We start from the raw sequence: 1,153,433 nt of genomic DNA, 5'->3' as shown, positions 1-1,153,433 counted from the left end.
CTCTCTCTGGCCTGGACCTCCTCCCAGGGAGCTGTCCTCTACCCCGCACATGGCGGAATGCCTCACCTGTATGAAGAATATATGTCTTTCTTTTTGATCCTATCAAAAGAGTGGTATCACGAGTTTTTACATCAGAATTTAATCTTGAAAGGGAGCTTCCCGTGTCACAGTGAGGTGCAATGATACCCCTTCCACCATCTTTAAATTCTTCCATGGCTTCCATTTCATTTATTTTTATCATAAAGTCTAAAACCCTTGGCTTGGCCTACAAGGTATGGTCCGTCCCCATCGTTCTGGTTTCTTTGCTTGTCTCATGTTGGTCATGCTCCCCACTGTCCCACGGTCTACCTCAGGACATGTGTACCTGTTATTTCTGCTTGAAATGCTCCTCTTCCTCCTCATTCCTAGTCTTTACTTAATTTGCTCTTGGTCTATGTAACTCAGCTCAAAAATCAGTTTCTCAGAAAGGCTTTGCCTGACATCTCAACACAGTCCTCCCAACTAGGTCAGATATACTTTTCTTCAAGCTCTGACTTTGGTTAAACTTTACATCTATATATGTCATAGTTTGATGAATATGTATCTCCTTCACTAGACCATGACCCCCATGAGGTCAATGACTTTGTATTTTCTCACCATTGTACCTTCAGTGTGTAGACCACTGTCTAACCCACTGTAGATATTCTGATCAATCTTTGTTTAGTTTGAAGTAAGTGAAGACTCTTCACAGCATAATATATGTGTGATTTCTAAAAGCATAAATCCTATGTTAGAATAAGCTAGGTTATGTTATAATAACAGCCCTGCCCACAAAGCCACATACGTTCACAAATTTCAGAGGCTTAAAACAACAAAGGTTGTTTTCTCACTGATGCTACATTTCCCTTGTGCTTTAGCAGGGGACTCTATTCCATCTCAAGCTTCCCGGGTGGATCAGTGGTAAAAACCTGCCTGTGCAATGCAGAGATCTTCCCCTGTGTTGGAATATCCTCTGAAGGAGGAAATGACAACCCACTCCAGTATTTTTGCCTAGGAAATCTCATGAACAAAGGATCCTGGTGGCTGCAGTCCATGGTCATAACAGAGTTGGACACAGCTTAGTAACTAAACAACAACTGTTCCGTCTCATCTGTGTTCTGGGACTCAGGCTGATGGAAGCTACCACTTGGAACATTATCTATTTTAGTGAGAAGGGGAAGAGAGACAGGGATTTTTCCACACTGGCAATTAAAAACCCCAGAAAGGGCAGAAACATACTTCATCTCCATGTGCTATCAATTAGCCAGAACTAGTCTCATAGCCCTGCCCATCTAAAAAGGGGGCAAGGAAATGTAATCCTCTCAAGTATTGAGAAGAAAGAACCAGATGTGTGAGACCACTAGAAATCTTTTCACTGTTGTATTAGTATAGAGCTGTGTGTGATTAAAGTTCAAGTTGAATTTGAAGGATTAAAGAAAAAACTCAAGAGGACATAGTAATTGAACTGGGCTGAAGAATGAGATTTGGAGAGTCTGGGTGAGGAAGCACTGCCAGTAGAGGAAGCAGCATGAACATAATCAAAATGTCTGTATGAGTATGTGTCTAGGTCGCGCTGAAGAGCGATCAACCTTGCTGAAGCAGAGAGTGGGTGTCGGGAAACCGTGGGGAATGACATTGGAGTGACAGATTTGACCATTAGCAAACCCATGCTCCTCTCTTAGTATTTTTGTTCCCCAGAATAAGGAATAATGTAGAAATATGCTCAGAATAAGGAATACAGTATGTAATTTTAAGCATATTAATCAACCTTACTTGATTGTACGTTCTTCATTTCTAAAATTCCAAATTGTCAGCTGCTCCTTGCCCAGACTCTTTTTGGTTGGCACAGCAGTTCAGAAAGAGCTGCGCCTGACTTAATCCGTCTTTTCAGTCAACCGTCAATTCATGAGCAGGTAAACACCAGTGACCCTGCTACTTTATGAGAACAGTGTCTTTAATCTTATCTTTAATTGCCATTTCTAGGGACTTAACTGAGTGGAGAGACTCTTAACAATGATCCAAAGTGAAGGAGAGTGTCAAATAATAGATTTTATGAAAACCTGGATGCAATTGAAGGATGTCATTCAATAAATCTGCCCCCAAGAAACTGGTAATATTCAGTCAATACAATTTGACCTGTTTTCTCCCACCTTACATTTGTTAGGTGTCTTGGCATTGGGAAAGAAAAAGAAAGGGCATACTGTCTCCGTTCTACAGATGCTTTTATTCGGATAGCATTTCCCCTAAATATCTGTTTCAGTTCTACTAATAAGAAACAGATATTTGGGGAAAATGATATCCGAATAAAAGCATATGTTAAGCAAAAAATGTTAACCATTAATAGAGCTATGTTTTGCTTATTAAGTCCTCTGTGCATTGATCCTCAGAGGGAGTATAGTCTAGTGACTAAGTATGGTCTCCAGAGCCAGCCTGCCATATGGGTGTGTGTGTGTGTGTGTGTGCGCGCGCGTGCGCGCTCAGTCATGTCCAACTCTTCGCAAGTCCATGGACTGTACCACAGGTTCCTCTGTCCATGGAAGTTTTCCAGACCACAATACTGGAGTAAGTTGCTATTTCCTCCTCTAGGGGATCTTCCTGATCCACAGATTGAACCCGTCTCCTGCGTGTCCTGCATTGACACGTGGATTCTCTACTACTCAGCCACCTGGGAAGCCCTAAGCCACCTGGGTGAATGTTATTTAATCATGATATTGTCATTAAAAATCATGAACGTTATTAAATCATGCTTTTATGGCAAGTCCACACTGCTGTGGATTAAGTTCCGTCCCCTGAATAATTCCTATGTTGAAGTCCTAGCCTCCAATGTGACTGTATTTGGAGATAGGTTTCTAGAAGGTAATTAAGATTAAATGACATCAGAAAGGCAAGGTCCTACTCTGAGAAGATTGGTGGTACTCATTATAAGGAGAGGAGCAAAAAAAAAGGAAACGAGGAAAGGGAGGCTCTTTTCCTGATGTGCGTACACCCAGGAAAGGCCTTGTGAGCACACAGATAAGGTGGCAATCTGTAAGCCAGGAAGACCTGTCACCTGAACCGAGCCATGCTAGCACCCTGATCTCACACTTCCAGCCTCCAGGACTGAGAGAAAATGCATTTTTGCTTAGGTTTAAATCACCTAGTCTATGGTATCTTCTTTTTTTAAAAACTTTTTTATATGCATATGGCCAGTTAACAGGCTTTCCAGGTGGCTGTAGTGATAAAGAACTCACCTGCCAAAGCAGGAGACACAAGAGATGTGGGTTTGATCCCTGGGATGGGAAGATCCCCTGGAGAAGGAAATGGCAATCCACTCCAGTATTCTTGCCTGGAGAATCCCATGGACAGAAGAGTCTGGTGGGCTATGGTCCAAAGAGTTGCAAAGAGTCAGACATAACTGAAGCAACTTAGCAGCATCGTAGCTGGTTAACAATGCTGTGATAATTTTAGGTGCCCAGCAAAGGGACTCAGTCATGTATACATGTATTTATTCTCCCCCTAAACCCCCTCCTATACAGGCTTCCACATAACATTTAGCAGAGTTCCCTTTGCTGTACAGTAGGTCCTTATTGGTTAATTTTAAATATAGCAGTGTGTATATGTTGATCCTAAACTCCCTAACTATCCTTTAGCAGCCTGAGATGACTAATACACTCACCTATTAAATGAGGATAACCATCATGCCTATCTGATAGCATGTTTCTAGTGGATTGAATATGTGAATATATGCTGAGCTCTTAAATTGATTCTTGGCCTACAGTAAGTACTTAATAGACCTTAGCTAATACTACTGATATTTCCCTCTCCAATCTCTCATTTGATAATGGCAGATTCATGTTGATGTATGGCAAAACCAATACAATATTGTAAAGTAATTAGCCTCCAATTAAAATAAATAAATTTAAATTAAAAAAAAAAGAATTCTACTTTTTCAGTCAGATCTGGATTGGACTCTCAGCTCTGTCTCCTATAAGCTATATGATCTTGTTCAAGTTATTAATTTCTCCCAGCCTAAGTTTTGTATCTATAAATGTGGCTAACAGCATGTTGCCTGCCTCATAGGGTTGTTGTAAGATTTGAAAGAGATATGTATGTAAATATCTGGCGCACAGTAAGCAGCCTATATGTGCTGTTTACTGTCATTGTTAGAGGCTTACAGAGCTTCCTAGTTTATATTATCTGAGTAAGAAACTCTCATCTTGAGAAAACTTGGAGGAGCCAATAACAGCACTTTCTCCTGAAACTTGGAACTCTAAAGATATCCTTCCCAGGACCATTCTTCCTTTTATTTTGTCATTGTGAGATATTTGCTTTGTGCAATTTTACTTTCATTTAATATAAGCCCATAATATCCTTCTCGCCATCCTGATGTCAGTCTTATATTACCAATTCAAAAGAGCATGGGCTGTGCCCCTTAAACTCAAATTACTTAAAACAACAGCATTAAAGCACTGGGTGTGACTACTGCTTTTGCAATGAAACTGAAGACGGCAGAGCGACAATTTTCTCACAGCTATTGAGTGCAAGATTTGAAAACCTGGTTATTATCTCCTAATGTGAATTCCCTTGGAGGAGGGCATGGCAACCCACTCCAGCATTCTTGCCTAGAGAATCCCATGGACAGAGGAGCCTGGCAGGTTACAGTCCAGTAGGTCATAAAGAGGTAGACATGATTGAAGCAACTTGGACTCCATAAATATGTCGTGGAACATAGTGGTCATGAATATCCTTACGTTGAGTGTAGACAGAGGAGTATTATGTACAGTGTGCATGTGTGCTCAGTCTGTCAGGACTGCCAGGCTCCTCTGCCTATGGGGTTTTCCAGCAAGAATATTGGAGTGAATTGCCAATTCTTCCCCCAGGGGGTCTTCCTGACCCAAGGACCGAACCTGAGTCTCTTATGTCTCCTTTATTGGCAGGTGGATTCTCTACTACTGAGCCACCTAGGAAGCCCATAAGGCACAGCACTGCTTCTTAAAGTTTAATGAATGAGTCACCTGAGGAGTATGTTAAAATGCAAGTTCTGACTCAGGAAGTATAGAATGGGACCTGGAATTATGAGGTTGCTGGTCCCCATGCCCCTCTGAGTAGAAAGGATATAGATGCTTTTAGCATTAGTGACTTTGAAGGCTTTGGGCTATTTTTGTTATTTAAAAAAAATTTTTTTTTTACATTTTTGTATTCACTCAAATGTACACTGGAAGAAAGAATCGTTTTTAATATGAATGGGAATTAAAAGTCAATGTGGTAGAGATTCAAATTGGACATGATATAACTGCCTCGGTTTCTTTCTCCATATATGTGTTCCTAAATCATCCACAGTGGCTTTGTCATCTACCCCTTTTCCATCAAATGGGGAAGAAGCACTCCTTGGAACTTATTTCCCAGTGTTTACCTTCCATAACATACTAAATCACATCACCCTTCCTAAGAAGCTCACCTTGTTTTCTGACCTCTGCAACCTCAAGTTCTCATTTTTACCAATAAGTCATGTGTGAATTCTATCCTCTGGCATCTCCTCATCTCTGTTGATCTCTTCTTGGGAAGTCCCATCCATCCACTGACATGGATTCATTTGTTACTTCAGGCCTTTGGAGTTACTCTGAATCAATATCTTTTGTCTTAAAGGTTCTCCTAAGTTTTAGTCTTACATACCCAGTGGATTTGATATTTATGACCTGTCAGCCTTCAAACTCAACAAATTGAAAACCAAAGTCTTCATATTTCTTAACCCTGGACAACCAGCTCAGTGACCACTGGGTTATTTTATTCCCTTTATAAAAACTTTCAGTGACTGTTTACTAGGGAATGAATCTCTATCTCCTTAGTCTGACATTGAAAACCCTCCTTTCTCAAACCTCACCCTTTTTTTCTACTCATATCTTCCAATGCTCATCAATATGTGACTGACTTAAGTTTGTCAACATCCTCCTGTTCCCAGGGCATGCTTTGACATTCAGTCTTCATAGCGTTTTTGTGCTGAGTTAAATACCCTTACACTGATCTTTGCTTATCCAAATGCTACATGTCTTTCCAGGCCTATGTGAGATGCTACCTTCTTTCTGGTATATTCTCGATTCCCCTCCCTGACGGGAATTCCTCCTCTTCTGAGCTGCTGTAACACGTGTTCCCTGCTATTCAGACGGTACCTGCCATGCTCTGTGTTCCAGATCTGATCAAATGTCTGCCATCTGAAGTCCCATGTCCTCCAGCTTTCTGGCATCACTACTTTCTTTAGCAGCTAGGGAACATGACTCAAGCCCCATGCCTTGGAATGACAGGCTCTGACTTCCTTCCTTTTTCTAGGCTTATGTTCCTCTGCTACATTGAGAGGAAGCGGGAGTTGTCAACTATCTATTCCAAGCCAGTTTATCTACAACTCAATTCTCTTTATTTACCCAGCTCCTAGTGGAGTAGGAAATGGCTATCTCCACTCCAGTATTCTTGCCTGGAAAATTCCATGGACAGAGGAGGCTGGCGGTCTACAGTCCATGGGGTCAGTTGGACATGATTGAGCACAGACACACACACACACCCAGCTCCTAGACTTGCTTTTAGCTCTTCCTTCAGACTGGTTTCCTCCTATTGGCCACCATTTGAAATGTCCAGACTCCACACCTCCTCTATTATTACCCCAAATACCACTAACAGCAAGTTAAAGCTTTACTGAAAGTTTTGGGATAATACAAGCTAAGCACAAAGGAGTCAACTGGAGTATAAATGATGGAATCAGAGCTCCTAGACCTCTGTCAGACACTCCCTAACCAAGCCCATCCACAGTCATGGGACCCCCATCTTCAGCCTTTTCCCCTCCCATCTGCTCTCCTAGGGTCATAACTCTCCCATAATCCAGAGTTCAAACCCCTTTTACTTCTTCATGCAGAATGTTTCATCGTTCCTGTTGCTTAAAATTTACCTGTTTATATTATACACGATAGTCCCCAGTTCCATACTCAAATAGCTTCTTAAGTGTTTTCCTAAACCTGATAGCTGTTCTGTCCCTCAGAGGAATTCTGCCGTCCTGAAAGTGTCTTGGGTCTGTCAGATCAAAATAAATTAATTTTTATAACCGCAGCACAATGAGATATGCAAAAGTATTATTGACTTATTTTTGGATGTCTCATTTTTTTTCTATTTCAATTGAAAACCATGATATGCTCCTAGGGAAGGAGCATATAGACTCCAGCATTTTATTACATCCCAATATGAGGGGGTAAAAAACAGAGTTTGAATTCTTAATTCACCAGGTTTAAGGTTTGTGACTTTGGTCATGTACTTCTCCTGGGGGACCCTCAGTTTCCTGAGCTATAAAGTGTAATAGTATCTGCCTCATATAAATGCGAGGATTTAGGTTATTTCTATAAAAATCATTTAGTTAGAGTCCTGACACAGAGTTAAAAATGTTTGTTGAAAGTAAAACGGTTACTCCAGTGAGGTTTATTAAACTTTCAGTTGGATACAGTGTATATTGCAGGATCCTGAGAGCTATTTGATGCTCTGACTTTCCTGTCACAGTCTCATCATGTTTACTCTGGAGTCAGTTTCATAGAGCTCTAACCTTAATTGAAGAGACAGGAAATCATGACTTTAAAACTCTCAGTGTTAAGCCTAAATGACACATTAGTTTAGAGACCTAGGAGTAATTATGGAAGTATCTTCTCAAATTGTAATGTTTTCCCCTGCCTTAGTGCTAGCAATCAAAACCACTGAATTAATCTGAGCAGGGTTAGGGCTTTGGATCTAAGGAAAATCACTTAAATTTGAGGCATTATGTGTGCAGTACAAGATGTTCCAGCTTCCAGTGCTCTCAATTCTGTTTGAAAGAAACCGTGCAAGGGACCAGAGATCCATCTCCAGACCTCTGAGCCCCATAACGTCTGGGCAGGCCTCCGGAAGTCTGATGCTGATTCCAGAAGGAGGGAATTCTCCTAGTTTGCTGAAGGGTTAGCTGCTCTCTGGGGATAAGGGATGGGGAGTGGAGATTGGGATGTGGAGTGAAGATCAGGATGCGGACATTTCCATTATGCCCTGAAATTGCACAAAACCCACTACAAGAAGTGTTCACTAAAAGTTTCCCAATTTCGTTGGCTAATCTCTAGCTGAAATGCTTTTTCATGTATGTTTGAAATTTCTCCATGTCTTTTAAAGTACAGCAAAGAAGCAACTCGTTTGCTGCTTTTCCAAATTCCCTCAGTTGAAGTAAATCACTATTTCCTCCCCTTCTATATTCCTAGAGCATAAAGTAAAAGTACTTATCAGAATCTTTGGTTAATGATAATGATGGAAGGTCAGAATTGTTCTTTCAAGTTCAAACTTGAAAGTCAAATTTCCACTTACTGGCTGTTAGACCCTGGGCAGGTTATTTAACCCCACTCTGTATTGGTTTTTTCACTTTTATTTTTCATAAACTACTGAAACATTAGGCAGAAAGCTTTTTGATAGCAGTGACATATTTATATGATCATGAAAGTCATAATGATTCTGTTTTTAATATCTGATTTACATGAATGTGAATGGTTTCTAAGAGTAAAGTAGCTTTTAATGGTATAATGTAGAATGTGTGGCAAGATCAGAAATGTACATAAACCAAATTACTCAGCGTGCCTTTGTAACTCTTAATTACTTTTTATATATAACAAAATAAGGGTAAATCAACTTTTTAAAAAACTTAGAAATGATCATAACCATAATTTAAACTTACCACTTGTCATATATAAAGCTTTCCTTGCACAGACATGTGAGGTGGCAAAATAGGAAAAGTAAGTAAATATTTTACAAAATTCTCTTATTGAAAGTATTACAGAAATTAAAATTCATATTTCCCTAAGGATGTTTTATTTGTGAATGGAAGAATAAATAGGGAACATTTCACTGCAATGAACTTTTTTTTTCCTCCTCTGAAAACTTAAAAAAAGAGGGAACAAGAATCTGAAATATTAGAAAACTGTCGCATTTGTTATGGCAAACACTGTGATCCTGAATAAAGCTTTTCTCTTTTGTTTCTCCTGTTTGGAACCAAACACTGCCAGTACTTTAACATATAAATACAAGTTCATTTAGCCATAATTTTGCACAGTGTTGTTCAAAACAATCATTTCTTTCAATGACTCCAAGTGAAATTCCTGGTTCTCCTTGTGAGTATAGCATCACTCGCACCCTCTCCTTAAGGCACATCCACCCCACCTGCTCTTCCACACCTTTCTCAACAGAGGTAACATTGGAAGAGCTCAGACTTCAACATAAGATTGATTCCATATTAGTTTTCCAAGGCTGCCATAGCGAATTATCACAACACAGATAGTTTTAAACAACAGAAATTTATTCTCTGATAGTTCTGGAGGCCAGAAGTCTGAAATCAAGGTGTCAGCAAGACTCATTTCTCCTGGAGGCTTTAGGGAAGTTTCCATTTATTGCCTCTTTCCTAGCTTCTGGTGGCTCCAGGTGTTCCTTGGCTTGTGGAAACATAACCGACATCTCTGCAGTCTTATGGGCTGCTTCTCTGAGTATTTCTCCTCTTCTCTTCTCTTCTAAGAACACATCATTGGATTTAGGGATCACCCCAATCCAGGATTATATCTCAAGGTATTTAATTGCAACTGCAAAGATGCTTTTTCCAAATAAGCTCACATTCATAGGTTCCAGTTGGATGTATCTTTCATGGACTCACTACAGGTTTGTTTGGACTAAGGCTATGTTCTTGTCAAAGATGTACCAACCACAAAGACTATTTGCATGAAGTCAACATTTCTTCTGCCCTATTTGACTGAGTTGTTCAAGCTTACAGTATACTTCCAAAGGGATATTTAATAGCTAGAGGCTCCTATTCACTGACCTTGAAGAGAGGCACTTTCCTAGGGAAGGGGTATACAGTTCTTTCCTGGCCTTTTCTATAAGATAGGCTTAGCTGTGTAAAACTTGCCTAGAGCCAGTTCCACTGATTGTCCATCAGGATGGCATGTTACAGAAATTGTCTCTGAATATGATAGGAATAAGTATGTATATGAAGCATTTCATAGACAAATGCAGTTGCACGTTTTCAACCAAATGCCCATGAGCTTGCCTAAATATTTTCACATTTTAGACCCTTACCATATTGGGGAAAATAATATTAATGAGGATATAACATCTAATTTTTAAGATTCTGTGGAGCAGGGGCCAATTTTGAAGAAAATATTATAGGTACAATGTCCTTAAACTGTTAACAAGATTTTTATCGGAGACTATTTTTTTTTTTTAAGTTAATCAAAATGGAATGGGTATGAAGATGATGTATCTGAGATACAAAAGAATTGACCTATAATTTTTTCTAACAGTAGGACTAAATGGGCATAGATGGGGCTCCTTTTCTCTAGATAGGAAAGGGTATACATGAGATTCCTCAAGGATTGCTAAGACCAATATTATAATTTTTCTGAGGACTGGGGAGATGCAGTAAAAATGTCTAAACTTTTTCAAGATTTTCCTTTTTTTTAGCCTGCATTAAGCTAAACTGATGAGTTTTTAAAGAAGATAGTAAGAGTTTTTAAAGGACATTAATTTTCACATGAATGCATGTGAAATTAGTGCATTTCCAGATTGTAAACATAAACACACACACACACATAGAGAGAGAGTCTGTCTTTTCACGATCCAGAAAATAGTCTTTATTTGAACTCTTTATACCTGGAAATGTTAATGTCCACTAAATTTTTTTACTTTCAGTTTAGTTCAGTCACTCAGTCGTGTCCAACTTTTTGCGACCCTATGGACTGCAGCATGACAGGCTTCCCTGTCCATCACCACCTCCCAGAGCTTGCTCAAACTCATGTCCATTGAGTCGGTGATGCCATCCAACCATCTCATCCTCTGTTGTCCCCTTCTCCTCCCACCTTCAATTTTTCCCAGCATCAGGGTCTTTTCCAATGAGTTAGTTCTTCACATCAGGTGGCCAAAGTATTGGAGCTTCAGCTTCAGCATCAGTCCTTCCAATGAATATTCAGGACTGATTTCCTTTAGGATGGACTGATTGGATCTCCTTGCAGTCCAAGGGACTCTCGAGATTCTTCTCCAACTCCACAGTTCAAAAGCATCAATTCTTTGGCACTCGGCTTTCTTATAGTCCAACTCTCACATCCATACATGACTACTGGAAAAACCATAACTTTGACTAGACAGATCTTTGTTGGCAAAGTAATGTTTCTCTTTTTTTATATGCTGTCTAGGTTGATCATAGCTTTTCTTTCAAGGAGCAAGCGTCTTTTAATTTCATGGCTGCAGTCACCATCTAAGTGATTTTGGAGCCCCCCAAAATAAAGTCTCTCACTGTTTCCATTGTTTCCCCATCCATTTGACATGAAGTAATTGGACCTGATTCCATGATCTTAGTTTTCTGAATGTTGAGTTTTAAGGCAACTTTTTCACTCTCCTGTTTCACTTTCATCAAGAGGCTCTTTAGTCCCTCTCTACTTTCCGCCATTAGGGTGGTCTCATCTGCATATCTGAGGTTGATATTTCTCCCAGCTATCTTGATTCCAGCTTGTGCTTCATCCAGGCTGGCATTTTGCATGATGTACTCTGCATATAAGTTAAATAAGTAGGGTGACAATATACAATCTTGACATATTCCTTTCCCAATTTTGAACCAGTCTGTTTTTCCATGTCCAGTTCTAACCGTTGCTCCTTGACCTGTATACAGATTTCTCAGGAGGCATGTCAGGTGGTCTGGTATTCCCATCTCTTTCAGAATTTTCCACAGTTTATTGTGATCCACACAGTCAATGACTTTGGCATAGTCAAAAAAGCAAAAGTAGATATTTTTCTGGAACTCTCTTGCTTTTTCAGTGATCCAGTGGAAGTTGCAAATTTGATCTCTAGTTCCTCTGCCTTTTCCAAACCCAGCTTGAACATCTGGAAGTTCACAGTTCACATACTGTTGAAGCCTGGCTTGGAGAATTTTGAGCATTACTTTGCTAGCGTGTGAGATGAGTGCAATTGTGCAGTAGTTTCAACATTCTTTAGTATTGCCTTTCTTTGGAATTGGAATGAAAATGGACCTTTTCCAGTCCTGTGGCCACTGCCGAGTTTTCCAAATGTGCTGCCATTTTGAGTGTAACACTTTAACAGCAGCATCTTTTAGGGTTTGAAATAGCTCAACTGGAATTCCATCACCTCCACTAACTTTGTTCGTAGTGATGTTTCCTAAGGCCCACTTGATACTTTTACTTTTTTTCTGCTTCAATTTGGAGATGGTGGTTGTAAAAATTAGCAAGGATATTTGATTTAATGAAAAAGTGAAAGTTGCTCAGTTGTGTCTGACTCCATGGAATTCTCCAGGCCAGAATATTGGAGTGGGAAGCCTTTCCCTTCTCCAGGGGATCTTCCCAACCCTGGGATCAAACCCAGGTTTCCCACATTGTAGGCGGTTCAATGAAAGATGTAGCATTTCAATGTCCAGACCTTCGGGGTGTCAAATTAAAAGAGAGATACAGGTAGTTCCAGGAGTAGGGTGGGAGATTTGTGGTCTGGTATCAATTTTATATTTGTTTTATTTCCTCCTTTTGCAGGACAAAATAAAGTCCCCAGGAGGTAGGAAAGGTAATTAACAAACTTCCTCCATTATTCCCATTCTTTATCCCTCCCTACTATTTAAAAACTGAAAAGTTGTGAAATTCCATCTTCATCAGATCGTGCTTGCATTCTAAGTCACTTCAGTCCTGTCTGACCCTTTCCAACCCCATGAACTGCAGCCCACCAGACTCCACTGTCCATGGGATTCTCCCAGCGAAAACACTGGAATGGGTTGCCGTGCCCTTCTCTAGGAATCTTCCCGACCCTGAGATCAAACTTGCGTCTCTTATGTCTCCTTCATTGGCAAGCTGGTTCTTTACCACTAGCACCACCTGGGAAATCCTTCCATCAGATCTTGTATATCCAAATAACTATCCTTGAAGGAGAATTTCATGTTAGTCTTTTCACTTTTAATATCTAGTCTTGGTGCTTATTTGCTAAGTCCCCTGGGTAGACTTCTGGGTCCACATCAGCTCAGGCAACCTGGCGCTGAGCCCTCCAAATGTTTACTTTGGTCAAACTCCATATTCACGCAGTCATATTCACTTACACGCTGCTCACATCATACAGCTCTATAGCTTTGTCACCTGATTCAAATCCACTGAGCATTATTCAGCCTGAAAATTTACTTTTATACCAAGCACATCAACAAAATGAAATACAGTTTAAGAAATCAGCTCATAATATTTACAATTAAATTCATTAATCAAGGCAGTTTATGGAAATGCCATGTGGAAACTGTAAACTTCATAAATATTCAAGTGCTGAACAACTAGACAATCACATTTCCTAGTAATATAGATGCTCCGTCTTGGTGGCTTTATTTCAGTGTTAAAGATGTGGAACATTCCCATCCACCAGCTTGCATTCTTATTTTGAAACATTTTAAACCATGCATATCATCATGAAAAAAAAAAAAACCCTTTGTTTTGGTGACATTCCTATCCCCATATGTTCTCCATTTATCTTCCTCTCTAGATTTACATGCTTTGAGACTAAATAGCACCTGCACCTGATTTCAGGAAACAGCCCTTAAGTCCAACCAAGTGTCTGTGAAGGGAAAAAAAAATACCAAGTTCCAAGATTTCTAGGTAATAAATATGAACAATATACTTTGTTGATATTCTCACTCATATATGTCTTCTTAAAGTATGAGAATTTATGTGTACTTTCTTTTGGTATGTACAAATCTAACCACACTGCTAGCTTCATACTATATACTACAGTGTACTTTGGTTGCCAGTTTACATTCTATTGGGGCTTCCCAGGTGGTGCTTATGGTAAAGAACCTGCCTGCTGATGCAGGAGACACAAGAGATGTGGGTTGCATCCCTGGGTTGGGAAGATCCCCTGGAGAAAGAAAGGGTGACCCACTCCAGTATTCTTGCCTAGAAAATTCCTTGGACAGAGGAGCCCAGCAGGCTATAATCCATGGGGTTGCAGAGAGTTGGACACAACTGCACACACATCTTGTTACATTCTATTACAAGAATTTCATTGGCCAAATGCAATATGGTATTTACCACATTCGGATTGTAAATTGATGAATTAGTTTCACCTTCTAGGTTTGGGAATGGAGAGAAGAGAAGCTCAAGGAGGTCCAGGTAGTCATGAGAAGTTTTGCATCTGAGGAAACATTTAAGCTAGATCTTGAAGGATGCTTAAGAGATCAAAAAGAGAAAGAAAATAGACAGAGAAAAGGTTGAGTAGGAGTGAAAGGAAAAAAACTTGTTATGAAGTAAGGGCAGAATATGGAAGGGAGGATAATTTTAGGCATGGAGAACTACAGCTCAAATGTTTTCACATGCAGAAGTGTCATACTAGCAAAATTCACTCCTTCCATTTCAAGTGTTAGCAACTATACGTAAACTGAACCCTCCTTCTTCCTGCTGCCGTGCCTCAATTATGGCAGTTGCCTGTGTATTTTCTAATAGTTGAAAATCTGTTTTCCACCTGGACAATTGAAGGTGGAGTCCATGGTTTTTCACATTCCTCTCTGGAGCATGACCTGCCGCCTATCCTTCCTCTACTGAAGGCCAGCCTGCCTGGTTTTGAATACTTCCAATGGCTTCTCACTTCACAAGACAGCCTTATCCACTGTTAAAGGACACGAATTGTTATGCAGTATTTCTTTATGTCCCACTCTTCTGCCTCTTGCTAATGTGGACAATAGGTTGCTAATGCTTCTCTGAGTAACAGTAGGTCTCTCAATTCCAACTGCTCATTAAGTCCCATGAATACATAAAGGAGAAACAATGATTTCTGTTCCTGATAATTTCCTTCTTCAATATGTCCATGCTTAATTTCTTCATCCTTTCCTTATTTTCTACTCCTTCTTTCCAGACTTCCTCTTTATTCATCCATCAAGTATTCATACAACAAATGAGCTTTTTAGAACCAGTAAACACCCAACACAAGTACATATAGTTTTTCTTATTCATGAAAATTTTGGTTTTGATATCTGGGCTCTCCATAGTTTTCCGATATTAAAGAATAAATTAGAAATAATCATGGTAGTCCAGATACAATCTGACCAACACAGAGTACAGTGAATTGCCATTTCTCCACTGAGTGTTCTTTTCCTTGAATGCCATCCAAGATGGCTCAACTACACAGTTGCAGCATGTTGCAGCATACTGCAGCTTATATAAGTTAGTGTCAAGATTTCTTTTTTCTCATAAAACCTGCTTAAAGCCAGATCTTTTTCTTATTATAACTTTTATTTTTCTTTTAACTAAATGTAGAACTTTACAAGTATACATGTTGAATTGCAATGCTTTGATTCCTTTTAAATTTCAAAATAGCTTTTAATCTATAATATATTTTGTTTTCTTACAAAATTGGTAAACCTGCTTTCCTAATCGCCACTCAGGTCACTGATAAAAATATAGAATTGAAATTCTGGACTTTATTTGAATTATGTTTCCAGTTAATCCCAATCACGTAACAATACTTTCTGAATACAGTGTGTTCAGCCAGCAACCAACAATTAATTCACTCAACAGCACAGTCATCCCGCATCACATTTCACAAGTTATCCATAATGATATCATGGAAGACTGTCAGGATCATGCTGAAATCAATAACTCTTAAAGCTTCCTTGGAGCTAAAACTATATCAAAAAAGAAATTGAGGTTAGTTGACCATGACTTATTCTGAGTGTTATCTCTAGTGCTCTACTTTTTGAAATACTGTCAGTGAGATGGTTAATAATCTGTTTTTTCCCCTAAGAATAATATCATATATTTAAGAGTGTAGTTGCCATAGCTACCCAGTTTCTTTTTGTTGAAATTCACAAATTCATAACTTCAACTTTAATAAGACTAAATACTGTTCTTAATATTATATGACTACATAGTCATTACTATATTTTTCCTTGAAACATCATGTGTTTGAAAAAAAAATTCATCCTGTACCCAGATTATTTTGAACATGGGACAATATTTTGAGGTGTTTTTTTTTAAACATGAGATGATGTCTATAATTTAAAAAGAAGATAAGATGTTTGGACTGTGGCGCTGTGAAAGTTTTCTGTAAGAGAAAGCATGTTAAATGTTTGAAGTTATTATCCTTAGTACAAAAAAGTCACTAAAAATTAAAAAATAATATCAACTTAAAATTTGCTATTGATGTTATTAATCATTTCTCAATGGAGTATATTTCAGTGATTTCCCATCAAAACAGTCAAAAACAGATGCTACTGAGAGCTCACAGTAATGTACATTCAATGTATTTTTTATAATTGGAAAAAAGTGCTCACAAATTTAGAAAGTGCAATTTTGTGGAACTTAGTATAACGTAATGTCCTTGAGTGCTTGAATTTTTCTTAATATTGATACCTTGTCCATGAAATAGAATATCCCTTTTTTGAAAGATAAAAGTAAGCTCTTATTAAAATCTCAGTTTTGATATTTCTGTCAAACGTCTGGCAAAATGCTTTAAGGAGGATTATTCAAGAGTCTGGCTAGACAAAATTTAAATGGTCTTTATATTTTCTATGTGATTTCTGCAGGTTCTCATATTTTCTCGTCTCCTTTAGGAAATCAGTCTTGTCCATTGCCATCATATTTTCCTCTTTAGTCTTGTTTTAGCTCATTTTTGTTTTTCTTGTTTTGAGATTTCCAGTATATCTTCAATACCTTTCTCTAAAGGTCAACGTTAAAATCCCTTCTTAGGGTATCAAAGAATGTTACTAGTCATATTAAACCTTCTTGGTATTATATACCTATTACCACATTTTTGGTGTGAACATTAAATGTGGTAATAGGTATATAATACCAAGAAGAGTGTGTGGTACATAAAAAGTCTTCACTAAACATTAGCAGCTATTAATAGACCATCTCAAGCATAGTCACCTCTGAAGTCAAACTGGGTAGCATATCAAATGTAACAATTGAAACATTACCATTATCATGGCTACTAAATACGTGAAGGTTTAATATCCCTTTATAGGTGAATAAACTGAAGCCTAGAGAAGTTAAATAACTCACTGAATGTCATACAGCTAGTAAGTGGCAGAGTCAGGATTCAAACCTGGGTAATCTGACTCCAGATTCTATGCCCTTAATCACTATTCCATAATGAAGTCAAGATGTTACATATTACTAATTCAAAGCCAGGAAGACAAAAGCCACTTTCAAGTTAAGCTTAAAAAAAAAGACAGTATTCCAATGTATACATATTTAACTGCAAACATCAAATACCTCAACACAGTCCATTTACACTGAAGGAGAATTTTATGTCCAGCAACTTAGCATTTCCCTAGGATGATCAAGTGGTATATAGGAACAAAAATAGTGATTGTGACACACTTGCCTTTGTGTATATTGTGATATTCTTTCCTTTGAAGTAAGGGCTTGGGAAATGGCAGAAATAAGACTTTCAAATGAATAATTAATTAGCTTATCCATTTTGGTGTTAGTTATTATCTAGCGCCATATAGGGTTATACAGGTTTTGAATTAGGCTAGGATATTGAACGGAGAAGGCAATGGCACCCCACTCCAGTACTCTTGCCTGGAAAATCCCATGGATGGAGGAGCCTGGTGGGCTGCAGTCCATGGGGTCGCTAAGAGTCGGACACGACTGAGAAACTTCACCTTCTCTTTTCACTTTCATGCATTGGAGAAGGAAATGGCAACCCACTCCAGTGTTCTTGCCTGGAGAATCCCAGGGTCGGGGGAGCCTGGTGGGCTGCCGTCTATGGGGTCGCACAGAGTCGGACACGACTGAAGTGACTTAGCAGCAGCAGCAGCAGGATATTGAAGCCGATGACAAGGTAGAAGAGAACCAAGAAACAAGTGATATTCATTCACTTAGCCATGCCTCAACATAGGTTGTTTTCACTAGCACAATATTAAGGTTTTGTCTGAATTTTACTTATGGATTCAGTGCATATGTTTAACATTTGAACAATAAAATTCATTTTATATAATCTTAGAGAAAGTTAATTAAAATCTACCATGTGCATTAAAGATATAATATGCTTTGCTGAATAAAGGGGATATGTATAGATGTGAGAGTTGGACTGTGAAGAAAGCTCAGCACGGAAGAATTGATGCTTTTGAACTGTGGTGTTGGAGAAGAATCTTGAGAGTCCCTTGGACTGCAAGGAGATCCAACCAGTCCATTCTGAAGGAGATTAGCCCTGGGATTTCTTTGGAAGGAATGATGCTAAAGCTGAAACTCCAGTACTTTGGAGTTTCCTCATGCGAAGAGCTGACTCATTGGGAAAGACTCTAATGCTGGGAGGAGTTGGGGGCAGGAGGAGAAGGGGACGACAGAGGATGAGATGGCTGGATGGCATCACTGACTCGATGGACGTGAGTTTGAGTGAACTCCGGGAGTTGGTGATGGACAGGGAGGCCTGGCGTGCTGCGATTCGTGGGGTTGCAAAGAGTCGGACACGACTGAGCGACTGAACTAAACTGAACTGAACTGATTATCAGAAATCACTTACTCTATCACTAAAGAGATCACGTTTACAAATTTATCTTTGCCAGATTACCAACTGGATATTTGTGAGGTTAAAATATGTGTGCATTTATGTATAAAACCATTTTGAAAAATAAAAGTTCTTAAATATTCATTAAATGTCTACTATGTGCCAAGCTCTGAGCTGAAAATGGAAGAAAAATAGACAAGGTCTCTTCCTCAAGAAGGAAGAAATAGAGCAGGAAATGCATGATTACCAGGTGCAGTGATTTGTATGGAGAATTCTTCAAGTACAGATGAAAAGTACCTAAATCAGACCTGATAGAAGGATTCCAGATATGGCTTTCAAAGGATGTACATCTGATCTGGATTTAATATGAGTAATAGCAAGATGAGGAAAGACATTTATAATATTATTAACACAAAGCTATATAGTTAATCCAATTTGTTCATCAGGATTTGGCACATTTGATGAAAGAATAAACTTTGTAGAAAGTCCATGCAGATTCTATGGTGTGGATTTAATTGGTCCCTAGGAAAGACTTGGGTTAGAGGAGGGAAGGTGAGAATTGAGTAATATAGCCCTGCTCCAGGCTCAAGCATATTGCTATAGCCTTACTCTAAACATACATCCTAAAGCCAAGCTGAAACCCTTAGACTGGCATTGGCAATTGACTGTCTTACGGATGTAAACTTAGCATATTGTTGATGTTATCAACCTGCTTAGGAAGTAGTTTGTGGAATCTATCCAGCTGTAAATTATTAGAAAGCAAAACTTTTTAATTTGAATTCAACCAGTTTTCAACAAAGATGTTGTTGTTACTAAATTCAGCTGTTTTCCCCCCAAAAGACAGTTTGCTTGTGTATATGTGACGTGATGCATACATGTATGTGATTTTGAGTCTGTGATATTTGTGTCAGAACAATTTCACTTCCTCAGATGTTTCATATATTAGTTTTTTATTGCTGTGTAACAAATTACCACAAATTTAGTAGCTTAAAGCACATTATCTTATAGTTTCTTATCTTATAAGAGACTATAGTCTCTTATAAGTCTCTTATCTTATAGTCTCTATCTTATAGTCACATTATGTTATAGTCACTTATAGGAGTCCAGGCATTGCTTCGCTGGATTCTTTGCAAGGTTGAAATCAAAGGGTCGGCTATGGTTTAGTTCTCATTTGAAGGCTTGATTGGAGCTGAATCCACTTCCCAGTTCACTTATGTTTTGGGATAATTAATTTCTTTGCAGCTATAAGATGGAGAGTCCTAGCTTCTTGGTGGCTGTTGGTTAAAGGTCATTCCTAGAGACCGTGCTCAGTTCATTTCTAGGTTGCCCTCTCTATAGACCCTTTACAATGCAGCAGCTTATTTCTTTAAAAAAAAAAAAAAGTAGGAATAGAGCAAGTTTGCTAGCATGACTTAGTTTCATATAATATAAGGGAGCATAAGAGAGACAGTCCATCACCTTTTTCATATTTTGTTTGTTAGAAGCACGTCAGTTTCCTGCACATACTCAAGATGAGGGAAATACACAAAGCTGTCAGTATCACGGGGGCTACTTTAATGCCACATTCCAGATAATAAAATCTATTCCAGTCTTAGGTATTTTTGGAAGATTTCCAGATAATCAGATAATCAACTTTCAATAATCAATTATTTAAATAGCATTTAATTGTTTCATAAACAGGTCCTTCTTTATAAACTAATACACACACATATTTTATGTTTTTTTAATTCATTCATTTATTTTAATTGGAGGCTAATAACTTTACAATATTGTGGTGGTTTTTGCCATACATTGACATGAATCAGCCACGGGTGCACTTGTGTCCCACCATCCTGAATCCCCCTCCTCCCTCCCCTGCTACTCCATCCCACTGGGTTGTCCCAGAGCACCGGCTTTGAGTGACCTGCTTCATGCATCGAATTTGCACTGGTCATCTATTTTACATATGGTAATATACATGTTTCAATGCTATTCTCTCATATTGTCCCACCTTTGTCTTCTCCCAAATAGTCCAAAAGTGTGTTCTTTACATCTGTGTCTCTTTTGCTGTCTTGCATATAGGGTCATCATTACTATCTTTCTAAATTCTGTATAAATGTGTTAATATACTGTATTGGTTTTTCTCTTTCTGGCTTACTTCACTCTGCATAATAGTTTTATTCACCTCATTAGAACTGACTCAAATGCATTCTTTTTTATAGCTGAGTAATATTCCATTGTGTGTATGTATCACAACTTCCTTATCCATTCATCTGCCTATGGACATCTAGGTTGCTTCCATGTCCTAACTATTGTAAACATTGCTGCAATGAACATTGGGATACATGTGACTCTTTCAATTCTGATTTCCTCAGTGTGTGCCCAGCAGTGGGATTGCTGGGTCATATGGCAGCTCTGTTTCCAGTATTTTAAGGAATCTCCACACTGTTCTCCATAGTGGCTGTACTAGTTTGCATTCCCACCAACAGTGTAAGAGGGTTCCCTTTTCTCCATACCCTCTCCAGCATTTATCGTCTGTAGACTTTTTGATGGCAGCCATTCTGACCAGCACACACACATGTTTTAAAGTAGAGGCAAAGTATACCAAGAACTGATGACTACATGGCTTTTTTCCTAATACTCTTTATCTTCTAGAACATGTTGAAAACATATTTTCTTTCAAATGATGGTTATATTTTTATCAATATTGTAGATAACGTTGTTTTCCCCCTAGATTTATCCTACTGTTTTTCTCCTTTTTGTAGGACTGATGTATATGTATTACAAAATCATAGGTTATTAGATTATCATTTTAGAAAGTGATTAAATTTAAAAGACTGATTATACATTTTTATTGTTAAGCATATTTTAATTATATTCACTGTTTGTAACAGGAGATATGATTATGTAACACTTATTCTAAATAATTTTTTTAAACTTTTTACTTTGTATTAGAGAAGAGCTGATTAACAATGTTCTGATAGTTTCAAGTGGACAGCAAAGGAACTCAGCCATACATATTTATGTATCCAAAATGTTATATCTTTATTTTTATATAACAAAATCTATAGTATGTTGGCAAGTATATTAAGTTACATTAAATGTCTGTGAATGATCATTTAGGTGAAATAAGTTTCATTAGAATAGCATGCTCTAGTCTTCCAAATGCATTCTAAATTTAGCCAGCAATACTTATGAAGCATTAATCATATTCAAAAATCTTGAAACACAAGGGTGATCAAATCACATCTCACTCAATGCTCTTAATTTTTGGATTGAGGTTGGACGAGTATTAATATAAAGTAATTTTTGAATGATGGCATTAAAAGTCAGAGAGTTTAGTTAATGTATTTTAGATCATATATTTAGGGAACCTGGAACCGGAACTGGAATCTGAGTCTTTTGTATCAAAGTTCAGTGCCTTTTCACTGCCTCTTGTGACTCCTAAATAATTAATAAGGAAGGTGTCTAATGAATTGCTATGAGGAGGTTGAACCCTTTAAATTGTTTCTGTGGAAGTAGTTGAAACTTCATGTTGATCTATCCAAATTCTCTTGCCTGGTTGCCTGGTCCCCTGAGCTGTGAGTCAGCTGGTGATGTTTAGTATTCAGCTTAAAAACATGAAGCAGAATGAGGTTAGTTGACACATATCAAAATCAAGCTGTGCCTGGTCTCATGAGCACCATGCTCCATCTACATGTGCTAGACAGTCATGGATGTCAATATAGAACTCAGTCTATATGCTGCATTTTCCACTTCTCCCTTGACCCTCACTCATTCTGTTTAACAGTATGTAATTAAAGACATCTTTGAGAAGTAATCTATTAAGTCTCATAGGCTTGCAAAAAATACTATATTCCCAATCTGTTTGCACTGATTCTTAAAAACATGTACTATGAGTTGGAAATAACCAAAACCATCTTTTAAAAAAAAATGTTGTTATTCAGTTGCTCAGTCATGTCCAACTCTTTGTGACCCTATGTACTGCAGCATACCAGGCTTCCCTATCCTTCACCACCTCCTGGAGCTTGTTCAAACTCATTCCATCAAGTCAGTGATGCCATCTGACCATCTCATCCTCTGCGTCCCCTTCCCCTCTTACCTTCAATCTTTCCCTGCATCAGGGTCTTTTCTAATGAGTCGGCTCTTCACATCAGGTGGCCAAAGGATTGGAGCTTCAGCTTCAGCATCAGTCCTTTCAGTGAGTATTCAAGGTTGATTTCCTTTAGGATGGACTGGTTTGATCTCCTTGCAGTTCAAGGGACTCTCAAGAGTCTTCTCCAACACCACAGTTCAAAAGCATCTATTCTTGGGCACTCAGCTTTCTTTATGGTCCAGCTCTCATAACCATATATGACTACTGGAGAAACCATAGCTTTGACTAGACAGACCTTTGTCAGCAAAGTTATATGTCTGCTTTTTAATACATTGTCTAGGTTTGCTATAGATTTTCTTTCAAGAAGCAAGTATGTTTTAATTTCATGGCTGCAGTCGCCATCTGCAGTGATTTTGGAGCCCAGGAAAATAGTCTGTCACTGTTTTCATTGTTTCTGCATCTATTTGCCATGAAGTGATCTTCACTTTTTGAATGTTGAGTTTTAAACCAGCTTTTTCACTCTCCTTTTTCTCCTCTTTCAAAAATGTAGTGAACATAATATCAGTGTTAACAATCAACTATTTGATTAATGGTCCTTTAAGCAGGTTTCAAAGCTGAATTATATGTACATTCAATGGGCTTGTCAGATTCAAGTTATTAAATGCATCGATTTCATGCTGAGGAAACTGTTAATTTCCCATAGTTTATCTTTTGACAAGTGCAGTTGGCACATATTATTTTGACCAGAATTGCTATATTTCTTATTGTTCACTGTACTTGTGCATCTTTCTTGTTTTAATTTTTGGTATAAACTTAGTTACATAGGATAAATTTTTCTCATGTTAAGAAAGCGTCAGGTAAAAATATAATTAAAGCCATAACAGCTCATTTTTTAAAATTTTGGTTATGTGTATGCATACTTTTGTTTTCTTGTTGTAGATGTTGCCAATTAGTATTTTTCAGTTAATACATGAGCTTATTGCCTAGGTTATTTTCCTTTTAGCTCAAGTCTTGGTGTATTAGGCAGGGTTTCTAAGACAGTATCCACTATTGTCCTCTTTTCCAAATGCAGAAGTGCAGGGAAAGGTCTTTCAAATTATACTTTATTGTTAACTGCCCAAATTTAGGGAAGGTGTGTGTGAAGTGATGAGCAGGGGTATAGAATAAAAAACAAATCTGGTTACCGAGAATTCTGGAGAGTAGAAGGTTAAAGAAAGTAGAAAAGGTATGGAGATAAATTATTACATAGGAATATTTCAAATAAATAAATACTATCTGTTTCAGATTTAGATCAATGTGATCTCAAGGGATCATACAAGTAATAGCCCATTTGTATTTCTGGAGTGATAATATTCTTGATAGTTCATGTCAGCAAAAGAAGATAAGCATTTTTAAGAAGTGAAAATTACTTTCAGAGAAATATATGACTTACACCTTCTACTAAGAATATTACACAAATGTGAGGGGAAAATTGATACATTCCTAACATAATGCAATGCTATAATTCCTAGAGAAGTAAAATGTATGAGAGGATGTTTAGTCTTATATAATTGGGAAAACAAGAACAATGCTAATTTTTTTCATTAAAAATCAGAAAATAATATAAAATCATAGTCTTCATGCCCCAAACAAACTGTCCTAATACTAAGGTGAACAATACCCACTTTGCAAGGTCTACTGAAGCCTGCAGCTTCTTACCAAAAAAACCAAAACAAAACAACACACAAACTTATTCCTGATATTCTCTAAGATACAGGCTTAACAAGTCATTGAGTCCTCTTAAGCAAATACCTAATGTCAGTTACTGACAATAAATTTCAAAATAACCTTATGTGTAATTGAACCAGCCCTTCTTTTGGTTTCTAAGATGATGTCAATTTCATGTTGCTCTTTTTATGCATTGCCCTTCCCTCAGGTTCCTCATAATTTATCAAACCAGTTTGGATCCTTCTAATTTACTAAACAAATTCAGTCTTCAAACTTTCCCTTCATTCTCTGTAGTCCTACCTTAGCTGGTTACCCACTAATAACAACTCAAAACCTATTTCTCTAGCCCCAAGCACAAATGGGAGTCAATCCTAATACAGAATTTCTATAGAGAAATGTTTATATTATACACTTAGACAAACACAAATACACTATATTTTCTATATTCTTCTTGAAGGACTAATAGATGTCTTTAGCCTAATCTGCCCTAAAACATACTCTGAATTTACAGTCATCAAACCTGGGGCTTCCTCAGTTCCCTAACCTCACTGAACATCAGCTTCCTAACTCCAGTTGCTAGGATCAAATGGCTTTCATTTCTTTTTGACACATGGCATCCATTCTGCAAGCAAAATATAACTAAACCTTAACTATTCTCTCCCTCTTCCCAGTGACTTCTTCGACCCTAGTCACTTAATTCTCAGCTCAATTATTGAAATAGCTTCCTGTCTGTATCACTACCCCCATACTTTGCCACTCCATAGTCTGTACTTAACATGGAAGCCAGAGCATGCGCCTCTTAATATGTAACTCAAACTGTGACATTTCACTCTCTAAACCTGCCAAGGGCTTCCATCTCATTCTGAGTTAAACACAAAACCTCTCCCCACAAGCACACACATACACAACACCACAGCTCAATTTTATCTCCTCTGAACCCTCACTTGGTCAGCCTACTCACCCCTGCCCTGCTTCAGGGACTTTGCACTGACAATCCCCTCTACTTCTAATGCTTTCCCCTGGTTCCTCTTGAGTCTCTGCTCAAATACCACCTTATCACAGAGGACTTTTCTGATCACATAAAACTGTACAGTTTCCTCTCCCCCATTCTTTATTCCCCTTGCCTTTATTTTTCTCCACAGAACTCATCATCACCTGATAGAATTTGCTTATTGTCTCTTGTCTATTTTAAGAATGATAGGAATTTAGTTATTTTTATGCCATACTCCAGTATCCAGAATATGTAGTAATTATTCATATTGCCTAAATATCATTTAAATAAATAAATCATTTTTACAACTGATTTGCACAAGTGAGATTGTATCAATTTTAATTCGTAATTTCTGTAGAGAAACGTATATATTATACCCAAGGATAAATTATATTTAAGAAATATATAATTTATTCTATTAGAGATACATAGAGAAATGGAATAGAAATAGCAAAACAGTATATACATATCATTTGATGACATGTTATCTTTTGCTTTTTAATGTTGACTATAGCAAAAGATAAATGATGTCTCTCAAAAACAACTTCATGCCAAAAAATTCTAACATTACTCTGAGCACACTTTAAGGCTATTATTATTCTTGATCCTAGTATTGGCATTTCATGCTTGTTCCACCAAATATACAGAAGCTTAAAAAAGCACACAGAAGCGATTTTTAGCAGATTTGCACAAATAGGAGTCAAATATCAATTGTAACTCCAAATTTCTATAGATAAATATGTATTATATTCTAGGTAAACAAGCATGAAAGTGAAGTCAAAGTGTTAATCACTTAGTCATGTCCAACTCTTTTCCGCCCCATGGTCTGTCCATGGAATTCTCTTAGGCAAGAGTCCTGGAGCAGGTTGCCATTCCCATTTCCAGGGGAATCTTCCTGACTTAGATTCAAACCCAGGAATCCTGCATTGTGGGCTACAGGCCATGGGGTCACAAAAGAGTCGGACACAACTTAGCGACTAAAGCAACAAAGAGACGGTAACTTGGTGTCTGTTCATTCAGACTGGCCAAGCCCTTCTTTAAGGCTGCTGTAATAGCCTTTTTGTTGCTTCTATAATGATTATCTCTTGATATTTATATTTTCCTCTATGTCATTTGGATCTCAGCCTAAAAGTCACTTACTCAGAGAGGTCTTCCCTAGCAACCTCACCCGCTAGCACCACCCTCATTTCACTTCTTGGCAGAGCTTGCCTCACTATTTTCTTTCTGAAGTGTTTGCTTTTAAGTGTATAACATGTTTATTGTCCACCTCACTACATTAAATACAGACGCTAGCCAGCTTGATTGTGTTATTCACTGCTGTATCCCCAGTGACTAGAATATTTCCTGGCAGTTAGCTGATGCTTAATAATCATTTATTTACTAAGTGAATGATATGATCTCTGTTACATCTTATGTTTATATAAATGATTAAAAATCATTAGAGATTCAAGAGTGTAGAACTCACAAATATGGACTCCCTTCCAGCCTCATTATGGATTGTTAACAAAACACCAGATTAACTGACCTGATCCTCATAGATCATCAGGGTAATGTTCCTAGGTGTTTTGATGTTGTTAGATTATTATGTGATAGAAATACTGATCAAAATGTGTTTATTAGTTTGATGATGATACACATCTCCCATTACCAGCTTTCCTGCATCTCAAAGAAGAAAGGACTGAGTTGTTTTCCCTTCTGTTCAGGTATTTTAGATGAGTTACATTAAAATAAAGAAATATCAGCTTTAAAAAAAAAAGAAATATCAGCTTTAATCTTTTTTCTGATCAATAAAACATGTTAATTATATTAATTCAACAAATGATTTTTGAATACGTAGCATGTACCTGTTTCTCTCATTAAATTTTAGGGGGAAAAAGACGTAAATAGCTGCATGGCAAGTGCAGTTCTCAACCCATTTTGTGTGTTATTAAATCCTTATTGCAATTCTTTCATGTAGAAATTATTATTCCTTTTTTTAATATTTTAGGGAAATTAACTTCAGAGAGGTAGATAACATACCCAGATTCATACTGATAGGGGCAGAGTTGAGTTTTGAAATAAATTTTTATTACTCCAAAGCCTCACCTTGTACTTTGCCAATTTAAAGAAGGGAAATTCTATGAAAATTTAAATAGTAATAATAGCAAAACTATTGTGAGCCTCATAAAACATTAAAATAATTATAATTCATACAGAAAATAAATTACCCATTTAAGCAGAGAATTTAGCTATATGTTTTGGTCACAGAAATGAGGGACATACACATTGCCATAATGCATTACTTTAAATGTCTTAAAAAATGGACCATGGTGTGATTAGACCTCATCAAAAGACCATTTAGATTCAAAGTTTATAAATTATTGTCCAAATATTCTCATTAAGATAGCTCAAATTGCTTTAGAACTTTGAATGTGGTGGGCTTTAGATTCTGGTAGACAGATAAGCCAGTCTTTAAATCAACCAATGCTCCTTTGCTAATCCTTCATCTAGCTTATTATCTAGTCTCTGACAGACTCTTGTATGGACCCTCACCCTGCATCATGAACTCTACTGCACTGTGAATTCTGACTTTGTGTTTTAGACATGGAATCCTTTGGAGGCAAGGAGATATTTGTGATTATAAGTATCATGAGTAAATAATACCAGTAGGGAACCTGGGGCCTGTGGTGTATCAGAGCCATACAACTAAACTATCAGCATCTATTTGTAGAGTTGTGAGCAATAATTGAGAAATGAGGCATCTTGTGATTTTGTGACTAGGCAGAATGATGCTTATAACTTCAAGCTCTACCTCATAACTGAATCAGCCAGCAAGATCTTCATATGATATTTGGACTAGAATTTTAATGTTTATGTTGCTAGCATTTTGTCTGATTTGGGATTAATTCAGTTGTCATGAATAGCTCTTTGGCAAAGGAAAATGAGATAACTGTAAGCTAATAAAATTAGGGAATTTCAATGTGAGATATGTGCAATACCAAAAGAATCATCTCTATCAATCAAAATAAGTGGTTAAATCAATGGAGACCATCAATTTTTAATTTATTTAGTAATTTCAAATATATTTATTCATTGTTTGTGAGTATGCTTGCAGAACAATTTAGATACAAAATGTTCTTATCCTCAGAAATTTCATGATCAAGGTGTGAAAATGAGACATGCATACTCACATTAAAAATTAAACAACAATTCAAGAAGCATTTCAGGCTGTGATTAAGGGCCATGTGAATAGTATGAACAATAAATGAAAGGAAAGATCAAAGACGGAACAAAGGAAGAATAGAAAAACTTGGAATTGCCTTGCTTTTGGATTGAATTGCAGTTGGGTTGAAGTTGAATAAGTGGAAGGTGTACCAAGCTGAAGATGGGAGAAACTCTAAATAGAGTTGAATGCCTGAAACTAGACATTAGCATGTCATCTTTGGAGACAGTGAAGGGCTGCCACCGTAGTTTCTGACCATCTTGTTTGGGTCCTTGATAGCCAAGTTGAGCCATTTAGACTTCATCCTCAGAATAATGGTAAATCTGGAAGAATCTCTATGGAGGAGTAGAAAAACAATGACAGCACATTTGAATGGTGAATCTGATAAAAATGTGCATACCTTCCTGAAACTAGGGGGAAATTAGAAAGGAAAAAAGCAGTGGTTTGAACAGTGGTTTTTAAACTTGAATGTGCTTAAGAATCCACCTAGGTAGCTTGTTGGAATCGCAGATTCCTGAGCCTTACTCTGGAGGTTCTGATTAAGTCAGGAGAGGGCTTTTAATTTCCATCTTAACAAGTATCAGTGTGCTTCTGATTTAAGTGGTCTTCAGATCACATTTTGAATAGTATTAAATTAAAATGTGGTCACAATAATCCATGAGTGAAGGTTTATACTATAAACTTTTGGAAGTAGCAATGAAAAGGAAATAATGACTGTAAAAGATACAGTGATAAGACAGAAATGTTTGCATATAAAAAAATCAAAGAGAAGACATAGTCTAAGATGACATTAATGTATTTAAGTCAACATATTTGATCAATTTTGTTTTTACAACTGGATTTTCTACTCAATTAATTCACCTGAAAGACTCATGCGAATAAAGATGATGCCTAAACATGAACTAAGGAGAAAAGTTAAAGTGAAAGTCGCTCAGTCGTGTCTGACTCTTTGCCACACCATGGACTACACAGTCCATGGAATTCTCCAGGCCAGAATACTGGAGTGGCTAGCCTTTCCCTTCTCCAGGGGATCTTCCCAACCCAGGGATCAAACCAAGGTCTCCCACATTGCGGGCAGATTCTTTATCAGCTGAGCCACCAGGGAAGGAGAAAATACAATATGAAATAATGAATATGGTAATACATGTAGATAAAAAAGAAATTCAGAAAAAATAATCCACCATTTTGTATTAGAATCAAATAATCATTCTAATGATTACGATTATTTTTCCCATCATGGATGTCACTAACTCTAGTCAAGTTTCCTGAATTCCTTTCATTATTAGTTTTTGAAAATGGATGTAGAATTCTCAATTATCCATATCTTCCCCATTTAGCTAAGAGGAAGACAATAGGGACCATGTTGGATCATCTCTATAGTTATGATTATCTTACATCCTATGTTTGGGGAAATAATTATTATTAAAATAATCATTTCCTGATCTCACAGATACAGAGAACATATTGGTGGTTACAAGAGGTGTTTGGTAGCAGACTGGGAAAAATGGGTAAAGGTATAAACTTCTAGTTTTTAAATAAATAAGTCCTAGAAGTGTAGTGTACAATATGGTGTCTATAGGTAATAATACTGTACTGTGTATTTGAAAGTTGCTGGGAGAGTAGATCTTAAAAGTTCTCACCATAAGGAAGAAAGATTACCTGTGTGGTGATGGATGTTAACTAGACTTATTTTAGTGATTATTTCATAAGGTATTCAGTGTTGTACCACTGAAACTAATATAATGTTATATGTCAATTATATCTCAAATTTTGAAAGTAATAATCGCTTCCATTTCCTAGAGAATTATCTGACTATGAAACCCAGTTTTTGGTTTGTACAACATAATTACTGGAATTATGGTCCATAGTAGGGCCATATTTTACAAAAAATACACAGTTTTGGACCTTATTTCTCAGTTGTTTCTGGGACAAAGTCACAAGACCATCTTGAGGAGATTAATATAGTTAGATTCTAGCTTATGTTATTAAGCCATCAGGAAGGGTACTGATGAACATTATAAGGAAAATTGAATTTTAAGTAGAAATTATAATAATTATTCATTTTTCAGTCTGTTTGATGCAAATTTTGAGGTCACAGTGCTTCCACTGAAACAGTAATCAATACTCAAGTTTTCCTACAGAAGTTCCACCTTTTAAAAGATTTTTGAGTTTATTTTATACCTTCCTTTACACATGTGAACAAATTATTTGGCCTTTCAGTTAATAACATCTGAGTATTTTTATAGATTACCTTTAGAGTTATTATGAGCTCTAATAATGGTATTAGGAACTGGAAATGTTTCTTTTACATGGACATCGCCTAAAATTATTGAAATTTCAAAGTTCTTGGTTCCACCAACAGAAGAAAAATAAATGAATCCGAGTGCCTTGAAGAAGAAAGGCATATAAATCAGTTTCAGTTCAGTTCAGTTCAGTAGCTCAGTCATGTCTGACTCTTTGCGACCCCATGGACTGCAGCACATCAGGCTTCCTTGTGTATCACCAACTCCCGAAGCTTGTTCAAACTCATGTCCATCAAGTCGGTGATGCCATCCAGCCATCTCATCCTCTGTTTTCCCCTTCTCCTCCAGCCTTCAATCTTTCCCAGCATCAAGGTCTTTTCAAATGAGTCAGCTCTTCACATCAGGTGGCCAAAGTATTAGAGCTTCAGCTTTAGCATCAGTCCTTCCAATGAATATTCAGGACTGATTTCCTTTAGGATGGACTGGTTTGATCTCCTTGCAGTCCAAGGGACTCTCAAAAGTCCTCTCCAACACCACAGTTCAAAAACATCAGTTTCAGTTAAGGGTAAATAATCATATTCCTTCACACTTTAAAAGAGTATTTGAAAGAGGGATGACTTTCACTTCTTGAAAAGGACGGAGGAAGAGGGGTAAAAAGAGGACTTGGGAGAAGTTTCAGCTGAGGGGAAAAAGGAGTAACAAGGAAAGGCTGCAGACAAAAGGTGAGCAGTTAATTGTGCTGGGCAGCTAGGGATTGTAAAGAAGAGCTCTTCCTTTGGCGTGAACTACCTGAATTAAAACAATTCTCTTGAGATTACACCACCTCATGCCCTGAGTCCCCTCTGGTACTGATTGAAGGCTGTTGAATATGTCTTCTAGGAGCTTGACACTCACTTTTGCCCAAATATGACAGGGATTATGTCCTGTGGAACACTGGTGGTTTGTTAATCATAGAACTTGTCATCTAATGTTTTCTTATTCATTGCCATGCTCACTTGCTCAGTTGTGTCTGACTCTTTGTGACCTCATGGTCTACAGCCCACCAGGCTCCTCTGTTCATGGAATTTTCCAGGCAAGAATACTACAGCAGGTTGCTGTTTCCTACTGCAGGGTATCTTCCTGACTCACAGCTCGAACCAGTGCCTTCTGCATCTCCTGCATTAGCAGGTGGATTCTTTACCACTGAGCCACCACAGAGGTTAGCAGACAGTTTCTATAAAGACCCATAGAGTAAATATTTTTTACTTCATGGGCTATATAGTCTCTGTCATGACTACTGAACTCTGCCATTGTAGTGTGAAAGCAGCCATAGATAATCAGTAAATGAATGGATGTGGCTGTGTGCCAATAATATTTAATTTACAAAAACAGGTGGTAAGTTGGATTTGTCCCATGCCTATAGTTTGTCAGACCCCTTCTATTGCAATATATGGTATTTCTATTATGGATCAATAGACTGGCTTAGAAAACTAACTACTTTCCTAGCATAGTTTCCCAGAAAAGTTGCAGATTAAAAATAGATAGGAACCTGACCCAGTACTAGATTTGGTAAATTCCTTAAAGAAATGTAATAGTCTTTGGAAGTACATAAATAGTGTCTAGAAATTGGGTTGCAGTATTTTCTATTTGTGTAAATTTTATAGCTCTTTTTCATCTGTGAAGTAAAAATAATAACGCCTACCTGATAAAAAGGCCACGGCCATCAATTGCCATAACATAGGTAAATGCCCATTACAGCAGCTCTGATGTACAGTAGACCTTCAGTAAACATTAGTTTTCTTCCTTCTTCTCCATATGCCAGAATACACATATGGAGTAAAAATAAAAGTACAACAGAAACAAAGCAGAGTAGAAAGCATAATTAGCTTCATTTTTAAGGTACAACAGCTCTTTATTTCACTAAAATATCCATTGTTGGCTTAAAGAGATAGACTTCTTACTGCTTGGACACAGCTCATAGTTTTCAAGAGCTCTGCATCTAGCTTGATACTGTGAGGTTGTTGGCTTTCCATTTTCTTCATTTCCTATATTATATGTAATGTATATTTAAATATATGCATGCTGTGTTGTATATTAGTCATGTCTGACTCATTGCAGGCAGATTATATATATATATATATATACACACACACACACACACATATATACACACACACACACATGTATTTACGTATATGTGTGCTTTTGTATACATATTGGGCTTCCCTGATACTTATGAGCAAAAAACTGTGCCAAGCTTTTTTATACTTATTGTCTCATTTAATCCTTACAATATTTTATAAAATTATCATCAGTAATTATCCTTTATCATCCCCACCTTATAAATGTGAAACTGATAGAGCACTTAATGTAATCTACCTGCAGTCACACATGCAGAGGCAGCTGGTATTGAAACTCAGGGTTTCTGGTTATAGTGTCCATTTTCTTAATAATGATGATTAAATATGTTTTAAATTAATTTTAAAAATAAAAATAATATTTAAATGCAATGAAACTACTTACTACTGTTTTGACCATTTTGACTTAATAACTTCGTTATTTATGGGTTACTTGCCCAACACTAAAGAACTGGGTTGAAAATGCAATGTGTGGTTTATAATTGGTCAGTTCATCCCTACCTTTGAATCTGCACAGAAGCCGCTTGCAAATAAATCTAGATCTCCATTTGGCACACTCCACAAAGCATTCTAAACAATTCAGTGTGTTCACATGATGAGATTCCCATTATTTATGCATGAAGAAAATATGCCATTTCCCATGCACTGAGCCAGGGAGGAAATTATTCAGTCTTAGTAGTATTAGACCATGGGTCTTCTATTTATCTGAAAATGGTCGTGTCAGTCTGGGGAGAATAATGGTTCAGATCCTTCTCCTTCCTTCAAATATTATGTCAAAATTACGTTGATCAAAATAAATAAAACCTTGTATCACTGTGTCAAGGCTATAAGAAGATAGAATAAGCCAGCACAAACATTAAAAATGAACATGTTAGAGAGTCTGCCTTGAATTGTGAATTCTATTCATTTTTACCTCTTCCAAGGTTCTTGTTTTCCTCTCCTCAGAAAGTTACATGGAAATTTTATACTTCTATTGAAATAAACAGCATGTTCCCCATTTTTTTTCAAAAAGGCACTGTTTCATTAAAAAAAAAATAACTTGCATTTACAAAGAAAGGGAATAACTGGACCTCATTCAAGTTAGTTTGTGAATGTGCCCAGGTACTAATCTGAATTCTCTCTTTTGGACAGATTGAAAAACTAGTCTTTCCTCAATGCCAGCCCCTTCTTTGAAGTAGTTTACCTCAGTTCTCAAAGACAAACTGTAGTATTGCTGAAAAATAACCTATTTGTTATCACTTAAGGAAAAGCCATTTGCTATAATGAGTTAAACTTACTCATCTTTCAACTACTACCACCTATAGCTACAGTAAGATTTGAATTAGGTGGTCTTGGATAATTTTCTAAAAAAAGTTCAGAGATATCTCCACCCACCCTACCTACATGAAAGCTCATGAATTTAAATTTAGGGAATCAGTCCTAGAATGGCCTTATTCCTTGCCAGGAGGGAGAGAATCCCACCCCCTTTTCCTATGTATTACAAGTTTCTAGTTTGGGCATCTGAAAATTGGGTTTCTGTTGAAGCTTCTCCCAATATGATTTCATACTTAATTGCTATCTGATTCAGGGAGATAAAAGAGGAAGAAAGCAACAAAATGTCTGGGTTCTCTCAAGATGAGAAAGGTTTATAGATGAGGAAACTAGGGCTCAACAAAGTTACAAAACTTGCCCCTAAATCTCACAACTTTCAGGGGTGAATTAGTTCTGTTTGGTCCCTGTACCCGTCCCCTTAACTAGAACATCCCATTCCATTTGCAAGGAAATTGGAGATATCCAAGCACACAAGACTTGCTAATAGAGGGGCAGGTACTGAAACTGCAGAGGCAGCAGGGAACTCTAGTCTAGAAGAGCTCTGTGGGCTCTTTGACAAGTCATTACCCTTCTCTGTGCCTCAGTTTTGTTATCTATACAGTGGGGATAATAATAAATTCTTGAAACACAGAACAATTGCAGCCTCAAAGTAAACTATACATACTAACTATTGCTGGGATTTAGGCATCCTCACCCCTTTTGTCTTATACTGTTTATTGCTTAAAACAGATAGATGAATATGTGATTCAGAGATGTAGTTTTTTTATACATCAGAACAGTTTGGGGGAACTTGAGGTTATATTGAGAATAGCAATTTTTTTCTCTCTCACTATCCATATTCTATTTTAAACTACCATAATTCTCCTCTTTTTTCTGCCAATCCTGCTGCTTCTTGATCCTTAGGCAACTATCCTCAGTTCTTGTTAGTTACTACTAATCCCTACTGTGATTTTGCTGATAGCTAAAATGTTAGATGATAAGGAATGTTATATTTTAATGGCAGATACTTTAAAAATTAAAATGCTCCCTGACCCTAGGAAGGAAACGTTCTGCTGATCAAAGGATGTAGAGCTCTGTGACAACCTAGAGGAGTGAGATGGAGTGGAAGTCGAGGGGGAAGTTTCAAGAAGGAGGGAACATATGTATACCTGTGGCTCCTTCATGTTGATATGTGGCAGAAACCAACACAATAGTGTAAAGCAATTATCTTCCAATTAAAAATAAATAAATTTAATGATAAAAAAAGAGTATGTAGGGGGTAAATATCTAGGGATACAGGAAGAGATAATCACAGCCAAAGAAAGGAGCACATTAACCTGGCATTGAAAGCTACCATCTTTGCACAATATTTTTTGTTCTATTTCAGCATTAATTTAAAAGGTAAACTTTGAAAGGAAAATGAATTCTAATTTAAAGAAGTTTGCTTATCATTTTTCAGAATTCTGTTTGGATTTCTCATATTTTTTCTGCTGCCACAGGTCTGAAAGTCAGTCCAGTGATGGAATTGGGGGGAGTTTATAAATACAGAGTGTTCACACATGGCCTGTAGCTTTCTCTTCTAAATAATGTGATATTTACCTCCATGCTGCCTACTAAGCTCCTGCCCACTTCATTTTATCTGTTCTCTTGGTAATGAAGTGGGTTCCCTGCCCTGTGCATGTCTGTGGGTATTTATCATTCAATATTCAATATATACAAAGGAATCTTTGTAATATGCAGCTTATACAGCATATCATTTTGGAACTATAATATTGTCAACATATTGCATCTTCTTTCTCCCACTAACCATCTCTTTCTTCCCAGCTCACCAGGTAATAACCACCCTATGTTTTGTGAATTTCGTAATCCTTCTATTTTTAAACACTTCCTAAAATATCACATATGTACGTATTCTTTAAAATCTTGCTGCTTAAGTATGATCTTGCTGCTTAAGATCTGTAGCAGTGGTGCCATCTGGGAGCTTATTAGAAATATGGAATCTCAGATCTATTGAGTCAGAATCTGCGTTTAATAAATAATCAACTCATATGCATATTAGTTTGAAGAGCATTGTGCCAAATGTATTATTTTGTTTTCCGTGGAGTTTTTGCCTCATTTCCTCATTTGTTTCTTGTGTTTGAACTTCAGAAGAAGGTACAGTGTTTGTAGTCTACTGCCACTTGCTTTGCTAGCTTAACAAGCTGTTTATTTCTAAGATTCATCCAAGTTGCCTCGAATAGTCATTTACGGCTTCATGATGTAACATTTGTGTGGACATCCCAGAATTTATTTTTTCTTTTATTGCGAAGAATTGAGGTGGTGTCTGGCTTTTTGTTATAAAGCATAATCCTGCTACAAACACTCAGGTGCATGTCTCCTGGCGTGTGTGTGTGTTTAAGCAGTTCTCTGCACTAAGTACCCAGGAGTGGAATGGTGAATATTGGTCAATGTTAATAGTCACTTTTACAAGATAATGGTAGATTATTTTCCCACCAGCAATGTATAAGAATTCCTATCTTTACCAACAACATCAGGCTTCTTACTTCTTTGCCAACCTGGTGGATAGTACATGCCTTCTCACTGTGATCAGAATGTGCATTTCACTTGATTACAAAAAAGACTACTCAGTTTTTCTAAAGTTTCATGACCATTCAGCTTTCCCCTTCTGTGAAATGCCTTGTCGTATATTTTGACTGTTTTTCCATTATTTCTTTCTTGATTTATAGGAGTACTTATTTTAAAATAATGCTTTGAGAATTACATGTATTTCAGTATTTTCTCCCAGATTATGACTTGTCCTCTCACTTTCTTAATGGAAGTTCTACATGCTAATGTAGTTTGTTTATTAATCTTTTCTTTCATTGTTAGTATTTCTTATAACTTTTAAAAAGAAGATCCTCTCTGAAATGAAAATTGGGGTACATATGTCTTCTAGAATTGTGATTTTCACGGGGTATATGCCCAGTAGTAGGATTGCTGGGTCATATGGTAGTTTTATTGCTAGTTTTTTTTTTTTTTTTTAAGAAATCTCCATACTGTTATCCATAGGCTATATCAATTTACATCCCTACCAACAGTGCAAGGCAATTCTCTTTATTCCACATCCTCTCCAGCATTTAGTTTTTATAGATTTTTTGATGATGGCCATTATGACTGGTGTGAAGTAATAAATACCTCTGTAGTTTTGATTTGCATTTCTCTAATAATAAGCAATGTTGAGCATTTTTTCATGTGTTTATTAGCTATCTCTATGTCTTCTTTGGAGATACATCTGTTTAGGTCTTCTGACCATTTTTTGATTAGGTTGTTTATTTTTCCGATATTGAACTGCCTGAAACTGAAAGTGAAAGTCGCTGAGTCGTGTCTGTCTCTTTGCCACTCCATGTACTATAGAGTACATGGAATTCTCTAGGACAGAATACTGGAGCGGGTAGCCTTTCCCTTCTCTGGGGGATCTTCCCGATCCAGGGATCAAAACCCAGGTCTCCCACATTGCAGGTGGATTCTTTACCAGCTGAGCCACAAGGGAAGCCCAAGAATACTGGAGTGAATAACCTATCCCTTCTCCAGGGGATCTTCCCAACCCAGGAACTGAACTGGGGTCTCCTGTATTGCAGGCGAATTCTTTACCAACTGAGCTATCAGGGAAGCCCCTTGAATTTCCTGAGCTGTTTTTATATTTTGGAGATTAATCATTTGTCAGTTGCTTCATTTACAGTAGTCAGGACATGGAAGCAACCTAGATGTCCATCAACAGATGAATTGATAAAGAAGTTATGGCACATATATAAAATGGAATATGACTCAGCCACAAAAAAGAACGAATTTCAGTCAGTTCTAGTGAGGATGAGAAAAGAGGCTGTTAAACAGAGTGAAGTAAGTCAAGAAGAAAAAAAAAGTATTGTATATTAACACGTATATTATATATGTACTCTAGAAAAATGGTACTAATAAACCTGTTTATTCAGTTCAATTCAATCACACAGTCGTGTCCAACTCTTTGTAACCTCATGGATTGTAGCACGCCAGGCTTCCCTGTCCATCACCAACTCCTGGAGCTTACTCAAACTCATGTCCATAGAGTTGGTGATGCCACCCAGCAATCTCATTCTCTGTCGTCCACTTCTCCTCCCACCTTCAATCTTTCCCAGCATCAGGGTCTTTTAAAATGAGTCAGTTCTTCCCATCAGATGGCCAAAGTATTGGAGCTTCAGCTTCAGCATCAGTGCTTCCAATGAATATTTGGGACTGATTTCCTTGAGGATTGACTGGTTTCATCTCCTTGCAGTCCAAGGGACTCTCAAGAGTCTTCTCCAACACCACAGTTCAAAAGCATCGTTTCTTCGGCACTCAGCTTTCTTTATAGTCCAGCTTTCATATCCATACATGACTACTGGAAAAACCACAGCTTTGACTAGAGGGACCTTTGTTGCCAAAGTAATGTCTCTGCTTTTTAATATGCTGTCTAGGTTGGTCATGGCTCTTCTTCCAGGGAGCAAGCATTTTTTAATTTCATGGTTGCAGTCACCATCTGCAGTGATTTTGGAGCCCCCCAAAATAAAGTATCTCACTGTTTCCATTGTTTCCCCATCTATTTGCCATGAAGTGCTGGGACCAGATGCCATGATCTTAGTTTTCTGAATGTTGAGTTTTAAGGCAACTTTTTTCACTCTCCTCTTTCACTTTCATCAAGAGGCTCTTTAGTTCTTCTTCACTTTCTGCCACAAGGGTGGTGTCATCTGCATATCTAAAGTTATTGATATTCATTGAAACATATATACTATTGTATGTAAGATAGATGGTCTGTGAGAATTCGCTGTATGATGCAGGGAGCTCAACCCCGTGCTCTGTGACAATGTAGAAGGGTGGGGTGCGGTGGGAGGTAGGAGGGAGGTTCAAGAGGAGACATATGTATACCTATCATTGATTCATGTTGAAGTATGGCAGAAATTGATACAACATTGTAAAGCAATTATTCGCCAATTAAAAATAAATTTTTTTTTTTTTAAAAGAGATCCTCACTTGTCCAAATATCAGAATACTATTCTGCAGTACTTCCTTCTAAATATTTAAAGTTCTAAATATCTAAACACATACTTGAAAAATATTTAATATGATTGGGATTGAATTCTGTTTGTTATATGAGGTAGGCATCAAGATTTATCTTTTATGCTATGGGTTATCAATAGCTCCAACACCATTTATTGAACAATTGCTCTATTCCCAATAGATGGCAATGCCATCTCTCTCAAATAATACGATTTTATACATTGTAAAGGTCTATGTCTGTGGTCTTTATTTTGCTTTGTTAGATATTTTATTTATCTTATGCTAGTACTTTACTGTATTTATTAATACATATTTAAAATAAACATTAATGGTTGGTTGGGAAAGTACCCTTATCTATTTCCTCCTATTTGTTTTTCATATGAAAATTTTATAAGCATGCAAATTCCTTGAAATATCCTATTGGAATTTTGGGTAGATCTATTCTATTTGATCCTATTCTGTATCTATTTGATCAATTCTAATCAATTTGTGAAAATTTTTATTCTTTAATTGATTCCTTCCATTCATGAAAATGGTATATCTCTATATTTATTCAAGTCTATTTAAGACTTTTAAAATTAAAAAATTTTTCCATAATGGTCTTATCATTTATTATGTTTATTCCTAAGAATTGTATGTATGTATGTATATGTATGTGTGTATGTATATACAGCATTTATCTGTTGCCTGTAAATGGAAGAACAATTGAGTCTTGTAAATTTAGTCTCTCTTATTCTAATAATTTTTCTACAGATTCTTTTGTGTTTCATATGTGGATAATGACACCATCAGAGAATAATGAGTTTTGTTCCTTCTTTTTCAATCCATATTATCTTCAATGTACTGTGTGTGTGTTTGTTGAGTGTTTTATCTTATTAAGCTGTCTAGGATCGATGGCTTAATTTTGACTAGAAGTATTTATAATGAGCATTTGTATCTTGTCCCTCACAAAAGATATTTCTAATATTTCAGCTAACATCTTTTCAGCTCTCAACTGCTATACTAGATTACCTACCCACTGATATTATTAAACAATTCATCCACTGACATTTTCATTTCAAAGGTTCTATGGTGAGTTTCTCCCTTTGTCACCCAGCAAATCACCGCTTTTCAACTCAGTTTGGCCAGGGCTCAAGTCCAGGCTTTGATACTAAACAATTACCTGGACTGAGGCCAGTGCTGACCTGGCTGCCTTCCTGAGCTTCAGCTTCCTCACATGAAAAATGAAGTTAATGCTAATAATCCTCCATCTTAAGGAACCCACTCACTACAATATTCAACTCAATTTAATAGGAACTCTGTAAAATGAAAAAATCTTCATTCTATTTTCTGAAACAAGTGGAAGATGCATACATTTTGCCTACCAATATCTATCATGTTACTTTTCAGCATCTCAAAGTGTAAGATTAAGTCTTAACATATAGACTCTTAACTACTTTAGTCTTTGCTAGTTAGGCCTAATTTCATAGTAACAGGCTACCTTCTTATAATCTCTTTTTCATCTTTGATATTGAGAGCGACATTTCAAGGCACAGTGATTCTTTTTTTGAATTTAACTATCAAACACTAGAAGTTTAGCACCCTCTCTTAAAAGCCAGCCAGAAGCTTTTGACAGATGGACATTTAGCACCTGAATAATTATCCTTCAGTTCTCACAAATCAGTTATTTTGAAAGTTCTATGACATATTCTGAGGGATCTGGTAATATCTACTCATTTTAAGTGTATTACTGCTGTATGACTGACCATGATTTTTTAGTTATTTTAATGATAAAGCAATATACAGCTTCAAGGACTAATGAATATCTTGTTTTCTTATATATAGATATATACTCTGTGTGTGTGTGTGTGTGTGTGTGTGTGTGTACAGAGAGAGAGACAGAAGTGTAATCTCTTTCCCTGAAAGAAACATTTTCTTTACTTAGAAAAAAAATTTGTCTCACAGACATAATTTCATATTTTTCTACATATTTAATAATCTCTCTTCAATAAGGCATAGTCTTTTGAAGCCATTTGCAATGATTATTAGGTGTCTGATTCAATTTAATTAAGTCTAAAATTCAACTCTGTGTTGCTCTGAATATAAGTGGCAAATTCACCATTCTCACCATGACCCACATGGTCCTCCTTGATCTGTCCCCATTTCCAAATAGCCTCCAGCTCACTTCATCCCAGGCCATTCATCAGCTTGCTATTCCTCAAATACAACAGACTTGCTGTTAGGTTGGGGTCTGTGCACTTGCTTTTTCTATAGCCTGGAACACTGGCTTACTCCCTTACTTTCTTCAGGTTTTTACTTCTGTTCTACCTTATCAGAGAAGTCTTCCTTGATCACCATTTACAAACTCTCATATATCATACTCTGAGTTCTTAATTTCTGTCAGTTTGTTTTACAGCACTTCACCATATCAAACATATTTATATCTTTGCCTGGTGTTTATTCTGGCCTTTCCAATCAAAACAGAAGAGCCAGAACTTTTCTGTTTTATTCAGTTCTTTTGCTCCAGAACTTAGTGGTTGGTTCATATTTAGTGTTCAATAAATATTGGATGAATTAAGTAATTAATGTTGAGACAATCAGGTGCACAGGTGTTTTCTATGTAGAGTTAGGTCTCAAGGCTACAGTCAACATCTGCAAGACACTGGCACAAACCTTTTAGTCTCTGCTGAAAGATTCATTATGATTTTCAAAATGTTGAAATGTAAGAAAGAAGTGCATTGTTAAAAAGATTAAATAAAATAATGCATGAAAAGTGTTTGGCAGAGTGCCAAAAGTTGAATACTCAGTAAATGTAATAAACCTACTTGCATCTAAATCCATCCTTTCCCATTTCTCTCCTGTCACAATGGAAATGTTGTCTTCAGGCTTATTGTTGTTGTTCAATCACTAAGTTGTGTCTGACTCTTTGTGACCCCATGGACTGCAGCACACCAGGCTTCCCTGTCCTTCACTGTCTCCCAGAGTTTGCTCAAACTCATGTCCATTGAGTCAGTGATGCTATCCAACTATCTCATCCTCTTTTGCCCCCCTCTCCTGCCCTCAATTTTTCCCAGCATCAGGGTCTTTTCCAGTATGTTGGCTCTTCTAATCTTTTGTATTATTTAAGGCAAAGTCTCCCATTTGTATCTTAGAGTTTAGTCCACCCTCACCTTCTCAGAGACAGCACTTACCTTCCTTCTTCCTCTCCTATCCTTGTTTTGCATCCTACACATCAACCCTAAAACCTTAAAACCAAATCCTTGATTTGGATCCTCTTTGCATCCTACCCATCAACCCTAAAACCTGGTCCACCCAGAAAGGGTCCTTAATGATAACTGACATAAAGTCACCCTATTACCTTGAGGGGACACTTCATAAGAAGTGATTCATCATCAGATGTTTACATACTGCCTATCTGTCCTCACAGATTTATAGAATCACCTACCATTTTCTGAATGTCCAGTGCTGCATAATTTCTCTCATCTCTTAAGTTTTTGCCTATGTCAGTTTCTGCCCAGTTGTCTTTACCCTTTGACATTCCCCAAGGTATACACATACACAGTCACACAAATATATTCACGCAAAATGAGATTAGCTAATTCTGATTTGCACTTGAGGTCTTAGTTGTATCCAGCTTGGATACAACTCTTTCGTTGTGAAGACTCACTGAGTCCTATGAATTGAATGTCCCTCCTGTGTTTCCCGGAGAAGGCAATGGCACCCCACTCCAGTACTCTTGCCTGGAAAATCCCATGGACGGAGGAGCCTGTTAGGCTGCAATCCATGGGGTCGCTAAAAGTCGGACACGACTGAGCGACTTCACTTTCACTTTTCACTTTCATGCATTGGAGGAGGAAATGGCAACCCACTCCAGTGTTCTTGCCTGGAGAATCCCAGGGACGGCAGAGCCTGGTGGGCTGCCGTCTATGGGGTCACACAGAGTCTGACATGACTGAAGTGACTTAGCAGCAGCAGCAGCCTGTGTTTCCACTGCAGACACTACATATCTCTATCAACTCTCCCTCTCTCCTTCTCCTTCTCTTTCTCTCTCTCTCCCTCCCACGCATCCTTTTTCTCTGCCTCCCTCTCTCCCTTCCCCACCCACTGACTTACAGCTTCTAAGCTCCTTGAGTACAAGTATTTTTTTATGTAAATTAATGAAACACCAAAGTCTACATGAGAATTGTGTTCATACTCAGTCGCTCAGTTGTGTCTGACTTTGTAACCCCATAGACTGTAGCCTGCCAGACTCCTCTGTCCATGAGATTTCCCAGGCAAGAATACTGGAGAGGGTTGCCATTTCCTCCTCCAGGGGATCTACCTGAGCCGAGGATCACACCTGCATCTCCTGCATTGGCAGGCAGATTCTTTACCACTATATAAGCTACACTTTTAACTTAAATTGACAAGTGAAGTGGTGTCATTAGAAAGCTACAAATTTGCTTTCTGGTAGTACTGAAACCTGTGTGTCAACCAACAAGTTGCTGCTAAATTAGCATTAATGTGCTAGCCAAAGGCAGATATGCTTAAGACAAGCATTTCTTACTTTAACATTTATTGCATATTCCTGTTTGTTTCATATTAGAGAAAAAGTGACTGGAAAATGACTTAATATATCAGAAATAATGGGAAGGAGACTTTAGTACTAGTATTTATAGTGGTAATGTTGACAATACATACGACTTAATACATGTACAGACTTTCACAATTTTCAGAGTGCTTTTATGGCTCTAGAAAATACTAAAAACATTGAAAATCTAGGGAAAATCTAAGACTGAATGCATCCTTTGGTTATTTCTAACTAGACACCTGCTTGGCCTTATGACAATATTGCTAGTGAAAATTTTTCAACTTTATGCTATCTGTTTCACATTGAATTAATGCATCCTATTAAAATACAGGTGTTCAAGTATACATAGTGAGTGAGTGAAGTCGCTCAGTCGTATCCGACTCTTTGCAACTCTGTGGACTGTAGCCCACCAGGCTCCTCCGTCCATGGGATCCTCCAGGCAAGAGTACTGGAGTAGGTTGCCGTTTCCTTCTCCAGGGGATCTTCCCAAACCAGTGATCGAACCCAGGTCTCCTGCATTGCAGGTAGACGCTTTAACCTCTGAGCCACCATATGCAAAAAAAGACTCATGTGGAGAACAGTATAGAAGTTCCTTTAAAAAGTAAAAATAGAGCTACCATATGATCTAGCAATCTGACTCCTGGGCATATATCTGGAGAGAGACATAAATGGAAAAAAAATGCATGTACTTCAGTGTTCATAGGAGCACTATTTACAATAGTTAGGACACAGAAGCATCCTAAATGTTCATCAATAGAGGAATAGATAAAGAAGATGTGGTACATATACACAATGGAATATTACTCGGTCATAAAAAAGAACAAAATAATGGCATTTGCAGCAACTTAGATGAACCTAGAGTTTGTCACACTGAGTGAAGACAGCCCAAGAAAGACAAACATCACATGATATTGCTTCTATGTGGAATCTAAAAAGGGGGGGGTACAAATTAACTTATCTATAAAACAGAAATGGAGTCAGATGTAGAAAACAAACATGGTTAACAGGGGCTAAGTGGGGATAAATTGGGAGATTGGGACTAATATATACACACTACCATGTATAAAACAGATAACTAACAAGGGCCTACTGTACAGCACAGGAAATTCTACTCAATACTCTATAATGGCCTATATGGAAAAAGAATCTAAAAACAGTGGATATGTGTATAAATGGATTCTTTGCTGTACACCTGAAACTAACCCAACACTGTAAATCAATTATACTCCAATAAAAATTATGTTTCATTGAAATCCTCCTCCCATCACCAAGTTAGAAATAGACTCTTAGTTATCATAACTTACCATTTATCATTTACTTTTGTGTTCTGGATAGAAATGATGCCTGCTATCTCCTAGCTTTCAATTGACAACATTTCTACCAGAACTCTCCATCATTATTGACAGCAATGTTCTCCTTGTTAATTGCCCAGCAGCATATTGAGTGACTGACTGGCTCTCTAGGGCAGATTTGAAAGGCATTGGCAGAAAAGGACAGTGATAGTGAGGTACAATACTCTGTCTTACAGTAATGGCACCAACTAACTGCTTATTTAGGTTTTTTCAGAAAAGAATACACTGATCTTTTACCTGGACTTTTCACTTTTTATACACATGTGTTTTATGCTAAGTAGTGAAAGCTTTCAAAAATGCTCTATACACACCCAATAGTTGTAAACACCCTCTTACACCATGCCCATAAAACTCCATCTACGATCACTCAATAGAAACAATGGACAATTTATATTAAAAATGGACATATAAGCATAGAAAACCAATGAATCCGTGGTATGTTCTGGTTGTTTCAAAAATGACTAGGCAACTCCTAGATTAATGAAAAGATTTTTTAAGTAGACGACTTGGCACGCTCATTTTAAGCAGTATAAGTTTCTTTTGATATACAGACAACTAGAGTAATAGATAAAATATATATTTTCATGAGATCTGGGCTCTTCAACTGGTTTTCCCAGAAAGTAAGTGCCATAGGGAAGTCAACAAAGAGCACCTGGAGTGTCTTTGCAACCACATAATGAGGGAGTAGGTCTGGATCAGTAGTTATTGATATATTGAAATCAATTGGTAGTAGTTATTGATATATTGAAAGTTTTTTTAAGTACTCTTGTCTGGGTCCTACCCTGAGAAATACTAATTTCATTTGTTGTGGCACATCAATGATTTCTAAATTTGTCTGAACCAGAATCACCTGGCAAACTTGGTTGCCATACAAAGCCGGATGTTGTATCCTAATTCAAGGAACCAGGGCCTTGCATGCTTGATTTGCTCTCCAAGTGATTCTGATAACATCCTAGTTCGAAATCACTGGTCTAGCGTTCAGCATCAGATGTTTTTAAGTCCTCCAGGTGATACTCCCTAGACGCAGCCACAGCTGGGGACCACTGATGAAGATAATATTTAGGATTATTCCAAGTCTGGCAGGAATAATCAGATTTCTAGCTTTTATTAAACATTTATTGTATATAAGGTATTGTGCTAAGTATTATTTCACTCAGTAATCAGCAGACTCTGAGAAATAGTAATAGTACAATCTTGCATTTAAGAGAATGAAGGGTTCATAACTCAGCTAAAGTGATGTGAATAGGAAGTGATAGGCTGGAATCCAAGTTGTCTTACTTCAGATATCATACAATTAACTATGACATCAATAACCTTTTGGAATTATAAGAGAAATTGAAAACTCTAAGTGGGGAATACATTAGAACGTAGTACTTAAATTATTTTTTATACTTAAAAATACACTTGACTTGTAATTATATAATTAAAACAAAGAAATCATTTTATAAATAAATGGAGGATATAGGGAAAGTGTTTATAAATTAAAAGGAAGGCAAAAGTTGACAGTTTTAGAGAAGCAGCTTCGATTTCAATTATTCTGTTTATTCCAGAAAGGAGACCATAAATTGCTTGTACTACTAGTACTTGAGGAGTGAACATAAGAATTACATATAAAGATATTTTGTCATAGTTATATTGAGGGGAAAGGTGTCAAGCATTTCAGGGGAAAGAAGAAATGTGTATACTTCTTTGAAATGGTTCCAATTGTTACTAACTCAATGAATTGAGGGGAAAAAAGCAGTTTATACTCCATAACACTTCTTTTTTTCTCCTCACATGTTTGGAAAGATATCAGTTCAATACCTTCCTAGGCATGGAAAATGTGTTGGCCACTGCAATTAGTCACAGTTGGGTCTGTGAAGGGGAGAGAGTGCCTCAGTCAAATATTACTATGGTTTTGGTCATATAAAGAGGAAAGTGGCACCTGGGAGACTGCCCTGCTTCTCTCAGGACCCAGCCTTTCTCAGGTTTGTGAAAAAAACACATATGGCAGAGTGCCAACACCGAAATGTTGGAAGAAGGGACATTTCCTACCACCAAAAAAGGGAAAAAACCCAGAAAGAGATACCAAGGGTCTTTTTGCACAATAGCAAATTTAATTGCTCCCAGTTAGAGAAGGGGACACTTGCACATTTTATAAACTGCCCTTACTAATGAGCAAAGTTTGCATTTATTTTTGTTGATGTTATTTCCTGATTGGTGTTTACACTGATCATTCACTGTACGGAGAACACTGAATTTTCAGCACTCTGGAGAGTCTGTGAGATGGTTCCTGATTCTGATATTTTGGTATTCACTATTTGATGTGCCTAAAATGTACATATTCAATTATGTGAAGATTGAGTGTGTGCAGAGAACAGAATAATTATGCTGCCAACAAGCCATTGTGAGCCCTAAATGTATTTATATTTCAAATAATGGATGGTTTTGTGGTAACTCCCACAAAGACTAATTTTAGGACTATTTTAACAGTGAGTAAATGACGTGTGATCTGTAAGTAATGTAGTATTATTTTTAAAAGGTACAGGAAAAAGTATATATTATTCTGAAATTCTCTTGGTTTCTCCAAAACATTCAACATGGCAGGAAAATACTAATTAAAGGAAGACAAATAAAAATTGAGTTTGGATTTTAGTGTCAAATGTGACTAATTTCTATGGACTAATAATGATACAACATGTTTTAGAACACACTGGTACTGGAGCTGTGTTCTGTTGAAAGTGGCGGAAAGGCAAAATTGCAAGCAGGTGCTTATGATGGAAACCACTGAAGATAACCAGAGGCTTGTAACAGAAAAGGTAACCCAACCTTAACTACGGTCGCCTAACTCAGCCGTGGCAAGGGGGCTTGCCTTGATTTCCAACTCGGACCACTCCTGGAAATCTTCATCACAGAAGCAGCAGCAACACAGCTACCAGCTGGAGGGAAGATCTTTAAGAAGAAACTTTGGGCATTCTCCCTGCTATGATCCACACAATACTTAATCCTATGTCAGGGAAAGAGACTGAATTAATCCTAATATTGGATCCTCGCCCAGATCCAGTTTTTCAGCGTCGCGTACATACACCATTCAGGGCAACTTTGCCAGCTTTGCCAGGTCACATCCCTTTTCTCTGGAAGCTCCAGCATGGGGCTTATCGTCAACAAGCTCTGATAATCAGCCAGGACCCACCCAACTCCATTTCTCCAGGAGGACTGAGGCAAGCGGGAGGTGAAGAGGAAACCTCGGGGGCAGTTGGGGGCCGTGGAGGGAGGGAGGCGGGGGCAAGGGAAGGGGAAGGATCAGGAGGACAGGTCTGACTCCTGACTGGCTGGGGTGGTTGTGGAGAAAGTCACAGCTCAGGCTCACCAGTCAGGAGCTGTCCAACTTTTCAGCAGCTCCGGGATCAAGGTTCGGGTGCCCTGGACCGAGGAGGCGGCTCCTCTGGCCGCTGTTGCTGCTGCTTCTGCAGCTCCAGCTGCTAACAATTCCTGCTATCACCGCCGGCGCCGGGAGGAAGGAAAAGAAGAAGCAAGGGAGCACCGACCATTGGCGGAGCCGCGCATCTCGCGCCTTAGTCTTGGAGACTTGGGGAGCCCAGGAGCGTGCCTCTGGCACAAGCACGGTGGAGGGAGCCCTGTCGTGTTCTGTGACCTCTCCCGCTGGCAGAGCCCCCTTTCGGTCGTCTGGAGCCTCTGGCGGCTTCAAGTGGGAATCGGAGCCCAGCCTCAGCTCGGCTCCTGAAGCGGCGGCGGCGGCAGCATCGCGGAGGCGCTCTGGCCGGCGTGGTGAACCCAGCTGGGCAGCAGGGCGCGGAGCCGCGAGCCACGATGGAGGCAGAGGGCAGCAGCGTGCCGGCCCGGGCGGGCAGCGGCGAGGGCAGCGACGGCGCCGGCGGGGCCGCGCTCAAAGCCCCCAAGCACCTCTGGAGGCACGAGCAGCACCACCAGTACCCGCTACGGCAGCCCCAGTTCCGTCTCCTGCACCCCCATCACCACCTGCCCCCGCCGCCGCCGCCCTCGCCCCAGCCCCAGTGCCCCCTGCAGCCACCGCCGCCCCCCCTGCCGCCGCCCCCGCCGCCGCCGCCCGGGGCGGCTCGCGGCCGCTACGCCTCGAGCGGGGCCACCGGCCGCGTCCGGCACCGCGGCTACTCGGACACCGAGCGCTACCTGTACTGCCGCGCCATGGACCGCACCTCCTACGCCGTGGAGACCGGCCACCGGCCCGGCCTGAAGAAATCCAGGATGTCCTGGCCCTCGTCGTTCCAGGGACTCAGGCGGTGAGTGGAGAGCGCCCCCTCCCCTATTCAGGCAAGGGGTCACCTCCCCAGCTCTCAGAATCTCCTCGATGGTCCATTTACCCATGCCTTCCTGGACCCTGGGCCAAATTCTATTCTGGGAATCGCGGGAGGGCCAGCAGGGGCGTGTCTGTCCTTGCTTGAAAGGTTACTATTCAGGTGTGTGTAAGAGACCCCAAAAGTACGGCATCAATGTTGAGTGTGCATGTGTGTATGAGAGAGAGAGAGAGAGATTGAGCTTCCCAGTCGTGTAGACCACCCACCCCTCTCCCCTCCCCACCCACTTCCACCCCACCCTGGCGAGTGAGACTTTAGCAGGCGAACTCCGATTTCTCTGGCTGGTGAAGGAGGGGGGTGGGGTGGGGGGTGGGGGGCGTTGAGCCAGGAAAAGACCCAGTAATCTGTCTACAACCCCAGAGTAAGGCAGGGTGGGGTGGCGGAGCAGGGGTGGGAGAATGGGTGAGAAAGCTTGGTCCCACAATTGCAGTAAAAGCTTGAGAACAACTCTGTCAACTCGGGAAGTAAATTGAACAGCGAAAGGGGAGAACAAACACGTGGGTGACTTGGAGAGTTTGGAGCAAAATGTTCAGCAATCCTTAGGAAAGGAGGGAGAGATGGAAGGAGGGCGGGAGCGAGGATGCTGTGGGAGTTACACTGTGTCGGTGTGTGGTGTGTGCGAGCATGTATGTATCGAGTGGTCCCTGCAGAATCTCAGAAAGAAAACACCTCGTTTCAGCAGCAGGCGAGTTCGTAGAGATCTGATTGCAGTGATTTTCCCCTTAACATAAAGTGCTCCGGAAGACGGGGCTTGGAAGTGGCATTTTACCGGAGTTTTAATAGATGCCTACCGCTCCAACTCCAAGAAAATATTCCAAGAGCGAGATACAGCTGCTCTGAGGAGTTAGCTCCAGATTCTCTTTACTCAGGAACGGTGGTGGAAGTTGGGCCCCTTTTCAGTCCCTTTCCTGGCAAGCGGAAACAGCTTCTTTTTCCCGTGTCCCGGGCCCTCAAAGCCACAAATCTCCTCCCCCACACGGACAGGAGCGCACACAAATGTTTCAGGAGCTGCGGATCCTTGGCACACCTAATGGCAAAGCAGGGCTCTCATCACCTATCTTAGGCTTGGGCAGACATTGATGGACTGCAAGTGCAAGCCACGTTTGTCCAACAGTAATTGACAGTAGGTTGGATTTATTAGAAAATCTTAATAGTGTTCATATATGTTTTTGAGTTTCCTTCTTCTCTCCCTCCAGCCATCCATCCCTCCTCCCTCTTCCTTCCTTTCTTCCTTCCTTCCTTTCTCCCTCTCTTTCTTTCTTTTTCCTTCCTTCCCTTCCCTTGTCTTCGATTCCCTTCCTTTCTTTCTTTAATGAGCATGTCTGTCTGGGTTGTATACACTATGGTCAGAGGGAATCCAGCCAAATAGAATATCCCAACTCTGATGTGCATACACACTCCTCACACCCTCTGCCTTCCTCTTAGCCCCAGGAGAGACATTGTTCCTGGTAATGTCATTGTATCTGTTAGATAAGAAGAGTGAAAATTATAGTTAATAATGTCAATTCAGATCAATTTAAATGCTAAAGATTGGTGTGATTTGCAGACATTCATAAAATTAATATGCAAGTTTCATTTTTAGAGTCCAGACTACTAAAACCCACATGTAGCTTTACTCTTTGAACAGGTGGGTGTTCTCCACTTGGGCTGAACAGTATATACGTGGGTCCTCAAAATGGAATAAAGGCAAGCATGGCACTTTGTATGTTTGACCTAGGAATAAAAGATTTTTATGAGACTGAGCTCTTGCTATATGGTTTAGTCTCTCAGTTGTGTCCAACTCTTGCGACCCCATAGACTGTATGTAGCCTGCCAGGCTCCTCTGTCCATGGGATTCTCCAGGCAAGAATACTGGAGTGGGTTACCATGCTGTTTTCCAGGGGATCTTCCCACCCAGGGATTGAACCCAGGTCTCCTGCATTGCAGGCAGCCCCCTTACCAACTGAGCCACCAGGGAAGCTGCAGCCGTTAGTAAACATTAAGTAAGAATAAGAGTTCTCTGTGGTTTGATTGACTTTGTAGAGCCTCTTAATTAACTTCATTTGTTAAAATAAAATAGAAAATGTTTGAGAGTGTGGAGGGAGAAAAATGAGCTAATTGGAATAGAGGTATTGCATTGTTGATTTGAATTCATTTTTTGCTCTGTTCTCTACACTGATTAATTCTTCTATTTGAAATTTGTTAGAAAATGGTTCACAGAAAACTAAGCTATATAACATTTACACGTAACTTCCTCTGTGGTTCACCTGATAAATCTTGGTGGTTCTATTTAAGGATCTTTACATCACTTATGTATTTTCCAAACACTTGAACATTGCATTTCAAAATTTCCTTAATATAGTTGCTTTTGCAAATAAATGTGTTTTTCAAGAAAGTGTGGTTATTACTTGCATTCTTTAAAGAGAACAGTAGCAATGCTTAAAAATCATCCCCAAATTTCATTAATTATTTGAACCCATTAACAACACTGAGATGAAATGGCACTACGTCCACTTTATTGTTAAGAACACTGAGACCCAGGGGATGTGAGTAACTTGTTCAGTAACACATGGCCTTTGAGTGTCAGAGCTAAAACTAAAACCTGTCTCCTGACTCAACAAAGGTGATGGGTGCTGCTAAAATAAATGTGTGTGGAACCTGGGTGTGTTGACAGAATCAAGAAAGATATAAAATGGAATATGAAGTTTATATTGATTGATACTACAGTTCATAAAGCCCAAATGAACCAAATATGAAATACAGTTTAAATCTACTTTTTAAAAAATGACAGCATAAGCTATGGAAGCAGTGAGAGATTTTAACCCTTACTTTTAACTTCTGCAATCCTGGCCATGACACTTGTGTTAATGATTACAGGAGAGGCAAACCAGTGTATCTATTGACTTTATATAATAATATAATGATGAATATAAGAAGTGAATTATCAGAGAATCACATATAATCAGAAGATTTCAGGTTGTTTTCAATGATCTCCTAAGATGAAATAAGCATGTGAGACATGTGCAAAGAGTGTACGTTTGTGTGTGTATTCCTGTGTGTGCCATCATCCAAATGGAAGGCTTAAATTGTCTGTCAAGTTATCGTCTCTGAAAAAGCCTCATGGATGGATGGATGAATGATTCCTTATGGATTATCAAGAAAAGTATGTCTTTTAAAAGGCTAGTTTTAGAATGTATAGCAGCATTTCCAGATATTACGATTTTGACTAAAATTCCAAGAATTAGTTACAGTGTGTAAAGCAAAGAGAAAGATGTATATACTTGGTTGAATGAAAAAAAATTGTATAAATAGGAAGGAGGCAATCCTCAGACATTTCATGATCCATCCTTTTGATTCCACCTGGAAATGTAGGTATGTTGAATAAATTTTATATTAAATTGTATCTAACAAAGTAGATCCATTTTTTTAAAACAATGTGAAAGGAATTTGAAACAATAAAATTACCAGAGGAATGTCTTTATGTTACGAAGAGAACCAAATGAAATATTTTAAAAATTAGTGCTTTTTAATATATATATGTATCAAATTAGTCATTTTAATCAGTAGTTCCTCAAAGTATAACAACTGTTTAAACTGATAAATGATTTACTTATTAAATTTCTTTTTACACAACAGAATATTTTCTTTACCAGTCTTTTCTAAATCTGCAGGAGTTGTATATTCTCAGTAACAAATTAATGCTAAATATCATTAATCATCAGAAAAATGCAAAGTAAATCCATAGTAAGATACCACATCACAACTGTTGAAATGACAACTATCAAAAACACAAGAAAATAACAAATGTTGGTGAGGATGTGGAGAAAAGGGAACACTTGTGCACTGTTGGTGGGAATGTAAATTGGTATAGCGACTATAGGAAACAGTATGGAAGTTCCTCAAAAATTAAAAATACAAATACTATATGACCCAGAAATTCCACTCCTGGGTATTTACCCAATGAAAAGGAAAACACTAATGTGAAACTGTGTATGCATTTGTATGTCCATCGCAGTATAATTTATAATAGCCAAGATATGGAAACAGTCTAAGTGTCCAGTGATGGATGAATAAAAAAATTGTGATGTAATAGATGAAGGAATATTATTCAGCCATTAAAAAAGGAATGAAATTGTGCCATTTGACAACATGGACGGACCTTCAGAACATTATGCTAAATGAAATGTCACAGAGAAAGACAAGTACCAAATGTTCTCTTTTACATGTATCATCTAGAAAAATAATAACTAAAAAAATAAACTCACAAAGAACAGACTTGTTGCTAGACATGGGGGATTGCTGACAAAATTTCATATTTAAGTTTTAATAAGTAAAGACATTAAGGATATTATTTAAATATTTTGTGAATAAGAAAACATGGCAAAATTAATGTTTTTCACATTTCCTGTACATATTGGCAAAACAGTATTAGACTTAAAAAAAAAAAAAAAAGCACTGATTTCAACATTTCTGTGTGTTCTGAGACTTTTGGTGCATCGGAAGAAAAATATCATGAATCCATTACATTTTTCATTCTGAAATTGTATACGTTCCAAGTATGGGATGGAAAGGGGTGAGAGGAAGGAAGGTAAGAACCTATCTGCCAAGCATGGAATATAGGTAAGCGCTTCTCTGGTTCTCATTGAAACATCTTGGTCCAGTCACCCACTTAGGGAGTAGTGATAGGGAAATCTATAGCCTGCAATATCCACGAGATACATTTCTCTAAAACTATGCTAGCTCTGTGGAAATGTCAAGATGGGGAGGGACTTAAATTTAAGCTAACCTGGGCTACCACTGCCCAGTTTTTACACTTGAAGAAACATGTATCCTGCGGGGTTACATTACTTTACAGAATAGTTTCCTGGAAGAATAAGAACTACAATTTATAGCTACTTTATATCTCTCATTGTAGCTGTGTTTTAACAATGACTGTCCCCATTTCCCAGGTTATAGCCTGAAACCAAAAGTTTAAAAATTGCTTTTAAAAGGCATTTGTGAGTAAATGGGATATTCAGATATTGGCAAGAGAGACCACTTCAGAAAACAAAATACTCTTTCTCTTTCCAACTTGGAGGCATTCATACACAACACACACACACATACATCCAGTAATGAATTGGTCACTCATTTTTATCTCCAAACTTTAATGTGGTTTTCAAAAAGTATCTTGAGAAGAGTTCTTAAGCATTATGCAGTATAATAATCAAGAAAGACTAAACCCTGTTAGTAAATGTTGGTAGTTATTCAAAGGCCTCAAATCTAAGAGGGGTATAATTATGTCCCTCTTACAGCTTATTTTCCATCTACAAGTTTAAAAATACACAATATGTGAGTCTATAACTTGATTGCTGCTAGTCCAGGCTCATAGCAAGAATGTTGCTAAGGGATTATACCAAATAGCACTTTATTATATTTCAAAAGATGTTGTGGTTATTTTTACCCCGAAGAACATTTTCCTACATTTAAAAATAGGAAATCTATATTTTTCCAAAGAAGAGGGCATTTCACTTTTTTTTTTTTTTAATTCATCAGCTAAATTGATTTGACCCCATACACTCACATACCACCATCACCATGACCCTTAGCAAACCATTCTGGGAATTAAGAAATAAGGAATGTTTTGTCATCTGAATACACATTTACATTTGTTGATCTGTTTCAGTGTGTGTGGTCACTGTTCATCCAGTGGGCTCAAGCCAGTGATATCCTTAGGCTCTTCCTCTCCCTTAACTCTTAAATTTCAGAGACATCCAAGATCTTTTGATTCTACCTCAGAAATATCTCTTGTATTTTCCATTGTAATTTTCCTGGTTCAAGTCTTCATCATCTGTCTCTTAAACTGTTGCAATAACTTCCGAAAAGGTCTCCAACTCTGATCTCCCCTGACTGTAATCTATTTTACACTCCAAGCCACCCAATCTCATCCCCTTGTCTGAAATGCTTGGATGATTTCTTTTTGCCTGCAAGTCAAAATCTCAATTTCTTAGTCTGACTTTTTGAAGTGTTAGCCCAGTCTCTTTCTCACAGAAAGTCTTGCCATCCATCCTCTTCTGTAAACCTCATAAAAATCACTGAACTTCTTGCCATGTGCTAAGCTCTCTGTGCCTTTTCACACTTCTTTCTTTCTGAAGCTTTTTCTTGTTTCTCAGTTGCTTTCCCCATGCATGCCGTACATCACCTCCTCCTTATCTGTTTGAAAAAACTCATGGAACTTTTCAAAGTTCGTTTATATATTACCACTTGAGTGGACATTGGTACAAACAGAAGAATCTTTTTCCCTTCTGGGCGTCCACATTGCATTTTTGCATATATCTATATTCTAGCAGCTGCCAATTATTTTGTATCTGTCTCCCTCATTAAGTACAGTAGGACTTTGTGGAGAGCATGGTTTATATAGACGCTCATCAAATAATGAGCTTTTAAATGAGGAAATAATAACAATGAAACCTTGCCTTTTCAGTCTGTGCTGTCTCAGAGAGGGTGTATTTTATTTCCTTAATAATCTCTCTGAAATAACAGAGCTGGTGATATTTTGCTCATTTTATAGGTGATCTAAGAGAATATAGATTCTCCCAGGAATAGACACGTGTACATATTCAAAGACAGAACTCAGACGTTAGTCTTGAAACTCCCAGTCTGGTAATCTTTTCCTCATACTGTGAGATATATGTGGGCTGGTATTGGATAAGAAGCAGCCTATCATTTGACTAAGACTATGAAGATAGAAATTATATTAATTATGAAGGGTGAGAATCTAGCTTATATGAAAGCAACATCAGAATGAAAATAATTCTAATGGAATAATGTCCCTTTTTTTCTTTAGACAGATTCCTTTACAGACTAAGTTCTTAACTTTGGGTTCTTTGGCTCTGAAGGATCTGTTAAAGGGGGGAGTGCACATTTGGGGGAGAACATTTATCAAATTCTCAACAGGTCCTCGATTGACAAACTTTAAGGTACTGTGGTCTAAAATGAATGAAGTCATTGACTAATTCACTAAGGGAACAATTGTAAGAACATCACATTCCATTGGAGTAATAGTCTCGCTGAAGTGACTGAAAGATTCATTTGAAATGAGATTTTTAAAAAATGCAACACTTTAGGCAGATAAAATCAGAACATATCATATATTCTTTTAATTCAAACAACATGATATTAATATAAGAATAAAAAAAGTTTGATGGAACTGAATGAGAACAGTGTATATATGAAAATTTAGGATTTAATAAGGGCAGTGTTCCAATTAGTGAAAGCAAGATAAATTATTTAAAATATGGTGTTCAATTCTTGAAATAAAAAAGTTCCTTACCTAACACCATTTAAAAAATCACTTGAAATCAATAATAAAATTATTAAAAGGTTAAGATTAAAAATAGTCAAAGGACATAAAGAGGTAATTCAAAATGGAAGAATGATTAATGACAATATACATTTGAAAAGGTTCTCTACCTGTGGATAAACAAAAATAATAATTAAAACAGCAATTTTATTTAGTTTTTCATATATTTTGGAAAAAGATTAAAATATGAATAATTCAAAAGGATTGCAGAAGGCATGGAGAGGTAGGCACTTTCTAATATGCATTAGTGGAGAGTATAAATTAGGAAAATTTTGGGAGGTAATCAAATAATGTGTAGCAAAATTTTAAATGCGTATACCTTTGATCTAGTAATGTCATTGGGAACTTGGAATATAATTGAACAAAGAAGCAAAAAGGTATTACATTGCAATATTGCATATATAGTAAACATCTATAGGAAACCACCTAATTTGACCTTGGGAACTTGACCTAAGAATATAATTGAAAAAAGAAGCAAAGAGGTACTACATCGCCATATTGCATATATAGTAAACATCTATAGGAAACCACCCAAATATCTTTCAGTAGAGAATTGGTAAAATAAATTATGTCATATCTGCAACAGAAGAATACTAGATGAAGAATGAGAGTGATCTTCATGAACTGAAATATAATTATAAACCCTATGAGTTGTTAAGTGAAAAAATAAAGACTAGATAGAATATACTGCCACTTGTGTGTTTTATGAGTACTCATATATATATATACAAGGTTATGTGAGTGTATATGTGTGTGTGCCTATTTATATAGATATGCATGTATGCATATTAGGAGTGGAATTGTTGTTCAGTCGCTCAGTTGTGTCTGACTCTTTGTGACCCCCATAGACTGCAGCATGCCTGGCTTCCCTGTCCTTCACTGTCTCCCAGAGTTTGCTCAAACTCCTGTCCATTGAGTTGGTGATGACATCCAACCATTCCTGCCTTCAGTCTTTCCCAGCATCAGGGTCTTTTCCAATCAGTCAGTTCTTCGCATTAGGTGGCCAAAGTATTGGAGCTTCAGCTTCAGCAATAGTCATTCCAATGAATATTCAGGACTGATTTCCTTTAGGATGGACTGGTTTGATCTCCTTGCAATCCAAAGGGACTCTCAAGAGTCTTCTCCAGCATCACAGTTCAAAAGCATCAATTCTTCGGTGCTCAGCTTTCTTTATAGTCCAACTCTCACATCCATACATGACTACTGGAAAAACCATAGCTTTGACTAGATGGACCTTTGTCGGCAAAGTAATGTCCCTGCTTTTTAATATGTTGTCTAGGTTGGTCATAATTTTTCTTCCAAGGAGCAAGCATCTTTTAACTTCATGGCTGCAGTCACCATCTGCAGTGATTTTGGAGCTCAACAAAATAAAATCTACCACTGTTTCCACTGTCTCCCCATCTATTTGCCATGAAGTGATGGGAATGGATGTCATGATCTTAGTTTTTTGAATGTTGAATTTTAAGCCAACTATTTCACTCTCCTCTTTCACTTTCAAGAGGCTCTTTAGTTCCTCTTCTGCCATTATGGGCTTCCCTGGTGGCTCAGAGGGTAAAGCGTCTGCTTGCAATGCAGGAGACCTGGGTTCGATCCCTGGGTCAGGAAGATCCCCTGGAGAAGGAAATGGTAACCCACTCCAGTACTCTTGCCTGGAAAATCCCATGGACAGAGAAGCCTGGTAGACTACAGTGCATGGGATTGGGAAGATTCGGACTACAGTCCATGGGATTGGGAAGATTCGGACACGACTGAGAAACTTCACTTCACTTCACTTCACTTCCGCCATTAGGGTGGTGTCATCTGCATATCTGAGGTTATTGATATGCTTATACATTCTCTCCAGAAGAAAAAAAAATGCTAATTGTTAAAGGTATGAGAAGAGAGGATGGTTAACAGAGATCTCTGATGTTTTATGTTCCTTTAAAATGAGTATCTGTTGCTTTTATAATAAACAAAAAATATATTTTCTTTTTTAAAAAATCTAATATTTTCCATTTATTTAGGTTAACGTATTTTATTTATATCTGACTTTTCTTTCCTCCCTCAAAAGCAAATGACTGTGTCACAAAACAATTTCGTAAAAGGTAAATTGAAGCTGTCAAACAGAAGAAAGTGTAAGTGCCTGAAAATAGTATGCAATAGGGAAGCAAAAACGCATGCCATTGATTCTTGAATAATTGGTAGAAATGAGTCACAGATTTGGCTCTGAGCTTCCTATCAGCAAATCCAAGGAAGGAAACCCTGTCAGTTCAAGATTCACAGTAAGTTAAAAGAATAATGAGTTGTTTGGAAGAATGCATTGGTGTTAACTCTGAAAATTAAAAGTACTATCTCTCCATGAACCTTTTAAAAGGATACTTGTGAAATGGTGTGTATGTTTTCAATAATTTTCCTACAGTATATAAAGTATTAGATAAGTATGAATGTGCTTGTAACTGTGGCTATTATAAACCTACATAGTGATGACCCGATGTCTAAAGGCATTTCACTGGAAGCCCATCAGCACTGGAGCCTCAATTAGCATTCTAACCAGTAGTTTCCCTTTAGTGCTGAATGCTGTGTGTGCTCTGCTAAATATAGCTGCATTCTCCAGCTTGGAGAACTCCTCTAAACTTCATCTCCACTATTCAATGTAAAAACCTTGTTTCTATTTGGTTACCCTATTTTGATTTGGATACCCTATTTGCTCCCTGGTTTCTAGAGAAGCTGCATTTTAAGTTTTCTTTCCCCAGTTTTTCCCTCAAATGTTGCTTTTTGACTTGGTTGGTCCCTACAAATGTGCTTAGTCACCCAGTCCTGTCTGACTCTTTGCAACCCCATGGACTGTAGCCCACCAGGCCCCTCTGTCCATTGGGATTCTCCAGGAAAAAATACTGAAGTGGGTTGCCATGTCCTCCTCCAAGGGATCTTCCCAACCCAGGGACTGAACCCAGGTCTCATGGATTGCAGGCGGATTCTTTACCAGCTGAGCTACCAGGAAAGCCCTACAAATGTAGCCCTCAAGAAAATCCAACTTGGTTAGCCCTCAAGGCTGGCTCAGAATTCTGGGATACCTTAGCGCAAACTGGGTCCCACTTATTCATGACATGAGAATGGAATCAAAGGAATAAGAAAATTCAGTCTTGGTATCCAGCTGTCTGATTTTCTGGCAAGATCACGTACTTCTCTACATTTTCATAGATTGTCTACTTCAGTAGAATGCTCCAGAATAAACCAGTTACTAATGTAGCCCTGATAAATACATGGATTTGTCCTAACTGTAGATCAGTTAAATGGTAGAAATTACTCAAAATAGGGTGGATGTTTTACACTAAGCTACTTATAATCCTTCTCTCTGAAAACAATTAGAGAGGCACAGCCTTTGTCTATTGAGATTGCTTCAAATTCACAGCAGTACTGTGATTGTTTTCCTACTGTTACTGTTAGCAGGCAGATATGCTTCCAGCTCATCTGGAAGGAATTTAAAACCACTAAAATAAAAAGTGAAAGTTTGAAGTGTTTTATATACATTTTTGTTTTACTACCACTTGGAATCATTCCTACCAACTGGGGTCTTTCATTTGTATTGAGAATCAGGTTATTATCTAATGACCAATAGACAGGAGTCTCTACTAAAATCATATAGCTACTCATCATGGAGGTTTCTAGTACAGGTACTAAATGTGAATACATGTGTGTGCTCAGTTATGTCTGAGTCTTTGAGACCCCATCATCTATAGCCTGCCAAGCTCCTCTGTCCTTCGGATTTTTCCAGGCAAGAATACTGGAGAATGTAGCCATTACCTTCTCCAGGGGATCTTCTTGACCCAGGGATTGAACCCGTGTCTTTTGCGTCTCCTGCATTGGCAGCCAGATTCTTTATCATCTGGGAAGCCCCAGGATACTGAATAAAGACCATCAAATACTGAGAAATACTCATGTTGTTCTTAGCAGGTTTTTTGAGAAGTAATAAGTAGTATGAAGATGATACTCATATAGAATGTGGGTATAAGAAATTCATACTTAATAACTAAGAAACTGACATATATACTAACTGAAATAACCAATAAGTCAGTAGATCCACAGTTTGTGGGAAAGAGAATGTTCTCTATAGATTGAAAAAACCAGACCAATCTTTATGTCTTTGAACCTGCCCACCCAAGGGCCTCTCTGCATGTCTACCACAGATGCGCTTTCCTCCCCATTCAGTAGCTTTGATAACATCTATTCATACTTCAGATCACAACTCTAACATCATTTTTCCTGTGAAAACTTCTCAGGTCCCCTAAACATATTGTAATACCTTATAGTTCTTTTTATTGGACACCTGATGTGAAGAGTATATCAACAGTACTTTTTATTAAAAAAAAAAAAAGAAAACAGTTTCTTAGTGAGCTTTCAGTTCAGTTCAGTTCAGTTGCTCAGTCATGTCTGACTCTTTGCGACCCCGTGAAACGCAGCACACCAGGCCTCCCTGTCCATCACCAACTCCCGGAATCCACTTAAACCCATGTCCACTGAGTTGGTGATGCCATCAAACCATCTCATCCTCTGTCATCCCGTTCTCTTCCTGCCCTCAATCTTTCCCAGCATCAGGGTCTTTTCAAATGAGTCAACTCTTCGCATCAGGTGGCCAAAGTATTGGAGTTTCAGCTTCAACGTCAGTTCTTCCAATGAACACCCAGAACTGATCTCCTTTAGAATGGATTGGTTGGATCTCCTCACGGTCCAAGGGACTCTCAAGAGTGTTTTCCAACACCACAGTTCAAAAGCATCAATTCTTCAGCGTTCAGCTTTCTTTATAGTCCAACTCACATCCATACATGACTACTGGAAAAACCATAGCCTTGACTAGACAGAACTTTGTTGCCAAAGATATGTCTCTGCTTTTTAATATGCTGTCTAGGTTGGTCATAACTTTCCTTCCAGGGAGCAAGCATCTTTTAATTTCATGGCTGCAATCACCATCTGCAGTGATTTTGGAGCCCAAAAAAATAAAGTCAGCCACTGTTTCCCCATCTATTTGCCATGAAATGATGGGACCGGATGCCATGATCTTAGTTTTCTGAATGTTGAGTTTTAAGCCGACTTTTTCACTCTCCTCTTTCACTTTCATCAAGAGGCTCTTTAGTTCCTCTTCACTTTCTGCCATAAGGGTGGTGTCATCTGCATATCTGAGGTTATTGGTATTTCTCAGGTCAATCTTGACTCCGGCTTGTGCTTCTTCCAGCCCAGCATTTCTCATGATGTAGTCTGCATATAAGTTAAGTAAGCAGGGTGACAATATAGTGAGCTTTAAGACATGACTATATGAGCAATTGAAATAACTAGACCATTGAACTGGTTGACCACCTTGGCCAGAAAGTTCAGTGTAATGTTTCCCCAGAAATTTTTCTTAATTGACTGGACAAATTAAAGTATTGATGATATTGGATCAGATACTCCTTTGAATGTCACAGCATCTGCTGGAGCTCATGAAACATTTCAGAAATGTTTAAATCCATCAAGAATCTATTAAAGACATAGAGAGGGTTGGTAGAAAAGGAATGCATAGACCAGCGCAGGCCATCAACCAGGCTGGCAGCCTGTTTATTGCTTTGGATGCTGCTTGTGTCTAAGCATTTGCTTTAAATATTTGATGTCATTAATTAATGAGTATTTTGGATTTTCTGTCTATTATAAAAATCTGCTTATAAAAATGCAGGTATGTGCTATACAGTATTATTAACTAACATACAGATTTTGTTCAAATTTCACAAATTTTTTTGCTAGTGTCCATCATTTATTTTCATACTGATCCAAGATTCCACATTGTGTTTAGTTGCATTGAGCAGCTTTAGCAGCATGCAACAAATTCTGACAAATTCTCTTTTCATTTTTATTCTGTTATAAATATTTTCAAAATGTCCCTGTTATGGCTTCTTAGATACACTCATCATTTAAAAATGAACATTTAATTTCTAAATCCATGAGACTTTTAATGTATCTTTTCATGTTAATTTCTCACTTAAATCCTTTCTTCTCTTTAATCACACTCTCTGTTTCTTCAGTCTTATAGCTTGATTGAGGCTTTCAATGACTAAGTCAAGATCTCTCTCGGTAAGTGTCACCTTGCACTTGAAAATATGTGGGTTATTTTCAAATATCTTTGATGTTGACTTATAGCGTAATCCCACAGTGATAAGAGAACATGCTCTGCATGGTTTCAACACCTTTAGACCATGACATTTTTGCACCTTGTTTGTTCTACTGTCTCCTAGTTTGTAGTCTGTGGGACCTTGGCTAGAATTTGAATCATGCTAAGAGTTGACTCACTGGAAAAGACTCTGATGCTGGGAGGGATTGGGGGCAGGAGGAGAAGGGGACGACAGAGGATGAGATGGCTGGATGGCATCACTGACTCAATGGACGTGAGTCTGGGTGAACTCCGGGAGTTGGTGATGGACAGGGAGGCCTGGCGTGCTGCGATTCATGGGGTCGCAAAGAGTCGGACACGACTGAGTGACTGATCTCATCTGATCTGATTGTGTGAAAATTGTATAAATCTTAATTATGTTGAATTGGTTCATAGTGCTTTTCAGATCTGCTATATCCTTCCACTTTTCTGTCTGTTCAGTCTATTAACTTTTGAGAGTTTGATATTGAAACTGTAACTGAAAATCTTAATTTATCTACCTAAAATACAATTGTAATATATAGTGGAACTGTCTGTAACTTTGTTCTGTATTTTCCAAGTCTCCTATAAATGTGTTATCATACTTTCATAACTTAAAAAAGTAAAATAAATAAATGTAAGAAAATTACAAATGATAAGGGTCAAACTGAAATATCATAATTCTTTCTTCAAATGTCCCCTGCCAGTTTATTTACCAGAATATGGCTGTCATCTGATTTTTATTAAATAATAGGAATTTTTAGGTATATTGCTAAAGGTTGTAGTATCTAATGATTAGATTTTTCTAAGGCACCAGTCTGAGAACAGTTCAATATACTTGCAGTCAGGCTGAGCAGGGTAGAGGTAACACAGAGAATGGGAGAAAGAAGAATCAAGACTTTGCTAAAGGTTTCTCAATTTTCCTCTAAAGACGTTAGAGAGGCCCTGATAGATTTTCAGCAGGAATATTATGTGTTTAGCTTTGAACTTTTTAAGCTGATTCTGGCAGCTATGTGGAGCTTGGAGTGGGAAGAAATTGGAGGTGCAATTTAGGTGTTTATTGCAGCAAAACAGATAAGGGATAAACCATGGTAGTCTGAAAATGAGGCTATGGCAGTAAGAACAAAAAGAAATGAATTTAAGAGAGATGTTATAAATGTGTTTTATGTGACTTGTTGACTGACTTAATGCTAAAAGATAAAAGGATTTTTTAAGTTAAATGTATTTCTGAAAACTATAGTTAACCCATAATTACCTAGACACATAAGGTAAATTTAAAACCTTACATTTTTGATTCCCTGTATCATTCTAATTTTTAGCTTGTATAGATGGGAGTAAGGTTAAAATATTCTTAAGACAGTTTTAAAATACTTGTCTGCATATGCATTTTGCAGTGTTCTGTTGTTGTTTCAGATAGATCACTTGTGCCGTCATATTAAGCATAAAAATGCTTTTTGATTGTGAATACATTGGGAGATATAGTTCATTCCAGGCCACCATTAATTAATTGTGTTAATGTAGTTAAATTGGTTTTCTCAGCTCATTTGTAAAAGGTGAAAAAATCACTTCAAATCATTTCCTCTTAAAAGACATCATAAAGCTAATGAGTTTTCTTTTTTTCATGATCAAATCTCTGTCTCTCTCTATTTCTCTTCTTTCTTCCTCATTTATTCATTCACCTTTAACTAGGAACCTTGTATAACAATCTTCCCCAGTTTGATTTTCTAATCACAGTAATTTCTATACATATTCATTCTTTCAATCACTGCTGTGTATGTGTGTGTGTCTGTGTGTGCGTTGTACAAAATTACCACTCTTTTGCTTCATGTTTTAAATCTGTCAAAAACTTGCCTAAGCTTTTTCTTACTTTTCATCAATTCTATTAGTTTTTTCATATTTTACCATCAGCTTTTGCCTCTAATAGTTAACTCTATTTGTATATAATCTGCTAACTCATACTACCACACCTTTGCATTTGCTATACCTCATAAACAAGCAAGCAGGCAAACAAACAAATCAAACAGCAGCAATAAACACCCCTTATTCTTTTTCTTTTTTTTGGTTTCTCTTTTTGAAAGCTCATTTTCTCTAGTAAATGGTCTATTTCCATATTCTTATAAATCATACCTGCAAGTATAATTCTCTAACTTTTCATTTTCTTAGGATGTAGGTACTTTGTTAACATGTTAAGTTGTGAGAATAGTGTTAGCAAAGAGATTTGCTTTCAAATCTTTTTATCGTCCTATTTTCATGTATTTTGGTTCTATGTGTATGTTTTTGGCTCTGTGTATAGTTTCATATCAGTATGTATATATCAGTTAGTATGTCTTTATGTTCTTCTTTGTCATCTTATCTTTATCCTTTCCCTTCATCCTATCACTCAGTATTAGGATACATAAGTGGGAGTGTGTTAGTTGCTCAGTCATGTTTAACTCTTGACGATCCCATGAACTGTAGCCTCTGTTCATGGAATTCTCCAGGCAAGAATACTAGAGTGAGTAGCCATTCCCTTTTCCAGAGGATCTTCCCAACCCAGCAATCAAACTGGCAGCTCTTATGTCTCCTGCATTGTCAGGAAGGTTCTTTATCACTAGCACCACCTGGGAAGCAGTATGTATTTATTTTCTTCTTTGTCATCTTATCTTTCTCTTTTCCCTTCATCCTATCACTGAGTATTAGGATATGTAAGTACTTAGCAACAGTGGTTAGTCATCTAGCGGTTGATGGTATCACTGATCAGGTCAAGTGAAAAAAATTGATGAATTCAGTTTGAGTTTGCCTGTGAACATACACATAGAAAAGTCTGGTTAATAAGTATCATCATCATCGTCTCCTCAACACAACCATTTATTGATTAATTCTCTAGGGGCTTTAACGAATTCCTAGAGGATTTACAAAGACCATATTTCATTTATTCCTTTCAATAGTCCCTGAGGTAAATACTCTTGTTTCTAAATACAGACCTGAAAAATGATACTTAGCAAAGTTACTGAACTTTTATATTTACCTAGCTCCAAACCAGAGTCCTCTAACTCCAAATTCTGGTTCTTTCAATTCTTCAGAGTTCAGAGATCAGAAGAATGGGAGAATGATGTAGGTTGTTTTGGGAGTTTGTAGCAAAATCTAAGGGGCATCAATAAGAGCCCCCGAAGAAGGGATGACAGTACAGAAGTGGCATAAGGATAGAGGCCAAGGGAAAACCAACCCTTAAAGTACACACGGGAGAGTAGGAGCCGCTGATGGAACCTAAGGAGGAATGCTCACCTGTACTTTTCCAAGCAAAACACAGATTCTTCATTGTGTCCATTCAAAGCATGAATTCTGGACAAAGGACAGTTTGTTGTCATGGGTCAGTTCAGTTCAGTCACTCAGTCATGTCTGACTCTGCAACCCCATAGACTGCAGCATGCCTGGCCTCCCTGTCCATCACCAACTCCTGGAGTTTACTCAAACTCATATTCATTGGGTCAGTGATGCCATCTAAATATCTTATCCTCTGTCATCCCCTTCTCCTCCTGCCCTCAATCTTTCCCTGCATCAGGGTCTTTTCCAATGAGTCAGCTCTTCACATCAGGTGGCCAAAGTATTGGAGTTTCAGCTTCAGCATAGTCCTTCCAATGAACATTCAGGACTGATCTCCTTTAGGATGAACTGGTTGGATCTCCTTGCAGTCTAAGTGACTCTCAAGAGTCTTCTCCAACAATACAGTTCAAAAGCATCAATTCTTCAGTGCTCAGCTTTCTTTTAGTCCAACTCTCACATCCATATATGACCACTGGAAAAACCATAGCTTTGACTAGATGGACCTTTGTTGGCAAGTAATGTGTCTGCTTTTTAATATGCTGTCTAGGTTGGTCATAACTTTTCTTCCAAGGAGTAAGCATCTTTTAATTTCATGGCTGTAGTCACCATCTTCAGTGATTTTGGAGCCCAAAAAATTAAAGTCTGTCACTGTTTCCACTGTTTTCCCATGTATTTGCCATGAGGTAATGGGTCATGGATATGTAAGGAAATAAACCTGCCATGATTGGCATATCAGGAGAAGAGCTTAGGATCTGTGGACATTTCCTGGAGTTATGTATTAATCATTAATATATGGAAAGAGAAGGTTATCAGATACTAGGAGCCTTCTATAATACCTGGTAAGGGAGGACATTATGAATTTTTATTCCCTGTGCACTTAACAGATTGGAACCCAAATGCTGCTCCATAAAGTTACTCTTTAAAGAATCTGATTTTTACTTGTCTAGGAGAAAGAATCAGAGCTTCAGGCTAAAAAATTATAGTTGAAGTTGAGTCATGTCACAGGTGAATGCGTCATTTGCTTTATGTGAATCCTATGTATGTGAGCAAGAGAGCAGGGGACACCAAGTCAGGTTGGAAAGTCCTAGGACCAGTTGAAGGTAGAGCAGATCAGCTGTGGCGCTCCACAGAGTCAGGAGAAAGACCCAGTCTGGGAATCGTATTTTCCTTTCTTTGAGAAGATTGTGCTATTGCTAGTTATTTTTTACATAAAATATTGCTTTAGATTCATCAAATACTTTTACTTTTAAAATAGGTAAGAAAGAACCAATAGAAAGACAAAACAGTGATTTTTCTTCCAAAAATATTATCACTCTTGGGTTATAACTCTATTATCTCCAGTCTTTCCAATCATGTTAAGTGGTTGTTTCTGCAATAAGAAGGCTTTTTGGCAGCTGTAGTTTTCTTCTGGTGCATATTAGAATTCTCCAGTCTTCATATTTCAATTTTTCTTCAAGGTGTGGGGAAGGAATTGATGTAATAAAATTTCCTGTAGTGTCATAGAAATAGACATGTTTGTGCAAAGAACCTGGAGATGCCGAGAGGTAGAGTGAAGGGACATTTTCTGAACACGAGTATTTCATTGGAATTACTAATTCTGAGTCTTCTCATAAATGTGAACAAAGTATCAAGGTTGTGTTGTATTATACTACTTGATGTTTTTATTTCAATACATCTTTTTGACTTAAGAACATTTTGTTAGAATAGAAGTACTGGCATAGTCACTAGTTTTCAAAGATACACACAACAGCCTTTAGAAGGAATGCAAAAGTCATGGATCTTGGTTATAGTAGCAGATGTTTTTTTGCTTGTGTACGTATATTAGTTTAGTTTAGAGATACATCTGGATCATCTAACCAGTATTTTAAAGCCGTTCCTCTCCTTTTTCCTTCTGCAATGTATTGGGGGAGCCATCTTTGTAGGTATAAGTTATCAGATATTGCCAGTTTCACGTGGTTCAGCCTAATAGAACAAGTCCTTTTAAGTCCTGGACAAAAGAACTTGTCCTTTCTTCCTGATTTTTGGCTCAATCCAGGCTTCAACATATTTGGAGAGGCAAATCCCACTCCTGCATCCAATGAGCTGTTTAGCTAGCAGCTCTAACACTTAAAGTCTACATGGCTCAAACAACCACAGTCCAAAATGTGAGTGTGGCCTTAAAAAAAAGGCTGTTTACATGTGACCACCAGATTGCTTCATGATCTGCCCAGTCATCCCCTTGAATGTGTCATCCTTAAAAAAATCTGTGTCATCTGGATATAGAGAATGAAAGGAATATTCTCTTGCTGTCTGCTTACAGTCTCAAAATTTTTCCTTCCAAGCCACAAACTAGAGAACTGGAATTAGATTTCTTCAAGACTTGGGTCCATGAAATATGTTTCTCTCCCCCTCCTCAAGAATATATATTCTGTAGACATGGGAAGGGGTAAGAAATGAAGGAGAGGAAGAAGTTTTATGTTTCAGCCCCAGGTGCCTTCAGCAAAATGTATGTAGAGTATTGGTTAGACGTGACCACTTTATTCTCAAGAATATTTGAGGTTGGACAAACAGTCTCCAAGTACTTCTTCACATCTAAGAATTGTAGAAAGAGAAGTGGCATGTAAAAATCCTTCCATTTGCACTGAGAGGACTGAGATTCTATGTCATTTTATATCAGTCAGTGGAAGTTATTTCTATAATCTGTACTAACTCAATTGTCTGAGTATAAAAATATTCCCTATTGACAACATGGCCTTCTTTTTCTCCTAACTTTGTTCCCTAGCTGCTAGTAGATGTTAACTCTATTGTTCTCAGATGTGTCCACTCCCAAGATCCAACTCACTCAGCAAGCTTTCATTCATTATTAATGGATGGAATGAGTATTGTCTCATGTCTCACCATTGAGCTAATGGGCAGAGAGGGAGCCAGCACTGTTTCATTGAACCATTACTATACCAGGCCCTTACAGTAATTATTATTTCAGCTTCCAAATCTGTTTGCAAAAAATTAGGATTCTTAACTAATCTAGCCATTGGAGAAGGAAATGGCAACCCACTCCAGTGTTCTTGCCTGGAGAATCCCAGGGACGGGATTCTCTGGTGGGCTGCCATCTATGGGGTCGCACAGAGTCGGACACGACTGAAGTGGCTTAGCAGCAGCAACTAATCTAGCCAAGATCACAGAATCAGTAAACAGCTTTGCCTCTCAGGAAAGTTGCTGACTCATGATAGAAACTTCATTTTCAAATTAAAAACTGGTTTCCTGCAAGTAGAAGAGTCTGCTGAGTGCTGTTTTGTTTTGCTTTGTTTACCACTCTTCTCTTGGAAATCCTTCAATGGTTTCCCATAGATTTTAGGATAACATTCTGTCCAGAACAAGGTCTGGAAATATATCCATTTGATCTCCTATTCTTATCTGGTGTCTCATCTCCTGCCTTTTTTCCCCATCATATCACCCTCCAGTTCTATCTCCTTGTACTTCCTGTATTTCCTTCCCATTAACAATTCTGGAGAGCACATCCAAGATTGGATGGAAGTGTAGACTTGGGGGGTGGTGAGAAAGTTGTGGACAGAACGATCAGTTAGAAGCCTTGTTTGTTTCAAAGAAAAGCTCATGAGTGCTAATAGAGATGGAGATAAAGATTGTGATGAAAAGTGTTAAAAGTAAGTTATAGGACTTGGTGATAATGTGTTAGAAGTGCTCTGGAGCAATAAATTATGAATGATGAGTCTTAAGTTTCTACTTGGACCCCTAAATGAATGTATTTGTCTTTAAGATGAGTAGGACAAAAGATGGGGTAAATTTGGGGAGATGATGATAAGCAAAACATTTGTTTTTTTCTCTCTTGATGACAGATTTGAGTGTTGCGGATGTGTGTACATATGTATATATTCATTTATGAACACCCAGGATTTTTCTTCCAATTTTGTTCAAATAGTGAAGTTGTACTGATATGTCCATGTGAAATATGTATGCTTTCACCATGGTGCCTTTTATTAGCTTTCTATTGCATTAAAGCAAATTACCACAAGTTTAGCAACTTAAAACAACTTACATTTAGTATCTCATGGATTTTCATGGTCTGGAAGCTGGGCTTGGCTTAGCTGGGTCCTCAGTTCAGGGTCTTAGAAAGTGTAGGTCAAGGTGTCAGCCAAGCCCGGAGTCCCATTAGAGACTTCGTTTCACTTTTTCAGCTCATGCTGGGAACATATTTCCTCACAGCTGTATAACACATGAAAGTTACTTATTCTAGGAGAGCACGAGAGAGTCTCTGACTTCTAGGCCCTGGTTTGAAGAACTCACTGCTTAGAACAGTTCCCCACCTTCACCCCCCACCCCAGGATAATCTCCTCTTGGATTAATTTAAAGTTAACTGGTTAAAGACCTTAATTCATCTGCAAAATCCTCCACCTTTGTCATTCATATTCCACCGGTTAAAAACAAGTTACAGATTTTGACCATTCTCAAGGGAGAGAGTAGTGAAAGGGCTTGGGTCATTGGGGATCATCTTAGAATTCTGTCTACTACAGTCATGTTCATGCTGGTATGTATGGGTTGTGTTTGTGTGTAGAGATTGTGTTCCAAGTAGCCCAAAACAGTAGCAGCTACACATCTCTTTGCCTTCTTATTTGGGATTTTTTTTTTTTCTCAAGTTTCTCCAGGGTCTTCTACCCCCATTGTTAAAGGTCTCTTCTGCTGTCGTGTCCTGGCTTCACCTTTCTTAGACAAGAAAGCATTGAATTTGGCTCTGAAGTGTACATTTCAATACACTCTCTTTGTCTTGGCAGCAATGGTGAGTGAGCTTTAGTAAACCATTAGCGATCCAGAATGAGCTTCAGCAGTTTGGAGTGAGGCCATGGCCCATATGTTTGATGCCACCAGCCTGAGTTTTACATGGAAACTATATCAAGAAGATAAATAAATTGTCCCTCTTTAAGCCTGAGTGATTGATTTTTGTTGTATGTAGTGTTCGGTCATTCTTTCCGTGTTGTAGAGACATATGCACCCCTTCTTTCTCCCACCGCCTCCACCAAGGTTTAAAGAAAAGGTATTAGTAATGAAATGCTCACAGTGGACTTATTTTTTGAGCTCCTATCAATATATTGGGTGAGCTTTTTGAAATTAAAGGCATAGTTTTTTTTATATGTGTATATATGTTCCACATGTCACTCCACGAAAGAACTAGAGATGGCTTACAAGGTAGATTTCAGGTTGGTATAATATAAGCAAAATATAATTGACATGAAGCAAAGAAGGAAAAGCACAAACATCTTCATAGTCAATGCCACTGAATTTAACTATGACAGTCACAGTGGGCCAATATGGCAATTTAATTTGTTCTCATTAATGTAAAAAAAAAAAAAAAGAAATGTATCAGTTCCTTAGGGAAAACAATGTGTTTGGGGGTACTAAATTCTAACATTGTTTTTTTCCATGTGGGGCTTCATGAAAAACTCTAGATAACATAATAAACCTTATCCTAGTGGCATGTTGGCAGCAAATCCAGATAGAACTGTCACAGAATATTTTCCTATAAAAACAGCCTTTGTTAAAAGCTGAGGCTGAAATGTTGAAGCTGAACTCAAGGCAGATGATTCAAGTGCTAAACTATGGTCTCAGTGGACTATTCTGGCTATTAACTGATTCTTGGATAAAACTTTTCGAGGGTTGGAGAGACATTCTTACATTCCTTAGATAATCATCCTGAAAATTCACTGCTCCCTGAAGCTTTTGCTTTTGCTAGCAACTTGGAAGAAAATTTCAAATAAAACTCTCTGTGTGGACCTGGAATGTTATATCACACATGGCTGGTTGAAATCAGGGCATATTCTTCGAATTTTACATGAGCAGATGGTAAGGTCCACTTTCAAATGAAAATGACAGGGATCCACTAGGCTGGATACAAGGCCACCCTCCCTTGCATCCAGTAAACATACCACTAAAACTCTGACACGGGCGTGTAATACCTTTTACCAGCTTCCTGTTGCTCTCACTATAAACACCCAAATTCCTCCCATGGCATTCGAGACTCTGCATGACCTGACCCCTGCCTATGTTGACAGCTACATCTTGCGTCATTCTTGACATTGGTCTCTGTGATTCAGCCACACTGACCTAGCTTCAGCACCTGGGGCCTGTTACATTGCTTCTGCCTCAGGGACACTGCTGTGCATGTCCTTTCCACTCCAGGAAGAACCCTTTCAACTCCACCCTCCCTGCCTGTTAACTCCTACACTGCCTGCTGGGCTTACTGAAATCTCACTTCTTCTGAGACCGTGTTCCTGATTTCCCAAACCTTGGCAGGTGGCAGGCCCTGGAGTGTGCTCTCAGAGCTTACTTTAGTTTTATTTCATCATGTTAGTCATTTTTGACTTTTTGATTAATGCCTATCAGCCAGTTCCAGGAAGACAGGTTGCAGGCTTGTTTTGCTCACCAATCTACTACTTGCCCAGAGCATAGTAAAATAAGCATAATGCACATTCAGTCAAAAGTTTTCTGCTGAAAGGATAACTTGCTGGTATTTATGGTCATGTTAATTCCAAGTTTTGTTAACCCTTACAAGCTTTCTTTCTTAGATGCTACACTTCCCATAGTACAGACATGGAGTGGTGTGAATATAGTGGTGGTTTTAGGAAGAGGGAATAGTTTGATATTTTTTAATTAAAATATGAATACATTGGAGCTAGAGTTTTCTTTTCCAAAAAGGTAATTTTGTTTGACCAATGTTGGAAACTGTGAGGGACAAAGAAGAATATTTTGCTAAAATTATTCCATTGAAAAGCTGAACTTAGTAGGCTGTTGTTCTTAGAATATTGCTTTCGTCAGGTTCTGTTGCCTTCTTTAAGCTTCATGAACCTGGATTAGGATGGGCAAATATTACTAATGGAGTTAGGTCTGAAAAGTAAACTCAGCTATAAAGAAGGTGATTTTTTTTTCTATCAGTTATAATGTTCTGTTTTCAGTCTGACCAGTAAATCCCAAAGCCTGGTCCCCAGAATGCTTTTAGGAGTTTCATGAGACCATAAATATTCTAATAATACCAACATGTCATTTGCCCTTTTCACTGTCCATGTTCTCAGTGGAGTTCTCTAGAAGCTACATAATGTGACTCATTGACATGTTGCAACCTACTGAATGCAGAAGCCGATATGCGAATCCAGGTGTCTTCTGTTACACCGAACATTGCAAACATGGAAAAACATCACTCTTCTCAGCAACTGTCTATGGAAAATCAATTATTTTTAGTAAAATGTGTTTTATTGTTTTTAGAAATGACCTAGTAAATAAATGTTCCAAACTGTCTCAGTTTTAACATACTAGATATTTCACATAAACAGAATCCATTGGGTCTTCAGTAATTTTAAGACTTAAAAAGCTTCAGTCCATGAACAGCATGGGCATGCTGCAATTCATGGGGTCGCAAAGAGTCGGATACAACTGAGCGACTGAACTGACTGAAGGCCAAGATGCTTGAGAACCACTTCTCTGAGCCATTTTGTTAATACAGTGTACCCACACTGACCTGACTTTGCAACCTATTTTTAGATAGCTTCTCCTTTCAAAGCCTCTTCTAAAAGACTGATTGATTAATTCAGTTTGAATGGTCCTGCAAGCATATGAATACAAACCTGTTCTGTATCAAAAGATATTCCTGAACAGTAAATCCCTTTGTCCCCTCAGTTTCTTGATTTTCCAGTACCCTCTCCAGGTGACTTCTATTTGTGCATTTCTTGACTAAGACCTTTGATGTGCTTACCTGAATCTAAGATATAACAGAAAATCATTCTGCTTCTTGCTTGTGTCCCTTAATGGTATGCGTACGTGTGAAGTTGCTTCAGTCATGTTCAACTCTTTGTGACTGTATGGACTATAGCCCACCAGACTTTCTCTGACCATGGGATTCTCCAGCAAGAATACTGGAGTGGGGGGCATGCCCTCCTCCAAGCTTAATGGTATAGCAAGGAGATTTATTCCTAACCATGCATGTAGCTCTGCTGCATTACTGTTACCCCTTACAGTGCAGTTCATTATATGGATGAGATATAATTAATGTCATCAATCTATTGGTGGATATTTAGATTGTTTCCATCTTTTGTCATTACCAACAGTGTTCCAATGACTATCCTTCTAATTAATTACTTGTACATATAAAGTAAATATATCTATAGAATTAATATTTGGTTACAGAATTTCTAAGTCAGAAGAAATGTGTATTTTTAAATTTGATAGATATCACCAAATTGTCCTTCAAAAAAGTAACCCCAAATTTACCTTCCCATGACTGTTGTACTTATTCTCAGCATAATTTATAACATAGAACACTATACATTTTAACATTTGACGGACGAATAAAAATAATATCTAACTGTAGTTTTTATTTTAATTTTTCTTTTTTATAAATGAGTGTTATAAAAGGAACAATATGTTCTTCTCTTCTTTTTCAATGAAGTTCATTCATTTCCAAAAATGTGTCTTCATCTCATGTCCCCATCTCACACATTGTCTTTGAACTACACCATGCAAGCTGTGCACTCTTGAAAATCTTCTTCCCTAGCTTCTGGGGCCCCATCTCTGACCCCCTGCCTCAGACCCTTCTCTCTCCACACTGCTCCATTAAGTCAGCTTCCTGTCTTATCCGCTGAAATCAGAAGAGTCCTTAGGATTCCAGAAGTAAGTGACCCATGTTTGATATTCACTGCCGAATTATCTTCAAGGAGTAAAGTCAGCCTTTACTCTCTAACTTATGAATTCACATGTACTTAACAGGAACTTTTATTTTAAAATAGGGAAACACTGCTTAGTTAGTCTTTAGGGGGGAATCATAATTAATGAAAGAACTGTGTCTGATGGAAACCTTAGTCTAATAAATCATCCTAAAACCTCATTAGACATTGTATACTCCCTATGGACACTGCTGAAGAGACACTTGATTAAGCTGATCGTGACAACTTCAGTTTTGCCTGTCATCTGTGCTGCAGAGACTCCTTAAAATCAAGAAAGACTTTCAGAAAAAAAAAAGGATGGTTGCATTTTAGAGATATTGCTGATACTAGATCTTTGCTAACTTTTCATGTACTTTCATATGTAAATCTATATAAATGTTTGATATGTTTGATACTTCCTTTATTTTATCTTTTTTCCCTGTGATGAAATAAGCAATTTCTCCCTTGCTATGTTTCAGTTCATGGCTCAGTCGTGTCTGACTCTTTGTGACCCCATGGACTGCAGCACACCAGACTTCCCTGTCCATCACCAACTCCTGGAGTTTACTCAAACTCACGTCCATCGAGTTGGTGATGCCATCCAACCATCTCGTCTTCTGTCGTCCCCTTCTCCTCCTGCCTTCAATCTATCCCAGCATCATGGTCTTTTCTAAGGAGTCAGTTCTTCGCATCAGGTGGCCAAAGTATTGAAGCTTCAGCTTCAGTATCAGTCCTTCCAATGGATATTCAGGACTGACTTCATTTAGAATTGACTGGTTTGATCTCCTTGCAGTCCAAGGGACTCTCAAGAGTCTTCTCCAACAACACAGCTCAAAAGCATCAATTCTTTGCCGTTCAGTTTTCTTTATGGTCCAACTCTCACATCCATACACGACTTTTGGAAAAATGGTAACTTTGACTAGACAGACCTTTGTTGGCAATGTAATGTCACTGCTTTTTAATATGCTGTCTAGGTTGATCATAGCTTATCTTCCAAGGAGCAAGTGTCTTTTAATTTCCTGGCTGCAGTCACCATCTACAGTGATTTTGGAGCCCCAAAAAATAAAGTCTGTCACTGTTTCCATTGCTTCCTCATCTATTTGACATTAAGTGATGGGACTGGTTGCCATGATCTTCATTTTTTGAATGTTGAATTTTAAGCTGACTTTTTCACTCTCCTCTTTTACTTTCATCAAGAGGCTCTTTAGTTCCTCTTCACTTTCTGCCATAAGGGTGGTGTCATTTGGGTATCTGAGGTTATTGATTTTTCTCCTGGCAATCTTGATTCCAGCTTGTGCTTCAGTCAGTCCAGGATTTCCCATGATGTACTTGGCATATAAGTTAAATAAGCAGCGTGACAGTATACAGCCCTGATGTACTCCTTTCCCAATTTGGAACCAGTCCACTGTTCCATGTCCAGTTCTAACTGTTGCTTCTTGACCTGCATACAGATTTATCAGGAGGCAAGTAAGGCAGTCTGATATTCCCATCTCTTTTAAAATTTTCCACAGTTTGTTGTGATTCAAACAGTCAAAGGCTTTAGTGTAGTCAGTGAAGCAGAAGTAGATATTTTTCTGGAATTCTCTTGCTTTTTCTATGATTCAACAGATGTTGGCAATTTGATCTCTGGTTCCTCTGCCTTTTCTATATCCAGCTTGAACATCTGGAAGTTCTTGGTTCACATACTGTAGGAGCCTGGCTTGGAGAAATTTAAGCATTACTTTGCTAGCACCTGAAATGAATGCAATTGTGCTATAGTTTGAACATTCTTTGTCATTGCCTTTCTTTGGGATTGGAATGAAAACTGACCTTTTCCAGTCCTGTGGCCACTGCTGAGTTTTCCAAATTTGCTGGCATATTGAGTGCAGCACTTTCACAGCATCATCTTCCAGGATTTGAAATAGCTCAGCTGGAATTCCATCACCTCTACTAGTTTTGTTCATAGTGATGCTTCCTAAGGCCTATTTGACTTCACATTCTAGGATGCCTGTCTATAGGTGAGTGATCACACCATCATGGTTATCTGGGTCATGAAAATCTTTTTTGTATAGGTCTTCTGTGTATTCTTGCCACCTCTTCTTAATATCTTCTGCTTCTGTTATGAACATTCTGAAATGTTCCCTTGGTATCTCTAATTTTCTTGAAGAGATCTCTAGTATTTCCCATTCTGTTGTTTTCCTCTATTTCTTCACACTGATCACTGAGGAAGGCTGTCTTATCTCTCCTTGCTATTCTTTGGAACTCTGCATTCAGATGGGTATATCTCAATGTTTCTCATTTGCTTTTAGCTTCTCTTCTTTTCTCAGCTATTTGTAAGGCCTCCTCAGACAACCATTTTGCCTTTTTGCATTTCTTTTTCTTGGCAATGCTCTTGATCACTGCCTCCTGTACAATGTCATGAACCTCTGTTCATAGTTCTTCAGGCACTCCATCTATCAGATCTAATCCCTTGAATCTATTTGTCACTTCCACTGTATAATTGTAAGGAATTTGATTTAGGTCATACCTGAATGGTCTAGTGGTTTTCCCTATTTTGTTCAATTTAAGTATGAATTTTGCAATAAGGAGTTAATGATCTGAGCCACAATCAGCTTCTGGTCTTATTTTTGCTGACTGTATAGAGCTTCTCCATCTTTAGCTGCAAAGAATATAATCAATCTGATTTCGGTATTGACCATCTGGTGATGTCCATGTGTAGAGTCTTCTCTTGTATTTTTGGAAGACGGTGTTTGGTATGACCAGTGTGTTCTCTTGGCAAAACTCTGTTAGCCTTTACCCTGCTTCATTTTATACTCCAAGGCCAAACTTGCCTGTTACTCCAGGTATGTCTTGACTTTCTACTTTTGCATTCCAGTCCCCTGTGATGAAAAGGACATCTTCAGGGGATGTTAGTCCTAGAAGGTCTTGTAGGTCTTCATAGAACTGTTCAACTTCAGGTTCTTTGACATTAGTGTTTGGGGTATAGACATGGATTCCTGTGATATTGAATGGTTTGCCTTGGAAATGAACAGAGATCACTCTGTTGTTTTTGAGATTGCATCCAAGTACTTACTGCATTTTGGACTCTTTTGTTGACCATGAGGGGTACTCCATTTTTTCTAATGGATTCTTGCCCACAGTAGTAGATATAATGGTCATCTGAATTAAATTCACCCATCCCAGTCCATTTGAGTTCACTGATTCCTAAAATGTTGATGTTCACTCTTGCTATCTCCTGTTTGACCACTTCCAATTTACCTTGATTCATGGACCTAACATTCCAGTTCCTATGCAGTACTGTTCTTTACAGCATCAGACTTTACTTCCATCACTAGTCATATCCACAACTGGGCATTATATGTTCATCTGAAGATATTTCTGGTATTTGCAATAAAGAAGAAAAAACATTTATTTTCTGTGATGAAAATGCCATTGTTCCTTTTATATTAGAGTGTGATATTTGTGGGTTTTTTATTAGATTTATTAGTGGTAAATTTATATGAATATGTAGCAAAAGCTTTTGCAGTGGGTGAATAAAAACACTCTATTATAGAACTGTAATTTTGATAATAGAAAAAAAAAACTCTAAATGAGACTGTGTGGTATTTTTAAAGTGTGATATTTTGGATTTGATGATTATTTCTCAGAACCAAGGTGAAAATGTTGTTTTAAAGTAAGTGCAGGTGTAACCTTAGAGTATAATCAGAGAAAATTCAGATAATAAGATTTTCAATAAACAAACACGTAAGAGGCAATAAATATGAGTCCTGCCTGCTGTAAACTTTTTAAATGGTTTTCTGACAAAATACTGTCATTGCTTAACTTTTTCAACTGCTCTAAACAAATAATACAAATGATTAAGAAGACAGTGGAGACTGAAAGTAGAATTGTTGTTTTAATATCCTTTCTTACTCATAAACTTGCTGCAGAGTAAATTATTAGTAAATTACATTTCATAGGATCTCTTTAAAAAAGCATGTAACAGGTCTTAAAGGAATCCAGATAATCTCGCAGCACTAGAGACCACGTGCTCTGGCAGGAATCACATGTCCCAGTGACTTAGGTTAATCTTCCTGCAGAGGGCAGACAGAATGAAAACCACAGTCTTCCCACACCACACACTTAACTAGTTATGTGACTTTAGTGTGCCTTCATTTTTCTGATTCTCAGTTTCCTCCTCTGGGATCGTAGCAAAGCTTACCTTGCAGTAGGGGAGGAAAGTGGGTGATGCACATAAAATCTCGTGCATAAGTCGGCACTCAATAAATAAAAATGTTTACCATTATTTCTATAGTGAATGGCTACCATCTAAAATCAGATGTGAAAACAAAGTCAAATTACTAAATTCATATAAGCATATATGAATTTAAATATAATTTAGACCTGACAATTTAGATTTAATTTATTCACTGTGGTTCAAAATAAAGAGTCATTTATGCAGCTTTAGTCAGAATATTGTGGTAACATTTTTTTTTTTTTTTTGGATTTGGCATTTAGCCACTGGGTGTGGGAGAGAACCCAGTTCTTCCTGGCTCCACCAAAGCTTGCAGCAACTGCCCTGAAAAAACTGCAGGAAGAAACTCCTGTGGCACCACTGCCTTATAGTTAACTGGGATCTAATCCCTGGAGTCTTAACTGCTTTTAGGGCCTTTAAAGTATTGTGATTATTTGCACAACGTAGAAGAATCATCAAAATATATCATTTATAAATAGTTTAAAGGTAGTTTTTTGAACAATAACACCAACATCTTCTAGGTAAATTCAGCTTGCTTTTATGTAAGTTTTCTCCATTGAAAAATTATTCAGATGAAATCCACATAAATTGCCTTCTTAAGTTTTAAAATCTACCTGATTTGGGCATTGAGCATTTACCACCTTCATTTTAAATATATCTTACAAATCACCCCCAGAAAGACATGCAGAGAATATGAGGTTATCTCACAGAAAGCCATCACTCTCTGCCCTTTCCTGATAACAAGGTAGTTGTTATTCCTTGCTGAGCCTATCTCAGGGAAAGAGCATGAGGTGATCAGAGTGGGACTGCCTACTCCCAGGCCACTCGAGTGGCATTCTTTGCTGCTGCGCGGGGCACTGCCACAGCCTCTCAACATCCCGCTCAGCCCTGAGTAGGGTCCACTGGAGAAGCTAGCGGGAGTGAGGTCACGTATCAGCCTGTACCAGCCAGTCCTCCCTGTAGCCCCACATCTTTCCAGCTGCACAAAGGAACAAGCCCTGCACCGTGTGGCTGTAATCACTATTCAGAGGGCACAGTCCACAGGCATCTAAGCGGGAAAGGTACCGCCAGTCTGTTGGGTCTGTTATTTCCTGAGCTACACAGGAAATACCACCACCAGAAATAACACATTCAAACCCAAAGGGCAGTCTGCTGCCGGCATTCATAGGCATATGTCATACTGTTCTATACATCTGAACAGCTGTTTGTGAAGCCCGTTGAAATAGCCTGTTGCAGTCCAATTAATTATTAGCCAACATTGAATAATCGCTCGTGAGGGGGCAGAAGGGCCAGTAAAATATGAAGTGGCGCTAGTTTATTTTTAGAAAGGTACTTCTTTAAAGTGTTGATTGATCGGGCAGGTGTTTAAAAGCCGTTTGTCAGAGTGAATTCACAGGAAACCTCTTTCACATGCAGGTTACAGCCAAAGAAGAAAAAAGATAGCCTACGCATTTGACAATTTCAGTTGCCAAAAGTCATATTTTTGGACTTGTGTGAGTATTTGAAAATATTAAAGAGTCTTCCAGGTCCGATTAAAGCTTTTACTGCTATAAGGTTTCAGGCTCCCCACGGACCCTCGCTCAGCCTCCTCACACTCCATAGGCATCATGTGAGACATCTGAGAAGAACGTTTGTGTACATGTCCCACAAAAAGCCCACAGCTGCCCTGCTTGAACCACAAGGTTACTGAACAGAAAGTAAATCCTTTTCTGAAGAGCCTCCAAGAGGAGGATATTTCGGTGAATTTCAGCTCCCTGCTGGCTCAAAAGAATTCTCCTGCATCGCCTGCTCTTCCCATGAAGGCCTCACGTGGAGCACAGCTCAGTGACTCACCGTTCCAGGGAGCCAGTCGGGGTTTTTAAACTGCATCATCCCTTCCATCCTTCAAGTTCTTTTGGATTTCATCAATGGCATGGAGGGATATTTTTAAAACAATGTACATTTTTCAGGACTGACAAAAGGCCTCCTCCAAATGCAGTGCTGACACTATCACAAACATAAATTATGTTGGGGTGTAAAAAAAATAGTATATTTAGCTAAAAACTTTGAAACTAAAAGATACCTAACATATCTTATAGTCTCTACAGCTCAGGTGAGCAGACAGAGATCAGTCCCAAAATAGCATGCAGACTTCCAGGATAAATTCACATAAATGATGGAGAATGAATAGCAATGCAAAATAACATAGTTCAGTTGAGTTCAGTCACTCAGTCGTGTCTGACTCTTTGCGACCCCATGAATTGCAGCACGCCAGGCCTCCCTGTCCATCACCAACTGCTGGAGTCTACTCAAACCCATGTCCATCGAGTTGGTGATGCCATCCAGCCATAGCTTACAACAAAAAATTAGTCCCGTAGTTTTTTCAGTAAACTGATGGCCTTGATAGAAGCAAGTATTGCTCTTATCAAATGAAAACCAAAGATATTAGACCCCTCAGTTAAAAGTTGCTGTTAGTGGTATCTGGAGTAGTGATTTGTAAAATTTCAAGCCTAAGTGAATATTTTCTTTGCTGGACACATGAAAATAATCTAAAATATTAAGGCCTAAATTAGAAAATAGCAAGATACTAGTTCAATGATAAAGTATTATTCAGATATATAAATGAGAGGCAAGCTTTGTACATGGCTTTGATTTTTTTAAAAAGAAAAGAAAAGAAAAAGAAAATACTTCTGGGGTTATTTTTCCAGAATCTGGCAGTCCTCTTGTGAGCACCTGACCAAATACTAGAATCCTATGGAATTGAGTATTAGAAATGCCAGTTTAGAGTCTGTTTGATATAATTCTAGCAGGACAATTAAAGAGTAGATTATCAAAATAACCAATATTAAACTTAAAAATTACTGAATTTGGGAGCAAGAAGATTATCTATTTCCACAGCTATTCTAAATATCACTCAGGGCACAGATCTCTTTGAGACCTTGGTAAAGAAGAGGGCTCTCTCTCCCCAAGGGAAAAAAAAAAAGACTTTACAATTTTTCTTATGTAATTAAATCAGTACTTTGGAAGTTGACCCTAGTATGGAAAATCATGATAGCCTAAAAGCAGAAATGTCAAATTTATCTAAATTGGCTAGCTCATAATTTTCCCTTGCCCTCTTCAGTCTCACCGTACCAAAGCTATAAAATACTGTTTTTCATTTGACCTTTTATTTATTTTGACCCCATGACTTCCTCATATTACATATAAGGAAACTGAGGCACAGAGAACCTAAGAAACGTTGGCATGGTATTAAATCTGCTTATGTGGAGCTGGGATACAAATCCATGCCACTGACCCTAGCGCACACCTCCCTTCCCACAGCACCTAGGGTGGCTAAAAGTGCCAAATCCTTGCTCATAGCTACTCCATGACGTAGCTCTTTTAGCATCCCCATTTTATTGATGTGGAAACTGTGGTACTGAGACATCAAGTTAATTTGTGCAAAGTGACAGAGCCAGGATCCAAACTCAGCCAATCTGGCTGGAGAGGAAGGAGCTAAACCAAAACACTGTATTATTTGCACACACAGAGAGACTCACAGACACACACATACCAAACACAGAAATACACAGTATGCATATTAGAGCAGTCAGGTAAGCTGGGGATGCTCAAGACTGGTCAGATTAGGCATGAGTTTTGTTCTTTTCTTTTTCTTTTATTCAGTTTCAAAATTATTCTATTTTAAGCCAGAATTACTTTTGCATAAATATTTAGGAGGCTCAGATGGTAGAGAATCTGCTGCAATACAAGAGACCCAGTTTCAATCCCTGGGTTAGGAAGGTTACCTGGAGTAGGAAATGGTGACCCAATCCTGTAGTCTTGCACTGGAGAATTCCATGGACAGTGGATCCTGGTGGGCTATAGCCCATGGGGTCACAAAGAGTCAGACACAGCTGAGCAACTAACCCTTTCACATTAATGTTGTTAAAACTTAACAAACCTGTTAATAGCTTAAGATGGGTTTTCTAGTCAAAGCTGCTAGCCTTATGGATTAGGCTAGGGAGTAAAGCAACAAGACAGATGATTTTGGTGGCCTAAGGATGTAAAGCCATGGGAGCATCCCCGGAGACAACTCATGATCAGATGGGGGATGGCATTAAGGGGAGGTCAGCTGCTAGTAGGGTTAAATGATCCTCTGGGCAGAAAGAGGAGAGGCCAGAAACGCTGTGCTGCCCAAATCACAAGAGGGCAAGCATGCTGCTCTAGTAAACTCTTAAGATGAGCTGGCAGCAAAACTCTTAAGTTTGGACTATTTCATAATTTTGCCTAAGGTTGGCTCTAGAGAGGCCTTCGCTAACCACTCTCTTACTTCTTTTAAGCTCCCTTCCCCCAACTCCTCCTGCATCAACAGCTTTCCATTCCTAAATTGAGAATGTGCATTTTTAATAAAGATCCTCCCCAGGAAACCACAATGCAGAGGAACAGGAACAACCCTTTGCAATGTGTCTTCATAGGCGAGGTTTAGTGACCGACATGAGGGAGATTTGTGATGAGGAAGAACACTGGCCATAGAACAAGAAGGCAGGTGTTCAAAAAAATGTGACATTTAGCCACTCCTCCCTCTCTTTTTCTCCAAACCGTTGAAGAGCCACTCAAATTGATTCCTTTACCACTGGTTTGAATGGTCGTTTGGTTTAATTTAGTGAATTTGAACAGGAAATTTGCTTGATTTAATTTAGTGAATTTTGAAGTGGAAGTTTGGGGAATGGGGAGATTTGGTAACCTGTTTAGGAAATCGATATCTACTTACCATTTCAGCATTTTTATCTGTTAACTTGTTAACAAACTGTTTTGGAAACTCTTCTAAGTAAGATTACTTTAGGCTTCGTTTGAGAAAAATTGGGTAACTCTGTAAAGCGATGCTGAATTTTAAAAATGAACTGGGAGGACTTCCCTGATGATCCAGTGGTTAAAAATCTGCCTGCCAATGCAGAGGACACAAGTTCAGTCCTTGATCTTCAAAGATCCCACATGCTGTAGGCATCTAAACCCGTGTGCCACAACTATGGAAGCTCGTGTGCTTTAGAGTGAGCCCGTGCTTTGCAACAGCAGAAGCCACTGCAGTGAGAAGCCCTCGTGCCACAACTAGAGATCAGCCCACAGCAAGAAGACCCAGTGCGCATTGCCTCTAGGAAAAAAAGTGAACTGGGCTTCTTGAGTCCCAGATTTTCAATAAACATGTTGCTAACTGAAATATAGGCTCATTGTCTGAATTTAAAGTAAGTTTAGGATGAAAAAGAATACTCCAATTTGGATTCTTAAGAGGACCCAGATTTCATGTTTTACTAACAGTTATATTTGCTGTTTATTGTTACTTTGATAGTAAAAGTTAGTTAAATGTGAATTTTAGATTTCATTTTTATTTTTTTATTAGAACGTGGTCTTTTAAAGTTTAAACCTATTTTCATTATGCAATTATGTACTTTAAAAGTGATTCCTTTGAATGCTCTGCTAGGCAACGAGCACAAATTTTGTCACTAAATTAATCATTAATTATGACTACAGTAGTAACTATTAACTTCAACAAGTAAAATAATTGGTGGTCAATATATAGCATATTTAACAAAACATAACTCAGTGGGGTGTGTATATGGAACAAGATGAATATTGCCTACCTCATCAAGAATTTCTCAGTTGAGAGTGCTCCTAATTAAGTCTTACTAAATTTTGTTGCATTGCTTGCTTGAAAACAAATCAATAACAAGTGAGTTACGTTACTATCTCTAGTTTTCAAGCCTATGCAGCCATATACTTCATAATACCCCTCTCTATGGGCCCCAAGCTCATTTCCTTCAGTACATCCTTTGCACAGGCTATCTGTTCTCACAGTAAAAAATCACTAGAGCCAGTGTTATTCTGGAAATGTGATGCATTTTCTCCAAATCACTGGGAACAACACAGATCCCTCTTACTCTGGTCCCTGTCTCTAATTCCCATTGGTATTTCCTATGTTCATCTTACTTGCATTTCACCTATTAAGTTGGAGCAACACATGACTTAATAAGCTTTGATTAAACCTGTCAAACATCCTATACTTCCAGAATGCCTTTGGATTCAGGGTTCTGGGGGCCTCTTCCAACTACCAGTTCTGCATGCCTATCTTTAGCAGTACTCATCATAACTTTTAGAGTACCAACTTGTAAATTTTACTAGGCCTGAAACTTAATCCATGTTGAAGTCTTTTGGGGACACAGACCCAACCAGATACACTCTTACATACACACTCAGACCTCATCTTCCTTGATTACTTTGGGCTCCAAGTACCCTCTCCATTAATACCTCACTTGTGTGGGATCTCACCACAGTACTGTAACTCACATCATTTTATTATCAAGCAGTAGAAACACAAATTCGTATTCTCTTAGCATATCCTAAAGTAGCTTATTTCAGTTCATGTTTAGGAAATTTGGTTAAAACTTACCTGGTTATTTAATCACTGGTGCCTCAGATGGCAAAGCGTCTGCCTGCAATGCAGGAGACCCGGGTTCAATCCCTGGGCCAGGAAGATCCCCTGGAGAAGGAAATGGTAACACACTCCAGTACTCTTGCCTGGAAAATTCCATGGATGGAGGAGCCTGGTAGGCTACAGTCCATGGGGTCACAAAGAGTCGAATATGACTGAGCGACTTCACTTTCTTTCTACCTGATTATTTACCATCCTGTTCTTTTAAAAAAATCATTAGACATACTTTAAAAAGTCAGAGAATAATCCTGCCTTATAAAGACAAATGAGATATTGTTGGTGCTTTTTTTTTTTTTTTTTTTAGAGTTACTAACCCAAGAATACCTGCTATCTTTTGAGCTGCTTGGAATTACTTTTGAACTCCTCTCAACAGGGGTTTTAGTCTGAAGCCTAGTCAGACAAAAAGGGACAGGGATGGTAGAAATAAAATAATATGAGTTGATGCAACGCGTCCACTAGACACATCTTCTTTATTCCTGAACTGCCTACTTTGACATCACACATAACACTGTCCTTTTGGAAGCAAAAAAGCAAAGCTGAAAAAATGAGAGACAACTCTCATGTCTTTATAAAAAAAAAAATCTATGTGTATGCTTAGTCACTCAGTTGTGTCCAACTCTTGTGACCCCATAAACTGTAGCCTGCCAGGCTCCCCTGTCCATGGAATCCTCCAGGCAAGAATACTGGAGCAGGTTGCTATTTCCTTCTCAGAAAATATCTAGGTGACAATTACTGGCAAATAGGTTCTTGTTTGTCATGTATTAGCTTGAAATTTTGCTTGAATTGGTTTTCCCAGGAAATGAAAGATGTGTACTTCTTACTTGTTTGGGAAAGACAAGCCCTTACTAAATATTATAAAGACTAGCAATGCTTTCAGTTATCTTCACAGGTAACAATAGGAGTGCATCTGTAACAATAATTGCTTACCATCAAATCATAAATTCCTGTATTACTTTAGTACTGGTATAGCATTTGTTCTATAGTTCCATTCAATATGGTCTGCCTTAGTGAGACCTTTGTTAAAAAAAAAAAAAAATCCTCATTGTTTCACCTGAGTATTTGGCAAAGAGAAACGAAGTCCCACTGAGACTAATATCCATATAGAAGTTGACAATTTTTGTTAGATTCCCCCGCAAAGGCACCAAGAGAGTATGTCAGTTAGCTGTTACTGTGACTTAACAATTATTTATTGTTTCTAAAAGGTCTGAGGGCCAGCTGATGTTCAGTAGATCTATTTTAAATATGTGAATAGTTCTGTGACTGTAAGCTAGACTCAACATTGGTGGAAGCTGGGAGTGGCTTTATCCCACCAATCTCTCATCTTCTTCCTAGGACCATGGGCTTGCCTGAGAGAGTTCATCTCAAGGAACTGGAAAAGATAGAAGGACAAAAGCCCAATATAGAAGTACTCTTTCAAACCTCTTTCCTTCTATTTGCTAATATTCCAATGACTCAGGGCAGAGTCAAGGGGTGAGGCAGATGTTCCCACTCTTGCTGAGAGGGCTCCACAAAATTACATGGCAAAGAATGTGAATACAGAGAGTGGGGAATCGGGGCCAAATGATGAATCCTTCCAAGAGAGGTGGATCAGAGGGAAGTGCTAGGATTTCCAGTGCCTTTGTTTCAAATAACTAACAAAATTCAGAGTTCAACTGTGAGGACCCCAAGAAGGGATGCCAAGGTCAGCCATTGCAGCTTCACATATATTTAAGGAGAATACTCACCTCTCAGATACCCATCTGTTTTTTTTTTTTTTAAATCATGGGCCAAAGTAAAACTCAGAACTATTGAGATAATTGCCTTTGTATAGAAAAAGAGTTCCAAATAGAAACCAACTCTCCTCCCTTCATCCCTTTCTCCCTCCCTCCCTTCGTCTGTCTTAGGTTCTGATCTTTGGGGTATCTAGTTAATGAGGTCTCATTTGATGCTTATAGATCTTTCTCACCCATGTCTTTTAGTATCAGTTTTAGGCAGCTTAGAAACAGAGTTTGACCAATAGATTTATTGGTGCATCAAACTCATTGAGAAATGGCTTCAGGAGTTCCATCTTTTGAAATATTACTAGTTCTAAAGTTAGTAGTCAGTAGTTGACAAAAATAAATATTGATTCAGAAATGGGCTTGCTCATCAGGGAAATAAACCTGGTAGCTTTTAGTCATAATTTATTTATAAGCCTTCCCATGTTATATTCAGAGATGAACTTTGAAGAAAAAGTCAAATATTCTTTTTTGTATATTTTGAAAATATAACAGACTTTGATGTATTTAGGGGACCTAGAATCTTTAAAAGCAGAATAAAAGATGACTTCTCTGGAGTTAGAAGGCTCCAGTAAATCACCCAAAATAACCAAAAACTAATTAGAGACAAATATGATTTCCCAGAAAGCATAACAATAATAACCAATTATTACTCTTTGTACCAGACAGAATATGAGTGTTGCTTGCTCTAGGAAAATAATTGCCTATGTGTAAATCCACGTTGGCCAAGGAAATAAAGCCAGATGTAGGTCTATATCCTCAGCAATCTCTCCAAAGGCAGTCGTTTCTCTTGGCTCTCAGCTCCTTGTTGACTTTGCTCCCTTGCTGGGCAGTTCTTGGTTCTGAATTCTAGAATAAGATTTAGAATCTGATAGATGACAAGGATATTATCTGAACAACCAGGGCTCTTGTACATGATAGGAAGACTGCTGAAATTTACTGTTTCCTTCCTCTTATTTCTGAATCTGTGATGCTAAAGCACTCCTAGGTAAAATAATGTACTCCTGCCTCCTACCAAGTGGGTAGGCTGGAGAAAAACAAAAATGTTATTAAGACTCATTGTCTTTGAAATCAACTCTTTTGGAAGAATATTTTGGAAAGAGGGTTAAGCATTCAAGCTTTCTAACAGAAATTTGAAAATAATTCAGTTTTAATACTCAGAAATGAACATTTTGAGACGTCGTGTTGACTTTTCCCGTATTGGAATACATTTCTAGAGATGCCTGTTTTTTTTGCATTTTCCCCCACAATCTATTTCAGTTGAAATTTCAGCCAGATATATTCTTTTTCTTCTTTGGCTCATTATGCAAATTAACAGAAAAATTCAGTGACGAGAAGTAAAGGTCTCGCCACTCAGGAGGTGCCACATCAGAAATAGGGTAAAGTAATTACAGAATTACTTGCAGCTACTATGACTGTGTATTCTCTACTATTCAGAGGAAAATCTTTTATGCACTCATCACTACACGGTTTATTCTTCCATTCATGTGTGGGAGACTGATACATTTAACTGTCCCACTCATTGATGGGAGAAGTGCATCCCTACAGAAATACATTTTCTTTTTTTTGTATTCATGTGACATTTAATCCTGACTTTATTTTTCCTCCACTAAGATTATCTTTTGTAGACAATCTTCTCTTCATATGTATTATGAGTATGAACATCAGAATAACTTAGTAGGCTGGAAAAGCAAGGACATATCTGCCATTCTATAGAATGGCAATGCCAAAAGGAAAATATCACTTATTATTTTCTACTTTTGATAAATAAAAGCAAAGTCATTGTCAAGAAGAGGGGTGCATTAAATGATCTATAAGCATTCTTTCTGCTAAAAAAAAGTGCTGATTCTCACTTATTACAAGGAAGTAGCAGTACTGAACTGGAAGTATGAGCTCTGTGTTCAATCAGGTTCCCTCACTGGATTGCGGATTCATTTTGGGATAATTCCCATTTGATCCTTGAGTACTAAGCTATAATATGTCCCACAGTTGTCTCAGTGAAGAAACCAGAAAAAAAGTGCCTGAATCATATATAACTCTTGTTTAATCCAAGGGAAATAGCTTAGAATACTTAACTCATAGTTTAAAATAATTATTTTTGTCAAGGTCAAATTAAGTCTTTCAAAGATACCATAATTATATGAATCAAAAAATGTATTTGTGTGAAACAAATGCCCTTCTTTTCCAGACTTGCTATTAAAAGATGTTAGTCTCCTCCTGAATGGTGATAATTTCTTCTTCCTGTCTCCTAAGAATACATTGAGAATGAAAGATTATAGGAATAGAATGTTCTCATTTCAAAGACATACACAATAGGCATTGATCCTAGTAATAACTGTGAATGTTCCATATTTAAATGGTGGGTGGATTATAAAATATAATCGAAATGTTTCATCATTTTTGTTTTTTCTTTGAACATAATTCTCTGGACTTCTGTAAAGATTACTTTTAGCGATGAGACTGTACAACTTACCCCAGAAACTTTTTCTGTGATATACATGCTTGGGTTTTTTTCATCTAATTTTCTTTTTATCGCTCATTTTGACTTTCAGATTTTAGTATTTTTTACTATTTTATCCATGTGAGTAAAGGGGAGGGAAGGACTTGAGAAAACTGACTTTGTTTTGAATTGAAACCTTGTTAGATGGACAAGCACAGGCGTGCTGATAGCAGCAAAATAAGGTTCAAATATAAAGTTATGGGTGCTTCCCCAGTGGCTCAGTGGTAAAAAAAAAATCTGCCTGTAATTCAGGAGATGCAGGTTTGATCCCTGGGACAGGAAGATCTCCTGGAGGAGGAAATGGCAACCCACTCCAGTATTCTTGCCAGGAAAATCCCATGGACAGAGGAGCCCATGGGGTGGCAAATAGTCAGACACGACTAGGCAAGTGAGCACACACACACACTGAGTTTTAGAGAACTAGCTATAAAAATGAAATCCACAGACATCCAGAAGAAAATATCTTGAATACTTATATAATCTTGGATGTTTGAGGTAACCTCTCCAACAACTTCAAATCAGAAATTATAAAGGAATATATTAATATATTTAACTATATAAATGTATTTAAACTTAATTTACTTGAAAAGGATAAAAATAACTGAACAGGAAATCACAAATTGAAAAAATTGCATAGAGAAAGAGTTAATACCTTTAATATATAAAAAGCTCTTACAAAGGATGAACACAGCAATTTTAAATGTATACCAAAGAGATTACTTTGTCGACAAAAGTCTATATAGTCAAAGCTATGATTTTTTTTCAGTAGTCATGTATGAATGTGAGAGTAGGACCATAAAGAAAGTTGTGAAAGCAAAGTCGTTCAGTTGTGCCCGACTCTGTGACACCGTGGACTATAGCCTACGAGGTTTCTCCATCCATGGAATTTTCCAGGCAAGAGTACTGGAGTGGGTTGTCGTTTCCTTCTGAGCACCAAAGAACTGATGGTTTCAAACTGTGGTGTTGAAGACTGAGAGTCTCTTGGACTCCAAGGAAATCAAACCAGTCAATCCTAAAGGAAATCCACCCTGAATATTCATTGGAAGGACTGATGCTGAAGCTCCAATACTTTTGCCACCTAATGCAACTCATTGGAAAAGACCCTGATACTGGGAAAGATTGAGTGCATGAGCAGAAGGGGGCGACAGAGGATGTGATGGTTGGATGGCATCACTGACTCAATAGACATGAGTGTGAGCGAACTCTGGGAGATGGTGAAGGACAGGGAAGCCTGGTGTGCTGCAGTCCATGGGGTCGCAAAGAGTCAGACATGACTGAGTGAGTGACTGAACAACGAGACACTGATAGGTTGACGTTCACTAATGTAAACATGTCAAATAAACATAAAATAAACTTCACTACTCATAAAAATATATGAATGAAAACAACCAAGATACCATTTTTACCTATGGATGCTGTAAAAATGAAAGTGCTCATACCCTGTGTTGTCAACAGTAGAGGAAGACCTCCCCTTAAATACTACTTAACAACCGTTTTTCTTTCTTTCTCTTTTTCACTCTTCAGTCAACATAAAAATAGCTACAATATTTATTGCAAACTTTTTACTCTATCTATCAAATACTTGCTGCTGCTAAGTCACTTCAGTCGTGTCCGACTCTGCGTGACCCATAGACGGCAGCCCACCGGGCTCCCCCGTCCCTGGGATTCTCCAGGCAAGAACAGTGGAGTGGGTTGCCATTTCCTTCTCCAATGCATGAAAGTGAAAAGTGAAAGTGAAGTCGCTCAGTCGTGTCCGACCCTCAGCGACCCCATGGACTGTAGCCTTCCAGGCTCCTCCATCCATGGGATTTTCCAGGAAGAATATTGGAGTGGGATGCCATTGCCTTCTCCGATCAAATACTTAAATTTATTTAAATACTTTCCACCCAGTAATTATACTTTTGAGAGTCTGTCCTAAAGAAGCAATGTAAATTTGAAATGATACATGTTCAAAATTTTATCAAAGACAATAACCTAAATTCACCACAATGACAGCTCATCATAAATATATTAATTGTGTCTAGATGATAAAAATATAATTATAATAAACTATAATGTACAATAAATCATAAGATGATATTTTTATTTGAACATACTCTCAATATTCTGCTAACCAAAGAAGATCAAAATAAAGAGTATGTATAGTGTATTATCTTTGTAAAAAAAACATAGACATACATGTAATATGTGTATTTTTAAAAAGATTTAAAGTAAATATTAATTCCTAAATAGTAGCATTATTTTTCTTCAGGATTTTTCCAGTATCTGCCTCACTATCTAGATTTTAGCATTGGGCATACACTTGTAGTTTAAAAATTATTAAAAGAAGCAGTCAGATAGAGTTTAAACACAGTTTTACTAGCACAGGGAAATTGTTTTATTAGTGTTAGTTAAATGTAGATGAAATGTAGATGAAAAACACAGCATTTTAATGGCAGGAATATTTCAATTTTATAAAAAACGTATAAAAAGCTGTTGAGTGTTTAGCTCTAAATACAGGGATTATGAATTCATTTCATATTCTTTAATTTTTATTTCAAATGTTTACAGTAACAAATTTAGATTTTTATAATCAAAAATGAATTACTTTTAAGACACTCTTCTAAATTTATTTGCTTATGTTCATTCTCAAGTTGTATATCTGGTATGGCTTCAACATTTCCAATCTAACTACTTTCCAAACATTAAATTTGTCTTGAAATTCAGTTGAAAATTAGCAATGAGTTGCAGTTACACTCCTGTGTGGCATTAGTTCCTCATCCCAGGATATAGTCCCTATTCCCCAGTTCAAAGGAACCCTTCATATTATAATTTCCACTGTGTCTAATAGGCATGTGTTTCCACTTTGTCATTTGGTCCAGAGGATTTTTTTTTATTTGCTGCTCTTTTCTGTGCAAGGCATAAAGAAAGGTGTTAAGAGAGTGTTAAAGATAGTGCAAGGTGTTAAGGAGAAAAGCCAGGGGAGAGAAGAATGCTTAATCTTTTTATCTGGTCCAGTTGTCAAAGTCTTTTGTCTTCAGCTATCATTTTTTTCCATCTGTGACATGTAATCCATTTAACGAGAGGGATGAGGACCGCAGGTTTAGCTGTGCTTGTCTGCAAACCTCCCCTTAAATACTAATGAACAACTCTTTTTTCTTTTTCTTCTATTGCAAACTGAACAGAAGCTCAGTCTTTTGAAGCTACCCTTTACATCTCTTAATTAGCTACTTATTTCTGCGTATGCCCCAAACTTAGCAGCTTAAGATAACACAGCATCATACTATGCCCACAGTTTCTTTGGGTCAGTAATTCGAGAGATGCTGAGCTGGATGCCTCTAGCACAGAATTTCTCATAATATCACAATCAAGATATCCATCCAAACTGCATTCATCTGAAGACTTGACTGGATTCATCTGAAGATTTGACTGAAGACTTATAAATATTCTTTTGTTCACATGCATCAGTCCTATTCATTATGGGAGGGGACTACGAGGGAGTGAACCCAGAAAGTGAGGATCATTGGATGTCCTTCGGAAGGGTGGCTCCTAGGAAATGGTTCACATCCCTTTCATATGTTAAATACACTAACACCCTTTGGTGTTCCCTCAAGTTCTCATTCTATTGTGGTGTTAGCTGAAAGTCTAAGATCTCATCTTCTAAATCACATGTTAGTTTTCTATTGCTGTATAACAAATTAGATAATATAACAGCTTAAAACACACCCATTTATTATCTTACCATTCTGTAGGCAAGAATCCTGAGCACAGAGTGGCTGGATTCTTAGCTCAGGAACTCACAAAACTGAAGTCAAAGTGTTATCCAGGGCTGCAGTCATTATTTTGAGCTTGGGATTTTTCAAGCTCTTTTAGTTTGTTGGCAGAGTTCAGGTCCTTGTGACTGATGGATAGAGGTTCCTAGAGGCTACTGCCAGTCTGGGTCATGTAACTTTCTCCACAGTATGGTAGTTTGCTCCTTCAAGGTCAGCAGAAGTTCCCTGCTGCTTACTCTGACTTTGAGTCTGACCCTTCAATCGAGACTTAAAGGTTTGGTGTGATCCAATCAGGCCTACCAGCAAAGTTGCTACTTTTTGTTAACTCAAAGTAACTGATTAGTAATCTTAATTATATCTGAAAAATCTTTGTAAAGTAACAGAATCAATGGAGTGGTATTCCATCGTATTCACAGATTTCCATCAACACTCAAAGAGTGGAAATTACACAAGAAGATGGGAATCTTAGAATCTGTCTGCAATACCGGGTCTAGGTATAGGTGAGAGAAATCTTTATTTTGTGTGTGCTCAGTCACTCAGTGTCTGACTCTTTGTGACCCCATGGACTGTAACCCACCGGGTTCCTCTGTCCATGGAATTTTCCAGACTAGAATACTGGACTGGGTTGCCATTTCTTCCTCCAGGGCGTCTTCCTAACCCAGGGATCTTTACAACTACACCCCCTGGGAAGCCCAAATCTTTATTAGTTTCCTGCTTTTCTGTAATGAGTTAACCCCCAAATTGATCAGCATAAACTGTAAGCATGATTAACAACAATTTGTGATAAACATGGTTGACTTCTCACAGTTTGTATGGGTAAGGAATTCAGAAAGCTCCTCCTGGGGTGATTCTGGATTGGGGGTCTTTCATGAAGTTGCTGTCAAGAAGTCATCCAGGGTTACCAACATCTGAAGGCTTGACTGGAGCTGGAGGATGTGCTTCTGAGGTGACTCACTCGCATGATTGTCAGGTTGGTATTGGCTCTTGGTGGGGAGTCTCATTTCCTGTGCAGACAGCCTGCTTCACTGGCTGCATGAATGTCTTCATGACATGGTGGCTGACTTCCAGTGGAGTGCATGATCAAAGAGACAAAAGCAAAAGCAGTAATATTTTATGACTAATCTTCAAAGAGTTACTCCCCATCCCTTCTGTCAATTCTATTGGTCTCATAGATCAATCTGATATAAAGAAGGAGGGGCCATGAATACCAGGAGGCAAGTATCTTTGGGGCTGTCTTTGAGGCTGGGTACTCCAACCTCAGTTAATTACAGTGAATTAAACAAACACAATTATGTTAAGGAAAGAGATTTCTAAAATCTGTTTCTGTCTGAGAGCAGATTCTCAACTCTCTTTTTGAACTCTCATCTCTCTTCTCATCTCTCATCTCTCTTTTCGAACCTCTGCAGTACCCTTAAAACTTTTGTCCTTGTTTCCAATGACATCCCTTTTAAAACTCTTAAAAATGGTCCAGCTATAAAGTGCCACCACCTCCTTTCATAACTCTTTAGGTAAAGTTCTCAACAAGGCACTCTAGGCAGTAAGTGTGCCTACATCTCCTGCTTTTCTTTTTGCTCCTCTCACTCTCCAATTATTTTTATGTTTCAGTTATGCTAAACTTTTAATTTTTTCCCCAGATGGCTCAGATGGTAAAGAATCTGCTTGCAATGCAGGAGACCTGAGTTCAGTCCCTGGGTTGGGAAGGGAATGGTTTACCAATACCAATGTTCTTGCCTGGAGAATTCCACAGACAGAGGAGCCTGGTGGACTACAGTCCATGGGGCCACAAAGAGTCAGACACGACTGAGCAACTAACACTCACTTTCAAACAGGCTAGGTTTTGCCATGTCTCTGTTTGCCTTTGCTTATCCTATTCTCTCTGCCAGAAATGAATGACAAGTAGTAGTGACTATGTGTTTCCTAAAAGCTAGACAACTACTGTGCTAAATCGCATGTTGAGTAGTCCAGTTCCATTCTTACCACAGTGTTATGTGGCTACTATTATTATTACCCTTATTCTACAAATAAGCACTACTAATCCTATCTGCATAGGGGTTAAAAGCATAGACTCTAGAGAGGGATTTGGAAGTTCTACCTAACTTTCTTGTTGTGCATTCATGCTAAGTCGCTTTAGTTGTGTCTGACTCTTTTTGACACTGCTGACTGCAGTCCACCAGGCTCCTCTGTCCATTGATTCTCCAGGCAAGAATACTGAAGTGGGTTGCCATGCCCTCCTCCAGGGGATCTTCAAGCCCAAATCTCTTATGTCTTCTGCACTGGCGGCAAGTTCTTTACCACTAGCCCCACCTGGGAAACCCAACTGTCTTTGTTATTTCCAGGCAAATAGATTGAAAAATACCAAGTTTTATTATTCTAATTTACTAATCAACTTTAGGTGTGCCCAACCAAATCAAGTTGAATTTTCTTTTTTAAAAATATGTGTGTGTTGAAAATGGGGAGTAGAGGGAGGAAATGGATAATTTGACCATTGATTTTGCTTTCCTGTGACAAAGAAGGTTTGGGTATGTCACATTGTTTAGTAATCCACACACTAATCTATTTAAATCTTCAGTATGGATACAGGTATATTTTGTCCACTTCTCTCTTTTCCAAACTTTTTTCCAATGTCATGAGCAGCTTGCTTGCATCACGTTGTTGTGCCGTCACTAAGTCATATCCGACTCTTGGTGGCACCATGGACTGCAGCATGCCAGGCCATCCTGTCCCTCACTATCTCCCTGAGTTTGCCCAAGTTCAAGTCCATTCCTTTGGCAATGCCATCCAACCATCTTGTCCTCTGTCACTGTCTTCCACTGTCTTCAATTTTTCCCAGCATCAGGGCTTTTTCCAGTGAGTCAGCTGCTCACATCAGGTTCACTGCTTCATATCACCAAGTAAATGTATTACCTCCACAGAGTTATAACCAGGATCATTAGAACACTACCTAAATATTGTATTTTCAGTATTTTTTGCTTTTAGCAATGAATCATAACATCCAGCCTAATTTAAAGAATTTAAGGTTCAGTTCAATTCAGTTCAGTCGCTCAGTTGTATCCAACTCTTTGCAACCCCATGAATCACAGCACGCCAGGCCTCCCTGTCCATCACCAACTCCCAGAGTTCACTCAGACTCAAGTCCATCGAGTCAGTGATGCCATCCAGCCATCTCATCCTCTGTTGTCCCCTTCTCCTCCTGCCCCCAATCCCTCCCAGCATCAGAGTCTTTTCCAATGAGTCAACTCTTTGCATGAGGTGGCCAAAGTACTGGAGTTTCAGCTTTAGCATCATTCCTTCCAAAGAACACCCAGGACTGATCTTTAGAATGGACTGGTTTGATCTCCTTACAGTCCAAGGGACTCTTAAGAGTCTTCTCCAACACCACAGTTCAAAAGCATCAATTCTTCGGCACTCAGCTTTCTTCACAGTCCAACTCTCACATCCATACATGACCACTGGAAAAACCATAGCCTTCACTAGACAAACCTTTGTTGGCAAAGTAATGTCTCTGCTTTTGAATATGCTGTCTAGGTTGGTCATAACTTTCCTTCCAAACAGTACGCGTCTTTTAATTTCATGGCTGCAGTCACCATTTGCAGTGATTTTGGAGCCCCCCCAAAATAAAGTCTGACACTGTTTCTACTGTTTGCCCATCTATTTCCCATGAAGTGATGGGATTAGATGCCATGATCTTCATTTTCTGAATGTTGTTTTAAGCCAACTTTTTCACTCTCCTCTTTCACCTTCATCAAGAGGCTTTTTAGTTCCTCTTCACTTTCTGCCATAAGGGTGGTATCATCTGCATATCTGAGGTTATTGATATTTCTCCCGGCAATCTTGATTCCAGCTTGTGCTTCTTCCAGCCCAGCATTTCTCATGATGTACTCTGCATATAAGTTAAATAAGCAGGGTGACAATATACAGCCTTGACATACTCCTTTTCCTATTTGGAACCAGTCTGTTGTTCCATGTCCAGTTCTAACTGTTGCTTCCTGACCTGCATACAAACTTCTCAAGAGGCAGGTCAGGTGGTCTGGTATTCCCATCTCTTTCAGAATTTTCCACCATTTATTGTGATCCACACAGTCAAAGGCTTTGGCATAGTCAATAAAGCAGAAATAGATGTTTTTGTGGAACTCTCTTGCTTTTTCGATGATCCAGCAGATGTTGGCAATTTGGTCTCTGGTTCCTCTGCCTTTTCTAAAACCAGCTTGAACAACTGGAAGTTCATGATTCATGTATTGCTGAAGCCTGGCTTGGAGAATTTTGAGCATTACTTTACTAGTGTGTGAGATGAGTGCAATTGTGCGGTAGTTTGAGCATTCTTTGGCATTGCCTTTCTTTGGGATTGGAATGAAAACTGACCTTTTCCAGTCCTGTGGCCACTGCTGAGTTTTCCAAATTTGCTGGCATATTGAATGCAGCACTTTCACAGCATCATCTTTCAGGATTTGAAATAGCTCAACTGCTATTCCATCACTTCCACTAGCTTTGTTCATAGTGATGCTTTCTAAGGCCCACTTGATTTCACATTCCAGGATGTCTGGCTCTAGGTCAGTGATCACACCATCATGATCAACCAACTTGAGATTTACCAAAGAATTTTTAACATTTTTTAAGCATTAGACATTTAAGAAATGCTATGTTAAGAACAAAAAGTAAATTAATTGGCAAAACCACTATGAAACTTCAGTAACTGTACTGCAAACTCTTTTTTCGTCTGGTTTAGAGTGCTCACAGAACACAGAAAAATATTTTCATTTCTATTTCCCTTATATTGGTAAGATCTCAGTGATTCTAATTCAAGAAATTTGCTACTAAGAAAGTCAGGATGAAGCTCATGTAAGTTAATACTATAAATAAGAGAGATGGGTGCAACTTTTGGGAACATTCATGCCTTCAAGAAGCTCATGTATACAAATGAGGAATTTGATGAGCACAGCATATTTCTACATGAGCTCCTTGACTCCACAAGTTATTTGTATTTTACTGGAAATATTAAACTTCATGTGTGTTTGTTGCTTAAGTACTTTTTGAACTTTATATTATCAAAATTATGCCTCAATAGCTTAAAATAGTATGAAGTAAAACAATTAAACCCCTGGTCCATACCATATAGGTATTACCTCTAGAAATTACTCTAGAGGTAATTTCTATTAAATGAAGATCTGTTTCTTGAGAAAACAATCTATAATGTTTTAATATTCTCAGATGATAGTTTGCTATTATAGGCTTACATTAATGAGTCTTTTAGGGCTTTCCTTATAGCTCAGTCAGTAAAGAGTCTGACTGCAATGCAGGAGATGTGGTTCAATCCCTGGGTTGGGAAGATCCTCTGGAGAAGGAAATGGCACCCACTCCGGCATTCTTGCCTGGAGAATCCCATGGACAGAGGAGCCTGGCAGGCTACAGTCTATGGGGTCGCAAGAGTCGGACATGATTGAGTGACTAAGTGCACCTATGCAATTAGTCTTTTACTTTTATCTTACTCTTCTCATGTCAAAGGCATGAATTTAATACATTTTAGATTTTAAATACTCATGTGGCTTCTGTTTTAGAGATAATGTTTGTTTCATCCATTATCTTATTTTTAAAACAGTTTTCATAATAGCCACCCTAATGGATGTGAAGTAGTATCTCATTGTGGTTTTAATTTGCTTTATTCACTCTTAATCCTGTCATTAAAGGTTATTTATTTTCAACAGTGGGAAATATTTTTCATTTTTTATGCATAATATTTTAAATTGGGATCATTGGCTGTATGTAGTTGTAGTTTGGCAATCTGCATTTAACAGCATTAGTAGAGTATTTACCAATACCATTAAAAATATTTTTATGAACATTATTTTTAGTGGGTGTGAAATCTTACACAGAGAAAGACACATTCAAGTATATGTATGGGCCCATTTTAGTTGAATATTGGCATGCTCAAAAGTACAGATTTTAATGGAACTAGCAATCTGAATACAAAGCAAATTCTATCTTCAAACAATAGGAGTGATTTTGGCTGCAACAAAACAGGTGAGTTTTCATAACACTTTCTGTCATTATATTAACTTCTTTAAACACTAGATTTATTGATATCACAATAAACAAAATTAAGAACAAGCATTACGTAATTTAACCTATCAGATATCTCAAAGCAATCATCTTTCACCAGAGGTTTATTCTTTGTATAATTAGATGTCTCTTATTTTTTAAACAAAGCTTTTAAAATAAGAGCTCTCTTTAGGGATTAAGCCAACCAGATTTTATCATTGAAAACATGTTCATAGTTCAGTTAAGCCTGGCTTTCCCCTCTGGATAATCATTCTTTAAAATGCTCACCAGTGGATCTTTAAAACATCCTGTTCAGATCATTATCAAGATCTCAGTGATATATTATGAAATAAAGGGTTTATAATGGGATAATTGAAACTTCCTGCCTCATACAGTAGATATATTTTTATATTTATGGTATTCACACCAATAAGTGGTTCTAAAAAGCTCAAAATATTATTTGATCTTAGTGGTTTGGGGGCAGAGCAAGTGGCACTGCCTTGATTTTTTTATAACTTGGCACAAGTCAGTGCTTTCTGGAGGGACTTTCAGCACAGACTTTTGTCAGATTTGCCATATGGAGCTATTGGGCACAGATTATAGAGGTTTTCCTGGTTGTTAGCCTGATTTAGGAATTACCAGTGCTCTCCAGGATTTTCACCCAATACAGAGAGTGTGCAAGGGGAGAAAGTGATACCTCGGGAAACCAATAAAGTTTGATAACTGGGAGGTTTTGATGGTTCCCATCATTTCTGAGAGGTGCCATCTCGTGAAGTTCTTCATTGGCAATAGTGAAGATGGTTCCTGTTAGCCCCTGAGAGCAGACAATAGTCTAAGACAACCTTGCTTGAATGATCCCAACTGTCTGCTTCCCCATGCTCCTCACCCCAGCACTCCCCAAACCCTAAGATCGTATCAGCTGCAGGTCAGCCTGAGGAATGAGGTTGAGTCCAGGGCAGACACAGAAATCCACTTCACTCAATAACGTTTTCATGTATTGTAGACACAACCTGGAGTTTACCTACTTCAGAGGAGTGTGAGTGACTAAGTGTGGGAACTTGTCGGAATGAAGATCTGAAAACCTTTTTCACTGAAGGAAGAGAAAGATGAGGGGGAGGGGAGTTATGGGGAAGAGGGAGAGGAAACCCCATTTGAGAGTTCTCAGTGAACACTAGGAAACACCTCCTTCTCCTAGCACTGAGTTCTGTAAATGAAAGGCAGCCTTGTTCTTAAATGTCTTTTCTTGAGGAACATCATGTGGATGGGTTTCCTTCCTGTTTCATGTCACCATCACTGTCAATGACTTTGTGATATTATGATGAGTCATCCTAATAGATTAAGGCAGAAGTTGAAAATAGGTCCCCTTAACACAATTATGGATTTTATTTTAAAAATCCAGTGTTTTCTTTAAATCAGAGGAATTTACATAAAAATCAAATTTTCTGTTTCTCTTGAAAATACAGCCAATCTGGCAACACTCAGCTCACATTCCCACCTTCCAAGAGTGGCACATTGATAGTGGCTCTGGCTTGGGACTGTCTCTCTGGAGCCCCAGTGGAGTTCCCACCTGCTTGCTCTATGTATCTGCATCCCTGATTAATGTCTAAAGGCATGTGAGTTTTCTACTCCTCATTTTGATTAGGAGATTTATTAGAAAAGGGACATCCCCCAGGGCTTCCCTGGTAGCTCAGACAGTAAAGGATCTGCCTGCAAGATGGGAGACATGGGTTCGATCCCTGGGTCAGGAAGATCCCCTGGAGAAGGGAATGGCTACCCACTCCAGTGTTCTTACCTGGAGAATTTCATGGTCAGAGGAGCCTGGTGGGCTGCAGACCACGAGGTTGCAAAAGAGCTGGACACAACTGAGCGACTAACACACACAGACCCATGCCATATGCTTTGAAGTGTCTTTCTCATGCAGAGCAGAGGACACCAAGCAAACATATTCTGTCATAGCGGCAAGTCATCTGAGAAGCAGTTACCACAAATATCTAGTGATTTACTCAGCAGTTCTGAAAGGTGGGAGTTAAACCACCTGTAATCGGCTCTGGGGTTTGTTTACAACACATGTGCGGGGCCCCCCCTGAAACCTAAGGGAATCAGAATTTGGGGAGGGAAGAACCTGGCATCTGAACATTAAAGGAGCACTGCAGGTGATTCTTATGAAACATAAAGCTTGAGAATTATTGAAGTCTTCCAGGATCTGACAGCTCTTCTTCTTGGCAAACACAGTTAGAAGGAACTGATAGACCTTAGGAAATAATCTTAACTCACCAGTCCAGCAATGCTGAAGATGCAGAATTTTGTCCTTATCAAAAGCCAATCGATGCTGACCTTTTTCAGTGAGTGTCCAACCCTAGATCAGGTACAACAGTGAATAAGGCAGATAAATATGCAGTTTTGTATATAACAGAAAGAGGGTTTTTTCCCATTATCATAAAAAAATAGGAAATTACTGGGCTGTTATGTTCATTTTTGCTGCATTATTGTTTTCACCCCTATCTTTAATGTGGAATTAAAGTATCTACACACATCTACTTGCTTTCATTTCTAATATCTGGAAAGGTTTCAGCTTGACAAAATTAGCATGTAGACCATGCTCCCTCCTGTAATCTCACTGATGAGTCACTCCACAACCCCAGCACAGAACTGCTTCTGGGATCCTGTCTGCTAACTAGGCTTTGAAACCCAGCAGGAAAAAAAATTTTAAAACTTGTGTGTTTTCTTCACAGGTAATAAATAAATGAGAAATTACCATAAATATACAGTTTTATTCACTCTAACTAATTTTGACATAAAACCTGACAAAGCTGTGCACAAATTGGATCTAGATTCAGGTTCTGTATCTACACAGCTAATGCACACATGAATTATTCAGTGAAATTTGCTTCAATGGGTTTTTCTGAGTCATCTCAGTGTGTGGCCAGTTTCAGATAATACATTAGACCATTATGCATTATGGTCAATTCACTATATATTTGTTTAAAATACATCCTGTGTTGGTAAATTTGTTAAATTCAAGTTTGTGGTTCACATGTGTCATCTTTCCGCAGATGTCCCCCTGTATTTTGAACATTAAACACTAATATTTTCATCTCTCTGAGCCTCAGCATTCACAGTTATTCATCACATTGGGGACATGCAGGTGGGAAAATAGACAATTGCTATCCGTCTGTGATGGCTGTGGATGGGGGAAGTACAAAGGAGCCAGACAAAAAATAAATAGAAGGGCCAGGGGAGGCTCCTTGAAGGAAGGACCTCAGAGCTCAGATCTGAAAGGTTAGCAGAAGTTGCCAAAGGAAGAGAGAAAGGGAAGATATTCATTCACTATTGTTGAGTATCACTCCACTACAGATTCAGTGACTTAAAATAATTATGATTCCACAGTTTTCCTGGGTCAGGAGTCTGGCTCAGTTTTACTTGGGTTCTACATGCAGGGGCTCATGAGACTGCAGTCAGGAGGTGACCAGGCACATTTATTTCTGGGGCTAGGGTCTTCTTTTCAAGCTCCTTCAGGTTGTTGGCAGAATTCAGTCTCTTGCAGTTTTGGGACTGAGGTTCCTGCTTTCTTGCAGGCTGTCAGCTGAGGCTGCTCTCAGGTGTCAAAGACTATCTGTGGTTCATCACCCTCTCACAGCCCTCCCCCAACATGGCAGCTCACTTCTTCAAGTTTAATAGGAGAATGTCCCTCTTGAGAAAGGACCCAATTCCTCTTTTTAAAAACTTTCTCCTTATTAAGTCAAGCCCACTTAAGTTAATTAAAAGACTTGGAATGCTTAATTCCATTTGTAAAATCCTTTCACTTTCTCCAAATACTGTAACCTGACCACAGAAATAACATCTCATGCTCATAGGTCTAGCCCACATTTAAGAGAAGGGGATTATAGAGGGTATGGATACAAAGAGATGGGAATCTTCTGGGCCATCTGAAAATTGTGCCTATCACAGGGAAGGATATTCCAAGCAAAAAGAATCACGTGTGTGAAAGAAACATAGGTGAAAGTATGGCATTTACAAGTGTCTGAGGGTAAGCCTGGATTGCTGACCAGAGGATATGCAGCAGGTCAAGCTAAGAAATGTGGGCTTTATCCTCAGTGAATAGAGAAAGCAGTGCTGGGTTTAACTGCCCATGCCTGCATACACTGTTATGTAACCAATTTTCACAGAATATTTGAAATATTGAAGTATGGAAAACTTCCTACAATAAAAATCGAAAAATCAGGATATGTCTTTATATTACATAGTATTCATTTTGGAAGTATCTATGACATTTTTAAAGACTAGAAGTAAATACATCCATCTGTTAGCCATGGATCTGGGTGGCAAACTATGAATGTTAGCTATCACTGAGTGGGGAATTATAGATAGAAATTCCTTATTCTTTTTTCTTATTTCTAAAATTCTCCACAATAAATGCGTATTTATGTTATAATAATAATAAATTAAAAGCCTACTTGTGGTACTTGCAAATACAAGTGCATCTGAACACAGTTCTCTTTGAAATCAGTTGAAAATTTGGTACTCTGGATATTTTGACAGGTGGGAAACCTAGGTCAGAAATTAGCTACATGTGAGCTATATGCCAACAAAGGTCCATCTAGTCAAGGCTATGGTTTTTCCAGTAGTCATGTATGGATGTGAGAATTGGACTGTGAAGAAAGCTGAGTGCTGAAGAATTGATGCTTTTTTTTTGTTTTTGCTTCTGAATATTTTATTTTTTTATTTATTTTTTTTTGTCATATCAAATACTTTTTTTTTAATTTTATATTATTTTTAAACTTTACAATATTGTATTAGTTTTGCCAAATATCGAAATGAATCCTCCACAGGTATACCTGCGTTCCCCATCCTGAACCCTCCTCCCTCCTCCCTCCCCTCCCCTCCCTCTGGGTCGTCCCAGTGCACCAGCCCCAAGCATCCAGTATCGTGCATCAAACCTGGACTGGCAACTCGTTTCATACATGATATTATACATGTTTCAATGCTATTCTCCCAAATCTCCCCACCCTCTCCCTCTCCCACAGAGTCCATAAGACTGATCTATACATCGGTGTGTCTTTTGCTGTCTCGTACACAGGGTTATTGTTACCATCTTTCTAAATTCCATATATATGTGTTAGTATACTGTATTGGTGTTTTTCTTTCTGGCTTACTTCACTCTGTATAATAGGTTCCAGTTTTATCCATCTCATTGAGAACTGATTCAAATGTATTCTTTTTAATGGCTGAGTAATACTCCATTGTGTATATGTACCACAGCTTTCTTATCCATTCATCTGCTGATGGACATCTAGGTTGCTTCCATGTCCTGGCTATTATAAACAGTGCTGCGATGAACATTGGGGTACACGTGTCTCTTTCCCTTCTGGTTTCCTCAGTGTGTATGCCCAGCAGTGGGATTGCTGGATCATAAGGCAGTTCTATTTCCAGTTTTTTAAGGAATCTCCACACTGTTCTCCATAGTGGCTGTACTAGTTTGCATTCCCACCAACAGTGTAAGAGAGTTCCCTTTTCTCCACACCCTCTCCAGCATTTATTGCTTGTAGACTTTTGGATCACAGCCATTCTGACTGGCGTGAAATGGTACCTCATAGTGGTTTTGATTTGCATTTCTCTGATAATGAGTGATGTTGAGCATCTTTTCATGTGTTTGTTAGCCATCTGTATGTCTTCTTTGGAGAAATGTCTATTTAGTTCTTTGGCCCATTTTTTGATTGGGTCATTTATTTTTCTGGAGTTGAGCTGTAGGAGTTGCTTGTATATTTTTGAGATTAGTTGTTTGTCTGTTGCTTCATTTGCTATTATTTTCTCCCATTCTGAAGGCTGCCTTTTCACCTTGCTAATAGTTTCCTTTGTTGTGCAGAAGCTTTTAAGGTTAATTAGGTCCCATTTGTTTATTTTTGCTTTTATTTCCAATATTCTGGGGGGTGGGTCATAGAGGATCCTGCTGTGATGTATGTCGGAGAGTGTTTTGCCTATGTTCTCCTCTAGGAGTTTTATAGTTTCTGGTCTTACGTTGAGATCTTTAATCCATTTTGAGTTTATTTTTTTGTATGGTATTAGAAAGTGTTCTAGTTTCATTCTTTTACAAGTGGTTGACCAGTTTTCCCAGCACCACTTGTTAAAGAGATTGTCTTTAATCCATTGTATATTCTTGCCTCCTTTGTCAAAGATAAGGTGTCCATATGTGCATGGATTTATCTCTGGGCTTTCTATTTTGTTCCATTGATCTATATTTCTATCTTTGTGCCAGTACCATACTGTCTTGATAACTGTGGCTTTGTAATAGAGTCTGAAGTCAGGTAGGTTGATTCCTCCAGTTCCATTCTTCTTTCTCAAGATAGCTTTGGCTATTCGAGGTTTTTTGTATTTCCATACAAATTGTGAAATTATTTGTTCTAGCTCTGTGAAGAATACCGTTGGTAGCTTGATAGGGATTGCATTGAATCTATAAATTGCTTTGGGTAGTATACTCATTTTCACTATATTGAGTCTTCCAATCCATGAACATGGTATATTTCTCCATCTATTAGTGTCCTCTTTGATTTCTTTCACCAGTGTTTTATAGTTTTCTATATATAGGTCTTTAGTTTCTTTAGGTAGATATATTCCTAAGTATTTTATTCTTTCCATTGCAATGGTGAATGGAATTGTTTCCTTAATTTCTCTTTCAGTTTTCTCATTATTAGTGTATAGGAATGCAAGGGATTTCTGTGTGTTGATTTTATATCCTGCAACTTTACTATAATCATTGATTAGTTCTAGTAATTTTCTGGTGGAGTCTTTAGGGTTTTCTATGTAAAGGATCATGTCATCTGCAAACAGTGAGAGTTTTACTTCTTCTTTTCCAATTTGGATTCCTTTTATTTCTTTTTCTGCTCTGATTGCTGTGGCCAAAACTTCCAAAACTATGTTGAATAGTAATGGTGAAAGTGGGCACCCTTGTCTTGTTCCTGACTTTAGAGGAAATGCTTTCAATTTTTCACCATTGAGGATGTTTGCTGTGGGTTTGTCATATATAGCTTTTATTATGTTGAGGTATGTTCCTTCTATTCCTGCTTTCTGGAGAGTTCTTATCATAAATGGATGTTGAATTTTGTCAAAGGCTTTCTCTGCATCTATTGAGATAATCATATGGTTTTTGTTTTTCAATTTGTTAATGTGGTGTATAACATTGATTGATTTGCGGATATTGAAGAATCCTTGCATCCCTGGGATAAAGCCCACTTGGTCATGGTGTATGATCTTTTTAATGTATTGTTGGATTCTGATTGCTAAAATTTTGTTAAGGATTTTTGCATCTATGTTCATCAGTGATATTGGCCTGTAGTTTTCTTTTTTTGTGGGATATTTGTCAGGTTTTGGTATTAGGGTGATGGTGGCCTCATAGAATGAGTTTGGGAGTTTACCATCCTCTGCAATTTTCTGGAAGAGTTTGAGCAGGATAGGTGTTAGCTCTTCTCTAAATTTTTGGTAGAATTCAGCTGTGAAGCCATCTGGACCTGGGCTTTTGTTTGCTGGAAGATTTTTGATTACAGTTTCAATTTCCGTGCTTGTGATGGGTCTGTTAAGATTTTCTATTTCTTCCTGTTCCAGTTTTGGAAAGTTGTACTTTTCTAAGAATTTGTCCATTTCTTCCACGTTGTCCATTTTATTGGCATATAATTGTTGATAGTAGTCTCTTATGATCCTTTGTATTTCTGTGCTGTCTGTTGTGATCTCTCCATTCTCATTTCTAATTTTATTGATTTGATTTTTCTCCCTTTGTTTCTTGATGAGTCTGGCTAATGGTTTGTCAATTTTATTTATCCTTTCAAAGAACCAGCTTTTGGCTTTGTTGATTTTTGCTATGGTCTCTTTTGTTTCTTTTGCATTTATTTCTGCCCTAATTTTTAAGATTTCTTTCCTTCTACTAACCCTGGGGTTCTTCATTTCTTCCTTTTCTAGTTGCTTTTGGTGTAGGGTTAGGTTATTTATTTGACTTTTTTCTTGTTTCTTGAGATATGCCTGTATTGCTATGAACTTTCCCCTTAGGACTGCTTTTAAAGTGTCCCACAGGTTTTGAGTTGTTGTGTTTTCATTTTCATTAGTTTCTATGCAAATTTTGATTTCTTTTTTGATTTCTTCTGTGATTTGTTGGTTATTCAGTAGCGTGTTGTTCAGCCTCCATATGTTGGAATTTTTAATAGTTTTTCTCCTGTAATTGAGATCTAATCTTACTGCATTGTGGTCAGAAAAGATGCTTGGAATGATTTCTATTTTTTTGAATTTACCAAGGCTAGATTTATGGCCCAGGATGTGATCTATCCTGGAGAAGGTCCCATGTGCGCTTGAGAAAAAGGTGAAATTCATTGTTTTGGGATGAAATGTCCTATAGATATCAATTAGGTCTAACTGGTCTATTGTATCATTTAACGTTTGTGTTTCCTTGTTAATTTTCTGTTTAGTTGATCTATCCATAGGTGTGAGTGGGGTATTAAAGTCTCCCACTATTATTGTGTTATTGTTAATTTCTCCTTTCATACTTGTTAGCATTTGTCTTACATATTGCGGCGCTTCCGTGTTGGGTGCATATGTATTTATAATTGTTATATCTTCTTCTTGGATTGATCCTTTGATCATTAGGTAGTGACCATCTTTGTCTCTTTTCACAGCCTTTGTTTTAAAGTCTATTTTATCTGATATAAGTATTGCTACTCCTGCTTTCTTTTGGTCCCTATTTGCATGGAAAATCTTTTTCCAGCCCTTCACTTTCAGTCTGTATGTGTCCCCTGTTTTGAGGTGGGTCTCTTGTAGACAACATATGTAGGGGTCTTGTTTTTGTATCCATTCAGCCAGTCTTTATTTTTTGGTTGGGGCATTCAACCCATTTACATTTAAGGTAATTACTGATAAGTATGATCCCGTTGCCATTTACTTTATTGTTTTGGGTTCGAGTTTATACACTGTTTTTGTGTTTCCTGTCTAGAGATTATCCTTTAGTATTTGTTGGAGAGCTGGTTTGGTGGTGCTGAATTCTCTCAGCTTTTGCTTGTCTGAGAAGCTTTTGATTTCTCCTTCATATTTGAATGAGATCCTTGCTGGGTACAATAGTCTGGGCTGTAGGTTATTTTCTTTCATCGCTTTAAGTATGTCTTGCCATTCCCTCCTGGCTTGAAGAGTTTCTATTGAAAGATCAGCTGTTATCCTAATGGGAATTCCCTTGTGTGTTATTTGTTGTTTTTCCCTTGCTGCTTTTAATATTTGTTCTTTGTGTTTGATCTTTGTTAATTTGATTAATATGTGTCTTGGGGTGTTTCGCCTTGGGTTTATCCTGTTTGGGACTCTCTGGGTTTCTTGGACTTGGGTGATTGTTTCCTTCCCCATTTTAGGGAAGTTTTCAACTATTATCTCCTCAAGTATTTTCTCATGGTCTTTCTTTTTGTCTTCTTCTTCTGGGACCCCTATGATTCGAATGTTGTAGCATTTAATATTGTCCTGGAGGTCTCTGAGACTGTCCTCATTTCTTTTAATTCGTTTTTCTTTTATCCTCTCTGATTCATTTATTTCTACCATTCTATCTTCTAATTCACTAATCCTATCTTCTGCCTCTGTTATTCTACTATTTGTTGCCTCCAGAGTGTTTTTAATTTCATTTATTGCATTATTCATTTTATATTGACTCTCTTTTATTTCTTCTAGGTCCTTGTTAAACCTTTCTTCCATCTTCTCAATCTTTGTCTCCAAGCTATTTATCTGTGATTCCATTTTGATTTCAAGATTTTGGATCAATTTCACTATCATTATTCGGAATTCTTTATCAGGTAGATTCCCTATCTCTTCCTCTTTTGTTTGGTTTGGTGGGCTTTTATCCTGTTCCTTTGTCTGCTGGGTATTCCTCTGTCTCTTCATCTTGTTTAAATTGCTGAGCTTGGGGTGTCCTTTCTGTATTCTGGCAGTTTGTGGAGTTCTCTTTATTGTGGCGTTTCCTCACTCTGTGTGGGTTTGTACAGGTGGCTTGTCAAGGTTTCTTGGTTAGGGAAGCTTGTGTCGGTGTTCTGGTGAGTGGAGCTGTATTTCTTCTCTCTCCTTTCAAAGACTTGGGTTGCTTTTCTGGGTGCCTGATGTCCTCTGCCGGCTTTCAGAAGTTGTTTTGTGGAATTTACTCGGCGTTTAAATGTTCTTTTGATGAATTTGTGGGGGAGAAAGTGTTCTCCCCGTCCTACTCCTCCGCCATCTTAGCTCCTCCCCCCTAGAATTGGTGCTTTTGAACTGTGGTGTTGGAGAAGACTCTTGAGAGTGCCTTGGACTGCAAGGAGATCCAACCAGTCCATTCTGAAGGAGATCAGCCCTGGGATTTCTTTGGAAGGAATGATGCTAAAGCTGAAACTCCAGTACTTTGGCCACCTCATGCGAAGAGTTGACTCATTGGAAAAGACTCTGATGCTGGGAGGGATTGGGGCAGGAGGAGAAGGCGACAACAGAGGATGAGATGGCTGGATGGCATCAATGACTCGATGGACGTGAGTTTGAGTGAACTCCAGAAGTTGGTGATGGACAGGGAGGCTTGAGGTGCTGCAATTCATGGGGTTGCAAAGAGTTGGACATGACTGAGCGACTGAACTGAACTGAGCTATACTGAGCTATATGAAGGTGAGGACCAGTCAGTGGAAATGAAGTCCAGACTCAGCAAGGGTGGCAAGTATACTAGACCTCCCCAGGTTTTATCTCATAACTAAACATGTGCAGCATACGCAGTCTTTAAATTCTGGTGGTATTGAAGCCAGCCACTTCCCTCTACCTCAGTTTCCTTACATATAAAAGTGCAGGCAGGTGAGATTCTGTTCTTATCCCAAGATTCCATTGCAGGTAATACACAAGTGGCCTGAATTTCACCCATCATCAAGCCGCCTTCCTCCTGGAGGAGTCATTTAAGCAGTTCTGCTTACCAAACACCCACTGGACATGGAGCTCAGAGCCAGGGTGAGATGCTGGAGGTGCTGAGTGCTATTTTATAAATGGCATTATCTCTGCCATGTGGCCAAGTCCGTTCCAACTTTCAGCAGTGTTCATCCAGGAAGAGAGGGAAGAGTCCTTTGAGAGCCAAATGGGAATTTGGGAATAAGAAACAATGACAATGAAATCCTTCCGACATATCTTCAAGTTTCAAGAGAGCAGTTAACAGAAAAGAGGAAAAAAATGTATTTTTAGAAGTTGTTTGGGAGGTGAAAGGATTTTTCTTGGAGGGAGGAGGGCAGAAGAGATTGGGAGAAGAAATTGTTTTCCTTGGCACTGCAATACCTCAGAGATCTTTGAGTCAAAACACAATGAAATGGGCTTTGCATCTCTCTTGCTTCAGGAAAATGAAAAGCAAGCTCACTAAAAACATGAATTGGTCAACTGAATAGACCACATTTCTGATAAATGGCATGATGACTAAAATAAAAACTCTTAAAATACATATTTTAAAATTAGATTTCTGACCTTCGATAGGGCTTATCATGCTATTTATACTGAGGCAGAAGGAGCTGATTTTTCAGTAGTTGCCTCATCAAAGACATGACTCACATTTCCTTAAGCATTTACACCATATGTTTCCTGAGGTAGAAAAAGAAAACTAAGGTTTTTCTTTTTCCTAAGCAATTAGTGAGATATGAACCAAAAGTTAGAAGAAATCATTTAAGAAGAATACTTTGCAGGGCATGCAGTTTTTGAATGTTGATTTCTAGAAACTGAAATTATATTAACTCTTTGGCCAGTGTAGCCATTTGATTGATTTATGAATATGAATTAGAAGTAATCATTGTGATGCTGGTTTTACCATTAAGAAAAAAGGCAAAATTTAGTTTAGTAATGAAACACAGGTACTACTGAAATTCACTTAATATGCAGAAATGTGAATTGGAGGTAAGAAGCCTTTGTTAAACTGAAAAGAATCATTTTAACATTTAAAAAGAAAAATATCACTTTAATTGACATTTAGTGACATTTTTGCATGTGTACAAGCTGTGACTGTGAGATAGTGGTTCATATTATCGTGTGGCCAGTGGAAATTAAAGCAATTTTTTTGGTGGTTTTTTTTTTTTTTTTTTTTTGGTTGTGCCAGGTCTTCATTGCTGCACACAGGCTTTTCTCTAGTTGTGATGAGCAGGCCTGCTCTTTTGCTCTGGTATATGGGCTTCTCGTTGAGGTGGCTTCTCTTGTTGCAGAGCATGGGTTCTTAGGCACATGGGCTTCCGTAGGGATCTTCCTGGACCAGGGATTGAACCTATGTCCCCTGCGTTGGCAGGCAGATTCTGATCCACTGTGCTACCAGGGAGGTACCCAGATGAATTTATTTTTATGATTATGGACAACAAGCATCATTTTAATACAAATATCTTTATATAGCACAAAATTATTGTTGTAAAACTCTAGGAAATGCATATTTTATTTAAGAGATGGGGAAGTACATATACAGAAAATCATTAATATATAAAAATCAGGGTCCCAACTAAGGAATTGCTAGTTTCCTGCTTGGTGCCTGAATCGCTTGACATTTTATTCCATTACTGGTTTTTTTTAGGGTAATAAATTTAGGAATAGAAAACAGGTTCAACACATGTACAAAGTTTATATCTTAAGGACATGTCCTCATCCTGTCCTAGGCTATTCCCACCTCTCATGTTACCTGGCTTGGAGAGCTACCACCATCCTTCTAGTCACCCAGGTCAGAAACCTGCCCATTACACTTAACTCCTCCTTATACTCTCTACCTAACCACCCCCAGCCAAGTCCTTTGACTTATACCCTCTCAATATTTCACAGGTATATTCTATCTCAACTTTATTTATTTTTTGAGCAATTTTAGATTCATAGCAAAATTGAATGGGAGATATTGAGATTTCCCATATCCCCTCTCCTCCATTGCCCCCTGCCCCACCCCGAGCATAGCCTCCACTATTATCAGTATCCCCTACCACAGTGGCACATTTGCTGAAATTAATGAACCTAGATTAACACATCATCACCCAGAGTTTATAGTTTATGTCCAGTTCAGTTCAGTCGCTCAGTCGTGTCCGACTCTTCGCAACCCCATGAATCGCAGCACGCCAGGCCTCCCTGTCCATCACCAACTCCCGGAGTTCACTCAGACTCACATCTGTTGAGTCAGTGATGCCATCCAGCCATCTCATCCTCTGTCGTCCCCGTCTCCCCCTGCCCCTTTAGGGTTCACTAACTACACCCTATGGGTTTAAACAAATGTGTGATGACATGGTCCACCATTATAGGGTCATAAAGAAAAATTCCACTGCCCTAAAAATTCTCTGAGCTCCATCTTTTAATTCCTCTCTCCCATCAACCCACTGATCTTTTTTACTGTCTCCATAGTTTTACCTTTTATAAAATGTTATATATTTGGAATAATACAGTATGCAGTCTTTTCAGATTGGTTTCTTTCACTTAGTAATGTGCATGTAAGGCTCCTTCATGTCCTTTCATGATTTGATAGCTCAATTCTTTTCAGCACTGGATAATAATCCATTGGTTAGACGTGTTACAGTTTACATATCCATTCACTTCCTGAAAGATATCTTGGTTGCTTCCAAGTTTGGGCAATTATGAATAAAGCTACTGTAAACATCTATGTGTGTGTGGACCTAAGTCTTCAAGTCCTTGGGTAATCAAAGATACTCTCTTAAATTCTGACCCAATCATTTTTGCCTCCTATTTCACCTCCCTAACTCCCAATCTTGAACTGCCCTTACACCTCTCCCCACCAGCTTATGCCCCACCATTCCACCAGGATAATTTTTCTTAAATGGAAATCGGCTTGGTCACATCCTACTTTTGAAAATTCAGTAGCTTTCTAGGACCTGTTCCTGGATCCCTTCTCCACACATCACCTTGGCAAATAAGATCCTTTTCTTATTTGGCTCCTGCTCATCCCTCCAGATTCACCTTTTGGTGCCTTCCACCCATCTTTCTGCAGCCATCTTTTCACCATGCCCACACTGGGTTTCCGTCTTGGCAAACTACCTGCAGCATTTGAGTGGGCCTCCCCCTCTGCACTGCAGTCTCCTTCTGCCCAGAGACCCTTTCCCTCCCACCCCTGCCCCATCTGCTCAACCTCTGCTCTCCATTTAGGTCTCAGCTGTCAGCAGACATCTTCTCCTTGAGGATGCACTCTTTGTCCCTTTAGCATCTTGGAACTAGGACTTCTCCATGGTCCTGACATCCTGTGCATCCCCATCATAGATTTTATCGCATTGAATCATAATCATGTATCCATTAGTGTAGTCTTTGTTTTCTAGCAGAGTAGATTTTTGTATGGCCAGGGACCCCAACATACTCACCAGGTCCTAGCACTGTGTCTGGAACACAACAGGCATTTCACAATAGTTGATAATTGAATGAGTCTGTACAGTGAAAAAGCCACCTGCCTGAACATAAGGAAATATAAAATTAATATACTATACATAATACACAAATATATAATTATATAAAATTAAACATTAAAATAAAGTTAATCTTAACTCTAACATCTTCTATAATACCTCCATGTCAATTAAACCTGTTTTCACTTGCAAGAAAACCCAACTAAAGGTCATTTATACAAATGAAAAAGTCTCAAAGGACTTGAAAACAAAAGTCTGCTGGCCTTGGGCCAGTACAATGGGAGAGCCAGAATCTCTGTACTTCTCTTGGTTTTTCTCTAATACTCATAAAACGTCTGCAGCTCTAGACATCACATTTACTTTCAATTCAAGAAAGGGAAAGGCAGCAACAACCCCTTCTGTCTGCTTTATCAGGAAAGCAAATTTATTCTGGAACTAGCCACTATTCTTTCATTTATTTTTCATTGGCTAGAACTATGTCAATATGTCAGCTCAATTATAAGAGAAGCTAAAAAAATTAGTGTTTAGTCTTTCCAGCCTCAGTATTGGAAATGAGTAAGAGACAATAGTCTGGAAATAGATGTGGGATTAGGCAGCCAACTGTATCCACTATACCCTGGGACAAACCCTGGTACTTCTTTTACCCTTTGATTCCTCTTTTCTGAGTGAAGAATTAAAACAAATGATCTTTCTTCTAGAATCAACTTGCTCTCATTCTACAATTCCTGTATATTGTCTTGTCCATGGTAGAATTGCCTTCTACATCCAAAAGTTCAGTTCAGTTCAGTTCAGTCGCTCAGTCGTGTCTGGCTCTTTGCGACCCCATGAATCGCAGCACGCCAGGCCTCCCTGTCCATCACCAACCCCCGGAGTTTACCCAAACTCATGTCCATCGAGTCGGTAACGCCATCCATCCGTCTCATCCTCTGCCGTCCCCTTCTCCTCCTGCCCCCAATCCCTCCCAGCATCAGGGTCTTTTCCAATGAGTCCACCCTTCGCATGAGATGGCCAAAATACTGGAGTTTCCACTTCAGCATCAGTCCTTCCAATGAACACCCAGGACTGATCTCCTTTAGGATGGACTGGTTGGATCTCCTTACAGTCCAAGGCACTCTCAGGAGTCTTCTCCAACACCACAGTTCAAAAGCATCAATTCTTTGGCGCTCAGCTTTCTTAACAGTCCAACTCTCACATCCATATACGACCACTGGAAAAACCATAGCCTTGACTAGATGGACCCTTGTTGACAAAGTCATGTCTCTGCTTTTGAATATGCTGTCTAGGTTGTCATAACTTTCCTCCCAAGGAGTAAGCGTCTTTTAATTTCATGGCTCCAATCACCATCTGCAGTAAGTCCAAGTCTTTCCCTGATGCTTCACGTTTAGAAAAAGCCTGATCTAAGGAAGAAGCCCCTGTTTTTCTAAGAGCCTTCCTATAAAAATTTTCCCTGACAAAGGCTGAAAGATACACATCGGATTTCCTGCCTGTGACCTCACCAGTCCCTTTGCCATGTGGAGTCCCTCAGACTGTTTATGACCGTTACCATGGCTTCTCTGAATCTGCTCTCTCCCAGGCTAAAATTCCACTTGCTCCAATAGTTTTACAGATAATCCCCTTCTGTACTCTCACCACCCTGGTCAGCTGACACAAGACATACTGTCTTCATTTACTTATGATTCACTGAACAAATACTTAATGAGTTTCAGCCATGTGCCAGCACTGTTCTGAAAATTGGTGATAGAGCAGACCACAATGCAAAGCTTTTTCATGGAGCTTACGGAGGAGGAGTGGAGGGAGGTGGAAGATCAAACACACACACACACACACACAGCTTGTTCCTTCCCCATTCATCCCTGTGTCATTGTTACCTTGGCACCAATCACTGTCTGAATGGTAATGTGTGTATGCATGTGCTTTATATTTGGTCATTAGGGAAGGCATCTCCAGGACCTGATTGAGGAAAAATAATCTGCAAGGAAAAGAAAGAGCTTTTGAACAGGGGAAACTGTAAGAGAATAGTCTGGGGTAGAATAAGCTAGGCCTGATGTAGAAACAAAAAAATACGCAGAGGAGGAGAGTTTGCGGGGGAGGGTGGTGAGCCTGATAGAAAGTATATGGGGATCCCATCATATAAGATGCTGAAGGCCAGGGCATGAATTTAGGCCATATTTGATTGTATTTCAGTATCATCTTAAAATGTGTCTGGACAGAACTGAATACACAGCAGTGCATACAGTCTGGTGGGAGCAGTCAAATGTACGACCTCTCCCTATAGCAGGCATTGCATTTCTACTAATGTGGGCCAGGATTCCGTGACTTTTCTGGAAGCCCTCTGGTCCCGGCTGTGACTTCCTGTGCTCGCTTTGATGTGCATGGCTCACATGTCTGAATATCACTTGTCCAAGAGAAGGAGTAGGTGGATGTGATGTGAGGAGTTATTAAAATGATTCATATCTCACTTCCACCATATGAAAAATAATATAGAGTCAAAAGCCACCCAGCTTGGGGAAGCCTAAATTACATATTTGAAATTCAGTCTGTCATTGAAATGAGGTAATCTAGTCCCAAAAATTCATTTCGTGAGAGTGTTCTCCCCAAAGCAAAATTGAATGATAAGAACAGAATGAAGTCTAAGCCGCAGCCCTGCAAAAACAGAAAAGATTGGAAAAAAAAAAAAAAATGATAACTCCAGCCAGGCAGGAATTGGAGGAGGAATAGAGTTGTTGGTACTTAAGTTGGTGTGAGCCGATTAAATGTTGGGTTTCCACCTTCTGGGGATCCTGTTTGCCTTTGACCCAGCAGCCTTGGGTTTCTCTCTGGACTGTGGACCTCAGGCCTCAGAGCTGACCACTCTGGTGATGACATGCTCCACCCTCCTGCAGAGCTGTGAGCAGAGACGCTCTCCAAGGCAGCCTATGAGCCCCTTCCCTCCTCTGGCCCTACGTCTGCCCTGCACGCTGCATCTGCCATTCACTAACTCAGACAGCAGGGATGCTAAGGACTCTCCTCTCCCATATGGCACCGAGTTTCGTTTCATCCTTTTCCTCTTCCCTATCAGTAGGTATTCTGGAAGCCAGTTTTATGATGACACTCACAGCTAGCATTAAACCCAGATAAAAATAAAACAGGATGTCAATAAAGAACTAATGATGTGTGTCTGTGTAAATGTACAATAATAATAATAATAAAAGAAGAGATATCTGTTTGCAAAGGTACCATTTTAAAGTCATGGGGCTTTCAGTGATGCTGCTTTATAAATGGACTGACATATGTGAATGTTTGCCTTCGTCTCTCAGCCATGAAAATCTCCCTGTGGACAGTGGGCTCAGAGGTGAAAGGTGCTCTGTGGAAACTAAACAGTTCACCAGCACACCTTTGCTAAGTGCTAACCTAACTATTTTCAGGACAGAAATATTGGGAGGTGGCTGAAAGCAATTTAGGGAGCATGGAAAGGAATTGTTAAACAGGCTGGTAATCTGGCCTTTCCTAAAGTCTGGGTTCAAAATCCAAAGGCAAAGAGCAAAATCTTACGGTATAGCACAGGGAACTATATTCAGTATCCTGTGATAAACCATTATGGAAAAGAATATAAGTAGATACGTGGATAGATAACTGAATCACGTTGCCGTACAGTACAAATTCACACAATATTGTAAATCAACTACAATAAATTTTTAAAATATTTTAATTGAAAATAAGTGCAACTAGAAAGAGAAACCAATACCAGCCTTGTCAGAGGGAAGTAGATGCCTAGCATGAAGGTAGGGAAATGCCTGGAAGGAGTTAGGTGAGAATGGCATTTCCAGTAAAGACCTTGGTTCAGAGTGTGTACAGAGTGGTGGAAAGACCCCTGTGCTGGAGGGCAGGAACCCCTCATGGCTCCACTCCTGACCAGCTGAATGATATTTCCTGCCCTCTTTGAGTCTTCTCTCTTCTGTGTTAAGTAAGGGGCTAGACCTGGTCAGGTGTAATTCACACTGTATGTGTCATAATTTATGGACTCAGCAGTGAGGAGTGGGGAGTGGTAAAGGGTAGGGTGAGCAGATGGGGCTCTGGACTCTCTGCCACTCTCCCCACCCACCCACCCCCAGTTTTCAACAAGAACAACTCACTTTTATCTCATTATACACTAAACCCTTTGTAAGATCCTAGTTTTAAAAATACAACTTTCAATACTTAAAAAAAATGAAAGCGTGTAGACATCTAGATATTGAGTAAGATTCCTTCCAACCAAAATACGATGATTCTAACACTCTAATTAAAGTATGTAAATGATATGCAACTATCTATGGATGTTAACAATTTGTCAGTATTACTGAGCAGCGATAGTAACACTGAAGTGAGAGAATGAATCCCCGCAAGCAGAACATCTCAATGAGCAATGCATACTGATAAGCCATGGATAATATATAGTACAAGTAGTGAGCACATTTTATTATTTTTATTCTTCAGAAGATTGGGGAATATTCATTTGCAAGGAGCTATGGGGCTTGCCTGTGGTGCTAGTGGTAAAGTACCCACCTGGCAATGCAGGAAATGTAAGAGACATAGGTTCGACCCTGGGTTGGGAAGATTCCCTGAAGGCGTAAATGGCAACTCACTCCAGTATTCTTGCCTGGGGAATCCCATGGAAGAGGAGCCTGGTGGGCTACAGTCCATAGCATCACAAAGAGTCAGACACAATTGAAAGGACTTAACACAAGGAGCTATGGGGTTCTATCTGTTCTTGGAACAACTACATAGAGCTTTTAGGATCTTCTGGTATGTCGTTTAATGCAAAAAATATATATTTTTTTAACTTTTCAAAGATGGTTTGGTTTTTTTCAGATGGTCTAGAAAAATCTCATAATTGATGTTAAACACTCAATTATTCAGATTGGATGTCATCACTAACTCAATGGACGGGTTTGAGTAGACTCCGGCAGTTGGTGATGGACAAGGAGGCCTGGCATGCTGTGGTTCATGGGGTCGCAAAGAGTCGGACACAACTGAGCAACTGAACTGAATTGACTGATTTAGGTATTGGTTTAAAGCACATAGTATATACTAGGGATCCTACCAACTGTAGAAGGAGACTCATTCATCATTTAGCAAATGTTTTCTGATGCCCTAGCATGAAACAGGCATCTTCTCAGCACTTTGAATTCATCATGAAACAAACAACAAAAAAAATAGCATTGAGTTTCACATTTCAGCCCAAGCGGAGCACACATTTCAGACTCTAGATTGATGGCTTAGACATGTGGGATATATCTCTTTCATGCAAGGAGCTTAGAGTCCAGTTGGAAAAGTAAAATGTCAAGACATGCAACATTAACAGACTGAAAGGTGGCATAGACCCCAAGTGCTACAGTAGTTTCAGAGATGGCTGAGAGTTGGACGTGGATAGACCTTGAAGTAGAAAGTAGAATTAGACAGACACCGCCAGGCTTAGTGCCTGGTATATAGTAGTTGCTCAAGTATTGTTGAGTAAATGAAAAACCACGACTGACTGGCTAAACAATTCCCACACTGAGATAGAAGGAAAGTAATTCAGCTTTTTTTTTTTAATTGGAGTATAATTTCTTTACAATGTTGTGTTAGTTTCTGCTGTACCGTGAAATAACTCAGGTTCGTGTATACATATATCCCCTCCTTCGTGGACCTCCCTCTCATCCCACCCATCTAGGTCATCACAGAGTACCAAGCAGCCTAGGTGAGGGAGGCCTTGAATTCCAGGTAAAGATTTTGGAGTCAGGTATGGGGATGCGAGTTGAACATAACACACGGAAGCAAAAATTTGAGTCTTTCCCCAGAAGGCCTGTCGCAGGCATGATTCCTAGAAGCAGGGAGACCTGTCAGGAGCTTTTCTTCCAGGGCACCTGTGAGGACATGATGGCCTTGGCTTGGTGGAGTCAGATGGCTGAATAAGGGGCAGACATGAGAATCAATCATCTGTGGACATAGGGTATACAGAGAGGGGGAGGGAATGGAGAAACAAGGTGGGAGGCTCAAGTTTTTGGTGTCAAGAAGCTACTTTCTGTTTGAAAGGCAACGGTGCTCACAGGTTCTGGGTCTTGACTATGTGGTATTAGTCTTGGGGTTACCGCTGGTGGTGTATGACCTTCAGTAAACTACTTAATGTCTCAGTGCCTCAGTGTCCCCATCTGTAAGATGGGAATGATGACTTAGCATCTATTTTAAAACACAGGAGATTGTGAGAAGTAAATGAGGTGCTGGGAGGGTGCGCAACAGAGGGGAAGAGAGGCAAAGACGGACTGAGCAGGGCGGGGAGCTCTGTGCCACTCCCCACCCCCCCTGAGAGCACGTGTGAGGCCGCGGAGTCTCAACCGCCATCCTGAAGTTGGGGTCGGGGTTCCTCTGGAGACTCCTGACTTCACCTGGAAAGCGTGGAGGGCAGGGATCTGCTATTCCCCACATCTCACTGGGGTGGTGCCCTCTACACAGGAGATGCTGCAAAGGATGGGCAGAACTGGGATTCAAGTATGTATCTAGTGATGAGTGCCACTAACAGCTGTGGGAACATGGAGACAGTGTCAGGGGGACTCTCCCAAGTTAGGAGAGTGTGCAATTTGAGTCGGGATGGAAACTCTGGTGTTCTGGATTCTGACATCCTGCTGGGTTTCCAGTAGCTGCTACTTTCTGTTCTGTGACAGATAGGTGTGCAAAATATTGAGATGGCCGCTGGATGTGGGAGAAGGGTGGGAGGAGTGAGCAGGGGTCCCTTTGGAGGAGAGAACTGCAATCCTGGAGTGTGGGGTCCAGGAGCACCTTCTCTGCACATCCCTGTCCACTCTGACCTCCTTCCAAGGGCAGGCCGAGGAGGTATTACCATTCTTCAGTGATCTCCACCACAGGGAGAGAACGAAGCTTCTGCTGGGTTCTCCTGGAACACAGTTAGTGCCTCCCTCCACGGTCCAGGAAATCTGCCACTGCTTCTGGGCTCTGCTCCAGCCTCATTTTGTATGTCTTGTGCAAGAAATATGTGTGCATTCCTGCCTCTACTTTTCATCCTTGCTGCTTTTTATCTAAAATATGTATAGTAGCCTGCCACCCCCTCCCCCTCTATTCCTAACCATCTCTCCTTTTGTGATGACAGAAACTCCTGAGTGCCAATTCAGCACTTACACACTAATATATCTTAAAGTGGCCATCAAGGTTCTTTGGTGAAGAGCATTTCACTTGGTTCTCACTGCAACCCTTCTAATTACTGAGGGTTATTGTTCCATGCACATGGTACATATTAAGAAAGTAAGCCCTGCTGCGTCACTTCAGTCGTGTCCGACTCTGTGTGACCCCAGAGACGGCAGCCCACCAGGCTCCCCCGTCCCTGGGATTCTCCAGGCAAGAACACTGGAGTGGGTTGGCATTTCCTTCTCCAAGTAAGCCCTACCCAAGGGGAATTCTAGAGTGATGGAAATGTTCTACCTCCTGCTAATATGTGTATTTGTCAAACTTGATCAAACTATACATGTAAGACCTGTGTATTTCACTATGTGTAAATTGCATCTCCATTTTCTGAAAAAGAAAGAAAGAAGCTACAGTGGGAAAGATTCATTGAATTGCCAAATATCACAAAACTAGAAATCAAGTTGAAAGAGTCTTTATTTGTAACATCTGTTCAGACTCATAAGAGGTGTGAACCTGTCAGAGGACACTTCTCTTTGCTTCTTGGAATGCCCTCCTTAGTAGAAGGGTGACAGAGAGATCATAGATGATGGATGGTTCTTAAGGGTGTATTTAGGGGGAAGATAAATGAGAAAGTCAAGGTGCCTAAGAGTGAGAGAGGAACTAAGGAGGCATTAGGGTGTACAGTGGAAATTTTATTGGGGGTCTGTCCAGTGTCACTCCTTATCTCTGTGTCAACCGAAAATACTTAGCACAATCTGGTTATTCAACGCTGTCTCAGTTGTCTGTCTGTCTCTTTCTGCCTCTTTGTCTGTCTGTCTTTCCCTTCCTCTCCCTGGATGCAGGACAAGGTAAGAGTCAGAACTGAGGCTTCAAACAAATTCTCCTGTATACACTCTGCCTTTTAATCTGTTTATAATATGCTCTGATTTCCCACCTACACTTTCACATCCTTGGTGCCTTGCTCAGTCGCTCAGCTGTGTCTGACTCTTTGTGACCCCATGGACTGTAACCCACCAGACTCCTCTGTCCATGGGATTCTACAGGCAAGAATACTGGAGAGGGTTGCTGTTTCCTTCTCCCCGACTCAGGGATTGAACCCGTGTCTCCTGCATTGGAGGCAAATTCTTTACCTCCAAGTCACCTGGGAAGCCCTCACATCCTTGGTAGAAGAGATTATCTCCTATACCTCTTTGTATTTATGTCTCCACACCATTATTTTCTAATTATAAGTTCTATTTTTGCTCACTTCAAAGAAATACATGTTCATTGCAGAAAATTGAGGAGATGCTCATAAGCTGGGAAAACAACTTCAGAAATGAGGGCTATCCTTTAGAACACAGTCACATAAATCATTATTAACATTCTTCGTGTTATAACAGTGCTGCTAATGATGGTGGTGGTGGTGATGGTGACGATGATGGTGATGATGTTGATGACTAACTTTTATACCTGACTGTGTGAAAAGCACAGTTCTAAGCTATATATATATAATTGCAATCTTCACAACAATCCCAAGAGGTCTTGTCATTTTCCTCTTCCTTTTAATTTTATTTCTTCTTATTATATAGATGAGGAATCCAAGGCAAAAATGTTATGTGTCCTGATCATAATCACACAACAGAAAGTGGCAAAGGTGGGTTGAGACCCAGGGAGTTGGGCTTTAACTTGAAGGACACAAGTAGATTTCAACTTAGTAGTAGCCCTAACGGAGAAGGCAATGGCACCCTACTCCAGTACTCCTGCCTGGAAAATCCCATGGATGGAGGAGCCTGGTGGGCTGCCATCTATGGGGTCACACAGAGTCGGACACGACTGAAGTGACTTAGCAGCAGCAGCAGCAGTAGCCCTAAATCACTGCAGATGGTGACTGCAGCCATGAAATTAAAAGATGCTTGCTCCTTAGTTGAAAAGCTATGACCAACCTAGACAGCATATTAAATAGTGGAGACGTTACTTTGCCGACAAAGGTCCGTATAGTCAAAGCTATGATTTTTTCCAGTTGCCATGTATGGATGTGAGAGTTGGACCATAAAGAAAGCTGAATGCCAAAGAACTGATGCTTTTGAACTGTGGTTAAATAGCCATTAGCCATTGCCTGCTGAGACCCTTCTGGAGAAGACTCTCGAGAGTCCCTTGGACTGCAAGGAGATCAAATCAGTCAATCCTAAAGGACATCAGTCAATCCTAAAGGAAATGAGTGCTGAATATTCATTGGAAGGACTGATGCTGAAGCTCCAGTACTTTGACCACCTGATGTGAAGAACCGACTCATTGGAAAAGACCCTGATGCTGGGAAAGAGTGAAGGCAGGGGGAGAAGGGGATGACAGAGGATGAGATGGTTGGATGGTATCACCAACTCTATGGACAGGAGTCTGAGCAAGCTCTGGAAATTGGTGATAAACAGGGAAGCCTGGCATGTTGCAGTCCATGGGGTCTCAAAGAGTCAGACACCACTGAGCAACTGAGCTGAACTGAACTAAGGTGATGGAGATTGTTTTCTTTTATGCTTTCTTTTTCTAGATATCTTTCTAGAATAACCGATAGTTAATAGCGGAATAGATTTCAAACCCAGGATTGTCTACTGTGAACAGGTGCTCCTAACCACACAGCTCATAAACAGACCCCAGCAGACAATCACTGTTGACCTTTATATAAGCAATAAGCATCCTGATTCTACACCTCTGGCCTGAGAAAGGTGGTCACCAGTTCCATCCCCATGGCTTGGCTTTACTGCAGAGTATTCTTGCTGCCAGGACTGTGACTGTGTGGGGGATACAGCCCCTCAGCAGAGGGTGATGTAGAAGGACAGCCCAGAACAGAGCAGGGTGAAGGATTTATTTTAGTAACGTTTAGGCTCCCCCTGTGTCTGCTGCCTTAAAGTGCCTGATGAACTGTGTACATTTGAAGGCAAGTGGATTGAGTAGCATTTTGTGTTAAGGAACATATTGTTTGTCTCCTTTGCAATGAAAAAGCATCTCTTTTAATTTGCAGGATTACAAGTCACTGTGGGACACGTGAAAATTCCTAACTAAATGACTTGTAATATTGGTTATGGAATAGCTAAATAACTCATTTCTACAAGTCTTGAGTATTATCAAAAGTTATACAGAGACCTAACAGTATTATCAAACCCTATGCAGAATGTCAGTTTGTAGTTTCTGAAATTTTAGTTAAAAATGAACCTCTTTGGTTGTTTAAAAAAAATAAAAGAATGCTTCAGTGCAGCACCAGATGGAACATTTTGTGGTAAACAGGTTAGCCATTGCCTTCTGAGCTAATAGACCTTTATGGAGAACTGGCCAGCCCAGAAGGAGAGCTACAGGCCAGGCACACTGCTTCTCTCTATCTACACAATGTCCTCTGATCCTACTGCCAGTTGGAACTGAGATGGACATAAAGTAAAAATTGGTAAAGTCCTACCCAGGTGACATGCTCAAGATTCAGAATGGCTCTGATTAATGAATCAAGGCCCATTTCAGATCCATGACTGGAAAAAACAGAGGCATTATCCTGCTTGGGAAAGCGGAACAGAGATTGCAGTTGAAATGTTACTCATGTATTTGCTAAAGCTTTCAACAGAGGGTCATTCATTGTGATTCCAGCATTTGAATTCAGAAAAGCCAATTATCTTAACAAATGACTAGAGGAAACAATAGTGCAAATGTATTTTAGAGGAACTTTCCTCTCCCCAAATCCTTCTTATTTGACATATAATTTTATTTTTATGAGTTGAACTGAGGAGAAGGTATGGTGACGTCATTCCTCTCTGCAAGGTTAGTTTTACCGAGGTTTTTTCCCCCAGACTCTGGCATTCAGCTGGTCATTTGGTCGACAGAAAACTGAAAGAGCCAACTGAGACAGTAATTTCCCCTTTACCACATGTAAATGGAATCTGAATTTAAATGCTATTACATGAGTGCCATTATGTCTTGACCTAATATTTTTCTTGTCATTAAAAACGTTTTATTTTTACATCTGATTTATTATATGCCATAGGGTGTTGCAGTTTTTTAAAAATATATATCAATAGTGGTATTGAGAAACTTGCTGGAAGAAAAATAACATACAAGTCTTGATTATCATCCTGTGACATCCTGAGAGGATTTTTCCATATTATTTTGTCTCAGTTTGGGAGTGTGCAAATTTTTTTTTATTTTATAGGAATAAAATTATAGGAAGGGATGTGACTTGAAATTAATCTGAGAGTTGTTTTCAGCTGGTTTGAACTTGCTGAAACTACAACTTGAGTTGCAGCAATCTTGAGTTTCCTAAAATTGGTGAATTTTACCTGGAAACCCTTGAAGCCTACATTCCAATGAATATAATTAATTTGGGTGGGAGGCGGCAGGAGGTACCTGAGTGTGTGTGTGCGTGTGTGTGTGTGTGTGTGTGTTCGTTCGTGTTTATATCCTTAGCTACTAGCTAAAATTTTTTTCTCCTTTGTAATATACTATAAAAGAAGGGTATTCATATTCTTCCAGGAAGCAACACTAATCCAAGCAGAAGAGTTCATAGTCAAAGAATGCCAGTGGGTTTGCTGTTCAAAATTCTCTCCTGTGACATCAGCACTATTCCCTGCTAAGTCTGCACCACACCCAGGGAAAAGGAGTCAAGAAGAAGGCAAATACTGGTCTCCACCTGGAAGAGCCCCTGGCCCAAAGCATTCTGCCCACAGGCAGGACTACAGATGTTCTACTTTTCTCCATGAACAAAAGTGTTTTGTCACACTGTGGCCTCAGACTGAACAAACCGCATTCTTAACGGAAGGACTAATCCAACAACTCACTCTGGCCAGATGTAGTACTTTGTGAGAACAGACAGAGGATTCCTGTGACAGGAATTGGGCCTCCTAAATTCATCACCTTCAGTTATTGTGTTCCTTCTCTTCATAAACATAGCGCTAGCCAGGCTCCTGCACCATGTGCTCCTCATGGAGTCTCCTTCCCCATTTACTCTTAGGCATGCTAGGCAAGACTGTGTCTGCGTTTGCTGGTTTCCACACATCAAGAGTATGCAGAATTTTTCGATGATCGAAGTTGTAAATAACATGCCCCATAGAGTCTCAATGGTTCAAAAATTATTGTTGTTTACTAGTTAAATATTACTACAATTTTATTGTTTATTTATTAATCCAACTTATTCCCTGAGTATGCATGCATAAATGCACCTTGTATGTGCAATGACAACATACAAGTTGGAAAGAAGTTGCCAAAAGTAGCTTTAAAAAAGCTACTCAGTCAGTAAGGACTGAGCCATAGGCCCTGTGATATCTAGTGCTCACATACATTTTTCCTTTAATCATTGTAAGGCCAGCTAGGTATCATTCTCATGCACCATAGGGTTGTTTGTCCACTGAGTAAATGTGTATGACTGAAGGGGAGAGTGGGGCGCAAATCCAGTGCACTCCTCTTGCTAATCCAAGTATCTAAGGGGATGCATCTACCCAGAGGGAAGCCTTTTCTAATATGCACAAAGTTCCCAACTAAATTTATATTGTCCCTGAAATGATTAGCCTCATTTTATAGTTGAGGAAATTAAAGATGTTTCTTAAGAACATGTATCCAGGAAACAGCAAAGCAAGGACTCAACTAAACCAATATGGCTCCAAAGACCCCACTCCATCCCCCAAACCACTGCCACTTCTTTCTTTCTTTCTTTGATTCATTTACTGAAATAAGGCTCGTTGTGCCATTTAAAATGCAAGGACCATCTGGTTGTAAATTAGTATTTTTAGATCCTTTTCTGAAAGTGAGTTTTAATGAGGAGGTAGAAAGGGACAATCAGAAGATGGTTTTGAAGTGGTAGATGGTAAAAGGCTCAAAAAATCTGCCTCCCCTCCAAGCTCTACCTCCCTTAGAGTATCAGAGAGGAGAACCCCAGCACTTCTGCTGAAATTTCCAAGTGAACTGTTTACCCAATAGAGTGTTAATTGATTACAAGCTATTAGTAACTATTAACCTATGAAACTGTGTCTACAGTTCACAAATATATTTGATTTTCACAAGGCTTCCTGAAGGACAGCGCTCAGTCAACACTTTCTTTACCTAAAGGATGTGATCAAAGAGCACGAAGCATGACAAATGAATATGGGGCCTTCGAATGTGGAGCTGACAAAGGATCCTGTTTCACAGGTTGACACGCTGATCTTCCCCCAAGTCCACATAGCCTCTGAGCTCCACTTACAATTTTGCACGATTGGGTGTCTAATTAAAACATAATCATTCCATTTCGAATCGTTCCCTGTATAATGATCTCATTTTTCAACTTTCACTAACGTGGTTATGCTGGTGCAGTTAGTATCATCAATATATGTATGTAAAAATGTCAATAAGCACCAGCAGATAATATCTTTTAATAATATGTAACAAGCATTGATCCTAGTGACCTTAAGTTTCTTGCTTCATTTTTAAAAGAATCCAGACAAAGTGATAGGAAAGAAGTGGATTTATTTAGAGAGAAACATACTCCACAGAGTGTGGGCCATCTCTGAAGGCAAGAGAGCCTCAAAATATGACGTGGTTAGTTTTTATGTGCTGAGTAATTTCATAGGTGAAAGAGTAGGTGGATTTTTCCAATTATTTTAGGAAAAGACCAGGGATCTCCAGGAATTGGGCCACCACCAACTTTTTAACCTTGTATGGTTGGCCTCAGAACTCTTTATGGCACTGGTGGGTGTATCATTTAGATGTGAATGTATTACAATGTGTGTATAACGAGGCTTAAGCTCTATTGGAAGTCGAATCTTCTGTCATCTGGGACCTATCTGGTTCCAGTCAGTGTGTGCTGTGTTCTCAGACCATGTCATTCTTTTAAAGGTTGTGCCCTGGTCCCTTCCCTCCTATTTCAGAATAAGTTGCCTTCCCATAGAACCTTTCACTTTTGATGGATAAGATGGAAAGTGGAGGTGAAGGAACATTGCATTAGCTACTGAAAATAAGAAAGCAAGTAAGGACAATAGGCATTCAGGAAAGTTGTCATTTTTTTTTTTTTGTATTTATGGTGTAGGTTTGCTGTACTCTTGATTCTTTCTGTGGTGGGTGGATTTGTTTATATGGAGAAAAGTGTATTTGTTTATACAGATAAGGAGGTTGAATATGTATTTTCTTATTTCAGAGAAATGCAGCTTGTTATTATGAGCATTTAATTCTATAGGACAGTATCCAGATCACTTTGATGTAAAACTTTGTGGTGAAAATACTATTGATTCCCTCACCCAACCACTTATAAACACTGGCTGGTTTCCTGTCAGTTAAGATCTTGATATAAAGTTATTTCAGACCTGCTCCCTTAGAGCTCTGTTTTCTGTCTCTCTTGACTGTAATTATTGTAATTATTAATTTGGCATATCAATTGGCATATAAAAGGGAAAATCATATTGCCTGTATTTATCATGTGTTATATTCAATATCTATATGTAAGGCCTGGGCATAGGAATTTTTGAAACCTTTCAAGTCATTTTCCAAAAGATTACTTCAAACCTTCTCTTCTGCAGCCCTGCCAATCACACCCCCGCCCTGACACACACACACACACACACACACACACACAAAACACTTCACCACCACCATCACCAAGATTTCAGAACAGTAGAATCTGAACTAACCATAAACCTCAAATTCCTGGACACAATGCCTAAAGTGAAAACACTGCCGCTGTTCCACAATTCCAGAGGAAATTTCTCTTTATTTTAAAATCAGTAAACTCCTCTCTGTGTCCCCAATGGATTCTCAGAAAGTTCTCCCTGAGCTTTCTTATTTGGAAGTGAAACTTATTTGAAACTTGCCTTCATTCAACCTACCTGTCTCCCGCTACAACTCTATGGTGCTCGCCGCTTCCTCTTTCAAAACTCAAGCACTTCAGAGTGGAACACGGAATGGGGTAGGGGAGGGTCCTCTTTTTCCTCCTTTGTTATTTCCATTTTATTCTCCCCTCTCCTCCTTGGAGTTTGATGCTAAGCTGACTGCCCTTTCTCACTCTATGTGCTCCTGTTCACTGTTTAGGCTTTTAATATTTCAGGTCTATTTTTGTAATACCTAATTTTAAGAATTATTGTTAGCTTATTAGAAATCCCATTAATTACATATGTGTGCAATTATATATAATATATATATATATATATATATAAATCTTCGACACATATAGTGAAACATATTCTATAGAAGCAATGGGATTCATGACTTTGAAAGGAGTGAGCATTGCTGGTTTAGGCAGTCTGAAGCTGCTGGCATCTTTGGATTCTTTTGATTTTTACATCCTGATGTCATAAAATAGCTTTTTGTCAAAAGAGCATTTTAATCATGACTCATTTTCCAATTTCTTTCCTCCCTGATCCCAGCATCTTTCCCTGAGGCACACACTGTGCCTGGGTTTCCATGTGGAATCCAGGGCAGTGATGTCAGGCAGTTGGAAGTCCGGCAGAATCAAGCAGAGGGAATTTTTGCCAAGACACCAGAACATCTTGTTAGGTCTGTGAGAGTTCAGGAGTTTCTTTTTGAGCGAGAGCCACAGATGACCAGAGCTGACCTCAGGCTTCTTCCTGGAACGTCTTAATGTTGTTTAATCTTTGGATCCTACACTTTTCCCTGCCAGATAAACAGTCTTCTCTAGCAGGGAAATCTCTGGGATACGTTGGCTACCAACACTTTGAGCTGCCCCAGTGTTTACTTAAGTTGAAAGCCAGGTTCATAAGTCTTTCTCTACAAATTGTTGCTATTGGCGTCTTTTTGTTTTATCCATGTTTCTATTTTTCATCAATGTCTGGTTTGACTCATATCCTTTTCTGCACTTAGTTGCAGAGTCAGAAGTCATCCTAATCGATGTCCTTCTTTTCATCTGATCTACTTTGCAGATTTTGCACGGTGACAACTCTCCTAGGATCACTGTTCCCTTGAGACTAACCACTAGGCAACCTGTGCTTTCTTCTTGCTCTGCTTCTTAAGATTGCATTTTCATTTTAAGACAACGTACAGCTCAGAGAATGCAGAATCTTGAGAAGACAACAGGTAAAATAGATTCAAGAGCTTTAGTTTCAAAGCTGAGTTCAAATTCAGGCCCTGACTCCAGGATGGGACCAAGGTTGATCTGTGTTCCCTCTCAAGGCCTCAGTTTCCCCTACTTAAAGGGAAGATTGTAATATTTGTCATTCTATTGTTATTCTGGCGTGCTGCGATTCATGGGGTCACAAAGAGTCGGACACGACTGAGCGACTGATCTGATCTGATCTGATTGTTATTCTGATCAATGCCTTGATTCATGAGACAAGGCATGTAAAACCCTAGGCACAGCACCAGGTGTGTTGAAACATTTAACATGCACAGCTAACACAAATAACTCGTGCTGTGTAATCATTATTACAAATGTCTAATTCTTTCAGAAATGATAGAAATGGACTTATTTGTGAAACCGGAACAGACTCACTGACTTAGAGAATGAATTTATGGTTGCCAGTGGGGATGAATGCAGAGACAGATAGTTAGGAAATTTGGGACTGACATGTACACTCTGCTATATTTTAAATGGATAACCAACAAGGCCCTACTGTACAGCACAGGGAACTTTGTCAATGTTATGTGGCAGCCTGGATAGGAGGGGAATTTGAGGGAGAATGGATACATATATATGTATGGCTGTGTCCCTAAGCCATAGTCCTGAAAAGGCTGAGTCCCTTTTCAGTCCACCTGAAACTATCACAGTTTGGGTAATCAGCTACACTCCAAAATACAATTTTGTTGTTCAGTCGCTCAGTCGTGTCTGACTCTTGCAACCCCATGAACTGCAGCACACCAGGCTTTCCTGTCCTTCACCATGTCCTGGAGTTTGCTCAAACTCATGTACATTGAGTCTGTGATGTCATCCAACTATCTCATCCTTTATCATCCTCTTTTCCTCCTGCCTTCAGTCTTTCCCAGCATCAGGATCTAGTCCAATGAGTTGGCATTTCACATCAGGTGGCCCAAATTTTGAAGCTTCAGCTTCAGCATCTGTCCTTCCAGTGGATATTCAGGGTTGATTTCCCTTAGCATTGACTCATTTGATCTCCTTGCAGTCCAAGGGACTCTCAAGAGTCCTCCCCAACACCACAGTTTGAAGACATCAGTTCTTCAGCACTCAGCCTTTTTTATTGTCCATCTTTCACATCCATACATGACTACTAGATAAACCATAACTATGGCTATACAGATCTTTGTAGGCAAAGTAATGTCTCTGCTTTTTAATATGCTGTCTAGATTTGTCATTGCTTTTCTTCCAAGGAGCAAGTATCTTTTAATTTCATGCCTGCAGTCACAATCCACAGTGATTTTGGAGCCCAAAGAAATTAAAGTCTGTCACTGTTTCCATAGTCTCCACATCTATTTGCTGTGAAGTGATGGGACCAGATGACATGATCTCCATTTTTCAAATGATGAGTTTTAAGCCAGTTTTTTCACTCTCCTCTTTCACCTTCATCAAGAGGCTCTTTAGTTCCTCTTCACTTTCTGCCGTAAGGGTGATGTCATCTGCATATCTGAGGTTATTGATATTTCTCCCAGCAATCTTGATTCCAGCTTGTAGTTCATCCAGCCCAGCATTTCTCAGGATCTCTGCATATAAGTTAAATAAGCAGGGTGACAATATACAGTTTAGTCACTCAGTCGTGTCTGAATCTTTGCTACACCATGGACTGCAGCACACCACACTAGGCTTCCCTGTCCATCACCAACAACCAGAGCTTGCTCAAACTCATGTCCACTGAGTTGGTGATGCCATCCAACCATTTCATCATCTTTATTCCCCTTCTGCTCCTGCCTTCAATCTTTCCCAGCATCAGGGTCTTTTCCAATGAGTCAGTTCTTCTCATTAGGTGGCTAAAGTATTGGAGTTTCAGCTTCAGCATCAGCCCTTCCAATGAATATTCAAGACAGAGTTCCTTTAGGATTGACTGGTTTGATCTCCTTGCAGTCCAAGGGACTCTCAAGGGTCTTCTCCAACACCACAGTTTAAAAGCATCAATTCTTCGGCACTCAGCTTTCTCTATTGTCGAACTCTCAAATCCATACATGACTACTGGAAAAACCATAGCTTTGACTAGATGTACCTCTGTTGGCAAAGTCTCTGCTTTTTAATATGCTGTCTAGGTTGGTCATAGCTTTTCTTCCAATGAGCAAGTGTCTTTTAATTGCATGGCTACAGTCACCATCTGCAGTGATTTTGGAGCCCCCAAAAATAAAGTCTGTCACTGTTTCCATTGTTTCCCCATCTATTTGCCATGAAGTGATGGCATGATCTTAGTTTTTTGAATGTTGAGTTTTAAGCCAGCTTTTTCACCCTCCTCTTTCACTTTCATCAAGAGGTTCTTTAGTTCTTCACTTTCTGCCACAAGGGTGGTGTCATCTGAGTATCTGAGGTTATTGATATTTCTTCTGGCAATCTTGATTCCATCTTGTGCTTCATCCAGCCCAGCATTTCACATGATGTACTCTGCATATAAGTTAAGTAAGCAGGGTGACAATATACAGCCTTGATGTACTCCTTTCCCAATTCAGAACCAGTCTGTTGTTTCATGTCTGGTTCTAAATGTTGTTTCTTGACCTGCATACAGATTTATCAGGAAGCAGGTAAGGTGGTCTGGTATTCCCAGCTCTTGAAGAATTTTCCAGTTTGTTGTGATCCACACAGTCAAAGGCTTTGGCATAGTCAATAAAGCAGAAGTAGATATTTGTCTAGAACTCTCTTGCATTTTCAGTGATCCAATGCATGTTGGCAGTTTGATCTCTGGTTTCTGCCTTTTCTAAATCCAGCTTGAACATTTGGAAGTTCATAGTTCACGTACTGTTGAAGCCTGGCTTGGAGAATTTTGTGCATTACTTTACTAGCAATTGTGCAATTGTGCAGTAGTTTGAACATTGTTTGGCATTGCTTTTCTTTGGGATTGGAATGAAAACCGACTTTTTCCAGTCATGTGGCCCTGCTGAGTTTTCCAAATTTTCTGGCATATTGAGTACAAGACTTTAACAGCATTATCTTTTAGGATTTGAAATAGCTCAGCTGAAATCCCATCACCTCAGTTTTTAAAAATAATCAATTCTTTTAGATAATCTTGCCCTTATCTACCAAGTCTGGAAGGCACTGATACTGTTCATCTCATTTTCCTAGTTTTATGATCACTGGAGCAACCAGTCTGGCCTCACTTTGACCATTCTATCCACACATACTACCTTTTAAATGCTATTGATGCTATGAGGATTTCTTCCCTCAAACCTAAAAAGTGCTGTTTTTCTGTTCTAGTGGTTCTCTTGTCAGAAAACAATAATTTCTAAATAAAATTCCACTTCCAAACCAATCTCTTAAGGAAATAGATTGTTTTTGTTTCTGACCTTTTCTTAATCCATTTCAAATGTTAATTCTTTTTCCTTCTTTAGGCAAGTTGTAAAACTTTCTATTTTTTAATATGCTGAGGTGTCTAGTCAAACCATTGCTGTCCCAAAAGACAAGTCCTTTTAACACTTTTACAGCTTCTTGCCATGTGCCCTAGCAAATGGTGTTACAAAGATGGTGTCTTAACCATTAAAATAACATACGAAAATGCTTTTATTTTGAAGGGTTACTGTTAATAAGAGATTTTAAACATTCCTAGTTAGGGGAAAAAAAAGCTGTTTAGCTGTGATCTGAACCCATCAGAATAAGCAATTCTCATGATTCTCTGTTTTGTAATTCTTTATTTATATATAAAATGTAAATATGCTCTTTACCTTCTTGGTAATATGTTTGATGTTTTTCCATTTTCTGTATACACTTTATTTCTTCGTCAGTGTGGAATGTTCTAATTTGTTAATCCTCAAAGGGCAGCAGATGGCTACTACTAAAATGTACAGAGGATGTTTGGGAAATGCTTTCTCAAGATGATGAGTTTAGTGCTAATGTTGCTGAGCACACTGATATCTAATGGAAATAATAGTCCTTAATATTCCCCCAAATATCTCATACTGTTACTAACCAGGGTTCTTGGCCTTCTTAATCAATTGGAATTGATGAAAGGCCAGACAAGAAATTCAGGCAAGGCTTCTTGGGTCCCCTGAGGCAGTGGTGGTAGTTTAGTCGCTAAGTTGTGTCCATCCCTTGCGACCATGGACTGTGGCCTGCCAGGCTCCTCTGTCCATGGGATTCTCCAGGCAAGAATAGTGGAGTGGGTTGCCATTTCTTTCTCCAGAAGATCTTCCTGATCCAGGGATTGAACCTGGGTCTCCTGCACTGTAGGCAGATTCTTTACAGACTTAGCTACGAGGGAAGCCCCCTGATACAACAGGAGGGAGCAAGAACAGCTAGCTCACTTGCTCCCTGAAGGGGTGGCAAACGAGTTCCTTATGTGTGGTGAGGATGAGAGTCTGACCAGGGGTTGGGCTGGAGGGGTAGCTTAGGTGGTGTGCCCACCCACAGCTTAGGTGCTGTACCCTGCTTTTGCTCCCAGCTCTTCAGAAGTGGCATTTGGATTTTTGGTCTTTTTGCATCTTCTTGCCCATAATTTGCCCCAACTCTGCATGCACATGGTTGTTTGTAGGCCCTTAGAGTTAGTTTTTGTTGCTCTGGGAGAAATTTGTCCAGGTGCAAGCACTGCAGAGAAGGGTTCCAAGTTCCAGGTCCTAGCCTGTCTCTGTACTAGATGTGTGTGTGTGTGTGTGTGTGTGTGTGTACCTTAAGTTAAGGTCATTACTTTATTGGATGGTGATGGAAAGGTCAGTTTGAAATAAGTAGATTAATTTTCCATGCTTGGTTCCTGGACTTTTTAGAAACTATTCATTTTCAAAATCTAGGTTCACTTTTCAATCTTGCATTTTCTGAGTTTTATACTTTTTTGTTTTAGGTTTACAAATAACACAGAAGTTACAGAAAGCTTAAAAGATAAGTCCTGTGACATCCTTAATAGATACTGCTTTAAGTGAGGGGCAGGTGGCTAACAAAGGATGTGCTGGAACACCAGCAGGGGAGCCTCCCTCTCCTCTGGCCCTTTTCAGTCCAATTACAGGTGAAAAGATGCTATCTTTCAGTCTGTCATTTGAATTCAAATATAGAAAAGATCTGCCAGTTCTCTTTTATGTACTTCTTGCCAATATGAACAAGCCCTTACTAGATCTAGTATTGATGTTTCAGTTGAAACTGACTGTACTTATAAACAGAGTACTTGTCTGAAAACTAAATAAGGATGAGCAAAAAGTAACAGTGTGAAACTGAGCATTTCAGATATACGTCCTTTTACTTCAGGATTTTCAAAAGGAACAAACACGAGGAGTTTTCTAAATTAAAAACAAAACCCTCCGTTCCAGGGTGTTTCAAAGAGAAAGGATAAATTCTAATTGCATATGTATCCACATGCGACCTGCATGTGATCCCAGGCTTACAGGTGGCCTCTTTTACCTCTTACTTTAAATTAACAAGGAAAATGCAAATAATAAGTTAAAAAAAAAAAAACTACTTAAATAGAATAGTCAAAAATTGAGCAGTTAAGGGATAATTGTGTGATTAGGTTATTATGGAGAATTTGTGAAGGGCTTTAGTATGTCAACATAAGCATTGACAAAATGTTTGTGTCTGTCACTGATCGTTTCATTTTGCGATGAAATATACATCAAAATAAGACCATTAGTTTTTGTGGATAACCACAAAGTCAGAATCACTTGCAAAGAGAGTTACTTTTCTTTCTTTGTGGGGTCCTTGAGAAACTGGAAGATGGTGCTGATGGAACATGGGGAAAACAGCTAGGATGTAACAGAGGCAGCCAGCCCTGCCTCCCCTCCACCAGCCCCCCACCCTCACCCCTACCCCTGCACAGCTGGCTTCAATGATAATTTGTTGTGGAGAGAATGAGGAAGAAATCCACATAATTGTGTTAATGGGAAATAATTTACGTAATTGGGCATATACATAAATGAATTTTACTAACTTATTCTTTTAATATAGAGAAATCTAACAATAGTTAACTATTCAATAAAGAACGTGATTTTTTTTTTAACAAACCAAAAATTATTTATTCTAATGTGTGCTGTTCTTCTGAATAATATATGTCTGTGACTGTATCCTGCAGCCCCTGTTAAAATTGCTCGATGTATGTGTATGTGAATAACATGTTGTGTGTGTGTGTGTTTGGGTGACTAATGCTTAATCCCTATCTACAATTGCTTTAGACTCAGTCCATGAACAACCCAAGAAAGTCTCTCTAGATAGTCTTTACATCTGATGTGCCAAGTTTATCTTTACATCAAGGGTGACAAATGTGTATCAAATACATATGATTTCTACTACTCCCACACTATAAATTTATTTATTCCAATATTTTTGGCCTCTGATCTGAGACTTAGCTTAGCAATCTTTCCAAAGGAAGTGTTCCAGATAGCCACTACAAATGAATCAGATCTGGCACTTGAAATGGAGCCTTTTTGCCAACAGTTTGTAGACTAACTTGCTTTTTACCCTATGTGTGATAGATACTCTGGGCTGTGTCTGCTTGGTTCATGGGATCTGACCTTCAAATAGTTCTGTTCCTTAGAATATTTATTAGTGTTGTATACAGGATATAGGATGGGGTTCTGGAGAAGGAAATGGCAAGCACTCTTGCCCGGAAAATTCCATGGATGGAGGAGCCTGTTAGGCTACAGTCCATAGGGTCACAAAGAGTCAGACATGACTGAGCGACTTCACTTTCTTTTCTTTCACTAAGTCAACATTATTTGGCTCTTGGACATAAGATCAAACATACGGACACCGAGGGGAAAAGGGGAGGTGGGATGAACTGGGAGACTAGGATTGGCATGTATATACTATTGATACTGTGTATAAAACAGATAACTAATGAGAACCTCCTGTATAGCACAGGGAACTCTACCCAATGCTCTGTGGTGACCTGAATGGGAAGGCAAATCAAAGAAGAGGTAATATATGAATACATATAGTGGATTCACTTTGCTAGACAGCAGAAACTAGCACAACATTGTAAAGCAAGTATACTCCAATAAAAATTAATTAAAAAAAAGAATTCTTGCTGAGGGTTGGCAATACGAGCTAATCGAAAGCTCCACCAGCTTATTGACCAGGCTTAGGAGTTTTGAATCAGCAACAATGAAAGAATCAAGCATATAAGAAAAATAACATAGCAGACACTGAAGACAAATCTTAAAGAGGATCCTCAGACTTTTTCTGAGGCATGGATACTTCATCAAAATTAGAGTCCACCTTCTGTAGATCACTGAAACATATAGAGAGTGTTTAAAAATATTTTCTTTTACATCCCATGTTTCTTCTTGGTTATTTTTAAATCTGATTATTTCCTGGATCCTTAGCTCTTTATAAAAATGAAAAAAAATGAAGTATTTTCTGTAACATATATCTAGAAGTTTTAATTTTATATTGGCACAGTTTAATGCCATTATTTTTCAAGTTCCTTTTTGCTGTTTCCAAACCCCCCCTTTTTCTCTATTTCTCTTTTCTTTTTGATTTTGAAAATGTTTTAGATCTTTAAAAAGCCACTCTTTTTTATTAGACCCCACATTATTTCCTTTGTTCCACTTTTAAATTTATTCCATTTGTTTTTTTCACTTTACTATCAAGCAAACACTCACATTTTCCATTAAGTACATAGCTTCCCCTGATCTCTATAAACATTATGTGAAAGTATTAAGTTAACAGATACATTAAGACATCAATTAACTGTCCTAATACAACTGGAAATGGCAGAGATAATTCCAAGAGCCTAATTTTTTTATTTTAATGTCTTTTTCATATGTACATTTTAATGTGAGCTTTTATGATATTATTTTTCAGCCCTACTGTTTCAAAGAAAACAATGGAGGCATTTTTGTGAAGATCAAATTCAGGTTGAGTTATTTGGACGTTCGGCTGCCCCAGCTTTTTCTGCAGTGTCTCTAATGGTGCATCTATCAGAATGAGACCAAGCCCTGTCCTCCCCTTTTGTCCCTGGTCTTTTTCTAAATCATCTTTTCCTGTTGAACATTTTTGTTTGTTTGTTTTTGATTTAACATTCTCTGGCTGAGCAGTAAAGTTGAGTGAGGGTCATACAAAATTGTGAAATATATAGACAGACAACCGGATGGCTTAATTTATCAGCAATATGATGCTTAGCTGGACTTGAAAGTAAAACTAAGATGACTGAATTTGAATTTTAGTTTTATGTGATCAGATAAAGTGAATGTGGTTCAGTTGGGTCCAACTCTTTGTGACCCCATGGACTATATATAGTCCATGGAATTCTCCAGGCCAGAATGCTGGAATGGCTAACCTTCCCATTCTTCAGGGGATCTTTCCAACCCAGGAACTGAACTGGGGTCTCCTACATTGAAGGCAGATTCTTTACCAACTGAGCTATCAGGGAAGCCCAAAAAGTGGCTGCATCATCCAGTATGTAGGACCCCAGTTCCCCAACCAGGGATTGAACCCCAACCCCTGCATTGGAAGTGCAGAGTCTTAACCACTGGATCAGCAGGGAGGTCCCCGATCAGATACAGACATGCTTTAATGATACTATGATGCTTAACCCTTTTGGGCTACTGAAATAGAATACTTCCTAGGAGATCCTGAACTCATTTTTGCAAAATCAATTTTAAGAAAACCTGAGTGGTTGAATGCATCAGGAAATTTTGGCTCATAAACTATTTTTATTTGTTGTCTCATGCCTTGTCCTTTTTACACGATAACTGTTTAGTTTTAAGTCAGGTTAATATGCAATTAGTGTTAACTACTATTGCTTGCTGCTGCTGCTGCTGCTAAGTCGCTTCAGTCGTGTCCGACTCTGTACAACCCCATGGACGGAAGCCCACCAGGCTCCCCTGTCCCTGGGATTCTCCAGGCAAGAACACTGGAGTGGGTTGCCATTTCCTTCTCCAATGCATGAAAGTGAAAAGTGAAAGGGAAGTCACTCAGTCGTGTCCGACTCTTAGCGACCCCATGGACTACAGCCTACCAGGCTCCTCCATCCATGGGATTTTCCAGGCAAGAGTACTGGAGTGGGGTGCCATTGCCTTCTCCAACCCAGCCTTATCTTTTTACCAAGTGTACCTTAAAGCTATTTTGGCAGAAATGAAGTATTTTGTTAGAAGGCTAAAAATCATTTCGGCCACAGAGGTTCTCAAAATCTTTCATTTGACCATAAGCTCAAAGTTCAAATCAGGTAATTTACCTTAAACCTGGAAGGAAAACTAACTATATGCCCCAGAATTCAAAATGAATAACTTTCTGGGTGTCTTTGTTTGATTGTTCTGACTCATTTTCATTAATCTGCTTTGCTATCCAGTTCCAGAAGCTATTTATGTTAAATTGTAATCGTTCTAAATGTCATGTCAGGAAGAGCTCTTAAATGTTCTATCAGTCAGATTATTCAAATAATTTATCCACTGTCTATTCCTATTTGGCACTAATTTGATAATAGGTCTTCCTTGTAAGGATATTTTCCCTTTTCTGTTAAAAAAAAAATATATAGCCTATTCTCTTTTCCATTTTTTTCAGCTTCTACTCCCTTGCTTGAAATTGGCTTCCATGGAAAATGTTACACAAACCTTAAGATACTGGTCTTTATGATCCCTGTAACATTTGGCTTTTGTGTGAAATCATAAGAATTGAAATAGGCTCTTTGGCACATGGTGCTTTTCCAAAATGTTCTCAATTTTCCAATACTGACTATGTTTCTGACTTCAGATATCAGTAAGAACTTGAATTCGATTAATTTTGCATGGATATTTTTCATGTGTACAACTTAGAGGTCTTCAGAGGAAAGAAGCAATATAAATCTCATAGTCAACACAGAATTTTTGCATTGCCCCCAACTGTAAACTTTGGAGAAGTCTTAAACTTAGAAAAATATACATATAATGTAAAAGTTGAGGGTTAAAGATTGATCAGACATTCATTTTTAGTTCATTTATTCTTTGAAATCATTATTCCTTATATTTTGGCACTTGGCTAACAGCTAGAAACACATCGATGAACAAAGGCCTGTACTTTGTGAACTGAGTCATCTCCTGGAGAGACATGCTTACAGAATGTTCACAGGCCCATGTTCTTTGTTCTCTTTCTTTCAAATTTGTATCAGAATAACATAAATTTCCCCCACCCCTGAGTCACTCCTATCCAGGGGGAGAAGATTGACTTGTCAGACTGGTTAAGGAGCAATTCATTGGTTCAGAGACTTCTCTCGGTTTACACTGTGCTTGTAAGTTAGAAGCCATGGGTCATGAGAGCACTCTCGATTGCTTTGTTCTCATTTCTCACGCTCATCACCACCCCTCCTAATGGACCAAACCCTCAGCACAGGTGGCCTTGTCTTTGTCCTCACTCTCCGAGCTCTCAGATGGCTGAGAGGGAAGCATCAATTTATTATACAAGAAATGAGCCCTTATTCTCTGCAAGCTTCCTCCTCCAGCTGTTTTGTCTCAGGACTGAAACTCGGGAAGGAGTATTAGAAAGCCCAATTCTGCCCTGAAACAAGAGTTGCTATAGATTGACATGGTCAAACTCACAAGACACAATAGACTTCAACCTAATACTATGTTTGCTTAGCATCATAGAAGGATGCCAGACGAGATACATCAGATAAAGCAGCTTCATGTCATTAGGGGGGCTAGCACCCACCCAGCACACTGCTTCTTTTACTCTCGTGGAGTATGGACAGCTGCCATGACAATAGTTAGTTACTTGGGGTGACTTTAACAGAGAAGCAGCTGTGTCCTCTGTTTCCATCTAACCTTGCAGAACTGTTCTAATTCCAGAATCCTGGGTTTCCACGCCACCCCATAGCTCTCCTGCCCAGGTGAACAGGGGGACACAGCCTTCCACATCTACCTTCACTCTGTCTTTTCTGACAAAGAGTGCCATGAGAAGGCAGATGATTCTCCCAGACAGTCCTGAATCACCCCAGGCCTGATCTTAACCCTGTACTCAAGATGTCCAGTCCACATTTACAACAATAAACAAGGTACTTTGATCTTTATCTGATGCTCATATATTTACCATTTTCTAACAAATGCATTACTGTGGCAGTCTCTGAGGAGCTAATTAAACTCCTTTCCCTCTGAGTTCAGGACAGTTGAGACACATCAGTTGCAACCATTGACATGCAGGGACCAGTGTATGTCAGAATTTTTGCATCTTGTCAATCAGGTAAATTAATTGTCTTCCTGTGGAGAGATCTAAAGTGTGACTCTAATACTGTTACCAACACAGGAGTGGAATTAAGATTCTCCTCACAGAAACTGAGATGAAGAAATAGGTCAACTCTGTTTTAAGAGTAGGTTTATTGCTATGATAGAGGACCATCCAAAGTGTAGAGGAGTCTGAAATGAAGTTGTGTCCAAAGATGCCTCGAGGAGACCCACTTCCTGTAGCAGTGAGAATTTGAGGTGGGATGTTGAGAAGTGAGTAGAATTTTCTAGTGAGATGAACAGAGAGAGGGCCTTTTATATAAGGATTTAGTAGGTGCCAAGTGGGGAACTGAACAGTATCATGGAGATCATGGAGAATGCAAAAAACTGGGGACCTTTCCCCAAAATCCATAATTATGAAATCAATACGTTTTCTCATTCAACATAAATGATTTGTTTACTTCAATTATATGAAGCCCTTGAAATTATATATAAAGATAGGTGTTCAACTGTGGTACATATACACAATGGAATATTCAGTCAGTTCAGTCATGTCCGACTCTTTGCAACACCATGAATCGCAGCACGCCAGGCCTCCCTGTCCATCACCAACTCCCAGAGCTCACTCAGACTCACATCCATCGAGTCAGTGATGCCATCCAGCCATCTCATCCTCTGTCATCCCCTTCTCCTCCTGCCCCCAATCCCTCCCAGCATCAGAGTCTTTTCCAATGAGTCAACTCTTCACATGAGGTGGCCAAAGTACTGGAGTTTCAGCTTTAGCATCATTCCTTCCAAAGAAATCCCAGGGCTGATCTCCTTCAGAATGGACTGGTTGGATGTCTTTGCAGTCCAAGGGACTCTCAAGAGTCTTCTCCAACACCACAGTTCAAAAGCATCAATTCTTTGGCGCTCAGCCTTCTTCACAGTCCAACTCTCACATCCATACATGACCACTGGAAAAACCACAGCCTTGACTAGATGGACCTTGGTTGGCAAAGTCATGTCTCTGCTTTTCAATATGCTATCTAGGTTGGTCATAACTTTCCTTCCAAGGAGTATGCGTCTTTTAATGTCATGGCTGCAGTCACCATCTGCAGTGATTTTGGAGCCCAAAAAATAGAGTCTGACACTGTTTCCCCTGTTTCCCCATCTATTTCCCATGAAGTGATGGGACCGGATGCCATGATCTTCGTTTTCTGAATGTTGAGCTTTAAGCCAACATTTTCACTCTCGACTTTTACTCATCCATAAAAAAGAACAAAATAATCCCATTTCAGCAACATGGATAGACCTAGAGATGATCAACTCTAAGTGCAGTGAATCAGACACTGCATCTGATATCCAATATAAATGAACTTATTTACAAAACAGAAACAGACTGAGAGATTTCAAAAACAGTTATAGTTACCAAAGGGGAAACCTAGAGGAGGAAATACACTAGGAGCTTAGGATTAACATATGCACACTACTATATATAAAATAGATAACCAACAAGGACCTGCTGTACAGCACAGGGAGCCCTACTCAGTATTCTGTAATAACCAGTATGGGAAACGAATCTGAAAAAGAATGAATATATTAATATGCATAACTGAACCACTTTGCTGTATACCTCAAACTAATACAACCTGGTAAATTAACTATACTCCAATATTTTTTTTAATTAGATATTTAACCTTTACTGAGGAATTCCACAGGGATCTCAGAATTCTTTGAACTGTTCTCTAACTCACAAAATATTTCTTGAGTGCCTACTATGTGTCAGGCACTGTTCTCTCTATAAACACAAGGAAGGCAGCAGAGAACAAGACAGACAAGGTCTCGATTCATAAGGAGCTTACACTCTAGGGTTGAACTCTCCCATGGCCACCATCAACCACATGTAACTATCAAGTACTTGACATGTGGCTCATCCCATTAGAGATGGTTCAGAAGAGGCATGTTCACACTGGGTTTCAAAGATATTGTATAAAAAAAAGAAAGTAAAATCTCATTAATATTTTAATAGTGATTACCTATTGGAAGAATATTTTAGTTGTATTGAGTTCAAATATACTCTTAAAATGAATTCTATTTATTTTGCTTTTATATTGTGGTTACTAAAAAATTTGCAGTCACATAAGTGACTTGCCTTCCTATTAACAATGTTGCCCTTGCAAGAGAAAGGAGTCAAAATATAAACTAGTTCACAAATAAGTGAATAAGACAATTTCTCATAGTGATAAGTGCTTTAAAGAAAACAAAACTGGGCAGTGCAATAGAGGGTGGCAGAGATTTATGTTAAATTAATCTGCCAACAAAGGCTTTTCTGAAAAACAATTTTTGCTGACATATGGATGATATGCTAGAGCCAGATATGTGAATTTCTGTGGGAAGAACAGCATTCTGGATAGAGAAATAGCAAAGATCCCAAGAAATGGCTTGTCATCTTCAACAAAAACAGAAGTCCAGCGGGGTTCAACAGTATTGAGCTAGAAGGAGAGTGGTATAAGATAAGGTCAGAAAAACAGGCAGAGGCCAACTCCTTAAGGAGCTTGCAGACCTGAAAATGAGATGGGATTTATTCGAAGTGCAGTGGAAGGCACAGAAGGGTTCCTAGCAGAATGGCATGAACTGATTTACATTTTTAGAAAGACCTGTCCGCTTTACAGAGAATCAAATATAGAGAGACAAGAAGGGAAGCAGAGACACCAGAGGTCATTTTGGTAGTGCTGCCAAAGATACTGGTGGTTTGGATTTGGAGTAGCAGGGGATAAAATAGAAGTGGATTGATACTTAAACACTTTCACCTTCCAACTTTCAGAATCTTACTGACGGTTTGGAAAGGATGCAGGTAGGTGAGCAGTTACTCCTCTCTCTGGTGTGGGCTATAGGTGGTGGTGCCATTAACCAAGAAGAGGAAATGAAGAAAAGAGCAGACAGGGTTAGGTATTTTGTTTTGCCCATGCTAAGACTGAGATTTCTATTACAAAGTTAAGTTAGGAGTTGTCAATGTAAGTTTGGAGTTTGGTGGAGAAATCAAGGCAAGAGATGTAAATTTACAAAACAGCCTATGCTATTTTAAGCCATCATCTTAATTTATGTTTCCGCATCTTTTGACTGATAGACTAGATACTGATATTTTTCCAAATCATCATCTTCTTTTTAAATTAATGTACATATTTTAATTGGAGGATAATTACTTTAAAGTATTGTGGTGGTGGTTGCCATACATCAATATGAATGGGCTACAGGTATACATGTGTTCCCCCAATCCTGAACCCCCCCTCCCACCTCCCTCTCCACCCTATGGTTCTGGGTTGTCCCAGAGCACCAGCTTTGGGTGTCCTGCTTCATGCATTGAACTTGCACTGACCATCTGCTTCACATATGGTAGTAGACATGTTTCAGTGCTATTCTTTTGGATCATCCCACCTCACCTTCTCCCACTGAGTCCAAAAGTCTGTTCTTTACATCTGTGTCTCCTTTGCTGCCCTGCATGTATGATCATCATTACCATCTTTCTGAATTCCATATATATGCATTAATATACAATATTTGTCTTTCTCTTTCTGACTTACTTCACTCTGTATGATAGGCTCCAGGTTCATCCACCTCATTAGAACTGACTCAAATGTGTTTCTTTCTATAGTTGAATAATTTTCCATTGTGTATATGGGCTACAGCTTCCTTATCCATTCATCTGCCAGAGGATGTCTAGGTTGCTTCCATGTCCTAGCTCTTGTAAATAGTGCTGCAGTGAATATTGGGGTACGTGTGCCTCTTTCAATTCTGGTTTCCTCAGGGTGACCCAGCAGTAGGATTGCTAGGTCATAAGGCAGTTCTATTTCCAGTCTTTAAGGAATCTCCACACTGTTCTCCATAGTGATTTGCCGGGAGCTGGCGAGAGACATTCCACTCGTGACAAAGGTCATGAGGAAGGAGGCTCGGCATACACAAAGGCGGGATTGAGCCTCAGGAGTCCCCCTGGATATTCTCAAGCATCTACCCCAAAAAAACAGAGTCTGCCTACTTTATTGCTTTGTGCTCTCACCTCTGACTTTACTGGGGGCTGTCCCCCACCACCATCTCGCTCTCTCTGTCAAAGAGTTAACTTACAGCTCCAATTAATAAAGTTCCTGGGCAACTAGGAGTGTTTAAATCCAAACCCCTCAGATGGCTCTCTAACTCGCCTGACAAGTTTACCCGGACTCCTACAGCTATGCATACGATTGTTTACAGTCTCCCAGCCTCGAGAGGCACAGGAAGCTTAAGATATTCAAATAGCTTAGAGCCTCTCAGAGAATTAGAAACTGTCAGAATAAAACTAGTAAAAGATTTCATTGATGAGCCAATGTTTGTTGCCAAGTTTCCACATCCCCTGAATTGTATCCTTGAATGTGTATTAATTAATATAGTTGGTATGTAGAAAAAATAAGTAGTGGCCTTGGTGTTAGTAACTTTAGACCCTTAAGGTAATAAATTCTTTCCTTTGTTGTAAACCCATTACACATCTGCCCTATAGGAATGCAATTTTATCTTCCGAAGATGGTGCCAAATCTTAAAATAATTACTCTTAGAGAAAATAAGTCTTTGTTGATAAGTCTTTGTCAAGAGTCATAAAATGTTAATAAGCCTTCTGGCCAGAAGATGATGTAAATCACCTAAACCATTTGTATATGATAAATTTGCAGGAAAGAAACCCTGGTTTTTGATAAGGATCAAAGACTGCTGACTTTGCATCCCCTATTATCCTCTATGTGTAACTTAGGGTATAAAAACCCCTGTTGAAAATAAAGCTAGGGGCCTTGCTTGCCAAAGCTTGGTCTCCCCATGTCATTCTTCCCCTTAACTTCCAGCTGAGTCTCCATCTGGAGCGCAGATATCCTCTGCGACCATTTATTTGCCTGGGCTTCTAAGACCCACTCGAGAAGGTGTCTAAGGTGGGGCACCTTCCGCTATTTGAGAGGGCGCCTTCGGCCTCCTTGGTCAGAGCTAACCTGGTGTCACGGATTATATTGATTTTCCGCATAAACCAAGCTACTCAGCTTCTTTTCTCCACTGAATTTTCCTACTGAGCTATCCTCATTCTATTACTCTTTATATCTTTGATGAATAAATAAATAAATAGTCGCCGAAGCCGTCTCTCCTTCGAATACCCTGGATCAGCTAGGGCTGGACTCCGGCAGTGATTATACCAGTTTGCATTCCCACCAACAGTGTAAGCGGGTTCCCTTTTCTCCACACCCTCTCCAGCATTTATTCTTTGTAGACTTTGATGATGGCCTTTTTGATCGGCATGAGATGATACCTCATTGCAGTTTTGATATGTATTTCTCTAATATTCAGTGCTGTTGAGCATCTTTTCAAGTATTTATTAGCCATCTGTATGTCTTCTTTGGAGCCACACACCTATGGACACCTCATCTTTGACAAAAGAGGCAAAAATACACAATGGAGAAAAGACAGTCTCTTCAACAAATGGTGCTGAGAAAACTGGTCAACTTCATGTAAAAAAAATGAAACTAGAACACTATCTAACACCATATACAAATTGGATTAAAGACCTAAATGTAGGACCAGAAACTATAAAACGCTTTGAGGAAAACATAGGCAGAATACTCAATGACATGAACCATGGAAAGATCCTTTATGACCCACCTCCCAGAGTAATGGAAATAAAAACAAAAATGTACAAATGGGACCTAATTAAGCTTAAAAGCTTTTGCACAATTATCAGCTTCTTATTGAAACATCCTTTCACTGAAATCCGATTTGATTCCATAAACTTTTACCTCAAAGTTGCTAATGTTAATCTTTCCTGGAGTGAAAATAAATAACAGGACTATGATGTAAGTTCAGTAAAAGTGTGTTCAGAAAGTTCTAATATTGAATTGTGGACTGGAGTTCCATGGGTTGCTTAATGCTTTCCAATGGGACCTCTGGGAAAAGTGAGGAGCCTTTAAACCGGAGAGCTCTTTCCTAGGCAAAAGCTTTGCTTTACAAGCTCCTGTCCTTCCCTCCACTCTTGTTTTATGCAAGCATTGGAAATAAACTAAAAGCATCATTGTTAATGTTGTTTTTCAAAGAGTGGGAAAAAAAGGAAGTATTATAAGCAGGAAATCATGAAAGTTGAGGAAATTGCTTTATCGGCTGGAGTCTTCAAATTAGAGAATTATACAGGAAGGTATTCGACTAGGGGCGTGAGAGACTCAAGTTTGATTTCATTAGTGGGCACTAAGAGATGAAACTCTATCTGAAGCTCCAAGACCCTCTGGGACCTGAATCCAGCAGTGATGCCACATAGAGCAGTACAACTCTGATGAAGCTTTAATTAGTCTTGAAAAGAGTGGAGGACACAGCAGTGTGTAGCTAAAGAAAAGTAAGCATGCTTTGTAACAAAAAAGAAAGAAAGAAAGAAAGAAAAAATACTGCTTTGTATGGTTGCCTTTCTGTAAACCCCAGGCACACCTCTTTTAGGTGACAAGGCCATTAGGAAAAATGGTAATTAGATGAGCCAGGATTTTAGTGATGAATCTACCCCACCGCTGAACAGCCACTTTGGGATCATGAAGACACCAGGAGAAGACTGTAGTCTGAGACAATTGTTATTCCTTGACTATGATACTGTAACTGCCAAGTGGCCAACTGGCCAACATTCAGTGGGAGCCTGTGGAGTCTCAGACCTGCAGCAGGAGCTGAAAGCACATTTATGCACAGATTGGATCCACTCACAGCCAGGGCAGCGATAGCTTTAGTGGTCCTTGTAAAGTATCTTATTCGGGGGCAGTGTCTTTGAGTAGGGATGGCAATCAATCAATCTATTAAACAGCAACATTTTAAATATATCATTGGCTCATTTACTAAATATGGTAAAACTAAGCATGTTGTTCATATTCTATCCTTTTCCCCTCTATTCTACTCTCACTTAAAAAAAAATCCAAGATATCATGTCAGTTTAAAAAAGGGAGAGTGGGGTGGTATATAAATGAAATGAAATATAGCAAACTCCAATGCAACATTAATACACTCAGTACAAAGTGAGCCTGTTCACCTGTCTATCTGTCTGTCTGTCTATCTTCTTGTATAATGAATATACAAAAGGAAATTAGAAAACAAAATGTAATATTTCTGTTCATCAAGATCATAAAAACACATTTATTTCAATACAGGGAGTTGTCTGCATTCACTTGAATCTTCATAAAAGAGTGTTTGCCTGTCTCTAATCTTTCAATATAAACTTTAGTAATATATACCCTTTCTAATAACATGTAAATAGTAAATATGAAGTAAAAGTATTATGCTATATGTGAATGGACCAATTCATCCCACTCAGTGTCAGATTGGTTTAACAAACAAGGGAGCAAGTACATAAATCTCTTACTACAAAATACATACAAATATCAATCATTATAAATAATTTGTGGGAAGCACACTTAAGATATATTTATGTAGATTGAAAACAAAGAAACAGGCAAAGATATATAAATCAAATGTGAACCAAAACAATGCAGGAGGAGTAGCAATATTAAAATTAGATCAGGTGGAATGTGAAGTTTAAACATCAATAGGATAAAGAGAGAACTTACATAGTAAGAAAGATAAAATCCTTAGTGTTGGGGAGTTGGCTGGTAATGGCTTATGAGAACCTATCATTAGCTTTTATTCCCAAGTTCATGTTTTATAAAGTCACATTGAAATTGGCTGTGGCACAATATTTACACCATGGAAATTGGGAAATGACACAAATCAGGGCCTCCCTTCACCCTCCTCCAGAGCCACTTGTTAAACATTTGCCTGCATATTTGTGATCACAATTGATGAGCTTAAAATTACACAAAATGTATATGTACTAAACAATATAGCAATTGAAACTATTTTTTAAAACTTAATAGAAACATAATAAAAACTTTATTTAAAATACTTAATCATATAGGCATATTTCTGTTTACTTCTTCAAAATTGTACACATCCCTGAAAATTAAGTAATAATATAAAGGAATATAATGACATAATCCATAAATTTGATAAATGAAAATATATAGTAATTATTATATCAATCAGATCAGATCAGATCGCTCAGTTGTGTCCGACTCTTTGCCACCCCATGAATCGCAGCACGCCAGGCCTCCCTGTCCATCACCAACTCCCGGAGTTCACTGAGACTCACATCCATCGAGTCAGTGATGCCATCCAGCCATCTCATCCTCTGTCATCCCCTTCTCCTCCTGCCCCCAATCCCTCCCGGTATCAGGGTCTTTTAAGTGTGTAAATATATATGTTTATTTAAAAGTGAGAAAATTTTTAATAAGTAAATAATCAAGCCATGATTGATTTGAAATGCTATTATCTTTTTAAGCATCGCTTCTGATTTAATAGGATATGAAAGTTAATCTTGTTATTTTCCTCTTTAATTTTGTATTTTAGTTAAAGACTAATTTCCATTTGCTAAAAAAAATGAGATTCAGTACTAGAGAATGGTGACTTAGATGTTCTGGCATATTTTTTAAATTATTATAAGCTCTAACCAATTTATAAGAGTAGTTATCTCTCATTGAGACATTAAACACAAGTTTAAACTTAACATTGCAATGTTAATTTAATACCTTAAGATATAGATATCTGTTGGAGGTGTATATTGTTGGGCTAGTAGGAAGAAATCCATAAGAATGATTTTTGTTTTCTTTTTTTATTTTTAACAATATCCCATTAAAACTTTTTCTACATGTCAAAGAAAGGAAAGAATTTTTTACTGACATCCTTGATTGCTAGCTGGTCACATGATTACTCTTCAGGAAACACAAGAGACTCATCTGAATGTGAGGTGGGAGGATTTAATGTAACTTCCTACTTAGAAACCAAGATTGCCAGCAACAAGCTCCATCTGATTCCTTCAACACTGAGCACCCAGGCAGTTTCCTTTTTTAAATGTCAATAGGATGGAAATGAAAGGAAAATGGGAGATGAGGTATCTGAAATTCAGAAAGCATTATCTTTGTCTGAGATGACTTGTCGTCATTTGGGGATACCCCGTGGAGGGAATTTATCCATCTACCTAGCAGAGGGGCCCTCAAGAACCACTTGAATAAATGAACAGATAGATAATAAGTGAGAGAAGTAGATGGAGGGCCAAGGATACCTGAACTGAGAAAAGCACCATTATATTGGAGTTTTTAGAAAATGGGAAAAGGCAAGAGCATGAAATAGAAACACTGGGAAAGGATTTAAATATTGGATGATTGTTCACAAAGCGTCCCTGTGGGAGGCAGACACTCTTGTTGTCATTTTCCATATGGGAACATTGCTATTCTGACATGTCAAGGGACTGTTCAAGGTCAAACGATTATTGGAGGTAAAACCACTAGCATGTGACAAGAGCAGGAAATAAACACATCTCTCTGATTATAAATCCAATGGGCATTTCAAAACACCACTCTTACCTCTAGGGCAATTACCTCAAACAAAAATGAACACCTTCTACTCCAATTTTAGTTTGTAAGCATTTGCCCTGAAACTGATTATTTTTACCACCTCCATTCCCACCCTAATTTTATAGCTATTGAGAGGAAAGCTAACTACTGTTCAGATATTCTTGTTAAAGGACATCACTTGGAAAAAATATTTTCCCTCCTCTGATTTTCATTTGACTCACAGTGTGATCATATTAGTAAGAGGGATTTTGTATAGTAATTCCTGGTGGCAGATTTTCCCCAAAAAACCTAAGTCAAATGATACACAGACTACCTGGTTTTCACAGAATAGCACAGTTGTCCCTCCATATCCTAGGGTTCTATATCCATAGATTCAAGCAACCTTAGACTGAAAATATTAAAAAAAAATTCCAGAGATTTACAAAAAACATTTATATTGTATTTGTATCTATATACGTAGCATTTGCATTGGATTAGGTATCATATTGCTGCTGCTGCTGCTAAGTCACTTCAGTCGTGTCCGACTCTGTGCAACCCCATAGATGGCAGCCCACCAGGCTCCCAAGTCCCTGGGATTCTCCAGGCAAGAACACTGGAGTGGGTTGCCATTTCCTTCTCCAATGCATGAAAGTGAAAAGTGAAAGTGAAGTCACTCAGTTGTGTGCAACCCCATGAACTGCAGCCCCCCAGGCCCCTCCATCCATGAGATTTTCCAGGCAAGAGCACTGAAGTGGTTTGCCATTGCCTTCTCCTAGGTATCATAAGTAATCTAGAAATGAGTTAAAATATACAGGAGGATTTTTGTAGGTTATAAGCAAATATGGTAACATTTTACATAAGGGATTTGAGCATTTACAGATTTTTGTATCTTCGGGGACCCTGAAACCAATTCCCTACAGATACCAAAAGACAGATTCAATCTCCGGGTTGGGAAGATCCCCTGGAGATGGAAATAGCTATCCAGTCCAGTATTCTTGCCTGGGAAATCCCATGGACAGAGGAGTCTGGCAAGCTACAGTCCATGGGGTCACAGAGTCAGACATAATTAAACATAACCACACACACACCCAGGGGTGACTATAAAAATCAAGGAGAAAAACTCTGATAATGTAAGAATAAAGTCAGTGTTTATGGGTAACAGGGCTGTTTGTCAGGCCACACTGCAGAATATAAAATTTCAATGACAGCATATTAAAAATACAGTTGTCAAGAAGAAAGAGAAAAAAAAAAAAACCTACAGAAACTAGTGAATTTGGGATCCTTTGGAAGAAAACAAGGAAACAGCTACCTGAACACTATTGACCAAACTTGGACTCAACTTTTGACCAGACATCAAGAAGGAAAACATGCTCGAGAGGAAACCACATGCATAGCTATTATCCTTAGGAAACCTACAGCTTGGCAGATTCAAAACAATTTCACTTCACTTTGTGTAAAAAATGTGACAAAAAATGTCCTCATCAAAGCCAAGCCTCAGTCAGTTCAGTAGCTCAGTCATGTATGACTCTTTGTGACACCACGGACTGAAGCACATCAGGCTTCCCTGTCCATCACCAACTCCCATAGAAGGCTCAAACTCATGTCCATCGAGTCGGTGATGCCATCCAACCATCTCATTCTCTGTAATCCCCTTCTCCTCCTGCCTTCACTCTTTCCCAAAATCAGGGTATTTTCCAATGAATCAATTCTTCACCTAAATGAAAACATTTGTCAATATTTTTTAATCATTTTAATGCACTCTACCTTTGCACAATAGTAATTTCTTTCAATATCTACCAATTTGAGACAAGTATGGCTCCAAGTGGATGATACCTGACCTTTCTAGTTCCCTTTTTTCTTGCTTTTATTTTCTGGCCATGCCATGCTGCATTGGATATCTTAGTTCCCCAATCAGGGGTTGAACCTATGCCTACCACACAAGCTGGAATCAAGGTTGCCGGGAGAAATATCAATAACCTCAGATATGCAGATGACACCACCCTTATGGCAGAAAGTGAAGAAGAACTAAAGAGCCTCTTGATGAAAGTAAAAGAGGAGAGTGGAAAAAGTTGACTTAAAGCTCAACATTCAGAAAACTAAGATCATGGCATCCGGTCCCATCACTTCATGGCAAATAGATGGAGGAACAGTGGAAACAGTGGCTGATTTTATTTTTCTGGGCTCCAAAATCACTGCAGATGGTGACTGCAGCCATGAAATTAAAAGATGCTTACTCCTTGGAAGGAAAGTTGTGACCAACCTAGATAGCATATTAAAAAGCAGAGACATTACTTTGCCAACAAAGGTCCGTATAGTCAAGGCTATGGTTTTTCCAGTGGTCATGTATGGATGTGAGAGTTGGACTATAAAGAAAGCTGAGTGCTGAAAAATTGATGCTTTTGAACTGTGGTGTTGGATAAGACTCTTGAGAGTCCCTTGGACTGCAAGGAGATCCAACCAGTCCATCCTAAAGGAGATCAGTCCTGGGTGTTCATTGAAAGGACTGATGTTGAAGCTGAAACTCCAATACTTTGGCCACCTGATGTGAGGAGCTGACTCATTTGAAAAGACCCTGATACTGGGAAAGATTGAGGGCAAGAGGAAAAGGGGATGACAGAGGATGAGATGGTTAGATGGCATCACCAACTCAATGGATATGGGTTTGGGTGGACGCCGGGAGTTGGTGACGGACAGGGAGGCCTGGCATGCTGCAGTTCATGGGGTCACAAAGAGTCGGACACGACTGAGCGACTGAACTGAACTGAACTGAACTACCACAGTGACAGCACCAAGTCTCAGCCCCTGGACCACCGGTGAAGTCTCTGTCTGGTTCTGTTTGATTGCTGTGTCAACAACTGAGTTAATTTCCCCATATTCATGTCTATCTGGTTCTCCTTCACTTCTGCATCTCTTCCTTGTTTTCTTTTTTTTCCATCTTTTTTTTCTCACTCTTCCTCAAGGACACCTGAAGAAGCACCTTTATCTTGCTAACAATTTTTGGTTCTAGAAAGACTGTTTCACCTACCCCCTTACCCATGTGGAATGAGGTGGCCAGCAGGTTCCCAGGCATGTTCTGGTGTCCATAAGGAGAAAGCATATGTCACTGGTGGCTTTAAAATCATGCAAAGAACTCTTCAGTTTATAACACATGGATTTCATCATGGTTTTGCTCCTCTTGATGGAACCTGGGGAGACAGATATGTACAATTAATCCCAGATATGGTCAAGGCTAGGATGTTCAGAGAAGATTTAATGGAAAGGTACCAATTCTGAAATTTCTAATATTTGGTCTATGGTTTTCCAACAGCAATAATGACAATAGCAGTAGTTGTTATAATAGTGGAGATAGTAGTGGTGATGGTAGTTATATATCTAGTGTTTTTATTTAACACTGAATATGTGTCAGGCTTTGGGCCATATGCTTTACACTTATTAACCCATTTAAACCTCCCGATGACCCAGTGAAGTAAGGATAATTATTATCCATATTTTGCAGTCTAGGGAACTAGGCTTGTCAAAGTTCACACAAAGGCAATTATTAGTTACACACCCCTCCTCCCTGCAAGAGAACACTGCGTGTACATGCGTGTGCTAAGTCACTCCGGTCATGTCCGACTCTTTGCAACTCCATGGACTGTAGCCCACCAGGCTCCTCTGTCTATGGGATTCCCCAGGCAAGAATACTGGAGTGGGTTGCCATGCCCTCCTCCAGGGGATCTCCCTAACCCAGGGTTCAAACCCACGTCTCCTACAGCTCCTGCATTGCAGGTGGATTCTTTACCACTGAGCCACTGGGGAAGCCCACAAGAGAACACATTCTGATGGGACAGTTTTATTTGCTTCTGAAGACAGACCTTGTCATACCATGATTGGTACCATTCCCTAAACCTAAGGTAAGGGGCTGCCTTTGAATGAATCTTAGGTTCGTTCAGTTCTCTGCTCCAAGCCTCCTCCGCAGAGGGCCTTCCTGACCCCCTCTTTATCATCTCTCTCTCTCTGTCCCATTGCTTTACATGGTTTTAATTCTGAGCCCTTATCACTTCCTGAACTGTCTTAGTCTGCTCAGGCTGCCATAACACTGCCGACTGGTGACTTCAGTGACAGACCTTTATTCTCTCCCAGTTCTAGAGGCTATAAGTCTAAGATCAGGGTGCCAGCTTGGTCAGCTTCTTTGTGGGGAACCTCTTCCTGGCTTATAGATGTCCAGTTTCTCACCTGTGTTCACGTGGCCTTCCTTCATAGGTGCAGAGAGGGAGAGAGAACGAACTCTCTCTTCCACTTCTTATAAGTCCACTAATTTTACTAGACTAGATCCACCACCCTTATGATCTGAGAGGAGAGAACAGGTTCACATTTGAGGAATGACTCATTCTTGATCACTTACCCACTCTGAGAGAAAAGTTCCTCTGCCAGTTAATGCTGGCTTTCCCTCCAGGGACTAAGCTTCCATGTGCTTCTTGCTTAGAATGTTGTGGATCTAGGAACATCCGCGTGGAACTTCATTTCAAAATGTTCATGCTCAGGTGCTCGTGATGTGGAGGTTATCTTCTGCCACTCACAGCACTTCTTGATGCAGGACTTCATGTGGGAGGAGAGTGTTTGGCAGCAAAACTAGGTATTCCTTAGGAAGGGGCTCCTTGTAGGTTTTATGGAAATTCCAGGGTTCTTCCCTGCCTCTCAAGTGTGGAGCAGGACATCCATGCAGGTACCACTGACAGCGCTGCCTATGATGTTGGCATATAGCTTAGGTCACAGCCAAAATCTACACTGACTATCCCCAGGAAGCCTGCAAAAGACTCATAACCTGTGTTTTCCCTATTGAACTCAGACCTGTGTTTACCCTTTGACCTATACTGGTCATAATCTTAAGTTTATATATAAATATTAATACTAGTGTTAATATTAATGATTTTATCTTCCTGATTATAGAAGGTCAGGGATCTAGTCTCATTTATTTTCTCCTAAGAGCCTAGCACAAAGTAATAAACTTTGTTGACTGGAGGAATGGTCCTGAATCATGTTATGAAGTGATGGTACTTTATTGCCATTTTATAGATGATAAAAAAAAATTAGTAAGTTTATCAACTTTGTGCATAGCTTGTGGCCAACCTTAAAACAGAACCAAGGTCTCACAATCTGTAGAAATTTCTGGTTAGCAAGAATCCCAGGATCCTGTCTGAATTAAAGTTCCGCATGCAAATTAGTTAGTCAGTCGTGTTTGACTCTTCTCAACCCCATGGATGGTAACCCACCAGGCTCCTATGTCCGTGGAATTCTCCAGGCAAGAATACTGAAGTGGGTAGCCATTGTCTTCTCCAGGGGACCTTCCCAACCCAGGGATTGAATCCGTGTCTCCTGCATCGCAGGCAGATACTTGACTGTCTGAGCCACCTATAAAGTAGTTAATAATGTTTTTATGCAATTTTATTTTTTTAATTGAAGGATAATTGCTTTGCAGAATTTTGTGGTTTTCTATAAAACATCAACTGTGACAATCTAGAAGGGTGGAATGGGGAGGGAGATGGGAGAGAGGTTTGGGAGGGAGGAGACATGGGTGTTCCTATGGATGATTAAAGTAGTCAATACATAATTGAATGAATTGAAGGAATGAATAGGAAGTTTGAGTTTTCTTAACATATGCCCCATGTGACACTCTGCAATCCCTTCACAAGATCTCTCAGGCTTCATCTGAGTATGCTCAGTAAGAGAGAAATCACTAGTGCCTTAGGTATGACATTTCCATATTTTTTCAGTTCTAAATGTTGAAAGTTGGTTTTGTAAGCTTGGAATATTTCACAGTACTTTACAATTTTCACAGTAAAATAATTTCAGGTCTTATGATAAAAATATTAAACTGAAGAGGGCTGAGGACAGTGATAAAACTTGAAATTAGAGAGGTTTCATCGAGCTGAAGTGAAATTATAGTAGTGCAATCAGATACGGATCTCTCTCAGAGCTACCATCAGACTACCTTTTCGATTGGTCCTGAAACTGATGACTTTTCAGTTCACAACCTTTTTAGCTGGTCCTCAGTTATAGCACATGAGAGTCTGTGAAATGTTCTGCTGGGAATTCATCCAGGTTGGTAGCATTCTGCTAGCTGCTGTCTGATTTCCGTCAATAATAATAGCTGCTGGTTACATAGTACCAATCTGAGCCCTGCTCTGTTCTTGGTCCTTTATGTATATTAACTCATTTAATCTTACAACCCAATCCCCGGGGTGGCTTTATTATACCCATTTGACAACCAAAAAAATTAAGGAAGAGAGAAATTAAGTAACTTGGTCAGGGTCACGCAGCTTGAAAGTGGCAGAACCAACTCAGACCCCAGAGCCTAGTTCCAGAACCTGTGTACTTAACCACTGTTGCTACCTAGCACACTGCATACTTGTGAATCCTTCTGCACCAATGCTGGCTCACCCTCTAGTGTCCAAAGCCCATCTGCTAATTAGTCCTAAAATGTTTTCTGAGACCAACACCAAAGTCACCAGCGACCTAGTTGCAGAGATGGATCTTCCACTCCTTCTGAAAAGCTTAGGACTTTTCTGATTGCGGTCCCCTTTCAGGACTCCTGGTCCCCACAGCCTGAGTCACCTACTCAGCTTTTCTCAGTTCCCTGAAAAGCAACTCTCACCTGCTATGTATGTTCTTTTTTGTTGTTCTTCATCCATAGATCTCTAGCACACTCTCCCTGATATTGAGAATTCCCCCTGGTTGTCTATTTTCTTTATGTGTATAGTGTTATACACATAAACATACTCAAACTCAAACATGAGTTTGAGTAAGCTCCAGGAGTTGGTGATGGACAGGGAAGCCTGGCGTGCTGCAGTCCATGGGACTGCAAAGAGTTGGACACGACTGAGTGACTGAACTAAACTGAATAGTGTTATTGGGATAAATTCCCTCATTGTTATTACCCAGAATCTATGCAAAAATATGTAGACACACAAGACTGTACATGTTGCTCTTAGCCACGTTCCTGCCCTTCTTTTTCTAGTGCGTTATCTTTTTAATGTTTCTTCGTGTTATTGTTGTTTTCTCTCTCTGCCTCAAAGCCCTCCATTTTTCCTAGTCACCTGAACATCTTTTTATCCTCCTAATCACATTTTCAGCTTTGACCTCTTGTGACCAGATTGGGAATTACATCTCTGAAAGAACAGGTTTTCTAGTCTTGTGAAGTGCAGCCTGTTGCCAATGGAGAGACTAAAACACCATGACTGTCGCCAAACTCCCATGCATGGGAAGAAATGCGGCTTTTTCTTTCACTGGTACAACTCTCAATTGGAAGCAGAGATGAAATCTCCCCTCCCCACCCCCGCCATGGCAAGGTCCATGTCCAGTACCATAGTCTCTGGATATACAACCAAGGGTTCTTTGATTAGCATCCTTTGTCTGCCTGTGACTCATTGGAACTGTCTGGCAGATGGTAATTTCATCATATTCTAAGCATGGGTTTTTCAGAAGCTGGCACCCCAGTGGTTGACCAGACACGTTGATACAATTATCACCTCTTTTATCTCTTGTTGGAAATACTATAGATTTAGGGAAGAAGTCAGCAAACTTATTCTGTAAAGAGTTGTTGGTAAATATTTTAGGCTTCAAGGAATATATGGTCTCTGTAGCAACTATTCCACTCTAGGGCAGGATGAAAACAGCCATCCACAATGAGTAAATAAATGAGCTTGGCTGTGTTCCAATGCAACTTATTTTACAAAGACAGACTGAAGGCTGGATTTGGCCCAGGGGTCCAAAAATTTGCCCCTCCCTAGCATCTAGAAGGAAGAAGGAAATAGGACTAGACCCAGAGGAGGAAATCAGTGTCACCAACAACTTCTCCAAATCTTGCATTAATTTAATTATTTTCTGAGTCCAATAACTAAATAACGTCCTGTCCCTCGGGAGGTATGAATCTTGTACATTAATTTGGGGCCAGAACATCTAGTTTTATATCACTTTGAGTAATTTTTCCGTTTTGTTTTACATCAGATTTTTTAGATGTACTTTTCAAATAAACCATGCCTTAGAGACAGTGCCTCCCAGAGGTCAAAATGATGGTTGCAGTCATAGGTTACTCGGAGGTAACTACTTCCGAGTCAGGACTGGGAAGGACAGATCACCAGGCCCAGACAGTGATATGCCAAGCACTGGAAACCTTGAAAGAGCTATAATTTTTGATTCCATTGAAATGTTTTCTGGCAAAGGCCTATTGGTTTTCCACATTGCTTTTGTAAGTACAGTATTTTCCCTCTGCTAGATTCTTAAATCTAATGTTCTTACCATTGTACAAAAAAAAAAGAAAGCTTAAAGTCTTAAAAATCATTTCTCTCTGGCTTAGAATTCTTTTCCTATTTGTCTGCTAACGACAAATAAATCCACTTTATTGAATTACTATTAAAATGGATTTTCATTCTCTGGGCAAAAAGTGACTGATGACTGGCTCCTTTATTTGTATGTGTGTGTGTGTATGTGTGTGTGTGTGTGTACACATATTCATGTGCAAGTTGGACAGCAAAAGGAAATTAGTTAGGGAGGAATACATTAAAATTAAGAATGGTAGGTAATCATTATCATATATAGTCTATACCCACAAAGACATAGGCCTTGACAGCCACATGGGAGGAGTCAGCACCTCAACAATATTAACAAAGATATGTCAATAGTTGTTGGTGGCATTGATACAGCAGAGGCCTGAACCAATACAAAGTTGACCCACTTAGCAATCTTTGCCAAAAACTCTGACGGTTCTAAGCAAGACAAGAAGCATAGGTTTGTTTACTTAATGATAGGAGCAAGAACCCTTGGGCCAGAAGCAACTGTCCAGAAAAATCATCACTTATACATGGAGATTAGGTGCTTGGAAACAAAGCAGGGAAAATCTTAGCAGCAAACCTGCTGAGTGTGGTGGAGATAAACAGTCCTGTCATCATCAGAAGTCAGGAATATTACCTCGTGTCCCCATTTGAAGGGAGCGCAGAAGGCTGACCCGGCAGAGACTGGGAAATGGTTTTGCTCCTGTCCATCCAGATGCAGGGCCTGCCCCCTGCACTGCCTCCTGTTATGTGGGTTATCACCGGAGAGAACGGGCCCCTCGGGGCTGCTCACGAGAAGTCTGCAAAATAATACCAGCTTGTGATTCAGGGTAGGCGTAACAGAAGAAAACCTTCATGTTCCCTGGTCTGTAAGAATGCCTTCTGTATAGCTAGATTCTTTAACATTGTTTCTTTCATTAGTTAATTGGAGGGTCTGCTAATATCTTGAATTTTTTTTTTTTTTTTTTTTTTTTTACTCCTTGGCTGTGCTGGGTCTTGGTTGCGGAGCAGCCTTTTCTCTAGTTTTAGAGAGCAGGGGCTGCTCTCTCGTGGCGGCGTGCAGACTTCGCCTGGTGGTGGTTTCTCTTGCGGCAGAGCAGAAGCTCTAGGGCAGGTGGGCTGCAGTCGTTGCAGTCCCGGGCTCTAGAGTGCACTCACAGCTGTGTGGTGCATGGGCTTAGTTGCTCCAAAGCCTGTGGGATTTCCCAGACCAGGAATTGAACCCGTGTCTCCTGTGATGGGTAGGAGACCCATCTTCCATCTCTGGGTCGGGAAGATCCTCTGGAGAAAGGAATGGCTTCCCACTCCAGTGTTCCTGCCTGGAGAATTCCATGGACATTGGAGCTTGGTGAGCTTCAGTCCATGATCGCAAAGAGAAAGACATGACTGCACAACTAACATTTTCACGCATTTTCCTGCTTTGGCAGGCAGATTCTTTACCACTGAGCCACCTGGGAAGTGCTGAGTCAGAATTTTTAAACAGGCTGATGACCATCCTTCAAACATGCCTTCAAGTCATTTGGAAAAAAGGGAAAATGTGTCTCAGAGTTGAAGACGAGGGCTTGACATTGATTTCCAAGGTTGAGATGATCACAGTGCAGAGAGTCATCCGAGAAAGTGCTTGTAGATGGAGAAGAGACGGCCAAAGAGAATCCTGGGGTCATTTGAATTTAGGACCCGAGAGAAGAGCCTGACAATTCAAATGGAAGGATCCAGAGGAGGGTTGGTGGGTGAGACATGGAAAGGGGGGTTGGTCACAGATATACAGAGCCTGGACTAGGTCACTGCCCTAATTCTGGTCTCACCACTGATGACATGGAAAAGTTTTCTACTTTCTGGGCTTAAAATCTTTCAAAGTTAACAGGTAGGGATCTAAGGGAATTTACTCCATTGCTAAATTGTGTGGAAAGTGGCTTCACAAATAACGCATCAGCAATCCCCAAAACGTCACAGAGTACAACTTCTGCACGTGAGAAAACAGAATCTTGGGAAACTTGTGCCCCTTGCTCATGATCACCAGTGGAAGTGAACCCAAACCTTCTGAGTCTAAAGCTCACTGTTCTATTGCCTTTTCCAGCTGGACAGGAGGTTGGGCTGAGACAAAAAAAGGAAAGGAAATGAGGAGGAAGGGTGGGATGGGTTGCTCCCAGGAAGTCTGAGCCCGTGGAGAGTGGCTGAGGGCAGGAAAGCAGGTCACAGAATCATCTGGTGGCGAGGGTGTGGGCCAAGAAGCTCAGAGGACTTGAACAGAGTGACCAGAGTTTTGAAACATCCATTGAGGTAACATGAGAGAGCATTCTTTGAGAGCAGTTAAAATTACCATGTAGGGCACAAGTAAAGTGAGACAGAATGGATCTGTAGGAGGCTTGGGTGTTCTGGGTGTGTGTGAGTCTCCAACAGAAGTCAGTACAGTACTGGGGTGGAGGGGTGGGGGAGGCATGTTGATCTCTTAACTGAATAGATGAGAAAATCGAAGAGGTGAGAGCTTAGGAGGTTTCTAGAAATTAAATTTAATAAATAATGAAATTCAAAGTTCTCCAGGGGAAATCTCCTTTGGTTCCCTAGACCTCATCCACATCCCATGTCCTGTGCACCAGTACGAAGTCTCCTGGAACACACTAAGATTTCCCTCTGCTCTGGCACTTTCTTTCTCTCTCCTGTCTCCTCGGTTTCCTGTCCCAGCCCCTCAGCTTCACGCCACATCCTGCCCTCTTCCTTGACTTCTTTCTACCTTCTTCCTAACCGATTATGCCACTTCCTCATGTCAATTTCTGTCCTGTTGTGTATTCAGGAAAAGAGACCAACAGCAACAGTGAGTCCATTTCCATTTTGAGCCAGGGATAGCTGTCTCACAGCATTTGTTTAAGGACAGTAAACGTAGAAATCTTTCTTGATTTTTCCACTGTTGCTCAAACCCACATGTACATACAAATGAAAAATGCACTGATTTTTTTTTTAATGCAAATAAGTACAGAATGTCTCATTGTTTTATTCTTTAAATAAGACAGAAAAGTTGAGAGTAATAACAGAGGAAGGAAGGAAATGATTAAAAGGCTGAAGGCTCTGCAGACCAGATGGTCTCAGACTGCAGTAGCCCTGAGGCTGGCAGGCAGGATGGGGACAGGGGTGAGGAGTGGTGGTTCCCTCTGGCTGGTGGGAGGGAAGCATGGACCATGTGTCTAAAGCTCAGAGATTCTCCTGTGCTGTGTTTTGTGCCCTGATTAGTCACTCAGTCATGTCCGACTCTTTGCGACCCCATGGACTGTAGCCCGCCAGGCTCCTCCGTCCAAGGATTCTCCAGGGAAGAATACTGGACTGGGTTGTTATGCCCTCCTCTGGGGGATCTTCTCAACCCAGTGATCGAACCTAGGTCTCCCACATTGCAGGCAGATTCTTTACTGTCTGAACCACCAGGGAAGCAGAGATTCTCCTAGAGGTGGTAAATTTCTGTTGAACAACCTTTTCATTCTAAGTTCCAGGTAGAAAGGTATCATCATTTTAAATCTGTACTGAACACACTAAGGAGAAATAAATATATGTTCATTTACTTATTGCCCTTAAAAAAGAAACAATTTTAAGTAAATGATGAGCAAGAACCATTCTGTTATACTTCCTACTTTATAATTGATGCTTTCAAACTGTAGTGTTAGAGAAGACTCTTGAGAGTCCCTTGGACTGCAAGGAGATCCAAGCAGTCAATCCTAAAGGAAATGAACCCTGAATATTCATTGGAAGGACTGATGATGAAGCTGAAGCTCCAGTACTTTGGCCATCTGATATGAAGAGCCAGCTCATTGGAAAAGACTCTGATTCTGGGAAAGATTGAGGGCAAGAGGAGAAGGGGGCAACAGAGAATGAGATGGTTAGATGGAATCACCGACTCAACGGACATGAGTTTGAGCAAACTCCAAGGGATAGTACATGAGTTTGAGCAAACTCCAAGGGAAGCCTGGAGTGCTGTAGTCGTGTAGACACAACCCAACCGAGCGACTGAATGATGACTTTTTAATTCCCAGAAACGGTATACATTTGTGAACATCACTGCTCACATACTTGACGATTAATTGTCTGTGAAAACCAAGTGATCTTTTTATTGAAAGACATGTTTAAGTTAGAGGGTTTTGTTTCCTTATTGGTTTTTCAACCTTGTTTTTGATATTTCTAAGAAGTGAGCGCCACCTTCTGGCTACTGATAGGATTGATAAGCAGCCAAATGAAGTAGCTGTGTGTTCTTTTGTGCGTTGCTGTAGGGGTGTGGTCAGTTGTGTCAGACTCCTAGCAACCCCATGGACTGTATCCCACCAGGTTATTCTGTCCATGGGATTCCCCAGACCAAACCCCAGGCTCCTACATTGGCAGGCGGGTTCTTTACCACTGCGCCACCTGGTATTATTATCATTATTTTTACTATTCTTAACCAGAAGGTGGAATTTTAAGTATTTTTCAGTTTCTAAAACATAATGGTCACTTAAGGATCCTCATGACTTCTGGGAAGTCCCTTTTTCTTCTTTCAAGCAGTATACAATTTTTATTCCATATATATTACCTTCTCTAGTGTGAACTCTCTTTATAATAATGAACAATACCGTAGCACAATTAGGGAGCTCTCGTTCGCTCTCCAGGCCAAGATGGATCCCTGGCCCCAGGATATAGGTTACTAGTTTAAAGGATATACTAACCCTGGTCCTCTAACTCAGAAACTAAGTCTGAGATGGGACAGAGCTGTACACAGAAGCCTTCTTGGCAGAAGTGAATTTTGTCCCTTCCTCAGTAAGGGAAGCAAGTACAGTTCTCATCAATAAATTAATGACTAAAATTGGCCTTTATACAGAATCCAGCATGGGCTTCACCTGTACATCTGGCGGTATACCAGTGAGATGCATGTTCAAATGCTCAGCCCATGCTTTTAATCCCGGCAGGTAATACTATATCCCCAAAGTGCTCCTCTTTGCTGAAACTGAGAAAATAGGAATTATATAGGGTAAATATGACAAATGGTATTTGTAGTATTATCTTTACTCTCTTCATTTTATTTTCATCTTTCCTATGAGATCTGTACTTGAAAACTGCTCCAACAATTAAAAATTAGAGCATCAAATTCAGAAGTTCTTACCCAACTAGCAAAATCTATTTTTTAATTTCTCAGAAAAATAAAGACTTTTAAATCCCAACTTACATGGGTCCGTATCAATTGCTTGGCTTAATTTAAGTGTGTTTTTCCCCTTAATTTGGAAAATGATAGTGCTATATACAAAGTAGCTAGGCTTAGGAGCCACAGAGACAGTATTTAACTGACACAAGCATCTCAGCACCTCCTCCTTCTTAAGGGTGATAATGATGTTATTAGCAATGGCCAACTACCTACTAAGTCACCGCAATTGATTTTTAAGTGCAACTTTTCATTTCCCATGAGCTGCATGTACACACTAAATTTCTAAATCACAGAGTCTGGACTACATATGTCATTAAAATGCTTTGTAGTAGTGCCAAGAAAAACAAACAAAAAAAAAAACTTCTTGCAAACCAAGAAGGCCCTGGGAGTTTAATGAATCCCATTCCCCATCTAAAGCTCTGAAAGACCATGTTGGTGCTACCTGTCCTTAGCCATGAGACTTCTCTATGGAAGTTCTTGGGGTGAATTTTGGTGGGACACCCCTCTGTAGGCAGCCTTTGCAGGCATTAATGGAATGTGCAGAGTTGAAAAAGCTGGAATTATATTTATAATTATATTATAATTATATTTTATATAATAATAATTATAATATTATAATTATTTTAATAACATTTTAATATTTAAATTTAAATATATATATATTTTATATTAATTTTATATTTATAACATTTAAATATTATAATTATTCATTATAATATATAATTATAATATTATAATTATATTTATAATTATAAACCAGTGTTTGCTTTATACTTAATGTGAAAATGCTACAGAAATGTCCAGAAAGTGTTCAGGCATCTGGGGAAAGCCAGTCCTTTGAAATTTTTCATACATAAGCAGGATAATGAAAGCTCATCTGTATCCCATACTTTTATCACACACATACAACATATACTCTAGTCAGATTGGGATTTAATTCGTTGGAATGTAGCCCAGGCTTGAAAAGTTTTTAAGGCTCCCCAGGTGATCAAAATGCACTGCCAAGGTATCAACAGGCTCTGTGCAAACAAGACCTGTTTCTCACGTGGCAGGAGAGATGAAGCAGTTCTGGGCTAGACCATTTTATGGTAGACCATTTTATGGCTAGACCATTTTATGGCTTCAAGGCCTAGAATTAGAGAAAGAAAGCAGAAGACTGGGCCAAAGAAGTAGACTCAGGAATTGGTAGGGAAGAAAAGCCAATCTAAAAAGTGAGAGAATCCTACTGATGAGGAGGAAATGAGCTGAATTTGGGGTGACCCTTGAGAAGTCACTCCATGTGGACTGAAAAAGATCAGAATAGAAGCCACAAGGCCATGGGGTCCAGTCAACCCATTTCCTGAACAGAGTGGAATTGAACTTGGTCTGCGCCTCATACTCTAAAATAATCCATTCTTCTTTGTCTGCTCTCAGTGCCAGTAGATGGATTACCCGGCACTACTTTGTTGACATGAGGACTTAGTTTGAAAAAGGAGAGAGGAGATAAGGGTTGAAGGCATTGTTTGGTAAATGAATTATGGGTACAGATCATCTGAGGAGCTTGTTGAAATTCAAATTCACCACCCCAGCCTGAGACATTTTGTTTCAGCGGGTCTAGGGTGAAGGCTTGGAGCAGGGCCGCTTCTGAAATTTGTGAGGTTGTGAGATAAGAAAGCAGATGGAGGGCTACATACCATGTATCTAAATATTTAAAAGTTATGAGTCACACTAGCAAACTGTTGAGTCAAGGCAGCTCAAGCCTCCTTCCTTGACGAATCAGCCTATATACTATAATCTAGAAAGTCAAGTTCAAATAGAGAGAGGCTTAATGTTTAGGTTCTATCATCTCCCTCAGTGTCAAAAGTCTATCCTCCAACTTTGACAGAAATGTCTTCCCTATAGTCTGAAATTGTTCTTGTTGTTCAGTCACTAAGTCATATCTGACTCACCAACTCCATGGACTGTAGCCTGCCAGGTACTTCTGTCTGTGAGATTTTCCAGACAAGAATACTGGACTGGGTCGCCACTTCTTTCTCCAGAGCATCTTCCCGACCCAGGGATCAATCCTGTGTCTCCTGCATTGGCAGGTGGATTCTTTACCACTGAGTCACCTAAGGCCAGGTTCAGATTTAGGATTTTCAAGTCTCTCACTGTTGAGGGAAGCAGCCTGTGGCCTACCCATTCTGCTCTTTCCAGCTGGCTCACCTGGAACCGTATGGCACCTCTATGCACGTGTGGGGATGTGCCCCGCCAAAGGCCTAAGATCTGACAACAAACCTACCCTCACCCCTTGAGCAGCAGCCAGCCCTCAGACCCAGGACTGTGCGCACTAGTGATATGTCTGCCCCCTAGAGGCCAGATAGGGAACGGGACTGGAAGGGCCCAGTTGACTGCTTATTGGGTAGGCAACTCCAAGACCCCGTTCCCAGGTCAGGGTGGAAAAGGAGTGTAGGTTCAGTGTGTGCTCGCTCCCAGGGCCCATACCAGCACCTCCCAGAGGAAGAGGGAAGGTCAGAGAAGGGGTAGTGGCAGCCCTCCCACTGCCCCAGGGCATGGCCAGCTTTCCCTGACCTAAGCAGGGTGTTGAACCCAGAGGTCTCAGAGGCTTAAACCCTGGTCTTGGACGCAATGATCTTAGGAGCATTGATCTTACTTACAGAACTGGCAGGAAAGTGTCTTGTTGGCTGCCTTTAGGACATTATCGCTCCAGTCACTTGTCAGTCCAGGTACCTGAGCTGGGAAATCCCTTCCTTTATTGTCCCCTCCCCTCCATCTCCATAATTTCTCCCACCAAAGAAAATCAGGGACAAATATGCCCCACCCACACTTCCAAACAGTGTTTAAACAGAAAGTAGTCATTTTAATAGCTGTCTTTCTCACACTTCAGATTGTTGAGTTTTTAGAAAACAAATAATAAACTTGAATCAAAAAGAAGGCTATAATTTTACACTAATGCAATAGATCTGTTAAATGTTACATCCTATTGACTATCAGCTGAGAACTTTGCACTTCCTTAAAAATCCATTAGGACAATGACCACATCATTAGCTCTTGGGCAGATGCCTCCAAACCTTATTTTTTTTAAAAGAAACAATGCTTTTGGCAGGCGCCCCTTATTGTAAGTGGTGGTGTTGCTCCAGTGTTTACAAACTCCCCAGAAGGTGATCCTGATGCTGGGAAAGATTGAGGGCAGGAGGAGAAGGGGATGACAAAGGATAAGATGGTTGGATGGCATCATCAACTCAATGGACAAGAACTGGCAAACTCCGAGAGATAGTAAAGCACAGGGAAGCCTGATGTGCTGCAGTCCATAGGGTTGCAGAGTCAGACACGACTGAGCAACTGAACAATAAGAAGGTGACTCAGGTGTGCCCAGGGAGGCTTGTGGCCACACCTAGGTTAGCCAGTCAACATGGCAGCTTTAGCTCAGCCAAGGGAATTGGAACTCCGCAGGGCCAGAAGACAAGAAGCTGAGTGAGTCACTCCTTTCATTAAATCCCTCAGGCTGCAGTAAGATCCACATATGGTTTTAAGGGGAAAAGCCACATAAATGATGTCCTGTCAACTCTATTATTTATTAAAGTGCCGGTGGTGGGGCATCTCCTGAGATTCTTATGTAATTGGTCTACCATGAGCCAGATATTCATGTTTTTATAAAATTTCCAAGGAATATGAGTATGCAACCTGGGCTGAGGACCACTGGTTTAATGAACTGGCTAACATTAGAGATTCTGAGATAACAAGATGGAGAACAGGTCCATTTTGATGAGAAGGGAGGAGAGAACAAGGGAGAAAACGGATGTGATGAGCAGTGGGAGGAGGACTCCAAGAAAGCCTTAAACCAAGACTGAGGGTGGGCTGGGACTGAAGATGGTAGAGTGCGACCCTGACAGGCTGGGGGACCCACATGCAGGCACAGACCACCGGGTGGGTGTGTAGGGCACCATCCACCACCGTATCTACTTCCCGGGAAGCCTGGCCTTAATTTAGCCCACACTGAGGCTGGGATGAATTGCCCAGCTCGATTGGAAGTTGACCATTCCCATGGTCCTCCTTCAAATGTTTGAAGTCCAAGGACCACATTGCACTCTCCTCCGGGCTTTGTTGACTGCGGTAGATGACTCATCCTGACCTTTCCTACACTTACTGATAGCAGCACCCCAACATCCAACATCTTTAAATGCCAAAGGGAAGGAGAACTTGCGGACTTAACGCTCAAACACAGCATGAGTCCTATTCTTACATTGTTGTAAACTTGGTGCTGAAGAACCCATGAATAAGATGCATCAGATGTAAATGTAAAGGTCACACCTAGCTCTGTGTCAGCTCCTTAAAGGCATCAGGCCATGTGCTTGTCTGCACCTGCAGTCCCTGCTGGGCAGTCCTGAACTCATTTTCTATTGATACATTCCCTGCTGGTCCATTGATTTAATCCCCATCACTCCTGCTTCTAACCTGTGCCTGCCTTCTTCGTCTGCATATATACCTATAAAATGAAGCTTTGCAGCTTCCAGTTATAAGAATAGGGAGGTGGCAACAATAATCTGTGGTCATATCATAACTGGTCCCAGAAAAAGACATTACTTTCATGCTTCAAGATATTTCTCAACTGAAGTGTTTCTCAAACTTGGTGAATATTGGCACCACCTAGATAACTTTTTAAAAATGCAGACATCTAGGGCCCACTCCAGATGTTCTCTTTTAATTGCTGTGGATTGTAGTCTGGGCATAAAGATTTTTCAAAACGCCCAGTTGATTCTAATACACAGAAAGGTTTTAGAACTTCCAAAGTACCTTGTTTTTCAGACAAGTTTCAAGAGAGTTACAATTTTTTTTCCAGAGGGTTATTTTCAGAAATGCCTATCCTTGCTTTATTTCTGTACCTCCTATGGATGTTTTCCTTTTGAATTTTGTTTCCTTAAACAAGAAAATGTAATGAACTGCTATTTACATATTGCACAACCCATTAAATTCATTCTGCATCTTGGATAAACTTGCTCCAAGCTAGAAATGAAAAATAATAAACTTTGCTGAGTTCTGCATTTCCTGTTTCAATTTAGCTAGTCCATAAGGACTTGGCAGGAAAGAGTTTGTTGTTCCTGTAATTAATGACTAGAACAGGATTGTTTGGAGTAAATGATTTGTTTTGAAACAGTCCTCTAATTTTCAGGGACATTTTCCCATTGTAAAACAAGTATCCATAAAAACAAAAGTACCAATTAAATACCAAGATTTATAACATCGCCATGTCATTCCAAATGGCATGACCTTGGGTCTACTACCCTACTGGTTTGAAAAATAAAACAGATGGATTGCAGTCTAATGAAGCTCCTTGAAAAAGAGTTTAAATTTAATCAATCAGAAACTAGTTGGGCTTCCTGGATAGCTCAGTTGGTAATGAGTCTGCCTGCAATGCAGGAGACCCTGGTTTGATTCCTAGATCGGGAAGATCACTGGAGAGGGATAGGCTGCCCACTCCAGTATTCTTGGGCTTCCCTTGTGGCTCAGCTGGTAAAGAATCTGCCTGCATTGTGGGAGACCTGGGTTCTATCCCAAGATTGGGAAGATCCCCTGGATAAGGGAAAGGCTATCCACTCCAGTATTCTGGCCTGGAGACTTCCATGGACAGAGAAGCCTGGCAGGCTACAGTCCATGGGGTCTCAAAGAGTCAGACACAACTGAGCGACTTTCACTTTCACTTTTCAAGCTAACTGATGTAAAAAAAAGTCAATTGATTTCCACTCCATTTCAAAGTTTGGTAAATAGCGCTCACCAGATAGAAGACACTTAGTCCCTAGGAAACAAATCTTTCTCAAATAATAATCATGCTGTCAGTAAGTCTAATCTATTAATCCCCTTCTATTTGGTCCTTTTTAAAAGCTTGTCTCTCATAACTCAGAATAGTTAATTATGGAGTGAAATTTAATTATGATGTGTATGCATGCCAAGTTGCTTCCTTCTTTGTGACTTATAGACTGTAGCCCACCAGGTTCCTCTGTCCATGGATTCTCCGGGCAAGACTACTGAAGTGGGTTGCCATGCCCTCCTCCGTGGAATCTTCTTGACCCAAGGATCAAACCCATGTTTCCTGCAACTCCTGTAGACAAAATCTTTACCACTGAGCGACCAGGGAAGCCCTAATTATGGTGTATTTATAGCTATTTCATGATTTAGGGTCATCAGTCCATATTACTTACTGAAAAATAATAACAACACAATAGGATTTCGAGAGTGATAAACTTTAGGACACAAGGTATATTTGTTCTGAGTTCAGTCGCTGATTCAATATATAAACTTGACAAATGATGTTTTGCAACCTCATCCTCATCTAGAGATTTCAAGACTAATAGTGGCTAATATTTATGTAACATACTAGAATTTATAAAGTACTTTATAAATATTTCACTATACTTTCCCCCAAACCCAGGGAGACTGAAGAACAACAATCTACATATTTTTAAAAAATGAGTCTCAGAGAGGTTAAGTGACTAGCCTAATGTCAAACAGACTGAAGGTTGTGGAACTAGGAAATTACCCAGATCTTCTGACTCTAAATTGATTAATTGATTGCTGCTGCTGCTGCTAAGTCGCTTCAGTCCTGTCCGACTCTGTGCAACCCATAGACAGCAGCCCACCAGGTTCCCCCATCCCTGGGATTCTCCAAGCAAGAACACTGGAGTGGGTTGCCATTTCCTTCTCCAATGCATGAAAGTGAAAAGTGAAAGTGAAGTCGCTCAGTCGTGTCCGACTCTTCGCGACCCCATGGACTGCAGCCTACCAGGCTCCTCCATCCATGGGATTTTCTAGGCAAAAGTACTGGAGTGGGGTGCCATTGCCTTCTCCGATTAATTGATTAATTGACTCTAATTGATTAATTCTATACCAGCTGTATAGTATATAGCTATAGTATATAGTATGTACCAGTATATAGCTACCTACGGAGCAGCTAATTGAAAAAGATGTGAGGGATAGTGAAGAAAAACCCAAATTCTCAGGCTCATTGTATTTTGATCACTTCTATAAAGGATTTTTATATTATAAGGCCAATCTGACATCAGTAGAAGAGTCCCTATTCTAGCGCTTTGATTGTAAACAGTCATACATTTGGAACTACTGGCAACCTCATCTAGGTTAGATAATTAAGAACAGGCATGCTTCCCTGGTGGCTCAGTTGGTAAAGAATCCCCTTGCCATGCAGGAGACACGGTTCGACCCCTGTGTTGGGAAAATCCCCTGGAGGAGGGCATGGCAACCCACTCCAGTGTTCTTGCCTGGAGAATCCCATGGACAGAGGAGCCTGGCAGGCTACAGTCCATAGGGTCACAAAGAGTCAGTCAAACACGACTGAAGAGACTTAGCACAAATGTATACTTGCCACTGTATCAGCACTTTCTGTACACAGTGATCGGTTATTTCCCCTTGAACTAAAGAAAAATTAAACAGATATTCTTATCATTTTTATATTTCTTCATTTTTCTTTATCAATATTTTTTATTTATCTTTATTTTTATTTAGTTTCTTATTTTGTCATTTTTTTAAGTCGCTCAGTTGTGTCCAAACTCTTTGCGACCCCATGGACTGTACAGTCCATGGAATTCTCCAAGCTAGAATACTGAGTGGGCAGCCATTCCTTTCTGATCTTTCTCAGTGTTTATTCGGCATTCCCAGGTTTTGTAGTTCCCTCAGAAGGCCACTAGAGGGTACTCTTTAGTTAGTATTCAGATTGGAAACATGCAGGAAGCTGTTCTTCGCTATAGGGCAGAGTAAAAAAACTCAGTGAGTTGAGTCTTCATTTTCATTTCTAGTGACTAAACCTCACTCAGTTCTATATAGACCCTTGCTTCCAGATACTATTTATTGACTAATCCTTACTTTCCCCATCCTGGACTTATGTAAGTGGAATATTATATGTCTGCCTCTGGTGGTGGTTTAAACTCCTTTAAGGCAAAGCTGATCTCTCTGGACAGTGTGCTCTGGAGACACACAGCAATAGGCTTGGAGACGTGTGCTGTCAGCTTGGAGTGCAATTGGGAATTTGTATTTATAACTAAATTGCAAGATACCCTATACCACCATTAGTATCAAAATTGTTTCCTGCTAATGATAGCAGAAAAAGTGGAAACAGTGGCTGATTTTATCATGGGATTCAAAATCACCACGGATGGTGACTGCAGCCACAGAATTGAAAGATGCTTGCTCCTTGAAAGAAAAGCTATGCCCCAAGCCTAGATAGGGGGACTTCCCTGGTGGCTCAGACAGTAAAGCATCTGCCTACAATGTGGGAGACCCGGGTTCAATTCCTGTGTTGGGAAGATCTCCTGGAGAAGGAAATGGCAACCCACTCCAGTATTCTTGCCTGGAAAATCCCACGGATGGAGGAACCTGGTAGCCTACAGTCCGTGGGGTCGCAAAGAATCAGACATGACTAAGCGACTTCACTTTCACTTTAAACCTAGATAGTGTATTAAAAAGCAGAGACATTACTTTGAGAACAAAGCTCCCTATAGTCAAAGCTATGGTTTTTCCAGTAGTCATGTACAGATGTGAGAGTTGTACCATAAAGAAAGCAAGCACCAAAGAATTGATGCATTTGAATTGTGGTGCTGGAGATGACTCGAGAATTCCTTGGACTGCAAGGAGATCAAACCAGTCAATCCTAAAGGAAATCAACAGTGAATATTCACTGGAAAGACTGCTGCTGAAGCTGAAGCTCCAACGCTTTGGTCACTTGATGTGAAGAGCTGACTCATTGGAAAAGACTCTGATGCTGGGAAAGATTGAGCGCAGGAGGAGAAGGGGACGACAGAGGATGAGATGGTTGGGTGGCATCATCAACTCAATGCACATGAGTTTGAGAAAACTGTGGGAGACAGTGAAGGACAGGGAAGCCTGGCATGCTGCAGCCCATGGGATCTCCAAGAGTCAGAAACAACTTAGTAACAGAACAACAACAATGATATCAGACTGCCAAACCTCTACAGTTACTCAGGACTGTCTGATACAAGTCTTTTCTTTGTTTTATCTAGGCAGTTGATTTCCCCAGCAAAAGCAGAACAAATAAAGATTTGTTCACACATTTATTGCATGATATAGACCAAAGGTTTACTATATTTGTCATCATTCACCCAAGCATAAACTCTAAAAGTCAGTCATTTCCTGTATTTTTTTTTTTTTCGCCCAGTGACCGTTGATTTATCCCATACCACGAGTTTCCTTTACAAACTTCCTTTCATGATGAAGCCTGTGTTTCAGGTTCTCACTTACACACCCAACCAAAAATGAGATATCATTTCTTGTTTTGTTCAATTAATCAAGTCCTCCTAATTCTGATGGTCTCCAGGAATATTCCATACAATCTTATTGCATGTTCCTATTTCCTTAAAGTTCTCTCGCTGTTGAATGTCAGCATTTATATAATACATCCTCATAAAATCCTTCTTTGTAATCATACTCTGCAATTAACAGAGCTCCGAGATTAAATCGGACCCCCAAGGTTACCGATTGAACTGTTCATCTGTCTAGGGCAGGGGTGTTGGTGGTTACTTGGGTGTGTGAATATGAACTTTCATCTGCTCAAGAACAGCCAGAAGCTTGTTTTCTAGTTGCTACCAGGTTAAACTTCAGCTGAGCTTTTTATTGTTTATAATACGTGGAAATTCTCCCTCATAGGACTGAGTTCATCCTGTTTTCTAAGATCTAGATAAAACCCCATTGTGCAGCTTGTGAAAAGTCCCATATTCTCTCCAAAGCCTTCAAGAATTTCCAGGGGACTCAGTGCCTGTCTCCTGATCACATCAGGTCCCAAGTCTCTGGCTCAGCAGAAGTTGTTCACTTGAGGAAATAGCTCACAGCAGCCATCACTACCACAGAGGCCAATGGTAGAACTGAGTCTCTTGCTTCATTTTCCTGAACACCAGCCATTTTTCCCCCCATGAAAGGATACTCATCCACATATGATATTTAGGTACGTATCTGACCTCTCTGATGATTTGAAGAAATAAATGTAATTTACACTCACAAAAAATGTGAAGTGAATAGTATTTTGATGTCCATAGTCTTACCCAGAGATTATCATACTAAGTGAAATAAGTCAGAGAAACATAAATATCATATGATAGCACTTATATGTAGAAATCTGTAAATGTATTTACAAAACAGAAAAAGACCCACAGACATAGGGGGAAAAATATGATTACTAAAGAGGTGGGAAGAATAAATTAGGAGCTTGGGATGAACATACATACACTACTATATGTAAAATAATCAATAGGAACCTACTGTGTAGCACAGAGGACTATATTCAATATATTTTAATAACATAATAGAAAAGAATCTGAAAAGTATATAATATATATATGTTAGCTTCTAGTGTACAGCAAAGTGATCAGTCATATATATGTGATATATGATATATGTGTGAGACATGACATATATATAAATATACACGATTGAGTACTTTGCTGTACACCAGAAACTAACACAACATTGTAAGTCAATGATAGTCCAATAAAAAAATAATAAAGTAGATGTTCACAGCCTTCTAAAGTAAGCTACCCAGTCATGTCTACAACTAAAGTGCTAGCTTTCTGCCATTTACCTTGGCCCTTCTCTCCCCTCCTCATCTTCTATATCTCTCCTCATCCAAAAGCTGCTCATAGGAGTTTCAGATTTTTTTAACTGAATGGAATTTAGCCCTCTACCTCTTTCCTTGTACTCATCCATCTTTTAACTCCCAAGCAATTAGCAGAACAAAATGACCTTTCGTTTATTAGTGCCTCCCTCAAAGAAAATACCTTCGGTTATAAATAGCAGGGGAGATGCGTGCACATGCTTACATAGGGTAAGATGATCAAGTTGAATTGAGCCTTCAACTCATTTTTGATCTGGAAATTCCCTATAGCACATTTTAGCATTTATTCATTCAACAAAGAATTGTTGAACACTTACATAAAGAAAGAAATACACTTCCTTCTCTGTTGAACCTGATATTTAGTGACTAATTAAAAGTTATAGTTGTCTGTAACTACTTCTATGCTCGGATAATTCCTGTATAGGAAGGATATACAGTGCTTTGAGAAATGATGCAGGAAATGCCTTAGTCAACTTGCATTGCCTTGGCAAAATGCCACAGACAAAGGGCTTAAACAAAAGACGTTTATTTTGTTGCAGTTCTGGAGGCTGGAAACCTGAGATCAGGGTGCCAGCCTGGTCAGTTTCTGGTAAGGGCTCAATTCCTGAGTTTCAGACAGCTGCCTTCTTGCCATGGTAGAGAGAGAGGGACAAGGTCTGTACTGTCTCTTCTTAGAAGGGCACTAATCCCATCATGAAGGCCTCATCCCCATGACCTCATTCAACCTTAACCACCTCACACATACATCGGGGATTAGGGTTTCAACATATGAATTTAGCTGGGGGAGTGAAGGGGATATATATGTGATATAATGATTAATAGGAAAAATCAGAGAAGAGAGAAAATGGAGCTGTGGCTCCATCAGATTTTGAAGGATCATCCTGGCTCTGATGTAGGTAAGAGATGGCAGGACTGGGGTTTAGATGTTGAGAGCCAGTTAAGCCATAGTTGCTGCTGCTGCTGCTAAGTCGCTTCAGTCATGTCCAACTCTGTGCGACCCCATAGACGGTAGCCCACCAGGCTCCCCTGTCCCTGGGATCCTCCAGGCAAGAACACTGGAGTGGGTTGCCATTTCCTTCTCCAATGCATGAAAGTGAAAAGTGAAAGTGAAGTCGCTCAGTCGTGTCTGACTCCTCTCAACCCCATGGACTGCAGCCCACCAGGCTCCTCTGTCCATGGGATTTGCCAGGCAAGAGTACTGGAGTATTGCCTTCTCCGTAAGCCATAGTTACTTTAGCCCAAATGATGGTTGTCTAGACCTGAGTAGGGAGGTGGTGGCAAGGATGGCCCAGGCTCTGGCCTAATCAAGGTCTCTCTGCTTCTCTTGTCCCCCTATCCATGCACATACACCTATGTGTACACTTTATTTCCTTTGCACATTCTGATACTTCCTCTCAACTTTCCTGGGGCTTCCCAGGTGGCACTAGTGGTAAAGAATCTGCCTGCCGATGCAGGAGACTCAGGAGACATGGGTTTGATCCCTGGGTCAGGAAGATCCCCTGGAGTAGGAATGGCAACCCACTCCAGTATTCTTGCCTGGAAAATTCTATGGACAGAGGAGCATGTTGGGCTACAGTCCATGGAATTACAAGAGTCAGACACAACTGGGTGGCAAAGCACATAGCTGAGCAGTTAAGACTCCAAGTGTCGGAGACAAACGACATGCTTCTAAATTATGCCTCTGTCACTTACTAGCTATGTGACCTTGCAAAAGTTATCTAACATCTCCATACCTCATTTTTCTCCTATCTCAAATATGAATAATCATAGTTGTTTAATGGATTCAGAGTTCCAATTTGGCAGGATGACAAATTCTGGATATCTATTGCACAGAATTTGTGAATATACTTAACACTACAAAACACTAAAAATTATATATTTTGTTGTTTTTTTTTTAACCACAATTAAAAATAATATATTTTTTAATGAGGGTAATCATAGTACCTGCTGTAACTTTGTTAGGAGGATATATGTCAATGTGGGTGAGGCCCTTAGAGCAGAGCCTAACATTCTGGAAACCTGCATGGTGGTGGGGGCGAGGGGGGCAGGTAAGAGTGGTGTTTGAGCTATTCCCTGTTGGAATGCCAAGACAGGAGGCTCTGTCCTCAACCTGGGGATTTCCACAAGTAAATCTGTGAATCTGTGCCAAGAGTGGTCCCTTTGTTTCAGGATGAAGTCTGATTGTCTCTGGGTGTATTATCCCGCCTCTGTTTGTTCCAAGGTTCAAGTGTGATCCTCAGGAATATGGAAGGTAGATATATCGCTAAAAGCCCTCATTTAAAAAAAAGTGGGGGGGGGCAGTATAAAAGGTTATGTTACAAGGAGGGTTTAATAGCTCAAGCACAATACAATAACTCTCCAGAAGATTTCATTTGCCTGGAGAATCTAAATAGCTTGTTCTCCCATGCCAGTGACTGGCTCTCTCAGGAACTGTCTCCCCAGATTTCACAGAGTATAGCTTTGCCATTCAGCAGATTGCCTTCTGTCTGCTTTGGCATGTTCTTGACATGACCATGATACCAATTAATCTAATTTCTAGATTTGTTCATAACAATTATTCCTATTTCCCATGAGCAACAGGATTCTCCATTTCCCTGGGTGGAGGGTTTACCTCTTTTCACTTTTTCAGTAGCTTCGACTTCTGACTGGATTGACTTTTCAGACATTTTTCTCTCCTGCATCTACCAAGCTCTGCAATTTAGGTTTGGCCCAACCAATCGATACAGCTCAGAAGTGTGTGACCAGGAAATTGAATTTCCATCCCTGCAACCAATTCTGAACAATAGCAGTAGAGAAGATCAGCTTATTTTATTCACCAGTGGTTCGGTATTATGATAGGTATGGTTCATATCAGAGTGCAGTAACCTTATTTCTTGAAATATTTCCAATTTTATGAAAATAATGACTTTGTACATAAAATATTTTGTAATTTTATGGGTAACTAGTTAGCTTAGTTGGCTATCTGTGTTTTTGAATAGTATCTTCATATTTGGTATCTAAGTCTTATATTTCTTTACAATAAGTGAAGTGCTCCAGAATAATAGATATGGAATAAATTACAAAAAATAAAAATAAAACATAAAGTAAGTTTCATCTAAAAAGATGAAAAGCAAACAAATAATATATTTTCATTTTTAACTTTAAAGTGTTAGCTTTTAAATAGTTTTAAAAAATGAAAGCAATTCTCTACCATTAGTAATCATAATATCATAATAATTGCTAAAATTCAGTTAATAGTCATCATAGGTGAAATGCCATCCTGACGGCTTCAAATTCGCTATCTCTGAGAGTCTGCACAACACACTTCTTGAGGAAATTGAAAAAGCAGTGAGTCTCTGCAGCTTTCTGTAGATTACACACTTAGCAAATGGCAGAGATAAGACCCAAACCCAGGCAGCCTGACACCTGAGGCTGCGTTCTTAGTCACACTGCTCCACCGGCACTACAGCCCTGTTTATTTTTCCAGTCATAAACCCTGCTTAAATTTCTATGAATAGTAATTTGATTTTTCCCTTTCTCTGGACTGTAAATTTGTGTAATTGGATTTCTATGGACCTTTGCACCGAAGACAGTATTTGAAGTGCATTTATTTTTCAAAGTTATGATGTTAAGTGATTCCTGTGATATAAAAATGCCTCCCAAGAAACCAAACCCTCCCTCCCTCCCAGTCTGTTATTTGACTAAAATTCTGATTGGCAGCTGTATTAGTTTCATAGGGCTGCCATAGCAAAGTATCATAAAATAGATGGCCAAGGACAACAGAAATATATTGTCCCACATTTGTGGAAGCCAGAAGTCTGAATTCAAGATGTCAGCAGGGCCATGTTACCTCTGAAGGTACTAGGGAAGTATGTTCCAAGCCTGTCTCCTTGGTTGTGGATGACTGTCTTTTCCCTCTGTCCTTATCTCTTCATATGAGGACACTGATCCTGTTGGATGGGGACCCACCCTAATGACTTTACCTTGGTTACCTCTAAAGACCCTATTTCTAAAGACAGTCACATTCTGAGGCTATAGGGATTAGGACTAAAATATATTTATTTGGGGAGATGCAATCCAAGCTGTAACATCAGCTTGTGAACCAGAGTAGTATGTGGAGTAAAGCCTTGTACCAGCAGTGTGTTTACCCAGTGATGTGGCTTGAGACAAATTTCCCTTCTGTGAACTAGGAGACTGGATTGGTTGATTGCTGCTCTAATTTTTTTTTTAACTGAAATATAGTTGATTTACAATGTTGTGTTAGTTTCTGGTATACAGAAAATTAATTAAATTATATATATATATATATATATATATATATATACACACACATGCATATGTTCCTTTTCATATTCCTTTCCATTATGGTTTATTGTAGGGTATTAAGCATAGTTCCCTGTGCTGTACAGTAGGACCTTGTTTTGTCCATTCTGTATATAATAGTTTGCATCTGCTAGTCCCAAACCATCCTGGTCTAGTCCTCCCCCACCGCCCCTCCTCCTTGGCAACAATAAGCAGGGCTATGGTGACTGCGGAGCAGTCTGTCCTCTATGTCAGTGAGTCTGTTTCTATTTTGTCAATAGGTTCATTTGCATCATATTCTAGATTCCACATGTAAGTGGTATCATGTGATATAGGTCTTCCTGTCTTCATTTAGTATGATAATCTCTAGGTCCATCTATGTTTCTGCAAATGGCAATATTTCATTCTTTTTTTATGGCCATCTACTCTAATATTTTATGTCATATTTGAGTCCTATTTTAACAGAACAGATGTACATATTCAACCTGTATTTAATAGATTTCCTTGTTGCAGCATTTTCATAAAAGCTTTAGGAAAGGGAGCTTCATCTTTCCACTTCTACCCTTTAGCCACAGAGGTAAGTGCTATACTTTAAAAAATGCACAATGTGAGAGTTGCAAGTTATTTGGGACAAAATGAGGACTACAGCCCAGGAGACAGCCCCTCAGATAGCTCTGAGAAATTTCTCTGAAGAGATAGGGGGTGTAGGTCAATATATATGTGATTTTGATGAAGGGGGAGTTCTTACAATTAAGCACTCATCTTTGCAAAAGTTTCCCCTAGTCTGGAGGAGCTAATGTCACAGTGAAGGGATTAAGAGCTTTTCTAGATAGGAGGAGATGCAAGAATTGAGCTTGTAATATCAGCTCCTGAAAATATATAACTATCTGAAGACCTGTTCTGCCAGTTTTCCGGGGCACAGAGTGCCTCAGCCGTGATCTCCAGCCTGAACCCCCTTCAAGGGGCATTGAAGGTCAGCAGCTGTAGCAGCACGTGATTTGATCCTCAGAGGTTGAGGGCAAGTGCCCGTGGCAAGTGACAGTTTTGTAGTTGACAATGCCTCATGAAGGATCTCACCCACCCAGGTCTCCTCTCAGTAGGGCCAGTGTGGGGGTCACTAAGGAGGAGATGTTCCCAGCATCTTGCCACTTTTCTAAGACCTTATTTTTCCCCTTCCTCTTCACCCACAGAGACAGACCAGCTGCCTCATATTACTTTCACATACGGAGGCTCCTCTATTACAGATTTCCAGAGAAACTGAAACCTCTGTTGGACATTGAAGGAGCTACCTATTGAACTGTGCCTGTCAATATTTATTGAGAAAGAAGGTTGACCTTTGACTTTAGCCTCTGTGACTTCAGGAGATAATTCCAATAGAAAACATTCTCAGAGAACAATGGATAGCAAAGGTTTCCACTGTTCTCACCTAATCTCCCCAACCTCACCCCCTCAGGACAGGAGGCCTCCTGCTGCAGATGAAGAAACTAAATCTCAAAGACACCCAGGAGTGCCTCTCAGTGGACAGAGGGGTGTTAGGTATGGACTGGGGCAGCTCAGTAGCCTTTCTCCAGAAAAACGCAGCTGCTCAGGGATTCCACTCCAGGCTGGTCAAGAGCCAGGCTGCCCACTGGACCAGCTTCTGTCTGATTTTTCTTTCCCTTCTACCCATCAAGTACTTGAATTCATTCTTGGATTTTTTTTTTGGTGTAATAAATTCATTTTTAATTTATATTATTACTAAGAGTTTTAAATGCCTTAAATAACTATGTTGTTACTTTTATTATGTACCTTTTTAGCAGAGGTTTTTGCTGTAAAGCATGCTGTTTTGAAAACTATTTTTTTTTTAAAAAGACAGACAAGAAGAGTGGTGAGCCATGTGTGGAGGGGAAAATTGGTATAATTACAGTGAACATTTATGGGTCAGTGGAACATAAGCCCCGAGGGAAAAACTCCGAAAATGGGGCTCTGAGAACCAGGAAGGCGGGGGAGAGGGGCTGCTTCTCCAGGCCACCTGGGAAGCCCGGGGCTACTTGGCTTGGCTATGCCAGCAGCACAGATGGCATCTCGGTGAAATGATTACTCTTTTGTTCCTTCTTTACAAGCATCTTGAAGACAAATATTTATGCCCCCTTTCTACTGAAGACATTTTCCCTCAGTGTGACTCATTCTCCTTCATCTTCAGATATGATTATTCTTTGAGCATTTTGAACAGGAAGTTGAGGCCAGCTGCAGACTTAGCACAGAGACGGCTAGTGATGTGTGTGTGCGTTTCTGTGTGTCTGTGTGTGTGTATATCTGTGTGTGTGCAAACATCTGTATCTGTATGTGTGTATCTGTGTGTGTGTAAGCACACAGGCAGAGTCTCACATTGGATACTGCATAGTAACTTCCTGTACAACATCGAAGTTGTTTACATTCCTATGTTTTCATGAGGGTCTGCTGGAATAGGAATTAAATTAGATTTCACTCTGTATACCTAAGTAGCAACATTTTAAATATGTAATCGCTATCACAGCATGAATAAACCAGTAAAGGTAAAAAAAATCATACAAAAAAGCCCCTTTGTTCAGAAACTGTGCCATTTGAAGAGATATGGATGGACCTAGAGACTATCATATAAAGTGAAGGTCAGAAAAACAAATATCGCATATTAATGGAATATATATGGAATCTAGAAAAATAGTATAGATGAACTTATTTGCAAATCACAACTAGAGACACAGACATAGAGAACAAATGTATGGATACCTAGGGAGGGAAAAGAGTAAGGGTAGGGTGAATTGGGAGATTGGGATTAGCATATATACACTACTAAATAATAGATAACTGATGATAATTAACTATATAGCACAGGGAACTATTCAATACTCTGTGGTTACCTAAATGAGAAGGAAGTCCGAAAAAGGGGATATATGTATACGTGTGGCTGATTCCCTTTGCTTTGCAGCAGAAACTATCAGAACATTGTAAAGCAACTATACACCAATAAGAAAAAAAAAAAGCCCCTTCGTCCATACTTAATTGCTGAACAGACATGTTCAGAAAGTATGAATCCCCATTCCTCATGTAGTGAACTGGTCAAGTAGTTAATCATTTGAGTAGAACTTTTCTTTGCCATTAATGGTTCTTAGACTACATTTCAAAGCCATTCTGTCCTTTTAGATAATGAGCCATTAGGAATGAATCTTCATTCCTTAAAGGCTGGATGCTCAGGCTCAACTGTGTTGGCAATTGACCTAAACCAATATGAATATGAACATATTCGGGTTCTTTTTGATGGTGACTGCAGCCATGAAATTAAAAGACGCTTACTCCTTGGAAGGAAAGTTATGACCAACCTAGATAGTATATTCAAAAGCAGAGACATTACTTTGCCAACAAAGGTCCATCTAGTCAAGGCTATGGTTTTTCCTGTGGTCATGTATGGATGTGAGAGTTGGACTGTAAAGAAGGCTGAGCACCAAAGAGTTGATACTTTTGAACTGTGGTGTTGGAGAAGACTCTTGAGAGTCCCTTGGACTGCAAGGAGATCCAACCAGTCCATTCTGAAGGAGATCAGCCCTGGGATTTCTTTGGAGGGAATGATGCTAAAGCTGAAACTCCAGTACTTTGGCCACCTCACGCGAAGAATTGACTCATTGGAAAAGACTCTGATGCTGGGAGGGATTAGGGGCAGGAGGAGAAGGGGACGACAGAGGATGAGATGGCTGGATGGCATCACTGACTCGATGGATGTGAGTCTGGGTGAACTCCGGGAGTTGGTGATGGACAGGGAGGCCTGGCGTGGTGTGATTTATGGGGTCGCAAAGAGTCAGACACAGCTGAGCAACTGAACTGAACTGCCAGTGAAGTTCAAGATGGTAAGAGTTGGCTACTTTTGTATCATCTCACCACTTGGTTAGAAAGAAAACAAGCCCCACATGAAATTCTGATTTATATGAGGATAGTTGTTGACTACAATCAAGTAAGAATGAAATAAACATGTCAGAAGACCAATTCTGTCCCTCTAGATGCTTGTCCACTGTTTTCAAGCTTTGCTGAAGGCAAAAAAAACCCCCAAGTTCCAGTCAATATTTTGTCATCATTATCGATAAAAGTTTCCAGTATTCACAGCTGGACACTGGGTATTTCCCAAGGGGTAATTCTTGATCATTTTGTCCCTGAGTTTCTCTCTTCCATGGAAATCCTGCACACCCACAATATGATCTTGGACTCCTACAGAGACTGTCTGTAATCAGACTGCTTGTCTTACTATGACTACTTTTTGGACATTGCATCTGACTGTCTTGTCACTTGAACTCTGTGTTGGTCAGCAGGCTTCTCTTTCCTGCAAAATCAGCAGCCTCAAGATGTCTCCATTTCTACTCATATAGCCATCATTCCTTCTGGCCACCTGAGCTTGAAGCTTACAGATTTGGTTTTGTTTTTAAAGTTTTTTGATGTAGACCAGTTTTTAAAGGCTTTATTCAATTTGTTACAACATTGCTTCTGTTTTATGTTTTAAGTTTTTTTGGCCCTGAGACATGTGGATCTTATTTCCCCAAACAGGGATCGAACCCCCACCTTCTGTGTTGGAAAGCTAAGTGTTAATCACTGGACCACCAGGGAGGTCCCTGCAGTCATCTGTTAACAGAGCCACCTCCTTCAACTCCCAATTGCCATCATTCACTCGGTTGTCCCAGCATTTCCTTCATCTCTGTTCCTTTCCTTTGATCTCTACCCTCAGCCAGAGCCACATCACCATAGGTCAACAGCTTTTTTTTGTTCTCTGCATCTTACCCATTCAGTTCTTTTATGTGATGCCAAAACAGCCTTCCCCAAACCATCTTGATTAGATCACGCTCCTGTTGAAAGACTTTTCGAGGAGACTTTATTTCATAGTGGAAGATGTTCAAACTTCTTGAGATTGCTCCCAGGTCCCCGTAGACATGCACTGCCTTGTTTCCTCCTTCACAGGGCAAACTTCTAACCAGCTGGAGTTCTCAGACACAGTGCCTCAAATATGTTACAAGTAGAGGACATTGCTTATTAGGTTTTTTGGGTTTTTTTTTCCATGATGACCTTGCTTTCCTCATTCAAGTTATGCCTGAAACACACACACACACACACACAGAACCCCTTGCTAAGTATCTCAAGTGCCTGAACATTGTAATTAAATAAATGAGTAAACTGGCTTTTAAAGTAGATGTTGCTACTTACTGGTTCTAGTGTGGCCTCAGGCATATCATATAACATTTCTGAGCCTCAGTTTTCACATTAGTTACCATGGGACCAAGGCCTATCTGCATGCTGCTCATCCTTAATTCATTTTTGTTTCCTTTCTCTGCCACCTATCCTCCCCAGAAAGCCTTTTGTGACCTCACCAATCACAGATTCTCTCTTCTCTGAGCCCATAGCACACAGTTTTGGGAAATCATCATTTGCCTCTTTGAAGAGCCACTTGATTCTTCCTCATTGTTTCCTGGGACCGCATATTGCTTCCTGCACTAGAGTGTGTGAATGCTTTGGTTACAGTGCTCTGTTGTGTGGTCATAGCACCCAGGGCACTTTGTCTCACATTTTCTCACCTGTTCTCACAATGTTGGGAGGAGGATGCAATCACTGTTTGGTAGAAGGCAAAGTGAGAGTTTTGGGGCTTCCCAGGTTACTCATGGTAAAGAATCTGCCTACCAATGCAGGAAAAACAGAAGAGGCAGGTTCAATCCTGGGTGGGGAAGATCCCCTGGAGGAAGAAATGGCAACCCACTCCAGTATTCTTGCCAAGATAATCCCATGGACAGAGGAGTCTGGTGGGCTACAGTCCATGGGGTTCCAAAGAGTTGGACACGACTGAGCGACTGAGCACACACACAAAGGGAGAGTTTAGAAGGCTGAAGTGATTTGCCCAAAATCACTCAGAGACCAAGTGACAGAAGTAGTTGAATTCTAAGCCTGCGGCTGTCTCCTCTCTCCCAAAGCTTTAGCCTTGGGGCAGGAACTTATTTCGTATTTCTAATATTTCAGTATTTAAGTTTGTAATCATTATAGGTCCCGGTCCTGATTAGTATTGAGATGGCATTCTATGAATATTTTTGAAGAAGTCAATAAATGCATACTATGGACAATATTAATAAGTCAAAATTATCCCAGAAGTCTGAGGGCCAATTCTCTATGTATAGGTGGTGGATGCTTGTGCTTAATCTCCCCACCATTTGCCCTGTTACCCTGAGGGTTAAAAGCACAATGTTTTCATTTTGAAACATAAAATCATGAGATTAAGTGAAGTATTCCATGTCATCAGCCAAGAAGATCCAGAATTCATATACAGGTTCTCTAAAGTAGTTCTGTGTGGCTGGGAGCACTATCAACTCCAGCATTGTGTTCATAGCTCTTTATCCTTTGGCTAAGATCAAGAAGAGCATTTGTTCCTGAGGCTTTTAACAACGGACTTCTCCATCCAAAGATAACATATTTAGACTGTATGTGCGTTACAAAGAATAGAGTCCCTTTAGGCAGGAAAATTTTAAACAAGAGGTTATTTGAATCCTCTTGGATGCCATTCTTCTATTGACGTTGTTCCTGTAAAATGCCGTAGGAGATCATTCCGTGCTGCTGGATGTACTCTGAGCCTGCATACCAGGAAGTACTCCTAAGTCAGGGAGGGGTAAAGAACATTTTCTTTCTTACAGAGTATTGACATTGTGCTTTTGCCTCCCTGTTGACAATACACACACACACGCACACACACGATTCTAGGGTAGGTGGAGTGTGGCTCAGAAGAATCAGTGTGACAATCAAACTACCAGAGAAAGAAACAGATTGCACCTATATGCCCTGAACATGAAGAACAGAAGTAGACAGACATTTTCAGGATACTTAACAAATTTTTAATTACTTGAGTTTCGTATTAAGGTCAATTAAAGAAACAATAAAGGAGGACAGAAAGTATGGAAGGGGAGGAAACAGAACGGAGGCAGAGGGTGGAATGAAAAATGTGGACAAAGAGAGGAAGAGGAAAGAGAAAGAAAGCGAAACATCACGTCAGCGGCTCCTGGGTTCTGAGGTGAGCTCGCTGGTCGTAGGTCAGCAGCTTTAGTCACACATCCTGTTATTCACTTTGGGCATCAGAGCACTTTTTTGCTACCCTTTGAAATTTCCATACTGTCTACAATGATCTTGGAGCACGCTTTCTTTACTGGGAAACTGTTTATGTGCTCTTATTCTCAATCTTTGAGCTTGTTTTTTAAAGGTTTTATTTTTGCATGAAGTCCAGACTGTTTTGAAATGGGTAAAATGATGCATTTGGTCTCGATTCTTTCCATCTGAATCTTGATCTTAGGCCACTTGAACAATTTCTGAATATAGTAGAAATGGCTTCTGGATACAAGAATTGAAACACAACATTGAAAAATATTAATTATCATTATCATTGTTTTGAAAGAGGACAAATTTTACTTTAGGAGAGCTGTGTTTTAATTTGGGCTGTTCATTTGACTAAACTGTGGTTGACTGTCAGCTTTCTCATTTACAGAATAGAGACCTCATGCCTGTCTAGTTCGCATGAAAATGCCATGAGGTCCAGTGTGCCTCATCACAGCTCTGGCATCAAGGAGACAGTAATGAGTCAGTTCCTCCCTCCCAACCACCAACCCCCCCCTACAATGGCACTCCCATCAACTGAAAAAATATATATATATAAAGAACTCTTCCTGCTTTTTAATTTCCACTGGTCATACTGAATGGAATAATTACATTAGCTCATAAAGCACAAAATCATGTTTGGAGCTGCAGCTCTGTATACTCTAAGCTCAGAGCAATATAACTCTGATTCTCTGTGAAATGTTATCTGGATCTGTTGCTACTTCTATAAGGGTACTGACCTCAAACTACTGTATTTCAGAACCCTTTATGAGCAGGACAAGATGCAGCCACTGGCTACAAATTCTGGACTCCAGAATATTTACAGAACTAAATCAAGGATTTCAACTTTACCTTAGATTAAAATATTACTTCTATCCACTTGTGTCATATTTCATACTCTCATCAGGAATAGATTTATATCTTATAAAGCTTAAAAGATAATGACTAATTAAATAAACTGTATGACTTCAGGGAAGATTAGAAAATTACAATAATTCCAAGTAATGCTGTTTTCAGCCAACAAAACCCAGAGAATTTTGAATCTTAGAACTGGAAGGAACATAGACATCCTTTAGCCTAATCATTGGCCCAGCACAGAGACTGCCTTGATCACAGACCTGATAGCTCTTCCTGGGAATGTAGAATGACCTAACACGTATTGCCTTTCAAGGCAGCCTGATATGTCACGAGGGAGCTCTGGTCATTTAGAAACCCGTCTTTATAAGGATCTGTTTGTCTGCCTGTCTGTACTGCCCACCTTTCGCTCTCAATTCTGAGTAAGAAATTTCTGCTAATTTTTTTTCCTTGAAATTGTTTTCACTTTGGGGAATAACTGGCATGCCCTCTCTAAGCATCGTCTTTTTTAGGCTTGCCATTCTGGTTTTGGAATCTATCCTCTCGTGAAATATTTCTAGAATCACCAACATCCCTGTTCCAATGAAAACTGTGGTTATCTACTTCAGGCAAACCCTAACCAAGCTGGCATAACAGTGAAACGATCGTCTCCTTGTGAGAGTCTTTTGACTGTGAAAGCCAAAGTTTATTTTGAATTTTTTGTTCTGTTGCTTTTTTAATTTCACTTTATTTCTTTTTATACAACCCACACCATTACTTATAATGTGTTTATGACAAATGAACCTTCTAAATCTTTTTCTCCAATACCTATATAATACTTTTTTTTTTTAAAGGAATCTTTACCTTAAATGTTTCCAGATCTTACCAGCCTATGGCTATGAATGAGGTTATGTTAGCTATAAAATTTTTAATTTCATTAGCTTTCCACACATTTGCTAAAGTAGTTGTTTATGCAACCCATCTTATTATTTCAGAGTATCCCTAAGGTGTCTCAAAAGAACAAGCCCCCCTTTGTTGGAATCACGTCTCCCCTACCCGTCTAGGCTGTTCTCTGCATCCCCAAGGCTCAGTGGGTCTGGCTGCTCCCCAGCGAATCAGGTGGACACCACAAGACCATGCCTCTACAGCTGCTCCACTGACATTAAATTTGCTCCCTTCATTCCTGATATTGTACAGAATTACATGCAATATCTTTTACCTTCCAGCTCTCTGCTCTCCCCAAAGTCCAAAGATTTGTCCCTGGGAATGCATTTAAGTAGCAGGCGCCATGTTCCCTTCTGAATGGCTCTCCTATCTGAGAGCTGAGGTTTGTTATTGGACTAAGCTCCCAGTGCCCAATGCTTTCCATTCCACAAGGAGCTTTCTCCAAAGAAACCACTAACCCCCTTGAAAATAATCTTTGATTAGATCTTTCAAACCACATCCTTTATTTGTACCATGAACACTTTTATAGGATCATTAAACATTCTTCAAAGCCACCATTTTGAATTCCTCCATAATCTCCATCTTATGGATATACCATGCTAGAATATATTAGCCCATTTTTCAATTGCTTAGAATATTGGGTATTTTATGTGTGTAGCTTATTATTTTAAGCAAATATTATACTTTATCTTACTCTTTTATACTCTTAACTTATTGTTTAGTAATTTGCAGATAATTTGATACCTTAATTATGTCATTTGATATATTAGCATCATTTTTAACTTTTGGCTTTTAGATATGCATTTTTAAGATGAATCTCTAACATTTTTACCATCACACCAAATTTTAGTTGCTTAGAGATCCAGATTTTATGTGTTAGTCTGAAGAGCTTCCATAGCTTTTGAAGTGAGAATCTCTGTATAAAAGAGAAACATAAATATACAAGGAGTAAATCAAAATCTTTCTTGTAATTTCAAATGTCACTAAATAGTAATATCAGCTGCTAACTGACATATTTCCTAGTAATCACTTCAAGCCCTTCTCATTAAAAATATATCATATAAAATGAATTATAGAATTAAAAGAACCTGCAGATATGGTCAACTTCAAGGACCTAATTTTAACAAGTCATTTTTTACCCTCCTGGTATATCCTAAGGACAAAACAAATATTCTTATAAAAAAGTAAACCCCAGACCTTATCCTTGTGATATGGTTGATAGAGGACTGAATAAAAGTGAAAGAGGTATGATTCAACTCTCTGGTAGGAAAACAGTGGGTTCCCAAAGCAAGTAGCACGTAAGCCACACATTTAAAAGGAACAAAGATTTCGGTGTGTGAGTATGTGGGTTGACTAACAGACTTGAAAGGACATGGCATGTTGGGTACTGAATTTCTGTTACTATAGTATTGGAGTATACAATATCCTTACTGGTAACCAAAGATGAAGTTTCAAAGATGTTAGTCTGATAGTAAGAACCTGGGTATAAGGAGCATAAGAAATGTATAGATTATCTACCATAAAACAGGAAAAAAAAATCAAGGTTATTCAAGTAAGGAAATGACATGTCTCAGAAAGACATTTTTGATAACATTATGGAGGATGGATTATAGGCTGGAGGGGAGAGATAAGGCTTTTATTTGTCAGTGTGACAGACAATTTTATTAGTAAAGCACCTAACTTATGAGACTCATCTGTGTGAAATGAAACAGGTTCATCTCGACTTGTCCAAGGTTTTTGGAAAATGGTTAAGTTTTTTGGTATTTCTTTTTTTATTTGCATGTGAGCAGTATTAGACTCCGCAGAAGGCAATGGCACCCCACTCCAGTACTCTTGCCTGGAAAATCCCGTGGACGGAGGAGCCTGGTAGGCTGCAGTCCACCGGGTCGCGAAGAGTCGGACACGACTGAGCGACTTCACTTTGACTTTTCACTTTCATGCATTGGAGAAGGAAATGGCAACCCACTCCAGTGTTCTTGCCTGGAGAATCCCAGGGACGGCAGAGCCTGGTGGGCTGCCATCAATGGGGTCCTACAGAGTTGGACACGACTGAAGTGACTTAGCAGCAGCAGCAGCAGTATTAGACTTGGAGAAGGCAATGGCACCCCACTCCAGTACTCTTGCCTGGAAAATCCCATGGATGGAGGAGCCTGATAGGCTGCAGTCCATGGGGTCATGAAGAGTCAGACACGACTGAGCGACTTCACTTTCACTTTTTACCTTCACGCATTGGAGAAGGAAATGGCAACCCACTCCAGTATTCTTGCCTGGAGAATTCCAGGGACAGGGGAGCCTGGTGGGCTGCCGTCTATGGGGTCTCACAGAGTCGGACACAACTGAAGCGACTTAGCAGCAGCAGCAGTATTAGACTGGCCCTCAATGTCTCTTGATGAAACCTTTAAATAGATAGAAAATAGAAAAACTTGAAAAAGGGTATTGGAACCTCTGCTACCCGAGTTTTGGAAGATAATTGATCCAAAGCTATGAAACTCAACATCTCACCAATCCTATATTTCATTTGATTGGACAGTGTGTCAAGAGAATGCCTCAGGCCTGCTTTGTCCATTAACAGGCCAGTTGTGAGTCAGAGTCTCAACATGAGGACATTTTCATTTACCTTTTCATAGTCACAGCAATGCAGTTTCCCCACCCCCGCCAGAGTACCATTCTGGCCTAAAGTCTCTATGGAGAAGGTTATTTTCTGCCACAGGAAGGGAGCAGAATATCCAAATACAACCCAAGGGCTCCATCATCATTCTGCTAGCCAGGGGAAGCTGAGGTTTTACTACTGCCTGGAACCCACGTGCTTTATGTGATAGGGATCAGCACTGTTAATTAGCTGCTTTAGAGTTCTCAATCCCCTGTGGCTTTGGAAACACTTGTTAACCCACAGTGGGAGGAGAAGAGCTGGAAGTGATTGGACTGCAGTCTGAATTTACTATAATTCAATAGCCACCTTATCTTTCAGAATCCTGGTCCAGAATCTGTTGAAAATTACAGTTGATTTCGATCATTCTCAGCGACACATCCTGGGAGAAGAGGACGATTGCAGTTCAGGGTTTCTTGAAGCCACAGAAATGTGGAGTGCTGCGGAACTGATCGATGCTGCTCTCTGAACCCACATGGGCAATTTTCCAGAGGCTAGAAAAGAGATTCCAGGGTAGGAGCGAGGGAAATCAGTTGATGTCGCACAGCTCATGTAGAGTGCCCAGGAAATCTGCATTTCTGATCTCTTGCCAAAAGAAACACTGCTGGTTCCCACCCCTGCACCCTACCATTCTCACTGCATAGAGCTGGCACTCAATAAACCCATAATTCTTCTCCTTAATACAATTCTCATGACACAACCTGACCAACCACATGAAACCTAATCAAGAAAACAACCGTTGTCATTGGCAACAATTGCAGGAGTTGCATCACAAGTAAACCACATTCTTTACAGAGCAGAATGTTAGAGTTCAGTTCAGTCAGTTCAGTCGCTCAGTCATGTCTGACTCTCTGCTACCCCATGAATTGCAGCACGCCAGGCCTCCCTGTCCATCACCAACTCCCGGAGTTCACTCAAACTCATGTCCATCAAGTCGGTGATGCCATCCAGCCATTTCATCTTCTGTCGTCCCCTTCTCCTCCTGCCCCCAATCCCTCCCAGCATCAGAGCCTTTTCCAATGAGTCAACTCTTCAGAAACTGCAGAAACATGTCGCTAGCCTTTGTCAAGTACATGATAATTATTTAATTAAGGAAAGCTTCATAGGAAGGTCCATATCAAAATTTAAAAAAGAAAACCCATGTAAAGTTTAGTTATGTTGGCATCTTTTCCATCATGGCTTCTCAGGACTATTTCAGCTGAAGCATGGCTCTTGAAACAACCACCAGGGAATTTCCCTGGCTTCATCTTCCAATGCAGGGGACACAGGTTTGATCCCTGGTCCAGGAGGATTCCACATGCCGCATAGCAACTAAGCCCGTGTGCCACAAGTACTGAGCCTGAGTGCTGTACTTGCAGAAGCCCTAGAGCCTATGCTCCCCAACAAGAGAAGCCACCCCAAGAGGAGCCTACTCACCACAATTAGAAAGTAGCCCCCACTCCAGGCAACTAGAAAAAGCCTGTGCTTAGCAAAGAAGACCCAGCACAGCCAAAAATAAGTAAATAGAATTAAGTTGGAAACTAATTTATTTCTACATGGTATTGCAAACTGTAATATTATACTGGTGTTTGAAACCAGAATGTCTTTGTAGTTCAAAAAACTTTCCAAAAAGTTCCATCTGTTTTAACGTGGGCTTAGTTTCAGACATTAACATGGTACTAAAAAAATAATGTTTTGAAACATTAAAGTTAATTAGCTTAACAAATAAAAAAGGTGACCCCTGGTGTACTACCTACGGATTTTTCAAGTGTATATTTCAACCCATTCCATGCTATGCCCTTCATTATAGCTTTTTTCGGGCCTGAAAGATTTTACTCTTTACTGTTTATTTTATTCTTTCAGTCAAAAAGAACTGATGGGATTTTGAGTCTCCTTTTGTCCATTTAGAATCTCATTTGGCCTTCACTTTGATCTTTGATTCTTCATCCAAGAATGCTCCAAGACTTTGATTTACAGCTATAAATTTTAAAAGAACAGTCCTCTTTTTTTTTTTTTTTTGAAAGTTGTTTCTTGGAATCATGGAAATGTATTTCCTTGTTCACCTGGACAGTTATGGGTTAAGGGAAGAAATTCTTCCTTGATTTTCTGTCACTTATCTCTCCTATAGATAAGTTCTGTTCAAATCCTGGGTCAGGAATTTGTGAACTCCAGCAAGTTGCCTGGCATTTTTTGACTCATCAGATCAGGTCAGATAAGTCGCTCAGTCGTGTCCCACTCTTTGCAACCCCATGAATTGTAGCATGCCAGGCCTCCTTGTCCATCACCAACTCCCGGAGTTCACTGAGACTCGAGTCCATCGAGTCAGTGATGCCATCCAGCCATCTCATCCTCTGTCGTCCCCTTCTCCTCCTGCCCCCAATCCCTCCCAGCATCAGAGTCTTTTCCAATGAGTCAACTCTTCGCATGAGGTGGCCAAAATACTGGAGTTTCAACTTTAGCATCATTCCTTCCAAAGAAATCCCAGGGCTGATCTCCTTCAGAATGGACTGGTTGGATCTCCTTGCAGTCCAAGGGACTCTCAAGAGTCTTCTCCAACACCACAGTTCAAAAGCATCAATTTCTTCGGTGCTCAGCCTTCTTCACAGTCCAACTCTCACATCCATACATGACCACAGGAAAAACCATAGCCTTGACTAGACGAACCTTTGTTGGCAAAGTCATGTCTCTGCTTTTGAATATGCTATCTAGGTTGGTCATAACTTTCCTTCCAAGGAGTAAGCGTCTTTTAATGTCATGGCTGCAGTCACCATCTGCAGTGATTTTGGAGCCCAGAAAAATAAAGTCTGACACTGTTTCCCCATCTATTTCCCATGAAGTGATGGGACTAGATGCCATGATCTTTGTTTTCTGAATGTTGAACTTTAAGCCAACTTTTTCACTCTCCACTTTCACTTTCATCAAGAGGCTTTTTAGTTCCTCTTCACTTTCTGCCATAAGAGTGGTGTCATCTGCCTATCTGAGGTTATTGATATTTCTCCTGGCAATCTTGATTCCAGCTTGTGTTTCTTCCAGTCCAGCATACTCTGCGTATAAGTTAAATAAACAGGGTGACAATATATAGCCTTGACGAACTCCTTTTCCTATTTGGAACCAGTCTGTTGTTCCATATCCAGTTCTAACTGTTGCTTCCTGAACTGCATACAAATTTCTCAAGAGGCAGATCAGGTGGTCTGGTATTCCCATCTCTTTCAGAATTTTCCACAGTTTATTGTGATCCACACAGTCAAAGGCTTTGGCATAGTCAACAAAGCAGAAATAAATGCTTTTCTGGAACACTCTTGCTTTTTCCATGATCCAGCAGATGTTGGCAATTTGATCTCTGGTTCCTCTGCCTTTTCTAAAACCAGCTTGAACATCAGGAAGTTCACGGTTCACGTATTGCTGAAGCCTGGCTTGGAGAATTTTGAGCATTACTTTACTAGCGTGTGAGATGAGTGCAACTGTGCGGTAGTTTGAGCATTCTTTGTTCCAGGGTCAATTAAATGCAGCCACGTATCAAATTATGCTTTGTAAATAAATACATATGACTTGCATCCTGCTCCAGTGTAGTCAGAAACTGATATATTCCCTTTCATATGACATGAATCTTTAGAAGATTACAAATGAATTGAAGATTGGTGTAGGAGTCTGACCAAAGAAGACTTATGAGAGAGAAGACATGGGAGGACAGCTAAGATTACATAGCCAGGGGAAAGAAGGATGTTCTAACATATCTTTGATTAACAGACAGCGCTTCTTCACAGAGGTAGAAAGCAGAGGTTTACTTTAACTTAGGATGGATTAGAAGAAGTGGCCTTAATTTATACATGCAGGTGCTGTTTTATATTAATACCAGTATTTCTCAACCTGGCTGTTGTTCAGTTGCTTAGTCATGTCAGACTCTTTGCAACCCCATGAACTGCAGCATGCCAGGCTTCCCTGTCCCTCACCATCTTCCACAGTTTGTTCAAACTCATGTCCATTGAGTCAGTGATGCCATCTAACCATCTCATTCTTTGTCACCCCCTTCTCCTTATGCCCTCAATCTTTCCCAGTATCAGTGTCTTTTCCAATGAGTTGGCTCTTCGCATCAGGTGGCAAAAGTATTGGAGCCTCAGCATCAGTCCTGCCAATGAATATTCAGGGTTTATTTCCTTTAGGATGGACTGGTTGGATCTCCTTGCAGTCCAAGGGACTCTCAAGGGTCTTCTCGAGCACCACAGTTCAAACGCATCAATTCTTTGGCGCTCAGCCTTCTTCATGGTCCAACTCTCACATCCATACATGACTACTAGAAAAACCATAGCCTTGATTATATGGACCTTTGTTGGCAATGTGATGTCTCTGCTTTTTAATACACTGCCTAGGTTTGTCATTGCTTTTCTTGCAAGGAGCAAGCATCTTTTAATTTCATGGCTGAAGTCACTGTCTGCAGTGATTTTGAAGCCCAAGAAAATAGTCTGTCACCGTTTCCATTTCTTCCCCATCTCTTTGCCATGAAGTGATGGACTGGGTACCATGATCTTGGTTTTTTGAATGTTGAGTTTTAAGCCAACTTTTTCATTCTCCTCTTTGACCTTTATCAAGAGGCTCTTTAGTTCCTCAGCCTGGGGTTGCTCTCAAACTTGGCTGTACATCGGAGTCACCTGAGGAGCTTTTAACAAATTGCTGATGCTGGGTCCCACCCCCAGAGATACTTACATATTCAGTTTAGGGCATGACCTATACATTGAAATTTTTAAAAAAGTCTCTAGGTGATCCTCATATGCCACTAAGGCTGAGAACCACTGTTCTCTAGATTGAGAGACAGGAGAATGAGTTCTATCCTGGTATGTGAGGTTCACATTATAGTTTCTCCAAGAGGTTTGGACCTTTTTTTTTTTTTCCAAAAGCTTCTGGCTAACATGAATCATATTGCTCTGAATGGTGTAATGCATTAGCTCATTTGTACTATCATCTAGGGGCACATAGTTTGGAAGGGGCCATGAATCAAAGGACAGTTGGTGAAGGAAGGAAACAAAATGAGTAGTAAAAGTCCCAAAGTATTAGAAGCCTTGCATGAAGTAAAGGTGGCAAATATAAACCCACAGAGGGAAAAGGGTGTGGGTTTTGGGATGTTTTGACCCAACATCCCTTTGGGTCATCACATTCTATTTCACACATTGGATTTAAATTTCATGGTATTTTATCCCTGATTTTAATACCACATGTCTCTAAATACATTGTCACAAAATTCTCAAGGATCACTAGAATAAAATTGCTTGTAATTCACTATTTCTTAAGTGAATGCATAAGTTATAGCACTTCGGTGGAGAGGATGCTACAGCTATCCAAAGTGTCTGTGAGTGTATTTGGTCCGTGCCAAGTGGTTTTGGACAGGACCAAATATCAAGGACTTTTTGGCATGGAACCAAATGTTGTATTGGCTTCTGAGATAGGATAAGATGCTTCTGCCAATATCAAGGACTTCTTGTGTGGACCACTTATCTTATGGACCAGATGTCTTATGGATGAAATATCTTATGAATGTTTTGGACAGAATAAAATATCCAAAACCTTTTGCTGTGGAACAAATGTCTTGTTAATGTTTTGGACAGGACCAAATGTTCTGCAAAGATATGTTCAAAACTCATCACTTTCTAATATTTTACTACATGTTGTTATTATCTATTTGTCTGTTGTGTCTGTATGGTAGAAACACTATAGAGTCATGAGCCACTGTAAAGAAGCTTCTCTTCACAACTCCATGTTCAGTGATGACATGTTGGTAGCTTGAAATTGGCTGCACTGAGGGTATTTATATCATGGGACTAAGTAAATGCTACAAATTACAGATTGTTTCATCTCTTGTTTAAAGAGACTTAAAACATACTTAAAGAGTACTCCTACTTAAAGAGTAATGGAGAAAATGTTAACCAAGCAGGTTAAAGTTGAGTGTCTGTAGATATTACATTGTGAAGAACATATAAAAAATTAAGCAAACATTCCTCTAGAATTTTTAAAGTGTTATCTGATATAGCAAAGAAATTACCCTAGTTATTGAAAAATAAGTGGAATTCTGAACATACATTTTTGTTACTTCACTTTTGTCTTGTTAATATAAACCAAAATATCAACCAATAGTCATGTCCGAACGTGCAACCTTAGTTTGATTACATTTACAAGAGCTTAACTAACATCAATAAATGCATTCTGGGAGAGTCAAATGGTTTTATGGAATTAACGATTTAAAGACTCTTGTGCACTTTTTATAATACAAACTTTATATGGAGAAGTTTTTAATAACTCTCTATGTATAATTTTTCCCAGAAAACTAGTTGCTACTTATTTACAATTTAATTGCCAAAACCCCTATGAAAAATAACTGTCACCACTGTTCACTAGTGAAATGTAATTAAAACCTCAATATGATACTACTACACTTTTACCAGAATGGCTAAAATTGAAATTACTGGAAATATCTAATGTAGACAAGAATATAGAGCATTAGGACTCACACACTGCTGGCCGGAGTTGAAAAGATCACTTTGGAGAACTGTTCAGTAGTATCTACCAAAAGTAAACATACGTGCACCTATGCTCCATCTGTCCCCTCCTGGGCATCTATCCAACATAATGAGCGCTAATGTCTGATAAAATAGATGAGCAAGAATGTTTATACCAGCTGTATTTATAATAGCCCAGACTAGATACAGTCTAAATGTCCACTGATGGTGAAATGAATAAAGTGCAATATAGCCAAACGGGAATACTTCAGAGAACTGAAAAAGAAAAAAATATGGTTACACACAACAGCAAGGATAATCTCATAGTCATTATGTTGAATGAAAGAATACATATGCAAATGGTATATGCTGTTGGTTTCTACTTATATGAAGTTCAAGAACAGGCAAAACAAATTCATACTGGGAGAGGTCAAAATAGTGGTTACCTCTTGGGGGGAGTATTGACTGAGAATATCAGTTTCTGTATTTTAATCTGGGTGTTGATGACATATGTAAGACACATTAAAAAATCAAACTAGACACTTGTTATGATTTTTGTATTTTATGTAAATTTATGATATATCATTTAAAAGGTAAACATTAGTTTAAATAATCCCCCCAAGACTGATGGCAACTTCCTAGTGTAATCATAGCATACTAGGTTTTTACCAGTTAGAGATGAACTTGTAACTGTCCCCTCTAGGGCTGTGCAAGGCACAACTTGCAAACCATGTGCTGCAGCCCTGGCCACTGTGACCTGCAGAATCTTCTTTAAATGAAGCTTTTATAACATTACTGATTTCTCTTGATTCTGTGAGATGTTTTCAACCAATAGCCATAAATCCAAACTGCAGTTGACATTTTCACTTGAGCTAACAGGATTTTATGTTTATCCAAATGGATCTGTATGTTGTTTTGTTTGATCTGCTCTCCCACTCTGCAAAGATTTCTTTTTCCTTTTCCTTTTTTTTAAAAAATGCATCTCTTTGAAAATATTTATTCTTGGGGTTTGATTTTATCATCTAGGAAGGTGATTTTCAAGTTTGACTGATCGTCAGAATCACTAGACAAAGTTTCCTGGGCCTCTGCCCTCCTGTACTTGTACTTGTAGGTCTGGGTTCTGAATCCTGTTTTAATATCTCACCTGGAAGACTGTACAGATCTATCTGGTTTAGGAAACTACTATTGTTGTTGTTTAGTCGCTCAGGCATATCTGAATCTTTGTGATCCCATGGACTGCAGCCCACCAGGCTCCTCTGTCCATGAGATTTCCCAGGCAAGAATACTGGAGTGGGTTGCCATTTGCTTCTCCAGGAGATCCTCCCAACTCAGGTATAGAACCTGCATCTCCTTCATTGTCAGGTGGAGTCTTTCCCTCTGAGCCACCAGGGAAGCCCTTGGGAAACTACTAACCTACCACTTTGGCTGTTCTTCCAGCTGTGCGTAAGAGTCAGACGATAAATATCTTATCAGATCAAGTTCATATCTTAAAATGTTTATAACTCTGCATAAATGGCAGTCCAGGTTCAGTGCACGATGCTGGATGCTTGGGGCTGGTGCGCTGGGAAGGCCCAGGGGGATGGTATGGGGAGGTTGGGAGGGAGGAGGGTTCAGGATGGGGAGCATGTGATTTTTTTTTAAAAAATAAAAAAAAAAAAAAAAAAAAAAAAAAAAAAAAAAAAAATGGCAGTGACTGCTCCACGGGATGATGTGGACTCTATTAATCAACAGCTTTTGGGAATAGCTGTCCAACTCTTTAAGAATAAGAATAATAATTTGACTGTGGTATGTCACTATGTGCATCACAGAAGGTTCATGACTAACTGCTTAAATAATTTATTCAAGTTTGCCAGGAATTAGAATGAGAGTTACCCGTCTCAAATTTTTGGAAACCCTTGTCCGTTCCATCTTTGACTGTAAGGCTCTAAATACTTCCTCAAGTTTTTAGTACCTCTGCCTCTCTCTGTGATTCCTAAATCTTCCCCAAGCAGGTTACTGAAGGATGGGTAGAATGGCATTGGGTTCAACATCCCAGCAAGTAGAAATGCATAAACAGTGTATGCTCATGTACAGCACATGTATTTGACTTCACATATTAATAAGTGTGAACTGTTTTTACATAAAACTATTCCTGATGGCTTCTTTCTCTTAGTTCAAATACTACCCAAATCTTTATAGTTAGTATATTATTGAGGGATCTCTTCTAAGGAACAGTGGATTTTACCAAGGGGAGTTCTATAGTCATCTATCCCATCATGATCATTTTTAGATAAGGACACTGAGACCTAGAGGCTGAAGGGCTTGCCTCAGGTCCTAGGGCCTGTAGTTAAAGAGTCAGGATGAGACTCCTGGTCACGTGCTGTTTCAGCCTCACACAGTTCAGTTCAGTCGTTCAGTCATGTCTGACTCTTTGTGACCCCATGAACCACAGCACACCAGGTCTCCCTGTCCATCACTAACTCCCAGAGTCCACCCAAACCCATGTTCATTGAGTTGGTGATGCCATCCAACAATCTCATCCTCTGTCATCCCTTTCTCCTCCTGCCCTCAATCTTTCCCAGCATCAGGGTCTTTTCCGAAGAGTCAGCTCCTCGCATCAAGTGGCCAAAGTATTGGAGTTTCAGCTTCAACATCAGTCCTTCCAATGAACACCCAGGACTGATCTCCTTTAGGATGGATTGGTTGGATCTCCTTGCAGTCCAAGGGACACTCAAGGGTCTTCTCCAACACCACAGTTCAAAAGAATCAATTCTTCGGCGCTCAGCTTTCTTTATAGCCACACACAACTATTTATCTAAGAATGCTGGAGGAACCCAGACTACCAGACTAGGATCCAGTGAGTTAACAAATTCAATCCTTATCTAGACCATTAATTTTGCCCAAGGAAACAGTCCCACAAAACAGTAATAGAGTTCCAGCCAGGGATTGAAAAATTCTACACTGATATATTAAAGAAGAGCTAGGCAAGAAAGATAAATGCTCCTCACACTCTATCTCTATTATAGAAAAGCAATTTAAAATATATTTTACTGAGTAGTGCCAGAACATTACTAAAATAGAAAGTTAATGCTTTTTCCTTTGGAAAAAAACTTTCTATAATGTGTAGATATTGTCATAGTAGAGACACTCCTGGGAAATGCTTGGTCAACTAAAATTGTTAAAAAGCTAAAATTGAGCATTGACTTGGAGGCAAAGTGAAATATATCTTCACACTTCTGTTCATTTTAATGGTAGCCAGAGATGCCTTCTTAATTTTTTCCTCAAGAAGATATTCTTGAGGGGAGAAAAAGGCTTTGGTAGCTAGTGTGGGGAAATTGATGGTAGCATCAGGCTGTTTGAGGACAATGTGCTGGGAATCCAAACCCTGTTGGAGGGAATGTAAATTGAATCAGCCACTTTGAAGAACAATTTGGCAGATTCTATTAAAATGAAAAATGCTTATCTCGTCATTTAACAAGGCTACTTCCATGTGTCTGTTATTTTTTAAAAATGTCTTGGAATGTGTGCCCAATAAGGAATTTGCAAGGTTGTTTTGTATGTGTCAGAGTGAGCAACTGGACACCTGAATACCCATCAGTAGGGAAATGGCTAGTTGAACTGAGAAACAGCCATACTACGGAATACTGTGCATCAGCTAAAAATCACAAGGGAGATCTTTATTGAATGAAAGAAGCAAGTTGTTGAATAATCAGAATAGTCACTGAGACTGTGCTTTCAAAAATCCTCAGAAAACAGTAATATATGACTGCTGCTTAGTTGCTTCAGTCATCTCTGACTCTGCGCAACCCTAAGGATTGCAGCCTGTCAGGCTCCTGTGTCCATGGGATTCTCTAGGCAAGAGTACTAGAGTGGGTTGCCATGCCCTCCTCCAAGGGATCTTCCAGACCCAGGGATGAAACCCAGGTCTCCTGCATTGCAGGCAGATTCTTTACCACTGAGCTACCAGGGAAACCCAATATATGTTTCTATAGGCACATAATTATTCATGAATCACATAGAGGTCTAGAATTTTGCTGCACAGTATAGTAGCCACTAGCCACAGAAAGCTATTTAAATGTAAATAGCTGTTCAACTGTAAAGAAATATAAATAAAAATTCAGTTTCTCAGTTGCATTACTTATGTTTCAAGAACTGAATAGCTACATTTGGCTAGTGACTACTGTAATGAACAGCAGAGGTCTAGAAACAAACACGGCTGATAATAGGGCTACCTGTGGGGGGCCATTAATTTGGGGATGGTGGTTTAAAAGTACTTTTGATTTCTGGGTGACCTTTTAAAATTTTACAAATAGATTATATATGGCCTGTATAATTTATAATACGGGCTTCCCTGGTGGCTCAGATGGTAAAGAATCCGCCTGCAATGATCCCTGGGTTGAGAAGATCCCCTGGAGGAGAGCATGGCAACCCACTCCAATATTCTTGCCTGGAGAATCCCCATGGACAGAGGAGCCTGGTGGGCTACAGTCCACGGGGTCACAGAGAGTCAGACCCAACTGAGAAACTAAGCACAGCACAGCACAGTTTATAATTGCATTTGTAAACTTAAAAGTATGCCTAACAATAGGATTTCTAAAACTTTCAAACTTTTACTCTGTAGATAAGTGTAAATTGATTTGGGCACACTGTCCTTTTAGCCAGTTAAATGTTTAAAAGCACACACAAAAAATAATAAAATAAACTGCACACACATCATTTTTCCTACCTCTAACAAACGTCTGCTGAGCACTTACCATACTCTAGGCATTTAAAGTATGTAAAAGAAAAATGTTGCCTGCCATATCAATAAACAAAGATGTTGCAGCCATCAAACCATCAGGCACCACAGCCATCCCATGGTGCACCCTGTGGGGATTTAGATGGAGAAAACAGGATACTGGCCCTAGTTAGTTAAAGTTCATATCAGAGGAATGATTTCAATGAGCTGAGACTCTTGCATCTTCCCATATATAGAAAAGTGCTAAATTCATTTACTTGAGATGTCTGATTTTTCTTTAATTAACCATAATCTTTTGCTGTTCCAACTACCTGGATTTTTTGTTTTTGCTTTTGTTTTTCAAAAACTCATATATCCTGGCTCCTCCCTTGTCTCTTTGGAGTAGTCCATCAGAGCCATCTGAGAGGCTGTCTCCCAGGCTTAAGTCCTCAGCTTGTCTGCCAAATAAAACATAATTCTCAGTTTTTAGGTTGTGCATTTTTTTCAATCAACAAATGTAAGGCTTTCAAGGCAACTGCTGCTTAACTGAAGTGTATTCACCATGGGTTCAATAAGAGTATTTCTTTGTCATTCATTATTTTTCCTTTGTAATGGGTTAAGTAATTACTGGTTGGCTTTATGTAGTGATTATATAATTTCATAACATAAATGGTATTTATTAGATTAGCTAGACTGTAGGCTTTTATAGTCATATAATACTTTATTAGGGCTTAGAAATAATAATTTTGGAAAAAAAGCAGATTTTGTGAATATAATTAAGCAATCATTTGAGCACTACAAAGTCAGAATAACTTCAATGATTAATTCTTTAGATAATAGGTCAATAGCATGGTAGTGAATCTTGATGATGAGTGTTCTTGACAATGCTCCATATACAGAAAATGACACTGAGAAATCCCAGCTAACTCTTGTTGACCTAAAAAAAAAATTCACAACCTAAAAGTTGAGAGTTATTTATGTTTTATTTGGTGGGAATGTAGGACTTCAAACCCAGGAGACAGCATCTCAGGTGACCCTGAGAGAACTATTCCAAGGAGGTGAGAGGAGGAACCAGGTTATACAGAAATTTTACAACAAAGTTCAGGTAGTCTGAACTCAAAAGAATGTGGTTAATTAGAGAAAACCAGATAACCCAAGTTAAGGAATTTAGTGCTTATTTTTGTATGGGAAGATGCAACAGTCTGGGCTCACTGAAATCATTCCTTTGATACATCACCTATGGGGTGCCAATATCTTGTTTTCACATCCTGAGCTTTGGAAAACTCAGCAGTGGCCATAGGACTGGAAAAGGTCAGTTTTCATTCCAATCCCAAAGAAATGCAATGCCAAAGCAATGCTCAAAATTTTCCAAGTTAGGTTTTAATAGTACATGTTATCAAGAACATCCATGTTCAAGCTGGATTTAGAAAAGGCAGAGGAACCAGAGATCAAATCGCCAACATCTGTTGGATCATAGAAAAAAGCAAGAGAATTCCAGAAAAACATCTACTTCTGCTTCATTGACTACACTAAAACCTTTGACTATGTGGATCACAACAAACTGTGGAAAATTCTTAAAGAGACGGGGATACCAGACCACCTTACCTGCCTCCTGAGAAATCTGTAAGCAAGTCAAGAAGCAACAGTTAGAACTGGACATGGAACAACAGACTGGTTCCAAACTGGGAAAGGAGTACATCAAGGCTGTATATTGTCACCTTGCTTATCTAACTTTTATGCAGAGTACATCATGAAAAATGCCCAACTGGATACAGCACAAACTGGACTTAAGATTGCCGGGAGAAATATCAATAACCTGAGATATGCAGATGACACCACCTTTATGGCAGAAAGCATAAAGGAGCTAAAGAGCCTCTTAATAAAGGTGAAAGAGGAGAGTGAAAAAGCTGGCTTAAAACTCAACATTCAAAAAATGAAGATCATGGCATCCAGTCCCATCACTTCATGGCAAATAGATGGGGAAACAATGGAAACAGTGACAGACTTTATTTTTTTGGGGGGGGGGCTCCAAAATCACTGCAAATGGTGACTGCAGTCATGAAATTAAAAGATGCTTGCTCTTTGGAAGAAAAGTAATGACAAACCTAAAGAGCATATTAAAAAACAGAGACATTACCAACAGAGGTCTGTCTAGTTAAAGGTATGGTTTTTCCAGTAGTCATGTATGGACGTGAGAGTTGGACCATACAGCTTTCCTAAGCTATATGCCAAACAATTGATGCTTTTGAACTGTGGTGTTGAAGAAGACTCTTGAGAGTCCTCTGGACAGCAAGGATATCAAACCAGTCAATCCTAATGGAAATCAGCCCTGAATATTCATTTGAAGGACGGATACTGAAGTTGAAACTCCATACTTTGCTCACTTGATGCGAAGAACTAACTCATTGGAAAAGACCCTGATCCTGGGAAAGATTGAGAGCAGGAGAGGAAGGGGGTGACAGAGGATGAGATGGTTGGATGGCATGCCTGACTCAATGGACATGAGTTTGAGTAAGCTCCGGGAGTTGGTGATGAGCAGGGAAGCTTGGCGTGCTGCTGTCCATGGGGTCGCAAAGAGTCGGACATGACTGAGCAACTGAACTGACTGACTGAGCTTCCTTCTTCAGGGATCACCATAGGAAGTGGTTCCCTCAGTGGATGGCTCAGGAGGGAAAGAATCTACCTGCAACGCAGGAGACATGGGTTGGATTCCCATGTTGGGGAGATCCTCTGAAGGAGGAAATGGCAACCCACTCCAGTATTCTTGCCTGAAAAATCTCATGGACATTTTTAGGAGCCTGGTGGGCTGGATTCCAAAGGGTCATAAAGAATCCAACACAACTGGGCAGTCACACAGGCAAGCACATTAGGGAGTGGCTGCAGTCAGACGGCTGCTAGATGGCAGATATTCTTTCCCTCCTGAGGTCCCTCAGTGCTCACCAGTTCACCCTTGTGACGGCTGCAGTTGTTGATGAATGTGACATCTTTGTTTACTGATATGGCAGGAAATATTCCATTTCTCTCTGAACACAGCAAAGAGTGAGTCTTGTGTCCCCAGATATACAAAGATTAGCATCCTCATTATACACATAGAACCTAGTTATAGTATTTGTTCAATTAAATGCTTTCAGATTAATTAAATCATATCCTGGAAAGAGTCTATTAGTCTTAAATAACTCTTTAAATTTCAATAAATAATACAGAAACAGGCAAAGAATTCTACCACACTTGTTAAATAATCTGTTTTTTCAACTTCTATCAAGTCTTTTTTTCTTCGTCTTAAAATGTGGATCTAATATAGCAATATTTGCTTTTAGAATTCAATCTTTTTGAATGTATATTCTCATTTGAAAAAAGTTTATAAAAGTTACTTAAAATTCATTATTTATGAAAATATCAACAAGAAATTTAAGCCCTACACAAATAGCTAAATATAATTTAAAATCAGATCAGATCAGATCAGTTGCTCAGTCGTGGCCAACTCTTTGTGACCCCATGAATCGCAGCACACCAGGCCTCCCTGTCCATCACCAACTCCCAGAGTTCACCCAGACTCACATCCATCGAGTCAGTGATGCCATCCAGCCATCTCATCCTCTGTCGTCCCCTTCTCCTCCTGCCCCCAATCCCTCCCAGCATCAGAGTCTTTTCCAATGAGTCAACTCTTCGCATGAGGTGGCCAAAGTACTGGAGTTTCAACTTTAGCATCATTCCTTCCAAAGAAATCCCAGGGCTGATCTCCTTCAGAATGGACTGGTTGGATCTCCTTGCAGTCCAAGGCACTCTCAAGAGTCTTCTCCAGCACCACAGTTCAAAAGCATCAATTCTTTGGTGCTCAGCCTTCTTCACAGTCCAACTCTCACATCCATACATGACCACAGGAAAAACCATAGCCTTGACTAGATGAACCTTTGTTGGCAAAGTCATGTCTCTGCTTTTGAATATGCTATCTAGGTTGGTCATAACTTTTCTTCCAAGGAGTAAGCGTCTTTTAATGTCATGGCTGCAGTCACCATCTGCAGTGATTTTGGAGCCCAGAAAATAAAGTCTGACACTGTTTCCACTGTTTCCCCATCTATTTCCCATGAAATGATGGGACCGGGTGCCATGATCTTTGTTTTCTGAATGTTGAGCTTTAAGCCAACTTTTTCACTCTCCACTTTCACTTTCATCAAGAGGCTTTTGAGTTCCTCTTCACTTTCTGCCATAAGGGTGGTGTCATCTGCATATCTGAGGTTATTGATATTTCTCCCGGCAATCTTGATTCCAGCTTGTGTTTCTTCCAGTCCAGCGTTTCTCATGATGTACTCTGCATATAAGTTAAATAAACAGGGTGACAATATACAGCCTTGACGGACTCCTTTTCCTATTTGGAACCAGTCTGTTGTTCCATGTCCAGTTCTAACTGTTGCTTCCTGACCTGCATACAGATTTGTCAAGAGGCAGATCAGGTGGTCTGGTATTCCCATCTCTTTCAGAATTTTCCATAGTTGATTGTGATCCACACAGTCAAAGGCTTTGGCATAATCAATAAAGCAGAAATAAATAGCACCACCTAAGTGCAAGCTAATTGCCCTTATTTGCTAGACTTAAATTGCCAAGTGTCTCTACTTATTTCTGTGGCTGGATACTTATGGAGTGATCCATGAACTGGCATTGACAGCACCTTAGAACTTTAGAAATCCAAAATCTCAAGCTCCACACCCCAGGCCTCCTGAATCAATATCTGTATTTGGCATGCTCTCCAGGTAATTCTTAGATATACTAAAGCTTGAAAAATAATCAGCTTTCAGTTGCCTTTGCACATCCTCTCATTGACAGTCCCATATAGAGCCATGCTTCTCTAACCCATTAGCCTGTGGATGGCCTTTCAACCACACTCTCTATAGGACTGTCATTTAGACTCACAATCCCAGCTAGCTCATAGCCTCTCATAGCCTCTAAAGATATTTGATAGCTATCTCATAGCTTCTGCTAAAGTGTGCCTTTTACAAGGGGAAATACACCAATTAAGGAGGAGGGTGGGATTAATGTCAGGGCAGGAGCATAACAATTACCTTTAGTCTAATAGAAGATGGTACCAGGGCAGCAGACATCCCAAGGTGACTCAGCAGTAAAGAATCCACCTGAAATGCAGGACACCACATAGATAGATGCAGATAGATGCAGGTTCAGTCCCTGGGTCGGGAAAATCCCCTGGAGAAGGAAACAATAACCCACTCCAGTATTCTTGCCTGGGAAATCCCATGGACAGAGGAGCCTGTAGGGCTATAGTTCATTGGGTCGCAAGAGTTGGACACGATTTAGCGAATAAGCCACCTTCACCATCAGGGCAGCACCTGAAAGCATTCTGTTTGACTGCAGTTCAGTAGGAAAAGAGAGCAGCATAACAGAAGCCAGGGAAGCTTCATATTATCTATCAGCCTTGTTCAAGAAGATGTTTGTAGTAAGTCCAGCTAAGTGTTTCTGGAAATACCAACTCTGGACATGCTGGAAGATGCAGTAGATTCAGAGCCAAGCAAGCCTGCTTTCATAAATCACATTAGTATATTAAAAACTATCTAAAAGCATATCACATTAGCATAATTAAAGCACATTAAAAGACATATTAAAGATCTTATTGTACGGAAGCCTCGAAACCTATTTAATTATATTCAACTCAGCCACACACACACACACATATATTTATCACAAAATGCTTTTTATCCCCATGCAACACTCATTAAAATTGGCCAAAACTAGTCTTTGTGAAATGTGAGTGCACAAGTTTCTCTTACTGCCCCAAAGTTGCAATAAGCCCTGAAGTTTTGGAAAATCCAACGTTATGTAACAGTGAATATATCTATCTCTGTAGTTTCACCATTTTAAAACAATGCTTTGATTCCAAATATTAAATTAACAGGCATTGCTCTCCTACTCTGTCTCCCAAGCTGTGACTCAGATATCAGAACAAATTTTTTTACCTACTTAGGGAAGGAATTTTTTCAAGTTTCGGGGCCATAAAAGCATTAGTAAGACACCTGGTTAGTGTAGCACACTCTTATATTCCATCTTTAATATCTTAAATATTAAATTTATCTTTTCCATTTTTCCTTTAAAACACCATCTGTGGCACATACCATCACTCCATGCAAATGCAAGAGGCCGTAGTGTCTCAGAATGCGCTTGATAACAGTTTTTCTTCAGTGGCAACTAAAACTCGCTGTTGAAGACAGCATCTAGTTTTCTTTATTTAGCATTCTAAAACCCTAGTCAAATTATAAGACTCTTAACTAGAGAGCTCAGTTCCTGTGAAAGTGACTTGTAACTTGTTCAAGGTGACTTACGTGTATGCTCAGTCATGTCCAACTCTTATGACCCCGTGGACTGGAGCCTGCTGGGATTCTCTGTCCATGGGATTTTCCAGGCAAGGATACTGGAGTGGGTTGCCATTTCCTACTCCAGGGGATCTTCCCAACCAACCCAGGGATCGAACCCTGGTCTCCTGCATTGGCAGGCAGATTCCTTACCACTATGCCAAGGTGACTTAGTCGGCTAATTACAAAACTGGAACCAAAACTCCAGTTTCTGTGATGTCTTTTGTAAAGCACCCCACATGAATGACTAAGTTTCAGAAGGCTTCTTACAGTTAGGTATAAAAAGTATCATCTCTAAAAACAATTTAGTTATGAGGGATCATTGTCTAAATATGTTAAACTTAAAAAAAAAAAAAAGTCTCCAGCTACAATTATAAACCTCTGTGTCATGGACTTTCCATGAAATAACTTTTGTCTCCTAAAAACCATATCCAAAAAACAGAAGGACTAAAACAGATGTTATGTGTCAGGGTCAGAGGGAGGCTTTCTAGTTATATTATGCTAATTAGAGAAAGACTTTAAAACTCCTTTCCTGGGATCAGTGGGGGATGGATACAGAGACTGAAAAATGAGATGAGGAAATTTATTCCTTGGTGTTGAGATTTGACTAGATCACTACTGTATTCTATTACTGTGAGCTTGGGAAACATGTTGAATTTTGTTCACTAACATGTCTTTATGTGGACAAAAACAGCAAAAGGCTCTGAAAGTCTACCCAAGTTCATTTGTGCTTTGGAAAGTATCTTGTTTGTAATACAATGGACAATTTTGGCGAGTTTGGAGATCTTTGGTTATGAAGAAATACCTGTCAGAGACTCAAAATACCATTACTAATGGGCATTGGTTGGAGATACATTTACTTTAAAAGTGGACATACTTTCACTTCAAAAACTTGTGACAAATATTTTGTAGATATTAGTTTGTACATATCAAATTGTGTGAACTCATTTTGCTGCTACTGCTAAGTCGCTTCAGTCATGTCTGACTCTGTGCGACCCCATAGACGGCAGCCCACCAGGCTCCCCAGTCCCTGGGATCCTCCAGGCAAGAATACTGGAGTGGGTTGCCATTTCCTTCTCCAATGCATGAAAGTGAAAAGGGAAAGTAAAGTCGCTCAGTTGTGTCCGACTCTTAGTGACCCCATGGACTGTAGCCTACCAGGCTCCTCCATCCATGGGATTTTCCAGGCAAGAGTACTGGAGTGGGGTGTCATTTTACTGAGAATATCTTATTAATTTACTTGACATTTTTTAAAAACACACAAAGGCAGTCTACTGCAGTGATTATATGCATGGGCCCTGTTCTTGATCTGCTTTAAAATCCCAACTCTGAGAGTGGTCCTGACAGTTTTCACGGCCTCGCTCTGCCGCTGCGGGCTGCTCGGGAGTGCTGAGACATGCAGGACAGGCTGTCCTCTGGCCTGGCCACTGGGCCAGCACCGCGCAGACTTCGACGTGCCTGGGGTCTATGCTGTAAACGCAGCTTCTGCTTAGGGAGGTGGGTGGACCGGGGATCCTTTCTCCCCATGAGCTTCTGGATGCAGAGTAGGCAGGCTGATGAAGACCAAGGTGAGGATCACTTCCAGAGACATGGGCTCTATGTTAGGGGTGTTTGCTCACCTGCGAGGCGGCCAGGATGCTGGGAGACACCACTGTGAGGGGCTGAGGCAGGAGGAATGGCTGGGAAGGGGCTGGGCAGGCAGCGAGCAGCAGCCCCGAGGCTGGAGGGTGTGGTGCCCTGGGCTGCCCGTGGGCAGCAGGTGTCCTAGACCTCAGGGCCCTGTTCTCTTCGCTGTGGCCTGTGAGGCCTCTTAGCGTGATGCAGCGATGCCCCCAGCACTGCAAAAAAAAAAAAATAATAAATAAAATAAAATCCCAACTCTATTATCTACTGGGTATGTATGACCTTAAGGAAGTTTTTTTTAATTTTGGTGCCTCAGTTTTCTCAACTTTAAAATGAAGGCAGTAGGGCCTGCCTCATTAGAGTGATCACAATGACCAAATTAAGCAGTGATGCAAAGTGCTTGCACTTAGGGCATTTTGTTTTGTAAAATCTAGAGAATTGCTCATTCAGTATGCTAGGGGATAATCCACTATAGACAGAGTAGAATAGGGGATTTTTTGGTCTGCAAGTTAAAGGCAAAAATGGCTAGCTATTCTTCTCATTGAAAGAAGGCCCAGAAATATCAGATACTGTACTAAAATTTTAGTGACCATCAGACCCTATTTTCTTTATTGAAGTTTGGCTAATACTTAGAACATTCTAGTGTTTCATTTTAGCAGAGTAATCAAGAAAAATTCTTTTCTAGTATTGGAAGCTTTTTTAGGTGACTGTATCAAGAGAAAAGGAAAGAATCTTAAAACTGTATTGCAGGTTTATTATTATTTTTTTCTCAGAAATAAAATGAACATGCTGTATAAATGTGGCTGGTATAAGTTGTGCCTATAAAAAGGTAACTTATCTTTCAAATTAAATGTTAGTTTACTCTGTCAATAGATAGATCTCTAACATTTAGCTTTAATCTAGGGGTGGGGGGTAAGCCCATTGACTAGATTTAATCTAGAAACAAAGCCCATGTAATCTTTCTATTAAAATGAATTGAGCTTGAAAAAAGACATTGTCTGTGCAAAATGTAGCTCTAATATAAATCAAGCAATTATATTTCTTTTGTTCAATAAGCCCTAGATGTCTTTTTTTACATTAACAGCCTTTGAATGATTGATTTAGGTGAACTACACTTAATTAGATGAACTATATAATTGATTATGATTATTTTTTCTCTTTCTTTTTTAAATTATGAAAGTATGATAACACATGTACAGGAGACTTGGAAAATACAGAACAAAGTTACATATAGTTATTACAATTTGCTTTAAGCAGTAAATCCTTCTTATTCTTATGTGATCAGCCTCTTCTATTTCTACACAAATTTATATTGAAACAGAACTGTGAAGATAAACAGCCTTCAGAATCACCCGTCTCCAAATTATAATATATAATGTCACCAAATTTATCTTATTTAAATCTCTATATATATTATTTAGCTACATCCAAAATAGATAATTTTTACTCTTCCACAGGAGTCTAAAAATCCAACATCTCTCACCTCCCCTAGACTACTCACTCCCAAAAATATCATGTTATTCTTCTTCCACATGCACTTTCTTTCAAGGCCTAATTTAAGTCCTGCTCCTTTTTTGAGTTATTGTTCCATTGGTCTAGATATATTTTAGTTACTCCTTTAAATCTTTGAGGCACTGATTGTTTTTATTACTAGTTTGATACTTATCATTTGTTTTCTCTATGGCAGGGTTTGTATATATCTACTATTTTCAAATAGATACTTTACTGTATTTAATCTCCACTAAGCAGCCCAGTACCTAATAAATGTTCAATGATAATGATGATTTGAAAGCCTTGTTCTACACTGTTCACAAGGATAACATAATTTTATCATAAGAATAAATTCTAAATAAAAATAATCACAAGGAAAATATAAAATATATATTTATATAATTTAGTTATATATGTTAATATATATTAAAATAAAAATATAAAATGATTTTAGAATGTATTATTTTGTAAAGTAGAAAACTACCATTTCATTTGAAATTCAAATGAAAACACCTTAATATCGAAGGTACATAGGCACATAGATGAAAAAACACTGAGGAATTCCACCTCGATCTGCCCTCACTTGAATAACATGCCTTTGTAAGAATTTCATGACTTGGCATGTTTTACAGGTTGTCACTGTGTATGTCCTGAGTAAGGCCAAGGAAAGAATTTAGTGTTAATTAAACCAGGAGCTCAGGGCACTCAGATTTCTATTTTCCATCATCAATTTTAAATACTGAATTTGCTTTCCTTTTGGGGTGATTTGATATAGAATTAAAATAAGAGACCCTGGCACTTCATGGACAAAACTCTGTTGTGCATTGTTGAACTAATGACTTTGTGTAAGTTATTTTTCCTCCTTATGCTCTCTTTGGTAAAATAATGTTAATGACATAAAACCCTAAGAGTTATTACAAGAATCAAACGAAAGACCCTGGCACAAACTTGCTATCTACTAAGTGTAAATATCTGTAAGTTCCTTGTATCACTGAGTGGCAGGTTTCATTGACTGGGTATTTACTCTGTACCAAGCTCTCTTCATATACTTTGTATCATGGGTATTAACACATCAAATCTTTGCAGTATTCTTACGCAATAGCTATTATTCTCATTCTGTTTCACACATGAGAAACTAAGCCATAGACAAGTGAAGTACACAGCTAGTAAATATCATAGCTGGGGTTCAAAACATGCTTTGAGTTCCATACATATGTTCTTAACTGTTAAACAACATAATCTCTCCCACTATCAGATAATTTCCATGGACCACATCCTCTAGACAATATGAAAATATGAAAAGCAGTCTCATTTTAAGGCACTGTTTACTTAACTAAAACGTGGTTGGGAGAAATATACAATGCATTCCGTAGTTGAGTATAACTCATTTTAATTTATCCATTCTTTTGAATTAGCTGCACCATTGCTCCCTTTGAATTGTGAGAAATCCAGCCTTGTTTGTTTTTACCTAGGCAAGGGCACACTTTTAAGTCTTTGTCCCATAACCTGTACAAATCTTATTTCTTATTTGTGTTGCTGCTTATGAATTATGAATTATACAAATGCTTTCAAGGATTCCAAAAACCTGAAAAAACAGATTTTGAAAATCCACAGAAAGGCATCTAGGAAAGTTTTTATTAAGTTGAGATGCTATCTGCTGTTCTAGGCGTGGGTGCTTTTATCAAAACATTTTGCCCCACTTTCAAATTTCCACTCGTTAAAATCTAAGGCCTTATTTGGTTGTCACAGTACTGTGTTTTTCAGAAAAGTTTCTGGCAGCTAGTTTTGAAAAGATTTTGTTTGAAAAAAAAAAAAAGGAAAAAGCAAGCTCTGTAGTCCTCCTGTTGGAAGAGTTCCCCTGACCTTCTGCATTATTATAAAGAGAATTGCCTATTTATCCAAACCTCCTTCACCTGGTTATCATCAAAACTTTACAATTTGTGCTTCCTAAGGCAGTTATTTTCAAGCATGATTTTGTAACACTGCAGGATCTTGCAAGCTATTTCAAGGAGGTGGCAAATAATTCTCAAAACAAAATTAATCCTATTTTCAAAAAGGAGCATGCATGCCATATATCATTGGGGGGCATTCAGGAAGGTAATTGTAGATGTCAGGAAATTGAACAAATAATGACAGAAAATGGGCACCTGTATAGAGGTAGCCAACTCTTCTTCTACAATGGAATCTTTTAACATGCACCAAGTAATGGGAGACTTGCCAAATGCCTCTGTTCTATCTTAGTCCATGTTTAACCATGATTCTCAATGAGTTTTTTTTAATAGAATAGTCTTATATCTTCTATTTTAGCTTAGTTGTGATTATCTACAAAGTGCCCAGTGTCTTTGAGCATCCACATTACAGGCCAAATATGAGAAGAATAGCTTGTAAATATTTAACTCCTCTTAAGGAAAGGTCACTGAAAGCAAACCCTAGAACCTAGAATCCTCTGAACTCAATGAATGTCCCAATATAGATCCCATAGCATTCTCAGTCCTATCAATACCTTTATTTGGCCACTGAGCAACACTTTTGTCTACTTAAAGCCAGCCTTTTAAATATCTCCAGTTTCCAGGCTCTCCTCTGGGTACCTGGGCTACACTTTGTCCTGTCAACTGCTTTGCACTTGATCGATTACCTTTAAATATCGTAATATCCTAGACACTCCATAGAGTACCTAGTACAAATATACCCATCAGTGTTGAATGAAACAAGTCTTTAGAGAGTGGCAATTTTTTTTTTTTTTTTGTCATGTTGGTTTACTACTTATTGGGGTTTTTTTCCCCTTCACTTTATCCTGTTATCTGAACTTTTTATATCTACAAGCTTGAATAGGTTTTATATCTACTAACTTCATTTGTTTTTAGTCTTGAACAAGACTTGCTTACTAATTCCTTATTGTATTTTCATGTTCTAATCCCTCATTTGGAGTGGTCTTTTGTGTTAACTTCCTTTCCATTAATTGTTGATTCCCTCCCTTCAAGCTGTATTGCACTCGGCATTCTCTCTTCACTCATGCACACCATTCTCACTGTTATTTTTCTGCGCCTGATAATTTCACTCTGTAGATGTTCTGGTGTCTTTTTCCGAGCATAGTGTAGTCCTTTCCATTAAATTACAATCTCTTTGAATGTAAGCAGGTACTCCTGTTTTGTACAACTTCTAATGTAATTGTCAGGCCCTCAGCCCATTTTTCAGAAATTTGGTATCATTTTAATCATTACATATACCAAATTTTCTGATGAAGTCAAGGTACATGTGTACTGTTAAATTATTATAGGTACACCAAATGGTGGCCCTGGGCTTATATGGTCAGATCCTCAGAGTATCCTTTTCTGTAACATTTTAAATGCAAGGAATTAAAACTTCATGTGGAACACCCAAGGAAGGAAATAGGAGGAACTTTTAGAATCCACCTAACAGTAATTATAGAAACCAAAAAATAACTGGATCAGACTACTCTGTTTTCCATTTTATCTGAATGTATTTCCTAACTCCTTCTTAAGTTATTGTTTTAAAGTTTTAAAAAATATTATTAGATCCTGAGAAATGTGCTTTGATTTCCATCTTGAACTGTCTGTAGCATCACTAGGCTGCTGGGGACATCTATAATCAAAGGTTTGAATTCCTTTCAAATGCATATCTGAAGCTTGTACTTCTGGTGGCCATATAATAAGATTTAACAGGCTTTATTACCTAATTACTTGAATTGTAATATTTAATTCTTCTTTTCAGTAGCAAACTAAGTAGGCAAGAAATAATTTCTTCTATTTTAAACCCACTTTGAGTGAGTTTGTAGAAGCTATTCTGATCACACATAAAAATCTTATATTAAAAACAACTGAGGAAATGACTATGGAAAGCCAGAAAGCTAGATTTATCTTTTATAGTTGAATAAAATGTCTATACCATAAGCAATGATTGAAACTTTAAAAATCATTTTTAAATCCCCATATGAAAGCGGTCTGTTCCTCTGGAGTGTCATCAGTTTAAATGCAAAGATACAACAAATACCATTTGGGGCTATAACTGTGTTGTTCCACGCTTTGAAAGGGCCTTCATTAGGCTAAACGACGCAACCTGTGATGGGTTCCATATGTAGTATTTTGAAACCTTTTGTTTGGCTTCTAACTAGACAGAAAGAGGAAAAGAAAGAGTCCATTTTCTCCTCTTGGGATTTGTCTTCCAAGGACCATCAGATGGAGCTGAGCAAACAGGGAACTATTTCTCCTTGTCTAACTCCTGTTTGTTTATTCCCCCCTTATAAAAACCGAGGGACTAGCAATTTCTTTTATGAACGGGGACCTAAGGGAGATAAATAGACCTTGCGGGAGAGGAAGGTCAAGTTCAAAGTTTTTCTTTCCTGTGGATTCAGGAATAAGCAAATGAAAAGACTGGCCAAACAACGGGCAGCAGGCATCTGATGGTTAAGCCCTAACCGCCCCCCCCCACCCCCCGCCCCGGACGTTTTCTGTACATAAGCAGAAGTCGCTGGAGCAGCTGCGGCGCATTAGTTCCAATAGTTTAGCAGGCTGTTTCGTAGCGCTGACAAAAGCCTCGCTCGCCGTGGCTTCCCTCCATGTTCCTCTGCCCCGCGAGCTCGGCGGTGAGCCTTGGCAGGGGATCGGCAGAGGAGGGGTGACGTTCGCGAGGCTTCCGCCGTGGAGTGCACTCGCCTCCCCTGCTCCCAGCCCCGTCTCCGCCGAGAGACTGAGGCAGGCGGCCGAATGAACTAGCAGCGGTTGATTCCGACCTGCTTCCCGGACCTCTGCCCGGGAGCCGAGCGAAGCAGTCACTGGAAGGAGGCCAGGCAACCACGTTGCCCTGGATCACTGCCAAGTGTACAAAGTTGACCGCGAAAATGGCTCAGCAGACGACAAGCCCGGACACTTTAACAGTCCCTGAAGTGGATAATCCGCATTGTCCAAACCCCTGGCTGAACGAGGATCTTGTGAAATCCTTGCGGGAAAACCTGTTGCAGCACGAGAAGTCCAAGACCTCAAGGAAATCGGTGTCTCCCAAGCTCTCACCCGTGATTTCGCCGAGAAATTCCCCCAGGCTCCTGCGCAGGATGCTTCTCAGTAGCAACATCCCCAAACAGCGGCGGTTCACCGTGGCACATACGTGGTAAGGTTTGCTCGGATGAGCAGACATGGTGGCCAGGTGCCCCTGGGTGATTTTTGCGCCTCCTGCCTTTCACTTTAGGGGAAGGAAGGAGAGTGGAGGACCGTCTTCACTCCTCACCCATGATTTATCGGAAATAATCTACCTTAGTATAAATCCCACAGATGTCCAAGTCAGGGCTGAAATCCTTGAGATTGGTAATAGGAGTCTTTGACATGGGTGGTGCTCCAAGTTCAATTCCTATTGCAAGTTCCTACAAGAAAACTGGATTCCAGATGTCAAATAAGAATGCAGGTTTTTTTCCAATACTGACATGGTGGCGTTTCTTTGATTCCTAAGCTAGTAGCCCTGCCAGATCCTGCAACAGCCTAGGGGGGAAAAAGACCAGAAAGGAGAGAAGAAAATCGTAGTTTGTTCTCTTTCCTGCATGACCCCCCGATTCAACAGAGATGTGTATGGAGCGTGTGTGTGGGTGGGTGTGTAAAATAGTGTGTCCCAGTAAAACCCCTCCTAGCTACTGACTTTAATATATTTGTAATCTCAACGTGCCTTTTCCGTGGGTTTAGGAATGCCAGTGCAAAAAGTTTCAGGCTGGTACTTGGCAATATTGCTCTGTTCTTTGCATATGAATTATTTGACTGTTTTGTCAGTATTTTTATTTGCTATATGCATGTTTTTATCTGCTGTAATAGGTTACTTTATTTCATGCGTATGGTGCCAGCTAGGTGTCTAGACAATTCTTGGTATTTTCATGCTGTCATAAAACAAATATTAAAATAAATCATTGCGTGAGCTTATTGTGTTTCTGCCTGAGAAGAGGCAATTCTAGGCTATGATCAGAGAAAGAGGGATCTGTGATACACAGTTGGTTAATTTTAGGCAGTAGTAAGTTCTATACACTACTCCATGTTTTGGCAAAATGAATATTAATTATGATGAAGGAAACAGGCATAACAAAAAAAGTAGTGACTGACTGAATAGAAAAAAAATAGAAACTGATTTTTATACAGCTTTTTCACAGAACATGAAAAAGTATACTAGGAATGGATAAAACAAAACAGAATCACCCCCCCTCCAAATAAATCCAGAATCAAGACTTCTAGGAAAGAAGCAACAATAAAAGGAAAAGAATCAAAATCTAAACTTAAGCAACATGACCCTACCCAGGCATGCATTCATGTCAGAGATGAAAACAGCCAACAAAGGAAATAAAAGGCATTCCCCACCCAAAGAAATGTCTGACCTTAGAATTGTCATTTTAAATAGCTAGATCTTTGATCTGGGAAGTGTTCTTATTGTCCCCAAGATTTTAACTAAGTGGTGTTTCTAAGTTTAGTTAGATATAAGGCTCCTAAAAGAGGTAAGACAAACATTGAATTTTTCCATCTTAAAAAAATGATGAAGAAGGATGACTTCTCTTTCAGGGAGATATTTGTGAAAAAAATTTGTCAGAGATAAGCAGTGATTGAAAGGCTTAGGTGAACTCTGGGAGATGCTCTGAGGGAGAGGGATGGCTTGAGATGAAGTATCAAGTGCCTGAACAGGAGAGCTGGCTGGCGTTCAGAAAGGGTCAGAGCCAGAATCTGGGCATGTGCTGTCCCTTTTGGTTGAGATACACTTCCTAAAGTGTACCTGTTGCTGAATGGGTAAGCCTCCACGCAGACACTTCATTTCTGTTGGAGTGAAGCAACCTCAAGTTCAACTGAAGGTTATCGGAACTATTTGGACATGTTGAGATGTAAGGAAGGCAGGAAATCTCATGAAAACAGGCTTTCTTTTGAAATTTCTGGCACTTCCTTTTCTGATGCTGTTTGGAGAAGCTCCAAGAGCACAATTTCTGCCAATCCTTCGTTGTGGTGTCTCCACCAGATGAAGGAGATGTCGAAAGAGCAATGGAAATGAGAAAGAAAAATCGTGATATCAGTTCTCAGTAACTTGAGGGCAGACAGTATCCCTCATGGAAAAAGCATCCGGCAGGGCGGTTGGAAAGAGTACTTCACATTTTCCTTATTGGTTCAACAAGACCCAAGATGTTCATAATACCCATGGGCGTCTTTTGACAAATATCATTCCATCTGTGCTCTCACTATTGGGCTAAGCGTGACCCAGAATTTTTAAAATATATCCCAAATTGTGCTGATTACACACACACACACACACACAGATACATATTGATATCTAAACTGCTGCCACTACCAACACCATGCTCAAATCCTCTCCTCCTCTTCAATTAGATAGTCATTTAATTACACACCTGCCTCAGAATGTTGTTTCCTATGCCTGGTACTCCCTTCCATTCAATATGCATATGTTTACTACCTACTGAATCCGAAGTGTTTATCTTGTACCTACTGATTACAAAGTTGAACAAGAGCTATTCCTTGGTTTCAAATTACTTATACTACAGTATATATATATATATATATATATATAAAATCAATTGGAAAGCATCTGATTAAGATAATCACTTTGCTCTACAACATACTCCCCAAATCTTAGTGGACTGACACAGTAAATATTTATTTCTTGCTTCTGCTTCTTGTGGGGAGCTAGCCTGACCTGGGTAGCTCAGGGACCCTGGGTCCTATTATCTTATGGTTCCGCTATTGGTAACACATGGTTTCCAAGTTTGCTGGGCTCCACTGAATCAGAGGAGAAGATCACAGAAGATGGCATTGGTGAGTTTTTATAAGGCAGGCCTAGAATTGCACCCATTACTTATCCCAGGATTCCCCAGAAAGAAGTCAGTTCTGTGGCCACATCTAACTTCAAAGGAGGCTGGGAAACCTATCTCAGTCCTGTTACCCCAAAAAAAAGCGCAAGTCGCTCAGTCGTGTCCCGACTCTTTGGGACCCCGTGGACTATACAGTCCATAGAATTCTCCAGGCCAGAATACTGGAGTGGGTAGCTTTTCTCTTCTCTGGGAGATCTTCCCAACCCAGGGATCACACCCAGGTCTCCTGCACTGCAGGCGGATTCTTTACCAGCTGAGCCACAAGGTAAAACAGATGTGGGTAATGGCCAGCCCGTGTCAGTCACAATGTGCTAATGGCTATTGGTTCTCCCTCTGTACCATAGTTGAGTTTGTAGAGTAACGTCTGTGATGAACATTTCTGCAGACCTCCTGGATGAGGATCATACAGAGCAATTCTGTGTTTTGACAAGTCTATTGACTGGGAAGTCCTTGCTTATATACAACTGAAATCTCCTTCCCTGCCATTCTTGGTTCCTGGATCTGCTTTGGAAACCCCACAGCTTCAGTCTCTCGTGTCTTCCATAACTTAGACCAAGGCAAGAAGCTTGGAGTAACCCATCAGAGAGCCAGGACCTTACTCTATTCATCTTGATAAGCCCATTAATCAACATAGTCAGTGTTATCATGCTTTTTAAAAATTCTTCTCTTTTCTTAACTAAAAACCCTAAGTTATTTCATGTTTATTACTCCTTGGAAGAAAAATTATGACCAACCTAGATAGCATATTTAAAAGCAGAGACATTACTGTGCCAACAAAGGTCCGTCTAGTCAAGGGTATGGTTTTTCCAGTGGTCCTGTACGGATGTGAGAGTTGGACTGTGAAGAAGGCTGAGCACCGAAGAATTGATGCTTTTGAACTGTGGTGTTGGAGAAGACTCCTGAGAGTCCCTTGGACTGCAAGGAGATCCAACCAGTCCATTCTGAAGGAGATCAGCCCTGGGATTTCTTTGGAGGGAATGATGCTAAAGCTGAAACTCCAGTACTTTGACCGCCTCATGTGAAGAGTTGACTCGTTGGAAAAGACTCTGATGCTGGGAGGGATTGAGGGCAGGAGGAGAAGGGGACGGCAGAGGATGAGATGGCTGGTTGGCATCACTGACTTGATGGACGTCGGTTTGAGTGAACTCCGGGAGTTGGTGATGGACAGGGAGGCCTGAGGTGCTGCGATTCATGGGGTCGCAAAGAGTCGGACACGACTGAGCGACTGAACTGATGCTGTATTTATCAGGTTGATCTTGGTTGTTCTTAACCAGGCTTCATTTGGATTTTCATAACCAATTTAAAAAGTAGTTTATGAAAAAGACACAATACTCCATGTGCCATGTGACCCTTGGACAGAGAGTATCTGAGAAGTCAGATTACTTACATTAAAATTTGACTTCCCATTTACTAGTTGTGTGATTTTGAACAAGTTACTTAATATAGGCTTATTTCACTGGTACCCAGTTTCCTGGGATTCATAATAGTATTCACTTCGTGTTGTGGTTTTATTAAGTACATTTATGTGTAAATTAAAGTATTTTGCATAGGGACAGACACTTAATGAGGGTCATTATAAGCTAATATTTCCTTTATTATGTGTCCATTAATCCAGTCTTGCTCAGGCTGAATCTTAAAGCAGGATGTGACTTAGTTACCAAAGGACTTCCTTGGTAGCTCAGCTGGTAAAGAATCTTGCAATGCAGGAGACCCCGGTTCAATTCCTGGATCAGGAAGATTCCCCTGGAGAAGGGATAGGCTACCCACTCCAGTATTCTTGGGCTTCCCTAGTGGCTCAGCTGGTAAAGAATCCTCCCACAGTGTGACCTGGGTTCCATCCCTGAATTGGGAAGATCCCCTGGAGAAGGGAAAGGCTGCCCATTCTAGTATTCTGCCCTGGAGAATTCCATGGACTTTATAGTCCTTGGGGTCACAAAGAGTTGGACATGACTGAGCAACTTTCACTTTCACTTTAGTGACTAAATAACAACCACCTCATTTTAAAATGGTTAACCTGTCAGTTTTTCATGGATGGGACAAAGCTTTAAGTAACAATTACATCCCTAGCTAATGTTCATTGAGTGCTGGTGCTCCATCTGATGCCGTGTGTCAGGTTAGGACCCTCTTGTGTTCATACTTCTCACCTTTTTTTTTTTTTTCATTTTTACTTAATATCTAGTACCTTGTGGTCTAGTCATTACAGATGAGGCTCTGTTTTCATCTGTGTAGGGAATTCCCTCTTATGTCAGCATAAACATCACTGAAATTTCTGGAGAAGAAAACTTTCAGTGTAAGTTTATTTCAGGAAAATCTTTGTATTTTTCATGTGTTTTCCTCACTTTACCCTGGGTTCTATACACCAAATGAAGGAAAGTGTTCTAGAGTGTGTAGTAGGCAATAGTATTTCTTCAGGCAAGATACTGTCCAGGTAATACGTGTCTTGTCTTTAAAATATCTGGGGTGTGTGTGTGTGTGTGTGTGTGTGTGTGTGTGTGTGTGTGTGTGTGTGTTTAATTACAATGTATCCAAAGGTAGAAAAAGCACTTAGCAATATCCTTAAACAACAAAACAATTCCTTTAGGTGGATTTTTGAAAGGCCTTTTTTAGGAGGCTTTTAGAAAATCTTAAAAGAGTTTTAGGGAGCTACATAAGTTTTTTTTTTTTTGCCATAACTTTTGCTCATTATAAACTTTACTGGGCATTGGCTTTGGATATAAAATTGCTCATGCCTTAAAAAAAATATTGATCATGCTTAAAAGTGAAAATTTGCTTTCTTGAGTCATGATTTCTTCAGCAACTATAGTTGCTTTTAATGGTTGGTTGTTGTTTAAGAGAGAAATGCACTATAAATTTTATTCAAGTTACAGAATGGGCCAGAAACCCTTTATCACCTACAAAGAAGAAATCCAGCCATTTAGAGAGTTTATAGGTGCAACACAAACACAACCCCATTCACAAACACCCACACACACCCAAGTAGTTTTTCAAAGCTGTTATTTAGAGACTCTATTTGAGAACTCTCTCCTTTGTTCCAACTCTGTCGTTTGCCCATCTTAACTTTAAGGTTATCTTTTCTCCATCACTTATAGTGGTGATACCCAGAGAAGGGCATTGCTGGTGCTGCCCGTGGAGCTGGGAACTCAGAGGTGGGCTCTGGGTAGTGTGATGCAAGGAGGTGGGGAGGAAGTTTCCTGGGGGAGAGTTTCTGAGATGCACAACAGGAAGTAATGCCAGCAGGGTGGGTGGGGCCAGTTGGCTGAACTGTGTCCCTGGTGTAACTGGCTGTGTCCCTGGAAATCCTGGGGCACTGCAAGTTAAAAGTGACTATAACTTTTGAAAATCTGATTAACCTTTCCTAAAATCAGAAAACCTCAGGAAGACATTCATCTTAAAGAACTTGTTAATCGCTTTGTAATATTTAAGAAATTCCTGGAGGATGAAATGGCAACTCACTCCAGTATCCTTGGCTGGGAAATCCCATAGACAGAGGAGCCTGTGGGGATATAGTCCATGGGGTTGCAAAGAGTCTGATAGGACTGAGCAACTGAGCATTTAAAAATAAAAATGTGACAAATAGTAACTAAAGACAGTGAAGTAAACAATGAAGTAACATTGCAATTTATTACGCATATGTACTTCCTGTGACCTTTGACATTTATCTTAAAGAAATAGAAAAGATATTAAGTGTATGTGTGCCAAAGTCATTCTACTAGTGGTGAAATTACTTCCAAGCAAAACAGTCTTTCTAATAAACTTGGTAGAAATGCTGAATGAGAAAAAAATTAAAAAAAAATTTGTCTCAAAGTTCATTAAAATAATTTTTAAAGTTATTCTTTATATAAATATCTTTATAAATAAAAAGCTCTTGTGAGATTACTGAATTAATTGAGCTTTGGAGCTTCAGTATATTTTTTTGTTCCTTAAACAGAAAACTACCAAAATTGTTGTTCAAGTAGCAGTTTCAGGAAGAAGCTTTACTATCACCAGTGTGACAGTTATTCATTTTTTAAATGGTTTTGCTGCTGGGGGAAAAAAAAAAACAAAACAAAACATGTTTTAAACCATGAGGAGTTTAACATAGTAGAAGTCATGTAGTTCCAATTCTGTGGCCACTCGATATTAGACCTTAATTACCAACCTTTTTAAATTGTAGACTCTATTCATAAGTCACATGGATACAGAGCCATTTGATATTTACAAGTAAAAATTGGCTAATTAAATTTACCAAGTGATAACTAAGTACATTTAAGATAAGTAATTAAAAACCAGTTCCAACTTGCTGTTGTAAGTTAGTGAGGTGTATACCTCATGGGTAAAAACAGGGGATAGAGTGGTTTAATAATTATGTGACTCATAAAAAGGCTTCCGGGCCTTCAGGATGAATGGTATTCATTCTAGAACACCATCTGGAAGCCATGATTTGGGGTAAGAAATGTGGAAATCTGTGGATAGTAATAAAAAATTGAATTTAAAATTTTACTGCATCTTCAATGATGTACCATCTTAACACACCGATCTCTTCTACCATATATACAAAGCAGAAGAAAATAATTTCATATTCAATTTTAAGGACATAAAGGCTGTCTAACTATTTCAAATGAAGTACTTATTCTCAAAATGAGATCTTGAGTCGATATCAGAAGGAATTGGTTGATTTCACTTTGGAATTAAAACTTAGGTTCATAAAAACACACCTTTTTATATAACCTGAGACTTATTCTAACAATACCCTGGTGGCTCAGATGGTATAGAATCTGCCTGCAATGCTGGGAGACCTGGATTCCATCCCTGGGTAGGGAAGATCCCCTGGAGAAGGGAACAGCTACCCACTCCAGTATTCTGGCCTGGAGAATTCCATGGACAGAGGAATCTGGCAGGCTACAGTCCATGGGGTCTCAAAGAGTTGGACATGACTGAGCAACTTTCACACGTATATAATAATGGTTTAGCTCCTGCTGTGTGTCAGATGCTTTATGTACATTAATCCTTCAAAAGAAACAAGCTTGAATTTAAGTATTATTAGTTGTATTCTACATATGCAGATGCTGAGTCCCAAGGAAACTGGTACATAATCAAGATCATTCAGCTAGACAGCCTTGAAATGAACTGACTTAAAACTTGAACTAAGGTTTGCCTAACTCTCCATCCTGTGTTCTTTCAGCATTACCTTCCTTTGGGTTAAGAATCATGTTCTCATTTATTTATTTCTCTACCCTGCTTATATATGGAACCTGTAACAATGGATATTCAATGACTTTACGAAATGGTGGTTAGTTAACAGAAGGGGAGAAACAGCCTTTTCTTAATGTGGAATCTCAGTTTACTTGTTTAACACCTGTAGCTCATATGAATGTAGCCATCTTTTTTTTCCCATAAAAATATATGTGTGTGTAGGTGAAATATATGTCCTTGAAGAAGGAAGGTTTTAAGGTCAGCAGAAAACATTCTGATACAGAGTAGTTTTAGAATAAGACTGACAAAACCAATTAGAATATAATTTCATTTTCAGTGATTCAGAGAAAAAGGCACGAAAGACTTGAAGTCTAAAGAAAAAGATCAAGTCAAATCTATTACGGTTAGGTTCCAGTAGAGCCAGCTGGAAATGATGGTCTGCAGGCTCAAGTCACTAAGCAACAGAGCAGCAAACTGCCTAGTAACCAGAGCTGGCAGGCTGGCTGTGACTGACCGGGTGGCTGGACAGGGGGACCACAGCTCGTTTGACCTCAAAACACTCTCCTTCTAGTCATCTGCCAGCCTTCCTGCCCAATCCCCCCATTTTGGAAAGGCCTCTTGGACTTAACAGGAGATCTGCTTTCATAATGGAAATATCTGTGGGACCAGAAGTAAATGCTGTCTGTCTGTCTTCTTTAAAAGGGCATTTCTGAGATTGCTTTCTTTGGGTCAGTACATCATAAATAAAATGCAAAGTTTAATGAGAGGAAAGAAAGTGAAAGTGAACACGTTGGGATTAATGGCTCAACTTTGGGTTTTCATGAGCAAATGTGTACAGGGCCAAATGGCCTGACTTCATTTGTTGAGATCTATCTTGAGCTCTGAGAGCACAGTGTTGCCATTTATTTAACACTTTCTGTCTTATGCTGTCTTCTTTTTCACGTGTGTCTTTTGACTGTGTAAGGGGAACATAAGTTCCTGAAAAGTAGGAACCCTCACATGAATCAATCCTTGTATCCACTGTGAGGGGCTATGCCGCCCGTATAATATGCATTTAGTAAATATCTGTTCTTTAATTGCTGTTCTCTCAATTGCTGCTGTTCGTATGCCAAACACCTGGGGAGATCTGTAGCTTTCCAGTCTAGAAGTCTTGGTTATGTTGTGCTTGATTGCCATCGTGGAAAGAAGTTTCAAACTGAAAGATTAACCATATTTTGGACTTTGTTACCACAACTCTGTGTGTATGAGTGTGTGTTCTGGATTTACACCAACCTGGACTAATATGATCTGACTTTAGTATATCTGAATGAATTGGTAGATGATACTGTCCCTAATTTTCAATTTCAGTAACTTTTAGTTTATACTTTGAAATAATTTATGCCTGTTGTATTCTGAAAAACATGTAAGTATATTTATAATTCATGGTAAATTACTGAATACCTTGCTTGTTAAACTCTTATGACTAGTTCTTATGTCTTATAAGTCATAGGAGTTCAGTTATACACAAGACCTAGGCTTATAAAAGAAATGACAAGATTTTGAGAAGAAATTTGAAACAAGCAAAAAAAAAAAAACACAAAAACAAACCCAGAACACTCTGCATAGTTGTTTTTCGTTTGGTTTTGTTTTTTTAGTATGAAGTTTGGAGAAATTTGAACTGGTGGAAACAAAGCATCACTTCTCCAAAGTAGATCTTCAGAATAAGTAAAATTGAATACTAGAAAAAAAATTTTGAAGAGATTTAGCATAGACAGGTAATTTTAATGTAAATATTTTGCCTAAAGTTCGTGTCCATTTTTACCTTGCAGTTCTTTCAAACCAACTGATTTCCTTTCCATTATTCTTATGAGATAGCACTCTGATTAAATTAAATATAATTAAATAAAGTGACTGTATATTGTAATTAGTAGTGTACATAGGGCTTTTTTTCATTTTCTTATATAGCTGATTTCACATTTATATAGATAAATGGTGAGTGTGTATTGTTGAGTTTTTTAAAGAACGCAACTTTCTGACTAATAAGGTTATTTGGATTATCATTTCTGCTTGTTTACCTTCTTTAGGTTTATAGTATTTGTTTTACTTCGCAGGGTGATTTTTTTTTTTTTTATGGCTTACTATTGAGTGGTTGCCAAATAGAACAGTGTGTGATTTATTGGTAGTAATAACTAAAACATATATGAATTGGAGGCTGATGACGCACAAGGCCAAATGCGAAGGCTCGCCTCTGAATAGGACCAGGTTTCTTTAATAAAACCCTCTTAAAGTAACAATAGCAGGGTCATTAATGGTGTGCTCATTCCTGTATCACTTGCCCAGTTTAAGGTACGCCTGTGGATCATTTGTACCATGTTGTATTTAATTTTTTTAGTGGATTTATATTTTTATTTAAAGGCCTATCTGTTTAAGCATGAAGCCTTGTATCCTTATTATTATAAATTGGAAACCAGTGTCACTTATCATAAATAGAAGATAATTGGGCAAAAATGCAATTGAAAAAAAAAAAGCAGGTTAAATGGATTCAAGTTTAGCTAGAGGCTGTGACCTGCAGTGGTTCTGAGCCTGAGGTCTGCTCTCAGCCTAAAATGGCAGCTAGTGAGTAATGAAGAGTTGTGAAAGGCCGATGGAGTCCTTCTCCTTAAGGTAATAAGCATGACTGGAAGGGATTTGGAAAGAAAATAACCTCATCATTATATTCAACATTTAAATTCGATCAATGACATCCCCTATGCTTCAAGCTGTCTTGGTGCGTCAGATGCGCTAATGTTTCAACTGAGTGATCCTGAATCACTGGTATTTCCACTGCTGGAAAAAGGGCAGCTATTTTTGAAGAAGGACATTTGTTCTTTGGGTCTGAATCCCTTAGTTGGTGGTAAACACACTGAACTTGGATTAGGTAATTCCAATTCTTAAGCAGAAAGTCAGGTATTGGTACCCTGTTTTTACCACCCTACAATTATTAGTTATATGGCTAAATGTCCCCTGAGGGCACAATTGTCCCTAGTTGAGAAGCACTGATCTAGAACCACTGATCACTTTACTCACTAGTGTATCCCTAGCACCGTCTTGTTGTGATACAGAAAGAGGGCCCAAAATGTACTGTCTGCTCTGACTCTGCTACTCACTTACTATGTGATCCCAGGGGTATTATTTCAACTCCACAGATCACAATTAAGTGCATCCATAAAATGGGATTATTGCTAATTCATTCTTACTTCTTGGAATTATTTAAAAATTCAAATGATATACTTAATGAAAAGACTTTTGAAAAGAATAAAGTGCTATTCAAATGTCACGTAAAGAGTCATGGAGGAACACTGAGGGTGATCTGAACCTACTAAAATCCGGGAGCTTAATTCATCTCCTACTGTGTGTATGTAAATTGCTGTGTGGGATGCTATTGGGGTGTTGTCTTTGCTCTCTAGGGTTGTGATCAGATGGAGATAGAATATTATTACTCAAAATAACCATAAAGCATTAGCAGTTGCCATAACTAAGTGCAAAGAGTGGTGGAGTTTATAGGAAAGAAAGTGTTTCCTGTGGTGGGAATCTTGAGGTGGAGTATGACATAGAGTAGTCACAAAGAAGGCCCATACTGAGTTTTTACTTAGATTATATTATTTAAATATTTATTTGGCTGTGGCAGGTCTTCGTTGCAGCTGTAAGATGTGTCTTTAGTTGTGGCATGCAAACTTAGCTGTGGCATGCGGGATCTAGTTCCTTAACCAGGGATCAAACCCATGCCCCCTGTATCTGGAGCTCAGAGTCTTAGCCATTGGACCGCCATGGAAGTCTTTTAGATTATGTTATTTGATATTCATGGCAATTTAGGTTTAGGTGTAATTATCACATTTTACAAGGAGAAAAGTGGGGCCTAGAAAAGAATTGGATATGAACATAAAGCCTAGAGGAGTTGAGTAAGGAGAGAACTGGAGTGAAGTATAGAAAGACAGAAAGTGGCAGGAAGTAAGTTCTTTTCACCAAAGGAACAACATCAACCAGTATGGGGATTATATGGGGTTTGAGTGAGATTGGGTACAGCTTAGAGTGTCTCTGCAGAAGGTGACCATAAATGTAAGTTGGAATCAAGTTTCAGAGGTCAGCTAACATTCTCTGTCTCTCAGACACCCACACTCACACATGTATGCACACCAGGGATTTATATGCTTAAGTGAAACATGATCAGTTTTATCTTTCTCAATAGCTTTACTCCAAATAAAAGAAAGTGACATTTTGAGTTATTACCCTGCCCCAAGCTTGCTAAACCACAAGTGTGTGCACTGAACACTTAAGGATTGGAACGTGAGATTTAGTTCAATTAGACCAATCTGGACCATCTTTCAGCTACCTAATGCCTTCTACTCCTTCTAAGATAATCCTCCAGAAGTAGAATACACGATTGTATTTACATTCAGATGAGATGTGTTAATTCCACCCCTGGCACTCCTGTTCTGATGCCCAGACCGGAGACACTATTTATGTGAGGACTCTATCTGCCTTTTCATTAAATTGCATAAGAATATAATGCTTAAAGCATGCCCAGCAAGTCTGATGGACTATATGCAGAAAACCATTTGTCTCCTAAGGTACTTTTTCTATTTCAAGACTGGCTCACCAGGATAAGAGTCAGGTGCTAAATATCCTGTTATCTTCCATCTATTCAAACAATAATTTCTGAGTGTCTACTTTGTATCTTGTAACTCTTCTGAAGATATAACACTGAGTAAAAAAGACAAAGTCCTGTCCCCCCACCCCCACATGGAACATGTATTCTAATGGGGAAGAAGGCAATATATAAATAAATATTCCGGTAGCCCAGAGAATAGTAAGTACAATAAGGAAGAATAAAGCTGGGTAAGGGGTGCATGTGTGTGCATTAAATCACTTCAGTCATATCCAATTCTTTTTGACTCTATGGACTACAACTCACTGGGCTCCTCTATCCATGGGGATTCTCCAGACAAGAATACTGGACTCGGTTGCTATGCCGAGGGGTTCTCCTCCAGGGGTTCTTCCCAACCCAGGGATCAAACCTGCATCTCTTATGTCTCCTACATTGGCAGGCAGGTTCTTTACCACTAGCTCCACCTGGAAAGTCAAGGGGATAGAGTTTTTAAATACCTTTTCGGGGAGGACTCTCTATATGGTGACATTTGAATAGAGGTCTGAAGAAGGTGAGTGATTACATTGAAGAAGAGCATTTCAGGCAGAAGAAATAACAAGTGCAAAGGTCTGAGGGATGATGTGATTGGTGTATTTGAGGAAGGGGGACATTATAGAAGATGAAGTCCAAGACGTAGAAGGGAGTCACATCATGTCGTATTTTGAGGCTGTGATAGGATTTTTCTTGGTCATGACTCTGGTGTTTTGAAGGGAGAAGTGTTAGCAATGCGAGTGCCTGCCTCAGGGAGGGGCACAGGCTGTCTTAAGTTTTGGAAATATCATTCCTGCTCCTGTGTAGAAAATAGAGATGTGGGGCAGAAGAAGAAACAGAGAGACCAATTCGGATACTGTTGCAGTAATCCAGGTGAGATATAACACGTATAATATAGTAGATATAATGGTGGTTCAGAGCAGAGTAGTAAAAGGAAAGATAGTTAAGAAATGGTCACAGTTCTCTCTGCAAGAAGCAGAGGAGAGCAAGAAAGATACCTGCTTGTCCTTTAGCTAAGGTGGTACAAAAAGATGGAGGGGGTGTAGCCACCACATCAGAGGGCTGAAATAATGGGCAGCCGTTAGATCCGGTTTTGATCCCTGGGTTGGGAAGATTCCCTGGAGAAGGAAATGGCAACCCACTCCAGTATTCTTGCCTGGAGAATTGCACAGAGAGCCTGGTGGGCTACAGTCCATGGAGTCACAAAGAGTTGGACACGACTAAGCGACACACACACACACACACACACACACACACGCACGCACGTTAGTGTCAGAGCAAGAATATGGAAACTCACCATGGAAAGTTTTGAGGGAGTGTAGGGGAGTGGGGGACTTAGACTCCGGGGGATTTGCAGTCAGTGGTGGCTGAGAGTCTGGTGATAAACAATCCCTTGGCAGTCTTGGACCTTTTGTGGTGATGACTGTGTGTCAAGACAAGACTCTCATTTGAGGCCATGTAGTTAGACAAGTAACAAGTCTTAGGCTGGAATGGCCAGCCTCTGGGGTCTATTTGTTGAAATTCATTCCAGGCACTCTCATTCAGCTGCAGTGCATTTATAGGAATGGAGGAGACAGGCAGTGAGAACCAGCTGGCCAGGTCTGTCAACATTTCTGTCTGGTCAAGCCGTGTTCTTCCCACCCCTTTACCATACATTCATGCTCCAGGGGTGAGAGATGTGATGGAAGATACAGAAAGGCAATTGCGAAATTGGTAGTTTCCAGATGTATGCCCCTAGGGCAGATTTTCTAATGTGAAATTACCATTCTCCCTGCCACACCACCCCCCAACCCCAAGCCCTGCTGCATTGGATACAAAATCTTGTTCTTAAGCATGATGTTAAAAATAGATACTGAAGAATTGAAAAAAATTTCTGAAAAAATATATGTAGTACTTACCACAATGGTTCATGCATATTGATAGTTATTACAGTGGTACTGCTTGTATTAAATAAATAGGTTTTATGTGTAGGCCTAGGTTATTTTTTAAAGAGAGCAAGACCATGCGGCATTTTAAGATTTATTCAGGGGTGTTTTCATAATCATCCTTGTAAACAAAACAAATATGAAAATAGATAGAGCTTAGCTTTCTCTTTGGAGTTTGAATTGTTGCTTTGTATTGGCTGCCCGCAAATGGATACTAGGTGAACCTGGCTGTTACTAGGAAATACGATCTGTGTCAGGAGGTTGACCTGCAAAGCAACATGTGCCAAGTTTTTTTTTTTTTTTTTTTTTTTTTTCGCCTTAAGGGAAAGGGCGAGCGCTGGCACCTTTTCACCTGTAAGGATTATGTAGCTTTCGTTGTGATTGATAGGTTGGCTTCTCTTCCAGAAACGCTCCTGGTATGCGTTTTATGTTCTGACAGAGCCGTGGCTTTGCTGTTCAGCACGTCATCCCCGTGAAGACGTGGGCAGGCTTTTGTGCACTGGCTCTTGTAGCCTGGGAAGCATATTTCAACACACTTCAACACACCATCCAGAATTGGCTAGAACATGCCTGTCACTCCCAGCTGACTCTGATGACGCTCTTGCCAACGTAGATTTACATCAACATGATTCTTTACTGGAAAAAGCTCATTCAGATTATACAGGGTGGCCCATTTAAAAGAGGCACAGCATCAGTTTGAGGAGAGCTGAATGTTAAGGGAAGCACCATAAAAAACACACTGTCAATTAAATGTTCCACAGAGCACAGAATTATAGTCAGCATCACTCAAGAAGATTTTCCCTTCAGAAATTGTATGTTACTCCAAGTTTTACAGAGTGCTTTATCCTGCAAAGTGAACCCTCCCATTCTAGACTTTCCTTCTCAGCATGCAGAATTTCTAGCCTCTTCTTTCCCTATTTATGTAATCCTAACTTGAAAGTATCAGATACGATAGGATGTGACAGCCTTGAATTCTTTACCTTCCCCAAATTCAGTTTGCCGATTCAGTGGATAAATAGATTTTACTCCTAGTATAAAACCTTTTGGCATATGTCCATCTTGTTTTTTGACTCATCCTCAGTATTCTAATGAATGTTTGGGATAGGCATATTACTCAGATGCGTGGGTCTATAGACAGGAAATCCCTGCACTCAAAAATAAAAGCTGTTGCCATAGCTATTCAGAAAAAACACAAAGCTCTCTTTGCTGTGCAAAAGAAAAATTCAGTATCAGTGGCACATGACCTGTGATGACTATTATTATGACCCTGCACGACTCACCCTTCATTTTCATCATCCTGGTGTATTCTCAGTCATTATAGTAATGGATACAACTGGATGGGTTTGCAATTTTACCCCTTTTCTCAAGACATCCAGAAGGATTTTCAATGACACATGCTTTGATCTGTCTGCTTTTAAATCTCTTAAGCAGGGCAGCTCAAGGCAGCTTCCTCTCAGAAGATTTTACAATCCTAATACACCTTGTCATGAGTTCTATATTTATGCTTGTTTAGACACATCAAAGTCAGGCTTTTTACTAGGAGCCACCTAGAAAGTTAAGGCTATCAGCTTCTTGTTGTAGCCAGGCAGTTACTGTCAGGCCTAGTAATAATGAAGATTGACCTTGTAAAGTGACCAAAAGTTGTGGGCTGCAGTATGGGGATACTAGAAAGTGTTTTGCTGTGTTGTTTCTTCTGCTGTATTTTGGCTAGAATTAATATTATGGTCACAGTTAATTGCAAAGTGTTCTCTTGGATCTGTATATAGTACAGAGGGAAGAAAAGATGTAGAAATAAGAGTCTTCCCCTGTGAATTAACATACAAAATCTCCACTTAATGCAGCAGAGAGGCAACACTTTAAAGAGATGTGTTGGCATGCCAATGAGATTGGTGGGAATTTGAATAGGTATGAAAGAGAATCACAGAAGAAAAAAATTGAGAGTGCTTTTTCAAAACATTGTCCATGAGAGAGAAACTGTTAATAGGCTGACATTGAACATTCAGAACACGTTAATCATCTTACTAATAGCCATTTCTATCTGTCTGTCTGTCTAATGTATCTATCTAATCTATCACCTATTTATCTATGTCTTTGTTCTGGTTCCATGTTTACCAAGAAGTCTTCTGATTATAGTCTTCGCTGTTCTATAGGACTTTCTACTGAAAAGGAAAGTACTGGGTCAGATGGTCCAAGCATTATAATCAGCTCAGTGATCGTAGTGCTCATTGAGAAGTTAATTGGCATTTGGATTCCGTTCAGCAGTTTCGTGAGCTTGTGTAATATGGGTTTGCTTCTGAGAGAAGAGGTTGCTCTCACGTGCTGGCTTCAGAATCTACATAACTCGGTGCCAGATTCTAACCTCAGTAATTTCTCCAAGGTATGGCCTATCTCCAGGGCCTTTGAGAAGAAAATCTGCCAGTCTTCTCAGGTGAAGCTTTTCTTCACTGCCGTGCCCTGAACATTTTCACTGGAAACCACTAAACACACGTTTTAAAGCTGTAATCATAGTAAGAATGAGGGAAAGGCACATTGTTTCCTTAATCTCATGCCTCAATGGGGTGGCTGATCAGTGAGACTATCGTGACTTATGCTTTGAAATTCATTTTCTGACACATCTAACTGCACAGGGTTAGTTGGTTATCTTTTTGTTTTTATGATTATATAACATCTTAAGACTTGGTCAGCTGTTTTAGAAAACTTGAGAACTCAGGTGACAAATAACGTTTCCTCATTTTTCTTTCTCTCATCCCTTTTCTGAGCCTTTGATTAGAAACATCAAGACAGTAGGGCTAGATGTGTAGTGACTATAGAAACTGCCCACTTAAAGGAGTTCCTAGTGCTCTTGATTTCTTGCCCTAAGAAACCCTGTTGCCTTAGCTAGTTCTCTTGAAAGAGAAAGAAAGGAAAACTATAGGCATAAAGAGTTCAGAAAGGAGAATGTTGAGTATTTTTCCAATATTCTATGGGTATTTGGTTCTGATCTCAGTGACTAAAATTAGGATTTTAAAGTCATAAACATAATGTATGTTTATGGTGAAAATCTCTATAAAAGGTAACAGTTGTGTGAGTCCCTTTCTGCCCTTCCTTAGCCCTCTCAGTTTTACATTGCCCTTACCAGAGTAACTACTCTTCATATTGTCCGGTGTAACCTCTTAGAAATATTTTAATTGTATTCAAGTAAATTTAATAAAAATATTAATGACACTTACTGAGTAATTTTCAAGTAGTAAGCATAATGCTTTTCAGGATTACTTCATTTAATTCTCACTACAAATGTTAAAATGTATCTGTGAGATGTATTTCTAGCAAGTGAAGTCATTGGTCCAAAGATATATTATTTTATTATTATTATTGGCCACATGGCAGATGGGATCTCAGCCCTGACCAGGGATTGAACCTATCCCCCTGCAGTGAAAACACAGAATCATAACCACTGGACTGCCAGGGAAATATTATGTTGGAAAATTTGCATCTAGAATTGTTTCATCATCTTACGCACTCATAAGCAGCATGCCAGAGGACCTTTTAATTTCTCATTATCACTCTGTCACTGGATATGACCCATTTTCATTTTCATCACTAGTATGGATAAAATATAATATCATTTATTATTTACTATTCTGTTTCATGAATGAGTTTAACATCTCTTCATTGTTTATTTGCTATTTCTTAGTCCACTCCCTGTTAATATATTTCATCATTTAAAAAATTGGAATATAGCCATTTGTTAATTATTTGTAATAGCTAAGTATATTTAAGAAAGTAACTCTTACAACTGTTTTGAATATATTTCTCAGTCTGGCATTTTACTTTATACCTTTTTAAAGTCATATAAATATTCTAATTTTTTATTGTGGTTAAAAGCACATGTACTGTGCTTAGTCACTCAGTCGTGTCCTACTCTTGCGACTCCATAGACTGTAGCCTGCCAGGCTCCTCTGTCCATGAGATTCTCCAGGCAAGAATACTGGAGTGAGGTGCCATTGCTTTCTCAAAAAAAAAAAAAAAGACATAATTATACATAATTAATTATCTTTTAAACCACTTTTAAGTAGTGTTAAACATATTCACATGGTTGTCTCTAGAAATATTTTGTCTTGTAAAACTGAAGCTCATTAAACAATAACTACCCTTTCTTCCTACAAACCTTTGGTAGTCACCATTCTACTTTCTATGAATCAGACATTAGATATCTCATAAAGGACATTAGATATCTCTTAAAAGACATTAGATATCTCTTAAAGTGGAATCACACAATACTTGTCTTTTTGTCACTAGCTTATTCCCCTTAGCATAATGTCTTCAAAGTTCACTGGTGATGTAGCCTGTGACAGAATTTCCTTCCTTTATAAGGCTGAATAACATTTCATTGTATGTAGATACCACATTGTGCTTCTCTGTTTGACTGGTGGTGGTGATTTGGGTTGCTTCCATCTGTTGGTTATTGTAAATAGTGCAGCTATGAAAAAACTTGATTCCGTTTTTTTGGATATATATCCAGAAGTAGATTGCTAGGTTATATGGGAGTTCTAGTCTTAATTTTTTGAAGATTCTTCATACTGTTTTCCATAGCATTTGTACCACTTCACAGTCCTACCCACAGTGCAAAAGAGTTTCAATTTTTCCACATCTGCCTCTATACCTGTTTTCTGCTTTTTTATGTCACCATCCTAATGGGTATGAAATTATATCTCATTGTGGTTTTATTACATTTCTCTCATGATTAATAATATTGTGCATCTTTTCATATGCTTGTTCGATTTTTTTCATCTTTGAAGAAGAGGCTATTCAAGTCATCGCCCAATTTTTAATCAGGTTACTTGATTTTTTTGCTTTAATGATTTTTTTTTTAATATAGCAAGGCTTAATAAACTTTCCTCCATGTACTACTTTTATAACATGTTTAAGGATTGTGCTGCTGCTGCTGCTAAGTCGCTTCAGTCGTGTCCGACTCTGTGTGACCCCATAGACGGCAGCCCACCAGGCTCCCCCGTCCCTGGGATTCTCCAGGCAAGAACACTGGAGTGGATTGCTGTTTCCTTCTCCAAAGGATTGTGCTACCCCATATTAAAATCATCACTTTTTTTACATTTATCCTAGTTCTTTTGAGGTTTCTCTTTTTATATTTAATTTTTGATACATCTGTCGTTTGTTTGAATATGAGGGTTAAGGAAAGGGTCCAGCTATTTTGAACCATTTACCCAACCCCAACTTATAAGATAATCACTGATCACACATTAGCTTGTAAGATTTGGATATTTTAAGCAGGCTTTTGTACTGAGCACCACTTTGGCCACACTTACCACTGTAATGATTGTACTAAGTGCAGTGATATCTTGCTGAATTTTGTTTGCACTTCTCTGAATGGTAAATGTTAGCTATTTTAATATAGGTTAAATGTTTGAAAGATGGGCTTAAAAACACTCTATTATTCCCTTTCTTGAGCCCTATTCACTTTCAAAATAAATATTAACTTTTTTTCCCAATAACTTTTTGTTTGGGCTGAGTAAACAAGGAGATATATTTTCAGTGATATGGGAGGCCAGCATGAAAGGATGACTTTTACATTGTAGAATGATTTTTGTTTCAAATGTGAAATAATGAGAGAGTTTCTACAGAAAGTAAAAGGGATGTCTGTTTCAAGATGTCTATCTAAATGTACTTGGGGTAAATGTAGGATCCTGACAGCTCTAACCTTGTGACTACTTGGAATCATACTTACCATCTTATGGTACAGATAAAGGAATAGGATCGGGAATCAGGTTGTTCAAGGCCTGGCTTTATTATAACTTAGCTGTAAGATTGAATATGTTGCCTTATTCTTCTAAGTATTGGTTTTCTAATTTGCTAAATAGGGATACATAGCATGCATGAAAATTTGAAAAGGTTATTTAAGCAATTAAGCATGATAATTTGTAGGATTTGCACTTTATACAACATGATATGCTAAAAAGATGATGATGATAATTGTTATCAGTAACAACAACAGTAATTATGGTGAGAGAAGATCCTGCTGGTGTAAAACACAGTCTTTGAAGTAGTCCATTCCTAACAGAGAACGTACTCCTGAGACAGTAGGGCTAGGCTCCTAATCCCTACATTGTATAAAGACCCATTATGTTTATGGATTCATTTGGAGCATTAAAACCCAAAAGGTTGCAGTGAACTATTAAACGTAGATGGCATACTGTTAGGAAAAATTTCCCTACTCAGCCAGTTTTTTCATCTTTTGGTTTCCTCTGTATTGTATTTACTATGGAGTTTTATTAACTGCTTGAAGAATGTAATTTCAGGTTGCTTGAAAGGGAAGAAACTGGGTGTGTAAAGATAGTTATTTTTGTGGGGGTGGGGAGTGATTAGTCACATTTATGCTGTTGCTTCCATCTGTAAATTAAAACAATTTTTCTCCTGTGAATTGAAAGGAGGAAATAAGGTTCTGTGAAGTGAAAATATATGAAATTTAAAACTAACATCCAACAGAAATGTCTCAAGACAGCTTTGCAGTCAGAGCTAGGTGTTCTCTTTCAGTGAACTGTATTAGTATGAAACACTGAATTGGTCATGGTACAAGTAGAATTATTAAAAGCTGGTGTTATTAGACACACCCATTGAAATTTTTTCTGCATTTAAATCACGACTGTTGGAGTTTCTTTATGGTGAGCTTATTGCATGGATAAAGGGTTCAAAAGGAAAAAAAAAAAAAAAAAAGCTAATGTCAGCCATTTAGAGACAGAGGAAAAGGGGCCTTGGAGAGGTCATCTTGCGTTTTGAGATCATAACATGGGCTCCAGAGAGGTACAGAAAAGTGCCTGAGAGCACACGCTGGGGCAGTGAGAGCTCTAGAACACAGATTAGTGGATGCTGTGTACTGTTCTTTTTAGTCTGACCCAAAAGCCTTGGGGAATGGGGATGGAAGGAAAGTGGGAAGAAGTTATCATTAATTCGTTATTTCTACTCAGTGGCCACTTGTTTTATCTTTTTCCATAGCTCTTGTTTAATTTTTCTCACATTGACCCTGGAGTTGGCGGGAAGCATTGCTTACCTGACTTCGATTGCTCTTGGTGCGCCGAGTGCTAGAAGCAACAATGTAGAAATGTATTAACAGACCGGTTCACTGTACATCCAGAGACCTTTATGGTTCCTCCTCTGCCCCTAGCTAGCTGTGTGACCTCAGACAAATGACTTAACTTCACTTAGGCTCCATTTCCTCAAATGGAAAACGAGTGTGTGGGCAGTTTGTCTCTCAAGTCCTTTCCTGTGCACAGAGCCGCGCTCGTCCTTCCTTACCTGGATGACTCCATAGGTTGCTGAAGCAGCAGACGTCACTTGGTTCTTAGCTGCTGATTGCATATTTCCCTCAAACTTGAAGGAGAGGAAATCCCAAATTTAATTCCGCTATAGTGCTTGTTTCTGTTTTCATCCGGGCATCTCCATCTCATTGATCCCATTGCCTCAAGTGAAATCTTTCATTTAAATGATTGATGAAGGGAAAGGAGGAGAGGAAGGGATAAATTAGGAATATGGGATTAACCTATACACACTACTGTATATAAAACAGATAACAAGAATTTGCTATGTATCATAGAAAAGTATATTTAATATCTTATAAAACCTATAATGGAAAACATTGGAGGTATATATATTTATATATAAGAATCACTTTGCTGTACGTCTGATACTTACACAATATTGTAAATCAACTATACTTCATTTTTAAAAAAGGAATACTGAGTGATGGTTACGGGGAGGAAAACTTCTTCTGTCTAAATTCTACATGACTGTTCCACTATTTATTATTTTTGTACAAGTTATAAATAGGTCATGAATTTAAAAGTTTGTGAGAATTGCCTATTGTTGCAAACTATACTGAAGGCAGTGCTTATAAAATAATTCCACATCCTTTTCTCCCCCCACTTGTTTCTATTTTAGAATAAAAACATCAGTAGGAAAAATAAATGGATTACTCTTCCAGTAAATACACAGGACTAGATTATTAGGTCATTATTAAAAATAGATTAAATATGTGAGCACTTTATAAAACAAAAGATAAATGATAGAAGGTTGTTATTCATTTGGAAGGTGCAGACTGCTAATAATTTTCTGTACTTAAAAAAATAGGCAAACAGACATTGACGTACTAAATGATGTATTAATTAATTCATTATTAAGTTTCAGAACTCCAGCAGAATATAGTATTACCCACTTTTGTAAATAACTCATGTAGAACATTTCTGTAGAGGTCCACTAATTCTTATTCTCAGGGTATATAAAAAAGAAATATTTATAATTCACTTGTATGGAGTCAGAATAATTAGGATTCAGACTTTCAGCCTCTAATCAGACATTTTGTGCTTGATTAAATTAGTATTTGAAAATAGTAAAGCAAGATTTAAATTGAAATTTAAAATAGTGTTTAAGTTATTTCACATTTTAATATATTATTCCATATACTTCTATAACATTTTATATTCCTACCCTGTATTTAACTGTTTTTAAAACCTTAGACATTGAACTGTTCTGAATGATCCTAAAATAAGTATCTTTAAAGATTAGTCCTGAATTGTTGCTTTAGGATGGATTCTCAGAAAAGTGATGCATAGAGTTAAAGAAGTGTTCAAAAAACATTGTGAGCTGCTTTTCAGAAACTGTTATTAGGGTGCTTGTAGTATTAGTATATAACACTCCCATATCCTTGCATTATTGCAAGTTTTTACTATTCTACAGTTAATAAAGATTTGCTAAATTAGTAGGATGAAGAGTAATATCTGTTTCAATTAGCTAATATTGAGGCTAAAATTTTTTATATATGCATATAAATAATTTATTTCTTCTTTGTGAATTTAATATTAGTGTTATTTGTCTATCAGGACATTGGCCATTTCTTTTTTCTATCCTGGTTTTCACAGAAACATTTTTCTCAGTTCGTTATTTGCCACTTAATTATTTACTTTGACTTTTGATGTGAAGGAATTTTTTTTTTTCAAACTGTATCCAGAGAAGTTATTTTTCTTTTAAAAATGTTTATTTCCTACTTTCATTCATAGAAAAAGCTTTCTTCAACCTCAAATTAGATTAGAACTCACTTTTCTGGTTTTTTACCACTCTTTGTTTTTAATCACTCTTCAAATAATTGAAAGAAGATATTTAAAGTCTGTGTAAAATTAGACCATTCTGATAAAGATTGAAAAGGGTATGAGATTTTTTAAAAGGAGAAATCTTTATCCAGTATTCATTTATTACACTATCATCATCAAAGTCAGGAATTTAAATACATACCTAAAAGCATTTTGTAAAATATTAGAAACTGTTCAAAAGCAAGAGTAATCATAAAATAACATCTTAACATTTTAGAAAACAGATTCTTCCAGAGGCTTTCTCCTCCAAGAGGGCCACTTTGAAAGCCTACGCTTTATGTTATGCTGTCAAAGTCAATGGATTGGAAAAAAACAAAAAGCAAATCATTTGACTGAATTCTAAAATAGTGCTATAATTAATGAAATGTTTTTATATAAATGCAGAATTTAGTAAAAAGAATTTCAAAGAGTATAACAATGCTAAATTGTTTTCTTGATACCTTCTACTATAAAAAAGCTATAACCTAATACTATTCATTTTTCATTATATTATACATATATTCAAAGTATTTTATTAATAGATATTTTTCTGATTACTGAAGTAATACATCTGTGCTAGATGTTTGAAGACTTGAAAAAAGTACACAGAAGAACTAGGTCTAAACTTTTTTAAAATGTGTGACTTTGGGCAAGTTATCTAACCTCTCTATCACTGTCACCACCTATATAATGAAGGTATTGAAATGCACATTTTCTTAACACTCTAACAGGTTACAGTATTGTGAAAAACTACCTATAAATCTAAGAAACTAATACAAATGGTATTTCATTAAATTTAAGAAATTTTTTGTAGTATGTCAAAGCATATGGTGGGATTCCGTGGTGGCTCAGACAGTAAAGAGTCTGCCTGCAAAGAGGGAGACCCGGGTTCAATCCCTGGCTCAGGAAGATCCCCTGGCGAAGGAAATGACAACCCATTCCAGTATTCTTGCCTGAAAAATCCCATGGACAGAGGAGCCTGGCAGGCTACAGTCAATGGGGTCACGAAGAGTTGAAAAAGACTGAGTGACTTCACCTTCACTTCCACTTTTAAAGCTTATTGTTAGTTGTTGTCTAGTCACTAAGTCATGACCAGCTCTTTGCAACCCCATGGACTGCAACACCCTAGGGTCTCCTTTCCTTTACTATCTCCCAGAGTTTGCTGAAATTCATGTCTGTTGAGTTGGTGATGCTATTTAACTATCTCATTCTCTGCCATCCCCTTCTCCTTTTGCCATTAGTCTATCCCAGCATCAGGGTCTATTCCAACAAGTTGGCTCTTTGCATCAGGTGGCCAAAGTGTTGGAGCTTCAGCTTCAGCATCAGTCCTTCCAGTGAATATTCAGGGTTGATTTCTTCTGGATTGACTGGTTTGATCTCCTTGTTGTCCAAGGGACTATGAAGAGTCTTCTCCAGCACCATAATTCAAAAGCATCAGTTCTTTGCCACTCAGCTTTCTTTCTGGTCCAGCACTCACATTTGTACTTGACTACTGGAAAAACCGTAGCTTTGACTATATGGACTTTTGTAAGCAAAGTGATATCTCTGGTTTTTTATGTTATCTTGATTGGTCATAACATTCCTTCCAAGGAGCAAACGTTTTTTAATTTCATGGCTGCAGTTACTGTCCACAGTGATTTTGGAGGCCAAGAAAATAAAATCCATCACTGCTTCCACTTTTCCTCTTTATATCCAGATAATGACTAAAATGATCCCAACTTTATATATTTTTAAATATTTGAATATTTAAAGTTACATATATTCCAGAGCCATGGCTCGGATGGTAAAGAATCTGCTTGTAATGTGGGAGACCTGGTTTCAAGACCTGGATCTTGAGTTGGGAAGATCCCCTGGAGAAGGAAATGGCAACCCACTCCAGTATTCTTGCCTGGAGAATTCCATGGACAGAGGAGCCTGACGGGCTATAGTCCATGGGGTTGCAAATAGTTGGACATGACTGAGCAACTAACACTTTCACACTTTCACTTTTCAAAGTTACATATATAAAATTTATTGTTGTTGATCCAATGTTTAACTTATTATTTGAGTTTTGACATTTTTATAAGGAATACAAATGAATTTGTGGATTTATGCATACATGAATCTATATGGATAGATAACTAGATATATACATGTATGTAGCATACTATATGGGCTTCCCTGGTGGCTCAGATAGTAAAGAATCCGCCTGCCATGCGGGAGACCTGGGTTCCATCCCTGGGTTGGGAAGATCCCTGGAGGAGGGCATGGCAACCCACTCTAGCTTTCTTGCCTGGAGAATCCTGGCAGGCTACAGTGCATGCTTGTTGCTAAGAGTCGGACATGACTGAGTGACTAATCACAGCACAGCACAGCATACCTTATGAATCAAATATTACTTCTTTCTTTTGCAAAGTTAGCATTAGACACAGCTATATTTCTCAAAACACAGTTTTATATAGAAAATATGCAGAGCCATATTTTTATACCAGTTCATGTTATAAATTATAGATTTATTTAGTTACTGCTGCTATTGATAGAGTCTTTTAAAATTACTCAGTGAGAGATACTATTATTATGACATATATTGCCTCTAATATCTACATATATTGCCTCTAATATCTACATATATCAACCAAAATATGCATAGATTTTGGGACCAAGATTATTTAAATGAATGTCTAAATTTTATGTAGATACAATGAGTCATACATGAGTCATAATATGCTGACATTTTTGTTCAAAACGTTTGTCGTGTACTGTATTTTGTCGTTAGATTTGCAGAGTACAAGGAAATACAGATTTTAAATAAAAAAAGGATTTATTCCTCATGAATGGGAGAGCAAAAAGTGGTATCATAATATTTGTTTGTCATAAGTAAATGTATTAATAAAAACATAAAATACAATAATAAAAACAGTATTAATGTTAATTTTCTGAAGTGGAAAAGATTAAAATTTTAAAACCAATGGTAGTCCCACCTTTGAATAATTATCCTCTAAATGTTAAACGTTTGGAACGCTTCCAGATTTTTTCTGGTAGAGGTAACGGTGTTGTGAACATCTTTTTTGCATATATGTTTTAACTTGTCTAGAACTGATTGCTTACTTCATGAATTCTGCTACAATTTGTCGTATTGCTTTTAAGGAAATTCATATCAAGTTACAATGTCTCAGCAATATTGTCTCATTTTAACCAGATTGAATACTATAATTTTCTTAAAATGTTTGCCTCTTTAGATGGCATAAAATGCTATCTCAATATTATTTTCAGTAAGGTTCAGTATTTTTCCATTTGTTTGTTTTCCTTTTGTAATTCCATTTGCCTGAACTCTACTCAGATGCTTTCAGCATCTGCCTAGTGAGTCTTAATGATTGCTTGTTTCTTATACATGTAATTAGTTTCTTTCTTTCCATAGTTCTTTTCTTTCCACATAGATCTGATTCTTTGTTTTATTTGAAACAATGTTTTTCAGATATTTTGCTTCCTATTTTAGTGTTTGAAATTTTGTTTTAAGGAAGTTTTCTTTTTATAACATATTCTACTTTATACTACATTTGCTTTTCATATTTAGAAAAATTAATTATAGTCCATCTGACTGTAGTACATAATGCAAAATGCATTATCTCAGTATTATTTATAAGACCTATTGTTTTTAATTTCTTATTTTGTAAAGCCTATTTAATATCTGAGTTTAATATTTTGAAGGATATTATTGCCATCATCTTAAGAAATAGAGACTCAAGGATCTCTCCCAAGTGTTAATCTTAGAAATTGTTTGACATCATTTCAAGTTAGCTGAATAAATTAGAACCCACACTCTGGGGTGCAGATAGCCTGCAGTTAATAGAAAACAGTGTATTTCCTCCATGCACCTTTCTTCATATTAGTGATCATTCCTTTACATTCATCTCAAATCTAGTCTGCTAGTCTGTGTGCCAAGATTCACAGTTTAAGATTTGTGTTGCCTAATTTCAATATGACTGTATGATACATAGATAGGATTCTTACTCAGCTATTCCATTGGCATTCAAATGAGTAACTTTCACAGAACTTTTAGGAGATAAGACCCAAACACATATCCTCTGGGCAATGGGTAGATCTGAGGCTTTTATGAGTCAAAGGAGCTCAAAACCTCAATATAGGGTTTATGGGGTTTAAGGGATCTTAGGAGCACAGTGCTAATGAAAGTATGCAATTCTTATTAAAGATTTCATCTGTGAGCATGACTGTGGGCACATCATTGCCTTGATCTCCCTGGGAATCTATGAAGCCAACTTGAGTTTCTTACAATCATAGATGTTGTGACTGTCTCTCCACAAACTTTTGAGCCTAACTTAGTAATGCAGTACTTGTAATACAGTTAACTTAACAAAGCTTAGTTCTAATATAAATTCTTTGGAGATATAGATGCAAGGTAGAATAGTTGTATAATTTACAAATTGTATGTAATTTTCTGTATTTATTTGAAAAGTCTAAAGTTTTAGTGTGGATTCTGTTCCATTGAGTCTGTTACTTGAATGCAGTATGTAATATTTTTTCTTGTTCTTTTCTTAAACTATAAACCATGGTTTGAGCATAGTTTAAGGGAAAAAATAGACAATACTTTAAATAAAACCATGTATCTGTGAGTGTGTATATATGTGTGTATATATGTGTGTATATCCATACACATATATGGATATACACACATACACACATGGATATACACACATATATACACACTCACAGATATCCATACACACATATATACACACACTTATAAATGTATGTAATTTTAGGATTATAACTTTACCTCTGTCCCTGGAGGAATTTTTTTTTTCCATTAGACCATAAAATGATACAGAAGTTCAGATTATCTATTTCACTACATAAAACTTTACAGTTCCCTAAACTCTGGTTTATGAAAATTCATAAAAATTCCCTTCTGAGATTAATACAGATTTAATCCGTGACCCTTTGGCTCAAAAGTCAAATCTGCTATTTCTGTAATAGTTAAGAAGTCATTGTCAGTTAATAGCCACATTAAAAATTATTATTTCAGCATTTAAAAAGTGGATAAATTGGTGCTTTCTACTTTATGTGCTTAAGGTCCACTCATAAAGGTTAAATGATGAAGACATTAAGGACTATGAATAGGGAGGGAAGAAAGAAGAAGGAAAGCATAGGGGTAATGGTGGCTTTTCCATTCACAGAGACAAAATTATGTTTGTGGTAAGTCAAGTAATGTTTCAGTTTTTTGACCATTGGTTAAAGGGTAGTTCTAATCACATATGCTGTAGATTGCCTGAATTAAAGATTTCAGCTTTGTTTCAACATAGCAGATCACATCCTGATCCATGTAATCATTAAGAGAAGAAAAAATAAATCTAATCCTAAAATTTCTTAGTCTGTCTTCACTCTTCATAGAATATAATTCATGTATTTCCCTGGGTAGCAGAGGATGAGATGATTGGATAGCATCACCAATTCAATAGACTTGAACTTAGACTCTGGGAGATAGTGAGGGACAGGGAAGCTTGGGGTGCTGCAGTCCACGGGGTTGCAAAGAGTAGAACACAGCTTACCGACTGAGCAACAACAACAGTTTCCATATTGGGTAAGGAGGCATTGAAACTGATTATACTATATCCCGACAATGTACTCTTCTCTTACCTGATAATGCTTAACTGTCTTCTAAAAAAAATCTAAACCCTTCAGGGAATTCCTAGTTCCATCTTACCTATCCAAGATTTTCTCTCATTTTAGCATATATTCCAGATCAACAGAATTACTTTATGAACTTCTCTTGGCCTTTGATTTTGCCCTTCAGTATGCTTGATAGTGCCATTTATCAAAATCCATCCCGTAAGGCCTTATCCAATATTACCTCAAATTCTAGTTACTTACCATCTAATGTGGGGTTGACCTTTCCATTTGGCTATTATTTCCTCCCTAAGGAGCTTACACGTGAAAATGAGAACAGTGTCTTATTTATCTTCCAATCTCCATTGTGCAATTTCTCACTCACTCTCTTATATAGAACATTACACATCGTATTTAGAGGCTGAATAAATCATTAAGTGGATACTATCAGTGGGCCCGTGGAATTGACTTACGTGAGTGAAAGCCGTATAAAAGGCTCTTAATAAATATTAAATGTTGTCAATTCTCAATTATTCATGAGTATATTATTCACATTATAGCTGTAGTATGACTTTAAAGGTCATATTTACATAATGAATGATTCTGCTTGATGAAGCCTTTAGTTGACATAAATAGGTTCTTAGTTTGTGTCCATCTGAAGAAGATTAGAAGTGAAACCTCTGTAAATCAGTTTTATTATTTAATTACCACCAGTTCCCCTTTACTATCTTAGTCAAAGGCTTATTAGCTACTTTGCCTAAATCTGAAAGCTGATACTGATCATCCCCAGTATTTAATGGGGGAGCATAGAAAGAGCCGATCTGGAGATTAGAATCCAAAAGGTCAAGAGTTTTCCATTCCCTCTTGCATCAGATCTTCATAGTGGAGTTTTGTTAATTTGTGAATTAAATTACTTGGTTAATCCAGAAAGCTTCCTGATGACAACAAAGACCTTTTGGTAGGGAGAAATTCTGCCTCTTTGTGTTCATTCTCTCTCCACCACCACCCCAACCCTTCCTTGGCATTTGAAATACACTGTGCAATTTTATAATCAATAAAATCATAAAAATATGGCTTTCACTAAGGATATGAGCATAGATTAAGGTGCAGGATTTCAAAGAAGGATGGGTTAGTTGATGGGTTTATTTTTAAGCCTTACATAAAACTACAGGCAGAAAGAGATTGAATTTTATTGAAATTCACACTGTACAGTGAGTACAGAAAATTACAGGGGATGCAAGATATAATTTAATAATACATAATTACTATTTTTAAATTAAGAAAGCAAATATGAAAGCATTAGCTTACCCACCAGGACTTGCAATAATGTTTGCCTAGCAGTGATCTCTGTGGACAGATTTTGGAAATTGTCAGCGATTTTATTCAGTCTGTCAGCGTTTGCAGCGGCAAGGATTGGGATTTATTTGATAAAGTCATGATAGACAAAACCTTTTGTACACATTAGCATGACAGTGTGCATAAAATACAGTAGAAACTGCATTCAATTATAATATATTTTACACCAAAAGAATTAATCATTTAGGAAAGGAAGCAAGAAATGAATTAGATGACTTACCAATATTTCTGCTTTTTTTTTTTTGCAATTTCCAAGATAGGTAATTTGTTTATATTTACTTTAAAAATGTCTAGTAGGCAAAGAATATGACTGAAGGAAACATTAACTCTAAAAAGCTAAATGAATGTGTCCAAATAGAACACTAGGAAGAAGGCAGTCACTTGAATTATGATAGTCTGGCACCAACTGTTTTCAAATACTCAAGTTTTAAAAGTATATGTGTGCTAGGAAGTCTTTACCTAAAAAAAGATTAGAGTCTTTTTTATCAGGTGGGAATGCAGTCAGCTGTGGGTAGCAGTAAACTACCAGCAGTTTAACCATCTAAGAGTTTGTCTGGTACAAAGGATGTTGGAGGTAGCAGCCCAGGGCTAGCACAGTGGTCCTGTGATGTCTTCAAATGCATGCTTCAAATGCATGCTTTCCTTTATGCTCTTCTCAGCCATCCTTAGCACATTATCTCACCCTCTGCTTGTTCTTTCATGATCACATGTGGTATGGACTACTGCATTGCACCCTCATTCTGAGCAAAGAAAAGAAATAGATGGGGAGCAGGAAGGGGTGGCGTCTGTATCAGGGAAGTCAGGCTTCCTGGGAATCCTGGGCTTGGATCTCAAGGGAGACTGAAGAGCTTGGGCTTTTTAACTGGACTTATTTTAGGGTGAAGAGTTGGGCTTGTATAAATGAGAATGAAGTGGAGACTGGGTTTGGATGTATAGACAATAGTATCTGCCACAGTCTTATATGTCAGAGCTAAAGTTGATGAGATTGGAAAAACAATTAGCTGATGAGAGATGAAAAGCAATATATCTCAACAGCCAATTTACTAGGAAAAATAGGTTTTTGTGTCTAGTGTCCATGATTGGTGATGAGAAAAATGAAATGAGTGTTTTCAAATATAAAATCAGATGATATTACCTGTATATAATTATGTTAAGGGTCTAATGCCAAAAAAGAAACAAGCTAAATGTAGATTGCTGCTGCTGCTGCTAAGTCGCTTCAGTCATGTCCGACTCTGTGCGACCCCATAGACGGCAGCCCACCAGGCTCCCCCGTCCCTGGGATTCTCCAGGCAAGAACACTGGAGTGGGTTGCCATTGCCTTCTCCAGTAAATGTAGATTAGTTACAAGTTATTCTCTTATGCACTGTCAAGACCTCCTTTGTTTCATAGACAAATAGTCTAGCATATTTCACACAAAGCCTCTGTGGCACGTGACTAAAATCATTGAACTAGAGCCTCTCTGATCTTTAGTTCAAAATGATCCTGGTTTTATCGAGCAGAGTGGACATCAAACTCTGAAAGCAGCAGAAAATACCAAACACACAGAGTTGGTAGCAATTTATAGCTGACACAGAAATGAAAGAGGAGAATGAGGTAACTCTCTAATTAATGGCTGCCTCCATTCCCCCTGTGGTCTGAAATAGCTTGATAGATAGATCTCAGAGTTGTAGCTAGTTTAAATGATAAATATTTCAATTCTCCACTCTTCCATGGGTGTGTAAATAGAGTCTGAAAATAAAAGTTTGTAATCAGAGTAGTAGTATTTTTAAAACTGGAAAAGCAACGTGCCTGTCTCAACCAGTAGCTAATATTATTAAACAAAATATCTGTATTCTGTGTTTTAATTCCCCTGGTTTTGAGGCAGAAATAGAATTTGTACACAGCCAGAATGCTACCTCTTGTTATCTAGGCTTTATCAACCATTGCACCTATTAGAGCTCCACCCTTGCTTCTTACTCTGCTTCTTTTCTCAATGGTAAGGACTTTTACTTCTTTCCTCTGTGCTCCCGCTCATTTGTTCGACTTTAACTGAAGACAGATTACAATACTTGGTTTGTGATATCACTTGGATTAGAAACTATCAGATCAGATCAGTCGCTCAGTCGTGTCCGACTCTTCGAGACCCCATGAATCGCAGCACGCCAGGCCTCCCTGTCCATCACCAACTCCCGGAGTTCACCCAGACTCACGTCCATCGAGTCAGTGATGCCATCCAGCCATCTCATCCTCTGTCGTCCCCTTCTCCTCCTGCCCCCAAACCCTCTCAGCATCAGAGTCTTTTCCAATGAGTCAACTCTTTGCATGAGGTTGCCAAAGTACTGGAGTTTCAGCTTTACCATCATTCCTTCCAAGGAAATCCCAGGGCTGATCTCCTTCAGAATGGACTGGTTGGATCTCCTTGCAGTCCAAGGCACTCTCAAGAGTCTTCTCCAACACCACAGTTCAAAAGCATCAACTCTTCGGTGCTCAGCCTTCTTCACAGTCCAACTCTCACATCCATACATGACCATAGGAAAAACCATAGCCTTGACTAGACGAACTTTTGTTGGCAAAGTCATGTCTCTGCTTTTGAATATGCTATCTAGGTTGGTCATAACTTTCCTTCCAAGGAGTAAGCGTCTTTTAATTTCATGGATGCAGTCACCATCTGTAGTGATTTTGGAGCCCAGAAAAATAAAGTCTGACACCGTTTCCACTGTTTCCCCATCTATTTCCCATGAAGTGGTGGGACCAGATGCCATGATCTTTGTTTTCTGAATGTTGAGCTTTAAGCCAACTTTTTCACTCTCCACTTTCACTTTCATCAAGAGGCTTTTGAGTTCCTTTTCACTTTCTGCCATAAGGGTGGTGTCATCTGCATATCTGAGGTTATTGATATTTCTCCCGGCAGTCTTGATTCCAGTTTGTGTTTCTTCCAGTCCGGCGTTTCTCATGATGTACTCTGCATATAAGTTAAATAAACAGGGTGACAATATACAGCCTTGACGTACTCCTTTTCCTATTTGGAACCAGTCTGTTGTTCCATGTCCAGTTCTAACTGTTGCTTCCTGACCTGCATACAGATTTCTCAAGAGGCAGGTCAGGTGGTCTGGTATTCCCATCTCTTTCAGAATTTTCCACAGTTTATTGTGATCCACACAGTCAAAGGCTTTGGCATGGTCAAATATACTATGTCAAATATACATAGTCAAATATACTAAATACTAATATATAGTTAGAAACTATATAGTAGAGCAAGTTTCACTCTAAATGTTGACTGGCTTCGAATCTGCTCATTCCATAATCTTTGGAGTGCTTCTTACGTATCAGGATTGTCCTAAGTGCTAGGGGTGTGAAGATGAAGGATTTCTGGTTTTAGCCATCTGAGGGCTTAAGAATCAACCTTCTGTTTGGGGGCTTCAACTGCAATTGTGTATGAAAGACTGCATTATGAAGATGTTTGATCTTTGAATAGGTCTCATGGGGTATGGCAATGGCACCCCACTCCAGTACTCTTGCCTGGAAAATCCCATGGATGGAGGAGCCTGGTAGGCTGCAGTCCATGGGGTCACTAGGAGTCAGACACGACTCAGCGACTTCACTTTGACTTTTCACTTTCATGCATTGGAGGAGGAAATGGCAACCCACTCCAGTGTTCTTGCCTGGAGAATCCCATGGACAGAGGAGCCTGGTGGGCTGCCTTCTATGGGGTGTCATAGAGTTGGACACGACTAAAGCAACTTAGCAACAGCAGCAGCATATGGTATGGGGGTTTCCCATGTGGCACTAGTGTGAAGAAACCCACCTGTCAATGTAGGAGACTCAAGGAACATGGGTTCAATCCCTGGGTCTAGAAGATCCCCTGGAGTAGGAAATGGCAACCCACTGCAGTATTTTTGCCTGGAGAATCCCATGGACAGAGGAGCCTGGTTGACTATAGTCCATAGGGTTGCAAAGAATCAGACACAGCTGAAGCAACTTAGCACACACACACGGGCATGAGCTTCCCAGGTGGCTCTAGTGGTACAAAGCCCACCTGCCAATGCAGGAGATGGAAAAGATGTGGGTTTGATCCCTAGGTTGGAAAGATCTCCTGGAGGAGGGCATGGCAACCCACTCCAGTATTTTTGCCTAGAGAATCCCGAGGGCAGAGCCATAGGGTCAAAAAGAGTCAGACACAACTGAAGCAACTTAGCACGCACAGGGCATAGTGAATTGGTCTCATGGCAGTGCCCCCATGCCCAGAGAAGTAAATATTGGTGTTTTACATTAGTTTGTAGAGGACATAAAGTCCAATGTTTTCTGTCTCTCATCTGAAGAAGTAAATTTCTTGTCATTAACTTTGCTTCTGTTCATGCTTGCAAGGTAGCTACTTCTTTTTTCCTCCATTGAGAATCTGGCCATTATTCCCCACCATATCTGAAAGGGTACTTCTGTAGTTACTGGACATTACCAGACATAATTCTGTTTTTCTCATGGTGGGATATGAATAGTCTAGAATCTAGAAAAGTCTTGCAAAGCATTCCTTTGTTTTTCTGCTTGGTGGGGCTTATATTCCACACAGAATCTCCTTTTTATTGTGTATCCCTAGAGCAATGCTCCAACCTCATCCTTATTTAGAATGGAATAAATATAAGACATAGTGTCTTCTGATAAAATTGCTAGTTCATATTATTTTCCGATAGTTTATATTAATGCATATCACATTAGTGCACTGTCTTTGTTAAGATATCGCCCACTCCTCCATCAGGGTAAAGAAGACACAGAACTCTACCACACATAAATAATTAACAAATTTTATTTTGAAGCCCTGAAGTATATTACCAGTGTATATGATTTAGGGTTGGCTGATGTTTGCAACAGAAATATACAGAGGCTCAAACACAAGAGACTAAGTCATGACTTCATCTCTCCAGTCATTTAGGGACTTGGCTGACAGTGTTAGTTGCTCAATCATGTCTGACTCTTGGTGACCCCATGGACTGTAGCCTGCCAGGCTCCTCTGTCCATGGGATTCTCTAAGCAAGAGTACTGGAGTGGGTTACTATTTCCTTCTCCAGGGAATCTTCCCAACCCAGGAATTGAATCTTTATTATCTGAGCCACCCAGGGAAGTCCAGGGACTAGACTGGTGGAGGCTTTACCATCTTTAATACCTGATTTCCAAGGTTGACCTCGGAGACATTACCATTTCAGACAGCCAGAAGGGAAAAAGCACAAAGGGGTCTGGATAAAAATCTATCATGTGATTATACCTAATTGTAAGAGAGACTGGGAAATGAAATATGGCATGTGCCAAAAAAGAGAAGGGTTTTGATGAGGAGTCAACAGTATAATCCCTTTTACAATGACCAAGTAGCTAAAAATCAGATTAGAAGTGATTGTACTGGAACCTGATCTTTTGACAAGCCCATATTTTCATCAAACCTGTACATTGTTCAAGTTAACAAACCTCCCAGAATTTCAAGTACCTACTAAGTAGACTTGCACACAATGTTGTATATAAAGTTACTTTCTCCAAAGTTGAATTTTTAGTCCAAAACCAGACTATAATAGAATGAAGCAGATCATTCTAAGGTAATATTAGGATATGTATTTGTATCTCTCTATATATAATCTGTGTGTGTGTGTGTATATATATATATATATATAAATCTGTATATATACACAAATATTACTCCAGGATCAATGATGATACTCTTTTTCTGAAAAAGAATGTTACAGGAGGTAAATGGCCTCTGTAAGACATAGTGAAGACCTGAAAAATACACTTGGTATTTTTAGGTGCTGCTAGGTCGCTTCAGTTGTGTCCGACTCTGTGCGACCCCATAGACGGCGGCCCACCAGGCTCCCCCGTCCCCAGGATTCTCCAGGCAAGAACACTGGAGTGGGTTGCCATTTCCTTCTCCAATGTGTGAAAGGGAAAAGTGAAAGTGAAGTCGCTCAGTCGTGTCTGACTCTTTGTGACCCCATGGTCTGCAACCTACCAGGCTCCTCCATCCATGGGATTTTCCAGGCAAGAGTACTGGAGTGGGGTGCCATTGCCTTCTCCTTTTTAGGTGCAGTGCTTTGTAAATGTAAGATCTGTTCTAAATCTTCTGATCTTATTTTCTTTCCTAAATTCATTGGCTGCCGTCTGGATTTAGAAAAAGCATCACAGTGTCATTATACCTCCTAGAAACTCATTTATCTCCTGTCAGGATTCATTTTTCTTTGAACTGTGTATGAAAGCATAATCTATGTGCTATGCTAAAATTATACATATTTTAAGTATCCAGCAACTTGAACTTCCTTGCTTATGTAACCAGATCTCAGATTAAGAAATAGAAGGGGGAAAGTCTCCAGATTAGAGTAAGCTCTAATCTCCTTTCCTTCTCTCTTCCAGTTACTACTTCCTCTTTCACCGGTGGTCTCTATCCTTGGTTTCAACAGAGTAGACTAATTTTGCCTCTTTTTGTACTTTTTGTAGATGGAACCATGCAATATATACTTGGTTTTGTAACTGCCTCCTTTTGTTCCACATTAGTTTGTACAGTCACTCATTTCTATTATGGAAATAGACTATCGTTTACTCTGTTGTTGATGACATTTGCATAGTTTATAGACTGGGACTATCACACATACTGCTGCTATAAACATTCTAGTTCATACCCTTTGGATAAAATATGTACATATTTTTGTTGCATTAACTAGGAGTTAAATTCCAATTTTACAGGATATGAATAAATTCAACTTAAAAAAAATACTGCCAGTTTTCCATAGATGCTGGGGATTAATTTTTAATTAAAAAAATAGAGGCCAAAATTTGCATTGAAGTGAAACTCAACTCATATCTCCACTTTCCAGACATGTAAGCTCTCTTCTCAATGAGAACCTCTCCCAGGGCACTATAGACAATCTCCAAATAGGAAGTGATGAGAACAACTAATTAATGATAGTTATGTGATTTTTGCTAAGTATTCTATTAGTATTATATGTATCGGCTTGAAATACAAGTAATTTTGTGTCAGTGATTTTACCATATTTATTCTGAATATTGCAATAACCTCAAATAATGATCTAGTTCATGCTGTATTTTCCTCCTGTTCCATCAGCAAGTTATTCATGATCTAAAAATGCATTAATTAACATTTAATGCTGTATCTTTTTCCCAGAACTTTTGTTATGTTTTTCTGCTTTATGCAACTTATTTTTTCTAAGGCCTTTATAAGATGCTAAATTATTAATTGAATTATGACTTGCTTACTTTGAAGAATAACTCTTCTTGTACTTTTCCTGTTAAAATTGTATCTGTGTAGTATGATATATCTACAGAATTTTAGATGTCCAAATACTCCTTATTTTATTTTGATTATATTAGGTAGACTTATATAAGGAAACAAACTATTCGGATACTACATCCCTCTGAAGAATGTGAGATATATTGAATTTTCCACATTTGCCTTCATATGTATTTTCCTAGTGTAAAAACAGAGGGAAAAAAACACATAAATCACTGTATTAGTGATTTTGCTAGTAAACATATGTGGTATAGGCTTGTGATTCTTGACCTTTGCATTTTTAAATACTGATTTAAAAAATTCAGTGACATATTAGGTTTCCTATTTATGATTTGCCAAGTGAGGTCATGTTTTTCTGCATTTTTAAAAATTATGAAAGTATGATAAAACATTTACAAGAGACTTGGAAAATACATAGCAAAGTTTCATATACTTCTATATATTAAAATTATTTTTAAGTAAATTATGATTTTTAGTTGGAATTTTAAAACCTTGTATATATTATACTGTACTATATTTGTCCCAGGTGGTCTTTTCCCCCCAAAGTGTTAGTAATCAATAATAACACTATTAATAACAGTCTGAGTATGAAAACTGGAGGCCAAATGATTCAGAAAACCCAGCTATATGATGACACCAACAGCAAGGTGTTAATCTGTGGTACCACGTGCAGAAAGAACAGCTTGTTTGTGCCCCATGAGGTTCAGTGTAAAGCTTCTTATCATAGTGCATTTGAGTACTTCAAATAGGAGAAAGGGAAAGAGAAATGTTGGAGTAGAAAGTTTTCTCCTTTGGGCCTCCCAGGAAAAATGCTGTGGGGAAATTTCAGTTAGTAACTTTGCTGTTGTTTATTTTTGTTTTTGACTGTGCTGCACAGCTTGCAGGATCTTATTAACAGTTCTCTCACCTGGGACTGAACTCTTGAACTTGGGCCACAGCAGTGAAAGCACAGAGTCCTAACCACTGGACTGCCAGGAAATTCTCTGGGTTAATAATCTTGAAATCAAACCAAAACCTTTTTTTTTTTTTTTTTTTTTTCAGATTACATTGGTGAGGGCAGAAGAAGAGGGTGAGAGCGTATTAATTATATCATGCTTTTTATTGTATTACATTTTATAGCATGTTGATTTTAACATGAATTTGAGTCAGGATGGCACCCCACTCCAGTACTCTTGCTTGGAAAATCCCATGGACGGAGGAGCCTGGAAGGCTTGCAGTCCATGGGGTCGCTAAGAGTCGGACACGACTGAGCGACTTCACTTTCACTTTTCCCTTTCATGCATTGGAGAAGGAAATGGCAACCCACTCCAGTGTTCTTGCCTGGAGAATCCCAGGGACGAGGGAGCCTGGTGGGCCGCCGTCTATGGGGTCGCACAGAGTCGGACATGACTGAAGTGGCTTAGCGTAGCATAGCATAGATCTAGACTCAAGTTCTAGTTTCATCTATCACAAACCGTGGGATCTTGGACAAGGCACTTCATGTGTCTCTGCATCAGTTTCCCGTCTATCATATGAGGATAATGGAGTCATTGACTATGGATTAAGTGAAATAAGACCTACAATACCAATATAAATTGACTCAATGCCTAGTGAAATGCTATTATTAATTGCTTACATCTGTGAGGACAAAGTAAAAAGAAGAAATTATACAAAGATTCTACTTCAATGGAGCTAATGGTAGTCTTTTAAATTGCTGTTTCTTCTCTTCTTTCCAGTGTATTATTGTTGATGTTGTTAATAGCTACCAGATATGAAGAGCCTAATATAGGTCAGATGGGCTTCCTTGGTGGCTCAGGCAGTAAACAATCTGCCTGCAGAGCGGGAGACCCGGGTTTGATCCCTGGGTCAGGAAGATCCCATGGAGATGGGAATGGCAGCCCACTCCAGTCTTCTTGCCTGGAGAATTCCATGGACAGAGGAGCCTAGTGGGCTACAGTCCATGGGGTTGCAAAGAGTCAGACACGACTGAGCGGCTTAACACTTTCACTTTCTTTTCACTCCTCTTCTTTCCAGGGTATTATTGTTGATGCTGTAGTTGTTGTTAGCTATCAGATATTGAGAACCTACTATAAGCCAGATACATAGGATACATTATTCTCTTAATTCTCAACTCTGACTAGGTCTTATTTAATTCCGTGTTACTGATGAGTGAATGAGACTCAGAGAGATTAAGAAGCTTTTCCAGCTTAACATAACTAGTTGATAACAGAGCCAGGACTTTCAGCAGGCTGTGGGACTTTAAACCCATGCTCTATCTATTCAGTTAATAGCTATTCCAGGATCCCAACCTGACTTCTTTTCCTTTTAGTTTGTTTGTTTATGCTCTAACAACTGATTTGAAGCAAGTTTTCTGACTTGGGTAGATCCCGAAATCTTTGCTCTTGAGGAAAGAGGAATTGTAATTGTCTCATTAGTATTTTTTTTCTTTTCTTCAGGAATGTAATCAAACATCAGATGGAAACTTCCTTTTAATATAAGTGAATAAACAAGCCTGCACATTTTATTTTGCCTGAGGCATATAGCTGGGAGAGTATTTCCGATTTTAAGAAATCAACATATGCTCAACCACCTATTTCCATTTAAGTTGATAGGAGCTGAGACTTGTGAATTATGTTTCATTGTTCATTTCCAGCATTATTGGACTGCTTGACCCTAGGGTAGAATGCTTTGTTTTGCTTTGGATGCCCCCTAAATAGGTGTCCCTAAGCAAAAATGTCAAAGGACAATTTTTGGATTAATCTCAGTAAAGTCAGCAAAGATCATTTTAGGAAAGAACAACTCTAAAATTGTAGAACTACTTTTAGTATCTTATCAGTTATTTTCTTGAACCCTCCATGATGGCATTTATCACACATCATGATGGCATTTATCACACATTACTCGTTGCCTTATGTCTTATCTTCCTCTTTCACTGGTTGATCGATTCCATGGGGATGAGAACATGTTTTGTTCTTCTTTATTTATCAGTTATTGGCTCATTTCCTGGGATACAGCAGACACTCAGGGTTGTTGTTCAGTTGCTCAATCATGTCCAACTTTGCAACCCCATGGACTGCAGCACACCATGCTTCCCAGTCCTTCACCATGAGCTTGCCCAAACTCAGGTCCATTGAGTCAGTGATGCCATCCAACCATCTCATCCTCTGTCATCTCTTTCTCTTCCTACCTTCAATCTTTCCCAGCATCAGGGTCTTTTCTAATGAGTTGGCTCTTTGCATCAGGTGGCTGAAGTATTGGAGCTTCAGCTGCAGCATCAATCCTTCCAGTGAATATTCAGTACTTATTTCCTTCAGGATTGACTGGTCAGATCTCCTGCAGTCCAAGGGACTCTCCAGAATCTTCTCCAACACCACAGCTCAAAAGCATCAATTCTTTGGCATTCAGCCTTCTTTATGGTCCAACTCTCATATCCATATATGACTACTGGGAGAACCATAGGTTTGACTATGTGGGCCTTTGTTGGCGAAGTAATGTCTCTGCTGTTTAATATACCATCTAGGTTTGTCATAGCTTTTCTTCCAAGTAGCAAAGCATCTTTTAATTTCATGGCTGCACTCATCATCTGCAGTGATTTTGGAGCCCAAGAAAATAAAGTCTGTCCCTGTTTCCATTGTTTCCCCATCTATTTGCCCTGAAGTGATGGGACTGGATGCCATTATCTTCATTTTTTGAATGTTGAAAAGCCAGCCTTTTCACTTTCCAGATATTCAATACATTTGTTAAATTAATTGATTAATGAATTGATATTATATAGTGATATAAATGATCTATAATCAAAATTTATTTTATTTATATATGAGGTTACGTATGTGTCTTTATGAGTAAAGATAATTTTATCTTCATATCATTGAAAAGTTATATTATTTGTCTTGCATGTTTTTTCCTTTAGCTAAATTTACATCAACATTGAATTGATAAATAAAATGATGCTGTGTTCTGTAGGTAGATTGTGTGCTTATGACAATGTATTTCAAGCTATGATTCATATAAAAATTGGATAAAAGATAAATATGATTACTGTGTCCCCATATCATCTAATGTCTGAAATTCATTTTAAAAATGGAAGCATTGGGAATGTAAGAAGCATTTAACATTTAATAGCATTTAACTTATAAAGTATTTGTTGAAAAAACATTAATTTTAGATATAATATATTTTTGAAGAATAGGTGTGGGTAGGAAGAAGGGAATGCTAGTTGCCTTTTAATGAATTATTTCATTTAATCCTTGTTAGGAGACTTTAGGATGGTCTTAACCATTTTATGGAGATTCGGAGAAGTTTACTAAGATGCTCTTGGGTTGGAAGTGAATTCTAATCAAAATCTTCCTGTTTCTAAATAAATAAGTCTTTTAGGGACTGTATTATAGATTTAGATAGATGGATAGTGATATAAAATTTAAAAAACAACTAACTTTGATGTTTCTGGAAGTATATAATTGTTTCCTGAATCCAAAAGTTCCCAGTGAAAATTAAGACAATATAACTTCTCATGATTTAAACACTTATCATGTAAATGTCAACTTCTTTCTCAAATAACATTTACAATTAGATTTATTGTTAACATTGACAGAGAACCAGGGCTGTATATCAACTTTACATGCACTGTATCTTATTGATCATAATTGTCATATTTGCAAGCTGACAAGAAGAGTTTTCTCCCAAGTGAATATCTCCTGTTTTGGGCAATGAATCTTAACTCCTCCAGAAAGTGATTTTTGCTGTTTTGCTTACTCTTACTTCTTAACATTTCAAGAGTTCTTGATGTGTCTTTAAAAACAAAAACAAAAAACAATTCAGCAGATAATCACTGAGCATCGAATATCTACAGGGTGTCGATGTGGTGGGCATGGCCCATTCGTGACTAAGACACTGCTCCAGGATATGGACCAGCCCTTCTAGTCCAGATGCAAACAAAACTTTGGGAAAGAAACAAGTGGTTGTTAAACAGAGTGGAGAATACAAAAGCTACCAACTGTGTGAGAGTTCACACTGGTCCAAAGGGATGACTGAGCAGCTCTGCCTGAAGTGGGGATGTGTAAATGGGTATTTATTCCACCAGACCAACCAGGTGAGAAGGTAAATTCCAGGAACAATGTATACAAAGGTGATGATGAGAGAGGAAGGGCAGCAGGAAAAGTCTTGGAGAGGTAGTCATATTCCTAAAGTATCATTAAGATTTTTAAGACAGCTGTTATTGAGCATCCAATTATAGGGATGAGAAAATGAGACTCAAAAATGCCCAATGTGATAAGAGTAACAAGAACCAGTGCTAGGTTTGATGTGAGTTTGACTCAGCTTTTTAAACTCTACTTGGTAAGAGGTATTTACTATAATAGCATAATATATTTTTATTGCTCTTCAGCAAAAACACAACCTCAAGTGCACTAAAGTTCCAAGAATATAGCTGTGTTTGTGCAGTGAATTCTAGCAGTCCTTGGCATTCAGACAGATTCTCCCCAATATGAGAAATGTTGTGATGTGGCTAGCACGTCCCTACGTCACTACCTGATGGCACACTCACATCCACTGCCAGAGAAAGAGGGTTAGAAAACAGACATACGCCCCCAAGCCATTTAGGGTATCCACTGACCTCCTGGCTTCAAAATTTGCACTTTTAATTATGTATGTGTGTGTGTGCTTAGTCCCTCAGTCCTGTCTGACTCTACAACGCCATGGACTGTGTAGCCTGCCGGGCTCCACTGTTCATGGGATTCTCCAGGCAAGAATACTGGAGTGGGTGGCCATTCCCTTCTCCAGAGGATATTCCTGACTCAGGGATCGAACCTGGGTCTCCTGCATTGCAGGCAGATTCTTTACTGCCTGAGCCACCAAGGAAGCCCCCTTTAATTATGTGTGTAACCAAATACAGATGAACAAAGATATTTACTTTCTAACCAACATCCATTCAGTTTCCTGTCTTCTTTAAATCATCTTTCCTCACTCTATGAGAATAATTGAAATCTTCTTGATGAAGTGATCCTGAAATTTTATATTCTATGGATTGATTTCCTATGTCTAAATAATCCTTGAAGTAGCCACTGATGTTTGGGATTTTCCAAATATAGAAACCTCCATCCTAGGGGGATTGTAACATCCCAGCCTGCTACCTCCAGGATTAATTAGCTGGGAAACTCAGCCAACAAGCTACTCTGGAGCCATATTCAGGTGGGTCTTAGAAGGCTCAAGGATAATCAAATGTTATCGCCTGTTTCCCTGTCCCTTGAGCTTTTTTTAAAATTCCCAGTGAGGTCTAAAGTGGGGCTTCCCAGGTGGCGCTCGTGGTAAAGAACCCACCTGCAAGTTCAGGAGACATAAGAGATGCAGGTTCAATCCCTGAGTTGGTAAGATCCCCTGGAGGAGAGCATAGCAACCTACTTCACTCTTGCCTGGAGAATCCTGTGGACAGAGGAGCCTGTTGGACTACATGACTGAAGCAACTTAGCGCGCACACACACAAGGACTAAAGGAACTTAAAAAGCATGGCTGGGAGGGTGCCCCTTTAAATCTATGACTTTATGCTAGATGAGATGAAAGCAAAAGACAAAACCTGATGGTATACTGTATGACATGGATTTTAGCTCTTCTCACCCTCCTCTAAATAAAATTATTTCATAGAACTAACTGCAAGAAGAAAAGTTAATCAGTGGCTTTTGCTTTCCCTGAAAGCACTTTTCCAAACCTAGCTGCCATGTCAAATGCATGCAATATTATTTTGAACAGTTATTTAAGTGGATCTCAAAATGCATCTTCAAAGGAAGTGTTCGAATATTTTCCACTATGACAACTCACATGGGTATTTTGAATCTAGCATAAAGCATATTGCTCAAATACACTCATGTATGTCCTGCAAAGAACAATGCATCTATACCCCAGTCATCTATACCTATTAACATGTAAATAGTCAGTCTTATACATCAGAACTTTTATTTTCCTCTCTATGGGATTCCTACATCTTTATGTATCCAAATTAGTTAAGAGATATTTCCTAGGAATGTAATAATGGTCCATATTTATCCAGTATTTATTTTGGGCTCAGCTCTGGATTAAATTCTGTATGTACAATATCACATTTAGTCTTCACAACACTCTATGAGGTATTTACTTTCCTCTTCTTGTAAGGGTAGGAACACATGTTTAGATATTTAAGTAATATGCCCACATTCACACAGGTGGTCATGGGAAAACAGGAGAACCCAGGAGATTTAAGCCGATGTTTTATTATTGTTGTTCAGTCGCTAAGTCCTGTCTGACTTTTTGTGACCTCATGGACTATAGTATAGCATGCCAGGTAGCATGCCAGGCTCCTCTGTCCTCTACTTTCTCCCAGAGTTTGCTCAAATTCATGTTTGCTGGGTCAGTGGTGCTGTCGAACCATCTCATCCTCTGCTGTCCTCTTCTCTTTTTGCTTGCAGTCTTTCCCTGCATCAGAAATTTTTCAATGAGTCAGCTCTTCACATCAAGTATTGGAGCTTCAACTTCAGCTACAGTTCTTCCAGTGATGATTCAGGTTGATTTCCTTTAGGATTGACTGGTGTGATCTCCTTGCAGTCCAAGGGATTCTCAAAAGAGTCTTCTTTAACACCACAGCTCAAAAGCATCAATTCTTTGGCATTCAGCCTTCTTTATGGTCCAGCTCTCACGTCCATACACGACTACTAGAAAAACCATAACTTCGTCTGTATGAACCTTTGTTGGCAAAGTAAGGTCTCTGATTTTTAATATGCTGTCTAGGTTCATCACAGCTTTTCTTCCAAGGAGCAAGTGTCTTTTCATGGATGCAGTCACAGTCCACAGTGATTTTGGAGCCCAAGAAAATAAAACCTGCCACTGCTCCCACTTTTTCTCCTTCTATTTGCCATGAAGTGTTGGGACCAAACACTATGATCCTAGTTTTCTTTTTTTAATGTTGGTTTTCAATCCATCTTTTTCACTCTTTTACCCTCATCAAGAGGCTCTTTAGTTCCTCTCTGGTTTCTGCCATTAGAGTAGTATTATCTGCATTGTTGATATTTCTCCCAGCAGTCTTGATTCTGGCTTGTGATTCATCTAGCCTAGTATTTTGCATGATGTACTCTGCATATAAGTTAAATAAGCAGGGTGACAATACATAGTCTTGACATACTCCTTTCCCAACTTTGAACTGGTCCATTATTTCATATCTGGTTCAAACTGTTTCTTCTTAGACTGCATACAGATTTCTCAGGAGACAGGTAAGGTCATCTAGTATTCCCATGTCTTTAAGAATTTTCCACAGTTTTTTGAGATTTACCCTCAAATACGTTAGCATAGTCAATGACACAGAATTAGATGCTTTTCTGGAACTCCCTTGCTTTCTCCACAATCCATTGTATATTGGCAATTTGATCTCTGGTTCTTCTGCCTCTTCAAAACCCAGCTTATACATCTGGAAGTTCTCGGCTCAATACTGCTGTAGCCTAGCTTGAAGAATTTGAGCATAACCTTGCTAGCATGTGAAATGAGTTCAATTGTACAGTACTTTGAACATTATTTGGCATTGCCCTTCTTTGCGATTTGAATGAAAACAAACTGACCTTTTCCAGCCCTGTGGCCACTGCTGAGTTTCCCAAATTTGCTGATGAATTGAGTGCAGCACTTTACCATTGTCATCTTTTAGGATTTGAAATAGCTCAGCTGGAATTCCATCACCTCCACTAGCTTTGTTCATAGTAATGCTTCCTAAGACCCACTTGACTTCACACTCCAGAATATCCTGCTCTAGGTGAGTGACCACACCATCGTGGTTATCTGGGTCATTAAGACATTTTTTTGTATAGTTCTTCTGTGTGTTCTTACCACCTCTTCTTATTCTCCTCTGCTTCTGTTAGGTCCATACCATTTCTGTCCTTTATCATGCCCATCCTTGCATGAAATATTCCCTTGATATCGCCAGTTTTCTTGAACGTATCTCTAGTCTTTCCCATTCTGTTGTTTTCCTCTGTTTCTTGGCACTATTCATTTGAAGAAGGCCTTACTTACGACACCTTGCTTTACTCTGGAACCCTGCATGGTTGGGTATATCTCCCTCCTTCTCCCTTGCCTTTCACTTCTCTTCTTTGCTCAGCTGTTTGTAAAGCCTCCTCAGACAACCATTTTGCCTTCTTGCATTTCTTTTTCTTTGGGATAGCTTTGGTCACTGCCCTCCTGCACGGTGTTTTGAACTACCATCCATAGTTCTCCAGGCACTCTGTCTACCAGATCTAATCCCTTGAATCTGTTTGTCACTTCTACTGTATAATCATAAGGAATTTGATTTAGGTCATACCTGAATGGCCAAGTGACCTAGGCCATCCATACCTGAATGGAGCTAATGATCTGAGCGACAGTCAGCTCCCGATCTTGTTTTTACAACTATATAGAGCTTCTCCATCTTTGGCTGCAAAGAACATAATCAATCTGAAATCAGTTATTGACCATCTGTTGATGGAGAGTCGTCTCTTATGTTGTTGGAAAAGAATGTTTTCTATGACCAGTGTGTACCTCTGTTAGCCTTTGCCCTGCTTCATTTTCTTCTCCAAGGCCAAACTTGTCTGTTATTCCAGATGACTTTTGGCTTCCTAATTTTGCATTCCAATCTCCTAGGATGAAAAGGACATCTTTTTTGGTGTTAGTTCTAGAAGGTTTTGTAGGTCTTCATAGAACCATTCAATGCTAACTTCTTCAGCATCAGTGGTTGGTCCATAGACTTGGATTAGTCTGATGCTGAGTGGTTTGCCTTGAAAACAAACTGAGATTATTCTGTCAGTTTTGATATTGCACCCAAGCACTGCATTTTGAACTCTTTTGTTGACTCTGAGTGCTACTCCATTTATTCTAAGGGATTCTTGCCTACAGTAGTAAATATAATAGTCATCTAAATTAAATTCTCCCATTCATGTCCATTTTAGTTCACTGATTCCTAATATGTTGATGATCATCACTCTTGCCATCTCCTACTTGACCATGTCAAATTTACCGTGATTCGTAGAATTGACATTCCCTATTCTTATGTGATATTGTTCTTTTATAGCACTGGGCTTTACTTCCCAGCTTAAATTATGGAATTTAACTGTCCTTGGAAACCTCACATCTGCTTGTGTTTTATGATTTCCTCTCTATCACCTAAGAACATCAAAGATGTATGCAGTGACTCTCTTCCTGTTCTCCCACTCAGCTACCACTTTCTGCGGGATGGAAACTAGGTTTGGCTGTGATGTGACCTCAGTGTCCTCTGCATTTGGCACAGTGCTGGGTCACATCCTGATCAGCTTTGAAAACATATTACAAAGATGACTAGTTTTTAAAGGAGTCTGAACTGTGACTAGGTAATAGTGAGGCAACTGTGAACAATAAAAACATTATTCACATCCTTTTCTACGACTTCCAGAGTCATAAAGCAACGGTAAAGGCTAAGGCTGTTCATTCTGTGTGTATGTATTGAGTTGCTACTATGTACTTTCAGAAACGAGAGCTTTCAGTACATAAGAGTGAATGTATGACCTTAATTAGATTCAAGTAGTTATATGCTTAGTAATGTGCTGGACAGTGAGAAGCTTACGTATTCAATATGTAAAGGCATTTCTCATTATGAATCTTTCCTAGGAGCTTTTTATACCTATTAATGATTATATGAGTTAGAATTGATGAACCCCAATAAGGCATATTTAATATATCCTGAGACAGAGTATTCTATTCTACCTAGATTGCTGGTAGATAGCAACCAGCGCCCAAAATCAATTTTTAGAGAAGCAAGAAGTCCAGAGTAAATAGAACTATTATGGAAACATGTACAGGGTTAGAATTAAGGAAACAGGTGAACTGAGAAAAAAAAAAAAACTATTGAAATAAAAAGGGAAATTTTTGTAACGATGAATATTTTTAACGTCCTAGAATATTTGAAATCAAGTTCAAAAGATTAGACTTTTAATTGCAATGTGCTTTGACTTTTTTCACCCTAAATTATTTTTTTAAATTCAGGTTATTCACCCTCAAGATGTATGTAATTTTGCACATCTTCTATTAGAGATGTCTACATTTCTCCCTTATTTATATGATCAAAAGCACCTTATTTATGTCAAAAGAAGAGAAATGAAGACCATTTTCTGGCATTGTCCTAGAGCCACATTTTCTTGCCTTATTGGCATTTTATTTCAAGCAATAGATTAAACAGAAATGCTTGTGATTGAATGAAGATAAATGATAGCATATGGGAGTATTAGAACCTATTTTATTACTCTGAATAATGTCTTCTGCTGTTTTGTTATCCAAAAGGGAGTATGTATTTGGGGAACAAAGATCATGATGCATTAAGTGATATTCAAACTGCACACCCCCTCACTAGACTGTGAGAAGGCCAGGCTTGCCATAGGCAATGATGTACTATTGTTACCTCTGCTGCTGCTCCCTTGGGTGCACCTCTCCTGATGTGTGGCTTGCATTGCGAATGTGAAAGCACACAGGAGGTTTGTAATTCAGAAAGTAGGAGTCGGTTATGCATAGCTGGCAGGTGCAGAGCTAAGCATCTTTTACAGTAAAAATTCAGAATTTTTACAGTATTTCTGACTGCTTTAGAGTTTAGGGGCTTCCCTGGTAGCTCAGCTGGTAAAGAGTCTGCCTGGAATTCAGGAGACCCCAGTTTGATTCCTGGATCGGGAAGAACCACTGGAGAAGGGATAGGCTACCCACTCCAGTATTCTTGGGCTTCCCTTGTGGCTCAGCTGATAAAGAATCTGCCTGCAATGCGGGAGACCTTGGTTTGATCCCTGGGTTGGGAAGATTCCCTGGAGAAAGGAAAGGCTACCTACTCCAGTATTCTGCTGCTGCTGCTGCCAAGTCACTTCAGTCTTGTCCGACTCTGTGCGACCCCATAGACGGCAGCCCACCAGGCTCCCCCATCCCTGGGATTCTCCAGGCAAGAACACTGGAGTGGGTTGCCCATTTCCTTCTCCAATGCATGAAAGTGAAAAGTGAAAGTGAAGTCGCTCAGTCGTGTCATACCCTCAGCGACCCCATGGACTGCAGCCTTCCAGGCTCCTCCATCCATGGGATTTTCCAGGCAAGAGTACTGGAGTGGGGTGCCAGTACTCTAGCCTGGAGAATTTCACGAGGGTCATAGAGAGTCAGACGTGACTAGAGTTTACAGTGGTTACATATATTTTATGGAGGATTCTAATTATTTAATAATAGTTATTATGGTATATAATTTTATCATAGTTTCTTTATATATTCAGTGTTTAAAACAGCATTTTTAGTGGAATACAGGAGCAGAAGGCATTATAGCTTGGCAAAAGAAGTCATGAAATCTGAAGCCCATCTACATTGGAAAATTACTGAGCCTCAGTTTTCTCATCTGTGAAGTGGCGATAAATACTGGTACCTATCTCATAAGATTGTTGAGATGATTAAATGAATTAATACACATAAGGTACTACTAATAGCACCCACCACATAATAAACACTCATTAAATGTTAGCTTTTATTATTATGTTCCTAATGAATGCATCTAAAAACCAGGTTTTCGGTACTGAGAGTTTTTAGAGCTATTTAATCTATGGTTACTTTTTGTGTATCTGTGTGCCTGTGCCTGCAAGGATCTATTCCTATAAGCTGGCATTAGACCAAAAGGAAGAACACATGGGAAATAAGTAAATATTGTAGAATTCAAACTCTTAAGTCCAATAACATATAAAAGAGAGAAGAGGTCACTGTTGTCTGTAATAATCAGATAGGATTCATTGAGTGCTGAACTATAAAGTTTTAGAAATTTTAGTTTAAAACAATTCTGATGATGGCACAGTCCTTATAAGACCTTCCTGTACCCCTCGCTCCCATATCAATTACTTTTAAGTTAAAACTACTGGCTTCTGTGCTCTTTTCTGATAAATCAGAATCTTTCATACAAGAGGACAGTGCTTAGGAATCTGCATTTGTATGGAGCCCATGTAATTTTTATCCAAAAGGGTAAAGTCTGTTTTAGAGAAGGCCAAGCTTATTCAGGCTTTATGCAGTTAATTTTCAGCCACTCTTACTCTTGAATCTTGAGAAGCAACAAAATGGAACAACTTCTTAGCTTAGCCCATACCTTTAACAAGAACTGGCTTAGCCCACACCTCTTGTGTGAAGAAGCCTGCCTTTATTGATCACCATTTATTACTCTCTGTCTCTTTCAAAAGACATTGTTTTTGTTTTATGAGCTGCTTTAGGTTTGTAGTAAAATTGAGATGAAGATACAGAGATTGCCCTTGTACCTCTACCCACATACATGCAAACCTTCCCCCATTATCAACATCCCTCACCAGAGTGACAAGTTTGTTCAATACAATGGATGAACCTGTATTTCAACAATATTTTCACTTAAAATCCATAGTTTACCTTAGGTTTCACTCTGAATATTGCATTCTATCAGTTTGGACAGATGAGTAATTACATGTATACACCATTACAGTATTTTACAGAGTATTTTCACTGCCCTTAAAAATCCTCTGTGTTATGCCTATCCATTCCTTCTTGCCTAACTGCAACTCTCGGCAAACTCTGATTTGTTTTTTTTAAAACTCTTTCCATAGCTTTGCCTTTTCCCAAATGCATGTACTTGGAATCAAACAGCATATAGCCTTTTAAGATTGGCCCGTTTCACTTAGTAATGTGGATTTATGGTTTCTCCTTGTCTTTTCATGGCTTGATAGCTCATTTCTTTTTAGTTCTGAATAATATTCCACCATCTGAATGTACCACAGTTTTATTTATCCATTCACTTACTGAAGGTCACCTTAGTTGCTTTCAAGTTTTTAAAATTATGAATAAAGCTCCTATAAATAATCTATGTGGAGGTTTTTGTATAAACATATAAGTTCTCAACTCTTTGGATAAACATTAAGAAGTATGATTACTGAATTGTCTGGTAAAGGTATGCGTAGTTGCTCTTCTTCAAAGTAACTGTACCATTTTGCATTCCCATCATCAATGAATGAGAGCTCTTTTGCTCCACAGCACTGTTTGGTATTATCAGTTTCAGGACTTTGGCCCTTTTAATAGATGTGTAGCAATCTCTCATTTTTCTAGTTTGCATTTCCCTAATGGCATATGATGTGAAGCATCTTCTCATATGCTTATTTCCCATTTGTATATCTTCTTTGGGAAGGTGTTTGATAAGGTCTTTGGCCCATTTTCTTCAGTAAGGTTATTTCAGTTTTAAGATTTCTTTGTATATTTTGGATTACAGTCCTTTATCATATGTGTCTTTTGTAAATGTTTTCTCTCAATCTGTAGCTTGTTTCATAATTTTCCTTTTTTAATGTTTATCCTGAACACTTTTATGCTGTAGCGCTTAACTCACTGAGTTATAACTGTTTATGGTTTCATATGGCTGAACTACTAGTGTTCTCTTAGTCTCACCTTAAAATTTAGCTAATACTAGGAAATAAGTTGATCTTGAACCTTGAGATGCCTGAATTCCTTGTTTAAAAAAACAGATTTCTAGATTCCATTGCTCAGATATTCTGATTCTGTGGTTGAAATGAGCATTTATAACAAGCACGTAACTAGCCCACCGTTTTCTTCTAAAATGAAAACTCCAGACTGAAAACTGCACATAAATGAATCTGTGCCAGAGCTGAAAAGACGTCAGCGTGATTTACAGAGACTTCCGTGGCGGTCCAGTGGCTAAGACCCTGTGCTCCCGTGGTAGGGGACCTGGTTCGATCCCACATGCCACAACTGAACATCCTGTGTGCCATAACTAAGACCCACTGCAGCCATATAAATAAATATTTTAAACAAACATGGTGTTTACAGAAGATAATGAGAAGGCCACTGATGTGGTGTGTTAGATACAGTGGCCATGGGGAAACAATAGAGTTGGTTCGATAAAATTCTGAATGTCCTTGAGGAATACGCAAGGGAATTTTGAATTGAATGTGACCCTTTGCATGGAGTGGTAATTTTAGAAAAGCAGAAGGAGCAAGGCTGGTACCCTCAGTACACTTCATCATGAATCTAAGGGGAAGTTGAACCAGATGATCTTTCAACCTTTTCTTGACACTGAAATTGTATTGTGCTTTCATTCTTAAAATTATATACATATTGAATTATATTATTTAAACAGTGTGTGCTTAGAAGGTAACACTTGCTACTAAAAGAAATTTTACTTACTTACATTTTATATAAATTAGAAATTTCATTCATCAATGGCTATATATAATAATGGATCAGTACATGGAAGGTTTACTTAAGGTTTGTTATAATAGGCTGGGTGAGTTGGTTCCAGATCATGAGAGCCAACTGTTACATTTCCAGGGATTTTGAAAGCCAGTTGTTAGGCACAGTCATTATTAAATTATATAAACCTTAATTGAATGAATAATACGAAAAGCAAAGGTGTCTCTATCCAAAGCTCATTGCTTGATAATTATTTTACTACATTTTACTTGTTGATTCTTTTGAACTGTGGTGTTGGAGAAAACTCTCGAGAGTCCCTTGGACTTCAAGGAGATCAAACCAGTCCATCCTGAAGGAAATAAGTCCTGAATATTCATTGGAAGGACTGATGCTGAAGCTGAAACTCCAATACTTTGGCCACCTGATGCAAAGAACTGACTCATTGGAAAAGACCCTGATGCTGGGAAGGATTGAAGACAGGAGGAGAAGGGGACGACAGAGGATGAGATGGCTGGATGGCATCACCGACTTGATGGACATGAGTTTGAGCAAGCTCCGGGAGTTGGTGATGGACAGGGAAGCCTGGCGTGCTGCAGTCCATGGGGTCACAAAGAGTCGGATACGACTGAGAGACTGAACTGACTTACTATTATTACCTATGCTCTTGAAGTTGAGACTTCCCAGGTGGCTTCAGAAGTAAAGAATCCACTTGCCAATGCAGGGGACATGGGTTCAATCTGTGGGTCAGGAAGATCCTTTGGAGAAAGAAATGGCAACCCATTCCAATATTCTTGCCCTGGAAATCCCATGGACAGAGGAGCTTAGTGGGCTACAGTTCATAGGATTGAAGAGTCAGACACAACTTAGTGACTGCGCAGCAGTAATGTTCTTGAGGTTAAATTAATGTATCTGTGCGGTGGAAACACTATTATATATAGTGATACTGAGTATCTCTTTTCAGCTCTCCATTTAGCGGCCACAGTGGAAATCAGACAAGAGAAATTATACAATAGAAATTCCCAAAGCCTACAAATCAGGGTTTCCCCCGCCCCCTGAGATAAACATATATTTACTAGCACACCAGCGGCTACATGTATAGACGGATCCTATTGTTTTGGGTAGATATTCATTTTGGTCCATGACATAATTCAGAAGGTATCCCATTCACGCCCCAGTTCAGCATGAGCTCGTTCCATAGCTCCCTACACGAGACTCGAAACAAGAGGATGGTTTTTAAGATCCGCAAGTGAATTGCTTTAGTTATAAAACAGAGAGCAGGTGCCTTTTGGGTACTTCAATTTCACATCTTTTCAAAAACATACCAGAACTTTTTTCAAGAACCATTTTTCTCCCAAAGTCTGATGACTGTGCTTCTCTTTTATCATCATTTATAGCTTTTGAAATTACTACAATTTGAAGGACATTTGCAATCTGTCTTGAAAGCCAGTGAGTCTATAGCTCTGGATGCAGAAGACAATAACTTATTTCCCTTTTCACAATAGAAAACTATTCTCTTATCTTTGTATAAATAAGAAAATGAAATGTTTTGTTTAGTCAGGAACAACTCAAGGTCTTTCTAACAGCCTGTATTCTGACGATGTGTGTGTGACTCTGAGCTTCTAGTTCTACCGTAGAAGTCCACAAATCTTCCTCTTCCAAGGCACCTGAGGAAAGCAAATCGTGCTGATATATGTTATTTTCTGTTTGTGCTAAAAACTGAAAGCATAGCTGAGCATTCTTCAGAAATTTTTCATTTCTCATATATGTCTCTGAGAGCTATAATCCTTACTTAAGCAGACATCTTAAACATTTATGGAGGGATTCTAGAGAATTTTCCTTTGGAGGTTTCTTCCAAAAATTAAGAAAGGTGTTCACCAGCCTGTGACAGATTTGTTGTGAAAAGAGTAATGTGGCTGCTCAGAGGCAGTGCTGTGGCTTTAATTCAAGCTGACATAATTAAGCTGTAAACATATTAGTTTCTTTTGATTAAACTTTAGCTGGAAATAGAGAATCAAAATCATTGAGATTAAAATAAATATTCTTACTATGAAATGAATGGATATAGAGTGTTCAGAATCATAAAGACAAGGACCTAAATATCACCAGAGAGCCCTTAAAGGTAACTGGAAATATCCCTGGGAAGAATTTAGTGTTTTCCAAAGTCGGTCCTCAGACCACTTGAGAATGGAGCTTGTGACATTAGATTTTTGGTTGTCTACCCCTAGCCAACTGAACTGAATCAGAGCAGGGTGTAGGAATGGTCAGAAAACTTGTAAATTTTTCACAAGGTCGTTGGAAGATTCTTATGTACACTAAAGTTATAACCCACTGATTTAGAATCAGTAACTGAATTTACTTTAGTTTCTGCAACTGCAAAATGGAATGGTAGAAGTAGGGCTGTTGGCAGATTGAATGAGTTCATATGTGTAAAAAGCTTAGAACAACATGCTATTCTAGAGTAAAGTATGTATGAAAATGAAAAGTGAAAGTGGTGTTGCTCAGGCATGTCCACCTCTTTGTGACCCCATGGGGTGTAACCCCCCAGGCTCCTTCCTCTGTGGGATTTTCCAGGCAAGAATACTAGAGTAGGTTGCCATTTCCTTCTCCAGGGGATCTTCCTGATCCAGGGATTGAACCTGGGTCTCCTGCATCGCAGGCAGATTCTTTACGGTCTGAGGCAGCTGTTATCACTGCTATTGGTTTTGTTGTTACTTTTTTCAAGGGATTATCAGTGTTAGCTGCAATGGAAACAAACTAGAATGCTTCCAATCATTGCAACTATCTGAGGCCTTAAATGTCTTAATGAAGTGAACACACAGCTAAAGAACTAGCCTCGATTTAATATAATCATGGATGTTGAATAGCCATGCTATTATTTTGCATAGTTTTCCATAATTTCCTATTGCATATGTAAATTTTTAATCACTTAATTTTTCTGGAAAGGCTACAGTTATTTTTATTACTTCAGAAATGTTAGATGTCATTCTAAAATCATGGTGATGTCTTTATCTTGCATGTGGAATTCAATTCTTATGTTATTTACAAACAAAAGCAAACTCTGGGAGATAGCAAAGGACTGGGAAGCCTGGAGTGCTTCAGTCCATGGGGTCGTAGGGTTGGACATGACTTAGCGACTGAACAAGAACAACAAGCAAAAGACATTTGTATAAAATAATGATAGGGTGACAGTGAGTCATGTGATATGATGTTGATTTACATCAGTTCCTCTAACTCTTCTCAGCTCTTCACTGGGGTTACCAGTCCCTGAGGCAGGAAAGCTCCCATGAAGTGGATGAAGGCTTGATGCTGGGAGGACACCAAAACGGGGTCAATTAATGTGATTCAGCAGGGAGAGAATGATGGTGGGAACATTTCCTCTAGTTCTCCGTCAGTGACACAGTCATCACTGGGGCCTGGGAGTGAGCTTTATTTTATTATGATTAATATTTTTTTAGAGTATGGTTAATCTACAGTGTTGTATTAGTTTTAGGTGTACAGCAAAGTGATTCAGTTACATATCTCTATATGTATTTTTTTTAAGATTCCTTTCCCTTATAGGTTATTACAGAATATTGAATATAGCTCCCATGTGCTGTATGCTATATAGTAGGTCCCTGTTGGTTATCTGTTTTATATATAATAGTGTGTATATGTTAATCTCAAACTCCTAACTTTGTTCTCCCCAACCTTTTCCCCTTTGGTAACCGTATGCTTGTTTTTTGTGTCTGGGAGTCTATTTTGTATATAAGTTCATTTGTATCATTTTTTTGTATCACCCATGATTCATGCTTGGCAGTGAGCTTAATGGGAATGAAGATGAAAGGTTTTTCTCTCTCACACCCTTTTCCTGGCTAAATTTTTGTCTGTGCTTGATAATGCCATGCTTGACTTCATGATAGCAAAACCAGTACAGAGTTAGAGCCGACCTGGCTGTGGTTTCATGGAGTTTCTCGTATATGCTTAGTAGCTACACAATTCTAAGTTATGCTGTGTTTGAATAAATAAGATTTTGTTTATTATTAGTGTTGTGTGGTTTGCATGAATGTTGATGATTTGAAATTGCTGAATCAAATAGTTTTTTCCCCTAGATTCTAATGACATCATGAAGATATTGAGATGTTTGTATTTTAAAGATTTACTCCTCAGATCTATTCTAAGATGACATAAAAATTTACATGTAAAGTGGCTCCTGATGTCCTTTTTGTGACACGGAATGTGCTGTGATAGAGTTAAAGATTTTTATAAAAACTTATTAGATTAGTTATTAAAAAAATACGTAGGGCAAATAGATGGTGTCTCAATCTAAAGGCAATGAGAATGGTTTCTGGATTAGCTTGCTTATGGACTTAACGGACAGCATGCAGATTACTCCCATCTCTAAGATGGTATTTTGGGGTCGTCATATTTTAACTCAAAAATGTACAAACTCTTGTAAATATGTTTTTGCTCATTACTGAAAGCATTAAAAAAATATATATTTTAAAGTAAACAGCACTAATTTTGTGTCAGTATATGGCACATTGAAATCCAGTGCAAGTGCTTGATACAGCAAATAACAAGAGACCCTTTTAGATGGCTACTGTTATTGGCCACATATTTACAGATGAAAAATTGACTGCATGGACAGTTTAAGTGTCTTTCCCAAGGTCACACTGTCTAGTAAGAATGATTCATATAGATCTTTTATAGGAATTATTAGAATCTAAGTAAATGGTTCTATAGCCCTGGTGAAAAGTGAAAGTTGCTCAGTTGTGTTCTCTTTTGCGACCTCAAAGACTGTACAGTCCATGGAATTCTCCAGACCAGAATACTGGGGTGGGTGGCCTTTCCCTTCCCTAGGGAATCTTCCCAACTCAGGGATCGAACCCAGGTCTCCTGCATTGCAGGTGGATTCTTTACTACCAGCTTAGCCTCAAGAGAAGCCCAAGAATACTGGAGTGGGTATTCTTCTTCTTCAGTGGCTCTTCCCCACCCAGGAATCAAACCAGGGTCTCCTGCATTGCAGGAGGGTTCTTTACCTACTGAGCTATGAAGGGAGCTCTGGGAAACAATCATTTAAATGTGGTCCACTAGGTTAATTCAGTAAACTTATTATTCAGGGCTAAGACTGAACCTTTAACATGTCCTTCTATTTCCATGGTTTTCAAAGATGTTAGATGCTAAGTGAAGCAGAATTCCTGGTGAATACCTAATGAGTTGTTTCCACTGTGTCCTTTTTGGTAAGGTTTTTCTCATCATGTAGTTTAAAAAAAAATACTACTGTGTATTACTCATTTGTATTTAATTGTTTTGATTGTGTAATAATTAGTTCTTATAAATTTATCTTGATTCATTATGCTCTGTTTATACTGTAAGCTTTCAATCACCCTGTAATAAAATAATTAGTCATGTTATTGGTAGACAAGTGCTTTTACAAATTATAAAAATGTGCTTATGAACAGTTATTAAAAATAATTTTATGGATACCATAGGCAGTTTTAAAAATATTAAAAATTCAAAATTCAGTATAAGCTTACATGCAGGCCAATTAGAATAAAATTTTTACTATTTTGTCATATTTATTTTATATTTAAAAATTATAGATAAAATTTAAATCCTTTTTATTCTGTATCCTGATCCCATTTCCCATATGCAGTCAACCACTATTGAAACCATGTAACTTAGATTCAGACTTGAACCCATGTCTGTTAGTCACTCAGTTGTGTCCGACTCTGTGATCCCGTGGACTATAGCCCACCAGGCTTCTCTGTCCATGGAATTCTCCAGGCAAGAATACTGGAGTGGGTTGCCATTTCCTTCTCCATGAACCCATGTGCCAGGACTCAAACCCAGCCAAAACCCAGATTGGCATTTGAACCCACAGACTCATAATTTTTGAGATCGCACACCTGATCTTAGGACTTAATGAAGTCCTTAATGACGTCTTGATGTCTCATGGCAGACAGAATTCAGTGAGAGACAAGTGATAGGTAAGAAGTGAATTTATTTAGAGACAAACACACTCCACAGATGGAGAATGGGCTAACTGAGAAGGCAAGAGGCCCCAAAATGTGGGGTGGTTAGTTTTTATGGGCTGGGTAACTGCATAGGCTAATGTATGATTCTGTTTTGGAAAAGAGAGAGTTCCAGAAATTGAGCCAGTGTCCATTTATGATCTTTGATGGGCAGCCTTAGAGCTGTCATGGCACTGGTGGTTATGTCATTTAGCTAATGTATTACCATGACCATATAGTGAGGCCGAAGGTCTACTGGCCGTCCGGTTTCCCACCGTCTTGGACCTAGTTAGTTCTACCAGTTTATGTTGTGTCCTATGGCTAAGTCATTCTTTCAAAGGGTGTGTGTGCCTTGCCCCCTTCCCTCCTGTGTCACTATCATGAAATCACTCATTTTTATATTGCTTTTACACACACACACATATATACATCCAGAATATTGTATGAAGTTTAATGTGGTTTTAATTTTTACACAAATTACATACCATGCAAGTAGCATTCTGTAACACGTTTTTTCACTCAGCAGTATTTTTTCCATTTTTTGACTATACACTTCTTTATTGATTTGGTTGCCTTACTGGTGGTTATTTAGATCCTTTAAAACATTTTAGAATAAAAAACAGTATCCTAGAACATACCAATGAGAACAGGGAGGATCGTCTGTTTCAGTCTCAGAGTTAATCCCAAGAAAATAGAATTGTGCCCTCAATGAATATTTGGGAAATGAATAAACAAATGACTAAACACTTCAGTGAACATCGGTGTTATATTTGCTTGTGCACATTTGGAGAGCTTCTTTGAAATACATAACCAGAAGTGGAATTGCTGGACCTTAGGATAAATAGGATTACGGAATTCCCTGAATAATACAGTTATTCCATGAAATAGCTGCAAGTTTATTCTCTGGTAATCAGCATGAGTGTTAACTGTTTTCAGCATTGTTGTCATGATTTTATCAGACTTTAAAAATTTTGACTGTTAGGTGAGACATCTGTCATTATGTTTTAATTATTTACATTTGTCCTTATTGCTAGCAAAGTTGTATAGTTTCTCAAATGTTCATTAACCATTTTTTCCTATTAGTTTAATTTAAACATGCTGTTATAACTTTATCATTTGTTCCTAAAACATATGCTTATGTCATAGAAGGTCTAAGGCTAAAATGGCAATATGTATGCCAGACCACTTACAATTTAAATTTACAGATAAATAACTTGAATCACTAAATATTCCACCATGTGTAGTAAAATGTTAATGCTGAACTGTCACCCACAAACTAAGAAATTATCATCTTTGTTTTTTTTTTATCTATAATTAAATACAGAGCATAAATCTTAGGCCCTTGCACAAAACTTGTTTTCTAGTTTCAATAATTATGAAATTATTTTTATGTACAGTTCTTTGAGAGTTAAATTTACTGTATTAACAACCATATAACAAATACATCATAGTCCTATTATATTTTTAAAATAGCTTATTAAAGCTCATCAGACAGAATACGTATCAGTTTTTATCATTACTTTTTGGGCAGGATGAATTCTGTAGACTAGTAATCCTGGCATAAATCTTTGGTGACATTAGTAGGGTTTTAACTGGCAACATTAAAATTTCTGGTTTTCATAAAAACAACTTACATATGCAAAAGTTAGCAATTATGTCTATATTTGTATCAATGAAGTTCTCTAATATGTGAAGACTGAGAGAAAGATATTAAGAGACAAACAGATAGAATGAAATCACACAGACCAGAAAGACAAACAGACCAGAAAGACAGAATAAGATTGTGAGATTATGGAAAGAGGATGAATATGGTAGAAATAGATGAAGCTGGAGATAATAAGGCATTGTTGTCCTTTTTTTATGAGCCTGCCTGGGATGATTTGCATACATGCATGCTGAGTCGCTTCAGTCATGTCCAACTCTGCAATCCTGTGGACTGTAGCCCACCAGGCTCCTCTTTCCTTGGAATTCTCTAGACAAGAATACTGAAGTGGGTTGCCACACCTTCCTCCAGGGAATCTTCCTGATTCAGGGATCAACCTCGAGTCTCTTATATCTCCTGCACTGGCAGTTAGATTCTTTACCATTAGTGTCACCTGGAAGCCCCTTACCCTAAAAGCAGTAGAAAAAAATGATCAGTTTTTATCTTATCTGAATGTTATCAGGGCATGTCCAAGTAGCAGAAGTCAAATTCAAAGTCACTGGAGGGAACTCTGATAAACTCCTGAAAAAAAAAAAAAAAAGTACTTGATCATGATAATGTAATTGAGGAAGGAAATTACAGTCAAATATGAGAGCTGATGAAAGAGTGCATGGATAAGTAAAATCCACAATATATCATTTGGCTTTTTCTTCTTCCTTGCCCAAGAAAATTTCATGAGAATTGCTAACAATAAAACTTCAATATTACATAAGCTGTATAAGTATCCCCTTCAACTAGTCTCCCTGATTGAGATACCAACAACAAATAATATATCCACAAGGTACAAAAGAAGGAAAATAATGTATTGATGATATACTATCAGTTAAAAATCCCTGGAATAATTCAGCACTGAAAATGATGAATGTAAGAGAACAAAGCTGTATTTATTTATTTTTTTTTTAAAAAAAGGAAGTGTAGATAGGTTGTAGGAAATGATTGTCATTCCATTCTGATTGTGATTCCAACCAGCTTTTAGTCAGAATCTTGAGCATAGCAACTCAGTCTTAGTGGAAAAAAAAATTTGCAGGCAATTTGAAGGGAGTAGAAAGAGCAAAACAAAGTATGATGAAAGACCTGAAATATTATGCAACTAAAGAGTATTTACAGCCTGGCTAAATAGATGAATGAACCTATTAGTTATTTTTAAAGGAGAATAAATGCTTCAAGAGAAAGAGATTTAAGGGGTGATACTAAGGGCAGCTATGAGAATTCCTCAGACAAAATAAAGATTTCTTATCAAGAAGAATTTCCTGGGAGTATAATCTAACAGAATGCAGAAAACTTTCCAATGGAATTAGTAAGAATTCCCTTAAGTAATAAGGACATCAGATATCGGTAAGACAACTGTCATAGAAAAGTGTGAGAGACATTTCATCCTTGCTGCAGAAGAACAGCAAAGTGGAGCTCTTCTGTCTTTTCATCCCAGTTCTCTTAGAGAAGGCACTAGAGAACTCTGTGTTAATACTTTATAATTTGGAGTCTCTGTCCTTCACTAGCTGTGAGTGAGAGGAAATTACTTCAACTTTCTACATCTTAGTTTTCCTGGCCTGTAAAATGTGCGTAAGTTATGGCACCTTATTAGGATATTGTTAGTATCAATTATAAAAAAAGATGCTTACTCCTTGAAAGAAAAGTTATGACCAACCTAGACAGGATGTTAAAAAGCAGAGACATTACTTTGCCAACAAAGGTCCATCTAGTTAAGGCTATGGTTTTTCCAGTAGTCATGTATGGATGTAAGAGTTGGACTATAAAGAAAGCTGAGTGGCAAAGAATTGATGCTTTTGAACTGTGGTGTTGGAGAAGACTCTTGAGAGTCCCTTGGACTGCAAGGAGATCCAACCAGTCCATCCTGAAGGAAATCGGCCCTGAGTGTTCATTGGAAGGACTGATGTTGAAGCTGAAACTCCAGTACTTTGGCCACCTGATGCAAAGAACTGACTCACTGGAAAAGACCCTATGCTGGGAAAGATTGAAGGCAAGAGGAGAGGGGGACGACAGAGGATGAGATGGTTGGATGGCATCACCGACTCAATGGACATGAGTTTGAGTAAACTCCGGGAGTTGGTGATGGACAGGGAGCCCTGCAGGCATGCTACAGCCCATGGGGTCGCAAAGAGTTGGACATGCCTAAGCAACTGAACTGAACTGAGTATCAATTATAATACCATGTAAAACTTTTACCATATGCCTATGGCCGTCAGTGCTCCATTTGGGGAGCTATTGGTTAACCCATTTTTTTGCAGGCTAATTGAAAGTGGGATATGACTCTTTTTTTTTTTTTTTCTGAAATAGCTATTTATTGAAAAAAATGAAAAAGTTTTAGAGTCAGAAAGACCTAAATTTCTTTTTTATTTTTTTTGTTTTTTATTTTAACTTTACAATATTGTATTGGTTTTGCCATATATCAACATGAATCCACCACAGGTATACACGTGTTCCCCATCCTGAACCCTCCTCCCTCCTCCCTCCACATACCCTCCCTCTGGGTCGTCCCAGTGCACCAGCCCCAAGCATCCAGGATCATGCATTGAGCCTAGACTGGCGACTCGTTTCATACATGATATTATACAATATCATGTTTCAATATTACATGTTACAATATTTCAATGTCATTCTCCCAAATCTCCCCACCCTCTCCCTCTCCCACAGAGTCCAAAAGACTGTTCTATACATCAGTGTCTCTTTTGCTGTCTCGTATACAGGGTTATTGTTAGCATCTTTCTAAATTCTATATATATGCGTTAGTATACTGTATTGGTATTTTTCTTTCTGGCTTACTTCACTCTGTATAATAGGCTCCAGTTTCATCCACCTAAATTTCTTTAATTAATTTCTTTTTTTAGTTTTCTACTTTTTAAAAAATTATTGAAGTAAATTTACAATGTTGTGCTAGTTTCTGAGATATATGGCAAAGTGATTCAGATAGATAGATAGTCTTTCACATATTCTTCCCTATTATTGTTTATTATAAGACATTGAATATAGTTCCCTGTGCTATGCAAGGAACTTGTTTATCTAGTTTGTGTATAGTAGTTTGCATCTCTTAATCCCAAACTCCTAATTTATCCCTTCTCCATCCTCTCCTTTGGTAACCATATGATTTTTCTATGTCTGTAAGTCTGCTTCTGTTTTGTAAATAAGTTCATTTGTATCATATATTAGATTCCACATATAAGTGATATCATACTTGTCTTTCTTGAATATGTGATTTCTAATATCAAAATAGTCAGAATATAAATATTGATGAGAAGTTTTACTTTATCTCAGAAACAGCATTATGGCTTCACAAATGGAATATTTTACCCCAGAATTTTAATCAGGATATGACATCTATAGAATTTAGAGGAACAGTGCTGTTATCTGCAAAATCCGTTATTTGACTGGGTCTTATTACTTCATTTTTAATATTGACATTAAGTTAAATATTGTTTTGTTACTTGAGATTTCCTCTTCTTTTTCCTTTTTTGAAAACAGGTACAATTATGTTACTAATGAGACTTTGAGAGATTAGGGTAAAATAGACATTCTCATTGAATTATTAATGTACCAAATTGTAGAGTTCTGTCTTTTGCACGAATTCCTACATTTCATTTTACAGTGCAGTCTCTACAGCAATGGAGGCTTCAGAAACCTTTGTGCCTTTGTGGATTCTGTTGTCATAATTTAAGGTTTTCCTACTTCCCTGCCTCCCACTGAATATAAGCCCTTCCTGTACTTTTCTGGGTAACCAGGTCTGGTCACAGCTGTGAAATTCATCTGACTTCTCCGTGGAATCCTTCTTGCCTCATCCCTGTCTCAGCCCTCAACTTGGATCCTTCCCACTTCCCTCCATCCGGAGCCTGCAGTGTGTAATTGTTGTGTAATTGTTTATATACTTCTGACGTGTTCTCATGCACGTATTTACTCTGTCTCCTTAGGATCAGAAGCTCCCAAAGAAATACGGCACATCTTCTCTTTCCCTAGTAATCCTCAAAGCTCTCGATGGCGTGCTGAGCCCACCCACAGAAGGGGATCAGTAAACATGATACAATGGATTGGATTGGAGCCTCCTTATCCCCCTACATTTGCTTTAGGGGGTCTCCTGCAGTGCTGTGTCTAAAGTAGTTGAGGCTTGGGAGTTGTGTTCTCATTATGCTAATAGTTATGACTTCCTTTATTTTTGAAAAACCAGTTGTTGGGTTCCAAGCTAAACATGCTATTCTCTACACCTTGCAGTTCTCCACGAGAAGCTGCCTTCTCCATCTTCTGTTCTCCTAGGCCATCCTAACCCCTCCTATCCCAAAAGTAGGTGAAGGATAAGAGGAAGTTGCAGTATTTACTCTGAGATGGAAAGCCTTGAGCCCCGAGGCTGCCTCTAGACCACTGTTTTGTTCAGCTGCTCTCACGTTTTGCTACAAGACCTGTCAGAAACAGGGGTGGGGTGGGGTGGGGTGGGGTGGGGGAGGGGGTTGGAGAGAGAGACCCCTGGCCCTTTGGCTCCTCTTTTTATATGTTTTTTCTCCCCCTGGGGCTGCCCTATGTAAATTGGGCCAGGCAGGAGTGTTGTTTGTTCTACCTGAGGTCCTCACTCCGGCCCTCGGACCTTCCTTTGTTCTCTTTTCCTGGGCTTTTCCCTTCTTTATCTTTTAGCCACTGCCATTCTGGACTCCTGTTTTCTATTCTAACTACTTAACACTTCTATGAAGGTTAGTTTCTTTTTCAGAAAATTTTATTTTTATATAACCACCAGAAATCAATGTTAGGCTTTCAGCTGTGAATTTATTTAAAAGAATTTGTTATAGCAAAAGAGGTACCATTCTTTTGAGTAGTTTAGATTTTTCTGTTTATAGAGAAGAATTCCTAGGAAATGTGTGCTTAGCTAAAAGTATTAAAACACTTTTTCTTCAGTGTTAATTTTTCTTCCTGTGTTTATGGATAGAAGATTAAAGGCTAAATAAAGATCATGGTTAAAGGCTCTGATCATGGTTCATTCTCTACTTTGGTCATTTGAGGCAAGTTCCTTTACATCCATGGACTACTGTTTCTCTTGTATAAAATGATGACTAGTGTCAACTGAAAAAAAAACAACCGCACAACCTAAAAATTGAGAATTATGTTTTATTTAGACTTCCTGAGAACTTAAGCTGGGGAGACAACCTCTCACATAGCTCCGAGGGACTTCTCTGAAGAAGTAAGGGAGCAGCCAGGATATATAGGAGTTTTGGCAAAAGAAAAAGAAAAAAAGGTACAGTCATCAGATCAGAACATCAAAAAATTACTGTTAACTAAACAAAAAATAGCCTTCTCAAGTTAATGAATTTAGCGCTTTTCTGTGTATGGGAAGACGCCAGAGTCTGGGCTAATTGCAATCAGTCCTTTGATATGCCCCTTAACTATCCAGGGCCAGTATCCTGTTTTCTCCACCCTGAATCCTCTCAGGGTGTACCGTGGGGTCGCTGCATTGACTGATGGCTTGATGGCTGCAACATCCTTCGCTTACTGATATGACAGGTAACATTCTTCCTCTACAGTAGAGTGACAGATGAAAAAGATATTCTTAAAAGCGCCTTTCAAATCTAAAATATTATGATTCTTCCACTGAATTGCTATCTTTTCAACACCAGATAAGACTCAGTATTAGTGTTGCTGAAAATATATTTGGGGATGTTCTTGATTTAAAAAAAAAAGAGGAAGATCCATATAAAAAAAAAAGATTTTGAGCCAATGTTCAAAACTTTAGTCAGGGTGACTTTCATGTCCTAATTTGAAGTAAGTGGAACATTCATTAATGAGAAACTTAGGTAATCCCTCTTTTATCAAGATTAATCAATGATTTTTAAATGAGTCATTGTGAATCAACATAGCCCATTTGATTCTTCCTAGTTATGAGGTTCTTTTGGTGACTGTCTTAGCCTGTATTAATTAGGAGAGAATAAAGTACATAGGTCTCCTCTTCACAGTGAAGCCAGGTATAATATAATAACAAAAGCAAATTTTGGACTGAATTCTGATTTCCTCTATCAACTGAAAAACATACACAATGTAAAAGCTGAGAATTATGTTTTATTTGGAGGACATACTAAGGACTTAAACCCATGATACAGCCTCTGAGGTAGTTCTGAGTAGCCAGGATATGTAAGAGTTTTGCAACAACAACAGAAAACACCCCCAAAAAAAAAAAAAACCAGTAGTTGGAACATCACAGGATTACTAGTTAATTAAATAAACGCCAAACATCTCAAGTTAATGAATTTAGCACTTTTCTTTGTATGGGAAAATGCAAGAGTCTAGGTTCTTTGAAATCATTCCTTTGACATGCTCCTTAAGTCCCGGGAGCCAGTCTTCTTTGGTGTCCGTCCTGAAGCCTCTGAGAGTGCGCTGTTTGGGAGTGGGAGGGTATGGCTAATGGCTTGATGGCTGCAGCATCCTTTGTTTACTGACTGAGCAGACGGCATTCTTCTTTCACACTATGCAAGTTGTTGCGTTAAAGGAGGTACAAACTGCCATCCAGCTTCTTTTCTTAAGCTCTGTGGACTCTCAGTAGCCTGTCCATTAGACATTCTGATAGGTGTCTTAATAGAAGATTTATGCCAGGCTGATGTGGCAGTGTTCTTGAGGCAGGGTTATTTCCCTTTCTAGTCAGAATTAGGTGATATGTTCCACTTAAGGTCACAAGATACAAGACCCAGTTGAAGCCACAAGTAGACGACACCATTTCGATTCCTATATATCCTGGGTTCTTCAGTGGTAAGGGTACAGTTTTTGAATCAATTTCTTGAGTTCTGCTCAGTTCACCTATAAGAATGAATTTCTTGGTCTGCTGTGTGAATTAACAAATCTTTTGAGTTACAGCTCAAGAGAGCAATAATTCATGCTCTTATAAGTAACTGTGTTTGGAGTGTGGACTGTTCTAAGATTCTTTAGATGCCAAAGGATGCCCCTAAGATGAAAGATGAAATATAAAACTAAGATATATTAGTTCAGACTGTTTAACAACATAATAAAACTTTCTAGTAGGTTGTTTCTGTTTGGGTACAAAGCTGTACCAGTTTTATGTAACTTTCTCAAAATAGCCCATGAATATATAAATATGTATGTGTAGATAAATCCCCCCTCTTTTACATAAATAAGAACATGCTATAAATACTGTATGTACCTTGGGGTTTTTGTAACATATAAATTCTCTTCAATATCTTTTTAAACCAGCATATATAACACAGGTCTCTTTTTTCAATATGTTTATTGTGTGAATATGGTTGTATAATTTATAAATTAATATATATAGTTTATAATTTATAAATTAATCTATATTTATCATTTAAAAAGCAATTCATGTTGGTTCAGTCAGTTCAGTCGCTCAGTCGTGTCTGACTCTTTGCGACCCTATGAACCGCAGCACACCAGGCCTCCCTGTCCATCACCAACTCCTGGAGTCCACCCAAACCCAAGTCGATTGAGTCGATGATGCCATCCAACCATCTCATCCTCTGTCGTCCCCTTCTCCTCCTGCCCTCAATCTTTCCCAGCATCAGGGTCTTTTCAAATGAGTCAGCTCTTCGCATCAGGTGGCCAAAGTGTTGGAGTTTCAGCTTCAACATCAGTCCTTCCAATGAACACCCAGGACTGATCTCTTTTAGGATGGACTGGTTGGATCTCCTTGCAGTCCAAGGGACTCTCAAGAGTCTTCTCCAACACCACAGTTCAAAAGCATCAATTCTTCGGTGCTCAGCTTTCTTTATAGTCCAACTCTTACATCCATACATGACCACTGGAAAAACCATAGCCTTGACTAGATAGACCTTTGTTGACAAAATAATGTCTCTGCTTTTCAATATGCTGTCTAGGTTGCTCATAACTTTTCTTCCAAGGAGTAAGAGTCTTTTAATTTCATGGCTGCAATCACCATCTGCAGTGATTTTGGATCCCAGAAAAATAAAGTCAGCCACTGTCTCCACTGTTTCCCCATCTATTTGCCATGAAGTGACCGGACCAGATGTGGGTTACATGTCCAATATTTTATATTTTTCACTAGTCTCTGAGTGATTGTAATCATCTGAGTATTCCCAGTTTGAAAATATTAGGTCTAATTGAAACTGATCAATTCGGCTTTTTGTGAGACCATGGATTGGCAAACTTTTTTAAAATAAAGAGCCACATTAATAAATACTTTAGGTTTTGGTGGGCCAGAACGTTTCTGTCACAGCCACTCAAATCTGCTCTCATAGTACAAAAGCAGCCCATGGTGACGTATAAATGAATGAGCATGGCTGTGCAATGAAACCTTATTTCAGAACCAGACTAGGGGCTTGGTTTGGCCTGAGGGCCAGAGTTACTGGGCCTGCAGCTAGACCAGCATCTGGAAGTGACCAGCTTGTGGATGAGTTTCCATAAAACCTCAAGCTCCTTAAAGGCAAGTATTGTATCTTTCCATCTCCAGTTCTCCCTACTGCCTAGATGAATAGTGGCTCAACAAATGTTTTTTGAATTAAAGAATGAATTTGCAGAAGAGGCATAGAATCAACCCGTTGTTTTACCATGTACTGTCTCTGAACATAAACCTTTTGCTTTTAGTTGAAGATATCACAGTCTCTGGTTGTTGCTCACATATGGAGCTCAGGGGATGTATAGGTTTTAAAAATGAGCTCTTTACTAATCATACCAAAAATATTTATCAAGAAATATAAAAGAATCTAACAAAGCTGAGGTGCCTACTTCATGCTATGAGTTCCTGCTGTCTTGACTAATGTTCTGTTATAAAACTTGCCTGGATACCATGTTTGTATTGGACTTCCAGGTGACTCAGCAGGTAAAGAACTCACCTGCCAGTACAGGTGACGTGGGTTCATTTCCTGGGTTGAGAAGTCCCCCTGGAGGAGGAAGTGGCAACCCACTCCAATATTCTTCCTGGGAAATCCCATTGACAAAGGAGCCTGGCAGGCTACATTCCATAGGGTCACAAAGAGTCAGACACGCCTGCGCCACTGAGCACAGCACAGCACCCATGTTTGTGTTACTGGTTTCATTCAAAGTTTCTCATCACGATTGACCCAATTTGTTTTCTGTTATCTATAACCAAAAACAATTGAACATCACTGATATGCATACTCTCTTCCTTAAATTCTGAGAAAACTACTCTGTAGTGTTTATTAAGAGCCAGTATTTTTTATCAACTGTGTATACATACATGTTTAAGGAGAGAGAGCCGGAAAAAGGACCTGCATCTCACTATGATACAATTGTATACTCTTCCATTCCTACCCCTGCTCTATGGTATTGACAATATCTATATAAATGTGAATCATGTCTTACGAGCAAATGTGCATTCTAGAATTCATTTCTTCCTAAACCGTGAAGCACTGTCTATAAATAAGTTGAACTCCCTGAAACCTCTGTGAACCATATTGCTAGGAAAACATAGGTCAGGGAGAGCTATGTTCACCTTCTGAACTAGAGAGATATTTCTAGGCCTTATAGCTTATAACTTGAGCCCAGAATGTCGGGCTTCCGTTACTTTCGTCCTTTGGTCCAGTCAGATTGTTTCTGATATCCTAGATTTTAATTATTCGAATTCCCAGTCTTGCTCAGGAAGGTTGGCCTGTGCCAGGTTAGTTAGCTTTAGGCTTAGGGGCTGGAAGGATTGCCATCGGGCCCTGTATCCAAACCAGTTCCCTCCTTATCTGAAACAGCCAAACCAGCTGGAGCACAAATAACAATGAAATCCTATGGCCACACCTTCTCAGGAGAAGTTTCAAGTGAAAGAACAGAAATGAACTTTTCTAAAGGGGTTAGCTTGGGTGAAGAACATAACCAAATAAATGGAACCTGGAGACTTAACCGGGCTAGACTTCAAGTCACTATAGTCTTTGGGGATGTCAGGATCTGTATGTCATTTCTGCAAGTTTAAAAAGATCAAATAACATTGGAAAGGTGCCAGAGGTCAGGTGCAGGTCTATAGGCTGCTCAAGCAAACACATCAGGCCTAATCTCCAGAATTATCCTATGAGACTGGTAGTTCTATTTTCTTTACTTTACCACTTATCCAACTTCTTGCAGCTAGGATCCAGATTGTTGTCACTGTCGTTGCTGAGTTGTGCCTTACTCCTTTGCAATACAGATCATCTAACTCCAGAGCACCAACTTTTGTGCTAGAATTCACTGTTTAGAACTGTGGATCCCACCAAGGATTCCTATGCTAAACATTATCCTATCAAACTGTTGGGAAGAATAAATACCATAATGTATGTGGAGCGCTCTGTACACTTCCTGGCACAAAGTTAAGCACTGGATAAAATGTAGCTATAAATACTAGTAACTCAGATAGACTCTGGACAAATTAGCAGGAAACACCTTCTTAATTTTATTTAAGTGTTAAAAATCATCTAATTAGTATGGTTATTAACAAAAAAACAAATACATGACAAGATATATATCATAGTCTTGGTAAAACTGTCTTGGTTTCTTTTTTGAGGAATTGAATGCAGTGAGAAACAGCTTTCAATGATTGAAAAGTGAGAAGTGTAGGGAATAAGAGACTCTCTTCTGTGTTTACATTTGAGGCCTGCCTTTTTTTTTTTTTTTTTTTTTTTTTGAGGCCTGCCTTCTTACTTTCAACTTGATCTTCTTAACTGCCTCCTGGCTGGGTCTGTGTCTTCTCCAGTTTAAAGACGGTGGCAGACAAGTCCTAGAATATTTTGTTTGTGTGTACTTGACATGACAAATGATAGTCTCTTACCTAAGAGGCCCCAGATAAGAGTTTGGTTATTAAGGCAGGGAAGGACCAGTGGGAGCAATTGTTTCTGGTCTCTCTTATCAAGCCCAGAACAATCTTTCATTTGCTATATTCATGCCACAAGAGCTAAGTCAATATTAAATTCCAAAAAAAGGAAAGAAAAATCCCCCACAGAAACAGCTGTATTCAAAACACAGCCAGTTTACTCCAGCGAATTGCTAGAAATGGAAAAGTTTCCATTTCCTTTTGTGTTTATCCTTGATAGTTGTCTTATAAAAACTGCCTTTTGTAAATAAGGGAAGCTTAGTTTTAAACAGCTTTGACTAATATGTGTAGTTGGAGTATTAAGTTCTACAGAGCTTTAGAAAATTAAAACATCTGATAGAAAGACATACATCTTTCAAAGAAAATCTTTTTTAAGTGTTCTGGCTCTATAGTGCAATTTTCTCCATCCTACCTATAAATTGGATTGTGTTACTTTTATGTCTATATGGCCACTTAGTCTAAAACATGAGAGCTGTCATTTAAGCTCAGAGTTGGATCCCACTGAAAACTTGTTTATGTAGTATAGTGTCTTGGTTTGTGTTCTACACTGTCTTTATGTAAATGTTCGTTGTTGATGCATACTACAATGGGGAAGAATTAGTTTCTTGAACACCAGAAAATACCCACCTGTCGATCTCACTGGGTTGTGAAAAACAACCCAATGGATTGCGTTTGTTGCAAACAACCCAATGGATTGGTGAATTCTTTGAGAGGAGGAGCTAACCTGTGTTCTCTCCAGATCTTATTCAGTTCCAAGACCAGTGTTTAGAATTCTTGAAGTTCTCAGTCAATACTGAAAAACTAGAAAAGAATCCACAAAATTCTTATGATCAAATTAACTGGGTCTGCCCTGATACAGAATTCTGTCCATGGCAGAAATATTTGGTGATTAGGGAAATGGAGTGACTACTGCAGACAGCCAGAATCCCATTAAGCATGGCACATTAATTACAATAAATGAAAATTGGTGCTTAAAAGAATAACTTTTGTGAAGTATCCATATTTAATATCAGGGAGTGGCCTGAGCCTTGGGGAAGCCTTTATTCGGATTAATAAAGCTGGGCTTTCGTTTTGTTTTCTTGTTTGTATTGTAAAATAAGACTTGTTAACTTGTTGCTTACATACTATTGTGTGAGTTCAACTGAATAAAGGTAGAATCCCAGATATATTACATAGTGTTGACAATGAATGCTCATTCTGATGGGAAATTTTTCCATTGTGGGGGTTATCTCCTTCACATTCTGAAGTATTTTTCCTCCTTCAGCTTTTCCTAGCTAATGTTCAAGTGTTAAATTTCTTACTCTGTAATATAGTTTCTCTGTTTCTCTCTCTCTCTTTCCCTCCCCAGCTTGGCCTCAGGGACTGAAGTTTACTCAGCTCCCTGGGGCCCTTTTGCAGTAGCAGGCAAATATTAGATGCTGAATCAATGTTTAATGAATTTCTTTTGAATGGATGTGTCTTGCTTCAAGCCATTCATGCAATCATTGAAGAGGACAGACAGACCTCTGCTGACCTCCTCTAGCAAACCTCTCTCTAGTAGACCTCAACACTTCAATCTGTTCTCTTTGGTTACAGTTGTTCAACCAGTTACTAATCTACCTAATTGTAACCAGTTGAACAACTGAACCCAAAGGGTGCAAAGTGAAAACATTTCTTTGAGAAGTCGGCTCTGGACAAAGGAAGCACCGCCAGACCCCCCTTCAGTATGCAAAGGGGAAGTTCCTTCTCAAGTAGAAGCTCCACGGTGCCTCTTTGAATTCTCATTAGTTTGCAATGCTGTGTAAGTCTGCGTGTACCGTCTGGTCTTTGGAAGAGGCTTATTTGAAGTGTAAGGCGCTACCTCCATAGAGGGGGATACTAACCATGGGTTAAGTAACTGTTGTCTGAAGATAACTGAAGATATGAACAATAAAAAGTTTTTTTAAATGAGACATGTTTCTTTTATTGATAGTCATCCGTCAAGGTTGAAGTGAGATATACAATGTGAGATGTAATATACGATGTGAAATAAACAATCAGTTGTGGTTGATATAGGGAGTGTATCCATGTGCTCAAGAGCAAGAGGCTTTTAAATCATTATTCTAAAATTTGTTTAGAGAATAAATTTATTCTTTATTTTTTAAAATACATTTATTTCTCTTGATATTGTACCATATTCCCAAAACATTATGGTAAAGCTGTTGCTCATTGTTTCAGGATGTTTTTTCTCTCAGGACCCAGGAAACATTTCTACCTGATGCTTCAGTATCAAGAATAGCCTCATGTTGTCTACGTAACTTCAAACTGTAAAAGATGATGTTCTTTTTTCACACTGGCTGCTAAGAAGCTCACTTTTCACCTGTGGTACCTATGGAATGCATTTTGAACAATAACTGTGTTTTCTTATTTTTCCTTGGCACCATCAATTTTTTTTTTAAAGGCAGACTATAATTAATAAATGCATAGCAAACCAAAACCTGTTTCTATATAAGATTACTATTGATATATGAATTCATCTAGCTTCCAAACTCTTCTCTTCTTGTCATATTTCTGTTGACTAGGGCTGTCTTGCTCTGTGGAGAATTGATTAACTTTTGCCATGACCCCCATGCCAAGACCATACCTAACCTATCTTTATGCTCCTGCCTTCAGACCTCTATATCTGCCTGTGAGTGCTCTTTCTCCCATGGGGCCTCAAACCTGAATGCAAAGCTGTCCAGTAGTTGAGCAGTTTTTCATGAAAAATCCAAGAACTGGTAGCATAGGTGAATTTGACAATTTTGCTAAAACCTTGAAGTATTGTGAGGAAGATCTGCATTGACTGTGCTCCACGCAGCCTTCTGTTGTCTTGCTGGTCTCATCTCCTCACCTGGGCATTCCTCTTGGCCTCTTAACTTTCCAAATCAGCGCTTGTACTCTGACTGTGAGACCTGCCCTAATTGTGAAACTCCCTGGGACTGTGTTAGAGGGCTCCATCCCCTACCCCATCTCTGAATTCTGAGGAATGACATTTTCTCTGCCTTGTTTACATTTGCTTTTCAGTAATGATTGTTCTTGATAAAGATATTCACTCAATCACTCAGTCATTCACTTAACAGACCTCTTAAGTGTATCTACTATGTTCAAGATACGGGAGATAGTAACATAAATAAATAATATGGATAAAACTCATCCCCCTAAAAGTTCAAATTGAAGAAGCTCAAATCAGGAGGTTAGAGAGTAGAGATTTAAATAGATTAGAAGATAAATTTGTGGTGATTGCCATCATTAGCATATATATGGGAGTGAGTCTCACCTGGAATGGAAAGATGTGATCTCAGGTGAGTTCTAAGGAATGAGTGTGGAATTGGGGGAGGAGGAGGTGGAGCTTCTAGAAGGAGGGAACTAGCAGAAGCAGAGATGTTGAGGCACGGAATCACATGATATGTGTGACAAAGGATCATTGGCAAGATCTGAAGCTCGAAATAAACAAGGAGTGATTTATGGGGCCCTGTGTGCCAGGTTGAGGACTTTGAGTTTGTTCTGGAACCCTGAAGTATTCCAAGTACTGGTGGGGCAAGGTCAGATCCTGGAGGGTGAATGGAGCAAAAAGCAAGGACAAAACTGGAAGCCAGGAGTGTTAAAGGTGACTGCTATGATTTGGACAAACATCGCAAAGGCATAAGCTAGGTTAGTAGTTCTAGAGATGGAGGGAAGGACATTAACTCCATGAATGTTTAGTAGATATAATTTTCATGTTGTATGAGTTTACTTGGGAGGAGGGGACTAGCTATTTAATAAGTAGTTATATCAGTGGTGGAATGGTGATTTTCTCGGTTCTTGCCCTCTTCAAGGAAAGAGTTCAGTCAAGAGACATAGAGCTGCTTTAAGTAGCAAGAGTTTTATTAAGCAAAAGCACACTCTTCGGAAAGGATGAGAGATGAGAGCGGACTGTCTGGAAATGAGAAGCAGCCCACAGTGGGGTGGGATGGGGTGGGATAGGGTGGGGTTTTTTAGAGTGGTGGTCCCTCCCTCGGTTCTGCATCTTTTGACTGACAAGTGATTAACAGTTCTTACTGCACAGGTGCTTACCCATAAGCATCCAAGAAAAACCCACAGTTTTGGAGGTGACAAAACCCACAATGCTAATTTATTACAAATGTGGCATAATGAACCTGGCTTTCTTTGTGTCACCTTGTAGGTTTTGATGTACCTGTGCCAATCTGTGCTGGTGGTTTTAGTCTTGCTTGGTCCTGATATGGCTGGAAACTTAGACGTGGTCCTTGGCCACAGAGAGAATCTCTGGGTGGTGTTCTGGTCACCAGTGTCCAGGTGGAGAGGGAAAGATGATCCCATCCTGCCTGGATGGGGTGGAGACCTGCTCATGTCTGACTACCTACCTACAAGTTATTGGTCATTGATAAATAAGATGTAGAAGAGGGTGTGGTTTTGGGGCAGATGGAGTGAGTTTTGGATATAGTAAAGGGATTGAAGTTCTATAGAACAGGAAGATGGGGAAATCTAGGAGGCAAATAAGTATAAATATATTATCCAAGCAACTCATGTATATATTTATATTAAAACGTGCATAAATTTATTCTCCTTCTTTGTCCATTTATAGGGTATTTTATGTAAATATAGCTGTGATATCCTTTATTTTTTTTCTCCTGTGTAATTTTTGGAATGCAGTAATGTGAGTCATGAAGAGATGACCATTTCTACTTAATCTCTGCAAAGTTGCATTCTTATCCTATTTTGATTCATAATAAGATGCCTAAGTTGGTTTTATTCTAACCTGAGAGGTATGATTTATAGATGGAGAATAAAAATGTCAAAGATATAATTGCCCAAACTTGGGATGTTGATAAACTGATACAATATAACACAGTGATTTTCTGGTTAGCTGACTACTGAGAAGTTATGTTGAAGAAGGCAATGGCACCCCACTCCAGTACTCTTGCCTGGAAAATCCCAGGGACGGCGGAGCCTGGTAGACTGCAGTCCATGGGGTTGCTAAGAGTCGGACACAGCTGAGTGACTTCACTTTCACTTTTCCCTTTCACGCATTGGAGAAGGAAATGGCGGCCCAGTCCAGTGTTCTTGCCTGGAGAATCCCAGGGATGGGGGAGCCTGGTGGGCTTCCGTCTATGGGGTCGCACAGAGTCGGACACAACTGAAGTGACTTAGCAGCAGCAGAGAAGTTATGTTAGTTGTGTTTACAATTAATAGATGACTTCTCTTTAGGCCAGAACCAATAAAAATTGTAATTCTTAATTACTACAATTTTGAATGTTTTTGTTCTCCTTTCTGGTAGTTTTCTAGATATTCTCAGTTGGCAACTGGAAATAGCTCAGTAATGGTTGTGCAGCTTCCTCATGCAGGATATTGAAATTTGTGACCAGGGATCCCTGTAGAGCTACTATTGTAACTTTAGCCCACTATTAGATTAAATCTATCTACAGAAGCTCGAGAGGTCCAGTCTGGCACTGTCTGATCAATACTCTATAGATCCTGTGCAGGAGTAAAGATTTCCTCTGAAGCTAGACTGTTGAAATTGGACCTAAGCAGTAGACAGTGATTTAAATAAGGGTTATACTGACACTTACTTGGCATCAACCTAGTGTTGGGAAGAGTATGAAAAAATAAATTGCCTTTTGCCTCAGATGTGAAGGGACAGAGACGATAAATTATCCCTTGTTCGCTATTACCGGTTCTTAAGTGTTTATGAGGAAAGTGGTATAAGTCAGTCCATAGACACGGCTGCCCTGAACTTTGATCACCAAATCATCCTCCCCATCTTCCTATTTGCTGTAGTCACCGCAGTCATCACAACCCCCATCACCACCACCGTCATCATTGCCTTGTCATCGTCACAGATAGTTCTACTTCTTGGTTGCTTAGGCTTGCTGCCGCTGCTGCTAAGTCACTTCAGTCGTGTCCGACTCTGTGCGACCCCATAGACGGAAGCCCACCAGGCTCCCCTGTCCCTGGGATTCTCCAGGCAAGAACACTGGAGTGGGTTGCCATTTCCTTCTCCAATGCATGAAAGTGAAAAGTGAAAGGGAAGTCGCTCAGTCGTATCCGACTCTTAGCGACCCCATGGACTACAGCCTACCAGGCTCCTGCATCCATGGGATTTTCCAGGCAAGAGCACTGGAGTGGGGTGCCATTGCCTTGCCTGTGTTTAAATCAGGCATTCTGAGTCCAAAGCTCATGTTCTTAATTTCTACTCTATACCTCTTTTCTCGTATCCCAGAGACTCTGATTGGTATTGGGGGGCAGAGTGGGGTAGGGAATGATTCTGTGCGTTTAAAATGGGTTTGACATCTAGTAAGTCCTATTTCTATTGGGATTCTTATATAATTTTAGAAGGTGATGTGAGAAGTCTTAACCTTTTGAATTAAAAAACAAATTTTGAGATGTTTATAACCAACAGCCATTTAAGCTATAATTTATTGTCTCATTTAGTCTATTAAATTGTAACAGGTATTCCTGAGTTTTACTCTTCCCTTCTTCCTTAAAAGATGATCTGTTAATTTAGCATACCTCCTTCTGTCTGTTCCGTGAAACTAAATTTTGTGCTTACCTGTGAGAGTCATACATTTCCCTAGCTTTCAGTAGAAATGAATGGGTTAAGAAATTCTTCTTCCAGATCTCAAACGGTAAAAAGCCATTGACATTGAAAGCTCTTGTGTTCGGCCTTCTCTGATGCAGGATGTGGTAATGGAGAGGTACAAAGTGTACCACATACCCAACAAGCTAATTGCCCACTTTGAGGCCTCTCTCAGGCCCAAGTGCCAAGTGAAATCTCCACTGTTAGGGAAATTTTGCAACTGACACAGAGATTGGGTTCATTAGACTTATCTAAATCTGTGATGAGCTGGTGATAATCTGTGCTAATGAAGGTGATTCTTTGAATCAAATGCTTGTTGATGTGGGTCTTGTGAAGTAGAATATATGATTTTGTGTGTGCACGCTCAGTCATGTCTGACTCTTTTGTGACCCTTTGAACTGCAGCCCGCCAGGCTCCTCTGTCCATGGGATTTTCCAGGCAGGAGTTCTAGAGTGAGTTGCTGTTTCTTCCTCCAGGAGATCTTCCTGATCCAGGGATTGAACCTGAGTTTCCTGTGTCTCCTGCATTTCAGGCAGATTCTTTAATGCTGAGCCATCAGGGAAGCAGTAATATGTATAATTACGGTTTTACTGTAAATAGATTTGGTTTTGGACTCTAGGGCACACCCCGTTATTTCAGGTTCTTGCTATCTCCAACCTCAAAAAAAAAAAAAAAAAAAACAGACCAGTAAATTCAAAATATCTTTAAGCACCATACGTGGGCTAGCATTCTTCTTATGATTAGTGTCAACACATTTTCAAACAGCAAATCAGTCTGTAGGTAAGGTTCCTTGAGATAGGATTTGAGTGTACATTTGAATGTGTGTTTAGTCACTCAGTTGTGTCTGACTCTGTGCTACCACATGGACTGCAGCCCACCAGGCTCCTCTATCCATGGGGTTCTCCAGGCAAGAATACTCAAGTGAGTGGCCATGCCCTCCTCCAGGGCATCTTCCCTACCCAGGGATCAAACCCAGGTCTCCCACATTGCAGGCAGATTCTTTACCATCTGAGCCACCAGGGAAACCCACGTTTGAATGTACCCACAATACATTCGGAGTTTAATTCTTCCTCTCTCTCTCTTACTTGACCCTTCTTGTTGGTCAAGGTTTTAAATGGCCCAATGGGAGGTCAGACCACAAGTTAACATTTTATATATCCATACAATGTAGAAAGTCCGGGCCAAGGCCATGTGATCTGCTAAGAGCTGATAGGGCTATTCCTCCCACGCCAACCCCCCGGCAGTACCTACCCTGATACACCTTAGCCAGACACTCAGTTTGGAAATTATGGTAGGCTTCCTCAGGTCCCGTAGAGGATGCTGTTCTTTCTCCTTCCCTTCCCTAGCATCCTGCTGCTCCTCTCCAATCTCTTGGCCAAAGGCTAGCTCCTCTCAAAAGCCTTCAGGAAAAACAGGGAACTTCTTCCACTGGGCTCCAGTTCTTTCTGTAACAGTTTTGTAACATTAGCATAACATCTGACATTTTAGATTTGATTTATCCTGGAGAAGGAAATGGCTACCCACTTCAGTAGTCTGGCCTGGAGAATTCCATGGACTGTAATGGAGTCTATGTAATGGGGTCTATGGGGTCACAAAGAGTTGGACACAATTGAGCAACTTTCAGTTCACTATCTGTTTATGGATCTGAGTCCTCACTAGACTGAGCTCCACAAGAGAAGTGCTGTTTGCAACACTGAAACTGGTGTCTAAAGGCCTCAATTTAAAAAAACAAGTAAATAAGGACAGGAAAATTTGTTGTGGTAAGCAGGACCAAGGGTTAGATCCCATGGGGACAATTCAGCTGGGTTAGTCGTTGGGCATTTTGGCCCAGATCAACCTGTCCTGCCTCAGTTTAGTTCAGTTCAGTTCAGTTGCTCAGTCGTGTCCGACTCTTTGCAACCCCATGAATCGCAGCACGCCAGGCCTCCCTGTCCATCACCAACTCCCAGAGTTCACTCAGACTCACGTCCATCGAGTCAGTGATGCCATCCAGCCATCTCATCCTCTGTCCTCCCCTTCTCCTCCTGCCCCCAATCCCTCCCAGCATCAGAGTTTTTTCCAGTGAGTCAACTCTTCTCATGAGGTGGCCAAAGTACTGGAGTTTCAGCTTTAGCATCATTCCTTCCAAAGAAATCCCAGGGCTGATCTCCTTCAGAATGGACTGGTTGGATCTCCTTGCAGTCCAAGGGACTCTCAAGAGTCTTCTCCAACACCACAGTTCAAAAGCATCAATTCTTCAGTGCTCAGCCTTCTTCACAGTCCAACTCTCACATCCATACATGACCACAGGAAAAATCATAGCCTTAACTAGACGGACCTTGTCCTGCCTCAAAAAGTATTCAAATCTGAGCACCTACCTAGGCTGTGGATTTTCAGTAAATATATAATCCCAACTTATCGTAATAGCAGAGATCTTGTTAACAGGTTGCTGACACCTGACATGGGGAAATCTTGGACAGATCTGGATTCAAATCCTGTCTTGCAACCTGTGTGACCTTGAGTAATATTTTACCTCCCTGAGCTTTATTTTTCTCATGTCTTAAATGAGGATAATGGAATCTTACAGGCTGTTGTGAATTTTAAAGGAGATGGTATATTCTGTGTGCACATAGTGCAGGAATATAATAATACTTGATGAACATTCATTGAATGAATAAACAGAACCTGGAATATAGAAAGTCCCTACTTTTCCACCTCCACCCCATTAATTTGCCCTTCAGTTTTCAGATTTGCCTTGTTGACACCCCAGAGAAGGTTAAGTCCTCTTGTTACCTACTCTCTTGACTTTCTGTATACTTCCTGTACAGCACTTAACACAATGATAATTACATAACTTTTTGTTTAATGGATGTCTCTTTTTTATGTATTTATTTTCTCCATGGAACTTGTGTTTTTATTGAAGTATAGTTGATGTACAATATTTAAAAAGTTACAGGGGTATGATAAAATGATTCACATTTTTTAAAGGTTATACTCCATTCATGGGACTTCCCTGGTAGTTCAGACTGTAGTCTGCCTGCAGTGCGGGAGACCCGAGTTTGATCCCTGGAGGAGATCATGGCAACCTACTCCAGTATTCTCGCCTGGAGAATCCCATGGACAGAGGAGCCTGGCAGGCTGCAGTCCATGGGGTCGCAAAGAGTTGGACACAACTGAGCAAGTAATACACACACACATACTCCATTCATAGTTGTTATAAGGTTTTGGCTATATTTCCTCCTGTTGCACAATATATCCTTGTAGCTTACTTTATACATAGTAGTTTATACATCTTAATTCCCTACTACTGTTATGCCCCTCGTCCATCCCTCCTCCTACTGGTATCCAAGAGTTTGTTCTCTATATCCATGAGTCTGCTTCTTGTTTGTAATATTCACTGCTGCTGCTGCTGCTGCTAAGTCGCTTCAGTCATGTCTGACTCTGTGTGACCCCATAGACGGCAGCCCACCATGCTACCCTGTCCCTGGGACTCTCCAGGCAAGAACACTGGAGTGGATTGCCATTTCCTTCTCCAATGCATGAAAGGGAAAAGTGAAAGTGAAGTCGCTCAGTCATGTCTGACTCTTAGCGACCCCATGGACTGCAGCCTACCAGGCTCCTCCGTCCATGGGATTTTCCAGGCCAGAGTACCGGAGTGGGGTGCCATTGCCTTCTCCCGTAATATTCACTAGTTTGTTGTATTTTTTGTATCCCACATATAAGTGATATCATATAGTATTTGTATTTCTCTGTCTGACTTATTTCAGTTAGCATAATACCCTCCAAATCCATCCATGTTGTTGCAAATGGCAAAATTTCATTTTCTTTTATGCTGACTACCCAGTGTGTATGTGTATATATATATGTACATATATATCACATATTTTTTATTCATTCAACTCTTGATGGTAGATATATCCTTTTGAAAAATATGAGCCAATAAATTCAAGGACTATCTGTTTTGTTAAATGATTTATCTCCAATACCTACTGCATATATGGCTCAGAATAAATAAGTATGGCCTATATCTTCAATTCACCACAGATTACCTCCAACTCAGGCACGCTTTCTCAGTCAACACCCTCAGCTCTGAGATTTACAGAATGACTCTAATTCTATACCCAAACCCATTCTCTTGATTGCATTCACCATCCTCAAAAAAACTCTTTCATAAATTTGTTTATCAGATTAGATGTTTCTATGTTTGCTTATTAATGATTGTAACTGTTGATTAAATCACTGCTTTGTTCTGCTCTCTTAATTCTCATCTATTTAACTCATTCTATTAGCTCTTCCTGGAGGAAGGCATGGCGACCCACTCCAGGATTCTTGCCTGGAGAATCCCCTAGACAGAGGAGCCTGGCGGGCTACAGTCCATGGGGTCTCAACAAGTCAGGCATGGCTTAGCGACTAACACTTAGCTGTTCATTCCTTCAGTAGATCTGTGCTGGGACAGCAACTCCTCTGAGCACTGTGGAGGGATGAGAAGATGTGTAGAGTACAGTTATCTCAGTCAAGGAACTTACACAATAATAGCTGAAGTATAAGACTATGGGACAAATACCTTAAAAAAAAAAATCAAACCAAGAACTTAAGTACTTTTCTCAATTATTATTTTCTACTGCATTCTCAAGTTTTACTGCTTTCTTGGCAAATTATTGTGCCCAAGTATAGCTCTGTAAGTCATTGCTCAGATTGACCTTTTCAATGAGGCCAATGAGGCCACGTGAGCACCCTGTTTGCAATTTGTAATTGCAGTGTTCCCCCTACCCTACCAGGATTCTCCTCCTCTGTCCTCTGCTCAGTTTATTTCATAGCACTCATCACCTTCTTTGATACTGTATAGTATTCTCATATATTATGCTGTTGATTGTTGTCTGTCTCCCTACCCTAGAATGTAAGGTCCATGTGGGAAGGTCCATGTGGGTTAGGATTTTTTAGTCACTGATGTATCTCTGAAACAAACACTTGATTAAGTAGTAGGCATTTGATGGATATTTGCTGAATTAATTTATTAAATGAAGTAGGGAATAGCAGTTACTGAGACTGAACAGATGGCCTGCCTCTACCAGACTCTGCTGTATAATTTCAGATGCTTTACTTCAAGCCTTTTATTTCCCAGATGAACCTATTGTGTAAGAGGCAAAACTTTCCCTCTACCCTCTTAGAGGGTCTTCCCCTGGGTCTGAGAATTAAGTTGATGAAACAGATTAATAGGAGGGAAACATACAAATTTATTTAATATTAGTTTTATGTGACACAGGAACACTCATAAGGAAATGAAGATTCAAAACCTAAATGCTTTTATTCCAGGCCAAGCTGTGGAAAAGTAACTAAAATATATAGAGAGGCTCATGGATGATAAGAATTATTTTAAGAAGGTCTGTTTGTACAGAATTTTCCCAGCCTCTATATCTTATCTCTGGTAAAGAATGTTTCTTTCTTCCTAGTATAGGAATAGCATCTTTCACATGGGAGTTTTAGCTCCTATTTTCCAGAAGAAAGTGGGAAGTAAGATTGTGCTTCTGGCACCTGCTGTTTTTCAGGTGGCTTTAGTTCAAAATAACCCTTGTGCCAAAGTGGCATATTTGAGGCATATTCTGCCACTTTCCATTACCTCCTGGGCTTGCTGGAAAGATGGAATGCATTTTGCATGTAAAGCACTAAGCCCATACTAAGTATGAATACTTGCTATTTGTAAAATTAATTCACTCTTCTCTGCTATGAGTGCACAAACCATACTTGATTTTCCAAATTTTTTGAAAATAGTAATAAGTGAAACTGTTAGTACAGAATGGTTTCCAACATAATGATTCTACACTTTGAGTTGAATGACTTTGAGAATTCAAACAATATGAATTGAAACCAGCTTAACAAGGAAACAATCAAACAGATACCAATTTGAATATGTACCGTGTCTGTAATTCATCTGAAATGACTTTAGGATACAGTATGTATTAGAGTGAAGAGTGAAGAGTCACTGGAGCACAAACAAGAGTGGGATTGACACTGGCCTGAATAGTTAATCTATGGGGTAGCTAAAGAAACAGTTCAGTCCTTTCAACAGACACATCACTGTATCTCTGAAGTGTTACACAAAATGGCAACATTTGGTAACTTCCTTGCCCCTTGGGAACAATTATAAAAAGCTGGAAATAGAGAGGGCACCTAAGAGTGAGGGGTGGGTGGGTGGGCGCTGTAATCAGTAAAAGACTCATTAGAAGAGGTGATACTTGAATTGAGCCTGCTTTTGTGTTTGTGTTTTTTTAAACACAAGAACATCATGGAGTCTGGATATTTGGGTTCCCTATGATAAATATGATTTAGGGGTTGAGCTTTTCAGGATGGATTGGGAGTTCGGGATTAGCAGATGCAAACTCTTGTATATAATACAGATAAACAACAGGGTCCTGCTGTATAGCACAGGGTGTCCTGTGATAAACCATAATGGAAAATAATATTAAAATATTTAAATTATTTAAATAAATATTTAATTATTTAAAAGTAATTTTAAAAAGTTGATATGTTTAATTGAATCGCTTTGCTGTACAGCAGACGTGAACACAACATCGTAAATCAACTGTATAGTTCAGTAAAGCCAAGGGAAAAAAATAGACTGTTACTTGATACAGTCAGTTACCAGGTTGTGATTTGAGGTGCTAATGATTGTGGGAACGCAGAGTAATCTTTTGCCCTGTTTCTCAAAAATTACTATAGACACATGGTCCCTCCCAAGCCTTTGACTTGGATTGGAAGCAGTCTCCCTACTAATCCTGAGATCTCTGTGCTGGAACTTTTAACTCCAGACTCTGGCAGAGAGAGTCTGGACTGGTGGTGCATTCAAGTCAGAAGTCCAAAAGTTCTTTTGATGGTTTCCCACCTAGTTACAGCATATTTCTTTAATCCTACGCAACAGCTGAAATATCTTTTTCTCATTTCCTTATATTCCTGTAGCATTTGATGTCTCTACCATGTAATTTACATTTAATTATAAGCTGTCTTGCATTGTTTAGTGGTTGTTTCAAGTATAAATGTCTTTCTTCCTCAGAAGATTTTTTTTTAAATTCTTTTTAGGACAAGGGCTTACTACACAGTACCAGATAGAAACTTGGAGTAAACCACAAATACCAACTTCACCTCAAATTCACTTAACCATCTTCTTAACAAAGAAGACCTGTCTGGCATATAACTCATTCTTCTAATCTGTACCTACTTTATAATAGGAATAAATACACTGAGTTAATGGGATGTTTGTGAATGAAGTTCTCAACCTAGGAATCGAACCGGGGTGTCCTGCATTGTCTGTGGATTCTTTACCAGCACCCTAAGGAAGTCCAATAAGATCATAAAGTTTTTCTAATTTAAAAAACTGCTAAATGAGGAATAGATTTGGAAATGGAAATTGGGGTTGGGCAGGGGCAATTGTGCAACAGCTTAGTGCTGAAAAAATATCTGCCTTGGTCTAATGAATAAATATGGCTATCCTTTGAAGTCTTCCATCCCTTCTCCACTCCCCAGTTTCAATTCAAATGCAAGCTTTTGATGTGTTTTGACATCTTGATATGTCTTATTTTCATATACACTTATCTCTTAGACCTGATTCAGTAGAACAGCAGTAGAACAGATTTGTCTATGCATCAGTCCTTTCCATAGAAGACTTCAGGTTTATTAAAGCTGAATTTTATTTAGGCCATTTTCATTTACCTGCTCACTGAGAGATGGGTTACCTAGAATCTTTGATATTAAGGTGTGATAAACTAGTTTGCTAGGAAGTATAAAGAAAAATTATTTTTCAATTATTTAACAAGTTCAGTTCAGTTCATTCTCTCAGTCGTGTCCGACTCTTTGCGACCCCATGAACTGCACCACTCCAGGCCTCCCTGTCCATCACCAACTCCCGGAGTGCACCCAAACTCATGTCCATTGAGTCAGTGATGCCGTCCAACCATTTTATCCTCTGTCATCCCATGCTCCTCCTGCCCTCAATCTTTCACAGCATCAGGGTCTTTTCAAATGAGTCAGCTCCTCTCATCAAGGTGGCCAAAGTGTTGGAGTTTCAGCTTCAACATCAGTCCTTCCAATGAACACTCAGGACTGATCTCCTTTAGGATGGACTGGTTGGATCTCCTTGCAGTCCAAGGGACTCTCAAGAGTCTTCTCCAACACCACAGTTCAAAGGCATCAATTCTTCAGCGCTCAGCTTTCTTTATACTCCAACTCTCACATCCGTACATGACTACTGGAAAAACCATAGCCTGGACTAGACAGACCTTTGTTGACAAAGAAATGTCTCTGCTTTTTAATATTCAGTCTAGATTGGTCATTACTTTCCTCTCAAGGAATAAGCGTCTTTTAATTTGCCACCTCATGCAAAGAGTTGACTCATTGGAAAAGACTCTGATGCTGGGAGGGATTGGGGGCAGGAGGAGAAGGGGACGACAGAGGATGAGATGGCTGAATGGCATCACTGAGTTGATGGATGTGAGTCTGAGTGAACTCCGGGAGTTGGTGATGGACAGGGAGGCCTGGCGTGCTGTGATTCATGGGGTTGCAAAGAGTCGGACATGACTGAGCGACTGAACCGAACCGAACTGAACCGAATTCCATGGCTGCAATCATCATCTGCAGTGATTTAGTACATCCCATCTAATCTTGTCTTAACTTATGGACCAGTAACTGTGCTCTGGAACTCTCTCTAGAGTCTTCATCAGAATGGAATGGAAATAAATTCTTAAACCACCTTTTAGTTAAAGTTTCATGCCACTGAGTCCAGTTATTTTGAGGTTAAACAGTGAATCCACAATAAAAATCCTATTTGTGTCGCTTAAGGGCTTCTCTGGTGGCTCAGATGGTAAAGAATCTGCCTGCAATGCGGGAGACCTGGGTTTGATCCCTGGGTTGGGAAGATCACCTGGAAGAGAGCATGGCAACCCACTCCAGTATTCTTGCCTGGAGAATCCCCATGGACAGAGAAGCCTGTCAGGCTACAGTCCACGGGGTCACAAACGGTCTGACACGACTGAGTGACTTTCACTTCTTTCTCTGTGTCACTAAAACTTGTAGATACATGTGACATTTAAAAATATTAATTCAATTTGACCTTGAAACAAATAAACCTTCTTGAAGCATTTTAAAAATGTTTATCACGTTTCTTTTGGGGGGATTAACTTTACTAACCGCATCTAATATATAACAGAAATCTGTAAACAGTGCTAAGAAAAACAGTGCAAAACTTCCATAGGTATAAAGATTGTTCATATAAAGATATTGAAAAGAAATGTTATCTGGTAAAGACTGCGGATATTTGTGTGAAGCACCTCATGTTCTATGTGTTTATTTTTCCATATTGCCAGCTTATGTAAATAGGAATTTGAATTTCTACAGGAAAATTTGCTCTTGGAGTTAGTTTTTGATATAATTAAGTTTTATATAATATGAATTCTAAAACATGAGATAAACTGGTAGCTATTTCTTCATGAATTTGGGTAATTCATGCCCTGGGTAATTCTTACATTTGTCTTTCAGTATTCTTTCAAATACCCAATCCCCTTGTTTGGGTTCCTCTCTGAGCTACTTGTTTCTTTAACATGTTGTTAATCAGAATCTCTAAGAGAGTGACCAGAAGCCTGAAGACAACTGAACTGTTAAATGGCATTAGCTAACTGCTTCTTGAACAATGGGCTTCCCTCATAACTCAGATGGTAAAGAATCTGCCTGCAAAGCAGGAAACCTGGGTTCAATCCCTCAGTTAGGAAGATCCCCTGGAGAAGGGAATGGCAATCCACTCCAGTATTCATGCCTGGAGAATTCCATGGGCTGAGGAGCCTGGTGGGCTACAGTCTGTGGGATTGCAGAGTTGACGATCAGTGTTAATCAATTAATCAGTGTTTGTCGGCTGAGCGACTAACACTTTCTTCAACAATTGAAAGATTTTACCTTTAGACTAACATGCCATATGAGGACTTGACAACTCCATTCTTTATTTTTTTTTAATTAACATTTGTTGGAGTATAGTTGCTTTACAGTGTTGTGTTGGTTTCTGCTGAACAACAAAATGAATCAGCCATATATGTGTGTTTGTGTGTATACATATACATGTGTGTGTATATATATGTGTATGTGTATACACACATATATATATGAACTTTACTAAGCCTCACTTACTTCATCTGTACAATAGGAATAATAATAATACTTACCTCACCTCCGTTTTCTGAAGAGTAAATGATAAAATGTGCATAAAGTATATTACACTGAGCTTGGCAGGCAAGAAAACACTCAGTGGATGTTATTTGCTAATGCTATTAAATCATAGTACTTGGCTACTTGATTGTTACCATCTTTCTCAACACTTATCGAGCATCCACCTATGAAGTGTACTCAGAATAAACTTGGACAGTCAGAAAGACACCACCATCTGGCCTGTTGTGTTATAAACAAAAACCCTAAAACTGGATCTGGCAGTGATGAGGGGAACAGATGCTATGAATGCCTTCTAGAATTTGTTTTTCACTGTATGTTTAAGCTGTGATGAATGTCATTAATGTCATCTCTCCTTTTATTTTAGGTAAGTACATCACCATTTTTGAAGCTCTGTGCAGATGGGTAAGTCTTGCTGTTGGAGCTTTTCATGTTGATTTGCATACTTGGAGAATCTGGACCAGACAATGTGCTTATCACGGTCAGACAAATGCTTTTGTTTTATTCAAGCTGAAATCTGGAAAGATAACAGCGTTTCCCACACATATTCCATCTCTGTTTCAAATCTTTGGCAGAAAAAAAATGCATTCATTATTTTAAATTGGATAACATGTTATGTTTAATCCAAATAACTGAAGATTGAGTTTTTCTTTACTCTGTCAGTAGAAGGCAGAGAATTTGAGACTTTAGAATAGAATAAATGGTTTCCTTTCAATTAACAATCATAAAAATCTCTCTGTAGTAAATATACAAACCTTTACTTTTCTGTTTGCAAATGTGGGGTCTTTTTTTTTGATGCATAAAAGTCAAATATTCAATGAGCAGATTGTATTAATGAGACATAATTTTGTAGCAACTAGCAAATGTGGCTAATGGTCCTTCAAGATCAAGTGTACAGAACCTTGTGGATAGAATTCCTGTTGTGAATGAGAGTTTGCATAGTTAATTTTGTTTTTCTAAAGTTGACTGTGATATATCCCCAAGGAAGCTAAACTGGAAGAAAAGACCTTAAAACAAGGGATTTAATATAGGCCTAAGTTGGATTTAAAAGATGATTAAGCTGTGAAGCAACTCACAAAAAGAACTTATGAAGTCCCTGTCACTGGTGAACTTTAAGAACTACAGAGATGGTTCTATTTGTATTAGGAAATTAAGATTTATCCTGCCTTTGGACAAAGTATTGAATTGACTAGTGGCCTTCAATGATAAAAATCTCAAATTGCTTCTACAGCTTTAATTTTCCCTACTTACCTCATATATACTCTATATCTTCTCTGTAAGACTTGGTGTTGCAATGCTAAACTGGGATTAGAAATACAAGGATTTTAGGAAATACTCATCTAAGAGAAAATAGGGAGGGGTCCAGATAAGGTTGAATGAAAACTGAGTTGTAATATAAATTTGACCGTAAGTGAAGAAGAGAGAGATGTTGAATGGAAGTATCTTAGACTGGGTTAGGTAAAGTGTTACATACGAAGTCTTTAAGCCAAAACTGGCCATCAGAGGAGTCCTATGTTTCCTGCGAATGGGCCGCCTCAATTCTCCATGTGATTAGTCATTACCTGGGAGCCTTTATAGGAGGTATATGCAGCTCAAATGCTGCAGTGGATTTCAGAGGCATCAGCTGGAGGTCCTTGGACAATTATGGTCCCTGTAGTTGGACTCTGTAGTACATTCTTGCAGCCACCATCCTTAGGCTCCTGGGTCTTGGTTCTTTCTGTTTCTTATTCTCTATTACAGTCCCTCTCCTATCATCATTTTTGATCCATATCATATTCTGTCTTCATGCTCAGATTAGTTATCACTTCATTCATTATGTGTGCTGGGCTAAGTTGCTTATTCGTGTCTGACTCTTTGTGACCCTATGGACTGTAGCCCTCCAGGCTCATCTGCCCATGGGATTTCCTGGGCAAGGATACTGTAGTGGGTCGCGTTCCCTTCTTCAGGGGATCTTCCTGACCCAGGGATGAACCTGTGTCTCCTACGTCTGTTGCGTTGGCAGGTGATTCTTTATCACTAGCGCCACTGATACGGGCAAGCAAAGTGCTGGTGATTACCACTCTGTTTTGGAATTTTATGCTTCTGTGTATTTTCCTGTGATATTTGTTGCCTTTCATTATCTATCTGTGCAAAAATAATCGAGAGCTCTGCTTGTGCTATAGAGCTTATTCCCTGGGGTGGGGCTCAGAAAAATTAAGGGTTGGATAACATTTTGAAAAGCTCATAGCAGCCTAGTGGGAGAAACAATACTATAAAATACATTAATTAAAATGCAGCATAAAAGAGATACTTAATAGAAGTATAAGCAAAGAGCTATGAGGAGACAGAAAAAGAAGAATTACATTTTGGGGTAGAGGGAAGGTAGTGCTGAGGGAGAGAGGAAAAATTTCAGGCAGGAAATGACACAGAATTGTCCTGAAGGATGACCAGTCAGCTAGGGGTTGATGATTGAGTGGGCACCGTGTTCAAAGGCATGATGTTGTGAATCACTGTAGAGAAGTTGATGGTCCAGTGAATCTTATGTGAAATAGTGCATTTATGGGATTGTAGTGGAAGGAGGATCTGCAAAATTCACCTAAGGCTGGACTGTGAGAGGCTTCTGTTGTTCAATCGTGATTTGGACTTTATCCTATGATCCTTAATCTGCTTTAGAACATCTGAGGGTCATGTAGGCTTAGCAGAATCACAAAAATACTGATGTATACAATTTCATTTTGCCATACACACAGAAAGAGATAGCTATACTTTTATGTATTTTATATATATGCAGTTTTCATATATTTTCTATTTAAATATATTTTGCATATATTTAAGTACAATTTCTATATGTTAAAACTACTAATAATTAAATTACAATGAAGAAACCACATGTTGATAAAATAAGAAAAAGATATAGTTTACAAGGCCCAAATATAATGGGAAGATTTATCAGACTTATAATCTCACTTGTGAGATTTATCACACATAATCACTTTCTTTTCTGCACATATTTACTTTTTTTTTTTCACTCTGTCTTTATTGTGACAAAGATGTAAAGTCTAGTTGTGTTCCAAAAAGGGAAAGTATGAAAAAGAACAGTTTTATGGTGAGCATGCTTTGTAATATTTGGGAAACTAGTTGTAGAAATTCACCAGAATGTCACTTGATAATTCTAAATTTAAATCTCCATAAGACCTAAATTAAGTATATTATTCCACTTTATAAGAAATATAGATATACCCATGATTTTTAGTTTTGAAAAAGGCAACTTGAAATGGAAAACTATGTTATTATACACTAAATTACCAATGTAGAGATTATGCTTTAAGTGAAAGTTGTCCTGGTTGAGAGAACAATTAAGTTGATTATTTACTTATGTCTCAAGAGCAGAAAAGGCTAGAATATCATTGCTTAAAAACTCAGATTAGATGCATTTATGTCAATAAATATATTTATACATTAGCACATGCTCACAAAGTAACTCTAAACTGTTTAATCCTGATTAGTAGTTCCTGAATATTTTTGTATGTGTTTGCTTGCTGTAAGCTTATTGTTTTGTACATTTTCTAGCACATGTCAAAGAGTCAAGTTATAGAAGGCATCGATATTTTAGGCACAGTTTTGGGATGAATAACTTAAAAAGGAGAAAATTACATTACTGGATAAATGCTATAGAACTATTATCTTCTCCAAAAAGGATGAATATTCTGTAATTTCCAGTATGGATTCACATCTACTATTGAGTATTTTTCAGTCATTAGCTTTTACTAATGCAGGAGGTAAGATTTTCTCTAAGCAAAAGAGGAGGAGGAGTAGAGGACTAGAAGAGAAAGGTTTTGTAAGAGTAGCTGTCATTGTGTAGGCCTGACAGAGGATGCTTAATAAGTGGTATCTGAAGATATTGGATAAATGATAAATTGAATGCATACATGCATATGTGTAAAGGTAAACGTCTAGGATTAAAAGGCAGAGTACAGCCTTTTCTGTCTTTTTTTTTTTTTTTGAGTCTGAACTATAATAAGAAAAACATCTTAAATTAAGACCCAGGGCACACAACATGTACTCAGAGTATATAAATGTAATTTGAGTATCATAAACAAACACTTAGCTCTATTAATTATGATACATCCTGATAGTCTTTCTCTTATTTCAGCTTATTAAAATATGCTGGTCTTATCCCACTAAATACATTTCATAGCTTACTAATAGATTGCAGTTCACAGCTTGAAAAATGCTTGCGTTAGAAAAATTATACATTTCTGTTGTTATTCAGAAATGAATCTCTTAGAGCCATGTATCACAATCAGGTCCAAAAAAAATGTCAGACAAAAAGAGTCTAAGTTTTTCTCTCTAATAAAGGAATTTATTTTAATTTTTAAGTTGATATAATTTCAGATTTACTGTAAAGTTGCAAGAAAGGCACAAAAGATTCCTGAATACCCTTTACCAAGACTCCTCTACCATTCTTCTTTTCTGTCTTCTCTCTTTGTCTTTATCTATTATCTGTCTATTCATACACACATATATACAAATATATGTTTATTTTATAATTTTTTTCTTCTGAACTGTTTAAGTTGTATACATGATACCTTTTACCTCCAAATAACGTATTTCATAAAATATGAAATTAGCTTACATACAGTTCAGTTATAGAATTCAAAAATTAATAGTGATATAATGCTGTTGTTATCTTGGAGAAGGCAATGGCACCCCACTCCAGTACTCTTGCCTGGAAAATCTCATGGGTGGAGAAGCCTGGTAGGCCACAGTCCATGGGGTCGCTAAGAGTCAGACACGACTGAGCGGCTTCACTTTCACTTTTTCACTTTCATACATTGGAGAAGGAAATGGCAACCCACTCCAGTGTTCTTGCCTGGAGAGTCCCAGGGACGGGGGAGCCTGGTGGGCTGCTGTCTATGGGGTCACACAGAGTTGGACACGACTGAAGTGACTTAGCAGTAGCAGCAATGCTGTTATCTAATCTATAGACCTTGTTTCAAATTTCAATAGGTGTTCCAATTGTGTTGTTCATAGCAAAGGAAAATTATGAAAGAATGATTTGCAATTGGTTGTCGTGTCTTTTTACTATTTGTTAAACTGGACCAGTTTCTGAGATTTTCATTGTACTTAATGCCATCTTTTTTTTTTTTTTAAATACAGGCCAGTTGTTTCATAGACTGTCCTTCATATTGAGTTTTATGTTTCCTTGTGATTAGATTTGGGTCATACAGTTTTGGCAGGAATATTACAGGAGTGATGCTGAGTTCTTGTATGTGGAGGCATATACTATTGTGGAGTTGTTTAGTTTCATTTCTACAATTTCAACTTTGATCATTTGGTTTAAGTGATGTCTGTCACGTTTCTCCACTGTAAAGTTAACCATTTCCACCCTTTGTAATAAAAAGTAACTTGTAGAGTGATACTTTGAGACTATGGAAATATCATGACATTTCTCAAATCTTTATCTAGTAGTTAGAATTCAGTGATGATTTCTACAATGGATAAGTTATTATTAAGATAGTGGCTAAGGGCAATCATTTCTTCTTCATTGATTTATTGGCATCACATTAACAGTATTCCCTTCCTTTTTGTTTCTGTATAGACTTATGGATTCTTTATTTAGCAGATTACAGTCCTTTATTATTGCTACTTATATAATTATTTTGACACTCACACTGTCCCAAATTAGGACAGTGGGATTTCCTTCTACTTGGCTCAATGTCATTTTGACATATCCCTATCATTCCTTCAGTACTTTCTTACTTTTGGCATAAGATGTCTAAGACTCTAGTAGTTTCTCCTGCCTCAGCTTTGGAACCAGCTGCTTTTTTAAAGGACCCTTGGTTCCTTTTAACAGGAAACATGTGTTTAGAAACCAAAATTTGGAGCAGGGATGTGCTCATTGTTATTGGGGAGTTTTTGTTTCTAGGATCTTTCAGCAGATGGATCTGAGGAAAAATGTATGTATATCCATACTCATATATATAAATGTCTGTATAAATATACATACCCATGCATATCTGTATCTATGTGTACATCCAGGTATGTCTAAATATTAAATCTGTGATTTCACAGCAATACTTCTCATTCCAATCCAGTACCACAGTGTTCATCCTTTCCTTCTCCATCTAACTCCCTTACAACAGTAAGAAATATGTAATATACTCATTACTCACAGTATATTTACTTAATCCTAGAATGTAATTTTACAAAATACTTTCGGAATTGCTAACCTGTGCCTATGTGGGAAAAAAAGAGAATACAAAAAAAAAAAAAAGCCTGTTAGGCTTTTAATTATATTAGTTAATATTTTTCTGGTCTTCTGTGTCTAATCCTGTATTTGACAGTCATTTGATTAATTCTCCCTTCACCCCCATTTCCATCCCACATCAGTGCAACTGTGTTATTCATTTGAAATATGATTCAGTTGGTTTGTTTCAGTTTGTAAGTTTGTTTTCATCTAGGGCTTAGTCAAACAATATGGGAATTTGCATTTTCTATTTTTATGTTTAAAATACGGTACTAATAATCACATTTACAAAATAATAAGAATTGCCTCACGCCATTAAATACCCAGGCAAAATGAGTATTATTTTTTCCTGGGGTGGATAGCTATGGTTTAAGTCAGAGTATCTGCTGAACTTTGTCTTGGGCTAAACTTCAGGATCATCTGGAAAAAAACAGGGACAAATATTAGTGCAGGATTATTTTCAACCATGTTTCTGAGTGAATTCCAAATGTATTTCTGGGTTTTGATATCTGTTTATTTGTACCTCATCTTATTTTGATTAGTATAGATGATTAAAATTAGGACATAAAAGCAACCTTATTATTTATCTATGTATTTTTCATGTTTCCTAAACAATGATTTAAAACTATTCAGTTTAACAAATTTATAAAGGGACTATGTAAAGCTTAGTCAGAAACACAAATGTAAAAGTATATTTTATGTTTAGAGTTAAACATAGATCTGCATTTCCATAAAGAATAGTAAATAGGGAAACCTGGTAATATTTTTATCTTCAGCATTAAAATGTTCATCCTGTGATTAATGCTAGGGTTTTCACTAGTATCTTTGTAAAAGACAGGAGCAATGTCTTTAATGACAGTTCTATGTGAGTTACATAAAAGCAGATTATTCATTATTCATTGTGAGTAAATATAAGTGTTCTTATACTTAGTCTGGATACAGGTCTAGTTACTAAACCATTATCCTATATAGGATTTCTATGGAATTTAGATCATTACAGGTCTGATGACTTGATATTGGGAAACAACATAGTATACAGACCAGAGTGGTCTGTTTGCGTGAAGATTGAGTGAAGTGAAAAGTGAAGGGAAAGCATTAGTCGCTCAGTTGTCTCCAACTCTGTGTGACCCCATGGACTGGAGCTCAACGGGTTCCTCTGTCTGTGGAATTCTCCAGGCAATAGTACCAGAGAGAAGAAACTGAGGAAATAACCTTGTCTCTGACTCTTTGTTGAGATTAATTTGAAATTTTACTAGAAATATTACCAAGGTTAGTAATATCTAGTACATTACATAACGTTGTTCATTAATGAGTTACCAACAATAGTCAAATGTTTGAGGTGAATATGTATCAATAGCAGACTACTTAAGATATGCTACCATATGGTTACAAAATTGATAGAGATGCTAACATTAATATTTGTCACAAAACTATACATAATGAAGTTTGTTACACATTTTAAGATACTTTACTAAAAGATGAAATGAGTTCTATCTGATAGAATTATTATTTCCTTGTATATATCATTAGATCTTAAGTAAATTTTGAAATAATATTATTACTTTTATAACAAAAAGTTATGACAAATATTACAATAAAAATAATCTAGCTAAATGCTGGAGAGAGTGTGGAGAAAAGGTAACCCTTTTACACTGTTGGTGGGAATGCAAACTGATACAACCACTATGGAAAATGATATGGAGATTCCTTTAAAAACTACAAATAAAACTACCATACGAACCAGCATCCCACTACTGGGCATATACCCTGAGGAAATCAGAATTGAAAAAGACACATGTACCCCAGTGTTCATTGCAGCACTGTTTACAAAAGGTAGGGCATGAAAGCAACCTAGATGTCCATCAACAGATGAATGGATAAGGAAGTTGTGGTACATATACACAATGCAATGTTACTCAGCTGAAAAAGAAACACATTTGAGTCAGTTCTAATGAGGCGGATGATCCTAGAGCCTATTATACAGAGTGAAGTAAATCAGAAAGAGAAAGACAAATACCATATATTAATGCATATATATGGAATCTAGAAATATGGTACCGATGAATGATCCTATGTGCAGGGCAGCAAAGGAGAAACAGTTGTAAAGAACAGACCTTTGAATTGAGTGGGAGAAGGAGAGAGTGGGATGATTTGAGAGAACAGTATTGTGACATATATGTTATCATATATAAAATAGATAGCCAGTTTGAGTTTGATGTATGACACAGGGCACCCCAAAGCTGGTGCTCTGTGACAACCTGGAGGGATAGGGTGGGGAGGAGGTGGAGGGGGTTCAGGATGGAGGGGCCGCATGTATGCCTGTGGCTGATTCATGTTGACGTATGGCAAAAACCATCACAATAGCTGAAACTCCAATATTTTAGCCACCTGATGCGAAGAACTGACTCACTAGAAAAGACCCTGATGGCTGGGAAAGATTGAAGGCGGGAGGAGAAGGGGATGACAGAGGATGAGCTTGTTGGTTGGCATCACTGACTTGATGGGCATGAGTTTGGTGAACTCCGGGAGCTGGTGATGGACAGGGAGGCCTGGCGTGCTGCAGTCCATGGGGTGCAAAGAGTCGGATACAACTGAGCGACTGAACTGAACTGAATTGCCCTCCAGTGAAAATAAATGGATTAATTAAAAAATAATCTAGCAAGAATTTTCTTAAACATCACGCATTTCCTGAAAGCAAGCCAAGACTACCTTTTTCATTCCTTTGGTGATGAGTTTAAGGTGTTTGAATGTCTTGGGGGACTAACTCATCATTTTACTGCCTTAGCAGTTTATGCATGCACCTCAGTTTTAAGCAATAATGTGATCATTTATTTATCCCAATTCATCATTTATTGATTACTTGTATGTTTGCTGCTGCTGCTAAGTCGCTTCAGTGATGTCCAACTCTGTGCGACCCCGTAGACGGCAGCCCACCAGACTCCCTCATCCCTGATATTCTCTAGGCAAGAACACTGGAGTGGGTTGCTATTTCCTTCTCTAGTACATGAAAGTGAAAAGTGAAAGTGAAGTCGCTCAGTCATGTCTGACTCTTAGCGACCCCATGGACTGCAGCCCACCAGGCTCCTCTGTCCATGGGATTTTCCAGGCCAAGAGTACTGGAGTGGGGTGCCATTGCCTTCTCCAGTATGTTTGCTAGGACTTGAAAATACAAAGATAAGTGAGGGTTTTGTCCCCCACGAACTAAACATTTAGTGGAGACATGGTCATAAACGTACACAAATTCACGGTAGGCTGTGCCAGAGAGTGAACAATGTGGTTGGTAACAAATACACCAGTCAAGTCTCCTCTTGAAGACTTACACCCAGAAGGGGCCAAGGGGACAGATGGATGGGGAGTGGAGTGATATGAATTCCTGGATTGTTTGGATAGCTCAGGGCTAATTCAGAAAACCTACTTCTAATTCTCCTATTTAACACCATTATAATAACATCAGTGCCCATTCTGCCGTTATTGAGTTAGTCATTGTCAATAACAGTCTTTGTCATGTTTATAGTCATGTAAATCTGCCATTCCAAGCATCAGTTCTATGTATATGAAAAAGCAGTTTGACTGAGCTTTGTGATCTATAATTCTGAGAAATCCATAACTCCTGTTGTTCCTTTTCAGAAGAACAATGAGAAAGAACAATAGAAGAAAATTATTGCCAGTGTAACTTGACTTTCTGTGAGTCTCCATTTCTCACTTGTCCCAGATGGTTCTGGCTGATTGATGATCCTCTCTTAGAGTCAATAAGATGATTACTTCAAAAAACCTTAAGCTTCTACATAGAAAAGGCTAGAAAAATGCTAAGTAGTATGTTATTTAGGTGGATCAAGAGAGGCCAGACCACTGGAATACAGATAGTATAGAAGTTAAAATCACGGTGTGAGACTGCTAAGCCGTGAGAAACATTTTAATATATTTCACCCAGAATTTGTCTTCCTGCAGATGTGTAATAGCATGTGTGCATGCTGAGGTGCTTCAGTTGTATCCGGCTCTTTCTGACCCTATGGGCCATGCCCGGACAGGCTCCTCTGTCCCTGGGACTCTCCAGGCAAGAATACTGGAGTGGGCTGCCATGCCCTCCTCCAGGGGGTCTTCCCACGCGGTAGCATAATAATGCCCATTTTAACTGTTACTTTGTGGGCATGTATACAGATAGTTGCTGATTTGAAAACTAATGTAAACAGTTTTTTCTTTCAGTTGACAAGATTAGGGAATTTGGAGTTATACCTATTCTTTTCTTTCATTTTTCCCCTTTTCAAACTATCTACATTTTATTTCCTGCTGCTTTCCCATGCAATACAATATATACATACTTCAGTGTATGTGTGTATGTATATATAATATGTATGTACATATATACATGTGTGTATGTTTATGTAATTTTTTCAGTACTTCGTATATTGTTCATCTAGTTTCTTTTTTTTTCCAAACAGTAGTTTGAGGCTTACAAGAGATAAAGTGATTCTTTGCACTCTAAAAATTATAAAGTCCTTCAGCTTTCGTAGCTCTCTGCTGCCTTATTAGTTTATCACAGATTTAACACTACATCTGGGCTTAATCTGTATCATAAAACTCAAGTAGATTATTCTCAAACCTGTGCTTGTCACAGGGAAGCCTTCAGTAAATATTGTTTGACTCAATAAAGGTATAAATAAATACATGTTTTAATCTTTTGAAATATATGAAATGTGTCTAAAAATATGAGTTATCTCAAAGTCAATGCTAAACATAAAGTTGATTCTGAAGAAAACTCTTCGAGGCATACAACTATATGGATTGATTTTTTAAAAAACTAGTCACTGAAAACCACTTTCAACTGATTTTGTTTTCCTTATTTCAAAAGATGAATGTAGTTTTGTACTGTTATTGCTTCGGGTTCTTCTGTTTCATAAAACAGAAGTGTGTTCTGTGTTATTGGATATACAACTTGATCCCTCATCTCAGCCGGCAAACCCTCTCAAAATTTAAAATCATTCTGGGTCACACTGTGATCCCTTAGGATTAATGTTGTCACAAGTGTGCTTCTTAACAGACATTTCAAAATTACCTTGAAAAGTATCACTCTCTTGAAAGTTCCATATGCACCAAAATGAGAACTTTGGGTCACTAAGATTAGCAGGGAGCATCTTCACAAGAAAACAGAGAGGTGCAGGCGCTGCTCTGACTTCAAAGTTGAAGAGTCAGACTTGCCTTCCGTTCAGAAGTCTCTGAAGCCCTTTTCGTTTCCATCACAGACACGTTTGATTTGTTCCCCAGGATGTCTTGAGGGTTTTTATGTGCCTTGTCATTTCATATCCTTCAAACACCTATGCATTGGGAGGCTGTAATCACGAATTTAATTACCGTAGGGAGAAACAGTTGTGACTTTATGATTGACAGTTGCATGGCTGAGCTGTAAGGATCCCTGGACGCATTAGTTAAAAAAACCAAAAGAGCGTTTCTGTTCACCCTGTCACAGTCTTTGTACTTTGAGAGGAGTAGTGTTAGTGTCTTGGGAAGTTTACTGAATATTATGGAACAATTACTAACTTGAGTCCCAGTTCAGCAACTGGAGAAATACCAACCTGCTGTTGTTTGAATTTTACTCTATAGAAAAATTAAATGTTTTTGAGAGATTTATTGGGTAAAGGGGGTATCTGAATAGTCTCACTGAAAGTCATTATACCCCTAGTGAAAATCTACTTTTCATCAAGTGCAGCGTAGACACTATATACTTGATGCTGTCATATACATGCCATGATTTGCCTAGAAGTCACTGAACAGTAAGAGTATGATTAAAGAAATTTCCCGTAGAGATGAAAAGATGTATCAGACATGTTCCTCGTCTCTGTAGAACTCTTCAGAGGGGAAAGACTGGGCAAAATCTGCCAGGAGAATATGGGCGTTTAACCAAGCCCAGGTAAGTGTGTACCTCACCCTATTGACATCTATATAACACCGGGATTAAACTAGAAATACAATCAGGTGCTTTTTCCTGACAATAAGGAACTCGTTTGGTTCATGTTGAGTAACATTTAATTCTTTAAGTAATATGCCATTTATTTTATCTATTTTTTTCCTCTGTGTTTTAATTTTTCTTTTCTTTTTGATTAATTTTGGGGGGTATAGTTACTTTGCAATGTTATATTAATTTCTGCTGTGCAGTGAAGTGAGTCAGCCATATGTATACATGCTGCTGCTGCTGCTAAGTCACTTCATTTGTGTCCAACTCTCTGCAGCCCTCGGACTATAGCCTGCCAGGTTCCTCTGTCAATTGGATTCTCCAGGCAAGAGTGTTGGAGTGGGTTGCCATGCCCTCCTCCAGGGGATCTTCCCGACCCCGGGATCAAACCAGGCTCTCCTGCATTGCAAGCAGATTCTTTACCACTGACCCTCCAGGGAAACCCATGGGTATACCGTATATCCCCTCTTTTTGGATTTCCTTTCCATTTAGGTCACCACAGAGCACTGAGGTCCCTGTGCTATACAGTAGGTTCTCATTAGTTCCCTATTTTATACATAGTAGTGTATTTATCTCAGTTCCAACCTCCCAATTTACCCCTCCCATCTTCTCCCTCCCGGTGTCAGTATATGTATTCTGTATTTCTGTGTCTCAGTTTCTGCTTTGTAAGTAAGTTTGTATCATGCTTCTAAATTCCACATGTAAGCAATATTATACAATATTTATTTTTCTCTTTCTGACTTACTTCACTCTGTGTGACAGTCTCTAGGTCCATTCACATCTCAAATTGCATAGTTTTTTTCATTTTCATGGCTGAGTAGTATTCCATAGTAGATACGTACCACATCTTCTTTACCCATTCATTTGTTGATGGACATGTAGGTTGCTTTTATGTCCTGGCTTTTGTAAATAATGCTTTAATGAACATTGGTGTGCATGTATCTTTTTGAATTATGATTTTCTTCAGGTATATGTCCAGGAATGGGATTTCTGGGTCATATGGTAGTTCTTCCTCTGTGTCTTAAAATATTCAACAGTTTAGTAGCATCCCAACAGGGGATCACATAAAGCCAATAAAATGAGGCATTTTTAAGTAAAAACATTTTATAATGCAATGTTTGAAATTCTGTTTCAAAAGTCTCATTAACTTCTAATGAACCAAAGACATGGTTCATTGATTTTTTTTTCCCAGAAGATTCTTTTATTAAAACTGGGTGACATCAATAAGGGGACAGTGGAAAAAATTTTTTTGGTCCATGGAAAAAACACAATAATTCAGTTAATAAAAAGTTATCTTCAAGTGTAGGAGTGCTGAACTTTCTTTTCATGGTTCCAGCCCCAGGGACAGAGGTTGTCCAGTGTCACTGTGGGGAGAACCTTTCAAGGAGGGGGCAGGGATAATGACAGGAAGGAGAAGATGGGGAGAAAGTCCTGCTGTCCCCAGTGTAGAACAGAGAGGGATACAAGGCTGGGGGATGTGCTTGCAGGAGCCTGAGGAGGGGGTGCGGAAGCAGGGGCTTTGTTAGTTCTGCAGGTTTACAGTCCCTGCCAAACGGGATTCCCCCTCTGTGCCCAGCTGTCTCCCACCCTGCTTTGTTGAGTCTGCGAGCCTGGGATATGCTAACTCGGGGGTGATACAACCTGAAAGAATCTGAGGCTCTCCTGGAAAGATGCGAAACCACTTCAGTTCCAAGGGGCCAAGATCACAACAAGGTCCTGCTGCTACCTTGGGTCTGAGCTTTGAGGGCAATGTTCCACATAAAGACATTTCTTTTTGCAACTATTTGACTATAATTGGGGCTTCCCTGGTGGCTTAGACAGTAAGGAATCTGCCTATAATGCAGGGAACCAGGTTCAATCCCTGGGTTGGAAGATCCCCTGGAGAAGGGAATGGCTACCCGCTCCAGTATTCTTGCCTGGAGAATTCCATGGACAGAGGAGCCTGATGGGCCACAGTCTATGAGATCACAATGAATTGGACTTAACTGAGAGACTAACACTTCACTTCATGGCTATAACAGTTGAATAGTAGGTTGAAGTTAAAAAGTGACACTAAAAAAGCAAGTGACCCTAAGAGACTGGAAATGCCATGTTAATATTGTTGTGAAGTCACTAAGTCGTGTTTGACTCTTTGGGACCCCCATGGACTGTAGCATGCCAGCTTCCCTGTCTTTCACCGTCTCTCAGAGTTTGTAACTAACACACACACATAGCAGGAACATTGTTATTATAACTCAGATTTTAAAAGTAATAACCACGCAGGATGGCATATGTAGCAAATAACTAGGTGAAGTTCCTGCCCAAGGAATTTCTACTATATCTCCCTTCTTTCAATTCTGATCAGTAGTGCAGATCTTCGTTGTTAATACCTAGTTCAGAGAGAAAATCCACAGATGTGATTTCTTGTCTGATCACTAGATGGCATCCTGCTCCCCCATAGAGTTAAGCTGCTCGGGAATTTCCAAGTACAGTTCACAGAGAGGCCTAGAAGACGATGAGACTGTTGTATACTTCCCATATGGTTTTAATTTATTAAAATCATCAAGGCAACAGGTAGCATGTGTTACTTTGTATTCCAAAAGGGGGTAATGATTTGGTTTGTAAACAGTATTCAAGGAAACAATCACTACTTAGGAAGAACATTAAGTATGCCTTTATGAGGTAATTCAGGAGGGCTGCTTTACTTTCCAAAAACTCATCAGAAACAAGGAAACATCTTGTTCTTGCTTGGGAAACTGGATCCTAGTCAGTGAGCCATGAATTAAAGAATAGAAATACTGGAAAATATTGTAAAGTGTACATAGTCATTTTCTGCAAACCAACTAAAAGAGAGATTGCCTTCTGCACAGTCATAGGCAGACGGTCATGGGCTGTTTACTGTCCCATCCCCAAGGCCTGGCCAGACCCCTCAGAGCACGGGGATGTATCTAAAGTGTCCACCTCCTGAGCAAAGATGTATACTTGTTAAAATGGAGTAGAAGACGTCTCTGTAAGAAGTACTATTCATATCTGTAAAATTGTAGACTTTTAGAAAATTGAGTACAAAGGATTCAGAGGAAATCATTTTAATGCCCTTATTTTAGAGAAAATATGGTTGTAGCCATTTCATGTACTTCAGATATCAGTGAACCAAATTACAGTATGTTTGTGATACATTTCTAAACTAAATGATATATTTCTAAACTATTTGTCAATAAATATATAGTCTCAATGGTATAGTTTGGAAAGGTGAATAGTTCTAGCTCAGAATATTAAAAATCCTTTGCTTTCTCTTTTGGTACATGAAAACATAACTGTTCTATAGAACTTTAGATCTAGAAGGGTTTTTTTTTTTTTTTTTTTTTTTTTTACAGTTTTTAAACATCACATGTGACCCTTTCATTTACATCCTAGAGAAATGTAGTTGTGATGCATCCTGGATTTCTCTGTATTACGTCATGTTGAACAGTTCCCTTTGTGGTTTAAAGACAAAAAAATCTGCAGTAATAAAATTTAAAATAGATTATGCAGAAAGAATTACTGATTTCATACAATATTTTTCAGGGTGGTGATTTCAGGGTGGTGATTTGGTGTTGGTATTTTAAGCACATATGCAAAAAAACAATTATATATTTGGCTATATTATTATAATGTAGCTAACTACTCAGAAATTTGAAGGGAGTAATATTGGGTTATTATCAAGTTTCAGAGCTGGATTTTTCTTCTTTGGTTCATTGACTGCATTGAATTTTTGTGTTGTGGGTGCTGTAAACATTTCCTTTTCATTCCTTCTTTTAGGAGTGGCTCTGGGGAATCATTAGGTAAATGCTTGTTGGTTTTCCATAGTAATTATCTTTGAGCCTTAATGGTTTCTGGTTTTGGCCCCTCTTCATTTTCTCCAACTTTAGGCAGGAGTTCAGAATGGCTTCCAGTTGGGAAAAGAATTCTCAATCCAGCTTACCATCTAGTCTCTGTGTGGTCTTGGCAAACTTTTCAGGCCTGGCCAGGCATGATGTTGTTGGCAGAAATGAGGCTGTGTCTCCACTTGGGCTCCAGCTTTGCCTTTTAGCCTGCAGACTTTCAAGATTTAGGGAGAGTTTATGAATATGTGAAACATTTTCTCTCCAAGAGTGTGCTAGAGAAGTATGGAACTCAGCAATGTTTTAAAGATCCCAAGTTTAGGAGTTCTATACTTCTATGCAAGTTTTCTTAGAATTAATGATTTTAACTATTTAGAAAGTATCTGGGGGCAAGGAATTCCAGCACTTGCTGAATATTCCACAGGTAATGCTTTTAATGTGAAATATTTTTTTTTAACAGTAGATGAAAGATTTTTTTTTTAACAGCAGAACAATAAACCAATACTTGATTTCTCTTTATTGTTTGGAAAGATACATAATTATCATGGTTGTTGTCTTTGTTAACCCCTGTATGCTGCTGCTAAGTCACTTCAGTCGTGTCCGACTCTGTGCAACCCTATAGACGTCAGCCCACCAGGCTCCCCCGCCCCTGGGATTCTCCAGGCAAGAACACTGGAGTGGGTTGCCATTTCCTTCTCCAATGCAGGAAAGTGAAAAGTGAAAGTGAAGTCGCTCAGTCGTGTCCAACTCTTAGTGACCCCATGGACCGCAGCCTACCAGACTCCTCCATCCATGGGATTTTCCAGGCAAGAGTACTGGAGTGGGGTGCCATTGCCTTCTCCCTAACCCCTGTATACCATTTTGTATTTTCGTCACCTACCATTCATCTTTCTAGCCAAACAGGAGTTATCCTTTTGTGAGGTAGAGGAGTTATTGCTCTTTCACATGGTGATCTGTCTGCCTGAATTTTGTTTGGATCTTTGATAAATTTTTTCTTTGATCCTCCAGCTCAGAGGAGATTGGTCAAGGCAGTGCTGTTAGCTGTAGCCAGGGTGAGAACCTGACCTCAATTTATACATTGCCTCTTAGATTGGTGATTCTAGAAGGGAATTATCAACTAAGACAGGATCACGGATCATACTTAACTCTGCTACAGTTGCCCAGGTTAAATAGCCAGAGCTTATACTTCATTCTGCCCTATCTTCAGAAACACTTTGCACATGGAAATGTATGTTGAAACTGTGTGGGTATATGTTGGGTGTCTGTACTTTAAAATTCTCCTTGGAATAGTAACTAAGAGAGCTATGCTGATCATTGCAGTGATTGACTCAAAAATATTAACACCTGACGTAGAAGGGTTTTACCCTCAGTTTTCTTTATTGCCTCTCTTCACAATTCCAGAATTAGTATATGCTCATCACATACATTAAAATACTGGAATCCTGTAGTAACAACAAAAACAATAATAATAGCTGACCCTAGGTATTTATATGTTAAGTACTCTCCAAATACTTTGTGTACATTAGCCTAAATAATTTTCATGGAAACTCAAGTTAGATACATGATTGTTATTTCCAATTTTTAAATGAGAAAGTGGAGAAGCAGGTAGTCTGATCTGTATTCTTTACTATAATGCTGTACTATTTTCCGTCAACTTGCCACTGCCTTTTCTGCACTTGTTGATGGGAGTACACTGCTGTAGAACTGACAAAGTGGGACACAGATTAATTTTGCATAACGTGAGAGCTGAACTCGAGGAACACTTAGGGAATGGACCGTGTGCAGTGTCATGGATCTATTTCTTTAAAATTAAGGATTTGAACTAGATGATCCCCAGAATACTGTGTCTTAAATGTGGCACTGACTGGTAAAATACAGATACAGACTTAAAATTATTTAATGTTTTCACATTATTTTCACATAACTAAAAGAGGATGAAAATGGATTAAAAAAAAATTCTGAGACTGTGAGAAGGGTCTGTAACTTGTGAAAACATTTTTACACAGGAAAAAAAGTGAATTCTTATGGTCCATATTGTGACTTCAAAATATGGAATGAAAATTGTGGTCTTAGAAATTGTCCATGAAATATTTTAAGTGCTGAAAGGCAGTGTCCTAATCCAGGACTCTCCACAAACGCACTGCATCCTATAGTGTCCAGTGTGCCATAGCAACAGGTCAGAAATGGTTGAAAGTTAACCATTCTGTGCAGTACGTTAGTGTGAAACCAGCTTTTTGAGGGATAGTTGGGTGACTTCAGCATGAGTAAAGGAGCAATTGATCAATCAACATTTATGTAAATATTTATTTTAAATTCTGCATTTATATTGGATATTTAAGTAGCTGCTGCTGCTGCTGCTAAGTCACTTCAGTCGTGTCCAACTCTGTGCGACCCCATAGACGGCAGCCCACCAGGCTCCGCCGTCCCTGGGATTCTCCAGGCAAGAACACTGGAGTGGGTTGCCATTTCCTTCTCAATGCATGAAAGTGAAAAGTGAAAGTGAAGCCGCTCAATCGTGTCTGACTCTTAGTGACCCCATGGAATGCAGCCTTCCAGGCTCCTCCGTCCATGGGATTTTCCGGGCAAGAGTACTGGAGTGGGGTGCCATTGCCTTCTCCGATTTAAGTAGCTATTTACATTTAAATAAAGGGAATTTATTCATATGATCATAATATTGTAATTGTGTCTCTCTTTTCTTTCATACCCTAATTATATCCAGCAGTTTCTATTTTGTCTTCTCAATTAGCATCTACATTCCAAAAGAGTCAATGACCCTCAGTAGCCTATTTTTAAGTAGCTGAATTAATTCTTAGAGAGATATCAGCATTGACCATAAAAGTGATAAACGTAAGTAGAATCCCAGGAGGATGTCTTACAAGCATACTGTGACTATATAGCATTAAAGAGGTTGATAACACTTTCTATTACACATAGCCTATTAACCTTTACTTCTGCTTTTACATATTCATAGTATTTAAATTTTTCATTAATTTCAAGTATTTGCTCAATACCAGTTTAAAAATGCCAATGAGATTTAAACTGCTATAGTCAATCATATGTAGTCTTAAGGATATACTTATTCTCACCCTTTAAGGTTTAAGGATGAGTAGGATTTCTACAGAAGTAAGGACAGCATAATTACAGACAGTGTAGAGAACACTGGACAAATGCCAGAAACAGGTAATTTGGGGAAAGAGCCAGTGGCCAGTGAGCTCAAGTACAGGATGAAAAGAGTTAGCAGGCGGATGCCGATGGAATGCTGTTGGAAAATCCATCTGAAGTGGTTTTATGGGAGCATAGTCCGGGTGTGTGGTCTAAGAAACCATAAGACTGGTGGATTAGACTGGCTAAGAGGTAATGTGTCTTTAAGCTGAGGACAATTGAAAGACTCAAGGACAGATAGTATAGGTGTTTCAAAGATATTATAACGTATTTCAGAAATTAACATGGTCATTAAGAAAGAGTGAGACGCCCACGGTGATTCTAGGGCTCAGGCCTGAATAACTGGGAGTGAGGAGGCAGGAATAGAAGTAGGGAAATCAGGAGAAGATCAAGACTTGAGAGACGATGAGGCTGGGAGAGATTTGTTGAATTTGAGTTTTAGCAGGCGATGCAAGTAAGTTATTCCTGACTTAAAAGTGAGGTCAGGGTAGAGGTATGAATTAGGAAGACATTTGTATTATTGGGCTATTTGAAGCTATTGAAGTGGTTGAGAGAAACTTTAGAAAGGAAAGAGAAGAAGGCTTAAGGTTAAATCTTCAAAAATGGAGCAGGAAGTAGATGCAGAGCTAGTGAATAGAGATGAACCTGAGTAGATAAAGCAGTAGGAGGAGAACCAGAATTGTTTGATGTCCTGGAAACTCTATCAGAATTTCATAAAGGGGGAAAAGCAGTAGTTATCCAGCCTTTAAAGTCAGCCTGATTAATAAATTGTGGCACTGTTTTGAATTTCATGAGAGAAGAGGGATGATTTTAGTGATTCCCATCTTCTCCAACACTTTTCTTTTAATTAGACACACACAGATGGGGACTTGATGTCAAATGACATTCAGTGCTATAACTCTTCTAAATGTAGCAAGCACCGGTGGTTGCCTCTCTGCTATTTTGTCTCTTCTTCAGCCAAAGATATTAATTCTTCAGATGCCACTCTTCTCAGGGAGGGCAGTCTTATCTCTTGGTGAGGGGTACACTGAATTGTCTACGTTAATCAGAATCATCTCTTGTTCCCCAAAAGCGGTTGTTTTAGTAATGGACAAGTGGTACAGTTCTGGAGCATTAGGTATGAAGCAAGTTTGCTGGAAGGCTTTTTAACTACAGATGCTCACTGCAAGCATTTATTCTGTGATTGGCCATGTCTGCAAATGACCTCAGTGCTATGGTAGTCATCTTGTGGCCACTAGAGGAATCCTGGCACATGGAGGATGTGGAGCAGAAACATGGAAAGGATGAGCCCGGGATATTACCATCATACCACGTAACCAAACCTGTAGTCACTGGTCTCTAAACTTTTTGCTGGCTGAAATGTGATATTTCCTCATTTTTAAAGCCAGCAGAGTCATAGTTTTCTATTATTTGAAGCCAAGAGCATGCCAACTGATATAAAATGTAAGGTTTTCATCTTTAGCTATATTCTTGTCACATGAAATTGCCAAAGCCTCCTGGTAAAGAAGCCCCCAGAGGAAGGTTTGATGAAAGAAATATTTTCTTCTGAACCATAACAGAAAGTTTTGGCAGGGAAGCTGAGCAAGCCTAGTGAAGTTTCTCAGGCTAATTGGCAATGTATGTGTTCTGCTAAATGGCTGACAGTTAATAAATCAAATTTTTGAATTGGACCAGAAGTTGTATTGGAATGTCATATTCACTCAGATTGTGCATTTCATGGAGTTACCCTGTTTTTGCTTTTTATTTTGTCATTTTCTCAGCCGTAGTCTGAACCAAACACGTTGTTCATTGTACAGCATCTAGGTCCTACCTTATACATTCTTAATATACACAGGGAAACCGAGTCTCTATCATCTGGAAAAAGGTACCATGGTCCATCTTGCAGAAAAGAGCTCAAATATCAACAACAACAAAAAAACACAGATTTCACTTTGACACCAATAACATCTGTCATACCCCTAACATAGACTAATTATAGGCTATCACTTTCATTCTTCTTAGAATCCAAGAATTAGGAGGGTTGAGGGGACAGAGTCTCAAAGGATTGTGAACTCTATCATCGCTAGGACTTTTTACAATTCAGTTGTTTACTTTTTTAAAAAATCTACCATCCAAGAGTGCTTTTTGGTAACAGTCATGCTATGCATTCCTACGAATAAAAGGCACAGTAACTGCATAAAAAGACAGTGAGTGAGCTATTTGGTTCCTCCTTGGATACTTTTTAAAAATCTGTTTAGTCAGAGACCCTTTATTGCTCACTGAAAAAATCCAAAAGATTTGGATTTTGTTTTATGTTTAAAGATTTATGTTTAATAAATTGTAAGTAACTATATAGGATTCCTGTTTTTTGTTTCTAAAAGAATGTTTTTGGAGATTTTTGTTGTTGTTACTGTTATTTTTTGGGGGAAAGGCCCATTAAAGAATCCAGCAAATATTAAGAGAATTAGTCTTTTTGGCATTTATAGTAAGTTAGGTCATTTCAGATGATCTTCACATTAAATACAATAATTTAATAATTATTGCTGCAATAATTATGTGCTTCTGTACCTAGGCAATATATCAGATCAGATCAGATTAGTCTCTCAGTCATGTCCGACTCTTTGCCACCCCATGAATCGCAGCACGCCAGGCCTCCCTGTCCATCACCAACTCCCAGAGTTCACTCAGACTCACGTCCATCGAGTCAGTGATGCCATCCAGCCATCTCATCCTCTGTCGTCCCCTTCTCCTCCTGCCCCCAATCCCTCCCAGCATCAGAGTCTTTTCCAATGAGTCAACTCTTCGCATGAGGTGGCCAAAGTACTGGAGTTTCAGCTTTAGCATCATTCCTTCCAAAGAAATCCCAGGGCTTATCTCCTTCAGAATGGACTGGTTGGATCTCCTTGCAGTCCAAGGGACTCTCAAGAGTCTTCTCCAACACCACAGTTCAAAAGCATCAATTCTTCAGTGCTCAGCCTTCTTCACAGTCCAACTCTCACATCCATACATGACCACAGGAAAAACCATAGCCTTGACTAGATGGACCTTTGTTGGCAAAGTAATGTCTCTGCTTTTGAATATGCTATCTAGGTTGGTCATAACTTTTCTTCCAAGGAGTAAGTGTCTTTTAATTTCACGGCTGCAGTCACCATCTATAGTGATTTTGGAGCCCAGAAAAATAAAGTCTGACACTGTTTCCACTGTTTCCCCATCTATTTCCCATGAAGTGGTGGGACTGGATGCCATGATCTTCGTTTTCTGAATGTTGAGCTTTAAGCCAACTTTTTCACTCTCCACTTTCACCTTCATCAAGAGGCTTTTGAGTTCCTCTTCACTTTCTGCCATAAGGGTGGTGTCATCTGCATATCTGAGGTTATTGATATTTCTCCTGGCAATCTTGATTCCAGCTTGTGTTTCTTCCAGTCCAGCGTTTCTCATGATGTACTCTGTATATAAGTTAAATAAGCAGGGTGACAATATACAGCCTTGATGTACTCCTTTTCCTATTTGGAACCAGTCTGTTGTTCCATGTCCAGTTCTAACTGTTGCTTCCTGACCTGCATACAGATTTCTCAAGAGGCGGATCAGGTGGTCTGGTATTCCCATCTCTTTCAGAATTTTCCACAGTTTATTGTGATCCACACAGTCAAATATATAAAACTATGCAATTGTAAGACTTTGCTAGAGGGTCTAAGGAGGAATTCTTTTGATTGTAATGTTATTAGTGTCTTTTTTCTTAGTTGTATAACATTTCTTTTTGGGTAGGAATTTTATGTTGAGGAAAGTAAGAAATTCAGTGACCTGAGGCAGAAAAAGTATATTCACAAGAGAGTATGATAATTACTCCATCAACTTGGAGTTCTGTTTAGAATGTCTGCACCAGTAACAGTGCTTGGAACATGGTGAAGTAGAGCAAGTGCATTACCATAATGTGGAGAAGTCTATCCATTAGCACTGATCACAAGGTCGTAGTTACTTTGTTTGCCAGAATACCTGGAGGGAGCTCAAGTTACAAACTGACATTTCTACTATGGAATATTTACTCCCATCACTCTAGGAAGACTCTGGGAAAACCACCAGTTGATATTCCTTTGGTGACATTTCAACTTTATTTGTATGGTATATTAGATCCAATTTTAGGGGGAAGAGAAGCAAGAGATCATGATAATGAAAAGAAAAGTTACCTTATATTGGTGATTAGGTACATGACTACACAATCATGTGTTTCCTTAGGCATTAGTAACCTAGTATTGAGTATCATTTCGAGATGAGATGGCATTCCAAAAATTTCTGACCACAGAAAATTGACAGTATCTAAGGCAATGGCACCCCACTCCATTACTCTTGCCTGGAAAATCCCATGGACGGAGGAGCCTGGAAGGCTGCATTCCATGGGGTCGCGAAGAGTCGGAAATGACTGAGCAACTTAACTTTTACTTTTCACTTTCATGCATTGGAGAAGGAAATGGCAACCCACCCCAGTGTTCTTGCCTTGAGAATCCCAGGGATGGGGGAGCCTGGTGGATTGTCATCTATGGGGTCGCACAGAGTCAGACACGATTGAAGTGACTTAGCAGCAGCAGCAGCAAGGATAATGGTAATGAGGAGAATATGTTCATTTTAGTCTGATGTATGTAACTTTGTTTGCCATTTTAAAAAATGGTTTATCTGAAATATAGAGTTAGCTGTAACAAAGAATAAAATATTGTTATTGGCATCTGAACTTTCATCAACCCTACACATTTCTTGTCAACATTATGACTATTCCTAAAATACATCAGAATGAAGGAAATGCTTTTAAATATAGGTAAACCTTGGTTCCTTCGGCTTAAATTTTAAAGCATTAATCTTCATTTATAGATACCATTTATATTTTACATGTTTTTTAAATGCCCTTAAATATTGATTTCTCAGTATTGGGTACCAAACCCTGTACACCAAGCTCCAGTGTAGAAAAATGGATAAAACTGAACCATTATGGTTGAGTTAGGGCAGGATGAGTATGGAGTTCACCGTAGTTTTCCTTTCATCTTTTCCCTCTCTGCCACTGTTTCTCTCAAACGTTTTACCAAAAGATCTTTGTTTCTAATTCCCAAGTCCATATCATTAATTTCATAAGTTTCTCCCAGAGTCTGAGCATCGTCAAACAATATAACATGTTCCCTAGACTCACCTTCCCTTGCCCCTCCTCTCTTCACCTTTAGTCAGTTATTGCCATTTTTATCACATAAATGTGGATAGATCTCCCTCCTCTTCTCTGTTCCTTATGTCTTGGTTCAGGACACCATCTTTTTCCTTATTTATCAGACCCCTCACTGATTTTATGCCTCTGGTTCATTTATGCTAGTTTTTAAACATCTTGATCTGATACGTCATAAGAAAAGGGGAAAAAAAGACTGAACGTGAACTCCTAGTAGGTTTTTCTAGGTAGGTATAAATTTATATTATTTATGTGTACTGATATGTAAAGTTAAAAAGACTAAAGCAAAAGTATATAGGGTTTCCATGCGCGCACACAGACAGTTTTATATTTTTTTCTCATCCCCTGTGGATGGCTTGACTACCCTCTAGCATGTGCATACCCATCTTTGGAGACTATAGCTCTATGCCAGCCAGGGATATCTTTCTAAAATGAAACTACATAAAGTCCTTCAATAGATCTCAATGAATAGTAGATAAAATCTGAATTCTTAAATGCAAAAGATGATGCTATTCATGAATTGTTAACTTCTTGTCAAATTTAAAACAAAACAATACAAGTAAAAGCTCTTATTAAACATTTTATACTTGCCAAAATATTAAATGATCTGAATCTGTCAAAATAGATATGTTAATACATAGCTCCTTGGACAGTCACAGACTTAGTTGTGTTGTAGGTTTGACTGGGTCAAAATAAGAGCCAAGCTATGTGGCATGAAATATCTATTGACCGTCACAAAAATGTGAATAAATGAAGATTATTAAATTTTGTAGGGTATTAGAGGATAAAATGCATATGTCGGGTTCTATAACATAAATGTATACATACACATTTTTGTATATCATATACATAAATGTCTATCAATCCTTGGGAAATTATTGAATGAACAAAAAATAAAACCAAATGTTGGTATTAGCATCAGAATTTTCATTGACTCTACAATTTTTTGTCAATATTATGACTGTTTCTAAAGTATATCAGAATGAAGGAAATGCTTTAAAAAGCAGGCAACCACTGATTACTTTAGCTTTTATTTTAAAACAAAGCTCTACATTTGTTTTTTTGTTTTTATTGAAGTGTGGTTGATTTGCAGTGTTTCAGATGTACAGCAAAGTGATTCATTTACATATTTATCCTTTTTCAGATTCATTTCTGTTTTAGGTTATTCTAAAATATTGAATACAGTTCCCGGTGCTTTAGTAGGTCCTTGTTGTCTGTTTTATGTATAGTAGTGTGTATCTGTTGATACCCAGTTCCTAATTAACCTCCCCACATTTCCACTTTGGTAACCGTAAGTTTGTTTTCTATGTTTTCCTGTGAGTCTATTTCTGCTTTGTAAATAAGTTCTTTTGTGTATATATATATATTTTAACAGTTCCATATAGAAGTGATATTGTATGATATTTGTCTTTTAACTTGGCGGAAAAAGAGGAGATATTTCCTGTATGTGTATTGAGATGAGATGAGCTAAAGAAAACTGGCAGAGCTGAATGTTAGGTTATCCTGCTAACCTTTGTCAGGCCCTTCTGCCTTGATATGGTTCAAATTTCTGCCATATATTTTGATACTTTCTGTCTCCATAGCAGTTGCCCAGGAGTGTGTTGCCAGAAAGGACACTGAAAATGCAACCAATTTATAAATAGATCCTCCTATTTTATAGATGCCATTATTTAAGAAGGTATATAAGGTATTATGAGAGATTGAACATATAGTGAAATTGTTTATTTGCTCAGAAAAATATAAATAGTTAGAAATATCAAAATATAACCAAGCAAACATCAGACAGATTAAATTATTATTCAATATTTCTTTCATATGGCAAAGACAAGATTTAAAACTGATTTTCTGTTTGAAAAATGTCAGTGGAAATAAACAAATGGGTAATTTCTAACTCTTATTTTCTATGTAAGTGATGAAGAAATAAATTACTTATTTTAGAAATATTGTTCTGTGATATTGACAAATATCACAGTTTAATATGAAACACTGACTCATAATAAATACTTTCTTTGAACTTAGTATGTATTAAACTAGGGTTAACATTTTTCACTTAAAATTTCATCACTGATGAATCCTACATGTCTATTTGTACCTACATTACCTTATTCATAAAAGGGTTTGTATAGAATTAGAAATGTTTTAAATATACATTCTGTCTTGAAAAGAAGACTATCAATGATAAATAGCAGAAATAAAAGTTATCTTTCTGGAATCTGGGAATATCTCCCTCCCTTCTCTACCTGTTTTCCATTGTTTGACATATTAACTATTATAAAATTAAAATATTAAACAGTGAGTATCTAACTGTTTAAATTCTTTTCATTGAAGGTGATTTGCCTGATTTCTTAGATGCAATTAAAGGGAGAGGGTAAATGTGGTTTCTTAAAGAGAGTGCTTTTTCTTCTTTTGAGTTTATAAAATTGTTTTAGGAATAGCAAACTCAGTATGTGGGTGGTGTTTAGTTCTCATAATTTTCTTTCAGACCTTTTAAAAAGTAAACTCTATGAGTAATGTGATCATATGCATGGGAAACTGAAATTAAAGCACTCAAACTGTTGTGACAAATAACAGATATTCAGGGTCAGTGCAAATAAGGCTACAGATAATCACTCCATCTGCTCCACTGTTGGCAAAATTGAGGCCCAGATGTTGCAGTATACCTTTTTATTCTCCTGTACCTTGGCCATTGGCACATAAGATTCACAAAGAGAAATATAAATTGCTCAGGCTTTCCCTTGAGATCATATAAAAGAGTTCCTCTCCATCTGAAGTATTTTATTTTCCTGTTGATTCAATAGGATGGGCCACTAGATCTGTTAGAAGAAAGTGGAGAGAAGGCTTAAATGAAGCCTTTCTCAGGGTATAGTTGGCTGGGTCTGTGACCACTGAGCTGCTGTTGCTTCTGTCACCATGCCACTGAGCCAGCCCTAACGGATTCTCTAACCAGTGCTCAAAGAATCCTAGATTTAGGGAGAAGCCGCTCCAGTGTTCTTGCCTGGAGAATCCCAGGGACGGGGGAGCCTGATGGGCTGCCGTCTGTGGGGTCGCACAGAGTCAGACACGACTGAAGCAACTTAACAGCAGCAGCCCACTTATGCTATTCTTCTTCTTCTTTATTTCTAATGTATGATTATATAGTGTCTTAAGATTCCCAGCTTGTATTTCTTGGTTACGTTCATGTAGGTGCTGCTGGTCTGCAACTCTGCACTGTCTTTTCATTCTAAGATCCAGGCTGAAGGAACAACCCCTACATGGGGTGTGCTGTCCTCATGGCAGAGGGAAAAGAGCAGGTGGAAGCTCAAGATGCTTCTTAGAGTTTTTGCTTTGAAAGTACATACTGTCACTTCCCCTCACTTTCCACTGACCCGAGAAAGCTTATGACCAACTAGACAATGGTGCAAAGCAGTATATCCCCTACCCCACAAAAAGGCCTAGAAATTCACTTGCAAATTTTCTAGAGAAAGGAGTGAATTGTTAAGGGCAATAATGCAACCCACCTTGGTATATAGTGGGCAAAATGCATATGCCCAAGGCACAGCTTTCTCCTTTGCATCAGTGTTCTTCTGTATCTTTTTTTCTTATCTAAAATGAACTATTCTCAGTTCATCTTAATTTTTACAGCCCTATAAGGAAGGCAAGAGAGATTCAGTGGGTTCAGAAAGAAGTGAGAATATTTCTATATGTGTGATTTATTCTAGACTCTGTCCAGTTTCGGCTTCATTCCTGAATCTCTTGTTACGGAAGAGTAGTAGATGCATGGTACACTCCTTATGCACAAGTTTATTTACCTAATTTTAGCTTAGAAAATTCAAGCCAATTATTGGCCCCTTGAACATGCAGTAAAGAACAACATCGGCATGTTGTTTATGCAAAAGTCTAGAGTCATATATGTCACTTGCAAGCAGAAAAAATGTGGGTTGGTCACTTTACCTGTCATTCAGCTTTGTCATATAAATTAACATCCTAATGACATATCCTCACTGCATTCACTCTTTGCCCTCCATAACTCCTTAACTTGTAGTAGGTAGTGATGTTTCCAAACATCGTTAGATAATTTTACCTCTTCAAAACTCTTTAATTTGAGCAAATTTTATCTGTTTATTTTAACAGATGTTAAACATGTTATTTATATTGCCAGAAATTTACAAATTCTAATATGGTCATTAAAACTTAAGTTCATAAAAGTAAAATATGCTAAGATCTTCAAGCGGATCACTGCAGGAGCTAGGTGGAAAAAAAGGTGACAGTATTGCTGTTAATGGCAATGTCGGAAAGCTGCTCCTGTGATTACAAGTGTATCAGTGAAATCATCCATTCTCCTGTGTCTTGTTAGTACAAGCCATAGAGTAGACTGGCCAGTAGGGGTTACTCTATGCATTATGATCTCAGAGTGGTGAATTAGAACATGAAGAAATAAATGGCAATATCATTTAAAATAGCCACCATCCTGGTGAATTTAGTTATAAGATTCAGAATTTGAGATAACTTGCTTTGATTACTATTTCAACAGCTTTTATACCATTCATATGACTTTGAGGCATGTTTCAGTAATTCATTCAGCCTTATTGAATATCAGCCCTACATTAAACAGAATCCAGAGGTCAAAATTTTAAAGTAGCTCTATAATTCCATTGTAGCATCTTGTTTTCCTAGGTAGTATTCTCTATCCCTGAAATTTGGAGCCTAGATATCCTAGAACACAGAGCTTTGTATAAAAACAGTCACAATGCTGATTTTTAAAAAGGCAAATGAAAAAAAAATTAAAAAATAAATAAAAAGACAAATGTACAACCCCTTTTAGTGACTCTAGAATAGCACCTGCTCTCTGATCAAGTGGCTCTTCAATTTTGGAAAATAAATTACTTTTGAAGTTTATAGAGGAAATTGGAGAGAAAAATTAGCACAATATAATTCTTGGAGTCATTTGTCCTTATGGGAGAGAAGATAAAGTCAGTGGCTTTAAATACAATTTCTACAAAAACTAAAGAACAATTGAAAAGGATAAGCTTTTTTTCTGAAGCCCAAATTGGTAAGAATGAGTTCTGCTTGCCAAATATTTGACAGAAAGACTTCATTAGAATAAAATACTATCACCTCTAAGATAAAGAAATATTAATATGTATTATCAAAGAGTTGAAATGCAAACATTACTAATTTTATGTTTTTTAAAAAATTTATTGGTATTTTATTGACATAATTCAATGATTCTTTTAAAAAATCAAGGTTTTCACAAGACACTTGCAAAAGAATGGGAGTCCTCTCACTCTCTCTGTCTTGATGCATATGAAACCCACGGATGCAGAGCATGGTTCGGACCACACCCTGTACACTGAAGCAGAAGTCTGCCCCTTTGATGGGTAAGAAAGGAGGCATTATAAGAAATGGCTTATTCCAAATATGGTTAAAATTCTTCAGGCAGTTCTGTGTGACTGTTAGGTAGTGTAGAAGAACAGCATGTCACAGAAAGGGCACAGCTACAACAAAGTACTAAATAGAAACAGTATTTTTGAATAGACCATCCTTACCTGTTAAGACTTAATCTCTTCTCTCATAGCATTATTACTGGAAAGACCCAGAGGCTGCACTTTGAAAAGAAAAGCTTTTCTCAGTTGTGGATTTAGCTTTCATCATAGTTTGCCCCACTGAGTTTGTTGTTAGAAGAAACCAAAATGCAATTACATTCTTCTGTACTAACACTGTTCCTAACTACGTGTATTTAAAAGACTTTTCTGCCTGGCTTCTTCTGCTTCTTGTGTAATGGAATGATTTTAGGGCTTTATTTCCCTTCTGATCAAAGTTCTCTTTTAGTTCTTGGAAAGAAAGGTTTGCCGTATTTACCTTATGTTTGCCAATGGGGAACCAGTAAGTTTGTTCACCTCCCTAAGTGAGTCACTCTAAGCAATTTCTCCCATCACACGTGTGTTTGAAATTTGCGAAAATTTTTATTTACTGACTCAAACACATACCTTCCTAGCTTAGAGATCTCTTGAATTTGTAGCTTTATGTTGAAAAGTGAGAGCTTGGCCTTAAAATATTTAAGTTGCATCAAAATTGTCTAAAGAAAGTATAAAGATATTTTTCACACCATGCAGTAAAAGAAAATCTTAGGCTCTATCATTTATAATTATGAGTTTCTGGAGTCATTCAGACAACATGAGATACCAGGTGGCCTATTTGTGAAACTAGCTGTCCAGCTTGTAAGTAGGTGGTACAGAGTCCATTTCAAAGTTTGGGGTTTGAATTCAACAGACATGAGGACCTCGGCACCCAGGACTATCGCTTGCCTTAGTAAGTAATATTTTAATAAGCTTCATGTTTTCCTTCCTTTCTTTAGGTACAGCAATGAGAGGGCTTCCCTGGTGGCTCAGTGGTAAAGAATATGACTCCAATGCAGGAGACGTGAGTTCAGTCCCTGGGTTGGAAAGAGCCCTTGGAGAACAAAATGGCAACCCACTCCAGTATTCTTGCCTGGAAAATCCCATGGACAGAGGAGCCTGGGGGTGGGCTGCAGTCTGCGGGGTCACAAAGAGTCAGACATGACTCAGCGACTAAACAAAAACAATAGTAATGATAACTCTCATATAATTTTTTAAGAATTAAATGAACTTATGTATTTAAAAATTGATTATCACTCTACCAAGCATAGAATAAACACACAGTGGGGTTTTTTTAAATTTTATTTTTGATAAGTGTCATTTGTAATTATTCTTTTTATATGTTGATTCTAATTCAACAAACTAGGAGGAAACTTAGCATCCTCTTTCTCACCCATCAAAGGGCCAGCCTTTTGCTCCAGTGTGCAGGGCATTGTCTGAACCACCATGTGCATCCTTATATTCCATATGCATCAAAACATGGGCAGTTAGAAGACTCACTCTCCTGCAAAGAACAAAATTTCCCAGAAACCTACTTATAAGGATGCCTAGGGAGTTTAAAGCCAATATGTATTTTATGTAATAAATTCAAATGTTTCCATATTAGTTATGGTAAGGGCTATATTAATTTCTAAAGCAGGACAACACAAAATACTGCATAAATTCAGATTTCATGATATTAAACAGTGATTATATATTAAAAGTGTAATTCAGAAAAAGCCTTATTATAATATATAAAGTATATCAGCACTCTTAGGCATGAAAATGATTTGTGTATCCTTGCATTTATTTTATAAATCTACTGCTATGAGCTAATGACCTGTGTGTACCAGTTAAAGAATGCAGATGATGTTACTGAGTAATAGTCTGCATAAATCAAAATACCAATAGATTAGCACCTAAAATCCCATCCTTGTTAAGTTAAAAATAATTAGATAGCATACATACACATTAAACATTATGTATATATATATGATATATATATGTGATATACATACTGTAAACTTATAGGAAAAATGCAGAGCTGCTGGTATTTTTTAGAAAACAAATGATGACATTTATTTTTCATTAGAAATTTAACCTAAAACTTTTGTTTGTTCAGTGATAGAAATTCATTTTAAAGGTTTGGAGAGTATGACACAGGTGTACCCGTAGTGTGATGATGATATTAAAAAGTCCACTCATTGGCAAAATGGAGAAAAAATCACTAGGCATGTATAGAATTGTTTGATTCCTCAGATTTTCAATTTTGCTAGCAATTGTAAAAAATAAATAATTGCACTTTCTGAGACATTCTTCAATTCCATCAATTATAATAGCAAAAAATTATTATTATTCATGGTAGTTATTCATAATGTAGCAAGTGGTTATATTTCTTATAGAGATACTGCTTCCAGATAGTCTGTTTTTCAGTTTTTCTTTTCTAATTTGTTTTTTAAATATCTCAAAAAATTATGCTGTGACTACAATTTGAGTATATATTAGGCGGATCAAAAAGTTCGTTTGGATATTTCCATATGGTGTACTGGAAAAACTTGAACATACTTTTTGGCCAACCCAATATTTTGTGAAAATGAGAATAATAATAATGGTAGCTGTTGCTGCTGCTGCTGCTAAGTCACTTCAGTCGTGTCCGACTCTGTGTGACCCCATAGACGGCAGCCCATCAGGCTCCCCCATCCCTGGGATTCTCCAGGCAAGAACACTGGAGTGGGTTGCCATTTCCTTTTCCAATGCATGAAAGTAAAAAATGAAAGTGAAGTCGCTCAGTCGTGTCTGACTCTTCGTGACCCCATGGACTGCAGCCTACCAGGCTCCTCCGTCCGTGGGATTTTCCAGGCAAGAGTACTGGAGTGGGGTGCCATTGCCTTCTCCATAATGGTAGCAGTAGCTGTTATTTAATCACTAAGTCGTGTCAGACTCTTTGCTAAGTAGTGTCCAACTCTTCCACGGATTGTAGCCAGCTAAGCTCCTCTGTCCATGGGATTTCCCAGGCAAGAATACTGGAATGGGTGGCCATTTCCTTCTCCAGGTGATCTTCCTGACCCAGGGATCGAACCCATGTGTCCTGCATGGACTGGTGGATTCTTTACTGCTGAACAACCAGGGACACCCCAATGGTAGCAGAGATACCATTTATTGAATTCTTACCATATACTTAGCACTTTATGTGAAGCATTTGCTCCTAGAACTTACAAAAGCTATAGGAAATAGGTTCTGTTATTATCATAATAAAGACACTGAGGTTTAGAAACATCTAGAGTTCTCACAACTAATGATGGTATTATGGCTAAGGACTTAGAAATGTCAGAATCCTCTCCTATATGCATTTGGTGAAGTATATAGTGATAAATTTCACTATAGTGATAGATAAACCTGTCAATATATGTTTCAGCTGTTTGCACCCTACATACAGTTTAGATTTGAGGCAGGGATGCCTACTGCCCTCAAATCCCATCTCCAAGTCTTTGACTCTAATCACTTTCTTGTCAGCCATGCATCACGTGGACTTGAGAAGGGCTTTCTAGCAAGAGATGGCACACCTTGACTCTAGTTACAGGCCAGTCCTGGAGGAAGGAAGGCTAAGAGAGAATGCAGCAGGTCCCCTCATCACACCGAGTCCCTTCCCTAGAGAACTTGGCCCAGAGCCTTGTAATCTGATGCTTCACATTCACAAACTTTTCTTCCCTTGTGTATGTAGGTGAGAGGTATAAATGTGTGAAAGATCTGCGTGTGGTCTGTGTACATATGAATTTCATGTGCATCAGATTTTTATCTGAGTGTATTATGTGTAGAGAGTGTATGCATGAGTATTGTTCTGTGAAGTTTATGTGTGTGGCTTGTATGTGAGCTGTATCTATGTGTGTGTGAATGTGTTCTGTGTGCTTGTGAGGTGTGTGTGTGTGTGTGAGGCGTATATATATATGTCTGTGTTCTGTGTGTATATGTGTTGTGTTGTATGTGAACTGAGAGTGTAGTACGATTATTGTGTGTGGTGTGTGGGAGGTGGGGTTCTAGAAAGGAAAGACAAGAGTAGAAACCTGGGGACATAGGGACATAGTTGAGAGCCCACCTTTTACTAGAATAGTTGTAGCTGGAAGTGTTCTTGACTTGAACTTTGGAGTCTTGGGGTCAAGTCCTACCCAAATCTGTAACTATCTATTTAATATTTGAAAGCAGCTTAACCTGTTTGAATCTTAGTTTTCTCGTGTCTGGGAGAAAGGTCTTTTAAATGCTATGAAGGTTAAATGAATAATTTTAGGTTGAAGTGACTGATAAACTGGAAAATACGACATGAATATAAGGTATTGCCTATTTTTACTGGTAATGATGTTATTTTCCAACATGTTTTATATTGAATTTCCAGACAACAATATAACATTCAAGGGGTTATAATAGGAAATATATCAATAGGAATGTTTTAAGTTAGTTATCATTGATAATATATGGTATGCTGTCTCGAAAAAAAGAAAGACATATGCTGGTATAATTCCATGTCTAGAGAATGTCTGGGATATTAAACACTTCTTGTTCAGTTGCTAAGTCGTGTCTGACTCTTTGTGACCTCCTGGACTGCAGCACCCCAGGCCTCCAGTCCCTCACTGTCTCCCGGAGTTTGCCCAAGTTCATGTCCATTGAATCAGTGATTTTATCCAACCATCTCATTAAACACTTAACAGTGTTCATTCATGGAACAACAAAGGCCTTTTTAACTAGGAGCTTTGCTCTAAGGTGTGTGGGGCAGCAAACTCTACCATAATAGAAGGATTTTGCATTGACTATTTCAGATTTTTATATTTTAGGTATATGGGAATGGATGAAAATGATATAGAACAGTCATTTCTCAAGTAGTTAAGCATAGAATGTGATCCGGCAATTCTGCTCCTGTGTATATACCCCCAAAGAATTGGCAACATGTTCTCTCAAAACCTTGTAAAGGAATGTTCATAGCAAAATCATTTATAATAGCATAAAAGTAGAAACTTTCCAAATGTCCAAAAACTGATGAATGGATAAATAAATGTGATAAATCAGTAAAATGAAGTTATTCAGTATTAATACATGCTGTTTTATGGATGAACCTTGAAAATGTGTGAAAGAAGCCAGAATAGTATATTACCTGATCCCATTCATATGAAAGGTTCATAATAGGCAAATCTATAGAGACAGGAATATATTATTATTGAAAGGTTGGAGGTGAGGGGCATGAGGGATTGGAGGTAGATGGCTGAGGGGTGAGAGATTTCTTTTGGTTGGTAATGAAATGTTCTAAAACTATGTTTGGGTGTACAACCCTGTGAATATATTAAAAGTCATTGAATTGTATACTTTAGATCCATGAATTACATGGTCTTTGAATTATATTTTTACAAAATTGTTTAAAAAATACGAACAATTTTCCTAAGAAGTGAACCCTCCCCGTTTTTGTGCCAATAGGTCTGGGAGACACCGGGCCTCACCCTCCTTGACAGATAGACTAGGAGGCATTCCAGACCACAGAGTCAGCCTGTAAGCTGGTGCCTTTATCGGGTGAATGACCAATAGGGGATGGATGAGCAACTGTCAGCTTTTTAGTATAGGGCAGTATATCCTGGAACCTGTGGGCACTGAAAAATGCTGTGTGAGACTCATTCTCTTTTCTCCTCCTATCCTCTCCTCTTACCCTCCCCTTCTTCCTTCTCCTCTCCTCCCTCCCTCCCTTTCTTCTCTATTTTTTCCCCATAAATTGCTTGAGCAATTAATTTGTTAATTTAGAATTTATTAATTCAGAATTATATTTGAATGTGCATTTGAAGTAACTGTTTTCTTGCTTCCATGGTTTTGAAGTACTTTCTTAGCCATGACTGGGTAGAGTGTGGTGTTAGAGTGAATCTTCTGTGGCCTAATTGCTAACAGGAAGATTTTTAGGTATGAATGTCCTCATTCTTTGCTCTTTCTGTACTTCTGACTGTGTCTCCAGACCTACAGAGTAGTATGTTCTGCTCCTAGTCTTACATTTCCACCTCATTCCACTTCCACATACAAATATCACATTCACCATGATTTTGGATGATCTCTTAGGATTAAAATGTATACTCATATTATATTCTCACATATAATCATTGCTTTTTTAAAACCCTTTTTTTTTTTTTGCTTAACATTCAATTAAAGAATAGTCAGCTCAATATGCCGCTATGCAAATCTTACCAATAGCTATATTTTATTACTTTCAGTTTTGAAAGGTGGGATGATATCTTTCACTTTTAAAAACTGATATTTCTAAAAAGTGTATTTGTTTTGCATTAAAATGTTTCTGGAATGTAACAGTTCAATTCTAATAACTATGATTAAATATCCATGAATTTGTTTTGAAGAAGCAGAGCCAGATAAGTGGCATTTATGTACCTTGCAACACTATTTAAGATTGCTTCCTCGAACAGAATGAATCACTGGGTAACAGATAAGAGAATTCAGCGTCTCTTGTTTGTGAGTCTCACATTAACTGCATTTGTACCTCTGATAGTTTCCATGATGAAATTTGTAATTAAAAAAAGAGCATACGGTCAGTTTTGAATTGTTATATTTAAAAATGAGTGTTTGCTGATGTCCAATTAATCAAAGTGTTGAGATTTAAAGAATGACTGAGGAATCAAGGTTTTATATTAATTTGTCTTCTGGGAGAAAATAAATGAGTAGAGAGTAAAGTCCTGAGATCTCTACTATCAAATACACAGTCATAAGGAAGTTAAAAAGCCACAGTGACGTGTACACATCTTAATTACATTTGCATCGATATCTACCTGAAATAGATACCAGTATTAGCTGTAAGAGTCTCATGTATTTTGCAGGAGGGAGTTCTTGCAGTGTACTCAGTGTGCTTGTCATTACAGACCGTGAGCTTACAGCACAAACATTTGTGCAAACAGAGTCCAGGCTGGAATGTGTCAGTGCGGTGCTTATGTGGCCTGTCCATGGAGATGGCAGAATGGAAAATAAATGGAGAGCTGGAAAGGCTTCCAGGGTTTATTTTTTTCAGTGACTTTCAGAATTAAACAGCCAACTCTTAATAAAGAATGCGTGGTCCGAGGCAGGGACTAACTGTATGCCCACAATGTTCAAAAATGATTGGTTCACAGATTCGGAAGCAGAGAAGCAGATTCTGAGAAAGAGAATTTCGGGACCATGGAAGGGAAGGGAAGAAAGCAGACCTGGAGAAAAGGTAGAAGGACAAATTGGTCTGCAATGCAGCCTTGAAAAAAGGCCTCAGCAGACCCAGCAGAGAGTCCAGAAGCTGAGATGGGGCCTCAGAATTGTTCTAAACAACTCCTGACTGGACCTCTATACTCTCTTGTTTACTTGATACTAGATGCTTGGACAAGGTGACCCTCCTTAGCTGACACAATTCACAAAGAGAGCTGACAGCTGAAAGCCCTTCCTAAACCTGGGGAATGAGTCATTCATTCCTGAAGGAGTTCTCATAGCAGAATCCACTAGGAATGATGAGGTATTTTGGAACCAGGAGGCACTGGGAAATGCCTTGTCTGATAGACTGTTTGCTTCTTTCATTCCTTCATTTCCTTCTTTCTCTCCCTAACCCAGTGTTTTTCCAAAAATAAAGGACTAGGCTGTGAGTTATCAGGAGGAAGGAAAACAAATAATCACTTTTATAAGTCCAACTGTTCTTTTAATGTCAAGACCACTGAACAATCATTTTAGTTTTCTATGGAAAAGTTAGCTTCATATATCTGATGACCCAAGGACCTCTTGTGACAGTTCCTATATACATGATACTAGCATCCTGACCGGAGAAGGCAATGGCACCCCACTCCAGTACTCTTCCCTGGAAAATCCCATGGATGGAGGAGCCTGGTGGGCTGCAGTCCATGGGGTCGCTAAGAGTCGAACACAACTGAGCAACTTCACTTTCACTTTTCACTTTCATGCATTGGAGAAGGAAATGGCAACCCACTCCAGTGTTCTTGCCTGGAGAATCCCAGGGACAGGGGAGCCTGGTGGGCTGCCGTCTATGGGGTCGCACAGAATGGGACACGACTGAAGTGACTTAGCAGCAGTAGCAGCAGCATCCTGACAGCTAGATGGAATGTCAGGAGGAAAGTACAGATAAAATTATTTTTTCCTTTGTTTTGAAGAAAAAAAGAAGCATATTTATTGAGTGTCCATTAACTATGACTTCAAAGATTTTTCTTATCTGTATTAGAAGTTGATAGCAAATGAAACAGTATATTGATTTGAAAAGATTTTTTTTCTCATTTTAACCATTATTTTTATAAAATAAAAAAATCATAACCAACATGTAAAAATTTCATTTTATAAAGTTTGCATCATGTTTATTTGGGCTGCATTGTTTCAACTATTCAGTTTTATTTTTTGGATTTTTTTTAACCTATTGTATGACTTTTGAAGCACCAGAAATTAGCAAACGCTGGAGAAGTTGGTGAATGGATATATAAAATCAGTATATTGAAAAAAAAATCAGTATATTGAATTGGCAACAGAATGATATTGTTTATTATGTGCTTTTTAGCAAGGCATTATGATAAGACAACTTCACCATTAAAATAGTATAGAAACTACTAACTGGAAAAGTTCTTAGGTCTTTAAAGTTATTTTCAATATTTGTTTTCATGGCACTTAGACCTGTCACTTAAATACTCGCTAAGAGTGGAGCTAAAGGCTGTGACCTCTTTTAAAATTTTCATGATTTTTTTAAAGATCACCCCTCAGTCAGTTTAAGAGAGTTGTCATTGCTGGTTATACAGCACAATACAAATTTAGCACTTGAAGACACACAAAGATAACTCATCTTTGTGTGATTTCTGCATCTTCAGCCACCTTATTCCATTAACTCTTAGAATTAATTTCCTCCAGACATAATTTGTATGAATCAAAAGGAGAGGAAAATTAGAACAAATACTGAAGCCTTTTGGTGACTAAAAGAATGGTTATTTTATCAACAACCATAAGTGTTAGATTTACAAAAAGGAAAAGTGTCTTAAATGAACCGTTCTTCTAACTTGTGCCTCTTAGTTCTGAAAACATATGAGTAAAAATCATATTCAGTTCAGTTCAGTTCAACTGCTTAGTCATGCGACCCCATGGACTGTAGCACGCCAGGCTTCCCTGTCCATCATGTTGCTGTCTCTAATTTGAAAAAGTAGGGGAGGGAAAAGCTCTGGATTTTTTCTTCTTTAAAATTACATGTTGTTTGCAGTGTTAGATTGGCTGTATTTTTCTTGTAAAAGCTCCTGTACATCAAGAACAAATTCAAAGTAGTTTGTTTAAAACAGACTTTAACATTGAGGCTCTTCAACTTGTAGACCAAAGTCTAAGCAGTTCTTTAAAAGAAACTCTATAAAATAAACTGTCAACATTTTCTTATCTAATGGTCATCACTTTTGTTTCTCAAAGTGATGGTTTTAAATGATTATTTTATGTAAGATTGGAACTATGTGTTTCTTCATTTATGCAACAAACATGTCCTAATAGATGCCAAGCAAATGGCACATAAATGTGCCTTCTGGAGCACTATAAGATGCCCAAACTTTAATAAAGGCCTCGTTTTTATTTTATTTTATTTTTTTTGTTATTTACAAACAGCCCTCCTCCATCTTCATGGGCATATTACTCCTGATTCAGGAATAGCTCTATCCATCCCTGTCTTTTGGTTTCCTATCTCAATTCTGCAATCTCCCCTCTGGCCATTACACTCTTGAATCATTTCAAAACCCTGCCTCCCAAAGTAATCTGTCTAGCTTTTCTAATCTTCTAACTTTCATTACTCATCATTTCAGTTCTTCTTCTGGTTCCCAATTGCTTTGCTAACCGATTTCAAATTACTTATCCTTATCTTGAAGGCCTGTTCACTACTTTACCCCTGCTGATGTCTTTTTCTTTATCACTTCTAAGACCTCCCGTTTGCTCACACTTCTACATGCAAACGCGTTTCCAGAGTATGAGAATGCTTTGGATTCAGGCTTTTGCCTTAAAAAAGCTTTAGTTTTTTACTCATTTCTCCTTAGAGAAGAAGAATTAGAATTGAGCTATGGTTTAAAATTCACTAATGCATCTGGCAATACAATTTTGTATTTTGTGTACAGCTTATTCTGCCTGACACCTCTGGTCCTTTGCCTCCCGTTTAGCCTTCACTGATTGCTATTAAAGGCCATGTTTAGGTAGCTGCCCTACTATCAGGCTGTGTCCTCTGCAGTGGCAAGCAATTATTCTTAATAAATCAGGAATCACAGAATTTAACTAGACTTCCCTGATGGTCTGACAGTTCAGACTCTGCACTCCCAGTGCAGGGGGCCTGGGTTCGATCCCGGGTCAGGAAACTAGATCTCACATGCAGAAACGAAGATCTCGCATGCCACACCTAAGAGCCGGTGGAGCCAAATCAATAAACGTAAACAAATATTTGTAAAATATGAATTTAATTTAGAGACAGGGATTTCCCTACATACAAGAACCCAAATTCCCACGTAGCATAGAAATCCCTCTCAGAACATTCCTGATGCCTAAAATGACCTTTTTAAGAGGGAAAGTCAACTGAAGTCACCAGCTCTTTCCATGTTGCTCACAACTCATTTTGAGGAAAGTATTTTTTGTGCTAAGGCATTCTGGTTTCCTATCACCTCCTCTTGGTATCACATGTCACTGGAGAGACACAAAATATTTCTAATGATTTCTTTTTGCCTTGAAAATACAACCAAACATAGCCATCGTGTCCTCCATTAAACACATCTGTTTGGAGTTGAATATCCAAGATGCTTCCATAATTCCTCTAATGGCAGAGGTTTTTAAGAAATCCCATGCTCATGCCTCACCTTTTTTATGGTTTGGTCAGCAGACTTCACAAGAAGACTTTCTTTCAGTATCAGGCCTAATGTTGCTGTCACTTACTGCTCCTGTCATTAATATTGAAGGTACATTTTATAACCTTAAAATAAATGGTTAATCATCCTTTTTGTCCTTTAATGAATTTGAAAACTCATATTTCATAGTATTTTGGTTACTGAAGTATCCCTAGGCTCAAAGAGTATTTACAATTCTCATATAATGATTTTGAGCACATAGAGGTAACATGTAGTCATATTTGAGACTGTCTTGGAAAAGGACTGTGGTTTTTAGTCTGGTACTTTGAAGAACTATCGAGATGTCACTGAACAGTATTTTTAGAATTTTCACATTTCTCACACATGAGCACTTTGGGAATTGTTCAGTGAATATGTCTCCTGAGCACTTTGTTCCTTGAAATTATCAAAATAATCTTGGAATTTATTTTTCTCCCTATCTTGTGATGCGTGGGTAGAACTGGGACATCGCTATCACATTTAGAAGTTCATTTCTTTTCTTTGTTCTTACCAATGAAATTGCTCTTTTCAAGTTGAAAAACAAAATAGGTTAAGTTTATGGGTTTTTTTTTTTTTAACTCTTTTAGGGGTTCTGGAATCCTCTAAACATCCAGTGAGATATAGCAACACTCTTGTGGAACCTATTCATATAGTCATAATCACACAAAGAATTTGCCTTTAATTTTAGGGGTACAAGTGCCATATACATGTTACCATTACCGGGTACTGATTGCAGGTTAAAAATCACTGATTTAGTTGTACTTCATTTTACATCTATCTCTTCCTGTAAAGATGTATAAAAATAAAATTGTATTAATAAGTTATATGTTTAGTAGTTCCATTCAACAACCTTTTCAAGCAGATTGTTTCCTAAATGAATTTTAATTCAAATCTTTATTTATAGCATATTGAGTTTCTTAATGTGAACACATTTGTATAATCTTCTGCTTCAACCTTTTCCTTCTGAATGCTTTCTTAAAGTAGTCCATAATTAAAAGAATTAAAAATACTTTTTCTCTGTAAACCCTCACCTCCGACCTTCTTCAGTTTTAATTGAAGTTATTGCCCACATGTATAATTGATGTGGTAGAATATACATCTTAAGACAGCTTTTAGTTCTTTGAAGTGTGTCAGGATACCTGCATATTTTATAATAAAGGTATATTTTATACTGGTATAAATGTATTTGAAATCACTGTTTTCTTTATTAAAAAATACTGAGATTCCCCAACTTCAAAAATAAAATTTGTAAATGTATATTTACAAATAATATACAAGGAAATGATAGGAAATTACAGCATGACTTACGTATTCAGCATATCTAAGTTCATAGTTTTAAGTATAATAATCTTATTAGCTACAGATAAAGTTTTGATTAATGTTTTGATAATACTGACCTTAGTTTACCAATGTTAACCTATAAATTATTCTGCAAAAATGATACGTAATACTGGTTCTGTACTAACAATTTTTTGTCATGTGCGATCTATGTAATTTGCTGAACCTGGTGAAACCTTCCATTCTTCCTCCAGTCTGTGGAGATGCTGAGCTCTGAGCAGCGTGTAGGAAGGGCTGGACAAGCAGACTTGTGAAATATATGGCTTACAAGTTTTATCACTTTTGGTAAGAAATGTACAAAGCCCATCACAGTGTCAACACTAACATATATGTTTGTGAATATTTAACCAGAGAATTGTCAAAATATATTGCTATACATTGAGAGCATAAACTTTGTTTTTATATGAAACAATTTTTAAAATGCACTCCTGGAGAACTGTGCATTTACAACCAACAGTTGTAAGGCAAATTAAATTCATAATGTCTTATGAGGAATAAAATATTTTTATCTCACTGTCAAGAAGAGGGGGCAGTCTTTTAATTTTAACTTATTTTTAGTTTAGCAATAGGAGTAAGCCTGTTATATTCCTGGATGACCACCAGAATGAGCCCCTAAAAATGCTGAATATCACAATTTGGTGTTTCACAAATAGATTCATATTCACTGTATTCCTTAGTCATAGTGTAAAGGAAGTTACTTCTGCATATCTCAGGGTCATTGTTGTGGTGGACAGGGGATGGCTCCAGATTTTTTTGACTCTTGAGTCTTTTACAACTCAGGCAGCCCACTTTGAGAGAAATGAATACATTAGGTAATAGTTGAATACTTATGTAGACTAAAAAAGGAAATCATGACTAATTACCAATTTAATAATGCTGACTAATTCCACAGGCATCCAGAATCTATAAAATTATGATTTGTGGGGGGAGGTGCTTTATAGTTTTCAGCTGTGTACTCTCTGATTACCTCTTCATGTGACCATGATTCTATAATGTTTTCTATGTAGAGAGTGAAACGACAATGCAATTGTGGAACAGCTAGCAGTAACCTAAAGATACAGGGAAGAAACTGAGATCCACCAAGTAATAATATCACCAAACCTAAACTAAATGCATCTCTAGTTCAACTTTTAGTTAGCCAGATCCCCAAAAGATCCATAGTCACTCCAGTGACACCCAACCTAAGGGGGAGTATTAGTGTATAGACAAAGTCGGTGAGTAGACATTGGTCATGAGTACAGTTAAAATATCTTGCTTTTGCAAAATTCCTAAATCATCTGAGCATGTCAACCCAGCCTTACCCAGTGCCTTGGAGAGAGGTCGGAAACTTTGCCTTTCATGGTAAACCTGTTTTTGTGGTGGACAGGAAAATATCCAGACCATAACAAATTGCCTAAGGGAACAAAGAAGTTGGCTGTACAGTCATACACAAGTAGTTCTGTTTTTCTTAGAGTTTAGGCACCATTTCTCAGATATTTCAATGAAGTTCTTTTTATGCATTCTCCTCTAGAAGTTTTTTGGTAGTCGGTGTTTCACAAATTATACCACTTTAAGTCACCTCAGTCATTTAGTATTAATAGCATAGTCCTTTGGCAGACAGAGTAGAAAAACGGCTCCAGTAAGCTTTAAATGTGCCTTTGTTTCCCGGTATTATGACCTGCGTAGAAAGAAGTAATACCTTTATAGGAAATGTTCCCCTTGGTTTATTTTAAAGTACAAAATATTATGTGATAATAGGATGTAAACCTAATTCAGAGAGTAGAATACTCTATTTATGATCCGGACTGTCCTTTAGGTTTTTCAGTATAGTCCGCAAGAAGTTGAGAATTCACCATTGTCCGATTAAAACACACACACACACACATACACGTGTGTCTATAAATACAAATTTTACAAGTATACATATCGATGGGCAGAGTGATTCAGTTGAAAAACCTGAAATAAATGGTGATGAGAACCTCTGGACTAAGTTGCAGTGTAAACAAGTGGGTTATTTGAATTCTCTCTCAAAATAGAAGCTTCGAGTGAGCAAGGCAGCATGACTGCGGGGCCATAATTCAGGAACAATCTGTAAAGCAAAATATAGAGGCACTAATTTTGTTGCCTTTGCAGCCCACAACACTGAGTTTATTCCTGTTATTCTGGCTAAAGATGAGTCAGGGACCTCTAATATAGCCATTCCTAAAAGACAGTAATTGATTCAGAATGTGAGCCTGAGAGAAATCCTAGAAGTCTGACCTTCAGATCAGTTTAACTGTAGATCAATAATACATTACGTAGACCAGTGCAGTATCCCAAATTCCCACAGTCAACTGCCAAGATAATATTTTACCTCAAGTTGGTTGACAGCAGTCAGTATAGATAATTTTGTCCCAATAATAATTTTCTAATTCAGGAACATCCATTATCCAGCCACAATGTAGATAAGGCTCAGGCCAGCCCCATGGCATATGCTCACCTGGCTTTCCTGTTTTCCTACAAATGTCCTATTGGAAGAATATCTCTTAATGTTCAGTTAAGCCAAAGCTCGTTTTAAATTCCTTAGATTTTACTTCATGTATGATTATATCTATCTTGGCATCAAACCCTTTCTTGGAGTTAATAACGATGTATCTTCTAGAGATGCTAGGCCTCATAAGTATTATGGGGAGAGGAAGGTAGGCAAATTCTAGCATATGCCTTTATCTGCTATTAGTGAATTACGGTTTGTTAGAGTGATGAGTCGTGATTAAATAGTCTCATATTAGAAAGAACTTTGATCCAGCAAAGAAAACCACCAAAATTTTTGAAAATAATTTGCTACATCTGGGTACAAATTATAGAGATGTTGCAATGCAGGAGACCCAGGTTCGATCCCTGGGTCAGGAAGATCCCCTGGAGAAGGGAATGGCTACCCACTCCAGTATTCTTGCCTGGAGATTTCCACGGACAGAGGAGCCTGGCGGGCTACAGGCCATGGGGTCACAAAACGTCGGACATGACTGAGTGATAGATATACTTCACTTGCTTGCTTACCATGTCTTTAGAGAACATGAAGAGATGTCGATGTGAATTGATGCTAAGTTGTATATATGGAAAAGTTAACTTGAGCAATATGCTGTCCCATCACTCCATTTTAAGTCATATATTTTTCTTTACAAAATTATTTTAAGAACTCCGTTGAAATAAAGCCATATCATTATCAGTCATAAAAGAAATGCTAATTGGGTCATTTCTAGAGACATGGATGGACCTAGTCTGTCAGAGCAAAATAAGTCAGAAAGAGAAAAAATATCATGTATTAATGTGTATATATGGATTCTAGAAAAAATAGTACCAGTGAACCTATTTGCAGGGTAGGAATAGAGATGCAGACATAGAGAACAGATGTGTGGACCAGGGCAGGGGTTGGGATGAATTTGGAGATTGGAATTGACTTATTTGCACTGCTATGTGTAAATAGATAGCTAGGGGGAAGCTCTTGTGTAGGACAGGGAGCTCAGCTCTGGGATGCTGTGTGGTGACCTAGATGAGTGGGATGGGGGAGGGGGAGAGAGGTTCAACAGAAAGGGGGTGTATGTATACATGTAGCTGCTTCACATTGTTGCACAGCAGAAAGTAACACAACATTGCAATGCAACTATATCCCAATTAAAAAATCAATATACAGTATATTGCACATATTTAAAGTATATGTGTGTGTGTGTGCACGCTCAGTATGTCTGACACTTTACAACCCCATGGACTGTATACAATTTGGCAAATTTTGATATATGCATATACACCTGTATTACTAAAATCAAGATAGCAAGCATAGCTATTACCCTTTAAAGTTTTCTCTTGCCATCTTGTTATCCCTAACTCCTGCCCTTTTCTAGAAACCTCATTGTCCGCAAGCTGATGGATGCTCAGCTGGAGGCTGGAGGGGAGCCAGTGCACACGCCCCACATTCTCTGTGTGACCTGCGCTCTCCTCTGTCACTCTGCTCAGCAAACTCCACCTGCTTTGACCCCCCCTCCAGCTCCATCTCCTCAATGTAACCAATTTATTAACAAATGTTCATATTTCTCCTAACTTGCTGACATTGTTCACTGATTTCTTTCCTTTGCATTAATGTATAGACAAGTTGCTAGGTCAAAAATAGTCTCCATTTAATGTTACAATGGTTCTAGCCAAATTATCCTCTAGAAATCTGTAGTTTTTCCCCAGCAATATAATAACTGTCTGCTTTCAAAAACCCACTCCAACCCATAGCGTTTAAAAATTTTTTTGGAATCTTTGCTAAAAAGACCAACTTAAATGAATCCTTGAGTTATTTTAATTGCCATTTCTTTGCTCATTGGTTAGATTTCAACTTGTTTATCAGCCTTTTGAGGAAGAAGGGGAATTCTTTGTCTATAGACTTTGTTATAGCTTTATATTGGCTTATTCATCTTATTTTCTAATTTGTAGTAATTCATCTTAAAGGTTCTTTCTTCACCCTTGGATAATTTTGTCACATTTTAAAGGAATCTTGTTGTATTTTTCATTAAGATAAAATTGAGTTTATAGAGAAATTGGAGAAGGCTTGGAGTCTGAATAGGTATGCCTTCTGCAAAGAAAGTGGAGGGTGTGGATGGAGGAGAGATTCAGAAGAAACCTAAGGGACATTTAGGAAAGATGTGTTCATTGCTTTGTTGTGGTGATGTTTTCACAGGTATATACACATGGCAAAACTTGTAAAGCTGCACACTTTAGATATATGCAGGTGACTGTATCTCAGTCCTGACTCAATAAAGCTGTTATTTTGAAAATGACACCAAGCATTCAATCAACAGTTTTCCACCAAAAATAAGAATTGAGTTTGATCAGAATATTTTTGTGTTATCTTGTTTAGATTTCTCCTGTCTCAGTTATAATGGCTTTCTAAAAGAAATTGGGAAGCCTAAGAAAGTCACTTTCACCTTCAAGATTAAAAAAAACAACAGCAACTAAACCAGTAAAATAAGTGCTTCTGAATCAGACTCGATCTAAAAAAAACCCTGGAAAGTAAATATGACTTCAGGGTAGCATTATAAGGGAATCATAGTCAATAAATCTCTGGGAATGAAGGAGAGGAAGCAAGGGAGAAAGAGATATAGGATTGCTTTAAACCTCAACCATGTCGTTAAAGAATGAAAATGGCCTTATAATACATTTTTAGAGATTTTTCAGTATTGAAAAAGAGAAACACTTAAAAATATTTCCTTTTAGTTTAAGAGGTGAGCACCTAGTGATCCCACAGAGCAGAATGGGCTTGAGTTGCATCCATACTTATCAGGCAGGATTTATGGAGTCGAGGATCACTGAAGAAGGCAGAAGAGCAGGTTACTAGAAGAGGATTCCAAGTAATATCCACAGGGCTGTGAGTAAGCCAGGACTTAAAGTCTGTCCCAGAGGCGCAGCAGGCTGGGTTTTCACAGTGAGAGTGGACTGAAAGTACCTGTGTCAGCTCAGCTATGCACGGTACAAAGGCAAGACTTTGATCAGTTTTCATGAAATGACTTGAAAGTTTTCATGCCGTAAGAATGAGATAAATTATGAATGAACATAAATAAAGATATCATGATTAGAAGAAGGGGGATAAAGAGAAAGTAGAGCAGGAGACAGTAAAGAAAAACAAAAATGATGTAGTTGCAAGATAGTGGGAGAACTCTGGTGTTGGATTCTGAAGGGTAGGACTCAAGTCTTGACTTTGATATTTACCAGCTGGGAAACATAGAAAAAACCTTTTAGCTGTTTAGAACCTCGGTTTCCTACAATCGGTAAATGTGTAACAAAAATGTACACACTTTTAAAGGTTATGGTAAAAATGTCTTAATGAGGGTATAAATATCTTTTCAAAATATAACCCTCCTTTCCAATAATGTTGTTGGTTCCAGATGCACTTTGGTTTTTATTTAAAAAAATTTTTTTAAAGTTTTTATTTCATATTGAGGTATAGCTGATTAACAAGGCTTCCTAAATGTCGCAGTGGTAAAGAACCTGCCTGCCCATGCAGTAGACACAGGAGACACCAGTTCAATCCCTGAGTTGGGAAGATCTCCTGGAGGAGGGCATGGCAACCCACTCCAGTATTATTGCCTGGAGAATCTCCATGGACAGAGGAGCCTGGCAGTGTACAGTCCATGGGGCCACAAGGAGTCGGACACGACTGAGCCACTGGCCACTCATAGCCGATTAACAATGTTGTGATAGTTTCAGATGAGCAGTGAAGAGACTCAGCCATACATATACACGTATCCATTCTCCCCTTGCATTGAAGCTGCCACGTATCACTGAGCAGAGTTCCATGCGCTGTATAGTAGGTTCTTGTTGGTTATCCATTTTAAATATAGCAGGGTATACATGTCCATCCCAATGCACTAAAATTTGAGGGGTGAAAGGAGAAGGTAACGGGAGCAAGGAAATGGTCGCATGAGAGCAGGCTGAGTCCTGTAAAATCAAACTAGGTTTCATCGTATTCGATTAGATGTATAGATCTAAGCAGGTCTCTGTCCTGGGACTTTATTATGGTTCTGCCTGTGCTCTGCCTGTTGACTGCTTTTACCAGGATGCCTCGAAGCCACCTCCAGCACAGCATGTTCAATTTGGAACTCATTATCTACTCCCCAGTTATTCAGGCTAGAAGCCTGCAGGCCACCCTTGACTCTTGTCTCTCCTGAGATCTCTCCTCTGCCCCATGGATCAGTCTCCACATCCTGTCACCTTCTAAACATCTTTTCTGCCCGAATCACTTGCACCCCTGATGCTGCTGCCTGAGTTCAGATCATAGTCTTCTCAGTGTTTGGTCTCCTCTCTCCCCCAATGAATCCATCTGCTTCATTGCCACCATCTAGAGCTAATGTTCTAAAATACCAACTATCTTTCCAAAACACAACACTTTCTCTCCTCTGCAGGAATTTAACTTTAGGGTGTATTCAGGTAAATGAGCCAAGACGTCTGTTAAAAATATGTTCGCCTTAGTATTCTTTATAATAGGAAAAAAAGGAAAGAACCCAAAGTGTCCCAAAGAAGGGACCAATTATACCAATTATTCTACCAACAGTCTATAAAATAGCATTAAAATGGTGGCACAAGTCTGTAAGGAATAATTAAAAAATGGTTAATGTTAATTAATTATAAAAATTAAATTGCAGAAAAATGTTCCTAAAATTATAAAGAATATATTATATTATAAAGAGAGATTTTGGTTGGTAGAATTCAGCAGGAATTCTTCTGGTCCCACTGTCTTAAAAACCAAATACAAAATGAAAGTAAAACAGAACAAGAATTCTCCTATGTGCCTTAAGAGTATTATTAGAAGTAATACTCTTGGTAGGGATTTAAGTGACCAGCCCGAATCCCATGACTTAGCACAACAAATGTGAAATGCCATACAACAAATTCACTAATCTCTTCAAAGTTGTGAAGACCAAAGACTTTGAGCCATCGCATATCTTCCTAATTTTTTTCATGAAAATTTTTGTGCAGTCTCATATAAAATACTATATGGTGTCTTCAGTTCACTATGGTTTATTCCATCCTTTCATATTTATATTTATTTTTTAAAATACCTATGTTCATACATATCTTTGAAGGCCAAAGAAAAATAGTGCCATAAATGTTATTACTTCCTTGTTCGGTTCTCTATTTGTCTTTCAACTAAGGCCATGATAGGAGTTAGTTATCCTCAAACACTTATATTGGCTGATTCATTATCTATTAATGATCATTTATAATCAATTTTTTAATGGTAGTGCAATCTGGTATTTCATATAACCTTGCTCACAGAAGGCTTAACAGACTAAGGTACCCATGGGCACGCATGCACGTGCACAGACACACACACACACACAAATACACATACAGTAGTTTTGCAATTTACATGTTTTGACACCAGTGGGACTGTTCATTCATTTTTTATAGTAATGCTGTGATTAAATTCTATGTAATGTGGTATGTTAGAGGTTTGTTTTTCATTTTTAATAACCAGCTGTCTTACAGCAAACATCTTAATCATTGTCAAGAAAAAATTTATTAAAGCTTAATTTCTTCTCAGATTTCTTCACTTTCTATGTTGTTTTCCATCTGCCCCCGCCATTCCTCTTTTATATAATGAATTATAACAGGTATGAGTAATGGATTAAGTAGTATAACTATTTATTGGTGTAAATATCTGCACACAAAGATTAGTGGAGGATTCTGAAAAAATGACAACTAAGTAGTTAGTATTGGCACTACTTATATCTCCATGGTGACTATCCATATATGAAAGAAAGGTCTTTGAAATGTATAAAAGAATATGATTGTGAAATACTTCATGGTAAATAGTATTTAGGGCTTTGAACGTAAGATTTGATTTTTTCTTTTACAAATAGATGTGTATATACATTATATATATGTATATGAATACTGAAACTTCATTAGTTTTGCTTTAGAATTTTAAAAATTATCAGTGTTTCTTATAATCTTTTGTCCAAAAGCAAAAGTAAAATATTATATTGATAGTAAACAAAACAACAACCTCAAAACCCTCTCTCTCTTTTTTAAGGGGATATGGTGAATTGAGAGGGATTGTGATTAAGCAAATAGACTGTGAGGTGCAATCAGTCTGGGCTCAAACCCACTTGCTAGAATCAACTAGCTGGAAAATTTTAGGCAACTTACCTAAACCATTTAAGTAATTGTTTACTTCTCTGCAAAATGACAATAGCCATAGTGCATAACTGGTCATGTAATTATGAGATAATGATAACCAGGCAAAGTGGTTGACAGTCTGTTTGGTACTCAAAAGATATTTTTAAATCATTTTTAAAATTTCTAAGAACCATCATTTGCAAATAGTAAAAATTATGCCTTTTGCTTGCACTTTACTGTGTAGTTCACAAAGTACCATCACAAACGTGATCTCATTTTATCCTCACCATAACTGTGACACAGAGAATCTATAAATGAATCTTAAGAAAATTTAATGACAGCAAAGATTCCACAACAGGTCAGTAGCAAGACTTCTTTGTCTTTGTAAGCAGGACAAGGTACAGTAGTTCCTATGAAGGTCATACTGAAGCTAACAGATCTATCTATCTATCTATAACTTATACCTGTATCTGTATCTATATCCTAGAATATATGGAGGAGTATTTAGTACAGGCAGCAGTTGTATCTCTGTATGTTCATTTCTGGCATTGGATGCTATTCCTATTATAAAAGTTGCGACCTTGCCACTTACAGAACAGATGGCATTGCTTGATTAAAGTCAGGCCATATTTAGAACATTTCTAAAAAGCCTTTTTCATTTGGATAAATGTGTCTGCCCACTGAAATGGTTTCTTTTCATCAACTGAGCACACCAAATCATAGACTATCTTCTCATAAGAGCTCTCTGCCATCCATTCTCAGGAGAGCAAGTGTTGAACTTATATTTTCAGAAGTGGACTTTACATACTCTCCAGAAGAGAATGTCAGAGCTTTTCTGACAAAGGTGAGGGTCTGTGAACATGCATACTTGCCCATTAACAAAGGAATTATCTGTCCTCATTGAAATAAGACTTTGAACAATTTGTTGTCTTCTGAAGCAAGTAAAAAAAGAATATCAACTTGTACACATGAAAGACAAGAGAAAGTGGTGGAGAAAAAGACTAAGAGAAGAAAATTGTGCATTTTACATAACACAGCTTAATCTTACCTAAAATATCATACAGTAGCCTAAACATGTATGTTTATGTATGTACATATGTAATATGTATATAGATAATAGATGGATGCTGCTGCTGCTTCTAAGTCGCTTCAGTCGTGTCCGACTCTGTGTGACCCCATAGACGGCAGATCACCAGGCTCCCCCGTCCCTGGGATTCTCCAGGCAAGAACACTGGAGTGGGTTGCCATTTCCTTCTCCAATGCATGAAAGTGAAAAGTGAAAGGGAAGTCGCTTAGTCGTGTCCGACTCTAGCGACCCCATGAACTGCAGCCCACCAGGCTCCTCCGTCCATGGGATTTTCCAGGCAAAAGTACTGGAGTGGGGTGCCATTGCCTTCTCCGAATAGATGGATAGGTATAGCTATATAAACAATCCAGAGGCCAAGATTTATATATTATTAAGACAATTAAAAGTAGAATTTGTTTTAAACAAAAAGCCAAATAAGACATTTCTGCTAGATTTTAAAGTTATATTTTAAGCAAAACACTATATCAGCCATTACTGTATAAGGTAATGTTATTAACATACAATATTAATTTTTTAGCTTGTGTTGAAGCAGCTATTTGTGGAATCAGGAAAAGATAAGCCCAGCAGTCAAAGAGTAATATCAAGAAGACAACATTCAGGTGCAGCAGTCAGGCCAACTCAGATTTCTGTCTAGACTCTGCCACAGAACAGCAAAATTTCCTCAGGCAGATTTCTTACTCTCTTTAACCTTAAAATACTCATCTGTTGAATTAGGGCTCTGATGCCTGACCCATAGGAGAGCTTTGAGGATTAAAGGACATGCACAATTCACACCGCTTGTCCATCCAAGTCCACTTGTATTAGCTTGCTAGGGCTGCTGTAACAAAAAGCACAGACCAGGTGGTTGAAACAATAGAAATTTATTGTCTTGCGGAAGCAAGAAGTCTGAGATTGAGGTGTTGGCAGGTTGGTTCCTTCTGAGTGCTGTGAGGGGAGGTCTGTGTAAGGCCCCTTTTTGGCTAGTGGAGGGTGTTCTCCCTGTATTTTTGTCTTTCCTTTGTATGTGGTTCTGTGTCCAAATTTTTCTTTTTTATAAGGACACCAGTCATGAAGGATTAGGGCCCACCATCCTCTAGTGTGACCTCATCTTAAGTAATTAATATCTGCAACCATCCTAATTCCAAATAAAGTCACATTCTGAGGTACTGGAGGGTGAGGACATCAGCATCTGCATTTCAACCCATTACACTGTTCAAAGGCTGCTTTATCAGAGAGATCTTGTTTGATCACTTTTTAAAAAAATGCTACTAGCCCTTCTCAACACACCCATTTCCTTGCCCTAAATAAAATGTATGAAAGTGAAAGTGTTAGTCACTCAGTTGTGCCTCACTCTTTGTGACCCCCTGGACTATAGCCCACCAGGCTCCTCTGTCCATGGAATTCTTCAGGCCAGAACACTGGAGTGTGTAGCCATTCCCTTCTCCAAGGGATCTTCCTGATCCAGGAATCAAACTTGGGTCTCCTGTATTGCAGGCAGATTCTTTAGCGTCTGAGCCACCAGGGAAGCCCAAATAAAATGTATAACTATATACAATAAAAGTAATCAAATAATTATTTTCTTATTTTTGTCTCTCTATCACTCTAGCATGCTTTATGAATCATTCTATCCTGGGCCCCACTATGTGCCTGGTACAGAATAGTCCTCAAATAAATATTTGTAGAAAAAAAGATAAGTTTTCTGGCTCAAGATCTAGCACCAATAAAATGATAAGTGCTAGAACTATCTTAAACAGAGGGTCATTCTCGATGCAAATCAGTAGTCACGAGCCACATGTGAAGGAAACAGTTTTAAATTTTGTTTTAATAGATTTAAATACCCACTTGCATCTAATGGGCAGCGCAGATATAGAATACCTTCATTATTGCAGAGGATGCTGTTGGACATTGCTGGACATGGAGAGAGAACCATCTACGTGGGTGCATAGATGAGGGTGTCAGAGAAAATGCAGTACTGAGCCAGTGCTGCCTGATAGAATCCGAGCACATTACCCTGCGTACTAGCTCTCTCATATCTCTTTTCTTTTTCTTCCTTATGGTACAGGTATATCACACACATTCTTTTCTTCAGTTATTAAATTAAAAATATAACTTGAAGTTTTAAAAAGCTCTAAAGGGATTGTGTTGAGAATCGCATTAACATAATTGCTGTGGATTCTGCAGCAGCAATTTTTAATTTTAATTCTGTTCCTCTTTGCTATTCAGATGAGTAAGAGGTAGGTGTAGATGATTAAGCTACAGATTCTGTTTTACAAACTTACAAATAGCTCTTTGAGAAACGCAATCTTTAAGGACACAGAATGGAGCTATTTCTTTGCTTAACGAGCAAATGGATGTACAGGTGTGGCTAGCGAGGAGCCAGCAGGTGTCTGCGTGTGGGCTCAGTTCTCTCAGCCCCGGGAAGTATGTAGATTTTCACCACTCTTTTTCAGCCTCTGATATGAGTAACAACTTAGACACAAAAGTTTTATGAAAACTCTTTTCACTTCATATAAAAATTTGTCTCATACTTCAGGGCAATAGCACACTTTCAAATATATTTCTGAAATCCCAGACTGTATACTTCTTAGTGATGGATTCAGCAATGCTACCTGTTAAAGAAAAAGGATGGAGTGGAGCGGAAGGCAAAACTAATGAAAAAATGCAATTAGAAAGTTATGGAAAACATATTGCTTATGTAAAATGCAATGCCTAGATAATGATAAAATAATAAATGTATATAACAGTGAACTTAGAATATACTCCTATTTGGAAAAATAAATCCTAGATTTTTAAAATCACCTCTATTTTTGTCATTTTAATCCTCATTCGAACAGTAGCAAAATACCCATACCACCTGCTTGGTGACTTTTCTGAAAGGAATTGGTGGTCTCGGGATAGATATTCCCTACTATAAGGGTGTTGATCTGACCAAATTAATCACAATTCAGTTTAATTAACTGATTCATGAGAAACGTTGCTTACCTCAAGTGAGCCAGGCATATTTACCCTAAAAAATGAAAAATACTACTGAAGGGGCAGACCTAGACTCTTAGTCCATAAGGTTTATTATGTTTATTACCTAAATGTGGTTGTGGAGCAGAGTATTCTCAAGCAACTGAATAGAGGAAATGTGAACAATTAAATACAAAATACAGAACTTCATCATGGGCCTATTGGACTTTTCAAAAGAAACAGAAGCTTTACCATTTGTGGATTGTGAAAGTAAGAAAAAGCTATGTTGGAAAATATTAGATTTATGTTTTAGGGACAGGAAGCAATAGAAGTTTGTACTTTCACAGGCTCTCAGAATGCCTTCATTCATCACTACATTTTGGTATTTCAGTTCACTGCTCATTAAGGTTATTACCTTAATTTATTTAATCAAAATATTGACTCTATTCTCATGCTGCAAATGACTTGTGACATGATTTGGTTCTTAATATGTTTTTACCAATGAAAGCTAAACAAACTAATGCTTATTTCTCATCATTAAAATACTAATATTTTGATTGTGTTTTTATTTTAGTTTAGAAGGCTATTATAAAAATTTTTGTTTCTGTGTTTGCAAACAACAAACTTTGAGTTTGTTTCACCAAAATTTATATAATCAGAATCTCCAAATTAAAAACTTAGTTAAGTAACCCATTTGCCCTTTAACTTATCAGCCATTTAATAACAAATCCATGATTCCCTATTTTTGCCTGAATTTCTAATAGATATTTATTTGAGTGTTTGAGATATGGAAAACACATCCCATTGAATACTTAAGTCTCCATCTCTGACTTTATGGAATTCAGCAAACATTATTTAAATACAAATAAGGACACTAGCCATTAGTTAAATAAATTACCTTATTTTGAAATGTTCTAAGGAATCTCTGACTAATGTGGCAGTCTAACTGATTTTTTAAAGACTTTTGGCAAAGTCCCTTTATTTTTTAACTTAATTGAGTTAAAAAACTGAACTGAGACATTATTTTAAAAGAAAATTTGCAAATTAGTGTTTCAAAACTCTGCAATACTCCTTATATCTACAGATATAAAAGACTCAGCGACACTTTATCCAGATGCTTTTGTCTGTGTTCTACGTTGCTGCTTAACAAATCACCACACACTTAGCAGCTTAAAACAGCACCCATTTCCTTCTTTATTTTTGGATCAGGTGGTAAAGAATCTGACTGCAGTGCGGGAGACCCAGGTTCAATCCCTGGGTTGGGGAGATCGCCTCTAGAAGGTCATGGCAACCCACACCAGTGTTCTTGCCTGGAGAATTCCATGGACAGAGGAGCCTGTTGGGGTACAGTCCATGGGGTCTCAAAGAGTTGGACATGACTGAGTGACTAACACTTTCACTTTCACAGTTCTTAGCTCAGATATCCAGGTTGGCATGGCCACATTACGTGCTCAGTCTCACAAGACTGAAATTAAGGTGTGGGCCACCTTTTCTTATCTGGAGCTCAGGGTCATCTTCCAGACTCAATCAAGTCATTGGAAAAATTCAGTTCCTTGTAGTTGTAGCATTGAAGTCCCCATTTTCTTGCTGGCTGTTGGCTGGAGATTCCTCTGGCCTCCTAGGGTTCATCTTAGGTTCTTAACCTGTTGGTCATCTCCACCCACCATTGGAGAACCTCTTTCCTGTCGAAACTTTCACACATTTCTAATCTCTCTGACTTCCTATATGTGTTACACCGCACCCCCCCCCCCCCAAAAAAAACTCTATCACTTTGAAAGAACTCATAAGACTAGACATACTGGAAAGTTTCTCTATCATAATGTCTACTGATTAGTAACCTTAATTATAGCTACAAAAATTCTTTTTCTGTGTAACTTAATATAATCATTGAGTAACACCAAGGCTGACCACAGTGGGGCCATCTTAGAATTCTGCATCAGCCAAGAGGTACAATTCTTGTCAGTTAATTAAACAACAGAAAGAACATAAAAGAGAGTGACTGGTGGGATGAGATGACTCATCACCTTATATTGAAATGCTAAGACAAATAATACCATGTTCAGATTTGATCTAATAATAATATCTTAGGAACTGAAATATAAAAATGAGAACTGATACAGACAGATATAAGATTATAAGGATATGAAGGAATGCTAAGAATTTTATCATTTGAGAAATGAACTATCAGGTAAAATGAAGAAATAACCAGATAATTGAAAAGTTATGTGAAATAATTCTTAATTATAAGTGAAAGTATTAAAGTATTAGTCGCGCAGTCATGTCCGACTCTTTGTGATCCCATGGACTGTACCCCACCAAGGCTTGTCTGTCCATGGAATTCTCCAGGCAAGAATACTGGAGTGGGTAGCCGTTCCCTTCTCCAGGGATCTTCCCAACCCAGGGATTGAACCCAGGTCTCCTACATTGTAGGCAGATTCTTTTCTGTCTGAGCCACCAGGGGTTGGATCCAGAAGCAGAGGCCATATCATAACTCTGTGCATGGGTCTGCCTGGATACTTAGCTTGCTGCATGTTAAAGCTGAACGCTACTATATATCTGTGCCACAGTGTATGTATGGACTCCTACTTCACCACTGCCTGAGGTCAGGCTTGGTCCTGGACTGCACTGCTCCCCCATTGTTTCACAGGACTGAAGGGGTGAAAAAGGAAAGGGAGGAGACTGGGGAAAAAACAAACAGGTAAATTTGAGAGAGGACTTTTTTGGTTTGGGGTTTCTAAATGAGAATTTGTGGGTAGAGTGGGGAGAAACACTTTGAGTAGGGACAGGGACATATGAAGGAGGGAGAAAATGAATGTATCAAAGGAAGAGAAGGAGAAAGTGCCAAAGGATGAAAGTGCGGATAGAATCAAGAGAAAGATCCTCAAAGGTAGAATGAAGAGAATGCATGGATTGATTTACTTTGGAAAGGGGAAACATTATTTCTCTGAAAAACAGAAAAAGGAAAGAGAACAAGTAGTGGTTTCAGATGAGAGATGTTGAGCCAGTTCATGTAAAGCAGATTTTATCCTGCCATAGTAATGAGACCATTTTGTATATATTTCTTCTCTAAAGTGACAAAAATGGTAGGACCAATAGAACAGGGCCCACATGAATATTAAAAACACATATATTATGCTTAGACTAGTACCTGACACATTGTAAGTATTCAGAAATCTTAGCTTTTGTATTATTATTATTATTTAGAAAATAACAGTAAAGGTAAACGAGATAAGGTTGTGAACTTAAACATAATATAATGATTTTTGTTGAATAATAGAACTCCACTCCTGGCATTGAACTCCTGATAAAAGTAAATAGCATTATGCATGGAATACCCAGTTAACATGGTTAATCCTTTTTCTAATAATAGTACTCAACAGCCTGAAAGGTACAGAGAAAGCAGTGGACATCAAGATTTATAGAAAGTCAGAAATGAATGCTCTCTGATCTGGTTATTCTCACAAAGGTATGCATCAAGTTCAGAGTGAGCTAGGAAGTTTAAGTAGGAAAATAACAGATCTAGTTAGAGTTGGAAATTGTGACTGTTTTTTAAGTCTTGGAGATGGATGGGGACTGCAGAACTTAAAGTATTAGAAGGCAGAATTAGAGATGACCATCTGCATGACTTAGGCTTTCCAAAGTGAGGTGGAAATGAATATGAAAAAAAATTATCACCATGATTAAGGTTGTATTGGTAGCAACAGTACCCACTAGGACAGAAAGAAAAAGTATGGCCCACGCATAACAGTCTTATGCACTGTTGAAAGAAGTTTTAGATATTAGAAAATAGCAGATGGTATAGACTCCACACGCTAGTAAAGTAATGCTCAAAATTCTCCAAGCCAGGCTTCAGCAATATGTGAACCATGAACTCCCTGATGTTCAAGCTGGTTTTAGAAAAGGCAGAAGAACCAGAGATCAAATTGCAAACATCCGCTGGATCATGGAAAAAGCAAGAGAGTTCCAGAAAAACATCTATTTCTGTTTTATTGACTATGCCAAAGCCTTTGACTGTGTGGATCACAATAAACTGTGGAAAATTCTGAAAGAGATGGGAATACCAGACCACCTGACCTGCCTCTTGAGAAATTTGTATGCAGGTCAGGAAGCAACAGTTAGAACTGGACATGGAACAACAGACTGGTTCCAAATAGGAAAAGGAGTTCATCAAGGCTGTATACTGTCACCCTGTTTATTTAATTTATCTGCATAGTACATCATGAGAAACGCCGGACTGGAAGAAACACAAGCTGGAATCAAGATTGCCGGGAGAAATATCAATAACCTCAGATATGCAGATGACACCAACCTTATGGCAGAAAGTGAAGAGGAACTCAAAAGCCTCTTGATGAAAGTGAAAGTGGAGAGTGAAAAAGTTGGCTTAAAGCTCAACATTCAGAAAACGAAGATCATGGCATCTGGTCCCACCACTTCATGGGGAATAGATGGGGAAACAGTGGAAACAGTGTCAGACTTTATTTTTCTGGGCTCCAAAATCACTGCAGATGGTGACTGCAGCCATGAAATTAAAAGACGCTTACTCCTTGGAAGGAAAGTTATGACCAACCTAGATAGCATATTCAAAAGCAGAGACATTACTTTGCCAACAAAGGTTCGTCTAGTCAAGACTATGGTTTTTCCTGTGGTCATGTATGGATGTGAGAGTTGGACTGTGAAGAAGGCTGAGCGCTGAAGAATTGATGCTTTTGAACTGTGGTGTTGGAGAAGACTCTTGAGAGTCCCTTGGACTGCAAGGAGATCCAACCAGTCCATTTTGAAGGAGATCAGCCCTGGGCTTTCTTTGGAAGGAATGATGCTAAAGCTGAAACTCCAGTACTTTGGCCACCTCATGCAAAGAGTTGACTCATTGGAAAAGACTGTGATGCTGGGAGGGATTGGGGGCAGGAGGAGAAGGGGACAACAGAGGATGAGATGGCTGGGTGGCATCACTGACTTGATGGACGTGAGTCTCAGTGAACTCTGGGAGTTAGTGATGGACAGGGAGGCCTGGCGTGCTGCGATTCATGGGGTCGCAAAGAGTCGGACACGACTGAGCGACTGATCTGATCTGATAGACTCCAAAGGGGAGACAGGGTTAGTTGAAGGAAGCTATTGGAATGGTAGACTAGAAGGGCAATGGAGAACCAGTGATTGTTAACTACTTGTCAAGTTTCAGTAACAGGAGAAACATAAGTCCATTTTAAAAATTGTAGGAATAGTGTCCATTTAATGGAACTTAAGGATTCTAGTTCTGGGATTCTAGAATTGTGCTAACCAATACCGTAGCCACTAGCCACATATGGTCATTTACATGTTCAGGTAAAATAAGATTAAAATATTTATTGCCTCAGTTACACTAGCTACATTTCAAGTGTTTAATAGACACATGTAATTCTACATAGTGGGCAGCAGACATTTTAGAACATTTTTCTCACTGTAGAATATTCTAATGGATGGTGCTATGCTAGAGGTATAGTGTATGTGAGAGTATGGTGCTACAGAAAATACTGAAGCGGAAGAAAACTGTGCTGAATGAGGATATGGCCAAGGACATTCTGTATTTTGACAATTTGAAGTATTCTTTTATTATAGCATTTCTGAAATTAGGATGAGTCATGCAATTGATGTGCTCACTTAAAAAGGTAGGGTTTATTTTTTTTCTCATGAAAAACTGTTAACAAATTGATGATGCATCTCACCATCAGTAGCATCTTAGTATCAATGGGATAAGGTAAGAACAAAGCCAAAGGAGTTTTCATCTTAGGTATTGATTGCAGAGATAAAGGATCAGGAATTTAACAGGAAGACTGGAGAGAGGTGTTGATCATGGGAAATGAGCTAGATTTAGTAAGTACCAACCCTGAGACACCATTCAGAGCTTTGGAGTAATGATGTATTGGGAACAATTTAAAATACTTTCTCAGGTTCTAGATTCTCAGATTCTGTTTCTAGATTCTCAGGCCTTCTGCCAACTGAGAATTGGGTTGATGGTGAGTCTCAGGCTAATAGCCTCAGTCATTCTAAAGTACCATCGTGTGGTGCTGATCAGATACCTGGCTTTAACAACTGTGGCACGGCTTCCTTAAGACTGGTCACGGAGGGATGAAGAGTAACCCCTCTTCATTTGGATGAAAGGGAGAGAGCTAGATGTATGTCTGGAAAAAAAAAAAAAAAAAGGAGAAGCCGTTGTGAAAATGGAAGATAACAACAGCCATACATCCATCAAGGTAGCCAATATCTTCAAACTTGAGATCTGAACTTGAATGGAGATGAGCTACAAAATACGTCTCGGCAGAGGGGGATGTCAGATGGGAGCTGAATGTTTTGTTCTTATTCATTTTGTTCTGTTTGCTTGTTTTGTTTTTTGATGTAATAATAACTCTGGCATGCCTTTCTACAGTAAATTATAATAGAATTAAATATATATTAAATTTATCTCACATGATTAGTGACAGCTACCAAATACTTTTTCCTGGAATTGTATGTTTTGTCTTAAAATATACATGTCTGCATTTACACATATTCCTTGTGTGTGTGTGTGTATATATATATATATATGAATGAATATATATATATGAATCATATATATGTGTGTGTGTATATATATATATATGAAAATAGTATAGTAGGAGTTCTGTCTTCTGAGTCAAAATATCTGATTTTGAACTTGGAGTCTAGTGTGCAGGTTAATTTCAGATTTAACTTCAGCAAAGTTTTATCTTCTGAAGCCTTAGGTCACTTTCTTTTTATTATTATTTTTTAGATCAGTTTTAGGTTTACAGCAAATTGAGAGGGAGTGACAGAGATTTCCCGCATACCTCGTGCCCATCACCATGCACAGCCTGCCCCTTTATCAACGTCACTCACTAGAGTGTACATTTTTCACCAAGGATGATCCTACGTCAGCACACTTTAATCGCCAAGATCCATGGCTTACCTTAATGATCACTCTTGGTGTTGTCCCTTCTGTGGGTTTGGATATGTGAATAATAGCACATTGCCATCATGATAGTATCACAGTGTTTTCACTGCCCTAAAAATCTTCTATTCTTCAACCTATTTATTCATCACTTTCATTTAAAAGAGTTAATGTTGGTTTGGCCAACAAGTTTGAGTTTTTCTGTAAGATGTTACCTGTCCTAACTGTTGTGAAGATAGAGCAAATAAGATATATGACAATATAAGCTACAATATATACATATTTTCAACTGTAAAGTGATGTGCCTTTGTTGTCAAAGTTATCGTTTGTTGGTGTCCACCTCTCAAATGTTGCATGCTTGTTGGGTACAGAAATATTGAAAGTTTGACTTCCAGGATTACACAGCCTAATTTAGCACTTTCTCTCTTTTTAAATTTTTAATTAGAGGATAATTACTTTACAATATTGTGATGATTTCCTCCATACATCAACATGAATCAGCCATAGGTATACATCTTTGTATACCGTATTCTTTGTATATATTATTCTTTGCTGATTTATTATGTAGGGAAAAAAATCAAGTAAAATCATTTAGATACCTGAATCTAAGGAACTCTTGATATGTTAAAAGTCAGACTTGCTAGTTATGAGTGTTTTTGTTTATTATTATGAGTGTTTTTATTTATAATTACAATTATTTTCAACCCTAGACCCCTCAGGGTAAAGTACTGGGGCTTTGTCACTGCAGGGGAGAGAACAGGGAGTAAAAATGTCACTCAGATTTAATCAGCAAAAACTACCTGAAATTAGCCACAATGCCAAGAACACCCAGTCGTTATTTTACTGCTTTGATAAGCTGAAGGATCATTTATGGACCTCACAGATTTGGTTTCTAATTGTATTCAAAACCTTCACCTGGATGAACATCTATGAAAACCTGTAATTCCAGGATGCTGAGGCCACCAAGGTGAAATTCAGCTAACTTATTCAATGCATAGTGGATGGATGAAGGTGTTCTCTCCAGGTATCACTAAGAATATCTGCCAATTTTGAGCTTTTATTTGTAAGACAAAGAGTAAACTAAACCACAACCACTGAAAGGGATCTGATCTATCCTTCAATCTCTGGGGCTTTCAGTTCAGTTCATTTCAGTCACTTGGTCGTGTCTAACTCTTTGCGACCCATGGACTGCAGCACACCAGGCTTCTCAGTCCATCACCAACTCCCAGAGTTTACTCAAATTCATGTCCATCGAGTCAGTGATGCCATCCAACCATCTCATCCTCTGCCATCCCCTCCTCCTCCCGCCTTCAATTTTTCCCAGATCAGGGTCTTTTCCAATGAGTCAGTTCTTTGCATCAGGTGGCCAAAGTATTGGAGTTTCAGCTTCAGCATCAGTCCTTCCAATGAATATTCAGGACTGATCTCCTTTAGGATAGACTGGTTGGATCTCCTTGCTGTCCAAGAGACTCTCAAGAGTCTTCTCCAACACCACAGTTCAAAAACATAAATTCTTCAGTCCTCAGCTTTCTTTATAGTCCAACTCTCACATCCATACATGACTACTGGGAAAACCATAGCTTTGACTAGACAGGCATTTGTTGGCAAAGTAATGTCTTTACTTTTTATATGCTGTGTATGGATGTGAGAGTTGGACTGTAAAGAAAGCTGAGCACCGAAGAATTGATGCTTTTGAACTGTGGTGTTGGAGAAGACTCTTGAGAGTCTCTTGGACAGCAAGGAGATCCAACCAGTCCATCCTAAAGGAGATCAGACCTGGATGTTCATTGGAAGGACTGCTGTTGAAGCTGAAACTCTAATACTTTGGCTACCTGATGCAAAGAGCTGACTCATTTGAAAAGACCCTGATGCTAGGAAAGATTGAGGGCAAGAGGAGAAGGGGACGGCAGAGGATGAGATGGTTGGATGGCATCACCAACTCAATGGACATGGGTTTGGGTGGACTCCAGGAGTTGGTGATGGACAGGGAGGCCTGGCATGCTGGAGTCCGTGCAAAGAGTCAGACATGACTGAGTGACTGAACTGAACTGAACTGAGGTTGGTCATAGCTTTTCTTCCAAGGAGCAAACATCTTTTAATTTATGGCTGCAGTCACCATCTGCAGTGATTTTGGAGCCCCCCATAAATAAAGTCTCTCACTATTTCCATTGTTTCCCCATCTATTTGCCATGATGTGATGGGACCAGATACCATGATCTTAGTTTTCTGAATGTTGAGTTTTAAGCCAACTTTTTCACTCTCCTCTTTCACTTTCATCAAGAGGCTCTTTAGTTCCTCTTCACTTTGTACATAAGAGTAGTGTCATCTGCATATCTGAGGCTATTGATATTTCTCCTGGCAATCTTGATTCCAGCTTGTGCTTCATCCAGTCTGGGATTTCTCATGATGTACTCTGTATATAAGTTAAATAGCATGGTGACAATATGCAGCCTTGACGTACTCCTTTTCCTTTTTGGAACCAGTCTGTTGTTCCATGTCCAGTTCTAGCTGTTGCTTCCTGACCTGCATACAGATTTCTCAAGAGGCCGGTCAGGTGGTCTGGTATTCCCATCTCTTGAAGAATTGTCCACAGTTTGTTGTAATCCACACAGTCAAAGGGTTTGGCGTAGTCAATAAAGCAGAAGTAGATGTTTTTCTGGAACTCTCTTGCTTTTTCAGTGTTGCAGTGGATGTTATCAATTTGATCTCTGGTTCTTCTGCCTTTTCTGAATCCAGCTTGAACATCTGGAAATTCACAGTTCACACACTGTTGAAGCCTGACTTGGAGAATTTTGAGTATTACTTTGCTAGCATGTGAGTTGAGTATAATTGTGCAGTAGTTTGAACATTCTTTAGCATTGCCTTTCTTTGGGATTGGAATGAAAACGGACCTTTTCCAATCCTGTGGCCACTGCTGAGTTTTCCAAATTTGCAATTTGCTGGGGCTTAGTGGTGTTTGAAAAACTAGCAAGGACAGATCCCAGTCTAAGAACCTAAATCCAAGACAACAATCTCAAATCAAGGAAGGAAATGATTGCAATGTTGAGTCTGGGAGTGTTTTGTAGGCCTATACCTCTAGCCTGGCCTGACTGAACTTTTAAAAAGTAGAGTAGAAATATGTTTGCACTCCAAGTCTCGGGGAGCATAGAAGGAATTAGGGTTTTAAATGTTTTTCTAGGTTCCCAAGGGAAAGAATTCGGACAGCACAATCCTAGTTCCATTTATCTTTTAATATAAACCACAGCATACTTAACAGAGTTTGAAATTGTTTATTGCTTTCCATGCTGGCAATTTTGCCATTGCCTTCATCTTCCATAATGTTTTCTTCAGTAAGAGTTCTAAAACCAAAAATATCCTTGTAATTTACTGTCTTGAGTGAATTTGGACTCCAATTAGGCAAAACAGGCAGCAACTGAGCTTTGTGGTTCTTAGCCTTTGTGCATTTAAAAAATATCCGTCCTCAAAGGTTCTGATTTCACCTGGGCCTGTGTATCGAGTTTTTCTAGCTCTCCAAGTGATTCTAATGTGCAGCCAAGAATGAGAATCACAGCCATTTCCCCTCATCCTCAACCTTCCTCAGATCCATTGACCTTGACCACTCACTCCCATGGCCACTGTCAAACCTTGTGATTGTCTAGAACTGCTCCAACCAACCTTGAAATCCTAAACATCCCACATCCTCAGCATATCTTCCTTTCTTTTTCATGCCTCTTATTACATGGAAGACCCAGTAGTCTGATATTTCAACTGCTCTACTGCTAAAACCTTCACTGTTGCTCTTCCCTAGTAGCAAGTTCAAAGTCAAGATTACTCTACCTGGCACTCTCCCTGTTTTGACCCCTAGTATTTACAGAGGAAATTACGGTCACCTACAGTGGTGCCACAGCAAAGTCATAGTCTCTAGTCTCAGCTGAAGGGAGCCTCAGTGCTCCCAAACATGATTTGTTCCTCTGGTCAGCTGTGTCTCCATTTCTCCCATTCAAGGGCCCTTCTCTCCCCTGTGCCTGTGCCCAAGAACCCCTGTGCCTGGAATCCTACTCTTTTCCTCCTTAGTGGACTTGCTCTTTCACCTGTAATTCTTCTTGTGTCGTTGGCTCTCCATGTATTGGTTCTTTAACTTCAGTCTTCATGACAACATGGATAAGCCTGGAGGACATCAGGCTAAGTTGAAATAAGCCAGATGCAGTAAAGGCAAGCACTGCATGATCTCACTAATATGTGAAATCTAAAAAAGAAAAAAAAAAAAAAAAGGTAAAGGTTGAACTCACAGTAACAGAGGCTAGGGGTCGGGGAAGATATTGATCAAAGGGTGCAATCACTTTCAGTTATAAGAAGAATTAATTCTGGGACCTAATGTATTAATACACAGAAGGTAAAGAGTTCTAAAGATTCCACCAGCAATGCAGGAGATGCAGGAGACTCAGGTTAGATTCCTTGGTCAGGAAGATCCCCTGGAAAAGAAAATGGCAACCCATTATAGTATTCTTGCCCGGGAAATCCCACAGACAGAGAAGCCTGGCAGTATACAGTCCATGGGGTGGCAAAGAGTTGGAGGTAACTGAGCAACTAACTCTTCAATTTATTCATGGTGCTATCATTGTCAGATTCATAGATCAGTACTAGCTTTTCATCTTACTTATGCATGTTATAGTATAATGTTTAGTGTGGTGACCGTGGAAGAGTGTTAAGTAAATAACTTTTATTATACAGGCTGCAGCACTGGTTTCCAAATTGTGCTCTGCATGGTTGTAGATTCTCAGCCGTAGCAGTTCTCTCTGTATCCAGTTTACTCAGAGAAATATTGTTGCTCGCTGTTGCTAAGTCGCATCCTCCTCTTTGTGACCCCTTGTACTGCAGCACACCAGGCTTCCCTGTCCTTCACCATCTCCCAGATTTTGCTTTGGGAGAGAAATGTTGGAAATGTACCTATTGAAAATAAAACTTTTTGAAATGTTGAAAGATATATATATATTAGTCATAATGTTGATAGCAAATAAAGAGACAATCTATACCCTCAACAACTGGAAATAAGAAATTTGATGGATTTTTTTTTTAAATGACAGTAAATGCAAAATATTATGTCCTCATATTGTCAAATACTTTAAAATCTTGGATAGCTGTATCATTATTAAATCTAAATAATACACTGATAAGTTAAACACTTTAAACACTTGATTATCTTTGTTAGAATATGTATAGGGTTGGCCAAAAAAGCCATTCAGATTTTTTTCTATAAAATGTCATGTATGGACTTTTTGGCCAACCTAACATATGTACAAGAATCCTTTCTCATATTAATTCTAGCTCTTGAAATACATAAAGTAGAAGAAAAAAAGAACTATAATCTCCATGGGAGCAGCTTTATACCAAAAACCACAGAAGCAATTCTGTGTGCAACTTGCCAGAATATTAAATTTTAGATTAACTTTATTTTCACAAATAAAATTGGAAAAGACCAGGGCCCATGGTTTGGGAGAACTGCTAGTGTACTTTATGTCATTGTAGAAACTCTGATGACTTGGAGATAGCTTTTTTATAGATAGTTCCTAATTCTTTAATTCAATATGAGTTGCCAATTTGGAAATTGCTATATTTATCAGACAGTTATAATTTCTAATGGTTTGAAGAGTCATAGATCTAACCACATCAATACTTGGCTCATTTTTGAAATGGAAAGAAAGTGCTGAAACACCACAGTACTGTGCTAAATTCTTCAAAATGGAAAAACAACTGGTTTATATGTAAAGTAAAGTAAGAATCAAATGGGTGGGAATGACTGCATTTTTGAAATTCCATTGTAAATTACAGTGTAAAATATTTTTTTAAAATAGCATGTTTGCAAACATAGTTGACTTCCACTGGGAGTTAGAGGCCTTGTAGCTTGATTTTACTGTTCAGACAGATTGTGGACACTTACAGAAGATACACTTTTCCTAAGCCCTGGAAGACCATTTTGAGTACATCTGTGACAATTTACTAAGTCTATTGGAAACTCCCTACTTGAAAGACTAAGTTAGATTAGACTGGTGTAAACTAGATCTTTTCTAAGGCCTTTCAAGTACTATTATAAAATCATTATACCCATCAGATATTTCACCATATCTCATATACACAATTGATTTTGAATGTATCAAGCATAAATAATTATTTTTCCCTGAACATAGATTTAAGGAATCAGGTGGGAGGAAAGAACTTCATAAAATGTTGGTGATATTTTATAAATCTTTAAATATTTTGAGGAGAGAACCCAGTTTAATAATTCACAACATAATCCTCTTTTGGTATAAACTCAGTTCTGTCTAGTTAACTAGAAAGTCGAGAGTGTAAGGTGGGTAGTCTAAAGAATTTTAAACTACCTAGGGTTATGTTCGGAGAAGGCAATGGCACCCCGCTCCAGTACTCTTGCCTGGCAAATCGCATGGACGGAGCGGCCTGGTGGGCTGCAGTCCATGGGGTCGCGAGGAGTCAGACACGACTGAGCGACTTCACTTTCACTTTTCACTTTCCTGCATTGGAGAAGGAATGGCAACCCACTCCAGTGTACTTGCCTGGGGAATCCCAGGGACAGGGGAGCCTGGTGGGCTGCCGTCTATGGGGTCGCACGGAGTCAGACATGACTGAAGCGACTTAGCAGAAGCAGCAGCAGGGTTATGTTCAAAACAAGCCTATAGCAAAACCAGGATGTCAGATTATCTGGGGCCGCAGAGACTGCAGGGTGAACTGTGATGTTTGATGAGGTTCCCTTCATCACAATGGAAGGGGCAGCAAGACAAGTTCAAGAAAACATGAGCACTTTTGGTCACATTGATCTTGTTTTGAATGTACTCACTGAGTCTGTGTACACTGAGTATCCTGAAAATGTTGAGGGGTCAGCGAGCCATGTTTGAGTCGGCTGTTTCCTAAGGTGTCTCATAGCCTTGAGTGGTTCATGGGGGATTTAATCCATGTGCTTATGATTCATTTACACTAGACTCATCAAAATGTCGTAGGAAGATATTGAATGTCCCAGAAACCGTAAAGTTTACGAGGCCACTTCAAGCATTTATCTCTGAACCAGAAAGTCAGAGTGTACCAGGAACACTCAGAATTCAAACATAATGGGGGCAGTTTCATATTTTCTAATATGTCCTAGGAAACCTTGGAATAGATTCAAAATTTATAAACTCCAAATTCTAGCCTAACATGTACATATACTATTGGCATCCCAGTAACATGTGCAGGGTTGGAACGAGAATATTTAACATTAAAAATATCTGAAAGCCACATTTTGAATATTTTGAGTATCTGCACAGTGGCCTGAGGCCCTGTGGATTTAAAGTTAAGTCCCTTCCAGGTGAAAGACCAGAAAAACACCTGGTCCTTTTAAAATTTTCACTCCCTAAAAAGGACATTATTCCTATGTCAGAGTAATTCATTGACAGTCTGTAATATTGTGTCATTTAAAAAAATGCTTTAAAATGTATAATACATCTGATTAAATAAATGTGTCTGGCATTATAAACTCCATTCATAAAAAATAAAAATGGAATTACGTGTAACTTTGAATATTGTTGCCTTAGTTGCAGTAATATATATCTGGTGATAGGTCTGAGCTCTGATAGTGTTCAGTAATAACAGCAGTGCTGGCATATAGCCCGTGTAGCTCTATTTTATCTTTTCATTCATCATTTACACACTTGAAAGAAATCTTTGACTTGAGTTTTTAGTAAAAACCAAATCAAACCAAACCATAATTGCTATTATAACACAAAGCATGAGTAATGGCACTGAAACATGTGTAATAGTATATAAGAAATGACTTGCCAGTCCAGGTTCGATGCAGGATACAGGATGCTTGGGGCTGGTGCACTGGGATGACCCAGAGGGATGGTGCGGGGAGGGATGTGGGAGGGAGGTTCAGGATGAGGAACATGTGTACACCCATGGCAGATACATGTTGATGTATGGCAAAACCAATATAATATTGTAAACTAATTTAGCCTCCAATTAAAATAAATAAATTTATATTTTAAAAATAAAAAAATAAAACATATTATGCAGGCAAAAAAAAAGAAAATGGGCATAAAATTCAGTTCTAGTTTTTCTCCAAAAGTAAGATGTTTTCTCCAGCATAATTCTCTTGCTATCTAATTCTATATATTTTCATTTTAAAATGCTGTTTTCCTACAGGGTAACATAACCACAGAGTATTCTTTGAACAAAATGTGTATCCCATGGACAGGTCAATTCCATCAGGGCAGAAACTAAAAAATAGACCACAATTTATTTAAATTATGTGGTTGTTTGGAAGTATGTTTAACTTATACAAGTGTGTTGTGAAATGTGAATGGAGAACAGTTTTCTCTCTTAGTAAACTGTAATTCAGATAATTCATTTTTTAAAAAAACTGTGAGCCAAAGATTAAAATAGTTTCCATTGTGTAACATTATTAACATAATTTGATAACAGTCTTAAGAGAATTTAATTTTGGTGAACTAATTTAGAGTTGGTTAATTTTGCAGATTTCATAATTTCTGGCATCTCATTTCCTTTTTTTGTCAAACCATTTTTTAAAATAATTTATTATCATTTTGCACTTCTTTCTCAGTTTCTGCTGTACAGCAAAACGAATCAGCCATATGTATACATATATCCTGTCCTTTATGGATTTACTCCCCATCTAGGTCACCAAGGAACATTCAATGAGTTCCCTGTGCCATACGGTGGCTCTCATTAGTTAGCTATTTTAAATATAGTCATGTGTATATGGGAGAAGGCAATGACACCCTGCTCCAGTACTCTTGCCTGGGAAATCCCATAGATGGAGGAGCCTTATGGTAGGCTGCAGTCCATGGGGTCGCGAAGAGTCACGACTGAGCGACTTCACTTTCACTTTTCACTTTCATGCATTAGAGAAGGAAATGGCAACCCACTCCAGTGTTCTTGCCTGGAGAATCTCAGGGACGGGGGAGCCTGGTGGGCTGCCGTCTGTGGGGTCGCACAGAGTCGGACACGACTGAAGTGACTTAGCAGCAGCAGCAGCAGAAGCAGCAGCATGTGTATATGTAGATCTCCATCTCCTCATTCACCCTCCCATTCCCTTTTGGTATCTTATGTTTGATCTCTATATCTGTGTCTGTTTGGCTTTGCAAATAAGATCATTTGCCATTTTTGTAGATTACACATATATGTGTTAATATTTGTTGTTCAGTAGCTCAGTTGTGAACTCTTTGTGATGGATTGCAGCACGCAAGGCTTACCTATCTATCACCATCTCCAGGAGCTTGCTGAAACTCATGTTTTGTCTCGGTGATGCCATCCAACTATCTCATTCTCTGTCATCCTCTTCTGCCTTCAGTCTTTCCCAGCATCAGGGTCTTTTCCAGTGAGTCAGCTCTTTGCATCAGGTGGCCAAAGTATTGGAGTTTCAGCTTCAGTATCAGTCCTTCCAGTGAATATTCAGGACTGATTTCCTTTAGGATGGACTGGTTGGATCTCCTTGCAGTCCAGGGTACTCTCAAGAGTTTGCTCCAACACCACAGCTCAAAAGTATCAATTCTTTGGGGCTCAGCTTTCTTTATGATCTGACTCTCACATCCATACATGACTACTGGAAAAACCATAGCTTTGACTAGATGGTTCTTTGTTAGCAAAGTAATGTCTTTGCTTAAATATACTGTCTAAGTTTGTTATAGTTTTTCTTCCAAGAAGCAAACATCTTTTAATTTCACGGCTGCAATCACCAGCTGCAGTGGTTTTGGAGCCCAAAAAATAAAGTCTGTCACTGTTTCCATTGTTTCCTCATCTAGTTCCTTATGAAGTGATGGGACTGATTGCCATGATCTTAGTTTTCTGAATGTTGAGTTTTAAGCCAACTTTTTCACTCTCCTCTTTCACTTTCATCAAGAGGCTCTTTAGTTCCTCTTTGCTTTCTACATAAGGATGTTGCCATCTGCATATCTGAGGTTATTAATATTTCTCCTGGCAATCTTGACTCCAGCTTGTGCTTCATCCAGTCAGCATTTTGCATGATGTACTCTGCATATAGTTAAATAAGCAAGGTGACAATATACATCCTTGACATATTCCTTTCCTAGTTTGGAAACAGTCCATTGTTCCATGTCCAGTTCTAATTGTTGCTTCTTGACCTGCATACAGATTTCTCAGGGGGCAGGTAAGGTGGTCTGGTATTCCCATCTCTTGAAGAATTGTCCACAGTTTGTTGTGATCCACACAGTCAAAGGCTTTGGCGTAGTCATTGAAGTGAAAGTAGATGATTTTATGGAATTCTCTTCCTTTTTCGATGATCCAGTGGATGTTGTCAATTTGATCTCTGGTTCCTCTGCCTGTTTAAAATCCAGCTTGAACATCTGGAAGTTCCCATGTTAGGGAAGTTTTTGACTATAATCTCTTCAAATCTTTTCTCAGACCCTTTCTCTTCGCTTCTTCTGGAGCCCCTATAATTTAAAATGTTGTTGCTTTTAATGTTTTTCCAGAGGTCTCTGAGATTGTCTTCATTTATTTTCTTTCTTTTTATTATGCCCTGCAGCAGTTATTTTCACCATTCTATCTTTTAGCTCACTTATCTGTTCCTCTGTTATTGATTCCTTCTAGTTTATTTTTTCATTTCAGTTATTGTGTTGTTCATCACTGATTGTTCTTTAGTTCTTCTAGTTCCTTATTAAACATTTCTTTTATCTTCTTGATCTGTGGCTCCATTCTATTTCTGAGGTCTTGGATCATCTTTACTGTCATTACTCTGAATTCTTTTTCAGGTAGATTGCCTGTGTCCTCTTTATTTAGTTGATCTTGCGCATTTTCACCTTACTCCTTACATCTGCAACATGTTTCTCTATCGTCTCATTTTTGCCTAACTTACTGTATTTATGGTCTCTTTTCTACAGGTTGCAGAGTTTTAGTTCTTCTTGCTTCTGTTCTCTGTCCACTGGAGGGCACGTTTGGTCCAGGGGCTTGTGTAGTTGTCCTGGTGGGAGGGCCTAGTGCCTATGTTCTGGTGGGTGTTCTAAGTCTTTTCCTTCTAATGGTCAGGGCTATGTTAGATGGTGTATGTTGAGGTTTCTGTGGGCTTACTATGACTTCAGGCAGCCTACTTGCTGATGAGTAGGGCTGTGTTCCTATCTTACTGGTTGTTTGGCATGAGGTGTCCAGGATTGGAACCTGCAGGCAATTGACTAGAGCCAAGTCTTGGTGTTGAGATGGATACCACTGGGAGAGGGCATGCTGATTAATATTCCCTAGACCCAGAAAGTCTCTGGTGATCCAGCACCCTCGATTTAGTGCTCCCACCTCGGAGGTGCTGACCCATGGCTAAGCAGCCAAGAGCCCACAAGCCACACAGCACAGCCAGAGAAAAATGAATGAAAAAAGAAAGAAAAAGAAGATGAAAAGACAAAACCCAAAACATACAGCCAAAACAAAACAACAATAGTATCAATACCAGAAAAAGAAGAAAAATGAAAAACAAACAACCAAAAAAAAAAACAAAAAAAAACCCAAGGGGATGAAAAACTAAAACATGAAAACAATCAATAAAGACTAAATAAACAAACAATAAAATTGATGAACAAAACAAACAGTAAACTAAAAAATGGCAGAGGAAACCTAAAGCAAACACATAAAAATTATCAAAAACAAGAAATGCAAAACAACAAAAAAGTAAATATAGAGAAAAAATTAAAGATAAAAAATAATAAAACAACTGAACATAATGAAACAAAGAAAGCATAATAGTAGTAATGTTTTCCTGTGGCCTCCTCTGTCGGTGTCCTTGCTCCACAGTGAGCCACAGCCAGCCTCTGCCTCTCCAGGAGGCCCTATGCCACCACTTGCTAGGTATCTGGATTGCTGTGGGCACTGTGGAGCTGGCTCAGACTCTGACCTTTCTCAAATCCCTCAAGTACTTGTCCCCAAAGTCCACTGCTGCTAAGCTAGACTGGTCTCAGTTGTGGGAGCACTCACTGTCTGTTCAGATATTCCACTGGTGCAAGATTTATCAAGCTGATTGCAGGGATTTGATCTGTGGCATGTACAGGTGGACAGAGAGATTTCCATTCCTTCACCTTAGTCATACCACCCTTGGAGCTCAGCTTTGGTTTTGCCCCACATCTTCCTGGGTGCCATCTGTTCTCTGCCCAGGGGACAGGGAGGCCAAAGCAACAGCTGATTAGAGCACACTTACTCAGACCCAACAGGGGGATGGTGGCCACAACTGGTGTGTGTGCAAAAGTGTCTGTGATGATGGCAAATGGCAGCGAGCTGCCTCAGACTTGGACATGCTCGCTCTGGTGGAAGTTCCTTCTGGTGCCCATGGAGGCAGGGGCTAGCAAGTAGGCGCAGTGGTGGCCCTGTCTCTTGAATGCCACTCAATAGTGGTGCCTCGTTGTGTAGTCAGACCACACTTCCTCTAGGGACATTCCTGGCTCACTCCCGCCCACTTTGTTGTCTTCACGCAGCTAACAGCAGCCCTTGTCCCAGATACACTCTTAACCCCACACTTTAGCACTCGGCCCCTCCCAGCTTTGGTGGATTCCTGTCTCAGAAAGGGGCACTCAGGGCTTATTCCTGAGGAGGCTTTGGCATGGGCAGTGGGCAGGACTCTGGAACCTACTCAGGCTTGAGGAGGAGGCTTTGGTGTGAGGGACAGACAAGCCTGCCCAGATGGGTGCCACTCCCAGTGCCCATGGAGGCTGCAGCTTGTGGTGGGGAAGGGGCTTGCAATGTTGGCCCCACCTCTTGGGCACCACTTAACAATGCTACCTTGCTTCTTTGGTGTCCTAGGCTTCCTCTGCAAACTTTCGTGGTTGTGGAGCTTTTTACTCCTCCCCCCTTCAGGCTTTTTCACTGCCAACAGCTCCCCTCCCTGGGTCCTCACTCCAAACCTCACTCTCCAGCACCCTCCCCCGTCCACAACAGGAGACACACGACTCAGACTGGGGTGCGCAGGCCTGTGACATGGATCATGAGTGCAGTTCTTTCTTTGTCCAGCTTCCACAGACTATCTGCTGCCTTCCCTTCAATCCCCTGAAGGTCTCTTTGTATCCTGTCTAATTTCCTCACCCTTCAGGGTTTTTCTGAGTGCTGGAATCTCTCCTCACCTTCATCTTCACCTTCCTGTCAGGGTGCCGGTCCCTTTTTTGATTTGTCTTTTATGTTTTTTCTTTATTTTATTTTTCCCAATGGCAAGGGGATTTTTCTTGTCCTTTTGGGTGTCTGAAGTCTCCTGCTCATGTTCAACAGGTTCTCTGTGAGAATTACTCCAAGTGTAGATACATTCTCGATGTACTTGTGAGGAGAGATGAATTCCACATCCTCCTATTCCATCATCTTGACTCTTCTGAAATCCTTTTCCTTCCTTTATTGTTTCTGTTTCATCAGCTGCTTGACTCTCCAAAATATGCAACTAAGTTGAATGGCCATCCAAGTGGAAGTTTATTGGTATATGAAGCCTGTGACCAAATAAAAATTACAAAGCAGGTATGCCTCCACACTGACACTCAAGCCCAATCAAAGAAGTAATACTGTCTTTACTAAGATTTCAGGGCATCTCATCCTCCTGGTTTTCCTTTCTACTTTGATTATTCAGTCTCATTTTCCTTTGTTGCTTCTTTCCTAGCTCCTCAGATTGTTAGCATTGATGTGTCTCAAGCTTAGTCAGTGGACTCTTCTGTCCTTTTTCTGCATATCTCCTACCTGACCTCATGTAATCCTACAACTTTAAAGTCTATAGGCTATTGTCAAATGTCCACCACTAACCTGGACTTCTCCTCTGAATAGAGACTTTAATATTGAACTGCCTGCCTACTATTTCCACTTGGATGTCTACCATATATCTGTAGCCTAACTCTCCCATAACCAAAGTCTAGCTCTTTTTTTACCAAACCAAGCTTCTCCTATGCACTTCCCCATCTCAACGCCAAACTTTGCAATGATCACTACCTTCTCCCCGTTTCTCTCCACCCTGTTCCCCATCTAGTTCAATTAGCAAATCCAGCCAGCTGCCTCGCAGAATGTAACCCAGAATCTGACCATTTCTTACCACCTCCACTGTTACCAGCTTGGTCCTGGCCATGGATCTTTGTCACCAGTGTCTCTGGACGTGCAGCCCTGCCCTCCCCTATGCCCACTTCAGTCTGCTCTCCACACAACAGGAGTGGCACTACTGAATCTAGATTGTGTCAGGTCAGTCCTTTACTCAGAACTTTTCAATGACCTCTGATCATTATCAAAATTAAAATCCTTATAACAGCCTATCACCTGTGGGTTGTTATAACGCTGTGGGTTGTTGGCTGATTCAGTTCCTTTTCCTGCTGTGGTCCAGTCACACTGACTTCCTCCTATTCCTCCAACTCTCCAAGCACAGTCCTGCTTTGGGGACTTCGTAATTTCCATTACTTCAGACCAGAACCTCCCCTTAATCCCTGCTTTATTTCCTTATATCATTTGTTCTTTATTCAAATATTTTTAGTGAGGTCTTTCCTGTTCATCCTCTTTAATAATTAGATCCACACCATCCCTGTTCCTGAAACTCTTCAGGACACTTCCTTTTAAATTTTTCTCCTTAGAACTTATTACCGTGTAAATAAGTCTGTAGATTTTGCTTCTTTGTTTTACTTTCTGTCCCTTCTCCCCCAGCTAGAAGGAGGATCCTGGTCTATTTTACAGCTCACTGCTATATTCCCAGCTTCTAGAGTAGTTCCTAGAACATGGGGTTGTTAAGAAATATTTGTTGAATTAAAGAATAATGAATGATTACTGCTCATCTTTCACTTCTTAAGTGGAAGCAGGAAATATAGAAATATGAATTATTAAATTATCAGAGTTTCCCATATTCATATGTATATGTAATAATCCAATTTGATTGTTGGGATATATCAAAAATAGTTGAGAACATGCATTTTTAAAAGCTTGATCACTTTTTTTTTAATCTATGAAAGACCTGCTGTCGGTGAAGAAATCAGAATTATATTGAATTAATTGTTTCTAGGTCATTAGTGAACTTGATTGTGCTGTTACTCTCAAAGCGCTAAATATAGCATATATTGAACTGAAGGTCCTTCATGATCCTTGAAACTTCCTTGCATTTCTAAAGAAATACCCAGACTTGTGGGAAGAAGTTTTAATGAGACATTGTACTGTTCAGGAGAGAGGAAATCATAGTCTTTGACCTCAGGGGCATTGATGAAATAATAGAGTGAAAGCTCTAGGGAAATTAGTTTTTAGGAAGTGGAATCCAGTGGCTCATTGCACATTCTAAATAGCATCAGAGTAAGAATGACAGTCTGGCTGATTGGGTTTAGTGATGTGGGTAGATTTGGCTGTTATATCATCCGAAGTAGATTGAAAACCCCCAAATATCAGTGAGATCTTATGAAGGTATGAGGACTATTGAGCAACAATTCATTCTAGGGCTCCATTTAAGTGAGAACAGCAGGTAGGCTAAGAGAGATCAGGGCAGTTTCAGTATTGGAATTCTAATCAATGAGGACAGATAATCTTAAATATGTTCTTATGCATATCCTGACTTGTCCAATCCACAGATATTTCTGGCACAATTACTGTGTATTATGTATCATGGAATTAATAGAAAGTCAACACAGTAGTGACCATGACAGATACGTTCCCTGCCCTCATGCAGCTTCTGTCCTAGTGAGGGAGTCAGACACATACATAAGTGCTGATTGCGATGGGTGCTTGAAGGGAGAATAGAAGGGAGAGAGAACAGCAGGGCTACAAACCAGGTTGTCATGAGAAGCAACTCTAAAGGGTCAGTGCTAGTCTGTGAGGTATTTACGTAAACCCTGTATGTGGATCCTCTGTAAGGAATTCAGATTTGCCATCCACTCCCACTTCTTCCCACTCTCTAAAATACCTTGTCCCCTTTCCTTCTGCCAGTGCTTTCCATTCTTCTCCACCATCTCCTCGCTCTCTGCCATTATCAATTCTCTCCTATTTTGAAATAAAACCATCACATTTGAATTCTTCTCTCCAGCTTTATTTATTTTATTTCCTCACCACCAAAATCCTCCCACAGTCCCCTCTTAACCCCTTGTTAACTTTGTTTCATTGAGATGTGTTTAAATGGGTTTTGGAGACAAAGATCTATGAAAAGGACTGGTGCGCATGCATTTAAAGTTTTAATTCAGCCAAACTACTGACGTCTCTGTTTCAGGTACCATGCCATTTTCATTAAATTATAAGCTGCTCCATCTTAAAATAATAACTATGTGATAATGTCAACTACTCCGTTTCTCACAATATGTGGCAGCTGAGGACAGATTAAACTCTTCGAGGCTAAAATAAAGCTCTTCCCCAAAGAACTTTAAATCCTTAAGCTGAGACTTGATCAAGGTAGAACCACATACTGCCACATGACACAGTGTGGATATGGAATGGATTATTATAATAAGCAAATAAATAATAAACAATAACATATGGTGTTTTGTTTGGTGTTTAATCTCCCAGCAGGTGGGTGTAAATTGGTGGTGGTGGTTTAGTCGCCAAGTTGTATCCGATTCTTGTGATCCCATGGACTGTAGCCCTCCCGGCTCCTCTGTTCATGGGATTCTCCAGGCAAGAATACTGGAGTGGGTTGCCGTATAAATTAGGTCTCATTAAAATAAATTTTCCAGTTTTGGTAGCTGTATGCCAAACTGCTGGAGAGTGAATCTGAGAGATTATTGCATAATCTCTCTCATCCAAGCGTCTCTGAGTCTCTTAGGAGCAGCTGACAATCACTCCTACGTGGATCTGCCTAGGATACACTGACCTCAGCTCTACCAGTGACATCAACCCACATTCCTTGGTCTCTAGAGCACCTGGCAACAGACACGAGCAAGATCATTAGCTGTTAGTTCTCTCTATTCCATCCAGGGTGGTGCCAGCATATTATTCTCTTTCAAAGTAGAAAGGAGAATGCATCCTCGCTTCTAGTTCTCTCAAGGGAGTCCAATTGCTGTGCTTCTTTATAGCTCATCATGTTTTAAGAAATTAGTTAAAAGAAAAAAAAAGTCTTCCGGTTCTCACCCAACCCTTTGTCTTTGCAGATTGTGACTGGGAGAGTTCATATGCCCATCACCACAGTCTACTCAGAATCATTGTACCTTTCAGAACCCAGGCTTTATAGCTGAGTCTAGTTATTCATACTAGATTTGTTAGATTTTCTTAGAGTTAATTCCTATCCAAACGCTTACTTTCTGTTTTAGTGAGAATGGTCTACATCATGCTACAACAAAGAACTCCAAAATCTCAGCTGCTTAAAACAATATAAATTTATTCCTCATTTATGCTGTGTATTCATCATAGATTAGAAGTGGAGGGGGGAGGGCGTTCTGCTCTTAGAGACACAGCTAAAGGGAAACTTCACCATATGGAAAGTTTCCAGTCATAGTGGCACAGGAGAGGGACACTACATACTGGTTCTTAGTGGTTTTCCCCTGAAAGTGCCATGCATTACTTCTGCTCAAGTTTCCTTGGCTATAGTCAAGGTGACCACAGCTGACTTCAAGGGACCAAGGAAATGCAAATCCTGCCTTATCCATGAAGGAGGAGAATTGGGAATATTGGTAAGTAGTGCTAGTGATGATCACACCTCCTTCCTTGAATTTTACATCTATAACCTTCTCCTCTCTCCCTGCCCATTCCTGCTGCTTATGATATAGCTCAATGTGTATGGCCTTCAAGCATGTAAATAGCTCAAAGTTCTTCCATATTTAAGTGAGTGGTTCTAGCTTAGGGTCTCTCTTGAATTGTTGGCTTGGACTTCACTCATCCCAACGTTGCTGCTTTTAAAGTCACTCATACAGTTGTCAGCTTAGTTCCCAGCCATGTGGGCCTCTCCATACGGCTGCATTTAATATGATAGCTTGCATCCTCCAGGCTAAGAGATCAAAGAGAAAGAGATATCTTAAAACAGGATGATGCTACAGTCTTAAATTTTATCTTGAAAGTGGCATGCCATCACCTTTTGGCCTATGGTGAACCCTGGTACAGTGTGGGACAAGAGACGCTACAAAGATGAGCATACAGGGCCGAGGGTAGTAATTGGGAACCACCTTGGAGTCTAGCTAGCACTGCCCTTTAAGAAGCTTCCTCAATTCCCATGTAAATCCATGGCTGCAATAAAGGCTTTCTGAATCCCAAGCAGTGTACCCAACACAGAGCAAATATAATTTACAATTTCCCTTTAGGAGGTCACTTCATTTAGACTTTGTTGGTCTTCTTGTTGATCTTCTATCGTTGGTTTTCTTCTTTGCAATTAAATGTTCTTGTATCTTAATTATTTTCTGTGTCCCATACCCGGCAAAGTATATTTACTCTTCTGTAGAACATTTGCTTTATTTATGTTCTAATTGCTGTTTTTAAGTCACTTATGTTTAGGTCGCAGTTGTACTTTAAATGTTAGCAGACATAATATATAGCAAATAAGAGCAAATAAATACTTGATATTTTTCCTGCTCCTTTCTATAGAAGGATGAGCTATGTGAGCTAAGCGTGACTTTAAATAGGATGCTGGGAGGAATTAGAAATTGTGGCACGGTCACAGAGACCCCACATTACAATCCATCCTTGTCAGCACTCTCATTCCACATACCAGCATTCCTTTCTGGTTAATGGAAAAATCGTTGAAAGATATTAGAGGGGAAATAAAATTGTGTAAGGGGTAGGAAGTTCATATTTGGAAGGAGGGATTATATATGGCTATTATAATAACACATAGGGGAATGCATATGTGAATTTTTGTACACCCTTGGTTTTATTGAGCAAAAGTAGAGAGATTTATTTTCCTCTCTTTGTTAATTGTCAAACAGAAATAAACCCTACTGTGCAGGAAACTAGTCACTCTTCCCTACTCTCTCCTGGTATTAAAAGAGTTTATTGAAATCCTCAAATGAGCTTCATACTGTGGTCCCAGTGATGTCTCTTGCATTACTTCAGTCAAACCGTGCAGTGTGACCAATGCAGACAGTCTGTTAGGAGCACAGGGATAGCTTGCCTTTTCTTCATTCTTTCTGCCTCTATTGTTTCTGTATTTTGGTTGCTTTTATCCTGCCATTTTGAATCTCTGATGCCCCAAATTATAGTATGCTCATTATATGCAAGGCTTCTCCTCCTACCCACCCCCTCTTTCTTCCCCCCAGCGACATCTCACTTCATTCCCAAGAAAAACATCACCCTCCCCTCTCAGCTCGCTGTGTTTACATTTCTCTGCTCTTTTCCTCTCTTCTTCTGGCATGCTGGTTTAATCAATTTTACCAAATGACTTTCCTGGCAGCCGTAAAAAGAAAACCCAGAGCCGGTTAATAGCAATCTGATACTGTACTTTTTGTCATTTCTCTGAAATGTATAGAAATGTTTGGTCATTGGATTGATTTTTAATGATGTAAATGATCAGATGTTTCAATGCTGCATTGCAGCAGGCCGATAATAAATAGGAAAGAGGAGGAGCTTGGGTGCTGGGTGCTCACTCAGTGCCACATAAATAATCCCCCAAAGATCAGCCAAAAAAACAGCATAAAAGATGTCTTTGCCAAATCGTTTATTAGCATTGTTAAATAAAAGACACCTAGCTCTTGTAATTTTGCATATGGAGGAACTGAAACAAGGTGTTTTGGATGAGGGTTTAGAAAATCATTGATGGGTTTAGCAATCAAACTGCAGCCTAAATCTGTGCATATCTGTTGGCATAAGCACAGCATCAGTGAAATGCTTCCTAGTAGCATCTTGTCACCTCAGAGGTGGTGGGAAACATTGGTCATGTTTTATCTGAAAGGCCATAGAACTCTCAAACATATATGGAATCAGTAAATTGGGGGAAAAAAAAAAAAGTCACTTGTTTTTTTCCCCCTCTGTAAGAAAAAAAAAAAAAAAGTATGTGGAAAAGAAACAATGAAATATTACGAGCACCTCATAAGGCTTCTTAACTAGCTGTGTAAGCTCCGGTGGCTTGCTTCACTAGTCTGGGCTTCGGTTTCCTCGCTGTAAAATGAACAAACCAGTAGTACTTTTCTGGATGATTAAATGGGGAGCCACAAGTCAGGTGTTTAGCATTGTGTCCGGCACTTGCTAGTTATGCGGCTCATGATCATTTGTACTGCATCTATTGTCTCTATAATTGCCCTTCCCTACAATCCTATCCGGCCAGCTCTAAATCCACAGAACAAGGATACTCTCACCGTGCAGTAGGGAAAGTCCGTTTTGGAGTCCAGTTTCAGCTCAACCACTTACTTTCAGGGTCCATCCCCTCCTAGCCTCTTCAGCTTCCTCATCTATAAAGTGGGTGGTATTAATGCTGGCTTTATAGGGTTATTACAAATATTTAAAGAAACAACTTGTGTCAAACTCAGGGTACAAAACCTTTTCCCTTCAAAGGGACTCCAAAATGTTAGCTTTATCTCACCCTTCTCCCCTCATTTCCTGTGTTTCTAAATGGTGTGTGGAAGAAAGCTAATTTGTTTCTTATGCTAATGCTTCAATTAATATGATACTCTTTTGAGAAGCTCAGTTCAATTTACATAGCTGGGGGTATACAGATACACCTTACAGATACACCAGGCTGATTTGAGGCTGATAATGATGAAAGAACTTTTATATGTTTTCTGTCTTTAGAGTATAGTTCTCTTTCAGAAGGTAGGCACTGTTTCATTTTAAAGGCTGGGTCTTAGTTACCTTCAATAAAGTAGCCAAGTTGGGCTGCCCACTGGTCTAATGAGTTTCTGTTGGATTAGTTCCATTTAGTCTGTGTCATGGCCTGGGTCAGACAGCTCACTAATGGACACACTTAACGATGCCACTTTGGTCCAGATGGTGTGACTAAAGAGGCTCGATTTCACTGTTGGTAAAAGTGACCCAGAGGCACTCTTTGCTGATATTAGGGACATTGTCTTTGTATCCGAAATCACCATCTCTCTCTCCTCATCCCATATTGCAAGAAAATTAGATTCTACTAGAAAGAACAGGGCCCAAGAGCTGTAGTAACAGGAGTTTATTCCCTCATTTGAGAAATTTTGTGTTCCTAGGGTAAATGAGATCAATTTTGCCTTATAATGATAATACTCCCTATGTTTTTCAGATGTTGGAGAAAGAGTAGCAACAAAGCAAAGCTCCGCATGTACCATGGAGGGGGGTGGGAGGGGAGACAAAAAAATAAGAAAAATATAAAACATAATTGAGTTTGATGGGTTGCTTTAATTTTCTTTAAATATGTTAAATCTTTAGAAATACACTTGTAATCAAAAATTTAAATATATTTTACAAATGATTGAAAAGCTGAGTATCAATCAACTATATTGTAAAATATTTCAAAATTTTTAAATGGGTAGAAAAATCTGTTTGGATTGCCAATAATACATATTTACTTTTAGCCCTGAAAACAGCAAGTCACCTGCACATTTTATAAATCTATGTCGTTATCTTTACACATACTAAAAATACCTTGATAATTTGTTAGTGTTTTGTATTTGTTAGTGTACGTTTGTAAGCATCTTCAGCCCTATTAAATGTTTGGAGGCTTGGGAGGTATTAGGGAGGAGGGAGAAAGGACAGCCTCACTAAGAACTCAGCATCTGGTCAGAGAGATAGAACCAGGATTCTTTTATTACTGCCAACAGTTCCCAAGGGAATATCCTGTATGTATGTGTGTGTACATGTGTGTATTTGCACTAGAGGAATCATTTTTGTAGGATAGACTCCTGCAAATCAGAGTTATGTGTATTTTACATTTAGAAAAGTTTACTATATTGTACTCCAATGAAGTCTTTCCAATCTGTGTCTCCACCAGATGTTACAGGTGTACTTGTTCCCCCCGCTCCACCCACCACCATCACTGGATATTTTTAGTCTTTTGTTTTTAACCAGTGGGATAAGCAAAATGTCTCATGGTAGTTTGAGTTTATTTCTTGAGATAGAACATCTTCTTAAATTGTTATCGGCTATTTGTAGTTCTCCTTAGGTGACATTTATTTGCATCCGTTTCCATTTGTCTTTTGGGTTGTTGGTCTTATTCTAATTAATTTATAGACTCTCCATAAAGCACATAAAAAAATTGTACCATGCCTATATCTGTAGCCCACTTTGCTACCTCTGCATTAGTAATTGCTGGAAAAGCCTATGCAATTTAGCCTTTTCATATTTCTACACTACTGTTTTTCTTCTTTCCTAATTTAGCCTTCCCACCATTGCAGTCAGCGGGTTAGATGGCAAACATTTCAGGAGGGCAAGGGAAACAAATATATATTGCTTCCTTATATGTGCTAAGTTGTTAACCTCTACCGTCTATTGTGTGGTCAATGCACTATAGTAATCCCAAACAAGTCTAATAAATAGATAGCACTGTTTTTCTGATGTAGAAAAAAAAAAAAAGGCTGATTCAGAGAAGGTTGAGAAGTGAGCCGAAGATGAAGGAAGTGATAAGAGACCTCAGGTCTGTCAGATAATACACAGACTCCTTCCACCAAACCATGCTTCCTTCAGAAGCACTTCTGTTAACCTAGTAGCACCAATTAGGTTGTTTACACTCAAGTCTCCAAGGATATATGGTGCAGAAAGAGGCAACATTAGGGCTTAGGTTTACCAGTCTCCAGCTTTGGCTGGGGACTAGAGGAGGGAGGAGGAGGCTAATGATAGGAAGGATATAGTCATCCTTGGGTTAACTTGGGTAAAGGGGGAAAACTGGAAAAATCCCAACAGTACTGAGGATAGGGTGCCCGAATCAGTGAGCTGGAGTTTGCAAACAAGAAAGGGTAGAGACTGTCCAAGTAGAAAGTGCATATACTTCAATGTTCATGAACTATCAAAGAATCAGCATCAACAGAGCAATGACAACAATGTGGACTGGAGAACAGTTAGGATGGATGGTACCTCATTATGGAATGGCATTCAGATAGTAGAATTTAAAGAAAGAAAAAAAAAAAAAGTAGAAGAAGCAGAACTTCATACTGCCTAAGTTCTCCCAGTAGGCAGTGTTTCAAATACTGGAGACCTACCTTTGCAGGAAGAGGATCAGTTATACTTGGCCTGTTTCAGTTCAGTTCAGTTCAGTGGCTCAGTCGTGTCCGACTCTTTGAGACTCGAAGAATTGCAGCAGCCAGGCCTCCCTGTCCATCACCAACTCCCGGAGTTCACTCAGACTCATGTCCATAGAGTCGGTGATGCCATCCAGCCATCTCATCCTCTGTCGTCCCCTTCTCCTCCTGCCCCCAATCCCTCCCAGCATCAGGGTCTTTTCCAATGAGTCAGCTCTTCGCATGAGGTGGCCAAAGTACTGGAGTTTCAACTTTAGCATCATTCCTTCCAAAGAACACCCAGGACTGATCTCCTTTAGAATGGACTGGTTGGATCTCCTTGCAGTCTAAGGGACTCTCGAGAGTCTTCTCCAACACCACAGTTCAAAAGCATCAATTCTTCGGTGCTCAGCCTTCTTCACAGTCCAACTCTCACATCCATACATGACCACTGGAAAATCCATAGCCTTGACTAGCCGGACCTTTGTTGGCAAAGTAATGTCTCTGCTTTTGAATATGCTATCTAGGTTGGTCATAACTTTCCTTCCAAGGAGTAAGCATCTTTTAATTTCCTGGCTGCAGTCACCATCTGCAGTGATTTTGGAACCCCCCAAAAAATAAAGTCTGACACTGTTTCCACTGTTTCCCCATCTATTTGCCATGAAGTGGTGGGACTGGATGCCATGATCTTCGTTTTCTGAATGTTGAGCTTTAAGCCAACTTTTTCACTCTCCTCTTTCACTTTCATCAAGAGGCTTTTTAGTTCCTTTTCACTTTCTGCCATAAGGGTGGTGTCATCTGCATATCTGAGGTTATTGATATTTCTCCCGGCAATCTTGATTCCAGCTTGTGCTTCTTCCAGCCCAGCGTTTCTCATGATGTACTCTGCATAGAAGTTAAATAAGCAGGGTGACAATATACAGCCTTGAGGTACTCCTTTTCCTATTTGGAACCAGTCTGTTGTTCCATGTCCAGTTCTAACTGTTGCTTCCTGACCTGCATACAGGTTTCTCAAGAGGCAGGTCAGGTGGTCTGGTATTCCCATCTCTTTCAGAATTTTCCACAGTTTATTTATCCAAAAGCAAAAATGTGAGTAGCAAGATTACTAGAAGTGTCTTCTTAGAGTATGAAAGACAATTATGATAGCTTAGGTTACTGGCTTTCAGTAAATTCCATCTGGTATTTTACAAATTAGCTCATTATTCTGCTGTTTTTATGAATGTGTTAGTCTGCAAACATATCATTGTCACAAATTAGTCACCTAGTGTGTCTCTGAAAGTGATTTAATACAAGCACACCCACATCATAATATGGGATAGTAAACTAGGTCCTGGCTTGACCCTCTAAATGGAATTCAGCATAAAGTATGATTCACTTTGCAAGGGGATTTTGGCACACACACTACCTTCTGATTTCCTAAGATTAGAAATGTGATCACTAGAATGTGATCCTTGCCACGAGTATTGACAATACCATGTGATATTAAAAACCTCTTTAGTTTCCCCCATGAACCTCGAGAGATCCCAGCCTACTGATAAATCATGAATTTACAAATTTAGCATAGCTTTGTTTGTTTTTATTTGCATTGGTTGTCGCAGGTGTCATCACAACTGTTTCAGTTCAATAATAGCAATTGCAATTTTGAGAATTATCATAAACATCTGATTTTGAAAGCATTTTTTTTTTCTTTTAGAAGGGAAGCAGATGAGTTTACCCACCAGCTATTTAGAAAGAAAAAAAAAATATGTAGGAAAACATAAGCTTCCCTCACCTAACTTGATTACCTATTAAGAAGTGCCTTGGAATATAATCAGAAAACTCTCTCAGGGACGATGCCTTTGGTGCAAGCTTGGAGCTGCGAACTCAATGGCTTAATATAAACAAATAAGGAAGATGTAGGCTTCCCTGGTCGCTGAGATGGTAAATAATCTGCCTGCAATGCAGAAGACCCGGGTTCAATCCCTGGATCTAGAAGATCCCCTGGAGAAGGAATGGCAACCACTCCAGTATTCTTGCCTGGGAAATTCCATGGACAGAGGACACTGGGAGGCCACAGTCCATGGGGTCACAAAGAGTTGGACATAACTGAGTGATCAACACTTTCATTTTCATAATGGGAAGTTTTAAGATAGAGTGTTCCAGTGATTGTTTCTTGCTTTTTGTTTTTGTTATTTATTTGCTTGTTTGTTTTTCAGGGGGTAGTTGTTAAGAGGCTTAGGCACATCACCCAGATTTTGCTTGCCTTCTTATGATGTTGTCCTTTTGCTCAGACAGACTCTCCTCATTATTGCAAGATCATGGCCCCAGCCAGGCACAAGGTCCAGGGTCAGAAAACAAACCCTTTCTTCCTTTGTGCTTCTAACTTTTTATGATACGCTTCTCCCAGAAGACATTTCAGCCAACTTACCTTAATATCTCTTTGGTGAGGTTTGGTTTTAGGACATAAAGGAATTACTGGGATTAGACTATTCAGGATTTACGTCTGAACTGGGCAGGGAATCACTTTCTCTGAGTACTTAGCTGCCACAAAAAGTAAATTCTTGTGAAAACAGTTGGGTTTCTGCCAGCAAGGAAGAGGGAGGGTGGATGTTGAGTCTTTACCAACAATGGTAAAGGAACCATGGTGTTACAAACATGGTAATAAATGTTAAAAGTGAAGTTTCAACAAAGGCAGTGAGATGCAATAAAAGCCCCATTCCAAAGTGTGGTGTCTGTGTTAAGTTCCAAGTTTCAAAGTAGTTGGCCAAGAGTCAGTTTCATGACTTTGGGGCCTCTTATACCAGGGCCCTTAACTCAGATCAAGGCGATCACAGAGTTCAAAGAGGGGGGAAAGAAGAGTAACATATTAAAAGCAATTCATTTTTTATAGAAAGAAATAACTGGGTGGTGCTGTGAGCCTTACCGTCTCTTACCTCAAAGGGAGCTGTAGTCATCTCATTCACATCAAATGTGAAAAAATGTGAATGTGAATCCTCAAAACCAGAAAAAAAGGATTCGGTGGTGGGAATTTTTCCCATAGACCAGATGCACACCACACTTGAGAGAGAGCTGGCCTTGAACCATTTTATTTCCTTCCTTAGAGGACCACCTGGAAAAGGCACTTGAACTTCACATGAAGTGTTTGGCTTTGTAGAGATGGGACCCCTAGAAAACCATGGGCTTGGTGGAGGGGGATGATGAACCAGCAGCACTCTGAACACAAAGCTCTGCCTGGCTTATGAGAGTTGCAGCCGGAGGGGCCAGTGGGCACACAGCTAATGAATCCACAAAAGTGCCCAGGAGACAAGGAGGCAACATGCAACATCTGCCAGGTCCCCAGTGCAAAATACCATCTTATGAACATGCCAGGTCAAAAAAGACATCTTCCTTTCATCACCTCTCTCCATGCTCTGACCTCAGAGTAGTCAGTACCAACAGCTGGGAAGTCAGGATAGGATGGAAAGGGTAAGGTAGACCCTGCCCTTACCTCACCAACTTACCATGTTGCAAGCAGCTAGCCTGCAGTGAGCCCAGCTAGGACCTGGAAGAAGATGTGAGTTAAATCAAGTTTGGAGTTTCAGATTACAATTTGAAAGGCTCATTCTAATATCTGAGTAAAATCTGAGTTGATGGTTTAAGGAGAATATAAAGTTCTCTATTGCCTAAGAGTGCCCAGAAAAGTCACATGACTTTCCCCATATAAAATTTTAAGGGGTAGTAAGAAACCAAAACAAAATGGTTTTAATACACATCACATGCCCTTATTTTCAATAACTTTGTTATAATGTCGATACTTTTAATTTTTTTAACATTCTGACAATACCACATCACATTTGTATCTCTAGTTGCATGTTTTTCCTTTCGATCATCCTCTAATATTTGAAAGGAAAACTATACCTTCCAACGAATATTCTAATTTTTGAAACACCTATGCACCAGTAGAAGAATCTCAAAGTAGATCTTCATTAAAGATACAAGGCAGTAATTCACTGTGGAAACAAGGGAAATAAAGTTAGTGTTAAAGGTAGTGCCCTTCTGTCACAGTCCACTGATTTTCATTGGCCCTTGTTCCATTCACCCCTCTTCCTTTCAGACTCCTTAGGATTGGGAGTTTAGGATTGTCAGCTGCTCACAGAAGGTACTGCCCTTGAGGAGAGGTCACCAGGGATTCTTGTTGTTGTTCAGTAGCTAAGTCATGTCTGACGCTTTGTGACTCCATGGACTGCAGCACACCAGATGTCCCTATCTTTCACCATCTCCCAGAGTTTGCTCAGGCTCAGGTTGATTAAGTGGGTGATTCCATCCAACCAGGGATCCTGCATTGTAACAATTTCTTGACCCTTCTCTTTCAAGAACAAAAGTGTTCCAACCCTAGACACACTATGGCAGCCTCATCCAAATGATCTGCCTCTAATTAATGGATATTTGTTGGGCAGAAGAACAAAGGTGAGGAGTTTATATTTTCATTAACTTTGCTCCCGCTTCCAGTGCAACTTCCATTCTTTTAAAAAGAAAGCAGAAATTTAAAAAAGAAATCAAAGAAGCTTGCTGAGAGTCCTGGTAACAAAGGACCAGATCCTCATCTACCTGTTCCATCAACACCAGATCCTCATCTACCTGTTCCATCAACACCAGATCCGCATCTACCTGTTCCATCAACAATCTAAAGGGAAAGGGTCAGTGAGACGAGAGGAGACATCCTCAGGGTTAACTTATTATTGGATCAGCTTTGCTACTATTTTGTGGAAAAATTTAAAATTCTTTTGTGTCTTCATCCATTTTATAAACCGTGAAACTAAGAACAACAGATGAAATCAGGTAATATTCCATGTTGAATTCGTTCCCACTCATGACATGTTTCCCATAGGGAAAAGTATAAGCTACATAGATAAGCAGTTGGATCACATATTAGTATTTTTCTTTTTAATTCAGTCGTGGATGTGGTGTTTATGTTTGCCCATCTGAATCTGCTAAGTGAGCTGTATAGTCTGTAGGGATGTTTTTAGGGGTGGAGTGTGCCAAGAGAGGCAAGCTGGTTGATCGCTTCAGGTGCTCAGTGTTCTGGATTCTCCTCCAAGTGAGAGCTTCGACAAGCACAGCAGAGCAGAAGGTACTGAACTAGGTGAAGGAGGAGTTATCTGTCTACAGTAGGCAAGTAGGAGTTAATAATTAGCCTTGAATTTATTTTGCAGTCAAGTGTAAAGAATGTTTTAATTATATCAAAATGACTTTAAAATTATTATTCTAAAAGTTTGAGTTCTGGTTTTAATATGTTTTAATGTTTTGAAACTGTCAAGTGATTATTTTAAAATAATCATTTGAATGTTCTTTTTTCTCCCTAAAAAGGAATTTACCTTTCGAGTGCTAAATTTTCTTCCTCCATCAAGTTAATAAAAATTGCACTATTTGCCCCCTTCATTATTCTCTCTCTCTCTCTCTCTGTCTTTTGCCTTCTATCTGAGACAAATTAACATTCACTGAAGAAAGTAATGAGAGGAGTTTAAGAAGAATAAGAAGCCAATATTTTGACTTAAAGTGTAATATATGTCAGTCATATGAAAAGGTTGCTCTCTCCAGAACCCCTATGCGTGGATGTAGATGTATATACAGTAAATGTTAATTATTCTGGGTGTGTTTTATGTAAGCCCCTTGATTGAGTAACCATCAATTCTATGTCAAGCTAATTCACTTCTCTATTCAATATTACAATATAGCATTAATTTTAAGTTGTTTTATTTTTGGAGGGAGGGAAAGGATTTATGAATAGCAACATAAAATTTCTTATATAGTGACTCATCTAGTCAAGATTTTGATTGCAAGGAAAAGAAACTAACTTAGACTGGGTTTTGTGAAAAAGGAAGAATATAGTTAATGTAAAGATACAAAAATCATAGAAACAAAGTGTAACTGGATCTTGTTGGATTTATAAAACTCTAGAATTAGGCAATTCTTCTTTTTGTGGCTATATAATCATTCATTTCTGTTTGTCTCTGTGTTTCAGCTCTTTGCCTGCTTCTCTATCTGTAATTACTGCAATTTTCTTAGTCATCACTTTGCACTTGATCCAAAATGGCTTCAGCCCCTAAGTCCACATGACACTTTGGTTCAAGCTCATCTGTAACTGATTAGATTCCCTCTGTTTTCTTATGAACATATGCATTTCAAATATGAATATTAATGTTTTCTATCAAGTGAATGAATCAGGTGCCAATGGGTCACATTTTCATACCTATTGCAGTTGGATTTTACAAGAGTCCTAAGGGTGTAGTTAGTTCAGTTCAGTCGAGTTGCTCAGTCGTGTCCGACTCTTTGTGACCCCATGAATCGCAGTGCGCCAGGCCTCCCTGTCCATCACCAACTCCCGGAGTTCACTCAGACTCACATCCATCGAGTCAGTGATGCCATCCAGCCATCTCATCCTCTGTTGTCCCCTTCTCCTCCTGCCCCCAATCCCTCCCAGCATCACAGTCTTTTCCAATGAGTCAACTCTTTGCATGAGGTGGCCAAAGTACTGGAGTTTCAGTTTTAGCATCGTTCCTTCCAAAGAAAGCCCAGGGCTGATCTCCTTCAGAATGGACTGGTTGGATCTCCTTGCAGTCCAAGGGACTCTCAAGAGTCTTCTCCAACACCACAGTTCAAAATCATCAATTCTTTGGTGCTCAGCCTTCTTCACAGTCCAACTCTCACATCCATACATGACTACTGGAAAAACCATAGCCTTGACTAGCTGGACCTTTATTGGCAAAGTAATGTCTCTGCTTTTGAATATGCTATCTAGGTTGGTCATAACTTTTCTTCCAAGGAGTAAGCGTCTTCTAATTTCATGGCTGTAGTCACCATCTGCAGTGATTTTGAAGCCCAGAAAAATAAAGTCTGACACTGTTTCCAATGTTTCTCCATCTATTTCCCATGAAGTGATGGGACCAGATGCCAAGATCTTAGTGTTCTGAATGTTGAGCTTTAAGCCAACTTTTTCACTTTCATCAAGAGGCTTTTTAGTTCCTCTTCACTTTCTACCATAAGGGTGGTGTTATCTGCATATCTGAGCTTATTGATATTTCTCCTGGCAATCTTGATTCCAGCTTGTACTTCTTCCAGCCCAGCATTTCTCACGATGTACTCTGCATATAAGTTAAATAAGCAGGGTGACAATATACAGCCTTGACGTACTCCTTTTCCTATTTGGAACCAGTCTGTTGTTCCATGTCCAGTTCTAACTGTTGCTTCCTGACCTGCATACAGGTTTCTCAAGAGGCAGGTCAGGTGGTCTGGTATTCCCATCTGTTTCAGAATTTTTCACAGTTTATTGTGATCCACACAGTCAAAGGCTTTGGCATAGTCAATAAGGAAGGCTCTTTAGAAATAACTGTCAGAAGACAAAAATAATCATGTTTGGTGTATTGATTGATTCATTTATGATAATCATTCACTCAACAAATATTTCATTGAGCACTTCTTATACACCGGACATTATTCTAGGCACTGAGAATACTGCAGAGACAAAAGAGACCAATGAAATCCCAGTGTCCTGATGGAATTTCTCTTATAATCTTTAACCCTTTATTTCAAATATAATTGGAAAAAAAATAGAATAGCAGTGTCCTCATCGGTAAATACAAGGTATTAAAATTAATAATACATGTTTATGTGTCTTTATGTATATATGTAATATGTACATTATAAATGTGCTAAATCGCTTCAGTTGTGTCCAGCTTTGTTAATTGGCTATGCTGTGCTGTGCTTAGTCAGTCAGTAGTGTCTGATGCTTTGTGACCCCATAGACTGTTACTGGCCAGGCTCCTCTGTCTGTGGGATTCTCCAGGCAAGAATACTGGAGTGTGTTGCCATGCCCTCCTCCAGAGGATCTACCTGATCCAGGGATCGAACACAAGTCTCCTGCAGCTCCTGTATTAAAGGCAGATTCTTTACCACTGAGCCACCAGGGAAGCCCTTAATTTGTAAATATAGTCATATTTGCTTTTACTTCGTTAACTGTCAGTGGTGTGTAAGTGGGAGTGTGTGTGTGTGTGTATTTATGCATTGGAAACAGTAATTGAGGTCTTTGGATTTTAAATGACATCTAATTTGGGAACTTTGATGTAGCCTCTTTTAACTTCCAATGAAAATGACTATGAAAATACGCCCTCCCAAAACTGCAATTAGAAAAGCACTTAAACCCAGGACCAATAGTGATTGATGCCAGAATATTAAAGAACCAATAAATTAGATTGAAAATATAAATAATAGATCGTCCATCTTATGTCATTCTACAAGTAGATAAAAATAATATCTTGGATTTACCTGGACCGGGAACATATATAGTATATACTGTTACTATAGTAGATATGTAACTATCTTACGTTTTTTTACAAGAAGTGTACCAGCATACACAAAGTAAGAGCAGAATGGCCAAGTTAGGAAATATACAAGTTTGCAAATACGTACATATTTGAGCTGGAGTAAAATAAGCGCATCCTGTTATCAAGATACGTACTCAGGTATGTCATTGTGTAAGTAGGCATAGTTCAGTGTCAGTGGGTCCAACTCTGAATCACCATTGCTTTTGGTCCCAGTTACAGTGTTTATATAAACATGAAAAATAAGAAATCAATTATTCTTTTCTTTTTTAAGGCTTGATACTGATTGAGCTAATAATGTTAGTGGAGTGTTTGAATTCTTGAATATATATTTTAATTCTCATTGTTCAGCTTTGAGGTTAGATATTTCAAATCAGAGATTTTGAAATTATTAGAAATGTGGTTTTGGAATTCCAATGTATCTATATTAACTATAAATGACTATCCTTCCTTAATAAGTACTGTATATATTTTTCTCTTCATTGGTGTCTCAATTTTGATAATAATACCTGGAAATATTCTCATTAAGAAGATTAATCAACTCAGAAATATGTAAAGTAAAAGGTGAAAATCCTTTTTTAAAGAGGCTTACTTTTACTTCCTTATCTCAGAGGTAATTAGTTTACCAGTATTTGGTGTATATCCTTCTGGTTCTTTTCCTCTAATTGGCATAAATATATATATCTATATTCACATGTGGAGAAGGCAATGGCACCCCACTCCAGTACTCTTGCCTGGAAAATCCCATGGATGGAGGAGCCTGGTAGGCTGCAGTCCATGGGGTCATGAAGAGTCGGACACACTGAGCGACTTCACTTTCACTTTTCACTTTCCTGCATTGGAGAAGGAAATGGCAACCCACTCCAGTGTTCTTGCCTGGAGAATCCCAGGGACGGCGGAGCCTGGTGGGCTGCCGTCTATGGGGTCGCACAGAGTCGGACACGACTGAAGTGACTTAGCAGCAGCATATTCACATGTACATTTAAATTCATGTTAAGTAATTCATATTAAAAATATTACTCTGAAAGGTTGAGATTTTTTTTAAAAGCTTTTCACCTACCAATATTTCAGGTGTTTTTTCCAAGTCATTCTTAGAAATCTATACTATCCCAGAAACATGGTATATTTTGAAGCTGGGCCTTAAGTATTATATGAGAAATATTTTTACTTCTTTAAATTTGATATGATACAAAGCTTTTAGAAAAGTTTAAGGTAGAAATGAGATATAATTACATTTCAGAAGGGACTTCCAATACTATCTCCTTGTAAATTGCAGACCAGGTGAAGAATATTCTATTACATTTTCTAAAGATTGAATATGTGCATAAGTTCGTCATGCTAAGTTGCTTCAGTAGTGTCCAGCTGTTTGCAGTCTTGTGGATTGTAGCCCGCCAGACTCCTCTGTGCGTGGGATTCTCCTGGCAAGAATACTGGAGTGGGCTGCCGTGCCTTCCTCTTCCCAATCCAGGGATTGAATCCACCTCTCTTATTGTCTACGGCATCAGCAGGCCATTTCTTTACCACTGGTGCCACCCAGGAAAAAGCTAAAAAGTATATGTGAGCAACATTTAAAGCGTTCTCTTCATGTTACAAAATATATTCTATAATTACCCCCAAATTTAAAAATTATAATAACCTGTAAATTTGCTGTTATTTCTATTACAATAAGGAAATTGAATCTCACAGACTTTTAGTGAGTTGTTAAAAATTACACAGAAGTAAAAGGCAGAAACTGAAATTAAGGGCTCACATCTTGAGACTCTAAGAGCAAATTCGACTTTTGCTCTTCAAAGTTGTTGTAGATTTTTTCCACATTTGATTTTTGAATAATAAATATTAATAGTAAGTTCTTTCTTTGTATCCTAAAATTAGTTATTCCAACACTTCTGCTTTCAAAAATATTAGAAGTAGAATTTAGCAAGCTTTCTAAATATCCCAATTATGAAATGTGTTTGATGATATGAGAATTTTATCCTATGAATATGTTTAACATGTAAGATGGGAAAATTTAAGTTTAGGCTATATGATCCAAAGTAACTTGTTATATTAGTTAAATCATGAAAATTTCCATCAAAGCATCTCTTGGTTTTAGGTAATCAAAATAGGTGTTCCATGCATTTCTTTTACACTTTTCTGTTGGTGGTTATAAGCTTGGTCATAAGAACATGTGGAAATTGAATGAACTAGCAACTTGCTGAAACATGACCCCATTCCCTGATTCTTAGCAGTTGAAACCATGTCTTCATGAAGTGCTCCTCTTATTTCACTTATAAAGGTGCTGAACAGTGTGCCTTCAGGCTTTGCTAGAACTTGCCAGAAATGAGAAGCCATCACTATCAACATGTTCATTAGTTAACATTTGTTGACTGAGTGCCAACAACATTTTTGGTGTTACAAATACACAGAGAAAGACACTGTTCTTTTCCAGAGGGATTGGTTTTCTGTTGGGGGAGCGGGAGAGAGGATTTGGTCTGAATGTTCTTTTCCTACTGGGAGGTAAGGGTGGGAATGGGATGACTGGCAGTCGTCTTGGGTCTCATTCTACATACGGGGATGTCACTCTTACTTGCTTATTAATTGATAATATACATAATGAAGTGTTAGTCACTCAGTCATGTCCGACTCTTTGCGACCCTGTGGACTGGAGACTGCCAGGCTCCAGTCCATGGGATTTGCCAGGCAAGAATACTGGAGTGGGTTGCCAGGGGAACTTCCTGACCCAGGGATTGAACCTGGGTTCTCCACATTACAGGCTGACTCTTTTACCAATTGAGCCATCAGGGAAGCCCAATATATATAATACATAGAACAAAACTGACTTCCCTGGTGGCTCAGAAAGGAAAGCATCCACCTGCAATGCAGAAGCCCTGGGATCAATCCCTGGATTGGGAAGACAACCCTGGAGAAGGCAATGGCTACCCACTCCAGTGTTCTTGCTGGTGAATTCCATGGACAGGGGAGCCCGATGGACTACAGTCTATGGGGTTGCAAAGAGTCAGACATGACTGAGTGACTAACACTGGCACTTTCATGCATACATACATAAGCATAAACAAAAAATATGCATACATTTCATTTTATTGGAAAAATTAAAAATATATTGCTTTTTTGGCTTTTGGTGAAAAAGTCATATCCCCCAGAATATCTTCTGCATGGTCTATTTACTAAGATATACTCATACCCGTACTACTAATATAGAGAATGTGCTTAAAAAATTATGCAGAGGTGAGAGTCCCTTGGACAGCAAGGAGATCAAACCAGTCAATCCTAAAGGAAATCAATCCTGTATATTCATTGGGTTTTCCTTGTAACTACGCTGGTAAAGAATCCGCCTGCAATGAAGGAGACCCTGGTTTGATTCCTGGATCAGAAAGATCCCCTGGAGAAGGGATAGGCTTCCAGTATTCTTGGGCTTCCCTGGTGGTTCAGATGTTAAAGAATCCACCTGCAATGTGGGACACCTGCGTTCTATCCCTGAGTTGGGAAGATCCCCTGGAGAAGGAAATGGAAACCCACTCCAGTATTCTTGCCTGGAGAACAGAGGAGCCTGGTAGGCTGCAGTCCATGGGATCGCAAAGAGTCAGACACAACTGAACGACTTTCACTTCACTTCACTTCACTTCATAGTCACTGGAAGGACTGATGCCAAGCTGAAGCACCAGTACTTTGGCCACCTGATGCGAAGAGCCAACTCATCAGAAAAGACCCTGATGATGGAAAAGACTGAGGGCAGAAGAAGGGGCCAAGAGAAGATGAGATGGTTGGATGGCATCACCGACTCAATGGACATGAGTTTGAGCAAACTCTAGAATATGGTGAAGGCCAGGGAAGCCTGGCATGCTGCAGTCCATGGGGTCACAAAGAGTCAGACATGACCTGGCGGCTGAACAACAAATTTGTATATGTAAATATTTTTATACAAAAGTTATCAAGCCTCTCAAAAGAACAGGACGTTTCTCTACATTATCTGAACTGACAATTAGTATTCTTAAAAGATTAATTAAAGAGCACTTTTTAGACCCTTTTCTATTATCTAAATCTAGAGGAGTTTTAACTTCATTTCACTAAAGTTATTTAAGAGGCAGTCACTGAGAGTAGCTGTTGGCTATAGCAAAATGTGATGGTGATAGAAAGACATACCTTAACACTTGAAATTAAAATTTCATTCTGAAAGTGAAACTCAGGGAAAATCAATGAGTTAAGTCATATCAGATAAGTGACCAAAGAGTTTAGGAAATAATGTTTGGACTAAGGGTGTGTCTTTATTATGCTTTGTTTATATTAGCATAAAGGTATAACTTAATCACTTATATTAAACTCACTGTGAAATTGAAAAGGTTTGAAGAGAATGGAGTCTTGAGCCTGGCAATACAAAATAAGATTTTGTTTGAAAAGTGTTAATTTTGTGTTTCTACTGTTAATGTTTTCGAGAACATTTTTTAAAGAACTCCCCTATTCACACCATACCTAGAAATAAAACAGGTAAAAGCAAAGGAACTCTGGATGAAACAGTACAAGGTACCTGGCCTTCACTTTGCCCTGAGTTGGCTCGAGGCAACTTTGCGAAACCACAAGACTCTTAGGAATTTAGTTTGAAAACTATCATCCTTGGAAGCATAACCCCTAGTCATGGCAGAAAGAGGCTTTAATTATAGGAAAAGAGCACTGGGACACTAACTAGTTAATTCTTCTGATTCTGAGTACAGTAAACAATCTCATGAAAATGTTACAGTATTCTGATTTGCTCAGGGTTTGTAGTTTATACTTTATCAGTAAAATAGCATCCTTTTTAAAATGTTAAAAATCCTTTTTAAAATAGCTTTTGAATTTAATCTCCTGTGAGGATAGTTAATGTGAGTCCAGCCTTGAAAGACCAGATATTCTCGTGCTTGTCTTGGTATTAAATTTTTAATAAGGAGATGATAACTAGCCTTTTGTCTTTAGGGCTGAGCCTACACCATGGCTATAGGAAGTTTGTGCCAATCTGTGTTACCTTGCTAGTATTAATTTGAGCTCTTTTATTGATTAAAATGGTGGAGCTGGGATCCACTATAAAATAGTATTTTATGCTTACTCCTGTACCTCTTAGAAGTTGTATGAAAAGATGATTACCTTTTAGTAGAAAAAACAGATTTGTATTGCCCCTCTCCATCAACATTACTCATCTTTCAGAACTTTTATTTCAAATTACAAATCTATTAGTTCTGCCTAAATGTTATTTCACGAAGACTACACATTTGTGAAATATTAAATACATTTTGTGAAGTATCAGTTTGTAAAATAGTGATCAAACTCTGAAGACCCTGTTTGTAATATACATGGGATAAAAATGCTAGACATCAGCTATTTCTATTCTCTAAGCAAGTCTATTTTTAATATATGTTTGTTGCCTGGAGTTTTCAAAATACTCAGTTTAAGATTGTTTATTAATGGGTAGTCCTTGGTTCCCTGAGCTGATAAATCATATTTTTTCTTTCTTATCCCTCAAGCAGAAATTTGGCTTTTCTACTATTTGTCATAGCTTCTCACTTTTGTGTTCTTTCATTCTAATGTGTTACCTTATTCTAGACAGATGTGTCTTATAAAAATAGAAATAAAAAGCCAAGAAAATTTACCTAAAAATATTCAGTTGAAATCTCCCCTTGGTTTAAATATATTTTAAATTTACATTTCCTCTAGTAATCTGATGACTAAATTGCTTAGTTTTTTTTTTTTTTTTTTTAATTTTTAAAGTGATTTATTATTTGCCCACAAATGGAAACATAGCTAACAAGTACTGAATGTTAAACTGTGTGGTAATTGAGAGAGAGATATTTTGAGTGTTATTTCATCCATGGGTATCACTTTCACATACAAACAGAGTAGGGTAGAATGAACTTTGAAAAAAATGGAAATTTCAAATAAATGCCTATTACAAGGGAAAATAAATTTCTACATCATTTAAAAAGGTATTTATTTGCTACTTTCTATTGAGGTCTTTTTATATGTGTGAGGACTAAGTATTGGTTTTGTAGTAGGTTAATATCCATTATTCTATTATCACCATCCTCAAAGAACACTAACCTGTCAAATAATCATCAAATAATCTGAATTTTCTTCCAGATCTTCTACTAACATGATGTATGATGATGAACAAATGCTATCATTTTGGAGATTCAGCTCCAAAGCTGACATAATAAATGTCGTACTTTCCTCAGAATAATTCCATGAGGCTAAAATAGTACCTGTAAACATAAGTTTTTAGAAAACATTGCATTAATGCATGGTGGTATTCTTCTCTACAAAGGCACCAAGATACAGTGGTAATCAGTGCAGGCTTCGGAGGCAGACTTTCTTGATTCAGATTGTAACTCTTACTTGGCCTTGAGCAAACTGCTTACTATTAAGAGTGCCACTATTTCTTCTTCTGTAGAACAGGGCTAGTAATAGTCCATCCCTAATAGTGTTGTTGTGAGGATTAAATGAGATAATATTGTAAAGCACTTAGTACAGAGGCAGGGACATTGTAAGTGTTCCTTACTCTTAAAAAACAATATTTAAATATCTCATATAAATAACAAATTTTGAATTACTCAGCGATGCTTGGTTCAAACATTCAAAGCTTGTTAAAAACAATTCAGACTGAAATCTTCTGGTTCCCATCACAAATGGCATTGTGGAATTTATTCCCTTTAGAAAAAGGAGGTCGTGAGGATACAGCCTAGGCTACAGGAAATCCCAAGAAATATTCTCAAGTTTCTTTTCAGCTGTGGTACCATCTTTCTGAACCTACAAGTTCAAACTGCTTTTAAATAAATCACTCAATTCTTCCTCCTCCCAGTAGTACTTTCATCAGAATCATCGTTTGATCAAAATGAAAACTCCCCAAATCATGGCAGTTTTCAAGACTAAATTTCTTTATACCTGGTTTTAAATTTGTGGGCAATGCCACTGCCCCCCCTCCCCCAAGTCTCTGTAATGTTTTTTGCTATGACAGGGCCTCACTGGGGAAATCCTAACTGAAGATAATAGCCTGATGTATTAAATGTTGCCAGTATTCCATTAATATTAAGTAATTGCATAACAGCCTTTTTAAATACTAAGTTAAAAGTGATACATTAATATTGAGTACACTGCTACTGTAAAGTCCATTCTCCTCCTGATTTCCGAGTAACACCATTTAAGTGCCAACCTACTATTACAAGAGTTTACTATTTTATTCTTGCTCCAAAATGGCATCAACAGCGATGGGGTGCTTTCAGGGGATTGTTGAACAGAATTTTTGCAACAAAGAGGGAAGCTTGAGGAAATGCAGAACAGCTCCAGTAGGCATGGCAAGGCTTTATCTCAGCACTTCTCAAATCCACACACCCCCTAATCAAGCAAGCAGCTTTATGGCATGCGCAATTGCAAGTCAAGTCTAACCGACTTCCGCAGGACTGGCTTCCACAGGATTTCCTGTCCAAAAAAGACCGGTGGTCCCCTGTCGCTAAATGGTTACAGAACCATCAAGTTAGCCAGGCGCCCCCTCCCCAGCGTGTGTGTGTATTAAAAACAAGAGAGTCGAAGTGACCAAACCCTGTCATTTGCACATTCTCTCTGTGGACTTCTTTATTCCCTTTCTCTTCATTGGGTAAGAGAGGGAAAAAAAAAAAAAAACACACCACCCAGCTGACAAAAAGCCTCCCTCCTTAGTATCTATTTGTTCAAGGTGTCTTTTCCCTGGGAGGTTATTTACAGGTTTCTCGCTGCTTAGCTGGTCTCACCTGGTGATCACTTACTGAAAGGAGAAATCTGCCCTTTCGGGGTGAGCTGTGCCTTTAACCCCTTTGGCCGGCTCTTCCTGGGAGGTGAGCGCGGCGCGCTGCAGTGTCTGGGAGCCCACCTAGAGGGCCCCCTTGACGCCAGCACATCCCCGGCCGGGCGGCAGCCTCTGCAGCCGAGCGCCCGGGCTGCTGCAGAGTTAATGTACAGTACCACGGAGCCTGCAAGTGTCCTGAGCTGTTCAGAGCCGGCTGGCGGGCACAGCCCGGGGCAGACGAGGCGGCTGCGACGATTCCAAAGGTTCTGCTGGAAATTCGGCGCTGGGGGACCCCAGTGGGAGCCTGTTGCCATTGTGTTTTAAAAGCATGCAAGGTCTGTATAGCTCGGGCGTGAGAATCTTTCAGAAGCTGTCAGAGCATCCGAGTAAATGACACCTACTGGGAAATTGAATTGGGGGTAAAAAAGAGAGAGAAGAGAGGAGAAAGACAGCGGGGGGTTAGAAATTCTTAGACAACGTCTGAGTTGCAGCTGTGAAAATTCATTTTCTTTCCAAGACAAAATATGAAAAGCCCGCACATGGGTTTGATAACAACAAATTAGAGGGGTTTCTGCAGGGAGAGGATCAATAGCTTAGTCATTTGACTGAAAGAGAGCAGGCAGCCTTATTATGGGGCTTGGCAGCAGAAATGAATGTTCTCCTAACAGCACCTTCTGAAGTCATGATGGGAGCTCCTGGTGATCCTTGCCTTCCTACTTTTGCAGTTGAAAACCAGCCATTCTGAGAGGGGGAGAGAAGTTGGCTTTTGGTTATACATGGTTGCTAGCCCCTCTGCCCAGGTCTTTGTCCGACACGTCTCAGAAGGCAGCACTGCGTTAAAGTGACCACACATGAATATGTGCCTCAGAAAGAAGAAAAAGCAATATTCATTTCTAAAGGACAGCATGGCCAAGCAACCTGAAGTTTTCCATTTCCCTTCTAACACTTCTTTAACAAGGATAACAAGAAACTGTCTTTTGACTCCTTTTTTCCCACATTCCAGAGTCCTTCCTGCAAAGATGCATTAATTCCACTCCAGGCACTTGGATTTTACTGGGACAATATTTGCCACCATTTAGGATTAGCGATTGAACTGGTTATTTTAGTAAGTTGACTAAACTACTGGAACCTAAATGGGTGGACCCATGCCTGCAGTGCTCTGTGATGTTTCTTTCTTCAAACCCTGGAAGGGCTTTTGTTGTTGCTCTTTGTTTTTTGGGGGGGATTTTTTTGGAATTCAATACTTGTTGCAATAATTGCCCATGATAGCTGCTCAAACAGGAGAGTTGGAATTCATCTTTGAAAATCACTACATGTAACATACAAGACAAGGAAAATATTAATGACGGAAGATCTGCCAACATGATGCATGTGAACAATTTCCCCTTTAGAAGGCATTCCTGGATATGGTGAGTAATCAATATCCCCTTCAGTTGGTAATACTCAGAATTATAAAATTCCATGACAGGTACCAGAGGTGGATTTGTCTTGAACAAGAATATCAGTCTCACATGAGGATGAAAAGTAAAACATGTTTAAAAACAAATATTTCTGAGAAAGTATTGGTTATGCAATAACAAATTACTTGTTAATATAAAAGCATTCCAAATAAGTCAGGTATGAGGACATTGACAAGTGCTGAAATTTCATAGAGAGACCAAAAAAAAAAAAAAAAAAGCCACAACAACTTTGAGAATGGCAACTATTTAATTAATAAGTAAAAGGGAAAAGGAAGTTTAGGATTTGGTATTTACACTTTTGTCTTTTTTTTTAATTTGAAAATTCCCTGGGGAAGGACACACACAGGCATCTCATGTCAATTTGCTTGATGTTAGGTCTTTGAAAATTTCCAAAAGAAGGTTTAAGGGAAAACTTAGAATGCTGACTCAATTTTAAAATGATGTTAAGATATGTTGGTGCCTGAGATTTAAGGAATATTTTAACTATTCAAGAAATATTTCTACCAGAATGAGCCAATTTCATAGAATTCTAACAGATGAATCATGAGATGCTCGGACTCTCATGGAACTTGCTTAGTGCAATGATATTTGGTCATGTATTCATGACCAATTCAACGTAATGAATTAAGGTCCATGGGCATGTGACATCATGTACCATTTCTTGTTAGAGTTTATGATTAAACGTTTCTAGGAACTAGTTGCTGAGGGTAGTATAAGGGCAAAGCTCACTATTTAAAAATTGCTTGTTTTCACCACACCTTTAGGGTTGACTGGATTCAATTTCTCATAGCAGAGACTTTGTGAATGTATGGTAAAGGTACATTTTCAGGTTTTGTGGCTTACTAATATAGTTTGGTTTGCATACTGCAATGTATCTCATTTTGAAAGTATATTTCTCGGGTATATTTTCTGGCTGGCCTTAGAATAAGTGATATTCATCAAAATACAGGTTTCTGAGGGTTTTCTAATTACTTTTATGACAGTGTCTCAAATGAAAGCATCTTGATATTTTGAAACTCCACCAAAATCCCCTACTGGTTTATTACAGACGTTTCAGCTTGTTAGCTAAAAATCAGTTACAGAGAAGGGTGAGTGACATCCTCTGTCACTGGGCAGGACTCATTTTCTGTCAGTATCAGATGGATCCAGAATCGACACTGTGGCGTATCTTCCTTCTCTGCCATCCGGAGCCACTGTCCCAGGCCGTAATGTGCTGGGAAGGAGCCTGGGTGACATGCCTGCAAACCTCAGTGGCCCACTTCCAAGTGCATCATCAGAGTTCCCGACTCGGGAGCTTCGGTGCTTTCCCCTTGCTTGTCCTGATGGTGAGGGTCGGACACAGCAATGAGGTCTTTGTCATTCTTACCAGTACAGTCAGATAGGTAGTCTTAAACCCTAAGATTGAAAGGGTCCTGGAAACAATCCCTGGCACGTAGTAGGCATTTGTCAGATATTTTTTCAACAATTCCTTATGCCTTCCTTCCGGGTTAATTTTGTACCTATTAAGATTCGTTTAGGGGAAAATAAAATTAGCATTCTCATTTCTATAAAGTGTACTTTGCTGTAAAGCAAGTTTTTGTTCTGCCTAAGCTTTGCTGTTTGGGTCTGTTTGTTTATGTTGTAATAGGAAGGATGCAATTTACTCTTTGAATGCCTCACATTATAACCACCTTTTATTTTATTTTATTGTTGCTGCATTTACCTCACCTCTGCTTTTGACTGGAAAGAATCGAACTATTCAACCCTGTAGGTTTTGAAAGAATGCAAATGTGCTTATTCATGCTCCTATAAACCTGTAACATATATGTTTGAAAACTGAATGCAGAAGTTGAGAGCCTTGGTGGTTTTCTTTTGTGCCTGAAGCTAGGTAACCCTTCATACATTTCACTGCATGACGTGCCAATTTGTTAATGTCGTGGCCAAACAGAGCCACTGTGGAGTGTTAGTGTTCTGTGTACCTATTTTTGCTTGGGCCCTTTAGAAGGATTAATAAGATATTGAACTCAAAGGAAGAAGGTGGTGACTTTTTCCAGGTGACCAAATTAATGGTGTGCTTGGTCTCAACTTCCCCAGTTGTTGTTTCTTTCTTATTTATAACCTCACCTCTTAATACCATGGTAAGAGATTTCTAGGTTTCTAGGATTCTAGGTTTCTTGACAGAAAACCTTCTTTCTCTTTGTCCTGCTGTAAGAGTCCTGTTGGATTGAATTCTATGCTCATGAATGGTCCTGCTAAGAAGAAAGGATTTGCCAAGTTGTTCTGCTTTGCATCTCCAAATCTTTTTCCTCATTCTCCTACGCAGGTCTTTTTTTTTTTCCCCACAAAGAGGGCAGATCAGAAGTTGGCAACAGCTCAATGCCTGGGAATAATAAACATTTTAAAGGAGATGTGTGCCTTGGGTTTCACAATCTAATCTCTATGAAGGCTCTAAACCCTTTGGATGGGCAGGGTATAGAGATGCACACTTATTTCTCCTCTACTTTTTGAAGGAGCAAGGAGGGAAATTTGAGATGAAGGAGGTCTAAGAGGAGTCTTCAAAAGTTCATCAGAGGTAATGGTTCCAGTAGAAGCCTAGTGTAGAGTTCCTTCTCGGATTCTCATCCTCCTGCCCCAGGGCTGGTATGTTGATGGTTGAGCAATAGTATGACAAATTCTTAGTTTATTGGTGACAAGTTAAAGTTAATAAGTGGTCTTACTACTTGTCTTAATAGAACACTACCCTTTGAGAGCTAAAAGAGTGGTAAGAAGAATGTGCTTTCCCTGTTTAAATCTACATTAGAAAAACTTGCTGGAGGATTTTATTGCTAAGGCTTCTTTCCATTACACTTTTCAACCTTTTTAGTGCCAAACCAAACAAAGATAAGGGTTCATCTCACTCTGTAAATACGTACTATATAGTTAGCCCTTATTTTTTTATTCTGGCTAGTTGTGAGAATATAGTGGTAGCCTAACAATTCAGAAATGGGCCTTCTTGCATAGCTGAAAGAAGAGAAATGTCAGTCAGCTTTCTAGGAATTTAAATTTCATCTTGTAGCAACAAAGAGGACTTTTGAGAAACACCAGGCACAGAACCATTATGCAGGGGTCCAGTAAGAGGGACGTAACATGGTGTGCCTAGCATGTGCTTGTAGCTTTTTGCTTTATTTAAAAATACATAACAAATTTGCATAATCTGATTTATAAATGCTCTGGAATTTCATGCCAGAAATGCCAGGCCCATCTTGCATGCAATTGAATTTTACATATATAACAATTAGGAGGGCATTTTATTGAAATACCTTGGCATCCTTCTTATGATGAACTCAGAAGACTCAGAAGACAGAGGGAGGTAGAAGCCAAGGGCCCCTGCCAGAGAAGGTGGTTCCGTACTGCTCTGTGGGCTCCTTTGAGGAAGCCTTGGGAAATTTGGGACCAGTGACTGTGGATGGTGGGTGACTAATTGAGGTTTAGAATTTTATTTTTTAAAGTCCACACATATAAGTATTTTTACCAAACTCTTTTTATGATGTTGAGACCTCACTTTGATCAAGAGGCAACATGGGGTGATTATAGCACTTTGACTCAACCCTGAGGCTTATTTTTCCTTTTTTAGGCCCTCACATCCTTTCATTGGACTTGCCCTTTCTGGGTTCCTAGTAAGATTTAATCTAGTGGGTCACAATTTGGTTGTTCCTTAGTAAAGCAAGAGTTCACCTCACATACTAACTCATTTTATTTTGTTTTCTTTGACTTAATTCATTTACTGAATGAAGCAAGATATAAATCAATATATCCATAATAGTGTGTGCATTTATGTATATATGCATATATATGTGTATATATAAAATTTCAACAGTAAATTCAATGTGTAAATAATCAGAGAAAGGCAAGATGGCCTGCTTCTTAATGAAAGTATGGTCCTTCTTATCTAGACTGTTAAAATCACATCTTTGAAGTTTTTCTTCTCTTCATATGTCAAAACTATAGAAACTCAACCCAGAATTGTGTTTCCTAGAGTTTAGGTTTTACTCACCACATGTAACAGTCTCACTTGTCTTATGAGAGTTTTAGTGGGTGGGAGAAACATTGTGTTTGATGACTGTATGCTTTGAAGGACAAAATGGATTAAGTCTGCAAGATAACAGAGCTCTGCTCATTTTAGTCAACGTAAAATTCTGCCAGTGTCTGCTTGTCTTCTAATGAGATTTCAGGTCATGGCTGACCTTGCTTTAGTAGCATCTCTTCCTCTGAGTGACAGAACTACCCAGAAATTCCAGAATCCACATACAATTTGTTTGTGAGCACTTGTGACCAGTAAAGTTTAGCTCTAGCTTGTAATTATACAAACTCATCGTGTTCACAAATCCCTGGGGCTCAGTGGTAAAGTCAGCCATTGTTTAAAGCATAAGTTCATGTTTAGATACAACATAGCAAAGATTTTCCTTTAGATGAAGTACTGATCCCATTAAACATCTAATTTTTTCTCTTGGCTTTCTGTTTTACTCTCTTTTAGTGCCTTTAGCTTATGGTCTTCTTAATTTCTGTTAGTAATACCTTCTAATTTAAACATGCAAATGAAAGTTCATTCTTGAAAATTTTGTAAAAATTTGATTAAGCAATGGTGTGATAGAGGAGAAAAGTTGCCATTAGCAGTATCAGTGTGCCCACAACTTAGGACAATGAAACATAATTTTCAATTGCAACAGACTTTCCGCTGTGGAAAATCCCATGGATGGAGGAGCTTGGTGGGCTGCAGTCCATGGGGTCGCTAGGAGTCTGACACGACTGAGGGACTTCACTTTCACTTTTCACTTTCATGCATTGAAGGAGGAAATGGCAACCCACTCCAGTGTTCTTGCCTGGAGAATCCCAGGGATGGGGGAGCCTGGTGGGTTGCTGTCTGTGGGGACGCGACTGAAGTGACTTAGCAGCAGCAGCAGCAGCAACATAATTTGTGTACTTTACACGCTGACAGGTTACCTCCTCACTGGGCTGAGTGGGTGGCCCAAGACAGGGAGCAGTCAGACAATGCCTACATAAGAAAAAAGGGAGAAAGTGTTCTCCATCACGTGAAAATGCTTAGCTATGGATTTGGGATGTTTTGTTTCTATTAAATTGTTCACTTTCCACTCCTTTGTTTCTGCACTCACTTTAGCTGACTGTTACTGAGTTACTCCCACTAATGCTACCGTATTCAGGTTCCAAGAAAAACAGCAAGGAAGGGAAAAAGGAAAACAGTTTAGAATTCCAAGAGGGAGATCCCAAGGAGGGAACTTAACAACCAGTTTCCCACTTGCCTCAGGCTAGCAGTTTCTTTCTTTCTTTCTTTTTTGAACAATAGTCACACTTCCTCTCTTCCTCTCCTCCTTCAATCACACTCCACAGATATTTGTGCTCATAGATACCCTAACTATAGAGTCATTCTGCCTTTTTTTTTTTACAATAGCTCCAAAATATCACCAGGCCAAAGTTAATTTCTATAACTATTTACCACTCAGTGGACTGTTAGATGGGCTTCCCAGAAGGCACTAGTGGTAAAGAACCCACCTGCCACTTCAGGAGACTCAAGAGAAGCAGGTTAGATCCCTGGGTCAGAAAGATCCCCCGAAGGAGGGCACAGCAACACACTCCGGTATTCTTGCCTTGAGAATTCCATGGACAGAGGAGCCTGGTGGGATATAGTCCATAGGGTCACAAAGAGTTGGGCACAGCTGAAGCAACTGAGCGTGTACTCAGGCACGTGCGCTCAACTAGAATGGTGTTTCTAGTTGTTACAGAAGTACCAGCCTATAAACATTCCCAAGGATATATATTTCACCTGGAAACTATACTGTGTAAAATTTGAGGATAAATGTTTGGTTTCAAAGATGGATCATCCAGATTCTATATGGTAGATTATTGGCTGGGGAAAGATAGTAAAAAACCAAACCTTTCCAGGTTTCTAACGCTGGTGTTGCCGCTTTGTGTGACCTTGTGAAAGCTCTCAGAGCTCTTCACCACCTGTTGAAAACAATTCAGTGGCTATTTACCAGCTTCATTTTGAAGAGTAGGCCATTAAAGGAACTTTCATAGCACATTGGTAAAAATAATTTATTAGACTGTTAAACAATGACACGCTAAAGTCTCTTGGGTGAATTTGTTAGCTATACATAACAAATATAACCACTAAACATTTCATGGATGAGATCAGCACTGTTTGAACCCAGGCCACATGTTTTCACATAAATTACATCCGTTAATGGCAACGGTAACTTTCAGAGGTGGGTCTTATTTGAACCCCTGTTGGCAGATGAGGAAAGTAAGGCCCGCAGAGGGGAAAGAACTTGCTCCAAGTCACATGTCTATTGCTTAGGGAAGCTGACCCACTGAAAAACAGTTTCGGCCTCATTTGAAAACCCAGTGTCTTTTGATTGACCATATTGTTCTGTGGCAGACGCCTGTCTGTGGACCTTTTGGAAAATAGCTTAGCGATATCACCAGAGAAAATAAGCAGATTCCCTGTTAGTTAGCAAGCTGGGGAAGTACACTGAGTGCCCAGTGAATATCAAAGACCTTTCTCTGAGAAACCCTTCCTATTCATGTTCAGACTATGACCTGTACTTCAGCCATGTCAGCAGATCTTTTTGTGTTTTCTCAAAATTTTACAAGGAATTTGAAGTGACCCTTGTTCCCAGGGCCACTCTTGTCCTATGGGATTTTTTTTCTGTGAGTTAGGGAAAGGTGCTTCTCTGGGCAGGTGTATTAGGAGAGGTGCCCCACATATCACATATTAGGCAGGTGAATTAGAACTGCAGACTGTGGAACTTGGTGAATGGATAGAGCTTCTGTGCAAAGCCACAGGCAGCCTTTCCTTTGCCCATGGCACAGCTCTGGCCCTCCTTTGACCTGAGTTACACCACTACCTCAAAAGCAGATGTGCCAATCAGATGAGAGTACTTTGCTGCCAATAAAAATCATACAAGCTTTGGGTTTTGCTTCCATCATTATTACTTTCTTTGACATATTCTAATTACAGGTCTTTAGGAAAAAAATTTTTTTGCACAGGTAAAAAATATTAACATTTTCTACAATCAGAGCTAGTGCAAAACAGCCAAAGAAACATTTTAATCACAATATAGCTGTTGAAATGCCATTCTTAGTGAATTGGATTAGAACACGTGGATTAGAACATGCTGATCTATTTGCACACAGGGGATGCCCAGATAAATATGATAACAGTTCTGCCCTGAAGATACTCACAGACGAGTGAGGAGAACATCCGCAGAAACAAATGATTGCAGAATGGTGGGGAGCACGTTAATACAGGAATGTACAGAATATTATGGGAGTTTAAAGGAAGAAACACCTTAACTGGCTGGTCTAAATACTTTTGAAAAGTCTAGAAATGAGGGACTCAAAGTATGTCTGATGGCTTCAAGAGTTAGTAGTTATTGGCAACACATTGGAGAGTAGTTTAAGTTGGGGAGTGTTCTAGTTCAGGGGGTTATAAAAGCGCAGAAAACTAGTGCAGACTACTTTCAAAATTTTGGACAAGAAAGACACAAAAATGGGGAGAGAGAAGGGAAGGGAGGAAACCCAGCAGTTAGTGAAGAACACCAAATAATTTTAAGCATCAGGGAGTGTACCCCAAAGGAAGTAGCTAGAGATAGGATTTGAAGACTGCATGAAGGACATTGCTTCCCCCAAGTAAGGAGGGGGGTGAAGGAGGATGGAGCCAATCTTGTAGAGATTAGGAAGTTAGAAGGGGAACACAAGGCGGTTTGGTCTCATGCCTTCTGTTTTCTTTGGGAGGCAGAGTTCAAGATCAGAATAAGATCTCAGAGGAGGGCCGTGAAAAGGGAGGTGAAAGAGCTGAGTCAAGTTACTGGACAGTTTCTGTGGGAATTGGAAAGGCTTCTGAAGGTGGAAGTATCAGAGTGTCCGGTGAATTGGAAAGAGTTGATGATGCTAAATGAATATGTGGAGTCGATGAAGGATGTTTTACTCTGCTTTGAAAATTACTCACATAAAGTATTATGTTAAGAAAAGGGACAGCTGTGTGACAGAAATGAAGCAATCCTTAATTACTAAATTAGAAACTGTTTTGTAATTAGCATTTCTCCTGTTGACTGTGTTTTGGGAATTCCAAAGACTGCGGAACTGACTTTATCATTGTTGTCTTTGCCTTGGTAGTGGTGGAAGCTGTATTATGAACATGTTAACTAGACTGTAGTTCCAGTTTCATGACCTGATTTAGGACTGTGAGATTTTCTGAGCTACCTGGAAATAACTGTGGGGTGACAAACAGAAGTTCTAAGATTTGCACCTTGAATTTTATCTTCAAATGAATAAGAATCACAGTGGGAAGAAAAGGCAAAATGATTCAACTTTGCTCACTTTTTACTAGGAGCCTACCTGTCTGTGGTTTATGTTGTAATGTCACACATCCATACAGATGCAGCCTGCTTTTACAAAGATTTCTTCAAAATCCTTCTGAAGTTGACTTGAAAGTGTCACCAGTCTCTGAGAAGCTTACTGAAAGCAACAAAACATCATATGACTTTAGCCAGAACCAGTATAGCCTACTTTAAATATTTATAAGTTTAAATTCTCTTTTATGTTTCCATGAGGTATGGGGAGGGGGGGAATGACAAATATAAGATGTAAATTGAGGGAACATTTTAAGTAATCTTATAATATATTTAGATCATAATTATAAACCCTATCATGTACGATGCGTTTGGGAGATGTTATGAATTCCTTTTATCTCTTCTCATTACTAGAACTTTCTCCCAGTTTAGCAGAATTTCTTCTTTAATATCCTTGGTTTCCAGTGCTCACAAATATTTTGTATAGGGCTTTTTTGTGGGTATTTTGCTTCAGCTCCAAAGCTCTAAATAAGGTCCTGAGCAGTCCTAGTCACTTATAAGGAAACTTCATTATGCCCTCCCTTTTAGTTCATGTTTTTCTTAAATCTGAAGGTGAGGGCATTGAACTGAATACACATAAAAAATACCTACTGTTCTAAAAATTGCCTGATCAGTTTACTCATTTCTGGCTTGTATAACTGTCCTTCAGTTAATTGGAATACTGTGAAATATGCATTGATCCATAAGCTACTCTAGGGCTGAAGTCTGATGTTTTTCTCAAAAAAAAAAAAAAAAAGCCCCTCCTGCAGAAAATCCTTAGTCTCTCAGCCTTAGGTATTTGGCTTAATTCCTTCTATATGAAACTTTTAAATAGCAGCCTTGTTCATGGGTAAGATGGCAACTTTATGTTTATTAGTGCTGATATCACCAGTAATTAGCCACTCTGTGCAACATGAGGAACTTGCTCACCCAGGGATGGAAAACATGGCCTCTGTAGTGAAAGCACAGGCTCTTACCTACTGGGCAACGGGGGAAGTCCAGATCACCAGTAATTGAGAAAATATGTCTTATGTACCATTTTTGTGTCCATTATATTTCCAACTCTTCTCTTGGTCGATGTTCTCAAGCTTATCCTTGTTCATCCAGCGTCCGTCTAGTCTAAGAAATAACATGGAGTGAAGTTCTCAGTATCAGATACGTAGTTTTGAGTTTCTTTGTGTATGAGTGCTTACTTAGTGCATTTAAAACAGATTGGCAATGTGATGGAGCAGCTGTTGATGCTTTAGAGAAGAAACTGGCAAGTTGATAGCAGGCAAACTGGTAAGACCCCAGGGTCACCAAGAGTAGTAGAAGAGACCTCTTATACATCATGAAGTATGGCATCGGAGTCTTGGGAATTGAGTTCTAAAAGAAAAAAAAAAAAAATTGGAAAAAAATCACATTTTCTAGAAAGTAATCCAGGCAAGTTTAGTTTTGAGAAAGTAAAATGTTCTGGTGGATCAGGATGTCACCATTTTAAAGACGGATAACATTTGGCCAGGCCTTCCTGCAAATCTTGCTTCCAGGACCTTTCTGTGACCAAGCTAACCTGTGAGACTTCATGGTAACAGATCACGTCCCCTTCTCTTCATGATAGTAGCCATCTGTTCTTTCTATCCTGAGCTCTGGCACAGTACTACCACCCACAGGTGAAAGTGAAAGTTGCTCAGTCGTGTCTGACTCTTTTCGACCCCATGAACTATATAGTCCATGGAATTCTCCAGGACAGGATACTGGAGTGGGTAGCCTTTCACTTCTCCAGGGGATCTTCCCAACCCAGGGATCAAACCCAGGTCTCCCATGTTGCAGGCGGATTCTTTACTAGCTGAGCTGCAAGGGAAGCCCAAGAATACTGGAGCGGGTAACCTATCCTTTCTCCAGCAGATCTTCCCGACCCAGGAACCAAACTGGGGTCTCCTGCATTGCAGGCAGATGGTACTCTATAAAGTTTTCCTCAACTAATGAATGTATGCAAAGAAAAGGATGAACAAAAAATTATATAGTTGGGAGTTATTTGATTAAGTAACCTGCTTTGTTTAAATGATGTTACTGTGCCATGTGTTGAGATGAAGCAAGGGAACTTATGCTATTAAAATAATAAATATAATACATAATAAATATTTGAGATGTTAATGCCAGGTATAGATTAAACTTTTTATATACAGTGTCTCATTTAATCCTCCCCCAAATCCATGACAAGGGTATGTTACCTACTTCCCAAGGTGTGTAACCTTGGGTAAATTATCTAACCTCTTTCTGTGTTTCAGTTTTCCTCCTTGTGAAGTGGGTTTAATAAATGGTGCTCACTTCTTTGGGTGACCTGAAGATTAAATGAGAGCACTTGCCACCCAATAAAGAACCAGTGAATTCTGGCTTTACTGTGCAGATCAGGAGAGTAGGCTGTGAAAGGCTAACCAGGTTGCCTAAGGAAACCTGCTTGTTTCGCGGCAGGCCTCTTTTAACCTAGGTCTTCTCCGTTCTCGGTTGTTTGGAGGACTGGCTGCCTGCTTCCTGTGTATCATATATTTGAAACCCTTCAGCTTGTGCTAGAAAAACATCTTGGGCTGAGTTTGAATTATGGGGAATAATGCATTTCTCCTCGTCTCTCTAACCTCAATAAAAATCACCTACCCTTAGAAAACTTCTAGAAATTTCCATAAAAATTGTCATCTTGAACATAAATACTTCCCACGCACCTTGGTTTCTGATACTCAAGAGAGTTTAACCACGTCTACAGAGGCAGCCATCCTGCTGAACCGTGTTTATCTACACAATCCAAATGCCGTTCTTCCAAATCAACTCCTTATCTAAGGTACTCATTATTTCTTTAAAACCAGTAACCAGTTTATTCAATTTATGGACAGGAATCTTTCTTTCCTTGAAGATGTCTATGTTTTCTCTTTCTGGGAAGACAGTACTGTGTAAATTAATCTGTAGCTGGTCCATATGTTAATTTATATGTCCACTTCTTCACTAATAATATTTATATTACATTTTAATTATTTTTTTGCAGTACATGACACAGTTCTCAGACATAACCAAGCCTCCATGTATGGGTCTTCTCTCCTCTTTTCATACATCTTACACTCTCAAGCTAGGCTCCAAAATAGTCCTCTCCTCCATGCCTCTTCTTTTGCCTGGAAAATGTATTGACTCTGTATTGTATACCATAAAGGCTTGCCAGGTGACACAGTGGTAAAGAATCTGCCTGCAATGCAGGAGGCGCAAGACATGCAGGTTTGATTCCTGGGTCTGGAAGATCCCCTGGAGTAGGAAATGGCAACCCACTCCAGTATTCTTGCTTGGAAAATTCTATGGACAGAGGAGCACAGGATCACAAAGAGTTGGACACAGTTGAGCAATTGAGCACATACATTGTACACCATACTGAGAAGGCCCTGCTCAACTGGGTTCTGCCTTTCTAGTCTAAAGCATGCAGATCAGCTTGTGTTAGTATTAATGTTACCTTCCTTCCTATTCTGGCCTACATATCCTTATGTATATCCTTGCTTGTGCTTAGTTGCTCAGTTGTGTTCAACTCTTGGTGACCCCATGGACTGTAGCCCGCCAGGCTCTTCTGTCCATGGGGATTTTCCAGGCAAGAATACTGGAGTGGGTTGCCATGCATTCTTCCAGGGGATCCCCCCAACCTGGGGGTCAAATCCAGGTCTCCTACAAGCAGATTCTTGACTGTCTGAGCCACCAAGGCTCAGAAATACAGCCATCTTTAAGGGCATGTTGGAGAAGGAAACAGCAACCCAGTCCAGTATTCTTGCCTGGAGAATCCCATGGACGGAGGAACCTCGTAGTCTACAGTCCATGGGGTCACAAAGAGCTGGACACAACTGAGCGACTTCTCTTTCACTTTTAAGGGTATGTATACCCTTAAATACATCCATCTTTAATATTTTTCTTCTCAAATTATTAGGCATTTATTAAGTATACTCTGGTGGCTCAGATGGTAAAGAATCAGCCTGCAATGCAGCAGACCCAGGTTTGATCCCTGGGTTGGGAAGATCCACTAGAGATGGGAATGGCTACCCACTCCAGTCGGAGAAGGCAATGGCACCCCACTCCAGTACTCTTGCTCTTGTCTAGGAAATCCCATGGACTGAGGAGCCTTGTGGGCTATGGTCCATGGGGTCACAGAGTCAGACATAAGTGAGCAACTGAGCCTGAGCATGAGTGCTGGGCACGCAAAATTTAGAAAGTAATTGTCATCTTTGAATATCTTACTTGAATATGTACTTAACTCTCCATGTGCAATTGTTTAGTTTTTTTTTTTAATCAGGAAATATATTTTATCAGACCTATTTCCTATGGATTACTTTTAGATTCATAAGTTGCCTCTGCTTTTGGCAAATATATAAAGTCATGAACCCAAACTTTCTAGCTGTGTGACCCTGACAAGTTGTTTAACCTACATGTGCCTCGGTTTCCTCATCTGTAAAGTGGAGTTTATAATAGTTTTTACTTGATAGGCTGTTGTGAGAATGGAACGTTGTAACATATGTAAAGGGCATTTAACAGGCCTGGTGCGTGAATGCTCTACCTGGTTTAGTTGTTACTGGAGCTGTTGTGCATCCTGTCGAGTTGAGCTCCCTCAGAAACAGACCCCAAGAGAAGGACTTGAGTAATAGTAGTTTACTCCAGGAAACACTGGGGAGAGGGGCGTATGGAGGTGGTGGAAAAGTAAGACAGGAAAGGGGAGAAAGGGCACACAGGGTGCACTAATGATCAGGTAACTGAAATAGGCGCCTGTGCCCAAGTCCTGCTGGGGACCTCTAGGAGATGATATAGAACTTGCTTCAGAGGTATCCTGTTCAAGAGATGAGGACACTGCAGGATTTATCCTCTGACTCCCATCTTCACTGGCTGATGGCTGCTCCTAGGAATAAATTCCTGGTATTCCACTCTGACCTGCATGCAGGCAAAGCCTTAGGTAGAGCATTTACACATTACACATGCTTATACTAGGGTTCCATCAGCATGTTACTGCTGAGGGGATGTGGACATAGCTCTGACAGCAATTGCTACAGAACTATGAACAGAATTCTCTAGGGCTTTCTTAGGATTCTGTTTTATTTTGCCTGGCCAAGTACTAGGCATCCATAAATCTTTGTAGAATGAGGGAGTGATTGAGTACATGGATTTCTTCTACTTGACCTTCAAAGCTGTTTGTAATTGTGTCTCACTCTGTCTTTAATTCTCATGATTTCAATTTCATAATTCCCTCTTCTTTAATTGTATCTGTCTTCTCACTGTACCCAGACATATCCATTTGATTTCCTTACATGGGATGCTCTGCCCTCTACTCTAACTCAGCCCTACTCATTCTTCAAGTTCCCCCCAGCCTCCAACATTTCCTTTCTTCCTTGAAACCTTTAAACTCAGCTCACTTCTCTGAAGTCCCATTAACACAAAAAGACTACACATTCTGGTGTTTGTTCTATAATCAATGCAGGTTTCAAGGCTAAGCAAAACATCCAGGTCTTAAATACCTCTTGCCTATTGCACAAACTTGAGCACATCATATGTAGCAAGTACTATCAAATACCGAGAAGCAGTAGTGCCTGGAATTCGGAGTTACGACAACCATGATTACATCCTTGTGGTTTTAGTCATGAGCTGTAAATGACCTTGGTTGTTGTTGTTTAGTTGCTAAGGTGTGTCTGACTCCCTTGTGACGTTATGGACTGTAGCCCACCACGTTCCTCTGTCCATGCAATTCCCAGGCAAGAATACTGGAGTGGTTGCCATTTCCTCCTCCAAGGAATTTCCTGACCTAGGGATCGAACCTGCATCTCCTGCAGTGGTACAGGAAGCTCTGTACCACTGAGCTTCCAGGGAAGCCCATGTGATCATGGGAAACTGTTTAATTTACTTACATCTCTTTTTCCTATCATCTGGAAAATGTAGCTAATGACCTTATATCATATTGGTTAAAGATTAAGTGAGATATTTTATGTAAAATGCTTATCACAGTGCTTCTCAAGAAGTTGGTCTTCAATCTGTAGAATCTGACAGATTCTTTTGATTCTGCAGTAATAAATATCTTAGACTTTTCTCATTATGCTTCTTTAGTTTTCATTTTGCAATCACTTTGATTTTTAGTTTTAAAAAAAAGTTTAGTGACATCTTGAGACAAAGATTGATATTTGAAATGTTGAAAATTTTAGAATTTTATATGAAAAACAATTTCTCAGTTGAATCTTTGCAATAAATATGCTGTTTTTTCATATTTTATTTAAAGTATCAATCATATTTATTAGTTAAGATGTATTGAAAACTTGAAAGTCCTTTGCATAGTAGAATGAAGTTCTGCTTTATCATGAAAGAACATCAAGGACTATTTTATATATTTATGATTTTTTGATCAGTGCATAGACTGAAAAATTAACTTCAACTTTAGCTTTTTAAGTTTTAGTGCTGTAGTTCTCTGGTGGAAATGATGAGGGTTAGAAAAGGTGTCTTTGGGGAAAATAATTGTAACATATATTAGAAATTCCTGCAAGAATTTGTGCAAAAGCCATTCAGCCCTCATCTTATCATCCCAGTAACACGGACCATCAGAATTGGATAGTGAGGAAGGGATGGATGGGAAGAGGAGATGGCATGTGCATTTTAACTTAAGTATTTGAAGGATATGGTACATGATCTCTTAAAAGGGACCTATTCTTTAAAGCCATATTACACTGAGTTCAGATTCAACTCTGTTAATGACTGGCTGATTCTGAGCAAATGATCTGACTTTTCTGAGTATCATTTTTCTCATTCAAAAAGGGAAAATGCAGTAGTACCAATATCTTATTTATTTGTTGGTTTAAACTTTGCCGTATTCTAGGAAGCATTTAACGTGGCAGCAACGCAGCAAAGGTGTATAACATACAGGGGAGAATGGCGAGGGCAGGCCAAAGGGAAATGAAGTATATATTGATACTCACATGTTCGTGTAATGAGGTGAGGGAAATTATCTTACCTTCACAAATGGCACCGAAATCTTCTTGGGAAAGAGAAATGCCTTTTCTGGGAGAAATACTTTAAAGATGACCTTAGAGTAAAGAAAAGAGTCACTGAAGATTTGACTGTCCATGGGTGCTCAGGTGCTCCAAGGGGAAATTAACTAGGATGGGGGAGAAGAGGAAGAGAGATTAGACGAGGAGAGGAAGAGAATCCTGGCAAAGGCTGCAAACTTTGTGGACTCAGTCTGTACACAGACCCCTCCCCACTGACAGAAAGGGAAAAAAAAAAAAGACCACCAATGTCTGTATGTCTGATTTCAAACCTCAGGAGGGCTTGAAGTTAGTAATTCTGGTAGTGTTGATGGTATGCAAATCAAAAGGAGTAAGGAGTTGTATATTCACAAGAGAGGTCAATAAGCCCCACCCCAAGAAATGATCACACATCAAAGGGTTGGTTTGGGAACAGCTCACTTTTGTCAGATCTCCAGGGAGAAAGAGAGCCTTCCAGCTTCTAGGAGTTTAACGGACCATGATGTCCAAAGAGATATATTCAGAGAGAATATAAAATTTTTAACAAAGCTTCCTAGGAGCTGGTGTAAATCAGGAAACTTATGTACAAATCCCAGTGTCCATTAGATATAAACTCAGTGGTTCCGAGGAAGCACATCTATTTCTGATGCTAAGATCCAAAGGAAATTTGTCCTAAGTGTCTGGATACAGAGGAATGAGATATATAAAAATCAGAGCACCCTGATACACTTAGGATGTCCGGTGTATCTTAGGTCCCTCTTGTCCCTTTTTTTCCCCCACAAGTTTCTGTGAGGATTGAAGTATATTTGGAAGCTCTTTGGCAATCATAAATACTATTATTACTTTGACTTCCCCTGTGGGTCAGATGGTAAAGAATCTGCCTGCAATGCAGGAGACCTGAGTTCATATCCCTGTTACTTAATAATCCAAAGAGAGTTGTATACCAGATTTTATTAAAAGTTCATTATATACTATTGAAAATATTGAAGTGTTCATAAAAGGATAATCTGAAAAAAATATGTTCTTTATGAAAAAATCTATGTCTTTCCAAATTACTGTCTTGGAATACGGTATTTTCCCACACTTGGAGGCCTCTCATAGGCCATCAGAGCACCAGGTTTAGAATCCTGAGTCCTGCTCCATTTGTAATGGCAGCAGTAGTGTAGGGTGATGTAGGGTTGTGTGATTCTTCAGGAGATCTGCATCTCAGAAGCACATGTTCTTGAGTGTGTACATGACTATTGTTGTGTAAGAGCAGATGTTTAAGTCAAACTTCTGAGTGAGGTTGCTCCCAATTGGATCTGTCAATTCATGTCGATTCACAAGATTGCCTTCCTGTGCTTGAAACGTTTCAAGTGCAAATCCATATGATTAGGAAAATGAGAACCTTGAAAATGCTTATGAAATAACAAGCATCTTGGAAAGAAGATGTAGACAAAAGCCAAGGCTTCTGGAAATTATGAAATGTTTTACATTTATGAGATCATGTCCAAAAAGTTGTTTTTCAAGAACATGTGATATGACTGCCCATTTATTTCCCCCCAGTACAGGTTTCTTTAGTGGTTAGATTACTGCATAAACCCAAAAAGAACAGAATTCTAGAATATAAGATATAAAAGCTCCATAGATTTTTCCACTTTTTATCATTTCTTCATTTTTTCCCACCTAGGTGAATTGGCTATTAAATATTGAAACTAAGATTTTGATTCTAACACTAGAATAGTGTCTGAATTAGCCATGAGTAAAAGATCTTTGATTGACAGGTGAGTCCATTTGTATCAAGCATCTTTACCTTAAGAAAAATCTACTCCTTTGAAAGCAATAACACATCAAAAGCATTTTGAAGATTATGGTCATTTCCCCCCTTCCTCTGCTCAGAATCTATTTTTATTCAGCCTCATCACAGGCATCTCCTTTGGGTAATCTGAGTTGCATGATTTCCTCACTCCTTCTGTATCCTTAGTGTCTTCAGAGCTTCAATCAAGACAGGCGAAAGATAAAAGAAAATAAAAAGGTTTTATTTCCAGGGAAATGGCTTTTCAGGACCTGATTCTTCACGCCTATTCATCACTGCTAAGTGCTCCGAAACTGCTGAGTACAGTGTTCAGGAAGCAGCTAGTACATCAGTCTTATGTCTATTGTTCTTAAACTGAGGTCCCTGGTGCCTTTCACACTGTATTTTGTGCATTAACAAAATGATGTATATAGGAGCCTTTATGTCTAGCGCGGGAAAAAAAATCCCCTTCATTCCTATGTTACCTTAAAAAGAAAATCTCAAAATACTTCAGGGAGAAGCAAATTGTTGTTTCATATATGCTTTAGTGCATAAGAAGAGTGCACATGTGTACCTGTTTCTTGGACATTTGGGTAAATTAGTTTGTTAAAAAAAAAAAACAAACAGCATCATTTGTCTTGTAAGGAACTAAAAATTAGGTATTTCTACAGCTTTTTCCTTTGCTAATTTATTCAAATGTAGTCTTGACTAATCTATTATTTTGTTAACATGTCTACTTGATTAATATGTTTTTCCTCTCCTCTGATTCTGATCTACAAATCCTACAGCCATTAATTGTATTATTTAATCTAAGTCCACTATAAATAAATTCCTTAAGACTAATGTTATTCATCTTGCTTGATTAAAGATACCAATAATATCACTAAGTAGCTTCTTTCAGATAGGAATTTGGCTGGCATTAGTTACTTTTCTTTTTGTTTCCTTTTGGAGATTTGTCATTTTTTGGCATGTTTATCAGTGTTGTGTATTCCTGAAAGCATTGATGTTTAAAATATCTGTCTCTTGGTCACTAGAATTGATAGAGCTGAATCAGATCGACCAATGACAGGAGTTTTAAGTGCATTTCAAGGAAATCTATCACCTTTATAGTCCTTTTAATCCAACACAGTTTTCACAATTTAAAAATGAAATTTTATATAGAATTTTATATATTTTCTATGAAATGAGAAAAATATATCCTTTGGCACCTGAATTTTAAAGTGCTCTTGAAGTATTCATTGATTAATTCTGTATGACATCAGTATTTATTAGCCAGGCAGTGATATTTCTCATGGAGATACATTTACTTTAAGATACCAGAAAACAAAAAAAATAAGATACCAGAAAATACCAAGATATTAAATATGGAGATTAAAGAGGACTCTTTTATGTTCAGTCTTGGCTTTATGTCTGTGTAGCAAGAACAAACAAAGGAGGTGTGTGTGTGTGTGTTTTTTATGGTTTTGTTTTTGGCTTTTTTATTTCAGAATAAGGAAAGGATGGAAGGTGTGCCATCTGAGAGAACCTCTGGCTGTGCCATCACAGTAGGGCTGTGATACATGAATACTCAGAGCCTCTAGGGGGCCAAGTGTGATATTCATGGACAAATAATAATGTGCTAACCTCATTCACAGTAATCACAGATAATGTAGTATTTGTATCCACCATCCTGTTTTGAAGGCAAAATACAAAACCTATTTTGAAGATTTCACATAACAATGTGGGTTACATTAATAGAACTAGAATGACCCAGAATAAAGAGGTAATGAGTGCACTCCACTCTGCGTCATTCAGACCTCAGCTGGAGTGATGTGCTCACTTCTGGGCTGCAGACATCCAGGAGAGGACTCAGAGGAGAGTGGCAAGAATGGAAGCAAACTTGTACCTCGTCATATATAAAGCAATTGAAGAACTGCAGTTGTTTAAGAGAAGAAAGAAAATGATGCAGTCATAATTGAAGGACAGGTGCTTAGATGATACTACTTCTTTGTACCTGCAAACCTGAAATGTAGCTGCTGCTGCTGCTGCTAAGTCGCTTCAGTCGTGTCCGACTCTGTGCGACCCCATAGACGGCAGCCCACCAGGCTCCCCCATCCCTGGGATTCTCCAGGCAAGAACATTGGAGTGGGTTGCCGTTTCCTTCTCCAGAAATGTAGCTAGTAAGAGAGATTCAACCCCAGAATGCATATGGATGTTCTCATAGTCAGAAGAACCATTTCATGTGATATGGTCTGGTCCAGATGGGGAAGTGTTAGTCGCTCATTCATGTCTGACTCTTTGCGACCCCATGGACTGTAGCCCGCCAGGCTCCTTTGTCCATGGGATTCTCCAGGCAAAAATACTGGAGTGGGTAGCCATTCCCTTTTCCAGGGGATTTTCCCCACCCAGGACTTCAACTCAGGTTTCCTTCATTGCTGGCAGATCCTTTATTGTCTGAGCCACCAGGGAAGCCCAGATGGGGAAGTAGGGATGGACAAATGAACATTGTCTGCTAGGATCAAAAATTGTAAGCAAATGATAACATCTTATCAGTTTGCTGAAATTCATCTTTTTTCTGGTTGGTTAAAAAGTTGTCTTTCTTCCCTAGTTTGGCTTGTTTGTTTGTTTGTTTTTGGTATATCTTAGAGCACCAAACCATTCTTGACTCTTTTCTTTATCTTTTTGAAAGATACATCCATATAGAGAATACACATCCCCGTTTTAGTAAATTATAGTAAACTTTTCTTTAAATGAGTTTAGGAATTCCCTAACAATCTAACCTGGCTTTAATTGATGGTGTATAATGTGATCTAATATTTTCTAAAGAAGTATAAAGAAAGAAGTTAGTCATAGAGCTTAATAAATGAAAGATGCTATGTCTTTTTGTTTAACATAATTAACTATTTGATTATGTCAGTAAGAATAGGATTTACTATTTAATCTTACCAATTAAAATTAAATTTATAGACTTGTAGGGTTTCTTTAAAGTCAACATTTTATTTTGAAACAGTTTTGGACTTACGGAAAATTTGCAAAGATAGTGTATATATACTGGATACTTCCCTCTGTTGTCCCCCACCTTCCTCTATTATTAACATCGTATATGAGTATGATATTCTTGTTATAATTAATGGACCAGTACTAAAAGAGTACTGTTAGCTAAAGCCCATGCTTTATTTATATTTCCTTAGCTTTACTAAGGGAGAAAGCAGTGGCACCCCACTCCAATACTCTATTCTAGGGCCTCATTCAGAATAGCGCATTACATTTAGTTGTGATATTTTGTTAGATTCCTCTTGGCTGAGACAGTTTCTCAGATTTTCCTTGTTTTGATGAACGGGACAGTTTGAAAGAGTATTGGCCAGGTATTTTGTTGAATTTTCCTCCACTGGGATTTTCTGATGTTTTTCTCCTGTTTTGAGGAAGAGCACCACAGAGGGTAAAGCGCCATTTTCATTATGCTATCAGCATGACTTATTGTTATTCATATTAACCTTGATCGCCCGGCTGAGGTGGTTTTGTTGCATTTTTTCACTGTAAATATATGTCGTGTTTTTATTTTTTATTTTTTTACTGTGTACTTTTTTTTTTTTACCTTATTTGCATACTGTTATCTTTGAAAGGAAGCCTCTGTGTACAGCTCACGCTTATGGAGGAAGGAATTATGCTCAACGCCCTTGTAGATACAGTATCTCCATGAAGTATTTGGAATTCTTCTCCACAGGAGTATCTCTTCTCCTCCATTTATTTAATCGTTTATCTAGTCATCTGTGTACGTCAGTATGGACTCATGAATATTATTTTCTACTTCAGGTTATAATTTAATACTGTGTTGTGGCTCAAATTGTTCCAGCTGTGGCCACTGGGAGTTCTTTCAATTGGTTCTAGTTACTCTTTGACATGTTCCAACACTGTGAGATTTTTGTTTTCTTAGCATTTAATTACTGTCTGGCATTACAAGATGATGCAGGCTTATTTTAGATATTTTCTTCCTCAGTCATAAATTCAACCATTTTTCCAAGGATCCCTGGTTTCTTTCATTGGAGAATGGTATTTAAAACCAAGATTTGGGTGTTAAGTATTCTCATTACTGGGACTTCACTGGTGTCTCAGTGATATAGAATCTTCCTTCCAGTTCTGGAGACCTAGGTTCAATCTCTGGGTTGGGAAGATTCCCTAGAGGAGGAAATGACAACCCACTCCAGTATTCTTGCCTGGAAATCCCATGGACAGAGGAGCCTGGCAAGCTATAGCCCAGGGGATCACAGAGAGTCAGACATGACTTAGAGACTAAATGACAGCTCAATAATTCTCATTGTTATTGGGTATCATTGCTTCTCAGTCCTCTTGGCTGACAGAGCAAGGAAATGCGTGTGTATAGTAACCTGTGTCCCCACTCCAGCGCTCTTGCCTGGAAAATCCCATGGAAGGAGGAGCCTGGTGGACCGCAGTCCATGGGGTCGCTAAGAGTCGGACAAGACTCAGCGACTTCACTTTCACTTTTCACTTTCATGCATTGGAGAAGGAAATGGCAACCCACTCCAGTGTTCTTGCCTGGAGAATCCCAGGGACGGGGGAGCCTCGTGGGCTGCCGGCTATGGGGTCGCACAGAGTCAGACACGACTGAAGCGACTTAGCAGCAGCAGCAACAGCAGCAACTAATCTGTGTAACTATCTATATATACGATTAAACAGAGAGATGGGTAAATAAAAAAGCATGAGTTTACACTGGATTACCACATGGATCATTCTAGCCTATTCCCCTTGCTTCCTTGTAACCTTCCATTCCAACTGTATGAAACCTCTCTCCCAAAGTGTACCATTGTTCCATTCCAGTGGGGTTGTTCCAGTTATTCTAGCTGAAGTTGAAATACATAAATAAATGCTGAGTTTTTATCAAAGCCTTAGAAAAATTCAATAGTACTTTTTTTTCTAAAATAAATCTTTTTACCCTGAGAACTCATGATTTTAAAATAGTATCTGGGTTCCAGACATTTTTCTGTATGTAAACACTGACATAGTCAACTTTATATTGTTCACAGTAATTTGGGTTAGAGATAATGTCAATTCTCAGATATTACCACAATTTAAATTTATCTGTTACCTTAACCTTTCTTTTTAACAAGCATTCTCCCCACACGATAACTATATCTGGAATAAGAAAATTGACTAATTTGAATTTTACCTTCTTTGTGGATATATCTCTGCACTTCCTGGGGAGATGCCCAAGGCTGGCATATTGGCCATCTCTTGCAGGTAGCTCAAGGAGAGAAGTAACTTGCAGCCCCTATCATTAGCATTTGAACATTGGCCACCTCTGATTTACTGAGAGGCCTTGTAATCACAAAGGAAAATAGGGATTTGGCTTTAGACATTAAATCAAGTCTTTTTGAGTGGCTAGATGATTAGAAACACACTCAAGAATGGATTCTCAATAATAAGCCATACTTTCAATGAATGTCCTAAGGAAAATAACGTTAAGATCTTGCATAAAATACTTAATATGCCTCCAATTAACATTTAATTTCGTGTTAGGTTGAAAGCTAATATAGAAAAACTATGATGTAAAAATGATGGAACTCAAGAACACTTGCTTCCCCTTGGGCTCTAACAGAAGTATATTCCCCAGCAGTGCTTTTGTTTGTAGTCTGAGATTTTAAGAAACTAAAAAAACATATAATTAGATAAAATTTTTTTAATTTAATTTTTTTAACTTTACAATATTGTATTGGTTTTGCCATATGTCAACATGAATCCGCCACAGGTATACACGTGTTCCCCATCCTGGACCCTCCTCCCTCCTCCCTCCCTGTATCATCCTTCTGGGTCGTCCCAGTGCACTAGCCCCAAGCATCCAGTATCGTGCATCGAACCTGGACTGGCGACTCATTTCATATATGATATTGTACATGTTTCAGTGCCATTCTTCCAAATCATCCCACCCTCTCCCTCTCCCACAGAGTCCAAAAGACTCTTCTATACATCAGTGTCTCTTTTGCTGTCTCGTATACAGGGTTATTGTTACCATCTTTCTAAATTCCATATATATGCATTAGTATACTGTATTGGTGTTTTTCTTTCTGGCTTACTTCACTCTGTATAATAGGCTCCGGTTTCATCCACCTCCTTAGAACTGATTCAAATGTATTCTTTTTAATGTCTGAGTAATAACTCCATTGTGTGTATGTACCACAGCTTTCGTATCCATTCATATGCTGATGGACATCTAGGTTGCTTCCATGTCCTGGGTATTATAAACAGTGCTGGATGAACATTGGGGTACACATGTCTCTTTCAGTTCTGGTTTCCTCGGTGTGTATGCCCAGCAGTGGGATTGCTGGGTCATAAGGCAGTTCCATTTCCAGTTTTTTAAGGAATCTCCACACTGTTCTCCATAGTGGCTGTACTAATTTGCATTCCCACCAACAGTGTAAGAGGGTTCCCTTTTCTCCACACCCTCTCCAGCATTTATAGCTTGTAGACTTTTGGATTGCAGCCATTCTGACCAGAGTGAAATGGTACCTCATAGTGGTTTTGATTTGCATTTCTCTGATAATGAGTGATGTTGAGCATCATTTCATGTGTTTGTTAGCCATCTGTCACTCCAGTACTCTTGCCTGGAAAATCCCACGGACGGAGGAGCCTGGTAGATTCCAGTCCATGGGATCGATAAGAGTCGGGCATGACTGAGCGACTTCACTTTCACTTTTCACTTTCATGCATTGGAGAAGGAAATGGCAACCCACTCCAGTGTTCTTGCCTGGAGAATCCCAGGGACAGAGGAGCCTGGTGGGCTGCCGTCTATGGGGTTGCACAGAGTTGGACACGACTGAAGCAACTTAGCGGCAGCAGCAGCCATCTGTATGTCTTCTTTGGAGAAATGTCTATTTAGTTCTTTGGCCCATTTTTTGATTGGGTCATTTATTTTTCTGGAATTGAGCTGTAGGAGTTGCTTGTATATTTTTGAGATTAGTTGTTTGTCAGTTGCTTCATTTGATATTATTTTCTCCCATTCTGAAGGCTGTCTTTTCACTTTGCTTATAGTTTCCTTTGTTGTGCAGAAGCTTTTAATTTTAATTAGGTCCCATTTGTTTATTTTTGCTTTTATTTCCAATATTCTGGGAGGTGGGTCATAGAGGGTCCTGCTATGATGTATGTCGGAGAGTGTTTTGCCTATGTTCTCCTCTAGGAGTTTTATAGTTTCTGGTCTTATGTTTAGATCTTTAATCCATTTTGAGTTTATTTTTGTGTATGGTGTTAGAAAGTGTTCTAGTTTCATTCTTTTACAAGTGGTAGCAAGGGATAAAATTTTAAATAGCCATATTTTCCCACTCAGTCCAAAGAGGAAGAAATGCAAAGTGGACATAATACTTAGAATAGGTAAATGGTCAACAGGTTAAGTTGATTTTGACCCCTGTTTTCAGCTTTGGCTCCTTCCACCTCTTCCTGCACCCTGGTGTCTCCCCATACTACCCCCACATGCTTACTTCTGTTCACCATTTATTTACAGACATGGAGGGTAAGATGGTGAGCAAAATCAGACACAGCTGCAATGTGGGTCGCTTTCATGATCAAGTGGGGCACAGAAGTATTCATCAAATTATCCCACTCACAACCATGAATCCATACCTGGGGCAGATGCTATGGAAGAGAAGCGCACAGAGTTTGAAGGATCTAGGAGGAGGCATTTGACCTAATCCAGAGATCAGGAATGGCTTTCCTGAGGAAGAGTTGTTTACAGCTGTGATTTGAACGATCACTAGGAATAAATCAGGAGAAGAGAGACAAGAGAGAGAACTTCTGTGGTTAATGAACAAGGGGTGGGTGATGAATAAGAACCAGGCGGGAGTCGACCCAGACAGGGGGACAAGGCTAATCAATGGGCAGGGACCAGACCAGCCAGGCCTGGTCAGGCCATGCTCAAGATGCTTCTGATATCCTGAAAGTAATGAGCAGCTTGCATTTCAGCATCAAGAATATACTTCTCATCTGTGTTCCTATGAAAGTCAAAATGTGGCCTATGTTTCAAAGGAACAAACCCAAATGCCACCCATCCAAGCCTGTAACACTTCCATTTCTTGTGTTAGAAGAGATCATCCTGGTTGAGAGTGGTATCATTGTTTAATCTACACGTACATAGCCCTGTGTTTGTATTTATATATAAAAATCTTATGTTTTCATTTCATTAGTGACATTAGGAAAGCACTACCTTCCTCTTTGAGTCTTTAAGCTTTGTGTTTCATCCCCTTCTCTCTGTTCATTACCTCCTGCTGTCTTGGCTGTCTCCTCAATATTCACGTACTCCCCTCAAGTACCCAACTGTAAGATGAGGGGCAGGATCCCAGAGTGCAGAGAAGGACCACGAGATAGGATAGGAGAGAGAAAGCCATAAGGGGGAAGAGTGCACTCAGGTGCTTTGGAGCTGAATTCTGTGCTACTCACCTTCCCAATCACTTTGCCATCTTTACCTGAAGCTAAGGGGAGTCTGATGCTTCTCTTTTCCTCATCTGGCTTATGCCACGGCCCATGCATTTGGACATCCATGGTCCGTGCAAAGGAGGTTCATGCATCTTCTTGTCACGCAATGATACTGAAACCATTTTGCATCTGAGTTCCATGCAGTAACTTTCTAAATACAGGCCTCAGTCTCACCACGCATCCTGTTCTTGCCTCTCCTCTCACAGGGATCTCTCTAAAGGGCTGAGCTCTCCCATCCCTCTCTTACACATTCTTCCTTGGGTCTCCAGAGTCTTCAGGATGTGATTTCTCAACCTTGCATGCCCTTGTGAGCCTTTGGCCAATATTCCTTCTTATCAGAATGCCCCCTCCACCACCTCGTCTTCTTGGTGAGGCTTGCTCTTCCTTTGAGGCTCATCGGAAAGCTTGTCCCTTTATAGAAGTCTTTCCCACCCCTGCCCCTGTGTTGCATCCACATGTCTGTGCTTTCCCTGCAGCCTGTGCATTGCTTTTTGATTTTTAATGCCATCTCTCAAAGAAAATTGGGCCTGCCCTTTTCTTGTCTCTCTCCCTTGTAAGAATGAATTTCCTGGGGGATCCTGTCATTTCTACCTTGTTCATTGTATACCCTACTCACACCCAACATAGGACATGGCACCTACTTGGTATCTGACAAATGCTTCTTTGATTGATGAATCAATCCCTATTTTTTTGCCCTTCTGATTAATCATCCCAAGTTCTCCTTGCTCATTTGGATAAGTAGAGCTCTAACTGGCGAGTATGTTCCTGGTCAGTGAGTTTTACCACAAACAGAATGAATGTTCTTTATTCAGGTGTCTCTCTTTTCCTACATTCATGGGTTTACACGAAGTGTGTAATATATATTGGTTAGAATGACCGCGGGGAAACTCTTCATAACTTTGAAACTTCCTAGTGACCATTGGAAGGAACCTCTCACTTTTAAGCTCAAATTGGACATTTAACCCTCTGGTCTGCTTGAATTGAACAGCCAGAAATTGTATTTCTGGCTTTTACAGATTCATTTCATGTTCTTTGCCTCTCACCTGAAATCCTTTTTCCATCTCCCCCTAACTGGATAATAATAAAAATAGTGTTTACCTTGTGTGTGCCAGGCGTTATGCCAAGAACTGTACATAACAGTTTTACTTTATCTTCATGAATATCCTTTAAAATAATTTTTACTATCCTTGTAAATAGGGAAACTAAAGTGCAAAGAACTGGTGACTTACCCAAGCTCACCCAGCTTGTAAGTGGCAGAACTGGGATTTGATCCCAGGCCTCTCTGAGCAGAGCCCTGGCATGCACTGTCTTTGCCTGTTATGGTCTCCCTACATAGTCACATCCAGCGCAAGGATCCACTTCTCAAGTTTCTGTTGTTGTTTTTATTCTTCTCTTCCTCTTTTTTCCTGTGGACCTATTCCAACTGTGTGTTTCTTGGCACTTGCCATCTATCATTTTCTGTATTTCCCTGTTCATTATCTTTTCATACATATAACTTGTCTCCTCTTGGAAGCAAAGACAGGGAATTTTCTGCATTGTAATTTCGTTTGTAAAAGACCGTAAAGCTTGGCGTGAAGAGTGTGGGCTCTGGAGGAGACAGGCGTCCTTGGTTTATATTCTGGCTCTCCACTGTACCAGCTCCATCAACTAGGGCAAGTTCTTCCCCTTTTCTCTGTCTCCGTTTCTGCATTTGTACAATGAGGCAAGCTGTGATCCTTACCTCCAAGAGCGGTTGTGAAGATGGCCCAAAGCACTTATAGCCACATCTGGAACATAATGGCTACTTGGTGACTGTCACTTACCCTGATTCCCACAAAGCCTGTAGGGGTCCTTTGCACCCAGATGATGTCCCCCCATCTCAGTTGACTGACTGAGATGTTATGGTCTCCCTACCATAGGGAGATAGGATGTCTTCTCTCTGGCTGCTGTGGCTGCAGGGGACTGCATTTTTGTTTTAGAGTTGTTAACTACTGTGGGCTTTGGTTTGCTTCTCTATCAAGGAGTCCTGCTGCTCCAATCCCTAGGAAATGAAATGCTGAGAAAGCCTTTTCTGCTCAGGTTTCTCAGACTCCAAGATTCCTCAAGGGTGGCTGCTAAGGGCTTCATGTGGCAACCCCTCTCTCCTGTCCTCAGGCCTGCAACAATGATTAATTCAGCAGGATAGCCAAAACCTGTTGTTACCTGCCCTGCCTTCCTCCAAAGGGCAAGGCCTGTTTCGAGCCCTCTGGTAATACATTTGGAACTCAGCAAACTGACAGCTCCTTTCTCCAAATTGGACAACAGAATCATGTGCACTTTAATATTTATTAATAGTTAATAATCATTGATTGCAGCCATGAAATTAAAAGATGCTTACTCCTTGGAAGGAAAGTTATGACCAACCTAGATAGCACATTCAAAAGTGGAGACTTTGCTAACAAAGGTCCGTCTAGTCAAGGCTATGGTTTTTCCTGTGGTCGTGTATGGATGTGAGAGTTGGACTGTGAAGAAAGCTGAGTGCCAAAGAATTGATGCTTTTGAACTGTGGTGTTGGAGAAGACTCTTGAGAGTCCCTTGGACTGCAAGGAGATCCAACCAGTCCATTCTGAAGGAGATCAGTCCTGGGTGTTCTTTGGAAGGAGTGATGCTAAAGCTGAAACTCCAGTACTTTGGCCAGCTCATGCCAAGAGTTGACTCATTGGAAAAGCCTCTGACGCTGGGAGGGATTGGGGGCAGGAGGAGAAGGGGACGACAGAGGATGAGATGGCTGGATGGCATCACCGACTCGATGGATGTGAGTTTGAGTGAACTCCGGGAGTTGGTGATGGACAGGGAGGCCTGGCGTGCTGTGATTCATGGGATCATAAAGAGTTGGACATGACTGAGCGACTGAACTGAACTGAATAATCATTGAAAAATGAGAACCTCCCAGTTAATCACCGTCTCTGATTTTAAAAAATGATGAAGCTGTGTGTAAAATATCTCACAATAACATACTCTTTTATCCTTTTATCCTAAAGATTCAGGTATACAAAGATCCATTTACCATGCAAAGAGTGAGAAGCAGATTTTCTCTCTAGTTCACAGAAAATAGAAAATAATTGGTCATCAGCATTAACCTCTTGTTAAAAATTTGCTTTGGTTAAAGTAGTATTGTTTTTCTAAAATACAATTAAAAAATAAACTCTAAGGTGTTTTGTTAAAGGACTCAAACCTAAGTAAATATTAATATATTTTATATAAATTTTAACCTCTTGTTAAAAATTTGCTTTGGTTAAAGTAGTATCATTTTTCTAAAGTGCAATTAAAAAATAAACTGTAAGGTTTTGTCTTAAAGTACTCAAACCTAAGTAAATATGAATATATTTTATTTCAGAGTGTATCATTTGACATAACTATGAATGGTAGCGGAGAAGGCAATGGTACCCCACTCCAGTACTCTTGCCTGGAAAATCCCATGGATGAAGGAGCCTGGTAGGCTGCAGTCCATGGGGTCGCTAAGAGTCGGACACGACTGAGCGACTTCACTTTCACTTTTCACTTTCAGGCATTGGAGAAGGAAATGGCAACCCACTCCAGTGTTCTTGCCTGGAATCCCAGGGACGGGGAAGCCTAGTGGGCTGCCATCTATGGGGTCGCACAGAGTCGGAAACGACTGAAGTGACTTAGCATGAATGGTAGAGAGAGAAAAACATAGTTTTTTTAAAAATAAAAGTAAAGCTACTATTCTAATATTTCCATCCCAGAGGTTTATTTGGAGATGAATTTCCATCCATAACATCTTCATTTGTATTCTGATTTTCATGCAATTTGAAAGGGTTAGGTTCCTTACCCAAGGGATCATCCTGACCAAATCTCAGTGGATCAGCTGAAGCATTCTGATTTTACAGGCAAATTTATACCTTGTCATTTCAGGAAGTATTTCAGGAAATGTTTCCTTCACTACCATCTTCTAAAAAATATCTAATTTGCATAATACATGGGCATAGTATAGTCCTCTCCTGTGGCTTAAGCCATGTAAAATTTTAGATGAGATAAATTATCTGATTTTCTAAGCATTAGAATAAGCAGTTTCCCTTTTGATACTAGTTTTAAATTCCTACTGGTACAGAACACTTAAAAGCACGTCCAAAGAACGGCCTATCAATGAATCCTTTGATTTTTTTCAGGAGATATTTAGATGCAACTCTGAGAAAGAAGACTTCTGGCTTCCTTTGAATTCTCCAGCATTTCTTAATACTTGTTGTCGTATTAAATAGAGGCAAATTGGTGCTGGGAAGCAGGCAGTAAGCAAGCAGCAATCAAAAAATACAAAGAGTGAAATGCATACGTACAGGGACCATATTGACTTTCAGAGTTAACCTATTCTTTTAAAATATTATGATACTGATATCGTTTTACTAATGTACTACTTCTTTCTAAAAGTTATTAAAGTAAGTGCACAGTTTTTTCTTTGTACTCTATATTTTTCAAATTTCCAAAACCAAAAAAACTAATTATAAGTAGATAAATAAATAAAAGCTCTGTTAATTGCCATTTAAAATCATAAAGGAGTGATTTGATTGAGCAGTACAAAATACTTAGGTGAGTAGTTCTAAAAAGGACCATACTTGTTTTCATTGAATAAATTACAAATCAGGGCTAAAAGCTTAATTCTAAGATCATCCCCCTTACTTGGGTAGATGTATTAGTCATGGTCTTCTTATTGTTGTTTAGTTGCTCATTCATGTCCGACTCTTTGCGACCCCGTGGACTGTAGCCCACCAGGGTCCTCTGTCCATGGAATTTCCAGGCAAGAATACTGGAGTGAGTTGCCATTTCCTTCTCTTGGGAATCTTCCTGACTCGGGGATCAAAGCCATGTCTCCTTAATTGGCAGGGGGATTCTTTACCACTGAGCTACCAGGGAAGCCCATTAGTCAGAGTAGTGAAGTTATAACAGACAATCCCACTGTGAATCCAGGTGACTCTTCAGGCCAGCAGTCTCCACATGATCACTTAGAGCAACACCTCCATATCAACCATAGGCAGCTACACTCCCCACACCAGAAGAAAGAGTTGGAGATCCAAACAATAGCAATTAATTGCTTCTATTCACATAAAAAGGAATCCTATTTAAATTTGCAAAGCGATACAGCTTTGTTCCTTTCAAGGAGGCAGAGATGCACAATTCCCCTATGGGGTCAGAAGGAGAAGAAAACTGGAAATTGCTGAGAAGATGAAAAAGTTTGCCTTAGTCTGTAAATGGGGATCACAGTGTTATCTTACACTGTCATGTTTTGCAAAATCAATTGCTGCTTAAAATTTTTTAGTTACTTCCCAGAATCCTGAAGATAAAACAGAAAGTCCTTTAACTGGGCCTTTGGCTATCAGCAACCCAGCATCTGCCTCTCTCACCATGCCCTATCTGTTTGCCTTGTCCTACACGACTCTCCTTAGGAACAATAAACATATTGTTCTCTGTTTTCTGCCTATTTTCCTAACTTTGCACAGTCTGCTTCATCTGCTGGGATCACCCTTCCCTAACTAGTCTAACCAGCCATCTCCTTTGGCAATTTTTCTTCCACAACACCACCTACATCCTCCAGGCCTCAGGTTTCAAGTTTGGATTGCTGGCTTTGGCTCTTCCTCTGACTTTCATTGCATCATGTGCAAACTTTAACATAAAAATTACTAGTGGCTTATAATAAGCTGTTTGCCTGTCTCTCCTCCCTATTAAAGACTAAAAGTAATAGAGAAGTCTTGAGAACTATGTCCCACTTATCTTGATATCACAAAACAAGCCTCTAGCCCAGAATAGGGGTCAAATAGCTAATTATTCAATGAACAAATGAAAGAATAGGTTTTATCAACCTTACTCTAGCTGATTATTTGTATTCTTCAGGGCAGTATGTTTTTCTAACATCTTTGTACAGAATCTGAAATGGGCATTTTATAGAGTTACTCACAAAAATATTTAAATGAATTGAATTTACCTCTTTTATCTTGACTTCTGTCACTAGGAATTGCTTTCTGATCACAATTACATTTAGACTTTATACACTAGACTATGTTTAAAAACATGGAGTCACCAATAAACCACATCTGGGGCTCATTTTCATGGATTTATTAAACTTTACATCTAATTGGGGTATCCACTGCTAAGGTATCATATCTTAAACCAAATATTTGAGAAACATTGTCTGCCAAACGAGGCTACCCTTGTGCTTTGGAAACTCTTTAAAATAACATGTCATCCCTTTAACCTTTAATCTGTTAAAGACTTAACAGTTGGGAGGAGCCAAGATGGCGGAGGAGTAGGACGGGGAGAACACTTTCTTCCCCACAAATTCATCAAAAGAGCATTTAAACGTCGAGTAAATTCCACAAAACAACTTCTGAATGCCGGCAGAGGACATCAGGCACCCAGAAAAGCAACCCAACTCTTCGAAAGGAGAGAGAAGAAATACAGCTCCACCCACCAGAACACCGACACAAGCTTCCCTAACCAGGAAACCTTGACAAGCCACCTGTACAAACCCACACACAGTGAGGAAACGCCATAATAAAGAGAACTCCACAAACTGCCAGAATACAGAAAGGACACCCCAAACTCAGCAATTTAAACAAGATGAAGAGACAGAGGAATACTCAGCAGATAAAGGAACAGGATAAATGCCCACCAAACCAAACAAAAGAGGAAGAGATAGGGAATCTACCTGATAAAGAATTCCGAATAATGATAGTGAAATTGATCCAAAATCTTGAAACTAAAATGGAATCACAGATAAATAGCCTGGAGACAAGGATTGAGAAGATGCAAGAAAGGTTTAACAAGGACCTAGAAGAAATAAAAAGAGTCAATATATAATGAATAATGCAATAAGTGAAATTAAAAACACTCTGGAGGCAAATAAATAGTAGAATAACAGAGGCAGAAGACAGGATTAGTGAATTAGAAGATAGAATGGTAGAAATAAATGAATCAGAGAGGATAAAAGAAAAACGAATTAAAAGAAATGAGGACAATCTCAGAGACCTCCAGGACAATATTAAACACTACAACATTCAAATCATAGGGTTCCAGAAGAAGAAGACAAAAAGAAAGACCATGAGAAAATACTTGAGGAGATAATAGTGGAAAACTTCCTAAAATGGGGAAGGAAATAATCACCCAAGTCCAAGAAACCCAGAGAGTCCCAAACAGGATAAACCCAAGGAGAAACACCCCAAGACACATATTAATCAAATTAACAAAGATCAAACACAAAGAACAAATATTAAAAGCAGCAAGGGAAAAACAACAAATAACACACAAGGAATTCCCATAAGGATAACAGCTGATCTTTCAATAGAAACTCTTCAAGCCAGGAGGGAATGGCAAGACATACTTAAAATGATGAAAGAAAATAACCTACAGCCCAGATTATTGTACCCAGCAAGGATCTCATTCAAGTATGAAGGAGAAATCAAAAGCCTTTCAGACAAGCAAAAGCTGAGAGAATTCTGCACCACCAAACCAGCTCTCCAACAAATACTAAAGGATATTCTCTAGACAGGAAACACAAAAACGGTGTATAAACTCGAACCCAAAACAATAAAGTAAATGGCAACAGGAACATACTTATCAGTAATTACCTTAAATGTAAATGGGTTGAATGCCCCAACCAAAAGACAAAGACTGGCTGAATGGATACAAAAACAAGACCCCTACATATGTTGTCTACAAGAGACCCACCTCAAAACAGGGGACACATACAGACTGAAAGTGAAGGGCTGGAAAAAGATTTTCCATGCAAATAGGGACCAAAAGAAAGCAGGAGTAGCAATACTCATATCAGATAAAATAGACTTTAAAACAAAGGCTGTGAAAAGAGACAAAGAAGGTCACTACATAATGATCAAAGGATCAATCCAAGAAGAAGATATAACAATTATAAATATATATGCACCCAACACGGGAGCACCACAGTACGTAAGACAAATGCTAACAAATATGAAAGGAGAAATTAACAATAACACAATAATAGTGGGAGACTTTAATACCCCACTTACACCTATGGATAGATCAACTAAACAGAAAAATTAACAAGGAAACACAAACTTTAAACGATACAATAGACCAGTTAGACCTAATTGATATCTATAGGTCATTTCATCCCAAAACAATGAATTTCACCTTTTTCTCAAGCGCACATGGAACCTTCTCCAGGATAGATCACATCCTGGGCCATAAAGCTAGCCTCGGTAAATTCAAAAAATAGAAATCATTCCAAGCATTTTTTCTGACCACAATGCAGTAAGATTAGATCTCAATTACAGGAGAAAAACTATTAAAAATTCCAACATATGGAGGCTGAACAACACGCTGCTGAATAACCAACAAATCACAGAAGAAATCAAAAAGAAATCAAAATTTGCATAGAAACGAATGAAAATGAAAACACAACAACCCAAAACCTGTGGGACACGGTAAAAGCAGTCCTAAGGGGAAAGTTCATAGCAATACAGGCACACCTCAAGAAACAAGAAAAAAGTCAAATAAATAACCTAACTCTACACCTAAAGCAACTAGAAAAGGAAGAAATGAAGAACCCCAGGGTTAGTAGAAGGAAAGAAATCTTAAAAATTAGGGCAGAAATAAATGCAAAAGAAACAAAAGAGACCATAGCAAAAATCAACAAAACCAAAAGCTGGTTCTTTGAAAGGATAAATAAAATTGACAAACCATTAGCCAGACTCATCAAGAAACAAAGGGAGAAAAATCAAATCAACAAAATTAGAAACGAAAATGGAGAGATCACAACAGACAACACAGAAATACAAAGATCATAAGAGACTACTATCAACAATTATATGCCAATAAAATGGACAACGTGGAAGAAATGGACAAATTCTTAGAAAAGTACAACTTTCCAAAACTGGACCAGGAAGAAATAGAAAATCTTAACAGACCCATCACAAGCATGGAAATTGAAACTGTAATCAAAAATCTTCCAGCAAACAAAAGCCCCGGTCCAGACGGCTTCACAGCTGAATTCTACCAAAAATTTAGAGAAGAGCTAACACCTATCCTGCTCAAACTCTTCCAGAAAATTGCAGAGGAAGGTAAACTCCCAAACTCATTCTATGAGGCCACCATCACCCTAATACCAAAACCTGACAAAGATCCCACAAAAAAAAAACTACAGGCCAATATCACTGATGAACATAGATGCAAAAATCCTTAACAAAATTCTAGCAATCAGAATCCAACAACACATTAAAAAGATCATACACCATGATCAAGTGGGCTTTATCCCAGGGATGCAAGGATTCTTCAATATCCGCAAATCAATCAATGTAATACACCACATTAACAAATTGAAAAAATAAAAACCATATGATTATCTCAATAGATGCAGAGAAAGCCTTTGACAAAATTCAACATCCATTTATGATAAAAACTCTCCAGAAAGCAGGAATAGAAGGAACATACCTCAACATAATAAAAGCTATATATGACAAACCCACTGCAAACATTATCCTCAATGGTGAAAATTGAAAGCATTTCCTCTAAAGTCAGGAACAAGACAAGGGTGCCCACTTTCACCATTACTATTCAACATAGTTTTGGAAGTTTTGGCCACAGCAATCAGAGCAGAAAAAGAAATAAAAGGAATCCAAATTGGAAAAGAAGAAGTAAAACTCTCACTATTTGCAGATGACATGATCCTCTACATAGAAAACCCTAAAGAGTCCACCAGAAAATTACTAGAAATAATCAATGACTACAGTAAAGTTGCAGGATATAAAATCAACACACAGAAATCCCTGGCATTCCTATACACTAATAATGAGAAAACAGAAAGAGAAATTAAGGAAACAATTCCATTCACCATTGCAACGGAAAGAATAAAATACTTAGGAATATATCTACCTAAAGAAACTAAAGACCTATATATAGAAAACTATAAAACACTGGTGAAAGAAATCAAAAGGACACTAATAGATGGAGAAATATACCATGTTCATGGATTGGAAGAATCAATATAGTGAAAATGAGTATACTACCCAAAGCAATTTATAGATTCAATGCAATCCCTATCAAGCTACCAACAGTATTCTTCACAGAGCTAGAACAAATAATTTCACGATTTGTATGGAAATACAAAAACCTCGAATAGCCAAAGCGATCTTGAGAAAGAAGAATGGAACTGGAGGAATCAACCTACCTGACTTCAGGCTCTACTACAAAGCCACAGTTATCAAGACAGTATGGTACTGGCACAAAGACAGAAATATTGATCAATGGAATAAAATAGAAAGCCCAGAGATAAATCCACGACATATGGACACCTTATCTTCGACAAAGGAGGCAAGAATATACAATGGATTAAAGACAATCTCTTTAACAAGTGGTGCTGGGAAATCTGGTCAACCACTTGTAAAAGAATGAAACTGGACCACTTTCTAACACCATACACAAAAATAAACTCAAAATGGATTAAAGATCTAAACGTAAGACCAGAAACTATAAAACTCCTAGAGGAGAACATAGGCAAAACACTCTCTGACATACATCAAAGCAGGATCCTCTATGACCCACCTCCCAGAATATTGGAAATAAAAGCAAAAATAAACAAATGGGACCTAATTAAAATTAAAAGCTTCTGCACATCAAAGGAAACTATTAGCAAGGTGAAAAGACAGCCTTCAGAATGGGAGAAAATAATAGCAAATGAAGCAACCGACAAACAACTAATCTCAAAAATATACAAGCAACTCCTACAGCTCAACTCCAGAAAAATAAACGACCCAATCAAAAAATGGGCCAAAGAACTAAATAGACATTTCTCCAAAAAAGACATACAGATGGCTAACATGAAAAGATGCTCCACATCACTCATTATCAGAGAAATGCAAATCAAAACCACTATGAGGTACCATTTCACACCAGTCAGAATGGCTGCGATCCACAAGTCTACAAATAATAAATGCTGGAGAGGGTGTGGAGAAAAGGGAACCCTCTTACATTGTTGGTGGGAATGCAAACTAGTACAGCCACTATGGAGAACAGTGTGGAGATTCCTTAAAAAACTGGAAATAGAACTGCCTTATGATCCAACAACCCCACTGCTGGGCATACACGCCGAGGAAACCAGAACTGAAAGAGACACGTGTACCCCAATGTTCATCGCAGCACTGTTTATAATAGCCAAGACACGGAAGCAACCTAGATGTCCATCAGCAGACGAATGGATAAGAAAGCTGTGGTACATATACACAATGGAGTATTACTCAGCCATTAAAAAGAATACATTTGAATCAGTTCTAATGAGGTGGATGAAACTGGAGCCTATTATACAGAGTGAAGTAAGCCAGAAGGAAAAACATAAATACAGTATACTAACGCACATATATGAAACTTAGAAAGATGGTAACAATAACCCGGTGTACGAGACAGCAAAAGAGACACTGATGTATAGAACAGTCTTATGGACTCTGTGGGAGAGGGAGAGGGTGGGAAGATTTGGGAGAATGGCAATGAAACATGTAAAATATCATGTAGGAAACGAGTTGCCAGTCCAGGTTCGATGCATGATGCTGGATGCTTGGGGCTGGTGCACTGGGATGGCCCAGAGGGATGGTATGGGGAGGGAGGAGGGAGGAGGGTTCGGGATGGGGAACACATGTATACCTGTGGCGGATTCATTTTGATATCTGGCAAAACTAATACAATTATGTAAAGTTTAAAAATAAAATAAAATTGGAAAAAAAAATAAATAAAGAGTCCTTATATGATGAAAAAAAAAAAAAGACTTAACAGTTGCAGCAGTTCATTGTGCTATATGTCAAGAAATTGTTGTTTGAAAAGGAGGTTTCTTTCTTTCTTTGTAAATTATTCCCACATGCTTTGGATAGAAAAATGGAAATTGTGGCAACCTACTTAGTCCTTGAAGAATGTGTTGATCCATGAAGACATGATTCCATACAATAAGAACAAAGAGACAAAAACTGTTTGAGTGCTGTACACACCTTTTCAAGATATCTGTTATAATACTAGGTAAAGTTTACATTTTTTTAGCTTTCCTAATCAGAAAGTCTTTAAAGCATATTTTAACAATATATTCAGTATTGTGGGCATATGTTCATGAGCTCTCATGTATAAATGACCTTTGACATTACAGTTGAACTTTGAGAATGATCTTGTGAAATGTTTTTACACCAGGAAGTTTCTAGTAGAGCAGTCAGAGTCAGTTACAGTCCTATCTACAATTTACCTCCAACAGGGCCAATGGAGTCTTCGGTGCTTTGAAGTTAATAGCATGTAACGTCTCCAGAATAAACATTTACATTTTTTTCTATTAATTTCCTTAAACAAAGTTCATGTACTAAAATGCAAGCATCTCTTTTAACAACTTGATAATCACACATATCAATGGATCCTTATATGGCTCACATGAAGTAAGACCTACATTATTTAAAATTTTTCTTTTTATTTTAAAACTCTAATAATAAATAGCATAATGGGCATATATATTCAGAATTTTTTCTCATTGAATATCTTTGCTTAAAAGATATGAAACCATTAAATATTCTCATAAGATGAAGGGTGACTAGTACCATGTTAGGAGTTTTACATATATTATTGTTAGTATTTATTAACATTTAGTGCCTTTCAGTGAAGGAAGTAGCTGATGTTAAGCAGTTTCCTCATGACCCAGAGAACAGGGCTGTGATCCCATTTGAATATGGGCGTTTGGGGCTCACACTCTTTCTCTTTCCCTCTATTGGCATCAGTCAAGGCTACACTAAGTATTTTTTTTAAGGGTGACTAGCTTGCAGTTCCGGAGAAGGCAATGGCACCCCACTCCCGTACTCTTGCCTGGAAAATCCCATGGACGGTGGAGCCTGGTAGGCTGCAGTCCATGGGGTCGCTAAGAGTCTGACACGACTGAGCGACTTCACTTTCACTTTTCACTTTCATGCATTGGAGAAGGAAATGGCAACCCACTCCAGTGTTCTTGCCTGGAGAATCCCAGGGATGGGGGAGTCTGGTGGGCTGCCATGTATGGGGTTGCACAGAGTCGGACATGACTGAAGCGACTTAGCAGCAGCAGCAGCAGCAGCTTGCAGTTCTGAGGTTCACGCCCCTCCTACTCCACTCATTAATTTTCTCCACTTATTCAATGTGGCTCAGGCCTATGGAGAATCCATGTGTTTTGTGAATTGCTTCTAAGATTAGGGGATAGTACACGTGTTGTGTTCATGATGTCTTTTCCTGTAGTATGGCATAAGCTGTGGTATGAAATGTAGGCACAGTGAATATTAGTTCATAGTCTTGAATTCTCTTGAGTTCACTTATCACCCTAACATGACTTTCCCAGCAGAGATGTTCATGCTCAGTTGCTCAATCATATCCAACTCTTTGTGACCTCATGGACTGTAGCTTCCCAGGCTCCTCTTTTCTAACCTACTGGTACTTTAAAGAAAAATCTTTTATTTTATATGGGAGTATAGCTGATTAACAATGTTGTGAGTTTCAGGTGGACAGCAAAGGGACTCAGCCATACATATACATGTATTCATTCTCCCAAACTCCCCTCCCATCCAGGCTGCCACGTAACATTGAGCAGAGTTCCCTGTGCTATACAGTAGGAACCCTGATGATTATCCATTTTAAATATAGCAGTGTGATCCCAAACTCCCTAATTATCTATTCCCCCCATCCTACCCCTCTGGCAACCTTAAGTTCATTCTCTATGTCAATGAGTCTGCTTGTGTTTTGTAAATAAGTTTATTTGCATAATTTATTTTTTGATTCCACATATAAGAGATGTCATACGGTATTTCTCTTTCTCTATCTGTCTTACTTCACTCAGTATGACAATCTCTAGGCACATACTTGTTGCTGCAAATGTCATTATTTCATTCGTTTTAATGGCTGAGTGATATTCCATTGTATATATGTACCACATCACCCTAACATGACTCTCCTAGAATGAGAACTTCTCTAATCATCTGCTGCTACTTTTCATGCCGGAAGAAATTGAACCTATCTGTCTGGCATCTGGGTGAATATCCTGGAATTATGGTGTCAAATGGGGCTTTCCTGGTAGCTCAGCTGGTAAAGAATCTGCCTGCATTACAGGAGACCCTTGTTCAATTCCTGGGTCGGGAAAATCCCCTGGAGAAGGGATAGACCACCCACTCCAGTATTCATGGGCTTTCCTGGTGGCTCAGATGGTAAAGAATCCACCTGCCATGCAGGGGATCTGGGTTTGATCCTTGTGTTGGGAAGATCCCCTGGAGGAGGGCATGACAACCCACTCCAGTATTCTTGCCTGGGAAATCCCCATGAGCAGAGGAGCCTGGTGGGCTACAGTTCATGGGGTCGCAAAGAGTCAGACATGACTGAAGTGACTTAGCATAGTACATGGTATCAAATACAAAATTTTTTAATGCTTCCAGTTTTATGTTAAAAGTCTATGTATTCTGATTCTTTACTTTTCTCTATTTTTTTTCTTTAACATAAAAATAGGTTCTTTTTCTCCAAATTTTTGACTTTGACTCTGCTTTTACTGTTCTGTCATCTGCATTTTGCTGGTTGAGAGACACAGTCATATAGTGTAGAAAATGCTTTTCTCCCAGCACATTTATATCCAGATAAGGTAGTGGTTTGTTTTCTACCAGATATTTATATGGCTTATTTCCTTCAGGGCTTCACTCAAAAGTCACCTCAGTGCAGCATTTGCTCGACAGCAGCTTGAGAACTAGACTTGATTTCAACTCCCACTGTTGCTATATTTTTCTTTATCTTACTTTCCATAATCTCATATACTTCATAATTTATCTCTTCATTTAATGTCCATATTCCTCCAACTGGAATGTGAACTGGGTAAGAAAAGTTGATTTGTTTTGTTTCCTGTTATATCTTCTGAGCGTAGAACAACACCTTACTATATAGTGGATACTCCATTCATATTTGTAGGAAGGGAAGAGATGAATTTCCCTTGTTGTAAGTCTGCAAGTGGTCATTGTTTAGAAGTATTCCTGAACTTTATGGTTCCTACACAAGTATATTCCCTGTAGAGCCACCAATAACATTCCATATTGATTATACATCATTTTATAAAGAGGTGTGTGGTAGGGACAGTTCACCCTGGCGCTAGCCCTTCCACCTGAGATAAAGTGAGGCACTGCTGGGTTTTCCCCTCTATGAGTTCCCATTCTTTGCCTTGTCAGTTTACACTTGCCTCTTTTTAACCGATTACATTTGTAAATATAGCAATGCTGATATGTGCTTAGCACTGCGTGGCTTCAGTGTTTATTTTCTTTATGTTCACTTTGCTATTTTAGTTCTTTCTTTGGTTAAATAAAACTCCTTTTTCTCTCAGGATGTTAGCAACTAAAGGAAGGGTACAACCAACCACAGTGATTGGTCATGTTGAATGCATTAATGGATATAAAAACATACTGACAAAATTAATTCTAAAATGTTTCTTATAAATGATCATTGAACTGGAAGCATCTGACGAAATGACAAGGCTGGCCACAGTCTTCAACTCTGCTCTATGTCTCATGGCTTTTAGATACCTCGCCAGTTATCAAAGATGGCAGGGCTGACATGTAGAGATGCTCAATACCAGGATGCCAACATGTTAATACTCCTGGTGTGATGTCATGGCCACAAGTGTCTACCAGTGTAGGGGGCAAGGAATGATTACATAAATTGCAAATGGACATAAATTGCAAATGGGTATAAAATCAGAACATGTGCTATTTTCAGCAGTTATTACAGCACTTCTTAGAATGGTATAAAGGATCTTATGAATGAAAGCATAAGTCACAACCATCCAAAGTTTCATTTTACAGTAGTCTGTACTGTAAGACTAGATTTGGCAAAATACCTCTTGGTTTAGCTTACTCTTGGGAAACCTTGCAATGCAGTCAACAAGGAACATTAGATCAAAGACTTCTCTACGTTAAAAAGTTTATATGTTTCAGAATATTCTTCACTGTCTTACTTGACAAATCTTTATATAAGGGGTTTCTAGAGATAGTAGTTCTGTATAATATTTCATTAAGGTTTTATTTATTAGAGAAAACCTCCCATTATTTAAAAATATAAATGGCAGTAATTTTATACATTTATCTCGATTGCTTGCTCTCTCCCTCCCTTCCATCCTGCTTTTCCTCTTTCCTTTATTTTCCCCTGCCTATATACAAAAAGGACTTGCAGTATTTTACAAAAAGTATAAAATCAATAAAGCCTTTTTTTTTACATTCAGAACTTTAAAAAGGAAAATTGGAAGACAGGGAAGTGGATATTCCAATAGTAAGGGTCACTGTGTTTTCCCTGAAGGAGCTCAAAAATCTCTCTCATAGATACATGGTGGCTAGTCTTAGGGAAAGAAGAGAAAGGTTAGTTGAGAAGAACACAACATCTGTTTCTCAGGGAAAACAGTTTTCCTTGTACTAAACCCTAAACCGTACTTACTTGGGGCATATTATTTGAATAAAGAACAATAAGTACTGCAGTAGTCTGTGTCTTTACCACTATTTCACAGCAAAGCAAAATTCCTAAGACATTGAGATGGCCCCGTTTAAGTAACTTTACTTCTCTCCACGTCATAGCTCTCTGCTCTCGGATTTGGAAACCAAAAGGATCTCCCTCATAGGATTATAGTATGGTTACAGGAGGGGCTCTTCAGCCAGCAGACACCTAGTATAAAATAAATATATAAAGAACGAGAGAGTATTGTGTACGAAGTCAAAATCAAAACATTATAACATAGGAGTTCAATCCCAGTCCTGCCAGGTACTATGAGGTGCTCTATCTCAGATGTGCAGGCCACTACCAGTGTAATGTGATGCTCACAGTCGCTCAAGGGAGCTCAGTGTTGTCAGAATGGCAAGAAATAGCATTAACATTGCATTCTATGAAAGCTTATTTTAAAAAATTACATCAAGGACAGGGTTCATAAATTCTGGAAAGCAACCAGAAAGTACATAAAACTTTAAAATAAGTTTAGAAGAATTAAGAAAACTTAACCTGTATAGTCAGCTCAAGTGGGACCATTCCAATTCCTCCAGCAAATAACTCGAGGTGACCAGGGTTCCGTGGAGCACAGACTGTCCTAGCTAATGAATCTCCTAATAATCATGGCACTAGAAGAAAACAAGTGTGTGATGTTCCATCCCTTTAACATGAGGAGCGAAGACTATGGGCTGTTCTCATTTGCCTTGGAAAACCCTCTTTACACCCCTGGAGAAGGGAAGGGCAACCCACTCTGGTATTCTCCCCTGGCAAATCCCTTGGACAGAGGAGCCTGGTGGATTGCAGTCCATGTGGTCACAAAGAGTCGGAACAGGACTGAGCAACTGAGCACCGCCACCCTCATTATGGTTGGGATAGAAGTGGCAGAGAAGATAGAGATTCATTTGCATACCACCTCAGGATCTGAAAATGTCAGTGGTGCCCATGGTGGACTCCTTTTGGTTCAGTACCTAAAGGCTTGGATGAAAAGGGAGTCCACAGAGGGTCAGGGATCTGACAGATTTTCAACAATTTGGGAATGAGGGCTGGTGAGCAGGACAGCCTTAAGAAAAGAACTGCACTTGGTGAGAGGGGACCAGTGTTTTTCTTTAGCTCTTTCCCCTATCAGTTCAGTTCAGTCGCTCAGTCGTGTCTGACTATTTGCCACTCCATGGATTGCAGCACATCAGGCCTCCCTGTCCATCACCAACTCCTGGAGCATATTCACACTTATGTCTATCGAGTTGGTGATGCCACCCATCTCATCTTCTCTCGTCCCCTTCTCCCGCTGTCAATCTTTCCTGGCATCAGGGTCTTTCCAGTGAGTCAGTTCTTCCCATCAGGTAGCCAAAGTATCAGAGTTTCAGCTTCAGAATCAGTCCTTCCAAAGAATATTCAGGACTGATTTCCTTTAGGATGGACTGGTTGGATCTCCTTGCAACCCAAGGTACTCTCAAGAGTCTTCTCCAACACCACAGTTCAAAAGCATCAGTTCTTCAGCACTCAGCTTTCTTTATAGTCCAACTCTCACATCCATACATGAGTACTGGAAAAAGTATAGCTTTGACTGGACGGACCTTTGTTGGCAAAGTAATGTCTCTGCTTTTGAATATGCTATCTAGGTTGGTCATAACTGTTCTTCTAAGGAGCAAGTGTCTTTTAATTTCATGCCTGCAGTCACCATCTGCAGTGATTTTGGAGCCCAAGAAAATAAAGTCTGTCACTGTTTCCATTGTTTCCCCATCTATTTGCCATGAAGTGATGGGACCAGATGCCATGATCTTAGTTTTCTGAATGTTGAGTTTTAAGCCAACTTTTTCACTCTCCTCTATCACTTTCATCAAGAGGCTCTTTAGTTCCTCTTCACTTTCTGCCATAAGGGTGGTGTCATCTGTATATCTGGGGTTATTCATATTTCTTCCAGCAATCTTGATTCCAGCTTGTGCTTCCTCCAGCCCAGCATTTCTCATGATGTACTCTGCATAGAAGTTAAATAAATGGGGTGACAGTATACAGCCTTGACATACTCCTTTTCATATTTGGAACCAGACTCTTGTTCCATGTCCAGTTCTAACTATTGCCTCCTGACCTGCATACAGATTTCTCAAGAGGCAGGTCAGGTGGTCTGCTATTCCTATCTCTTTTAAGAATTTTGCATAGTTTGTTGTTTGATCCACACAAAGGCTTTAGCATAGTCAATAAAGCAGAGTAGATGTTTTTCTGGAACGCTTTTGCTTTTTCTGTGATCCAGCAGATGTTGGAAATTTGATCTCTGATTCCTCTGCCTTTTCTAAATCCAGCTTGAACATCTAGAAGTTCATGGTTCACATACTGTTGAAGCCTGGCTTGGAGAATTTTGAGCATTACTTTACTAGCGTGTGAGATGAGTGCAATTGTGCGGTAGTTTGAGCATTCTTTGGCATTGCCTTTCTTTGGGATTGGAATGAAAACTGACCTTTTCTAGTCCTGTGGCCACTGCTGAGTTTTCCAAATTAGCTGGCATATTGAGTGCAGCACTTTCACAGCATCATCTTTTATTTGAAATAACTCCACTGGTATTATATCACCACCACTAGCTTTGTTCGTAGTGATGCTTCCTAAGGCCCACTTGACTTCACATTCCAGGATGTCTGGCTCTAGGTGAGTGATCACACCATCGTGGTTATCTGGGTCATGAAGATCTTTTGTATAGTTCTGTGTATTCTTGCCACCTCTTCTTAATATCTTCTGCTTCTAGTAGGTCCATACCATTTCTGTCCTTTATTGTGCTTTTATAGTTCCCTAAACTTTTCCACAAATACATGTAACTTTGCAGGCTTCCCAAGTGGTGCTAGTGGTAAAGAACCCACATGCCAATGCAAGAGAGACAAGAGATGCAGGTTTGATCCCTGAGTCAAGAAGACCTCCTGGAGGAGGGCATGGCAACCCGCTCTAGTATTCTTGCCTGGAGAATTCCAAGGACAGAGGAGGCTGGTGGGCTACAGTCCATAGGGTCATAAAGAGTTGGACACAACAGAGGTGACTTAGCAGGCATGTACACATGTACCTTTGCCCTGTGAGTTTCATCTGCTTACACCCTTACCCCCTCAGAAATTTAGAAATAAAATATGTTTATTCAGATGGTTACATACTCTTTGTTTTTCTTTTTCCCTGGCATCATTCTGAATGACTGTGTTGAACATAGAAACAAGATCCTGAAGTTCTTGCAGTCAGGCTTGCCGAGCTTCTTTGGGAAGATGAGACCTGCTTCTATTCAGGTGTCCACATTGTTTCATGGTTAACCTTCCTGACACAGTTTCAGTTGTGTTTCACTGCGTTCCTTCCTTAGTGGAGACTGGGAAGAAATGATGTCTAAGGAAAACTGCCCATCTCAGAATTAGAAATCATAGCCTTCTCTTTCAAATGTGAATTTAATCACATTTCTTTAGATTTTATGCATATTGTTCCCCAAGATCAGCCATGTGTTGTTATTTTATTTTTTTATTTTTGGACATTTCTGAAAATATGGTGATTAAAAGTTTTGAGCTTGAGTTAAATAGTCTGGGTACATATTCTGGCCCTGTCACTCACCAACTATACGACCTGGGGTGGGACAACCTCTTTTAAGTGTTAAGTTTTCTTTTCTGTTAAATCAGGTTTTGGGCAATCATGGTCCAAACCATGGTCCCTATTTTAAAAGATTGTTGTGAAGTTTCAAGAAGAAGATGTTGCAAGTAAGGCACTTAGAACAGTGCTTCACATGTTGTAGGTAGCTTATGAGTTAAACATTTGATGTGTAGAGCCAAGTCAATGGAAAAAACCCTGATGCCGGGAAAGATTGAGGGCAGGAGAAGGGGATGGCACAGGATGAGATGATTTGATAGCATCACCAACTCAATGGATAGGAATGTGAGAACACTCCTGGAGACAGTGAAGGACGGGAGCCTGGCCTGCTGCAATCCATAGGGTCACAAACAGTGGGACACAACTCAGTGACCGAACAGCAGCAAGGACACATTAGCCATTATGTATTCTAAGAAAGCAGTTGAGTCAAACTTAAAACAATGGCATGATCTACATAATGGGAACAATAATCACTTGTCTGTAAGATGGTGTTGAAAATATAATAAGATGGTTCCTGTAAAGAACTTCTTGCTCCTAGAGCTTGGCACCAGGAAGTGTAAGCTACGCCGTGTCTTCTCTGCTCTGTCCCTATGGTTGTCAGTTGCCCTGAGTAGCTGACATTATCAGTGGTAGAGCGCATGTGTATATAACCTAGCATTACGCCAGGTATGTGGCAAGTGCTCAAAAAACTGTTGCTATTATTGTGTTTCATACTTTGCTTCATTTGTTGCCAGCTCTGTAAATAACAGAGTGCTCCATGAAGGAGGAGGGAAGGTTTAATTGTTTTAGAAGCTTTGTTTCCTTCGGTTTTGCTTTGTAATGTTTGCCTTGTCTTTTTCTCCCTGCCAAGCAATAGTTCCTGAAATATTAGGTATAATTTATTGTGTTATGTTCATCTTTCTCAGTAGCATTAAAAAATATTTTAAATTTCTATTTGAAAACTCTCATTAAGCATTCATTTAAATGTTGCTCAAAATGTTATATAATATAAAAAAAGTACATGTTCTTTCCGAAATTAGTCCTGAAAAACTCCTTGGATCCAGATCCAGGCAGTGAGAATGGAGAGAAACAGCTGAAATGTGGTTCTGTTACATATCTTACTACTGATTTTGAATTTTGTAAAACACCTGTTAAATCACTTATAAGGGGTGAAGGGATGTCTGTGCACTCTTTTAAAGCTGGAAGTACCAAATTACTCCCTGATGAATAGGAAAAATAATCACAGAGGTGTGTACTGTTGGCATGGAGACATATCTATGAGATGATGGTGTTTCTCTTGGGAGACGGTGAAAACTTGAGAGAGGATGCTTTATTTCTCACCTCCTAAAATGTCTTTCCCAGTTTTCTGTGGTGAGAGAAAATGAGACACAGTCATACCTAACAGTTGGTGAAACAGTTACATATGTATATAACTTGTGTGTGTGTGTGTGTGTGTGTGTGTGTGTGTATATATATATATATATATATAGATGAAGAGACAGAGAATAAATTTTATTAATTATATATAGCAGCATAATTTTACTAAAATCTTGGTTAAATGATTTTTTGTAAAAATATATGTTTGTATAAATATACACATATATGAATATATGTATATATATATTTGAAACTGAAGTATGTAACCTTATAAAGCAGTGTCTGTTGGGAAAAACTTTGGAAAAGTTGCTTTTCCAAAAAGTAGCTCTGCAAAAGACAGGGAATTTCTTTGAAAGTGTTTATAAACACTTCACAAACTTTGAAAAATAAAATTAGTGTGTTCCTGAAAATTTTCTAAAGTTTGTCAAAAGAAATTCAACTTTATATTTATTGTATGAACTAGATCTAACTGTAATAGAAAATCTTAGTATTAAAGGGATATAATCCTAATCATAGTACTAATAAATAGAATTTAGCATTTTGTTAAAAGATTAATGCTTATGTCAGATAGGAATATTCTGTACATGAACATGTGGTTCTTTGGGGGGAGTCTGCTCACAGAATCCATCATATTAATAGATTAATAGCAAGAGTTTTGTAATGTCAGATGTCAGAATTTGACTAGCATTTAATACCCATTCATTGTTTTAAAAAGCAAAACACAAGTGAAATAGAAGCAGAAGAATATAGTGTGTATCTCAATGGCCAAGAATATTTTATGTGAGTCATTTCTATTAAAAAATCCTAATTATAAGCTCTATTATGTAATATTAAATATTTTTATGTACTATTGTATGGAAAGTTCTTGATAATACGATTATTTGAATCATAAAATGTTAACTGATTCTTTGTGTATATACATGAAAAAAAGAATTAGCTGATTATTAGAAATAATGCAGAGTAAGGCAACTAAATACAAAAATACATGTAAGGAAATCATTAGCTCTTCTATAAAAGAGTAATATCAGTTATAAGTTATAATGAAAAAAGTAAGCTACTGTTTAAATAGCACCACATTTCAGTCAGAAGAATGTACTGTACCTGTGAATGAAAATAATAAATCAGAAACTTTTTATAAAGGAAACATATTGTAACTAAAAGAAAACTCAGAGACAAAATAATATCTCATACTAATTGTGCATTTAAGAACCTTATCCATTGCATATTAAATCATCTGTTAATTCTATATAACCCTATGAAGTAGTTAGTATTACTATCTTAATTTTACAACTTTGATAACTATGATTCAGAGAAATTAAGCCCCTTATCTAAGATCATAGAGCTGGTAAGAGCGGAAGTTAGGATTTGAATCTATGTAAACTATTTCTGTACTTCAGTCTTAATTCACTGTGCATGGGAAGGCCTGTTTAAGACACTAAAAATGTCATTTCTGACCAATTAACTTACATAATTGATTCAGCTATACTCAACACCAGTGAGATATTATTTTTAATTTTGATGAAATGTTTCAAAAGTTTATCTAAAGGGATAAGTATATAAGAAAGCAAAAAAATTGAAAAGAAGCACAGTGGGTGAAGAGTAGAGACATGGAAAACTCACCTTTTCAGAAATTATAACATGTTATAAAAACTCAAAGAATTGAAACAGTGGTTTAAGTGAAAAATAAAGATCATTTGAAAAGACCGTAGATTCCATATAAGATCCATGTGTGTGTGTGTAGTGAGTGTATATACTTACATATAGATGTACATGAACATACACTCATTGTGTGATTAAAGCAGCATTTTATTCAATGAAAAAACAAAGAAATAGTTATTCAGTAAATAGTGTTGAGATAATAATTATTTGTGAAAATAATATAAACTTAGATCCCGTCCTTATGTCTTATATAAAAATATATATTATGAACAGTGTGGAGATTCCTTAAAAAACTGGAAATAGAACTACCATACGACCCAGCAATCCCACTGCTGGGCATACACGCCGAGGAAACCAGAACTGAAAGAGACACGTGTACCCCAATGTTCATCACAGCACTGTTTGTAATAGCCAGGACATGGAAGCAACCTAGATGTCCATCAGCAGACGAATGGATAAGAAAGCTGTGGTACATATACACAATCGAATATTAACTCAGCTATTAAAAAAATACATTTGAATTAGTTCTAATGAGGTGGATGAAACTGGAGCCTATTATACAGAGTGAAGTAAGTCAGAAAGAAAAACACCAATACAGTATATTAATGCATATATATGGAATTTAGAAAGACAGTAACGATGACCCCTATATGCAAGACAGCAAAAGAGACACAGATGTATAGAACAGACTTTTGGACTCTGTGGGAGAGGGAGAGGGGGGGATAATTTGAGAGAATAGCATTTGAAACATGTATATTATCATATGTGAAATAGATTGCCAGTCAAGGTTTGAAGCATGAGACAGGGCCCTCAGGGCCAGTGCACTGGGATGGAGGTGGGATGGGGGTTCAGGATGGGAGACACATGTACACTCATGGCTGATTCATGTCAATGTATGGCAAAAACCACTACAATATTGTAAACTAATTATCCTCCAGTTAAAATAAATAAATTGATTTTAAAAATATATATATTAAAGTTTTAATGAAAATAAAATAATGTTATTTATTAACATCCAGTTTTATTAAAATAATGAAGATGTGTGAAATCACTGTTAAATATAGGTGAATACTCATTTAATTTCAAACTGGGAAGGTATTTCTAAGCCTATCACCAGAGCTGGAAGAAATTAAAATATTTTACAAATGTGTATATTGAAAAATTAAATATTTATGTACATCAAAAAACACCATAAATAAAATGTAAAGGCACACGACAAAGTAGGGAATCTGTTTTCAACATTATTAAAGGGGCATTAACTTTAATGTGTCAATACTAAAAAAAAAATCTCTAGCAGTCAGTAACAAAAAAGGTGACCATATTTACAGAAAAATAAACACAGTCAATTCATAAAAAAAGAAACACAGTTTACCAATAACATGAATAAAACTCAAAGAAAAGCAAATTAAGCAACAGTAGAGAAATATGTTCTCTAATCAAAGTGTTAAAGATTAAATAGCAAAGCCAGATAATACCAAGTATTGATTCAAGTTGGGACATTTTTATTTACTAGTCATAAAAGTGAGAATTTGAACAGCCTTTCTAGAAGAGAATTCAATAATAATTGCCAACACCCCCCCAAAAAAATACTCTGAACCAGCAATTTCTCTTCAATTTGACCTAAAAAATTAAGGATATATGAAAAGATTTATCTCCATCATTTTTTTTATGATAGTTGAAAACTGAAAATGGATCAAGTATGCAGTGATGAGGATTAGTTTAACATATCAGGATAACATACATATGATGGAATACTGATGGATCAACACAAGGATGATCTTTAACATGGCAAATAGTCATAGTATGTTTTTAAAAAGTATATAAACAATGCTCTTTAAGTGAGAGACCTCTTTTAAGTTTAAGAACTTTATGTATACAGCTATATATATATAGTAATTCATAGTAAAGCACCTGGAAGGATATTCTAAAATACTAACTCAGGGTGTTATAGTTGATTTTTTTGTTCCTAGAAAAATGATCTGTCTGAGACTTAATCTCTTCATCTGTGAAATGAAAGTCATCTAGATTAATCCTAAAATCTTTCAGAAAAAGTGTCTTGTAATTCTAAGGACCAATGATAATTAATAATCTTAAGAAAATACTTAATGCTTTCTTTCTGTTGAACTTTGTAGTTAATAGAATAGAACCAGGTTTATCCTGAGCTATCCCTTGTTTTAATTAAAATTCAGGTCCTAATGTTTGTTTATGAGCCTTTATTGTGCCTTCTCTTATGAGTGTCTTCTTGTGTGGTATGAGGTGGAGTGGGTCGAGTTGCACTAAACTTGGGTACATTTCCCTATAGAATTCTTAGAAACAAAAAGAAATCTTGTTAATATGTAATATACATTTTAGAGTTTCATCTACCATTTGGAACCCTACCAGCAGTTCTTGGTTTTGGACAATTTCTTTAATTAAAATTCATCCGGAGAAACTGTAATGCTTTTTTTCGATGCTTTAAAAAAGTCTTTTCGCTAAAGAGAGATGTGTGTGCTTTAAAAATTGGTGGAAAATGATTGTTTTTATTACCTAATGAACATTGCTGTACTCTTATTTCTGACTAGTACTGAAATTACCTAGAAAATGATAAGGACTACTATTTCAAGTGGTTATTCAGAACCTTATTGTGCTAGTGAAATAAAAACATACTCAGTTTTAATTCGCTGTTAAATACTCAGCAGTCACAGTGGTTGTTTGAAGGCCATGTACAGTGGTGGCCAAAGTGGCTTTCGAAAAATGCTTTGCCTCATTCTTGCTGAATACAGGTTGCCAAGTGGTAAACCTGGCAGACGTCATGGACTTCCAAGAGGGAACATATTTTATTTGCCTTGCACCCCCAGAGGATTTGGCCAATTATTGCTATTTGTTTAATGTTGGTGTTGACATAGTGCCTTTGCCCTGAGGAGCCCCAGGTGCTTTATAAAATTAGTCAGCAATTCACATCACAGCCTTCACGCCTGAGAGTGCACACTGAAAATAATAATGATTCATGGAACCTAAAGCCATCCCTAACTCATACTTCTGTTTGCCCAGTGAAACAAAATAAATAGGCCAGTTCCCTCAGCAAGCCAGCCGCAAAAGGTTCCTGTGGGAGGGGGATCAGTGGGAGTTCCTCCCTTGTGTAAATAGGTGAACTCTGGTAAGGAAAATTCACCATACACCCTGTGGTGAAGACTGAATGTACTCTTTTCTAGGACCCATACATTCCTCAGTAAGGAACTCACTGTTTTTAGGTCTTTGCTCAAATATGGCTTTCATACTAATACCTTCCCTGACTGTCTATTTGAAAAACAACAAAACATAACAAAACAAAACCCATCATTAACTTAGACTTTCTGGATGTTCCTTTCTGCATTAGTTCCCTCAATAGCCTATGTGGCTATCCAACATATTTACATGGTCTGTCTCTCTGTGTGTTCATGGTTTACTCCCTCCCATATTATAAAGTTTATGAAAGTAGACCATTTGTCTGTTTTATTCCAATTATGAATCTTTAACAGGTGTGTGGCACAGAATAGGTGTGTAGTAAACATTTGCCGGGGCTTCCCAGGTGGCTCAGGAGTAAAGAATCTGCTTGCCAAGCAGGAGACATGGGTTCGATCTCTGGATTGGGAAGATCCCCTGGCAAATGGCAGGGGGATTGGCATTTGCCAAATGAAGTGGGAAATGGCAACCCACTTCAGTCTTCTTGCCTGGGAAATCCCAAGAGTCAGACACGACCTAGCGACTATACCACCACCACCACAAGCATTTGTTAAATGATTGAATTTTACCCAGTAGTGCAGTAAGAAGCAATTGAATTTTCTTCCTGTCAATCATATACGAAGGCAGTAAAAAAGAGATAAGTAAGAAAGAGTGGACCTTCATCATATCAATAGAACATTTCTTAACATTGAAAAGATCCACGTGGTGAAGTGGTATGTCGATCAGACTTTTCTTCTCCATTAGTTGCAAGTAATAGAAACTAAACATTTAAACCAACAGAAAGATGGCTTATGGAACCTTGAAACTGGAAAATCTAAGGAGTGCAGCTGATTTTCATTGGTACAAGGCTTGATTTGCTCATGTGCTCTTGCAATGTGATGAAGGCATTATCTCTCTCAGTCTCTACCCACTCTGCATTGCTGGCTTTCCCTGTGTGATGGCAAAGACAGTTAAAGCAGCACCTGGCATAACATTACCTGCAGTAATTCCAGTGGCATGAGAGCATATTTCCAACTGTCCCAGTGAAGACTCAGTCCTAACTTGAACAGGTGGACTTGGATTAAATGCCAGCCTTGAATCAGTCATGTGACGGATGGGGTCTCTGGGCCTCCCAGTCATGAATGTCAGTTCCATCCTTTGAATGTGGTTCTCCAACAAGAAATTTGGTTTACTTGATCAAAGTAAGAAAGAAAAGGTGGATGACAACTATAATCAGAAAGATAAATCAGATTTAAACAGTTTCTCATTCCAGTGAGGCAAAATACATTTCCAAACCTTTCAGTGTTATAGTTTTATAATATTCAGTAACCATATACTTCACAGCCTAATTGTGTAAATTATGTTTCTATAGGGGACAAAGGAATCTTTTACATTATTTTCAGTGGCAGGTCCTCTCTAATGGTGTACTTACATGATAGTGAGGTATTATTCCTACTTCAGTGAAAAGATAAAAATGTGGGGAAAAAAGCTAAATTTTGGCTGTACAATGTTTATTTAAGGTTTTTGTTACTTATGTTCTTCATAGATACTTTAATAATTCTTATTATCTTACTTTGTCTTATTTTCTGTATGAAGCCTGTTATATTCTAATTCTTTTCTATATGTTTTAAAAAGAGACTACGTAGAATATACTAGATCAGACAAAGAAAAATACTGTATAATATAACTTACTGTGGAATCTAAAAAATATAGCAAATTGGTGGATATACCAAAAAAGAAGCAGACTCACAGATATAGAGAACAAATTGATGGTTACCAGTGAGGAGAAGGAAAAGGGAGGCGCAATATAATGGATGGAGATTAAGTCCTACAAGGATCATGTTCAACACAGGGAATGTAGCCAATATTTTGTAACTATAAGTAGAATATAACCTTTAAAAATTATGAGTCATTATATTGTATGCCTGTAACTTGTAATATTGTACATCAACTGTGTATCAATTAAAAAAGAAAAAAAGAAGAATATACTAGAAACCCTAAAATTTTCTGTCCCAAATACTGGAACTTGGTTTGCTGACGTACTAGTACCTCTCTTTCCTATAAAAAATTTATAAAAGTTCATGGATAAATATAATTCACAGATAATGCTAAAACTTTATTTCAGCCATTACTTCTTACCTCTTTCCACACCAAGAAATACTTAATCAAGACTCTGAAAGTGACGGTATTTGATTTCCACTGTTCATTGTTGGATCTGTAATCTGTTCCACACACTAGTTAGAACTAGAGTAATAATGAAATAATATATAAAAATCAACATCCTATTGTTGGATGGATGTGTGCTGGTGTTCAGTCGCTCAGTTGTATCCAACTCCTTGTGACTCCGTGAACTATAGCCCACCAGCCTCCTCTGTCCACAGAATTTTCCAGGCAAGGATACTGGAGTGGGTTGCCATTTCTTCCTTTAGAGGATCTTCCCAACCCAGGGACTGAACTCATGTCTCTTGTGTCTCCTGCATTGACAAGCAGATTCTTTACCACTTCGCCATCTGGGAAATCCCATCAATGGATCTGCAAAGAATTAACTCCAAGACAGAGTAGTTGGGGGATCAAGGTGTGGCACCATGGCCATGTGAACCAATGTTGTTAGTTATGCTGTGCTGTATGAGAAGGGCATTTCTGATATTAACTTTAATACCAGTACTAACTCAGTAGTTTAATATGAATATATACCAAAACATCCACCTAGATTCAGGAAGTTGCCCTATTGATTGAATCAACTAATTCAGTGTTTAAAAAAAAAAAAAAAAAAGCTTTGGGTGGTTAGCATTTCTAAATTAGTGTTTTTCTTAGACATGAGGTTCTAGTAGTTCATCTTTCTTTGTTCCTCTGAAATTGTGATTATTTCTAAGTTGTTGGTTTCTAGGTAAAAGAGAGGAGATGGGGAAAGGAAGATTTTCTTCAGAAATCCTTTTCTTTCATGGCCCAGTTGAACTGGATTTGTGATTGATATCCATTGATGTCCCATCACATCCTATCCAGTTGATAAGAATTCCCAGTATTTTTTGAGGGATTCGTTTTTGTGGTGGGAGAGAAGTAAAAGGCTTACAATATTCATGTGTCCTAACATTTCAACAAATAATAATGTCATAGTAAATTTATTTTGTTGTTGTTGTTCAGTTGCTCAGTTGTGTCCGACTCTTTGTGACCCCATGGACTGTAGCACGCCAGGCTTGCCTGTCCTTCACTATCTCCCAGAGTTTGCTCAAACTCATGTCCATTGAGTCAATTTATAAAAATGAAAAAAAGCCCAGCTCAGGGCTGTACCAGGACTTTTGTGAGCCTCTTTATTCATTCAGTTCAGTTCAGTTCAGTCGCTCAGTCGTGTCCGACTCTTTGCGACCCCATGAATCGCAGCACGCCAGGCCTCCCTGTCCATCACCAACTCCCGGAGTTCACCTAGACTCACGTCCATCGAGTCAGTCATGCCATCCAGCCATCTCATCCTCTGTCGTCCCCTTCTCCTCCTGCCCCCAATCCCTCCCAGCTTCAGGGTCTTTTTCAATGAGTCAGCTCTTCGCATGAGGTGGCCAAAGTACTGGAGTTTCAGCTTTAGCAACATTCCTTCCAAAGAAATCCCAGGGCTGATCTCCTTCAGAATGGACTGGTTGGATCTCCTTGCAGTCCCAGGGACTCTCAAGAGCCTTCTCCAACACCACAGTTCAAAAGCATCAATTCTTCGGCGCTCAGCCTTCTTCACAGTCCAACTCTCACATCCATACATGACCACAGGAAAAACCATAGCCTTGACTAGACGAACCTTTGTTGGCAAAGTAATGTCTCTGCTTTTGAATATGCTATCTAGGTTGGTCATAACTGTCCTTCCAAGGAGTAAGCGTCTTTTAATTTCATGGCTGCAGTCACCATCTGCAGTGATTTTGGAGCCCAGAAAAATAAAGTCTGACACTGTTTCCACTGTTTCCCCATCTATTTCCCATGAAGTGATGGGACCGGATGCCATGATCTTCGTTTTCTGAATGTTGAGCTTTAAGCCAACTTTTTCACTCTCCTCTTTCACTTTCATCAAGAGGCTTTTGAGTTCCTCTTCACTTTCTGCCATAAGGGTGGTGTCATCTGCATATCTGAGGTTATTGATATTTCTCCCAGGAATCTTGATTCCAGCTTGTGTTTCTTCCAGTCCAGCATTTCTCATGATGTACTCTGCATATAAGTTAAATAAACAGGGTGACAATATACAGCCTGACAAACTCCTTTTCCTATTTGGAACCAGTCTGTTGTTCCATGTCCAGTTCTAACAGTTGCTTCCTGACCTGCATACAAATTTCTCAAGAGGCAGATCAGGTGTTCTGGTATCCCCATCTCTTTCAGAATTGTCCACAGTTTATTGTGATCCACACAGTCAAAGGCTTTGGCATAGTCAATAAAGCAGAAATAGATGTTTTTCTGGAACTCTCTTGCTTTTTCCATGATCCAGCGGATGTTGGCAATTTGATCTCTGGTTCCTCTGCCTTTTCTAAAACCAGTTTGAACATCAGGAAGTTCACGGTTCACATATTGCTGAAGCCTGGCTTGAAGAATTTTGAGCATTACTTTACTGGCGTGTGAGATGAGTGCAATTGTGCAGTAGTTTGAGCATTCTTTGGCGTTGCCTTTCTTTGGGATTGGAATGAAAACTGACCTTTTCCAGTCCTGTGGCCGCTGCTGAGTTTTCCAAATTTGCTGGCATATTGAGTGCAGCACTTTCACAGCATCATCTTTCAGGATTTGGAATAGCTCAACTGGAATTCCGTCATCTCCACTAGCTTTGTTCCTAGTGATGCTTTCTAAGGCCCACTTGACTTCACATTCTAGGATGTCTGGCTCTAGGTCAGTGATCACACCATTGTGATTATCTGGGTCGTGAAGATCTTTTTTGTACAGTTCTTCTGTGTATTCTTGCCATCTCTTCTTAATATCTTCTAAGATAATCTAAGATGGATTATATTAATTTCATTTCTGATTTTAAATGAAATTAAAACATTTTCTTGGGCTCATAAAAGTTTTCTGGGCCCTGGGCTGGGTACCTACTGTGCCTGGTGGGAGAAGCTAAACTGCCTTTGTTATAGCTAAATTGGTTACATTTTAAGCCAAACAACTGTCTTCTGCCTATTGTTCACCTTTTTAATTTGATTTTTTTGGTTTAATAATTAACATTAGTTCCTCCAAGTAGAGTAAGAGCAGGGAGAATGGGGACTTGGAATAAGCTAGAATTAGGCTTCATCAGGGAAGCTACGCCTAAAAATCAGTCACAGGTTTGGTGCCTGCAGTCTCTTTTCACAGGATTTAAAGCTATTTTACTAAGTTTGTCAAAATCCATGTTCTTCAAAGGTTTATGTTTTTAAATGGCTGATGCTGTGAAAGGAAATGCCATCATGATTGTGTTTACATTATGCATTGTACAGGAAGGAAAAACTAGAATTTTTCATGTAGAGAGCACTTATAGTTTTACTGAATATAGTTTTTCAAAGTAAAATTGATGTTGGAATATTTCTCTTGTAATCCAGGTGAGAAGCCAATATATGATTGAATGAAGTAAATGCTCATTTTTGTGTTTAATAAAAACTCTGATTCTTCTATTCAGGCTGATTTTTATCTGTATCTTCAATTTCCACTTACCTATGGTTTGGGGAAATAGAGATAACTTGGATACGTAAATTCTGTCTACAAGTATTTCTTGAGAATCTCTTGGTCATTAACTCTCTAGAATGAAACTGGCTAAACTAACCTCAACAGCCATTCTTTTGCCAAATGTCAGCTAAACTCCTAACATTTTTTGCTTGGTAGGTTTTGAAATCTGACATTTCTGCATTGAAGTCCAGTGCTGTTTTTCCTGGATGCATGGCTTCTATTTACTCCTGACATTCCTAGTTGTTCACCAGCTGCCAGCACTGTTCAGGACGCTGAGGGTAAAAAGGTGAATAAGATGCAATCCCCACCTTTAAGGAAATCACAGTTTACAAGGAAGATAGGCAAGTGTAAAGCTTATGAAAAGAATGATAAAAAATGCTGGGATAAAAGGAAAGTACATGAACATCTCTTAAGTTAGGCTGTTTCATCAAGTAAACCTTCTTGGAAGGAGCAACATTTTGGTGTATCTTTTTTTTAACCACTGAACCTCTGTCGTTCTGCCTGTATATGGACAATAACCTGCTAGGTTTAGAGATGAAAATGTATACAAGTTATGTAGCATCAAGCCTGGGACATACTTTTTGCACTTCTGCCATTACTTATTTTATTATAAAAAGCATGTCAAAAGGAAAAGATGGAAGACATGCTGATTCACCCATAGACAATCAATCCCTGAATGAAAGAAGCAAGACTGTATATAGTTTATGTTTTATAAACTATATGTATTCCCGTTTCACTAAGAGAGACTGTTAATACATCCATATGTATAATTTGTTCCAGGTCTACAAATAAAGGCTTTGTCTGTTCCAAAGCAATGATGACAAAAACAAAACTCAGATGTTAACAATCAAAATTTTATTTTTTCATTCATATATTTGGTTGTGATGTAGAGAGTGCTAGAAAATTAAATACTTCATCTTAGAGTCAGTTTGTGTTTTTTTCTTTTCTTTAATTTTATTTTTCATTGAAGTATAATTGATTTACAGTGTGTTGATCTCAGATATACAGCAAAGTGCTTCAGTTATGCATGCTTATGTCTATTTTTCATGTTCTTTTCCCTTATAGTTTATTACAAAATTTTGAATATAGTTCCCTGTGCTATACAGTAGGTCCTTGTTGGTTATCTATTTCATATATAAGTAGTGTGTATGTTAATTCCAAAGCCCTAATTTATCTTCCCCTCTTTTCCCCTTTGGTAACCATAAGTTTGTTTTCTATGTCTGTGTGTCTATTTTCTATATTAGTACATTTGTATCATAAAAATTGTTTTATTTATCATATTTACTTTTAGATTCCACATATAAGCAATATAGAGTCAATATGTTGAAGGAAATGAACTAATACTTGGGAGTCATCATCGTGCAGTACTCATGCTGAGAAACCGTGCCTCTGTTCTGCCTGTAGACTGTTGACCTGGATGGTAGTTAGCCTTAGGCCACCCATTGACACTACAGATGACATTTGAAGAAGCACTTGTTAATCCAACTTCCTGACAGATCACCTCCCCTAAGTAACTCACCATGGAGACAGCATTTACTTACTACCTTAGGATCTCCCAGACTAACCAGCCATTAATAGCACAGTCTGACACTTCCCTGGTGGCTCAGTGGTAAAGAAGCCACCTGCCAATGCAGGAGATGCAGGTTTGATCCCTGGGTTGGGAAGATCCCCTGGAGAAGGAAATGGCAACTCACTCCAATATTCTTGCCTGGGAAATCCCAAGGACAGAGGAGCCTGGTGGGCTACAGTCCATGGGGTCTCCAAAGAGTCTGACACAGCTCAGTGCCTGAACAACAGCAGTGGCTCAGATTACCACGCGGTGGTCGGAATCGCTCTCTGTTGCCCTGAAAGTAAGTAATAGCAGTGGGGCTTCTTGTTTTACCCTCTCCTATCTATGTGGGATCAGCAAAGACTGCTTCTCATCAGTTTCATGTGGCTCGATTAGGTTTCTCTCTCATGCTGACATATTTAGAGTCACATCCTGGGATCCTTGTCCCCTGAGTCCCGCTCTAAAATCCAAGTAGGGTAGGAATACTCAGGACTGGAGTTGGTGAGAAGCACTTTCCCCATAGCCCTCCTCTCTGTATACACTTAGAGACCAGAAAATTCTGCCCAAATCCAGAGCAACTGTGGCCTTTGGCAGTCTGGTAGCGTTTGCCTGCTGGCATGGGTAGAACTAACGTCACCTGGGTAATTCAGCCTTTGGGATCCTTCTTCCATGAATGAGAGAATCCCAGGATTGGCTGCCAATGGCCTCTTCCTTGTGCCCAGTTTCCTTTGATGCAGTGTGCGGAATGGTGACGGTCCATTTCCGCCCCACCCCACTCCTGCCATGAGAGGATTTATGGTCTGCATGCCCCAGTTGTGAAGCTGGCCTGTGGTCTTTTGCTGCCGCAGGCCTGTGAATGTTTAGAATTATGTGTTTATATTTCCAGGGCTACGGTTTGAAAGTCGAAGGAGCAGACAGATAGCAAAGAATTCACAGGTCAAGCTGCTGTTGCTTCCTCTTCGGAGGGCTCTTTCTCTGCCCATATTGTCATATCTAGATTCCTGTGGAGCTCTGGCTTTCTGACTTCCATTTCTTTGATTAGATGCTTTCAAGTGGATTTTTCTGTAAGAAACCCCCATAGAAGAGGTGTTTACATGATGCGATGGGGAAGTGGAGTTTGCCTGACCCAAGGAACCTCGGAAACTTTCCCGTAATGAAAAGGTCTGGCTTGTGGGTGGGCGCCCTTCCATCCAGACAGACGGGAATGTGACTCGGCAGCCAGGAGACACATGGACTTGTGACCACCGGGACAGGCACCTCACTGGAAAAATCCCAACAGCTGGGCCTGTTCAGTTTTTCTGAATGTACTAGCAGGCATTTGATTGCTTTCAATCTACACTAGGTTTCTTTTATGTCATAGCCATTGTTTTCCTCCTCAAGAATGTGGATGCCTTTAATAAAACCCTTTTGCCTGCTCCCCACCCCCCGGCCAGGTTGACATAAATATAAAAGTGAATTTCACTTATCAGTGAAAGAAATCAACATGACTTTAATGAGACCAAAACACCAATACAGTATACTAACGCATATATATGGAATTTAGAAAGATGGTAACGATAACCCTGTATACAAGACAGTAAAAGAGACACTGATGTATAGAACAGGCTTATGGACTCTGTGGGAGAGGGAGAGGGTGGGAAGATTTGGGAGAATGGCATTGAAACATGTGAAATGTCATGTATGAAACGAGATGCCGGTCCAGGTTCAATGCACGATGCTGGATGCTTGGGGCTGGTGCACTGGGACGACCCAGAGGGATGGTATGGGGAGGGAGGAGGGAGGAGGGTTCAGGATGGGGAACACATGTTTTAAAATTATTAAATTAAAAATTAAAAAAAAAATAAAGAGAAAAAAAAAAAGAAGAGGCAAAAAAAAAAAAAAAAAAAAAAGAATTCAAGTAGATCTTTGTGCCTAAATGGATTCTTATGGACCTTTAACAATAAACATGAACTCAGTGTTGTTAGAACAGTTGCCAGAATAGGCTCCTAAAATTCAGGTGGTATTATCGCCCACCCCTGTCCCTGCTCCATCTTTGGATGAGTTCACTGCCTCCCAGTCAGTCCCTGAGTACAGAATCATTTATTTCGGTGTCACTTCATGACGAAAGCCCAGCTGGCATTAGCTCAAGTTATGCAGCTGGCTATTAATTGAAGAAAACTTCCCTGTCACTCCTCAGTCAAACACAATCTGATTCAGCAAATCCTTTTCGCTCTCCTCCCTTCTATTATACCAGAAGAACAAATGTAAATAACTCCCACTTGGCTCAACTTGTCATGGATTGTAAGTTAGATGGCAGCATGCAGACTGATTACATTAATGCTTTCTGGGCTGCTCTTCTCAATTGATTTTTATTTCTAGAAGAGGTTTGGACATCTCATTTCTGAGGCCTTATAATGTTGTCCAGTGAAGGAAGTATTATTGTAGCCTGCCTTTGCTCTTCTATCTTGCATAGTTAGTTTTCAAAGTCATTTCCACAAAATTTCAAATTGCATCACCTGTAGGGTAGGTACTGGCCTTCTGTGAGTGGATATTCTATCATGCTTGACTGGGCTTGTGTTTTTATTTTAAACAGAACTTGGTGAGAGATTTGTTCAGGATTTTAGAAATATATAAGTGTGTAATATGTAGCACATGGTATGCCAAACATTTTTGATGCGTGCATTTTACAATTAAAATGTGAAACTACGTGGTGTGAGGAGATGATAAATGTGTTAAAAAATCACGGTAACTTTTCCATGAAATAAAGCTCTGTGCAGAAATGACATGGGAAAGTTCTTACAGGAGTGCTGAAAGAGTACATCCATTTGGTCCTCTCTGGATACGAGAGTTCGTCCATTATATTATTCTGTAGCAACATGTTTCAGCACCAAGGACGTCTTCAGTGCCCTCCCCACCCCAATTCCTGTCCTTTGTACAATGTGCTTGCTGCCATCATTATTATGCCCTGAACCCTAAACATGAACTTGTGAAAGTGAAATGAAGTCGCTCAGTCGTGTCCGACTCTTAGCGACCCCATGGTCTGCAGCCTACCAGGCTCCTCCATCCATGGGATTTTCCAGGCAAGAGTATTGGAGTGGGGTGCCATGGCCTTCTCCGAAAATAGCCTCTGGGTATATTAAAAAATTTTTTTTTCACTGTCATATCATAAATATAAGAAGGTTGGCTCATTCCTGATCTCCCAAAGTAAGAAAATCTACTTTAAAAAATAAATTAATGATTTTTGTAGTAAGAACTATGAATAACATTTAGTGAGTAGGGATCCTTCAAATTAAGGTAAGAAAGTCAACAAATACTCAACACAGCTCTGCTCTACCTTCTCCAATTTTGTTCGTTTCATGACATTAAGCTACATGTTAACACACTGTTTTCTAAGGTTCTTTATATAGGGAAGACATGTTTTGCTTTCTCATTTTTTTATGACTTTCAGGAAGCCCTCTTAATTCCTTAAAAGGTACTGTCATTCTGAAAATCTCAAGAAGCCTAGCTATATATTGTACTCACAAAATTTTGCTCTGTAAAAGCACATAAGCTGACTTTTAGGTAATACTTGAAAAACAGTTGACGCTGCCAAGTGTGAATTCTTCATGTTGACACTTAACACTCTGACCTGATTCAAGGTCATTTTTCCTGGAAGGTCAAGGTCTAGCCTTTCAGGAAAGATGCTACCAAGCAGTGAGGTATAGAAGGAGGAAAAAAATAAAATCACAGCCTTTTCTTCTCCCCTCAACTCTTCTTTCATGCTAGGGGGTTGGGGGTAACAAGTCTTCTGTGAATAAAACTTAAGAATGCTCTTCTTTATGTAGTGAAGTGGTACACACAACCCATGAACTTAGGACAGCAAAATTGTACCTTGTTAGGACTTAGGTGTCTATAAGGGGCTCAATGGGATTTCAGCAACAGGTACTGAGAGAGAAATCAGAACTTGACAGAAGGAAATGGAACTCCGGTGCTAAAAGAGACATGGGATAACTTCCTTGTCCCTCGAGATTGGTCTTGTGACATTAGAGGAACAATATCCAAAGGGCATCAGAGAACCTGGCTTAAATTAGGCTTTCTTGGATTATAAGAGATTCAGAGCTAGATCTGGCAATAAAGCCTCGTATGAAGCGCTCGTAATTTGAATGTGTGATGCATGTTCTAGTGTCCATGAAGTGGACCTTAGAGGTCTGGGTAATCTGAAAGAGGAGTTGGTTACACAGGAGCCAGAAGTCACAGCTGACCTCTAGATCCAGATCTGAGTGGTGTGACCTAGTTGCAACTGATGTTCTTAGAATGGATCCCTCCCTAGAAGGATTCTTTCATGAACACAGATAGGCTGGGGCTGCAGTGTGTAGACTCAGCTGAAGGCTTTATGAAGTTCTAGAAGCTGATATGCCTGCAAAATGGAAATGATGCTTTGAGGAAACGGTTGGTGTTAAAAAACAAAGGCAGTCATGTTTGTTGGCTTAAGAATTATATTCCCTTTCTATACAATGCTATATTCCCTCTATAAAGAGAGCTGTCTCATGGGGAATTCCTTTCCATTTATAAATGGGCAGACAATTTAAATGGAAAATGTTTTACTAGTTTGGACATTTTTTTGAGTATAAAACCAGGGGTTTAAGTCCTAAAATGTAACTGTATATTTATATTGTTGCCAGAATCTGGTATTTATAGATGGGAGGTTAGAGGAGGTTATATTCTAGTAAGAAATTTTCTGATTTGTTTCCTTCATTTGTAGGAGCAATCTCTGTTTTGGTAACATTTAATTTATGAATTTTGGTATCATGTTCAGTTCAGTTCAGTCACTCAGTCATGTCCAACTCTTTGCGATCCCATGGACTGCAGCACGCCAGGCCTCCCTGTCCATCACCAACTCCCAGAGTTTACCCAAACTCATGTCCATCGAGTTGGTGATGCCATCCAACCATCTCATCCTCTGTCATCCCCTTCTCCTCCTGCCCTCAATCTTTCCCAGCATCAGGGTCTTTTCAAATGAGTCAGCTCTTCGCATCAGGTGGCCGAAGTGGAGTTTGAGTGTCAACATCAGTCCTTCCAGTGGAACACCCAGGACCGATCTCCTTTAGGATGGACTGGTTGGATCTCCTTGCAGTCCAAGGGACTCTAGAGTCTTGTCCAACACCAGTTCAAAAGCATCAGTTCTTTGGTGCTCAGCTTTCTTTACAGTCCAACTCTCACATCCGTACATGACCACTGGAAAAACCATAGCCTTGACTAGACGGACCTTTGTTGGCAAAGTAATGTCTCCGCTTTTTAATATGCTGTCTAGATTGGTCATAACTTTCCTTCCAAGGAGTAAGCATCTTTTAATTTCATGGCTGCAGTCATTCATCTGCAGTGATTTTGGAGCCCCCCAAAATAAAGTCAGCCACTGTTTCCCCATCTATTTGCCATGAGGTGATGAGACGAGATGCCATGATCTTAGTTTTCTGAATGTTGAGCTTTAAGCCAACTTTTTCACTCTCCTCTTTCACTTTCATCAAGAGGCTCTTTAGTTCTTCACTTTCTGCCATAAGGGTGGTGTTATCTGCATATCTGAGGTTATTGATATTTCTCCCAGCAATCTCACTTCTTTAATTTTTATTGTGCATCACACAATACTTATAGTTACATTTTACAGATAATGCAATGAATTAGACAGAGTCCCCTTTCTGAAAGAACCTTCAGAAAGTGGGAGCTTACATAGTCCTTTGAAATGGTCACAGTAGGTGTGCCTAATTTCCTCAGAAGCCATTACTAAGGGCATCCTTTTCTTTAAATTATGAGACTGTTTACTTAACATGCTGCTGCTAAGTCACTTCAGTCATGTCCGACTCTTAGCGACCCCATGGACTGCAGCCTATTGATGCCAAAACTGATGAGCATTAAAACTCTGAGACATCGCATCTTTCTAAGAAGAAGATTGAAAGAGAGAGGCTACAAGACAAAAGTAACCCTCCTCCCAAGCCCAATTCACGACAAGGTTTTCACCTTGCTCTTCTGAGCACAGTGCTGTGACAGACAAACCTACAGGCAATGGAAGCCTTTGAAACAGAGAGATTCCACGAATGTCACATCATTTGTGGATTTCACAATTAGTTCTGCAGTGTTTAAAGACGATGACTTCAAATTGCTCCTTTAAGTTGAGGCTATAAATGGTTTAAATGCGGGAGGATGTGACAGGATTGAGCATCTTCCCCTTCCTTTGTCCTCTGAGAATTCAGAATGAGCAGCCACCATTATGCAGCAAGAAGAGAGAAGGAACTAGAACTTGGAATGAGTTTCTGTGAGGCCCTTATTGGTCCAGGGTATACTGAGGGCTACACTATCATCACATTAGACAAATGGCTTCTCCTGTGCCAGCTTAATTACCAGCTTGGCTTCTGAACAAAGAAATCACAGTTGAGGCAGAACGTGTTTGCCATTGAAGGTAACAGTCTTAGAGCAAGCTTCAGGTTGTTTTCCATTTAGTTTTTTATTATTCAACTTGCAGAAAGAGACCTCTTCTTTTTAAGAAAAATGATGTACTCTTATGTCTCTTAAGTTTCAGTATTGGGTGCATGCTTCACATCAGATCAGATCAGATCAGTCGCTCAGTCGTGTCCGACTCTTTGCGACCCCATGAATCGCAGCACGCCAGGCCTCCCTGTCCATCACCAACTCCCGGAGTTCACTGATACTCACGTTCATCGAGTCAGTGATGCCATCCAGCCATCTCATCCTCTGTCGTCCCCTTCTCCTCCTGCCCCCAATCCCTCCCAGCATATGCTTCACATAGTAGGTAGCAAAACTGAGTTAGATGCTGATGACCAAAAATAAGCTGGAAGGGTGAGTGGGCTAGGACATGTCAAACTGTCATGTTAGAAATACATAGATGGAGACAGAATGTAGTTGTTTACCATAAGCTGCATGAATCACTTACATTTCTAAGTGTGGTCCCCATTGATATCACCTGAGAACTCCCTAGAAATGCAAATTCTTTGGTCCAGTTTCAGGCCTAATGAGTCAGAAACTCTGGAGGTGGGCCCAGAAACATGTGTTTTTCAAAGCCCTTAGGAGATTCTGATGTGTGCTAAAGTCTGAGAACCACTGCCACAAGGCGTATGTAGAACAAAAATGATTCAGCAAATGAATTATGACAATATTTAGAAATTTGAAGAAACAGGTAAATCCATAGTGTTTTTTTTTTCCCTTTAATCAGAATTCTGTGTTTGGAAATAAGGGTTTGAATTTTTTCACCTTTTTTTTTTTTCAGTTGGAAATTAAGAAGTAAACAGGGAGGTGTGTGAGTGTGCATGTGTGCTCAATTGTGTCTGACTCTGCAACCCCATGGGGAGGTATGGTGAGGTATTCATGTCATTGTGTAGGATTAATGGCGTTTATTGTAGTGGAAAAGGGTATCTCATGGAAAAACTTCACTCATATTCTGTCTAGACACATATTCTTTTTTTGAGGCAGGAAACACAAAAGAAAATTGGCTTCATCTAGTTCAAGGAAATGGTGTTTTAATTCCGTAGAGAAATAATTTCATTTTCTTGGAGAAATGGGTAGACTGATATTAGTAATTTAATTTTCTTAAGTATAAGATGGTTGCTACAGTTCTTACCAATACTAAAAGAAGCAGGGTCAAAGTTAGCAAATGATTGAATTTTTTGGAGGGGGTGGTGATAAAACGTGTATAGTGGGAAGGTAACTTTATAATAAACTGTAACTAATTAGCCTGTACTATTTCCTGTAGTACTTTGATCAGACAGCTAAGGGAATAAACAGAAATCTGAACTCCGTGGTAGGTAACTCCATTTGGATTTGTTCATTTAGCAAATAGTTGTGAATAGCTACCATGGACTTAATATGTTAGCATTGGAAAAATGAGCAAGACGTCACAGCAATGGTTCTTGTGAAGCCAGAGATCCAGTGGTAAAGCTAGATGATTAAACAAGCCACTTTGATTGAAGTGTAGTAACTTTTAGCCCCAAGACAGAATACGTGATGAGCTGCCCCGGTGAGAGCCGCTCTCCTGGATTGAGGGTATGAGCATGGGTGGTCAGGAGTGGCTCATAGAAAAGGCACTAGAAAAAAAAAAAGAAAAGGCACTAGAACTTACAAGGCTAATAGAAATTAGTCAGATAAAGCAGGGGCAGACTGAGAAAAGAGCATGTGCAAAGGCCAAAGGCAGTGTATTTTGGGTGCCATCATGTGACTGAACATGGCTTCATCTTGGTGGAGCTTGGAGGGCAGATGGTGACTGTATAGGTTCTAGAAAGAGATGAGAGATGATACTGGAAACAAATTTAAAAAGAAAAAGAAAAAGCCTTGCCACCACCCATGGTAAGAATTTTGGACTTTATTCTACAAGATGGAAAGCCTCTGAAGTTGTAGGATTTTCCCCCCATTCCAGAGACTGGATTGGAGAAGCCCGATGTTGGAGGAAGGGAGGCCAGTGGAGACCCTGTTGTAATATTTCAGACAACAAGTATTCATTGCTTGGAGCAGCAGCAAGATGGAGATAGATAGAATTGAAAAGATTTGGGAAACAGCTATTTCACTAGTAGATTCAGTGGGACCTGATGATTCATTACGTGTGGGAGCAACTAGAATCATTCTTTGAGCTAGTGCTGCAGGAGGGGTGGCAGGTGTGAGAGTGAAATGATTTGTTCCATTTGGATATGCTGAGTCTGAGAATTCTTTGGTTGTCTAAGCAGAGATGACCAACATGCTGTTGGAAATGCAAAGTAGGTCTGGGACACAAGTGATCTGGGCTCTTCTCTTAAGTTACTCTGCCCTCATAAATGTTTTCTATGCTTTATCATGCAGAAGCTACAGCCAAAGAACTTTCTTTATGATCCTTGATTACTCCCATAGCTATTGGACACTACTCTGTTTGTTTTTTTTTTAAATAGAAGTACAGTTGATTTACAGTGTTGTGTTAATTTCTGCTATACAGCTAAAAGACTAAGTTACACACATATATACATTGTTTATACTCTTTTCTATTATGGTTTATTCCAGGAGATTGGGTGTAGTTCCCTGAATTGGGCTGTACTCTAGATGTCAGTATTAAGTACTAAGTGAAATTTAGAACCATTGAATTTTTCAGCCAGAAACCCTAGAAAGCAATTTGATTTCCTCAGTGAAACATACCCACACATTACCTTTCAGTTGGTGTTTTATTTCAACAATGGAAAATACAAGGAAACTAGAATGATATAACCCTAGTTTAAATATTCTTACCTTCCTTTACATTAGGGGTCATTTCCCTGTACCAGTAAAATACTTTAGAATTCTTGTTCAGTGAGAGCAATACTAAAATATTGAAGAGATTAATATAATAGCTAAAGGGTAAAACATGTATTCACATTTTGAGAGAGAAGAATTATGTTTACCACACAACTCCCCTTAATTTTCAATAATGTTATGGCAGTACATTTTTTAATAGAACATTTAAATTAGAACTTTAGGAGTCTCTTTTGTCATATTTAAAAAGAGGTTCAAGGCATCTCATTTGACTGAATAACTGCATGTACAAGTGTTGTTTGTCAACAACTAAAGAAAAATCTCATATAAATCATGAACTACTCTGTACAGCTTTACATAACATTCTCTTCATAATTATGGAACATTTCAAGTTATTTTATTTTTAAGAAACCAAAAAATATAAGAGAACTTAATATACAGACACGTAAATTTCAACTAGTCTTCAGAAATAATGAGAGCAAGCATTGTCATCTGCAAAATTTTGAGTGGTTAAGTCCCATGAATATTTGCAAGTTACCAAATTAGAAACATTAGGGAAATGGCACCCCACTCCAGTATTCTTGCCTAGAGAATCCTGTGGATGGAGGAGTGTGGTGGGCTGCTGTCCATAGGGTTGCACAGAGTCAGACACAACTGAAGCAACTTAGCATGCATGCATGCATGCATTGGAGAAGGAACTGGCAACCCACTCCAGTATTCTTGCCTGGAGAATCCCAGGGACGGAGGAGCCTGGTGGGCTGCCGTCTATGGGGTCTCACAGAGTTGGACACGACTGAAGTGACTTAGCAGCAGCAGCAGGGATCATGTATAATATATTTCTGATGATGCAGTGTTTTTGACACTTGCATTACTTTGGTCTGTTGAGTAGACACTACTAAAGCCTACTCTTGTGATGTTTAAGCTTTTTCTGACGAATAATTGTGAGGCTTCTGTTTGAAATACAGAGTTCCTGCTCATACATGATGTAGGTTAAAACTGGACAGATCAGAATTGGCTGATCAAAACTGTTAAAGCTTGTTTCCCAAGTCTTGTTCTCTTTTCCTGAGATCTTTTTCCTATTTCAGATCATCAGAGCCCTTATTATCTCTAAGAAATGCTTTATTCCAGCTAGTCATCCTCTTATAGGATCATGACTTTGTCTTAGCCGTTCAGCAAAAATATCAATGTGTATATGCTTCCCAGGGGGCGCTGGTGATGAAGAACCGGCCTGCCAATGCAGAAGATGTAAGAGAAGGGGGTTCTATCCCTGGGTTAGGAAGATCTCCTGGAGGAGGGCACAGCAACCCCTCCAGTATTCTTGCTTAGAGAATCCTATGGACAGAGAAGCCTGGCATGCTACAGTCCATAGGGTTGCAAGGAGTCAGACACCACTAAAGTGACTATGCATGCATGCACGCGTGGTATATGTATGTAAATACACATGTGTGTATTTAACTATCTTCTAAATTATGTTAAATCTGTAGATTTAAGATAAGCCTATTTAAATTTGGGGTGGATCTTTATTGTGTGTGTGCTGTGTGCCCAGTCATGTCTGACTCTTTGTAATGCTATGGATTGTAGCCCGCGAGGCTCCTCTGTTCATGGGATTTTCCAGGCAAGAACACTGCAGTGGGTTGCCATTTCCTTATTGCAGCTTACCAAGTGGTTCATATACTATCTTGTAGACAAAATATATGAAGTAGTATTATATTTAGAACTGAGTCTTACTTCATATTGGAGAAGGCAATGGCAACCCACTCCAGGACTCTTGCCTGGAAAATCACATGGACAGAGGAGCCTGGTAAGCTGCAGTCCATGGGGTCGCTAAGAGTCGGACACGACTGAGTGACTTCACTTTCACTTTTCACTTTCATGCATTGGAGAAGGAAATGGCAACCCACTCCAGTGTTCTTGCCTGGAGAATCCCAGGGACGGGGGAACCTGGTGGGCTGCCGTCTATGGGGTCGCACAGAGTCAGACACGATTGACGCAACTTAGCAGCAGCAGCAGCCTACTTCATATAGTTTGCCCATAACTTCAAATTTATGGTAGTAAACAGATTAACTTATTCACAAAGAATACAGAAATGCAGACTTATTTGTAGTTTTTCATAATGGCATTCACTGCAATAGGTACACAGTAAACAGCGTATGAAGAAAAAACAAAAGTTCTTTTTAAAAAGCCTGCAAGGGTAAGTTGAATATAGGCCTTAGAAATGTGCTGTGTAAGGGGAAATCTAAGAGACTGGGACAAGTGGAAGGAGTTAAATCTTACAAGAACACAGAGATGAGAAATCTGAATCGGACCATGACCTGGGTAATGCCAACATCTTTGTTGAAAAACTTTAGAATAGGTAAAAGTTACCCTTTCCAGTCACACACTACAGATATAATTTTATCTGTATAGATACACTCCACATTCAGTTCAGTTCAGCTCAGTCGCTCAGTCGTGTCTGACTGTTTGCGACCCCATGAATTGCAGCACGCCAGGCCTCCCTGTCCATCACCAACTCCCAGAGTTTACTCAAACTCATGTCCATCGAGTCGGTGATACCATCCAGCCATCTCATCCTCTGTCGTCCCCTTCTCCTCCTGCCCCCAATCCCTCCCAGCATCAGAGTCTTTTCCAATGAGTCAACTCTTCGCATGAGGTGGCCAAAGTACTGGAGTTTCAGCTTTAGCATCAGTCCTTCCAATGAACACCCAGGACTGATCTCCTTTAGGATGGACTAGTTGGATCTCCTTGCAGTCCAAGGGACACTCAAGAGTCTTCTCCAACACCACAGTTCAAAAGCATCAATTCTTCGGCACTCAGCTTTCTTCACAGTCCAACTCTCACATCCATACATGACCACAGGAAAAACCATAGCCTTGACTAGCCGGACCTTTGTTGGCAAAGTAATGTCTCTGCTTTTGAATATGCAGTCTAGGTTGGTCATAACTTTCCTTCCAAGGAATAAGTGTCTTTTAATTTCATGGCTGCAGTAACCATCTGCAGTGATTTTGGAGCCCAGAAAAATAAAGTCTGATACTGTTTCCCCATCTATTTCCCATGAAGTGATGGGACCAGATGCCATGATCTTAGTTTTCTGAATGTTGAGCTTTAAGCCAACTTTTTCACTCTCCTCTTTCACTTTCATCAAGAGGCTTTTGAGTTCCTCTTCACTTTCTGCCTTAAGGGTGGCATCATCTGAAAATCTGAGGTTATTGATATTTCTCCCGGCAATCTTGATTCCAGCTTGTGCTTCTTCCAGCCCAGCGTTTCTCATGATGTACTCCACATTCGTGTATCCAAAATTACCATTATTTATGCTTTTAGTTTATATCTTTATATCTCAAAATGTAGTCCACTGAGTCTCTTATGTTGATATTTTCTCTTTTTTTATTTCTTATTTTTGACTCCCACCATTTTTTTCTTCTATTTCCTCTAATAATTTGAAAACTCATATTTATGTCAGTGCCCTGAAGAAATGTTTAGATATTTTTCCGATTTCAGAACATGGTAGTTACATGTCTACGCAGACTTTCTGGCTGCTGAGTTCAGGTCATCTGTTCCGTAAGGCTTGTTGTTGCTGTTTAGTCGCTAAGTTGTGCCAGATTCTTTTGCAACTCCTTGCACTGTCACCCAACAGGCTCTTCTATCCATGAGATTTCCCAGGCAAGAAGACTGGAGTGGGGTGCCGTTTCCTTCTCCAGTGGATCTTCCCAACCAGGGATCAAACCTCTTGTCTCCTGCATTGACAGGCGGATTATTTATCACTGAGCCATGTGGGAAGCCTTCTTAAGGCTTGTACTGTGCTTAGTCGCTCAGTCTAAGTGTCTGACTCTGCAACCCCATGGACTGCAGCCTGCCGGGTTCTTCTGTCCATGGGGATTCTCCAAGCAAGAATACTGGAGTGGGTTGCCATCCCCTCCTCTCTTAAGGCTTAGAAGAGCTCAATTTCTTCAGCACAACCCTGTCCCAAACAATGTAACGTTAGTATAATGTATTAACTCTGCACACACATTGATCATTTACAAAGTTTTGAGTGTCAAGTATGTACAAGGCAAACTCAACTTAGGAATTTTAGGATTAATAGGATTTGTAATCTATAAGAAGATTTTGTGAATCAAAGTCAACACCCCCCCAAATGAACGTAACTTTGGTTTGTGTTTACAGCCCCCGATGTCTTTTAAAAGCTATATCCATGCATCTTATATCAATAAATAGAATATATTTATTTAGTTTTGACAGATAGTGTTCATGAGGAGGGAGGAGGGTTCAGGATGGGGAACACGTGTATACCTGAGGTGGATTCATGTTGATATATGGCAAAACCAATACAATATTGTAAAGTTATAAAAGAAAAGAAAAGAAAAATGTATAGCCTCCATGTTAAAGATAAAAATGACATTCTGCCACTCTGCTGTATTTTCCTAAAGATTTTTTATGATTTATATAGTCCCTACAGAAAAGTTTTGAAACAGTCGTGCTGATAATAAGACCCAATAAATACCAGCTCAATGTACACATACTCATTCGTTTTTGCATCAGTCCTAGCAGGTATATAGGGCTTCCCCGGTGGAGCTAGTGGTAAAGAACCTCCCTGCCAATGCAGGAGACTTAAGAGACATGGGTTTGATCCCTGGATTGGGAAGGTCCCCTGGAGATGGGCACAGCAACCTACTCCAGTATTCTTGCCTGGAGAATCCCATGGACAGAGGAGCCTGGTGGGCTACAGTCTGTAGAGTCTCAAAGAATCTGACATAACTGAAGCGACTTAGCAGGCATACATGCATACAAGCTTGCCTAGGGGGTATATATATTATATTTTGTCTTCCCAATCCAGGGATCAAACATTGCAGGCAGATTCTTTACTGTCTGAGCCACCAGGAAAGCCCTTAGCATTATTAGCATTGCAACAGATTATTTGGCTAGGCAAATCAACAGAATGAAAATTTAAAGCTATCAAATTGAAAAAGCCTCCACATATTTTGAAGCATTGGTTCTCACCCACCTTAAATCACTTGGGCCACTTTTAAAAATCTCATGCCCAGGCCAGACACTCGACCAATGACATTAGAATTCTTGGGCACAGGACCCAGGAGAAGGTATATTTAACACCTTCTGTGACTCTGCTAATTTAAAGGCTCAGCGGCATCCACTTATAGAACTGCTTTCTGCCTCCCAGTGATACTACTTTCCATGTGTTTCTGTCATTTTGAAAAGTGACCATTTGAAGCAGCTAGATATATAAGGAGTTCCCCTCCTTCTTTCTAAGCTTAAAATTTTACTTAGCCTTCAGCACTACACATGGTTAACTAATGTAAAATCAGTATCACACTCAATAAAAAATACTTAATAAGAGCTTCAAGATTCTGCCTTCAAATTTCTCCCCCCAACCCTCGGTCATCACATTCAAACTCACCTCTCAAGTTCTTGCCTTCATCTATGCCCCTCCACTTAGGCGTTGCCTTTCATTAAATTAGAAATTGCCAGAATTCTCTGACATGAGTCTCTGGGAAACTTTTGCCAGGCCCATTTTCCTAACAAGTGATCATGATATGTAAAATCCACAGCCTAGCAACTCATTGACTCTCCACTCTGTATACAGAAACTCAGGAAGTCGAGTGTGCTGCAGATTCAGTGTCTGCAGGGTCACCCCACTGGGCCCCTGCATGTTGGGGTGCTCTTGTGTGTGCATTGTTTCTCTGATGCGAAAAATCTTTAATCCCATTCTGCACCCTGGAAGCTCACCATCTAAGAGCGAGCTCAACAGTCCCGCTTCTGGGACCCTGCTCCTGGTTCTCAGTTATCACATGCTCCCAGCTCTCCCAGCACTTTGGCGTGACCTTTACTTTAGTACTTATTACATAGGTAAAATGGTGTTTTCAGTTATTAAAACTATAGACAATACAATAGTTGTGTTTTGTGCTTATATAACTCACAGAGGAAAATACCTTTTTTTTTTTTTTTTTTTCTGGAAGTTTTAAAATCTAGTTTATTTGCTAGTTTAAAATCTTGTTTATTTTCTTGGTTTTACTTTTACACGTGTCCATCCCTAGGCTCTTTTAATTCTTTTTGAGAGAAGAAGTCAACCTCTGGAAAATGTATCTAAAATATGAGAGAAGAATTCCAATAAAATATGCCATGTTTCTATTAATATCAGGAACATCTCTTAGTATAATACATAATGCTTATATTGCATGATGATTTATATAAACTGTGGAAGAATAAATGAGGCTTTTATGCTTGGTTGCAGGGAAGGCTTTTTCTGTATCCAGTTGATTCAGATATTCAGTTTTCAAAATAACCTGCCCACATACTTTTTAGATGTGACTTGGTCTGAATAGCCAGTTGTTGACTCCAGTTTCATGTTTTAACAAAAGCAGTTGTGCTTTTCCATACAGAGCATCAACAAGAAGTAAGACATTGCATTTTAGAGTAAGGAATGTGACTTCATCCAAGGAGTTCCCAGACCTTAGTGAGCATCAGAACCTCTAGGAAGGGTGGTCATACACACATTACTGGGTCCTCTCCCCACAGTTTCTGATCTTGTTGGTCGGTGGTTCCCCGACCACCCATTTGCTCTGCTAAGTCCCCAGGAGAAGCTGATGCTGCTGGTCTGGAGACCACACTTTGAGAATCACTGTAATATCTTAACTTCTCAGTTGCACCTTCACTGAAGTGAATACGCCTGGTGACTAACAGTGAGGAGTGTGATTGTCACCACTGTGCACTTCCAACCTGCAGAACTGTAAAGTAACAAATTTTCCTTGTTAAACCACTGTGTTTGTAGTAATTCTGTGTTTGTAGCAATAGAAAACTAATGCAGGGGGAAGACGGACAATGGTCAAGAAAAATAACTAAAATATATTGTGTGTTGAGAAGTGGTAAGTGCTACAGAGAAAAATAGGAGTGTCAGGGAGAAATGCAATTTTAGATAGAGTTGGCTTCCACACTGAGTTTGGGGTAAGACTTGGAGGAGGTGAAGGGTAAAACGTTTCAGAGACAGGAAGCCAAAATCTTCTCAGTCTAGGATGATGACCCTGCATGACTAGGTCCTGAATATGGACATTAAAAGAGCAGTAAGCATTCTGGAATATCCCAAGTTCCCCCAGCAACAATGTATGATGATTAGGATAAAGGCTCAAAACTCAAAGTATGACGTGATTTTTCTATGAGGAAATAAACATCCTTTTAAAAATAACATTATTTGCTTTTTTGTATTTTAAGGAGAATAGGAGAAGACATGAAAAAAATGTACTACTATTTAATATATACCATGATTTTTAGAAAGATACTTAAGATTTTAATCTAAAGCAAACAAGTTAGGGACAGTCAGACTTTTTGAGTCCTTTGGGCCTATCTCCTCAACATCATGATCAACCAACAGCTTTAAGTGTTATAAAGGGATCTCAGATTATATCTGACCCTGGATTGTTGCAATAATAATTTGAGTGCCAGTATAAAAAAAGATACTGTGATTTTATTAGAGACATTCACATACTGTAAATAAAAATAAAATCAGACTGCTAATTCAGTTCAGCATTGACCATTAATTTTGATGGCATTGTCCACTGATACTTCCAAATTATCTGATTATGGAGGTTAAGTCAGTGGCTTTATATAGTCATACTCTTGCATGCATGAGTGATCAGTCTCTTCAGTCACATCCGACTGTTTGTACCCCTATAGACTGTACCCTGCCAGGCTCCTCTGTCCATGGAATTCTCTAGGCAAGAATACTGGAGTGGGTTGCCATGCCCTCCTCCAGGGGAGCCATTCTCTTAAGTACCTGAAAAAAACCTGCATGTCTGATTTTTATTATGCTTTATTATAGCATATATTTTACTTTTCAAAGAAAGAACTCTATGATCTGTCAGAAAAATGTTAATAAATAAGGCAAAGAAATTGTTGATGTAATAATAAACATTCTGCAATGATGCTGCATGGGAAATAGGCCTTACCTTGCTACTCAGGGTGTGGTCCATGAATCAATAGCATGAACATCACTTGAGAACTTTGTAGAATGCACATTCTTGGATGCTACTCCAGCCCTACTGTATAACAATCTGCAGTTTAACAGGATTGTAGGTAATTCATAGGAATATTATGTGTAAAAAAAAAATGGATTGGGGCAGTATCTTGAACCTCATTACAAATCATGCCACAGAGTATTTAATGTTCTTCAGATTCTAATAGGTCCATATAAACTCATATTATTCTGGATTTAATGCCTTAGCATATCATGTTTGACAAGCTATTGAGAAAAAAGTATCAGATCTCATGCCTCAGGAGAGACCTGCTGGGAAATCAGTAGTGGATGTGATGCTTTTTGAGAATTTAGCAAACATTTGGGTCATACAGTGTTAATAATTTAAAAGCTTTAAAGTGGTCAACATATTTTTAAAGGTAAAATAATTTAAGTTGAGGGGTGAAAGGTACAGCAGTTTAATTAGTTAAAAGGAAGGTAACTTGAAAATATAGAGGAAGACAAAAACAAAGTACAAACTTACTGTTGAATCAGAATTTTCAAGTTGTAAGAAGACACTGATGCCCTCTGGTTCAGAGCTAATGTAAGCTATGACTTGAATTTTCCAAGCCAGTGCTGACCGTCTTGTTGAGGCTTCCACAGAGAACTCACCGTCCTCCCAGCAGCTTTTATATGTTGGCCAGCTCTGTGTTGTCAGCTTGGTTTTGCTTTCACTGAACCAACTTCTGCCTCGATGACTCTTCCAGGTAGCATTGCTGCTACTTCTAAAGCTTGGGGACACACAAGGCAAGTGAAATTGCACTTTCGCTTCAGACTCTCTTCTATCTTTAATCGTTAGATCCGTCCGCTATGTGTTCTATTTTTTTATGCCAACTAACTGTACACTAGGGCATCTATCTTTTCATATCTTGGTCAGTCTCCTTTAGACTAACTCCTGTCTCACAACATTCTTTTTAAAATATGTGCCCCAAAGGTGAGCAAATTTCAGATGATTAAGGTAGCTCAGAGCGTTGGAGAGACTTGTTTTTTTAACCTTGCTCTGGATGTTGTCAATGAATGTGACTTGAAATCACATAGACTTTTTGGCTGCCCCAACCTATTGTGTCACATGTTGACGCACACTTCACTAAGTGTGCTTGGCCTGGCCACCATCTCCTTTTCCCTTCCAAGCTGCTTAGTTAGATGCTTTTGCTCTAACCACAGGGTGGGACTTCAAATGTGTCCCCGTTTAACACCATCTTGTTAGACTCGGGCCATTAAGCTCTGTTTATACCCTGATTCTATCATCCATTCCATTAGCTCTTCCTCCCAGCTTGAAGTCCCCACACCACACCCCTTTCCCTTATAGTCTGTCACTGTTCCCTCAGTCCTTCTCAACCAAGCTTTATCATATGTCTGTAAGGATCCCTGGAGCTGGTGTAACTAAGTGTAGCTTTATTTTCTGGCACTTGTGTATGTGTTCTGAAATATGTCACTTACTCAAAATGTTTCTACTAACTCACAAACTCCTATTGTCAAGAATCTTCTGCTTCCTCTTCACAGTTTGGCGTTAAGTATACATAAATAATGTTGACTGTGCATGATGACTGATGGTTAACTCATAAAAAAAAAGATTGAGGTGGGGATTTTATGTTTTGTGTATAACAGAAGGATGCTCAGGAAATGCCTTTTAATGAAAAAAAAATTCTAACTTTTGTTAGCAAAATAGGAAGTTCAAATGAAGCTAGGGGTACATCCAAAACAGGCTAAAATTGGCTTATTCTTTTCAGTTCCTAATCCATGGTGGTTGTATGTTAGCCTATTATCTTTCATTTGATTTTAAAATAGATCAGAAGTATGATGATTCAGAAATGGGTGACACTATCAAATTATAGGAAAATCCCTTGCTGTGTGATTCTTGTTAATTAAATATCTGTGATAGGAGAATCAAAACAGGAGGAACTGTATACAATTTAGAATCAAGGCCATAACATTATTCCTTTCAGCTGAAGATAACTCCTTAAACACGTCATATTTTTGAAGGAATAAGAATGGGCCTTATTCTTCTTTGTCAAGAAGACTTGAATATTTGAAGTTAGATTTCACTTTATCGCATCTAAATCAAGTATACTAAGCCGCCTCTTGCATATTGTTAGACGGAAAATTTTCAAGTAAATGTTTTCTTTGCCTATTATACTTTTCACTGGAGATTGAAAAAATGTAAGTTTTGTTGGATATTGCTGGATATGGTTTTGGATACTTCAGAAGCCTGCCATCCAATGTTTATAAATTGATGCATTTGTTTATTTACATATATGTAAATTTTCAGATTGACATATATGCTTATACTCAGAGAGGAAAGGATAAATGTATGAACACACTTGTATACATACATACCAACAAATCATTCAGTAACTATTTCAAAGTAGAATTGTAGATACTTTTAAATACTCACATTTCTGTTTTCCTGTGTTTTCTTTTATAAGCTTTCATTTTGGCATAAGAAGAAAAATATAATGTTTTAAATTTAAAATCTCCCTATAGAATTCTTGGTAATAGAAATGGAAAGGAATAAAATATCTGTCAATAGGGGAATGAGTACATAAACAAAAAAGGACAAATAAGAAGTAATATTAAGCAATGGGAAAGCTTCTTGTGTTCATTTTCAAGGCTGGTCAACATGTAGATTTCCTGCAAGATAAACTAACTTCCAGAAACAGCAATTGTTATAAAGAATAACATATACATGTTTTTAATACAAAAAGTATACATAACTTTAAAGTATACATATATACTTTAAAAGCAAAAAAGTGTACCACAGAACATACACTTGTCTTTTTAGCAAGAATTCTGTTTTATCGTTCTGTAGTCAAACCACCAGAAGAGTGGTGTGTAGTAGACGTCGATCTGCCTCTTCCCCTGCCTGGTCCCTTTGCTGTCATTGATGTCAAGATCCAGATAGAGATTCACGCCTTCAGAGAAACATGCTTTGATATTGAAAGTGATAGCGAGTTTCTCCTCATTGCCTCATTGTGGTTTGTGTATCAGCGGATCGTTTTTCAAAGCTGTGCAGTCGGCTTCCGTGGAACTGTTTGCCCTGTGACGTTACTGGAGCAGGTTTATCTGAAGATGAGCCCCGGGGCCTCAGGAAATGCAGCCAGCTCTGCTGTGCGCCACGGGGCACGGGAACGACCTGGGGCGGGGGGAGGGGCGGGAGTTTTGCTCTACAGTGGTCTTTCATAGCACTTAAAAAATAAGCCTGTTTATGATTACAAGAGTTTGTTTTGACAAAGGGGAGTGTTTTTTTTTTTTTTACAAAGTAGTTTCTTAAAGTTTGTATGTAGGTTTTTTCTTAGGGGCAGCCTTTTTTCCAGATGTGCGACGTCCAAATGGAAAGAACCAGTGAGCTCTGTGCGGAGCTCATTTTGTGTAAATAGCCTAGGAATGGTTCCATGGTTCAAAACTGATACTTAATAACTATATAAATTCATGTTAAATTATCTATAAACATTCACAGAATATATCTACAGTCTTCAGGTACAAATGCAGTACCTGCTAAATGTTCTAGGTTGACCACAAATTTTGTGCTTTTGCAGGTACACTTTGGTTTACATCTCTGCAGTGAGAAAAAATGAAGGAGGGGTATGTGTATGTGTGAGAGAGAGAAGAGAGAGATGAGTAAGGGAAAGGGAAAAAGAAATGAGAAAGAGAGCCACTGACAATGGTATTGCTTAGTATAAATTTCAAAAGCCAACTGCCCCGATTTAGAGAATTTTCATTTAGGACTAATTTAATATACAAGCTAATTGAGCCGGAATGGAGTTAAGCCTACTGATAGTGCTTTTTAAATATTCCTAATAACAATGATAGGAGGTGTTCTGGTTCCAAGGTTTCTAAACCTAAATCTTATGCCTTATGGGTGTTGGGAACTCAGTGTTGTTATGCTCCTGAACTTTCCCGTCCCTTTTAAAGATAATTCTTACTCAGATTAACTGACATACAGACCTGTAGCAGTGGAGCCGCTCTGTAAATTGAAGACATTCTCCAGTGCTCTGAAAATGGCAGGCACTTCAGAATCCCCTCTTGTAGACGGTTAATCTCAAATGGTATAAGCAACTTCCTTCAACAAGACTCTGCCTGAAATTCACACTTTAAGAAGAACAGGTGTTAAGAATTGCTGCTGATTTCTCCAGAACTTTTGGTAACAAAATGGTCTTCTCAAATTATAACTTTGGTGCATTAAGAGTTACCCTGGTAGCTTGAGTACGTTAATGTGAGAAATAAGTGTCTGACGTGCACCAGGATGTAACTCAGGACTGGGGAATCACCTTCTTGCTCCTTGGTTGCCCTCTGTGTTCAGCCGCTCAGTGAAGCTGTTTGTGTGTGGCTAGCAACTGTAACTAAGCTTTGAGTTTATAGGAGAATAAAGTACACTCCAATTCCACGAGCACACATATGTGAGTATTGACCTTGATTTATAGGACTTGCTTTAAAACTGCACTTAGAATAAACACACTTCTAAATTTAATTTCCCCGCATTTCTACATTCTTGGTTCAAGAACAAATATTTTAGTGCTAGCCATTCAATGACTATGCCAAATAAATATCTGGGTTTTTTTCCTCTAAGGAGCTGAATTGATTCTGAAATATACTTTATATGAACTATTTTGGTTAAATTATAAATTTGTAAATGTGGGAGATAATACAGTATAATTCCAACCTGGTTTTTCTTTTATTCTCAACGAAAGCTTATTCCTTTTCATTCAACATTCTTTTTAATGTGTCTGAGTGCCAGCTGCATCTTATCTGAAATGTAAATTAATATAAAAACCTTTTATATTCTCAATAAACAATCAGTTACTGTCTTCATATCTTCATACTCATAGTAGTCAGCATTCAACCTTTGATGCCTAACAAGTATTTAAACTCTTACTATGGGCTATGTACTTTTCTCCCTTCTGAGGAACATAGATTTAGAATTAAAAGTACATCAAATATTATAACAGGGAGGTGGAAGAGGTGCCTCAGGATTAAAAGAGGGGGATATAAATATAATTGTAGAAGTGGGTGGGGAAGAGTTGGGGGGTGGTGTTAGAATAGATAACTTCTCTAGAATTTACCAAGAAGTTATATGATGTGGGGTTTGGGTTGGGAGAAAATGGGGATTGTTGGGAAATGACGTGGAGGCAGATAGTAGATTTGGTATTTACTCGAGGAGAATTTAGAGACCATAGTGGTTGGCTGGTGAAAAATGGAGTACAGAAAGGCAAGTGAATATGTGCAAAGTTAATAATTCAGAAGCCACATCTATAACAAATGGAAGGGATGGTGATGACCTGGATTAAGAAACAAACAAAAAATTCCAAGAGGATACAACCTTTATCACTGACAGACATAAATAAAGTGGATTTATTAGATCAATGTATTATATTTTCATGAGAACATTTACATCCTGCTACTATTTTTCTTTGGGCACAGTCTCTCTAAGGTATTTTATATTAAGACCTAATTTAACATGAATTTTTATAGAGACACATAATAAACTGAAATTTTTTAAAGCAAAAAAAAAAAAAATTGTCTTTTATCTGTAAAATGACCATTGGCTCTGTCTCCCCTCCTTGCCAGAGTCAGGTTTTCCATGTTATGGGCAAGAGATTAGACAGTCTTTCACCTCTTTCTACTCTTATTCTAACTTGATGGCTTTGTGCAGGATGGGCCGCATCTTGCTGGTTCAGTATCAGGGATATATTTATGTAAAGTCAAGATACCTTCTGCTCCCTCCATCCATCTTTCCTCCCGGTCCTCTTGCCTTGGGTCCTCTCTCCCCATTCTCAGCTGCATGTCACTCACTATTGCTGCCCCTGTCCTGCTTTAGTCTCCCATCATTTATAATTTGCTGCGGAGGTTTTTTTTTTTTTTTTTTTAAGGAATGACCCCCTGTTGTAGTTTTGGATCCCTAGTTAACCATGATAAGCAATCATAATGCAGGCATATCTCTAAACCTCAGGAATATAAGGGTTCCTTGCATGTCTAAAGGACTGATTCTGTGCCAGTCTTTGAAACTGAAGAGTTTCTCATAAATTTCATATTGCATTGGTTATGGACAGCTCTTTTTATCTCTTAAAAGAAATACTTAAAATATTGACATTATTCAGTGAACTGGTAGTTGAAATGTAAAGATCTAAGAGGCTTTGACTGGTTTAAAAATAAAAGCCGTGAAGTAAATCCTGAACCATTTTACTAATGTATCTTTGCATGAAAGATTCCATGACACTTGTCCTCTTTCCTGTTATTTTTAAATCTGCTTTCCTCTTATGCTTCTCTTAGTTCTCCTTCTGTCATGTAAAACACGTGCTCAGACGAGTGTCCATTTCCTGAGAGGCACTTCCCTTCAGTGTCCACGCCCTTTCCCTTCTCACATGAATCTTCTTGACCCAAATCCCTCCCATGACCCTTCCTGCCTCTGTGCCTTTCATTATCCCCCTCATTTGTAATTCAGTTGTATAAACCTTTTAAGCACCTTTGTCTTAAAGCATGCTTAGGGACTGTGATCAGCACTAAGGATTGCCAATGAGAATGGTGTGCCTGCTAGTCACCAGCAACAGCCAGGGTTAAAGAAAGCAGAGCTAGAGAGATGTAAGGCTGAAATAGAATTGATACATGGCATATGAGTGGGTTCCCTTTGCCCCCCAAATCTAGGTTGCCTGATTATTTCCAGTACTCCCCACACCCCGGACTAAATATTGAATCTCAGACTGTCGCAACACCCTCCTACCCAATTTCCTTACTTGTGGTCTCTCTGTCTAGTCTCACTCCATACAGTATAGTTATTCTGCCAAAATAGTAATCAGGTTACATTCCATTGCTTTGTGTTCAAAGCCATTCAATGATTTCAGTAGCATTTGTAATCAAAGTCCAAGGTTTTTTTCTTTTAGAAAATACTTATTTTTGCCTGTGCCAGATCTTCCCTGCTGCATGGACTTCTCTCTAGTTGCAGTGTGCAAGCTTCTCGTTGTGGTAGCTTCTCTTGTTGCAGCTCCCAGGCTCTAGAGCACAGGCTCAATAGTTACGGGGCATGGGTTTAGTTGTAGGATGTCGGATGACATGTAGGATCCGCTACATGTAAGATCTTCCCAGATCAGGGATCGAACCCATGTCTGCTGCATTGGCAGGTGGATTCTTTACCACTGAGCCACCAGGGAAACCCCGAAGTCCAAGTTCTTGCTGTGTTTTTTAAAGGTCTGTATGACCTAATCTCTGCCACCTACCTCCCCGGGATCTGACCTCTTTTCAAGCGACTTTCCGCCTCCCTTACCCATTCATACCCACCCTTCTGTCTTCATTGCTTTTCCTTGAACATAGCAGGCTTGTTCTGCATCACACACGGCCTTTGCACTTGCTGTTCTCACTGCCAGAGAATCTGTTTCTCTCAGTATCTGCATGGCCGGTTCCATCCTGTGCTTCAGATCACTGCTTGTTTGTCATTTTATCAGTGAAGGCTTTTCCATGCTATTTCCACCTCCCTGAAACATCCTGCTCTATTTTCCTTCATAGCAACTGTGACCTACTGTGCCTTTTCTTGTGTCCCTGTTTATTGACCATCCTCCTCCAACAAGAGTATGAGCCCCGTGAGGGCAAGGGCTTTAGTGTGCTTCTTCCTAAGCACCTACTGTGTGTTTAGTAGGGTGCCTAGCACATAGTAGGTGCCCAATAAATGCCTGTGGAGGAAAAGGAGGGAAAGAAGGAAGGAAGGTGGAGGAAGGGGTAGAGAGAGAGAAACAGGGAGGAAGAGAAGGAGGATAAGAGAAGTTGGGTAAGAGAAAGGCAGGGAGAAGAGGGAAGATGGTAGAGAGGAAGGAAGGACAGGAAAATGTCCACGTTAGTGTTACTAAAAGGACTTCCCTGGTGGTTCAGACAGTAAAGTGTCTGCCTATAATGTGGGAGACCTGGGTTTGATCCCTGGGTTAGGAAGATCCTCTGGAGAAGGCAATGGCAACCCACTCCAGTACTCTTGCCTGGAAAATCCCATGGGTGGAGGAGCCTGGTAAGCTACAGTCCTTGGGGTCTCAAAGAGTCGGACACAACTGAGCGACTTCACCTTACCTTACCTTAGTGTTACTAAGTCTTCCACTTATATTAAGCTTTTAAGTTTTACTTAGTGTTATGAATTCTGTAACAATATCTGCTTAATATCTCTTTTAAACAAAGGCAAAGCTGGCTTCTAGCCCAGACCATTTGGAAAGTAGCATTCTCTAGATTGAAATCAGTGAGAAATTGTTCTGTTTACATTATATTTATTTTCAGATACCTTCCACTTTCTTATGGGAAGTGGTATTGACTTACCTTTTATGGGAGTGCTATAAAGTTCCCTTTTAAATAAAAGCATTTAGACTTTCCCCAAAGTATTCTGCTTTGGAATTTTTAAATAAATAATGGTATGGGGAAATTCAAATACAACAACAATCATGAAGTAGAAATGTAGATATGGCAAAATATGGAGCTGGTTGTCGAAGATCTGAAATTGGCAGCAACTGACTTGTATTTTAAAAAATAATAAAAAATTAAAAAAAAAAAACTTTCCTCAAGATCCCTTGCAGTTCCCACTTCATCCATAAAACATTCCCTGACTACTGCTTTCCTCACCCCCTTGTCTCATATTTTTTATTAGACTCTAGACTGTCATAGGTTGACCTGAAACTGTTTGTCAAGCCTCACTGTTGTTTTGGGTCCTTTAATTCTGCCTCTTTAAATTGACATGAGATTCTTGCTGTGCGTGACCATGCCTGCTCTCTCTGCTCTTACACAACCACCGCATTGCACACCCTAGCGCTGACATAACACACAATTAATAACCTGCATTTGTTATTTTCATCATGACACCTATCCAGGGGTGTAAGTTGGGGATGGGGTTGGATGTTTAGACAGCAGAAATACCTAAGCATGCCTTGTGATTGCAAATTTTTTAAACTAAAGAATGATAATAAATAGCAACCATGATTTTGGCTTGCAAAACTGAAATCACTGTTTTGCTACTAGCAAAAATAATATTCAGATTTTTTCAATCTGGTAAGAGAAATTAATCACTAGAGAAAAATCATGAGATAAATTGGAGCCAGATTCCAGTACATCCAATCTGAATGCATGAGAATTAAAACCTGCTAAAAAATACTGATTTGAATAGAATATATTCATAAATATATTAGTCTGGCACATTTTAATGAAAGTGGAAAAAGATAATGATTTTTTAACTAATAAATTTAGATATTCTGATTGCCAGGCAAAGTGTTTGTTGTACTGTTTTACTGTTATAAATGGTGTTAGCATTATATTGTCATTGGAAACTTTTAGGTTTAAAATAATATAAAGAGCAGCAGCTATTTAGATTGAAATAACCATTGCTTTGATGTCATTTTCTGCAGCATGGTCTATTAAGTGTGAATACTGTGAATAATAATAATAGTTAACACTTGTAGGACCACTTGCTGTGTACTAGGGCCCTGCTCTATGCACTTTGTGTTTTAACTCTTGTAACTGCCACAATCCAGTGAGGCAGGTACTCCTTCAGCCTCATTTTACTAGTTAGGAACCAAAGCTCAGAGAGGAACAGTTACTTACCCAGGGTCACACAGCTAGTGAGTGGCTGAGCTGGGCATTGACTACCAAGCTCATACTCCTAAGTATGAGACCCTTGAACACTGCTGAGTCCTTCACAAGACCGTAGTCCAAGTAGACAAAGCCATAGGAAATGGATCCCAGAACCTAATACAAAGTTTGAAAGGTGGCTGTAAAAGTAAGCATTTGATCCTTAAAAATCAAGTGAATTTCTCTTGTCTTTTTAATGGCATTTGCGATCAAAACATTTATCATAATCTACATTAAACTCTAATATACTTATTTACAAAAAAGACTTTCAAGGAGTATAAATTCATTTTAAAGGTTGAAGAACTTTTTAATGATGGGAGGTGCAATGCCTTTTCTGTAATATATATTTTAATTGGTGTAGTATTCGAATATAAAAATCATGTGACCAAGCATTTTTTTCTTTTCTTTATAAACAATATATTAAGAAAGTCAGTTTTTATCATTTCTCAATAACTGCTGAAAGTTCAAACATTAAAAAAAAAGTTTAATATTTTACATGAAGAATCCACAGGCAATACCTTTTAAGTGACTGAGAAAAACTTTACCGTATTTTAACCTTGAATGATTCTGTATATGTGTATGTGCATGTGTTTGTGTGTGTATAAAATTTAGTGATTCTCAGTGAGATGTGCGGTCATGTGTGGTTTTTATAGTTAAGTGATTCTTTTTTGTCACACAGATTTTTTTTCAAACTAGTGGTTATAAAATGACACTGTGGTATTAATGTTAATTTCCCTGATAACTAACACATTCGAGCATTGAAAAACATGATTAGTACTCATTCTGCTAATAAAAATTCTGCCCAAGTCGTTTGCCCATTTTTCTTCTAGATTGTCTTTTCTGCATTGATGTTTAGAATTCTTTGTATGTCCTTAAAATTCCTTGTTAATCATAAGTGTTGAAAGTATCTTCTCCCAGTGAGTGACTGTTGAAGCCTGTTGAGAAACAGAAGTTTGTTTTGTTTTTTTTTGGTGAGGGGGTGGAATTTCTTCTAAAAACTTTTCAAGATCTACCTTTTATTAATACACCCAAGTCCCCTTACATGTTACATTTAACACTATATACAGTGTGAGAAGTTACCCAATTTTGTGTTTATTTTCTACATGGCTAAACACTGATCAGCTGTTCCATCAATTCCTACTGACTGGTACGGCTATCTTGACAGGTGTTGAGCTGCTTAGTACTGTTGGTCTATTTCTGGGGGTTCTTTCTATGTTACAACCCCCATGGTGTTAATATCTATAGTATTACAATAGTGAATATCAAATAAAGAGTTCCTTCTTCCTGATCTTGTTCATTTTAAATTGTGTTGGCTATTCTTCATCTTTATTACCTCCATAATTAAAAATAAAATCTAAGTCCCTTGAAATAAATGATCATGGTTTTGATGGAAATTCATTGCATCTATAGATTAGTTTAAGAAAATTGATATATTTAGGATACTGTATTTCTATCTGTAATTTATAAATGACTCTCAGTCTTTCTGAGATTGAAACCTGTCTTTTCATAGATAACTTGAGAAAGTTGGAAGAGACTATCATAAGCTGTCATGAAATACTGTTTGTACACATCAAGGCACATTTATTATGTTACCACTCGTTGTTTGATTCTTCAGGTTTCCCTATTCCATGGCCTTTCTTAAATTTATATTTATTTGTTGCACCTTGGTAACAACTCAAGGAATTTTTTTTTGATACAGATTATGACACAGAGGAAAATGCTGGAGACATTATCCTGTTCGTGAAGAGTATGAACTGCACAAATAATTTAACTTTTAAAGATTTAGTTTCCTCATCCATGAAAGGAGTTTGAGCGAAACAGTCTCTCATCTTTCTACCAGCTCTGATGTGAAAAGACTGTGTTCATCATTAAGTATTTTCTCATTAAAATGCAAATACGCATGATAACATCATGTTCCATTTTCTTTGCAGATTGAGAAACCCATCCCCTAGACGATGTGGTTGATTGATTTTTGTCAATATCAGTCTTTACTCCACTTTTTAAGCTTTCATTAATATGGTTCTAGATATTTGAATGGATAAGATTTATATGGTGTGCTGCTGCTGCTGCTGCTACGTCGCTTCAGTCGTGTCCAACTCTGAGATGCTAAATATTTCTAAGCTTTGATCATTCTCCTGGGCATACTTCCATAGACAATTTTGTAATGATAGATTTAGTAGAGAAAACACAATAATACTATTAAATTCACCCAGTAGAAAAGTAAATGTAACTAAATAGCCATACAGCCTCTGATTATTAAAAATATATGAGTGAGGGATATTAAGAAGTACAAACTTCCAATTACAAAATGAGTCATACTGATGAAATGGACAGTGTGGGGAGTATAGTCAATTTATCTTCTAAAAATTAAAAAAAAGGTACGAGCATGAGAAACCTCTGTATTTTAATCTCATTGTTTAAGGTAAATATTTTGCCCTTCATATTCATCATTGATGTTTTAAAATCACATTTAGACTTTGGAAATTATACCAATGTGTTTATATGAGAATGACAAAAACAATCTAGACTGTATAGTCAAATAAACTGTCTGAATTTTATACTTGTTTTTCTTTTTAGACTAGGTATCTCTATTTATTCAAACATAAGTGATCTTTTCCTTTTTTCTTTCATACTGTTTCATATCTGTTTGTTCAGTGACATTGCTATTTTATAAGATTTTATTAGAGAAAATGTCCCTACCTGCACTTGAACATTAACCTAATTTATTTTTTACATATATGCCTTGTTTTAACTTATATCAACTACTTTCTGAATGCATACTATCTTTGCAACTTCCATCCCTTTTAAATGAGAAATCCAATGTTAAGTGTGTTAATAAAGATGAAGCCTACACCTGCATATCTAAAATTTTGGTTTTACTGGTTCAGTGGAGTTGAACATTTTTGAAATGAAATTGAAGAGACATTTCAAAAACATTTACCTCATGTTCATTCATCTATTCATCTTCTCTTTAATTATATCTGGTTGAAAAATTATTTTCATTGATTGATAGTGGCTTCCTGGAATATGTTTTTATAAAAATTATGAGACATATGGGGTTCTGAGATTTAGCAGAAAAGAGTGGTTAGATAATATACATACACACGAGTTGGATTTACTGACTCAGGGAGAAATATAACTTTAATGGAGACAAAGGCGGACAAGAGATCTTTGATCATCTGACCTAGCCTTTTTTCTTCCAGGAGATACATCACCACATGGTCCAAAAGGGAATTGTCTATAAATATTTTTAGAATTCCTTAAGATGAGTGTTTTACAATTTGGTATTAAATAGCCAAAATTAATTTTCTTTTGTTTTTTTCTCTCAACACTGAATCGTTAAAATTTTAGATTTTATGTGACTATAAGCAGTTGAGCTTACAAATCAGATTGTTATATTGGATACAGTCAAAAATTTAAACATTCACATTCATTTTGTGTTTTGTTTATATGCTGGAAAACCTAACTATCTTGCATCCTTGAGTTTAATTTAGTTCTCAAATTAGCTTTTTTTTTTCCCCAAAGCCTTATTAGGAATACCTCATAGAGTGCGGAGCCCATGGAACAGAAATCCAAATGTTTTTTTATTGCTGCCGCTGCTGCTAAGTCACTTCAGTCGTGTCCGACTCTGTGCGACCCCAGAGACGGCAGCCCACCAGGCTCCCCCGTCCCTGGGATTCTCCAGGCAAGAACACTGGAGTGGGTTGCCATTGCCTTCTCCAGTGCATGAAAGTGAAAAGTGAAAGTAAAGTCGCTCAGTCGTGTCCGACTCCTAGCGACCCCATGGACTGCAGCTCACCAGGCTCCTCCGTCCATGGGATTTTCCAGGCAAGAGCACTGGAGTGGGGTGCCATTGCCTTCTTCTTTAGTGGTACTAAGAATATAAAGTGGGAAATTTTCCAAAGTTACATTATCCTACTGGTTCTAACCTGGCCTGTTGTTATATCATCTAAGGAAGCTGAATTAAATGGGCACTATTTGTACAGTGCTGGGATATAAAGCCATACATCCTAGTAACATGTGCTTTTCTACATATCTGAAAATTACTATTCATTTTCATATTTAAGAAGAATTGGAAAGGAAGATAATTACTGCACTTTTAGTTCTTTTATGAAAGAATTTTGTACATTTTTCTAGTTTTGTAAATTTCCTGTTAATTCACAAAAATAATAACTAATGACCTGTCCCTACTACAATCATGAATGTTAATCAACAGATAAAAGTAAATTTTTTTTAAAAGTCCTCAAATTTGTATACATATTTTAAATTGCTTAGCCCTAATTCTGCCACGAAGATACAATTTTCATTTCTTCTTTCCCTTCCAAATGTTGTCCGTTAGTATACATACTTTATAAAGCTACAATAATAATTATATATTATTTTTTGTCCTACTTTTTAAACTTAGCATTATTCTTTTAATACTTTTCAGTTGTCTGATGCAGTCTTCACTTACATGATTTTGATTGCCAGATAATATTCTGACTTGATTTTTAAATGTCTGTGTTTTTTATGTTCAAGCATTTTTCTTCATTTACGGCTATTACAAACGGTACTAGAAACATGTTTTGAAGTTTTCTTCTTTATTTTAATTAGACTAAATTCTAAGTGGTGGAATCACCAAGTTAAATTTCACAATCATAATCTCCTGCCATTCTGTAACCAAAAAAGTGCTGTTAAGACCTATTTGTTAACTGAATTTAATTTTATTTAAAATATGTGTATCAAGTCTTCTTTATCCATTCCTTTGTTGAAAAACACTTAGGCTGTTTCCATGTCTTGGCTACTATACAGAGTGTTGCTATTAACATTGGGGTGCATATATCTTTTCAAATTAGAGTCTTCATCTTTTTTGGATATCCCAAGATTGGGATTGCTGGATCGTATGACAATTTTTAGTTTTTAAAGGAACCTCTATACTATTCTGCATAGTGGCTGTACCAATATGCTCACCAACAGTGCAGGAGTGTTCCCTTTACTCTACACCCTTTCCAGCATTTATTATTTGTAGACTTTTTGATGATGACCATTCTGACTACTGTGAGATGATACCTCAGTGGAGTTCATTTTTAAAATTTCTATAGTTGTGTTATCTTTTATCAGTATCTGTGCTCCTGTTATTTCCTTTATTTGGCTTTCTTTGGTTTCATTTTTCTCTTTTTTTTTGGTATGTTTTAAAGTAAATCTCTGTGAATTACTTTGCAATATGTTTATTCAATTTTACTACTTCAGCTGCATCTCAAATATTTGATACACTGTGTATTTACTATCAATAGTATTTCCTTAATTTTGTTATGGTATCTTCTCTGACTCAAGTGCTACTTAGACATTCTTTAATTTTTTCCCTAAAGAGTTTTTTGTATTTATATAAATTATTATCTATTATACTGTAAAACGGGGCTTCCCTCATAACTCAGTTGGTCAAGAATCCGCCTGCAATGCAGGAGACCCTGGTTTGATTCCTGGGTTGGGAAGATCCCCCGGAGAAGGGAAAGGCTACCCACTCCAGTATTCTGGCCTGGGGAATTCCATGAACTATACATTCCATGGGGTCGCAAAGAGTTGGACACGACTGAGCAACTTTCACTTTCACCTTCATACTATAATACATATGATATATGTTGTTATTTCTTTGTTCCATTGTTATTAGAGAAATTATTTGCATTATACCTATTCTCTGACATTTGCAGAAACTTACTTTAATGGGACATATTAGTTCATTCATGAACATTTAGTTGATTGTAATTATATTTAAAAATACTACTTTAGACTTGCTCTTTATCCTGTTTTCATGTGTGCTTTCTTTTTGCTTCTTTTCTTTCCTTGTATCATTTTGGATCAAATTGATTTCCTCCCTATTCTCATTGTATTCTTTCCTTCTAGTTTTAAAGTTTTATTCTCTGTTGCTTTAGTAACAACCCTGGAAGATTTACCTTAGCAAAGGCTAAAATTAAACAGTATTTTCCCTTCCTCCTCAGCAATATGAGAAAAATGGAGCTTAGCTTTCTTCATATTTTAGACATTAGTTTGACTCAGTCCATCTTTGTGAATATTTACTGACATGTTTTCTATGTTTTTCTGCTCCCCACTGTGATTCAGCATCTCAGACCTTCCTTGTTCTTAAAATACATCTTTTACAAGTTCCTTTAGTGCCCAATAGTAGAAAATTCTAAAGTTTGATTTTCTTAAAATTTTGTCTTGCACTTGAAAGCTAGATTTGCTGTGTCAGTATTTCTAGGTTGGCAGCCTTTTCCCTCAGCACTTTAAAGATAGTATTGAATCATCCCTTAAGAAACCACCTTTCAGTTTGATCATGTTCTTTTGATCTGTCTCTTCTGTGTGGGCGCTGTTCAATTCTGTTTATCTCTGTTGTGCAATTTCACTCTAATGGGTCCAGATGTTGATTTTTTTTTTTTTAATAAATTCACCTTGCTTAAGATTCATTGGCCTTCCTATGTGAATATTGCTGTCTTTTGTCAATTTTGACAATTCTTAGCTATTATCATGTCAAATATTGTCTCATTACCATTTCTTTTAGTTTTCCTATGAAACTCTAATAAGATTTATGTTGACCTTCTTATTCTATCGTTCACTTCTCTTAACTTCTCTTTCGTAATTTCTGTCTCTTTTATTTCTCTATTACATCCGGAATGTTTCATTTAAATATTTTTGAAGGTATCCAACCTTCAACTGTGTCTAGTTTGTTTCTTAATCTGGTTATTGAGTTTCTAATTCCAGTTATTAGATGTTCAATGTTAAAATTTGTTTGTTTTTATTTTAAATATGCCTGGCAAATTTTTAATGGTCTCTTGCTCATCTGCTGAATTTTCTATCATTCCTTATTTTTCCTTAAATAGGTTCAATATATTATTTTATTTATTTGGTAATTCTAATATCTATAATTTTTGTGGTTTCTACAGTTCATTATTTCTGTTGATTGTTTTTCATGGGCATTTACTTTTTCATGCATTCAGTGATTTTTCTGTGATGTTCCTTAGTATCTTATATGTGGAAATGATTTGTGTTTACTGTTTATTTTATCCAGAAGGGATTTGCTTGCTCCAAGGAACTGCACGATCTATCAACCATAGATCTACTTTAACCTAGATGTTCAACTTCCAGGTCAAATACTCAACCCATTTGAGTATGCACTTGTGATTAGAAATTTTCAAAATAATCTTTAAAAATAGTTGCTATCTGGAAGCAAAGCAAGTCTTACTCTGCATGAAAGTTTCCTCTAGTACACTCTCTGGGCATTGACTTTTGGGTGTAAGACTTCTGTGGAGACTGAATATGACTTCCTTCTCTGTTTAGATGCCCAACTTTGCTTCTTTCTCTGCACGCGAAACATTGGTAGGTGCCTTCGAGATAGACGTCATCTCCAATGCTTATCTCTATGGAACCATGCTTTCTTGATTTCAGGCCTCAAATGATAATTTTTAATTGAATAATTTAAAACAATCATCCAGTATACTATTTAGAGCAAATTTTGATGAATTATGTTATGGAGAAAAACTCACAAGCCTAACTGTACAGTATGATGAATTTTCATGAAATGAACTTATTCATGTAACCAGAAAGTAGATCAAAAACAGATCATTGCTGAATTGCAGGAGATGCTTTTGTGCCTTCCCCTTTCAGATACTGCCACCCAGGAGTAACTGCTATGCTGACTTCTAACACCATACATGCCACTATTCGCTGAAGACAAATACCATATGAAATCACTCATATGTGAAATCTAAAATACGACAGAAATGAATCTACCTACAAAATAGAAACAGACTCATAGGCATAGAGAACTGTGTGTTCTCTATGGACCAGGACCCCAGATCAGCAGCCAGAAATCCTGATCCGGCCTGAAGATGACGTTGCTGGCCTCTATGGTGTCCTCTGTGGTTGTTGAGGGGAATGAGAGAGGGAGAGGAATGGACTGAGAGTTGGCGCATGCAAACTATTACGTTTAGAATGGATAGACACCAAGGTCCTATTGTACAGCACAGAGAACTATATTCAGTATCCTGTGATAAACCATAATGGAAAATGTATGTACAGAGATAATGTACCCTTCAGTGTCTGGCTTCTCACATACAGTTTAGATTCTTTTTTTCAACATTATATTTGGGACATTCATCTGCCTTTATAAATGTAGTTGTATTTCATGTTTATCTCATACAAATATGCCATAAATCATTTATCCATTTTCTTACTGACATTAGAGTTATTACAAATCCTACTGCTATGAACTTTATTATACCTGTCTTTTTGTGTTTATGCCATATACATTTGGGTTGGATATATAGACAGAAATGAAATTGCTTGGTCATGAGGCATGAGTTTTTTTCAGTTTAGAGGATACTGAAGAGTTTTCCCAAGTAGTTTTGGCAATTTAGATTTCAGTCAGTACTGTCTCAGCTTTTTATTTGCTCCACAATTTTGCCAACTCCTGTTAGTATGTCTTTTTTCATTTTAACTATTCTGATGGTATATACTGGATGTCATAGTTTTAAATTTGCATTTTCCTGATATCTAGTGGTTTTGTGCATGTTAAAGTTGTTTTTGTCTTGGCCTTTTTTATCAAGTCTTTTGAAGTTTTCCCTAGTGAAAAGCGTTCCTCTGTGTAGTTAATTCACTATTTTACTCAGAATTACTTCGGTCTGTACAGAATACCATCTAATAATTTCAAATGAGCATCTCTGTTCTTCCTCTTTCTTCTCTCCAATACTCAGAATATTTTTTTCAGGACTCTTGAAGTCAACCTTTAATTTGGCCAACCTGTCTTTGAGCTCCCCCTACTGTTTTCCACTTAAATTATATACCTGTTTATTATGCATAATTATCTTTAAAATGATGGATTCTTAGACAATAAGCTGTTTTAAACAAACACATTTCTAAAGGCAGAGGGTGTCAGTCAATGTAGATACTAACTCTGGACAAAAGAAATTTTAAAATAAAACTTAAAATTCTAGTACTTTAAAATTTTACTTGTCATATCTAGCCATTCATATTAATGAGATGAATTAACATTTCAAATTATTTAAAACTAGACAAACTATCAAGTCATATACTATCTTCTCAGGTATACCTTAAACATGTTGAAGTCAACATCATGACTTACACCTCTTTCTACTTCCTCACAGTTCCCAGAATATTTACTTGGACGTAGTTCGGTCATTGGACTTCCCTGGTGGCTCAGTGGTAAAGAAGCCACCTGCCAGGGCAGAAGACTCGGGTTCGACCCCTGGGTTGGGTGGATCCCTGGAAAAGGAAACGGCAGCCCACTCTAGTATTCTTGCCTGGAAAAACACCATGGACATAGGAGCCTGGTGGGCTGTTGTCCATGGGATTGCAAAAGAGTCGAACATGACTGAGCAACTAAACAGCAATAAACATTTCAGTCATTGACTATTGAAAAGGCATCTAAAATCATTTATTCAGTTGTCTTCCTACATCTGAATTCATGGTGTACATTTCTTTAGGGCATTGCAGTTGAAGTAAATAAAGCATACCATGCAGTATTTGTATGTATTTCATCAATCAGCTGTGACAGATAATGTCTCCCTACATTACAGTGTGATAAAATTTGTCATTTTCAAGTTTGCCAGTTGATTAGCTTCATAAAGGCCTATTCTACTTTAAAAAATTACCAGGAAGCAAGAAAACTCATAGCCTTATCAATGTAGATTTGAAACTATATAATGAGTACTTTCGATTATGAATTTTGCTTGTGGCTAAGTCTCAGTAATAGTATTTAATCTACAGGATTTTTATAATGATAAATGCAATAATGTGTATTAAATGCTAAGCACAGTTCTTGGCACATAGTAAATAGCTGTATTTTAAATGGCTGCTGTGTTATGAATAAGCCATAAATTGGCATTTTTTTTCTATTTAAATTTTCTATTTAAATGTCAAAAATCTGATTTTCTCCTGTCCATGTTAATTTCCTGAACATTAGTTTTGGAAATAGTGCCACATACCCATATATTAATGCACTGCAAGAGGCCAATCAAATGCAAGTGTAAAAGGAGTAATTTCCTGCTCCTCTCAGCACTCTCTGCTAATAAAGCTGTTTGAACATATTCTAGAAAGACTCTTGATGCCAGAGTCAATAGAGAATTAGGCAGGTGGGTGGTTTTAACTCTACTAATAATAATATCACTTCTGCACCCTCCCTAAGTTGTTTCTATATTAAAGCTATGGTTCCCTTTGGCTAGCTTCTGAGTGGAACCTGGGTTATTTTAGGTTTTTTTAAGAGGAGCAGAGGAGAACCAAGTACCCAATATCTAGATGATTAAACTATTAGAGCCATTGTATACAATTCAGATGAAACCCCACCAAAATTTGATTTGAAAGTAGAGACTAATGAACACACACACACACACACACACACCCCACCCAGGAGATCATGAAACATTCATTTCCTAGATAATTGAGATTTTTCTGGAGCCAACAGGGCAAGGTAACTGGCCGAGGGATTTTAGGCCTTTTAGGGGATGAGGCCCAAGCTGAGACAGTGGCTTGGAGGAATCTGTGAGGGTTGAAGCTCTCATCCAGCACCACAGGAGAGAATACACGTGCTTTCTTAGCATTTTGCCCAAATGTAGGGCTGAGCTGAAGAGGCAGGGGTGAGATGTAAGAGCCATCATCAGACATCAAAAAGTGGAGTCAGACTCCTTAATCCAGAGACCTAGATGTCTGAGAACAGGGAAGTGGCCACAATCATGCACAGCCAATTTTGCCCAGGGCTGAGAATTTAGGTCCCTTTTTAAAACCATGTGTTTCTGTTGATTAACACATACTATTTAACAAATTTTATTAAATTGGTATGTTGGGTATATATAACTTCAGTAATACAAGTAGGGAGAATCCTGTTTCCTCTAAACAGAAAAAGATACTATTTCGTACAAATAAATGTAAAATGGATTTCTATTAACTATACATATGTATATAAGCAGTAGTCAGTCCAGTTATGAAATAATATCATTTGTAACTTTCTTAAATAGGGTAATAAATAGGATGAAAAAAAAGTATGAGGTTTCAAAGGGACTCTATATAATTGTATCTCCCATGGTATGATGTCAAGTCTGGTATATGTGGTACCAGTCCCATGTCATTATATTTACTGGTTGCTTATTTTTAATTAATTATTTCTTTCTCTTAGTTTGACAGATATATTACTCTTCTTCCAACATGTCCCAGATTCAGTATAAACAATATTTTGTCTTTGTCTTAAGAGGTTCATAGTTTTCTGGAGAGATAGGAATATAGAATAATAAGAGATATGCAATATTGTAATATCTCTAGTTGAATTCTGGGTCTGTTGCTTTAGACTTCCAGAACTTTATAAATAAATGTAAGTAGATGCACAGAATAGATGCATTGTGGTGGCCCTTGATTCATCTTCTATCACATATTGCTCTGCAGAGTTCTGACCCAAAGGAAGTGTTTTTTAATATCAATACCTATTGAACTTTCATTACTTTGCCACACTCTGTAAAATTATCTAAGAGCTCCAAAGCATGAAATTAACATTCTAGAATATTGCAGTCTAGCCTCAATATTTCCTGTTTTGAATAATACTGAAATGAGTTGTCCCCAGCAGAAGAACCCTCTTTAAATTCTACTTTCAAATGTTATGCACTTGTATCTGGATCCTTCTGGATTTTTAAATCCTAACAAAGGGTTATTAGGATTTAAACTGTTTAAATCCTGATAAAGAGTTTGCATTGTATTTAAATGATAGTTTAAATGACTGAGATCAACTCTTCAGTCAAATAAAAGAAGCACTCTCAGCAAAAAATGAATAAAAATAAAATTAAGTCCTTTTAATCTCCTATAAAACATCTTATTAAGATATTATGATTTAGGATTAGAAATTGTGTAGAACTTGTCCTTTGCACTCAGATTTCTCCCTTTTTTTAGTTTCTATATCAATGGAAGGAATGATGCTAAAGCTGAAACTCCAGTACTTTGGCCACCTCGTGCAAAGAGTTGACTCATTGGAAAAGACTCTGATGCTGGGAGGGATTGGGGGCAAGAGGAGAAGGGGACGACAGAGGATGAGATGACTGGATGGCATCACTGACTTGATGGACGTGAGTCTGAGTGAACTCCGGGAGTTGGTGATGGACAGGGAGGCCTGGCATGCTGCAGTTCATGGGGTCTCAAAGAGTCGGACATGACTGAGTGACTGATCTGATCTGATCTGATATCAATGTAAAGAAAAATATTTCTTGTAACATTTCCTAAGGCTTGTCTTACAAGATAAAAAAAAACATTGACAAAAACCCCTTTATCTAACCCTTTTTGTATATAGAAGTTATTTAAGTGGAAAATAATGATGCCTCCAATGTTCCTAATTGAATTCAAATAATTATCTGAGTTTAATTTGTCTTGTTCCCAAAGTGAACAAAATGTTTCTCTCTTTTGAATGTTCACTCCAGGTTTTAATTGAGTGGAAATATATTGAGGAAACTCCTATTGCTCAGAGCCCAAGTTTGCAGTTTTCTGAATCTGAATCACATTGCTTGAGATAGAGCTGACTTTCAGAAAGTAGAGGTGATTAAACAGATTCTTTTTGGCAGCTACTTGGTTGGGTGTCTTGCCTTTAAAAGTAGGGTCATGAAAGTCTGACCTCTTTGCTTTGGATTCTAGTCTCAGATAGACTTCTCTATTAATGGACCATAAGCATGTATGCATTTTGTTTTTCTCAGAAATCCACATAAATTTAATCCAGTCATTAGTTAGATGTCCTCCTTGGACTGAAATAGTATTCTGGTCTATTGAGGACCTTTTAATTTAGTAAACATTTACGGAGTGATTGCTCTCTGCTAAGAGCAATACACCACATTAAGAGATATGAGGGATATAGAAAGGAAAGAGCATAGTCTGAGTCCTCAGAGAAATTATAATGTAGACATGAAGACCAGTGCAAAGAGACAGATACATCAATAGAACAAGATGTATAGCACAGGGAACTCTACTTAATGCACTGTAGTGATCTAAATGGAGGAAGGTCAAAAGGGAGGGAAGATGTGTATAGATGGGCTTCCCCAGTGGCTCAGTGGTAAAGAATCCACCTGCAATGCAGGAGTTGCAGGAGGAGCAGGTTCGATCCCTGGGTCAGGAAGACCCGATGGCGGAGAGCATGGCAGCCCACTCCAGTGTTCTTACCTGGAGAATCCCATGGACAGAAGAGCCTGGCAGGCTACAGTTCATAGGGTTGCAAGGAGTCAGACATGACTGAAGCAACTTAACACGCAGATATGTATGTATGTGTCTAATTCATTTTGCTATACAGTAAAGACTAATACAACTTTGTAAAGCACCCAATAGAAATTAAGTTTTTAAAAGGATAACTTCTCTAGGTCTCCAGACACTTTGATTTTTTTAAAAAGACTTTTAAAATTGCCTGGGGAAACTTCAGGTAATTTCAGAATTTTAGCTGTCAAGAACACATTCATGCTTCTTTAAGCTTAATCTCCATTCCCAAACTCTCCCTTAAAATTTAGACTCTTTCCTGTCTATTCCACTTGATATTCAGTTAGCAACTCAACCTCTGTCAGATTCTGAACTCGTATCAATTCCCTTAACCTCTTGCTGCCCCGGTATTTCCCCAGTAGAGTTAGCTAATGTGTTCAATTCATCACCAGAATATGCTGTTTTGTATGCTGTTTCTCAAGTCCTTCCCTTCTTATCCATTTTAGTATGATTGCACTAATTGAAATCATCACCAGTTTTCATTGGACCCTTGTTACAGCTTTCTCACTGGTTTCCTTTCCTCTAATTTTCTCTCCATTTAAATTCTTTGTTCATACAGCCATGGGAGAGATGTATCGTAACATAAATCCATCCAGGCAATGTTCCTGCTGACTTCAGGGATTTCCAAAAACTGTAAGATAGGGACCCCAAACTGTATGAAGTCTTGAATAGCATTCCTAAGCTAAAATATTTAGATTATTTCTTTGAATGCACTTAATATGATTTAATTGTTGAAACACGCACCTTTTGAGAATAAACGAGGGCATTACTAATTCTTGTGCTGGGAACGCAGGTTCAAAAGGCGTCGGGACATATGGCCACCCTACTGTTTGCTGGTGTCTAGTTGCTTTCACTGTCTTTTACTCAATATGCTGTTTTCTCTTTCCAGAACATCTGCTTTCATCTTTCTTCCCTAGATGCCTCTTTCTAAAGACTTTTTGAGATTCACCTCAAACTCCTTATGCCTCTAGTTGTATTCCCTCATTCTCCTGCCCTCAGAGAGGCATTTAGTACTTCCTTTGTGTTCCTGTATGCTGATATAAATCACTTATGGCATTTCCTGTGTAATATTGAAATTTGCTTATATGTTTATTTTCCCCTAAATATAGCACATTCCTTAAGGTCAGGAGCTATTCTTTAATATAGCATATTTTGTGTTTAGCAAATGTTTGTTGAAGTGACCACATTTGAACTTTAAATTTATCTGTGTGATCTTGTTCCCAGTACAGGTAAAGGATAAGCTACTGTGTTTTGTTTTTGCAGGAGGAGGGTAATAAAAATTTGACAGACTAAGCTACCCCCATGTTTTTTAAACCCTCAGTTGAATGATCAAGCATAATCAAAATTATAAGGCAGGGTGAGGAAATATACAAGTATTCAAAAATATGACTTTGTTATTATTGGGAAGAATGCTATAGTGGAAAAGAGGGTTTGGATTTCACAAGGTGGGACTTCTGGAGACCAAGGATTCAAGAGTGCTATTGTGAATATGGTTGTGAAATGGAACTCTGGAATCTACACTAAATAAGGAAGCAAGTAAATTGGTCTAGCATGTGAGGCTATAAGATGAAAAAAAAAAGGAAAAGAAGACAGTGCTGGAAGTGATAGTGGGAAAAGAGTGAAGATCAGAAGGGATGAACAAAAGGAAAAATGAAACAATTAGGAGAGATGAACTTCATCATAAGATGTGATCCAATGACCAGTCAGGGTAGAAGAGGTATCTGTACTTTGGAAGGGTGGAAATGCAATGGAAATATGGAGGAGAGGGTTTGTGATAAGGCTTGTAGATGTTTGGTGGTAAATTTCACCAAGAAAGTTAGAAAAAGGGTCCATCCACAGATTGATAAATACTGGACACAAAGAATGGTGTAAGTAAGTGTGAAGTACTTGCAAAAAGGGAGCCTTCTTGAAGAGTGGAGGTAGGCTAATGGACTCCAAGAAGAAAAAAAAAAAAAAAAAAGGAAACCACTTCTGATAGAAAACACTTTGGAAGTTAGTGTTGTCAGGAGAAAGCTTGATTTCAGTGTGATCAAGAGCAGAGCAGATTGATTATCTTCAGAAGTGATCAAAGATGGAAGTGGGTTTGCTTACAATATCACAAAGGCTAGAGAAGACCCACAGAAGACCCGTGGGGAGGTAACTTCTTCATGGTGGAAGATGTGTGGCTGAACTGGGCTGGATAAGCCAGAAAGAACTTATTGACAAAAATAGCATCCAGAGATTTCTGCCTTGGCTGGGAGTTGCAGAAAGTTGTCTGAACGGGTTTGAACACAGGAGTCTATGTTAGAGACTAGCTTTTCGTGACAGAAATGCAGAGAACAAATCCGTTCATTCTAAGTGAGGCTCCAAGTGATAAATATGGTTTGGGTTCACTGAGTCTTCCTCAGTCACTGAATGGTATTTTTCTGAGCTTGTTGGGAGACTCAGGCTGCTGGTGAGGCTGCTTCAAAGTCCTAACGCAGGTGCGTGGAGCCTGCTGCTAGACAGTAAGAACTTCCCCCTGGTCATTTGGAAGATGGAGATAAGGGATAAATAATAGTTTAAAAACTATCCTGCAATCTTGGTCACATTTCTTTGCGATAATTAATGAAAGTTACTTTAAAAATTCGCAAAATCTTGAGCTGAAAAGCATCCTAATGAAACAAAAGCTATGGCTAACATTTCAACTTTCTCATGATGTCTCACTTTGTAACCATTAACATGGACCAAGAAAGAAGTTTCAGGTTTTTTGCTTGGTTCACAGATCTAGTATTCATGTCAAATGAGGACAGTGACTTTTCCTAACAGATACTCAGCAGTTAAATATGTATTCTAATTCTGGCTAGTATTTGTTTTTGAGATCTGCAATCCATCATTATCTTCACATGGCATTGCCTCAGAAGCCTGATGGCTGTCCATCTTCTAGAAAATTCCTTTATCACCTGTCTAACATATTGTGATAACCATCAGTGGAGCACAGATAACTCTGGCAGCTTAGATGTGTTTTCCCTGCTGTTGTTGGTCTGAACTCACCAGGTAGTAACACTCAGAGCGTTATATTGTCTGTCACAGAGTTGCACTGCATTTTCAATATCATGCTGTGGACTATTAAAGGAAATATTTCTCTAATCTTAATTGGGGTTACAAGGGTCAAAGCCAAGTTTACAGAGCTCATGTTGTTTCTAATCTTGTTTCTTTGCCTGTATAGTAAACCATTTAATTTTTCAAGTCTTTATTATAACTGGGGGAAAAAGACCTATTTTTTAATGTGGTCAAATGTGATAAGATCACTGTTTTTATGCCCAGATACATATGTTCCACCTTCTTCCATAATGCTTTATTATTTGGTATGAGGGGTCTTTGCTGGTGGTCCAGTGGTTAAGAATCCACCTTCCAATGCAGGGGACACAGGCCTAGTCCCTGATGTGGGAACTGAGTTCCCACATGCTGCAGGACAGCTAATCCCATGCTCCCCAGAGAAGACCCCAAGCTGGAAAAAAAAAAAAAAAGCCTGGGTATCCTTTTGGGATTGTGTAACTTTATGAATCTAACTTAAACAGTAGCATATTTGTACAAATATAGGGAATCAATCTTCCTGGATATTAGGATGGATCCTAAAACATGTCATACCCAATCTTTCATCATTGTGCTTCTGTTCTGGTAATTTATTTACACACTTAAACATTAAATTATATATTTAAGTCGCCAAGACATCTATCATTTGGAGTCTATAACATGAACTGTTTATTAGAAAACATATTGAATTTTTATAACCAAGTGAGATACTGGTAATTTAAAAGGCAATTTAAATTGAGAATGATAGAAGAAGAGGGGAAATGAGGTCTAATCGTGTTTCAACAACCTTTCAATAATTTTTGAATCTTTACAAAGGATTTTAGCCACTTTTAAAAGAAAAACTTCCTTTTCTTCTCCTAAGTGACATTGACTTTTTTAATGTGGTCAGTGGGTAAAGAATCCACCTGCAGAGCAGGAGATGCAGAAGACATGGGTTTGACTCCTGGGTAGGCAAGATCCCCTGGAGAAGGGAATGGCTATCCACTCCAGTATTCTTGCCTGAAAAATTCCATGCAGAGAGGAGCCTGGCAGACCACAGTCCAAAGGGTCACAAAGAGTCAGACACGACTGAGTGCACACGTGCATGCACACACACACACACACACAATGCATAATCTGCATTTTTTGGCCAACATGCTTAAAATAAATTATTGAAGTAAAAAAATCATAGTTGGGAAGCAATCTAACAGTAAATTTTTAAAATATTTTGTTTAAGTATACATTTATTGTTAAAATAATCAGCTAAATTAAGAAACAAGGTATCTTATTTCCTTTCGGATCTGTATAGATAGATATACATACATTTAATCAAGGATATTGAAAATGTTCTATGTTTTTATTTCGTCTTTCCAGAGAAGTATTGAGAAAAATATGTGAGCTTTGTATAATCTAGTTATTCAGTTCAGTTCAGTTCAGTCGCTCAGTCGTGTCCGGCTCTTTGCGACCCTGTGAATCGCAGCACGCCAGGCCTCCCTGTCCATCACCAACTCCCGATGAGACTCACGTCCATCGAGTCAGTGATGCCATCCAGCCATCTCATCCTCAGTCGTGTCTGACTCTTTGCAACCCCGTGAATCGCAGCACTCCAGGCCTCCCTGTTCATCACCAACTCCCGGAGTTCACTCAGACTCACGTCCATCGAGTCAGTGATGCCATCCAGCCATCTCCTCCTCTGTCGTCCCCTTCTCCTCCTGCCCCCAATCCCTCCCAGCATCAGAGTCTTTTCCAATGAGTCTACTATATAAAATGAGAGTATAGAAGTTTGCTAAAAATTTTAAGTAAAATTTGCTTTCAGTGTTATATGATTTTCCTCTGTAGTAGTTAATATTGTATCAGTCACTACTAATTTGCTTTCCTAGAAAGTCAGTTTAATCTTATGATTGATAATGGTGAGCCAGAAGATAATGGTATATTGAGGAAAAAATAATTGTAAGAGGATAAGGCAGCTAATATTTGAGAGGTACCTACTGTGTGTTACCTGTTTTATATTTGATATCTGATTTAAAGTTAACTTCAGCCTTCTCTTCAGAAGTGACTGTTTATCCGTTGTCATGCCGTTTATTCATCCTCTTTATTCTTTTTTTAATGAGATATTTCAAACATAGAGAAAAGTGCAGAAAGCAATACAATATCACATATGTAATCATTGCCCAGAAGAACCAATGTTAACTGTCTCATCATAAGGCAAATTTGTTCCAGAAAAATAGAAATAAATAAAATCTTATAGATACACTTGAAATACCTTATAACCCCTTCTTCATGTTCAAGCTGAGGAAAGATAATTTCAGCAGGAGATAAAGTTACTTGCCCAAATTCACTTGGCTGGTATGTACACCCAAGACTGAATTCTCCGTGAGAGGACCCGGGAGCTTGTGTAGTTTCCCTCTGTTATTTAGCCCTCAGCCCCAGGAGAGGCATGTTTTGTTGGGCTGCTTTATAGTGGGGAAAATGATTGAACTTTATACTTACTCATGGTAGGAGTTGCCAATTAATTTTGGCACATAGTAAAGTAGTCTATGTTCAACTGTTCAATTGTTTTCTGTACCACAGCAAGAGAACAAGATAATTTGCTTTTTTTTTAAATATAAATTTATTTATTTTGATTGGAGGCTGATTACTTTACAGTATTGTATTGTTTTTGTCTTTTAATAATTTCATTTACTTCCGTATAATATTTTTAGCCATTCAAGTTCACAAATGCAGGTATATGATAGAATGCACCGGTATGACAAGTGTAGAGTGTAGCAAATAAGCAATACTGCATGTCTAAGTGGTTTAAATTCTTACCTGAGCATAATATTATCAGAATAAAATTTTTTTGTTTTTTTAATATTTTATTTTATTTTTAAACTTTACAATATTGTATTGGTTTTGCCAAATATAGAAATGAATCCGCCACAGGTATACATGTGTTCCCCATCCTGAACCCTCCTCCCTCCTCCCTCCCCATACCATCCTTCTGGGTCGTCCCAGTGCACCAGCCCCAAGCATCCAGTATCGTGCATCGAACCTGGACTGGCGACTCGTTTCATACATGATATTATACATGTTTCAATGCCACAGAATAAAATTTTTATAAGAAACTGTTTTGATTGGTTTTAGTTCTCTGCCACATTTGTCATTTACGTCTCCCTCTTTATCTATGGGAGAGGAAATGGCAACCCACTCCAGTACTCTTGCCTAGAGAATCCTGTGGACAGAGGAGCCTGGTGGGCTGCTGTCCATAGGGTCCCACAGAGTCGGACACGACTGAAGCGACTTAGCATGCATGCATGCATTGGAGAAGGAAATGGCAACCCACTCCAGTATTCTTGCCTGGAGAATCCCAGGGACAGAGGAGCCCGGTGGGCTGTCGTCATGGGGTCGCACAGAGTCGGACACGACTGAAGCGACTTAGCAGCAGCAGCGGCAGCAGCATTATCTATAAAGTGGGGATCATAATGTCTTTCATGGGACTCATATAAGCTTGCCTGGAAAATTCTACAGACAGAGGAACCTGGCAGACTACAGTTCATGGAGTCACAAAGAGTTGGACACAACTGAGTATACATGTGTGCACATGTGCACACACACACACAAACAGCTAAGATGATGTGTGTGAAGGCATTTGACAGTGATTGTCATACAAGAGTTATTCAGTACTTATTTGTCATTGTCACTTGAAAACAAAGCTCTTTTGCATATGATAGTGGTGTTGGGAAGGAGCTAATATCATGTATTTTAAACTTTTGTTTTATTTAACAAAGTTCAAGTAGCTGCTATTTAAAAAATCATTTGGCAGATAGAAACCTATTTTAACAGGTTACTTCATAATTGATTTAGAAAAGAAAAAAGAATCAATCTGCTTTCTTATAAGGGTATTTTATTTTTGTGGTTTATGAGAATTGGAAGAGATAAGCAAATATTTGAGAAATAGCATTCTTGCTACACTGACAGTAATACCAATTAAAATGTTATTGTTATTTTATTAAGGCAGTGCTGTTATAATAATTTCATTATCTCTAGAGAAATCTAGGGATTTTATTAAACACATACTTTCAAAAAGTTGGAGTCTTGGATAATATTATCATTACTATATATGTAAGAAAACAACTGCATTGGGAAAGAAGTGTTGGTAGGTTATTAAAATATAAAGCAATAAGGAGAAAACTGAAAATTCCATGATATTATCAAGGCTTCCCTTGAGACCCAACCATGAAACAATTATTTTATTTTAAGATTTCTTTCTCATTAATGAGTCATTTTGAGCTCATTTTTTATGTGGGCACAAGGAAATGAATAAGAATTCATCCCCATTGCAAAAGCACCCAGAATCTTATTAATTCAAATGTTGAGAGTATTGAAGCAATGAAGAAAAAAGTGAATACTGAAACTCCATGGATCTCCTTTCATGAAAATGACAAATATCTCAGTTTCTTATACTGAACAACTCTGTATTTCCTAAGCGGGGTGCCTTAAGATATGAATTTTAAACACTATTTGTGATTTTCCTTAGAAATATGGAAGTCAAGTAATTTCATTTATCAACTTAAGTTGCATTTAATTAAAGAATAGCTCCAACATCAAGAGAATGGCTAATTAATATTTTCTAGAGGCTTTTGCTTTTGTAAGAAACAAAGGAGCTGAAGTTCATGTAAGCCTCAGAAGGAGGATGGCATTGCAAAGTGAGGAGTAGCAACAGTTCTTATTAATATTAAAGAAATTGGCTTGGATTGGAAAACAGCCCAAAGCTTATTTACCACAGAAGTTTGGTGTTTTTCTCCTTGTTTGACTCATCTCATTGGAAAGCACAGATGTTCCCTACATCTGTCTCTCTCCCACTCACCCTTAAATTTTACTTACCAGCTGAACCATCCATCTCAATACACTCAAAAAAATTTTATCATGCTAATAATTCAACTGTGCCTGCATGCATACAAATTTCCTGAAACCATAGATCTTCCAACCAACACTTTGAAAGCTCTCTGAAGACTCCTCAGGAAACAAAAATGGTTATCCTGATGGTTATATTTCATTAAAAAGTTTGTTGTTTGCGAGTATTTACCTAGTTTTTTTTTTTTTTTAATTGAATTGTAGTTGCTATACAATGTTGTGTAAGTTTCTACTGTACAACAAAGTGAATCAGCTATATGTGTATATAGATCCCCTCCCTCTTGGACCTCCATCCCATCCCCCACCCTAGCCCACCCATTCTTGGCATTAAGTATCTGTTTGCTAAGCAGTGTGCAGAACATACACTAATGCCATCATTACCAATTTTATTAAAAAATCATGAAGCATAGCAAAGCAAAAAAAGAGGTATTCCTGGTAATGGTATTTCAAATGTGTATTTAAATAGCTTATCTACTCGCAGTTCATTTCTGATGTATTAAAAGCTGTATTCCAATTTTTACAAGATGCACATCTCTTTGCTGTTTTTTTTTTCCCCCATCCTCAGCTTGCACCAGCTGAATAGCTCAAATTATTTGCTGCTGGTAAAGCATGAAAATGTGAGATGAAAGAGGAAATGAAAGTTAAAGACTGAGTGGCCTACAGGCCTTAAAAATTATAACACTTTTGTATTTATTATATTTATTTTGCCTCAAATGTTAAACTCTCTTGCTGATGTCATAAGATCTTTCTGGATTGTGTCCCTGCTTAATGATGACCTGGTTAAAACCTGAGAGAACACAGGGGCACCTGGAGTCAAGCCCAAGTAATTAATTCAAGAATCCTTCCTGCAGAAGGGCAGGGACAGTGTGCAGTGGAGGAGTGATGCTCACTGTGGTTACCAAGTTGTGTGTCTGATGGAGAGAAGAGAGCAGGGGAGGTGGAGGGGCGGAGAGTGCTGTCAGTCAGTCAGTTCAGTCGCTCAGTTATGTCTGACTCTTTGCGACCCCGAGGACTACAGCACGCCAGGCTTCCCTGTCCCTCACCAATTCCCGGAGCCTACTCAAACTCATGTCCATTGAGTTGGTGATGCCATCTCATCCTCTGTCGTCCCCTTCTCCTCCCACCTTCACTCTTTCCCAGCCATCAGGGTCTTTTCAAATGAGTCAGTTCTTTGCATTAGGTGGCCAAAGTATTGGAGTTTCATCTTCAGCACCAGTCCTTCCAATGAATATTCAGGACTGATCTCCTTTAGGATGGACTGGTTGGATCTCCTTGCAGTCCAAGGGACTCTCAAGAGTTTTCTCCAACACCACAGTTCAAAAGCATCAATTCTTCGGCGCTCAGCCTTCTTCACAGTCCAACTCTCACATCCATACATGACCACTGGATAAACCATAGCCTTGACTAGACGGACTAGCTTTCTGTATACCAGTGCCAAACAGAGATACAGAGACAGAGCCATGGAGGAGAAGGGAAGAGTGGCTTTATTACTTTGCCAGGCAAATGGGATGTGATAAGGATCAAGAGAGTAATGGTTTTGTATTCTTTTTTGCAGTTTCAAAAGGGTGGGGTTGCTGACCAGGTTAGAGTATGTGCAGGGTCTATGTGGTCTGGTCTCCTACTTTTGATGAGCCTCTCTGGTCCCTTTAATCTTGCCTCAGGGGGCTGCTTCTCATTTTATTAGCAACACTTCTGCCCTTTGGAACTCAAGAGAAGGTCATGAAGGCTGGAGTCTTGCCTACAAAAAAAATTGGGGACAGAAAGACCTCCATGCCCTCCATACCCAGGGACCCTGGTGGCATTGCTTCCTTACCAGCTCCTGTGTTCCAGGCTGTTGTATAGAGCCGAGGAGCTGGGAGGAAATTTGTATTTGTCACTTGCAGGATCTCCTTGACTTTACAATGCTAGGAGGCAGATTTTTCTCTTCTTAAATTGTGTAGCTCAGAAGGTTTTACTTGTTCAATGGTTGCTTTAAAGCTTAGAGTCAAGTTCATAGCCAAGGTAGATTTACTTATGATTGGCCTTCTGGGTATTAGCCTCGTTTGGGTTTAGGTAATTCTTGGGTTGGGAATGAAAACAGGAAGACATATAAACTGTTTTTGTAGAATAAATTCTATTTATAAAGTTAAGTTCTCAATGTGGGGAGCAGACATTTTGTCATTTATGTTTTATTTTCCACTACAAGTATGTCAAGTATTGACTTACAATAAATGTTTAATAATAACCTAGTGTTTTTAGGCAAGTGGCCAAGACATTGAATATTTAATTCTTTAAATTTATATAGATCATTTCTTTTATGTGCTTTCTATGCTCCAAAAATGAAGCTATACTTACTAATGTATTTATTATATAATATGTATATATATGTATATACATATACATATATATATATACGCTTACTAATGGCCAAGAACATGGATATTTTAACCCAACTATATGATTCAGTCTTCTGCTTGACTGTGTGCAAGCTATGTGACACTGAGCAAGTCACATGACAGATATCAGCCTGGATAATAATAATAATGTATGTGTGCTTATTGCTCAGTCGTGTTCAACTCTTTTAGACCCCACGGACTGTAGCCTGCCAGGTGCCTTTGTCCTTGGGGATTTCTCCAGGCAAGAATACTGGAGTGGGTTGCCATGCCCTCTTGCAGGGGATTTTCCCAACCAAGGGATTGAACCCAGGTCTTTCTCATTGAGGCAGATTCTTTACCGTCTGAGGCACCAGGGAAGCCCAAGAATACTGGGGTGGGTAGCCTATCCCTTGTCCAGGGGATCTTCCCGACCCAGGAATTGAACTGGGGTCTCCTGCATTGCAGGCGGATTCTTTACCAGCTGAGCTGGGAATGTACCTAGAGGAGGTAACTTTTAACAGGGTGCCAGAAGCGACTTAGCAGCCACAGCAGCAGCAGTTGTCTTTACTTTAGATCAAGCTATTTTATATCCTGATAGTGACCCTGATTGAAAGGAATAGTAATGTGTTGATCATTTTCTATAGGCTTGCTGTTGGGTGGTGAAAGGCATTCAAAAGAAGCTTAAATTCTTGTATTTCAAGTAGCTTTGATGGTATTTAGATGACAGCCTCTTTTTAAAGAGAATTGGTTTCTCACAGAACTCAGGAAAATCAAGCAGCTGGCAGAGCCTGTTATCTGAATTTCATCTAAATTGACGTCAGGGAGCTGGGAATGCCCGAGGCAATCCTGCACTCCTCCTCTTCGTGTGCTATTTTGACAATAGTGAGAATGTCTGAGTGCTCATCATTCTCTGACCGTGTTGGCTTTGATTTTATGCAAAAAAAGAGAAAGCGTTTAGAAACTTTGCCATCTTACTTTTCAATGAAGGAACTTTTTTTTTTTTTCCTAGAAAAAACTGTTCTGCGGTAAGATTGTATAGAGGGATACAATAAATGTATGTACCTATATAATGTAAAAATTGTTGCTCTTCAGTCACCAAGTCCTATCCGTCTCTTTGCCACCCCATGAACTGCAGCACGCCAGCCTCCTCTGTCCTCTGCTATCTCCTGGAGTTTGCTCATTTCATGTCCGTTGAGTCAGTGATGCTATCTGATCTTCTCACCCCCTGCCACCCGCTTCTCCTTTTCCTTCAGTCTGTCCCAGCATTGTTTTTTTCATTCGCTAAGTCGTGTTCAACTCTTTGCAACCCCATGGACAGTAACCCACCAGGCTTCTCTACCCATGGGATTCTCCAGGAAAGAAAACGGAAGTGGGTAGCCATTCCCTTCTCCAAGGGCTCTGCCCAACCCAGGGATCAAATCTGGGTCTCCTGCGTTGCAGGCTCATTCTTTACCATCTGAGTGACCAGAGAAGCCCACAATGTAAAAGTATGTAACTGCAAAGTTTGGTAGAAGCCTTGCTTCGGGACATCATTCTTCAAAGAGAGGTAGTTTTGTAAAACTTTATTGGGAGAAACTTTAAAAAAAAAAAAAATTAACCCAGACTTTTATGTCCAAGTATAAATGCTAATTTCCTGGGTGTATCTTTTTTTTAAAACTCGCAGAGTGGGTATATAAGCAGGGCCAGATGTCTCTGTCTTAATTATTCATGCTCTTTGATAAATAACAATGACATACAGTCAAAATGAAGTCCAGATGGCTGACACATTGTGCAAATCATTGGATGCACTAGCCATCCCTAGTTTCCTAAATATTAATAGATAATACAGATCATCTTTTTATTTATTTGTCCATCAAATGACAAGTAATTACTGAATTTTCTGTGAAATAAGCACTGGGCTGATTCAGCATCACAGTAATCCAACTCTGTGCCCCAACCACTGATGCCAAAGAATCTGAAGTTGACTGGTTCTGTGATGATGTACAGTACTTTCTAGAACTACCACCAAAAAAGATGACCTTTTCATCATAGGGAATTATAATGCAAAGTAGCGAGTCCAGAGATGCCCAGAATAACAGGCAAGTTTGGCCTTGGAGTACAAAATGGGCAAAAGCTAACAGTTTTGTCAAGAGAACATGCTGATAATAGCAAGAACTCTTCCAACAACCCAAGAGATGACTCTACCCAATTAGACTGATTATATTCTTTGTAGCTAAAGATGGAGAAGTTCTAGACAGTAAGCAAAATAAGATGTGGAGTTGACTGTAACTCAGATCATAAGCTCCTTATTGAAAAATTCAGACTTAAACTGAAGAAGGTAGAAAAAACCACTAAGCCACTCAGGTATGACCTAAATCAAATCCTTTATCATTATACAGTGGAGGTGACAAATAGATTCAGGTGATTAGATCTGGTAGACGGGGTGCCCTAAGAACTATGGATAGAAGTTTGTCACATTGTACAGGAGGCAGTGACCAAAACCATCCCAAAGAAAAAGAAATGCAAGAAGGCAAAGTGGTTGTCTGAGGAGGCTTTACAAATAGCAGAGGAAAGAAGCCAAAGGCAAGAGAGAAAGGGAAAGATATACTCAACTGAATGCAGAGTTCCGGAGAATAACAAAGAGAGATAAGTGGCCTTCTAAATGAGCAATGCCAATAAAGAGAGGAAAACAAAAGAATGAGAAGGACTGGAGATCTCATCAAGAAGATTGGAGAGATCACAGGAACATTTCATGCCATGGTGGGCACAATAAACAACAGAAATGGTAAGGTCTGAACAAAAGCAGAAGAGTTTAAGAAGGGGTGACAAGGATCACATTGAATCTGTAGATTGCATTTGGTAGTATAGCCATTTTCACAGTATTGATTCTTCCTACCCAGGAACATGGAATATCTCTCCATCTGTTTATGTTGTCTTTGATTTCTTTCATCAGTGTCATAATTTTCTGTGTAGTTCTTTTGTATTCTTAGGTAAGTTTATTCCTAGATATTTAATTCTTTTTGATGCAATGGTGAATGGGATTGATTCCTTAATTTCTCTTTCTGATTTTTCATTGTTAGTCTATAGAAATGCAAGTGACTTTTGTGTATTGGAAACTTACATCGCTGCTGCTGCTGCTTCTAAGTCACTTTAGTCGTGTCCAACTCTGTGCAACCCCATAGACAGCAGCCCACCAGGCTCCCCCGTCCCTGGGATTCTCAAGGCAAGAACACTGGAGCGGGTTGCCATTTCCTTCTCCAATGCATGAAAGTAAAAAGTGAAAGTGAAGTCGCTCAGTCGTGTCCGACTCTGTGGGACCCCATGGACTGTAGCCCACCAGGCTCCTCCATCTATGGGATTTATGTAAAATAGATAGCCAACAGGAGTTTGCTGTATGGCTCAGGAAACTCAAACAGGGGCTCTGTATCAATCTAGAGGAGTGAGATGGGGAGGGGGATGGTAGGGAGGTTCAAAAGGGAGGGGGTATATGTATACCTGTGGCTGATTGATGTTGAGGTTTGACAGAAAACAACAAAATTCTGTAAGGCAATTATCCTTTAATAAAAAAAATAATTAAGAAAAAAGATACACACACACACACACACACAAAGAAGTGGTGACAAGAATACGCAGAATTATACAAAAATGTCCTAATGACCTAGATAACCATGATGGTGTGGTCATTCATCTAGAGTGAGGCATCCTGGAGTGTGAAGTCAAGTGCGCCTTAGGAAATATTGCTACAAACTAGTAGAGGTGATGGAATTCCAGTTGAGCTATTTCATATCCTAAAAGGTACAATGCTGTTAAAGTGCTTCACTCAGTGTGTCAGCAAATTTGGAAAACTGAGCAGGGGCCAAAGGACTGGAAAAGGTCGGTTTTCATTCCAGTCCCCAAGAAGGGCAATGCCGAAGAATGTTCAGATTACTGTACAGTTGTACTCATTTCACATGCTAGCAAGTTTATGCTCAAAAGTCTTCAAGCTAGGCTTTAGCAGTATGTAAGCCAAGAACTTCTAGATGTACAAGCTGAGTTTTGAAGAGGTAGAGGAACTAAAGATCAAACTGCCAATATGTGTTGGATCATGAAGAAAGTATGGGAATTCCAGAAAAAGGTCTACTTCTGACTACACTAAAGCCTTTGGCTGTGTGGATCACAACAAACTGGAAAATTCTTAAAGAGATAGGAGTACCAGACTACCTTACCTGCCTCCTGAGAAATCTATATGCAGACCAAGAAGCAACAATTAGAACTGAACATGGAACAAATGACTGATTCCAAATTGGAGAAGAAGTAGGACAAGGCTGTATATTGTCATCCTACTTATTTAACTTATATGCAGAGTACATCATGGACGCCATGCAAAATGCTGGTCAAGATGAATCACAAGCTGGAATCAAGATTGCCAAGGAGAAATATTAACACACTCAGATAGGCAGATGATACCACCCAAATGGCTCAAAGTGAAGAGGAATTGAAGAATCTCGTGATGAGAGTGAAAGAGGAGAGTGAAAAAGCTGGCTTGAAAATCAACATGAAAAACTAAGATCATGACATCCAGCCCCATCACTTCATGGCAAAGAGGAGAGTGAAAAAGCTGGCTTGAAAATCGACATGGAAAAAACTAAGATCATGACATCCAGCCCCATCACTTCATGGCAAATAGAAGGGGAAAAAGTGGAAATAATAACAGGCTTTATTTTCTTGGGCTCCAAAATCACTGCAAACGGTGACTGCAGCCACAAAATTAAAAGACAGTTGCTCCTTGGAAGGAAGCTATGATAAATCTAGACAGCATATTAAAAAGCAGAACCATCATTCTGCCACTAAAGGTTCCTATAGTCAAAGCTACCGTCCAGTAGTAATGTATGGATGTGAGAGTTGGACCATAAAGAAGGCTGAGCACTGAAGAACTGATGCTTTCAAATTGTGGTGCTGGAGAAAACTCTTGAGAGTCCCTTGGATTGCAAGGAGATCAAACTAGTCAATCCTGAAAGAAATCAACTTTGAACATTCATTGAAAAGACTGATGCTGAAACTGAAGCACCAATACTTTGTATACCTGATTCAAAAAGCCAACTGATTGGAAAAGACCCTGATGCTGAGAAAGACTGATGGCAAAAGGAGAAGGAGTCAGAAGAGTATGACATGGTTAGATGGCATCACGACTCAATGAACATGAATTTAAGCAAACTCTGGGAGATGCTGGAGTACAGAGGAGCATGGCATGCTATAATTTGTGAGGCTGGACACGACTTAGTGACTGAGCAGCAAAGGAACTACAAGGCAGATTATAAATACACAGTTATTATCATAATATCATTTGCTTTTATTTTTTTTTAATTTCTTTTTTTTTAAATTTAATTTTTAAACTTTACATAATTGTATTAGTTTTGCCAAATATCAAAATGAATCCACCACAGGTATACATGTGTTCCCCATCCTGAACCCTCCTCCCTCCTCCCTCCCCATACCATCCCTCTGGGTCGTCCCAGTGCACTAGCCCCAAGCATCCAGTATCGTGCATCGAACCTGGACTGGCATCTTGTTTCATACATGATATTTTACATGTTTCAATGCCATTCTCCCAAATCTTCCCACCCTCTCCCTCTCCCACAGAGTCCATAAGACTGTTCTATACATCAGTGTCTCTTTTGCTGTCTCGTACACAGGGTTATTGTTACCCTCTTTCTAAATTCCATATATATGCATTAGTATACTGTATTGGTGTTTTTCCTTCTGGCTTACTTCACTCTGTATAATAGGCTCCAGTTTCATCCACCTCATTAGAACTGATTCAATTGTATTCTTTTTAATGGCTGAGTAATACTCCATTGTGTATATGTACCATAGCTTTTTCCTCAGGCTCCAGATTCCCTAGGAGACTCAGATTTCTTAGAATTTTTTTCAAGAATGCTCGAACACCAGAGCTGAGTTTGCCGTGGTGGTTGCTTAACTAACTGGTTTACTAGTTTGAGTCTCATGCATCATGATGGCTGTTACTGGTTGTCAAGGAGTGGTTGATGAGACATAGAATCATAAAACTTCAGACTTCTCAACGAAATTCAGAGCTGACTCAAATTATGTTTTATAGAAGAGATAATGTGAAACAAATGGCCAAGTGATTTTGGCAGAGCCAGACAACTAGTTAATATGAAAACTGAGGCTTAAACAATAGGCTGCTAACTTGTGATCTGATGTTCTTTCTAGTGTAACTGAATCACGGAAATGTATGGGATTAGATGTGCCTTCATGGGAATGACAGTACAGTCCGTGGGTTTGCTCCTGACATTGACTAAGGGTGGAGTGAAGGTAGAGCCACCAAACATCAGTGTGCCTACTGTGTGTATTTGTTCTAGAACGTTAATGGAGGTGTGGAAAGTAAGAAAATTGTATCTGACTCCTCAAGGCCCTAGTGGAGGCTGTGACTGGTCTAGGACTACCTCAGTTCAGTTCAGTTCAGTCGCTCAGTCGTGTCCGACTCTTTGAGACCCCATGGACCGCAGCACACCAGGCCTCCCTGTCCATCACCAACTCCCAGAGTTTACCCAAACTCATGTCCACTGAGTTGGTGATGTCATCCAACCATCTCATCCTCTGCCGTCCCCTTCTCCTCCTGCCTTCAATCTTTCCCAGGATCATGGTCTTTTCAAATGAGACAGTTCTTCACATCAGGTGGCCAAAGTATTGGAATTTCAGCTTCAGCATCAGTCCTCCCAATGAACACCCAGGACTGATCTGCTTTAGGATGGACTGGTCGGATCTCCTTGCAGTCCAAGGGGCTCTCAAGAGTCTTCTCTGACACCACAGTTCAAAAGCATTAATTCTTCGGTGCTCGGCTTTCTTCATAGTCTGACTCTCACATCCATACATGACCACTGGAAAAACCATAGCCTTGACTAGACTTTCTTAAAGTACAGAACACCATAATTACAGAGTCTTGAATGACAGGGAAATCATTTTCTTAGGTATGATATTTACAGAGCTGGTGTGGAAAAAAAAGATATGCTAGTGGTTGGCTTTAGACAACCACAGTCCAATACATGTTGGGCATGCAAACACAAGCATTATTCATCAGATACTAAGTTGCCAGTTATTACTGGTATTGATATAAGTCCACTCACCATGGAGCTTACAGATGTGAAGCCCCAAGAGAACCACAGCTTGTGTTGCCTTCCCCAGTGAAATTCCCCAGAGATATCTTACTTTATTGGGCTTCTCTGCAGTTCATGGTGTTGGGAAGAAGTGCAGAACCAGGGCAGATAGCGTAGCAGTGAGTCAGGGTTATCCCACAAGACGGAGATGCACAAGTGAAAACCAGATGTGCCTGTTTGCAACTCCCAATACATTGTGTCCTTTCTGTTAAAATGCTTTTATGTTGTCCCTCAAGCAAAAACTGTATTACTCTTTGCTATGATGGTTCATTTTCAGAATTTATACTGCTGATAAACAGTGGGCTGATGTTTGCCCATCTAGTTAATGATCGTTAACATTAGCCTTAATAAGGAAGAAAAGGGCATGGTTCTTTCTAGCAAAGATCCAGTCTTAGAAGTAAAAGGAGGTGCAGGTGTGTTACTAAAAATCAAGCTGCATCTGGAACCCAGTGTGGGTGGAGGCCACCGTTGCCAGGCAACCAGCCTTAACAATTAGTACATGCAGGTGAGCTTTATGTGAATTCATTTCAGCATCATCCAAAATGCTCTTCTCAGCACCATCCCTAGACCCTATTTGAAATGAGCTTTTCAAAACAAAGGGGCCAAGATGCTAACCATATCAGCAACCCTGGAAGAAATCTGCTGGTATCTTATCTCAGAAAAAGGGGAAAAAATAAAATTTTATAGAGTATTGGTTTGCCTACTCTAGGCAAACCCTTAGAAATAGGAAAATAATCTCAACAAGGGAATGAACTCAAGTTTATACATGTGAGATGCTCACATATTTTCTTTTAAAAAATTAAAAAAATATTTTCAAGTGTATATATTCCTGTGTAAAATGATGATTGAGTTCATTTGGGATATAAGAAAATGTGGGTTTTTATTAGCAAGAGACATAACAAGGTGATTGCAATTAGAAAGTCTTCTTTGCTGATGACCATTGAACAAGAGTCAAAAAATTTGCCCCATTATGATGATGATTTATGTACATTTCCAAAACCAGTCTTTCTTGCCTAGGGCATCGCAGTAACTTCTGTGGGTCTGTTTATTTAAAAAAGCAAGAGAGAACCACTTTTTTTTTTTTTTTTCTCTCTCCTTTCTTTGTCTTATTTTGATACTTTTTATGAAAAATCTTGAATTTCCAAGAGCATAATCTCTTGTTACTACAGGAATGATTTTGTCTCAATATATTTGAAATGGCATTGCAAAATGGTCTCCTGTAGAGGTTATCACTGTAACAGAGGTCATTTTAAAGACAGTATTTTAAAGAATAATGCAGAAATAACAGGCCCCTGTTTCTGCCCTTGACACTTACTCCCTAGAAAGAAGAGGCCAAAAGACAGTGGTTCAACCAGCATCTTGCAATAAACTCATCATCACTTGATTAAAGTAATTTTCCAAAATTATTTTTTAAATATATAATTAAAAATCACAAATTTGGACAGTAATACATGGGCACTTCGCTGGCAGGCCAGTGGTTTAGACTTGGCCTTCCAGTGCAAGTAGGTGCAAGTTCAATCCCTGGTTGGGGACCTACTAATCCAAATCCAACTCCACATGTCTCAGGACCAAAAAAAAAAAAAATACAGAACATAAAACAGAAGAAATATTGTCACAAATTCAATAAAGACTTTAAAAAATGGTCCTAATTAAAAAAAAAAAAAAAAAAAACACCTTTAATGAAAAAACAGGTTACACTGAAATGTTGTGGAATACAAGATGCTTCTAATAAGTCTAACCACAAAGGAATGAATGTCTGTTGTGTGTTAGCAGACAGCCTGGATGGAGTATGAGTATTAGGGAATGTTGGAGACTAGAGGTTTACTCTCTTGAGTCTAATGCATGAGTTTAAAATGTGAGAGTTGAAAACTTTTTTGGGGTGTGTGTCTTTCATTTTTCCTAAAAAAAGTATGTTTTATATGCACAACGAATATGAAGAGAAAATTGTGCTTGTGAGCTGAGGACTGGTTTCAACATGATTAACAGTTGACAGTGATGGGAACACCACAGTAACCAAAAAGCTTTTTTGCTTCCCCCAAAAGTCAAATCATAAAATCTTAATGTTGGGAGGGACCATGGAAGCATTCTGGTTGAGGAGTTTTCAAACTGTGTCCTTGGGACAGCTTTTCCCCACCACCACTGAGAGTACCTACAGAGCAGAAGAGAGGAGCCAGGAGTTTTTGGAGATTTCCAAATGGAGGATTCACAGGCCTAATTCAATTCCCATTTTAGAAATGAGGCAGGTGTGTCCTCCAGAGGGGAAGATGTATTCAAACACACAGCCAGTCAGTACCAGTCCCAGAATAGACTTCCTGAATCACATTTGTGTGTTTATGTGTTTTGGTTATTTTTTTTTCTACATTGTGCATGCATGCTAAGTCGCTTCATCATGTCTGACTCTTTGCGACCCTATGGACTGTAGTCTACCAGACTTCTCTGTCCATGGAATTCTCCAGAAAGAATACGGGGGGTGGGGGTTGCCATGCCCTCCTCCAGCTATTTTATCTTACTTCTCCATTTATCAGAAAGTGTAATTGCCACGCTGAACACATAGGAGTCATGGAGCACAGGCAGAATGGATTTGTCTTTCTCTCCACTGCCCTTAAAACCCAATGAAGAGGTGAAATTCATAGTGTCTGCAATTCTCCCAACATAAATCCTCTCTTGAACGTTCTGTCTTTCCTTTTTCACTCCTCCTGGTCTCTTTTAAAAGCTAGATGTCGGATGTCAGCTGGGTCAGAAAGCTGCACCTTTATAAGTCCCATGACATGGTCTAGCTATTTCAGAGTGTGGGATTATTTGCCTTTTATTGTATTACCTTTGGCCTTCCTAGGTCCTAGGGTGAAATGAGAGGAAGAGCCATGAGCATCTTGGTACACAAGCAGTTGTTGAGTTCGGGTACGCCATGTGCAGAGGGCTGCCTGGTTGCTCTGTAGACACTAAAGCCTATAGGCCTTGACTTTAAATCCATTCAAGGAAAGAGAATGGCAGATTATTATAGTGAGGACAATTTGCTTATAAGACACTGGACTCCATAATGGTGGGGGCCACCCTGCCACGTTGATGCTTATGGCCCGTCTGGCACATGGTAGGTACTCATTTAGTGGATGTGTGAACAGAAACTGCTTCAAATTCAGTTCAGTTCAGTCACTCAGTCGTGTCTGACTCTTTGCGACCCCAGGGACTGCAGCACACGAGGCTTGCCTGTCCATCACCAACTCCCAAAGCTAGAGGAGCCTTTGACTATGAAGGAGCTATGGAGGTCAGGTGGTCTGGTATGCCCATCTCTTTCATAATTTTCCACAGTTTATTGTGATCCACACAGTCAAAGGCTTTGGCATAGTCAATAAAACAGAAATTGATGTTTTTCTGGAACTCTCTTGCTTTTTCGATGATCCATCGGATGTTGGCAATTTGATCTCTGGTTCCTCTGCCTTTTCTAAAACTAGCTTTCTAACTGTTGCTTCTTGACCTGCATACAGATTTCTTAAGAAGCAGGTCAGGTGGTCTGGTATTCCCATCTCTTTAAGAATTTCCCAGTTTGTTGTGATCCACACAGTCAAAGGCTTTGGCATAGTCAATAAAACAGAAGCAGATGTTTTTCTGAAACTCTTGTGCTTTTTCAATAATCGAACAGGTGTTGGCCATTTGATCTCTGCTTCCTCTGCCTTTTCTAAATCCAGCTTGAACACCTGGAAGTTCACTGTTCACGTACTGTTGAAGCTGGCTTGGAGTATTTTGAGCGTTAGTTTGCTAGCGTGTGAGATGAGTGCAATCGTATCGTAGTTTGAGCATTCTTTCGCATTGCCTTTCTTTGGGATTGGAATGAAAACTGACCTTTTCCAGTCCTGTGGCCACTGCTGAGTTTTCCAAATTTGCTGGCATTTGAGTGCAACACTTTCACAGCATCATCTTTCAGGATTTGGAATAGCTCCACTGGAATTCCATCACCTCCACTAGCTTTGTTCGTAGTGATGCTTCCTAAGGCCCAGTTGACTTCACATTCCAGGATGTCTGGCTCTAGGTGAGTGATCACACCATCTTGACTATCTGTGTTGTGAAGATCTTTTTTGTATAGTTCTTTTGCGTATTCTTGCCACCTCGTCTTAATATCTCTGCTTCTGTTAGCTCCATCCCATTTCTGTCCTTTATTGACAGAAATGGGATTGAGCTTATTGTCCTTTATTGTCCTTTATTTTCATCTTTGCATGAAATGTTCCTTTAGTATCTAATTTTCTTGAAGAGATCTCTAGTCTTTCCCATTCTATTGTTTTCCTCTATTTCTTTGTGTTGATCACTGAGGAAGGCTTTCTTATCTCCCCTTGCTATTCTTTGGAACTCTGCATTCAAATGGGTATACCTTTCCTTTTCTCCTTTGCCTTTTGCTTTTCTTCTTTTCACAGCTATTTGTAAGGCCTCCTCAGACAACCATTTTGCCCTTTTGCATTTCTTTTTCTTGCTGATGGCCTTGATCCCTGTCTCCTGTACAGTGTCACAAACCTCCATCCATAGTTCTTCAGGCACTTTGTCTATCAGATGTAATCTCTTGAATCTATTTGTCACTGTCACTGTATAATAGTAAGGGATTTAATTTAAGTCATACCTGAATGGTCTAGTGGTTTTCCCTACTTTCTTCAATTGAAGTCTGAATTTTGCAATACGGAGTTCATGATCTGAGCCACAGTCAGCTCCTGGTGTTGTTTTTGCTGACTGTATAGAGCTTCTCCATCTTTGGCTGCAAAGACTATAATCAGTCTGATTTTGGTGTTGACCATCTGGTGATGTCCAAATGTAGAGTCTTATCTTGTGTTGACGGAAGAGGGTGTTTGCTGTGACCAGTGTGTTCTCTTGGCAAAGCTCTATTAGCCTTGCTCTTCATTCTGTACCCCAAGGCCAAATTTGCCTGTTACTCCAGGTGTTTTTTCACTTCCTACTTTTGCATTCAAGTCCCCTATAATGAAAAGGACATCTTTTTTGGGTGTTAGTTCTAGCAGGCCTTGTAGGTCTTCATAGAACCGTTCAACTTCAACTTCTTCAGCATTACTGGTTGGGGCATAGAATTGGATTACTGTGATATTGCATGGTTTGCCTTGTAAATGAACAGAGATCATTCTGTCATTATTGAGATTGCATCCAAGTACTGCATTTCTGACTCTTTTGTTGACTATGAGGGCTACTCCATTTCTTCTAAGGGATTCTTGCCCACAGTAGTAGATATAATGGTCATCTGAGCTAAATTCACCCATTCAAGTCCATTTTAGTTTGCTGATTCCTAAAATGTCAATGTTCAGTCTTGCCATCTCCTGTGTGACCACTTCCAATTTGCCTTGATTCATGGATATAACATTCCAGGTTTCTATGTAATATTGCTCTTTTCAGCATCAAACTTTACTTCCATCACTAGTCACATCTACAGCTGGGTGTTGTTTTTGCTTTGGGTCCATCTCTTTAGTCTTTCTAGAGTTATTTCTCCATAGATCTCCAATAGATTATTGGGCACCTACTGACCTGGGGAGTTCATCTTTCAGTGTCCTATTTTTTTACCTTTTCATACTGTTTATGGGGTTCTCAAGGCAAGAATACTGAAGTGGTCTTCCATTCCCTTCTCCAGGGGACCAGATTTTGTCAGAACTCTCTACCATGACCTGTCCATCTCGGGTGGCCCTACACGGCATAGCTCATAGTTTCATTGAGTTAGACAAGGCTGTGGTCCATGTGATCAAATTGGTTAGTTTTCTGTGATTGTGGTTTTCACTCTGTCTGCCCTCTGATGGAGAAGGATAAGAGGCTTATGGAAGCTTCCTGATGGGAGAGACTGACTAAGGGGGAAACTGGGTCTTGTCCTGATGGGCGGGGCCATCCTCAGTAAATCTTTAATCCAATTTTCTGTTGATGGGTGGGGCTGTGTTCCCTCCCTGTTACTTACCTGGGGCCAAACTATGGTGGAGGTAATGAAGATAATGGTGACCTCCTTCAAAAGGTCCCATGCATGCCCTGCTACACTCAGTGCCCCCAACCCTGCATCAGGCCACCACCAACCCACGCCTCCACCGGAGACTCCTGGACACTAACGGGCAAGTCTAGGTCAGTCTCTTGTGGGGTCACTGCTCCTTTCTCCTGGGTCCTGGTGTGCACAAGAGGTTCTGTTTGTGCCCTCCAAGAGTCTCTTTCCCCAGTCCTGTGTAAGTTCTAGTAGTTGCCTTAGGTTATTGTGGTGTGGGTCTTCCAACCCTAGCAGTGCTTTAGAATCACCAGGGGCATATTAAAAACATGTTGATGTACAGGTCAATTGAGTCAGAATCTCTCAGCACAGGGTCTAACCATCAGTATTTTTAGGAAGCTCTCAAGGTGATTCTTATATGCTGCTAAGTTTCAAATCATTGCAGAAAACTGGCAGTCCATATTTTTGTCTTGTGCATTGAATACTTCTGTCATTTTAACAGTTCTTTTTATGTGAGATTTTATGAGATGCTTCATGTACATCATCCAAGAGCAGTAGATGTTACAAAATTAATGAGGTTAGATTGAATAAGCAGTTATACTGTGGAATGTGTTAGTTGCACAGTCGTGTCCTATTCTTTGCAACCCCATGGACTGTAGACCACCAGGCTGCTCTGTCCATTGAATTCATGGACACTCCATTCAACGGAGTCGGTAGCCATTCCCTTCTCAACCCAGGGGGATCTTCCCTACCCAGGGACTGAACCCAGGTCTCCTACATTGCAAGAGATTCTTTACTGTCTGAGTCACCAAGGAAGCCCTGAGTAAACAATTACACACATCATTAAACCTTACATTTTAAGATGCTTACTACTAAAGTATTATAGCTATAATTTATTTATTAAAGATCTTATAACAAATTCTTTGACAGGATCAGATTATATGTTAAGTACCACTTTTGCTAGTTGAGTATGATGTAGGAGAAGCTAATTAATTAAATCCAATGGGTATTTTTGAGTAAATTTATTCAAATAATACCCTTAAATGATCCTCAGATATTTCATTTTTATCTTTCTTTTTATTTTTATCTTTCAAAATAAAAAATGAATTCTGTGATTTTGTTGTGAATTTTAATTTAAATTTTTATAAACACACATACACTCTGTAGGTTTTAATCTCTGTGGTATATAATGGTTTAATTGTTTTCTACAGTGTCTCAAACGTTCAGTAAACTTAGGGTTTTAAAAGTATTAAAAAGTAGAGAATTTTTTTTGTACCCAGTTTTTAAAAAAAGATAAAAGGATTTATAGTTAGAATATCCATTTTTCACATTTTAACAGAACTTAAGTTCTTAAAAACAAGTTGTTCTTTTAGGTAATTTCAACATTTCTTCTGCAATCTTACTGCTAAATTTAGATTAAATGCTTTTAATCTATCATTGTCATCATTTCTAATTAGTATTTACTAATGCCTAAAAAAGAATAAGAAATGATATTCCTGTACGACAACTTCTAAATGTTTTCAGCTAAATCTGGTATTATTAAATTTTCTAAGACTTTGTTACTTGAACCTAAACCAATCTATTTGTTTTCCTCTCATTAAATTATATACAGTTTTAGCTATTGCTGATTTTCTAATCAAATAAATATATATATTTCTTCCTTAATATCTTTATAAAATGAATAGTCTTTCTTTTACTTTTAAAAATAAAGCATATTAAATAATATTAATTCTATTCATATAATTATGAGAATAAAATAAATTTAGTAGCCTGTGCTGCTCAGTCAGTGGAATAAGAAAGTTATAAAACTGTTTATCTTAATATCATTATCAAGTTCTTTTTTTCTAAGACAGAATCAGTATTCTCATTTTACCTTTCTGTAGGTGGTTTTTACAGCTGCCTTAAAATATTCCCTGTCAACTGTGAATAGAAATTCAAATTCTTAAATTTGATAATGGTGTGATTTTTGTGTTCCCTTGCTTGTATTTACAGACAGTTGGCACTATTGTTCTTTTTTATGTGCTGTTAGAACCTCTGAATATTTGTCTGTAGATTGTTAAAACTTATTATGAAATTTAAACTTAATTACCTCCTAAAATGATCTATTGTTACATGTTGTAATGCTATTAGGAAGTGTAGCTTACATGAACTATTTAAAAGCTTTGTCAATTTCAAACGTAGTACAGGATATTCATTTTGTAATTATCAGCTACATACATAGATTCTGTATAAAATCTTTTCATTTCTTCTCTGATGAAATTGATGCTGAGTTGATGTTAAGCTGTGGAGGTAGAGAAAGATTTGACCACATGCAATGTGGTTTTCCAAACTTTGTAACCCAAAACTGTTCAGAGCAAATGCAATGCTACATGGGTGATGTGTTATACAAAATTGTGTTGCCCATGAACGTGTCAGCCAGACAATCCCATCGGAGACTAGAAATTATATAAAAGTGTCAGAAAGAATAATTTCAATAGAGGTAAATTTGAATGCTTTCAAATGGCTAGAATTTAAGGTTCTCAGAGAAAAATGTACATATGCTTGGGTTTTGAAAATGATGTATTTCTAGGCATTCACCAGGCCTTTTAAAATTATTTAACATTTTTTATTAAGACGTATGTTATTGAAATGAAACTTACATATATGTAAATATCCAATTATAAGTATATGCCTTGATGAATGTTCAGGAAATGCACATATCTGTGTTCAGTACAGTTCAGTTGCTCAGTCGTATCCGACTCTTTGCAACCCCATGAATCGCAGCACGCCAGGCCTCCCTGTTCATCACCAACTCCCGGAGTTCACTCAGACTCACGTCCATCGAGTCAGTGATGCCATCCAGCCATCTCATCCTCTGTCGTCCCCTTCTCCTCTTGCCCCCAATCCCTCCCAGCATCAGAGTCTTTTCCAGTGAGTCAAGTCTTCGCATGAGGTGGCCAAAGTACTGGAGTTTCAGCTTCAGCATCATTCCTTCCAAAGAAAGCCCAGGGCTGATCTCCTTCAGAATGGACTGGTTGGATCTCCTTGCAGTCCAAGGGACTCTCAAGAGTCTTCTCCAACACCACAGTTCAAAAGCATCAATTCTTCGGCGCTCAGCCTTCTTCACAGTCCAACTCTCACATCCATACATGACCATAGGAAAAACCATAGCCTTGACTAGACGAACCTTTGTTGGCAAAGTAATGTCTCTGCTTTTGAATATGCTATCTAGGTTGGTCATAACTTTCCTTCCAAGGAGTAAGCGTCTTTTAATTTCATGGCTGCAGTCACCATCTGCAGTGATTTTTGAGCCCAAAAAAATAAAGTCTGACACTGTTTCCACTGTTTCCCCACCTATTTCCCATGAAGTGATGGGACCAGATGCCATGATCTTCATTTTCTGAATGTTGAGCTTTAAGCCAACTTTTTCACTCTCCACTTTCACTTTCATCAAGAGGCTTTTGAGTTCCTCTTCACTTTCTGCCGTAAGGGTGGTGTCATCTGTCAATCTTGATTACAGCTTGTGCTTCTTCCAGCCCAGCGTTTCTCATGATATACTCTGCATATAAGTTAAATAAGCAGGGTGACAATATACAGCCTTGACGTACTCCTTTTCCTATTTGGAACCAGTCTGTTGTTCCATGTCCAGTTCTAACTGTTGCTTCCTGACCTGCATACAGGTTTCTCAAGAGGCAGGTCATCAGGTGGTCTGGTATTCCCCTCTCTTTCAGAATTTCCCACATATCTGTGTTACCATCATCCAAATCAGAAGATAAAACATTATCAAGTTTCCCAGAAACCTCTGGTATCATATTCCAATCACCCCTTCCGCCACCAATGTTCAGATTATATTTTTAATGTATTTTGTCTGTATATATTTTTTAAGCTTTACGTGTTCTTGGTTAGAGCGTTAATTTTTTGTAAGCTATTTCATCATAGTCAGAAGCACAGCTAAAATTTAATTTCACCATTTTCTCTTATATAATGGAGGGAAGAAAGGAAGAATGAGTTGCTGGAAAGAAACTCCTGTTTCTCATGTATTCTCTACCCTGTGACATATGTAACCATGCTGTAAGAGCCTTACTTTGTATCTTTTGTGATATGTTTGGCAAAACATTTGAAAACATCTAGTTTTGGTTCTTTGCACCTCAGTTATTGTAATTTTAAGTGGTAAAGAATCTGCCTGCCAATGCAGGATATACAGGTTTGATCCCTGGGTCAGGAAGGTCCCCTGGAGGAGGAAATGGCAACCCACTTCACTTGCCTGGGAAATCCAGGCAAGATTTTCCATGGACAGAGGAGCCTGGTAGGCTATAGTCCATGAGGTCACAAAAGGGTCAGACATGATTTAGCGATTAAACAATAACAGCAATGATAAAATGGAAACACCCAGAAATGTTGGAAGAAGAGTGGCTTTAGAGGACCAACCTACTCCATAACTTCCTTTTGGACTTGGGTGACCAATGGGAACACCTGAGAAGCCTGGAGACACTGAGGCATATAGCAATCAGCAAGCCCAGCCCCACAGCAGTTGAGTCTGGAAATCAATTTTGGTGATCCAAAAAAGCACTGTATCCAAGCGGGGGGTGGGAGGGGAAACACTGTGTAGGAGGCTAAGCCTAAATTTCATTGTTCATCTTTTTAGAGGGAAACACAAGTAGACCTTAAGGGATTGAGTAGAAGACTGTTTATCCTTGTCCCCTCTAAGATCTTTTCTGCAAGCCCTTTGAAATCAACCTCTTGGTTAGAATTCAAGTTAGAGTTCCTGCTTTACAAAGCTAATTTGCAGTTTAAAGTGGCAGAAGCAAAAATTCTTGCCATGACCACGTTGATCGGAGGGTGAAAGTAAGGCTACAGATTTGCCTTTCCCAAGAGAGGTATAGAAACAAATTAAGATTATGGTTTATAATTTCCTCCTTTAAGTAGGGCCAATGTCTAGCCATGGTTCTTAGCCTAATTTTGGATATGAGACCTGTTTGAGAACCTGATTAAAGCTATAGGGCTTCTTCTCTGAAAGTTATGCAATTATATAGTTTAGCTAGTTGCTTAGTCAGTTCACAGACCCCTTAAGCTAAATTCATGAACCCTTTGGGGATCCCCCTGCCTCATTCTAAAGTTCTCCTTCTAAATTCTAAAACTCAAAGTTTACCAATGAAAACATCCTGAGAGTGATGGAGAGATGTCCCTAATTATAGATCTCTAGGTAAGGACACCACACAGTCTTCATTATTTTCCCGTTTCCTCCTTCTTGATAACCTGAAGGTTGACTTTCTTTTTTCCTCTTATTTCCATACCCAAATCATCTTGCTTCAAATTAGATTTTTTTTTTAATTAAAGAGAAGTGTTTATTTCTTTGAAAAAATTGTCAATACCTTTCTAGGGGGAAGAAAAAGACACAGTCCTATTTCTATATTGAAGATAGTATTTACGTCAATCCTTGATTGCTTTTTGCCTTTTAAACTTCACTATTGGGCATCATTAACCTTTTTTTTTTTTTTGCATGAAACTTTATGGCTTCAATTATTAATATTTTGCTATTTTGATGACTCATTGTACAAGTCAGGGTAGGATAGGTTATTCTGCATTAATCCAAAATCTCAATAGCTTGATACAACAATAGTTTATTTTTTATCCTTCATACATTACCCAAGATAGATGGGCAACGAGGCTCTGCCCATTGTAGCCAAGCTGGGACCCAGCGTGGCGGATGTTCCATTTCAATACAGGCATCCAGTTATCCTACAGGGGAAGGAAAAAGAGTATTGTACATCACACACAGGATATTAAATGCTTTCACCCAGAAGTGACCTGTATTAATTTTGCTCCAGTCGACTGCTCAGAGTATATCACATGGCTATGGTTGACATCAAAGAAGGCTTAGGGCAATGCTACTGTATACCCAGAAGGAGAAAAGCTAGCAATATTTGGTAGATATATTAATCATGATTTCACCATTTTCTGGACCCCCTTCCAGTTTCTCTAACTTTTTGGAGATCTGGTTGCAGTTAAGTATGAAAAAAAACCTCAGTGGTAAAGAATCCATCTGTAATGCAGAAGATGCAGTTTCAATCCCTGGGTGGGGAAGATCCCCTGGAGGAGGGCATGGTAACCCACTTCAGCATTCTTGCCTGGAGAATTCCATAAACCGAGGAGCCTGGTAGCTTACAGTCCATAGCATTGCAATGTGTCAGACACAACTGAAGCGACTGAGCACTCACACACACACAACCATGGTAAAAGGATTAAGTCATATTTTTGGTGGAAAAAAATTATTCTAGGTTAACTATATTATGTAATGTGGTGGTGGTTTACTTGCTAAATCATGTCCGTCTCTTGTGACCCCATGAACTATAGCCTACCAGGCTCCTCTATTCATGGGCTTCTCTAGGCAAGAATACTGGAATGGGGTGCCATGCCCTCCTCCAGGGAATCTTCCCAACCCAAGAATCAAACCCAGGTCTCCTGTGTTGCAGGCAGATTCTTTACCGACTGAGTTATGAGGGAAACCTCTAACAACTATTTTGCAGGCCAGAATACTGGAGTGGGTAGTCATTCCCTTCTCCAGAGGATTTTCCCAACTCAGGGATCGAACCCAAGCCTCTGACACTGCAGGCGGATTTTTTACAATCTGAGCCACCAGGGAAGCCCATTATATAATGTACCTGAGCTTAAAATAAATAGGTTCGCTTCCCTCCTGGCTCAGTTGGTAAAGAATCTTACTGCAATGCAGGAGACCGGGGTTCAATTCCAGGGTCAGGAAGATCTCCTGGAGAAGGAAATGACAACCCACTCCAGTATTCTTCCCTGGAGAATCCCATGGACAGAGGAGCTTGGTAGACTACTGTCTATGGGGTCACAAGAGTCGGACATGACTTAGCGACTAAACCACCAAACCACCACCATGGCATATAATAAGCTCAAAAAAAAAAAAAGAAAAAAATTTTAAAAATTTAACACATTACAATTAATTGTTTGGAATTAACATTATACACAGCTATATATAAGATAGATAAATAAGAACCTACTGTAGAGCACAGAGAGTTATATTCTATATCTTTTAATAACCTATAATGGAAAATAATCTGAAAAATAATATATATATGTATGTATGCATGTATATATATGCATATATTGAGTTGTATATATAAATAATCACATACTTTTCAGTTATATGTTGTTTTATATATGTGTATATATATACACACACACACACACATATATATATAAAACTGAATCACTTTGCTGTGTACTTGAAACTAATAATGCATTGTAAATTAACTATATATGTATGTATTAGTTGCCCATTCATGTCTGACTCTTTGCAACCCCATGGACTGTAGCTCTCCAGGCTCCTCTGATGACCCAGAGGGATGGTACAGGGAGGGAGGTGGGAGGGGGGGGTTCATCAGGGAGGGAGGTGGGAGGAGGGTTCAAGATGGGGAACATGTGTACATCCGTGGCGGATTCATGTTGATGTATGGCAAAACCAATACAATATTGTAAAGTAATTAACTTCCAATTAAAATAAATAAGTTTATATTAAAAAAAAAGAAGAATACTGAAGTGGGTTGCCATTCCCTTCTCCAGGGAATCTTCCCAACCCAGGGATCAAACCTGGGTCTTTTGCATAGAAGATTCTTTATTGCCTGAACTACCAGGGAAATTAAATATACTTCAATTTAAAAATGTTTTAAAAATTGAACATACTACTAATTCAATCTTATTGGTATTATTTTACACTAGGTATCAGTAGTCTACCCCTTATAATAACATACACATTGCAATTTAAATTATATAGGAACTGCCCCCCTTTTTGGAAACAGTGACAGACTTTATTTTTTTGGGCTCCAAAATCATTCCAGATGGTGACTGCAGCCATGAAATTAAAAGATGCTTGCTCCTTGGAAGAAAAGTTATGAGCAACCTAGACAGCTTATTAAAAAACAGAGACATTACTTTGCCAACAAAGGTCTGTCTAGTCAAAGCTATGGTTTTTCCAGTAGTCATGTATGAATATGAGAGTTGGACTATAAAGAAAGCTGAACACCGAAGAATTGATGCTTTTGAACTGTGGTGTTGGAGAAGACTCTTGAGAGTCCCTTGGACTGCAAGGAGATCCAACCAGTCCATCGTAAAGGAAATCAGTCCTGAATATTCATTGGAAGGACTGATGCTGAAGCTGAAACTTCAATACTTTGGCCACCTAATGTGAAGAACTGACTCATTGGAACAGACTGTGATGCTGGGAAAGATTGAAGGCAGGAGGAGAAGGGGACAACAGAGGATGAGATGGCTGGATGGCATCACTGACTCAATGGAGATGAGTTTGAGTAAACTCTGGGAGTTGGTGATGGACAGGGAAGCCTGGCGTGCTGCAGTCTATGGGGTCACAAAGAGTCAGACACAACTGAGCGACTGAACCAAACTGTACTGGCCCCCTCTACTTATCTTTAAAATTCTTAGTCAAGGCCAGCTTTTATGGCAGAAAAGAATTAAGAATGAATATGATACCCAGAATACATTCTGGTTTATCTGTAAATTCTAAGCCAAGCTGTATATGTGAATTGTCAAAGGAAGAGTTACAGTGTTGCTCCATTTTCTTATTCAGCAGAACTGACTCCTGTTATCCCACTTGGATTGACATGTTGAGTGATGAGAAACTTGGCAAATCTCCTTGCTCATTTTCCTCTAACAGCTTACTTTACGGCATCCTTGTTGGTTGGCACCTTCCTTTCAGCCTGACCATTTCCTTGAGGGTGACAAAGAGTGATGATGGCAGGATGGATGAGCTCTAGCTTCACAGATTTCTTCAACACATGTGAGATAAATGCAGATCCATTGTCAGGAATAATAACATCTGGAAATCTGGACATTGAAAAGCCCTAGTATAGAGGTATTTTGTTGAAACAGGGTTATTTGGGGAAGGTAGCAGCAACAAGCACAAATTTCTTATCCTTGCAAAGTAAATAGGAATTCTGACCAAAGCTTCTTGACCATTTTCCATGGGAAGGAAAGATGTCATTTGTGGATTATATAGAGTGGTCTGGCATTGACTACAGTCTTCTAAATATTACGATTAATTACAGACTGTAGATAAAATTCTTAGTGTGTAAATCTTCACTCCACAATTCCTGGGTCAATTGGATGTATTATTGTATTATTTGCAATAATATGATGATAAATAAAGAAGACTGAGCGCCAAAAAATTTATGGTTTTTAACTGTAGTGTTGGAGAAGACTCTCTAGAGTCCCTTGGACTGCAAGGAGATCAAACCAGTCAATACTAAAGAAGTCAACCCTGAATATTCATTGGAAGGACTGATGCTGAAGCTCCAATCCTTTGGCCACCTGATGTGAAGAGTTGACTTGTTAGAAAAGACTCTGATGCTGGGAAAGATTGAAAGCAGGAGGAGAAGGGGACGACAGAGGACGAGATGGTTGGATGGCATCTCTAATTCAATGGAAATGAGTTTGAGCAAGCTCCCAGACATGGTGAAGGACAGGGAAGCCTGGCATGCTGTAGTCCATGGGATCAAAAGAGTCAGACACAACTGAGCTATTGAACAAGAACAGCAACATATGATGATGGTTTAGTCGGTCACATCTGACTCTTGCCCATGGACTGTAGCTGTCCACAGGATTTTGCAGGCAAGAATACTGGAGTAGGTTGCCATTTTCTTTCCCAGGGGATCTTCCCAGCCCAGGGATCGAACCCAGTCAACTGTATTGCAAGCAGTCTCCTACATTGCAGGCAGATCCTTTATCGACTGAGACACCAGGGAAACCCATTAGATATAATCAGTGTATAAATCTTCTTTCCAAAATTCCTGGGTGAATTGCATATATTATTTGCAATAATATTATGATGAATTATATGATGTCTCTCCTCTGGTCACTGGAAATCTAGGAGCAAAGCTTGAATTAGAAACTGAGGGTCTGAACTGTATATTTGGGATGTATTAGCATAGTTACAGCTATGAGAGTAAGTTGACTGCCTGAGCTAGTTCATGTAAGGAAACAAAAGATTTTCTTGAAAATATCCTCACTAAAGCTGAAGAACAAGAGCTAGAGTAGACACAGATATGAATTCAAAGTGCACATCCCCACAAATAATGAAACCAAAGAACCACGTTTCATACTACCAGGAAGCATGGATTGATTATAAGGAAGTACTTTCAAACCGTAAGAACTAACAGTGAAATGACGAATGTTCTGAAGCAATAAACTCCAAATGATTGTCGAGTAATCACTTATCAGGGAAAGTTGTAACATGGGGTCTATTTATATTTCAGATTAAAAACTATATCCAGTTGTGCATAAGGAGCACTTCAAAGTGAAGTCAGTTGCCTGTTGTTTCACAGATTTCTTTGATCAGGTTAATGACTTTGAACTGGTAACCAGTCGTTAACAATGCCAGGAATGGTCAGAATCTTTACAGCATTTTCTTTGTGTTGAATAAAACTAAAATTTTGCCATTTGGACTATCTTGAGACCACTTTTGGGCTAATTTTGTACTTTGAACTAACTTGGCCCCTAATCACTATAAGAAATACAGTTTATTCTGTACATAAACTGTCTTCTAGATCATGGTTTATTTCTTTTTTTCTTACTTTTAATTTTTTTCCTGAGAAAATGGAGTGATTCAAACTGGATATAATTAAATAAAAAATCACGTATGTAGCCTTTTTTTAAAAAAGAATCTTTAAGAATCTAAGTGCAGTATAGAGAAACAAAAACCTAGCTTTCTTTGACAAGAAAATCTACATTCTTGTTGCTAGAGTTGACTTACCCTTGTTTACAGTGTCTAGTGTGTATGTTGGGGCTGAGAGAGGCTTGAATGTTGAGTAAGAAACAATTCTCTTACCATCTGCTTCTACTCTTTATTTTTCCATGCATGTTCAAAGCATTTCTAAGCAGTTGTTTTTTTTTTTTTTTAAGCTGCCAAAAAGTAGTACTCAGTCTCCAGCAACATTTTAGTTATTTGTGAAATATTAGCACCTTAATTAGGCCTGGGATGGCTGGCCAGCAGTTTCCAGAGGCCATTGTAGGTCGACATTGGTGTGACAGCATGAAACTGGTTTACAGTCTTAATTTTAAAGCATACTGGAAGGCAAGTTTTATGAATTGTGTTGAGAGATTTATGTGGCCTGTCAAAACAATTTATAAAATTCCTATTTTGAAGGGGAAATTAAAAGTCAAGGTGATGGGGAGGTTATGTTCATGCATTTGCAAGAGATGAACGACGTAGATAGGGTGCCTTTGAAAGCTAATGAGAAAGCTGCTTGTCAGGCAAGCTGTTCAAGAGCAATGTCAGCAAAGTGAAATGGGTTGTTGCCTTTGGGGAAATGATTCAGTGTCTGAAAACGATAAAAAACATCTTGATTTAGGAGCTGGGTTGACTGTGGCACATCTCTGTCCTGACTTTTTGGCTTTCCCTTCCTTCCTGTTTCCAGTACAAAATCAGCTTTTGCTTATGAAAGGTGCTATGCAAACTAGCCTTCCACTCATGTATGTCCTCTGGATGGTTAAAAATAATGAGATCGACGGTAGACACTTCAGTAAACTGGCGTATTTACCTTAAATTTGTGTTTACCTGCTCTTTGTAGTTTAACTGGCTAACCGCCAACAAAGTCTGCTTAATTTGAGCCTTTATAAAGTGTTGTACTTTCAAACAATAGTATGCAAAATGAAAAGAATATGCAGTTTCTCTTTGCAGGAAAAAAAATCCTTTCTCTTTTCTTTCCCTGTGTTTTTCTCATCTGCCTGCTGCCTGACCTGGTTCTGGCAGAGGCATTTATGTCATATCTGTAGTTTATATATATACATGTATATGTATGTGTATATGTGTGTGTGTGTGTGTATAAATATATATGTATTCCACCATTTTAATGTGGAATAAAGCAAGTTATAGTTTTTAAACTTTTTTTTTCATTAACACAAAAATAGAATCTGTTTTCTAAGCAAATGATCTCAACAGAGTAGCTACCTCTGGCAGCTTGGCTACTTGGTGATAGATGTGGGACTATCGTGTGCCATATATCATTTTAAAAAAAAGAAAAAGAGATAACACTGTCTGTGCTACTAGAGAAAGGCCACAGTTCAAGCTGAACCGCTTGTCACTTTATATTCTTCAGGCTTTTTAAACCGTCTACCTTTTGGACGCTGTGTTTCGTAGCTGTTGTCACTCTGCAGTTGGAAAGGGGAAAGGAGACAGTATAATTTGAGGGAGCATAGAGGGATATGAGTCTTCTGATGATCCTTAGGATTTACTGAAGCCTTTAAAGCTATTTGTGCTGCTTTGTGGTGCTTTGTGCCCCAGATCAGTTAATATTTCATCTTGACTCCATTTTTATGTTCTAAGTGAGAGGACATGTTTGAAAAATCATTCTTTTGACCTCCTTTCCCAGTTCACCCCCAAGTCTTCCAGCTTCTGGCCAACCCTATTAGCTTCTTTGATTTAATCTTCATAGTCCTTTCACTTGCTCAAGCAACACAAAATGAATGTTTTATGCCAAGATAGGCACATAGAACATCTTTTTAAATGGCAGTACAGGCTCCCCTGCAAAATATGAAACATGAAGGAATTTCTGTTTGACCTCTGATGAGCATGAGTATTAATACTGAGGTCAGTTCACAGTTGGCCCTTATTATGACTAGTTTTTTTTTTTTAAGTTATATTTCACTTAAGCAATGGAGCACCGTAGTCTGGACAAAGCATCTCTTTGTATATAGTATGATATCTGATATACTCTTGTAAAGCACTGTCTCACCCCTTTAAATATACCACTATATCCTGGAAGTGAGATCAAGATTTCCAAATATCTGAACAAAGAAATACTGGAATGTAATTAAAACATTTTATGAAGAAAAGAAAGCATTTTATTTTACATTATTCAGACAAAACTAGCTCAAGGGCTAGCTAAGGCAAAATAAAGAAAATGAAGGTCTCCTAGGTCTAGAGATGCTAGAGTAATGATGCTAAATTTATCTCCTCTCAAGTTCACGAGAGTTTGCACTAAAGAGATTTTGCTATATACTCTGTAATAGTCAAAACTATTCATTCATTCGAATCACTGATGAAATTTGGTGGGGGGTGAGGGAAGTTGGTTTGTTTTGTTTGTTATTTTTACCAACTGCCAGCAACAGAATGATTTAGCAAGAAAATAGTGCCCTCTATGAGTGGGAGTGCAGAATGCATCTTATTAGGAAGAATCTGTGTGTTTTAAGAACAGAAAACAGCATGAGCAGTGGCTCAGGCCAATTAAAATAATACTTCTTATGATAGTTTTTGGGTTTTTTAATCAGTGATTTGTTGAAGAAAAAGAAGAGACCTACTCTCCGTCTCTGTTCCTGATGTTTTGTTGAATTATCATGTTTTATTAAATTCAGACAAAATGATGTATCTCAGTCACCTCAAAGAATGACCTCTGACCAGCAGCACCTAAAAACAAGAGAACCCATACCTACTAGTGTGTGGTTCCTAAAGATAGAAAATAATAATAAAATTCACCAGAGGTACTTATTTAAAATGAAAATCCCACGTCTTGCCTCCAGAGACACTGATTCAACAGGCCTCAGTGGGTCTTGGCAATGTCATGATTTTTGCCAAGTGGCCCAGGTGATGGTGACACTGTGGGTTCAGAAAATGATGCATTTTGGACCTGCTGCCCTTGGCATTTCTCTCCTCTTTGTAAATAGAGCTCTTCTACTTCTCTCTCAAAAATTCTGTTTTTTCTTGGGACTCTTCTGCTGGTTTGGCTCCTGCCTGTCGAGGATCGAATAGGAAAATCATTTCTTCTGAAGGAACTGTTCCTTTGATTTTTGATAACTAAATGAGTGAACAGATTTCTTTACTTGGTAGGTCCTGTGCTTTCTACCACACATTCCAGAACTGTCCATCACTAGAGCAACACGGTCCTTATCGTCCCTGTGATCAGCATACTGTCCAGGGCGTCATACCTACATGCAACTGACACCTTGATGAAAACCACAGACACTTGCCATTTATGATTGCCGTGTAACTCTCCTTAAATGCATTTAGTCATTCCTTTTCCCTGCTGTAGGCTACATCTCATTCTGTATGTTAACTTTGATGTCATCTGTGTTAGTCATGCCCCACTTCTCCTGAAGCGGACTCTTCTGCTCGCATTATTAATAGAATGGTTCATTGTAAAGGAGGCTCATGACCTTATTGTCATGAAGAAAACTGAGCAAAGCCTTTGTTTCTCTTATAACCTACGAGTGTCAGGCATGTTTCTGTCCTCTCTCCTGATGCTGTTGGGAGGCATAACATTGTAGCTCTGATTAGTGGAGATGGAAATGTAACATCTAGAATCAAGGTCTTCTGGCTTAGAAGGATAGAAGCATGAATATAGGCATTTAAGAAAATCTGTTTAAGCACAGAGAGAGATGACAAATTAGTCTCTGCAGGATGGAGTCTATGATAATGGAAGTTGTTTTGAAAGCTGAAAAAATAATAGCCAAATTTTGCTTCACCTATTCACTTAAAAAACTAAGGAACACCTTTGCTCTTTTAACTTTCAGAACAGAGTTCAGCTTATACATGCACTCCTTGGGGCTTCGCGTGCTTTATTTCCTGGGTGGTTCGGCACTCTTAGATGCTTTGGGTGGTTTTACCCCCACCTCACTGCTTTGCCATGCATTCAAGCCTGCCCACTTTAATCCTTTTCTTTTTGTGTTTGTTTTTTAGGTAAGTAGTTTTGGTTTTCCTGTTCCTTAATGCTGAAAGAAAATGCACCTGCCTGATGTAGGACAAAGGGCCTATAAAGACACAAACCAAAAGATAAAAAATAATGTCAACGGTAAAGAATGACTCGCTACCTTACATCGGTAAGAATGTTCAGTGGCATTTAAACACGGCTCTATTTTATTTTTATTGGAGTATAATTGCTTTACAATGTTGTGTTAGTTTTTGCTGTACAAGAGTGTAAATCAGCTATAAGTATACATATATCCTCTCCCTCTGAACCTCCCTCCCACCCCCCATCCCACCCCTCCAGGTCACCGCAGAGCACAGAGCTAAGTTCCCTGCCCTACATAGCAGCTTCCCACTAGCTATCTTTTCATACATAGCTGTGTGATATACCCACTAGACTGATGGCTCGGATGGTAAAGAATCTACCTGCAAAGTGAGAGACCTGGGTTCAATACCTGGGTCGAAGATCCCCTGGAGGAGGGCATGGCAACCCACTCCAGTATTCTTGCCTGGAGACTCCCATGGACAGAGGAGCCTGCTGGACTGCAGTCCATGGGGTCACAAAGAGTTGGACACAACTGAGCGACTAACAGTTTCACTTTCTTCTTAATATATAAGGAAAGGGATTCGCACTGCAGGAAAACGGGGTGGAATGGTCACGGTGGGAGTAAGAAGATTATAAGGAATGTTCATGAAATATTTATTTATATCTGCTTATTGGGTAGATGGACAGCTGATGGTTCTGAGCCAGTCTGCCATTTCCCAGACTGAGAAATTAGTCACCTAAATGCAGCTTTTTAACATTTTCTGAAAATCCCAAATGGAAATGGATGTGAGAAATACTGAGGAGTTTTTGCCTGTGTACTTGTCAGTTTGTTTCTAAAATGGAAGTAAAAATAGGAAAAAAAATTGATTTCCATTTCTATAAGTATGAAGCTATATACTTAAATGCTTCAGTAACATATGATCATGAATATATATATATATATTCATCTAGAAAAATCCTTAAAGGTTTTCATAATATGTATAATCTGTATGATGAGAGAGAAATACCAGTTAATTCAAGCATTATTTATTTATTTTTGGCTCTATTTTATCTTTAGTTTTTATTGGAGTATAACTGCTTTACAGTGTTGTGTTAGACCCTGCTATACAATGAAGTGGATCAGCTATATGTACACATATATCCTATCCTCTCCCTCTTGGATCTCCCTCCCACCCACCCGACTCCTATCCCACCCATCTAGGTCATCACAGAGCATCAAGCTAAGTTCCTGTGCTATGCAGCTGCTTCCTGCTAGCTATCTATTTTACACATGGTAGTATTTATATGTCAATCCTAATTTCCCAATCCATCTCATCCCCCCACCCTTCTGTGTCCACATGTCCATTATCTATGTCTGAGTCTATATTCCTGCCCTGGAAATAGGGTCATTTGTACCGTTTTTCTAGATTCCACATATATGCATTAATATATGATATTTGTTTTTCCCTTTCTGACTTCATTCTGTATGACAGATTCTAAGTCCATCCATATCTCTACAAATGACCCAATTTCATCCCTCTTATGACTGAGTAATATTCCATTGTATGCATGTACCACATCTTCTTTATCCATTCATCTGTCATTGGAAATTTAGGTTGTTTCTATGTCCTGATTATTGTAAATTGTGCTGCAGTGAACATTGGAGTACAATATGTCCTTTGGAATTATGATTTTCTCAGGGTATATGCCCAGTAGAAATTTGGATTGCTGGGTCACATGGTCCTTCTATTTTTATTTTTTTAAGGAACTTCCATTCTGTTCTCCACAGTGATTGTATCAATTTACATTCCCACCAACAGGGCAAGAAGTTTCCTTTTTCTCCACACTCTCTCCAGCATTTATTGTTTGTAGATTTTTTGATGATGGCCATTCTGACTGGTATGTGGTGATACCTCATTGTAGTTTTGATTTGCATTGTTCTAATAATTAATGATGTTGAGCATCTTTTCATGTGGCTCTTGGCCATCTGTGTGTTGTCTTTGGAGAAATGTGTGTTTAGGTCTTCTGCCCATGTTTTGATTGGGTTGTTTGTTTTTTTTTAATATTGAGCTGCATGAACTGTTTGTATATTTTGGAGATTGATCCTTTTTCTGTTGCATCATTTGTAAATATTTTTTCCCATTCTGAGGGTTGTCTTTTCATCTTGTTTATGGTTTCCTTCACTGTGCAAAAGCTTTTAAGTTTACTTAGGTCCCATTTGTTTATTTTTGTTTTTATTTTCATTACTGTAGAAGGTGGGTCAGAAAAGACCTTGCTTTAGTTTATGTCAGTGTTTTTCCTATATCAAACGATTTATTCCATGTATTGCAGGTATCTTCTATTTCTCTTTTTTACATATGCATCCCCCTGTACACATGGAAAACATAAATAAAATACAGTTGAATATTAGTACTTCAATGGCATTTTGTCAATACCTGCATCATTCTTTATTTGGATATGAATGTCAAGGTTTAAACATGTATGATTAATCCTATATGTTTATGAATGTCAAGGTTTAAACATGTATGATTAATCCTATATGTTTATGAATGTCAAGGCTTAAACATGTATGATTAATCTTATATGTTCATTTCAATGTTGGTGCAGCCCTTTCAATATAACACATTACATTTAATGTAAATTGAAATTCTTTGTGCAATATAAGTGAATAAATAATTAATTGAAACACACTAACATTTAATATAAATACATAGCAGAGGTTCAGGTTTTAAAGACTGAGTGCTGCCAGTGACTAAATTATTTTCTCTATCGATTACCATGTTTACCTCATTGGGTTTTCTACCCTTCTAGAATATTACCTCTGACTCGTCTTCACTTAGTTTTTGTCTGTGTTCAATTCTGAACTCGTGTCCTACACCAAACCTTCTCAAGCACCGCAACACATACTACAAGCCTAACCCGACCCTAACCCTCATGCCTGTTCTAAAATCAGCCTCCAGTAGAATCTCTGTGTGTTTGCTAGGGCTGACATAACAAAGCACCACAGGCTCAAGACGTAGTAGAATTTTATTTCCCCCTTGTTCTGGAGGTTAGAAATCTGAGATCAAGGTGTCAGCTGCCTTGATTTCTTCTGGAGGCTTTTTACTGATATATGGCCATGCTCTCCCTGTGTCTGCACGTGCTCTTCCCTCCTATGTGTCCCTCCTAATCTCTTCTTCTTAAAGGACACCAGTCATATTGGAGTAGGCCCCCTATGATTTTAACTTCATTCATTGCCTACGACAAGGCATTATCTCAAATACACCTACATTTCTGAGATGCAGAGAGTTAGGATTTCAACAAATGAATTTGAGCAGGACACAGTTTAGCCCATAACCATCCATAAAACAGTTTCTCAATTATATTCCTCATCGTTCTATGTAAATTAGTTCTGGATTCTCCAGTTAGAGCCCAAGTCTCAAAGACTGGTCTTCTTTTGAACTTTACTTTATTCATAGTACCTAGAGGACCAGGCACATACTATTAAATAATATTTAATCTTAAACATCAATTAATAATATTTTATTATTTTGAAATAGTATTAATTAATATTTATTGTTTGGAGATTTGGGGGAGAAAAGAGTAAGAGGACTGAGAGTCCTTTTGTCAATTCTTGCTGATCTTAGTTCCCTTATCTTGACAGAAAGAAACCAGTACCGTAGGTCTGGAGGTCAGGCATGCAGCATCTACTTCGTTCCTAAGAAGCCATCAGCATTCTGGTCGGCAGAGGCAATCTGGTGGAAGAAAATGCTGGTCTCTGCAAATAAGGGAAAGGGCACTGAACTCCGGCACATACATAACACAGAAGACATTTTTGGGCTTGTGGAGAATAATCACTTAATTAACAGTCTTCAGAACTAGAGACTGGTTTTTAGAGGGTCAGACTGTGAACACATTAATGGCCTCAAGGTGGTGAATTGAGTGAAATCATGTTTCAAGCTCTACAATCCTTTTTAGTTCTTTATTAGTAATTCTAAGCATATACACTCTAATTTATATGTAAGACAATTACCTCATTTATTTTCCAACACTAAAAAAAGTGGGTTCAGTTTGTTCAAAAAATTTCTCCAGTTTTTGTTTTATTCCATTTTCCATAATTTCTAAGGCCAGCATTCAAAAGTATTTTCAGTGCTTTAAAATAAAATCCTCCTAAATTCAAGTTATGCAAATGCTCATTTGATGCAGTTATAAACATGGCTCCACATTTCATAGAAAATACTAAGAAAATACAGAACCCTCCAAGTTTTGGCATAACCATGTTACTTTCTCTTTCCAGATGTGTTCCCTTGAGTGAGTTGTTAAGCCTCACATGAATCTGAGGTTCACCATCTCTAAATGGGAATAGAATAGCTACTGTACTAGCTAGTTGCTAGTATTAAATTAAGATGTGCAAAGCAATTAGCCCCGTCCTTGCACAGTAACTGAGTTTAACAAATGTTCCCTTCTTTTCTCGGATCCAAGTACTAACCACGCCTGACCCTGCTTAGCTTCTGAGATCATATGTGTTTGGATGAGTTCAGGGTGGTACGGCTGTAAACTGTTCCTTTCTTTTATTCCTCCTTAACGTTGAATTTTGGAGAAGGCAATGGCACCCCACTCCAGTACTCTTGCCTGGAGAATCCCATGGACGGAGGAGCCTGGTAGGCTGCAGTCCATGGGGTTGCTAGAAGTCGTACACGACTAAGCGACTTCACTTTCACTTTTCACTTTCATGCACTGGAGAAAGAAATGGCAACCCACTCCAGTGTTCTTGCCTGGAGAATCCCAGGGATGGAGGAGCCTGGTAGGCTGCCATCTATGGGGTCGCACAGAGTCGGACACAACTGAAGTGACTTAGCATAGCATAGCATAAGGTTGAATTTTACTCATTAGATTAACCATCTACATAGAAAAGAGAAATTTGCTAGATTTGATTGATTCACTCATTCTCTCATTTTACCAATGTTTAGGCATTAGAGTTCACTGTATTCTGCTTTCAAGCTAGATATTGGGTAAATTACAGTGAAAAGAAACAGAGTCTCAACTTTCACCAAGTGATGGGCATTAACTAAAAGGTCCAAAAATATATTCCAAATTAATGATAAGTGCTATTTAGTTCTGGGAGATTTTGTAACAGGGACACCTGTCTTTTTGAGGGTATGTGGAAGACATCAGGAAACGTATCACTTTGAATATAACATGTGAGCTGAGTTTGAATGTATATGGTTTCTGTGGGTGTATGTATGTGTGTTCCAGTAGGGTCATGGTGGTAGCAATATTGATACTGGTGGTGATGGAAAGGAGAAGCAGGAGGGGGAAGTATATAAAATATGTATATCCAGGGAGAAACATATATACAGTCCAGGCATGGAAAGCAGTATGGAGAGTATGTGTGCATGCGTGCATGCTAAGTTGCTTCAGTTGTGTCTGACTCTTTGTGACCCTATGACTATAGCTCACCAGGCTCCTCTGTCCAGGGGATTCTCCAGGCAGGAATACTGGAGTGGGTTGCCATTTCTTCCTCCAGGGGGTCTTCCCAACCCACGGATTGAACCCATGTCTCTTGTGTTTCCTGCATTGGCAGGTGAGTTCTTTACCACTCAGGCATGTAGGAAGCCCATGGAGAGTATAGTTTCCCCCTTAAAAAGCCAGGGAGTCTGGGATGCTGAGAGCTAAGAGGAAGACAGCAACTTGAGAGGAGGGTAGGGACTAACTGAGGCAGAGCCTTATAAGCTCCATTAAGGAGGTTATTGTCTATCTGTGAACGATAGGAAACCAATAAAAGGCATTAGTGGGTTCGAAGGTGCGATCCATAACATATGCAAATTTGTATTTTTAAAAGATTTGTTTTCTCCTGCTTTACCTTTGCAAAAAAAAATAGAAATTCAGAGTATGTGTATATACAGCAGACACCCTGACGTTTCTCACGTTATGGGTGTTCTCATTGCATTAATTTTGCACATGGTCCCAGAATGACCTAAGATTCTTTAAGGTCCCAACATGTTCTATTCTCTGAATCAGTAACACTTAAAAAGGAATGTTGATTTAAACTTCCAATTATAGCTGCTAATTTGACCCAATTAGCAGAAAAATTTTCTGACAAACTCTTCCCTAATTTCACTGAGGAGTTGCTTGGTCTAGCAGAGGAAATTTCATACAATAGAATGACTGTTATAGTTCCCTCAGAGCACCTTTACTGTCAGAGATAAACCCTTGGCCACCTGGTTTTAGTAGAAAGCTAATAAGGAGTATGTGATTCAGGGAGGGGACAACCACCCCTCTTGATCCTGGGAACATTCTGTGAGCTAGGTTGGTACCAGTCATAAATTTTAATAATGAGAAACTTTTGCTTTGTTTCACTGGCAAGAAATCTTACTTGGCAATTCCATATATATAAATTTAACCTCATTTTCCATTTCTTCTTAAAGCTTTCTATGGCAACCATTTGAAACAAGAGGTTGGTGTAATCAGTAAAGATTCATATTGCGTGTAGGAAACTGGAAGATTCCCATATAATACATAAGTTTCAGAACATAGCTCACATTTCAGTATGATGTGAATGAATGCATCTTCATCCTGTCATTCCAGCTGAGTCCCTCCTACAAATCCCAGTTTAAGTAAAACAGCATTTTATCCAATTTCCGAGAGGAGGCCCTCAGGTTAACCTTGAATTATGACGATGCCTACTGGATATGTAATACGTTTAATTGAATTTCGTGACTAACAAAAGGGGTTTTAGTTACTACAACTTCATAAACAACTATTCATAAAGCCTATAGGAGTAAGGGATACAGATAGCTCCAAGTATGAAGTTTAAATAAACAGTGATGAAAGAAAATGCGTCTGTAGATTGCTGACAGTTGCCTTATGAAAAGCGATTGCCTCGATGTACTCATCCTGCTCCATTTGCTGCTGTTTGCTTATGGGGTACGGTTTAATAGTTACTAAGTAAGCTAAAGAAAAAATGTTACTTCAGATTTTTGGTGCAAACAACACAGGTCAGCCTGATCCAGTTTAACTGAGAAAGCGGGGCTGAGATTACTGATTCACCTGAGTTCCTTCCGGAACTGCCTCCACTGCTTCCTTTGTTTTTACTGTTCTGGCATCATATTAGCAATGATGGAATGCCAGAAAATAGAATGTTAATTCCACATACTAAAGAGGCAGGTTTTTCTACTGTTAAATATAACATTATTGGAAAGCTTATATCCAAAGACATCTTCTTGGTGTACCAGTTCAGATTCCTCTTATTGGCTCTCCACCTCATTAGTAGGTTTCATGCTGGATATCGAGCTAAACAAGTCAAACACACACAAGTGAATTTATCCACGGTCAAAAAAAGTGTTTTTGGTTGTATATGCTGCATGTTTAAGAAGAAAATGCATCTTGATAAAGATGACATCTTAAGATAACATCTTAACAAAGACTGAGTTTTGTGTATGTGAAAAAAAAAATGATGTGAATGTAGGATTGTATCATTTGACTCTCACAAAATTCCGGGATGCTCAGAAATGTTCTGATGTGCAGGAGGGGCTGTTTGGGAAGGTAGAGGAATAGCCTGCACTTTGTTTAATTGATGTCTGCCACCCAAACAAGAAACACCTGGGGTATCTTGGCACCATTTAGAGACACTAAGCTTGCCAGGGTAAATTACAGAATTCACAGAAATTGTTTTGTCAAGTGATGCAATTGGACAGACAATGTGATGATACAATTGAGACAAAAGCAATTAGGGAAAGAGTTATGGAAATAAATTAGTTTAAAGTTGTTCTACTTGCTCTTCTCAGAAGTGTTTACTTGTTTATCTTTAGAAAAAGAACAGTTGACTATTAAAAATTGTTTAGTGTGGTTATCTGCTCATTCTAAACAATGTTATGAATGCTATTTTTTTTTTTTTTTTTTTTGGCCATGCCACATGGCCTGTGGGATCTTAGTTCTCTAACCAGGGAGGAAACTTGTGCCCCCTGCAGTGGAAGCTGAAGTCTTAAGCACTGGGCCACCAGAGAAGTTCCAATGATTACCGTCTTATGATATTATCTCTTGTTACTTAACCTGACCTTCACAGTATAGCTAACCTCTTAATGATAGCTTACAAATACCAATCATAGGGCCAGTATGTTTGTTAACAAATTACTAGTAACTTTTTCATTAAATTCCAAGCATTCAATCTCTTTTTCCATTAAGATCTCTTAAAATGCACAAGAAATAGGGACCTGATATGATCAGGAGGAGATTCTACTGGGAGCCTTTGGAAAGGGTCACCACATTTCAGAAAAATCTGTCCAACTTACAAGGTGGCATATTCAAAGAAATTAAGAAATGTCTATTTTGGGAATGTCTAGTTTCCTCTGAGGCAAGGGTTGTTAAGGCCTACGCAGGTATACTGGATCTGATAGAGCTGAAAAAGCAGGCAGATAACCAATTCAATAGAAAAAATACAAAGTTTGCTCTGTAAGTTGTTCAGGGTTTTATCATTTTGTGCTGTTCTTAGCTGAACTGAACGCAGGCAAGAGTCAAAACATTTTGGCTTAGTAGACAGCCAAAATGGTTTAGAGAGTGATTTCTAAATTACCAAATAACTCTTTTGTATATTATCCTTTAGGAAATAAAACTCTAAAAAAAATTAATGTTTTCATTTTTAATGTTATTTTATTTTTTCTTGATTATAAAACTATTGTAACCCTTTTGTGGGCTTCCCTGGTGGCTCAGAAGGTAAAGAATCTGCTTGCGATTCTTGCGAGAGATTCTGGGTCGGGAAGATCCCCCGTAGAAGGGAATGGCTACCCACTCCAGTATTCTTGCCTGGAGAATTCCATGGACAGAGGAGCCTGGCAGGCTACAGTCCACGGGATCGAAAAGATTCGTATATGACTGAGCCACTTAACACTTTCACTTTTCATAATCCTTTTGTGAAACATCTGAGCATTGCAGAAATATAAGATTTAGAGAAAACCATGTTCGCTACTTTCTATGCCCTTAGATAACTGTTTCTAAGACCTTCTTATGTATCGCTAGACTTTTTGGGTACATGTAAATATGTATATCATTTTTTAATGAAATGGAAGTTTGCTACATATTTTTAAACAAACTTGTTTAAATATAAAATGTCTGCCATATCTTCCACAAAGGCAAGAGAATAAAAATCATTGTATCTAGCATAAAGTTTGTATTGTATTTATCTATATTAATACATGTTACTCTATCTATGAAATCATAAACTTCACAGATTCATATGAAGAACTTCATAAACTTCATATGAAGAATAAAGCAGTTTATTCCCTTAGAGAAGCCCTAGGTAATTGAGAGTGTCCACAAAGTTTGGGTCATTTTGCACCTGATTTGCCTGAGAAAGCTTAACACCCTCCCTGTCTCACCTTGAGGATAAGTGGGTTCCTTCATGGTGGCCAAGTTCCCTGGCAGAGCTCATGGACCACAACACAGTCAGTGTGTAATAAGGAACAGGCTTCTAGTGTCTTAGTGATCAGTGGTAAAAACAGAGGAGGCAGTGATCCCCCTGGCCCTGAATCAATCCTCTTTCTTGCTATCCCATTTTTAGGGCTGATTTGGAGAGGAAACTGGTCACTGAGGGTTCCGGCATTCCTCTTGTTGCCAGATTATCTCAATTTAGATATCATGGCTTTAGAGGAGTTGTCTAGCAATGCTAGATGCCCAACCCTGGAGACCTAGGGAAGTATGAGAAGTCACAGTCCCTTCAGCCAGGAGAAGGCTGGGTACCAGTCTCATGGGATGCTGAGGGTGTGTGGGGGGATGGGAGGGGACTTCTCCAGATGAGAGAGGTGGGAAGCTGCCAACGGTTTGTTCATTGTCTAATTAACCCAGTGTGAATGATCAAGTTGTTTTTGGACCATATCACACATGATATTCTCCTAGTTAAATCATTATTCCTGGATAGGCTTGAATAGTAACAAAGCTGACATCTTGGCATCACTTCTTGGTTTAGTGACCTTTGTTTATTTTTGTAACACAGTTGGTTTCTGCAATACCTTCCTCAGTGTAATTTGGTGTTATTTAATCCTGCCCATGTCTTCCACAAAGGCAAGAGAATAAAAATCATCATTTGAACTACATAAAATTTACCTATTATATTTTTATATACAATATGCTATAATTTTATTAAAAGAATTTTACAATAAAATGCTAGTCCATTTACTTATGGATTTTTATATTTTATATTTCTTTCCAATTCATATCTATATATTTGCTGTTGCTGTTGTTCAGTCGCTAAGTCGTGTCAGACTCTTTATGACCCCATGGACTGCAACATACCAGGCTCCTCTGTTCTCCACGGTCTCTCTGAGTTTGCTCAAATACATGTCCACTAAGTGATGCTATCAAATCATCTCATCCTCTGCCGCCTCCTTCTCCTTTTATCTTCTATCTTTCCCAGCATCAGGGTCTATTCCAGGGAGTCGGCTCTTTGCATAAGATGGCCATAGTATTGGAGCTTCAGCTTCAGCATCAGTCCTCCAAAGAATATTTAGGGTTGATATCAGAGTTTTCCACCTTACTGTCCAAGGGACCCTTAAGAGTTTTCTCCAGCATCACAATTTAAAAACATCAATTCTTCAGCACTCAGCCTTCTTTATGGTCCAGCTTTGACATCCATACATGACTACTGGAAAAACCGTAACTTTGACTACACAGACTTTTGTCTGTAAAGTGATGTCTCCACTTTTTAATATGCTCTATAGATTTGTCATATCTTTCCTTCCAAGAAGCACACATCTTTTAATTTCATGGCTACAGTCATAGTCGGTAGTGATTTTGGAGCCCAAGAAAAAAATCTGTCACTACTTCCACTTTTTCCCCTTCTATTTGCCATAAAGTAATGGGACTGGATGCCATGATCTTCATTTTTTGAATGTCAAGTTTCAATCCACTTTTTCACTCTCCTCTTTCACCTTCATCAAGAGGCTCTTTAGTTCCTCTTCACTTTTTGCCATTAGAGTAGTATTGTGTGCATATCTGAGGTTGTTGATATTTCTCCCAGTAAACTCAATTCCAGCTTGTGTTTCATCAGGCCCATCATTTCCCATAATGTACTCTACACATAAGTTAAGTAAGCAAGGTGACAATATACATCCTTGTCATACTCCTTTCCCGATTTTGAACCATTCAGTTATTTCATATTTAGTTTCAACTGCTGCCTCTTGGGAAAGCACATATATAATTTTAGTCTGTATTTTTTTTCTCTTATATTCATTTTCTAAATTCTTTTCTATGTTATTTCCACATGGTCATCATTTTTTTCCCATTTAAGGTCTTCTTTATTCAAGCATTGAATATTATATCTTAAGGTAGCTCTGATTGTTAGAAAGTCTCCCTTATACTGATTTGAAGTTTGCCTGATGGTAAATGAGCTCTTGTTCCTAGATTTGTGGCTTAGAGGAATCAATGGCTGGGTTCACATGGTCTGGGGACTCTGAAATGGTGCATAAAATTTTGTCCTAATGTGCAGTCTACTGCCAAGTGTGTCCTTAGCTACATCAGTGGGTTGGGGATAGATAAATAGTTAAAAACCACACAGGACTGAGTCAGCTCTCCTTCCACAGCTGAAAGAGTCAGGTAGACTGAATAAATTAGGTGGTGCCTAATAAAAGCTGTAAAGTTAATTAGACTTTTAGACTACTTGAACTTAGTAGCTACGTTTGGTGGGGTTTTAGTGTCATGGGATCATCTGACCTAGCTGCTGCTGCTAAGTCACTTCAGTCGTGTCCGACTCTGTGCGACCCCATAGACAGCAGCCCACCAGGCTCCCCTGTCCCTGGGATTCTCCAGGCAAGAACACTGGAGTGGATTGCCATTTCCTTCTCCAATGCATGAAAGTGAAAAGTGATAGTGAAGTCATTCAGTTGTGTCCGACCCTCAGCGACCCCATGGACTGCAGCCTACCAGGCTCCTCCGTCCATGGGATTTTCCAGGCAAGAGTACTGGAGTGGGGTGCCATTGCCTTCTCCGCTGACCTAGCTAAGCTCTTTCAAATTCCTGTTAGATTGAAACTTTGACTGTAGAGTAGTTTCACCTGGGTATCATTAAAGATACTGCTGCCTGCTCCCCACCAAGGACATATTTTATTCTATTAAATGGTTAGGATAGGGGTCAAGTCTGCAGCCTGAGATGAGAACCACTGGATGTGAAGCCTGATTGAATAGAACATGAGATAGGTAAGTGCTGTTGGAACTATCAAGATAGAAAAAAAAAAAAAAGAAAAGAAATATAGGCACTTCTGAAGAGTATTTTACCTATTAGAATGATGCCCCTCCTCTGATAAATGAATACTTAAAAAAATTAGCCTGGTCCTTTGAAACAGCATTGTTTAAACTTTAACACAGTTTTCTCCTCAAGTTATTTAAGAATAACTTTCTGCTTTGATAACAGTGAAACTTAAAATCTGGCTTAGAGAATCAATCTTAGAGGGTCAGTAGAGAACAGTTTTTATCCTGAAAGAACAAATTCATGACATTCATTACAAATTCAATCACATTTTATAATGAAGGAAAATATATATTAATTATTTAAAGATAAACGTAAACTATAATTAGCAAACAACTTTGTAGTTAATTTTTCTTACCACTTTCTGAATCATGCAAATTATGCCTTTTCACATTACCGATAAAATATAAGATTGGCGAATGACACTGCGATCTCATTGAAAAGTTTCATGTAAATGAAAGAAATAAGATTTCATTGCAGATCAAAAAGTATTAAAACAAACAGAAATATGTCAGTTAAACTTTCTCTATTCTTTTTATGAATGCTATTTTATTTGGCAGAAAGGAGATGTAGGATTTACCATGTCCCAAGATAGCTATAAATTAACAAGACACCAGTTTAAATGGGTTTTCTTTCCCCAGCTTGGTTACCTGTCCCCTTGTTGTTGTTTCATAATTAAGTTGTGTCCAATTCTTGTGATACTATGGACTGTAGCCCACAAGGCTCCTCTGTCCATGGGATTCTCCAGGCAAGAATACTGGAGTGGGTTGCTATTTCCTCTGCCAGGGGATCTTCCCAACCCAGGGATCAAACCTGGGTCTCCTGCAATTGGCGGGTGGATTCTATACCACTGAGCCACTTGGGAGGCTTAACTGTCCCCTGCTGCTGCTGCTAAGTCGCGTCAGTCATGTCTGACTCTGTGCAACCCCATAGATGGCAGCCCACCAGGCTCCCCCATCCCTGGGATTCTCCAGGCAAGAACGCTGGAGTGGGTTGCCATTTCCTTCTCCAATGCATGAAAGTGAAAAGTGAAAGCGAAGTTGCTCAGACGTGTCCGACTCTTCACGACCCCATGGACTGCAGCCTACCAGGCTCCTCCGTCCATGGGATTTTCCAGGCAAGAGTACTGGAGAACTGTCCCGTACTTGATTGTTATTCTTCAGTTCCATGAGACACTTTCAGTCTTATTTTCCCAATCAGGAAATGGGATACCTTAGGTTCAGTTACATAGCACTCTCTTTGGTTATTCTTATTTTCTAAATATATTTTTAATTTTTATAAACCTTTATAATTAAACTGATTACTTTTAAACCTATAAGACTCTATTGATGCAATGAAAAAATAAAATCCAACGAAGTGGAAAATTTCAACCAGTTTATTTCAGAATTCATCAGAACACTAAAAGAGTACATTGTCTTATCTAACAGATTTATATTTGTGTGTGTGTGTGTGTTTAGAGTCAGCTCAACTGTCTCTCGGGGTCTCTCTGAGATGACTTGATAATGGTTTAAAATCATTCATTCGTCAACAGTATAGTTATTTCCAAAATGTGTTTTCTGGCTTGATTTTTAGCACGGAAAGCAGTTCAGCAAACACTGAAGGGGTAGGGATGCCAGCCACGGACAGTGCCCAGGGAACATACAGAGGAGAGTGTGAGTTCAGGAAGCAGACATTAGTTCTAACTTTGTTTTGGTGATATACCCTCTGATGTTTAGTATCTCTTGATTGATTTGAAAACCTCTTCCCAGTGAAGTTTCAGAATGACTTACTGTCAAGAGTTGTCTCCTTTTATCTTAAGCAGATAGCATAAATTCAAAATTGCTTCTGCAGTAACTCATTCACCAAATGTATATTGGAGGCCTGTTTTGCTTATTAAGAACAAGGCATTAAAGCTCTGGTCATATAATGTTGAATACAGTTGATCATTACTTCCCACACAGTTTTCAGTGTAGCCAAACTCATTTAGATCCTCAGTACATGTGTGTTGAGTGGATAAATGAGTAAGTAGAAGATTGACAAAATAATCAGTAATATGAATCACAACCACCAATGAATGGCTGTATGCTTTTCTCATCAGTGCATTCTGAGAAACAATCAGAAAGCTAACTCGTGTGAAACAGCTTGCACAGTCAATACGGCATAGTAAGGAGAGTAAGGACTCTTGTTTGCTGTGGGACCCCGCGTATTTATTTTTTTTCTTTCTGGGCCTCACTATTCCCATCTGATAAAACGAACAATGGTATTGTATTTATATAGTATATCATTTGTTCATTCAGCCAGTTTTTACTGAATGCTTCTTGAGTATGAAGTATTTTTCTAGACAAGAGGGGAAACCTGGCATCCCAGATCCATCAGGATCTTTGTGTCCATGGAGCTTGCCGTCGGTAACAGGTGAAAAATTCTAGTAAGTAATGACATCAAGTTTGGCGAATGTTTTTGTGCGGGCCTTTGGCTTGTTTGCTCTCAGATCCGTTTCTTGATCTTCTTCTCTTCTGTCTTTATTTGTGAGAGGCTAACCCCTTGAAAGGAGAAGGCAATGGCACCCCACTTTAGTACTCTTGCCTGGAGAATCCCATGGACGGAGGAGCCTGGTAGGCTGCAGTCCATGGGGTCGCTAAGAGTCGGACACGACTGAGCGACTTCACTTTCGCTTTTCACTTTCATGCATTGGAGAAGGAAATGGCAGCCCACTCCAGTGTTCTTGCCTGGCGAATCCCAGGGACGGGGAGCCTGGTGGGCTGCCATCTCTGGGGTCGCACAGAGTCGGACACGACTGAAGCGACTTAGCAGCAGCAGCAGCAAACCCTTGAAGGCTGCGGGTCCCAGGCGGCCGTGCCTGTTGGTTGCTAGGTGGATTTGGTGTCTGGGAGACCCTGGGCGAACATTTGGAGAGAGAGAGCCCACGATGTTTCCCTCTTTCTGTCCAAGGAGCATCACAGACAGTGGCTTGTTGCCTCCAGCCTCAGCCAGGTGACCCCTAGAGTTGACCTTCCTGTTCTTCCTCCAGACCAGAGGTGGAAGTAGCTTGCTGCGGATACACCCTCTGGATTGCCTCACACTCCCTATTTGGCATCTCACCTCTTTGATCACCTGCCTGAATTATACCTATTAAAAAACACTCCTTCTGAAATAGGTAGCGGGCTTCCCTGGTGGCTCAGCTGGTAAAGAATCTGCCTGCAGTGCAGGAGACCTGGATTTGATCCCTGGGTTGGGAAGAACCCCTGGAGAAGGGAATGACTATCCACTCTAATATTCTGGCCTGGCAAATTCCATGGACTGTATAGTCCATGGGGTCACAAGGAGTTGGACATTCTCTCTTCTTAGATGAGTGCTGTTTAAGTCTTGAGAAAAGTGATAAAGGCAAAACTCTATGTTAGAAGTAGTCAAAAAAGGTTTACCTAAGAAAGTAGCATTTAGACCAAAGCCTCAGGTATGAGTAGGAATCTATCGATGGAGAATAGGAATAATGTTCTAGATCGTGTGGCAAGAGGAAAAGAAATGAGACACATTTAAGGAACTAAAGGCATGTGGATAACTGGAGTGTGACTATAAGGGAGAGTGAGGGAGGAATAGGATATGATAGGATTTTCAAACTTTAAGGATTTGGTGAAGTGAAGTGAAAGTCGCTCAGTCATGTCTGACTCTTTGTGACCCCATGGACTATACAGTCCATGGAATTCTCCAGGCCAGAATACTGGAGTGGGTAGCCTTTCCCTTCTCCAGGGGATTTTCCCAACCCAGGGATTGAACTGAGGTCCCCCACATTGCAGGCAGATTCTTTACCAGCTGAGCCACAAGGGAAGCCCAAGAATACTGGAGTGAGTAGCCTATCCCTTCTCCAGTGGATCTTCCCGACCAAGGAATCAAACCGGGGTCTCCTGCATTGCAGGTGTATTCTTTACCAACTGACCTATGAGGGAAGCCCCTTAAGGATTTGGAATGCAAACCAATTAGTAGATATTGCTGTGGAATGATATGGGCACCTGTGTTTTCTAATGTCAGTGGCTAAAAAATTGTTCAGAAAGGAGGCAAAGAAACCTTTAGGAGACTGGCAGACAGCAATAGTGGAATAGTATGATGGTGGAACACTGTGATGACATACCAATAGAAAAACCAATTTTAGAAATGAAGAGAAGTGGAAACTGCATGTCTTGGTAATTGATAGGCCCTATAGACAAGGTTGAAGAAGGAGTTAATCCTGTTCCCAGGATTCAAAATAGGGTCACGGGGTGCTATTCACTGCAGAAGAGAATACTGGGGGAGAATTTTGAGTATGGTTGAACTTGAAATATACAATGGATGTCTCCAGATGAAGCTGCCAGGAACCAGGTATGATATGTATGTCAGAAGCTCAGGAGACAGATCAGAACTAGAGACATTGATTGTGGTCTGTCCATCCATAGATAGCCTTGGTGAGTCAATGAGATCAACCACCAGAGGCTATGCAACATCAGAAGGACAAGACAGCCAAGAAAAAAAGGGGTGCTTCAGAAAGGAGGGCGTGATCAGCAGTTCTGAAAATGTTAGTGGGATGTGGTGAAATGTAGGTCAGAGGATGACCTGGTGAAATATATTTCCATAACGTTGGGAGCAGAAAAGATGGAGGTAGGTTGAGGTGAAAATGTGCAAGAGGAATCAAAATAGTCTAAAGAAAACAAAGAAGAGGTATGGAGGTATCTGGATGAAGTAGGATTGGAGCAAGGGAAGTATAAGATGGGAAATACTGATTCCATTTCTTGGACTTGCTTAAGAGGAAGATTTGGTGACGAGGAAGAACACCAGAGCTCTTGGATAGAGCTGAGTTTCTGAAGGTGTCGGCGGGACTGAGATCTGAAGCATAGGTGGGCACGGTTTGCCTAAGGTGGTAGTGGGAAGGAAAATGGAAATCATCCATGTGGGCGTGGATGAGTTTGTCAGCTGGGTGGCTGGACATGAGGAACATTCGTTTTTGATAGTTACTATTTTCTCTTTGAGGAGGAATATCATCTGCTGTGTGTGGGAAGTGGGGAGTCAACTGAGAAGAAAGAAGAAAAGACATTTGCTACAGTCCTTAGGGAAAATGGGAGAGAGAGCTGATTGATAGTTGTTAGAATTTTAAAATGTAGGTATGGTGCTTGAGTTACAGTTGTTTAAGGAATATTAACAGCTTTGCTTCTGCGTTTTATTGTTGATGCTGCTAGACCTGTGGCCACAGTCCCTCTTTTGGCCACTAGATGGCACACTCTGTGCTGAAATGCTGACCTGCCAGGTTCCTTTTGTTACCAGCCTATACTGACAAATTGGTAAAGTGAGTTGTTAACTTCTTGAGAAGAATTAAGATGTTTTACTTAAAAAAAAAAAAAAAAACTTTTCTTAAAAAAATCTTCACATGTTCCTCAATTTTACCTATGGGCAGAGAGTGATTGTGGCACCACAAAAGCCTCAGGAAATACACGATTCTCCTTCACACTAAGTGTAACATGCCTAACATACCATCGCTTCCAAATTCTTTGCCTTAAAAATGCTAATCAGTTGGCACTATGTGAACATTTGCATAGTCAAAATAGAGCTGTTGGCTTAACATTTTACCTTAAAATAAACCAAAAATTGCCTTGCTCTTGGATGTCAGTATGGTGCATACAGCCGGAATGCTGAAGAAATACTGCCAAATGTCAAATACACAGAGAAACTGAATTCCATCAGGTAGCTACTACTGGCAAATGCATGTGTGCCCTTGGATGACTGTAATATCAGGAATCAGTCCAAATCTTTGTGCTTAAAGAGGCCTTGCAGATAGTGCCATGTAAGTTGAAGGAATGTGAGGAAATCAAGTCATTCTGTGGAGTTTCCTCACTGCTTCCCAACAAAGATTGGGCATGGGGGTCACTAAGAAGCAGGTGGCCTTTCCTTGCTGCTGTCATCGTTTCAGGCACACCACCATCCCCCACCATGAGATGTTAGACTGGAAAAATCTATGCAATTTAACCAAATAAAGAATGTAGGCATTTTTAAAATATTGAAAACAAAGTTATTCTTTTGAATCCTAACCCATAATTACTTGTCTTTTATCTCTCTTCTTGCAAGGAATTCATGACAGGTAAGAAAAGAGGGATAAGAGAAGGGAGTTTGATTCAGATAATTAATATAAAGTCTCCAAGATTCAGTAAGGGATACATTTGTACAGTGAGTTCAAGATATTTTTAGGGCATTTTTAAAGTTTGTTTTGTTTTGTTTTTTGGCACATTCAGAGGGGGAAACCTGAGAAGAAAGCTGTATAAACCTAGTGTGAGAGAGTGAGAGAGTGCTATGGAAAATTCCTGGCACAAACCTTCCTGGGCCTAAACATTTTTGATTATGAGTCTAGATTTACAGTGGCCAAATAATTTGCTGTCTAGAGGAAAAGTTCAGTTCAGTTTGGTTGCTCAGTCATGACCGACTATTTGCGATCCCATGGACTGCGGCATGCCAGGCTTCCCTGTTCATCACCAACTCCCAGAGCTTACTGAAACTCATGTCCATAGAGTCGGTGATGCCATCCAACCATCTCATCCTCTGTCGTTCCCTTCTCTTCCTGCCTTCAATCTTTCCCAGCATCAGGGTCTTTTCCGATGAGACTGTTCTTCGCATCAGGTAGGAAAAGTATTGGAGTTTCAGCTTCAGCATCAGTCCTTCCAGTGAGTATTCAGGACTGATTTCCTTTAGGATTGACTGGTTGGATCTTCTTGCAGTCCAAGGGACTCTCAAGAGTCTTCTCCAACACCACAGTTCAAAAGCATCAGTTCTTCAGTGCTCAGCTTTCTTTATGGTCCAACTCTCACATCCAATTTTGACTACTAGAGAAACCATAGCCCTAACTAGATGGACTTTTGTTGGCAAAGTAATGTCTCTGCTTTTTAATATGATGTCTAGGTTTGGCATGGCTTTTCTTCCAAGGAGCAAGCGTCTTTTAATTTCATGGCTGTGGTCACCATCTGCAGTGATTTTAGAGCCCCCCCAAATAAAATCGGTTACTGTTTCCATTGTTTCTCCATCTATTTGCCATGAAGTGATGGAATTGGATACCATGATCTTAGTTTTCTGAATATTGAGTTTTAAACCAACGTTTTCACTCTCCTCTTTCACTTTCATCAAGAAACTCTTTAGTTCTTTTTCACTTTCTGCCATAAGGGTGGTGTCATCTGCATATCTGAGGTTATTGATATTTCTCCCGGCAATCTTGATTCCAGCTTGTGCTTCATCCAGCCCAGTATTTTGCATGATGTACTCTGCCTATAAGTTAAATAAGCAGGGTGACAGACAATACATGCCTTGACGTACTCCTTTCCTAATTTGAAACCAGTTTGTTGTTCCATGTTGAGCTCTAACTGTTTCTTCTTGACCTGCATACAGATTTCTCAGGAGGCAGGTAAGGTGGTCTGGTATTCCCATCTCTTTAAGAATTTCCCACAGCTTGTTGTGATCCATACAGTCAAAGTCTTTGGCATAGTCAATAAAGCAGAACCAGGTGTTTTTCTGGAACTCTCGTGTTTTTTCAATAGTTCAACAGGTTTTGGCCATTTGATCTCTGGTTCCTCTGCCTTTTCTAAATCTGGTTTGAACATCTGGAAGTTCACAGTTCATGTACTGTTGAAGCCTGGCTTGTAGGATTTTGAGCATTACTTTGCTAGCATGTGAGAGGAGTGCAATTGTGTGGTAGTTTGAACATTCTTTGGCACTGCCTTTCTTTAGGATTGGAATGAAAACTGACCTTTTCCAGTCCTGTGGCCACTGCTGAGTTTTCCAAATTTGCTGGCATATTGAGTGCAGCACTTTCACAGCATCATCTTTTAGGATTTGAAATAACTCAACTGGAATTCCATCACCCCCACTAGCTTCGTTCGTAGTGATGCTTCTTAAGGTCCACTTGACTTCACATTCCAAGATGTCTGTCTATAGGTGACTGATCATACCACCATGGTTATCTGGGTCATAAAGATCTTTTTTGTACAGTTCTTCTGTGTATTCTTGCCACCTCTTCTTAATATCTTCTGCTTCTGTTAGGTCCACACCATTTCTGTACCTAATAGAACAGAATCTCTGGTCTGAGACGGCCCTGCTTTGCACCTGTTCCTATTAAAATTTTTACAGGAAATTGGAGCAAATCAAGGAACAGGTGCAAAGCAGGGCTGTCTCAGACAGATCAGAGACTCTAGGCAAAATGAAACATTGTTGGATAAAGGGCATTAAAAGTCATTTGAGCCCATGACTGCAAGTGGAATTAATATTTGTAGGGCTAGGTGCATCAGAAGCATGATTACGTGATCAGTCATATTTCACACCTGTCAAGCAGGGCCTGTCAACCTCTCAACTTGGAATTAGGAACCAGAGAGGACCTGTGGATGGGAAGTGAAGGGTTGTAACAGATTCCCCTGGGGAAAGATATTTTTATTTTTTATTATCGTTATTTTTGTTCCCAAACTACAAATACTCTCCCTCTGCTCTCTGTGTTGGCAAGGGGGCCGGGGTGGACAAACACATTTGAGAATCCCCACTGTAAAGATGGTTCTTTGAATTGTGGTTGCAGTTATTTCCGCGGTAAATTTCCATGGATTATTGTTTTAATGATGCTGAGAATGATACCCTGGTGTGTTGAAAATTCAAGGAACTTCATTCCCCATTCAACCAGCACTCCCCAAGCACGACTTAGGAGAGAAGCAGGGAAGCGCCTGAGGCACTTGGGACAACTGAGCCCAGAGAAGAGAGAAAGGAACCAGGAAACAGCTTCAGTGTGGCTGAGGGCGTGCTGAAGCCTGGCATCGAGATCCTTGCTCAAATGGCAGCCAGAAGATTTTAGAGTTTATTGTAAAAAACATCATGACAAACTAGAGAAGGTGTCATTTTCTTTCACCAAATGCCTTTGCCTTTACAAATGCAAGCTCCCTTTTGTCAGCCCGCTTGGTGTGAAGAAAGTGAAGCGTCTGCCCCCAACCTACCCCTGACAGCTGTGAGTTTATTCTTTGTTTCTGGCAGTTCAGCCCAGCTCTGCTGAGGTAACGAGCATCTCTGATATTTCAGCGGCTACAGCCACAGTTTTGTTTCTCGCTCTTGTTAACGTGTTCTTAGCTAGTCGATGCTGCTCTGCTTCTTAGGCTTTTTTTAAGGAACAGCCCATTCAGAGCCAATTCCGAGACCAGCCCCTCCTAAGAGTCAGATAAGATGGGGAGATGGTGGGGTCACGTAATGACTGTTTTTAATTTTGTTTTCTTTGAAGTCTGATGTATGGTTGATTTACATAGCTTTGTATATTTATTTTCTTTCTGGCCACACCTTGCGGCATGTGGGATCCTAGTTCCCCGACTAGGGATCAAACCCGTGCCCCCTGCATTGGGAGCACAGTGTCTTAACCACTGGACCACCAGGGGAGTCTCCACACATAATGGCTTTTAGAGCTCAGAAATGCCACACATCTCTTCCAGTTACAAGCCATGGGCCAAAGTGAGTTTCATGGTAGCGATTGGCATTGAGGGGCTGAAAGTATAACCCTTGCACAGGAATGGGATTGGAAAGCCAGTAAATATTTACATTCTGACAATAACGTAATGTATCACGTTCTTCCAAGTTCATTGTAAGAATGGCTTCAAGTTTTAACATATATTCTGTGTACTGCCCCGCATGCTGTCCCTAATGTTACTTTCTCATTGTGACAAATTACCCCTCTGTTTCTTCTTAGGAATGCTTACAAACTCACACAGTCCAGTAGCATTTAACACACTTGTGCTTGGTTTCCTTGTCTGTCTCGTTTATTCTACTATGGACCTTGGAGAGCTAGAGCAATGTATGAGCCCCTGGTGTGTGGTTGACATATCAGAGAAACCTTCATAAGCATTTGAAAGTGAAAGTCGCTCAGTCATGTCTGACTCTGCGATCCCATGGACTATACAGTCCATGGAATTCTCCAGGCCAGAATACTGGAGTGGGTAGCCTTTCCCTTCTCCAAGGGATCTTCCCAACCCAGGGATCGAACAGGGGTCTCCTGCATTGCAGGTGGATTCTTTACCAACTGTGCTATTAGGGAAACCTGATTTAGTGACTGCTAATGAATTAATGAGAGTTGGACCACAGAGAGAGCTGAGCGCTGAAGAATTGATGCTTTTGAATTGGGGTGCTGGAGAAGTTTCTTGAGAGTTCCTTGGACTGCAAAGAGATCAAACCAGTCAGTCTTCAAGGATATCAACCCTGAATATTAATTGGAAAGACTGATGCTGAAGCTGAAGCTTCAATTCTTTGGCCACCTGATGTGAAGAACTGACTCATTGGAAAAGACCCTGATGCTAGGAAAGATTGAAGGCAAGAGGAGAAGGGATGACAGGATGAGATGATTGGATGGCATCACTGACTTGATGGACATGACTGTGAGCAAACTCTGGAAGATACTGGAGGACAGGAAAGGCTGGTGTGTTGCAGTCCATGGGGTCACAAAGAGACGGACACAACTGAGCGACTCAACAACAACAGTAAATTAATAGATGAGTGAAAGAGTGTGTGCATTGCCTTCTCTGTCTTCACGACTCAGTCCTTTCCAACAAGCAGTCTTGTAAAAGGAGTGGAAACCACAGTGGAATCCTGAAGAATGGCTAGGCATCCGCTAGGTGGAAGAGTTGGCGGAGGCAGATTCCGGGAAAGAGAAGCTGATGGGCTCGGTTGCAGTCTTCTCAGTGAAGGTGACATTCTTAGGTTTTGTACCCTAAATGCAGGAGTCCGTATAACATCAAGCCTGGTCACCCAAGGTCTGATGCATCCCACAGTAATAAATTGCCAACGTAAGGCCCGGTCTGACAAATCTGACCCTTGTTAGAGTTCCCCCAAAATGAATCTTTAATTTACCTTCACAGATGGTGTTATTAAAGGAATGAGTAAACCAATAATTATTATTCAGTACTTCTGATGTGACAGTTTATTAGTTGCTTTTACTTAATTAAAATCTCCCCTGACATAGAGTCTAAATATATAACATCTGACATTGACTCGAAATTATACAGATTTTGCTTTACTGTTTTTCACACACATATGAAAATATAGAAGGGAAACAGGTTGACAAGAACATAATAGAATTTATACATTAACCAAATAGAGAGTGAGACTTCCTAAATGATTCCTGTGGCGTGTTGCCATTATTCAAATGTTTTGGGGATTCTCCTTTTGAGCCTTCCTTCAGAGTCTGTGCTGCACTTACTTTTAAATTCATTGATGCCAAATCTCCATCTGCTGAAGGTCGGTCTCCTTCTATGAAGCTGCCAAAAGTCCTTTGGCATTAATATGTGGGTCAGTTGGTAAATGACTCTGAAATCAAGAAGCGGTTTTCTTAGGAACACTGGAAATGGTTTGTAATGATAATTCCCAAAGGGTTATTCCAAAAATGACCTCAACCCTAGTAGCATTCCTTCATTCATTCAATCATTCAATGAATAAGTCATTTAGGAAACTAGTTTGAATTTGTGTATGGTGTATGTGTTTGAAAAAGTATACTCATTACTTTATATACAGTTTATTTAGTAATTACTTAAAATGAATATAAATAGAATGATAGATTATCTACAATATTTACATATAATAAGATCTGATCTGATAACATGGATATGCTATATATATATATATATATATAGTGTGTGTGTGTGTGTGTGCACACACGCACACACACACTCAGTTGTGTCTGACTTTTGTGACCCCATGGACTGTGGCTCACCAGACTTCTTCAATCCATGGGATTTCCCAGGCAAGAAAACTGCAGTGGATTTCCAATTCCTCCTCCTCCAGGGGATCTTCTTGGCCCAGGGATCAAACCCACATCTCCTGAGTCTCCTGCATTGGCAGGTAGATCCTTTAACACTGAGCCACCTGAGAAGTCCATTTTATATATACAGCACAATGAGCAAATTAAATTATTCTTTTTTATTGATGTATAGTTGGCTCAGAATATTACATTAGTTTTAAGTGTAAAACATAGTGATTTGATATTTTTAATAGATTATGCATCCTAAAGAGTTATTATAATATGACTGATTATATTCCTTGTACTGTACATTACATCTCTGTCATTTATTTTGTGGTGGTCTTTTACAGTCCTTTCTAATTTTTAAAAACCCACATTATGCTTTTAAGCAAATGCCTCTGTTATATCAGAAATATCAAACTGACAAATAATACTAGGTACATTATTTAATTATCAGGGATTCTATCTTTAGACCAATGGGCATCCTTTATACCTCATCAACACACAGCCATTACAAGACCATGTGAGATAGTTAGTGACAAAAAAGTACTTTAAAATAGAGACAGTGTGCTACGCATCATACTTTCTCCACTTTCTCTTCTTTAACATTGGTAATAATTACAAATTATATTGTGAGGCAGAGGGAGATACAGTCTTCTAAATTGCTGTATTGATCACTTGAGTAAGACTGGATCGAAGCTACACCTAAGTGTTGTTTCAAAGTATTTGAAAAGTTATAGTTTGTTCACTGTATTATTTTGTCTACATGATCTCAAATAATTTTAACTAAATCAGTTGATATTATTCAAATCATGTCTTAAATTCTTATTAAATAATTGACTGTTTTTACAATCTCACACATTGCAACAGGAATCTATATAGTCAGGTAGTTTAGTCTGCAATTTAATGGCATATAAATATTGAGAACAAAATCATTAGAAACTTCAGACATGTCACCATAAACCAGAACACCAATACATGTCATTCCCATTGGGAAAATGTTTCCAAATTTGATATTGAATGCTTCTTCCTTCAGAAGAATTGGCTCTAGTTTTTGATCTTGGTTTAAATGTAAGTCTGTATTGATAAGTGAAAGCATTTTTTTTCACAATTTTGTAGTAAGTTGCTGATACATACTAATGAGGCAATTCCGGAGCTCCTGTGAAGCTTTGTAAAGAGTTGAAAATATTCCTGGAATTGATATGTTGTGCTAGGAAGGCCCAGAGAAGGCAATGGCAACCCACTCCAGTACTCTTGCCTGGCAAATCCCATGGACAGAGGAGCCTGGTAGGCTACAGTCCATGGGATCGCTAGGAGTCGGACACGTGATTTCACTTTCACTTTCATGCATTGGAAAAGGAAATGGCAGCCCGATCCAGTGTTCTTGCCCGGAGAATCCCAGGGATGGGGGAGGCTGGTGGGCTGCCATCTATGGGGTCGCACAGCGTTGGACACGACTGAAGCGACTTAGCAGCAGCAGCAGCTAGGAAGGCCAGAACTTACTCTAGCCAAGAGCTAATGTTCTGATTAAAATTTGACCAGGTCATAACAGATTTAGTCCTTTCTCCACTTGAAGTTTCACTTAAAATGTCTTAAGGTCAAATATGGGAAATGTGTCTGAACTAGATATCTTGGGTAGTAATTGTGTCAAAGCGAAGAATGCTTGCCCCATCCAAAGGAGGTAGCTGATACTCTGCTTCAGTTTAATTCACCATCTAGGAAGACAGCTTCCATGTCCTAGACCTTATACATTTTCAAAAGAAGCCCAGATCTCAACTTTAATGTGACATTTCATGTATGCTTTAAATGGTGGATCAAAAGGAAAAAAATTAACAGTGTATTGGTCAAACTCAGGCCCAGTAGCCATGTGTGGTCCAAGGATGACCAAGTCGCCTGCTCCATCCCGCATCTCTTTCCTACAGTCGTGTTTCCCTTTGTTTCTCTTATGTTGTTGTTGTTATTCAGTCACTGTGTTGCGTTTGACTCTTTGTGACCCCATTGTACAGCACACAAGGCTTCCCAATTCTTCACTATCTGCCAGAGATTGCTCAGACTCATATCTATTGAGTCGGTGATGCCATCCAACCATCTCATCCTCTTTCATCCCCTTCTCCTGCCTTCAGTCTTTCCCAGTATCAGGGTCTTTTCCAGTGATTCAGTTCTTCACATCAGGTGGCCAAAGGATTGGAGCTGTTTTCTTTTTCTCACCATGTTCTAAGGGTAAATGGCCCCAGATGAAAAGACAAAGTACTTCAGGTGTTGTGATCCTTTAAAGCATGCAGGTCACTTGGAGTATGTTCTCTATGAAACCTGAGAAGGTGTCATGAAAGAAAGATACTAGAGTTTGGAATTAGATATTTACTTGTGCATATGCCCAGTTGCTCAGTCATGTCTGACTCTTTGAGACCCCCATGGACTCCCCACCAGGCTCCTCTGTCCATGAAATTTTTTAGGCAAGAATACTGGACCAGGTTGCCATTTCCTTCTCCAGGGAATTTTCCCAACCAAGGGATCGAACCCATATCTCCTGCATTGGCAGACAGATTCTTTACCACTGCGCCACCTGGGAAGCCCGTATACTTTCTTACTTGATCTCAACTAACTTAGTTCCTAGTAACTTGCTAAAGATTGCATTTTCAGTATTACCCTTGTATCACCCAAGAAATCATGCATATTTTCTTTTTTTTCTCTTGCTATCTTTTACTTTTCTTATTTTTTCTTCTTGCCTCCTCACGCCAAATCCTGGGTTTTTTCCCCTCCTTTAGCTGTTTTCTGTTATCTTTGTGTCCAGAACGACAGCTGAAATAAAGGGGTACTTCTCAGTCGACTGTGGTTATCTGTTAGAACATACAAGAGCAAAAACATAAACAAGGGTTAAATGCCAGATGTATTCACTCTGCTAGTACACATTTGTGGTTTAAAAAGCACACTTCATTGAATAATTTAAAATATGTACCATCTGTTCTCTTGGGGATTAACATTGTTCATGGTAGGAAAAGGAATTGCATTTAAATTCACATGTTAAATGAATTCTAGATACTGAGTTCTGTCCTTCATTACAGCAATAACACTGGTACTGGTAGTTCAGATGACCTAGGTTTTCCTCTTCACATAATTGAAGTGACCTAGCCTTTCTTTCTCCATATAATAACACTATTGATTTCTTCCCGTGGGGAAGAACAACTAAGTACATGATTTTTCCTAAATGTAACAGGCATTTCAAGAATGCTGTCATTTCTTTTATGGAAAAAAAAAATACAAACATGCCATCTTTGAAGGTAACAATAGATAAACCCTTGGGATTAGTATTTGCTGTCTTTCTCTACTGCTTGGTGTAACTTTGTAAGAGAACTCATATGATTGTCATATGCATATTGTAGAGACTGTGCAATCAGTTTTAGCCAGGGATTCTGAAGTCTGTGTAAATGACAGAGGGCACGAGTTGCTATGTAAACTGAATGAGTGCACTTCCAGGTGAATATTGATTTTTTTCCCTGAGCTCTCACAACATTTCATGCCTGAGTCTCAGCATGGACTGTCTCGTACTGACTGCAAACTTATGCATGTGTTTGAGTCTCTTTTTTTTTTCCCCCAAAACATTGTAAGCTTTGTGAGGGTAGGGACCACATGTTTCTCCTTTAGTGTGTCTCAAAGTTTCCTATTCTGACTGATCAGTAAATGATTGATTTTTAATTCTATAAAATAGGGAAAGGTTATAAGAAAAAAAAAAGTGTCGTTGCTTCTGGTAGCACATGTTCAGGATGGTTTGGGTCAATGATTTCTTTTCCTGACACCTAATTTTCAGGTGTATATCCTTAGCTCGAGTTCTTCAAATGTGAGCCTTGGCGACAGTAGACTGTGGATGGAAGGGCCCCTGAGGACATTTTCAAAAGTCTTCCAAACAAATTCCCAGAGCTTAATAGCCATCTATTGTCAGATGACCTTCCGGTGTTGCTTCATTCAGTTCCCTCTGCTTCTCTTTAAAACCACGTGTTATTTCCTTAGAGAGGGTGGAATGCAGTAGACATCATTATTCTTTGCAAAAGGTCTCCAAGTCATGTCATAAAATCACCCTTGTCTTTTCATCTCAAAGCAAAATGGTACCAATTTATTTAAGCATTCTTAGTCTCAGTATATTTTCCTATGAAAGTTCTCCAAGCATCACTCTTCAAGCTGAGTGAGGTCTCTCGTTTAATCAAGGAGTCTTTAAAAGGCAGATTGAATTCAAAGACCCTGATATTGCAATCCTTTTTGTCATCCCATTTGACCTTCTTTCTTTTGTCCTGAGCTGTTATCTTGAGGCTTTGTCACTAAATTATCTGTTATGTTTACTTGCTATTGGCAAACCATATTTTCATTCCCCATAAGTGTTCACTATTTGGTGTTCCCCACAAGTTACACTGTCTTGGTCTGTGTTAAATTGGTTTTTTGTACCTCAAAGTTAATATGTGAATGATTTTTTTAAGATGCTGCCTTTTGCTTCGCTCTCACAGAGCTTTCAGTCTGATTGAGAAAAATATGTAGTCCCAAAGCCCATCATTATTTGCATTTGCCAATCAACACAGTATTAGTCATAACTTCACTATCACTTGTCTGGTAAATCAGGGAAGTGCTGTGAAAAGTGTATTTTTATCTTGGTAAGGCTTGTGAAAAGATCTCTTGTGGTATAATTGTATAAATAATGGATATATGGGCTGGATGAAAATGCAATTAAATATGTATTTTAAAAATAATTTTATTTGTTTATTTATTTTTGGCTGCACAGGGTCCTGGTTGCTGCATGGGCTTTTCTCTAGTTGCGGCTATTGGGGGCTGCTGTCTAACGGTGGCGTGGAGGTTTCGTTGTGGTGACTTCTCTTGTTATGGAGCATGGCTCTGGGGCACATGGGCTTCAGTAATTGTCACCGGTGGGCTCAGTAATTGCGGCTTCCTAGTTCCAGAGTACAGGGTCAGTAGTTGTGGCACACAGGTTTGGTTGCTTTGAGGAATGTGGGATCTTCCCAGATCAGGGATGGAACCCATGTCTCCTGCTTTGGTAGGTGGATTCTTTACCACTGAGCCATCAGAGAGGCCCTTAAATAGATTTTTTTTTTTTCTGCTAGTTGAACATCATAAATGAAGAATAAGGAATAAAGAATACTGAATAAGGAATAGAATATTATTCATCCAATCAAATATATAGGAAAATGGACTTGAGAGCAACAGGGAACAAACTGGAATATAGTCAGGATCAACAGTTTGCTAATAAACATAACTGCAATTTTAAATTTGCAGTTAATCTGAATTGGATTATGGACTCCTAGGAAAGATAGTACATGGATTAAGAGTATGGGGAGATTTCTGTCTTAAGCTTCATTCATGTATTTATTTTTTAATTTTTTATTGAAGTAGTTGATTTTCAGTGTTTAAGACATTCCCCAAAGTGATTCAGTGATACATGCACACACACACACACGGGCTTCCCAGGTGGCGTGTGGTAAAGAATCTGCCTGACAATGCTGGAGACGTATGTGGGTTCAATCCTTGGGTTGGAAAGATCCCCTGGATCATCCCTGGGATTGATGCATCTAGGAAATGGCAACCCACTCCCGTATTCTTTGCCAGGAAAATTCCATGGACAGAGGATTCTGGCGGGCTGTAGTCCATGGGATTGCAAGATTGGATGCAGCTGAGCACATTTGCACACATATATATGCATGTGTGTGTGTGTGTATACTTTTTCTGATTCTTACATATAATAAGTTATATAGGACACTGAATATAGTTCTCTGTGCTGTACAGTAGATGTCTGTTGTTTGTCTGTTTTATATATAGTAATGTGTATCTCTTAATCCCAAACTCCTAATTTATCCCTCACTCACCTTTTCCTTTTTGTAACCATAAGTTTGTTTTCTATGTTTATGAGTCTATTTCTGTTTAATAAATAAGTTCATTTATATCATTTTTTTAGATTACACATAAAAGTGATATCAAGCTGTGTTTGCCTTTCTATGTTTAACTTCCTTCACTTAGTGTGATAATCTCCAGGTCTACCCATGTCGCTGCAAATAGCATTGTTTCATTCATTTTAAAGTCTGAGTAATATTCCATTTGGGATACTGGTGATGAATAGGGAAAGCTATCCTTCAGGAGTTGGTGATGGACAGGGAAGCCTGGCGTGCTGCAGTCCATGGGGTAGCTGAGAGTCGGACATGACTGAGCAACTGAACAACTGAACTGAATATTCCATTGTGTATATGTACCACATTTTCTTTATCCATTCATCTGTCAGCAGACATTTAGGCTGCTTCCATGTCTTGGCTCTTGTGAATTGTACTGCTATGAACTTCGAAGTGCATGTACCTTTTCAAATTAAAGTTTGTATAGTGAACAGAGAAATGCAAATGATTGTCTCTCTCTGCGCCATAATAGTTATGTCATACCTGGAATATTGGTTTAATTTTGGATACAGGTTGAAGAGGAATCAACAAACAGGAATAAGTTCAGAAGTCTGTTGCCCGGATGGTGAAGCATCTAGAAACTATGACATATTGAGAACAATCAAAAGATCTGGAATTATGTAGCCTAGAAAAGAAGAGGGTGAGATGAAAGCTGTCTTTGGATCATGACAGGGTTGTCATAATAGAAAAGAATGATGTTTGATTTTGACTGACTTCCAGTTTAGGATCAAGAGATTGTATAAGTTGAAAGGTCAACTTTAGTCTGATACAAAGAACTTTACAATATTTGGATATGCTGAAAGCAGAGATGCTGCCTGGTGAAGCCAGATGGTTCTCATCCCAGGAGGGGCCTGAGCAGAACCAGGTACTTGCTTCTCCTTGGAGAGTGTTCATGCGTTAGGAGAAAAATACATTTTCAATTACTCCTAATAAGTCTTCCAATTACAGGAACTTATTACATAAAAAGTTCTTAGCACAGAGCCTTTTATAGACTCCTTGATCAAATACTCAGGAGATATTAGCTATAATTGTTATTGGTAGTAACTAATCCATGACTTTGTAACTGAATATTTGTCTCAAGGGAATAAGTAAAGGGGAGGTGACTGTGTTTAAAATTTTGGCACCAGCTTCTGTTACTAAATATCAGTAATTAAGATAGTTAACAAGGGCCTGTGCTGCTCCTAACTGATTTACTCTTAATTTATTATCACTTTATGTTTTCTGTAATTGCCTTTTATCCTGTGTTACCTGGATTTGGGATTAATTCATCACACTTAACAGGAAAATTTTAAGCAGTTTCTAAATCACAGTTGCTTATCTTGAGTTGTCTGCTGCTGCTAAGTCGCTTCAGTTGTGTCCAACTCTTCGAGACCGCATGGACCGCAGCCCACCAGGCTCCTCCATCCATGGGATTCTCCAGGCAAGAGTACTGGAGTGGGGTGCCATTGCCTTCTCCGATTGAGTTGTCTAGTGACTAACAATAGCAAATAGTCCATCAACAAAGGAACAAGTCATGACAGAAAAGCACATGGGTCTCTTTCATTAGTTAAAAGAAACGTTTCAGTTTAGGGACTTGTAGAATCTTAGTGATAATTGTGTTCTGTATCATGTTAGCTGCATTGGATCCTTTCCCTTTATCTCCACGGGAGTCAGTTACAGCAGGTGAACTTCCACCTCTCACATCTCCTACAGTCTGCCACCAAGGGCTCCAGGGCAGCGAGGAGTCCCCCTCCCGACCCCAGCCTGACCTCCTTGTATTCTTTCCTTGCTGCTTGTTTGTTTCTGTCACGTAACACCGCTCTTACATATTTCTCTTCGTTATCTGATCATCTACCTACCTCTACTGGAAGGTCAATTCCAGGGAAGCAGGCACACTTACTTGTCTGTTTTATTTCCGGCTGAATTCCCAACACCTAGAATAGTAACTTGACAAATACTCGTTGAATGAATGATTGAAGCTTAAGTGTCCTGGAAACCGATACTAGAATGGTGTCATCAATCCTCTAGTGTTACTAAGCCATTTTTGGCAGCATGGGACTGTAAACCCAAGTCACTTGGCTCCATAACCAGCATCCTTATTCTTAATCTTTCCTTTAGTTACAAATAACCCTCGAATTTTGCTGAATGAACCCAGGAATCTAGAGGCATCTGACAATAGCAAAGATATTTCACAGCTATATGGATTTGAGGACATGGGCATAACTTTCGTGTCATCTAAATTTAAGAGAACATCCAGGTCAATACTTTTACTTCCCTAATTCTTTGCCGATCACTCTTTTCCATTTTGTTTCCTCTGGGATTTATTCAGAGTGATTAAATCTGAGTTTCTCTATTACTTGTTAATATTTCTTGGGTCATCAATGTAGACCCTAAAGAAGTGGGGGTACTGTGACAGATTTGGGGAAGCAGTTATGGATAAGACTCGGTCTTTGCCTTTGAATTGTTTTCACGCTAGTGGCTAAGCCAGCCTTGTATATTTATTTGCAGTTCCAGGGTGAGATGATAGCCAGGTAATTTACAGTCCAAACAATGATGCTTTTGAGAGTAAAAGGAGGCACTATTTAATAATCATGCAGGGACAATATCTAGTTTTAAAAGTTAATGACTATGAAATATAAATTCAAGTCCTTTTTTTAACAACTATTTACTGAGCACCTACAATACATAGACCAATGTACTAGGCATTGTGGATAAATCAAAGATGAATGTGTATGTATCTGCCCACCTCGTGGTTTGTAATCCACTTGAGAGAGAACATTAACAACTTAATTAATATAGGGAAGTAAGTGATGGCATAAGCAGAATATAAACTGACTGTAATGTTAGTCAACCACAGGTTTCAAATAGGATCACTAATGTGTCAACGTTTTATTTCTATCTCACAGTACAGTCGTTTGAAGTGAGTCCTTCCAAGATGCATGAACTGGACATCAAATGGATTTATGATTTCTTTTCCTAGATAAGAGTTATAGCATTTATTTCTTTTGCATATATATAGTAGGTGTTCAACTCATGCTGGCTGGCTAGCTAGCTGAGGTAGAGGAATGAGTTGACATATTTTTTTTTTTAATCATCCAGCTACCAAATATAGAACAGTCTTTGCCAAAGACACCTCCTCTTTGCCTGACGAACTAGTTGACACAGTAAGAACTTGCAGCAGTATTATTTTTCATCTTCCATTTTATAATGATAGAAGACATTTGATTATTTGGAAATTAAGCACTAAACTGTTTTAATTCTTTCCACTGCTTCCTACTGTTGGAAATTCTGCAGCTGAATATTGGCAACAGTTTGTATCTTGGCAAGCAAATGATGCTGTTTAAGGCCGAAAGTGTAGGAAGTAGTATAGGACATCTGTTGCAGAAGTCATGTTGTCAGAGCCCATTATGTTTATTAAACTCATTTGTTTCCATTTTCATACATTCTAGAGCAAAATGTCACTCCGTTTAACATTCAAACAGTTTATAAAGAGCTGGGAGGTATAAATTGTGTGGGCCTACCTGAGACTTCAATGAATGAGCATCACTTTGTTCAGCTGATTTTATTGCTGCTTTAAGCTTTGCGTATATAATAGGTTCATTGAGATAAGATTATCAGTAGTCAAGGGCCTTTGTTAGGTGTGAAACTGAAACCAACAGAATTTCCTGTCCCTGTTAAATGATAGTGGGATCCAGCTACTTTCTCATCCCTGTGTAAAAAAAAAAAATGAGAATGAACAAAAAATAACTTAGCTGCTTGCTTCTCTAGCTTCTTCTGATAAGGTACTCTTAAGACCCTGTCCAAGGGAGTTCACGGACAGTCCAGTGGTTAAGATTGCCTTCCAATAGAGGGCATACTGGTTCAATCCCCAGTCAGGAGCTAAGATCCCACATTCCTCATAGCCAAAAATAAATAAATAAATAAAATAGAAAAGAAGCAATATTGTAATAAATCCAGTAAAGACTTTAAAAAATGGTTCATATCAAAAATCTTTTTTAAAATTCTTAATTAAAAAACAAACAAACAAACCCTGTCCAAGGGGTCTTCTCCCTTACTGCAGTATGTTTAGTTAACTTTGTGGGATTTGCAGGTTTCTGCTGGGATTTTTGAGGAGGTGACAGTTAACAGATATAAAATTTTCAGACATTCTTCCCAGTGGGACACTGTTAGATGAATACAACTTGTCTAAGAAGGTGAAAAGCTCTGGTTCATTTATTTCAAACTTGCCTTCTTATAAAATGAAGCAGTTGATTAATTAAGAAAAGTTATCCTTGCTATAAAGTTAGGCCTGCTTATGAGGCTGACTGATTTATGGGATTTCGTGATTTTTCAAGTTTTAAAAGGTATGCCATTAAGTCTCACCAGTTTTCACAATCTGCAGAATTGAGTCAAGTTAATAATATTCCCAAGAGGCTAATTTGTGAGTCAAAATGTTAACTCTGCCTCTTATAACTGAAGGTATGACTGGTCTAAGAACACCAATTCTTGGCAAAACCAATACAATATTGTACAGTTAAATAAAATAAAATTTTTTAAAAAAAGGAAAAAAAAAAAAAGAACACCAATTCTACATGATACCTTTTCTAGATAACTCTAGTCAAGAAGTCAGATTCCAGATCAGAAGGTTGTTTGTGAATATCAGTCAGGTCAGGGGGAGTTGTAGCTTTTTTATTGTTTCCTAAGATTTGTTCAATGTGGATCATTTTATAAGTCTTTATTGAATATGTTACGGTATTGCTTCTATGTTATGTTTTGGTTTTCTGGCCGTGAGATGTGTGGGACCTCAGCTCCCCAGCCAGGGATTGAACCCACACCCCCTGCATTGGCGGTTGGACTCTTAACCTCTGGACCCCCAGGGAAGTCCAGAAATGCAGATCCTTAAGGAAATAGCTGACTCTTTCTTTTTTCACTGCATTTTATTTTGTAAATCATTCTTTAAGGATTTTTTTTCATGTGACTCATTGAAACAAGTTGTCTAGATTTGAAATACACAATGCTTTTGTTATTATAAATTATTTCATTTTTTTCCAACCTAAGCATGACCACTACCCCTTTTATTTGCATCTATAATAATACTATTAGCCCCCTTCATTTTAGTGTATTTTCAAAATTCTAACACTGCTCAAGCTTGCAGATTCATTTTTATGGAAATATATTCCCTAATAAGTAAGGCCCCCTGATTGCATAATTTTTTTTAAAACAGTTCTTTGATCTGTGAATCTCAGCTTCGGTCCCAAAAGATACCCAGATTTTAGGGTCTCCTTTAGCTATAGGAACTATTTTCTTTTTGTTCACTACTCAAGTCCAAGCAATTTTTTGCTAGTCTTAACAACTGTATCTGAATACATGCCAAAGATGCTATAAACACCAAGTGCAAAAAAAAAAAAAATCAATGTTTCTATTATTTTCTGCTAATGTAATTTGCTAATTCATCTCAATCAATAAATTCTCTTTTTAGTTGATGGAATCCAGAGTTTGGAATTTTAATAAAATTTCACTTGTCTTATTAAAATAGTAACACGAGACATTCTGGAATGTTTAGATAATATAGGTAGGAGAAAAGCAGAAAATTAAAACCATCTGTTTCTTCCTGTCTGTGTGTGCATATATATATATAATATATATATATATATTCTGATGTGTATTATTTTTATTCTCTTGTTTTCAATATATGAGTATATTTTTTTGTTTGTTGAAAACAATATCATACTGCTATACTGTTTTATAACCTAGTTTTTGACTGTTAATATTTTATGAATTCATCTCCATGTCATTAGATGTTATTTCAGAAGCCTAATTCCCACAGTGTCACATAGGTTCCCACGGAGGGTGCCACATTGTCTATCCATTTCTTATTCACAAGTTGGAACAAACATTAGCATAATAAAGCCTGATTACTCCTGCTCCTCCAAAAACATCCATGTAATGGAGAATTTCCCAAGCGCATGTGGCTGTGGGATTCATGTGTTTGTCTATGTTTATGTGTTTAAGACGCCAGTTAGTATATCTTAGTGTTGTCTGTATTTCAACGTAGTCATTTTATTGAATTCATACATATTTGTATTGAATGGATATTCCATTTTTTCCCAAGCATTTGGACACTAAGGAAACTTACATCCCTTTATTAATTTGGGAAACACTGTGATGTCCTTCATGGTAAGTCTCCATATGGACTTGCAGTGTTTCCTTCAATTTGAAACCATTTTGTCCAAGACTGTATGAAGTGTACTATGTGGAGTTTCAGAAGAAGATTATCATAGAAGATAATAGATTGTTATCTTAGATGATTATAGAAGAATGATTAATTGATGAATTTGAAATATGCCAGTTGTGTTCTCAAAGCATAGAACATGATTAAATAAAGGCGTAACCTGTGATTAATCAGGTGGTTGAACAACTACTTTGATAATTTAATTCTTGAACTGAAATGGTCTGCCCAGACAGACACATCTCTGACATCCCCAGCTAAACCCTGAGAAGAGACTTCGCATTCACAATACAGGGGTTGTTCTTTGTGAAATGTTTGTGTTTGGTAGAATGCAGTGAATAGTTTGACTACTTCAAATGTGTTTCAGTAGTTAATAATTATTATTCTGGAAGAGTAGCCGAGAATGAAGGATTCAGGAGAGAGTTAAGCGAGTCTTTGGGACATCCAGCACCTTTATAATTCCAGCTGCTTTATTTAACAAGCAAGTGTGGTTTAGGTGCTAGAGTTGCAAGTGAAATAAGGCAGAATGCCTGCCCTCCAGAAACGCTAGTGCCACTGGGAGAGTTATAAATGCATGAAGAGCTGTGAAACAGTGAGTTAGAATCATACGTGGGTGGGAAAAAAACATATGAGAGGCATCTCAATAAAACTGAGGAATGGAGAACGTGTTTTGGAAGAGATGACACTTAAAAGGAGTCAGCCAGCTGCAGAAGGGAGAGAAAAGAACGCTGATCAGAGGACTTTTCGTCTTGAAGGTCCAGTGGTGGGAAAGAGCTGGACTTCCCAGGATACTACCAGAGTTATCCATGACAGATAGAGGAGTGGACATCAGAGCAAGGTCAGAGGGGATCTCTGTGCTGAGCTTTGGATCTTAAATGTAGAGCTTTATCACTAAAGAAATGGAGAGTCATTGAATGATAATAAGCAAAATAGTCACATGTTCAGATTCCCATTTAAAAATGGTCCACATGATATTCAAGTGAAGAATGGAACTAAGAAGAAAAAGACTGGAGATATTAACTCTAGGCAAAATATGAAAAAAAAATTAATTAATTAATTTCAGGTAAATAAAATCTGCCGGGAGGAATAAGATAGTCTGTTTTTTGGAGCCAGATGAACTGGTTCCTAACTCTGATTTCACTCTTAAGACTCTGACCTGGGGATGTACCTCAATCTCTCTGTGCCTTGCTTTTCTCATCTATAAAAGGGACATAATGACAGTGCTGAACTCAATTATTTTATGAAGATTAAAAGAGCTAATTATAGTGTCTAGTGCATAGAAATCATCTGCTATTATTACTATCATTGCTAATCTAATATTGTTATAGAAATAGAACATTATTATAGTGTAATAATATGCTATTTAATGTAATATATTATTCAATTTATTCATGTCTTTAGGATTTGTGGCCTGGTTAGAAATGACTGTCAGGTGGGTGGCTGTATGGCAAGAGGGCTAGAGAACACAGGAAGAAAAATGTTTGGGGAGATAGGGAAAGAGAATTGATGTGAATTAAATGCTGGAATGAAGCAGTTGTGAGATTTCCAAATGGAATTTTCTTGTGAGCAGGTGAATGTAATGGCAGAAAGGTACGGACTCTGGAAGGAGATGTGAGAATTTATTAGCACGTCATGACGGTTTGATGCCACTGGATTGGATCCATTTGCTGGGAAACGCGTAGGTCAGAAGGTGAGAAAAGCTTCAACAGCTGAAGGTGGATATGAACACCAGCGGTGTTGCTTGCTGGTCTAGGTGTGACAGAGAACACAGTGGGTAGGAGGAAGTCCTCCCAAACCACAAGTAAGGAAAAATGGTTCCGCTGATTGGGCTTTGATAAGGTCATGAACAGATGATTTCCTGGTATCCTGAAAGAATTCCTTCAGCTTTCCAATTTGCCAAACCCATGATGCCAGAGTAGAGCTTTCGGTTGAAAGAATCTTCTTTGATAAATATTGGAATTTTTATTAGGGAAGTCCTGTGGCCTCAAACTGTTACTCACTAGCCATTGCTTTTAATTGTTGTTAAGGACATGACCAGCATTGGACCTCTAATATACCAAAAAATCGGTGTTCTTGATACCCTAATGTGATTTCTGCCCTTGTTTTAGAATCATGGGGTTGACGAGTGAGATTTGTGCTGGATTTTCCTGCCTTTCTAGTCATCATTCCTTAGTGAGATCTGAGCCCTATCTTGCTGTGAACCTGTTAACTTGAACATTAAGTTCTCCCTTGTGTTAGCATTTTCCCTAAGGTAGAGTCACCCACTGCTTCTGCCCAGCCTCAGAGAAAGGGAATTGTGTAAGATAGGAAGGTTTAACTTTGCCTCAAGGCCACCACTGCTAATTGGCCATCATTCTCAGGGATTCTAAATTCTTGGCAGGTTAGATTTTAAATGTAATCCCTTCTCATCTCAACTTGAGTACAGGTAATCCCCTGGAAATGCCGTCAGCTTGTGGTAAATCATTGCCCAGGTACAAGCAAAAATGCCCCCGTGAGGAAAATCAAGGAATTTTATCTAGTAGTGAATATATATTTTCTCCCATATAGGTTTATGTCATACTCTTCAGGTTTTTTTTTTTCCTACCCCTTTTAGGAAATTCTTATATGATGCAGTTCTTATTCTCTAGTATTGGACAAAGACCCTTATATCAGTTTACAGATAAAAATATTGTACATGTGTTCTTAGGACCCTAAGATGGGATAGCAGGTCCAAAGGGCCCTTTAAATTTGAAAACTATAAATTACTCACAGTTATACATCAAAGTTGTACATTACAGTTAGTTGGTAATCATTAGGTACTACCGCGATGTTGTAAAATTATATGATATTTTCCCAATTATGAAATATTAGTAAGGAAGATATACCAAGGACTGGACTGGAGACATGGCAGGAACTCTGTTGGTATTTTATCTCCCATTGACTATAAAAATTAAGCAAAAATTCTTGGCTGCCTCTCCTCTACTTTGGTGTGCTCTCTCATGTTGGTGAAGTTCAAGTCTTCTCCCTGGTATATCTCAGTTCAAGTAGGCTGCCCTTTCCTTCATAGGAACCCTAATGACAGTTTCATCTTTGCAAGGAACCATATGCAATCACTGGACAGTTTGGAGTGCTGGCTCCCTTATTTTTCTGCTATAAAGGAACAGACTTGAATGTCAGAAGAGAGTGTTTTCAAGGCTGTGGGAAACAGACCTTTTCTGACATGACTTTTAGGAGTGTGTGCTGCCATAGGCTATTTATTAAAGGGAAAACTGCACAGAATTTGGGATCTAGGAACCCACTTTCAGAAATAAAAGCTCCAACCATTAAGAATATATTGACAAATGTGTTTACTGGTTATAGAAGCCCAAAATTATATGTCTACCACTAGACAATTGGTTGAATAAATAATAATGCATTCATTCTGTGGAGCCTTATGTAATTTTTAAAAAGAACATACTAGATTTCTATGTATTGCCTGAAAAAAAAATCCATGAATTCTTTTAAGCACAAAAATATTTGTAGAAGGTTATATAAAGTATAATCCCACTGTACAGAAACAGGATGGGGAAGCCCTGTGGATTGGTCAGTGTATTATGTGTATGATTTGTGTATGTATATGTCTGTAAATGAAGTGACAGAATTGGCACACAGAAAATTAGTAATATTAACTCATAGGAAAAAGAAATAAGGGTTTTATTTATATACCTCTGTGTCATTTCACATGTTAAAATGACCAAGTATTATTTTGTAATAAAAAAGTACAAAAAGGAGAATCATTAGATAGGCAATAGTGAAGTGAAGTTGCTTAGTGGTGTCTGACTCTCTGCGACCCCATGGACTGTGGCCTACCAGGCTCCTCCATCCGTGGAATTTTCCAGGCAAGAGTACTGGAGTGGGTTGCCATTTCCTTCTCCAGGGGATCTTCCCGATGCAGGGATTGAACCCAGGTCTCCCACATTGCAGGCAGATGCTTTACCATCTGAGCCACCAATGGAAAATTATCTTCCCTTTCGAACTTAAAAAAAATCTGAATTTAAATAATGTGGTTTAAACCCAAACATTGTCTGAATTTGGCCACTACAAAATAAAATACAGCTTTCTCTCAGCAGACTTTGTGTTTGCCTGGGTCCCAGGTCTCTTAAATAAATAGGTTGTGTTTATTCAAATCCTGGATAAGAAATATTTTTCAAACATAAAAATTACCCTGCATAGTACTCTGAACTCCTGTCTTGAGACTGCACATGAGGACCGCAGTGGTTGTATTGCTAGAATACTAGGAAATGAGGTGAGGACTATTGAAAACTGCGGGTTCGTGAAAGCTCTAACTTTTTTCTGAGATTTGTAGCTCTAGGGAGAATTTTAGAACGATTTCCAATTTCTCCAGTTTGTCTTTCATTGTTATGGGGAAAAAATGACTTTCAAATAGTAAAGAATTTCCCATCAGTTTTTCGATAGCTTTTCATCCAGCAATCAGCTAGGTTCCTTCTGAGAGAATATTTCTAATAAGAAAAAAAAAATCACTTTCAAAGTCCAGCGCTGACCATTTTTTTATGTTCCTGAGGCTGAGTTCAGTTCTATTGTGAACCATAATTTATGAGGCAGAACCCACAATTTTTTGACCAGCAAATTGGAAAACCAGTGTAATCATTTCCATGTGCCCATCTCATTTTCTAAGGATCTGTAATAAGTTTAGCAAACAGTTTCCCCCCTTTGAAAACATACCAAATAATTGATTATTTCCTCCCTCTCAGATGCATGTTCGGTGTGTTGTGTTACTCTGATTTCCCAACCACTGTACATTAGGTTGATGTTCTTTTAGACATCAGACAATAATGGATTAAACCTTGCTGCCTACTCAGAGATCTCCTCTGAGTAGAAATAGGTTTCTGTGGCACTACAGAATTTTTACCTCATCTACTCAGCCAATAATTGGCCAGAGCACTGATTCTGGTTAGAAATAAGCAACAAGCTTCCTGTATCCATGAAAAGAAAACAAGCGGATGCGTGTAGCCTCTGAGAAACACGGGATTACTTTTAAAGCAAAGCAGCACCCAGCGACCAGAGTGCAGCATATGTCTGAAATCCACTCTCTGACACGTTCTTTCCAGCATTTCCCAGGAATGCTGGGCTGACTCCTAAGACTTGTTTTCACTTCCTGCCTTTTGAATAAAATGAGTTTGCCAACCAGCTGTGAGTACCTAACCCTGGGGAAGATGGCTAGATTCCGAAGCCCTGCGTATGTTCATGGATCACCTTATGCAACCAACAAGCCCATTGACATTAAGCCACAGAGGAGACGGTAACTGCTTTCCTTTCTTCTAGCTGTTTGTTTGTGAAAACGTGTTTTGTTGCCCTTTAGTAACTGCTTTGGAGGTCTGCTGAGCTCGGAGGGTCAGGGTGAGAGGTTAGTTCTAAAATTCAGCATACTGGATAGCTAGAAAAAAATTAACCAAAGAGGAAAATGAGCTGGAAAATATTCTTAGCTTAGCTATTAGCAAAAGCTGATATGGTTTCAGGGTCTGTAGATTTTAGGAATTTAAGAGATTACTAGTGCTTGTACTACCTTCAGAATCATCTATGGTGAATTATTTCACAGAGGATTTTCCTGAATAATGGATATATTTATTAAAATCTCTTATTACCAGGTTCCCAGTATCTCACAATCTACAGATAACATTCCTTAATGCCTAAGTGTGATAAATACGTTCAAATTCTGTAAAAAGCATTGATTTACATGTGGTCACTGTGGAGGCCAGAATAGGCTTAGCTATTTTTCCTCTGAAGATGTCATTTCTAGATCAAGGTTCCAAAATTGTGCTAACTCACAATCTCCACAAAGACCCACACCACACAAACACACACACACATACACACACTCTCTCTCTCTCACTCATTACCCAGGCCAGCTCACGTTGTATAATTAAGAGTTGCAAAGTTGAACTGAGTGTTTTCATTACAAGAAAAGAGGGAGTGCAGTAAGAAAACCCTTATCTTCTAGCCTTTTTACTGCAGTGTAAAAATAGGGTTGATATGTTTGACAAATGGGTCTAAAACTAATCCCTCAATTTGGGTTTTATATAGTCGTTATATTCAGTTTTTTCAGAATGAACTTTGGGAGCATTTTACAATGAGACTCTATTCTCCGTGAAAATGCCAATTCTCCGTAATTTTATGAAATCTTGAAATCAGAATCCAAAATTCAAAAAGCAACATAACTTACTAAAAGACTATCATTATCAGCCTACACTTCTATTTTTCCTTTTCTTATGATGCATGCATAAACTCACACGTAAAGGATACATTTTGCCAGACATGACCTTATTTGAAAACATAGAGGAACATTCGGATATTTAAGTGATTTTTTTCTAAAAGTTTCCAAACTCTCAGAAATGCCTTGGGGTTAGAAGGAATGGGAATGAACTTTTAAAAAAATTTCGAGAGGGGAAATATTCACTTCTCTTCCCCAAGTACCAAGGCTCTTCCTGTCAACCTGTAGGACCATTTGAATTTAAAACATGCTGGCAGTAACTAGCAACTGTGTCAGAGAACATTAGGAAAATGTGTCCTGAGACTCACTACACAGCTCAGTTTTAATCAGTCGCCCAACTCCCTTCTGTAATTAGGGGTGTGACACCCACACCACAAAGGCACACAGACGCCAAATTATTAATGTATAGTCATGAAAATATAACCTTCTTCCCTAATAGGGGATGTTGAGTCTTGAAAGCCTACTTGAAATGGATATGCAATACAGGCTGATAGAATTGTTGCCTATAGTTTGACAAAGTTAGATAATTTTTTACTAATACCACGTTTATTAAGAGAGACATAGTGGTTATGGCATTGGCTTGAAACCAGTTAAAGAGGGTTCAATTCCTTCCTTTTTTATTTTAAATTTACATCGGTAAGGTCTTCAAACACGTCAATGCTGTGTTCCTATTCACATTACCTTACCTTTTTTCCACCTAAAAGTAATCAACTCCTGTGTAAGTCAGCAGAATTGTGTGTTTATATAAGCTGATAAGTATATGTATGTAGTGTGGACTGGGCATGTTGCATTGTACCCAGACAAGTTCAGACTTATCTTCCGTCACTTTTTACACTGAGTATTACAATGTATTTTGCAAGCAAATATCCTTGCAAGGTGTTTGACAATAACCAGTATTTTGCAGTGTAGACCTCAAATTTGTAAAAATGTCAGGTCTAACTTGTTCTTCAGTACAGTACATTGCTTATTATATACAGCAAGTAAATCAAATAAATGGCCTTTTGCTTAAGATATGTAGTCATTAAGTCATTAAATGTAGAGCTTCTATCCCATAGCAGTATAACTCTGGCAACAAACTTGTAATGAAAACCATGGTTGGAGGGGATGGATAAATGGGTGAAGGAAGATCCGAGTCGTGGTGTCTTTCTATTGTGTAGCTCATATTTTCAAGTTGTACATTTTAAAACCTTTATCTGAACGTCTTTTTAATCTGCTGAGAAGTCAGTACATCGGGAACAGTGGTAGATTATTATTGTAGATGCACTAAAATCAACCCCAAATTAAATGGTTAGGTTTCAGAATACTTGCTGGGACTCATCTAAGATTTGTTTAAGACATGTTTATAAGTTTCCTTTCATGTAGTTACATTTGTGCTCTTTGGCAGAAAGGATACTGTTTTGATAATTACCAAAAGCGAGGGAAGGAAGAAGGGAGGAATCCCGGAAAACAACTAAAGAGGAGGAGTTGTATGTTGGTGTTCTAACTTAGTCAATGAATGTGATACTGAGGTGGTAAAAAGAAATATGACTTTTCATTAAATGGAGAGAATAAAGTAGGAAATCTAATCGTATCAAAATATACCTCAGTTTGAGTTCAAGTGTATCCTTATAAAACAATGACTTGTTGAAAGAACAGCATGTTGCCTTGGAACACAGGGAGATAATTTCCAAATTGAGAATGAGCAGCATTGTAAGTGTGACCACATGGTCACTGGATAGTTCTGAATTCTTATTTCAGGAGCAGCAGTGAAGAGATTAACAAAGAAGCTAACACTCCTAAATCTTAATTAATCTCAGTGTTGAAGAGAATGACAGTCTTACCACCTGTGATTCTAATAATTTTCTATATTCATGTTTTTTAAAAAATTTACTCTAATATTTTATAGCCTCCACAAACTCAAGGACTCTATTTTTACTCTTGCAAAAAAATAGCTTTCTTTAAATTTTATAATACTTTGATGTCCCTAATACATAGAGAATAAGTAATCAGATTTAATCTGGCTTTTCCACTCCATCCTCACCAAGTCAGGCTGCAGGGTTTTTGAGTGTATGGATTGCTTCTTGCTCACTGCCACATCCGTGGTGCCCAGCATAGAGCCAGGCACAGATCGGACAATAAATTATTTAGGAAATAAATGATGACAAAGTGTGTGTTACCTATCTTGGCATAGGTGTATGTATCCCTTCCCTGAATACCATCATATGGAGTCTTTGGCAAGACCTTCCATATAGTAAAAATGAGAAGTCACTGGAAGGGGAGAGAGGGAGGTTTCCTAGAGGAAAGTGATATTGAACCTGTCAGAAAGGTGATAGAAGCACAAAAGTGGATACAATCAGTTACAGAAATTGTGAAATGTAAGCCCTAGTTCTGTTTGTCCTCCAGAAGTATTAAACTCAGAAAACGTTTTTTTTTTTTTTTTTTTTTTAAAATTAGCGACAAATATTGGGAGCAGTGAAAGAGGCGTGTCAGGACTCAACAGCACCCTCAGGTACAGAAAACACCTGTGCTCCTGGGCAACACTTCTCACAACCCAGCACCTGTGGGTGCTCACACGTCTCAGCAGCTCTGCCCCCTGTCTCTGGCTGGCGGGCCTCTGCCCTGCGCTGCTCTGGGGCCCCTCCTGCTCCCCACCTTCTTCTCATTCTCTCCATTCTGTATGCGCCTTCTTCCCGGTAGTCTGTGGGCTCAGAGAAAAGGATATAGGAATGAATACTAGGAGTCTGAGTCTGCATTAATCAGCCTCTTTTATCCTTGAGAAAAGATTACAGTTGCATGCTTAGATTTTAATCAATCATCCAACTTCCATTTACTCAAATTAATATTACTTTTAGTTCATTAGTAGTAGTATAAGAAATAAACTGTTAGTATTAGTTTGCTAGGGCTGCCATAACAAAGGCTGAATGGCTTAAACCGCAGAGATTTGTTTTCTCAGTTTGGAGGCTGCAAGTCCACAGTCAGAGTGGTGCCGGGTTGACTTTCTCCTGGCCCCTCTCTGCTTGGGGTGCAGATGGCTGTCTTCTCACCGAGTCATCACACGCCCTTTGCTCTGTGCCTGCACCCTGGTCAGTCTGTGGGTCCAAATGTCCTCTTACGAAAAGACCACTAGGCAGATTGGATAAGGTATCCATTTGAACAGCCTCTCTCATCACCTCTTTAAAGACTCTGTCTCCAGATACAGTCACATCCTGAAGTACAGGGGGTTAGGCATCTCCACATGAATTTCGGGGTGACGCTGTTTAGCACATAGCAAATTGTATTCATATAAATGCTTTGCGATAATGACTGTGGAAGGAGACAGGAATTGGACTAGGATTCCTCAGTAATTAGTGGCCTCTTGTTTATAAAAAAAAAAAAAAAAGTTCAATCAATGAGTCTGAACGTGCACGAGTGATATATTTGAAGTATAAGTGAATACGTCTCACTTTCTGTACCAAAGGAAAACAGTTGCACATTGTGTACAGTCGATCTTCATCAAATATAACCTATTTCACTAGGAATCTATCATCATTCAAACAGAGCCCAGATCAGCATTTGCTTTTCAATAACCCTTTTTGAAAAAGTGGTTATTAAATTTATTATCAATGTAGCCAGTAGTTTTCAACTGGAACTTTTGGCAACGTATAGGGACATTTTTGATTTTAAGTTTTGCGGGCTCACTCGCTCATTCATGTCTGACTCTTTCAATCCTGCATACTGTAGCCCACCAGGCTCCTCTGTCCATGGGATTTCTCAGACAAGAATACAGGAGTGGGTTGCCGCTTTCTCCTCCAGGGAATCTTCTAGACCCAAAGATTGAAGCTGAGTCTCCAGGTAGAAAAACATTACCTTATACACAGTGAAGAATTATTCTTAAGAAAATGATACAAATGAACTTACTTAAAAAACGTAAATAGACTCACAGGCATAGAAAACAAATCTATGGTTACCAAACGGGATTGGGGAGGAGGGATAAATCAGGAATTTGGGATCAACTTGTACGTTAAAAAGCAGAGATATTACATTGCCAACAAAGGTCCGTCTAGTCAAGGCTATGGTTTTTCCAGTGGTCGTGTATGGATGTGAGAGTTGGACTGTGAAGAAGGCTGAGCGCCGAAGAATTGATGCTTTTGAACTGTGGTGCTGGAGAAGACTCTTGAGAGTCCCTTGGACTGCAAGGAGATCCAACCAGTCCATCCTAAAGGAGATCAGTCCTGGGTGTTCATTGGAAGGACTGATGCTGAAGCTGAAACTCCAATACTTTGGCCACCTCATGCAAAGGGTTGACTCATTGGAAAAGACCCTGATGCTGGGAGGGATTGAGGGCAGGAGGAGAAGGGGACGACAGAGAATGAGATGGCTGGATGGCATCACCGACTCAATGGACGTGAGTCTGAGTGAACTCTGGGAGTTGGTGATGGACAGGGAGGCCTGGCGTGCTACGATTCATGGGGTCGCAAAGAGTCGAACATGACTGAGCGACTGAACTGAACTGAACTGTACATGCTACTGTATATAAAATAATCAACAAGGACCTACTGTATAGCGCAAGGAACTATACTCAATATTTTGTAATAACCTATAAGGAAAAAATCTGAAAAAAAATTATGTATGAATAACTGAACCACTTTGCTGAACGTCTGAAACTAACACAACATTGTAAATCAACTGTACTTCAACTGAAAAAAAGAAGAATTATTCAACTAAAAATCCCCTAAATCCCAATAAAGCTGAGATTGAGAAACTTGTATAAACCAATTGGATTGGGGAATACTTTGAAGCTCTTTGAAGGTCTTTGTCTATATCCAGATAATTGATATTTTTTATGTATTCATGAAAATACCTTCATCTTTCTCATGGTAACCACTAGATGATGCTCTCTTAGCCTGGTTAAAAATAACCATTGCCACACTTTTTAAATGATCTAAAATGTTCAGTGATTCAGACAGCTTTATTGGATTGTCAGGGCCTATTATTATTTCAGTAGAGCTACCATGAAGATTTCATTACAGAAAGCTGAATAAATGATCTAATACATTCTTGTAGCTTCAGGCTAGGTACTAAACATTGATATGCTTTTCAAGGTGAATTAAAAAATACTGGGTAAAATTGCACAAAAGATAACAAATATTGAGTGACCATCCCAGTGACCTGGTAGAATGAAGACTCTGGTCACCTGTCCCCGTGCCTATGTACATGGGTACATGTTTTGTGAACGTGTGAGCCAAAAGTAGATTTTCATCATAACCAGCTCATCCTAGCAGGAGAGAACAAATTTCATAAGGGGAAAATTGGGGGGAAAATGTAGTACTTTCTCAGATAAAAGGTACTTCTTTTCAATAAATAAATCTTCTAATTATCATCAGGATTTAGTCTAACCCTACTTTCATCTGGGAAAAATTATTGGCAATAATGTTTGGACTAGAATGTGTATTTTCAGCTCTTCCTGCTCTCCTCAAATCCAAAGCAGTATATACAAATGTCTACTAGCTAAGGGATCTCCAGAGAAATCAAACTCAACATATTTTTTTTTTCTTCCAATTTTATTTTATTTTTAAACTTTACATAATTGTATTAGTTTTGCCAAATATCAAAATGAATCCACCACAGGTATACATGTGTTCCCCATCCCGAACCCTCCTCCCTCCTCCCTCCCCATACCATCCCTCTGGGCCGTCCCAGTGCACCAGCCCCAAGCATCCAGCATCATGCATCGAACCTGGACTGGCAACTCGTTTCCTACATGATATTTTACATGTTTCATTGCCATTCTCCCAAATCTTCCCACCCTCTCCCTCTCCCACAGAGTCCATAAGACTGTTCTATACATCAGTGTCTCTTTTGCTGTCTCGTACACCGGGTTATTGTTACCATCTTTCTAAATTCCATATATGTGCGTTAGTATACTGTATTTATGTTTTTCCTTCTGGCTTACTTCACTCTGTATAATAGGCTCCAGTTTCATCCACCTCATTAGAACTGATTCAAATGTATTCTTTTTAATGGCTGCAAACTCAACATATTTATAACTGAGATTACCCAGGGTCCCTCCCCATCCTCCGTGATCCATGGCACTTGCCAAAAATTCATCCTAAATGCTTTCTCTGCCTCAGCCCACACTCTCCATCACTATCTGTTGTCAGGTACATTCTTTCTTCTTCCTTTTGTTGCGCTTCCCAACACACTATCCTTGTTAGGCCCTCATTTTCTTTTGCCTGAAAGACTCATAGGCTCATAATTGATCTTTTTATCTTTCTATCATCCTCTTCCTGACTGTCATTCTTTAAAATTTTGTGATGCTTCCCTGCTTACACCAATAGCTTTTCACTGCGTATAAAACATCTCACTTCTAAATGTCCATGGTCTACCTCCTCCATATCCTGTATCCTTGGGGATAAATCCCTTCAATCATCCACGTATACTCTGCATTTTAGATGTAAAGAGCTACTAACTATACCTGTTCTTGGCCTGTAGGTCTCCTCTTCCTCCTCTTTGTGATGAACCCCAACTCCTCCTGCAGATCTTTCTCATTAATCCTTTCCTAATTCCCTATTTACAAAATTAAGTTTCTCCTTTAGCTAGCTGTTGTCTCTTTTTTTATGTATCTGTTACAGCATTATCATATAAACTTCAATTATTTATATGTATGCTGTCTTTCCTGCCGTTTTATAGTGGCATGATGGAAACAGCTGTTTCAGGAAGAATAATTTGGCAATAACTTGCAACATAAACTGGAATGGAAAAGACTGGAGCCCTATCCTGATTGAAGCAAGCAGAATAAAATCCTGGCAGGAACCATTTCATTACAATTACAAAATATGTAAATATATGATTACAATTGTGAGAACCGCTCAAAAGGAGACAAGGGCCCAATAAAAGTATATAAATAGGTACCTAACATAGTCTGAGCATTTGGAAAATGTTTCCCTGGGGATGATGAGGCCTGAAGATGAGTAACATGTTCTGTGGAGAACTAAGTGAGGCTTTGCTATGAATGTTAAACTGAAAGGATAAGGTGTCTGAGCTCTAAAAAGGGAGGGCAGAGAATGGCAAAACTAAAGTAAGGGAGATTGGTCATGAGAGGGAAAGAACAAAATAAATTCTTAATTTCATTTTAGAGAAACATTAAATGACTGTTTAATGTAATTCTTTCATTGAAAATGCAATTTTAAACATATCCTTTGTGTCTTATTTATTATTGAGAATTTTTAAATATTGAAATAAGCAGGTAGTATTTTCCAACTGAAGTTAGAAAAGAAAGTCTGTTTTCCAATCTATTGCCAACTACTAGTGATTAATAAAAACGTCATAAATATTAACCTTTGTTCCTCTGGATCAGTTTAGCATTCCCCCATCACCTAGCCATACGGCCTCTGCTTTGCTAAATGGAGCGACATGAGGCTATTTAGAATACTTAGAGTGTTGGCTGTTCTGATGCACAGGAGATTCTGCACAGCCTCAGTGAGCTTCATGTTAGTGCATTTCTACATCCAATTAGAGACATAAAATTGCCCATCTTTTGGAACTCCTTTCCATTTGTTTTTCCTCTTTTGTTGTGTTGGCTTGTTTTTCTTTCCCACTGATTTTTCTCTTGCGTTAAATAAGATTATTACATAGATAAATTCATGCCATGAAGGGAAAACTTTTATTATCACCTTTATTTTACTTTGTTAACTGTGTGAATGAAATAGTGAATTCTGACAAGCATTCCCGGCTTAGCATAGCACTTAATATAGCACTGCTGTCAAGGAGATTGTATATTGATGTAGAAGGTCTGAAAGAAGCAGAGACAAAAAATAATGGCAGGAGGGGCGGGCAGTCAATCCACTGACAGCCTTTAAACTAAAGTTGATGACTTTAAACTTGATCCGTAATGCCATGGTTTCTACAGCCTCATGAGGAGGGTGACTCCCAGCAAAGAAGATAGTTTTGCCAGTGGTGATACCCTAGAGAGATGTTTGTTGAGAAGGAAGTTACAAATGTCCAAGGGAAAGCTAATCAGCTTCCCAGACAAGATGGAATGTGTTCTAAATTTCAAAAGATGGTCAGGGCTTCATTCATGTGGTTTGCAGTAGCTCATGTTGTTATTATCCTTCAGGCCTCATCATCCCCAGGGGAACATTCCCTAAACGCTCAGACTGTGTTAAGTACCTATTTATATACTCTTATTGCACCTTCATCTTCTTTTTAGCAGTTCTCACAGTTGCAATCCAATATTTATATATTTTGTTGACCTAAGAGCTTCCTTCCATAGTCATTTATGGGATCGTGGGAACAGGGCATAAGACTGTGTTTTAAACCAGAGTGTGTACAGTGCTTTGTACAAGGCTTGTAACATAATAGGTGCTTAGTCAATTCTTATGTGATATATTATTCTCACTGGGAATAAGAAAGTCATCAGACACAATAAATAATCATGTACCTCTTGCAGAAACATATTAAATTCATTCTAGCAACTTCTGGACTTGTGTCTTAAGCCCTGATTGCTCTTCCTTTTTACTTGTATCATCATCACTGCCTTAAATTAAAACAGGGTGTTCTCATGGCCAAGATGAAACTCATTGTCTTACTTTTAAGATCTATTCCTCTTCTTCTATTCTTTGATTAGGAGGTCTAATGGATTCAGTTCAGTTCCGTTCAGTTCAGTCGCTCAGTCGTGTCTGACTCTTTGCGACCCCATGAATCACAGCACGCCAGGCCTCGCTGTCCATCACCAACTCCCGAGTTTACCCAAACTCATGTGCATCGAGTCGGTGATGCCATCCAACCATCTCATCCTCTGTCATCCCCTTCTCCTCCTGCCCCCAGTCCCTCCCAGCATCAGGGTCTTTTCCAGTGAGTCAGCTCTTCGCATGAGGTGGCCAGAGTTTTGGAGTTTCAGCCTCAACATCAGTCCTTCCAATGAACACCCAGGACTGGTCTCCTTTAGAATGGACTGGTTGGATCTCCTTGCAGTCCAAGAGACTCTCAAGAGTCTTTTCCAACACCACAGTTCAAAAGCATCAATTCTTCAGTGCTCAGCTTTCTTCACAGTCCAACTCTCACATCCATACATGACCACTGGAAAAACCATAGCCTTGACTAGGCGGACTTTTGTTGGCAAAGTAATATCTCTGCTAAAATTTTAATGTGCTATCTAGGTCGGTCATAACTTTACTTCCAAGGAGTAAGTGTCTTTTAATTTCATGGATGCAATCACCATCTGCAGTTATGTTGGAGCCAAAAAAAATAAAGTCTGACACTATTTCCACTGTTTCCTCATCTATTTCCCATGAAGTGATGGGACCAGATGCCATAATCTTAGTTTTCTGAATGTTGAGCTTTAAGCCAACGTTTTCACTCTCCTCTTTCACTTTCATCAAGAGGCTTTTTAGTTCCTTTTCACTTTCTTCCATAAGGGTGGTGTCCTCTGCATATCTGAGGTTATTGATATTTCTCCCGGCAATCTTGATTCCAGCTTGTGCTTCTTCCAGCCCAGCATTTCTCATGATGTACTCTGCATAGAAGTTAAATAAGCAGGGTGACAATATACAGCCTTGACGTACTCCTTTTCCTATTTGGAACCAGCCTGTTGTTCCGTGTCCAGTTCTAACTGTTGCTTCCTGACCTGCATATAGGCTTCTAATGGATTTCTCCCCAGTTATCCAAACTAGAAACACGAGAGTCACTGTATTCATCTCCCTTTATTTCAACTCACTCCTTCATCACCAGGTTCTCTTTTACCTGCTAATGAATTCTTATATCAGACACTTCCATTCTGCCTTTGCTAACACTGCCCATTAATGTAGTCTGTTATTAGGACCTCTTATATGATCTGCACATCGCTGGTTTCTGTATAATCCACCCAGAATGATTTTATGTGAGTGAGTGTTGGATTGCTTTCATTGCTATAGTAGCACAGTACTTCCTTTTTTGCAAAACTTGTAAATTACACCAAAACCCTTTGGGTGGCTGATATTCAGTTCCGAAGTTTTCTGATGACCCCAAGTATAAAAATGCAAAATTCTACCTTTGTGATGTTTCTTCCTGAGCAATGGCTGAGTCACAAAATGATGAATTTGCTTAATTTGCATGAAAGAAACATTTAAAATTCCTCTAAGATTTCTTGAAATCTGAGCTGACGATTGCATGATAATTCACAGTAAATCATCTCACAAAACAGGTAGCTTTCAATGTATCACAATACATGAGAGATTAGTGTCATTTAGTTATTAATTTTTAACCCAGGCAAAAGTTAGTAAAATATATGTGCCTACAGCTACAGAAGTCTCAAAGTCTGTTGAGTAGTCGAAATTATTCAACGTACCCTTATGATACAGTTTTTCTAAATTTGCAATGGCCCTTCTGGCCCATGCCGCCTTGATGGAAAACACGTGCTCTTGTCTGTGCTGTTATTTCTGAACAGCATATATTGGTGTCTGATGCAACATGGTACTGGTGTTACCATGGTAATTCCTCGTGTAATAACAAGAACATCAAGAATACGAGCAGCTTGCTGTTCTCTTTGAGTTTAGTCTATTTCCTTTGAGTTTTCTATGAGTTTAGTTTATTTTCTGTTTTCTCCCTCTCTCCCGCTGTCTCTCTCTCTCCTACTTTAGGAAACCATCGCCCATGACACCGAGAGTAACACAATCACATGTTCACTTTCTGTTATTTGTTGGTACAACTCACACTCTGCTTGCAAAGGAATTCTTGGACGCTTTGACTTGTAAGAGATTTTGCTTCTCTCTGACATTTCTTTTTGTCAGTAAAGGTTTCTAACCTCTGGAGGAAAAATCATTTGAATCCTCAGGCTGGTACATGTCAGAAATCCTGTATGATAAACTCTGTGGAGACAGAACATTCTAGCTCTAGTGTTGCCTTGTCTCTGACTTCAGTCTGTGTTCAAAATCACCTCAAAACCGAGTTGGAAAATGAAAATTAATTGTCACATCCCTAGCAATTTTTACTGTACCAGTCTAGGCACTCCATGTCAGACTTGGAGATAAAGTACTACAGTGATGATTGACTGTAAGTTACTCAGGACCTAATGATGTTTATAAAGATCTTTTCATCTTTACAGGGTATTGAAAAAAATGGCCTTCAGTGTGACAAAGGAGATATTGTATAAGAGCAATTCAAAAGAAGTGTACTGTCCGAGCACTTAATGATACAAATTCAAATATACAGGCTAAGCCAAACAGGAGAGATAAAGGGGGGAGAAATAGCAATTCACATAGGCATTCTGCTTTCTCTACCTGCCGCCTCCTTGAATGGATCCATGCTCACTAGTAAGTGTGAGATAGGAGAGATGCTCTCTCCTTATCTCAGTCCCCTTGGACCTGTTGTGGCATGAACATCTTGACTTCCATTTGGGTAATTTAAAGGATTCTCCGTAGCAATATTGACTAGACTAGTTTTTGCCCCAGAGGCTGATATTTGAATGTAGACTAAGTAATATCCGACTCCACTGAATTACTGTTATCATCAAAAGATGTATCTATGTTTATAGACATTCTTGTATTAGATTTGAGAAGGAACTCCAGTGTTGATAGTAAATATGAAGGGAAAAGGGAAGTCGCTCAGTCGTGTCCGACTCTTTGCTACCCCATGGACTGTAGCCCACCAGGCTCCTCTGTCCATAGGATTTTCCGGGCGAGAGTACTTGAGTGGGTTGCCATTTCCTTTTCCAGGGCATCTTCCCCATCCAGGAATCAAACCCGGCTCTCCTCCATCGTAAGCAGATGCTTTACCGTCTGAGCCTCAGGGAAGTCGATAGTAAATATAATGAGCCTTATTTGCTGAGTTAAACATATACTAAGGAGACCAGTGGGAGTAGTGATAGCAATAATCTACTCTAGAAGTAGTAATAATACCCTGTACAAAATGATGGAGCATTCATTTATGTTATACTTTTTGTGTATTTTATATTTTCTACAACATATAAAAATTTACAAGGAAAAGTAAATTTGTCTCTTTTAAAGAGAGTGTATATTTAGGGTCTAACATGGAATGGTACATGTAGTAATAAAATCGATAGGAGGGAAACATGGAAGAAGGATCAGCAAGACTTGAAAAATTTTATAAGAAAGAAAAAGAAGACGCTGTTTCCTTGATGAAACCTAGACACCACCAGTATTTCTGAATTTCTGGCAAAAGAATTGTAGTTAACAGAAACAGAGACTAAGAAGTGGAACATCAGGTTTGAGAGTAAAAATAACTTATTGATGAACAAACTGGTTTTGAGAATTTGTCAGGAAAAGTGAATGGAGAAGAGCAAACAAATATCGAACAAAGAGTTAAAAAAAAAAAAAAAAAAAAAAATGTCAGGGTTGGGAATATGAAGACCAAAGAGGATCAAGCAGAGGTCCTTGGGGAAGCATCTACATGTGTGAGTTAACCTTAAGTTTAGCAAAGTCAGAGTCAATTACCTTTTGTGTATTTGTTTCCAATTCAGAACTTTATTTTCATCCTGCAATATACTGTGCAGACCTCTAAATGTAGCTGTATAGAGGATAAATAATTTACAGAAACATCCAAAATACATCAGACTTTGTTACTAAATATTTTATTGCTGAGGTCACTAGATTTGGCTAAGTTGTAAGATACATAAATTGCCAGGCTTTGCAAAATGGTATTTTTAAACTGATGATGGATTTCAAATCAAATTGTCATATTGGATCCTGAACCTTTTTGTAACCAACAAATGCTTTCACAAAGCAAATATTGATAAGATGATCCAGTACTGATCTGTTCTACTATTATTAGTATCTCAGAAATAAATATTAATGAGAATGTTGAAATGTTGCAGTTCTCAGAAATCAACCAAAATTGGCCTAATGATTAGGGATGTGTTGACTCTGAATAGAGGTACATACTTCTGGATTTATAGGGAACAACAGAGACGCAACCAACAAAAAATAATGTGCCATGACCCAGTCAGTGGAGAGAAGGGTATTCATAGCCGCACAGTAAGAGTTAGCTATGAGATTGTGTTCCATCTTTTCTGTTGCGCTGCTGGTAAAAAACAATGTTAAAATAGCCCCTTTCTTGTAACCAAACATTTCTTACTGGAAATTCAATAGGCATGCTTTTCTCTTGTTTGGCCAGATATGGGTATTTGTCTTACTGCCTTTTAGTAGTTCTGAAAACAATTTTATCAGTAGTTCAATACATTCTTTTCCCAGGAGCTTGGGTGTATTATTGAGGTTGTTTCAAATGCACTTAATGTCCTCTCTAATGGATTTGTTTATTTGTTTCACAAAACCTTCTATTCTCTTGGCCAGAGAAGTTACTTTTATATGCTTTATGAGTGCCTCGTTGCTATAACCTGTAAATTATGGCACTTTGTTATTTCATATATACTTTTAATATGATATATGTCATATATAACTTGTAAGTAAAGAGCGATGAAAAAGTTATTGCTTATGATCTCTTCATGTAGAATTGTTATAAACAATGCATAGTAAACAATAAACAATACTTTAATAATTAGAAATTAGAATGGAGTGGGGTAGATCAGTTTATCTGTGGCACTGAGACTTCATATACGATAGTCTCAAAAATTAAAATATATCTTGGAGGTTGAAATATTCATACAGATGTCAGGTAAATGTGGAAATATAATTTTATTAGAGTTCTTTATAGTGATGTTTGGCTATAAATCCACTGATCTGAAGTTTCTGTGGGTAGATTCTAAGTATATCCGGCACCTGGCTTAGAGAATGGGAAAAACAAAACAAAACAGTAGTCTTCTTGGCTTGCAAGGAGATGTGAACTTCCTACTTCTGACCTGACCCATTCTGGGATAAATCAGATGTTTACTCTGACCAATGTAAAACATCTGGGTAATTCCAATTTGGGAGACATATTGCTTTAGATACATGGAACCCTGAAAATCGGTAGAATTTTGCATTTCTTTTCTTGATAAATGATGTTGCCTGAATTTTTGTCATACCCAACAATTCATAGTCCTCAGTTCTCCCACTTTTTTTTTTCCATTTAGTTAAAATCGTCTATCTTCTATCTATTACACATATAGCTCTTAGAAGAGCAGATGTCTGGATTATTATCTATCGTTCTCAAACACACCAAAGTTTCACTATCAAACTATGCTGCTGCTGCTGCTAAGTCGCTTCAGTCGTGTCTGACTCTGTGCGACCCCATAGACGGCAGCCCATCAGGCTCCCCTGTCCCTGGGATTCTCCAGGCAAGAACACTGGAGTGGGTTGCCATTTCCTTCTCCAGTGCATGAAAGTGAAAAGTGAAAGTGAAGTTGCTCAGTCGTGTCCGACTCTTAGTGACCCCATGGACTGCAACCTACCAGCCTCCTCCATCCATGGGATTTTCCAGGCAAGAGTACTGGAGTGGGGTGCCATTGCCTAATCCCCCATAAAAAATCCAGGCTTATAAGGCTACACCTTGATGTAGAATAACTCCTGGTTTTCTAGTTATTATTTTCTTAGAACAGCTCTGAGCAGTTCTTGTTGGGCTCTCCTCTGGGGCTCTTTGATAAATCAGTTCTAGATTGAGATTGACATGAAGAGAGAGCTTGAGACAAAAGATGGAAAACAGCTATGAGCAAAATAATTCTCCTCTCAAAGATAAATACAAGACATACCAAGAAAACGCAGTTGGAGTTGTTGCTTTCCCTGGATGTTGTGGAAGAGTTGACCAATATAAAGGAGGGTAGATTAACAATGCAGTCACATCCAGGGCATGTCATCTCATCGACTGAAGACAATTTTTATATTCTCTATAAATGTTGTCAAAAATAATGATCCAGGATGGAATAATAAGTAACCTGTGTTCCCTTAACTGGGTCATTTGTCTCATAATGCTGTTGACCTCTCATTTATTTATTTCTCGGTATTTAGACCTGTGCTGGCCAATAGAAATACTATGGAAGCCACATTTGTAATTTAAAATATTCTACTATCACTTAAAAAATATGTTTAAACAGATAAAATTAACTTCAAAATATAATCAATGTATAATCAATGATTAATATTGTAAGCAATATATAATTATTAATGAAATATTGAAAATTCTATCCTCATTCTAGTCCTTTGAAGTCCTGTCTGTATTTTATATACATATTAACTTAGATGCTAACTTTCTGTCAATCATGCTTGATCTAAATTTCAGTTCACTTCAGTTCAGTTGCTCAGTCATGTCTGACTCTTTGCCACCCCATGGACTGCAGCACACCAGGCTTCCCTGTCCATCACCAGCTCCCAGAACTTGCTCAAACTCATGTCCATCGAGTTGGTGATGCTGTCTCTATGGCATCTCAATCTAAATTTAGATTTCATAAAATTTGCAATTGAAAATGTAGAATCACTTAACTCAGGTTTCAAATTTCCAGTAATCAGCTATCAATTATAAAATTTAAATATTAACTACTATTTTTATCATGCAGTTCCACTCTTCAGATCCTTTCTTCATTGCCCATCACTCCCCAGTGAAGCCTGTCTTGACAATTCTTGCTCATGATTGGGAACCCAAATGCTGACGTCCTTTCTGCATTACAGTCAGTCAGAATTCTGCCACAGCCCCAGAGCATTTTTCCATGTACTGTGGACCTGAAGCCCCAGAAAGACTGAGGCTATTTTGTTGCCATATCTATTTCTTGAGTTTTTGTTTATTTCTTTTATGTTTTGATATCTCTACGATGCAGCACAGTGGTTCCTTGATAAATTCTCTTTTGTTGTATGAGCTATCAAGTTGGACACCACTGAAGTGACTTAGCACATGAGGTATCCAACAACTCTCCTGTGTCTGTCATTCAGTCTCTAAAATTAGACCCAGCCTACTGTTCTGATCTTATCTTTGGCTTCTCAGTCATATAGTTTATCTCTAAACAAATTGGTTTGTAGCTGTCTCTTAGATATGCCTTCTGTATTTCCATCCCCTTGTCTCGGCTCACCATCCCCTCTCCTGAAGTATCCTTCTCTCCTCTTGACCTGCCCAAATTCTACCATTTTTTTTCAAGATCCAGCTCATCCTTCTGCCGTGGTAATATGCATGGAGCATCACGTGCTCCACCGTGTCGCAGAGTCAGAATTACATGACTTCAACGAAGGAAACTAAGCTTGGAGTCCAAGTGGATCTGTTTGTTTTCTGGCCTTCTCTGAGCCTCATATTCCTTCTCTATATAATTAGAGTAATAAAGCCTAAGTTTCAGGATTGTCTTGAATATGATGATGAATGCATGTATTGGCACGCAGTGAGAGTTCAGGCAGAATATGTGAGATCTGTTGTTTTTCATGTGACCGTGGGGCATCTAATCATGCAGCTTTTACAATATCGTTTACTGTGAGATTTCACTGTCATTTGGATCACTCTGCAATACAGCATTCTATAATACAATCAATACAATACAATACAGATCACTCTACAATACAAATAACATTTACATGCTTTATTCCAAACCAGACTACAAGTCTCTGGGCTAAACTAACACCTAGTTGAATTGTAGACACACATACATAAACAGATATATATATATGTATGTATTGAGAATTAGAGAGAGGATGCATATTGACTTATGTATATTGAGTCATTTAATGTTCCCTGTGTGCATACGTGCGTGCTGTCCCTTCAGTTAGGTCTGAGTCTTTGCCACCCTAGGGACTGTAGCCCATCAGGCTCTTCTGTCCATGGGATTCTCCAGGCAAGAATTCTAGAGTGGGTCGCCATGCCCCCATCCAGGGGATCTTCCCGACCCAGGGGTTGAACCCCCATCTCTTAAGTCTCCTGCATTGGCAGCTGGGTTCTTGATCACTAGCGCCACCTAGAAAGCCCTAATCTTCCCTAAAAAGCACCATTTTATAAGGAAGTTGATAATGTCCCTAGAAAATAAAGTCTGTCACTGTTTCCATTGTTTCCCCATCTATTTGCCATGAAGTGATGGAACCGGATGCCATGATCTTAGTTTTTTGAAACTATAAGTGAAATGATTATTTACTTGTTGGTATATAGTCATTGTGCATGCAGTGTGTATAGATGATCAAGGCAAAGATTGCCAGTGCAAAGTAACAACCTCTCGTTGCTTAAGTTCAGGTTAATCATTAATATTTTTCCATGGATCAATACCCCTTAGAAGCAAAAATTGTGGCCGAGCTGTTCAACTCCATGTGTCTGCCAAGTGTGAAAATCCTTGGGCCAGACTTATTGGAGCTTTGTGTTATGCTTTTCATTATGAGTTTTTCTTAGCTCTTCTCTGTGAAGAGTTCTTCCCCCTCCCCGTGCCCCTCAGCCGGCCCTGAGAGAATGGGTGAGCTATACTTTAACACCTCACCTGCCCTGAGGCATGTAAGTACAGTGGGATGGGGCCTGGGGGGAGTTCTTTTAATGCTGCTTGGTTTTTAACTTAATGTTCCTCTTCTATTGAAAGTTAATCTGTTATATTCCCTGAAATGAAATAATGATAAGCAAAAGAAAGACAAGACACCCTTTCTAAGTGTGTGACTTATGAGTCCCAAAAGTGATTTTTTTTTTTAAGTATGAAACTTTGCATTTAATTTAAAAGGTGAAATATGTTAGTATCCCCTTGGAAACATTCTGTTGCTGTTTAGTCACTCAGTCATGCCCAACTGTTTGCAGCCCCATGGGATTTCCCAGGCAAGAATAGTGGAGTGGGTTGGCATTTCCTTCTCCAGGGGGTCTTCCCAACCCAGGAATTGAACCAGCATCTCCACATCTCCTGCATTGCAGGCAGATTCTTTACCACGAAGCCACCAGGGAGGCAACATTAAATTTTTTCAAAAGAATTACCATTAAGGAGTTGATAAATATTTTAAATTTTAAAACATCCTATAAAACTGCATCCTAGAAATATAAAGCCTCCTGCTCTTATCCCTCTCAATGAAACCCTCCTGTGTTCATAGGCTGGGTCTGATTTACCTTTGTATGCCTTCTGCCGCTAAAGCTTACAAAAATAGGTATGCAATAGTTATTTAATAAGTAAGTTAGTTAATTGATGAATCAGTTCAGTGCAGTCGCTCAGTCGTGTCCGACTCTTTGCGACCCCATGAATTGCAGCACGCCAGGCCTCCCTGTCCATCACCAACTCCCGGAGTTTACTCAAACTCATGTCCATCAAGTTGGTGATGCCATCCAGCCATCTCATCCTCTGTTGTCCCCTTGTCCTCCTGCATCCAGTCCTCCGCAGCATCAGGGTCTTTTCCAATGAGTCAACTCTTTGCATGAGGTGGCCAAAGTTTTGGAGTTTCAGCTTCAGCATCAGTCCTTCCTATGAACACCCAGGATTGGTCTCCTTTAGGATGAACTGGTTGGATCTCCTTGCAGTCCAAGGGACTCTCAAGAGTCTTCTCCAACACCACAGTTCAAAAGCATCAGTTCTTCGGCGCTCAGCTTTCTTCACAGTCCAACTCTCACATCCATACATGACCACTGGAAAAACCATATCCTCCAAAATCACTGCAGATGGTGACTGCAGCCATGAAATTAAAAGACGCTTACTCCTTGGAAGGAAAGTTATGAGCAACCTAGATAGCATATTCAAAAGCAGAGACGTTACTTTGTCAACAAAGGTTCGTCTAGTCAAGGCTATGGTTTTTCCTGTGGTCATGTATGGATGTGAGAGTTGGACTGTGAAGAAGGCTGAGCACCGAAGAATTGATGCTTTTGAACTGTGGTGTTGGAGAAGACTCTTGAGAGTCCCTTGGACTGCAAGGAGATCCAACCAGTCCATTCTGAAGGAGATCAGCCCTGGGATTTCTTTGGAAGGAATGATGCTAAAGCTGAAACTCCAGTACTTTGGCCACCTCATGCGAAGAGTTGACTCATTGGAAAAGACTCTGATGCTGGGAGGGATTAGGGGCAGGAGGAGAAGGGGACAACAGAGGATGAGATGGCTGGATGGCATCACTGACTCGATGGACGTGAGTCTGAGTGAACTCCGGGAGTTGGTGATGGACAGGGAGGCCTGGCATGCTGCGATTCATGGGGTCGCAAAGAGTTGGACACGACTGAGCGACTGATCTGATCTGACCTGATCTGACTAGACGGACCTTTGTTGGCAAAGTAATGTCTCTGCTTTTGAATATGCTGTCTAGGTTGGTCATAATTTTCCTTCCAAGGAGTAAGCGTCTTTTAATTTCATGGCTGCAATCACCATCTGCAGTAATTTTGGAGCCCAGAAAAATAAAGTCAGCCACTGTTTCCCCATCTATTTGCCATGAAGTGATGGGACCAGATGCCATGATCTCAGTTTTCTGAATGTTGAGCTTTAAGCCAACATGTGTTCTTTTTTCTGTTCTTTCCCATTATAGATTATTACAAAATATTGAATATAGTTCCCTGTGCATTGAATATAGTTCCCTGCACTCAGTTGTGTCCAACTCTTTGTGACCCCATGGCCTGTAGCCTGCTAAGCTCCTCTGTCCATAATTTTCCAAGCAAGAATACTGAATGGGGTTGTCATTTCCTCCTCCAGGGACCTTTCCTACCAAGGGATCAAACCCATATCTCCTGCATCTACTGCATTGGCAAGTGGATTGTTTACCACTGAGCCATCTGGGAAGCCCTATAGTTCCCTATGCTCTACAGTAAATCAGTGTTGTTTATTTTATATGTAGTACTGTATATCTGTTAATCCCATACTGCCAATTTATCCCTTTCCCCTTTGGTAACCATAAATTTGTTTTCTATGTCTGTGTGTCTGTTTCTGTTCAAGATATAGGATATATTCAAATTTCTTAGAGTAGTGTTAAGAATTAATTTATTTTTACTTTTAATTAGAGGATAATCACTTTATAATATTATGTTGGTTTCTGTCCTACATCAGCAAGAATCAGCCATAGACATATACATGCCCTCTCCCACTAGAAACTCCTCCCCACCTCCTACCCCATTTCACCCTTCTAGATTGTCACAGAGTGCAGGGTTTGAACTCCCTGCATCATACAGCAAATTCCAACTGGCTATCTTTTTACATATGGTAATACTTATGTTTCCATGCTCCTCTCTCTATTCATCCCACCCTCTCCTTCCCACACTGTGTCCACAAGTCTGTTCCCTATATCTGCATCTCCGTTGCTGCATAGATAGATTCATCAGCACCATCTTTCTCAGTTCAGTTCAGTCGCTCAGTTGTGTCCGACTCTTTGAGACCCCATGAATTGCAGCATGCCAGGCCTCCCTATCCATCACCAACTCCCGGAGTTCACTTAAACTCATGTCCATCAAGTCGGTGATGCCATCCAACCATCTCATCCTCTGTCGTCCCCTTTTCCTCCTGCCCCCAATCCCTCCCAGCTTCAGAGTCTTTTCCAATGAGTCAGCTCTTCGCATGAAGTGGCCTAAGTACTGGAGTTTCAGCTTTAGCATCATTCCTTCCAAAGAAATCCCAGGGCTGATCTCCTTCAGAATGGACTGGTTGGATCTCCTTGCAGTCCAAGGGTCTCTCAAGAGTCTTCTCCAACACCACAGTTCAAAAGCATCAATTCTTCAGTGCTCAGCTTTCTTCACAGTCCAACTCTCACATCCATACATGACCACTGGAAAAACCATAGCCTTGACTAGACAGACCTTTGTTCGCAAAGTAATGTCTCTGCTTTTTAATATGCTAAGTTGGTCATAACTTTCCTTCCAAGGAGTAAGCGTCTTTTAATTTCATGGCAGCAATCACCATCTGCCGTGTGCATTAATATATGGTATTTGTTTTTCTCCTTCCGACTTACTTCATTCTGTATAAGAAGCTCTAGGTTCATCCACTTTATTAGAACTAACTCAAATGCATTCCTTTTTACGGCTGAGTAATAGTCCATTGTATATATGTACCACAACATCTTTATCCATTCATCTGTCAGTAGACGTCTAGGTTGCTTCCATGTCCTAGCTATTATAGATAGTGCTGCAGTGAACACCAGGGTACGTGTGTCTTTTTCAGTTATGGTTTCCTCAGGGTATATGCCCAGTAGTGAGCTTGTTGGGTCATATGGTAGTTTTATTCATAGCTTTTTAAGGAATCTCCATACTATCTTCCATAGTATATCAAGTTACATTCTCACCAACAGTGCAAGAGGGTTCCTGTTCCTCCATCCTCTCCAGGATTTACTGTTTGTATATTTTTTGATGCTGGCCATTCTAATCAGTGTGAAGTGGTATCTCGTCGTTTTGATTTGTGTTTATCTAATAATGAGTGATATTGAGCATCTTTTCATGTGTTTGTTGGTCATCTATATATCTTCTTTGGAGAAATGTCTGTTTATGCCCACTTTTGGGTTGAGTTGTTTGTTTTTTCTCATATTTATTGAACTGCATGAGCTGCTTGTATATTTTGGAGATTAATTCTTTCTCACTTGTTTCATTTGCTTTATTTTCTACCGTTCTGAGGTTGTCTTTTCAGCTTGTTTATAGTTTCCTTTGCTGTGCAAAAGCTTTTAATTAGGTCCCTTTTATTTATTTATTTATTTATTTATTTATTTTTTTTTCCATTACTCTAAGAGGTGGGTCATAGAGGATCTTCTTGTGATTTATGTCAAGGAGTCATACTACCTATGTTTTCCTCTAAGAGCTTTATATTTTCTGCCCTTACATTTAAGTCTAATCCATTTTGAGTTTATTTTTGTGTGTGGTGTTAGGAGGTGTTCTAGTTTCATTCTTTTACATGTAGCTGTCCAGCTTTCCCAGCACCACTTATTAGAGAGGCTATCTTTTCTCCATTGTATATTCTTGCCTTCTTTGTCAAAGATAAGGTGTCCATAGGTGCATGGATAAATTTTTTTTTAATGTTTTGAGCATACTTTTGTTATGGACTGAATTTTGTCCCCAAAACTTTCATATTTTAAAGTCCTAATCCCCAGAACCTCAAAAAGTCCCTGTATTTGGAGGTAAAGATGATTAAGTTAAACAACTATGTTAAAGGCAGTTAGGATGGACCCCAATCCAGTGTGACTTGTATACTTATAAGAAGAGGAAATTTGGAAACAGAAAGACAAACATCAGACATTTGCACACACAGGGTGACGACCATGTGAACGCATAGCAAGAAGGGGGCCATCTGTAAGCCAAAAAGAGAGGCCTCAGAAGAAACCAAACCTCCTGACATTTTGATCTTGGGTTTTTATCCTTCAGAACTGTGAGGAAACAAATCTCTGTTGTTTAAGCCTCCTGGTCTGTGGTGTATGTTATGACAGCAGGAGGAAACCAATGCAACCTTTTAAACTGCAGCCTTTGAAAATCCTGTCTTAAAATGATGGCGAGGGAATAGAAGGGTATACATTCCCAAGAATAGAGAGATGAGAAAGGAAACAGCTGGAGATGAGAGAGAAACATTTTAGAAATGGAAAATAGAGAACTGGAATTAGCAAGACTGTGAATGCTAATTACAAAATGCTCACAGAGGAGGGTGTTAGTGGAGGAACTTAAAAATAGGTGGAGATTGATTGAAAATCTGCATATGAAGTAGATGTTTCCACAGGTCCTCCTCTCAGCCTGCACAGCAATTCCACTTCATTCTCATCACAATATTGGAAATTTATTCTGTGAAGAAATTAAGCATGAGAGGTTATGACTTGGAGATACCAGGTATAGTGGAAGGTGAGAAATTTAATCAAAGTATCAGATGTATGGCAGTGGTTTAGTTGCTAAGTTGTGTCCGACTCTTGCGACCCCATGGACTGTAGCCTGATTCTCCAGGTAGGAATTCTAGAGTGGGTTGTCATTTCCTTCTCCAGAGGATCTTCCCAACCCAAGAATTGAACCTGGGTCTCCTGCATTATAGGCAGATTCTTTATCGACTGAGCTATGAGGGAAGCCCACATCAGATGCGTAGAAAAGCTCTGTCTTCCTTGTAGCACGCTGGGACAAGAACTCTGCAAGTTAGGCTCATAATGCCAAGGCAGGAGATTGAAGAATCCCCCTCAAAATGGAATCACCACTCAGAGAAGAGACCTACAGATACCAGCATTATATGACTGCCCAGTGAAAAATCCAAGGCTCTTTATTTCCCAGTTAACCTACAGTGAATCCCAAGACTCTGCAAGCCCACTTAAGACATGCACAACTCCCAGTCAGCATTTTAGTGTGTCCCTCTTTAAAATGAATGGACTGCCAAGCCTACATAAATGTTTTCCTCTAAGGAAACTCCCCAACATAAAGTATAAAACAAATGAAAAAAATAATAAATAGATAATTTAAGAAACAAATGGAAGTTTCAGGAAAAATATGATATTTTCAAGAGAACAAACTTATTAAATTCATTAAACAAGATGATAACATGCAAAATTAGCAAGAGAAAAACAGCTATTAAAACTTAAGACAAGGGTAAATGAAATTTAAAAAATCAACAGAAAAGTTGAAAAATAAAGTTTTAGAAATCTATCAACAAAAAGATGAAAAGATGAACAACAGAAGGAAATTATAAAAACCAGTTCTGTTAGTAAGTTCTAGATACTAGGAGTTGGAGAAAGGAAAACAGAGGAAATGAGCTCATCAAAGAAATAACAGAAAAATGTCATCAAATTGAAGAACATATTTTTCTTCATTAAAAAGGCCCATAAGTACCTAGAACAATGAAGAAAACAAATGCATACAAAAGATATATCTTGATATTTCTGATAGTGATTCATGAACTATTGATTTTATCCTCTAAAAAAGCATATTAATGCTGAGGAGACAATGGAGCAATGCATTCAAAATTCTAAATGAAAATAATTTGCAACCTGGCATTCTATAACTAGCTAACTCATCACTCTAGTGTGAGGAAACTGATAAAATAATTGATCTGCTTGACCCAGGCAGAAAATATATTACACAGAACTGTTAAAATTACTTTAGAGATTTCTGGAATAATTAGTGATAATGTCGCATAAAATTAAGCAAATAAAAAGGAGGCAGTTTATAACTTCAGAAAAAAAAAAGGTTATTCAACAAATGGAACATCACCACTATTTGACTTATAGTAACATTCCTCCCCAGGGGTAAAAAGACAGAAGCTGAGTTTCCATTTAACCATCAATTGTTATGTAACTTCATTGAGAAGACAGAAGAAAGTGAGGAAGGGAGATGATTTAAGTGTGAAATCCTCATTGTTCATAATGGGAAGTCAGAGGTTAGTTAGTTAGTTCATTCAGTCACTCAGTCGTGTCCAACTCTTTGTGATCCCATGGACTGCAGCACACCAGGCTTCCCTGTCCATCACCAACTCGGGAGCCTACTCAAACTCATGTCCATCGAGTCGGATTGGATGGAGTCGGCCATCCAATCATCTCATCTTCTCTTGTCCCCTTCTCCTCCTGCCTTCAATCTTTCCCAGCATCAGGGTCTTTTCCAGTGAGTCAGTTCTTTGCATCAGGTGGCCAGAGTATTGGAGCTTCAGCTTTAGAATCAGTCCTTCCAATGAATATTCAGGAATAGTTCCTTTAGGATTGACTAGTTTGATCTCTTTGCAGCCCAAGGGACTCTCAAGAGTCTTCTCCAATACCACAGTTCAAAAGCATCAATTCTTCAGTGCTCAGCTTTCTTTATGGTCCAACTCTTACAACCATACATGACTACTGGAAAAACCATAACTTTGACTATATGGACCTTTTCCAGCAAAGTAACCTCTCTGCTTTTTAATGTGCTGTCTAGGTTTGTCATAGCTTTTCTTCCAAGGAGCAAGCATCTTTTAATTTCATGCCTGCAGTCACCATCTGCAGTGATTCTGGAGCCCAAGAAAAGAGTCTGTCACTGTTTCCATTGTTTCTCATCTATTTTCCAGGAAGTGATGGGACTGGATGCCATGACCTTCGTTTTTTGAATATTGAGTTTTAAGCCAGCTTTTTCACTCTCCTCTTTCACTTTCATGAAGAGGTTCTTTTGGTGTCTTCTGCATATCTGAGATTGTTGACATTTCTCCTGGAAATCTAGATTCCAGCTTGTGCTTCATCCAGCCCAGCATTTCACGTAATGTACTCTGTATATAAGTGAAATAAGCAGGATGACAATATACAGCCTTGACATACTCCTTTCCCAATTTGAAACCAGTCCATTGTTCCATGTCCGGTTCTAACTGTTGCTTCTTGACCTGCATACTGATTTCTCAGGAGGCAGATAAGGTGGTCTGGCATTCCCATCTCTTGAAGAATTTGCCACAGTTTGTTGTGATCCACACAGTCAAAGGCTTTGTAGTCAATAAAACAGACGTCGATATTTTTCTACTTCAGTTAGAGCTATCAAGTTATATAGCAGAAGAAAGGACTAAAAGAGTTTCAGAAAGAATGAGAGGGATGGCACCATAGCACCCGTCACTAGTTCTAAGCTGTATTGTACAATCTTGGCAAAAAATGGGTTCAATAATTCGTTAGTTAATTTAAAAGGAACCAAAGCAACCACGTTTTCAAATATGATAAATGTCCTATATTTGTTAGCCCAATCACAGCTATATGTCTTGGGTTGGGGTTGTATAACATTCGAGTGGGTTGTGCCATTTTCCCTTTAATACTTGGTAGGTGTAACATCATTACTAGCTGTAGAGACAGGAATAGTGGTACTCTTTGTTGGCAGAAGTGAGGCTGGCTTGCCTGACCATTCAGGAGAGAGAAGACATGAACATCTGGACAGTCAGACCAGCAGATTCAGTGCTGGTGGATGACTGCGGTTGTAGACACTGAAGCCAGCACATTGTTCAGGTCTTAGCTGATCCTACTGCAATGCTCTGAAGATGGTTTATAGCTAATGCTTTTCACTTCCCATCTTCTCGTTTCTCATGTAAAAAAATCAGGATAAAAAGAAGTCTCTATATCGCTAGGAGTTATTGAATTCACACATAGAGGAGGTAATCCTCTTTACAAAGAGTGAAATAAGCATAAAGAAGTTGATTTTCTTTGCAGTGCTTTATAGAATTCGTTTGACTTGTGTACAGTCACACCTTCACTCTCAGAATAACCATAACCCAAGCTTGCAGGTTTAATATTCCCTTTGATTCAAAAGCATCCAGAATTGTTTGACCTTCACCAGGGTTGGCAGAACATACGCTGTGAGGGCTCCCTGATTTGACAGAAAAGTCATGCGCTTTGTCCAAAGGAAGGGCTTTCCAGCATGCATTCACTTGGCTTGTTGGACTGCCAGGCTCCCTGAAAGAAAGGTGTGTTGGAAATGGAGTAAATAGAATTTTGCTATGTCAGACTTTTCCCTCTAGAGCAGCACAGTTCTCTTGCTGAGCAGCAACAGCCAGTGCCCTCTGTCTTTTCTGTTAGCTGAGAAATTCACAAGCTGCAAGAGCGACATCAGCAGAGCTGCATGGAGTCAATAGAGACACAGAGCCCAGGAGAAGCTTGCTCCTTTCACTGTGATCCCGTGGAGTTCCACACCAGAGGCCTGGTGTTCTGCAGTTCATCCCACTCTTGCCCCCTCACCGCTCTCTGGCATTATTCACCCACATGTCTCTCTCCCCCATGGGATCCCGAGCCCCTGTGAAGCTGCAGTCTATATATAAACCCTTCTCGCGTGTCTCCCACCGCTTTGTGCACAACTTTGCAGGTACTGGGCCCTCAAAAAATAGATGGAAAAACAGATTTTCTAGTGGATATCATATGTTGTAAAACAAACTTCACTCAGTGTTAATTCCTGTGGTCACAACCTGTCTCACTCACAGCTGTATCTCCAGAGTGAGTTATCTGTGGCCTACCATGCTGGTGACTGGGCCAGCTCTTGGACTCAGTATCTGAGTTGAAAACCCAAGCCCCCACTTATTAGCTGTTTGTCTTTGGAGTCTTAAAGTTTCATCGTCTCTAAAACCAGGATGGTGATGTCAACCTCTGTTGAAAGCTAAATAAGATGACATCTGCATTTCAGATACTAATCTGCTGACACATATTAAACTCACAGAATTATCTGTTAATACTATTACTGGCATTATTCATTATTACTGTTACTAGTTTCCTCATTTCTAAATGAAAATAATAATGCCAAACTTACATGGCTATTGGGAGAATTTAAAAAGTTTACATAAATATATATATATATATATATATATATATATATCTGTATATACCTATATATACATACACATATACGTGTTTATTGGGCTTTCCTTGTGGCTCAGCTAGTAAAGAATCCACCTGCAATGTGGGAGACCTAGGTTTGATCCCTGGGTTGGGAAGATCCCCTGGAGAAGGCTACCCACTCCATTATTTCTGGCCTGGAGAGTTCCATGGACTACAGTCCATGGGGTTGCAGAGTCAGACATGACAAGTGACTTTCACTTTTACTTTCATATATGTTTATGTACATACATATATACACACAGATAAATATGTATGATAGTAGCTAACCCATAATAACTACTCCTGTTTAGCTTTTGTTGCTGTTAGTGTTGTTATGAGTAATAACTATTATTATAGTTTCCCCTTATATCTAAAATAAGGTTGGTAATGCTAAGCTTATAAGGTTGTAGAAAAAAATTTAAAGTTAATATATTTTAAGACCTTGGAACTGTGCCCTGCTGATGGTGAGCACTATGAAAGTGTTAGCTTTTATTATTTTTACTAACAGTAGTAAAAAACAATGATGATACAGTAAGATTGTATATGCGTAAGATTGTATACCCTCAATGAATTGTTAATTCACTTTGGTATTCATTTCCTGCTACACTGATAGCACTAATGAAATGACTATAAATGACAACACATGCCTCAATGCTTTAATGTTGATTATCTTTCTATACAGTGGGCCAAAAAAAAGAAATTCCAGGATGGCAAAACATCTTGGTCCAGAATTCTGCCCTCGGCAGAATGACAAGGCGTGAGTGAAGAAAATGTGCCTGCAGAATTTGTGAGGGTGGCATTTTGCCTGCTATGTGTAGTGATTTGCCAGTTTCCCTTTCCCCAGCTATGACAGCGCCATGGATGCTAGTGGAGTAACCTGCACAGTGCTTCAGGGGCACACCACTTCTTCTGAGGCTGCCGGCTTGCTGAGGAGGCAGGGTGCATATTTGATCCATCTGCTGTCATTTATCTGCCAATACAGAGAGTGGGCCTCTGTGGGTCTGTTTGGCAGCCAAAGTAACATTCTAGCAACTCAAAGGAAGCCTTCCTTCAGAGCATGATAGGTGGAAAACACCTTATGACTTGTTCAATCCAAAGAAATGAGTACCCAACATTTAAGCATTAGACTTCAAAGGCCATGGCCCTTAATTAATAACAGAATTAAAATTATACTTCCAACTTTACAGACTGAACTTTTTTAAAGAGTGTGGAGAGAACTTTGATCACGTTTATCTTCCACTTGTAGTGAAAATACCTTTATTCTAGAATGATAAAACTTTGATTTTAAGTGAGTTTCAGAGGAAAGGAGGAGAATGGAGAACACCTGTTACATTCTTAGCGCTGTCCTTGGTGCTGCCCTTTGTTAAAGAAGATGGGTTTTATATGGCATTTGAATTTAAAATAACCAGTCTTTTTAAAATTGATATTCTACAAGCCAGAAGATAGACATACTTTCTCTTTGCCCAGAGATTTACACAGAGTATATATATATGGTCTAGAAATACAAAGTCAGGGAAGGAAAAGGAGGGAACCTATTCAGATATTCCTGGTGCCATTTATAATTTGTGTTCACTAGAATAAGATTATCTTAGATGCGGCATGGAGAGAGGAGGGACACACACGGAGTGTGGAAGCAGCCAGTTTCAGCACCCTGCACCATGAGCACTTGTGTTTGACTGGGTGTGTGTTCTTTGGACGGGGGAAGAGAGGACTTTTGCCTTTAAATCTCATTTCAACCACTTGACTTGTAATTGTGAATGTTTTCTTCCATGCCCTGTTTTTGAATCTTGTTCTATATGTTCTGTTCTTGAGATGACCTTCATCATAATGTGTCTTTTCATAGGTGGTATATAAACATGATGCCAGATTGAATCCTCATCTCTGGCGTTGATCTCAGGGTTCTTTTTCATTATCGAATACCTTTGTATCTGTGTCTTCAAACTACATTTATATTCATCAAGATCAGTGTATTTCTTTCACATGTAGGTCTTCTGATCTCTTAGGCTGACTCTCCTAAGTTTCCTTATAACACTGAACTACCATGCTCTTAATCAACCAGTCTAGAAATATCAGTCGTCATTGCTCTTTCGTTCCTTTCATTTCCAATATCCAACCAACTGTTAAGTTCTGTTAATCCTGCCTTCAAACTCTGCCTCGTCTGTCCTTCATTCCTTGGCATGTTAACCTAACCTCACACACTCCTCATTCATTTGTATCTGCACTTGGACAAAAGCTACTGGCATGACTATGTCTAGGATCATTGTATCACTCCTACCTGCTACTCCCTGGGGACATGGTGAAATTTCTCATGTGATTCTCTTGCTCTCCATTCAAGCTCTCCCAGCAGAGGTCCCAACTCACACATCGACAGGGGTCAGGCAGGTAATGCAGATGGAGGAGGCAGGTCATGGTCCTGACCAAAGGGAAGTGCGCCCTCATCTGCCTGTGCTACTACTTCTAGGCTCCTAAAAGGTGTTGCCGGGTGAAAATGCACGCCAGTGTTGGCAGATGGCCTGATTTTTGCAGGAGAACGAAGCAATTAAGACTTTTTAAAAATTGTGTATTCAATAAATATCTATTGTAGGCATACTAAGTTCCAAGTTTTATTGTGTGCTGGAGGAGATACAACAGTGAGTAAAAATTAGACCCTGGTGATATTTATATTCTTTTTAGGAGAAAAAGATAAGAAAATAACACAGGCTGGGGAGCAAGTGATTTTTTGATCAATGCTATGAATAAAAAGAATCAGAGAAGGAGTTAATGAATATGTGTAGATGTGATGGAATTTTCAGTAGGATAATTAGGGAAGGTCTCATTGAAAAGTTGAAATTTCATCAGATACATGAAGGAGGTGGGTAAGTGAGGGAAGAGTGTTCTAAGCAGAAGGAAGATAAGGAGTCTTGCTGCCGTGATTGAGGAACAGTCCAGAAGCCCTGAAGACTAGGGTAAAGTAGCAAAGTGGAGCACAGGAAGAGACAAAGCTGGAGATGAAACATAAGTGGAGTAGGGGTGGGGACAGTGAAAAAAAAGTGGAAGTGTTAGTCACTCAGTCATGTCCAACTCTTGTCGACCTCATGGGCTATCACCTGCCAGGCTCCTCTGTCCATGGGGATTCTCCAGGCAAGAATACTGGAGTGGTTTGCAATACTCTCCTCCAGAGGATCTTCCCAACCCAGGGACTGAACCTGGGTCTCCTGCATTGCAGGTGAATTCTTTACCATCTGAGCCACCAGGGAAGTTGGAGAAAAATCATAGGTGGGTGAAGCAGGTAGGGGCAGGGACAGATAACTGGCAATTCATGAAGATCTTTGTGGACCTTCTATTTGGTCTTAATTCTGAGTGAAACTATAAGCCAGCACGGAGCTTTGAACAAGTTTTAATAAGTTCACTCTAACTGCTAATTTCAAATAAACTTGCAGAGGATAAGGGAAGGAACAGATAATGTAAGGGGGACATTCATCATGAGAAATGATGGTGGTTGACCACAGTTCTGGGCTGAGCAGCTGGAAGGATGGAGTTGCCAAAAACTGAGATGAGACAACACACAAAAAATAAGGCTTGGAGAGAAAAGATTAGAAGCTGTGTTATGAACATATTAAATAGAAATGCTTATAAGGGGATGTTGAGTAGACAGTTTGACTTGTAAATTGGGGGCTCAAGCGTAGAATGAAGGAACGTTCTGAATTTGGAGTGAGCAGCTAGGCCACATGTTGTGGTGTTCTTTCTCCTAAGATGAACTCTTTTTTTTTTTTTTTTCTTTCAGGTCTTTCTCATTTTTCTTTTAATTATCATCATCTTTTCGTAAGGTAGAGACTGCTCCTCTTAACCCAGTTTATCCAAATATGGGTAAAAAACATAAAAGCTCTCCTTTATTTATAGGCAACAGCTGAGGCAAAACAGACATTCTTTAATAAGACTTTACTGACAAAAGGAAATAAGTTAAATCAAAACAGCATGAGACTAGATAATCTGACTTATTATAGGAGCCATTTTACTCAAATTCCATGCCTTATGAAAAGTCTTAGTTCTGACTCCCAGTCCACACCAGGGAGCAGAAACCTTACCACAAAGATACATTCTTCTCCCAGGAGATAGAGAGGCATGACAAAGAAGCTTAAACTCCTCTTCTGCTTACAGCTCACCTCCTTTTTCTGATTTTCTATCTGAGTATATTTCTCTACTTCTGGTGATTGTATACTGGAATTTCATACAACAGTTAGAAAAGAAGCACCTTCCCTTGAAATACCCAATACAGCACCACAGGTCCAGTACCTCAGTAAGAGGTACATGCATATATCACTAAGGTAGAGGGGTCACTTAATTATAGCATGTATCATGGTATATCCTAAATAAGCATTAGTTACCTTTCCTTCCCCTTGGAATGGGCTTCAACACTCTATAATTCACCCAACCTTCACTACAGGGAAATAATTTTCTTTCCTGCCATGACCACATCATTCCAAGCTTTTCCTTGTAATATTTGCCCTTTCTGAAATATTCCTCCTTCACTTCTTCTGATACAAGTCTTGCAGTTCTTTATAGTCCAGCCCCACAAGGTCTTTTACCTAATTGAAACCCACACTGTTGTCTCTTCTTCCTTGTACATCTATAATTTGTCTATACTAATCATTTTTAATTGAAATGTACTATTTCAATTAAATTGAAATTAAATTGAAATATTTTGATATGGAAATTTTGTCTTCCCTGAAAAATAAGAACCATGATTTGCTTTTAAAATGTTAATTCCTTTTATAAAAAATTTATTACCATGCATAGTACAGGGCTGTTGTATGTAGGAGACACAATAAGGTGGTAATAATGTAGTAAAATGTGCAAATTTTATTTATACAATAAGTAAATTATTAAAAAATAAACTGTGAATGTTTGAAATGTCTGTTCATTAATCGATTCTCTAGAAAAACAGGAACACTTTGTCAGGCATTGCTAGATATTCCAGCAAGAAATAAAGCAGTGTCAGAGAACCATTTATTGTGCATAGGGAATGTAAAAGATGTTAGAAATAGCTTTTTGAGAAGTTGGGTTGGTAAACTCATATATTCAAGATTATAGAGAGCCATCTTGTGGGCAATTCAGTTTCTCCCTCAAATAAGATCTCTAGATAAAGTGATTCTCTGCTCTTGCTGCAGAATAAAAATATTTGTATTGAAACTTTTTGTTTTAATGCAAATTAAAATAACAAATGGTTTTTCCGGTGGTCATGTATGGATGTGAGAGTTGGACTATAAAGAAAGCTGAGCACCAAAGAATTGATGCTTTTGAACTGTGGTGTTGGAGAAGAGGAGATCCAACCAGTCCATCCTAAAGGAGATCAATCCTGGGTGTTCATTGGAAGGACTGATGTTGAAGCTGAGGTTCCAATACTTTGGCCACCCCTGATGCAAAGAGCTGACTCATTTGAAAAGACCCTGTTGCTGGGAAAGATTGGGGGCGGGAGGAGAAGGGGACGACAGAGGATGAGATGGTTGGATGGCATCACCGACTCAATGGACGTGGATTTGGGTGGACTCTGGGAATTGGTGATGGACAGGGAGGCCTGGCATGCTGCTATTCATGGGGTTGCAAAGAGTTGGACACGACTGAGCAACTGAACTGAACTGAACTGAAAATACAAATATAAAATTTGTTTATTTTAACCAGCTTCCATAAACTAATTGTAGACTTTACAATGTTTTATTCTTAAATTTCTTAAATGTCTAAAAATAAAAGTTCCAGCAAAGATATTACTGAATATTATAAATATGACTTATGGCACTTTCCATAAAACATAAACTGTGATCAGAAAATAAAGAGTCCTTAGAGATTTATCTCCTCAAGTGATCTATCTCTTTTTGGAGGTTTAAGGGTGCTTTGAAAATTTGATTAAATCTATGATTCTACTCCCTTGAGAAATGCAAATCTACACATTATTTTGCATATAATCTCAAATGTTTCAACAGCTCCCCTGAGGTTTACTTATAAACCTGTTGATGGACTTCATATTTTAAACTCATATATTTTACATAATGCACAGGAAAATCTAGAAGTTTTGGGGGTGAAAACAAAGATTTGATCTTATTATTTCATCTCCAGAAGCTCATGGTCATATAATTTCATAAAATATATAGATGAATAAAATCATGATGAAATATTTTAGCCATATTGTTTGAGTCTTTCAGCTGTTTGCTTTAGTCACTCAGTCATGTCTGACTCTTTGAGACCCCCATGAACTGTAGCCCACCAGGTCCTTTGTCCATGAGGATTCTCTAGGCAAGAATACTGGAGTGGGTTGCCATGCCCTCCTTCAGGGAATCTTCTGAACCCAGGGATTGAACTCTCATCTCCTGCATTGCAGGCAGATTCTTTACCATCTGAGCTACTAGGGAAGCAATATTATAGTGTTTAGTTTCTTAAAGTTCCTGACATCAACAAAGATAACATTTTAATATTAGGCTTATGTCATTCATGGTATGTCAAGTCTTTGATGTTTTTCGTCTCCAAAATAAAAGATGTATTTTGGTATTACATCTTAGCCTTGAACCCATTTTCATGAGTAAATGAAGCCCTGGCAGCATGAGGTTGATATATTGGAGCAAAAGATCCTGAACCGTATTCTACCCTACATTTCAATATATCCAGGCAGTCAGAGTGGTAGTTCTCTGTTTCCTCTTCCTTTCTCATTAAGAAGTAGGGTGCATTCATAAAAAATCACCTTTTGGGGGGCAGGACCACTGGAGCCCCACTTTCTCCTGTTTAATATTTATGGTAGTTTATGTTTCCTTTATCTCTTACTATTAGGAACTCTAGTAGCTTAAGTCAGTATGTCCCAAAGTAAGTTGTGTAGAATACTGCTGCTAAGTCTCTTCAGTCGTGTCCGACTCTGTGCGACCCCAAAGATGGCAGCCCACCAGGCTCCCCCGTCCCTGGGATTCTCCAGGCAAGAACACTGGAGTGGGTTGCCATTTCCTTCTCCAATGCATGCAAGTGAAAAGTGAAAGTGAAGTCGCTCAGTCGTGTCCGACTCTTTGCGACCCCATGGACTGCAGCCCACCAGGCTCCTCCATCCATGGGATTTTCCAGGCAAGAGTACTGGAGTGGGGTGCCATCGCCTTCTCTGCTGCTGCTGCTAAGTCACTTCAGTCGTGTCCAACTCTATGCAATTGCCTTCTCTAGTTCCATATAATATCGATAGGCTCTACACGCAAAGCGATTCTATTGTCAGATAAGCTGTGATTCACAAAATAAAACTGATGTCTCTCTGTAAGATTCCTAAAGTCTTTAATAAACTAAATAAATATTTTAAATCTCCAGAGATACCATGTGCACAATATTCTAAACTTTGTTAAATATGGAACATTTTTGTTTATTTTCAGAGTATCTAATGGGTTTGGTACTCCACAGAGAACATTTTGGCACAGGCTGAACTAGAGACACAAAGATAGATTCAAAAATAAGCACATTTCTTGAACAAACTTCAGGGTAGTGAGAAATTGACTTCTAGTCAAGAATATTCTGGAAGAGGAAATTTTACATTAAAGGATCATAATTCAAATATTGTAACTAATTTTAATTTAGCAGGCAGACTGGTCTAATAGATAAAGACAATCACCTGAAAGGGAGTAAAAGTGTTTTATTCCTCACTACAGTCTGTTTTTCAAGTGATTACCAATTCATTATACCTCTCCAGTTAAGTTAAAGCAGTTCTTGTAGGAGTAATAGAAACATTGTGATTGGTATAGAACTCAGTTTAACATGCCTTGTGCAGATTCCCAAGCAGTATTCTAAAAGATGACTTATTCTTATATTAACTGATGTCCAGGGGGGAATGGTTCAATTTTTCTGCAAATGTTCCCTATGTTCTAGAATTGCCACATCCCAATTATTATATCCAAAGCTCTTAAAAGTCCTGTAATGAAAAAAAATGTTTTTCTTCAACATTGTCAAGCCAATATCTTCCACATTATTTGACTCTGTAGTCTTTTCCTTATTTTTATTATTCAACTGAACTCTTATTATTCAACTGAACTCTAAAATTTCGAAAATGAATATTCCATGCCACAGTTTGGGAATTGTTCTTATGCCCTTTTCTGCTTTTAATAAATAAAAGTATGTTTAATTCATGTTAATAGAGAAGAGCAATTACATGAGTAATGTAAAAATCTATGAACTTCTGATTAATGGTGGTGAATTGACTATATGTGATCATATCATCTCCAATTAAATAGAGGGATTTAAAAGGAAGGGTGGACCTCCCTAGTGGCACAGTGGATAAGAATCCACCTGCCAAGGCAAGGGACACAGGTTTGATCCCTGGTCCAGGAGGATTCCACATGCCATGGAGCAACTGGGCCCATGTGCCACAACTACTGAGCCTGCTCACTAAATCCCGAGTGCTGCAACTGTTGAAGCCTGCACACCTGAAGCTCATGCTCTGCAAGAGAAGCCTCTGCAATGAGAAGCCCACAGACCGCAATGAAGAATAGCCCCTGATTGCTGCAACTAGAGAAAGCCTGTGCAAAGCAACGAAGACCCAGAGCAGCCAAGGATATAAATTAATAAATAAAAATTTTAAAATAAACAGAAGGAAGAGCATGGGAATAGGAAGGAAGATTACCATGTCCCATTGAACTCCCCCTTCTCAACCACAGCTCCTACCACAGAATACTCGATGTTAATATTCTGGAGAAATGTATTGGAGAGATTGAGGACTCAGAGAGCAGACGTGACGCCCCGCGGGGTTGTGATCTGGCGCTAAAACAAGTGATGAGAGGAATACGGATGTTGTGGTCAGATTCTCTGAGAAACATGCTCTGAGATTTTTGTGTAGCGGCTTTATGAGGATGTTCCCTCAGGATTGACACTGCTAGAGGAAGAGGAAGAAAAGAATAAAGGCTCAGTGGAGGCCTCAGCTAACCCAGTGGTAATTAGGAGCAACCACTTGGGAAATAAATTAATACCAAAGAAAATTTTACATGTGAAGAAAAGAAAGATAATTATTAACTCCAGGAAAAACAAAAGTTATACCATGAGAGGAATATAATCTTACTTACTACATAAGTAGTAAGTAAGATTTATATAGTAAATATACACAAACAGTGATTATAAATTTAACTGAAAATTGTGGTTTAACTAGATGAAAGAAGTGAAGGGAGATCAAAGAGAATTAAATATTTCTTTAATAGATTAATATCTAATAAATCAATAAACTAATATATAAATAAATTAATAGATCATAACTAAAAATTTCAAAATCATGAAAGAACAACATAAACATATTATTTAGAATTATGGAATTAAGTACCAGCAGAAACACAATGATTTGGGAAAGGGCATTCAGAATGGATACAGATAATACATTTTTAATAAGCCTTTGAGTGTAATTGGCTAATAATATATGCATAATTTCTCTATTCATCAGGATGGGTTGAGTCAAGCTGCCTTAACAAGCAGCGTCTGAATCTTGTAACAACAAGGGTTTGCTTTTTTTCCCCAGTACATAGGAGGTAGCTACCTCACCAGGACAGAGGCTTTGACAGAGAGGGCAGCCTGGAGGTTCTCACACCATCAGTTCATGCTTGTTCACTCATGACTTTGGCCAGAGCTAGTCATATGGCCCTAATCAACCACAGAGGATTACATGCTTCTACTTGTGTCTGGTAGGAGGAAATGTTAGCCAACAGATTTACTGACCACTACAATTTCTATCTTCAAAATTAATTAAAAGTAAAATGATTTACTTCTAGCTAAAAAATGAATTATATGTTCCATATTCATAAATGTGATAAATATACAAATATTCGTGTGTATAATATACAAATAAAACCTTTAAAGTGTGTGAATAAAATATAAAAAACTTGTAATTATATGTGTATAATTTATATTTTTGTATTTGGCTCTTTTATGAATGTTTTATTCATTCCTTAAACCAGTGTTTTTTGAATATCTTCTATTTACCAGGCATTATTGTAGGTTCTATTGTAGGCCTTTCCTTGTGGCTCAGCTGGTAGAGAATCTGCCTGCAATGCTGGAAACCTGGGTTCGATCCCTGGGTTGGGCAGATCCCCTGGAAAGGGAATGGCTACCTACTCCAGTATTCTGGCCTGGAGAATTCCATGGACTGAACAGTCCGTGGGGTTGCAAAGAGGTGGACACGACTGAGCAACTTTCACTTCACTTCACTCATTGTAGGTTTTAGGGAAATGATACAGACAGTGTAGCTTATATAGGGTCAGGAAGATTTGATAAATGTTGAATGTAAGTTGTGTTATGTTATGTGTTGGAAGGTTACAATTGCTGGGGAAAGAAAGTGCAAAGTAAAGGAAGTTAAAAGTAAGAACAAGAGTATGGTTCAGAGGGCAGGTTAGCCCTCATTGAGAAAGAGGCCCTTTGAAATAAGACTTGAAGAGGACAAGGATAGGCAGTTTGGATTCCTGGACAGAGGCAGCAGTGAGTGCAAGTGCCTTGAGGCAGGAGCACCCTGCCTATTTCCAGAAGTGGTGAGAAGACTCATAAGACTGCAAGGGACAGTAACAGTCAGAGAATGCATTAATGGGACATAGAAGCTATGCTAAAGACTGCTATCCCTTCAGTTAATGGTTTGAACTCTGAGTCAGATGCTTAAACATACAATGGAAAATAAATTTCTCAGCATTTAAAAGAAGACTAATATTTCATATAAACCAAACTTGTTCACAGTTCCAAGAAGATGGGAACATGTAGAATTTGTTTATCTTTTCTGTTCATTTTAATTTACCTAAAGCTCTTTCATACTTTATATACTACACCAAACACCTATCCTTCTGCAAGTAGAGGCGTAAAAAGATTGCATGAAGTCAAGGAGGGAATTAATATTTACTGAGCTTCTACAACATAACCTCATTTAATGCTCAGAATAGTCTAACTTGGTAACTATAATGTCCTCACTTTACAGAAGAGAATACTGAGTCTCACAGGGGCATGTGACTTGAGTTCTCAAGCTGTAGAAGTGGGATTTAATGACAGGTCGGTCTGATTCTGAAACATTTTCCCCATTGTTTATATTTGACTCCCAGAATATGTTTTGTAATTTACAAATTTCTTGGGTCCAGGGAATTATTTAAGCTTTTGATCTAAAACTCATCTACTAGGTTCAGAGATGCATGGAAAAGGACTCTCTTCATGAAGAGAGTTGGCCTTAGAGGACATCAGTGTGTGCCCTGTTAGCATCTACAAGAACTAGAAAGCTTTATTTACAGAGATTAATTCACATGGTGATAATTAAGGATTAACTATGTTTATGATGACAAATTTGTCTAATTTGCTAAAGAAAAAAGAACTATAATTCATTCTGATTTGAGATTTACTGATCTTTTTTTTTTCTTTTGCAGGTAAGTTTGGAAATTATTTTGATTATGGAATAGAGGTATGGTGTCACTTTTTTCCTGAGTTTTATTTTAATTGCTTTTAACATTGAGCATAAAATATGATGTTTTACTGTGCATTCTGTGGTGGTGGTGGTGGTGGTTATCAATATTTGAAAGGTAGCATTGTGGCTTTAATTTATCTGATTAAGAGTTTTAAGTATGTGATTCCATAAAGTCTATTCAGGATTTGTTTTGGGGTTTGTGTTTAAATTATTTCTATGTCAGATACAAGGACAGAGAGTATATTGGGAGTGTGAGGCATAGAAGAGTAGATAATATGAAATCACTGAGAAACTATAGGCCTGAGAAGGGCAGCAATCTTCAGGTCTAGGCATATAATCTACGGTGACCATGAATGCCTGTCAGAAAAATAAGATGCTTTTTCGTGAGCAGCGGCAATCAGCCAGAGACTGTTTTCATTTACTTTTCTAAGTACTTAGTGTGTTTTCTTCTGTTGCACAAAATTTATGGCCAGGGTATTGTTGATGTATATCTTTGAAAAAGAAGTGTCTATGACCATTTTGAACCAGAAGACAAATTTTAAATTAGAAAACAATGAAATATATCCACTCCCTGAAAACCATGTGAAAAAAACTCTAATGAACTATAATTAACCATTTCTGATATGAAGGAAGTTTCAGTAAATCTCGTGACACAGACGAGAATATAAAATATCAGAGGGGCTTTGTACTAGGCATTTGTACTAGGGGAGGAAGGTAGCCTGTTAAGTTGCCCAGACAGGACTGTGGCCTTATTATTGTACATTATGGTTTTGTTCATGTATGAAAAAGTGATTGTATGAGCTTTTAATCAAGCATAAAACTGAAGTAAAAGCCATGTTAATTGTAAATAATATGTTTGCTTTATTCTAGATATACTGTACCTGTTTGTAAAAGCAATTGTAAGCCTTAATGTTAAATGTCTAAAAATAAAGAGAGATGGGTAAATAAACCTACTAGTCTAAGTTCTACCTAATCAAAGAAATGATGTAGCTTAGGAGGCAAGAGAGTTCTTGAGCCCCTGGACCTGATGGGTAAAGAACCTGGATCTTGTTCTGGTCTCATTGATACAATTATATCAGTATCAAAGTCCACAAGAAGGAGTCAACATTATCACTTAGAGTAGACGTGCAGACATTTTCACTGAGGAAATATAAATTTGGTACTTGAACCACAAAGCAATTGACAAGGCTTCTTTGGAGAAGGCAATGGCACCCCACTCCAGTACTCTTGCCTGGAAAATCCCATGGATGGAGGAGCCTGGTGGGCTGCAGTCCATGGGGTCCCTAGGAGTTGGACATGATTGAGAGACTTCACTTTCACTTTTATGCATTGGAGAAGGAAATGGCAACCCACTCCAGTATTCTTGCCTGGAGAATCCCAGGGACAGAGGAGCCTGGTGGGCTGCCGTCGATGGGGTCACATAGAGTCGGACACGACTGAAGCGACTTAGCAGCAGCAGTAGCAGCAGCTACTCTATTTTAACTAGTATTTCTGTGTTCGATGGAAAGAAATTGAATTAAAAGACATTGTAAAAAGTCATGACATCATTAGAAAAATACATGTTTTCTTTTTTTTTCTCTCTGCCACTTTGTGTCAGAGAGATTCTTTAATCCAGGGATAAATCAGTAAAATCTTTCTGTAAAGAGCTGGGTAGTAAATATTTTATACTTGGCAGGACATAATGTCTCTGTGATACAACTCTGCTACTGTAAGCAAAGATAGCTGTCCATAGACCAAAATGTAGTGAATGAACATAGTCTGTTTCAATAAAGCTTTATTTACAAAAACAAGTCGTGGGTAGGCTTTGCCCTGTGATAGGTTTTGAAATGAAATGAAATGAAAAGTTTTAAGTAATCTAAAAATTTTGGAATAGTGTATATATTGGCCACCTTCTGCTGTAGATAAACCCCTGGTATAAATAGGAATGAAATGGCGTTCAGCTCTAGTTTAGAAATAAGTTATAAATTTCTGAAAAGTTTGGATGGATTTAAACACTAGAGGGCACAAAAGGATATTTTTTTAAGTCAAGGACCTTTTGTAAACAGAACTCTACAATTATGAAAAACTGCCTCGGAGTCAAGTGCTGTGACCTCAATGTGCATAATTTGTCAGAAATGTTGGCCTGCAGTTCCAGTGACCTCACCAGCCACAAGAACTTGAAGCGGTTGACCAACTCTGTGTTGCTGTAATAATAGCCATATGTCCTTTTTTTTTTTTTTTTTTTTGCCAGCTTGCTTTTGGACTTTTCATAAAATGTGGCCAAAATTGAGGATTTATATAGCAGAATATTTTCCATTTTATAAAAGAAGAATCATGTTTTGATTGCCCCAGGTTCTGACTAATTTTCATGTGGTGAGAGTCCTCTTTGTAATAAATAAGTTATATTCAATTATATTGTGTTTTACAAATCCTTAGAAAAAGTCACCATAAAATAATGCATATGATTTTTGAACTCAGTTGAGGGTTTTATTTCATAAAGATTATGAAATATCATCAGGAGGCTCAACCTTCAAGAATACTACTATTCTTTAACCTAGTAATTCTACTTGTAGGTATTTGGCCTAGGAAAGTAATCTGAAATGTTAAAAAGATTTATTTTTAAAGATATTTACCATGAAATTATAATATTGAAAACCTTTATATAATCTAACTCTGCCACATAAAATAATGTTTAAATAAATTTTGATATTAGAAAATATAATCTGATCAACCATTAAAAATAGTTTCAAGTACCTTTAAGGATATGGGAAGTTGCTTATAATATAACATTAAAAGCAAAGCAGAATCCAAAATCATGTACACTAAAATCTGAATTGAATATTAAAATTAGTGCATATGTATATATTATGTATGTACATACATATAAAGATGAGGAAAAATGAGCTACATGACTTAACAATCATTACCTCTGGCTATGGTTGATCTTTCTTTTCTTCTTTTATTTTTCTGCATTTTCCAACTTTTCTTCATTTTTTCAGCTTTTCTATTCATCATTTATATAGTCATAAAAAATAAATGTTGTTCAAACAAAAAACTATTTCAGCATTCTCACAGCTTTTTTGGGAGAATGATTTTTAGGTCAATGCTGGTAAAAGTCAGCAGGTTATAAGAAAAGCCTATTATTTTATGCATCAGAAAATCCATTTAAATGAATTATTGATTGTTAGGCAGACACATCAGTAAAGTCACTTTTTTAGGCCTGTAAGGACAGATTTCTGTGTTGTGGTTGAGTTGCCAGTGCACTTAGCTGGCAGTAAGGGGAAAGAAGACCAGCAAAGGAAGAAGAGCCTTCTAGAAAGGCCTGGGGTGCTAAGTTTTAGCAAAGAGCTCCCCTGTTAGCTCTGTAGACTGTGGTAAATCAGGACATTTACAAGAGGCTTACACACATACACACACACACACACACACACACACACCCTCACACACCCTCCTCTGATCCTTCCTCCCTTCACAATCTGCCTGGTGCCCTGGCCTTTCCCTGCTAATGAATTTCACAGTGCCTATGGAGAGGGGCTAAAGATAGAAATGGGAGAATGAAACATGTTAAATTGGACTTTGCCCTGAGCACACAGTTCCTCAGAACTGGCTTTGCATAGACTATCAAAGGAAATTCCATAAATAATATTGGCAAAAACAGCACAATCTTGTGTCACAAAGCACAAATTTGACACTATTGTCAGGTGAGCTTCTCCTCAAGACATTTTTAGTAGCATGAATGTTTTTACTGAAAATATATATTTTATCTTTTTTATTTTATAAAAGGATATCTTAGTTGTAGCATCGTGCCTATAGTCAATAATTCTGTAAAAAAGAGGGTATCTGAAAGTGTAAACATAATATGAGCACAGGCGCAAAAGTTGCGCTCTATGGAGTAATTGTTTTCTTCATTCACTGTGGATTCTGTGAGTTTTCTTGGAGCTTTTAATCCCTAGTACCTAGGAGATTGAGGGCCATGTTCACATGTTTACCTGGAGAATAATTTGATGGACTGCATTAAAAGATGGAATTGGGACAACCTAATAGCGTCACACAACTCTTAGGACTTAATTTTCTCTATATACAATTTTCTCTTTATTTTTAACTTTTGGACTAAATTGACTTTTAACACAAACTGATAGAATCAATCATATGGAATTTTTCACAAACTTATATCAGACCCTGACATTTACTAGTTTATATTCTCAAATGATACTGGTTTATATATACTTATATATGCATAAACATATACATATATGTATATACACTGATACATACACACACATATATATATATATATATATGTATATATATATATATATATATGTGTGTGTATATATATATAATCAGTATGCATTTGTGTGTACTCAGTCATGTCTGACTCTTTGCAGCCCCATGACTGTAGCTCGCCAGCCTCCTCTGTCCATGGAATACTGTCCAGGCAAGAATACTGAAATGGGTTGCCATTTCCTCCTCCAGGGGATCTTCCCAACCCAGGGCTCCTGTGTCTCCTGTACTGACAGGCAGATTCTTTACCACTGAGCCACCTGAGAATATATATATATTCAGTTCAGCCACTGATATATATATATATATCAGTATATAAAAATATATATCACACATATCAAGGTCAAATAAAGTTGTGAACATTTAAGCACCAGCTGTTGTCCATGGGTAGGTGAGGAAATGGATGACTTGGTTTACATAAACTAATTACCAAAGGAAATAGAGAAGCCTTTAATCCTATCTTGAACAAAGCAGAATTAAATATTCATTACAAGAAGGAATAGCAAAATTTAAAACAAAATAATGAAATTTCCCAGGGGTCTGGTTTCTAAGAGGTCTGAGGGGTTCATTGAACATACGTTTATTTAGTTCCTGCTGCGCTGGGCAATCCCGGGATTACATGGCCCCAGGAAGTTCATAGCCAAGTAGAACACAGAGCACATAGCACTCTTGCTCTTGACAGCACAGTTTCAGAAAAAGGAAGATTTCAATATGTATTAGCTCCTAGAAAAGAAGCAAATTAAAATGAAGACTAATTCCAGTCATTACAGATGCCTTCGGCATAGTTATTGTCATTTACTCATGTTTAGCTCACCAGCTAACCCGCAGCAAATTTCTGTCCAACCTTACCTTTTGTCACTACCTTATTTATGAGTTCTCAGGTAACATGAAGGAGAATGTGTCTGAGTCTTTCACACCTTCAGCAGGTTCACTTTCCCTTCTAGAGAAACCATAGGCACACTTTTTCGCAGCTGAAGCATGTTAGTTAACATTCACCGTATGGACACACAGGTTCCTAATTGATCATGAAAAGCACACAGTAATACAGTTGTCTAAAAACTATCTTCAAAAGATGAATGAGTTCTAGAGACCTGCTGTACGATATAGTGCCTATAGTTAACAATGCTATATTGTGCACTTAAAACTTTGCACAAATCCAGAAACCAAAGAGGCACAGGGGAACTTTTGGAGGTGATGGATATATTTATCACCTTATTTATGTGGACGGTTTCATGGCTGTATATATGTGTCCAAACTCATCAAATTTATACTTTATATATGTACAACTTTTGTATGTCAACTAACTTGAATGAAGCTGGGTTTAAAAAATAAACTATATTCATTATATGTGCCAACATCTCCAACATTGAGATAAATGCGGATTTGACGTGGAAAAGTTCATGACATTCATCTCCTGGCTCCAGTCTTCCCTGCTCAAATCCTTGTGGAATAGAGCCAACATCAATTGCTCTAAAATTCTGCTTTCATTATTTCACTCCCTTGCTCAGAAACTCTTGATGATTCTCTGCTTTTAAATGGAACGAAGGTACTGCTCCTAACAAAACAGTCAAAGTTTTGCGCAATCCAGTATAAATCTTTTCTTCCTACCTTTTCCTAATGACCCCTCTTCATAATAATCTCCCTTCCAAATTCTGGTGATTTACCATGCATGGGGTACAGCTTATCATCTTGTGCATTGGATATATTAGGCTTCTGAAGAGTAGTGACTGCTTGTATAAATTTGTCAAAGGACAATGCCAGTGACAGATACTTATTGGTTAATAACTATCAATATTTATCTCAAATGGCTGTCAGATCAGTGAGTTCATCCACTTAGCAAATATATATTGAACCCCTACCACTAACAGACCCTATTAGTTGCTGGCATCAGCAGGAAACAAAGCTGAGTTTCTGTTCTAACGAAATTTCATTTTTGTGTTTGGCGAAGGATAGACATTGTGAAATACATATACAAGATATACAGTATGTCATGACGATAAGTTCTGTGAAGAAAAACAACACCAAGTAAAGAAACAAGAACGACAGCAGTGATATTTTAGATTGAACAGTCAGAATGGGTCGCCATCTCTATTATAAACTGACATTGGGATCTTAACAAAATGAAAGGACCATGCTGATGTCTGAAGCAAGAGTGTTTTTGGAAGAAGAAATAACAAAGGTCCCGAGGTCGGAGCGGGCATGTTGTGTTCAAGAAACACAGTGGTTCCTGGGTGAAACCACGTGGGTGGAACCCAGTAAGCCAGGAAGAGGAGAAGGAAAAGAGATTAGGGCGATCGGAAAGGACTTTTGTAAGCCATGATGAAGAGTTTGGATTTTATCCCAAATGAAGTGGGAAACAGAAGAGGGTTTTGAGCAGAGAAATGACGTACATTTGCAAAGAATCATTCTGAGTATTCTGAGAATAGGCTTGGAATGAGGACGGAAGCAGGAAAGAATGGTCAAGAAGCCACTTCAGTAGTCTGGGCAAGAGACAATGGTGACCTGGACCAGAGTGGTGGCCGTCGAAGTGGTGCCAAGTGACCGGATGATTCTGGCTCCAGTTTGAAAACAGAGCTGACAGTGTGTGATGATGGATGTTCACATGGGGAAAGGAAAAAAGAAATGAGTTGAAGATGATTCAAGGGTTTGGGCCTGAGAAAACTAAAAAGAAAAAAAAAAAAAAACTTGTATTTTCATTTGCCGAGTTGAGGAAAGACAAGGAAAACACTGATTTAGTGGTAAGGTGCTGGAATGGGAACCTAAAATTCAGTGTGGGCACTGGGAGGTGTATTTGTGGGCAGAGGCTTCACGCCCTGCCCCCTCGCCCCAGGACCCACCCCAGAGTCCGCCTGCACCCGTGACACACAGCCTGTGCGCTCCGTGGACTTCGCATCTGGGCAACTGGGAACTTTCTGTGTTCAAAGGAGCTTGCTAGACTGTGTGTGGGCTGCCCAGAGGGCTTGTGACTAAGCACTCCCAGGTCTGTCCTCAGACATTTAAAGAACAGAGTATGCTTACACACCACACATTCCGCTTGCTTCAGTGGGACGAGCCTGAGGCGTGTGTGTACGGTCACTCAAAGCAGTCCCCAAGAAGCTGGATTTCTATGTGCTCACCGTGATCACCTGCTCACTGATGTGTACGTCACTGATTCTTGTCCCTCCCTGCCCCACTTTCCCAACCTCTAATTTCATACAATTACCTCCCTGCCACCTCTCCAAATAAAGTATCTGTGCCAAGATTTTGCTGCATCTCTCAGTTCAGTTGAGTTCAGTCATTCAGTCGTGTCTGACCCTCCATGACCCCGTGGACTGCAGCATGCCAGCCTGGGAGCAATTCAACCTAAGACTATTATACATCCAAATGTCAGTGTCCAACAAGGGGGAAAACATGCTATTTTGAAAACAGGGAAAATGTCAGGGGTGGAGCTGTAGCTGGGAGGTGTCAGTCTTTGACAAGCCCGTGTGAAGTCACAAGGTCTACATATGGGCTGGTTCGTACATATATTTGTTCCTTCCTTCTCTACCTCATGTTCTTTTTTCCATGTGAACATGGTGCTCAGCAGTGAACAGTCTGAGATTTTAACAGAGGCTGCAGCAAAATTTCTAGAGAGTAGTAGCCCAAGGGGAGAAGGCAATGGCAACCCACTCCAGTACTCTTGCCTGGAGAATCCCATGGATGGAGGAGCCTGGTAGGCTGCAGTCCATGGGGTTGCAGAGTCGGACATGACTGACACGACTTAGCAGCAGCAGCAGCCCAAGGAGTAATGACAATTTGACTGGAAAGAAGAGGGTCTTGGGAGCTTGTCTTGAATCTACATTTGCATAAGAAGGATGTTGTTCTTCCTTTCTACTTTTTCCTTTCTACGTTATTTGGGGTGGTTTGGTAGTTCCGCTGGTAAAGAATCTGCCTGCAATGCTAGAGACCTGGGTTTGATCCCTGGCTGAGGAAGATCCCCTGGAGAAGAGAACGGCTACCCACTCCAGTATTCTTGGGCTTCCCTGGTGGCTCAGCTGGTAAAGAATCCACCTGCAATGTGGGAGACCTGGGTTCAATTCCTGGGTTGGGAAGATCCCCTGAAGAAGGGAATAGCTACCCACTCCAGTATTCTGGTCTGGAGAATTCCATGGACTGTATAGTCCATGGGGTGGCAATGAGTCGGACACGGCTGAGTGACTTTCACTTTCACTTTAGAGAAACTAGAGATTATGGAAGGTCATGCCAAGCCACTCTTTGGTATTGTTACTTTTTTGTTTTTTAACATTGTATTTTGTATTGCAGTATAGTTGATTAACAATGTTGTGATAGTTTCATGTGAACAGCAAGGGACTCAGTCATATATATACATGTATCCATACTCCCACAAACCCCTCTCCGATCCAGGCTGCCTCGTAACACTGTGCAGGCTCCATGTGCTATACGGTAGGTCCTTGTTGGTTATCCATTTAAATATAACAGTGTGTTTGTGACATTACTTTTTTATATACATTCTTTTTTAAAAATATATTCCGTTTCCTTATGGTTTAATCACAGGATATTGAATATAGTTCCCTGTGGTATACATTAGGACCTTGCTGTTTATCCATTCTAAACGTAATAGTTTGCAACCCCAACCCCCTGTCCATCCCTCTCCCTCCTCCTCTCCCCCTTGGCAACTGTAAGTCTGTTCACTATGTCTGTGAATCTGGTTCTGTTTTGTGGATAGGTTTATTTGTGTCATATTTTAGATTCCACATATGAGTGATATGGTATTTGTCTTTCTCTTTCTCACCTACTCACACTTAATGTAATAGCCTCTAGTTAAATCCATGTTGCTGCAAATGACATTATTCTGTTCTTTTTTTATACCTTTTTAACACTAGTGTATGTTCAGCCATACTATGCACTTGCCTGGCTCAAAAACATGTTTTGTATGAGTTTGAGGAAGAAAGTGAGTAGAGATAATGGAGATCCTCATTAATTAGGTAGGAGAGCCAATCACAGGCAAAACAGAGACTATACTTACTTCCAATCAGTTGTTCAACTGAGTGTGAAAACAAATCATTTTCTCTCATTTTGAATGAGACTGTATATCAGATAAAACACAGCTCTTCTTGCCATACATTGTATCACCTTCCAGAGTAATTTCAGTTTTTTTGCAGGAAGCATCCAGAATTTAACGTTTCCTGCTGTGCAGTTATCCAAATCATTGTAATAATGTAAACCAGTGGAATCATTTACATCAATAAGGTTTTTATTCTAAGAGCTAGTCCAAGCATAGAAAAAAATGTCCTTAATTCCCACATGCCTGAAAGGATAGCATTTTTTATCAGTCATTATCATGTAAAGTTTCAGGGGACTAGTATATTTCCAAATGGTCCTCAGAACCATACTAACATTTTTTTTTTTTTATTCTTCCAATTTTATTTTATTTTTAAACTTTACATAATTGTATTAGTTTTGCCAAATATCAAAATGAATCCGCCACAGGTATACATTTTGTAATTAAGTGCTTCTCTATTTTTAAGATGAATGGACAATATTTGATTTTAAACATAGCCTCAGTTTTCAATATTCAGTTGCCTTTTGTCAGATGGAAGAACAGTATTCGTTAGAGCAAGAGAGCAAGTGTGTGAAGTAATGGGGATGAACACGCGTGCTGATTTTTCTACCTTGGGGAGGTTATTTTTGGAACATTAAATGTCAAGAAACACAACCATGTGGAATATTTATGTACACATTTAATTGTAGAGAAGTAGGATACCAAGTCTGGGATACCACATATGCACTCTCTGTATGGAAAGACAGGAAGTCAGTTCCCAGATGATGAAGGCTAAGCAAATGCCCTGTAGGTCTAACTGAAGCTCTTGGCTCTTTGGATGAAGGCACAGTCCTAGTGGGCTTCCCTTGTGGCTCAGTGGTAAAGAATCCACCTGGCAATGCAGGAAACACGGGTTCGATCCCTGGGTCAAAAAGATCCCCTGGAGAAGTATTCTTGCCTGGGAAATCCCATGGACAGAGGAGTCTGGCAGGCTATAGTCCATGGGATTGTGAGAGAGTCAGACATGACTTAGAGACTAAACAATGCAATGCAAAAGAGTCCTGACAACCTCTCTTCACAAGGGGGAGCTATGCATACATCTAGCTCTTTTCATAGAATATCTTGTACCCTGGCATGAGCTGGGTCCCTAAACCTACGAAGAGCTTGGTCTCTCTCTCTTTTTGCTTGTTTTCTGGCCAGGGCTCTTTTACCTCCAGGAGGCAGACTGCTCTGTCTTCTCTAGTTAAATAGCTGCAGACCACATCATGCTGCTTCTAATTTGATTTTAAATCATATTATCATAGACATTAAATGGTGTGTGTGTTTTCTGGCTTCCCTGTACTTCTCTCTCTGACCCTTTAACATCTCAGCAATGTGTAACCTATGAGACATGTTTAACATGAATTCAAAAGTTTTTATTCATGACCTTTGGTTGAAATTTAATCAAGTTAAAAGTCTAACACTCCTGGTGGGAAAAAAAGAAACTTGAGTATTCAAGGATTTTAGTAGCACACATTTAGTTTTATCTAATTATAAAAAATAATCCCTATGCACTGTAGACAGTTTGAACGTTGCAGAAAAGAATGTTCAAAAAACCCTATCATCCTACTAACCAGAGACAACCTTGTCAATATTTTGGTGTACATTTTTATTAATTATATTAATTGACAAATGCTTTTCATGAGAAACTAGAGTCTATCTAGTATTAGTAGCTTATAATGTACCTTTTTTCATGTTATATAATTATTATTTCTTTTCTGTGATGGGAATAGTTAAGATCTAGTCTCTTAGAAAGTTTGATGTTTATCATATAATATTGTTTATAATCATTGTACTGTGCATCAGAACACCAGGATTTCTTTAGCTACTAGTTGCAAACTTGTACCCTTAAGTAACATCTTCTTTGTTCCCCACCCCTCAGCCCCTATAACCCCCATTTTACTCTCTGTTTTCGCGAGTTCAACTCCTTTGGATTCCACATGTGCGTGATATCATACAGTATTTGCCTTTCTCTGTCGGACTTATTTCACTTAACAGAATGTGCTCAGAGCAAACCTATGTTGTCACAAATGGCAGGATCACCATCTTTCTCATGACTGAATAATATTCCATTGTGTGTGTACATATTGTGTGTGTGTGTGTGTATACAAGCACAAACTTTATAATTCCCTTTTAACAAAATGTTGACACTAAGATCTTGAAAGTGCCACTCTATGCATTTGTGGGGTTTTTTTTTGCTGTATTTGCCATTTTCATTCAACCCTGTGATAAGTTAGTACTAGAGTTGCAAATACATATCCTTAAATGTACCTAAAGAGTCATTTCTCTGAATCTGAGAGGCTCCACAGTCCTTGGAATACCTGAGAGCCAAGGCTTCTCAGATGACGCTACAGCACTTACTTCTGATTGGATTCTTTTCAAGTATCCAACTCCAAAGATGAACAGAGAATGTTTGGTAATTATTCGTATGAGTCTTTGGTTTCATGGAGACTAAGGTTTCCTTTGTCACTTTTATGATGTCATTTGACCTTGACCTGCATCTCAAATTCCTGAGAAGGTAGCAAGCTTTTTCTGCAGACATATCAGAAATAGTAGGTGAAAATAGATTCATTGATATTAGAATTATTTTTCCTTTTTTTTTTTTTTTTTTCAAAACAGAGCCTCTTTTTTGCCCATAACAATTTAGGCCTAAGATTGATGCATTGATATAATATTCATTTAAAAATATAAGGAAACAAAAAATCCAGAGAAAAACCAAAGTTCCCATGTATTGAACAGCTCCTCTGATTTCATAGATATTATAGGATATTTTGTACAATATCAGTAACTGTGTAATATCCAATCATCTGACAGAATTCACAGTTTACTAGGAATTAGCCTGTATGAAACAATTCAGAAAACATACTACCTAGGACTGAAGGTGTATGCAACCTCATGATTGACAGTTTTTATCACTTAAATGGATATTTATTTTGATAATTCATAATCCTGTAGCAAGTCTTCAACCTTTACTTTGCAATCATTTGTTTACTTTTGTAGTAAGGTTCAGGAATTCAAATTTCTTATGATACAGTCATTGAATAGGAAAAACACATTGCCTTTCTCCCACAGAGTTCATCCTTTAAAACAGACTCAATATGAAAGCACAGAGACCTCAGCGTTGAGTTCAACATCAGGTACAAAGCCATACGTAATTTGTCAGATGCATCTCATTATAACAGTGCTGTTCTCATTGCTCTAGTCCAGTATGATAATCACCTTTATTAAAGAAACAGCTTTTAAATGTTACTGTCAGAACCTAAGTGGTGTTTTCACAGATGTTTACTATAAAATTCTTTCAACTTTTCTGAATTTTTGAAATTTTTCATAGTATGATTTTGGAAAAAAAAATATATTTTTTGATATGGCAAAAAACATATTCTGCAATTTTTCTGAAACAAGGTTTATATGTCTCCTCAAGTTTGTGTTTTAGAAATCTGTAATCAGCTTATTCTGGAATATTCCAGAGCTGATTGCCCTGTTTATGGCATTCTATTTTCTGTAAAAGAGAAATGCCAAGGAACAGTCAGTTTTAATGTTGTGAGCAATATTGATATATTTGATTGAGAAAACACTAACCGCAAGAGGTTACAGAGATGTTTTTATGAGGTGAGATGTTTTCCCAGTCTCAAGCCTGTATAAAGAGGGACCATTTTTCCTTTATATCCTTAGCTGCTTACCACTGAGTTACACCCACGCTACACTAAGTATGAAATAAGAAATTATTTATAAATGTCTCTCTCCTGCACCCTTCCCAGTTTGAGATAATATTAAGACTAGACTGTCAGAGGAGCAATATTTCCCCTGGACTGGGTGCTTTGAAAGGTATTTCACCAAAATTACATTATTAGATTTGTTTTTAGTGTTGATCATCTGAAAACTCACTTTCTCCTTAATTATATACATTTTTCATAAATAAGAGCTCATGTCATTATTCATCTCTATAAATATTTTATACCTGTTCTCTTCCTACTACCCTGATACTTTTTCAAAACGTAAGCCCCGTCCAGTTTCTTCTAAGCCTTGAGGATCAGTCTTCTGTTTGTTCATGCTCTGTTTGGGCATAATTGTGTTCACCATCCATCACCAGTGTGCATCTGGCCTGGCACCTGGCACACAGTAGATGCTTAATATATACTTATGAGGGGATGGAAGGGCAGAAAGAGAAAGGGGAAGAAGGGAGGGAAGGAAGAACCTGCTATATTTGCCATGTGAATGGCCTGATTGTGCACATGTCTGTTATGAATGTCTTAGGTGGTTTTTGAGGGATAGCTAGAAAGTGGTGCCTTAAATTGTATGCGTCCGGTTATAAAACAAATAACAAAAATATACTGTTTTCTTTCACTGTTACTCAAACACCCAGGTTTCAGTTTTAGCTCCTAATGAACTGCTAGCATTGGTTGGATGGACTGAAAAGTGTTTTCATTTCTTTTCTGTTTAAACTATACAGAAAGAAAATCCAGAACAATACACAGTGCTACAAACACTGACATTATATTAATAGTGTCACTTCTCAAGTCTTGACTAAACCCCACCAGGCCTCCAGTATTCTTGCCTGGCAAATCTCATGGAAATAAGAGCCTGGTGGGCTACAGTCCATGGGATTGCAAGAGTTAGACACAATTTAGTAACTAAAAACCACCACCATTGTCATAGTAAAATAAAGAATTAAAAAAAAAAGAACCCCAGCCTTGTGATGACATTTGCTTCACAGAATCAGTCAATACTTAGAGAGTGTCAGGCTGAAGAAGGGGTTCTGGGAATGATATATCAGCAGTAAGTGCCCAGAAATGGGAGAGTTTATGAATATTGGCTCCAATAAATGGACATCCAGATTTAGAGAGATATTGAATAGTGTCATGGAAAAAAGTCCCAGTGCCAAAGTTGAAATCATGAGGTTGTTATTATTTAGGGATCCATGGTATTTGGGGTCTTTTTTCTTTCTCCCAAGGGAGCAGTTTTGTTCCTCAGCCTGGTAATTCCATCACTGCTTTTCTTGTCTGTTAACATAGTTCTAAAAAACTGAAAGAGGCCATTTCTGCCCTTATTTGGTGCATGGTCAACAAGGGGAGCAGCGTGAGTTGGAATCAGTACTGTGAATGCTTTTCCAATTAAACAACCTGTCTTCAGGACCCCATAAGTTTTCAAAAAATAAATAGTCATGTTTCTATATTTAGGTGAAGGCCAGGATTTTGAACAATTGAGAAAAATTCCATCAGCTAACTTTGGTAGAATCCTTTGCTACTTATTATTTTTTTTTTTAGTGTTTTTAAATAGAAGCAATAGAAGATTTTTAATTTGCAAATAAAATATTAAAATTTTGCTATAGGATTAATCTTTAAAACATGCCAGATATTCTGTCCTTGCACACAGGAAAAATAATTTCAAATAGGGGAGGAGAAAAGGACCATCAAAACTGAAGATTGATATCTTCTGTAACTGGTTAAATGATACGCCAACTTACCATGCCCATATAGTGACCATTTTAGAGGACAGTTCTTAAAACTGTAAGTGTTTCTAACAGTAAGAAAAATAGTTTTCTTGTTCTCGAAAACATTTACTGACATTAGTAGCAATTCCTAAAATTTGGGGTGGCATTTTCCAAAAGCTTTTTTGTAGATTATTCTATTCATTCATCTTAAAAAGTTTTTTCAGTGATTCTCATTTGGATAAGACACTGAATTCACAAGATCAGGCAACAGTGCTCAAGGTCATATGGCAAGTTCGTAGCGTAACTGTGGCTCTAATTCCCCCTACTAGGGCTGCCCTGAATACTTGCCCAGTGGTGTTTCATCAAAAAAAAAAAAAAAAAAAATTCTGGGAACAGGCTTGTATTCATTTGGTCATAACAGTAACAGTGTTTTTCTGATTTTGTTGTTTTATTTTTTTTAATTCATTTTTATTGAAGTATAATTGATTTACAATGTTGTGTTAGTTTCTGCTGTGTGGCAAAGTGAATCAGTTATACGGACTTCCCTCCTTCTTATATTCTTTTCTCATATAGATTATTACAGAGGACTGAGTAGAATTCCCTGTGCTGTACTGTAAGTCCTTCATTAGCCCATTTTATATATAGTAGTGAATATACTTCAATCTCTCTCTCTCAATTTATCTCTCCCTCCCTTTCCCCCTTGGTAATCATAAGTTTGTTTTCTACATCTGTGACTCTATTTCTGTTTTGTAAATGAGTTCATTTGTATCCATTTTTTTAGGTTGAATATTCGTTTTATTTTATTTTGATTGATTGCTACAAGTGTGGCTTTGTCAGAAGGTACATCTAAGGGAAGAGAAAATAGATAAATCCCACCTAAATTACCCATGGCAAAAATTTTTTTTGCTCCTGTTTAGGAACATAAAAGAATATAATGTAGGTGATGCATCTTATTTTCAAGAAGTCCTGAGATGATTGATTTACTTATTAAACAGAGTTATTGTGACTTGTTTAGTTTTCTATACACTAGGGATGCAGTAGGAGAGCAGAGTTTATGTCCTCATGATGTTTGGGTCAGTCAGGGAAGCCAGTCATTGAAAAAGTAACTACAGATGTGCTGATAGTGACAAAGAGGAAGTGCAGGAAGTGCTATGGAGACATCCCTTAGTCTGGGAAAGCAGAGAAGTCTTCCTGGAGGAAGTGACTTTCAAGATTGAAGTTCTGTATCAACCCTTGCACTCACCTGTCAATAACTAAGCAGGGCTTTTTTTTTTTTTTTTTCGGTCTGCAATCAGGAGTACAATACTGAAAAGAAAAATTTTCTGACTCAGAATTGTCATATACAGAAATTTAGACAAACACTTACTGACCCCAGAAGATTTTGCACACATTTAAAAACATAATGCTTAGTTCTTTATTTCAAGTGATTAGCCTTTGTTAATTTCAAATTTTTGAAGCATTTGACTTTAGAAGTATTTCCTGTTAATTACTTAAAAAAAAATACGAAAACCCTCCTAAGACTTTGTTAGTTACTTACTAGGCACTTAAGAAACATAAAACGTCTTTCCCTTCCCTCTTATTTCTTCCTCCCTATTTTTTCCTCTCACCCCCCATTTACCCAAGTGTTTAGAAAGAACTCAGAGCCTCATTATATAGAAAGGGCTTGACCTAATTGTCTTCCAAATTGATAAAACATTCCTAAAATATGTAGATAGAAAACTTGAGTGTTTAACAAAGTATTTTGATTCAAAATTTAGTCTTATCTTTATTTTATATTTAATCATGCATCTTGCCATTTATTTTATTCTCTCTCTTAATAATTTTAGCTATTTTCAAATGGCAAGTTCTAGAGAGAATCTGGAGAAAAAGGAAACTCTCCTATACTGTTTGTGGGATTGTACGTTGGTGCCCCCACTATGGGAAACAATTTGGAGGGTCCTCAAAAAACTAAAGATAGAATCACCATATGCTCCAGTAATCCCACTCCTGGGCATATATCCAGACAAAGCTATAATTGAAAAAGATACATGCACCCCTATATTCACAGCAGCACTATCCACAATAGCTAAGACCTGGAGACAGCCGGAATGTCCATAGACAGATGAATGGACAAAGAAGATGTGATACATATATATGATGGACTACTACTCAGCCACAAGGAAGCATGAAATAATGCAGTTTGCAGCAACATGGAAGGAACCTAGAGATTATCATACTGAGTGGAGTAAGTCAGACAGACAAAGCATCATGTGATATCACTCATACGTGGGATCTAAAATATGACACAAATGAGCCTATCTATAAAACAGAAACAGTCTCACAAGCTTAGAGAACAGGCTGGTGACCGCCAAGGGGGAGGAAGAATGGGGGGAGCATGAATTGAGAGTTTGAGCTTAGCGGAAGAAAACTATTACATAGAGAGTGGATAAACAAGGTCCTAGTGCCTAGCACAGGAAACTGTATTCAGTATCCTGTGATAAATCATAATGGAAAGAAGTATTTAAAAAGGATGTATGCATATGTATAACTGAAACTAGCAAGACATTGTAAATCAACTATACATATTTTTAAAGCTTTAAAAACTTCTTTAACAAAATTAATTAATAATAATTTTAGCTATTTAATTACATTTTATTTCCACTTGTGCCCTGGAGCATGTATGAATAAAGGGTACATCTGAAGCTGCTTAAAATGTAGCATATGCTTTCTTAATGCTCTTAAGACTATGGGTTACCCTCAATTCTGTTAGCACTCCACTGTATTACAGCTCATAAAAAAACTTTCAGAACAGTTTCCTTTCTTTCAGAACATGGAATGATTGACCTCTGAATCAAGTAGATGCATATAAGATTTAGAATGACTATTTGAAAGCAATTCAAAGAAAATGTTAGTATAATTTTTCAGCATTTCCATTTGGAATAATAAGTGATAGTTGATCACGATAGTGTATTAATGTAATAAGCCTTATTTAAACCAAAATTACTTATACTGAATGAATAGGTTTTCAGAAGTGTGTTAAATCCAGTTGTTAAATTTCCTTTCTGCATACTCTTTTGCAACAGATCACCCTGAAAATAGAATTGTTATAATGAAACTATTATCAGAGATAAATGATAACATGAAAATGAAGCTGTTTGCTTCCACATTAAACTCTGCTGCCTTTGAGTTTGCAACCAGCAACTATTTCAAAATGCAGCATTATCTTGAACCCATATCTCCGTCTGCTCTGGTTTCCTGAGGCAGAGTATTTCAACATCATACAACCCCACTAATGTAACTCTTGGTGTCTCTGAAGTTTAGCTTAAACCTTCCCCTTCCACCTCTCCAATAGTGACTTGGTGTGTAAGTAAGTGCTATGTGATTATATTTAAATTCTCCTACTTTTAAATTTAGGATTTTCAAAATTGATTCATAGTAACTATCTCCTATGGGCTTCCCTGGTGACTCAGCCATGAAGAATCTGCCTGCCAATGCAGGAGATGCAAGTTCAATCCCTGGGTCAGGAAGATCCCCTAGAGAAGGAAATGGCAACCCATTCCAGTATTCTTACCTGGGAAATCCCATGGACAAAAGAGTTTAACAGGCTGTAGTCCATGGGGTCACACAAGAGTGGGACACGACTTAGCGACAAAGAAACAACAACAAGCTATCTCCTATAAAGGAAATTCTGAATTTGTATCAAACATCAAGCCTTAAATTTGCCATTTTAACATCTGGAATCAAACCAAAATTGCAGAAATGTTCAAGGGGCAAAGGTTCCTTATTTAGAGGTCCGCAAAACATAAAAGCTACATTACTGGCAGGAGATGGGCATTTTCTTGCGATTTTAGGGAGGTTAAGAATGAAGTGAATAACACCTGGGTGAAAGCAAAGTTTAGATTAAAGAATCTGGTTTTCCCTGGGATGTAAGTTTAATTTCCAACTTGCAAAAGAAGAGTTTGTCTTAGAGATGAAACATTTCTCCTTGACATTCAATCATGCTTTTCCTGAAACTTCTGGAAAATAAATGCTTACTAATAGGACAGAAATTAAAATATTCAAAAGATTTCTATTTCATTTCTTTCTCTACCGTTTAGTACACGAGAAGGGAAATTTATAAACAGCTGTGAGTGAGTGAAGTTGCTGAGTTGTGTCTGACTCTTTGCGACTCCATGGACTGTAGCCTACCAGGCTCCTCTGTCCCTGGGATTCTCCAGGCAAGAATACTGGAGTAGGTTGCCATTTCCTTTTCCAGGGAAAACAGCTGCTTGAAAGATAAATGACAGCAAAGATTCATCCTAGCAAATATTTTATTTAACCTTTATATTGTTTCCGATTGCCTAAATTCTCATGTTTGTGAAGTTCTGTGAAATACTAGCTAGTCCTGGAAAATGATATTAATGGTTATACTTAAAGCATTAAAATCAAAGTTAAAACTTAAGTTTGCTCATTATTAATCTCAGAAGTAAACAGTGTATTTCTGTGACTGTGCTGAGACCTGGTCACCTAACAGAGATTATGCCTAGCTATACAGGAGAAATTAGATGGAGGTGTTTGAGTAATTATTTAAGGAGAAAAATAGCATCAACACTGGCAGATACTCCTTGTAACTAAATCTAATTTCGCATTAGGAAAAAAAGGATCCAAGTTTCCATTTTCCCGGTCATCATTTCACATTCATAGTTCTGTTGTTTTGATCATGTTTAACTTTTCCAGATGTCTGCTTTCGAGAAGCGGAGGGGGGGAGGAAATCTTTGGGTGATAATGAAAAAGACAACTTTGCATCTCTTCAATATACATTTCTTGCAGAAAAACGTAAACATTCTGTAATACCTCCATCGTGCATTATTATTATCCCCATGTATTTTATCAGCTAGATATCAATTAACAGAACATTCTTTTCAAAAGTAAATTAGAGTGGACAAAAACAAGTTTTAGTCAAAATACCTGCCTGTTGCTGACTTTAGCCTGAATGGGAAGATAGGGTCCATCTTTCCATGACAAATGCATTTGGAATAACAATGAAAATGATATTTTTCTTCCCCCAATGTTGTGTTTATGGACTGTAGCCTTCATTGTTAAAAACCAGTAACACTTTTTGATCTACAAAATTTGAAATGCCACTGAATAAAATGAGATCTTTGTATTGCATGGAAAGTACAAAAGTAAATCTTTGCCAGTACCTTCCCTCCTGTTCTCTTGTTTGTTCTTTGTCTACCCTCTTCTGTCCCTTCATGCCATTCCACCCCTCACCAGTTTTCAGCGACATCCACCCTCCTCACCCAGACGCCCAATTTTTTTTTCCACTGTCTGGCTTCAGTCTCGGATGAAGCCATTCCACTACAGACCAAGTTGTTCAGCTCTGTGTCAACTCTGCCAGAAATGTTTGCATTTCCCAAGAGCTTTCCTGACATGGAAATTTAATAGAATAATGGAGTGACGTGCTAATAGTGGAATTTAACACACCAAGAAATGCAGACCGGTGTAAGTATGGGCTCCTTCTCAATCCTTTCAAAGACTACCACCAAGATGACCACTCATATTGCTCTTGTGAAATGAGGATCCAAATACAAAGGCAAAAAAAGATGTAGTTTGTGAAGCATTAAAATCCTGCTAGTTGATTTCAGAGAGAATATGTTTGTTTTTGAACTCTTGGCTCCTCCGAGGTTGCTGCTGTTCAGTCAGCTATCACTCACCCACTCTTTTAACCCATCCGTCAGATAACAAAGAGGTGAAACCATAAAAGCACGTTCTATTACTCATCCCCAAGGCTGATTTGAAACCTGTGTTCTCAGGAACCCCTGATGTGCTGGATGCCATCATGAAAAAAAAGTGTCATGTTGACTGACTTGAGCTTTTACCAAAACTGTGAGAATACTTTGGACCCCTTGGGTATATGAGATAGATTGGGCTCTCAGGGGGGTCTCAAAATTTGGCCAAAGTGGTGGTGATCACCAAACACAACTGTTGGTCAGTTTTGCCCAGTCCAGAGGGGGTTAAATCACTGCTGGGCATTCCAAACCTCTCTAATCTTATCCTGGAGAAGTGGAGTTCTGCCTTGGTTTACAGTTGAGGTCACCAGCAGGGCAATGTTTAGACAGGGACTGATGGAATCACGCAGCATTGTTAACATTAAATAGCACTGGTGGTAAGGAGCCATGATGGTACTGGGTCCCTGGGACTCCTGGAGCACACTGTCTTCAAATAGATGCCTCACCAAGATGTGCTGGACTTGTAAAATGTGTGAAGGGCTCTGTATGGCTTTTCATCATTTGTTTAACTTGAAAGAAGATTGTTTTAAGGGACTTATCATAGAGTTAAGAAATATTTCTAGGGAACAGAAAACGAAGAAGAAAATTGATCTTTGTTACCATCAAAGCCATGCGTTACACTTCACTCTCCAAGGTGACGCAGTATCTCCTTGAGGGAAAAGCTGCCAGAAGTGTTGAAAGTGATCTGCCTGTTTTCTTCTCAAGCTGACTTGCAGGGAGGCCCTGGTATTTAGAGACTGTTAAATCCTTGTGGAGGGTTTACTAATAACTGTTCATCCCTGTTTCTAAGAGAAGTTGAAATAAGAAACATGACATCTGGCAGCTAGTTGTGTGAAAATTAGTAAATCTGTGTCGAATTTCCCAGTCATGGGCATGTATTTACTTAAAAAAAAAAAAAAAAAAAGGCCTTTGTTTCCTTTCTTTTTCCCTAAACTTCACACTTGATATAAAGGCTTACCCACTTTAGTCATGCCCGTGTGTGTGTGTGTGTGTGTGTGTGTGTGTGTGTGTACGCTTGTGTGTGTTGTGCTTTCCAGGAGTGGCATGTGACTGTGCTGTTTAATCAGGGCTATATTTAAAAACAAATTTTCAAGGGAGCGTTTCTCATGTTATTAATGAGATGAAGTCGGAGTGAAGCAAGCTGTGTCGCAAAGGGCAAGTGTCATGAGGCAGGAAGTCCCGGCCATCTCTTCTAGCTGTGCTTCAGCCACCTGCCACCTCGCTGGCAGCCCAGAGCAGGCTCAGAGGAAATGCCTGCCCTTGGCCACAAGTGCCTACTGCTCCTCCAGGGGCCCCCCTGCCCCAGGGCTCTGCACCCACTCTGACTTGCCTCTGTCTCCAGCAACCCCGGCACCTCCTTCACACATGGCTTTTGTGTGGGACCCTCGGGGAGCCTCAGTGCCAGCACTGTCCACAAGAGTCAAGTCAAGATCACGATTCTCAAAGTCTTACAGGTATTGTTCTTTCCTTTTTGTGGCTGGGATCAATTTTTTTCATCAGCCTCTGTCGCCCTAGGCCCCCTGCAAAGAAGTCTCGTGCCCTGTATTGATCTGTTTAACTTCTGTTTCCTAGATTGCCTTCAATTGGCAGGATAAATGGGCAGTATACAGAATAGGAACTGTGAAGATGAGAACCTTAACAGAGCCGAGGCTATTTGGGAACCCCCAGAAGCAGAAGGAAATTGACTAACTCTAAAAGCTGATTTTGAGAGTTAAATGGTAAACTTAGAAAAGCATCCCCGTGGCTGGCATCTGGAAAACAAGTGTGTTAGCCCACTTAATGGAAGTAACGTAGCCAGATTCTGTCGTACTAACTTTTGGTTAACCCTTGAAATAGCAGGGAAGGGTTCTTGTTTGGTTCAAGAAGTGAACAAACAACAACAAAACACTTCTGTGTATGTATAAGTGTTTGAGGTCCTATTCACATGGAAAAGTAGAAATTATCTCTATGGTCTAGATAGTAGTTTGGAGTTTTAATTTTGCCAACGGGAATTAGATACCACAAAATAGAAGGGAATATGTTCTTAATCTGTTATGTCCAAAGATTTCTGTAGAAATATATGAAAAATCTTGAGCTCAAGACTTAAATAAATTGTCAGTGACATGTTTGCTTTACATCCAAGTTAGGCTTATTTTAACCAAATAATTTGGAAAGAAAAAGAAGACATTGAGAAAAATCTTTGATTTCCTTTTTGCTTCAGTATTCTAGATGTTTACAAAGAAAAGATTGACCCTTCACACATTTTGTGGTTCTGATTGGTTAGTCTGTAGCATTGCAAGCTATTTCACCAGTAGCAAATAGAGGTGAAATCTTAAGCAAAATTTCAAGAATTTCTTTAGACAAAATGTAACATACCTGGAAACCACCAGGCCTGTTTAGAATTATGCATTAAATTTGGATTCAAATGTGTTCGGATTTACTTGCATAAACACATTCAAAGTTTAGATTAAAATAATCCAGAAGAATTGTTTATTTGTTTTAGACAGTATTAAAGATGGTGTCCTTGGAATTTTTTAGGAAACTAAGAAATCAAAAAGACTCAAATTATAATCTTCCCTAGTAACAAAGAATAAGCAAACTTTGACAAGGGATAAATAAAAGATGGAAGTTAAAGGTTTAAGTAGTACTTCCTTACTTCTAGATGTACTGCCGTTAGTACTTCTACTTCAAAACAGAATAAACATCATTTATTTTTATTAATTATGTTAATTTGTTACAGTTAAGAATGATTCAAAGTTAGAAATTATATGCCTACTATATGCTTTATATTCTACTGAATTCACTTCTCATGCTTATTATTTGCATCTCATGCTTCTTATCTGCTAAGTTGTATGCTTATTTAAGATTTGTAAGCATTACTGTGCATATTTCCAATAGATAGTGGCTTCTAGAAACTCCTTATCGTTGAAATCTGATAACAAATTTCCAAATATCATGCATATCTAACTGCTGGGTAGGGTAAAAGAAATAGCATGTTTGTCTAAAGGATTTCAGAAATCTTGAGAAATGTAGAGTTTAAACTCTCCTGTGTGATCTACAGATATATTATGAAACTTGCCTTCTTGGTCTGCCAAAGATATTTTCATTTTTCTTGTCAGTTTTATCCTTTCCAAAATAGAACAAGCACTGGTATGTCTAAGGATGAGTTTTCTGTATATTTAAATGCCCTGAGTTTGTAGTTCTAACCTTCTTTCGTAACAAGTTTAAGAGGTGAGAATGACACCCTGAAAAGCCATTAAGGACCAGTCTCTTTTGAAACTTGAGAGACTCTGTTGCTTATTCATTTGCTTTTAATTTGATTGTTAATTTACCAAATAATATTAATTGTTTATATGTTCTCTCTTCACTGTTCTGTGGGTCCTATTTTCTCTATCCATTTGGATTAAAATTTCCTTGAGTTCAGAGGCTCCTTTCCATGCAGCGGGAATACCATTAATGCATATTTGATGAAACATCTTGCTACATACACTCTCTTAGTTGATATTACTCAACTAAGAGAGTTGGATTTCTATGTGGAAAATCAACTTGCAGATATGATCAGGACCTATCACAGGCCAAGAGTTCAGTGGAAAGTTAAAAAGCTAAGACAGCAGTTGGACACTCTGAACTCACATTTTCGGAGGTCTCTTAGTACTAAAAACAAGAGTAAACATTCAGTCACAGCAGTGTGCTGACAACAGTGGGGGAAAATGTTTATTGTATAGCTTTAAACTTTTATCAGACCACATCAACTCAAATTCACGAGTCACAATATTTATGCATATGTACATGCACACACACACACACACATAGACATACACCCACACGTTTAAATTCTACATTTATCTTCTGAATGGCAGTTTCATTGCATAGCTTCCCTGGAGTCAAAAGTATTAAGCTATTTGAGGTAAACATTTGAAATACCCCACAGTTTTGCAACCGAGCTTTTGTATTTCTTCATTTCTTTTTTAATCTATGAGATCTTTAAAGCAGGGAAGTAATTTAAACTTATCTTGACCTTTGAGATAATTCTACTATTGAAGCAACTGATATAATGAGGCGTTAGCCAAGATTTCTTGGTTGAATTTCTCGTTTACAAGTTTTTTTGCTTTAATAAACATAATTTTGTAGTCTGTAAAATTCTCACATGTGTCCAGTAGAGGGTTTTTTCTTTTCCTTTGAAAGATGGAATGGATATTATGCATGACACTGGTAATACTCAAATGTTAAGCTGGAATATTTGTCTCTGGTATTGTTTTCACTCCCTGTGGCATTCGGGCTGAAGGAAAGCCAGGTCCTTAAAGAGTCTGATTTTTTTAAAGTAACCACAAATCATACGTATTTGATGAGTGTTGATCCCTGCGAAGCACAACCTTGGGCAGTACCTCAGTGTTTGAAATAGATTTGAAAGTTGTTCTTCAACAGTGATGAGTTCTTGCCTTTTGTGGATACTTTTAGAGAAAGCCAGACATAATTAACGTATAACTTATTAAGCTAAATTTGATTTGATGCAGAAAAAGAGAGAGACAGGAAAAGAGGATTACGTTCTAAAGAGACTGATTTTCCTCTGTGGCCCTAGAATGAGAGCCACACCTCTCGTGTCTGCTTTAGAGGAGGGAGAGAAGGGAATGACGTGCTTCCGTTGGATTTGAGAAAGTGGTATCAGTGAGTGGACTCGTGTTTAAATGTAGTTTAAATGTAGTACCTCAAAAACTGGGAAGAAAATTATCTTGGAAGCCAAGAAAGAACAAAGAGCTAGGACTTAGCAGGTTGGAGGACTCTGACAATTCCCCAAGGGAACTCTGGGACCTTTTGTTTTTTAAAAATGTTATTGTTTAAAATTATAGTAACATTCACAGAAACTTGAGTTTCTCTTTTTCTAGAAAGTTACTCTTTTAGAGATGGTCTTGTCTTCCAATCTGAACAAATCACAGAACTTTGTCTTTTCAAAAAGGAATGTTAAAAGGAACATTTTTTATGAGGTGCCTATGGGTCCATCTAGTCGAGGCCATGGTTTTTCCAGTGGTCATGTATGGATGTGAGAGTTGGACTGTGAAGAAAGCTGAGCGCTGAAGAATTGATGCTTTTGAACTGTGGTGTTGGAGAAGACTCTTGAGAGTCCCTTGGACTGCAAGGAGTCCATCCTAAAGGAGATCAGTCCTGGGTGTTCTTTGGAAGGACTGATGCTAAAACTGAAACTCCAGTGCTTTGGCTACCTCATGTGAAGAGTTGACTCATTGGAAAAGACCCTGATGCTGGGAGGGATTGGAAGCAGGAGGAGAAGGGGACGACAGAGGATGAGATGGCTGGATGGCATCACTGACTCGATGGACATGAGTTTGAGTAAACTCTGGGCGTTGGTGATGGACAGGGAGGCCTTGCGTGCTGCACTTCATGGGGTCACAAAGAGTCGGACACGACTGAGTAACTGAACTGAATTTGCTCACTAAAAAATGATGGCTAGAGCCCAAGTCTTAAAGAAATGAGTCCTGCCAACAAATCAGTAAGCTGAGATGTAACTTTCCAAGTTTCACATTAGTACCTCCTATTCTGTGGCATAAAAAAAAAAAAAATTAAAGCTTTTCAAATGTAACAGATGTTACTATCTGCTCTTTTTAGTGTTCTGTTCCATACCTCATCTCATTCAATTTTTAGGATAAAACAGTTGACCTATTTCAAATCCTCAAAGATGATGCTGTTAAAGTGATGCACTCAATATGCCAGCAAATTTGGAAAACTCAGCAGTGGCCACAGGACTGGAAAAGGTCAGTTTTCATTCCAATCCCAAAGAAAAGTAATGCCAAAGAATATTCAAATGACCACACAATTGCACTCATCTCACACGCTAGCAAAGTAATGCTCAAAATTCTCCAAGTCAGGCTTCAACAGTATGTGAACCATGAACTTCAGACGTTCAAGCTTGATTTAGAAAAGACAGAGGAACCAGAGATCAAATTGCCAACATCCATTGGATCATCGAAAAAGCAAGAGAGCTCCAGAAAAACATCTACTTCTGCTTTATTCACTAGGCCAAAGCCTTTGACTGTGTGGATCACAACAAACTGTGGAAAATTCTGAGTGATGGGAATACCAGACCACCTGACCTGCCTCCTGAGAAATCTGTATGTAAGTCAGGAAGCAACAGTTAGAACTGGACATGGAACAACAGACAGGTTCCAAATTGGGAAAGGAGTATGTCAAGGCCATACATCATCACTCTGCTTATTGAACTTATATGCAGAGTACAGCATGCAAAAAGCTGGGCTAGATGAAGCACAAGCTGGAATCAAGATTGCCGGGAGAAATGTCAATAACCTCAGATATGCAGATGACAGCACCCTTATGGCAGAAAGCGAAGAAGAACTAAAGAGCCTCTTGATGAAAGTGAAAGAGGACAGTGAAAAAGTTGGCTTAAAACTCAACATTCAGAAAACTAAGATCATGGCATCTGGTCCCATCACTTCATGGCAAATAGATGGGGAAACAATGGAAACAGTGAAAGACTTTATTTTTTGGGTATCCAAAGTCACTGCGTATGGTGACTGCAGCCATGAAATTCGAAGATGCTTGGTCCTTGGAAGAAAAGCTATGACATACCTAGACAACATAGTAAAAAACAGAGACATTACTTTGCCAACAAATGTCTGTCTAGTCAAAGCTATGGTTTTTCCAGTAATCATGTATGGATGTGAGGGTTGGACTATAAAGAAAGCTGAGCACTGAGGAATTGACGCTTTTGAACTGTGGTGTTGGAGAAGACTCTTGAGAGTCCCTTGGACTACAAGGACAGCAAACCAGTCAATCCTAAAGGAAATCAGTCCTGAATATTCATTGGAAGGACTGATGCTGAAGCTGCAACTCCAATACTTTGGCCATCTGATATGAAGAGCTGATTCACTGGAAAAGAACCTGATGCTGGGAAATATTGAAGGCAGGAGGAGAAGGGGACGACAGAGGATAAGATGGGTGGATGGCATCACTGACTCGATGGACATGAGTTTGAGCAAACTCCAGGAGTTGGTGATGGACAGGGAAGACCGGCATGCTGCAGTCCATGGGGTTGCAAAGAGTCGGACACGACTGAGTGACTGAACTGAAGAGTAGGGGTATAATTACCACCAAATGGGAGGAAAATGGGAGGTTTAGGGACCAGTGGCTATACAACCCACATGTGGTCAGAAGTCCAGAGTAATAATAATAGAATCTAAATTGTATTGGGGATTTAGTATGTGCCAGATAGTGTTTCCCGCACTCTCCAAATACATTATCTTATTTCATCCTACAAAACAACCCCACAAGGAGGACTTGCACTGTATTTACCTTACAGATGATGAAACTAGGCAGAGAGAGTTTAGGGCACATGCCCAAGTTTGAACCCTGTCCTAGAGGCTCGACTTCTAGTCACTTTCTCACTTCCCATTTCTTGATCAGATCTTCTCATTGCCACACAGAAGTTCCATAATAAGAGGTGACATTCTGATGGACTTAACCAGCCTCATTGACTGAACTCAGAGCCTTCCTCTAAAGAACACCTTGTAATCTGGTGTATAACAGGGTATAATGATTGACCAAAATATAAAGTTACCAAATAATATCTGAACAGTCTTCTAACCTAATTGAGGTTGGCTTAAAGTAGTATTAAGCAGATATGTTTCTTATGAAAGAAAAAAGGAAACTAATCAGTGAATTTATGTGCTTCTGTCCTCTTCCTGGGTTTTTGCTTCATCTGGTTCCATCTGGCTCATTTCATGTGGCCAAAAACATTGGTCCTGTGGTTATATTTTACTGCCAGAATGTTGCTCCTTGGCCGACTGTTCAGAGAAGCCAAAAGATACTCTGAGCTACACAGGTCAACTTCATCTGCATCATGCCTATTTATTCCACTGGCATTGTCTTGCATATTGAATGGCATTCTTAATGATGTTCCAAATTGTGAGTAACACTAGCTTAATTGAACATGAGTGAAATGGTTTCCTTATAGGCAACATTACAGTCATTATGATAATAACAACATGTTTAACAACCATTGCACAGTGTGAAAGGTTGGGGGGGGGCGGTGGGCAGGTGTTATAGGAGGGAGACTCTGGCTTTAGAGCCAAATAGACCATACTTGGATGCCAGTTTTGCTGCTTTCTTTTTTAATAATTTTATTTATTTATTTATTGGCTATGCTTTGTCTTCGATGGTGCACAGACTTTTCTCTAGTTACTCTGGTTACTAGAGAGCGGGAGTTACTCTCTAGTTGAGTGTGTGGTCTTTCTCATTGCAGTGCTTTCTCTTGTTGCAGAGCAAGGACTCTGGGGCACGTGGGCTTCAACAGTTGTGGCACATGGGTTCAGTAGTTGCAGCTTCCAAGCTCTAGAGTTCAGGCTCAATAGTTGTGGCTCCCAGGCTTAGTGGCTTTGAGGCATGTGGGATCTTTCTGGACCAGAGTCAAACTGTGTCTCTTGCTTTGGCAAGTGGATTCTTTACCACTGAGCCACGAGGGAAGCCCCTCTGCTGCTTTCTTGGGTAATTGCTTGACCTCCTTTAGTAGATTCCCTGTCTATAAGTGGAAAATACAAGTGTCTGGTTCAAAGAGCCTTTACATGGAATAGGTACATGCCTACCTCCTCTTTAATAGCATGTTCTATATTTCCCTTACTGTTTCATCCATTCTTTGATGCTTCTGTAAATTACTTCATTAACATCAGAACTGCTCTTGGTTATCGAATAGCACAAAACGGCTCACCTATAAACAATTATGTTATAAGCAACCTGCACATAGAAAAACAGCCTCGCCTTGATAAGACACGGTGGGGAGACACGTTGAGAGCTGGTTGGCTGTCCAGTCGCATTGTTGAGGTTGGAATGTCAAAGTCTTCATAGCTCTGAGACATTAGTCAAGCTATTTCTCTTCAGTTTGCCTTAGTTTCTTCATCTTTAAATGGGAGGGTTATGAGGATTGTACATTAGTCAGTGGTCATGCCTGGCATGTAGACAACAGTACAATTAATATTAGTTAATCCATACCAAAATTTAAGCTCCATATGGTAGCAGTTTTTGTCTTTTTTCCACCTCTGTATTACCAGTACCCAGAAGGGGATATGGCATATAATAAATGCTTGATGTATATGTGCTGAATGAATGAGCCAATTTGCCAGTGTTTTTAGACCCCTGACAGGAGTGGGAGCGTTTTGCTTCCTTTCCCTGTATCATGGAACAGAGGGTCAAAGCTGAAGAGACCCTGGAGTTCATCTGCTCAAACCTATCACCCAACATTGAAAAGTTTGAAGACCTTTGTAGCTGTTGAGTAGCTGAAATCAATCTAATGCAAAAGACAGACATTCCAAGAGCAACAAGTGTGCATACTACATTCCAAAAAGAAGCCTTGGGAATGAACTGGAAAAACAGAAGCTTTGTCTTGGGCTAAAGGAACACACTCTATAAGAACTAAGGTGAACATGAATAAAGCACTCGAATGCAATCAGAATTCGGATAAAATATGAATACATTCATCCAGAAGCTGATTGTCCAATGCCGTTGATAAGCCTGGTCAGTGGCATGCTGATAAATGTTAACAGTTAGCTCTCTATGAAAACACCAGAAAAGCCTGTTTGTAGTATTTGCTGATTTCTGTGGCAAAAGTTTTCCCACCGGTCCGTTTCAAGCCACAGAGGTCACTAAGTATGGCACTGACAGGAAATGCCAAATTGTACTTATAGGTGCAATAGACATGCATGACATCAGGAATGTAGATAGTAATAAAATGTAGCCTGATTATTAAGTGATGAGTTTTGAATATTTAATACCATTCTTTTCAACATAATTTTTAATTCTAAGTTTATATAATTTAATTTTTAGTAGTCATTAGGTATAACAACCAACTTAGAAATATTTCTGAAAATTTAACAGTTTGCTTTTGCCAACTAGTATGGCTCATGCCAACTATCCATGGATAGAGGAACCTGCTCCTGCTGCTGCTAAGTCACTTCAGTCATGTCTGACTCTGTGCGACCCCATAGACAGCAACCCACCAGGCTCCTCCTGGGATTCTCCAGGCAAGAACACTGGAGTGGGTTGCCATTTCCTTCTCCAATGCATGAAAGTGAAAAGTGAAAGGGAAGTTGCTTAGTCGTGTCTGACTCTTAGCGACCCCATCGACTGCAGCCCACCAGGCCCCTCCGTCCATGGGATTTTCCAGGCAAGAGTACTGGAGTGGGGTGCCATTGCCTTCTCCGCAGAGGAACCTGATGGGCTACAAATCAGGAGCTGCAAAGAGTCAGACCCTACTGAGTGACTGAGCCCACACACATATGGATGGTTCTAGCACAGCCCTATGCTGATGCTTTGTTAGCTACTTAAAAACACTTACCTTGTACTAGAGACATAATGACAAGGAAAGTGGGTGGATCTTTGCTCTCATAAAGCTTATTTTCTAGTGGAGGAAGGCAGACAATAAGCAACAAAATAAAATAGGGATTTGGATGGGAGATTCTGCTTGGGGAAACCGTACATCCATGGGTGCGTTTGCAGTCCTAGGCAGACAAGGTGTAATTCAGATTGCACCAAGTGGATGAAACTATATGGGTACTGACCTCATTACTGACTGTGTTCTTGATCAGATAAGACTCCAGTCTCTTGAGTGAGTTTGCCTTAGCTTCACCTTTATTGTAAAAAATATAAGGAAATATAAGGAGGAGATGGAAGAGAAGGGGCAGTTTATATGATCCAAGAACCTATACTAGATACACACACACACACACAAGAAATCCAAACATAACAGTAAAGCTAGTCATCAAATCACAAGAGAAGAGAACAAAAGAAGAAAGGAACAACAACAACAAAAAACCCTAGAAAAATAATCCGAAAACAATTAACAAAGTACAATAAGAACATATATTCAGTAACCACGTTAAATGTAAATGCACTAAATGCCCAATCAAAAGATATAATGTGGCTGAGTGGATATAGTGTATTTTGAATTACATTTTTTCATCTAATCCTCAGAAGATAGAAAATATTGAAGCAAAAAATGGAAAGTAAGTTAATTGATAGTAGTAGCATTGAAACATATATATTACCACATGTGAAATAGATAGGCAGTGGGAATTTGCTGTGTGACAGGGAGCTTCAGTCCAGTACTCTGTGACAACCAAGATGGGTGAGATGGGATAGGAGCTGGGAGAGAGATTCAAGAGGGAGGGGACAAATGTACACCGATGGCTAATTCGTGTTGATGTATGGCAGAAACCAACACAATATTGTAAAGTAATTATCCTCCAACTAAAAATAAGTGAACTTATTAAAAAGTTAGTGGCAGTAGTGTCATATAGTAATACCTTTTTTTGATGTGTCTGTCCATGTCACACGTCCACATTCCTGCCTGAAACATGGATGTAATAAGCTAAGAGTAATTATGCGATAAATTTTTGATTTTCAAAATTAATCATACAAATGTAAAATCTTGGATTAGAAGGAGAGCTAGCCAGACCAATCTTGTCTCTAGCGCATATATTTTTTGGATGGCACCTATAAATATTAGTCTTCTAATGCTTGTTGCTCGATCCCTTTTGGCAATTAACTTGTCCTTAGTTGATTTGTGGATTATCCACTGAAAATTGTTATGAATAACACAATATAATAGCAGAATATGTTTATATAGGATAACAAAGTAGATTGGCCTGAGGAGAGCTATAACTCTATAAAATATCCTTGGTTTTCAGAGATTTCTCTTTTCACATATGGCAATGTTTAGATAAGGAATGAAAAACTAGCTGAATCTGATTAGTGTTCTCATGCAAAGGGAAGATGGATGTCCTGTTTAAAAATCATAGTAGTTTGATGACGTAAATACATTCTCTAGTGAAAGGGTGGTCCCTTTAGGGGAGAGAAAAACAACAAAGTCCTTCTGCCATCTTTGGGTTGTACTTGACACAGACCTCTCATCTGTGGGTTCCACAAAGTGTGACCACCCTGATCGCAGATGAACTAGGAGGGAAACCTTGTATTACTCACGTAACTATTTTATTTCTATAATCCTACTATTTCCTAGAAATGACTAGATATTTCCCTGCCATAGCTTTACTGAACTCTTTGCCATAAAGTTCAAAACATCGTGAGCACAGGTGGTTGCCTGTTGCCAGCAGTACTGCTGCCAGGGGACGTGGCTTTGCCCGTCTTCCCCTGTGGAGGATAAGCATGACCCTTACAACTTCTGATTGTCTATGCTGCCTTCCTACGCTTTGGCCGAGATACTGAGGGACATGAAACATCAGGTTTCTCCTGCTAAGGAAATCCATGTGAGCTGAAGAAACAGAAACATCAGAGAACTCTGACTTGTAGAAATGCCAAGAAAGGGGAAGAAGTTATTGGCTGGAGAGACGTTATATTGTGTTTTGGAATGAACTTAAAAGGCTTAATGTTTGTGTTAGCCCTGTATGACTTTTATAAAAAGTATCTTGCCTTCCCAGTGTTGGTTGAAAGGGGAGGGCCTCTTTTTTTTTTGGTTAAGTGATTTGTATGTAACTCTCAGCACTGTATGAGACACTAATTGATATATGATAGGTATGAATGTGCTACTGGGTAAGAAAAACGCTACTGAGCCAATTTTACTCATGTAACCAGTAGTCAGCTGCCAGGGATACCAGCTCCCAGGGATACTCCATCATGATCATCTCCAGTCACTACAATTCTAAAGATAAGCACTATCCTAACTTCTAAGAGCATAGGTTTGTTTTGCCAGTTTTGTGCTTTTTGTGAATGAAATTACACAGTATAAACTCTTCTGTTTGGCTACTTTTGTTCGCGACTGAGATAGTGAGACTCCTCCGTATCATTTTTGTGTGGTCGTAGATTGTGCGTGCTCATTGTCATAGTGTTGCATTGAGTAAATATACTGCAAATTACTATTGTTGGTAGATACTTGGGTATTCCAGTTTCAGGCTATCATGAATAGAGCTTCTGTGAACATTCTAGGATATATCATTTGTTAAACAAATATGTGTGTGGTGTGTGTAAGTTTGTGTTCATACACATAAGTTGGATATATCCCAAAGAATAGAATTTCCGGGTTGTAGGTTATATGTATATTTTTAGATATTCCCAAATAGATTTTCAAAGTGATTGTACCATTTATATAATCCCCAAAGCAATGTTCCATTTTTCCACATCCTCAGCAATGGAGTATTCCATTTTCAATGACAGAATCTTAATAAAGCATTGCTTAGTTATAGTAATGTCATCTAATGCCTTTTATTTATGGCGATGGCTCTTCTGATTGAGTGACTTGTTTTTCTAGGAATGATATGGGTAATAGTGAGACCTTTACACTTTATTTCTCCTCATGATGAATAATACATACCTGTGAAATAAGTGACTATCGTCGGAAATTTGGCCCTTTGTGCAGAAACAGAACTTTCCCCCTCTCTTTGACCCATATTTCATTTAAATCTATGGTCTTATTCTTACATTTTATCCATATTTGATGGATAATCCAATAATCATCATTGTTAGCAAAACCGATATGACCCTTTATTCTATTTGAAATTTTCCAACTTCTATTTTTATTTCTAGTTATATATCCTGTGTTGTGTTTGTCAGCCTTTTTCTTCCATAAATTATTTCTTGGAAAAGTTGTTTTGTTGTTTCCTAAGTCAGCTTAACCTGTTTAAACATGCTAGTACATAGACAATATAAATCAAGATACAGTACATGTGTCTTGTTTTTTTTCACAGATTTCTTTTTTCAGTTCATGTGCTTAGAGCAGTTGTTTCTTTTGTTCTCTTTCCTCTTTGTCATTGTTTTTTTTAATGTCAAGATTCTGGTGACATATATCACTGCCTCTAAAGTTCATCATAAGTTGATTCATGATATCAGCCTTACTTCTGTGATATCAAATAAGCAGGCTGACTCAGGTTCAGTTTCTACCATGTCAAAATGTGATCATTAATTTCTAGGCGATGATTGGAGAGATGTCAGTTCAGTTCAGTCGCTCAGTCGTATCCAACATTTTGCGATCCCATGGACTGCAGCATGCCAGGATCCCCTGTCCATCACCAACTCCCAGAGCCTACTCAAACTCATGTCATCGAGTCAGTGATGCCATCCAGCCATTTCATCTTCCGTCATCCCCCTTCTCCTCCCACCTTAAGTCTTTCTCAGTATCACGGTCTTTTCCAACAAGTCAGCTACACATCAGGTGGCCAAAGTATTGGAGCTTCTGCGTCAGCATCAGTCCTTCCAATGAATATTCAGGACTGATTTCCTTTAGAATGTACTGGTTGGATCTCCTTGCAGTCCAAGGGACTCTCAAGAGTCTTCTCCAACACCACAGTTCAAAAGCATCAATTCTTCAATGCTCAGCTTTCTTTATAGGCCAACTCTCATATCCATACATGATTTCTGGAAAAACCATAGCTTTGACTAGACGGACCTTTGTTGGCAAAGTAGCGTCTCTGCTTTTCAATATGCTGTCTAGGTATGTCATAGCTTTTCTTCCAAGGAGCAAGCATCTTCTAATTTCATGGCTGCAGTCACCATCTACAGTGATTTTGGAGCCCAAGAAAATAAAGTCTGGTCACTGTTCCCACTGTTTCCCCATCTATTTACCATGAAGTGATGGGACCATACACCATGATCTTAATTTTCTGAATGTTGAGTTTTAAGCCAGCGTTTTCACTCTCCTCTTTCACTTTCATCAAGAGGCTCTTTAGTTCTTCTTCACTTTCTGCCATAAGGGTGCTGTCATCTGCATATCTGAGGTTATTGACATTTCTCCCGGTAATCTTGATTCCAGCTTGTGCTTCATCTAGCCCAGCGTTTCTCATGATGTACTCTGCATATAAGTTAAATAAGCAGGGTGACAATGTATGGCCTTCACGTACTCCTTTCCCAATTTGGAACCTGTCGGTTGTTTCATGTCCAGTTCTAACTGTTGCTTCTTGATCTGCATACAGATTTCTCAGGAGGCAGGTCAGGTGGTCTAGTATTCCCATCTCTTTCAGAATTTTCCACAGTTTGTTGTGATCCACACAGTCAAAGACTTTGGTGTTGTCAATAAAGCAGAATGAAAACTGACCCTTTCCAGTCCTGTGGCCACTGCTGAGTTTTCCATATTTGCTGGCATATTGAGTGCAGCACTTTCACAGCATCATCTTTTAGGATTTGAAATAGCTCAACTGGAATTCTATCACCTCCACTAGCTTTGTTCGTAGTGATGCTTCCTAAGGCCCACTTGACTTCACATTCGAGGATGTTTGGCTCTAGGTGAGTGATCACACCATGGTGGTTATCTCAATCATGAAGATCTTTTTTGTATAGTTCTGTGTATTCTTGCTACCGCTTCTTAATATTTTCTGCTTCTGTTAGGTCCATACCATTTCTGTCCTTTATTGTGCCCATTTTTGAATGAAATGTTCCCTTGGTATCTCTAATTTTCTTGACGAGATCTCTAGTCTTTCCCATTCTGTTGTTTTCCTCTATTTCTTTGCATTGATTGCTGAGGAAGACTTTCTTATCTCTCCTTGCTATTCTTTGGAATAGCATTCAACTCTGCATTCAATTGGGTATATCTTTCCTTTTCTCCTTTGCCTTTTGCTTCTCTTCTTTTCTCAGCTATTTGTAAGGCCTCCTCAGACAACCATTTTGCCTTTTTGCATTTCTTTTTCTTGCTGATGGTCTTGATCCCTGCCTCCTGCACAAGGTCACGAACCTCCGTCCATAGTCTTCAGGCACTCTGTCTATCAGATCTAATCCCTTGAGTCTATTTGTCACTTCCACTGTATTATCATAAGGGGTTTGATTTAGGTCATACCTGAATGGTCTAGTGGTTTTCCCTAGTTTCTTCAATATAAGTCTGAATTTGGCAACAAGGAGTTCATGATCTGAGCCACAGATCAGATCACATGTACATGGAGTATATACATGTATATACATGGAGAGATGTAGCATATATAATAGCTGTAGGTTATATATCTTGAAGCTTTCAAATTCCAGTCCTAATGCTCTCTAATTGGTGGCTTATAAGGTAGAATAAAAAGGAAAGCTGCTGCTGCTGCTAAGTCGCTTCAGTCGTGTCCAACTCTGTGCGACCCCATAGACGGCAGCCCACCAGGCTGTCCTGCCCCTGGCATTCTCCAGGCAAGAACACTGGAGTGGGTTGCCATTTACTTCTCCAGTGCATGAAAGTGAAAAGTGAAAAGGAAGTTGCTCAGTGGTGTCCGACTCTCAGCAACCCCATGGACTACGGCCTACCAGGCTCCTCCATCCATGTGATTTTCCAGGCCAGAGTACTGGAGTGGGGTGCCATTGCCTTCTCTAAAAGGAAAGCTAAGGCAATATAAATGTATTCTAGAGATCCCATGGCATGAAGTAATATATACTTTATTATCAGACAGATACTTGAAATCATGAACTGAAAAGTAAGTTTTAGAAATTGGGGAAGAAATTAAGAATTTATAACTTTATCTTCTAAACTTTAGTCTCTACCTAGTAGGCTCTGGATGCTGTTATATTTAAATCTTATTTTTAGATTCTTCATAAATGGGGTTTTCCTAAAAATTAATAGTCCTCAAAACTGATATTTCTCAGTGCCTAAGTAATTCCCTGGGTCTGGTTGGAAATTGTTTTAATTTTTTCAGGTCAATATTATTTCCTATATAAACTAAATAGCAGCTTTGAACAGCTAATTGTTTAATCAATGATAAATTAAAATTCATTATTGTGGCATGTAAAGTCCACAGGATTAATTTATTCAATATATCAACCTATGAAACTTTTCAGCCAAATTGCTTTAAAAAAGCAGCATAACCAATCTTTGTTTTCAACTCCCTGTTGTCCTGTCTGCTGTCAGGGAGATAATAAGATACAAAATATCCAAATTCAGAGAGAAAGAGAATCCCTAGGCACAAGGATCATGCTCTTAAGTAGATAATCAGCCTAATATTCACTGAATACAGATTGACCTACCTGGCATGATGGAGTTCAGCCTCCACTGGGGGAACTTATTCTGAGGTGGTACCTTATAGAACAATCTGACAGCAAAATAAAACGTGGGGAAATAAACAAAGCACACATTCCGTTTTTCAGGCTTTATTTTTGTGTTGGAAATGCTTTCCCTTTCTTCTTCTTTTTTAAATCATTTTACTGTATTTGAGTCAAGAGACATGGGTTCGATCCTTGGGTCAGGAAAATCCCCTGCTGGAGAAAATGGCAACCCCCTCTAGTAATTCTTGCCTGGAAAATCCCATGGACAGAGGAGCCTGGCAGGCTACAGTCCAAAGGGTCACAAAGAGTTGGACACAACTGAGCTCCTAAGGATTGTGTTTAAATGAAGGCCCAATGCCAGAAACTGTGAGGAAACTTAGGCTTTTGCTGAAAAGAGCCAGACAACTTATAATCAAAAACTAAATTCTGTGGCTTAGGCCAGTGCCTCTCAAAACGGAATATTCACCCTTAATTCCTGGGGATCTTGTTAACACGCAGGTTCTGATTGAGTAGGGCTAAGGTAGGGCTAACTGTATCTGCATCTCTGACAAGCTCCAAGATGGTGTTAATGCTACTAATCCTGTTGGAGTAGGAAGGAGTTTTAGGATATAGATGTTTGAGTAAATTTTTTTCAGATAGAGTAAATTTTGCAAATACAAATGTCTTGCTCTATGTGAAATCAGAAAAAAAAGTCATCCTTTAGTAGAATCCAAAAGTAGTCCTAATTCTTATTAGTGTAGGTCAGATGTCATGATATAATAAATGGATCACAAACAAAATATTTAGACATGGGAAATAAATCATTGGGAATTTTGTGAATACTTATCTACAGCATTTGATCTTTTGGTCACACTGCAGAGCATGTGGAATCTCAGTTCCCTGACCAGGGATTGAACCTGTGCATACTGCATTGGCAGTTTAGAATCTTACAAACCTAGACAGCATGTTAAAAAGCAGAGACATTGCTTTGCCCACAAAGGTCCTTATAGTCAAAGCTATGGTTTTTCCAGTAGTCATGTATGGATGTGAGAACTGGGCCATAAGGAAGGCTGAGTGTTGAAGATCTGATGCTTTTGAACTGTGGTGTTGGAGAAGACTCTTGAGAGCCCCTTAGACTGCAAGGAGATCCAACCAGTCAATCCTAAAGGAAGTCAGTCCTGAATATTTGTTGGAAGGACTGATGTTGAAGGTGAAGCCCCAGTACTTTGGCCACCTAATGCAAAGAACTGACTCATTGGAAAAGACCCTGATGCTGGGAAGGATTGATGGCAGGAGTAGAAGAGGATGACAGAGGACAAGATGGTTGGATGGCATCAACAACTCAATGGACATGAGTTTGAGCAAACTCCGGAAGGTGATGCAGTCCGTGGGATTGCAAGGAGTTGGATACGACTGAGCAGCTGAACAACAGCTTTTAATGGTTTGCTCCTGGTTGACAGAAACAGTCTTAAGATGACACTATTGAGAGGAGGATGGGTCTGAAAAATTAAGAGTGTAAGTGGTTTTTCTTTTTGAAATGTTCAGAATGAGGTTGCCAAGCCATCTGCTTTTGCATCAAAAAGTTAATGAATTTTCATTTTCCATGACTGATATAAGTGACTAAAAGAGTCTCGAAACATATCTCAAGCAAAAATGAGGTTGACTGCGAAAGCTGGCCCTGTCCACCGTGTGGTTTCCATTCTCGGAGAAGGATTTGTATAACACTTCTGAGAAAGCTGTCATCCTATACCACTAGAAATAGCAGAAAGTTTGTGTCACAAATTTAATGATCACTGGCCACTTTTCAAGTATTTTATTTTCCCCTTTTACTCTTGGTGGCAGTGAACTAAGAGGAGAGGGGAAAGTGTGAGCCAGTGCCTCTTTTAGTTTTCCTGTTTAACTAGGAAAACTAAGGGGTAACTGAATACATAGTATTTTCTATTAGAATGTTTGCAAAAAAGTCCTTCCTGTAGACATTTCTTATCTTGTAGGAAGACAATACAGTTTTTAATAGTCAAATCTAATCCGACTTTAATTATTGATTATATATTATGTATTTTGCTATGCAAAATATAATTTCTTATTTTCACTATAAAATTTCTTTATTATCATTGTGGTGAAGTCCCAGCACACAGTGTTTCTTGAGGTTACATTTATATGATGATCAAAATACAAACTATACCACTTTTTGCTTGGATGACTGGCAACCAGCTGAACTAGATTTCCATTCTTATCTTGACTCATTATACATCAGGCAAGTTACTTCTCTGGGTTTCAAAGTACTCATGCGAAATTGAGTGTATAGACTGTTTAGTTACTTTGTCCCTCTAAGCTTATAGAAATAGCATTATGGAGGTGTAAGAAAACTATTAATGACCCAGCATGCATTCATTAAATCAATACTAAACTCAGGAGAGATCAAACAGCAGTTCAATGTCCTTCTGAATTTATGTTCAATTCCATCATTCACTGAACGAATGTAAATTGAGAACATATAATCTGCTGCGTGTATGAGGTCTTGAAATGTATGCTTTCAACTCAGATATCTGTTGCTTAAATCAGGGATTGGCAGACTTTTAAAAGTGACCCTGTTGCTAACATTACTCTTCTGAATAATAATTACTATTAACAATAACTACTATTCAGAAGAAGAATAATTATTCTTTGGAACAATGCTAAGTATAAACAAGAGGATAGGTATGAAGATGAAGGCTAATTTTTACCTTAAGTTGTGTGTTCTAAGGTACCTAAAAAGATAATTTTCTTAATTCTACTGTGAAATCAATTAATGCGAGGTTAATTTGCTCATTTGGTTCAACTGGTTTACATGCAGCTGTTAGCAGTTTAAACCCTGCCACACTGCCAAAGTAAAAATTTATATACAATTAAGGTAAACTTGTCCATTCTAAAGTTTAAATTTAATAAATGAGATAAATAAAAAGGACTTAGTAAAAATTATATGAAAAAACAAGTCCAAATATGGTAACATACAGTTCAGAGGAGAATGGTATTTGCTATTTCTCAAGAGCCTCTAGACCACAAAATACCAACATTAAAGATGAATACAAGCACTAGGAGAAATGAGACAGATAAGAGACACCATATGTTGTAGATTCTGGAATTCATCAGAGATAAGGAATGAAGCTAAGCCTTTTCCTGGATGGGTCTGGGATAAAATGAAATGAGAGGTAATGCTAAGTATAAAACTCTATATTTGAAAAGTTCTTTCCCACTAAGATTTCAGATACATTTATGATAAATATCCATTTTAAGTATCTAATTCAAGTTATACAACAAATTGTTATCTAGAAAGAGTGTGGAACATAATGCATTTAAAGTGAGTAGTTTAGCTTTATGAACCGAGATTCCTTTGTTCGAGTTGCAGCTTTTCCATTGACAGGTGTATGACATTTGTTACAGTTCTCAAGTAGATTCTATTAAGTTGCCTGTGCACCTACAGCATTAACTGCTGTGAGTATTGAGAGAGAGAAGGCATGTATAACTCTGAGACCAGTGCTTGGCGTGTGGTAAGCAATCAGCTTGTGCTAGCAGCACACCAGACTTCCCTGGACTTCACTGTCTCCTAGAGTTTGCTCAAACTCGTGTTCATGGAGTCAGTGATGCCATCCAACCATCTTTTCCTTTGTCACCCCCTTCTTCTCCTGCCCTCAATCTTTCCCAGCATCAGGGTCTTTTCCAATGGGTCGGCTGTTTGCATCAGGTGAGCCAAGTATTAGAGCTTCGCCTCAGTACCAGTCCTTCTGATGTATATATATTCAGGGTTGACAGAGAAGCCTGGCATGTTGCAGTTCATGGGGTCGCAAGGAGGTGGACATGACTTTGTGACTGAACAACAGCAAGTTATTATTTTTCACAAGTATAGGCTACAGATTTCTTCCTGAAGATAAATTTAAATGTGAATAGGAAGTTTGTTTATGAAACAAGACTAATTCTCTGTTTTATATATGGTGCCCATTATTAAAAAAAAAAAATAGACAAAATAGCAATCACCAACCACTGACCCTTTTAGAATGAGGGAAATTTATGCTATGCATATATACATGCATATGTGTATATATGTGAATATTTGGATATATATGTGTGTTTGTGTGTGTGCATACATACATACCACTGCCAGGAAAACCGGATTTCTCATATCTAGTAACTATTCTGAAATGTCTGTCCAGACCTAGCCAGGTGTCATGTATGCCATCAGTATTCAACATATATTTGCAGAATTTAATTTTTTTAATGCTTCAGGTCACTATTATTGGGTTTTTTTTTACAGTAACCCTTGGCTTTTGAGATTTTGGCTTCTATGAGGAACTCTGGGGTACATGACAGGTAGTGATTTTATCCCTAGTACAACCAAGCTGTTCTGTGGGTTAAAGTTACTTAACTACGGAATCAGCCAGTATGCACATTGCAATATGGTTTCTTCATTCTCCCCTGCAAATGCAGTAACTGTGAAGTGATAAACATGTTATATCTTTAGAAAAATGGCCCCTAGAAGAAAGATGACTGTTCATCTAGACTTGGGCTGTCCAACAAGATAGCCAGGAGCCACAGAGTCCTAGAACTATAGCTAACCCAAGGGAGAAGTGCTGTAAGTGTAAAATGCACAGATTTCACATACTTAGTATGAACAAAAGTGAAAACTCTCTTACCAATAATTTTTGTATTGATTCATGTATAAATAGTAAATTTTGCATATATTGGGTTGAGTAAAATATATCATTAAACTTTACCTGATTTTTCAAAAATCTTTTTATAATATGGCTTCTAGAAAATTTTAATTTGTATGCATGACCCTCATTTGTAGTTCATGTTATATTTCTGTTGGACAGCCCTGTTCTAGACAGGAGTAACAAAAAAGAAAACTGCTAAGAAAATGATAATTCTTAAGAAAAAATGATTTTAAAAATGTGAAATTTAAAGTGATTAATGAGATCACTTTCTCTGAACAAGTTCATCATAGTCCACCATATTTTTATTTCCAGGAAAAAAAATATATATATATATTGGGAATTTTTCATTGAGCCCTCCAGTCTATGCAAAGTTGCTTATCAAGTAGGAATTAAAACTTTAGCAAACCAAAGCTGTTAATGGAAATGAAAGGCAAAAAGTCTGGAAACATTTCTATAAAGTAACAAGTAGTAAAAATATCAGTGAGAATATTTATCTATAAAGTAACAAGTAGTAAAAGTACCAATGAAAGTATTTATTTATTTTATTAAATTTTCTAAGGGAAAATCATACTCTATAGTGATATTAGTAAATTTGGGGATTGTGAAGATGCATTTGAATGTCAAGAGTGTAATGCAGTTTTCCTCGGTATTTTTAAATCTTATGATCTCTCATTAACCTCAAGACACCAAGGCTGAGAGTAGTTCAGTAACTTTCAAGGTCGCACAGCAGGGAACTCAGTTCTGTGTGACTCCTAAGTTCATGTGATGAAGTGAATCCATGAGACCTTGGTTTCTGCAGCTACTCTGAAAAATGTTTCTTTGCTCAAGAAATTTTGAGTAAAGCTTCCTATTTTGTTTCCTTCTCAAACGTTATCCATTTGTTAGCATACTAAAGGTACTGGGAAGTACTGAGGAACCAGTTATCTTTGTTATATTTTTTCTCAAACTTATTTCACCATGGAACGCCTGTTTCCCTTCATATGTACCTATATAGCATCCATCACCTATGCTTTCTAGAACTAATCTAGAGAACACTATTTGGAAATGCTAAGATATATTCAGCTTCCTCCTATCATCTGTCATTATTGATTACTAGGGAAAATTACTTTGAGAAAATAGAAAATATTTGGGAAAATATGTACTTCAGTGTTCCAATGTCTCACTTCTAACTTGATCAGAGAATCAAACCAAAGAGTAAAAATATATACTTAGATGTATTTTTTTGTTATTCTATATCTATAGTGTGGGATCTAGAGAGATTCAAAGAACGCTGTCTTCAAACTGATTACCTGTCTGGAATTGTTTGCAGTGGACACACTGTAGGACTTACATGTAACAAAGCTACACTTCTGAGTAAGGACTTCTTTGTGGGATTTAGAAAAGCACTGGCAAGGTCACGAATAGGTCATCATGATCACAAATGTAAATGATTGCACAGTTGGTGCTGGTTACATGGTGAACAACAATTTTTAGTGTATCTCTTTATTTTACACCATTTTTAAAAACTTTCCTGACTTTTTCCCTATAAATTGTGCTTAAAATGCCATCTGCTAAGTCACTTCAGTCGTGTCCGACTCTGTGCGACCCCATAGACAGCAGACCACCAGGCTCCCCGTCCCTGGGATTCTCCAGGCAAGAACGCTGGAGTGGGTTGACTTTTCTTCTCTATCAGGGATCATGAAAACAGACTGTTATTAACAGTTGCTATGGCAGTGATACATGTGTAAGAGTTTAAATTAAAAAAAAAAGCTGTGTTGCTATTTAACTACTCTGTATTCTGAAATTATTAATAAGCATTTTTCAGCAGCACTTCTGCCCTCAACCTGTCCCCTGATGCCTTGAATGCTGCAAGCCTGCACTGGGGTTTCCAAGTATTGTCCTAATCACACTACTTTTATGTCTACCATACTCTGGTTATCTTGGATTCAAAATATAACCCTCTACCTTCTTCATAGAAAGAAACAATTTAGGCACGTGAGCTCCATGGTAACAAGTTTCAAGAGCTCATGGCGTGTGTTCTCTCAGCCCTGCTTCACCAGACACTTTTGAGATAACCAGCTCCTTTAGATTTGACACCAATGGATCCTAAAATAAACTGAACAAGGATATGAGATTGTTGGGCCCTTGATTTCTTTGTGCAGAGTTTAGTTCACTGAGAAGACTGGTTTCACCAAGTCACATGCTAAATAATATAACAGAAGATCTTTGCACTGATGAAAGTGATTACTGACCAGGATTGTGCACCCGGATGCTAGCTTTAGGTTCTGTTTTGACTGAACCTCATTTCTTGGATTCCTCTAAAGTAGGGATGTTTTTCTCTTTCCTGCTTATCTCAAGTGTGCTATGAAGTTCAAATGAGATCATGCTTGCAAAATAACATAGGGATGTGAAGTATCGTCATGAGCTGCAGCATTTGTTCATGGGCATCATAGATGAATGGAGCCTTCAAAAATCCTTGAGCGGTTGTCTGAGACATTCACATGAAATCATATACAAACTGGTGGTTCCTGTGATTTTTTAGCATATGAACCTTCCCAAGTCTCTTCCCACAACATCCCTCCCAACTACCAAAGGAAAGCCATTTACATGTGTGTGTTTGGTAACATGAACAAAGATGGGAATGAAGGTGGTTGGGAAGAGGGTTCACAAGATGGAAAAGGATGCTTATGCCTTTCCTGGCTTGGAGTTAATGCCCCTGTGACCTCTTAAAGCTTCTCCCTGTACCCTCAAAATTGCTCAAGAATACTTTGGAGGCAGGAAAATTGATGTTATGACATCATTCGAAATGTTTTATTAGGTAGAACTTTGTTCAAGTCCTGCTGAATTCAGCTGCTCATCCAAGAGAGGCGAAGTCCTTGTCTCTGAAGTAGGACCAGTCAGTCTTTTGCCTCCTAGCTGATTCAAGTGCTTACTACTTGTGTTCCCAAAAATAATAATAGTATCTAACTCAAAAGGTTTCTGTGTGAATCAGTAAGATAACTTTATAAAGTGCTTAGTAGAGTACATGTTTATTACTGCTGTTACTGCTACTACAGCTGCTGCTTTCGCAACCATCATCCTTAAAGAGGGTATTTATGAATGCCTTTTACATATACCCATGTCTTTATATACCAACTGTGCCCTTAAGAGAATACGAGAGGGATAATAACGGGAAACTACCATTTGCCTATCAGTGGGCTGCTGGTTACCAAATTCTGTTCTAGCAAAACTGTAACTTGTTTTAGGTGATTCTTTGTTTTAAAAAATGAATATAGAATGGACAGATGCTATGACCCCTTTTTTTGACAAGCAAACATTCTGGTATTCAGGGTTAAGAGAAGCTTATACAGATGTTAGCTTTTCAAGATAATGTTTAGGAAACAAAACAACTAGCTAAAGCCAAACTCAAATACTGATTCGTATGTATGTGGTTGTACTTGAAGAGAGTAACTTAGATTCTGATGGTCTTAAATCCCTTTTATGGTTTCTTTCTGTTCAAAAAATAGTGATTAACTGTAACCTCTCGAGTTGTTCTCAATACACATCTATGAACAAATTAAATTTATGCTTTCCTATTCTCAGAACACTAAGATTAGTTTTTTTGATGATTAAAAATGCATTTTAATGGCCTTTTAAGCTTTAAATTTTTCTGAATGTTTTCTTTAATGACATTATTATTTGAATACATGATTTTAACAAAACTCTTATAGAATGTATTAAATATAGTCAGTTTCAGGAAAATATTCAGCATAGGTAATGCAAAACTTAATATAGATTATATGCCCAGTTCAAATATATAAAAAGATTAGCTGCATTTTAATAATGGAGAAAATGAGGCTCTTAGAATCTGTAAACCTCAAGAAATCAAGAAGTCGTTGATCTGCTCTGCCACAGATTGGGTAATGTTGTCCAGCCCAAGTCTGTGTCCAGTGCGCAGTGAGACCTAACCCACGTGTTGGAGTTGGAGCAGAGAAAGGTTATTGGAGGATCAAGCAGAATAGGTGGTTTGTGTTCAAAAAACCCCAACTCACCAATGGCGTTCAAGGAAGGGTTTTTAAAGGCAACATGTGAGGTGATGGCTGTAGGGTGCATGATATTCTTCTGATTGGTTGGTGGTGAGGTACAGGATGGTATTTCGGGATTCTCCATCATCAACCTTCAGGCTCCACTGGGTCTGGGGTCTAGCTGTTGTGCTCAGCAGGCAGTCACCATCCTCCATACAAGTGGAGGTCTTGGACCTGCGAAGAGTCCAAAGCTGTGCATCAGATGGCTAATGTATCCCTTTAGTTGGAACTAGCACTCTGTTTTGTCACTGAACTATTGTTCTTTGACTGCTTTTCCTTTGTTTCTGCATTCCCTCACTCCCCTAATTAGTAACTCTTTGAATCTGCTTTGTGGAAGGAGAAGGCCTAGGAAACCAAAGCCTTATATCTACAGACAAGAAGCAGGGGACCCAGAGGAGTTTGTGTACCCTGTTTCAATGGCATACTCTAAAGATACTGGAGGTAACTATCAATTGATACTCCTTTATTTTAACAAAAAGGGAAGCATTTCAGTTTACCAGCATTTTTCTGGGTAATATCTCAGTGTAGGACATTCTAGACTACAACTTGTATATAAGCTGCTGAATTTTTAAAAATAAGGCTCTTTATGTTTTATATCTATGTATTTGAAATATCCAACTTGCTCTTCCCTTTTCTGTTTTCGGTTTTTAATGTAGCTGCCTAGGGAGTTCCCAGGTAGCTCCAGCGGTTAAGAACCCATCTACCAATGCAGGAGATGTGGGTTCGATCCCTGACCAGTATCCTTGCCTGGAGAATCCCATGGACAGAGGAGCCTGGTGGGCTACAGTGCATGGGGTCGCAGAGTCAGACACAACTGAAGTGACTTAGCACATAGACCAAATATAATAAAAACATGCCGATCTGTGAAACGAAATTTCAAAGAATCCCATAAATAAGAGCTTTTGATAATAGAGCTTTTGATCAAATTACTATTTCAAGGAATAATGAGGATTAATTTGGGATATTTGTAAAACGGGCTTCCCTGGTGGCTTAGTGGTAAAGAACCCACCTCCAAATACAGGAGATGCGCATTTGATGCCTGAGTCCAGAAGATCCCCTGGAAAAGGAAATGGCAACCTACTCCAGTATTCTTGCCTGGGAAATCCCATGGACAGAGGAGCCTGGTGGGCTACAGTGCATGGGGTCACAAAGAGGCAGACAGGACTCAGTGACTGAGCATGCAGGCATGTTTATGACTATTGAAAACAAATATTAGACCTAAATACTTTGGCTGTAAAACATGAAAAGTTAAGAGCAGACAATTTAAGAGGCATACAGGCTTGATTTACCAAGGAACTGGAGCTTCTTCATCATTCTCCCCTTTCTATGTCCCCCATTCTCCTCAAAGCCAAAACCCTTCCTCATTCTATATTCTCCTTGATAGACTCTGCTCACAGTAAATTGTTAAAAAGGGAGAAGACTTAAAGTGTAACTAAATAATCAGACATGGATTCGTGGTTTTCCCCTCGAGAACTTCTGCATTCTCACATGAACAGAGCATTGAATAAACAGCCTGAATCCCTAGCAGGGCTACATCCTGTGTCAGGCACACAGAGCTTCTCAGTGGGCAGTGGGCTTGTCAAGCATGCCAGGAAATCATCTGCTAAGAAGGCTCATATGCTGAAGATGGAGAAGAGGAGGAAGAAGAAAAGGCCAAAAAATAGCAAAGGGATGAGATTACAGGCCTAGCCTGTGGTCACTTGGTTGATCCTCACCACCTCCAAGAGTTGGCATTACCATGATACACACACACCCTGTTTTGTCAGTAGCTATGAAAACAGAAGTCCTGTGGGCTGTGGTTTGCTGAGGGTCATCTATCTAGTAAAGTGAAGTTTGAACCCTAGGCTGCCTAGCTCAGCGGCTATACACTCTTTAAACTATACCTACTTCTTACAACCACAATCAAATATACATTTCAAAAAATATGATAATAGTCATAAATAGAAATAAAGAGACATCGTCCAAAAATAGCTCTATTGAGCTTATGATGGACAGGAGAATGGAAATAAATGCAAATTCTCTTCTACAAGGGTTTCCTCTGAGGGTTACTTTCTCTGTCTGTTTGGCCTTGTGAAATTAGACCTTTCCTGATGGATTGGAGCTGAGTGTATCCTTTTTGTCAAGGGCGGCTTGAAGTTCGTGGAATAGTTTACCTGAAGCTTGGCAAGTGCCAATTCCTGGCACCAAGATGCTACTTTCAGAGACTAAATTAGCTTTCTTCAGAGTCACAGCAAAAAGCGATACAATAAATTGATTACTTGAAAGTGCCTTCTCAAGTTTTTATTTTTTTTTATTGCTTCTTGAGCCAATTTGTTATCCCAGTGGTGTCACTGTTACAGAAGTAGGTCTATTTCTGTATTCTCATTTCATGAATAGGAATCATCTGAATATAGCCATAGACATCTAGCTGAGACCATTTTTCTCAAAACTACAAAGGCAGGGAAAATTCCCAACTGTACTTCTTCCAAATGTCAAGAAGTGGCTTAAGAACTTATTTCTGTAATCTGTTGAACTATTTATTTATATGAATACTGCCATTGGTTGTAAGCATGCTTATATCTAGTCATTGATAAGGGCTTGGGAAGTTGTGATAAAATCAAGGCAGTCTGCTGCCGTCTAGCTTTTTCTGTTTCCATCCTCAGGAGTTTCCTCCATAGTATTACAGAAAGGTACTTTTTTAAAGAAGCAATTCCTCTTCCATCCTTGGGAGGGAGACATTGTATTGGTACTGCAATGTCTCTCTTTTTAAAAGTTATACTTACTTGTGTCTTTTTAAAATTTAAGATGAATGGTCTAAATCCACTATAATAACTAAGCATCAGCACCCTCTCCAATGGGGGCAATTTTTTTTTTCAATAGTAAAGATTAATAAGTCAACATGACCCTTGGGGAGACCGTGAAGCAGATGCAGTTCTCTTTTGTCATCGTTCTTGTTTTTCCAGAGTCTAGGTGCTTCCCAATCTTTGCAGCTGTCTCCTCTGCAAAGTGTGTATTCTGCTGTTTGCAGATTCCAACTGTTGGTATTCTTCAGGGCCTGGTTCCCGTGCTCTGAGCCAGGAAGGCAATATGAGCTCTGCCACTTGATACATTTATTGGGCTCTTGTACTGTCCTGTACTGAACTCCGCTGGACTCTAAGGAAACAGAGGTGGATAAAACAAACATGGCCCCTGTCCTCCATCATCTGATAAGCCTTAAATGCATCATCCCCAAATTAAATCCATGATTAGATGAGGTGCACCACAGGAGAAGTAAAGATTCCAAACCATATTATAAAGGGGAGAACCAATTAATTTGGGGGTGGGAAATCAAAGATTCTGGGAGGAAATATGCAAGCTGAGAAATGAAGTGGGAACAGGAATTACCCAAGTGAAAAATAGTAATAGAATATTTATGAGGGAAAAAATATGTACTAAGCACATTTCAAAAAGAGGTGGGGAAGGCCAGATGAACTTAAGTCATTTTTCCTAATGAGTGCCTAATTGGTTTATCTATTCATGGATGATGTGCCTACAGTGTAATTAATTACTCAGCTATAAGAACAAATGAATTCCCAGGAATGGGAGCATGAGGAGAAGGCCTGGTTAGTGTTACATGGCCATGTTAATATAGTTCTGCTTTGCCTGTTCAGTTCAGTTCAGTCGCTCAGTCGTGTCAGACTCTTTGCGACCCCATGAATTGCAGCACACCAGGCCTCCCTGTCCATCACCAACTCCTGGAATTCACCCAAACTCATGTCCATCAAGTTGGTGATGCCATCCAGCCATGTTATCCTCTATCATCCCCTTCTTCTCCTGCTCCCAATCGCTCCCAGCATCAGAGTCTTTTCCAATGAGTCAACTCTTCGCATGAGGTGGCCAAAGTACTGGAGTTTCAGCTTTAGGATCATTCCTTCCAAAGAAATCCCAGGGCTGATCTCCTTCAGAATGGACTGGTTGGATCTCCTTGCAGTCCAAGGGACTCTCAAGAGTCTTCTCCCACACCACAGTTCAAAAGCATCAATTCTTCGGTGCTCAGCTTTCTTCACAGTCCAACTCTCACATCCATACATGATCACAGGAAAAACCATAGCCTTGACTAGATGGACCTTAGTTGGCAAAGTGATGCCTCTGCTTTTGAATATGCTATCTAGGTTGGTCATGACTTTCCTTCCAAGGAGTAAGCCTCAGTAAAACAACAGTGGTACCAAAGTGTGGTTGCTTTAGTTTTCTCAGTGTCCTTCCAACAGACATAAAATCTAAATCCTAAATTTTAATTTAGGATTAATTAATTTAATTTTTAAGTCCTAAATCCTAACGTAAACACTAAATCCATAGTGTAACCACTGTGCTTACTTAGCAAACACAGTGTCAAGAGACATTCTCCAGATCACCTCCTCCAACTTGCTTCTCCTAATTTCTTCTCACTGAGCTGCTTTTGTCAAATTGCCAGCCCTACAAAGGCTATCAGATTTAAGGGCACTATTAAATCTGGGGCTGCTCAAGACGTAAAGATTCTGTGTGTTTTGTGCGTAAGCTAAATGAGATACATCTTTTGTATCTAAAATAGAACCCCATAGCTTAGCATTCAACAAACAGGTAAGGCTACCTGTGGTTCAGATAAATAGATAAATTATTCTATTTAAAGACTTTGCAGCTTTGGATCACCATAAACAAAACCTTCACATGACATCCATTATATGCTGAATCTCAAAAGAAATGATACAAATTACCTCTTTTATAAAACAGAAGCAGATTCGCAGACATAGAGAACAAATTTATGGTGGCCAGGGTAATGGGGGAAAGAGATAGTTAGGGTTTGGGATGGATGTAGACACACTGCTGTATTTTAAGTGGATAGCCAACAAGGACCTACTGGACAGCACAGGGAACTCTGCTCAATGTTATGTGGTAGCCTGGATGGGAGGGGAATTTGAGGAGATTGGATGCATGTATATGTATGACTGAGTCCCTTTGCTGTCCACATGAGACTATCACAACACTGTTAATCAGCTTTACTCCAATGCAAAATAAAAAGTAAAAGGAAAAAAAATGCCTTTTCTTCAACAATATATTGTTTTCATTGTAATGTATTATATACAATTTGTTATGTACTTAATGAGATTACTGTCCTGGGATTTTAGGATGTGTAGAAAATACAATTAAGGCATTAAAATTAAATATAAATTATCCCCACCAGAAATACTCCTAGCTGGTTATTTACTAAAGCATCTTGAATCCAGCAGATCAAGGAAAAATTCCCAAAGAGACTGTAATTAGAACTATTTAGGACTTGGCAGAACTGGAACCAAAATTTCTTTATAAAAATGAATAATGCCTTGGGCTACGTAAATTATAAAATCTGAAGCTCTAATAGCAGCATCACGACAACTGAGTTTAATTGTTCTGATAGTGAGCTGGAGAGAGGCACACTCAGCTTCCTGAATTTATGTTAGAAATACATGGGATTCTTGCCAACTGGCGATTGTTGTTAAGCGGTACTCTGTCCAAGGAATGTAAAACATTTTTAAAAAACAAACAAACAAACAAAAAAACACCTGGACGACAAACATTCTATGCCATTCTATGCCATCTTCACTATTGGAGAAGGAGATCACAGTAATGTTTATATGAAGACTACCAGTGGATTTGAAAAATGGTTAATAATAATCCCCAGGGGGAAAGAAAGATAACAGATTCTCTTAGTCTTGAAAAAATTGTTAATAATAATCCCTGGGGGAAAAGAAAGAGGACAACAGAGATTCTCTTAGTGATGAGTGATTTATGTTGAAATAGCCAATGCACTCTCCCTCACTTCCTTTTTGGAGCATTGAAGGGTAGCGGGGAGAGGGCTGCCCTGGTGGCTGCCCTGGTGGCTCAGTGGTAAAGAATCACCTGCCGTGCTGGAGACACAGGTTCAATACCTTGTTCAGGAAGCTCCTAGAGAAGGAAATGGTAACCCACTCCAGTATTCTTACTTGGGAAATCCCATGGACAGAGAAGACTGGCAAGCTACAGTCCATAGGGTCGCAAGAGTCAGACATGACTTAGTGACTAAACAACAACAGCAGCAGCAGCGTTTTTTGTTTTAATTTATGTATTAAATTGAGGTATAGTCGATTTACAGTGTTGTCTTTGTTTCAGGTGTACAGCACAGTGATTCAGTTCTATATGATGGTGGTAGTGTCAGTCACTCAGCTTTGTTCGACTCTGTGATCCCATAGACTGTAGTCCACCAGGCAGGCTCCTCTGTCCATGGATTTTTCTAGGCAAGAATACTATGCTGCTGCTGCTAAGTCGTTTCAGTCGTATCCGACTCTGTGCGACCCCATAGACGGCAGCCCACCAGGCTCCCCCGTCCCTGGGATTCTCCAGGCAAGAACACTGGAGTGGGTTGCCATTTCCTTCTCCAATGCATGAAAGTGAAAAGTGAAAAGGAAGTCGCTCAGTCGTGTCCGACTCTTCGCGACCCCATGGACTGCAGCCTACCAGGCTCCTCCGTCCATGGGATTTTCTAGGCAAAAGTACTGAAGTGGAATACTATAGTGGGTTGCAATTCTCTTCTCCAGGGGATCTTCCCATCTAGAAATTGAACCCAAGTCTCCAGCATTACAGGCAGATTCTTTATTATAGTCTGAGCCACCAGGGAAGCCCATATGTATATATTATATATATGTGTGTGTGTGTGTATATGTATATTCTTTTTCTGATTCTTTCTCTTACAGGTAATTGCGAAATACTTGTGCTATATAGTAGGTCCTTGTGGTTCCTTGCTTCCTTTTGACCTAGGGAACTGGATTAGTGGGCTTGTAACTGGATTTTGATTAGAGAGCATTCTCTGGCCACAGAAAAGGTTTTCTTTGTGGAAAACTCAAACTGTCAGCTTTAGTGTGTTCGTTTTAAATGCTTTCAGCTATAAGTAACAAGAAACCTGGACCAACAATGGCTTGAACCAATCAGGATTACTTAAAAAAATTTTTTTTTATTTTGTATTAACAATGTTGTGATAGTTTCAGGTGAATAGCGAAGGGACTCAGTCATACTTACCCATGTATCCAATTACCCCCAAACTACCCTCCCATCTAGGCTGCCACGTAACACTGAGCAGAGTTCCGTGTGATACACCGTGAGTCCTTCCCCCTACAACCATAAACTTGTTCTCAAAGTCTGCAGTCTGTTTTTGTTTTCTAAGTTCATCTTATAATTTTTTTTTAGATTCCCCATATAAGGGATGTCATACAATATTTCCCATTCTCTGTCTGACTTACCTCACTCAGTGTGACACTCTCTAGGTGCATACACATTGCTACAAATGGCATTATTTCATTATTTTTAATGGCTGAGTAATATTCCATTGTATATATGTGCCACATTTTCTTTATCCATTCCTCTGTTGATGGACGTTTAGGTTGCTTCCTTGTCTTGACTGTTGTAAGCAGTGTAGCAATGAACATTGGGGTGCATGTATCTTTTTGTATCATGTTTTTCTCCAGACATATGCCCAGGAGTGGGATTGCAGGGTCATATGTTAGCTCTATTTTTAGTTTTTTAAGGAACCTCCATAATGTTCTCCATAGTGACTGTACCAGTTTACATTCCCACCAACAGTGTAGGGAGGGTTCAAATAGTGGGTTGCTTTTAAATAAGTGGCCACTGGAAGCATTTCAGTTGTTGTATGATGTTATTACCGTTTGCAGAAGGCCAGCATCTAGGAAATTTTCTTGGCCTTTCCGTCATGCTGGCCAGATGGCCTGTCTTGGCCTTTCCCTCATGATGACAAGATGGTACTGCAGCTTTAGACATCATATCTGTGTTACATGCAGTGAGGGGTCAGGAGGAGGAGGATCAGCTCTAGTCACATCTGCCCAATCACCAGAAGCGCAAAACGTTCCCCAAAGCCTTCAAAAGACTTCAGCTTGTAGCCCATTAGCCAGAACTATGCCATATGGCCATCTCTAGTGGGAAGGAGATTAGAAAATTAATATTTGCTTTATAGTTTCTATAATACACGCAGAAAGGGTGAAGGGAGTTAGAAAACACTATGAACGAGACTATCAGAATTTTGGTCACATTTGGCCTATATTAATGGATTACTTTCAGAGACTTAAAGGAACTTATTAAGGTGGACAAGAGAATAGGGAAGAACTAAGATCTTTGTGCCGAATGCAGAGTAAACCTTGGGAAGGGTAATTAGAAGGGGAAATAAACTAGAATTGACCTAAAAATGTCTTAAAGTCAGATCTTACAAAATTTTTGGCAAACCAGTCAAACTGTATTATCATAATGTGGATAATAGGAACATTTCTGCTAGTTTTCACAAATGTCACCAAAAAATCTGGTTAAAAAAAGGCATGTGTGTGTATATATGTGTGTGTGTGCCTAACATTAGCAATCTATACTTGTTTAAAGTAGGAAGAAAATGTATACTATTTGGGGGATAAAAATAATCAACCAAAATAATCGTTAATGACTCTTAGTCATCTAGCCATGATTTACGCCTTGTCTATAAGATGAACAAAAGAATAAATAATAATCGATATTTGTTTGATATATTTCAATCATATTGACCTCTGAAAAATTGATGTCAAATAGACTGGCTTTGATCAACTCAGTAAGTGGTTTATTCAGTACCCATAATGCTGTGAGTCCTCTGTTAAAGGGGTGGATTTAGGATTTAGGGAGTGAGGAAATCTGCAGAGAAAGATAAAATAAGAGAGGGCCAGGTAAGTTGGCCATGGCTTGGGAACCAGGAACCACAGTTGTTTGGAAGGATGTGTAAGAGGTTGATGAAAATAATGCCAAAGTAAACTAACTTTTGCTTAGAGTTTTGAAAAATGATGTCATTCTTAGAAAAATATACAAGAGGACAACAGAAGTTGGAGATAGAGGTCTGTGTTTGAGTAATTTATAGTGACTTTGTTTTATTAGAATCATAGGAAAGGAAACTTGAACATGAACATCTGGATTATAGAGGGCCCTGAATGAGAGAATGAGGAAGTTAACATGAGACAGTGGGCCTTTGGGTTCTGAAGAGAAAGCTTTGGTTTAAGGAAGTATCTGCAATTATCAAACACAGTTTTTCAAAAGACTATCAAAATAATCCTGGAGGAAAATATTATGACATTCAGAGATAAGAGCATGTGTCATAGGAAAAACGTGAGTGTTATAGGCTGTGTCTTCCCCAAATTTGTATGTTGAATGCTTAATTCAGCACTTCAATATATATTGAGACAGGGAAATGCCCTATCTCAATATTTCCCTATCTTAATATATATTAGGAGATATAGGGCATTTAATTAGGAGATAGGGCATTTAAACAGGTGACTAAGAAGGCTGAGCGCCTAATAATTGATGCTTTAGAACTGTGGTGTTGCAGAAGACTCTTGAGAGTCCCTTGGACTGCAAGGAGATCAAACCAATCAATTCTAAGGGAAATCAACCCTGAATATTCATTGAAAGGACTGATGCTGAAGCTCCAATACTTTGGCCACCTGATGTGAAAAACTGACTCATTGGAAAAGACCTTGATGCTGGGAAAGATTGAAGGCAGGACAAGGGGATGGCAGAGGATGAGATGGTTGGATGGCATCACTGACTCAATGGACATGAGTTTGAGCAAGCTCCAGGAGATGGTTCAGGACAGGGAAACCTGGCGTGCTGCAGTCCCTGGGGTCATGAAGAAACGGACACGACTAAGTGACTGGACAACAAAAGGTAGAGTCAGGTCATATGAATGGACCTTAAGCCGATTTGACTGATGCCCCAGTAAAATGAGAAGATTAGAACACAGGCACAGAAAGACCATGTGAAGACAAAGAGAGAAGATGGCCATCTACAAGTCAAGGAGAAAAGTCACCAGAAGAAACCAATCCTGCCCACACCTTGATCTGAATTTCCAGCTTCCAGAACTATGAGAAAATAAACTTCTGTTATTTAAGCCCCCCAGTCTGTGGTATTTGTTATGTCAGTCCTAGAAAACTAATACAATGAGTAAATATTATTTTTGTTAAGAAAAGAATAATCAGATAATAAACTAAGTTCATGGATGTGGAAATAGAATGAAGGTCGTTTCTGGAAATGTATCAGTGTTGTTGTTCAGTCACTAAGTCGTGTCTGACTCTTTGTGACCCAGTGGACTGCAGCACACCAGGCTTCCCTGTCCTTCACTACCTCCAGGACTTTGCTCAAACTCATGTCCATTGAGTCCATGATGCCAAACAACTATCTCATCCTCTGTCACCCCCTTCTCATCCTACCGTCAATCTTTCCCAGCATCAGGGTCTTTTCCAGTGAGTTGACTCTTTGCATCAGGTGGCCAAAGTATTGGAGCTTCAACGTCAGCATTAGTCCTTCCAATGAGGGTTGATTTCCTTTAGGATTGACTGGTTTGATTACCTTGCAGTCCAAAGGACTCTCAAGAGTCTTCTCCAACATCACAATTTGAAAGCATCAATTCTTCGGTGCTCAGCCTTCTTTATGGTCCAACTCTCACATCCATTCATGACCGTAACAACTTGAAATTTGCGATGAATGCAGTGGGTGTGCAAATGAAAAGTCAGTTATGACTGAACTAAAGACTGGGAAATGGGAAAGTCTAGAAGGACAGTGTGTTGGTGGAACAAAAGGATGGATGTGGTTTCAGCCATGTTCTCATTTAGAGGGGTTGGGTCCTCAGAGTAGAAGCATCCATCAAGAAGTCAGAGGTGTGTCAGACATGAAGACACTGATGAGATGGCCAAGGAAGCCAGTATTGATTATAAACTGAAGTACCACAGCCTGAACAACCAATGAATGAATTATACATCTCTCTTTAATTCACTGAAACAGCATGATCAAATTGCTCAATGGAGTTTGTATATGTACTTTCAGTAACAGGCAGATTTCTTTTAACTTAAAGCCAAATAAGCACTAAGAGACTTTATCTTCATGATGTCCAATGGTGACAATTTCCTTTGAAAATTTTAAAAAAAAATGGTTTTTGTGTCTTGACCTTTTTACACAAAGCTAAGACCAAAAAGGCAAATACCTCATTAAAAGGTAGAATGATTTGAATCCATACAAGTATAAATATCTGAACTTAGAGTCTTTCCCAAGAGCAGCTTTTTATTGGCATTAATTGGGAGTGAAAGAATCTCAAGACATGCTTCTCACCCTCCTCCCCCCACAGGAAAGCATGTTGTGGGAGGAAGTGGTATGAGTGCCACAAAGATCAGGTCACCGGGGGCCAGTTCAGGGACAGCATTCAGAGCATCTCCCAGTGGTGAAAGGGTCTTAGGGAAAATAAGGGAAGGTTGGCTTCAATTACACATTTTCACTTCTGTGCCAGATTTTGCTTAAATGCTACCCTCTGGGAAAATCAAGAAATTTATTATCAGTTTTCCAAATCAGGAGAGTACTCCATGCTTTTAGTTCTCATTTCTGAAGTGTCCCGTTGATCCTCAAGAGTAATGCTTGGCTGATGTGCTTGCATGAATTGTTTACATTGTTCATCAATTAATGTGACAAACATTAAAAATAGGACTCCCAGTTTTCATCCTGAAGGGCTTACACATAATAGCAACAACCTTTAGCAAAGTACTACTTATTCCTAGAATGGCTTTGAATCATTTAATAACACTCTATAGTTAATTTGTAGATTACTTTTTGACTTTTCACAATTATACTTGGGTATTATGTTCCTACAAAGGAGAACATTTTTGTTGTTGTTTAGTATTGATCCACTCTGGTACTCTTGCCTGGAAAATCCCACGGACAGAGGAGCCTGGTGGGCTGCAGTCCATGGGGTCGCTAAGGGTCAGACACGACTGAGCGACTTCATTTTCACTTTTCACTTTCATGCATTGGAGAAGGAAATGGCAACCCACTCCAGTATTCTTGCCTGGAGAATCCCAGGGACGGGGGAGCCTGGTGGGCTGCCGTCTATGGGGTCGCACAGAGCCGGACACGACTGAAGCGACTTAGCAGCAGCAGCAGCAATATTGATCAGTTTCTCTTAATGTGTTCAAAACTATTCTGTCTAGAGATAAATGTAAGTAGTTGTTTGGTTAAATGACCCAAACCTTCCAGATATTTGTTTATTTCATAAATATTTTGAGTACCCACGATGTTTGGGGCAATGCTGTAGGTGCTGGGGAGATGATGCTGCAAGAGAACTGATCATTGCTTCTTTTATATTATTTTGAACTCTTGTACAACTCTTAAAGTTTAAATTGTTGGAGGAAGGATGAAAATCAAAGAACAAAAGATAATGAGAGAATTTTTTAAACCAGCTTGTTTTGTCCTGGAGTGAATACAGATATGCTCAATTTTATACATTCAGTATACTTAAAGTCTTCTCATGGTTGTTAATCCAACTCATGACCTTCAGATATTACAGTAATCTTAGTAATAAAAGATTAACCTCTGTCTGGTGTATTCCATTGTCATAATGTATTTAAGGATTTCAGTGAGTATTTTGAGGAAAGAGAGCAACTCTTTTGAGGAGGGTTTCTTTCTGAAGTAAGCATAATGATTAAATTTAACGGAAATCTTACAAGATGGTGTGTGTCAGTGCCTTTCTCTAGAGGCTTTCCTAGCAAATGCCTCCTTAAAAATATTTGCAGGGAACTCTTATCTCTGCCACATTTGCCATATCTTGGGGCTCTAAATCAACAATACTGATTTTGTAGATGATCAAGTTGGATAAGAAACAGCTCAAGACTTTCCTGTCCAGTAGGTGTAGTCTCATGGAAAATCACTTCTGAATCCAGCAAACAGAATGATTTGTAGTTGTAGCCCCTGGAGAATCCTAGAGGAAGTTCCTGACTCGCCAGTCTCCTTTTCTCCCTTGCACTCCTGCACTTGGCAAAGCAATCAAAATGGCTTTCCTCTCAAGGAAGACACAGTCAGTGATTCAGTTACTGACAGCTGTTTGTAGAAGACATGTCCCGGCCACAGTCCAGGGCCTGTGAGGTCTGCTGGGCTGATAAATTGCCCCTCTGGATCCTTCTAGGCTCGCAGTTGTCTCAAATGAAAAGCTCAGGCTTAAGAGCTGCCAGAAAGTATTTGGCAAAGAGCCCACCTGTTTTTCTCAGGTACAAGTATTCAATTGAATTGATTCCTCAGAGAGAGAAGTGAGGGTGAAAGTAAGTTCATTGTTGACCTTTCATAGTTCTGAACGTCTACACAGGTAATGAATGTGAAAGTGATTTTTAAAGTCACATTGCAAATACAAGACACTTCTACCTGTTATTTCATTACCTAAAAAAAAAAAAAAAAAAGTAAAAATAAAGATGGCCACAAATTTTACCAAGGTCCCAAATGAGTGTACTCTGGTTCACTGTAATTCCAGCCTTCTATAAAATGTGGGCTCATCTAGGCTGTCATTTATGAATCATGTAGGGAGTTGCTTTTCTTTGTTCTCCCATAATGCACTTGTGGAACTCGCAACACATGCATGTGAGAAATCTATGCAACTTTTCAAACAATGTAAAACAAATACTATCCAAGAGTTAGCCTGGCATTTAAAGAAAGCATCATAGAATATATGCCTGAACAACAGCTATACTAATGTAATACTTATATGTGCCAGCCTCATTCTAATATTTTCTGTATGTTAAGGACTTCATTCCTCACAATCAACCTATGAGGTATGTATTATTATTATCCCCATTTGACGGATGTGAAAAGTAAAGAATACAGGGACAAAGTGATCTGTTTCAAATCACACACGTAGTAAATATAGAGTCAGAACTCAGATCCTACTCATATGTCTCTAGAGTCTATACAATTAGCCATGACAGCATATTATTTTGGGAGCTTCCCTGGTGGCTCAGATGGTAAAATCGTCTGCTTGCAATGCTGAAGACCCAGGTTCAATCCCTGAGTTGGGAAGAGCCCCCTGGAGAAGGAAATGGCAACCCACTCCAGTACTCTTGCCTAGAAAATTCCATGGTGGAGGAACCTCGTAGTCTACAGTCCATGGGGTCGCAAAGAGTCGACTGAGTGTGTCCGATTGAGCATATTATTTTAAATATTAGTGTTATGAATGTTGTGCTGTTTCTAAGAAGAGACATAACAGTTTGTTATATATATTTCTTGTCTTCTCCTTTGGATCTAGGATCACATGTAATATGACCAGATTTTAACTCATAGGAGACTTCTGTGATGATTAAGTATGAGATAGTCTACATTTATAGAACATTTATGCATTGTTAAATGTTTTACCTTACCATTATCTCATTTGATCCCCTTACTAACCCTTGTGTACATAGGGATTTATCCTTATTTTTCAGATGAAGAAACAGATCAGAAAGATTCAACAGTTAGTTCAATTTCACATCAATAGGATACAGCATGGAGAAGGCAATGGCAACCCACTCCAGTGCTCTTGCCTGGAAAATCCCATGGACAGAGAGCCTGGTAGGCTGCAGTCCATGGGGTCGCACAGAGTCAGACATGACTGAAGCGACTTAGCATTCATGCATGCATTGGAGAAGGCAATGGCAACCCACTCCAGTACCTGGAGAATCCCAGGGATGGAGGAGCCTGGTGGGCTGCCATCTATGGGGTCTCACAGAGTCGGACACAACTGAAGCGACTTAGCAGCAGCAGCAGGATACAGCAGTTCTCAGAAATCAAATATACTAGCTGTTGATCTCCAGCACTTTTCCCGGTATATCAGACTGTTTGCTCATTCATTTGGGGGAAAAAAAAACCTGAAAAGATGTTTAATAATCCCAGTAAAATTGAAGAAGCTTTTTAGAAACACTTAGAGTAATCTGAGAATACTCCTCACTAAAGCAGAGGTGAAAATGCGTTCCGTGAACAGTGAACTCGGTTAAGCAAGTGCACACAGCTAGGTTCCGGCTGAGTAATTTTCAGTGTCACGTTTCTCAGCCTGCAATATGTGAACATTTGGATGGGATGAGTCTAAGTGCTCTTTTGCTTTATGCCACTGCTTTTTTAAGGCAGCTCATTTGTACTTGTTCATCATCCTCCTTTTTCACTCAATCCCAGAAGCTGTGTTGCTAATTATTGACCCAGGCAAGCTTCAAAGAGGACAAAAGCAGCTAAAACTGGAGTGCTCTTGATATAGAATCACAATGCAATTTCCATTTTTCAGAAAAAGCAAGGCATTTTTAGCTGTAGGGTTCAGAGACCATTCAGTTATACGGGCACTTGAGTTTTTGCTAAAGAATCACAATTCAGTTTAAAAAAAAAAAACAAAAAAAACCTTTTTTTGGTATTTCATTCACAGCCAGGTTCTTGGTGTGTGTGTGTGTGTGTGTGTGTGTGTGTGTGTGTGTGTATGAGAGAGAGGGAGCGAAACAAAGACAGAACCAGAGATAAAGACGGGAAAATTTTTTGTTTCCTTCTCAATCAACATGTAAGCAGGGAAGAATAATATTCATCAATTCCGTAACTATTTCTTGAAAACTTCCCAAGAGTAAAGAGTAGTACTAAATAAAGAGGGAGATGTTTAGATGTCCAGGACCTGACACATGATAGATGCTCCAGAAATATTTGTTAAAGAGAAATGAGCTATACCATGAACTTAGAATCTATTCAAGAAATCACAAAATCATTAAATATTTGAGAATTGGAAGGACATTTAGGAATCATCTTATGCAGCTCTTTTATTTGAGAGGTGAAGCAATCAAGACTCAGACAGGTTCTAAGAATTTTTCAAGAACACATGTGTTTAGAAGGAGCATCCTTTTCCATCATAACATCACAGTATGTTTCAGAGATTATACATATGTCAGTGTCTACAATGCAGGGCATCATGTGAGAAGATCTGATGATTATTCTAAGACAGTGCTACCTAATGGAAATATCATGCATACCATGTATGTAATTTAAAATTTTTAATAGCCATATTAAAATTTTTTAACTAAATTATAAGAATATATTTTAATTCAATATATCGAAAATATTTTAAGCTCAATATGTAATCAATATAAACATTGTTAATGAATTATCTTATATTCTTTTTTCAGACTAAATATTCAAACTCCAGAGTGTCTATTACACTTTTGACACATTTCAATTTGGGCTAGCTATATTTTAAGTGCTTAATAGCTACATGTGGCTTTGGGCTACTCTATTAGATAGTATAGCTCTAGAATCATCAAGGAAAATAGTTATGCATTTTTAAAGCTGTAGTGCCTTTATTATTACTTATTTTTACAGTTTGATTTTGATGTAAAGCCACAAAAATAAAACATAACTCAAACTGACTCAATGGGATATAGAAAAAGTAGAAAAAATTTATAACCATTAGAGAATTGAGTCAACAGGTACAATTTTAATGCCTCCCAAAATAAGGAAATAAATAAGCCATCAAAAATATTGACTCAGATAAGTTCATATTTCTACCAAAATTTCGAAGGAGATGTAAATTCTGCATTCTACAACTTATCTCGTTTTGCAGGTAGCTGTTCACAAATATTTGCAGTGCTAATAGAAACTAAAATTAATGAGTTTTTTAGAAATGTGTTCAGACAGTAATCGTCTTCCAATAATATGGAGCAATATACAAATTTATTTCCTTATAAAAATGGAGAGTTGGTTATATTTTGATAAGTGGCAGGGAGCTGCTATTTAATAACCAGCTGCCTCTGTCCTCCCTCCTAAAAACAAATTTGATGTGACTGTGGGTTTGAATATCACCTTGACCTTTTCTTGGATCTTTGTTCAGAGCCTAATATGTTGGTGGGATTTTCCTCTTTTAAGTTCTTCAGCTCTTAAAGTAAAACCAGGGTTCATTTTATTCACTGGCCCAGAGACTAAATCAGAAAGAAATTAAATTAGGTCAGCCTTTTGGAGGCTAAAGCTTATTCTGATTCTCTATATAGTATCACATTAATGATAGTTTTTTCTTATTAATTATCTTACAGCAATTGCAGCCTTCGAAGATTTATTTTTGGAGAAGGCAATGGCACCCCACTCCAGTACTCTTGCCTGGAAAAATCCCATGGATGGAGGAGCCTGGTAGGCTGCAACTTAGCAGCAGCAGCAGCAGCAAGATTTATTTTTAATTTCTTAGTCCTTTTGCTGATCCTACTTACAGGTATAAACTCTTAGTAGTATTAGTACAGTGAGGAACATGGACAAGTGTGTAAGTTAGAATGCTTGTATCTGGAAGAGAAAATTTGAACTCAACTGGCTTCCAGTCCCCGTTGGGAAGGCAAGTGTCAGCTCAACCCACTCAGTGACTCTGACGTCATCAGAGGCCCGAGAATCTTTTCAATCTTTATTTTGTGCCTTCCTCAAGTGTTGATGGTTTTTCTGACTTCTTCCTCCATGATCTTATAACGTCTGTCACAAGTCTAGCTATCAAAGGCAGATATCCATGACTAGTTTAAAATAAAAAGATTCCTTTCTTTTATATCTTTTTTTAAGAGAGAGAAAAATTCTTCCCAAACAGACTCTCCTAACTTCTCTTCAATGTCTCATTGGTCAGAATTGCATTCCATGCCAGTGTCCTAATCACCACTGCCAAAGTGTTACCTTTATAATTAGCAGAAACAATCAGGTTTCCTTCATGGGAGCTGAGGCTGAGGCCCAGCTTCTCATAGGAACATGGCTACAAACATGTGGATATTTGAATTACATTAAGGGTCTAGATGGGCTTCCTGTGTAGCTCACACAGTAAAGAATCTACCTGCTAGGCGCAAGGCTTGGGTTCGATCCCTGGGTTGGGAAGATCCCCTGGAGGAGGGCATGGCAACCCACTCCAGTATTCTTGACTGGAGAATCCCCATGGACAGAGGAGCCTGGAGGGCTTACAGTCCATGGGGTCCCAAAGAGTCGGACATGACTGAGCAACTAAGCACAGCAAAGCATACAAGGGTCTAGCTGGAAGATGGGATGGCTCTTGGGTCTTGATTAGAGTCAGCTGCAAATTAATCAGAAATTGCAGTATAGGATAATAAGTGCTGTCAGGAAGCATATAAGTCCAAGATGCTGTAGAAACACTTTACAGGCCTCTCAGGGCTAGAGAGAAAGGCAAGAGTCAGAGCAGTCTTCTAAAGAAAGTGTTATCTGACCTAAGATATAATGGACAAGAGGAGATAACTAAGGGGAGGGTCATGGGAGGAGAATGAAGGTGTCAGATGGACAGAACACCATGTTCAAATGACTGGGATTAAGAGAGAACAAAATGGGTTTGGGGAGATGCAGAAAATCATTCTATATTTTAAGATAGAGAACACAAGGTGGGCATTAATCAGAAATAGGCTAGAGAAGTCTGCTGAGCTAAATAATAAAAGACCTAATAAGTCAAACAGAAATTTACACTTCATCCTGCTGCAGTCAGGAACCAATGAAACATTTTTAACATCAGATGACATATGCGAACTTAAAAAAATTCTCTTTGGCTGTTGGGGGAAATTGGTTTGTAAATGGTTAAGGCTGGAGATAGGTGGAACAGGTGAGAATCAGTTGCAGTCATCCCATGGGGAAATGTGATGGGGCTGCAGAGAGGTGGATAGATTGATTTGATTGATGTCCAAAAATCCTAAGTTTTAATGAAAAAGGACTTAGTTCATAGAAGGTGAAGGGTGTAGAGATCAATAATCACTCAGATTTCTGGCTTGGGCAACTAGGAAAATGGAGAGACATTTATTGAGTTAGAGTCTATAAAGGAGAAGCAGATTTGGAGGGGAAGTGGGTTGATTTAAATTGTACCTGATTAGTTTGAGGGACCTATATTCCTTTTGAAATTCAAGATAAATATTCCTGTTCTTAAAATTCTGTTAGATGCTAAAGGATATATTAACCAGTAAGTGATGCAGGAGAATACTGGAGGTACTAAAATGTGTTGCAGAAGGTGATATGCAAAGGAGAGGGTTACCGTTTACAGAAGGAAGTGCTTCCTCCTGAGGAAAAAAAAGAGTGGGGGCATCTGAAATTCCTTAAAAAAGATGAAAAATGTAGTTTAATCTTGCCTGTAAAAATTAGACAAATGGGAATTGTAAAGGGCTAGGAGGCACTATATGCTACGTAAGGCAGATTTGAGGAATGGTATTGACTGGATTTCTAGGGCAAGTTGAATGGGTATAATAAAATATAAAGTTTTTGGACTGATTGAATTGGTCAGAACTCTTGGAATCCCAAGAGAAAATAATTATTCATATTAACTAATGTGATCTTTCAGTGTAAGGTGTGTTACTTGGCTGTTTATACAGGAATGCTACATGACAACCAACCACACAATACCAATAGCGTAACAATAGGTATTTGTGTCTTGCTCATAGGTCTGCTAGTGGGTTGGGGTGGTGCTGTTTCAGGTGACAGATCACCTTCTTGTTTGTTCTCATGATTTTTCTTCTTCTTGGACCAGTTTTTTGGACCTGTTCTTGTCATGGCATAGTAAACAACTCCCAGTGTGGCAAGAGGAATCACTTGCAACTTGTAAGGCCTCAACTTGGAAAAGGCGAGTATCATTTGAGCCCACATTCTGTTGGTCAACCTATATAATATGGCCAAGCTCAATATCATTTAAAGGGTAGAAGAGTGAGGAAGGCAGTAAATATTTCATGAATAACCACCTAATTCATGATACACGGGTAAATAGAACCCTGAGATATCATGGAATTGAGCTAGAGTTTATAAAGGACCCTAACTCGATCAGCCAAAGAACTGCTGAAAACACCAGGTTTCTCAACCTGGTATATCCCATTGGAATACCCAATGGGCTTCTTAAACTCAGGAGAACAGTCCATGCTCCTTTTTTGCCCTATGCTGCCTCTTTCCAGAGAAATCTCATGGGTTCATAAACTTCTCATTAAACTAATTATTGGTCAGAATCAGGAACAGCCGTGTGATAACCATCCTTGGTCATGATGCGTTCTTTTTGGTCTCATTCAACAGTATCAGGCCCTTTTTCTAGGACTGGTTAAAGGTTGATATTACCTCTCTGACCAGCACTAATGAAGTGATAAGAACTAAAGCAATCAAAAATGATTGTATTATTTTCCTTAACATGTATTTTTTGGACTTCTTCCAGTAATCCAGCACATTTATAAAAGGCAAGCTACGGCATTATACTGGTTATTATACCAATATAATGTCTTAATTATAGCTGAGAAAAAATACATGGCCCATGGGAGTGATGTAATTTTCCCACCACTGCAGAGCTACGTTGTCTACCCAAGGCTTGCAGACATCCTTAAACTATGTTATCTCCAAATCTCTACTTAACTGCTGCATAAGGAAGAGATTTTAACCATTTTTTGAGTTCCTAAATTGACGATAACTGTAGTTGCATTAATTGATCTATAAATTTCTCAAGCCCAAATAGTCTCTTGGTCCTCCAGTAGAACCTGTAGTGCTGTGTGTGTGTGTGCGTGTGTGTGTGTGTTGTTTTCAGAAAACACGTGGTATTGTCATATAATGCGTCAAGGGAGCTCACTTCCTGCTTCTCTATACTTCCCAAATTCCGCTCAGCCCTTTTCTCATTTCATTCTGTGGCTTCTGTGTTGCTAGTAATGACCAGTGACTCAAGAAGGCTGCAAACAGTGAACAAAGATTTCCTTTCCAGGCACAGTTCTGCCTTGAGGTTCCTTTTCCCACCACCAAGATGGAAGTGTGTTGCTCCTCTTCTCTCCGTCCTGCAGACATTTCAGAGCAAAGCTCTGATTTCTATTTCATTATTACTTTTCCACTACAGACGACTGTCTTTAGTGTTGAAGGAGGCCTTTGAGAGAGAGGAAAAAAGAGCAGGGGGAACATAAGAAGGAAGAAAGGCATAGTCTAGGTACCTTGGCAGGTGTACTGTGAGAACCCATGAGGTTACCAGGTTAGAGAAATAATAGTAGAAACAAAGCCAGAGAGGGGGTTTAAAAGCTCAGTAGACATAATAAACTGAGACTGAACAGGTGCAGATAAAGTCAGGTCAAATTTAATATGAATATTGTAAGACCCTGTATTCTATACCTGGGTCAAGTACTCTCCTGCTGGGGTGAGTCCTTAGAACAATAGACTTTGGAAATTGAATAACTTTAACTTATCTATTTGTTATAAATACATATATCAATTGAAAAAGATAGTGTACTACTTGGGGCTTCCCAGGTGGCACTAGCAGTAAAAGATCCTGCCTGCCAATGCTGGAGACATAGAGATGTGGATTTGATACCTGAGCGGGGAAGATCCCTGGAGGAGGGCATTGCTACCCATTCCATTATTCTTGCCTGGAGAATCCCATAGACAGAGGAGACTTGTGGGTCACAGTCCGTAGCATCACTAAGAGTCAGACACGACTAAAGCGACTTAGCACCACACAGCAGTACACTACTTAATTGGTTTGTCTGAATGAAAAAACAACAAAAGCCTTCAACAAATGATTGTTGTTTGGTTGATGGGTTGAATGAATGGACAGAGTAAGGGAGAGATGGAGGAAAGAATGCGTGGAAGAAAGGAGAGAAAGGAGGAAAAAAGGAGAAAAGAGACAAAGAGGAGTGGGAGGAAATAAAGGAGGGAGATAAGAAAAAGGGAAATATGTCTTCTAATTTCACTGTTGTTAAAAGTCAAATTTATTATTGATAAATTATGTACCCTCTTGACCAAATCTTACACTACTTTTTAGTCCAATCTTCACAACACAAGTTTGTCATGTCCTAGCGTGCTGTGTTCATAAAATGATATTTAGATTTTAAAGAGATGATTAACATAATTAGCAGCTCAGAGGTTTTTTGCTGGAGACAAAATATGGATAAGAAATTATATCAAATAAGTATAATTAAAAATCAGTACTTCTAAGTTAAAATTCAGTAAGTTATCATGGTTAAAAATATTTTACTCTATTTTTTCCCTGTTTAAGGGTTTCTTAAAAATAATAGCTTATACTTATTGAGTGCCCATAAAATATGGAAACATAGATAATGTTTTATATTTTAATAGGCCAAATATATCTTTTGATATGATTTATTATCACCCATGTTTCCAGTCTAAATTCCAAATATTATTCTAAGTGCTTTACATGTATTGTTTTATTTAGGCTGTTGGTTAGTATTAATATTTCTCTCACTTTATCACCACCTCACCCCTAACAAGTGAGTTTACCTACACACACGCATGCACACACACACACACACACACACACACACACGCAGACACTTCCCATTTCTGCAGTTGGAATTCTTTCTGTCATGGTATTCTAGAATAGGAGAGCACAAAGTTGGCCACAGAAACTCATAAAGGTGTGGCTGGGGAGGTGACCAGGACTACCCTAGCATTTACGGGTGTGGCCCAGGTGGCCCTGCTGCTGACCCTTGGCTGTGGTTTTGCGTCATTGCTTTGGAAGTGGTGTGGAGAGTTTTGTTTTACTTTTTGGTGTTTCTCTTGGTTCTTGTAGAACTGACTCAGGGTTTAGAAGGTACCTCCCACCTGCATTTGGAAAACTGCATTTTGAAAACTATTCATGATACGGAAAGTTTAAAGTCATCGAAAAACTTTTAGAGTAACATATGTTGAAACAGTTTCACAGCAGAATACTTTATTGCCTTTCCCAGCAGAATTTTAGCTGTATATAATGCATGATGTGTATAGTCAATGAATTTAAGAGACAAAACTACATCAGATATTATGACTATAGGTTACTTCAAAAATATTGGTTTTATGCAGACTTTGTTGATATTTTACCCATGCATGTGAAAGAAAAAAAAATGCAGAATCGTGGCTGGAGTTTATATAGGACCAGTCTAAAGCCAGCCATAGTCATGTAATTTCCGTGATTTTCTCCCCATCAATGGAAAATTACTGTCAGCTGAAGTGGTGTCTACAGACTGTGAGCAAATTTCTGTTTCCTTTGCACAACTGAGTGTTTGAAACTTTTTTCAATCTGTAAAATTACCATTAAAGGTCAGAGATTAGTTTTTCATGCATGATGAATTCCGTTTGCTTTAAAAGTATTATACCAGGAAAGTAGACTTTTTTCCCCTGACTTTAGAACCAAATTAGAATTCAAATATTCAGTTTTGAGTCAACCCCAAACCATTTCCTTTCATTTAGTTTCCCTTGGCAAAAATGGTATTTTTTTTAATGGGAAAGACTTATGAAAAATATGTATGTATATTTATTCTCCTTTATTTGAAATTAGTATCTGAAGATACTGAGTGCCAATTCCATGGCTGAGTTTAACTTGTCTTTCATTAGACTCTAACCACTTTGAAAGCAGGGACTTTGATTTTTTAAATAAATATCCTTTGTAATTGATAACCTGGTATTTTGTTTTCCCTTGTCTTAACTAATGGCTGAACAAAATGAACATAAAGGCTGTGGTCTTTCTTCTTAAGGAAAAATTTCCCAACTCCTTGATTGGAGGTAAAATATCTTAAAGATTAATCTGAATGTAGATTGAGCTAAACTACTATGATATCAGCAGCCATCTTGTGCAGAAAAAGGTTGGGCTTCCATAATTTATCTTTAATGCATTGCTGTTAATTACAAAAACAGTACATCCAGAAGTTGTAGAATGAGCAGTAAAAAAACAAAATTTCACCTGATATTCTACCACAATAACACAATTATAATTTAACATTTTTTCATGCTACTTTACATATTTTCTCTTTCCATAAATTGTAGTCAATCTGTAAATGTGCTTTTATGCTCTGCTTCACTGACTACAGGAGAATGTTTTCCCCTCTTCCAGAACCTTTTTTGCGTTTTAATGATTTCTTTGGTGTGTTTGAAGCAATTTCAACTTAACTTATTGCATATACAGATCTTTCTTGACTTAGGATGGGGTTATGGCCAAATAAACTCATCGTAAGTTGAAAACACTGGAAATCAAAAATGCATTGAGTACAACTAACCTGTGGAACATCAGAGCTTAGCCCAGCCTATGTTACATAAAGAAAGCTGAGAGCTGAAGAATTTATGCTTTTGAACTGTGGTGTTCGAGATGACTCTTGAGAGTCCCTTGGACTGCAAGAAGATACAATCAGTCCATCCTAAAGGAAGTCAGTCCTGACTGTTAGTTGGAAGGACTGATGCTCAACCTGAAACTCCAATACTTTGGTCACTTTATGTGAAGAACTGACTCATTGGAAAGACCCTGATGCTGGGAAAGATTGAAGGCAAGAGGAGAAAGGAAAACAGAGGATGAGATGGTTGGATGACATCATCAACTTGATGGACATGGATTTGAGCAAGCTCTAGGATTTGAACAGGGAGGCCTGGCGTGCTGCAGTCCATGGGTTTGCAAAGAATTGGACACAACTGAGCAACTGAACTGAACTGATGTTACATGTGGTTAGAATATTTATATTAGCCTTCCTTGTGGCTCAGATGGTAAAGAATCTACCCACAGTGCAGGAGACCTGAGTTCAATTCCTGGATCGAGAAGATCCCCTGGAGAAGGGAATGGCTACCCACTCCAGTATTCATGCCTGGAGAATTCCATGGACAGAGGAGCCTGGCAGGCTGCAGTCTATGGGGCTGCATAGAGTCAGACATGATGGAGCGACTAACACTTTCACAGTTTGGCTAAATCATCTAACACAAAGCCTATTTTAAAGTGTTGAATGTCTCATGTAATTTACTGAATACTGTATTAGATTGAAAACCAGAATGGTTGTGTGAGTAGAGAATGCTTCTAAGTGTATTGGTTGTTTTTGCCCATGATCAGATGGCTCACTGGGAGCCATGGCCCAGCATCATGAGAGAGTGTCATACCACATGTTGCTAGCCCAAGAAAAAGATCAAAATTCAAAATTTCACGTACAGTTGTTACTGAATGTGTATTTCTTTAGCACCACTGTAAAGCTGAAAAATTGTAAGTCATATCTTATAAGACCTTGTAGCAGCTGCCCCTCAGGGAAAGCACAGATTTTTCTTTCAAATATCAAGGAAAATGCAGAGAATTTTATGATTTTAATCGATCACTGCTTGTTAAAGTGTCAAAAATTGATCACTGCTTTTAATTGCACTTTCTTACCCATGAAGAGGTATGTGTCCCCAGCTGTGTGGCCTAACTCACTAAGCCAAGTTATTCAACTGTACTGTAGCTCAGTTTTCACATCTGTAAATGAGGATAACATACAGAGTAGGACTAAATGCTATACTTGTTATTCTTAGTCTGAAACTTCCTCTAATCTGACAGGAAAGATCAAAACAATTCACTAGGTTTGTAATAAACTATGTGGCAGTTATTTAAATGCTTTCAGGATGTCCCACACCAGAAGAACTGGGAGTTAGGTGTTGATTAGGTATTCTTTCTCAAAATACCTGCCATTAATTAACTGAGAAATGCATTCCATTCTCTGTCATTTGTCAAAGCTCTATTACTCCTGGCTTATTTTACAAAAAAAAAAAAAAAAGGAGAACTGTCTGTCAAGGAGGAAGTAAGATCAGTGGCAGCCAAAATTCCACATGTGCTTTCATCTTGCTGCCTTCCAAGAGGGTGAGATCAGACACCGCACCCGGGCATCTGCTTTGGTTTGAGGACTAACTGGGTCCTGAGACCACCATCATTGCAGAGGGCCTGGAAATATCAGAAGGTAGAAGGAATAGCTTATGGTGAGCCTGTCTGCTCTCAGCTCTGAGAATATCCAGCTGCATAACCTCAAGGGAGCGACATGGAAAAAAAAATGAAGGAAATTCTTTGGACGTGAGAGCTTTGCGTTTCCTATGAGCAACGCATCTTCCGCCCTTCTCTCGCCCGCATCCCCATTGTCCTCACGTCATGTCTTCCTGCTCACTCAGTGCCTAGGCCCAGTGAGCCAGAGCCTTAAGATGTTTATGAATATTAAAAAAAAAAAGAGATTAGGTCAGACTGAAATTGACTGTGTGTCTGCAGAGTCATGTTATGCTGCAGAGACTGAAAGTGGGATGGACTTAAAATATGTCTCCTTAATGAAAAGGCTGTTGGGAAAGCCTGCTGATCCTCTGCCTAGGTGCTGCTATCTAAGTGTGGCAATGTGCTAATTGATTTCCATGAAGAGCTGTAAAAAAAAAAAAGCATTAACTGGCTTCCCTCCCACTGACTGATGGAGGCAGATGACACATGCGCGCTGGCCTTGTTTGCCTCCTCTCATCAGTGGTGTGAAGGCAGCTGCTTCTAGAGGTCCAGAATGGGGTCTTCCCAGAACCTTCCTTGGATTGGGTTCCCAATCATACCAATTGCTCCCCACCAAGCCAGTGGGTGCTCTCAAGGTCTACGGAAGCACCAAGAAATGTTTTCGTTGGCTGAGATGTGCACTCTCCTGCTAGAAGCAGCTGGTATGTGAAGAGGGAATGTCACCAACTGCTTGGTCTCAAATTATCAGCCTGCTCTGACAGCTGAGTGAACGATGGCACATGCCTGTGGTCTAGCACCAAGGCCATGACCAGTGTTTCTTGAGTGACCATGGTTTCAATCCCCAAAGTAGACTTGGAAATACTCCACTGAGACCTGAAGGCAGCACTTGAGCCTGGCATCCGATTTTGGAGTTAAGTAACTAAAAATGGGCTTTCTTGTTCCTTTACCTCTGCTTTTGAACTGTGGTGTTGGAGAAGACTCTTCAGAGTCCCTTGGACTGCAAGGAGACCCAATCAGTCCATTCTGAAGGAGATCAGTCCTGAGTGTTCATTGGAAGGACTAAGGCTAAAGCTGAAACTCCAATGCTTTGGCCACCTCATGCGAAGAGTTGACTCATTGGAAAAGACTCTGATACTGGGAGGGATTGGGGGCAGGAGGAGAAGGGGACGACAGAGGATGAGATGACTGGATGGCATCACTGACTCGATGGACATGAGTCTGAGTGAACTCCGGGAGTTGGTGATGGACAGGGAGGCCTGGTGTGCTGCGATTTATGGGGTCGCAAAGAGTCAGACACGACTGAGCTTAGACCAGCCACCATGACAAGTTCACAGCCATTATCAGTTAAGTTTGGTGAAGATTGCTTCCTCCATCCACAGCTGAACTGACACTAACCACATTCTAGAATTCATTATGCAGAGCTGTCCTGTGGATAAGTTCATTGATGTTGTTGCTTAGTCACTAAGTCATGTTGGACTCTGCGACTGCATGGACCCTGCCAGGCTCCTCTGTCCATAGGCTTTCCCAGGCAAGAATACTGGAGTGGGTTGCCATTTCCTTCTCCAGAGGATCTACCTGACCCAGGGATAAAACCCATGTCTCCTGCTTTGGCATGTGGATTCTTTACCACTGAGTCATCAGGGAAGCCCAGATAAGTAGGGCTTAAAAGTAGGACATAGGTGGTTTTTAAAAGTTAACTGGAGATAACCTTTCCTCTTCCACATAAGTCAGGATTATTTCCGCACTTCTCCTTCTGCCTGTAGACATATATACATTCTGAAATGAGTGCCACAGTCAAATTAATGAACGCTTCCATCACCTCATAGTTACCTCTGTTTTTTTGATGTATGTAGTAAGATCACTTAAAATCTATTTTCTTAGCGAATGTTTATATACAATACAGCACTTTCACTGTGCACCGTGCTCTGCATTAGATCTCCAGAACTCATTTATCCTGTAACTGAAAGCGTGTACCCTTCAATCAACAGCTACCCATGTTCTCCACTCCCCAGCCCCTGGTTACTACTATTTCTACTTTGTATGAGTTTTTTTTTTAATTCCACGTATGAACAAGATTACACACTATTTGTCTTTTTCCATCTAGCTTATTTCACTTACCATAGTGCCCTCCTTGGAGAAGGAAATGGCAACCCACTCCAGTGTTCTTACCTGGAGAATCCCATGGACAGAGAAGCCTGGTAGGCTGCACTCCATGGGGTCGCACAGAGTCGGACATGACTGAAGCGACTTGGCGGCAGCAGCAGTGCTCTCCAAGTTCATCAGTTCAGTTCAGTTCAGTCGCTCAGTCGTGTCTGACTCTTTGTGACCCCATGAATCGCAGCACGCTAGGCCTCCCTGTCCAACACTGTCTCAAATGGCAGGGTTTCCTTACTTCATACAGCTGAATCATATTCCGTTGTGTTTATGTGCCCCACTTTCTTGATCCATTCATCAGTAGATGGACACTTAGCTTGTTTCCGTATCTTGGCTCTGGTAAGTAATGCTTCAATAAACGTGGGAGTGCAGATCTATCTTCAAGATAGTGATTTCATTTCCTTTGGATATATACCAAGTAGTAGGATTGTTGAATCATGTGATGGTTCTGTTTTTTGAGGAACCTCTATACTGTTTTCCATAATGGCTGCACAAATTTACATCCCCACACAAGGGTATTGTTTTCTCCACACTGTTGCCAACACTTTTTTTTTTCCTTTTTGATAAAACTTATCCTGATAGGTATATCTCACTGTGGCTTTGATATACACTTCCCTGATAATTAGTGATGTTGAGTACCTCTTTGTATACCTATTGGCCTTTTGTACGTCTTTGTTTGGAGGTTCTATGCCCTATCTTTAATCAGATGATTTGGAGTGCTTTTTGTTGTTATTGTTTTTGCTATTAAATTGCCTGAGTTCCTTATATATTTGATATTAACCCCTTATCAGATATGTGGTTTGCAAATATTTTCTCCCACTCCGTAGGTTGTCTTTTCATTTTGTTGATGATTTCCTTTCCTGTGCAGAAGCTTTTCAGTTTGATGTAGTCTCATTTACCTGTTTTTGCTTTTGCAGCCTGTACTTTGAGTGCCACATCAAAAAAACCATTGCCATGACCAATGTCAGGAAGATTTTTTCCCCTATCATCTGCTACTTAAGCTATCTCTATAACAAAAAAATACAGTTAATGTTCAGAGAAAGAACCCAGGTAATATCTTTTAAAAGGATTAGTTTTAGTGATCAGAAATATGTAAAGAAAAAGTTACTTTCCAAAATTTCATAAACTTTGTGGTTATACTGGTTCCAAATCTCTAATATCTTTATGATTACAAAGCCCTATAGCTCTGAAACTACAAGCCTTCATAATGTGGAAGTTTGGGCCATTATTTTTATTTATTTTGCGATCCAATATTTAAGTGATTGTGAAAAGTCTGGAAACTTTTTACTCTTCTTTATTCTCTCATTTCTTTTTCATTCTTTCTTTCCCTCTTTCTCTTTTTAACATTCAGAGCACCTCAGAATTCCCTCTTATTCCTACTCAGCAAAATGGAGATCAAAATCACCAAAATGTCTATCCCCCCCACCCCATTCATCAGTTCACAGTGGGGTTTTTCTTTTCTAAGCATTCAGAAAGAGAAGGAGTCAAAAAGGCCCTTTACTGGTCTCAGACGTCTGAAGACAATCTGTCCTTTTTATCTCCCCATGTTAAAATACTTGCTATAAATAACTGGAGATTTAGGGACCATTCTGACATGTCTGGCTTTTCAACACTGTTGACTAACAACTGACCTAATATGACTCTGTGGTGGCTCCAGGCTTGTTATTTGGTGGGGATGGGGGTGGGGGGTATTTGTTTTTTTTCTTAAGACAGTTAAACCTTGTTAGAAAAGAGACATGACTCAGTCATTAACTCTGAATTTAAGATTCATTGTTGATTGATTTTCAGTATCTTTAGTATGTACTATTTATTGGTTGGCCAGAAACAGTGAGAGACTTTTTGGGGGGGGGCGGCTAAAAGCTCAACATTCAGAAAATGAAGACCATGGCATCTGGTCCCATCACTTCATGGGAAATAGATGGGGAAACAGTGGAAACAGTATCAGATTTTATTTTTGGGGGCTCCAAAATCACTGCAGATGGTGATTGCAGCCATGAAATTAAAAGACGCTTACTCCTTGGAAGAAAAGTTATGACCAACCTAAATAGCATATTCAAAAGCAGAGACATCACTTTGCCAACAAAGGTCCATCTAGTCAAGGCTATGGTTTTTCAAGTGGTCATGTATGGATGTGAGAGTTGGACTGTGAAGAAAGCTGAGTGCCAAAGAATTGATGCTTTTGAACTGTGGTGTTGGAGAAGACTCTTGAGAGTCCCTTGGACTGCAAGGAGATCCAACCAGTCCATTCTGAAGGAGATCAGCCCTGGGATTTCTTTGGAGGGAATGATCCTAAAGCTGAAACTCCAGTACTTTGGCCACCTCATGCAAAGAGTTGACTCATTGGAAAAGACTCTGATGCTGGGAGGGATTGGGGGCAGGAGGAGAAGGGGACGACAGAGGATGAGATGGCTGGATGGCATCACTGACTCGATGGACATGAGTCTGAGTGAACTCCGGGAGTTGGTGATGGACAGAGAGGCCTGGCGTGCTGCAATTCATGGGGTCGCAAAGAGTCAGACACGACTGAGTGACTGAACTGAACTGAACTGAAAATCACTGCAGATGGTGACTGCAGCCATGAAATTAAAAGATGTTTGCTTCTTGGAAGAAAATCTATGACCAACCTAGAGAGCATATTAAAAATCAGAGATGTTATTTTGCCAACAAAGGTTCATCTTGTCAAAGCTATGATTTTTCCAGCAGTCGTGTATGGATGTGAGAGTTGGACTACGAAGAAAGCTAAGCATGGAAGAATTGATGCTTTTGAACTGTGGTGTTGGGAGAAGACTCTTGAGAGTCCCTTGGACTGCAAGGAGAGCAACTAGTCAATCCTAAAGGAAATCAGTCCTGAATATTCATTGGAAGGACTGAAGCGGAAGCTCCAATACTTTGGCCACCTGATGCGAAGAACTGACTCACTGGAAAAAACCCTGATGTTGGGAATTATTGAAGGCAGGAGATGAGACGACAGAGGATGAGATGGTTGGATGACATCACCAATTCGATGGACATGGGTTTGCGCAAGCTCTGGGAGTTGGTGATAGACAGGGAAGCCTGGTGTGCGGCAGTCCATGGAGTGGCAAAGAATCGGACATGACTGAGCGACTGAACTGAACTGAAAAAGTTCATTTGGATGTTGCCTAATATTGTGCAGAAAAACCCAAACAAACTTTTGGGCCAACTCAATATTAAGTATATGTCAAGTGCACACACACATATATATATATATATGTGTGTGTGTGTGTTTATGTATTTTATATGGTGGTTCACACCATCAGAAAATATACTGATTTCAGAATAACACTAATTTAGATCCAGGCAAATAAATTTACATTTCCATTTCTTCTAGAAATAACATTTGCCTGCCAACATATCATGTATTCATAATGACTCCCTTCATACACACACACACATCCCGCACACAAAGTGTAAAGTGTTTTTTTGGTTCATATAACAAATACTCTGAGACTGTAAACTTTAAAAAAAAAATTCAGTGTTTCTCCTTGACATACCCCTATGGCATCCTATTTCACATGTGTGCCAGAGACTGAAAAAGCCAAATGGGAAAGAAAAACAAGGATGTAAAGAAAAAGGGAAGAACTTGAGAAACTCTACAGAGTATTAAACTAAAATAGAAGCGTTTCAGTGTTTAACGAAGAACACACATAACCATCGCACTTTATGTTATTATTCCGTTGTTAAGTCATGTCCAACTCTTTGCAGCCCCATGGACTGCAACACACCGGGCCTCCCTGTCCCTCACCGTCTCCTGGAGCTTGCCCAAGTTCACATCCATTGAACAGGTGATGCTATCCAACCATCTCATCTTCTCCTGCCCTCTTCTCCTTTTGCCTTCAGTCTTTCCCAGCATCAGGGTCTTCTCTACTTTTCTCACTTTAATCCCTGTTTATTTAGTTTCCAAGTCCCAATAAACTCTTCTTTGGTGTCACAAAATAACGGAAGGGGCAGGGCTGGTCTAGGATACTCCGGAAGTAAAACCTGGGACAAAAAGTATGAGTAGTTTATTTAGGAAGTCCACAAAACCTAAGCAAAGAAGTCAGGAAGTGAGACAGAGAGTGGAAGGACACAAAAACATCATCGAGACAGTTATCCCAGTGGGAACATGGGTCTGAGTCCTGCTTGGGGCAACAGAGGACAGTGTGGAACACTCCTTAGAGTGGCCCCATCAATAGGATGAGGAAGCTGGAACCCTTACCTACCAACTCCCTCTCATCCATCACCTATTTCTAGGGATCATGAACAACCCAGCACTCTGGTTTGCTTATCCATAGGTCAAGCATGTAACTGTGGCCAGGAAAACAACCCTTAGACAAAGACTTACAGGTATTAAAAAAAAAAAAAAAAGCCTTCAGTCAGGGAGCTGGAGATCTTTCGAGAATTCAGCTTTGAGAGGTAGGTATTCAGAGGACATAGGCACCAATACCTACCTCTATGAAGGTCATAGACACTGAGGTAATTCATCTGCCTGTGTATAAAAGTATTTGCAATCAAGGCTTCTCTTTATTCTGTGTGTTGGAAAAAATTTAAACAAAGCTATTATTGTTTCTGTGTTAGTATCTTAGCATTTGAATATATGACACCAGAGATGATCTTAATAAATATAAAGCAAATCCATTTACTTTCTCACACCATCAGATGTACAGTCATGTTTATTTGAAGTCCTCTGTAGACTAGCATGTGAAATAAGAGCTTCCATAGGTTGAGATTTAAAGCCATCTTTCTCCAAGCTGTTTAATTAGAATGGGCCTTAAAAATACTTTATCACATCATAAACCTTCAAAACAAAATGATTCATTGTCTTCTGAAATCTGTAGAAAATGTGTCTTTAATGTCATTCTCAATTACCTCTTCTAGAGTGAAGGTAAAACAGTTGTTTCCCCACTAGCTGAAATGTGGTTTTGCCAAATACAAGATGAAAGAACTTTGATTGTTAGTTGTTTTCTTTTGGTTTAGGAAGAAAAAGGCAGCTTTTTATTTATGATTAATTCAAGGAATTTAAGAAATTCTCTTAAATCATTTTGAGCAAAAAGGTAAAAACAGAGGCCTGAAATCCCAGGATTTGAGGAGACCTTTAAAAATTCTATCCTCAGGGCCTGACCGCCCAGTCTCATATTTTCTCTGTGTTTTTTCTTCTACCCAAAACTCCCATACCTCTCCTCACAGAAACTGACTCTTCTAACGAACCCAAGGAAGCCCATTCTATTTTTGTTAAAAGGTTCTTCTTTATGTAATCCCAGATCTCTTCATCAAGATCTCCTGGTGGAATAGCACTTCACATTGCTTCATGCAGCTCTAGGGCCTGGCCCATCTGTTTTGTCTGTGCCATACCCCACAAAGGAATGGTCTTCTCATTTCCACCAGCTTTCGAGCTCCTATCCAGGATCCTCTTTCCTTGACATCTTGTGTGGGACTATTCATCCCACAAGGAGTTTTCCTTCTCTTCTTTCTTATTAGAACACTCCTGATCTAGGTAATTCACTGGTTGATTTGCCCGATGTTGGTTGAGTGCTTCCTATGGACCAGGCACTGTTCCAATGATTGGAGATGTAGGAGGATGTAAGACAGGCCATCCCTGTGCTCATGGAAGTTCTGTTCCAGTGGGTGAAATCCACAGTGAAGAACACTACAAATTCAAATATGATAAGACCTATAAAGTGAAAAAAGCAAAATAATGATGCTTTTCGTGGGAGTCATTGAAAAGCTTTTCTTACCAGCTTTTGGTAAAAAGCTTTTCTTACCAGCTTTTGGTAAAAAGCTTTTCTTACGAGCTTTTGGTAAAAAGCTTTTCTTTGGTAAAAGCTTTTGGTAAAAAGCTTTTCTTACCAGCTTTTGTGGGATGCTTTTCTTACCAGCCATTCCCACTTTCTATTGCAAACTCTCTGAAGCAAGTGCTCCTTTTTCCCCAAGTACTCTATATTTATTTGCATTTATTATAGTGACCTCAAAATAGTTACTCATCCATCTTCATAAGTATATTATATTATTCTGGATAAACAATATTTAATCATTTGGGATTTATGTGACATTGGATTAAGTTGGTAATGTCTTACTTAGAGTTGATATTGCTTGGAAAGACATATTTGACATAAAGACATCTTAACAGATGTCAGAATGTTGTTGGTGGTTGGTTAGTAGCTCAGTCTTGTCCAACTCTTTGCAACCCCATGGATTGTAGCCCACCAAGCTCCACTGTCCCATGGGATTTCCCAGGCAAGAATACTGAAGTAGGTTGCCATTTCCTCCTCCAGGAGATCATCCAAACCCAGGAGTCAAACCCATGTCTCTTAACATTTCTTGCTTGGAAAGCAGATTCTTTACCACTGCGCCACCTGGGAAGCCTTAGATTTCCTTATACATCGTTAAATCTAAGGCTGTCCTGGTAATGTATGAACTAGTTTCACTTCTGACTCTCTAACCTTTTTTGTTGTTGTTCAGTTGCTCAGTTGTGTCCGAGTCTTTGCAACCCCATGGACTGCAGCACTCCAGGCTTCCCTGTCCTTCACCATCTCCAGGAGCTTGCTCAAACTCATGTTTTGTGTCGGTGATGCCATCCAACCATCTCGGCCTCGGTCGTCCCCTTCTCCTGCCTTCAATCTTTCCCAGCATCAGGGCCTTTTTTCTAATGAGTGGGCTCTTCGCATCAGGTGGCCAAAATATTGGAGCTTCAGCTTCCATCAATCCTTTGAATGAATATTCAGGTCTGATTCCTTTAGGATTGACTGGTTTGATCTCCTTGCCAAGGGACTCTCAAGAGTCTTCTCCAGTGCCACAATTCAAAAGCATCAGTTCTTCGGTGCTCAGTCTTCTTTATGATCCAACTCTCACATCCATACTTGACTATTAGAAGAACCATAGCATTGACTAGATAGACATTTGTGGGCAAAGTAATGTCTCTGCTTTTTAATATGCTGTATAGATTGGTCATAGATTTTCATCCAAGGAGCAAGCTTCTTTTAATTTCATGGCTGCGGTCACCATCCACAGTGATTTTGGAGCCCAAGAAAAGAAAGTCTGTCACTGTTTCCATTGTTCTCCATCTATTTGCCATGAAGTGATGGGGCCCCTTTCCATGATCTTAGTTTTCTGAATGTTGAGTTTTAAGCCAGCTCTTTCATTCTCCTCTTTCACCTTCATCAAGAGGCTTTTTAGTTCCTCTTCATTTTCTGCTGTAAGGGTGGTAGTCATCTGCATATCTGACGTTATTTATATTTCTCCCAGAAATCTTGATTCCAGCTTGTGCTTCATCCAGCCCGGCAGTTCACATGATGTGCTCTTCATATAAGTTAAATAAGCAAGGTAAAAATAGACAGCCTTGACATACTCCTTTCCCAATTCAGAACCAAGCCACTGTTCTATGTGCGGTTCTAACTGTTGTTTCTTTACCTGCATACAGGTTTTTCAGGAGGCAGGTAAGGCGGTCTGATATTCCCATCTCTTTCAGAATTTTTCACAGTTTGTTGTGATCCACACAGTCAAAGGCTTTGGTGTAGTCAATGAAGCAGATGTAGATGTTTTTCTGGAATTCTCTTGCTTTGTCTATGACCCAAAAGATGTTGGCAATTTGATTTCTGGTTCCTCTGCCTTTTCTAAATCCAGCTTGAACATCTGGAAGTTCTTGGTTCATGTACTGTTGAAGCCTGGCTTGGAGAATTTTGAGCATTACTTTGCTAGCGTGTGAGATGAGTGCAATTGTGCAGTAGTTTAAACATTCTTTGACATTGCCCTTCTTTGGGATTCGAAAACTGACCTTTTCCAGTCCTGTGACCACTGCTGAGTTTTCCAAATTTGCTGGCATACTGAGTGCAGCACTTTAATAACATCATCTTTTAGGATTTGAAATAGCTCAGCTGGAATTCGTTCACCTCCACTAGCTTTGTTCGTAGTGATGCTTCCTGAGTCCCACTTGACTTCGCACTCTAAAATATCTGGCTCTATGTGAGTGATCAGACCACTGTGGTTACCTGGGTCATTGAGATCATTTTTGTATAGTTCTTCTGTGTATTCTTGCCACCTCTACCCTTTACTTCCTATGAAATCAACACAAGTTTTGCTCTCCCTCAATTTTCCCCTAATCTCTGTAGACCCCTCCCACTCCAGTCCAGCAGACTTCCATTTCTTCTTTAGAAAAATCTGAAAGATAAATAACCTACTTACATTTAATTACACACTCCAACCTGTGTTTGTGATGAATTAAGAAAATACGAGATCCCAGTTAATATATATACTGTATACAGTGCCTAACAATGAAACATGATGATTCAGAATAAGGTGAAAATGGTTCTGTTCATCAGCACAGAATCTTCCCTTTGAATTATCATATGGCAGCTAGCTCTAACCTCATGAATTTACCCTTGTTTTTAAATGTTGGTGTGTGTGTGTGTGTGTGTGTGTGTGTGTGTGTTGCTGATTGCCAACAGTACCAGATCCTGAATATTTACTTGACAGCATCAACATTGGTAGCATGAGAGAAGTGCATGGTCCAAAGGAAATAGGCATGACCTTTCCAAACATCAAATTGCTTATAAAATAAGGAATAATTATGACTTATAAGGGGTTGTTTTGAATATTTGAAGAAAAAAACAATTAAAGAACCGAACCAAGTGGATAGTAGATGCTAATCAAATGCTAGTTTCCTTCTGTTTTTCGGGGGTACCAAATTATTTATTCAAGTAGTCACTCAGATTTTGGTTAATGATTAGCTAAAGAGTAAAAATGAAGATTTTTATTTTTTTAAATTGAGTCTACTAGGATTGGTTTCAAGTATGGATGGAATAGCACTTAACATTTTATCACAATTAATTCTCCAAAAATTTTTACTATACCTGCTGCTAAATAGTAAATAAAATAATTTATCCAGTGGAATTAATTTCTAATGGTAAATATTTCAGGCCTTTGACACACACAAAATTTTTTTTTTTTTTTGAGAATTATTATACCCTGGTGGCTCAGATGATAGAGTCTGCTTGCAAAGTGGGAGACCTGGGTTCATTCCTTGGGTTGGAAAGACCCCCCGGAAAAGGGAATGGCAACCCACTCCAGTATACATGCCTGGAGAGGTCCAAGGACAGAAGAGCCTGGTGAGCTACAATCCTTGGGGTTGCAAAGAGTCAGACGTGACTGAGCTACTATAATACACACACACACTACACCTGGTGTTAAGGTGGGGCTTCCTGGTGGCTCAGTTGGTAAAGAATCTGCCTGAAATGCAGGATATCCAGGTTCAATCCCCAGGTCAGGAAGATCCTCTGGAGAAGGAATTGGGAACCCACTCCAGTACTCTTGCCGGGGATGGACAGAGGAGCCTGGCAGGCTCCATACGGTTGCAAGAATCTGACATGACTTAGCAACTAAACCACCACCACCACTATTAAAATATAAATAGCTGATATTAACCCACTGTTGCATTAGCCAGTCTGCATAAAGGATTTTTTTTTTGAGATTAGTAAAACAGTAAGTCAGTACATCTTAAATGGCAGTTAAAAAGAAATCTAGTAACACAAGGAGCACCCCCACATCAAACTTATTTTGTTTGATTTCATAGTATTGGCCAGATGGTATTTTATAAAATTTGAGACACCAGCAACATTTTAAAAGTGAAGATCTCTCATATAATATAATTCCAGGTTTCTCTTTGCAAGTAAAAAAAAGTTGATCACATTGGGGTCTCAGACATTCCTGGGTAATGAGCCACTCTTTGAGGAGTGGAAAGAGTATTTTTTTGTGGACTGATTACCCCAATAAAAAATCTTCAAATGGTTCAGTGTACCTTTGGTCATTGTCTTTTCATTTTTCCAAAAGCATCCTGTTAAACTGTTCCTAGTTCTCAGCTTTAAAGATACACAGAAAATGTTTCTTCCAGAGCCATAAATACTCTTGAGGCCGAATTGTAATAATATGGTATGATTTTCATTCCAGAATCCTAACAATTGGAAAAAAAAAAAAGAGAGACATTATCTTCTTTAACAGTAAGAGTTAACATTTAGTGAATCTTTAACTATGTGCTGAGCACTATTCTAAGCATTTAACCAGCATCATTTAATATAATTCTCCCAACCACCTTGATTATACCCATTTTACAGCAGAACAGACTGGGGCATAGAAAGGTATATCCATATGACTTGGATAAGGAGCCAAGTTGGGATTTATACCTTGTCACTCTGACTCACAGTCTTCCCCACCACTGTCTGATACCCCTTTCTCTGTATTGTTCCTTGTGTTAGCCTTGGTGCTTCAGCCATTGGGATCTATCTAAAGATGAAAAATACAGTTGTATTGTCTCATCATTTGAGAAACAGAAAGATAGGCCCACCATGTTGCAGGACTCCAAAGATGCAATTCACATCATGGGTTGTGTAAATGGTGCCCCCTGGAGTTGTGCAGTATACCATTTGCACAGACACATGCAGTGGCCCTGCTAGCAGATACTCTCTCACACGGTTCTTTTATGATTTTTAGTGGCACTGTGCTGTGCTTAGTTGCTCAGTCGTGTCTGGCTCTTTGCAATCCCATGGACTATAGCCCACCGTGCTCTTCTGTCCATGAGGATTCTCCAGGCAAGAATACTGGAGTGGATAGCCATTCCCTTCTCCAGGGGATCTTCCCACCCCAGGAATGGAACCCGGGTGTCCCACGCTGCAGACAGATTCTTTACTGACTGAGCCACTAGGTAAGCCCAAGGTGGTTCTTTAGGGTGACCTGAAATTCTCTGTAGCCATTTCTTCTGCTTCCAGTCATGTCAAGCAGTAGTTGAAGACACACGTTCTCAGAAATAATCTCTAAGGAGTTGAAGGCGGGTTACTCACAGATTATTTCCCCAGGATAGGAGACCGGCAGTGGTGGCTTTTCTATGTGGACACAGAGCTTGTTCTGAAATGGTGATTCACCCTCCTCCAACAGAGCAGCCAGATTGTGCCCCATGGTACATGACTTCCCTTGAGTCAGGAGAGTCAGGTCACTCAGGCATTAAAGTTTAACCTTCTGGCCTACCTGCCAGTTACAAAGGAGCCAGAATTCCACAGCATTCCTAAAGCCCATATCATTTTCACTGTGGGCTTTAGGAATGTTACTATTTAAGTAACAGTGACAACAATGAAGAAAAAGCGTTTGGTTATAGAGGCCTCTGTGGTACATTTTGTGCTATTTTGAAAGAATACATCCATTTGTCCTTAAAAAACAAAGTTTATTTCAAAGGAAAAATATCAGTCATACTCACTGAGCAATGGAGCAGAATAAGAGTCAGTGTTAATCCAGATATACCTGTTTTATTGTGGGTTGAAATCTTGTCTTCCTGTTTCCAGTTTCTCTTATTGGAGTAGAAACCTAACCCCAGTTCAAAACAATATCCCCTGGGCCTGAATAGAAATAAAGTTGGCCTCCTAAAGACTCATCCAACTTCCTCCATTATGGGAAAATTTTGTGTCCCCAGCCATGGACAGAGGAGCCTGGTAGGCTGCAGTCCACGGGGTTGCGAAGAGTCAGACACGACTGAGCGACTTCAGTTTCACTTTTCACTTTCATGCATTGGAGAAGGAAATGGCAACTCACTCCAGTGTTCTTGCCTGGAGAATCCCAGGGACGGGGGAGCCTGGTGGGCTGCCGTCTATGGGGTCACACAAAGTCGGACACGACTGAAGCGAATTAGCAGCAGTAGCAGCAATATCACAGTATCTAAATCACTAGGTTAAATTGTTTTAAAGGATAATTTAACCGATCATTTTGGTACAGCAGGCAACAATATTATTGTTTTAGTTTGGTCATTCAAGTACCCAAACTCTGAATTCATTATCTCATGATCTCATGTGTTCAGTTATTATAGAGAAATTCTAACCGTAAGGAAAGGAGTATTTTTCTTCCCAACTAAACTATTTGGTCCTCCCGGAAACAACCACATATTGTGCTTTTTATTGTTCATGGGATCTAGACTGAGCTGGATCATGAGTAAGTCGTGAAGACTGCTTGCCTTACTTCACCTCGTTAGCAAAGTGAAATATAACTCATAATCATCAATGTACTGCAGGAAATAGCACATTATCTGGAAATATTAAATATGTCTCCTTGCTTGAATCACTTCTTACTGGAATTCTCTTTCCTTCCAAAAGCCAGCACCAGGGCTCTGTTGTCCACGGCACATACTTTGGTCCTCAGTATCTAGAGCTTATGGGCTTTTTATGGACCTATGAAAATATTTGAGAACTAAAAAGTAAAGTTATTGACTCCAAAATACAAAAAGAAAACTGCAGAATCCAAATTAAAATTTAATCAGGTATTTAAAAATGTAACATTATGTGAACTTCAATAATTGTCAAGTAATTATTTATAAAAATTTTATTACATTTGGGAAAAAAAAAACTTGTGAGCTTTTTTTTTTAAATTTATTTCACAAGAATTATCAAGAATGTCAGATGATTGCAGAGAAATCAGGGTTAGTCATTAGCTAAATGAGTTTAGTAGCCAAATAATTTCAAAGAAAAATTATAAAGATCTTTTCTAGATTTTCATAACAAAATCATTATATAATGTGGGAAGTGGATCCATTTTAATATCCAGGATATGATGTGTAGTGGAATTTACAAAGGAATTACAACAACCTTACTTAAACTACTATCCATTTGCAAGAGTATTTTTTAAATAACTTTTTTTTTTTAAATAAAACTAAGCTGTCGTTGTAATTTAGAGTTTCTATTAGGTAACTCTTAAGAAAAAGATTATCTTCAGAGAGCTCTGTGTGTTAACCAGAACTGACTTAGTCCTGGGGGAAATTAACTTACTCAAAGACTGTCAGCTGAATGAAGGCTTAAATTTCATGAACTTGGAGGAGAGAGCTTTTTCACATTCTCTTCCCGTATGGAGTAACAATCTGTTCTGAAAGTGGAGAGTGTTTTGGCATTATCTCTTCTAGCTCATTTGCTTTCAACTTTCCATAAATCAAGTTCTGCCAATTACCATCTTTAAGACTCAACTTTTTGCAAAATTGTTAGACAAAGCACTCTCTTTGAGAAGACAGAGAATACACTATAGAGTAATTCCTCTGAAAATCACAGTTCTGTATTGTATAGTTATTTTTTTAGAGTTCATCGCCTGCCTAGAATGAAGGCTGACTTTTTTCCCAGAAGAGCGTAGACTGATCCACAAAGTCAGGTTAAACAGTACCTGAATTTGCTTGCCTATCGCTTATACAGGAATTATCTGTTATAAAAGCAAAATATAACTGTAAGTATGGCACCCCACTCCAGTACTCTTGCTTGGAAAATCCCATGGACGGAGGAGCCTGGTGGGCTGCAGTCCATGGGGTCGCTAAGAGTCGGACACGACTGAGCGACTTCACTTTCACTTTTCACTTTCATGCATTGGAGAAGGAAATGGCAACCCACTCCAGTGTTCTTGCCTGGAGAATCCCAGGGACGGGGTAGCCTGGTGGACTGCCGTCTGTGGGGTCGCACAGAGTCGAACACAACTGAAGCGACTTAGCAGCAGCAGCAATGTACCTATTGAAATTGTTCTTGAGCTCAAAAGGAAAAATCAGTCTTCATTTTGGAAAAAAGAATCAACATAGTAAAATAAAAGTGTATCTTTTTCCAAAAGTTTTTATTGACTACTACATTTATATACACACCTATAGTCTGGTATCTAAATACCTGAAACATTTGTAAAGTTTTAATTCCTAGAATGAATAATGATTAATTTCTAATGATTTTGATGTTATGTCTACAAAAATAACTGTGACCAGGAGTGAAAGTCTATCCATCTCATTGTCTTTATCTTAGAATTGATTTAAAAATTAAAAAAAAAAGAAAACCCTCCTCCTGAGATGCTATTTGTGATGCTCTTTGTTTAGTTCCTGAGGTCCTAGTTTTCCCGAGGTGATGTTCGGCTCTCCTAAAAGACAAGTCCATGTCCTACTCTTAAGGCCTTGAGAATGGCGCCTAAGCTCCTCCAGACCTTCTAAACTCCTCCAGAGTTTCCTCAACTCTTTGATGGAGCTCATGTGTTTGTGTGTTTTCGTATTTTTAAATGTATTTTATTAAAGTATAGTTGATTTACAATGTTGTGTTAATTTCTGCTGTCCAGCAATGTGATTCAGTTATGTGCTCAGTCGCCTTCAACTCTTTGCAACCCCATTGACTATAGCCCCCCAGGCTCCTCTGCCCATGGCATTTTAGGCAAGAATACTGGAATAGGGTGCCGTTTCCTATTCCAAGGGATCTTCATGACCCAGAGATCGAACTCACATCTCTTGCATCTCCTGCATTGGCAGGAGGATACTTTACCACCAGGCCACCTTGGAAGCCCAATTCAGTTGTACATATACACATTATTTTTCATACTCTTTCCTTTATGCTTTATCACCTGATATTGAATGTAGTTCCCTATGCTCTACAGTTGACCTTGTCACTAACATGAGTTTGTTTTCGAAATTAATGAGATGACATGTATGAGTGCTATACCCAGTGCCTGGTACTTGGTGAGCCTGAGTTCTAGCCACTTCTTCCACTCACCTTGCTGGGAAGCACTCTTTGGACTTCAGTTCTGTCACCTGATAAATGGGTATATAGAGCCTTCATGAGGCTGATGTAGACATTATTGTGTTAATAACCTCACTCCGTGACTCCAATCCATTTCTTTGAGCTCTGGCCAGAGCAGACTTCCCATCCAGAGGCACAGCTCTCTCATTCATGGGCTGATGGGTGGCTGGCTATGGCAGATATTACAGGTCCCCACAAGTATCGTCTCATTTTCCTGCCAATAAAGATGTGGGGAAACTCTTCCCAGAAAAGCCATTTCTTTGAACTGAAGTACTTTATCTGGATTTATAGTTCATGACATGATAAATACTAAACACTTAAGAAAGAATCTTTTCCTCCTTAAAAATGAGGCTGGGGCCAGCTCACTGTTTGCCTATGCCCCCTTCCAGTGTGTTTCTTTTTTCTTTGGGAGAAAATTTTTACTGTAAAGATGTGGGAACTCTGTTTTGGCAAAGAAGGTGTATAAAATAGTTTTCAGAAATAGCGGCTTATGAAAAAGAAAACACGCCAAACTCAGTTTTTGAATTCTGATTCCAGCCGTGAAGCATATGCCATAAAAGGGCACAGGAAGAAAACTTACAAAAGGCTTATCTACTGTGATTAACCAAAAAAAATGTACTCTGTTGTTAAGCAGACAGCCTGTGAGCCAGATTTTGTTGTAGATACTGGGAATACAGAGATAAATAAACCCTGTTCCTGATTGCAAGGGGCTCGCAGCTCCATAGAAGAGCCCAGGTGTCTGTTCAGGACCAGACATTGAGGATACGAGGATGGGAAGCCACAGTCCCTTCCGCTTTTCCAGATAAAGAGAGGCTTACACTGTGACTGTGTTCCTAAGCACTCTGGTTGGAATTAGCATCAGAATCTGAATGTTTGCTTAGCCTAGGGCACCTAATTCAAAGCAGTGGGACCAGAGAAGCTGATTAATTTTTGACCCAAGTTAATTTTTGACCAGAAAAAGAGAGATCAAAGGGAAGAACAATAATGTTGCCAACAAAGCACTAGCAGAGATCTGCGAGTGGTGGAGAAGGAACCCTTGCCCATAGGTGGATAACAGGTTGTTTCCTTCCATCCCAGAACAACCCTGGGAGGAAGATAAGTTTGTTATCTCGTAGAAGAGTAGAATCTTAGGAGATTGAAGTTGTTTTCTTTTTTTTTTTTTTTTTTTTTTTAAATTTTTTTATTTATTTATTTATTTATTTTTTAAGTTGTTTTCAAAGATTGCAGTCAAAATCAATTGTCTGAACGGTAACTGTGGAACTCTGCTGTTCCTACGATTGCTATTGTGTGCTGCTGACTATTGTAAATACATCACACACAAGTTACAAAACGTACATATAGAATATTAATCATCAGAATTAACCAAAGATGTTCACCGAACTGAATGAAGCCAAGAAACTGAACTTCTGAGTTTGTCATGGAGTTAGTTGGTCTTTACTGCTGCTCGTGTTAGATCCTGAAGGGAGATGGAGGTAGGGGAAGCAGCTTGGGCAGATTTCGGGCAAGCCATGTACGATGTGCATGTCTGTCATCATAGGAGAAGGCTGTAATTGATTTAGTAAGGAAGAGGAGGCTGTTGAAAGTTTTCAAGTGAAATTTAACATTTTAAGTTTTGTGTCATTGAAAGGTAACCCTAAGACAATACAGAGACTGAACCTTAGATGTGTAAGATTGGAAGGAAGAAAACTATTCAAGTCTATTATGTAAAGGGAGTCGGGGGCTCAAGGTCAAACTAAGATGGAAGCAGAAAATGATTTAATTTTTATAAAAAGTTATGGAAGTATAGTTGATTTACAATATGTTAGTTCAAGTGTGGGGCTTCCATGGGGGCTCAGAGGTAAAAAAAAAAAAACCATCTCCCAGAGCTTGCTCAAACTCATGTACATTGAGTTGGTGGACATGACTCATGTCCATTGAGTGCCACCTGGGAAGCCCATTGAACCCTTGAAAGTGTTAGTTGTTCAGTCGTGTCCATTTATTTACGATCCCATGGACTGTAGCCCACCAGGTTCCTCTGTCCATGAAATTTTCCAGGCAAGAATACTGGAGAGGGTTGCCATTCCCTTCTCCAGGGGATCTTCCCAACTGGGAAATCGAACCCCAGGTCTCCTGCATTGCAGGCAGATTCTTTACTGTCTGAGCCACCACTATATGCCAAATACTTTGGCAAGATTTTACGTGTCTCATTTAATCCTCAAAACCCTGTTTTATCTCCATTTTATAGTCTAGGAAACTGAGTCTTAGAGAAGATTAATAACTTGTTCAAGATCAAATAGCTAGTCACCAGTGGTGTTTGGATTGGCACCCAGGCAATCTAACTCCAAAGGCTACTTTTTAACCTGCTCCTGTATACCCTCCTTAACTAACAGACATTGTCTCAAAGAGCAGACTTTTTACATTAAATAGATCTTATTTGTGATGTGTGATCAAGGGGTTTACTTGAGTTGCCTGGATTGTTTTACCGTTACCATTACTACTACAAGCTAGGAAAAATGTTACCAAACAAATGTAAATTAAATGAGCCCTCTGAAAATTGGCTTTCTAATAAGTCAATTTCCTTCATTGTCTAAAGCATCAGGTATTAAATTACCACCAAAGCACATTCCATGTACATTTATTTTTGACACTTTTTTTCCAAATTCTATTTTAATGAAAACTTCAAGTTGTCTCACAGTGTTAGAAACAAGGGCTTCAGTTGGCAATGTGATTTTTCCAGTTGTTTGATCTCTTTTAAAAGATTTAATTCAATTTTAGAATATAGCATTGTCCTTTGAGATAGTTACATAGCATTAGAAACCACTTGATTAAACATAGGGTCCAGTATGAATCTGAAATCGGAACTAGAGATATAATATGAGCTATAATTTGGGTAAGTGCTAATATCATTTGTATACATTTCAACAAAGTAACAGCCATAGAGATGACGTACAAGAAAACAAACCAGACACTGGTCAAGGCGGTATTTTTACTCTTGACCGTATCTATGTAACAGCAAGCAACACTTTATAGAGAGTCAGGGATGGTTTAAGGAAGTACATCGATTTCTCAAGTTGAGAATCCTTATCTTTTAACTTTTATTTCTAATGCTTTGCTTTGCTCTTTAAGAATGAGACATTTAGAACAAGACTGGCTATCAACTCCTGAATGTACCATTAAAATTAATCTTTTTGATTCCATTTACATCAGTACTTAAATTTTTGGAGACAGTGCAGAATGCTGGTTGTCCAGGTTTGGGAGGAGAAGGAAATGGGTGTTACTGTTTAATGGGTACTACTGTGTTACAGTTTGAGAAAATGAATGAAAAAGTTCTAGAGATGGATGGTGGTAATGGTTGCCCTTGACTGTGTGGATCACAAGAAACTATGGACAATTCTTCAAAAGACGGAATACCAGACCACCTTACCTGCCTCCTGAGAAATCTGTATACAGGTAAGGAAGCAACAGTTAGAAATGGACATGGAACAACAGACTGATTCCAAATTGGGAAAGGAGTACGTCAAGGCTGCATATTGTCACCCAGCTTATTTAACTTATATGCTGAGTACATCATGTGAAATGCCAGGCTGGATGAAGTACAAGCTGGAATCAAGATTGCCAGAAGAAGTATCAATAACCTCACATAGGCAGATGACACCACCTTTATGGCAGAAAGCGAAGAAGAACTAAAGAGCCTCTTGATCAAAGTCAAAGAGGAGAGTGAAAAAGTTGGCTTAAAGCTCAACATTCAGAAAACTAAGATCATGGCGTCTGGTCCCATCACTTCATGACAGATAGATGGGGAAACAATGAAACAGTGACAGACTTTATTTTGGGGGCTCCAAATTCATTGCAGATGGTGATTGCAGCCATAAAATTAAAAGACGCTTGCTCCTTGGAAGAAAAGCTATGATCAACCTAGACAGCATATTAAAAAGCAGAGACATTACTTTGCCAACCAAAGTCCGTCTAGTCAAAGCTATGATTTTTCCAGTAATCATGTATGAATGTGAAAGTTGGACTATAAAGAAAACTGAGTGCTGAAGAATTGATGCTTTTGAACTGTGGTGTTGGAGAAGACTCTTGAGAGTCCCTTGGACTGCAAGGAGATCAAACCAGTCAATCCTAAAGAAAATCAGTCCTGAATATTCATTGGAAGGACTGATGCTAAAGCTGAAGCTCCAATACTTTGGCCACCTGATGCGAAGAACTGTCTCATTGGAAAAGACCTTGATGCTGGGAAAGATTGAAGGCAGGAGGAGAAGGGGACAACAGAGGATGAGATGGTTGGATGGCATCGCCGACTTGATGGACATGAGTTTGAGTAAGCTCCGGGAATTGGTGATGGACAGGGAGGCCTGGCGTGCTGCAGTCCATGGGGTCACAAAGAGTTGGACATGACTGAGTGACTGAACTGAACTCAACTGAATGGTTGCATGACAGTGTGAATGTATTTAAGGCCATTGAGCTGTGCACTAAAAAGGGTTAAACTGGTAAATTTTATGTATGTTTTACCATGATAAAAACATGCTTTATCTTGACCTATACTTATAGAGGGTCAAAATATATTTAGCCATTGGATATATAATTTTTAAATACTTGAACTTAAATTGACATTGCCAATTCCTTCATTTTAAAGTAAAATCTATAGATTTCTAGCTTCAAAACGGTGGATAGATGACCTCCTCACCCTTTTTTTTTTTTCCCCCTAAAATATCACCCAAATCAATAACATGAGTGAACTCTAAAAATAAGGATAGTACAGAGGCATGTATAATGTACACCCAGCCACAAGCCCTGACTCTTTCTCTGGATAGTCAGCATACCCCACACCTCTCCCCATGGAAGACAAGAGGTTTTGCAGCAATAGGCAGAGAGTCCAGGAAGGATAGCTGTGCAAACTGTGTTTGGAGGATGCTACAAAAGTCTGCAAACTGACCAGGCAGACCTCCATTTCCCTTCTCTTGCCCACATCAGACCACTAGCAGCAAGACTTAATACCCATCCCTAGAAAACGCAAACCACCTCAGAGGGAAGAAGGTCATACAGTGACATTTAGGGTGGTCAGATGAAATACCTGCTGGGCACCCAATCTCACTACAGCAAATTCCCCAGCGCACAAGCCCCACCCAGGCACTCAGCACCTCCATCACCTTTCTAGGGCTCAACCTCATATGTGACCTTGGGTCAGGGATCAGTGCAGGAGTTTGAGAATCCTACTCTCACCACTGATGAGCTATTTGCATGCGTTTCTTTAATATCACTTAAATACTTAATTTAAATGAGGTTAAATTTACAGAGATACATGTAATTTGAGAATAAAGAAGAACATGAAGAATGAAGAAGAGAAGGTTAGAATATGAAGGAAATACAACAGCACTTAGGAAACTTTAAACAGCTGACTTGAGCCATGCAATGCAGGGTGTTTTTTTCTTTTGATCCCATATTTTGAATTAGTACAAAGTTCTGAGAGTTATTTACAAAGTACATATCTTGTCAACATTACTGATCCCAGGCAAAATGCTTATGCCTGTTTTAAAAACTAGTTTTCTGCACCTTTTGATTGACAATATAATTGGTTGACAGATGTTGAAATCTATATTATCAGAGATCTCACGTATTGTTACCTTTTAAAATAATCATTTGTTAGTCAGGATTACCTAATGAGGTAATCAAAATGCCATCTATTGTGGAGGTAACCACAAGTGACTATGGCTAAACATATTACACCTTTCACAGCTAACAGACTTGTAACCTTGTCATGTATAGCCTCATCATAGTGTTTATGAGCCTAAAAACTAGAAACGAGGACAGTGAACTTAAATTGTTTAATCCTGGATATCTTGAAAATCTAGAATTTACGGGCTGATGGACAAGGAGTGAGGTGCTATCTTGTGATTTTGATTTAAATTTCCCTGATAATTAGGGATGTTGACCATCTTTTTATGTACCTAACTAGCCATCTATATGTCTTGTTTTTTGGAAAAATGCCTGCTCAAGTCCTTTACCCATTCATTAATCATATTATTTGCGTTCTTTTGCTATTGAGTTGTATGAATTTTATATGTATTTTAAATATTAATACTTTATCAGGTATGTGGCTTGCAAAATCTTCTCCATTACATAGGTTAAATTTTCACTTTTGTGACATTGTGATTTATAAGAAAAATACATTTGATCATTCGGATAACCAAAATGTGTTTCTAATACATATTAGGTCTTTTTCTACTCTGGTTCCTGGTTCACAGCTCTTAAAACCTTTGGAATTTCCTGTGATAAGAATCATAAAAGTATCTTTTGTTATGTTAATAAGGTAACTTCTGGAAAGTCCCTAGGGAACTTAAAGAAGGGGACTAGTTGCTATTGGAACCAACCAATCCTTTAGAAAGTTGAAACTTTCATTTTCACCCAGACTTCTGAGGGGATTGGCTGGGAGAGAGACTAGAGGTTGAATCAGTCCTCAGACCAGTGATTTAATCAGTCATGCCAGTAACAAAGAAGCCTCCATAAAAACTGGAAAGAATAGGGTTCAGAAGGCTTCGGGATTGGTGACTATAGGGATATGGGGCAGAGTGATGCATTAGGAAAGAGTGGGAAGCTTTGTGTCCTTTCCCATACCATGCTCTACATACCTTTTCCATCTGGCTGTTCCTGAGTTACATCCTTTTATAATAAAACAGTAATCTAGTGAGTAAATGTGTTTCCTAAATTCTTGTTAGCATCTCTAGCAAATAAGGAGGGGATCATGGGAACCTCTGATTTATAGCTAATTTTTCAGTATTGCAAGTAACAACTTGGGTTTGCAGCTGACATCTGTAGACAGCAGGAGGGAGTCTCATGGGACTGAGCCCTTAACCTGTGGAATCTGATATTATCTCCAAATGGATGGTGTCAGTATTGAGTTGAATTCTCTGACACCCTGCTGATGGTGTCAGAGAGTTGTTTGTTGATATGGGAAAGTCTGCATCTGCCCACCCCCCAAACACACATTACATTTGGAGAGTGTAGGGAAGGGAGTGAAAGTCACTCAGTCGTGTTCGACTCTTTGAGACCCCATGGACTATACATATACAGTCCATGGAATTCTCCAGGGCAGAATACTGGAGTGGGTAGCTGTCCCCTTCTCCAGGGCATCTTCCCAACCTGGGGATCGAACCCAGGTCTCCCACATGGCAGGTGGATTCTTTACCAACTGAGCCACCAGGGAAGCCCATACAGTTTGATGCAGAACCCAGAAGAATTTTGTTGATGATTTCCTTTCCTATGCAGAAACTTTTTAGCTTGATGTAAAGATTTGGTGCAGTATCTATCAAAATTCCAAAGGCATTCTCCACATAAATAAAAAAGACAATCCTGCAGTTCATATGGAACCACAAACACACACACACACACACACACACACACAAAAACACATGCAAACCACGAATAGCCAAAGCAATTTTGAAACAGAAGGACAAAGCTAGAGGCATCACATTTCCTGATTTCAGACTATATTACAAAGTTATAGTAATCAAAACAGTATGGTACTGACAAAAAAACAGACCCATAGATCAGTGGAACAGAATAGAGTCTTGAGACTTCCCTAGTGATCCAGTGGCTAAGATTCCATGCTCACAATGCATGGGGTCCAGGTTCAATTCCTGATAAGGGAACTACATCCCACTTGCTGCAACTAAAAGATCCTGTATGCTTCAACTAAGACCTGGCACAACCAAATAAATAAATATTGAAACAAAAAAAGAATAGAGAACCCAGAAATAAACCCATGCACTTTTGGTCAATTCATTTTTAATAAAGGAGCCATGAGTATACACTGGGGGAAGGATAATCTCTTTAATAAATGATGTTGGGCAAACTGGATAACCACATACAAAATAATGAAATTGGACCTGTACCCTACAGTGGTCACAGTAATTTACCTAAAATGGATTAAAAACTTACAAGGCCTGAAACTTAATATTCCTAGAACAAAATAGGGAAAAACTCCTTGACATTGGTCCTGGCGGTGCATTTTTAGATATAGCACCAAAAGCACAGGCATCAAAAGCAGAATTAGACAAGCAGGATTAGATCAAAATCATGATAATTACCTTTCTAACCTGACATTTTACAAAAGAGGTAGGAAACCTGAAGATCAGAAGCATTCAAAATATAATACTCTTGAGCTTTTCCTCAGGAGTTAAGGAACTTAGCTCCAAGGAGGTTTATGCTTATAGAAAAGTCCTTGAATCCAAATGTATATAAGAGAAACAGCTCAAAATCTACTACTGATAACTCTCCAGATAAGGGCTGCTGCTGCTGCTGCTAAGTCACCTCAGTCATGTCCGACTCTGTGTGACCCCATATACAGAAGCCCACCATGCTCCCCTGTCCCTGGGATTCTCCAGGCAAGAACACTGGAGTGGGTTGCCATTTCCTTCTCCAATGCATGAAAGGGAAAAGTGAAAGTGAAGTCGCTGAGTCTTGTCCGACTCTTAGTGACCCCATGGACTGCAGCCTACCAGGCTCCTCCGTCCATGGGATTTTCCAGGCAAGAGGACTGGAGTGGGGTGCCATTGCAGTACCACATTATTCCTCAATAAGTAGGAAATACTGCAAGAGTTCCAAGTGTCTTGTTCTTATTAAATACTTGAGTACAATGTAGAATGCCAGGAAACTGTAGTAGCAACAAAATAACAAACCCGCGCTCCATGTTCATTCTTCCTACACCCTTACTTGACCTATATGTAGTCCTGATTTTAAGCACATTTGACAGGCCTGTATATTTCGTTACATCATAACATGGTTCTCAAAAATTGTAATCTGAAAATAAGAGTTTGCTCAAAGGACAGAGATTTGAAAGTGGGCAGAGCATTTCAAAGTAATAACATCTGGAAAAAAATTGTATAGTGATTAACATACTATCTAACTGTTAATGAACTTAACAGTTCATTCAGTTGGTTTCAGTTACTATTTTACGTTTAATGCTTGGCTTTTGATAACTGTCCTTAGTCCCACAGATTGTGCTTGCCATTGAATAAAAGGAAGGTTTTAGGGTGCACCCCGTCTGTTTCCCTGCAGCTGATGCTCTCCACAGTAGTGTTGCCCATATTGCCTGCTGACCACCATTAGTATGGGAGAGATTTTAGGTGATATCTGGATGCTTTTTTTTTAATTAACACTTTTATTTGGGGGAAATGCAATCAGCATGTCAAACCCATTCAATCAAACAAATATAAGCTTATTGTTTATGTTATTTAAGTTAAAAGAGAATGAGTCAATGAAGAAAAATGTCAAGTCATAATGGTGTATACATGGTATAGATGCCAGTAGGACAGGACTTGTAGAGGTTGTGTCCAGATGCCTGAAGTTTAGGAAACATGATACTACACAGTGGTTTGAATCAACCAAATGTATACGGTTGGATGACCATGATGAACATAAACATCTGTGGTACAGTCCTTTGAAATATTGCATGACAGTAGTCAAAGAGAAGTCTATATGCTAAGTTGCTTCAGTCGTGTCCGACTCTGTGCAACCCCATAGACAGCAGCCCACCAGGCTCCACCGTCCATGGGATTTTCCAGGCAAGAACACTGGAGTGGGTTGCCATTTCCTTCTCCAATGCAGGAAAGTGAAAAGTGAAAGCGAAGTCATTCAGTTGTGTCCAACTCTTAGCGACCCCATGGACTGCAGCCCACCAGTCTCCTCTGTCCATGGGATTTTCTAGGCAAGAGTACTGGAGTGGGGTGCCATTGCCTTCTCTGAAAGTCTGTGTAACACTACACAATTCAGTATATCAGGAAAATGCTAGAAATCATAGTCGCTTCTAGATCAAATAAATGTTTCTCTAAAGCCCTCCAGACAAGGTCCACGTGTTTCCTAAAATCCCTAAATTCTCCCCAGATTCAGGCATCCTCATTGGCCATTGTGTACGCCATCATATATTTGTGTACTAACAGGAATGTGTGGGAGGAAGCAGTTTCATATCCCTCCATTCTGAGGAGCTTTTCAGAGGAAATAAAATGTGATACTCAATTTTTAACACATTATTTCAGAAATTACCCTATGGGGAAAAAATTCCTTAGACTGGAGAAAACACTGTAATATGGAACAAGCACTATTAGGGTTTTAAAAACTTGTGATCATTTTGTCACTACCTTAATATCAGGGATAAGAACAAAATTAAAAATTTCAATCTCCATGGCTTTGTGCTACTGTGTACCACTGTGCGTCTGTCTTTTTCTGTAACCTTGATGGATGTATCTAAGAAGCTTCAAGTCTTCTGGCTCGTTGCATGTGTTGTCAGATTCCCCACTATTTAAACTTGTTTTCTCTGGGGACAGGGGTGATGTATTAGTCATTAAAGGACTGTGATGTAGTGTACCCAACAAGTGCGTTAGGATTTTCAGAGATAGATTCTTGGAATACGTGTAACATTGAGTAGAGCACAGGACAGCACTAACCTAAAGAGATTAAGGATGTGTTTCTGACCGGGAAGGGAGTGCCAGTGAGCTAAGTAATTTCACTGGGACAGAAAGAGCTTTCTTGGGGATGGTAAAACAGAGGACTGACTATTTCAGGAGCATTTTTAATTTTTAGTTAATTTATCTCTAATTGGAGGATAATTGCTTTACAATATTGTGTTGGTTTCTACTGTATATCAACATAATCAGTCATAGTTATACATATGTCCCCTCCCTCTTGAGCCTCTTTCCCATCTCCCACCGCACTCCCCCCACCCCTCTAAGTTGTCACAGAGCACTGGGTTTGAGCTCCCTGTGTCGTACAGCTATCTCAAGAAAGTTTAACCTTTACATATAAATGGCAACCCACTCCAGTACTCTTGCCTGGAAAATCCCATGGACGGTGGAGCCTGGTGGGCTGCCGTCTATGAGGTTGCACAGAGTTGGACATGACTGAAGCAACTGAGCATATAGACTTCTCTTTGACTACTGTCATGCAATATTTCAAAGGACTGTACCACATGTTTATGTTAAACTTTAAATTCAGACATTTCATTTGGTGATTACTGTTACTTTCCTTCTGAAATATCACCAAGAAGATATTGGCTGGACCTTACATGAAAGAGAACAGTACTCCAAATAAGTAATAGTAGTTAGCTACTTTCACTTAGCCTGGGTTTTTTTTTTTTTTTCTCTACATTAAAATTTCAAGAAAAAAAGATAAACCTCTTTTCACAAGCCCCCTCCCTCCAAAAAGGGCAGTAGTTTCCCCAACTTTCTTTTGAATGTCTGAAAGTATGTGATTGGCTAACCTCCCTTAAAGTGCCAACGTGTTTAACATGGGACAGAGCCAAGAATCTGTGAATGTCCCTGAACAGTCATAGGAAAACTGAAAAGCTTAAGGAGATAGCTGTATGGCAAGCAGTTTATTGGCATTTACCTGAAGAAGCCTGAGAGGAGACTAAATAATAAATGCACCTAGAAGTGTGACCGGGTAGGAGGAGGTGAAGGGTTTGCTGTAATAAGTAGCCAGAGGTCTGGCGAGGTGCCTTACTACATTAATTTTCCAAGTCCTTTGGGTGGGTCACACTTGCGCTACAATATCCTGTCTGCAAATGCTAAATAAATACCAGGATCACGTCAGACTAAAGAACCAACGTACTAACTAATGTCATTTAAGAAATCAGGATGCTTAAAGTACTTTTCAGATAATTCACATTCAAATTAACTAAAGTTGGCACACCCGGACAAATGTTAGTTATATATCCTAGTGGAAATGTTTAAAGGGATTGGGAGGAAGTCCAATCCTCTTCTCTTAGGAGCAATTTGAATTGTTTTGTTTATTTTTTGTGGTTGTTAAAAAATTTTATTGGAGTATAGTTGACTTACAATGTTGTGTTAGTTTTATATGAAACAAAGTAGTTCATTTATACATATATTCATTCTTTAACAGATTCTTTTCCCATATAAATTACTGCAAAATATTGAGTAAAATTCCCTGTGCTATATACTAGTTGTATAGCACAGGGAACTTATAATTCATTTGTTATCCATTTTATACACAGTAGTGTGTTTAGTGAAAGTTGCTCAATCATGTGAAAGTTGCTCAGTCGTGTCTGACTCTTTGAGACCCCATGGACTGTAGCCTGCCAGGCTCCTCTGTCCATGTAATTCTCTAGCCCAGAATACTGGAGTGGGTAGCCTTTCTTTTCTCCAGGGATCTTCCCAACCCAGGGATCGAACCCAGGTCTCCTGCATTGCAGGCAGATTCTTTACCATCTGAGCCACCGGGAAAGCCCAGTGTGTTTATGTTAATCCAAAACTCTAAATTTATCCCTCTCCCATATATTTCCCCTTTGGTAACCATAAGTTTGTTTTCAAAATGGATCAGTTTAGATTATGTCTACTAAAACCAAAAATATTTTATTTCAAATATAGGAACTGGGGCAGGGATTAGTTTTCACAATAAGAGACGTTGAGATATAAGCTTCATTCATTACTGAAGAGCTGTTAGTAATTTGCAAACCCAGAATCTTTGTATATACATATAAATCAATGAAATTTGCATATGATTTTCAAAAAAAATAAGGTTTACAAAACATCCTGCAAGGAAGCAGCCTCAGTACATGAAGCCACTTGTCTAGCAGCATGACATTAGATTTTTCAGTTTAAACATTACCGCATGACCTGATGCAACAATTTTAATTTTTGAAACAATTTTGTGTTTCTACAACCAACCCCAAAGCATGAAATTTCATTAAATGTGCCCCAAATGAACAGCTGCTAAATCTCCCAAGTCCTCTCAACTTTACTTTTGACTAGAACTTTTAGTTTTCTGTGCCAGAGTTTGAGAAAATGATTTTTTTTTTTTTTTTTTGAGGGTTGATAAGTCTATGGTGAAGGGGTGTGTTCCTTATAAAGGTGCTCAGGGAATCTTACCTTGAATAACAAGAGACACCTCATTTCTCAGAGGAGGAAATAAGTTTCGAGATGTCTTCTGTCTGTTTGGCTGGTTTACACTCCTCCTCTTTGGCGCTGATCTGCAAAGAAGCTTTGTAAATTTCAGCAATTGACTAGACCCGCTGGGCTGGGCGCTGGGTCTTTTTTTTTCTCTCTCTCACTTCCCTGCGATGTTTTGAACTGCCTTCCTACAGACGTCATACAGCCCTTGAGGAATAGTTTCTGCCTGGTGAGATTGAATGATAGTTCTCATTCACAAAGGCATGGAGTCAGATTCTAATCAGGGGACACAGCGGAAATTGCGTTCGCAGGTACAACAGTGAGTCCAGCTCAAGTGTGGAGAGCTTTGTTCCCTCTCTGACTTCTTGGCTCCCCCGAGAGGAGTGTTTTTTTGTGGTCGCCCTGAAATGGAACTTCCCTGACAGCTCTCCGGTGTCGTTACTGTACCTCGCGGTCATTTCTGTTTCCTTTTCTCTAACCTGAGCACTTTTAGACGGTCGGAAACCTTTAATCCTGGTATTGTGGAAATGCAAAAGAGATGCGATCAAGTGGCTCTTTCACTCTGTTGGTTACCCTTGTGACCAGATGAAGAATAGATTCAAAATCCAGTTCCTCCCTTGGCAGTGCAAAGCAGAAAACAAACTGTCACTTCCGAACAGCCTGGTGATGGAGTAAATTCAGTATGAAAGAGGAAAAAGCTTCTGTGTCTTAGAAACCTCTCTCTGTTCTGGACTGGGGGCAGAAATTGGATTCCGGGAAATGTGGATTTCTTCAAACAACCTCCTTTGAAAATGGAATATATTTCAAGCCATCTTTGTAGAAACACAGCTGAAATGTATTAATCAGAATTCTTGAAGAGTTTTTTTTTTTTTTTTTTTTTTTTCCTCCAAAATGAGCATTATCATGAAGCCAAGATCCCGGTCTACAAGTTCCCTGAGGACTTCAGAGGGAGTGTGGTAACGTGCTTTTCTCTCCTGCTTCTCCCCTTCTTTCATTTAAAGATTGACGTAATCGTGGAGTATTTAGTAATTGCTGACGAGGTTCAAGAGTTAGGTATGATGTTAGGGCTTTGTAAGAAAGAGCTCGGTGTCGGTGACACTTTGGCTCTATCTACTTTGTTGCTCGATTTTGTTTACTCTAAAAATAAGGGTGCTCGCACTATTTTTTTTTTTTTTTGTCCTCATGGACCATAGCAATTCATTTGGTGACAAGTTTTAGAAGAGGAAGGAAACCTGCAAAAACCTTGGAAGTTTAGAAAATGAAAACTTATCATTTTTCACTGTCTGATCTGCCTGCATGTTTTCTTATCTCTCTTACCTGATAGACAAGCAGGCTAGTAGTTAACGATCTTTGCTGTGGTCTTTAGAAGTAGTTCTTTAGCTTTCAGCACACGAGTATTAAAATAATTAATAATGTTTTACATTTTAATCATATAACCAACTTGAATTTAATTATATGACTAAATGTATATCAAGTTGCTTATCATTCAGGAATCTCCTGTTTTATTTTGTTAATAATGTTCCTTGATAATTTTGTGGGGTTCTTTTTGGTAATTTTAGTGTTTTCATCTTAATAAAAAGTATGTTAACTTCAATTTATTCTAATATTTAGTTCTACGATTTCTTCAGTATTTGATATGGCTGTATGCACATAACCTTAAGGAATAGTTTCTCAATAAGTAACTTTTGTGTCTAATACAGATATTTACAAAAATATTTTTATGGCTGTTTCAGAGGTTAATTTTATTTTATTTATCTTAGTGATTGATTGTAAATATATAAATAAGCTCATCTTTTTGAAATGGAAAGAATCCTTTAGACAGGAGAATTAAAAGCAATGAGTGAAGGCAGGTGTTGAGGAAAGGCTGGAAGCAAGCAGGTAAGATGCACTACATATAATTATTTGAGCAGGCAGACACACAAATAAATACTTACATTATTTGTATAGGGAATTCAGTCCACATTTATGAGGTTGGGTTATCATTTGCTATTATTGTACTGCTGTTTTGTAGGGGACTAGAATCAAGAATTGTCCTGCAGTGGTATTTCTGTGAGTTTTAATAAACTATAGATGCAGATTTGATCTCATATCAATTGTGATTTTTTTAAAAATAAATGAATACATGTGATAAATTCCTCCTTGAGTTTATTTAAAGAAAAGGTTGCATCTGCAACTAAACTTGTATGGCTCTTTTATGCCAAATAATAAATACTGGGAAATACTTAGAATCCTTTTATAGTTGCTATAACTAATATAAATCTCTAATATAAATGGGTAATCAGAATTTATAAGTGAATTTTATTCACTTGTGATTTCTGTCCTGCTTATGTGAAAACAGGCTCTTATGCATGAATAAATAGTATTTAACCAACCTATTTGCTGTTTTTGTCTCAAACGCCAGGAGACTTAGCTCCAAATTTAGGATGCAATCAATCAGCAACACTTAGTGCAGTTCAGTGTTCAGCAGCATCGACATCCTTTACTCCTCTGAGGTTATCATAGTCTATTTTTATCCACAACTGTTCTATTTGATTATTCTGTGTTATGTAAGGTCATAAATAGGGCCACAGTTCAAAGTATATGTTTTAAAATATGAATGTGTATATTGTTCCATTTAATTTTAAATAGTTTGAGTAGTGTTTGGTTTAGATGGTGTTTATGTAAGAAGTAAATGCCTCTCTTTATGCTAATGGTCCCTGATGGCACACTATGGAAACCTCCCTCTTACCTCTGTCTTATTAATAATGTAACTGTTTGGGTATATCACTGCTGTCTCTGAATCATTGACCTGAGGTTGTAATCACTGTAGTTATAGTTTAACTGTTTTATTATCCCTTTATCCTTCAATTTCTGTACAACACATCTATTTATATTTTTATTTTTCTTTTTCTTTTCGGGTTTTACATAATTTATTTATTTATTTATTATTATTATTTTTTATTGAAATGAATCCATACAGGTATACATGTGTTTTATTTTTTTTTATTTTATATTATTTTTAAACTTCACAAAATTGTATTAGTTTTGCCAAATATCAAAATGAATCCGCCACAGGTATACATGTATTCCCCATCCTGAACCCTCCTCCCTCCTCCCTCCCCATACCATCCCTCTGGGTCCTCCCAGTGCACTAGCCCCAAGCATCCAGTATCGTGCATCGAACCTGGACTGGCAACTCGTTTCATACATGATATTATACATGTTTCAATGCCATTCTCCCAAATCTTCCCACCCTCTCCCTCTCCAACAGAGTCCATAAGACTGTTCTATACATCACACATGTGTGTATATGTGTACACACACACACACATATATATAGATGTTTACTTGATTAACAAAAAAAGCAGCCCTTCGGCTCCCTATACCTCGGTACATACTTGCCCCCGACAATTCAGTAGGATGGTGTCCTCTCAACCCCCACCCCTAACCCCTTTCCTTTCAGAAACCAAAACCTACTTCATCCTCTTAAGAACTGACTTCCCACTAGAGAGACCAAGTAAATATTCCTTTTTCAGATGATTTTATTTCGTTCTGTGCTTGAGAATACTTTCTTTTGGGAGAATCATCTTTTGCCTTTACTATCTTAATGCTACTTATGTAAATCTTGTTTGTTCCATTGCCCCCTTTTTTCTAAGACTGTCTATTTTCTCTTTGGATGCTTCCGGACAGTTTGCTAATTGCCTTTTGCAAGAACCCAGCGCTTCAGATTACTATTCTTTGGCTTTTTTCCTGTTTCTTTCCAACTACTACCATAAAAAACAATCCACACGAACTTGTTATTTACAGCCCTGACTGAATCCCTTTGAGATACTCACATTTTAAAAGAGGATTTCATGACAAACTCCTAATGATATTATATATCCTTCCTCCTGGTTCATCTGCTTAAATAACAAGCCCTTTACTTACAGTTAAAATTCTATTAATTTCTAAAACAAGATAAAAATAATCTTGAAATTGATCTGTTTCCTTATTATATAATATTTTAAATATATATAAAGTATTATATAATAAGGATATATACTAGGTTGTTTTTATTTTTTCAATAGGTATATTTATTGACTACCTACTCTGTGCCAGGTTCTAAAAGAATTTAATTGTGGTATTAATCCTTTTGCATTCCTTTAAATGTCTGCTAGAAATTGAGAAAAACATGATCTATATGTTTTCTTATGCTCATACAGTTAATAAAACTAGCAAAATCATTTATTTTGCCTTTCTGTTTCAGTCATTTTGGTAGTAATAGTTCATCTTTAAATTCTCTGTGAGAAAACAAAGAGGCAGTTACATATCCATAAATATTTTAATTTCACATGTCTTCAATTTAGAAATAGTCAGCAGTTATACATTATAATAAAATTATGATTCTGTAGCATTTTACCACTTACAAATATATCCCAGAGATAGTTCTCATTAATCTAACCAAGACTTATATAATTCAATTTAAATGAAAAATAATTATCCTTACAAATATAAATATAGAAAACTTTGATCAATAAAACTGGACTTTGTTCTTTTCTGCTGTTCATTATTTGGCATATACTTGTGATATTTAAGATTGTTCATTGTGTAATCTGGTGGGGAGAAGATGCTATTGTCTAAGATATGCCTGTGAGTCTTTTTATAAAGTAAGTTTTGAAGCAGATTATTAAATATGTAAAATTTTTACTTAGGTTTATAGACATAGAAAATAAGCCCGGAAGGGTGTTTTCCAAGCCTTTAGTAGTGGTTACCTTCTAGGGTAAAAATGGCCAGAATGGAGGCAGGGTGGTTTTCATTCTTCTGAATATATATTCTTTTACTATATGATATGCACTTTTTCATCAAGGAATTATGATACATGATTTTAAATATATTCAAAATATAACTACCATGTGCATTAGCAAACTCATCTTTATATGTGTAGCCATCTGTATATCTGGTAAACAATAATTGGCTCAGTGTCCAAAATACGGCAAATAAGCATTTCAGTAGTGAGCAGATATAACTTTCTAAAAAACATTGCTTCTCAGATCAATAAATGATTGTTCTTTTCTATTAACTCTATTCTCCTAAAGTTATGAGTTCAGGCTGACTGAGAATTCTTATTTTGGCTTCATGATTATAGTAAAACTACTAACTTTTCTAATTGAAAATAAAAAGATGTAATGACAATAATATTTTGGAGGGAAAATTAGTTTTAACCCCTGGTATCCTAACCTCAACTATTCTTTTTTTTTTTCACTTAACTTACATATCTTGAACTGTTGTAAATATTAGTTCTGTGCTCCACTTCATCGTGCATTTTTCTAATAATAATATTTCTAGCTTTCATTTTATCGAGTGTCTCTTATAAATGAGAACTCTGTGGAAAATTTTAAATATAGTATCCTGTTTAGTTCTTATAATAATGTTGAAAGGAAGGAGTTGTTAATCCCTATTTTACAGATGAAGAAATGAACCTAAGAGATAAAATAATTTGAACAAAGCACTTTAACTGCTAGGGAGTGCTGAGGTTCAATCCCATGCCTCTCTGCTTCAGAGGCAGTGCTCTTTTTCTTTGGGCTTCCCTGGTAGCTCAGTAGGTAAAGAATTGCCTGCAATGCAGGAGACCTGAGATTCCCTGGAGAAGGACATGGCTAACCAGTCCAGGATTCTTGCCTGGAAAATCCCATGGATGGAAGAGTCTGGCGGGCTACAGTCTACAGGGTTGCAAAGTGTCGGACGTAACTGAGCGACTAAATCACTACCACCACTATTTTTATAAGTATCACTTTTGATGACTGTCAAATTATCTATCTTGTGAATATAGCAAATGCACTAAAATATTTGGTAGCTATTGGGTGACTGAAAAGATAAGTTGGAAGTTGACCTTCTGGGGTATGATAGGCCATAAAGTTCCCTGATAGCTCAGTTGGTAGAGAACCCGCCTGCAGTGCAGGAGACCCCGGTTCGATTCCTGGGTGGGGAAGATCTGCTGGAGAAGGGATAGGCTACCCACTCCAGTATTCTTGGGCTTCCCTTGTGGCTCAGCTAGTAAAGAATCCACCTGCAATGCGGGAGATCTGGTTTCGATCCCTGGGTTGGGAATATCCCCTGGAGAAAGGAAAGCCTACTCACTCCAGTATTCTGGCCTGGGGAATTCCATGGACTGTATGGTCCATGGGGTCACAAAGAGTCGGGCACTGCTGAGCGACTTTCACTTTCAAAGTTTAAGGCTGATGTTGAGCATTGAAAAATAACTATTTGAAAGGGTTTTGTGATTCAGAGAAGGCAATGGCACCCCACTCCAGTACTCTTGCCTGGAAAATTCCATGGATGGAGGAGCCTGGTAGGGTGCAGTCCATGGGATCGCGAAGAGTCGGACACGACTGAGAGACTTCACTCTCACTTTTCATTTTCATGCATTGGAGAAGGAAATGGCAACCCACTCCAGTGTTCTTGCCTGGAGAATCCCAGGGACAGGGGAATCTGGTGGGCTTCCATCTATGGGGTCGCAGAGTCGGACACGACTGAAGCGACTTAACAGCAGCGGCAGTAACAAATAAAGTTATCTATTCCCTATTGTAGGAAAATAAAGAGCAAAAGTCAGTGCTTCTCAGTTCTAATAGATCATCTTTCCAATTTTGTTAGAAAGTCTTACTTTGTTCTCTGTAAGATCTGTAAGGCGTCAGGTAAGAAACAAGTTCTCAAACTTTGTATGAAGTTTCATAATGTTTTAACTCAGCTTTGAAAAAGGTACAAAATCTTCCTTCCTGTATCTTTTATCTTACAAGGTTTTGCAAATGGGAAAACAAATGGAACTTGTGTAATTTCTGCCTGTCCAGTTATACAATGTGACTGGACTTAGAGAAGTGACTATTTTCAAAATTGGTTCAGAGCTTTGAACCTGCAATAAATCTTTTTGATCCTATTTTCTAAGTTTGTATCACATCTGGTGATATAGACCTAGAGATAATCCCAGATCTAGAGATAAGCAGCTTTTAGGAAAAGTGGTTAAAATAGCTTGAATATTATTTAAAACATTAAAAATATATATATATATGTGTATGTATATATATATATATATATATATTTTTAATGCCAGGGAAGGACAGAGTGGATCACAAATACTCTTTAAAGTCTTAAATTATGAAATTCTAATTCTCAAATCTCTAAATGCCTTGCTCTGTGGTCAAGTTTGAACTAAACTAGGAAGTCTTTTAGAAGAATGGAGAATATAGAGAATTCCAGAACCTGTGGATGCAGTTCTTAGCATAACAGAGGAAATATGAATGTTACACCTTTATTATCTACCTTCAACCTTCCTAGGCAGTTGGCTCTCATAGGAGCACCCTGGGTGATAGGTGAGGATGTGAATTGGGGAAGCTAAACGAAGATGCTCTTCAGAATAACAGTGAGAAACAATAAGGGGAAGATTATGGGAAAGATCTGAAGAAGTGTCTAGAGAAATAAGAGGAAGGTCAGAGGGGAGGTTGGAAGGACTTCAGCCCATTCTGAACCAGACACTCGCCATCTGGCACCCTGCCCTGTTTAATCACACTGCCACCTTCCGATAGCAGCTCTAGTAATGAACTTGCGTGTAGCAATGGTTTTTATTTATTTGTTTGTTTCTCCCCTTCATCTCAGGACTAAAAACTTCTGCCAGAGGATAAAGAAAGTCGACTTCAATCCTTTCCATTTCTCTGTTACATGAGGGAGAACAAGAAATTAGAAAACTAGAAAGCAGGTGTAGAATATATGCACACTGAGGTGACAATTTCCGAAACTTCCTTACTGGTGAAGTTTTTGATGTTTTACAGCCCACACAGTTCAGACGTTTTGTTTATAGCTAATATTAATCTTCCTTGCTTAAATTTTAACCCATTTCTTCCTAGTTATCAGGGTAGTGAATCAGTAGATAAGTAGATTCTCCTTTATGGAGTAAAGTGACTTTGTGGTCTTTTTTAATCTTATGTGCTCAATTGGCATCCAACTCTTCGTGACCTCACGAACTGTAGCCTGCCAGTTTCTTCTGTCCATGGGATTTTCCAGGCAAGAATACTGAGTGGGTTACCATTTCCTTCTCCATTTCATTTCATAGTGCAAAACGCTCATTTTGAATTGTAAAGGGGGTGGTACCAGTGTGACTTGTTAAAAGAAATGTTCTGTAAAACATAGTTTAAATGTGTAATTGTTTTCAGGCTTCATGCAAAAGAGTGTTCCCATTGTGTCTGAGTCTCTGTCCTGTTTAAAATACATTCAAGATGAGAAATTCAACTTTCTAAAATGAATATGTATGAAATGTTCATGTATATATGGAATACAGAAAATAACAATTCCTAACATCTGTGATTTCACTTCATTGCAATGTGGTACAGAATTTCTTCTTTGTGTCAGGGGATTTATATGACTGAAACTGTTTTAGTTAGGACAAATTCCTGCAAAATGTGTCAACTTTTAACCAATGGCATTCTGGCAGGCAGGCAACCACTGCTGTGATGTTTCCTCTGCTATAGATGTGTCATAGAACAGCAGGTAACTCTGATTGGCAGCTGGATTACCAGCTAGCTGGGACAGTAGCCCCTAAGTCTACAGTGGTAACCAGAGTGGTGACCATTGTAATGATATGTGTGTGTGTGTTCGTGTTCAGTTATGTCTGACTCTTTGTGACCCCATGGACTGTAGCCCACCAGGCTCCTTTGTTGATGGGATTCACCCTGCAAGAGTGCTGGAGTGGGTTGCCATTTCCTCCTCCAGAGGATCTCCCCAACCCAGGGATCGAACCCACATAACAGATATACAATATTGAGAACCTGCTGTTGGTCAGACACTGGACTTGGTGCTGTACATGATTTAGTTCATTTTATCTTCATAATTACAGGAGATAAAACTCGTAAATCACAGTGCTGAAGAAAACATGGTCTAATTCTAAACCCCATGTTTTTTGTGGTGATGGTATTATTTTTGTTTTATTCAGTTTTCTCCACTGTCTCCACTGCTTTGGTCACTCATGATTCTGCCTCCTAGTATTACAAAAGTGGTCAGTAGGCTGCTGGTCTATGCCTTTCCTTTCTGTCCTAGATTATTTCAAGGTTCTCTTTTTAACCATGTACAGCTCAAGAACAAATACCTTTTGTATTTGTCTGCCTTCTTTCTCAAGGTGTGCACACAAGTCTTCCACCATGGACCATAGAGATGGATGGAGACGTGGAAGGTGGACTTTGGCCCAGCTTCATTCTCTAGAAATCTAGCTAGTTCTTGATGCATTCAGTTTATTGACCCTCTCCCCCAATCTGACTATAAATTGCAGTTTTCTTCCTCTCTGGCATTTGACCAGCGAGTAGAACCATAAACTCTTGGAAATGAATAGGACCACAGAAAATAACCTATAATCTAATTCTCCCCACCCTGACCCCATTTTTGGAACTGGAAAAGTTTTGCTGGTCTTTAACTTCCAGTCAAATAAGGTCAAGAAAATGGTTAGAAACAATGTCAGTGTTTTTGTGGCAACAGATTTTATTGGAGAAATATTTTTCTTAAAATTCAAACACAAAGTTTGAAGTCAAATAGAGAGCTGAAACTTTGTCAGGTAAATTCGTGAAAGTATTTCCATTTATAATTTGTATGGTTCAGTTCAGTTCAGTCGCTCAGTCATGTCTGACTCTTTGCAACCCCATGAATCACAGCACACCAGGCCTTCCTGTCTATCACCAACTCCCAGAGTTCACCCAGACTCATGTCCATCAAGTCAGTGATGCCATCCAGCCATCTCATCCTCTGTCGTCCCCTTCTTCTCCCACCTCCAATCCCTCCCAGCATCAGAGTCTATTCCAATGAGTCAACTCTTCGTATGAGGTGGCCAAAGTACTGGAGTTTGAACTTTAGCATCATTCCCTCCAAAGAAATCCCAGGGCTGATCTCCTTCAGAATGGACTGGTTGGATCTCCTTGCAGTCCAAGGGACTCTCAAGAGTCTTCTCCAACACTATAGTTCAAAAGCATCAATTCTTTGGCGCTCAGCTTTCTTCACAGTCCAACTCTCACATCCATACATGACTACTGGAAAAACCATAGCCTTGACTAGACGGACCTTTGTTGGCAAAGTAATGTCTCTGCTTTTGAATATGCTATCTAGGTTGGTCATAACTTTTCTTCCAAGGACTAAGCATCTTTTAATTTCATGGCTGCAATCACCATCTGCAGTGATTTTGGAGCCCAAAAAATAAAGTCTGACATTGTTTCTAATGTTTCCCCATCTATTTACCATGAAGGGATGGGACCAGATGCCATGATCTTCATTTTCTGAATGTTGAGCTTTAAGCCAACTTTTTCACTCTCCACTTTCACTTTCATCAAGAGGCTTTTTAGTTCCTCTTCACTTTCTGCCATAAGGGTGGTGTCATCTGCATATCTAAGGTTATTGTATGGTACTTAAATGTAATTCTTAAACTTATGTCTGTGAAGTTAGCTAGTATCATGATAATTCTGTCACAACTTCAAAGTTGGATTGAAGGAATATTTATGGAGAGGTATGGAGGTTGAGGTCTCCATGGTCTCCTGAAGGAAATTCAAGACAGTGCTTTGTCCAAAGACCTTCGCAGGTAACTAAACTCTGATCAGTAACATTTTTTGGAAGTCACATCGCTTATTAAATTGCCAAAATTATGTCTTGAAATTGTAACTTTACTCTTCTCTCTTCTCCAAAACATAGTCTCACTGAAGTAAAAATCATGGTAATTGCTATTTACTGAGTGCTTCTGTGACAGATATCAGGCTGTGTGTTTGAAAAGAATTACTCCATCAAGTCTCATTATAAATCCTGTGAGGCACACATTATTATTATTCCTCATTTTCTAGAATAGTGAGGAAAACTTACCCGAGATTGCATGGTAAATAAGAGAATTTCATGGATTCACATACTTTTAAAAATTATTAAATGCTATTATTTTTTTTTTTTGGCCACACTGTGTAGCATGTGGGATCTTAGTCCCCTGACCAGGGATCGAACCTGTATCCCCTGACTTGGAAGTGCCAGGGAATTCCCGTAATGTTACCTTTAGTAATGCTATATATGTAAATATGTCAGATAAGTTAATTAACTTAATTAAAATTAATTAAAGTCCTTAGCACAGTAGCTGATTCTTTGTATCAGGAAATGTTAGCTTGTATTATGCATTTTTCAAGTTTGTGTATTATTGGAACTTTTTAAATCAAGAACTATAGGGTGAAATTGATTCAGTCTATAAGAGCTTATTTTCTGTGAGACAGTCTTCTTGGGACACCTCAAACTGAGTCTTTATACAAAGCTAGGGGTTCTGGATAAATCACACTGTGCTTCAAAGATCTATTCAGGTGGGTCAAAGAATAAATGATATAGAGAAGGTAGCAGAGAAAGAAGTGATCAGTTGGAAGCTAAGATGCTTCTGATTTAGTTATTTAAAAATAGGTCAAAATCCTCTAGGACAGCAGTCCCAGGCAGTGGGTTAATCTCACAGGAAGGGCTTGTTGTTTTTCAGTCAGTAAGTCTGACTCTCTGTGACCCCATGGGCTGCAACACACCAGGCTGCTCTGTCCTCCGCTGTCTCCTAGAGTTTGCTCAAACTCGTGTCCATTGAGTCGGCGATCGATGCTTTGTAACCATCTCATCCTCTGCTGCCCACTTTTCGTTTTGCCTTCAGTCTTTCCCAGCATCAGCATCTTTTCCAGTGAGTTGGCTCTTCACATCAGGTGGCCAAAGTATCGGGAGCTTCAGCTTCAGCCTCAGTCCTTCTAATGAATATTCAGGGTTGATTTCCTTTAGGATTGACTGGTTTGATTTCCTTGCAGTCCAAAGGACTCTCAAGAGTTCTCCAGCACCACAGTTCAGAAGCACCAATTCTTCATTGCTCAGCCTTTTTTGTAGTCCAACTCACATCCATACATGATTACTGGAAAAACCATAGCTTTGACTATGCAGACCTTTGTTGGCAAAGTGATATCTCTTATTTTTTTCATATGCTGTCTAGGTTTGTCATAGCTTACCTTCCAAGGAGCAAGCATCTTTTAATTTGACGGCTGCAGTCACCATCTGCAGTGATTTTGGAGACCAAGAAAATCAAATCTATCACTGTTTCCAGTTTTTCCGCATCTGTTTTCCGCCATGAAGTGATGGGATGGGATGCAATGATCGTTTTTTTTTTTTTTTTTTAATGCTGAATTTCAAGCCAGCTTTATCACTCTTCTCTTTTGCCCTCATCAAGTGGCTCTGTAGTTCTTCTTCACTTTCTGCCACCTGGTGGTTCAGTCTTACTGTACCTCACTGCCAGGCCTTCCCTGTCTTTCCAGATGCCCTGCTCCTCTAGTCCTGACATGCCTTCTGGGTTGTGTAATATACAGATTGTTATCTCCATAGCCTGAGTCTCCTCATCCTTAGCAGGTCCCAGACTGGGTAGGACTCCTGTTTATTTTTACTCTGCCATTCTAGCATAGCACGAGCCTCTTTCTCCATCTAGAAAGACAACATGCAAAAAAGGGGATTTGGTTTGATCAGTTCCTGTGGCCCAGAGTATAGTTTCAGGATGAGCTGAAGAGCATAGAGGCTGGAAATGCAGAAAATGCAGTGGTTTAGTGAGAGCAGCCAATTAGTGTTCCATTGTCTCTGCTCTGTACTTACTTTATTATGAGTAGGTACCAATAAAAAAATGTGGAAAAGCTTTACTTTGTTATAATTAGCAACTGTTCTTTGGGCTAAAAGGTGTGATTGAGGGTGGGGCTCACCACCTTGAGGGAAAAAATTGGGTCACTAAAGATTCCCTGAATCTCTGCTTGAGAAAAATAGTTCCGATTGTTTGTCTGAGTCCTGTTGTTAAAATTGCGTCTAATTGTATATGAATCAGAAAGTGTTTCCATGGTAATGTAAAACACAAAAATATCAGCAGATTAACTGTTAGCAAACATCCCTTTGTAAGTGTTTTTATAATCGGGAAAATCACTTTACATGCATAGCCGTGGAATTATACCCTGACTTAGAAATACACATGAAATGTGTCCTTAATTGTAATGTCTTTCTCATGTAAGTAACAAAGGAAATAGACAATCCTCTTTGTTTAAAACCAAGATTGCTAATCATTTTCATCTGTGGCCCATAGTAGTGGCCACGTGGAATAATACTGGGAGCTGCACTGAGATTCAGAAAAAGTGCTGCCAACTTTTTTTGCCAACTTTTGCCCCCAAAGAGAAGAGGGATATCATGGGGCTGCTTGGCATTTTAGGTGGCCCTGATGGTCTCAAAATAATTCTTTACATTTTAACTCTGCCATTAAATTTGCACAAAAATTAAGTTGTAGCAAAAGCAGTATTTATATATCCATACAAATCTGTGTGTGTATATTTTAGAAGCTTCGACATGTTTTTGTCATTTGTCACCTATGAAGAATATGCGTACATGTCATAAACCATAACTACTCTTTTTGGATGTTGCAAACTAGAAAAAAAAAAGAAAAATTAGTAATTCCTATTATCAGTGGCCACCCTTATAATCACCACCCTGATTAAAAATAATGCTACCAGCAACTCTAAAGCCACCTTTGTGGCCCCTTTAGCTACTGCCCACCAGCACGAAGTGTAACATCTATCCTGATTTCAAAAAAAAATCACAGAATACTATTTTCTACTTCTGAGTTTTATATAAAATGAATGGATACAGTTGGTACTGTTTTGTGGCTGGTGGGTTTTATTTTCCCTGCCAATTGATGTTTGAGAGTGTATCCCATGTTGATGCAGTTGTGTGTAGTCCATTCATTTCTCACTGATGTACAGTTAAGCAAATTTTTGTTTGAAATATAAATTCAGGGTAAAAATATGCTAATTGTTTAGGTCACAGTTTGGCGTTTAGGACTATCAGTTCAGTTCAAAACTGTTGTCAATTTGTAGTAATCATTGGAATACAATTTCACGTGCAAGCTGTTGTTTAGATTCACTCTCAATGGGCATTTCTTCTGGGAAGCTCTCCTGGCCTTCCCATTCAGAATTAAGATGTTCTTCCCTGTGTTCAGGAGACCTGGTCCATTTCTCTAGCAAAGCCCTTGACGCATGGCAACAACTGACGCTGTCTTGCCTGCCTGTCCTCAGGGACTGTGAATGGGTTGTAGGGTAGACTGGGTGTTTTCATCTTTGTACCTGGGTACCCAGCACGGTGCCTATCCTAACAGCAGGATTGTGCGTCTGTCTGTTGCATGCAGAGAGAACAAGGAGTTGTGTTACACCACCAGGAAAATGTCCCAATCTGTATTTATGTTTAATTTTATTTTAATAGATGGTGCTCTGCTAGGAATTGTACTGAATTGTGAAGGCAGAATTACTCTCTGTGGTGAAGAATTGTAAAGTATCAGATCAGAGAGGATGTTTGCCTGTTTTCCTGTGGGTTTTGCCCTTAGTTTCCCAACTTCATTGGTAATTCCAGTCTCAACACTTCTCCTTACTCCCTCATGAGTCTCCTGTCTATTAATTGAATCCACCTTCCCAGTTTTCCTCAACATTTCTCTTTGCCTGAGTGACCCATCTCAGGACCATCAACTAACCATGAATGGCGTGTGCAGATGCTGGTGTATTCTGTACACGTTCATCTCCCAGTTGATATACAGTTGACTTTCTCTACAAGTGAAGTGAAGTCGCTCAGTCGTGTCTGACTCTTTGCCACCTCATGGACTGTAGCCCACCAGGCTCCTCTGTCCATGGGATTTTTCCAGGCATGAATTACTGGAGTGGGTTGCCATTTCCTTCTCAAGGGGATCTTCCCAACCCAGGGATCGAAGCCAGGTCTCCTGCATTGTAGGCAGACGCTTTACCGTCTGAGCTACTTTCTCTAACTCATTATCAATTTGGTGTTCTCTTCATCTGAGAGACCTACTTGGGGCAAGAACCACAACCACTGCTTCAGGCTCACTTCAGCTTCATTGTCAGCCTTTTGAAGCAAAACATAGCCACCCCATCAGACAGACTCCATGGCTGGGATGTTAAGTCAGGGACCATGTGTGGCCTAGAGCCCTAACCTCTGGCCTCCGAAGTCTGGGTGAGCATTCCTTCCTGGATTGTGCACTTTCCCCACTATTAAGTTGCTTTTAGCTTTACCACATTTCTAGACTTACGTTTTTCAGAATACTAAGAAATTAAGTCTTAATCCTTTGTAATTGAGGATTTGTTTTTAGTGAGGTACAAGATCATTTTCTAGCCACTTGACCATGAAATCTGATTCTATAGCTTAAAATGTACTGTTCTTAAAGAAGAACATTTGTTCTGTAGCACTTTTATTAGTTGTAAAAATAAAGGTATATTTTTCATTGCTTCACTTAACAATGTTTGTTAACTCAGTTCTGCTCCAGGCACCCTGATGGGTCTTAGAGAGACACTGATGAAATATTAGCCCTCACCTTCATAAAATTCCCAATCCAGTGACTTTCTAAAGTATTCCTGTGAGGTAGAAGATTTCTACTTTTACAGTTTTCTATATCCCTAGGATTTTTTTGCTTTTATTATAAAAATACATTTATAGTTTAAAAGTGAGTGGTTGGGTTGCTCTCAAAAATCCAGCAGTGAACAGAATAATTTAAAAACCTGACTACTTGAATTTAGGGTGTGGTAATATGAAATAAATCTGGGATATTTGATTTTTTTAAAACCAAAATATTTTCCCTGAGATTAGAGGAATATGTTCATTCTAGGTAAATTGCTTATTTAATCATCTCCTAACAAGGCTATGTCAGCCAAATTAAATGTTTAAGTTCATTTTATTTAAATAAGCTTTAGAACCAGCAGATTTCTCTCTTATTTAGATGAATTTAGCATTTAATTTTTCAAAGAGAGAGCATATAAACTAGGAAATTTTAATGTATATAGAGGAAGAGAACATGAGAAGGAAAATCAGATAAATAGAAAAAAATGAAGTTTAAACAAAAATAACTCATATTGACATTTGACATAATTTGTCTTATTACCAAAATTTCTGTCTTCACAGGAAATGTGCAGGAGATTCGTTTTTATAGTACCTAGTTCATTTTTTTTTAATTTTTGAGGACTCTGTTTCACATTAGTGAAAATGAAGGCAAATAAGTTTTTCCTTTCCACAAATGGCCACTACTGGTTTGCTTGCCAGCACTGAGTAAAATAAACTAATTTTACTATTACCATGGTTGAGCGCAGTTATATTCCTTTAAACATCTTGCATAATCCATGGCTTTAACTGCATTAATCTAAATAAGGTCATTTCATCAAATAGAGATCTAATAAGAGCTTTGGAAAGAACTATCAGAGACCAGATTCCATTTAGAAATCAGATGAAAATGGCATTCATGTCCCATTGTTGTTTGGTATAAAGAATTTGCTCTTAAGGATTACAATTGCCATACAAGGGGACCACACAATGGAAAGCCTGCCTACCACCAAAATATCAAATGTTATCGGACTTTCACAGTGAACTGTATTAGTACATGATTCCCACCAAACATATGGACTACTGGTATTTTAGCAGTAGTCCAGTTAGCAATTACAGCAGCTCTGGCTCTATAGTATTAACTAGTTTTGAACTCAGTCTGACATTAGAATCTACCACATTTAGTATACCCTGTCTCTTCAGTGGACTTCCCTGATGGCTCAGATGGGGAAGAATCTGCCTGCAGTGTGAGTAACCTGGGTTCAATCCCTGGGTCTAGAAGATCCCCTGGAGAAGGGAATGGCTACCCACTCCAGTATTCTTGGGGCTTCTCCAGTGTCTTAGATGGTAAAGAATCTGCCTGGATTGTGGGCAGTCCATAAATAACTTTTATATACTTGAGCTGGTAGTCAGAAAAACTGTATGATTTTAAACTTTGCAAAGTGTATTTGTAAGATTTTAATTGAATTATAAATTAATTTCTCACTTGAATCTCCTACTTCTCCCAGTATTGTCCCTTTTGTCATCCCTTCTTAAATAAGTCATTTATTTATTTTTTTTCACTTGTAGTTTTGTTCTATTGGTGATTTGACTTTCTTTGTCAATTGGTGATCATTTAATGTATAAAGCACAGAGGTTCATTCTTTTAAATTTCACTTATGTGTCATATCCTAATAGTTAAAAATTGCTGAAGTTTCCAATAATCAAAGCAAAATTTTAGATGATTTCCTTTGATAAACTATATAATTTGTTTGAAGTACCAAACCTGTTTGCTTCCATGATCCTTGTCCTTTATAGGTCTTTGTTTCTAGTTTATCTTTACACAGGAGGTGGGTAAAGTACAAATACAGACCTCCATGTGCAAACCTGGGCTTCCCCACAGTTATAAAGTACCAAATTCCCTCGGTGCCGGTCCCTTGAGGCACTGCATGTTCACTCAGTTGCTTCCTGAATATTGCATAAGTGTAACCAACTCTGTAAATTTCAAATTCATAGAAAGAAGCTCTAGCCTTCAAGGCAAAAAACAATTGAATATCAAATGAACACGTTTTGTTCTCTGAACTATTTCTAAGTAAAAGTTGCTTTAAAATCCTCTTTGATTTTCTGTATTCTTTAGGGCCCAAGTTGGACTGTCCACCTATTTGGAGAGAAGAAAACCAAACAAACAACAAAAAACCTCTCAGGAAAATCTTTTTAAATGTATGAGCATCTATTCTGGCTATTCTGATAAAGAAATGATAGTGCCTTGCTTATCAACTCATGTTGAAACTTTTGATTTCCTATAAAATTTGTTGGGAAAGGAAGTTAAATCCATGAAAACTTCTGTCGAGTTTGATCTCAATCCTAGCAATTTCTGATTTAGGATAAGCATCCTGAATAAATGCAAACATGCTGGTGGGGAGAAAGAAATACTCCTTGTAATAAATGAATTATGAGTAATAGGAGTAATAGAAAATAAAGGCTGGCCCCTCAAAATAATTCTGATGACTTACAAGAGATTTTGGGGAGTGACTCTGAGTAACTCTCAGTTGGTTTTACTGGTTGGTGGGTCAATGGAAAGTTATGCTGCCTGTAAAAATATCTGGAATCTTTGAGAGAAAGTCATTTTTCCCCCTTAGTTATCTAAGAAAACCTTTATCTGTTTTATAGAAAGAAATCAAAAGCACTTAAGCTTCCAGCACCAGGAATAGATTCATTTTTGTCTTCCTTGTGAGAGTTAATGGCTAGTTTTAAACCTTGAGATCACTTTGATGCTAGACCTTATCTGCTTGACTGCATTCAAAGAACTTCTATTTCTTTAGACCTTAGGAAAATACAGGACATGGTACCATAGAGCTGAAACTCAGAGGCAGTTTGCAATTGCTAACAATAGAGATGGGGAGAGGTAGGGAGCGTCCTGAAGTCAGGTCAAATTCAAAACTAAGCTCCTCCAGTTATAAGCAGGGTGATCTTGTACGTGGGGAAAAATAATCCTTGGAGTTCCTAGAAAGGTTGAATGAAGGACATCTTAGAAAGTATTTACTTGGCACAGAAATCAAATAAGTGTTAGTTTATTAATTTTCAGAGGGGAAAACTCCTAATCATGTTTTTGTGTTTATGTTCTCATGTTAGTTTTCATTTTAGTTTTGGCTCAAGTTACTCTTAAACACAAGTTACTGTTTTAGGATGTAAGAATTTGACCATTTAACAAAATGATAGTATAAGATATAACACGTATATGACATTTCACAAGTAAAAGAGCAATGGAAATTTTACTGAAAAAAAAGTATTAACAGCTCTAAATAAAATCTAATTATTGTTTAATTTGAAGATTAATACATGTAAATCTTGGGTTAATCTAAACTTATTATTCTGTTAAATAAATTTTCATGCATATGGAATAAATCAACCTCACTTATAGCTAAATCTAGATTGAAACCTTCTTTGACATAGCTCTGTTAAAAATAGATATTATTTTCTAAATATTACAGTATTTAGAAATATGTTACTTTTTCTATTCTTAAACATACATAAGTTACATTCTAATAGTGGTCTACAGTGATGTCACAAGAAGATTAGAGATATAAAATGCTTTTTTATTTAAAAAGTATAGTTCAGACAGACTATATGCTTAGGATAGTTTGCTCTAGTTTTGTGTCGGGGAGTTTCTATATCCATTGAGTTGGATGGACATGAATTTGAGCAAACTCCAGGAGTTAGTGGGGGACAGGGGAGCCTGGCGTGCCTCAGTCCATGGAGTCACAAAATCAGACATGACTTAGTGACCGAACAACAACAGCAACAAAGTTTCTATGTATTCCTGTAAAGACAAATACATGTTTGATTTTTGACATATGCCAGGCATTGAGGATACATCCATGCGTCCCTTACTTCATGGAGCTTATGGAGTAAAAATAATTATTTTTACTCCATAAGCTTGATGAAGAGAGGGAGACACCAGTACATCCCAGGGCTTAGGGTTAAGAACTCACCTGCCAGTGCAGGAGACACGAGTTTGATACATTGGTTGGCAAGATCTCCTGGAGGAGGCCATGGCAACCCACTCCAGTATTCTTGCCTGGAGAATTCCATGGACAGAGGAGCCTGGCAGGCGACAGTCCATGGGGTCACAAAGAGTCAGACACGACTGAAGCGACTGAGCATGTATGCAACAAATAAAATGATTCCCAATATGGTAAGTCCAGTGAAGAGAATACTACACAAAAGGCTGAATTAACGTGTATGTGTTTCTTGGAGATGTACTTTCTTTGAGTGGTCAGGGAAGCTAAGAACGTGAAGGAACCAGTTGAGCAAAACGATGGGAGAAGAAGATTACAGCATTTATATGGCTCTCACATCCGAATTTCCAGTGGAAGTTGGAAATCTTAAAATGATGGGTTCCCTATATCCTTGGTGTTGATCTTTGGCTGGGTTGTTTTCTACATGTTCCTGAGCCTAACCTCTGGTATTGGAATGTTCTTGAGAGTCTTGGAGGGCAGAGGTCAAAGAAAGTGAACTTCACTTAGGGATGGAAAGAAAGCCTTCTGGAGTAAAAGGATGCCATGCAGCTGCACCTTTCTTTTCTTGATACAAAGTTTATGAGCCTCCCAAGTAGCAAGTAGACTTGCTAGAGTTGCAAAGCATTTTTTATTAGGCTTAAGATTCTCATTGATTTTCAATGCCTCACAGGAATCACTGAGAACTACTTAGCCCTTTGATCACCCTTAAAACATAACACTAGCATCTGTGTTTTCTTTTTTTTAATTTAATTTTATTTTTTAACTTTACAATATTGTATTGGTTTTGCCATATATCAAAATGAATCCGCCACAGGTATACATGTGTTCCCCATCCTGACCCCTCCTCCCCACTCCTCCCTCCCCATACCATCCCTCTGGGTCGTCCCAGTGCACCAGCCCATCAGCACCATCTGTGTTTTCTAATCTCAAATTTACTTCTATTTTAGATAGCATGTCACCCACTAGGGCAAGCCGTATTGAATTTTCTCTGCCTGTGAGTACCTAGATTTCAGTGTTCTAATACCTCTATTGGCTTAGTTTAGTTAAGGTTTGAATCCGAAATGTAGTTGATGAATAGATATATGTGTTTTAAAAAAAAATGATTCTAGCAACTTGCTAGAGTAATCTTTCAGAGGATATAATTTGGCCTTCAGCTGATGGGAGGGTGTGCCCCCTGTGACAATATGAATGGTGAAAAAGACAGAAGTTCTATTTGGCAAGACTGCTTGAGACATATGTCATTTTTTTCCCCTTGAATTCCTCAGTAGTTCATGAATGGGCTCTATCAGCTCCAGACAACAAGCACACTGAAACCCGTCACAAATCAGAAAACAACAAAATAATGACAAAAGCAACAATAACAACCAAAAATAAGTTAATTAAGGGTTTAGTGTGAAATATAGGATATTGGATTCTTTTTTATTGGAGTATAATTGCTTTATAGTGTTATGTTTCTGCTGTACAACAAAGTGAATCAGCTATATGCATACTTACATCCCCTCGATTTTGGATCTTACTGCCCACCCCCATGCCACCCATTTAGGTCATCACAGAGCACTGAGCTGAGCTCCCTGTGCTATAGAGTATGTTCTCACTATCTATCTGTCTTACATATGGTACTTTTATTTATGTCAAACCTAATATTTTACATATGGTACTTGTGTTTATATCAAACCTAATCTCCTAATTCACTCCACCCTCCCCTCCTCCCACCATGCCCACATGTCTTTTCTCTGTGTCTCTGTTCCTAGCATGCTAAGTCACTTCAGTCGTGTCCGACTCTGTGCGACCCCATAGACGGAAGCCCACCAGGCTCCCCCGTCCCTGGGATTCTCCAGGCAAGAGCACTGGAGTGGGTTGCCATTTCCTTCTCCAATGCATGAAAGTGAAAAGTGAAAGTGAAGTTGCTCAGTCGTGTCCGACTCCTAGCATGGACTGCGGCCTACCAGGCTCCTCCATCCATGGGATTTTCCAGGCAAGAGCACTGGAGTGAGGTGCCATTGCCTTCCTGGATTCCTAGCATATTGCATTCTAATTCTTTTGACAACCTAATGTCTGTTAAAGATGTATGTGTAACTTTTTGTTACTGTCGACCATAAAAGTTTGTTAGTTAGTATCTACCATTCCTTGACCATAGGGAATAACAGTTTCCTTTGCTCAGATACCTCTATTTAGAGGTGATAATGCAGCTTAAGGAGACCCACTCAAAAACAACTCCAAAATGAGCCAGAGAGAGTAGAAGGAATAAAAGAGGAGAATGAATGCCTCCAAACATAGCCCTGTGTTTCATGGACACTCAGAAATCTTTCTGCACCATCAGAACTTCACAGAATGACATTACACCCAATTTACTGCTGCCCTGGAGTGTTCCATTTCTTTTGATGACGGTTTTGCCTTAGAATTTAAATAGTCTAATCAGATTTTGACAGTTGATGTTTATCTTAATTGAAACAGATTCTCTTCATCCTTTTGCTGTTAGACTCCTACTTGGAGGCTGAAAGGTCACTTTAAATGGGCACGGCATGTGGGAAACTGCATAATGAATTCAAATAAATTCATGTCTATTAAAAGGAGTTCTCTCTTGCTCAAGTTTCAGAGCTTATGTAGAATAAGCCAGTTGGGTTTTGTCTTAATTTCTTTTCAAAGGAGCTTATTGTGCTTCTTCTTTAATGCTCTCATAACAGAAAATGGGAAAATTGTCAATTTTCATTTAATCTTGTTCAGAAGAATGGGTTTTGCTCAAGTGATTATGCTTATTTAAACTGAGTTTTTATAGCTGCTGCAGCTGTCAACAAATTTAAGAGGTATACTTTGGTTACATTGTTTAAGGTTTCTTTATATTGTGTATCTTTAATGTATCAACTCCACTCTTAAAATTTTTTCTAGCTGTTGGCCTGTGTAAAAGTGCAAAAATATATGTATAAAAATGTTCTACAGCAAATTTTATAATAGAAAACTAGAAATAGCCTACATGTCAATTAGTATAGGGCTCATTCAACAATTTTGTATAACATTAATGAGATACTGTGTAGCTGTGAGGAATGTCTCATATACTGGTATAGAATTATCTGTAGGTAATGTTTACTATTAATTGCTATTACTGTCATAATTTGGAAAAATGGTACTCATACTCAGAGTTCTTCACTCATTAATCTTCTTTGGGTATCCCTTAAAGTTTATGTAAAAGCAAACAGTGAAACTATAAATTCTATTCACTCCCCCTTTTAAACAAAAAGAAGCATTGTCTACCTGGTCACTGTCCTGAAGCTTCCGTTTTTCACTTCCCAACGCATTGGTACATGGAGAGGCTTCTTGCTTTTATTTTTGAAGGAAATTTATTGAGGTATAATTCACATGCCATACTAATCCCTCATTAAAATTATATAGCTAATGAATTATTAGTATATTCACAGAGTTGTGCAATAACACAGTTCATTGCGGTATATTTTATCACCCTGGAAGAAACCCAGTTCCCCACGGCTGTCACCCTTCCACGTGACCTGCTCTACTCCTAGCCCTACTGCTGCTGCTGCTGCTAAGTCGCTTCAGTTGTGTCCAACTCTGTGTGACCCCATAGATGGCAGCCCATCAGGCTCCCCCATCCCTGGGATTCTCCAGGCAAGAACACTGGAGTGGGTTGCCACTTCCTTCTCCAGTGCATGAAAGTGAAAAGTGAAAGTGAAGTTGCTCAGTCATGTCCGACTCTTAGTGACCTCATGGACTCCTAGCCCTGAGCAACTATTAATCTACTTCCGGCTCTATTAGATTGGCCTGCTCTGAATAGTTCATTTAAATAGGACCATGTAATATGTTGTTTTTCCTGACTGACTTCTTTCACTTGGCGTAACGATTTCAAGATTCACCTATGTTGTAGTGTGTATCTATCAGTATTTCGTTTCTTTGTATGGACAAATAATATTCCATTGTATAGATACCCCACCTTTAGTTTATTCATTCATCAGTTGATAGACATGCGGGTTGTTTTCACCTTTTGGTTACCATGAGTTATACTACTGTGAATATTTATATAAAATTTTTCTTGTGTTCTAGTTCTGTGAAAATATCACTGGTAAGTTTGATAGGGATTGCATTGAATCTGTAGATTGCTTTGGGCAGAATAACCATTTTCACAATATTGAAACCAGTCAATCCTAAAGGCAATCAACCCTGAATATTCATGGGAAAGACTGATGCTGAAACTAAAGCTCTAATATTTTGGCCACCTACCGCAAAGGGCTGACTCACTGGATGCTGGGAAAGTTTGAAGGCAGAATGAGAAGGGGATGACAGAGAGCAAGATGGTTGGATGGCATCACCAACTCAATGGACATGAGTTTAACAGCCTCCGGGAGATGGTGAAGGACAGGGAAGCCTGGTGTGCTGCAGTCCATGAGGTTGCAGAGGTTTGGACACGACTGAGCAACTGAACAACAAGAGCAAGAACATGGCCTAGCTCTCCATCTGTTTGTGTCGTCTTTGATTTGTTTCTTCAGTGTCTTAGAGTTTTCTGCATACAGGTCTTTTGTCTCTTTATGTAGGTTTATTCTTAGGTGTTTTATTCTTTTAGTTGCAGTGATGAATGGGCTGTGTATGAAAACACAAAAGACCCTGAATAGCCAAAGCAGTCTTGACAAAGAAAAATGGAGCTGGAGGAATCAACCTTCCTGACTTCAGACTATACTATAAAGCTGCAGTCATCAAGACAGTATGGTGCTGGCACAAAAACAGAAATACAGATCAATAGAACAGGATAGAAAGCCCAGAGATAAACGTATCCACCTATGGACACCTTATTTTTGACAAAGGAGGCAAGAATATACAGTGAGAAAAGACAGCCTCTTCATGAAGTGATGCTGGAAAAACTGGAAAGCTACATGCAGAAGAATGAAACTAGAACACTTCCTAACACCATACACAAAAATAAACTCACAGCGAGATCCTCTGTGACCCACCTCCTATGTAATGGAAATAAAAACAAAAGTAAGTAAGTGGGACCTACTTAAAAGCTTTTGCACAACAAAGGAAACAATAAACAAGATTAAAAGACAGTCCTTAGATTGGGAGAAAATAGTTGCAAATGAAACAACTGACAAAGGATTAATCTCCAGAATATATAAAAGGCTCAAACAGCTCAATATTAGGAAAACAAACAGCCCAGTCAGAAAAGGAACAGAAGACCTAAGCAGACATTTCTCCAAAGAAGATATATAAGATGTACACATAGTTTTACATTCAGTTAATAAATGAAAAGATGCTCAACATCACTAATTATTATAGAAATGCAAGTCAAAACTACTGTGAGGTATCATCTAACACTAGTCAGAATGGCCATCATCAAAAAAATCTACAAACAATAAATGCTGGAGAGGATGTGAAGAAAAAGGGACCCTCCTACACTGTTGGTGGGAATGCATACTGATATAGCCATTATGGAGAACAGTATGGAGATTCCTTAATTTTTTTTAATTAATTTATTTATTTTAATTGGAGGCTAGGAATAAATCTACCATATGACCATCAGCCCTACTACGGGGCATACACCCTGAGAAAACTATGATTAAAAAGGACACATATACCCCAGTGCTCATCACAGCACTGTTCACAATAGCCAGGACATGAAAGCAACCTAGATGTCCATCAACAGATGAATGAATAAAGAAGATGTTATACATATATACAATGGAATATAATTGTGTGCTTGGTTACTCAGTCATGTCCGACTCTTTGTGACTACATGCCCTGCAGCCTGCCGGGGCCCTCTGTCCATGGGGATTCTCCAGGCAAGAATACTGGAGTGGGTTGCCATGCCCTCTTCCAGGGAAAATGGAATATTACTCAGCCATAAAAAATGAATTTGAGTCAACTCTTCATGAGGTGGATGAACCTAGAGCCTGTTACACAGAGTGAAGCAAGTCAGAAAAAAGAAAAATAGATTGAGTATTTTAATGCATATATATGGAATCTCCAAAAATGATATTGATGAACCTATGTGCAGGGAAGGAATGGAGAGGCAGATGCAAAGTGTGGACTTATGGACACAGTTAAGGAGGGAGTGAGTGGGACCAATGGAGAAAGTAGCCATCAGCGGTCTATACACTATCAGGTGTGGATGGATAGCTGGCGAGAAGCTGCTGCGTAGCACAGGGAGCCCAGTCTGGCACTCTGTGATGACCTGGAGGGATGGAAAGGTGGGAGGGGAGGGAGACCAGACAGGAGGGGGCGTATGTATAATTATGACTGATTTGCGTTGTTGTATGGCAGAAACCAACCTGATATTTTTATAAATTTTAATATTTAAATTAAAAAATAGGAAAAAAGTTTTCTTGTGAAAAAATAATTTTATATTTCTCATGAGTAGGTACATAGTAGAATTGCTATCTCTAAGGATACGTATATGTTTAACTTTTATTTTTGTTTTTTACTGTTTCCCAAAGTGGTTGTATTATAGCAGAAAGTTATTATATGGAATAACTGGACCATTAGTAAATTAATTGTCTAGGTATATTTTTAAATAAAAAAATCAAGGTAAATGTTCCCAATTTTGTAAATGTCCAAAGACTCTCGACATATATGGTATATGAAAACATGCATATGTTTTCACCTTCCAGCGTATTTCTGCATATGCAGTCTAGGCAATGGTAATAGTTGCAAGCTTTGGAGAAGAGATGGCTACCAGCTTGGGCATCTGAGATGGAGAGGGGCTGAGTACTCAACATTTTGAATTAGAGGGATTTTTATTGTGTGTTGGAGAAGGAAATGGTAACCCACTTCAGTATTCTTGCCTGGAATATCCCATGGACAAAGGAGCCTGGTGGGCTACAGTCCATGGGGTCACAAAGAGTTGGGCATAACTGAGTCACTGAGCTCTTACTATGTGCACGGATTAATTTTTCAAATGAAAATGTGATTAATTCATGTAAAAAAAAAAAAAAAAGAATGATTTTCTTGATACTCTTCTTCTGACCAGTAATGGTTGTGGCAGAGGCTTGTTTATCGGTTGTCCTGCTCTGGGAGGTGTCAGTGCTGCACAACCCACTTTCTTCCCATCTGCCCAGTGTGATGTCAGTTTTAGTTGTTAGGGCAAAAAAAAACTCCTATCTGCTGTTCTAACTTTAATAGCCAAGGTAGTGTTTTAAAAATCAGATATTGCTTAGTTCACTCCAAAATAATGTTTCCCAAGTATTTAGAAACTACATCAAAGGCAAAAGGAGGGGGAAAAAAGTGAGCATCTGGGATTGAGAAACAAGAATACATGGGTGAAATAAACATGAAAGATGCAGTAAGTGCTGAGAGCAGAGCTGGTTAGTCTGGAGCCCTTCAGTTTGCTGTACAGTCTGTCCGGGTATCATGTGTTGGTGACTGAAAGAGGGGATCCTCCTGCACAGCATCCATCACGTAGCTCTGAAATGGTTCTTTCTTTGCTTTCATCTGTGCTGGAAAATTAGCTGTTTTAGTGTGAATTTTCCTAATTACTTAAGACAGAACATTTAGTGTTTTATTTTTTTTCCTGTTTAAGCTCTTGATGATTAAGCACATTAGTAGATTCTGCTTTCTATCTTCGGTTAAATTAGCTGTCTTATCGAATGACAGAAACATGACCCCGTGCATTTGTTTGTTGATTTGTTCATTCATCCTTGTGTTCACTCATTTATTCATTAAGCATTTATTTCTTCAGCACTGCTGTGACACCACTGCTCAGTGTGATGGTTCCTCCTGTGGTGTTGGGTGGGTGGGTGAGGAATGATTTGCCACTGAAAGCATCCTTTAATAGTCAAAATCCTTACTTTTTAAAAAATATATACTAACCAAACCTGATTTTGAAAACTACATGACTTTGATTCACTTAGTTCTGTAAAATGAAAAAAGGTCATGGCAGTGATCAATATCAGTTCAGTTCAGTCGCTCAGTCGTGTCCAACTCTTTGCAACCCCATGAATCGCAGCATGCCAGGCCTCCCTGTCCATCACCAACTCCCAGAGTTCACTCAGACTCATGTCCATCAAGTCAGTGATGCCATCCAGCCATCTCATCCTCTCTCGTCCCCTTCTCCTCCTGCCCCCAATCCCTCCCAGCATCAGAGTCTTTTCCAATGAGTTAACTCTTCGCATGAGGTGGCCAAAGTACTGGAGTTTCAGCTTTAGCATCAGTCCTTCCAAAGAACTCCCAGGACTGATCTCCTTCAGAATGGACTGGTTGGATCTCCTTGCAGTCCAAGGGACTCTCAAGAGCCTTCTCCAACACCACAGTTCAAAAGCATCAATTCTTCGGTTCTCAGCCTTCTTCACAGTCCAAATCTCACATCCATACATGACCACAGGAAAAACCATAGCCTTGACTAGACGGACCTTTGTTGGCAAAGTTATGTCTTTGCTTTTGAATATGCTATCTAGGTTGGTCATAACTTTCCTTCCAAGGAGTAAGCGTCTTTTAATTTCATGGCTGCAGTCACCATCTGCAGTGATTTTGGAGCCCCAAAAAATAAAGTCTGCCACTGTTTCCCCATCTATTTCCCATGAAGTGATGGAACCAGATGCCATGATCTTCGTCTTCTAAATGTTGAGCTTTAAGCCAACTTTTTCACTCTCCACTCTCACTTTCATCAAGAGGCTTTGTAGTTCCTCTTCACTTTCTGTCGTAAGGGTGCTGTCATCTGCATATCTGTGGTTATTGATATTTCTCCCGGCAATCTTGATTCCAGCTTGCGCTTCTTCCAGTCCAGCATTTCTCATGATGTACTCTGCATATACGTTAAATAAGCAGGGTGACAATATACAGTGATCAATATAGATTAACTTAAAAAATTATGAAAAGAATAAAGAGATTCTATACAAATAAGTCTTTAGGAATAATGTAAAAAATTTGATTTTATACAAAATTTAGAAGACAAGTTTTTCTTAGGGTTCAAAATTCTTTTTCAGAGGAATGAAACCACAGGTGAATAAATGAATACATTTTTCTTCAATTATCATATGTGTCCTGCTGTGGGAATGAGGAATATGCTATGTGGTGACTGTGTCTGGGGATGAAGGGAGGTTGAGTAATGGAATTAACAAAATGCCACCAGAACAAATATTACATTGGACTGACTTGCCTATACAAGTAGATTTCTGGTTTCTGTCTTTGGTTAAATTAGCTTGTCTTATCGAATGACAGAAGCATGCCGTAGAAACAATGACCATCTATTCCTGCAGAGTTCATTTTTGAAGATGCTTGTAACTAAAGAGAAGTCTTATTATATTTCATTTTATTTAAGTATAGAGCTATCTGATGTCACAAATTTTTTTCCTTTCATGTCATGATACATTTTCCCTTTGGCGGGACTATTGTTTATGTTTAGAGAAGACACTGATTAATCGCAGTATTTTTTTCAGAAATAAATAGGGATTTTCCTGCCCGGACGCAACTAGTATTCATTTACTAAATGTCAACAGAATTAACAAAGAATTTTGTGTTGTAAAAACTCAGAGTTGCCTAGTTTTCTCTCTCATATGTATATTTAAAAAGCAAGATTCTTTCACATTTTTATGCGTGATGTGACAAGAGAATGTGACTCTGCTGTTGATCATGATCTAATTGCAGTTGCTAAGGACCATGGCTTATATACACAGATTATATACATTGTCGTGCTGGGAGCACAGGCACCCAGTGAAGAAAGCCACGGCTAATATGCTCAGTTGTTATTATTGTTCAATCATTGAGTCGTCTCTGACTCTTTGCGACCTCATGGACAGCAGCGCACTAGGCCGCCCTATCCTTCACTGCCTCCCAAAGTTTGCTCATATGCATGTCCATTGAGTCAGAATACTGTCGAACCATCTCATCCTCTGCTGCCTCTTTCTCCTCTTGCCCAGTCCTTCCCAGCATCAGGGTCTTTTCCAATGAGTCAGTTCTTCATATCAGATGACCAAAGTATTGGAGCTTCAGCTTCAACATTAGTTCTTCTAATGAATATTTAGGGTTGATTTCCTTTAGGATTGACTGGTTTGATCTCCAGTATCCCTGGGTATTTATTTCTAGATCTCTATCCATTTCTTACTATCAGTTCTCCTTTTACAGTTTAGATGACATGAATAATCATCTGAAGTCACCACTCAGGTATTAGAAAATTAGGTTGATAAGGCATCTGTGTAGGGGAAACTCTAATAGGATCTAGTTAGTTGGATGAGGCTTTCAGTGGGGGAGTCACCTGTGTACTGTTCCTGCGCTCTATGTGGTGGAGTGAAAACTCCAACCCAGGCTGCTGCACACCCAAGCCCCCACACTTGACCACTCTGCTGTGCTCTCTCTCCAACAACTTGCCTTACGGGAAACTGCCTTAATACATACAGCTTTTTAAAATAAAGCATAGCACAGTCATGGCTTGCCCCTAAGTCAAATATGAAACGTGTATCATTTCACAGAATCTAACCATGTTCTGTTGTTGAGGAGTCCTTTTATTTTATTCAAACAGGGAAGCATTATTAATTTAAACTTCTTTGCCTTGTAATCTGCAGAATATTTACAATCAAGGCATACTAACCCCCTCGTATTTTCCTTTATTACAATAAATTTTATTATAAAACAATTCATGTGTACTATAGAAACTTTTGAAAATATAAAAAAATGCAAATACAAATTACTCATAACCTCCTCACTCTCCAAAATGACCACTGTGAATTCTTAGGTATTTTCTTCCAGTGTAATATGGTACTAATAGCAGTCATGTGGTTCATATACTTTTACTTCAGCTTTTTAAAAAGTTAACATTTTATAATGAGTGTTTTCCCATATCATTTCATATTATTTCAAGCGTTATTTATATGCATGCACATATACTGCCTTAATACAGTTCATGTTTTAATTTCATATTTGCCTTTTTGACATTTAAGCTGTTTCTAATTTTCCCCCAAATTAAGAAGATTAGCCACTCTGTGAATTTCCTATTTGCGTATTAGTTGTTTTTCTCTTGTGGTGTATAGTTTTTCTCATTGGTTGTAAAAGTTCTTTACATATTAGATACAAATCTTTTTTATCTCACATTTGTGGTAATTATATATTCTACTTTTTAGTTCTTCTTTACTTTTGTTTACGGTGTTTTATGTAGTTAGATCTATTGTTTGTTTTTCTCTTGTAACTTCTTTCTCTGCTTTAACAATATGAGGGTTTTTTTTTTGTACTAAGAACAGATAAATATTTAGCCATATTTTCTTTGTGAATTCATTTTTTACATAATTCTTTAATCAGTTTGGAATTTATTTTATTTATTTTTAAAAATAACCGGGCTTTTTGTTTTACACTTCATTCATTTATTTATTTCTGGCTATGCTGGGTCTTGGCTGCTGCCCAGGCTTTTCTCTAGTTGCAGCGAGCGGGGGCCACTCTTCATTGCGGTGCACCGGCTTCAGATTGTGCTGGCTTCTTTTGTTGGGGAGCACAGGCTCTAGGTCATGAAGTCTAAAGCAGCTGTGGCTCCCTGGCGCTAGAACACAGGTTCAATAGTTGTGGCACATGGGCTTAGTTAATCCACAGCATGTGGGCTCTTCCACGATCAGGAATCGAACCCATGACTCCTGTACTGGAAGGCAGATTCTTCACCACTGAGCCCCCAGGAGAGCCTCTGGAATTTATTTTAATATGAGGATCCAAGTTTACCTTATTTCCAAGTAGTTAATCATGTGTTCCAGAACCACTTGTTAAATACCTCCCGCTTTTCTTTTCTTTTGTGTCAGGACTTCCTAGGTTGCACTAGTGGTAAAAAACCTGCCTGTCAGTTTAGGAGATTCAAGAGATGCAGGTTCGATCCCTGGCTTGGGAAGATCCCCTGGAGGAGGGCATGGCAACCCACCCCAGTATTCTTGCCTGGAGAATCCCATGGACAGAGGAGCTTGGCAGGCTAAAGTCCATGGGGTCACAAAGAGTCAGACATGACTTAGCACACACATGCATAAAATTTTATGTATCATCTATCATATGTAGATTTCAGACTTGTCATGTGTAAAATTACATTTAACAATTAATATTATAAAAGAAACTAGCAGTAATTTTAAAAACCTATGCAGTTCATTGATACAAACATATTCAGTTCAGTTCAGTTCAGTTCAGTCACTCAGTCGTGTCCGACTCTTTGCAACCCCATGAATTGCAGCACGCCAGGCCTCCCTGTCCATCACCAACTCCCGGACTTCACTCAGACTCACGTCCATCGAGTCAGTGATGCCATCCAGCCATCTCATCCTCTGTCGTCCCCTTCTCCTCTTGCCCCCAATCCCTCCCAGCATCAGAGTCTTTTCCAGTGAGTCAACTCTTTGCATGAGGTGGCCAAAGTACTGGAGTTTCAGCTTTAGCATCATTCCTTCCAAAGAAATCCCAGGGCTGATCTCCTTCAGAATGGACTGGTTGGATCTCCTTGCAGTCCAAGGGACTCTCAAGAGCCTTCTCCAACACCACAGTTCAAAAGCATCAATTCTTTGGCGCTCAGCTTTCTTCACAGTCCAACTCTCACATCCATACATGACTACTGAAAAAACCATAGCCTTGACTAGACGGACCTTTATTGGCAAAGTCATGTCTCTGCTTTTGAATATGCTATCTAGGTTGGTCATAACTTTCCTTCCAAGGAGTAAGCGTCTTTTCTTTTCATGGCTGCAGTCACCATCTGCAGTGATTTTGGAGCCCCCAAAAATAAAGTCTGACACTGTTTCCACTGTTTCCCCATCTATTTCCCATGAAGTAATGGGACCAGATGCCATGATCTTCGTTTTCTGAATGTTGAGTTTTAAGCCAACTTAAAAGTTTTTCACTCTCCTCTTTCACTTTCATCAAGAGGCTTTTGAGTTCCTCTTCACTTTCTGCCATAAGGGTGGTGTCATGTGCATATCTGAGGTTATTGATATTTCTTCCGGCAGTCTTGATTCCAGCTTGTGCTTCTTCCAGCCCAGCATTTCTCATGATGTACTACACTACAAAGATAAATTCTGAGAGGATGAGAAAAAAAATACACTTTTTTCTTTTCACATTCCACTAAGCTGTCTTGCCTACACTCTGGGCATGTATTTCTAAGAATCACCTGCTTTGAACCACTTGTTAGGACCATAGTATGTTTTGCCCCCAAATACCAGTTGGTAGATGATACTGCCATCATTCCTGGCCAGATAGAACCTTCCCCAGTTCCCACTGGGTTGTCCACTGCTCTTGCTTTCACCTACCTCCTCCACCAACCTGTCACCAGGTCCTACCAATCTCTGTTTTATCCCAATGAAAGTGCTCATTCCAGGTTTTAAACTCTCTCATTTTGCCTTATACTAGTGTAATTAACTTATCAAGTCTGTGAGACAAGAAAGGATAAAGATTTCTACAAAGGTTAGTAATGCAAGAATATAGCTTATTAAAAATAAATACCAGATTACAGGGTTTGCATTTAGAAATGTGCTGTTCCATTAGATTGGAGATCACTGGTCTAGATCATATGACCCCAGGAAGGTCTGTAGAGTGAAAGTCACTCAGTCGTGTCCGTCTCTTTGCCACCCCATGGCCATGGAATTCTCCAGGGCAAGATACAGGAGTGGGTAGCCGTTCCCTTCTCCAGGGGATCTTCCCAACCCAGGGATCGAACCCAGGTCTCCCACATTGCAGGCGGATTCTTCACCAGCTGAGCCACAAGGGAAGCCCAAGAATACTGGAGTGGGTAGCCTATCCCTTCCCCAGCAGATCTTCCCGACCCAGGAATCAAACCAGGGTCTTCTACATTGCCGGCAGATTCTTTAGCAACTGAGCTATCAGGAAAGCCCCAAGGTCTGTAAACCTGTTTGTATTTCAGGGATAGAATAGGAACAGAGCATCCAAGCCTGCATCTGATGGTCATATGAACTGGAGTCTCAGAAAGGAGTACAGGCACGATAAACCAGGGAAGAAGACAATAGTGAGATGGGCATATATTCAAAGTGACCGTGGGAAGGGTGGCATGATGCCATCTCCCAGAATGATGATGAAGGGCCACTAAATTTGCTCCTGTTTAAAATCAAAATTATTCCTAGAGAACAGGGAGGAACAGAGCAACAGGTAACGTCCAGGTGACCTCAGATTGTAGAACCTGTGTTCGAAATCACCTATTCCTTAGTTTCCATTTTTTCAAGCAAATTTCTAATATGAAATAGAGGGAGTCTTAGATCAATAATGTAATTGAGGGTTCCATTCCATTTCTATTTTAAAAAACCCATCAATAAAAAATTGTACAGTAGATTTTATCAGTGTAAAAGGCCATTGTCTTCAGTCTTGGCAAACAACCCAGCCCTCCTCTGAAGTGGCTATTGTGGAGCCTCTGGGAAGCTGAAATTGCCCTTAACCTTGAATGAATATAGGCAGCGCCTCTTATATATGTTTTACTCAGGAAATGTAGGCTTCTTCTGCATTAAATGGTGCTTATAAATATTAAAAATACTAACCCACCTGCTGAAAATCAGCACTCTGTTTTCACAAAAATTGTTCCCAATATTTGTTCTATTTTTAGAAGATAACCATCAGGGAGAGTATACACTCTAGGGTTCTTATTTAGCTATTGGTTGAGGTACTTTGGTTTTTTCCCATTTTGTCTTATATCAACTAAGGGTGGACTTTAAGCTATACAATAATGTATTAATATTACAGGAAAAATAAAGTATAAATCATCCTTAAAATACAGAATCGCATTTTGTGCTTACTGAGAGCTTAACTTCTGAAATAATTGATCATTACTGCAGTTAGTAAGAAATAGATGAAAACTTTACCCTTCACTTTAAAGTCTTCTAATTTGCCTGCAATGCAGGAGACCCAGCTTCAATCCATTGGTCAGGAAGATCCCCTAGAGAAGGGAATGGCTACCCACTCCAGTATTCTTGCCTGGAGAGTTCCATGGACAGAGGAGCCTGGCAGGCTACAGTTCCGGGGTTGCAAAGAGTCAGACACAACCGAGCAACTAATACACACTCACAATTTCTGTTTTGAAATAGTCAGTGGGTCAGACTAGAGCCACCACAATAGGCATACATAGTGTACAGATCATGAGAACAACTCTTTTTGATAACTCTGTGACAGAGTAAAAAACTCATAATTTTCACACTTTGGAATTGCTTTTGCTTTGCATAACCGTAAAGAGAAAGGTAATATTTTTAGCTAAAATAAGGGATAAATGCACATTAATTCTTTGCTTTTTCTAGATTTTAGATACATAAATATTTTACCATAAGAAGGTAAGGTATTTATTTATACATTCATGTCTTTATTCATTAAAAGTATTTTATTGAACAAGTGCTATGTGCTCATATGACCTGTGTTCTATATAACAGTAAGAGAGATGATCTGCTCATCTATATTATGTATCTGAGTGAAATATTTAATCTATCACAATGTCGCCCTTTAAAGGAATTGTTTACTGTGTGCCTTTTAATGGAAGAGCATTCACTAATTTAACAAACGTCACAGGACACGTGTCATTAATTAGCTCAGTTAGTGTGGCTATGGGACAGATAGTCCTGTAAATCAGCTGCTCTTAAAGTCATTAATTAACTGACTTAGTTTCATGGCAGAGGCACAGTCTATTTCAATTAGACTGTGGTTCCTGTTATTATCAAATGAGGTCAAGTATACAAAATAATGTAAAAAGTCATGTTTAATGGTGCATGGGTATATATGTATATGGGTGTAGGTGTTTTTACACACAAAAATATGTAATACAAGCATTATAACTTGTAACTGAAATAATGTTCACAAAACTTAATTGGATTCTCATCCCATAACATATGCATACATGTATATACATGTACTTACACAGTGATAAGAGTATTTATGTATTTTATTGATATTAATATTTAATTTGGGGAGTTCCGACAAAGAAATAAAATAGTTGTGCTTTATCTGAGTGAAGATCCGCATCTGGAACTATAAAAATGAGCATTATTCCAGATTGTTGACTAATTTGATTATCTTTACTTTTTATTAGTATGTTGACTTGCATGTAGATCTAGCCTTCCTTTCAAGAGGGAACAAACATGGAGAATGTGCCCATAAATGGTCTCTCTTCCCCCAATAAGAGCACCCATAGAAAAATGATAGAACTCTTAGTCATCATGGTTGAAAATATCACACAAGGTTAATATAGTGCCCATCTGGTGATATCTTTTAAAATCAGATTTATTAAAATCAGAGTTGGTTTTGACTAGGGCTGTTCCATTAACCACTATTATTTAGTAGGAGATGGAAGGTCTAATGGATAACAGTCTGTTTCTCTTCAGACATTTATGTGTTTTTATTAGGATAATGAATAATGAATACAGAATTATCAACATTATTCTGTGTAGTTTTTGTTTGTTTTAAATAATATCTGTAATGTCAAGCTCGCTTTCATTGCATAATCTAACCACACACCAAGCCTACAGTGAAACAAAACAGAGGCTGAAACGTGTTTATTGCCATTGTCTCTTAAAGAAACCTCTGAGAAGTTTGCCTCAATATATAAAAAGAAAAAAGAGATGGGTACTTTTCTGAATAGATGTTATTGTGTTGCTCAAACAAAGCTGACTCTGTAGAAGGAGATGGATTGCTTTGCCTTTCACCAGGGACCATCATTACCTGAACAAAAACCACCAGCATCAATAAAGAATTTTCAACCAAAGTTTAGTTGTTGTCCAAGCAGAAAACAACAGGGATCAACCAAGGATCCCACCACTGCCAAGAAGCACTTTGAGGCTTCCCTGTTAGCTCAGCTGTTAAAGAATCCACCTGCAATGCAGGAGACCCTGGTTCCACTTCTGGGTTGGGAAGATCCCTTGGAGAAGGGATAGGCTACCCACTCCAGTAGTCTTGGGCATCCCTTTTGGCTCAGTCGGTAAAGAATCTGCGTGCAATGCGGGAGACCTGGGTTTGATCCCTGGATTGGGAAGATCCCCTGGAGGAGGGCATGGCAACCCACTCCATTATTCTTGCCTGGAGAATCCCCAAGGACAGAGGAGCCTGGTGGGTTGCAATATATGGGGTCACAAAGAGTCAGACGTGACCAAGCACAGCACAGGAATCGAATCCACACCCCCCAATTTGAAAGGTGAAGTCTCAACCACTGAACCGCCAGGCAAGTCCCTTGAAATGCTTTTGAGAGACCTGAAACCATTTTGCTGTCTCCTGAGAGGGGACTGGGTTCAAATTCACTTGTATTTCATCTTTGCCATTTGCCTAGCTTTGTGCTCCATCCCTGTTTCTCATTTTCTCAACTAACCTCCCAGAACTCTGTGTGGCATCAAGCTGTCTACATTTACAGATAACAAAACCAAGATGCAGAGAGCCTAAGAAATCTGCCCAGGCATAAAGCTATTGGCAGAGCCAAGATTTGAGGCCAAGTCAGGGTTCTAATACACACATACCTATGCATGTGCTCAAAGTCAGTTGAAAATAAAGTGCTGATGGGGATAAGTATGACAACTCCATGATAAGTAGAAGTTTGGGTTTGTTAAGGTCTTTTAAGAACTCAGAAGGCTTACTGCCAATTTTACTTTTCTTTAAAAGAAGTATTTTCTCCCATTGCTGGCATGTGCAATTATAAAAAGAAATTAGAGATAAACAGATAACAATTTCCTGGCTGCCTTCATGTCTGTGAGCCTGACACAAATCCCAGAAGGAAAAATATGCTGTAAGGAGGCTTATGTGATATTGCTTCTTTAGGGATCCTTTGACCGCTTATTTACAATATCCAGTTACAGCCACGTTACTTTCCTTTTTGGGCAAAAGCACACATTTGCGTGACCATTCTTTTGGCGTAAGCTGACACTGCCTGCCACTTCCAATATGTCCTTGTGTGCCCAAGCTCATAATGGCAACATTTGAGTTCAGAGCTCCCCAACAGCACAATTACCGCCAAATTCACCACCGATGGGACCTCAGGGGCCTCTTTGTTAGCCAGGAACATGCAGACATGCTTCATTTTGCATCATAAAGATACTTCCAAAAGTAGTTTCTCACTGAATTATTTTCTAATAACATATTTTTCTAAGCACAAAATAAACACATGTTCCTTGTGGAAAAACAAAACCACAGAAAATATGCATTACAATATATAAATAACCTGCAACAGTAGCATCCAGGGGTAGGCATCATTCAAACAGGTTGATTTATTTCCTGTATAAGTTTCTAAAACACACACACAGATACGCACACATTTTCAAATGCACGCATATATGTAAATACACAAGTGAACAAAAATATTAGGTCCAAAAGATTGAATATTTGAGACATGTTTATTGCTATATAAATCCTACTGTTGCTGAGTACCAAGTGACTGTCAGGACTCTATATATAATCCTTTTTTTTTTTTTACATTTCTCACTTTGCCTTTGAAATAAGCATTTTCCCATATCATCTAGTGTTCCAGGAAAACCTGATATCCTAATGGTGGCATTGAATCCATTTTAGATAAAATAAAATAACTTATTTAGTTGTTCTTTCAACTGTTACTCAGTTGAACTTTCTGCCTTTTGCTGTTATAAATAATAAATAATAGCTCTTTGAGCATCTTTGTTTTCGAAATCTTAATCTGCATCTGTGATTAATTACTTAAGCAAAATTCTAGGAAATACCATTACAAGGCCAAACAGCTTAAATGTTTATAAATCTCTCAATACACACTATTGCCAGATTTTTTTTCTTTTTTTCTTTCTTGACTTTTCTTTCATTTTTTAATGGCAAGGTATTAAAAAAGGTTTTTTAAACCCCTTTTAAAGAAAATTGCTCTTTCCAAAGTAATAAATGGGGTTTGTTTTAAAAAACAATAATTGGTAATTGATATTTAATAAAAGATGAATTTTCATAATATTTGATCTAGTCAGACATTTTTGTTTTACACATGGGAAATTAAGGCTTGTGTGCAAGACAGAAGACAGAGTAGAACTAAAATCTATCTTCCAAGCCTCAAAGGCAGTCAAATTTATGTTATCAGTTCAGTAGAGAAACAGCTTGAGTTTCCTCTTTTGGTGGTAGAGAATATGTCAGTGTTTCTTTAAATATGGTGATGTGTTTTCACTCTTACAAGTAGGGCCTTGACAGTGAAATGAGAATCATTTTATTCATTCTGATTCATGTAGCAATAGCATTCTGTGAAATCCACACTACACAGTGATTCTCAAGGTATGGTGTGCATCAGAAATGCTGTATGTTTATTGTTTTTAAATGTGGCATCTTGGAATTTCATCCTTAAGACTGATTCATTAGCTCTGGATAAGACTTGGAACTATTCATTTAACAAGCAACCAATTAATTCTGGGGCAAGTTGTCTAAGGCCACACAATGAGAAATATTGGTATGATGATTAAAAAAAAGATTTGTCTGATGTTGGTGCTTTGACAGTAGCTCTAATCTGTAACTGACTTGACTTCTCTCTGCCTTAGTTTTCTTATCTATAAAAAGGGGAGAGAAATACTAGTTTTCTCCATCCAGGATTGTTGTGAGGAAGAAGTAAAATAAGCTATGCGAAAGGATTTAGGACAATCCTCCATAAACAAATCCCCAGTAAACAGTAATTCATTGGCACTGCTGTCATTGGCATCTTGTCTATGTCATTATTCCTGCACGGGCTTATGGAAATGGATACTTTTAAATGGATGGCATTGTCAGTGGATTATTTATTGATTGTGATTTGCCCTGTTGTTCCTTTTGACATGACTGAATTCTGTTTACTTAGATATTTCCTTTTTTTTTTCTCTCGCCTCCATCTACTCACACCACTATGATTGAAACTGAATTGAGGTCACATGCAACAGGACCTACCCAGAGAGTTTGGTAAGACCAGTTGGAGAAGTATTGATGAGTCTTGCTGCAAATACAATGGTGATTCTGCTGCTCAATAGCTCAAGAGACCCCATTAGGAAGAGTCAGTTCTCCCGAATACTATTGAGCTATAATTTGCCCATAGTATCAGCCATGGCATCTGTTTGCATAGTTAATTCCTCCTCCACTGGTCCGGCAATAAAACCTGTGTTAAACAGAGAGACTTCTATAAGTGATGTTGAAGTCTGTATATAGCATATACATTCAATAAATAGTCATTATTCCTATACATGGTGTCAGAACTGTGTTAGGTGCTGAGGATACAGAAATTAAAGTACTTTAATCCCGTTGCTTCTGAGATCGTCTTTCTGGACAAGACAATATGATACAGAACCTTCAGGGACTATTCAATTCATGGCTACTTCCTACGAAAGACAAATGTATCTGAACTTACTGGCTGCTAGATATTCCAATGTCAAATAGTTCTAATTTGGCTGAAGAGTCTACTTGGATTAAATAGGGTACTTTAAAGCACAAGCAAAAGTCTTAAGAGAAAATAGCATCACAGTAGCAAAACCTCTGTATAATCCCCAAAGAAAATTCCACTCAAAGGCCTTGTTGTTTCAAGTCATATTTAGTTAAACTACATAACTTAGCCATTCCCCTGAGTGTCAGCGGAATTTCTCCCAGCGCTGTGAGTTTGTCAAGTCAAGTTACTCTGTCTCCTAACCCATGGAAAGAGACAGCAGTTATTGAGAGGTTATTGTATGTCAGCCCTTAAAGTAGGTACTTATTTGTGTTCTCATTAAAACCTTTTAGCAGCCCTCTCTTACACCGGGGATCTTATAAAGATTACACCAGGAATAGAACAACAGCCTTGTAAAGTTCAGGCCGCCGAGAAGCTGTTTTGCTCAAGTGCAGAAGAAGCCATTGCTGCCAAGTTCTTGTGGCTGGTACAGGCTGGTGCTCCTTGGAAGAACAGGGGCCATGGCTAGACTCATTGTCCTGCCTGCGCAGGGCCAGGCAGGGTAGCAGACCTAGCTGTTTAACGCCCTTTTATTGATATTTTTACTTGAAAAGCCTCTTGTTACTTTCATGGTAGGTGGGCTATCCTTAACTGGTTTTAACTTTACCCCCGTTTCATAGCAGAAATTCTTAACTTGGAATCTACAAAGAGACTTTCAGAATCTGTAACTCCCTTAAAATAATAGCAGGAAAAATTTACAAATCACTCATCATCCCACTATGCATGATTTATCTTATTTAAACCTCCTCATGGTCCTACCGAATAGGTACTGTTTTTATTTCCATTTTTGAAGATAAGGAAAATGAAGTTTAATATCTTGCAGAAAGTCTATAAGTATGCAGCAGCAGAGTAAGGGTTTTAATCCAAGCTGTCTGGATCCAGGCTAAAACTCATAGGCTTAACCACTAGGCCATACTGAACTTTATGGAATTATTTCCAAAAAGGTGTGTGGGTGTGTTTGAAAAAAAATTTTTTTTGAAAGGCTTACGTTTCTGGAGACTTTCAGGTCATTTTATTCTTAAAAGGATCTCTTTTCTTTTAAGTTGAACTGTAGTTTATAGTGTCATGTTAGTTTCAGATGTTCAACACAGTGATTCAGGTATAGGTATTCTTTTTCAGATTCTTTTCTCTTATGCTGCTGCTGCTGCTAAGTCACTTCAGTCGTGTCCGACTCTGTGTGACCCCATAGACAGCAGCCCACCAGGCTCCCCCGTCCCTGGGATTCTCCAGGCAAGAACACTGGAGTGGGTTGCCATTTCCTTCTCTAATGCATGAAAGTGAAAAGTGAAAGTGAAGTCGCTCAGTCATGTCCGACCCTCAGTGACTCCATGAACTGCAGCCTACCAGGCTCCTCCTTCCATGGGATTTTCCAGGCAAGAGTACTGGAGTGGGGTGCCATTGCCTTCTCCGCTTTTCTCTTATCACATCAGATCAGATCAGTCGCTCAGTCGTGTCCGACTCTTTGCGACCCCATGAGTCGCAGCACTCCAGGCCTCCCTGTCCATCACCAACTCCCGGAGTTCGCTCAGACTCATGTCCATCGAGTCAGTGATGCCATCCAGCCATCTCATCCTCTGTCGTCCCCTTCTCCTCTTGCTCCCAATCCCTCCCAGCATCAGTCTTTTCCAATGAGTCAACTCTTCGCATGAGGTGGCCAAAGTACTGGAGTTTCAGCTTTAGCATCATTCCTTCCAAAGAACTCCCAGGGCTGATCTCCTTCAGAATGGACTGGTTGGATCTCCTTGCAGTCCAAGGGACTCTCAAGAGTCTTCTCCAACACTGCAATTCAAAAACATCAATTCTTCGGCACTCAGCCTTCTTCACAGTCCAACTCTCACATCCATACATGACCATTGGAAAAACCATAGCCTTGACTATTGCAAAATACTGAGTATAGTCCCTGTGCTACACAGTAGGTCCTTGTTGCTGTCTCTGAGATCTAAAATTTGAAATGCTCTGCTATCTAGTTGCTACATATATGGACATTTATTAGAATGACCTGAGTAGAAACAATCTGTTCTATACCTGTGGGGCATCTGTACTTGAGTTATCAACTGAACCATTTGGTTTGTTCACCAGGAAGGTCTGCAGGTCTTGAGCTAAGAGTCCAGTGCTTCCAGACCTGCGTCACTCCTTCCCCCTGCCATCTGACCACATCTCTCCCAGGAGCACAACGCAGGTTGATATCAGCTTTTAAAATAAAATCTATGTCACTCATGAAATATCCAGAGAACTTGGAAAACTGCAGGAAACTCAGAAGCTGGTGGGCTCAGGGGCAAAGAAATCATAAATTCACAACCACCACCACCCGCCATTTAGCTTTATCATATCTTGCCAAAACTGGCATGGAGTGGGATGTGCTGTTCAAGAGTAAAGAATTTTCAATTAGTTTATTGTAGTGAAATTTGCTTTTTTTGGAACCAGGATCAAAGTCATGTCCTTTCTCTGCTCTAACAAAGGCACAGCCACATAAAAGGAAAGTCTTAGAATCTGAGCAATAACAAGATTGTGTTATGATATAATCTGTAAATATACCAACACCTCCCTTAAGAATATAATCGGACCCCCTGAACGGAGGAGGTTGTATGTTGGCCATTAGTTTCAATCACTGGAAGCGCTGCAAATACTAATTTCATTAATGTTTCACTGGCCTCAAGATTAATGCAATGAGCCAAATTATAACCATCTTATTAAAATATGGGAAATTTCAGTGTATTTAAGTAGAAAAGAACAAAAAGGGAATTAATATTTATTGAACGCATATCACCTTCAAAACACTGTCTTGGGTGCTTTAATATTCATTAACTCATTTTGGTTTTCTACATGTGAGTGGTTTATAATCCCTTTTCAACAAGTGTGGAAAAAAAAAAAAAAACCAAGTGTGGAAGCTCAGGCTGAGAGAGTCTAAGGAGCTTTGCTTAAGGTCCCAAAGCTGGCAGGGAACTGAGCCTCTTCACAACCAGATCTGATTCCAAAGTCCATGCTGTTTCTACTAAGATATGATATTTGAGGGGAGCTAAATAGCATTGGGGAACCTAGTTTTGATCATTTGCATCAGTATTTAATAAGGGACCACTGGATCCTAGAGAAGCCATGGAGTATAGTGGATATAAACTTGGATTTCAGGCAGGTTACTTATCTCTGAGCACCATTTCTTAATCTAGCATGTTGTGCTGTGCTCAGTCACTCAGTGGTGTCTGACTCTTTGTGACCCTATGGACTGTAGTCCACCAGGCTCCTCTGTCCACGGGATTCTCCAGGCAAGAATACTGGAGTGAGTTGCCGTTTTCCAGAGGATCTTCCTGACCCAGGGATCAAACCTGTGTCTCCTGCATCACAGGCAAATTCTTTACCCACTGAGCTATCTGGGAACCTACCTAGCATAGTACTAAAAATCAAAATTTAAGATCCATTTTAAATGGATCTAAAATGCTGAGAATAGTCTATCCTCTATTGTTTTTGTCAGTTGTTATTATTGTGTTGTCCTTCTAAGAAGGCCCATCGAACAGGGCAGTTGGATCCCCATGGACAGTAAATCTCCCACTGTGTGGACTCTCTGGAAGGGCTCGCCTTTGGGAGCTGCTAGAATATAAGCTCGAATTCTGTCAGGGATGAAGTGGCAGAGAGCAGGGTGGAGAAGAGCTTGACAGATCCTCCGGTCTCCAGTGTAGAGAAGTGTCATCAGAGTAATCAGTGTTAAAGCTTGAAAGATGCTGAAGACCACACTGTTTCCAGGGACATCAGCCAAAGTTTGAAGCATCCAGGAGAAAGTATCAGTATAAAAATGCATAATGGTTAGAGCACTGATATTTAGACCCCATATGGTAGATTTGGAAGAAGGCAATGGCACCCCACTCCAGTACTCTTGCCTGGGAAATCCCATGGACGGAGGAGCCTGGTAGGCTACAGTCCATGGGGTCGCTAAGAGTTGGACACGACTGAGCGACTTCACTTTCACTTTTCACTTTCATGCATTGAAGAAGGAAATGGCAACCCACTGTGGTATTCTTGCCTGGAGAATCCCAGGGACGGGGGAGCCTGGTGGGCTGCCGTCTATGGGGTCGCACAGAGTCAGACGTGACTGACGTGACTTAGCATCTTAGCATGGTAGATTTAGGGCTTCCCCGGTAGCTCAAATGGTAAAGAATCCACCTGCAGTGCAGGAAATCCTGGTTCAATTCCTGCGTCAGGAAGTTCCCCTGGAGAAGAGATAGGCTACCCACTCCAGTATTCTTGGGCTTCCCTGTTGGCCAGATGCCTGCAATGCGGGAGACCAGGGTTCAATCCCTGGGTTGGGAAGATCCCCTAGAGGAGGGCATAGCAACCCACTCCAGTATTCTAGCCTGGAGAATCCCCCTGGACAGAGGAGCCTGGCGGGCTATAGTCCATGGGGTTGCAAAGAGTCATATATGACTGAGTGACTAAGCACACACATGGTAGATTTAATTCTGGGCTCCCAAAATTGGGAAATTATAAAATTGCCTATTTTACTTTACCAAACAGAACTCCAGCAAGAATATGGAGAAAAGCTTTCTTCTATAGTTACACTCTCATTCATGTTTGCCATTGCTCGTGTGTGTGTGTGTGTGTGTGTGTGTGCGCGTGTGCACTCAGTCTGTCCAACTCTGAGACCCCATGGACTGTAGCCTGCCAGGCTCCTCTGTCCATGGAATTTTCAAGGCAGGAATACTGGAGTGGGTTGCCGTTTCCTTCTCCAGGGGATCTTTCCAACCCAGGGATCAAACCCACCTCTTTTGTGTCTCTTGCATTGGCAGACAGGTTCTTTACCACACTACCACCTGGGAAGCCTTTGCCATTGCTCAGGTGGTGTTTATTTTGGTAACAGGAATACCTGACCTTCCAGAGGCAATTTAATCTCCACAGTGCCAAAGATTCTCTCTCTGCAATAAATAGCTCAGGTTTCTAGTGATTCCCGAGGACATGGATCTCACATTACTTACCATACTATAGTCAAAAATATCTTTGCTCTTCCTTCCTACTATATACAAGACTGGAGAATAAAAGAGATGATAACATGTTGCTTTATGTGCTTTGACATTACCAGTAGTATATATTTTTGTCATTATAATTTCTAACTATGGTGAAACAGGTATGAGATTTTCCAGGTGAAGTAGAGCCTGTGACATAGCATTCAAGAGGAATAATTCTGATTCTGAAAAACTCTTTCTAAAGGACAGCACCCTTTATCTCCTTCCTGTTCTTTCTGTTTGGTGGTGGCATGGGGAAAGGAAGAGGCAGATTCAGGATCGTCAGGTGAGAATGTCAAAGGCAGAAACTGGAGCTGTTCTGCGAAGGTCAAAGGACTTTGTTTCCTATTCCATTCATAAATCCATGAGAACAGATATCTCATTGTGTTTAAATACAAAATGCACACTCCCATTTCTTTTTTCTATAAAAAAAAAACAAGACAAAATGTGAATTCTCACCTGCTGTCCAGATGTTCATCTGATTACCATTATCCACTAATCCATATAGAAATAGCAGGGTTACAGTGTGCCTTTTGTTCCTGTTTTGAAAGAGTTATTAGTACATTTGGTTGAGAAGCACAAAGGCCAGTTGAGCACATACCAGCTACTATGCTAGATACTTATTTTCTCCATTTCATGGAGGGAAACTGAGGCATGGAGAAGTTGAGTAACTTGGCCAAGCTCACATGGCTAAGAAGAGAGAAAATTAGGTTTTGAACCCAGACAGCCTAGACCATGTGTTATTTCTTTTAATGATTTTTTTTTTTATTGAAGTATAGGTGATTTACAATGTTGTGTTAGTTTCAAGTATTTAGCAAAGTGATTTAGATTCTTTTTTTCTGAATCATATTTTTCCCTTACGGTTTATTAAAAAACATTGAGCAGCGTTTCCTATGCTATGCAGTAGGCCCTTGTCAGTTATCTGCATTATATGTAGTGGTGTGTATATGTGAACTCCTGATGTATCCCTCCCCTCTCTGCTTCCACTTTGGTAGCCATAGGCTTGTTTTCTATGTCTGTGGGTCGGTTTCAGTTTTGTATATAAGTTCATTTGTATACGTTTTTAGATTCCACATGTAAGTGATATCCTATGATATTTGTCTTTCCCTGTCTGGCCTACTTCATTCTTTATGATCTCCACTAGGTCTGTCTGTGTTGTTGCAAATGGCATTATTTCATTTTTTTGTATGGCTGAGCAATATTCCATTATATATACATAGGTATATATTTTTCTCTAAAGATGAGAGGTTAAATTCTCGGAAATAAACATACCCATCCCAGGTAGACATATGCACAGAGCTCAGACACAACAGACAGAATGACTGCCTCTCATACACAGTAAAAAGCCAGCATACAATGAGTACTTGCTCTGTGCACACACTGGAGAAGGTACATATACGAATTTTATGCAACGGAGTTCACACACATGTGCTCACACATGTACAGTATTATTTCTTCATGCGGTAGATGAGAAAGGAGATGCTCAGGCAGGTTAAGCTGTTCAACATTGTCCGGCTAACAAGTGATAAATTCAAGATGGAAACAGGCTTCTCTGTCATGGAATACCATCATGTTCCCACTGAGCCATGATGCCTGCTCTCTATAGTCATTCATGCACTCAACATTTAATATTCATTTAGTGAGCACCTGCTATTTCTAATGCCTCAGCATGCAGTATAGGAAAAACACAAGATTGAAGTTCACAGGATCTAGATTTGAATTTCTGCTCCATCATTAAATATCAATTTATTAAATTTCTCTGAGTTACAGTTTCATCATCTATAAAATAGGAGTGAACAATAATATGTATCTCATAGAAATGTCATCAAGAGCAAATGAAATTATATATATAAAAATATTTGGTATATAACAAAACACTTTGTAAATCTTATTCTTATTATAATAATTACAGGAAGGGGTGTGTATGTAGCCTCCCAACCTCAAATAGTGGGAGAGGGGCATCTGAAACCTGTTGCAGTACTCCAAAATATTGCTTTAGTGAGGACCTGAGTAACATTTGGAATTGCAGGAGCAAGAATTGGAGGCATATTAGACATTGGTTCATCCATGTGGAGCTTTAAAGAACAAAATAGATTTCATGGGTAGCAATAGGTAGGGCTCCCATAAAACTTTATTATCTGTAAAATATACTCTGTGTATTTAGAACAGCAGGGGCAAAAGTAACTTTGGAGGGGCCAGAGATGAAGTTGGGGAGGGAGTTGGGACCAGACTTTAATTCAAATGCCATGATAAAGAATTTTAATCTAGTGTTGTAGGCAAGTGTAGGTATTCAAGGAAGTAACAAAAATCTCACCACATGAAGTTCTCTCCGGTTGCCATCTTTCCCTGCTGCTTTCTTCCTCTTCCCCTCTTCCTTTTTCTCCTTCTTTCTAACATCCATTCAACTACACACAAAATGCCCACAACAATGTAGAAGACGGAGGAACACGGCAGACCAGTGGGTAGGACACCACCTAGGAAGCAGCTATGACAGCTGTGCTGAAAATCGCACTGGCTCTAGAGGCTCTGCTTCCCTGGAGGGTGGAGTCCAGATTTATGAGCTGAGTTCAGTGCCATGCAGTTGAAATCAGGAATGTTAAAGCTGAAAGAGATCTTGGAGACAGATCTAGTCTTCCTAAGTTGCCAAGACATCAAATTACCTGAACACTGTTTTAAAAAGAAATATTCCTGGGTCCAATCCTAGATTACTGACTCAGAGTATCCAGAAGGAGGCCTGAGAATCTGTAGTTTTAGAAGTCTTTCGAAAGTGATATGCAGAGCAGTAATTGAGAATGATTGGTAGTCAGTCTCTTAATTTTATTTATTAAACTTTTTATTTTGTATTGGACTATAGCTGATTAAGAGCAGCCTGGACGGGAGGGGAGTTTGGGAGAAAATGGATACATGTATATGTAGGGCTGAGTCCCTTCGCTGTCTCCTTGAATCTCTTTATTTTATTGGTAACATCCCAGAAAAGTCTGGAGGTTTGCCAGTCTAGTCAGTAGCAGAGTTAGAACTCAAAATCGAGGTTCGCGATTCCCAATTCAGTACTGGAGCCCAAGGTCAGTTGTTACCTTTTTGCTGGAGAAAAGTATGTTTCTTTTTTGTCATCTACTCTTTCAGTATGAATTTGGAACCTCTTTGTCTCATAAAACTAGTCTGTATAGTGTTTAACTTTAACCTCAAGGTGGTTTGCTACATCTCTCCCAAGTATTATTAAACATTTACCGGACATTTAAGGCATTACAGTGTGGTCAGGGTGATTAGCAAAGTTAACGAAGTGGAGGACCCATATTTTAATTCCTTTCAAGTTTTGTCATACTTTTATATTTGGAGATAACGTAAACACATCCCTTCATGTCAGCAAAATGTCATGTTCTATGCAAAGATTTTGAACATTATGCTCAAGACAGCTAGATGATATCTCAAAGTAAGGTCTAATAGGGCACATTAAAGAATGTGTTTTTGTTTCAGCCTTTATGAAGTTAAAACTAATCCAGTGGTTCAATCCTCCTTTTAAGTCTTTCGTCGGAAGACCAGAAGATTTTGGTTTGAGTCATAATTCAGTCACTTAAATCAATGAGACTCTGGATAAACCATTGCCCTCCTTCCTGAGTCTTGGTTTCTTTTTGTAAATGAAGATAAGCCTCCTCGCCCCTCCCCATTGCCCAGGGTCACCCTGTGAATTTCACTGAGCCATGACAATGGAAAGGCTTTAGAAACAATGAGGGGCTAGGAGGGAGAGGCACGGGAAGGAGAGGCCTTTGGGAGAGAGTCTTCTGTTTCCCCAGGAAGGGTCATCGTAGTCCAGCTCATCAAGAGGCACAGATGGAGCTTAGGGACAAGGCCAATGGCTGAAGCACCCAGGGCATCCAGAGAGATTATTTCCATGTGGCCTGAAGGGCCAAGTGCGTTAGTGGGATTAGTGGCAAACATAGTATTCAAACTCATAATTACATTGCAAGTTTAAAGGACAGCTGTGTACAAGGAAGCCAAGAACAGAATAAGCATACATGTGGTTTGGATTTTTTCCTCATGTCAAATTTAATTTCTAGGTCTAAACTTTATAGGAAAAGAAAAAGAAGGGTAAAATCACATTTTAAGATTTTTTTTTAAGTTTTAAAGTTAGAGGGGGAAAAAAAACACAACTGAATGAATGCTTTCAAAAACTCTGATTTTGATTTCAAGAAGTATCTGCATTTCTTGCCCCCCCCCACTTTTTATGATCTGGTCAAAATTAAAATTTAAAGATCAGCAAAGTATATGAATATGTTTGGATTTTTTTTCTTCCAACATAAGTTTAAGCATCTGTTATCTATTCTTTTTATAGCTTAATGTATAAAAAATTATAGAATTTATTTTATAAGATACCTGTTCTGTACAAGCAAACACATTTTAAATTAGATTATCTGCCAGTGGTACTGATTTTGTCCAGGACAGGCTGGAGATTCCCTGGTGACTCACACAGTAAAGAATCTGCTGCAATGCAGCAGACCTAGGTTCAATCCCTAGGTCAGGAAGATCCCCTGGAGAAGGGAATGGCTACCTACTCCAACATTCTTTCCTGGAAAATTCCATGGATAGAGGAGCCTGGGGAGCAATAGAGTCCATGGAGTCACAAAGGGTCGGACACGACTGGGTGTCTAATACTTTCACTTTCAGGCTGGAGATTAAGGTTTGTTTACATATTTACACTATGCTGATACAATGAAGTACTAAAATTTTACATGCCAGGAATCAAAACAAGTACAGTTCCTATTAGGAAATAATATATCTGAGGATTCTGGCATGACCATCTATAGCCAGTTAGAGAAATCTTTGCTAGATTGAAAGGCTGTGCCATTACAAATGGCCTTGTTTACACTGTACTTAAGATATCATCATCATCCTGAAGGTGATGAAGTAGGTACAGAAACAATTCTGTTGTTTCTGCAAATATTCATTAAGCACCTAGTATTGCCAGGCACTACTGGGGGCTTCCCTGGTGGCTCAGATTGTAAAGAATCTGCCTACAATGCGGGAGACATAGGTTCGATCCCTGGGTTGGGAAGACCCCTGGAGAAGGGAAGTATTCTTGCCTGGAGAATTCCACGGAGAGAGAAGCCTGGCAGGCTACAGTCAATGAGGTCCCAAAGAGTTGGACACAACTGAGCAACTAACACTTTAACTTTTTTTCATTTCACTGGGAAGAAATGCAGTGCATTGAGAAGACACAAGTACTATAGTGGTTGCACTGAATTTCTACTTCTAAATTAAAATAAGATTTTTTTCCCTTCAGGACAACCAAATTCCTAGTGATAGTGTTCATAAATCCTATTGATGTGCCAAGTCCATAGTTGAGAAAAATACATGGCTGTCACTGCTGACCTCCTTTGCTTTTTTTTGATCTTTTGCTATGTTTTTAAACTTTTTTTAAAAGTCGAATTTTACTTCTTTAGCTATAAAAATTCCTTTCATTTTCATGCAGTGATAGATCTCAAATATTTATATGTAATCATCTGATTGTGCCAACTGGCCTCTTTTCTGGATGGATTCTATTCAGTTTTGCGTGTTGTCTTTTTTTCATTTTTGTAGAATTTATTTTGTATAATCTTGTCTCCCATTTTGGATTATTTCCCATTTATACTCCTTTTAAAAAATGACTTATGCTTTTTTAATGAGGAGTCCAAAATGGTACATGAAGCTCTAAGTACAGTGTAAACAAGGCCATTTGTAATGGCACAGCCTTTCAATCTAGCAAAGATTTCTCTAACTGGCTATAGATGGTCATGCCAGAATCCTCAGATACATTATTTCCTAATAAGAACTGTACTTGTTTTGATTCCTGGCATGTAAAATTTTAGTACTTCATTGTATCAGCATAGTGTAAATATGTAAATAAACCTTAATCTCCAGCCTGAAAGTGAAAGTGTTAGACACCCAGTCGTGTCCGACCCTTTGTGACTCCATGGACTCTATTGCCCACCAGGCTCCTCTATCCATGGAATTTTCCAGGAAAGAATGTTGGAGTAGGTAGCCATTCCCTTCTCCAGGGGATCTTCCTGACCTAGGGATTGAACCTAGGTCTGCTGCATTGCAGCAGACTCTTTACTGTGTGAGTCACCAGGGAATCTCCAGCCCGTCCTGGACAAAATCAGTACCACTGGCAGATAATCTAATTTAAAATGTGTTTGCTTGTACAGAACAGGTATCTTATAAAATAAATTCTATAATTTTTTATACATTAAGCTATAAAAAAGAAAGTGAAAGTGAAGTTGCTCAGTCGTGTCTGACTCTTTGCGACTCCATGGACTGTAGCCTACCAGGCTCCTCTGTCCATGAGATTTTCCAGGCAGTAGTACTGGAGTGGATTGCCATTTCCTTCTCCAGGGGATCTTCCCAACCCAGGGATCAAACCCGGGTCTCCCACATTGTAGACAGATGCTTTACCGTCTGAGGCACCAGGGAAGCCCTATAAAAAGAATAGATGTTTAAACTTATGTTGGAAGGGAAAAAAATCCAAACATATTCATGTACTTTGCTGATCTTTAAATTTTAATTTTGACCAGATTTGATCATTTGAGTTTGATCTCTAGGGTGACAGTGAAATATTTTTCATAGCAAAAATGCCTTGATATTCAGTGAAGGGAAGCCCAAACTAGACAATACTCCATTTTGTTTGAAGCCACACAGCCCAGAGAATGTCCCAGGTAACTTTCTCTCCTCCTCCTAGAGGAGACTATCTGGTTCTAGAAGGGCATTTAGTCTATGAGTTTAGAACAGGAAGGATGGCCCTAGGCATCTGCATCAACCTATATCATTCCCAGTACAAAAAACCAACTCGGCTCTGATTCCATTGCAAATGAACTAGAGAACAGTGATGAGTGGTTCTAGTCTACATTTGGGTAAGTTATGAAAGATTTCTAGAAATTATTTTTAGACTCTGGTCCATATACTCCTAGAAATGTATACATTCAGAATGTCAGTTTGGTCTGGAGTCCCGTTCAAAGCAAAACAAGCCTAGTTTGATGCCGTGTTTCTAAGACCTCATTGACTCCAGTGGAGCATGGATCCAAATCCCTGGAGAAGGCAACTCCTTGTCTCTGATCCACAGACAGACTCATGTTCAACTGGTCCTCTCTAGCTTTCCTGATTTTCATCAATGCAAAACAGAACCAGACCTTCCCTCTTTATAGAACAACCCCCACTGTGTGTAATGGCTGTGAATGCATTCTCCAACACTTCTTCAGCACTAGATGATAAGAAATGTCATGAAAATAAGCACAACGAAGGAACGTTAAAGAGAAAAATCTCAACCAGGTATCAAGACAGTAGAATTTAAAGAGGCAGAGTTTTACTTGGGCCTCAATGGGGTGCCTTTTTTTTTTTTTAGTCAGTTCATTTTTCACCAAGTAACTATCTAGGGTGGCGTGTAGGAAAACAGGGCAGCTCTCTTCCTTGCTGTCATCTGGGGACCAGGATCCTTTCGTTTGTGTTCCTACCATCCTTTGTCGCTGCAGAACCTTCAGCATCCAACTAGAAGTGGGAAGAACAACCCATAGCCAGGCACTCAGGAGGAATTCTGAGCCAGTCCTGGAAGTGGCATGTGAGATTTCTGGTCATATCCCTTGCATGACCAAATCTAACTACAGAAGAAGCCTAGAAATGAGGACTTCTTGTCTGCCTAGGAACAAGCAGAGACTGGAATTTGGCAGATGGCAAGCATAATTTGCTATATTCATGGCTTTGATTGTTGAATTCTATGTTTTTCCAGCATTGTGTTGTCTTTAGTCAGGATTATAAAACCATTTCAAGGAAATATAAAATATATATATATCTTTACTTTTCAAAATCATTGTTGGAGTGGATCAGTCCAACAGCTGTTTGGCAGTCCATCCCAATGTCTTAAAACATTTGAAGGATCATTTGCAAGCTCGTATAATTCACCTCATATAAGAAATCACAAAGGAAAGCAAATATCAGTAGGTTCATAGCACAATGAATCATAGGCTGCTTGGTGTGGACATTTACATCTGTGTCTTTATTCTCTGTGATATATTTTAAAGAACTGTGAAAGCACTGATCGTGTATAACCATCAGAGTATTCTTACAATTGCTCTACCATGGTGAAATTGAAGAAATGGTATCTAATTCAGGCCACACGGCTCTCTGAAGCCCTTCCCTGTTCTCTTCCACTTTCATTAAAGTGGAAAAACCCATCTGTTTGGATCATTGAGGTTGGAAACTGAGTGATATCACTTCTCCAAAATAGATTTAATAGTATGGCTTGGTTAATTGTTTCCTGACCTGTTTGAGAGAGAGTCCAGACTCAGAGAAAAACATGGTGTATAAATTTTTGTATTCAATAGTGGCAAAGAGTCGGATTTGCATTATATTTTTAAAGGTAATTTTGGTAGAACTATTACAGTTTTTGTTTTCAGTTATTAAAGACTTATCTAGACATTTAATCTACTTAATATATGATATTTAATGATACTTTCACAAAGGACTTATAATATTTGATCATTATTATTCATCCAATTAAGCCATTTGAAAATTAATTCTTAATAAGTCAAAATATGTGAATAGCTAGAAATGAGATTGAGAACCACGTTTTAAAGTCCACTTCTCAAAGAGAAAATCATGATCCCTGTAGAGACATATGGTTTAAAATAGATCCTTCTCAGACCTTCAAAGTGATTCTAGCATTCTACCTGGTGGGATCACTCATCTGGAAGAAGGAGCATAAGCGTATTGCAAGCAAAGTTATGAAAAGTATGGGTATGCTTTGGAAACTTTTTGGCTATCAAAAAAATAAAGAAAAAGAAGAATTAGGGAAAAAACTAGCCTTAATAATAATATATCTTTTAGGAAGAAAATATGATGCCACATCCCCATTTTCAGTCTTTCCGTTGTTTCCCTGTCCTTTCCCATTCTGTTATGGCCTCAAATGCACAGGGAAGCTAATGAAGATCAAGCTTAGAGCCCTTCACGGGCTGGGCCCCATTCTAAATTCTAGAAGAGAGGCGTAATAACCACTGCACATAGTTATAGATTTTGTAAAATTTGCAAAAGTTAGAACTTGGGGGGGCATTACTTTTTTCAAAACAGACTGTCAAAGTACCATGAAACCAGGTTCCTACCCCTGATTCCATGGCTGACTGGAGGGCAGACCGGAAGATGTTCAAGACAGATTCTGTTAAATGGGGGCAAATCCTATTTTTTTATGGCCCCTTTGTTTTTTTGCAGCTTTATTTAGATATCATTGACATATGACATTATGTAAGTCTAAAGTGTGCAAGTAGTGATTCTGTATTGTATATATTGGAAAATGATTACCACAATAAGGTTTTAACACGTCCATCACCTCAAATAGTGACAGCTGTGTGTGTGGTGAAAACTTTAAAAATATACTCTGTTAGCAATTTTCAAATTCTATACTGTATTAACTATAGTCACAGTGTTGTACATTATATCCCTGAACTTATTCATCTTACTACTGGGAGTTTCTACCCTTTAACCACCATTACCCATTTCTCTTACCCGCTTCTCCCAGCCCCCAATTCAGTTCAGTTCAGTCGCTCAGTCGTGTCCGACTCTTTGCGACCCCATGAATCGCAGCACGCCAGGCCTCCCTGTCCATCACCAACTCCCGGAGTTCACCCAGATTCACGTCCATCGAGTCAGTGATGCCATCCAGCCATCTCATCCTCTGTCGTCCCCTTCTCCTCCTGCCCCCAATCCCTCCCAGCATCAGAGTCTTTTCCAGTGAGTCAACTCTTCGCATGAGGTGGCCAAAGTACTGGAGTTTCAGCTTTAGCATCAGTCCTTCCAAAGAAATCCCAGGACTGGTCTCCTTCAGAATGGACTGGTTGGATCTCCTTGCAGTCCAAGGGACTCTCAAGAGTCTTCTCCAACACCACAGTTCAAAAGCATCAATTCTTCGGCGCTCAGCTTTCTTCACAGTCCAACTCTCACATCCATACATGACCACAGGAAAAACCATAGCCTTGACTAGATGAACCTTTGTTGGCAAAGTCATGTCTCTGCTTTTGAATATGCTATCTAGGTTGGCCATAACTTTCCTTCCAAGGAGTAAGCGTCTTTTAATTTCATGGCTGCAGTCACCATCTGCAGTGATTTTGGAGCCCAGCCCCCAACAATCACTAATCTATTCTCTGTTGTCCGTGGGCTTCTTTTAGATTATGCATATAAATCAGATCGTACAGGATTTGTCTTTCTCTTTCTGACTTATTAACTTAGTGTGATTGCCCTCAAAATTCATCCATGTTATTATAAGCAGCAGAATTTCTCTTTTTTATAGCTGAATAATATTCACTCCATATATGTGTGTGTATTTCTTTATCTATTCCTTAGTCATTGGACTCTTAGGCTGTTTCCATATCTTGACTATTATAAATAGTGCTACAATGAACATACCTCTTCAAGATAGTGGTTTTATTTCCTTTGGATATTATATACCCAGAATTGGAATTGCTGATTCATATGGTAGTTCTATTAATTTCTTGAAGAACCTCCATACTGCTTTCCATAGTGACCATACCAACAAACATTTCCTTCAACAATATACAAGAGTTTCTCTCACCAGGAGGCTAGGAAAGGCTAGATTAGAGTGGCAATTTTCAATAGAGGAGTCTGGGAATATCTCATCATGAAGGTGGCATTTGACTGATACCTGGGTCAAGAATATTCTGGCTAATGCCAAGGCTCTGGGGAGGGAGTGCTCACATGTGTTCAAGGAACAACCAGAGATAGAAGAGGCTGAGATTACCCTACTAAGTGAAACAAGTCACAGAGACAAATACCATATGATATCATTTATATGTGGATTCTAAAATATGACACAAATTTAAATGAGCCTGTCTATGAAACAGGAGCTTCCCAGGTGGTACTAGTAATAAAAAACCTGCCTGCAAATGCAGGAGACAGGAGATGCAGGTTTGATCTCTGGGTCAGGAAGATCCCCTGGAGGAGAGGATGGCAGCCCACTCCAGTATTCCTGCCTGGAAAATCCCACGGACAGAGGAGCCTAGCGGCCTTCGGTCCATAGGGTTGCAAAGGGTCGGACACAATTGAAGCGACTTAGCATCTATGAACCAGAGTCATAGACACAGAGAGTAGACTGGTGGTTGCTGTGGAGAGGGGAGTGGTTTGAGGGGAGGGATGGAGTGGGAGGTTGGGGTTAATAAATGTAAACCTTTATATATAGAATAGAAAAACAACAGCTCTTACTGTACAGCACAGAGTCCTGAAATGGTATGCCATGATAAACTATAATGAAAAAGAATATTTGAAAAATGTATATATTTATATGTATAACTGCATCACTTTGCTGTACAGCAGAAAGTAACACAGCATCATAAATCAACTACAATAATTTTTTTAAATAAATCACCTATAAACCTCAAATAAAATAATTCTGAGTTTGAGCTTTTTAAAAAAACTTTAGATTGAACCTTTTAGAAACATTGGCCTTTTGCCATCCCGTTTGGCAAAAACTTACAAAGCAAGTCCAGCTTATCCCTTTTGGCCTCCAACCCAAACATTAAACTCACGCCATCGTTTTCAACTTGAGTCTCTTTATTGGCCTCTGTGACTCAGGAGTGTCATGGGCATGTCAGAAACAAATACTATGCTCCCTGAGATCATTTGGTATTTTTACCCATAAAGAAGCGCACGGCTTTCTCCTTTGTGTCAGGCCTTTGTTTATAAAAAATGATCTGTGAAAACAAAGGGTAAAATTACACATCCTTCATGTAAATATACATATTATGCAAGGTAACATGCACAGCGTCACTTACTTTCTACTTTACTAACGTCCTGAATACTAGGCGCTCTCATGATGTCCTATGCAAATTTGAAATGGAGCTTTGGGATTGATTTGAGGAAGATCGCCATTCACGCACCTCTCTGTAAAATGCCGTTTTCTACAATCTCATTTCTATAGATAACCCTAGCAAAGTAAATATTGAGGTAGGGAATTGGAAGAAGCAGTATTTTCTTTACTCCAGAGAAGGTACTCGATCTGCAAGAAATTCCTGAATGGAAAATATCACTGGTGTTGATTAGAAACAGTTTCATAGCCTAGTAGTATTGATAACAGTGGGTAAAACACTTATTATAGAGAGAAAAAAAATATTTTTAAATGATTATCCAACTCTGCTTATATTTCATTAAGCTTGGGGGCAAATCAGCCCCCTCATCCTGAGCGGTAAAGCACCAAAATGGATTCCATCGTAGCGCCAATGGCATGGGCTACCATACGCAAAAGAGTCAGGTACAGGAAAATAAACAGCAGTGTAATTGTGCAGCGAGTATAGGTACCAAGCTACACCCAGTGGCCTGGTATCTGAAGGACTGTTCCTGCTTATTCTTTTTGCCTGGAGCCCCACCCAGGATGTCAGGATTTCCACGCCTTCCACGTTCCTAGCAGGAAATTGTTCTTTTTCTTCAGTGAGGAATATCTAGAGAAAAATCAACAGTCTCCACCCTCTCCCCGGATGTTATCACACTGGAATTACAGAGTGGGGTGGAGACACACAGCTAAGTTGTAAAAGCAGCTCAAGTTGTGAGAGCGATCTGGCTCCAGCACCTGTCACCGCATTGATTGCCAAGGCCGATTCCAGCTCTCAGTTCCCTCTCTCCCCTACCCCACCCTCCCCAGTAGGTTCTTCCCAAGGCAGCATGCTCAGGAACAATCTGGATGGAAAGTCCCCCTCAAACCAAAAGAGTGATAACAGTTAAAGTAACAATAGATCCTATATATTGGGAAGGTGCTAGCTGCCAGGCACTGTGCTGAATGCTTTCTAAACATTACATAGGGCCCTAAAACTAGATACTGTAATTGTCCTTATCAGGAAATGGAGCCTTAGTACAGTAACTGCCTAAGAGCATACAACTAGAAAAGTGGTAGAACCATGATTTAAAATTTAGACCATGTTTTCTAACTGAGACAGCATATTAAAAAGCAGAGACATTACTTTGTCAACAAAGGTCCGTCTAGTCAAGGCTATGGTTTTCCCAGTGGTCATGTATGGATGTGAGAGTTGGACTATAAAGAAAGCTGAGCACCGAAGAATTGATGCTTTTGAACTGTGGTGTTGGAGAAGACTCTTGAGAGTCCCTTGGACTGCAAAGAGATCCAACCAGTCCATCCTAAAGGAAATCAGTCCTGAATGTTCATTGGAAGGACTGATGTTGAAGCTGAAACTCCAATATTTTGGCCACCTGATGCGAAGAGCTGACTCATTTGAAAAGACCCTGATGTTGGGAAAGATTGAGGGCAGGAGGAGAAGGGGACAACAGAGGATGAGATGGTTGGATGGCATCACTGACCCAATGGACATGGGTTTGGGTGGACTCCGGGAATTGGTGATGGACAGGGAGGCCTGGTATGCTGTGGTTCATGGGATTGCAAAGAGTCGGACATGACTGAGCGACTGAACTTTGCTTTGCTTTCTAATTCCCAAGTGAATGTCCTAGAATATTTTTGGTTATCTCCCACCTCCCAGTGGGAAGATCTCTGTTGTCAGTGCACCCTTGATGTTAATACAAAGTGACAGAAGCAGCTCTGAGATGTTCCTGACATGAGTGGAGGCTTTCAGGGTTCCCTCCAGCATTCAGCAGCTACTGGGTTCCCTCCAGGGTCTTCCCTGTTGGAGCTCTTCAGAGCTGCTTTGGAAATGGGACATCTTTACATCAGGGCTCCCTGAAGCGGCCCCACTGGACTCCTCATGTGGCTCACCTCCATCCAGCTCCTTGCTGGGGATCAGCGTCGAGTATAAGGTCCTGATGGCCAGGCAACATGAGATGAGCTGTTCATCCATGAAAACAGCAGAACCATGATTCAGGAAAGATTCCACATTATGGGCAAGAAGAGATGCAAAATGCATAAACCAGAGGAGCAGGGTCTAAAATCAGGCAAAAAAAGAAGAGAAATGGCTCTAAGTGGACCAGTGATTGCAAGGTCAGGAAACACAAAGTGTGGGAATAGCGAAGGAGGCCAAGTGGAAAGTGGATCAGGACATGTAGTCCAGTAATTGTGCTGATTCAGAACAATGTAGAGAGCTGGGGAGCAGTTTGGTTGGTTGGTCAATTTGCTTGTATACTCTTTGGGGTTTTTTTGTTGTTGTTGTCAGGTTCCACAGAAAGGGTCCTGAGTGGAGTGAATGGTCACGAGTAGTGCCGAGTGCACACAGCCTTCAGCAGTTCTGATTGCAGCAGGCTGGCAGGGCCACAACTCTTTACCACCCCTCTACCTTCTGCAGACTCACCAACCCTCCCTGTTCCAAATGAGCTTGCAGACTCTGGAAAGAAACCTACCACAGGGGTTGTAACAGAGGCTCTTGCGCCTTCCCACTGTGTTCATAACTGGGAAAATAGGGATCTTGGAATTCCAAAACTGAGGCTCATAAAGACCAAGCCCCAGAATTAGCCTTGGCATGCTTGATCCATAAATTGATCAGAATGTTACTTTCAATGAGTTAACATTTGAAATTCTTTCAAGGTTAGGAAGCTAAGAGATTTTTTTTTTTTCTATTTTTGTAACAAATAACAGGCGGCTTCGCCGTAGAGACATTCCCAGGCCCTGAAATCAGAAAGCTTGAGTTTAAAACCCACTTAGAAACTGTATGGCTTTGAACGTGTCACTTAACATAGAGTCAGTTCTTTGTGACAGAGATTCCTCATTGGTCAAATGGAAAATATAGTGCCCACTTCAAAGGGTTATTGTGGGGATTTAATGAGGTACCGTATATATAACACAGCACAATTCCTGGAGAGTGTTCTAGATGTTTTATTATCATTGTGATTATTATTCTCACCATCATCATTATACTCAGATATTCTCACTCTCCCTACCTCTGTACTTACTTTCCCAAACTTCTGCTAATCTTATCCTTCAGTTCAGTTCAGTCTCTCAGCTGTGTCCGACTCTTTGCGACCCCATGAACCGCAGCACACCAGGCCTCCCTGTCCATCACCAACTCCGGAGTTTACCCAAACTCATGTCCATTGAGTCGGTGATGGCATCCAACCATCTCATCCTCTGTCATCCCCCTTCTCCTCCCACCTTCAATCTTTCCCAGCATCAGGGTCTTTTCAATGAGTCAGTTCTTCGCATCAGGTGGCCAAAGTATTGGAGTTTCAGCTTCAGCACAGTCCTTCCAGTGAATATTCAGGACTGATTTCCTCTAGGATGGACTGGTTAGATCTCCTTGCAGTCCAGTCTTATCCTTGGACTCCATCTAGTTGGCAGTGAGTCAAAGGAGGATTCATTATATTGAAGTGTTTGCCAAAGAATGTGTTTGGCAAATTCACAACTGACCTCTTTGGTACCAACATCTAAGGTTAGGGTTACGCCTCATCTCCTACTTGTTTTATTAATAATACCATGACATTGTTTATAAAGTTACATTTCAAAAATGAGTAGCTTATTTGAAATCATCCATATTTTCAGCCTAAATAAAGTCTCAGTTAATTTGCTATCCACTGAATGAATTACTGCCTCGATGTGTTTTCAACCAAATCTCTTCTAGGAGAAGATCCTCAGTTCTAATATTTACAAAAGAGCTCATTTTTTAAAAAGTAAGAGTGAATACCTACTAACAGTGACCATTTTTAGGTCATTTTTAATCTGTAAATGGAGAAGGCAATGGCAACCCACTCCAGTACGCTTGCCTGGAAAATCCCATGGATGGAGGAGCCTGGTAGGCTACAGTCCATGGGGGCATGAAGAGTTGGACACAACTGAGCGACTTCACTTTCTCTTTTCACTTCCATGAATGGAGAAGGAAATGGCAACCCACTCCAGTATTCTTGCCTGGAGAATCCCAGGGACAGCCAGGCCTGGTGGGCTGCCCTCTATGGGGTCGCACAGTCGGACACGACTGACGGGACTTAGCTGTAAAGCTAATATTAATATTTCTTAGGCTAATGTGTTTTTATCGATATTTGGTAATCACTTCCTATGGACCTATAAGGGATTTAAAAAAATTTTTTTAAAGGTTGTTTTCATGAATCTTTAAGAAATAAATAGTTTTGACTTTTAAGTTTATAATAGATTTTCCTCAAGAAAATGATCTCCCTCTAGTGGACAAATTGTTATACTACAACCTGCAAAGAAAACTATCAAAGCCCATGGACTATCCTGTATCAAGTGTTTTATGACCTATTAATAAATGTTTGGTGTTAATAGGTAATATAACTGAAAAAGAAAGGTTAAAATTTTAAAGATACTTAGCAGTATTTGTTACAAAACTGACAGTGGGGAAATTTTTTAAATTAAGACTTTCTTGATTTAATTGAAAACATAATAAAACAAATAATGATTAATAATAAATTAAATCATAATAAAACAAATTAATGATTTGGGAGTAATACTGGTATTTCCTCAGGTGAACTGAGAAAAACGGAACCACAAACCATGCTCCTGTAGCTCTTATACTTCCGTTTCTGCATAGTGTGAAAAGGGTACTTATCGTTTATTTTCTAAAACAGTAAGCACATTTTAATATTGAAGGGAAATCAGCGTAAACATTTGTTTTATATGTTCACATTAAAACCTCCTCATGCTGAAGAGCTGCCATGACTATCTCCTTAGAGCAGAAATCACCCCTTATCCTCTCCCCAAGCAGAGGTCTTCCATGTCTTTCAACTGTATACTGAATGCCTTCAAAATCCCTCTTTAAATACCATTCTTCCCTGAAGATTTCTTAGATATCCCTGCCTGGATTAATCTCATTGCCTTTATTTTTGTAACTCAGTGTGCTCATGGTAGGTATTTAATAAATGCTTGTTGAGTTAAGCATATCCAAGAAGAACTTGCCAGAGATCCGGTATAAGTCTCTGTAATAATTAGAAATCCTTCCCCTCTGGCCTTCCTCAGGATTGCTAAAATCCCAGATGCATGAAGTGTCTGTCCACGTGCAACAGATGTCCGTTTTGGGGTGTCACCTAGGACTTCCCTAGTAGCTCAGCTGGTGAAAAATCCACCTGCAATGAAGGAGACCTGGTTCGATTCCTGGGTTGGGAAGATCTCTTGGAGAACAGATAGGCTACCCACTCCAGTATTCTGGCCTGGACAATCCCATGGACTGTTACATGGGGTCGCGAAGAGTTGGACTGAGCTACTTTCACTTTCTTTTCATTGCTAATACACATTTGTGGTTTACACGATTATGCCTTATAGCTGGGAGAGCTTCAGGGCTAGTAGATAATCCAGTTAGCTTGGTAATTTTGGTCAATTAACCTTTCTAGGAGCTGGTGTCCTCTTCTGGCAATGGCACCTCCACTCCAGTACCATTGCCTGGAAAATCCCATGGACGGAGGAGCCTGGTAGGCTGCAGTCCATGGGGTCGCGAAGAGTCAGACACGACTGTGCAACTTCACTTTCACTTTTCACTTTCATGCATTGGAGAAGGAAATGGCAACCCACTCCAGTGTTCTTGCCTGGAGAATCCCAGGGATGGGGGAGCCTGGTGGGCTGCCGTCTCTGGGGTTGCACAGAGTCAGACACGACTGAAGCGACTTAGCAGCAGCAGCAGCATCCTCGTCTATAAAATGAATCTGTTCAAGTAGATAATCTCTCAGTGTCCTTTAAGGACCAAATAAATGCATCTGTAAAGTGACAAAATTCTAAGAAAATTTGAATTGAAAAACATGTTTGTGACTGGCTAAGCTAGATTTTGAGTTTTTCCTTTGTGTGTGTGTGTGTGCACGTGCTCACTTTCTACTAGATGGATTGGTTTAGAGTCAGTGTTCTCATTTGGTCATAGAATCATAGGTGATTCATGAAACATCAAGCATCTGGATAATTCTTCCACTGTGGCCTTCAGTCTTTGGGTCATAATACTGTTATTAATGACTCCAGTAGCAAAAGAATATTTAAAAATTAGCTAGTTGATAGTTTAGACAAAGATTGTAATGGGGAAAACATTGATAACAACTGAACTTGAATTCATTCACTCATTTACTCATTTAACAAATTTTTAAACCACATACTTGCTGGGCTATCGGGAGCTAACATCCTCTTCTTATAGGAACACACAAGAGTTGACTTCATTTTAATACTGGTTGATGTTTAACTAGAAGAACTCTGTGGCAAGTTTATCTCGGTTATAAAGTGTGCGATATCAAGAATGGCATCTGTAGTTCTTTTCTCCCCAAACTCTAAACTCTATATTGCTGAGCATCGTGCCTTTCATTCATTTGATCACTAGTTCAAACCACTTTTCTGAAGTGCCATGTGAGTGCTTAGAACACCTAGAATCTTCATTCTCAGCTCACAGTCTAGGAATGGAGATCACGTGGTAATTATTTCCAGCTCCTTATAAACCCCACCAGTAGGGAGTAGGAACAAATCCTGGGGGTGCAGAGGAAGGGCATCTCATGAAGCTCTGGGGTATCAAGTCAGTATTTCAAGTGGAGGCTAAGTCATCAAGGATGAATAATGTTTAGGCAGGAGAGTGTAGTGCCGAGTAACTGGGGAGAAGAAGGTTAGGTGGTGAGAGCCTGCGACAGGGAGGCGGTGGTTGAGTGTGAAGGGAACGTGAACTGCTCAGTGGAAGAGTATTGCACGTCAAGGTTGGGAAAAGGGCTCATTGTCCTTGAGGACAGATGCCCGTGATTCTGTCAGTTTAGCCAAGGAATGTGACCTTTATTCTGAGGACAACAGTGAGCTACTGAAAGATTTTTAGCTGATGAATTACATAGTCAGGTTTACATTTTAAGGAGAGTCATACCGGGTGAAAAATGGATTCGAGAGACTACTTTTAAAACTCTTATAATAATATAAATGAGAGTTGATGGGATCTTGAACTTAATATATTGGCAGTGGGGATGGAGGGAAGTAGCTACAACAGAAATTAGTGATTCAATAGATGTAGGTAGGAGTGGAGAAGCTACTCCAGAGAAGCTCAGCTTTGGGGAAGCAAGGATATTAGACATGTCATGAGCACTTGTTGAATTGAACCCAAATATTTAGTGAATTACTATATAAAAGGACTTCTAAGGAGAACCAGTCTTTGCAGAATTGTTCCTTTTTAACTGAAATTGAGTTCAGAGCGATCTATGTATCTTATATCTGGTCAGTTAGCAGAAATACTCAAAAGCTTGGGAGGAAAAGTGTATGAAGTCGGTATGTTATTTTTCTTTTGTATATTCTGGTATTATAATTTTTTTAACAAAAGGAATCAGTTGCTAGGTTTCCTACTTCCTAAAATGAAATCTCCCTTTATTAAAACATCAACGAAAAAAAAAAAATAAAACATCAACGTACAGTTCACGGCAATGTCATCCTTTTCTTCCTTGTTGACAGTTTCGATGTGGACAATGGCACATCTTCAGGGCGGAGTCCCTTGGATCCCATGACCAGCCCGGGATCTGGCCTGATTCTCCAAGCAAACTTTGTCCACAGTCAGCGTCGGGAGTCCTTCCTGTACCGCTCCGACAGTGATTATGACCTCTCGCCAAAGTCCATGTCCCGGAACTCCTCCATTGCCAGTGACATGTAAGTATGAGGCTGAGCAAAGGGACAAAGAAACTCTTAGAGGAAACCAAGTAAATTTCTCTCTAGAGTTGATAGAACCAATATGTTTGCTCAACTGCATCAGTCTCTAATTTAAAAAGGATGATGGACAAAATTGTATAAACTGAAGATAAACAGTAGATTGAATTTGTATATGCTCTCACTCTTGGTAGGACATTTATTTTTCCTAGAGAATACATTGTCTGGGGAAAGTGAGAATTAAATTTTTAATGGAGGCATTTACACTGAAAACATTAGCTTATATTCGTATAGGACCTGACTGAGATTTAGCTACCTAACCATGTGAATCTTTCTGAATATTTTGAAAAGCTTTAAACTCAGTTTGCAAGTCCCCATGATATTAGCATGTGTGTCTCTTTGAATGCATCTTCACTAATGTACCACACAGATGTTAGCACTGGTTTGCTGGCTCATTTGAGAGATCTTTGTGGAGGGTTGCCTAAATTAAACCATTTTTGGAATATTAATCACTGGAGGCAAGTAAAGAAAACATTGGACAGTCTTGAATATCGTTTAAGACATGGTACAGCTTGGAAAGTAATTAAAACAGATAAGCTGGTTTACAGATCACATACCATCATTAGCTCATTTTCTCAGCACATTCCATTCCTGTTTACTCTAATGTTCTTTAGTTTTCTAGTTTCTGGAGGCTTCTAAATAGGACCTGACTCTTACTTAGTACCTTTGCTGTCATTTAAGATCACTCGGAATGAGCGGGGAGCCCGAGTGGGACTTCCTCCCAGAATCCCGTTGGCCAAAATAGCGGGGCCGTGGGTGACACGTAAGTTGGGTGGGAGGCGGCGGCCGCCGAGGTTCAGCAGTCCCGTCAGTGACACCGGCCCGCGGTACCCCCCCAAACTCGGCCGGGATAGCCGGTCGCCCACCCAGCTACTCACCCCGAATTAAAAAAAAAAAAAAAAAAGATCACTCGGCCTCTGTGTAGAGTTAATGTCCAGTTTCCTCTTCTGCATATACATCCGTCCAATAACAACAGCATCTTCTCACGGCACCATCTCAAAAGCTCAGGATAGGTTGCAGTACATCTTAGAAGAATGTATGGGGTCCCTGAATGTCTAGTGTTATTCTTGGTATTCTAACAGGTCATTAGGTTATCCCAATAGGTCTACATGAGATTCTAGAAATGAAATGGCTCTTGGTTGCCATTTATTAATAGTTATAAAATGATGATACTCTCTTCTCCCTAGGAATGAGCAACTAGAGTACAATCACTTTGATTCAGGTTCTGAATTACAAAATTCCCATTGTGTAACTGTCTTTGTTTGACAATTACAGGAGACAGAAGAAAACTCTAAGACAGGGTTCTTAATCTCAAATAACTAATAATGTTATGAAATGACAGGTTTTATGTCAAATAATTAGTGAAAAAACATTTTTTAAGTCCTAATTGTTGTCCTTGCAGGCTACAGTAAAAGTATGTCATTACCTACCTCTGTGCACCTGTCTCCTCCATCTTTCAAAAACTACCCAATTTACTTTCCTTTTTTAATCTGCTTTTTTGGCAGTGAAACTTCTTCCATAATTATATCTCTCCACATTCTTCCAAACCCACTCCAAGATCCACATCTACTTGCTGTATATCCTTATATGTTGTGTTACCTTAATATTCTGAAATGTATCTTTAGTTCATATTGACCTCTGAAAATCATCCCAATTCAAATAATATGTGTCAGTCACCCATAAAGTAGAAGTCATGGTGCCAGATATCAGAGGAAATACAAGGTGCATTTAATCTAGCTCCCATCACTGTATCTTTAGTTCATATTGACCTCTGAAAATCATCCCAATTCAAATAATATGTGTCAGTCACCCATAAAGTAGAAGTCATGGTGCCAGATATCAGAGGAAATACAAGGTGCATTTAATCTAGCTCCCATCACTGTTGTGTGCTCTCTTCCCTCCTGCTCAGAGCCCTCTTCTTCACTGATTCTGCTTATCACCCCTTAACATATTATCTCCAACATATAGAGACAGACCCTTTTCTCTCTGCTTTGGAAAATTCTTTTTATGTATATGTTCAGCTATCAGCTTTCATCAGATGACTTACTGCTCAGTATCTCTGGCCCTGAAACCTCAGTTGAGCCCCAGAACTATAACACCTCACTGCCTGCTAGAGATTTAGACTTCCTTGTTCAGCTGTTCCTTCACACTTCACAGTGCATGCGTGCTTAGTCGTGTCCTGCTCTTTTCAATGCCATAGACTGTAGCCCACCAGGCTTCTCTGTCCATGAGATTCTCCAGGTAAGAATACTGCAGAGGGTTGCCATTTCCTCCTCCAGAGGATCTTCCCAACCCAGGGGTCAAACCAGCATCTCCTATATTGGCAGGCAGATTCTTTTACCACTGAGCCATCTGGGAGGCCCCAATTAGTCCATATTCATCATTAATTCATTGTATTGATGGTGTCCACTCTTCTTCATTACAAAACAACCTCCTTTTCCCATTGGTCCCATTTCTGTTATCTTTGTCTTGTTTTCTTAGGTTTGAAATTTAAGATGGTCGTTTATTCACACGTAATAAAAATGCTTACTGAGCGACTAGGTGTATCATAGCTTCCAGTCTGCATGGGGTAGGAGGAGAGGCAGGGCAGGAGGGCTGACAGTTGAGAGTTTCGTCATAAAATGTGAGAAGCACCATCCTTGAGGCATTTACAAAACTACAAGAGAAAAGGAGAGGAGAAGGAGAGTTTGCCAGCCAGGGAGAGCCAGGCCAAGAGGGCAACATTTGGATAATGTGGGGCGAGGAGAATCATGGCTCAGTTAAAGAGTGACAGTTTGATTGGTGTGGGTAGGAAAACGTGGCAAGAGAGAAAGACTGGAATCAATCACAGAGGTGTTTAGCTGGGGTCATGTGATCCCATTCTTGTTTTTATTGCTTCTGATTACTCTATTGTTGAGTGATTGAGTAAAGCGAAGTGATTACAGGGAAAGAGTTCATGTTGAAATTCATAGAAACAAAACAGGCTTAATGCGATGGAGGCCCAGGTCAAGGGAGTTGGGGTGGGATGACAGTTTAATCCAGAGGAAAGAGGCTGTGTGTGTGTGTGTGTGTGTGTGTGTGTGTGTGTACAACCAGTGGGCAAGGCTGTGTGTGTGTGTGTGTGTGTGTGCGCGCAAGGGAGTTGGGGTGGGAAGACAGTTTAATCCAGAGGCAAGAGGCTGTGTGTGTGTGTGTATGTGTGTGTGTGTGTGTGTGGGTAGCGAGACAACCAGTGGGCAAGGAGAACCAAAGAGAATGCTGAAGTTTTGACCCCAAACTTGTAAATGAACAATGATGTTGACATAGGGACAGGGTAGAAAGTAGACAGCATAAGGAATTTGACTTTTACACAATGGGGCTGGAGCTGTAGGAGGAACAAGACAACAGTTAAAGGAAAAGGACAGAGAAACAACACTGCAGAGGATCAGAAGAAATTCGAAGAACCAGTTACTGTTTGCAGTGACTAAGTTTGGGAGGGCCACTGGAAGAAGCATCTTAGTGGGATAGTAGAATTGGAAGAATAGAATTAGTGGAGGACTGAACTGAAAGTGGAGACATCAGCAAGTGCAAGCATCTCTTTAAAAGGTTAGTAAGTTAAAAGGGAAAAGAGAATTAAAGTTGCTTGAGAGAAAATTGAGATCAAGGGAATTTATTTTTTTAATTCAGAACAGGTAAGCTGAGGACACAAGGGTTAAATATGGAGTTGTAGCTGCTACCAAAAGTATGATCATGAGCTCAAGTGAAGGAACTAACCTTGGAAAAGTAATACAGACAAGTACTGCATTCTTTAGAACAATGAAAAAAAGTGAAAAGAGGAAATATAAATTTGGAGCTGGATGGGTGAAATATTTAGAGAATTGATGGTTTATGATATCTACTTTTTCATGCAAGTAGGAAGTATAAAAAAGAGTATATGTCTATAACTGAGTCACTTTGCTATATAGCAGAGATTGGTACAATATTATAAATCAACTGTATTTCAGTAAAAAAAAAAAAAAAAGTATAGCCATTGATAACTAAAGAAAAGAGGATGGGGCAGCTTAAGAATAGGGGGGAGAGTTTAAAAGAGCCACACTGCAATTATAAAGAGAACAGGAAATTTCCTGGCAGTCAGTGGTTTGGATTCAGCACTTTAACTGCCAGGGCCCAGGTTTATCCTAGTTGAAGGACTAAGATACCACTAGCTCTGTAGTATGGCCCCCAAACCTAAAAAATATAGAAAGAGAATAGGATAAGAATACTAGAAAGAAAATTGCTGGAAAACCCCATAGATAATAATATGTAATATTGGATGGATGAAGAACCAGGTTGAAAGTCATATCTTCCAGCTTTAGCAAAGGTGAAACAATTTGGGTTTAGATGGAAGCCAGGGACAAGCCCATGGTGTGTTCAGTTCAGTTCAGTCACTCTGTTGTGTCCGACTCTTTGCACCCCATGAATTGCACACGCCAGGCCTCCCTGTCCATCACCAACTCCTGGAGTTCACTCAGACTCACGTGCATCAAGTCAGTGATGCCATCCAGCCATCTCATCCTTTGTCATCCCCTTCTCCTGCCCCCAATCCCTCCCAGCATCAGGGTCTTTTCCAATGAGTCAACTCTTCGCATGAGGTGGCCACAGTATTGTAGTTTCAGCTTCAGCATCAGTCCATCCAATGAACACCCAGGACTGATCTCCTTTAGGATGGACTGGTTGGATCTCCTTGCAGTCCAAGGAACTCTCAAGAGTCTTCTCCAACACCACAATTAAAAAACATCAATTCTTCAGCGCTCAGCCTTCTTCACAGTCCAACTCTCACATCCATACATGACCACTGGAAAAACCATAGCCTTGACTAGACAGACCTTTGTTGGCAAAGTAATGTATCTGCTTTTGAATATGATATCTAGGTTGGTCATAACTTTCCTTCCAAGGAGCAAGCGTCTTTTAATTTCATGGCTGCAATCACCATCTGCAGTGATTTTGGAGCCCAAAACTAATAAAGTCTGACACTGTTTCCACTGTTTCCCCATCTATTTCCTATGAAGTGATGGGACCAGATGCCATGATCTTTGTTTTCTGAATGTTGAGTTTTAAGCCAACTTTTTCACTCTCCTTTTTCACTTTCATCAAGAGGCTCTTTAGTTCCTCTTCATTTTCTGCCATAATGGTGGTGTTATCTGCATATCTAAGGTTATTGATATTTCACCGGGCAATCTTGATTCCAGCTTGTGCTTCATCCAGCCCAGCATTTCTCATGATGTACTCTGCATATAAGTTAAATAAGCAGGGTGAACAATATACAGCCTTGACGTACTCCTTTTCCTATTTGGAACCATAAGACATAGGTAAATTTTTAATGATTATCGTGAGTACACTAAAGAAATAAATACATAAAAAGTAAACTTGAACTATCATAAAGCGTAAACAAGTATTTTATAAAAGTAGGAAATACTACTTACAAAATAAGTGGTATAACAGAAGGTTACCCATGTGCTGTCATGAAGAAACATGGAGAAAATTACAGAATACATGGATAAGTGCATAAAAGATATGTAGTTTTTCCCTCTTAAATTCTTCAAAATGCATTTAAAACTACTTTAATTTCTGGATAATAGTTACTTCTGCTGTTGCTCTTGATCTAATGCTGTAATGTTATTTGCATTCGCCAATAGTCAGATATGAGCCACTGAGGAAAGTAACAGGAATATTATCACTGACAAGAAAAATAGAATTTAGTCATAAAACTAAGAGTTTATTGAATACAAACTGTCAGTCAAACCATATCAGTTCAAAGCAGTTTTCAATCCCAATCTCCCAGTATGTCCTGCCCTTTCCCCACCCCCATACGGGGTCTACAGGTCTATTCTCTACGTTTGTGCCTCTATTCCTGCCCTGGAAATAGGTTCATCTGTACCATTTTTCTAGATTCCACACATACGTGTTAATATATGACATTTGTTTTTCTCTGACTTACTTCACTCTGTATGACAAACACTTCATCTGTGTCTCTACAGACATGACCCAGTTTTGTTCCTTTTTATGGCTAATATTCCATTGTGTATATGTACTACATCTTCTTTATCTGTTCACCTGTTATTGGGCATTTAGATTGTTTCCATGTCCTATCTAGTATAAATAGAGCTGCAATGAATACTGGAGTACATGTGTCAAATAGATAGCTGGTAGGAACCTGCTATAAAGCACAGGAAGCCCAGCTCTGTGCTCTGTGATGGGTGCAATGAGAGGCAGGTCCAAGAGGGAGGAGATGTATATATAAAGGTAGCTAATCCTCTTCATTGTAGAGCAGAAGCTAATACAACATTGCAAAGCAATTATGCCCCAATAATAATGCAAAAAAGAACATTTTTCAGTTCATCTGTATAATGGACCTCTAGTCCCCCATCTTCTGTTGAATAAACAGTAATACAGAGAATCTAGGTAATCTAATTAGCCCTTTACTTGTACTTACATACTGATACATATGGGGGAGGTGTGGAGGGGCAGTGAGGAGGAGGTGAGTGGACCCGATGTACCATAAAAAGCTAGGGCACACTTGGTGGTCTAGCTAATTAGTCCCTGTCACCATATAGAAATATACGATCTCACTGAACAGCCTTTGCAGTGTCCCATGTGGTCATTCTCCCAGCCAGGAGTCACTATCCCCCAACCCCATGTCAAATTTCTGTCCTTTCCTTCAGTTCAGTTCAGTTCACTCGCTCAGTTGTGTCCGACTCTTTGTGATCCCATGGACTGCAGCATGCCAGGGCTCCCTGTCCATCACCAACTCCCAGAGCCTACTCAAACTCATGTCCATCGCATTGGTGATGCCATCCAACCGCCTTATGCTCTGTCATCCCCTTCTCCTCCCATCTTCAATCTTCCAGCATCAGAGTCTTTTTCAGTGAGTCGGTTCTTCATATCAGGTGGCCACAGTATTGGAGTTCGGGTTCAGCATCCTTACCAGTTAGCAGTTAGCAAGTCCCTCACCATCTCTTGAGCCTTTGTGAGTTTTCAGTTGTAGCTGCTCTTGGTCTTTTCCTGTGACTATTGAGTAGAGGTGATGTAGCCTCTAGTACTGAATTTGAAAAAGGAAGAATGATTGCTTACATATCTATTCATTTTTTTACAGGCAGGTTACATTATTCTTCATTGGTCTTACTGAGCTATCTCTGAAAATAAAAAGAAATGTTGCATTACAAAGATTCTAGTCCTCACTGGATCTGTATGAAAAGTTTGTAGCTCCACTTAACTAGATTTTTAGATCTTGTTAACGCTAATGAGCATCTTTGTCTTTTCTAACCTTGATCTGCCATTTGAAAGTTCTCTGCACACATGTGTGCTATGTTGCTTCAGTTGTGTCCAGCTCTTTGCTACCCTGTGAACCGTAGCCTGCCAGGCTCCTCTGTCCGTGGGATTCTCTAGGCATGAATACTGGAGTGGGTTGCCATGCCCTCCTCCAGGGGATCTTCCTGACCCAGGGATCGAACCCACATCTCTTATGTTTCCTGCATTGGCGGGAGGTCCTTTACCATTAGCACCACCTGGGAAGCCCCTTAGAAGTCCTCTACCATTATGTAAATATAGAAAGGAGCTGTGTTCAGGTAACTCCTTGCCCATTTCCTGAGTTTTCCCAACTGAGGAAGTGTTCTCACCTCTTACTCGATGGTATAAGAGTAATGACTCTAGGGCCAGAGTGGCTTAGGTATCCTGAGCCACCCCAGGGAGCTCACATGGGTGCGACAGATACTTGAAATTTTCAAGGGAAACACAGAAACATCTGTCAGTCACCTACAGAACGAACAGCTTGAAATTGTTTCCATTTTCAACTTTAGATCATTAATTTTTGTTCAGTGACATCATATCTTTGAAAAACTGGGTTGTTGATAATTGTTGTGATAAGAAGCAAGCATTGCAGAAAATCAGTGTGAAGCAGGAAGTGAGGGAGGCAGTGTGAAGCTCCTTCCCAAGTGAGAAGTTCTGTAGTCTTCAACAGGTGCTCAGTTGTTGAGACAGAACCATATTAAATAGTTTGAACTGAACTCTTAATAATTTCCACTGTTAGTTATTTCTTTTGGCCGGTGGGGTGCTGTAGAAAATTGGTGGTGGTAGTTTGGTGGTTTTAGTCACTAAGCCCTGTCCAACTCTTGTGACCCTATGGACTGTAGCCTGCCAGGCTCCTCTGTCCATGGGATTTCCAAGGCAAAAATGCTACAGGGGGTTGCCATTTCCTTCTTCAGGGGATCTTCCTGACCAAGGGATCAAACCCGCGTCTTCTATATTTCAGGCAGTTTCCTGCATTGCAGGCAGATTCTTTACTACTGAGCCACCAAGGATATAAATTACTGAAATATTAAGAGTGTCATGAATTGAGAAAGTTTAAGAACCTCTTATTTAAGTTATTTATTCATGTTCTTAGGATTGGAGTTAAATCAAATCTCTGTGTGAAAAGATATTTTGTTAAGAGAAAGGAAAAAATTCAGTAGATTCACAGTCATGAACTTCTGGATGAGCTCTAGAATTGATAATTTATCCTATTCTTTACCTCAGGTAGACAAAATAGTTTTTTTTTTTTTTTTTTTTGCCAAGAGTGATATTATTTTGGTAGTGAGCCAGATAACCTGGGATTCCTCTTACCAGTCCTTGGAGGTTGGCAAGTTACTATCATTATTATTGTCATTAGGGTATTGATACAGACCCTAAACTCACACAGCCTTTAAATATCAAGAAGTCTATTGACAGAATATTCTAACGACATTGGCTGCTAGAATACTGTTTTGCTACCTTCTTTCTTATTTTTTTTTTTTTTTAAATTCCACTTCTTTCTCCAGTCCCTGGGGTTGTTTTATTTCTAGCTCAAAACACAAGAGATCTATAAATGGCTAAAAATACTTATAAATTAGTTAAATATGCTTTTTCGATTTTTAAATTAAGGAATTAAAAATAGCAGCTGAATACACATTTTATATTCCTAATCTCTTACTAAAAAAAAATCATAAAAGGAAGTTCTAATATTCTGACGTTTTGAATAATCATGTTTGTTAATGCCACAGGGTAAAAACAGTCCATTTTAATGTGTTACCATAACATTTGTTTGAGTTATCCTTGCACTATGCTCCAATCTTTGAAAATAGCAAATTAATTATGTGTTCTAATAATATTGCTTGCTTATCACTGCCAAAGTGATATATCCTGAGGTCTTAGGAAACATGTAGAGATAAATATTAGTTATGAAAAGTTCTTAAGTCAGAGGGGAAAAAAATGGAGATTGACCAAACTTACTAGTAATCCCTTATTTTCATGCTAAGGCTACTAAAATTCTATTATGTCCTTAGGAGAGTTTGCCCTAATATTTAGCATACAATTTTTTGAATTTCCTCCATACTCAGATGCTTCTCAGTGTTTCAACTCTAATTTTAATTGTGGGGAAAAAAAAAAAAGGCACCCGAGCTTTCCTCAACTCCCGTAACTTTAGAGAAAAAGGCAGTGTGAAGATAAACTATTGAAACTTGTAAATGATTGACTGTGCAGTTAGCTTTGACCTCAGACTTAATATTGATACTTTACAAAAGGTAACATCTACTTTTTTAAAAATATGGAGAGAATGGTAGCTTAATAAGAAAAGTGATCACTGTACAATTTTATGAGCTCAAATTCCTGCTAGGGAGCAAACTCAAATCAACCTTGGTCAAGGAAGAGCTGGCTTATTTTTCAGTGAATACAAAGAACATAACCTCTAAGAGCAAAGTGTGAATTAAATTAATTACTCAACTAAAATTAGGAAAATTTGAAAACCATCTTCAATGAAAAAGTGACAGTAACCTATGCAGTGCTCTCAGTACAATATGGCCCTAAATGAATGAACCAAGTTGAAAATTATGAAGTCTTCTTATTTCTTGTGAGGGACAAATGGCCATTACACAAGAGGATCGCGTTCTATCAGTTTTAGATACTGGGCCCAGGGCCTCCCGCTTGCTTTTTTATCCCAACACTCTGTCCTCTATATACTCAGTCAGTCAGTTCAGTCTCTCAGTTGTGTCCGACTCTTTGCGACCCCACGGATTGCAGCATGCCAGGCCTCCCTGTCCATCACCAATTCCCAGAGTTTACTCAAACTCATGTCCATAGAGTGATGGCATCCAACCATCTCATCCTCTGTTGTCCCTTTCTCCTCTCCACCTTCAATCTTTCCCAGCATCAGGGTCTTTTCAAATGAGTCAGCTCTTTGCATGAGGTGGCCAAAATATTGGAGTTTCAGCTTCAACATCAGTCCTTCCAATGAACATTCAGGACTGATTTCCTTTAGGATGGACTGGTTGGATCTCCTTGCAGTCCAAGGGACTCTCGAGAGTCTTCTCTAACACCACAGTTCAAAAGCATCAATTCTTCTGCACTCAGCTTTCTTTATAGTCCAACTCTCACATCCATATATGACCAGTGGAAAAACCATAGCCTTGACTAGACTGACCTTTGTTGGCAAAGTAATGTCTCTGCTTTTGAATATGCTGTCTAGGTTGGTCATAACTTTCCTTCCAAGGAGTAAGCGTCTTTTACTTTCATGGCTGCAGTCACCATCTGCAGTGATTTTGGAGCCTAGAAAAATAAAGCCAGCCACTATTTCCACTGTTTCTCCATCTATTTACCATGAAGTGATGGGACCAGATGCCATGATCTTTGTTTTCTGAATTTTGAGCATTAAGCTAACTTTTTCACTCTCCTCTTTCAATTTTATCAAGAGGCTCTTCAGTTCTTCTTCACTTTCTGCCATAAGGGTGGTGTCACCTGCATATCTGAGGTTATTGATATTTCTCCCGCAATCTTGATTCAAGCTAAAGAAAACTAAAATCAAAACCATTCTCTAGCATTATAAAATTACAATTTCCTGAACTTTAAATCTTGACAGTGAGTTGTGGGAATGAAGTGGATAGATCGGGGAAAGAATAAATTTGATTTCTAATGAAGGTAACCAATCTGTGTCTTTTACCACATTCTAAATAAAGGTATTATTAATAATTGGCTGCATTTTTGAATGAGAGTTTCATGCTTTTACTCATTCAGCAAATACTGGCCATACCTATTCCATATCTGGGTATTGCTTGAAGATACCATAGATCCATGACAACAAGTCAAAGAATTTTGTTTGGATCATACATTCTTGTCATGAAAAAAAAATCTAAATTCTTACCCAGACAGAAAAGCAGACTTACCCAGTCATTATTGAGATTCCTGTATAAATTCCTCTTTCCATTTACACATCATTTCTTTTAAATATTGATTATGTTTGTCAGTCTTAGATCCTTAGTGAGTTGATCTCAATGTCATCTGTACAGTTTTATGCACCATATAAGGAAACATAATCACACTATTGGAACATTTATATGATGTGCTTCATGAGATAAAATACACTAGGGATTAAGTCATGCTCACTAAATCCCTGTAAGATGAAAATTTTAAAATATGCTATTACAAATAGGAAATAAAGAGCCTTCAACCAAATCTGTGTTTTTTCTTCAGAAAAAAAAATCAGGACTATCGAACACTGGGTTTTGTTATCAGATTCCTAGCACTTTGTGGCATGCTTGAGGTATAGATTCACTGAAGAAATACCCCGATTTATTCCATCTGCCTGTTGAGATTTCTCTCAGACTTTTGTGTCAGCTTTCCATTCATTGTCTTAAGACTTCAGGGTTTTCTTAATCTTAGATAAATAAAACTTACTTGTCATTGACATGGCTCAGTGGTAAAAAAAAAATCTACCCGCTGACAAATCAATGCAGGAAACACAGGAAACAGGGGTTTGATCTCTGGGTCAGGAAGATTCCCTGGCAGAGAAAAAGGCAACCCATTCCATATTCTTGCCTGGAAAATCCCATGAACAGAGGAGCCTGGCAGACTACAGTCCATGGGGTTGCAAAGAGTCGGACATGGAAGAGTGACTAAGCACACATGCTCTGGATTGTCAACCTCTAGACGTATATGGGACCTTAACTCCTACAAACTGTCCATGCAAGTAGAGAAGTTAAAAGCAGAACAAAAAGGCCATCTGCTGGCATATCTGCCAATGTTGGAGTCTGCACCGTGACAAGAGATCATTTAAGCAGTTCGGTGCCTGACATCGCGTGCCAGAAAATGTTATCAATGGTCCCAAGGCCAAGTCCTCTGGGCTCCCAGTTTTCTTTCCAGGGAGAACAGGGCTGTATACAGATCTCATGTTTCTGTGTCTCAACATTGATTTTTCCTTTGGGACTTAGAGAATTTCAGACTGAATTTGTTCTGTGCATCAGGGCCATTTTGTTTGGCTGCTTATTTTTTTTGTTCCTTTGTTTCATTTTTGGTTTTTGCCAGAAAAATCAGAAAACAAGCATTATGGTTTATGTGTTATCTAAAGGTCTCTGTGGTGATTTTTTTTGGTAAAACCTTCATTCAGTCATTATTATTTTCAATTATGAGTTTATTTTTACAGAAACTAAAAAAAAAGAAGGCAGTTGGGAAAAGAACTTTTGCAACAAATCACAGTGTTAATTCTGCATGTTAGCAACATACTTTTGTTTTATGTCTTTTTATGTTCATATTTATCTTCAGTATATTGAGTCCCCATTCATTTTTTCCCACCTACTATAGAGAGTAGGTAAAATTTCCTACATGTTTCACTGTTTTTTGTTTGTTTGTCTTACATTTGTTTGAAGGTAGCTCATCAGGTGGTACTAGTGGTAAAATACCTGCCTCCCAACCCAGGAGACATAAGAGACATGAGTTTGATCACTGGGTCAGGAAGATGCCCTGGAGGAGGACATGGCAACCCACTCCAGTATTCTTGCCTAGAGAATCCTGTAGACAGAGGAGCCTGGCGGACTACAATCCATGGGGGTCATAAAGAGTCAGACATGACTGAGCAACTTAGCACACAGGCAGCCCATCTGTAGTATTTCTCTAGGAAAGGAACCTGATGTTTCCCAGACAGACAGCTTGCCTATAACCCGGCTCTCCAGACACAGGAGCACTCTATGAGTGGTGAAAGTATGCCATAAAGGTTCACAAACAAACCTCAGAGTTATCAGTTTAAGTTCAGGATTTTTACAGGGTTTACCACGTTTCATCCTTTGTGATTTTACTGTCAGTAGACTCTTTGGGAAGTGATGTATATGTCCGTCTAGTTAAGGCTATGGTTTTTCCAGTAGTCATGTATGGGATGTGAGAGTTGAACTATAAAGAAAGCTGAGCGCCAAAGAATTGATGCTTTTGAACTGTGGTTTTGAAAAAGACTCTTGAGAGTCCCTTGGACTGCAAGGAGATCCAACCAGTCCATCCTAAAGGAAATCAGTCCTGAATATTCATTGGAAGGACTGATGTTAAAGCTGAAACTCCAATACTTTGGCTACCTGATGTGAAGAGCTGACTGATTTGAAAAGACCCTGATGCTGGGAAAGATTGAAGGCAAGAGGAGAGGGGGACAACAGAGGATGAGATGGTTGATGGCATCACTGACTCAATAGACATGAGTTTGAGTAAACTCCAGGAGTTGGTGATGGATAGGGAAGCCTGGCGTGCTGCAGTCCATGCGGTCGCAAAGAGTCAGACACGACTCAAAGACCGAACTGAACTGTATATAAGAATTTATTCTTACACTTGCCTGGCATCTGTATGGAGAAGGCAATGGCAACCCACTCCAGTACTCTTGCCTGGAAAATCCAATGGACGGAGCCTGGTAGGTTGCAGTCCATGGGATCGCAAAGAGTTGGACACGACTGAGCAACTTCACTTTCACTTTTCACTTTCATGCATTGGAGAAGAAAATAGCAACCCACTCCAGTGTTCTTGCATGGAGAATCCCAGGGACGGGGGAGCCTAGTGGGCTGCCGTCTATGGGGTCGCACAGAGTCAGACACGACTGAAGCAACTTAGCAGCAGCAGCAGCATCTATATAATCTTTATAGTTGCCATAGCATTCTCCCGTGAAGTTCAATACTTGATCCTCAAAACAATCATGTAAGGAAATGAGAAAGTATTATTAGCTCACTTTTAGAAATCACAAAATTCTGCTCAAAAGTGTGTCTTTTCAGCATGCACACACACACACACATGCACACACACACACATGCACAGCGTGAGTTGGAATCCAGGTATCTTGACCTTGAACATAGTGATATCGACCAACAGCTGCGGCTGAACCACTCATTTGGCATTTGCTGGCAGGTACAGTAGTCTCTAGGTGAGAATAGAAAAATTAAAGCAGTTGAACTAAAATCTTTATTTCCCTTTCTGGGGTGGAAAATCTTGATGGGCATTTGGGCAGATCTTTCCACTTAGGCTCTTTGCCAAATAATCAAAATTTTCTGTTATGTTAATATATCAGTGCTTTTTTGCCCTTAAGCTTAGAGTAGACTTTTTTTTGGTTATATAAAACATTGTCTTCCTTGGAAAATTTGTAACTGAAGGTTTGTAAAAATTGCTCAAGAGCTGCACCAGTTGAGATGAGAAGTCACTAGCCACAGGTGACAGATTTCTCTTAATTTAAATTAATTAAAATTCAATAAAAGTGGGCTTCAGTTCCTCAGTTGCCCTAGCCACATTTTGAGCCGCAAGTAGCCACTGTGGCTGGTAGATACTTAGACAGCACAGAAAGAGAACATTTCCACCGCTGCAAATACCTGTTGGGCTGTGCTGTTCTAGAATCTAGAATATGGACTTCTATGGGGCTTCAGAAGAGTCTGAATCTATTTGTGCATGCAGAAAGCAGCATGGTGCAGTAAAAGTGAAATAGTATTTAAAGCCTGGGTTTAAATCCAGCTCCACTGCTCATTTTCATGCCTTGGGAGTTCGTGACTCAATAAAACTTCAGAAGCCATGTGGGGACTGACACCGGGTTACTAAGTGCTTACTTTGTCAGATAAATGACTTTATTTATTTAACAAGGAAATTCCCATCGATATACACAATCATTTTATTTTCCAAAGGCGTTTCACTTGACTTTTTTTATAAAGAGAGTGGCACATATTCTCATAATAAATGAGTCTTCCAAAGGAGTACAGTTAGCTTCTTTTTTTTTTTTAATGTGTCTTTTTTAAAAAAACTCACTCCTTGGTTCATGTTTATTCTCTTCTTCACAAAGGCCAGTGAACATTCTGTTGGGCAAGAACCAGGTCACAGCCTGGCATTTTTGGAAACCACTAAATTCTGCCACTTGCCAAGGGCATGACTGCCAATGAGTTACTCAAGTTCTCTGAACCCAGTTCTTTATCTTAGGATGGGACTATGAGCATCCATTTAATGCAGAGGCATCAGAATTAAATTCCATGGGTCGGTAGAGCAGGATCGGTACACAGTAGTTGCACAGAAAGCATCCTACTCTCATGTCTCTCCTTAATGGCAACCCACTCCAGTACTCTTGCCTGGAAAATCCCAATGGACGGAGAAGCCTGGTAGGCTATAGTCCATGGGGTCCCAAAGAGTCGGACACGACTGAGTGACTTCACTTTCACTTTCTTTTCATCTACAGAATTGTTTTACCTCATGCAGATTTTAAAAAATTGTTGTTCTTGCCACCCATAAATCTTTTCCCTGGGAACCCATTTTGGAGAAAAACCGAGCAGGCAGGGCCACTGACGTTAACAGGCCTGTCAAGTGAGATAAACTAGGAAAGAAGAACCTGTTCCTACAACGGAGTGAGGACACTTCAGAAAGCTTGCTGTGTCCTCAACCCTTTCCTGTCCTCCTTCCCCCTCCATGGAGGTCAGGCATCACCATTACATGACAATGATTTGTGCCTTCACAAGCCTGGAAGGATCCCTTTCTCGTATTGGCTTTTATTACACAAACTAATAGGCTTAGAGAATGTCTCTATGTTCGCAAATCGCTTTTAACTTCTTACATCTAGAAAACCTTTTGCTGTATAATTTTGACAGTGGATCATCCTTCATGCCGTCATTTAACAAATTTGAGGCCATTTATTGGCATCATGTGTATTCTCTAATGAAGCCTTAAATTTTGTCTTATGACAAAGAAGAGATTACCCTTCAGACTAGAGAATGTTTGCTTATGTTGCATTAGCTCCAGTTTCATTTACTTTCTTATCAGTGCATGTGGTATGAGCATACATGGGCCAAAAAAATGAAGGGTTTTGTTTTAAGAATGTTTTTGGTCAAATATCAGGCCAGACCTTCATTCTTAAAATGTGAGGAAGCAGTGAGCAAATGATTTAAATTTTAGAAGACTAAATAGCTTTCAATGTCTGACTTTGATATATAACTTTCCTTTCTAAAGTTATATGATATAACTTATTTATTTTTTTAAAAGATTTTCCTTTGGACAGCATTTCTAGTTTCACAGCAAAATTAAGAGGAAAGCACAGAGATTGCTCATATACTTTCTGTCCACTACCAGAGTGGTACATACATCTGTTACAACTGATGACCTTGCATTGACATCATATGCTTTTAATCTTAGGAAATATACCTTAAAATGAAATTTTGCAGAGCAGATGGTGTTTGAAGGGTTTTTACATTGCGTGGTACAGACAAAATAAGAGAGTAAATTCTCCTTATACTGATAAGGATGCACCTTTTCCTCCACAATACTTTTATCCTCCCTTATTTGAAATACAGAGGCAGAAAATCAAAATACTTTCCCTAGGATTGCACTCAATCCTAGGGAAATGTGTATACATTATGTATACACAGTGTATACATAAATAGATTTATATGGGGGTATTTACCTATGCATGCATATGCACATAAATGCCATCTCCTGAGACATTTGTTTTGTATGACATGCATGTAATTTAGCTGCACTCTGAATATGAACGTATGATATTGAACTCTCAGCCAGAATTATCACCTCAGTAGGAAACCAAAAATTATTTGATTTCATCTTATTATTTTAGTTTAGGGAAGAAGGACATGAAAATCAGTAGATGGGTAGAGACTGTTTTGTGCGTCATTTTAGCGATTTGTCTTGTTCTGCATTTCACACTAACTCTTCCACTTGCTGTCTTTATGGTATACATCAGCTTCATGAGATGAAAAATGTACTGGACATTAGGGATTGTTTGGAATGTGCTTTTGGCATTGATAAATGCCACTACTGATGCCAAATTGCACAGTGTTTAAGCACAGACCCATCAAGAGTCATACTGCCTGTGTTTGAATGCTGGCTCCGTCATGCCATGGGCATTTGATTTTTTTGTCCTTCTTAGGCCTCCCGTTCCTAATCCACACAAAAAAAATACCTAATACAGGATAATCAGTGTAATGTTCTTTTGCATAGTGCCTAGTGCATAGTAATAGTTTGATAAATATTAATTACTGTTATTATTTTATAGGGGATTCCCAGGTGGCTCAGTGGTAAAGAATCTTCCTGCCAATGCAGGAGATGCAGGAGACGCCCGTTCGATCCCTGGGTCAGGAAGATCCCCTGGAGAAGGAAATGGCAACCCACTCCAGTACTCTTGCCTGGGAAATCCTGTGGACAGAGGAGCCAGGCAGGCTACAACCCCATGGGGTTGTGGAGTCAGACACAACTGAGCGACTGAGCACACACATTCTTTTATAATAATTATAATTGTTTGAAATTATTACTACTATTATTTATCAGTTTTTTGGATATTTGTACTCTGATTTTTCATAGTAATTGTTCTGAAAGCCCATTTAAGAAATAAAAAATAATAGGAACATATTAAAAGGGCCCCCAGTGCTGAAATCAACAAACATTGAGTGATTTTGCTGAGCATCAGTGGAAAGGAGGTTAGTTTAAGTTACTATTCAAGTCTATTAGGAAATTACAATTCTAGGCCAAAAGAAGGGGTTAAAAGTACATAAGCTGTTTCCTCATAAAGTTAAGAACTTGAATGTTCTCACACACCTGTTTTCATAGAATAGGTATTAGCTCATTTGTCTGTTAAAATTGAGGAAAGGGCTGTAATTCCGTTTCTCCATTTGGAGTTTTTCCTTTTTGGTTCTAGTATGGATTTTAAATGCAGAGTTGATTTTCAAGTGGGGGTTAACATTTCAGCTTGATGACTGATAACTATGGTCAGGATTATAGAGAAACCACCGAAACTGTGCATACAGACATGCACAAATGGCTTGGAATTTGATACTGAAGAAATTCAGATTGAATCATGCTGCTGCACAGAGTACTGAATTGCTTTAATTTTGATCTTGTAGTAACTTTCATTACTTTTAGTCCTCACTCAAACGTTCCTGAACATTCCTGCCAAAATTCAAGTCTCAGTAGTTGTGATTTTGACCACGCTTTTGTGTTAAGTGGGTCACCTTAATTCCAAGTGGCCAGTAGCAACAAAGAAGGTTACTTTCAGGTGTGGCTGATGTCGGCTTCATGTTATAGGAACTTCAGTCCCTGGGGTCCCATAGTGGAAGTACTAGTCTTTTTTTTTCTTCTTACTAACAGTGAAACTAGTGCTAAACTAAAAGGCCAAGCAAAGCAGAGAAACCGTATTTTCAGGTGAATCTGATAGACAGTGAAGAAGAGATTTTCTTTGTTTTTATTGTTTCAGTAGTATTGTATCTACTAGGAATTTATGGAATTCATAATGCCTCCTTCATAAGTAACTTTAAAAGATTTGTTATATTCTTAAATGAGGCGTTCATATTTTCTCAGAGAGCAACATTATTTTTTTGGAAAAGCAAATCATTAAAAAATGATACCTATGGGAAAATATTTGGTTTCACAAAATGTCTTAGTTGCCAAGTTTCCAGAATATTTTTATTGTCTGAAACCATAGTTTCATGATTTTAATTAAAAAAGGGAAGCAACACACTGTGCTGTACACCTAAAACTGATCTGACATTAATCAGCTATACTTCTGTTTTTTAAAAAGGGTAGCAACGTGCATATTCAGCATTGCCTTTAATTAGTACACAATGAACACTATTTCTCAAGTAGCGTTTTAATTTTTGGCTTTGTCTTATGAACATTTTATCAAAATAAGCAATTTTTTTACTAGGTTGTTTTTAAAGGAATGAACGAACTAAAATACATTTGAGTAATTTATACAATTATTCAGTTCAGTTCAGTCGCTCAGTCATGTCTGACTCTTTGGGACCCCATGAATCACAGCACGCCAGGCCTCCCTGTCCATCACCAACTCCCGGAGTTCACTCAGACTCATGTCCATCGAGTCGGTGATGCCATCCAGCCATCTAATCCTCTGTTGTCCCCTTCTCATCCTGCCCTCAATCCCTCCCAGCATCAAAGTCTTTTCCAATGAGTCAACTCTTCGCATGAGGTGGCCAAAGTATTGGAGTTTCAGCTTTAGCATCAGTCCTTCCAGTGAACACCCAGGACTGATTTCCTTTAGGATGGACTGGTTGGATCTCCTTGCAGTCCAAGGGACTCTCAAGAGTCTTCTCAACACCACAGTTCAAAAGCATCAATTCTTCGGCTCTCAGAGTTATTAGAATCTGTTTTATTTTAAAATAGAATTAGCAGTTACATTTCAATTCATTTAGATATACATCTGCTTGAAAAGTTTAGAGATTACTAAACACAGGCTACAGTCATCAGAAATTATTTAAAAGTATGCCTGCGTGCTCAGTCGTGTCCAACTCATTGTGACCCCATGGACTGTAGCCCACCAGGCTCCTCTGTCCATGGGATTTCCCAGGCAAGTATGCTGGAATGGGTTGCCATTTCCTCTTCCAGGGGATCTCCTGCATCTCCCGTATTGGGAGTCAGATTCTTTACCACTGAGCCACCTGGAAAGCCCATTTAAAAAGTATGTGTGCTTAGTCACGCAGTTGTGCCTGACTCCTTGTGACCTTCTTAGACCGTAGTCCGCCAGGGTACCCTGTCCATGGGATTTTTCAGGCAAGAATACTGAAGTGGGTTGTCATTTCCTCCTCCAGGGATCTTCCTGACTCAGGGCTCGAACCCATGTCTCCTAGCCATCGGGGAAGCCCCATTTAAAAGCATAAAGGCATTTCCCGTGGTTCAAAACAATTGGACACAATCATGTCAGTTTTGATCAACCTCCCATTCCTGGCTGTTGGAGGCACGTAGAATTACTTTGAAAAAAACTGAATTCATTGACTGCTGCCTAGGAGGGACAGTGATCCTATCAGGCAGCATGCAGTTTTGAGAGCTCAAATATTAGGGCACCCTTCTTGAGTCATGGTTAAGTAGAGGGTTATAGAAAGCAAACGAAAGAACAACCAAAACCTGATGATGATCTGAATTATAATCATTAGAAGGAGCTCCGGCCAAATGGTTCAACTTCTGCCTCTGGAATTGGGAGTTGGGTGGGCACACAAAGGGGAATATCATCCATTCTTTCTGACAGCTAGATGGTGCTGAGAAGCTTTTGAATAAAACACTTTGCTAAATGAAAAAAAAAAGTATAAAGGCATGTAAAATTTTTCATGATTCAACAGGTTTAGTGTTACAAACAAGATATAAAGTGGAATTAGAGTGGGATTCTAAGTATGTAAGAAATCATATGTCTGTAAAAATCCTGTGTAACATACATGTGCTCACATATCCAGAAGGAAAGTGTTATCAACAGTTATCTTTGGGTGACTCAAGGTTTTTCTGTATTTTCCAAAGTTTCTATAGTCGATATGAGTCTTATATTTGGTATATGCATATATTGGCTTTTTAAAAGATCAGGTATATTGTACTATGTGTTTGTTTGTTTTCTATGTCTGTACTTCTGCGAACATGGGAATAAAGAGTGGTGAATAGAAAGTTCCTCCTGTGGCTAATTCTTGGGTGTTGTCAAACAGGGCTCCCAGAAGTATCTTTATGCACTGTTTAATTTGGGGCTCCCAGAAACATTTTAATGTACACATTAAAAATAAGAACATACTTGTTCTCTAATTCGTTTCTAAAAGAGGGGGATCAAGGGTGACAATGCATAGGTGATAGTTTCAAGTCTAAATGGAGAAAGACTCTAGGGTGTCAAAATACCGTTGTCTGCATGTTTATCAATTCCCTAATCCTATTGACAAACTCCAGAGGAGAACGACTTTCTGATTTTATAGCCAGAGACAGGGAAGCGTGGAAGATCAAAAAGTTTACACAATATTCAGAAAGTAAGCCTCAGCCCGTGGCCCCTCTTCAAAGCACTAGCTCATCCAGCCACGTGTCATCCTGAAGTTTGCAATGCATGATACTCAGAAGCAGCAGGTACTTTGTGGCCACTAATGCTTTGTAGCTTTGTCGGATTAGAAGTCTTCACTCAATAAAGTATAAACTTTCTTCTAATTAACTGCATCTCCTTTTCCTTCTGGGTTGGTTATAATAAAGTGTGGAAAGGTCATTGGCACGTGCGTTTCACACACAATCTTGAACTAGTTTACAAAGCTCTATTTTCAGGTGCTGCTGTTGGCTGAACTTGATCTGTTAAGAAGGCAAGAAGCTTTTCCTCATTTAAGTACTTGAATAGTTGATGGATCCCAATGAAGTCTCTGTGAGGGTTTGCTTTTTGATTTCTCCCTTTCAGTTTCTTGTCAATTTGGCTGGCTTCTTATTATAGAAAGAATGAGGGGAGAAAATAAAATGCTGTAGTAAATACTGCAAAAGTAGCAGAAGGATGGCCAAAGTCATAGGGAGTAGTTCTTGACTGTGGTCGTTTCTCTCTGGAAAAACAGAATATTCAATAGTGCCCTGTGGAGCCTCACATTCCCCTGCCTCCAGTAGCGCTGGCTCAGAACTCAGCAGGCTTTGTCTTTGAGGAAGGGGAGAGGCTGCCCCAGCCCCAGGGACCAGGCGGGTGACTGGTTCAGCTCATGTTAACCAGAGCAGGTGACTGACACTTAGACAAAGACATTTTTAAAAATTATACATTCATTATATATTCAGAGATAATTTAAACCTTACATAATTTTGAAAAGGAAAGATTAGCTATTTATTAAGGACATTTGCCACTGAAATGCTAGAAATCTACTCTGACTAAAATGAGACAGTCTTGAGATATTTGGCAAAAACAATTTCTGGTCAAGTTAAGTCAAAAGAGTGAAATATCTCCATCACTAAAACTATAACTTCTCTTATGCTTTGACAGAGAAAGGGAAGCAAGATTGATAAATTACCCTAAATATTGTATATTCCAAATAAATTATTTTCAGTGCTTGGGAGTAAAATATAACCAAAGATAGAATTAAGTGTTTTTATATATCCTCACATGCTTTTCAGTTTAGAGTAATTCAAATCCAGTGTAATTCATGTGAAAAATGAAAAGACATTTCCGGGGATTAATATTTGAATGATGCTGTGCCTTTGTCAAGGTGGCTAAGTTCTTAGGAAATAAACTTGGTAATCAGGCAATTATATTGAATAAAGTGGAAGCAAAGATTGTATCTTTGAAAAGTATCTAGATTTTGTATGAGTTAAATTTTGGCTGTCTCCATAATCTCTCCAAAGCGCAGATGCCCCTCAAAAACATAATTGTGAAATGAAGAGGGTGCAAAATAACACATATTTCCTTAAAAGCGTGTACTATCCCTTTATTTTTCCCACACTTTGAATTTGAAGATCTCTGTGTAACTCGATGATGACCAAAACAACTGGTCTAATTATTGTTAACGATCCGTTTACTAACGTCATCCATATGCCGCTAGTGCTGAAGCATATTTCCTGAGTGTTGTTTTAGGTCACTCAAGCCCTTTCCAGAATTGTTCATGAGTGAGCAAACTGTTCAGCTGCAGTGTCCTCAGGGTCATGTCCTGAAGCTTTCAGTGTAGAATAATTCCATTCCCTTTTGATTAAAGGGCTCCAGCTACCTACATCAAGATATACCCCGTGGAGATTTTGGAAATCCTTCTCACAAACTGTTCATGCTAAGAAATACCACGAAAGAACTCTGGGCCTGGGTTTCTCACTTTCTTCCAAGTAGACTGTTGGCGCAACTTTCCTTGCCTCTCCTTGTCCCTCCAAGAGACGTCATGCTGACACCTTGCCCTTGCATCCTGGCACTGTGTCACTCAGGTTGCTATAGCAACAGTACACACAGAGTAACATTCCCCAGTAACCACGGCGGCTGGGACCTGAGTCAGTTGAAAAGTTCCACTGGGTTTTTATTAGCATCTGATGCAGCCCCGTGTCATCTACAGTTCCAAGCCCATCCAAGGCTCACACACAGTGATGCTCAGGACCTTCCAGTGTTAGATGGTCCAGGGACCTCTCACCGGAGTCACTGCCATTGCTAGCTCCTTCCTGGGTGCCCCTCAGTAACCTATAATAAGCAGCCAAGAGTAAACTCAGGTCCTGTTGCTGGAACTCCATTTCTACTGTTTTATATCCTGTGTGCTTAATAACTGTCAGTGACCTTGGTTGATAATCAAGAAGCCCCTCTTTTTACCTAGGGAACTGGTCAGTGGTTAACATCCCAGAAGACACATCTTCACCCTTGTGACTGAGAAGAACATGTGTTAAAGAATAAGGATGTAATTACTGTAATTCTCCTTGGGGATTTATGAATATGAAACATATTATTTAATATGGCTTGAAAGTGGTCCTGGAGTGACCAGTGTCATCTAACATGGGATTTGGTTTCTTTTTCAGACATGGAGATGACCTGATTGTGACTCCCTTTGCACAGGTAAGCACAGCTTGCTGCTGGACAGGTTTCTCAGTCCTCAGAAAGTTTTAATGGCAGGGATTAGTTCTGGTTCTTCATTCTAAATCTAACACAAGTACAGATACAAAGTCTGTGGTTCACTCAAGTAATCTGAAAGCAATGCTAGAGAATATAACTTTGTCCATATTGGTCTGTTTCTTATAAATCCATAGACCCAGAGAGTATCTTTGCTTCAAATTACAAATTGCCCAAGTGACATACTTAAGTGGGACCACATTTCCTTAATTGACATAAGCACTAGAAGAGGAAAGCTATATCATGGGTTAAATTACATTTAGTATAATTAGGTACATGATTAGTGCTTGAAATTCAATATTCCAATTCAACCTGATGCTTTATTTACTCTTCTTTTAAACATGGCATTTGTCCAGAGATTTAACTGAATGGCATATTTATGTTTATGAGTTCCTTTTAGGCATACAAATCATGAAAACACTTTAACCACATGATCCCAGAAATACTAGAAGGTGAAAAAAATCTAAAGAATTTTGGAATATAAAGTAGTTGATAACCTGATATTCTTAGTATAGACCAGTGCTTCTCAACTCTAGTTACACAGTAGAATCTCCTGGAAAGATTTTATCCCATGCTGCACCTCTGATCAATTGAATCCAAAAATCTGGACCCAGGCAGTATACTTTTTAAAACCCCAGTATTTTCTCAGGGAAAGTTGAGAGCTACTGGTATGGGCAGACTAGGGATCAGATCAGATCAGGTCAGTCGCTCAGTCGTGTCCGACTCTTTGCAACCCCATGAATCGCAGCATGCCAGGCCTCCCTGTCCATCACCAACTCCCAGAGTTCACTGAGACTCATGTCCATCGAGTCTGTGATGCCATCCAGCCATCTCATCCTCTGTCGTCCCCTTCTCCTCTTGCCCCCAATCCCCCCAATCCCTTCCAGATCTCATTGGAAAAGATCAGAGTCTTTTCCAATGAGTCAGCTCTTTGCATGAGGTGGCCAAAGTACTGGAGTTTCTGCTTTAGCATCATTCCTTCTAGAATGCGATAAAACTGATTTAACCTGGGGCACGAAGCAGGTTTGGAGCAGAAAATGGCAACCCACTCCAGTATTCTTGCCTGGAGAACCCAATGGACAGAGGAGCCTGGTAGGCTACACTCCACGAGGTCACAGCGTCAGACACGACTGAGAGACTGAGCAAAGCCAGTTTAAAGTCAACACTGACTGTTAATAAGAATGATCCAGAGGGTTAAAAAAATCATAATCAAGGCTAGCTACGTCACAACTAGCGCTAGCAACATAAGCAACTCACTAACTTCTCTATGACTTTTTTCCCCAGTTGGTAAAATTGGGGACTCAGCTGGTTTAAGATAGACCCCAGTCAAAGCCTTTCACCTGCTCTTGTGATGAATGTGCATGGGCAAGCCTGTTCTCCTCTGTGAAATGACACAAGGCTACTTGTCTCATAAGGTTATTATCAAGAGATTGAAGTAACACCAAGCTTATTTCTAGAAAATAAAATACTTAGTGAATTTTGTGTTGTTATCAGCAAGGGTTCTTTGATCTCCAAAATTTCATAATAGGTATTGTTTTTAAAAATGAATAATGGCAGTGTTTGGGTAGCAGAATCATATATGTTTCTAACACTTTTTCAAATTTCCTGACTTTTTTTGAATTTATATTTATTTGTTTGGTGCTATGCTGGGTCTTCGTTGCTGTGCAGACTTTTCTCTGGTTGTGGTGATCAGGGGCTACGCTTTAGTTGCAGAGTGAGGGTTTCTCACTTCAGTGGTTTCTCTTGTTACTGAGAGCCCCTCTGCAGCACGTAGGATCTTCCTAGCCCAGGGATAGAACCTGCATCTCCTGCACTGGCAGGAAGAATCTTTACCACTGACCCACAAGGGAAATCCCAAATTTCCTGAAGTTTTTAATTGCTATAATTTAGATCAAGATTTAAGGAGTCCATAAATAGCAAAGTATGTAGTGATATTTTTTATTAATGCAGGCTATTAAAAATAGAAGAATACCACCACCACCCCTTTTGGAAGTTTAATGTCTCATTTGCTTAAAAGTTTGCTGGAGGTCATTAGTTCTTTCCAATAATTATATTTCTATGTTAAAAAAATTTACAATCGCGTTTCATCATATTTTGTGATAATAAAATCATACAAAGCTAAGGACTTTTAATTGATAGCTGTCAAGAACCCATAACTTTATATCTAAAGCTCAGTAACAGAGTAAATCAGGTAAAATAATATATAAATAACCATCATCAAATGTAAAAACAATCATTCCAACCTGAGTATATTTAGGTCACTATTCTTCTAACTAAAATCTCTAGGTGTTGTTGTAAGAAAAATACACTTAAATATGTAGTAAAATGTGAAAAAAAGTAATCTGTATATCTTATATCAAGTAATATGTGTTAGTCTCCCACTAATTGATAGATAAATTTCAACTTGAACCTTGCCATTAACACTCTTCAATTTTAAGGATATCTAGTCTTTTACATATCAGACATTTTCTGTAAAGTATTATAATTGATATACTGAGAAATATATTATGTAAAATATCACTTAGTCTGTGTCAATGAACTGTTTAACTAGGATGTGTACTTACTAATAATACCCTTGAAATTGGATCTTAGAATAAAAAACACTCTGTATAATTTGTGGGTATATATGATGCCTGAATCATATATAGATTCTTGGAATCTACTTAGGAAAGTTTATGATTAGCTTAATGACTCATATCACCTTATGGAAGGTAGTTATTGCCCCAAGGCTGCAGATTCTTAAGTGGCTTCATCACAGCTTTCACAAATGGCCTTTTACTAGAGTATATAATCTAAAAAACTCTATGTATGTATGTGTTTCTTGCTCAGTCATGTCCAGCTCTTTGCGACCCCATGAACTGTAGCCCGCCAGGCTCCTCAGTCCATGGGATTCTCCGAGCAAGAATACTGGAGTGGGTTGCCATTCTGCTTTTCGACCCAGGGATCAAACCTGGATCTCCTGCACTGCAGACAGATTCTTTACCATCTGAACTACAGGGAAGTCCCTTCTCAAAGTTTTAGTATAGGCTGGAGTATTCACCATTTAATGCTAAATATTATGATGCTTAAATGGTAAGATGTTTTTGTCACTTGAGTTGAAACCAATATCATCGGTCAACTATACGATAGTTGGCTTTCACCAATAGACAGAGAAGACTGTAGACATTAATAGGTTATCCAGGGAAGTGTTGAAATAGGCCAAAAAATTCCCATCATTCCCAACATGCTTTGGGATTGCTAATTTCACACTAGATTATTCCAATGAAAAAAGCCATACTACTTTCAAAATAAAACCTTCGGCATAGAAAAAATAAATATGAGCAAAAGGAAGAAGAAGAAAAGTTCCTATAATTCTTAACCCTAAAAGATTGACATTTTACTTTCTGCCCCTCTCAGTTTATTTTCCTGTGTGTAATGTTGTCGTTGTTCAGTCACTAAGTTGTGTCCTACTCTTTCTATCCCATAAACTACAGCACACTAGGCTTCCTTCTCATAATTCTTTAAAATGGGCCTCCTGCTGTCTCAGCTGCTCAGTGGCTCCTTCCAAGCCCATCTCATTATCTGCCTCTTCTTGAGAACTCATTTCTTCATGCTTTGCCTTCATCTCCAAAACATGAAAGGATCCCTCCCTGTGGTTCCCCAGCCACAGTTTCCTGTGAAGCGAAGAGAATAAAATCTTAGGTTATGAGAGAAATTGGGAAGATGTGCAAGGTCATATTCCACTTTGATTGACAGAGCTGAACCTAAAGCATTGAGCATAGACATAACCTTCAGCAAAGATCCTCCACTCCCCCTCCATATTCGGTTCCCAAGTCTGTAACACTGTCAGGGTTAGAAATTCTTGCTGGTGTCCAATCTAAACACGTTTCCACTTCTAGTTTCTTATGTTCCCCCCGTAAGTTCAGAATCTTTTTGCTCCCCAGGAAGATAACAGCTCTAAATATTTTGTTGTTTTACATTTGAAATATTCTCCTGTGCTTATGCTGAAATCTTTGGGTTTGGGTATTCCCTTAGAGTAAGTGTTGATAGGAATGGTGTCATGTCACCTGATGCCACTTAGCAGCTGACCTTTTCCTCCCAAGGGTGAAGTCTCAATTTGGCCAGAGATCTTGAGGGGCCAAGGAACTCCAAGGAGGCACAACACTGATGCAGTACAGGGAACCCTGCTTTGTAATCAGTTGTCTCTGGCTCCACCTTTTCCGTTATTTGTATCACATCATGAATGACCGCCATGTAAAATTCTTAGTCAATCAGAATCCTCCCCTGGAAGTGTGCAGTATTCAAAGAAGTGGAATCTTTAGTTCAACAAAGGACAGAAAATATCCAGATATTATCTTGTATCCCCCACCCTCACATCATTCAGATGGAGCGAGATATACTTGATTTAAAAGTACAGAGTAGGAACAGCCAAGTCATTTCACCTTTACTCTTACTGAAATTATAGCACCTAGGGTAATTTTAGGAAAAACGTGGTGGTTATTAACCTTGTAAAACATTACTATCCCGTGGTAATGGGACATTGTTGATTTTTTTAAATGCCTCTGTATGTCTTTTCCTCATTTCACCCAGAAATAGCAATCTTGTGGTCTTGTCATTGAATCCAATAGGATCTCCTTATTTCTTTCTCTAAGAAAGAAGAAAATCATCAGATTTCAGTTGCGTCTACCTGTTGGGTTTTTTATCCTTCATTAAAATAAATTTCAGTAGCATGTTCTAGGAATCTAAATACTTTTGGGGTTGAACTATATGAAATTATCAATATTCAACCTTTGCTGGCATACAAAGACAGCAAGCTCATATAGTTTAACCAAACATAACTTGGAAAGAGATTTTCTGCCAAAATGACCTTTCTATCTTGTAAATAATCACAATTTGGCTCCACTATTTTTTCTGGAAGCAAAACCAAGACAAAGAGTTCTTTCTCCCTCCTCAGCCCCTCCGCCCCACCCGATCTAAGGCCTGTGGCAACTCATGGTCTATGTTTTAATGCCATCTAGTGGCTTAACGTGTATCCGAAATGAAAACATCCTCAAAGCTATTTACTTCTTGGTTGTTATTTTATTAAGCATGAGTTTTTAACAGGCCTGTCATTGCCCTTTTTTTTTTAAAGCAATCTCCTCTTTAAGTCTTTTCCAGAAACTATTAATATAGAAGTACACGTTCCTTTTATGTGAATACGTTCAGATGTTTAATTTTTTAATGAAATCCACATTTGTCTGCCATTTTCAGGGACTCTTTTTGGTTAATAAATGTTGAGAAATACCTAAGAAAGGGGACTTCTCCCAGCAGTCCAGTGGTTAAGACTTTTCCCTTCTCCTGCAGGGAACACAGGGAGCAGGGGCCAGGGAACTAAGATATTTCATGCTGTGTGCTGCAGCCAAAGAAAAAAACCCCAAGAAAGTCTTAGATTAATGTGTGTAAATAACATTTGATCCCTCTTACAGGCCAATACAACTGTGTGCAAAAATTTCCATATCAGTGTCCTAATTATCTTTTCTAAAATGTTCTCCTCTTTCCCAATGTATTTTGACCTTGAATTATTATGTTTTTGCTTGGAGGGGCAGAAGAAAAAGAAATGACCCTAATTTTGTAACCGTTGAGCTGTTAATATGGGAGAAAAACCTCAGGGACCTTTTGGTTAGTAATCGTTAAAGACTGATGAAAACTATCAGAGTGTTAGAGCTCTGACTACAGCGCTTAAAGGTTTGAATTCAAGGGGCATGAGAGCTGCTCTGTAACAAAAGTGAATAATTAAACCCTAACTCAGGGGCTTGTGTGAAACTGTTTCTGGTTCTTCCCCTACAACCTGCAGTAGCAGATGCTTCACTCTTTATGTTCTCCAATGCCAGTGAGAAACCACGAAGTCTAACACAGTGCCTTTGGGTTGTGTCACCCAGGATCACTGAACTTGGCCCAGGGCAACACCCCTTGTAACATTTGATTGGCACTTCTATTTATACTTCCGCTGCTATCATAAATGTCATGATGCAGAAGATAATAGTTAATGCTTAATATAACATTATGAAATGTTATTTGCCCTCAGTTCAGTTCAGTTCAGTTCAGTTGCTCAGTTGTGTCTAACTCTGCGACTCCACGGACTGCAGCAAGCCAGGCTTCCTTGTGCATCACCAACTCCCAGAGTTTACTCAAACTCACGTCCATCAAGTCGGTGATGCCATCCAACCATCTCATCCTCTGTCGTTGCCCTTCTCCTCCCACCTTCAATCTTTCCCAGCATCAGTGTCTTTTCAAATCAGTCAGTTCTTCACATCAGGTGGCCAAAGTATTGGAGTTTCAGCTTCAGCATCAGTCCTTCCAATGAATATTCAGGACTGATTTCCTTTAGGATGGACCGGTTGGATCTCTCTGCTGTCCGAGGGACTCTCAAGAGTCTTCTCCAACACCACAGTTCAAAAGCATCAATTCTTCAGCGCTCAGCTTTCTTTATAGCCCAGCTCTCACATCCATACATGACTACTGGAAAAACCGTAGCTTTGACTAGATGGACCTTTGTTGGCAAAGTAATGTCTTTGCTTTTTAATATGCTGTCTAGATTGGTCATAGCTTTTCTTCCAAGGAGCAAGCATCTTTAATTTCATGGCTGCAGTCACCATCTGCAATGAATTTGGAGCCCCCAATAATAAAGGCTGTCACTGTTTCCACTGTTTCCCCATCTATTTGCCATGAAGTGATGCAACTAGATGCCATGATCTTAGTTTTCTGAATGTTGAGTTTTAAGCCAACTTTTTCACTCTCTTTCACTTTCATCAAGAGGCTCTTTAGTTCTTTGCTTTCTGCCCTACTGTCTGCCCTGCTATTTGTCTTACTACAAGAAAAATAATGTAATACTTGCACCCATGGGGAATGATATAGCTACAGGTTATTTACTGGCAGTGTTTGTAAAACTGAAATTTAGGAGACAATCTAGAAGTCAACAAATGACATATATACCCTACCGTGTATAATATAAATAGCTAGTGAGAAGCTGATGTATAGCATAGGGAGCTCAGCTCATGTTCTGTAATGACCTAGGTGGGTGGAATGGGGAGGTGGGAGGAGGCTGAACAAGGAGGGGGTATATGTATACTTAGAGCTGATTCACCTTGTTGTACAGCAGAAACTAGCACAACATTGTAAAGCAATTATACTCTAATCAAAAAATAAATTAAAAATAAAGTCAGTGAGGAGAGGGGACAGGCAGCTGATTGGGGGGGGGGAGCTAAAAGGGAAATTTCTTTCTTCACTTTTTATTTTGAAATATTTCACCCATATAAGAGAAATCATCTAGTGACTTTCCGAAATACAAGAATAAAAACCAGCAGTTTAAGAACTAGAACAGTGCCAATATTTTAATGCCCTGAGTATCCCTCCCAGAGCCCATCTGTCTGCCTTCTCTCAGGAATAATAATTTTGATTTTTATCTTTGTTATTGAGAAGGAGACAGTTGACTTTTGTTTAAACTTTGTACCATGTGAAGATACAGATTATGCAAAAATAAATACAAAATTTAAAAATTAAATTTAAATTAAAAACCAATAAATTTATCTAATTTAATATCTTTATTATAACGAAGGCAGAAACCTTTACACAGAAAAACAAGTGGAGTATGTCTTTCATGAAGTAATGCTTGCTTTCAAGTGAGCATAGAACATGAATTACCTGTGATACTATTTCTATTTGTCCAGCTGTCAGATGCAGTGTACTTAATGTAACTTATTAAAAATGAAGTTCTCAGAATTCTGAAGTCAACATTTTGCCTAGAACAAGGATCAACCGGAGGGGGGTATAATAATCTTATTCAAAATGCTGAATTAGTGTATTTGATATTCAATTCTTAAAGCATAAATTTAGCCCGCATGGTTTAATGACAGTGGATCATTTGTCAGAATTCTTTCTGCATCATTCAAGATTTCATGCCTAATAAAAGACATCATGGTTTGATGTCAGCAGTTGGCTATTTGAGTACTTCGTCATAGGCAGCATGACCTTTCAGCACTGTGAGTTGTTGATATGCAATAGTGAGCCAGATTTTTCCAGTGACTGAGTTCATCGTGATTGGCACCTTAGGAAACATCATTAAATCCTGATGCTGTAGGTCACTCCCTGTGCATGCTCACCCGTGTCCAACTCTGGGACGTCATGGACTGTAGCCGGCCAAGCCTCTCTGTCCATGGGATTTTCCCGGCAAGAATACTGGAGTGGGTTGCCATTTCCTTCTCCAGGGGGTCTTCCTGACCCAGGGATCGAACCTCATCTCCTAAGTCTCCTTCATTGGCAGTGCTGCAGATTCTTTACCACTGAGCCACCTGGGAAGTCACTCTCCCAGGGCATAAACAGTTTCCCAGTGACTTACAAGAATTAATGCCAGTTTCAAAAATATCTGAGATATTTTTGTCTTAAAATTTAGACTGACTTTAGTCTAGGTCAGTGCCAAATGACAAAATTCTGGAAACAGTTCTGGAACTGTTGGAGCAATTATAAAAACTTCACCCCCACAGTGTATTGTCAGTGATGGGTCTTAAGTAAGTTTCCTATGCACACACCAAATCATTACATAGACTGTTGCCATAGTGGGCTAATAGTCACTGAGTGCCTTCTGCTTGCCAAGCATTGTTCTTGGCACCTAACCTGCCATGTCACTTCATTTTAACGGCAACCCTGTGAGGTAGATGTTACTATGCATGCGTGTGTACTCAGTTGCTTCAGTCATATCCAACTCTGCAATCCATGAACTGTATCCACCAGGCTCCTCTGTCCATGGAATTCTCCAGGCAAGAATACTGGAGTGGGTTGATATGCCCTCTTCCAGCGGATCTTCCCAGCCCAGGAATCAAACCCATATCGCCTGTGTTGCCTGCATTGCAGGCAGGTTCTTTACCCACTGAGCCACCTGGAAAGCCCAGATGTTACTAAAACCTGTTGGTCACTCAGTCATGTCAGACTCTTCGCAATGCCATGGATTGTAGCTCTCCAGGCTCCTCTGCCCATGGAATTCTCCAGGCAGGAATATTGGAGTGGGTTGTCATTCCCTTCTCCAGGGGATCTTCCTAATCCAGGGATCAAGCATGGGTCTCCTGCATTGCAGGTAGGCTCTTTACCATCTGAGCCATCAGGGAAGTCCAGATGTTACTATACTGGTTTACAGATGAGAAACTTAGGGTCAAAGAGACGGTAGAATTTTATAAGTTCACACATTGACTATGTAAGAGAGCCAGGCAACCTGGGTTGTTATGTGGTACCTAATGAGACATCTGAAATATATATTCTAGATAAACATGCTGGTTGTCACCCAGATGACCCATAATATAGGGTCTAATATAGACCCATAATATAGGGTAATGGCAACCCACTCCAGTACTCTTGCCTGGAAAATCTCATGGACAGAGGAGCTTGGTGGGCTGCAGTCCATGGGGTCGCTAAGAGTCGGACACGACTGAGCGGCTTCACTTTCACTTTTCACTTTCATGCATTGGAGAAGGAAATGGCAACCCACTCCAGTGTTCTTGCCTGGAGAATCCCAGGGACAGCGGAGCCTGGTGGGCTGCCGTCTATGGGGTTGCACAGAGTCAGACACGACTGAAGTGACTTAGCAGCAGCAGCAGCAGCATAGACCCATAATATAGGAGTCTAATATAGACTCCACCCTGGGGAGACTTGTCCATTCTAGGAGAAAGTGAGGGGGGTAGATGGAGATACAGTACTCTTGTCACTTCTGTCTCCTGGTCTTTAGATTCTTTTGCCACTTTATAGTTTCACTACAAGTAGAAAAAGGAAGAGTTATTAGAGACAGTGGGATCCCTTGGTATGTGTATATGTTCGTGTCCATGTACTCATTTATTCAACAAATTTGTCTTGAGGATCTTCTGTGGGCCAGACGCTGTATGCATCCAGAGCAGTCTCATTTTGCTTGAGACCTTATAATTCATGATTCAGATAACCTTAATGAAGAAGAGAATCTCTGTTTACTAGAATAGCTATATGGTAAAGGTGAGAAAACAATTTAAAGTATACTTAGTTTGCTGACTTCAAGACTGTAGCATTCTTGGTGAAGATACTGAGGATAATTTTGTTTTACATTTTTTACCTAAAGTGAGACTTTAATATTTTACATGATGTGATTTCAAATTTATATAAGATGCAACAGCAGCCCTCTATATATATTTCCTGGGATACTGTTTTACTGACTGGGGAATCCAGCAATACTATGAAAACTGCTGCTAATGTCACCATATTCATAGACAGTGTGGACAAATATCTGGAAAATCCCTAAGTCTGGCCTCTCCGGATTTCAAATAGATCCATGTCACCTTCACTAGGTGCTAGGAGATTCTTCAGTACTATATGAAGCTAAGTTGCAAGCGATATTAAACTTTCCCTTAGCAAACTGTTTTTAAAAATCACCAAACCATTTCATATTGCATCAAAGAGGGCCTTATTTCAAGAAGTTTAAGTAATCCTTTTTTCTTGTAGGTCTTGGCCAGCCTGAGAACTGTACGAAACAACTTTGCTGCATTGACTAATTTGCAAGACCGAGCACCTAGCAAGTAAGTTATTCTTTTTACCCCCACCTCCCAGCCAATCTTTTAAATAGTGTTTTCTCAGTTTGCTTGAGCTCAAGGCAATATATTAGATTTCTCTGAATCATTGCTGTGGTGTCTAACCATTTACACTAAGTCATATGAAGTCCTGTTAATTTACTATAAATACTTTGGAGTGATGGTTCTCATATCAGAAATGAATCAGGATGACAAATAAATATGGTGATTCCATCTGTCAGAGATCACCTGGCATGATCAGTCCTCTGCCTTGTCACACACAGGGTAACTTTATAGTTTGGGCTTACTTCATAAATTAACCATTGACAAATAATGTCATCAAGACTTGAAGTTAACCCAAAGGCATCCTCTCAATTCTAGCACAACCATTACTTGGGGAAGCCTCATATCACAGGCGTGTGTGTTAGTCTCTCAGTTGTGTCTGACTCCTTGCAACCCTGTGGACTGCAGCCCTCCAGGCTCCTCTGTCCATGGGATTCTCCAGGCAAGAATACTGGAATGGGTTGCTATTCCCTTCTCCAGGGGATCTTCCTGACCCAGGGATTGAACCCCAGTCTCCCGCATCTCAGGCAGATTCTTTACTGTCTGAGCCACGAGAGAAGACTCATATCACAGGAAAGATCTCTAATTCTCCTGCTGTTACTGACTCGGATGAGCAGTTAACAAAATTGGGATTTATGGGATGACAGGGGAAGGAAGTGTTTGAAAGAGAGAAAGATGAGAAGGAAAATAACTATAACTTGGGGGTTCCAATAAAGATGGGAAATGAAACAAAAAAGAAAATTAATTTTCCAATATTAAATGGAAAACTGATTAGTTATTCACATTCCATTTTTGTGATAACCTATTATGAATAATGAGGGCTTCTCAGGTGGCTTAGTGCTAAAGAATACACCTGCCAAGGAGGAGACTCAGGTTCGAGCCCTGGGTCTGGAAGATCCCCTGCAACCCACTCCAGTATTCTTGCCTGGGAAATCCCATGGACAAAGGAGCCTGGTGGGCTACAGTCCATGGACACAACATAGCAACTAAACAACAACAACATTATGAATAATAATATTATCATTAAAATATCAACTCTAAAGAATTTTCGAGGAAAAAAATTCATTAAATCAATATTAAGAGGAAAGTGAATAAAAATGTATTTGAACTTATCTATGCATATAAAATTTTGTTGTAATTACTACTTCTTAAAGAACACACAGAAAAAAATCTAAACTTTCCATCCCATAATAGCAGAATCTACCTCCCAAATTCACTTTTCCTGTGACTAAAAAAAGCTCTGGCCGTTATGCCCATACTTTCTGTGACAGAACAAGGTTTAAATTAAAAAAATCAGTATAAATGCCACAATGCAAATAATTGGAATGGAACTCAGAAGGTTCAGTTGGCTTTCACATTTTTGCAGGTAATGCAATTTTGCAGTCCTATTCCCTCAGCCTAAGCATTTCTCACCTCCCGCTTCCCCTCTTCATCCACTGGGCTAACTGTAATTCATTCTTTAGGTTCCAGCTTAAAATGTAATTTCATTTGGGGTACTGTCTCTAAGTAACACCCCACACGCATCCACACCCACAGGACCCAGCCCGGGTGCTGTGCCTATCCACCACCTTCTGATTACATCCTGCCCTTCACCCCTATTTTAGCACATTCCTCTCAGTATTGCAGTTGCCCGTTCTCTTGTCTGAATGCTGCATAAGAATTTCAGGTCCCAGAAAGCAGAGGTTGTGTCTGGTTCATTTTTGAATTCCCAGTGCCTAGTGTAATACCCAGCACAGTCATTTTTCTGCACGCACTTGACGGCTGGAAGGGTGACACAGAAATCCAGCTTGGGAAACCTAAGGGTATGTTTCAGGCTGCGTGTTCATTACCAAACGTGTCTTCCATGTTCCAAGCCCCCTTGGTGCTTTTGGCATTTGGCAGCTTCCAAGTTCCATCACCTTCTCTTTGGAAAGTCGCAGCTCTGCAGAAAATGGTTACTGGTGTCCCTTCTGAACTTTTCAACCTCAATTTTTGTCCAGGAAATTGAGATTTTTGTCTTTGGAAGGTGAACAAAAAGCTTTGTAACTAATTCCTTTTACGCTTCCTTCAGCCTTGGTCATTTGAGTAGCAGCGTCTGTACCTGTGGGCAGGCAGACAGTTGTTCAGCAGGCATGACGGCATCAGGCTAGTCTTTCTGTCCCCAGAGAGATCATCTGAGGCCTCTTCTATATGAGACAACGGTTTTCAACTGACTCACAGGGGCAAAACAGATTCAAATGGAAAAGAGCAGCTAAGAGGAGGGTAGAAAAACATAATTTATGCCTGAACTTGACCAGCCTTATAGTGCCCTGGGTGAAGTCAAATTAAACAGTATTATCTGGTGGACTTGTTTTTCTGGGCTTCCCAGGTGGCTTAGTGGTACAGAATCTGCCTGCAAATGCAAGAGACACAGGAGACTGGGTTTGATCCCTGGGTCCGGAAGATCCCTGGAGTAGGACATGACTACCCACTCCAGTATTCTTTACTGGAAAATTCCATGGACAGGGGAGGCTGGCAGGGTGCAAAGAGAGAGACATGACTGAACACACAGAGCACAAAGGTATTTGTAGTCTCTCTTTTGATTGAAACAGATTTGTACCTTCTTTATGGCTTCAAACCCAATCAGCCTTCTCAGGTATCAGAATAGTAGGACTCAGTCTACACACAGATAAACTCTATTCTATTCAGTGATAGCAAAAATGGATATGGCAAAATGGTTCATCACATCATGACTTGAGGGAACCATAATTTCCCACTGGGTACTCACAATGCCACTAGAACACTCCCAAGCCCACCCTTGGATTTTGTGGAAGTATATGCTAGGGGCTTCCCTGGTATCTCAGCTGGTAAAGAATCTGCCTGCAGTGCAGGAGACATAGGTTCAATCCCTGGGTTGGGAAGATCCCCTGGAGAAGGAAATGGGTACCCACTCCAATATTCTTGCCTGGAGAATTCAATGGACAGAGTAGCCTGGAAGGCTACAATCCATGGGGTCATAAAGAGTTGGACATAACTGAGTGACTTTCACTGCACTAGCTTGCATAATCCACCATTTCTGAATCCTACAAGAAGTGCGTTTGGAAGGATATATCTGAAGCCCTGACCCCTGGAAGCCCTCACTTGCTCACAGCTGACTTTTGGTAACTTGCTGCTAGTTCCTGTCCCCCTGCTCTTCCTTGTCCTTGAGATTTTCCATTCCAGAAGTGAGTTCTGGCTCATTCTTTGTTAAATGATTTATCACTGTAGCCGTGGATCAAATGATTAATATTTTCTGCTGTTGTTACTTGAAATATCAAGTTCCCAAGTGCCAGTTGTAGGGTTGATATCAAAAGAAGATAATAAGTAACAAGCCCATGATTTGGTTTTCAAAACTATAGAAATGTTTTAGAAAATATTTCTTCGATACCTTTTCCAGACAAAATCAATACTTCCTAAATGTTCACAGCTGCTACTGCTAAATCGCTTCAGTTGTGTCCAACTCTGTGCGACCCCAGAGACGGCAGCCCACCAGTCTCCCCCGTCCCTGGGATTCTCCAGGCAAGAACACTGGAGTGGTTTGCCATTTCCTTCTCCAATGCATGAAAGTAAAAAGTGAAAATGAAGTCGCTTAATTGTGTCCGACTCCCAGCGACCTCACGGACTGAAGCCCACCAGGCTCCTCCGTCCATGGGATTTCCCAGGCAAGAATACTGCAGTGGGTTGCCATTTCCTTCTCCAGGGACCTTCCTCACTCAGGGATCGAACCTGCAACTCCTGTGTGTCCTGCATTAGCAGGTGGATTCTTTACTCCTGAGCCACCCGGGAAGCCCAGTCATTATACAAATGATTTGAATAATAAACTCTCAGCAAGTAGATGACTATTGGTATATAGACCAGAACTATTTCAAAGGCAATGGCAACCCACTCCAGTACTCTTGCCTGGAAAATCCCATGGATGGAGGGGCCTGGTAGGCTGCAGTCCATGGGGTCGCTAGGAGTCGGACATGACTGAGCAATTTCACTTTCACTTTTCACTTTCATGCATTGGAGAAGGAAATGGCAACCCACTCCAGTGTTCTTGCCTGGAGAATTCCAGGGACAGGGAGCCTGGTGGGCTGCCGTCTATGGGGATGCACAGAGTCAGATACGACTGAAGCGACTTAGCAGCAGCAGTTTGAAACATTAACCTTTCTTTTTAATGAAGCATTAATTAAGTTTCATAATAAAAACTAAAATGACTCAGAAGTTAACTTTGGTGCATTTTCAATCAAATGAATGCAAAATTTCAGTCCCAAACTGATATCAGTAAATTTAAGAGCAATGAAACATAGTCAGAGGCTGACTGGAACCCAGGCAATGGGAATTTAAAAAGGACCAGACTGCTTTCCCCATGTACCTCCCAGCCCTGCTAAGAGATCATTCATCTCAGGAAGGCAGACTGGACCAAGGCTCTGCAGGAACCTGCCATCTGCAGAGGTTCCACAAAAGCTGCCTGAAAAATAAGGCAACAGAGTAGAGCACGGGGCACTGGAATCACAAATCTCAGCTTTCTTACTTTGAAGAAGCCATTTAAATTTCCAAAGCTTGTGTTTTCCTCATTGGTAAAATGGGAACAATGAAACTGTCTACCTTAAGCTTTGTTGTAAGGATTAAATGAGATCATCCATCTAAAGTGCTCATTTAGCAAAATGTCAGACACACAGATCAGTTCAGTTCAGTTGCTCAGTCGTGTCGGACTCTTTGCGACCCCATGAATCGCAGCACGCCAGGCCTCCCTGTCCATCACCAACTCCCGGAGTTCACCTTAACTTTGTCCATCGAGTCGGTGATGCCATCCAGCCATCTCATCCTCTGTCGTCCCCTTCTCCTCCTACCCCCAATCCCTCCCAGCATCAGAGTCTTTTCCAATGAGTCAACTCTTCGCATGAGGTGGCCAAAGTACTGGAGTTTCAGCCTCAGCATCAGTCCTTCCAAAGAACACCCAGGACTGGTCTCCTTTAGGATGGACTGGCTGGATCTCCTTGCATTAAGCCCTTAGTAAGGGTTAGCCACTACTGGAACTACCAAAACAACCCCCCAAAATGAAAACAAACACTTTTGAGACATCTTTGAATGTATCTATTTTATAAAATGTTTTAAATATCACTATTTTTAAGAGCTTTCAATTGTAGTAACTTCATTTTTTTTAATTGGAGAATAATTGCTTTACAATGTTGTGTTGATTTCTGCCATACAACAGGGATCAGTCATAAGTATGTGTGTGTATCCCCTCTCTCTTTAGCCTTCCTGCCACACACCCCTACACCTCTAGGCCATCACAGAGTGATAACACCTTTATAAAATTACATTTCAACAAAATTTAAGATTCCATAAGTGATATTTTCTTCAACATAATTGATTAAATACTGAATACATTGAACTGGGCTCTGCAGGGAATACAGATTAATCATATGGCATTATTATTATTTTTTTACACCAGAGGGTTTATAATCATCTTGTGAAACTTCACCAACATCTGAAAAATTAGAGACTACTAAATAAGACTGACTTAAGTACCCTTATAGTGTTTCTAAAATCTCAGCAGGATCTATTTGGGCCAGTTGTTAATATACCTCTCTAACAAATGTATCAGAGATGTTTCTTAATATAAGAAAATGGGAAAAAGTTGAAGCAGGTTCTCTAAGTGTAATATAGTTTACAAGGAATCATTCACTTCTGATAATGTATAGGTAATCATGTCAAGTTATGCAAAAATAAAAGTTTCATAACGTTGCATTAGAGAAACCAGTTGTAGACTCGCTGCTTTTTCAAGTTCAGAAAGTCAGTGTTTGCTCTGTAAGCCTTGGCTTAATTGAATATGGTCAGTCAATAAAGACTTCCTCTTCTCTCATGTCTCTGTGACATTTACATCAGCTTTATTTACCCCAAAGTCTATCACAACGAGATTTAGCTTTTTTTTTTTGATCTGAACTATAGTACAAAGGGTGCATAGGAATTTGACTGGCTAGCATGAAAAAAATCTTAATTTGCTTACCCTAACTTAAAAATAATCCTTACATTTAAATGGTGTATTTGAAATGACTCAGAGAGTCCCGAAACCAACAAAATATCACATATTTACGGCTCTGTGTTTTTCTCTCTTTGTCAGAAGATCACCCATGTGCAACCAACCATCCATCAACAAAGCCACCCTAACAGGTAAGAAAGATCTGGGAGATTATTCTTTTCACGTCTAGGAAAAAAGCATATTTTCCAAGATTCCACCTAATTATTATAGTACCAGTTTTTTCTACAGTTTTAAAGTATTTAAGAAATTAATCCTTTCCTCTTTATCATCTCATTTCTCTCATTGATCTCACAAGCTGTCCATTTTAAGCTATTGGTAAAACTTAACTAATGTGCCTTTAAAAAAAAAAAAAAACAAATTTGTACTCCTACTCAGCTGAGTGTTGCTCATTCATATCTTGAGAGGTAGCATTACCTTAAAAGTGTTGAACATGTTGTTTCTGAGCTTGTGTTATCATCATATCGTTAATATATGCTAGTTTGGTTTAATGAAAGTCAGAACATAAATAAAAGTTACCTTCTTGTTTAATCAATACCCCAGTTGTGTGTAGGAAGGAATGCCATTCCAATACTCCCACTTTGGACCCATAGAGTTGAGATTAAATTCAATTTGGGAGAGGAGAGAAGAAGTAATTATATAATAGCTGAAAGCTCAATGAGATCAAAAGAACAGATGTTTGGGGAAGAGAAGTGGATGGAAGGGTGAAGGGTGTAAAGGGCAAAAGAATAAAATTACTCCAATTCCTTTTAGTCTATTTTAGACATGGGGCTTGACCTCAGCTGATCCAAAAACAGAGCAAATGATCTCATTTTGCTGAACCTGAAACCACATTTGAACTCATTTAATCATTTCTTCAAACTCCAATTGATTCATTAAAATAATTGCCTGGAGAAGAAAACCTATGTTTTCTAAAATTATTACCAGAAGACAATTAACATATTCTCCAAACTAGACCCACACTTCACTTGATTCAAGTGTCTTCCTTGGAGTCCAGCTCGTAACATGCAGAGGAGCCCATTATTACGTTATTAGTGACTATACTTTGCTTGAAAGTGAACTTCATCATGTCCAATCAGGACCTTTCAATTGGGCTCATTTGTGGTCACCACATCAAAGTGATTCTGGAATAGTTGTTAATGTTGGTCTTTCCTGAATGTCTTTCAAATAGACTTGCGTTCCGTTGACTATTACATTATTGGTTGTCTTTACCATGTTTATCTTTCAAGATCTTGTTGGTGATGATTTTCAGCTGGCATTTCATAGTCTGTCTGGTTTACCTGTTTTCTTCTTGCCATTGGTCAAGAGATGGACAATAATTGAAATTCCTATACATTAAAGTAAGTTCTTTGAGTAAGAAATGTCTTCTTCAGAGACCACAATATAAGAGAGCCCAAACATACCTGGCGCGTCTAATGAGAGACACCACATGGAACCTGGTTCCCAGCCTTGGTCCCAGCACTAGACCTGAGCCCCCTTCACCTTTGCAGTAAGCGAGACAGCTGACATCGCAGTTTGTACAGGACTCAGTGCTGTTTTGGTCCCTGAAAGCTCCTGTAGCTTGAGGTTCCATATGAGCCAGCTCCACAGAGCGTCCTCAGAGCAGCTGCAGGTACCAGTGGAAGCTACTGTGTCCACCAAGCGCTGGGGGTTGCTGCATGGCCAGGGCAGCTGACTGACCATCATGGCAGGCATCTGGCACTGATTAAAGAGAGGGTAGTCCACTCAGGAGGCACAGAAGCGGTCTTAAATACATGTGGGAGGCCCCACAGAAGCTCCCAAATGTTTTCACTTAGTGCTAAAGCCAGGAGCAATACCAGGGGGAATGGTGGGTCATGGCCATCTGGGTGTCAAGGTTATTGTGGCCTCATTTGTACCCACATGATCTTGACCTGGGGCTGTGGGCTACAGAAATATCTACGTAAGGAGACTAATTAACTGTCATTAAGTATTAACTGTCATTAAGTGCTTCATGCAGCTGTATTCATCACAAAGCACAACAGGAAATGAACTGGCTAGCAAACGGAAGCCTTTTTCCTTGCCCAAGCATGGCAAACAGGTGGAAAAGTTGAATGAGGGAGTTGGGGAATGAAGGCAACAGCAAGGGACGTTCTCCTCTCTGAGCTCATTCTGAGAACGTGGGCCCTTAAAAACATAAATCGTGAGGCTTCGCTAGAAGACAAGACACAGGGGGAAGGTATGCTTGTGAATTTCCTCCCTCGGTGGCGTGGGACCTGACTCCAAGTTCACTCCCTGGCTGGGGTGAAGGAGAGTGTTAAACAGTCAGGGCGGCAACCTTGAAGGTGAACTTGGCCTTCTTAGAAATTATTCATGGGTTCTAGAGGAACAGTGTAGTACTCTATGCAGTTAAGTTCATGGTTGATCCAAAAGGCCATGTTGGCGCACAGAAGCCCTGCAGAGCACCTCCATAGAACATCACTGATGGGGCACTCTTGGAATTGTGTGTGATTTCATAGGGGAGGAAGGCGCTTCTCTGCATGTCCAGAATCCAAGTCATACTCTATCATGATAGCTGTGTGGCCCTGGGCAGGTTACGTACCCTTTTTCTGCCTGTTTTCCCATTTACGAAGCAATGATTGTATTTTATATAGCTGTTGCTAAATAAATGATTTCATGTGTGCAATGCTCTCAGCATAGAATAAGCACTCAATACATCATTTTCTTTTCTTGTTTTTATTTGGTTTTTGTGTCTAGCATTCATTCTGTATGAACTAGGGGAGATGGAAAGAAAATTAAGTCTCCATAAATCAACTTCTTGAGCTTTAAAAAAGTTTTAACTCTCTCTATATCACGTTGTGCCTTCTAGAACTTTCTCACATAGAACTAAAAATACTCCTTTCCCCCTTGGAGGTTATTCCATTTTACATGAGTTAAAGTTGGAAAAGTTTGATTTTATATCATTAGGGATGAAGCGTGTTAGTTGCCAGATTTTATTGTTCTCCATAATAGGTAAATACATAGCTCTACATCAGTGTAACAATGGAAAAAAGAAAAAAAAAAAACCTTCCAAATGTTCATTTAGAAAAGAGCCTTCCTACTGAAGAGCTATTTGTTCTTTAGTGTGGTATAACAGAAAGATGGCATGTGGCTTTCTGGGCCTGAGTGCAAACCTTGTCTCTCTCTTTAGTTTTATTCCCTCTTTGGAAGAATGGAGATAGGAGTTCCTAATTCTTGGTGCTGTTACAGGAATTCGAGGAGATAAGTTAGATGAGGAACAGAAGCCTGTCATGAGTAATTCACAAAGTTTTCTTCCTACATCTCTACTCTGTGTCTGACCTTTTTTTTGATCCTAAAAAAAGCTAAAATTAGCTTTGATCCTAAAGCTAATTTTAAAGCTAATTTTAAAACTGGTAGTGTAGAGAAGAAGGATAGTGGTGATGTATCAGCTTTACTTGTGTGTTTAATTTGTGATTTTGTTTGCAAACAGTAGTGATAGCACATCTTTAGGAATCCCTGTACTTAATGCAGGGCTCCCAGGTGTCTTGGTGGTAAAGAATCTGTCTGCAATGCAGGAGACCCAGGTTTGATCCCTGGGTTAGAAAGATGCCTTGGGGGGAGGAAATGGCAACCCACTCCAGTATTCTTGCCTGGAAAATCCCATGGATAGAGGAACCTGGTGGGCTACAGTCCATAGGGTTGCAAAGAGTAGGACAGGACTGAGTGACAGACACACGTACACATACTAGTGCAAGGCTCACGTGCATAAGTCCTTAGCTGAGAGTGAATAGCAGAACTAGAGTGTGCTGAAACATGAGAGGGCAGCAGAGAGTCAGAGCTGCCAAGCTATACCTGCATGGTGACATTGAGCCCTGGTTTTTGTATAAAGCCTTGTCTTTGGGGACACGGTTAGTTCTTTTGAGCATTTCAATTTCAAACGAAGCTAACTCAAGAAAAATGTTCTGTGGCCATCTCCTGAGACCCTGTCACATCTTGACAATATCACTTTACAGTATTTGTAATTTCCATATTTTCTGTCCCTTTGTTAGTTGCTCAGTTGTGTCAGACTTTGCAACTCCATGGCCTGTAGCCCACCAGGCTCCTCTGTCCATGGAATTCTCCAGGCAAGAATACTGGAGTGGGGTTGCCCTGCCGGCATCCAGGGGATCTTCCTCAGGGATCTAACCGGGGCGCCTGCATTGCACGCAGATTCTTTACCTTCTGAGCCACCAGGGAAGCTTTTTTAGTCATATTTAAATTGAGGATCTTCATGGTGAGAATGTAACTGAGAGAAAATGCATTTAAAGTTCTCTATTTTAAAAATGAGAAAATTGAGTCCTAGTGAGAAAAAAAAAATGCTACTTAGAGGCAGAACTGAGAATAAATGCAAGACCCCTTTTTCCCAAGTTATACCCTTATAAAATTATCAGTGAAATTAGGGTAGCCTTCTGACCCCACCATGAAGTATATGTTTTGGAGAAAGTAAAAGAGATCTTAAAGGATATTGATTTCTGGGTAATAGATATATTATTGTTTTGTTTTGTTTTGTATATGGACTCAAAAAATTATACTGTCCTGATTTCTCACTGAACAGGTCTTTATATTTAGAGCTATTTTTGTTATTTCCACAGATTATATCCTAGAGGCCTTCAGATAAATAAAGGTTGGCCGACTAAGGAGAAAATACAAGTTCTTCTATCGAAGCAATAAAACTAGTACAATTACCTACCATTTACCTGTAGAGGGAGACACATAATTCACGGACAAGCATAAAATAAAACAAAAGTAGTTTTAGTCCAAAATTTTGGTATATCTCCACTCATATTTTTTACCCTGAATATCCATAACTCCTTTTTTAAAAGTGCATTTTCAATAGAATTTAATCAGTTGTTAAGCAGAGAATTTAAAAAGTAAACTTTCAAAATATACTAGTCAAAACACAATGAAAAGAAACTTAATTTTGTTTGTTTAGTGTTCTTCTAAAGCACAAAGCATTTTCTAAAATCTATTGATGAAAAAAAAACTGAAACAATTTTTTGGGAACAATTTAACTGGAACAATTATTTTGCTATTATCTGGACTAATCATTTAACACTTTGTGCTTGCTTAAGAAAACGAAACCTCTTTTATGGTGACAGTACTAGTGACTTATATGTAGGTTTGCCTTTTAAATCTCTGTGTGTATATAATAAAAACAACTAGTGTATGTGATGTAAAAAAGATACATATATATCTTTTTACATTATAAGCGTGCTGAGTCACTTCCGTTGTATCTGACTCTTTGTGACCCCATGGACTATAGCCCCCTAAGGTCCTCTCTCTGTGGGATTCTCCAGGCAAGAATACTGGAGTGGGTTGCCATGCCTTCCTCCAAGGGATCTTCCTGACCCAGGGATAGAACCTGTGTCTCTTATGTCTCCTGCATTGGCAGTGGGGGTGGGGGAGGGGGTTCTTTACCACGAGCGCCACCGTGTGTATATATAAAATAGATAGCAGTTGGAAGTAGGAGCCTCTGAAGAGGGGGAAAGAGACCTTGGTGAGAGAGATATATAGGGCCCGAGGGGACACTGAACTAAAAACGTGCCTTTAGACAGAATGGGTGGGGGGATGAAGACCCAGCTGTTGCCATGGGAGTCTCACCCTCCTCATCAGCCCCTGGCAGGAAGTGGCTTCATCATGCAGCTCTTTTTTCCCTTTCTTTTAATAAGAGCAAAGATAGTGGCAACACTTTACTGATTACAGAGGAGGAGTGCACAGTAAGCTTTCTTAGGAATGTGATTGAGGGATGCTGAGAACACCTTATGTTTAATAGCTTTAATAAAAAATTAATAAAGATTGTGTATGTGAGTGTTAGCCATTGGTTTTAGGGGGAAGTTTTTTGCTAGTTTTACTTATATATTTGATGCATCTGATGAGTGTGGAATGTTCTAAATTTTTGAGCCGGAGTTTACTTTTACAAAAATCCCCACATTAAAAAGACCTTTCCAGGAAAAACACTGAACTAAAAGATTTGCTTTAAGTGCATGGAGTATGACTACTTATAAATTTATGATCTTTCAGAGGAGCCAAAATCTGTTTCCTTCCTTAAAGCTAACTTGTTTTGCCTTCTTATGCTTTCATTTAGATAAGTAGAGCTATCTCTACTAATTTGTAAAAAGACCAGGTCTAACAATCACTTTTTAGTTAGAAATTGATTTAAGTTAAATTTGGTTTTCTAACAGAAAACCAGTGAAAATGGGAAAATATAATTTAATCGTATCTCTATTGACTAAATATCTGCTCTGGATATTTTGTTTTAATTTTAACTGAAACAATTAAATGAAACTGCATATTCATTGAGTCAGGACAGCAAAAAGATTATGAGTGAAACCATACAGGTTGAAAATCCAGCTTTCTTCTTACTGTGTTGTCTTGGTCAGCTTACTTCAATTCTCAAAGTTTTCATTTCCTTCTCAGTAAATTCTAAGTCAGTGACTAGCATAGTGGTTGGTACCCAGAATGTACTCAACAAATACAGACTATCGTTATTGCTTTAATTTATTATTATTATTTCATCAACAAATATTTTCTGTGCACCTTATATGTGGCATGCAATGAGGTAGGTGTTGGAAATAAAAAGAGTAAAATGTGACTACTGGCTTCACAGAAGTCACATGGGGGACAGAAAAGGAACCATGAAAAATTAAGTACAAGCTAAGTGCTAGCACTGAAGCAAGTTCACATACCTGTATGTATTTGAAGGAGAGGGCAAGTGACTCTACCTGGGGGAAACTCCCTGCTGAACTTTGAAGAATGTGGAGTTCTCCAAATTCTGGGTGATGGTGAAGGACAGGGAAGCCTGGCGTGCTGCAGTCCATGGGGTTGCTGAGAGTCAGGCACAACTTAACAACTGAACAGCAACAACCTCATGCCAAGGGATCAACAACAGTGAGATACGGAAGCATGGAGTGCTGGTCCAGCTCAGGAGACTGGGAACAGTAAGGAACAAAAAGAGCTGAAAGTGAATGGGAGCAACAGCATGTGAGTCTCCAGGAGTAGATTAAGGCAGCAGCATGAAGAGCCTCGGAAGTCAGTGTAAGTAACAGTGGACTCTATTTTATGAGCAATGGCAACTTATCAGTCATTTCTAAGTGGAGGACCAAGTATGTATGTTAGCATGACAGTGTTGGAAGCTGCAGAGAAAACAAATTGGAAGGAAGACAGACAAGAGGCATCCTCATACTTACCCGACAGCCGTTCCAGACCAAGTGCACGTTGAAGATCATGTGGGTCCAAACTGGGGTGGGTGTGCTGGGGATGGAGAGGAGGAGATGGATTCATAGCTCTTCACAGAGATTTGAGAAGTCTTGGTGTTTAATTAGACTGAGGAGTGAGAGAAAAGAGAAAAATGAAGGCATACACACAGGGATTCACCACACCATTGTGCGTTTGTATAAGAGATTGAAAACAACCCAAGTGCTCAGCAATATGTGAGTTCTATTTAGGTAGTAAAAGTTCTATAATAAAAAATGTTACATGACTTCTTTATGAGAAAAAATTAATAATGTAGAAAAATGCACTTAAAGAATATATGTTAAATTGCTAAGTGAGCAATAGGCACCCATTTCATCCTTTTTAATTATGTATGTTGGGTTTAGTTTAAGATATTTTGCACGTTGACTAGTAACTAGCAAAGGCGGATAGCAGTACCGCTGTACATAGAATCTGGTGACAGACTTGTAAGTATGTCTCAGATCACGGGCTTCTGTTTGCCTGTCCTCGATAGAAAAAGTACAAATGAGACACTGCCAAATGTTCTTTCAATATTATTGTGCCACAGTGAGCACTCACTGTATATTCAAATAATAATATCCCTCAGATAGGGCAGCCCTCTGCCTGGTGGTTGTTGAGCCTACGACAAGACAATTCTGTGATTCTCCAGTTGATCAGAAAAGCTACCATGAAAATAGAAGAGTTAAAGTCACCAATGTCCCCTTCAGCCTGTATCCCTTCCTCACCACCCTGAGTTAGAAAAGCACAGTGCTTCCCAAACCTGCCTGATCTAAGGAACCCCTAAGAGATTTGTAAAAATAAATGCAATAAGACAAGTTCCAGGACAGTCCAGAACAGAATCTTTGGGGTAAGGCTTGGGATCTATATTCAAGTGCCTCAAGTGAACAAATCAGCCAAATTTGGGAGAATAATCGGATACTGAATGCAGTAGGAGAGAGCGCTGCTCTGAACAGTGTTGCCATTGAGTTGCTGGGAAGTTGTTGGAAAATCATTGACTCTCTGGAAACTGTGGACAGTGATACGCACATCCCCATCCAACAGGCAGTGCAGCCTAAGATACACAAGATAATATGCGTGAGGTGCTTTGTGGTCGGCAGAAGGGAATACAAGGTGGCAGTATTATCTGTGCCATCCTCGTCACCATGGTCGTCATCATCTGGGCCATCACCCCTGTTATCTCTCCAAATGTATACAGATTTTAATTAGGCCAGCTTGTCCCTCTCCTTGAAGAAAATGAAGCATCATGTCCGTGTTTGTGTACAAGGGTGGGAGTGAGTTTGGGAAATGTTTTGTTTAGTTACTGTATTCTTTTCTTCTCAGACACTGTATGCAGTCTCCTTTAAAAAAAAAAGAAAAAAAATGAAAGAACAGCAAAACTGCATTCTTAAGTCACTCCCTTTATACACAAAGGGCTTCCCACCCATGTATGCCTTAAAGCGTGTTCCCTTAGGCACACTTAAAAATAAAAGACTGTGGTGGGGCAAAACAATGAAAATTCCTTTGGGTCTAATTTCCCACGTTTTTCTAATTAAGTGTTACACGGAATTATTTAACTCTATGAATAAATGAGGATTTCACTATTCAGAAAAAAATTTTTAATTGGATCTATTAATACTAACATTAATAAAAATTAACATTTTCTGATATGTGATATGTATTAAAGACTCCACGTGCATAATCTATTTTAAATCTTATGATAATTCAATAGACAGCTTCAAATGACAGTTCAGTTCAGTTCAGTTCAGTCGCTCAGTCGTGTCCAACTCTTTGCAACCCCACAAGGTGTAAGTTAAGTCTGGGGCTTCCCAGGTAGCTCAGTGGTAAAGAGTTCCCCTGCCAGTGCAGGAGCTGCAGGAGATGCGGGTTCAATGCCTGAGTTGGGAAGCTCCCCTGGAGTAGGAAATGGCAACTCACTTCAATATTCTTGCCTGGGAAATCCCATGAACAGAGGAGCTTGGTGGGCTACAGTCCATGGGGTCCCAAAGAGTCAGAGTCAGACAGGACTTAGCAACTGAGCACGCATACACAGATTGTCTGACTCAAAGGCAGACCCTAAAGCCTTCCCTCCCTTAAAATGTATTGATCCATGCACAGAAACACAATCTGCTGTCATCTTCTCCCCGAAGTAATTCTTCCCTTCTTTTCTGTTTTTGTTTTTTTTTTTAAAGAAGAGAGAGTAGAAAAGGATCCTATGTTGTGTCTTACTAAATCTGTATGAATGGAGGGTAGGATGGAGGAGAGATTAGGTCTGTGGATACAGAACAACCCTTTGCTGCTGCTGCTGCTGCTAAGTCGCTTCAGTCGTGTCCGACTCTGTGCGACCCCATAGACAGCAGCCCACCAGGCTCCCCGTCCATGGGATTTTCCAGGCAAGAGTACTGGAGTGGGGTGCCATTGCTTTCTCCAGAACAACTCTTTAGGAAACCCTGAAAGGTCAGTTATGAGCTAAGGAAAAGATTCCTTCTTGTGAAGTAGAACTCCTCAAGCTTCCCCACAGGTCTCTTCCTGACTCCTCTGAAGTGCCTGTTGTCGCAATACCCCAGGAAGGTGCATCAACAAGGAGAGGACCCCTTGGTGTGTGTGAGCAGTGAGGTGGATGGAGGATGTCTGCGATTTCAGGATAGGGCAGTGCTCGAGCCTCTGCCCTCACCTTGCTTCTCAGACCACTCACTGTTAACGCTTGAGATGACATGTTCTACCATAAGGTAATATTTGTCTTCTCTTTGTCTGTAGACTCAAAGTAAGCTCTTCACCTCCATTATCATTTTCTTGAGTCCCTTTCTAGCCATGACATTCCCTAGATCTCTGTGCCCCAAAGGCAATTCCTCTAGGTATTTCTGATGTCTGCATATCCAGTGCTTTTTTAGTGTGCCCTCTTCCTTTTTGTGGTTCTTTTTTGGCATTGTTGGTGCTCTAAAAGTATTTCTAATTCTGTGTTCAATGTGTCTGGCGAAACAAATGGGTGCTCACGTCTTCCCTGCTCCCCGCCCCTCCCCGCCCTGGGTATGTTTCTGATATTTGCATATTGCTCACTGAATTGTCCACCTGCAGAACTTCTTTAATGGATCTGCTCCTTCACTCATCCGTTCACCTGGATGTGAAGAACTGTGCTTGGTCTCTCAGGACCCAGTTAGGCATAAAATACCTCCACTGAAATTTATGACCATTTTCCTAGAGTTTTGTGGAATTTTAAAAAGGTAAAATGTGTTCTGTGGAATGACAGAGGGAGTTAAGTAAATAGAAAACCAGAGGGTTTGTAAATAAGTGGAAGGATGGGTGGATAAGGAAAACAGGGGAAAAGGGAGGCAAGAGGAAATGGGTCCGGCTGAGATCCTTTGTTGAGAGAGCCAGGAAGCTGTCTACTCTGTGATTTAGCTTAGAGACTGGAAAAGGTCTAGAGAACTACTTGAGGAACTTAGGGAAAACTTAGCAACACCACACAAGCGACTTAGAGGAATGAGAGGGTAAAAGAAAGATTTTCTGAATCACCAGGGAAGAAAATAACAAAGAACAGGTTGGGGAATGGAGACCTCAGGTGAGGAAGAGGTGAGCATCTCTAAGATGTGTCTTGGGTCACTGTGCACAGACTGTGCTCTTTAATTACAAATGTTTATGTAGTTAGAAATAGATCTAGGTTTTCTCTTCCAAGAGGTTTTTATTTGGAAAACAAAATCAAAGTGCTGTGTTTTGTTTGCTTCTTTGATGTGCAATTCAGAACCTGCATAGAGGAAGAAGAGCAGGGCTCTGAAGTTGAGAGATCTGAGTTTCATTGCTAGCTCTCCTGCTCACCCACCTTGTAACCTTAGAAGAGTTACCCAAATGTCCTGAGTCTTTTCTGTTAAACGTATTGGATAATAACAACACTAGTGAGAGTAATATTGCATTTATGATTTTGAAGTGCATACAAGATAATGCATGTGAACATCGTGTCAGACTGTCGAGTTGTATTATTCATGTTGATCCTCAGAGTGGTCGTCTTTGCACACTGTGTACATTTTTTGCCCTGCTGCCATTGATAAAAGCATTTGGGGAATGGTTTGGAGACATTTTATGGGCCATACAAGAAAAAAGCGGTCTCCTTGGTTTACTGTCATGCTTCACTAGTGACCAAAAATATTAATTCCAATATGATTACCAACCTTAGTCACTAAATAAGATATCGGATTAGCCTGGACGAAGCTAATTCTAAAAAGGTAGCCACTCCAAGGGGTAAGACAATATTGAGGCATTAGAGAGAATTATTATAATATGGACTCTGAAGGTGATGCTAAGACAGAGTGTCCCAGAATTGTTAAGAGTGATGGCAATATATGAAGTAAGTGTATATATATAGGGAGTTGACAATGGTCTCATCTCTAGGGGTTCTTTTTTATTCTTCAGCCACGCCTCATAGGGTCTGTGTTTCTTTAGATCCTCACAGCCAGGGTCCATTCCTGGAAACTGCTGAAGGTGCCAGAGATAAGAGGAGAGGGCCGATGTGTCTCAGCCCATTGGCTGGGGAGGGCTCATCCCTCATCATTTCCACAAAAAGCGCAGCAGAGGAAATGCACATGGCATTTCTCACTGCCTCTGTTCAGTTATTACCAGGCATCTACAGAGCTTCAGCATCCTGTTCTTTGAGGATTCCATACAATCCTCTCCTAATCTGGCTTATAACCTCCTCTTCTATGATCGTGTATCAGTAGCGATCCTCTGGTTGCAAGATAAAAACCAAGTCTGCTCACTTAATAAGCCAAGTGTGATTTAGTAGAAGAATATTAGGAGAATCCCCAGTTCCCTGAGAACTGGTGGGGAGGCTAAAGGATCAGGGTTGAAGGAGTCAGTACACCTAAATCTCATGGCAGGGTCAATCAGGTGAGATCCCTGAAACAGTGTTTAGTCCCTTTGTTATTCTGTTTTAGAGCCAAATTCCAGCGAGTGAGTCCAGATTTGGGTCTTGGGCTTTGGCTCAAGGAAAACAGGGTATTGGGCTGTTTCACAGATCAGGTAGTAAAATGCAGGGCCGAGAGCCTACGTGATGGGGTGAGATTCCGTGGATTCACGTTCTACTTCTGCCACCTCCGCATGTTTCTCCTGAAACAAATCATTTAACCTCCCAAAGCCTCAAGTTCCTTGTTTTTGAAGCGGGGAGAATAAATAGTAATTATCTCCGAGGGAGTTTGTGAGATGATATTTAAGAAGAACTAAGCACAAGGCATGGCACATTGTGAGCACTTGATCCTTATGGCCTGTTTGATAATTAGGGTTATGTGATAGAAATGCCAAGTAATTTCTGAGAGGAATTAGGGTACAGTTAGAAAGGGGAAATAAGTGCTGGCAGGTTAAAAATAATTATTGATTATAGCGGGATAAGAGGATTGGCCTCAGCACACTGTTTATTTGGTTAACATATTTCTCAGTAACCTGCTCTTTATGATATTAAGATTCTTAGGGATGCGAGATGGTACTTGTTTGTTAATGTATCCCTAGGAACACAGTTCCTCTGAAGATACATAATGATGTGACTTCTTGATCATTTGATCCACACTCATTTATTGATGCCCCTTTATACTTAGATCTAGAGAGGGGGCCATGGTCTGTGGCTTCTGGTTTACTTACAAGTATAGGAATCAAAGGGAAGAATAATTTGCATTCCTATGATCTTTGTTTAATAGTCGTCTAAATGGAGTGCTGTCTATCCAGTCATTGCCTAATTAGGTTTACTTTAAGGGATACAGGATTATAGCGAGAGAAGGATTATTTTTTAAGCCTCTCCACTTTCTGAGAACAATATGTAAGTAGGTCTCAGTATACAATGACTTGGGATTCTAAATCCATCTGAAGTTTCATTGTGTGAACTTTAGAAAAAAAAATATCCACACACTGGCATTCACCAAAGCCCTTTAGAACTAACCTATGTATCTCCTTTTCGAGAAAGTAAGGTTTCCCAAGGAAAGAGAATCTGAAGGAGAATTTGAGGACCCAGGAAAAGGGCTTTCCAGGTGGAGAAGGCAATGGCATCCTGCTCCAGTACTCTTGCCTGGAAAATCCCATGGATGGAGGAGCCTGGTAGGCTACAGTCCATGGGGTCGCTAAGAGTTGGACACAACTGAACGACTTCACTTTCAGTTTTCACTTTCATGCATTGGAGAAGGAGATGGCAACCCACTCCAGTATTCTTGCCTGGAGAATCCCAGGGGCGGGGGAGCCTGGTGGGCTGCCATCTATGGGGTCGCACAGAGTCGGGCATGACTGAAGCGACTTAGCAGCAGCAGCAGCAGGTGATGCTAGTGTTAAAGAACCCACCTGCCAGTGCAGGAGACATAAGAAAAGCGGGTTTGATCCCTGGGTCAGGAAGATCCCCTGAGGGAAGGCATAGCAACCCATTCCAGCATTCTTGCCTGGAGAATCCCATGAACAGAGGAGCTTGGTGGGCCCCAGTCCATAGGGTTACAGAGTCAGACTAGACAGAAGTAACTTATCAGGCACACAAAAAAAGGCCTTTAGGTTTATCAGTGGGATGGGATGGAAAACTAGTGGGAGGTCACTGTAGAACACTGCATGGCCTAGCCTACCCATTTGGAAAGTCAGAGTCATTTTGAGAAGGAGGGCCCAAGCCCAGGTTTGGGGGCGCTAGTTAGAGTCACACACCATGACAGAACCAGTCAGGTCACACCTCACTGCCCCACAGCTGCTGCATCCAGAGCCACGGAAGCGCTGACCTGTGACCACCACGCCCCCCACCTCACACTCTGACTTAGCTTCTGAAGCCACTGGCCTGCAGCAGCCCCCGGCCCCTCTCTATCCTCTCAGCCCCGACCCCTGTCTGCAATACCCGCATCTCACCCAGGACTAGTCATGCCTTGCTCCCCACACCTTCTCCAGCATCAGGTCTTCCCCAGACTGATGGACTCTGGCCTCTCCACTAATGTCACCATGCCTTGTCACCCAGTACAAGAAAGACATGATAGAACTGAACCTGGAAGTATAGCCACCCTGAGTGTTAGTTTTTTACAAAGGTATATGTATCTTTTTCCAGGGGAGTAGCTAGGCATTGACTCACTCCAGTGTTCTTGCCTTGAGAATCCCAGGGACGGGGGAGCCTGATGGGCTGCCGTCTATGGGGTCGCACACGACTGAAGCGGGCAGCTAGGCATTGTAAGAGGACAGACTTTGGATTCCTTAAATCAATACAGAAGAGGGTTCTAGCTATGCCACTCCGTAGCCATTGGGCAAGTTATACTCTAAGCCTCAACTTTTTTTTTTCATTTTTGTTTTTTTTTTAGATTATGAAAGTATGTTAATACATTTACAGGAGACTTGGTAAATACAGAACAGAGTTATGTGTAGTTCCACTATATATTGCAGTTATTTTTTTAAGTAGATAAATTAAGATTTTTAGTTGGAGTTATGATATCAAACTCTTAAAAATTAACAGAATGAATATACAGAGAAGTAGCAACTTAGCAGCAGCAGCAGCAGAATATAGTAGACTTGAAAAGCACTATGAACCAATTCAACATAATTAAGATATATACAATTGTCATACAACACTAGGATACAAATTCTCTATTTCCATAGACTGTAAACTAGGAGATGCTGAAACATACTAGGGACATAAGACCGGGTGCAAAAATTTCATTTTTTGTGATTTCTAAAGATACTAAAATCATAAAATCTGTTCTCTTATCACTGTGGAATTGTGTTAGAGATTAATATCAAAAGATATTTGAAAATGCATGCATGAGTGTTTGCTAAGTCACTTAAGTCATGTCTGCCTTTGCGACCCTACGGACTGTAGCCTGCCAGGCTCCTCTGTCGGTGTAATGTGACACTTACCAAGAGAGGTCTTTGACTTACCATAGAAAAGCTTCAGTAAAGTTAGAAGACTGAAAAAACACAGAGGGTGATTGCAGAGAAGAAAGCATTTAAAAAAGAAATTAATATCAAAGATGCCTTAAAAATCCCACGTATTTTGAAATTAAATGTCCACTTTTTAAATGAGGGGTGTATCTAAGAAGCCATAACAAGGTAAATTAGAAAATATTTGTAATAGAATGAAAATGAAAAGAGAATTTACCCGAATTTGTTGCATGCAGCCAGGCTGCTCAATATGATTAAATTACAATGCAGAGTCGCTAAGCCTCAACTTTCTAATCTATAGAATGTAGATAGTAACAGACCTACCTCCGAGGGCTATGATAAGCATTAAATGAGATGAATAAACATCAAGCCTAGTATCTGACACATGGTAGAAAGTAAAAGTGAAATGCTGGTTCTTGAATAAACTTTCTTTTCCTCTCGAGTGTACTGTGATTCTTCCATCAGTGAGTGTGAGAAGCAGATGAATCCTCTTTAGAACGGGACGTCTGACACACAAAAAAGGAATGAGAAAACAACTGAATTTCGTAAAAGCGTTTTCCTATACTAGCTTGTCTTCTATGGTCTGTTTGTAAGAAACCAGCTATGCCTGCAAAAATGTCTGCCTGTCTCCATAGCCAGTTCTTTTCTACATGTTTGAATTCCTAATTGTGCACACAGTCTTAGTCACTATGTTTTCATGTGCAGGCAATTAAGACTCATTTAACAGCCTTCCCTCTGGAAGGTTTTGTTCTCCATCTGCCACAAATCAGATTCCTTAAGAACATGTTTGATTTTGAAACAATGTGAAAGTACTGTTCATTTTGTTCAAATTGCATTTATGTACCATTTTTGAAAGTGAGGTAAATGGATAGCCACAAAAAGCTCAGCAGCTGGTCAAAACAAGACTTCAAAGAAATCATTGAAATGGGGCAGAATTAAAGAAAAAAAAAAAAACATTATAATATGCTAGGACAAAACCAAATAAAAACTGTAGTCTGATAAACATTCCTCAGACATATTTCGCTCATAACAAATATTTATTTTACAACAGATTTAAAATACAGGAAAATGGGAACACACCCCAGTTCCCACTCTGAATCTTGGAAGTCTTGAACTCACAGCAGTGAATGTGATGGAAAAGGGTAGAAGAAGCCAGTAAAGAGGCAAACAGGAAAAGATTAGGTTTGTCTTTTTTTTTTTTTTGAGAAACATGGTACAAAATTACACATTTCAGTAATATTAACCAGAAGAATCAGATTTATATCTATGTTGCTGTACATCTGAAATGAATACAATATTGTAGATCAACTATACTTCATTTTTTAAAAAAAAATCAGAGAAGTAATTTCTCTCTCACCACAGGTGAGTTCCATTTTTATTAATTTGTTTAATAGGCTTCTTTAGAGCATCAAATAGAAGCTAATTTGCTGCTGTTCAGTTGCTCAGTCGTGTCTAACTCTTTGCGACCCCATGGACTGCAGGACTCCAGGCTTTCCTATCCTTCACCATCTCCCTAGCGCTGGGTCAAATTAAAGTTGAAAAAGAAAAAAAAAAAAAAATTATTAGGTTCTGAACACAAATATGTGTCTGTGAATTGGTAACAAAAGTTTGAGTGAACATTTTAAGAGAAAAGGATTAGATTTTCTAGAAGAGTCTCAAAATTAAATATCACCATTTGGAGACAGTTTGTAGAAAATAGTTTTCTCTACTTATAATTCCCATTGTTTGAGGACTTGAAACAAATAACCAACAGAGTTAATACAGTCAATCCCTATTTCTATATCAGTTGGATATTTTGTCCATCAGCTTTCTAAGGCTTTAAGAGCTGAATTGTTTTGATACCGTTCAGTGAAAGGTTCTGTAAAAGTTCAAAGTTTTGTCGTTATTTGGGTAGTCACACCTGCCTGTTTAAAATGCCTTTTGTGCAAAATGGAGCCCAATCTGCTTTCAAATCAGACAAATGTGACAGATCCCCTGAGGTGCTTCCTCACAAAGTAAAATTAAAACTAGAGGGCCACTCCCACCTACCATCTTTGTGTCTGTCTGCTTAAGCATCTAATGGCATCTCTAAAAGAAGAGCAGAGAAAACAGGAGTGGCTCATTGCTGGAGATCCAAAGCAAGATACAGGTCTTCTGGAAGAAAGGCACCTAAGAATTCTCAAGTAGTTGATAAATAAATAGAGAAAGTGAAAATGGAGGAGGCCATACTTTTCATGAACAATGAATATTTATTAAAAGGTAGCTATCTTAAGAGCAGCTAAGCTCAGAGATCACAGACAACTGATGTCTGCCATTAAAGGAGTTAGTTCCACTGTAATTAAGAGTCAAATGAATGGTGTGCCAAGCCTTCAGGATAGTGGTTCACAAACTTGTCTATTCATTAGAATCACTTGGGAATCTTTTAAAAGTTCCAAAAAGTGAAGGAGGAAAATATCAAGGGTTTGGAGACCAGTGGAGGACAAAAGCAGTGTTCAGGAATAAAGTCCAGTAACGGCCCTGCCTGAGCGTAGTGTATGGGGATCAGGAATATAAAGGAAGAGATAGTTGTAAAAGATGAAAGAAGGACCCATGTGAAAGATTTACTAACTACCAATTGTATGATTTTATTGAGTGGACATAAAATGGTTTTGAAATGTGTGAAGGCTTATAATCCCTGATGTTATATATAAGATATATGGATTATATACAGGATAAAGGTCCGTATAGTTAAAGATATGGTTTTTCTAGTAGTCATGTATGGACATGAAAGTTGGACCATAAATAAGGCTGAGTGCTGAAGAATTGATGCTTTCGAATTGTGGTGCCGGAGAAAACTCTTCAAGAGTCCCATGGACTGCAAAGAGTCAATCCGAAAGGGAATCAATCCTGGATGTTCATTAGAAAGGCTGATGCTGAAGCTCCAATACTTTGGCCACCTGATGCGAAGAGCTGACTCTTTGGAAAAGACCCTGATGTTTGGAAAGATTGAGAGCAGGAGGAGAAGAGGGCAACAGAGGATGAGATGGTTGGATAGCATAGCCGACTCAATGGACGTGAGTTTGCACAAACCCCGGGAGATATTGAAGGACAGGGAAGCCTGGTGTGCTGCAGTCCATAGAGTCGCGTAGAGTCAGGCACAACTTATCAACTAAACAACAACAGCAAATATAGGGTAAAAATAGGTTGATACTTGATTTCCAATGTAGAATTGAAGGCTGATTTATCTCAGTGCCTAGATTACCTACATTTCATTTAGAAGAAAATGTTCCATATGTCAAATATTCTAGAAAACCAAGGACCATAACCTTATTTTAACTATTTGAAGTAAAAATCTTTGAAAGGTGTTATGCTCATTCTTAATCCCTTAAAGGCATGAACTGAATCATTAAGTCATTAAATCATTTTTCATGGCTCTAGTCATCACTATGCAGATCTTTTATATTTATCATTCATAGATGCTCTTAATGATCTGTGGACTTTTTATTCCAAACTTTACTGCACTTTAAATTTTCATCTGCTGATCCCAGTGGTCTCTTCTTGTTGATACTGAACCTGGCCCTAGTGGCATTTTAATCTGACCTGCTGCTCCTTTATCCTTAGCAAATTGGGTTACCAAGCCATTGCATTGAGCCTAAAATAAGAGCAAATTAACTCAGAATAAAAATGGGGTTTTGAGGCAATTCATTTTTGAGGAAAGGCTTGGTGGCTCATACAGTAAAGAATCTGCCTGCAACGTAGGAGACCCGGGTTCAATCCTGGGTTGGGAAGATCTCCTGGAGGAGGAAATGGGGCTGGCTACCCACTCCAGTGTTCTTGCAGGAGAATCCCATGGACAGAGGAGCCTGGTAGGCTACAGTCCATGGGGTCAAAAAGGGTCAGACACGACTAACTTTACTTCAGGACATTTAATGTGTATAACAAATATGTCTTTAAATTTATTGAATGAGTATTCTGGAGTTCTTTTCATCTACTTACTGGTGTTGAATAGTATGAATTTCTGGTTAATTAATCTCTGGATAAGTTGTTACTATACTACTAGAGCTAATAAAATTAATACTGAATTATCTTTAACCAGTCCACAGAAACCTGTTTAATTCTATGCTCTGGGCATCAGGGAAACAGAAATGAATAAGATGTGGTCCCACCTCCCCAAGGGCTTGGCAAGATATAACTGTACATATAAAAAAGATGCCATGAATCTTAGTCTCAGGATTGTGCCACTGAAAATAAATGTTATAAGAATCAGTAGAACCAAAGGTCACATTCAGACAATAAGCAGTGATGGACCTTGAACATTTCCCAAATACTTTAGAGTTAATGAAATGTCCCACCTGGCCAGACGTTTATAATGGGAGTGTTAATGGATGATCACCACCCAACCACAGAGATTTAGGATTGCTTCCAGCATCCCAGCAAAACAGCCCTTTTCACCCAGGACCATTTGGTATTACAAAAGAGAGGTGATGGCTCGTGATTTATTGACATTCCTTCATTTTGCATCTGGCTCTGGGCTTCTGAAACTTGTGGAAAGATCAATGACCTCAGGGTTTAGGGAGCAGAGCTATAATCCCAGATCCATCACTAACTTCCTGTTTAACCTTTGGTCAGTAATTGAACCTGATTTTTCCTCAATAAAATGAGAATATTAGAGAATATTATCTAAGGACCCAGCTAGCTCTTTTTATAATGTTTCACTGTTTAAAAACGCATGCTTGTGATTAATGGGCCTTTATTTTCTTTAGTTCTTTTTCCCTAAGATGTGAACATAATATACACTCAGTCAGTGTATGAATTCTGCTTTTCCCAGTGTGGCTCTTCAGAGAATATCCTTGACACCATTTGCTGTTTTGAGTTTTCAGCAAAGAGTTAAAAGGAAATTCTGGCTCCCCTGGCTAGTCATCCTCTCCAGTTGGCAAAAGTCTTCATGTGGACTTGATGGTTGCCTAGAGTAACAAAATATTAGGGACAGAAACATGCTCAGGGACTCGACTGTATAAGTGACTCAGATCTGAGAGGCCTTTTCCAGCTCAAAGGGAGCCCATACTTAGTGGAGTGGGTATTTGTCTATGCCTGTCTGAGCTACTCTTCTGACTTAGAGGTGTCTAGGGTTTTGCTTACAGAAACCAACCTTGAAACCTGCAGGGGAGTTATATGGTCAGAAGACAGTCTTCTTTATTCAGCGTGTATCAGACCTGAGAGATCACTGCTGCTGCTGCTGCTAAGTCGCTTCAGTCGTGTCCGACTCTGTGCCACCCCATAAACGGCAGCCCACCAGGCTCCCCCATCCCTGGGATGCTATAAGCAAGATGAGGAGACCCATTATGGGCCTTTGAGGAGCACATATCAAGGACATAATGAGAACTCAGTGAAAATTCACTGTCAGAGCCACTATTCAAAGCCAGTTATCTCTTTTGAGTTAGGAGAACCCAGTGAAGGAAGGACTCCCAAAAATCAATACCCTTTTCCTTCCCTCTATTGGAGCCAGACATCTCTAACTATGCTCTGAGCTAAAATGTGAATTAAAAAAAAAAAAATATTAAGAAAGTTCTCTTTCTAAACTTAAGTCTGAGGTCATCCTCTCGCTCTTGCATCAGTCTCCCTGATATCAATTACTCAAGCTTGTTAAGGGAGTTATTAGCATCCGGATTCAGGTCTTTTGCTTCTAGTCAATGTTGCCTGGAGTAAGAATTAGAAGAGGATTAGCCAATTCTCCTTACTTGAAGTCCTTTCTCTTTAGCTGTTTAACTAGGTTTCATTTTAATTATGTGTTTGGCTGGCATTGTTTCTCTACCCAGTGCACGTTCTTCCCACTTGCATTTGAACAAGTTCATCGTGATAATAATCACAGTTATCAGCTATTACTTTTTATCCTGATTGAATACTTAACTGAGTGTCATTATGATCATTAACTGACCTTGGTTTGGACCTTGTGATTTGTAATGAATATTCTTTTTGACGGATCGCAAACATAGTCCTAAACTCAAATGGTTTACAGTAGGCACTCTTACCCCTATAACCATAGCAGCTGTTTGGAAACACAGCTTCAGATCACTTGTTTGCAAATGTCTTTTTCCGTACAACCCTGTATGGAGTGGAACCCATATACATTACTTGACATGTGAAACACATGTGACCCGGGCAGATGATTCAGCTGACCTTGAAAACTACAGCTGTTTAGTCACTTTAAAAACAACGCAATACAAGAGATTTACTAGGCTTGGGCTTAAACCATATTATGCTGACTGATGGGAATTCTAACCCTTCAGGGAGGGGGAAAAAAGTATAAGACAATGGAATTGTGTCATCCTGGGTGTTAATGTTGCCATTAATTTTAAAACATCTCTTTACAAAAGGTACAAAGAAGACTGCTTAGTGTTACAAGCAAAAAAATCCAGTAATATCCAGATGGCTTTATTTTGCTTTATTTTTTAAAAATGTAAGGAAGAAGTCCAACTTTTAACTTTGTTTCCTCCCCATCCAAATCAAGAGCAGGGGCTTCCCTGGTGGTCCAGTGGTTAAGAATCCATGATGCTACTGCAGGGGGAGTGGGTTCCATCCCTAATAGGGGAACTAAGATCTTGCATGCCACTCTGTGTGGCAAAAAAAAAAAAAAAAGAGCAGTCTATAGTCTTCCTAAAAGATCAACACTTCTTTACTTACTATGTTTCCTGCTTAGTTAGGGTTTACATGGTGGAGGGTTAATATTCTCTTCCAAGGCGGCCCTACATGTGTTCCAATTGCTATATATAGACACTGTTTTAGCAGAATTTTATTCAGTGAGTGAAAGAGACCTGAAAAATTATGCTTTAATCAAGACAGAAATTTATATTTCTTTCCTATAAAAGAGACTCAGAATGGGGAGTCTAGAACTGGAATGAAAGCTCTAAGACCATTAGGGACCTATGGTTCCTTTAGATAATTCCTCCATCATTCCTAGATTATGGGCTTTGCCTCCATGGTCCAAAATGATTTCCAGAACTCTGGCCATCACATCTAAATTGCCAGCAGCAAGATGGATGAAGACCAGCACACACCTTCCTTTAGAAGAGACTTCCTATAAATCCCATGTAATGCCTCTATTTACATCTCCTTGACTCAGGTCCCATCACATGCCACATCTAGCTGCAAAGGAGACTGGGAAATAAAGTATTTTTTCCTGGCAGTCCCCTAATTTCAAGATTCCAATCTGCTTTAAGTAAACGAACCCTTACCCAGCCTCTCCTCCTTGTCATCCCAGTTTCTCTCAAATTCTTTGCCATACTCTTCTTATACCTCTTGGGAGAAACCCATCCACTTCCTTATCGGAACTCCTGGGGGGAAAAAAAATCCCACGTCTCAATGTTTCATGCTGGAATTGGGATAAAGTCAAGAGCGTTCACGTCAGCTAGACCCTCAGTTTCACCCGACATTTCATCCTTGTTTTGCTTCCTGTCTCAGCCCCACTGGTGCTTATTCCAAACCTCGTCCCCCTTTCTCAAGCCTCCTGAACCAGCAACTGCTCATCAGCTTTCAGTAAATGACTTCACTTGTTGCTCAATGAAGAAACACACTGTCAATATGAATACAATGCTAGATTTCTAATTTTAAAAAAAAACATAATGCAGCCAGCAACAAAGATTTACTGTATAGCACAGGGAACTATAGTCAATATCTTATAATAACCTATAATGGAAAAAATCTGAAAAATAATGTATGTGTATATGTATAGCTGAATCACTTTGCTGTGTACCTGAAATATTTTAAGTCAACTATACTTAATTATATATATATATATATAAATTATTTTTAAAAAGTAAAAAGAAACTCATTGTCAGGACAGGCGCTTTCCCAGCTTTCACACCCTCTTCCTGCCATCCAGACCCAGCCTTTTCTTCCCTGTTTCCAGTCTTGGCGGTTGTTGTGTCCCTTTTCCTTCCTGCTCTAAGTCAACCTCTGCTTCCGTACACTTGGTCCTTTCTCCTCCCAGCACCTCCAGGTAGGTCCTTGCTCCATCGATTTCCTCTTTTTCGCAAGTCTTTGATTTCTTCACTTCTTCCGGTTCTTTCCCTATTTATGTTCTCTTAGTCTTAAAAACAATACCAAACCAAACAACAGCAAGGTCTGGGAACACCTCCTTTACTGATCCTTGAGTAGGCTCCAGGCAGTCAAGCTGCCCCACATCCTCATCTCCCAGACTCCTCAACCTATTGGAGTGGGACTTTCTCACAGACCCTCTGCTCCCACTGCTCTCACCACGGTTCCAGTGGGCTCCTACGTACCTTCTCCCTGCTTATCTTAGAGGCTTTCCTCTGACACTGTCTGCTCATTCATTTACTCGGTAAATCTTTATTCATTGCCTTTGTACTGGCAGCCATTCTCTTCCGGGTGATGCCACTATCTTCTTGCTGCTCTGAATACTTCTTCACCGTCGTTCATGATTGATCTTCCTCCCCTTCTGCAGCAGCGCCCCCCTCCCCGCCCCTGCCTTAAACGTGAGTCTTCTGGATGTGATTCATTGCTTTTCTCATTCAGTGCATTCTCTAGACGTTTTCATATGCTTTAGTAGTTGTATTGCCCATCCTGTGAAGGATCCCAATACCTGTTGATATTCCATTATTTTCAAAACTGGGTTCATCTATTTCTTTGCAAATCTGTTTTTCCTGTCTCAGTTAGAAGCACTTTTATCCTAGAATGGAACTTGGAGACCATACACCCATACAGTTGTAAAAAAAAAAAAAAAAAAAAAAAAAAATTGGGGGGGGGAACTCCTGCTGTAATCCAAGGGAGAGCTGGTAAGTGCCTGGACTTGAGAAATATTATTGAGCTGGAGAGGAGAGGACAGGTTTCAGAGACATTTAGAAAGTAAAATAAAAACATGGATGGGTGTATGGTCTCCAAGTGTACACAGCTGTGTGTAGCATTTTATTTAAAAATATGCTACAGAATTGAATTGAAAATAGAAGTATTATTTTATGAAAATGTTGAGATGCATACACACAACAACCATTTTGCCCTGTATCTCTTACTGTAAATAAAACTTGAGAACCACTTTCTTAAATAGTCTTCCTCTGGTGTACTCTCCTTAGCTCTGCCTTCCAGGGCACAGCCAGATTGTAGTTGAAAAATGAGACATTCAGCAAATGTCATAATACCCTCTATCAGTCACGAGATGAAACTGAATCTCCTCAGCGTCGGTGCACAAGGCCCCTGCCCTGCTATGCATCACGCCACCTCTCTGGGCAGCCCCTGCCACCTGACTCTTTCAGCAGCAGAGGCTTCTTCCACCCACACGCACACCATGTCTCACAGCTCTCTGCAGCTGACAGTTCTCTTCTCCTCATCTGGAACTCGCTTTCCTCGCTTAATTTTCTGCTCACTGCACCTCATTCTTTGGGTGAGGTGACTCTTGAAATCTAAGTCCTGTTCCCTTCTCCAGGTTGAACCAGGCCCTTCTCCTCTGTCTTCCCATAGCCCAGTACCTACCTCTAGCGTAACTCTGACCTCTAGTATAACCTCTAGGATGACTCTAATGAAACATAGTCATCTATGCCTTTTTATTCTCAAACAGCCACCCAGCGCAATGTCAGTTCAATGCTGTGTCTTCAGTGTGTGGGCCTAAGATGCCATTATGCTCCACTTGTGTGTGTCCAGAGACCTGGACCCCAGAAAGTCCTCGTATATTTCTTCTCAGGACTTCTTAAAATGATAATTAAGGAGTCCTCAGAAGCAGAACATAGGGCGGTTGATGCCAACAGTGAAAACCTTTTTTTTTTTTCCCCACACAGGAAGGAAAAGTGGGATGAAACTGTACTTGTTATACCCTTTGATAGGAGTGAATAGCTTGAAAGAAGTGGGTGATGAATGGTCTCCATTGTCACACTTCTGAATCAGAATATGAGAAGCAATCCCATTACTGGCCATTATGGTAAATAACTCAGGTGGTTCTATAAAAGGACAGGTTTTTGTGAAAAGGATAAAACTCTTTAGATTTGTTCTGAGGGGCATTTAAGAGTAGCCTTACTCATGGTCAGTGAAGGCTGGGCTCTCATCCCGTGGTCACCAGGGAGTCTGTGAGCACAGTATGTATTCAGCCTTGTGGAAATACTAACGTGGAATGTGTCATCTGCCAGCATCCAGCTCTGTGCCAAGTGCACCTTGGCGCATTTCTGTGATGAGTGTAATGAGTTTTTTCCTTCTGATTTGGGCTGTGCTTTCATTCCTGCTCCCCAGTGTAAGGCTAGATCTCTTTGATATCTTGTTTCATACTTTGGCTACCCTACCCCTCCACTTTCCTCCTCCTTTTCTTGAGAGGAGAAGGATGACTCCATAGAGCTGTCCTTTTGTGCTTTGGGCCAATTCTGTTGAGTTGTTTTATGGTCTTGAACTTAGAGCTGCCTCAGCACTCAACACTAGCCCCTGGACTGTGAGACTAATGAGAAAAGCAAAATGACCTCAAGCAAAAGGAAGTGGTTTATGTTGTGGAGAGAAACTTGGAAGGATACACCACCAAGAACACAGGGGACTCTTGTTTTCCCTACTGTCTACAGCTGGGTTAACGCATTTCAAAATAACCAGTCAATTTAGCTAATTCCATCAAATGGCTAGTCAATACAGTCAAGAGGAAGGGAATCTAAACAAATGGTTTTTTGGATGACTGGCTTAGCTTTGTGTAGCCTTGATCTTAGTCATTTCAGGAATAATTTCAACTCTTAAGGAAATGCAGACTACTACAGGTTAGTTCAATACAAAAATACTTTTAAGAGGGTGTTCATATTCAGTACATATTTCTTTTTCCAGAGGGTCATTAAAACAGGTAGAAATGATATAATGGACATTGGAACTTGGATTATATTGGGTTGGCCAAAAAGCTTGTTTGGGCTTTTCCATGACATCTTACAGAAAATCCCAATGAACTTTTTGGCCACCTCAGTAATACTGGGAAAGTAAGGTTAAGCATCATTAGCAGAAGCTCACTTCTGTCTTTTTCATTCTCCCACTACTCAAATATCCCTTCTCCCCACTTCTTCATTTTGTCGTGTGTTCTATCCCTCCTCTTTAAATCTTGGTAATAGTAATACAAACTCTTTGCCAAGCACAGTACTAAGACTTGATGTACACGATCACAGTTAATTATCCCAACAGCCCAAGAAGTAGGTGGAATGGTTCCATCATTCCACAGAAAACTGAGGGTATTTCCTTTAGTTGGAAACTCTGGAAAGCTGTAGAGCTAGGACTCAGACCTTAGCAGTAATAGTTTCAGATTCCACACCTTGAACAAAATTCTGCTGTCTCTCTCACTTCATTGAAATTCACTTTAGTTTTTCCCACAGTCGTTCCTTTTCTTATCTTCTGTACTATGCTCACCTCGCATTCCCATGTCATTATACCATCTGCTTTTTCCAGTCTTATGTCTCACTTCCCTATTTCTCTGTGACCTCCCATTCCCTGTCTAACATCTCTTTCCTTACCCTCTTTTCTGCTTCCTAATCCTGTGTCACTCTCCTCTCAGTCCTCAGAGAGTGCAGGAAGACTGCAGTCTCTCCCAGGCCCAGGCCCTGCCCCATCTGTCATTTTTCGGCCTCTGCTTTCCTAACATCTCTCTAAGTTAGAAGTGGTGCCCAGTTTTAAGCACAAGACAAAGCAAAGATATGTTCAAGAGCCTGTGTCCCTCTGCTCCCATACATGAGGAGTACTGTCTGTGCAAATAAAGCGATTATAAAAAAGAATTTCATTTTTGCCAGAGATCTCACAAATTAGATTTTTGCTGAACTCCAGATAAGTCTCTAGTGACTAGAAAAGGATAATGCCTCTTGCTCTGATCACTACCAGGAAGTGAACTCCAAGCAGTAGATAGAAACCAACCCCAGAACTGTGAGATCCAAGATAAGTAGAATTCCTGTGTGTAATTCTATTTCAGAAACGCTGAGGGGAACACCATGTGGTATTAGAACACAGTTTTACTTTATTCAAGTGACCATATTTTCAGTCAGTCAGTATGGGACAGAAGAGTATCATTTCCTTGACTCAAAGCTATTTGATGACTTTTCCTGGCAGCACTCTGTGAGTTCCAAGAGAGGACTCCAGATTCCCAAGCTACTGACAAAGAGCAAGCGTCTTCTCATCACACAGTAATTCACAAAAGTCTCACATCAGCATATGGTAACATTCCCATCAGATTGGCTTGGTTATCAAAAAATAACTAGGTCAAAACAAAAGTCATTCTTCCATGAATGACAGTTAAAGGTTTTGAGGACTCGTCACCATTCTAGAGAACTGTAACTTCCTCTTTTGCTTGTAGGATGTATAGTATCTTTCTTGAGACTCTGCTGTGTGTATGCTTGCTTGCTTGCTCGTGTATCTAGTGTTTCTTTTTCTAGATTCATCTCTGCTTTTTTGTTGTCCCTGCTTGCACGTGGCTTGCCATAGCTTCTCTAGCCCCAGTTTTACTTCAAATCACCTATAGGTGCATTTTCTTTGCATCTCCTAACACCTTACTTGCAATTTCTCATTTATAATTACAAGTGAATAGAACCTACACATTTATAAATATAATTGGACAATTTTTCATTCCTGTGTATTATAGGCCATTGATGACCTGTGAGCATGTGAATTGCCTGCTTTGGGGTTAGATCTCCAGACCTGCTCTATTTAACAACTTGGACAACATTTTTTAAAAATAATTTCTTGGTCGTCTCCATGTGCCAGACCTAGGCAACACTCTTGGGATCCAGTGATGATCAAAAGAGGGTTTCTTCCTGGTCTTAGTCCCTATAATCACAGACTGGAAGTGGGGCCAGTATTAATCAAAAAAATCACAGAACTGAATACAAAATTCCAAGCTAAAGTATATGATATGAAGGGAAAATTCTCTGAGAGTGGCAGTTCAGAAGAAACTCAGTCAGGCTGCCCATGCTCCTGGAATCTCCTGGAAAAATAAATACTTATGTTGAACAAACTGGGTGTTCTGAGAAGACTCCAGATGCATGTCACCAATCGAGAAGACTGAGCAAGTTTAGGCCAAAAGCCATTTCTTCTGTTGTGCTGTTTGTGATGATCTTACTGCAGAACTTACTGGCTTTCTTCCCTCCTGCTGTCCCACCCAGAAAAGGTCTCTTTCTTTGAAAAGCAGCATTGGCTCCTCTTCCTCCACCAACAGAACTGTAACATCTTCCTTCCAGCTCCAAGGCTCTGAATTTGGACCTCCCACGTGGTGGGACTGGAGACTAATCCCTTAAGCCTGCTAGATTCCCAAAACAGTCATTCAAATTTGAAATGCCTGGGGCCTCTTGTGTAGCCCTGGCTGGAGTAATTTTCGCACTTGGATTTTAAACCCTCAGAGTCAGGATTTCACCTGAAGACTTCCAACTAATTGCTGAGATGGCATAAAAAAGGATATTCAGGTTTAAAAAAAAAAATCTGTATGAATGAGTTTGTTTCTTATTTGTTTTGCAAGCTGCTTCCTTTTGGACAACTCTGCCAAGCTATTCTGAGTTGTTGTCAGGCTTGATTCCAAATATGTTGGCAAGAAAAATTCAAAGAGATGGGGAAAGATGAAGTCTACTCTTGTCTTATTTTTTTTTTAATTTTTATTTTTTTAGTTAGAATTTAATTGTTCTACAATGTTATGTTAGTTTCTTCTGTACAACAACTTGAATCAGCTATAGGTATAATATATCCCTCCCCTCTAGAGCTTCCCTTCCATCCTCCATCCTGTCCCTCTAGGTCATCACAGAGCACTGGGCTGAGCTCCCTGTGTTACACTGCAGCTTCCCACTAGCTATCTATTTTACACATGTTTTACTCTTATCTTTTAATTCACCTGTACGACCACAGAGAACCAGTCCTAGGACCCTAACATGAAAATCTTAAGAACTATTTTTCCAGACTCTAAAATTCTCCTAAATCCCCATCCCAGTATCACTCAAGGTCATAAAACCTCTTTTTGTCCCTAAAGCTGTAACTTGTGCCTGAAATTCCCACTCCAGGGTTCCCTGGTAGTTTTAATAGTGCTGTTTGATGCTGCAGCCAGCTTCTCCACGGTTTGAGAGTTGACTGGAATACACTGATGTGGTGTGCTGTCATAGCTCTTGGAGGAATATTAGGACAAATTAAACTCCAAATAAGATAGCACCTGAAAGAACTTGGTCTCTTAGTGGCAGAACTAAATACTACAGGAAGGAGGGCTCAGCAATTCCTGTCCATCCCTAAATGATTCAGAGGAAGTACTTACTGTGGATCAAACTGAGTTTGGAATTGGCTTTGGACTCAGTCGCAGAGCATTCACTTAGATGCACTCAGCATTTGTGCTTCTAGTTCTGTTTGCTTTTCTGCTTAGTTAAGCCTAAGGATGTGTGTTAGTTTAAGAGAAAATGGTATTCTTAAAGTAAAGGGTACTCTTAAAGAAAAGGAGGAGGGGAACAATTCACACCTCAAAGCATCAAATTCTAGGAAAACTGATGATGGCCAAGTTTAGGCAATGATTACTACCATTATTACTCAAATAGGTCTGGCATTTCTTACACGTGATCCTCATGCCCCAGCCCATGCTGGGCAAAAGCAATACAGCCTGAAGTTGAACAGCTTTTCCTTTGAACAATAGTTAAGCATCATTGGTGCGTTTGGATCATGTGTGGCTTCGGGGTAATAGAAACATTTTTCCTGCTGTTTAGAACAACTTTAAAAAACATATACATATATGCACTTACTTTATATACTATGTATTGGAGTCGCTAAGAGTCGGACACGACTGAGCGACTTCACTTTCACTTTTCACTTTCATGCATTGGAGAAGGCAATGGCAACCCACTCCAGTGTTCTTGCCTGGAGAATCCCAGGGACAGGGGAGCCTGGTGGGCTGCCGTCTATGGGGTCGCACAGAGTCGGATATGACTGAAGCGACTTAGCATAGCATAGCATATAAGTACATATGTATTTTGGTAAATGGTTTTATTTCCCGTAGATCTTTATGATGGGTATACTGAATAACCTATCATCTATGGAATTCCATTTAAAAATCTTCATTGGGGATGGATTTATTCCAGGGAAGATAGGTTACATGTAAAATACAAGGAACACCTAATTAAAATAATAAATAGCTTGTATTGAGAGCTTCCTGTACAGGTGCCAGGCTGTGCTCTCTGCCTGCAGGAATCCTCCCTTTGTGAATCCCCCCTTTCCTCCACGTGAGGTTCAGCTCTGTCCTTATCTCCATGATACAGATGAGACCCAGAAGCTTAGAGGAGTAATTTGAGGGTTTAGGCAGTATTTGGGGAGTTACAGTAAAAAATAAACAGAAAAGTCTCCTTCAGGTTTTGTAAATAGGCTTTCTCCCCTGACTTGTCAAATATAATTTTCTCCTCTCCTTTCAACTAAAATAAGGGCCCACAGTCTGTACCTTGTAGAACCAGGGCTCTAAAGTCACTGCCACCAAAATTCCAGGAAAGTAAAAGCCAGCAATTCAGGAAAACGCATTTATTTTTCTAGATACCTCCATTAATGACATGACTAAATCACCTCGTAAAGATTATTGGCTTGAGTACCCATCATCCCTCTACTAAGAAAAACAGGAAATAACTCAGATATAAATGATGCAAGTGGCTGCTGAGTTAGGAAGACATTCTCGAAAATCCCCTCATGCCCATAAATTGCACACTGGTGGCCTAACGTAATTTACTGTGGGTGATATTTGTAACTGGCTCTCTTATTTGAAAGATTATGGAGACTAGAGAATGGGAAGGCCAAGAAAAACCTCTTCAAATAGTAGAAGTTTATGGGAAAAAAATAAATGCCACATCTCACTGGACATTGTTGGAGAGAAGCATAGAAATTTTGGCAAAAGAAACCAATGATAAAAATTATAGTTACTAAGTTAAAGCTCTCAAATTTAGTTATAAATATTTATAGAACCAATTAGAATTGAGGAGACAAAAACAGGACTTTAAGAAATTCTAAAAGCCGTATTTTCAGAAAATCATTAAAGGACTGGAGATTTAAACAGTGTCAAAACTTGTAATCTTCCGGAGTCACACTCAAGATGAGATTACAGATCACTAACACTCTGTTCCAGTTTAGCCAGTTCAGTCATACTGCTGCCCAACTCATTGAAAAATATTGGCAGCTTGGACCAGCAATTAATTTTATCAGCTTGTTCAAAACTGAATCCATCTTAGGAATAACTTGAAGGTTTAAGCAACATTTTAGTTTAAAAAGTCTCCCCCAGTCCAACTGAAAACTCATGATAAGTATTTCTTTTCTTGTGTTGTAAGGAATACTTAAAACAGAGGTATCAAAGACACTTGATTTTTAAAATTTTATATGGAACTCTTGATTTTTAAAATTTTATATGGAAGTCTTGATATCATGGTCAGAGATGTGAAAGCACTGTTCAAGGGGAATTTAATTCTAACTTAAGTATATCCTTTGCTATTTATTTCATTCAAGTAAATTTTTACTCAGGAAATAAAGCTATAGACAATAGTTTTCTGCAGTTTTTCTATAGGAAGCCTTATCTAATTATTTTATCAGGTTAAGTCCTACTGCTCCACTCTCAACAGAATCTGAATAAGGAGAAGCTCTCCAAATCCAGTTTGAAAATAAAAGTATCAAAACTCCTTCAACACTTTGCACTGGACTGCATTATTTGATTTGGAAGAGAGTCAGGCCACTTCCATTTCTTGGTGAAACAACTAATTCATCGTCTTCCTTTAAAGAAATGACTCTCTTCAGTGGCTTGGACATGTTACATTTCTATCCTGTAGCAATTACCCCTCATGCCTAGAATAGTTTTTTTTTTTTTTAATAACTGAAAATATTTTTAATAAATAATAGATGCTCGTGCTTCAAAATTAACAATCTGTTCTAGCAAGGATCAAATGTTAACAGTATCTTGGGCATTACATAAATACATTTTATGTGTATATAAGCAAAATACATTTTCTAGAAACCTTTTAAAAACATAATGATAAAGTATTTAACCGTATTAAGTTAGTATTTCAAAAGTTACCATTAGGGGGAAAAAAGCTTCCTGCAGTTTATTTTCTGTATTTTTTTTTTCAGTAAGTACAGGATTTTGGTTTTTTTACACCTATTAAAATTGTCTTTCAGGCATATATTTTAAGTTTTTCTTAAATATATTTTAATTAATTAAATGAATGTATTTATACTCATTAGAAACTCTGCATAATTTGCCTGGACATGGAATTGTGTGAGGGCAATCAATAGTTTTCAGTTAGGGCTTAATATCATTAGATAAGATATCTTTTAGCCTTTGCATCTCTGGCATCATGTTTTTTTACCTTAATTCAGTAGATTTCTTACATCTCTAGGAAGGGTTTCTATCTAGTACATTCTTTGCAGGAGAATGTAAAATTGCATTTAAAATTCATTCACTGGGAATCTGATTTTCTAAAAACCATACTGGGAAGATGGATGTACATTTTTAGTAACTCAAGCTGGTCAATAAATCTTATAGTATTATTTTCTCATAATCTCTGCCCATCAGATGTGAACTGGGACTCCCCATTCTACCCCCACCCATCTCGCCCTACACCCAATTCCAGACAAGCACTGAGAACGAGAGGAAGCCTGAAAGAGTAGGAAGAGGATGAATTTGGGAGCCTGGCAAACCTAGGTTTAAATCCACCTCCTAATTTATTTACTGGGTAAATTCAGGAAAATCACTGGCCATCCATGAGCCTCATTTGTATAATCTGTCACACAGAATGGTGATAATATCAGGTATTATTGCAAAGATTAAATGAGACCATATTGGAGAGTGCCAAAAACATCCTTCTACTTGAAAATGGGCATTCCCTCATCCACCTTGTTTTTTCTTTAAGATTAAAAATGTGTTTTTCTTACATTTTCTAACTTCCTATATTTAATGATATATATATTCTGTAATAAAAGCCTATATTTTCACATCTCTTTACAAAAGCAAAGACATCTATAAGATAACAGCAACAACAAAAAGTAGCTTCTGGATACAAGTATTTTATTTTATTTTTTATTTTTTCCCAACTTTTAATTGTTAAAGGGGAAAGGTTTCTAGCAGGGCAATCTGAAGATCTCTGTTAAGCATATCTATTTAAATTATAACCCCAGGTTGGTCAGTCTAACTAGGCTGATTATTTGTTTTGATGTGACTTATATATCACCTTTTAAATAATTTACATTAAATCTGCATTTTTCTTGCCTGTCTACTCGCTTGCAGGTTGCTACAGGATAGACTTTATTGAAGCCAAACTTCGTCAAAGTCCAGGACACCTAGATATATCAACTTTATACACTCAGTGCTCAAAAATTCTTGCTTAAGACACATAAAGCCCTGTTACAGGCAATCAATTCATTATGAAACTAATTTTAACAGTTAAATTATCATGAAGATTAACATTCAAAGCACTACCCATCTTTTTTTCTCATTAAATAGCCTAAGGAATAACATTCTTTGATTTTTTTTTTTTTTGGTCTTGTTTTGTCTTCCCTGAGGATACCATTTGCAGTCTTCTAGTTCATCTGGAAAAGTCACTTGGTGTAAACTAACGGGCTGTTAGGGCGAGAATGCATCTCACTGATCATCAATGCAAGGCCCAGCTTTAGAGACAAGGCTAGTGACTCAGCCCAGTAGTCAGTGGGCATAGCTGGTCAGTGGCCAGAACTCACATCCCCTGACCCATAGCACCTGAGGTTTCTATACAACTAGCCATCTAGGTTAAGGATAAGATAATTATTTTCTCTTTACCAATAGAAAATTAGACTAGTAAAGTCATAAAAAAGATGTTTCCCTTTTGTAAACCATAGAGGAGTTCCTTACGGTTCCTCTTTTTCTTTTTTTGGATTTCTGATCTTTAAGACATGTGGCGAACCTCTATAATAAAAGTGAAAGTACTTGATCATGCGTAAGTTGAAGTGCCTGTGCCTAATTCTGCTTTGCGTGCCAGCTTCAGGGATGGAGGTACATGCTGTGACAAGCAGTGAACCAGCATCAACCTTGGAGAATTCTTGAGGCTCAGTTGCACGTCCCCCAAGTTCAAAGTCTGCCAATTGATTCTTGATTGTTGTTCTTTAGTTGCTCAGTTGTGTCTGACTCTTTGTGACCCCATAGACTGTAGCCCACTAGGCTCTTCTGACCATGAGATTTCCCAGGCAAAAATACTGGAGTGGGTTGCCATTTTTTTCTCCAGGGGATCTCCCCGACCCAAGGATACTAAGATCTAAATTGGTAGGGGCATCAAATAGTTTTTTACAAAATGTCAATTGGAGTGAAATAATTGTAAACACGCTGCTGCTGCTGCTACTGCTGCTAAGTCGCTTCAGTCGTGTCTGACTCTGTGCAACCCCATAGACGGCAGCCCACCAGACTTCCCCATCCCCGGGAATCTGCAGGCAAGAACACTGGAGTGGGTTGCCATTTCCTTCTCCAATGCATGAAAATGAAAGGTGAAAGTGAAGTCGCTCAGTCGTGTCCGACCCCCCGCGACCCCATGGACTGCAGCCCACCAGGGTCTTCCGTCCATGGGATTTTCTAGGCAAAATCCCTGGAGTGGGGTGAAACACGCTAGAAGCACTTAAATAGATGCTCATTTGCAGAGTTAGGTAGAATACTGGGAGTGTCCTTTGTTTTATCACTTTGCAATGATATGAGTAGTATAAGATATAATAATGTTTTGTCATACTATGCTAATTAGTTTGATTGAGTACTTACCATGTTCCAGGCATATCTAAGCTTTTAATGAACACATCATTTAATCTTCACAATTACCCTTGGAGATAGGTAATGTTACCGCCATTGTTCACAGGAGGATGTGTGGTTTACTTTAACTGTCACAAGGATGTAGGTGGTGGAGCTGGAGGCCAGACTGCATGTGGCTGACTCAGTAACCTCTTAATCCCTATGCTAAATCAATTTCTCTGTTCATGCTATAAATCTCCTTCATCCTTTAGTTGATTTATTGATGGTGACATTTAAATTTAGTTGTCTTCAAAATGGAACTCTTACTGTAAAAGGGAATCAAATTGACTGGAGTTTGAATTTGAATAAATGTTTGGAGATAACTGAAGACTTGAGAGTCCTAGGAAGAATAGGGGAGGGAGACAAAAAAGGAAGAGAGGGAAAGAAAGGAAGAGATGAGGGGAAAGAAAGGGAAGGAAAAGTAACTTAGTGCCTCTCTAGACACTAAGGTTTGTTTTTTTTTTTTTTCAATGAATATAAATTTTAGAACATGTTTCCCAATCCTTCTTTATTTATATTCCTGTGTAACCCCCCAATAATCCATTACTTCCAGATCATTTTTATAACCATTATGACATACTTTTTATTGGGAAAAAAAATCTTCCAGATTCCTCAAGCAGATACCTTTAAGAAAGACTTCTGAGGATTGAGAAACTGACTTTTTAAAGTCTTATTCTATGGAAGATCTTTTCATTGCAGTGAGCACTGCAAGAAATTTTGGTCCTGATGATAGGAGAAGCAAAGTGTTTAAAGATACTCAATGAAGTGAAAATATCATTAGGAAAGTGTTAATACAAAACTTTTCTCAGATCCCCCCACTCTGCTTAAAAGCCACTAAATGGTGTGGTTTCTACACAGAAAGGGCCCACCTTTAGGCAAAGCTTAGCCAGAAGGTAAGTCATTTAGTCACTAATTGCCTGAGGTCTGGTTTTCCCCCAATAAAACTGTGAAAAGTTTTATTTTTCAACTGTTTAAACATGAAGATTCAGAGAAGGCAATGGCACCCCACTCCAGTACTCTTGCCTGGAAAATCCCACGGACGGAGGAGCCTGGTGGGCTGCCGTCTATGGGGTCGCACAGAGTCGGACACGACTGAAGCGACTTAGCAGCAAACATGAAGATTACAACCTCAAGTTTGCTTTGATATGGAAATACTACACAGTCTGGGACAATTGTAAGCCTGCTGCTAAGCTGCTAAGTCACTTCAGTTGTGTCACAGCAGCCCACCAGGCTCCCCCATCCCTGGGATTCTCCAGGCAAGAACACTGGAGTGGGTTGCCATTTCCTTCTCCAATGCATGAAAGTGAAAAGTGAAAGTGCAGTCGCTCAGTTGTGTCCGACCCTCAGCTACCCCATGGACTGCAGCCTTCCAGGCTCCTCCGTCCATGGGATTTTCCAGGCAGGAGTACTGGAGTGGGGTGCCATTGCCTTCTCCGATTGTAAGCCTGAAAGTGAAGTCACTCAGTCATGTCCAACTCTTTGCGACCCCGTGGACTGTAGCCTACCAGGCTCCTCGGTCCATGGGATTTTCCAGGCATGAGTGGGTTGCCATTGCCTTCTCCGATTGTAAGCCTACATGACCTTATTTGTGATTAGAATTGAAAGAGGAAGAAATGTGAGGTTGGAGAGCTTGGAGGCTAAGAAAGGAAACTAAATTTGGAGCCTCCTTATATGAAGGAGAAGATGAAATGAATCTCAGGAGTAAAATAGAAAACTAAAGACGAGAGGAAGCAATCATAAAAATTTCTAAGGAGACTAGTGGAAAACTCAGTTGAACTCATTTACCTTCCTTGTGTGCTATGTGCTAAGTTGCTTCAGTCATGCCCAACTCTTTGCGACCCTGTGGACGGTAGCCTACCAGGCTCCTCCATCCATGGGATTCTCCAGGCAAGAATACTGGAGAGGGGGTTGCCGTTCCCTTTTCCGGGGATCTCCCTGACCCAGGGACGTGAGTACATGCTCGCACATTTACCTTCCTTGCACATCAGGAATGCTGTGAGCTTGTCATCTCATCATAGTTACTTTTGCTACCTCTTACCGTTTTCCCTGCAGTTATTATCAACCCAGTATTCAGTCAGTCAGTCACATGAGTTTCGAGGCTTGTACAAAAACAGCCGGGTGGGTCCAGTTTGGGAGAGTGTGTCCCTAACCTGCAAGTAGGTATGTCACCAAAAAGTCAGGCTGGCCTTTAAGCGCCCCAAGCTAACCACACCCCATGGGTCCTTGGAAGAAAAGAAGGAGATAATTAGAAAACTGGGGTCAGAAGGGAGCCCCTGGAGGTATAATAACTACAAGAACATTGAGACTCTCTGTCAGTTAGCCCCCAGAATACCAAGTTAGATTCCGAGGGAAAATCCAAGATGAGTCGGACAGACTGGCCTTCGGGAGCATGTAGAGTGGCCATAGATGTCAGGTCATCTTCTCTTCTTCTTGGCCAATATATCAGCAAGGTCCAGCATGTACTCACTTGAAACTTTCATTCAGAAGAAGATGTCTTTCTTCAAATCAGTGTTTTTCAGAAAGAAGTCCAGCATATAACTCTGTGTAACACAGAGGACTGCTGAAGATGAAGCAAGGCCAGGGACCGTGAGACCAACCTTTCTGCCTCTTTACCACATTTAGTTTCTAGGACAAGAGCCCTCAGGAACTGCCTCCAAACCAACAACACACCAAAACACAAGACCCTGAAGTTGTCCATAGTCGTGATTTTGTGAATGAAAGATTATTATGGCTTTTTGACTTGGACAAATTATTTTACCTCTCTGGGCCTTATCAGTGAATTACAGGTATCACGTAAAGTACTTGTTAAAGGAGGTTTTGGTGGTGAACATCCTGAAATCGCCCTCACAACTTACTTGGGCAAGCAGGTTAGCTACAGAAAAAGAACTAAAAGATTATTTAGACTGTGGTGTAATTTACTTTGGGAGATATTTCACTTGTAAGTGCAAATAAATTATTACCTAATTGTGAATTTTCAAGTAATACATTTGTAGGAAATGTATTTTATTAGGAGTTTAAAAATCACCAAATAGGTTGTCTTTTTAGTCTACCAGTTACATTGCATTTTCCTCCTACCTGTAAATCCTGAAACTTCTGAAATTTTCCTCCTGCCCCATAAGTAAAATATCCACTTATAGTATGTATAAACTGCTTATACTTTATAGATGGAGAAAGATTCTTTCTGATTTTACAAGAGAACATGTTTGTATGGGTATAATTTTTACCTTCAAAGGAGAAGGCAATGGCACTCCATTCCAGTACTCTTGCCTGGAAAATCCCATGGATGGAGGAGCCTGGTAGGCTTTCATGCATTGAAGAAGGAAATGGCAACCCACTCCAATGTTCTTGCCTGGAGAATCCCAGGGACAAGGGGAGCCTGGTGGGCTGCCGTCTCTGGGGTCACACAGAGTCGGACACGACTGAAGTGACTTAGCAGCAGCTTACCTTCAAAGGAACAAAGTTTCCCTTTAATGATATACTCAGATGATTCCTAAATCTAATTAGACTTTTGCAGTCTTCTCAGAATTACTATTTCCTTGGCCCTAAGATGTAAATCTGGTAAAGGTTTTAACTTTTCTGACACAATCACACCAAGGAATATTATTACTGCTTCAGTTCCTGTAATCATATATTGAGGATAAGAATGTTTGCTTGTCATTTCAAAAGTTTACCATCTAGTGCAGACACTTTTACCTGCTAAAGGATACAGATAGATATCTGTATACATGTTATATGTATACAACAGAATATATATTTCTGAAAAAGATCAAGGAGAAAAATTTTCACTGAAAAAATGTTTTTCTAATTTTCTAATTCTTTCAAAACCAATTTCTAGCCTTCTGGACTATAGCTTATGACAAAGTAGTGTTTAAGAACTTCAGTACTCTGATTTTTGGTTTACCTTTTCATTACAAAATGAATGTATATCCAAAGTGAAATAAGTCAGAGAGAGAAAAACAAATATCATAGATTAATGCATATATATGGAATCTAGAAAGATGGTACAGAGGACCTATTTGCAGGGAGGCAGTGGAGGCTCAGACATAGAGAACAGACTTGTGGTCCCAGTAGGGGAAGAAGAGGGTGGGACGAATTGAGAGAGTAGCATGGAAATATATAAATTATCATATGTAAAACAGATAGCCCATGCAAATTTGCTGTATAATGCAGGAAGTTCAAATCAGGTGCTCTGTGACAACCTAGAGGGTTAGGAGGTGGGAGGGAGATTTAAGAGTCAATTCATGACTGATTCCTGTTGACATATAGCAGAAACCAACACAATATTGTAAAACAATTATCCTCCAATTAAAAATTTTTAATGAATGTATATCTTAAAAAGTCTGTATTTTCAACCCAAGGAGACATTATAACAACCATCATTTTTTTTTTTTTTTTTTAATTGGCTGCCCAGTCCTGTTTTCAGGATCTTAGTCCCCAACCTGGGATTGGATCCATGCCCTCAGCAGTGAAGTCGTGGAATCCTAACCACTGCACTGCCAGGGAATTCCCTCAGATTTTCAATTCAAGAAGTAAATTAACTCCACCAGCCCAGAGTGTAGATCCCGATCCAACCCCCCCACCCCACCCCGATTCCGGAGTTCTTTAACTAGACTCAATTTGCAGGACATGACTTGACTTTATATATAGCTACACTGAGACATATGGCTAAAGAAAGCTCTTAGGCCAGCCATCACCTCAAACTTCTAAAGCGGCAGGATCACTTAACAGGAGTATAACCTTTGGCATTAATTACATCAGTGCAAGTTGCAACTGCTTCATCTTTTCCCAGCATCTCCAGCTGTTGCCCTTAGAAGAATGAATGTCTTCTGCCAGCCTGATCATTCATGGGGCTACATCTGTATACATTTTGTGTTTCTCAACTGTGGAAATTTTCTACTCTTTTGCCCTTCTACTCCTTCCCCAACCCTGCTCCCCTCTAAGATGGATCGGAGTTTCCAGGATCCATTGTCATCAGTTTTGTAACTTACATTTCACACTTGGATGTTTCTAAACATAAATGCAAGTGGGACGAAACTGAGGCCTGAGAAAACCTCAGCTTTTCTGTAGGAGCCATGAGACACTGACCTTTTTGCAAAAAGAACAAGAAAAAAGAAAAATGTTTCTTTGTCCTTTGGGGAAAGCTTCCTTAAAGTTCTCCCTGTCTCTAGTTACCCCTCCTGCATGTAACTGTCAAGAGTTAATTTTTTCCTAAAATGCAGTTCTGATTGTATCTGTCTCTTGCTTATAACATCAGAGTCCTCAGTGTCTTCCAGGGAAAATTTAGACTTCTTTACCTTCCAGTGTCCTGACAGAATGGCCAAGGGCTTTAGTATCAGATGCACCTGATCTCCAGTTGTGGCTCAGCCCAGGTATACAACTTTTTTCGGTCTTCTGTTTCCTCGTCACAATGATGGAGCAACAGGTTATTCTTAGAAGGTTATTGGAATAATCATAGAAAATAGCAATTATAAGAAGTCTGGTACCAAATAAAGGCTTCCCTGGTGGCTCAGATGGTAAAGAATCTCCCTGCAATGCAGGAGAACAGGGTTCGATCCCTGGGTCAGGAAGACCCCCCTGGGAAAGAGAATGGCAACCCACTCCAGTATTCTTGCCTGAAGAATTCCATGGACAGAGGAGCCCACTGGGCTACAATCCACGGGGTCACAAAGAGCTGGACACGACTGAGCGACTAACGCACACACAAATAAATGCTCAGTTAGTATGAATGCCTTTCTTCCACCTTCCCCTCAAGGTCTGCTTACACTGAAATGTTTCCAGGCTCCTTCTTTCCATCCTGTTCTTCTCTGGATTCCAGCCCACAGTTTGTGGTTTCCTGATGGAGCTCTCTTCTCCCCTAACTCTGTAGCTTTTGCATAAGCTGTTCCACCACCCTTGGAAGTCTTCCCACCCTCACCTCTTACAGAAAACAGAGGGTCCCTCCTTGCCATTTAAGATGGCAGTTCCTGGCTTCCTCTTGAGTTTAAGCTTTTCTCCACCATATTTCCATATAATCATGCACACACCGCTTTCATCGTATAATGTCCCAACATTAGTTGTCTTACAAGTTTTCTCTAACGTACCAGTTCCTCCTGAGGCCAAAATCTGTGTCTTACTCACCTATGAAGCTCCAGCCCCTGCACTCACTGCTAACTGGTTGAAGGATTGCATGAATAGCCCAGAGGGCTGAGTAAATATGGTTTTGAAAAAGTATCAGAGGCTGCTGATCTATCAATGTGAAAAGCAATACACCCACCCTCTAGAAGAGCCAAAGTGTTGAAGGCAGAAGACTAGATAGCTTGTAAATCACAGGATTTCTGTCTGCAGGAAATCTTGGAAAATGCAACCAAGCTGAAAGAACTTCAGCTTTCCTTCGGGAAATGGTTACTGTGGGGCCAGGACATATGTGAGAAGAATACCAGCGTGTCATGAGAAACACATGCACCGAAGAGCTATGCTTCTGATGCCCTTATTCTCAAATCAGAAATATTACCGGCTTTCAGGGACAAAAGGGAAGTAACGTGTGTTCCCAGTGTTTGGCTTCCTTCTTGCCATGGACACTGCTAACAATGAGATTTTCCCGGGACTTCTCCTTGAAAACCATATTAGGGTTGATAAGGGTGATCACTTGTACGTAGCATGGCGCCTGGCACTGGGGATAATTTGAATCCTCTGCCATTAGCTACTCCTTCCAGAGGATCCTGGGTCATATGGATGGTTTCAGAAGAAGCATCTATGGTGTTAATTACATCCAGTGGTTCCTAAGGGTTGGTGTGTTTTGTTTGAAAAGTTTTCCCCTAAAATGTCCCCCACCCCATTTTTGTCTCACTTAATATCACAGATACCAGTTCAGTTTCTAATCTATTTGAACTTTTCCCTGTTGAAAACCTCTTAGGGTTTATTATTCCCAGCACTACAAATAATTTTTTTTTCTTCAGATCCAAATTCCTTCCATCACATTTCTTTCACAATAACTTCTTTTGTTCTGGAAAATTGTACACAAACTCCAGAAAACCCCCAGTTTTAGATCCTAATCCGAAAGGTCACATCATCAAAGCAACCATCAAAATCCTTGCACCAGAGGATATGGAAGATTGTGTGGACCTTTGGCCTCTAGGCAAAGGTACAGGAGAGCTGGAATGTGAGCAGGAAAGAAAGCCTGTCAGCTTCCCTTTTGCCTTCAGTTAATGCGTAAATCTCTGTAGTAACTTTAGGGCAGGCTAGGGAGACCGTGGTTCCAGATGGCCTGGGACTCAAGAGCTTCCTGTCATGTGGGCTCAAACTAGGAAAGTCCTGGGCAAATTGAGACAAGTTGATCCCCTTACCTAGCCTTTGCTGCTTATGTTTCTCTCTCTCCTCTCCGCTTTTAGTCCTCTTTCCTTTGAAACCATGTATTGAGCGTCATTTCTTCCTGATTCTAAATATGTGCAAATCTTCAAAGATCTTGGACAAGCACATCCTTCAGAGAAAGCCGTGCTTGCAGTAAATATTTCCATGTGAGAGAGCAGGAAAGCATGTTGGTGTCCCTTGTACAAGCTCTAATTGATGGGTCATGACTGTCTGGGATAAAAGGTTACTATTTTCTTGCAGGTCTTTCCAGAGAGTACTATGGCTACTTTTACCATGCTCTTTTTAACTTAGCAATATATCTTGAAGCTCTTCTGTATGTGTCTTTACAGATAATGATCTACATCTTAGTCTTACTACCTGGCACATAATATTTCCCTTTGTGTGTGTAATAATCCATTTAACTCTATTGATAGACCTATAGACCATTTCCAGTTTTTTACTACTACAAATAACCTTGAGAACTTCCTTCTACCTGAACATTTCTGTGTCCTTTTGTGAGTATGTTCATTGAATACACGTTTGGCAGTGAAATTGCGTCTAAAATACGTGCAGATATTGCCAGGCTGTCTTCCAAAAAGACTAACTCACTTCCAGAAAGTTAGCATCATATTCCTATGCCCACTGACTCTGGGATTCACAAATGAAGTATTTTGCCAATCTAATTGTAAATAAGGTTCCTCACATTTTTGTATATTTATTGGTCACTCTTTTCCTCACTTTTTAAAAATGAATGCAAAGATTCATTAAATCAGTTATCCTTTTAGGGTTTTTTTTTTTTTTTTTTTAATCAACATGTTAATGTTTTGTTAAGAAAATGGGCCTTGTTTGCAATCATTTTCATTATTCTAACTCAACTTCATTTAGGGCATGCTTTACCATTTTTAAGCTTTTAAAATGTTTTTATAGCCACAGTCATCTTTTTCATGTGATTGCTGGATACTTCCATATCTTTTACTTGTTTCCTGGCACTTGGTGTGGCATCTATTACATGGCAGAACTTCAGTAAATGTTTTTTTGAATGAATGGATAAAGAATCTGTGAATAAATTAATGATGTTATTTGCTTCTTCTTATTTCTCTTTTGGTACATAGAGATTTGGGAAGTGAATACTAAAACCTCTATTTCAGCAGGATGTAAGTATGGGTCATCTTAGGGCAGGGATCTTGCTTGACATGTCACCCCTTCCACATGTATCACAGTGTCTGTCACACAGAAGGTATTATATGTGTTGAAAAGAATGAATGAGCTATCAGAATAATGAGATAAATAAAACATGCATGAACTTTATCCTCCTGTACCAATGACAGGCATTTCTGGAAAATGAGCCCAGACTTGCAAGGGTTATGCTTCCTGGGCCAGAATTTCAATTTATTTTAATGTTGCCAGAGTTTCACACTTATTTCCTTGGTTCCAAGTAAATTAAACAGGAGTGGCAAGAAAAAGAAAAAAGGATTCAAGTCTTGGGACCCGGGACCAGGGACCAGGGACCACACTTAACTGAATTTATAATGCCCATAACATCTCTGCTGTGTTTGAAAGGTTAAACATTTCCTGGAGAAAACAACTGTTTCTACCACTTGCCAAAGTACTCATAAAATGGCCTGATTGCTAAGAACAGAAAACAAACCAAACCAAAATAAAATGAACCAAATAGCAACAGAAATAAATGTGCCTTAGTATAGTTAGATGATTACCAGATCTGTTCATAGACCACCATCCTTCAGAGTATGGGCATGTGCTTCAGGATAAGTGCATCCTGGTCAGGTGATGTTTAATGCAGTCCCTTCCATGTGTCCATTTCCTGGGTCATTTGGGGTCATTTGGGGTCCTCTTGTTCGTGCACTGAATTGCACATACATTATGTAACTCATTGCAACCCAATAGCTGAACCCATGGTTTCCTAGCTATTAAAGTATGCCACAAACCAAACCACCTGTGAGGCGCCAGCTCAGCAAATGTGCCTATGTGAAAAACAGTCATAAAAAATACAGAAAAGGGGATGAAAGAAGACTGAATAACAAGTGAGAGCTCCTATATTTGATGCCATGAGGCATGCAGGGAGAAGTGTTCCGTGTCAGTTGAAGGAAGATGGCAGCATGGGCTCTGGCATTGAAGACCATTCTCACTTTGTGAAAGGATCATGCCGTGTGGCATGAATCAGAGTGACTACTGTGGGTCCCCTGTTGGAAAGACTGCAATTATAGATAATTATGTGCAAGCACCAGGGGAAATGCCAGACGTTAGAATCTATGTTTAATGTGAAAATTGCACTTCGTTTTTTTGTGGAACCTCAATATATAGCTTACTCTATAAAATGTGGGCATATTTCTGAAGGAAAGAAAAATGCCACGGTTGCATTTTAACATCCTGTTACATTTTAGTTAAATACAAAAGACCGTGACTTTTCAAAGAGAAAAAATCTCTCACCATCTCTCTCCCCTCTCTGTCTCTTCCCTGTCTCTCTCTTTCCTAATAGACAGCATTAAGTGATTCCAAACAGGTCATCTTAGGTTATAATTGAAATTAGACTCTATGGAAGGAAGGGAATGATGAGTTGTCCTGAAAATCCCCGTGGTCTACTGATTTGATCAGTTGTGCGTGCATGCTAGTTGCTTCAGTCGTGTTCGATTTTTTGCGACCCTGTGGACTGTAGCCTGCCAGGTCTCTGTCGATGGGATTTTCCAGGCAAGAATGCTGGAGTGGGTTGCCATGCCCTCCTCCAGGGAATCTTCCTGACCCAGGGATCAAACCCAGGGATCGATCATTTCTCTTATGTGTCCTGAATTGGCAGATGGGTTCTTTACCATTAGCGCCACCTGGGAAGCCCAACTTGATCAGCTAAGAGCTTCCACCGTTGCTGGAATCCAAGGAATTCTAGATGAGAAGAATTGGTGTGTTGGTGAATTAGAGTGTTATGCATTTTCTCTCTCTCATTCTTGTACTGTGGTTGCCTTGTTTTTTCCTAAACATCACAGTCTTACCCTAGATTCTCTTAGAGATTATAGCTTCTGTGCTAATGTTTTGTGGGAGAGGAAGAATCATGTAGCTCAAGGAAGCAAGAACAGAGTGGAGTTGGAGGGAATAGCAGGAGGGGAGAAGAGAAGTAAATACAAGGTACTAAACCAAACCTGTCACATCTTTACAAGAAACACCACAGCTAGTTGCTAAGTTACAGAAGATATTGCTTATGAGGTTATATTGAACATTGTGTTTTGGAATGTTCCATTTGGGGGAGAAGGGATGAGCAGATTTCTCTGCCCACAGATCTTTTATCTCTCGCTGGTCAGTTCACTCTATAGAATCTTGACTCCCTTGACCCTCCAGAAGTCCCTGGGGAAGCCACAGGCCCCACATATCTTACATGGAGTCCAGTGGTTCCTGTCAGATCAGAGACTGTTGCTCAGGCCAGGCCTCCAGAAAAAGGATGGGGAAGCCGAAAAGATGAGGCACTTGCAGTGATAGCCAAGACCTTGCTGGAACTGCTCCAGCAAGGAAGCTGGCAAAGTAGCATGTACCCAACAGGTTGATTGGGGAGAGTTGACCTGAGAAGGCCAGATTGGGGGCCCAGTGTACTTACCTACAGTTTACTGGCAGAATTAGAATGGATCAGACCAGAAGTTTATTAAATTAAGCTTCTCTACTATCCTGATAGGGGCTTCACCAGGTGGCTCATTGGTAAAGAATCGCCTGCCAATACAGGAGATGTGGTTTCAGTCACTGTGTGGGGAAGATCCCCTGGAGAAGGAAATGGCTACCCACTCCAGTATTCTTACCTGGAAAATACCATGGACAGAGGAGCCTGGCGGGCTGCAGTCCACAGGGTCGCAAAGAGGTGGACACGACTTAGTGACTAACGGCAGCTGTCCTGATACAGCGCGCTGTGGTTTAGTGCCGAATCTCTTGTTATCCGAGTCCCTCATTTGTGTCAGCGGTTTTGCTGAGTCCTTCAAAGAAATTTATCTCCCTGAACCTCCACAACTCTATGGAATCCATTTACAGATGAGAAAACTGAGACCGAAAGAGGTTAAGTCACTTGTCTGTGTTCACATAGCTAGGAAGCAGCAGAGCTAGAATTTGAACCTAGGGTTTTCGAATTCTAAAGCTGTTGATTTCCTAGGCCATACAATCAATATCCATTTTACTGTTCCTACTCAAGAAGTATGACTCCTAGCTATGAGTCGCAGTGAAGAAAGGCATTCTCTTCTGCTTCATGCTAAAACAGTCTTCACCGTTTTCTTTGTTATTTCATGGATATGGCAAAATTATCATATATTGTGTGTTGTGTGTATGTGAGAGAGTGAGAAAAAGAAGTTTTCAGGTGAATTTTCCAATTCTCCAAATAATACAAGAATGAAGAAACAGTGATGAGCTAAGTGTTGATGCCAGTTTATTCTTGGACATACACTGATCACAGTGCTAAATTCAGTCAAAGGAACATAGAAACGCCTGTTACAATAACAGTCTTGACTTGCCTCCGTTGTCAGATCGGGCTGAACATATGTAACGACATGATCTTGTCTCCAGCTTCATGGGGTTTGACTCACAAGGGAAATTTCTAATATATCATCTTGAAATCAAGTATTAACTCCAAAGCAGAGCTTAAAAAACAATGTCACTTCCACAATCCAGTAGAAATGTTAAGCATATCAGCATGCCATAAATGCCATGAGGTCCCATGCTGTGTATGTAACAGAAATAGGGAAAGGAACTTTCCTTAAAGAGAGGATGAGGCTAGTGTTATCTGCATTTGTTCATTATTGTATTCTTCCGTCCTCGATTAACTGTTTTAAAAAGCTACAGCTGAAATATGCTGAAATAAAAATTGAAAATATTATTCCATTGAATAAGGTCATCTGAATAGCTTTGAATTTCAGTTAGTTTTTATTGCATTTTATTGAAATTTTAGTTTTGACTCTCAATTACAACTTACATGTGCATTGAACATGTAAATGTCATTTAGGTCAGTGCTTTCCAAATGGCACATTTGGAATTAGATTTCTAGTGAAGGTGAGATAAGTATATTTCTCATGAATATGAGAGTAAATAAGGAATGTAGCTTGTGTTCAGTCTCCCACATGTTTGCTCCAAGGGCTGAGGGAAATCACTGTCTTGGCTCAATTTTTGATCCCTAACCCGTAATATACCATTAGGAAGTCTAATGTATGTAGAGAATGCTTAGTTTACCTTACCCTTAAAGGTTATACCTTTAATTATTCCAGTGGATTGTGGGTGAGTGTATCAGACCCATCTTTATAAGGTATATCATTGGAATTTTAAAATCTTAACTTATTTCTCTTAAAGTGAAATAAACTATGTAATAGATTCAGAGGGCGTAAAGTGGGGACAATTGTTATACAGATTTGCACATTGAAAAAAATAAAGTTATGAAATGGTATGGTTGTGCGGAGCATCAGAAAAGGCAAATATAAGGATAGGGAAATAAAAGAAGGAAGAATGGTCAGTTGTAGCCACGCATGATCAGAAATAACGACCTGCATCACAAAGATCCTCGTCTCTGTTTCGTTGGGAAAATTCTGCTAAGTCACAGGTTCCCAGACTTTGGGATTTCAAAATTTTTAAAAATAAATAAATAAATAAGAATCCAGCAAAGGAGCAAAAGATTACCAACCCATCAACTCTTTTTTGGCCAAATAAAGTTCTTTTCAACAGAGCAACTGCTATATGCCAGAACCATAATTTTATATGAGGATATTTATATCCTATATCCTACATACATGTTATACCAAAAAATAGGAAAGGATCAAAAACAGCAGTCATTCCTAAAAGGGGACTTTTGAAACCTTTCATTAATGTGTGTGTGTACGTGTTTTGTGTGTGTGTAACTATGTTACACTGACCTTGTGTGCGTGCACGCTAAGTCACTTCAGTCGAGTTCAACTCTTTGTGACTCCGTGGACTGTAGCCCACCAGGCTCCTCTGTCCATGGGATTCTCCAGGCAAGAATACTGGGGTGGGTTGCCATGCCCTCCTCCAGGGGATCTTCCCAGCCCAGGGATCGAACTCCCGTGTCTGTCTCCTGCATTGGCAGGTGGATTCTTTACTACTAGTGCCACCTGGGAAGCCCTACACTGACCTTAATATTTTTGTAATCATTTCACCAATTGGAGAAGGAAATGGCAACCCACTCCAGTACTCATGCCTGGAGAATCCCATGGACGGAGGAGCCTGGTAGGCTACAGTCCATGGGGTCGCAAAGAGTCAGACACGATTGAGCGACTTCACTTTACTTTCACTTTCACCAATACTCATAATGTTTAGAAATAATCATGATAAAATCATAAGAGTATGAAATTATTCCATATCCACTCAATGATAACTTCTAGTGAGAAATATAGCAACTGTTGAACATGACATAAAAACCCAACTCTATATGACATTTTTATTGACCAGCTACTTGCATATCAGGCACTATAATAGGATTTGAGGATATGTAGGTGAACAGCTTGGGCTTCCCAAGTGGCTCAGTGGGTAAAGAATCTGCAGTGCAGGAGATGCAGGAGATGTGGGTTCAGTCATTGAGTCAGGAAGATCCCCTGGAGGAGGGCATGGCAACCCACCCCAGTATTCTTGCCTGGAGAATCCCATGGACAGAGGAGCCTGGCGGGCTACAGTCTATGGGGTCACAAAGAGTTGGATACCACTCAGCGACTCACTTTGTGCGTTATAAAAAGACACCATCTGTAGGCAGATAGATTACAAAAAAAGCTATCCCCTTGGATGGATAAATTAGAAAGTGAAGCCCTTTCCTCAGGTTTACACAGGCCTGCCTGCTGGGAGCATGGCCAAGTGGATGGAGCCTTTCTAGAGAAGGGTTGTAGAGGACGGAAAAACATGATCAAATTTACACTGTAACTTATTAGTCTGGAACAGTTCAGTTCAGTTCAGTTCTCTCGCTCAGTCATGTCCGACTCTTTGTGACCCCATGAATCGCAGCACGCCAGGCCTCCCTGTCCATCACCAACTCCCGGAGTTCACTCAGACTCAGCTCCATCGAGTCAGTGATGCCATCCAGCCATCTCATCCTCTGTCGTCCCCTTCTCCTCCTACCCCCAATCCCTCCCAGCATCAGAGTCTTTTCCAATGAGTCAACTCTTCGCATGAGGTGGCCAAAGTACTAGAGTTTCAGCTTTAGCATCATTCCTTCCAAAGAAATCCCAGGGCTGATCTCCTTCAGAATGGACTGGTTGGATCTCCTTGCAGTCCAATGGACTCTAAAGAGTCTTCTCCAACACCACAGTTACAGTTAGAGGCGACTAAACCTTTTCCATTTGCTTGAATGAAGTGGAAGCCATATCAAACATTCATAGTTGGCTAAGATATTGATTGGGTGCAAAACTTCTATTAGGTTGGTAGGTGAGTCCTAGGGCGTCATTTAGAAAGGACAGTGCATTTTCTCTAGTGCCCCAGGCAGAGTTGATTGGTTCAGGGCTAAATCATAAAGATGGACACTCTTTTCTGAGTCACACACAGGTATTTTGACATCTCAGTTGACTTGATTCACATCCAACCTAGAATTTACTCAGATCACTCCGGTTTTGCTTATAAAATTTAGGTGAGCCACCTTAAACAGGCATGGCTGTAATTTGTTTCTGAGTTAAACACTATTTTTTTTTATATATTAGCTTACTGATTTCTCCAAAGAGAAAGCATCTCAAGTCTGATACATTTTCTTGTTAATTAAATGAACCAAGTTTTGCAGTCATGTGGTATACAGTGAAAATAGGCTTTACAGGAAGTGGCAGCTTAGGTCGCAGATGGACAGCTAGACTTTCCAAAGCCCTTGCGTTTTTAATGTGGGTTTGCCTTTAAGTTGAAGGAATTACTTAGGCTTCTTATCTCAGTGTACACAAAGCTACTTATCGTCTAGATGAGTATTGGCAGTTTGTCTCAGAAAAAGGAGAACCAGAAACTGGCTCAGTCCATAAGTACTTACCTTTAAAGTTGCTCTCACAGACCAGGTTCAAAATAATCCTTGAAGAATATTTAAGAGCACAATTGGTAGCTACTTGACATTCAGTTGCAATTAAATGCTCAGTGCAAAATGCATTTTATAGAAATTTATCATGCTGGCCTATGCTGATATGTTTGCTTCGGATCATTAGTTTCTCATTAGAAAAATCCTTTAAAGGAATATACCCTTCCTGTTTCAGTGGTATTCCACAGCTCTAACTCTGGTCACAGGGGGAAAACACTCTCTGTCCTTTGTTTGTGCTACTTTATTTGTTCTTACCAATTTTATGATTTTCCCCATTTGTTTTTTTGAGCATCATTAGTATCATTATCCTTTAATAAAGTTTCTCTTATGTGCCAGACATTGTGATAGGAGCGTAGTAAGCATCATCTCTAACCTTTTCAATAACCCTGCAAGGTAGGAATTATTTTTCCTGTTTTACAGATAAGGAAACCAAGACTCAAACAGATTAAGAGATACCCTAAATTTTTAGAGTAGCAAGTGGTTAGGCCAGATTTCCAATTCAGGTCTGACTTGGAAGCCATCTCTTTCAACTCCATTCCATCTCTTCTCCTTCATTCTGAACCAGAATGTGATACATATCTGTCAAAAAAGAAAGTGCCAAAATGTGACTTTAAAAAGTAGTCAAAGTTTTCTGCAGAGAAGGCAAAACTAATATGGAGAGTGCTGAGGGGAAGGAGTGGCATGAAGATCTCAGGTAGAAGTGAGGAAGCATTAAGCCAATGGCTTGAATCAGGGAGCAAATAAAATACATTAGGATTATAACGTTACAACCAAGTGGCTGGAAGCTAGGTAGTAAATGCAGCAGAATGATGGCTGGATACAGGGGGTTCACGTGTTTGGAACCCAGAGAAATCTTTGCTCTTTCTTCCCAACTCTATCATTACTTTAAAACAAACAAAAAAACTTGAATTTCATGTATATATTATTTGGTAAAATAAACTCAGAATTACTCTTCAAACTTATATGAAAAATGGGAAGGTCCTAGGCAAATGGATTTGGGCTTTAAATAACCAGCAGCAATGTGTCATAGTAGAAAGAACAAACCATTTAGTGTGGGATAGTTGGAGTTTTTCAGTCCTGACACTTCATAGTTATGTGGCTTTGAATAAATCATGAACCACAATCTGGGCATCGGTTTCCTCACATGAAGCTGGAAGGGTTAAACGAGGTATAAGCAGATGCCCCTTTAATTGTGTGATCTAAATAGTTCCAATTGGAGTTAATGATGGTGCATTTCATATGTTGCTAAGTGGCTTCTTCCAGTACAATGACTCCTGCTAAGTTTATTATGGGGGGCTCAGTAACCTTCATGAGGAACCACTGTTATTTGGATACCAAGACCATTTTAATGTGTCCCTATCAAAGACTGGGAAGATGAAACTTACCTAGATGTGCAATTCTGTCATCATGTTAAATGACCTTGAGTCTTTAAACATATAGATTTGAACTGGAGATATGTCTGTAATGTTTGGGGGTACATTTGGGTCATGATAAACTCCATTGCCAATGAAAGTTTCATCATCATCATGACAGCTTCCCCCAAACTGCTGGGTAGGTAATGGATGTTAGCCAGTAGGCTAGCTTATAACTGGAACCTTTGTGATCAGGCCTCTTAAAAACTCAGGAGTGTTTAGAGGAAAATGTTAAATTCTCAAGATACTCTGCTCATACTCAGCTGTTATTATTGCTATTACTCTTGTTATTCAGCTGTGAGTCCTTCCCCTCTATGTGCTCAACCTTCTATTTTTCTCTTAAGAAGAGGAGAAGGGTGTTTGCTGCACTCTGGAGAAGTGAAAATTGGCTTCATTTTTGGTCCTGGGTTTGAGTTTTGACCCTGAGAGTAAGCTAGGAGCACTTAACTGAGTGGGTCTTGTTCACAGCATGGTATAGGGGGAAATCACCTTATCAAAGGCTTTAGCGAAACCTTAAGACTAATCAGAAGTAGGTCAACCACACACACACACAGAGGCAGATCTCGGAAAGCTGGGACACAGAGAAGGCTCTGTGATCCACCTAGTCCTCTCTTCTCCTTTTGGGATCTTTGCAGGGGAAAACACAGGAACAGTCCTAACTGGCAAGTTGCCATAGGGAAGAAAGATGTCTGGCTGAGCTCTTGCTAGAAAAGAGGACTGAATCCCTTTCACTTCAGAAATCCGTTCCACGTTTTACTGAGAGCCCAGACTCGGTGAATAAGAGGAGCCTCTGAGGGCTGGTTTCTGATGTCGCACTAGGCACGATAAGAATGCCATTGACGTCAGCAGAGTCATCATCAGGGAGAATGGCACCCCAGCTCTTGAAACCACACCAAGCAATTGCAGTGCTTTTGAAAATTAAAAGCCGGTGCTTGGGGGGAGGGGGAGGAGGGAAGGAAGGGAAAAAGCAAAGACGGGGGAGCGCTGGCTCCGGCTGAGCTCTCTTCTTTCTTTTATGCATTTCCTGTATTTTAAAAAGACAGGCACGCGGGCACTCCTAGGCACAGCGCGCGGACCTTAGCCTCCGCTCGACCTCCCAGACACTTTAACCTGAATTGTGCCGGGCGGAGAGGAGGGGGAGGGTGGGTCAGAGAGGGAGACGGGCGAAAGAAAGAATTTATAATTTGGTTAACATTTCTGAATTCAGAGAAAACAAACCATGCCACCCAGGTGCTGGACAGAGGCCCTAAGCCGCAGGAGAAAATATAAGGCTGGAGAATGAAATTGTTGAACTAAAACTGATACGCTTTGAAATGCGTGTTGTGAATAGATGACAAAGGTGGAATTAAACACTTCAAAAGAGCTATTACAAAGCAGCCTCCTTTCCCCACCCCCAACCCAGCATCACTGCGGGCTCTTGAGTGTTTGTGTGTCTGCCTGAGAAAATGACAAAGTTGTGGGTTTGCAAAGGGAACACTGCGGGCAGGTTGTGATTTCAGCTTTCAGAGGCCGCTCCAAGAACATCACCTCCAGCTGTAATTCAAAGGGTTTCTCGGCTGGAAAATGTCTTGGAGGTTAGGAAGTCTTTGAAAACAATTCTTTAGTGTAAATTGTCCCCGCTTTCAAATTCCACCATTAATCTAACCCTTTCATTGTCTTCCCCACTCCCTACTGATCTACCAGCTTCACTCCACTCCAGTCGCCCCCCACCGCCCCGCCCCGCCAAAGCAACACTAAAACCCTGCAGGAAAGACTGGATGGCATCCGTGTACAGCAGCGTGCTTTATTTTACAGCATTGATTGGCGGCTTCCCAAGGCCATAAAATCTTTTGCTGATCTGATTTTAATATCCATATCCTTCAGCTATACCAGAAAGAATGGTTTCTGTGCTGGAGAAACGTTAGAAGGGAAACAAAAGAACATATGTGCATAAAGCAGAATCTGGCAGAAAACGTGGATTTCATAAATCGCATTATTTGAAGCTTCTATTTGAAATGGACTGGTAAGAAAGGAGCATGAAGGAGAAGCACAGAAAGGGTTCTTTCCAAAGACGCCTTACTTTAAGAAAAGGCAGAAGCAGTCAGCTGCACTCCTTTCAAATGCACAAATAGTACTTGGGTAGAACCCCTTCTCCATCCCATTTGTTCTTAAAAAAAAAAAAAATAGTAAAGCTTACATTAAGATGGGTTTCTTCCTTTATTTAATGTGATCAAGTAAATACAGGGAGGAGTTTAGCAAAACACATTGGCTAAGTACAGTTAGTGTGTTAATGCAATGATGCCTGATTATCCATGTGGTACTGTTGGTTACCCCTTCTAAAAGTTCCCAGGTAAATCCAGGCAACCTGGCTCATCCTGGCTATTTTCATTTTGTTTTCATTTTTGTTTTGTAACAAACAAAGGTTCATAAATGGAGTCTCTCTTTTCTTCCTCCATCTCTACATTTTTTCCTTTTTTTTGTTTCCTTCCTTTCATTTAAAAAATACTACTTTTTTTAACAGCAAAAAAAAAAAAAGTTTGCTGAACCTGCAGCCCCAGCGTCTTAGAGGCTCCAGGGTTTGCCTGAGTGGGATGGGAGCCCTCTCTCCAGTTGCAGGCGCCCGACTACGGGGAGGCACATGGGGTGGTGGGTGAGGGTGGGTGGAGATGGTGAGGCAGGAATCAGAGCCTTCTCACACGGCTTTGTCCACAAAGTCTTTGATGTTAATCCTGTTAACACAACACTGACCAACGGTTTTCATTCTCTACCCCTTTTTGCTCTGCTGCCTTGATTACAAGTGTTCTGGCCCATCTCCCCAAGTTGTTCCTGTTCCCATCGCTGTGTCTGTCATCCCCCCATCCTGTCCCACCCCCCCACCTTCTGTGGTTATCCGTTATTCTCTGTCCAGATCATTTCCTCCAGCAAAACAAAAAAAGCAAAAGCCTCTCTCCATTCTTCCTACCTACAGATTCCTTTTGTCTCTTGCTATTCCTTACTCAGAGCAGGAACAGTCCCAGACCACAGGGATCCATCATCCCCTGGGGTGCCCTTTGCACCAGGCACCCTAGCAGGAATCTCAGAAGCGCGCCCCCACCCCCCCTCACCCCCAGGCCGGGTGTGTTTTAGAGATGTCAGGCTCAAATTCACTGAGCTCTAATTTGCAACAGGAAGTCCTAGTGAGCCTGATGAGGGATGGGAATTAGCAAATAGGGTTGGCAGTCAATTGACAGAGGAAGCTTAAGGAAGGGGCTCATTTAGGAAAGGAAAAAGAATTTAATCCTTTTCAGGTGTGTTAATTTCCTTTATGGGCAGAATTACTATGGACTTGGGGGCATTTTTTAGTCTTTCTTTTTCCCTAAGGTCTGGCCTCATTTCATAGGAAGGAGGAAGGATAAATGGAGTGAATTTGATTATGGACACCAGCCTAGCCCTCACTTAATGAGCCATGGAAACAAAATAGCTCAATCTCCCCTAGCTGCTGTAATCCAAAACTAGAAGCATTGAGAGCAGTGTGGCTTTGGTTACACATATTTGTAGTACAATCCTTGCCTTGGTGTTTTGAAATGTTCATCAAGAGATCTGAGGTGTCTTAGTTCTTTGAGTAGCAGCTATAAATTTTTCAGAATTCGTTTAGGAAAAAAAAAAGAATGAAGAAATCTAGAAAAAAATCTACAACTTAGAATTAACAACTATTAATATTTGCCATAGCTGCCCCTGATTTTTTAGATAAGAAAAATAAAACAATAGAGATAAATTTGAATATCCTATTTCCCTGCCACCAGCAGCAGCCCCATTTACCTTCTCCAGAAGAACCTCTGCCATAAATTTAGGAAATAGTCCCCAAAATAAAATATAAATATTTTATTCATAAATAACATACTATAATGTTAAAAACTCATCAGTGTCTTTTAGCTTAAAAATTGTTATCCAACATTGTGTTCCTTGGGGCTTTTTTTCTCTCTTTTCTTTTCTACTATATAATTTCCACTAATTGACTGGTTGCAGTAGATCAGTGGTAAAGTAAGTGATATGAGAAGGTTACTAGAATAACCACTTTTAGAAGGGATCCCAGATGGGGAGGCAAGTTAAGCTGCAGTTGCTTCAGTCGTGTCTGCCTCTTTGCCACCCTATGAACTGTAGCACACTAGGCTCCTCTGTCCATAGGATCCTCTGGGCAAGAATACTGGATTGAGCTGCCATGCCCTCCTCCAGGGGATCTTCCTGATTCAGGATGGAACCTGTGTCTCTTAAGTCTGTTGCATTAGCAGGCGGATTCTTTACCACTAGCACCACCAGGCTACAGAATGATCAGAGCAAAATTCATCGAGGTAGGAAGGAAAGAAACTTCTGGTCAGGCCCAACAGTGATATATGAGGAGAGGAAGGAGGAGAGCATGGCTGAGTCAAGATGAAAGCAAACTTGCTGGGAACCAGTTAAGGACAAGCTGGTTTTGCAGCACTCTTTGCTCTGTGACCTCAAGCAAACCACAGCCCATGACAGCCTCTCTCTGCTCCTCAGTGGTCCTCAAGTATAAAATGCAGTTCCCAAATCCCAGAGCCAGAATGCTAGTACTAGAACTCTTCCCTGAGTTAATAACTAAGAGATTGAAGAACTAGAAAGGCATTATGATTCGTATATGCCCATCAGAGTGAAATCAGAAGTTGGGCTTAGAGTAGGAAAAGTTATTCTTCTTGAGTATGTTTTCCAAAAGTTATACCTTTTCAGCAGTTTCTGTGGTAATACGAGGATTGACTTAACAGTTGGTCAGATATTTAAAGTGGCGTAAAGGCAAGGCCTGTTAAACAGAGCTGCCTTGTTCAGTGTACAACTGATGCTCAGACAATTTAACCATCCTGTTGAGGGTCGCATAGCTTATAGGCTGTAGAAGCAACATTTGATCCCATGTCTGTCCACCTTTCATAAATTTTTTTTTTTTAAGATTTTAAAAAATGTGGACCATTTTAAAAGTCTTTATTGAATTTGTTACAGTATTGTATCTGTTTTGGTTTTCTGGCTGCAAGGCAAGTGAAAGCTTCGCTCCTTGACTAGGGATCAAACCCACACCCCTTGCATTGGAAAGCGAAGTTTTAACCACTGGAACTCCAGGAAAGTCCCCACAAACCTGTTTTGAACTGCTGTGCTATAACATGCTACCCCAGAACAGGCTCCTTTCAAAATGCAGTTACCTCTATATACATCTTCACTACGTAAGCTGCCCCACCCTGAAGGTTTCATATTTAAAAGGACATACATATTTCCTATCTATATGTTTTAGGGGGTAGGGTGTCCAGAATAGACCCTTAGAAGGAGGGTTTAAGCATGTTGATATGAACAATTTCAATGTTGAAAGCAGGAAACTTGGTAACTAATATTTTCAATGAACTGGAGAAGTCAAAGGTTTTGGAATCAAATGTTTTCATGTCAAGACAACAGTGTAGGAGCAAAGGACTGAAAGTATTTAGCAAAATTAAGAAGGAAAAGAATTTATAAACCACAGATTATGGAAGGGAAACAAAGATAACCTGGAAAGAGTTCTGTGTTTTGTTTTGTTTTTTAATCAAATGCATTACTGGAGTTGGTGGAAAAAATAAATATCAAAGAAGGAGTTTCTGATAGAAAATTAAAGAAAAATGCAGTGGAGATATTTTTCGAGTCAGTTGCATTATTGCTTATGACTAAGGTAGAAGACTGAGATGAAATCCTGAGGCACAGGGAATAAGTCAACACACAGACCTGCAAATTCTTCATGTTGATTGATCTTTAGAAATTAAATATGTCATTATATTATCAGTACAGCATGTCTTAGCTAATGGACCAAACAAAACATCTACAAGCTTTGGGAAATGAGAATCTGAAAAACTGACCAAGACCGAAAACAAAACAAAGAAACAAAATGAAGAACGCCAATTTAAACACCCTAATATAGAAAGCTAGTTCTGATTTTAAAAGACTCTGAATCAGAGTCGGACTGTGAAGAAGGCTGAGCGCCGAAGAATTGATGCTTTTGAACTGTGGTGTTGGAGAAGACTCTTGAGAGTCCCTTGGACTGCAAGGAGATCCAACAAGTCCATTCTGAAGGAGATCAGCCCGGAATGTTCTTTGGAAGGAATGATGCTAAAGCTGAAACTCCAGTACTTGGGCCACCTCATGCGAAGAGTTGACTCATTGGAAAAGACTCTGATGCTGGGAGGGATGGGGGGCAGGAGGAGAAGGGGACGACAGAGGGTGAGATGGCTGGATGGCATCACTGACTTGATGGACATGAGTCTGAGTGAACTCCGGGAGTTGGTGATGGACAGGGAGGCCTGGCATGCTGCGATTCATGGGGTCGCAAAGAGTCGGACACGACTGAGCGACTAAACTGAACTGAATCAGTATTTTCCCTCAATTCTGTTATTTAAGTTAGAATGATTATTGACTTAGAAGAGTTTTTTCAAAATGCGTTTTTAAATGGAAGGCTTTCCACATATTGAAATGTAAAGTGGTCTTGGAGGGAGAAATTGTTTAATGGATCAGGGATTTTATTGGAATTATGGAAATCTTTGTACCTAGATAGTGCAGTTGCGTAACATTGTAGGAGTGCTAAAAATGCCACTGAATTGCTCACTTAAAATTTTTAAATTTTATATTATGTGAATTTCATCTCACCAGATTGTGTTGAGAGAGAGGATTTGGTTATAGCACAGCTTTATAAGTTTAAAAAAAAAATAGTGGCTTTGGCTACGATAAGCCTATGATGTTCTTGAGAATTTACTTTGTGTCTTATTGACACTGGAATTTGCAGTACTCAAGGGTGCCTGGCACAAAGATGGGATTCATAAGTGATCAAAGAATGACTGAATGATCCTGGGGTCAAGTCATATCTGGTGAAGTCCACTTCATGAGGTGGTCACTTGACTATGTGTTGTGGGATATATCCAAGGAAAATCAAATGGATATATCCAAGGGCACAATCAAATGAAAGTTACCTTCAACTATTTTTTTAAGTTGGTTGATTGAAGGATAATTAAAATTTTTGGATTTTAGAGTGTGGTAGGTTTGATTTTGTTTTGAATTTTCCCCCATTAGCCTCTGTGGAACTACAGATTACAAACAGGACTCTCTTCTTTCTTGCTTCTCTGTCTTGTCCTTTATATCCATTTCTCTGAATATGAACTGTTGGAAAGGTTGTGAATTGAAATGAATCACAAGATGTCTCCACCATATCCGTCTTGGAACATGGTTGAACAGCTGGTGTCAAGACATACAGCAGAGTTCTATGACTGAAAAACAGTGTTACTGAAATGAAAGTCACTGTCTTCTAAGTTTTCTTTATTATAGTCTTCTGTTATTTTCTTTGTGATATTAGCGCCATTGAAAAAATACAAGTTGGAGTTGGGATAGGAAAAAGTAATGACAGTCCAGTGTTTTTAAACAGTAAAAAATTCAGGATTCATGAAATTAATCTGTATCCTCTGCTCTGGTGTTAGAAACTTTCTGCGTGAACTCTCTCAACAATTATTTCAATTCCCCAAATAATACACTTCTGTAGATAGAATCACATGCTGATAGCCCCTATACTCTATATAGAGGACATTACTTTACTCTCTTGATATTTAATAGTATTGATAATTAGAGTTTTTCTAAAAAGTGTTTTGTTTTCATTTTGCCTGCCCATTGTTAGAAGGAGTCCTGGATCTATAAACCAAAAGTAAGATTTTAATAATTTGCAGAAACTCACTCTTATGAATAGGATAGCATCAGTTATCTTCCTTAAAGAAGAAGGCAGGCAGTAAGTCTGAAGAATTTTAGAATATTGCTACCTTATTTGGTTCTCAATAAGACTTTAAAAAATTTTATCCTTTTCACCCCAGTTTATACAGATCTCTTATGCTTGACTTCACTCTAGTATCTTATCTTCTTTTCTTCCTTCAGCCTAATTTTCATTTGTAAGGTATTAAGCATAAAACAGAATGACTGTGAAGACTTCCAAAGCTAAACAAGGTATCGTTTAAACTGTGGTGCATTTACCACTGATGCTGAAGACGAGGAGAAAGAGGACAGATGTGTGAGCACAAGAAAGGGCATCCCAACTAGAAGACCAAAGCGTGATCCTGAAGAGACAGGAGAAGGAGGTCAGGCACACGGGGTGGTGCAGAGAAAGCAGTGCTGGGAGTACTCACTGAAACGTGAATAAGCCCTTTCCTGTTTGAACTTCATGTTCTGATGGTTACTTTATTTAAAAAAAAAAAAAAAAGCAGTGTATGTAGCAAAGTCACTGAGGCCTAGTCCTTAAAGTCATCACTGCTATGGACAAGTGCCAAAGCAGACCTACCTTGTATGTGTATTAACAGCTTTATTCATTTATTTGAATTGCTCTGTTCACTGTCAGCAAGTATTTATCAGAGCATCTTCTACATGCCGGGCATCTCAGACCTGGGATACACAGGTGGAAAAGATAGGGTTTAACATTTGCACAGCTTGCTGTGTAGGGAAGAGATGGACAGATCACTAGATAATGAAAATACAACGTGTTTAAAGTGGAGAGTTTTTAAAGTCACAAAAGTCACTCAGTGGAGGAGGTCTTCAATGGCTTTGACCAGTCAAAGTAGGGAAAATGGCCTGTGGAAAGTTGCAAACTTAAGAAATACCTGAGGTATTTGAGAAATAGCTCCAAGATTCTATAAGGCTAGAAATCAAAGGACAACATGGGGCCTTGGAAACTGAAGCTAGAAAGCTAGAATATTCTGGTTTTCACTATACACTGGGCCAGGCACCATGAAAAATACAAAAAATAGAGAGCTATAGCCGTGGGCTATGGAGTCCACAGTTTAATTTCGATACATTGGATATATGTCCACATTGGCTATTCATTCCTTGGGAGGTTATAGGTTACTTAGTCCTGGAAGTATTTAAATTTATATTAGCTAGCTCTAATAGGAAATTGATACAATATTTTAATTGTAGTAAGAAGAGTTGGATTAGAGTCTGTTGCAGCAGTGTGCTGGTAAACCAGTTCTCCTTTCCCCCGTTCCCCATCAAAACACATACAAACATAACAAAACCTGATGGCATTGTTAGACTGTTGCCAGGGTGTAAATACTCCCACCATGGCTGATTTCAAGCTACCACTGATTGAACAGCCCTTTTGCAAAATTCTTAAATATTTGAGAATTGAGAACAGTCAGCCTGAAATATCTTTGCAATAGTAATTCTGTAATTCTTAAGGTCAAGTAAATAATGGAACCAGTAAATCATATGTGTGTGTGCTCAGTCACCCAGTTGTATCCAACCCTTTGCAACACCATGGACTATAGCCTGCCAGGCTCCTCTGTCCATGGGATTTCCCAGCAAGAATACTGGAGTGGGTTGCCATATCCCCCTTCAGGGGGTCTTCCTAACCCAAGAGTTGAACCCACATCTCCTGTGGCTTCTGCATTGGCAGGCAGATTCTTTACCAGCGAGCCACTTGGGAAGCCCCAATAAATCATAGACATAGGAAGAAAATGAAGAGATCTTTGAGAGCTAGATTAGTTAAGATATGCTCCATGGAGAAAGTAAGGCTTGGCTTGGGACTTATAGAGAGGAGCAGGCATCCCAAATGAGTGCACAGATGTTAAAATCAAAGATGTATGTGACAAGGTGACAGTGTCATAGAAGTGCAGAAGTCCAGATGAGTGACGTTAGAAGTTATTTAGATTGCGAAAGCCTTGGCCATCAAACTAAGATGTTTTGGACATTAACCTGGTTAGTAGACAGTCATTCATGGTTTTGGGACAAAGATGGGCATAGCAATATTTTGACAAAAACAGTATTTTAGAAAAATTTATTTGACAATAAAATGAAAAATTGATAGCAGTGAGACCTCAGAATAAAATAATACGCTGATAACTCAGCTGCAATCTTGGAATTTTGTAATACCTTGTATGTTGAGAAATTGTAGCCTAGACTGTTGGGTTAAGTTACTGTGAAGGCAGTGAAATAATAGTGACTAAGTGTGGAGAAACTAAATTCAGATGGAACTGGCACACAAACCCACTGTGTACTGTAAAGTATTTTTATTGGTACTAGTCTTGCCATTATTGCAGCTAATGATGATATTGAGTAATTGCCAACTGTTGTTAATTGCTTAAAACCAGTGCCTAAAGCAAGCGCTCATCTTGCAGAAAGTTGCCTTTCTTTGAACTTTAGGACAAAAACTTGTTTGAAACATGGAACCTTAAAACAGGAGGTCTCCCTCACAGCACATCTGCAGCCAGTCTCATTCCAGTTGTCTTTTCCACCCTTTCCTCTTCCACGCCTGCCCCCTCCGTCTCCGGGCCAATCCAGCTTTCCAGGCTTTCCAGGCTTTCTCCTACCTCTTGTCTGGATGCACAATCATCATTCAAACAGCTCTGGGTCAGTATCTCCTTTCACCAGAATTCCTGCAGCCGTGGAGGACTTGCAGAGCATCTTTCTTAGGACTCTCTTAAACTCTGAGGGTGTTTTCCGACACACATTGCTTTGTAATTCAATAACAGGGCTCTTGTGGCTTTTTTATGGCAGTTTTTTAAAAGCACTCAGAGTAGAAAGAAAGGAAAGGTAGTAAAGCACGTGCACATAAATGCTCGCTGAGCACGTTCACACGTGTTCTTGTCAAATATTCTTTTCAAAACCTGTCTGAGCAGGTCTGAGCTATGTAAATTTGGTAAATCAGGGTTAGAGGGCAAAAATTCTGTTTGTGTTCTCATAGTAGAATAATATAATAGCATGTATGTTATAAAGAAATCCAAAGGATGAGCTTTCTGAAATTCATCCGTTCTTTTTTTTAATTAGAGGATAATTGCTTTACAATATTGTGTTGATATTTGCCATACATCAACAGGAATCAGCCAAACCCCTCTCCATCTTCTCATTCCTTCTTGTTTAATCATAAAATGGGGAATTATATGCTTTATATCATTATATTTGCTCAAGAAAGTACATTTTAATACAGTTTAGTACCATACATGCTGAGAACAAGTTGCTAATGAATTTGGGCAAAGATTCCCATTTCATTTCCTGAATTTTCCTCCTTTTTTGGCTATAGGTTTATTAGTTTAGTACTCCAGCAAGCATTAAGTTACCAATTCTCTGAGATAATAAATGTATTTTACAATAATAATTATAAACCTGCCAGAATATCATAGAAGTTACATTGTTGGGTATCTAAACAGAACCAAAATCATTGCAAAGTTATTTTAAAACCATTCTTAATTATTTATATAATCATAGATTATGGCTTGCAGAAGATGCTGATGAGATCATCCTACAAACTAGCTGTATAGGTTCCATACAAGGGCAGTTCAGTTCTGTTCAGTTGCTCAGTCGTGTCCAACTCTTTGCAACCCCATGGACCACAGCACACCAGGCCTTCCTGTCCATCACCAACTCCCGGAGTTTACTCAAATTCATCTCCATTGAGTCGGTGATGCCATCCAACCATCCCACCCTCTGTCGTCCCCTTCTCCTCCTGCCTTCAATCATTCCCAGCATCAGGGTCTTTTCAGGTGAGTCAGTTCTTCACATCAGGTGGCCAAAGTATTGGAGTTTCAGCTTCAACATCAGTCCTTCCAGTGAATTTTCAGGACTAATTTCCTTTAGGATGGACTGGTTGGATCTCCTTGCTGTCCAAGGGACTCTCAAGAGTCTTCTCCAACACCATAGTTCAAAAGGATCAGTTCTCCGGTGCTCAGCTTTCTTTATAGTCCAACTCTCACATCCATACATGACTACTGGAAAAACCGTAGCCTTGACGAGACAGACCTTTGTTGGCAAAGTAATGTCTCTGCTTTTGAATATGCTGTCTAGGCTGGTCATAACATTTCTTCCAAGGAGTAAGCATCTTTTAATTTCATGGCTGCAGTCACCATTTGCAGTGATTTCAGAGCCCCCAAAAATAAAGTCAGCCACTGTTTCCACTGTTTCCTCATCTATTTGCCATGAAGTGATGGGGCTGGATGACATGATCTTAGTTTTCTGAATGTTGAGCAGAAAAGGTTGAGTTTATTTACCAACAAGGGCATTAACTCTTGGTAAATAAACTCAGCCTTTTCTCTATGTAGACACTGTGTTTTCGTAAACATATATACATAATACCTCAATTATTGACAGCAACATTCATTCTTACTATTAAGAATTCAGCTTCCCATCCCTCACAGCATCCCCTTTTTCCTTTAATAGATCATCACCAAGAAGGAAGAAACACAGGTCTTTGAGTACCCAAAATAGATATTCACAGCATCACCCTGTAAAGATAATGCTCTTCTCTCAGTAAAAGAAATGTGTACCCACATTTTAGTGATGTTTCATACACACTTGGTTGTGTTGTTCCAAGCCTTCCATAATTGGATGGACAAGTTAGAAAAGGGGTGAGAGGGGAGGGTAGGAGATTCCAGAGAAAGGAAAGCCACAACTCATAGTAGCCAAGTGACAGCTAGCTGATGGCCTGAAAACAAAAGAAGAAACAGAAAATCTGTCAAAAGCATCCGAAAAAGCACAGCTGTCTCAGGCCTTTTGGAAAAGTGCAATAAGCTCAACCTGTTTTGTTTCTTTCTTTCTTGTTTTTTTTTTTTTTCTTAAAATTTTTTAGTTTGCATTAGGGTATATCCACGGAGAAGGCAATGGCACCCCACTCCAGTACTCTTGGCTGGAAAATCCCTTGGACAGAGGAGCCTGGTAGGCTGCAGTCCATGGGGTCGCTAAGAGTCGGACACAACTGAGCGGCTTCACTTTCACTTTTCACTTTCATGCATTGGAGAAGGAAATGGCAACCCACTCCAGTGTTCTTGCCTGGAGAATCCCAGGGACGGGGGAGCCTGGTGGGCTGCTGTCTCTGGGGTGGCACAGAGTCGGACACGACTGAAGCGACTTAGCAGCAGCAGCAGGGTATATCCAATTAACAAGCAACATTGTGATTGTTTCAGATGAACAGAAAAGGGACTCAGCTGTACATATACATGTATCCATTCTCCCCCAACTCTCCCTCCCATCCAGGCTGCCACATGACACTAAGCAGAATTCCGTGTGCTATACAGTAGGTCCTTGTAAGTTATCCATTTTAAATATAGCAGTGTGTACCTTGTAAGTTATCCATTTTAAGTATAGCAGTGTGTACATGCCCATCCCAAACTCCCTATCTCTTCCCTCCATCTTTCCCCCTCCTAACCATTAGCTCTTTCTCAAAGTCTGTGAGTCTGTTTCTGTTTTGTTAGTAAGTTCATTTGTAGCATTGCTTTTTAGAGTCCACAAATGAGGGATGCCTTATGACACCTCTCTTGCCGGTCTGACTTACTTCACTCAGTATGATGCTCCCTGGGTCCATCCATGTTGCTGCAAATGGCATTATTTCAAGCTCAACCTGTTTTGAGAAACCTAACAGCATCTCTATCAGGAGAGTTAAGTGTAACAATTGATGTTCAAGTTGGTGACACTGAGTCATCAAAAAAAAAAGGCTGATATATTCTGCTCAATCAGTATTGATTTTCTATTTAATATTATAAAGAGATTTTCTATTTTATGCACTTAAAAGTAAGGGAGAATACTCCAAACCTAACCCTATCCCCTTCAAAACTTCCCCTGGTTATTTCTCCATCCATCATATTCTCTCTTTGACATACTCTCTAGTGACTTCTCTCTCACACTGGTTGAGTTCCTCCCTTCTTAAGGAAAAAATTCCCTTCTCCTTTGATGCTGTGTCAACCATATCTCTATTGATTTTCTCACACAGACTTCTGGAAAGAGAGTTTATACGCACTGCCTTCATTTTCTTTCCCTCCCGTTTATTCCTCAATCCACCAGTTGCAGCCCCCCTCCCCACTCTGTTTCAGCTATGATTCCTCTGATCTAATTGCCAAATAAAATGCTTTTCAGCTCATTTCTTACCAGGTTTCTCTAAGACAGTTGTCTGTCTCTCCTCCTGGCTTGAGGTCTCGCATTCTTTCTGTTTCCCTCCTTGATTTTTGTTCCCATCATTCTAGACTTCCCAAGATACCAGTCTCAGTCCTCAGCTCTCCCCAGTCTTAATGTTCTCCAGGATTCACTTATGCTTTCTTGTTATTTTTAATCACTATCTCTATACTTATAATGCCTGAATTCATATCCAAGCCTATCTTAGCCTCATCCACGAAGTTTGAAAATTCCTCTACTAATATTTATTGGAAATTCCCACCTGAGTATCTCATGTGTGCTTAGTCACACAGTCGTGTCCAACTCTTTGTGCCTCCATGGACTGTAGCCTGCCAGGCTCCTCCATCCATGGGATTCTCCAGGCAGGAATCCTAGGGTGGGTAGCCATTCCCTTCTCCAGGGGCTCTTCCTGACCTAGAGCTTGAACCCAGGTCTCCTGTGTTTCAAGTGGATTCTTTACCATCTGAGCCACCAGGGAAACCCTACAACTGGGTACTTTATAGGTTTATCAAATTCTTTAAATCCAAAGTCAAATTTAAAATGCTTTTTTCCATGCATTTCTTCCCTTTTACGTATTTCAGTTGGTCATACTACTCAGTCATCCAAGCACTTCATGTTCAGAAAATGAAACAAAAGCGAGTAACAAAAGACATGCAACCTCTTCACATCTAGCCATGCAGAGATAACCACTGCTACTACTTGATTTCTGGTCTTCCAAATGTTTGTGTACTTCTGTATATTTTTAATGAGATCACAATATTTGACCATTTACTGCTGTAACATCTTTTCTGTTTAATAAAAAATCTTTTTTATTTATGTATTTTAATTGAAGTATAGTTGATTTACAATGTTGTGCTAGTTTCAGGCGTATAGCAAAGGGAATATATATACACACACATATATATTTTTTTCAGATTCTTTTCACATATGAAGGTGAAAGTGTTAGTCACTCAATTGTGTCTGACTCTTTGCAACCCTATGGACGATAGCCCACCAGGCTCCTCTGTCCATGTAATTATCCAGGCAAGAATACTGGAGTATTCCCTTCTCCATGAGATGGTTCCAACCCAGGGATTGAACCCAGGTCTCCTGCACTGAAGGCAGATTCTTCACCATCTGAGCCAACAGGGAAGCCCTTTTCACATATAGGTCATTACAAAGTATAGAGTATGGTTCCCTGTGCTATACATAGGTCCTTGTTGCATATCTGTTTTTATATAGTAGTGTGTATATGTTACTCCCAAAATAAAAGTGAAAGTGAAGGTGACTCAGCCATGTCTGACTCTGCGACTCCATGGACTATACAGTCCATGGAATTCTCCAGGCCAGAATTCTAGAGTGGGTAGCCTTTCCCTTCTCCAGGGGATCTTCTCAACCCAGGGATTGAACCCAGGTCTCCCACATTGTGGGCAACTTCTTCACCAGCTGAGCCACAGGGGAAGCCCAAGAGTACTGGAGTGGGTAGCCTATCCCTTCTCCAGAGGATCTTCCCTGATTCCTAATTTATCCCTCTCCCATTCCCACCTTTCCCCTTTGATAACCATAAGTTTGTTTTCTGTGTCTAAAAAAATTTTTGAACTTTCTTCTGCTTCAAAATATACTTCTTAAAATGGTTGTTGAAGTTGTTCATATTCTTGCCAATAATGTTATTTATCAACAGTATTAAGCATTTATATAATCTTTGTCAACATTCTTGCTTTTTCCTTCAGGAAGAAATGATTGAAAATGAAAAAGAAAAAAAGTATATAACATCCAATATGAAAATAAGCTCCCTGGAAAGGAGGAGAGAATTCCTTGTTAGATGATAGTAGCAGTAAGATTAGCCTAATTATGCTCAATAAGTAATGTCATCAATTGAGTGCTTTCTGTGTGCCCCACAGTTCTAAGGACTTTGCATGATCCTCACCATAAATCTGTGAAGTTGGATAAATTATTTTTTCTTATTTTATAGTTGTAGAAACCGAAATGCAGAGAGGTTAAATAGCCCAGGGACACATAGGTAATTCACAAGAGTCTGGAATCAAACTCGGGCAGTCTGTTCCAGAGATCAGTCTCCTGACAGCATTGCTAATCTGCCTTTTGTTGTACCCTAGGGCATCCTTTCTACTGGAGTGTACCATTTAGCAGTCAATTTCTTAGAATAAAACTAATAAATAATATGGTTGAGTTCTCAAAATCTTTAATGGATAGTAAAGACAGAAGCAAAAAAGATACCATTTCTATGAGATAGTAATGAAAGTTTCATTTATTATCGATGGTTATTCCAGTTTGTTTTTGATAATGTAGTAGACAAAAATATATATACCCTGCTTCTCCGGTGACTCAGTGGTAAAAAATTCACCTGCAATGCAGGAGACGCAGGTTTGATCCCTGGATTGGGAAGATCCCCTGGAGAAGGAAATGGCAAACCACTTGAGTATTCTTGCCTGGAGAATCCCATGGACAGAGGAGCCTGGCAGGCTACAGTCCATGGAGTCACAAGAGTCAGACACAATTTAGTGACTCTAAGCAACAACAAATTTCAGGTTTAGTATAATTTTCTAAGTATACTTGAAATGGAAGTATTGCTGCATTTTCCAAATTATGGTTTAAAAATTGTGACTTCTTCCAATCTGGTGATATCGGAAGCTAAATTTATATGAGCTGAGGGATAGAATGAAAGAACATCGTTTTCACTGCCAAATCCATGTCCCCAGTCAAGAGTTTCACTAGGAGATCAGGCACAGCAGGGACATCGGCCCTTTGATGCCTGAAAGATGGGGTCTTGGTCTCTGGAAGCCTAATTCCCTCTGGATTTAGGATAGAAAAATGAGGACACATTCAAATAGCTCACTCTTGGTATTTAAAAGAAAGACGTTATTTGACAAATAGTATGGATTGATGTTTGTGTCAATGGTCAGTCCTGTGTTAGGGCCCTTACACTAATAGGAGACACCTTCGTGGACAGTTATCACCTGAGAGCATATCACAAAGAATGCTCCTAAGGAGCTTTTTAATCTTTGATTTAGTGGTTTACTCTCTTACGTCGTGTCCGACTCTTGTGACGCCAGGGACTGTGGCCCTCCAGACTCTTCTCTCCATGGGATTTTCTAGGCAGGAATACTCTAGTGGCTAGCCATTTCCTTCTTCAGGTTATCTTCCCCACCCAGGGATTGAATCCAGGTCTTCCGCATTGGAGGCGGGATTCTTTACCAACCAACTGAGCCACCGGGGAAGCTTAAGAAACTAGAGAAAGTTCCCTAAGGATAAGCCCTCATTTTGGCAACCCTCCTCTAGTTCCAGCCTCATGCTTGGTCAGTCATAGGTCAGAAGGAGCCACATTGAAACAAATTTAAAATATGCAGAGCCATCCTCTCTGAGAACAAAAAGAAAAGCCAGGAGAAAAGATGAGTTGTGGGCAGAAACCTAAGCCACTTCTCTCTGATTTGGGTGAACCCAGAGGAGAAAACGTCCAGGCCCCGTATGACACCAAGAAAGGTGTCTGGATCAGCAAAGTATACAGGCAGAGATCCTTTGTTCTCCTTTCTCTCTTTAAAGAAACTTTCATGGGACTTCTGTGGTGGTCCAGTGGTTAAGACCACCCTCTCAATGCAGGGGGCCTAAATTTGACCCCTGGTCAGGGAACTAGATTCCACATACCACAACTAAAGATTTCACATGCTACAACCAAGACCCAGCAAAACAAAGCAAAACAACAACAACAACAAAAAACTTTTCAAGCTAGAATGTGGAGAAGAATGCACTTCTGGACAACCCTCCATGGTATTCTGGCATTGGTAGGAGGCAGTATCTTGTATTGGGTCAAGGTGCCAGCTCTAGAGTCACACTGCTCTGAATCCAAGCTCTGTCATCACTACTCGTGACCACTCATGCCTCCTAACCTCAGTTTCCATAGTTGGAAAAGAGGGATAATAATAGCAGCACCCTTAGGAGGAGGATTAAACAAGATAATCCACACGGTGCTCGGCACCATGCCTGGTACATGGGCAGCGTTCAGCAGAAGTTAGCTGCTGTATGCTGCAGAGCTGCTAGAGCCACTATCCTTTTACATGGAAAACGACGTGTGTGTTGGGGGCAGATTATCTAGGGGTATTGCCTCAGAAAGAACAGTCGGCCACCCACACAGATCCTTACGGAGCAGTATTTTCCTTGATGAACTCACCGTACTTGAGGGTTTGCACATCAACCATGCAGTCTTAGAAATGTGATCTTGTGCTTCTCAGGAATGATGATGCCCACCTCCAAAGCCCACAAGAGCCTTAAAGCTAGAATATCAGTTGATTCTTTAAAAAGCTACAAAATGTTTTGGCCCCACCAGTGCAAACATTGTCTCTCTGTAGGTAAGTTCAGAAATGCCAAATGCCTGCATAGTGTGGATTTAGAATGAGCAGAGTCACCTGTGATCAAAGAATTTACTCTCTCCTGATTCTAAGGAGCGAGGCCCTCCAGGTGAGCAGGAGAGAGGGTCTTTTTAGGAGGGCAGGCTCACTCCCTGGGTCCACACAGGCGCTCCCTATCTCTAAGGGCATGTCGTCTCCTCTGATTTACCTGCTAGCCACCCCACCTTGAGGGCTTTCCAGGTGACTCAGTGGTGAAGAACCCACCTGCAGTGCAGGAGACACAGGTTCAGTCCTTGGGTTGGGAAGATCCCCTGGAGGATGCAATGGTAACCCACTCTAGTATTCTTGCTGGGAAAATCCCATTGACAGAGGAGTCGGGGGGGCTGCAGGCCATGGGGTTACAAAAGATGAGCAACTAAACAACGACGACACCCTCCCTTGAATGAGAGACTTCTTTCTCCAGCTGCATCCAAACTAGTACCCTCAACCAGCCACTCTCTGGGTCTGACTTGGGTGTCTCTTGCAGATGATTTTGCATAACTCTAGATCGATCTCATAGTTTGACCCTGAAGTATGGTAGATAACTTTGTTTTGTCCATTTTTTGACTCTAAGGGAACCACTTAAATGCTGTCCCTTGCACTCTTTTCTCCAGACCACCAGGCCAAGACTTGTCAAAGTGCTGAATGCTGGGCTTAACAGACTAAAGGCATGTCCTAGTCCCCGCCTCCGGCTTCAGGACTAGATAGAGCTTCAGCCCAGCCTAGGCCCCACTTGGCTCCTTCAACACCTCCTGCTGTCCTCCTCTGCTAGCCTTTGGCAGGCCGGCTAGTCTGGTAATGCTCTAAAGACTGACTTCTGTGGCTTTGGATTTGCCCTAACTTGGCATCCACATTTAAATGCTCCATATTCAAATAAAGTCTCCTTGTGGCTTTTCATGGTACCCATGACTTTCCTTCCCAGGACTTATCACAAATGAAATCAGCCTTTGTACCTATTTTGCTGTTGTTATGCTCTACTGATTAATTTGCCCATGAAAGAAGGAACTATGTTTGTTTATCTACCAATATGCCCGATATTAAAACAATGCATGGTACATAGAGGTTTTAATGAATGTGTATTGATTAGTCAGTGATTCTTAGTCATGTCTGACCCCTTGTGACCTCATGGACTGCAGCTCACCAGGCTTCCCTGTCCTTCACTATCTCCCAGAGTTTGCTCAAACTCATGCCCATTGAGTCAGTGATGCTATCTATCTCATCCTGTGTTGCCCCCTCCTCCTGTCCTCAACCTTTCCCAGCATCAGGGTCTTTTCCAATGAATTGGCTCTTCAGATCAGGTGGCCAAAGTATTAGAGCTTCAGTTTCAGTATCAGTCCTTCCAATGAGTATTCACGGCTGTATTTCATATCATGCCTTGACATAGAGTTTTGTGAACACACACACACACACACAGGTGTAGCTCCCTTTCTAGATTCTAAGCTGCTTATCTAAGATTAGTTGATCAGTAACTTTAGAAAAAATAAACTGCATCCAGTCCTTCCAATGAGTATTCATGGCTGATTTCCTTTAAGATTGCCTGGGTTCATCTCCTTGCTGTCCAAGGGATGCTCAAGAGTCTTTTCTAGCACTACAGTGGTGTCTGTATTTCATATCATGCTTGACATAGAGTTTTGTGAACACACGCACACACACACACACACAGGTATAGCTCCCTTTCTAGATTCTAAGCTGCTTATCTAAGATTAGTTGATCAGTAACTTTAGAAAAAATGCCTTTTACATGACAACCCTACATATTTATAATTTCTCACTAGTATAAGAAGACAAGTGGTGAGAGGCTTAAAATTATTAAAGTGAAAAGCCATATTGGAACACCAGCATAAAACAACACTTGCCCTTTATATCTTTAAAAATCCCTTTTCTAGACAGTGATTCTCATATATCTGTATATTTTGCTGTGTATTTTTCCAGAATAATATTTGTTTTAGTTGTTAAGTTGTGTTTGGCTCTTCACAACCCCATGGACTGTAGCCCACCAGGCTCCTCTGTCCATAGGATTTCCCAGGCAAGAATACTGGAGTGGGTTGCCATTTCCTCCTCCAGGGATCTTTCCAACCCAAGGGTCGAACTCATGTCTCCTGTGTCTCCTCCACTGGCAGGCAGATTCTTTATGGAGCCACCAGGGATGACCCTGATAACATATTGCTGAGAACCTCAAATGAAATTTTTAGCCAATCTAACATATACTTAATTTCTTTATATGATGCTTTCCTCTTGCCTATCACAAAGAAGCTTTGTGTCTTACCTTGAAAAAAATATACATGTATACCAATTTATATTTTATAGAGCTGGTTGACCAGCCATCAGCCTTTATACAATAATATCATCAATCAGATACATAGCAGGTTTGAAGTTGCCCTCTATTACTCTTAAACTATAGATTTCCCCCCTGTCCCAACTGTGTGGATTAGTAGTCTTAACTTGTAACCTGTGGGCCCACATGATGGTTCATGCCTTTCAGAAGAAAATTCAGTGAACCTTCTGAAATTACATATAGAAATGTGAGTACACATTCATTATCTGCATTTTTGGGGGGAGTTAATCCAGTCATGTTTTTAAAGTTTAAGAACTCCAATTATATAGTGATTGTAAATATACTTATCCTCTTAAATTCCTCTCTTACTAATTCAAAAATAAGATTATTTTTCTACTTCATATGCAACCAATTTCTTCTGGAGAAATTGGACATTTATATAAACCTTCACTCTATCTTTCATCTTTGCATTACACTTCTAATTAACACTAACATTATGTTACAAACTCTCTACCCCAGATTCTCTGTCTTCTCTCTGGCAACTTCACCAACATGAACTTTCAAAATTGGTGGATTATACCCCTCTTGTGGTCCCTGGAGCAGAGTGTGAGCATCAGCTGGACACTCATGAGAGACTCAGAAATGCAGATCTGTTAAATCAGAGCCTGCATTTTAACAAGATCCCTAGGCGATTCGTAGGCACATTAAAGCTTAAGAAGCCTAGAACTGGTACATCTAGTATCTCATTTTCCTGTGTTTAAAATTTTCTATAATTCCACTAACAATTATCGTAGGATTTCTAATTTAACATCACCTAACAGTTTGATTAAATCTCTTATCTTTGGATTTTCCAAGGGTCTAGGAGTGGGAGAGTAAGTCAGTTAACTGGTCTGATTATTAAAAAGCACTAATATTCAGGACATGTGTATAGTTTCTGTGATTCTCAGCAGAACTTTTTGGTACCTTCTGCCTCTACTCTTTGTTTTAGTGTCTGTGCTTCTCTAGTGTATTTGAAAATATTGACCGGGAGAGACTGGAAAATTAAGTTTTTTAAGACGAATGCTATAGACTAAGTAACTTTACCAAAAATGGAAAATGCAATGCTTATGCTGAATTATGTTGAAAAAATTCAGTTTATAATCTGAAAATTTTCTAAAGCAGGGTTTTGCTCTCCCAGTTTTTCATAATAGATCTAGCAGCTTCAAATTAAACATCTTTTCTGCTACATGGTATGTGTACCAAACACTCTTTCTCTCCAGCATTCAACTTTCATCTCTAAGAGTTTAGGGAATTTACGGCTCGGTGCATTTGATGTGGCACCGTTCCACATGTGAGGCATGGTGATTTGGACAGCACGAGAGAAGTGTGTGCCAAGAATAATTGGCTTCTGTATTGCGGAACAGCTCAAATACTGTGTGTATCACAGCATGTAATTTGGGTGTACAAGATGCCTGTAGTTCAAAGTGCTCTACTCCTCTGCAGTGGCAGGCTGGGTTTCCTGTTGGCTGGCTCCCTGTGTTTGGATTCAACAGCCTGGGTGCAGTTAGAAAGAAAACATCCATCTAGAAAGTACTTCTTATAGTCCTGCAAACGGGGAGACCTTGGCTCCCAGGTCCTTTTCCTCCCTCCCTCCCTCCCTCCCCTCCTTCCTTCCATGAGGAATAACGCGAAGCAACTCTCTCTGCTTACTCTGACTGTCAGCTTTGTCTGAGTAGTGTTTCTTTGCTATTATTAAGAATTACCTGAGGCTCTGATAGAACTTGCAGATCCCCAGGCTGTTCCTCTTCCAATCTGATTCAGTAGTTTGAGAAGGAGTAGAAGAAAACTTGCGTGTGTGTGTTTTTTTTTAAACTAGTGTTTCAAGCTTGTAACCAAGCTCATAAGACTTTGGAGTTAAGATAGACCCTGGTTGTTAACACCTGCTAGATGACTTTGGATAGATTACCTAAACTTTCTGAGCCCCGGTTTTTAATGTGCCAAAGAGGGGTAATGCTAAGTAGGCGTAAGTATTGCCGTAAGGGGACAATCTATATAAAGTGCCCAACATGGTGTATGTGCATGGTTTATAGTTTATAGTCAATAATGTTCATCCCTTTCTCTCATTGCAGTGTAAGGCTTTTGAAGGGTTAATTTTGAATTTTCCCCCAAATGTTTATCTGTGCTAGGTATAATTTATAAAGTAAAACACAGATAATGAAACACAACCAAATTTTAGTTCAACAAAGACTTTTGAGGGTCTGTAGTATGCCATGAATTTGAACATACATTACCTAATGTAATCATCACAATGAACCCTATACGTGGTAGATGTTATCATTCCCACACAACAGATATCTAAACAAGGCTCAGGGATAACTTGATGTTTAGTAAAGATATTAGAGTTCCAGTCCAGGACTTTTCCTCCTCTATCACAACAACCTTTGCCCTTGGTATTTTGTCTGTTTTAAAAATAACTAATGTCTACACCCTTGTCCACACATATGCACACATAGCTCTAAAGTTAAATTTCTGAATAATGTATTTTTTTCAAATCATCTCAATTATTTATTTCATGAAAACTCTTTATATGGATCAGAGATCCTCAAACTCAAATGCATAAAGGGTCGGGCAGGTGATGTAAAATGACATCACCTGGTCTGGGCAGCTGTCGGACAGTGAGGAGGGGTGGAGACTGTGGCAGACTAGAGGGACTGCTCGTCCATCTGAAAGAAGCAGTTTCTGCTTAGCTCCAGACTCTTTCTGAAGTGCCAGGATGTGGGTTCCCTAATGTCAAATCTTTAGCTTTTTTAAGACAGGAAGAATTCCAAAATTTTATGTGAAATTTCCCAATTTCTAAACACTGTGTGTGGGCCAAACCACATCAGTGGGCCACCTCTGGCTGGAAGACTGCCAGTTTGCAGTCTTGACCTCACTGGCCTTCATTCTGCACTTCTTTTGACTTGGTGCATGGTTCATTTAAATGGCTTGAATACATAGTGGGCACTGCTGGGTAATGTCTTCGTAGTATACTCAAATTTCTGGACTGACCTTTAGTTTCCCAGATTCCGAATTTTTATTTTCTCAGAATCCAGTTAAATTGAGTGTTGTTACTGATACTCAGAACTTAAGAACTTTGTACAAAAACAAGATCACTAATTAAGTAATTGATAGTGAGAAACATATTACTAAGTAGACAGGGTACTGTAGTAGCCTGACCAGTTAATTCTCTCCTTGTAATTCATCTGCCTGGAAGGCAGTTGCCTACCTAGAAGCTGCTTTCATGCATATAGAGTCAGAACCCAGACGCAGAGGGACTTGAAAAAAGTACCTCCCTGTTTTGGGTCTTAGAATCTTCCCTCCTTATGGTAGCCATGCCACTGGGTTACTGCCCAGAGATTTTATTAAAACCTAGATTGTGAGGCTTTATACTCCAAAGATTATGGATCAGTATATAATCTTTGATTATATACTCAAAGATTATGATTCAGTACCTCTGGAGTAGGTGCTGAGAATATTGCATTTCTAACAAGTTCTCAAATGATGCTGATATTGATGGACTGCTAGATGGGGAACTCCCTTTGAGAACTATGAGGTTGGCCAAAAAGTTTGTTTGGGTGTTTTTCTGTAATATCTTATGGAAAAACCCAAAAGGCCTTTTTGACCAGCCCAATACTTTCCTCTGATTCACCTTCACCTACTGCTCTTGTCTGTGTCTCGCTTTAATATGCTAAGATAGTCACATCTTAATGCTGGGGTTGGGACCTAGATATTTGGACAATTTTTAGGTTTTCCATTTTTGCCTTTTTAGATTATTTCACTTAAGTGAAATGTTTAATTCACTAATCTGTCAAATCCAAAATGCCATTGATTGCAAAGCACACTTGGAAAATGCCATTGATTGCAAAGCACACTTGGATTTTAGAGACATCAAAATTGTGAGAAAAAAAAAAAAAGAATGCACTTTTCTAACCACTGTAGTTCAGTAAATTAGACCTCAGTTTGGGGTAATCTCCCCTGGACTATGTTATATAAAGCTCAACTGGGTAGATACATTTGAAGAAAGGATTGTTGTGCATTTTCTTTGAGCCCAAGATGAATTTTAAATTTACCTTTCCCAGTTCTTAGTAGAAAAGACACGGCTGGCACAGTGATCTATGACTGACTTTGTCATCTAATTGAAATTTATTGTTATTGTATTTCTCTTCTGCTACTCCAGATTGACCCTGGAATGCCCAATCTTCACTATGGAATGAATCTCTTTTTTGCCTTATTAGATTAGTATGGCCATGTACCTTTAAAAAAAATAGTTGTCAAACTCACCACTTCCTTGGCCACTCAGGAAAGGACAATTAAGACGAGGGTTGCTCAACTGTTCTAATTCTACCTTGTCTGTATGGTCATAAATTACTGTTCCTAAGGAAAAAGGACTTGGAAAAAATGACTGTTCATTTCAGTAAGCATCTGCATGCGTATGTAAGAATGACTTGAGAGACAGAAATTCTAAATCTATCTTGGGACTCAGTCTATTACTGGAAAAATCTCTTGGGGGTTCATTTATTAATTTTGGAAAAAATCACTAAGTAAAGTCCCTTAGTTATGTAAACATTAGGCCTCCAGGCATGTCTTTCCTTAGAGAAAGAGTGTGACAAGATCTCCTTTTCAACCTGCTCCTCTCCTTGGTAATGTTTAAGGAGAGTGCAAACCAAATTACGTAAGAACTTTGGGAGTCTACTGGAGAAAAGAGCCTGAATCCTCAACTTTCTCTGTGAAATGAGAAGGGAAACACATATTTTAATGGGGTCATGTGGTCTCTGCTGCTGCTGCTGCTAAGTCGCTTCAGTCGTATCCGACTCTGCGAGACCCCATAGACGGCAGCCCATCAGGCTCCCCTGTCCCTGGGATCATGTGGTCTCTAGGCAGGCGATAATACTGCTCTCTGAAGGTGTTAACACGTCATGATGAAGGGGAAACCTGGACTGCCTGTTCCAGGCCATGACCTAAGGTTGATGCTGAGGCTGCTTTTTATTTAAGCATGAGTTAAAATCAAAGAGCAACAGTCTTGAAGTTTGTGGCTGGTCCATTCTAGAAGCCAGTGGAGGCCTGAAGCAGCAGGACACAGGACTTAACAAGACCAGTGTTCAGCTGTGATGCCACGCAGTAGTGGCAAAAGCCTTCATGCTAATTGCAGTCATTTCTCCACCTGAAGTTTAGAAGCAAGGGTCTACATTAGATTGAATAACCAATAAGCGGGAGACCAGATTTCCTACTTAAAGACTCCCGAGATTAACTGGAAAAACAAGAGATGTGACAGTATTTGCAATCTAAGCATTACCCTGTGTGAATATAGGATCAAATGAGACTAAATCTATTTGACAAGCAGGTAGACCCACAAGAAAATTATTCAAGTCTAGTTAAGGAAACTGACATCTATTCTTATAGTAGACTACTGAGTATCTCCTGTGTGTCAAGAACTGGGACCCACAGCGAAATGAAATAATACAACCTTTACACTCAGAGAATTTTCCAGAGTCGATAGACCCAGTGTAGTAACGGAAGTGCTTGTAGAGATATAGTCAAGTTGCTGACGAGGCTTCCCTGTCTTCTGGGAAATGCTGGATATACCTAGTGTAGATAGTAATTGACTTACACCTTAGAGGCCATTTGGAATCTCTCCATAAATAAAGAAGGTCATTTCAGACAGTGGGAACAGCATTATAAAGTCATAGACATGTGAAAAAAGAGATGATTGTTGCAGAAAAGCTAGTGACCTTTGCTGCAAACGGATGGCAAGGAATAAGATTAAGTGTGAATTCAGGTGGGAGCCACCTTCTAAAGATTTTTAATTTATATTTACAGATATTGGTGCACCACCAAATATAAGTATGGCTTGCTCTGTTCTGTATTTTTTGAGAAATTACTTAGGTCAGGGGTCTAATGCCTGAATACCTGAATTGGAGCTGATGTAATAATAGAATTAAAGTGCACAATAAGTATAATGCACATCAGTCACATCAGTAAAACCATGCCCCTCGCCAGCCCATGGAAAAATTGTCTTCCACAAAATTGGTCCCTGGTGCCAGAAAGGTCGGGGACCGCTGACTTAGATGACCTCAGCAGAACAGGTGGTGAATGGGACTGAGAAAAAAATGATCAGCAAAGCCACTGGCAACAGGGAGGGAGGCCAGTTTGGGAGAGCATTGAAATGTTCTAAGCATGGCATTGTGAAAGAAAATTGGAATCTTTACCATATGCTGAGCGTTACAGAAAATAAAGATGGTAGAGACCCTGCTTTCAACGTGCTTAAGACATAAAACAAGTAAAACATGAGAGCAGGAGCCTAATTATGCAGTTCAAAGTGCTGAAGAAAGCTTGCAGTAATGACCATTGTGATTGTGTTTCGTTGGGAATGTTGTTGGGAGTGGAGTGTAAGGAAGTGGTGATAACCGTGGTTGAGGAAGAAATAAGATTAGAGCAATGGCTTAAAAGAAAAAATGGCTTCAGAACATTCAAACCTCCTTTGTATAGTGGCGGACACTGTTTTGAGAATGTCAGTTTCGGGAGATGCCATAATAACGTGTTTGTGTGTGTGCCTAAAAAGCCACCATCACGAAAGATCTGGAGTCCACTCATAAAGTTCAAGTTTCAGTTTTTGCCCATGGATGTAGAGCATTCTGCTTGCCTACAAAAAGTAACTGTCATATTATACAGCACAGCTCTCATTTTCTTGGTAATTTAGTGACCATGTAAACACGTATATGACTTGTGGTAAATATGGTGATTCTCACTTTATAACCAAAGAGGGTGGGTGTTACAGCTTGTGAGCAGTTATGACTGTAAAGCCTGCTGTGTGAGTCACTGGGTTTGGCCCAGGTATTAAGACGTGTTATTATTCATGTTGGTTAGCTGAATTTCCTGGGCTAACCTCGTTGGAGTTTGCTTTGTTAGCAAAGGACCAGATCTTTACTGATAGACCAGGTGTCTGAATTCTGCTCCTACTTCTCTGGCTGACTGGTTCTGCAGTTTGGGGAAGACTTTTTAATCTTTCTGTTCTCAATTTCTCCATCCATAAGCAAGGAAACAGACCAAATTCCACTCGAAATTGAGAAATCAGTGATTCTATAGTGTGGCAGAGACTGCGGTGCTGTACTTAGTTGCTCAGTCATGTCCAGCTCTTTGCTAACCCATGGACTGTAGCACACCAGGCTCCTCTGACCGTGGGGATTGCCCAGGCAAGAATACTACACTGGGTTGCCATGCCCTCCTCCAGGGGATCTTCCCAACCCAGGGACTGGACTCAGGTCTCCTGCATCGCAGGCAGATTCTTTACCAGCTGAGCTACCAAGGAAGCCCAGCAGAGACTGCTGCTGCTGCTGCTGCTGCTGCTGCTAAGTCGCTTCAGTCGTGTCTGACTGTGCGACCCCATAGACGGCAGCCCATCAGGCTCCACCGTCCCTGGGATTCTCCAGGCAAGAACACTGGAGAGGCTAGTGCTGACTAAATATCCTCAACAGATATGTTCAGTTGGTGATCAATATAATTACGGTTACAAATGAATCTTAATTATATTGGGTAACATTTGCCCAGCCAAAAGACAACATTTCTTATCCCCTTTAGAAATAGCTGAGCTAATGAAATGTAAGCAAAACGAGCACCTGCCCAGAAGTACTCCCTTTCACCCTTGCTCCTCTTCCTATAGTATTGATTTGGGAGGATTCATGTGATGGCTGGAGCACCTGTGGCCATCTTGCAATATGAATGGTCTTGAGAAAAGATGGTGTATCTTAAAGATGGTAGAGCAAAAAAATAATAAGAGCTTAGTTCTCTGGGGAAAACGATATCATTATTCAGCCTGGCCTACCTCGGCATTTTCTTCTTATGAGACAAAAATAAACATCTTTCATTGAAGGCACTTACTAGTCACCTAATTGAATTTCTAATTAATGTATTGGTATTGAGTTATCTTTGTATAAGTTTCCATCACTAAATTCTCTCTTTGCAATATTGGAGATAATAGCTTATAATAAAGCTGAGGGTTTTGGTGCTAGGAGGTACAACATAATTCACCAAATATATAGTATTAATTGTTAAATTTATGAAAACATAGCCATAGTATGTAAAGAATTGACAATGTTTGGTACAAACTGGGATGGAGAAAATCAAGGGGAGTTTATTAATCAAGGAAACTACAAAATTTTTAAAATATTGGAAGTTGCTGGGATGTGGAGAGCTAAAAGCACTTTTGATCTTAGTTTGCAGCAAATTCACATTTTAATAGCATGGAAACCTCTAGCTTTCCGTACACCTGTGCTTTGATCTCCTTGTCTGTCATTGCAATGTGATTATGAGGATTACTGGGTCATTCTCAGCCTAAGTTGTTTTTGTGATTTAATTTTCTGGGAGAGGAAGGGGATCATTAAAGGATATCATTAAAAGGAGAGGCATGAGGCTTGTAATTGACCTTCCTTGAAAGTAGTCCCATCTGGAAGATCTTATCGGTAAACATTTATCAGTGTATTTGCTTTTAAGCAGATTCTTCTCCTCTGTTCTTTAAAGCAAGCAGGCAAAGACTTAAAAAGAAGCCCCAGGAGTACTCATAGGTTACTTTTGTGCATGCTCATGGGGAAGAAAATTTATATGTAAAGACAAATTCTCTCCTAAGATAATTATATGATTTTTTTTTTAAGTTTTGCTTCAGTGGTTCTCTTTCTCAGGTTATAATTTGCAGGTGATGGCATTCTTTAATGACTGTGCTTTGTTGTGATTTGTTTTCATTTATGTTCAGAGTAGAGGTGTTAGGAGGGATGTGATATTTGTGAAATCTAGTATGCAGGTGTTTTGAAAATCTGTTAAAGCTCTGTTAGCCCAGTGCTAGTTTGAAACATCATATTGTACTTTTCTAGAGTACAGGAACTGTTTTTAGGAAGACAGACGTTGCTGTGGTTTAAATAAAAGCACCAACATGACGTATTACCAGTCGGAAGATGTAACCCACGTAGTCTTTTAGAGTAGTGTTTTAGAGTAGCAGAAAAATTGCTTCGGTTTCCTCATATCTTATAGTTTTCCTGTTTGCTTGGTTTTGCTTGTTGACTTGCTTGTGTCAATAATCACAGCCCTTGTCATTTTTCAGTTCCATATCCACTTACAGAGGGAGAGAATTCCTGGTTTTATCTAATTTTCGGTTTTATGTTACATTTACCAAAGTGCTTCCCCTCACTGGTAGTAAACTGTTCCTTCCATTCCCTTCAGAATACTCTCTAATCAGTTTAAAAAGCAACATTTGACTTCCCAACCTATCACATACTGGTGAGCAATTGTTACACACTTGTTTTCACACTTAGGGAAATGTCCTAGATGCATTTCTCCTGTGTGTGTGTGTGTGTGTGTGTGTGTGTGTGTGTGTGTGTATTGATGGCTTCATTTTTCCCACTTAATGGAGTTCCATGAGGTTATAGGTAAAGTATGAGAACCATTAGGATTCAATCTATGGATGACGTTTAGTTAGTCTGTGAGTCCTGTTATCAGAACTCTTGCCATTTGGGGCTTCATTCCCATTTTCCTTATGCCTGGGGATAGCGTGAGAGTCAGAATCCTACAGCCACTTCTTTCCAGGTTTTTCATCCAACAGAGAAAGAAAGCTTCTCTAGCAGCTCCCATACAAAAAGGTTATAGATCCTATCGTGAACCCGTCACCGTCACCGTGATCCCACCTAACAGTGAGGAGGTTCCCTGAAAGGAACCAAACTGTTGTTTTCCAAGGAAAGGAAACCCGAGTGTTAGGCATCCATAATGACCAGTTGCTCACTAGCAATACAGGCCAATCTCTTGATGAGACAGCAACTTCTCACTGTGTATGGACTTCCTGACAGGTCAATCACAGTTGACTAGTGAATTCTGAAGTCTTACTACATGCCTGAACTCTAGGCCAATTATGTCCATTTATAGCTCAAAAGCATTGCTAGGGCAAAGGGAGTAGGGTAAACAAACCACATTCCACTAATTATCAAGTTAACTCTCACTGGGGCCTACCTCTGTGTACAGCTCAGTTCCTCAACCTACTTTCTCCAGCCCCTCCTGTTCATCAGTTTCCTCTGTAGATGCCCCTATGTTAGACTCCACACATTGCCCATCTCCATTTTGAAGGAAAATGCTGCTGCTAAGTCGCTTCAGTCGTGTCCGACTCTGTGCAACCCCCCATAGACGGCAGCCCACCAGGCTCCCCCGTCCCTGGGATTCTCCAGGCAAGAACACTGGAGTGGGTTGCCATTTCCTTCTCCAATGCATGAAAGTGAAAAGTGAAAGTGAAGTTGCTCAGTCGTGTCCGACTCTTAGCGACCCCATGGACTGCAGCCCACCAGGCTCCTCTGTCCATGGAATTTTCCAGGCAAGAGTACTGGAGTGGGGTGCTATTGCCTTCTTCGAGGAAAATGCTAAATGTTTTTTATCCTTACTTGCCTCTACAGTTAGCACAATGCTTTGCACATGATTCACAAGTAATGTTTGTGAAATGAATAAAAAGCATTTGAGGGAAATAAAAAGCAATCACTTCTCATCAGGAACGCGTTGAGAACCCCTAGAATAGCCGATTCAACAGCTTGGAGTGGATGCTGTTTCAGGTTTAGTTTAGGGAAACTCTCCTTGTTTTAAGTAGGCATGTTCATTAAAATGGTTTCACCTTTATTAATCTATTATTATCAGTCTTAACCCTTTATAAAAATGGCTTGGAAAATTAAGGGGAAGAGACCTGAATGTTATAAACAGTCCAGCCTATTGTATATATAGTGAAGAAAGTGTTTTCTTCTTTTTTTTTTTCCTGGCAGCTGAGATAATACCAAAAGAACTCAGGAGTAGACTCGAAGTGATATCAGAAGAAAGTGGTTACCCAAGTTTTCCTGACTGCTAGTAGGTGGCCAGAAATAATGAGAGGGTATAATAGATATGTTCCGCTTTCTTGGCATAGATAACTATTTAATTATCTTATTTCTGAAAGAACTATAGCTCCACTGTTACCTAAGTTTATCCTTTAGCCATTTAATATAGTAATATCCCTAGTGTAAAAGCAGGAATCAATTACTGTGATAACCTGGATTCTTTGTAAAAGAATACTAGACTACCAAGAAGGGTTTCTGTTTTTTGTCTTAGTTTTTTTGTCCCATTCTTTTTCGGTAAGAATTATCATCTAAAGCACCACTTTATGGGACTGTAAATACACTGTTTCCAAAAAACCAACACTTCTCCACTTTGTCATGTAAGAGTACTAAATGCTGGGTTATTAGTTATCAGCAAAAGGTCATTCTTTGTTATTTATTTTTAATGACTTACAAAATTTGGTGGTACTATCTAAGCAAAGTCTAAGCAAAACTGACTTCAGGATGGGTGATGGACTTTCATTGATTACTGCTCACCCACCCATCCTTTCAGAGTGATCAGCTGTGTGGAAATAATGGTACACTTTTTTAAAAGCACAAAGTTGGGCAGAGTTCAGCACTTTGCTCAGCCTCTTGAGACCCTGACCCAATGCTGTTAGCAGAACAGAAATTGTCACAGGACTCGAGAGTTTCAGAAAAGTGCTGAGAGTACCCATTATTCATTCCTGTGTTTCAAGGTTTAGTTCAAAGTTGAACACAAAACCTGGCTTCTGAGATTTCCTGTTTGGGAATCCTTTGTGTATACCACTAGTTTCCACCAGTCCTTCATTTGAACCCTCAGGTACCTCAGGCATGGTTTAAATGTAATTGATTTACAGGTTACAAATAAAGTTTCTCAACATTTTGCAAGCATCCTTCTATTGTTTTCTAACGTTAGTGACGTCCCAGTGTCCATTCAAAGCCTATTTTTCTTTGTAAAAAGTTTGTGAACTTCTATTCATCCCTGATGTCTCCACATTTCATGATCTATTCTCTTGGTCTGGGTCTTCATCTGTTGTCCTGGGCACACACTTTTCACTCCAGACATGGGTCTTTTAATTCTGAATTTGTTTTCTTTTCTTAGTTCATCATTAATTTTACCTTCTCTGTTTTCTCTCCCTGAAATTCTTGTTAGCTGAATGTTGGACCTCTTAGATCAGATTCTTGAATTTCCTCATTTTTTTCTTTTTTTTTTTCTCTTTGGTGTTTTGTTATACCTTCTAGAAACTTCTTAAAAAATTTATCTTCCAGCCTTTCTATCGAAATTTTCATTTGGGCTGTTTTTTTTTTTTTTCAACTGTGCTCTCTTGTCTTCTGCTGCTGCCTTTTTAGTAGCATCTATTCTTATGTCAGGAATGTATTGTTTTTCTACGCAAATAATAGTTCTTCAGAGGTTTTCCTCTATTTGCTGTGGACGTCTTTATTCAGTTGATGTGGTCTGCTTGTACTAGTCTCTCTTCTTCATTCTGCATAACTTCCTCAAGAGGCTGTCCATTCATATTCAAAGGTCTGCCTGTCTCTCTCTCTTTCACACACGCGCACACACACACACACACACACACACACAAATACAACAAAACAACAATGATGCCAGCAACTAATGCACCACCAAAATTTTGTGAATATGGATGGGGCTTGTCAGCTGTAGAGTTTCACTATAGCATGATTATTTGTTCAGTTGGGTTGTTCTTTGGGAAGTTCTTCAGTGTCATTATAATGAGATTTCCAATTCTGCCTGAGAAATATTCACTTGAAGGCATATACCTGACTGCTAGTGTTTGAGGAACATAGCTTATAAGGAGGTTGGGTATCTTACTGGGAACTTGTCAATTAAACATCTATATTTCAACCTTGAATTTCACCCTGTTTGCCACAATACCTGACATTCAGTTTGATACCTGTCTAGTTTATTTTCTCCAGAAAAGAAAGATTCAGTCTCTAAGAGAGGAGAGGAGAGGGAAATAGTTAGGATCCAAAGTCTCCATATAATTTAAAACTTTCAGACTCTCGCTAAACTCCTACCTGCTTTAGTGCTACTGCCTCTGAGCTCCACAACTCTGGTTTGGGCAGAATGTGTTCATTCACTTTCTCTTGGCATTTGCCGTCTGTAATCATTTTCTCCATTGTGCTAAGGCAGTTTCTACTTCTCTATCCACTCTTTTCTTCCTAAAAACCAGTTGTAATTTCTCCTTTGATGATCTCTCTTCTCTCATTATCTATGCCTTTGTGGATTTGTGTGTATTTACCCCCCTTTCATTTTAGTGAGGTATCAGGAAGAGAAGGAAAAGATAAGCATGTATGGGTTCAAGCATCTTTGCTAGAAATTCTGGGGAACCATAGCTGTGGAGGAAGGAGGCTAAAAGAGTACTTTATAATAGAAAATAAGTGATCAAGCAAGTTGGATGGAAGAGCAGCAAGATTCTAGAAAGTACTGTTTCTGATGATAGGTAACATTTTTTGAGGGCTCATTATGTGCTTGGAGTTTTGCAAAAAGTTCTTTACATAGGTTGTTTATTTTCATCCTTGTAAGAGCACCAGGATGTAGTCACTGAGGCATGGAGAGGTTATATGACTTGTCTAAGTCAGTAAATGGTAGAGCTGGGATTTAAATCCAAATCTAACTTCAGAGACCATCCTCTCAACCACCAAACTATCTTGCCTTCTATAAATTGCTAAAAACAAGGATTTTAAATGAAAATGCATTTGAAAAAAATACTATTTATGATTTAGGAGACTTTCTTTTAAGCAAAATTATTAATTAGCCTATTTAATATTGTTTTAGAACTAAAAAATTCTTTCAGGTTCGGAAAGTATTAAGAGAACCTTTTTCAGATGAATAGACACCACCCGTTAAGACTTTATAAGACTTAAGTTCTCATCATTTTCTCCTGGAGGAGGAAATGGCAACCCAACCCAGTATTCTTCCCTAGAAAATCCCATGGGAAGAGGAACCTAGTGGGCTACAGTCCTTGGAGTTACAAAGAGTCAGACACAACTGAGCACGCGCGCGCGCACACACACACACACACACACACACTCATCATTTTGCAAACCTATAGACAATCTATTAGAATTCCGTCCTCTTACCATTTTGTAAAATAAATACGATCTTTAGAACCGTGTTTTAAATCATTTTCAGAGAGATGGAGGTTGCGTCTACACAACACCAAACATCTGGAAGAAAGGAATCCCCTGCCAAAGCTTGTTAAAAGAGATTCACAAGCAAAGTATGCTTTTGAATTATGAAAACATATTTATGTCCAACATCTTGAACAACTCTTACATGTATGTTTATGTTTCAAACATGGCTTAGAGATCATTAAGATTAAAATTTAATTAAGTGTATTCTGTTGTCTTTGCCATCAATTTCAATTAAACCAGACTTGCTTGGCACTTTTGGAGAGAAAAGTCTTCTGTTCTTTCCATTACTGATGTTTTCCAATTTTGACTTTGGGGTTTTCCCCCTCATAACTACATATTATTTAAGGAGGTTCTTTATGCTAAACTTCTAAATTATTCACCAAGTGATTTTCATCAGCACTTACACAGATGGAATAGAACTGAAAGGTTCCACAAATTAATCTTTTTAGGCTTTATAAAAATTTTGTGACCTTCCAAGAAGCCACAGGTGTTCAGGTTTTGGTCTTTTAATTTTTTTTCTTTTTAAAATAAGACTTTATTTTTTTAGATCAGTTTTCAGGTTGACAGCAGAATTAACTGGAAGGTAGAGATTTCCCATGTATTCCGTACCCCCATACATGCATAGCCTCCCCATTATCAACCCACCCCCACTGGAGTGATACATTTGTTACCATCGATGAACATACACCAGACACATCATTACACCCAAAGCCCATAGTTTACATTAGGGCTCACTGTTGGGTTTGGAGAAATGTATCTTCTGTTATAGTATCATACACAATATTTTCACTGCTCTAAAAATCCTATGTTCCACCATTATGCCTTCCTCCCCTCCCTTCCCTCATTGTCAACCCACTGATCTTTTCACTATCTCTATAGTTTTTGTCTTTTCCAGAATGTCATATAGCTGGAGTCATACAGCATATAATCTTTTAACATTGGCTTCTTTTACCGGGGGCTTCTCTAGCAGTTTAGATGGTAAAGAATCTGCCTGCGATGCAGGAGACCCAGGTTTGATCCCTCAGGCAGGAAGATCCCCTGGAGAAGAGAATGGCTACCCACTCCAGTGTTCTTTTCTGGAGAACCCCTGGACAGAGGAGCCTGGCAGGCCACGGTCCACAGGGTCGCAAAGAGTCAGATAAGACTGAGCTGTTAAGCACAAGGACAGCACATTTATCACTCAGCTACTGAAGTGTAGCTTAGTGTCTCCAGGTTTTGGCAGTTATGAATAAGACGGTGATAAACATGCATATGGTTTCTGTGTGGGCATAAGTTTTCAACTTTTGGTGGGTTACTGCTAAGTAGCGCTGTTGCTGGATCATGTGGTAAAAGTATGTTTAGTTTTGTAAGAAACTGTCACACTGACTTCTAGTGTGGCTGAACCATTTTTCATTCCCACCAGCAATGAATGAGAGTTCCTGTTGCTTCTCTGCCTCCTTACCAGCATTCGGTGTTGCGGGAGTTACAGATTTTGGCTATTCTGTAAGTGTATAGTTGTATCTCATTGTGCTAATTTGGATTTCCCTGATGAAATATCTGGCGCAGCTTTTCATATGCTTATGAAATTTGCCTCTTAAGGAATTCACCTATTATTTATTTATTTTTTGACAACATTTCCTCCCTCCCCATCCCATCCCTAAGGGTCATCCCAGTGCACCAGCCCTGAGCACCCTGCCTCATGCATTGAACCTGGACTGGCGATCTGTTTCACATATGATAATATATATGTTTCAATGCTGTTCTCTCAAATCATCTCACTCTTGCCTTCTCCCACAGAGTCCAACCGACAGAGTCCAAAAGTCTGTTCTTTACATCTGTCTCTTTTGATGTCTTGCATATAGGGTCATCATTACCTTCTTTCTAAATTCCACATATATGCATTAATATACTGTATTGGTATTTTTTCTTTCTGACTTACTTCACTCTGTATAATAGGCTCCAGTTTCATCCACCTCATTAGAACTGATTCAAATGCATTCTTTTTAATGGCTGAGTAATACTCCATTGTGTATATGTACCACAACTTTCTTATCCATTTGTCTGCCGATGGACATCTAGGTTGCTTCCATGTCCTGGCTATTATAAACAGTGCTGCGATGAACATTGGGGTACACGTGTCTCTTTCAATTCTGGTTTCCTTGGTGTGTATGCCCAGCAGTGGGATTGCTGGGTTGTCCCTGGGATTTCTTTGGAAGGAATGACGCTAAAACTGAAACTCCAGTACTTTGGCCACTTCATGCGAAGAGTTGACTCATTGGAAAAGACTCTGATGCTGGGAGGGATTGGGAGCAGGAGGAGAAGGGGATGACAGAGGATGAGATGGCTGGATGGCATCACTGACTCGATGGATGTGAGTCTGAGTGAACTCTGGGAGTTGGTGATGGACAGGGAGGCCTGGCATGCTGTAACTCATGGGGTCGCAAAGAGTTAGACATGACTGAGCGACTGAACTGATGGCAGTTCTATTTCCAGTTTTTTAAGGAATCTCCACACTGTTCTCCACAGTGGCTGTACTAGTTTGCATTCCCACCAACAGTGTAAGAGGGTTCCTTTTTCTCTGCATCCTCTCCAGCATTTATTGTTTGTAGACTTTTTGATAGCAGCCATTCTGACTGGCATGAGATGGTTCCTCATGGTGGTTTTGATTTGCATTTCTCTGATAATGAGTGATGTTGAGCATCTTTTCATGGTTTGATAGCCATCTGTATGTCTTCTTTGGAGAAATGTCTGTTTACTTTTTTAGTTCTTTGCCTCTTAGGGAATTCACCTATTTTTAAATCAGCTTGCTTAATTTATTACTGTTGAGTTTTAAGATTTCTTTGTATATTTTGAATAATAATTCTTTATCAGATGTATCATTTGCAAATATTTTCTTCCCAGTCTGTGGCTTGTCTTGTTCTCCTAACATTGTGTATCACAGAACAGAAATTTAAAATTTTCATGAAGTCTAGCTTATCAATTATTTCTTTCATGGATTATGCTTTTAGTGTTGTATCTAAAAACTCATGATGAAATCCAAGGTCACAATTTTCTCCTCTGTTCTGTCCTAGGAATTTGATAGTTTGTGTTTTATATTTAGATATATTATTCATTTTGAGTTAATTTTTGCAAAGGGTCTAATGTCTGTATAGATTACTGTTGTTTTTATTTTTATTTTTGAAATGTCCAGTTGTTCCAGGGCCATTTGTTGGAAAAAAAAAAAAAAGCATCTTTTTTCTATTGTATTGCCTTTGTCAAGGATCCTGCTTCTTTGTCAGAGATCAGTTGACTGTATTTATATGGATCTATTTGGAGGCTCTCTGTTCTGTTCTATTCATCTGTTTATTCCTTCTCCAGCACCACATGCTTTGATTATTATAGCTTCACAGTATCTTTGTAAATTTTTAAATTGTGGAATATAACAAACATTCGTGAAAATACATAAAGCATCAGTGTTAGTTTAACCAATAGTTTTAAAGTAAACACCTATTTTAATTGTCCCTCTGAAGCATCACACTTGTAACTCTCCAAAGAGATAACCGCTGTCCTGAGTTTTCCTTTGCCTGCTTTTCTTTATGGTATGGTTTACCACTTATGTATTCATCTCAAAACAAAGGAGTTCAACTTAATTTGTTTTTGTGTTCATGTAAATGGATTCATCTTGAGAATACTTTTATGTTTTTGCTTCTTGTACACAGTGTTTTCCTGGGAAGATTCGTCAATGCTGCGTGTAGATGAGGACCATCCATTTTCATGACTATATCGTGTTCTGTTCTATCAAGTAACCATGATCACAATTTGTTTCTTCAGTCTTTTCTTGTTAGGAAGTTGGGCAATTTCCAGTTGAAAAATATTATGAATATTAACTTACAGGTATCTTAGTGCAGGGGTTCCCAACCCTAGGCCACAGTCCAGTACTGGGCCAAGGCCTGTTAGGAACCAGGCCGCACAGCAGGAGGTGAGTGGTGGGCAAGCGAGAAAATCTTCATCTGTATTTACAGCCACTCTCCATTGCTAACATTACTGCCTGAGCACTGCCTCCTGTCAGATCACTGATGGCATTAGAGCACAGGAGCATGAACCCTACTGTGAGCCGTACATGTGAGAGATTGCATGCTCCTTGTGAGCATCATCCTGAGTCCCCCTCCTCCATCTGTGGAAAAACTGTCTTCCACAAAACTGGTCCCTGGTGCCAAAAAGGTTGGGGACTGCTGTCTTAATGCATATAAGCATGCATTTCTGTGGGGGAATATAATAAGAAATGGAGTCCTGGGTCATGCATAACTTTACAACAGGAGGGAAAGTATTCGATCAAGTGCGTAAAAAGTGTATGAGAATTTCTGTAGCTTCACATCTTAGCCAAAAACACATAGTATTGTCACACTTTCTAATTTGTTTCAAATATGGAATCTCTATGGGCTTCCCTGGTGGCTCAGTGGTAAAGAATTCGCCTGCCAGTGCAGGAGACACCGATTTGATTCCTGGGTCCGGAAGATCTCCTGGAGGAGATGGCAACCCACTCCAGTATTCTTGCCTGGAGAATCCTATGGACAGAGGAGCCTGGTGGGTTACAGTCCATAGCGTTGCAGAGAGCTGAACGTGACTGGGAGACTGAGCAGGCACACAAGGAAGCTCTATGATGAGATCATTGCATCCCCTTGGTTACTAATTAGGGTGAGTCCTCTTTTATATGGGGCTTCCCTGGTGGCTTAGAGGTTAAAGCGTCTGCCTGGAATGCAGGAGACCCCGGTTCAATCCCTGGGTCCCATTCCAGTACTCTTGCCCGGAGAATCCCATGGAGGGAGGAACCTGGTAGGGACTGCAGAGTTGGACACGACTGAGTGACTTCACTTCACTTCACTCTTTTATATGTTTAGTATATATTTGACTTTCTTATTGTTGTTGTTATGCTTCTTCAAGAAAAGCCTTTTCTAAAAAGTGTTTCAGGCACTTTTTAGGGAAATAAAGCCACACAGATAAAATATTTGCCACAACATGTCAACGAGAAAGGCTTCTGGTGCTCTGGAGCACTCCATGATGGAACCTCCTGAGAATCGGCAGTGTAGAATGCAAATAGTTGTTTGGATTCAGTGTTGTTGTTGTTTCCTATCCTGTAATGTTTTGCATCCCTTCCCAACATTTTTATAATTCGGGACTGCCTTTGAGATTTTTTTCTCCTTATTGTTGCTCTTGTGCATAAAAGAGATGATAATAGGGCTTCTCAGGACAATATGTCTGTGTTTGGCTTATCTTGTTAAGCGCTTTATATTGTCTTACCTATCTTCAGAGCATCCTTTTGAGATACAGAGGTGGCCAGGACATCACCATGCTCCTTGTCACTGAAAGAGATAGAGAAATCAGCATGGACCGAAGATGAGCACAGAACTCGGGTTTCATAACTCCTAGGCTAATGCCAACTGCATTAGACACGAAGTCAACTGTTCTGTGCGTAAAACATGAGCTGTGTTCATCACCTGATTGCTGATACCAACTACCTAGAAGGTGAATTTTTTAAAAGAAAGATATAAAAGTGTATATGATTTTAAAGATGTTTTTGATCATTTTTAACAATTTTTATTTTTATAGTTTAACTCCTTGAAACCCCTTTAACTCTATTTATCTTATAAATAATTCTTAATGCTCTTAAACTGATCAAGAAAATAACTTATATCCTTCCCGAAATGGCCAGGGTTCCTGCCGTCTTGCTTCCTATTTTCTTCCCATCGAATCTCTCCCTTAGGTTTAGCAATAAAACAGGCAGCTTAATATGGTTAGTGGCAGAATCTGAACATTCTGTGCTCATGTCTTACCTCATTTCTGTGTTCTTGTGGACTTTCTGGAAGACTCTTTTTTTCCAGACTCTAAAATTATTTTAGTGTACTGTATAAAATCCTTGAACTTATAACAGTTTTCAGTTTATAAAAGACTGTATGAAGACTTCTCCTCACAGGCTGTAAAGAATGCAAGGACAATGAAACTCAAATAATCGAATGACATCCTTAAATCTATTTCAGTATTATTTATATGGCAAATTCAAGATTAAAGACCTGATTTTGTAACAACTTGTTCAGTACTTCTTTTATAGGCAGCATAATACATAATTGTAAAAAGTACAGATTATCTGTGCTTAAATTCCAGCTCCATGCTAAACAGCTGAGTTATCCTGGGTAAATCACTTGGGCCTTCTATGCCTCAGTTTCTCCAGTAATAAAATAGGGTATAATAAGAGTTGTTGTGAGGATTCAATGAATTAGTACCTATAAATGCTTAAAACTGACCTCATCTAACATAATGCTTAAAAAATGTTAGCTCTGTTGTGATGTTTTTCTGTTTATTTACTCTTAAAGAGTGATAATGTGTTACCATGAATAATAAGAGAGAGAACTGCCAGAACTAAAAGTGATTTTATAACCATACCTATCAACATAGATTAATAGCTTTGACTTCTTTACCTATAAATATGGAAATAATTAATCTCTAAAAAATCAATCCCTAAACATTGTAGAAGTAATATGTAATGTTGACTGAAACTCAGTACAAATTGTTTGTTTATTTTGAAGAAATCAGTATCACCTTCAGAGCTAAGCTGATAGCCTGGAATCATGCACAATCTTCTGTTTTTTCCGGAACTCGTAATTCCTTTCTCCAGCCCACTTAGTACATTTATGCCAGAAAATCTATAGTTTGCCACAATCAAGTATAACACTGGGGGTCCAAGCAGCAGGATCCTCTGATACAACTATGCATTAACAGGCATCCCCTAAAGGCAAAATAAGGCTATTCCACAAATACAGATTGAACTTCTACAATTGTCTGAGAACTATGAGGAGCAGAGATGATATTATGGTGAATCCCTGCTATTCTTTTGAAGCAAAAACCTACATACCTAAATGATTAGAGAGAAAATGATGCTCTGTTGGGGCCAGAGTGATATCTAATTCATCTTCCTGTTCCCTATAACTAACAAATAAATGATTATTAGTGAATGAATGAATAAATACATAAATTTCAGTAGAAAAAGATCCATTTAACAAACATGTATTGAGTGCTTTGGAATTTTACTAGATTTGGAGATTGGAAAATAGATTAAGACAGTCCCAAAATTTAAGGACCCAGCAGCCAAGGGCATTAAATAGAAAGGTAAATGATCAATTACATTACAGCATGCTATGCATGTGCACATACCATTCCAAGACTGGAGAAGAGAAGAAAATCAGAGATTCTTCCAGAGATGAAAATCCCTGAGTTGAGGCTTTGAGGATGAGAAGTTAGCTAGCCCAGGAAAGATGCATATGGTGAGGGGTCAATAGATCAAGCAAATACTGCAATGTGAAACAGTTCTGGTATGTGACGCAGTGGGTGATGGGAAGGGGTAAGAGAGATGATCAAAGAGAAGCAGCCATCAGGAACTACTGAAAGTCTTAAATACCATCCTAAGATGCTTGGATTTCTAAAAAGTCACTTGGGGGTGATTTTATTCAAGGAGATAACTGTCAATCTTAAGTTTCATCATGTTCTTTAATTTTGACACACTTTAGAGTCGCATGTTTAAAGTGGTCCCTGTGAGAACTGTGTGTATGTTGTCTTCATTCTTGTATGTTTCTTAAAAAAATTTTTTTATTCACGTATTTATTTTATTTTTGGCTCTGCTGGGTCTTTGTTGCTGCATGTGGGCTTTCTCTAGTTGCGATGAACGGGGACTACTCTGTGTTGCAGTGTCAGGGCTTCTCATTGTGGTGGCATCTCTGTTGCAGAGCACAGGCTTTAGGGCGCACGGGCTTCAGGAGTTGCAGCACACAGGCTTAGTAGTTGTGGCTCACGGGCTTAGTTGCTCTGTGGCATGTGGAATCTTCTCAGACCAGGGACTGAACCCATGTTCCCTGCACTGGCAGGCAGATTCCCATCCACTGCACCACCAGGAAAGTCCTCATTCCTGTATATTTCTTAGAAAACCAAATAAGAGCATTTTCTGAATCATGTGCCTGAATTTTGCCTTTGTATTTATTAAGGATGAATTATTGCATTAATCACACATAATCACTTGAAGAAAAGTATGTAACTTTTTGCAGCAAAGTTTCTCATATGGAGACCATATACCTCTGATTGTGAAGTGTATTGGAAATGATGACCTCTCAAGTTTGAGGCTTCCCTGGTGGCTCAAATGGTAAAGAATCCGCCTGCAGTGTGGGAGACCTGGATTTGATCCCTGGGTTGGGGAGATCCCCTGGAGAAGGGAAAGGCTACCCACTCTAGTATTCTTGCCCGGAGAATTCCATGGACACAGGAGCCTGGCAAGCTACAGTCCATGGGGTCACAAAGAATTGGACACGACTGAACAACTAACACTTTTACTTTCAAGTTTGAGAAATGCTGATGTGGACATAGAACTGGAGTGAGGAGGGGAAAGACAGGCATCAGGAAAACCAATTTAGAGCCTGTTTCAATAGTCACACATGAAGCAAAGAGGACTCGAACTAAGGGAATTCAGAAGAGAAAAAAATGAATGCAGTAGTTATTTATGAAGTAAAACAGGCAGAACTTAGTGATGTCCAGGGGCTTAGGCTTGAAAGAGAGAGAGCGAGAGGACAAGGATCATGCTTGGATTTCTGGCTTCAATAACTGAGTAAGTGATGGTGGCGTCTCAGTGAGAGATCTCTCCGTAGCAAAAGAGTAAGTACCAGTGTTAGAAATATGGACTGTGGGGTGTCTGTGCACATTCAGGTGGAGATGTGTGGAATGCAATCTAAACTGGAGTTTTCAGAATGTAAGTAGGTAGATATTGCAGTTTGAGGGGTCAGTGTACTCATGGGGACAATGAGTAGGATGAGAAAAAGACAGTGTAGAGAAAGAGGAATTCAACAAAGAGACTGAGAAAAAGTGAGTGAGAAATAGGCAGACAATCCAGGAGAGTGAGTCTCAAATTCAAGGCAGGAGAGAATTGAAAGAAGGTACGAAATTGTTGGGAAAATTGTGTGGAAAAGATATTAATTGAACTGAGTATGGGCTTTCCTGGTCAGGCTGAGCAGTAAAGAATCCTCCTGCCAATGCCGGAAATGTGGGTTTGATTCCTGGGTCAGGAAGATCCCTAGAGAAGGAAGTGGCAAACCACTCTAGGACAGAGGAGCCTGGCAGGCTACAGTCCATGGGGGTCACAAAGAGTTGGACATAACTTGGTGATGAAACAACAACAAATGGAAAGACAAAGGGAATTGGTGGAACAGAAAGGAAGAGGTATGGCTTCTGAGTTAGGAAGCATAACAAGCAAAGTCTTACAGAGAGATAACGTAAGATACATGCTGGAGGGTTGGCTAGAGTAGGCAGGAGAGCATAGGGCTGAAAGATGGACTCTAAAACTGAACTCCTTAGGTTCAAATCCCAGCTCCCCAGTTTCAGCCATGTGATCCTCAGCAATTTATATATAACCTTCTGAGCCTCAGTTTCCTCACGTGTAAAATAGGGGCAATAAGAGTGCATCATTTTTTATTTACATTTAATCAGAGGATAGTTGTTGTACAATGTTGTGTTGGTTTCTGCTATGCAACAAGGGAAAGGAGTACGTTCTTCATTAGCTTGTTTATTTTTTACTTTCCTGTATATGAAGTGTGAAAGTGTTGATCGCTCAGTCACATCCGACTCATTGAGACCCCGTGGACTGTAGTCTGTCAGGCTCCTGTGTCCAGGGAATTCTCTAGAAAAGAATCCTGAAGTGGGTAGCCATTCTCTTCTCCAAGGGATCTTCCTGACCCAGGGATCGAACCTGGGAATCCCAAATTGGGGACAGATTCTTTACCATCTGAGCCACCAGGGAAGCCCTTGCAAAATCAGGATGATTTTATATCTGCAACATTGTGTAGCTAAACAATTTTTAGCTATCTCTGAATATTTTATTTTTTGTCCTTCTACCATCCCAACCCCTGTTTATATTTTTCTGTTTATGGATACTTAATTTTAATAAGTGGAAATTTTAAACTGTTTATATAGCCTGTTGTTGTTGTTCAGTCACTAAGTCATTTCTGGCTCCTTGTGACCCCATGGGTTACAGCTTGCCAGGTTTCCCTGTCCTTCACTATCTCCCAGAGTTTGCTCAAACTCATGTCCATTGAACTGGTGATGTTATCTAACCATCTCATCCTCTACTGCCCTCTTCTCCTTTTGCCTTCAATCTTTCCCAGCATCAGGGTCTTTTCTAATAAGTTGGCTCTTCACATCAGGTAGCCAAAGTATTGGAGCTTCAGCTTCATCATCAGTCCTTTCAATGAATTTTCAGGGTTGATTTCCATTGACTGGTTTGATGTCCTTGAAGTCCAAGGAACTCTCAGGAGTCTTCTCCAGCACCACAATTTGAAAACATCAATTCTTTGCCTATATATAAACATATTAAAATATAAAGATATATTTTATAAATCCTTAGCAAACATTTTCCTAACCCAATATACATATATATGTTTTATTTTAATCCTGTATGTGTTTATATGACATGTTTAAATTTTAATAATTATGGAATATATTTTATTATGTCAGGCAATGGATATTCTTTACCTAGGTTTCCTAGATTTTCATAATAATTCATAGTTTCCTTGTTGGCTTGAGATGTTGCTTCTATATTTTACTAAATTTAAGAATGATTGGCTCTGTTTGTATAGTCTGTTCATGTATAAAAAACACCATGATATAATTAGTATGTATAAAAATACATTTTAGTATCTGGGAGAACATATGCCATCTTAATTAATCCATTTTTCAGTTATTTCCACTTGGTTTTGCTAATTTATAAATATTACTTTTAAAATTATAAAAATTAACTTTATAATCAATTTGTAAAGCCCTCCCAGAAAATCCCATTAAGATTTTGATTGAAATTGCATTAAGTTGCTAATTAAGGAGTTTACAAGTGTTACACAACTACTTTATGAAATCCCTCACAGTCATCTGAGAAATTCCTGGTTCTTAAATTATAAATATTCACAGTCAGCAAAAGATCACCAGACATGTGAAGAAAATCAATAGCAAAAACAAAAAGAGACTAATGAGTAAACAAAACAAATGTATTTTTTTCTAAAGAAAATCTGTCTTATGTTTCTAGAAGTAGAGACCATAAAATGTATAGGAACAAACCCTTAAAGTATTGAATTTTCGGAGCGGTTAGGGGAAGAGTACCTTCATTAAGTATGCTCAGGTTTCTGTGAAATAGAAGCAGGATGCTGAAAAAAATGGAATGATTGGATAAAAGACCAAGTGTGCTTAAACTCTGAATTAGTCAAGCCAAATCTCACAGAATGTAGAGCAAAAGGGAAGGATAAAAAATGCGGTGGAAAAGAGAGATGAAGAGTGTGATGAGAAGGGAACTAAGAAGAAACAGGAAAAATAATTGGAAACACACACCTTGACCTGAAAAGTCATCTGAGTCCTCAGATTGAAAGGGTCATCAGTGTCCAGCAGGGGAAAAAAATACTGAGACACACACTGATGAAATTTTGGAATTCCAAAGATCAGAAATTGATCCTAAAAACTTCTAGGGAACAACAAAGAATCTTCAAAGGTATCATACTTCTCAGCGAAGATGGAAGTTGGGACAGAATAGGCAGTGTTTTAGAGTCCTGAGGAAGATTAATCGGAGCCCCAAATTGACGGCCAAACTGTCGAGTATTAGGAGAAACTAAAGATGTCTTTAAACATACGTGGGCTCAAGTTTACCAATCTACCTCCTACAGATCCTTTCTAGTGAAAGAAAATATTGCTCGAAAGTGTTATGTTCAAGCAAAATAGAACCAGAAACCTATGCAGATCACCTAGGATACAGAGAGCACTGGAACCAACCCAGGTGTCTTATGAAAATAAATCCCAGGATGACAACAGTGAAATAGGCCTAGAAAGCAGGCAGCCTAAGTTAGGAAGAGTGTCACAGGGTTCCGAGAAAAATGGAACTTTCAAAAAGAAACTAGGGATCATGAGTCAAATTGCAGAGTTAATAACCTTTTAACATTTAGGGCTAAGTTAACTGCATTAAAGTTACCAATTTGTGTGTGGGATGTGTGTGTGTGTGTGTGTGTGCACATGTGTGCTCAGTTGTGTCTGACTCTTTGCGACCCAATGGACTGTAGCCCACCAGGGCTCTCTGTCCATGGAATTTTCCATGCAAGAGTACCAGAGTGGGTTGCCATTTCTTACTCTAGGGAATCTTGTCAACCCAGGGATCGAATCTAAGTCTCTTGGGTCTTCTGCATTGGCAGGAGGATTTTTTTATCACCGTACCCCCAGGGAAGGCATAAGTTATAGATTAATCTGTCTTTATAATAGTGGGTCTTCCCATCCAAGAAATTAGTTATATGTATATTTTTCTAGGTTTTTAGTGTCGTTTAGTGAAATTTTATAATATTACATATGCAAGACTTTAACATCTTTTATTACATTTATTTCTAGATATTTTGTGTGTTCTATGCTATTGTAAATGGGATACCTTATTTTATAACTGGTTATTGCTGGTATATAGAAAACCTATTGTGTATTATCTGTGGTTTATAATGTTTTGCCTCTCCTATATATATTAGTTGGTTGTCCTGAAATTTGAGTTATAGAATTATCATCTGAAAATATATTTTTTAACCCTCTTTCAAACATTTGTACCACATATTTGGTTTTCTTATTTGATTGCTTAGATTAGAATTTCCTAAGCAGCATTACATAATTGGAGCCAGTGGGTAGCCTTGGCTTATTTCTGATTTGTTACACTGTTAATTATGTATATTGAATGAAAACTATTCACTGGTGTGATAAGGAAACTTTCTTCTGTTCCTGTTGTACTGAGAGTCTTATTTTACTGTCATCTCTTTAATAAGCATGTTGGGCTGCATTACGGACATTGTTGAATGGTAGGAGAAAGATTGTGGATTTAATTTTATACCATTGGGGACCATTGTAGAATAATATGATTTTGAGGAAAATATATAGAAAATGATTTAGTAATTCAACCATCCAGTGATAATTGTATACCCATATGAACAAAGGTAGAGGAAGTACATACAAGAGGTTTGAATTTAATAGATAGGTCAGATAAATAAATCCAATTTTTTACCTGATTTCTTCTTCCCCATAAGACTCAGAATATTGAACAATTTCAATATCAAGTTGATGTTGAATACAATTTATACATAACTGCCAAAAACACATCTATTTTTCTGCTTCTTATCATGAACACATGCTTATAAAAAGCAAGACTGAACAGCAGAAAGTTATTATTCCTTAAAGATAGGACATCATTCAACTTTCTCTTTTGACATAGGAAACATCAATAATTGATACTCTAAGTCACTTTTCTCAACAATTTTCTAGGTTTTTTTTTTTTTTTTGCTTTCATTTATTTTTTTTTTTTTTTTTTTTAAATTTTATTTTATTTTTAAACTTTACAATATTGTATTAGTTTTGCCAAACATCAAAATGAATCCGCCACAGGTATACCCATGCTCCCCATCCTGAACCCTCCTCCCTCCTCCCTCCCCATACCCTCCCTCTGGGTCGTCCCAGTGCACCAGCCCCAAGCATCCAGTATCGTGCATCAAACCTGGACTGGCGACTCGTTTCGTACATGATATACATGTTTCAATGCCATTCTCCCAAATCTCCCCACCCTCTCCCTCTCCCACAGAGTCCATAAGACTGATCTATACATCAGTGTCTCCTTTGCTGTCTCGTACACAGGGTTATTGTTACCATCTATGGAATTTTCTAGTTTTTATAAAACATCGTTTAAGTGATATTTGGCTCCCATCACCTATTTTGATGACAAACTTCTTTTCAAATAAAACATAAATAAGTTTTTGTGTTATGAATAATCTGGCATCATTTAAAAACATGAATTATCCTTGGAGATGATAGAACTTTATGCTTTCTCCTCATTGTTCTATAGACAGTAAATTTTTAATTAAAATAATAATTTGAGTATTACTTTTACCTGAAATTAATCTATTCCTGTTTCATTAGAAATGTCTAATACATAAATTTCTTGAAATATCCATGTGTGTTAGTCTTCAATCGTGTCTGACCCTTTAAGACCCCGTGGACTGTGGCCCACCAGGCTCCTCTGTCCGTGGAATTCTCCAGGCAAGCATACTGGAGTGAATAGCCATTCCCTTCTCCAGCAGATCTTCCAGACCCAAGGATCGAACCCCCATCTCCCACATTGCAGGCAAATTCTTTTCCGTCTAAGCCACCAGGGAAGCCCACTTGTTATTCTGCCCCTTCAAAATGACCCAGTATCAGACTATGATTTGATTTCTAAGATTTTATGTAGTTGATTATATTTGGGATAAGATTATAAATTTATATACTATCTCCTTCATAGTAATAGTATAGATGTTGAATTAAAATATTTCATAATTGTTTTATAAGAGTAAACATAACATTCACAGTTCCTATTTGTGAGTCTGACTTCGGTGCCTGTCATGATGACTGATACAGATTCAAGTTTGTTTTTAATAAACTCCAAGAAAGATCAAAGCCAGGGATCATCTGTAACATTGCTCTCACTTGACAGCCCTCTGAGGCCCCTGTTTTGCCCTGCAGCCTTTTCCTAAGGAGAAAGCCACATTTTTGGCTGACTACTCACTTTCATACTTTTTTGTTTTTTTTTTTTTAACAACTTTAGGTAATGCGTGGCAAAAAACAATATGAAAATGTTGATAAATGGAGAGATGCACGCTTTCACCATCTGGTGAGCATTCTGGAGAATGGAGACAAATTCCACACAGTAAAGGAGTGAAGTCATTTCTGCAGGAAGTTTTAGCTTTGGGGATTAGTTTAAGAACTCAGAGCAGGCCATATTGTGGTGGGCAGTTCAGCATGATTCTTTGAGGTTTTTAGTAAATTGCAGACTGTTTACCCTGGAAAGGGACTATAGAGATGAGTTTAGAGAAAAGAAAACAGGCCCATAGAGGTCCAGTGGCGCATCCATAACATTTATTTGAATTGCATTATCAGAAGCCACATTCCGAAATGTGCAACTGCTGTCTTATTATAGAATTTACAATGACACATTCTGAGGTCATGAAGGAAATAGACTGAAACACTAGGAATTAGGTCAGTAGCTTGAGACAGTCAAGCTGCAGTCTCCTAGGCAGTCTTCAGTTTCCAAACCTGACCAGGATTGGGAATATGGGAGGGGCACATGCACACATGTGTATGTGTGTTTGTGTGTAGTATCCTTGTTCTGTGCATCATGTTTTGAGATGAACTTTGCACTTTACACGTAGAAGCCACAGCCAACTTCATCCAACAGTTCCTAGTACTGCTTCTTTATGGAAATCAATGTTTTTGATATTTCAAGCATATTATAGTACCAGGTCAATGAGATGGAACCCAAATTCACTGTGTGTGTATGTGCATGGAAAAAATGTATTAGAAAAATATTAATTTGTACAGTAATGAACATTGGGTTATAGAATTATATGTGATTTTTCTTTCTTTTCTATAGTTCCCCCCCTGTATTGCCTAAAGATTTCTACCATGAAATTTTCTTTTAATGTATAGTTTTATTGCATAAGTAATAAATAAGTACTTTCATGTTGTAAGATACTGGAAACATTGTAGAATATGGGAAAGCCCCCCTCCATGCTCCTTTAGACTTCTTTCCTTTAGTAACCACTTAGCAATGGATACAGTTTGGTGTACATCCTTCTAGAATTTTTAGCCTGAATATTCAGTTATTAGAGTTGTAGAAATGTTCAAAATCAAAAGTGATGCGCTGCACATGCTTTTCTGAGACTGACTTTTGTATTTGATACATTTCGGAGAATACGTATTGTTTCATTTCCGTACCTACAAATCCATATGCATGCAGGTGTACATGGTGGCTCAGTCATGTCCAACTCTTTGTGACTCCATGGACTGTAACCCAACAGGCTCCTCTGTCAGTGGGACTTTCCAGGCAAGAATACTGTAGTGGGTTGCCACTTCCTCCTCCAGGGGATCTTCCTGACCCAGGGATCGAACAGGAGTCTCCTGTGTCTCTTGCATTGGCAGGCAGATTCTTTCCCATTGAATCACCTGGGAAGCCCCCACATATAAAATCTATACCAGTATTCTTAAATTGCCAATATACCATGTATATGAAATTTCTTATTTAATTATTGTCATATTGATGGACATTTTTTGTATTATAGACAGTATGCACCAAACATTATTGTATACACTTGTTTATGTGTTGTATTGATCTTTAAATCCTTGAACTACTTATAAAGACAGAAAGTTGACAAGCAGGGAGATGGACATGAGAAGAAGTTAAAGGAGGGAGATATTTCTGGAGAACAGAATACCCATCCCTTAGGTCTCATCAGACTCCACAAAAGATTCAGATGCTCATTCAGGAAATAGCAACGCTGCTGTAGAATATTTTTTGGAATTCAGGGCTCCTAAGAAGTAGTTTGGGTAAAAACACACACTCATAAGGTTTTTGTCTTTGTTCTAATTGTGCGAGAAAGAGCACCTCCTGGGATATACAGGGATATATCTGTATAGCTGTCTCGGGGTGGGGTGGGGCAGAGTCTGGAGGGTGGAAGGACAGAATTTGGCCTGTTGCTATCCCCCAGTCTCCTGTCCTAGCCCCGTGGCAGTCTCTGACTCAACCAACTGAACATAATCACATGGTAGCCTTCAGGTGTGTTTGGGAAAATAAATTATTGAAAATTCTTGCCAAATCTTGAAAATCAGCTATTGCATTTACATATGTACAGTATGGCGTAACTGCTTCTGCTGCCTACAACTGTCTTGTACAATTCAAAAAAAAAAAATAGGGGAAATGTTTCCCCTAGAAAAGCAAAGTGACAAAGAGTCTTTAAAAATCGTGGTTGCGTTAAATGGACTTAAGGGACAATTCCTTCATTTATTTAAAACTTCAGTTCTCTAATAACTTGCCAATATTAGTTATCATTTTGTTAACTGTTAATTTTATGTAGATGTCATAATAAGAGTTTTGTGTATAATGCATTTTTAATATTCAGAAGAGCCCTATAAAAACTATCAAAACTTTACAAATAAGAAACTTGAAATATTAAATAGTTTCTTTAGGTAGATATATTCCCAAGTATTTTATTCTTTCCATTGCAGTGGTGAATGGAATTGTTTCCTTAATTTCTCTTTCTGTTTTCTCATTATTAGTGTATAGGAATGCAAGGGATTTCTGTGTGTTGATTTTATATCCTGCAACTTTACTATAGTCATTGATTAGTTTAAAGATCTAAACGTAAGACCAGAAACTATAAAACTCCTAGAGGAGAACATAGGCAAAACACTCTCTGACATACATCACAGCAGGATCCTCTATGACCCACCTCTCAGAATATTGGAAATAAAAGCAAAAATAAACAAATGGGACCTAATTAACCTTAAAAGCTTCTGCACATCAAAGGAAAATATTAGCAAGGTGAAAAGACAGCCTTCAGAATGGGAGAAAATAATAGCGAATGAAGCAACTGACAAACAACTAATCTCAAAAATATACAAGCAACTCCTACAGCTCAACTCCAGAAAAATAAATGACCCAATCAAAAAATGGGCCAAAGAACTAAATAGACATTTCTCCAAAGAAGACATACAGATGGCTAACAAACACATGAAAAGATGCTCAACATCACTCATTATCAGAGAAATGCAAATCAAAACCACTATGAGGTACCATTTCAAGCCAGTCAGAACGGCTGCGATCCAAAAGTCTACAAGCAATAAATGCTGGAGAGGGTGTAGAGAAAAGGGAACCCTCTTACACTGTTGGTAGGAATGCAAACTAGTATAGCCACTATGGAGAACAGTGTGGAGATTCCTTAAAAATCTGGAAATAGAACTGCCTTATGACCCAGCAATTCCACTGCTGGGCATACACACTGAGGAAACCAGAAGGGAAAGAGACATGTGTACCCCAATGTTCATCGCAGCACTGTTTATAATAGCCAGGACATGGAAGCAACCTAGATGCCCATCAGCAGATGAATGGATAAGAAAGCTGTGGTACATATACACAATGGAGTATTACTCAGCCATTAAAAAGAATACATTTGAATCAGTTCTAATGAGGTGGATGAAACTGGAGCCTATTATACAGAGTTAAGTAAGCCAGAAGGAAAAACACCAATACAGTATACTAATGCATATATATGGAATTTAGAAAGATGGTAACAATAACCCTGCGTACGAGACAGCAAAAGAGACACTGATGTATAGAACAGTCTTATGGACTCTGTGGGAGAGGGAGAGGGTGGGAAGATTTGGGAGAATGGCATTGAAACATGTAAAATATCATGTATGAAACGAGATGCCAGTCCAGGTTCGATGCACGATATTGGATGCTTGGGGCTAGTGCACTGGGACAACCCAGAGGGATGGTATGGGGAGGGAGGAGGGTTCAGGATGGGGAATACATGTGTACCTGTGGTGGATTCATTTTGATATTTGGCAAAACTAATACAATTATGTAAAGTTTAAAAATTAAATAAAATTAAAAAAAAAAGAAATATTAAATAACTTCACCAACAGTCACACAGTTTTGAACCCAACTTTTATTATATTTAAAATTCTAGATCTTAACACCAGATTGAAAATAAACCTGTAATTAGTTAATTAGAATGTTTTCATATTGGTGGCAACTCCAGCAATAATAATTAAAATAGTATGTTTTCATAGTAATAAAAACAGTATGTTTCAACAACTCCAATAATAGTATGTTTCATCTAATATATATGTTGTAGACTAATACTTCGGGTTATATCATTACTTTGAATTATGGTATCTTTCATAAGATATTGAAATTCTGCGTTGTAGATGAGACCGTGTATCAGTAAGAAAGGTATGACTTTTGCCTTTACCTGTGTTAGTCACACTATCTTGTTGAGCTTTTGAGGAGGGAGTGACAAGGTGGGGAGAAACAGAGCATGTTAGTCGGTATGTATGATCCTAAAGTCTGAGGTATTTGGCATTTTTAAGGATGAGCATTGATTCAGTTTTACAAGCATACGTTGGAAAGAAAATTAATGCCGTATGCTCAAAAATGATTCTTTGCTCTTAGGAAAGAGTTTTGTTTCAACTTGAGAGTCATGATCGTGTTTATCAAATGTACTGATTGTGTGAACTGTATATAAAGTGTCAGCTCATAAGGGTATATATTTATGATCACCAGCTGCTCCTCAGCTCCCATATTTGTCCTGTTGGTGGAGTTAGTTTGTTTTTTCTGTTTCTCTTATTGTCACTAAAGACTCTTAACAGTCTCTGGTATTCTCTACAATTATATCGGAATATTCTCAAAGCTAATTGCTTGCAGAGGGTACAAATAAGAGATGTTTTCTATTAGATTTTTATAGTATTTAGATTTAAACCCCAGTATTTTACTAATGGGAGTAGGCTTTTCTTTTATTTCCTAGGAAGCTCCACTTACAGCTGGAGAAATGTGTTGTTTTTCTATTTATAAATAACAGCATAAAACATGTACTATGTAGAAGAGAAATTACTGTTGTGAAATTGGCCACTTTGGTTTACACTGATTGTGAAAGTGAGCCAGGGGATTCTGTTTGATTAACTTTATGGAAGCAATAGTCTTCTTTAGTCTCTTTAGCCTTCCTTGTGGTCTATTCCAAAAAATCTCAGCAGGTTGCTCCAGAGCTGCAAACGAGAACACAGTTCTTGGAAAGTGCTTTCTGGAAGGATCTGCAATGGCATTTAGGACTGCCAAGCATCAGGAAATAGAAAAATGGAGAAATAAATTACCTCATTTACAGAAAATGTCACCTTAGGTAAATCACATAAGAAATAAATTGTATGGGTCTTTAAAGAATACAAACAGATATTATAACTGAAAAATATGGATAGAAATAGATAGGTTGTGGGAAATGTTTAGAAAAAATAATGTTCTAAAAGATAACTTTTATGTCTACCTAATGTTCATTTTAAGAAAACTGATAAGAATTTTTGGTATGCTCTGTGTTTGTAAGAAGTAATAATAGATTTTGAAATAAGTCTACATTACAGAAAATGTTTTTTTCTTTGTACTTGATTTCAAAGAAGCCAATGTTTAAAGAAAATCAGTTTTTTTTTTAATTTATAAGAAATGCAGTATACTAATACATACCTACTTACTTAAGTGAGAAGATAAACAAAATCTGACAGAATGAGTTTTCTTTGCAACAAATGTGCATACCCACAATTTGAAAGTTAAAAAAAAAAAAAAAAACAGCAAGCTTTCTATTGGAAGGGAATCAAGGTGACCAAAACATAGTTTTGTATAATCTCATAATGAATAATAAGTCTATCCACTGTCCAAAAGAGCAGACTAAAATAAGAAATGAGTGCAAAAGGGAGAGGTTTCAGATAATCTAACCGCAAATTTAACTTTTTCAAAATAATAAATTTGACAAAATAAACTAAGCCAAATGAGGTTATAAATTATAAGTGGTGTATTCTTTTCTTTCTTAGTTTCCATTCCTTTTTCCCCATTACATTGTTCCTGTACATGGAAAATAATTATGTGGCATTTCTCTCATCCTGTACCCATCATAGGAATACATAATTAAGAAATTGCCCTTTTTCTGTAGACCTCAGAATCCTTCTCCACAAAGCACTTCTAAACACCCACTGGCAATAGATCAGAGTTGAATCCTGATTGTACCTCCTAGATCTCCTGATCGGTTATTTTTTCCTTGCTCTCAGGAAAATAATCTGTATCTACAATGAGAAGTAAGGAACTGTGTGATATAATACAAAATGCTCTAAAAGAAATCAGAACATTATGTCCTAGTCCTGGTTCTGTCGTGAAGAGTACAGTCTTGGCAACTTGTAATTTCTCTAGGAAGGATTTCCAGTCTGTAAAATTAAGGGGGTTAGACTAGACATTCTTTCCAAAATCCTGTCTAGTATCAGCTTTTTATATTCTATACCTTCAGCAACCCCCAGAGACGTCTCACCATTCCCTAAATACACATTGTTTTACATCTGCGACGTTTTGCACATTTTCTTATTTCAGCCTGGGAAGCCTTTCATCACCTTTGCAGCCTGGCAAAACCACTACTCCTTTTTCAAGTCACCTCTTTAGAACCAAAGCCTTTCCCAGTTTCCCCCAACTCACGTCAAGGGAGCTGTCCTCAGCTTTGTGTTTTTGATATAGATCTGTCTTCTTTGCCTTTTTTTTTTTTTTTGATTGATTGATTTGAGAGGGGTTTTGTTTTTGTTTTGTTTTGACTGTGGTGGGTCTTCATTACTGTGCAGGCTTTTCTGTAGTTGCTGTGAGCGGGGATTATTCTGTAGTTGCAGCACACCGGCTTTCATTGCTATGACTTCCCTTGTGGAGCACAGGTTCTAGGGCATGCAGGCTCAGTAGCTTCGGTTCCCAGGTTCCAGAGCATAGGCTCAATGGTTGGGGCAGAATGGGCTTACTTGCTCTGCGGAATGTGGAATCTTCCAGGGCCAGGGATTGGACCCGTATCACCTACATTGGCAGGTGGATTATTTACCACTGAGACATCAGGGGAGCCCCATATATATATATATATATATATATATATATATATATAAATAAATAATTACCTATTGATTTGTCTTCTAAAAATTCTGTGAGGAAGGGACTCCGACTCTTGATATCTGTAGTCTCCAAGATATGGTGCTTCATTCATCCCAATGAAATTCAATGAAATTGTATTGAATTAATACAGTTAAAGGTCAATATCTGACTGTTATAAGTGTAAAGCCTAGGGACAAAATATTATTATTTACATGATTTTATGTACATGTATTTTGGTAAAATATTCATGGTAAGCTTCATTACATCTGTTCTATCTAAGCAATGCATGACCTGTGTACATTATAAACCACAGGAAACACAGATAATTCAATGGTCTTTGAGACCAGTTGAGCTAAGGATGTTAGAGGTCAAGGATTAATGCAGTATCAAAGAGCTTATACAAATAAGTAAGGAAAACACCAAAGCTTCAATGCTAAATCATCAGAGACGCATTCAGACAATTCACAAAAGAAAATATATAAATGACAAGTTAGAATATTTAAAAAAAACAACAACAAAAAATTGGAATGTCTGGGTAAAGATAAAGCAAATAACATGTTCATTTAATACCTTTACCTTCTGAAAACTGTAAAAGGGTTTTTTCAAAGCATAAACCACAGTGACACAGAAAGTGCGAAAGAAGTAACACCAACAAAATTTTTAAGTGGGAAAAACAAATGGTCAAGTGGTTAGCAGTTAAAGCTGACCCCTGTGCTGGCACTGGGGAAGGCGGAAAAAGCAGTCCCGCTAATAGTGCCAAACAACAAAAATACTAAAAGATCAGCCATATTCAGAGCCTAAGAAAGTGGGGATAAAGTCGGAAACTGTGGAAGAGGCAGCTGGGCATGCTCATCACACGGTCTATGGAGCAGTGTAACCACCCCTCACTCACCCCAGCACAATACTGGACATTTATTCTCAGCAGGTTAAAAGCCCCAGTCTTCATAGCAGAGATAATTATTTATTGAGACAATGCCAGATCTTCAGGTTAATAGCACCAAGAGTGGAATCTGGATGAAGGCTGACAGGGCCATCTGGAAGTGTGAGTCATTGAGGACCACGGGCCGGAGGCTGGTGCAAGTGTGTCCTGTTGCAGTGACTGCTGTTTTCACAGTTGCCCAGGAATCTCTCAGGGAAGGAGAGGGTTTCCCTGTTGGATAAAAAATGAACTTCCTCTTCATTGAGTCTACAAATAATATGGGTGATAAGGGATGTTCAGTTCAGTTCAGTCACTCAGTCGTGTCCGACTCTTTGCGACCCCCTGCAGCACACCAGGCCTCCCTGTCCATCACCAATGCCTGGAGTCTACCCAAAGCCATGTACATTGAGTCGATGATGCCATCCAACCATCTCATCTTCTGTCGTCCCCTTCTCCTCCTGCCCCCAATCCCTCCCAGCATCAGGGTCTTTTCAAACGAGTCAGCTCTTCACATCAGGTGGCCAAAGTATTGGAGTTTCAGCTTCAACATCAGTCCTTCCAATGAACACCCAGGACCGATCTCCTTTAGAATGGACTGGTTGGATCTCCTTGCAGTCCAAGGGACTCTCAAGAATCTTCTCCGACACCGCAGTTCAAAATCATCAATTCTTTGGCACTCAGCTTTTTTCAGAGTCCAACTCTGACATCCATACATGACCACTGGAAAAACCATAGCCTTGACTAGACGGACTTTGTGAACAAAGTAATGTCTCTGCTCTTTGATATGCTGTGTAGGTTGGTCATAACTTTCCTTCCAAGGAGTAAGCGGATAAGGGATGGGTTTTTATTAAAGTAGAAAATAGTGATTAGGATGATGGTAGGAGCACCACTATAATGTTCCTGGACCAATTTACCATCCTTGAATTGCATATTCTGGAATTGCCGAGCATGCAGACTCTCACATGGAGTGTGTTTGTGCTTAGCTCTTCTTTCTCTGCTTTGTCCATTGCTTTAAAATCTGCTAATCTTGTTGTACCAAGTTTCTTAACACTGGGTTACTTTGAAAGAGGTCTGTGTTTCAGTGATTTGGGGAATGGAGAAGGGGTAAGGAGAAAGAAGGATTTAAGTTGGTTCTTAGAATGTTTTCCTTTGTTTATCAATTGAAAGAAGAGATAGAAAGGTGGGTTATTTAGATAACATTATGTTCCCACTGCACTGATCATCCAACCATTTCTCCAAGAAACCATTTTAATTCCAGTCACTTGAATGTACACTTTGTTCCTTCCCTCTAGAACACCCTAAGACACTTTTTCTGCCTGATAAACTTTACTCACTCTTCCAAACCAAGTTGAAATGTTCCATCCAGTGTGAAAGCTTCCATGACTCCAGAAAACAGCAATTATATTAACTACAGTTTAAAAAGCACCTGGTCCTAGAGTCGATTCTTATTGGATAAGTGAGGTAGTAGTTTTAGCCTCACTTTACAGAGAAGGAAACTGAGGCTGAGAAGACTTGAGTAGTGACTCAAGAGCATAGATCATTGTTCCTCAGTGTCTGCAGGTTACATGTACCAGGACACCCCTCAGATAGCAAGATGTGTAGATGTTCAAGTCCCTTATATAAAACAGTATAGTATTTGCATGTGACCTAACATCCTCCCTACACTTTACATTATCTCTAGCTTATAATAACTAATGCAATCTGAATACCATATAAATAGTTGTCATGTAAAGCAAATGAAAAATTTGCTTTTGGGAACTTTCTGGACATTTTGGGGGCAATAGTTGATTGAATCCAGGAATATGAAACCTGTGGATACAGAGCACAGACCATACCTAGATTTGAAATCCAAAACTGAAAGCCCTTTCTTTTTGAAATCTGCATCACTTACTAATTATTTTGTTTTGTATTTGTTAACATGCTTACCTCCCTCACTGAACTGAGTCTTTATTCCTTCATGGAAAAGAAATTGTTTTGGGAGGGTGGCATTTTTATATATAACATTAATCAGATTTAAAATTTTTATTTATTGTCAACATTCCTTGTTTGACTCTACAGTCTACAGGGCAAGATGTTTAAACCAGATATGTTTTATTCATTATTGAATCCAACACCTGTCACAGTGTCTGCCACAGAAATCGTTCAGTATATATTTTGAGGTAAATAAATGAATTAACAACTGAATGAACAGATGAATGAGGCAGAAGGACGAGATCCAGCTTATAACAAAATAATACTTTTTAGGCTTTCATTATCCCCATTGTCTGAATGGACAGTGATTTCTTAAAGTAATCTGAAACAAACCATCAACATCAACCATCATGTTAATTCAGATGAAATCTGTACCCAAATAGAATCTCAGCATGCTGGCCATGTGAGTTAGGGGCAAGTTTTGCTTTCTTATAAACAAAGAGACCGAGACTACAGAATACTTAGCCACAGAGATGTTGGGTTTTGTGTTTAATACAAAAAGGCTTTTTTTTTTTTAAAGTAGGACAAATCTAATATGCTTTATTTTTTATTGCAAGACATATAAAGACATTTGGATATTTCTTTTAAAAAATTATTTTATATTGGAATACAGTTGTTTACAATGTTGTATTAGTTTCAGGTGTACAGCAAAGTGATTTAGTTATCCATATTCACATAGCTATTCTTTTTCAGATTATTTTCCCTGGTATGTTATTACAGAATTAAACTATTTTTAATCTAGAGCTCAAGTAGACAGTTTTAAGCTCCAGACCTCAAGCCAGTGCGGTTCATGTTTTGTCACTATAGGGTCTACAATAGAACTTTATTTTAGGGATCTTATGAAGTTTTCATAAATTTTTCAGCTATTAAAAACTGACCACAACGAGTAATATAAAAGATTGCACTGATTACAAGGTACTTAGCCTCTGAGTACTAACTTACAATGTACTTAGAGTCAACTAAGAAATATATGTTTATTTCATGACTTTAAACACTTTTAAAGTCTAAAGCTCTTGTGCTTTTAAGAAAGTCCATGTCCTGCTTTTAAGAAAAAACCCATAAGAAATAAGAGATAGCAAAATGTATTAAATTATTTATTCCGTAACAACACAATCCCACATCGGATTTTAAATACAAAAGAATAGGCAAAAGCTAATGGCACTGACTTTAATTCTAATCCAAATAAGTCAGGAAGTTAAGTGAAATTAGTTTTTCCTCTAATCTTGTGTGAAAAAGAAATGTGTCATATGGCAAACCCATATGATTCCAATCTGTTGGGTTTATTCATCCCTGCCGTAACATTTAGACTCCAGAAACTATATCAGAAATGGAATCAATATTTCAACACCAATATACAGACTAGAAATGTGGTAAGGTGTGTGATATCTTACTGCATTAAAAAAAAAAGTATTTTGATTGAGACAGGATGTTGATCATGTATCTTTTCCTCCAGAATCTTATGGCTGTTTTCTTCTTTATGATTCACTCTCCATAAAGGCACATTTTCTCTTCTTTTCTCCATGGAATGAAAAAGAAAAAGAAGGATCTGTATCTTAAAAATAAGCTTCCCCATCACTTGGGGACATGACTAATTTCCTTTACTGGTCATTCCTTTCTCATGGTCCTCCTCCTGCTTCAACTCAAAATGTTTCCCCACCCATGTACCGCCTCCTTTAACAAATGCACTGTCCCCATGACTTCGCATCTTTGTCTGTGTTATTCTTTGTCTGGGACTCCTCCACACCTGGGCTTCCCTGGTGGCCAGCTCAGCAGTAAGGAATCTGCCTGCAGTGTAGGAAATGCAGGAGACATGGGTTTTATCCTTAGATCAGGAAGATCCCCTCTGGAGAAGAGCATGGCAACCCACTCCAGTGTTCTTGCCTGGAGAATCCCACGAACAGGGAGCCTGGCTGGCTGCAGTCCAAAGGGTCGCACAGAGTCGGACACGACAGAAGCCATTTAGCATGCACATCTCCTCACCTACCCACTCCTAACCCCACTCCACCCTTCCTCCTATTCCCTGCACCAAATTTTTGACGTATCAAGAATCTGCTCCTGTAGGAAGCCGAGCCACACCGCCCCCACCACCAAGAACAAGTTAGACGCCTGTGTGTTCTGAATATGCTCTTGGAGTTCTCATCAGAGATCCACTAGGACTGTCTATATTAACTTTCCTTCCTTCTACAGACTGAATTTCTGAAGGGCAAGAATTTGCCCTGTTCATTTTTATAACCAGCATCTTACCTAGTGTTTAGTATATATTACATGTTAAATAAATGTTTGTGGAGTGAATCATTGAGGCTGGTTTCCCATTAGGAGAGTGAAGAAAGTAAATTTCTTTGAATCTGAAAAGCACACAGGAAGAATTGGGACATTTTTGCTCGAGTTAAAAGTACTTTGACGGGGACTACCTTTGAAAGTCCATCTAGTTGGGCCTCTTGTAGTCTTTGTGAAATAGGAATATTAATCCTCAGATCCTATCAAAGGAGATCTAGTTATTAAGGGACAAAAAATTGGTATAAAATGTACTTTCTAATAAGAGTCCCAAATCATATATCCTGAGGACAATATAATGTTGAAATGTCTTAATAGCTTCACAATACAAGTACACGTGGTATCATATGATTAAAACAGTATGAGTCAAAGAAGGAACAGGATGTCTAGGCTTTCAGTGTACTTGGTATTCTTCAACAGAATATTTTATTAGTGTATAGTCTCTTGACAATTATTTCCTGATCGTATTTCCTCAGGAAACTTCAGATTTAAGGTGTTTATTCTGAAAAGATAGGTATGAGATATTGTATTTTCATTATAGATGTAACAAGTAGAGCACATTTATCTTTTGTGATCAGGAAATAAAAGGAGCCCTATGTGTAGCAAGCAGTGAAATCTCTAAAATATGGAAATTAGGTGTGGATAGACTGGAAGTCAGTGTGTAAGGCAAGCACAGAATCTTCTGACTTTCTTTTCTTTAATAAAACCTTATCATTTATTTATTGTTAAGGAAAGTTGGAGACCCTGTGGACATGTCTACGACTGAAATACTCCTTACTCTTGGAAGTCAGGCTGTTTGTTGGAAGAATAGAAAAAAAGCTAGCACCTAAAAAGAAAATTATGCTTGGAGAAGAGATTATCACTAATGGATATATTAATTCATGGCTTGCTGATTAGATACATTTTTATAAAAATAATTTGGTAAACTGGTAAAAACAGATTTTTTTTTTGACATTTTAGAGTGCCGTAACAAAATTCTTGTTAAAAAGAGACCTAAATCTAAATTAACAAATCACCATGTTGTATATGCTATGCTATGCTAAGTCACTTCAGTCGTGTCCAACTCTGTGTGACCCCATAGACGGCAGCCCACCTGGCTCCCCCGTCCCTGGGATTCTCCAGGCAAGAACACTGGAGTGGGTTGCCATTTCTTTCTCCAATGCATGAAAAGTGATAGAATGTTGAAAAATCACATCCAGTGGATTCATGGCCTGCTCTGGGTATTTTATTCCCTTTGGTCCATTGTGATAAACACTGGGTCATGGGTAGCCTTTAGGACCTGACAGTAGACTCCTCTTTAGCAGGAGCAGCATCAAGGCTGTGTGGTTTATTTTAGGAAGTGGTGTAGCCTACGTAGCCCAAAATGGACCAATGAGAGCTTGGTGAGGACTTGCTTAAGGAACTCACCCAAAAGAGTGCCAAGGATACATGTCATCTTGGCCAATTGATTGGAAAAAAAAAATCTTTTTTTAATGTATTTTAGAAAAATGTGATATTTTGAAAAGGGCATGAAATATAGCAGGAATCTTAAAGCTGAATTTTTATTTCTTTCCAGACTTTGTCTCTTTGTCAGTCATTCTCTCTTTCTCCCTTCTCTTGCCTCTTGTGACCTTGTAGTTAATAAGAGAAAACATATATTTTCTAATGTTTCTTTATTAACAGCAACAACAACCAAACAGCCAAACGCTTGAATTTTGCCCACCATCCAAATTTTTTATTTAAATGGCCTCTTCTTTGGAGTTACCTTGGAATCAGGTTTTTATTCCCTCACTGTCTCTTTTGTATTTCTAAGTGATACATATCCATCAATTTAAAATACTTCCATTTTCATTCTAGAGGACTAAGACTGTCCAGTTGTCACTTGTTTTTAACTTATTTGTCATTCTCCATACCTCTGCTTCTGCCAAATAAACTGATTATCTCAATTTTTATCTCTCTTTTATATTTTTAAGGCAGTAACTGAAATTGGCTTGCTCCAGGGCAGATACTCTGGGTGACAGAATAACTTGAGGCAAAAATGTTTTGAATTAGTTTATAGGTAGTTTGATATCATATGTGTCAGTTTTTATGACCTGCCGTTTATAATAGATTACTTCCTAACCTCACCTTGGCCCTGGCTCTGGCCCAGCTCAGAAAATTACTAACATAGTTATCAGTTGACACTTAAATGCATGTCTTCAGGTTTAGTAATGTGAAGGAAAATTTCCAGAGGCATGATAATAAGGAAATTTAATTAAGAGCTCATGTTGACTCAGGAATATTATGTATAGCATTGATCCATAGTGTAACTAATACATTCATTATGTTGCAAATTTCAAGTGATTTCTTAGTACATTGGCCAATCAGAGTGGAACCTGTCTCAACAGGAATGTTGAAAGAAGCAAGGCAGTGAAACTTTCATCTCCACTGGGAGTGAACTAACTTGCCAAATCTGGGCCATCAATCATAGTGAAGACGTTCAAAACAAATCATACATCTTTCACAGTTCATTGTATTCATCAGCAGTTTTGAAATCAACAGTCCAAAGTAGTCACTTTTGGCGAGGTTTTCCATGGCCTGCGGTTTGGGCAATATGCCTCAGCTGTCTTTTTTAAGGCTCTAGTTTTCCGGTAGTCGTATCGCATTGGCCAGCGTCAATGAAATCTGAAAGGACAAAAGGGTGGGCTCATTTTGTCGAGGAAGGTCATGACATTATACCTTTGAAAATGTTGTCTTAAAAATCAGGTCATTGTCTAAAAAGTTTCTTGGAATCACTTAGTGCTTGAATGCATGGATGGATTGCAAGACTGATTTTCCCACTCATGTACTGGGCTAACACTCATATATAGGCAAAAATGTACAATATGAAATGCCTGTTTGTGGAGGGAGGAGGAGGATGTTCAAGCATGAAATTATTTATTTATTGTCACTGTTCTGATTGCTGTTAAAAAATGTTTTATTTCAAATCATATCATATGTAATAGAAAGTTTCATGAAGGGCACAGGGTATCCCTCACCCAAGTTGATCCATGGTCAACATTCTGCCTCATGTGCTGTATCACTATGTTTCTCTTTGTGTATACACACCACACACACACACACACAAACATAGACATTACTTGTATTCTCTGAACCCTTTGAGAGAAAGCTGCACCCATCATGACCCTCCATACCCTAGTTCCCCAATCTTTACCTCTCAAGAGCAAGGAGTCTCTTCTCTACAACTACAATTAGTCTCAAACACCTGATTGCCTTTGACTGTTTCAGCGTGGCTTGTCTTTATACCTTTTACCTCAATTTTTAACCCAGATACTGAAATGGGTAGAATGAATAACTCAACTATCTAAAAACAGTCAAGTCACTCATGTTTTAAATTTTACCAACAAACATGGTATTTTAGTATGTATAAAATGACTCAGTGTTGGTTTTAGGAAAAATAGGTGGGTTAATACTAATAGAGGTTTCCTTTAGTAAGAAACCTTACCTATTTAGAGATTCAGCTTATCAGTGGCACTATAGTTAGCTAGCATTCGTTAAGACAGACAGAACATTTTGTCTTTCTGTACTTTTGGTTCTGTTTTTTTCTCTTGTGATCAGGTAACCCGAGGTTTTGAAAGATTGTAGTAGTTTCTACTTTGTCAGTGCCATTACCCTGCTCCCTGACAGTAAACAGTGGAGAAGTGGAGAGGGCATTGGTGATGTGGCATGGGTTCGGGAGAGATCAGGGGTCTTACACTACACCCCAGCTATCCTTTCACTGAGATGAGTAGTGGTGAATACCTCCCAAAATGGTTCTTACAGCTGTTTTTAATCTCTGATCTTAATTTTTAAAATGCAGGTTTACCCTATTGTGAATAAATAGAACTGAGATTTATGTTTAATAACCTATATAGCTCATTTTGATAACACATATCTGGCAGTTGCAATTTTTTTTCCCGAAGGGTCTTTGGCAGGCATATCCTTCTCCACCTCAGTGTTCCCAACAATATGCCTATGTATTGGGGGATCCAGATGAGAAGAGCAGTGCTTCAGGGGTTTAGAATGGGCAGCAGGATTTTGTGTAGGAGGAAGTTGTGATGCTGCAGCAAATTATGAAAAACGGGTCCCTTGATAACATTATAATGGCAAAATCATCCAGGAGGCCATTCGCACATCCAGTGACAACGTATACACAGAGGTGGGCCTCATGTATGTACAAACAAGTGTACTACCCTGTGCAGACTGTTGGTTTAGTCATCCAACAGATGTACATTGAAAGGGAATGTTCCAGGAGCTGGGGCTTTGGTAGTGAATAAGACAGCCATGGTCCATAACTTCACAGAGTTTACACATAAACTCTTTTGCTTTAAAATATTGTGCATTAAGAAGTATTTGTGCTCTGACCATATGACCACAGTATGTCATTCTATAAACCTTTCAGACATGACTTGGATCCACAAGAATTTAGTTTTAAAGCTGCTGGATTTGCAGGAGGAAAGAGCATTGGCTTTGAATGACAAATCATGGAAAGAAATCATTTTGAAAAGATCCTCCAGCTTGTAATGGTTTAACAAGAGCAGTGTGTTCAGAGACTATTGAGTCAGAAAAATATGTAAACGTCCATGTGTTCAAGTGGATAAGTGAGTGGGGCGGGGGGAACCTTCTCAAAATGAGGACAGCGTTCTTCGTGGTGGGAAGCCATGTTTTGGTTCATCACTCTCAGGCTTCCATCAGCTTCCAGGCTGGAATGACTTCCAAATCAGGCTGCAAAGACAAATATCTAAGTCCTAAGGGAAGCTCCAGGGTGGTTCTTTCACGGTTTTGTTTGGCATATTTTCTCAAAATTATTTTCAGATAGTTCCAGAGCAAGCTCTTAACTCATCATCCATCACTGCACAGTATCTTTGAATTACAGTAAACTGGAAGCCAGCCGTTTGATATCTAAATTTCAGTCTGGCCTGTGTCAACACAATTCTTGTTGACAAGACTAAGCCATGGTCCTAGATCATAGGTGAGCAGGAGTTTCATTGCTGGTGTATTAGTTGGGATTATACTTGTCTGTGAATATAGAAATTTAAAATAGAGATGGTTTGAACAAGAGAGATGTTTATTTTTGCATTGTGTTAAAATAAGAAGGTAGATAGTCCAGAGCTCCTGGGGCAGCACTTCTATAAAACCTTCAAGGACACATGTTCTTTCCATTGTGTTGCTGTTAGATGTCACCTCACTGTGTCAGTTCAACTCATGACCAGATATGGCAACGCCCAGCTCCATTCCTCAATTTCATGTTCTAGTGAGTAGAAAAGAGAAGAGAATGGAGGACAAATAAAAGATACAGGAAAGGTGTCTTTTAATGTAAGTTCTTGAAACTTCCATGTAACACTTCTACTTCCAGCCCGTTCACTAGGACTCAGTCATGTGGTGACACCTGGTTACATAGGAATCTGGCATTTTCTGTTTTGATCATTCCTTTGCTTAGGTAAAAACTGGGATTTTATTAGGTGAGTGGTAACTTTGTAGATTGTTGTATGAGAAGGGAAACGGATAGAGGGATTCAGATGCTGAAAAGTGCATTTTTGTCCTGGTTTGTGTTGTCTTCACAACAGTTCATCAAGTTGTATAGTACTGACTTCTGTTCGGTGTGTTTGCTATACTTCATTTAAAGTATAACTTAAAAGAAAATTGGCATTCTAATACAAAACTGATGAAGAAAGACACCAACATTAGGGATCATTCAGCAGTCTCTGTCACAATGTTGCTTTTTAATAACCTTGCATATTTTTAAATATTTCATATCAGTGTGCAACAGTATATTTGCAACATCATCTGTTTCAATAGTGTGATCTTATACAAGTGTGAGCTTAGTAGCTGCAGTTTTCAGGAAAGGTGCGTTAGGCTCTGCTAGAATATTTTACTTACCCTAGGTAAGGGCCTAAAGATTACATGTGCTAGCCTCATGACTGATTTTAATGGTGTGTAAAAATAGTTTCCCTACCTCAACACTGACATGTTCACATAAAATTGGGGGAAAGAGAAGCTAGTAGCACAGAACAAAAGTAGTTAGGGCTCTTAAAAGTGTTTGAGGATGGGGAACACATGTATACCTGTGGCAGATTCATTTTGATATATGGCAAAACCAATGTAATATTGTAAAGTTAAATAAAATAAAATTTAAAAAAAAAAGTGTTTGAGACTCTTCATGTTCTTACCAGCTCATAGCCTCATCTCAATTTGAATCACAGGTACATTCTGAACTTAAGGTAAAGTCCTAAAGCCCCACACAAGGATTGTTCCGCTTGTTCTAACAAGATTGTGTCCCAGCAGGCATGCCACAATTTGAGAGTTACAAATAGGGAGGTCTGAAAGGAGAAGGGCGGAGGAGGTAATTTCTGTTAACTCTCCTGCAGTGTCTTAGATTAAGGTGGATAATGGTTCCCATTTTGCTGACACGAGGCAGAGATGTCACTAAACAGGGAGGATGAACAATCACAGAGCTGGCTTAATTTCCAGAGGGGTTTATGGAAGCACCGTAACATGATGTGGCCAAATGTTCCTAAAAGTATGAAGTAATCTAATTTGTTCCATCATTACAAAAAATTAAAGCCAAACACAATTACATCCCAGTAGTAAAAAGAATCAGTTCAAGTGCCATTGTTATTGACTGAATGAAGCGAGCTTTCTGATTACCTTGATCAGCCAACATTTTAATTTTTGTCTGCCCATTTATTCCAAATCACATTAGAGGGCTTTAACTGATTTTGACCAAAGGAGCTATATTATTAAGGTGCAGTTTAATCTGAGAAGTTTAATTACTAGATTAGAGTTTTCAAATGGATGTGTCTTCTAGATTTCAGTAAATTTGGGCATGTAATAATTAGGGATTCTTTGTTTCTTAGTGTTAGTAAGAGGTCCAAGTTGAAAGAAAGACTTAAATTTAGGGAATTAATTTTTTGTTTTTGTTAGACCAAGAGTCTTTCTGAACAGGGGTTGTCTGTTCTTCTAGGAGTGGGTCCAAAGCTCCTGGATGCTTTGGTGATTTGAGAGGGTTGCTTCCGCAGAGGAAAGCCGTGTGGTACCCAGACTTCCAGGGGAGGTAGAGCTGGGCAGCTAAATGCTGTGTGATGAGCTCTCACATAGTGTTCATATGGTTTAGCAACCACACCAGGACACATTTGCGAGTGAAATGTAATGCTACTCATACTTATACTGGGATAACAGACATAAACCTGGTAAATTCAAAGCCAGTTAGAATATATAAACCTCCTACCCATATGGAACAAGGGGCAATAAATATCCAAACAGACGAGTAAAATAGAATGCTTAAAAGTGTTAGTTGCTGTCGTGTCTGACTCTTTGCTACCCCATGGACTGTAGCCCTCTAGGCTCCTCTGTCTATGGAATTCTCCAGGCAAGAATACTGGAGTGGGTTGCTATTCCCTTCTCCAGAGGATCTTCCCAAACCACGTATTGAACCTGGACTCCATTGTAGGCAGATTCTTTACCATCTGAATCACCATGGAAGCCCAGAAAATAAGGCATTCTGTAGGACACTAGGAAAGGAAAATGAAGATAAGGTTCACTCTGCCAGCGATTTCTCTCCATAGCACAGAAATTATTCTAATCACGTGATATCTCAGAGCATGAAGTTTATAAGCCCCCGAACTGTGTTAATATTCCTCTAACAGTCTAGTTATTGATTCTTAGAGGTGAGAGAAACTCTGGAAACATTACAGAAAGGTAGCCGTAATAAAAGGAGTGTCTTAGGCTTTTTCAGTTCAACAAACATATATTGGATATCTAGTATGGGACAAGCAGTATTTAGCATCAGAGATTGAAAAAAGTATTTGATATGATCCCAACCCTGGAGAAATTCGTTCTCATAGTAAACAAATCATGGCAATAAATTGTATGGTGATTTAATTACTTGAAGAGTTAACTTCTTATTTGGCTCTCCTGCATCAAATATGATATCTGCCGGTCTCTGTCTTTAGAGGAAACTCCTGCTGGGTAGCAACCTAGATTTTTCCAGACCCCGACTCATGCTAGACACTATTGCGGATAAACAGGGTGAGTGGGTCGTTTCAGTGACGCTCTTTTTACTCAAAGGTCTTTGTTTTCCAGACTGTTAATTTATTTTGTTTCCATCTGGAAAGCCCTTCCCTGTCATCTGAGCAGTTCAGAGCAAATGAGCAGAGACAAGCTATAGAGATTCAGGATGTCTGGGTTAAAAAGGTTTGCTTGTTTAATTAGATAAACAATTTGAGAGTAATTTCCAGGATTACTGTTCCTAATCACATCGGTAAAGGCTGGGAAGACCCTCTCAGTCAGTCAGTGGGTAATAGAATCTGAGAGAAGAGTAAAATGCTGGAAGGAGCTGGAAATAATTCAGAAAATCCTCCCACACTCTATGTGTCTGCATATAAAATTCATTGTCTTCATGCTTTTCTGAGCACTTATTTTTTACACACATAATCCAATTAATTTTCAGCATCACCCTATGATATACTGCTCTCTGCATTTTTCAAATTATCATAGAGAACAAGCTTAAACAAGTGAATTAACTTGTATGAGGTCTCAGGCTAGTCAGTGGCAAAACTCAGGCAGTAAGGACTGCCTTACTCTAAAAGCTATTCTCTTAAACTTTTTGTCCCTCTGTGGTGCAGAGTAACCCACCATATAGTCCACTTAGAGATTAAGAGGATCAGGGACCCACCCTGTCTCATTTCTAAATAAAGGAATTAAGGAGTAGGGGCGGTCAGACAGAGCTGGAATAGCGGCTTTATTCCTATAGAACAAGTACCTTCCTCCAGGAGCCACCCAAATGGGTTCAAGTGCCAGTCTTACCCTGAAGGAGAGTTACATTACCAATGGTTACTTTCCCTGATGAATTCATTTCTAAACTTTAATTCCCCACAAAGAGAGCAGGACCCTGGTGCCACAGGGACCAACTCTTGGGGAGGAGGCAGGCAGAAGGAGCAGCAAGTGGGGAATTCAAGCTACAAAATTTAATTAAGTTCTCAAATGGCTGGGTTTTCTTTACCCACTTATCAGCCAGCCCGTTTTTCTCCTCCCACAATTGCCTCTTTCATTGTCCTTTTTAAATAAACATGATCTGCTTGATGTTCTCAGCTTCCAGTTGAATTTCTTTACTTTTAGAGACCCGTGCCCAGCCTTTCTTTTTTGCCCCAGTGGCTATAGCTCTCTGCTTCCTTTTCTCTCTCACTCACAGGCTTTCACTGAAGAGAATTTGGACACTTAGAGAAGGAAAAGACTGTTACGTGTCTGAAGCCTAGCTCCGCCAGCTGGTTCTTCCCCCAATCTGAGCCACCAGGCCCACTCTTGCTGTTCCTTAAATCCCCACCCATATTGCAAACTGATTGTGAACCACCAGATGGAGGAAGACTGTAGCTCACATGATCTTTTTTTTTTTTAATTTTTTTAATATTGGCGTATAGGTGATTTAGAATGTTGTGTTTCAGGTGTATAGCAAAGTGATTCAAATATGGATACACATGTATCTATTCCTTTTCAGATTCTTTTGCCATTTAGATTATTACAGAACACTGAGCAAAGTTACCTGTGCTATAGTAGATCCTTGTTGGTTATCTATCTTAAATATAGTGGTGTGTACATGTCAACCATTTGAAATCACTGTGATTGCTCATTTTTGGATCAGTACCTCTAGACTAGGGGCCCCCTGAAGTCAGAGTTCTTCTGAATCAGCTCTGTACACTGAGCACCTCTTGGAATATGAGATGCCCCCTAGCAGATGTTCAACATATTTTTAGTTAGTAATGACTCAAATCAAAGTTTTAGTAGACAAGAATGAATCAGTGTCAATAAAATCAATAAAACAACGTCTGGTTTTCCAACTTTGTGCATGAAAAGGACTCATCCCTTGGTAAAACCAATACAGACTAAGTATATATGGATTCCCTCCAGCTCTAGAACCCATCATCCCAGATCTTCTCCCGAGTCCTCCCCACCCTGAGTGATCTCAGGCTCATTGCACTGCAGACCTTCCTGCTCTTCCTATGAAGAGCTTGTCATCTGCCTCTATGCAGAGCTTCCTTTGGAAGAACTTTTGTATGAAGGAAGTAGCCTGTAAAAGGCAGAAATAGAAGAGCTGGGAGGAAAGAAGGAAGAAAGTCCTGGATGAGCAAGGGGCAAATATGACCACGGACGCAGAGGTGAGACTTGGGGGGAGGACTTTCTGACAGGAAGCAGGAGGTGTAGGCAGGGTCAATCATAAGAGATGGTGAAGACAGATGGGTCTACTAAGATGGATTTAAAGGGCATCCCAGGAGTCAAACTGAAGGTTAGATGCAAACCTATAAGCATTAAAATCCAGAATACGGTCTTGCATAAGGAGAGATATTATTCTAATTACAGAAGAGGTGCTTTGGGATTATGTAGAAATGACTGAAAAAGGAAAAGACCCCTAGAAATTGAAGGAAGAGCTTGGTTTTCTTGAAGTGTCTTTGAAAGCATTGAAGATCTGGAAAGGGAAATGACGACCAAATGGAAATATTTACTTTTTCTTATTCATCTGCCAATGAAAGGGTTAGGATGTGTGGCATTCTTTGGGAAACAGTGCTCCCTGTTTGCTTGGGTCATTAGTAACTGTTAAGTCATTGGAATCAGATATTTTTGGTCAGGCTAAGTTCCTCGCAGCACATCTCACAGGGGTCCAGTTGGTCCCTGCTGGACAGCTGCTACCTTTTGACCAAGACCATCCCTGAGTAACCATTGGAACCCGGTAAAGCAATTCTCTGTCTTTTGACTCCAAATTAAATAGTCTTTGTGACCCTACATTAGTATTCTGGATTCCAGAAACATCCAACTTAATTTCTCTGCCTTGAAATTATAATGTCTTTATGGGCTTGGCTAAAATACCACTCTCAGGAAGACTTCTGTCACTTGTGCTAATAAACACTGCAGATATTAGAGACTGCAGTCTGGCCACTAAGGGTTATGACATCCTAAAATCCTTAACGTCTAAAAATCAAATGCCAAAAATTTAAAAAGAGAGTTTGCATATAAAAACTTCAACTGTGGGGATTCTTTTGAAAACTCTGAAGATCTGGCAACAGTGGGTGGTCCATGCCACATGTGCCCTCTGAAGTCCCACCCCTACTGCCCCTGCAGTACCCCCAACCGTGCCATTCATTCATTCATATGATCTGTCTGGCTGCATAGGCTTATTATGTGTTCACCTGGTAAGTCTCTAGTGCCCTAATGAAACTCACACGTGTATGGAGAAATGACTTACAAAATATCTGCATATTAGATAGCTCATACCTTAGAGAACCCCGTATTCTACTTATGTCTCCCTTGCAGTCGAAAAGTAGGTTTTTCTTTGTTTAATGTATTAATTAATTTTTGGCTGTGCTGGGTCTTCGTTGCTGTGTGGGCTTTTCTTTAGTTGTGGTAACCAGGGGCTGCTCTCTACTTGCAGTGTGAGGGCTTCTCATTGTAGCGGCTTTTCTTGCTGTGGGGCAGGGGTCTAGGCACACAGGCTTCAGTAGCTGCGGCACGTGAGCTCAGTAGTTCTGTTTCCTGGGCTCTAGAGTACAGGCTCAATAGATGTGGTGCAGGGGCTCAGTTGCTCCATAGCATGTGGGATCCTCCCATACCAGGGATTGAACCTGTGTCTCCAGTATTGGCAGGTGGATTGTTTACCACTGAGCTACCAGGGAAACCCCAAAGGGACAGTTTTTATTAGAAAGTGAGAAGAAGAGAACAAGAGGGAGACAAAACTAACATTTATTAAGCTAGATGGTCCCTTATTTCTGTGTTTTCAAACTTATTGGTAGATTGCAAAATCAATTTTGTAGGTCATGATCAATATTCTTAAGATAAATAGAATAGAAAACATCAGAGTGAATGTTACATGGTAAATGTTATTTCATGTCAGTTCTACTTCAGCTCTTTATATAGTAAATCAAATATGTGTTCTCTGTATGTTTCAGTTAATATAGATTTTCTTTATATTGTGTGTATCTCATTTTCTTCACTTTAATTTAAATGCACGTTTTGTTAAAAGAATATAAGCAAGTTTTGCTGTGAGTATTGTGTATAACACACAGGCATTGCTTTTAATAGGCATTCGCTTCCTCCTGCCCTTTCTTTTTTTTTCAGTAATGTGTACTATTATTCCCAAACTCCTAACATATGCCCCCACCGTTCTCCTTTGGTAACCGTAAATTTGTTTTCTATGTCTGAAAGTCTGTTTCTGTTTTGTAAATAAGTTCATTTGTATCATTTGTTTAGATTCCACATATAAGTGATAACATACGATATTTGTCTTTCTCTGACTTCATTTAGTCTGATCATCCTCAGGTCCATCCATCTTGTTGCGCATGGCATTATTGCATTACTTTTTTATGACTGAGTGGTATTTTATGTGTATATATGGGCTTCCCAGGTGGCACTAGTGGTAAATAACCTGCCTGCCAATACAGGAGACATAAGCGACTGGGGTTCAGTCTCTGGATTGGGATGATCCCCTGAAGGAGAGCATGGCAACCTACTCCAGTATTCTTCCTTGGAGAATGCCCATGGACAGAATAACTTGGTGGGCTATAGTCCATAGGGTCGCAAAGAGTCATACACAACTGAAGTGACTTAGCATGTAATATTATATGTATCTATACATATATATACTATATAATATGTATTCTCTTTGTGTTCATATATAATTATATATGTATATTTTATATAAGCCATTTTATTATATTTAAGCTTATATTATACAAAATATATGAAATCCCATGGACAGAGGAGCCTTGCAGGCCATAAAAAAGTCAGACATGAATGTGCGTACACACACACATAATCTCACATTTTCTTTTGTCTATTCATGTGTCACTGGACACTTAGGTTCCTTCCATGTCTTGGCTATTACAAATAGTGCTGCTGTGAATGTTCGGGTGTATTTATCATTTCAGATTAGAGTTTGCATCTTTTCTGGGCGTATGCCCAGGAGTGGGGCTGGGGGATCATGTGCATGCTTAGTCACTCAGTCGTGTCTGACTCTTTGTGACCCTTTGGACTATAGCCTGCCAGGCTCCTCTGTCCATAGGATTTCTCTGGCAAGAATACTGAAGTGGGTTGCCATTTCCTCTTTCAGGGGATCTTCCCAACCCAGGGACTGAACCCATGTCTCCTGTGTGTCCTGCATTGCAGGCAGATTGTTTATCCTCTGAGCCACTGAGGAAGACCACTGGATCATATGGTAGCTCTATTTTTACTTTTTAAAGCACCTCCATGTAATTCTTCATAGTGGCTGCACCAATTTACATTCCCATCAACAGTGTCAGACAGTGTCCTTTCTCCTTACCTTTTTTAAACTGCACAGGTATCAAAACATTTCTGTATATATATTTTTATATTAGGAGTTAGCACCCGCATGTCTTCAAAAAATGAGCACAATTAACAACAGTATTCGTTCTACTTACTACTTTAAATAAGTATATTGGTAATAGTATGAAATATGTTTCTTATTGCGGTTCACTGTTAAAATGTTTGAAAGCCACTTCCTTATCTCATTTAATCTTCCCCCAAAACTCTGAGGGGTGGAGTCTGGGCCTTCAGAAGAAAAATGACAGTCTCCACAGGAGTTGCAGTTCCTTATATTCTTTGCTTGTTGGAAGGTCTCAGAGAATGCCAGAAAGGGAGGGTTTGGTTAGCTGGGGCCTTGAAGCTGATGATGAATAAAGGCCATGTTCAGGGTGGGTAACCATGGTGGTTCGATCACCAGGACAAATTATGAAAACGAAATATACAGACTTTAATTAGAATGTGAAACTAAATATCTAGAAGCATCTCCATTGGTTATTTTTGTGACAGAATACTATATGAAATGAAATAAATAATGCCAGGGAAATGGTAGATGCACTGAGAATAGTGGTGTTAGCTAAATGGCAAAATTCAGGAAACTTAAAAGTTATACTTCAAGAGTTAAGATACATAATACTGTTTAAAAATATAAAGTCACCAGAAAGACACACCACAGCAATTGATTTTAATGGATCTCAAACGTTTTTTTAAATCTAAACCCTTAATGATCTCAATGCAAAATGTCCATTAAATAAATAAACACATTAAATAAACAATTCTAGTTAGCAAATATGCCTTGCAATGCTATGCTAAGTCACTTCAGTCGTGTCCGACTCTGTGTGACCCCATAGACGGCAGCCCACCAGGCTCCCCCGTCCCTGAGATTCTCCAGGCAAGAACACTGGAGTGGGTTGCCATTTCATTCTCCAATGCATGAAAGTGAAAAGAGAAAGTGAAATCGTTCAGTCATGTCCGACCCTTAGCAACCCCCAAGGACTGCAGCCTACCAGGCTCCTCCTTCCATGGGATTTTCCAGGCAAGAGTACTGGAGTGGGGTGCCATTGCCTTCTCCAAAATATGCCTTAGAGATTTATAAAAATATTTATATATATACAGCCATTATGTTTTCAGACAGTAAGAAGAAAATTGCTATTCAACTATTTTTCTCTAATCAAGAAGGTGTAATTTATGCACAAAGCTAAACACTCAATATAAAATAAGGTTTTACCAGATTAGAGGATGGCAAGAAGTGTTCAAATTGTCTTGAAATATTATATATTTTCAAAAGCTAATCTTAAGAATGAAGTAAAACATGAATGATGTGCTTTATGCATCTAGCTTTTCACAGTAACCGCAGTTTAAATTGTTTAAAGTAGCATGTGTGCATGCTCAGTTGCTTCAGTTGTGTCTGAACCTGTGGGTTGTAGCCCATCAGGCTCTTTTGTCCATTGGATTTTCCAGGAAAGAATACTGGATTGGGTTGCCATGCTCTCCTCCAGGGGATCTTCCCAACTCAGGGCTCGAACCCGCATCTCCTGGGTGTTGTGCACTGCAGGCAAATTCTTTTACCCACTGAGCCATCCTGGAAGCCCTGTTTAAAATAGCAGGTATAATAAATACTGTTGCTTATTGTGTTAACTTTCAGATAGATGCAGGTGCTAACTGCTAACATATCAAAAATATGTACAGAATTGTTTCAATAATTGTATTTGAAGAAGAGATGAGAAGGAAATGGATCACTGTTAAAATCAACTGTTATGTGTCCCAGGTAACAAACTTGATAAATATTTATAATCTTTTCAACAAATCACACATTTAAGTTGAAAGGAAAACAGCAAAAATGAAATAGGCATATGGATATATGATTCTTCAAGTTAGCCTTAAAATTCAAATAAAATATGGAACATGTCCTGGGCATGCAGCCTTCTTTGGGATATATTTTTAGCTCTATTTACAAATGAAAAAACTGATAGATTGAAAAGTTAACTCATTCACCCAGCTCTGCCACCTGGTTGCTAAGTTTCAGAGTCAACCTTTGAACCTAGGTCTCTGCCCCTAATGTCATGCTCTTTCTATTGCTCATGACTATTACAGTAGACCACTAAAAAAGATGACTCTAGACCTCCTGGCTTACCGCTGACTGTGCATCTGGACTCCTGCAATGGATTCTTAATCTGCCTCCTCCCTTCCTCCTGGGCCACCAGTGCACTTGTCCAATTCCTTCAATATCCATTAGTTCAAGGCCACACACTTAAGTATTCAACTTTCCCTTCTGCGCCCTTGAAGGAGTCTACTCCATCCAGGTTATTTCTCGCCCACACATGGAACCTTTATTCAGGCTCCAGACATTTCTTCTACCTGAAAAGAATGCCAGCTGACTCTCTCCTCCCATAGCCATTCAAACCACAGACTGCATGGAAACTGCCTCTCTCCTGGTTCACTTTCTTCCTGGAACCCTGAACAATTAGCTACAGTGCATACCTCCTGATCCCTGCTCTGAACTACAGTAGCGCTTCCAAGCTGAATCATTTTTAAGCAGCAGCTGGTCATATGTCTGATTTTCTCAGCAGGGTATTATAAGTTCCTTTCCAGGTCCAAGCCAGTGAATCGTTCGTGTTCTTGTATTTTACAGCAACCAGCACATCAGAGACTTCATAAGTGTGTATGGATTTATGGACTGCTGTCTTTCTGGGGAAGAGAGAGAAAGGGAAGAAGGATAATTACTCTCTGGTCATTTCTCAGGAGTACACAAAGGCATGAGGAGGGCAAATAAGATGTCCTTGGTAGAGATTTCAAAAACATTTCAAAAATATTTCAAAAAGAACCCACAGAACATTATGTATCATGTTTATGTTTTTGGACTCGCCTGACATGGTATAGGGCAGAGTTTTCCAAAGTATGCTTCAAGACATGATAGTTTTTGCATTCCAAGATCAAATCCATTTAAACAATACTTATTAAATGACATTAAACCCATTCTTTACTCAGCGGTAAAGAATCTGCCTGTAATACAGGAGCCACAGGAGGCCATGAGTTTCATCCCTGGGTCAGGAAGACCCCCCAGAAGAGGGCATGGTAATCCATTCTAGTATTCTTGCCTGGAGAATCCCATGGACAGAGCATCCTGGCAGCCTACAGGCAACAGGGTTGCTAAGAGTCAGACACAACTGAAGCGACTTAGTACTTGCACAGCACTTTTGCTATAGAGCTTTTCGCTTTTGATAGGTTCATGTCCATTAAGATCACTACATGTATTATATGACATTCTGCAACTTTGCTTGCCCACAGAATTCTCTTAGTAAGGAGACTCTTATAGGAATTCTGTTGTCGTTGTTAAAGAGTATCAGACAGACAGTTTGAAAGCAAGAGGTGGAGCATAAGCGGTAGAGCTAGAATACAGCTAGAGAGACATACCCAGGACATTATCACTGCTTAAATTCTACTTGGAAAGAAAGTCTTACTTTTTACAAAGTATGTCTGGTGATGGTGGTTTAGTTGCTAAGTCGTGTCCAATTCTTGCAACCCCATGGACTGTAGCCTGCCAGGCTCCTCTGTCCATGGAATTCTCCAGGTGAAAACACCAGAGTGGGTTGCCATTTCCTTCTCCAACAAAGTATGCCTGCTGCTGCTGCTGCTGCTAAGTCACTTCAGTCGTGTCCGACTCTACTAACTGATTTTTTACCCACAAATACATGTTGAGTGCCTGTAAATGTTAGGATCCGTTCTAGATGCTTGTAGAAAAGCCTAGAAGCACATGTAAAAATGATATAAGCACTGTCATAGAGGCAAAGTTCAGCAAATTGTATCCAGGTGGAAGGATTGGCTAAAAAGGGCAGTCTTAGAAAAATCGAAAGTAAAAGTGGTAGTCACTCAGTCGTCTCCAACTCTTTGTGACCCCATGGACTATAGCCTACCAGGCTCCTTTATCCATGGAATTCTCCAGACAAGGATTCTGGAGTGGGTTGCCTTTCTCTTCTCCAGGGAATCTTCCATACCCAGGGATCAAACCCGGGTCTCTTGCATTGCAGGCAGATTCTTTATCATCTTAGCCATGAGGGAAGCCTAGTCTTAGATGGGATGGTAAATAAAAGGAGCTGGAATGGTATGATAAAGCCCACTGAAAAAAAAGCCTTCTGTGGACTCAAGAAGTATGACATTCATAGACTAAGAAGCAGGGAGTTTATGCAGCTGAATTTTGAGTGAGGCACTGACATGTTAAAAACAGAACTCAAGATTATTCTAACTTTATAAACAGGACTTGTGAGAAAGACTGAACCCAAGAAGATCCAATAGTCAGCTGTTACTCAAATCTAAAAATAAATAGATGAGGATTTGACTGAAAGTGGCGAGATGGCAGTTGTTGAAATTAAGAAGAAATTGGTAAATCAATTGGCAAAGTATTAGATGGGAATATCGTTGGGACAGGGGTAGAGGGTGTAACTATACAGCAGAGAAAGCAAGATTTTCTACTTATCAATAACTTTATTTCTCAAAATATCTTAATTTCAAACAGAAAGCATCCATACCTGGTGTTCATTGAATCTAAACTCATAGAGTTCCAGAATCATGGTATTGGATGGGACCTTTGAAGACATCTGGTGAATTCTGAAATGCCCTCTATAGTATAATTCCTGACCCACCCAGGTTAATCAATCATGAACAACCTAAAAACTGACATCCCACCCAAATAAAATAGTGTCAGAAGTTATAAAGTAAATAAATATTAGAGCTGGGTAGGCAGAAGAGATCACCTAAACAAATCCTTACTTGCTGTAAGGAATGCTTTGTGTAGGAACTGACAGAGATAAAGATTCAAAGACTGTGTCATCCCTGAAGGTTGACTGTAGGTGAGGGAAACACATATGTCTCCTATAGGCCCTCTCCCCAAGAGAATCAAAATGACTCCTAAGGTTGTAACAGAAATACTCCTTCATCATTGGACTGTGAGTTTCTTGAAACCCAAAGTTATTTCTTTCCATTTGGTGTACTCAGCACCTGGCACATAGCAGGTATTCAGTATATATTTATTCCAATGCAAACAAAATACATAGTTCTAATAGTTTTTTTCCAGCTTTTTGGCAAAATATTTATTGTTATTTTATTGAAACAAATACAAAGACAAAAGCTTCCTCACTAGCATTTCTGGTCTTTGTTGTTGAAATATGAATTAAGAATGAAAATCATCTTACCCCAAACTCACGGATGTGTTTGGTCTGTTTTGAATGTCAACGGCCATGTCTTGATACTCTCCTTGGAAATTCTACTTTTGCTTTGCTCTTGAGAGTTTCTCTCCCTACCTTCCTGGCAGTTTCCCCTCCCATTCTGGGCCTCCTAACTGGTCTTGTCTTTGTCCAGTGCTCCTTTCGTGCTATTCCCAGAGTAATCTTTCTGAAAAACAGATCTGACCCAGGGACATCCTCACTTAGATTTTTAATGGCTCCTTCAGAAAAAAAACTATAAAGTCTCAGAATAGTACAGTAAATCCCCCATGAATACTTCTCCACTATACCTTTGTCCATTACTGGACCCAAACTTTGCATCTGTATCTGCTTCTACCAACTTGAATGGCCTGTATTCTCCAGCTGGCAATGGCACATGTTTATCTCAGATGTCACCTCCCATTCTTCACTTGGTTAGTTCTTCAGTTCATCCCTGAAGACTCAAGGCTGAATTCCCTCTTTCAGAAAACTCTCCCAGAACTTTCCTAGGCAGTGGTAGGTGGCACCTTCCCTGATGCCTTCTGTGCCATGTGCTGACACTGCATCTGTACATACTGCCTGGTTTGGTGGAAACTTAGATCATTGCCTTTGCCTTTGGACTATGAGCTTCTTGAAACCCAAAGTTACTTCTTTCCATTTGGTGTACTCAGCACCTGGCACATAGCAGGTATTCAATATATGTTTATTCAAATGAAAAGAAAATTACTATAATTCAGTTCAGTTCAGCACTCAGTCATGTCCAACTCTTTGTGACCCCATGAACCGCAGCACACCAGGCCTCCCTGTCCATCACCAACTCCCGGAGTTCACTCAAACTCATGTGCATCGAGTCGGTGATGCCATCCAGCCATCTCATCCTCGTCGTCCCCTTCTCCTCCTGCCTCCAATTCCTCCCAGCATCAGGGTCTTTTCCAATGAGTCAACTCTTCGCGTGAGGTGGCCAAAGTATTGGAGTTTCAGCCTCAGCATCAGTCCTTCCAATGAACACCCAGGACTGATCTCCTTTAGAATGGACTGGTTGGATCTCCTTGCAGTCCAAGGAAGTCGCAAGAGTCTTCTCCAACACTGCAGTTCAAAAGCATCAATTCTTCAGTGCTCAGCTTTCTTCACAGTCCAACTCTCACATCCATACATGACCACTGGAAAAACCATAGCCTTGACTAGACGGACAAAGTAATGTCTCTGCTTTTTAGTACCACGTAAACTCATTGAGAGGACATGGGAACTGTGAACTACCTTGTTCATTGCTGCATCTCCGTCATTCAGTGTAGTGCCTGGCAAGAATCTAGTAGGTCAGCAACACAAGGTTATTTAACTCACGGTCTCTCACTTAAACTAAAATAATCTACAAGGTTCTTGTTATTATCCCCAATTTTCAGGTGAGGAAATTAAGGTCCAAGAAAGATTAGGTGATATGCCGGGGATTATGGCTTGTGTGTAGTGGAATGGAGATGAGAACCACCTCCTGCTTTTCAGTGTCCATCAAGGAGTGATATTACTTACAGAGGTACACGTGGCACATAAAGTCCCTAATCCACATTCTGATTAAACTTGGTTCGAACTCTAGTTTCTTGGACAAAATTTCTTCCTGCTCTTACACAGAATTTCAAAAGCTTCCTCTTCTTTCTCTGTCTCTCCTCTCTGGTGTCAGCTCAGGCTGACATTTCAGTTTGAGCAAATCTGGCCTCTAGGCTCAGATTAAACAAAACAAAACAAGAAGACTCTTTATCTCAGCATTTTGTACCTTCAGTAACTTTATTAAAGTTTCAGGGGAGTGGAAGATTTATAGTGTGAAATTATCCTGTAGACCAAGCTGACTCCTTTCTGTTACACACACACACACACACACACACACACTCACACTCACTCACTCCCAAGGGAGCATATTCTCCGCCTTTCCTATGTGGAAGAGAACACAGGAAATTTATCTGTGGAAGAGACCACAGATTAGTTCCACCCAAACCAGTGCACCTTAAAGTCTCATCTTCTATACTATTTTCTGCGACCTTGTCAAACATTATTTTGCCCTCTCCTTGAAAGAAATTCTGGATACAGTTATGATGAATACAATATGATGACGATTCCAGAAGACTAATTTTTAAGAGCAGAAAGTCTACTCCCTCACAAGTCCCATTAGGCAATTCTTCTATTCATGCCCGACACATCATGAGAGCACATGCTTATGTCAAATTTTAATACTGAGATTGTCTTAGATAAGAACAACCATCAGAGAAGCAAATAGTCTCTGAGTTATTAATTTTATTTCTACTGGTAACATGGCTGACGATCATGGTCTGACTGATTTCAGCCTAGCCTCCCTGAATCCCATTTATTGCAGAGTCCTAGAATTTTCCATCTCAATAAAATCAGATCACCTATCACACAGTACTCTGAATCACTCAGTGGCTCCTCTTTCTGAAAATTCCATCCAAAGCTCCTACCTACACATGCCTGACAAGACTTCCACGACCAGTGTCTGTGGATTTCTGCAAGGCCCTACTTATGGGAATTCCTTTCACTACATATACACATATACACACATCTTTTGAACTCAGGCCCATAATGTTTTCCCTTAAAAATTCTTCCCACCCCCTTCACTTACCTCCTGTTTCATTCTTTAGTACTCAGCCTTCTCCCACTCCACTCTGATTTAAATTACCTTCTGTTATTCTCCCATCGCCTACATGCTTCCCTCTTTCAAAATGCTTTCTACAATATAGTATGCCAAAACCATCTCTACTCCTGGACTTTAAGCTTTCCTGGGATAAGGGGCACATTCTTTTATTCATCTCACTTTTGCAGACTCTAATAGTGACACATATTTGGTGCAAAATAAATGTTCGTTGAATTACTGATGGTACAGTGATGGTACTCAGTCATGTCCGACTCTTCGCAGCCCCACGGACTGGAGCCTGCTAGGTTCTTTGGTCCATGGAATTTTCCAATAGAGAGGGTTGCCATTTCCTACTCCAGGGGATCTTCCTGACCCAGGGATCGAACCCACATCTCTTGGTCTCCTGCATTGGCAGGTGGATTCTTGACCATTAGCACCACTGTACTAGAAGTCAACAAAACCCAATCTTATATTTATTTCATTAAAAAAAATTCTACTAGAGCCTTAGGTAGACCAAGGGAAAAAAATCATAGATAGTGGGAAGATAGGAGAAAAAACTCACAAAATTATGTATACCTTTTCCTTAGAGGTTTTTTGGAAGTACTAAGTGAAATTTTATATTTTTCATAAGATTTCAAAGCAAGAATTTGATGCCAGAAATACACTTGGAAATGAGAACAGCTTGCCACTGGCAAGCTTTGCTTAAACCTGTAACATGTACACATTGAAAGTGAATCCAACTCCTTCATGTATTTACCATCAGATAAAATGTATAGACAGAAAAAAGAAATCAGCAAAAGTTAGAGCTAAACTGAGCCAATCTTTTACTGTATCAAATTCAGGGAGTGACTTGCTTGGAGTAATACATGGTAAAATGGAAGTCATATTTCTCTAGTTCTACCTACTTTAGACACTATCAACTCCATCCTTAGGAACAAAGAGGGAATTTGGGTCGGAATTAAGAAAGGGGAAGCTGGAATTGCTTAAAATGTTATGTATTTAATTATTAATATTTGTTCTTCAGAGCTGTTTAGTGAAGGGCTTTTTTTTATCTTTAAGAAAAATACGAATCAGCTGTTACAGTTTATATTTTTTTAATTAAGGGTAAGCAAATGGTGTCCAAAGTAACGGATTTTTTTTTTTTTTTGACTTGTTCTCTTCATTTACACCAATAAGCCTATCTAGGAGTTATGACAAATTTATGCAGACCTTTAATCAGTCAAGAGTTGGCAGAGAAACTGACATCCGCAGAGTCACACAGTACGTAGAATGGATCCTTTTACCTCAATGGTCAATATCCCTGTGACTTGTGGGTAAAAGTAAGTGACTGAACATGTCACAGGAAAACGACCTCAACCTCCAGCTCACCGCTGTGGCTCTGAGGCAATTACTTTTTTTTTAATCCTTTTCAAAAGGAAGCTGCTGCTTCAGCATCTTCTCCTGGAGCTCCTGGCACTGGTTCAGGCTGTGTGTCAGGGGAACCCTTGATCGCATCACAGTGACGGAAGCCAAGTGCTGGCCTGCAAGAATTGAGGACTGTTTGTTCACAGAAGATCCTGAACAGAAACACGGGTGTCACATAGTTCAAGGGGGCCTTGAAGGAAACCGATGCTGCCGTAGGAGGGGACTTCCAAAGGCTCAAGTTATTTCTCAGTTGCTGTTCCAGAGCCCTCGCCTGGCTTTTGTGGAATCTGGCCAAGAGTTGTTGCTTAGGCAGTTTCTCCCTGTAGGTCCTTCACTTAGACTTTAGACAGGGAAATAAGAGTTTTCATATATTTTCAAGTAGTGCCACGGTGATGGCTACTCTCTGGGGAGAGAAGTATTTTATTAATGAATGCAGTGTGTGTTCTTGGTAAAACCCCACATTAAACTAGCTCACACTGTTTTCATCCTGAGAGCTATTGGTGACGTTTAGGTGTGTTGGTTGGTGACTCAGTTTCCTGGAGGATAGCAGGAAACTCCACATTGAGGCTTTTTTAGTGGGGATGAGAAGGTCAGTTACTCAATGTCTTACAACACTTGGGGTTAAAATTCCTAAAAGTTCAGCTTTAACACTGATCCTGAGCAACTCTGGCTAGCCATATTGCCTATAAACCTAGGAATTTGGGAAAAGTAGTATTCTCAGCTCTATGCTAATATCAACAGTAATTCTTCTTGTTTTAACAGTAATTTTTTATTTGAGCAACAATTTTATAGAACAAACTGTTTTTTTGTTGTTAGTCATTATTTTCTTAATTGGTATATAGATGTGCTCTGGTCATTTTTTTTTCTTATTTCATTCTCCAGATTTATACAGTTCATGCAAAGGTAGTTAGAACTGAAAATACGTACACAGACCACATTTTTATTGTGCTCAAATGCAGATTGTCAGAGGGGCTAATCTATGATTGGGACATAAACTAGATCTTCTGAAACAAGCTGTCCCTCTTGTCACTGTACTGCCTTCTTAAGAGTAAGTCTGGTATTTGAGTGCATAATGTCTTGACGCATGGAAACTTTGGTGAATTACTTTTCTACTCTTAGGATTAAAAATTGAACACTAAAGTGTAACACATGGAACCACATCCCGCTAGGTCAAAGGCCTATATTCTGAGAAGTTGGTGATGATGGAAAGGGAGATGGGGAGGTCCCCTGGGGCTCAGACTTTGGAAAAGTTGGAAAGCAGGGGAGAGAAACACAACACAAAGGTCTTTGAGGTGGGCAGAGGGGATTCCTGGCTTCCGGATATAATCAGTGACTGGAAAGATGGCTGTGAACAAATCCTAGACACAATGGTTATGCATCTTTAACGCACTGGATGTGCTAACTGTGGATGGCCCAAATCAACTGAAATAAGTTAATTTCCTCTTAAAATTCCTACATCCGTATTTTATACCTTAGAGGAAAGAAAAATCCAAAATAAAACCACATAGTGCATGTACTACCATCAGAACTAGGTTATGCTATAGTTACATATGGAAGATATTAAGTAAAATGAAAATGTGTTATGGTCATAGGTTTAATGATTGCTTGTGATCTTTAGGGTATGGGATTACAAGGAACTTTCTGCATTCCATCTTTGTGTAATGTTTCAGACTTTATAACAAACATGTTATATTTTTATATACTTAATCAAGGAAAGGCTGTACAGATAAAATACTTTATGCTTGTGATTTAAGATTGTCTTTAAGGTTTTTCCTTTTGTTGGGGGAAAAGCTCCAATCTTACACTTTAATTCACCTGGCAAGGTTAGGTAGGTGTTGGTTCACCTAAAGAAATATTTACAGAGATTGGTGCAGAAAAAAAAATTTTTTTAAGTGGAATAAAGAGGCAGTTTTTAACCTAGAGTTCTCAAAGTGAATAGCCAACAGTTCAAGAATCCTTGATAACAATTAGCCACATGGCCCATGTAACAAATACTTTGAAAGTTATTTTAACTTTTAAAAATTTTATCTAAAAACCTATCTGGAAAATCCCAGGAGCCTGAGATTCAGTCCATGACATTTTTTGTTGTGCCACTGACCAAATTTCAAGGCAAATGGAGTCCAAACTTCAAGGGCAGAATTTCTTCTCCTCCAATACCTGTAGATCTGAAGACCAAGAAAAATGATTACATCAACTGCATGTAAGCTTTTCAGATTATGCTTTCTAACTGACAATAACAGAAGTTTCATAAGATGGACTCTTCCTGGGAGTCTGAACGTTTTCCTGCTCTGAAAGGTTTGCTTATCTGCAAGCTAATAGAGTGAAGTTCTCTGCAATTGATCTCTTACGGTAGAGCTCCCCCAGGGTCAGTTTTTGAAAATAGAACCTGCTTCCATACGATGTCTTTGAATGTAGTCTTTTCTCAAGTTTGTACTTTATTCTGTGCATGGTAGGTAGAAACACTCTTTCAGACTCTTCCCCTTGGCATCGCAATACCACCCTCATCCCTGATTTGCAGTTCGTTTGACGAAGAAAGCAACATAGGCATAAATTGCCTATGCCCGTAAGCATACATTGTAAATTGCCCATAAGGCGTGGTGCATTCACACTGCCGTTGAAGATAACTCAGACAATTCTGAATGTGAAAATACAGCATATTGTCAGATCTGTGAATTCTAAGGAGTGCTGGCTCATAACATTGTATGTTTTTATGTCCACCCCAAAATTTAGACGTAAGGGCTGGGTTGGGAACTCAGCCTGGTCTAAATACAAATACTTCTAATTCCCACAACCACCCTGTCCTCTTCAAGTAGGTAAATCCTAAACTCTCAGAAACCCTAAAATCCAAACCCACGGAAACTGATTGCGCGCGTCCTAAATAACCCAGCTTGTGCGACCCGTCGGGTTCTCCGGGGAAAACTTGCAGGATGGTGGAGACGCGGAGGTTAGGGGCGACCCGGACGGGCTGAGCTCCGCTGGGCGTGCGGGGTCCCCGCGGGCCAGGTGCGCGGCCGCGCGCGCGCGGGCGCGACCCTAGGCGGCGGGCGAGCTGGTGGCGGGTTCTCCACGCGGGGTTTTCCGCCACTCCCGTCGCACGGGTCCCCGGCAGCCCCACGGAAACACACGCTCACGCCCGCTCCTCGGAGCGAGCAGCGCGGGACCGCGCGGGGTGATGCGGCGGCGAAGCGGCGGGGCGACAAGGGGCCCGGGCGGGCCGTGGCCCCGGGCGATCTAGGCGTGGAGTCGAGGAGGGGCCGGGCTGCGCCGCGGGCCGTGGGGGGCGCGAGGGGGAGTGTTCCCGGAAAGCTGCGGCGATGGAGCCGCGCTGCGCCCGCCGCCGGAGGAGTTGAGAAAGAAAACAGGAAACGTGGTGGCCGCGCAGCCGGCCGCGGCTGATTCATTCGCTTTGAGAGAAGGCTCGGCAGGAGGGGCGGGCGCGGGGCCGCGGCTCGGGGCCGGTCGCCGCGCAGATCGTGCCGGGGACCAGACGCTCCCTCCGCTGGGCGGGCTCCTGGGCGCGCGCGCCACCCCCCTTCGCCATCCTCCGGCACCAGGACTTTTTCAAAGTCGCGTCGTGGGGGTTCTGGTCCATGTAAAAGTTGGCTTGGCGCACTTGGCGCGCCCTCCCAGGACGCCGAACGGAGACGCCAAGCTGGAGAGGGCGTGCGTACCCGAGGCCCGCCGCCCCGCTAGCAGAGCCCCGGCCCCCCTCGCGGTGCCCGGCTCGGCAATATGAAGAAGCAGCCCTCATGTGCGGGCACCGGGCATCCGAGCATGGCGGGGTACGGCAGGATGGCTCCCTTTGAACTCGCCGGCGGCCCCGTGAAGCGCTTGAGAACTGAGTCCCCCTTTCCCTATCTCTTCGCAGAGGAGGCCTACCAGAAACTGGCCAGCGAGACCCTGGAGGAGCTGGACTGGTGTCTGGACCAGCTAGAGACCCTACAGACCAGGCACTCCGTCAGTGAGATGGCCTCCAATAAGGTAAGCCCCGGCTCGGTTCTCACCGAGTCCCCTAGGCTGCTGATTCCCACGCTGGTGAAGCCACCAGTCCCCGTGGCCCCGGGAAATATACAGAGGTTTGTCACACACACACTGCATTTTGGCTCCTTTGGAAGAAGATTTCTGGTGCTGTCTGTGCCCTCCTTCTCTCATCCATTCACTCTGGAGAAATTAAACATTTTACAAAAGCAACTTTGATATAGTTTTGATTGCAATACCCGCAAGACACAGCGCTCACGTCTGTGTGTGTGTGTGTGTGTGTGTGTGTGTGTGTGTGTGTGTGTGTGTGTGTGTTTGAGGGGTACTTCTAGGTGGCACTTTGCCCTTGCAGCAGAAACGAAATCCTGTCTACTGGCAATCCATGTTTTAGGGTATTCTTCGGATTCTCAGTGGGAAGTAAGAGTTGCTGGAGGTCAGTGCAATACCTTGAATGTCACCACCTACCGCACTCACACTCAGAAGAGTTCAGTGAACTTGGAACCTTAACCCACATTTATCTAAGTGTCAGGGTCAGGGTACCCTGTAAGAACTGAGCCTTTGTAGTTTCGCTTGGCCGTATGTGTCCACAGGGGACGTCAAAGTTAAGGTTATGGTCACTGTCATTGTTACTGTAGATCTTGGAGGGAGAGTCCAGTTTTCTGAAGTTATTTACAGAGATGATTCAATGGGGGCATTTGTGCCATATGTGTCAAGGTGCTGGTCTTGGTGGATGGTGGAGTTCAGGGGGCTGAGAAGCAACCTTCCACCTGCTACAGCCTTAAATCAAGGTACAGTGTTGTCCATTTTGGTGTATTTTTTTTTGGAGTTCCTATTATTATTTTTTAAAAATCTTTAGTTATGTAAGGAAATAATTGGGATTATCTATGTTTTTAATGATTGTTTGGCTCAGGGGCTGGGAGGCATGGGCCTGTTGGATGCAGATGCCTAAAGGATTTAGCCAGTAAGGACTAATAACTTCATGTGGCAATTAATAACAGTTGCCCCTTAAAAATATTTAAATGTTTTGGCCCACCTATTTGCAAGGTCAGGAAAGTTATGCCATTTTACTGCTTATCTACATGCACATATTTTTCAAAGAGCTATGCTTTTTTTTTTTTTTTAGTTGACTATAGTTTTCATCCCACCTGTTTTTCTCTCATGCAGTTTAAAAAACTATAGCGTATCACCTGCTTGATTGTCTTATCTCTTGACAGCGCTTACATAGACAGCAGGATTTTTAACTGAAAGTTTAGCTTCAGATAAACAAAATAAAAAGCACTCCCCAGTCACCATCTATAGGCACTAACTTACCCGTAAGCACACTGACCTACCCATAAGCACACCAATGATCAAATCTGTATCTTTTTTTTTTTTTGGTCATTTAAGCCTCATTTCTAAATTTGGTGTGATTCCTCATCAAAATGACAGGTTATTACTCTTACTCTCTGCCTTGGCATCAGGGGCCATTGTTCTCATCTAGCTAATAAATTCTTAGTTCATTGATTCATTTTATAATATATAGGTTGTTCTTTCATAATTTGGTTCATAATGGCAGTTGACATATGCTAAGGATCTCGTGTCCTGAAGGCTGAATGGGACCATTGTGTAATGGGCCTGAGTTCTTATTCTCTTGCCTGGTTAATTCTGTATAGTGAAAGGAGAAGCCAGAAGACACCAAAAGATGCTCAAGCCTTTGCTTATATTTTCAAGATGATTTGACTGTGCTTTTTCAGCACAATGAACCTCAGCAGCTGTAATTACTTTCCCCCCAAATCTGTACTCTTAATGATGAGACCTCTGTTTGAATTTAAAAATGAATATGAAATCTAATCATGTAAGTGACTTCAGTTGACAAGTAATTAATTTATCTGTACTTTAAAATGAAAAAGTAAAATTTGAGGTCAAAATGATTTTTTTTTTCTTTTAAAGGCACCAAGTAAGGCAAGGATTTTTTTCTTTTCTCTTTTTTTTTATTGTGAAGGCCCCTCAAGTAGACTTTGAGTTAATTTACAGATTTAATGTAGGAGGTGAGCTTATTTCAAAATGCAGTCATGCTAGCTGTGTTTAAGTCTTGTGTTGACATGATCCTTATTTTTAACATTAAAAAAATTCAACTCAGCTGAAGCTGTTGATTAAACTTTTCATGTCTAAGCCATTCATCTTTTTTTTTTTTTCCCTAACTCATTCATTTCTAAATAAGTGCTAAGCTCCTGTGACTTTTTATAGATGAAAACGGATTAGCATAGAAAGAAAAAGCTCTTGGTAAAGGTTGTAAAGTTATCCTTCAGCCTGGTAACAAGGGCACGAATAAGTCACATCCACATGAGCTGTAAACTGAGTTGGAGCAGCTGATCTAAAGGTCCCCAGGAGTGATACCAAGTCTAAGTCTGAACTGGAAATGTGACAACTTGCATCACACGTCCACTAGGTTGTCGAGTATCTCTTGAGTGTGAATGAATAAGTCTGAAACATTGCTTTCGGTTACTAGTCTTATTATCATCCTTTCTTTCTACATGTACTTATTTGAACCAACCAGTGTTGTCTTTGAAAAGTCATAATATTTTTCTTTGTTTTCTTCTCTTTTTGAAGCTTTAAAAAAAGTGCCCTAATTGATTAAAATAACACACTAGTAAGATACTAGTGTATCTTACTTACTTAAAATACTAGTAAGAAATCACGATTTTTAAGTGATTATTTGGAGAAAATATTTACTATGAAAGTGGATTTGGGTGTGAGGAAGGAGGAAATTGATTCATCAGACTCATTTAACAAATTGGGTTAATGGATTCTTATTTAAAAAAATCTGAACAGAAGGAATCTGAACTATTAGCAGTTTTTAAGGGATGCTTCAGAAGCAACTAGATGTATTTCCGGATTGGGATTGTAATGTGTGTAATGCTTATCGATAGTGTTGAGACAGGAAAATTATGGAGTTCTTGGCCAATGCCAAAGTTGGCTGTAATATGTGTAGGATACTTGTACCAAATAGGGGTGAGATACTCCAGATGGCATTTAATTTGAGTGGTTAAATTGACAGCGTTTACTCTCATAAGCACATTAATCTGCCTGAGATTTGTACAGATTTCCTTGAGTTAAGAGAGGTTTTGGTGATGTCTCAAAGCTTTGGTGGCAGACAAATCTGGAAGTTGAATCACAGTTTTATTCCTTACAACCTGAGTTACATTAGAGAAATGACAAACATTTTTAGCTGGTTTCCTTAGCATAAGATGAGCACAATGATACTTGTTTTGAAAGTTCAGAGTTCGAAAAAATATGTATAAAATAGCTAGCTAATAATGTCTGACATGTACTGTACCTGTTGTTATCAGTATTATTGAAGGTTTAGGTTCAACTTGATTCATTGCGTACTTGGCTAAATTTTTTTTAACCATTCAGTTGTAATCTGTGCTTGGTATTTTAAGTTTCACAGTTTTTATAATCCAGTTCTTAATTTTTATAATCCAGTTCTGTCTATAGCACACATTTCTATATTACAAAAAAAGTGTTTATACTTTCTTTAGCATAATATAGGCATAAACATTTTGAAGTTCTAATTAAAAGCTTAATCTTTTCTTAAATTTCAGCTACAGAATTGGAAACAGAAGAGCTAAATATTTTTCCTATTTTATTTGAAAAATGAAAATACAGCACTTATTAATTTTTAGAAAATATTAAACATGATGTGGGATTGGTAGGTATATTTCCATCCTTTGTAAATATTTTGCAAAGCTAAAGTAACTTTTAAGACTTTTTAACAAAGGCCAAATAGTTTCACAGTATTTTTGGTTATCTTTTTCTCATGGAAAGTAAATTGAGGCTGTGAGGAGGGTAGGCCAGGAATCTAAGCATCAAAAGTTACGCTTCGGAACTGTATCCTCTTGTGACCTAACAATGCACATTTCACCAGACCTTCAATGTAAGTGTGGTGATATTTGAAGGGGAAAATAAAATCATCTTAAACACCCCCCGCCCCGACACCACCAAATATATCACTATAAAAATGAATTGGTCCTCTTCTCTAAATTTGGGGCAGTTCTGAGGCTTGGCGTTACTGGAACCTACTTGCTTGAAGCCCGTATACTTCAAGGGGCTTCCCTGGTGGCTCAGTGGTAAAGAATCCACCTGCTAAATGCAGGAGATGTGGACTCCATCCCTGGGTGGGGAACATCCCCTGGAATAAGAAATGGCAACCCACTCCAGTATTTGTGCCTGGAAAATTCCATAAACAGAGGAGCCTGGCAGATTATAATCCATGGGGTCGCAAAGAGTCAGAAAGAAACACACAGAGACACACACACACACACACACACAATGCTTAAAACTGAAAGTCAGTTTTGAAGTTACGAGTCAGGTGTCCTTCTAAAAGACTTAAGGATTTTTGTTGTTGTTCGTTTCAGGCATATGTAGGCCAGCTTTGCAAATGTGGATATGACTTCTTTATGGAATTTATTTTGTCTGGTTTTAACAAAGATCTCTATCATGTTTCTGTTGCCTACAAATTAAATTGCTTTTCTGGGATGCTTTTTCCTAGTATTTTTGCTGTCTACTCCCCCTGCTGATTTTTAATAGTCAATGCATATGTAACATATACTATAGCTTTCTGTGATTGCTGATGTATTTTCTTCTGGCAAAAGTGATGCTGGAATGAATACTATAGAATGTTCACAAGAAATGGCTAAATCTTAAGATTTTTCAGCATTACCTGAGTATAAGATGGCTCAGGAAAGATATAAATGTTTAATTTTGTTGAGAAGAAAGCAAAAAGTTGGAAAAGGCATTTTAATTTTGTGAAGAGCAAAGAGCAAATAACAGTAATTTTCTTTAAAATATTAAAAACTTATTGACATAGTCATGTAAGAGTTAAGAGTTAATCAACATACTTAAAGGAAAACTCTAAATTTTTAGAAAAGAAAATATCATTCATAAATAAAGATACTCAACTTACTGATGCTTTAAGTTTGCTCACTGCTTTTCCATCTACTTTATAAAAGTAGATTTGGCCAAGATTTATGTAGTTTACATATAGAGCCTTAAAGTTAACATGAAGAATTGGAAGTGGTTGTTTTATGATCACTGTTTAAAAAAATACTTTATTTGCTTTTAAGTAATAGAAAGAAGGGAAGTGCTTTTTACCAGATATTTTTATGTTTAATTAAATAGTAAAGCCCTTAATTTTAACCCCTTAACTTTAACTTTAAAGCAGTAAGGATTACTGTAAATCTTAATTTATCTCTTTTGTCATCAACTTGGCTCCTATATTGGTATTTAATGGCAGTAAGCTTAATATCCTTAAAATAGTTAATTATCAAAAACTTTTAATTTTGTGACTCAATAAAGTAGTTGTTCCTTGAGAATTGCTTTCGGTCATTAAACTTTTAATTTAATTATAGGATAGTGGTAACTTCTGTCTCAGAGTGTTATGAACCATGTCCTTTTTCTTTTTTTTTTTAATTTCAAAATGTAAGGCTTGGCCAAAATAAAATAGTACTTTTCCCAATATATGAATGTGAATAGTTTAAGCATGTTGAAGAAGGTTGCATGCTCAGTTGTGTCCAGCTCTTTGCAATCCCATGCCCGCCAGCTTCCCCTGTCCGTGGGATTTCCCAGGCAAGAATTCTGGAGTGGGTTGCAGGAATCAAACCCACATCTCTTGTGCCACCTGGGAAGTCCAGATTAAGCACATTTGCCCCTAAATAGCAAGGATAATAATGTTTTTACTCAATTTTAAAAGATTCTGGTGATATTGACAGGAATAGCTGTCTCTGTGACTATGTGATAATCATAGACTGTAGCTATTCCTTAAGATACACATAATTATGGCAGATATGAAACACCAATAATGATTTCCACTAAATCCATACAATATTATATAAAATATGATTTTCTCTTTTTCCAGAAAGAGATCAATACTTTAAAACTGCAGATAGCTCGGCTTTATTTTGTGACAGCATAGCTTTCTCTACCGGGTTGTAATACTGTGCCTGACTAGTGGTGATAGTCGAATTGACACTATTAGTCTGAGATCTTTCTGGGAAGTAGAGAGAGGGGTAGCCTTGCCTGCATTTTGATACTCACATTAGTTTTAAAAGACATTTTAAGAAAGCATTTTCTTTTGTTTACTCTAACAAGGATTGAGATGAGTAGTGAGCCTTCGTATTTGCTTAAAACAAACATTTCTGCTTTGTTCATTGTGAAATTAGTTAAATTAGATTACCACCTGCAATGGTGTTAACTTTATTATCCTTTACACTTAGGAAAATACTTCATCTTTAGTGAAGTATTTTGTTGTTGTTGTTATTATTAATGTCCTGGGATTTTTGTTCTTATTTTGCTCTACTTTATGTGTGATGAGGATGAATGGCATTTACACTTCTCCTGAGTTATACACCAGTGCTTATGGCAACTTTGTAGAGTAGAAAGGACGTAGATGTTTTTTGTCAGGCAGGCTTGGTTTCAGATTCCAGCTCTGCTGCATTCTACCTAGTATTTTGAGCAACATGCCTCGCTTCTCTGAATTTCAATTTCTTCATTTCTAAATGGATATAATAAAAGGGGAAAATAAAATTGAAAGAGTGTTAAGACCATCAGATATATAGAAAATTCAGTTTGGTGAATACTGTATATTGGGTGCTCAATAAATTACATGTAATTTATTCTATCCCTCAACTGTATTGGAAAGGAGAGATTAAGAAAAGCTATATGTCAAATACTCCTAATATAAGAACATAATATTTCTTAAAAGAAAAATGTGACTTTCGTTCTGTAGTAGATTTGGAGTTAGTGTTCTCAGACTTGCTGTGTACATTCATAACTATGTTATGTTAGGTATGTATGTTATGTATGTTAAATATTTTTATTTAAAGCATTTATTTTTAAAAGGTAAGTGTCCACAAGAGTGCCTCATCTTAAGCAAAGAATTACATAAAATCATGGATTTGATGTTCTAGTTATAATTGTTTTTAATGTACATTGAAATTAATTTGTAACAAAATGAGAAAGTTTCATCCACACTGCATTACAGACAACAGGCATACTTTTGGTTATACTAGTCTAAATTGGCAGTAAGAACCATTTGGGGAGTCATTTTTGCTTAGAAAGATATGTCTGTTTTAAACAACCTTGGTTTTTCTTCTCTGTCATTAATGAGATCTCCCCACTAGAGGAGAAAATGCCAGATTTCAGACAGAATGGTCTCTGGATTTAGAGCACTCTCCCATAGTCAGATTGCCATGGTTAGATTCAGTCTCTGTCTTTTACTAAATTTAAATGGGACAATTTACCTTTATGATTCAGTTTCCTCATATGTTAAATAGTTGCTGTGATGATTCCATGAATTGAAAGATGAGAGTTATCTAGACAAGAGTCAGGAACATAGTGGGTGCTTAGTAATGTTGAGTCCTTTATATCCTTCTATAAAGGAATATCATCTATCTTTTCTTCTTTCGTGGGGTAAGGGTTAGAGAAGGTGTTTGTTTGTGATCCCGATACTTAAGCTTCCAGTGAGCTTTTGAGAGAGAATGGTAGCCTAATGATGTTGTGAACCACATAGGACTATTGGAATGTTTCATTTGCTCTTCTATCAATTACTTTTCAGTGGAGTTTACCTTCTGTTTCTTTGTGTAATTTTATAGTATAGCCCATCCAAATGGCCTGAGGTTTTATCTCAGAATACCTAAAACTCTAAGCTGTTTTCTAGCAGAAATACCTACAACAGTGGACAATAGTCCAGTGATTTTTTTTTTCGTAAATTGATGCACCCTGTCATTCCTCTGAATGAGACTGAAAGTAACCCAGTCACAGAATCTCTTATTTTAATATTTGATGTTAAGAATAATATATTCAGGACATAGCTTTCTAGGGTCTTAGCAACTTAACCATCTAGTGTATGCAAACATTTCCTTGCTCTGTCAGCTGAGAAAGCCTAAAGCAGTGGCACACCAGGGGCACTGAACACATCTAGCAGCTTCATCTTGGTTTCTAATACCCTTCTCCAGCAGAAGGTAGCAGGACTCTGCGGAGAAGTAGCTGATTCTAGAACTGGCACAGGAAGTCAAGCTGGCGCATGTGTAGTGCCAGAAAATAAGGAGGTACTCAAAGAAGTGTTGATGGGAGCACGACAAAGGGACACAAGAGCAAACTGAAAAAGCTCCCAGTTCCCAGCTGGAATTACTTGATTGAGAAACTGGGATGATAACCCAGGGTATAAAACAAATATCTATGAGTTCATACTGATACAATTTATTGAATAAGTAATTAAATGAGGGAGAAGAGACAAATCCACCATCCAAATAATTTATGTAGATACTCTGCTCTCAAGGATAAAAAGCATAACTCCTCACTGTGGGCTTAACTGTGGGCTGGGCATACTGACCTACTTCCAGAAAAGCACAATGTGGAAAAAGGGAACAGCACCTCTACTGTAGAAAAACTTGACAAATACACACTTCCTCACCCAGTGATCAAAGCAGACAGCAGTTCTGATAAGTCAAGTTATAGTTGATGCCCTTGATATGATCTGATGAAAATGGTACTAACATTGGTGTTTCCTACAAAAAATCATATAACCCCACTCTAAACATGAGAAGAACATCAGCTAGTTCTTAGTTGAGGGACAGTCTACAAAATACCTGACCAGTAACTCCTTGAGACTATGTGAAAGTCATCAAAAACAAGGAAAATCTGAGAAACTGTCACAGCCAAAAGGAGCCGAAGGAGACATGATGATTAAATGTAATGTGTCCTGGATGGAATCCTGGAACAGAAAGGAATATTCAGTGAAAGCTATGGAAATCTGTGTGCACTTTTATTAATAAAAATGTATCAGTATTGGTTTAGTAATTAGGACAAATGTGCCCTATAGTAAGATATTAGTAATTGGAGAAACTGGGTGTGGGACATATGGGAACTCTCTGTACTTATCTTCATAGTTTTTCTGTAAAAAAGAACTTTTCTGAAATAAAAGAGTTATCAAACAAACTGTCCTGTAGGGTCTATCTGGAATATTAATCTCCTCTATGAAGTCCTTTCCAGAGAAGGCAATGGCACCCTACTCCAGTAGTCTTGCCTGGAAAATCCCATGGATGGAGGAGCCTGATGGGCTGCAGTCCATGGGGTCGCTAAGAGTTGGACACGACTGAGCGACTTCACTTTCACTTTTCACTTTCATGCATTGGAGAAGGAAATGGCATCCCACTCCAGTGTTCTTGCCTGGAGAATCCCAGGGATGGGGGAGCCTGGTGGGCTGCCGTATATGGGGTCGCACAGAGTCAGACACGACTGACGCGACTTCACAGCAGCATGAAGTCCTTTCTGTCCTATCTTTCCCCATATCTCCCATCCTGAAAAAAAAAAAAAGTGTTAGTCGCTTAGTTTTGTCCACCTCTTTGCAACCCCATGGACTGTATGTAGCCCGTCAGACTCCTCTGTCCATGGGATTCTCTAGGCAAGAATACTGGGGTAGGTTGCCATTCCCTTCTCCAGGGGATCCTCACAACCCAGGGGTTGAGCCTGGGTTTCCTGTATTGCAGGAAGATTCTTTACCATCTGAACCACCAAGGAAGCCTATCTCCCATCCCAGCGACTCCTAACTGGGTATAATGTCTTTTCCCTTTGATCTTCTGTGGGACTTTATTTGTAGTCCTGTTAACTCTCTGTACAATAATTCTTCTTTGTTTTCTTTCCATCACGTGATACATTAGGTTGTTAGTCTTATTCATTTTCCAGTCCCCACTACATGGGACACAAAACTGTGCTAGACAGATGCTCAGTAAACATTGGGTGAATTGTCTGAATGGTATTCTGGTGGTGATTCTTGAAAAGCACCATTAAATGGTTTTGGTTCTCAGTGCTGTAGGAATCTTCACTAATCAATCTCAAGGACTAAGTTTATTTTTACTCATCTAAGCCCTAAAGCTTTAGACGATAAAAATTCTTCCTTTATTTAGCTTCAGTTTTACTGGTCGTCAGAGTCTTTGCAAGGGAGTTACTGAACACTTACTCAGATAATTGAAGAAATTTATCATAATTTTTCTAATTATCACTTGAGTGGAATTAATAGAAATAAAATGTAAAAATACTCTGTTTCTGCCTTCCACTTAGTGTTTTGATGGTTTTGGTAGTATTTAGCATGGTCAGCATTTCAAAGGATCATAGTTAGTATTATTCATCTCAGACTCAAGCCGTATGTGTTAGAACTAAAAGAGGCAGAAGTGGGGCCTTCCCTGGTGGTCCAGTGTCTAGCATTCTCCTCTCCTGGTACAAGGGGCTCGGGTTTGATTCCTGGTCAGGGAACTGGGTCCTGCATGCTGCAGCTGAGACCCAGCACAGCCAAATAAATATAAAAAATAAAGAAAGAAAGGAGGTGAAAGTGATCGTTTGTCTGACTTACCTAATATCAGTTGGGAAACGAGACCCAAACTCGTCCACCTCCTTATGTAGTTCACTGTCATTTGCAGTTTTGTACGCAGTCTTTATCTCAGCTTGTTTTCATAAATTGCAGGAGGGAGGTACATTTTTTCTTTTCCTTTGAATGTGTTAGTGGAATACAAGCCGTGTTTCTGATAAGCATATGGCTTCAGTTAACTCTTCAAGTATATAACCAATGAGTTTTCTACCCGGCCACTAGGAGTACTGATGAGTTCTGTATGGCTTTAAGCCCAAACCTAGTGAGTGTCAATGTATTATTTTGTAGTTGGTCATATAAATTCGTAGTGTATGTGTGGCATTGGTTAATGTAAATGCCATTCTCCACTTTGGATTACAGCCTTAGAGTCTATACAGGATAGTTGATGCCTTGTAGGAAAGTAGTTTTTCTGTTATTGAGAGTCCTGATCATTTCCCAATAAAAAATCTCAGTCCATCATGCTCATCCAAAATTATTGCATAGTTTATAGTGAGTTTAGTCTCATCTCATTTAAATTAAAAGTTTGTATTAATACTCTATGGGTAAAAGCCATAAAGTCATAGTGATGGCCTTAAGCTATTCTCTCTTCTCTGTATCTGTTGTAGCAATACCATTCTTATTATAGGTTTGTTCCCAGTAAAAATGACATATCTGGCTTTGAATATTAGGCTTCCCAGATGGTGCTAGTGGTAAAGAACCTGCCTGCCAGTGCAGGAGACGTGAGAGGTGTGGGTTCAATCCCTAGGTTGGGAAGATCCCCTGGAGGAGAAAACGGCAACCCACTCCAGTATCCTTGCCTGGAGAATCCCATGCACAGAGAAGCCAGATGAGCTACAGTCCACGGGGTCACAAAGAGTCGGACACGACTGAAGTGACTTAGCGTGCACGCACATCTGAATTCTGTCCCTGCCAGCCTGAGAAGAAAGGGTGTGCTTGTTGGGTTTTTGCCTGTTGGGGAGTATACTGTGCAGATTTACCCAGGCAGCTGGGAACCCAGGCTGTTGGGTTCCCGGCAGCCTCTCTGGTCTGCTGCACTGTAATCCCCATGGTGGCAGCCTCTGGCGTTTATTGCTGGCAAGCAGTGTGCTTGCAGACATAGGCACCATAATAGGAAACTTCTCAGCCTGTCATAAACAGGCCTGGAGAGTAGCAGGCACAGGCCTGACAGGGGTGTGTCCATAGCAACCAGGCAGAGATGAGGCTGATGTCGTGGAGTAAGTCCAGGCTGATGTCTGTCTTCTTCATTTCAAAAAATAACTGGCTGATTTTTAAGGCTGCTTTCCATTGTTGGCATAGCAGTGTTTTGGTCTCTTTGTCTTTGTTTTAGACCGAAATATGAATAAAGACGTCTTAAATGATGCTGTCCAAAATATTTTGAGAGGATATATCAAAGTATTTTCCTTGTGCTAAGTCTCCTAATTCTACCTGATCATTCCAGTCCATACACATTAGAAGGAAAGAACAGCTGTTTCATTACAGTGGAAAATAATTTTTTTAAAGAATCATATACAAATAAAATTATCATGTGTATATCTAAAGAATTATAAATTATACTGAACTACACAGAATTACAAAGAAAAGAGCATTTCTTAGTAAGGCGACTTTTCATTGTTTATGCCTTTACATCAAGTTCAAGTTTTAGAAAAATAATATTCTTTGACAAAAAAATATTCTATTCTATATTTGCTAGGTGTCTTTTTCAAGCTTCAGAAAAATAACTGCAACTTTAACTATAATGCCTTTGTTGCAAGAATTTAGGAATGGGCTTTAATAGTTTTTAATAAAGAGGTGCAAATGCTTTCATGGGTGCTTTAAATATTTGTGTGTCATTTCACTATTTGTAAGGAACCCTTGTTTAATAAAAGAGGTTCAAGACTGCAAAGGTTGAAAAAAGCTGTAAATTTGTTGAGTATATAAAAATTTAGATAGACTTAAGAGAAAATCTTGAACTTTTATTTATTTTTTTTTTTAAGATTAGGTATTGGATAGAAATTTGCCAGCTTGCCCCTTTCCTTTATTTACTTATTTTTTTCAGTTATCACTGGTCCTCTTACACTTTGTTTTGAATATTTAAAATCAGTTTCAATAGTACACTCTGATAAGAGTGAAACTAATTAAAATGATCTTTGATATACATGTTAAATTTCTGCTCTTTGTTTTCTTAATCTTATATTCTCACTATGGTTTCTTAGCTCTCTATAAGGGTAAGTGATAGTTGGGCTTCAAGCAATGTTTTTTACTAGAGGTATTCTTATTTCTTTAATACACATCAGGAAGGATTAGTGTACTTTCTCCTGGAAGATACTGTTTAGGCTTGCTTCTTAATTTTCACGTGCTAGCAAGGTAATGCTCAAAATCCTTCAAGCTAGGCTTCAACAGTATGTGAACCAAGAACTTCCAGATGTACAAGCTGGATTTAGAAAAGGCAGAGGAACCAGAGATCAAATTGGCAACGTCCACTGACTCAGAAAAAGCACGGGAATTCCAGAAAAACATCTACTTGCGTCATTGACTACGCTAAAGCCTTTGACTGTGTGGATCAGAGCAAACTGTGGAAAAGTCTTAAAGAAATGGAAATACCAGATCACCTTATCTGCCTCCTGCGAAACCTGTATGCAGGACAGGAAGCAACAGTTAGAGCCAGACGTGGAACAACAGACCGGTTCAAAACTGGGAAAGGAGTACATCCAAGGCTATATACAGTCACCCTGATTATTTAACTTAAATGCAGAATACATCATGTGAAATGCTGGGCTGGATGAAGCACAAGCTGGAATCAAGATTGCTGGGAGAAATACCAATAACCTCAGATATGCAGATGACATCACCCTTAAGGCAGAAAGTGAAGAGGAACTAAACAGCCTCTTGATGAAGGTAAAAGAAGAAAGAGAAAAAACTGGCTTAAAACTTAACATTCAGAAAACTAAAATCATGGCATCCTGTCCCATCACTTCATAGCAAATAGATGGGGAAAAAGTGGAAACAGTGACAGATTTTATTGCCTTGGGCTCCAAGGTTACTGAGGACAGTCATTGCAGCCACGAAATTAAGATTCTTTCTCCTTGGAAGAGAAGCTATGACAAACCTAGACAGCATATTAAAAAACAGAAACATCACTTTGCTGACAAAGGTCCATTTAATCAAATCTGTGGTTTTTCCAGTCGTCATGTACAGATGTGACAGTTGGACCATAAAGAAGGCTGAGCCCTGAAGAATTGTTGCTTTTGACCTGTGATGTTGGAGAAGACTCTTGAGAGTCCCTTGGACTGCAGGGAGATCAAACCAGTCAATCCTAAAGAAATCAACCCTGAATAGTTATTGGAAGGACTAATGCTGAAGCTGAAGCTCCAATACTTTGGCCACCAGATGCAAAGAGCCGACTCATTGGAAAAAATGCTGATGCCGGGAAAGATTGAGGGCAGGAGGAGAAGGGGACGACAGGATGAGACGGTTGGATGGCTTCGTTGACTCAACGGACATGAGTTTGAGCAAACTCAGGGAACAGTGAAGGACAGGGAAGCCTGGTGTGCTGCATTCCATAGAGTCTCAGAGTCAGACATGACTGAGCTACTGAATGACAACAACAATTTATTTTTTCTAGGTGTGTTAGAGAGCAGGAAAATGATAAAGGGTATATAGTCGAGGAGCCAAAAAAGAAGCGTCGTTACATCATTACAGACTGAATATTCAGTCCCTAAAGGAGAGGAATTTGTTCTCTCCAACGAAGAATTCAATGGAAGAATTACTTCAGCCTTATTTTCAAACATTTTGATATTATCCGTTTGCTATGTTTGGTACATATAAATAGTCTTTGATTACACTGATCAGGAAACATCAGTATGTGCCTTATTACCTGATGTAAGATATGATCCTGATGTTGACTTGTCCCTCAAACCTTACATTTCTAACTTAGTCCCAGAAATAGTACCCTATGTGTCAAAATAATTTGTCCCATTTTTAAAGATGAAAAACTGATGCTCAGTTAAACTTGTCCAAGATCCATATGCTACTTCATAGATGTAAAGATAATTTTTTCTAAGAATATAACATCTGGGGAAAAGGCTGGGAGATAGGAAAACAATGTTTGTTCTCAAGCTGCCTTTTCAAAGTATGTACTAATAACTTTACTTATTTAGTGAGCACTCAATTCCAAAACAGCAAGAGCCGTTTTAGCAAAATACCATCCCCAGACGGGAATGCTATTGTACAGCTGATTCCGGTTTTCTTTTTCTGTGTCCTGTTGGGACAGGTGTGGAAAAGACCTTCTTAGCTCCTATCCTAAGAAGAGTATGATGGTGGGATGGCTGGCTTTTAGGCTAGGAGTCAGCTCGCAGGCAGGTAGTGAACAGGTCACAGATGTAAACTGAAAGATGCTAGGGTCTGTGGATGAGAAGACCAAGTGACTAAAGCAGATCTGACATTCTGAGTTGGCAGGAGATTTGGGGGATATAGAATTGGTTGGGACGATTATAGTAAGGAGAGTGGTGGCAGATAGAAAATGTATCGAATGTATTCTGGGAATGTGTGAGCAGGTGTCAGGATTTTTTTTTTAATAACCTGTGTCTATGGAGTTGCCTTGGAGATTTGTTTTCTTATTGGAGCAAAATGAGAAAGGAAGCTGGGCTCCGGATAGAGTGAAGATTGGAGGAAAGAAAAGTGGAAAGACATGTTAGACAGTGAGAGGTGGAAGAGGGTGGGTGGTAGGAGTGCTCTGACTGGGCTGAGCTAGGAGCAGGGCTGTCCTTGGCTTCACGTTCATACCCCCTTCCCACCTCAGGGCTCATATGCTGAAATCTGGTTGCAGTAAACCATTGGGACAGCCTTGGAGGGAAAAAGAAATCCCAGGGGACGGCCAGCATGCAGTGTGAGTGTTTTAAGAGAGGACAGTCAGCTGTGGGGATAGGGCAGGAGGGGAGGGCGGGCTGGAGAGGGGAGATTTATAGACCTAGTGTATTTCAGGAGGCGCAAGTCTCTTTTAGCACCAGTAGCTGGTGTCATCTTCACCTGTTGCCTCCTCGAGTCTTGGCCCAGTAGTAGCAGCATGGATGGGTTGTTACATCCAAGAGCTGGGCCATCCCCTGAGGAGCCTGGGATTGAGGAGGTGGGGAAGCCAAAGAACAAGCTGGAACAGCGTGAGGAGAGTGGGGTTGATGCCCTACTATAGTGATGAATTATTAGATGCCAAGAGAAAAGTGGAGCAGAATAGCTGATGACAAATGTGAACCTTTATGCTGATTCAGCTTTAAATCTCCCACATTCCAGTGAGCTTAGCAATTCCTCTTCAGGATATGAATGCACCCCACGCTAGAGTGGTGACCTCAGATGCTTAAACTGCTTCTACTTCTCTGAGCCTCTGCTTTCTCTGTAAATTGGGATTCACAAAAATCTTATCTCACAGGATGGTTATGGGAATTTAAATGCCAACTTATGTCAAGTGCAGAATATGGGGCACACCCATAATAGGTACTGTGACCTATCTTTAGTTGGAATGGGAACTATTTTTACACTTAAAAGGTGAACTTTATATGCTGCCATGTAGGTAACCCAATGCAGCTGGAGCTGGAATCAACAGGCCTGGGCAGAGGAGCTCAGAGTGTGCCTTTGAAATCTTGATCCCCATCCTGGTGATTTATGAGCCTCACCAGCTTGCATATGGGATGGCCCACTGCAGTTGTTTACTTTAGTTTTAGCTCGTTACCTAGCATTTGTGGGTAGCATATTTTTATTTACGCTCTCACTGACCACTTAACCACCATGACTTTGAAATCATATGTATGAAGCCAGCCATAAAAGAAACATTTATTAGTGTGGTGAGGATCTCACATGGCTATTCTCCCCACTTTGTCTACAAATTGTCTAAGAATTGCTTTTTCCTCACCCTGGATGACCTCAAAGACCCCTCCAAGTGATATTTCTGATTGTGTGGAAACGCTGAGATTTTGACTATTAAAGTGTCAAATATCAATCAATATCAGGTGACTAGATGTCTCTTCTTGAGGAACCAGAAGAAACACAAACCAAAAATTGAACCCTGTAATCATAGCCCAGATTTAAATCTACAGTCAAGCTGAGAAACAGAGGAATGGATGAAATGACCTTGAACGTAGTTCCAGCCCAGATGGGCCAGTTCCAGTCTGAGTCATGGGTCTGACACTAGCTGTCGCCAGAGGGAGAAGAAATTCCCCAGCTGGGTAGTTATAAGAGTTGAAAATGAGTCACTGACTAGGTGATTGATCCCTTTCCATTTTCCACTTGTCGTTAGCCACTTTGCAGAGAAACTTTGGTATGTTTAATCAAAAAAGTTTCTTTTCTTTTTTAATTCCAACAATCCTTAGAGATGAAAGAGATTTGTCAGATCAACCTGTTCACTTCCTTCATTACAGACAAGTTATAAAGGCACAGGAAAGTTAAAGTGACACGGAACAAGACGATCCAGTCTTACTTTTGGGAAGACTTCTGTCTTGTGGCAAGTAAAAAGTTTTTATTGCTAGACAAGACCCTGATATCAGTCTTTATTGATATTATCACTTTTGAAGGAAATTTTTAGTTTGATGTATATTTTGTATTTGATCCTTGACTTTTCTCTAGGCCAGATATGATTTTCATATGAGAATAAATCAGTCTTTTATTATTGTTGTTTTGTACCTTTTGACTTTAGGTAACTTCAGGCCAGTAAGTAGACTTTCACTAAGGAAATTTTGTATTTGCCTGGTTACTGTAGGCCACCAATCTGCTCCAAAGGCTTTGATAGGTGAAATGAGACTTTTATATATGTGCGTTTGTATTCAAATATATAAGATAGAATACATGCATACATACATACATACAAAGCATTGGACATACAGATTGAAAATATAGCTAGTCATGTAATAAGCATATTGTATGTTGATGAATGATAGAGTAATTCATGAGGTTCTGGTCCTGTAGAGGAGTTTAGAGTGTGTTCAGTACTAAGGACCAGAATGATTGGGAAGCATCCCAGACAAAGTGCTACTTAGGCTGGATGTTGAACCTTAAAGGGTTCCTACAGATTGCCAGTGAGAGAAGAGATGACACTCCAGGGCCTGGATGAGGCAGGGTAGGGTGGTACACTCTTGCGCATTTACCTTACTGTCGGTGGGGGTGGGAGTGAGTGTTTTGGATGAGTGAGCCTTTCTCAAAGAGAAAATCTGATTAGAGGAACAGAGGCAGGTGTGAGAAATGTAGATTGGGATGCTGCAATGTAAAGTGCCATAAGTGTCAGAGTGAGATGTTTGCACGTTGCCCTGTAAGCCCTGAAGAGCCCTTGCATTTTATTATCAGGAAGATATTACAAGGAAAATAACAAAATGATTTTAGAAAGATAAATCTGATGGTGGTATGCAGGATGGATCATATTGAGGAGAAATAGTAAAAGCAAAAAGAATCCATTAGGAAATTAGGCATATAAGTGATGAGGGACTGAAATAGGATGGAAAGGGAAAGAAAGGAATGGATAGGAGAAAGATTATAGGAAAGGTGACAGGATATATCAGACTTCAGGGGAGGCACTGCAGCCAGAGGGAAGGATGAAATTCTCAACCCAGGTAATAACAGAAAGAATAATAGTTGGAAAGCCAGGAAGAGAAGGTGATTTGAAGAGAGTGGGGTAAAAGATACAGCAGCTAAATCTTTAGACCTGAAATTGGAGTGAAATTACATATCTCAGTAGAAATGTCCTATAGGCCTTCAGTTGCCGGGACTGGATTTCTGGTGAAAAGACAGGCAACCTGGGAGCTCTCTGTACAGACTTCATGGTTAAGACCTTAAGGCTCATCTGTAAAATGGGAATAATAAAAGTACTCATTGGATTGGTATTAGAAGTAAGGGAGATAATACCAGGTAAGTATTCAGCAATATTCCTAGCACATGTGTGTGTGCTCAGTCACTCATAGACACTAAATAAATATTTATCAATATCGATCGATAAATACTAGCTATTACTATTGTTTACTATGAATTTTAGTGAAAGACAGTTTTTTGAATTATTAGAACTGTTATTATGGAAGCTATACTAAAGTCACCTGTTTGGTGTGTTTTCGTAACACCCCAAATGTTCTGATTCACATGCTTGCTCTCCTACCTGTTAAGGGAAAGTGACAGCCCAAACTATAATTGCTCAAGCTTAACTGTTGATCACTGTAAGACCTGGAGTGTTCTTGTTATTTATGTGAATAGTTAAGGAGGTGAACTACTCTTCTGTTTATTGCAACTTCCATAATAAAGTCCCTGAGCCATATTTTTGTCTTTGTTTGCTGTGTCCAGAGTCAAATCAATTTTGATGGCTTTATAAAGAGCTTTAGAAGAATGGTATTAGTTCAGTGGAAGCAAATGATCACTAGCTCAGTGTTTTTAAACTGCATTCACTCATAGTAGAAGGGACTTCCACAAGAGTGGAAGAAATCCAGAGAGGTGGACCCTCTGGATTGTGAATTGTGAATTGTAGAACTCCGGTCTGGGTAGAAGGTTGGACTTGACATCTTCAAGGGAGGTTTCCACAGGGATGACCCTGCAGGATCCAGGCACTGTCGTGTGTCTGGGGAGCCCACTGCATCTCTTGTGTGATGGACCGCTTCTCTCATAGGGCATTAGGCTTGCATTTGGAAGATCAAGAAAAACAAACTTTGTTGTCTGTTTCTAGTTGTAGTAGTTTATTTTGTTTTCCCCTATTATATTTATTCCTACAGGCAAAATTTTTATGTTTTCCCTTCTTAAGGATATAAATATAGAAAGGTATTTTAGAAAAATAGTGGTCAAGCTGGTTAATGCCAGGCTTTATTGATGTGTGAATAAAAATGAGTTAAATTATTTTTTAAACTACTTTTTCAGGTCTTAGTTCTTTCTTAGAAGGAGCATACAGGTTCATCTTATTTTATCAGCAATTAGAAAAACCTAATTTGTTTTTGATATATTTTAGTGCCAGTAATTTAGTCTTAAGCTATAAGAATGCTGCTGCTAAGTCGCTTCAGTCCTATGTGGGACCCCATAGACAGCAGCCCACCAGGCTCCCCTATCCCTGGGATTCTCCAGGCAAGAACACTGGAGTGGGTTGCCATTTCCTTCTCCAAGATATAAGAATAATCATACTTAATTTAAAATGTTTAAAGTAATTTAAAATGTTTAAAGCAATATCTTGAATAAAAATGATTGCTCTAGTATTAGTGACCATTATCTAGCTTTATGCTGTGTTTTATAGTAAAATACAGTGCACTTAAAATATGGTAAGACTTCCCAGCAAAATGGCAACACATTCCTAATTTGAATTCCAGAAAAGAATAGAGAGAATGGGGAAGAGGACATATTCTAGAAGTCCAGTGAATGCCAAGCTGGAAATGTTTGTAGAAGAAACCCACATCCAGATATTTCCCAGAGAAATCACAGAAACAAATAGATCTCAACACAGCCAGAGAGAAGGGGCAGATTATCTACAAAGAAATAGCAGTCAGATTGACAGCTAATTTGTGGCAAGGAGCACAAGAGTTCTTCTGATTGGAAAATGTAAATCCGTCTCTGAAACTCCAGCTATAAGGGCATCTAGGATGTGGATTTTTCCTGTGTCCAGCCTCTGGAAGGCATATAAAAGGAAGGTGTGATTGGCACTGTTCACGCTTGTTTGCCTTCTGTCTCTCACACACTAATAGGTAAGCTCCTTCAGAGCAGACCTGTTTGCTGACTGATCTTTGCTGACTGTTCCTAGAACTGGTAACTAACACATCAGTTCAGTTCAGTCGCTCAGTTGTGTCCGACTCTTTGCAACCCCATGAATCATAGCACACCAGGCCTCCCTGTCCATCACCAATTCCCGGAGCTCACTCAAACTCAACATCCATCGAGTCAGTGATGCCATCCAGCCATCTCATCCTCTGTCGTCCCCTTCTCCTCCTGCCCCCAATCCCTCCCAGCATCAGGGTCTTTTCCAATGAGTCAGTTCTTCGCATGAGGTGGCCAAAGTATTGGAGTTCCAGCTTCAGCATCAGTCCTTCCAATGAACACCCAGGATTGATCTCCTTTAGGATGGACTGGTTGGATCTCCTTGCAGTCCAAGGGACTCTGAAGAGTCTTCTCCAGCACCACAGTTCAAAAGCATCACTTCTTCGGCACTCAGCTTTCTTCACAGTCCAACTCTCACGTCCATACGTGACCATTGGAAAAACCATAGCCTTGACTAGACGGACTTTTGTTGGCAAAGTAATATCTCTGCTTTTCAATATACTATCTAGGTTGGTCATAACTTTCCTTCCAAGGAGTAAGCGTCTTTTAATTTCATGGCTGAAATCACCATCTGCAGTGATTTTGGAGTCCAAGAAAATAAAGTCTGACACTGTTTCCCCTGTTTCTCCATCTATTTCCCATGAAGTGATGGGACCGGATGCCATGATCTTAGTTTTCTGAATGTTGAGCTTTAAGCCAACTTTTTCACTCTCCTCTTTCACCTTCATCAAGAGGCTTTTGAGTTCCTCTTCACTTTCTGCCATAAGGGTGGTGTCATCTGCATATCTGAGGTTATTGATATTTCTCCCGGCAATCTTGATTCCAACTAAAACACCTAAATAAGACATATTACTTTAATAAAAATATTGCCAGCTATGATGCTGGATTCTATTTTGGTTTTGTTGTCTTACCTTTCTTAGGCTTTCACATTAATAATTTGCTCTGAAGAGGGAATTTTCATCTGTTGATGCTTTCTATTGAGCTATTCTAAAAACATATTAAAAGATTTGGATGAAAGTGGTCTATCCTAATGTAATACATTAGAGAATATGTATCCACTCCAGTGTTCTTGCCTGTAGAATCCCAGGGACAGGGGAGCCTGGTGGGCTGCTGTCTATGGGTCACACAGAGTCGGACAGACTGAAGTGACTTAGCAGCAGCAGACATTCAACACTCTTCCATCTGGCAGCCTTCCTTATCCAGCCTGTGAAGAACTGGAGGAAGGGGTTGGGGGTTACTGTCCCTCGACAGTAAAAAAAAAAAAAATTCATTTCATGGACTTAAATTTTCTTGCATTTAATTCATAGGACTGTCTTTCTCCGTATTTATCCTTCTCCAAATGTACCCCTCACCTGTACTTCACCGTCTCCACAAGTGGCACAAATATCCTTTCAGAGCTGGGAGTCTAGGAGCGAATTCTTATTTCTTCACTTGCAGTGGTTCAAGTCGTATCAACTCTTCCTCAAGTGCTTCTTCCTCTTCTGTCTGCTTTTGCTTCTCTGTGTACCATCCTCTTCAGAGACAGTTTTTTAAAATGTAAATCACTTCGTGTTACTCCCTGTGCCGAACCTTCTGGTGGTACCCCACACCTTCCGGAAGGCTTGCAGGGACCCGCATGATCTTGCCCTGACCCACCTCCCATTTCATTCTGCATATGTGTCCTTTGTCATACTGGCTGTTTTCTTCCAGCCCTTGCTCAGCATACTTTGCATCAGTATCTTGTCTCAGATATTACCTTCCTGACTATTTAGTGGTCTACCACCATGGCATCATGTTACCCCCTTTTCTTTCATCCAACATGTTTGTCACTCATTTTTTTGTCTGCTTGTGTTTTGTCTTTTGGCCCCAAGAGTCCAAGACCTCCATGAACAGAGAACTCTTCTGTCTTATTCATTACTATATCCCTCAGGTGTCTCAGCAGGTAAAGAATCTGCCTGTCAGTGCAGGAGACGCAGGAGGCGCGGATTTGATCCCTGGGTCAGGAATATCCCCTTGAGAAGGAAATGGCAACCCACTCCAGTGTTCTTGCCTGGAGAGCCCCATGAACAGAGGAGCCTGGTAGGCTACCATCCATGGGGTCACAAAGAATCAGACACAACTGAGCATGCACGCAGCAGCTCCTGACTATGTTTTGACAGGTTACACAATTGGAAAACTACCATCATAATCTAGATATAAAATGTTTCCATTGCCCAAAAAGTTTTCTCTTGCTTCTTTGTGGTCATTCCCCTCTCCCTGCTCTCAGTAGCTGTCAACCAGTGACCTGACTGTCCCTATCTATAGTTTTGCCTTGCCAGAATGTCATGAGTGAAATCACACAGTGTATATATTTTCTCCGTAATTAGGAAGTTCTTTTTCATACAAGATTATTTTTGTAGAAGCTTCGTTTATATGAGGTTTGTGCGAACATTCGTTGCCTTAACTGTTCTTCAGTGAAACAAAAGTCCTTAGTAGATATGATGATGATTATGGTGGTCGTGGTGGTGGCTTCAGCTGGATTTACTACTTAGCTGTGAACATAGAAAACTCTGTATCTACTCTATATAATTCAAATTGTATTAACAATGATAGGATACTATGCTAACATTTAATGAGATAATGTGTAAGAGAAATTTAAATAAAGATATCATCATATCAGTGTCCTGTCATTTCATCTTCAAGGAACCTTTCAACAAAAATAAAGTTTCTTACATCAGAATTTCTTTCTCAATAAACATTAGGTTTTTCCTGTTTTAAATAAAACTAATGTTTGGTGAAAACTTTCAAACCAGGTTAAAGAGCGATTCTTAGCTTTTCTGATGATTTTTGGTTTCAAAAAAATCAACCTGAAAAAAGCTAAACCCCAGATCAACCAGGAGTTCCTCTTAATCTCAAGTCTCCAAAATATTCATAAGATATGTTTTTGTGTTCTGAAATGTGATGGCTCTTAAAGAACAGAGCTGTTCTTTAAATCACATTTGGCTCCGTTTATCACTAGAGGGCAGTAAATACAAACAAGTTTGGTATATTTACTTGTGTCATGGTTGGTTTTACACTATTAAGCAAAGAAAATACAGTTTTAATAATGTAAAAAATAGATAATAAAATTCTGTTAATTGAAATACAGGTTGTCAATTAATTACAGATCATTGTTTGCCTCCAGAACTATTTTTAAGGCATATGAAAGCAAAAGACCACTTAGTGATTTTACAGACAGTGGTTTGCAGTCCTCATTGTATTCAGTACCTGGAGTTTAATCTTGCCTCAGAATTCTTTCTTTATAGCAGTTAGATTTGCATATCTTAAGCCGAGCAGTGTTGAATAGGTGAGCCTACTCTATGTAGATTTGTGTCTTGATTAAAACTCCCAGAACTTCAATCCTAAGTAGAAAGGTGTAAAATAAATGTAACTGATTATAGGATAAACTATTTTAAGATGTACATCTTACCAAAAACAGTGCTGTTGCCAGGAATATCCCTTGGTTTGGAGACATCTAAGAGTCAATAACACTACTTTAAATAATTTGTAAATATTTCAAGTGTAATAATAGATTGCATTCCCAGGGACTGTAGCCCACCAGGCTCCTCTGTCCATGGGATTCCCCAGGCAAGAATACTAGAGTGGGTAGCCATTCTTTTCTCCAGAGATCTTCTCAACCCAGGGTTCGAACTCAAGTCTCCTGCATTTCAGGCAGACTCTTTACCATTTGAGCCATCAGGGAAGCCCCATCTTAGAATTAATTATGTTAACAGACATATTGCTTATAGACTCTAGGGTAAATATGGATTAATGCCTGAAATAGTTATTTTTTTTTGGCAATTTGGAGTACTCTGAAGCCAGACAACCTGGGTTCAAATTCTGTCCCTGCTATTTGGCTTTGTGACCTTGGCCAAGACACTGGAACTTCTGAGCCTCAGTTTCCTCATAGTTTGGGTTGTTTTTCTTTTTCCCTGTTTAAAAATGTCTTATTTTTGTTGACCTCTGTTGCAAAGGCAGTGATACCAGCATGTGTTAGTATATCGAAGACTTATCTCCATGAGCAGAGTTTTAAATATCCTGAAATAGACCACAAATGTTGATTGCTTGGGGTATTGCTTGAGGACCAAGAAAGAATGGAATAAAATAGGAGTGGCCTCTAGAGATTCTGAGAATTATTATTAGAAAACTGAATGCTGAAGGAAATTATATATATTTTTTCTACTCTGGTACACACACACACACACACACATACAGACACGCACTTGTTCATATATAAAATCATTTGGATGTTTGAGAGGAGCAAATTACTAATCAGGAAGCCTGAGGTCTCCCTATGCATCTGTGTCTTGTTCATATAGCACTTGCACATATAAGTACGTCTCACCATCAGGTGAGGCTGCCAGTCTCTCTCTTTGGGCACCAGCTTCCTCACTACTTAGTAGGTGGAGTCAGCACAAGGATTAAGACTGAATGAGTCCACTCCTAAATTCATACCATTTATCATAGTTTGGATCAGCCTAATTATATGGCAAGATATTCATCCACCATGAAGAGCGAAGACTAAAGGGACCTGGACTTGCGTCTCAGCCCCTCCACATCCAGGGCAAGTTATTGCCGATTTAAGAGTGTCTGTCTTTTCACCCTAAAATGAGGATCATATCTATCTACTCAGGATGTTGCAAAGATTAGAGATAAGAGATAAATAAAGCTCTTGGTGCATCCTAGGTGCCTAGTAAATGCTGTAACATACTTGTTAACAATTTCCTCATTAGAATGATCAGAAACCAAGCCTCATCTGTAAACCTATATCTCTCTGGTTTCATCCATATTTTCTTCTGAGTTGTTTAGATTTCTTTCTGCAGGCTTTACTACTGTGGCAATTGGAAGGAGCATCCAGTCTGTTTTTTTATAATGGGAAAAATGAAATGAATTTTAATTTAGCTTGGATATTAAAAGATTTCTTATTCCCTAGAAATACGGAAACCTTCCTAAGTCCTTTTTACTTGGCATATTACTGTTACTACTACTACTGCGTACTGTTACCGTTATGTCCCCTACTACAGCAGGTCAGAGAGCTACAGTTGAATCTTTTTGTGCCTGTGGTTCATTAACAACTTAGGGAAATATGAAGAAAAAATCACATATCTTTCTTGCCTCAAGTGTCCTCCACCCTGGTTGAGGAGGCAAAGTTCAAAGCAGTTGACACAATTAGAAAAGTGATTCTTAACACTGGGAACATTGAAGAAGTTTCAGGTACGCTGGTGGCATTTCATGGACAAGAGCCAGGGAGTAACTAGTCTCTGGGATAGTCCTTCATCATGGACTATTTCTGTGTCCCAGAAACCATTCACAAAGGTAAAAAATTCACTTAGGATTATCTGAGCCTAGAACACAACGACTTTTTACATATAAATGCAAAATGTTTTTTGCATGGTGCTAATCCACAGTACATTTTTGAGTAATGCAATTGCAGTGTAATTTGAGGGAAAAGTGTACTTTGTTAATCTGAAAACCTTTCCAAGAGCCACTCACCATTTTGGAAAAAGATCATCCCTCCAATACAGCACTCCGGTAATTATTTCCATGTTGCTGTCACAGTGATGGTAATTCTCCACATTAGAGGAATCAGAGCACTTAGTGCTCTGTTGCTCAGTCATGTCTGACTCTGCAACTTATGGACTACAGCCTGACAGGGTCCTCTGTCCATGGAATTCTCCAGGCAAGAATAATGGAGTGGGTTGCCATTCTCTTCTTGGGGGTGGGGCGGGGTTCTTCCCAACCCAGGGATCGAACCTGGGTCTCCTGCATCACAGACAGATTCTTTACCATCTGAGCCACCAGGGAAGCCCAAGTGCTTTACATATGTGTACTAATTAAAACTCCCAACAACATAGATAGATGGTATTATTATTATTCTCATTTTCAGATGAGTAAACTGAAGCATGGAAAGTTTAAATAACTTTCTTGAGATCACACAGCTAGTGATAGTAAGATACAAGCTTTTACTGTGTCTTTTTTTTTTTAATGTACTCGTGTACAAGTGTTTAATTTTGCAATGTTTAATTTATAAATTACTTTTTTCAACTTTTGTTATTGGGCCACTAATTCATGTCTGACTCTTTTGTGACCCCTTTATGTTACTGGTAAGCCATTACACAAATTTTTTTAAGTACCTATATAAGGGTTGCTTAGTATGTGTGTATATATTTAGTAAAGTGTGTATGTAAAAAGAATATTTAAGAATTTCATTTCAGGATTAAAAAGTATTTGTTACACAAAGAAAGAAGTAACTTATTAATAGTTTGAAATTCAACAAAGAATAAAATAGATAGATTGCTGTTGCTGCTCAGTCACTAAGTCAGGTCCAGTTCTTTTCACCCCCATGGACTGCAGCACGCCAGGCTTCCCTGTCCTGCACAATCTCCTGGTTTTTTCTCAGATTTGTGTCCACTGAGTTGGTGATGCTATCTAACCTCATCTCATCCTTTCCTGCCCCCTTCTCCTTTTGCCTTCAATCTTTCCCAGCAACAAATAGATTACTAGATGGAAACAAATAATGGGCAGTACAATAAGGCCAAGAATGGCCCCCACCACCACCCCCTGCCCCTGCCTCAGGGCCTTTGCTCTCCGCAGATCCATTGCTTGACTCCCTCTACCCCCAGAAATCCATAAGACTTGCTCCCTCTCTTTCTTCAGGTTTCTGAGCATGTGTCATCTCATCAAAGTCTTTCTTTGATCATCATATAAGAGAGGAACCTTTATCCCTGATACCTCTTACCCTCCTTGTCATTTCTTTTTCTCTATTGCACCTACCATTACTGACATATGTATTTATGGAATTAATTGTCGAATGTAAGCTCTGGGTGAAAAACCGTTGTTCACACTGCTATACCCCCATATCCAGGAGAGTGTCTGGAATATAATAGAGTAATAAGTAATCTTTAAAGAGTGAGTATAGAATAGTTAAGAGTTTGGTGAAGGGCTGAAATATTTGGTCTTGAGGTGTATTTTGAATGATTTAAATTTGACTTCGAAAGACCAGCTTGAAGTAGATAGAATAAAAGATGGGAGGGTACTGATAGTTCCCTGGCAGCCTAGTGGTTAGGATTCCAGGCTTTCACTGCCATGGCCCAGACTCAGTCCCTGGTTGGGGGAACTACTGAGATCCCACAAGCCACAGGGTATGGCCAAAAAAAAAAAAAAGGAGGGCTTCATCACAGGGATGGGTGGAATAGGAGCCTGCTGGGAACTGAGCAAGTGTGGAAAGAGCTTAAACTCAGGGATTAAGGCCAGTGTCAGGCCAGAGCTTCCAGAGAAGTCCAGATATGTTGAAGCAGGTGACACTGAGTTGTCAGCCACTGGCTTTGGAGTGGCAGACTGAGTCTGAGTTTGAGGAAAGTTGCCTGGCAGTTGAGATCAGTAAGCGGGTGGTGGAGAAAAGCCAAAGGACATGAGTAAAGAAGCAATTACAGTGTTTTGAGTCTGATGCATGGAATGAAATGATGCAGTTGGAAGGAAACAAGTATATATATGGATACATGTTATCCTTTTAAAAGGATAAGCCAGGAGTTTACAAATGTAGGCATCTTCTACTGTATAGCACATGAAACTCTGATCAATGTTATGTGGCAGCCTGGATGGGAGGGGGATTTAGAGAGAATAGATAAATGTATATGTATGGCTGTGGCCACATAGGGAAAAGGACAGTTTTCAGAACTGGAAAAGGTCAGGTCAGCCACAGAACTGCAAAAGGTCAGTTTTCATTCCAGTTCCAAAGAAAGGCAATGCCAAAGAATGTTCAAACTACTGCATGATTGCACTCATCTCACACACTAGCAAAATAATGCTCAAAATTCTCCAAGCAAGGCTTCAGCAGTACATGAACCAAGAACTTCCAGATGTTCAAGCTGGATTTAGAAAAGGCAGAGGAATCAGAGATCAAATTGCCAACATCTGTTGGATCATTGAAAAAGCAAGAGAGTTCCAGAAAAACATCGGCTTTATTGACTACACCAAAGCCTTTGACTGTTTGGATCATGACAAACTGTGGAACATCCTTCAAGAGATGGGAATACCAGACCATCTTACCTGCCTCCTGAGAAATCTATAAGCAGGTCAAGAAGCAACAATTAGAACCGGACATGGAACAACAGACTGTTTCCAAATAGGAAAAGGAGTACGTCAAGGCTGTATATTGTCACCCTGCTTATTTAACTTATATGCAGAGTACATCATGAGAAATGCTGGGCTAGATGAAGCACAAGCTGGAATCAAGATTGCCGGGAGAAATATCAATAACCTCAGATATGCAGATGATACCACCCTTATGGCAGAAAGTGAAGAGGAACTAAAAAGCCTCTTGATGAAAGTGAAAGAAGAGAGTGAAAAAGTTGGCTTAAAGCTCAGCATTCAAAAAACGAAGATCATGGCATTGGGTTCCATCATTTCATGGCAACTATATGGGGAAACAATGGAAACAGTGTCAGACTTTATTTTCTTGGACTCCAAAATCACTGCAGATGGTGACTGCAGCCGGGGAATTAAAAGATGCTTGCTCCTTGGAAGAAAAGCTGTGGCCAGCCTAGACAGCATATTAAAAAAGCAGAGATGTTACTTTGCTAGCAAAGGTCCATCTAGTCCAAGCTATGGTTTTTCCAGTAGTCATGTCTGGATGTGAGAGTTGGACTATAAAGAAAGCTGAGCGCTGAAAAATTGATGCTTTCGAAGTGTGGTGTTGGATAAGACTCTTGAGAGTCTCTTGGACTGCAAGGAGATCAAAGCAGTCAATCCTAAAGGAAATCAGTTCTGAATATTCATTGAAGGACTGATGCTGAAGCTGAAACTCAAATATTTTGGCTACCTGATGGAAAGAACTGACTCATTGGAAAAGACCCTGATGAAGGCTGGAGGAGAAGGGGATGACAGAGGATGAGATGGTTGGATGGCATCACCAATTCGATAGACATCAGTTTGAGCAAGCTCCAGGAGTTGGTGATGGACAGGGAGGCGTGGCGTGCTGCAGTCCATGGGGTTGCAAAGAGTCGGACATGACTGTGTGACTAAACTGAACTGAACTGATGTGTATGGCTGAGCCCCTTCGCTGTCCACTTGAAACTATCACAACATTGTTAATCAGCTATACCCCCAATAAAAAATAAAAAGTTAAAAAAATATAGGCACAGCAATGAAATATTTATCATGATCATCAATGTTATCATCATAGCCTAATATCTATTTATCACTATGTATCAGATGTTTTCAGTGCTTTGCATATAAAGTGAAAGTGAAGTAGCTCAGTCATGTCCAACTCTGTTGCAATCCCATGGACTGTAGCTGGCAAGGCTCCTCTGTCTATGAGATTTTCCCAGCAAGAACCCTGGAGTGGGTTGCCATTTTCTTCTCCAGGGGATTTTCCTGACCCAGGGATTGAACCCAGGTCTCCCGTACTGCAGGCAGACTCTTTACCGTCTGCGCCACCAGGGAAGCCTAAGCTTTGCATATAACACCTCATTTAATCCTCATAATAGTTGTCCTGGCTATTTATTGCTATAACATATCACTTCAAACTTTGTGGTTTAGAATATCTATTTTTAAATTATTTTGCACTGTTTTATGGGTTAGTTGGGCTTGGCTCGACATTCTCACGTAAGAATCCGTCATGTGCTTGCAGTCAGATGGTGATGAGGGGTGGAGTCATCTACAGGGACAATTGCTTGGATGGCTAAGATAGATTCTTCACTTTCAGGTCTGGCTTGGGGCTGGCATGGCTGGTAGGGCTGGAGATAGCTGAGTATGCCTATGTGCTTGCTCATTTTCTCTGTCTTTCTCTCCTCCCATCTTCTCCTCCTCCAACCACCAGCATTTCTTTCTCTGGGTCCCTCTCCCAGAAACCTTTCCATAAACTCAGCAAGGGCTTCCTCCTAACATGGCAGTCTCAGAATACTCACGCTTTCTTACAAGGTGGCTCAGAGATCCCAAGAGCACATTCATGGAGTCCAAGGTGAGAGCTGCCAGACTTCCTGTGACAGGCTCCACAGATAGGCATCATCCTTTGTTGGTTACCCAAGCCAGCTCAGATTCAGTGTAGGGTCCTGTGGCTCATCAGGAGGCATCTTTGGAGACAGTTACCACAGTAGCCAATTTTACAAATGAGGAAACTGACACAGAAGTGAGAGTCTTCCTCGTGGGTTATGCACTAAAGGATTTCAACTCAGAGTCTGTTCTTAGTACTTGAGTGAACTTGGGAAAAGCACTGTCTCTTTAGGTATTACTTTATGTGGATATTAGGATGTTTGGAGGGATGATATTGAAAGTCCTTTCCACTTCTTTCACCCATTAAAGCCTTTGGATTTAGATGATGAGAGTGGGAATGGAAAGGAACAAGGGTAAGTGAAAAAGCCCTGCTGTCGAAGACAGAACTTTGTAACAGTATGGAGGGAAGGTACATGCTAGACCAGGAATACACCAGGGTCACTCAAGGATTCAGTTGGATTATTACATTAAACATCTAACAGTGGTCAACTCACATGAAATACCTATTGAATAGCAAGAGTCATAGATTTCAGTTTGAGACACTGGAATATGGGCCCACTGAGTGAAGTGGGAGTAGTCATAGTAAGAGCTGCTTTGAATAGAAAAAGGACCTACCAATTTTGAAAAAGTCTGAGGTGTCTGGTAGGACATTCCATCAGGAATAGTATCCTTTAGTTATTTGTAAATAAGGTCCTAAATTTCACATTAGAAGAGGTCATTAGAGAGTGTTTGCCCTGGAGAGAGTCTTTGTGTGTATCCTAGATTAGAAGATGAATTGAAGGCAACAAAGGTCAGAGAAGTGGGAGGAAAAACTTCATCCGGAAGCTGCAGGTCCTGGGAGTGAGAAAGAGGGGAGAGAGTGATCAGACTATTGAACACTAAAGAGAAGTTGAGAATGAGAGAACAGTGCAAGAGGAGGACCTTTGCATTCTTCTGGAAGCAGTTTTAGTGAAATATGGGAGTTTAACATTGTTTTTTGTAGAAGATTTTGGGACTTTGGGAATGAATACATTGGGTGGGAACTGCAGCTGAAGACTTTGGCAGCAGAGGACCAATAGAAGTTCAAAGAGGCAGGGGTGACATGTTTCTGATGAGGGTGTGCTTTCTGAGACTGGTAAACCTGATGTAGGAAGACTGAGCAGTCACCACACCGACAAGTTAGAGAAACACAGAGAAGTGGGTACAAACTGAGATGGAGGAAAGGTAGACTGGACAGGACGTCATGCTAAAACAGAGCAAAAGCTGCTGCTGCTGCTAAGTCACTTCAGTCGTGTCCGACTCTGTGCAACCCCATAGACGGCAGCCCACCAGGCTCCTCTGTTCCTGGGATTTTCCAGGCAAGAATACTGGAGTGGGTTGCCCTACTTTCCCCTTATTTCTTATCCGTAAGACCTCTTTAATATAAACGTTACTGAATAATGCTGCTGCTGTTGCTAAGTTGCTTCAGTCGTGTCTGACTCTGTGCAACCCCATAGACGGCAGCCCATCAGGCTTCCCCGTCCCTGGAATTCTCCAGGCAAGAACACTGGAGTGGGTTGCCATGTCCTTCTCCAATGCATGAAAGTGAAAAGTGAAAGTGAAGTCGCTCAGTCGTATCCAAGGCTATCTCAAACCAAATAGAAAAGATTATTTTTTCCCAAAGGAATTTAGATTTCTTATTTACTTCTTGTAAAAGACCTGATTACTTTTGAGCTCAAGTCTGTATTCTTAACAGCCACTCTTATACCTTTACACAATCATAAAAATACTCTTCTGATCAAAATATAGATCCTGAAATCTGTCCACAGAGCTCTGCATTCTTGAACCATATACAGTGCATTGGCTTTCAGGTTTCCACCCCTCCTTCCAATCAAATTTATAATAAATCATCCCCACCCTTAGATTTTGGAAGGTTGTGGAGCTCAACCACATATAACAATTGAAACAAAAGGAGCTAAGAATAGCAATGCCACACAGGTGAAGAAGTGCATCACTTCCATTTATGAATTCTGGACATTATTTCTATTTTCTAATTACACTATGCTCTCAGGTTGGACTGAGGAAGAACTTCAGTTGTATATGTGTCACCTGGGAAACCACTTGTTTTGGATTTGACAGAGGGAGACAATTAAAATGTCTGCCATTTTTAGAGCAGCTTTTATTTATTTAAATTTTTTAGAGCAACTTTTATTTTGAAGACAAGTCAGAGAATATTAAAATTCATAGAAATGACTCTGAAAGGATTGGAAATTCTTATTTAAGAATGAACTATGAATTCTGCAGAGTTTTATGGTGGTTATTCATCACAATGAGAAGTAAAGCCCATTCATCTTTTCATGCGGCAGCCTGAGCTGTAGGGATACCATTATTAAATGGCGTTTACCAGAGGTGAGGAGAAAAACCTCCTCCCCAGAGGTTCACCCTTGCCAACCAATCACAGAGCAGCCTGGGCCTAGTCCACGCCCACTGCCCTGATAGACCCAGGTACGCAATGTGATTGGTGCATAGTTGGGGTTTTATGGGAGGGGTTTCTTGTCACTCTTTCTGGCTTCCCTGCAGTTCCTTATTTGGTAGCTTTTGACAGAACTACTCTTTCTTGCAGCTAAGCATCTTGACATACATTATTCATTAAGCCCTGGAGCTCAGGGAGAGAAAGATGCAGACCCTTAGATCTTTAGATGTTTCTTTATCACACGAATTGTCTTTATTCAGAATAGTGGTTGAATTCTTTTGCATTCTGGAGTTTTACAAATGGCATGTATTCAATGGGAAACCGACTGGATGGGATCTAATGCGAGGCTTTCTTATGTGTACTTAATTACCAAAAATCTTTAAAAATCTGCATACTCTGCTTGTGGAGATTGCTAAGTATCAAGGTTTTGAAGATATTCTTATTTTAGAACTTACTCTCTATATAATCAATCAAAAATGCCTGAAGCAAACTATTTACTGTCAGTATCTTGGGGCTACATAAAGGTAAGATTTATTTAGCCTTTGTAAACTCCTGATTACTCTGATTACATAACTAATAATTTTAATAAATTACTATGGAGTAAAGCTTTCTAAGCAATCTTTTCTTTAGACATGAGCTACAGAAGACATGTGTGTTTTTAGTGGTCAAGATAAGGAGAAATTGTATAACTTTTATTAGTTGTAATTTGTATGTTAAAATAGCTTTTTAATTTTCAGCATTTCTTCTGTTTTATCTTGTGTAGATTTGAGTGTTTTAAGTGTCAAGGTAATTCCATTGGAGATAAATAATGGGATAAATTATAACTGGTACATGGGCTATAATTAGTATGTAGCATTTAAAGTCTATAAAAATTAGTTTATGCCTCTTTCTAAAAAGCTGTACTACTTTTACCTGATGAGGTTTTTTTTTTTTTTTTTCCAACCTTTGGATATAGATGACAATAAAATTGACAGTATTTAATTTTTAGGTGATATTTTATGTAAATGAACACTTGATCTATTTGTAAAACTGAAAGATGTAAATTTATATGATACTGCTATATTTGTTAAATCTCAAAAAATGAATTAGTACACTGCATTTAATAAGGTTATGTTCCTGCTTGGTAAGCTTCTTGCATGCCATGTGGTAATGCTAACCTGGCAGTCCTATCTGTTTAATATAGACTTGAGGTGGAAAAATCTTTTTCAGTCCTAAATGAAACATCACTTCAGAAACTGGAGTTTATTCTTGAATGTTTGAGCAAATCACAATACACATTTTTAGAGAATCCTTTTCCATTACTTTAAGGGCTTTCAGATTGAAACATTTTTCATTTTCTTTGTTTCTTTTTAAAGCAAAATTTCCTCTTTCCTGTGAGATTTACTTGCATTCTAAGAAAACTTATTTCAGTTTTAGTTGTCCAAAGTCATGATTTTCCACCTTCCTTAAAATCTTGATTCCAGATTTTGTCATTTTCATTATTTGAATTTTGCTAGCCATTTCTTGGCTTAATTTTTTTTTAATAGAGAAAAGTATAGAGAGTAATAAAGAAGCATCCCCCTCCCCAGTCTCTCTGGAATTAATTTCTTAGCTTCTATACAGCTCATATTTGATACTTTTTGAAGGGCTTCACAGTCATGTTATAATTATGGATAATACCTTCGAGAATCTACAGAATTTTAATGCTTTTTGCAGAAATTTTGCTGGCAGCTTTATGTTTTTAATATTATATTGCTAAAAACACTTAGGAAGGATAGATATACATGTATTTTAGTCTTATTATGTATTTTGAAAGATTTGTTTTTGTGCGGTTAATACAGTGTTTATTTTAGCTTTTAATGCTGGCATCCACCAAACTGTGTCACAGTGCAGCATATTCAAATAATTTTTAGCAGAATGTTGTGGGGAAAAACAAGCATTTACTTAATGTTTGACCTTTACCACTGTCTTAATTATATACTAGAAGATATATAATGCACTAAGTAGCACATTGGCATGAGGGGGAAGTACAGGGATTAAATTTGGGAATACTTTAATTTTTTTTATTATTTAGTTTTGTTTCCTTGACAGTCTTAAATAAACATAAATTGGATAACTGGAGTTGAAAAAGCAATATTCAGTATTCAGTTCAACTGCATTTTCCCTTTCCTTTATGTTTTATATTTGCTGCATACAGACATTCTGATGCATAATGAGAACAAAGGATTTGAAAGCATTCACTTAGAGGTCTTCCTCTTTATTCTTTGTTGCAACAATAACTCTACATATCATTTCAGACTGTTTAGATCAGAAACAATCAGAATCATTCATCAGTCTAAAATATTTAGAGGTCCTTTTAGAGATATCTAAGTGCTCAATTAAATTGTTCTACATTTTGCAACCAGTTCTTTTTGAAAAGCAGTTCTATATTTTGTCTCTTCTAAATCTATAAATTGAGAAAGAACCTAGAAAGCATTCTAGGAAAAATAGATTTTATTACCTTTTCTAATCATTTTCCCCCTCATGGCAGTTTTACAGTTATGTTAATAATTGGTATGTAGTTATCTTAAAATGAGAGAAATTCCACTTGGATTTAAAAATGATTGTTGAGTGATTTAGTTTATTGTCTGTTAGCACATCCAGCTATACACTCCAAAACCAAATTGTAAGAGGAACTACCAGTTGAGGAAGCACTGATGGTAATTTTGGGGGTTATTAATTTAGCTTCCCTTGGACCATATGTTTTATATCAGTAGCAAAAACAAAAAAAGAAACAATTTTGATTCCTTTTAGAAAAGTTCTTTGTGCTATAATTTAATTGACTCTCTGAAAATTGTTTTTAGGAAATCTCCTATACTTTTGGGAAGAAAGAGGTCTGCTTAAAATATTGTTACCTAATTATGTTAAAAGGAAATGTTGACTTCCTTGGAGCACCTCCCAAGTCTTGGGAGGGTGATAGGTGTGCAATGAAGGGTTTTTCTCCACCCATGCTTTGGGGTTTTGAACAAAGGGAAAAGGATAGTCTGGGAATATATGTATATGATGCAAAAATAATCAGCAGAATATAACGTGTCATTTATCAGTCTGTACAACAGAATTCTTTCACTGGAATTTTTTGCTTTAGTTATTTGCACCAACTGGCTATTTTGATGAGTTGTATAATCAAACTGCCAAGAAGATTACACTTCATTTTCATGTTCTTCCAGTTAAATACAGTAATTTGCGTGGCATATCTGCAGATACCATGCAGTTTTTCTTCTTGGGCATATGGCAATGTATTCCTTATACCAAATTGCTTACATGTTAGAAAGTAGAAAAACTGGGTTCCTATCTGACTGTTTGAGTGGCACCAACTGCCCCCCACCAAGGCTGCAACGTTTTTTTAGTTACATTCAAATAAATGCATGGAAGGCAGGTGGACAGTGGTTCCTGTATAACAGACTGTAGAATGGCTAGGCTAGTGGCTGAAAATCTTACTTATTCCCCTAACTTTTAAGAAAGGATTTTGTCATGACCAGGCAGTCCTCTCTGGCCACTTCTATCTCATAGCAGGGACAATTTCAGGTCAAAGAGATATTTCATTAAATATATGTTTTAGAGGTTTAGCAGACTCTCTTGAATATATTTTGCCTAAAAAGTAGATTTTTTCCAGGAGAAAATTTCATTCATCAAACAGATATTTACATACCTTTAGGCCTTATGCATGGTACTTGAGTTCTAAGTCACTTCAGTTGTGTCCGACTCTTTGTGACCCTGTGAACTGTAACCCACCAGGCTCTTCTGTCCATGGGATTCTCCAGGCAAGAATGCTGGAGTGGGTGGTCATGCCCTCCTCTAGGATCTTCCTGACCCAGGGATCTTGTGCATTGACAGGCCAGTTCTTTAGCACTATCACCACCTGGGAAGCCCCTTAGGCATGGTTTTTTGTTGTTGTTCAGCCGCTCAGTTGGGTCTCCTGCTTTGCAACCCCATGGATTATAGCACACCAAGGTTCCCTGTCCTTTACCATCTCCCAGAGCTTGCTCAAACTCATGTCCATTGAGTCGGTGATGGCATCCAACCATCTCATCCTCTGTTGTCCCCTTCTCCTCCTGCCTTCCATCTTTCCCAGCATCAGGGTCTTTTCTAATGAATCAGCCCTTTGCATCAGGTGGCCCCAAAGTATTAGAGTTTCAACTTCAGCATCAGTCCTTCAATGAATATGCAGGACTGATTTCCTTTAGGATTGACTGGTTGGATCTCCTTGCTGTCCAAGGGACTCTCAAGAGTCTTCTCCAACATCACAGTTCAATAGCATCAATTCTCTGGCACTTAGCTTTCTTTATGGTCCAACTCTCACATTCATACATGACTACTGGAAAAACCATAGCTTTGACTAATCTGACCTTGGTTGGCAAAGTAGTGTCTCTGCTTTTTAATATAGTGACCATTTTCTATATGAATAATACCCTAAATTATTTTTTGGTATTGGTAGGGGAGCTAGATATTTAGGTATATATTTTATGTTGGTTTAAATACAGTTAGATCTTCTGTCCATTCCTGCAATGATAAAATTAAACTATCACTATAAAAGGCCTAGGAAACCAGGAGATAAAATTCAAATAATATTGAGCATCTACTGTGTGCCAGTGTGAGTTAAATGATCTTACACACTCATAAATGATAGCCTGTGAATTGTTTAAGAAAATATAACTGCATAAAAAATGGGCAGAAAATATTTTGAACACTTGGTATTATCTTTATGAACTTTCTTGAAAGGTTCCAAATTTTACTTTTTCCCCCAGTGGATCATAATATATAATGCTCAGTGACAATAAGCAAAATGTATGTTTATTTTAAAATTGGTATTTTGCAGTCTACAAAGCAGTGACCATGCCAATTTTAAAATATAAAATATACATACATTTGTTGACTCATTTATCTTATAACTGGTTGTTTGCACCTTTTAATCCCCTTCTTCTATTTAACCCATCCATTATTCCCCAAGTCTGCCAACCAGTGGTTTTTATGTATCTGTGAGCCTGTTTCTGTTCTATTCATTCATTTTCTGATTCTGCATATAAGTGATAACGTACGGTATTTGTCTTTAACTTGTTTCACTACCATACAACCCTCCAGGTCCATCCAAGTTGTCACAAATGGCAAGATTCCATTCTCCTTTTTTATGGCTGAGTAATATTCCACTGTGTGTGTGTGTGTGTGTGTGTGCGCGCGCGCGCGCGTGCACACACGTGTAAATATACACACATTGCAAAATATAATATACAGCACAGAATATAACCAATGATATTATAATAACTTTGTTTGGTACAGAATCTATTAATATTAAAATACCAAATCACTATGTTGTATACCAAAAACCCAGGATATTGTCAACTATGTTTCAACAAATATACACAAAGGAAAAAGGCATAGCTAATTATATACAGTTATTAGCAGTGAGACAGTGAGGATATACATGAGTTCTACATGCATTTTTTAATCAGAGCAAGTTATAAAAAAAAAATACACAACAGAAGTGAACTTTGTGTTTCTGAGTTTGAGAATGAGCATCGTCAGTCTGTAAATTAACAACCAGAGGTATCTCTGTTGGTTATAGCCGGTTCTTCAATTTTGACTGCAGGAAAATGCTAATATGCATTTCTTATATCCAACAGTATACTGAAATTTTTTATTGATCTCAGTACTTTACAGTGATCAATTCTGATACCTAATTTAGATGATCAATAAGATTAACTCTGGAAGTGATTTGCCAAATTATCTTGAGTTTATATAACACCTTGGGATGAATTGTGCAGAGCCAAAATTTTTTTTAAATTCTAATAAACTAAATACTGAGTTAAAAATGCATTTCAGACATTACTAAATGATGATTCACTACTCTCTTTACCCCAGCGTTAATTGAGGATTTATGATGAAATTCACAATTTGAAAGGCTTTTTTGTGATCAAGTATTTAGTTTTTGCTCTATATAGAAAAAATATATTGTTTAGTACATTAAAAGAAATATTAAGGTATATTAAAAGATCTATTTGAGTTATTTGGGAAGTCAAAGGAAGATACATTGAGAAGCAATAATGGCTAGGAAAGCGTAACATTGTTGAGAATTCCGGTTTTGATAATGCCATGTGCTGGTGATAGATAAATTCCAGGTGGTAGATATGTTTCTTTGGATAAAATAGGCACCAGGGAACCAGTAAAATAAACTGTGAAGCAATGATGTTTCAGCTGAACAGGTCTATTTTCAATTGTATTTATGGGACTTATGGTGATGAATTGGTAAAGTCTTTGGATGCTGAAAACCAGTAAATCCCTACTTAAAAAACTTTAAAAAGGAAACATTATGTATTATCTGTTCACATGTTTTCTCTATAGTCTAGTAGAGTCCTCAAATCTGCTCAGTTCTGCTTTCGGGGAAAAGACTACATTTTAATCTCTGATCAGTATACATATTCATTTCTGCTAATGATAAATTAATTGATAAAAAACATACCATGTTTTATTGTGTGGCAACCCTTTTGTGTGTTTATAAATTAGTTTTTTCTCTTCTCTAAATGCTAATAATTCATGCTATTTTTATGCATTCTCCCCCCAGTGTCCTCCTTGAATATCTAAATGTGTGCTGTCCATTTATGGTAGCCCCTAGCTTCATGTGACTTTGCAGTTTAAATTCATTAAAATTAAATAAAATCTAGAATTCAGCTCCTCCTTTATACTAACCATATTTAAAGGGCTTGATAGCCACATATAGCTATTGGCTCCTAGCCACTAATCTCTGGAGAGTGGAGAGTATAGCATTTTTTCATCATTGTAGAAAGTTCTATTGGATAACACTGACCTAAAGAGTCAGGATGTGTTAAAGATTCTTTGGCATATTTTCTATATCTTAGCATATGCTCATGTTATTTCACTTAAACTTTCCTCTTCTGTTATTTCATTTTATCTTTCTGTTTTTTCAGTTTAAAAGGATGCTTAATCGAGAGCTCACCCATCTCTCTGAAATGAGTCGGTCTGGAAATCAAGTGTCAGAGTATATATCAAACACATTCTTAGGTGAGCCTAACAATTTAATTTTTTTCTTTTTTATTGTTTGGTTGTCTTTAGAGGTAGATTGGGGTACAAACTTGTTTTGGAACTCAATAAGAGTTAGGAATTCCATTTGTTTTCAGTCATCAAATCAGTGAGCCTCTAAGTTTTAGAACCTAAGGTGACAAAGTACCTTTTTTTATCTTTTAGTTTCATTCAAGACTTTAGAGATTCCCTTAATTAAAGTTGTATATTTCCCATTTTTCCAAAGTACTCAACTGAAAAATGTATTTTTTAGAGAGAGCTATTCATGCATTCAACAAATGCTTGTTAAATGCCAGCCATTGCTGGACAGTAGGTATTTAATAATCAGTTAAAAATAGTCCCTAAACTCAACGAGTTTGTAGTCCAATGGGAATCATGCCTGGTAGGCTGGGGAGGCAGAGAGATGTAACACAATTGCTGAGGAAAAGCCTGCTGATGATGGTAGCTGAGAGCATGGTGCACTGGGACACCACCACTCCATCCTCCATCCAGAAAGAAAATGCAGGTAGAACAAGCCAATAACTTGAACATACCCTTGATCTGAACTTACTTTCAAAACAAAACTGCTGTAATAGCTAATTAGCACATTCACTAAACAGACATTTCTTGGATACACGCTCTGTGTAAGGAAAAGTTAAAGGAGGCACTGCCTTGAAATAGTAAATGAGTGTATTGATACCATCTGATGTCCTAGTTGAAAACAACAATTAGCTCTTGTGAATATGATATTTACTTATCAGATAATATTGGAGATTCTCTGTGCTCCCCATATAACCTTGTTACATTATATATCCCCCACATCACTATCCTATAGAAAATGTAAAGTAGCAGAAACAGTCTGACTCCTTCAGATAGACTGTGTATGCTCCCGCAGAATGGCCCGTTAGGTTCACACACTGCTGTTTTCAGTTTGTGCACGAAGTTTCTGCCATTTCAAAGTAGGTGTTGAAACTGGAATTCTTACTTGGCAAAAGCAGCTTTCCCATCAGGAAGTGAATTTTGGACAGGAATGGAATTGATGAGCAGTAGAAATAACCAATGTATTTTGCCTTTTCCAAGTCAGCAATCATAAGTTGTTTTGTTTTTTTTTTTAAGTATTAGGACCTTCAAAGTTGTGGTCACTGAATTATTTGATGTTAATTATTATGCAGTAGAATTTATTTGCTTAATTTTGTGTTTCAGAGTATCAAATTAAGTCCACATCAAACTGTAAATACTCAACTTCCTTAAGAGGAATTTTACTTGGAAATATTTCCTAGAATGTATAATGATCAATTAAAATCTGCCTAGTTATGCATGTTTGGAGAAAAAAAAAACTAGGCAGAATTAATACTAAGTGTAGAATATTTTTAAAATTTTTAAGATAAGCAACATGAAGTGGAAATTCCTTCTCCGACTCAGAAGGAAAAGGAGAAAAAGAAAAGGCCAATGTCTCAGATCAGTGGGGTCAAGAAGTTGATGCACAGCTCCAGTTTGACCAATTCAAGCATCCCAAGGTTTGGGGTCAAAACTGAACAAGAAGACGTCCTTGCCAAGGTAAGATGATTTCAAGTACCATGATCAGAAATATGCAGTGAACTTTGATTCCTTCTGTTTTAAATAAATGAAAAAGCTTATTATTAATAATTCATGGGGATTTTTCTGGTAGATGGGAAAGCACTTCATAAAGCTCTTGCTAAATCACTTGAATAGCATTGAAACATATACATTACCATATGTAAAATTAGATAGCCAGTGGGCATTTGCTGTATGACATAGGGAGCTCAAATTCAGTGCTCCCTGACAACCTAGAGGAGTGGGATGGGGTAGGGGTGGGAGGGAGGTTCAGGAGAGAGGGAACATGTGTATGCCTATGGCTGATTCATGCTAATATATGGCAGAAACCAACACAATATTGTAAAATAATTATCCTCCAATTAAAAGTAAATAAATTTTAAGAAAGAATAAGGTAGAGGAACATGAGCTTTTAGAGAAGGATCTCCAAAATAAACCATCAAGAGGAAAAATAAATCACTTGAATTTAATTAATATATAGAGACAGGTGGCTTGATGTTCTTTCTTTTTGCATCTACATTTGATTGTTTGAATAGTGTAAGTTAAAGTTTTTGAGAATATGTTTTAACTAGTTAAGGTTAACTAGCTTAACTAGTTACCTTTAGATAACTAACTTAACTAGTTACTTTTAGTTAACTAGCTAAGGTTTTGAGAATACGTTTTAACTACTGGAGAAATACTTGAGATCAGTATTTCAAGTGTGTAAATATACTGTTTTGTCAGAGACATAAGGTTGAGCAACACCATTCAGTCTCTAGCATGTGATTTGCCTCAAGTTTGCCTCTACTTACGTGGTGCATCCATTACATTCGAAATGAACTTTTGAAAAAAAGTCTAACAATCTCTTCATTAAAGTCAGTAATTTTTAAATGACTGTGTTCATTCTTTCATGTTCTACTTCTGCATCCAAACTTGTTCTTACCTTTCCTTAACCCCAGGAACTAGAAGATGTGAACAAATGGGGTCTTCATGTTTTCAGAATAGCAGAGTTGTCTGGGAACCGACCTTTGACTGTTATCATGCACACCATTTTTCAGGTAACGTGGTTAAGTTCTATCACCTCTTATTTGGTGACATAATGTCCAGTCTGTGAATTGTGCATGCATTTATCTTCTTCACTACTCACCCTCTTTTACTTATTTTGATAGTTTTTTATTTGCTGAAGCATATAAGGGATATATATTTGCCCCTTATATGCTGCTGCTAAGTCACTTCAGTCGTGTCCGACTCTGTGTGACCCCATAGACGGCAGCCCACCAGGCTCCCCCGTCCCTGGGATTCTCCAGGCAAGAACACCGGAGTGGGTTGCCATTTCCTTCTCCAGTGAATGAAAGTGAAAAGTGAAAGTGAAGTCGCTCAGTCGTGTCCGACTCTTAGCGACCCCATGGACTGCAGCCTACCAGGCTCCTCCGTCCATGGGATTTTCCAGGCAAGAGTACTGGAGTGGGGTGCCATTACCTTCTCCTGCCCCTTATATACCAAGGGGCAAATAAGGATACAAGAAGGTTAGAGTGTGGGTAAAACACAAATAAATCAATTGTATTATTTTTCCCATTGAAGAAAAAGATATGTGGGCAAATGAAGCAATTCATTAAAATAATTTTAAAATCATAAAATAAAAAAATTTTTAAATCATCCACATGACCCTCCCTTGCACAGAGAATGGAGTGTTAACTTTACAAATTGAATAAGCCCCTTGCTGACTAACCTTAGTATGTAATTTCTTCAGCCACTGTCTTGTGGACTGCTCTCTTCTTCAAATCAGTTTCTCATTCTTGTCAGGTTTTTGCCCCAGTTCAGGGTTAGGATTTATATGAGAATTTGGGGCTGAGGTCTCCAGCCCTCAAGAGAATGTTGTGTCTCACGTGCTTTGACCCAGTGGCCCAGTTGGGCTGGTGGACTGAAGCTACCTTCAGGGTCCCAGGACACGGACACTTGATAGTTGGCAGCTCATTCCTGACACCATATATTTTGGGCAAAGCTTTGCTGGGCTCCAGAAGGACAACTGTATTCTGGTTTTGTCCCTGCAGTTTCTGGATCACCCCATGGGTTTTCATTGTCCTCACTAGACATTGAGAGAGTGCTTCTCTCATTTCTGGGTTATCCATAGGTGGCACAGGGGGTGATTTCTGTTGCTGTTGTTAACACACTGTATGGAAAATCTTTTCTATAAGATACAAAATGCTAAGAGGATTTCTTTTGCAGGAACGGGATTTATTAAAAACATTTAAAATTCCAGTAGACACTTTAATTACATACCTAATGACCCTGGAAGATCATTACCACGCTGATGTGGCCTACCACAATAATATTCACGCTGCAGATGTCGTCCAGTCAACGCACGTGCTGTTGTCTACACCTGCTTTAGAGGTACACTTGGTCTCTAAACCTTCAAGAACAGTAACTTGCCACTCACAGTGGTTCTTCAACTTTCATACTGAAGGGCATGCAGGGCAAACAACGATTGGCTTCCTGGAAATATTATTAAGTTGGGAGGGGGATGGCATTGTGGTAATTAAACAGCTGAGTCTTTGATGAATTTGTCTTGGATAATAATCAAAGACTTAGGGATTCATCTGTTTATGATATTGCCTCTTTGAAATGATCTAGTGAACATTCCATAAAGCACACCTGGATTACTCAGTTTTGATTAGTTTGGGGCTTCTTGGGAATTTAGTCTGATGACTTTTTTGTTTATAATCCAAAGATGATTATTTTTATAAAATAGAAGCTATGCATTGATACTTTTCATAGAACTCACTAGAAAGAAACATATCTTTAATGTCACCAAATCCTATGAAGTTGTTCCATTGAATGTTTATTAAAGCAATTTGATTTCCTTAATCATTTGGGAGAGTGACTCCCTTTTGCTAATGTAGTTTATAGTTCAGATTGTTTCATTATAAAACTGGGTTAATACCTTATTGTTTGAGTGGGAGGCTCTCAGCTGAGGGTGATTTTCCCGTTACTCCTACTCCCCCGCTCCTCCCAGGGACATCTGGCAATACTGGAGAAATTTTTGGCTGTCACAGTTTGGGGGTACATTCTACTGGCATCTCATCAGTAGAGGCCAGGGGCCCTGCTAAACACCTCGTAACACACAGGATAGCCTCCCACAGCAAAGACCTATCTGCACAACAAAGACTTATCTGACTGCAGATGTTGGTTTCTCTGAGACTGAGAGTCCCTGTTTTGAATGGAAGAAAATAATTGCTCGTGTCATTAATTTTATGTACATTTTCAGAATATCCTTGAACATCTTAAATACTTTTAAAATAAGTTATTATTTTCTAAAACTATTGGCAGATATCCTTTTTAAATATTTTTAAAATATAACCATGGAAAAGGTGTGATCTTGAATTATAATAAGATCAGATAAAATATTTCCTCCAAGATTACATTTAAAAAGGCCATGAGGAGCTCATTTTCTGAAAGTCTGCCATCCTGGAATATGATAATAATATATTTTGAAGCTTCATTTTGTTTTCCATCAGAGTCTGGGAAGGAATTTCCCATTCCTATGTACCTTTAATTTATATTACTATAGAATAGTAACTTTATCTAATATTGTCTGCATTCTTTCAGGCTGTGTTTACAGATTTGGAGATTCTTGCAGCAATTTTTGCCAGTGCAATCCATGACGTTGATCATCCTGGTGTGTCCAATCAGTTTCTGATCAATACAAGTAAGTGAAGTGAAACTTCTTCATTTTTGCAGAAAAAATTTTCCTTTTTACATTTTAGAGTGACTGAGGGTTTTTATAAGTGTAGGGTGTTTTCAGAGTCATGTTCTTTTGAAATGTGTATATATGCATTACAGTGACTGCACATTAATGTTATATAGCTCTAAAAAATTACTGTTCTAGCCCATGAGGCATATCATGTTTGAAAAAACATGCATTCCAGTACTTCTCTTGAAATACTATATTACCACATTAGTAGACAGAGCAATTGAAAGCGAAAGTTTGCAGAAAGATTTAGGTATATTGCTCCTAAAGTTTTTTCTTTTTTGGGGGGGGGCGCTGTGCTGGGTCTTTGTTGCAGCTCACAAGCTTTCTCTGGTTGTGGCATGCGGTCTCTCTAGTTGCGGCATACAGGTTTAGTTGCCCTGTGGCATGTGTGATCTTAGTTCGCTGACCAGGGATTGAACCATGTCCTTTGCATTGGTAGGTGGATTCTTAACCACTGGACCACCAGGGAAATCCTACCCTCAGAGTTTTAAATAAAAGAAGTTATCAGGATGCATGTTAAATTCCTCATTTTATGTAGGTTGTGACTTAATCCTCTTCAGAGGCTGTAACTCCTTCTCTCCACCATGTTCTTTCCTCTTCTTCCCTTTTTAAATCTCATGCTGAGGGCAGTATGAGGTTCTGTTCTGACATACTGTTTGTTTTTTTCTTTTAATATTTCTTAACCGTTGATTTTTTTCTCACTGGTGACATTTTGTAAAATAAGTCATCAATGGATTTGGAAAGAACGCACAGAAGAGACTGTTCGATGCGGGACACCTCTTAACACACAGTTGCACTGCAAACCCCTGTAGGGAATATTAGTAGCGTTTGGGTGAGGCTTTTGGCAAAGAGATTGTTTTACAGAAATTCTGTTCTTTCTGTGCTCTTAGTCACTCAGTCGTGTCTGACTCTTTATGACGCCCATGGACTGGGACCCGCCAGGCTTCTCTGTCCATGGGGATTCTCCACTGAACCAGGGTCTCCTGTATTGCAGGGGGTTTCTTTGCCAGCTGAGCTACCAGGGAAGCCCATTCTCTCTGTACTTGAAGTTAATTGGTAAATAATTTAAATGTACCATTATATAATTCCCTCCCAGCACAGTAGATTAATGTTATAAAAGTCACTTTTGTATGTGAAAAAATAAAATAAAAAACTCTTCTTTTTTCCTATCTGTTAAGAATCTGTCTTTGCTTTTTACTGAGTTGTGGAAAACAGCCTTCTCCTGCCCCATAGCAGTCTAGCTCCTGTAGTGTCTGTTCCTCCACCATTCATTCCCAGTGCTTTGCTGCAGCCAGATTTAAAGGGGAAGTTGAAATATAGCCTTGCTTTGAGAGATTCAGATCTTTTGGCTTATTTATATATTTGTATATTTTTAATAGCCTCTGGACTACCCTATAACAAAATGCACTTTGGTGACTCACTCATGTGTAGGAGAATTGGGAAAGTCATAGGTTTCCAAAAATGGATGGATAGTCAGTGCATTTCATGTCTTAGATACCTTTTGAGAACCTATAATAGGGTGCTTTCAGGAGTCAACAAAAATTATTGTATATCAACACATGAGTTTACATTGTCTCCTAGGTTAGGGTTGATTGTGTCCTTTCTGTTAGAAGAGAAAGCTCATATAGTAAAATGTACACTGGCAATTTTTTATTATCCTGGACTGATTCATTATTTTGCTTCTTAGGTATATCTTGATGTTTTTAACAAATACATATAAATTCTGTCTTAACTCTTGCATTAAGAAAGGTAGGCTTTTTTCTTTAAATTAATAACACCAATATTCAGACTTAAGTGTTTTATTTGCATCCTATTATACTAAATATTGTATCTTCCCATATTATAACATTAGAATTAAGAATTGAGAACAAATTAAAACAACTGATAATAAAGTCACTGTCTTCCAAGTATTCTGTTAAATTTTTCAGGAAAAATGAGGACCAACTCTATTATTCTTTATTATGGACCCTCTAAGGGCAGATGGGCCTAGGCTGGCAGCAGGGTACCCGTGGAGTCTGCAGTTTAAACTAGCAAAGCCTCAGTCCACACATGAATCTCATGCCCTTTAAAGTTTGAGACAACTGAGAATAAATAATGGAGACTGCTGCTGCTGCTGCTGCTAAGTCGCTTCAGTCGTGTCTGACTCTGTGCGACCCCATAGACGGAAGCCCACCAGGCTCCCCCGTCCCTGGGATTCTCCAGGCAGGAACACTGGAGTAGGTTGCCATTTCCTTCTCCAATGGAGACAGTAGAGGGTAATTATACACACAGGACAGTGGCCAAGGGTGTCTGTTTAAGGTCATTTTACTGATGACCTGCCTGAGGTAGAAGGATTATAGACTGCGCTTCTGGAGGCACTTTGTTAGCCAGTGATGTTGTGCCCATCTCCTTTCTGTGGGGTCTCAGCCACACAGGGCAGTCAGCAGTTCCCAGGCCAGCTTTGGATTGCTGATATTTTCTTGAGGGTGGGGTGAGATAGGGCTGTGTAATGCCTGAGAGAATGAATCAGTATCATCTGGTAGATGAAAGTTATCCCAGGGTTGATAAGAGCCCCAGGGCATTATGAGAATTATTGCCTTAGTTAGCTTTTAATTGGCTTCCCTGGTGGCTCAGACGGTGAAGAATCTGCCTGCAATACAGGAGACCCGGGTTCTTTCGATCCCTGGGTCAGGAAGATCAAGCCAGAAAGCATTTTGTTTCAGAACTCAGAAGAGGCTTAGTAGCCTCTAACACAAGTTAAGTTTTAGTTTTCACAACATGTTTTAAAGTGAAAGGGAAGTGAGTGAAGTCGCTCAGTCGTGTCTGACTCTTTGCGACCCGTGGACTGTAGCCCACCAAGCTCCTGCGTCCATGGGATTCTCCAGGCAAGAATACTGGAGTGGGTTGCCATTTCCTTCTCCAGGGGATCTTCCTGACCCAGGGATCGAACCCAGGTCTCCCACATTGCAGGCAGACTCTTTAACCTCTGCACCACCAGGGAAGCCCTTAAATACAAGAATACAGTCTCAGAAAAGGAGAGTCTCACTAATAACTGCAAACTTATAATAAACAGCTGTATGAAATACTCTATCAGAATTATGTGATTATTTTTAGTTTACAGTAAACTTTTTATAGACATTAAATTTGTGTTTTCTCTTTCTTTTGTGGATGGATTGAGTGGCTCAAACTAGCACACACTCTCAGCTCCTAACCTGGAGCTGGGGCTGCCATCTTGTCCAAAGCTAAAGGTTGAACCTGTGTTTCTTGTAATAAAGACTTCTAATCATCAGATCAGACCTACCATAGATGGGAGGTCACTTGTCCAATTTTAAGGAGACTGCATGGCTCACCAGGGCGGAAGGGCACTTGGGCTCACCTGGCTGATTCCCAGGCCAAATACCCCTCTGCTTCTCAGTTGTGGTGATAGTTTTCATTAACCATTCCGGTTGTGTTAGTTTTAGGCACCAGGTGATTTAATATTAATGACACATACACTCCTTGTAAACATGCTGAAGGTTGTGAAAACAGAGCGATTATTTCTACCTGGCAGAGGCTTTAAGCTTTTATAAATGATTTAGGGGAGTGGAGGATTCTGAATTGGATGTAAGGAAGTTGAAATTCCAGGTGAGAAGCTGCATAAATCTTTTTCAAGGACAATACTATGTAAATAAATCCATAAAATGTAAATAGCATCATAATGTGTTGAATAGAGCACATTAGAGGATATTTATCTTTAAAAAGATAAATATTTTTAAAGCGTTATTTTCTGAAACAATAAAGCAGTGTCAGCATATATATAGCATTAAATTTTACTTGGAAAACAAGTAAAATTTCTGTTTCTAGCGAATCTGCCTAGGTGTGGGGGAGAAAGGTTTCCTCACACATTTGAACACATTAGTCATCTATTCAAATCATATGACTTTTGAAGTTCAAGAGCAGAGACATTTTACTGTATGAAGGTAGAGCTGGACCTGGTGATAGTACATACTCTTTATTTCACTGATCTCATTGATAAAAAAGCTTTCCGTCACTATATTTGTAGCTTGTATATAGAACGTTATTTTTCTGTGTAAATGTAAAATCATAGAATCTCAGCCAAAGTGTGTCTTGAATCTCACGTCTCCTTCCTAGCTTCTTTAAAATAGTCATTGAGCAGTATTGAGTATTTCTTTCTTAGAAAATAATGTATATTTTCCACACAAGTCAAAAGAAAGATCCAATACATGTGTTAGTTTTTACAGTGACTTAAGTGGAAACAAGATAAAGCACCATTTTTTTTTTCAATGACTACTTTAATAGACCTGAGTCTGCTATTTACAGGAACTAGGAAAGAGGTAGGATTTCTCATTGCAAAAAAAACCCAAAAAAACAGAGGTCCAGGACAGTCATGGGGGAGCAGCCGAATCTTCACCTTGGGGTTATGTAGACAACTCAAAACCCGGCTCCGTGTGAAACTCTCAGTGTGCATCTTGGATGTGCAACATACATGTTTATAGTGATTTCCAAGACATGTGGACAAGGAAATGGAAAAATGAACAAAGCTATCCTGTGAACAAAACAAGTACAAGCATGAACAGACCCTGATATTGTTCATATGTTCCAAGCTGGTCTTGTACACTCTTGGAGTACAAATTACCCTAAGGCACATGATCTTTACATTACATAAAAGATCGGATAGATAGTCCACCTTTATCAGGAATACATCTTCTGTTCTGGATGTGTTACAGATGTTAGGAATGATGTTTTCTACTGCTGAGCTTATGGAGCTGCCTCTAGCAGATCTGGAGAGAAGGTTCAGGGTAATCTCACCTAACTCTTCTTTCCCTTTAGACCAGAAGAAGGCGAAGCCTCAGTGTGAACTGACTTATCATTTGCCAAGAGCGTTAAGCCCACTCTCAAGATTCTAGGGGACTCTCTTCTAGGTGTTGTAATGTCATGGGAATGCAAGTAGAAACATTTAGGAGAAATTGCTTCCTAAAACCCCAGATATCTCAGAATATGAAAAATAAGATAAACTTAGCATAAATGGCTTTGTTGACCTTCTACCTCTTGTCTTTCTTTCAAGACTCTGAACTTGCCTTGATGTACAATGATTCTTCTGTCCTGGAGAACCATCATTTGGCCGTGGGCTTTAAGTTGCTTCAGGAAGAAAACTGTGACATTTTCCAGAATTTGACCAAAAAGCAAAGACAGTCATTAAGGAAGATGGTCATTGACATTGTGAGTAACTGATAAAAAGCAAAAAAGAGAACTGTGATCTATGATGTTTTCTTAAAAAAAGAAAGAGATGACAATCAAATAAAAGTTTCTTGTACATTTCAAGATATTGCTGCCCTTTCTGTCCTAGAGGCTGGCCTTGCTGCTGGCAGTGATGCTCTGCTGCTAACAGTCTGGAGTTAAGAATAATGAAAAAACCTCTGTCAGCAGAAGTGCCATGCAGAAACATCCATGACATTCGTCTTTTCTCTATGCATTTTTCATGAGACACAGGGAAATATCTGGTTATCAGAAACTTTATCTGTTCAGCTTTGTACATGCAGAGAAATGGAGACATTACATGTCTTAGATAAGCAGAAAATTAACCAGAATATTGTTCCTAAAGTATTCTGTAAGCAACCTGTGAATCACTCCATTGTAGTCCAGTAACCACTTTCTAGTCCAAGAAATTAAAAAACTTCAAAATGTGATGATGTCTTATCCAGAGAAAGAGCCCTTTTTATCACCATGAGAGTGGCTGCTAGTGATTAATGTTTCTGTATATTGTACACATTTATCTGAGCTTCCAGGAAACTTGACAGCAAAGAGGAGTAGATTCTGGCCCAAGAAGTAGTAAAGGATTCCCTCACAGGGCTATTAGATGACAGAATTGTTCTCCATTTCTTCTCATGTTCTCCATGATATTTTCATGTGCAAATTATGACTTTTTTCCTCTGGGCATTTTTTACTTATTAAAACACTGTTTGTCTTTTAAGGTACTTGCCACAGACATGTCAAAGCACATGAATCTACTGGCCGATTTGAAAACTATGGTTGAAACTAAGAAAGTGACGAGTTCTGGAGTTCTTCTTCTTGATAATTATTCTGATAGGATCCAGGTAAAGCATTTGACTTTGTTCTGTGTCTGTGTGTACACACTCATGTCTGTGTGTCTAGCTTAGATAGGATTTATGTCTCCTTTCTCCCAGCTTATAATTTTGGTAGTTATAAGCAGGATTTTTATCCAGATTCTTCATGCTGAGAATTAACCAGACAAAATCCTATTGGCCTTTGCAAGTGGAAGAGCGTTAAAAAAAATAATATCCCACAAAACCAACCACTTAAGCAGCTCTGAATTTAATGAAGTGAGCATGTAAACAGTTTCTCTCATGATACCTAGATGCGGTAGAAGTGGCATACTTTGGGACTATTAATACAAGTGTGAACCACACACAGACACATCATGGTCGAGCCGTCTGGAACGACTCTTACACAACATGTATTTTTAAGTGTCACAGTCACCTGATGTGAATTTCCAGTTTAAAAAAAAGGAGCGGGTGCTAAACAGAGCATGCACTGGTTTGTTTTAGGTCCTTCAGAACATGGTGCATTGTGCCGACCTGAGCAACCCAACCAAGCCTCTCCAGCTGTACCGCCAGTGGACGGACCGCATCATGGAGGAGTTCTTCCGCCAAGGGGACCGAGAGAGGGAGCGGGGCATGGAGATAAGCCCCATGTGTGACAAGCACAACGCATCTGTGGAAAAATCACAGGTGATGCCTTAAGCTTTCAGAGAGAACACAGCTACATGGAACATTTGGTTACTTTTTTTGCACCTCCTTCAGTCTTTTATGGGGTGATCTTAATTACCTTCTTTCTGACAAGCTCAATTCCCACTTCATGTTTGCAAGCCTCAAAATTCTTTGATTCTTAGGATGTATATCCGTATGGTCATATATCTATTCATAGAACAGTATATTTATTCATTATAACTCGATTTGTATAGCATATTCATATGTGTAGAATTATTTCAACTACCTCTTCTCATAAGTGAATAAAGTTTTTTGAATCCATATGGAATACATGGCATTATTTTGGTGTATCTGGATCCACCTATAAATGGACTATTCTAAAATCAAGTCCAAGCCTCAAACCAAGCAAGGTAAACAAGCAGAGGTTTTTTACATCACAAACCTGCTCTTGGACTCAGAATTCTATAAGCTATTAGTTGTTTTCTGCAGCTCATAACAACATTGTCATACAGTCTGCTACCTAAAATAGTGACTATTTTACCAGACTAAGGTTAATAGTCTTCGGTTCAGTGTTATATTTGTAAAGCATATTACATTTATATATTTTACATAAATTCTATATATCATATATAAAAATTTAATTCAGTATATAAATTGAATACATTTGGGTCTCTTTAATCTTTTCCATTGTTTCTTAATCCTGTACTCACATTGGATATATTTTTTTTAACCAGGTGGGCTTCATAGACTATATTGTTCATCCTCTGTGGGAGACGTGGGCAGACCTGGTCCATCCTGACGCCCAGGACATTTTGGACACTTTGGAGGACAATCGCGAATGGTACCAGAGCACAATTCCTCAGAGCCCCTCCCCGGCGCCCGATGACCAGGAGGAGGGCAGGCAGGGTCAGACAGAGAAGTTCCAGTTTGAACTGACTTTAGAGGAAGACGGCGAGTCAGACACCGAGAAGGACAGTGGGAGTCAAGTTGAAGAAGACACTAGCTGCAGCGACTCGAAGACTCTGTGCACTCAGGACTCGGAGTCCACCGAGATCCCCCTGGATGAGCAGGTGGAAGAGGAGGCCGTGGCGGACGAGGAGAGCCAGCCCGAGGCCTGTGTCATCGGGGACCCCTCCCCAGACACGTAACAGGGCCCAGACTTCCATGCCTTTCGTTTGTGTGTTTTGTTTTTTTAAGTAGAAACGTTGTTTCCAAAGTGCATGTCACATGCCACAACCACGGTCACACCTCACTGTCATCTGCCAGGATGTTTGTGGAACAAAACTGACCTTGACGATTCAGTCTGGCGCTCAGGAATATCGTCACCAGTTTTTTCACCTCCATGTCATCAGAATGAGAGGGACATCTTCATGGACAGCATTGTCATGGGTCTGCGGCTCCATCAAGCTGAAGAAACCGAGAAAAATCAACTCTTAAGTGTTTTCTAGGGAGTGTGGCTCATTGGGCAGCCCCAAAGTTAAGATGATTTGGGGTTTTTTTTTCTTTTTGTTTGCAATATTTTCAGCAGAAAGAAGGCATTATTACATGGATGCAGTGAACAGATGGGTGAAGCAACGAATGGGTCAGGAACAGGACATAGTGTGAAGCTGTTACCAGGAAAAAGATGAGCCACAGAAATTGCATAATTTTCTAATTTCAAGTCTTCCTGATACCTGACTGAATAGTGTGGTTCGGTGAGCTGCACTGACCTCTACATTTTGTATGATATGTAAAACAGATTTTTTGTAGAGCTTACTTTTATTATTAAATGTATTGAGGTATTATATTTAAAAAACTACATTCAGAACTTCATCTGCCACTGGTTATTTTTTTCTAAGGAGTAACTTGCAAGTTTTCAGTACAAATCTGTGCTACACTGGATAAACCTAATTTACAAATTTTACTTGCACCTTAGACTTCATAGCAATTAACTGATTTGTAGTGACCCATTGTTTTATATACCAATGACTTCCATATTTTAAAAACAAAAATTGACTTTATGTTGCAGGAAACCCTTTTTGTAGGTCTTCATTTGCTGGCTCTTCATTTTGGTCTATTCAGACACGCAGAGTTGCTCCCCACTGACATTTCTCTTCACCGTGTGCAAAGTGAACACGTGTTCCATAATACTCTGATGTGTGTTCTGTCTAATGTATCTCAAGCCTCGTGGACACTCAGTCATCAGTTGGTATTATCTGAAGCAAGTGGGAGATATATAAATACCCAGTAGCTAAAATGGTCAGTCTTTTTTAGATATTTTCCCACTTAGTGTCTTCTGATAACTTTTTGCTGTGGTGGTAGACCCTCATTTCACAAATGCATGTCTTTGTAATAACCCACACATTTCATGTTCATTTTTATTATTTTCACAGTCAGTTATAGTAAGAAAACCTTTTTCCCCTTGTGCTGCTTCATTATTCAGTGTGTGTTTGAACCTCTGTCCACATTTACCACGTGGGGTCTTATCAAATATATCACCACCATTCTGATGGATGCAAAGAACAGGTAGTCAAGTTAGAGTTAGCATTCTTTTCTGCCATGAGGTCGTATATAATGACTAGCTTTTACTTTTGATTTACAAAGAAAAGTTAATGGCTAGCTAGGTAATTTTTAACAATATTAGTAGAATATATTAATGAACACCAGTACAATGAATGCTCTTTTGTTTCTATGATTTCACCACGGGATTAAGAACTGTATGAGGAATATTCCTGAGACGTGATTTTAAGTGTAGCAATGACTCTTCCTTAAAGGACAGCCACATAACACATAATAGCATTTCTTGCTTTATCAGTTATCATTGATCCAGAAGTACATCTAGTGGAGGAGAACTTTAAATACGCTGTTAAAAAGAAGTTGATGGTGCCCCTAGCACCAGAGATTAGGTGATGTGATGCCGTTTTAAATTACTCAGTTGGGTAAGAAGATTCTGACTAAATCTTCAAGAGTAGAGATTACTCTTGGCTGAATTTAGCATCAAGAATTGTATTGCAATTTTAGAGATTGATTCCCAGTATTTACCTTTAATTGGCATCTTGGGGCATTTATTTAGTCTGGACTTTCTTCCCATTTCAGCTCTTAAAAAATGTTTACCTTCTCTGTGAAGAGCTTGGAGCCCAAATAATCATTTTTCACAGTGATATCCAAGAACTCAAGTAGAGGCTAAAGGAATATCTGACCAAACAGAAAATAGAACAGTAAATGGAATTGTAATCCTGAAAAATGTTTATATTGTGGATGTCTCAATCACTAAATCATCAGCCAGGGAAATGACCCAAGCTGAAGATACTATTTTAATCCCCTGAGAGCCACAGTTGGTTAGAAACATTGATAGAAAAATTAGGTAGCTGTGAACTTCGACATAGAGCACAAGACAGGAATTGACCAATTAATTATCAGATTCCCCTGTAAAATTCAGACAGTAATCTTTCAAATAAAATCTTATGTTTGGCAAGTGGTTTCACAAGAACAATTGGAAACTTGTTTGCATTTTAATTTTGTTCCTGATGGAGGTCTAGAAGAAAAGGCAAAGAATCTAAGGTTTATTCCTTTCTCCCAAATACTCTCAATCCCTCCCTTTCCTCATGCTTGCTATTTCCCCCACAGAGTGCCTAGAACTTAAGAATGAAAAAAAAATTAAAACAGCAATATGTCACAAATCCAGACCTGAAAAGGTATATAACAGCACTAAAAAAGGGAGACTCCTTTTATTTCTTCAATTTGTTGGTTTTAATGGTCACATGTGTGAAGATACCCAATGATGGACAATCAAATTTTAGGAAAAAATATCCAAAAGACAGGGACTAGTGCACTGTACAATCTGCTTCTCCTCTCTTCTCTCCTCTGCTCTCGCCGAAGTGTGCTTCAGAATTATACACTGCTTTAAAAAGAATATCCTTTTATAAGTGGCTTTACATTTCCTAAAATGTTGTAAGAAAATACAGTATCTGGGTACTGTATGGGGAAGAAAATGTCTAAGTTTGCATAAAACCAGTACATTTCAGCTTGCAAGTTACTAAACATAATAATGCTGTTTTAATTTTCTTTTCTTTTATGTCACTTAAAATTCACAAGAAAATAATGTAGATAGAACAAATTGTAGACAAGGAAAAAAAAACTTGAATGAAGTGGATTTTACCGAAAGCTTTATGATGCTTTTTGAATGCATTATTTATTTTTTTGTGCCATGCATTTTTTTCTCACCAAATGACCTTACCTGTAATACAGTCTTGTTTGTCTGTTTACAACCATGTATTTATTGTAATGTACATACTGTAATGTTAATTGTAAATTATCAGTTCTTATTAAAACATCATCCCGAATTGGGATGGTGTTGATATATTTGGAAACTCTTGGTGAGAGAATGAATGGTGTGTATACATACTCCTTGTACATTTTCTTTTCTTCTATAAAATAGTCTTGTCACCTTAGAGCTTGTTTATGGAAGATTCAAGAAAACTATAAAATACATAAAGGTATATAAAATATAAAAACATAGCTGCAGGTCTTTGGTCCCAGGGCTGTGCCTTAACTTTAACCAATATTTTCTTCTGTTTTGCTGCATTTGAAAGTAAGGTAACGGTGGGGTTAGGGCTGGGCATTTTACATCTGAGCTTTGAATCAATTGGGTTTCTGGCAGCAGCTGGATTGTACAGAACCATGGTCAACCTCTAGAGCATTCTGAGACTCTTGAGAGACAAGCCCTTAAATGCTTTCTGCCACGAAGCACCAAAGCATATATGATGGTGTTTTTTCCAATAAGATACTAACTGAGCTGCTTCGGTTAGTTACATTTGATTTTTTCTTTTTTTTAATTTTCAAACACTACTGGGGAAATTATTCTTGTCCAATAATTATTAAAAGTCTTTTCGACTTGAGCACATGGACAAATGAACTTGATTTGAAACTAGAGCCATAGGCCATGCATGTTAGTACTTTATTATTTGGCTTCCTGCCATGTTAGGAAAACAAAATATGAAAAAGGTCATTTTCTTTAAACCATGGAATTTTTTTCAACTAAGATGAATCAAATTTCCTTATGTATGTAAATTCATACATTAACACAAAGTTTTATATCATGCCAGTTCACATAGCATAGTGGAGTCACCATTCTCTAGAATGTGTGTTTCTGCGAAACTTAACTTGCTTTAGAATTTTAAATTTCAACCTTGCGCAGAGGCCAGCTCCCGAAAGCTATGAAAAATTCCCAGTGGCTGATGTGGAAACCTCTTTCCACTGCTGCCCAGCCCTCAGGATGTGCAACTTAGTGAAAGGAGAGAATCTTTTTCTAGGAAAAATGAGCCTCCTTTTATTTTATTTCATTTTCTTTTTTGACACAAACTGTAGATTTTAGCAGCCCTGGCCCAAAGGAATTTGATTACTTTTGTTTTAAACAGTACAATGGGGACACTATAATTACAAAAAAGAAAAAAAATCCTTACTGATTTTAGTTGTTTTAAATTTGATTTCTTTGGATATGTTTTCAGAGTGGTCAATTGTGTGTGAGCATTACAAATGATGATTCTTTTAGTGGTTTCTTAGCCTCTCTTACAGCCCATGGGGATAGTACTGTACATCAATACCTTCATATGAAATTTTTATATGCAATGGAAATAAAAGCATGGGTTGATTCTGCCTATTTATGACTCGATCATTTACAAATTAGAGTATTCATTTTAACTCATAATTCAGTCAGCACATGTTTCCAAGAGCCATGAGGATTGTTAAGGTGAAATAAAGGATAGTGACATCATATATTACTACATATTTACAGTCCAATAAAGCCAAATTATGTAGATTAATCTTGCTATAGAGTAAAAAGGCCAAATTATGTAGATGGCCTATAAGATAAGCACAGTAAAAGGCTTGGGAAGGGAACTTCTCTGATTGAGTGTTCTGGCATACTGAAAGTTATTCAGATACTCAACAGTTATTTGCTGGGTCCCTACTCTGCAAACTCCAAGACTGTAAGGATTCATCAATGAACAGACATAATTCAGCTTTTGTGAGTTTAAGGTTTAGAGGGGACAAAGGCTTTGAACAGTTCCCATGCAGCATCGTAAGTGTCCTTAGTATAGCAAAGAAGCTGAGGTGCTGTGATTGAACAAGAACCTGAGCTTGGTCTCTTCCAGAGAGGAAGGAGCTCAAAAGGTAACTTGGCAAAAAGGAAGAGTTGACAGGGTCAAAAGGAAGAGAAGGGTCCAGACAGAGAAAACTTCATTTGCAAAAGTCCTGAGGTACAAATGAGCTCCAAACCTCGGGAGAAATGGAAGAAAAGCACCCCTGCTCCCTTGCTCTTCACCTTGTAACCCTGCTTTCTTCCCTTTATAACACCACAGGTTGACATGTGACTTCCCTCGTGACTCAGATGGTAAAACATCTGCCTACAATGCGGGAGACCCAGGTTTGATCCCTGGGTTGGGACAATCCCCTGGAGAAGGAAATGGCAACCCACTCCAGTACTCTTGCCTGGAAAATCCCATGCATGGAGGAGCCTGATGGCCTACATACAGTCCATGGGGTCGCAAAGAGTCGGACACGGCTGAGCGACTTCACTTTCTATGTGTTTATTGTCTCTTTCCCACCAGAACAGAGCTTCACGAGAGTCCAGTCTTTGCTCACCAGTGTATCCCTCACACCTCAAATAGATCCCTGGTACACAGTAGGTGTTTAATACTTGTTGAATATCACTACCAAATTGATATTGGATGTAATTCAATCTGGTGATCAAGACATTTAGGGTTGATACCATAAAATTAGTCTGGTTGTTTAGATAAAGAGAGTTCACAGTTTTCTATCTGGTTGCTAACTAATGACTCTGCCTCTTCCTCACAAATTCTTTTTTCTTCCTGAATGGCAGAAAATCAGTATTCATGATCAATCAGCACAAGTGTAAGCCCTGAATCTTAACTAGTAGAATAAGGTTAAATAGAATAAGCTGTGCTCTGCCTCCTCACCATTTTCTCCCACCACCACAGGCAACCACAGCAGCGGTAGCCTCCAGAGGCCCAAATCATCCCTTCCAGGAATGCTTGATCTAAACGCAAATCCCTTCCTCAGTCTACCACCCCTAAGTGAGATTATGCAACAAAAGAAAAGTTGCCCTTCTTTTTCCCTGTATTCCCCTAGGCTGATTTAGGCCAACTTGGGTGTGCTGAGTCTACCTGGGTTTAGATCTTTGATCTGGAAACATCTCACACACAGCTCTGAGCCTACAAGAGCAAAACATTCCGTGTCACCAGACAGCACCATCCCTAACAGGGACAAACTGCACACACACAGCCTTATTTTAATGGAATTCCACCTGTGCTTCCCCAGTTTGCAGATTTGGAGGCTGTTTCTGTCGTAGGTATTCTTGTATTTCCAAATACTCATTGTCAAACTCAGTGCAATGGGTGTAAAGCTCAGCCCACGAACTCAAGCCTGTAAGATACACTGCTTGCTTTATTTATATCAGTTAACGTGGGCTCTGTGTCCCCATTCTACTAAAGAATTGCCATCTGTCTTTATTACTACATCCCCTCTCCCTTCCAGTATAAAAGTTCTCTCATCTCCAGCCGAGTATAAGCACACCTTGGTGTTGTCCAGGCAGTGGTGGTTCCATACAGTTTCTGGGCTCTTTGCTTTCTTGTCAGGCATGTTGTATCCGCCGAGGCCAGGAATCCCGGTTTGGGGGTCCTACATCTTTCCGCCACAATGGTTGCAAAGGACACCTGCCTCCCAAGATCCGGAGCCACTCTCAAAGACAATTCAAAGAAAGACCTAGATAGTTCCTCCAAGCTGGGCATACTCAGTAAAACTCTAGCCACAAACGAAGTGCAACCCTTCCCCTGTCCCACTCTATCTGAGCGGCAAACAGAGTGCAGCCTACATTTCTGTCCGGCTGTATTTTTGGACTTCCCACCCGACCCCAGCCGGATGATTAAGCTGCCTGCACACGTAAGAACTGACAACTTGCGTTCCTCGGGCAAGCAGAAAGCCACGCCATGTTGACACGACACAAATGAAACAAACAATGAGGCAACGGCTGTTCCTGGGTGAGAAAGGGTCCCCAGTCAATGACCGAGGCTTTGGAAAGGAAGGGAAAGCTTGAAATGTTACCTTTTTCAACGGGTCACCGCAGAGATTGAGGAGAGCAGACACTGGTAAGAATCTTCACCCTTCCTTGGCTTTTGCTGTTTATCCTAGGAGCCCATGTGCAGCCTCCAGACAAATGTAGTCTTGTGTCTACTAGAATTTGACAAGATTTTTCATTAATTTTAATGTTAGCTTCCCCTGGGCTGTTGAGGAAATAACCAGTAGCAGTTTACTGGAGAATTTCTGGGAGTTTGGTTAACCCCAGGAGGGACCCTCTTTTGAGGAGGGAGTTGCTATGGAACGATTTGACAAAACTTTTCCCCTTGTATCCTGACTGAATGCAAATGAGAGAACTTTGGGCCTGTGTTTTGATGGGGCCTTTCCCAGTAACTCAGTGATAAAGCATTTGCCTGCAGTGCAGGAGACCAGAGTTCAATCCCTGGGCTGGGAAGATCCCCTGGAGAAGGGAATGGCTACCCACTCCAGTATGTTTATATGGAGAATTCCATGGACAGAGGATCCTGGCAGGCTGCAGTCCATGTGATCATGAGAGTCGGACACTACTGTGTGAGGGAGCATGGAGAGTTTTGACCATGGACCCCAGGAGGGTGCAACAAAGGGGAGCGTTCTAGGTTTCTGGCTTTAAAACTATTTAGTGGACTTTATTTATGGTCTTCTGGTCTCTTCAGAGTGGAAAAGCAATTCACTGGAAGCTTAGTGAGTACTCACATAACAGAGGATAGAGGCTGGTGGTAGGAGTCACCTTAGTCTTTCGATGTTTTGTTTTAGACAGGTCTTTAATTTTTCATTCGCCTTTTATAATGAAACATTCAATGAAGCTTTGGGGCAGCCTTGCTTTTTGGAGGCTTTGGCATGTCAATTAAAATAGATATCCCATTTTCTTTGTTGATTTGGGCAACACTCTCGGGTGCACTTCTTAAATGAACGATAATTGTCTCTTTGGAAAGTTCCCCATGGTGGTCATGGTAATTCTAGTTTGTCTTAGTAGGATTTTGCCATTTTTGTAGATATTTACACCTCCTGGGCCACAGTTCTTAGGCATAAAATAAGCAGGTGTACCGGAAGATGGCATTCAGTTCTTTGAAACTAGAAGATCTTGTTACTTTAGCTGAGCAGATTAATACCTGAGGTGGATGTGCTGCTGGGTTGGGGTTTTTGTGGTGTTTTACAAAAACTTTTACGAAACAATTTTGTTGCTGAAAAACTGTTTAAAAATGATGAAAGAAGTCAATTCGGGTGGTACTAAAAAACTTTAATGAAATGGAAAATCTCCTTTTGGAGAACTGCCAAAGAGGGCAGAAAGCAAGAAGCTTTTATGGGATAAAGAATAAAGAGCAAGGAAGAGACAAATAGAAAATACTGCTTGCTGCTGCTGCTAAGTCGCTTCAGTCATGTCCGACTCTGTGCAACCCCATAGATGGCAGCCCACCAGGCTCCCCCATCCCTGGGATTCTCCAGGCAAGAACACTGGAGTGGGTTGCCATTTCCTTCTCCAAAGCATGAAAGTGAAAAGTGAAAGTGAAGTTGCTCAGCCATGTCCTACTCTTCGCGACCCCATGGACTGCAGCCTACCAGGCTCCTCTGCCCAAATATCTGCATGGCTGGGGACAAATGGTCAACCTTGTTTGGGGTGAGAAGCCAGAGGTGGGTTGTTTTTTGGGGATTGGCTGTTGGGATATGCTGCATATCTGCTCAGGAGAAGCATTTGGAGGAACATGAAAGTTGTAATATTTCGGTTTTTTGACGCAGTGTCTCAGGCAGAAGCCACTCCATCTTGGGCCTAGAAATGTATTTCATCAGTATTTTGTACATATCTCCAGATTAGATATGTACATGGCCACCCTAGGTGGTATCTTTTGAAGAAAACATACTTCTTTTAGCCCGGCTAGTAGGCGTGCTTCAATCCATGGGCTTGCAAAGAGTTGGACGCGACTGAACAAAAACAGTAAAGATTTAAGTCAAGATGTTAATATTTGCCTCTTCTATCTTGGCTGATACTGGCACTCCTCAAAATGTGGTCCTTTAACTGATCAGAACCAACTGGGTTCTTGTTAGAAATGCCGATTATCAAGTCCCAACTGAGATTTCTAGAGTAAGAATCTCTAGGGGTGGGTCCCAGAATCTGTCTTTTAACAAGTCATCCTGTTACTCTTCTGCACCATGAAGTTAGAGAAACACTGTTCAAGACCTCTTGGAGTTGTTTTTTCCTCTTTTGGCTTTGCAAAAAAGGAGAAGTAATCATCTCAACCCCGTTTCTAATTTATTGCATTTACTCAAAGGGATGCATGTTACTATAGGAGTTTCAGCAGGTGACATGGTATAGCTAATGGCAATTGGAGAAACAGTAGAAACATATGTTTAACAAGCCAGTTTCCATCCACAAGACTCAGTATTATTAATGGAGAGACAGCCACCTTCACCCCTCCATCCCTGCCTCCTCCATTTTGGAGGCCTGTGGCAAGCCAGGTTGTCAACTGCACCTACAAGTTATAGATTGGAGTTCCAGAGACATCCCTGTCTTGAAGCCCATTAATTTGCTTGAGTGGCTCAGAGAAGCATTTTACTTACCAGGTCACTGGTTTATGACAAAGAGCTATCACTCAGGAAAGCCAGATGGAAGAGATACATTCAGCAAGGGATGCGGAAAGGGCAGAAGTTTCCATGCCCTCTCCAAGCACACCACTCTCCCCAAATCTACAGTGTTCACCAACCTGGAATCTCTTCAAACCCCATTTTTTTTTTCTTAATGGAGGTTTCATTGCATGAGGAAGTATATCATTGGCCATAGGAGATTAAATCAATATCCATCTCCTCTCCCTGGAAGCCGTGGGTGGGATTGAAATTGGTCCCCCTGACCCCATCCTTAAGTGTTTTCCAAGCCACTATTAACATAGTAAAAGACAACTTAATTACTCTTTAACACTTAGGAAATTCCAAGGGTGCTAGGAGCTTTATACCCGAAACTGGGAAGAAGACCAAATATATATTTTTATGGTAAATTACAGTATTACATAGCACAAGCTGGCATGGGCTAAAGGAGATACGATTAATATGACATTCAAAGGAGAGAAGATACCATCCACATTCTCCCTGCAGGACCATCAGTGTAATAGATGAAGACTGAGCACCCGTACCCCAGCTTCAGTTGCCCCATTCCAGCTCTCAGTCATGCAGTGTGTGCCCCTCTGCTTTTGTAATTGGGTGAAACTGCACAACACAAGGCTTGGAATCTGGCATCACATGGAACCACCAAAGGGACCAGATGACACACTCAGAAAGTCAGGGGGTTAACTCTGACCATTGGGAATCCAGAGATGGAAGGGAACCAGGCCGGTTAACTTCTCCTTCTCTGTCCTTGGGCTGCTCTGAGGCACAGCTTCCCCTTGAAGCCATTGAGACAACCCCTGTGTTCTTATCAGTGAAAGCACCTCCCAAGCTGTCTACAATGTCTTTTGGCGGCATCTTGTGAGGCAGGAGCCAGTGCTAAAACATCACAACACACTGCTTCCCATTTTCCCTGCTTCCCTTTCTTTCCCTTTTCTTCCTTCCTTGCTTATTTTAGCCTAAATCCTTTTTTTCTCACCCCACTGCCCAAGGGTTTGCACCTCCCAAGTAAACTCCCATCACTTTGACCTCTGCCTCCAGCTCTGTTTCCTAGAGACTTTGAGCTCCATGCCATCCTTTACATTCAGATGCCAAATTTGAGTATGTATATTTGTATATATTGGAGAAGGAAATGGCAGCCCAACTCAAGTATTCTTGCCTGGAGAATTCCATGGATGGAGGAGCCTGGCAGGCTACAGTCCATGGGGTCCCAAAGAATCAGACACAACTGAGTGACTAACACTATTACTACTATATGTATATATGTGTATGTGCCACTGTGTTTAAATAAGGCCCCTGGATATTATAGGCAGAGACTTCCCCCTCATCTTTGTTTTCCTATAGCTTAGTTCAGCGTCCGTCTGTCATATAGCAGGTATTCATTAAACAAGAAAAGAATGACAGGTGGATAATTGCCCAAAAGAATGAGGTTAATGATGAAGAATGGACAGGGAGAGTATGGACTGGCCTAGAGTGGATTAGAGATTGGGTAAACAGGAGTGACACAGTTAAGGGACCAGAGGTAGCTAGAGGAAGCACCCCAAGTAGAAGTTGAAGGGATTAGTTCATCTAACCAGGCAGAGTAAGGGAGATGCTGTGGCACCCATCACCTTCCGGGAAGTTTTATCTGCACCCACTGTGAAAGGATGCTCTCGCTTGCCTCACTCTGTCATTACCATCCTCTACTCTGTGTGCATCCTGGGGAATGGAAGTTGGAATGTGTTTGACTCTTGTGAAGGAAAGGAATTCTGCGGGGATTTGGTCTCTTCTCAGTCCTGTGGGCTGATTCTGAGCATTTTGTGGAAGCCCTCCATCCTTTCCAGTGTTTAGATTAGGACTGGCTTGCAGGGCTGCCTTTCTGGACAGTGAAACATAGGTAACTCCTGGGAAAGTCTTCCTCACTCTTACAGAAGGAGAAAAGAAGGGGCTGAGCTTTGGAAATGGTTCCTTAGGCTGCCATGGTTGGACTGTTATCTTAAGACCATGAGAGGAATGATCTGAAAACAGAGAGAACATACTAAGGACGACAGAGCTGAAGACAGCGTGAGTCTTTGAAGGTGTTTTGCAAGCTGCTAATATAATCAACTTGACTTCTAAGCTACTTATTTAAGATAAGGACCAGTTTTTATAATGGATGCCATTTCAATTGGACTTTCTATTACTTGCCCCTGAAAGAATCCTGACTAACACCCCCATGATCTGTGCCAACAATGTGCCAGGGAGTCTGGGTGGGGGTGGCATGCCTGGCATAGTGAAAAGGTTGGGACTTTGGCCCCAATTAGCTGAGTGACTATAGGCATGTTAATTAATCTCTGAATCCTACTTTTTCTCAGTTTAAATATGGGAATTGTGATATTAGAATCTAATTTTTTCACAGTGTTATGAAAGTAAATGAATTAATAAATGCTAATCTCACTATAAACATTAGACAGTACTTTTCATCTGCAGCTTGTGAACCATTAATGGATTGTGAAAGAGAGTTGCATTGAGGACTAAAACTTAAAAGAACTAAAATGAAACAGAAAATACTGCTGTTACCACACATAGTAAGTTTAGTCTTCTAAAATTATTGTTTCATTCACGTGTGTAGTTGTACATGCGTGCTTATGCTGCATAGCTGTCAGGTTAAATATATTTCTTGCTTTAGGTCATACACAGAGATGTTTGTGAAGCATGGATTTAGAGTAAAGTGAATACCTGAGGCCAAACAAGAGTGAACACAGAAAATGGTCTTCAGGTGAATTGTGATGATGTGCAGTGTCTCCTGGGAAAAGATGGAGAACAATGGACTACACCCAGATCCCATAGGATACCCAACACCTTATGGGAAGGTTGACTGCTTTGGGGGACAGGTAGCTTTGCTGTGTTTTGTAAATACAGAGTACCTGCTTAATTTTATACTCCCTTTTCACCAACATACATCCTAGAGAGCCATGGCTAGAGAAAAGAGAAGAGTGAATTTAGCAATTCTTTTTATAGCCTAGACACAAACAGGAGACACCTGCGTGGAGGCGTGGCTTGTCTACCATCACCTTTAATCACCATGGAGTTCAAGTATGTGCACAAGGCAAGAAAAGCAAGAATTACTCCAGTACAAAGGAAAGAATAACAGCAAATCCTTTCAAAATGCAGGTTTTGCCCTGGATTGTTTTTCTTCTTTTAATGAGCAAGGGGAGAAGATTAGAAAAAATTATTTAGGTCATTCACACATGTCTGGGAGAGGTCTAGTGCCTTCAGCCATGCAGGGAGAAAGGCAAATTGAAGATCAACTGAGCGATAACTGCCCCTCTCTATGGACCGCTGTCTTAGTTGCTTTAAAGGACTGGTGCTTGACGCTTGCTTTTGAGGAGCTTTCAGTTTGGTCAGAAAAGGATGGGGTAAAAGGTAGGAATCAGAGAAGAGTATAGTGAGCACTGGGTCTGCCCAGGTGGCACTAGTGGTAAAGATCCTGTCTGCCAATGTAGGAGACATAAGAAACGGGGTTGATCAGTGGGTTAGATCCCCTGGAGGAGGGGATGGCAACCTACTCCAGTATTCTTGCCTGGAGAATCCCATCGGCAGAGGAGCCTGGCAGGCTACAGTTCATAGGGCCACAGAGTCAGACACAACTGAAGTGACTTAGCACACATACATGCATAGTGAGCACTGAGACTTCGTCACACTTTGAGCTTTCTCATTTCAAGCTGACACAAACCCAATATCCCCTCTGTTTTACAGAGAAGTCAAAGGAGGCTGAAAAAGATGTGGTCGCTCATTCAAAATGTCAGAGCTGATATTTAAACATAAGCCTGTTTGTCTCTCAAGTCACCTGTATTCCCTGGAGAGGAGAATCTTTACCCTGATTGTTGCTTAAGTCTTTTTTTTTTTTTTTCTTTTGCTTAAAGGAAAGTAAAGAACATAAGTTCCTTACGTTGTCAGCTATGAGTATTCAAGTTATTATCTAGGGGATTTATTTTTTATCTCAAATCTCCATTTTCTTCAATAGTTACTATTGTTAAAGTACTTAACATGTTGGGAATGTGGATATTTTGCTCTACACTGAGCAGATACTTAACATACATTATTACCAGATCTCACTGCCAAAGTTGGTGGTCACCTCCTTCCCCTCTCTCTCCCTCTTCTCATTTTAGAAATTAGAAATACAAGAGAAATACAGAAAAGTCAAAAACAAACTGACTACCCTGTGTCCTCACTATATGGCAGAGCAGGGTTTCTAACCTGTGCTCACTGACTTTTGACTAAACCTCTAACATGTACCAGAGAAGGCAATGGCACCCCACTCCAGTACTCTTGCCTGGAAAATCCTATGGATGGAGGAGCCTGGTGGGCTGCAGTCCATGGGGTCGCTAAGAGTCGGACACTACTGAGCAACTTCACTTTTACTTTTCACTTTCATGCATTGGAGAAGGAAATGGCACCCCACTCCAGTACTCTTGCCTGGAAAATGCCATGGACAGAGGAGCCTGGTAGGCTGCAGTCCATGGAGTCACAAAGTGTCGGACACGACTGAGCGACTTCACTTTCCCTTTTCACTTTCATGCATGGGAGAAGGATATGGTAACCTGCGGGGAGCGAGCTCCGCCCCTGGCAAAGGTCATGAGGAAGGAGGCTTGGCATACGCAAAGGCGGGATCAAGCCTCAGGAGTCTCCCTGGAAATTCTCGAGCAATCTACCCCCAAAACCAGAGTCTGCCTACTTTCTGCTTTGTGCTTTCACCTACACCTCTGACTTTACGGGGGGCTGTCCCCCACTACCTCTCTCTGAAAAAAGAGTTAGCTTACAGCTCCAGTTAATAATTCCTGGGTGTGACAGTGTTCAACCTAAAAACTCCCTTGGAAGTCCTCTAGCCTGCCTGAATAGGTTTTTCTGGCCACATGTGATTGCTCAGAGCCTCCCAACTGTGAGAGGCATGAGATGTTCTAAACTGTCTAAATACAGATTCCTTTGGGCAGTTAAAAGATTGATTAGAAATTGTATTGGTGAAGGGATTTTCACTTGTTGGGCCAATGTTTGCTGCTAAGTCTCCATATCCCTTACCTGCTGTGTCCCTGGCAGTGTATTGATTAATATAATTGGTGTAAATAGTAGCTTTAATGTTTGTAACCTGGGACCCTTGAGTTAATTCTTTTTCTTGTTATAGCCCACCACACCTTTGCTCTGTAGGAATGCAACTTTAATGCTTTTTGGAGGCTGGCGCCTGACTTTAGAATAATCACCTTTAGAGAAAAAGGCCTCCGGGCCAGAAGATGATGCAAATCACCTAAACTTTTGCGTATGATAAGTTTGCAGGAAGAAAGCCTGGCTTACTGCATGACTCTACCCCTTCCCCCATTATCCTCTATGCATAACTTAAGGTATAAAAACTACTTTGGAAAATAAAGTGCGGGCCTTGTTCACCGAAACTTGGTCTCACCATGTTGTTCTTTCTCTTACCTTCTGGCTGAATTATTCAGCCTCTTCTCTCCACTGAATTTCCTCACTGAGCTATCCTCATTCTATTACTCTTTATATCCTTAATTAACATTTAATTAAGCAATTGTTTCCTGATCCTCACCGACGCCGTCCCCGCTTCGAATTCCCTGGATCCACCGGGGCTGGACCCCGGCAGTAACCCACTCCAGTGTTCTTGCCTGGAGAATCCCAGGGATGGGGGAGCCTGGTGGGCTGCCGTCTGTGGGGTCGCACAGAGTCAGACACAACTGAAGCAACTTAGTAGCAGCAGCAGTAGCAGCAGCAGCTAACATGTACAGAGGAGCCTGGTGGGCTACAATCCATGCGGTCGCAAAGAGTCGAACACGACTGAGTGACTTCACTAACCTGTACACGGGGCTTCCCTTGTGGCTCAGCTGGTGAAGAATCTACCTGCGATGCAGGAGACCTGGGTTCAATCCCTGGATTGGGAAGATCTCCTGGAGAAGGGAAAGGCTACCCACTCCAGTATTCTGGCCTGGAGAATTTAATGGACTGTATAGACCATGGGGTCACAAAGAGTCGGACACGATTGAGCGACTTTCACTTCACTAACGTGTACACATATATGTATGTGTTTGTGTTTAAAACATTTTTATTCTCATGTTTGAAGCCAGTCAGATAAGCGTGAACACAGAAAATCCTGGCAATTCATTCTCTGTATTCCCAGCCCTTCCCAAATGCTCTACAGATGCCTCTTTGTAGCAGCCAGCCTTAGCCATTTTCTTTAAGTTGAAGATCACTGTGTTCAGTGCTCCTGCAACAATTCTGATAATGATGAGTTTTTTTTTTTACCAAGAGTTGAATTGTGGTGTGGTGGAATATACCACCATGTTCACCAACTCTGGAACCTAGAAAGAGGAAGATCACAAGTTTTGGTTCCTGACAACATCCTCCATTTTTCTCTGATTTACGCAAATGCTAACAGCAGCTGGGCTCAAAACACAGACTCACCTTGCCAGGAAGGCGCTCCGAGACTCAGCCCTGCTGCTGGGACCTCCTTTTCACATTGCATATCCTTGGGAAGAGAGGGGAAGTTCTCCAAGAGTGTTTTGTAATTTCATCCCTTCTCTGGTTTTGACACAGATTCATAGCATTGTGACCTATGTGAACTCTTTCTTTAATTAAAGAAATAAAAGTGTTTCATCCTTTAATGCAGACCTCAAGAGAGCTTCTGGGTTCAGGTCCCCTGGTACAAGGACCACGTCCTTCTGCCAGAATTAGTCCCAGACATACTGTTGAGTTGGGTAGTGGTGTTCAAAAGGACACTGATGAGAAGATTTGAAGAATTGAAGAGCTGACATTCTTTACTGTCCATCACCAACCTGCAGAGCTTTGTAACCAAGATGATAGTCACATGGCAATAGTAGCCTAAGAAAAAAGGATGCAAAGGGTGTTTTCCTCTAGGGAAGTCCAGGATATTGCTGTGAGCAGTCAGGGTCCAGGGCTGCCAACTCAAGGGGGCTGAGGCCTCTGTGGGCCTCCAGGACCCCGGAAGATACATGGAACTCTCTGGACCCAGGCTGAGACACACCTGGTTTTAGATGTGTCACCCTGTACACATTTTTCAACTAATCTGACCTCTAGTTTTCATTCTTAGGGGAGCTATGTCAACATGGGTATTATATTAATTAACTATTTTTCATAATTTGATAGAAGTAATATTGGTACATTATTTAAAAAGTCCAATATTTACATGACTCATTAACATGTATTAGTCTCCTTGGGCTGCCATAACACAGTGTCACAGACTGGGTGGCTTAAAACACAGAACTTTATTTTTTCACAGTTCTGGAGGGCATAAGCCCTAGATCAGTGTGTCAGCAGGTTTGATGTCTCCTGAGGCCTCTCTCCTTGGCTTGCAGACGGCCGCCTTTTCCCTGCGTCATCACATGGTCTTCCCTCTGTGTGTCTCTGGGGATCCAAATCTCTTCCCATGAGGACACCAGTCAGACTGGATTAGGTCCAGCCGTATGACCTCCTTTGATCGTAATCACTTCTTTTAATGCCTTGCTTCCAAATACAGTCACATTCTGAGGTGCTGGAGGGTTAGGGCTTTAACCCATAGAGTTGAGAGGGACACTGTTCAGCCCATAACAACCAACAAAGAGAAATCCTGTGCCTACCCTTGCATGCCCTGGTTCCACTTCCTGAGAGCCTAACCCTCCTTTTCCTTCCTATATTTACTGCAATATTTATAAATGACTTATTTGTACTGCAGTTTCTTGCTTTTCTGATTTTAGCTATAATCTCTGACTTTTGTTATCGGAAATGAGAATATACCCTCAGTTCCACATGCTTTTTTGAAGTCTTCTAGAATTGTATCGTATTTTTTGGTTAGATTATTATTAAAAGTTTGCATTGTTATATTTATGTAAAAAATATTTACTGCCAATCCATGTAGTTTGTTATAATTACATTTGTATTTTCTGGTAGGTCTTTCCAGGAGATGATAATTATTTCCATTTTTACTACTTTTCAACATCCTTATCACTGTCCATCCCATATTCTCCACTGAAGGGAATCTCCTTTCATTATTGTGAACACGTCCAGGAGTCCTGGCTTTCACTGGTTTACCTGCTCCATCTGAGACAGTCATTTTCCCAGATTGTGGCTTTGAGATCTTGTCTTTACTACTGTTCTTGGATTTTCGTTCAGCATCCTCCTAGAGAGTCCCTTCCCTTCTTGCTGTACTGGATCTTCTGTTTCTTGGATCTTAGTGTTTTTAGTTGTCTTAGCTTACCTCGTATTTTGCTTACTTTGGTGTAGCTCATGCACTAGTAGCTTCCTGAGAAAGAATGCCTAGAAGGTAAATGTGAAAAGATTTTGAATATGAGAGTCCTTTATTTCACTCTGTTATTTGCATGATAGTCAAATGTAGAATTTTGGGTTGGAAATACATGTCCTCTCAGATCTTTGCAGACATTAATTTCCTGCATTGGCATTGAGGAATCTACTGACTTTCTGATCCTTAACTTCTGTACGTCACCAGTTTTTCCTTTGCTGTTGGTTCTCTTTATTTTCTTGATGTTTCTAAGATCTTTTCTTTGTCCCATTTCCAATCAGTGTTCCTGTTTTCAGAACCCACCTGCGCTCCCATGTCCACAGATCCCTGGATTCTTCCGTTTCTGAGCCTTTCTGGGATTCTGAGAGCAAATTGCTCACTGATGGTCTTCCCTTGCTCTGTGCTGGGGGTTTTGCTAATTTTGCTCCTGTTACCTTCCCATCTGCTTCCAGCTTCTACCTTGTGGTTGTATAGGTATAGGTAAATATTCAAAATACAGTCACATTCTGAGTCACAGTTCCATTCTCTTAGTCCTTGTGTGTTTATGCTTTTAAGGAAAATCCTTTTACTACCATCTTTGTGGAGAAATATACAAATATGAGGGCTTCCCTGATAGCTCACCTGGTAAAGAATCCACCTGCAATGCAGGAGACCCTGGTTCGATTCCTGGGTCAGGAAGTTCCCCTAGAGAAGGTATAGGCTACCCACTCCAGTATTCTTGGGCATCCCTGGTGGCTCAGATGGTAAAGAATCCACCTGCAATGTGAGAGACCTGGGTTCGATCCCTGGGTTGGGAAGATCCCCTGAAGGAGTGCATGGAAACCCACTCCAGTATTCTTGTTTGGACAGTCCCCATGGACAGAGGAGCCTGGTGGGCTACAGTCCATAGGGTTGCAAAGAGTTGGACATGACTGAACAAGAAAGCACAGCACATACAAATATGAATATTCAACTCCCCCCCCCACCTTTTAAGTGGAAGTTCCTCATAGAATTATCATAAAATTCGAAATTGTGTGTGTGTGTATATATATATATGTATGTGTATATATATATATATATATATATTTAAAACCACTTATCTATAGAACCTGTTACATAGCAGGCACTGAAAATATCACATTTGTGTGTATATGTGTGTAGCATGGGGCTAACAGGGACTTAAACACTGAGGGTCATATGATGGCCTGGAACCAATCTTTGCATGAAGACTTTGTTGTTGTTTAGTTGCAAAGTTGTGTCCCACTCTTTGTGACCCCTGGACTGTAGCTCTCCAGGCTCCTCTGTCCATGGTATATCCCAGGCAAGAAGACTGGAGTGGGTTACCATTTTTTTTCTCCAGAGGATCTTCTTAGCCCATGGATCAAACCCACGACTTCTGCATTGGCAGGCAGATTCTTTACCACTGAGCCACCAGGGAAGCCCTTGTGAAGACTTACAAACATCTTAAAAAAAAAAAGACTTCTGACATGTCTGAGTAAACCTACAGTCAAAGAGAGAAGTATTTCTGAACATGCTATGCTATGCTATGCTAACTCGCTTCAGTCGTGTCCGACTCTGTGCGACCCCATAGACGGCAGCCCACCAGGCTCCCCCATCCCTGGGATTCTCCAGGCAAGAATACTGGAGTGGGTTGCCATTTCCTTCTCCAATACATGAAAGTGAAAAGTGAAAGTGAAGTCGCTCAGTCGTGTCTGACTCTTAGCGACCCCATGGACTGCAGCCTACCAGGCTCCTTTGTCCATGGGATTTTCCAGGCAAAAGTACTGGAGTGGGGTGCCATTGCCTTCTCCAATTTCTGAACATAGGATGGTATTTTTTGTTGCTAGACTCTGCCTTTCTCAGCCTCATGGATTCATGCCTATGCCCTTGATAGAGAAAAAGGGTCTAAAAAGAAATGCAGCAGATGTTGGTTTTAGTTCAGTATTTGGTTATTCTGCTTTCAGCCTTCAGAAAGCACACTTCATTATTTCTGGCATCCATGCCTCAATGATGATGTAGTTATAAATGTTATCAGTGTAACAGCATCAGAGACATGAAGGAGGCATGTAATAAAGGTGTTATTAATATGTCTATACTATCTTTAAAATCCAGCTTTAGAGATGAAATGTACAGTGTGTGAAAGGGGAGTTACCCTCAGTGAAGGCTATAGAAAGAGTTTAAATACTTACCTATAACTTGCTGTAAGGACACTCAGAGAAGGCACTGCAGGAGTTTGAAGGCACTGGGTTAGAGCTAGACAAATCAGTTTGCCACTCACATTCATCAGAGTTGATAATTAAAACTATCAATGTTCTGTGTATCTAGGAGCTGCTGCACTGAAAGTAAAGAATTAAGGGGAAAATACCGATAGATAAAGAGAAAAGAATCACCAAAGGAGTCTTCAGTTAATCAACTCAGAACATTTCTTGAGCATACTTTGTCGTCAGGATTCTAAAGATTTGGTCAGAGAGACTAGGAGGAAAGACAAAAAGAGGGCATCACCTTGGGATCCTACGTCAGTTGGTTAATGAGGTTGTGTTTTATACATTACAAGTCTGGGCAGAAGCCAAGAACAACAGTGGGGATATGGGATGTGAATTTGGTCATGGTCGGAGATGTGGGTAAATTCAATGATTTTGAAATGTAATCAGGTGGGAAAGATGCCCCCCCAAATCTAGCTGTTGGAAAATTTACAAACACATGATTAACAACAAGCATACTGAAAAGCTAATGGCAGAAGGTGACAGCAGTGGTGACCTGAGGGTCACAAATGAACTGGGTTTCCTGGATAGTGGGCAAACAGGCTGTGTTGGGGGAAGCACCAGATAGTTGTAAGAGGAGGGATTCTCCTTTTTCATTCTCCTAAGAGACTTCACCTTGGAAAATGATGGCATCATTGATGCCTTTTTGGATGGCAAAACCAAAAGATTCTTTTTGGTTATAATGACCTTGAACTTGTATCCAGATGTGGCCAGCCTATTGCAGAGAGCTTATTTACCTGATCATTTCCCCTCAGATTTTGAGCCCGACCCACCCCCACCCCCCCACCATTGCTGTCACTCCACAAGCTCCAGTTCCTTTCAAATGCCATCTGAAAGCATTTATTTTTCTCTGTTACCCCTACCCCTTAATTTGCAGCATCACTGGCTTTTGCTTAGTATTAGCAGCAGCAGCAGCAGTAATCCTTGGCGATTGTTTCCTCATTGGCAGTTGTATGAAGTGTTTGGTGATATTGTTGTTTGGGGGAAGCTGAGGGAGTGAGGGAAATGCTATCATCAGAATTCCATGGCCTTTAAACGCAGTTTGGTGCCAGTACACTGGGGGATTCTCTGGCCCTCGTGGGAGTATTTCATTCTTACACGCTAGGGATGTCCCGAGCGATCCACCCCAGTGCACCATTCACAATAGGGTTTGACTTTTAAATAGCTTTTCATTTGGTTGGAAAGAACAGATTCCCGCACAGTTTTTGGAATGCATGGAAAACCCCTATCATTTTCCTGTCTCAACACCTTCTTCACATGCAGCCCACACAGTTCTCTGCTTTACAAAAGAGAGAGGGATAGTGGGAGGGAGAAGGATAGAGGTCACCGATGACGCTCAGGGCTCAGGGATGACCTTTCCTTCTTAGCTGTTCTGGGTAAGGTGTATTCCTTCACTGGGCAGCGTGCAGAAATAGTGAGTGGGCAGGAGCTTTATTCTTCCCTGGTGTCACCACCCCCACCACCCACATGGCCTCATGACTACATTACGCAGTCGCTTCCTTTTGTTTCCATGAAACACTTCTGACTATGAAAAGACTTATAAAAGGAGTTTGTGCTCATTGTTGAAAACTTGGACGGAGCCAAAAAGCATACAAGGGCAGAATAACAAAGAAACAAACCTTAGAATACCATTCCCAGAGCCAGCTACTCAAAGCTTTGTGGTACTACAAATCAAGAATTTGTTTAATGATTTATTAAATATTTATTGAGTGCTTATGCCCTACCAGGCATTATGCTGGCTACATACAGAGGCAAATGGTGAGATCCTTACTCCTGTGAAAATGTGCCTGTGTTAATGCAGGTCCTGTCTGAGATGTTTCCTGACCTTTTGTATCCTGCACAATGTGTTTCTGCGGTCATTAAAGGCTCAGTTCTTAGAGCTTCTGTAGTCTGGGTTAGCTGATCCCTCTCCTGTCTTTATACAAGAATGATATCCTGCCCGTTTTCACAGCTATCTCCAGGCACACAGCTGCTGTCTGTGAACTTATGAAGTTAGAGTGTCCCAGTGGCAATGACTCTTGCCTCTCTACCATATGACCCAACAGTCCCTCTACTGGGCATATATACCCTGAGGAAACCAGAACTTAAAAAGACACATGTGCCCCAGTGCTCATTGCAGCACTATTTACAATGGCTAGGACATGGGAGCAAGCTAGCTGTCCATCAACAGATGAATGGGTAAAGAAGCTGTGGTACATATATACCATGGAATATTACTCAGCATAAAAAGGAACACATTTGAGTTAGTTCTAATGAGGTGGATGAACCTAGAGCCTATTATATAGAGTGAAGTAAGTCAGAAAGAAAAATAGGGTATAGCAACACATATATGTGGAATCTAGAAAGATGATCTAGAAATACTGAGGAGCGTATTTGCAGGGCAGCGGTGGGGACAAAGACATAGAGAACGATTTTGTGGACACAGTGGGTGGAGCTGAGGGGTGGGACAGATTAGAAACTAACACGGAAACATACACGTTACCATATGTGAAACAGATAGCCAGTGGAAATTTGCTGTATGACGTAGGGAGCTCATATGCTCTGTGACAACCTAGAGGGGTGAGATGGGGTGGGAGACAGGTTCATGAGGGAAGGAACATATGTATACCTATGGCTGATTCATGTTGATGTATGGCAGAAACTAACAATATTGTAAAGCAACTATCCTCCAATTAAAAATAAATGTTGAAAGAATGGTTTCCTTGATAGAAATGACAGTGAGTTAGGGAGGATATGGAGGTGAGGGGAAATGAATAGCCCTGGCAGGTTGCTGTGCTGTTGGTCTGGGAGATGGCAGAGGGAGAGGCAGTACACGGGCCAGTGCAGAACTTAGTGCTGGCTGGGGATGACTTTATTATGACACAGGATTGAGGAAAAATCAAGTAGAGAAGGAAAGGTTTAAGATTGAAAACAAAGGGCTAACTGATGAAACAGACTCACTGGAAAGAGATCCAGAATACCAACTGGTCCATCCATACAAGGGTGGTGGCACTGTCAGGAGGCACCTTGGAATTGTGTGGGTTATCAGGGTGACTTGGGGCTGTTAAGGCATCGAATGGGCAGAGTCCAGAGATGTGGTGCGTCCTGCACTGGGTGATATAGTGAAGAAAGTTTCCACATTCCAAGCAGCTTTCAAATGAGCTACTAGTCAGGAAGGTGAAAACTCTATTTAGAATTATCTGAGCCTGGAACCTAGCACTGTTTTTCAGTGACAGAAAGTAATTTTTACATAGTTTTAATATGGATTAAATTTCCCAAAGATTCAACCACAGTATAAATCAAGGGAAGATTTCACTGGGAAATCTTTATATATATAAAATACTTTATAAAGCATTACTTACCATTTTGAAATGGCATTTTTATTCCTACTGAAAGTGAAAGTGTTAGTCCTACTCGGTCTCATCTGCTCTTTGCGACCCCATGGACTGTAGCCCGCTAGCTTCCTCTGTCCATAAAATTCTCCAGGCAAGAATGCTGGAGTGGGTAGCCATTTCTTTCTCCAGGGGATCTTCCCAACCCAGGGATGGAACCTGAGTCTCGGGCATTGCAGGAAGATTATTTACCATCTGAGCCACCAGGGAAGCCCATGAGTTCTAAGATTAAGTACCTGAATCTGTCTACACATTCATAATTAGCACACAGTGATTCTACATTGAGGTATAAGGATTTTTCTACCTTACTGTGTATTCAGTATAATAGTACCTGAGCCTTTACATATTGAAAAGCATATTAGTTTCCTTTTATTTTTTAATTATGTCATAAAATCAATTAAAATGTAATTATGTATTTAGGTAGGTTATATTCATTTCTCAGTATTAAAGGGGAAGGGAGTTACAAAATACTTTTTTATAAAAAGGCATTGGATCTGATTCAGCTAAGAATCACCAGCAAAAATAGAAACACTTAGCAAGAGATGCTTTAAACACTGTGCTAGAGAAGGCAGTAAGGATGGATGAGGCACACAGAAGTCAAAGGAAGGCGGGCATGGAGTTGAGGAAATCATCCTGTCCTTTATCCTCTGTCAAGTAAGAGTTTAAGATGTGTTTAGAGTGCAGGAGGGAGTGAAATTGAAGGTGACATAAAAAAGAGAAAGAGGAAAGTCAGTTGTGGATGAGTGTTGTCTGAGACTATGGGAAGATTGCTGCTGTTGCTGCTGCTAAGTCGCTTCAGTCGTGTCCGACTCTGTCTGACCCCATAGACAGCAGCCCACCAGGCTCCCCCGTCCCTGGGATTCTCCAGGCAAGAACACTGGAGTGGGTTGCCATTTCCTTCTCCAATGCGTGAAAGTGAAAAGGGAAAGTGAAGTCGGTCAGTCGTGTCCAACTCTTCGCGACCCCATGGACTGCAGCCTACCAGGTTCCTCCATCCATGGGATTTTCCAGGCCAGAGTACTGGAGTGGGGTGCTATTGCCTTCTCCAGGAAGATTGCTGCTGCTGCTGCCGCCGTGTCCAACTCTGTGCAACCCCATAGACGGCAGCCCACCAGGCTCCATCATCCCTGGGATCCTCCAGGCAATAACACTGGAGTGGGTTGCCATTTCCTTCTCCAATGCATGAAAGTGAAAAGTGAAAGTGAAGTCGCTGAGTCCTGTCTGACTCTTAGCGACCTCATGGACTGCAGCCTACCAGGCTCCTCCATCCATGGGATTTTCCAGGCAAGAGTACTGGAGTGGGTTGCCATTGCCTTCTCCAGGAAGATTGCTAGGCAGTGTTCAAAGCCCAGTTGAGGTTGGAGAACTTAAATTTGTCAAGAGCCTCATTCAGCACAGATGTGGTCTTTGCCAGAAGAGCTCAACAGGAGTGCTTCTCTTAGGGAGCAGGGAGGGCTGGCTGGATTCATCCAGGGTTGGAGTTTCCCTAAGCAGGAGTAGCAGAAGAGTAAAAGGTCAGGTCACGAAGAACACTGACTACCAGACTCAGCAGCTTAGCAGTGAACTATGATTAGGGCCAGAAGTGACACCTAGGAGACTGTTACATTATAAAGGCCCCTGGTCAACCCCAGGGTCCCCCAGTGATAGTACATTCTTCCTCTTTCTATTTCAAGAATGCAGCCAGCTTTATTCCCCACCTGGTATATTAGTTGGTGAAGTTCCATTAAAAGATTTTCCTCTGTTTTGCTGCACTGACTTACAAGGGCTGACATTCTCTCAGGACTCTATAAAGAAACAGTGCAGCTTCCGGGCCTCTTGATGTAAATGGAGGCGAATTTTGCTAAGGTGAAGGTGAGTGTTCCCAAATCTGGAGGGAGGCAGGGCTTTTAAAGGAGAAAGTACACACTAAGATGAAAATAAGAGGTTTAGCCAGTGGAAGCCTCTTGGCTTAAAAGAAAAGCTCTGTAAATTCCCACATTTCTCCTGAAGAGTCAGACTTTTAAAAATCAGGCACGACCTTACAAATTTCTCATCTAAATTTCTGTCCAAGTTTCCATTTTGATTGTTGGAATCTTGAGTGGTAGCTTCTGACTGCAATCCAGACCTCATCCTGCTCCTCTCTTCTTAACTGAAGTGGAAGCAAGGAGGCATCAGGAAAAGAAAAGAGTCACCGTCTGATGGCTGCATTCAGATTTGGGGACTGAAGTATAGAGAGAAAGGGAGAGAGGGGTGAGCTGGTTCACCAGTGGAGTTGCTGGGGGCTGAGCACACTTGGCAGCTCCAAGACACTGGGAATCTCAAGGGCATGCATGACTGGGCTTGGAGCAGGCGTGCACACTCATATGGGAATTGGATATGGATTGCGGACCTAATGGAGAAATGGATATAAAATGCTATGAGGTCTCAATGAATAAGATGCTGCAAATATCTTCCTTGAAAGATCATGAATAGAAATGACTAAACTAACACAAATTCATATCAAGAATATATAGAAAGAAAGAAAAGGGTATGATGAAGGGAAAATCCAGATGGCTAACAAGTATATGAACAATTGTATAAACACTAATAATCATAGAACTGCAAGTCAAAATGGGGCACTTCACTGTGTATAACAGACTGAAGGTTCGTCCACATCACTATAAATGACCCAGTTTCATTTCTTTTTATGGCTGAGTTATATTCCATTGTATATATGTATCATATCCTGTCATACAGAGTGAAGTAAGTCAGAAAGAGAAAAGCAAATAAAGTATATTAAGGCATATATGTGGAATCTAGGAAATGGTAATGACGAACCTATTTGCAGGGCAGGAGTAGAGACATAGGTGTAGAGAAGGAACGTGGACATGATGGGGAAGGAGAGGGTAGGGAGAATCGAGAGGGTGCCATTGACATATACACGCTATCATGTGTAAAATAGCTAGCTAGGGGGAAGCTGCTGTTTAGCACAGGGAGTTCAGCTCAGTGCTCCTTGATGACTTTGGGGGTAGAATGGGAGGGGGAGGTAGGAGGGAGGCTCAAGAGGGAGGGGATATGTGTATACTTAGAGCTGATTAGAGCTGATTCATGTTGTTGTACAGCAGAAACTAACACAATATTGTAAATCAATTGTATTCCGATTTTAAAAAACGGGGCACTTGAGATAGGAAAAAAAAAAAAAGGAAACTTGAATAATGAAGTATTGGCAAAGTTGTAGAGAAATAGGAGTCCTCAGGCATGGCTGATGGAGATGCAGACTGTTAGAGCCATTCTGGAAAGTGATTTGGCAGCACTGAATGGAATTAAACATGAGAATACTCTGTGACCAGCCATCTTTCTTGTCTACTTATACCCAACAGAAATTCCTTCAAAGGTTCCTAAGGAATGCCACAGGGCTATCATGGTGGTTTTGTGGGGGTAAGAAGTTGGAAGTAATCTGTTTACCACTAGGGGAGTACATAGGAGAAGTACAGGAGAGGAACACGGTGGTCCTCTCTGCAGCACTTAGAAGCAAGAATTAGATGTACTCCTCTGTCCATGGAATTCTCCAGGCAAGAATACTGGAGTGCGTAGCCATTCCCTTCTCCAGGTAGCAAGGGTAGGTTTTTTTTAAATAGTGCCAAGTGAAAAACCTAAGAAGCAGAATAATACCATTTAAAACGGGAACCACATGCAGACATTAAATGCCCTACACGCTTTGCAAAGATGCGGCATTTGTTCAGGAAATTGGATCAATGGCTGTAACAGAAGCACCCAAAATAATAAGCCTGATAGATTTTTTTTCTCCTGTTAAAATTCAGGTAGGCAATCCAGAGGGGGTTCAACATCATCAGGGACTTGTTTCTGTCATTTTACTTTGATACCTTCAGCTCATGACTCTTATCTCAGAGTCCTGTGTGGCTACTTGATCTCCTAGCACACAGTCAGACTCTGCCCAGTGGGAAGAGGGAAAGGAAAAGGAAAAGAAAAGATACATTTCTGCTTATAGGGCAGCCTAGAAGTTCACACATCACTTTTGCTCTTATCCCATTGGCTAACATTAAATGGTGTAGTCATGCCCAGCAACCAGCTATGAATTCTGTTAGGATGTTAGGAGGTTGACAAGCAATGCATATGTGCAAATGACGCAAATTAACACATTAGGGTAGGGCCTGAGGAGGAAGGGATGGGGATCAGAAGGAAAAGGGAAGAATGACATTTATACAGAATAAGAAAGAGTCCTTGTGTGGATTCATGATGAGAGTGTATCATAAACTGAGACCTGTGATTATGGCACTCTTCTGTACCTGAGGTTCATGAAAGGAAGGAAAGGAGGGAGGAAGGAAGTGAACAGAACAGTAATTACCTAGCAGAGTCACTCAGAATGTTATAGAAAGCATAAAGTGTCTGCAGTGCCTGTTACAAAGGTGTCCAGCAAATGTTAGCCATATCCACTAAATATCAGAATAGATCTTTTCCCATATTATTATTTTTAATATAAATTTATTTATTTTAATTGGAGGCTAATTACAATATTGTATTGGTTTTGCCATACATCAATCCCATATTATTTTTAGTTGGTTCTTTGGCTAATGCAGAAGTTCACAATATTTCTAGCTAATAAGTGCATGTGAAGAGAAAGTGAGAGCATTAAGACAGACTAACATATTTCATTTACATATAAAATTATCATCTTTTGTATTTGGGCTTCCCTGTGGCTCAGTGGTAAAAAAATCTGCCTTTGATGCAAGAGCTGCAAGAAATTTTTTTCAATCCCTGGGTCAGGAAGATCCCTGGAGAAGGGCATGGCAACCCACTCTAGTATTCTTGCCTGGAGAATTCCATGGACAGAGGAGCCTGGTGGGTTCCAGTCCATGGGGTCACAAAGAGTTGGACATGACTGAAGTGACTAACACACATGACTGGGTGTTCATTGGAAGGAATGTTGCTAAAGCTGAAACTCTAATACTTTGGCCACCTCATGCGAAGAGTTGACTCATTGGAAAAAACCCTGATGCTGGGAGGGATTGGGGGCAGGAGGAGAAGGGGACGACAGAGGATGAGATGGCCGGATGGCATCACCGACTCGATTGACATGAGTTTGAATAGGCTCCGGGAGTTGGTGATGGACAGGGAGGCCTGGCGTGCTGCGATTCATGGGGTCTCAAAGAGTCGGACACGATTGAGCGACTGAACTGGAACTGGAAGTGACTTAGCACACAGTTGATTTACAGTGTGCTAATTTCTGCTGTACAGCAGAGTGGCTCAGTTATACATATATGTACATTCCTTTTCATACTCCTTTCCATTATGATTTATCACAAGACATTGAATATAGTTCCCTGTGCTATACAGAGGAGGGCTTCCCTGGTGGCTCAGTGGTAAAGAATCTGCCTACAATGCAGTAGACTGCCTGCAGTGCAGGAGATGCGGGTTCTATCCTTGAGTTGGGAAGATCCCCTGGAGAAGGAAACTGTAACCCACTCCAGTATTCTTGCCTGGGAAATCCTGTGGATGGAGAAGTCTGGCAGGCTACAGGCCAGGGGTCGAAAGAGTCGGACTCGACTTAGCGATAAACCACCACCACTATACAAAGAGGTTGTTGTCTATTATTCTGTATATAGTAGCTTGCATCTCCTAACCTCAAACTCCCCAGTCCTTCCCTACCCCGACCCCTCACTCCCTTGGCAACCAAAAGTCTCATCTCTCTGTGAGTCTGTTTGTGTTTTATAGATAAGTTCTGTGCTCTGCTATGCTTAGTTGCTCAGTTATGTCTGACTCTTTGTGACCCCATGGACTGCAGCCCACCAGGCTCCTCTGTCCATGGGGATTCTCAAGGCAAGAATACTGGAGTGGGTTGCCATGCTGTCCTCCAGGGGATCTTCCCAACCCAGGGATCAAGCCCAGGTTTCCCTCGTTGCCAGCAGATTCTTTACCATCTGGGACACCATGGTTTGTGTCATAGTTTAGATTCCACATATAAGTGATATCATATGGTATTTGTCTTTCTCCTTCCGACTTACCTCTTGGTATAATAATCTCTGGGTTCATCCATTTGCTGCAAACAGCATTACTACTTTCTTTTTTTGTAGCTGAGCAGTATACCATTGTATACATGTACCACGTCTTTATCTAATCATTTGTTGATGGACGTTTAGGTTGTTTCCATGTCTTGGGTATTGTAAATAGTTATGCTATGAAAATACGGGTGCATGTATCTTTTAAAATTATAGTTTAGTCTAGATATATATACCCAGAAGTGCGATTGCTGAATCATATGGCAACTCTTTTTTTAGTGTTTTGATGAACTTCCATACTGTTCTCCATAATGGCTGCACCAACTTAAATTCCTACCAACAGGATAGGAGGGTTCCGTTTTCTCCACACCTTCTCCAGCATTTGTTATTTGTAGACTTTTTAATGAGGGCCATTCAGACCCGTGTGAGGTGTTACCTCATTGTAGTTTTGATTTGCATAAAATTATCATCTTTAATGTTGTTAATCCTTTTGGATCTACAGATCAGAGATTTTCCCTGTTGTTGAAACACTTGATTCTGAGACAGATATTCCATAGAAACCATGGTGGGGACACATGAGACCAAGTGACATGATAAGAGGGTTTTCTTTTGACCAGAAATAGGGCAACATTTACATCTTCAGTTATGACATTAAAAAAAGAAATGCCACGAAGAACTTTGAAACTGCTGAAGGAAAAACAGTCAGTGGAACAAAGTCTTGAACTTAGAGAAACCTTAGCTGTCCAAGGGAACAGTCCTGCTGTTTTCTGGGAACACACACAAAAGTAAAATCAAGGGCTGCATGCCAATTCCTTCAGCGTCCAGCTTTGCACTAAGGGAGAGCCAGAATTGAGCCTCACCTGCTTAAGGACCAAATTAATCACCACAGAGCTTGGCTTTCAAACACACTGATGGAGAAATGAGTAATTTTCAGTGAATGCCTTTCAGCATATACTTATATCCTAAACTAAAGAAATCTAATAATAGCAAGGAGACTCCTCCACTAACTGGGGTTTCCATGAGATAATTACACCCCCGGAGGACTAAAGGTATCATCTTTGTTTCTTGCTGTATAAGACAATGGATCTGATTGTCTTTTAGTTACCACCCACTGCTGTGTCTCTGGCTCCAAAACTTGACAGTAGGTAAGGGAGAATATATCTGTATGTAAAATCATGGCTTGCTATCACATACATTGTATTTCTTAAGGGTAGCATAATAACTATAGAAATCAGAGAATCCATTTGCAGACTTTACACTGAACCTCATTTCAGCCCAATAAGTTGGAAGAAATTATACATGACCCCCACCACACATGCACACATATACATACAAACACACATGCAGGCACACAATTGCACCCCTAAAGGAGGATATATATAGTCATCATATTTCTCAAGAAGAATCTTTGTAGATAAACTTTCTAGCTCACTTCCAGAAAATAGTATATCTTTAGACTAGTTTGTATGTGTATGCAATGAAATTATACTAGATTATTTCTCTTTTCACCTTAGCTTTTAATTGCAACAGTTCTTTTTTCAGGTGCCTTGTAGCATCTACTCCTTTATCTCTTTTCTAGAATCTCTGTTTGGTTCTTAAATCCTTAATTGTCCTATTTTACATAATGTTTAATTTTATGAGATCCCTGGAATATGAGATTGTTTAATGAGATTTCTGGAAACCTAGATGTTTTTAAAATCAGCTGAATAAACCCTCCTTTCCCTGAATGGAGGGAGGTAAATTCCCTTAAATATTCCCTTGCCAGATTCAGAATCTGCCACAGTCTTCAGAAGCACTCTTGTTCTCCTTGTGTTCAAGTTTCTTCTTTCTCTGTAAACTATTCTTTCCCCTTAACCTTCACCATCCTGACCTGGCTCAAAAGCAGGTTTATCATGCCTAGATCATGCAGTCTCCACCCTGCCACCCTCTCCAGCCAGTTTTCCCCTCTGTTTAATCCCCAAAGTGATGCCAAGTCAGCCTGCTTTATAGACAGCTCAGGGTCTCCTAGGCCACTCACTGCTGTGGCTAAAAGCTAAGGTTATATTCATCCAGCCCCAAACTTTGTCAGTGAACATCTAAGGCTCAAGGACAGTGTGATCAGCTTCCCAGACCCTTGTGCTTGACCAGGCAACTAGGTTGTTTTCTTCTGGAATGATTAGGATTTCTCCTCTTGAGATCATATAGAGATAATGGAGTTTTTACTCCTAAGGATTATTTTCTTGTCCCACAAGTCTGAATCCCAGGGTAAAGGCTCAAGGAGTCAGCATGTTTATTATTGGACAGGGTGCCAAGTTTTGATGCTTCTGGTCTGTTTGACATGAAACGAGGGTCACAGACTCCCCCAAGGACCAATGAAGGAGAAGCATCTTCAGCTAGAAAACAAAAAAAGCATTTCTCTGTAGTACGGGTTCTTCAGCTGGTGCTCCCGGTGGGAGCAGGATCCCCAGGATCTGAACTAGTTTGCCTCCTCACACTGGCATGATTATCAGGCCAGTTTTGTTTGGTGTGCTCATTTCATAGGGCTGCTGTAACTAAGTACCCAAAACTAGGCAGCTTCAAAGGACACACATCTGTTCTCACAGAGCTCTAGAGTCTAGAAATCTGAAATTAAATGTTGGCAAGGCTCTCTGGGGCTTCAGGGAATTCTCCTAGCCTCTTTCTAGCTTCTGGTGGTTCTCAGCAAGCCGTGGCATTCCTTGGTTTCCAGACACATCCCTCCAGTCTCTGCCGTTGTCCACTGCGCAGTCATTTCTCCCTGTGTGCTTCAGTCTCTTTACATTGTAGTCTTCCAAGGACACCAGTCAGACTAGATTAAGGGTCCACTCTAATACAACTTTATCTTAACTGCAATAATTCCCTACTTTAAAGCAACTTTATCTTAACTACAATAATTACACCTGCAACGAGGTATTCCTGAATAAAAGGTTACATTCTGTAGAACTAGAGGTTAGGACTTTGGCATACCTTTTGAGGAGACATGATTTAACCTGTAACATTTGGGATCAGTTTGACTTAACACAGGAAATCACTTATCCTTCAGATGGAGAGTGCACAGTTAGGATGAGGGTCGGAGAAAGCACACACCCTCACCCCTCCAGTGCTCAGAAGGGAGAAACCGCCCTTTGCCCTTCTTCTGAGTCCCTCCGTGTCTGTCTGCCAGTTGGCACACACTCACCAGTGCCCTGACCAAGGTTTCGTCTACATTTGTAGAGTGAGCAGTCAGAGCTACATCTGTGCTATGAAAATGCTCACAGATCTGCCAGGAACATGAATAACAGCATTTTCCACAACAGTTCCTCTTCCTCAATCAAGCCAGAAACTCTTTTCTGATAGCACTGCAGAGGCAGTGAGTTTCCTAGTTGTATATCTCTTTGTAGGGAGCTGGATCAAGTGCCAGCTTCCCCTGTCCAAGTTTCCTCTGTCCTAGCCTGTTGCGGGCCTTAAGGGAGAAGCTGGGAATGTGCCTCTGCCTGGGGACCACAGGCAAGGTCATCCTTGGGACTCTGATGGAGGATGGGGAGGAAGTGGGGGACACCACGGAGGCCTCAGGCTTCCTAATGAGCAGCTAGTGGGCTGAGAGGGTGGGCGGGCGAGAACGTTGGCAGCCGCTGGAGCAGTTGGACTCCTGCCCAGACCCCCAGCTGCCGCTGCTCCACTTCCCGGTGGGCAGCTGCCTGGGTACTCCTTTGACGCAGCAGGGGCACATGGGAAGCCCGAAACATGGGGCTCCGTGGGGCTAGCCCAGGGCAGAGCTGTGAGAGGCAAAGCCTATCAGGCGTGTCTCGCCACTTGAGCTCCCTTTCAGCACCTCAGCCCATTCCATGCCTCTGCCCATCTCAGCAAAGCTTGGGTCTCACTTGACTGGCCCGTGCCCTTTATGCTAAGATGCTGCTGCTGCTAAGTCGCTTCAGTCATGTCCGACTCTGTGCGACCCCATAGATGGCAGCCCACCAGGCTCCCCCGTCCCTGGGATTCTCCAGGCAAGAACACTGGAGTGGGTTGCCATTTCCTTCTCCAATGCATGAAAGTGAAAAGTGAAAGTGAAGTTGCTCAGTTGTGTCTGACTCTTAGCGACCCCATGGACTGTAGCCCGCCAGGCTCCTCCATCCATGGGATTTTCCAGGCAAGAGTACTGGAATGGGGTGCCATTGCCTTCTCCGATGCTAAGATGCAGACAGACCCAAAATCAATCTAGACCTTTTTGCTCCATCTTTTAACGTCTGTCTCAAAGGAAATAAACATCTAGCAAGAAAGCCTTGAAAAACACTGTCTCTTCAACACTGAAATCTTAAGTAAAGTCGCAAAATGGGTAGCAAGAAATATTTTGGCATAAAACAACAAAATGTTGAAAATCTGATCGTAAAGATTCTCCTCCCACGTGATTGCCCCGTGCTCTCTGTCCTCTCTCTCCGCCTCCAGCTTTCTAGTCCAGTGTTTCCTCACATGTCAAGTAATCTTTTTGGCTCTGCATTTTATAATTCTGCTTCTGCATGTTTTGCCTTTTTTTTTTTTCATCTAAGTAAAGACAACAAAGCATTGTGACCAAAAGATCTTCCCCTAGAAGGTCAGTGGGGGAAATACTGAACCAGTAAGGATTTTGATCCATATTACCCTCTCCCCAAAACTTGAAAATCTTTTATTCCTTAATACACTAAAAGGGAATCTTTAATTGGCATTCTAGGTACTAAGTAGGTTGGAGGGAAGTGGTGGGAGGAGGAGGGGAGCAAGTGGAGGGATTGGTGAAGAGTGTACCCGTCTCCTCCTAGGATAGCTCTGGTGCCTCATGATGGCCCCACTCTCTGGAAGTTTCTGGTCAAAGCCCTAACTCCCTACTCCTCTACATGTTGGGCACAGGGCTGATTCAAAGCAGCCAGTTTCAGGCTGCTTATATGCCTCAAAAGATCCAAATTGGTGTTGCCTATAGCTGCAGGCATGGTGCTACCAGGCTGGGCTGTAACCGTGGATCATCATCTCCCCCAACATAGCCCATTTTAATTGTATTTAGTTTCGTCTTCAGGCAATGCAAGTGAATCATTGAAAAGTTATGCTTCTAGCTCTTTCTTACAGCCCCAAAGAGGTAAATCCCCTAAAGTGAATTTTTTTTTCTTCCATACCTAAGCCAAATTTACCTCAGAGTTCAAGACTGTCTCACTCCTACACATCCTGCCACGAGTCTGTAAATCCTCAACTTATTTAAAAGATAATGGAATGGGCCGGGGGAGTGGTGAGGGGGAAGTGGGAGAGATGGGGCAGGGCTTGAGTGGGTGGAGATGATGGGAGAAGATTGTAGTCATGAGCACACTGTGTCACCAGCCCTCAAACTCACCTCAACACTGTGAAGTCTCAGCACAAAACTGAAAGTGCTCACACCTACAATACTGAGACTTTTCTCTGAGACAGTCTTATGAGTTCATACTTGACTAGCAAGTTTGAGAAGGGAAGCTAGGTCCTCCAGTGAGAGTGTGGGGTGGGGCTAAGGGGTTATAAACTGGGGCAAAGCATGCAGTTTGCTGGTGTTTTTTCCTATTTGTCGCAGTTATTTCTGTTTGGGGCCATTTTCCTTTTATCATAACTCAGTAAATCTTGTTGTTCCTATCTCAGTGATGAGAAACCTAAGGAGGATCTTATCCTAAATTATTGATAATTGATATGTATTAGCACCCATAAGGAGAAGGCAATGGCACCCCACTCCAGTACTCTTGCCTGGAAAATCCCATGGACGGAGGAGCCTGGTGGGCTGCAGTCCATGGGGTCGCTAAGAGTCGGACGTGACTGAGCGACTTCACTTTCACTTTTCACTTTCATGCATTGGAGAAGGAGATGGCAACCCACTCCAGTGTTCTTGCCTGGAGAATCCCAGGGACAGAGGAGCCTGGTGGGCTGCCATCTATGGGGTTGCACAGAGTCGGACATGGCTGAAGCGACTTAGCAGCAGCAGCAGCAGCAGCACCCATAAGCTCTAGCCTCCTTCATTTATCTAAGAAAGACTTAATTGAAAGAAGAAGTTGGTGTTGAGGTGAGCTATAGCTAGTAACTTGTTAAAAGACTTTTTATACCCAAATGGGCTGGTAAGCAAGGGAAGGGCTGGACAAGCAGTTCCTGGAGTTCAGAAGCAGCCATAGGTACAGATCTCTCCAGGTTGCTGGAACCACAGATAACGTCTCCTGGGCAGTCCTCCAGACATACAACAAAGCTACCCCGGCTATACTGCCTGGCTTCCCAGTGACTCATGCAATGTGTCCACCCACATCATGGCTTTGTAAGAGCGCTGTGGTGGGTCTACTAGTCTTAAGGCCAATCAGTGCAGGTCCAACCCTCATAGGATATACTCCTGGCCCACACTTGGAATACCAGTAACTTTGAAGACAGAGAACAAAGAGTATGATTGAAAACAAAAACCTTCTGCTCCAAATGTACCTTTCTTATATTGTACTTTTTGTAACTGGTAAGACTGCTCATATGGTTCCTTTTGCAGCATATCTAAAATATTCTTTTTCTAAAAAGATTTAAGGGAATGCAGACAACATGATCCCATAAAATTGTGCTACCTTGTTTCAAAATAATCTAGCTGGTCAATTTCATATACTATCAAAGAAGAGAAACTGAAGCATGGCGTTTGCATAGTCAGCTCTAAAAGTAAGGAAGAGATGCCAGAGAGGAGAAAATCTCTGCATCAGTTAGATCACTGTCTAATTATGCCAGGCTTGCAAGCAAAATCTCCCTTAGACTTCCCAGCTTCATTCTATTCTGTAGCTAGATTGTACCCCAGTGTAAGCAAGTTATCCCACTAACTGCCAGTCAGAAAGGGTGCAAACAACAAAATGTGGGAAGTTCAGCCAGCACATCCTCATGACTGTTTAGACAGGATCAGCTGACGAAGGACTGGCAGAGTCTTCTCTGAATGGCAGTGGCATGTCTGCAACAGTGCATTTGTGCATATAAAATATGTGTTTATGTTGCACATACATAGTTAAGTCAGTTTCAGCTTTAACTAGTACATTATGAGCAGGTTGAGGAGCCATCACCCGATTTTCTATCATGGGCGTGGTACTTCACACACCATTCATTTAATATAAGACACTTAAAGAAGAAGAAAAAAACTTTGCTGATGTCTGACTCAGAGAAAAAGAATGGAAAGTTAACAACAAGACATGATTCCAACTGAAATAAATTTGAATACTCACCATGTTCTTCATTCTCAATCCTCATGTCTTAAAACAGGCTGAAAGCTCTCAATTGTTCAGTGAACTGAGTAATACCAATGACTGCAGTTGCTGTCCAGATGACATGAGTTCACAGGATGAAGATAAAAACATTTAATTTAATGTTCCAGGAAAATAAAAGTGCTCATTTGATTGAGAAGGGAAGACATTAACAATTACATTCTAGAAAATTCTATGGCCATTAACATCTGTTTGTGGTTTTTTAAAAACTTGTTTAATTTGGTGAAGAATTTTTAAAAATTTTATAGTGTTCTACAGTTTTCAAAGGTTTCATGCAGATGATTTCATATAATACCATAATAACCCTCCTTTTCCCCAGTACTATTATATTGTCCCTCCCTCCTTCCCTCTCCCTACTGATAACTGCTAATTTGCTCCCTATGAGTTTGTTTCTTTTATGTTTTATTTACTAGTTTGTTGTATTTTTTCGATTTCATATATATGTAATATCATACAGTATTTGTCTTTCTCTGTTCAATTTATTTCACTTAGCATAATGCCCCCAGGTTCATCTATGTTGCTTCAGAAGGCAGAATTTCATTCTTTTCTATGGCTGAGTAATATCTATATACTTGAGGGGGGGGTGTGTATGTGTGTGTGCATGTATGACATCTTTTTAATCCATTCATCTGTTGATGTACATTTGGATTGTTTCCATACATTGACAATTATAAATAAAGTAATTCTGAACATTGGGGAGCATTTATCTCTGGGTTTTTTGGATACATACCTAGGAGTGGAATTGCTGGGTCATATGATAATCCTATTTTTAGTTTTTTGAGAAACCTCCATATTGCTCCTCTGGTGGCCCAGATGGTAAAGAATCCGCCTGCAATGTGGGAGACCTGGATTCAATCCCTGGGTTGGGAAGATCCCCTGGAAGAGAGCATGGCAACCCACTCCAGTATTCTTGCCTGGAGAATCCCCATGGACAGAGGAGCCTGGTGGGCTGCAGTCCACGTGGTTGCAAAGAATCAGATGACTGAGTATTCACTCAACACAGCACATCCTGCTTTCCATAGTGGCGGCACAAAGTTACATTTCCACCAACAGTGTTTGTGGATTCCCTTTACTCCACATCCTTGCCTACTGTTATTTGTGTTCTTTTTGATGATAGCCATTCTGACTAGCGTGAGGTGATATCTGCAGATGAAAAAGAAACTACAAAGGAAAAAAAAAGAAGCTACAACTGACACCACAGACATACAAAGGCTTACAGGGGACTGCTACAAACAACTATATACCAATAAATGACAACCTAGAAGAAGTGGACATATTCTTCAAAAGATACAATTTCCCTAGACTGAGCCAGGAAGAAATAGAAAATATGAGCAGACTAATTACTAAGAATGAAATTTAATCAGTAATTTAAGAACTCCCAATGAACAAAAGTTGAGGACTAGATGGCTTCACACGTAAATTCTACTAAACATTTAGAGAAGAGTTAGCAACTCTTCCAACAACACAAGAGAAGACTCTACTCATGGACATCACGAGATAGTCAATACCAAAATCAGATTGATTATATTCTTCGCAGCCAAAGATGGAGAAGCTCTATACAGTCAGCAAAAACAAGACCAGGAGCTGACTGTGGCTCAGACCATGAACTCCTTATTGCCAAATTCAGACTTAAATTGAAGAAAGTAGGGAAAACCACTAGACCATACAGGTATGACCTAAATCAAATCCCTTATGATTATACAGTGTAAGTGACAAATAGAGTCAAGGGATTAGATCCGATAGACAGACTGCCCACGGAAGTTTGTGATATTATACAGGGATCAAGACCATCCCCAAGAAAAATAAATGCAAAAATGTGAAATGGCTGTCTGAGGAGTCCTTACAAATAGCTGTGAAAAGAAGAGAAGTGAAAACCAAAGGAGAAAAGGAAAGATAGACCCATTTGAATGCAGAGTTCCAAAGAAGAGCTAGGAGAAATAAGAAAGCCTTCCTCAGTGATCAATGCAAGAAATAGAGGAAAAAAACAGAATGGGAAAGACTAGAGATCTCTTCAAGAAAATTACAGATACCAAGGGAATATATCATGCAAAGGTGGTTACAATATAGGACAGAAATGGTATGGACCTAACAGAAGCAGAAGATATTAAGAAGAGGTGGCAACAACACACAGAAGAACAATACAAAAAAGATCTTCATGACCCAGAATCACGACAGTATGATCACTCACCTAGAGCCAGACATCCTAGAACACGAAGTCAAGTGGGCCCTAGGAAGCATCACTACGAACAAAGCTAGTGGAGGTGATGGAATTCCTAAATTTGAATTTTTAGGATTTCAAATCCTAAAAGATGATGCTGTGAAAGTGCTGCACTCAATATACCAGCAAATTTGGAAAAGTCAACAGTGGCCACAGGAATGGAAAAGGTCAGCTTTCATTCCAATCCCAAAGAAAGGTGATGCCAAAGAATGCTCAAACTACCACACAACTGCACTCATCTCACACACTAGAAAAGTAATGCTCAAAATTCTCCAAGCCAGGCTTCAACAGTACGTGAACAAGGAACTTCCAGATGTTCAAGCTGGATTTAGAAAAGGCAGAGGAACCAGAGATCAAATTGCCAACATCCATTGGATCATCAAAAAAGTGAGAGAGTTCCAGAAAAACATCTACATTATTGACTATTTCAAAGCCTTTGACTGTGTGGATCACAACAAACTGGAAAATTCTTCAAGAGATGAGAATACCAGCCTCTTGAGAAATCTGTATGCAGGTCAGGAAGCAACAGTTAGAGTCCATAACCTGAGATATGCAGATGACACCACCCTTATGGCAGAAAGTGAAGAACTAAACAGCCTCTTGATGCAAGTGAAACAGGAGAGTGAAAAAGTTGCCTTAAAACTCAACATTCAGAAAACTAGGATCATGGCATTTGGTCCCATCAGTCAGTTCAGTCACTCAGTCATGTCCAACTCTTCGCGACCCCATGACTCGCAGCACACCAGGCCTCCCTGTCCATCACCAACTCCCAGAGTTCACTCAGACTCACATCCATCGAGTCAGTGATGCCATCCAGCCATCTCATCCTCTGTCCTCCCCTTCTCCTCCTGCCCCCAATCCCTCCCAGCATCACAGTCTTTTCCAGTGAGTCAACTCTTCGCATGAGGTGGCCAAAGTACTGGAGTTTCAGCTTTAGCATCATTCCTCCCAAAGAAATTCCATGGCTGATCTCCTTCAGAATGGACTGGGTGGATCTCCTTGCAGTCCAAGGGACTCTCAAGAGTCTTCTCCAACACCACAGTTCAAAAGCATCAATTCTTCGGCGCTCAGCCTTCTTCACAGTCCAACTCTCACATCCATACATGACCACTGGAAAAACCATAGCCTTGACTAGATGGACCTTTGTTGGCAAAGTAATGTCTCTGCTTTTGAATATGCTATCTAGGTTGGTCATAACTTTCCTTCCAAGGAGTAAGTGTCTTTTAATTTCATGGCTGCAGTCACCATCTGCAGTGATTTTGGAGCCCAGAAAAATAAAGTCTGACACTGTTCCCACTGTTTCCCCATCTATTTGCCATGAACTGATGGGACCAGATGCCATGATCTTTGTTTTCTGAATGTTGAGCTTTAAGCCAACTTTTTCACTCTCCTCTTTCACTTTCATCAAGAGGCTTTTTAGTTCCTCTTCACTTTCTGCCATAAGGGTGGTGTCATCTGCATACCTGAGGTTATTGATATTTCTCCCGGCAATCTTGATTCCAGCTTGTGCTTCTTCCAGCCCAGCGTTTCTCATGATGTACTCTGCATAGAAGTTAAATAAGCAGGGTGACAATATACAGCCTGATGTACTCCTTTTCCTATTTGGAACCAGTCTGTTGTTCCATGTCCCATTCTAACTGTTGCTTCCTGACCTGCATACAGATTTCTCAAGAGGCAGGTCAGGTGGTTGGTATTCCCATCTCTTTCAGAATTTTCCACAGTTTATTGTGATCCACACAGTCAAAGGCTTTGGCATAGTCAATAAAGCAGAAATAGATGTTTTTCTGGAACTCTCTTGATTTTTCGATGATCCAGCAGATGTTTTCAATTTGATCTCTGGTTCCTCTGCCTTTTCTAAAAACAGCTTGAATATCAGGAAGTTCATGGTTTACGTATTGCTGAAGCCTGGCTTGGAGAATTTTGAGCATTACTTTACTAGCGTGTGAGATGAGTGCAATTGTGTGGTAGTTTGAGCATTCTTTGGCATTGCCTTTCTTTGGGATTGAAATGAAAAACGGACCTTTTCCAGTCCTGTGGCCACTGCGGAGTTTTCCAAATTTGCTGGCATATTGAGTGCAGCACTTTCACAGCATCATCTTTCAGGATTTGAAACAGCTCAACTGGAATTCCATCACTTTCACTAGCTTTGTTCGTAGTGATACTTTCTAAGGCCCACTTGACTTCACATTCCAGGATGTCTGGCTCTAGGTGAGTGAGCACACCATCGTAATTATCTGGGTTGTGAGGATCTTTTTTGTACAGTTCTTCTGTGTATTTTTGCCACCTCTTCTTAATATCTTTTGCTTCTGTTAGGTCCATACCATTTCTGTCCTTTATTGAGCCCATCTTTGTATGAAATGTTCCCTTGGTATCTCTAATTTTCTTGAAGAGATCTCTAGTCTTTCCCATTCTGTTGTTTTCCTCTATTTCTTTGCATTGATTGCTAAGGAAGGCTTTCTTATCTCTTCTTGCTGTTCTTTGGAACTCTGCATTCAGATGCTTATATCTTTCCTTTTCTCCTTTGCTTTTTGCTTCTCTTCTTTTCACAGCTATTTGTAAGGCCTCCCCAGACAGTCATTTTGCTTTTTTGCATTTCTTTTCCATGGGGATGGTCTTGATCCCTGTCTCCTGTACAATGTCACGAACCTCATTCCATAGTTCATCAGGCACTCTATCTATCATCACTTCATGGCAAATAGATGGGGAAACAGTTGCAGACTTTGTTTTTTGGGGCTCCAAAATCACTGCAGATGGTGACGCAGCCATGAAATTAAAAGATGCTTACTCCTTGGAAGAAAAGTTATGACCAACCTAGACAGCTTCTTAAAAAGCAGAGACATTACTTTGCAAACAAAGGTCTGTCTAGTCAAAGCTGTGGTTTTTCCAGTAGTTGTGTATGGATGTGAGAGTTGGACTGTGAAGAAGGCTGAGCACCAAAGAATTGATGCTTTTGAACTGTGGTGTTGGAGAAGACTCTTGAGAGTCCCTTGGACTGCAAGGAGATCCAACCAGTCCATTCTAAAAGAAATCATTCCTAAATATTCGATGGAAGGACAGATGCTGAAGCTGAAACTCTAGTATTTTGCCACCTGATGTGAAGAGCTGACTCATTTGAAAAGACCCTGATGCTGGGAAGGATTGAAGATGAAGGGAGAAGGGGACAACAGAGGATGAATTGTTAGGATAGGATCACTGACTCAATGGACATGAGTTTGAGTAGACTCTTGGAATTGGTGATGGACAGGGAGGCCTGGCATGCTGCAGTCCATGGGGTTGCAACGAGTCATACACGACTGAGCGATTGAACTGAACTAGCAACTGTTAGCATCTAGCCCTCTGAAACTATTTTTAAAAATTGAGGAAGAAGAAACACTCCCAGACTCATTCAGTGACATCAGGATCACCCTGTTACCGAAACCAAATAGATACATCACACAAAAAAAGAAAATGACAGGCCATTATCACTGGTAAATATAGATGCAAAAGTCAGCAAAATATTAGCAATCCAAATCCAAAAATACTTTAAAAGGATCATAAACTATGATCAATTGGAATTTATTCCAGGGATACCAGGATTTTTCAGTATCTTCAAATCAATCAGTGTAATATACCACATTAACAAGTTGAAGAATAAAACTGTATGGTCATCTTAGTAGATGCAAAAAAACCTTTTGATGAAGTTGAACATTTATTTATGATAAAAACTATCCAGAAAGTGGGCCTATAGGGAACTTGCCTCAACATAATAAGGGCGGTATGTAACAAACCCACAGCTAACAGCATACTCAAAGGTGAAAAGCTGAAAGCATTTCCTCTAAGATCAGAAACAAGACAATGATGTCCATCCTTACCACTTTTTATTCAACATGGTTTGGAACTTCTAGCTATAACAATCAGAGAAGAAAAAGAAATTAAAGGAATCTAAATTGAAAAGGTAGAAGTAAAGCTGTCACTGTTTGTAGATGACATGATACTGTAAATAGAAAATCCTAAAATGCCACCAGAAAACTACTAGAGCTCATCAATTAATTTGGTAAAGTTGCTGGATACCAAATTAACATATAGAAATCAGTTGCATTTCTGTATATTAACAAGGAAGTATCAGGAAGAGAAATTCAGGGAACAATCTCACTTACCATCACATCCAAAAGAATAAAATATTTAGGAATAAACCTACCTGAGTAGGAAAACCTTATACTTGGAAAACTATTAGATGCTGATGAAAAAATTGAAAATGACACAAACACATGGAAAAGATAAACCATGTTCTTGGATTAGAGAATCAATGTTGTTAATGACCATGCTGCCCAAGGCAACCCACAGACTCAGTGCAGTTCCTGTCAAAATGCTAATGGCATTTTTCACAGCAGTAGAACAAATAAGTTTAAAATTTGTATGTAAAACACGAGACTCAGAATAGCCAAAGCTATTTTGAGAAAGAACACCAGGAGGAATCACGCTCCCTGACTTCACTACAAAGCTACAGTAATCAGAAGAGTATGGACTGGCACAAAAACAGATACAAAGATCAGTGGGACAGAATAGAGAGCCCAGAAACAAATTCACACTTTTGGTTGGTTAACCTGTGACAGAGGAGGCAAGAATATACAGTAGAGAAAGGAGAGTCCTGTCAGTAAGTTGTGCTGGAAAAACTGGACAGCTCCATGTACAAGAATGAAATTAGAACCTTTTCTAATATCGTTACAAAAATAAGCTCAAAATGGATTAAAGACCTAAACATAAAACCAGATCCTGTAAAACTCCTAAAGGAAAACATAGGCAGAACACTCTTTGACATAAATTCCAGCAATATTTTATGGGATCCATCTTTTAAAGCAAAAAATAAAGAAAAGGGACCTAATTAAACTTATAATTTTTTGCACAGCAAAGGAAACCACCAACAAAATGAAAAGACAGCCGACTGAATGGGAGAAGGTATTTGCAAATAAAAAGACTGATAAGGCATTAATATTCAATATATATCAACAACTTACACAACTCAGCATCAAGCTACCATATGATCCTTTAATCCCACTCCTGGGCATATACCTGGAGAAGAACATTGTCTGAAAGGTTACATGCACCCCAGTGTTCATTGCAGCACTGTGTACAATAGCCAAGACATGGAAACAACATAAATGTCCATCGACAGAGGAATGGATAAAGAAGATGTGGTACATACATTCAATGGAACATTACTCAGCCATTAAAAGGAGCAAAGTAATGCCAAGGATGAAACTAGAGATAGTCATATTGAGTGAGGTATAACAGAGAACGAGAAATATCATGAGATATCCCTTATTTGTGGAATCTAAGAAAAAAGATACTAATGAACTTATTTACAAAACAGAAACTCACAGACTTAAAGAACAAACTTATGGTTACAAGACAGGAAAGAATGTATATGTATAACTGAAACATTTTGTTGTACGCTTGAAAGTAATACAACATTGTTAATCAGCTGTACTTCACTATCAAAAAGTTTAAAAAAAAAATGGGCAGAAGAACTGAGGAGACATTTTTTTTTTTTTCCCCAAAGAAGACATACAGGTGGCCAGTAGTCATATGAAAAGGTGGTCAACATTGCTAATCTTCAGGAAAATGTCCATGATTCTTCACTGAACTCTGCCTAAGAAAATGTGCCAGGGAGCTGCCATCCATCCACATCAGGCCTGGCCCAGGGCCTCTGCCTGAACCCACAGCCAGCCTGTATCTGGATCGTGGGCCAGTTGTTCACATGCAGACCTGCCTGCATGGAAGGTGTCAACCTGAGCCCGATAGGCAAAAACATGGTTTTCACATTTACCCTTGGTGCTTCCTGGATCAGAACTTCAGACTCTGTTTCAGCCCTATTAATAATGAAGAGGAAAAGAGAGGCTCTTCTGTCATGAAGGTGGTTGATGCTGATGAATTTTAGTTTTACACCTCAGGATTTCTCTTTCCTTCGTCATTCAGGAAATCTGTTAGATAACTGAATGATGTCAGTGCAGACCTCCTCCCTATCTCCTGACACTAGATATGGGCAGTTTGAAGTAGGCTTCAAGGATCAGCTCAGAGCAGGGAGCCAAGTTTCCACCCGTAACCATGTGGTGACCGGGTGACAGCACAGAGGAGAGGACGGGGCTGTGTGCCTGCTGCAGGGGAGGGCATGTTGGGAGCTGAAGATCCAGCCTCCCATTAGGGCTCTAGCTGAGTAGCTCCTCAGCTCACAGGTCTGTGACACGAAACACCAAAAAAAAAAAAAAAAAAAAAACCATCTTGGAAGTCCTTGCAGACCCCCTTACCACATCAGTTCAACTAGTCTAGATTCTGGGGTTCAAAACCTTGTGATTTATAGAGCAAATGTCCCTTAAAGTCAGTGTAGGAAATTGCAGATTGGGCAGTCGGTGAAAACCAGAGGGTAAAAGCCTCTGGCATTTAAAAATTCTTTGATAAGATTAGCTGAAATATCCCAGTGACCAAAATAGGCTATTTTTAACACCCGGCACCTTGTCAGCATACACAGGACACTCACTTTAATCGGAGATGGGGGAATTTTAACATTTTCTTTCTGAAGAAGGTCGGAGTGCCCAGAGGGTGTGTGGGTGATGTCTGTATCAGGACTGTTATATGAGGTTTTGTTACCAGCCCATGTTTAGCATAGCCAGAACCACAGCTGTTTCTTAATGACGCTTAGCTGCTGTATAAAGGCATATAACAAGAAAAATCTCTTGTACTGTAGTTTTTATTTTCCTGTCCAGGACCACTGAAGGTACCTCTCTCACGTCACACCCTGGTGACAGGATGTGAACTCCAGAGCACTGGACTTCACCTCAAACCAGTGACCTATGTAGTGCACCCTCAGGGGTCCAGGTTCCTGTAGGTGGCATTTCGTGTTTCAGCACCTCTCAGTGGGACCACTGTTGACATTTTGGGGGAGCAGAAAGGAGGAGGAGAGGCATGCTGGGGTTGGGCTTGGGCAGTTTATAGTATAAGGCTGCCTCTTGCAATGAGGAATGAGTAGCTTGTCTGCTCCCCTCCCCTACAGTCAGTGCCAGAAAATCTGTTTCCTAATACACATTTTCAACTGTCCCCATGAGAAAGAGAAACACAGTTAAGAAACTCTATAGGCAGAAGTGAGTAGTACAATTTCAAGCCTCTTGCCTAGCTGAGGAAGAAGAGTTTGGACACCACGTGGCCAGTCAGAATGGAGGCATCTTCTAAGGAAGCATTATTCTGAGCCTAAGAGACTTGTACTGTGTAGTTTCCCACAGGTGATCTTATTTGTGGCCTCAGAGAAAGAAGAAACTCAATTAGATGAGCAGAGAGAGGTGGAGATGAGAAAATGTGCAGACCGGAGACTGATGCATGTCCTTGTTTCTGAACTCTGTGCCAGTCCCTGGCTCCCCAAGCGTCTCATAAGACCTGCTGGACTTTGCACTCTTAGATTCCATGGGATCATCCACAGCCTTAAAATCAATGTCCCCCCCCTTCAAAATAAACCTCCCTCTCCCTTTGTTTTTGGCCTAAGCTAGTTTAAGGTGTTTCAGTTATTTTTAACCAGAAAAATGTGACTCAGAACTTATACTTGAAAGGATAATTTTTAATGCATGATGCTCATAAAACAAGCCATAAACATAGCAAGATCATGGAGTAAGTGTAGTACATGCGGTGACTTGGTTTTCCTGGAATTTATGGTTTACACAATTTCCCCCTTTCAGTCCAGTGTCTGAGTTTCACAGTAAATTATATGGTCACCCTTTCCAGAGGATCCAAAGTGGACAACCTAGTCTTTATGAAGAAAGTTTATCTTAACAGAAGGACTTCAGCTAAAAGGAAGAGGAAATTTTTTGCCTCAGAGTCTCTTAGCTGTAGATGTACCTGGGCATAGTTTAAGATGAAATATAGCTGACTCCCAAGCCGTCAGGCTATGTTGTTATTGTTCAGTCGAGAAGTTGTGTCCAACTCTGTGCGACCCCATGGACTGCGTGCAGAATGTCAAGCTTCCCTGTCCTTCACTACCTCCCAGAGTTTGCTCAAATTCACGACCGTTGAGTCGGTGACGTCACCCAACCATTTCATCCTCTGTCGCCCCCTTCTCCTCCTGCGTTCAATCCTTCCCAGCATCAGGGTCTTTTCCAGTGAGTCGGGTCTTTTCCAGTGAGTCGGCTCTTTTCCAGTGAGTCGGCTCTTTGAATCAGGTGGCCAAAGAATTGGGAGTTTCAGCTTCAGCATCAATCCTTCCAGTTAATATTCAGGGTTGATTTCTTTTAGGATTGACTGGTTTGACCTTGCAGTCAAAGCAGTCAGGCTATTGTGGTGGTGGTTCATTCGGTAAGTTGTGTCTGGCTCTTTGTGACCCCGTGGACTATAGCCCACTAGGCTCTTCTGTCCATGGAATTCTCCAGGCGAGAATACTGGAGTGGGTTGTCCTGCTCTCCTCCAGGGCATCTGCCTGACTCAGGGATTGAATCCTCGTCTTTTACATCCTGCATTGGCAGGCAGATTCTTTATCATTCATATCACCTGGGACCAGGCTATGGATAAATAAAAGAGGAGAGAGTAAGATGACCCTATTCTGTTTATTTTCACTGTCAAACTCCTATTTTAAAATCTGTTACTGTGACCCATGGAAGTAACTAATTCTGGTTGGGTAGACAGATTGGCAAGTGTTTCAGGTTTATGATCTATTAAGAGGAATATTATCTAATCAGAGTGCTTAGATGACCCTGTCTAATTGGAGTCCTTTTTTACGGGAAGAGGAGCAAAGCAGCAAAAGATTCTCTCCTTTATGAGAGCAATGGGGATTTCCAAGGTTAAGGGACATGTGAAGAGCAGATCTCGGTGAAATTCTAGAGGTCACACTGAAGCAGCACTTGGCAAAAGCCACTGAACCTCTGGCCCCAGTCCATAGGTGGTTTCACATTTGGGGTTCCTATGCTGGGTTAATGGCACTCTGATATAGAGTCCAAAGTCAGAAACTGCTCTTTTCTTTATTTGCTTTTGCTCTTTAATTTTATTTCATCAATTTTGAATATGTGGGTAGTATTTTGCATACAGTGTCTGATCCTTTTTCTTGTAGCAATTCATTTATCAGACTTTATCTAGTTAGTCATGTGGCTGTATTCATCACTGGGGCCAAGTTGCTCTGATCATAGAGGTTCAATCCTATAAGCCCCAGAGAGCTGACATTAGTAACAGGCAAGCATAGTTGTTCCATAAGGACTACTTAATTTAAATCTTCAGCCATCACCACATTAGGTGTCACAGGATAACAGTTTTCACTCCCACAAAGAGATACATTGTTTTGAATTCTCAGACTACAGGGTTTTGTTTTGTTGCTATATTTAGCACCTTCTCTGTTGTCTTTATCCATTTTGTTCCCTTTCTCCCATCCAATCCCATTTCCCCTTTAGGCTCGTCTATATTTACAGATCCAATGTATTGTAATGTATTTACCTATAGAAGGCTCTGAAGTAGACCAATACATTCATTAAATCCAAGGTCACTCTCCACCTAGGCTGGAATTCACGTGCTCTCCTATCTCCCACTCTGTTGAATCTGTCTTCTTTCTCCATCACGGCTTCAAATGACCTGCTAAGAAAGTAAATGGAAACGTTGATATCAAAAGCATAAAACAGGTCTGACATTAAGGTCCTGACAATGTGGACATAGCCCAAATTTGAATACACATCTCCTTTTAATGAGTTTAAAGTCTAAAGTTCAAAATTCTTAAGTCAATGTCCAGAAACCAACTTCCAAGTTTCTTGTCCTTTTCAATTTTGTCAGAACACAAGTGATTTCCAAGTGATGGAGAAAAAACAGAGGAAAATATTTTGATTTGTCTCATTAGGCTGTTGGTCAGTCAGTGCTAGTCATCCAGAACTCATGACCTCTAAATTTAAATGCACACAGGAGATATATATTTACCATTAGACATTGTTCTGTGTTAGAAAATTTGTCTGTGAACACACTCCACTCTCTGAAAGTGGCTTTTGAGATGTTGCTGTCTTCTTTCAGAGTTTAGAAATACGCGGTGGCAGCAGCTGTAGTCACCACTTCTCACTTGACTTGCCCTTCTTCCCTATCCTGCAGAATCTCTTCACTTTCATTTCTTCTTTGAGCCCCATGTTCCTGTCTCTACTCTGATCCTCCAGCTCCCACCCTGTGGTGAATGAAAGTGGGACTTTTTCTAGTTTTCTGACCTTTACTATATCTTCTAGAAAAGGCATTTTCTATTCTGCTCAATGCAGTTGGTGTTTCCTATCCATGGGTTCTGCATCTGCAAATTCAGCCATCCACAGGTCAGATTTACAGTTGGCTGAATCTGGAGAGTTTGAACTCACAGATACAGGATCCAGTAAATGACTTGAACATGCAGGTATTTTGATATCCATGGAAGTTCCTGAAACCAATCTCCTGTAGATCAAGGGAAAACTGTATCTTTGGTCCATGCCTTCTTGCTGGGAAATTGCTTAGGTCTAAAAACCTGCCTTCTGGCAGAGGTACTCCCTTCTCCTCATATTTTTTTGTTTTTGGAGAATCATGTTGAACAGATTCCCGAACAAAGCTGCTATTGATGCTTCTGAAGCGTGTGTCCCTGGGGCTTAGAGACCGGCAGTGCCTCTGCTGAGGGCACCTTCAGATGAAGTCCTTCCCTACTTTTGGATATTCAAACCTTAAGCAGCATTTTCTCTTGAGGCTTCTTTTGCTGCAGCTCTGGCTTTGCCTCTAGTGTATTAGCTTCCCCTTGTTGGATGCTCCTCATTTTTGGGGAGGGTTCCACTGACTTCTAACAGATCACCATGTTTCTCAAGCTGGTCTCCTGCTTTCCCAAGTTGTTTGCTGGAATTAAGAGCCTGTCTTCCTTTCACATTTTCTTTGTCTTCTGGCCCAGACATTTGTTCTTAAATGCCCTCCTCTGGTATTGTGGGATGATGTCCCATAAGGAAAAATATCAAATGAACAGATGAATGGATAAACATTCATTTAATTGCTCGGCAATAACAAGTAAGGAAAAGTTCAGTTCAGTTGCTCAATCGTGTATGATTCTTTGCAACCCCATGAACTGCAGCATGCCAGGCCTCCCTGTCTATCACCCAGTGCTGGGAGCTTACTCAAACTCATGTCCATTGAGTCAGTGATGCCATCCAACCATCTCATCTTCTGTTGTCCCCTTCTCCTCCCACCTTCAACCTTTCCCAGCATCAGGGTCTTTTCAAATGAGTCAGTTCTTTGCATCAGGTGGCAAGGTATTAGAGATTCAGCTTCAGCATCAGTTCTTCCAATGAACACCCGGCACTGATCTCCTTTAGGATGGACTGGTTGGATCTCCTTGCAGTCAAAGGGACTCTCAAGAGTCTTCTCCAACATCACGGCTCAAAAGCATCAATTCTTTGGCACTCAGCTTTCTTTATAGTCCAACTCTCACATTCATACATGACTATTGGAAAAAGCAAAGATTTGACTAGATGGACCTTTGTTTGCAAAGTAATGTGTCTGCTTTTTTAGTATGCTGTCTAGGTTAGTCATAACTTTCCTTCCAAGGAACAAGCTTAATTTCATGGCTGCAGTCACCATCTGCAGTGATCTTGGAGCCCCCCAAATAAAGTCTGTCACTGTTTCCATTGTTTCCCCATCTGTTTGTGAAGTGATGGGACCAGATGCCATGATCTTAGTTTTCTAATCTTGAGTTTTAAACCAACTTTTTCTTTCTCCTCTTTCACTTTCATCAAGAGGCTCTTTAATTCCTCTTCACTTTCTGCCATAAGGGTGGTGTCATCTGCATATCTCAGGTTATTGATATTTCTCCCGGAAATCTTGATTCCAGCTTGTGCTTCACCCAGCCCGGCATTTTGCAGGACGTACTCTGCACGTAAGTTGAATAAGCAGGGTGACAATATACAGCTTTGACGTACTCCTTTCCCAGTTTGAAAGCAGTCTGTTGTTCCATGTCTGGTTCTAACCGTTGTTTCTTGACCTGCATACAGATTTCTCAGAAAGCAGGTAATGTGGTCTAGTATTCCCATCTCTTGAAGAATTTTCCACAGTTTGTTGTGATCCACACAATCAAAGGTGTTGGTATAGTCAATAAAGCAGAAGTAGACGTTTTTCTGAAACTCTCACTTTTTCAATGATCCAACGGACGTTGGCAATTTGATCTCTGGTTCCTGTGCCTTTTCTAAATCCAGCTTGAACATCTGGAAGTTCAAGCTTAATGTACTGTTGAAGCATGGCTTGGAGAATTTTGAGCATTATTTTGTTAGTGTGTGAGATGAGTGCAATTGTGTGGTAGTTTGAGCATTCTTTGGCATTGCCTTTCTTTGGGATTGGAATGAAAACTGACCTTTTCCAGTCCTGTGGTCACTGTTGAGTTTTCCAAATTTGCTGGCATATTGAGTGCAGTGCTTTCACAGCATCGCCTTTTAGGATTTGAAATAACTCAACTGGAATTCCATCACCTCCACTAGCTTTGTTAGTAGTGATGCTTCCTAAGGCCCACTTGACTTCGCATTCCAGGATGTCTGGCTCTAGGTGAGGGATCACACCATCATGATTATCTTGGTCATGAAGATCTTCTTTGTATTGTTCTTATTTCTATTCTTTCCACCTCTTCTTAACATCTTATGCTTCTCTTAGGTCCATACCATTTCTATCCTTTATTGTGGGCATCTTTGCCTGAAATATTCCCTTGGTATCTCTAATTTTCTTAAAGGAATCTCTAGTCATTCCCATTCTGTTGTTTTCCTCTATTTCTTTGCATTGATCACTAAGGAAGGCTTTCTTATCTCCCCTTGCTATTCTTTGGAACTCTGCATTCAAATGGGTATATCTTTCCTTCTCTCCTTTGCATTTCACTTCTCTTCTTTTCAGAGCTATTTGTAGCTCCTCAGACAACCATTTTGTCTTTTTGCATTTCTTTTTGTTGGGGATGGTCTTGATCACTGCCTCCTGTACAATGTCATGAACCTCTGTCCATAGTTCTTCAGACACTCTGTCCATCAGATCTAATCCCTTGAATCTATTTCTCACTTCCACTGTATAATCGTAAGGGATTTGATTTAGGTCATACCTGAATGGTCTAGTGGTTTTTCCTACTTTTCTTCAATTTAAGTCTGAATTTGGCAATAAGGAGTTCATGATCTGAGCCACAGTCAGCTTTACATCTTGTTTTTGCTGACTGTATAGAGCTTCTCCATCTTTGGCTGCAAAGAACATAAATCAGTCTGATTTCAGTATTGACCATCTGGTGATGTCCATGTGTAGAGTCTTCTCTTGTGTTTTTAGAAGAGCGTGTTTGCTATGACAAGTGTGTTCTCTTGGCAAACCTTTATTAGCCCTTGCCCCACTTCATTCTGTACTTCAAGGCCAAATTTACCTGTTACTCCAGGTATTTCTCAACTTCCTACTTTTGCATTCCGTTCCCCTATAATGAAAAGGACATCTTTTTTGTGTGTTAGTTCTAGAAGGCCTTGTAGGTCTTCATAGAACCGTTCAACTTCAGATTCTTCAGCATTACTGGTTGGAAAATAGGCTTGAATTACCGTGATAGTGAATGGTTTGCCTTGGAAATGAACCAAGATCATTCTGTCGTTTTTGAGATTGCGTCCAAGAACTGTATTTCGGACTCTTGTTGACTATGATGGCTACTCCATTTCTTCTAAGGGATTCTTGCCCACAGTAGTAGATATAATGGTCATCTGAGTTAAATTTACCTATTCCAGTCCATTTTAGTTTGCTGATTCCTAAAATTTTGATGTTCAGTTTTGTCATCTGCTGTTGGAGCACTTCTAATTTGCCTTGATTCATGGACCTAACATTCCAGGTTCCTTCCTATGCAAGATTGCTCTTTATAGCATCAGACTTTACTTCGATCACCAGTCACATTCACAGCTGGGTGTTGTTTTTGCTTTGGCTCTGTCTCTTCATTCTTTCTGGAGTTATTTCTCCACTGATCTCCAGTAGCATATTGGGCACCTACCAACCTGGGGAGTTCATCTTTCAGTGTCGTATCTTTTTGCCTTTTCATACTGTTCATGGGGTTCTCAAATACTGAAGTATTTGAGTTTGCCATTGCCTTCTCCAGTGGAACCACGTTTTGTCAGAACTCTCCACCATGACCTGTCCGTCTTGGGTGACCCTCCATGGCATGGCTCATAGTTTCATTGAGTTAGGTGCTGGAGCAGTGGCTGTGCGGCACTGGAGCGACTGTGAGGAGATACCCCATGTCCAATGGCAGAGAAGCACCAGCAAGACGGTAGAAGGGGGTAAAATTGCATTTAGAATCAAACCCCATACCCACCAGAGCTGCTCATAGGTCTCAAACAAACCTTGTTCGCACAAGGAACTGTTGACTAATCCTAACCAAACTCAGAAGGCTAGTCTCTGTGCTAAACCAGACTCTAAAGGTGACATACCATATGATTCCATTTATATGGAAATCTAGAGAATCATTGTATGGGCATTCTGAAACTGTAAGAAACATCCCTTATTTTTGAAAAAATCTTGTCCAGTTTCTCCTGCTGGAGTGAGGTAATCCCTCCTAGGAGATAGTCTCCCATCAGAACAGAATGTACCTCAGTCCTGGTCTCAGTGTGAACTTACCCTTTCTGGTTCTCCTTTCATCTTTGAAATGCTTTCTTTTAGAATTTTAATTCTACAGATTTCTTGATCATGCTCTTGACCTGTTGGCAGTGCTCCAAGGACTGTAACCTTTTAATCAATTAAGTTATGCTTTGAGTATTTGGTGTAACTTTTTTTGGAAACTATTGAAATAAACTATTGAATAGAGTTTTCAAATCTTTAAGGAGCTGTCTTACCATGAATTTTCATCTTAAAGCAGCCTCATAGGAACACTCTGAACAATATTTGATTCTCTTGAGTATCCATGGACCAATCAACTTGGCACATAAAATTAATCATCATCATTGTCTGACACATTCCACTGTCTGTGGAATCAGACAGTGGTGATGGTTGCATACATTTTGAATGTACTAAAAACCACTGAATTGTACACATTAAAATTTGGTTAAAATTGTGAATTTTTATTATGTAATTTTAATCTCAATTTTAAAAAGTTAAAACCACAGGAAATACCACTGCACATATACACACACACACACACATTATATATATATATATTTAGAGAGAGACACACATGTATATAAATGTACATGTGTAAGAATTGACAGTAACAAGGGCTAGCCAGAGATACAGAGTAAGTATAATTCTTGTGCATTGCTGTTGGAAATGAAAACTGATACAGTCATTTTGAAAAATGTTTGCTAGTTTCTTAAAAAATTAACTATACACTTACCTTAAGACTCAGGTATTCCACTCCTAGGTAATTACCCAGGAGAAATGCAGACATTCACATTAAAACGGTATGTCAATGTTGATATCTGCTGTATTTTACTCTCTCTGCCTCCTCAATGGAAACGGTGGGCACTCAGTGGGTGAATGGATGCACAGTCTGTGTCGTGCTAGGCAGTAACAAGGCAGGAACTATGGACACACCCCAAACAGAAGGATGTTAGATGCACTATTACAAGTGCAAGAAGCCGGGTCCAAAGGGCAACATACTGTATGGTTCCACTTCCACGGAATCTAGAGGATTATCGTGTGGACGTGCTGGAAAAGGCGGAGCTGTAAAGACAGAAAGTAGATCCGTGGTTTCCAGATTCTGAGGGTAAGGGTAGGGGATGACTAAACAAGAGGTGAGAGGGGATTTGAGGGCTGATGAAACTGTTCTGTATCTTCACTGGGGTAATAGTAACACAACATACGTATTTGTCAAAACTCCTAGAACTACATGGTTAAAAAAAATCTAAATTTTATTATACAAAATTATCTTAATTTATAAAAATGGGGGAAATGGATGTACGTGTGCTTGGGATGTGCATGCATGCTCATTCACTTAGTCGTGTCTGACTCTTTGCAACTCCAGGACCTGTAGCCCACCAGGCTCCTCTGTCCATGGGATTCTCCAGGCAAGAACACTGGTGGGTTACCATTTCCTCCTGCAGGGGATCTTCCTGACCCAGGGATTGAACCCATATCTCCTGTGGCTCCTTTGGCAGGCAGATTCTTTACTACTGAGCCACACACCATCTGACATATAATCAGGTACTCAGTAAATATTAAACATAACCTTTTTTTAAAACAGGTTAAATGATACAGATACCTATAACAAAAACTAAACTTTAATTTGTTTTAAGTTATTGAAACTTTTTCTGTCAGCCTTATTGAAATAATAAATCCCTGAGGGTATTAGAAAAATTAAGTTGTGAATAGTTGCATTAAAGTTTCCATGACCTTTGTACATCCTTAATTTGGGGCAGGTATTTCATTTGCCCTTGATTTATGAAGTGCCAGAGAGATCCCAGCTCTCTTCAATTTGAATGGAAAAGAAGATGTCTAAAGGGACTTGAGTCTCAAATTGTGGCTGACAGAACACTTAAGAGTCCCGATGTGAGGTAAAATGAAAAAGGTGAGCAGAAAGTAATGCATGGTCCCTAAAACTAAGTCTGTTCAACTTGTAAGACTGCCCTTTATTCTGACATCATGTACTTCTTTTTGGGGGGACTCAAATGGCTCTATTTTATTCTATTTATAAAATGGCTTTTATTTATGAAGAATCTGTTTGGTAATACCAGTTAAGATCCAAGCTGAGGGTGTTATGTGCAGGGTCATGAACCTGGTTGTGCTGGCTAGCCCACCCGTGGTCGTGGTTTCCAGTCTTCATCATTTCATCTCTGCCCAGGATTTTCATTCGGCTGACCTCAGCAAAGGCAGCAACCTAATGCAGCTCAGAAATGTTTTGAAAATTCAGGAGGCGTTTTCTAAGTTCCAAGGACTTACTCAGAAGTTTTGGATTGAAATGATCAAAACCTAGGCTTTGCAGGTCACATGTTTCCCCACCTGAACGGTGGAATTCATACCTCTTCAGATACTTTGCTGTTTCACCCTGTGTGCCTGGGGAACAAACAGAATAGCCCTGGTTCCATCTTGGCTGTGTTTGGATCATGCCTTTCACACTGGACTCAAACAGGATGCCACCATGGCCACAAAGTCACAGGTGCTCCATCTGTAGCTTCACCTGCCAGGGAGAGGTCCTTCCATAGGTCTGTAAGAACATGCCTTCTAAAGACATTCTCTGAGCTGAATATGATTTCACTACAACTCTGCTGACAACCATGTTTATTTTTGCAACTACTCAAAAACTAGGTTGATGTGCAACAGGCTCTGGGAGCTCAGAGTCTAAACTGCCTGCTGTTGGTCAGCACTTTAGGATCAATCTAAATTTGTCTTGACGGATTATCAGTTCAGTTCAGTTGCTGAGTCATGCCTTGACTGTTTGTGACCCCATGGACTGCAGCATGCCAGGCTTCCCTGTCCTTCATTATCTCCCAGAGTTTGTTCAGACTCATCTCCATTGAGGCAATGATGCCATCCAACCATCTCATCCTCTGTTGCTCCTTTCTCCTCTTGCCATCAATCTTTCCCAGCATCAAGGTCTTTTTCAATGAGCCGGCTCTTCATATCAGGTGGCCAAAGTATTGGAGCTTCAACTTCAGCATCAGTAATCCAGTGAATATTCAGGGTTAAAGATTGACTGGTTTCATCTCCTTGCAGTCCAAGGGACTCTCAAGAGTCTTCTCTAGCACCACAATTCAAAAGCATCAAACGATCAACCTTCTATATGGTCCAACTCACATCCATACCTGATTACTGAAAAAAACATAGCTTTGACTGTATAGATTTTGTCTGCAAAGTGATGTTTCACTTTCATAATATGCTCTCTAGATTTGCCATAACTTTTCTTCCAAGGAGCAAATGTCTTTTAATTTCATAGCTGCAGTCACCATCTGCAGTGATTTCGGAGCCCAAGAAAATAAAGTCTGTCACTGTTTTCATTGTTTCCCCTTCAGTTTGCCATGAAGTGATGGTACCGGATGCCATGATATTCATTTTTTAAATGCTGAGTTGTAAGCCAACTTTTTCATTCTCCTCTTTCACGTTCATCAAGCGGCTCTTTAGTTACTCTTTGCTTTCTGCCATTAGGGTGATATCATCTGCCTATCTGAGGTTGTTGATATTTCTACTGGCAATCTTGAATCCAGCTTGTGATTCATCCAGCCCCACATTTTGTATGATGTACACCATATACTAGTTAAATAAGCAGGGTGACAATATATAGCCTGTTGTACTCCTTTCCGAATTTGGAACCAGTCCATTGTTCCATGTTTTGTTCTAACTGTTATTTCTTGGCCTGCATATAGGTTTCTCAGGAGGCAAGTAAGATGGTCTGGTATTCCCATCTCTTTAAGAATTTTCCAATTTGTTGTGATCCACACAGTCAAAGGCTTTAGTGTAGTTAATGAATTAGAAGTGTATGTTTTTTCTGGAATTCCCTTCCTTTTTCTATGACCCAATGATATGGTCAAGCAAGAGATGGCAAGAGTCAGCATGGACACCTTAGGAATCAGTGAATTAAAATGGATGGGAATGGGTGAATTTAATTTAGATGACCATTATATCTACTACTGTGGGCAAGAATCCCTTAGAAGAAATGGGGTAGCCCTCATAGTTAACAAAAGAGTCTGAGATACAGTCCTTGGATGCAATCTCAAAAACGACAGAATGATCTTGGTTCATTTCCAAGGCAAACCATTCGACATCACAGTAATCCAAGTCTGTGCCCCATCCACTGCTGCTGAAGAAGCTGCATCAAGTGATTCTGTGAAGAACTACAAGACCTTCTAGAACTAACACCAAACAAAGAGGTCTTTACATCATAGGGGATTGGAATGTAAAAGTAGGAAGTCAACAAATACCTGAAATAAGATGCAAAAGTTTGGCCTTGGAGAACAAAATGAAGCAGGGCAAAGGCTAACAAAGTTTTGCCAAGAGAACATACTTGTTATAGCAAACACTTTCTTCCAACAACGCAAGAGAAGACTACACGTGGGCATCACCAGATAGTTAATACTGTAATAAGATTGATTGTATTCTTTGCTGCTAAAAATGGAGCTCTATACAGTCAGCAAAAATGAGACCTGGAGCTGACTGTGGATCAGATCATCAGCTCCTTATTGCAAAATTAAGACTTAAAGAAACTAGGGAAAACTAGTAGGCTATTCAGGTATGACCTAAATTAAATCCCTTATAATTATACAGTGGAAGTGACAGATAGATTCAAGGGATTAGAGCTGATAGACAAAGCCTGAAGAACTATGGATGGAGGTTTATAACACTGTACATGAGGCAGTAACCAAAACCATCTCAAAGAAAAAGAAAAGCAAGAAGGCAAAATTGTTATCTCAGGAGGCCCTGCAAATAGTGGAGAAAAGAAAAGTGAAAGGCAAAGGAGAAAGGGGAAGATACCTAACTGAATGCGGAGTTCCAGAGAATAGCAGGGAGAGACAAGAAAGCTTTCTTAAGTGAACACTGCGAAAAATAGAGGGAAACAATAGAGTGGGAAGACTAGAGATCTCTCCGAGAAAATTGCAGATACCAGGGGAACATTTCGTGCGAAGGTGGGCACAATAATGGACAGAAATGGCAAAGACCTAACAGAAGCAGAAAAGATTAAGAAGAGGTAGCAACAATACACAGAAGAACTGTACAAGAAAGGTCTTTATGACCCAGATAACCAGGATGGTGTGACATCCTGGAGTGTGAAGTCAAGTGGGCCTTTGGAAACATTATTATGAACAAAGCTAATGGAGGTGATGGACTTCCAGCTGAGCTATTTCAAATCCTAAAAGATGATGCTTTTAAAGTGCTGCACTCAATATACCAGCAAATCTGGAAAACTCAGCAGTGGCCACAGGAATGGAAAAGATCAGTTTCCATTCCAATCCCAAAGAAGGGCAATGCCAAAGAATGTTCAGGCCTTCTATACAATTGTGCTCATTTTACATGCTAGTAAGGTAAAGCTCAAAACCCTTCAAGCTAGGCTTCAATAGTGAGCTGAGAACTTCCAGATGTACAAGCTGGATTTAGAAAAGCAAAGGAACCAGAGACTAAATTGCCAACATCAACTGGATCTTAGGTAAAGCAAGGGAATTCCAGAAAATACTTCATAATAGTTACACTCATTAACTGTTTATATGATTCTATGCATATGTGGTTTTCCTTACAGATATTTTTGTCAATCATTCCTTTTAACAAGCCCATAAAACAAGCCTACAATATCAATTGTTCTTTGCCTTGGAGACTGTAATTTCTCTCCCTTCTCCCATCTTCTTGTCTCCCAATCGTGGAGTGATAGTGTAAAATAAAAGACTGACCTACTTACCTTAAGGTGGGATTAACTTTATATTGCAAAGTCTGCATGGGGTCAGACTGAAGTCAGTCTCTGGCTGAAACCATATTTGACTCATTTTTTTTTGCTCCTGACTATTCTGCCTTCTGGGCTTTTCAGGTGACTTAGTGGGTAAAGAACCCTCCTGCCAATGCAGGAGATTCAGGACACTTGGGTTTGTTCTCTGGTTCAGGAAGATTCCCTGAAGGAGGGTAATGGCAACTCACTCCAGTAATCTTGCCTGGAGAATCCCATGGACAGAGGAGCCTACAGTCAGTCCATAGGGTTGCAAAAAGTTGGACACGACTGAATTAACTGAGCAATCACACACGTTCTGTTTCTTTCTGTCACCTCCCCCTGTTATCCTGACAGCATTTCCCAAACAGTTATTTGAACAAGAATCTCTGTCTCAGGCTCTGCTTCTGGGGAACTCGATCAAGACAGGCATGACCTCAAACTTGCCACAAATGGTACAGATATGGAACAGTCCAGCTGCCTTTGAGAAAATTTGTCAAGAGCACTTCCCACTAGGGATAGTCCGGAATATGTGGCAATAAACCAACCCAGCCTCATCTTTTCATGGGGGAGTAAGTTAGCCTCTGCATTTCAGGTTATTTTCCTGAGAGATAGGAGGAGCGTTGTTGGTATTCAGTAAAGCATATGGTGCATCATAATGTTGGAGAGCTTGGGACGCAAAGGTACAAATTGTATTGAGGGGTGTATAAATGTCTTGTGGCTGCTGGAACAAACTCCCACAAACTTACTAGCATAAAACAAACTTATTCTCTCATAGTTTTGAAGTCCAGGTGTCCAAAACCAGTATCAGTCGGTTGAAATCAAGTGTATCAGCAGTAGGGCCACACTCCATCTGGAGACTCCTGGGAGAATCTGTTCCTTGGTTCTCCCAGCTTCTGGTGACAGCCAGCATGTCTTGGTCTCTAGCTGCATGACTCTTATCTCTGCCTCTGTGGGTACAGTGCCTTCTCTTCTATCTGTCCTGTGTCTCCTTCTGCCTCCTGTTTATAAGAATACACTGCATTTAGGGCCCACCCTGTAGACCAGGATTCTTTCCTCATTTCAGGATCCTAACCTTCATCTCATTTAGAATGATCTTATTTCCATACAAAGTACCATTCACAGGTTCCAAGTTTTAAAATATGATAAATGTCCTTTAACAGAGGAATGGATAAAGAAGATGTGGTTCATATATACAATGAAATATTACTCTGCTATAAAAGAGAATAAAATAATGCCTGCAGCATCACGGATTGTCATAGGGATTGTCATACTGAGTGAAGTAAGTCAGACACAGGAAGACAAACATCATATAACGTCGCTTATACATGGAATCTTAAAAAGAAGGGTAAAGGGACTTCTCCGGTGATCCAGTGGTTAAGAATCCACCTTGCAATGAAAGAAACTTGGGTTCAGTCCCTGATTGGGGAACTAAGATCCCACATGCCACGGAGCAACTAAAGCATGTAGCACAAGCTGCTGAACCCATGCAGGAGCCACAGCGAGAGCCTGTGCACTGCAAGAAAAGGTCCCACATGGTGCAGCAAAGATACTGCGTGCTGCAACCAAGAGCCAAAGCAGCCGAATAAATCATTTTTTAAAAAACGATTGGCAGTCAAAGTGAATTTTTTAAGAAAAGGGTACAAATGAACTTAATTACAAAACAGAAGTAGAATCACAAATGTGGAAAACAGTCTTATAGTTAACAGGGGGTTGGGGGAATGATAAGTTGGGAGACTGGGACTGAAATATACACACTACTATGTAAAATAGATACCTAAAGAGAACCTGCTGTATAGCACAGGTTATGCTCAGTGCTCTGTAATGGCCTATATATATGGCAATCGAGTCTTAAAAAAGAGTTGATATACGTATATGATTCAATTTGCTTTACACCTGGAACTAACACTACTGAGTTTTCCAAATTTGCTGGCATATTGAGTGCAGCACTTTCAAAGCATCATCTTTCAGGATTTGAAACAGCTCAACTGGAATTCCATCACCTCCACTAGCTTTGTTCGTAGTGATACTTTCTAAGGCCCACTTGACTTCACATTCCAGGATGTCTGGCTCTAGGTGAGTGAGCACACCATCATGATTATCTGGGTCGTGAAGATCTTTTTTGTACAGTTCTTCTGTGTATTCCTGCCACCTCTTCTTAATATCTTCTGCTTCTGTTAGGTCCATACCGTTTCTATCCTTTATTGAGCCCATCTTTGCATGAAATGTTCCCTTGGTATCTCTCATTTTCTTTAAGAGATCTCTAGTCTTTCCCATTCTGTTGTTTTCCTCTATTTCTTTGCATTGATCGCTGAGGAAGGCTTTCTTATCTCTCCTTGCTATTCTTTGGAACTCTACATTCAGATGCTTATATCTTTCCTTTTCTCCTTTGCTTTTCACTTCTCTTCTTTTCACAGCTATTTGTGAGGCCTCCCTAGACAGCCACTTTGCTTTTTTGCATTTCTTTTCCATGGGGATGGTCTTGATCCCTGTCTCCTGTACAATGTCATGAACCTCAGTCCATAGTTCATCAGGCACTCTGTCTATCAGATCTAGTCCCTTAAATCTATTTCTCACTTCTACTGTATAATCATAAGGGATTTGATTTAGGTCATACCTGAATGGTCTAGTGGTTTTCCCTACTTTCTTCAATTTAAGTCTGAATTTGGCAATAAGGAGCTCATGCCGGCAAATTTGGAAAACTCAGCAGTGGCCACAGGACTGGAAAAAGTCAGTTTTCATTCCAGTCTCAAAGAAAGGCAATGCCAAAGAATGCTCAAACTACCACACAATTGCATTCATCTCACAGGCTAGTAAAGTAATGCTCAAAATTCTCCAAGCCAGGCTTCAGCAATACATGAACCGTGAACTTCCAGATGTTCAAGCTGGTTTTAGAAAAGGCAGAGGAACCAGAGACCAAATTGGCAACATCTGCTGGATCATCAAAAAAGCAAGAGAGTTCCAGAAAAAGATCTGCTTTATTGACTATGCCAAAGCCTTTGACTGTGTGGATCACAATCAACTGTGGAAAATTCTGAAAGAGATGGGAATACCAGACCACCTGACCTGCCTCTTGAGCAACCTGTAATGCAGGTCAGGAAGCAACAGTTAGAATGGGACATGGAACAACAGACTGGTTCCAAATAGGAAAAGGAGTACGTCAAGGCTGTATATTGTCACCCTGCTTATTTAACTTATACACAGAGTACATCATGAAAAACTCTGGGCTGGAAGAAGCACAAGCTGGAATCAAGATTGCCGGGAGAAATATCAATCACCTCAGATATGCAGATGACACCACCCTCATGGCAGAAAGTGAAGAGGAACTAAAGAGCCTCTTGATGAAAGTGAAAGTGGAGAGTGAGAAAGTTGGCTTAAAGCTCAACATTCAGAAAACGAAGATCATGGCATCTGGTCCCATCACTTCATGGGAAATAGATGGGGAAACAGTGGAAACAGTGTCAGACTTCATTTTTCTGGGCTCCAAAATCACTGCAGATGGTGACTGCAGCCATGAAATTAAAAGACACTTACTCCTTGGAAGAAAAGTTATGGCCAACCTAGATAACATATTGAAAAGCAGAGACATTACTTTGTCAACAAAGGTCCATTTAGTCAAGGCTATGGTTTTTCCAGTGGTCATGTATGGATGTAAGAGTTGGACTGTGAAGAGAGCTGAGCGCCGAAGAATTGATGCTTTTGAACTGCAGTGTTGGAGAAGACTTATCAGAGTCCCTTGCACTGCAAGGAGATCCAACCAGTCCATTCTAAAGGAGATCAGCCCTGGGTGTTCTTTGGAAGGAATGATGCTAAAGCTGAAACTCCAATACTTTGGCCACCTCACGCGAAGAGTTGACTCATTGGAAAAGACTCTGATGCCGGGAGGGATTGGAGGCAGGAGGAGAAGGGGAGGACAGAGGATGAGATGGCTGGATGGCATCACCAACTCGATGGACGTGAGTTTGAGTGAACTCCGGGAGTTGGTGATGGACAGGGAGGCCTGGCGTGCTGCGATTCATGGGGTCGCAAAGAGTCGGACATGACTGGGCGACTGAACTGAACTGAACTGAACTGAAACTAACACAACATTGTGAATTGACTATACTCCAATAAATTTTTAAAAATGTATCTGGTATCTTTTAGGAGTTAGAATATGGGATCTTTGGTGGGGACCATTTTTCTGCCTGATGCACAGAGACAGTTGCAGAGCTGCTCTGCATTCCTGTGTCCCTTCATGATTAACTTCTATCAACAAAGGGTAACCAAAAGCATTTGCTTTACTTGTTTTATGTGTTGTCCTTCAGTTGCTAAGTTGTGTCCAACTCTTTGTGACATCGTGGATTGTAGCATGCTAGGCTCCTCTGTCCTCCACTATCTCCCCAAGTTGGCTCAAATTCCTATTCATTGAGTTGGTGATGCTATCTCATCCTGTACCACCTCCTTCTCCTTTTGCCTTCAGTCTTTCCCAGCATCTGAGTCTTTTCCAGTGAGTCGACTCTTTGCTTCAGGAGGCCAGAGTAGTGAACCTTCAGCAACAGACCTTCAGAATATTTAGGGTTGATTTACTTAAGGATTGACTGGTGTCATCTCATTGCAGTCTCAAGAGTCTTCTCCAGCACCCCAATTCAAAAGCATCAGTTCTTTAGCACTCAGCCTTATTTATGGTCCAAGTCTCACATCTGTACACGCTACTGGAAAAACTATAGCTTAACTATACAGCCCTTTGTTGGCAAAGTGATGTCTCTGCTTTTTAATATGCTGCATAAGTTTGTCATAATTTTCCTTCAAAGGAGCAAACACCTTTTAATTTCATGGCTTCAGTCACCATATGTGGTGATTTTGGAGCCCAAGAAAATAAAGTCTTTTTGGATGGCATCATCAATTTGATGGACATGAATTTGAACAAGTTATGGGAGTTGGTGATGGACAGGGAAGCCTAGTGTGCTGCAGTCCATGGGGTCGCAAAGAGTTGGACACAACTTAGCAACTGAACTGACTGAACTGATATATACTATGGAGGATACAGAGAAGTGAAGTCACAGCCTTGGTGTCAAATATCTTGCCATCTGTTTCAGAAGTACCCCATAATAAGGGGCTTCCCAGGTGGCTCAGTGGTAAAGAATCCACTTGCCAATGCAGGAGATGCAGGAGTTGTGGTTTTGATCCCTGAATTGAAAAGATGCCCTGGTGGAGGGTATCACAACCCACTCTAGTGTTCTTGCTTGGGAAATCCCACGGACAGAGGAGTCTGGTGGGCTACAGTCCATAAAGTCGCGAAAGAGTGGGACACGACTTAGGGACTGAGCTCACAGGCACACATCCCTGTGATGTGTGCCTGTGTAAATTACATCAAAATAATGTAATTTACTACAACTAACACTGAATTTTGTAGGCCTAATATACCAAGAAGAGAAAAAGCCAGTGAACTGGAGCAGTGAAGGGAAACTGTGGAGAGAGGTAAGACTTGAACCAGGCCTTGACACTTTGTCAAATTTGGCCAAGCAGAGGAGAAGGAGTTGTCTTCATTCTTTCAGGTGATATGACAAAATAATTTCCTTCTCACTGTTCTGGAGTCTTAGAAGTGCAGGGTCATAGCACCAACATGGTTGGGTAGAGATTATCTTTCAGACTTCTCATTATATCCTCACATGGTAGAGGGGGCTAGGGAGCCCTGTGAAGTCTCTTTGTTAAAGCTGGGATCCCATTCATGAGGCCTCCACCCTCATGAACTTCTCACCATTACATTAAACGTTAGGACTCTAACATGTGAATTTCGGGAAGACACACACATTCAGACCATAACAAGAATTCAGTTTATTTCCTCACTTGATTTTTACAATCACTCTTTAGGGTTATGTCTTTTAAACATTTTTGGCCCAACTCATATTAAGAAATATATTTGATATCATGACAGTTTATTTAATGAACTTATGAATAAAAGTTTTGTAGGACAATATTTATTTTTAACACACATCCAGTTTTGATTTTTTAAAAATCCTATTCTGTTCTATTTCATTCCATGCTATTTGATTAAAAAATGCTGGTTGAGGCTCTCTAGCTCACTAAATTAAATCGTAACCACTAGCATGGATTAAGGTACAGTTATTTGAAAAATACCACTTCAGTACAAATACTCTATATCATGGTTTCTGATCTGTTGCTGCACATAACAAATTATCCCCAAACTTATTGGCTTAAAACAGTATTCATTTATGTCTCTGAGTTTCTGAGGGTCAGGAATCTAGGCATTGTTTAGCCCAGTACTTTTGCCTCTAGGTTCTCTTATAAGGCTGCAATCAAAGTGTTGGTCAGAGCTGTAGTGTCATCTGAAGACTTACTGGAGAGCAAAAAGGTTTACTTCCATGCTCGTTCACTTGTAGATTGTCTTAATTTGACATTCGAGGAAAATGAGGTGTGAGGATTGACTGGCTCATGTGGACTTTCAGAGTCTTGATTATTTGTTAGCTGGAGGCCTCCCTCAATTCATTTCCATGTGGACCTCTCCATAGAGTACCTAGCAACACGATAGCTGGCTTTATCAGAATAAGAGCGGGAACAGCGAGGAATGAGCAAGGCACAGTAACAGTCTTTTCGTAATGCAGTCTCAGAAGTGATTAGTGAGTCAGTCGCTCAGTCATGTCCGACTCTTTGTGACCCCATGGACTGTAGCCCACCAGGCTCCTCTGTCCATGGAATTCCTCAGGCAAGAGTACTGGAATGGGTAGCCATCCTCTTCCCCAGGGGATCTTCCCAACCCAGGGATCGAACCCAGGTCTCCCACACCACAGGTAGATTCTTTACTGTCTGAGCCACCAGGGACCACTTTTGCTATATTCTTTTTGTTAGAAAAGAGTCACTGGGCCCAACCCACACCTAAGGGGAGAGAGTTATGCAATGGATGGGAATTCACTGGGGACCATCTTATTGGCTGCCTGCCACACTGGAAAATCTGGTATCAGCAAGAGAAGGCATTAGTGATACCTGGGGGAGTTGACGATAACATGAAGTCTAACTTGCTTAATCTGTAGTGAGCCATCTTGATCCATGATACTATACCTAGGGTTTGACTGCTGTCTACAGGTAGGACATTGAGGAACAAAATTCAAGGAACAGCTTAAAGGCAAATAAGGAAGCAATTTGACATTTGATGAAAATGACATGTGAGGATTGACTGGCTCATGCTCATATTGTGAATTATTGATAATAGTGTAATTACCAGCCAGTTCGCCTGGCTAGAAAGATTAGTAACTTGACCAGGGTTGCCCAGTTCTTCCGACTTGGTAAGTTATTAACTTGTCCATGATTACACAGTTAGATGTTAACACAATACTATACTCTCTTATACCAGGCTAGCAGGTTGAGTAAGAGGAACTGATGCTCTCTTTTGTGTTAAATTAGCCAGTTTAGGGAGGTTTTACTTTCTCTGCGGCAGAGGAGAGTATAACTCTTACGGAGGAAGCAAACCCTTTTAATTTTTTCAGATTGTTATCTGAGGAAGTAGGCATTCTTTTCTTTCACCTAACCACAGTCCGTTTGTTACTGAGAACCAGAAATTCTAGCAGTCTTAAGAAATTTGGTAATTACTAAAGAAAAATATTGAGGAGTCTTAAGATGTTGTATCACGCAAAATTAAGGCCTTGCTACCTTTATTTATCTGAGGAATTAAAATATTGGCATTGGGAGATATATTTCAAGTTCTTAGAGTCTTTTTTCCCCTAGGGCACCAATTTAGGCCTATATAATGTTTTAGGAGTAGCCAGTGAGTCACTAATAGACAGTTGGTCCTCTGTATCCATGAATTCTGCATTCACAGATTCAACCAACCAGAGGCTGAACTCTTTACATAGCATTTACATTGTATTTACAACTATTTACACAGCATTTATATTGTATTAAGCCAGAGATGACTTAAACTATATAGGAGGATAAGCATAGGTCATATGCAAATACTGTGCCATTTATATAAGTGATTGTAGCACCTGTGGATTTTGGTATCTACAGGGGTCCTGGTACCATTCCCCCACAGACTAAAGGATGACTGTATCTGTTTTATATGTAGAATTTTCTGGTTTGTTGAATGCAGGGAGAGGGTGATTTCCAATAGCAAGAGGTGGTGAGAGGCCCAGCAGGATGTAGAAGAGGATAAGTTTGAGAGCTCAAGGTCCTTTCTGTAGCATCATCCCAGGCGGGAACAATAACCCTGTTCTTCTTTACCTTGTTCTTGTTGCTATGGTGATCTCTCCACTCACTGCAGCCTGAGACAGTTGTGTTGAGACTCATCTCCTCCAAGATCCTTTCCTTGTGATAAACCACTAGAGAGATTTCACTGACAACGATCACTCATGATGTAGGCTGAATTTAATGCAATTCAGATGATTGCATTAAAGGCTTTGAATGACAGGAGGAGCTGTTATGGAGTGACCCCCGCAAAAAAGGAATTTTATAAAGAACTTTTTTTTCTAAACTAGCAATAACCCTGGGGCTTGAGAGAGCTTTCTATCCTTTCTTTCTGTCTTCACTGTAGTCATATCTCTGAGTTTCTGAAAAAAATCTGCCTCTTTGGGGATGGTTTGAGTGGAGAAGAGGGTTGAGGCATGAAACTAAATGAGTCTTTCTTTCTTTTTCTGTTTCTCAAAACCAGAGAGGATAAGAAAGTAAAGATGAAGGTGGTGTTTTTTATCTGAGAAATTCTTCCTTCTTTCTGAATATTAAAACATAGCAAAATGAGTAAAGTTGATCTGTGAGTTTAAAAAAGGGAAACTGAGAAGGCCAAAGAATGATTTTGGATACCTTGAAACTAATGATGAAAATTATTTAAAATATGATAAAAATATTTTGGAATGATTTAAAAAGCTAATAATATCCCATATCTTTTTACTCTTGGTTTTCAGTAGCTGCTGTTCATTTTTAGTGAGAAGTCTCTGGAATGAAAGTGTCTTGCCTGACAGAGATGTTGGTAGGACTTCTACTCATGAACAAATTACTAGAACTACTCAAATTTTCCTTTCAAGGCCTACATTCCTGTCTGTTTTCTATCTTTTCTCTCTCCAGTCTCCCTGTCTTTCTAAGTTCTAATTGGTTAAACATTTGGTCTCTTTAGTTACCATGGATTGGGGTGGTGACTCATGTGCCGCCAATGGGAACCTTAGCTGATAGCTGGATCTTATGGAAACGTAGGAAGAATTGACTCATCAGCCTCCAGAGAGAGAGCAAGGGGCTGGAAAGCCTGGCCTCACAAAGCCAGGAGAGGTCGGGATGGCAGTAACCCCCTCACACACACCTTCAGGCACTCCAGCGGGGGCCCCAGGGTCTCTTCTCCCAGTGCTCTGCCTTTCTGCGGCTCTGCTGGTCTTAGCTTCTGCTTGTCTTTGTGTCTTCTCAGTGTTTCCTCACTGCTGATTCACGCCACACTTTCCACTCCCAATCCTGAGGAAAGGTCTGGCTGGCCACCCAATTATCATCATCTCTCTTTGCATAGAGCTCTTTGTGCAAGGCCACATCACAGGTCCCAGGCCCACCTGCGAACTGGTACCTTTTGTGCTGGAACAGGTCATGTGACTTGAACATTGCCAACCCTACTGGAATTACTGCCTGAGGGCCCCTTTTCCTCATTGGGGCATTTTTTCTCCCACATTGTGTGGGACTGGAAGGTCTCACACAATGACTGCCATGAACACTCTTTTCCACTGAAACACCCATGTCTTGTCCCACATGTTTTAATCTGACATAAGAATGATTGTTTGTTTATTTTGTGATAGTCCTTTGAAGGGAATATTCAGGTAGACTAGGTAAGATCTTTTCTTTATTCACAAAGGAACACCATTACAGGAAGAGAATGCCAATGGCATTTTAGAAAGTGTAGGTGATACCTCATCTAATCTTTCTTTTGATTTCTGGTTGCATTTTGCTCCTTGGTATGTGAGTGGATATTGAACAGGAGACTGGCTGGAGCTTATGCCTGCCTGGACACTTGCCACCATCTAGCCAGTCCATCAGATCAGCCAAGCAATCCATCTAAAATGGATTAAAGATAATGACCTCAAGCTGTGAATGAATTTGTTTCCTTACTGATACTTCTCATCTCAGGTCAAGTGGATCCCACTTTCCTGACACCACATGTCCAGGAGGCAGTGCAGCTCAGGAGAGACAGACACAGAAGGCTGGGCAGTACAGAGGTGAGGCGTGCGTGGCTGACTTGGGTTTTGTTTCTCTATTTCTCCATACCTGTCTGCTTACATGTCTTGTTTTGGTCTGGAAAGGATACCATTTGGGAATACATACTTTCCTTTTGAAAATGACTGATACGAGGAATTGTAACGTTTGAAACGTCAGCCATTTCAGGAGGTTTACCAGAGTTTCCTCCTTGACCTAGTTTCCACGTTCTTTGCTCTGTTTCCTATTTCAGCCGTTAAGATTTAGGTTGCTATGAAATGCCTTCAGTTTGCTCCAGAGGCCAGCGCCCCATCATCTGGTCCACAGCGAGTGACCGAAACTGCTCAAGTTGCTCACTAAACTGCTTAAGTTGCTCTCATTGTAACCAGTAGCCCACCTCCTACTAAGGCGACCAGCTTGCAGCGCTTGTTCTAAATGTGAGCTCATCCTTATACAGTGAGAGAGAGAATGAATTTCTGTGAACTTGTGTTCTGCACCTCTATTTATACATCCACATGTTTTCTGCTTCCCTTTAAGATAACAAAAATGCACAGCGAAACCACACATTGCGTAAATGACCTCGTTTAATCTACTTTCTTCTTCCTCTTCTTCAAGGTTGTATTTAAAGAGTTAAAAAAAAAATGGGACAGGATGATATGCAGGTGGAAATTTCAGATTTGCGGTTGAAAATGCAAAACAGTGAAAAAGCATCTGGGCAGAGAGTCGACTGGGAATAACAGATGATGGCAAAATGCCTGAGGATGTCTTATGAATCATTTTATATCGATTCATGGTTTTGAGTTCTGGTTTAAAAGTCACTGTCATCACCTTACGTGGGAGCTTCTTACAGTGCAGAATCTCGGGGGTTTCGGCAGACAACTGCTGAGCCCGAATCTGCATTTTCACAAGTTCCCCAGGTGATTTTTAGGCACTTTAAAGTTGGAGAAGCACTGGCCTAAATACTTTGTTGGTTGTTGTCATGACAACCTGGTCACTTCCATTCCAATTGAATTGTTTTATTTTTAATCCAGTCCAGCTGCTCCTTGCTCAGTGGTCTGTAAGTCTGTCACCTGGCAAACTGAGCCCAAATTTTCAAGGGGTGGGCCATAACGGCAGGGCGCAGTATCTTCAACCTTTGTTTCTAGCCTCACTTCTGCTTATCCCCACCCCACCCCCTCATCAAACTAAGATGCCTCACTCATCATGTGAAGGTGTCTGACTTGCCTCTTCTAAGGCTGTTCTTCCTTTCTGACATGCCCTCTTTTCCTTTCCTCCCTGCGTACTGACATCCTGTCAAATCTACAAGGACCATATCAAATGCCCTATCCTTTGTGAAGCCTTTCCACAAATGGACAGGATTCCTCTGTCTTTGAATTCCTGTGGTACTTGCTATATAGCTCTTTCATGGTGTTCTTCTGTGAATCATTTGCTTTACTCCAGAGTGCTCATCTGAGCTTTTCCTACCTCTCCAGACCCTGCACCATATTGTAAGCTCTTTGAAACAGTGGCCACAATCTTAACTCATAATTGTCCTTCCTGAAGCCATGGCTTCAGTACCTTGTACATAGTGGACAGTCAATAAATTAAATGGCCAGGTAATGTAATTGGGTTAATACAAAATGATCATATGCTAGGCTTCACATATAAGATAATACTGTGTATGTCATGAGGAGGATTTTTAGTGGATGAAGAACATACACTTGCTCAGTTCTCTTTTTGAGCACTCACAAAGGATAAGCTTGAACTCTTTGGCTTAGAAGCTAAGTGGAAGCTAAGATGCATTGAATTTGTGATTTGCCAGCTTTGCTCTGGGGTGCCTACCAGGACAGGCCCAATGTGGGAATCTTGGTTCTTTGACTTCCTAGATTGATCCCCTTGAGGAGGCAATTTGAGCTCTCTAAGCTTCAATTTTTCACATAATTAAATGGGACACACGACATTTATCATGGTGTCTGGCACTCAGAAGCACTTAATAAACAGAAACTGTTTTGATAGTTTCAAAGATAATGAGAATTGTGATTAAATTAATATGACCATTTGTTTTATTATTCTAAGAAAAAATACAGACCACCAGATCCTAAGATGATATTTAACCTAGAGTGTTCAGTGTTGTCTTCTATGGCAGATCAGAGACTATGGGAGACACTTCTCATCTGTCATTGGGTAGTATTTTCGTCTCACACCATTTAAAAATTTCTCTGCATAATTTATCATTTTAAATCAAATCCTACACAGATTAGCACCTGTAGTTTCTAGCTAAATTAAAATAATCCATGTGGAATAAAGTAAATGAAGAAAATTTGTTATCGTCCTGAACACTGACAAATAATGAAGGTAGAGGGGGAGAAACAGATTGCGACATCATCAACATCCCCATTTTCCACTTGTGATATTGTCATGGTGATGGAGGAACAAGTTAGCAGAGAAAAATCTTTTTCTTCCTTGTTTGGATTATTTTGTCATCTGTCATGTTGGGAAAAGTAGCATATTGATAGTTCAGCAGTTTTAACAGAGAAATCTTGATTAAGTTGATGGATTTCTGCTTTCCTGAGGCATCCATCATGGACCAGCTCTTCCTTCTCTGACATTGCAATTTTCACAATAATTTTCCTTTCCTTTCTATCCTCCAACCTTGCTCGTTCTCTTTGGCCTAAGGTTTTTATTAAATGAAATCATCTTCTCATCTTTCATGCCTGTTACTTTCTTATTAAATTTCCAACTATTTCAGTGCATTATTTAATAGTTCCCATGACATCAGTGACTCCACTGCCCTTTGGACTTTTTTCAGTTTGTTTCTTATGTTAAAGTACATGGCACTGAAAAGAGGATTTCAGACATTTTGCTGGGAGTTCTCATTTAGAAGGATCTCAGATTATCCCATGGATGGAGGAGCCTGGTGGGCTACAGTCCATGGGGTCGCTAAGAGTCGGACATGACTGAGCGACTTCACTTTCACTTTTCACTTTCATGCATTGGAGAAGGAAATGGCAACCCATTCCAGTGTTCTTGCCTTGAGAATCCCAGGGATGGGGGAGCCTGGTGGGCTGCCATCCATGGGGTCGCACAGAGTCAGACACGACTGAAGTGACTTAGCAGCAGCAGCAGGTTATCAATGTCATTGGAGAGGCCTAGAAATCTGTAGGAAAAAATGAAGCCAGTGTGATCTTACTGAGTCAAGTGGAAAGGGTTGGAAAATTCTGTGGGCTCTAGAAACCTGTTTGCCGTCCCATTCTTCCTTTTGTAGCAGTATCTCATTTTCCTTTAGCGGATATCCCTCTCCCACTCTTAGACCATGTGATCAGGTGGGGCTGACCTCATCCCCTCTCTAGAGACTGGCCGGTGAGGTCCCTGGCCAGAACTTTCTCTGGATCCAATGTGAAGGGCATTTTTCCAGCTAAGGTGGTGAAGGAGGTAAGCTGTAAGCTGGAGCTGTTATTGTCTGTCTTTGTCAACACAGCAGAGCTTACCTTTGGGTGAAGCCATAGAGAGAAAAGCAAAGCTAAGATGGAGTGAGAGTAACTAAGCCCTTATGACCCACTAGTCTCAAAATAAGTGATTTTTGTTACATGAGCTATTGAACTTCCTAGCTGGGTTATGTTTCTGTTGCTGTGAGCTGAATTAGTCTGATACAAGTAGCCTTGATTCATTCTTAGCTCTCCACGGCATGGAATGCTAAGGAGAAAATAGAGTCCTTCTGAATTTCCCATGTGGGTTTTATCATGTAAGAACCCAGTAGAGTCTGACTGTACCCTGTTTCTATAGACTTGGAGGCGGTTGAGCACAGTGATAAGAGCACAAGCTTTTGGAACAAAAAGTACCTGGTGTCAAATTCAACTTTTGCAGCTCTGTAGCCTTGGGCATTCTGAAAGAGATGGGACTACCAGACCACCTGACCTGCCTCTTGAGAAACCTGTATGCATGTCAGGAAGCAATTGTTAGAACTGGACATGGAACAACACACTGGTTCCAAATAGGAAAAGGAGTACGTCAAGGCTGTATATTGTCACCCTGCTTATTTAACTTATATGCAGAGTACATCATGAGAAATGCTGGACTGGAGGAAGCACAAGCTGGAATCAAGATTGCTGGGAGAAATATTAATAACCTCAGACAGGCAGATGACACCACCCTTATGGCAGAAAGTGAAGAGGAATTAAAGAGCCTCTTGATGAAAGTGGAGAGTGAAAAAGTTGGCTTGAAGCTCAACATTCAGAAAATGAAGGTCATGGCATCCAGTCCCATCACTTCATGGCAAATAGATGGGGAAACAGTGGAAACAGTGGCTGACTTTATTTTTCTGGGCTCCAAAATCACTGCAGATGGTGATTGCAGCCATGAAATTAAAAGACGCTTACTCTTGGAAGGAAAGATATGACCAACCTAGACAGCATATTAAAAAGCAGAGACATTAGTTTGTCAACAAAGGTCCGTCCAGTCAAGGCTATGGTTTTTCCAGTGGTCATGTATGGATGTGAGAGTTGAACTATAAAGAAAGCTGAGTACCGAAAAACTGGTGCTATTCAACTTTGGTGTTGGGGAAGACTCTTGAGAGTCCCTTGGACTGCAAAGAGATCCAACCAGTCCATCCTAAAGGAGATCAGTCCTGGGTGTTCTTTGGAAGGACTGATGTTGAAGCTGAAACTCCAATACTTTGGCCACCTGATGTAAAGAGCTGATTCATTTGAAAAGACCCTGATGCTGGGAAAGTTTGAGGGCAGGAGGAGATGGGGATTACAGAGGATGAGATGGTTGGATGGCATCAACAACTCAATGGCCATGGGTTTGGGTGGACTCTGGGAGTTGGTGATGGACACGGAGGCCTTGCATGCTGCAGTTCATGGGGTTGCAAAGAGTCGGACACGACTGAACTGAACTGATGCAGAGAACTGACTCATTGGAAAAGATCCTGATGCTGGGAAAGATTGAAGGCAGGAGAAGGGGATGACAGAGGATGAGATAGTTGGATGGCATCACCATCTTGATGGACATGAGTTTGAGCAAGTTCCTGGAATTGGTGAAGGACAGGGAAGCCTGGTGTGTTGCAGTCCATGGGATCCCAAGGAGTTGGAGACAACTGAGCGACTTTCACTTTCTCTCACTTTAGCATGTGAGTACTGAGCCCAGACTTCAAGATTTAAATCATGGCCCTGTTTTCCCGAATGATGTGACCTTGGACAAGGCAGTTCAGTTTGTTTGTCTTAGTTTTCTAATCTGCAGATTGGGGATAATAATAATAGGTCAATATAGTGTTGGTATGAGAATGAAATCACAGCATGTGTGAAGCACTTATTTTAGTGGCTGGCATGTACCATGCCCTTAATAATGGTAGCTGTTGTTACTAGTGTTGATTCTGATGCAAATGGTCATCAGACCACACCTTGAGAGGCACCGAATTAGATGATGAGCATTCCAAGGTCAGCAGTCAGGTCTGTCTGTCCCCAGAACCAAGCCCTGTGTCTGACACATAGTAGTCACTCAAACAACCGTCAGTCTGCCTTTTTTGTGTAGTTAGTATCTACACGAGTCATTTGGGCCCTTTCCTTATATTCAGTTCAGTTCAGTTGCTCAGTCATGTCCGACTCTTTGTGACCCCATGAATCTCTCACTGTTTTGTGGTCTAGCCTCATCTAACATCCAAGTCAGAAGTATCACAAGGGCAAAGAATGTGATAAGCCTTGTATCTCCACCCAGCAGAACTTTCCAGCTGCTTCTTCGTGGAAACACAGCTGAGCTCGTCACTCTGCTTGGAGTCACCAAACATCTGACTCTTCTGGAGAACAGAAGCTTGGTTCTGTAGAACCCAGCACGGTTCCCCCAAATACTATAGAACAGTGAATTCTCTATTTTTTTCCACTCCCACATGTCGGGCGGCAGATATAATATATCATCCTTAGTAACATGAACCATTACTGTAGTGATCTTCCAAGGTGGGTGGAGGCAGGGGTGTACTGATAAATATTTTTAAATAACCTCTCTAGAGTCAGAGACAGGGAGAGTCCTGATTTATGGTGGTTATCAATTTCCATACTATAAATATTTCCACCATGTCTGATCTCATGCTGCCAGTGAGATGCTGCTGCGTGTAGATTCGGCAAGAGGTGTGTGCAAACCTGCTCCGTTGAGCTGGTCAGATGTGTGATGACTCCAGCACATCATTAGTCAGTGGGTAAGTAGGTATTTCTGGTGTGTGTGTGGGAACCTATATAGTATGCAACCGAAAGGCTCCCCACAAGATTCCGAAAAGTTCCTTTAAGGGGAACTCTAGCCTCCTTTTCTACCACCCAGAGTTACATTTGTAGGCAATCAATAAATGTAGGAAGCTGCTGGGATTTGGAGGAGGGGTATAAGGAATGAGGATGCTGATTTTTCAAGTTTCGTCCAGGTCTTTGGGTCAGGGGATGGCAGTATAAGCCAGGTTACTAAGAGAGGCTCAAGTGTTAGAATATAGATTTATTTTAACGCTCCTAATGATGTTAACTGCAGCCATTGTAGCAAGTGTTCCAACTCCCATTGCTGGTGCAGAGAATTTCTTTCCCAGTTGAGTTTTCAGAAATCAGAGAGTTTCATTGTTAGATGGTTTTTTACATTTTAATTTGTGTTTATTGATGAATGCATGAATCAAACTCCATATTTATTTTCTACTGTCTCCTAAGGTGAATTCTTCATTGTACTTGGTCTGGGATTTTCATTATTTTCCAAAGTCCATGCTCACTGTTTCTATACCTTTGTGCTTTCCTGTTAAGTCATGGCCCCTTTAAGTCATGGCTTTTGGTGGCCTGACTCTCCCACAGTGGAGCCTAGGACATGAAAGGTGAGGAAAGGAACTGGACTCTCTTCTTGGCTGGATTAGAGTCAGGAAGAACTCTGTACATGTATGAGGCAGGGGTGCAGGTGAGTTTGTGGTGTTTATAGTCTGTTATGTAATAATGGCCAAGGATCCTTGAGTCTTTACTACATACCAGGCACAATGAGAATGCATTAGTTCATTTACTCCTCAGAACAACCATGTGAGGTAGGTACTGCTATTAGCCTTTTTATAGAGGAGGAAATGGAGGCATAGGAAGGAAGAGCAAATGGCTAAAATCACAGTTGGATGCAGATTGGCTGAAGGGAGAGCTGGGATTGAACCCTGACCAGGCTAGATGCACTGGGCTGTGAGGGGCTCCACTAGGCTGTCACGCCAGGCTGTGGATCGGGTGGCGGCTTGGTGGGTGAAGTGTGATGGTGTAAGGTTACCTTGCAGTCTTCCATCTACCTTTATCTAATCCCACAGGATGGGTCCATGAACACCAGTAGCTATGATGTCTTCTAAGACAGCATTGGCTGTCACTTGACCCACACTCCAGGGAAAAGCCCCTTGGTCAGCCTCATCCAGTGAGACAGTAGCAGTCTTGCCCTGAGAACTCCCCCCGCAGCCTAATCACAGAGGGGCACACTGTGTGTGGCACAGACAGCTGGCTCTCGAGACAGAGGTTCTAGCTGGGCCAGTGGCCAGTGAAGGACATACTTCCCAGCTTCCCTTGCAGCTTTTTCTTTTTTAAAAAAATATTTATTTATTTGGCTGTGCTGAGTTCTAGTTGCGGCATGTGGGACCTTCAATCTTCATTGCAGCATGCAGGATCTTGAACTCTTAGCTGTGGCATGTGGGATCTAGTTCTCTGACCAGGGATCAATCCTGGGCCCCCTGCATTGGGAGCATGGAGTCTTAGCCACTGAACCACCAGGAAAGTCCCTCCCATGAAGCTTGATGTGGCCAGGTAACTACCTTCTTTTTTTGTTTTCACTTTCTTTTTTTTTTTTTTTATTTTTATTTTATTTTTAAACTTTACATAATTGTATTAGTTTTGCCAAATATCAAAATGAATCTGCCACAGGTATACATGTGTTCCCCATCCTGAACCCCTCCTCCTCCTCCCTCCCATACCCATCCCTCTGGGTCGTCCCAGTGCACTAGCCCCAAGCATCCAGTATCGTGCATCGAACCTGGACTGGCAACTCGTTTCTTACATGATATTTTACATGTTTCAATGCCATTCTCCCAAATCTTCCCACCCTCTCCCTCTCCCACAGAGTCCATAAGACTGTTCTATACATCAGTGTCTCTTTTGCTGTCTCGTACACTGGGTTATTGTTACCATCTTTCTAAATTCCATATATATGCGTTAGTATACTGTATTGGTGTTTTTCCTTCTGGCTTACTTCACTCTGTATAATAGGCTCCAGTTTCATCCACCTCATTATAACTGATTCAAATATATTCTTTTTAATGGCTGAGTAATACTCCATTGTGTATATGTACCACAGCTTTCTTATCCATTCATCTGCTTATGGACATCTAGGTTGCTTCCATGTCCTGGCTATTATAAACAGTGCTGCGATGAACATTGGGGTACACGTGTCTCTTTCCCTTCTGGTTTCCTCAGTGTGTATGCCCAGCAGAGGGATTGCTGGATCATAAGGCAGTTCTATTTCCAGTTTTTTAAGGAATCTCCACACTGTTCTCCATAGTGGCTATACTAGTTTGCATTCCCACCAACAGTGTAAGAGGGTTCCCTTTTCTCCACACCCTCTCTAGCATTTATTATTTGTAGACTTTTGGATTGCAGCCATTCTGACTGGTGTGAAATGGTACCTCATAGTGGTTTTGATTTGCATTTCTCTGATAATGAGTGATGTTGAGCATCTTTTCATGTGTTTGTTAGCCATCTGTATGTCTTCTTTGGAGAAATGTCTATTTAGTTCTTTGGCCCATTTTTTGATTGGGTCGTTTATTTTTCTGGAGTTGAGCTGTAGGAGTTGCTTGTATATTTTTGAGATTAGTTGTTTGTCAGTTGCTTCATTTGCTATTATTTTCTCCCATTCTGAAGGCTGTCTTTTCACCTTGCTAATAGTTTCCTTTGATGTGCAGAAGCTTTTAAGGTTAATTAGGTCCCATTTGTTTATTTTTGATTTTATTTCCAATATTCTGTGAGGTGGGTCATAGAGGATCCTGCTGTGATGTATGTCAGAGAGTGTTTTGCCTATGTTCTCCTCTAGGAGTTTTATAGTTTCTGGTCTTACGTTTAGATCTTTAATCCATTTTGAGTTTATTTTTGTGTATGGTGTTAGAAAGTGTTCTAGTTTCATTCTTCTACAAGTGGTTGACCAGTTTTCCCAGCACCACTTGTTAAAGAGATTGTCTTTAATCCATTGTATATTCTTGCCTCCTTTGTCAAAGATAAGGTGTCCATATGTGCGTGGATTTATCTCTGGGCTTTCTATTTTATTCCATTGATCTATATTTCTGTCTTTGTGCCAGTACCATACTGTCTTGATAACTGTGGCTTTGTAGTAGAGCCTGAAGTCAGGTAGGTTGATTCCTCCAGTTCCATTCTTCTTTCTCAAGATCGCTCTGGCTATTCAAGGTTTTTTGTATTTCCATACAAATTGTGAAATTATTTGTTCTAGCTCTGTGAAGAATACTGTTGGTAGCTTGATAGGGATTGCGTTGAATCTATAAATTGCTTTGGGTAGTATACTCATTTTCACTATATTGATTCTTCCAATCCATGAACATGGTATATTTCTCCATCTATTAGTGTCCTCTTTGATTTCTTTCACCAGTGTTTTATAGTTTTCTATATATAGGTCTTTAGTTTCTTTAGGTAGATATATTCCTAAGTATTTTATTCTTTCCGTTGCAATGGTGAATGGAATTGTTTCCTTAATTTCTCTTTCTGTTTTCTCATTATTAGTGTATAGGAATGCAAGGGATTTCTGTGTGTTGATTTTATATCCTGCAACTTTACTATAGTCATTGATTATTTCTAGTAATTTTCTGGTGGAATCTTTAGGGTTTTCTATGTAGAGGATCATGTCATCTGCAAATAGTGAGAGTTTCCTTTTGGCCCACTGGATATGAGAGAAAGTGAAGCATGCAGTGCCTAGGCTACCCTCCTAGAGGCAGGAGTGCTCTCTCCCTTCTCATTTCCTTCTTCTCAGACAAGATGGTGATGGCTGTGAGTGGAAGCCATGCATGGATGCCTGGACTCCTGACACTTTCTTTACTCTCAGCTTGGATTTTTATGGGAAAGAAGGAAACTGAAACATTTAATCCACTTTTGTTTTGGTTTTCTTGTTAAATCATCTCATCTACAGCATCAGAATATATTCAGCTTCTGTAAATCACAGCAGTTACCTCCCCTTACTTATGAAACTCTTGTTTTCTGCTTACATGGGCTCTTTCATGCTCCTATCACCAGGGAGCACTCATGTCCCACATCCCCATGGTGAATGTCTTCTTCCAGTTCTCCATCTCGTCTGCTTCTCAGAGCACCACTCTTTGTACATCTCACGCTGAGACTGAGGCCACATGTATTAAGGAGATGAAGAGTGAGCTGGGATTCAGGCAAAGTCTGGGGATCATGCTGAGAGCAAGACAAGGGATAGGGTAAAAGCCAGCTGTCAAGTGAGGCAGTGAATGTAGTATCTGCTTGCAGGGAGGAGCCAGAGAATAGGAAGGAATGGAGGCCAATACAAAATGAGTTCAGAAGGCAGGCAGGTGAGTAAGACCAGAGGATAAAGAAGAATTCAGAGTGGCTGAAGGATGCAGCCATGCATGAAAGTCTTATATGCATTTGGGAGAAGAAAAATAGACACATCTTAAAAAAAAAAAAATGCAAGGGCTTTGGAGGTTAGGTGAACTTGCCTCAGATAAAAAGGCTCTTAGAACTCGCCTGCAGTGACAGAAACTCATAGCTGACTCAGACTGAGGTCAGCTGAGAGCCTGGGGTAGCAGCCCACAGGTCCTGATGGGCATCCCGGCCTTGTTCACATGAGAGCGCAAGGTGTGGGGGAGCCTTTCTCGTCCAGCGGACACTGTGGTGGCCTGGCGCACCCTGTGGGCTGGCTCAGTCAACAGCCCTTCCAGCCTCTTATCCTTTCTCCACGTTAGAGTCAGCAGAGTTAAGGTGTCCTTGAAGCCTGGTTGGGGGTTCAGCCTTGGTTCTGCTGAGCAGAAGCAGCCCCAGGCTGCTGGGAAGGAGGGTGTGATCTGTGGCCGAGGTGTGCTCCCCGGGCCTCTCTGGAGGGTCTGTGCTCTCTGGGCCCTCGTGTCGTTGGTGCTGAGGAGCAGTCAGGTGTACCATGGATCTCCACCAGGACAGTCCTGGGGTGGTTGATTATTTTCTGTAGTTGCTGCTTCACCTTTAATCCTGTCTTACTTACTGGTCCTAAAAGAGACTGTATAAGCCACCTAATAAATTCTTTTTTGTTTAAAATAGTATGAGTGAGTTGTTTACAATCCAGGTATGCTGGTGGCTACATGCATACTGTTTTACATTGTCTTTAGTTCTTTTATATCTTTATAAAGGCTTTATCCACAGCTATAGCGTAAGCCACTTCTAGATAGAGACCATGTTTTATCCCCCGCCGCCCCACCCCCACTTTTCTTTTTTTTAATTTCAGTTTTGGCTGTGCTGGGTTCTCTGTTACTATGTGCAGGCTTTTGCTGGTTGGGCAGTCTGTGGGGTGCTACTCTCTAGTTTTGGGGCCTGAGTTTCTCACTGTGGTGGCTTCTCTTGCGGAGCACAGGCTCTAGGGCGCCCAGGCTTCACTAGTTGCTGCTCGCAGCCTCTAGAGCACAGGTTCAGTGGTTGTGCACGGGCTTAGTTGCTCTGAGGCGTGTGGAATCTTCCTGGACCAGGGATCGAACCTGTGTTGCCTGCATCGACAGGCAGATTCTTTACCACTGGACTGCCAGGGACATCTTCATTCCTTCTTTGAATCATTCTTTGTTCTTCTGTAATGCTGAGTACATAGTAGAAGCTCAGAAAGTACTTTTTAAATTGAAATGTTCTTTTGGAGGAAAGAAATATAAACTACATAAGTGATCTCTCTGGGAAGTGCATAAAATGATCCATTGTTGTGCAAGAAGAAAATATTAGAATGGAAACTAAATTTTATCTAAACATAATTTTTCTTGTTTTACTGGTATTTAATATAGATAGTAGTACATTTATACTGACAGACAAATGTTGGTGTGAACTATCGAAAAGTTATTACATATATGGGTGAGAAATTTTTAAAAATATTGGAGGCCACTGGGCTGAGTGACCTCTCAAGATGCTTTCCGGTGATTTTTTTTAACCAATCTGATTTCTCATCAAAGGCAAGAAATGAGCAGAGAGCTTAGTAGAGTGCCATCTGGTGGTGAGTCCTTCAACATGCAGTGTCGATTCCATTGTTCCTCCAGCAAAGCCATCTGTTAGCGCCACTGTGGGCCTTCCCTGCCGGCAGAGGGGACAGTTCCAAGGAAGGAGAGAGTGAAACTCATCTGGCACAAAGGAAATGAAGGGTGGAGGAGGCAGAAAAGTACAGGCGAGAGGACAGAGAGAGGAGGGAGGCAGGTGGGCACAGAGAGAGACGAAAATAAAAATCTGTACTTAAAAGACACAGCGTGATTAAGCCAGAAACACATTGCAGAGAGGGTCCTGCTGTCTGGGTTCAGCTTATCCACGTTCATCATCAAAAACCAGAAGGTCAGGATGGAGGGTGCCTGAGCCCTCCTCTCTCCCGGGGGCCAGGTGTCAGCACAGAACCAAGACTTTTGGGGCTAAACTTTACCTCCCTGAGAAAGAATTTATCTTTCAGAAACAAACACTTGCAGTCTAACCACAGACAGCAGAGCCTGAAATTCTCTTCTCTACCAGCGGAATGACTCGATGTTTCTGCTCTGGATCCTCCTTCTCCTTGACTGACCGCCCCTGTGGTGGAGGTCTGGTCACAAGAACGTTAGAACAGACACTGCGTTTTCCTTGGGCTTCGCAAGGTCATGGCTGTAACGTCAGAGGAGGCTGCTCCTTGGGAAAATAGACCTGAACAGTGACAATTATGCTTCCCAACGGATGCCCGTGTCCTTAATCTGCCCGCTGTGGAGAGAAACAGCAGAGGCGACAATTGAATCGTCCCTTGATGATGTGTCAGGACGGTCCAGTTTTGACAAGGAGGCACTGGGGAACAGGGAGCTGATGACTTCTCACTACAAGTGTCCCCTCCTCTTTATACACGGAGAGGTAAATCAAGAGGAGCAGGCAAAGGAATGCAAGCAGAGGAAAGAGAGAAGTGATGCCTGAGACGGGGAACACAGTGGGAGGGGAGGGAGGGAAGCGCACAGCGGGAGTTCCGTGCTCTCCCTGGCGGAGAATTTCATCAGAATAGCAAGTAGGGGTGGGGGCGGGAGGAGAGGGCGGGGAGGAGGGCCTAGCAGAGGCAGTCACCTTCAGAAAAAAGAGCGAAGATCTTAGGAACTCAGGCTTCTGTGGCAGCGACAGTGCTGTGGGAATTTGCAGGAGAGCAGAGGCAGTGGGTTGGCAGTTTGGTCTAAAAAAGAAGGAGCTGGTCAAGAACAAATGGTGGGGGTTTCCTACCTGGAGTGTCACAGGGGAGATTCTTTGATGACTCACCTTATGGGAGTCACTGACGGAGTTGGATTAAAGCTGGGTCAGATTTGCAGAAGAGCCTCCAGTGTGCCACATGGCGGGTAAGGGTCACTGGCTCGGCTAAGTGGGGATGGGAGGCAGGACAGGGTCAAGGTGACCTCAGGGGGCCCCTTGCTGAGGTTTACCGTGGTCATCGTCAATGGGAGACAGTGGTGTGGAGGCAGCTGGCCAGGATCTGGCCAGGATCTGGGTTTGGGGGACCACTTCACCTCTCATTAGGTTCGTAACCCTGTTCTTGTCTAATGTCTTCTCTAGTCTTATTTCTTTATCTGCAAAATGGGTATGCTGCCAAGTCGCTTCAGTCATGTTCGACTCTGTGCGACCCCATAGATGGCAGCCCACCAGGCTCCCCCGTCCCTGGGATTCTCCAGGCAAGAAGAATGGAGTGGGTTGCCATTTCCTTCTCCAGTGCATGAAAGTGAAAAGTGAAAGGGAAGTCGCTCAGTCATGTCCGACTCTTAGCCACCCCATGGACTGCAGCTTACCAGGCGCTTCCATCCATGGGATTTTCCAGGCAAGAGTACTGGAGTGGGGTGTCATTGCCTTCTCCGGCAAAATGGTTATACTCCTCATTTAATCATTCATTCATTTCTGATAGATGTATTGAGCAGCAGCCAAATGCCTATCACTCTGCTCCATGCTAGGACTGAAAAATGAATCAGCCTTTCCTGTATCCAGTGCTCATCCAGCATCAGGCACTTTATTTATTTTTACATGAAGCTTTTATCTTTATTTTTGTTGTTGTTGTTGAAGTATAGTTGATTTATCATGTTGTGTTAGTTTAGATATACAGAAAAGTAATTCAGTTATACATATGCGTGTGATACATACACACGAGGCTTCCCAGGTGGTGCTGGTGGTGAAGACCCCACCTGCCAATGCAGGAGACGTAGGAGACATGAGTTCGATCTCCGAGTCAGGAAGATTTCCTGGAGGATGGCACGGCAAACCACTCCAGTATTCATACCTGGAGAATCCCCAGGGACAGAGGAGCCTGGTGGGTCACAAAGAGTCAGACATGACTGAAGTGACTTAGCACACATACTTACACACATATACACACACAAACACACATTCCTTTTCCTTATAGGTTATTACAAAGTATTGAGTACATTTTTTATTGATCTATATAGTAGATCCTTGTTGGTATCTATTTTAAATATAGACGGAGGAGCCTGGAAGGCTGCAGTCCATGGGGTCACTAGGAGTCGGACATGACTGAACGATTTCCCTTTCACTTTTCCCTTTCATGCACTGGAGAAGGAAATGGCAACCCACTCCAGTGTTCTTGCCTGGAGAATCCCAGGGACGGGGGAGCCTGGTGGGCTGCCGTCTGTGGGGTCGCACAGAGTCGGACACAACTGAAGCGACTTAGCAGCAGCAGCAGCAGTGTGTGATTGTTAAACCCAAACTCCTAATGTATCCCTTCCCCCCTTTCCCCTTTTGTAGTCAGAAATTTGTTTTCTATGTTTGTGGGTCTATTTCTGTTTTGTATGTAAGTTCATTTGTATCATTGTTTTTAGATTCTACATAAAAGCAATATCATATAATATTTGTGTTTGTCTGGCTTACTTCATTTGGTGTGAGAATCTCTGCGTCCAACCATGTTGCTGCAAATGGCATTATTTCATGCTTTTTTATGACTGAGTAATATTCCATTGTATATATGTATCACATCTTTATCCATTCCTCTGTAGATGGATACTTAAGTGGCTTCTGTATCTTGACTATTGTAAATAGTGCTGCAATGAGCGTTGGGGTGCATGCATCTCTTTGAATTATGGTTTTCTCCAGATATGTGCCCAATAGTGAGATTGCTGGATCATTTGGTAGCTCTGTTTTTAGCTGCTTAAGTAATGACTCATTGCCTTAACTGTATCAACTTACTGCCACAGTCCTCACAGGGCAATGCTATCATTAACCCATTGTATAAACGAAGAAGCTGAGCACAGATTAAGTACTATGCCAAGGGTACACAGCAGCCAGGAATTGGATCTGCTGAATTTGAACCCAGGCAGCCAGCACCAGAGGCCAAGTTCCCACCCTCTGCTTGTCAATTCATCTGGAAGGTGGAGGAACTCGACCATATACTCTCCGAGGTTGCTTCCAGGCCAAGGTTTGAGGAGTTGGTCATGCAGTACCTCAGGGTTAGGATGAACTGCCTGCAGCTGGGCTTGCCCCATGCACCTCTATTCCACATGGAATGTGGGAGCAGATAAGCTTCCCCGTTCCCCATGATCCCCTGGGCTCTTGGCCCTTCCACTATGCCATGGCCAGAAGTGAACCATGCCACACAAGTGGCATCTATTTGAGCATAGACTTGAGTCACCGTAGCTTTTCTGAGAAGAAAAGAGGGAACAGTGGGTGTTAGGGCTGCTTAGGAGAATATCTTGGAGAAGGCAATGGCAACCCACTCCAGTACTCTTGCCTGGAAAATCCCATGGGCAGAGGAGCCTGGTAGGCTGTAGTCCATGGAGTCGCTAAGAGTTGGACATGACTGAGTGACTTCACTTTTCACTTTCATGCATTGGAGAAGGAAATGGCAACCCACTCCATTGTTCTTGCCTGGAGAATCCCAGGGACGGGGGAGCCTGGTGGGCTGCCGTCTACGGGGTCGCACAAAGTCAGACACGACTGAGGTGACTTAGCAACAGCAGCAGCAGCAAGAGAATATCTCATGCTTTTTTTTTTTTTAACAGGCTGGATTTTATCTCTTTTACTAAAATTGTGGTTAACAGGCTGACAAAATTATATATTCTGGATGCCCTGAAATTGAAGACAATGAACTACTATTTGAAGCAAAAATGATAGCGTCTCACTTTTCTCAGTGTTTATGTTTTTCTGTTTTTCAAAGTTAGTTAAACCAGTGTGGAACCCTGCTGGTCTCCTGGTGTCCGTGTGTACATCCCAGAGGAGCCAGGAATGAGGTCAGATTTGAGGGTGGGTAATGGAGGGCTTTTCAGATAAATGAAGAGCCAGGACTGGCTGATCTCTGCAGTGGGGGCATACCCAAGACAGCAGGGCCTGAGCAATATGATATTCTGAGGATATTGGTTGAAAAACAACCAACAACATCCCCGCCTCAAGCAGCAATTGTAGGTTCCGTATTTTTGAAACGTTAAGGACAGATGATCAGGACCTCTGAGGGCAAGATGATGGTTGCCTCCTCCATGTGTTTCTCCTCCACACTCTTCCACACGTTTCTACCATAAATCCCCACAGAGGGGTAAGAGGAGGGGGCTGTGTGGCTGGGAAATGGGAAATGGGCACCCTAATCAGGGACTTGGGGGAAATTCTTGTCAGGACATTAATGGGCTGTTTAAAAACTGATTTTTCTGAGGCAAAGAGAGGCTGGGATAGGCCTGTGGGTCCAGCAAGAGGAGCTGGGGGCCGCTCAGCATCTGAGGCCAGGGGTAAATGGGAAAGGAGACAAGGCGCACAGGGAGGATCAGCTCAGAGGACCTGGGCCAAGCTGAGGAGGCTGGTGGCCGTCCCCGCAGTGTTTGCACCCAGAAGTCAAAGAACCTGGACGTGAGTCCCGCAGGGACATGATTCAGCCACTTCACAAAATGGAAGTCTCCCCTGGGATAAGAGGACGGAAACCCCATTCAGCCTGAGGGTGACCCTTCACCCCCATGGCAAGGCCTGGGCAGAGGAAGATGGCAGCACGTGGGCTCTGTCAGAGGTTGCTGAGCGCTCAGAGCCTGACTGGGAGCCTGTGAGCGCTCTCGGCCCCCACCGCGTGATTCAGAAGTGCCTGCTACCAGGATTAAACCAGCTGAGGACAGGAAGGCAGAGACCAGATGTGTGGAGAACAGGATATCAGAGGGATGGCCTTCAGTGAAGAAACATCCCATAGTTTTGCCCTTGGAAACCCACAGAAGCAACGAACAGGAGCCTTGCCTGGGAGGAACCTTTCATCTGATGGAGAGGGCTGTTCGGGTTTGGGCAGCACTTGAGACTACTTTAAGATGCTGGGAGTCGGGACAGAAGGAAGATAGGAGAAAGAAAGTGTTTTAGGTCAAAAATTACAGCCCAGTTAAAACACAGATGCTTCTGAAGGAACTAGTGATGTCCTGAAATCTAGCTGAGGAGTAAAAGACTGAATCTTTCCCAGCACTGGTGGGATCAGGGAAGGGGAGACTACAGACTACTAAACCTGAGGCTGTGCCTGAGAGGGGTTTTGAGGATGGACCGTGGCAGAGGAGGGGTGGAGGACACAGGCCAGGACCACGGGGAGCACCACCTCCAGTCTTGACCTGGGGTGTCTAGCTCACCTCACCCTCGAGACCACACATATTCTACCTAAATTGAACCTGCGTGGGCTGCAGTCTTGGCTTTTCTGAGGTGTCCATTTGGTGATGGGCACCGCTCTCATGGCACCAGCCCTGGGTCCTGAACTTCCAGAGCACAACAGGGAAAGTTCCCGTGAGCCCACATGCTTCCAGAGATGCCCTCCTTTTCTGTGGTGCTTAGAGAGCAGAGTTGTGCTGACACTATAAAGTGGTAACTATGCCTTGAGTATTTTCTCTGAGAGTAGACAGACACACTCACACAATGCCCTTCATATTTAACTGTCTCAGGATATCACCACTGAGTGTAACACTTCACCACCGAGTCCTGAACAGTAAAGAACTACAACTTCCGGCAACTTGTAAACAAGAGACAATTCAGTGATCAATCCAGCCTCCCTCCCACAGAAACCTCAGCTCAAGAAGGCCGTCTGGTTTATAAGTCCAATGGGCCACAGCCTTAGGGTTTTGGTCGTTTCTACGTCACATGTTTTGGTGGTCCCAAGTGAGAACGTTATTCCGGCCATCAGTGTCCAACGTTCCAGTCTGACCGGAGAGCTCCCTCTTGTGGCTATCCAATTTAAAGCAGGTTCTTTAAATTTCCAGTCCTACCAGTTTTCGTTGTTGTTCAGGAAGTAGCTAAAGGGTGCCTGACTCTGCATAGACTGTAGCATGCCAAGCTCTTCTGTCCTCCATGATTTCCCAGAATTTGCTCAAATTCATGTCCGTTGAGTCGGTGATGCTATTAATCATCTCATCCTCTGCCACCCACTTCTCCTTTTGCCCTCAATCTTTCCCAGGATCAGGGTCTTTTCCAATGAGTCGACTGTTTGCATCAAGTGGCCAAAGTATTGGAGCTTCAGCAACAGTCCTTCCAATAAATATTCAGGGTTGATTTCCCTTAGGATTGACTGATTTGATCTCCTTACAGTCCAAGGGATTCTCAAGAGTCTTCTCCAGCACCACAGTTCTAAAGCATACATTCTTCAGCACTCTGCCTTCTATATTGTCCAGCTCTCACATCTGTACATGACTACTGGGAAAGCCATAGCTTTGACGGTACAGACCTTTATCAGCAAAGTGATGTCTCTGTTTTTTAATATGCTGTCTAGGTTTCTCATAGCTTTCCTTCCAAGGGGAAAGTGTTTTTAATTTCATGGCTGCAGTCACCATCTGCAGTGACTTTGGAGCCCAAGAAAATAAAATCTGTCACTGCTTCCACTTTTTCCCTTCTATTGCCATGAAGTGATGGGGATTGGATGCCATGAAGTGATGGGACTGGATGCCATGATCTTAGTTCTTTTCATGTTTAGTTTCAAACCAGCCTTTTTACTCTCTTCTTTCACCCTCATCAAGAGGTTTTTCAGTTCCTCTTCACTTTCTGCCTGTAGAGTGGTATCATCTGCATATCTGAGGCTATTGATATTTTTCCTGGCAACCTTGATTCCAGCTTGTGGTTCATCCAGCCCAACATTTCACATATACTCTGCATATGAGCTAAATAAGCAGGATGACAATATACATCCTTGTTGTGTTCCTCTCCCAATTTAGAACCAGTCAGTTGTTTCATATCCAGTTCTAACTGTTGCTTCTTGACCTGCAGACAGGTTTCTCAGGAGGCGGGTAAGGTGGTCTGGTACTACCATCTCTTTAAGAATTATCCACAGTTTGCTGTGATCCACACGGTCAAAGGCTTTAGCATAGTCAGTGAAGCCGAAATAGATGTTTTCCTGAAACTCCCTTGCTTTCTCCATGATCCAGGGAATGTTGGCAATTTGATCTCTAGTTCCAGCAAATGTTGGCAATTTGATCTCTAGTTCCTCTGCCTTTTCTAAGTCCAGCTTGTACACTTGGAAATTCTTGATCTGTGTACTGCTGAAACCTAGCTTGAAGCATTTTGAGAATAACCTTGCTAGCATGTGAAATGAGCACAATTATATGGCAGTTTGAACATTCTTTGGCATTGTCCTTTGGGATTGGAATGAAAACTGACCTTTTCCAGTCTTGTGGCCACTGCTGAGTTTTCCAAATTTGCTGGCATATTGAGTGCAACACTTTAACGGTATCATCTTTTATGATTTGAAATAGCTCATTTGGAATTCTTTCATCTCCACTAGCTTTGTACATGCTTCCTAAGGCCCCCTTGACTTCACACTCCAGGATGTTTGGCTCTAGGTGAGTGACCACAGCATCATGGTTATCTGGACATTAAAATATTTTATGTATAGTTCTGTGTATTCTTTGCCACCTCTTCTTAATCTATTCTGCTTCTGTTAGCTCCTTACCATTTCTATCCTTTATCATGTCCATCCTTGCATGAAATGTTCCCTTGATATCTCCAATTTTCTTCAAGAGATTGCTAGTCTTCTCCATCCTATTGCATGCATGTTAAATCGCTTCAGTTGTGTTCGATTCTCTGTGACCCTGTGGACTGTAGCCCATCTGGGGACTCTGTGCTTGGGATTCTCCAGGCAAGAATACTGGAGTGGGTTGCCATGCTCTCCTCTAGGGGATTTTCCCAAACCTGGGATTGAACCCATGTCTCTGATGTCTCCTGCATTGGCAGGCGGATTCTTTACCACTAGCGCCTTGTTTTCCTCTGTTTATTGGCATTGTTCATTTAAGAAGGCCTTCTTTTCTCTCCTTGCTATTCTCTGGAATCTGCATTCAGTTCAGCATCTCTTTCCCTCTGGCTCATGTTTTTTGCTTCTCTTTTTCCTTGCTGCTGCTGTTACTGCTAAGTCACTTCATTTGTGTCTGACTCTGTGTGACCCCAGAGATGGCAGCCCATCTGGCTCCCCCGTCCCTGGGATTCTCCAGGCAAGAACACTGGAGTGGGTTGCCATTTCCTTCTCCAATGCATGAAAGTGAAAAGTGAAAATGAAGTTGCTCAGTCGTGTCTGACTCTTAGTGACCCCATGGACTGCAGCCTACCAGGCTCCTCCATCCATGGGATTTTCCAGGCAAGAGTACTGGAGTGGGGTGCCATTGCCTTCTTTCCTTAGCTATTTGTAAAGCCTCCTCAGACAACTTCTTCGCCTTCTTGCATTTTTTGGGGGGGGTGGTTTGAGTCACTACCTCCTGTACAAAGTTTTGTACCTCTGTCTATAGTTCTTCAGGGAATCTGTCTACCAGATCTATTAATAATACCTTGAATTTATATGTCATATCCACCTTATAAGCATAAGGGATTTGACTTAGGTCATACCTGAATGGCCTAGTGGTTTTCCCTACTTTCTTCAATTTAAGTCTTAATTTAAGCCAATGATTTGAGTCACAGTCAGTTCCAGGTCTGACTTTTGCTGGCTGTATAGAGCTTCTCCATCTTTGGCTGCAAAGAACACAATCAGTCTATTTCGGTATTGACCATCTGGTGATGTCCATGTGTAGAATCCTCTCTTGTGTTGTTGGAAGAGGGTGTTTGCTATGACCAATGTGTTCTCTTGACAAAAGTCTGTTAGTCTTTGCCCTGCTTCATTTTATACTCCAAGGCCAAACTTGCCTCTTATTTCAATATCTCTTAACTTCCTATTTTTGCATTCCAATCCCCTCTGATGAAAAGGACATCTTTTTTTGGTACAAGTTCTAGAAGGTCTTGTTGTTCTTCATAAAACTGGTCAACTTCAGCTTCTTTGACCTCAGCTGAGGCATGTGTGTGTGTGTGTGTGTGTGTGTGTGTGTGTGTCTGTGCTCAGTTGTGTCCAGCTCTTTGCAACTCCATGGACTGTAGCCTGCCAGGCTCCTCTGTCCATAGAATTTACCAGGCAAGAATACTGGAGTGGGCACTCATTGCCTTCTCTGGGGGATCTTCTTCATCCTGGGATGGAACCTGCGTACCCTGCTTCTCCTACATTGGCAAGTGGATTCTTTACCGCTAGCACCACCTGGGGGTTGGGGCATAGACTTGTATTACTGTGACGTTGAATGGCTTGCTTTGGAAACGAACTAAGATCATTCTGTTGTTTTTGAGATTGCACCCAAGTACTGCGTTTCAGACTCTTTTGTTGACTATGAGGGCTATTCCATTTCTTCTAAGGGATTGTTGCCCACAGTAGTAGATATAATGGTCATCTGAGTTAAATTCACCCATTCCAGTCCATTTTAATTCACTGATTCCTAAAATGTCGATGTTCATTCCTGCCATCTCCTTCTAGACCACATCCAGTTTACCTTGATTTATGGGCCTAACATTCCAGGTTCCTATGCAGTATTGTTCTTTGTAGCACTGGACTTCACTTTCACCACCAGACACATCCACAACTGAGTGTTGATTCCGCTTTGGTCCAGCTGCTTCTTTCTTTCTGGAATTATCACTAATAGCCCTCTGCTCTTCCCCAGTAGCACATTGGACACCTTCCAACCAGGGGGGCTCACCTTCTGTTGTCATATCTTCTTGCCTTTTGATACTCTTCATGGGATTCTTGCCGCAAGAGTGCTGGTGTGTTGCCATTTCCTCCTCCAGTGGACCGTGTTTTATCAGCCCTCTTCACTGTGACCCATCTGTCTTGGGTGGCCCTGCGTGGCATGGCTTATAGCTTCATTGGCTATTCATATTCATATCATACTGAAAATACAGCCCCAGAAATTAGGATGATAAGTGCCATATGAGTGGTACCCAGAAAGGTGCTATGGGAATCTAGAAGACATTGCAGCTGGGAGAGACAAGGAGAGCTTCAGGTTGAATTCCAGACTGAGAAGGTGGAATTCAATTTGGACCAAGAATTGGCAGGATGTTGACAGATACATATTTTAAAGATGATATAGGAGAGCCAATTGGTCATATGTAGTAAAATTAAAAATTACATGTAATAAACAATTGTTAATTCCACCTCAATTGTACACCTTGAAGAAAATGTGACTTCTATATATAAGGATGCACACACAAGAAAATGTAATGATTAAAACGGAAATCTCTAAATGTCCATCTATAAAAGAATTGATAAAACATGGCGTTCATGCAATAGAATTCTATATACCTATTAAATGAATTATTGCTACCTGGTATATCATAAAAATATTAATAGTAAGCAAAAAGAGTATATTTGCCAGGATGCCTTTAGAAAACATGGTACTCTGATGTTTGATAGACTTTAACTGAGGATAATTCAATGAAGGGATTCTATTCAGAGGTGTAGATGGGTAAATGGAATCATAGGGTTGGTATAATACTCAGGAACTAGTAACAAAGGGAAGTTTTCACCACTTCTAGGCTTGAAGTCATAAAGGGAGGGATTGGTATTAATGGAGCCTGGTTAGAGATGAAGCCATAGAAAAGAAGCTGCTGGAAGGGAGTTATTGTTATAAATGGAACCACTAACGGGTAAGCAGCTAGACAGGGAGATAGCAGAGAGGATAAACACCACTGTCTTACATGGAGGAGATTTCTATATCTGCTGTAACAAAGTACCAGAAACTTAATGGCTTAAAACTTAAAGTTTATTATGTTAATGATTCTGGAAGTCAGAAGTCCACATTGGGTTTTACTAGGCTAAACTCAAGACATCAGCAGGGCTGCATGCTTTCTAGAGGACACTGTGTTCTCTTGCCTTTTCTCAGCTTCTAGAAGCTGCCTGCATTCCTTGACTTGTGATCCTTGCATCTTCAAAGCCAGCAGTGTTGTTGTCTTCCAATCTCTCTCTAACACACCTGCCTTCCTCATATAAAAACCCTTGTAGTTCCATTACCCTCATCTGGAGAATCCAAGATAACCTGCCCTTATCAAGATCCTTAACTAATCAATCTGTCACTTTTGCTATATAGAGTAATGTTTTCTCAGGTCCTGAGGAAGAGCACATGGATGCCTTGGGGGATCATGATTCTAGCCATCATTTCATACTTTCTGTTTTGCCACCCTACAGTCTCCTCTTGTTGCTTTGCAATGGACAGATTCAACCAGCAGCAGAGAGCAAGGAAGCCTGAAGATGCTACCCATGGAGGTCACTTTTTGGGCCACACCTGCAAAGGAGGAGAGAGAATGGAATTGGGGTGGTGCATTGGTGACTAATCACTTTAGAAAGTTAGTCATGTAGTGAAATACATAGTATGGTATCATTTATACAAAGGGAAAACCTGTGGAATATTTACACAATGCTACATGTTGTCATCGGTTATGCCTTGTTGTTTAGTAGCTCAGTTGTGTCTGACTTTTTGCAACCCCGTGAATTATAGCCCACCAGGCTCCTCTGTCCATGGGATTTCCCAGGAAAGAATACTGGAACGGGTTGCCATTTTCTACTCCAGGAGATCTTCCCCACCCAGGGATCAAATCCATGTCTTCTGCTTTGGCAGCCAGATTGTCTACTGCTAAGCCACCAGGGAAGCTTGTCAGTAGTTATATATGAGTGATAATATTTTTTAAGGTTATCTTTTTATGGTAGAATAAATTTAGATTTACAAAACAATTATAAGAACAATACAGCTAGTTCCCATATACCTGTACCCAGTTTTCTCTATAATTAATGTGGTTCAGTTCAGTTCAGTCACTCAGTCGTGTCCGACTCTTTGTGACCCCATGAATCACAGCATGCCAGGCCTCCCTGTCCATCACCAACTCCCTGAGTTCACTCAAACTCATGTCCATCGAGTCGGTGATGCCATCCAGCCATCTCATCCTCTGTTGTCGTCCCCTTCTCCTCCTGCCCCCAATCCCTCCCAGCATCAGAGTCTTTGGTACATTGTCACAAATAATGAATGGTTGAAGTGAAAGTGTTAGTCTCTTAGTCATGTCCAGCTCTTTGCAACTGCGTGGACTGTAGCCCACCCGGTTCCTCTGTCCGTGGGATATCCCAGGCAAGAATACTGGAGTAGGCTGCCATTCCTTTCTCCAGGAGATCTTCCCAACCCCAAGATTGAACCTGGTCTCCTACATTGCAGGTGGCTTTACCGTCTGAGCCACCAGTCTCTAATGAATGTCTGTGTACGCTTTATTATTAACTAAAGTCCATGCTTGGTTGAGATTTCTTTGTTACTCCCTACTGTACTTTTCCTGCTTCAAAATTATCTCAGATATCATATTACATTTAGTCATGTCTCCTTAGGCTTTTCTTTGTTGTAACAGTATCTCAGACTTTTCTTATTCTTGATCAATAATAGTGTTTTAAAAGAGCAAGAAAATCACAAGTACCAGATCCAGGATATGATATCTGTTACTTCTAGGGAGTTTGTGAGGGCTGTAGGATCAGGACTGGGCACATGGGCCTTCAGATACATCTGTAATGTTTGATCTCTTTAAAGAGATATGGAATGGTTGTGACAAAATATTTATACTTGATAGCATTGGGTGGAGGATAAGTGTATTATTCTATTTTTCGTTTGTTTGAAATATATCGGAGTCGAAGGATTTGAGCAGTTGAGAAGAAAAGTACCAGGTGGAGAGAAGGGGCCCGTAGTCTACGGAGGAATTGGCTGTGGTTAGATGGGGGTGGAGCGCACGGTCTGCAAATGCTGTTTCAAGGTCGTGTGGCTGGAAATGCAGGCTCTGGGCCTATTGTGGATGCTGCTGATGGAGGATGAATCAAACCGCTTCATCATCTGAGGGCCGCTGACAACTGTGGAGCAGTGAATGAGCAAGGTTCCTCTTTGAAATGTGTGGAAGGGGCATTGGAGAAGGGAGTGAAGTCATCGGAGGATCGTACAGAGGCACAGTATGCAATGGTGAGGCCTGCTTTTGAAAGGCAGCAAATGCTTATCGTTGACTCTGCTAGTGCTCCGTGTTTTACCGGATTTCATTCTCACAACAACCCGTTGAGGTAAGTAGTATTATGACCGACTGTCTTTTTGCAGATGAGGGAACTGAACCATAGAGAAGTTAAAAAAACTTCCCTGAGGCCGGCAATGTGGGGACTAGGGGCACTGGCGGGCACTGCCGCGGCCAGGCTGGCTCCAGCGGACGCGCAGCCCAGGGCCCTGCTGCCTCCACTGGCGGCACTGGGAGAAGTGGGGGACCTGGCATTAGGGATGAGGAGAAGCGGGCATAGGGGGTTAATGGCTTCAAGCCTGGGCAACCAGAAGATATTGTTACCCCAGAGAGACGCGATAAACGTCGGGAGGAGGAGCTGGACTGAGGATTTGGCTGAAGAAAAGTTGTGTTTGCAGAGCAGAAGGAAGGTGGAGCCAGGCAGCTGTGGAAACAGAGCCAGTTGTTCTGGGCAATGAGAGAGAAGCTGTGGGAGGGAGCCAGAGCACTTTGTGTAAAGGAGGAGAGGAAGAGGGAAAGGTGAAAGGCAGGAAGCAATCAAAACTGTAAAGATAGAAACGGTTTTATAAACTTGTTTCATTAAATATTTAGTGGACTTCTTACTTAAGTAGGCTATTTCCACCCACCTCAGTTTTGGGCAAGCGTGAGTGAGAGGTAGTTTGTCCTTCCTTTCTTTTTTACAACTTCTTCCGCTCGTGGAATGGATTCTTGGCTTGGTGTGGTTTCTAGAAGGATGAATTAGCATCCCTTTGCCCCAGTTTACTTTCATATTATTTATATTATTCTTTCCAGTTTGGCCTAGCACTTTTCACTTTCATTTAAAGAGAATATTCCTTTTCCTTTCAACATTCTTAGTTTATGCACACTATACCTCTTTCAAGGAAAGATAACAAACAGGAGTTGAAATAAACAACTTAAAAAATGTAGAGTGTTGTGGGCAGAACATTGTTGACTTTTTAAAAATCCATCTTTGATGTCCCAATGAAATTAAGATTTTGTGTGTTTTTTTTTTCTTCTGTCACCACGAGGAGGTAGAGGGGAAGGGACTTGGCAGCACTTTCTTAATCCTACAGTGCTTCAGAGTTGAGTGCTGCTGAGACACAATTTAAAACACACTAAAGGGCTTTCCAGGTGGCACAGTGGTAAAGAATCCACCTGCCAGTGCAGGAGACATGGGTTCAAACCCTGAGGCAGGAAGATCCCCTGGAGTAGGAAATGGCAACCCATTCCAGTATTCTTGCCTGGAAAATTCCATGGACAGAGGAGCCTGGCAGGGTACAATCCATGGGGTCACAAAGAGTCAGACATGACTGAGTGACTGAGCATGCACGCACACACAAAGGAATGAATACCTTTTAAAATGTTTGACTGCAAATCGGTAAATCTATGATGTCATAAAAACGTCACATTATTGTAAGACATGAGCTACCTGCTGAAGCATATTGTTAAAATATGCATTTATTGCAAAGCTTCTTTAGGCAGCTGTGAAATATTAATACAAGTCAGAATCAGGTAGGAGTCTTTTCCCTTCAGGCATTTCTAAAGAAATCTAAAAAGAGTTGGGGGAGGCAAGTGTTTATATAAATTTGACCTTTGTTGTTCTCATAGGAAGATTTGTAGGATACTCTTTAGTAGTCAGATCACTTATATATACTATACAGAACTGCATGGAATAAACAAGAATGAAAGCCAGGAGTGGGACGAATGTTAAAGCAGGAGTCAGGAGACTTGGTAGCATCCCTGAGTTGCCGTCATCCTGGACAAACCAGAATCATCTGCTCCCATTATCATTGGTCTGGGGTGAAGTCTAGGCTTGGTGTGGTTATAAAAGTATTAATACTTCCCAGGTAACTCTACTGTGCACCCAGGGATGAGAACTATTGCCTACAGTTTGTATATTGCCCACTGCTCTTTGGAGAGGAGAGGTGGGACAGACAGAGCTTATTTTAGGAGAAATTAAAGCAGAATTGGAGTGGAACATAGTGGACCTTTGACTGACTCTCGGTATCCATCTCACTCAGATGCTTAGCCTAAGCCACCTAGGGGACCTCATTCTCTTGGCCAGTGATGATTTCAAGGTGGAGAACATGACCCAGTCTGGTTGATGAGACATAAGAAGTCTGCTGCTGCTGGTCGGGGGCCAGGGGTGCCATTCTGGGAAAGGTCTCTCACCTGAGAGAAAGTCCCAGAAGGAGATAGTCTCTCTTCTTCCTCATGACATTTTGTCTGGATGTGATGTTTGGTTCCACTGGAGCTATCTGGTTACCCGCTTATGGAGGGAGTAAACATCAAAGCTCAGAAGACCCTAAGTCTTTTTTTTTTTTTTTTAATTAGTTAATTTTTGGCTGCGCTGGGTCTTCAGTGTTGCACGTGGACTTTCTCTAGTTGTGGTGAGCAGGGGTTCTCTTGTTGCAGAGCATGGGCTTAGTTGTCTTGCAGCATGGGGATCTTCCCTGACCAGGGATTGAACCTGTGTCCCCTGCATTGGCAGGTGGATTCTTAACTACTGGACCACCAGGAAAGTCCCAGCCTTGGGTCTTCATGACATGTCAGCTACTTTATCAACCTGCCCAGGAGCCAACCCTACCTTTGAGATGTTATAAAATAGATATTGAAAGCCACTTTGAGTAAGATTTTATTGTGTAGGCAAACACACTCTAGTGAAAGATAGTTCATTCCCGACATAAAAACAAAGAGTTTTCTGATGTGGCCCTCTCTTGAACTGTGCCAGTCTTTGTTGGGGCTTTGGTTAAGGTCAAGTCTGGGTCCTGCAATCTCATAGAGTGATAGATATAGAGAGTTATATTATTTGAACTCTTTATTTTTGCTGAGTAGACAAGAACCAGAGAAGTAATATGACCTTTCTGAGGTCACATAGCAAATTTGTTATGTGGTTATGTCTAGAAACCCAGAAGATATTGTCTTACTAGACTCAGTTGGCAGAGAAGGCAATGGCACCCTACTCCAGGACTCTTGCCTGGAAAATCTCATGGACGGAGGAGCCTGGTGGGCTGCAGTCCATGGGGTCACTAAGAGTCGGACACGACTGAGCGACGTCACTTTCACTTTTCACTTTCGTGCATTGCAGAAGGAAATGGCAACCCACTCCAGTGTTCTTGCCTGGAGAATCCCAGGGATGGGGGAGCCTGGTGGGCTGCTGTCTACAGGGTTGCACAGAGTTGGACACGACTGAAGCGACTTAGCAGCAGCAGCAGCAGGCTCAGTGGGAAAGGCCATCCTTCTAATACACAACTAGCTGTTTTATATTAATACCTCCCATGTTTACGGTGATGCCAAGAATGTTTCTCACCAAACTTAGAAAGTGTAAAACATGGTGTTCAGGCTTTCAAATTAGTATGGGGTCTTGGTGCATCAAAAAGGTTTCATTCTGAACAGTACAGATTTGCCAATCAAGAGAAATTAGGTAATTGACCAGATTCCTTTAGTTCTGTATCATAAGCCACCAGACCTGGTCGAACCTTTGCTTTACCCTGGAGCAAAGTGGATGTCAGCTTCCTTCACATGGCTTGTCAGAAATGTGAACAATTCACTTTCCCTTCCATGCTTTCCTGGCACAGACATTACACTCTGAACTTAGAGATTCCTTCCATCTGCTTACAGTGCTGTAGGATATTAAAATGAAAATAGTGCTGGGAGGGGTAATGCTCAAATCCATGCTTCTTATATGAAGGTAAAAGGATCCCTGTGCAGGCTCCCCGGGGGAAATGATGCATACCTTCCTGGAAAACAGACCTAACCTGATGGTAAAAAAGAAAAGGGTACAGGAGAAATCCAGTTTCAGGGGATATCTATTCACTTATTTCTGCCTGGGGATCTTTGGGTGGAAGAGTTTATAAGTACTGATAAGTTGCTTTGTCTCAAAGCAGTGAATGAAGTTTTGGGTGAATTTTTTTTTTTTTTTCTAGAACATTCACTGAATGTAACTGAGCCTAAAAAGGGAGTGGGCTATGGTCAGAGTTCTACTCACCATGATTGTGTATAGCACATCGGATCAAAACTTAGTGTGCCAAACAACAACTGTTAGAATGAATTTTGCGGGACAAGAATTCAGAGTACAGCAAGTCTAGGGTCTTATCTGGAAAGCTCTCTATCAATCCTGAAGACTGGAAGGTTTGTTCCCTTACATTCTGGAGGTGAAAGCTGGCTGCTGGCTGTAGCATCAGTCCTCTCTACATGAACTAACTTGGGCTTCCTCACCGTGTCCACACAAGTGTCCTAAAAGACAGAGCCAGGCAGAAGCTGTATTCTTTTTTTTTTAAATATTTATTTAATTTGGGCTGTAGTTGGTCTTTGCTGCTACACATGGGCTTTCTCTAGTTGCAGCAAGCAGGGGCTACTCTTTCCTGTGGTACGTGGACTTCTCATTGCAGTGCTTTCTCTTGTTGGGGAGCACAGACCCTGGGCACATGGGCTTCAGTAGTTGCAGCGATAGGGCTCAGTAGTTGTGGCTCTTGGACCCTAAGGTGACAGGCTTCAACACCTGTGGCACGTGGACTCAGTAGTTGTAGTGCCAGGCTTGTGGGGTCTCTTGGACTAGGGATCAAACCCATGTCCCCTGCATTGGCAGGTAGATTTCTATCTACTGTGCCACCAAGGAAGTCCAGAAGCTGTACCATTTTTTGTTGATCCAACCTTGGAAGCCACTTAGCATCACTTATGCCATATTCTATTGACCAAAATCTTGCCCAGGAGAAGGGGAGGTGACACAGAGATCTCTTGGGTGAGTAACAAGGTCCTTGGAAAGCAAGTGGGACTGGAAACACTTCCGGGGCTTTTGGAGAAAATAAAAAGTTAGAACCAGACATGGAACAATGGACTGGTTCAAAATTGGGGAACGAGTACATCAAAGCTGTATATTGTCACACTGTTTATTTAACTTATATGCAGAGTACATCATGAGTAATGCCGGGCTGGATGAGCACAAACTGGGATCAACATTGCCAGGAGAAATATCAATAACCTCAGATATGCAGATAACACCACCCTTATGGCAGAAAGTGAAGAGGAACTAAAAAGCCTCTTGATGAAGGTAAAAGAGGAGAGCGAAAATGCTGGCTTAAAGTTCAACATTCAAAAAACTAAGATCATGGCATTTGGTCCCATCACTTCATGGCAAATAGGTGGGGAAACAATGAAAACAGTGACAGATTTTATTTTCTTGGGCTCCAAAATCACTGCAGATGGTGACTGCAGCCATGAAATTAAAAGATGCTTGCTCCTTGGAAGTAAAGCTATGATAAACCTACACAGTGTATTAAAAAACAGAGACATCACTTTGCTGACAAAGGTCCATTTAGTCAAAGCTATGGTTTTTCCAGTAGTCATGTATGGATGTGAGAGTTGGACCCTACAGAAGTCTGAATGCTGAAGAATTGATGCTTTTGAACTGTGGTGTTGGAAAAGACTCTTGAGAGTCCCTTGGACTGCAAGGAGATCAAACCAGTCAATCCCAAAGGAAATATTTAGTCCGAATATTCATTGGAAGGACTGATGCTGAAGCTCCAATACCTTGGCCACCTGATTCGAAGAGCCAACTCATTTGACAAGACACTGATGCTGGGAAAGATTGAAGGCAGGTCCCAGGGGGGGACAACAGACGATGAGATGGTTGGATGTCATCACCAACTCAATGGACGTGAGTTTGAGCAAATTCCAGAAGATGGTGAAGGACAGGGAAGCCTGGCATGCTGCAGTCCATGGGGTTGTAAAGAGTTGAACACGACTGAACAACTGAACAGCAACAACAGTCAGCTTACTAAGGTCACAGGGACTTCATCTTCTTTTGTATCTGTCTTCTCTGGCTGTAGAGAAATCTCTCATTTTATCCGTATCTCATTCAGCTGAAAAGTTGTTTTAATAAAAATCTGTGAAGAGTATGAGTGGATCAGTCTAAACCTGTCTGCAGTACTTGAAAAGTAATTCCAGATGTAGGTATGTCCTTCAGAAACATCTCTATAGACAAGGAAAAGTACATTAAATCTGCCTGTAAAGAATATTGTTGTCAAGGTAATTAAGCAGCAGGTACTCAGAAATGAGCTGGATCTTGATGTTGTCTTAGACCTTCTATTTTTAAGTCCCTCCCACCCAAAGGTAAGGTCTGGTTCTGTCCACCTTAGAAATCTGTAAGACAGTGCTGTGTTGTGGAAGGATTGGGACTAAGAAGGTTTGGAGTCAAAGCTTCAACTACTGCCCAGATCTGGTCTTGAACGGCTAATATTTCTTTCTTTGTTTTTTATGTTTGGCTCTGCTGGGTCTTCACTCCATCAAGGGCTTTGCTTTAGTTGTGGTGAGCAGGGGCTACTTCACTGCAGTTCAGGTGCATGGGCATCTCACTGTGGGGGCTTCTTGTTGCGGAGCACAGGTTCTAGAGCATGTGGGCCTGGGAACCGCAGCTCTAGCGCTGTGGGCTCTGAAGCGCAGGGTCAACGGTTGTGGCGTGTGGACTCAGCAGTTGTGGCGCACAGGCTTAGTCGTGCCTCAGTATGTGGGGTCTTCCCAGACCAGGGATGAACCCGTTTTCCCTGCATTGGCAGGCAGATTCTTATCCACTGAGCCGCCAGAGAAGTCCAACCAATTATTTCTTAAAGCCTTTGTTCCCCATCTAGAGTCTAGAATAAGGACACTAATAGAACCTACCTCCTGGAGGATACAAGAGAATGCCTATAATACAGGTAAGCTCCTAATGTTACAGTTATCTGGTGGGGCCAGCAATGGCAAAATGCAGGTTGTCATTTTGCATACTGTAAAACCCTGTGGCGAATTTGGTATTATTGTTATTATACTCAATTTTCTAACTCTCCCCTAGCTGAGAAGTTCTGAAATCTGGTGCTGATGAGATTTATCCAATAAAATAATTTAAAATATGGATTTTTGGTAACCAGTTTGGGAGATTTTACTCAGTGGGTCTGAAGTTGAATTGGGGAAACTTGTGGTACACCTGCCCCTGGCTCAGTGATAAAGAATCTGCCCACCAATGCAGGAGACACAGGTTTGATCCTTGGGTCAGAAAGATCCCCTGGAATAGGAGATGGCAACCCAGTCCAGTATTCTTGCCTGGGAAATCCATGGACAGAGGAGCCTGGCAGGCTGCAGTCTATGGGGTGGCAAAAGAGTCATGTCTGACAACAATACCCCGCCCCAGGCGATGCTGATGCATCAGATTGCATTCAAGGTGGCCCTTTGGGATCTGCTAAGAAGATCCCTAGGACTCTTAGGGACAGTGAAGTCCAGAGAATGGCGTTCTGCTTCATAGCAGGCTGTTGAGGGAGTTCCCACTGCAAACTCTGCAGGCATCAGATGGTGTCAGAATGTTTACACACCCGAGACAGCAACTGGGAGGAGAGAGCTGAGACCACCCAAGGGAAGGTCTGTCTCCATGGGAGTCTGTTAGCCTCATCATTGTCTTGGGTTTTGTGGCTATGAGGGTTTGTCTATCAACTAGGGAAAGAAGTTTTTTAGCTAATAAAGTAGGAAAATTACCCAGGATTTAATTTTTGTTTGAAAGATCAAATGATTAAGGAGCAAAACACATTTTGACCAATTTACATGTCAAGAATCATTAAAAATAAGCTGCTGGACTTCCCTGGTGGTCCAGTGATTAATAAGAATCCACCTACCAATGCAGGGGATGTGGATTTGATCCCTGGTCTGGGAAGAGTTCACATATTGGGGTGGGGGGATGCACCTAAACGCATGTGCCACAGCTGCTGAGCCTCTCATTCTAGAGCCTGTGAGCCTAGAGTCTGCACTCTGCAACAAGAGAAGCCACCTCAGTGAGAAGCCCGAACACCACAAGAAAGAACAGTCCCCTTTTGCCAAAACTAGGGCAAGCCCATGTGCATCATCGAAGATCCAGCAACGCCAAAAGAGAAGACAGCTAATGGTATGACTCGGGGAACACAACCCGGGGCTCTGTGACAACCTAGAGGGGTGAGAAAGGGTGGGACATGGCAGGGAAGTTCAAGAGGGAGGGGACATATGTACACCTATGGTTAATTCATGTTGATGTATGGCAGAAATCAAACCAATATTGTAAAACAATTATCCTTCAATTAAAAATGAATAATTTTTTTAAGCTGCTGATTCCTTTACAATTGGCTGCTGTTTCTTTTGCTCAACAATGGATGTGATATTTCTGAAAGAGACCTGCAGCAGTAAGCTGGCTGTCAGTACCTCTGACCCACAGTCCACTCTGCCTTTCTAGAGGAAGTGGAGGCACCAAAGTCAAGGAGTTGCCGCTGAGCACGACACTGACGAGAAGTCAGAAGTGATTTATCTTATTTTCTTTGGGAAGCATATTCCAAGGCAGTTTGGAAGAACTCAGGAACGGCTGTATTGAAGGAATCATTTTCAATCTGTAACACAGTTTTGCCTGGCTTCATCCCTCCGGCGTACTCTTACTTCTGTGATTTTTAAAATGTTAATGTTTTTTGGTAAAACATTTTCCCCTTCTCTGTTTAACAGAAGAAACTGCATCAATTAAATAACTTTTCATATCCCCATTTCTTCCATTTATCCATACATCATAGTCTAGAATAATTTTAAGGAAGTTGCTGATGACATTTCCAACTTCAAAAAAAATTCTCACAATTACTTTAAATTTGTCCTCACTACCAAAATTCTTTGCTTCACTAGTATTTATACACTAGTATAAAGTGTATTGAATATTGAATATATACTGAATTTATGGAATGTAAAAGATATTCAGTTTATTATTATTAATGTATTTTAAAATATTTTTGTTTCTTTTTAAGTCTACTATAGCCTCCTGTCAGGATTTGAGGATTAGTAAGTGATATTTAAATTATTCACTCTTGTTTCCCTTACCAGAATCGACATAGAGAAAAGACACAATACAATTCTTACTCTGCCCTCTGGTGGCGGCAACTGAGTACGAATTTTCTTTCTAGCCTTGTCTGCTGCTGCTGCTAAGTCGCTTCAGTCATGTCCGACTCTGTGCGACCCCATAGATGGCAGCCCACCAGGCTCCCCCATCCCTGGGATTCTCCAGGCAAGAACACTGGAGTGGGTTGCCGTTTCCTTCTCCAATGCATGAAAGTGAAGTCACTCAGTCGTGTCTGACTCTTAGCGACCCCATGGACTGCAGCCCACCAGGCTCCTCCATCCATGGGATTTTCCAGGCAAGAGTACTGGAGTGGGGTGCCATTGCCTTCTCCGAGCCTTGTCTACTCTAGCATATAAATAATCATACCTAACACATATTAGGGGCTTCCCAGGTGGCTCAGAGGTAAAGAATCTGTCTGCTGACGCAAGAGACACAGGTTTGATCCCTGGATCTAGAAGATCCCCTGGAATAGGAAATGGCAACCCACTCTAGTATTCTTGCCTGGAAAATTCCATGGACAGAGCCCGGCAGGCTACAGTCCATGGTGGTCACAAAGAGTCTGACATGACTTTGCGCACACACACACAACACATATTAAGCATTACATTGAGCATTGTGGCAGGCATTGCATGCATCATTTATAACAGTTTAAGGAATAAGGAAGTTGATGATCACAGAAGTCAGAAACTAGCATATGGAGGAAAGATTTGAATCCAAGAATGTCCAAATCCAAAGCCTATACTCATGTTGTTATGGCATGCTGCCTCCCATCCAGTATCTTCAGAGAAGAAGACAGCCTAACAAAACTAGGCTTTGGGTCTCTGAGAGCTTCATGCAGGTTAGACCTGTCTTTAAGACCCATCCCTACAAATTTCTGTCTGTTTTACCTTGGTCACATTATGTAACATAGTTAAACCTCTGTACTCTCATCTTTGACTCTCAATGAGAATCGTGGCCACATTTCAGAGGTCTTTGGTAAGAATTAGAACAATCCATGAACACGCCAAGTACCAAAACATTGTTGGTCTGATGACCACAATCTTGTTGAAAAATATTGTGTTTGTCCCAAACTCAAGTTTGTTGGACACATTTTCTCTTGGTTCTTGTCTTTTTTTTTTTAAATTATTTATTTGTTTTTGGCTGCACTGGGTTTTTGTTGCGGGGTGTGGGCTTTATCTAGTTGCGCTGAGAGGGGGCTGCCTCCTAGATGTGGTGGGCAGGCTTCTCATTGCGATGGCTTCTTTTGCTGCAAAGTACAGGCGCTCGGGTGCACGGGCTTCAGTAGTTGCTGTATGTGGGCTCAGTAGTTGCATTGTGCGGGCTCCAGAAAGCGGACTCAGTAGTTGTGGAGCACAGGGCTCAGCCACCCCACCACATGTGGAATCTTCCCAGACCAGGGATTGAACTGGTTGGTGTCCCCAGTATTGGCAGGCAGATTCTTAACCACTGGATCACCAGGGAAGTCCCTCAGTTCTTGTCTTTTATATGGCTTCCCCATAAATTTTAAATGCAATTGTCCTTGTAAAAAGAGACCTTCAGTTTTTTGTCATGTCATGGAGCTACCCTGCAAACTGAATTTTTCCCCTCTGTGAGTCTAGTTTATGATAGTTGCCTTTGTTTTCCTGGGTGTGCACATGTGCTTAGTCGGTCAGTCGTGTCTGACTCTGTGCCACCCCAGGGACTGCAGTCCTCCAGGCTCCTCTGTCCATGGGGATTCTCCAGGCAAGAATACTGGAGTGGATTGCCATGCCCTCCTCCAGGGGTTCTTCCCAACCCAGGGATTGAACCCAGGTCTCCCACACGGCAGGGAGATTCTTTACTATCTGAGCCACCAGGGAAGCCCTGTTTTCCTAGGAAGCAGCAAATGAGAATATGATATGGTCCCTGGACCTCTGTTTCTTATATATTATTCTATTCAAAGCCATTTGGGAATTCATCTCTTAATAAGAAAACTGTATGAATTTATTAATGATTTATGTATGGTTTGGTTACAAATTTAAAATCTTTTTCTTTTTTAATTTAAATTTGCTTATTTATTTTTGGCTGCACTGGATCTTTGTTGCTGTGCATGGGCTTTCTCTAGTTGAGGCAAGTGGGGCTGCTCTCTTATTGCAGTATGTGGGCTTCTCATTACAGTGACTTCTGTTAATTGTGGAGCATGGGCTCTAGGGCACGCAGGCTCAGTAGTTGTGGGAGGACCCTAGAGCATGCTGACTCCTGTAGTCGTGGCACTCGGGCTCAGTAGTTGTGGTGGGAGGACCCTAGAGCATGCCGACTCCTGTAGTCAGGGCACTCGGGCTCAGTAGTTGTGGTGGGAGGACCCTAGGGCATGCCGACTCCTGTAGTTGCGGCACGTGGGCTCAGTAGTTGTGGCACACAGGCTTAGTTGCCCTACAGCATGTGAAATCTTCCTGGACCAGGAATCAAACCCCCTATCCCCTGCATTGGCAGGTGTATTCTTAACTACTGGACCACCAGGGTGGTCCCACTGATTTCTATCTGGGTCCAAATCTTGCTGACTAAAGGGATTCACCATGCTTGAAAAAGAAGTCACCATCCAATGAAAATGTTTTTAGTGAAGGAAACAGATGGTGTGCTGGTGTAAGGATGGTAAAGTTCTTTTTAAATGCCTCAGAAACTTATGAAAAACAAATGGTACACTTTTTAAAAAATCCACACTTCTTGCAAGATTGTGGTGAACAGGAATTTTTACATTATGTTAGTGAGTATGTAAATTGGCATGGTGTTTTTGAACAATAATTTGGTATTTTGTAGTAATAGCTTTAAAGATGTTCATTTCACTTTCAGAAATATGCCCTAAAGAGAAAAAGAAGCAAAGCTTTAGCTAAACAGATGCTCATTATAGCATTATTGATGACCAGAAAGTTAGAAATGACCAATATGTGAACAGTAGAGAATTGTTTATATAAATGATTGTATTTACAGTAAGATAAACTACAGTATATCCATTAAAAATATTGGTTTAGGAGATGACTTGGGACAATATAATACAATGATAGTGGAAAAAGAAAACCAAAATACTGAACTATCCATACTATAATCTGTCTATCTATCTGCACATTATATACGTATATAAATACACTATTTCCTTCCTATTTCACATTGTCTTCATATTCTAACAGAATTTTCTGCAACACTCCCGAGCTATTTCTTGCCTCCAGTAGGTCATATAATCAAGAATGGATTGCACTTAACCAAAGCATCTCCACTACTGTTAGAAAGAATTTGTCATGTTCACATTTTCATTTTATCCTATCACGGGGTATTGGTCTGAATATGGGGAAAAAAAAACCTATACAACAAACAGGGATATGGATTCAGAAATTATGGTTGGTTGTTTATTTCTAACATGTAGTTGATATAGTAACATCATTATATTCTAGATTCTTTTTTTTAGCCTGTTTTATCAAAAAAGGCAGTTCTGTACCGGACCTTAATCTACACATTGATCATTTTAAAAAGAACCACATATTCCTTCAATAATAAATAATAGTATTTTAATTCTGTTATTTATCTTTCACATTTCCAGCTTCAGTGAGTTATAACTGAGAAGTAATAAAGTGCACCTTCTTAAGTATGTAATTTGATAAACTCTGACATATATGTGCACACTTGTGGCATTAGCTATCTATTGTTGTGTTACAGATTACCTCCCAAATTAAGGGCTTAAAACAATACGCATTTGTTATCCTACAAATATTTCTGTGGATCAGGAATTTGGGAGTGGCGTAGCTGGGTGGCTCAGGCTCAGGATATCTCATGTAGCTCCAGTCAGGATGTTTGAAGGGCTGCAGATGGTAAAGAACCTGCCTGCCAATGCAGGAGACACAAGAGACGTGGTTTCGATCCCTGGGTCAGGAAGATCCCCTGGAAAAGGAAATGGCAACCCACTCCAGTATTCTTGCCTAAAGAATTCTGTGGACAGAGGATCCTGGTGGGCTACCAGGGTTGAAAAGAGTCAGACACGACTAAGTTACTAACACACACACACAGACACACACGCATGCACACACACACAGACATCTGAGGATTTGACTGAGGCCAGATAATCTGCTTCCAAGATGGCACACTCTCATGGCTGTTGGCAGGAGTCCTCAGTTTTTTGCTTGCTCTTGACAGGATGCCTTAGGTTACATCTGGGGGAAATATCTCCACAGTGGCTGGTTACTCCTCACAGAGTGAGTGAGCCAAGAGACAGCAAACAAAAGAAAACTGCAGTGTTTCATGACCTGGGCTCAAAGAGTGTCATCACCCCCTCTTTATTCCACTTGTTAGAAGTAAGTCGTTAAGTGCAGCCCACACTCGAGGAAGGAAGATTAGGCTCTGCTCCTGGAAGGGAGGAATATCAGAGAATCTGTGAGTGTATTTTAAAACCCGCACATGCATGAAGTTAGCAGCACAATCAAGACAATGAACATATACCATGTTAATTCAGATTCTAAGCCAAATGAAAAGTTAATGTACCTAATAATATTTCAACTTTGATGGTAAGTTTCTAAATTACACAAAGTATTTTCCCAAATACCATTGTTACCTTGTGTAACAGTGGACAGAGGACCTTTCAGATTGAATTATTTTCAGAGTGTTTTCAAAATTGTTCTTTGAGCAGTCAGCACATCTTTTATGCATGAAGCTGGTAAACATCCAGCAAATTTGGGCCAGAAATATAAAAATTCCTTATTTGGGAGATAAAGGGGAAAGGATGCAGCAGAGGATAAATAAGAATATGTACATAAATTATGTTTCTTTAATGTCAGGCCTCTGACTCCCTCATGACCTTATCAGAAAACATTATTTGGAACGTCTAAAGAAAGATGTTTTTCTGACAAATACTGAAAATGTGCTCTTACTTCTAGTATGCCAGCATCTCTACAGCAAGCACCCAGAGAGCACATTTTCTATCTCCGGAGTTTTTCTGAGAGCAAAGGGTTTCCTCTGTCGTTGCTGCCCTCATAGCACCTGTGTGACGACCACAACATCACAAATGACATTGCCGCCCTCCACGCAGTATGTACTTTGTGTATATATCTGGCGCTATGCTGTCTCTTGAACGCACATTAGCTCATTTCTTTCTTATAAATCCCTGTAAGAGAGGAGGACTATCCTCATTTTCATTTTTTTTTTCTGTTAAGAATGTTGGTGAAATTAAGACAACCCATGGTCATTCATTCAGTCATTTGTGCACCCTCCATTCAACAACTGTTTTTTGAGCACTAGCTCATGCCTGGTACTGTTTAGGTGCTGGGGGTTTTGAAGGAACAAAACGGCTAAAATTCTCTACCTTCAGAATTACATGAAGGAAGTGACATTTAAACACAGACTGTTCAAAGTCTGGATTCCTAACCACCATATCAGTGATTCTCAAACTTCTATGGGAGTAAACATCACTTGAGAAGCTTCATAATAATACATCAGGTGGCCAAAGTATTGGATTTCCTTTAGGAGTGACTGGTGTGATCTCCTTCCTGTCCAAGGGACTCTCAAGAGTCTTCTCCAACACCACAGTTCGAAAGCATCAATTCTTTGGTGCTCAGCCTTCTTTGGCCACTTTACGAAAAGAGCCAACTCATTGGAAAAGACCCTGATGCTGGGAAAGGCAGGAGGAGAAGGCGATGACAGAGGACGAGATGGTGGGATGGCATCAGCGATTCAATGGATATGAGTTTGAGCAAACTCCAGGAGAGAGTGAAACACAGGGAAGCCTGGTGTGCTGCAGTTCATGGGGTCACAAAGAGTTGACACGACTGAGTGATTGAACAACAACAACAACCTTCTTTATGGTCCAAATCTCACATCCATACTGACTACTGGAAAAACCATGGCTTTGACTATAGGGACCTTTGTTGGCAAGGTAATGTCTCTGCTTTTTAATACGCTATCTAGCTTTGTCATAGCTTTTCTTCCAAGGAGTAATTGTCTTTTAATTTCATGGCTGCAGTCACCATCCACAGTGATTTTGGAGTCCAAGAAAATAAAATATGTCATTGTTTCCACTTTTCCCCCTTCTACTTGCCTTGAAGTGATGGGACTGGATGCCATGATCTTAGTTTTTTGAATGTTGAGTTTTAAGCCAGCTTTTTCACTCACCTCTTTCACCCTCGTTGAAAGGCTCTTTAGTTCCTCTTTGCTTTTGGCCATTAGATTGGTTTTCATCTGCATTTCTGAGGCTGTTGATATTTCTCCCGGCAGTCTTGATGCCAGCTTGTGATTCATCCAGCCCAGCATTCTGCATGCTGCACTCTGCATATAAGTAAGCAGGGTGACAATATACAGCCTTGTCATACTCCTTTCTCAATTTGGAACCAGTCCGTTGTTCCATCATCAGTTCTAACTGTTGCTTCTTGATCTACATACAGGTTTTTCAGGAGGCAGGTAAGGTGGTCTGCATTCCATCTGTTTAAGAATTTTCCACAGTTTCTTGTCATCCACACAGTCAAAGGCTTTAGCATAATCAATGATGCAGAAATAGATGTTTTTCTGGGACTCTTTTGCCTTCTCCGTGATCCAGCAAATGTTGGCAATTTGATCTCTGGTTACATTACAGGGCAAAGGGGAGTTTGCATGTGTAATTAAGCTTATCCATCCTAAAGTGGAGATTATCCTAGTTCGTTCAGGTGAGACCAATGTAATCACGTGATCCCTTAAAAGCATAAGAGGAGGGTGAAGGGCTGTGACAGGGAAAGCCTTGTTTGAGGTGCAGGCTCTAAGACAAAAAGGTCATGTGCAGTGACTGGAGACAGGCTTCTAGGAGCTTATTCAGAGCATGGAAGAAGCTCTAGGAGCAAAGAGTGGTCTTGGGTGACAACTAGCAAGGAACCAAGAACCTCAACCCCACAACCACGAGGAGCTGAATTCGGCCGGCCTAAAAGAGCATGGACGCAGATCATCCCCAGAGCCTCCGGTAAGGAATGTGTCTCTGTTGACACATTAATTTTTAGGCTACTGAGACCAGTAGGACTTCTGCCTACAGAACTGTGAAATATTAATAATATCTGGGTTGTTTGTTTTAAGCTGCAAAGTTGGTTGTAAGTTGTTATGGCCTTGTAACAAAGCATGATACACAACCAGGAGTTGGGATCCTGTCACACGTGTGCACAGTTAGAATGAATGAGTTTCTTACAGAAGATCGAGAGCACATTGTGCAGCACCGGGGTTTACCTGGGAATAAAGAGCTGCCTGTGCCAGTCCCACCAATGGCAAAGGTATTGTGCTTGTCCCTGTGCTATTGCAAGAGGAATGGGCAAACTCATTTTCATGGGCCGCAACTAGAAATGGCTTGAAAAGAAAAGGAGATAAAGGGGGACCTCCTTCCACAGGGGCCATTCGTTGTTAGGGGGTTTGCTGGGCTGCTTGTCATGATGTTGCCATGACTTCAGTGGCACTGCCCAGGGCCCCGTTTGCATGCTCACATTTTGACACTAATCTTAATAAAACAGCTGCTACTCCTGGACTTAATAATTTGTGGTTGAATGAAGACTAGGAACAGGTGAATGGGCAACCTTAATAGCTTTTGAATAGCTGGATAACCTGTGATGGCAAAGAAAGCACTGTTTTGTTCTGTATTGGGGGAAGCTGTCCAAATTGGATAAAGCTGTATGAAACTGTGTTATCTGTTGAGTTGTGATAACTCAACAGTTATATGTGTGATATCTGATAACTGTGTTATCTGTTGTTGTTATCTGTTAAACTGTTGAGTTTTTTGGTTGTTTTTTTTTTCTGTGTGTGTGCGTCACAAAACTGGACCACATGAAAATCACCTGAGAGCCTTTAAAAAAATGCTTGACCTTGGGTCTCAGCATCAGAAAAATCTGATTAAATTAGTCAGTATGGAGCTAATGAACCGAGTTGAAAAGCCCTTCTCTGGGCTCTTTCCTTCAGAATTGATTCTGGTTGGATCATTATTGTTACAACAGGGACCAAGCTGTCTGCCAGCCAACTTGCTGTTCCCATGCTAAAGAATCTAAGGATAATAAGAAATTCAACTCATGTGCCTGACACATAAAGACTTTTTAAAAAAAATAACACTTGTTGCAGGCATAGATGGATAAAATAATACACAGTGCCTCAGAATATTGAAAATACCATAAAGCTTGAAAATGCCATCAGTTTTAATGATCAGATCATGAAGTGACTTGAGGGTGGTCTTAATGTTAAATAATTAAACTTTAAGTGTTCTTTCAGATTAAATCATTGTATTTATGAGGATGGCCTGGGGGTCAAATGGAAATGATTTTAAAAAAAAATTCTAAAAGGCTATTATACTCTTTGATATCATAATGCCTTTGGAAGAATTTTTTTCTTTTACTGACAATTCAAGGAAAATCATCTAGGTCTTTACCATTTAAGAGCAGACAGTAAGAGATATATTGAAATGTCTTTTATAGGGAATCACAGTAACCTCAGGGGATTGTTAAGAGCACCAGCAATTGTGTAGTATATGTTAATAGTAACTGTATTTTAAGCTACAGAAGGGGAAAAGGAGATTTTTCTGCATCTCAGGGTCTCGTTGAGTTTTTGATAATATATAAAAATCTTGAGTATTTTTGTGAAAGGAGAGCACCAGCAATTGTATAGTATGTGTTAATAGTAACTGTATTTTAAGCTACAGAAAGGGAAAAAGAGATTTTTCTGCATGTCATCTTAAGGTCTCATTGAGCTTTTGATAATATATAAGAATCTTGAGTATTTTTGTGCAAGCTTCTGTTTTCGCTGTAGGATTGTGGCATCCGGGAATCTAATATATTTTTCAAGATCCTTTTTTCTTTAACCAGCTTTTGATTTCTTGCTCATACTATCAAATCTCCATAAGAAATTATCCCTTCCCTTCTGCTTCCCATTGTAAAACCTGACTGCCCTTCAGCTCAAGTATTAACAAATGGCCTTTTGTGGATGTCAATGTGTAAGTTTCTAGAATTTCCATTACCAACACCACTCCTTCCAAAGTTCTATCTTTAAACGTCCTTTCACTTTTGACTTGTTCTCCGTTAGCCTACCCCTGTCTTTTGCCTTTTCTAGTCTATGAACAGAGGCAAGGGCAAAAAAGATGCCAACGGATGTGTTAATTTACACTTGACCTGAAGTGATGTCCGCCACAGGGAGTGCATCACACCTGGTGTATCCCAGCAAGAAAGTACAAAGGAGCAGCTGCCAACTTTTCAGAAATACAATTGCCTGCCCTTCTCTTGCAAATGGTGTCGTGATTTGGTGGAGGCACAGCAATTTAAAACCTTAGCTCAGTCGGGCTTGTTACCCGCTTAAACAAAAGACTGCTGGCTGCTTTGACATGAACAATGTAGTCATCGCTGCTAAGACAAGGTTGTGCTTTTCTTGGTTAGTTTGAAAATTATTAAAAAAAAGAAAAAGAACTTTAAACATCTGTTTCAGTATGGACCTTAAAAAGATAGCTGTTGTTCATTTCATCATAAGTAGTTGTTGGAATCTCTGTGCCCTACAGAGTAGTAAAAATATTAAGAAAGGACAAGAGCAACACGTTTGAGATAGCTGTGCAGAAAATAAAGCACAGAGAGATGGAGCAGAAGAGATAGAAGCAGAAGTACAAATGGGAGAATAAGACTTAGATGGCAAGAGTATCAATTTTTTGCTTATATTTTCTAATTCAGCTCTCTTTAACATAGAATGATATGTAAGCCTCTTGAAATAAGGCAAAATAAAACCCTTTTTAGACTGTCCTTAATAGCCTTTTCTAAATGAAAGTACCTGAAAGAACAGTCTCTTCACCATTACCTTTTGATTCTCTGCCCAGTGCAGACTTTGTCCTCCACTGCTATTCTAAACCTGTCCTGTCCAGGTGACCTGTAAGCCTGGATTGTCTCCACGTTATCTGACAATGTGGACCACTCCTGTGTCAGAACTCGCTCCTCTCATAGCTTGTCTCCCACCCTCGTCCCATTCTCCATTTATCTCTTTTTTTAAAAAACTGAAGCATAGTTGATTTACAATGCTGTTAATTGCTGCTGTACTGAAAAGTGACTCAGTTATTCATACACATTCTTTTTTCATATCTTTTCCAGTGTGACTTATCACAGGATACTGACTATACTGTGCTGTCCCGTAGGACCTTGTTGTTTATTCGTTCTATATATACCAGTTTGCATGTGCTAATCTTGAACTCCGGATCCAGCTGTCTCTCACTTGCCACCCATTTGGCAGCTGCCAGTCTATTCTCCATGTCCCTGGTATGTCTCTGTTTCACAGATAGGCCCATTTGTGTCATATTTTAGACTTCACTTATAAGCGCTTTCATACGGTGTTTGTCTGACTTCATTTAATATGATAATCTCTAGTTGCAACCATGTTGCTGCAAATGGCATTTTGTTCTTTTTAATGGCCGAGTAGTATTCCATTGTATACATGTACCACATCTTCTTTATCCATTCATCTGTTGATAGATATTTAGGCTTTTCCGTGTCTTGGCTATTGTGAACACTGCTGCTATGAACATAGGGATGCATGTATCTCTTTGAATTGTAGTTTTGTCTGGATGTATGTCCAGGAGTGGAATTGCTGGATCATATGTTGATTCTATTTTTAATTTTTTGAGGAACCTCCATACTGTTTTCCACAGTGGTTATACCAGTTTACATCCCCACCAGCGATGTAGAAGGGTTCCTTTTTCTCTGTGTCCTCTCAGGCATTTGTTGTCTGTAGACTTTTAAATGTCCATCCATCACTTTAGCAGCTCCCTTTTTAAGTCGTCTTTGTGAGCTTGTCTTCCTTGGTTGCCTATAGATGTAGTGTACCCTACTTCCCCGTCTACTCTTCTGATTCGATATATTCTCCTGAACTTTGTTTTCTCTACTCTCTAGAGTTTTACTTATTATCTCTATTGTTTAATTGAGTATATTTGACATGCAACCATGTATAAATTTGTGTATAGCATGTTACTTCAGTACTTAACATGCATGCCTTGCTTGGTTGGTCAGTGCATATTTACACACTTAAACAGCATCAGTCATATCCCCTACCCTATTCCCTGGTAACCATCATTTTACTGTCTTTTATGAGTTTGACTTTTTTACACTTCACACAGGTGTTGTTATACAGTACTTGACTTTCTCCATCTGTCTTATCTCACTTAGCATGATGTACTCAGGGTCTATCCCTGTTGTTGCAAATGGCAGGATATCCTTCTTTCTTATGGGTGAATAATATTCCACATATTTTTTTCCATTCATGAATATTTAGCTAGTTTCTATGTCTTGGCTTTAATACTGCAGTAAGCATGGGAGTGCATATAGCTCTTCAATGTCCTGTTTTTATTTCCTTTGGCAATGTTATAGAAAAACTCAGTTTTCCTCCTTCCACTGTAGGAAAAAAATCTCAGTTCTTCCCTACTATGAGTTCTTCCCTGTGAATCTCTGTTACTTCTCGTAAAAGACGCTTCACTTCTGGTCACCAGATGTGTGGACGTTTTCCCCACACCAAGTAATTTTCAGCAGCTGGGTGTCCTGTGTGCTTAGTCGCTCAGTTGTGTCCAACTCTTTGTGACCTCATGGATTGTAGCCTGCCAGATTCCTCTGTCCATGGGATTCTCCAGGTAAGAATAATAGAGTGGGTTGTCATGCTCTTCTCCAGGGGATCTGCCCAACCCAGGGATCCAACCCAGTCTTCCACATTGCAGGTGGATTCTTTACCAGCTGAGCTAGCAGTGAAGCCCAGATTTGCAACTAGTGTCTAGATAACTACCTGGATAGCATCAAGTCCCATAAGTTAAGGGCTTGGTCCCACAAGACTCCCCCCTCCCCCCTACTTTAGACACTAGTTGCCAACTCAGGTTGTCACCTGGGCTTTTGACAAAGTGGCTGTCGATTGGAAGTTGCAATGACCCCTTCCTCATGTTTAATTAGTTTGCTGGAGAGGCTTACAGAACTTGGAAATGTTTTACTTTTTATGTTGAAGGATGTGGTTGAACATCCAGATGGAAGACATGAGTCGAAAAATGTCTGTGGGAAGGAATACAGAGCTTCATGCCCTCTCTGGGCATGCCACTCTCCTAGCACCTCCATGTGTTCACCAGTCTGGAAGATTGCCAAACTCTGTACTCGTGGGATTTTATGGAGGCTTCCCCACATGGGCCCGAGCAATTGTTAACTCCATTTCTACTACCCCTCCCCTCTCTGGAGGATGAGGAGTGGGGCTGAAAATGCCAAACTTCTAATCCTGGCTTGGTCCTTATGGTGACCAACATCCACCCAGAAGCCCACTCAGGCTCATCTCAGTACAACAAATAAGAGCATAAGGGTAATATCACTTAAGAAATTACAAGAGCTGGGGAGACTGTGCAAGATGATGGAGTAGAAAGACCCTGAGCTCACCTCCTCTCACAGGCACCCCCAAATCATGACTATTTGCAGAACAACCATTGATGCAGAATTCCAGAGCCTATAAGAAAAGATCTTCTACAAATAAGATGAGGAGGGACAGAATTGTGGTATAGTCAAATCCATATCCCTGGAGTAGAAGGTTTCACAAACAGGAGAATAATTACAATTGCAGAGGTTCTCCCAAAGGAATGAGAGGTCTGAACCCCATATCAGACTCTCCAGTCTGGAGGTCCTGCACTAGAAAGAGAGCCCCCAGAGCATTTGGCTTTGAAGGCCAGAGAGGTTTACTCATGGACATGGGCTTCCCTGATAGCTCAATTGGTAAAGAATCTGCCTGCAATGTAGGAGACCCTGGCTTGATTCCTGGGTCGGGAAGATCCCCTGGAGAAGGGAATGGCTACCCACTCCAGTATTCTGGCCCAGAGAATTCCATGGATGTATAGTCCATGGGGTCTCAAAGAGTTGGACATGACTGAGCAACTTTCATTTTGGGGCTTCCCAGGTGGTGCTAGTGGTAAAGAGCCTGCCAGTGCTTGAGACCTAAGAGACACCGGTTCAATCCTTGGGTTGGGAAGATCCCCTGGAGCAGGGCACGGCAACCTATTCCAGTATTCTTGCCTGGAAAATTTCAATGAACAGAGGAGCCTGGCTGGTTGCAAATAGTCAGACATGACTGAGCGACTAAGCACAGCACAGCAAGTTTTTAACAACTTAAGTTCAAATGCATCTAAAGCTCTACATTTTAATCTATCCCATTTCATTTTATGTTCTTGATGTCATATTTTACATTTTATTTTGTTTTGTTGTTGTTCACTCACTAAGTTGTGTCTGACTCTTTGAGATCCTATGAACTGCAGCATGCCAGTCTTCCCTGTCCTTCACTGTCTCCTGGAATTTGCTCAAACTCATGTCCGTTGAATCAGTGATGCCGTCCAACCTCAGTTGCCCTCTTCTCCTCCTGCCCTCAATCTTTCCCAGCATCAGGGTCTTTTTTCCGGCTCTTTGCATTAGGTAGCCAAGGTATTGGAGCTTCAGCATCTCTTCTTCTAATGAATACTCAGGCTTGATCTCCTTTAGGATTGACTGGTTTGATTTCCTTGCAGTCCAAGGGACTCTCAAGAGTCTTCTCCAGGACCACATTTCAAAAGCATCATTTCTTCGGCACTCAGCCTTCTTCATGGTCCAAATCTCACATCCATACATGACCACTGGAAAAACCAAGCTTTGACTGTACAGAAGCGTATTAGAAGTCAGACCCTTAGGCAGCAACTTTTAAAATACACAAATAAATAGTCTTATGTGACTGTACACATAACTTTCACTGGCCACAGAGCCATGCAATTAAGACATCTTGTGGCTGGCAGTTGCAGAAATTAGGGTGCTAGTTGAGTCCTTTAGAAAAGATATCAGTGGCTTAAAGCAAGGCAGAGGGAGAGCTGGACTCGAGAGATGGAGTCCAGTGGCTTCTGTCCATGGAAAGCCCCTCCGTTAGGCCCTAGACATGTAACAAACTGGAAGCCTGTTCCCCAGGCTGAAGCTCCAGAAAAAGCAAAAAGACGTCTGTTCCATAAAGACGGGAGGGGCGTTTCAGTCTGCTGTCTGCACAGTGCCTCGGGGAGTGGAAGCTTGCCAAGAACCATTGCTCTGTTTATCACCAGCCCCTGGAACTTGGGGAAGCAAGCCCTGCTGGTTTGATTGCCAGGCAGTCAAGGGGCTTTCCCTGGTGGCAACCACAAAAACCAAGGCCCTAGACGTAAAACCTGGACATCAGACACATGAAGGAGCCCTCCTCTTGGGGTGTGGCAGAGGGATAGCACAGAGATGGAGCCTGTCTTCTGAGGTTCCTGGAGATTTCATGGAGCTCTTAGCTGTTTGTTTAGTTAGAAACCTGCCTCACAGGCCATAGCCCTGAAGGTAAGCTAGTTGACCGCTTTCCCAGAAATGCTGGGTTCCTCAGTCTGTTGCCTCTTGCTGTGCTCTGGGAGTGGCAGCCATGTAAGAACTCTTTCTCCATTATATTTTAGGACCCTCAAACTTGAGCTCCAGTGGCCACCAGAGCCAGGTGCTTTGGAGGTGTTACCTGGGCAGCAGCGGCGCAAAGCAGGGTGCCAGAGAAGGGTAAAAGAAAGCTCCTTTCTAAGAGATAAAGGTGAGCTGGAGAATGGGAGAGAGCCAGCACAGAGATGGTGCCCACCAGCCTGCCCCCAGGGAGTACCTTGTCAGGCCTCCTGATGTGTGTTAAACATCAGCCTAACACTTTATGTAAAGAGGCTTATCTGCTTCTCAGCAGATAAGAGCGTGGGTTCCTCTCAGTTGATTGCCTCCATGCTGGTCTCTGAGGCGAGTGAGTCAGAGCCCAGAAACTCTTTATGGGTTGTTTCTCAATTGCTATGTACTTTGGGTCTTATGGATGTGATCCCCGTTGACTTTAAAGGGATTCCCTGGTGGCTCAGACAGTAAAGTGTCTGCCTACAATGTGGGAGACCCAGGTTTGATCTCTGGGTCAGGAAGATCCCCTGGAGAAGGAAATGGCAACCTACTCCAGAATTCTTGCCTGGAAAGACAAAAGCCTGGTAAGCTACAGTCCATGGGGTCACAAAGAGTCGGACACGACTGAGGGACTTTGCTTTCGACTTCACTTTCTTTCTCGTTTGCTATGCACTTTGAGTCTTTTGGATGTGATCCCTGTTGACTTTAAAAGCTAGGTGTTTGGGGGTTTATCTCAGATGCATATTTCATGAGTTGGGGTACCTGATGTGGGGTTCAAACCCTGTGCTCCACAGGGAGAAGTTCCCTCGTGATCGTGGACATCACATCCAGGATGGAGTTTACGGTGAGATTGTGTCTCAGCTTCTCTTACCTGCTTTGCTTTTTTGTCTTTTAATTTGCTCAATGTGTAAGGGTTGCTCAGGTAATTTCTGTTTTTTCCAGAGGAAGGTTTTTGATATGTAGCTGCAGATTCAGTATGTTCATGGGATGAAGTGAGTTCAGGATCTTCTATGCCACCATCTTGAACCAGAACCTATAGTTTGTCTTTTAGGTAATGGAACTAATATGTACTTAATCAACTGATTAATATGTACTTAGTGGACTCATATGTACTTAATCAGCTGAGCCAGGAATGTCAGTGTCCGTCAGTTTCTGGCTCTCACTCTTCAAATCTTATTGGTCCCCATTACCTACCTTCTGAATTGTGTATCCTGTACTCGTCACCACTGCTGAGCCACTTTATGTCAGCTGTGCTGGGTCTTTGCTTGGCTCTATTTCGTGGTGCAGGGGCTTCTCTAGTTGTAGAGAGTGGGCTCCAGAGCGTGTGGGTTTAATTGTCTCTCGGCAAGTGGGGTCTTAGTTTCCCAACTAGGGATCGAACTCACGTCCTGATAAAAATACATTCACTTTGTCTCTAGTTCAAGCTCAGTACTGCACCTAGGATTATAGACGAGAAGGGGACCAAATTGGAAATAGGCATCCTAGGATCAAAAATAATACAAATTGAAGGGAGGTGGAAAAAAGTTCTCAGACCAAGACTGAGAAATTCAGGAATATAGTCTCTTAGATATTTATTGTAATCTCCAAAAAATAAAACAAGATTAACTTAAAGAACAAAAACCACTTTCTATACAGAATTCACATACAAACTTAATACCTAATAGAGCACATACAGTTCTTACACAATTAATTTCAATAAAGAGAATTAAAACTTCACAATGTGAATACACTTTATAGCTTTAAACCCAGACAGAAGCTCCTGTGGACACATGAAGAGTCACGATAATTGCTGTGCAGCAATAGTTTTCAGATAAAATCACGATCACTATATGAAAGCATTAAGCTGTTACTCAATTTTTTCTCAAGAAGAGCTCCACAGTGCAGTCACTGAGGAGAAGCCGAAAGTGCCTGGTTACAAAGGAAGGTCTTCATCTATGCACTTCCCCAACTCTCTTTACGGGAAACATGGAACCACAGAAAAATCTCTGGGCACACATCTGCCTGGTTGACGTTGGCCTCGACAGTGTCTTATGTTTGGTGCATGGGCAAAGTGTCTAAAACAGTGCTTCTAACGAGCTTCAAATCAGTCTGTGTTTGGAACGAGTCTAGGGCTGCTCAGCAGCACCAAGGAATATGATGATGCTACAGTTCATCTTCCTCATGGGGACAAAAACACAGAGCCAAACTGGGGCAATCTGTGGGGTTTCTGAGGGCCAGTCTGGTTCTCTGGAGAAAAACAATGATCTCTAGCTGCCAGCTCTGTCACCCTTCCATTCAGGGGGCAAACTGCAACCTTCCCCATTCGTTTGCCTGGCACAGTCTCCTCTAATTCTCTTGTCATGTCTCACCTCTTTAGTGGAGCCCTTCTTGACTCCTCCTGTTTTTATAGGTCTCCCATTCTCCATGTTCCTGGATCCTGACATAATGTAGCATTTAGATTATATCCTGGCATTTTGTTCCTTGTGCTTCAGTCAGTAAGCTTATTAGGGGCCAGAGCCATACCTCTTCCATGTTTGATTCCCCCAGCACTGAGCTAGTGCTATTTGGTAACTGTTGATAAGTAAACATTTAAACACACCCTTAAATTATCATTCTCATGTTGGCTACCTGCTTAACATTTTCTTTTTTTAATTTGGCACAAAGTCATCTCTAATCTCCCTGTTCCACCCACCTCTATTTTGTCAGTGGGTGTGAAAGATGAGCACAAAATTTTATCCATCACATGTAAAATAGGGCCACATATCACTGGTGGCGGCCCAAAGCCATTTTATGTGATTGGCACATCTTCACATGTCAATTTCAGGCAACTGCCATAGAGAGAACTGAAGGCTTTCTATGATGTACCGAGGGTCATGGTCACGTGAAACCAACTGCCCTTCATCATTTTTAGTGAAAAATGTAACTTTTCTTCCCAAGGGTATTATGATTTACTCTAACTAAATGAAAAAGCAAACCACAATATTAAAATGAGTGCTTTGCCTTAAAAATCGAAATGGCAAATAGGAGTTTAAGATAATTGTCCTACTTGAAACTTCGTATTTATAAACACAGTTTTTGGTAATCCAGCAACCAGGCCTAACTTCTTGATTTTCCATCTCAGTGAAGTTGTAGACCACAAATTATGAGACTAATCAAGGGGGTTTGAGCATGAATATATGAGTTTATGATGATATACCAAAATGATTTAAGGGTTTTGACTTGTTTCTTTTATATTATCAGTGTGGACAATTGAGAATTGAAAGTGAATATAACAACAACATAAAAAGAAATCAATATCTTAGAGTTTCCAGGACTGACAGTGTGTAATTTGCAAACAGAATACAGGGTTAACAATAAAATATACACACAAATATGAGTGAAAATTCTTAGTAGACAGAATATGGGATCAACATTTCAGAGAAAAATAAAAATGACTTATGTGAATATTTTTTCTTAGGTTTCTAAATTAACCTCTTATAAAAGGCTTCAGGAGAAAAAAAGCTTCAGGAGAATTTGTAACTAAAGAAGGGAACACTTATTTAAAATAAACTAACAGCCATTCTGTCTTGAAAATAAAACCCACAATTCTAAAAGGCAAGATTGACATATATTTGCAGATACTAAATGTTTGGTCTTAATTAGGAATAAAACATACTTTGAAGTAGGCACAGAAGAGTTTCACATGACACCAATAAGGTATTTACTGTATAAATCGCACCACTAGACAAATACAGCTACAAGAAATAATTTGAGCAAGTCAAACAGCCATCAAAGCATCTCACACATTCATTATAATTCACTCTTTCATACTAGTTTATATACACTGAGTAAGTCATTAAATATTGCACTTATTGGCCCATGAACCCTCAATTCTGAGGTGTTGAAAAATAGAAAACAAATCTATTTTTTACAACATATTTCATGCAACATTTAAGACATTTCAGTTCTACAAACACCATTAAATAGTTGTACATTTGGACAGGTCAACGGTATCACATCACGTCTGACATTAACAATATATTAACAGGAATTAACAGGAAGTTTTCATTCAGCACATATCCTAGGGATGATGAGAACATGTATGGAAAACCATCATACCAAGACAGCAAACAACCCCCAGACTTCACTTTCACGAGGAGCATGGAACCCTAGACAGATGTAAGCTCGCTCGCGTCCCTGAAAGGCCAGGTGTCTGTGGCTCGCGTACCATCTGCATCTTTAAGAACAGCGTTCATGAACCTAAGCAACCCTTAGTGCCAAACAACATAAGCATGGAAACATTTCCATTAAGAAATAAAGCCACAGCCAACTCTCAGTTGTCCACAATGAAGGAAAGTATGAACACAGGTGAACAAAATACACAGGTAACCCCCTCCCATGCCCCATCCTCATTTCAGCAAGTAATGACTGGTTACAGTTACAGTAATGTATCAATGGAAGGTAAACGGTGAAACTTAAGTCTCATTTCCCGTTTTTGGTCTGTCATTCTGTGGGGGTAGTGCTTGAAAAAATTAAAACGATAAAAAATCAGGAACTAGAACAGAGAACTGTAAATAGAAAGCTCAATTTGTCCACTGTCTCAATGGTCTGATTTTAATACTCAAACTCTGACAAAGACATTGCAATAATTTCTTTTCCCTAGAACGTTTGCAAACTATATCCTCTCTATCCTTTCCTTTTAATGGAAATTAGTTCTGTGCACAGACACACAAATCTAGTCAGTGTGAACAATCTATTTTGTAGACCTTTTAAAAGGAAATGCCAGTTCCAGCTGGAGCATAGTAAAGCTTCCTTTTCCCTGGCACTGAGAAAGCACCATAGATGGAACTTCTCCTTCATAGAAAAGTGTGTTTGAGTGTGTATGTTCTGGGAGGGGCAATACTCTTGTGGCCCAAATATAAATAGCTTAATCCATTTAAGGGAAGTATTTGATTAGCGTGTCAAGCATTCCTGTAAAGATTTTTAAGAAACCAAAAATATTTATTTATGAAGTAACAATAGGTGGATATATTTTAAATAAATTCTCCAGACATGTTTTTGCCCCCCCACGGGACTCTGCTTCTGGAATCTGGAACGCTGTAGGTGCACTGTAGAGATAATCAAGACTTTTTTTTCCTGGTTATAAGCTTCATCTTTTATCCAGGTTTTCCCAGTTTGTTTCAGAATATAAAACAGGTTTACGTCTTTGATTGGCTTTGATCAAAAGCTACCTAAAATACAAAGGACTAAAAAGCTGACCCTAATGGTTCAGCTCATCAGAAAGACTTCACCACTTTACTGGCAGACCCCTAAAGCACAGGTAGTTTACTCAAATGGACAAAGCCAAGCAGAGCTGGAGAGGCTGCGCTTCCAGGGGGTGATTAGAAAGGCCACGTGGGTCTGGCTGCTCACGCGGCACCCCGACCCGGCACACTGAGTGAGTACACACATGAAGGATCAAAGAGTTCTAGCTACCAGGCACGCACACTGTCATTCAGAAAGACAGGCTTCTCCAGACAGAAAGGCAGACCGCCTCCACGTGTACCCCACCAAAACTTCTGATGGAGCGTTCCAATAGCATATGAAAATGATTAGACTCTTTTTGGCTTGGAAGGGTTTTAGTCATGACTTTAAGACGTAGATTAGTTTTTCATATGCAGCTGCTACCTCTGCCTTGGTATAGCTTGGGAGAGTCTGGATACATTTTCAGTATAGTCCCGCAAATGCCACATGGTTGACTGAAGACTGGTACAGCGCATCCTCAGCAAGCACGAAGATACACATCAGATAAAACACATCACAGTGAGCCCTGATGACCAACTACCATGCTCTGAAATTAATGTTGTTTCATGGAAGTTAACAGTAGACGTGTGTTTTACTTAAAAAAACAAAAAACATTGCATCCCTGAAAGTATTGTCAGCATAGACGTAGTTAAAATTGGAAGTTTAAGTTGGTTCCTGAAAGATAACCACTGTGTTGAACCAAAGAACTATAATTAATCTGGATAAGAGTTAAGTAGCTGAAATAGATATTTATTTGTGGCAAATATAGATGTCTTATATAATTGGGGTTGTACTTTAATAGAATTTATAGTTCGCATTTAATGTAACACTGATGCAGCTTTCTCTATAGCCAAAGGCATCATCATAGTTCCCTTTCCAAATAAAAATCTTGGCACTTATTTATTAGGCAGCAGGGGGTAATGATTTTAAGTGAACCTGAGGAGGAGGTTAGACGTTCAAGGCAGTGGAAGCTGTTCACGGAGGGCAGTGACAATGAATTAATTCACTGACTTAAAGCAGTTCTTCTTAGGAGCCCAGACATACAGTGCTAACTTGTAAACTGCCATCCTAGGACTCAAATTCCATGTACCTTCTATATCTACTCACAGCCCCAGAAGCTGAAATGCAGATCTACTCCATGAATGACTATGCAGAGGAAATAATTTCCAGTCCAATTTTTCATTTACATTTAGAAAAGAAAGGAAGTCCCCAAAGCTCATGGAAATATCTGCTCAAAACAATCAAGGTTTGATTATAAAAGTAATCAGAGAGATGGGGTGATGAGTGGCAGAGGAAGACAAATTCATACTGGAAACACTAATTGAACTGCATTGAGGCTAAAAGATGGTTGTCTACAACTTACACACTAACACTATGTAAGATGTCTTTGTGCTTCTGAATACAGATTTAGTTAGGCAATTAGTGAAAAATGATCTGTGGTTATTCAGGCTGTTGGCAGATGGAGAGAATATGGGAGGTATTGCATGCATGTGTGTGTTTATATACGTTCACATGCACGATGGCCAGAGGCTGAAAACCCTTGGAATTACAGTGTTATAAGTAATATAGCTTGATGCCAATAGAAGTTTACTTAGTTAATCCCGGACTGGTTCTTTTTTGCCAAATTTGATTTTAAAGCCAAGATCTCTTGATGAGATTAGGAATAGAGGACTTTTCTCTCTTTCCATGTGCTTTATATAGCGGGAGCATTGGTGCTCAACCCTTTCTGGAAGCTTCTGGCTTGGTGAAATTCATACCAGGGTGAGAGCTTCAGACTGACTTTCAAATCAATTAGGAAGGCTCTGCTTCCACTGAGGTCTGGAAAATAGAAATTGTTGAATGTTCCTCAGCACTGACACCTGGACCAGTTGTGTTAAGCTCCCCTGACTGGCATAAAGTAGCACAACTTTGGTATGTTTGACACTGTGTACATGGGTACTTGGGTTAGGTCTTCTGGTTCTAGGGCCAATTCTAATAGAATTAGCTTTTTGGGGAAAGTGTTGACAAGAGGGTAAAACTCAACTTTCCTTCCAATTTTCTACCCTCTGATTTTGCTTTCCATTTTACAATATTACACATATCAAGGGCCTTCTGCAAAAGCCATCTGAGACATCCTACTTAGTATATTTAGGTCCTTGACATCTGTATGAATGTATGTGAGATCAGGGCTAAGAGGGGATGGGAAGGTGTTCCTGGTTCTATTGCTTCGTGTTAAACTGGAAAAGTCAGCTTAACAGCTGTACTATTTAACATGGCCATTTTCTAGTCTAGGTTATAGAAATATTACAATATCATGCAAACAGGCTTCTGTTGCAAACAAATTTGCTTTGATGGCCCCCACCTTCCCTCGCTTCCCTTCAGTTTAATTTCTGTGGTTTTTGAAGCTGGTTTGCCCTATTAAAATCTAATAAAGCATTAATGTCTTCCTGTCTTCACTAAGGCCTACCCTGCAGAGTGCCAAAGTGAAAACTTACTCTGCCAATTAGTAGATTTTAAGCTATGAAGATGAGACATAATAAAAATGTGGATATGCTTAAGAGAGCCCAAATACTTTCTCCTGTAATTTTCATCTTCTAACTTACTAGTAATATATGTGCTCTACTTCCCTGACTTGCAGGCATTTATTCTCCAGAGACCTCTTTAGATATATGCATCTTTATATCTTTATATCTTATAAGTGCATGTATATATATATGCACCTATAAATATCTTGGCTTAAACATCTTGCACTCAACATTTTGTGGGAAGTTTCTGTATTTTTTAAAAGAGAAAACAATGTTTAACATGATCAGCACAAGAGAGGAACGTTCCCCTAATGGAACTGTCCTTACAAATATGCCGTTGTGTCCCTTCTTAAAGTCCTAGCTGTGAACCATGCTGGGCAGTGATACAGATACTATACCTCTTTTTTTTTTTTTTTTTTTCATTTAGACTCGCCGGTGGGATTGGTTTTCTTGTTCACTGTATAAGGTCCTCGAGAAATTTAGGAGAAAGAATCTGGGTATTCAAATGATTTCCTTTCTCTCTTCAATTTGCTTATGGCATCCTAAGATATTTCTGTAATCCTCAGCTCCAAAGAGTGGCCTCTGAGTCCCTTAAGTGTGGATAAAGGCTTACAGAATGGGATAAACCTTAAAAGTATAAATACTTGGAGTTAAAAAGATTAGAGATGATAGTTGCTTTTCTTCAACCTGAGAACCATGGAGATACTACTTAAATGACTTCTAACCAGGTAAAAAAACCTGGGAAGGTGTGAGCAGAAGGCAGTGGTTTGGGAAGCAAGTCTACATCCTATGGGAAGAGAGACTCTAACAAGCTTCCACTTAACCTCTGTTCCAAGGGTTGATGATGGTTCCAGAAAGTTGTGGTGGTATACGCCATGGGGGAAACTCAGGCCTTGGAATCCTACACTTATCATTCTGGATTAAGATACTTGGTATATAACACATTGAACAGACACTTCAGTCTGTCAGTGCCCTCAAATATTTAGAATGTTGGGTGGAGCAGTCCTGGGTTAGGAATTGCTTTTTTAAACATCCAAACTAAAACTACTGTTGAAATCTAGTTCCAGTCAAGTCAATATTCATCTCTTAGGAAATGTGTGAGGGCCTTAAAGAATATTTTTGTTTCTTTATAGTCAGTGATCTTCTCAGTTATTAATAACATTGAAAGATAGAAACCTGAACCATAAACCAATCAGACTCACAAGTCTCCCTCATCATGAGTAATATTTCCACTTGATTTTTTCAATTGAGAGTAAAGCAAATAAGGTATCCTACGATCATCCCCTGCCCATACCACACACACAACCAAATTCTTGGTTATCATACCTACAAGTGAATCGCATAATTTGAACCCATGGCACAAAAGTCAGTTGTATGAAATCATAATCAGAAGTCCCAGCAGTAGCTTAATCTAAGAAATCTGAAACAAAAAGTCTAGAAGACAATAACAAATCACATGCAAATACCAGATGGTTATAGATGGATAGTCCTTACAAAGTTAAGATCACATATTCGCCACATATTAACACAGGGACTCTCCCCAGAATTGAATGCATGTTCGAGCCACTGACAGCAAAGATTTCCCTCAAATAGTTATTAGGCAGTATAAATGAAGGCTAATCAATCATTTATAAGTGCTGTTTTTAGCAACCAAGCCCTCTGGCGCTGCCTGTACGGGGGACACTAGCAGCCACAGTTGGGCTGCGGTGGAGGAGGCGTTTCCTTGAGTCTTGTGTTCTGCTTGGCGGCAGTGATGGCTGGATCTGTCTCCAGGCTCTCAGACATCTTGTCACAGATGATATCCACGAGACGCTCAAATGTCTGCTTGACATTAATGTTATCCTTGGCACTTGTTTCAAAAAATTCAAATCCTGGAAGAAACACACAGAAACACAGCTTGATCATTTCCTATGTGTGCTGAAATTAAATGGGACGTGGCCGTGGGAGGCTGGCAGTGACTGGTGGATGTGGTTTAGGTGAGAGATAGGTGTGAGGTGTCATGTGAACATACTGCTGTCCATGAACCAGGAACAGCAGTACAAAGTGGAATTAGTGATCGTTGCACCTTATTCTTCTCTAGACAAAAAAATACCTTGGCAAGAGTTGGTAATAGTAACATGAAGAATCCTCAGCACAGAGTCCATGTCATCTCTTCCCCCCACCCCCAGATCACCGTGTAGCTTCTAATCGTTTCTAAGACTGGGGTTATTTGGCTTTTTTTTTTTCTTTCTTCATTTCGGATTCTACCAAAGTTATTTTCATTTTTTCATTAATTTGAGGCTTAGAAGAACGTCATGTTCGTTTTCTGCTGTGAAAGGGACTCCCACAGTGTAGCCCTAACTTTTTCCGTGTCTGTCCTAGTGAAGCATTGGAGGGTAGGCCTTTGGTAAATGTCCAGTATTTCACTGGACACAAGGTGGCGCTAAAGAATCACTGGATTTACCTGAAGTGTGCTTCAACCTCCTCTAGGAAATTTGAGTGCTGTTAATCTAACAGCACTCCAGGGCTTTGTATACCACTGCATCTAGCTACTGACGCTGGTTTTCCAGAGCTGCTGTTGTCTGTCAGCAGCAGTGTTTTTATCAACATCTGGGAAAGGACACGATAAATTCAAATGAGCTGCCAGAAGTGCGAGATGGTAGACAAATGCAGTGGGAGTTTCACGCTTCTACTGATACATCACTACCTGGGCAGAAGCAGCCTCAGTACTCTGCTCTGAAGGCAATCTTATCACTCCATTGTTTGCAGCCACATTCCACTGGCTGAGCTTGCCAGTCAGTTGCCATGACAACCTCCCCACTAGGTCAGCCAGCGATTGCTCTGGTCCATTCAGGGGATGTTGATTTAGGATGTATTGGGCTGAACACAGAAATGCTTTCCTAATCCATTCTGAATTTTACACCCTATAAATCCTTCTGGTTACATCTGTCCCTATCTCCGAGGAACCACATGGATTCAGAGTGATTAAATCATGTGATTTCATCCCAGCTCCTGAGGCCAAATGAGAAAAAACAGATTAATATTTTGCATCTGTGTCAAAACTGCTCTTATAACCTAGAAATACTTCTTTTCTTAAGCACTATTAGAGATACACAACAACAAGGAATTCTTGTGAGAATTTCTGATTTGGTTAAGATTGATGACTATGTCTGAACTTGAATTTCTCTAGTTACTGTGTAGTCTATTGTTAAATGTGAGTAAGCACAGGATTTGAGCTGAAGGAACAGCATGAGTTAAGACAGGTTTTACAAAATAGAAGTGAATATTTTAAGCCCTCTTTGGCTTTTATTTCCCTTTCATTTGTCTCTCCAGATAGTGTTTATGTAGCTCTCTTAAATTCTGCATTTCTTTACAGAAAATGCTATCTGGCTTAACAAGAATTCTCTTCTCTAACATCTGCAGTCTATTGGGCTAGCTCATTCACCTTTCAACAGTGTGATCCAGATTTTGGAAAAAAAGTGATTGCTTAGATCCTCACTTGCCTAGATGTCAGAAATATTTGCATCCTTGTAGGGATTTTCTCAGTTTTAACAGGAGGGTAATTTGTAGCAAAGTACAGAATGTCTTTTCTCCAAAGGTTTTAATTTTCTCTCTTCTGTGACATGTCTTTTATTTATTAGCACGATTGGGAGAAAGCACTGAAATTGAAGGATATCATAAAAGATGTGGCCATTATAAAACAAACAGTGATCCATGAAAACCTTTGCCAACTGTGATTCTTTTCATTTGGGCTTTGAGATGCACGCTACTGCTGGTGTACAACTTGAGGTGAGTAAAATGACCCTCAATCCCAGCAGCCAGAGCGCCCTCAGTGTCTGGACTGTCGCCTGGAACCCCAGGAACAGACCACCACGTTATAATAGCCCTCCATTTATCCAGCGTGGCTGGAGGAGGGACCATCCTATGGTGAGAGGGATGATTTGGCCACAGGAGCAATATTTACTGGCTTTATGATCATGAGAAAGTCATGTTTTTTTTCTTATGATCCTTATTTATGACATTTGTCTCTCATTAAGCTCAATTGAGAAAATATATATAAAAGTGCCAAGAAAACCAGAATATGCTATAATTATATCATATAATAATTATGTAATTAAAGAATACGCTCATTCAAACAACAGTAAGAATAACAAACTAACATTTGGATAGTTACTGTAGAACAGTAGTATTTAAAGCACTTTATACGTTTTATCTATGAGGCAGGTGCCAGTATTTTCTCCACATTATCAGTAAGGAAATAAATGGAGGCACAAAATGGCTGAATACTTTGCTCAGACATTTACTTGACCAGCCAGTAATGGCACAGTGGGCATTTAAATATACATGAATATTCACCAGCACCTGCAGATACTCTGCAGAGGCTACCATTTGGTTCCAGTAGAATCGGAAGTTCTGTGCTGATATAACAGACTTCCATTAATTTAAAAAGTTAGATTTAACACTCCCAGTGAACCAAGTGAAACACCTTTTCTTAATGATCCCAAAGATACTCTGGTATTTTATGCTGCCTAAGGTTCATCAAGGTAGCCATCAGGACAGCTGTATGTCTATAGAGAAATATGTGAAAGGTTCTGGAAATTAGGCCTCCTCTCACTGACCACATGAGCTGTTTGTCATAAAATGAGATATTCAGGATAAAAATCAACATCATTATTTTAACATATAGTTATTTGGATTCAGAGCAAAGCAGTTTTGTTATTTAGCTGCTAGGTCATGTCTGACTCTTGCGCCTCCATGGATGTAACCTGCCAGGCTCCTCTGTCCATGGGATTTTCTTGGCAAGAACATTGGAGTGGGCTGCCATTTCCTTCTCCAGGGGCTCTTCCTGACGCAGGGATTGAACCCACCGTTCTTGCATCTTCTGCATTGGCAGGCAGATTCTTTACCACTGTGCCACCTGGGAACAAAGCAAGTTTACTGTGCAATAAATAATTTTCCCTCCAGGGGAATCGGTATCTTCATCCAGGCAACTTTGTGTTAGACTACACCCCACACCTATGTGTGTCCATGGTGTTGAAAGCCTGTGGACTAAATCCTTAACATTTCAGCCTTTATTTTTCCACTGAATCCTTGTTAGATTTTCCGGCCATTACCTCTCAATGTATCATACTAACTTCAACTATGGTGGTTCAGACGGTAAGGAATCTGCCTGCAATGCAGGACACTTGGGTTTGATCCCTGGGTCAGGAAGATCCCTGGAGAAGGGAATGGCTTCTCACTCCAGTAATCTTGCCTGTGGAATTCCATGGACAGAGGAGCCTAGCGGCTACAGTCCATGGGGTTGCAAAGAGTTGGACACGACTGAGCAACTAACACTTTCACTTTTCAACTTCAGCAATAGCAACATGCCCTTGTTCTTAGAAATATTTAACCCCCCATCCATACGCACAATAATTGGAGAGCCAGCACTTCAGCCCGTGATCCTTAGGAAATAGTCTTTTTCATAAAACTTTGAAGATCATTTCCAATTTATTAAGTAGGACAGTGGTTCAGCAGATAAGTAAGTAGCCCAAGGTCACACTGCAAGCTGATTGTGAAGGGTGACAGAGATCTCCCAATAAATAGGTTCCTGGTTAAGCCTACAGCTTTGGACATCTGTCCCTCAGACTACATCATTCAGTATTAATAATTGCAGCACATATGTTTTCATCAGCAAATCAGTGAACACTTTCAGTTAACCATAGACACTAATCATCCATTCTGATTCCTCTCTGGCACAGACAGCACTGTTCTCAAGTGGGATGAGCCTTGCACTGTGGTTCAGTACATACATTGAGCTGCATAAAATCAGCAGATAACCTTACCGGGATTTCCTTGTGTATCATTT

At 39.4% G+C, this 1,153,433-nt stretch overlaps 2 protein-coding genes, 2 long non-coding RNA genes and 1 other non-coding gene across 11 annotated transcripts; 1 reads left to right on the top strand and 4 right to left on the bottom strand.

The window, feature by feature from the left end:
- Nucleotides 1–215,604: 215,604 nt before the first annotated feature.
- Nucleotides 215,605–1,026,377, top strand: PDE4D (phosphodiesterase 4D). 7 transcript variants are annotated; one of them, XM_005889048.3, is made up of 15 exons: nt 215,605–216,196; nt 789,451–789,642; nt 813,175–813,211; nt 823,736–823,809; nt 829,970–830,019; nt 969,037–969,149; nt 1,008,637–1,008,730; nt 1,010,112–1,010,284; nt 1,011,241–1,011,339; nt 1,012,508–1,012,672; nt 1,013,888–1,013,987; nt 1,019,077–1,019,231; nt 1,019,984–1,020,106; nt 1,020,578–1,020,760; nt 1,021,474–1,026,377. In XM_005889048.3, the coding sequence occupies exons 1-15, from the start codon at nt 215,931–215,933 to the stop codon at nt 1,021,885–1,021,887; spliced, it is 2,238 nt and encodes a 745-aa protein (XP_005889110.1). In that variant the 5' UTR covers nt 215,605–215,930; the 3' UTR covers nt 1,021,888–1,026,377. The 7 variants fall into 7 exon arrangements, with proteins under 7 accessions (XP_005889110.1, XP_070213606.1, XP_005889111.1 ...); XM_070357505.1 differs by lacking the exon at nt 215,605–216,196 and adding an exon at nt 405,137–406,357; XM_005889049.3 differs by lacking the exon at nt 215,605–216,196 and adding an exon at nt 584,818–584,960.
- Nucleotides 703,147–725,605, bottom strand: LOC138984187 (uncharacterized). The gene is made up of 3 exons (XR_011461447.1): nt 725,479–725,605; nt 707,863–708,015; nt 703,147–703,743 (listed from the first exon to the last, which is right to left on the bottom strand). It is a non-coding gene; the product is annotated as an uncharacterized lncRNA (long non-coding RNA).
- On the bottom strand, nt 719,730–719,801 carry TRNAG-GCC (transfer RNA glycine (anticodon GCC)). The gene has a single exon. It is a non-coding gene; the product is annotated as a tRNA-Gly (tRNA).
- Nucleotides 764,690–773,218, bottom strand: LOC138984233 (uncharacterized). The gene is made up of 3 exons (XR_011461501.1): nt 772,450–773,218; nt 770,595–770,674; nt 764,690–764,826 (listed from the first exon to the last, which is right to left on the bottom strand). It is a non-coding gene; the product is annotated as an uncharacterized lncRNA (long non-coding RNA).
- Nucleotides 964,842–968,919, bottom strand: LOC138984166 (transcriptional regulatory protein AlgP-like). Its single transcript, XM_070357376.1, has 3 exons — nt 968,840–968,919; nt 967,267–968,780; nt 964,842–965,571 (listed from the first exon to the last, which is right to left on the bottom strand). The coding sequence occupies exons 1-2, from the start codon at nt 968,917–968,919 to the stop codon at nt 968,114–968,116; spliced, it is 747 nt and encodes a 248-aa protein (XP_070213477.1). The 3' UTR covers nt 964,842–965,571; nt 967,267–968,113.
- Nucleotides 1,026,378–1,153,433: the final 127,056 nt, after the last annotated feature.

This window comes from Bos mutus, chromosome 20 (assembly GCF_027580195.1).
Source record: "Bos mutus isolate GX-2022 chromosome 20, NWIPB_WYAK_1.1, whole genome shotgun sequence".
NCBI classification, from domain to species: domain Eukaryota; kingdom Metazoa; phylum Chordata; class Mammalia; order Artiodactyla; family Bovidae; genus Bos; species Bos mutus.
Note: the sequence above shows the minus strand (reverse complement) of the source record. Positions and strands in the feature narration are given on the sequence as shown.

Excerpts from the sequence above, each read along its gene's own strand:
- PDE4D (XM_005889048.3), top strand. The coding sequence starts at position 215,931 with ATGGCTCAGCAGACGACAAGCCCGGACACTTTAACAGTCCCTGAAGTG. Across the intron at positions 823,810-829,969 it reads CAAGACCGAGCACCTAGCAA|AAGATCACCCATGTGCAACC; the intron begins GTAAGTTATTCT and ends TCTCTTTGTCAG. Across the intron at positions 1,019,232-1,019,983 it reads GGAAGATGGTCATTGACATT|GTACTTGCCACAGACATGTC; the intron begins GTGAGTAACTGA and ends TTGTCTTTTAAG.
- LOC138984166 (XM_070357376.1), bottom strand. The coding sequence starts at position 968,919 with ATGAGGGCTGCTTCTTCATATTGCCGAGCCGGGCACCGCGAGGGGGGC. Across the intron at positions 968,781-968,839 it reads AGCGGGGCGGCGGGCCTCGG|TGCGCCAAGCCAACTTTTAC; the intron begins GTACGCACGCCC and ends GGGCGCGCCAAG.